Source organism: Elgaria multicarinata, chromosome 1 (assembly GCF_023053635.1).
Source record: "Elgaria multicarinata webbii isolate HBS135686 ecotype San Diego chromosome 1, rElgMul1.1.pri, whole genome shotgun sequence".
NCBI classification, from domain to species: Eukaryota; Metazoa; Chordata; class Lepidosauria; order Squamata; family Anguidae; genus Elgaria; species Elgaria multicarinata.
In genome coordinates, this window is record NC_086171.1 from 28,677,705 (window position 1) to 29,728,505 (window position 1,050,801).

At 41.9% G+C, this 1,050,801-nt stretch overlaps 3 protein-coding genes and 1 non-coding gene across 12 annotated transcripts; 1 reads left to right on the forward strand and 3 right to left on the reverse strand.

Annotated features, from left to right (window-relative positions):
* Positions 1 to 61,839: 61,839 nt before the first annotated feature.
* On the reverse strand, positions 61,840 to 61,959 carry TRNAL-CAA (transfer RNA leucine (anticodon CAA)). The gene is made up of 2 exons: positions 61,922 to 61,959; positions 61,840 to 61,885 (listed from the first exon to the last, which is right to left on the reverse strand). It is a non-coding gene; the product is annotated as a tRNA-Leu (tRNA).
* Positions 61,960 to 169,460: 107,501 nt separating this feature from the next.
* Positions 169,461 to 849,463, reverse strand: PARD3 (par-3 family cell polarity regulator). Of its 3 annotated transcripts, XM_063125514.1 has the most exons (25): positions 849,304 to 849,463; positions 743,878 to 743,979; positions 601,861 to 602,041; positions 566,973 to 567,151; positions 550,665 to 550,799; positions 495,965 to 496,056; positions 492,271 to 492,354; positions 467,082 to 467,207; positions 464,643 to 465,025; positions 449,630 to 449,769; positions 443,458 to 443,586; positions 437,501 to 437,539; positions 415,265 to 415,453; positions 413,551 to 413,721; positions 401,818 to 401,968; positions 391,598 to 391,787; positions 387,217 to 387,365; positions 380,333 to 380,377; positions 369,291 to 369,518; positions 358,937 to 359,153; positions 327,232 to 327,333; positions 312,185 to 312,436; positions 191,451 to 191,565; positions 179,319 to 179,446; positions 169,461 to 169,939 (listed from the first exon to the last, which is right to left on the reverse strand). In XM_063125514.1, the coding sequence occupies exons 1-25, from the start codon at positions 849,421 to 849,423 to the stop codon at positions 169,543 to 169,545; spliced, it is 4,044 nt and encodes a 1,347-aa protein (XP_062981584.1). In that variant the 5' UTR covers positions 849,424 to 849,463; the 3' UTR covers positions 169,461 to 169,542. The 3 variants fall into 3 exon arrangements, with proteins under 3 accessions (XP_062981584.1, XP_062981591.1, XP_062981597.1); XM_063125521.1 differs by lacking the exon at positions 437,501 to 437,539; XM_063125527.1 differs by lacking the exon at positions 380,333 to 380,377.
* A 64,208-nt stretch (positions 849,464 to 913,671) lies between these two features.
* On the reverse strand, positions 913,672 to 958,684 carry CUL2 (cullin 2). The gene is made up of 21 exons (XM_063125540.1): positions 958,588 to 958,684; positions 955,127 to 955,265; positions 951,139 to 951,241; positions 950,216 to 950,310; positions 947,774 to 947,879; positions 946,196 to 946,278; positions 938,419 to 938,515; positions 938,209 to 938,319; positions 936,553 to 936,715; positions 935,114 to 935,238; positions 933,829 to 933,936; positions 931,755 to 931,814; positions 931,233 to 931,361; positions 931,020 to 931,106; positions 929,656 to 929,808; positions 927,572 to 927,649; positions 921,189 to 921,255; positions 920,203 to 920,405; positions 918,452 to 918,553; positions 915,710 to 915,826; positions 913,672 to 914,286 (listed from the first exon to the last, which is right to left on the reverse strand). Exons 2-21 carry the CDS (start codon positions 955,243 to 955,245, stop codon positions 914,155 to 914,157), a joined length of 2,238 nt encoding a protein of 745 aa, XP_062981610.1. The 5' UTR covers positions 955,246 to 955,265; positions 958,588 to 958,684; the 3' UTR covers positions 913,672 to 914,154.
* Positions 958,685 to 975,480: 16,796 nt separating this feature from the next.
* Positions 975,481 to 1,020,047, forward strand: CREM (cAMP responsive element modulator). Of its 7 annotated transcripts, XM_063125552.1 has the most exons (8): positions 975,541 to 975,631; positions 984,391 to 984,514; positions 987,761 to 987,907; positions 991,121 to 991,218; positions 991,327 to 991,469; positions 1,000,902 to 1,001,090; positions 1,013,501 to 1,013,657; positions 1,018,733 to 1,020,047. In XM_063125552.1, the coding sequence occupies exons 2-8, from the start codon at positions 984,395 to 984,397 to the stop codon at positions 1,018,875 to 1,018,877; spliced, it is 999 nt and encodes a 332-aa protein (XP_062981622.1). In that variant the 5' UTR covers positions 975,541 to 975,631; positions 984,391 to 984,394; the 3' UTR covers positions 1,018,878 to 1,020,047. The 7 variants fall into 7 exon arrangements, with proteins under 7 accessions (XP_062981630.1, XP_062981622.1, XP_062981639.1 ...); XM_063125560.1 differs by lacking the exon at positions 984,391 to 984,514 and having other exon boundaries at positions 975,481 to 975,631; XM_063125569.1 differs by lacking the exons at positions 975,541 to 975,631; positions 984,391 to 984,514; positions 987,761 to 987,907; positions 991,327 to 991,469 and having other exon boundaries at positions 991,203 to 991,218.
* Positions 1,020,048 to 1,050,801: the final 30,754 nt, after the last annotated feature.

The following is a 1,050,801-nucleotide window of genomic DNA, read 5'->3' on the forward strand; positions in this document are numbered from 1 at the left end:
CCTGTTTGCATTCTCTTCCCCTCCTTATTGTTTTACTATGATTTTATTAGATTGTAAGCCTATGCGGCAGGGTCTTGCTATTTACTGTTTTACTCTGTACAGCACCATGTACATTGATGGTGCTATATAAATAATAATAATAATAATAATAATAATAATAATAATAATAGAGAAGGGAATTACAGCAGGTGTCATTTGTAGGCATGCAGCACCTGGTGAAATTCCCTCTTTATTACAACAGTTAAAGCTGCAGAAGCCCTGCTCTCTTTTGTATTTGGTCAAGAGGGCAGGGCTCCTGCAGCCTTAACTGTTGTGATCAAGAGAGAATTTCACCAAGTGCTGCATGCATACTAGTGACACCTGCTGAAACCCCTTTCCTATGCAACTGTTAAAGATACAGGAGCCCTGTCCTCCTTTCCATATGGTCACCCTTGGAAAACAAACCATAGCAAACCACAGAGCACTGGATTGTCTGTCAGGCATAACACAGGTTAGCAAGCAAACCCACAACCCACTAGGGCTTATTGTCAGCATGGCTTACCATGATGTTTGAATTGGCCTAGAAACTGACTTTCCTGCATCCACATAGAAATAGGGTGACCATATGAAAAGGAGGACAGGGATCCTGTATCTTTAACAGTTGTATTGCAAAGGGAATTTCAGCAGGTGTCATTTGTACATATGGGGAACCTGGTGAAATTCCCTCTTCATCAAAACAGTTAAAGCTGCAGGTGCCCTGCCCTCTTTTAAATTTGGTCACAGTATACTGTAGCTGCAGTATAGCTCCTGCAGCTTTAACTGTTGTGATGAAGAGGAAATTTCATCAGATGCAACATGCATACAAATGGCACCTGCTGAAATTCCCTTTTCTATGCAACTGTTCAAGGTACAGGAGCCCTGTCCTCCTTTCCATAGGGTCACCGTATGTAGAAAGTCAATGGATGTGTACTTAGGAATGGGTTGAATTTTGTTTCAGTTGGGTTTCGATAAGTATTTACCAAAATTCACAAAGTTCTCTATATTCAGGACAAAAAGAACTTTTTCTATAATCTATATACACATAAAATGAATGGGGGAGAAACCCAAACTGATGGATTTGTCTACTGTGACCCAGGGCTTTGGGTTCTTAGCTCTTAAAAGCCTAGATTTGAATCCCCACGTCTTCAACCATGTTGCTGCCTCTTATTTTTGGGCAGGCTCCTTGTCTTTAACAGCTCTATGGCAGACACATCACATCCTCTCCATGCTGGGAATAGGTACAGCTGGGAATAACTGGACCTATTGAATTTGGCTGGTGCAGAATTTTGTTTCAGTTTGTTTATTTATAGGAATTGACAGTTCTTTGTGTTCCGGAGAGAAAGAACTCGAGACTGTTTTAAAAATCTGAATGCGGGAGAGAGCGAAATTGGCACAGTCATCTATCCCCTGTGCACACTCAAGTTTTTCAACTATACTTTTCTAATGCCTGTCCCCGTTTTGCCCTTATACTTCAAAGCCATTTGGCTTTATTATGGTTTATTATGCTTCTCTCTCAAAACTATGGAAATAGGAGTCTCTATTATACTTGAGTGTAGGGAGGCAGGTTTATCAGTCATGAAAGGAACCACACCCCCACAAATAGACATATATTCTGTGGCTGGAAACACTTCTATCATCTTCAGCTGTAGGCCAGCTGCAACCTTACCTGGTTGGACATGGACTGCCTATAATCACCCATGTTGTGTTAACTTGATTATCCCTTGGCAACAAGGCAGAGGGCCTTTTCAGTGGTGCCCCCCCCCAATTATGGAATGATCTCCCCGATGAGGCTCGCCTGGCTGCAACATTGTTATCTTTTTGGAACCTTTATCTTCTCACAGGCATTTAACAGCATTTAACAACATATGCTAAGTTGTTTTTTAATGGCCCCCAGAACCATTAAACCATTGTGGTTTAAAATGGATACTGTATACTGTTGTTTTTATAGTTTTCGATGGTTTTAAATTTTGTATACTTTTAATGTCCACTGTTTTTTTTAACTTTCGTAAACCGCCCAGAGAGCTTCAGCTATGGGGCAGTATATAAATTTAATTAATAAATAAAATAAATAAATAACTTCCCATTTAGACTATTGCAATGCTTTAGATGTGGCCTTTTAAAATGGTTCAAAAACTGTCCAGAATATGGCCATAAGATTATTAACTGGGACTCGGTGTTTTGACCATAATGCTCCTATGTTTTGTTAGGCTCACAGTCCATTTCTGGGCCCATTTTAATGTGCCGGTTTTAAACTTTCAAGCCCTATGTGCCTTTGGATCAGGTTACCTGAAAGACTGCCTTCACCCCTCTTTGAGTCCCCCTCCAAATGAATTGAACTGGGTAACCACTAGGGACGGGGATCTTTCAGCAGTGAACCCTGATTACAGACCATCTTTCTGATCTTTTTTGGCACCACATGAAGGCTTATTATTATTATTATTATTATTATTATTATTATTATTTCACCCAAGTCTTTTAAAAAACTCATCTTATAGTCTTGGATTCCCAGTTTAAAATCCATATTTTAATTGTGTTTAAAATAAATTGTTTCCATTGTTTTCTATTGTATCTTAATGTTGTATTTGCTTTGTGAGTTGCCCAGAGAATTAGTGTTATGGGCATCTATACAAATATAGTAAGTACGTAAGTAAATACAGCTTTGCTGCAGTAGCCCCAGCATTGCCGACATACAAAATACCACCTATTTATCATCTATTTATCTATCTCTATAGGATAGTGGTTAGAGTGTTGGATTAGAACTGGGGATCCCTGGGTTCAAATCCCCACTGGGTGACTATAGGCCAGGCACTATCTCTAAGCCCCTCAAAGAATGATTGTGAGGATAAAATGGAGGGATAATCTTGGAGGCAGTCTTGAATTCCTTGGAGGATATAAATGTAATCAATAAATCATTACTTAATCAGTAAAGGAAGAACAAATCCTACTCCTAACAGGTGTTGGTATGGAAAATTCTATTTAGTGTGAAGAGTTAGAGCAGATGACATGTAGGTCCCTTGTGGATCTATGGTTTAGCTTTCAAGCCTTTCCATTCTCCCTTTTTCTTTCTTTCTTTTCTTTTTTTAAACAAAACTCTTAGAGAAGAATATTCCAGAACTTCCCTTGGTGTGTAACCCAAAAACCTGACCTGAATCACTCAAGTCAATGGACATTTTTCATTAACTATGGCAAATTAATGAACAGCAAATTAGTAAAATGCAAATGAGCAAAATGATGCATGGTGAATTATTCAAATTATCCACCCTAATCTGTATTCAAAATGTGAGACTACAAATTTAAATCCTTGTCATAGGACCCATATTGGAGTTGATTCACGAATTTTAAAAGCCATATTTATTCAACCTGATCCACAGATGATGCTGTTTGTCATTTCAAGTCTCCCCTGCTATAATAAGGTGCATTCATAAATGTAGGACCAGAAGTGCTAAATGAATTTTGAACACATGTAAGCAACAGATACGGAGGGTGGAGAATCTGCTTTTTGTTCTGTCCAGAGTGCTTATACTACGATGAGTTACATGCCAAGGACAGGAGCTGACCAAACAAAGCCAAATCCCAGCCCTTCTGGAACAGGCAGGCTCTTGTGTGTTTATCAATTGCATGAATTAATGTGTTGTGCTCATCATATATTTGAACAATGCCGAGAAGGTGCCCAAAAGCTGTAAGTGCTTTCTACCAGCTCCACTTGGTGAAATGCCTGCAACTTTTTTTCTGTCAGATACTCAGAACAGAACAAAATGGTTGCCCCAATGGAAAATAGAATTATAACTTTGTTTGCTGCGAGGACAATGCTGCCGTTCTGCCCACAAGCTGGCAGAACAGAAATTCTATGGCATGTCTAGATGCATTTTGAGGCCGGGCTTCCATCATGCATTTTAGGTGGGACCATCCTTACTTGTTTTGGAAGCTTCCGCCAGTGCAAGGCACTACAACCAAAGAAAGAAAGGTTCCAGGAGAGGAATGAAAGTGAGGACACTCCAAAGGAATGCTAAAAACGATGGATTGGTTCCAGTTTTAAAGTCTAGTGATGTGCAGATTTTGTAAAATCCATTCCATCTGCGTTTCACGGATTGTCAGGTGTCTTTCATTCTATCGTCCACACATTGACAGAATCAATCTTTGCCAATTTCTCCAAATTTGTGCAAATCGCCCCATCTCCAAATTCATCAATCCCCCAAAAATGTGCATTTTCATGCTTTAGCCTATGGGGAAATGCACGTTTTCAGCTAGTGTAAAATTCTAGAAAGTAAATTTGCATAAAATTCCATAGTGTGCGAGTCCACGGAGTCCAGGAAAAGCCAGTCTGCTGTGGAATAGGCAGGTCAGATTTAAAGAAATCCAAACTCATTTGATTCCATTGTGTATTTCTCCAACGTCCCTACTTCAGTCTTATGCAAAATACACTAATTGGAATCAGTGGGACCAATAGTCTTCAGGGGCAACTGGCTCCATCTTTTCAACAGGTGACAAAAAGAATCCAGGATGCTATCTGATAGTAATATTTTGTCTGATAGTAATAATTTAATTAGAAATACAGTATATCTAGCCATAAGTGGCCTGTGTGCCTGTCTGTTCAGTCTGCTCTCCATGTAGTAACTGTTGATAGGCAACAGTTCTTTAACATTATTTTATTTATTTATTTATTTATTTATTTATTTATTTACAATATTCATATACCACTCCCCATTGAAAATTTCAGAGCGGTGTACAAGACAAAATAAAATAAAAACAGAATAAAAGAAGCGAAATGTACAGTGAACCGTGGCTGGTCATTAAGGAAAGGCTTCCTGGAATAATGACATTTTCAGGAGGCACCGAAAGGAATACAAAGTTGGCGACTGCCTGACCGATAGAGGCTGGGAATTCCATAGGCGGGGGGCTACCACACTGAAGGCTCTTCCCTGGTGGACTCCAGTTGGAGGATGGGTCTATGTGGAACCACCAGGAGCATGCCCTCGGATGACCTCAGTGACCGGGCAAGTTGGTAGGGGAGAAGGCGCTCTCTCAGGCATCCTTTAAACAGTTCTTCAAATACATTATGCCTTCAAATAGAGGACAATCCTTCAAATTGAGGACTATACTCTGTTAAAGAGGATGCACGTCCACCTGATATGATAGAGCTTCAGCAAAGAGTATCAGAAGACTCAAATTAGGGAATGGGACAGCAGGGCCAGGCACCTGACTTGCTGCCACCCTGATAGTGACAGGAAGACAGACCCAGAGGAATCAGATGACCCAGGAAGCCACTGGGGCCCTTCTGAGCTTTAAATAAGAACTATCCTAGGTATGGCTCCCAGTCCAAACATCTCACTGCTACAGTAGCCATGCAGATCCTGTGCCGTGCCTCAATCTGTACCTCCCACATTGACCATTTGCCTCTGATCATATTGGGCTGTGGCAGCTGACCCTGAAGATGCATTTAATGATTTTGCCTTCAGCTAATGTTATCAGTGCCCCTTTGAATTCCTTCCTTTGTTTCTGAAAAACACTACAGACCACATCCTCAAGAGAGTAGGCCAGGGTCAGCACATTTTAAACCAGCCTTGCGCTCCTATGTTGTTTTCACTGGACTCAATTCAAAGTTCTGGTTATCATCTACAACATCCTAACCAAGGCTGCCCACCATATCTAAGAGGCCACCTTTACCTCTAAGGTCCACCACAATAATAATAATAAAATCTTTAAGCACTAGCAGTGGTCTTGCATGCTTACTATCTAGGCCTAGGGACAGGAGCATAGTGTGTGCAGAAAGCCATTCTCTGTGTTACCCTTCTAGAATTTACTTCTTCGGGAACAGGGGTGCACAACCTGTGGCCCCACAAGAAGTTCTGTGGGGTCCCCATGACTGCTGAAAGTGCCACCAATTTTGTTACCAAAAGTGCACCCAATTCTGGAGCAAATGTTTCCTACACTGTATCCTGGACCTCCTACCACTGATAGTCTCTCCCTCCCACTCACACACACACACACACACACACACACACACCTGATAACTCCCTGTCCTCCACTGCTGATCCCTTCTGATGCAGGGTATCACTTCTTGGATACCCAGGGGACACTCTAGGATCCAAGTGTTGGGTATCTTCTAGGAGATGCTCCAGCAGCTGCAATATGAGAGTTCTAAGCCCCTCTGAGTGCTCCTGTTGGTACTGCTGCTCCTTGTGCTGACAAGAAAAAGAGAGAGAAGCAAAGAGTAAGTCTTCAGAGAGAAACAATTGTGGATGGTTGAGATGGAGGGAAATAATAATAATAATAATAATAATAATAATAATAATAATAATAATAATAATAAATGAAATAAATGTATTGACAAATAAATTAAGTTGGAATAAACAAATTAAGTTAGAGTAACTTGATTAACTTAAATGAAATGAATGTAAATGAACTCAAAGCAGAAATTGGGTGGTATTGCGTTTAAAATAACTTCAATAAATTAGATTAAATTAAATTTGAATTTATATTTGTCTCTCTGTGCGTGCATCTGTCTAGATAGATAGATAGATAGATAGATAGATAGATAGATAGAGAGATAGATCTGCATGTGCATGTACACATGTGGGTGATAAATCAAAATAAATAAATGATAACTGCAGACAATTAGCGTGTGAAAGTAAACTCTATGGTTTTATTCACCTTTTATTCACAGTTTGAGGCCTGCTTGTATCACTCCTGGACTGCCAAGAGATGTTCTGATGGGAATTGTCACTCGCTCTAAGAACATTAACCAAATTAGTCTTAATGAATGTAGAGGATTATTTTTATTTTATTACACTGGACTATCTTGCCCAAGATGAAATTCCAAGAGCTAAAAAGAAAAAAAGGAGCTACCCAAAGGAAAGGAGTTCAAGATCAACTCATTCATGTCAAGCGCACAAAAGGCAGCAAGGCAGAGGAGGAGGTGTAAAGGTTCCTACAGTGGCACAAAGCTGCATCAGTCCTTTTGTTTTATCCACCAGAGGGTTCTTGAGTTTTTTTAAATGGGTTCTGTGAAACAACAGGAATGGCTACAGCAGGAGATGAGACGGCAGGTCGTAGGGACCTTTTTTTTGGTGGATTTAGTAGTTTTTCTTTGGGGAAATGGCCAGTGGTCATAAGAAGCACTAGGGGGAAAGGTGGTACAAGGAGGGAGATGGCAAGGAAGAACATTTCCTCTCTGCCCTCCACTGCTGGACCCCTGTTGTTAGCTTCCAAATCACATGAGGTACTGGTTCCCCTCTGTTTGGCACTGGTAAGGCCTCAGCTTGAGTATTGCATCCAGTTCTGGGCACCAGACTCCAAGAAGGATGCAGACAAGCTGAAGTGTGTTCAGAGGAGGGCAACAAGGATGATCAGGGGTCTGGAAACAAAGCCCTTTGAGGAGAGACTGAAAGAACTGGGCATGTTTAGCCTGGAGAAGAGAAGACCGCGGGGAAACATGATAGCACTCTTCAAATACTTGAAAGGTTGTCACTTCTCGGTCGTCCCAGAGTGCAGGACACGGAATACAGAGTGGAGGACACGGTTGGACTACTGCAACCTTCTTCTCTCTGGCCTTCCTTCGTCTCACATCAGTCCGCTGGTCTCTGTCCACCACTCTGCCGCTAAGATCATCTTCTTGGCCCGCCGCTCTGACCATGTCACTCCACTTCTGAAATCTCTTCATTGGCTTCCAATTCACTCCAGAATCCAATATAAACGTCTCCTGTTGACCTTCAAAGCTTTTCACTGTCTAGCTCCTGCCTATCTCTCCTCTCTCATCTCACACTATTGCCCCGCTCGTGCTCTCCGCTCCTCTGATGCCATGCTTCTCGCCTGCCCAAGGACCTCTACTTCCCTTACTCGGCTTCGTCCTTTTTCTTCTGCTGCCCCTTATGCCTGGAACGCTCTTCCAGAACACTTGAGAACTACAAACTCAATCACAGCTTTTAAAACTCAGCTAAAAACTTTTCTTTTCCCTATAGCTTTTAAATATTGAATTTGATCTGACTCTATACTGTTTAGCTTCACCCTACCCAGTGCCTGTTTACACTTCCCTGTGCCTGTTTGCATTCTCTTTCCCTCCTTATTGTTTACTACAACTTTATTAGATTGTAAGCCTATGCGGCAGGGTCTTGCTATTTACTGTGTAATCTGTACAGCACCATGTACATAAATAAATAAATAAATAATAATAATAATAATAATAATAATAATAATAATAATAATAATAATAATAATAATGGGCTCAAGCCACAGGAAGCCAGATTTCAGCTGGACATCAGGAAAAACTTCCTGTTAGAGCAGTACGATAATGGAACCAATGACCTAGGGAGGTCATGGGCTCTCCCACACTAGAGGCATTCAAGAGGCAGCTGGACAGCCATCTGTCAGGGATGCTTTAAGATAAATTCCTGCAATGAACTTGATGGCTTTATAGGCCCTTTCCAACTCTACTATTCTATGATACTGTGATACTTGAAGGGAAGACTATGAATTATAACTGTTGGATTAAAATAAGGTTGCAATCCTAGGCATGCTTACTTTAAAGTTAATTCCATCAAAAGCTATAGGACTTCCTTCAATGAAAATATGTTTTGGATGGGAAGTAGGGGTGCACATGTCCTCTTTTGCAGAGTGGTAGTCCTCTATTTGAAGGGTAGAGATGTCAAAGTCCAGTATAAAGACCTGGACTGAGCAAGGCACTTAGATCACCCGCTCACAGTCTTCCATAGTACGGTGAGATGTACTATATTTCCATTTACATTATGAATAGGAATGACCACTAAAGGGAGCCTTAGGCCTCAGCTAGACGAGGGGGTCAGAGGGAGAGGATCTCTCGATTTTGATTTATTACATTTATATACCGCCCCATAGCCGAAGCTCTCTGGGCGGTTTACAAAAGTAATAAATTTTATGGTTGTGAGATCGTCACCCTGGTTTACACGCAGCCGTGACATTTTTTAAAAAGGGGATGGAGCGCACAGGCGCTCGGGCGCAAATGGTGAGGGTTTTTTTAAAAAATAAAAACCCTCCCCCTCCCCCCCACCCCACCCCTGATGGGCACAGAGCTCCTGAGGAGCCCTGTGCCCCTTGCCCAGCTCCCAGCTCCTCGCAGTTACTCGCAAGGAGCCAGGACAAACTGTGATGCCCACCCACACGTTCCACAGTCTCGGGATCATCCCGAGACTGGAAAAATTGGGCTACAACTGTAGGCTGATATCCCAGGGAAAGAGAGGGCTCATCACACCCTGCTCCTGAGATCCCCTGTGCATCATGTGAACACACAGGGATGATCCCGGAGTGATCCCCGGGATATCGCCCTGTCTAGCTATGGCCTTAATGTGTAATATATTGTTATTTCTCTCTTGGGAATCAAAAAGCAGCTCCCCCATCCACCCCAAAAAGCACTTTTCCTCTTCTGCACCTCTCCAATTCTTGTGTGTGTGTGTGTGTGTGCCTTAGCTTACACTTTCAGGGCCAAATCTTCTGGCAAAAGCAGAAGGAAGGAGTGAAAGCAGACCTGAGGTATGAGTAAGGGAAACCATTCGGTTATGTTTTTTTCTCCAAGTCCTTCACTATCTGCCAAATGTCACGATGCCAAGTGACTTTCCTTTTTCTCTGTTACAAAATATATTCTGAACTACTCCCATTACAAACAAGTATCTGCGCAACAGTGTTATTTTTATTAATCTCTCTGTGTGTTTTTTCTTGCAGCTAGAAAGGATTACTTGCAGATGCTCCCGTATTTATTTTTCCCCACTATCTTCAAAGCGCTGGCCTTAGGTTTATTATTTGTTCTTCAGACTGGGAGGTATAAAGATAATTCTGCGAACGTGACTGGCAAAATACATTCTTCTATCAGCTGCCTTTTTCGAAACACTGTCATTAGTAAAACCTTTCCATCCTGCTGCAGTCAGATAATCTTTGACCATATTGCTGTGAAGGGGGGGAATCGGCGTCCAATTCAAAGACTCACATCCACAATGATATTACCGCACTTCACTCTGAAAAGATACTGCAGTTTTCAGACAGAAGCCTTTACGTTGCCAAAAGCTGTCTACTCTGTCAAAAGCAGCGAAGGCTGGTGACTCCAACATCAGTAGGGGAGCAACTCTTCTCCAGGTTTCGGTCAGAATTCTAAAGGAGCTCTACATGGTGCTCCACAGAGAGCTTCAGCTTTTGGGCAAGATACAAATGCAGTAAATAAATAAATAACAAATAAATATTTGAAGGTCTGCCAGAAGGTGGTCCTCTATTGTGAAAATGGGTTCTGAGGGGCTGCCCAGTCCAAGTCAGGCTGAAACATAAGAACCGTCTGAAGGATCAGTTATGTTGTGTCATTTTGGGATCAGATGTGCTTTTCCATGAAGTCCTCAGACTCCTTATCTCATATTATTACTAGCCAGTGGTGGTGTGCAGGCCCTAGCAAGAATGGCATTGATGTCCTCAGCATTGTGGAAATGATTTCTCATTATATGATTTGCCCCTCCACATTTTCAAAATGTATCTTCTTTTTTCCTTTTTTTTTAAATGTTTTTATTGATTTTCTATAACTACATAATAACCATACTTCTAACCAATACAAACAATACGATATATAACAATAACCCCGTAATAAATAATACATAATAATGCATACTTAAACAAACTAATCAACATACATTCTCTTCACTTAATTCTGCTTTGATCTAATCATTGATTAACATTAAAGTGCACCCCCAACCCAGGGAACTTATTCTGATTTCCAAAATCTCATTGATTCTTCTGGAGGTGTTTTCCCTCTCCCCCTTAATAATACAAAGTCCAAAAACTGTTTCCATATTACTTCAAAATCATTCGTTTTTGTCATTCCTCTTCTAACTCTGATGTTACATGTTAATTTATCATTAATAGCAATATCCCATATTTCTTTATACCGATCTTCTATATGATAATCCCCTTGAACCTTCCAGTTCCTGGATATCATTAATCTTGCGGCTGTTAACAAATTCGTTATCAATTCTTTTATCTCTTGATTACACAAAATGTATCTTCAAGGTTTCATTTGTCCATAGGGTGGCCATGTGTCCTCTTTTACAGAGGAATGTCATCTGTTTGAAAGGCTGCCAGAGGACTGTCCTCTACTCTGAAAGCGTCCTCTGTTTGAAAGCCTCCAATCCAAATCATTGAAAGATAAAGAACCATCCGAAGGAAGAGCTGGGCCTCAAAGTTGTCTGTCAACAGTACCTGGACAGCAGATTGAGCAAGGCACATGGGTCAGCTGCTTACGATCTTCCACTATGGTAAGATGTACTGTATTTCTATTTTAATAGTAATAATAATAATAATAATAATAATAATAATAACAACAACTTCTAAATTCACAGATATACATCTAAGTTTGCATATGCAAATTTTATGCAAAGTTGTGTCCTCTTTCATCCTCTTTTTTGGTGATGTATTTTCTTTCTTCTTTTAATTTTTGGGCAGTTCACTATACATACCTCTTGCATTCAGAAAAAAAAATAAGTAGAAAGAGAGCTTTGGCTATTGGGAGGTATAGAAATGTCATAAATGAATTAATAAATAATAAAAAGAGGGAGGAGCCTCCTGATGACATGGGAGTCCATCAGAGGACCTCCTCAAACCTGGAGCTGCCCTTGCAAACAAAAAATCAAAGATATATGGAGTTGCCTCATAATGACCCCTGCTGTTGATCTATCTAGGCCAGTATTGTTTAATCTAGCCTTCCACAACCTATTACCCTCCAGCTGTGTTGGACTACAACTCCCAGTTGCCATGCTAACTGGGGTGTATGGGAGGTTTAATTCAACACAGCTAGAGGACAACAGTAGGGAAAGGCTGGTCTGGTCTGACATGCAGTGGGACCTCCAGGAGTCTTTCACAGCCATGCTACCCAAGATCCTCCAGTTAGAGATGCTTGATATTCAACTTGGGATGTTCTGCACTTCACTACACTCTAAAGGACTGCAGGGTGCTCCTTAAACTGCCTCAGCCAGCTCTGGCAAGCCTGGCTTAGAGAAACAGGAAATGACTCCAGAAAGTTTTCAAATAACAGCAGACATCTCACCTTAGTCATAAATTCACTCGGTGGCCTTAGGCAAGCTATTAGCTCTCGACCACAGCTAATCTCCAATACAGGAGATAATAATGCTGACCTGCCTCGCAGGATTGTTACAAGGTTTGCTGTCAGGCAAAGACACACAATTGCATGTAATGAAGCCCCAGTGGATAGCAGCCTTGGGAAGGGTATGAGTGTGTGGGGCGGAGGGAAGAATGGGGAGGGTGTGCTTAACTCTTTTGTCACTGGCTTGTCATCCTATCAAAATCCTTTCTCAAACTGCTTCCTCTCACCACCACCACCCAATCAAAATTCCAGGCATGCATGCCCACATCAGTAGGGTCTCCTCCAAGGATCTTGGTTGTTGTCTGGGTGTATATAAGGGAAGGCGATCTGCTAGGTATTCTGGTCCCAAGTTGTTTAGGGCTTTGTAGGATAACAACATAACCTTGTATGTGACTAGGTAGTTAACAAGCAGCCAGTGCAGTTCTTTTAATGCAGGTTTTATATGAGGTGAGGTTAACAGTGCATGAATTACCATTAGAAGGCTATCCCTATCCAGGAGCGGGCGTAGTTGGCATGCCAACCAAAGTTGATAATGGGCACTCTAGGCCACCAAGGTCACCTGGACCTCCAGTGACAGATGGATCCAGGAGCACCCCCAAACTATGGGCCTGCTCCTTCAGAGGAAGTTCAACCCCCCCCATCCAGAACAGGCAAAACCACCAATTCCCAAACCTGAGAACCACCAACTCACAAGGCTTCTTTCTTATCAGGACTCCCACCAGCTCTCACCATTGGCTACGCTAGCTACAGTGCATGGGAGTTGTATGCCAAAACAACAGGAGGGCCACCAGCTGCTCAATCGTTCATTAAAATCAAAAGTAAGATCAAAATGAACAGTAAGAAACTTGCACCAAGCATTTGGCTTACACGAACAGTGCTTACCCTATGTAGCTTATAGGGATCAAATACACTACTTGAGCAATGTTTTTCTCCAGAAGAATCTCATAAGAAAAACAAGTGTGCTAGTTGATGATTCAGCAGCTGCTCCAGATGAAAATATAATGTCTATTATTATTAACAGCTTAGTTCCATTTGCTAGGTTTATGTCCCTGATGTTTCTCAGTATAGTTAGCCCCATATTAGCCCTTTTACACTCTGGATTTTTTGTTAAGATACAGAGATGGAACTATCAGGGATCTGATCTTCGACCTCTATTCCCACCCACCCCTCTCTGAGCTTGTCATTCCACTTTCCTTCATAGAATGTATAAACCAAAGGCAAGAAACTGTTCTCTAAGAAATATGGTTCAGGGTCCAGAGGAGGCACTTTGAAGCAATATGCAACATTTTCATGTTTCAAATAAATTCCATTGAAATTTTCCCTCCTGGTGCCTCAAAGCCATACCATGAGAAATACAGCGGATTGTCAGCATAAACCAAAACAAGTGTTCAAGATAATAAACCCCATACATTGGCTCAGCGTTGTGGTATCCAGTTTTTACTATATGCAGAGAGGTAATCCAAGGGCAAACAACAACAACAACAACAACACCTTCAACTGTGTAAGACTACAAAAAGTTGCCTCTTGAAACCGTTGATAAATAAGGATAAGGAAACCCTCCTGTATCACATGATTATCATTATTAGAGTAGTATATCTAAAGCATTGGAAATCTAATCAAATCCCATGAATTAGAGAGTGATATGTTAAGTCATGGTGTTCTGCAGTTCTATGCATGTTTACTCAGTAGAAAGACTCAATGGGATTTACATCCAAGCAAGTGTGCATAGGATTGCAGCCTAACTCTGGAACAGTATATAAAAATGTTGTAGAAAAATTAATTAATTAATTAATTAATTAATTAACCTTGATTATCTGGGCTACTCAGGGAGGGAGATCTTGTGTTATGTTTCAGCAACAGAAGTAGTTTAAACCATTTAAATGGTTTAAACCATTTAAAGTAGTTTAAACCATAAATAATCAGCAATCAGCAAACTGTTGGAGAGGATGTGGGGGAAAAGGAACGTATTTGCATATGTGGTGGGAATGCAACTATGTACAAAAATTTTGGAAGATGGTGTTTTTGGAGATTGAAGAAATTGTGGGAATGAAGATAGAACGAACACCAAAAGTTGCATTACTGTCACTATTTGAAGATTTAAAATGTAAAAAAGAAATTAAGGAACTGATAACGAATTTGCTGACTGCAGCAAGATTGATTGTAGCTAGGAACTGGAAGATTCAAGGGGAATATTCTATTGAAGAATGGTATAAAGAAGTATGGGATATAGCTATTAATGATAAATTGACATGTAATATTAAATGGAGAAGAGGTATAGCTAAAACAAATGATTTTGAAGGAATTTGGAAACAGTTCCTAATATTTGTGTTTTCTAAGGGAAGTGGGAAACCACCAGCAGAAGAAAGTATGAGATTCTGGAATCAGGAATGAGATCCCGAGGTGGGGGGTGCACTTGTATGTTAAGTTTGATTATGTTACTCAGATAAGATATTATGTATTCAACATTTATTCAACATTTATGTAGTGTGTTCTTGTTTTTTAATTGTTATTGTGTATGTTTAAGTATTATTCAAAATTTAATAAAATATTTTTTAAAAAAACCATTTTGAAACAGTCAACAAATTATAATTTCATGATTATGTTTTTATATCCCAACAATTTTCCTATGCCAGGGAACCAAAGACAACTTTGATGGTTCTTCTCTCCATTTTATCCTCATAACCACCCCCTGAAAAACATTAGGCCAAGAGTCAGTGACCTTCATGATGGAATGGGGACTCGAACCTAGTTTTCCCAAGTCCCAGTCCAGCACTCTAACCCCTACACCACACTGGCTCCTAATTGTTAACCCATTTTTGTTGATATAAGGAAGATAAAATATTGGTATCATTGTGTTGTTGATATTGGTGATTCTTTTTCTCTAGAAAATGTAATTTTTAAAACCAGTAAAAAAAATGCACTTAAAAAAAGCTTTAAAAAGCTTAAAGGGGACAGATTAATTTGTAACTCCAGACGGTTCCTGCTTCAAAAACTGCAATTGCACATATGATTTACAGAGCTCTTCCATTAGAACACTCCCTGGATGGAGACTCTTTTTAGGATACCTCCCTCATGCTTATATCCATACGTAGCTCACACTGAGAGAATTTACTGCACATCAGGGACGTCACATTCAAATAATCCGGAATACTAAATTTGCCACTCAACAGACATCCAACAGTCATGCTCCTAGTTTTTTTCCTTACTAAAAAAATGTTGATTACATTGGAGTTCATCACTGCTCCCTATGTGCTGCACTGCACTTCCATTCTCCTGTACTTGACATGATCCATGACCTGGCTTGTAATAGGGAAGGAATTACGACGGGGAATAGGATGATGTAGTAGCAGTCACTGAGTCATCCCCTTTGCTCTGTGAAGGGCACCCGGTTTGTGGCCTTGAAGATAGTTCAGTCATGTAAGCAGGACTTTGATAATGTAGAAAGAATGCTAAAGCCCTAGGGGAACTAATAAGGCTCCCAGGTCTTATGTTTGACACTCTTGCCATACGCAATCAAAACACAGCTATGCTCTTTGACCATCACCAATGGAAAGTAAGTAGCGTTATAACATAATCATGTTAGCCTTCTGTTTACAAATTCAACTGTTAGGTGTAGTCTGAAAATCTTATTATTGTGCACTTGGAACGAGAGATTGTAGAACAAGAGATCATAAGGATATTTGATTGTGTTCATCGGGAGCTCAACAGGGACGATGGTTTCTATGCATTTCACAAAGACTCTTAGTGCACTTTGTGATTTGTAACTGTCGCATTAAGAGAATGGAACGCTTGTTGCAGCTCTACCAGTTTAACTGGGCTTTCAAACTCAAAGCCTCCTGTTCCACTAAGAGCATCTGATGAAGTGGTTGTAACTATGGCCATAGCTAGACAGGGTGATATCCTGGGAATCATCCCGGGATCGTCCCTGTGTGCCCACATGACGCACAAAGGATCCCGGGAGCAGGGAGGGATGATCTCTCCCTTTCCCTGGGATATCACCCTACCCTTTAGGTGCAGAAAGTGTGGCCCACCATCATGGTTTGTCCCAGCTCCTCGCGGTTACTGGCAAGGAGCCAGGAACTGGGCGCAGAGCTCCTCAGGAGCTCTGCGCCCATTGGGGGGAGCAGGGAAAATATTATTTTTCAATAAACAACAACTTACCTTTGAGTGCACAAGTGCTTGTGCGCTCCTTCTGTTTTTTTATTTTAAAAAAACACAAAATGGCGGGCACAATGTTCTGTTCGTCCGAGGCCGTCACGTGCCACATGTAAACAGAGGGGGAGATCTCACGATAAAAATATTGTGAGATCATCACCCCTCTGTTGTGCTAGACCCGTAGGACTAGCTGAGGCCTAAGAAAGCTTGTGTTAATTCATTAAAATACTTGAACAACTAAAATCATTATTCTATATGTGTACTACACTTCTTGAATTTGAATGTAAATGGAATGTTGACTCTTTATGAAGCACATTTATTGAGAGGGAAAAGAGGATGTCCCTAAACCAGGAGTAAGCAGAAGTTAAATCTGAATCTACTAGCAGTTTTCTGCATAATTCGCAGTAGATCGGCAAGGATTTTTCACTCCCAATTGTTTAATAGTAGCAGCAATAAAATGTGTCCCCCTTCCTTACTCTAAATTATACTGCTGAAATGAAGAAAACTTGAAGTAACCAGGAGTGGATTTGTGTGAGCTCCATTCAGTCCTGGTACTCAAAATTCATGGGTTCATAAATTCTTCACTTCTAGGTGTATCGCTTTTTTGCACCAGATTCCAGTTGGTGGGTCTCAGGGTTCTAGGGGAAAGTATATCATGAAATCTGCCCCCTGCCTGCTTTAAGCAGGATTTTTATCATGACAAAGGTCCAGACATAAAATATGTACTGTACGCAGAAATATAGCAAACATGAATGATATATTTCTAGTTCTTTATTATTTCCTGTTTAGACTATAGATTGGTCTAAAAAATAGGATGAGAAACCCAAAGGTTTTCAGAAAATAAACATAAAAATGCTTCATCTGGCCTTAACTGTTTAGCATCTGCTGAAGGATCCTTCTGCATCTGCAAGTTCAGTGGGACATATGCTGGACTGTGGGACTTCCTCCTCTCCATTTTCTCCACTCTTCCTCAACCCACTCATTCCAGAAAGAAATGTTCCAGCCTGTGCCTTTCTTTTTTATGTTTGTAAATACTGATTTGGCATGTCTGTGCTGACATGTTCCCTCTCCAAACACATCCAGGGTTGTAACCTTTCCCTCTGTCTGGGTTCCATTGCTTGATTTATTCCCTAATTTGATTTCAGCGTCAGCTTGAAAGGCTCTCTTCACCTGACCATTCACTTTTTATTTTGTTTCTTTTTCTCACCTCTTTATTGCTTGACCTTTGTTGGACCTTGTTTCAAAGACATATATTGCCCTTTACATTTTAAAGGGGCTGTTGCACAGTCTGTCTCATGCCTTTAACGACTTTGAAAATGGGCTGGTACTCTATTAAGGGCCATTGAGTGTAACATGACGGGGTGACCCTTGGTATGTTGTGTTATGTCACTGAGGGATCCTGTGTGCTTTTCCATGAGGCCTTCAGACTGCTTATCACACACACACACACACACACAATTAAATAATAGTTCAAGCTCTAGAAGGACTGTAATTTACATCTTCAGCATTGTGATAATGATTTCTGAGTACTTGATTTGCTCCTCCAGATTTAAAAAATGAATATTCAAGGTTTTATTTGTTCATAGAGTGCCATCTCTCCTCTTTTACAGGGGACAGTCCCCTGCCTGAAAGGCTGGCTGTGGACTCCCTTCTATTTTGAAGGAACCCTATATCATCATCATCGTCGTCGTCATCTATACCACCCCATAGCAGATCCAAATGGAAATCACAGCATTCTGCAATGACATCCTGCAGCTGCCAAGGCCCTAGTAATCCAGAAGGGTCCACTGCCAACCAGTACTTTCAGTGGCTACAGCTGGGCCAGATCTACAACTTGTGTCAAATCACTAGCATCCCATCATGGTAATGCTATATCCCTCTTGTGCATTTCTAGCTCAGAGGATACACAATGACATTTGTTGTGGTATTTTGGATAATGTGAAATAAAAAGCAGGAAATAACTCTATGAGCTCCATCAGATGGGCGGGGAGGGGGGAATCATGCTTACCTGCTGTCGCTTCTCCACCCCCGCTTTTGTTACTTGATACTTCCTCTTTCTTTCAGGGAGAGGAAAGAGGAAGTGGACAGTGCATGTGGTCCATTCAGGGGTCGTCTTTATCGCGCTGCTTCTCCTGCACACAGCAGGAGATAGCGGCAACTTCTGCCTTTAAAATAATACAGACTTATGGGGGCTTTTTTTATCGTGTGAAGAAAGCTAGAAGAAATAGGAGGTGCACCGGAGGCATGCGGGAGGCAGACGACATCACGAGATGGAACCCGTGAAAATCCCTGACTGCCCAGTAAGAAATGTGCAATAAAACACTCGTCTGATGAACCTTTATGGAAGCACTATATGGAATGCATAATGTGCCCCAATCGTTATCACTGCACTTCAATACTGCCATAGAGCAGTAGTGTAGATCCAACCCTGTTCTTTGCTCTAAGTCACTCGCTCAACCACCCACTGTGTCTGCAAGCAGGGATGCCTGCTCCCTCCCGGGGCCAGCGCTGCAAGGGAGAAGAGACGTGGAGCTGTGCAGTAGATAGGCCTGTTCAGAAATGGTCGGGACTGAGTGGAAGTGCTCATGTTTTTATTTTCCCTGGTCATGCCCTTGACTTCCTTAGCCTACATCTGAGGAATGCAGCACTCGCCAAGACCTCTATAACCCTGCTCTTAACCCCTTCCTCACCACTATGGATTCTCCCAACTCTGCACTCATAATAGGAAACAAAAAACGGGATGATCAGGAGACTCATCCCCTACTCTGCTATTTCAGTCGATATCTGGAGGAGGAGGAGGAGGAGGAGGAGGAGGAGCTAGGAAGCAGAAGCAGTGATAGGCAGGTGAGCGAGCTCTAGATGATAACTGCTGGCAGTTCTGAGGTCAGTAAACTACTGGTCTTAGTCAGTATAAAGTAACTCCTTATAGGAAGGGGGAAATATGCATGGCTTGTATATATTTTATCTATATGCCTCTAGGTGCTACATGGGATCCCCAGCCAGGCATTGATCAGACCAGCTTACTTTCAGCAAGATAGCTGCATCATGTGCCTTTAGACCAGTCCCTGCAGTCTAGTATTCAATCTTCAATTCTAGGTCATAGCAGGACTGGAAAGGACCCCAAGGAGGTACTGAGATTGCAAATTGGGACATCTGACTGAACCCTAGCTAGTTTATTTTTCAAGCAGTAGCACAATTTAGCCTTGGATTCAAAATGATACTGGAGCTTGCAAAATTCTTAGCATATTATCCATAATGCAGTGGTTCTGCATTTCAAAGAATTCAGGTGTTCCTGATCAGAGAATCTTCCACCAGAAGATCATTAATGGTGGACTAAGCTTCCCTAAAAAACATTTTGCCCACCTTTCCTTGTAAGTGTTCAGCTGCAGGAGAAGGCTGTGTGGGTTCTAGAGTGTAACTCTCAGTTCTAGAGCAATTGGCCTAACTAGTTGCTCTTTCAACTGACCATGAACCCTAAAACATATCACATAATTTGTACAAAGCACAGGGTCTGATGGCAAATACACAGGAGTTCCTTGGCAGAGAGGTCAGCAGTAGGGTGACCATATGGAAAGGAGGCCAGGGCACCTGTATCTTTAACAGTTGTACAGAGAAGGGAATTTCAGCAGGTGTAAGTTGTATGCATGCAGCACCTGGTGAAATTTCTTCTTCATCACAGCAGTTAAAGCTGCAGCCCTCTTTTGTAACTAGCTATACTCTAGCTATACTCAAGTATAGAAAATTCCCTTTTTTATTAAACTGTTAAAGATACAGGAGCCCTTTCCTCCTTTTCATATGGTCACCCTAGACACAAAAAGGGTTCCCCGAAGTAGAAAATTTGAGAACTCCTGAACAGTGTGCACTTTAAGAAAGACACATATTCCTGTTCTCCTTTTTCTTTTGGCTTCTACCTCATTCTTCTATCTTTTTCCATTGAAAAAGTAGCTATGTTTTGAAACAGACTTTCCCAACCTGGTGCCCTCCAGATGTTTTAAGCTACAGTGCCCAGAATTCCTGACCATTGGCCATGCTGACTGGGGCTGATGGAAGTTGAAGTCCAAAACATCTGGAGGACTTCAGGTTGCAGAAGGCTGCTTTGAAAGATCAGGAGAATACTAAAGACATCAAAGAATTAAGCTTCCAGTTAGCATTTCCAGCAGGTTCTGATCTTCTGATACTGAGATACAACTCCCTGGGCCCATCCCACCCCCACCCACTCTTTCTCTCATAGAACTTTCCACGGGATTTAGAACTCTTTGCTTTTCAAGACTGCCTTCAGTTAGAACATCCGGCTTCAGACAAGGACACCATTGTCTTCCTGGCAGAATTAGTGTAAATAAATCATACTGTTTAAAGATCTTTATGTAAGTCACCAACCGAAAACGACAAATTTCACAGGCTGGTCAGGGTTAAATTGGCAAATTACACAGTCAGTCATGGGTTAAACAATAACAGAAGTTTTTTTTAAAAAAAGAAGAAGAGCACATTACTGATTATATTGTAACAAATGGCTCCCAGATGTTAAAATGTTTTTTAATGGAAATGATGGGTTTTATACTCAGCTTAAGAAGCATCGACTCCCCCCTCACCCACCCAAAAAAACCCTCCAGAGGGTGTAAATAGAATAGCCATGTAATCTATAGCCATTTCCTCTTTCAAGAAAATCAGTGTATCTCCACATGTCCTCAGAGCTGATGAAGTGAAAAATCCAAAATTTTACAGATTTCACAGAAAATATATTAACTGTAATCTTGTTACAGGTACAGTAATTGTTCAAACCTCTATGATAGTGTCATTTCTAAGATGGCTTGTAAGAAGAAGAAAACACTGATTACAAAGAAAATATGCCGCTACAGCAGCCATTCAATATCAATGACTCACAGCCTGGGCTTCATACCTAATGTGCTTTCTTGGCCAACATTAGAGATTTGGCACAACGCACAAGCCTAAATGTAAGCAGGTTGGCAGTGTCTTGACAATGCTTTGTTTCTGGGATAATAAACCGAGACATACTGAAGGCAATGGCCACATTTTCTCAGGGCTTTGGTTGAAAGTTACTTGGACATTACAGAGCCTGCCCAATTTCAGAATATATACCCGACATGTTTTATATCCTGAGGGAGAGGGAAAAGCCATACCACATGCCTCTAAGGTGTTTCATCTTGCTTCTGCCTGATTCACCATAATTGGTCTTCAATTCTCCAGGCTTTCGTCGGGAGCTTACAGGACTTCTGCAAGGGCTTTATCAGCAACCCCGGCTCCCTTTGAGGAATTCCCTCCCGCAGGGTGTATGGTTGGCCCCTTTCGCTGTTATTTTCAAGACTTTTTTATTTAAATAGAGTCACCTTATCTAAGCAAGGTTTAAAATTTTTCATGCTGAGGGTTTCCCCCTTTTTACTGTTTATCTGGCTAGTGTGAATGCATACTTGAATGTGTATTTTAAAGGTTTAAATATGGATGGTTATTGTAGTTGCTAATTTTATTTATTTATTTATTTATTTATTTATTTATTTATTTATTACATTTCTATACTGCCCAATAGCCGAAGCTCTCTGGGCAGTTCACAATTTTTAAAAAATTTTGTGTTGTCTTCTCATTTTTGTTCTATTTCGTAAGCCACTTTAGGGGAAAGTTTACTTTGAAAGTGGCCTAGAAGAGAAAGAAAGAAAGAAAGAAAGAAAGAAAGAAAGAAAGAAAGAAAGAAAGAAAGAAAGAAAGAAAGAACTTCACTGATCAAGTGCAAGACTTGCTACCTGTAATACTGATGAGGATACACATGCTCAGGGCTGGCGTCAGCATCTGGTATAACTGGGCAGCTGCTATGGCCCTAACACAATGCTAGAGCCTACTGTTGGATCCTCCATTCCACCCCCTGACCCAGCAGTTTTGGAGGAGCTGTTTAGCTTCAAGATGAGGCACACTAGCCCCACCACTTAAGGCCACAAGGGGAGAAAAGGCCTGATCAGTAGGAGCATTGCTGCTGCTGGGAGGCCATGGGCTATTTGATGGTTGTTTCCCCCTCAAACAAGCCATGCTGCCTGGCCTTGGATGCCATGACAAGCTGCACCCAGGCAGCTAATTAGGGAAATGGCATATGGCACACATCGGAGATTTTAAAAAGCCACTATGGCTTATTTAAGCCATGGTGGCTTATCTTGATCATACACACTGGGTCAGTGGGGCTGATCACACAACATGCTAACCCACACTCTGTGGTAGAGTGTGGGTTGTTGTTGAACCATAGGTTGTTAGTTGAACTATGGGTTAGTGTGTTGCCTGAACCCATGATATTTTCCACAAGGTGGCTTGTTAACCATGCAATGTGGCTTGTTAACCACTCTGAATAATCCAACAACAAACCATAGGTTCTCAAGGTGGCTTGCTCGAGAAAAAGAAGCCAAACTGTATGGTTAACAAGCCTCCCCATGGAAAATATCCTGGGTTCAGACAATGAGCTAATTAACGTTTCAACAAACAATCCACATTCAACCACTAAGAGCATCATCACACAGGAGGAAATCAGATTTGCTTACCGTCACTTCTCCACCCACGTGTTTGTCCCTCATTACTCCCACTTTTGAAAGATGAAGTAAACAATGTGCACATGGCCCATTCAGTGGGCCATTTTGATTGTGCTGCTTCTCCTGCACACAGCAGGAGATAGCAGCAACTTCCGTCTTTATTTTAAGTCAGACATACTGGGGTGTTTTTTTGTGGTGCAAAGAAGGCAAGAAGGGATGGGAGGTGCATGGGATGCAGACGATGTCATGAGAGGGACCTGCAAAAATCCATGAGTGCCCAGTAATGAGCGTGCAATAATACACTCATCTGTTGGAGCTCTGAGTGTGGGTTAGTGTGTTGTGTGAAACCAGTCAATGTGTATCCTGACTGTTCCTTCCTTTTTACTACAATGGAGCTGAAGTCCCCCAAACAGAAAGAAACAGCCTTATTATATTTAATATTTTAATTGCATTTAATGAGCCTTTTCGCAGTTTTCAAAACCCCAAGGTCCCAAGGAGAATTCTGCTCCAAAAACAATGTGAATATAAGTGGACTCCATGACATTATGTGGGTGTGTAGCTGTGAACTGAAGAGTTTGTTTTACATGTTCCTCTTTTAGTGTATCCTGCACCAAGCTCTCTAAAATTGCGACACCGAAAGGTCACATCTGAAGGACCAAATATAACTTGCTTATGTGCAGACACATTCTGCATACTTAAAAATGATGATCTTTGCCTGCTTGCAGGATTGCCCAATTTTCAAGGGAAAGATATCTCTTAAAACGAGAAGTAAATCAAGTGTGGTTTAAACTGCAGTCTTATGCAGATTTCCCAGCGAATAAATCTTCTTCAACTAAGTCTGACTTACTTCTGAGTAAACATGCACAAGATTGCATTGATTAATGCATCTAGATGACGACAAAAAAACACCAAACCCATTTTCCAATCCACATGTTCCAGCCCTAGAGCATAAAGAGTGATGCTGAAGAAGCTGGTTGGTAACTTAACTCTTTTGATGATGCTACTGTAGTTCAGTTGGCAACTTGTTTGCAGTTTAGGTACAAATCTCCCAGTAGGATCCCTGTACCTTGCCAACAATGCAGCAATTAGAGAGAAGCCACTCTTTTAGAGCTACCATCCTTCAGAACATAAGAACATAAGAAGAGCTCTGCTGGATCAGACCAAGGGTCCATCTAGTCTAGGACTCTGTTGACCAGGAACCAACAAAGCAGGACATGTTGCAACAGCACCCTTCCTCCCATGTTCATCAGCAACTGGTGCATATAGGCTTACTGCCTCCAATACTGGAGGTTGCACATAGCTATTGGGACTAGCATCCATGATGGCCTTCTCCCCAGGAATGTATCCAACCCCCTTTTAAAGCCATCCAAATTGGTGGCCATCGCCACATCTTGTGGTAGTGAATTCTGTAGTTTAATTAAGTGCTGTATGAAGAAGTCCTTCCTTTTATCTGTCTTGAATCTCCCACCGATCAACCTCATGGGATGACTCCGGGTTCTAGTCTTATGGAAGAGAGAGAGAGAGAGAAATTTCTCATCCACATTTGACATACCATGAAAAATGTTGTACATCTCTATCATGTCTCCTATCTATATTCAGCAAAGCTGTATTCAATAATGCCAATTAATGGGCCATTAAAATTTCTTTCTTTTTACTTCTTTTTATCTGTCCTGAATCAGATGAGACAGTGATGGGTGATCCTTTCTTCTGGCTTTCCAGTTGTAATAAATTTGAGTCTTCATATTCCAGCTAGTTTTTCATCCCACGTCAATAATACAAAGGAAAGAAAACTCTGGAGCGTGAAAGAAATTAGATAACTAGTTTTTTTTTTTTCTCCTTATTTTTAAGCATTAAGAGTCATCCAACAGGTGCTGGCTGTTTTGTTTTATTTGCTCTGCACTGCTTCAGAGGTTCAGGCCTCATGTCAGCTTGGGAACTTTGTAACTAGGAGATGGAATGCAATCACAGCACCAATACTGAAACAGAAATAAAAAGTTGTACATGTTGAGAATCTGGCAGATCATTCAGAAATTGGTTATTGAGACAGAGATTTCCACTTGTCTATCCAATAGTAAGAAGCTGATGTGACACTGAGAGCCAAACTACACGTTACATGAAACACATGGCATGTAGCTGAGGCTAGTGTTATATTTTGCACTTAAGAACATAAGAAGAGCCCTGCTGGATCAAACCAAGAGTCCATCTAGTCCAGCATTCTGTTCATATTGTGGCCAACCAGCTTTTGACCAGGAACCCATCAGCAAGGCACGAATTCAACAGCACCCTCCCACCCATGTCCCCCAGCAACTGGCATACATAGACATACTGCCTCTGAAACTGGGGTAGCACATAGCAATCAGGACTAGTAGCGATTGATACCCTTCTCCTCCAGGAATTTATCCAACCCCCCTTTTAAAGCCATCCAAATTGGTGGCCATCTCTACATCTTGTGGTAGCAAATTCTATCATTTAACTACGTGCTTTGTGAAGAAGTCCTTCCTTTTATCTGTCCTGAATCTCCCACCAGTCAGCTTCATGGGATGACCCTGGGGTTCAGTATTATGAGAGAAGGAGAAAAATGTCTCCCAATCCACATTCTCCACACCCTTTGCCTCTTTGCCTCTTGCACCCTTTGCCTCTTTTTTTCCAAGCTAAACAATCCTAGCTGTTATAACCTTCCCTCATAGGGGGAAATGCTCCAGCCCCTTGATCATTTTAGGCCTAATCTACACCAAGCAGGATATTGCACTATGAAAGTGGTATATAAAAGGCAGGAGCCACACCAAGCAGGTTATTGCACTATGAAAGCAGTACATGGTATGTGTCAATGGGGCACAACCACTGTCAGTGCACTTCAATACTGCTATAAAACAATACCACAGACCTCTCTCCTTCTCTCAGTCTAAAATCCTATCTCTGGTCCAAAAGCTTCATTCATTAATTCTGTTTCTGGTCTAAACCACCTTGCATCAAATCCATGTCTGCCTCACACAGGCACAGCAGTCAGTTTATATAACACACACAAACACACACATACTTCACCCCCTCTCACTTTCTCAGCCAATCAGCTCACACCTGCAAATTCACCATGCTCACCCTAGAGATACTTACCCAAACCACAGGTCTGTAACAAGAATACACAATTGTAAACATAAACTCCATACGCACAGATGTGTAACATCACAGCCATCTGATAAAAACCTAAGAAAACCAAGGCCCATCTCATCCAGTATTCTGTTCACACAGTGGTCAACCCGCTGCCTCTGGGACGCACATAAGTCCTTCCACAAGTTTGACAGTCCGTTTCCTAGCCACAAAAGGTGGAAAGAGGATCTTCCTGTTTACATGCCACTTAGTAAGGCCTGTTAGGCAGACACCCTTGTTCCCCAAAAGTCAAACATGGACAGGATCTACTATTGTTATAAACGGTTTATAATAATAGTGACAACTGTTGGGACCCAGGACACACTCCATAAACAGTATTCAAACCATTTTCAACATGTCATATCCTGCTTGGTGTAAGTTATAATATGTTTTTTTTATTCTTTTGTCACACTGGCCTCTGGTCAACCCCTCCTCTGACCACCCAAAGTTCCTGTACATGTTGTAGTTCTCTAGGTGACCCTGAATTATGAGTAGTTTAGCATGGGTTAGCAAGATATTTGTTGTTCTTGTTTTACTTTATTTTTATTCAGGTACCCTCCTCCCCCCCTTTATTATATTCCTTTTCTTTATTATAAAAAAGAAAAAAAAATCCTTTAATAAACATTGTCTTTCATTGTGGACCTGAGGTTTCAATGTGAGTTTCTGGCAATTCCAAGAAAGACTTCTCTGCCTACCTGCTTCACTCATCTACCTGTGTCTACCTATTTAATATCTATAGGGAAGTAAGAGGAAAGGAGGTGACAGGAGGCCTCACCTGCTCCCTCCCTCCACCCAGGCAGATAACTAGCTCGCAGCTTGGGGGACCCACTACCCGGGGAGAGGGAAAAGGTGGGGTTGGCTTCCAATCAATCAAATAGAACCATACAAAAGTGGTCCAGCTCACAGGCAAATCATTTCAGCTGCATTAGAGTTTGGTGCAATCACCCTTACCCAATCTGTTTCAGTTCAGTTTCAATTGCCGAAATAACCCCTGGAGATCATGCTAAAGCACAACAGAAGAATATTGAGGGTTTTAGAATGGGAGAGCTCAAACAGTTTTGCTGAAATCAAAGATTTGCTATTCAAATGAAAATATTCACATTATCTCAGACAACTTGACAATAGATTACCGACCAACAGCATCTCACCCTTCTCTGCATTTCTCCTAGCCACCTTGTCCCCTGTTTACCCTTCGCCGCCACCCGTGCTGTGCGAATGCAGATGAAGAGCAGTGAAGAGAACACAGCTCCCTCCATTCATCTGTAACGCAAAACTGCATTTTGAGTTCCTTGATGTTCACGTCAAGCCATTCCTTTGCTGCAGCTCCGGCTATTGGACAGAAGGCTGTCTGTTGTAGCAGGGAGCTGCAGGCACAGTTGTCGTTATATCCTCTGCTAAATTAGTACTTCGTAGGGCTGATTCCCAGTTCACCCAGGTGTGATGGGTATTCCAGATCCTACGTACTCAAACAGCAGAGCCCAGGCCAGGGGTGTCTGGTGGCTCCAATGCCAGTGTGGTGGTAAATCCACTCCAGGTTTTAGTTGAAACCAGTCAGAACCCTAAAGGAGCTGCTAAGGTGCTTCATATATAATTATGGTTGTAAGATGGGTCCCCACATTAGAGAGAGAGAGAGAGAGAGAGAGAGAGAGAGAGAGAGAGAGAGGTTCATGCATGAAGTATTGCAGACTGATCCTATGCTTCACGCCATGAACAGCTGACCCCTCAGCCTCCAGTGACCCAGGCATAGGATCAGTCTGCAATACTTTGTGCATGAACCATGATATAGATATATATAGATATATATGTCGGGGACCCATCTTACAACCTTAATTATATGGAGATTGCTGCTTCTCCAATACTGTCAGAATTCCCCAATGCTCTTGCTGCTTTCATCCCTTCGCCAGACGTTGTAAAAGCAGGACAGCAACAATCTTATTGGATGCCCATTAAATTTACTTGCCAAAGATTTCCTGTCACTGCCCACTCACACTCTCCCCATCACCTTCTTTGTGTACCTGAAGAGCTGCGGAAGCCACCTGTCCTGTCACCGCTTTCGGCTCCCTCCGCTCATTAGACTTGCTAACGCATCACGAAAAGGACAGCCCAGGCACCCACCTTCTCCTGCCTCCTGCAGTTCATTTACAAGGCCTGTTTCTCCTACTCGCAGTCTTCTGCTTTCTCTTGGATTACTGCCGGATTTAAACCCCAATCTGAATTTATACCTGATTAATATAAAACGCGTGATTCTCCTGGAATGGCATTCTTGTGCGCATTTATAAAAGCGCTATTTTAAAAATTAAACACGAAAACGAAACAAACTGTGAGGACCCACTTTATCCCAATGATTATAATCAGATTATAAACAGAGTGCCACCGTCAATGCAAACATGTTGCTTTGCTATACTGACAGAGCAGATCCATCTTTCTGATGGGCAAAACAGACAGTACTTTAAGAGCTTCATCACACCAGGGTTATACTGCGCAATCACTGCGAATTGCGTGCAAAGGACTCCGAAGTTTTCCAGCCTATAATCTGCTTTGACTGTGAAGTACTCCCATGCGTCCTGCTTTAATTGTGCTTTAAAGCCAAAAGACCCAACCTATTTTGCTACGTCTTTAGGAGCGAATCTTTTGTTGTTTTCCGAGCGGCCACTGGGGGCGCAGGAGGAGGATTTGATAGGTTTAAATTTACATCTGTGTACATGTTAAAGATAAAGACATAAAAATTGGCACAGTAATAGATATTAAAAAGAGCTTTAAGCATTCCACATTTGAAATGGATTGGGTCATCTGTTGATTTTTTAATGATTTTTTTTACATTTCCCCCCTTAAACCCTTTTCCTGGTATGCAAAGGATCTTAGGAGCGCTGCCGCCCAGGTTGTGATTTAGCTAACAACAACAACAACTTTACACTATAGGGGATAATTCGAGGGAAACAGGTACGTGGGATGAAGGCTTTAATGTGTGCCTAGCTGTTGTGTCTTCTTTTCATTTTTACTTTAGGTGCAGGGTCCCAATCCAGAACATTAAAAAAAAAAAAAAAGCCCTACCCATCCACTCCACACACTAGCATCCTGACAAAAATCAGGAGCCTGGCACCTAATGTAGAATTTTAAAAATGAGAAAAAGATATGGCTGCTAGACAGACATTTCAAGTATTTTGTATATTTGTTTTTAATGTTCACTGATTTTAACTTTTGTAAACCGCCCAGAGAGCTTCAGCTATGGGGCGGTATATAAATGTAATAAGAAAGAAAGAAAGAAAGAAAGAAAGAAAGAAAGAATCCTGCCTAAACATTGGTTGTGTTGGTGACAATGGCTGCTTAGCTACCTTTCCCAATGTCAGCCTACACACCCAGCACCATCCAGTAAAATCATATCATGAAAATAATGTTCCAACAGGCCAGGAAGGAGGACAGGGGCAGGAGTATCAAGGGTTGCAGCACAGCAACCCAGTTATGGCTAGTCCTGATCCAGGTGCCAAGAACAGGATTACACTTTGCACCAGTGGAGTCTAGTGGAGTCTAGTAAATTGCTCCTTTAGAGTTCTCATTGGTTGTGGCTGAAACCCAGAGAAGATTCACCACCCCACTGACATCGGAGCCACCAGCCTCCACTGCTCTGCGGCTTTTTCTGATTAAGGAGATTGGGCTATTGCTCATTTTGGTGCTATTCCTTAGCTATTACACATCTCACACTACTGTCTAGCTGGTCTCTTAACTGCCATTCTGAAATGAACAAATGCATTCTATGTAGAGCATGTAGAATTAATTGGTTAATATTTTTGGCCGTGCTTGAAGATTTAAAACAGTCTGAAAATACCCGCTATTATTTTTACCCAGCTAAGGAATTGTTGTTGTTTTATGCTTCTAACACCTTAAATTTATTTATTTATTACATTCCAAACTGCTTCTATGTTATTAACTTCATTAAGTATCTCCTAGCCCTGACATTTAAATGCCTGCAATGTTTCTGCATAATTACATTGTTTTATATCAAAACACCCATTATGCGGCTGTGTGTATTAAGATGTGCATTTTTGCTCATTTTGCTTTTGGGCTATTATAGTCTAATGCTGTCCCTTTCACACCATTTACCTTGCTCTGCCAGTTATTATAGCTTTGTGGAATAAAGAGCCTTGGCTCTCATTTGTAGAAACTGGGCCAATTTTTGAATGCGCTCTCACACGTATCCTCCACCTATTTTGCATCTGATACAATTTGTTGGCTTCTGGGTGCAATGCCACTGCCGACGCATTCATTTTCCTCCTTGATGCATGCTAACTAACAGCAATGATTCCCAAACTTAACTACAGGGAAGAATGCTCCGTCACATAGGAGAGGCATCATTCCCAGTGAAAATGCACAGCCATTGCTTGTTTGCAAATAGTTTTTTGTTTGTTGGAATAAATGCAGATTAGAATCCCACACACACTCATACCAAAGCTGAACTAGATAAATGGAGGACCGTCCCCTATGTGAAGGCATCCTCTGTTTGAAAGACTGTTCTCTTCAATTCTGGCTTTGAGACAAAGAATCAAAAGAACTTTAGCACTTGAACAGCAGTCACAGTCTTCCACACTATAGCAAGATGTTCTGTATTTCTATTTAAATACTAATACTAATTTCTAAATGAGCATATATACCTATAAATTTGAATATGCAAATTTTATGCAAATCAGCATCCTCTTTGACCCTCTGTTTTGATGATTCATATGTGGCCACCCTAGACAATCAAGAATGACCAATGAGGCCAGGGATCCTCATGGCAGAGGGAGGGAACAGGTGAGAAATGTAATTGGGCCCAGGCCGTTTAGTGAGTAGATGTCACGTAGCAGACAACTGATACATAGAGGTAAAGCAGGGATGGGCAGCCTGTGGACCTCGGCCTCATTTCATGCAGGTTTCGGCGTAATTTCAAAAGTTCTCCAAATGCAATCAGTTCGGACCTCTGGCAAGAGCCAGCTGTCCCTTCCTTGGCAGCCTTCTGAGTGGGAAGGAAGAAGGGAGAGAGAAGAGAGAATAGTAGAAAAAAGAAGGGATGACATGTGGCGCAGAGCGGTAAAGCAGCAGTTTCTGCAGCTGAAACTCTCCCCACGGCCTGAGTTCGATGCCAACGGAAGCTGGTTTCAGGCAGCTGGCTCGGGTTGACTCAGCCTTCCAACCTCCCGAAGTCGGTAAAATGAATACCCAGTTAGCTGGGGGAAAGGTAATCATGGCCGGGGAAGGCAACGGCAAACCACCCCGCTATAAGGCCTGCCAAGAAAACATCAGCGAAAGCTGGCATCCCTCCAAGGGTCAGTAATGACTCAGTGCTTGCATGAGAGGTTCCTTTCCTTTTTTTCCTGCCCGTCATTGGCTTTAGCCCTGGCCACTGATAACATGTGATGCCCCCCAACTGATTACTCACAAGGCAATGTTGCTTTCCCCTGAGCTCTATGAGGTACCTTCACCAATGAGAACCTTTTCCTTCCCCAGGAAGAGAGTCACAAGAGACATGAGCATGCCTTTTCTGATTATCTTCATTCAATGTAGGTGCCAGCCCTGCAGCACCCTCGTTTGCATGATTCTAGAAATGGCCTCATTGGTGGAGATACCTCGCAGAGTTCGGGGGGAAGCTCAGGGCCAAAAAAGAATGGATTTCCCATGGATGGAGATATCTAGAAGCATGTAAATGAGGACTCAGCATGTCCGGCACCTACACTGAATGCTGAGTGTTGATACACAACTTAAACTTCACGATCATTCAACTGGAAAGCCCTTCAAATAGAGGACACCTTTAATAAAGGACTGTCCTCTAACAGCTTCCAAATGACGTGTCTTCTGTCCAATAGGACACATGTCCATCCTTGGGAGATCAATTCTTTTTTGGCCCTACGGAGTTCTGTGGCACTTTGTATCTGCAAGCTGAGCTGCAAGCTGATTTGTGCATTTTTGAAGGTTCAGCCATTTCTGCAGATTTCTGAGCCATTTCCGCAAAATTGGCCATAATCTGCATAATTTGTACAAATTTGCCTGTAATATGTGCAGATAGCAGAACCTCACCCCCACCAAAAAAAAGCACAAAATTCCTGAAAAATCTGCAAATCGGCCCAACTCGCCACACATCTAGTCTGGTGCCACAGCAAGAATTGAAATGAAATCCAGAGGGCAAATGGATTTCTCTGACATTCCTACATGATTCCCTCACCTCCATCTCATGTTAAATAGATCATAGGTATCATCACTTGCAAGAAGTGGGTAGGAAGTATGTAGTGTGCCTATACATGTGATAATTCTATCCCGTTCAATAAATCTCTAAGGGTGCGGTCCTATGTGTGCCTACTCCGAAGTAAGACCCATTGAGTTCAATAGGACTTACTCCCATATATATATATATATATATATGATTGCAGCCTAAACCAAGCAAATGATGCAACCCCCTAACTATCAAGTTATTATGGGTTGTCTCCCAAAAATACATAGCCGAATAAACTTAGCAATTACCAACTTCAGAAACTCTGAAATATATCAGTAAAAGGAATTCTTTCAGGGAAATAAACTGTTAGATACCTTCAAGACTGTCAGAAAAATACAACTTTTAAGTAATGGCATTTCAATTTTCCCCGGCATAATTATTTTGATGTTCCCTCCTTTTAAATACCAGTTTTGTCCCCAGTGCAGGCCATCAGAATGTCTCTTGAGGGTTCAGACATGGGATGGCATTCAAGTTAGTTTCGTGAAATCCCACTGAAACAGAAATAATAATACTCTTAATGTAGGGCACATCGTTCAATGAGGCATGCTGCAGACATTCACAAAGGTGATGGAAGTATCTACATTTTTTGCTTCACTTGTCTCAGGATAATACAGTGGGATATGGAACACTGGCCTTAGTTAGACCAGGTTTTATCATGGGGCGAACCCCGGGATCTTCCCTGTGCATCCACATGACGCACAGGGGATCCTGGGATCAGGGAGGGATCAACCCTCCCTTGACCCGGGATAGAGCCCTCCCCTTTGGGCCTGCTTTTTCCGTGGTCTTGGGCTGAGCCAGATACCACAGAATGTGTGGCCTGTTGCCGCAGAGCCGGGAGCCACACACAAGGCGCAGCGCTTCTCAGGAGTGTTATGCCCATTGGGGGTAGGGTGGGGGGAGCAGGGAAATCAAGGGTTTTTTTTAAAAAAAAACTACCTTTAGCTCATGAGCATTTGTGCGCTCCATCTTCTTTAAAAATTAAAAAAATGGCGGGCACGACGCCTCTCTTCCTGAGGTCGTCGTGCCTCACGTGTAAATGGAGGAGGGATCTCGCATTAAACGCAACGCGAGATCTTCCCTCCTCCATCACGGACTATCAGGTAGGTCTAGTTAAGGCCACTGTGAGAACTCACAACTTCCAATATAACAATTCCATGAGATACCATAATGAATGAGTGCTTGACAGATGTGTTCCATGAGGCAGGTTTGGAAGGGAGAAACGGTAATATGATCACAGTCTTTCCTAAAACAATCAATGTTTTTAAACAATCTTAAATATAGCTTTTTCTTAAATTTACTTAGGATTGCAGACTAAATATAGTAATCTATTGTGTTCTGCCCTGCAAGAATGTAAGGAGAGGAGGGATGTATGAGATATTTTTTTTAGTTCATTTATTTTTATTTTATTTCTCTTGTCAGGATTTTACCAGCTTGCACCTTCCAGCCTGAACCTGGACTCAGACATAATCAGTGATCAGTCCATACATTTCCAGAATTGCAATGTGATTTGCGGACCCTCTCCTAAACAATCTTATGCTTGTTTAGACAGAAAAAAGGCCTACAACTCCTAACATGTCCCAGGAAATATAAACCAGCCTTTCTTTTTATGGGAACATTTGTACAATATTTTTTGGCATTGAACAATGATAGTTGGAAAGTTAATTTGTAATAACTTTATCCCAGGCCTTGATGCAGGGTTTTGAAGAGATTACACAGATTTACAAATGTGGGTTTGGTTTGGACTTATGGTATTTCGGTTGAAGGCAGGCCACTGATATACCAATGTGATGCCAAATTGATATCTAATCTAAGATGATAAGGTTGTGGCATTTAGTTTTTCAAAGGTCAGAGGTGCCCTGGAGATACAGATCTGAAGACAGTTCGTGCAAGTCAATGCATAGTAAAATAAAAACAATTTAAAAGAAATCCAACTCTTGGAAGAGGCTGCACCTGGGGAAAGCAATTCATTTAAAATAAGAGCAACGTTATTTTTTAACCTGGCCACGACCCTTTAACAATAGCCAAACATGATTACAATAACTACAATGGCTGCAATTGTGTATATGACAACTAGAGAAGCCTCATTTGGACTTAAAGCTGAACTATGGTTTATCATTATGGGGGGGGGGGAAGCCTAGGCAAATCTCAAGCATGTGCAGTCTCCCCTTTCTTCTCCTTCACCAGTGATCAGAAGCTTTCTCTTCTGTTTTTGAATAACCGCAGTTGATCATTTCATCCCAACTGAGACAAACTGTGGTTGGGTTTAAATTTTTGGTTTATGAAGCTGGCTTGTTTCAATAAACCATAGTTAAGATTAACCATAATTTAGGGTTTGGACGTAATGCTAAACTGTGGTTAATCAAAAATGGAAGTGAAAACTTCCCATCCACTCATGGACACATTGTGAGGAGGAGAGGGAAGGGAGGAGAATGTGGATCTCATGCATGCCTAGGCTCATTCTAATAATGATAACACAAAGGCCTTAGCTAGACCTAGCAGTCTAGCGTGATGGAGGGCTGACGATCTCACGATTTTTTCATTGCAAGATCTCCCCCTCAGTTCACACATGGCACGCGACAACCTCAGACAGAGAGGTGTCACGCCCACCATTTTGCATGAACACTCGTAATTAAAAAATATTACTTTCTCTGCTCACCCCAACCCACCCCAGATGGGTGCAAAGCTCCTAAGGAGCTCTACACCCTGTGCATGGGTCCCAGCTCCTCACAAGGAATCGCGAGGAGCTGGGACAAACCGCGACGCTTGGCCACACGGGAAAAAAATGGCCTAAAGGATAGGGCGAGATCCCAGGGCAAGGGAGGGATCATCCCTCCCTGATCCCAGGATCCCCTGTGCGTCATGTGAATGCACAGGGATGATCCCGGGGATCTCCTGGGATTTCGCCCCATCTAGCTATGGCCATAGTTAATTGTTACATCCAAACATGACCAGTGTCTGCAAATAACCCCAAGGGCTGTTAGTTTGCATGTTCATGCCTTCTTATGCAGGTATTTGTTATCTGGTCCAGAATCTGATAACAGCTGCAAAGTTTGTATTCAAACCAACCATCCCTAATTGAAAGCATGTGAGAACTTGCTCCATTATGAGACTTTATGCTGCAATGAATACATGGAGCTTTTGTGCAACCGAGATTCCACATTCACTTCAGGAAAAGAGACTGTTTCATCACAAATTCCGCAAAAGGAGGAGTGAATGGAGTAAGCCTTGAAGCAAGAGCTATGCTGGGTATGCATCAAAGCTTCAGCACTGCACATGGTCTGTAAAGCTGCTGGTCATAATTTTCAGTCACATTGCTCTCTCGCCATCTGACGACTGTCTGTACATCCATGGCCTCCTGGCATCTCATTCTGTTAAGACATTTCAAATTCTGAAAAATATCAGGTTCAGTTGACATACCCAACAATGTTATGGGAAATAAGCTTACTTAAATGTGATTTATTTGCATGATTTACATTGGGGAAAGAATTGGGATCATTTTGGTGCACGCTCTGACCAGACATAATCATTATCATCATTGTGCAATTAAATTATAGGCATGCCATTTGTTGCAAAACAAGACCAATCCTTTGTCAGCAGATGGATTTACATTAGAATTGTTTTTGTTGGGACTCATGAACCGCATCAGGAACAGGCAATTATTAGTGTACTTTCAGTGTTTCCTGTCAGAATATCTATTAGACAAAGAAAAGTTACTGTCGTGGGAGAAGAATTATTTTGTAGGAAATTAAATTTCTGAAAAGCACTTCCATATCATTACATCTACCCCAAGCTCATCACCCCTATACAATCCTCCGCATTCACCCTTCTGAGCTTCAGGAATTATAGATGGATGCGGAGTATTAAATATTGGCATTCAAGATGCCTGTGTCAATGGGTGAGTTCGCACATCATGATAAGCCATCCTGAAAACAAACAATGGTGGCTTATTTAATCCATCATTAACACACACTGCTGTCATCTGACAATCAGGTGTTCCTTGATTTGTTTTCCCCTTGGTCCTCCAGCCCACTCCCAGCATGTATCCCAGTGTCCTTTGCAACACTTTTATTTTATTTTTTTGCAGGGTAAAACTTTGATAAATGCATTCAGCCTATGTTTCATGGATTATCAAAAAAAGGAAGAGATAGTCTCTAGTGTTAAAAAAAATAGAAAAGTTTTAATCTCTTTGCACTGATATCTCAAACGTTTAAAAATGTATTGTTATTACAAGACTTTTTGAATAAAAGCTCGACGTTTCAGATCTGCCGATCCTTCTTCAGGAGCTGATATAACAGAATAATATGAACTACCAAAAAGTCCAAATGAAGAAGTCAAAAGACTTCCTTGCATTCTTTTTGCCTGTTGTAACTGCAGCAAACCCTTGCAAACATATTTAGATTTTGCACCACTTTCACTATTACGTTTACCCATAAAGAGCTTTAGTTTCAGGGATGGATCTAGATGAAGTCCTGCTTAGAGTAGACTTATGTTAGTCATAACTTACTTAAGTCTCATTGGTTTTAATGGGTCTACTCCAGAAAAATATCTACTCTCATGCTACCTATTCAACTTGTATGCAGAACACATCAGGTGACATGCTGGGCTTGACGAATCCAAGGCTGGAGTTAAAATCGCAGGAAGAAACATTAACAATCTCATATATGCAGATGATACCAAAGCGAGGAGGAGCTGAGGAGCCTTATGACGAAGGTGAAAGAAGAAAGTGCAAAAGCTGGGTTGCAGTTAAACCTAAAAAAAACCAAGATTATAGCAACAGCTTGATTGATAACTGGCAAACAGAGGGAGAAAACATGGAGGCAGTGACAGACTTTGTATTTCTGGGCGCAAAGATTACTGCAGACGCTGACTGCAGCCAGGAAATCAGAAGACGTTTACTTCTTGGGAGGAGAGCAATGACAAATCTTGATAAAATAGTTAAGAGCAGAGACACCACACTGACAACAAAGGTCTGCATAGTTAAAGCAATGGTATTCCCCGTAGTAACCTATGGCTGCGAGAGCTGGACCATAAGGAAGGCTGAGCGAAGGAAGATAGATGCTTTTGAACTGTGGTGTTGGAGGAAAATTCTGAGAGTGCCTTGGACTGCAAGAAGATCAAACCAGTCCATACGCCAGGAAATAAAGCCAGACTGCTCACTTGAGGGAATAATATTAAAGACAAAACTGAAGTACTTTGGCCACATAATGAGAAGACAGGATACTCCAGAGAAGATGCTGATGCTAGGGAAAGTGGAAGGCAAAAGGAAGAGGGGCCGACCAAGAGCAAGATGGATGGATGATATTCTGGAGGTGATGGACTTGACCTTGGGGGAGCCAGGGGTGGTGACGGCCAACAGAAAGCTCTGTCGTGGGCTGATCCATGAAGTCCCGAAGAGTCGGAAGCAACTGAATGAATAAGCAACAATTCTAAGTAGGACTAAATTTGGATCCAACAGTGTTTAAAACATTTTATTTGCCCAACTACTGTAGGTAAGCACTTGCCTTCATCTCATGGAATTGAAATGCCCCGAGGAGCATTCTGTAGAAGCTAAAAGCTTGCAGAGTCTTAACAAATGCAACAAGCTGCAAGCTATACTCCACTTATGTTAGAATAATCCTATTTAAATCAATAGGACTGCTTCAAATTTACCTGAGTTTATGAGCTTTTGTGTTTACTGTAATGTTTAGCATAGCATCATTGCCATTGCTCACAATCATGAACAAAAATAGTCTTAAGTATACCAGGCTGCAAATTCTAGTGGTACTTAAGAATTAAACATTACCTTCAAAGTGCAGAGGCCAAAACATGAGATGTCAATCCAATTTATCTCAGTGCTTGATTTGACTGCATACTGACCTTCCTTGATCACTTGCTTTTAAAAGTTACAAATGTGAAGATGCATAATAACTGACTGGGAAGAGAACCTTTGAGGAAAGAGATTGTGTGATTGTTGCTGTGCCATTCATTCATTCGTTCATTCATTCATTCATAAAACCTGTTTCATCAAAAGATATCAGGGCAGTAAACAACAAATATAACCAAAAATGGTCATGCAACCTCAAAGACCAATAAAACTATTATTATTATTATTATTATTATTATTATTATTATTATTATTATTATTATTTATTACGTTTATATACCGTCCCATAGCCAAAGCTCTCTGGGCAGTTTACAAAAATGACAAAATACAAAACAACATTAAAAGTTAATAAAAATACAGTACAACAGACCAATTGATTTGGCTGCTTTTGTCTCCTGCTTTTGGCAACAAAGTACTTTGCTTCAGCCTACCATCAAGTTAGTTGTTCAGGTCAATGCAATCATATCCATCAGTTCAGGAACACTGAAACTACCTCAATGGCCTTCTATACAAGGATTGGCACATTTCTGTCATAAAAGTGGATGGGCATAAAACTAGATACATGTTCCTGGTGGTTCCACATGGACCTATGGCCCAATTGGAGTCCACCAGGTGCAATTCCCATAGCACACCATTAGCATGACTGGGGGAATTGTGCACTTTCCGGAAGCCCCTGAAAACGTACCTTGCTTCCCACCCACCCATCACACATTATGGTTTTTAAGGTGAGAGAGATAGGTCTTAGTCTTAGGCCATTGCTAGACTAGGCTGTATCCCAGGCTGATACCCGAGATCACCCCTGTGCATCCAGATGATGCACAGGGGATCCCTGGCTCAGGAAGGGATCAACCCTCCATGGCCCTGGGATATAGCCTACCCCTTCTAGCCCGATTTTTACCATGGTCTCGGGCTAAGCCCAAGACTGCAAATGTGTAGCCTGTTCTGCCGCTTTTCCCAGCTTCACGCAATTACTCATGCATAGCTAGGAAAAGCTGCGATGCAATAGTTGCATCGCATTCTCTCCCCTCGTCCAGCACGGATTTTAAGGTAGGTCTAGCAAAGGCCTTACCAAAAACAAAATTAACCACCCTTTCTTTGATCACCCTCCTATTTGTTGGACCAATGTTGACTCACCACAGTGTTACTGGGGTCTCTTGAACTATCTTTGGATATCATAGGGAAATTACATATGGAGGGGACTTCAGGAATTTGATCTGTGTGGATTCCAATATGGATTTGCACCATCCTTATCTCTCAAGATGAATGTGAGTTTCCAAATGTGAGTTTGGAAGGGCAAAACTGGTTGTGGAAATGGGGTGGAGCAGAGACCAGAAAGGCTTAAACACTTTCCCTCTGCTACTCTTCCCCTTCAGATTGTCCCTCCTGGAGCAGCTTTTCCAAGGAGGAGGAGGACGATGACCTTCAGGGTTTAATTACACACATTCATATATAACACATAGTTGATCTTCAGTCTCCATAACCACTGTAGTCATCTCCAAGAATTTGTTAGGATTCCAGACTTTGGATTAATATAGAATTTGCAATGGAGTGTTAGATACTTCCCTTGAAACATGGAAGGCCATGAACATACTGAGTTAGCTGTACAAAGATCTGAGACTCCAGGCAAAAATCAACCAAATAAACTCTTAGGTAGAGAAGGGAAAGAGATTCATTTCGTCTGTATTTTTAAGCAAACTGATCTAAATCACACTTCCTAGACTAATCTGTGGAGCAGAATACTGTTATCCTACAGATTGTGGGGTTCTCCAAATTTTGTGATGTAGTTCTTGGCTCGAATCTCGTGTACAAAGTTGTGTATATTAGAGAAAGTTGCATTCAGAACTGTATACTAAGGGAAATTGCAAACAAAAAATGAATGCAAATTTTCATGCTTTTTTTAATGTGTAGACTGATGTAGGGGCTGTCTTCATGGCCCTGAGTTGGCACCGCCTTCCACCCAAACCCGGGTGTTTTACTTACCTGGGGTAGCATCGAGTAATCCCAACACCAAAGAGGGAACACAGTGTTTCCAGCAGCCAATCACTGGTTGCCCCCACCAGGATCATCCCCTGGATTGGCTATGGAGTGAGGTCAGATGGTGGAAGAGCTGGCGTGACCTCGCTCCCACCGGAAAACCCAGGGCAAGTCCCTGACTTTCTGTGCATCTTCGTGGGCAAGCGTCACGATGGCTGCAAATCTGCAGCTGCACCATATAACTGATGCAGCACAGATTTGCAGCCCCCGCAGGGTTTTGGGCACGGATAGACAACCCCATAGAAATTAGATGGAATGCATTTAGGATTGAACACATGTGAAATTGACATGGACCAGAAATAGACTGATTGATCTGTCCCAACTTGTACCCAATTTAACAACTCCCATCAAGGAGGGAGCTAGGCTGGCTCCCTCCTTGATGGGCTTTCGGAAGCAGGCTAAAACTTTTTTGTTCCAGCAGGCCTTTGGAGAATAATCTGGCCCTCCATCTATGTTAATGTCTTATAATTTTGTTGTGTATTTTAAACGTTTATGGTTTTGTTTCTCTCCCTGCCCCCCCCCCCCCATGTATGTTTTAAACTTTGTAAGGCCACCTTGAGGCCCAGCACTGGGCAAAAGGCGGGATACAAATAAATATAATAATAATAATAATAATAACAACAACAACAACAACAGCTCTTTCTACAGATATGGTTAACTGCAGTGCTGTACTACATAGTAGCTTGCACTGATATAGCAATAGCAATAACCTATCTGTGACATCCATGGGCCAAAGCTGTGTGGCTAGGCTGTTTATCTGTGGAAATCCTATTATCATGGATTCTGTAAGGTTCCACTTACTTAGGGCCTCATCTACACCAACCAGGATATTACACTATGAAAGTGGTATATAAAAGGCAGGAGCCACACCAAGCTGGATATAGCGGTATGAAAGCAGTATGTGGTCTGTGTCAATGGGCCCCAACAGACTTCAATACCGCTATAAAGCAGTAGTGTGGCCCCTGCCTTTTATATACTTCTTTCATACCACTTTCATAGTGTAGACGAGGCCTTAGATGGCTATATAGTTGTGAAAGTGCTTTTAGGATGGTATGGAAATAACTCATGCAGTTTGGCTCCTCCGTCCCCTTGCATTCCAGTTCTCACAGCCTACCTCCATACTTCATTTATCTTGGTGTGTTTTTTAAAGACATTTCTATACCGCCCTTCAGTAGTCATTCCTGGGGCGGTTTAAACAAAAGGAAAATGCAAACACAATTAAAATACAATTAAAATACAATTAAAATACTAATAAACATAAAAGACAAAGACTAAAAAGGCAACAAGAGCTTAAGAGGCAGATAAGAAAACAAAACAATCAGCAGGCAGTAAGTTTAAGTCAAAAAGGTCTGGGAAAATAGAAAGGTCTTTGCCTGGTGCCGAAAGGATAACATAGCAGGCGCCAGAAAGACCTCTTTGGTTAATTCCAATTTGTGTTGCATATTTCCACGAGACCTTTTTTTTTTTTTGGTCAAAGTAAAGCAAAGATGCCAATTTTGTAACAATATCCCAGTGCAAACAGGATTGTATCCATTTAGAAATCTTCTTACTGATTGCCTGGATTGTGCAGACTTAATTTAAATTAGTCATGTCATGTTGTTGTTATAGTTTGTTTTATTTATTTATTTATTTATTTATTTATTTATTTATTTATTGCCTTTTTATACCGCCCAATATCCGAAGCTCTCTGGGCGGTTTACAAAAATTAAAACCATAAAAACCACAGTATAAAAGCATAACATATAATACAATATAATGACACAACCAGGATAAAATCAAGCAGCAATGCAGAAATTAATACAGATTTAAAATACAAATTTTAAACAGCAAAATTAAAATTAAATTGCTTAACTGTTAAAATGCTGAGAAAATAAAAAGGTTGTTGTTGTAAAGACTGACTGACATAGTAACACAGAGAGAGAAAGGGAGGAGAGAGAGAGAGAGAGAGCAAGAGAGAGGATTCCACCACCCTGGAGGTCTTCTCCTTGTCCCCACCCAAACCTGAAGAACACATGGTCCTCCAAGAATCCTATTGTCCATTATCTTTGCAAAATGGATTCTCACCTAGCATGCCAGTAGCAATGGAAGTAACCATGCCCTCCAGGCAAGTTCACTTGATATGGAACTCCAGCTACTATGAGTGTGATGCGGGAATCACACAGAGAAAGGGAATCAAACAAGGGCAGATTGATATAGTCTGCCAGCTGAGCCAGGAGGATGTGCCACTACCGACTCCATTCCTCTTCAGCTTCCTCCTCCTTCTCCTGTCTGCCATCCCCATTACCCCCTGTCACTCATTGCTTTGCTCTGGGGGTTCCTTCCTCAGATCAAGGCATCGTGTGTGAGGTGTCTCTGAAGAATGCCTGTGTCAAAGGTGGTCCCCAGATGCACATCACCCGCAATACCTCCTCAGAGAATGACCCCCTCAGAGTGAGGCACTTGGGCCTGGTGAGCTCTCTGAAGACTTGTGAAGGCCACTTTCCTACTGTGGCATTTGCAGCAGCAGAAAAGTGGCTAGCAGTGCTCTTCAAAGAGCCTGCTCACTCAGGCTCTTTGAAGGTTTCTCAGAGTGAGACATCAGGCAGGTAACAGGTGGTCCAGAGAGAAGCCAGCTCAGCTCTCTGGATTAGCTGCCTGCCAAAGGGTCAGGCACTTCAGAAAGCTACTTTCTTTTTGTGGCAGGTCAGCAGCCAATGGGGCTCACCTGAGCACCCGCCTGCTCATATGTTCATTCGTAGGAGTCCTCAGAACTGGGTCTGGCAGCAACACTGGAGGGAAGCAGGTGGCCCTCCAAGCAGTAAAGTTGAGGGTGCACACCACTGCTCTTCCAGATCCACTGCCTGAGGCAAGGATTCTAGGCCAGCCACGGAATCATATCACAAAGATAACATTGGAGGGAGCAACAATTGGAGGGAAGGACAGTGTCTAATGGTAGGGGGACATAGGATATTTTGATTTCCTGTATCTGAGCTCAGAGACAGGGCTCTAAGCTTGGGGACAGGAAACCATGCTCCTCTCCCCTCCCCCTTGTAGCCAGCATGGAGAGAACCATGCCGGCCACCTTTCTGTACTTGCAAAAAAAGGAGAGTGGAGATGGGGAAAAAGGGGGGTTCCCAGGAGCAGGGAGGGGAAGAAACAGGCATTATGCCACTTCCTAAGGCCAGCCCAGCTTCCTTACCTCCCCCTCCAAGGTGCCATTGCTAGATGGGCAAAATCGCCCATCTAGCAGAAACGTAGGGCAGCTGGAGCACAGAGGCAAAAATCGCCTCCACTTACATCCTGCCCTGCATTGGATAGTGGTCAGCCTCCGAGTGGGGAGGCTGCCTACTAGCCACATAGGATTGTGCCCCAAATCAAGTATCACCATATTATTTTCTGTGGCATGAACCTGAGATTCTCCAGACCAGTCCCTTGATTCTGATAATACAGCATATGAGCAGTCTACTCATGTGAGCCGTATAACATCTGAGATCATCCATTCCCTTCCGTAAACAGAAAAATCGTGACTTTGATCATTTTGTGCATTGTGTTGGTGCTCCTAATCATTGTGTGGGTGCACCTTGCATCCAACAAGGTTGCATCCAATTTTATTACATCCCACATCTTTGCACAGCAGTTTAGAGGATTAGTCTGTTATTGAAAAATTGCACAAACCATGAAACCAGATGAACTTGCTACACATAACATTAAACCATGCAGTCATCTGGTTAATTCCAATTTGTGTTGCACATTTCCATGAAATTTGTCCATCGAAATAAAACACAGAGACCCCATCATTTGTAACAATATCCCGGTGAAAACAGGATTGCAGCAATTTAGAAATATTCTCCCTGATGTGTGTTGTGTGGATTGTGCTGGCTTAATTTACATGACATTTTGATGTATTCTTTAGAACTGCATATAGAAAATTGGCAGAAACCAAGACTGAGAAAATGGCACAGTGCTACCAACAAAGGCCTGCCTGAATCTTTTGCATCTTTCTGAGATATACAAACAATAGCAAGCTTTAGGTGCATTGTGTATTGTAGAGACGCTTCACCTATCTGTTGCAGAATGCATACGAAACCATCATCATTTCTGATTTCCCCGAGGACGGTGGAAACAGAATCAGGACCTTCCAAATGTTTGAAAGCACATAGCATGGAGTGCACGACAGCTTGAATAACATTTTGGCATTATTGTGAGCTGGAACTGGTGGCAGGAGGAATATAAAATTAAGTCACCAGATATTGAAGGCAAAGCTAAAGCAGAAGAAACATTATCAGGATAATATAGTGCCAGACAGCAAAAGTCTGAGCTGTTAATGTGCAACATACGGTACCAAAATGAATGGTATTATGAGACATTCTGTAAAGTGCCCCTACCCGCTGCAAGACACTTACTGTATAGGCTTTACAGCAATGGTGTTGAAACTCTTCCAGTCCAAAGGCCAAATTTTATTTCAGAGAAGCCACGTACCTATAGTGGGTGGAGCTAAAGACTATAGACTGGAGCATATAACTCACCTGTTACAAAGCTCCACTGGCTTCCAGTCTGTTTCTGGTCACAATTCAAAGTGCTGGTTACCACCCATAAAGCCCTATACGGCTCAGGTCCAGGTTATCTGAAAGGCCATATTCTCCCTTATGACCCTGCCCGTGCCCTGAGATCTTCAGGGGAGGCCTTTCGGTCCCACCATCATCACAGGCACGCCTGGTGGGAACACAAAACAGGACCTTCTCGGAGGCTGTTCCAAGGCTCTGGATCTCCCTTCCCAGGCAGGCTAGGCTGTCTCTCGCCTTGCTGTGTTTCCAAAGGCAGGCAAAACCCTTTTTGTTCCAGCAGGCCATTGGAAATAGTCTGGACCTCCGTTAATGCATTGGATTTTTTATTGTCACTTGTTTTTCACATTTTTAAATGTTTTAATATTATAGTGGGTTAAATTATAATTTAACCTTTGTATATTTCTATTTATATGTTTTAATTGTATGTGTTTTAATTTTGTTAAGCCAGCTTGAGTCCCAGTATTGAGGAAATGGCAAGGTACAAATATTATTATTATTAATAATAATAATAATAATAATAATAATAATGCAAAGGGGGTGGGGCCAAAAGACAAAAAATACCAGAGACACTGAATCACTTCGCAAAGATAAATCAAGCATCACCATATTATTTTCTGTAGTTGCATTCCAGTGGTGGGCAGAGCTAAAGGCAAAGAAGACAGGTCCCAAAATACAAAATATTAGCATATGACCCTAAATTTATTTATTTGTTATTATTTATTTATTGCATTTTTATACTGCCCAATAGCCAAAGCTCTCTGGGCGGTTTACAAAAGCTCTTACTGCCAGTAATGAAGCCTAAAAAGAGTCATTTCAACTTTTCAGAGTGGCGGGGGGGGGGATGGAACAAAAGCTAGGAAACTGCGCAATGATTGCTGGTTAGGGGAAAGGGGGTGGGGCCAGGGGTATGGCAGGCTAAGGAACTCTGGGGGACTGTATTGGAAGCCCAGGAGGGCCAGATCTGGGCTCCAGTCCTGAAGCTGCCCACCCCTACTTTACAGTTTATACCCCAGGAGCATTCCATCAATTGATTAGGGAAGGTCAATGGAAAGCACCATGTATCCCGTATGATGAGGCAAAGAGAATATGAGAACATACGAAGTGCCATTCTGGATCAGACCGAGGGTCCATCTAGTCCAGCATTCTGTTCACACAGGGGCCAACCAGCTGTTCAACCGTCAAGCAGGACACAAGTGCAACTGCACCCTCCTGCCCATGTTCCACAGCAGCTAGTGTACATAGGCTTACTGCCTCTGATACTGGAGGTTGCACTTAGCCATCAGGACTACTAGCCATTGATTGCCTTCTCCTCCAGGAATTTATTCACACACACACCCTTTTAAAGCCATCCAAATTGGAGGCCATCACTACATCTTGAGTGTTTCCCTACTGCTGCTTTGCCTCCTGCTTCTGTCCCACAATAGGGAAGAACAGCTTCCTCTTTCTTCACACAGGGGCCTCATCTACACCAAGCAGGATATTGCACTATGAAAGCTGTATGCAAGTGGTATATGAGGCAGGAGCCACACCAAGCAGGATATAGCACTATGAAAGCAGTACGAAGCCGTATACATATATATGTCAATGGCCCCCAACAGTTGTCAGTGCACTTCAATACCATTATAAAGCAGTAGTGTGGCTCCTGCCTTTTATATACTGCTTTCGTACCACTTTCATAGTGCAATATCCTGCTTGGCGTAGATTATGCCCAGGAAGAAAGAGGAAGCAATTAGTGATCACATAGCACATTCAGTGAGTGTTTTTGTAGTGCAGCTTCTCCTGAACACCACAGGAAATGGCGCCAATTATTGTCAGAGCCAAGAAGAAACAGATTTTCTGGATCATATTTTGTGGCAGAAAAGACAACAGAAGAAGCTGGAGGCACACTGGAGGATCGCTGCATTATCAAATGACCCACAAAGATCCGTGAGTGGCCAATCACGAGAGTGCGATAAAATGTTCATCTAAAGATGCTCCGTGTGGTAGCAAATTCCGTAATTTAACTATGTGCTACATGAAGAAGTCTTTCCTTTTATCTGTCCTGAATCTCCAACCAATTGGCTTCATGGGATGACCCCAGTTTCTAGTTTTATGGGAGAGGGAGAAAAATGTCTGTTGTCGCCAGAGTGGAACTTGGAAGGTCATTTCCTCATGGAAGAAGAAACATAACCCAGTAATGAAAAGTCGTAAGAACACAAGAAGAGCCCTGCTGGATCAGACCGAGGGTCTATCTAGTCCAGCACTCTGTTCACACAGTGGCCAACCAGCTGTTGACTAGGGACCAACAAAGCAGGACATGGTGCAACAGCACCCCCCTCCCCCATGTTCCCCAGCAACTGGTGCACACAGGCTTACTGCCTCAGATACTGGAGGTAGCGCATGGCTATCAGGACTAGTAGCCATTGATGGCCTTCTCCTCCTGGAATTTATCTAAGCCTCTTTTAAAACCATCCAAACTGGTGGCCATCACCACATCTTGTGGTAGTGATTTCCATAATTTAACTATGCATTGTGTGAAGAAGTACTTCCTTTTATTGGTCCTGAATCTCACATCAATCTGCTTCATGGGATGACCCTGGGTTCTAGTATTTTGAGAGATGGAGAAAAGTCCAGATGGCACCTGTAATACGATAAGCACAGAACAAATAGCAGCTTTGGGAAGGAGGGTCATCAGGAAAAGAGCATAAGGGAAAAGGTTAAGTCTCCTTCCACAGCACCACAGGTCCAGCTGGATTTCCCCCCACAACCCCACAACAAATCAAAAGTTTGATTCTCAAACTTTTTTGAGAATCAGTAAGAGATTCAATCATCGATCTCCCTCAGTTGTACCCTGAATATAAAGTAACTGTGTATGTCCCAATTCCTTGAATGAAATTACAAATTTGCAATTACATAGCAGTGTTTACCTCCCCCCCATCCCCAATGTTTCAAATAATTGCAGAATTTCAGAGTTAAAACAAAAATACACAAAAACCAGACCAAAACAAAAATCCTTGTTGTGCACATTAAGCAACATAGAAGAAATAGCCATTCCTTAGAGTTACATATCGTGTTTTTCCTGTTGCCAAACATGTAAATGGTTGAAAATCTGCTTATTTGATCTCCCTCCCCTTCCACACATTTCGTTTTCTGCTGGGGATGGAGAGATTTAATTGCTTGCGGGGGTTGACTGAGACTTTGGGGAGATGAGGTCACAAGATTTTGCCTAGACATGCTTAGGATGTAGCTATATGGGGACTGTTTTGTTCAGCAATGAATGAATATAACAGACACCCCAAAGATGGCTTTCCCCACTGAGAAATGGCAGATGTTCTTTATGATTTATGTGGCAGATTAGGGGTGTCTTTCATATTGTGGAACACACTTCAGGGCTGGTTTAGGCAGCTTATATTGTCTTCAGTGCATGAAACAAACACCCGGTGATTTTTCACATGCTTCCAAACACACCCAAAGCTGCGTGGGGAGAAAAATGTCTTTGTTCTCAGCATTTGCTCTGCTGAAACCTATCCAGACCTCACAAGCACTTGGCATTTCTGCAGCCACCAGATTTAGGAGCAAAATCTGTTCCTGCCTCCCCTGGATCACACACCTTTCTACACCCAAGGAACCTCTGAATCAGTTCCTAGCTCAGGTGCACAGAGGGGGGGGAAGCATTTAGGTGGGTGGGTAGGTAGGAGAAAACCTGAATAACTATAGAAAATGGAAATCACCCATTATCCCTAGCTACAATGGATGGTTTGGGGGGGATTAAGTGTGCTTGTATCCCTGGAGCATATATAGCTTGGACAATACCCAAAAATGGCGTTGGATGTAATTCAGAACATTTAGGCATCTCTCTGTAGCTGTATGCTCCTTGGCTAAACAAATATTTCTCTTTCTTCACCCTTCCCCACCTCAAATGCTTCCTTTGTCTTCTTCTCCTTTGTACCATAAAAAGATAAAAAGCCAGAAATACAATCATATCTATTCCATCTCTCCTTTCCAGTAAACATCCTGATATAGGAACCAGTGAGCTTTTCAGTTTTAAGGCAGTGAGGACAGCAAATCATCGTCTGTACTGATGTGTTATTATTTAGAGCTGGGCTAGACAAAAGCTTAGAAGACAATTCCATACTATGGGGAGCAATTCTGTGCAGACATCGGGGAATGAATACACTAACCGAACTCATCTTTTCCCATCTATAATTGCTTTCCCCACAAAAGGAAAAGCTATATGAAAACATTTTTTTAAAAAAAAGGCAGAAAACAAAATAAAAATAAAAAGCACCAGACCAGTCTGATTTTAGATTTTAGACAGAAGCCACCTATAATGAGCTGACAATCCTAGAATCACAAACACTTCAGAAATAGGGCTTGGTTGTGACAATGCTAAATACTCCATCTCTGAATACTCCACCTCTTGACCACCTGTACGTCCATCTGCAGGACCCTTCCCTGACCCAATTTGTGCACCCACCAGCACATCTAAGAAATAGATGAATTGACACAGTGAGTGAATGCAGGTCCATCTAAACCAGTACTGAAGGCTCTTGACTGGAAATGACTCTCCAAGGCCTTGAGCAATAATCAAGACCCTTCTCAGCTCTGCTGATGGAGATTTGCTTAATGAGACATTTCCAAGGACTAAACTGGGTTCATTTTGCATGCCAAGCTTGTGCTCTCCATTTGAGCCACATTCCCTCACCATCTGGACCAGAGGTGGGCAATTGGTAGCCCTTGAGGTGTTTTGGGCTACAGCTCCCATCAGCCCCAGTAAGCATAGCCAATAGCGAGGAATGGCGGGAGTTGTAGGCCAAAGCACCCAGAGAGCCACAATTTGCCCAACTCTAATCTAGACCTTTGCCCATTAGCAATCTTGTATGGCAGCTCCTCAGGACCAAAAAGGGTTGGACTTTAAGCATCCTACAGGGGGCTACAGTTAACATGGTTACAATATCATAAAATGAACATGGATCCATCAATTCACACAACTATATGTGTATTTCGTCATCTCTGGTACAGCTGTATGCATAATCTGTACTCTGGGTTAAGTAGGATTCTAGTACCAGTTTAAAAATCAGATATGGACACATGTACACAGAAGCTATATGTGCATCGATATATGCACTTTTTTCTTCTTCATGGTGTTTATTTTATGCGGAGGAACATTAAAGGCATCCTGCTCCTATACTTTAAAGACATGCAGTCCATTACCCCCGATCAGTATTTTACCACCTTCTTGAACTACACATGTAGACCAGGCCCTAATTCTGAATAAACATGTGTAGCACTTCATAGCACAACACACTTGATTTGTTCTTGAAAAACACCTGAGTACAAAGACTTATATATGAAGGACTCAATAAAGTTTCCATATGCATACACTCCTAAACAGAAGAAAATCCAACTGAGTTCAATCCTGTCAGTGTGTACAGGTTTGCAGCCTAAAGCTGCGCTCCTATGCACACTTGCCTGGGAGTGAGCCCCATTTAAATAATGGATTTACTTCTGAGCAGACATGCATCGGATCGAACCGATAATCTGTTTAAATCATTCAAAATAGTTGCCTTTCCCCCGTCACTACCACCACCCTTGTATATCAAAATCTCATATTCTGTGCATGTACATACTGCTGAAAAGGTGTTTTTAAATACATGTACCATCAACAGCCAACACCATAAAACACAAAAGACGCAGAAACATAACACAAATCAAAGCATAGCTCCCAGAAAGTAATGGACAAGAGGCCTGGGAGAATGGTAGATTATCACAGTACCGAATCCTGCTTTTGTGACTTACATGTGTAAAAGCTATTCCACCTGCAAACAAGAACAGAAAGGGAGGGGGAGATAAGAATCCATGAATAACATCCTGATACATGAGCATGTAAGTAGGAAGGGGAAACATTCATGAATAGACTTAAAAACATTGTGCAACCAAAGCATCCATTTTAAAGGTAAACTTGTCTCACGCTAAAAATGAATCAGGAGCAAGGTTGAGCAAAAGAAAGCGAGAGAGAAAGATAAAATCCCATTTCTCTTGCAAATGTAATGTTATCTAAAGGTTGTGAATAATGATTCAGAAACATCTTCCCTGCCAGATCATCTGTCCATATTCAAAACTGAAATCTTGGGTGGAACTAATGGCTCTGGTTATGCATCCAGACATTTCACACAAGGAATGAGGTGTGAACACGGCAATATTAAACGTGGCCTTAGAAGAGGCTGATCTAATCCTACAGCTGACATTGCTTAGGGTTACTACTTTTGATGGGTAATTGTTAAAGCAATGCTAGTTGAAGTGACTAAATAGAAAGGAGGAAGGCAAAGGCAAAGGAAATGCAAAGAGCTGTCTCAGTGTGGCCATAAACTTAAACACACACACACAAACCCCTAAACATTGCAGAGGTTTAGATTTGTGGCTGAGATCTTTGAAGATCCTTAATGGACACAGCTCATTAATTCTAAGTAACTTCATCTCAGGAACTGTGAAAGGAGTTTAAGAAGGAAGGAGTATGTTTTCCTAAGAGGAGAAACAAAGGAGAACAATGTCATGAATGGTCTTTTTTTTTTTCCTTGTGAAGCCCAGCTGCAAATAAAAACATCAGTATAGACTTTATGGGCCTGTTCAGACAGCACACCAAGCCGTGGTTAGGCCGCTAACCCTTTTGCAGCAAATGGTTAGTGAGCAAAGGAGGACAGGGTTCCTGCATCTTTAACAGTTGCATAGAATAGGGAATTTGTAGAGCTGCAGGAAGACTACAGGGGATTGTTGGACTTATGTCTTGCCAATAGGTTTCCCCTGGGCCGCTGGTTGGTGCTGTGTAAACAGAATGCTGGACTAGATGGAACCTTGGTCTGATCTAGCAGGGCTCCTCTTATGTTCTTAAGACTGTACTCTGTTTTGAAGTCATCCTCGATTTGAAGGCCTCTCTAGTTCAATTTAAAGATAAAGAACCATCAGATGGAAGAACTGGGCCTTAAAATTGCCCTCCAACAGCACCTGGTCAGCAGACCATGCAGGCGAAAAGGTCACCTGGTTACAATCTTCCACACTATGGTGGGGTATTTTTATTTAAATATAAAAACAATTTCTACATGTGCTTAGGATTTAACTTAGGATAAGCACATTTTATACAAAACAGTGTCCTCTTTTTGAGGAGGAGGGGGTGTATTTCCTTGTTTGTTTGTTTTGGTGATTCATGAGTGACCACCCTAATTAACAAGCAACCATATTCTCCTGTACATGCCTTATTTCAATGTAGCCTCAATGAACCAAACACAAAAGTTAATTTCAGTCCATTGCAGGATCTACACTACTGCTTTAAAATGGTTTATAACAGTAGCGACAACTGTTGGGACCAAAGATACACTCCATATACAGTTTTCAAAACGTTTTCAAAGTGACATATCCTGCTTGGTGAAGATCTTAAAGCACTCCATAGAACATTTGATGTATTGGTTTTTAAGAGTTTTAAGGTATAACCCTATGCAGGTTCATACAGAAAAAAAGTCCTACAGCTCCCAGCCAGGACTTCTTTTTTAATGTCTAAACATGCATAGGAGTGTGCCTTTAGGTTTGAAAAGTCAATCAGCCAAGCCTACCTAGAGTGCCTTGGATCCAAAGGTAAGTCAATGTAAGGCATTTTATGGAAGTAAAGTTTCTTGACCCTTTCTTCTCCTCCCCCCCCCCCCAATTTCTCCAGAAAGCCACTGGTGTCCTCCACCACAAACAATGTGAGATGGGACGTTAGGACCCCTGGAGAAAGCGAGAATTGCTCAAAATCAAGCTTCGATTCTAAATTAACTTAAGGTGCAATGCTATGTGTGTTTAGACAGAAAGAGACCCTGAAGTACCCAGCATTCCCCAGCCAACATGACAGAAAAACTTCTACAACCCCCAGCATTCCCCAGCTAGCACAACAGAATAAAAGTCCTGCAACCCCCAGCCAGCATGGCTGGCTAGGGAATTTGGGGAGCTGTAGGACTTTTTCTTTCTTTCTAAATGTGCACCATTAAGGAAGTTCACAGAAAATTGTTTCCTCATCCACTATCCACCCCCAGCAGCCACACTCGCTATCCCATCTTATTTGGGAAGCTGCCCCCCAACCCTTTAAAGAGTCTTTTCAGTAGTCACAGGTAGCTTCAGGTGTGTGGGGGGGGAGGAGGCAATGTAAACTTTCCTTACACAAACACCAATAAGTTAACTTATCTTACGTTTGAGGAGACTGACTATACAATTCACAACACCAGCATAAAGCATCACTCATTCTGCCACTTCCTTCAAAACATAAAGTCCAGTATGGGCTCTTGTCTGCAACTCACATATTTTTGATAAAGGAACATCTGAACTGTGGTGAGTTAAATTCCATTGAAATCACTGAAATCTACCACCAATTATCATTGCCGCTCTGAGAGCTTCAGAGTTCTAGTAACCCCATGTCACCCCCAGCACCCAATCAGTTATTTAAAGGCCAAGAGCAGTTGGAGGATCAGGTAAATTAGCATGTATTTCTCTTTCCTCCCACCTGCCTTTCCCTGTACTTCTCTCTTCATTCTCATTTTGCCCCATCTCCTCAGCTGCTTTCACCAACATAAATATTTATGCTGTGAAAGGGAGCAGAACCAGCCCATCTGTGCAGGTATGTTTATGCAATGTTCATGCAGATGGCTGGATCTTGGGAACTATTCAAGCGCAAGGAGGGGCCTCGGGCAAGGTGTGTGAGCGGCATCCTGCAACTTGTGCCAGAAGCATTCTGGGTAGACTGAAGAATGGAGAGGTGGCAGGACAATCAGCCTAGACAAGCCAGAGCGTGGAACGTCGTGGAGCAATTGTCCTCTGCCTGGCACAGATTGAAATGTTACTTTGCCCAGAAAAGATGGTTTGCTTTTGGCCTGTTTCAAAGGCCACTGTGGAGGTTCCTCAAGTTTCAGAAGTAGCTTGTAAGAGCATGGGGGCCTGGCTTAAAACTTTTGGGGGAAGAGGTCCAGCAGGTCTTTGCACATAAACCTTCCCACATGGTCATTATACTAAAACAGTATGGGGTGTGGCAGGATAACTTCATATTTTGATGACCACCTGGATATATGAATCCCAAAAAGCACCAGGTCATCACTCTGTAAAGGTGCAATCCTATGCATGGTTAGACAGAAAAAGGGCCTTCAGCTTCCAGCCACAGCTGGCTGGGGCATGCTGGGAGTTGTAGACTTTTTTTCAATCTAAATAAGCATAGGATTGTGCCCTCAAGGTCTCAAATTAGGGCAACCAGATTCTGGTACCTTCCATATTGCATGATTGTGTTCTGACCTTAAGCTTGGTAGACTGAGCTCTGGACCAGCTGGCTCCTTTTATCTGAGCAACTTGTCTGTATCATGAAGACTCTGCCTAGCTGCTACTTCCTTTGCTCATGACTATTACAGCAGATTATGATCTCTGGCCCCCTCAGATCCTAATTTGCCTTCTTGGAACTCCACCTTCTGCTTGGCTTAGACTATGCCAACCATTCCCAACCTGTTGGACTACAGCTCCTATCATCCCAAGCCAGCAATGGGCATGTTGTCTGGGGATGATGGGAACTGTGGTTCATCACCATGTAGGGACCCAAGGTTGGGAAAGGCTACCCAAAGGTATTTCATTGTGTTGCTTCACTATCTACCTAAAGATATCCTTTGACATGATGCCACCTAGGGCAACTTATTTTGGCCTACAATTCCCATCATCCTCAACATTGGCTATGATGGGTAGGGCTGATGGGAGTTGTAGACCAAAACTTCCTGGAGGGCCACAAGTTGTCCATCCCTGAACTAGAGTAAGTTAGATAACGATCATGAGATTGATATAATCACTTGCTAAAGATACTTCTAACCAGTATGATGATACTAATTCCTATCTGGGACTTTCCTTGACTCTTATTAGTCTTCCTCCTGTTACCTTTTATTAGCTCAATACGTATATCAATTAGATTCTTTCCTATTAATGATGTTAATATACTGTACTGTTCTTCAACTGCTCACCTTAGCAGCCCTGCAGTTTCTAAACAATGGAGAGTTCACACTGCATGCTTCAATCAAATGCATAGTTAAGTGTGCATGAGTGCCATTGATTGCAATACGACTGAAGCATTCTTAACTACAGCACAGTGGACTACAGTTAGGCCTTGTTTTATCCATATGGGCAAAAGGAACAGATGCACATACCTAATTAATATAGATTGGTTGCTGAGTAAAAACTTGCAGAAGGTGCAGTAAGGGAAGGAAATGCTCAGGCTGGATTCTCGTGTGCTTTTGTCTCCTCCCCCACACCCCCATACATCCTTCTTCTGTTTTAGACAGCCAGTCTTTGCAACAGGAAATTGCCCTTTACATTTGTCCGCAGAACCCACAAATTGATGGCTGGGGAGATGACCTCCAACAGGAAGTTAAGTAAAGTGGCCATTTACACATCGCCAAAAAGGGGGGACAAAAGGGGCACACATCTGCATACAATTTACACGTGCTAATTTATATGTACAGATGCAAATGTAGAAATAATGTATATAATTTAAATAGTAATACAAGGCCTTGCATCACAGTGGGGAAGACTGTGACCAGGTACCAGGTGCCCTGCAGGGTATGTCTGATCAGTCTGCTGTCCAGGTGCTAACTGTCAATGGGCAACTTCAAGGCCCCTGGTCTACTTGGTTTAACCTCAACTTGGGACTGGGCAGCTCTTCAAATAGAGGATGCCTTCAAAGAGAGAGATCTTAACTTCAGAGTAGGATACCTGGTCTCCTATGGAATGTGGGGGGGACTTGTGGGTTCAAGATGACTAGCCCTGTAACCAGCTGCCACACTTCCCATTGTCCATGTATTTGATGCACATGAGAAGAGGTTCTCCATGACTAGCAACTTATGCCCATAGAGTTCCTTCATGCAAGTAGTATCCTGATTGGGCAGGATCCCCCCTCTTGTAGAGGTTCTCTCTGTGTGTGCATTGGTATACACATTGAATCCTTTCTCATGCACGCCATAGAGAATGGGGATGTAGCATCAGGTTATGGGTAGTCCCTGTGGTCCTGTGACCATATGTTCTCAGGGCCACATGCACTTGGGCAAACATTCCTTAAATGCATGGGATATTCTGACAATTGAGAGTCATCAGCAGGTACCCAGTTCCACAAATTGCTCAATGTGAGGCAGGATACAAGATAAAGCTGGATGGAGGATCAAATGATAAGTCCAGTGCCTGGAGGATTGCTCCAGAGCTGAGACCTTACGTAGTTCTGTGGAGAGGCACATGTTGCAGGCTTTGTCTCTTGGTGAAAAAGGGATTAAAGAGAGAGTGCTCTATTCCATCAGAACTGGGATGCCTCTAGCTGATCCTGGACTTGGTGAGGTGGAGCAGAAGGGTCACCACAAGAACCACTGATGATTCTGAGAAAGAATAGTCGAGGATGAAGGCATCACTTTCTTCTGGAGTCCTTTGCTTTGAGAGTCTCTAACATGGGTCTCTAGCCTCTTGAGATAGTTCATAATCGGAGTCCTTCTCATCCTTTATGGCCTTGGCTATAATCCCTATATCCTGGGATTGTCCCAGGATCATCCCTGTGCATCCAAATGACACACAGGGGATCCCAGGAGCAGGCAGGGATGACTCCTCCATTTGCCTGGGATAATCCTTAGGTCTAGCTAAGGCCTATGTCTCCTTATGATGGAAGGCAATCTGGGTCCTGGGCAGGGATGTTGAAGAAATCCACAGTGGAACCAATCAAGTTCACATTTCTATCAATCTGACACATGTATTGCACAGTGGTCCAGCTTTCCCCAAGTTGCATGGATTCTGCGGATTGTGGACTGTTGTTTCTTTTTACTTCCCAGAATTGTATTCAAATTTTGTAGAAAAATACAAAAATGTGCATTTCCCCTATAGGCTAAAGCATGAAAAAGTGCATTTGGGAGGGATATGAGCATGGGAGGGGGATTGGGGGATTTTCAGGGAGATTCATGCATTTTCGCGAGTGTGATTTTGCACAAATGCAAATTTGCCCAAAAGTGAATTTGCGCAAATTTGGGAAACTGGAAAAATTCAATTCTGACAATGAGCACATGCTGGAACAAAATGCACTTGACAATCCACAAAACACAGATAGAATGGATTTTACAAAATCCATACATTGCCAGTCCATGAAAGGACAGAAGCCAAGAAAATGGAATTACTTTCCACAGACTTATTTACAGGGAAATGATTTGCTAGTTTTACCTGATCTGCATCCTAGGTGTGACTCTCCACCTGTGCTTCCCCTGGCTCTTGTTGCCATATGGCTCCTTCCTGATGCCTGCACAGTTTCCATGCAAATTTCTCTCCTAAGAGGAACACATATTCTTTGCTTTCTCATTCTTCTACATGAGAACATTAATTCTCAGTCTGAGTCCGAATTTGAGAGGTAGAGTTGCTAAGGCACGATCCAACTTTCACATGATGTCGGGGCAGGTTTTGCACATTTGGAGATCTTGTCCACACTTTTCCATTCAAGGTAGGACAGGGATATTCCCCTGGGTAACTTCCCTGATCTGCGATGTTTCAGAATTAATTGGAAATCGCAGACGATACACCATCGTTGACATACGTGAGCTGCTAGTTCACATGAGACATTGTTCTCATGAATGAAAATGTGGGGAAAGCAGGTGTGTGTGCTTTTAATGTGAGAACTGGCTTCAAAAGCAGGAAGACATGAGAAAATATGTGAGAAATGCTCCATGCCAGAATTTGTTTACATTGGTGTGGGAGACTATGGATTCCCAAAGAACCACCTCCATTCACTCCGGTCCCTACCTTGTCTGGTAATGCCTGACCCTTGTAAAAGGGAGGAATAGGACAAATGAAAGGAAGGAAATAGTTGAAATGTTCAGCTTCCACTAGAACAACTCTGAATAGCCTTGAGCTGACAGATGTAGAAGTACGATTGTTTTAACAACTTCCTCTCTGCCAGGAGACAATATTACAAAATACAATGCTGCATATAATACAATACAATACAGTACAATACAATGCGAGTGCATTTTGTCAACTGAATGCCTTACAATGGAGGACGTAACAACTTGGCCAAATTTTCTTGGCTTCTACATTTCTAACAGAAACGAAATGATTATCCGTTGGGCTGTAGGTCTTTGCTTCACTTGGTTTTTCTACTCTGATTACTTCTTGCTGTTCCTCCAAGTAAGCTTTACTAGGGCCACAGAATAGCTTTGCTTAATGAAAAATGGTTTATCTTGAACATTAAAACCTCTTCTGTGTCAATTGGAGCATCAGTTTTTAAACAGAGTATTTTATTAAGTAGAACAGAAAACCCCTCTGGAACAAAAAATAAACAGAAGGATTTTGAATGAATTGCACACAGGAGACACAACAGAGCAAAGGGTGCCTACATTATATAGGCAAGTTTGTTTTAAAACTGTTTTTATCAGAAGGCAACTTGGGAGTTCATGGAGGGCAAGATATCAAATCTCTTATATACACAGATGCATTTACTTAGAATTTTTCTAGATTGCCCTTCATCCTGAAAGGGTTCTGGGGCAGTGTATGGATATAAAACCCAAAACGTTACAATGCTATCTAAAAAGTGCCCATTATATTCAGAATTAATAGGCCACAAACAATTAAACTGTACAACCACCAGAAGCAATACATTCAATTAAAATGCCTGGACAAATAGATAGATGATAGCTATAGCTATATTAGGTCTGGCACCAAACGGATTTAATGTTTGGTTGTTCCAAACTCAGGAAGCCACCACAGAAAAGGCCCTCTACTTTGTATGTACATTGGTGGCTGCTTCCTGAGATTGTTCATGATCCCATGAACTATGTTGCTTCTGATGATAGTACTCAGATAAGGGACTCATCTGATGAACATCATGCATTGGCAGGTTGGTATGGGAGGGGGTGTTCCTTCAGGTATTTTGGTCCCAAGTGGTTGCATACTTACTATAACGAGGAAACCTCACTCCCTGAGGGCTCAGATGCTGTCTAGTATATCTAAGGGCTCATCTACACCAAGCAGGATATTCCACTATGAAAGCAGTATGAAAGCGGTATATAAAAGGCAGGAGCCACACTACTGCTTTATAGTGGTACTGAAGTGTACTGACAACTGCTAGGGCCCCTGTCACATCTACACCAAGCAGGATATTGCACTATGAAAGTGGTATGAAAGCAGTATATAAAAGGCAGGAGCCAGACCAAGCAGGATATAACGGTATAAAAGTGGTATATAGTATGTGTCAGTGGGCCCAACAGTTTTCAGTGCACTTCAATACTGCAATAAAGCCGTAGCGTGGCTCCTGCCTTTTATATACTGCTTTCATACCGTTTTCATAGTAGAATATCCTGCTTGGTGTAAATGAGCCTAAGGCCATAGCTAGACCTAAGGTTTATCCCTGGATCGTCCAGGGGTCAAACCTGTTCATCTAGGTGACACACAGGGGATCCAGTGCTCAGGCAGGGGCGAACCCTGGATGATCCCAGGATAAACCTTAGGTCTAACTGTGGCCTAAGTTGCCCTACTGGTTCAGCTCTACATCCAAGTGTCCATCTAGTCTAGCTGGTTTCTGGCTGGTTTCTGATAGAAACCAGCCTGATAGTATATCTTGAAACTCAAGTAGGGCTGTTGTGAGCATTTAGGTAAGGGTGTTCACAGAAATGAGTGTCCCTGCTTGAAATGCTTGCAAGCAGGAGACAGAGGCAAGCATAGCCCTGTTCAATGACCTGCTGCAAACAGGACAAGTAGGGTCCTGATCCCCTCAGTCCTATCCATATTACTTCCCCTTCAACTGCCCCAAGGCCCAGAAATTTATCTTGGGAATTGAGGAAGAGGTTGTGGAGATGTTAGTGCTGGGTGCTCCACAGGCCCTAGCATAGCATCCTGCCAGGGTTTGGACTAGAACTGCCAATCCTAAACTCCCGACTGGTAAACTAATGCACCGTGCATCATTTCCACCTTGGAGGGTCTTCTCCCCAGTGGAAATTGTGTGTTGGGGCAGATTCCCACTGGGCATTTTAGAACTGGTACTCTCAGACCTTCACAGAAAAATATGCCCTGCTGGGGCATGAGCAACATCTTGCCCTGCCTTGTCCAATTTGTGGGCCTGGAACAGGGAATGTTAATAGCCACCTCTGCTTGTCTCTAGCATCCACAAAGCAAAGGTATCCTGAACATGCTGCATTTAGCTATCCTGGTTAATGGTTAATAGCCACTGAGAGCCTATGAGTGAGCTGCAGGGAAAGATTTCCAAATTGCTTTGTGAAACTCTCCCACCTTCCGGTCCTGCTCACTTCTTGGCATTCGTAGCCTCCAAAGTTACCCCATGTTAATTCTATGCTAAGGCTGCCAGCAGCAGCACAGAATTCTTCTTGTGAATCTGTGAGGTTTTCTTTTAGTCCCTGTTTCCTACTGACCATCAACTCTTTCCTTCATATACACCCTTGTTCTTTTAGGTCCTTGCTTCTCTGGAAACAAGGAATCTCGTGGCATTGTAAAAAAAAAAAAAAAGTGGGTGGGAAAAATCCTTTATTGGTAAGGAGAATTCATGAGGCTGCTTTTTTCGTTTCTTTTTGTACTCCTTTCCTGCTTCAGAGTGACTCAAGGCACTGTTCTTGGTCCCTTCCTTTTATCCTCACAACACTCCATGAGCCAGGGTAGGCTGAGAGACTGTGATTGGCCCAAGATAACCCACTCTAACCATTACATCACACAGCCAGAGCAGGATGGCAAGAACGGGTGTGTTCTCAGTCTGTGCAACTGACTATAAAATCACAGAGCTGGAAGAGCCCATTTAGACCATCAAGTCCATCCCTCTGCTCAGCCCAGGAATCCAGTTTAAAGCATCCCTAACAGATGGCTGCCCAGCCTTTGCTTGAATACCTCCAGCGATGGAGAGCCCACCACCTCCCTCAGAAGTTGGTTCCATTATCCTGACAGCTCTGACCATTACTTTGTGTCCTACAGCCCTGGATGATAGAGAACATTGTGGGTGGGTGGGTGTATGTGGTTGCTTTTCCAGGCAAAGCAAGGCATGAGGAAGTAAAAATAAATAAATGCTGGTTTTGGCACTTAAATGCTGGTTTTGGCTCTTGCCATTCTTACCTGATCTTGTTCTCCTTTCTCCATGGCAACTGGCTGCAGCTCCACTATCCTCATGTGAAAGAAACAGAAGGGACTGAACCAAACCTGCATTTGTATTAGGAAACTGTTTAGCTAGCTCACTTTTGCCTCTGCCAGCAGCAAGAGCACAGCCCTGTCTGCCTGAGAGTCTGGAGTCCAGGCTGAAGCAAACAATAGTGGTTCTAGATCAATCTGCTCTTGGCTTACTCACAGGAATTTGGCACAAGGCAGCTACGGAGTGGAACTGACACTCAAGGGAAATGCTAGAGGCTGTGGACGAGGGAGCCCAAAGCAGTAGACACGATCTCAGGGCTCATCTACACTAGGGTGACCATATTTGGGAAACCAAAAAAGAGCACACCTAGTGTGTGTGTGGGGAAGTAGCTTTCTGAGTCCTGCAGAAAGTACGTTATTCCCCCGCCACCTTAAAGAACCTGATTGGAGTGGAGGAGGGGAAAGGATTTCATTCTGCACCACCACCATCCACTCCAATTGGGGCCTTTTCTATAATGTCCACGAATGACCCACTTTCCCCTTTAAGACCTCAATTGGAGCTCGGGGTGGGGGAATGATGTGCCTCAAGAAAGCATGTCAGTCCCTCCTGCCATGCTAATGGCAGCCTTAAAGGGGAAGGTGTGTCATTCCAGGACATTATTGAAAATTATAGAAAATCCCCCCTGACACCATGAAAAAGAAAAAAAACCAGGACAAATCCGGGGAAATCCTGACAGTTGGTCACCCTAATCTACACCAAGCAGGATATTGCACTATGAAAGTGGTATGAAAGCAGTATATAAAAGGCAGGAGCCACACTACTGCTTTATAGCAGTATTGAAGTGCACTGACAACTGTTGGGCCCACTGACACATACCATATACCACTTTTATACCGTTATATCCTGCTTGGTGTGGCTCCTGCCTTTTATATACTGCTTTCATACCACTTTCATAATGCAATATCCTGCTTGGTGTAGATGAGCCCTCGGTAATTTCACATAAGGCCTTCCCCATTCTCACAAGTGAGAGTGTTTATTTAATTATTTATTTAGAATATTTATATACTGCTCCCCATTGAAAAATTTCGGAGCAGTGAAAAAACTGATGTGTCAGAAGTGGGATTCAAACCCACGCCTCCATACGGAGACCAGAACACCCAGCCCTGGCTGCAGAAAGGCGGCGTCATCACCTTGAGTCTGGCGCCTTAGACCACTCAGCCATCCTGACACGGCATGTCACTATGTGTTCACTACCACAAGGCCAACCCAATACCCCATTATCTGGGGTTGGAACCAAAAGTCTATCTAAGTCTAGTTTATCTTGGCACGAGCTTTCACAGGCAATTGTTTACCCTATCTCATGCATGAAACGGACTCAGACGAGTAGTATTCTCTCCAAGCAAAAAGTATATGAACTACTGCAGCTGCTTTCATATTGCTTCAGAAAGGAAGACATTCGTATAAGCCTTCTCTTACAACTCATGTGCATAAGAGTGCGCATGACAAGTGAGCATGCACACTGTCCAGGCCTGGCCAGCAAAGTTTTGATTTGGCTTAGCTTCCTGTAATGAGTGCAACAACAGGAAGTTGTGTGAGCATTACCAACATAACCTTTAGTTTCCTGTTTCCCCACAGAGCTTCTTGCTTATGTTCTTCCATCAGCCTGCTGTTCCAAGATGGAGACAGGCCTAATTCCTTTGTGTTGAGTATTTTTACCCATCAGATGCATACCCATGGGGGTTGTATGCACCCTTGGTTGAAAAACATTCATTTATGATCTTTTAGATGAAAAACTCCCCATGCAAGGTACTGAATATATGGAGCGTAACACATCAGCCTCTAGGGGAAGAAAAACAACAACTACAAAGAGATTTATGTGAAGATATTCACATTGGTAATTCACACTACATTTATTATATATGACTCCACAATGTGTAATGTAGGATTTAAAGAACAAAAGAAATTATGGGTACTGTGATGCGGTCCTTCCACTCCCATTATCCAGAGCCAATACCAACAGCCAATTTAATATAGACCACCAGGCCCTGGCCTAGGCTAGGCCTTGTGCCAAATACTGCTCATAGCTGGCTTAGGCATAAAGACAGCAGGCCAACATGATGGCTTTTCTGTTCAGGCAGAGCAAAGAAGAAATGAGGTAATTGCCTAGCGGTTGCTGTTCTTAAGTCACCCATTATTTGTGTGTGTGTGTGTGTGTGTGTGTGTGTGTGTTATATATATATATAAACATTTTTTATCGTTAATCATTGTATGCTCTCAATGTCTCCTTTCCCACCTTTAAGCTATATATTCTAGTGTCACCCCAATGTTTGTGGAACCAGCGTCTGTTGATAAGCGTTTGCCAGCTCTCCAAATTCTCAGAGGATTCCTGTCAGCACTTCCTGAAGAGCGGTGAGGAGGCTGGCACGAAGATTGGCCTACCCTCATCGACCGAAGGAAACACATAAAAATGGTATCCACCTTGTATCTTGTATTCTTTAAGACAAAATGGCCAGTGACACACTTACAAGAGATAACTGTAGAGAGCTATTAAAACAGTGTGTGTTAAAGGAATCTCTTCAGAGAGAAACAATGGGAACGTTTGCATCAGGAAATGTTAGCTGCAGGTAGCAATGTAGTACCAATGTGGACTCAGCTGCAATTTTAACAGATCTTCTGTCCTCCATCTGTGGCATCAGCTGGTGTAGACCATCTCCAATTTGGCCCTCCTTATTGGCCAGTTTTCACTTAGCTGATGAAATCTAGTCCAATAGTCTGATACACTCTTGGTAGATGGTGCTAATAAACATAGTTATTAAACACAGCCCAAATATCCTTACACTGGTCAAACCGTACACACTGAAAAAGCACTGTGATTTGCACTGGCCCCTTCCCAAAATTGTTGCCATTTGAGGACACACACACATGGACACACACACACACCTATCTGAAGGCTTAATTCAGGGGCAGGGCTCATCACTGGATTATGGAAGGCCTATAGCTCAGTGATGAATTACATGCTTTGCAGGCAGAAGGTCCCACGTTCAATACCTGGCATCATCAGGTAGGACTCCTGTCAGAAGCCCTGGAAAGCCATTGCCATTCAATGCAGAAAATACGCTCCAGACCAATCCAGTAGAGGCTGGTGGCTCTGATTTCAGTGGGGCTGTGAATGCATTCGAGGTTTCAGCCAGAACCAGCCAGAACTCTAAAGAAGCTGACCAAGGTTCTGGCATCACCATGGACAGCTTCTTTAGAGTTTTGGCTGGTACTGACTGGAACCAGGAAAGGAGTCACAACCCCACCAAAATTGGAGCCACCAGCCTTCACTGGACCAATCATCTGACTTGGTATAAGGCAGCTTCCTATGTTCCTAATGCCTGAAAAAATAATTTTAAAAACCTCTCTTTTTAGAAATGAACTGCAGCATGTCCCACACTGGTGCCAATTGTTATTCTGTGAACGAATCTCCTTCAAATCTGTCACTATCAAAATCTGAGTGGCATACAGACTTTTTCTTCAAATGACAGTCTGTTTACCCCCTCTTTACCCCCAAATTACAGGTATCATGCGAAGAATTTGCAGAGTTAGACTGGGATCCAAAAACCGAGTCAAGTTTAACTCTTCATACCCAAAGCAGTCTTGGGCTTGCATTTATTGAAGCACCAGCTGTGATGTTCTGATGATCAGGTGGGCGGATTGGATTTTAGAGTGCTGGTTTTAAAACTTGGATCCATAGCTAGCCTGGGAGCTCAGGAGCTGGACAAACAGACACCCAAGTGTACAGACAAATACAACATTATAAAGCCCCCGCTTGGCTGCAGTCAATAAGTACAACAAAAACCCCAGTGCAAGGGAGGGGTTAGCAACATGTGGCAGGGTCTGAATAAGTCCAGAGTCAATGGGATATATTGAGCATAACTGGCATCCCTCCTGCCTGTGCCTGACCTTAGCACAGTACGGATCATTCCCCAAAGATTGCTTCACCCCCTCGTTCCCTACCCATCCCCACTGATTATGGGTAGGGTTTAAAAAGAAAACAGCTCCATTTACAAAATCTTGAACTTGCCCTATCAGAAACTATGGGGACTCCGATTGACGACCCAAAGCTGCACCACAAGCCTAATAGGATACACAATGACCCGATTACAAAGACTCAATGCGGTCTGCCTGCCTTGCCTTTCCTCCTCTTCATCCACTTGCCTGACATACCAATAAACCCAGCTGATCTAACACTGCTTCAGAAATCCCCATAAACCTCCTCTGGATGAACATACTACTTGGCCTCTCCAATGAATAGAATAAGCCCTTGGGATATCCTAACCCAGGGAAATGATATCTGATACCCTTGATCCTCCACAGGTCATGATATTGAGCTTGTCTATTCCCTCGAAGCTGTTTTCATTCAATAGCCTCTCCTTTCGGCTGTCTTCATACCTGGCTTGATGCTCGTTCTGCTATATCCTTTTTAAATTCTGTATTTGCCAGCCTCAAGGACGTCTTACGCATCTACATCTTAATGAGGTTGACTTCTATACCTATTACTCGATTATTTTCTCTCAGATAAATCATCACCTCTGGTTTTGTCAGCACAGTTCAAATTTAGTGCACAGGTGACACTATCATGAGATATTCCCCTCATCTACCTCTTTCCACACGAAGTCTCTGCTCTGCGTAATGGAGATGAGTAACCCACCCACCACCCACGAGCCTCTCACTGCCACATCACGTCAAGGAGCACCTTTTATGCCTCATGATTTTTCCCTTTTAGAACTCTGACGGGGAAGTTCATAAGCAATTCACAGGCCCACATCAGCTGATGCCCTGACTCAGGCTGGCAGAAAGATACCTTCTTCAGGTGATGTGTAATCTCTGGAAGTGCTCAAAGAATGATCACAAAGTATTCACATCGGGCAATTTTTCCACAGACTTCTAAAATGCAAGCATGCTTTCACTCCAAACGATCCTTTAGGGCATGGATCTAACGGAGAAGCAGCTTCTAGGAAGAGCAGGTTTAGACTGTCAAAAGATGCAAGACGATAATTATTTAGCAGGGGGGTTGCTGCATTGGAATCTCATGTACATGGCTATGCCCACCCAGAGTGAATGTTGCTGAACATGTTTTTTTAAAAAAAAGAGGCTAAAATAAAACCCCTAAGAGTTGCTTCTGATATAACTTCAGAAACAAAATGAAAAATCCCTGGGAATCATTCCTGTATTTGCATAAACAGGAAAGTATATCGTATAAACTAGTAGCACATGCTCAGACTTGCAAACTCTGAAACCCCGAAACTGAGCACTGCCTGAGTAAGGGACAACACACAGTCACACACTGACATACATAAAGAAAGAGACACTTATCCACACACTGGGCATGTCTACACCTCCCGGCGATCCAGGAGGGAGGGGGGAGGATCTCACGATATGCTGATCGTGAGATCCTCCCTCTGCGTTCACATGTGGCGCATGACGTCCAGAGAGGAAGGAGGACATCACGCCCACCATTGTTTTTAAGAATACTGGAGCTGCAGCGCACCTGCGCCCCAGCAAAAAAGTAAGTTAAAAAAAAAGAGAGAAGAAGACCCCACCCCACCCTTGATGGCCCTAGACTCTTCCCATCCTGGCTCCCTCCCTCAGATGACTCCTGTTACTCGTGGGGAAGAGGGAAGAAGTTGGGACAGCTGTCCACACCACCCCCAGTCCTCGGGTTTGTCCCGGGACTGCATCAAAAACCAATAAAAAAGGGTATGGTGATATGGAGGGATGGTGGAATGGAGGGTATAGTGGAATGGAGGGATCATCCCTTCCTGCTCCTGGGATCCTAGCTTTAGTCGTCCATACTCTGATAACCTCCAAATTAGATTACTGCAATGCCCTCTACATGGGGCAGCCTTTGAAGACGGTTTGGAAGCTACAGCTTGTGCAAAATGCAGCGGCCAGATTGATAGCTGGTGCAGGGAGGTCTGAGCATATAACACCAATTCTGGCCCGCTTGCATTGGCTGCCTATACGTTTCCGAGCCCAATTCAAGGTGTGTTGTCCCTATAAAGCCCTACATGGCTTGGGACCACAATACCTGATGGAACGCCTCTCCCGACATAAACCTACCCGTACACTGCTCTCAACATCTAAGCTCCTCCTCTGAGTGCCTACTCCGAGGGAAGGTCGGAGGATGGCAACAAGGGAGAGGGCCTTTTCGGTGGTGGTCCCCCGACTGTGGAATGATCTCCCCAATGAGGCTCGCCTGGCGCCAAGTCAAGACTTTCCTCTTCTCCCAGGCATTTAAAGGCATTGAACGCTAAGTTTGCTTTTAATGGATCCCATAATTGTTGTTTAAATGGATGCTGCTGTTTTTATACTGTTGTTTTCATGTCTCTGATGGTTTTTAAATTTTGTATATTTTTAATGTTTACTGTTTTTAGCTTTTGTGAACCGCCCAGAGAGCTTCGGCTGTGGGGCGGTATATAAATGTAAATAAATTAATAATAATAATAATAATAATAATAATAATAATAATAATAATAATAATAAAATCCCCTGTGTGTCATGTGGATGCACAGGGACGATCCCGGGACGATCCCGGAGATATCGCCCAGTGTAGACATGCCCACTCTTTCTCCCCATCTCAACATGTGGGAATAAGGAGGTTTAAATCTCCTCTCTCTGTGCACTGCAATCTCATCTCTCAACCCTGTGCCAATCAGTTGGGCACACCAGTTAAATGGGGAAGGACAGTGTGTGGGAATGACCCTTCCCACGCATCATTTTCCTTATCTAAATTGGGCTCCTGCCTGCGTGCCAAACAGTTGAATTGTGGGCTGGTGGGAGCACAATTAAAATGGGGAAGAGGTTGTGTGGGGATGATTTTCCATGCACACCCTCCTCTCAACCACAATGGCAGATCACCTGGTCATAATCTTCAACATTGAGGTGAGACATACTATATTGCTATTAAAATCCTAATAATTATTTCTACATTTGCATCTGTATGAATCAATTAGCATATGCATTTTTAAAATTTATTTTTTGCAAAATGTGATGTCCTCGTTTGTCATCTTTGAGGGGCTGTTCACAAATGGTCATCCTATTTGAAGCAGCGATACTCTGAATAATGGCTATGAGTCAGATGTTGGCAACAACCAATGTGGAAGGGGAAGTCGCACCTCAATCATCCCAGACTAAAGAAGGGATGCTTTTCATTTGCCCTCTCATAGTCCAAGAGCTGTAGATTAATCTAAACTGAATGGCAAAAAGAACTCTTCTGTTTCACCTCTAAAGTAGATAAACTACTACAAAGAGACAGGTATAAGGTAGGGAAACCAGATAGTCAAGGTCTAATACTCTGTTTAGGCGGCTGAGAGCCTAGAAGATGATTAAACCTTCTAAACAGGGTGGCGGGTGTGGGGGGAATGTCATTTGAGTTTCTTTTTAATAATGTGATTCACATTAAGTGCATCCCTTTAATAGATTCTTTTCTTCCTAAAGCCTTCATACATTTTCCTGCCTAGTCATTCTGGAAACTTGAATTGCTTCCCTGAAGTCCTTTTTACTTTTCAAGAGACAGGGTTGTTAGGAGCCTTTTGTGACTACTGGCATACAGTAAATGTGTGTGTGCTTCAGCCTTTTGCAAGGGTGGAAATGAGATACGAAGACACAGAAGGATCCGCAAGAGATGGAGGTCGACGTTCTCCAGGACATTTGTCTGTCGGCACTGCTCCCCCTTCAGCATACACACACACACGCGCACACACACACATGGCCTGTTCAGACGACACTTCAGGCTCTGTGGTTAGCTAAACTGTGATTCTCTGGGGTTAGCCACTAACCACAAGCCATGCTGTTGCACACAACACCTTAAGCCATGGTTAGAGCCGCTGACTCTGCTGCAGATGATCTGACTGTGGTTAGTGAGTGAGCAGGGTTTAGCAAAAAGCCTTGCACAAGACACCTTAAACACTGCTGCTTTACAAAAAGCCTTAACCAGCAGCATTTACGGTGTCTTCTGGACAGGCCCACACACTGTGCCCTTATCTGGATTCTTAACCATTTTTTTCCAAGTCAAGTAATACAACTATGTGAAGGTTAGTACAGACGTTTTGCCGTTAGGGTTATCACCTCCAAATTGGTTCCCAAGCGGCTATACTTCTGAGTCTTCTGATTAGGTTTTCCGTCTCCTGCTGAGTGGCTGCAGTGCTGAGAGAGGTCATCTTTCTTGTCTGATATTGCATGGGGCTAGTCACGAGCATCATATAAAAACCGGGAGAGGGGACCAAGGCTGCTCTGATTGCTACAGCATCAGCCAGGTGTCTTAGTTTGAGAAGTTTTAAAAATAGAACAGTGAGAAGATGGTCACTGCATGGTAGAAAGGCACAACAAATCCTGCTCACCCACAGGGATTTTGACAAAGAAATACACATGGGGTGCTCCAGACATTGAACTCCCATGTTTGGGAAAAGGACAAATAATTCCTGACATCACCAGTTAAAAGCATTGGCTAGTAAGTTGTGTAGGGCCAGATCTACACCAAGCAGGATATTGCACTAAAAGTGGTATATGGAGGCAGGATCTACACTACTGCTTTATAGTGGTATTGAAGTGCACTGACAATTGTTGGAGCCCATTAACACAGATCGTATACCACTTTCATACCGCTTTCATAGTGTTATATCCTGCTTGGTGTAGATGTGTCATGGGCCCCAACTGTTGTCAGTGCACTTCAGTACCACTATAAAACGGTAGTGTAGATCCTGCCTAGGTTGTATGGAAGACCTCTACCCAAGACTTTTGAGAATTGCTGTCAGTCAAAATAGACCAGGAAGAAGCAGAAAGTTGATCAGGATCTTCTAGTATGTCTTATTTATTTTATTTCTTTATTAAAACATTTGTATCCCACCCTATATCACTGGGATATCAGGGTGATGTACAGATAAAATCAGAACAATGAACATAAATAATATACACAGTTTAAAAAGTGTTTAATCATTAACAAATTAAAACCAGTAGAAATTTTTAAAAAGCAATAAAAACAATTACAAATAATTAAAACTATAAGTATGATTAACTCTGGATCCAGCCCATTGTGTTTAAGGTAGACTTTGTCCAAATGACGAGTTGTTTGTCCATCTTATATAGTTAAGTTGAAAAGCTCTCCATCAACAGATGTTGCTGTCAAGAGAAAACAGCAAACTATTGCCTGTGTTGGCATTCTGTAATCTTTATTTCATTGAGTTAATTAATCAAATAACACATTAAAATCTAGATGGTTGAAACCTTTATTGGTGGCCATAGCAAGATCCCATCAAGGGTTAAAATATTAGAACAATCGTTGATTAAATTGAGTCCTGCCAAGTTGCTGGTAGATGGAAAACGAATGATGGGCAGTGACCTTTTGATATTTGTCTGATTTGATGTTGTTTGCTGTTACTTATTATTTAGTGTGTATTGATTAGAAGATGAAGAAATGGCTGGTTGCTATTCAGAATGAACACACAATCATAGGCTTGATGTGGTTTGGAGTTACACGAGATGAGAGCAAATGTTAGGCTAACATTACTTGATGTCAGAATCTTTCTGGAAATGGGACAATTTAAAATGAGCAGATATTGCACTGTTTAAGAAATATGTTTCCTGTTGTTGAAGCAGGTCACCATTTCAGGATGTTTGCTATATGAGGGGGAAATCTTTGGGGATCCAAATCATACTGGATGCAGAACAGACTGTGACAGCTATAATAAAAGGAGCAGTACAACTGCACAGGGCGGGGAGAAATGTGATGGAAAGAAACAAAAACTTCCAGCACTGGGTATTCTTTGTGTGGACTCACATTGAAATATGACCTTGAATAATTACAAGAGCTGGAAGTATTTTCCCCCTCATTTCCATATGTTTCTCTCGACTTTCTAAATCAAAAGGCAAAAAAGGGATTCTTTAATGAATTCATCACAATTTGTTTATTTCTTTTCCAGGATGCATAATACTGAGAATGTTATATTAACTATTGCCAGAACACCAAGCAATGTCAGTATGACGGGATATGGTAACGTGGGCCCATAAAATAGTCAGCCAATCTGCCTGTGATACTATTTTATTGTGGTATTATTAACTGGTTGGATGTACTGTCAACTCTCCTGGAAATCTATTAAATTTAATTAATGAAATAACTAAGAGCATAAGAAAAGCCATGCTAGATCAAACCAAGGGTCCATCCAGTCCAGCATTCAGTTCACATAGTGGCCAAACTGCTGCTCATGGGGAACCTACAAGCAGGACAGAAGTGCAACAATACCCATGTTCCCCAGCAACTGGTGTATATAGGCTTACTGCCTCTGATACTGGAGGTAGCATATAGCCATGAGGACTAGGGGCGTTACTAGACGAGGCTCTAGCGCGCGTTACCTTCCGCAGTCACGTCGAGGCTTCCAGATGACGTTCACGAGGATCCGCCGTTATCCCGCGGTGAAGCCTCTTTCTCCCGACTTTAAAAAAGTGAGTTTTAGGACGCCTTTTCCTGCTGTCCCGCGGTAATTCGGAGTACGTGTGGGAGGATGTGAGGTCACTGCGGTCCGCACTGGGCAGGAAAAGGCGTGCTAAGGGGGAGTGGTCAGCGGCTTCGGTCAAGCCGCCTCCGCCATTTGCGCGCAGTCCGGCAGCTGGGGCAGCGCGGCGGAGCGGCTTTTTTTTTTTATTTCCCCAGTGACAGTTTGCGCAGGAACGGAGGACCGGAAAAGTGGCTGGTGACTCCTTGCGGTGGGCAGCTACCGTGGCCGCATAATGGCGGTGCTGTACGCTGCCTGTTAGTGTGGGTACCAGGCTGGCAGAGGGCAGAGCTGTTTGTGGGCTGCTGCCATGGCTACGGCCAGATGTGGGTTGGCTCCTTGGGATGGGGCACAGGGCACAGAGGCGGTCATCGCCGCCGACACCTCAGAGGCATGATGGGAGATGTAGGCACAGAGTGGCCATGCAGACGATTGACCTCGGGTCATATGACACCCGCCACGACCCCCATCAGGAAGTGAGCGCATCAATGTTGACCCTCAACAGCACCAGCAGCACTTCGGCTGGCACTGGCACTGCCGCCGCTGCCGCCGCCAGGGCCGGCGGCAGCATCGCTGACGGCTGCGCAAGTTTGCGGTCTTTCGGACGTGCGCAAACCGTGCAGCGAGCGAAAAAAAAAGCCGCGGCAATCAGGCCGGTGTGGCTGCGCAACCGTTCTCGCGGCGGCAGCAGCACAACCGGCGCAAACTTCCGCCACAAATCGAAGGCAGGTGTGGATGATGAGGCGTCACGGCTGAACGGGAAAAGCCGCTTTCACCGCTCCTCAACGACGGAACACCCGGTACGTCTAGCAACGCCCTAGTAGTCATTGATACCCTTCACTGCCAGGAATTTGTCTAACCCCCTTTTAAAGCCATCCAAATTGGTGGCCATCACTACATCTTGCGTGAGTGAATTCCATAGTTTAACTATGCACTGCCCAAAGAAGTCCTTCCTATTATCTGCCCTGAATCTCTTACCAATCAGCTTCATGGGATGACCCCATTGGTTCTAGTATTATGAGAGAGGGAGCTAAGAGTCAGCAGAAAGTAGACTTCCAGACATTTTGGACTTTGTGTCCTAGCATTCCTGACCATTGGCCATGCTGGCAGGGACTTATGGGAGTTGAAGTTGAAAACATCTTGAGATCGACCTTCTGCCCACCCCTGAACTAAGTAATAAGAGAACCTGGATCTGGTTGGACAGGTTTGCTCTGGGCTGGCTCAGTCAATATGCTTGAAATGAGCTCAGAATTTGCTGATGCAGCATATGGCCAGGTCTGCTGCCTTCTCAAAGTTGATATCTGGGTCAAATTAGGAACACCTTCAGGTAAGCCATTTGCCTAGAGCCACAAATAAGCCATTGTTGCTAAAGATTTATTATTATTATTATTATTATTATTATTATTATTATTATTATTATTATTATTTAGCACCATCAATGTACATGGTGCTGTACAGAGTAAAACAGTAAATAGCAAGACCCTGCCGCATAGGCTTACATTCTAATAAAGGAGTTTGCTAAATCATTAACCCTAAAGATGACTATGCTCAGCCCTAGTAAGAGCCATCGGCACTTTTCTTTTACTCAAACCCCACAGGCCAGAGCAAATCACCAGTGGAGATTCAGTATGGTTTGTTATTAAACTCATGACAGTGGAGGCTGGTGGCTCCTATTCCACTGGGGCTGAAATCTGCTCTGGGTTTCAGTCAGAAATGTAAAGGTAGGGTGACCATATGAAAAGGAGGACAGGGCTCCTGTATCTTTAACAGTTGTATTGAAAAAGGAATTTCAGCAGGTGTCATTTGTATATATGGAGAACCTGGTGAAATTCCATCTTTATCACAACAGTGAAAGCTGCAGGAGCTATACTAGAGTGACCAGATACAAAAAAAGGCAGGACACCTGCAGCTTTAACTGTTGTGATGAAGATGAAATTTCACCAGGTTCCCCATATATACAAGTGACACCTGCTGAAACGTCCTTTTCAATTCCACTGTTAAAGATACAGGAGCCTTGTCCTCCTTTTCATATGGTCACCCTAGTAAAGGGGCTGTCCAAACTTCTGAACCCCATCCCCAAAATGGGTTCAGCATCTTAGAATCATAGAATAGTAGAGTTGGAAGGGGCCCATAAGACCATTGAGTCCAACACCCCTGCTCAATGCAGGAATGCACCTCAAGGCATCCCTGACAGATGGCTGTCCAGCTGCCTCTTGAATGCCTCTAGTGTGGGAGAGCCCACAACCTCCCTAGGCAGTGGCGGCTCCAAGGGGGGGCGGAGGGGGGCAAGCCCCCCTCTTAACAAGGAGCTTGCCACCCCAGTTGCCACCCCAGTTTTAGGACTCCTGTTATAATAGCCTGCATTCTGGGATGGCTGAGAAGCCAGTGGCAGTGGAGATGAAGATTTGATCCAGTTCCAGAGCCAGATCCAGGGCTGCTTGGTCAGCTCACTGCTGGGTGACTACTTGGGCGGAGGCTTTGAGGCCTCGTTGTCATGGTGATTAATTATCGGGAAGAAGGGGCTTGTTGTTTTAGAAAGAGGTGGGGCAGGGTGGAAAGGTTAGGAAGGAGCGACTGCACAAGTGTGAAGCGGAGAGCAGCACATGCCAGGCAGGCCGGGCTAAGCAGCCTCAGTGAGCAGACACTGCCGAGGCCTGCTTTACTGAAGAGGAGGAAGGAACAAGGAAGACATAAGGAGCAACTGGCCCAGGCCCCAGGTTGCTGCCTCTGCTTTCCCCGCGGCTGCCAACTGCACCCTGTTTAAGTATGTTCTAAAAGATTCTCCTTTTCTTTAAGTTACTGATATCATTTCATTCCCTTAATACAGTCTGCTGACAATCTAGCATTCCATTTATATTATTGCTCTCCCTTATAAAAACACTTCCTAATATTGTTTGTCAGGAAAATGCTCAATACACTATTCAAATCTTCTGCACTGAGGAACATTTTATTTACCCCACTTTTGCCTTTTTGTGAATTGAATCCGGTTCGTAGACTATTTCTTTTTGGGGGTTTTAATATTCAGCACATTGTCGTTATGTATATTGGGGGTTTGTTGTTGTTGTTGTTTGCGTGTTGCTTTTTGCTGGCAGCTTGTTTTGCCCCGTGTATAATAGTTTTGCTAAAGTTTTACTGTTTGCTGTTTAACCTTTGCCTATCTGGCCAGCTCAGTCTGAGCAGGGTGGGGTGGGGGCAGGCACCTTCAAGAACATCACTCTCATCTTCATCCTGGCATGATCTTACTGCTGTTTTTTGTAATGTTTCTTGCTGGTGGTGGTTGCTATCTCCTTTGTTCATTTCTGGGCGGGTAGGGGATTATTTCCCTCAGCAAAAATACTTCTGTTTTAACAAAAACCATTCCCATCAGAGCCCAATAGATTCATGTAAAAATATTTTCACGGGGTTGTGACTGAATAGGGAATGCATGTAACTCTGTGGTGCCATGTCATGTAAAAATCTATTTGGGCTTGGTGTGTGTGTGATTTTCAGATTGAGAAATTCTTGAGTGTGTGTGTGTGTGTTTGGGCCTAGAATCTATTTTGTTTTGCTGTATAATTCATCTCAATTATATTGTGAAAACATGGTTTTAAAAAATAATTTATTTGCTTTCCATGGTGCAGGTTAATATATTCGTGGCTAAATTCTTCCTGTTTGATGGAGCGCATTTCCCCCCTTTAAACATGTGATTATGAAACCCAAACTCTCACTTGCAGTCATTGGCTCCTATTTAGCTGCTGCCTCAGTTTATCTATGTGTGAAATGGGTTTCTTGGTCTCCCATCTGCATTTAATTTAAATGTTGGAGAAGTGGGCTTGTCTATAAATGCCTTTCTCTGTGCTGTGACATACCCTGGAGAAATTGTGTGCATGTGTGTTTAAGACACTTTTTTTTAAAGTCTGCTCTCTGTTGGCTCTGGGAACTTAAGCGTGCTGCAATTATGCAACACAAACTCACTCTCTTCCATTGACTCTTATTTGCCTCCTGCCTCAGTTTGCCTGTGTGTGAAATGAGCTTCTTCTTTCCCTACCTCCCCTTGCTTCAACAAGTGGGCTCTTCCACAAACTGCTTTCTCTGTGTTATTCTAGAGAGGTTTCTAGGAGGGTGGTGACCCCCTTGGCTCTGTCTCCAGTGAACCCACTTTCTGCCCCACCAATTAGGGTTAGGTAACTGAGGTTTGGGATGGAGCCCCTCATAACTGCATCACACTTAAAACCCCTGATGCCTAAACTTATTCTTGGCAGTTCTCCAAACTATACTCCAGCACCAGCAGCCAGCCAGCTAGAAGAACATGGTTATTCCATGGATCTCTTCCTTTTTTTCTCATTAGAGTCAGCCAGGAAAAATGAGAGGGGGAGGAAAGAATTAATCTGTACCTTCTCCACATCTTCCTTTTTTAATTCCTCAGAGAATTAAGACAGGAATGGGTGGTGGGTGGGGAGAATTCACTCACAGTGCAAGAGTAAATTGTGAGAACTTGACTAGGAGAAGGAATTATCTGGCAGTAGTAGTGAGTCTGATATTTCTGAAATAAATAATTCTGAAGACGAAAGTGATTCTGAGTTGCCAGATGCTTGTTTAGGGGTTGAGTTAATGCCTCCCTTTGTAAAAAAAAGAAAAGAAAAGAAGTTACCTGGTCCAAGTGACATTGCACAGTCTCAAGAAGAAAGTCCAATTCAGACAGTGCTAAAAAGTTATCCATCAATAAAATATGGCCAGACATTTCAACCCAGCATGGTACAAATGCTATTTTTGGTTAGAATACAGTGTAATACTGTATTACAGTTAGAATACAGTGTAATACAAAATGCTGTGTTTTGTTTTGTTTGTCACTATTTCTCTGGAAAAGATCCCTGTATTGCTGAAAATCCATTTACTCACAAAGGGTACAACAACTGGAAAAAAAGCTACTGGATTGAAGCTGCATAACAGAAGTGCAGTCGACAAAGCCCCATGATATTCTGATTAACAAACTAGCTAAAAGTGGGCTAGATGGAACAACTATTAGGTAGATTCACAGTTGGCTACAGAATCGGACTCTATCAACAGTACTTTCTCAAACTGGGGGGAGGTGGGGTACCACAGGACTCAGTCCTGGGCCCAGTGCTCTTCAACATTTTTATTAATGATTTGGATGAGAAGGTACAGGGAACGTTTATCAGTTTGCAGATGACACAAAATTGGGTGGGATAGCTAACACCCTGGAAGACAGAAATAAACTTCAAAGTGATCGTGCTGGGCTGAGAATAACAGAATGAAATTTCATAGGGATAAATGCCAAGTTCTACACCTAGGAATTAAAACCAAATGCACAGTTACAAGATGGGGGATACTTGGCTCAGCAATACTAAAAACGAGAAGGATCTTGGAATTGTTGTACTTCACAAGCTGAATATGAGCCAGCAGCGCGACATGGCTGCAAAAAAGGCAAATGCTATTTGGGGCTGCATTAATAGAAGTATATCTTCCAAATCTCATGAGATACTGGTTCCTCTCTATTCGGCCCTGGTCAGGCCTCATCTAGAGTATTGTGTCCAGTTCTGGGCTCCACAATTCAAGAAGGATGCAGACAAACTGGAGCGTGTTCAGAGGCGGGCAACCAGGATGATCAGGGCTCTGGAAAAAAAGCCCTATGAAGAGAGACTGAAAGAACTGGGCATGTTTAGCCTGGAGAAGAGAAGATGGAGGGGAGACATGATAGCACTCTTCAAATACTAAAAAGGTTGTCACACAGAGGAGAGCCGGGATCTCTTCTCAATCCTCCCAGAGTGCAGGACACGGAATAACGGGCTGAAGTTACAGGAAGCCAGATTCCAGCTGGACTTCTGGAAAAACTTCCTGACTGTTAGAGCAGTATGACAATGGAACCAGTTACCTAGGGAGGTGGTGGGCTCTGGGATGATCAAGAAGAGATCCTAGCCTTCCTCTGTGTGACAACCTTTCAAGTATTTGGATAGCTCCTTTAGAGTTCCAGCTGATTCTGACTGAAACTCAGAGTGGATTCACTGCCCCACTAAACTAGGAGCCACCAACTTCCACTGACACATGAGGAGAACCAATGCTAACTCCTTTGTCCTAGTGTGACAAGAGTTATGAGTATTTATAAACTTCCTCTGTGCTCAGGACAAACCTCTAAAGAATACAATTAAGTAATTTTAGACCCTGGGTGCAATGATCTTGGGTGCAGGGGTCCTCTTTAAATGGTAATGTGTAGCCCTGTTGCTTGTGGGGACCAGTGGAGGTTGGTGGTTCCAATGTCAGTGGGGCGGTAAATCCACTCTGGGTCTCATTCAGAACCAGTCAGAACTCTAAATTAGCTATCCAAGCTACAAAGAACTTTGAATAGTTCTTTTAGAGTTCTGACTGGTTCTGATTGATACCCAGAGCTGATTCGCTGCCCCACTGACATCAGTGCCACCAACCTCCACTTGTGGGGCCCCTCTTGCAAATTCAGCTTAGTGGGACTGTGGACATCTGCCCTGACAAGAGCACCACTGTAGAAACATGTGCATTACCCCAGGTTTGAAAGATCCAGGAACCAGCTTTGGTGGTGCCTCTCAGGTAGGGTGGCCACTTATGAATCACCTCAAAAGAGGACATGCATCAGAAGGAGGAGGAGGAGGAGGAGAAGGAGAAGAGAGCATCAATTTCACCATAGCTAGAAGATTCTGACCAAGTGGCCTGTGTGCCTTGCTCAGCCTGTTCTCTAGGTGCTGCTGATGGGGAACTTCAAACCCCCTGCTGTTCTCTCTTCCGATGGTTCTTTATCTTTAATTTTTATTATCTTTTAACTTTTACTTTTATTTTTTACTTGACATCCCGTCAAGGAGAGGGTGCCTTCACAGTCCTCTGACGCCCCCTCAAATAGAGGGCTATCCTCTGTAAAATAGGACACAAGGCGACCCTGCTCTCTGCATCAGAAATAATCAAAAGCTACCTTGGCTTTCTCCCCATGGATTAGCACCTGTTTACGTTCAGCCTTTTCAGAGATCTACGCCGATAGGTGAGTTGGGAGTTCAATGGTTCTCCTTACTCTAAACTCCATGAAAGCCGGTTGGCTACCTCATGGCTGACAGCCACTGCACCTGTGAATTCCTCTTGAAGGTCAGTGTAGCCGGACGGCCTCCAACCAGCACAGTACAGAAGAAGTTACAAGGGGAGAGTGAAGCACAAAAGAAAGTGAACCATTTAATTTCCATTTTGAAAAATAAAGCACTATTTATTTTGCTTCAATTATAGAGCAATCACGCTCCTCTGAATAGGCCTCACAGACATTCGCTACAACTTCTCCTCTTAATTAGATGTTTGTGAATCTAAAGGTTCCTACCGTGGCTTGGGGAGCAAAACAAAAACACCATTTCTATGTTAATTGAATTCTCTTATTTCCACCCATTTCTCACAATCAAGGCCCCTTCATATATTTATTCTTTTTGCAATGGTTCCCATGGCAACTCTTCTGGGTTATGGTGTAGCCAAAGACTACAATGATCGTACAGCCCAGACTTGCCAAGAAGTACATACCTCCCCCCCCCCACACACACACCCTGTTTCTCTTGTGCACATGCTTCTCCTGCACACTCACTGCCTTGCTTTTACACTGGGGGAATTTCCTTCGTGACAGCCTGAAATGCTCCTTTCTCCTCAGAGCCTTCTGTGAAGAGAGGAAGGGGGTACCAAGATTTTACACTAATTTATTTATAGTATTTATATACTGCTCCCTATTCAAGAATTTCAGAGCGGTTAACAAATAGAATAATAGAATAAAACCAGAATAAAAACACATAAAAATATCTTTAAAAGAAAGGAAGTGCAAATGAAACCATAGCTGGTCATTAAGGGAAAGCTTCCTGGAACAATGTTTTCAGGAGGCACTGGAAGGAATATAAAGTTGGCACCTCCCTGACCTCCAGAGGCAAGGTATTCCATTGGAAGGGGGCTACCATACTGAAGACTCTTCACCTGGAGGACTCCAGTTGGACCATAGGTCCATGTGGAACCACCAGGAGCATTCCCTCAGATGACCTCAGTGACCAGGCAGGTTGCTATCTCCAGTATTCGAGGCAGTAAGCTTGTGTGTACCAGTTGCTGGGGAACATGGGTGGGAGGGTGCTGTTGCACCATGTCCTGCTTGTTGGTCCCTGGCCGATGGCTGGTTGGCCACTGTGTGAACAGAGTGCTGGACTAGATGGACCCTTCGTCTGATCCCACATGGCACTTCTTATGTAATGATGGGGATTGTAGTCCAATGCATCTGGAGAGTGCCAGGTTGGAGAAGGCTGACTTACCAGAAGAGTGGTGCAGTGTGATCATTTTAGACCTTTAACAGTCTTATGGGTGTCCCCTCCCTTTAGATGGCCATCTACTTGGTTGTGAAGCACATGATCACACTTCTCTTTCTAGGCTGGTGGATAGTAGAGACAGAAATTTCGAACACAACACACCATCTTGGGTGGGGGCTGGAGCAAAAGAGTTTGGCAGCTGGAATTTATCCAGCCGAATAAGTTGGGGTTTTTGCTGCTGCCTGGAAGACTCCAAGGGGATGCTGTTTGTTTGGGGTGCAGGGTGGGTGGAATGGAATGCCACTTGCACTTGTCAGAATGTCCACCAGGTCCATTTTGCTGAGCTTATATATTTGGAAACAAACAGGTATCACCAAAAATGTCATAAGATTCCTCTATTCTCTCCTGATGATAAAAATGCAGTAGTTGCCCCTAGAATTTCCTATTACTCAGAGAATTACGGAACATTAAACATTCACTTGCAAAATGAGGAATGCTGTAGAAATAATAGATGACATTTTCTCTCATATTTACCATGTTCCATGCCAAAGAGAAAGCCATATCCATGCCCATGTAACCCACTGAAATTCTTGCAGTACAATTTCCCTGGCCCTCTTTCCAGCTCCTAGTATTGCAGGTCACCCAAATGACGCTGCAATGCTATTCACAAAGCTACAGCAAACACAACTTTCCATTGTCATCATCTCAGCCTGTTCCAAATCCCTGTGGATGCTCCACTTCAACATCTCTCTGCTGGGAGTGAGTCTAGCCTATTAACTAATTTATCAACATTTACATCACAGACATTAACTAATTAAGCAACATCTCTTCTTCATAGGTTCCATGTTCATCATTAGCAAAATTTTAGCCTGGAAAAAAGGATCTCAAGGGTACAGATACCCCTAGCCTCACAGTCAGTCATTTCTACCGTGCATATATTTGTCTCTCGCCCTCCTACAAATGCATTTTTTTAAAAAGTGGTGACTCACTTATGTTTGTCAGTTGACTCTTTAATCCCCTTGAGGCTCGGATAGTTATCGGAACACTTATAAGACAGTTACTTTCTAAATGTCGTTAATGAATTTCCATGTTGTGTCTCTCATGTTGCTCTCATCCTCTCTTCCTCCCTTCTTAATTTACAGATACATTCATTTCCTAGGATTTGACTGGAGCTGATACTGCAATATAATGCAATTCATATGGGGTTAAATAACTACTAGAGAAATTGATGGCTGGGGATGCCTGATGCCATAATACTCCACTGTAAGTTTCCTGAAGACATCTCATGGCTCACTGTTGCAAGCAAAACACTAGGCTAAATGGGCCTTTGCTCTGATCCAGCGGGATCATCTTATGATAGAATTAACAGGGGAGCTGTCCTGAGCAGAGAGACAAGCTATTAGGGGTGTGCTCTCCACCCCGGAATTATCTGGTAACCGTGAACATCCGCAGAGCATTTAATCTTCCAGAGCAGAGATTGGCCATTTCCAACCCCATCAATTAATATCAGAGCAGAGATGTGCCCAATCAGTGCTTCTAAAGTGTCCGTAATTATTTGACCATTTGTATGTGTGTGTGTATGAATTGAATATCTCCATATTTGGAAGGTGCTGAGTGAGGTGAGGGGTAGCTTTGATATTGACATCTGCGGCTAACCAATTAGGAATTGCCACAGCACTGTCCATGATCATATTCTGTTCTCCTCCAATCACAGTGTTCGGGGAAGGGAATTTTCTCACTGTCCTTGATTCCACACACTCATTGCTGTTCTTGGTCTTGTGGTATTCATTAGGGTCACAGAGAGAGAGAGAGAGAGAGAGAGAGATTCTTTTATCTTTGCACACACAGTGCAGAGTGAGGTGGGGGCATTTTGTTTGCAAACAGATTTAGAGGGGGAGAGATATCGAGACAAGTCTGTTTCTTTGCAGAGAGAGGAGAGAGAGAGGGTACTGTTTCACCTGTTCCACCCCCAGCATGTGCACATGTGCCTGCCTGTTCTGTTAAAGCTTTTTCCTTCACTGTGCCTGCCCGCCCACCTTGCAGGACTGGGTTGTGTGATGATGATGATGATGATGATGATGATGATGATGATGATGATGATTTATTTCCCCTTAATGGTTTGATGTGCTCTAGCTCTCCTTCCTCAAAGTTGAGCCTTCCCAGCAGCACTTGGCTTCAAAATTACTTGGCTTCAAGCGTCGTCTTCTTGTACTTGTATGTTTGTATGTTTTAGGGTTGTGCAGTCCACACAAGCACTACACAATTAATAAAGCACACCTTGATAACATTCCATCATGAGGTGTGGGAAGCACTGACTGCTGCTGTGCTGGTTCTGGCCATGGGGGAGAAAGAGTGCAGGGCTGGTTGGTTGGTTGCACCTTTCTGCTTGGACTCAAGTCAGCAACAGTGTGAAAGTGCTGCTGGGCTGGTATTGCCAGTGAGTAAGCTTCTATACCTGAGTCAGGCAGGCTGTTTATTTCTCAGTTAAACTATTACTCCTATTGGCTGGATGGGCTTCCGGTGCAGGCAGGGGGTCATTGTCCTCCTCCTCTCGTGTAGGGAAGTTGTTGTTGTTGTTGTCATTGCCTTCACTCACTCCAATGTGCCCGACCAACAATGAGGGAGGGGTGCCTCCTCCTCCTGCAAACCTCCTGTCCTCTCTGAGGTTGGGCAAGCTGTGTGCTGCTGTTGTGCCATTTATTAATATATTTACTTATTTACTGTTGCACTAAGCACTTTCCTGCTGCTTTGTTTCCCTCTCCCCTGCGAGAGGTGCCTGAGGGAGGACATTTGAGTTCATATTCTTAAAAATTCCTTATAAATCACTGAATACAGGGACCTGCTCTAAAATTGGCGAGCCTAAAGCCCTCTTTAAAAGCTGTCACAATGCCAATTTCCATGTGTTTATCTTTAAAACTGAGAGAGCTGTAAGCATTTCCGTTAATACCGATTACCCGAATACTGAACGGTTCTTCGACGGGTAATTTGACAAGGCGGAGAGAGAGGGACCTGCCCTGGAAATCGAGGCAGACAGACACCTCTACCAAGGTCCAGATCGAATATTGGGGCAGAGAAGACCCACTTTGCACACCCCTACAAGCTATTACATTTGGGGGTTCAAGTTCCAGTTCAGATTCAGCTGCAACTCAAGTTGTCGCATGTCTGGTTTCAGTTCACATGAGAAAATGTAAGTGTAAGGCAGAGTAATTATAATCATCATTGGCATAGTGGGTTGGAGTAAGCTAATAGATCTAAAACTGTTGCAACTAAGTGTCAGTAATAAGTACTATGAATTGTGCATGAAACAAACTAAAATAATAATAATAGGTACCTAAGAACCATGCTGAATCAGACCAAGGATCCATCAAATCCTGCTTGCATTGACTGCCTGGATGCTACCAAGCATGATTCAATGTGCTGGTTTTAATCTATAAAGCCTTACATGGCTCAGGACTGCAATACCTGACAAAACTCCTCTCCTGACCTGAACAGACCCAGCCAGACACTGAAATCAACATCTGAGGGTGCTTCTCTGAGTGCCTCCTCCAAGGGAGGCTCAGAGGGTGGTGACAAGAAAGAGGGCCTTCTCAGTGGTGGGCCCCTGACTATGGAATAAGCTCCCCACTGCTCAACATTGTCATATTTTCAGTGCCAGGTTAAGACTGCCCTCTACTCCCAGGCATTTTAATGGCATTTAGTGGCATATCATGGGGTATTTATGTCAATCATTGAAACAGGTCTATTATTATTATTATTATTATTATTATTATTATTATTATTATTATTTTATTTATTTGTTACCTACCTCTCCCTCTGGATCGAGGGGGGGGGGTACAACACAAATGCAAACACATATTTTATTGAAACTGGTTTTTGCTGCCTAAATTGCTTTAAATTTTGTATGTGTATGTTTTATACTGTATTTTTATATTATATTTTATTATTTTACAAATTGGTGTTAACCACCCAGAGAGCTCCGGCTATTGAGTGGTATAGATATGAAAATTAATTGATTAAATACTTAATATAATAAATAGATCCCTCATTCTGTTCACACAGTGGCCAAACATTTGCCTTTGGGAAACCAATAAGCAGGACTTGAGTGCAATAGCATTCTGTTTCTGGAGTTGGCATATAGCGACTATGACTACTACCCATTGACAGCCTTATCCTACATGAGGATAAAATAAATTTTAAGTACTTAATTTTAAGTACATGGATGTATTAAATCTGTACCATTTAATTTTAATTGCATGATCAGTGACATGTGTAATAGATGAAGAAGCAACCAAACCACTTTTCAAGAGGAAGGAAAAGATTGCATAAATAATCATTGAACTGTCACTGTGATTAGTTAACTTCATGATCATATGTTTTCAAACCAGAGAAACAACAAACAGTTACATCTCCATGTTTTATTTTTTAGCAACAGATACATCCCCTTGTTGTAATTTGTAAGTTGGCCAAACCTCTTTCACGAAGGGGATGTAGGCCTCAAGTCCAATTCCATCCTAATGCTTCCCAGGGCCGGGCCACAAAGTGGGCAGAGTACAGAAGCCTGTACAAGTCCAAAATATATAAACCCTTCCAGATATTGAGTTGTGCCCAATGCTGTCTGTCTGTTGGTGGAACAGAGTTCCTTTTCCCCCTTGCAGTCCTGTCCCTCAAATCTGTTCCAGATGATTGAGGGAACCTCTGGAACAGATTTGGGGTCTGGGAGCTGCAAGGGGAGCAAAGGGAAGGTCCCATTGTGCAAATCACACACCATTCGATTCAGCCCAGGGGTTGGCAAACAAGCGATGTTCGCATCCGCCCAGATTTCTCCGAACATCAGCTTGATGTTCTTCTCTTCTCATTTACCACAGTCATTTGCAACCTCTGTTTGATTTGCGTGAATAGGAAAATTGTGCAAATTGAACAGGAGTGAATAGGAAACCAGATTCTGTTCCAATTCAGGACAAAATAAAGAATTTTTGGTGTTGGGGGGCTTTGACTCCCTGGTCCTCAGTTGTTGTTGTTTTGTAATCATTCCTTATTCCTTTTTCAAAAATCAACAACGTACATTTGAAAAAAGAAAACCAGAATTTATATAGTTGGCAGCAATCCTCATTCTTGTCCAGCTACATCTCTCTTCAGGACCAGTCCATGCATCTATGTAAGTGAAATATTAAAATGGAGCTTGGCTTTGCCTCCTATAACTTCAGGGCTGGAGAGACCCAAGATACTTTGCTAGCTTAGTTGGAGCAGCAAATGCCCATCCCCAAAGTCATGGTCCACAGTCCACAACACTCAAGGCCAAGTTATTTCGACACTGAGGCTGAAAATTCCTCAAACACATCAGCTGCTCCCTGGCAGTAAAAATACAATGATTTAAATCATCAACAATCTCTTTCCTATGTCCCTCTGCCTAATGGTAGGGCTGGTCCTGCCTAGCCCTGAGGGTACTTGTTTATCCATTGTGCCTAAACCCTTATATGCTTTGTGTTAAGAGTTGCCTGCTTGTCCCCTCTTCTCACTGTCTGCATACTGTCACCCCTAGATGCAGGGGGGTATGTTTGGGGTTGTCTTTCACCTCAGCACACCATTTGCCTGGGCAGAAGAACTAGAGTGACCTCTTGTTTTTCTGGTGACTGCTCCGAAAGCCAAACAAACCAACAAAGCAAAACTTGAGCATGCTGGATTGGTCTGTTAGCAATCCTATCCACATAAATCATACATATATAGATCAGAGAAGATAAGTGAAAAATTGTAGCATACACAATTTTGGGATTACAGAAAAGCATAACTTTTTGCAGGGACTTTTTTTTCCTTGTAAAAAAAAAATCCAATCTGACAAATTGACATTATTACTAGATTAATTAGAGTTTCCATATAGTACCTACTGCTGAGCTGTTGACAGGATGGGATTTAGCCGAAATCAGCGGATCCAATTAGACCCAGGGGTCCGTAAGTCAAGCACTTCCAGAGTACAAATTATTGGTGATGTTTCAAAACAGCACTTGACAGGGGAAAGCAGCAACACACATGTTCTCTACACTACATCAGAATCTTGCGAAGAGAATTTTTAGCTCAACCTTCATTTTGCCATTTTGGGTTAGCTCATTTTGGTTCCACCGGGAATTTTTCCACTTGGCTTTTAGAGTTGAGGTAAGGCACCATTTGTCCTGTATTTTTAGTGTTGTCAGAGGATTGCCTTCTATAAGAAGGCATCCTCTATTTGAAAGGCTAGTCTTTCCAGGCCCGTTTTAAAATTAAAGAACGATTAAAACTGTTGCCCCTCCGTTGTTAGCACATGAACAGCAGTCTGAACAGGCAAGCACAAAAGTCATGTGGCCACTAGGGTGACCAACTGTCAGGATTTCCATGGATTTGCCTGGGTTTTGTCTATCCTGGGTGTCAGGGGGATTTTCTCTTGGGGGAATGACACACTCTACCATTAAGGCTGCCATTAGCATGGCAGGGGGGAATGACAGACTTTCCAGAGGCCCCGAAAAGTGCACTTTCCCACCCTGCCCCCCACTGGGTCTCCTCTTTTTTTGTTTCCCAAATATGGTCACCCTAGTGGCCACTGTTTTCCACACTGTGCTTAGATATACTGTATTTCTTTTTCAATGGTAATCCTTATTTCTAAATTTGCATCTATGCATATAAATCACCATATGTAAATTTCATGCAAATCCCTCTCCTCTTTTTTTAGTGGCGCATATCCTCTTTTCATGGTTATTTGTCAGTGGCCACCCTAGGTGGAGGCAGTTTGCAGGATCCAGGTGAGCTCATCCTAGGCTCGGGATTCATTTCCAAGGTGGTCCTTTGGCTCGAAATGTTGGCCATTTGAAAAAGAAATCTCTGGCATGCTGCGGCCGATTATCCCTAGATAATATTGTTGCCATTACTCCACTGAATAGTTAGCGTGATTGTTCCTTCCAGTGGCAGAAGTCTCATCAGCATCAGAGGAAGTCCCACGTACGCTCTGGTTGCAAGGACAGGGCCCCTGCCATATTAAATATTTTAAGTGTATCATTTTTCCCCATTGCTTTTAATGACCAAGGAAATGAAGCAAAGCAATGTGCTATTACAAAAAAAAATCAATCCCCTCCTCTCTTCCTGACCTCCACCAATGAATGCCTGACAATTCTGGCAGCCTTCTGACATGAAAGAATGCCCCTGGAAATAAAGGCTGATTAGCACACTGTTGTCGTGAATAGCAATTCCTCATAATGCATGTCTGGAATAAAGGTTTGCGCTATCTTATCAGCTGTACTCCCCCCCACATTCCTCGTGACTGTGAATAGTTGAGACGGCTGTACCACCAACCCTCGTCCTTCCTTAGATCTCTCACAAAGGCAGATGCCGTATCTGAAAAGTCATATGCTGAGCACGTTTGGTTATTCATTTATAAATAATTTACCTTATCTATCATAACACTATGTTCGCTTGCCTGTGAGAACATAATAGGGCAAGCCCATTTATCCTGACACCTCAGGGAATAAAAACATGGCCGAAATAGGGAGAGGCGTCATCTCCTTTTTGTAACGTTGTTTACCGCACTGCAACTCAATCAACTGTTTAGCACTAAACAGCTGTTAAGCTAATGGAAGCCCGGACATTTGGAAGCATTCTCAGAAGGCAAAGCGCATCAGCACAGAAAGGGTTCCTTTGAGCACAGTGCCAAATTTTTCTATCTATGCATTTTAGGCCATTCATTGGTGGAGGGGAGGAGCGAAAAGAAATTACCCCAAAAAATTGTGGGAAGGGGTGAGGATTTTGGAGAGATTTCTCATCGTGCAAGGCTTAACAATGACAACAACCATTTCGCTCAGCTTTCTGGCACCCAGCAGGCAAAAAGTGTAACAATTAATTACATTATAATAATAAAAGCACTCCAAAATTTAGGAGGGGGAGGGACTACAAAACAGAACACAGCAGCGGAAGCATCACTTGGTCAAATAGAACCATTTTTTATCTAATGTTGGTCAATGAGGGTAAAGTAGATACCTTATGGATAGATTCGTGGAGAAATTGCCATCAATGGGGTGCTACCATCCAGACGGCCCTGTCCCTGGGAGGCATCTACATTACCTCTGAGGGTGAAAGTGCCTGAAACAGGGTCTCTGTCAAAGATCCTAATGATCAGGCAGGCTCTTCATAAACTTGTTTTAGGAATAAGGGTGTTACAAATGCAGGGTTGAAAGGTTGGTAAAAAGTCAGATATCACTGCTGATGTCTGAACAGAGGGTTTTTCCTGAACACCCCAGTTTGTAATAGCACATGGTTGACCAATCAGACCTTAATTAGTGTTCAACCTGAAGAACTCTTCAATTAACGATCGCATTCCAGATCTGCAGATCTTACAGTGAAGACTCCAAAATACCTTCTGAAATTCTCAATAAATGTCAATTTATGTCAATCAATGTAAAATTTAGAAATTACAAAATACAATTCAATTCAGCAGAACTTTGAGATTAAAAAACAAGAACACTCAAATTAGTTTCAAACAATTCCATGCACCCAGCAAGTGCTTTGAAATGGTGCAAGTCAGATCTATTAAAATGACTGAATGTAGAAGAAAGAGCAACAGAGAGACAGAATGACAGAGATGGATCATACCCATAATGATTAATAGCAAAGACTACATTCACTATTAAAAAAGAAAGGACGAATCATACAAAACAATATAGGCAAAGAATTCTAAAGTGAGATAAAACACCCAGTCAAGTTTACAAAAATGGGGCATGACAAAAGTCCACAAGCCTGCAGTTGGACAATACAAATATATTGGATAGGTTCACACATTGGATAGCTCTCTTAGAGTTTTCACTGGATCTGACTGAAACCTGGAGCGGATTCGCCACCCCACTGACATCAGAGCCACCAGCTTCTAATGCATTTATTAGACCCACTAAAGTTCCTGCTTTTGTGTGCCAGCTTTCAAGTTCTCCAGGACTCTTCATCTGGCAGGATGGTAAACAATGCAAAGTGGGTGGGAAGGCAGGCAGGAAGGAAAAAAACATACCTGATGTTCAAGCCATGGAGTCTGCATCTAGTTACCGTCTTAAGCTGAAACTTGGGAGGGGTTTTTAGTTATGAAACTTTTTGTTCACTTTAAACACAATCAGGGACAGCAAAATAATGAGACTTTCAGCACTCTCTTCCTTTGAACACTTCCATCTACATTTGTAAACAGAACAGAAAAAAATATTTGAGAAATCTTAATTAAAAAAACTCTCTAAAAAATATGGCTTTACTGTATTTCTAATTACTCAGTACAGAGGAGAGCAAGCTGAACCTCATTAAAATTTCACCAGCCAACACTAGTTAAAAACAGCTTTTAGGCCTGGACATCAGAGGGAAAAATACAATTCAAATGTACAGGAAAGAAAGGGAAATATCATATAGACCCATTGCAGCATGAGGATGCCATTTTAAGGCACTTACTAAGTTCTAGCACCCTTGGTTCCAGAGGCAGCTCTGTCATTAGGCAAAAGGAAACAACTGCTTCAGGTAGTAGATGCTAGGACTCCCTGACTTTGAGCTCCTTGCCTTTCCATGCAGTTGGGGGACAGAGCTGTGTGTGTGCCACGTGGCCTTCCCTGTGCCCTCTAAGCTAGCCTGCTGTCCTGTTGGCTGTAATGAAGATTCAGTTGCCATCCAGTTGGCTTCTGTCCTTGAAATGGGAGGGTGCCATCTTGTCTTTCACCTTCCTATGCTGTTTGAAAGCCCAGGGTTCGTATTTGGAATGAGTAGGCCATCATGTGCAGCTGCATAAAATGAATAGCCCCATTGAACATTTCCCATTCCAGCTGTTGATAGTTCACAGAATGTAGAACACTGTGTATATGTATTGTATATGCATCGATTTGGAGCAAGGGATTAATTTGGCTGGTTCCACATGTAGTCCCTGGCCTGCCTTTCTGATAGTAATTTTCAAATTCCAGGCTTGCTGCTCCATGTTGGAGGAACCCTCTCTTCCCCCAAACCCTTGCCTTTTTAAATGGCAAGGGAGTAAGTCCCATTGAACTCAGTGGACCTGTTCAGATGACATTTCAGAGAATGTGGTTAGCATAACCTCATCTCTGTGTGGTTACCACTAAGCACGTGGCATGCTGTTGCACATGACAGCGTAACCATGATCTGTTTCACAGTTTCCCTAACCACACTCTAGCCACATACCTCTCCACTGTTCTCCTCAGTTCTCCAACTGGTCCACTTCACATCCCATCATCCCTTGTGGCACAATCAGCCATGGGGCAGCCATTGGGAATTACTCCTAAATACATGTGTACATGATTGTACTGTTAGAATAACTTTGACACCTGCTATCTTCTTTTCTTTGAAGATGGTTGTATGGAAATAACCTTCCAGGAATGAATTGTCCTTCTGAACTGAATCCAGGCAGGTTATGCAATGTAATGCATTGAGATGCTGTACAATGTAAAAACGTTATCCATTGTAAAGCAGTGTGCTTCTGTATTGCAGGGCCATTCGTGTTTCTGTGTTACATGCACGGTATTACTGTGCATGTAACACTATTAGCTGTAGCAGGACCCATCACCCTGGGAAGGAAAGGGAGAACATTCCAGCACTTCCTTCTTCCCTAATAGGTAAGCAGCATTGTCATGGTAAGGGGTGCTCAACATCAGTCAGCGAAAAGACATCCTTGCATGCCACCAACTGCTGTGCCACAGAATCTCTGGATTGGGGCCAAAGTAATTGATCCAGTGTTACGGTTTGTAGCATATTCTGTTCTCAGGCATATATGAAGATTGGCCTTTGGAAGATGATGATCAATATGTGCAATATTGACAACCAATAACTCATCATCTCAACAGAGGTGTAATGGCAATTAGAGAAAACCTGGGCAGACAAAGTGTCAAACTCGCCTCCCTTGCTTTTATAAGAAAGGAAGGCGGAGGGATAGCTTTGTTCCAGCTTCTCTGAAAATAAAAGATAAATTGTGCAAGCAGAAGAAAAATAAATACACACTTCAGAAAAGAGTTGATTAAAGATTCTGAGATATTCTGTCTCGAACGGTTCCGGCTACAACGAAAATGAAAACATCATTCATCCTTCTTCCTTGATGCCTTTGATTTATTTTTTTGTGATGGCTTTTACAGGGTTTAAAACAATGGTATGTGAAAACCAGAGGAGGAAGAAAATATCAGAGTCACTGCTAGACTTCATGGGGGATACAGCGTGAGGCTGGCAGTTCAATTATGCTAATCCACATTTTTGCATACAGGGTCAGACTTGGACCCAGGCATCATGGCCACAATTTGACACAGTTTAGCCCTTTGATTTCCCCTTTCTGGTGCACAGAGTAAGATCATCTTTCTTTACATCTGCCCTGAGCTAGCTCCACACTGATATCTCTGCATTGAGACATCTCCAAATGTCTGCACTCAACATGTAGCTATTGGGACTGGGGCTAGGCCAGGTGTGTAATAGCAAAGGTGGGGCCATTGATACAGCCTCACAAATGCCCAATAATAAAACTATGTAAGAATGTGGAGCTTCCACTCAGAATGACATATAATCATTTGGCATATTTTAGGGGTGTGGTGAGGGCATTCTCAAGGAACAGAAATGCTGGACAAGCACCAAGAAAGTTGGATGGTTTCACTCCACCCCAGAAATTCACTCCACCCTACCCCTAAAAGAGCTCCAAAGCCTCTCCCACTTCCACAGCCTCTAGAGCAGCAGTTCTCAACCTGTGGGTCGGGACCCCTTTGGGGGTCGAACGACCCTTTCACAGGGGTCGCCTAAGACCATCAGAAAACACATATTTCCGATGGTCTTAGGAACCAAGACATTTAATTTATTTGTAATTAGAAATAAATATTTCACAATATATAATTACATATTGTTTTTGTGATCACTATGCTTTAATTATGTTCAATTTGTAACAATGAAAATACATCCTGCATATCAGATATTTACATTACGATTCAAAGCAGTAGCAAAATTACAGTTATGAAGTAGCAACGAAAATAATTTTATGGTTGGGGGTCACCACAACATGAGGAACTGTATTAAAGGGTCGCGGCATTAGGAAGGTTGAGAACCACTGCTCTAGAGGGACATCAAAGTGGGGTGGCCATTTTGGTCCAGTCTGGATTCTCACAGATCTTAGGGCAGCCTTTCTGCAAGGCTAGAAACCGACTGTCGTTTTTAAGAGTTGAAAACGGTCTTGCAGAGGCATCACTTTGTGTGGCGTGCCCACACATTCCTTTTCGAAAGACTACAAAAACCCTGCCAACCCAATTTTCCTGAGGGGAAAGTCTGATAAATGTACACACCAGGAGCTCTGATTCCTCTTTTATAAAGAGCTGCTAGTGCTGTGAAAAAAGAGATATCTTTTCTCTCTAGATTTTATTCTTCAGTGGCAGGGAAAAACCAGTCAGTGATAGTGTTTGCGTGTGTATTTGTGGGTTTCCTGCTGTGAAACTTTGCAGGAGTTCTATATAGGCAGGGGTGTGTGTGACTATAAAATCAATATATTTTAGATTAGGCCAACTCAAAGATCACAAAAAATATGGAAGCTTTCGAAGTCTCCAGATCTCGTAACAAGACAAGATGTAAGATCTTTTGTAACATCTCGCCTGATGAAGGGATCTGGAAATCTTAAAAGCCTGCTCTTCTTGTGTGACCTTTGAGTTGGCCTCATAAAGTTATTACATTATATGGATTTTGGCATTTTTCTTCTGGCCTTTGTTTCTTGTTACTTCTTCTCGTGTAGTAAAGCATTCCTGCCTTTCTAACTCTTAACGTGACTTTCTTTCACCACTAGCTTGTTTCATAGCAGCTTTCAGATAGCAATATTTTTACCACTCCCATGTAATCCAGAAATGTCTTGGTTCTTAGTAATGCTGTCACTTGAGATTCTGAAGGCAAAAACACAAGAAACAAAACTTGAAATAAACAGATGGCACTAAATATATAATTAGAGGCAAAAATGTGAGAATAGTAGCATTTCCCACTATTATTTGAAAAACAACCTAGAGAAAAGATGGCAAAGTTGTTTTTTTTTTTTAAATGTTTTGTTTTGTGAGGGGAGGAGGTTGGTGGGACACGGGGAGATTAGCAAACTCCTATATATTTGCACACTGGTGTTTCCTAAACACACATCTGATCTGTTAACATGAATGCAGAGATAGGCAGGGCAGGTTACACAAGCCAATTCCTCTGAATTCCCTGCCAGTTTATTACCAGTTTGCTTTTACCTGAAGCTTTTTCTTGTCTCAGAGCATAGTTTGTGGGAAAAGGCAGTGAACAAAAAGGCAGAGACGTTGTGACAACAAGCAGGAATTGTCCAGTTCTTCGTTGTAAATGCTTTTCTCACCCCTGCACTAGCGCTGCCGCTATGGGATAAACACAGGATTATATGCTCCCATCATTCCACTGTAATGTCTAGTTCATAACACACATACTCTACCACCTTAAAAGTCGAGTTTTTTGTGGGGGTAGGAATAGAAGAACGCACACAAGAAAATGTTGTTTCTGACAAGACATCCCTTTTTAAATTCCCAAATGTACAGAGACTTGCACTAAACTTGTGGAGAAAGTGCCAACAAAAATGTAAGCCTCAGCGCTCTTGGCTGGCATTTTATTTTCCCCATAAAGTGCCTTGCTGAGGAGAAATTTCCCCAGACTGGTTTTCTTACTCACATGTGGCATGTATTGCAACAGAAAGGTCCAGGCTGCACATTGATTTCATTGTTGATTTCCACCCCCACATATATAGTTTTTGTAAAAGGTGTTATAGACATGGATGCCACTTTTGTGGGACAATTTTATATGCTCGTAATGCATTAGAGTCGGCACCTGACCATTTTTTCCTTATGCTTGCTGAGGGGCACTATGAAAGTTTGCCTTTCATTTATGTAAGTTTACGATCAGTACTTGTCAAATGGACTTTTGGAACTTCTGGCACATTATTTTAAATGAAGCAATGTGCACACAATGTGACTCTACAAAGATGCAGAGTGAGAAGACCCTGCAAAACGCACCAATTGAAGTTGAATTGAGGAACTCCAGCAACTTGGAAACTCCAGCTCCTTCCATCTAGCCTCCCTCCCTCTCTCCCTCCCTCTCCCCCCCCCCCCAAATCTCATTTCATTTCACTGGGCCTGTTCAGTCAACACACTAAGCCATGGTTAGGCTGCTTACCCTTTTGCAACATGGTTAGTGAGCATGTTTAAACCTTGGTTATGTAGCCACCATGGTTAAGATGAATTCACATGACACACTAAGTCATGGTTCACTTGACACGCTAAGCCATAATGTTTAGCTCAGACCACTTAACCATCATGGTTTAGTGTGTTGTCTGAACAGGGCCATTGTCTTCCACCCCAGCCACCATGACAAACAATCGCCTGCTTCCCTTCTGTTTCTTATGGAATTGCTGATGTCCCATCCAGAGAACAGTGTCAGTCCATGGTCTTTTCCATTCTTGATCTATCAAGCTATTCAGCCTGACACAAACCTAATATACACAACCCCATAAGATCTTACAGCGGTATGCCACATTTGTACCTCCAGGAGCTACCTGTGGCAAGGAGTCAGGGGCTGCAGCGGCAGTTGTGCCTTGCCAACTCATGTCCACTCATGCACACACACTCATGCACACACGTATACACTGACTCTCCCCATCTAATGCTGCAGAGATGGGGAAGGAGCCTTGAGCACCAGCTGATGACTCCATAGCTGACACCTCCCTTCCCATATCCTCCCAGACCTCAGGCATAACTCACTTGGGACAGGAAACGGGAGGTGGCAGTGGAAGGAATTCCAGGTCTTTGGTGGCGTATCCTCTCTCACCACAATGATTGCGGGGACTACAGATCCCAACATCCTGAATTGGAAATGGATGGAAATAGTGTCACATTCCTGCCAGGGACACTGGAACATGGATTCCCAGTGACTTCCTAAATGGGAAAGGGTGCCCCGCCACTCCATTTTCTTTTACCCCAGGTAAACATGGGAGCCCCTGGGAGATGCAACGGGCCATGGAAATAGCAGATCCAGCAGTGGGCGATTGAGCTCTAGTGAGTGTTTTGCATGTGGCGCACTTGGAGTATGTGTAAAGGATCAAGCCCCTTCTAGGCAAGCATTCTTAGTATTAGCCAAACTAATATTTTGTTAAAGGCATAGTTTGGTCTTTCATTCATTTATTTATTTATTTGTTTGTTTTACATGAAATAGCATCATGCAGAGGGGGCAGTTTTTGTGGGCCCTTGGGCAGGGCGCCATCAATGGGGGCCCCTCCCTCAGTGAGTCACTGCCATTGTCACCAGCTGCTATGACTCCTCATCCTCTTTCACATCATTGCTGCTCCTTGCTTGCTGAGAGAGCACAGCAAGAGGCAGGTTGCCATAGTGATGATAAGGAGCAACTCCAAGGGGCTCTGGTCAATGGTGGGGCTGCTGGGGTGTGAGCCTTCGGCAGGAGGTCCACCGTGCCGGCCCTGAGAGTGGGGAAGGCTCAAGGCAGGGTTCTGCTGAGGTCTCCATGAAAACCATCTCCCCTTCTGAACCTGCTATCTGCATTCAGAGGGAAGCTGCCATTGGTGCTTCCCCCTCTCACAAGCAGCAGCTGGCATGGGGGAAGGGTACTATTTTCGTTAAGAATATGGTCTGTGAGGAAAAGGTTAAAAGACTCCATCTGACCCGTGGACCCAGTCTTGATCGGCCTACCGCATAGCTGCTAGTTAACGTTTAAGAAAACAACCACTGCAAAACCCTAAAGGCCAGATGATTAGTTTAACATAACCTATGGTTTGGCCCTACCTAGGCACCTAGATAGTTACACGGTTCAGCCCTAATTTGGTGGGACTGAGGGGTGTAACAGTGAAGACTAGTGGCTCTGATTTCGCTTGAGCTGCGAATCCAGTCAAAATGAGCTATCCAAGGTGCTGAACTCATTTTGGGGATGGGGTTCAGCACATTGAATAACTCGTTGCTTTGCTTGCAAAAGGTCCCATATTCGGTCCTTGTTCTGTCTAGTAAAAAAGTCAGGCTGGTAGAAGCTGCTGGAAAGTTTTCTCTTACTCATAATACTAAAAAAAGATTGTTGTCTGTGTATCTGTCCATCAGCACCCCTAGATGCTTGAAACTTGGGCTTATTTTTAAAATGTGTTCATGAATTTAAATGTGTCCGTAAGAACATAAGAACATAAAGAAGACCCATGCTGGCTCAGACCAAGGGTCCATCTAGTGCAGCACTCTGTTCACACAGTGGCCAATCAGCAGCCAACCAGGAACCCATAAGCAGGACTACGGGTGCAACAGCACCCTCCCACCCATGTTCCCCAGGCTTACTGCCTCTGATAACAGAGGTAGCACATAGCCATCAAGACTATTAGCCGTTGATAGCTTTCTCCTCCAGGAATTTATCCAACTCCCCTTTTCAAGCCATCCAAATTGGTGGCCATCACTACTGTTTGTGGTAGTGAGGTTAACTTCCAAACATTTGCTGCTGCTGCTGCTGGTGTGTGTGTGTGTATTGTTTATTTAATACACCGTCATGCAAATTAGCCCTGGGCATCAAGCAAAACACCCCTGTGATCATCTGAGAGAGCTTAAGCCCTGCTGCTTTATTAGTATTCTCTTTGCCTTTCTCTTCAAGGTTTTTATAACTTCGCCAAGTGAGGGGTGACTGCTTCCAACATGACAGTATCTTCTTGTTTAAATTCTGTTCTTCTGCTTGATATCCCTCACTCTCCTTGTCAACTCTTAAATGTCACCAGCATGCACTATTCATGTGTTTCAGGATTCATCAAAATTGCTTTGCCTGGCGTTCCTAACACTGATGGCTTCCAGGCTTTCTTGTGTATATCCTGACACCGACACATGCCTCATTAAGGGCACACACCTGCTCCCGTCGAAATCAATGGCAGAATTCCCATCCCCTTCAATGAGAGAAGGTTTTTGGGCCTGGTAAAAATGCCAACCGATAAATTAACTTTGGAGAAAACTAAAAGAGGCAGGAAATTTTCCAGGCATATGTGCTTCCTTTGGCGCCAAAGGACAGCTTTTGCTAATTCAAGGCTGCAGAGACATCCGTGTATATATTAGAACCAGAGCCATTTGGCTTCTCTGCTACCCAAACTTTAAAAACCATAATATCCTAACTGAAACACTTTTCCATCAAGAAGTTGATCCAGCAAACATTGCCCTGGCTGCTCAGATCGAGAGAGGCAATGTCTGTTTCCGACCCATCCCTCAGGTGGGTTTAATTCAAGAGCCAATCAGAGACATCAAAGGATGACAGAACCAGCCAGAAGTGGGGAAAGTATTGGCTTAAGCCACAAATGAATCTTTTGAAGGGGCAACTGTGATGTAATGTATTGTATGGTAATATTGTCAGTGTCAACTGTATACAGTGAATATGGTAAGTGAGTTAATTGGGGAGGGGGGAGTGAATGAATGGAATGTTGGTGTCCTGGTGACCTATTCGTGGAGCGCATGAGGTATCAGTGTTTTAAATAGGAGTGTCTGTAGTCAGTTAGAGGCAGTTAGTGAGAGAGTTAGTGTTACAGAGTGCAGGGATGAGGTGTTTGTTATTTGGGGACTAGAGGTTGAGGGAGGAATTAAGAATATGATAGGTATAAAGTGTTATCAATAAATAATCATTTATTTCCATCAACGTTCAGTGTGGTATCTATCAATCCAGATAATAAATGAGTGACAAAAGGTATATTGTTGAGGATATGTGGTGGCAGTGGTATCGAGAGTGGTCAAAGTCTGGTAGAAAAAGCAGTATTTCCTTGAACTGGATTTGAAGATGTATAAGGGGCAAGGTGTGAAGTGAAAGGATAAACCTCCTTTTGTACACCTCAAACTAGGGCTGTGCAGCGCCTCGGGCCGAGGCCCTGAATCCAAGCTGAGGCGGGCTGATTCGGCCCGCCTCAGCTCGGTTCTGAGGCGGTTCAGTCAAAGCCCGAGTCGCCCCGAAGCCAAAGCCAATCGGCTCTGACACTTCGGGGTGCCTCAGCACTTTGGAGCAGCCCTCAGCGATCCCTTACCTGCTGCCTCCGCCACCGTCCACCGCCCCCATCCACCGTCATATGTGTCAGCAGCAGCGGAAGCCAGCAGACACAAGGCTGGAGGCGGCAGCAGAAGATGGCAGTGGCAGCAGCAGGTAAGCAGGGAAAGGGAGCCTTTTCTGGGTTCCAGCTGCGCAGCTGGCACCCAGAAAAGTCTGAGTTGCCTCAGAGGGCCCGAATCTCACCTCGGCTTCAGCGCCAAGGCAGGTTGGGCAACCCCGGAAGCACCCCCAAGCCGAACCGGGGCTGCTTCAGGGGCTCCGAGCTGGCCTCTGAGGCAGATTGGGAGGTGGGTGCACTCCACAGCCCTACCTCAAATGTACCCATAGCCTCAGGGAAGGGATCCCTAGGGGAGGGGTATGACAGCAACATGGAGTGGACAGTTCTCTGTTTGAAAGGTAACCAGAGGACTGTCCTCTGTTTGAAGGCATCCTCCACTGGAAGGGCTGTCCAGTCTAATTCCAGTTTAAAGAAAAAGAACCATCAGAACTGTCGCCCATCAACTCTTTGCACCAGGATAGCAAACGGAACAGGTCAGCTGCTCACAGTCAACCACTGTCCTCTACTTTGAAGGCATCCTCTGTTTGAAGGACAGTCCAGTTAAAGATAAAAGATCATGATGAAGATTAAAGATAAAACATAAAAACATCAGAAGAGAGAGCAGCAGGGACCTTGAAGTTGTCTGTCAACCTCACCTGTACAGCAGACTGAACAAGGCAGATAGGTCAACTGGTCACGGTCTACCATACAAAGGTGAGGTGTATTGTATTTCTATTTATATTACAATGATTATTTCTGAATTTGCATCTCTTCCTATAAATTAGCATATGTAAACGTTATACAAATGTATGTCCTCTTCCTTTTGTTCTCTTTTTTGGTGATTCATAAGCAGCCACCCTGGCAACCAGCTTAAATCTTGGCACCTTGCCCCAAAAGAATGACAACGGTTGATCAGGTGGGCAATATGAGTGATCAGCATTTTTGTGCCATGGAGCTTGGATATTCTGATCAGTCCTGGCTTCCCACATTACCAGGGCTGCTAGTTGAGGATGGGAACTCTGGGAGAAACCCACAACAACAGCTCAGAATCCTCCTAGCCTGGACAGAGAGCTAATCTGAAGCTATGCTCGATATAAAATTTCCCAGAACTCGACATTAACTCAGACATAGGAACATACCGTACCTATATACAGTCTGACTATTCCAATGACGCAGAGTGAGGTGGACCCTTAAGGGCAGCCAATGATGAGATGGGTGGCAGCAGCTGGGCTGGATCTATACTACTGCTTTATGGCAGTATTGAAGTGCACTGATAACCGTTGGGGCACAATCCACATTCTGTATACTGCTTTCATAGTGTTATATCCTACTTTTTATTCCACATTCATCATGATTTGACACAAGGCCTTGGTCTCACCATTTCCCCTGAGCTGCTGTTCCCTGCTGGGTTACAGTAGTTGGTTCGTGAAGTTGTCAGCTTTTCAGAGAGCATGTTAATTTCGTGTCAGAATGAAATTTCACTCCCTCCAGCAATTGTACTTCAACCCCACATGGCCCTGATTATAGCAATTTGTGGAGGTTTGCAAGGTTTGAAGTGGACAATTTTAGTGGACAATGCATACTAAAGTTGGAGTTTATTTGAAGAGGTTATAAAATGGGAGGGCCACTTTGACTTGAACACAGAATATTGGGGGGCATGAATTGATATCCTACAAAAGGATGTTTGAGAGCCAGTTTATGCAGTTCCCCTCCCACAAAAAATCATGTGCTATAGACCTTCTGAGACCATACTATTTCAGAATGCAGCTTGGGACTTCTCTCTCCACCAAGACCTTCTTTCTTAAGCCAGCAACAATTGGACATTACTGCCATGGGAGCAATGACTTATGGGGATAGGAATAGCTGGGGGAGGGAGCTCATGGATGGGTGGGGCTTGCTCCTCCTTTCCCGCAGCATCCACTGCCTTAGGCAGCCATTTAGGGGCGCCAGGTACCCTACTTTACATACATGAGTCCTCTATTTGAAGGGCTGTCCAGGCCATGTCCACTTTAAAGATAAAGGAGAGAGAGGAGAGGACCTGGGATGTTAATATATTGTTATCATTGAGCATCTGGATAGCAGACTGTGCAGGCACACAGGACAACTGATCCCTGTCTTCTCCACTGTAGTGACATGCATTGTATCTCCATTTACATTGCAGTGATTATTTCGAAATATACCTCTGGACACATAAGCTAACATATTTGCAAACTGTTTGTAAATTGTACCTGTGTTCTCTTTTATCCTGCCTCATTGGCCACCCGACATATGCCTAACTCTGCCTCATGCTAGGGCTGGCCCTAGACGGCCTCACCTGACTTGCTGTGGCCTATTTGACCAAAAGGAATTCATGGGTGAGTATTGGTGGTCTCCCTGCAGTTCCCTGCTTTGGGAAGTGCTAGGAAGTGATACACAAGCTGAAATCCCACCTCATCAGTTCATGATGCAAAGCGGGCTCAATTCCTGAAACACATTCTATCATTTAGGCATAATTACTCTGCCTCTCACACGTATGTATAACTCTGTGTAATGGTGTGTTTGACTGCCAGACTGGGTCTCTCCTGAAACCTCCACTAATAGCTTCCCTGAACTTTCTTCCTTTGGGGATCCTGCCATCCCACTCTGAAGTACTGTGCGGTAGGCAGGCTAAACGGTCAGATTTTGCTTTCTTCTCTCTACATTTTAAAGCTTTGTATTCCCTAGGTCTCCTGCTGGCAAGGAACTAGGTATTTTTCACTCATCCCCCCCCCTTTGATGAGACTTTACCACAACTCCCATTATAAGGATTGCTCCGTTCACCCGCTCCAGTTGAGATTCCACTGTGCGGCATTTATTACGAAGAGGTCTTGGTTGCGCTCGGTCGGGAAGTCAGAATCGTAACCTTTGCGATGGGTATGATAATTACCGTGGAGAGCAAGAAATAAGAAGTGGTAGTCTCTGCCAGTCACATGTCTCACTAATGATCTGATCTGCAGGAGAGAGAGGGAGAGAGAAAGCAGCAACCCATATAAGATAGCAAGAGGCACTTTCATTTTTTATTAGGGCTCCTAACAAAAGTGACTGAAATACCTTCCACTTTGCTAACCAAGAAACAACTTCTTCTTCTTCTTTAAAGGAAGCACAAACATGAAAGTACGGTGAACTGCCTCTGTAAGGCTTTCTGATATACGAGCTTTTCATACCGGGTGATTGTAGTCTCACTATCAGCTATACAGATCTTCACGAGTTAGGGAGTCATTTTCAAGGCACACTTCACCACACGGCACACAAACTCCCCTTTTGGATCTGAGAAGAGGCTAATTGAGAAGGGTGCGCTGTATTACAAAGTGGGATTTGCCTTAAAAGGAGTTTGCCATGGAGCCTATTAATTTTGCATCGCCACACCATGTTTGCTCCTCTTGATACTGCCACATGCTTTGTGAAGCTACTTGCCAATAGAGCAGAAAGCGTACAAGTAGGAACTATTAAAAGAAATGGAAAAAGAGATGGGAAGGGGGGGATTAATTTGAGTTGTTTCTATTCCAAATGGACTTCCTGTTTAAGATCCAGTCAGGTTCTTTGATGTGCGGACCATATGTTGCAGAGACACTGATCAACCATACTCATAGAAGAAGAAGAAACCGAAGGGGGGGGGGGAAATGACTCTGTTTTATTAGAGACATGAAGCATCTGAAGTGATGACTGATGATCCTCCACTGAGCATAGCTGCTTCTTGGAAGCTCAATAGCAAAGTAGATGCTTTGCATGCACCAGTTTCCAGGTTCATTTCTAGCATCTCCAGTTAGATGGATCACAGGTAGCAGTGCTGGGAAAGAACTCTGCCCAAGATCTTGGAGAGCCACTGGGAATCACAACTGCACAAATGGTCAAAGGCAGCTTCATAGAGTCCTATGTTTGAATGAAATGTCAAGAGTTGGAGATTGTAGTAGAGTTGACAGCAGCCTAAAGGGGAGAAAAGCATACAACCTCCATTCTTGAAACCACAATTATAGGTTGTGTTACTGATCAACTAAGTACATCATGTTTGGAATTTGAAAGCAAGGCAAGACCTAGCAAAGACCTCTGAAAAGAGAAGGTATTGGTATTAGATTTCTTCCATCAAAGACTTTATAGCAGCGGTTCTCAACCTGTGGGTCGCGACCCCTTTGGGGGTCGAATGACCCTTTCACAGGGGTCGCCTAAGACCATCGGAAAACACGTATTTCCGATGGTCTTAGGAACCGAGCTACATAATTTTGCTACATAATAGTAGCAAAATTACAGTTATGAAGTAGCAACGAAAATAATTTTATGGTTGGGGGTCACCACAACATGAGGAACTGTATTAAAGGGTCGCGGCATTAGGAAGGTTGAGAACCACTGCTTTATAGGATAGTGCAATAATGTCTGGCCCTACCATAATCCAAGGGAAAATGTCCTTGCTTGGGTTACAGATCTGAGAGCATCATTCAAGGGCAGCAATTTGTCAATTATTTACTTCATTATTACATTTTTACCACTACATTGAAATGCCATATGGATTCCCTGCATCAGGCATTGTGCTGACTCTGTAATCTAGTTTCCGATAGGGCTGGCCCAAGACATGTTGCTGCTTGAAGTGAAGAACAAGGTGGGCCTCCACATCCCATGTCGAGAAGCTGACCAAACTGGCAACTAAAACTTACTTCAGCCTGGGTGATGGGACAGCATCCTTCACCAAATCTGATGGGAGTAGACTAGTTTTAGGGGGTACAAGACAGACCATGTGGCACACATAGCCCTGTCCTCCAAGACCTTGCTGCAACTTTCTCGCTACTCCACCTAGCACCTACTCACCATCCAAGCAAAAATTATGAGAGAGAAGGCAGAGCTGAAGTGCTCCTACTTCTCATGTGTTTGCCCTATTCAGGTTCAGAAGACCTGAAAAGGGGTTCAGTTCTCTAAAGAAATATTGTTGGGTTATTGTGCCAGAACTTTTCTCCTTCTGGAACTCTGTTTGTGCTCAGAAACAAACACACATCACGCAGGTCTTACACAGCAGAGCTGGTTTATTTCCTTCAGGCTTCTGTGCAGTTCAGTTCAGATCAGCACACTGAGGCATACACAGAGAGCAGTGATCAGAGAGCAGTGATCAGAGAGCAGTGATCAGTTCCATTTTACAAAGTGAGAAACTATATACACATCTTACACAATTCTTATCTACATTACATACAGCTGTGATGAGGCTAACTTAGAATCTTGGCAAGGTTCCCAGAACAGCCTCTATCTCAAGGTAATTGCCCAGATAGACTTTCTCTGTTTAACCCTGAGATAGCCATACACACACAATTTTAATGACTAAGCAAGTATTTCTTTTCATATACTTAACAGTCCTCCTCTTGCGCATGTTGTTTAAATTGTGTTACAATCTGAGACCCAGCTTTAAAACATCTCTTTGTGTTTTACCATTGAACGTTCCACCTGTCCTTTCTCATTTTGTTTTACTTTGAATACCCATTTACAGGTAATGGCTTTACGACCTTCAGGTAAAGGTACTAGCTCCCACGTTTCATTTTTTCCCATTGCTCTGATTTCCTCTGACATTGCTTCATGCCAGCCCTGAGCTTCTGTAGGTTCCATTTCCTGAATTTCCTCAAATGAAGTAGGTTCATAGGCTATTAGTAAAGCTCTATGAGAAACCTGTTTGCTTTGGTATTCATCTGAATAACGAATTGGAGCTTTGCGTTCCCTTTCTGGTCGCTTTGGCATAGTTACAGGCACAGTTTCCTCCTTTACAGTTTCTTCCCCCTCCCTCTCTTGCTGAGATTGTTCAGGAATTTCTTCTGTTTCTACAGCTTTCTGTTCTACAGGCAAACTTACATACTGTTTTGTTTCCTGCATTTGTTCATGAAAAACTACATCTCTGCTCACAATTACACTTTTGTGATATGGAGACCACAAACGATAGCCTTTTGTTTGTGTATCATATCCCAACAGTTTACATTCCAAACCTCTTTGAGCTAGCTTTCCTGGTCTGTTTTCTTTCTGAACATGAGCAAAACATTTACTTCCAAAAACCCTTATATGTGACACTCTAGGTTTTCTTTTGTAAAACATTTCATATGGGGTTTTTTCATGTACAGAGTGGTAAAGCCTGTTTAACAAATAATTTGAGGTGGACAAAGCTTCTGCCCAGAACAGATTAGACAATCCTGACTCTTTCAATAGAGCTCTTAACATGTTCTGCAAGGTTCTGTTTTTCCTTTCTGCAACTCCATTTTGAAATGGTGAATATGGAGCAGTAAGGTCATGTTGTATACCTTCATCACTGAGGAATTTTTTAAATTGGTTGCTAAGAAATTCACCTCCCCGGTCCGTTCTTAGATTAGCTATAGGTTCTTTAAATCTATTTTTACTCCACTTAACAAAGGCTTTAAACTTTCCAAAAGTTTCACTCTTCTGTTTTAACACATACACAAATCCAAATCTACTGTAATCATCAACAATAGACAAGAAAAATCTGTTTCCTCCTTGACTTGTCTCAAAAGGACCTGCAAGATCTGCATGTATTAATTCAAAAATTCTTTTTGTTGTTCTCTCACTATGTTTTGGAATGTTTGACTTATGACACTTGGTTTCACTGCATACATTACATTCTACATAGTTAGAACATGGTTTGATTTTCACCCCTTCACACAATTCTGGAATCTTAGAAATTGTTTTATAGTTAGCATGACCAAACCTTTTATGAGTTAAATGGATGCACTCTTGGTGTGGTTTGCAATTGGCTATTGTTTTTGTTGTGACTTTGCTAGCTACAACTTCATTTTTTGTACAAGTATTAATCACATACAAAGATTCTTTCATTATTCCCTGCACACACACCTTGTTTCCCTGTTTTATAGTACAATTTTCTTCAGTAAAACAAACCTCATACCCCATTTCTGTTAACTGAAACACACTTAGAAGGTTTGTTTCTAATTCTGGTACATATAAAACACTTTGTAGTTCAACTCCCAGACAATCAAAATATACATTACCCACACCACAAATCTGGATTTTTGTTCCATTTGCAAGGGTAACACACTTTTGCTTTGAAGTAGAAGTTTCCAAGGTTACAAATGAAAGTTTGTCTTTTGCCATACTTATTGAAGCCCCAGAATCCAAAAACCAAGGATTCATTGTCTCTTTGACTCTTGCTAGAAGACACTTCTTTGTTGATTCAGCTTCATTCATGTTGTTTTCTTCTCTCCACTTTGCTGTTGACTGCTTTTTCTTCTTCTTGTTGCAATCCCGCCTTAAGTGTCCTGTGGAACCACAGTTAAAGCATTTCTTTGCCTTTAATGCAGCCACCACATCAGAAGATTTATGGCTTTGTTGAAATTCAGCCACAGGATGTTTAAAGCTCTGTTGTTTTGAAGCTTGTCTTCTTTCATAGGTTTCCAGTAGTTTTCCAGCTACATACTCGAGGGTTAAATTTTTCTCCTCTTGACTTTCCATCATGGTGACAACCGCGTCGTACGATGAATCAAGACTTGACAAAATCACATAGACTTGGTGTATATTTGTAAACTCCATCCCTCGTGCCCTGAGTTGATTGAAGATTTCTCTCATGCTTTTCAAATGGTTTGACATAGACTCCCCTAGTTTCAGCTTCATTCCATACAGTTTCCGGGTTAGAATTACTCTACTGCCCGCTGTTTCTCTTTGATATACAGCTTGTAGCGCATTCCAGCACTCTTTTGATGTATTCAAAAACTGAATGAAGGAAATTTGAGAGTCTTCCACAGCTAATGCAATAACTGCCATTGCTTTTGCATCGTCCTTAAACCATTTAGCATTCTGTGGATCTGCTCTATCTGGTGGATCCTCTGTGACTACATACCACAGTTCAGCCTGAATCAGATACATTTGCATTTTGTAAGACCATAATGCATAGTTAGAGTCATTCAGCTTTTCTAACAATTGATGCAAACCAGACATATTAGCTCCTGCCATTTCCTCTGCTTTAGGAATTTGTATCTCACCGTCCTCCTGCTCAGAGTCCTCCTCAGAGTCAGCCGACTGAGATTTTTCCTCACTTTGCAGCACTGGCTTTAGCTTGATGTCTTCCTTCATCAACAGTTTTCTGTTTTAGCAGACTCCTGGTTCTGGTTCTGATACTGCACCGTTCCCATCAAGTTCTGGTTCTTCTGCCTGGATTAGGCTGGCGTAGGCTGGTCTAGGCTAGACTGGGCCCATAACCTTTGTTGGGTTATTGTGCCAGAACTTTTCTCCTTCTGGAACTCTGTTTGTGCTCAGAAACAAACACACATCACGCAGGTCTTACACAGCAGAGCTGGTTTATTTCCTTCAGGCTTCTGTGCAGTTCAGTTCAGATCAGCACACTGAGGCATACACAGAGAGCAGTGATCATAGAGCAGTGATCAGAGAGCAGTGATCAGTTCCATTTTACAAAGTGAGAAACTATATACACATCTTACACAATTCTTATCTACATTACATACAGCTGTGATGAGGCTAACTTAGAATCTTGGCAAGGTTCCCAGAACAGCCTCTATCTCAAGGTAATTGCCCAGATAGACTTTCTCTGTTTAACCCTGAGATAGCCATACACACACAATTTTAATGACTAAGCAAGTATTTCTTTTCATATACTTAACAAATATTACCTATACTCACTAGTGTGTGCTTGCTGAAAGGATCTTGCCCTTTGGATGGCTTATGAGAGCATAGTATGAAGACATGAAGACCACAGGAAACCTCAAGATGCCGCAACATGGTATGGGTTTCTTACCCTTTGCTAGAAATCTTTTCTCAGGTTCATGGCCAGGAACATTCTTGCCATGGTTCAAGCCATGAAAATGCCACTAGCAGAATTTATTGGGACCTTTTGCATGTGTCTGAATCACTCCTAAATCAAGACAATATGAGAGTAAACTAATGTATTTACAAAACCATGGCTACTAGATGGTTGGGTATAATCCATATTGGAAATCTGGGGCACAAAATGAAAATCAGGAATAAGCATAGCTATTTGGTACCATTGGGCTATGAGATTTCCAAGCTGCACCAGACCAAAGTTCCATCTAGTCCAGGGGACTGTCTATATGCATGGAAAGCCCCACAGCCACTGTGGATCTGCACCGCGTTGGTTAGACGATGCAAATGTAGCTTCACAGCCACCGTGAGGCTTCCCCATGATACTGTGATATGAAAAACTCAGGGATTCACTCTGACTTTTTCCATCATGTGATGTCACTCTGGGGCAAATCCAGGGTCAACCGGGGGGCGCAGCCTGGTGGAAGGCAATCAGCAATTGGTTGCCTTCCACCAGGAAGAGGGCAGGTCCAGGACCCGGATGGCCACTCAGAAACCCCATGCTCCCCCCTCAGCATCAGGATTACCCAACACCCCCCTGGAAGAGGGAAAGTGCAGGGTTGAAGAGGGAGGTGGCACTATGAAGACAGTCCCCAGCATTCTGTTTCCAGTCATGGCCAAGCAGATGCTCCCAGGAAGATCACAAGTAGACCCCACTGCCTCCCACTGCTGTTTGTCCCCAGGTTCAGGTATTAGGGTATACTTCCTTGATACAAAGAAGTGTCACTATCATGACTGATCATGGCTGGTAACTGTTGAAACTGGATGGACCTACTGAGTTGTTCAGGCTCCCTGAACCTGCCATAGTAAATTCTACAAGACAATGGCTTGTTATGTGAAAAACTGCTTCCTTCTGTCAGTCCTGTACTATCTGCCAATCATTTTTGCTCAGTAACTACCATGTCCTAGCAATGTACAGAGGGACCAGATGACCTTGACAATTAGGTATTAAGGAGAAATTCATTTGGTTCATATATTAATGCAAACTTACCTAATTCTGCCATTTTGAGCCAACATGTGAACTGAAACTCAGTCATCCTTCAAAATTCGCATGCCAAAAAAGTGTGTATTACTGAAATTAAATCCCAAAAATCATTCCATGATGGAAGTCACTGGCGAAGTGTACACATTTTGATACAAACTTGGAGCAAATTTAAGATTGGGGGAATTCTAAAAGTTTAGAATGAACCAAACCTAAGATTGGAAAAATGAGTAACGGAGAGTAATCGAAATGGACAGATTCATACATCCCTCTTGACTACGGTGTTTTCAGGGGAACTGGAAAGAGGGAGCTGGAAAGGAGAATGAATTGTTTATTGGAAAGTCCAGAAGCAAAGAATATGCAGTTGTTGTGATGGGAATGAAACAGAAAATAGGTTCTGTGCAATTGCTCGAGGTGCGCTGAACTGTACAATTGTGACATTTTTATCTGTCTGGCCCAGTACACATTGTGGAATGCATCCCTGTGGGACATGGTTGCATGAGCAAAGTATATGATATTACCAAGTTCCATATTGAAACAAACCTTGGATATAAGTGATCACACTCTTTGGCACCACTTGTGATCAAGTAGTCACACTTATTTCCTCCCACAGTTGTGTTCTCTGGAGTACATCACCAGGCTGTTCCATCCACTTTGGCCCTTTCTACAGCTAAGGATTATCCCAGGAAAATGGAGGGATCATCCCTGCCTGCTCCAGGGATCCCCTGTGTGTCATTTGGATGCACAGGGATGATCCCAGGACAATCCCTGGGGAAAAGGCAGGTGTAGAAACTGCCTTTGTCTATCCAAACTGAGTCATTGCAGTGCTGAAAAGATGCGCTAAAATTACCTGTAGTCATGGGTAATGGGTATGCTCCATCCAATTAATCTAGAAATTTACAGAACAACTGATATTCTGAATGATTACTGTGCAAATTGAAGGGTCAAATAACCACTCAAAATAGGGGGGGAAATGCCAATGGGACTGCAATAAAAGGGCAAATAGAATAATCTCTCTAATCTCACTTACCTACAAAAAGATCTAATACAAGTCCTTATTGGACTAGCCCCAGTGCTGCTTTCCATCAGCTCAAGAAAAGAAGCAGAGGAGTAGATGGATTTAAAGATTTTTTGACCCTAAGCCTCACAGACATGGTTTCTATTAAATTTAATTACTGCCTCCCGCCGCTTTAAATTGAAGGCTGTTTCAAAACACATGTAGCTGCTATTTACAAGACAGCTTGCAGACTAGAAGTACCTGGAAACACGTAACTACAAAAACAAAGGAAGTTTCCATTTGCCTGATCCTGCTGGTATAATGGGAATAATACTGGGGAAAATTGCTAAGCCTTTCCTTAGGCATTGATCTGATTTATGAGGCTAGGGAGAGATGGCACAGCTCTACATGAAGGAGCTAAAGTTATGGAGTTAAGCGGGGTGGAGGAGCAGAGATTGTTACCACAAACTTACAGAGTTGGATCCAGACTTAATCATACTTAGAAAAGACCCACTACAATCAATGGGACTTAAATTAGTCATTAGAAGCCATTGTTCCCAATGTAAGAATCCCTGCATACAAGGAATCCTGGTGTGTTACCCCCGTACACTTCCTTGGTGAGTTTCTTTAGTCATTTGTATTGTAGAACTAAAGAGATTGTTTTTTCTATCAACCCTGACTGTGTTTCTCTGATTTTGAAATGCCAGGCATTGAACCTGTGACCTCCCGCATGCAAAGAGTGTGCACCGCCACTGAGCTATGATCCCTCTCTGGCAACTGTGACAATCTCAGCCAGAAAGAATTAGAATTTTAAGTAGGGATAGGAAACTTTTTTTTTCTGTTGAGGACTACATATGGGGGATAATCTATCAGGGACCACATGCTGGCAATGGGAGGAGCCAGAGCTGAAATCCCTTTCTCCTCCCTAAGTACCCACCCTGCAGGCTGCCAAGGGGAGGACAATTTTCCTGAGGTCTAAACCATTCACTTGCAGAGGGATTTAGGGAGTAGTTTGAGGACTGCATGAAATTATGTCTCTAGGGCTGCAAGTTGCCCACCCCTGATTAAAAGAAAGAAGGAATGAATTAAACCTATAGTAGAAACTAACTCACAATATTATTCTTCAAGCGTTAATATCTTTATGAAGACCAATTAAAAATCTGTGTTTGAACTATACAGAAAAAACTCTTCCTCGTGAATAATAATAATAATAATAATAATAATAATAATAATAAATACGTACATACACCACTGGCTATGGAAGTTAATGAACTATGGCAACAAGAAAGGGTCACAATTATTCCATTAGTCACATCAGTCACCAGCATCACCTCAAAAAACTATACAAAAAACCTTCAGAACCTGGCCCTACCAAAGTACATCCACACCAACTTCAAGAAAGCAATCTTACTTAAAATATGTTCAATAATCAGGAAATTTCTGAATCAGTAAAAGTCAGCATGACTTGGCAAAGCCCATCATGTCTGTCTACAGAAACCACCACAAGTGAGAAAAGAGAGATCATAATAATAGCATGAAGGGGGACATTAAGATGTTGCTGGAAGAAGACCAGGGCAAAAGATCTCAGGGTGCACCAATGCATATAAGGGGCAAAGAAGCAATGGACCCTCTCTGTTTGAAAGTATCAAAACCAGCAGTTCTTTGAACCTATCTCTAGCACTAATGAGAATTTACGGATGCCTTATGAGATGGAGAACAGACACAAAGAAAAAATGGCAGCCCTTAAATTAGAGAAGGTGTAGGTGTCATTTTAGATTACCTCAGCATCAACCTTGAGTGGGCCTTTGACACTATCTGGCCAACACAACAATGTCCGTCACATATTCATCACACCCATGAGTGAGAGAAAAGGATCATGCCCATAGCCCTGTTCTGGTGTTGACATGCCAGTTGGTCACAGAAAGAGCATTAATGAGACAGGGCGCTGCACATGTACAGCTGTACACACATAAGTCTTTTTCACATGAATTCTGGGCCATGCTGCGGCAGCCAGTACTGTTCCTTCACTACACAACGAAGGTCCCTTAAAATGCCACACCAGTTTGTATCATTTCATTACATGATGCCTTACAGAGTTTAGGACAGCATAGTTGGGTTCCTGTCTCATGTTGCTTATAGTTGAACATAGAAAGGAGGGAAGTGGGGGAGGGGGAGGGGAGTTAGTGAATACTAGGGTTATATGAATGAGTTTATAAATAAAGCCAAACAATTGTTGTAGAAATATTTAGAAGTAATTTAGTATTGGGGTTCTGTTCCTCGAGGCTTTGCATTTACTTAGGATGGGATTCAAAGGTTTCTTCATTCCAGCCTTTATGAGACTGTTTATTTCCTCCTCCCCTCCTGCCCCGACACAGAAAATGAAATGTAACTATGCATAAAAACAAAATGAATTTGTGGCCCAATAACTAGGCCATGCTTGCTGCATCATTTTAAATGTTCTGCTTCTCAGGCAATGAACAAATGTTTTTAGAATTAGTTATTGCCAAGCCTAGGGAGCTATTCCAAGAGAAAAAATAAACAGGAAAAATAAGAACTGACAGAATACAGCAGCCATGTTTTCTGACAGCAGCCACATGGTATGTCCCAGTGCCATTCCTAGCCAGGGTTCTTTCACCTATTTAACCAAAATCAACTGTGAAAACACCTTCTTCCATTCCGTCTTTTTCTTCCATTGACGTTTTCTTTCTAAAATGTCAGGACTCCCTGCTTAGTCTTGCCTAGTTGGCTCAGCTGAGGCTCACCTCAAAAGAAACCCTATTCACCTCAGAAACAGCCCCACTCACAGGGACTGAGTGGGCACTCTCTCTTTCTCCCCATCCTCACTGGATTACAGTCACGCGTGGTGGAAAGAGGGGATAAGCCCTGCTTCTCTGTTATATCCCCATCACCAACTTCATCACTTCCATGTATTAGGAAGGTAAACCTCTGCAGTGAGGAGACTTCTCTACTCATGGATATTCCCTGGGTGGTGTAGAATCCTGAGAGATCAGGCTTTAAAGTCATGCAGGGAGCCTCCATGAATTGAGAACTCTCTCTGCTGTAGAAGTTTGCTTTCTCAACATTTGGAGGCTGGTGAGGATGCCACAGATGGGAAAGAGCTAGTGTGCTCACCCCCATTCTCCCCCTCACAGGCCTTAGCTAGACGGCGGCTTATCCCGGGGATCACCCCGGGATCATCCCTGTGCATCCACATGACACACAGGAGAACCCTTGAGCAGGGAGGGATGATCCCTCCATTTCCCTGGGATTTTGCCCTACCCTTGCAGCCCAATTTTTCCGTGGTCCCAGCCTGATCCTGAGACCATGGAACATGTGGCCAGGCATCGCGGTTTCTCCTGGCTCCTCGTGGTTACTCGCAAGGAGCCAGGAGCTGCACATAGGCCTCAGAGCTCCTCAGGAGCTCTGTGCCCATCGGAGGTGGGGTGGGGCAGCACGGATTTTTTTTTTAAAAAAACCCAACCCTAACTTTGGGCACATGAGTGCTCGTGCATTTCTTCTGCTGTTTTTTTTTAAAACAAAATGGCGGGCACGACGTCCTTTCCTTCCGAGGTCGTCACGCACAACGTCTAAACAGAGGGGGAGATCTCATGATAAAAATATCATGATATCCTCACCCTTCTGTCGTGCTACACCCGTAGGTCTAGCTGAGGCCACAGTGTGAGAGGCATAATGCCTGAAGGAGACTAAGGAAAGTGCATGTTCTTTGAAAGAGGTGCAGACCCCTGGCACATATGCCATGACATGGGACGATTGCACACTTCCAAATTTTGCTGTATGCATGCTTGCTGGAACATCCACAGTATTTGCAAACTGCTGTACAAAAGGCTGATAAACACGTGTGTGTATATACATCTACTATACACATTTTGGGGGGTATTTTCTGTAAACAAGTGCTTTCCATGTAGGAATTTAGTCACATTTAAAGCAACTTAAGCTTCCCATGTTCTTATTGGCCCAGTAAGGAAAATGAAGTGAGAAAGCTGCTTTTGGCCCAGAGTGTCCCAGCAATCACAGGCCTAAGGCAGCCAGGGAGGGGCTGGGGGGTCTCTACCATATACAATTTTATTTATTTGGGGCTTTTTTGGTAAATATACCAGCTCAGAAAGTTATTTGGGAATGGGGGGGTGTAATCCAGATGAAATGTCATTAATATATGTTATAAAAGGGAACCATGTTTCTTTGGAGCCCACAAGCAAGACATGAGGGCAATAGACCTCTACAATTGTGGCTTCACAGAGGCAGTGGCAGTCCTTCTGCCTCTGAATGCAAAGGTGCAATTTAGCCATCATGGCTAATAATCATTGATAAAGGTATCCTCCATGAAATGGTCTAATCTCCTTTCAAACCTACCAGAGCCAGTTACCATTGCCACATTTTGTGGCAGGAAGTGCAATAAATTAATCATTATGTGAAGAAGTACTTCCATTTCTCTGTCCTGAACATCTCACCAAGCAGTTCCATCGGATGACACCATGTTGTGAATACAATGAGAAAGGGAAGAAAATGTCTCTCTGTCCATTCTCTCACAATTTACCCTATCAGTAGGTTCAGCTGACATAAATTGACTGAAGGTCATCCAATGAATGTCATGGCTGAGCAGGGATTTGAACCAAAGGCTTCCCAATTCTAGCTCAAACTCTCCCCAATACCTCTTCACCCATGTCCCCAGGTGACAGCATGGGAATTATTGTACAACACAAACAACGGCTGGGGAGATTGGTTTTTTGTCCAGTCACATCGATGCCATTTTTTCTGTCTCAGGTATCGGCACAGGAGTTCTCTACTTCATCCATTTGTTTAAGCAAAACTGTACCCAACCCAGATGGGATTTTAAGGAAAAAAATCTAGATTAGATCACCTTTATTTAAAAAGAACTTCCGTTGTGCTCACTTAGCTTGACATTCACACAGCACCAGCTGTATTTCTCGTCATAGCGTTTGGTCGTTGGACTAGATTTCTCTCCAAAGCCACAACAAAGAATGCTCCAGGGATCTGCTCTGGGGAAGATACTCAGAAAAGAAGCCAAAATCCGATTTTCAGACAGTTCTCCAAAGTGGCATACTGTATCTTCATATCCAATTTCTGTCAGCCAGAACTGTCAAGAGATGATGTAAATGCACAGAGATCTTTGCATTGTAGCAATTTTAAAACTACAACCACAAATCAGATTACATTCTAAGGGTACATGTTTAGAATGTTTAGACAGACAAAAGTCCTACAAATCCCTGCCAGATTATGAGCTCCATCACACCTACACATTTGCCCTTGTTTGCCCTCGAATTATCCGCCTTCATTTCCATAGCATATGAAACACTGAGCACTTACACCTTTGCGCTTTTATGTTTCATTCATCTTTACACCTCAACGTTGTTCCGCTGTTGTTCCATTGAGATGCACTCTCAGATCTCCTTTATACCTCCCCCTACAGTTCATTGGTTGGTGGTAGTTGGACACCTCGCCCTCCCTAGTAATCGACATGGGGCACTCCTGGTCTTGCACTGCTTTTTCCTAGGAAGTAGCTTCTCTTGTTACTGAACTCACTTCAGAAAAACTCTGTGCCTCTCCTACATACTTTTGTGGTTATTCCTTGTTGCCTAGGCTACACCCGTTCCCCTCAACCAATTCTTACTAAAATCCAATGCGTGTTTATTTATTTATTACATTTATATCCTGCCTTTTTTCCTCCAAGGAACCCAAGGCGGCATAACTTCTACTGTTACTTTCTACTGTTAGTTTTACCCTACCCTGTGCCTGCTTACCCTACCCTGTACCTGTTTGCATTCTCTTCCCCTCCTTATTGTTTTACTATGATTTTATTAGATTGTAAGCCTATACGGCAGGGTCTTGCTATTTACTGCTTTACTCTGTACAGCACCATGTACACTGATGGTGCTATATAAATAAATAAATAATAATAATAATAATAATAATAATAATAATAATAATAATAATAATAATATAATCCTCCTCCTCTCCAATTTATCCCCACAACAACAACCCTGGGAGGTATTTATTTATTTATTTTATTACATTTATATACCGCCCCATAGCTGAAGCTCTCTGGGTGGTTTACAAAACTTAAAAACAATGAATACTAAAAACAGATATACAAAAATTTAAAACCATCAAAAGCATAAAAACAATATTGATTACATATTGTTACATCAGATTAATTACATCAGATTATCTGGCCCATTAGTGTGGTTGCAGATAGTTTTTTGCTAGCAGATTCTTTTTAACTGGAGATGCTATGAACCTAGAATGTTATACACACACAAAAGCCATCCCTTTTCCTACCAAGCTACAGCCACCCCCCCCCAGCTAATGCCATCTCTAAAATACAGTAATGCCTGATGAAAACAGTCCCAATTCTTAAGCTCCTTGGCAGCCCAGAACCTGCTCTCTAATAGGGTGACCATATGAAAAAGAGGACAGGGCTCCTGTATCTTTAACAGTTGCATAGAAAAGGGAATTTCAGCAGGTGTCATTTGTATATATGGAGAACCTGGTGAAATTCCCTCTTCATCACAACAGTTAAAGGTGCAGGAGCTATACTAGAGTGACCAAATTTAAAAGAGGGCAGGGCACCTGCAGCTTTAACTGTTGTGAGGAAGAGGAAATTTCACCAGGTTCCCCATATATACAAATGACACCTGCTGAAATTTCCTTTTCAATTGAACTGTTAAAGATACAGGAGCCCTGTCCTCCTTTTCATATGGTTACCCTACTCTCTAAGGACTGTCCCTTGGGAAGGATGAAAAGAAATTCAGCCTGTACCACTACTAAGGACTCACAATTGCTTAATTTTGCTATAGTTCAATACATATATTAATTGTGCATCAATACTACTGAATTAAAATGATTTCTTAAAAGTATCAGTTGCTCTTGTGCACCAGGCCAGGCAACAAACAGAATTCGTTAGGCTGAGAGTCTGTGACTGGCCCAAAGGCACCCAGTGGCTTTCCATGGCCGAGTGGGGAGAACTCAGATCTCCTGACTCCCAGTCCAATACCTTAGCCACTACACCACTCATGCTTGCCTTTGAATAAACCCCATTGAACAGAGACAGATTTACTAAAATGGAGTTTACTCAAAGGTAAGCATGCATGGGATTTTAGTATGAATTGGATGTAAATGCAGTTGAAATCAATGGGATTTACTCTTGAGTAAGGGAACAGCAGATTGCTATTTTATAAACATTGGAAATGCACAGCTTAGCATGATTAAAGGATCGATCCTCCGCACTTACAGACTACCAGGAAAAGGGTTTAAGGGGGGGGGATTTGAAAAATCCTTAAAAAATCAAGGGATGGACCGAACTCATTCAAACATTGCATGCTGAAAACTCTACTTAAGTAGGGTGACTATATGAAAAGGGAATTTCAGCAGGTGTCATTTGTATATATGCAGAACCTGGTGAAATTCCCTCTTCATCACAACAGTTAAAGCTGCAGGAGCTGTACCAGAGTGACCAGATTTAAAAGAGGGCAGGGCACCTGCAGCTTTAACTGTTGTGATGAAGAGGAAATTTCACCAGGTTCCCCATATATACAAATGGCACCTGTTGAAATTTCCTTTTCAATACAACTGTTAAAGATACAGGAGCCTGTCCTCCTTTTCATATGGTCACCCTAGCATCATGGAACTTACTTATAAGTCAACTTGGTAATCAGGGCTACATGTTTCAGAACCATCTTGGGTTGTCACATATTTACCAATCCCTCTTCCTATGCCTTTATCAGCATCTTGATTTGCAAGCATTACAGGTAATGGTGCACATCTCATTTTCATGAACAGCTTCTTCTGCCAATCAAAGGGCAGGTTGTTTTTTCTCTGGCAGCTGGTAACTATATTTGCCCCAAATCAGAAAACTTCACTGGGCTAATGTCCCACTGAACTGAATGGAATTTAAATTAGTTATAAGCAAACACCCCCCGCCCCAGTTTGCATTGGATTGTGGTGGGGGGGTTGCAAGCATTAATTTGAGCAGTTGCAAAATGCCCAAGGCTTTTGAAGGTGTGCTTAGGGGACTGCAGTGTGATCATTTTGTAACAAGAAAATAAATGGGGGATCCCTAGGTTTTCAAAACATCTGCTCCAGAAGCACAATCCTATGCATGTTTAGACAGGAAAAAAATGTTCTGCAACTCCCAGCATGGTTTTCAAAGCTTCTGACTGTATATAAAAAGAAGGCTAAAAATCATTTCCCCATGAGCTGTGAAGGGCAGCTCCTAGGGAAATTTGTTGTGCGGGGTGGGGGTGGGGGGGAAGCCCACCCTCTTTGCAGGGGACTTGGGACAAGACCTCTCTTCAAACTTCTGGGCTGTTCCACCTTAATGATCAAATGGTGGGGTGGTTGCAGACTGCGCCCCTGCTGTACACATTTTTACTTTAGATAAGGACCAGCAAGCTTGCCGATTAAACAGAACGCTTCCTTGAGATTCAGCATGGAGAACCCTGTGTAACCCAAAAGCTTGTCACTTTCTACACCTACAGAAATCGGTTCAGTAAAAGACAGCAACGTCTATTTTACAGCAACCTGCTTCTTTTATTCCTCTTTCCTAGAAATGTGATTGTCTAAAATAAGTCAGAGGAAGTGATTTGCATTTGAAATATTTAAAATGTACCACAGCGTGTCCCATTCCTAGCAGATGAGCTTCTGCAAAACCAGGCCCCCTTCTGCCGCCTTCCTGTTACGAAAGCCTGCTGTTTGTTGCATGTAGAGAGCTAACACTTTTCCCCTACTGCTTTCCCTTTGAGGACAAAAAATATGACAGCTGTAGCTTGCACAAGGTATTGCCATCTGTATGCATTAGACTAAGCCAATTTAATTCCAGATTATGGGACTTTCCAAGCCTTCAAAGCTGAAGGAGATATATATATATATATATATATATATATATATATATATATATATATATATATATATATTCCGTTTTAGTTCCATGGATCCTGTCCTGAGCAAGCCCTCCCTTTGCCCTCCATCCCTCTTTTGCTCCTTCGTCTCCTGGAAATTATTGCAGTAATGAGGAAGTATCAATATTGGTATGTCTGGCTTAGGAAAACAGGCAGTGAAACCAAGTTGGAATACAAATTCTGAAAAGGAAATAGTGAAAGGCAGGTAAAAGTCATCTGTCACTGTTGGAGCTCTCTGAAAATATATAGCTTTCAGCCCCAGAGCTTGTATTTAAAGATATGGGTGAGGAAATAAATGATAGAGGCGTGAGAAATTGGAGCAGGAGTTCTTTTGCGCTTCAGATTAAAAGCAAAAAAGAAAAAAGAAAGAAAGAAAGGCAGTCCATTCAATGAGCCTCTCTGATTTTCCTTTTCGGAATATGATCCTGTCAACCACTAAGGGGGAATCTACACGTCGTACTGAAGGCGGTTGCATGCGCCTCCAGTACGCCCCCCAAACGATGGTGTAGATTCCTGCCTACCTGCCCAGAAGAGACGGAGGAGGAGGAGGCTGGGGAATCCGTCCGCGTCCTTGCTGCCGCCACCCGCCTCCCCGCTGGCCTCCTCCTCCGTCTCTTCTGGGCAGGTAGGCAGGAATCTACACCATCGTTTTGGGGGCGTACTGGAGACGCATGCAAACGCCTTCAGTATGACGTGTAGATTCCCTCTAAGTCACAAAATGGATTCTCTTGCAACCTGCATCAGGATGCCTGGGGTAGGTATAGAGAATATAGTGTGGTGTAGGGAGGCCTATAGGCCACTATCAGCTTATAGGCTACTGAATGGTATAGAAATGAAACGAATGAATGAATGTTCAGCTCCTTGGCACACAAACTGCCCAACTGCACATGAACTAAACAGTTTCAGGTCCTTCCAAGATAAGTGTTACTTATATTCTTGGATCTTTATTTTTTTTTTTAAGAGAAAGGCAACTAAGAAATTCAAATTATAACAACAGCAGCAGCAGCAAGGAACATGAATGGGCTACTTAGCTGCTCTTTATCTAAATACTTGGAGTTGCTGCTGCTGCTGCTGCTGCTGTTAATTTCTAAATAATTCTAAATACTTCTAAATTCATGGAATTATTAATGATGATGATGATGATGATGATATTTAGATAGAGGCTTCATCTACACCAAGCAGGATGTTGCACTATGAAAGTGAAAGCAGTATATAAAAGGCAGGAGCCACACTACTGCTTTATAACGCACTGACAACTGTTGGGGCCCATTGACACATACCATATATTGCTTTCATACCGCTATATCCTGCTTGGTGTGGCTGCTGCCTTATATACCACTTTCAAAGTGCAATATCCTGCTTGGTGTAGATGAGGCCTAAGAGTAGCAAAGTGACCCATTCATGTGGCATATTGTCTTCCATTGATGCCAGGGCCTTGGCGAAGCTCCAAAAACCCCTGACTTACAACACTGCCACTTTTCCAATGTTGCCATTAATGCTGATCCAGTTGTCTTCTGCATGACTCAAAAATGCAGAAACATCCACCTTAGCCCTGATTGCCGGTGGACATTCAGAATGAGGACGACTGAGAATTCTCATAAAGAATTCAGAGGAAGTGCCTTCAAATGACCTGAGCAGAATAATAGATATTCTTTTTGGGATGGGATGCTCATTGCATTCTGCTTGTGGTGCTCTGCACAGGGAGTTATCCTTATCTTTAAATGAACAAATGCTGCAGCTCTTCCTCCCCACCAGCCTGTCTCAGCAGAGCAGAGCCGACGTGTCATTTTTGCCAACTGAATGCACAGTTAACACTCTGCTCATTTTTTTAAAAAAAAAATATCCAACAACATGTGGACTGCATTTTCATCTTTATTTTGATTGATTTGTTCCAGTTTGAAATCCTAACTGGCTTCACAGAGGGCAAAAAGGAAATGTATTCTCAGTATATTCACCGACCACTTTTGCAAAACTCAAATCAGCTTTTTCAATCTACATAAATGATAGCTTTAGATTGCAATCCTATAAACCCTTTCCTGGGAGTAAGCTCCAATTAACTCAATGGGAAACAGTTCCAAGTAGACGTGCTTTGGACTGCACTGTTAAAATATTAGAAGGTGTCAAATTTAGTGCAGTGTAAAAACTTTGTCTTATACAGTTGCTGTCTTTAAGATATTCTTTTAAAAATATGAATTTAAGTATTATTCATTTGAAAATTGCATTGCTGTTTTGCCTCCCATCTTTTTTCATTAATCTCTCTTTTCCTAATGTCCTTTACTATCACAGACATGACTTTCTGGCATAATCAGGGGAGTATATCTGGAAATACAAGGAAGAGAAGAAGAACTTTAATAAATCCTTTTGCCCTTAGCCTCACCAAGAACATAAACCTTTCCTCAGAGACGTGGGAAGAGACACTGCAGTCTACCAAAAAGATGGTCTCTTCTAGGGGTGTGCACGGACCCCCCACTCCGCTTCACTTTAAGATCCGCCATTTTCGGATCGGCCCGCTCCGCCCCGCCCCCACTCCGCCTGTGCCCACTCCGCTCTGCTCGGAGCTCCGGATCCAGATCAGACCTCCGGTCCCCCCCCCCATAGGGGGGGTTACCGGGCCCTGCCGCCATCGCCGCCCATGCGGCGACGGCGGCAGAGCCCGGTAAGGAGGAGAGGGCCTTACCTGCCTCCGTCCGCGGTCCGTCGCCGTCTTCAATTGAGCCCGCGGTTCCACCAGGAAGTCTGGGCCACAAGTGCAGCCCAGACTTCCTGCTGGAACCACGGGCTCAATTGGAGACGCTGACGGACTGCGGACGGAGGCAGGTAAGGGAGAGGAGGGCGGGGGGCGTTACCGGGCCCTGCTGCCGTCGCCGCATGGGCGACAGCGACAGCGGCAGGGCCCGGTAAACCCCACTTACCTTTCCGGCAGAGCTCCGGATTGAGGCAAAGGATCCGCCTTCACCTCGATCCTCTTCGCCATGCTCTGCCAGCCCCCCAATCCTCTTCGCCTCCGCCTTAAGGGCAGGCGAAGCCCCCCGCTCCGCTACTGCTTCTCCGGTCCGATTAGAAGCGGAGCACATCCCTAGTCTCTTCTATCAGCTATTGTTTCAATCCTCATTTGCCAGTAATGATGTTTCCCAATGGGGCTTAAAACTTTATAATACAGTTGAAGGTCCCTGGGAACACATGAGTGGCTGGCAATCGCCATGCCCCATCCAAGGATGTGCCCATCCCTGCAAGCACATGAGTGGCTGGCGATCACCGCATGGCCAGGCAATGGCAGCAGTGATGGCAATGGCGGCAGTGGTGAGGACATGACTGTACAGTGTTCCAGGGGCCCCAGTAGGGCCCTCCTGGGAGTTGTAAGATCTTTCCGACGTACCAGGGTCCCTTGGGCTGTGCTTTAAAATGGCGGATCCATCCTAAAATGGCAGCTCCATCCTAAAATAGTAGCCAGGATTCAGATTTCCAAATCCGAATCCTGAGGCTTGCACAGCCCTACTATTCTATAGGGCTATCCTCCGCTTCACTTCAGATCGGAAGCGATAGCTAGGCGGCCTGATTCGCCTCTGACAAAGGTGGAGACGGATCGGGTCGGGGGAGCTGTGGATCGAGACCAAGCGGTTACTTTGCCTCGATCCGGAGCTCCGAAAACAGTGGGGGCTTACCTGGCGCTGGCACAGTCCATGCGGCGACAGCAGCAGAGCCAGGTAAGAGGCAGGGGGGAGGAGGGCTTACCTGGCTCCATCGCACCGAGTGGCCTGGTCTTCCTGTTTGAGTCCTCAGCCTCAGTTGAAGCCGCCGCCAGACCACGATGGAGCCAGGTAAGGGGGAAGGAGGGAGGGGGGCCTTACCTGGTGCTGCCGCCGCCACAGTCCATACGGTGATGTCGGTGGAGCCAGGTAAGGGGCAGAGGGAGGGCAGCTTACCTGGCTCCATCGCGGTCGCGGCTGCGGCCTGGTCTTCCTGTTTGAGTCCTCAGCCTCAGTTGAAGCTGCTGCTGGACCATGACGGAGGCAGGTTAGTTGTGAGGGGGTAGGGGGCTTTACCTGGCAGCGGCAGCACGGAGCTCCAATTCAGATCCAGAGCTCCGCAACGGAGCGAAGCAGCCCATAGGTGGATTGATGCGCGACGAAGCGGACCCGAACCGGAAGTTGCAGATCGGGATCCGGAGCGGATCGGGGGGTCCGTGCACAGCCCTACTATTCTATGCATATTTACACAATAGTAAGTCCCAGTGTGTTCAATGAAGTATTCCCAAGTAAGTGCATTTGAAGTCTAACACTCTATCCACTCCACCATGCTTATAACCCTTTACTTTGCCCAAATGTCACTCACCAATGTAATCCACATATATGTGTGAAGCATCCCAGTATCTCACTAGAACACATAGGCTCCTAGAGTATAGAGTGACTGGATTAAAAAAGCATGCTAAGTCACACTCAGTGATTAAGTGTGGGTTGTTGTTGAATAGTGGGTTTTTTGTTGAATCATTTTAGCATGTTGTCTGAACCCAGGACATTTCCCACAGGATGGTTTCTTAACTATGCGGTGTGACTTATTTTTCTGCAACAAGCCAGCATGTGAACCCATGGTTTGTTGTTGGGTTCTTCAGGGTGGTTATTAAGCCACCCTTTGGGAAATGACCTGAGTTCAGAAAACAGATTAACCTATGGTTCAACAAACAACCCACAGTTCAACAACAACCAACACTCAACTACTGAGTATGGCTTAGCATGTTGTATGAAGAACCTCTCTGTATACACAGACTTTTACAAAAGACTGCCTTGGTTCTCCTGATCAGCATTGCTATAATTTTACCTCAACCTTTCAGAGTCACATTGTGTCTATTACCAAAATCTTCTCAGTGACAAATGCTGACATTCATCGTACATTCGATAGCCTGCAGACATTTTCAGCAAGCGAACGTATCGAAAGCTATCAAATGCTACCTCATTTTTTACAGGCTAATTAAAGGGACACCGTCAAGGTTGTGAGGCATTAAAATTACCATAAATTGGCAGTTGTTCTGTTTCAAAGCACCAACTTTAAAGGGGTATTGTCCAATTCAAAAATCAAAGTTCTACACTCTTTTTAAAAGAAAGCTATTCCTTTTGCACAAGCTTTTGATCAGTAGCACTGAAATAATTTTTGAATGTATCCAGCCTGTCCCTAATTTCAAGAATATGGAAATTTTAATCTAAAACTACATTTGATGATTTTTTTTACTAAGCATGGGGGATGCCAGAACCAGGGCCTTGCTAGACAAGGCCTTTGCGCGCTGTGAGGCCCGGTTTCCCTGCTGTGCTGTCCAGATGACGCACAGGGGAATCCGGGGTCAGGCCGCGCTGAAGCATCCCCTAACGCGCCATAAGCGAAGTCGCTTATGGTGCGCCTTTTCCGCAGCCCCGGCCTGAGGCTGGGGCTGCGGAACGTCTAGCAAGGTCCGTGGCTTTTTGTGGCTACTCGCTTACTCGCAAGTAGCTGGGAAAAGCCACGGACTGGGCACAGCACTCATATGAGCGCTGTGCCCATCTGGCCGGGGGGGGATCCCGGGGGGAAGATAGGGGGGAAGGCCGGACCGGCAGGAGAGGGGGATGGCAGAGGGCGGCACAGATCGGGGATGGGGAGGGAGGGCGGAGGGTGGCACAGATCGGGGAGGGAGGGCAGAGGGCGGCACAGATCGGGGACGGGGAGGGAGGGCGGAGGGTGGCACAGATCGGGGAGGGAGGGTGGAGGGTGGCACAGATCGGGGAGGGATGGCGGAGGGTGGCACAGATCAGGGAGGGAGGGCGGAGGGTGGCACAGATCAGGGAGGGAGGGAGGCACAGATCGGGGACGGGGAGGGGATCAGGAGCGGATGGGGGGCTTAAGTAAAAAAAACCACTTACCTTCTCCGGAGTCTTCGGGGCGCACGTGGCCCTTTTAACAACAACAACAAAAATGGCTGACGCTGCAGGGCTTCCGGAGTCCCTGTGCATTGTGCGTGTAGGAGGCGGGGCGGCGCGCGCTAAAGTTAGCGCGCCGTCGCCCCGCCTCCCTGCCGGCTTATCCGGCATCGTCTAGCAAGGCCCCCAGTCATGTTTATGACAGGGAAGAAAACTATTTTATAAGGTAGCAGTACCCAAACTTTTCAGGTCCACGATCACATTTGGAATTTGTGCTCATGGGTGCTCTCACAAAATGGCTGTCGAGGTGTGCATGGCCAGTCACAAACACCCATTTCCAATAAGGCAAACTGTTGATAGTAAAAGAAAAGTAACTTGCCCAAAGACCTATGTACAAGGCAGAGGTGGGGTCTGAAGTCCAAAGCACAAAAACATTCTTTTGAATCTGTAGTTCTCTGCAGCAACACCCATTTCCCAGATGTCAAATTGATGTAGCTCAGAGACAAGTAACATGGACCAGAAGCTAAGTACAAGGCAGGGGTGAGTTATGAGCCCCCAAAACCAAATTACATATTTGCCCTCACAATATACAACAAAATACTAATTTCACAGAAGTTAAACTGATGATGCTCAAAGAAGCACATACTCCCAGAGGCATTCTCGGAAATAAAGATTGTGCTGAAAGCTGGAACGTCGCTTTGCAGCATACCAGCCTCCCAGTTAATCTTTTTAAATTGCAAACAAATCCTTAAAAATAAAATCAGAAGGGGCAAAGAGTCTGGTGGACATCAAGAGAGGTGTCTATGGGCACCATGTTGGAGATCCCATGTATAAGGAATATCTAGCTTTAATTAACACATATGTAGCTTTTGAGTCAAACTTTTTATTCAGCTGGTATTCACACTCAAAAGTAAGACTGTGCAATTGCTTTAGAACAAATGAAAAGCTGAACTGAATGGGCCCCATTTTCATTTGTTCTGAATCAAGTACGCAGGGGTATGGATGGGCATGTTTTCTGCTTTCATACAAATGGCATGTTTTCTGCTTTCATTTGTACTACTCTGGGATGGTGAGAGAGTTTGCCTGACTTTGTCAGGAGCAGAGACAGAAAGAGCTGGGTTCCTCAAGCGTCTGTGGCAGTGGCCATATTTTCGCCAGAATGCCCTGGATGTTGCATCATTATGAGACCTTCTGGCAAAAGGAGTGAGCATTTTTCATAACAGCCACCAGTTTCTCCCTCCTGCCAGAGCATTTTGCAGGGAAAGCGACTGCCAGGAGTAGCCACTGAAGTGAGTTTTCCTGCCACCACAGGCGGGAACAAAAACAATACTGAAAAGAAAGGGGAGGGCCAACAGAAATGAACCCAAGAAATAAAATGAATGCAAGTCCAATGAATGAACGGGAAAACTTGGATACTTGAGGGAGTGTCTTCTCCCTTATCCACCTGCCCATTCACTGAGGTCGTCAGAGGGGATGTTCCTGGTGGTTATGCATTGTCCTATGGCCCAGTTGGAGTGAATAGAACACTGGACTAGATGGACCCAAGGTCTGCTCCAGCCTGGGGGCAGATCTACACCAAGCAGGATATAACACTTTGAAAATGTTTTGAAAACTGTCTACGGAGTGTGTCCTGGGCCTCAACAGTTGTCACTACTGTTATAAACCATTTTAAAGCAGTAATGTAGATCCTGCTCTTCTTATGTTCATATAAGTCCACACAGAGTAGAGGCTTTAGTGTGGTGGCCCCCTTTCTATGGAATTCCCTGCCTATGAAGGTCAGGCAGACACCAGCGTTCCATTGTTCTCTGCACGTGCTGAAGACATCTTTATTGCAACAAGACTTCCTTGATTGACTAGCCGCAGTTTTTATTGGCATTCTGTGGTGGTTGTTTTTTAAACACTTTTAATACAGTGTTATATTCTTTTTGTCTTTTATTGTCCATTGCTCCGGAATCTGCTTAGATGTGGAGTGGTATTTAGATATTGTAAATAAGTAAGTAAGTAAATGGAACACATGTGATTTGTATGAATCAATAACATATGTGATTGTGAAGAGCAAAATAAATGACATATGAACGTGGGGGATCTTGCTCACTCAAAAATAGGGGAACTCTTGTTTGAGATGACAAGTGATTATTAATCAGGAGCATCTCTATCTGTCTGCAGCTCATTAGTTCTACATACTGGGTATCTACTGTTATAACCCATCTAATATATAAAAGATAACAACCAATGTTCCTAAGATACATTGGGAGATGATGATTTTATCCATTGCATTAATTTCCTGCCCTTTTTCTTCCAAGGAACCCAAGGTGTTGTATATTACCCTCCGCTCCATTTTATCCTCACAACAACAACCCTGTGAGGTAGATTGGGCTGAGAGTCTGTGACTGGCCCAGAGTTCCTAGTGGGGACTAGAACCTAGAGCTCCTGATCCCTGATTCAACACTCTAACCACTACATCACACTGGCTATGATGATGGTGGGGGTGGGGGTGGGGGTGGTGATGCACCTTAATGTTGAATGAGTGAACCTTTGAACCATGCTGTGGATCTTTCTCCCCATGATCACTTTCTCGCCCTAAAATCCAAGCAGATGCCCCTTCACACTGATCCAGCCACACACATCCAACTCATCGGGCCGGTGCTCAGATCATCTCCCTCACTCTCAACATAAAAACTTCCTCCTTACACTTCCCAAGAGCTCACAATAACAACATCCGGTCACCATAAAGTAACCAAAATGCTTTAGAACAAATTAAGGTAGTCGCCCATCTCACAGTTCTATAATTACATTGCAGGAAGAGATAGCTAAGGGTCATCCTGTAATGCTAACTTCTGTTTTAATTTTTGCAGACATCAGGATGGTGGGGTGGGGGGAACACAATGGTCAGCAGTTTTCTTTGTCTTGTTTCCCATGAAGTAGTTGAAGGGCTTTTTAAGGAGATGCATTTCCCTTATTTCTCCTCGGGCAGGGACCAAACAGGAAAGGCTTAGAATGTGGCTAACAACACCACTTCCTCCGGTGCTTGAGTCTGAAGTCCAAGGAAAGCTTGAATCAGTTCCTCCTTTTTTCATTGAGCACCGTCTTCAAAAGGAACACTCTTAATAACACAGGCCGACCGCAGTGGCTCTGATTTAAGTAGCAACTATTGATTGACCAGTTAGAACTTCCGTGCTTTATGAATTGTTCTCTAGAGGTGAGGAAATGAGGAAATCGATGCCCCGACTTTGCATTTATGCTCATGCCTATGGAACAAGTCAGAGTTTCTAACCCTGTCCCAAAAGGGATGGGCATTTCTTCGATGTATGACAAGGCTTTGTGCATGCTGAAAAGATTGATGCGGCAGTAGCTTTGCCTTTTAGAAATACAGGGATATTCTGTTCCATTGACCCTCCCCATGATTTTGTGTCATTTTCTCCCCGCACCCAAAAAATAGCCAGTCAGCATTCCCTGGCCAATGAACATGCTTAGTCCTCACTGGGCTGATTTTAGGTTCCCATCCTCCTTACAGTATTTCCTAAAGACCTTCTGTAATTTGTTTACAAGTCTACTGGGACTTCCTTCTTGTGCTAGATGGTGCCATTTTGGCTACAGCCGTCTTCCCCAACCTGCTGCCCTCCTGATGTGTTGGACTACAACTCCCAGTATGTCCTCACCATCAGGGCCAGTGGAGATTCTCTTGCCACCTGAAGCTAGAGACAATTTGCACCACCACCACATCCCCTCCATCTCGCTGCCATTGCACACACCCCTTTTTACCTTTGTTGCCACAACATGCAGCTGGAAGAATCTGACTCCCAGGAATTGTAAGACCTTGCTGGGCTTCGTGGGATCCTGCAACCTGGTCAAGCTCCCACATGGTCTTGCAAGACTCAGCCTAGCTCCCACGGGAACTCACGATTCCTGGCCGAGCTCCCGCGGGATCTTACAAGCCTCATGGCTTTTTCTGGCCATGAGGCTCTCGCTGAAAGCGACAGACAGACAGACAGCAGGTGCTCCAGAAAGCCCTGCCAGCTACTCTCTCGTTGCAGCAAATGCTGTGCTAGGAGAGTAGCTGGTGGGGCTCTCTGGAGCACCTGCTGGAGGTGGCAGTGGCAGCGGTGGCAACAGGTCCTCCTGGATCAGTGGAGAGTGGTGCAATTTCCCACTCCTCTGTTTCTTCCAGCAAATAAAAATGGGAACAGGTAAGCAGAGAAGCAGTTACGCCCCATTTACTGAATACTGGGCTCCATTGTTGCTTTGGGCTACCTGTGCCTTCTTCTGATAGGACAGCCCCCTTAGGAAAGACTCTTGAACCAACGTCTGCCTGTGGAGGTGTTGGACTCCCCTTCGCTGAAATTTTTAAGCACAGCTTGGGCAGCCATCTGTCAAGGATGCTCTGGTTGCATCTGGCATCACTGATCATGCATTGACCAGAAGGTTGGAGTACATGACCTCCAAGGTCCCTTTACAACTTTACGATACTATGATTCTTTGCAGTGGAGGCTGGTGGCCCCAATCTCAGTGGGGCGATGAATCTGTTCTGGGTTTCAGTCAGAACTCTAAAGGAGTTCTCCAAGGTACGAAGCTCCTTTAGAGTTCTGACTCATTCAGTTTGAAACCTGGGGCAGAATCACCGCACCAACTGACATTGGAGCCACCAGCCTCCACTACTTCTTTAGGCACCCAAATACAGCAACCTTGCTGAAGCAAAGTTAAGGAGATCTGGAACAAATCAGTGCTTGGATTGGAGGCTTGTTACATAATAAAATATTATATAACAAGTTCCACACGCTGAACGTGCTCTCCCAGATAGAGGATTGCAGGGGGAGGAAAGCAACATCCCCAGAAAATAGTTCATGTCTCCATATCTAGCCTAATAAAGGCACCCCGTGTGGTACTGTTTCCCTGATATTGCTCAGAGAATTCCGTCTCTCCACCAGAAACCACGAGCAGTGCCTGAAAAGTCCATACATCCCTAATGGCTGGGGAGGTTCTCTTTTGTTATATTGATTCCCACTCACATCTTGGCTGGTCGCAGAAACGGCTTTCCATTTGTCTTACCCCACTAATGTAGAATCCAAAGGGTCAATACAACAAGGCCGGATAGTCATTCATAAATCGCTTGATGTGCTCCAGGTTAATGCTTGCGTCTTCTTCTTCTCCTCCCCTGCTTCCTCCAAGCATCATTATGTGCAGCCGTTTCGTGGAATGGGTCCGCTTACGACCACTCTCAAATCGAGAGAGATTAATTGCCTTCCCTAAAATCTGAGCAAGGAACCACAGCCTTTGTTACCGAAATGCTATCGCTCCTGTTAAAGCCCATCTTGAAAAGTTCTTTCTCCCTCCCTGTCCGTTGTACCTCCTTTTCCCCATTTATTTATTTATTTAGTGGCAATAAGATTTCATATTTCCCGATAATCTCTACAACCGCCATCGCTTCAAAGTGACGGAAGAGTTTGTCGAATAAAAGTATTTGATCTTCTAGCATATGACTAGAGTCCGGAGGCAATCGTCGTTTTCAAACTACCTAGGCAAAAAAAATAATTAAAAAATACCCCACTATAATAATGTGAGTCAGGTAGCTGTTTCTACCTTATCTACACCTGCAGATGCAAACATGGACTGACAAATACTACACCAGAGGGTAGGATAAAAGTGGAATTAGAAAATATTAGCTTCAGGAGATACTGGCCTTCCGAGTGTGATACGCAGCGCTAATGTAGATAGCATGGAAAACTCAGACAATAAGTACGGCTTTGAATTCAGACATGACCTTCAAAGAGATTTTTCTTCGAAAGACAGAGTAAGAGCCCTAAACCTTTCAAAGAGCACCACCAAACAATAAGTCCCCAAACTCCACACATGCACCAGGGAGGATTCGCATTCAATAATGCCCTGCCAGACGTCTTTCAGTGATATTTTTTTTAAAGCCTTTATTTATCGCATTTGAAAGATATCTCTCCTTTCCTTCATTTTTTTTTTATCGCATTCTCTAGGCATCTTATCAACATTTGCTCTGGCGAGCGTGAGAATATTTCTAAAATGGCAGGACAGGACACTCGGAGATAAAGTGTGATGATTCTGCAAGTTCAGCCCAAGGTGTGAGATAAAAAGAACAAGGACTACCACAAGAGGGCTTTGGAGGAAATGTCATAGGAGGCCATTTTTGGAGCGATAGGTCATCAGCTCTCGCTGCAAATAGCCAGAGAGCCAGGCCTCCTGGTGCAAAGATAAGACATCAGCTCCTTGGATTCCATGGAATTTCACTTTCAAGTCTTACAGCCTCTGAATGAGGAAAATGTAAGACCAAATGAGCATTTTTACCTCAAATCCTCTCATACGGTGAACCCCATCACTTCACATGGATGTTGCATGTTTGAAAATGTCCATTCCAAAAATGTGTGACCCATGTCAAAACTTACCACCTCAAATTTACTGCCTCAGAAAGAAAGCTGAAAAAAAGTGCTCTCTCCCTCTCTGAGATGGAAATGTCTAATTTTGTGTACAATTTATATACACTTAGTGCCTCCAAAGAAGTGGCAACTATTCGAGAACTTTATTGATTCAGCATTTGTTGAGCAAAAATTCTCATTTGTCTTCTGTATACGTTGGCTGACCCCATGAAAAAAAGGGCAGGGCTCTTGCATCTTTAACAGTTGTATTGAAAGGGGAACTTCAGCAGGCATCATTTGTATGCATGCAAAACTTTGTGAAATTCCCTCTTCATCACAACAGTTCAAGTTGCAGGAACCCTGCCCTCTTTTGTATCTGGTCACTCTAGTATAGCTCCTGCAGCTTTAACATATAGTCCATAACTGGATCAAGGTGATGATTAAAGACTCTTTGCATGCTATTTAGCCACTCTGAATACCATTTTTTGGTAGGAAGTTGGCTACAAATCAAATGAATAAAATAAATAAATAAATAATCTGGCTTGATCAGGATTGTATATAACAGCCTCCTCCAACCTGGTGCCCTCCAGATGTTTTGGACTTCAACCCCAAGCCCCAGCCATCATGGCTAATGGTTAGAAATGGCTGGAGTTGCAATCCAAAATAAATAAATAATAATAATAATAATAATAATAATAATAATAATAATAATAAAAAACTTATTTCCTACCCGCCTCCATTTTGATCGAGATGGGAACAGCAGTAAGGATAAAATACATAAACATCTGGACAGCATCAGGTTGGGGAAGGCTGATATATAATCTTGGCTACATTGTGAGTACATCTTGTCCCTTCTTGCTCCCTATCCCCCCCCCCCAATTTTTAAAACCTTTAAATAATTTGTTTTAATTATCCGGGAGGCTGGTGTGTTGCAAGGTATGGGTGGGCAACCCCTGCTGCCCCCCCCCCCCCACAATTTATCTAAACTTGGTTCATATAGATAGACAAATATGGTGTCTGTAAGTGGCTAGGGTTCACCAAAGGGTCAACATCTATGGTGCTCCATAGCTGCTAGGGATGAATTTTTCAAAAATAAAATAAAATTCAGAACCAATGGGGGAGTGCAGCTAGCATGGCAAAAATGCACCACAGACCTCCCAAAGTTGCGCACTCCTGCTGCCAAGTGAAGTGCCAGATGCGCCATATTTATCTCCAAAAATAAAGGACCCTAGAAGCATCCCTAGAAAATAAAAGTGGGTGTCTGCAGCCCAGGGCTTTCTTTTGAAGTATGCCTTCTTTGCATAGGAGCACAACACTGTGGGCTCAAAAGAGTGATATCATGCTTTGGAACCCAGAATTCACCTCTGCCTGCTACTTAGGTTCCTGGGCAAGTTAGTGTCTTTTAGCCTTGCCGGTTTGCCAACTGGGAAGTGGCTGTTTTGTGACTGACCATGCCCACCATGACAGCCACTTTGTGAAAGTGCCCATTGGCCCAAGAAAGTGTTGGGTACCTCTGATATAAAATATTATGTAAGGACATGACTCAAGTTGAAATCCACATTCAAGCATGAAGCTCAGTGGGTGATCTTTGGCTAGTCACTGACTCCCAGCCTAACTGACCTCACAGATTTTTTTGTGAGCTTATAATGGGAGGGAAAAACCAGGTATGCCACCTTGAGCAATTTGGAAGAAAGCTGGGATATAAATGAATTAGTGAATGAGAAGACACCTGAGAGAGCAGAGCAAAGGTCCATCTAGCTCAGCCTTCTGCTTCCCACAGTGGCCGACCAGACACCTCCAGGAAACCCATACTGAGAGTCAGTGTGGTATAGTGGTTAGAGTGTTTGACTGGGACTCAGGAGATCTGGGTTCCAGTCCCTACTCAGCCATGCAGCTCACTGGGTGACCTTGAGTCACTGACTCTTAGCCTAACCTACTTCACAGGGTTGTTGTGAGGATAAAATGGAGAGGAGGAGGACTTAACTACCTTGGGTTCCTTGCAAGAGGAAAACTGGTGGAATATAAATGTAATGATAAAATAAATTAATAAAGTAGGTCTGCTAGGCATGAGCCCTCTCACATTGTTGCTGTTATGCATGCTGTTACAATACATGCAAAATATTTGCTTAAGTTTTTAAATATATGAAACACTTAGATTTTTCCTGTTCCAACCCTTTTAACTGAATTGAAAAATTAATTCTGTTGTGAATATGTTTTTTCTGGGTCCCTCTGCCTCTCTGTCCTTTCCTCTCTTTATATGGAGTTGCTCTTCCCATTGAATATTCCTTTTGGTCCACATAGCCTGCAAATGAAGCCCAAAATTGTTATTCTTTTGACCCACATTCCATACCCAAAGCTTCTTATGAAACGCCCGTCAGAAAAACACCAGTTAAAGGATATGCAGAACTAGTTGTGTGATTCTTTGCATGCCAGCCTATCACCTAAAGAACTTTCACAGTCCAATTTTATGCATGTGTTCACTCAAATTACGTCACATTAAACCCTAGGAATGGTGTAATGATCTAGGCATCTTTGGCTCTGGCTGTGGATGCCTCATTTAGTAAGCGATGGAACTACAGCCAGCAGCATCTTGCTAGCAGTGAAATACTTTCAAGGCCTAGACTGGCCTAGTCTACCAAAAATGGCCATTGGACCCTCCTGGACAGGAAGAACTATACAAAGGCTTCCTGTTTGAGTGAGGCCTTGCCTTGCCTGAGCTGTACTATCTTCCTGGCTCAGGTATGGCCCTGTATGTTTTTCAGCTTCTTCTTTGGTCCCACCTAATTGCTTTTGATTCTTAGGCCTCAGCTACACCTACTGGTCTAGCGCGATGGAGGAGTGAAGATCTCGCAATATTTTTATCGAGAGTTCTCCCCCTCTGTTTACCCGCAGCGCACGACGACATCAGAGGGAGAGGACATCGCGCCCACCATTTTGTTGGGTTTTTTTTTAAAGAGGAAGGAGCGCACAAGTGCTCGTGTGCAAAAGGTAAGTTTTTTTTATTTTTTAAACATTTTCCTGCTCCCCTCACCCCACCCCTGATGGGCGCAGAGCTCCTGAGGCACCCCACGCACGGGTCCCAGCTCCTCGTGAGTAAACGCGAGGAGCCGGGACAAACCATGACGGAAAAACTGGGCTCAAAGGGTAGGGCGAGATCCCAGGGCAAGGGAGGGATCATCCCTCCCTGATCCCGGGATCCCCTGTGCATCATGTGAACGCACAGGGACGATCCAGGATAAAGCCCCATCTAGCTATGGCCTTAGATCCTGGCTCAGCTCAGACAGCTGCCTACCTCAGCTTACCTTACATCAGGCTGCAGAGCTGAGGGAGAGAAGAGAGGCTAGGCTAATCCATGGTCACTGCTGAGAACCCATCTACCTTTGACTCCCCTCAATGGTCACCTAGTGACAGCCATTCCAGTGGTCTACCTGAATGGTTTCCTTCTCAGCTAGTCATTATAAGAACTGCACTTTTAAGATCTGTTATCTGAACTTGCTGCTCCCCCTACTCATGCAAACCCCACCTCTCTCCCCAGACCTTTTTCCTTGTGTGCCATGATTTTTAGATTGTACACTTGGGGACAGGGGCTAACTTACCAATGATCTTTGTAAGGCACTCTGGGAACTTTTTTGGCTAAAAAAACAGGACAAAAATAAATAAATAAATAAATAAATAAATAAATAAATAAATAAGAGTTAGATCAGTAATATGCCCATCTGTATAGCATCATTAGAAGATAAGAAGAGCCATGCTGGATCAGACTGAGGGTCCATCTAGTCCAGCATTTGATTCACACAGTGGCCAACCAGCTGTTGACCAGGGACCAACAAAGCAGGACATGTACAACAGCGCCCTCCCACCCGTGTTCCCCAGCAACTGATGTACACAGGTTTACTGCCTCTAATACTGGAGGTAGCACATAGTCATCAGGGCTAGTAGCCATTGATAGCCTTCTCTTCCAGGAATTTATCCAACCCCCTTTGAAATCCATCCAAATTGGTAGCCATCACTACAAGTTCAGTGTTTTCTACCTACTACTTTAAGTAGTGGAGAACATAACTCATATGTAAATTGAAGTTATGAATAAAATTAAAGATGAACGTTAGAATATAATATTTAAATAATATAATTTAAATAATTTTAAATATGTGTGCGTGATATATAATTAAAGATTTAAGAATCTTTGAATATGAACAGCATATGTTTTATTAATAAATTATGCTTGTTTAAGTGCCTTTCCCTTATGAAATACTTAAGACAGCCTCACTGCCTTCTAACACTAGAATAAAAAATCAGTAAAATTTTGCAAATATAACATGGGACTAGAAACTGAACAGTTGGATTTGGACGTGTTGATAGATAATGACCTCCCATAGGTGAGGGCAGACAGTGTGCAAATGGATCTAATCCACAAAAGGCCGGCTGTGTTCTGCATGGGGATATAGAAGATGAAAGGCATTTGGAAGTGAAGGAAAACCAGCGAATCAGAGACAAAAGATCACAAGGAAAGGATAAAGACAAACTAGATTTTAAAACAACAACAACAACTAGTTAGCAAAAGCATCTCATTCTCAGCATTGGCCTGCTGATTGAATTCTGAAATAAATAAATAAATACCATGCTGGCTACTTTCATGGCTATAGTTGATAGTATTGTGTATTAATACACATAAACCTTGGCATGGGAAATTCACTTTCTGCAACATGGAGAGCTTTCTTGCTTTCCTTGGGGTTTTTTTTAAAGACCTAAGATGCTAACACAACATTTTCACCTATTGGGTCTTGAAGCCAAGCCTATCATAGAAGATTGCAAACACAGCTTCATTAATAGAACAACAAGGTAGGGATAATCTCTTTTTTTTGGTCACGTAAGGAATCACCATGGGCTAGATCCAGATTTAGGCTGCCTCCTCCTCTTTAGAGCAGCTCTTCCAGTCCACTGAAAATGCTACTCAGAGGACCAATGGACCCTGCTGAACAGGGTGCGTTGTGGTGTGGGTCAGAGGGGAGGAGAGGATTCCTGCCCCCACAAGGCATCTTCCATGAGCAAAGCCCTTCCATCAACAGAAGGCCTATCCCCACATGTTTATATGTGATAAGCTGGACCTAATATGTAAGTATATGGGGAAAGGATGTCTCCTTTTGGGTCTTGGTTAGATGTGACTCTTCCCTTTGAAACGGCATCTTTGCTCCTTTGCCCATGAAGTTCTATCCACTTTTGTACAACAGTCCCAGTGTCTCCTTCTTTTATATAGATTTGTCTTGATAAAAACAGCAAGCTGTGGTCTGTTGTTGTCACTAAAGGCTTGGCTTCTAGCCCAGACATTTTAAACATTTCATGTTGACACTTTAAGATTTAACATTTACATTTTAAATAACTTTAGCTCGTATTATTTCATCAGGAATGGCTGGGGTCAGGGGTCAAGGCCAACCTCAAACCACCTTTAGGAGACCCATGGCTGAATCCCAGAGCCCCCCAGCCCTTCCGTTCATCCTCCCTTCTCTTGTTGACTAGGCAACTGTCCTGCCTGAGCATGCAAGCAGTGAGCAAAGTTGAAGAGAGGGAGCCGTGTCCACCTCTTGCCTTCTACTACCCTTCTGGGACAGGGTTGCAGAACCTATGGCCCTCCAGCTGTTGTTGGACCTCAACTCATAACAGCCCATCCAGCAAGGCCAATGGTTGAGGATTATGGGAGTTGTAGTCCAAACAACTGCTGGACAGCTACAGGTTCCTCACCCTACTTCAAGAGGTGTGCAGATTGGGCCCAGCAGGAGGTCGTAAGCGAACAAGTAGTGGTTAGAGCAAGTGAGGAGGAGCTGGTCCACTTTGAGAGGGCTTATGCAGAATATGTGGCCTTCCAGATGTTGTTGAACTTCAATTTCCATCAGCCCTAGCCAGGACAGCCAGTGGTGAGGGATGATGGGACTTACAGTCCAACAACATCAGGAGAGCCACAGATTCTCCATCCTTGGCCTGTGTATTTGTGCTTAAATTATGTTACTGGACAATCTATTATACTGTGCAAGAGCTTTTGTTTCTTTGTTTGCAGAGAGCAAATGAGGGCAATTTATTCTGCCTAATAGAAACTTTCATAACATGCATTTTTTAAATCCATATTTTTATGAAGCTGCCCCAATTAAGAAAAAAAGATCACCATACATATTGATACTGTTGTCAGTGCAGGCTCTTGATGGCCAATTCTAATAGTCAAAGTGTCCTCTGGCAATAAACAAGTTTCTAAAAGCAGCCATGTTCGTTTGTTCCAATCACGTTGAACATACAGCTCTTCTTGTCAAGCTCAAGAAAGCCTTACAAGGCGAACGTGCTGTAGTATGACCGGCCAACTCTGCGGTGTTGGGGGCAGGGAATCAATTTGTGCCATCAGCCTAAGGAAAGTAATCGAGTGTTGCATCTACATTCCCTCACAAACAAGTTCTAATCTACCAGTGGCTTATCGTTTAGTTGATTTAATGAGGCTACTTCAAGAACTGCAAGGTACCTTATGGGGATATCATTTAAGCAACAGTGGATACAAGGACTGTGACTTGGGATTTCATAGCAGAGGATGAGAAATCCTTGTTAATCAAGTCTGCCTCAAAGTCAATAATTAAAATCTCAGGGTTGATTTTTTTTTATTATTTCCTTAAGGAGTTCTCCTCTCCGCAGGGTGACAAATAAAACTCTACTGACAAGCAAATCATGTGGCTTTCCATTGTAAGGTTTGAGACACTGGGACAATAATTTGATATTAGGGTGTGTGTTTTAATTCATAAGCCTGCCAAATTAATTAGCAGGACTACATGAAAGAGGCCAAGCAGTGCAGTATGAATCCACTCTGGGCAGCTGAGTAGCTCCCTATTGAATTAAAAGGGTTGGTTTTGACTTTTCCAGTACAAATGATTTTTGTAGATAAGCATTAAGCAGGTGTTGATGTTCCAACCTACATCAAGAGCTGATCTATGGAAGACGAATGTAAAATGAAGGAATGCCTGAGTGGTTTATGAAATCCCATGCAACATATTGGCTCTTTCCCTAACAGCTGCTGGTAAAAACAGAGACAATGTCAATGGATAAGATGATCTTCAGCTTTCCTGTTTTGGCCAGGAATAATAGACCTTAGTGGTTTGAGGACCACCTTCACTAGGGTGACCATATGAAAAGGAAGACAGGGCTTCTGTATCTTTAACAGTTGCATAGAAAGGGGAATTTCAGCAGGTGTCATTTGTATATATGGAGAACCTGGTGAAACTCCCTCTTCATCACAACAGTTAAAGCTGCAGGAGCTATACTAGAGTGACCAGATTTAAAAGAGGGCAGGGCACCTGCAGCTTTAACTGTTGTGATAAAGAGGAAATTTCACCAGGTTCTCCATATATACAAATGACACCTGCTGAAATTCCCTTTTCAATACGACTGTTAAAGATACAGGAGTCCTGTCCTTCTTTTAATATGGTCACCCTACCTTCACCCATGCAAACTTCCACCTTTGCTCATGCAAACCTGCTTATCTTCAGATCTGCATTGGAAGCCTTACTCATTGGCTTATTTTCATTGGAGATGATGGGCAGCTTAACAGAGACTTCTCAGTGTTGGTGCCACTGTTATGCAATTCCAACTCTATAGAAATCCAGCCACCCCATCTCTTCTTGCTTTCATTTCAACAAGCATTTGAAATCTGCCTGTTGAAATGCCTCTCTTTTTTTCTTCCTGTTCTTTTCATTTGTTCAATGCCATTTCTAATGTTGATGATTGGTTTGTATTGTCCTTTTTGCAATGTCCTTTTAACGGTTTTCATATATCGATGTTATCATTTTCATATTTCCATGCCACTTTGGCACATTTGAATGAAAGTGGAATGAGCATCGAGAGGAAATCTTTTGTCAACGAGTACAGAATTCCCAAAGCGGACAATGTGTCGATCTATGTAATAATGTTTTACATTCTTCTTCAATTTACCTTTCATTCACTTTCTCCTAATTTTAAAAACTGGGGTCGTGTTGCATTAAAACACTGGAGTTGTTTTTCCTCTGTGTCTATACAATGTCATGCCTGAATTATCCTATAATCCTATATTGTAAAAAGAATCCATAGTTTGTTTCTATAACTACAATGCTATGACAAAACTGTATGGTGGGGCGGGGGTGGAGAGCTTGATAATAATTGGAAAGCATACCCCAGCAGGATATGATTATGCAAATTGTTTTCTTGACTCTGTTTCAGATTCTAAATCAATATCAGCACACAATATAAGTATATTTCTGAAGCAAAACATAAATAACCACCATGATTCCCTTATTTGGTGAAGGTTCATTATAACGCATCCTTCCAATTGTCTGAAGAGCAAATAACAAGTAATAGAAAAGACAAAAATATTTAAATATTTCCTCTTTTATTTCCTTTTAAAAATAAAAATAATCATCCCCTGCAAGTGGAGAAAGGTTCAGGACATTCCTGGGAGGGTCAATTTCCTTTGGATGCTAGAGAGCTGAAGCCAACGAGCATATCTGTATTATAGAGTAGCCTTTCCCAACTTGCTGCCCTCCTGGTGTTGTGGAGTACAATTCCTAGCATTCCTGGCCATCTGGAGGGCACCACATTGGGGGAAGACAGATCCAGAGATAAATCCATTTAACTGGCATTCTCTCAGGTCTTAGCTAGATCTAAGGTTTATCCCCAGATCATCCCGGAGCCATCCCTGCCTGCTCCCGGGATATCCTGTGTGTCATTTACATGAACAGGGATGACCCCGGGATGATCCCAGGATAAACCTTAGGTCTAGCTAAGGCCTCAGTCTTTAGTACCTCACCAAATTTCAATTCTCATGGTACAAAACTATTATTATTATTATTATTATTATTATTATTATTATTATTATTATTATTCAATTGTATGTGTCGTTTCCCACCACAAAAAGCTGTCTTGAAGCATCTTACACACACACATACAAAAATCTATAATTAATATAACAGGGAAAAGCCAAAAGGCATTTGTAGTGTACGTACACCCTTAGGACCACTCCAAATGCTATGAATTCTTTCCTGTATCCATCAAACTGTGCATGCACTGGGAAGCCGTGGCCAACCAGTTTGTATTCACACAATGAAATGGATAAATGGGCTGCCTCCAGTATCACAGACAGTAAGCCTATATACATGGCTTGCTGCGGAATGTGGGTGAGAGGCGTGTCCTGCTTGTGGGTCCGTGGTTGACTGGTGGTTGGCCACTGTGTGAACAGAGTGCTGGACTAGATGGACCCTTGGTGCTATCCAGCATGGCTCTTCTTACGTTCTTATGTGTTATGATCAGACATGATGACTCAGAGATTACCTCTGGACTTTGAAAACCATCACTGACTCAACAGATGAAGCAGTCCTGGCTTCTCTCACCTATTTTTCTACTCATCCAGCCCCCTCTCCCCACTTGCTAAAAATGGGAAATAGCAGCTGCGCCTTACAGCAGGTGAGAGATGACACTGATTATAAGACCCAGGGGGCAATGGGCAGGGGGAACTTCAGCTGCTTCATCTCCTGCTTTGGTGGCAGATATAAAGATACCAACAAATCCCTCCACCTCCAACTAGCCCAACCAGAATCGACTATTTCCAAACCCTGTTCTAGGTAAATAGGACTTCCAAGTAAGTCCTTCAGCAGGACATTGAACTTGGCATTGAAAAACAGCTAAACGGTTACTTGACTGGTCTGAATAACTCTCAGGGCCAAACCACATGTGTTGTTCCTTGTGTGAATGCATATATTTATAGTGTCAACAGGCGAAGAGGGGCTTGGAGACCATGGAGGATGAGGAGTGGTCTCTCTGTATCAGGATTATGAAAAAAAATCCTGGACTGCAATTTGCGTTATAGGCCACGGATTGTCAATATAGAGATAGGCATGAAATATATGTGTATGTGTTGTGAAGATCATTCCACAAGTCACGTCATGAAAGTTTTTTTAAAAAAATGGATGTGTTGAAAGTAACAATATGAAAGGTGCTTATTTCTGTAAATCTCCCAAGGCGTACCAAGGTCTGTGAAGAGAGGAGCTTATCCAGATCAGCTTTAACAGCACCAGGGCTCATGGAAAAGCTTGGGCCATAGAGGATTATTATGTTAGGAAAAGTAAATCAACCTACTAATAGTTCCCGATATTAGCAGCATTAACCGGCTCCCCAGACTGAAGGGGGATTATTACCTGACACATCCACGTCCTTGCTGAACTCCAAAGTGTGACAGTTTGAATAAAACAAAGTTATCTCTGGCAGAAGAGGAGGAACTTGAAATGACAAATACTTGATCAAGTCAGAGAACACCAGGGCTTGGGGTGCCTTATCTGGGCTGAAGGTGATTATAGCCATCAACGATGGGATGTCATCTGCTTTCATGTTACATCAGTAAGAAATAATAAGTCATTAGTCTGAAATTGGTGAGGCAATTTATCTGAGTGTCTTGTATTAAAATGACACAGAGAGAGAGAGAGAGAGAGAGATTTGCAGAAATCACGCTACAAGCTGAATTTCTCCTCGAATTAACTGGGAGAAGAAAAGAAAAGCCAAAAGCAGGTAAGTTATAGATCAATTAAAGCTTACACTTGTGTCTTCAGGTTGGGTCTCTATGTCATCTTTGGCCTAAACGCCAATGGTATAGGTATTTCATAGGGATGTTTGAATCCGTCGATATTCATCCATCCATCCATTCATTATATTTATATTCAGGTGGCAATATGAAAAGGAGGACAGGGCTCCTGTACCTTTAACAGTTGCATAGAAAAGGTAGCCACATGCCTACCCACATGCATCTATTCCATAGCTAGTATGCACAGGCCCTTTAATTATCTTGGGATCATTTGAGTGAAAACAAAACCATTACTTCTTGCATAATACCTCATATGGCATCATCTGTAATTAAGCAGTAGTGGTAAGAACCAGCTGGCTCTTTTTTTTTTTTACTCAACATATGGTTGAGAACTACTACCTGGAGTACACAGCCTTGGCTCAGAGATATATGATGTTATTGAAATGCTTCTGTGTTTTCTCATTATCGGCACATTTTAAAGAGCTGACACAGCAAGGGTGATGTTACCCTTTGTTTTCAGGTTGTGTGTGTGTTATTTTTGTTTTTAATTTGGCATCAATAATCATTCCCCCAAAGCCTCCATTTCACCATGCATCGCTTTCAATAAGGAGTAGCATTTTACATGCAGGAAAAGGAAGTCTGTGGTCCGTATTCAAAACAGTGTGTTGCTGAACTCAACTGCACTGTTTTGTAATAGATTAAATCAATTTAACAGAGTGCCTGGAAGATTATGCCATCCAAGTACTGAATTCAACTTGCATATAGGTAAAATAGAGTTCTAACTCACCAACAATAACAACGGTTTAAATTGTTATGTTATTCTTTATACACTTTCAATATTTGTGTGTGTGTGTGTGTGTGTGTGTGTGTCTGTCTGTCTGTCTATACAGAAATTGATATATCAATATAAAGTGATACATTATTATGAAAGAAGAAGGGAGGAAAACATGTTTTTCATTGGCTGGGGTGACGATAGAATTTCGCTGTGACTGGGCTTCTTTCTTGAAGTTGAAAAGAGTGAGCAGTTAGATGATGGGACTTGAGGGAGATATAAAGTGGTCCTTACAGTGGTGGAGACAAAGCCAGCAGTCCAGATGATGTCAAGAGGGCAGAGCAAAGTCTCACCCTAGCTGCACCATCACTGAGTGCCATCTTGTCCAGCCAGCACATCCAGGAGCACCGGCCAAGTCGGGCGCCTTGTTCCCACACCACTTCCTACCTTCCTGCATCACCTCTTTCCTACACTGCCTCCTTCCTGCAGTGATCACATCCCAGTTGGTGCAGGAAGGGACTCAGATGGCACTTGCAAGACCAAATCGTGCAAGCCTCAGGCAAGTGCATGGGAACTCCCTTGTTATCTCCAATTGTTGACCAGAGATAATAAAGAAAGTCACCCTCAAGCTGCTTCCTCTCCCATTGGGATGGTGAGTGGTACACCAGGGAATCCACTTGTTATCTCCAATCCAAGATCAGAAATAACAGAGGGATTCCTCTCCCCAGGCAGGGGAAGGGCTTGGGTAGGGGGAGGAGCCAAAATCTCCACAGGCCAGATTGGGCATCTTGATCCAGAGGTTGCCTTCTCTGCCATAGCCCTGATTGGATCAAGTCATACAAGAGAGACATTGTGATGTAGTCATGCTTAGAATGTTGGCCTTAGATCAGGAAGAACCAAGGTCAGATCTCCAGTCAGTTATGATGTTTCCTGGGAAATCCTTGGCCAGTCACTCTCTATTAGCTTAACTTATCAGGAGCTTTCCAGGGTTTCAAACACATCTCTCCCTCAGCCCTGCTTGGCGATGCTGGGGATCAAACCTGTGACCATAAGGATACAAAGTATTTATTTATTTATTTATTTATTACATTTTTATACCGCCCAATAGCCGAAGCTCTCTGGGCGGTTCACAAAAATTAAAACCACAGTAAAACACCCAACAGGTTAAAACACAATTACGAAATACAAGTATGTGCTCTACCCAGAGGCTGGTAGCTCTGACGCCAGTGGGGTGGTGAATCCACTCTGGATTTCAGTCAGAATTCTAAAGGAGCTATCCAAGGTGCTTTGCAGACATGCTTTGGAGACATTCCCTGAGATAATCTGGAATCAGGCCATTTAAGGGTTTGATAGATTAGAACCAGCACCTTGAATTGGGCCCAGAAAAAGATTGGCAGCCAGTGCAAGAGGTCTCACAGCAGGCTTGCACATCTTGGATAGATCCCTTAAAGTTCTGACTGAAATCAGTGGCAGATTTACCATCCTTCTGTTATAAGAGCCACTGGCTTTACCACTGAGCTACACCCCTAAGTTCCTCGGAGGACTGGTGGCATAAACTATATCTCTTTCTTTTCCCTGTTAGGACTTATGAGGATTGGTTATTTGGCCAAAATAACCCACGCAAAGAACCAACAGTGTGCAGAGTTGGCTATTTGAACTACCACTGGTTATTGTGTTGTGTGGAGGGCACCGTTGGTTATTTCAGCAGCCACTGTGGGTTATTTTGGCGGGCACTGGATCACAAGGCAAGAGCTTTCAAAGTGGTGGCTGCCACTCTAGCCCAGCCAGCAGGCTAATTCAGCAGCAATGGCTGATGGGATACCAGCGGGAAGACTGAAGGGGGAAAGAGCATGGGGGATGGATAAATCAACTCAGCATGGACTAATAGGCCTAATCTACACCGAGCAGGATATTCCACTATGAAAGCAGTATGGAAGCGGTATATAAAAGGCAAGAGCCACACTACTGCTTTGTAGCGGTATTGAAGTGCACTGACAACTGTTGAGGCCCATTGCATATACATAGCATATACCACTTTCATACCACTTTCATAGTGCTATATCCTGCTTGGTGTAGATTAGGCCATAGTCAACTCAACCCTGTTCCTAATCCATACCATGGTTGATTATTAACATGTCGTGTGGGGAGTACCCTCTAGATAAAGAACTGTCGAGTTAATTATTACCCCACCATTGACTACTGTGTTGTCTGAACAGAGCCACAGTTTAGCTACACTAAATAAGAAATTTAGTGTAGTAACAGACTGATGTATCCATGAAGATGCAAGGTTTTCTCTGACAACTCTCTGGCTAAAAGCTCCAATTAGTTCTTGAAAGATTTTCTCTTTCCTTAACTGACACTGATTTGCCATTATTATTATTATTATTATTATAGCTTTGAAATGCTGGCAGATACGTATGATGTACAGTGAAGACAAGTCAATTCTAATGTATGTTGCTGGAAAAACCAGCATAATGTAACCATTCATTTATTTTATAATATAAAATGCGGATGAAATAAAAGAAGGCCAGACTGTGGTTGACTGAAGTTGAGTCAAAATGATTTCCTGCCTGTACTGTTTGACAGGCTTCGATCTCTAGCTGCAACAAGAATCAATACAAGTTCCCCCTGAAGCTTCCCTCCCAACAGAAGGTATTCTTTGCCAGAGCATCTGGATCTTGTATTCAGCTCTTAAGACATTTTTGGGATTGCCAAGTGATGAGATTTCTATTGGCATGCAGTGTTTTATGAGATGCAAATGGGTTTTCCATCCACAGGGCATAAAGGGATGAGATGAGGACACTTTTCAGCCTCTAAACATCAAATTTCCTGACTACTGTGGAGAGAAGACAAATGCTCCGTGTTCTTTTAATAAAGCTGTTTTGACATAGAAGAATTCCTCCCATAATGTTGGCTTATGGAAAAGGACCCCTTGTGAGATCTGAGCAGGTTGGAAGGTTTCAGCTGCACTAAACGTCTCCCGTACATAAGCAGCAGTGAAGACCACTAACAGTACACTCCTACATGTGTCTACATAGAAGTAAAACCCATTGAATTCAATGGGGCTTACTCACAGGTAAGTGAGTATAGGATTCCAGCCTAAAGGAATTCATTTGTTCTTAGCAATTCACTGTGCTTAACTAGTGTCTGCATTGGTCAAAGGACACTGTGCTGATTTAAATCTAGGACTCCCATACCCCAGTCCTAAATATTCCCAGAGGTCCTGCTGCTTTCAACAAGAACATATTTTGTTCCCTAGTAGATAATATTTTCTAAAGCTGTGTGCAAGTGGCCTCTCAAAATTCCCCACTCTATTTGTGGGCAGAGAAATGAGGTGGGCGGGGGTGGGAGATTTCACCATTATTTTCCCAAGAGGAGGGAAAATTCTCAACAGTTTCTCCCAAGTAGAACACACCATCGACTGCTTCTTCTTTTTTTCCTAAGGATGTTTTCATTTCTGTATGTGCTGGCATCAGCATCAGCTCTGTTGGCATGGTGGCCCTCATTTTGCAGGTGTTAGGGGGCAGTGTTGTAGCCAGAGCCAGGGAAAAGGTGGAGCTAGTGCGGTGCCAAAACCTTCCATTTGCCTGAAAGTGTTCTCTTCCCATGAAAGAGGCTTCCATTGTTCTGCCTCATTCTCAGGCTGTTCATTCATTTATTTTGTGATATCTAATTACAGTGAGGTGGCTGAGGGTCCTGCTGCATGTATGTTTTCTTTCTATTATACATGCCTCCACCACCCAGGCTGCCTGCACTTCCTGAGCTGAAAAAGTTCTATGGGAAAGATTACCTCAAGATGTCTTTCCCTGGGCCCGTTCTTCACCTAAGGGTTATCCCAGGAAAATGGAGGGATCATCCCTGCCTGCTGCCGGGATCCCCTGTGTGGCATTTGGATGCACAGCAACGATCCGGGGACGATCCCGGAATATAGGGCTAGTGTAGACATGCCCCTGGGCTTTATTTGAAGGGTGGGAAGCTGAGAGGCTACAGGCTGCCAATGTACAACGAAAGATGGGTCACACTTCTTGGCCATCCCCTAAGTAAGATAAACACAAGAAACCAGAATCCAGCTCATGATCATTTCTCTGAAATTAAATTCTCCTTTGAATTTCTTTTGGAAAGTAAGTTCTTTTCTATGAAATTGAATGAGATGTTCCAAAACAATTTTGGCACAGCACTAATATTTTCTCAGTGCTTTGCACAAATTTATGGCAACTTCAGGTGCCTCCCTAGTTGAGATGTCCATGGTGGGCTGGATATTTTGTGAACCAAAATGGGATATAAAAAGAACAGTGATTCATAATAGATTACTTAGATGAATAGATGCGGAGCAGAATTTGCACTATTATATTTAAGGCAGAAAGCAGCATAGCCTGCAATCCTGTATATGTTTACTGGGAAGGAAGTTCCATTGAGTTCAATGTCATTTACCTCTGAGTAGACCTGCTTAAGATTTTGTTGTGAGTGTTACATTATTCCAGTATTATTTCTGTAACCATTCTATAAATGTTTTGCCATCTATTACAAGCAACAAAAACCCTGAAACTGCAAACTTAAAGATAAGTAGTTCTAGTGAAATTATGTTTTAAACAGGGGACTGTTTATATGATGTAGAAGCCACTGCTTCAGAGCCATCCCATGGCTTTCCCCTGAAGCTCTTTATTTATTTATAAATAAATAAATAAACAAACAAATAAATAAATAAATAAATAAAAAAGTTGGGGATTTACCCTGACATTTTTCTCTGGAGCGAGGCAACAATGGTGCATCGGCTGTCGATCGCCATGCCAGAGTTGTGGGAGAGGTGTGGCCAGGCAGATGGTGACCTCTGATTGGACAGGGTGGAGGGGGCGGGCCAGTGAGCCCAGAGAGGGCGGAGGGGGCGGGCCAGTGAGTCAAATGGCTGCTGGAATGCCTCTGCACTTCCTCCGGCATGGGGAGAAAGAAACACTTGGCAGGGAAAGCCCCACGAGGTAAGGTGGGAGAAAAACTGGGGAGGGACACGTGGGTGCACAATGGGGCTTGTGCAGTGGCACAGCAGAGGATGCAGCAGTGGCGCGTGGGGGGGGGCTCCTCCTCCTCCAATTGTTGGATGCAAACCCCATGCTTGCTCCTGCTGTGGGGTCAACCCCGCATGAGAGCAAGCATGGGGTTTTAGGGTCTCACAGCACCAAAGTATCATCAAGACAGCCTCCAGGAGAAACTTAAGCAGGTGTTTTACTCTCCCACAGGAAGCAACGGAATTTGCCAACAACATTGATAAGATCATGTCCCTACTTTTTCTCCATGTCGTTGAGTCGTGAGACACGAAGGCGTGTGTGAATCAGCCCTTATGTACACCTAATTCTAATTTCTTGCTGAACTGCAACCAAACCATTTGCATGGAGGACATTCACACCACAGATACAAGTCATGGAGTGTTGAGTAATTGAATTATGTGGCATGCATGACTTAGAACAATCAAGCAACACGCACGAGTCAGCACTGAATGGAGATTTCTGAAGGAGGAAAGTAGGAAGGGTGATTTTCTTCCAGATTTTCAAAATGTGTGTGTGTGTGTGTGTGTGTGTATTCTCTGTGGAACTCTGAACTGGAATCTCAAGCATAGGAAGAATATACAAGAGGGGAGAAATAGCTGTTATGAATATTGTATTTTAATCTTAGCTTTTTAAATTATGATGAAGCCCTTGCTTTGAAGAGATCTTCAGTCAGTCTTTCTCTTTCTAATACAAAAGTATCAGAGAATGTCTCTATTAAATGGGGATTACGAGATAAAGCTCATAATGGAGAGATAGCACATTCAAGGTGACAGTGTTTCATTATCTTATACTAAATTAATGTAGCATTAAGAATTATCAGATCATTAGGACTATAGTTCATATCACTGATTAATAGCTTGCGAAATATTACTTTGTAAAACAGAGCTTCTTTTGCTTATTATATACACACTGGAGAGGTGTATGGGGTCACACAGTTGAGTTACACTGTCACCAAAAACTCTGTGCAGACCAAAACAGATGGTTAAATACAGTGGTAAATATACACTTTTAACCTGCACTGCAGACACTCTGTACCTGGCAATAGAATGACTCTGTTCAGATGACACGCGAAGCCACAGTGGTTAAGCATTTTGAGCTAAACATTATAGCTTAGTCTGTCGTATGAACCATTCTTAACCATGGTGGCTACATAACCACGGTTTAAATATGCTCACCAATCATTTGCTGCAAAAGGGTTAGTGTCCTAACCATGGCTTAGCAGTCAGGATTCGGTGTCCACCAGAATACAGTTAACAAATTCATGGTCCATCAATTGATGTTAGTCCTAATGATAAAAGCAACCATGGAACTCAGGAGTTTGCATTATAGGATGTCAGAGCTATTTCAGTATTGTCTGCATAGATTCTGCACCTGGAGATGCCAGAAATTGAACCCGGGACCTGTTGCATGCAAAGTAGGAGCTCTAGTTACGGAGTTACAGCCCTTCTCCTGAACTGGCATGTTTCAGAGATGTGATGCCACTGAATACTATTTGTCAGGAGGGCTAAGGAGATAGTGGAGGACTGTTTTTCTCTCTTATTTCTGGGTGTGCGGATTTGTACACCACAACCATTTCCCCCATGTGTAATTTTGTATTGGCTACACTTTCCTTTCTTCTTTCTCTTCTTCCTTCTTTTCTTTCAGTCTTTTTTTCTTTTTGTAAATCAAGTCTGAAATAGCTCAAATTGCACAAACATGCCAGACAGTAACATCTTCATTCGATTTAACATCTATTTGTTTACATTTGCAAGGGTTGAACTGTGAGTGAAGGGTCAAGATTAAAGCAGAGGGTCTTGCTTTGCCTTCTACATGAAATGTTGGAACCGCAGAAGTTTTAAGTCCAAGCGATTTCCATTTTTACAGATCATGGCTTGGATCCAAACCACATTATTTGCTCTTTGGTCACATTGACATCCATGTGGAAAAGTTAGTCAGGATTAATTTAAACCCCAATTGATTTCAACGGGGAATTAAGTGCAATTAATATAGTCTAGATCCATGTTTTGAAGTTACCAGGACTGGCCCTACCATTAGGCAACGTGAGGTGATTGTCTCAGGTGACATGCTGGGAAGTGGCGAGGCGTTGGAGGAGATAATTATGTGCCACATAGAGGGATGTCACGGCGGAATCCCCCACACCTGACCCCTGGAAACAGCTTACTAGGTCGTGGAGCATTCATGGGCCTGCTCTTCAAGCACACCACGGTTTGGTGACCAACCAGCAGCTGTCCACCCTCGTCCTGAGCCACAATTGTGCACAACAATGGCAGCTCTGGAAATTGCGTATTTCCCAAGTTGCATGAATGAGGCCTTTACAGTTGCTATTTATGCAACGTGGGAAATACACAATTCTGGAGCCACCATTGTTGCACACAATGGAGGCTCCAGCTGATGGTGAGTGGCCTTGCGGGTTCATTGGCCACTCGATGAGCTGCAAAGAAGCTTGCATGGTGCTCCAAGCAGGGGCAAGCGGTGGCAGTTTGCCAGACACAGGTGAGTCTGTCCATCCCTAGCCACACAGCCTGATGTGCATTTCCTACGCTAGCCTGGTATCTTCAGGTGAGGTGGAGCATGCTGGCCCATCAATAATGTTGAGGAAAGGTTCAGTTGCCACTCCAGTTGGCTTTTGTACATAGATTGGGAAGGGGAGCCGTCTTCTTCACTTCAGGCTGTGAAATGTCTTGGGCCAGCCCTGGAAGTAGAAGTACAGGAAGTTTCCATATTAGATTTTCCAGTCCCCAAAGAGGTGTGGATGTGAAATTTATAAAGCCTCAAATGATTTCACTCCTCCAATTGTTACAGAAACAATACAGCAGTTTACCACACGGTCCAAACCACCTCACCCAAGTTACATAAGAATGTGCCATCGGGTTGGCATTGGAAGCAGCAATAAGGAAGTGTGTTGCATTTATCATGGCTTTGGTATAATGCTCAGAAAAGTTGGTGGCCTTAGCTAGACCTAAGGTTTATCCCAGGATCATCCTGGGGTCATCCCTATTCATGTAAATGACAACAGGATATCCCGGGAGCAGGCAGGGACAACCCCGGGATAAACCTTAGGTCTAGCTGTTTTTGCATCCCAAACTTGTCCATCTTTGACACGTTCACTCACTCTTTGTTATCTCTTCCGTTTTACGACAAACATAGCACACTATGTTGGCAATGTTCAAATACAGGGAAATTGCTCGTCAAAAGAGGATATAATTTCCTAATTCCTCCTGAAATGCGCTGTATGTAGGGCTACCATTGTACCTCATTGGGATACTTCAACTCGTTCAAAATATGGAAGCCAGGTTGGTCACTGGCACACCTGGGGTGATCATATTACACCAACATTAAAATCACTCCACTGGCTGCCAATTAGTTGCCAGGCAAAGTACAAAGTGTTGGTTATTACCTTTAAAGCCTTACAGGGTTTGGGTCCAGTTTACCTGCGGGATCACCTTCTCCCATGCAATCTGCCCCGCACACTCAGGTCCTCTGGAGAGAACAGTCATCCAAAACTAGGCTGACAACTGTTACCCAGAGGACCTTTTCTTCTGCTGCCCCCAGACTGTGGAATGGCCTGCTCAGAGAGATTCGCCAACTTAACATTCTTTCCAAGTTTAAAGACCAGTTTAAAGACAGCTATAAAGACCAGTCCCTTCTGGCAGGCCTACCCAGATTAATTTTAAACCTAAGAATTTTAAGATGTCCTGATTGCTAGACCTACCTTAAAATCTGGGCGTGTGGAGGGGCGAGCCTGCGCTGCAACTAGCATGAGCTATTGCTCTAATCCATACGTCAGACGCAACGGGTTAAAGGAAAGCCCAGTCGCGTCTGCCATTTTTTTTATTTTTAAAGGGCCAGGTGCGCAGGAGCACACGAGTGCCAAAAGTAAGTTTGTTTGTTTGTTTTTTAAAAAAAGGTTTTTCTGCTCCCCTTGCCCCCGATCTCCCCCCCGGCCATGATCTCTCCTCCTGCCCAGTGCGCGGCTTCTCCCGGCTACGCACGAGTAAGCCGTGTAGCCGGGAAAAGCCATGGAACGGGCTAGACTTTCTGTGGTCCCGGGCTCAGCCCGGGACTGCGGAAATACCAGTCCAAAAGTGGAGCCTGTTAACCCAGGGCAAGGGAGGGTTGACCCCTGCCTGACCCCGGGATCCCCTGTGCGTCATCTGGACACACAGGGGTGAGCCCAGGTATCAGCCCGGGCTAAACCCTGGTCTAGCAAAGCCCTTAATGTTGTTCCCCACCTTGATCAAAAGGCAGAGGCGGGTAAAAAATACATTTAAATTGTTTAATTAAAGCCTATTCTTTCCATTCCTTCCCTTCACCACCACCACCACCCCACAATAAATATACAATTGTTAGTAAGAGAACCTGACACCTTCCCCCCCCACCCAAGGAAGCATTTCCATAGCAGGAATATTACATTATGCCAAGTTTTTGTCCCTAGGAAAATATAATCCTTCAACCAGCCAGCACTGCCGTAGCAATTGTGACTGCTCTATTCCCTGCAGCAAGGCAAACCCTCTTGCTAGTGTTACACTGGTCTGGGATCATGCTTACAGCAAGTTAAGAGCTAAAAATATAATCCTTTTTTTTTTTTTGTCACCTGTAAAGATCCACGGCGTACAATTTTGTCAGAGAGAGGTGATTATAAATAATCTAAGTTCACTGCAGGTATTACCATCCTGTGCGCATTATCTCAGTAGTTCTACACTGAAAAAAAATATCTGTAAGTTACAGCAAGGGAGCAAGACTGAGTTAAAAGGAGCTCTGAGCTGAAGCCTATTGAAAAACATAACTGCCAGAGATTACTGCCTCTTCTGACATGTCACTGGATTTTGATTATGCACTCAGATACCAATTTCATTCTTTTTGATGAGGAAAAGTGAGGAGCTGGCTGGGGCCAAAAAATAAAGACATGCAAGCCGCCGCGTGGTTATTGTCCGTGTTATTACTAGTAATCCTCTGTGCTCTCTCCCTCAACTATTCTAGATGGATTTAGGCCTCTGGGTTAAATGGAATTTAAACCATGGGTGAAGGAGGAAGAATGGTGGGCGGGTGAGGTACATGCTCACTTGTAGGACAAGATGTTTAACAAAAGAAACCGCCTGTATTCTGAATTCGATTAAGGCCTGGATTGCTTTGCACTGGCAGTACTGAAAACACCAGCGAAAGGAAACTTTAAGATGCTACACAGCTGGGTTTAGAAAAGACGGGTCATATTTCACAAAGATCGGCCTGGAATCTTGGGACCAGGGGGATCTCGGTCTGGAATGAAACAAACAAGTAACACTCAGCGTTCAAATTAAATTAGTAGCTGACTCCAACTCGTATATTTGTTCCTTCTTTCAGAGGTTCCAAACTTTTCCCAACAAAGATCCAGTAACAGATGTTAGGCTGTGGAGAAAGACCTTCTTTGTTCAACACATTGTCTTCCCCTTCTGTGTTCCAGAATGAACTGATGAATGGAAGGGTCAAAAGGTGGGGGAAGTAATAGGCAAATGTAAGGTATCCCCTTTCAATGTGGATTTGCTTTTTCAGTTATCTTAAGCTGTATTTGTGCATTAAGCTGAAAGCCCATCTACACTGTTCTCCATGTGCACAGGGCCAATATGGACTCAATTAGTCTCGATCCACTCACACAACCAGTCACTAAATAAACCAAGCAAAATAAAGCCCTGCTCCTGAAGGTTGGATTAATTATGTCACAAATTGCTGGCAAGCCCCTGTTGCATAGTGTGTGTGCAAGATTCACTGCTCCGTATGTGCTCACTAGTGTGGGCAGGTTGAATCATTCACACGCCCAGTTCAATACTCACACGTTTGTGTTGGTCAACACAATGCGCTGAAAATCGTTCATCAGGCAGCAAAACTGAAGCTGGATCCTGGCAAGTTGAGTGGTCCCAAGTCTGGGAGAGAGGCTCATTGCCTGTTCTGGATGGGGTTGCACTCCCTCTAAAAGATCCGGTTCATGGTTTGGGGTCCCTCCTAGATCCATCATTGTCACTGGAGGTCCAAGTGGCTATGGCAGCTTGGAGTGCCTTTTACCAGTTTCGGCTGGCTCACAAGCTACGATCTCGCCTGGCAGGGATAGCTTGGCCACAGTGGTACAGGTGTTAGTATCCTCAAGACTGGATTACTGCAATGTGCTCTATGTGGGGCTGCCTTAAGGCTGCTCTGGAAGCTAGAGCTAGTACAGATCACAGCAGCTCAGCTGTTGTCAGGAGCTGCTCCTTTTCAGCATGTAACTGCTTTGCTGCCTATTTGCTACCAGGCCAGGTTTAAGGATTTGGTACTAGTGTAGAAAGTTCTAAACCACTTAGGACCAGGATACCTGAGAGAGTGCCTTCTCCCTCACCAACCTGCCCAGCCACTAAGTTATCAGAGGGCATGCTCCTGGTGGAGCCATGTGGACCTATGGCCCGACTAAAGTCCACCAGAAGAAGAGCCTTCAGTGTGGTGGCCCCATTTCTCTGGAACTTCCTTCCCCTGGAGGTTAGGCAGATTGATGATAATAAGGAGCAATCTAGTGTCAGAAGGAACATTGGAAGGCATCTACTCCAACGCCCAGCTCAATACAAGGAGTTGAAACTAGGGATGTGCTCCGCTTCTAATCGGACCGGAGAAGCAAGAGTGGAGTGGGGGGCTTCGCCTGCCCTTACGGCGGAGGCGAAGAGGATTGGGGGGCCGGCGGAGCATGGCGAAGAGGATCGAGGTGAAGGCGGATCCTTCGCCTCGATCCGGAGCTCCGCTGGAAAGGTAAGTGGGGTTTACTGGGCCCTGCCGCTGTCGCCCATGTGGCGACAGCAGCAGAGCCCGGTAAACCCCCCCTCCTCTCCCTTACCTGCCTCCGTCCGTGGGTCCGTCGCCGTCTTCAATTGAACCCGTGGTTCCAGCAGGAAGTCTGGGCCGCACGGCCCAGACTTCCTGCTGGAACCACGGGCTCAATTGAAGACGGCGACGGACCCGCGGACGGAGGCAGATAAGGCCCCCCATCCCCATTGGTCCCTTACCGGGCTCTGCCGCCGTCGCCGCCGCATGGGCGGCGATGGTGGCAGGGCCCGGTAACCCCCCCCCGCCCTCCTCTCCTTTACCTGCCTCCGTCCTCGGTCCGGAGCTCCGAGCGGAGCGGAGTGGGCACAGGCGGAGTGGGGGCGGGGCGGAGCGGCCCGCTCCGAAAATGGCGGATCTGTAAGTGAAGCAGAGCGGGGGGTCTGTGCACACCCCTAGTTGAAACTACCTCAACCATTTAGGACACAAACCTATAGCTTCAGCCTTCACTGCTCCAAAGTCCCCGAACTTAGAGGCTTACAAGTTTCCTATGCCCTGCTGGGCTGAAGCCAGCAAGGCAGGAGGTGCAGCGGAGGCGATCTTTGCCTCACTGTCCTCTGATCTTTGAGTTTTTGCTTGATGAGCTTTCAGCCTGCCTTGCTTTCAAGCTTGTTTCAGAGGGGAGAGGGAAGGAGTCTGGAGGAGGCTCAGAATAAATGGTATCCTGGCCTCTCCTGCCTCCTCCGCTGCCCTCCCACCAGAACATCCCTTTCCCCCACTCTTCTCAGTGGTTGATTTTCTGGATCTCTCTACACCTGCTGTGGATCTCCAATTTCCCCTTCCGATTCCTCTCCGACCTCAGAGGGGGCAATGTGAGCCACGCTATGGTTCCTGGGATGCTTGCCGAAGGACCACAGGATTGGTCTCCCCATCGTGCTTAAAGTAGTCCCATTAAAATCAATGGAACTAGTCAGTCATGACTAACATACATCCCATTTATTTCACTGTGCCTGTTCTTAATATGACTAAAGCTGAATCCCCATTATCTCCAAAACAAGTTGCAGCTATGGCATCCCTGACAGCTATCCAGCATCTTCTTACATAGTACCAGAAAATAAGAGCTCTTACCATTAGGACAGTTCTCCTAATGTTGAGTCCACCCTGAACGTGGTGACCCCTGGATCTTTTGGCATACAACTGCCAGAATTCCTGACCATGGGCCAAGCAAGCTGGGGCTCATGGGAATTAAAGTCCAAAATATCTGGATGGCACAAGGTTGGGGAAGGCTGATTTAGAGCATCTCTGCATTGAGGGAAATCGTGTTCTTTACCTGGGGCTGTTGTGCTTTCTGGTTCTTTGGCATGATTCATTTGGGCTGCATGACCTACATTATTCAGGAGGAGAGGCTCAAGAAGGGGGAAGGTCCTGCTGTTTCCCAGGGCTCCTTTAAACAGCAGACATGTTTCGAGGGAGGGCTTCCCTCCCTCCCTGGCAGGTGTACAAAGGAGCACCAGGGAAGGGGGTCATGTGCTGTAAGCCTGCAACCCTTGACCCACTTACTTGGGAGTAAGCCCCATTGAATACAATGGGACTTACTTTTGAGTAGACACATGGGGAACTACTAGCATAGACTAACAGAAAGAAGAAGAAAAATAAAAAGAATCACAAGCACAACTCTATTCTAGCTTAATGAAGAGTCTCCCTGACTTGAGAGTAAGTCAGATCTGCCTCCCTTTGTTGCTGGGAGGCATTTTACCCTCTTCCCCCTCCAATAGCAGGGGAAGCCAGTGTGGCGTAGTGGCTAAAGTGTTGGACTGGGAGTTGGGAGATCCGGGTTCTAGTCCCCACTCAGCATGGAAACCCACTGGGTGACTTTAGGCCAGTCACACTCTCAGCCCAACCTACCTCACAGGGTTGTTGTTGTGAGGATAAACTGGAGAGGAGGATTATGTACACCGCCTTGGGTTCCTTGGGGGAAAAAAGGTGGGATATAAATGTAATAAATAAATAAAATAAAATAAATAAGTCCTTCCTCGGCAAGTTTATAGCCCAATGTCAGCTTTATACATTGCCGATTTCACACCATTAGGGCTTTCTTCCTTCTTATCTGTATGTGTTTTTAAACGGAATAAGGGGAGAAACCACTGGAGAACATCCTGTCATGTAATCCACCCAGAAACTTCCATGAGTGGCCAGTCACAAGCATGCTATAAATAGCTTATTTAGAGAAGCCCCAAAATATCTGTCTCCCTATAATTTCCACCCATTAGTTCTAGCCTAGTCCTCCTGTGAACAGAGAACCCATCTGCTGGATCTTCTGTATTAGAAGCCTTCAGATATCTGAAGGCAGCAATCCTGCCCACCACTACCCCCATCTTCTCTTCTCCAGACTAAACACAGCTAGTTCTTCCAATCATTCCTCATAATACTTAATTTCCATATCTTTGCCATCCTGGTAACTGTCTTCTGGAGATACTCCAGTTCATCAATGTTCTTCTATAACTGTGGTATCCAGAACCAGGCACAGTAATCCAGATGTAGAAAATGGAAGAAGATGAAGAAAATGGAAGGAGGAGGAAGAGACATTGAAGACTGATAAATATGCTTCATGGTTGATAGGTGAGATACCATTGTATTAAATTAAATAATTTTCTCTGGAGCAAAAGTTTACCAATCTTGCAAAATATGTTGGGCTATGTCTAATTGAACACATTTGCCACTGTATAATTCCCACTTGCACGCAGTCTTGCTACTGCCTTTACACATGTTATAAATCTATTTTCTACATAAAAAAAACCCAGACAAAAATATATCTAGGCTGTAATGATAAATGGTTTGGGGGTGGGGGAGAGGCCTCAGTTTATTGGGCACGTGTTAATCCTTTGTACAGCCTCATGCAGTATTAGGAGACATGCCCCCATGAAACTAATTTAGTGGAGTTGTAATGCCTGGATTATCCACTGTTCTTTCATGATGGATGCTTCATATGGAGAATGTTAAATATTGCTCCGTCAATGAGTGTTAAATTAAATGAATTATTCTAACCCGATCACTTTGTTCTTTCCTAATAAACTTAAATTTTCCAAATTACGATTTTAAAAGTTAACCACCACCCCCAAAAAATAGAATGAAAGGCAAAAGTGCCTTAGAAAACTCAATATCCCAGCTTGGTGCAAGTTTTATTTCCCCCTCTTCTAAATCCACATCAATAAGCAATTTAACAATAGAAGAAATCTCAACGGGGGTTCAACAGATGAAATTAACGCAGGGCAAAACCTCCGCCGAAAATATTTCTTTGCCCATGTAATTGCTTGCAGCCATCCTTGTGTTAAAGCCCCCATCAGATTACAGGATTTGTTGTATGCAAATTGAAGGCTAAATGCTTGGTAGCACCTTTCAATGCCGTGGCGCTGGAAATGAGTTTTTTAAATAGGAAATTAGACGAGTAATATTTTAGTCAACAAAAATGTGGGGAAATTCTGCATAAAGATGAGAAAATTATGCATGCAAAGTGACTTTGAAAACCACCAGTGAGCAGTTGCAAAATTCTGTACACGGCTCCTCACAAAAGCGTTGCGTTTCTTTCTTCCTTCCTTCCTTCCTTTTTTTAAAAAACTACAAAACAGCGTTACCGAATACAAATTATTTCAAAGCACTTCTCTGTCCAATCGAATGGAACTCCAAACAAGAAACCAACAGGATATTTGGGGAAGTGAGGTTTTACTTGGAAGTTGGGATGGCTGGTGTTTCCCTAATGGATTCTGGGATAAGGAGCATCATAAGACAAGTGTTTTATCACATGCTCACTACTGCCAACTTTTGGATGTTCGCACATCCTTTAGATGACAATGTCCATCTCCTGCGTGCCTCCCGCTCCTTCCACTCATTTTTCCGTTGCAAAATAGACCCCTTTTAATCTGTCTTTTTTTTTTAATGGAATGTGCTGCCATTTCCTGCTGTGTGCAGGAAAAGCAGTGCGATAAAAACGGCCTCTGAATGGGCTACCTGGACATTGCTATTTCCTCTTTCTCTCCCTATGTAAAGAGATCATCGCTATTGTGGGACAGCAGCAGGAGGCCATAGCAATGGTAGGGAAACACGAAAATCCACCCATCTGATGATGCTTAAGATTTATCTGCAATTAAGCTGAATTTTATCAGCTTGTGAATGTCCATCAGCAGGACAGTCAAGAAGGGTCCATGGGTTTTGTTCTTGACACATAGAATTAAATAACAACAACAACAACATGATGATGATGACAACGATGATGATAAACAAGTATTACATATTTCTGTCCCTCCGATTATTGGTAGATTATACACGACCTTCTGCACTCAAATCACAGACATTGTTGAAAGAGTCATTGTTGGGTGACAAACCAGGTCAATACCATGTTCGAAAGGAAAATATAACCATAGCATTCTAAACCAAATGTCACCTTACCATTCTAGACAGATGGCTGTCCAGCCTTGTGGGTTACTGGATCCTTTCCAGCTTAAACTGGCTTGCAAAGGGAAAGACAAACAAACAATTGTTTCTGTAAGAGGTTGCTATACCTCGTCCTCCTCAACTACTATGTCTCTGGGTTTGGGATGGACCCTCGTCCTCAGCCAGTTCTATACACAACCATACCTGACCCCATTCAACAACCAGGTGGACAGAAAGCAATGCAACATCCCCTTGAGTTCTTGCATCACCACACCCTACTAGATTTAGGAAGGAGTGAAATGGGCTTCCAGAGAGATATCAATTGCTTCCCCAAACAAAACCAAAGGTTCCCAGTTCTAGCCCAGCTGGCAGTTAATATCCAAACAAAAAAAGTTAAGGTAGTCATGATAACTGACAACTGACCCTTGAAATGACAATTTATTGGACAGAACCCAGTGGCCACATTCCAAAAGAAATTTAGACGTACTCACCAGGAATCAATGAAATGGATGCAGGCTTTATCACACTGGAAGTAGACCCATTGAAATCAATGGGACTTGCAACAATCATGACTAACTTAAGTTACATTGATTAAAGTGAGTCTGCTCTAAGTCTGGATCCAACTCAGTGGGCTTAAGTAAACCCAGGTTGGGTTGTGACCACTACGTGTTTTGATACATGCAGAGAGAGGCTAAATGAAGACATGCAAAAAGAGTGAGCCAAGAAAGGATTTGGTAAGAGTCCAGCTGACTTGGACACCAAACATGTAATGTAACTGTAGAGTGTGGCTTCTTTTCACAGTCAATTTAGACTTTGCTCTGTATATGTTCAAGCTCAAAAATGCTCTCCCCTGTGACAGTCCTCCACAAGAGCCAACATAACATTTAAAGAATCCTTATTTGTTCGTCCCCAAATCCATCCACCCTTTATACATTGATGCCAAACCTCCCTGAGACCACTTGTTGCTGGCATGCAGAAGATGCATTACTTCAGTTCATGTACAGGGGAAGCCCTAAGCCAGTTGGGAGGCACCACACAGAAAGCCAACCGTTGATCCTAATTGAGGGAAGCACAACCTACGGCCAGTAGAGGCTGGTGTCTCTGATGTCAGTGGGGTGGTGAATCTGGTCCAGGTGTCAGACAGAACCAGTCTCAACTCTAAGCACCTTGGAGAGCTCTAAGTTCTGACTGAAACCTGGAACGGATTCACTGCCCCATTGGCATCAGAGCCATTACCCTGCACTGCCTGTGGTCTAACTTTACTTCGAAGCTTTACTGCATCCTGCCCCTCAGGGCTGCCTGATCTACAGATGTTGAGAAAATCCAGAATGGATTCAAATGACTTCGGATTTCCATGAATTCATCCCGCAGGCTCCACAGCCGATTGGCTTTTCCTGAGTTGCGCGGATCCATCGCTTGCAAACCATTTATTTACTTGCCAGAATTGTGCGCAACTTTCGTCGTACAAAAATACAAAAGGGGCTGGAAAACATGTTAATATGTGTGTCTTTGTAAAAAAAATGCACACAGTATTTTATACTTCTCTGACCTCACTTTTTTCTATCTTTTTGCACACTCTGCTCATTGGTTGTGTGCTGAGCTAAGGAGACAACACAAAACGTGACGTGCCAGCAAAGATTACCTCAATCATGGCAGACCTTTTTCGTGTACTTTTCTGAAGGAGGGGGGGATCTGATGTTGACAATGACCGCATGGCGGAACTAGAGACACTTGGCAAGCTGCAAAACACAGATGGGACGGATTAAGCAAAGTCCGTGCATCCCTATCTTGACCACCCTATCACTGCCTATTCGCCACCGGTGCCAATTTCCCTGCTGCCTTTACTCTTTCTCCAGAGATGCTCATACAGAGAGCTCTTTCCCCACTTCTGCTAGCATTGAGGAAAGAGCTTTCTATGGCCCCTTAGCTAGCCTTTGGCCGATTTTAGGATTGCACCTGCAACTACTTGCTAAAGACATTTCAAGTTTCTCACCAGAAATGTTTAAACTGCAAATGCAGAAGTTATCTATTTGCATCACGGCTACATAAAAGCAATATAGATGTCCACCGGGTCCAGAAAATGTGGTGACCACTTTTCTGGAACATGCCTTGCATTGGAGCACTATAGCGTAGCAGGAGTGAATATTCCAAGGTGTGCGATCATTCTTGGGGAAGATGTGAAAGGTTGCGTTCATTCTAAATTGTACTTTCGATCTTCAAAAGAATGCACAAGGATTAACAAAAAATAATAATTTATTGGAGTGAAATCAAATGTAGTTGGAGTTTGGCTGAGAGCATGGAAGAGAACTCCTGTGAACGTTGATTTTGCTCCATCCGCATGACTCAGGGGATGCTCTGCTTGCCTTAGGAAAGCATTTCCTTAGACAATTTGTCAACATTAAAGTGACACTGAGAATCCATTTCCTTCACTGGTTTAAGATCCAAATCCAGTGAAGTCAATAGAACAGGTCTTTAGGACAGTTCTCCACGCTTTAGGGATTCAACAGCTGGACAGATGGTTCAGTAATGGGAGTAGCCTAGCCAATGCGCTAATGCTTTAACAACACATAGAGATAATGGGAGAGATGAACTGAGATTCAAGTCTAGGTGTGAGGAGGTATAAACCACGCAATGTACAGTGTAAAAACTCTCACCTTCCTAATCCTTTGGTCTCCGTCCTTGTAGATGGAAGCTCATCAGATAAATATTTGCTCTGAGACCCAGATCAGTTACACATGCTAGGGTGTATCGCACAATGTTTTTTCTTACTTTTATCCTAAGCCCCATGGTTCAGGGCAACATAATGGAACATGTTAGGCTGACTCATTTATAGCTGCAAAAGTGTGCTATTCCCAGTATAATTAATAACCTGTCCCTGTAAGCACTGCTTAACCAGATGTGCAAATTGTTAAGTTCCTCTGGCTTTTCTACAGTACTAGCATGGTACCAAATATAGTTACAGAGATAGAATGGGGCATTTTAAACACACACCAACCACCACCACATCATTCCTCTCTCAGAGACCTGATTCGCTCCAGCAACCTGCTGAACAATGAAACGAGAAATACCATAGGTGCTGAGGGGCATGCATCTAAAACCAGAATGAACATTTCAACGGCATAGCAAAAACTTGCAAGGTGATAGATAGCTAAATAAATAAAAAATCCACACTAGGTAATGTGTAACAAAAGCAAGCACCGTGTCCCTTTGACTTTTTAAAAAAGGAAGTATGTTACAGACCTCATTCTGAAAAATATTATTTCAAGGGCAAAATGTAACCATTTCCATTTCAAGGCTATGATGGACATTTTATCAAATTATTGCTATTTTATTTTCAGATGTTTTCCTAGACACACACACACCTGCAGCTGGGCACTGAGGCGATCGGTAAGGTCATTCTTTAATGGAGCATAACTGAATTTGGTGACTAGACATTACGGGTTCTATTGTGTTATGCATGGCAAGGGATCTATCTGGGCAAATAGAGCTGCAAAGTGGTACCAAGCAAGTGGGACAAAGAGAGGACTTCTGGCCCAGGAAATGTGGACTAGGCACCAGAAGTAGGCGTGTGTGCGTGTGTGCGTGCGAGAGAGAGAGAGAGGGAGAGAGAGAGAGAGAGAGAGAGAGGATTCAGTGCCTGGCTCCCAAACAATCCGCAACACCGGGCCACACATTCCGCCGTCTCGGGATCAGCCTGAGACTGCAGAAAACATGATCTACAACTGTAGGGCGATGTCCCAGGCCAAGGGAGGGATCATTCCTCCCTGCTCCCGGGACGCCATGTGCATCATGTGAACACACAGGGCAATATCCCGGAATGAACACCGGGATATTGCCCCATCTAGCTATGGCCCTGATCCATCATCATGTAATGTTATTTCCTGGTCCTATTTATTTGACTTTGATAACCAGACTTGCTTTGTAACTGGATGCAGTGTAGACCTAGCAGAGCAGCAACACCTTGCTAAAAACACAAAAGAAGGAAAGAATCAGTTTTCTTGCTGCCCTTCAAGGGGCGTAGCACCTCTTGAGTAAATGAGACTTACAAAAATGAGCTGACAAATGAGTTGACTTTGTGTCATAGATGCCACCTATTTTACTTGGGCATCTCACTTCAGCATTTTGGCCTTGGTTTGTACATCGTTTCTTTTTTGGGGTACAGCATTTTTCACCAAAACAGCATCCCCTGACTTTGCATCAACAAGGTGTCATTTGAAAGTCAGTGGCAAGTTGGCAACATTTAGAGGCTTCAACAGAACATATTAGTTGACCTAGGAGATTTTCCAAGATCACCGTAGCCCCGGGCTGCTCAGCACTTCTGTTACACCATAGCAGCTAAGCCAATAGCAGCCGGAAGAGTCATCGCACATGTGCCTGCCTACCTATAGCCTACTTCTGGCACCAGAACAGATAAGCCAATAGCAAGCAAGAGGAATGGGGCAGGTAGAGAGGTCAGGGGCCAAGGAGGCAATTATAAAAATTAAGAGGTCAGGAGACAAGTAGGAGACCATAAGACCATTTGAGGAGGTCGAGATTCATGCAAAACATGTGGTTTCTACCATTTGTGACTCTGAGATATAGTGTGCATGCTCACTTGTGACCCTGACCCATTAATCTTAAATTATCACAGTCTGCCATCTCAGATCCTTGGCTGTAGACATCTACATATTATATATATATATTGTACATGTGCTGGGCATCTTTCCAGTAAGCCAGACTTTTGAGACTGAAACAAAGAGATATCAAAGCACAGCAAATAAAATTAAGGTGTGTTTTGAAAACAAGACTTTTGCAAGCCGGGACATCTAAACTCTCAATTTGCTTGGATTTCTCCAGAAGACAAGTTCAAAGGTTTGGATTACTCAAGAATATCCTGTAATTCAGCCAGCACACTAATTCTTCCCCTTGTCTGGCCAAGGGCTGTTATTCTTTTCTCTTCCCCAGATCATCCCAACACAAGCAGCAATAGAAACAATATGCCACTAATACCCTGTAAACAAAAGGAATGGCTGCCAGACATCAGCAGAACATTGCCTTCCTAACCATATATCCAAGATCATAACATGGTCCAGAAATGGGTATTTGCACTACGTCATGTACGTGATGCCACAAGACTTGCCAATAAGAAATGGCACTTGCATTTTGAGTTTGCAGAATGCTGGCCAGCTGGCCATTTTCACTGTTTATCGTGGCTGAGTCCTCAAAGATGTATATTAAAATATTGGCACCATAAAATGGCTCAATTGAACTTAGCATCTCATTTCCAGGGAGACCTTATGGAAAGCGGGGGAACATGTTTCAATGGAAACACATGCATTAATAATACAATTCTCTCCCATGCCATTGTGAATAGCATTAAAAAAAAATGTTTCGATAACATACAAGGAAGAGACTATAGTGGGTCTGAGATTACCTCTGTAGAAAAAAGTCGGACTGATTCCGGAGCCAGTGGAGACAGCCCTTTTGATGGTTCCTCATTAGCCTCTTCAGCCCCGACCCTTCTTCAATTCGTTTCCTACAAATGTGCTTCTATGTTGGCCCAGGTAGGTTCAGGCTCAGGCTCCTGAGATGTTTGAAAGGAAGAGCAAGACATGCACATCATCTAAATCTCACAAGCTTTCCTGAGAGGGCAACGAAAAACAGGAAATATGTCCTACTGGACATAAATGGAGCCCTTTCAAGTGCTGGCATGCCCAGTCATCAATGACGAGAATGATTTCAATATGCTTGAATATATTTTGAGCCGGGCAACGGAGGAGACTAATTCTGCTCTGCAAGCTCTCAATGTCCTCCTGCTTAGGACCACAGACTTGAACTGAGACCTAATTCATACATACCACAGCGATGCAGTTGTCACACCCATCCTCACTTTTCCATGGCAAATTTTAAAATGCAAGTGCTCATCGTAGCACTCTCAAAAGCCACACCCCTTGAGGAGAGTCCTTCTTTCTACCAATTTTCATCTCCAACAGGGGCAAGTCTATGGTAAAATGAATGGGTCTTAATTGCCCCCAAATAGCTCACAACAATATACTTTTGTTGGGAAAATCCATCCACCCACCCACACTCACACATAGCTATTGTAAGTATTGCAGCTAATCTCAGAGGGAAGTCTGAGGAGGTTGGCAGATGACATCATTTCCCCGCTAATCAAAACATAATAACTTTTTGACTGTACGACCCCTGGAGCTACTACAGTGCTGCATAACACTGGGCCTGTTCAGACAACACTGAGGGCTCTGTGCTTAGCACTAACTACAAACCATACGCTCGCACATGACACCGTTAACCCTGTCTTGTTCCCAGTTTCCTTAACCACACACTAACCACAAAGCAGTTAGATGAACACCGGAGTCCTCCAAATGCTCCGCCCTGTATCCCAACAGTCGGCACTAAGACAGCCGGCAGCTATGCCATTTAGACTATTTATGTTGCTCTACACTGCTAGCTCTATGATTTCGGCCCCTTAACCACAGCTGCATTGCATAAGACACCTTAAGCCAAAGTTAGTGCTGCTAATCCTGCTGCACACAATGAAGCCAACCACAATGTGGGTAGCTGAGGCACCTGGTTAAGGAAAACGCATGTCATACGACACTGTTAACCCTACTACTTAACCAAAAACCCTGAACCAGCATGTCGTCTGAACGGGGCTACTGACTGCAATAGGAAACCAGTTGGAATCCATGGACCACGTGGAAGCTTTCCAGGCAGAACTGGCATTGGACCTTACCATGTGACTTGTTTAGCTCACATGGTTCTGATGGCATACAACTTAACGGTTGTACATTGTCGTTTTGCTGTATCGCATGAAGCACTCCATTCCACGTGGTTCCTAGTTGCAGAAGTTACCATCGTGACCACACAAGTGATGTAGCCTATGTCTGGAGAGCTTATCACATAGGGCTCATCTACACCAAGCAGGATATTGCACTATGAAAGTGGTATGAAAGCAGTATATAAAAGGCAGGAGCCAGACCAAGCAGGATATAACAGTATAAAAGTGGTATATAGTATGTGTCAATGGGCCTCAACAGATGCCAGTGCACTTCAACACCACTTTAAAGCAGCCGTGTGGCTCCTGCCTTTTATATACCACTTTCATAGCGGAATATCCTGCTTGGTGTAGATGAGCCCATAGATAAACTAGAGTTAGACAGTATGCAAGAGTTAGAGTTAGACAATATGCAAGAGCTGAAGCATTGTGGAAGAACCAAGGTTGAAGATTGCTTTTGTGAGTTCTGAGAACGTGACTCCAGGAAAGGGAGCTGAATGGACGCCCATGCTAAATTGTTTTAACTAGGGGTGTGCACGGACCCCCCGCTCCGCCCCGAGGGCTGATCCGAAAATTTCGTATCGGCCCGCTCCGCTCCACACCTCTCCGCCCATACTCCGCTCCTCTTCGCTGCGGAACTCCGGCTCCGAATCGGAGCTCCGCAGTGGAGGGGAGTGGTGCCAGGTAAGGCCAGGAGAGGAGGGTGGGGGGGTTACTGGGCCCTGCCGCCATCGCCGCCCGTGCAGCGACGGCAGCAGAGCCCAGTAAGGGACCAAGGGGGAGGGGGGCCTTACCTGCCGCCGTCCGCAGTCCATCGGCTTCTTCAATTGAGCCCGCGGTTCAACCAGGAAGTCTGGGCCGCAAGTGCGGTCCAGACTTCCTGGTTGAACCGCGGGCTCAATTGAAGAAGCCGAGGGACCGCGGACGGAGGCAGGTAAGGGAGAGGAGGGGGGGTTACAGGGCCCTGCTGCTGTCGCCGCATGGGCGACAGCGGCAGGGCCTGGTAAACCCCACTTACCTTTCCGGCGGAGCTCCGGATCGAGGTGAAGGATCCGCCTTCACCTCGATCCTCTTTGCCACGCTCCGCCGGCCCCCCAATCCTCTTTGCCTCCGCCTTAAGGGGAGGCGAAGCACCCCGCTCCGCTTCTAATTCGCCGGTCCGATTAGAAGCGGAGCACATCCCTAGTTTTAACATATGACAATGAGCAACCTAAATCTGCCAAAGCTGTGACCGTATTTCCTCTGCATCGAGTCTCCGGATCTTCCTTCCCAGCTTCAATTACCATTAGCTTTTGTATGCAAACCTGTTAATCAGAACAAAAAGGCAATTTTGTATGAAAAGTGGCTCACTCTCATTATTACATGCTCCCCCGGGATTGAGGATAGTTAGTATGAGAAATACTGTCTGTGACAGGAACATAGGACAATGATGAAGCTGGGGGCGGGGTGGGGGGGGAATGATTATATTCTCCCTTAGCAAAACAGTTACTGACCCAGGGAACCGCTCGCTTTCACATAAGAATCCCCAACTACCACAAATCCTTAAAAGGGCTTTCAGATGGTAGTGCAAATGTCTGCTATACTTGCTTGTACAGTACCTTTAATCAGGACTTTCTGATTTTTCATGCGCCTTTTCTGTGCTGCACTGAATAAGTGATTTGATTTTGGAAAAGCCCCGAGTCCAATCTTCATATACTTATAAGTGCAAATTCTGCCGCTGTCATTTTACCTGGGTTTTTTTTTTTATCATTTCTTTTTTTTAAAGCCTGATTGGTGCTGGGTCATTAGATGAGTAGAGGACAAAATTGTGGGGTTCACGTCTATGTTCCATTTGCATCTAAAATAGAGCCTATTTGCTACATCAGCTTTAGATGATGAATCAAAATCCACCTTGCCATCCTCTCTCCTCTCCATCCCTTCCTTTGCACCTGGTGTAGAGTCGGAACACATAAGCTGACATGATTGCCATGGCAACCGACTGTGATGTCATGCAAATAAAGGATTAACAGCGATTTTCACTGCAGGATTGTTCAAAGGGAGATGCTGTGTGAACAAGAAATGCAAAAAAGGAGAAAAATAGCTTGAATATTGTTAATGGGGGAAACAGAACATTACCGGCATTGTACAATCTGTTTTAAGCAGATGTTCTCCACTCATCCTCCACCCCATTTTGGACCGCTTTGTGTCAATTGTTTCCATTAGGAGGGAAGTCATGAACCCTGAAAAAATGCCTGAACAAACATCAGGGTGTGTGTGTGTGTCTTTATCTGCTTATTATGGTGATTAGATCTTCCTTTTCCTTCTAAGCAGCAACAGTGAAGACGCTGAGCGGCCTGCCCTATGGTGCTATTGAATGGCCCACTTCTCTGCCATTCTTTCCACTTTCCTCTGCAGTTATGGATCCAGAGACTTGCTGGTCCTGATCCCACTCCTCAAATAGGTTGCCTTATGCCATCAGGAGGACCTAGCCGGTAAGAAAATACTCAGTTTTCAGAAGGCAAACTGGGGAAACTAATAGCAAAGTAACTTGCTCAAGATCCTAGGTTTAAGGCAGAGCTTTGCTTTACAGCATGGCAGTGTCCCAGTTTTTTTCTTTTCTTTTCAAGTTAAATTTATTTATTTATTTATTTATTGCATTTTTATAACCGCCCAATAGCCGAAGCTCCCTGGGTGGTTCACAAAAATTAAAACCATTCAAAGTATAAAACAAAATAATCTTAGGAAAGAAAGAAAAAATTAAAAGGCTTGTGGGTGTGAAGAGGTGTTTTCAGGCACAGTGTCGCCCACAGACCCCACATTGGAAACCCCAGGCATAGATTCATGCAGCTGATTGGCTCCTACACAATGGCCTTAAGCTGGGCTGGCTTATCAGCTGCCTGGGAATGGTGGAGAGATGGCTGTTGGGGCTTCCATGATTACAGCAACTTGAAAAAGGGCTGTGCTTTCTGCATAGATCATGGTGTCCACCACACCACCCTTTCATAAAGGCACCCATTCATACAATTGATGCCCCCAGAACAATCCCAGTTGTGTTGTGAACCAAACAGTGGTAACAAATACTCCCAAAAGGCCACCACATGGAGGCTACTGGTTGTTTGAACCTGTCCAAAGTTAGACACCAATATGATGGCTCTGCCTTGGCAACTTTCACTGATGTTGACTTCAAAAGTGCACTTTTTTCTTATAGAACTATTCAGAAACTAGACCATCTGCACTCTAGTACTTTTTTGCTCAGTATCATACTTTTCCAGCTTTTCTGCAGGTGCTGAAGAAAAGCTGGGTGTGAGGCCAACTGGGAGTACATTGGACCCCCCCTCTTCCTCCCAGCCGCTCCGCCCGTTCCCTCCCAACCATTCTCCCACCCCTCTCACCTGCCTGCCAACCCAAACGACTTACCTGAGGTCTGTGCATGTGCCAGCGAGCTGTCCAGCCTCCTCTCTGAGCTCCCCACTCCCCACCACTCCCCTCCACTTCCTCCCAGCTCCCCCCTGTATTTATATATCCTGTTGCTTAGCCTCACAAAGTTCTTCTCATAGCACAGAACCTCCAGCATACAAAGTTCTTCTCATAGCTCAGGACTCCAGCATGTCACAGCTCAGAACCTCTATGTCATGCATTGCCACACATTACCTTAGCGCTTTATATAGGTAGATACTTCAAAGCATTTAACCACTTTCTCTGTTTTGAAAACAGTTCTGGAACTTCAATGGGCCAAACAAATAATTTCTTTTTTTAAGCTAATGTTTATAATTGCATAAAGGAAAGGAAGCTTAAACCACCAAGAACATGATAAAACAACATCTGTGAAATATTTAAACACACCAGCTAATAATGGCTACCGTTTTGAAACACTTCAAAAGGATGTTGAAACCAAGATGAAAAGTCTTTTTATTCTAAATTTCTGTATTTACAGAGAGTGCCATTTTACACAGTGTTGTAAGTCTCTGCGTAAAAGAGCCATAGTCATCCAATGTCATTGTGCTTACATTAGTAACAAATCTTTAACACTTGAGTATATTAACAAACAAAATTAACAAACAGGCATAAAAGACACCGATAGCATGTGCTGAATTTTCACATATATTCTAGAAACAGGTTGAGGCAAAAGTAAAATGGGCCAGGTTTCTTTTCTTTTCTTTTTCTTTTTGAAAAAGGCAAATTATCAATCACATACAATACATGGTACTTCTTTCCTTTTGTTCATTTATGCATGATATGCTGAGTTTTAAATCTCAAGCCTTTTCACATCAGGATTTGCAGGCACTTTAGCAATCCATATATATATATTCACGATACATGAAAGTTCAGACCCTCAAAGGAAAATTTCATATACCCAATATGCATGTTAAAAATATCTGTGCCTGAACAATCTTTTTGTTTCAGTTATTTTTGGACACCAATACATTTTCACAATGATGTGTACCAATTCTGCCCCCTTCCATTTATCTTGTATTTATACACATTTGTGGTTGATCTTCATTGTGATACCAAGATGCAAAAATACAGTAACATGGAAGCACAGCGCAAATTGTCCACGAGTCTTTACAAATTGTCGAAAAAGACAGGTTTTAAAAAAGCTATTTTTAATTCAAAAATAGAACTTTGTTTTATTTTGTCCTGCATTTTCCCAGCCACAAAATAAAGACAAATTAAATTATCAAGATATATGGAGTAACTGAGCATTGATTCATGAAGAATTCATTGTTGGGTTCCATTTTTATGTAATGGGAAAGATTTTATAAAATAACCCCCCAAAAAACACCCATGCTATACCGAACCAGAGATATCTTCTCCTGCCAGCCATTCCGCATGTTGAATGAAATCACAAAATTCTGTCCCATGATGTTCGCCGGTGTTAACTTATAAATACAATGATCTCGGAGATAATATGATGTATATATGGTTAAGGTATAAGACAAATGCGACAAGGTCCCCAGAATAAATGAAACATAATAATAATAAAAGTTTTTGCTTAGGAATGAGGATAAAGCTTTTCAATAGGACTCAAGATTGAACATGTGCAGCCAAAGAAAAACAGTATTTCATCATACAGACATTTAAATATTTATCACTGTAAAACATCAAGGACCAGAGATCTCAAGAGGACATCTGCCTTACTGCTTATCACTGATATGTACTCCTTTCGCTCAACCCAAGGGAAACAATCAAAGGTATGGCAATGCGTTCTTTAATCAGAAACAAATTCATGATGATGCATGTTGAAACCATAACTCATTGCAGAGTTGAACACCTGATAGCAAAATGGGGTGAAGCAGCCATTGATAGCACAGGACTGGGCTAGGACACTTGATAACTAAGACACATCACTTGCCTAGAGTATGATTGTCAAATGACAGAAAATCCTTTCGTGGATATAACACTTGAGACGAGACATAATGGCAAAGACGTAAGGCCCTCCGATCCTTTGCCCATCTTGCTAAAGGCACTGAAACAGACAATAATTCCTTAGTACCTCCATTAAAAAAAAAAGGGGGGGGTTCTTCCCAAAATACAAGTCTCTTCATATGAAAACGTTCCTTTATTGCATGTGACATTGACCTTTGACTCAAGAGTAGAAGGGCCTTCCCTTTTCTGGTGTTTGTAATCTGTTTAGCCTGGCAACCTGAGATGGCGAAGGTGGTACATCTTGCCTGAAAGGACCTTTCGGAACAGCATAATTAGGGTCCTGGACTTTCTTATAGGAGTCATAGTTGCTGGACCCCTCAGAAGATGTCTTTTTTTTCAGCTGCTGCTGCTCTTTGCGCCTCTGCTCCTGACGCAACAGCTCTTGCGTTTCGAGCATTACACGGGCATTGAAGCCGTGGCCTCCCATGTAGCCATTCCTGGAGCCCTGATAACTGGAATACCTGGGGTTGTCTTTTGCACTTTGGAAACCTTCACCTGCAGAATAGTTCTGCTCCCAAGAATCTTGAGATACGGAGCTTGCATTTTTCCGGCTTTGCCTGAAAGTAGACAAATATCTTTGTAAATAAATTTACTTATACTTATCTAAAATAACTATTTTATTTCTTGAACACAGACTTTATACTGTTAGTTTTACCCTACCCTGTGCCTGCTTACCCTACCCTGTACCTGTTTGCATTCTCTTCCCCTCCTTATTGTTTTACTAGGATTTTATTAGATTGTAAGCCTATGCGGCAGAGTCTTACTATTTACTGTTTTACTCTGTACAGCACCATGTACATTGATGGTGCTATATAAATAAATAAATAAATAAATAAATAATAATAATAATAATAATAATTCCACCACCCTACCTCAGTGTGTGAGTAGGGAGGACAGGACTCCTGTATCTTTAACAGTTGTATTGAAAAGGGAATTTCAGCAGGTGTCATTTGTATATATGGAGAACCTGGAGAAATTTCCTCTTCATCATAACAGTTAAAGCTGCAGGTGCCCTGCCCTCTTTTAAATCTGGTCACTCTAGTATAGCTCCTGCACTTTAACTGTTGTGATGAAGAGGGAATTTCACCAGGTTCCCCGTATATACAAAAATGACACCTGCTGAAATTCCCTTTTCTATGCAACTGTTAAAGATACAGGAGCCCTGTCCTCCTTTTCATATGGTCACCCTAGTGTGTGAGACACTCAAGGCAGCTCACCACTGATCCCATGTTTCAACTTTGTGGATCTTTTTAGTATTAGATGTTTATGATTGTAATGATTGCTATTTTAAACTGTGTTTGTGGCTACTCATAGCGTTTAAATTGCATTTAACTAGATTTTTTGCCCTGAGAGCTTCAGCAACTCACCAGTTGAATGAATAAACAAACAAACAATAAACAACAATAATCCACAAATCAATGCTGAATGCTGGAGGCAATAGCACAGGAAGTCTATTGCCTTCATCTTCTATGTGTGGATTTCCTGAAGGTATCTGTGTCTCTGTGGAAAACAGGATACTAGAACAGATTATTCCATGGTCTGATTCAACAAGGCTCCCCTTACACCTTTCAGAACTACAGCGTATTAATTCACCATCTAATATCCAGCTGTGAAGGAACCAAGTGAATCTCCCTCTGGACGGAGCATCACAATAAAGCCACTATGATCGAGAAAGCAGTCTTCCACATAACCATGTGCCACACATCCAAAGATGAGCTGAGGTAATCCAAGACGAGAGCTGAGCCCAATCAATATGGCATAAAACTGTGGTAAGTAATCACATGCAAAATAATGTCAAAGAACCCCATGCATTAAAGCTGTATACATGCTGTATTTTTCAATGCCACAATTCAGCATAGGGAAGTTTGCATGATCGCCAACATGGTTAAGAAGCCACGCTGTCTCATTAACTATGCTGCATGTGCTGGATACCATATCAGCCCAATTTGCTTAATTATCCTTGCCAACATGGTTTACCATGTCGTTGTGAACCGCCCAGAGAGCTCCGGCTATTGGGCAGTATAGAAATGAAATAAATAAATAAATAAATAAATAAATAAATAAATAAATAAATAAATAAATAAATGTCATCTAAACCCAGTAAGGGTGGGTTGCTGCCAGGGTTAACAACTACCCCAGAACCCTTAAAAAGCCTATGCCTTCTGTGTCCTACAACTTTTGCTCTAAACACACACAGATGGTCATTATTACACTCATACATGTGGTGTCCAGATCAACATGCTTGCCACTTTCCCTTTCACTTCAATTTTATACATCACTGTGGCCACAGCTAGACCTAAGGTTTATCCTGGGATCATCCAAGGTTCACCCCTGCCTGAGCACTGGATCCCCTGTGTGTCACCTAGATGAACAGATTTGACCCCTGGACGATCCAGGGATAAACCTTAGGTCTAGCTATGGCCTGTGTCCAGGTACGCTTGGTTCTATCAAACACTAATCCTTCTTAGAGTAGACCCATTGAAACAAATAGGACTTTAGTTTGACTAATGTTGGATACAACGCTCCAGAATGTCAAGTCCTGGTTTGTTACTTAGCAATCGGTACTGATTTTCCCAGAGGTTTATACAAACCTCTGTGTTCTGAACTACAACTCTGATAATCCTTGATCAATGCCATGTTGGCTGGGGTTGATGGGAGTTGTAATCCAAAGACCTGGAGGTTGTCTACTCCTGGTGTACAATGATGAACAGAGAACAGCAGAAGAAGAAACGGATAGCCTTAGAACTGGGGTGGGGAACAGACAGCCCTCCAGTTGTTAAGACTGCAACTCCCATCAGCCCTAGCCAATGGTCAGTGCTGATGGGAGTTGCAGTCCCACACCATATGGCAGGCCACACATTCACCATTCCTGTTTTAGAAGAACTGTAACGCAACAGTTCAGACAACACCCCCCATCATGGCGGATTCCCAGATGATGATGTCAGCTTGGCGGCTGGTGGACCTTTCCATCCCTCTGCTCCAAAGTGCCAGCCTTGTCTCTTTTGCTTAGAGTAACCTGCTATTCTTTCATTTAAAGGTGATCCTTGAGGCACTACACTATAAATATTCACCACTTGACAGCTAGTACTGTAACAGCAATTAGAACCTTCACATTTAATGCCACAATAGACCAGGACATGGGACATTAGTATGCAGGGGTTTAACCACCCTGATTGCCAAAGGCCTGTCTTTAACCTGACGAAGCCCTCTCCAAGTTCATCCTGCTGTAGATAAAAAAACACTAGATTATATGGGATATCGGAATAGTCAACCAAAGGAAATTTAAGCAAGCTGAACATAATTCAAGCTGAAGACACTTCCTACTCACTACTGCCTTGTACTTAACCAAGCCGTTGGTCTGATTTTAACTGGCAGCAGCCAGAAATATTATCTATTGAGCCATACTATATCGTGCTTAAGGCGGTGAAGCTGCACCCTAAACAAGGCATGCATTAAGAGGCCACCAGTGAGGGAGGAACCAGCAGCCAGGCACCTCTCCACCGTGCCTGGGTCCAGCTCCAGCTGAGAGCCCCCTCCTTCCTGCTGTCAACTGTAACTGCTGAACTTTGCAACTAAGATTGTAGTGCCTGAATTTGCTTTCCTTTTCCCCCTCCTCCTCCTCCCTCCCAATCCCCTTTCCTTTTGTGTCATGTCTTTTAGATTGTAAGCCTGTGGGCAGGGACTGTCAAGAAATACTTTTGTAAGCTGCCGTGAGAGCCTTTTTTGGCTGAATGGCAGCATAAAAATTCTTAAATAATAATAATAATAAAAAAGTAAGGCCAGATCCACACCAAGCAGGATCTAGCACTATGAAAGTGGTATGAAAGCAGTATATAAGAGGCAGGAGCCACACAACTGCTTTATAGTGGTATTGAAGCGCACTGACAACTGTTGGGGCCCATTGACACAGACCATATATCACTTTCGTCCTGCTTTCATAGCGCTAGATCCTGCTTGGTGTAAATCTGACCTAGGAAGGAATCTGTTAGTTAACCAGGATGTGAGCAAGACACACAGACAATGGAGGTGGGAGTTGAATGAATGAGGAGACCACCAGATGCGGGTTCCGCCCCTCGGAAGGGGCATGCTGGGGTTGTGCAATCCCCCTTCGGCTTGCAGTAAGCAAAGACTATGGCCCACAAACCACAGCCATTTGCCTGCAGCTCCTGACTCTCTGGCTGGCAGGGCTGACATCTGAGGAGGGAAGCAACTTCTTCCCACCTCTCGGATAAGGGCTTGGAAGCTGCTGTTGCATCGGAGGGAAGGTGAAGTGAGCACACGTCCCGTCTCCACTGCGCCAGAAGGAGCAACCACATGAGCTTCCTTACACGCAGAAAATAGTTCAGAGTGAGTTCCTGCCTTCTCCACTCCAGGTAGTTCCTTGTTTACCACAGGGTTCCCCTTTACTCTCTCCCCGATAAGGCAGTGGTAGAGTAAAACCTATTGAAAGCAATTTGAGGCATTGACAATTGGTGGGTGCCCAGTGAGAAAGTGGGGCTGGAAGAAGAGCTCACACACAGCCTAAGGCAGGAGCGGGCAACTTGCGGCTCTCCATATATTTTGACCTACAACTTCCATCATCCTTGACCATTGACTATGCTGGCTATGGTAGATAGAAGTTGTAGGCCAAAACATCTGGAGAACCACAAGTTGCCCACCCCTGGCCTAGCGACAGTGAGAATACTAATGGAGTGAATGTGCAAAGGAAAATTTGGAGGCCATAGATCGAGAAACCCAAAGAGATAGGTAGGAGCCCAAGAGAGATGAAGGCCTAATCTATACCACGCAGGATATTGCAGTATGAAAGCAGTATGAAAGCGGTATATAAAAGGATAAAGCAGTAGGAAAGTGGTTTATGGTATGTGTCAATGGGCCCCAACAGAATGAAGCAGTATAAAAGCGGTATATGGTACATGTCAATGGGCCCCAACAGTTGTCAGTGCACTTCAATACTGCTATAAAGCAGCAGTGTGGCTCCTGCCTTTTATGTACCGCTTTCATAGTGGAATATCCTGCTTGGTGTAGATTAGGTTGAAGTCAACTTATTGATGTGGCATAATCAGGGCATTTGTCATTCCGAAATGTCTTTTGTTTTCATATATATATATATATATATATATATATATATATATATATATATATATATATATTATGCAAACAATGGGTAGGATCCCATTGGCTGCTTAGAGATTTTGGTTGTAATTCTTTATAAAAGCAAATTATGTTAGATTTGGCCTCTTTTTCATAATCTGAGGAAATGCTTTGATAGATGTTGCTGCATATGGTGGCCCTGATTAGTATGTGAAATAAAGTCATGCCATGGTGTATAAAAGTTAGATATTTTAACCTTGCTTTTAGCTAATTTAAGTTGATATGTAAATTTTGCCACAGCTCTTTGCCACGGCTCCATATTCCCGGACTTGGTCTAGCACGATGGAGGAGTGAAGATCCCTTGATATTTTTTATCGTGAGATCTCCCCCTCTTTTTACACATAGCTCGCAACGACCTCGGAGGGAGAGTACGTCGCGCCCGCCATTTTGTTTTTTGTTTTATTAAAGAAGAGCACACGAATGCTTGTGCGCAAAAGGTAAGTCTTTTTTATTTTAAATGATTTTTCCCGCTCCCCCCATCCCACCCCCAATCGGCGTAGAGCTCCCAAGGAGCTCTGCGCCCCGTGCATGGGTCCCGGCTCCTCGTGAGTAACCACGAAGAGCCAGGACAAACCATGACGCCCGCACACATGTTCTACGGTCTCAGGATAAGCCTGAGACCGCGGAAAAAGCGGGCTCAAAGGCTAGGGCAAGATCCCAGGGCAAGGGAGGGATCATCCGTCCCCGTTCCCGGGATCCCCTGTGCGTCATGTGGACGCACAGGGCCGATCCCGGGGATCACCCTGGGATATCACCCCATCTAGCTATGGCCAGAATCACATGGACAGGCTCCATTGTTACCGTAGCGTCTCACTTCTTTTTCATCTGTATATAAGCTGAAGGTCATAAAGGCTACACGCCTATGAACAGCCCACTGAGATCTCCGGGTGACTGTATTTTCTAGCCAATGTGAATTCATTCAGACTTTTGTTTAGCTTTGCCTAAGCCTTCTAAAACAACTCTGCTTCCGAATCCCCTTTGCGAAACAATTTACAGCAAACTGAATGAAGCTCTTGAGTTCACAGAGCTGCCAGAATTTCTGAGATGCAGTCAAACAACTTTTCAACAGCAGGCTCCAACTTGAGAGTTGGATACGACTTTAAACAGTTTCATGCTGGAAATGACAAGGATTAATTGAGTAGACCCCGTTTCATTCTGCCTGTTAGCCATAAGGCGAGTTCAAAGTTGGTTGGACTGTTTGCACCGCTTTGATGGGAAGTTATCAAAATAATTTATGAATTCTGGAAACAAGTTATATTTAGAGCTGCATGAATGTAGATTCTCCACGAAGGGAGGAAACAAAGACTGAAGGACTTATTAATTTGTTTGTGCACAGATGTTATGTAGCAGAGACCTTGAACAATCTGTTTTCCCTGAACTGAGCATACATGTATACCTCTGTGGAAGGTTATTCCACAGTCCCCTGTAATTCATAAATGAAACAATATTGTGCTGCACGCTCTTTCAGATAAAGACAAAACAAACAAAACAAAAAACAATTTACCAGAGACATAATAACAGACACGTTCCAATGATCCTCCTTTAAGGAGACAAGAAGTGTCCTGCCAGAGCGGCCTCAAAAGCCCATTTATTCCAGCAACTAAATGCCTATAGGAAGTTCGCACGCAGGGCGTGAGGGCAATTCATGGGCGAGGCCTTTAAAATGTCCCCTTCACAGATGTTGTTGGACTCCAACTCCCGTTAGCTCTGGCAAGAATGGGCAATGGTCAGAGATGATGGGAGTTGTAGTCCAATGACATCTGGAGGCAGAGGCCGGCGTCAAGGGACTGACAGGTGTTACCCAGAGGACCTTTTCCTCTGCTGCTCCCAGAATGGCCTGCCGGAGGAGATTCGTCAACTTAACAATCTTTTAGCATTTAAGAAAGCTATAAAGACTGATCTCTTCCGGCAGGCCTATCCAGTGGAATTTTAGGATGTTTTTAGGAATTTTGTTAGGAAGTTTTAACAATGTATACTATGTTTTTAATCAGGATGGAGAGGTGGGTAAGAAATATTATTATTATTATTATTATTATTATTATTATTATTATTATTATTGGTAGGTATGGTTGCGCATCTGCTGAGGGCCCACACCTCCGCAGGGGCCTACTAATAAGCGCCCCCTGGGCTTGCTCCTCCTCTTCACCATTGCTACCTCTTTGTTCACCTGCCTCTCATTCTGGCACCGACAAATGGACGTGGTGAGGAGGAAGAGGAGCAGATGCTGCGGCCTACTTGCTCACTGGCCCTCTGCCTGTCAAGCAAGTGAGTGGTAGCAACTGATGAGAAAGAGGATGAGGAGCAATGACAGCTAGTGACAACTACAGTATGAAGGTAGAAGGAGGGGGCTCATGGAGGGCGTCTCGCCCATGGGCCCTAAACAACCTGGAGCCAGCGTTGTCTGGAGGGCCACAGGTTCCCTGCCCGTGCCACGGACGCAGAGATATGCCAGCAGCACACTTGGGAAATGGATTGCAGCATTCAAATTCTTGATTTAAGGTGCACACCCTCATGGTTTGGGTCCAGGCTACCTGCGGGATCGCCTTCTCCTGTACAATCCGCCCTGCTCACTCAGGTCCCCTGGGAAGAATCTACTTCAGTCTGCCAAAATTAGGCTGACAAGTATTACCCAGAGGAGCTTCCCTTCTGCTGCTCCCAGACTGTGGAATGGCCTGCCGGAGGAGACTCATCAATTTAACAGTCTTTTAGCATATAAGAAAGCTATAAAGACTGATCTATTCCGGCAGGCCTATCCAGTTTAGGATGGTTTTAGGATGTTTTAATATTATATACTATGTTTTTAATTCAGTTTTATGTATTTTATACTTATTGTTGTTCCCCACCTCAATCCAAATGGAGAGGCGGGTAAGAAATAAATTATTATTATTATTATTATTATTATTATTATTATTATTATTATTGTTATTGTTATTATGGTTTCATTTCTCTCTTTCAAACCCATGGTCCCCCATCACCTCAGTCTTCAATACACTCATCCAGATCTCCAAAAAATCAATACCATGGGGTAGTGGGAAATGGACCCTGCCAAATCCTCCTTTTTGGCTTTCTTAAAGGTTGTTCCATTACACCACGCTGAAATAAAACCTCTTCCAAACATCCCTGCATCCTTCTAAGGGACTGCTATTCTTTTCAAACCCAATCCTCCATTGTCTTCTAAATACCATTATTTTTGAAGGTGGTCTCATACTCACTTTAAACATGATTCCAACCATCTCTGCCCCAAGCCAGCCTAAACCATTCAGCAAATGTCTGAAGACCTTAGGTAGAGCCCCATGGTAGTCACAAGCAAACCCCCTTTTCTTAAGAATTGATCTCCCTTCTGGGCTCTAAGCTGCCTGGGAACACTCTGCATATAAATCTCAATTCTAAACTGAAGCATGTCTATAGATAGCACTTAAATACTGGAGCCAATTAAATGTGTCAGAAACTTGGAAGTGGCCCAATATGATATAACTTTTCATGGTGATTTTTCTATTCACTCAATTAAGTCTTCTGTGACATACATCATCATCATCATCATCTCCATCCAAAATTCACTTTGTTCACAAGCTCTCCAAGAAAGAACTCTTCCATTAATACTACCTCCTCTTATCAAGTTCATATTTATTTTTCACTATGTCAGTTTTTACACTATGAGAAATTTGCCTGTAATGGTGGTGGGACCAAGAGAAGGGCCTCCCCTGAAGATCTCAGAGGACGGATAGGCTCGTGAGGGAGAATAGGGTCTTTCAGATAACCTGGACCTGAGCTGAATAGGGCTTTATAGGTCATAACCAGCACTTTGAATTGTGCCCGGAAACAAACTGGAAACGAACAGGGGAGTTGTCTGCTCCCTGTAACCAGCCCCGGTCAATGCTCTGGCTGCGGATCTTTCCGAACACTCTTTAAAGGCAGCCACATGTATAGCATGTTACAGTAATCCAAACGGGATGTAACTAAGTCCGACATCTCTAGGAATGGGCACAGCTGGCACACAAGCTTTAACTGTGCAAATGCACTCCTGGCCTCCGCTGAAACCTGGGCATCCAGGCTCAGGGCTGAATCCAGAAGTACACCCAAGCTGTGGACCTGTGTTTTCAGGGGGAGTGTAACCCCATACAGCACAACCTGAATCCCTATTCCCTGATCTGCCTTTCGACTGACCAGGAGCATAGACATGAAATACATAAATAAATGAACTAGCAAATCTGGATCCAACCCATTTTATCCAACCGTAGTCCCTTGCAGATGTTCACATGAGATAAAAGGAGTGTGCCAGGTGGGGTTGCATAAAGATTTCAGGCTTCACCTCTAAGCTATGTGTGTTCATTAAAACATACTGTAGAATCATAGAATCATAAAATAATAGAGTTGGAATAGGCCTATAAGGCCATTGCGTCCAACCCCCTGCTCAATGCAGGAATCCACCCTAAAGCATCCCTGGCAGATGGCTGTACAGCTGCCTCTTGAAGACCTCTAGTGTGGGAGAGACCACAACCTCCCTAGGTAACTGGTTCCATTGTCGTACTGCTCTAACAGTCAGGAAGTTTTTCCTGATGTCTGGACATGCAGGGACTCTCTACAGAGGGTCTACTGGATGTGTATAGGTCAGGGGAAGAGGCTGCCATATGATTTCCCTCCTCTCCCACCATCTCATTTACCCTATATGCATGTCCACAAAGGATTCCTCTTAACATAGATGGTGGGCACTACTATTCTTGATCTCCTTCTGATGGAACTGGACTAGCAACACATTTGCCCAGTAGGGTTAGACACTTGCCATACCTGGGTAATGAACTGTACTGACGCTGAGCTTGCTGGAAGCTCTCTCTCTCTTCTTGCCGCTGCTTCTGCATTTGAACTTCTACCGACACAGAATGCCTTCCACTTTGCGAGTACGTCTTTGAATTTGGCTAGGACATGAAAAGTAAAAACGTAATAAGGATTAATTTTTGTTGACTTTCAAACAATAAATAATGCTACTTCTCTGCATATACACAATGTAAAAAAAAATAACCGTTCTGCACACACAAAAAGTCAAAATAGGTATGAACGGTCCACGATGGCTTCTGGTGTGATTTCATTTTAGGATACGTTTGGACAATGTTTCTTTGGACGTTATAATACTAAAGACAAGTACTGTCAACTGAGTTGTTCCTTGTTCTCTCTGACATTTCCTTGAAGCCAAATAGTGAAATTCCGATCCAGCAGGGAAACACAGAATCTCACACTCACTGAATGTTCATTTTGAATAACAGTATAGTCATCCTCTGCAATTCACCTGTGTCAGGTAACATTCAATATGTTTATCTCTAGGGCTGGAAGAAAGGAGGAGAATTCTGATAATTTTGAGGAAGAGAGGAAATGGAGTGGGAGAAACGTCAAAACGAAAGGAAATAAGGCTAGCGGAAATTACAAAGGATTGCACTGGTAAAGCGATGTGTGTGTGCTCTTTGCCAGATGGGTAAAAATGATAATACATGGTTCCTAAGCTTAGCAACACTGATTACACTATAATCTCATATGCCAACACCACGTTAGATGGTTAACAGAGTCTTGTCCCCTCCATAACCATTTAGAAAAGCTAAGTGTTTCCCCCCACTCCAAACAGTCATTTGGGCTCTTTGGTGCATCATGGAACTAATGGGGAGGAGCTTATTTTTTTGAGACAAAACAACAGGACCATTTGGGTAAAAAAGAGGCTGTCAAGGTCATAAAGTCTTCAAAATAAACTTACGTAGACTCATTCACAACATAATGTATTAATATAATCCTGGTTGTTGACATGAAAGTATTACTGAGAGAGAGGCATGAAAGAAAAGCTTAGAAATATACTTAAAGGAGACACACACACACCGGCCTACCATTGTAGGCCTAAATGTTAGGTTCTTAAGATCTTTAGGTAGACTTCAGAATATCCCTGCAGGAATCTACAAAGGTTTTCACAGATATGTAAGAATGTTACTGATATTAAGACAAAGTTGTCATATATGGACCTATCTGAATGGAGACCGTGTGATTTTGGTCAATCAAAGATTTATAGATGATGCACCAGAGATCATTATGAGGGGATACATTGTTTCAACACTGTTCAAAGCAAGTTGTTGGTAGTTTCTGCAACCTTAGCCTTATGGAATGAGGACAAATATTCAGACACCATGATGAAGCTAAGCAGGTTTTGTCGGACAGTGCTTGAATGGGAACCCCATGTATGCAGCCTTGTATCCCATGCTGGAAGAATGGCAGGATATATAAGTGAACCAAAATAAATAAATGAATAAAAGACATCTATGAGGAGTTTGGCTGACTCTAAAAAGTCCCTTTTATTAACTAGAAGGCATTTTATAGCTCAATGGGTATTTGAATCCACATACCTCCATTACAAATCTGACACTATTATCAGGTACACCTTGCTGACTATGGCCTTAGCTAGAGGTGAGGTAAGGTTTATCTTGGGATCATCCCGGGGTCATCCCTGTTCATGTAAATGACACACAGGGGATCCTGGGAGCAGGCAGGGACGACCCCGGGATAAACCTTAGGTCTAGCTAAGGCCTCTGTGTGATCCATTATTAATACAGACCTACAAGCCTAAATCTTTCTCCCCGTTCCAATCCAGGGAATGTAAAGCAGTATCTTCCCCCATATCACCTGACCTGGCAATTTAGACCTTTTCTCCAGATGCCAGGCTTTCAGTATTTTGGCACAGGGCAATGTTGGCATTCAGGTGTGGAATTCCCTCCCTAAGAAGGTTTACATGATGCCAACTTTCGTAGGCTAAACCTGTCCTGTTTATTCAAGATTCTGGAATAATCGGAACCTCTTTGCTGCAATGGCTTGTTTTCTTTATTTTTGTTTTGTTTTTACTGCAGGTTTTACAACTTGCTATTTAATTATTTTAGCTTCTTTTTTTAATCACTGCATATATATATATATATATATATATATATATATATATATATATATAGTGTGTGTATGTGTGTTTATGTAAGCTGCCTTGAGGGCTTTTATGGTGGAATGGTGGAAAGTAAATAAATTAATAAATCCTAGGCAAGGAGCAAATATCCCAAAGGGCAAGGTTTTATCAACACTTAACTCACATTGTATTGGAAAATATGTTTCATAGCTGACAAATAGAAATCTATAGACCGGGGGGTGGGGGGACCCAAAACCAAACCCTGTGATTTTGTAAATGACTGACAATGCATGTTAGGAAAATTATTTCACATCTGCACACAATTTTTAATCCTGGCAACAGTATACATCATGAATGGGAGATGGAAAAATAACCTCCCACAAAGTGAAAAAATATATTCCAGCACACTGGAACTCAACTTGTGTGCTCAGAGTATAAGTAGTTAACACCTGTACAAACAGGGCAGCACAAGGCAAAGTATAATTATCATAATTCTTTAAAGCTATCAAACAAAGCTGGCTCCGTTTTAACTGTGCAAATTGCAAAGAAGTACGGCCTTGTCTGCAAGGAGATGTATGATGAGTGCTGACCTTTTACATCAAATGGTGGTCAAGGCCACCACTTGGCTGTTAATACACAAATAAATAGATGTTTATGTCTTCCACAATGATGGCCACTGCACTGAGCATTTGTTAAGCAAAGTATAGGAGAAAGGAAGTCCAACAAGAATGCTGATGTGGAGATCATTAAGATGTAAGATCCTTATATATATTCTAACGTAAGGTCTTAGTAGAAGGAATGCCCTTTCTAGAATATAGGAGCAGAAACATCAAAAAACATTTTGCATAGAATGTATCACCTTAATAGAAAAACATTAGATATGTGTTGCAGAAGTTAATGCCAATGATATGCATATGTGATGGAATCACAAAAAGATTCAGGACTTTCAGAAGGACGAAACTGTAACAATTAGAGATATGCCCTCATTTATTTCCTAAAGAAGAAACACTGATCAATTTGTGTATTATGGCAAGACTAGAGATAGCCGGTAAATGAGAAAAGGCAGAAGGCTCATTGGGGATACTGGCTGGAAATGATCTGCCTTTCATCTTATGAGTTGGAGGCTAGTCTACAAAAGGTGTTAAAGCACAACACAGTTTTTAGTCTCTAAGGTCCCACACAAGACTTATTTGCTGGGACAGACTACCATGATTACCTATCCTGAACTTATACACAGTTAAAATACACACTTGTTGAGCCTTCAACAGTGACAACAAGGTATTAAGAATTATTAGGAATTATTAAGAGAATGGGAATAAGTTCATAGAATAGTATAGTTGGAAGGGGCCTATAAGGCCATCGAGTCCAACCCCATTATCATGCTGGAAGTTTAGAGATGATGCATTTCACTTAAGAGAATGAATGAATGAATGATCTGGAGTTAGGGGTGAGCAAGGAGATGGCCAAATTTGCCGATGACATCAAATTATTTAGGGCAGTTAACTCAAAAAAGATCAGTGAAGAGCTCCCCAAAATGTCTCCAAACTACGAGAATGGGTACTAAAATGGCAAAAGCGGTTCAATATAAGCAAGCATAAAATAATGCACATTGAAGCAAAAATTCACTTCATGTATACACTGATTGGGTATCAACTGGTGGGAATTGAATAGGAAAGGGGTCCGCGTTGTGATGGACTGCCCAATGAAAACTCCAACTACTGTGAAAACACTGAATTCCATGTTGGAGATCATTGGGAAAGGAATCAAAAATAAAACTGCCAATATCATAATGCCTTAATACAAATCTAAAGTGCAACCACACTTGGAATACGGTGTATAGTTCTGGTAACTGCATCTCAGAAAGAATATTATAGAACTGGAGTAAGTGTGGAAATGGGCAGCCAAATTGATTAAGGGCTGGAACAACTCCACTATGAGGAAAAGCTACAAGATTTGAAGCTCTTCAGCTTAGAAAAATGGTAAGGTAAGGGGAAACATGATAGAGGTGTACAAAATTAGGTATATAAAATCAGGCACTCTCTCATAATACTACAACTCAGGGTCATCCAATGAAGCAGGGTGGAGGGAGATTCAGGACAGATAAAAGAAAATACTTTACTCAGTGCATATTTAAACTATAGAATTCACTACTACAGGTGTAGTGATGGCTTCCAATTGGGATAGCTTTTAAAGGGGTTTAGGAAAATTAATGGAGAATAAGGCTATCCATGGCTATTAGTTGTTCTTGTTATTACCTCCAGTATCAGGGCTTCTTTATATTAAAGGGAAATCACATTTGCTTACCAATACTTTGCTTCCTGCTTCTCTTCCACAATTGTAATGAGCTGAATTACATGGGAGGAGAGGGGCGACCATGTGGTCTGTAATCAAAAACTTCCCTGCTCATATACTTTAATGGACAGCACCCTCTAGTGGGTGATTTGTAGTGCAACTTCAGCTGCACACAGCAGGAAATCCCAAGATATTTCAGATGAATCAGGATATCCAGGATTTTTTTAGAAAACAGAATAACTGGGGAAAGGAGTGGGAGACATGGAGGAGGCTCACAACATCATCCAAATAAAAGGCAACTTCTGTGAGTGGCCAGTCAAGAGCGTGCTATAAATCATTCATTTAAAGAAGCCCTCAGAAGCAGAGTGTGTTTAATATTAGTTGCTAAGAAGAAGATCAGGAAGATGCTATTAAACTCATTTCCTGCTTCTGGGCTTCCCATAGGCATCTGTTTGGCCACTGTGGGAATAGAACACTCTTCTTATGTCCTTCTGTCACAATGAACACACAGAGTTCCTGCATCAGCAAGAACTTCTTCGTTCATTTCCCTGTTGGGGATACACCGTAAACAGAGCTATCCCTACCCCTGGGTTCAAATAAAGAAGCTCCATCTTGTGCAGGAATTCCATGCATGCACTGAGCCCTAAGGGTGCAATCCTATGCATGGTTAGACAGAAAAAAGTCCTACAACTCCCAGCTTCCCACAGCCAACATGAGTGTCTGGAGCATCTGGGAGTTGTAGAACTTTTCTTTTTCAAAACATGCATACAATTATGCCCTAAAGAGCTCTGACCTGTACTTCTTCTCATAGCGCATAGTTAAACTATGGGATTCACTACCACAAGAGGTAGTGATGGCCACCAATTTGGATGGCTTTAAAAGGGGGTTGGATAAATTCCTGGAAAAGAAAGCTTTCAACGGCTACTAGTCCTGATGGCTATGTGCTATCTCCAGTATCAGAGGTAGTGAGCCTATATATACCAGTTGCTGGGGAACATGGGCGGGAGGGTGCTGTTGCATGGTGTCCTGGGTCCTGCTCATGGGTCCCTGATCAACAGCTGGTAGGGCACTATGTGAACAGAATGCTGGACTAGATGGACCCAGCATAGCTCTTCTTATGTTACTATATTCCCTTAGTGTTAATGAAAAGATAAATCACCATTCTAACAAAATCAATAAAAAAAAATCGAGACATGCTGTTCTGAGCCATGTCTTGGACATCAACATTTTTGCCCAGTTCTCTTCAGGAAATGTCAGTTGAAAGATTGTAATAAGAGTGTCTGTATCCATTAAAGTTGTTGGACTGCCTGCCTTGAGGACAGGAGTTCATTAATTATTGGCAGAGCAGATACATATTCTCAGGCCAAAGTGCCAGCTCTCACGCAGCCCATCAGTACAGACTTTGCCAACGGGATCATAGTGGAACAATTTGAAATGGACCCTTGCCCACTGTGATCTGGGAAGAGGCATGTGGTCACGGCCATCCGCCAGGGATTGGGAAAACCATGATTCAGGCAGAAGTCATTTTTATATGTTAGACATATACACAAATCCTCATTTCCTTCTTCTTTCGTGTGTGTGTGTGTCCTTCCTATATCTCTGCTCCTACAATCTCAGTTCTCTCATCACCATTTTAAAGACAAAACCACATGTCTCTGTTATTCATAGTTCACACGGCTCTGCAAATGGAAGATTGCTTTCACTGTTCAAACCAGGAGGGAAAGGTGTACTTTCCCGTCATGGATCTGAGGGACTTTTCTGGCTTTAAAGCAGTACGTCCATCTAAGCCTCTCTCCATCCCATCTTCTCACTCTTCTTGAGGACACAAATTAGTTCCTTCAGGCTAATGCAGCAGTTTAACAAAAGGCTTTGCACAGGTACATTCTAACTCCCCACCCCACCATTACACACACACACACACACACACACACACCATACCTTGGGCCAAGAGCTTTGAGGCGAAAAGAATAGAAAGCATTTATGAATATGGCTGAAATACCCTCCTACCTGCACATAGTAAACCACTTTTATGTTTTCAGCAACGTTTTGGTATTTGCTACATCTGGAGGCATTTTGGGGAGAGCAACCAAGTCACATATGTGCCTTAAAGAGATGGGTTTATTGTTCCTCAATGCTCAAACTATATTGTGCGCTCTCAAAATGGATGAGATCATTGTTTTATCCCTTCCAAGCTTAGTGATGTTATCCAGATTAGAATACAAGACGGGGGAGGGTAATTCCAAGGTACAATGGACCTTGTCTCTAATGAATGCATCTGGATAAAAAGGCACAACCATGTGCATTTACACACACACACACACACACAGCTAGCTTTAATAATGGAACAGGCCATCAACCAAGGCAACAATGAGGCACAGGATTAAAAATAATACATTAAACAGAATTACTGTCACTTTAAGTTCATTTGCATGATCAGCCCAGTGGGGGAGAGGCCCTCATTGTTTGGTTGGTGGGTGGGTGGGGAGAAAAAAAAGAAAGGTCAGTGTTGTGACCCACAATTTAGGAAATTATTCCATTCTTGAGGTAATCAGCCTGTCATCTAAATAATTCCCCACTCACTCATTGCTGGAAACTATAATATGCACCAAGCAGCCTGTCTAAAGTTGCTATGGTGTTCGGAGAGACAACATTTGGCCCATGACCTTCAGTAGTTAAGTTCTCAAGTCCTTCTGAGTGCACGTTTTCCTCAGACAGTTTTCCCAAGATCCCTAAATCACTGCATTCCAGAAATTAAGCAGAAGAACCCCCGCGTAGTAGAGAAGTGCACATCCTTTTTCAAGGGCCTCGTATATGAAAATATTAACTAATGGATTATTGAATTATCATTACTGTTTCTAATGGAAAATGGGACAGTCATCAAAATAAATAAATAAATACACATTTTATTCAATTACTTCCCAGGGGAACCAAACATACTTTATATTATAAGAGAGCTTTGAAAAGAAGCCTATATATTTTACATAGAGAAACATACAGAGAATTTTGCAATGACTTGCAGAAAAAACTGAATTAAGGGTATGGTTGTTGTCCTCATTGTTTTAATGTTGAGATTGAACTCAATACTTTTCAGGAGACGAAAGTGCAAAGGAAGACTGAAATGAATATGTAATATATTCTCCAGGTTAACAAATATGATATGCATATTCCCAAAATGTGATGCAGTATCTGGATGACACACCTGTGGCATCTGAATCAGGTGAGGCTGTGCAAGTCCTCGATTAGTGCCTAGACGTAGTAAAGGGCTGGATAAGAGTCTAGAAAAGGAAGCTAAGGCCATTTCTACACCATCCTGAAAATGCGGGCTGGTTACGGCCGAGTTCCTGTGTATTCAAATGACGCACAGGGACTCCTGGGAGGAAGGAGGGAAGAGAACGGGTTTTCTCAGGGATAAAGTACTCCCTGGGAATATCCGATTCTTCCTACGGTCTCAGGATCGTCCCGAGATCGCAGGAGGTGTGGCTGCCTGTCCCAGCGTCTTCCCTCCTTCCCGTGAGTAGTGGGGATCAGTAGAGGGAAGGAACCGGGCCGGGAGAAATCGGAGGGGAGGGGAGCGGGGTCGGGTTTTAAAATTTTTTTTAACTTACATTTAGTTGCAGCGCACATGCACTCATCTCCTTTTAAAAAAAACAAAAACAAAATGGCGGGCGCGACACCCTTCTTCCTCCTGAGATGTTGCACCCACATGTGGACTAAGGGGAGGATCTCACAATCCTCCTCCCTCCCTCCCTCTACACCGGGCTGGTGTAGAAATGGCCTGAATCCTTTGCAAGGTGGAAGCCCTGTGGGTGAGTGCTTCCCGAATCCGGGAGAAAGGTCATTCCCTGTTCTGGGTGGAGTTGCACTCCCTTTAAAATATCAGGTTCATAGTCTGGGGTTACTACTAGACCCATCACTGTCACTGGAGGCTAAAGGAGCCATTGCGGCTTGTTGTGCCTTTCACCAGCTTTGGCTAGTTCAGCAGCTATGGCCTCTCCTGGACAGGGATAGCTTGGCCACTGTGGTATAGCTGTGTAAAGAACCTCAAGACTGGATTCCTGCAAGGTACTCCATGTGGGGCTGCCCTTAAGGCTGCCCCGGATGGTGGACCTTGTGCAGAACCCAGCCGTTCAGCTGTTGTCAGCAGCTGCCCTGTTTCAGCATGCAACTCCTTTGCTCAGGGAACTACATTGGCTGCTTATTCGCTGCTGGGCCAGGTTTAGGGCTTTGGTATTAGTGTATAAATTCCTAAACAACTTGGGTCCAGGATATTTGAGAGACTGCCTTCCCCCTTATCAATATGCCCAGTCACAGAGGTCATCAGATGGTATGCTTTTGAGGGTTCCCCCTGATTTGAGTCCACCCAGAGAAGAGCCTTCAGTGCGGTGGCCACCTTTCTATGGAACTCCCTGCCTCTGAAGGTCAGGCAAGGACCAACATTGTGTTGCTTCCAGTGTTTCCTAAAAGCACCTTTATCTCAGGAAGCCTTCCCTGTCTGACCAGCCATGGGTTTTACTAGTATTCGGTTTTTAAAATAACATTCTATTATGCCGTGTTATTCTTTTATCTTTTCATCTTTTATTGTTCACCCCTCCAGAATCTGTTTAGATGTGGAGCATTATATAACTATTGTAAATAAATAAAATAAATATATTTATGACATAGCTCTCTTCGTTATGGCCAGAGAGCAAAAGCCATCTCTCTATGCATTTCCATGGCATCATAGCAAATATTAATTTTAAACCCTGTACAGTTATCTGCTGGTAGGCCCCATTGCAAACTTAAGAGGTTTTCCAAGTCTTGTTTCCTTATTGGGACAGTTTGGGCTTGCGATTTATACCATCACCCCAAACCAGTGACGTACGTGTGTGTGTGTGTGTGTGTGTGTGTGTGTGTGTGTGTGTGTGTGTGGTGTCCTAAACAACTCAAGTATCCAAGGAATGTCTTCTCCCAGAAGAATATCCTCATGTGCATAGGTTATCAAACAGGATTGATGGCTACTAGTCCTGATGGCTATAGGTTACCTCCAGTATCAGAGGCAGTATGAGCATGTACTCCAGTAGTGGGGGAACTTCGGCTGTGGGGCGGTATATAAATGTAATAAATAAATAAAAATAAACATGAGTGGGAGGGTGCTGTTGCACTCACGTCTGCTTGTGGGTTTCCCATGAGCAGCTAGTTGTGTGAACAGAATGCTGGACTAGAAGGACCCTGGGACTGATCAAGCATGGCTCTTGTGTTCTTATGATCCAACTTCAAGTGCCTCAGCTCTATCAGTGGCTATCAGTTCCTTTTAAGTGGTTTCCTCAAGTAGGGCGACCATATGGAAAGGAGGACAGGGCCCCTATATCAGTAACGGTTGCGTAGAAAAGGGAATTTCAGCAGGCGTCATCCCTCTTCATCACAACAGTTCAAGCTGCAGGAGCCCTGCCCCTTTTGTTTCTGGTCAAGAGGGCAGGGCTCCTGCAGCTTGAACTGTTGTGATGAAGAGGGAATGTCACCAATGACACCTGCTGAAATTCCCTTTTCTATGCAACTGTTAAAGATACAGGAGCCCTGTTATCCTTTTCATATGGTCAACCTATTTTCCTCTTAATAGCAGAAATCCCTTCCTTGGGACCTCTCTCTCTCTCTCTCTCTCTCTCCCCAGTTTTTAAGAGACTGATTAAAATATTCTTATTCAGAAATCCTTTCATAGCTGATTTAATTAACGATAGTTATTATTCCTATGAGATTGATGTCCTCTCTCTCTCTCTCTCAGTGGTTTATTGACTGTGGTGGGTAGTTTTAATTGCACTTTTTTTTAACTGGAACCCTCCCACACACAATGTTTTAAAATAGTTGCATTTTGTTATGCCTTGGGGGCCCTTTCATACTAAAAAGCAGGACAGTGGTGGTAGAAATAAAATAAATAGATATTTTATCCATGTGAAAGGGGGCTTGAAAAGCAGTGCTCTTCAAGACATCTCTGCCTGCCTTGGCAAAATCAAGTTGCTGGTTCCTTTCACATTATTATACTTGTATCAGTGCATTTTTTAATGCATTTTTCAAGCGAAGTCTAGCATAAACGCCTTAAATGCTTCTATCTTTTATTTGAAACTGTGCAGTTAACACAAACGAAGAGTCATGTTCTTGTAAATAATGCCTACACAAACCCCCTACAGGCACAAACTGAAGGACAGATAAGTTAGTCTGCATTGATGTGACCCAGCTAAGCCTTGTCACAGGGCAAACAATACCCTTTACAGAACGGACAGATGGCAGAGCACAATACAAAATGAAATTAGGAACGCCAGGCCACAGATGGAGCAGGAAGGAGTCAGGAGTTTAAAGGTCACCCAGGACCTTGAATCTAAGTTTTCTTGCACCAGGGATTAATGGTAACAGCTGCAGCAGGGGAGGGTAAAAGATGTGGCTGAGCTGCACCCTGTGGTAGAGCACACACTTCCCATTCAGAAGGTCCTCGGCAGACTTCCTGGAATCTGCAGGAAGGCCTTTAAATGACTCTTCCCTGAGACCCACTAGCAGTAGACCACAGGTGGGCCATCTTTTTTCTGTTGAGGGCCGCAATTCCTCATGGGTAATCAGGCCACATGTCAGTGGCGGGCAAGGCCAGAGCCAAAAGTGGGCGGGTTGCCCTTTTTCTCTTTCTGACACCTGCGATGTCCAGCTAAGTAATGTGAGTTATGGTGAAGGTTGGTACGTATATTTATGGTAATGTTGTTTATGTCCATTGTGTAGAATTAATATGGCAAGTTAGTTAAGAGGGGAGGCGGAAGAGAGAGAGTGAATGGTGTGCTGGTGTATGATTGGTGGAGAGCATGGAGCGACTGGAGTTTAAATAGGGGTGAGTCAAGTTAATTAAAAGAGACAGTTGGGTTTAGAGCTAGTGAGTGCAGGGACAATCTGTTGTTTAGCGATAGATATAGAGGGAGGAGTTAGGTTAGGCTAGGCTAGGAATAATTGAAACGTTAATTTCAGAGCTTTTATTGGACACACAAACAAATCTTCTTTACCATCTTATGTGAAATTAATAACTTATAAGTTCTTTTGTTCACAGCACACAGTGTGTCATCTTTCATTATAGCTAGTCTCTCAGTGAGACTAAAAGTATTAAATAAAGGTTATATGGTGGCAGTGGTATTAAGGGAGCGGCCACGCCTAGTGGGGGGGGGAACAGTGTTCCTCAAACTGGGTGTGAGGGTGTATAAAGGCAAGGGTTGAAGTGTAAGGAGAGGCCCCTCATTTATACAGAACAAACGTACCCACAGCCTCAGGGAAGGGATCCTAAAAAGAGGGGTACAACACACACCCCTTTTCCTTCCCATGCAGTGGGTTACCACGGCAGGAATCAGGGCTGGCCCTACCATTAGGTAGAGTGAGGCATTTGGCTAAGGTGGCAGATACTGAGGCAGCAGCAAGGTTTCAGAGGTGCCCTGTGCCTAGGGTGACCATGTGGAAAGGAGGACAGGGCTCCTGTATCTTTATAGTTGTATAGAAAAGGGAATTTCAGCAGGTTTCATTTGTATGCATGCAGCACCCAGTGAAACTCCCTCTTCATGACAACAGTTAAAGCTGCAGAAACCCTGCCCCCTTTTTTATCTGTTCAAGATGGCAGGGCTCCTCCAGCTTTAACTGTTGGGATGAAGAGGGAATTTCACCAGGTTGTTGTCCAGTGCTATACGCATAGACTGGAATAAGTCAGCCCTTACCCATGGTTGTTCAAAACTGTAGGTCCGCCTCCTGTCTTCTACATCTTCATCCTGCTTTGCTTGTTGAAATTCTTGCCTTAGACGCTGTATCCGATCATGATTGCTAGGAGCTGATCTGTTAGGAAGAACGACAGAGAGAGAAGAGAGATTAATACTGTCGTAAAAACAAAACCAACCCAAGCACACTATTTTTCTTTTTCAGGTACGAAACAGTTTGAATAATAATAATAATAATAATAATAATAATAATAATAATAATTGCACCATCAATGTACATGGTGCTGTACATAGTAAAAGAATAAAACAGCAACACCCTGCCACATAGGCGTACATTCTAATCTCACAAATACGTAATAAGAAGCTGACAAGGTGCTTAAAGTAAGAATTTTAGACCAAAACCAGCCTTAGAGGCATAAAATTCTATTTGTTCCTCAAAATAAATAAAAAAATATTCACATAAATCCCAGCCAAAACCTTAACAAATTTCTGGAAAGAGTTTATAGATGTTATTATCTTAATAACAGGAAATAATTTAAGGATGGTTCCTTGATTAAATTGCTTCAAGGACTGTGGACAGTTTAGAATGAAGTTTTTTATATATATATAGAAATCTCTCTCTCTCTCTATATATATATATATATATTTCTATGACCCTGTTCAGATGACATGCTAAGCCACGGTGGTGACCAGATACAGAAGAGGGCAGGGTTCCTGCAGCTTGAACAGTTGTAATGAACAGGGAATTTTACCAGGTGCTACATGCATACAAATGACACCTGCTGAAATTCCCTTTTCAATACAACTGTTGAGGATGCCCTGTCCTCCTTTCCATATGGTGACCCTAGTTTATTCTAATTTAAATAGAAATAGAATACATCTCACAGTACTATGGAATACTGACCAGGTGACCTGTGTGCTGGCCTGTTCAGCCTGCTCTCCAGGTGCTAACTATGGTTGGGAAACAGTTTTTATGGCTCTATCTTTAAAGTGGAATTGGTTAGGACGGGCTTCCAAACAGAGGATGCCTTCAAACTAGGGTGACCATATGAAAAGGAGGACAGGGCTCCTGTATCTTTAACAGTTGCATAGAAAAAGGAATTTCAGCAGGTGTCATTTGTATATATGGAGAACCTGGTGAAATTCCCTCTTCATTACAACAGTTAAAGCTGCAGGAGCTACACTAGAGTGACCAGATTTAAAAGAAGGCAGGGCACCTGCAGCTTTAACTGTTGTGATGAAGAGGGAATTTCACCAGGTTCCCCATATATACAAATGACACCTGCTGAAATTCCCTTTTCAGTACAACTGTTAAAGATACAGGAGCCCTGTCCTCCTTTTCATATGTTCACCCTACTTCAAACAGAGGGCTGTCCTTTAAAAAGGAGGATACCTGGCCACTCTATGTTGTTGCACTGTGGTGGTTGAAGATGGCAGGGTGGGAGAAGGTATGGGGGAGAGAGAGAAGGCAAGAGAGAGAAGAGGAGAAAGGGAGAAGGAGAGAAAGGGTGTGGCAGGCACAAACTGAGCAGTGCATCACCTGCTCTTGCCCCATCCCCGTTTGGCTTCAGCTCCTCCCACTGCTGACTTTGACCCTGCCAACCCCAGTATGCAGCCCCCGAGAGAATGCAGCCCTCAACTTGAAAAAGATCCTCCAGCCCTGTTTTAAGCCTAGGATACGGTGGGCCAGGAGATTCTACAAAGCTGTAGAATGGCATCCAACTTATAAAAAAAACCCCCGCTGAGCTAGCTTGATCGTGAGCAGCCCCAATTTGAAGACAATTTTAATATGATAATCAGTGAAGTCTGGGTCTCATGCAAAGCGGTAGTTCTGCTGTCAAGTGATGTGAAATTTGTAAGCAGTCATGGTGTTTTTCTGGTTAACAAATTAAAAATTAAAAGTATTCAAGGGCATTTCGGAATGAGAAAAAAAGCGACACTGTACTAAACTCAGGCTCTCCTTCAGAATATAAGGAAAAGTAATATAATACTAAATTCAGGATGCTGGAGGTATGTCATGTGGGTCACTTCATGTTACTCCACTCACAGTGGCTTTTAGTACATGCGGAGCTATTTGTATCAGCTTACAGGGCCTATCAGGCAAGATTTTCCACATTACCACACTGGGAAACTACAGTATAAGATGACATAGTGAAGCCTGATCTTTATGGTGAGCTGCAGCTCATGAATGGCTCCCCATGTAACTACCACTTTTAAAATGGCCACCCTATCCATTCATTTATTACATTTATACTCCTCCTTTCTGTCAAAATTGATACTTATGGTGGCCAATAGATGCCTTGCCCAACCTGGTGCCCTCCAGATGTTTTGGACTACAATTCCCAGGATTCCTAACCATTGGTCATGCTGACTTGGGTTGGTGAAAGTTGAATTTCAATCATCTGGAGTTCACTAGGTTTGGGAAGGCTGCGTTACATCATCTATTGGCCGCCTTGAGTGTCAATGTTATAAATGAATGAGCAAAGTGGCCATTTTAAATTGCTACAGGCTGTTATAATGTGTAAACTGGTCACCATCCAAAGCAAAAAGGAACATTCAGTATTGTGTTATTAAAAGGATTACAAATATCTAGGAATGTGAAGACTTTGCACTTAGATTTCAAAATTTAAAAATATCACAGGGAAATCTTTTTATGAGAACCCGTAATCTAGAAACAACATGACAGATAATTGTTTACTCACTTCAGCTTCTCCACTGCTGTCAAGACCTCTGTCTCAATGGGCCCCTCGCTATAATATGGAGACAACACTATTGGATTATTTTTCCCAGTCAATAGGATCCTGTCACCCTTTAGATCTGTTTCTGACAAGTCCTTTGAACTGATCAGCTTGATAGCATTAAAAGGTTAATGGGCATGTGGGACATTTCACCATGTAGAAACTACTGCAGCATTCATCAGGGATATAGCCTTGCAAGAACAGAGATCACAGCTGTAATCCTATGTACACTTTCTTGGGAGTAAAATCCATTAAATTTAGAGGAATTACATTTGAGTCAACAGGAGCAGGAGCAGGGATTTAAAAACCACCGCTACCATTTTAGGATTATATAAAAATTACTTGTCAGATCCTAACATTATGCACCACTTTTTAAGTTTTCCATAATACTGTTATGTAGCTTTTTGGCCTATGCCAGCAACTCAGCCAGACAGGTTGTTTTTCAGAGAGGAAATGATCCAGTGTAGGAGCACAACAGATGCTTTATTTGTTCTTTTTCACGAACAACAAACTAGGCCTCCCATGTTTAAACTTCACCCATACACACCCACACACCATCTTGCTTCCAGAACCCTCTCGGGCCTTCTGGGCCTGCCTCTCCACAGACAGCTCTCCCACTACGGGCTGCTCTTAAAAATACATGAAGCAACAATTGACTTCGTTACCAATTGCAAATAAAACTCTGGGCTAGCTCCAGAATTTTGAAGACCCTTAGGCAAATTACCATCAGAAGAGCTCCCCCCACAATCCAAATTCTACCTTTGTTGCACAACCGCTTAATGCCAGAAAGGTTCTTCAGAGTTAAATTTTCTGTCTTTGTTGACCCAGGGCAAAAGGCCAACAGACCCATCTTCTGAAGTCATACCTGTAAGAGCTCTCATAAGGACTTTTCATAACGGCCTGCATCATGGGTTAGCATTGATGGGTACCTGTCAAGGCCCACACTCCTGTAGGGGGGGCACTACCGACTCTCAGAGTCTCTGGCCATGGCTGTTCTTCCTCCTTTCAGTTCCAGACCATTCACCTGCCCTCTCTGAGCGTGCAAGTAGTGAGAAGAGTGAAGACATTGAGCTTCCTTCTCCACTTGCCTTCACTCTTTTCTCTTCACACCGCTGTGCTAGTTGGTCCCCAGAGGAAGAGGCCAAGAGAACAGGCAGTAGCAGCAATGGCAAAGCGGGGATGGCCTTATTCAGAGAAAGGCGTGGGGTGGTCAACGGAGAGCATTTTGCCCAAGTGCTCACAAAAACTGGGAGCAGCTCTGCTTTTCATGCTTGATACATTTAGGGAAGGAAACAATCCTGAAACCACAATGAAACATACTGAAATGGGTGATTTCAAAGGGTTGAAGGCTGTTCGCATGAATTCCTTTGTGAAGTGTTTGTTCGCCTGCCTTCCAAGTGCTACAATACAGCATAGAATGATAACATGAATTTCAGAAGCCTTAATAAACAAATATTTCAAATCTCTATCTATGCTCACTTCATCCTGCTAACTTTGACCTTGTAAACCCAGCATTTTGAAGTGCAGGTAGCATAAAAAGGCAAAGGACATGTATGGTGAATAAAATCTAAGCACTCTGCCATAACAGTTGGTATGCTGAATGAACACAATGGCCAGAGAAATATTTCTACTGTGTGAAAGGGGGGGGGGACTTTTCAAATGCCTTATTACTGTAGAATTGAACTTTTGTTATACAGAATGGCAAATGGTGTGGGGCTTCTGGTAGAGACAACTTCTATCTATGAAGGGAATGTGCTAAAATATCCTTTTTAAGGCTTGGGGAAGAGCATTATTGCTCATTGTATTTTTGATCAGGCCTGCATAACTAAGAGCCCAAGCAATTGTAGGAATTTATTACATTTGTTAAACAAATAAACACCAACACATTGGTGATCCAACAGTTGTCTACCAGGCAAATACTACAGGACATCACCAAGCAAAAACTGCCACAAGACATGCATTATGGTGACAAATTCTGAGCTCCCATAGAAGTGGCAATTTATTTATTTAAAACATTTCTGTACTGTCCTTTATCACCTGCGATTCCAAGGTGGTATACCATACAAATCACACATTAGTTTAAAAATCTTTGCAATACAATGAAACTCATACCCAACAGCTACAATATAAGACAGCAGATGAAAACTTCAATTTCAATGTCAGGCTGAGAAGTAATACAATTTAAATGCCACATTAAAAAGATTTGTCTTTACCTGGCACTAGAAAAGATGGTAAATTAGGTGCCAGACAAAGGAGGGCATTATAAACCCAGGGCGCCCTCAAAAAGAAAGTCCTCCCCTTTGTGATTACTTTGGCCATAGCTAGACCTAAGGTTTATCCCTGGATCGTCCAGGGGTCAAACCTGTTCATCTAGGTGACACACAGGCCATAGTTAGACCTAAGGTTTATCCCAGGATCATCCCGGGTTCGTCCCTGCCTGAGCGCTGGATGCCCTGTGTGGCACTTAGATGAACAGGTTTGACCCCAGGACAATCCTGGGATAAACCTTAGGTCTAGCTATGGCCACAGAGGATCCAGAGCTCAGGCAGGGGCGAACCCTTGATGATCCCAGGATAAACCTTAGGTCTAGCTGTGGCCATAGTGCAATCCTGATATGGAAGTCACTTGGTGCAGAAGATCTTAAGACATGTCTGATTAGGTCTTTCAGTGCTACTTCTTAGAACCAGGATTGGCAGACTTCAGGCTTGTGAACAGTATTTTTATTAATTTATTTTTTACTAGATCTCTGAGATCCACCAACCAGGGTCTGGTGCAAACTTAGAATTGAAACATTCTGAGCCCAGAAATTTGTTTTGAGTACCAGAACTCAACAGAGCTCACAGTTCTTCCACACACAAACCCCCACTCCTGGTTACTCCAAACATTCTTCATTTCAGCAATATAATTTAGGTGGGGAGGGAGGGGGGAGTAATGTTGTTGTTGTTAACCAACTGGGTGTCAGAAATTCTTGCTGATCTACTACAAATCACCCAGAGATCTAACCAGAGTTCCAGTTCTACCTTCTGACCACCCCTGCCGTAGAACACAGCTATATCTACTTTCAATCGCCCTCATACTCTGATTCAGGTTTTTTTTCTGAGACAGATTATATTCTAATTCTCCTGTCTCCCACCCAAACACATACAAATAACTACTAACAACAACATTCAGTAAAATCAAAAGCTCAATCTCAAACTCAACTCTGTAGCAAGTTAAGGACATTTCCACTGCCTGAGTGATGGGAGAACTTACATGAGGTTCTTTTCTCGTCTTTTGATGCCTGCCAACTACACATTGTTAAATGCGCCTTCAGCAGTTTCATGAATGCTACTTACAACACACGAAAATCGCCTGCATGGGCCCGAAAAGAGCAGCGTAAGCAAAGCTGGTACAGGCCAGGGCTGTCACATATTTTCAGTAACAAGAAGCCACAGCAATGGCCGCTAAAAGTCTCAGATCGTTAAGCAATATCTCACTATGATGTCATGCATTGAAGTACGGAGTTGTAATCCTTTCAGAACGGACAGATTGTCAGTGTGATAAAGTGGATACAAGCAAGCTACTGAACGGGGAATGAATAAAGCTTTGGGGAGGGAAAAAAATATCGTTCTGAGAAAGGACGGGAGAAAAAAAAGAAAGTCCTCCCGATAAAGCCAAGCAATAATACTAACAGCTACAACAACAGAAAGCTTCGCAAACAAACAATTTTGTTACCTGGAATTTGTCTAGACCAAACCTGAGGGGAAGGGGGTGGGGAAACACCATGCAATACGTACAGCTATGTCGGTCTACAGATAATGGCTATAAAACGTGGAAGTAATAATTGGGTTCTTAATCACTGCAGCCTCATGAACAAGCATTGCCAACTTGTTGGTTAATTAAATCCCCTTATGGTCAGATGGCACAGTAGAAGCATCCAACTTACGTTATTATTTTTTATTTTTTTTAAAAAGCCATGACAAATCTTGTATCCACAGGTAGAATGAAAGAGAAACAAAGGCTGTTCCAGTGAATTTTAAAAAGGTTGCCTCGTTGACTATTAATGCTATCCTCTCAGTTCTGGCAATGCATTAAGCCTGCAGAACGCACGCTTGCCAAAGTTCAGAGCGAGCTGTGTGTATATTAAATTGGACCTCTCTCGTCATTGCTTGGGCAGGAGGAGATAGGCAAAAGAGAATGTCGAGCCGTGTTAATCCACTGTAAAAGCTTTTGTTGTGTTTAATGGAACAGTGTTAATGTAACACCATCCGAACAGTGTTTACTCAATGCAGATGGGTCTGTCTGGAACAGAGACACACATATCAATGGAAGCTGTCGAGCTGCCACACAGAAGATGTGCAGCCCCACTGTGAGATGCTATGCAACATTATCCTGAAACACTCACACGGATAGAGAGATCACGTATTTTATTATCGCTTGGTTATGTGGTTTGGTGTGTTTGCATAAAATCCAGAGCTGGGTCATACTAGGCCCTGGGACTATTCAATTAGAGGACAGACAGCACCACCACCCGGGTTTTCAGTCAACACATAACTAACTGGATAGCCAGTGTGGTGTAGTGGTGGACCACAGTGTGGTGTAGTGGTGGACTGGGACTGGGGAGACCCGTGATCAAGTCCCTGCTTGGCCAAATCCCCACTTGGCCATGAAGCTCATTGGATGACTTTGGGCCAATCACTCAGCCTAATCTACCTCAACAGGTTTGTTGTTGTGAGGATAAAATAGGAGGAGGAGGATCATGTTTGCTGCCTTGGGATCATTGGAGGAAATAGCAGGATATAAATGTAACAAACAAACAAAAATTAATAAACGTATGGAATTTGCTAATCCAAGAGGCAAAGATGGCCAACAGTTCATGGAGAAAGCAGGCCTTTGCTTTACAGATCGTTATTTTAAAATAGAAACTGCAGGCATGAGGGCCACCAATCTCAATCAGGCCCATAGTGGGAGAAAGGTTAAAGCCCCCACCCCACCCTTACACCAATGTTAGGGTTCCAACCTGCAACCTACTCTAGAGTAAAAATGGAGGGAAAGAGAGACAAAGCTGGCAAGCTAGGTTTAAAGTAATGTCGGCTTTAGCCCTCAGATAACTTCAAAGGAGGGTTAGAAAAATTCATGGAGGGTAGATCTATCATTGGCAATGTTGGCTAAATGGAACGTCCATGTTCAGAGGCAGTATCCTGTGAACACTTCGAACTGGGTATGTTTAGCCTTAAGAAGAGACTACTGAATGGGGATATGACCGCACTTTTCAAGTTTTTAAAGGGTCGTCACATAGAAGAGGGTCGCAAGACTGTGAGACACAAAATAGTGAGCTGAAATGACAGAAAGGCAGATTTCGGTTAAACACCTGGAAAAACTTCTAAATGGTGAGTATCATCAGACAATGAAACCAACTGTCTAAGGAGGTGGTGGACCCTCTGTCGCTGGCGTTATTCAATAAAAGACTGAACAGCCATCTGTCAGGGATGCTTTACAATAGATTCCTGCGCTGAGCAGGAGGTTCGACTCAATGGCCTAAATGACCCCTTCCAACTTCCATGATGCTATTCCCAGGGCTATCTGGTTGGCTGCTATGAGGTTGCTCAACTAAATGGATGTTTGAATTGATCCAGCAGTGTGCTTATATTCTCATGCAAGGAACATAGAAATATTCGCAATGTTCAGCTAAAGTAGCCAGGTCTCACAGCTTAAGTTGTCCCAAAGTCTTTAAAGTTACATGAACTATATTGCTTTTCTGATATATGAAACTGTTTTATTTCATCTTTCTGGTTTTACAGTTGTTATGATTTATGTTCTTGACAAATAGATTTTAAAATGATCTAATACTGAGAGCATAGAGCTTGCTTGAGTTAGGCACAGGAAGGTACATAAACTGACAGATAAAATTCAAAGATCTCCCCACCCCTCTTTTTAAATCCAGTTAGGTACTATACTTTCAGTCAGATGCGTTCAGCTGAGAATCAATTTGTCCTGACTATGCTAGAATTTTATCACTCATATTTTCCTGGAAAACCAAGAACTTGAAACGTGTAAAAGACTGTAAGGTTTCAAATCAAGGATGTATCAATTAATATGGTATAGATAAGAATAGTTTCTTTGCATATGATTAATTTAATTTTAGCTGCTAGTGTCTGGATATTTTCCATGCAATGCACAAGTCATACATGAATAGTAAAAAACAAACAAAAAAACCATATGTTCAATTAGCACCTGAATTTAATTTTGCAGAAGCTGAATGTATTGCCTGGAATTGATTATGCATGCAAAGTTAGTCTCTCTAACAAGGACAGCTTTTTGAATGTTGAGCAGTAGGCTTGCATATCTAAACTCCATTTAACATATTACTACGCAATGCGTACTTATTTTCAATAAGTACATATGGGAGTATAAAAATCCCACCACCCCAATTTATTAGTTCACATTTGCAAGTTGGATATGTAAAATGTATCTCCTTTAATGCAGGCACTTTCTTCCTGTAGCTAAACTTGTGGATCAACTTAATATGACAAAGACGATCTCTTCACTTTCTACCTAGGTCATATATATGCACACAACGGCCAAATTTCCATTCAAAGGTGACTTCAAAGCCCAGACAACATGTCAGTTCGTGTGCATGCACATAAAATCAGCCGCTTAGGAAGTTTTCTGTCACTTCGACTTTACTTTCAGTACAGACTTTGCCCATCATCTCAGAATGGGAACGGTATTACGAGAAAGTTATGCTAATTCCCTCGAGCCTGCTCTTCCTTCAGCTGATAAAATTCAGTTCCCACTTTTGACACTGTGATTGGTTGTGCATTTCACACCAATTTAATGTAGTAAATCACCACAAATTAAAAACATACTGCTCTGTTCTCTAGGTTAAAAAGGTGCTCTCCAAAGCTGTTAATACAGCACTCTCTTCTGATGGGTAGGCTAAGAGTCCTCTGGATGTTTTATGGCTAAGACGGAGGTCACTACACCATTCTCTCCAAATGGTGAAGACTTTGAGTTCCTATGTGGTCATTTTGTAACAGGGCCATCATTTTACAACAGTGAAATCCGAGGAATGCACCCAAGACCCTATTTTATTGCTACCATCATTCTTCCTTATTAGCCTGTCAGAGCTCACATGAGGGAGACAACATTTTTGTTTTACTCTTCAGGGGAATTCTTTTCTTTGTGCTAAAGAAAAAAAAAGAAGCAGCAGCAACGTCAAATCTTTCAGGAACCTACAACAAACACGGAATAATAAAAATATTCAACTAACGGGATATATTTCAAATACCTTCCCAACCATTGCCACCACCAAATCGGTAACTTTTGTCAAAATCTGCTCAAGGTTTCCCCTTCTGCTAAAATATAACCATTTAAATAATGTCCCATGAACAAAAATATGTATTCATGCAAAAGCTGATCATCAAAATATGGAGAAAGGCACACAGGTAACAAGATTCATGAAAGCAATATGTCATAATCTTCTGAACACTGAAGGAAATTTTAAAAGTGAAGTGTGGTTGGAGATATGGGTTCAAATCCTCACTCAGCCACTAGATGACACAGAAAAGGGCTATAGCTCAGTGACAGAGCACATGTTTTGCAAGCAGAAGGTCCCAGGTTCGGTCTTTGGCTTCTCCAGGTAGGGCTGGAAAGGATTCCTTTCTGGAGAGCTGCTGCCAATGAATTTTGACAATACTAAGCTAGATGGACCAATGGTCTGGCAGCATAAAGCAGCTCCCTATGATTTGGGCCACTTACTTTTTCTCAGCCTAACCAACCTCACAGGGTTGATTTGAGCATGGAATTGGATTCTACATCAAATGAAGCCTCTTGAAGGAAGGATAAAAATGCAATAAGTAAATAAATAAATAAATGAAGTGGAATTGTAGTGGCAACCTTTGTCATCATCCCTATATTTACTTGCCCAATAATCAACACTGTGATCCCCCCTTAACTACAGTTCCTTCCTGTTAAAAGCAAAATAAGTTTCACATTCCAAAAGGTCACCATGCACAACACTTTGCAGGAAGAGAAAACCAGCTGCAAAATGCATTGTCCAAAAGGAGATCTAAATCTGCCATGAAGGGCCCTCTCCAGAAGACTTTTAAGGGCATAGCAATGTTGGATATGACTACTGAAGGAGAGCACTAAAGAATTCTGTGTCTTTTTATGGTATTCTGTTTTGTAATAGGGCAGATCTTCTTGAGAAAGATCAAACTAGGGGCACATATGCTTTTTCCAGCTGTATTAACGTAGGAGAGCAAAAAAGAGTGAACCTTGTGATTGTTTTTTTCCAGATTCCATCAGGAAAATATTCTGAGATAATTTGAGAAACGCTAACCAACAACACCCAAGGCCCACTCACACATGTTTTTCCCATAACAGGATGATTTCCACAACAAATCCCCCAGGTTGAGATTACTGTGCAAATGTGTCATGGGAACATACAGACAAGGGAACTGTACGCCAGCAATCTCAGAAATGGAAACTAGGAATATCAGAACAATTCCCCTGTCTGTAATTTATTACACTACCTATTTGGGAGGAGGAATCTATCAATGGGAAAAACATATTAGAGGAATGGGCCTTCCTTTTTGCAGTCCGTTGCCTCTCATATAGCAATTGGGTCAACACATCCACAGAACCCATGGGATTGCTGACAACTGTGTGTGTCACTTGTGCAGGGGGAATCAGCCCTCTCATCAGTACTGGATGTTTGATGGGGCTTTTCAGCTTTGGAAACTCCACATACAGGTTGTCATGCTATGTGCACTAGAAGCCAGCTTCCATACATATGGGGCCTTCAATCAGCCATCCCCAACTGATCCGCCTTCATGTTATGGACTACAATGCCAATCAGACCCAGCCTACATAGCCAATAGTCAAGGGAGCTGGGAGTTGTAGTTCGAAACATCTGAAATGATCCTGGTAGGAGATTGCTGCCCTAGGTGGATTTGGATATGTATCTATTCACAATTATTCCTTATTCACAGCATTAGAAGAAAATATTCAGTAACCAGAAGGCTATCTTTATCCAACGCTGGTGAGTGCACAACAATAAAGACCAACAAAGTAGCATAACACATGAGTGGTTTACCACGAGTACGTTTTCTCTCCTCTCTCCTAACACCAGAACTCTTGGCCACCCAATGAAATTGGTTGGCAGCAGGTTCAGGACTGACAAAAGGAAGGCTTTTTCATTCACAACCACAAAATGTGGTGAGTGGCCGCTATCTTAGATGTCATACTGAAAAGGAGACACATTTACAGAGGGTAGGGCTATCAACTGCTTATTAGCCATTTAGCTAAATGAAACCTCCAAGTTCAAAGGTAGTCTACCTCTAAATGCCAAATGCTAGTGACAAACAAACAGGCACTGATGCCAAGATGTATCTGGCTGGCAACCGTTGGAACTGAATGCTGGAATAGATAGATCTTGGGTTTGATCCAGGATTGGCAGGAACTTCTGGCCCATCGGCCAAATTCAGACTTCCAGATCTCTCAGTCTGGACTGTCTCTCCTGGCCATTCCCTACCCCCAGGACCTGCTGTAGTTTTTTGGCATTATTTTACACTGTCCTAGTCTGTCCCATAGCTACAAGCCTGATGGAAGGAACTTTGCACAATTTGGGGAAGGAGAAGACCTGGATGCAAATGTATTTTTCCCCATTGGGTACTGAATGGGTGACCATATGGAAAGGAGGACAGGGCTCCTGTATCTTTAACAATTGTATAGAAAAGGGAATTTCAGCAGGTGTCATTTGTATGTAGGCAGAACTTGTGAAATTCCCTCTTCATCACAATAGTTCAAGCTGTAAGAGCCCTGCCCTCTTTTGTATCTGGTCAAGAGGGCAGGACTCCTGTAGCTTTTACTATTGTGATGAAGAGAGAATTTCACCAGGTGCTGCATACATACACCTGCTGAAATTCCCTTTCCAATACAACTGTTAAAGATACAGGAGCCCTGTCCTCCTTTCCATATGGCCACCCTAGTACTCAACAAAGGCCAGAGTCACACCTGTAACTCTACCAACTTTTGGCTCTGACCATGCCCTCTCCTGGAACTAGTGCTGACATCAATAGGAAAAAGATCCCCTGTTCCTTCAAGTCTTATGTTTTTAAAATGTGAACGAACACAACTAGAGCGAAAAAGGACTCTTTAATAAAACGGTCCAGGAGCTGAATGGTTCATTTGTATCTCAACCCTAATAACTATTCTAGTAGATGCCATTAAATTTCCAATTGTTTTAAATGGTATAATTTGTGTTTTAGCTGCAAATAGGAAAAAAATTGTAATAAATACCACTTAACACGTCAAATGTCTTTTTTGGGGGGGGGGGATGGTAACATAATGATGCAGACTTAAATTGATATCACTTTGTCTTTCTTTCAGTAGAACATCTCCACTGACTTGTGTTGACAATTTTTCATTTTGACATCAAAATAGCATCTCCATGGATTTTAGATGGCATATTGTTTTGACATAATGTTAAAATATATCCACATTGATACCATTTAATTTTGCCATCACAATATTGTTTTGATTAGGCGAGCATGACATTTTATTTTGTCATCAAAATGTCACCTCTGAACTTCCTCGCGTATTATACTGTCCCATAAATTCACATGTATATCTTTAGGCTCATTAAAGAGATTGATGAAATAGAATAAACTGCCAGAAAAATTATGAAACACCACATCCAAGAGGTTCCACGTCTTTAAATGTGGAGAACCGTACACTTTAGACACATCAAACAGACCAGAGAGATTTTGTCCCACAGTAACTGTAAATGAAACTCTAACATACGTTTTTCAAGAACTTCCTCAAATGAATCCAGTTCTCAGTTTATTGCAAAAACCTCAGCCAAATGACCAAATAGCAAAACATTGCAGCAATTGGAACCTTCCTTCAATTAAAAAAAACTATCTGAACTGCTATTCTTCACACTCCAATGTGTGCTAACCAGTTAACCAATAAAAAATGAATTTCTGAACCATCGAGGGTTTCTGTTTAACTGAAAACTACTACTTATATCCGGATTTGGTCAGAAATTGCAGGTTAGTGCTAAAAACATGCATAAAGCATATGTAATACAGGACCTTAGCACCAAATAGACCCAAAATATTTCATTTGTAGCTAACAACTATATATTACAGGTATATTTTGTATGTGTATTTTTATTTTGAAAACAATCATTAACTTATTTGTCATGTATACATTGATATTATTTACTATATTATATTTTAGTCCACCCAGTAATGGATGTTCTCTGATAATTAAATGCATGTCTTGCAAGTAACTCATGTTCTATTACCAGTTGTACAGAAATTGTCTTGTGATTATGCACACCACACACACAAAGTAAATTGTAAAAATGGACAACAGAAACAAGAATAAGAAAATGTCATGTACCTGCACAGTTTATTCCTCACTTGAAGAACAGTGCTTTTCGTAGGTACAACTCATGTATACAGTAACAGAGCAATTCTATAGCCCATAGGTATTGCCTTAGGGGCCATAGGATTCTGGGGAGTTTCACCTCTGAGGCTGCAGAAAGAGCTACAACCTTGGAAGTGAAAATACCCGCTCGGATCTGTGGTCTGCAGCCACAAAAAACTCTGCACAAGCACCTCTTCTGAAGTCAGTGTCATGACCCTGGAAAAGGATGGGGAGAGGAAAAAGAGGGTGTGCATGTGGGTGGGGAGGGGATAGGGACCGTCTAGTGGCAAAATTGTAAAGGAAAATGGCGAGGCAAAAAAAAAATGGCAATATTAATACGACAAAGCACTTGCCATGAACAGTGACTGAAACAAGGATGTATCAGGGAGATATTTAACCTCCAAGACTATGCTTAGATTCTATTGGTATTTTCGTATCCACCTCCCTTTGCTCCTGCTTTAAACCTCGTATGCCAAAGCTTACAGGCCCCCTGCTACAGGGGCATTCCAAAAGGCCTTTTGCTGTGGCCTATGGGTGCATCCTATGTGGTTCCAGGGTGGAGATATATTGTAACACTGGACTTTGGTTAACTTGGGCTCTTTGTTCATATCGTCAGTAACATATTAATTTATAATAACCACCAAATATCATTATCTATAACTTATTTTCTACATGTATGAAAACCTAAATAGACCATGAAAAGGTCTCCTGAAATTGGTTGCACATTGCACATGCAATTCAGTGTAATTAAGGGCTCATCTACACCAAGCAGGATATTCCACCATGAAAGCAGTATGAAAGCGGTATATAAAAGGCTGGAGCCACACTACTGCTTTATAGACGTATTGAAGTGCACTGCAGGATCTACACTACTGCTTTATAGTGGTACTGAAGTGCACTGACAACTGTTGGGGCCATGACACATCTACACCAAGCAGGATATAACACTCTGAAAGCAGTAAATGATGTGTGTCAATGGGCCCCAACAGTTGTCAGTGCACTTCAATACCATACCATTTTCATGGTGGAATATCCTGCTTGGTGTAGATGAGCCCTAAGTGTAATGGGATGCCCAATGGAGAGAAAAACATCCTAACCACATACACATTGATGGGGTCAATACCTTATTCATTATTTGAAGGGCAGAAAATTAGCTAGGAGTGAGATCTTAAAGTCATGGTGGATAGCTCAATGAAAATGACAACACAGTACGCAGCAGCCGTGAAAAAAAGGCAAATTCACTGCTAAGAACTATTAGGAAAGATACTGAAAACAAGACTGCCAGTATTGAAATGCCATTCTAAAAATGAATGGTGAAACCACATTTGGAATGCTCTGTACACTTTTGGTTGCCCCATTTCAAAAAGGAAATTGTATACCTGGAAAAGATGGTTAGTCATTCTGATTAAAGATATGACTCCAAGAAGCAGGCAACAATTAGAATGCTACGTTTACAGTTACCTTGGACTAAAAGGAATATTTTTATCTGAAATTGGCAGGCTAGAACACCTTAGAGATAAAATGACAGAGGTATCAGATAAGAAAGCTGAAGATGGAATGAGAAAATTGGAAAACAAGTTGGATGCTCTAAAATACATATAAGATACAAAAGGATCTGGTAGAACAGGGGTGGCAAACCTCTAGATCACATGCCTGATGTGACCTGTGCAGATTCCTCATCCAGCCCAAGGAGGCTTGAGCTCCCCCTGTTGGCCCACCCACTTCACTCCCCAAGCTTTGGCCCCTGGAGTGAGGCTATTTGGTAAGTGGGGAAAAGATGGAGAGAGGCTATCCCTTCTTACCACCAACTGACAGTAATACAGAGCCACAAATCCGATTGGGAGGTGAAGCAGCATGCTAAGCGCTTTGCCTATGTCACATCATCTCCAGTTTTGAAACAGTGCTCTGTGGAGTTCTGTCAGAGGCTGTAGGATGAGAAGTTCGACATTGGCTGACAACTTATTCAAAAGACAGCTTGTCCATCATTGCTGCTTCTTCAGTGGGTAGTTGCAGAGGTGAACTGGATGCACGGAGTCTTTGCATGGATTTCTCAGCAGAACCAAAGTGGAACAGTGGGCCCATTCAGAAGACACCTTAAACCATGGCTTTAACCACGGTGGTTAAGCCAGAAAGCCAGTCTGTGTTCAGAAGACACTTTACACCATAGCTTTAACTGTGGTGAATAAGGCTTTGCACCATGGTTAATGCCGTGGTTTAAGGTGTCTTCTGAACACAGCCCGGCCTTCTGGCTTAACCACTGTGGTTAAAGCCATGGTTTAAGGTGTCATCTGAACTGGGCCAGTTTCTCACAGATGATTTGCAGGTGTGGTAATGGGTCCCCTACATGTCCCTGACCCCAAAAAGCATAGGGATTGGAGAGTGGATGCAGGTCACATGTAGAACTTTGACACTGCCACAGCAATGAACAAGATATACATAAAAATATACTGTAATTGTAGAATGTATCCCTTGAAAATGCAAAAGTATGAGAAAACATCTTTCCCATATGCTTTAATGCAGCAGCCACATCCTTTCTTTCATGGTAAAATCTAATAGAATCCTTTCAGAATCTATTCCATTTAATGGAACCTAAGAAGCATAATACTCAACATTCTACCTACAAACAACCACTGATACAAATCTCTAAAGTTTCAACATGGCTGCATAAGTCTCTCCTTGTGTTGAGATCTGATAAGAGCCTACTACAGAATTCCCTCCCATTGCAATCAGGCCAGAGTCATCATGTTCAACAGAAATTGCCTACGTTATTGTATTTTAGGAAGGCTAGCATGGTTTATTTGAAACCATCCCTTGATCCCTCTTCATGAATAAAGTACAATGATACTTATGTTCCACATTTGTCAAGAGGCTATTCTATACATTGGATTCTCACAGTAAAACAAACATCTATATTAGAAGATCAAACATCACATTGTATTCCTACTGTGACTTATATATGGTTCAGCCTGACTCTCTTTTCATGGCTTTATAGAGAGTGATTTAAAAATGGACGTTTAGTACCACAGGTGCTATCGAATTATACAAACACTTCCCTAAGTACATGTTATAACCGCTGAACAACAGGCACGATTTAAAATCATTTTGGTGCAGAAAAACTTAGGCAGGGGAATTCAGAGCCAAATTATCTTCCTTTACCAGTGCAATAGAGCCAAATGTATTTGTTTTACACCCTCATAACACAGGTATGGATACAGAGCAATTGTTTCCTCCATCTTTCACAAAATATAGTAAAATAATAATAATAATAATAATAATAATAATAATAATAATGTATTTTAAACCATTTATATATAGTCCAATGAAATCCATGTTGACATCAACACCTACAATAAAAAGCTGAAAATTGCAGGGCCTATACCATTGGCAGCTGTGATAAATGTATGAAAAGCACCCGAAAACCCCTAAGTTTTAAAACCCTATTGACCACTTGGAGTGCAAGAACATAAAATTCAGACTGCTAGTTACAGAGATGTCTTGTTAGCTCCAGAGTCCTTTTAGCTTAACAGACGTAAAAGCACCGTTTTCCACTATGGCAGCTTTTCTCCAATCTGGATATTTGGGGGACTTTCAGTATGATGATCAAAGCTATCCAATGAACATAACCTGCCGTTTTCAGCCTTTTCTCCTGAATGTCTGGGTTGAGCCTAGAATTTTGCTAATGGCTAATATAGTTCCAATAACCCTTAAAGAGATAAGTTATAATTATTCACGTTTTGTAGAGATGAAGGTGGACTGCCACTGCTGACAGTGTGTGTGTTTCGTAAGGCCTTCTAGATAAGTTATGGGTTATGGCAGATACAAGATTTGAAGTAAGGACTTATGGCTATGGTGGCCACTTATGAATCACCCAAAAAGTGCAAATGCATCACCAAAAAAGAGGACAAAAGAGGAGACTGATTTGCATAAAAAATGCAAATGCTTATTTATACATATAGATGCAGGTTTAGTAATGCTTATAATTCAAATAGTAATACAGTGCATCTCACCATAGTGTGGAAGAATGTAACCAGGTGATCTGTGTGCCTTGCTAAGTCTGCTGTCCAGGAGCTGTTGATGGGCAATTTCAAGGCCCAGCTCTTCTCTCTGATACTTCTTAATCTAGGGTGACCATATGAAAAGGAGGACAGGGCTCTTGTATCTTTAGCAGCTGTATTGAAAAGGAAATTTCAGCAGGTGTCATTTGTATATATAGGGAACCTAGTGAAATTTCCTCTTCATCACCTGCAGGTGCCTTCCCCTCTTTTAAATCTGGTCACTCTAGTAGAGCTCCTGCAGCTTTAACTGTTGTGATGAAGAGGGAATTTCACCAGGTTCTCCATATATACAAATGACATCTGCTAAAATTTCCTTTTCTATGCAACTGTTAAAGATACAGGAGCCCTATCCTCCTTTTCATATGGTCATCCTACTTAATCTTTAACCTGGACTTGGACTGGGAAGCCCTTCAAATAGAGGATGTTTCCAAAACAGAGGACAGCCATTTACATAGAGGACTGTCCTCCATAAAAGAGAACATGGGGCCACCCTACTTATGGTTCATTTTCTTAGCTGCTGGAGAATGTACATTATCGGGCAACATATAAATCTTGTTAATAAACCAGCCAACCAACACTGCACTAGTTCTCTGTGTGATGAACTGGGAATTAGAAGAATGCATCACGCACCCGATACAAGTCTCTACTCAACACTATTTATTTTAAAGAAACCCAAATGATGCATCTTTATACGGCTCAATTCCTGCAGTCCAATTCTGGTCACATTTCAGCAATCCACTTGTTTTCGGCCAATTGCTTGTAGCTGATGTACAGCACGCATAAAATAAGGAGAAAACAGAACTTAGTGCATTTTAATTTAACACTCCCCACCCCGAATGGCAGATCAGATTTATGTAAACTCTTTGGTGAATTGGCTGTGTTATTAGTGACCTGTTTAATTCAAAATCACAGCCTTCTACCAAAGATTAATTAAATATTAATCAAAGTCCAGAGCAGTATAAGTTCCTGTTCCATTAACCTAAATGTGACTCTATACCGGGCCACCACTACATCTTTGGTTTTAAAAGAAGCTTTTAGTATTTCTTCTTTACGGTGAGACATATTCAAAAGGGAGACATGCTATTTGCAATATGTGTTTTAAAGGTCATAATTCCCCCCTTCTTTTTCTTTTTTCCTCAATCAAAGCTGCTCTTAATCACAATTAAGCTTTCAAGAAACAATTAGCGGAAGCCAAAACTTTTTCTTCATTGATACATTTAAAGGATATACCCTCTTATTACCAGCCCTGGCAGCGAACTAATTATACAATGTTAAGGTTCACCTACTGGGATGTAAATTTTGGTTTGAGTTGACACTAAAAAGAAACATCAATTTATTAGGAGATAAAACTTGTTCTGCAGTAATGGAACAGCTGTGTATAGAAATTTACGGCAGCTTAATGTTCTCACGCATAAAGCAATTAGAGTTTTCTGACAAACAGACTTGCTAAGTGTAATGGGTAGCACAGAACCATATGTAGCAACGTATATAAGATTGATGTAGTTTATTTTACATGGTAATAGCCTAGTCTCAAAAAGCCAAAATGCAAAGTCGTAACAATATATACACTCCTATTTTTTTTAACAGATTTATGTGAACAAACGTGTAAACCTTCTTCTTCCCTTCTAGAGTAAAGAATTATTTTCTTCACAGATGTCTGTATAATCTAGGAGTTAACGGGTTGAATGCAGACTTAGTCATACTTAGAGTAGACCTATTGCAATCCATAGGACCTATGTTACTCAATACTCAGTCTGAATCCAACCATATGTGTATAGAATAAGCTCTGGGAAGGAAAAACATAGACAAGAAATTTCAGGTCCCATTGGTACTGAAGCCTTTGGGGCTGTTGCCATCATATACCACTTTTCTTAGCAATTAGGTATCTGGCTTTATATAGGCCTAGGTCACATGTCACAGCAACCAAAATTTTCTTAAAACTCTGGATTACCATGAATGAACCAGTATCCCTGGCTTGGTTAATGTAATATCTGAGCCAGGAACTCTGGCTTATCTCTCCCCTGATCAGCCAGTCATAAGCCAGGATCATGCTAACCATGTCAGGGACAGGAGTCCTTTATTTGTTTTTCCACTTCCATGGGCAGGAGGAACCAAGTGGGAATGATTGACCTGTGAGCACTAGTACAAGGGCTCACTCATGGTAAGCCATGGCTTTTTTAAAATAAAAAAAACCCACAACAACATTGGGTGGCTGTGAAGTGCGAACCAGGTCAGAGTCCCTTTTTGCTTTTTTAACATTTAGTTGGTGTTGAGTACCAAGCCTCTGGTCGACTTTGTAGCCACCTAAGGAAGATGTTCTCTTAATAAATAGCTTTTATTATGCAAGCCACAGGCAGATCAGCTGAGCTTCCAGTTACAGATGCAATCTGCATACAGCAACATTGAGCTAAGTTCTCTAGTCAGCTTTGCATAAATACTAATGAGACTACAAGAAGCTACCTTTGACAAATACACTCTGTTAGGAAGTTGCAACAAAAACTGGCACCAGCCAACAGTATGAAACCTGAGCAGCTTTTCAAGTCCTGCCCTCAGGGAGAGTCTTCCCTTAGGGACCTCTTTTCAGTCCCCAAATTGCTCCTCCCTCCTCACCCGACATCCGATGCTTGGGTCTGTCACTCCCAAGTCCTACCCCACCATAAGACCTTACATTCCCACAGCTAGAGAACTCTCTGGCTGGCTTTGAACTAACTGATTAGCGAGTTAGCCAGGATGTGAAAAGAGTCCTCTCTGCCGCTATTACCCTGCCCTGTCTCCATCGCTCTCGGTAACTCTACCACCTCTTCCTCCTCTGACTCTGAATCTCTTCTCATGCCTTCTTGGATTCCTTCTACAGAGATGATGGGCTGTTTTTACAGTGGGGCAGGCGCAATGCACAGTGAAGTGCCTCCTGCTGAGGCTCTAGCCATGTCTGACATCTTTATTTTGCCAGAGTGCACTCTATAGTGGGTGCAGCAGAGCCTTTGGTGCATAGAGTACCTGCCTAACTAAATGCCAATAAAGGGGGGGGAGCATGCTGTGTGGCAACAGGCATTAACCCTACCATTCCAGGTGCCAACATGGGCCTATTTCCTGCTGCCAAACCTGACTACACTGGCAGTTGCTTAAGAGGCTCCTGGCCTGCCGGACCTAACAGGGCCACTGTCTATGGACATGGACTCCAGCCGTAACAGAGCCATTATCTATGGACATGGAGAAACTTGGATGCATTTAAATCCCATCCAGATTGATATGAGAGGTTGAGTGCCAGCGTGGTGTAGTGGTTAGTGTGTTGGACTGGCGCTCAGGAGATCCAGGTTCTAGTCCTCACCCAGCTATGAAGCTGACTTGATGACTTTGGGCCAGTCACTGACTCTCAGTCTAACCTAACTCACAGGGTTGTTGTGAGGATAAAACAGAGAGGAGGAAGATCATGGAAGCCACCTTGGGTTCTTTGCAAGGGGGAGAAAAAGGTGGGATATAAATGAAGTAAATAAAATAAAATGTAAGTTTCTTTGGTGTCAGGGTTTCAAAGGTGACTAAGGACACAATCCTATGCATGTTTTGACAGAAAAAGTCCAGAATGCATCAAACAGAATGGCTGGCTGGAGCATGCTGGAAGTTGTAGGGCTTTTTTCTGTCTAAACATGTATCCTAAGGTCTATTTTCATGCAAAGAGCAAAGAAGATGGTGAAACTGCTTCTGGCAAGAGTAGGATGGTGTGATTGAATAATCCTCCACATAAAAAACAAAACAAAAAAACCCTTTTGTGCATCAGAAGTGAGACATTATGGAGAAGACAAGCTGTAGCGAAGCTTTCTGCTGATATAATCGCTTTGCACATGCTGGGGTTTTTCTGTTTCTATTTTCTTTTAAATGGGGAAGACTTCAGCCATGCAGTTCCCTTTCTGGTACAGCCCTGGCACAGTTTTAGCATCACATCTACTGTTTTGTGAACAAGGCCTAACTTTTCTTGCCATGTGACCAGTCTCCAATTGGGAATTCTTCAAAATCCACAGAAACAAAGAATGTCCGTAGACTAACATTGTATAAATGACAGCCAGCAACCTGGCAGCACGTTCATGGACAGCTGATGGCAACTTTTGGAAATCAAGGGAGGCATTATGGACCTACCTCCCTTTTTTGGGTCATACCTTCATCTTTAGTGGAAAGAAGCATAAATAACAATTAGGACGGACCCAACTTTCCTATCTAACAAACGTTGGTCTTCCATTAACCATAGTAAAAACGTTGAAACCCAAAACAACACACACCCTTCGAAGTCACACAGAGAGATATGTCAAATCATCTGAGTTCTGATTTTGTAGTCATCATGAGGTCATCAGAACCCCACGATAATCTTGTTCCAACTCAGTGAGCTATCTCATAATCTCTCCTTATCTGGTTTTGAGAGGTGTCATAGGCTGAAAGGGAATCAAATATACTTGAGATCTAATCCATACTCCCTCTGTGATTCTGAGCAAACCACTTAACCTTTCTTTCTGAGCTTTCCCAAGTTTATGAAAGAATACAAAAATGTTATCCCTTGCTGAAGGATGTTCTGAAGATAAATCTTTTGTGGCTAAACAGGTCTCGAACATTATAATATCTATGACCTAAACCATTTTTAATCTTGCATGCCTGAATAAATATAGACAGGTATTATCAGTTTTACAGACTGATCCTGTGACTTTACATGAAAGTAAGTCTCACTGAAAGTGCTTTTACATGGATGTAAGTCTCCTGTTGAACTGTATTCAGTGTGACTTACTCCCAAGTAAGCAGGGAGGCTGGTGACTCTGATGTCCGTGTGGCTGTGAATGTACTCTGGGTTTCAGTCAAAACCAGCCAGAACACTAAAAGAGCGGTCCAAGGTGCTGGACTGTAGCTCTAAACAAGGTTCAGCACCTTGGAGAGTTCCTTTAGGCTCTGACTGAAACCCAGGCCTAATCTACACCAAGCAGGATATTGCACTATGAAAGTGGTATGGCAGCGGCATATAAAAGGCAGGGGCCACACCAAGCAGGATATAGCGGTATGAAAGCAGTATATGGTATGTGTCAATGGGCTCCAACAGTTGTCAGTGCACTTCAATACCGCTATCAAGCAGTACTGTGGCTCCTGCCTTTTATATACCACTTTCACACCACTTTCATAGTGCAATATCCTGCTTGGTGTAGATTTGGCCCCAGACCAGATTCACAGCCCCACTAACATCAGCGCCACCAACTTCCACTGAAAGTAAGCATGGATATGATTACAGTTTGTTAACATTGACTTCAGCCTTCATGCAGAGCAGTATTGTTCTGTGGGTTCTAAAAAATATAAAATATAGAAAAAATGGATTGATAATAGATTTTATTAAATGTTTGCAGGACTATGCAAACTTCAACATTCTAAATAACTCTCCCCTCAGCAATAGAAAGACAGGGCTGGATATAGATTTACACTGGACCAACTGCAGTGGCAAAAGTGGAATTTCCCACCACCTCCTTCCCATGGCAACCACTCCAGCCCCCTAAAAATATACCCCAAAAGTCCAGAGGCCCTGCTGAATGGGGTGAGCTGTCGTGTAAATGGGCAAAAGAATCTTCTGCAAGTGGAGCCCTTCCTCTGGCAGAAGGCAGGTCCTGGGCCTAATCTGCATCAAGCAGGATATTGCACCATGAAAGTGGTATGAAAGCAGTATATAAAAGGTAGGATCCACACAACTGCTTTATAGCAATACTGAAGTGCACTGACAACTGTTGGGGCCCATTGAGACTTACCATATACCACTTTCATAGTGCAATAACCTGCTTGGTGTGGCTCCTGCGTTTTATATTAGGGTGACCATATGAAAAGGAAGACAGGGCTCTTGTATCTTTAAGAGTTGTATTGAAAAGGAAATTTCAGCAGGTGTCATTTGTATATATGGGGAACCTGGTGAAATTTCCTCTTCATCACAATAGTTAAAGGTGCAGGTGCCTTGCCCTCTTTTAAATCTGGTCACTCTAGTAGAGCTCCTGCAGCTTTAACTGTTGTGATGAAGGAAATTTCAGCAGGTGTCATTTGTATATATGAGGAACCTGGTAAAATTTCCTCTTCATCACACCAGTTAAGGCTGCAGGTGCCCTGCCCATTTTTAAATCTGGTCACTCCAGTATAGCTGCTGCAGCTTTAACTGTTGTGATGAAGAGGGAATTTCATCAGGTTCTCCATATATACAAATAACATCAGCTGAAATGTCCTTTTCTATGCAATTGTTAAAGATACAGGAGCCCTGTCCTCCTTTTCATATGGTCACCCTATTTTATATGCCACTTTCATACTGCTTTCATAGTGCAATATCCTGCTTGGTGTAGATTAGGCCCTCGTTCCAACCTAGAATTCCTTCTCAGATATATGAAAAGAGAGTACAAGCACAGAAAATGGATTACAAATACAAATATTTGTAGACTTTCAGCTAAAAAGCGTCCTTGTCACTGGAGCACTTTAACAGTGGAATCCTATAGATATCTACTCTGAAGAAAGTCCCATTGAGTCCATTGAGACCTACACCCAGGTAAGTGTGGATACAGTAGGTTTGCTGCCTAAGGGACACTGACCATCAAGGAGTTACAGACTGTCATAATGAGTCATATTCTTTGAAACTTTTCCTTTTTCCACCTACACACGTTTTTAAATTGAAGAGTTCATATCTGTTATTATAACCTCTTTTTGGAGTAGGATATTGTATAGGTTAGGCACATCTCCAGTGCTTTCCTGCCACTTCTGCAAATAGAAACGCCTTCAGATTGACGAAAATCAAGCATCAATGCTCAACACTCGGCAACTTCAGTGCCAAAAATAAAACAAAGTGAAACATCTCTCCAAATTGTATTCTATCAGCAATGAAAGTCCATGTGATCCAGTGGATTGATTGGAGTTTTTCACATAGGGTCCGCTCAGCCCTGGATTCCCAAGGCACATTTGCGGAGGACCTCTTCACTTTTGGTATCTCGAAGGCATACAATTCACTTTATTATTTGTACTCCTAAAATATAACATGGACATGTGGCAATGCATTGATAGGTAGACTCTCAGAGTACACAAGCCAAGAAGTCAGGATTTATATTTTGGGCCATTTAATTATTCAGAAGATAGAAATTAGTTTGTTTTATCACAGAGGATTACATATTGGCTCTGTGACATCTTGCATTCAAACTAATCTCAGACGAGGCAAACTGCATGAGAAGGAAACATTTCTTTTCCAATTACTGGTATCAACACGCAACTGTATGAACTCAACACTGAAGTGATTCCTTTTTAAGGGCACTATCCATGCACAAGAGGGGTGTTTCAGCAGAAGTGTGAAAACAAAACAAAACTTCAGAGAAAAAAGAAACCCTAAGAGGTGAAACTCCATGAGGAGTGAGTGTGCTCAAGGGGAATTAATGCTGACTGACTGTTTGGAGTGGGACAAAAAACTGTGTGGAAGAGGAAACAGAAGGCAGGGGATGTTTGCATGACTTCCTGAATGAGTTGAGCTAGGATAACTTTCATAGGACAGTGGTTTCCAAAGAACTGGGCTCACCACAAACAAGGCCTCCTCCAAATACATTCTAATTGCACTTCATAGGCCAAGACACTGAGCACAGTCTCCAAGCACATTCATGGGACCAGTCCCAGTGCCAGACTATTTTGTGCCCTAGGCAAGGCGAGCTACTTGCACACACACACACACACCCAAAAAACTGCCAACTTCGATTCAGCTGTTCAAGAAGAGTTTCTGAACTATTATATTTTCCTTTTATTATTATTATTATTTTAAAACAACAACAACCAGCTAATTTGTATAAAACTGTGACCCTTAAAGGGCAGTACTGCACCCCTCAGAGGTCTGCGCCCTAGGCAGCTGCCTAGTTGGCCTAATGGTAGCACCAGCCCTGCTTGGGACAATAGCAGTTCTGATAGGATCCATATTGTTAGCATTAAATCTTACTATCCCTTTAGAACACTTTGGAAAGATTTCAAGACCTAGCCATACAAACCTTCCATAGATGGAAAGCGTGAAAGAAAATAGGAAGGACCGGAGAGATGACGGTGAAGGTGCACCATCAATAATTTGTTAAAAGTCACATTTTCATTTTATGTTTTGGAGTTAGACGCTTCATATACTTTACAGCAGTCTTACTGAAGCCATGAGAAATGCATCCATATGGTGGTGGCTACATGAAGGAGGCATAAAGTTGAAATTAGCTTGCTATATAGAATGGCCACAGTACATGAAGAATGCCAGCAACTGCCAAGAACCTGGAACACTGGCACGGGAGCTTCCCATGAGATACGGCTGATCAACATGAAGACCAGATCATAGACTTCATGGCTGCTGCACAGAACCTCCATTTTGCTGTGATTCTTGCAGCACCATATAGAAGATGAATTGTGAAGCGTTCTGGTGATGGGGGAAATTTGCTTATTATTTTCCAAGGTAAGTCCCAGTACTGGGGAAAAGACGGGATATAAATAAATACAATCATCATCATCATCATCATCATCATCATCATCATCATCACCACATCCATTCAATTTGTGATGGTGTGGGAGACTTTTTCTCTGGCTAGAGAACACCTCTTTTCGTTGACCCAGTTCATACGTTATGGTTGTTTTATCAAGGAATTGTTAAGTCGAGCAGAGTGCATGAGTTCCGTGTTTCCCTTTTCCACTTTTAATTAACAATGTAAGAATACCCTGTACTTGAGTTGTTTCTTGATGCGTGAACCTGAAAAATCTGGATTGTTTATGGGTTAAACAAGTCAGAGTTAACCCAACAATTGCCCATGGCTTGTTGTTGGGTTAACTCTAGCTTGTTTAATTTATAAACAACCCAGAATTTCTGGGTTCGTACAACATGAAACAATGCAGGAATGAAGCATTCCTGGGTTGGAAATTAAAAGCAGAAACAACAAGCATACAGTTCACACACTCTGCTTGTCGCAGCTCACACACTCCACTCGTCCCTGCAATTCTTGGGTTAAACAACCCAGGAATTGTTGCCCTGAATTGCAAACTGCTCTATTACCTGTTATGGCTTTCTACTCATTATCATATCTCAAATGCTGAGTTCAGCCCACAGCTAAACAACAGGGCAGCATTTAACACCCAGAACAGCCATGAAAGTGCTATGTAAAAGGCAGGAGCCACACTACTGGTTTATAGGAGTATTGAAGTGCACTGACAACTGTTGGGGCCCATTGACATGTACCATATACTAGTATATCCTGCTTGGTATGGCTCCTGTCTTTTATATAGCGCTTTCATACTGCTTTCATAGTACAATATCCTGCTTGGTGTAGATTAGGCCCATATGTTTTGGAGAACAACTCTCAGTATGCCTGATCATTGGTCATGCTGGCTAAGAGTGATGGGAATTGAAGTCCACACCATCTGGAGGGCACCGGGTTGGGGATAGTGGAAGCAGCAAGTACTTTCTCAATGGCTCTGCTTAGCTTCTTGGGCATAGGTGCAATGCAGAGGTGAATCTGTCAGGTGAGCTGGGCCTTCAGCTGTTCTCCATCTGCTCTTGGAGGTCTCTGAATGTAAGGGACTGAGACTCAAATGGAAGTTCTGTGGCCTTTGCAATCCTGTGTGTTCACAGTGGATGCTTTTGTCATTTGAATCTTGGTCTGTTCAAGGGTTATTTGATTCCAATAAGTTCAAACTCCAGTTATGGCAGCACCTAGCTGTGCTGAATCTTCTTTCATGTTTCGAGGCAGGGCAGCCATTTTCTCCACAGTTGCTGGGTGCTCAGAAAGACTATGCTGAAATAATGGCCAAATTGAGCTTTTTGTGATTAACTACAACAAGGTGAGTAATTGCCGTGCAAGTCATACTATTTCTAACGTGCCACATTCCTCCATCGCACAAGATTCCGCAATTGCCTTTAAAAGGTATAATCTTCTGTAATCATTTTTGGTGTTCAAAGCAATTACTTTTCAATGGGAAACGCAAGCCAGAGAACAGCAGCATCAGAAGTCTGCAGAGCCCAGCAGTTTGCACACTCTGACCTTCCATCCCATGCCGTTAATTGACCACGTTAGTAAAAGGGCATCGCCATGATTAATTTAACTAGCCCCGCTGCCTAAAATCTCCGAAAGGCTACTAAGACTCTTTTCTGGCATTCGATTTTGAGAAGGAAACTTGTTTGAACGCGCTCAACTGGATTATTGTGTTGGGTGGCATTATTGTTGCTCTTCCTCCCCTTGTGATTGAGAACTTCCTATGTGAAATAGAGGTAAAAGGCATAAGACATATGAAGAAAGCACTCCCGGACTTTCTCCTCCTTCAGCAAAATGCAAGGACACAGCTTGGCTTCTAACTGATTAAGGCCCCACTCAACATGCTCTATGTTTGGCTCTCTTGTATATGCCTCCAACATTTCACAGATGAAAATAGGGACTTTATCAAGGATCAGTGTCTGCCTCCCACCCACCAGCTGAAATTTCACACTGCTAAAAGGTTTAGTCCTCCTGCGGCTTGCTGCGATCGGTCACTCTACAACAGCAACTGCCGATTTAAAGAGATGACTGTGATTGCTCTTTGGGTTCAATATAGACTTGAAAATCATAATTGCCCTATGGTAAGTTGTCAGCAGTCGAAGATTTACCTCCACAACTGCAGCGTGCCAGCTGTGTGCTACATGATGCCTCTTGCGCTTATGCAGACGCATTTTCGTGAATGTGCACAAAAGATGAGATGCGTCTACTGGCACCACCGCCGCCACTTTGGAGATTATTTCTAGAATCCCTGGGGAGGGACCTAACCCCAGAAGGAAGAAAACTGATAACAGCTTTACAAGATGTACCCAAGAGGCAAAAACAGAGAACATGTGCCTTGCCAGGAAGAGGTACCAATAAATAGGGACTGTCCCAGATAAATAGGGGCAGTTGAAGAACCTGGTTGTATGCATTAGGACTTGTTGAGGGTGGTTAACACAAGTGCCTCTGCCACCATTCATCCCTAGATCTCAGCCTTCTGGCCGCTGCACATGGGGCTGCTCTGTCCCTACAGCTATCCCAATCAGCCCCACGAATGCTACAGGAATAGGACCAGCTGAAGCTTTGGAAAACCCAAATTGCAAACCCTCCAAAGAATCCAGGTATTTAGAGAAGGGCACAGATGAATCAAATGGGACAGGAATGATGCCAAAAACGATTAAATCACAGTCAGCCGTGGAAGGAAGGGGAAGTGGGTGCGTTCAGCTAGGGAGCCCTGGTCCAGGTCCCTTGTTGGACTGCATTTGCCCCTTGGGCCTAAGGTTCTACAGCCCTGACCTATAGTAACCTCCATTGCCCAGGTCCACAAAGCCTCCCCTTTGGGCTACAGTGTGGACTTTAGAGAAGGCAGATGAGCCATTATGCTGCCCCACACATTTCAGAGAAGATTCTACATACTGAGGGCCAAACTATACAATGCACATAGTATAAGTTTGTATATGGGTGTATGTGCCTTTAAAAAATAGCACCGTTGGTCTTAAGGGGCAATCTAGATTGGTGTCAATATCAGCTTCTGTCCCAAAGAAAATAGAGTTCCAGAGGACAATTTAGATGGGGAAAGAAATGGATTAACATCCCCTCTACCTATGCCACCATCCTGTTCTGAATCGGGGTCTCCAGAGCTGCTAATTTAGACAAAAATGTGCATTTAGTGCTATGTTTAGTTTGGCTTGAAAGAACTATTAAAGTAGGGTGACCATATGAAAAGGAGGACAGGGCTCCTGTATCTTTAACAGTTGCATAGAAAAAGAATTTCAGCAGGTGTCATTTGTATATATGGAGAACCTGGTGAAATTCCCTCTTCATTACAACAGTTCAAGCTGCAGGAGCTATACTGGAGTGACCAGATTTAAAAGAGGGTAGGGCACCTGCAGTTTAACTGGTGTAATGAAGAGGAAATTTCACCAGGTTCTCCATATATACAAATGGCACCTGCTGAAATTCCCTTTTCAATACAACTGTTAAAGATACAGAAGCCTTGTCCTCCTTTTCATATAGTCACCCTAATTAAAGAGGCCCTACATACAACTCTCTCTGTGTGTGCTTTTATATTGTATTTTATATCATGTTTTATACTGTTGTTTTATAATTTGAATGGTTTTAATTTTTGTGAACCGCCCAGAGAGCTTCAGCTATTGGGCGGTATAGAAATGCAATAAATAAGTGTGTGTGTGTGTGTGTGTGTGTGTGTGTGTGTGTGTGTGTGTGTGTTTAAAGATAACTGTTGGTTCAGTGTTGATAACATTACTGATTTATTAGGAAGAGAGAGAAAAAGGCAAGTCCAAGAATTGTTCTTAAAATGCATTGTTTTGGTAGTAGGATTAATCTTGAATTGATTAATCATTTAATTAATTGATAAAGCTGTTAGCAGACTAAAATGGAACCTTCTAAACATCCAGTTGTTGAAAAGAAATATTACAAACAAATATTTTAATGCAAGTATTTTAATATAACTGCCCCATATGCTTGAACTGCCTCCCAGAACACCTGTGCGATCTCACCTCTTTCCTTCCTTCAAATCTCTTTTCAAACCCCCCGTTTTCCATTAAGCCTTTGGCCCAACTCCCTATTTCTATACCCTGCCGTAACTCAGCCTGTAATCAAGCCTGAGCACGTGCAATTGAAACAATGCACATTGCTTCCCTGCTTACCCCTGCTTTCCCTTCCCTTGTTGTTCCCCCTGTAGTGAAAGTTAGACTGTAAACTCCTCGGAACAGGGACCAGTCCTCTTGTACTCTGAAAAATACTCCCAGTGTCAATAATAGGAAAAGGAAAGGAACCTCTCGTGCAAGCACTGAGTCATTACTGACTCTTGGAGGGATGCCAGCTTTCGCTGACATTTTCTTGGCAGACCTTATAGCGGGGTGGTTTGCCGTTGCCTTCCCTGGCCGTTATTACCTTTCCCCCAGCTAACTGGGTACTCATTTTACCAACCTCAGGAGGATGGAAGGTTGAGTTGACCTGAGCCGGCTGCCTGAAACCAGCTTCTGCTGGGATCGAACTCAGGCCATGGGGAGAGTTTCAGCTGCAGAAACTGCTGCTTTGTGCTGCTCTGCGCCACAATAATAATAATAATAATAATAGGGTTGGATCCAGATTTAAGTGCATGCAACTGGGTTGATAGATGTGGTCTTCCCTGCCTCCTCATCCCTGTGGCAGCCCCTCCCGCCCCCTGAAAATACTATCCCGAGGGTCAAGGGCCCTTGTTAAATGGGGTAAGCTGAGGTGCAGGGGGAAGAGGGAAATAGAAAACAGGCAAAGGCACCTTCTGTGAGCAGAAGAGCAGGCAGATCTTGGATCCAACCCATTGCAGAAGCAAGAGCATTCTGCTTTTCTCACATGCAGAGAAGTAATGTCTCTTCTACAATGATGCCCGCTATGAGGAATTACATCTAAAACAAAGGAATGATGCTTCTTGTTCCAGAAATATTAATTTATCCATATGCACAATATCATCAACAATACATAAGAACATAAGAGTCACTTTAAATCAGACCGAAAGTCCATCTAGTCCAGCACTCTGTTCACACAGTGGCCAACCAGCTGTTGACCAGGGACCCACAAACAGGGCATGGTTGCAAAAGCACCCTACCACCCATGTTCCCCAGCAACTGGTGTATATAAGCTTACTGCCTCTGATCCTGAAGGTAGTGCATTGCCATCAGGACTAGTAGCCATTGATAGCCTTCTCCTCCAGGAATTTATCCAACCCCCTATTAGAGCCATCCTACTCAATAGATTAAGCAACTAAAACTCATGTGATTAATCGTTAACATTTATTTAACCGATTCACAGTGGTATTTTTTTTTCTTTTTGCAAATAATCTCAAATATTTGCAAGAGCTGAACTTCGATTCTCACTGAGAAGTGTGGTTTCCCTGCCCTACTCAGATCTGAAATGGCACCCATGCGTGTGGAAAAAGCCACAGCTGTTCTGACAATGAAGGAAAATGCAACCAGGGCCTTGTTTTACCTGAACTCTTTTGACTGGATGGAGCTTCTGCCTCTATTTATTTTCCTGGGGCAAAGCTTCCCTTTGCATTCCAGTTCCAGGAAGGCTGGAACAATCACTTCATTTTCAAGCATCAACAATCTAAAAAACAAGTCCCATGTGCACTTTTACAGCAAAATACATCATAAAAACAGGGTAGCCCTTGCCAGTCAAAAAGCATTTCAAAAAGGCCTGCATATGTTGCCAAAGGTTTGCCTGCGCAGCTATCATATTACGGGAATCCATGCAGACCACAAATCTGAAGAGGGAAAAATCTATACAAAATTGGTTGTTTTGCGAATGGACTCATAGATCATCTGGTTCCCAGTTTCATTCCCAGAACACGTTTTACATTAGTGGACCCCCACGTCAATACAGAGCCCCCTTCCCCCCCCCCCCCGGGCAGACGTTCATTCGGTTCATGGAGGCTCCAGCATCTATCCCTATAGAGCTCACTGCTCTTATACAGGAGGGCAAATGTAGATGAGCAAACGTCATTTGTAGAGTTCAATACTACTGCTAACTATTCAAGTTTTTCTCATTACTGTATGGTACTCATGCGCCACAAAATACATCAATATGGGGCCCAGATATTTCACCAATGGGCACTCCAGAAACACTTAAATAGAGAGATCAATTTCACCTGTGTTACAATACAGTGCATTAGCAGGATAATCTTTATTTCAGTACATTTTAGTACTAGCAAAAAAGAACAAATATTCTCTTCCCCCCCACCACCTTTACTGGATAATTGATCTATCAAGTTATGAAAATGATAGCTTTGAAAGAGTTCGTTTTTAAAAAAAAAAAGAGAGGCGATTTTCAGCAGTATATGTTAGTTCATGAAAGCACTTTAATTTAGAATGATTATTAATCAACCTTCAGTTCAAAGAGCTTTCTAATTTAGAATAAAAATCTATATCTTGTCTGTTACATCCATATCAGTTACTAAAATATGAATGCCTGCATTTATTAGCAAATTTAAATAGGAGCAGCTCCTTATTACTGGCCAAGAGAAGCAGAGGAGGGTACCCGGGGGGGGGGGAGGGGAGGGGAGGGGGACTCAGCGAGGCTGCCAGCCTTGTCAACACATTGTCCACTGAGAAGATTTTAATCTGAACTTTGCATATTTTAATGCACCCTGGCACCAAACACCATCTTTCATATGTATGAATTGGCAAAACAGTAGTGACATGTTGGAACATGGCTGCGTCTGCTGAGTGCTCTTTTGTTGGCAGATATTTCTGCATAGACCAAGGCACTTCCTGGCACTGAGTTACACAGACAAACATACACACAGAGAAACACAATACTGGGCACAATGGTAGGGGTAGTTTCAATACACGAATGGTCAAGAGGTGCCCCATGGGTTGGCTCTGGCCTGCAAAGCATTTTTATCTAGGGTGACCGTATGAAAAGGAGGACAGGGCTCCTGTATCTTTAAGAGTTGTATTGAAAAGGAAACTTCAGCAGGTGTCATTTGTATATATGAGGAACCTGGTGAAATTTCCTCTTCATCACACCAGTTAAGGCTGCAGGTGCCCTGCCCATTTTTAAATCTGGTCACTCCAGTATAGCTCCTGCAGCTTTAACTGTTGTGATGATGAGGGAATTTCACCAGGTTCTCCATATATACAAGTGACACCTGCTGAAATTCCCTTTTCAATACAACTGTTAAAGATACAGGAGCCCTGTCCTCCTTTTCATATGATCACCCTATTTTATCTGCTCCCTGTCAGCGATTCCACATCTTGATCAAGGCTATGACAAAAAGTTTACCCACAGATTTTTATGTGTAAGTGGGGGGGGGGGGGGAATGAAGTTATTTTCAAAAGTTGTAAGAGGTGTAGAGCACAGCGGCTGAGGCTGCAATCCTATACCCACATACCAAGGAGTACTCCCTATTGAACTCAATAGGACTTACTTCTGCTGAGACATGTATAGAATTGTGCCAGGGTGACCACTTGCACATCGCTAAAATAAAAGGAATGCACCACTGAAAAAGGAGACCAAAGCGGACACAGATAAAGTTTGCATGTGCTGATTTATGTGAATGTACAGGGAATGACTGTAATGTAAATAGAAATACAGTGGTGACCTATGTGCCTTGCTCTGTCTGTTGTTGATGGGCAACTGCAAGGTCTCTGGTGCTCTCCCTTTTGATGGTTCTTTAAATTTATACTGGATTGGGACTAGAGAGACCTTCATCTAGGGCAAGGGGGAGCAACCTCTGGAGGTAATTTTGAGGGGAGGCAGGAGCTGTATTCCTGCCACTGCCGTGCCGCCAAATCTAGTGGCAGCATCAAAACAAACGAGCAAACAACTCAGTGGTTTGTTGCCAAAATTCAGTGCCAAACTGCCTTTTCTTTTCCTTTTTTGCTGCTGTGCCGGGGGGGGGGAGGGGGCTCCATGTCATCTGTGATCTGCATATTGCCCTCCCTTGACATAAGAGGATGCCCTCAAATGGAGGACTCCCCTCTGTAAAATAGGACACACGTCCAGCCTAGATTGTACTTTGAAACAAGTCCCCTGGCAAGTCCTCTGTTCAAATTTTGCTCCTGCAACCCAATAAGTAGGTGACTATTTCTTTGGTACATTTTATTCCACCCTTCCTTGGGGATCTCAAGGGGGGTGATGATCCAGGATCCTTCCTCATGTTTATCCTCACAACAAGCCTGTGAGGCTTGGTTTGCGATGGTGACTAGGGATGTGCTCCGCTTCTAATCGGACCGGCGAATTAGAAGCGGAGCGGGGGGCTTCGCCTGCCCTTAAGGCGAAGGCGAAGAGGATTGGGGGGCCGGCGGAGCGTGGCAAAGAGGATCGAGGTGAAGGCGGATCCTTCGCCTCGATCCGGAGCTCCGCCGGAAAGGTAAGTGGGGTTTACCGGGCCCTGCCGCTGTCGCCCATGCGGCGACAGTGGCAGGGCCCGGTAATCCCCCCACCCTCCTCTCCCTTACCTGCCTCCGTCCGCGGTCCGTCGGCATCTTCAATTGAGCCCGCGGTTCAACCAGGAAGTCTGGGCCGCTTGCTTCCTGCTTGAACCGCGGGCTCAATTGAAGACGCCGATGGACCGCGGAGGGAGGCAGGTAAGGCCCCCCTCCCCCTGGTCCCTTACCGGGCTCTGCCGCCATCACCGCACGGGCGGTGATGGCGGCAGGGCCTGGTAAACCTCACGCCCTCCTCTCCCGGCCTTACCTGGCATCACTCCCCTCCACTGCGGAGCTCCGATTTGGAGCCGGAGCTCCGCAGCGAAGAGGAGTGGAGTATGGGATCGGCCTGCGTGGCGGAGCGGGGGGTCCGTGCACACCCCTAATGGTGACTAGCCAAGATCAGCCAATAAGCTTCATGGTGAGTGGGAATTTGAATCTGGTCTCTTTGACTGTAATCTAGGAGCACACTTACTACAGCACACATTTTCATCCACATTCCATACCTCCAGCAGCAATAAGATACAAGTGATACTGGCAGCATTGCTGTAAGGATTACGGAGACAACATATGTGTCGGAATGGGCAAACAAATGATGTCCAAGATCGCAAGGATTCTCCAAACATCAACTTGCTGCTCGTCTCATGCCCGATTCCCATTGGACATCACTGCTTACTTTATTCTATTTCAACAAAGCTTCGGGTTCTTGTAAGTCAGTTGATACCTCCCACTGACGTGTAATTGTGCCACACAAGTTTTGGCTAAATCAGGACCAGTAATCAGAGAATGGAGATTCCTATTCCTAGTATACAGGCAGTCCTCAACTTTAGGTATATATGCAAATATCCAGTATGCCATTTTTCACTTTATTGGGCATGCAAAAAAAAATATGGTTTTTTAAAAAATGCAAACACACAGCAAGTGAATTTGTTTACTAGGGCTTTATGCAAAATACAAATTTATTTCTAAGTGCCTATGCCCAAGAACCTGGTATGTAGTACAAGGCACTGTAAATTATTAACACGTCTGCTGCGGAAACTTCCTTTATAAAATATTTAAGAGGCTTGTCCCAGGACTATGTATTAGTGAAAGTATAAGATGCATATAATTAATCAGCTGCATTTCCTTCTAGTTAGCACATGCTTTCTGGTGTGTGTGTGTGTGTGTGTGTTGTTTTAAAATCAAATTACCATTTTGTCATGAAATACTATGCTCCGATGTAACATTACATTCTGACCCCAGGGAGCTGATCATGTCAAAAGGGCATGACATGCTCATGATAGCATATGACTGACTAAAAGACAAGAGCCAGAGCATGTTTCAGTTACGTTATCAATTAGCATCAACAATCAATGGTAAGAAGGGATAAGGAAACTGGTGAAATTATGCCAGACCAGAGTATTCTTCCTACTGATGAGACAAATCCACTATTTATTCTTACAGGATTAGTATATGGATTGGAACAAAATGCATTTTTCCCTTCTGCTCACAGTCCTTTCAGTCTAATCTAATGGGTTTTTTTCCCAGTAGAAGAGGCATGGAGAAATGTAGGAGCAGAGAGGAGCAAAACAATAAATTTTTATGGGGTTGTTGGCAATTTTTGAACAAAAAAATATATCTAACCCAACTGCTAAGCACAGTCTGTTTTTATTTTCCCCAAAGTCTTTATTTTAGAAGACAGTAAGTCTTTGAATCCTTTTGCTAACTTTTCGGGCTCATGACATTATTTTTCTCTCACTGAATTTAGATGCCGTATAAGCAAGCTCAGAAATGAAGACTGCCCTTTGCAAAAACACATTGATAGATATATGAAAATGGGCTAACAAGTGAGTGTTTCAGATAACATTGAATCAACCATAAATCATTTCACTAACAAATCAGTTTCTTTCTACCTTTATTTAATAATAGTTCTCTGCTGAAAATTAAATCTCCCAGCTTGACATGATTTAAAAGAAATATATTATTATAAATAAGAAGACTCAGACCAATTTATTTCATCTACTTCAAGAACAATAAATAAAGCTGTTCAGTTCTGGGACTTACACGGACTTAGAGAAGATACAGGGATATTTTTCCCCTTAGCTTTTCTGATATTATTTGTATGGACAAAGAGCAATGTTACACTCTTGGAAATTGCAGCTGTACTGGAATGTGAGAACAAACAAGAATCAGGTGGGTCAGTGACGGGGAAGAAATGGCTACACAAATCATGAGTGAAGGGGGCTATAAAAGCACAACAGGTAACTTGTAACAGAAGGAAAATATGCATAGATCTGGTGATTAAAAAATGATGAATTGTGGGCTTGTTAGAAGATGGTCCACCTGTTTATCCACCAACAGGCACAATTAGCATTTAAAGCTGCTGACGCAGGAAGTGGTTGTAATTTGTTCATAGCTGCCGCTTATGGGAAAGGTTACGCATTTCCAGCCAACGTAAGAGGCCCGAAAGAGTAGTGCTTTGTCTCTTGGGCTCTGCTTGCCACCTGCATTTTCCTTTCTTTTTCTTGGCACCCAGGTTTGCCAATCAACACAGCAGCAACAGCAATGACCACAGGACAGGTTCTGTGTTATATGCTACCTTGACTGAGAAGATAAAGCTCTCACACAAAGAGCCAAAGAAAAGAGAATTGAGAATGAATGAATATAAACACCTACAAGGAGTAGATTGGATTGAGAAAGGTAAAGCCACAATATAAGAACATAAGAAGTGCCCTGATGCTGGATCAGACTGAGGGTCCATCTAGTCCAGCACTGTGTTCACACAGTGGCCAACCAGCTGTTGACCAGGGACCCATGGTGCAACAGCACCCTCCCGCCCATGTTCCCAAGCAACTGGTGTGCACAGGCTTACTGCGTCAGATACTGGTGGCAGCTCATAAACATCAGCGCTATTAGCCATTGATAGCCTTCTCCTCCAGCAATTTATCCAACTTTCTTTTAAAGCCTTCCAAATTGGACGCCATTACTACATTCCTTTTATTTGTCCTGAATCTCCAACCAATAATTTGGTGTCCACTGGCTCAAAGAGTCCTTCTGATCATAAATAGAATCATAGAATCATAGAATAGCAGAGTTGGAAGGGGCCTACAAGGCCATCGAGTCCAACTCCCTGCTCAATGCAGGAATCCACCCTAAAGCATCCCTGACAGATGGTTGTCCAGCTGCCTCTTGAAGGCCTCTAGTGTGGGAGAGCCCACAACCTCCCTAGGTAACTGATTCCGTCGTCGCACTGCTCTAACAGTTAGGAAGGTTTTCCTGATGTCCAGGTGGAATCTGGCTTCCTTTAACTTGAGCCCGTTATTCCGTGTCCTGCACTCTGGGAGGATCGAGAAGAGATCCTGGCCCTCCTCTGTGTGACAACCTTTTAAGTATTTGAAGAGTGCTATCATGTCTCCCCTCAATCTTCTCTTCTCCAGGCTAAACATGCCCAGTTCTTTCAGTCTCTCTTCATAGGGCTTTGTTTCTAGACCTCTGATCATCCTGGTTGCCCTCTTCTGAACATGCTCCAGCTTGTCTGCATCCTTCTTGAATTGTGGAGCCCAGAACGGGACACAATACTCTAGATGAGGCCTCACCAGGGCCGAATAGAGAGGAACCAGTACCTCACATGATTTGGAAGCTATACTTCTATTAATGCAGCCCAAAATAGCATTTGCCTTTCTTGCAGCCATATCGCACTGTTGGCTCATATTCAGCTTGTGATCTACAACAATTCCAAGATCTTTCTCGTTTGTAGTATTGCTGAGCCAAATATTCAATATTGTGTGAGTGTGTGTGTGTGTGGCTAGAATCTTCTTCCAACAATTAAATAAACAGCTTGTTCTGTGGTCAATAGAACATGATTAGCAAGACTTGTGTGCTTAAGGTTAATATTCTCAGGCTATTGCATCCAGATTTTATCTCCATTTACCCTCAAGCCAATTATAATGATGCTTGTGCAATGGTCCTCCTTTTTGTTAAGTGTCATGCTTAATAAATACTGCTGTTGCTATGGTTAAGCGAACCCACTGTGCCTGCTGCCTTGATACAAGATGTTCATTTGAAAGCTTCTAACAGGCAGGGCTTAGAAAACTCCAGGCCAAGTGTTAGATTCAGCTTGAAATATGCCAGAAACATTCTGCCCAAAAGGATTATCAAGTGGTAAAGTTTTATTCAATCATGCAACATCTGGATCCACAAAGAGCCAAGCACAGGATTACATGGAAGATGATCTCAATTGTTTAGCAACAGGTTCGACTTTACAGAAGAGGAGTCTGTCCAGAGGCAGTTTCTTTCCAATAGGAGTGCACCAAGGTTTTGCAGTGTTTTTTTTTAAAGTATTTATTCATTTACCTAAAGTCGGCTTAGACAGCTGCTCCACCAAGTACATTCAGTTCAGCTAAGCCAGGCACCCAACAATGGGCACGTTTGGATGACACAATAGCCCTCAGGACAGCCAAAAGACTTATACCATCACATTGAAAGGACAAATCAACACCTCCCATAATGCAACGGATCGAGGACTTAATAATACTATCAACTTTTGAACAGGTGTTATATAGATGCAACTTGCAAGTGGATAAACATATGGATATCTGGTCTGCTTTTCTTGAAACCTTTGTACAACTCTCTCCCTCCCCCCTTTTCTTTTATGAACGGTACACATGATGGAAATCGACGATAATCTTATATACGTAATGTATGGGTTTCCCCCCGTTTTCTCAATGTATTTTCTGTTCTATTTTGTTAATATTCACAATAAAAGAAAAAAAGGGGAACCTGCCCTTATAGTCCACTCCACAGATGACTATTTGCATGTCGTGCTTGGGCGACATGTTAATAAGTCATCCGTGGAGTAAGCTATAAGGACAGGGTTGGCTATTGCTCTCTCTCTCCCCCTGCTGGTTCCTTGTTACCTTATTGGGGCACCGCCATTCCATGGGTAGGGGTCGAGGGGAGAGAGAGATGGTCCGCTGCCTCCTTCTTGCTGTGGCAGGACTGATCTCCCGTCCCATGGCCACTGCAGCAACAAGATCCGGCGAGCAGATCTCCTCCTCTGTCAGCAGAGGGGATCCATCAGCTGGTTCTTACTACATCGGTGGCCACAGAGGAAGACGTGCTGTGCCTGCTGCTGAAGCAAGGGGTGTATGGGTGGGGGCTGGAAATGGGCTTCCAGCATTGGCCAACTCTGTCTTATAGGATTATTTAAAAAACACCACAGTCCTACAACCCAAGTGTATGCTCACATTTGGAGACCTTGAAAATTAAAATCAGAACAATAACAACTACTAGCAGCCTCGATTATTATCTGTGCACTGAGATTTCCTAGGCTCCTGACGAACATTTCATCCAGGAATATATCAAGGTCTCTCTTTTGCCATTATTTCTCAGGCTGGATAAGTCCCATGTCCATATCAATCTATAAAACTCTCCTGGAAATAGCTTTCCATTTCATGTTCACAGTTTAGTTACATCTTATATTGCTACCCATTTCCTTCCCACCACTCTAATTGTCCTACTTTTGGCCAGAATTAAAGGATTCTTATGGGATAGTAAATGTCAAGATCAATCTCAAGGTACAATCCCATCCTTGAGTTATATCAACTGGACAAGGATCAGATCACTACTCAATCTTTTACACTGGCTTAACTCCAAGTTACAACAGCCTAGTGAAGTTATGATGGCACTGTGGTATTATTATGACATCCTGGCATTGAATCAGAGCAGCTACTAAAATATAACTGCAATAGCATAAAGGGGGGGAAAGGGCAGAGTAAGAGTTGTGGTCAGGGAGAAGAGGAATGCCTACTCCCTTCCCAAAAGTTTGTTCCCATTACACAGACAATAATACAAACATGTTGTTTGCTATGTTATCAGCACCAGAAGTGAAGACTGCAAGCCTTCTCCTGGGAGCTGGGCACCTTTACTGTTCCCCTCTGGAACGTCAGTCATTTCAACTGGTTGGGTGTTCCTTCCTTCCTTGTTTGGCACTGGTTGTTTCCCTGCCAAAAGTCTGGTTGTTAAAACAGTTCTTTTCCTGCCTGGGTTTTGGGCTGGCAGATGATCTGAAGAGGACCCCTGGAAATATAGGCATGGGTTGCTGTGGGCCTGACCATTAGTCTAGGCCATTAGCTGAGTGAGAGAGATGTGGTGGGCTCTTCCTGGCTTCTTGCTAATCACTGTGCGGTGTTTCCATGACCTTAGTATTCCTGCCATTGGTGCAAGTGCTGATTGGTGATAATGTGAATGTGTTAGATCAATGTTCTTTGATCTAACAAATGTGTTGCCTAAAGGGGCGTCCTGATCAGTGGACGTGGAAGGCAGCCACAAAAGACGGTAGACTCTGGCCTCATACATCAGAGAACCAAGGGCCACTGGGAGACTGTGGCCCCTGCCTCCCAGAAAGAGCATCATGGGAAGAGGGAGATCAACCTAGCCCCATATATCAGCCAGAGAAGGCTGAAGGGAGTTTGTTTCAGTCTTCCCTGCTGGAAAGAACCTATAAGAAGTTCTAAACTTCAAAAAGCACTGCCTGGATTTGCCTTTTTTCTCTCCTTATCCCTCTCAGTCCCTTTTCCTTTTGTGACATGTCTTTTACACTATAAGCCTGAGGGCAGGGATAGTCTCATTATTAACCTTTCTACCACACTCTGGGAACCATTTTTGGTTGAAGAGCAGAGTAATTTTTTGTAAATAAATAAATAAAGGATACTCTGGGAATCGTTGTGGCTGCTGTTACATTCCCCTCTTTCCCCCACTGGTACTCTTGTGCTTTTGAAGCTACTGTTTTGGGGCGGGAGGAAGTAAAGGATACTAAACCAGCTATGCTGATTTAAGCTATGTTGTAGCAGCAGCCATCTTAGCTGAACTACAGGATTGGTCTTTCATTCCTTAAGAAAAAAAGTCAATTCTTTTTCATTTCCTGTAAACACGCTATTCATTTCCAGTAATCCGTAATGATCCAAAACAATTAGCAACAGTTCCTCTTTCCCCTTAATTAGGGTTATATTCTTCTGGCCAGCTAATTTGCGTATTTCAAGCATTTTCACACTTAGCAACTTTTAATTTGCAATTTAGAGATACATTAGTTCTTAATTGTAGGTCAATAAAAGACACAGTTTAGGGTGCGTACATAAATAGTTAAATATGCAGCAGGAAAGTAACTGAAGATATGTGTAGGGAGGAACCAATATACCTACTTTTTGTGTGTGTCAAATGCAATAAAAAAACAATCTGAACATCAATATCTAATAAAACAGAAAGGACAACAAAATGACCTAAATGCTATTGATAAATTCCAAGATATTAAGCAGATTTACTATGTATATGTATATATAATCCCTAGGTAAAACAGATTGTTTACATTATGAAGAAATTCAATTTTAACAGCTTAGCTTAGAAGGATGCAGCAGAGCAATGAGCACCAACTAGGTGAACCATGAAACACTTTTCAACTGATGATGAAAAGATGTTTGCTCAAAAGAGATAAATTTTTAAGAAAACTCTGAACGCAAGGATTTCTGGAACCCAGGGTTTTATGCAGTATGGAATTTACAGCAGATCTATAAAATACAGGTAAATATTCACATTTCATCAACAAAGTAATTTTTAAACAAGCAATTAAGACTGATGAGTGGGAATGACGCAGTTATCTTCAATTCCCAAATCTGAATAAAGATATATCCTTTTCTCACTGATTAACTATATAACTTCATCCTCTTGTCTCCATGATCTCCTGATTGGCTGAGATTATCCATGATAATAATCCAGCTAGAATTGCCCTCATTCCGAATTGGCAACATTTGCCCTCAGTGATACCATGGAGTCACCAAATCCGATTGGCTACGTAGCACCATGATGCTATGAGCTGGGTGGTTAGCCTTTTCTGAATGGGATTGTACTCCCCCTGAACTATCTGTATCAGTCATGAAAAACTGTTCTCCCCTCAAATATCAGTAGACAGCTTATGAATTAGTCTCCATTGCCTTATGTTACTGAAAAAGTTTTCGGATTCCAATATTATTGGGCACTGCTCTAGGCCAAACGAGAACAGGGTCAGGGGTCTTACAAATGTAAGAGCCCTGCTGGAACAGACCTGAGGACTATGTAGTCCAGCATTCTATTCCCACTGTGGCCAACCAGGAGCCCATGACAAGCGCACAAGTGGCACATGAGTACAATAGCACCCTCCTTCTCATATTCCCCAGCAATTGGTATTGAAATGCATACTGCTATTGTGATAGGGCAAACTCACGAATCCCTAGTCCATATGTGTGGCATCCTCCACTCAATGGCTTCCAGGAGTGAATCGGGCTTCCCATGGGCCTGACTGGGATTGTGAAGAAGCTGCAATTACAGTGTGGACCATCACCTCTGAGCAGCCATAACCAAGCAAAGTACAAAACAGAGCATTTCCGCACACCCCACTCCAACAGCGTGTGCACGTCCGCAGGTCATAAATGGCAATAAGCAGATAAAGAGCAATGAATAGGAAGCACCAAGGGACATGGAGTCAATGCCATCGTAGCCAAGAGGGCTCGTTCTTGCAGTACACTGCTGGAAATTTTTATGACTATGTTCTAGTCTATGAATGTATATTAGAATCCCATTCTGCTCTTCTGGCTCCATCAGAGTCTTTATTGAAATAGCAGTCTGAAGGTCAAATAGAAGCAGCTTCCAGGAGGATTTCTTGGAAAACATAGTGAAAAGGGTTAAACCAGGAACTTTTTTTGGTCAGATTCTATTCTGGGAAAACTCTTGAGGGTCACATTCCAGTGATGGGCAGGCCCAGAAGCAAAAGTAGGTGGGACTATGGTAGGAATCATGTCTATTCATAAGTAAGCATGAACAGCATGCCCACTTGGAAGTCAACAGGGGTAAGCCTCTGCATGAGTACTCAGAAGGAAGCAGGACTGAATCACTCAGCAGCTTCCTTTTCTGGCCCTGCCTCCTCTGCCCCACAGAAAAATGTTTTCATCTCAAATTGGAGATAAGTGCTTTCCCCTGCTAAGCACTAAGAAAGAGAGCCCTTTTCCCCAGTGCTAAGCAGGGAAAAGTACTCAGCCACTGATCAGAGATAAGAGCTTTTCCCTCTCTGGCAGAGGGGATGGGGCCAGGGAATGAAGGTGCTGAGCTAGCGGTTCTCCTTCCCTGGATTAAAACCACCTCCTTCCATGCCACAGTCTTGATCCAGAAGCCCTACAGCTGCTGCTAGGTTTTTGAAAAAGAGGGGAGTCCCAAGCATGGGGTTTCAAGTCATGGTTAACATCACATCTAGTTTGACCCTTATTAGTTGCTTTGGTAGCACAGAAAAAGGAACACAGAGACAGTGCCTTTTATTTGCACTTGGTAGATCTTAAAATGCAAGATTTTGGGTTGTACCCAGATTAGATGTTCAAAGAAGAGGGGCGGGTGGGAACATCAGGTTTACTCCATCATTTCAGAGAAGAAATTCAAGAAGCCAATTAATTAAGGTTACACACAGGCCATGTGGCTGGTATGGTTTCATGGTACAAAAAGACATCCTTCCAGGAACAAAGGAGTAAATAAAAATGTATGCTCCCTTTGAAAATAGTTCTTTCCCATGTCTTCATGTCCTTTAACTGATCATTTATTGCACGTTCATGTGAATGGGAAAGATGATCAACCTCCATCAAACAAGCTGGCCTCTACCTTTATACAGTTGCCAGCTGGCTCTGTGAAAGCTAGCATTAAAGAGTCTGTGCTGAACAAAGTTAATGAGATATTCAAAACTCATATTACCTATGGGTATGGAAATTTGGTCAAACTAATAATTTTAGCTAATCTGGATACTGTAAAATGGGCTCTTAATGCACATTATGTTTCCAGTCCAAAATGGTTACAGTTTAGAACATCCTGAGTTTCATGCTCATTAAATGTGCTTATGTTCTGAAATTATCTATTTATCTAGTGTCCTGGTCAGAACTAGTTTTACAGGAAGGATACTCAGAGGCGAAAATGGAAGGCTCTTCCCAGATACTACAAAAGTGAACTGCCAGCAACTCACACCGCCACAAATCACAACTCCACCCCGCCACCACCACCACACACACAACCTGCTTCCAAGATAGTAGCTGGCATACGTCCTGATACTACTCAGAGGGGCAGCTTCAGCTCTGGGAACCCCAAGTTCTGATCTCTAATCTAGTGAATTTGCTTGCAACTAGAAAGAATTAAGGCATCACATAGCATACATAACGATTTCTGAAGAGAAGTGGGAGTTGACCAGAAAACAGGGCCAGCTCTACTATTAGGCAAAGTGAACCAGATGCCTCAGTTAACAAATGATGGGAGGTGGTAAGGTGCTGGAGGAGAGAACTGTGTGCCACGTGGCTTGACCTATACCCTCTAAGCTAACCTGCGGCCTTCTGGTGTGGTGGAGGATGTTCGCCTATTATCAGTGATACAGAAAGATTCAGCTGCCAGTCCAGCGAACCTTTGGAAAATGGAATGGGAGGGGATGCCATCTTGTTTGCCTCAAGAAGCAAAATATCTTGGTCTGGTCCTGCTGGAGACAGGATTTTCCCTGTTATAGTGCCTAGTGGAATTCTCTCCTCAGAAAGATTCACTTTGCACCACAGAGAAAACCTTTTCATTTGCCCAGGACTTTTGGATTATTTAGTCTGTTTATATTATTTTATGTTGGTATTATATTCTGCTAGGGTGACCATATGAAAAGGAGGACAGGGTTCCTGTATCTTTAACAGTTGCATAGAAAAGGGAATTTCAGCAGGTATCATTTGTATATATGGAGAACCTGGTGAAATTCCCTCTTCATCACAGCAGTTAAGCTGCAGGAGCTATACTAGAGTGACCAGATTTAAAAGAGGGCAGGGCACCTGCAACTTTAACTGTTGTGATGAAGAGGAAATTTCACCAGGTTCTCCATATATATAAATGACACCTGCTGAAATTCCCTTTTCAATACAACTGTTAAAGATACAGGAGCCCTGTCCTCCTTTTCATATGATCACCCTAATTCTGCTCTTCTGAGTTCTAGAACTTCTTTGAGTTGCTGCAGCTCTGAGAACTCAGGTAAGTAAGGACCATAGCTCAGTAGTAGAGTACATGCTCCCATTCCTGGCATCTTCATATAAGACTGGGAAAGAATCAAGTCTGAACATGCCAACAATGGTCAGCTACACAAACCAATGGCTTGACATCCTATGCTTCCAATAAATAACTCAAATAATATATAAATACACAAAATCTCATCCTTTCTATCACAGAGCAAGTCATTATCAGATTGCTTCACGTAAGATTCTTGAAACAGCCAACTCCAAGCCAACTCACACAACCACTCAACTGTCTTGCTCTGAATTCAGGCACATTTTTATTCATTTACCCTGAAAAGCGACAGACTACAAACAATCTGGTTGTGTCAATTGGATTGACACTCTGTACTGAAGTGTCCTGTACCATGGCTCATCATTATGTTTAGGGCAAGAGGATCATTAACATATATGAAGAATTTTATCAGCTTTGAAGTGGTATAGAATTTGCCTCCATGCAGAATGCATAAAGAAAACTGGTGTGCGTACATTAAACGCAGTTTTGGCGAAGAAAAGCTAATATGCATCATTATAAGAAACTGGTATTTCACTAAATCAAACCGAAAAGAGGGGGTGGGGGAAGACCTCATCAAATTCTAAACATGGCTGAAAATATTCTTCCAAATATATGCAACAGACCAAGATTAATAAGCATTCCACCATCTAAAGCTGTCACATAAAATTGCACTTCTCCTCATAACCAAACTAGACTTTCTATATAAATTACACTGAACATCATCAACTCAGACACATCTGTACTAAGCACAGATTTATCTTCGAGCTAGTTATCCAATACTAACATGACACAGCTAATAAATTAAGACAGCTTTATGGGAGTTCTAACCTGAAAGCTGAAGTCTACAGCAAGTAATAAAGGCATTAAAATCATATTTGCCTTGGATAATCTAAAAACATGAATTTTATCTTATCTTCATGTGTACCCTAGTTTTAATATATCATAGAACTGTAAATGCATAATAATGTTGAGATTGCTCATTTTAAGTCAAACACAGAAAACTCCTACCAGTGAAGAAAACGATGGTATGGAAAAGACAGCGGCTGTATACAGAAGCTGTAATAAACTATGCTTTATCATTATGGGAAATGCAACCTGGGTGTGGGTGGTGTTTGGAAGGTCTTGCTTCTGTTTTTGACTAACTGGAATTTATCATTTCATCTTAACCCTGAGAAACTATGGTTAATCTTAATCTATGGTTTACTGAAACAAGCCATCTTCATCTCTTGCTTTATGAAGCTGGCTTGTTTCAATAAAACCATAGTTAAACTTAAGCACAGTTTAGGGTTTGAACGTGATGCTGAACTGTGGTTAATTGTAAACAAAAGCCACACGAGAGGAGGAGTGGGAGTGGGGGAGCATGCAAGGCTCAAATTTGCCTGGGCGCATTCCCATAACAATAAAGCATAGTCCAAATGCGGCATCTCCAAATATCTTCCACCATGGCCTTAGCTAGACTTACCTTATAGTCCGCGACGGAGGAGGGAAGATCTTGCATTGTGATTAACGTGAGAACTCTCCTCCGTTTACACGTGAGGTGCGACGACCTCAGGAAGAGAGGAGTCGCGCCCGCCATTTTTTAATTTTGAAAGAGGATGAAGCGCACGAATGCTCGTGCGCTAAAGGTAAGTTTTTTTAAAAAATTAAACTACTCTCCCTGCTCCCCCCACCCTAACCCCGATGGGCGCAGTGCTCCTGGGGAGCGCTGCACCCTGTGCGCGGCTCCCACTCGCGCGGAGCCAGGTCAAACCACGGCAATGGGCTCAGCCCAGGCCCAAAGGGGAGGGCGCTATCCTGGGGCAAGGGAGGGATCATCCCTCCCTGATCCCGGGATCCCCTGTGCATCATGTGGATGCACAGGGACGATCCCGGGGTTCGCCCCGTGATAAAGCCCGGTCTAGCTAAGGCCCATGTTTAAGATAATTTACCGCCTTTGTTTTTTAAAGGTGAGTTGTGTTGTTAAGGAGTGCTTGCCTTAATAAAAAGAACACATTTTCCAGTGTAATTAACAAGTTGCAAAAGCTTGTGATCCATTTGACCTTTAGCCAAAGCCTGGACATGTCCTTCTTAGTGGGATAGGATGGCTGTTGTAGGGCTACTTCATGGCTTCTGCTCTCCTTTCCTATGGTTATCTGGTTTTAAATCAGACTTGGACTGGACAGCCCTTCCAATAGAGGGCCCCCTTCATTAGAGGGCCATGGGAGAGGCTGTAGCTCTGTGTGATAGAGCACATGCTTTGCATGCAGAAAGTCCCTGGTTCGATCCCTGGCTTCTCCAGGTAGGGCAAGGAAAGAATCCTGCCTGGAAACCTGGAGAGCCGCTGCCTGTCAGTGTCGACAATACTGGGCCAGATGGACCAAGGGTCTGACTTAGTATAAGACACCTTCTTATCTTACTATCCTCTGTAAAGTGGGTTACACAGTAACTGAAACAAAATACGTTTGCCTGCATTTGCTCACATATATCCCTTGTCTCCCCTGTCTTCCTTTCTTGTATCCATCATTGTTGATTCTGCCAACTCCTTTTTTTTGCTTACAGTACCCTGCAAACCATCATTATTATCTGTGGCACTATGTGTGTGTGAGAAAGAGTGTGTGTATGTGCATTATATGTATATATTATAAGGACAGCCAATGTTTTCACACATCCGAAGGAAGGCATTAACCAAATGCACATTTTTGAGGCTTAGGCTTAAATAACAACACTTTTTAACCAGCCCAAGGCTCAGGTCCTAGAACATGCTGCCTGGGAACAATGGGAGTCGAAATCCAACACATCCGGAAGGTATCAGGATTAGGGGAAGGCTGGTGTTGTGGCAGTAGAGGCTGGTGGTTCTGAGGACAGTGGGGTGGTGAATCCACTCCAGATTTCAGTCAGAACCAGAAAGAACTCTTCCGCACCTTGGATAGGTCCTTTAGAGTTCTGACTGGTTCTGAATGAACCCCGGAGTGGATTTCCCGCCCTACTGATATTGGAGCCACCAGCTTCCACTGTGTGGTGGGTGATCTGCCTCGTGTCACAAAAGCAGCCTTTTTTCTTTTCTTTTTAATCTGGCGTTGGCAATGCCAGTGCTAAGTATCAAGGTCAACAAAATGTGTCAGATAAGTGCTGGCAGACGCCGCTGCTAACTCTTCGGAGCTATCTTTCTGGAGCACAAAAGAGATGCGAAAAGCCAGATGTTTTTAATCTCCAAAGCTTCGGTAGTACTGCACTGCAAAGCAGGCAGGCAACCAGCTGGAAGGAAGGGAGCAGTGTGCTGGGAACAGTCCCAGAATTAACCTGTTTGATCTTTCACAGATAACAAAGAGCTTTTCCTGTTCTTCGAAAGTGCCTTCGCACTGTCAGAGGCGCCCACCAACAGACTGTGGGGAAGTTCTGCTGGGGATATAATGGCTCCATGCACTTTGTTCTAAAGTTAGAATTTTTGAAAGAAACCATGGCTTCTTTGCTTTGCTCCCCCCCCCCCGCAAAGCCCCTTCCTGTTGGAAGAAGAAGGGAATAGGTTAAAAGAAAGACTTTCAGGCTTTTACTTGCAAACCATAGTCAGTTCTTTTAAGCAGAGAAAAGTCATTCAGATAGATAGATAGATAGATAGATAGATAGATAGATAGATAGATAGATAGATAGATATTCTGGTGAATAAACAGAGATTATTTACAGGAAATAGTGTTGTTTCAAAGTCTGTGAAATCCCTCTTCCTGGAATTTAGGGGAATTTTAAGCTACTGTACAAAACACAAGTTAAGAGCTTCTTTTTCAATTACAGCAATTAATTCTAAACATGCATCTAGGCATATAAATTAGCATATGCACATTTTATGCAAATTTCTATCCTCTTCCAGAGTGATGCATGTCTTCTCTTTCGATGATTCATAGGTGGCCACCCAACCTCTTTGCCACTTTCACTGCTGCCCAGTTGCTTGCACACACTTCCCCCACAGTCTCTGGGTCAAATCCGCACAACTACCCAAAAGGAGAGAGCGAGCCAGGTGTGGGGAGGCTGCCTATTCTTGCTCTTGTCAATGGTCACATGGTTAGATGGGGCAAGTGAACAAGTAGCAACAGCGAGGAGGGAGTTCTGGGGCGTTCCCAATGAAGCCAACCTCTGGCGTTGGATCTGCATATGACCAACTATAGATGGATGGTGGCCTGTGTTTAGCTTGATGGAGTACACAACGTGTCCATGTATAACAGAGGTTTAGAATAAATCACCATTAAATCCATCTCTGACTAATGCACAGCTAACCACCTGCATCTGAATTCCGGCATGGGAATACCCTTCCAAATTAACTCCAATTCTCCACTGCTATAGTGAATCTGCAAGAGCAAACATCTAAAGAAAATAGTCATTGGCAAATCTTTTAAGACAAGCATTCTTTGTGTCCAAAAGTACCTCATTCTTTACAATCCTCCCCCTGCCATACCGCCCCTCCACTCAGTATTAGTATATAATACTAATTTTATAGTATCAAATTAAACAAGTTTTTTTAAAAAACAAACAAAACGAAAACAAAAGTCAATAAAAAAGCAACGTTTTCTTCTTTAAAGAAGCAATGAAAAATATCCTGCCAATGAAGGTGCCAAGTAGTAAAGAGCTTAATTCTGTATGGGACAATAAGTTACTATGGTAGGGAAATGCCTAGTAAAAAGAAAAAAGAAAAAGACCCACCACACACAGCTCTTGAGATAATTAAAGTGCTTTAGACCACTAGCCAATTGATTTTCTCCTTGTAAAGGTAGCTCAATTGAAATGTTCAGAATAAATCATGTGTTAAAATTATCTTCTAAAGTAAGAGCTGAGTGCATATTGATTAATAATTATTTGCACTAACAGACTCAACTAAGGCAATGCCATCAATTACTCTAAAAATCTGCGAGATCAATCACAATGGAATCAGAGTTAAAAGTTCCACTATATTTCTTCTGGGATTTTAGACCAACAATTCAAAGTGACAGCCATTTATAACTGGAGCCCTAAAGGCAACCTTACTTCCTGATCCTGTAGTGTCAGACACTAAATTTTGCAAACTGCCTTCTATCTAAGCGGTTTGGGTACATGGTGCGCATTTTCCCACTGAATATGAAAGCCCCGTTAAAAACAAAAACAAAAAAACCTACACTATTTTCAAAGCTAATATAAATGAGTAGCATCAACCCACCCCTAGAACCAATGGCCAAGACCCTAAGAAAAACATACAGAAATACACATATACACACTGCAGTGGTTTGAACTCCGTGGGAATCTGGGGGAGAGGGTATTCCGGGCAAATTCTTAACCCTTTTCAGATAATCTTTTTTCCATTCAATGCATCTGCATGGAGGAATTCAATGTAAGCCCTGTTCAGGCAATAACAGGTTACATCAATTCATGAGACTGGGAATGGGATCGCACATACTGTTCCTGGCCCCTATGATCCAGTGAATGTTGGCCATGCACCCTCTGTTCTAACCTTGCTGTGTTGAGCATCAAAGTCTGAACAAGAGCTGTATTCATTTATTTATTTGTGATATTTATATATGTGAACACACAGGAAAGGGCCTCTCTGCAGTGACCCCACACACTTGGAACAGGTTTTACCCAATGAAAAAAAAATAGTATAAAAAATAGTTACATGATCAGGTGGATTCACAAGATTATTTTTGCCATTGCACAATGAATCTGAATCCATAATATTTGGTCCAATAATAGCCAAAGTAAGATAATCAGATCTGAGTTTGAAGTAGTGGCTTGCTAAACTTGTATAATTGCTTTATGGATTTGCCATCACAAGAATGGCCACTAGTTTACATGGCTTTGAAAGAGGGATTAGATAAATTCCTACATGACAAATCTATTAATGGCCACTAGTCATGATGGCTAAATAATAACTCCACGATCAGAGGCAAACAGGCCTCTGAGTACCTGTTTCTGGATAGCAACACCAGAGAGGGTTTTTGCTTTTTTTTCGTTCCACTTCTGGGCTTTTCGGAGATATCCGGTTGTAGCCAGTATGGGAAACAAGAGTTCTGCACTAGGTTCTGATCCAGCAGGGCTCTTCTTCTGTTCTTATGGTCTTTTTCAAAAAGCCATGTTGATGGAAAACATTGCATAAATGAACCCCTTGAGAATTTCTCAGTGCTTAATATCTCAGGGCATGTCTAGACCTCCCGGCTTTCCAGGAGGAAGGGGGGAGGGTCTCGCGATATGGTGACCACGAGATTCTCCCCCTCAGTCTACGCATGACATCCCGGGAGGAAGAGGACGTCGTGGCCGCCTTTTTGTTTTTTATCGGAAACGAGCACAGGAGCGCTACAGTGAAAAAAGTAATTTTTTTTAAAAAAAAAAACCACCTCCCACTCCCCCCCCCGAAGGGCACGGAGCTCCTGAGGACCTCCGTGCCCGGTTCCCGGTTCCTCACATTTACTCACAAGGAGCCAGGACAAACCGGGATGGCTGCCCACACATCCTGTGGCCTCAGGATCATCCCAAGACCATGGGAAACACCGGTATTAAAGTGTAGGGCCATATCCTGGGGCAAGGGAAGGATCATCCCTCCCTGCCCCCAGGATCCCCTGTGCGTTATGTGGATGCACAGGGATGATCCTAGGGTGATCCCCGGGATATCCCGAAGTCTGGACATGCCCTCAGTGTTCCTCAATCCCAGGAGGAATACATTAGCAAATTCTTCCTCTCCATTCCAGGTCCCAAAAAGTGCAAAATAAACTCTGAGATTTTGCTTATCTATCATCATCACCAGCAGCAGCCTGATCTGAAGCTAAATATCTGATGCTAGCTCCCATGAATGGATTTTTCCCCCAGCCCTGAAGGAGATACTAACATCAGAGACAAGCACAGAACATTCCTGAAAATCAAGGTGTTTTCTGTTAACATATGTTACAACTGAAAGTTGTGAGCAATGTGCTCTTTTAGGTTCACTGCAATATATTGTCAGGTCCTATTCCCTCCCTCCTCCCAGCTTCATACCATCTGAATTTTATTCAAAGTCAAAGTAGCACAGGTGTAACTTTACTGCAAATCTGCAGATTGTGTGGGAAATGGAACAAAATGGATACAATCCAGCCAACCAAAGCCAAGCACTTCTATGGATTTCAGTGGGAAAATTAAATGTGACCTATTTATAAGTGAACACTCTGGTAGTAAAAAATAAAACAAAAAATCAAAAGAAGAAAACATTGCATAATGTGTTATGTAAATGTGTTGCATGGCATACATGTGAACTCCCAGTACTATTTTATAGTTCTGGATTGCATCATCATGTGCACAATTCCACAATATAGGAGGAATGTAAGAATATAAGAAGAGCCAAGCTGGATCAGGCCAAGGCTCCATCTAGTTCAGCATTCTGTTCACACAGTGGACAACCAGCTGTCGACCAGGGACCCACAAGCAGGACATGATGCAACAGCACCCTCCCACCCATGTTCCCCAGCAACTAGTGCATACAGGCTTATTGCCTCTGATCCTGGAGGTTGCAGTTAGCCATCAGGACTAGTAGCCATTGACAGCCTTCTCCTTCAGGAATTTATCCAACCCCCTTTTAAAGCCTTCCAAATTGGTGGCCATCACCACATGTTGCGGTAGTGAGTTCCATAGTTTAACTATGCACTGTGTGAAGAGGTACTTCCTTTTACCTGTCCTGAATCTCCCACCAATCAGTTTCATGGGATGACCCCATTGGGTTCTAGTATTATGGGAGAGAGAGAGAGAGAAATATCTCCCTATCCACATTCTCCACACCATGCATAATTTTGTCCCAGTTCTTATAAATGAAAAATTCTACGTGAACTCAAGGACGACCATATTTCCATTTTAGAGATTTTTTGTGGAAGCAAGTAGCACATGCACCGTGGAATATAGTGAGATAGCTATATCCTACTTACAGTGCAATGCTATGCAAGTCTTCTCAGAAATAGGTCTCACTGAATTTGCCTGAATGGGTGAGGGCTTAAGGTGGGTAGAGGACTGGGGCTATGAAAACTGTCCTGCCCCCTAGGCCTTCGAGTGGGATGGCCTCAGCCCCCTTCAGTTCAGACCTTGCTGTGCTGAATTGGCAAGGTCTGAAATGGAGTTCTATTATGTTCAAGCAAACAGAGATGGCCAGCATGCCTGTAGAGGGTGTTGCCTGTGTGCATGGCTCCAACACTCTACCTCATTTAAGCCACCATGCATTCAGGCGAATGCCTGAACGGGGCTTAATTCCCGAGTAAGAATTTAGAGGATTGGAGCTGTAAAAGTTGTGATGAGATTTCCAACTTCTTCTAGGTCAGGGTCGGGCAACTTGGCCCTCCAGATGTTTTGCCCTCAACTTCCACCACTCCTCATTGTTGGCTATGCAGGCTAGGGTAGACTAGGGCGGAGGGGAGTTATAAGCCAAAACATTTGGATAGCCACAAATCGTCCACCCTGCCCTAGGTTGTAAGCACTTAACATGAGCACCTGTGGCTTTTGTTACCGGACAAGAACCTAAGTAAAGGTCAATGATTAAGCTGTGCTTGGAAAACAAGAACGGACTGGAGCAGATGAATTATAGACAGATGGATGGATAGTGCTTCATTACAGCATACTAAATTAAATAGTATTTTGCAAATACACAACATGCATCCATTATGTTGGTATTCTCAGTAGTATATCCTGGATGTTATTGTTTGACCCACTGCTATCATATATACTACTACTGAATTCATTCTCCTGTTGGCTACCCTTATGTAGTCAAATGAGCGCCACGTGTAAACAAGTGGGAGGTATTAGCATACTCAGGGAACCTGAAGGTTTGCAAAAGTATATACAGAAAAACTTACGAGGGCAGCTCTCTCGGCCCCAAAGAGCCCAGTGCTGACTGAACATATTCAGTGGGCATGGAAAGCTGACCCTTTCTTGGGAATTGGAGGAAGGAAAACCAAGGGGGAGGGGAAATGGAATGGAGGCTCCTGGAAGAAGTTATGGCTCATTGCCTGGAAAAATGAACAGGAGCACTCCACACTGTGACATTTTACTATAGAACTCACTGGTAATGCATTATCATTCATGATTTATCTCAAAAGGGTAAAGCAGAAAAAGACCAAGATATTTTGGTGCCTCTGGCAGAAAATCTGAATGGTGATGCCCATGATGAGAAAACTATAAAATCAACTAAGGAAACAATCCTGGTTAAGACATGCTGAGAGTTGTAGGACTTTTTTCTGTCTAAAAAAATCAATTGTGTCCTAATTAATTAATGATTAAAGAGCAGTAAATAGTCATGTCAAAAATCTGCCACCTAAGGTTGGACACTTCACTCTTGGCTTACGGTAGGGCCGGCCTGATGTAACTTCTGATGTAAGAGTGCTACCAAGGCGCTTCAGGTGATCATGGAAATATTAGTAGAGAAACGAACCTCCTTTGGCATGCTTAGCTTTAAACTGAGCCACTAAATCTTTCAGCTGAGGCAACTCATTTGAGTCCCCACATTTCTTTATATGGTTACCTTAATTAGAAGCACATTCCTCTCACACTGTTTTAATTTTATGCATTTTTTACACTTCTAAGAATCCTGGTTGCAAAGACTGCTGATTTGCACTTATCTACACACAATTTGCAGGAAACGTTGAAAAAGCATGGGAAGCAAAAGAAATTGCAAATTCATTCACCCACCCCCAAACCATAAATAGATATGCAATTTCTGTGAGACACATCACAGTGTTGCTTACATGCTGTACTTTACAAGTCTGCTGGGAATATTTGCATAAGAGAAACATTCAGAGAACCCCCAAACAGATTTTGTTTAAACTACAGCGTGTTAAAAAGAAGAAAGTACTATATTATCAGCTCAGAACAGATAGAAAGTTTGTTTTCTTCTTTTTAATGGAGAAGACTAAAATAATCCGATGCATTAGACAGAAAAAAATGTCCTACAATTCCCAGAGTTCCCAACCAGCATTGCTGGCTGGAGGAGTCTGGGAATTACAGGACTTTTTTCCTGTTTAAACCTATATCAGATCAGGCCCTTAAACAACTTGTTCCCTGGAGGGAACCCTTTTGTAAAGACATTGTGGACATGGTGCAGGAAATGCTGAGCAGTGAGCTCTAGGATGCAATATTGACAAACCAAGAAGTGGATGAGAGTTTCCCTATGGGCTCTTTTTTGTGGTCATAGAAGCCATCCATATGCATGAATGTGATTTATGCAAGAAGCTCAGAGGTCAGTCCCAGCAATTTCCTGGACATTCAATGTATTATTATTATTTATTTATTTATTTATTTATTTATATAGCACCATCAATGTACAATGTACAATGTACTTTGAGACTAAGGCCTAATGTACACCAAGCAGGGTATTGCACTATGAAAGCGGTCTGAAAGTGGTCCATGGTCTGTGTCAATGGGCCCCAACAGTTGTCAATGCACTCCAATACCTCTATAAAGCGGTAGTGTGGCCTTTTATATACTGCATTCATAGCGCAATATCCTGCTTGGTGTAAGCCAAACACAGGCCTTAGTTAGACCGGGCGAAATCCTGGGGCGAACCCTGGGATCGTCCCTGTGCGTCCACATGATGTACAGAGGATCCCAGGATCAGAGAGGGATGATCCCTCCCTTGCCCCGGGATCTCGCCCTCCCCTTTGGGCCCGCTTTTTCCGCAGTCCCGGGCTAAGCCCAAGACTGCAGAACGTGTGGCCTGTTGCTGCAGAGCCGTGCACGGGGTGCTTTGCTCCCCAGGAGCACTGCACCCATCGGAGGTAGGCGGGGAGTGGGAAAAGTAATTAAAATTTAAAAAACCCTTACTTTTAGCGCACGAGCATTCCTGCGCTCCTTCTTCTTTTTAAAAAATGGTGGGCGCGACGCCTCTCCTCCTGAGGTCATCGCGCCTCACGCGCTTCATGGAGGAGGGATCTTGCGTTAATCACATTGCGAGATCTTCCCTCCTCCATCGTAGACTATGAGTTAGGTCTAGCTAAGGCCACAGAAGTAACTGAGAGTAATCTGCAGCTCACACATTATGTTATTAACTGGACTGAATGATGCCCCTCCAGGGCCAAAAGTAGGGGACAAATAACACCAATTTACTGTAACAACTGCTTAGAGAAATCAGCCTTATTGGGCTCATCTACACCAAGCAGGATATTCCACTATGAAAGCGGTATGAAAGTGGTATTTCTCTTCCACTCACCCCTTTTTCATGCTATTTCTTTTTCTCCTCCCAGCCCATAGCCTTGCTTTTTCTTTCTCCCTTCCCAGTCCCTTCTCTCTCTCTCTCTCTCTCTAACACACACACACACACACACACACACACACTCACTCACCAGCTTCCTGGGCACAGGATAGCAGAGGAGGTAGGACCACTGGATAGGGAATGGAGTGTCTGAGCCTGAGGTTGAGGTAGGAAAAATATTGCCTTTTCCTTATGGGCTGCAGGGAGAGTATGGATATCAGCAGAATAATCCCATATATGCCTACTCAGAAGTAATTTCCATTGAGTTCCTTGTAAGCATAGGTTGTATAGGATTGCAACCTTAAATGTGTATTTTGTTGTGCTTCTCTGGGGTCAAATATGTGTATTGGCTTTGGAGTTCATAACCTTCTTCCCATTGTACTCACTTAGGCCGTAGCTAGACCTAAGGTTTATCCCTGGATCATCCAGGGATCAAACCTGTTCACCTAGGTGACACACAGGGGATCCAGTGCTCAGGTAGGGGTGAACCCTGGATGATCCCAGGATAAACCTTATGTCTAGCTGTGGCCCTAGTTTCTTGGGTGAATTATTTGTTGTTTGAGTACACAGGCTCCGACAGCAGCCATTATGTGACTAACCACATCCTCTGGGAGAGCCATTTTGTGGGGGTGCCCACAGCAGTTTCTCAAATTCCCAAATGTCTGCATGGGTCCAAAAAGATTGGAGATCTCTGGTTTACATAATCCTTACATTCACTGGCTAACTACTTACTAGCTAAGCATTTGTTAGTCCTGATCATGCAAATGCCAGTCACAAAGCTGAGCCCACTGAATGGAATTTTACATTAAATCAATGGGTGCATGATGGCAGCCCCCTAAGTGTATGTATGTGTATGTATGGGTAAAATCCAACATAAATCCTATTTAGAGTAGACCCATTGAAATGAATGGGACTTAAGTTAGTCTAGCTTAAGTCCCATTCATTTCAATGGGTCTACTCTTAATAGGATTTATGTTGGATTTTATCCAATGTGAAAAACAGGGAAAGGAAAGTTAGAAACAAGTCTCATTATTATTTTATTGAATTTGTTAAAAAAAAAACACAAATTGTGTTAAAATTGTTTTAACTGACATAAACTGCACTGAGATTTCACAGATTTTCTATGTGCAACAATTAATTGTAGATACAAAATTAATCACAAGCCTAACTATTTGCAGGAGAAGAAGTTCTCAAGCAGCAAGTTAGGAAGCAGTTTACAAACCAGGGGAAAACTGTCCATAAACTATTATCATACTTGCATAAAGTAAGCAGTGATCTTGAATAATGCCACATATACCCCCCACCTTAAAATAGAGCCGGGGCAGGGGGAGTATTCCCTATTAAAGTGTGAAGAAGTTGTGTGTGTGTGTGTTTATGGAAAAGAGTAATCGGACGATTAAGAATTAATACTGTTGTTTCTGAGGCAGTATGTTCATAAATTTTCTGTTCATATACACTTGGTCTCTCAAGCATCTGCTCTTTCCTTAATTTAGATGATTAGCTCAAATTAAGGTCACTGCGATTTCAGGCACTGTCTAGATCTGTCACCATCAGCTCTCCTTTTAATCAGCTGATTTTCATAACAGTTTGCGATCTCAACTGAGGCTTTTATTTTTCTCCTCTTAAAATTGGTTTGGGTCCTAACTGGGCATCCAGGAATAGAAGGATCCTTTCCATTCACAGATGGAGCCCCTTTGATGAACCTCCATTCCAACACATTGCATTAATTATAAGAAGAGTGAATCAGACCAAAAATCCAACTAGTTCAGCACTCTATTCACACAATGGCCAACCAGCTGTCGACCAGGGACCCACAAGCAGGACATGGTGCAACAGCAGCCTCCCACCCATGTTCCCCAGAAACTGGTGTATATAGACTTACTGGCTCTGATATTTACTAGTTCTCCTTTCCTCCTGCAGATCTTCTTCCTTTGGAGTAGATTTTCAACCACAAGAGGTTACAAGGGGAAGGGGGAAATCAATTTGTCACCTTCTTCTCCTGCCATTGGCAGGGGGATCTGTGAGCCATGGAGGAGACTGTATCACAAGGGAGGAGGACATAGCTCAGTAGTAGAACACATGCTTTGCATGCAGGAGGTCCCAGGATCAATCTTTAGCGTCTCCAGGTAAAACCTTGGAGAGGCGCTGCCAGTCAGTGTTGACTATATTGGGTTAAATGGGTCTGACATAGGCCTTTGCTAGACCTAAGTGAAAATCCAAGGGAGAGGAGAGGAGACATCGCGTTATGAATAACGCGAGATCTCACCCTCGTTTACATGCGAGACACGACGAGCTCAAGAAGAGAGCCGTCGCACCTGCCATTTTTAAAAAATCTTTTAAAGGGTTGGCTGTGCACGAGAGGATAAGCGGCAAGGTAAGTGTTTTGTTTTTTTAAAAAAGCTTGATTTCCCCACTCCCCCCACCCTAGCACCGATGGACGCAGCTCCCGGCTCCGCACGAATAATCACGCAGAGCCAGGGAAAGCCGTGGAAATGGGCCACACGCTCGCGGTCTCAGGCTCAGCCCGAGACCGCAGGAAAATGCAGGACCAAAGGGTAGGCCTATATCTTGGGGCCAGGGAGGGTTGATCCCTGCCTGAGCCCGGGATCCCCTGTACGTTAACTGGATGCACAGGGACGATCCTGGGTATTACCCCGGAATATAGGCTGGTCTAGGCCTCAGTAAGGCAGCTTCCTATGTTCCTGTGCTGAGGGGACACTCCCACCAGCTAGAGCAAACTCAAGATCTTTTAATTTCATTTGGCTTTTCACAGAATATCTGCTTCACTTTACCCATCTTTCTCCTCCATGCCCGCAATTGTCCTCTTTTCCCCTTGACTGACATCAGTGTGATAAAATTGTAGATTTTAATCTATTGAAGCACAACCATCTATATATCCCAGAAAACGGTCCATTTCCTATTTGTAATGGATTGTAGGAAGAAGTAAAATGTGGACAGCTAAAATAATAATAATAATAATAATAATAATAATAATAATAATAATAATAAGCTTCCATTACTTCCTCATACAAAACTGGGAAGACAAAAAAGACAGCGTACTGAAGCTGTGTTTCCTAATTTTGAACCACAAATGACTGCTCTAGGAAATAGCTATAGATATTTTTTTGCTAAATAGACATTTTCTCCAGTTGGCCGCAATTATTATTTTTTAAAAAAATATATCAAAAGAGAACATTCTATCCCTTCCATTATATTCCACTTGAAGGAGATTGCTTGAAATCTAAGGGCTTAACCCTGGAATAGTATGAATTTAACACCCACAGGAAGTTTCATCACATTGCAAGAACTACTTGAAGGAAGCAGCTATTCTGTCCATTTTAAACAGTTCCAAATTGCCTTAGATTGTTGGTTTTTTAGCTCAGCCTCAATGCTACTAAATGGCCAATTCGTCTCTCTCCTTAAGGAATAAATTTAAAAAATAATTATTATAGGATAACTAGTATTGAATAAAGGCTAGAGACAAAACTGCAAACTGGGAAGCCCCCAATTCAGGTAACAAGACTTCCTTACTCTCCATGTAAAGGCAGTATAGACATAGTAATATTTACAGGATGAGATATAGAGATAGTAACAAATATAGTATAAAAACACTAACAATCACAGGATTGTTGGGAACATTATTGATATGATGCATGTGAACTACTTTGAATTTCCTTAAGCAGTATAGAAATACTAAGTTGCAGCACTATGTCACCATTTATATCTTGTTCTTTTATCAAGGGCTGCAAAGCAGCTAATAGAAGAAGCATACTATCCATGCATTATTACATTTTTATTATGCCCTTCTGCCATTGAGCCCAGTGTACATGGTTGCCTCCTCCCCCATTTTATCCTCACAACAACCCTACATCATAAGTTAGGCTGAAAGGCAGTGACTGATCTAAGGTCACCTAGGGCATGTCTAGACGATGGGATATCCCTGGGGATCGCCCAGGGATCATCCTTGTGCATCCATATGACGCACAGGGGATCCCGGGGGCAGAGAGGGATGATCCCTCCTTTGTCCCAGGATAACCGGGACATCTTTAATCCCAGTTTTTCCCAGTCTTGGGATCGTCCCGAGACTGCGGGAGGTGTGGGCCGCCATCCCGGTTTCATCCCGGCTCCTTGCGAATAACCGTAAGGAGCCAGGAACTGGGCACAGAGCTCCTCAGGAGCTCCGTGCCCATCAGGGGTGGGGTGGGAGGATGGGAATATGAATATATATATATATATATATATATATATATATATATATACACACACACACACACACATACACACACACTTAAAAACCCACCTTTTTGCAAGAGCGCTCAAGTGCTCATCTTCAAAAAAAAATGGCGGGCATGATGTCCTCCGTCCTCCCAGGACATTGTGCGCCATGTGTAGACTGAGGGGGAGGATCTCGCGATCAGCATATCGCAAGACCCTCCCCCTCCCCCTGGTCTAGACATGCCCCTAGTGAGCTTCATAGCTGGGATTTCAACCTGGGTCTCTCCAGTCCTAGCCTAAAATCTGAGTACTCTCCCATGCTGGCTCTACCCCATGAGAAATAGTGGCTTCCGATGGATTGACAATTGGAAGCTGAGCTTACCCCCTTTGCAACCAAATGCTCTAACTATATTTTTGGCGTTTGCTGACATATCAACAAGTTACCCCAAACCCCCAAAACATTTTATTTTATTTCATATCAGACAAATGTAGCATCCCACTGCAAGATGCATGGAGGTCTTTAAATAAGCTGCATGGCATGGCAAAAGCTGGTAATAAATTCAGGATCTTCCTGTGCTCCAATATATTTTTAGCTTGCTGGCAATGGAGAAAGGCCAGGGATAGTGCAGAGTTTATTCCCGCTTACTCTTGTACATTAAAAGATAGTGCAAGGCCATTAATTTTCATAATCGTATTAAAGGGTAGCAATAAAACTTTTCAGTGACTCAAGGGAAAAGTTGCTTAAGATGGTAAACTGTAATTAAGCAAAACTATTGTACCTGCATCATTACAGCAAATGCCAAGAGTAATTCGAGTCCAGGGACAAGGAGCAAAGAGGGAAAAAACATGCTATCATTCGACACACTTACATCATAAGTGTACTATTTCAACAGCAGCCTAAAGCCAAATGCAATCAATTAATTTAATCAATTAATTTAATGTACATTATCAATTTCCAATAGAAACCATCCTTGTGTATTTCTAGTTTTTACACCCTACAGAAAAGGTCTCTCCCCCTACGCCATATGTTGTTATATGAAGCTAAGAACTAGTTTGAAATGGTGGTACAGGGATGGCCCTACCATTAGACAGAGTGGGTGTCATGAAAAAGTCAAGAAATTTATCATTCCTTAGTTTATTATTACTGCATTTTTACTGCCAGGAAGTGGGTAGGATTTCCACCTCACATGCCAAATAGCTTGTCTGGCCTAGGGAAGTATGCAACTTGACTTGGAGCAATGTAGAGACACACCATTTGCTGCTGTGCCTCAGGCAGTAAAATATCTTGGACCAGAACTGCACTGACATGTGCGCTTATAACTTCATCTTCCCCAGAGAAGGCAAATACCACATTTTAAAGGATTCACATGAGATGGTAGGCTTCTACTTTATAGGAGGCTGATTCTGACGAATCCAGATCTGTTTTTCCCTTGTAGGTTGGGTTGACAAGCAACCCAAACATTTTTCTTCTTGTTGTTTCAGAAGACGGTTGCTGGAGGAAGTCAGGGCAAAGCCATTTGATATTTAAAGTGGTTTTTTATTATCATGGGAATGGTAGGTAAGGCCAAACCCAGATGAAGCTGTTTTGCATGCAAAGGCCTTGATATTTAAAATGGTTGCCCTCTGCTGTGGCAGTAGGACAGTGATGAGGAAGAGCTTCCTCCAATTGTTCTGCTGGTTGGGTCTCTTGCACTCACGCCTCCTGTGGCATTGGTGACTGGCAGTGACAAGGAGTCAGATGAGGAGATGGCGGCAGGAGGCAGGTGCCAGCAAGGGGAAGAGGGGGCACATGGGGCACAGAAAAAGCCTGGAGGCTCTGGCAAGGTCATTCCTAGCCACCTCAACCTTCTTGTCACCAGACCAGCTGTGCAAGGTGAGCTTCACCACCATGTCCTGCTCAAGACAAAACCATCACCATCCAATGCTCATCTGCCTGCTTACCTACCAGCTGGCATCCACTAGGGAAGAATAGAGCTCTCAGAGGAGTAGTGCTGCTCAGGGGCAGGCACTCCACTGGAACGTAGGAAATGGCATTTATACAGAACCAGACGAGCAGTCCATCCAGTTCAGTCTTGTTCACACTAGCTAGCAGCAGCAATCCAGGGTTTCAGGCAGGAGTCTTTTCCAGTGCCATCTGGAGATGCCGGGAATTGAACCTGGGAACTTCTGCATGCAAAGCATATGCTCTATGACTGAGCCACGACCCTTGCACCATGTGTCTGTCTCTGTGTGTGTGTGTGTAGATGAGAGTGTGTGCGAGAGGGGGGGGCTCATCTACAACAAACAGGATATTCCACTATGAAAGTGGTATGAAAGTGGTATATAAAAGGCAGGAGCCACACTACTGCTTTATAGCAGTACTGAAGTGCAATTGAAGTGCACTGAAAACTGTTGAGGCCCATTGACACATACTATATACCACTTTTATACCATTATATTTTGCTTGGTCTGGCTCCTGCCTTTTATGTACTGCTTTCATACCACTTTCATAGTGCAATATCCTGCTTGGTGTAGATGAGCCCAGAGATAGTGATAGGTGGTAGTCTGGATCTTTTTGACACACATATCATTTCATTTCATTTCATTTCATAATTATATTTCTATACCACCCCATAGCCAAAGCTGTCTGGGCCATTTACGAAAATTGTGAACACACATACAGGCTTGCCTTGTAGGTGTGTTCATGAACACACTGTTTGTGTATGTCTGCATGATGGCAGAGGGAGTATGTTTTGCCTTTTCCACATGCTGAACTCCTTGCTTGGAATTTGTTTCCTTTATCACATTTAATTCCTTGAACATGTAATACAAATATGGGACTTGATCTTCAGCTTTGTGGCTTGGCTCATTATTTTGCTTCTTGTGTACATTATTTTCTGATTTTGATTATGCTACAAGCTGAAGACTGGATTGTGCTGTGATCTGTGGTGGCCCTGATATTACATCCAAATGTTATAGCTAAGGGACAGGGGACTTGTAACCACTTGCAATAGCTGTACTTTGCTCTGCTCCAGATGCATTCAGACACTGCTCAGAGATCCATTCCAAGTACCAGATTTTTTTTTATTTCAAGTGTGAGTTCTTGCAATGCCAAGTGATGAAATTTGAAGGGATCATTCAGGCCAGTGTTATGGGATAAATGAATTTCTATGAGATGCAAATGGTTCGTACTCCTAAATGCTAAATTTAGACTCCAAAATGTCTAAGAGCAGAATCCTATGCACATTTCTACAGAACAAAAGTCCTATAATTCCCAGCATTGCCCAGACAGCCATTCTGGCTGGGGAATGCTGGGAGTTGTAGGACTTTTGTTTTGTTTAAATATGCCCAGGCTTGTACTCTAAATGTCTCATTTATATTAGAAAATTAATCAAGGTGCAATCATTCATTATTTTAAGACATCGTTCATTGCAATTGTTCAGTAAGACCCGCAGTATACCACAATACAAAGCAAGCAAGTGTACCACTAAACAAGAAGTTAAATGGTTTTGTGGAACCCTCCGAGAATAAGATAATTCATTGTATGATCTCCACATATTAACAAACAAGGTACTTCCATTGTGCAGCTGCTATTGATTTCTGAAAGCTTATATTGCCATTTATAAAAAATTGTCATGAAATTTTAAATGCTCAGTCATTTATTATTGCTTGCTGAGCACCAATAGTATGCTTGGCAGGGTATGTTCTGTGGAGAACATTTACACACACTTAAATACTTATGCCTAGCATTAGGATGTGATTACTATTATTAATCTTAGTATCCAAGTAAAATATTGTCTCGACGTGGCCTATTACTACTCTCTTTTGGAAAGCTGCCGTAGGGTCTTTGGCTTTCATTTCAACCAGCATTAGCAAAAGCAGAAGGAGTTTGGAGTAATATTTTACAACCAACATTTCAGCAAATGCTACAGAAGCCATGCCAGCAATTGGAATGCAGCTTAATGTTGTGGTTTGCCCAGTATTTGAGTTTAGGTCCTCCCTCCTGAGTCATCACAACCACACTAGTTCTGAGCCCTACAATTATAATAATGTGTGTGTGTTGCTGTGTGTGTAGAATCTAGGGCAGGAAAACTGCTATATGTCAAGACAGACAGCCAGATCAGATGTAACAGAAGACAGTGGTTTCCCACCACGCGAACAAGCCACAGTGATCCTGTTCAGATGATATACTAAACCACAATGATTAAGCATTTTCAGCTAAACATTATGGCTTAGTGTGTCATGTGAACCATTCCTAACCATGCTGGATACACAACCATGGTTTAAACATGCTCACTAACCATTTGCTGCAAAAGGGTTAGTGGCCTAACCATGGCTTAGTGTGTTGTCTGAACAGGTCCAGGGAGTCTCCCGACCCCCTTCACCTTCTTCTCTTTTGAGTCTGCAAGCAGATCAGAAACTTCCACTTATGATTTTAAGTGGATTTCGTAGTTCCCTGGGACATCCAAACATTTGGAACTGAGGTTAGTTGAAAGTCAGATGCAGAAGCTTCTGATCTCCTTGTAAGTGTGAAAAAGGAAGCGGGGAGAATTTATTTATTTATTTATCTATTGCATTTCTTTACTGCCCAATAGCCGAAGCTCTCTGGGCGGTTCACAAAAATAAGGAGAAAGGAGCGTGACAGCTTGATACTCTGTCACACAGTGAGAAACCACGGTTTCCTATCATGTCTGAACTGGACCAGACCATGCTGTACAATGACGGTCTAATGCTCTTCCATTTGTAAATGGAAAAGACTGACAGATTAGGAATAACTGTCTATTCATTGTGTGATAATATACTGTGGGTCAAAGTCTGCTGCAACATAATGGGTAATATTTACATAGTATTAATGAGGAAGAAACTTACTCAGAATGGGTTCTATTTAACTCCAATTTGGAATGTAGAATTACATATTTCAGTACATGCTAAGTGAATATCAAGAAGTGGAAACAAAGAGATACAAATCTTTTAAAGACACTCTATGATTATATCCTAAAGCTCCACAAATGTGTTCTGGGTACAAAGGAAGGACCCATTCCCTCAGGGAGTGCTTTGGAGAAGCAATCCCATTTGTGCATGAAGCATTACTTGACATTGAAATAAAAAGGGACTTTATACTTAGAGCTCTGTGCATTCATCAGAATTCCAAACTATCCAGAGCCACTAAATATTCACAGGGTGAATATCTACAATGAATAGCTATGATTTTACCCTTCATAGAATATTAACTTTTGAACTTTATCGTTACCAAAATTTTAATATTATTTCTCCACTGCTTTACTTTTTTTAAAAAAAATGTTTAAACAAAAATGTTGTTACCAATGTAACAGAATATTTTTTAAAAAGTGTTCTCAAATTTTAAAGGAATTTAGGGTGCAGTCCTATAATGATAGGAAGCCCCTGAACTCAGAGGCTTCCAATCATCCAATGCAGGGCAATTTTTGCTTCCCCACCTCCCACCCTGCATATTTTGCTAGATGGGCATTTTTTAGCCCACCTAGCAGATGGGAGGAGGCTGAAGGAGGCTCAGGATAGCTAGCCTCCTCCCCTCTCTGCCCACTGGAATGCCGCCTTCCCCCCCCTCTCCAAGGGGATTTCCTGTTCTCAGAAGGCAGCCGGCACAGTTCTTTCCATGCTGGATGTGAGGGGGCAGGAGCATGTGTTTGTATCTTCATCTCTCAAGTTCAGAGTGCTGTCTCCAACCTCAGAGGGTGGAATCCTTACAATCCTGTAAGCCTTCAGACAATGTCTAGGCCATAGGATTGTATCCTTAAAGACCAGTTCTAAGTGGGGGGGGGCAGAGTGAAGTGGCAATCAGAATGGGAGTTGGGGAAGGAAGGAACTTTGATTCAATGGATCAAAGACCGCCTCGGTCTTGTCCCAAGATACACACCCCATTTTGAGGCCTACCACTGGTGGAAACACCACCAGTGGTAGATTTATGCCCGCAGGGCTTTCTGTAGGTATACCAAGGGCCTCCACAGCATGTGCCCCTCTGCCATGGAAGTCCTCCCCAATGGCAGAGAGGTGCTTTCACCTCATCCAAACCACCACCAGCCAATGCGACATTGTTTTGTTTTGTTGGTTCTTAATAACCTTGATATAGTTTACAAACCTTTTTACACAAGTAAAAAATGGAATAGTGCTATTCGTAGCTTTAACATTTTGTTTCAGTATTATCAATGCAAGGTTACAATCCAACCCTGTAAGATTATATACCATGCAATACAAGTAGAATCAGGTGTTGGAACAATATTTAATGTCCTTTTCAAACATTTAAGGCAGTGAAGAGTTATTCTTTGAAAAAAGAAAGAAAAATCATTTTGGAAGTAAGGCACGGGTTACAAATATTTAGGATTGGAGTGTCAACGGAATGTTTATTAATGCTAATTTGCTTTATGATATTTTTGACCTTGCACTGATGTAGGATTGGGCATCTCTCATTCTTAGTTTTTATTTGATGGTGCAGCAACTCATAGGATCTGGCCATTAATTAGTGAAGTAAATTCTTGTTTCAGTACCCTCTGATTTATTGAGCAGAAAGGGGATCCTATGACATAACAGGTAAGAATAGTAAGCAAAAACTATCACAGCTGGGATATATTATCTTGTTCATATTGTATCGTACTCACTGCAACAGTGCATGCATCAGGAAGGGGGGAAAAGGTAAGTGGGTAAGCAAGTTAGAGAGGCAAGTAACAGGGTAAGGAGAGAGTAGGGCTTGGTTCATTCGTTGACCATTTGCCCTCTGTCTTTCTCTTTCAACAGTAGAAGCCGGTGCCTTTGCCTCTATCCTTCTTTCCCTTTCAAAGAAGGAGCCAGGAATTTCACCACCACAAAGCCCACTTGCATGATGGGCACGCTCTTGTTATGGAGGAGAAATTATGGGAACCAGAGCTATGTACTATTGGGAATGATGCGTTGGATTTATACTTTCATAAGAAAGCAAGGGGCTCACAACCAGTTACCGTTATATGAGGGGCGTTGTCAATGTAATGACCAAGGCAGAGACAGGTGAGACAGTGGGGCAAGAGCCATAAATGAGATATGCAGCATGTACTAGGGCAGAAAGGGAGAAGAAAGCTTCTCTTACAGCCCATTGATTGATTGCAGAACTCTAGAATTATTTAATGCTGCATTCAGTGGCAACATATACAGATAAGCTGTGGTAATAATATTCTCGGTGTATAAATATCCTAGTTATAAATTCCCACCTTGACTAGGCAGTCACTCCTTTATTGACAACAACATGAATGATTAGAGAAATCTATAGTAGATTTCCATGAGCATAATATCAACGCAGATTTATGCTTGGTACCTTTCCAAATAAGCCACTTATTCCTACTGCAGTGAAAATCTTCCCTTTCAATGTAATTCAAATTCCAATTGGAAAGAAATGACAATTATTTTAAAGTTCCATATAAGACCATTTACTTTAGACAGAATGCACTCAGTGGATTTGGTGAATGTTCCTCTTAGTGTAAGAGACTGAGAACGAATAGAAAAGTGATCTGTGCCCATTTTCCATCTCAAGCGGTACTGAATAACACTATCTATTAAAACATAAATGGCATGTGAAGTGAAATGTGAAGTTTTTATTTCCGTCTTCACATTAACACTGTAGTCAAATGTCACCAATACGCCATTGATCCAAAAGTATAGGACCACAATGGCAATAATATTTAGCATTGGCGCAATTGGAGGGTTGTGCCCAGATTAGTAATAGTTAAGGTAGATCCAGAACATATTGACTGATGGATATCTACTGATTTATTAAATTATAATTATAATTATACATTTTAATTAATAAAGAAACAAAATGTTAGGTTTGGTGATAAGGTTAGGGACTCTTTCCTTCTGTGATTCTGAAAAAGTCAAGCAATTTCTTCTTCCCATTTCCTCTTTCATTCTTGAAAAACGGAAGTTAGAAGATTTAGGTCTTCTAACTAAAGAACCACAGGGAAGGGCCATGGCTCAGTGGAAGAGCACCTGCTTTTCATGCAGAAGGTCCCAGGTTCAATCCCTGACATCTCCGGGCAGGGGTGGAAAAATTCCTGCCTGAATGCCTGGAGAGCCATGGCTGCTGGTCAGTATCAATAAAAATGGGCTAGATGGACTGAGGGTCGGATTCAGTATAAGGCGGCTTTCTGTGTTCCTGAGATGAGGTAAGCATCACCCTGAAATGTCACTGAGGGACTATAAAGACACTTCCAACCCATTTCTATGGGACTTCGTTGCCCTTTGATACATCAGGTCTTTACTCACAGAAAGTACCAGACTTAAATTTAATCTTGAAAGGCTGTGTGATTGTTTAAAGAACACTTAGAAGTTACAAACATCAAACTTAGAATAGCAATTGAGCAAATTAGTATTAAAATCATAGTGCTTATTATTCATACACATTATAGATGGTGATCGGTAAATGACCCAAATCACAAGTTTGTAAAATCTCCAAGTGTCATTCATAGTACGTTCTTTCTGAATAGTTTGCCACCATATAGCAACAGGATTTAGCAGCAATATCTTTAATTATTACATTTCTATACCGCCCATAGCTGAAGCTCTCTGGGCGGTTTACAAAGATTAATGCCAACTTTCTTTTGGCAGTTGAGGGGACTGAAATCTATTTTGTTTGAGCATGTAGAAAAGATTCAAGGGGTTTGCAGTGTGTTGGGACTAGACTAGGCTAGGCTAGGCGTGACACCATTGGAATGAATGGGTATTTCCCTCCAATGCAATCCAGATGGTGTCTACAGCAGAGGGCAAAGGGTTCAAGACAGCACTACCACCACCCACCCACAAACCCCTACCTGGATTTCCCACACTTCCATCCCCGCCAGCCTACAACTTACTTTTTAAAAGCCATTCACACAATTGCCATTGGCTAATTGCTTAAATAGCATCTTCTCTCCTCAAACCCTCCAGATTTAATGGGACAGGAAGTGCCTGAAGTGTCTGGGGGCAAAGAACATCAGCAGGATTGCTGCCTGAGTTTGCCACAAGTATCCCCATCTAGGAATTAGGCAATTAAGAGCCCCCCTCGCTTGCAAATGGTTGTTCTTACAAAACCATTCCGTCTATTTGCTAATTGCAGAGAAAAAGTATTATTGTCTGTCTTGTTACAAGATCAGGCTGTCTGCTAATGAGGAAAACAGTGCTCCTTCAGCAGCCGCTTACTTTTCCCAACAACAATAGACATAATTAACAGCAAAGCAGACAAGATTAATTCCACCCTGTGTTAATCCCTCTCCATTCTGATTGGCTCCCTTGATTAACTGCATATGGAAATAAGGGCAGTAAGATGTCAGGAAAGCCCCAAAGAATAGACAGGCTCTCTCCAAGAGACTCCCTCAGTAGGAGGAGGCAGAAAGATAAGGAGTGCAGAAGGTGGCGGTTTCAAAGCCATATTAAAGTTGCTAAAAACACAAATAAATTAAATCATTAAAGACTCAGATCCCAGCATGGCCGATCTATGTAGTTCATAAGATAATGCACGGGTCTGAAATACTGTACCACTGGCATAAGCCAACGATAAAACGTCAAAACTTTAACTGACAATTAACTTTGTGGATCAGATTCCCCACGCAGTGGTCTAGATGTTGCTTTTGTACTTCTAGTTTTAATCTCTGTTCACAGTAAATGCTATTTATTAAATGTCTGCCTGCGTCAGATGTTCCATTTGCCTTCCAAACACAAAAAAATGCAATAAAACCAATTAATTTCTCGTTAAAAGATAACCCCCAACCATGCTAATAAAATGCCAAATCATATTTTAAAAATGTACAGATTAAGCTCCCGTTGTCTTGTGGTATCAGTGTCTACTCAACAGGTCAAATCTTGTGTTTTTAATGCATTACAATCATTATTACAGCTAGACCATGTTTTTGAAAAGCACATTAAAGTAATCAACACTATCTCTAACTCCAAGAGGCATCCTTGAGCCCCAGTGCTTGCATTCATACTCTGGCTGTATCTGTTGCCCTACATCAGTCTTCCTCAACCAAGTGGCCTCCAAATGTGTTGGACTACAGTTCACATCATGTCCAACCAGTTCACTGGGGATTATGAGAATTGCAGTCCCACACAACTGAAGATACCAAGTTCGGGGAGGCTGTCCTACATCTTGCAAATGTCCAGCAACGTCATTGTTTTGAAGATGAAAAAAGAAACACCTTTTGATCTCTTCCTTCTGACCTGAAGCCTTGCAACTGAGTCCAGACGTTCCTGTCCTTCGTCGTTCACCAGTATATTGCATTTTGGTCGGCCATACTAACTCAGGAAGTAGACAAAAGATACAATTTATGGGTAGTTTATGTGACACATTGATCATATTGACCGGTTCCATATTTAAATTGGGTTAGGGTACCCAATTGGTACCCTCAGATTTCCTAATTACAATTTGCAGGTTGCATGCCTCTCATACGAACTCTCTAGAGCTCAGTTATCCATTCCACGTTTAAATGACCACCCTAAATTCCTGTACACTATCTATAACTATTTGGGGATGCTTAACAATTACTTACAGTAGGGACACCTCAAGCATTGTACAACTGAGCCATGCTTCACTATCGGAAGAAAAACACAATACCATTCAAAATGGCTACACCCCAATCGTATATGTCCACCATTTTCCTAAGGAGAAGTGTCAAATGATATAAACGCACTGCTGAAAACAGCAGAAGAACAATTAATGAAACCAAATCATTCATGATACCTACCAAGGCAGCAGTAGAAGCAACGGGCTTTGAATAACTCCAAATCCTAGTTAATCAACTCAGAGAATCCTGTACTCTGCCAGTGCATGGAGCAAAGAAGAAGTTTTGTTTTACAAACACACACACACAAACTAGGGGGCAACAGCCAGCCCAGTTTTCTTTCAATATTCTGAGGGAACCTTTCCAGCACTCAATCACTGCCACCCCAACCCACCACACCTTCCATGCAAGTATGGCTATCTTCTACCATTAATAATAACAACAACAATCCTACTACATAACCAAGGTCTTCAGCCCCCAAAATCTCCTCCTCTCTCAGTCCATTCAATGGTTGTCCCATTCCTCAGGAGCAGGCCATGCAGACGGACATTTCCTAGTTCCACATTCAGTCCGTTTCCCATTATTTATAATGAGTGTTAGAAGTTGGTGACAACAATGATAGTTAGTTGACTATTTGAAAGGCCAGAATCCTAACACCTTCCCGCCTTTAGACTGGGGAGCGCCTTTGTCAGGCTTTTGTTACATTCTTGTTACCAAGCAAGAGCCTTGAACTCTTGCTGCTCAATGGGAGAATGTTATTACTTGCTCAAGTTAATTAAGTTAATCATCTTGGGTGGTATTAACTCCTGTGACACAAATGCTGCATTTATGTCAGTAGAAGTGAATGTGTTGATGGATAATGATAGTATTCGCTCCACCCCCACCCTATTCATATAAAGTATAAGGAATACAAATCAAAATCTCCCTCCCTCCCTACCTCTCACACACATACACACCTCCTAGTCTTTATTTTTCTACAGACTCTTCTAAGCTTCCCTGATGAAATTTGTCCATGGCTGGATTCCGATAATCAATTATAACCAGCCCAAAACCAGCCACTGATGCTGCTCCTCCATCAAGAGGGAATTTTGTCTGTAATGTCGACTGAATGTCAGCATGATCACTAGTCCCCATGCTGCTTTCAAGCTGTGTGTGTGTGTGTGCGAGGGGGGGGGGGAGAGAAAGCACTGTTGTACTGAACCTTAGAGAGGCTCAAAAAGCACTAAAATGTCTTGCTGCTTTCTGAATCTCAGCTTTCTGAGGATCAGTGTAATATCAGGAAGAGCCCCTGCCCACATCTATGCACAACTGCTGACAACAACACTGGTCTGGCATTCAGAGCAATGCTGGGAAGCAGGGGTGGGTCTAACCACCATTTATATGTCTTACTGAAGACAGTGGCACACCATCTGGGCTTTGTGGGAAATTAAAATGGTGACTGGACCCAGCTGCCTGGTGCTGTTTAGAGTGCTGCTGTCACTGACCGAAAAGCCCACCTGGACTCATGGATTGTCAGGGCTCGGTTGTGGGCAGATTGTGGTGAGATGGGAACCAGGAGGCATGAGAAAAGCCATTAGCCAGAATCGAAGAACCAGTCAGGACTCAAGGGCAAAAGAGACATGGGGGAAGGAAGTCAAAGAGCAATCCGAAATCAGGAACAAAGAACAAGTCAGGAGTGAAGGACAAACCAGAAGGGAGAACTGAAGTTTGAGAAGAAATTCAAGGTTAAACCAGACATCAGAATCAAAGACCATTCAAGGATGCAGGAACACACCAGAGCTCAGGAAGACCTTGTTACTCAAGCAAGGCTAGATAGAACAGGAAGCCCTTTATAGTTCTTTATAGCCCAGAAGGATCCAATGGTCAGACTAGGTAGGCGGAGCCAGCCTGGAAGGTTCTTCACTGAGAAGCTGCTGGCTGCAGTTCAATGGTTCACCAACAGTAGAGCTTCACACTATTTCAGCAGTTCTCAGTGCTGGTTCAGCAGCTCCCAGGGATGGACAAGAAGTTTGTTTCTGTTCACAAGTCATGCAACATGTCCCATTCATACATCTGAATGCAAATATAAGCAAGAGCATGTGTTTTTTGAGAAATATTTGCAAATTCTGAAATGTGTGATCCTCTTTAAAAAAAAAAAAAAGCGCACTTTGAAATGCACATTATTGTTTGTTTTTTAAAATAGCATTTTTTACACTTCAGTCAATGGGGGGGGGGAGTGCACAGTTTTGGAAATAACATGCAGAAATGCAGACTTTCTCCCTTCAAAATGTGCACTTTTCCCAATCGAAAGAGTTGAAAAACTGGAAAAACAAAAATAGGAGCAAATCAAAATGAGTTTTGAAGTGACTTTTTTGCTGAGCCTACCTATAGAAGTTCACCTTCCATAACTGGAGCCAACATTGGCCCTTTTTCCTCCAGGAAAGAACAAGGGTCACACCAGAATAACAATTGCTATTCTTTGGGGCTCTGCATTTGTAGTGTTGTGGTTCTGTGAAATCTCATTGTGCCTGCTATCCTGTATCATCTTTAAAATATGTATTCATTCATTTATTTTATTGCATTTATATCCCCCCTTTTTTCCTCTAAGAAACCAAGTACATAAACTTCCTCCTCTCTATTTTACCCTCACAACAACAACCCTATGAGGTAAGTTGGGCTGTGAGTTTATGGCCATGGCTAGACCAGGCCTATATCCCGGGATCATCCCGGGACCATCCCTGTGTGTCCACATGACACACAGGGGATCCTGGGAGCAGGGAGGCATGATTCCTCCCTTGCCCTGGGATATGGCCCTACACTTTAATCCTGCTTTTATCGCAGTCTCAGGATGATCCTGAGATCGCGGAATGTGTGGGCAGGCATCACGGGTTGTCCTGGCTCCTCATGAATAACCGCAAGGTGCCGGGAGCTGGGCATGAGGCCCAGAGCTCCTCAGGAGATCTGTGCCCATCGGGGTGGGGTGGGGGGAGGGCGAGTTTTTTTTAAAAAAAAATCCTCACCATTTGTGCACGAGCACTCGTGTGCTCCTTTCCCTTTAAAACCTGAAATCCAAAATGGCAGCTGCGATGTCGCGCGCCGCGTGTAACAAGGGCGACAATCTCACGATCATAAAATCATGAGATCGTTGCCCTTCAACCCCCTCATCTAGCCATGGGGTATGACTGGCCCAAAGTCACCCAGTGAGCTTCCATGGTCAAGTGGGGCCTAGAACCTGGCTCTCCCGACACCCAGTCTGACACCCTAACCGCAACACCACACTGGCTCTCAGTGGCTATAAAATAAGGTTAAATTTACCATGCTTCTGCAACAGATCAGAAATAGACTAGGCATGATATACCTGAAACAAGAGACGAACCTATTCTTGTATGTGGTTATTTGTGCGGTATTGTAATTTTATAAGCCATGGACCAAATGGTATCCAAATGTTTTTTATGAACATTTTGTCTATGAACATTTTGTGGGGGGGGGGGGGGGGAAAGGCCAGACTACGATATACATTTTAACAGTTGTCTTTGTATTTGTTTTTTAAAAATATCCTAGTTAAAATTCCTTGTTGTCAAATAATACTTCTGGATTTTCCTATTGAACTGCGAACAAAGTGGGATTCATATTCTCCTTTCCATTTGAGACTGCTGAGCACTAGACTGCTGACAGATTGTGCTGTGAAAAAAGTACATGCAGTGCAAAATCCCTAAGATATTGTAATAAACTAACTGAAATATCTCTGTTAAAATATTTCCTTTCATTGGGGTTACAGCTCAGATCTCGTGTTATAATTCCCAAACAATGGAATTTGCTGTGCTAATATTATTTTTTTACGAGAGCAATTTCCTTTGGAATACTTAAATCAGAACAATAACAGGTGACCTGCAAATGCTATTGCTGAAAGTCACCTGCAAAGTAGTTTTAAAAATTACCTCCTGCAAACACTCTACTGTGTGTGTGATCCCCACTTTTGAAAAACAGTGCTCTGGGACAGCGTTTTGTGGTCACTGCATACATACAACTCCCCTCTGCATACACAACAGTACCTCTGGGGTTCTTCTATAACTGAGCAAAGGAATAATTCATTTTCAATCATGTGCTACTGTTCAGTGTGGGGAAAAAATAAAAGGAAGTATCATGGCATAAAACAATTAACCAGAAAAAAGGATTGAGGTAACAAGAGAATTTCTGAAATAGCAACATTCCCTTCTTCTGCTGCCTGCAATTGCAAAGACTGAGGAGTGAGGTCCTGGAAGATAGGAGTAATTCAATCCCAATGGTTGGATCCAGACTTAGTGATATTATACCCTTTGGGATTATTTTATTTATGTCTGATTTAAGTCCCATTGATGTCAATGAGTCTACTATAACTAAGCTCAGATCCAACCCATTGCTCGTAAAGTCAATAGGACTTTGCTTCCATGCTAATCATTCAATGACTGCAACATCAAGGAATGGCTTATATATGCGAAAGAGCATCATATATCAAACACCAAAGAGTTTTCATATCACTCCAATATTATACTTTTAAATGGAAACCATTCACCTGCTTACCCGTGCAGAGCTGGCTCTTGGCTTCTGAAGGCCCTTGGGCAAGGAACCCTCAATCCCTTAGTGAGTATACCTTGTGATCCCATTGTCACTAGATGCTATTGCTCTTCATCTTCTTTTTCATCACTGCTATCACTTCCTTACTTAACAGGCAGAAAGCCGGTGAGCAAGTAGGCTGTGGCATCTCCTGTTCATCCTTCTTACCCCTACCATTGCCTGGGCCAGAGTGAAAGGCAGGTGAACAAGGAGTTTGCAATGAAGGCGGAGTAAATCCAGGGGACTTTTGTCAGTTGACCCCTATTGGGGTATAGGCCCTCAGCAGATGCCAAACCATGACTACCCTTGATGCACCCATGAGCCATCAGATGAGATATTATGTGACTATACACGAGTGTGAAGCAGCCTAAAGAAGTTCAAGTGGATATAATTTGCCAGAACATGACTTTGAGCTGTGATGAACACAGACACAAAGAGGGGGCAAGAGAGATAGATCAATCTTTCTTGAGGGTGTTTATCAGCAATTGCTTCAGGCCCAGGGGCTCTCAAAGTTTTTCACAGGTGATTATCACAAGTCAAGAATGTACCCAATACTCCCTCAATATTAGCCAAACTGGGAATTTAGCTTGAAATATCCAGTTACTTTATCACCTTAGGAACAAACATAAAGAAATCTAGGTAAAAGGGTCCCACCACAATGCTTTTGAGGTGATGGAACAAACAAGCAGGTCTCATTGATTCCCATGAACAAAAAAGTTGTCTCATGAAGGAGGCAAAGCTAAAGCGCTCACCTCAATTTACCTTACACAATACACCTGAAAATGTCTCATCTTTCCCTGGCAAATGTCTTGTTCCTAGGGATAAGGACTTTTCCTCATAGCAAGAATAGTCACCGCAGGTCATTCCATTACGAATATTTCACAACTGACAATAACAATACGGTTGTATCTCCAATGTCATCACTTTGGATCCATTTAAAGTCAGATCTATATTCTAATGAATGTGGCTTTTTTTTTTTTTAGAAATGTAGAAAAACTAAATATAGTACTGCGCACCACTTTTAGAAATCCCTGAAAGTTTTTATATTCAGAACACATGCACACACAGACACCCTATAACTCCATTTAAGATGTGTTATTTAAGACAAAAGCCAAAGAGCTGGGGAAATAGACCACCTAACAAATAAGTGTTTAGGGGAACTCATAATGAATGGTTACCCATTGAGAATAATATAGTATGGTCTTGGGAATAATATAGCATGGTCTTGGGAATGTAGGGTGGGGAACCGAGACAAGTAGAATATAAACAGAGCACTGTCCAATGTATATGTAGCAATTTAGACAGCAAGTGTGTTGCTTGAGTTTGAGCAGTCTTAAACACAGCGAGCAGCTTAACCTTATCTCCCAGTGCCACTGCCTTCCTGCAGTAATTGATGCTTGGAGACCCCAATTTCATATAAACCAGGCCACAATGTTATTGTATACAGCAATCTTACTGCCAGCAGAGGCAGGAAACTGTACTGAACCCAGATCAATAGACATGTCAACAGTAAGCTGCTTAATCTAATTCTGCCTATCTCATCTTGGAGCACAGAGTTTGCAATTTTACTGCAGAGGTCCCCTCTGGCAGGAAACAGTTTGGAAAGTTTACTCTTAAGAAGCTGATGGTGATATGCTTATCCTCCAGGCCCTCGACTGTTTATTCAGCAGAATGGCCATTCTAAATGTTTTATAAATGGCAGTAATGTAAACAAGGCACTTTCAAGTACCTTTAAGTATAAAAGCCATCAGGGCCAATCTGCTTGGCTGCAGACACAGGAGTTTTAACAGTACCAGCCAGTTGCACTTCCCAGTAAATTGCATTTGTACAGATGTACCTAGCTAAAATAAACTGTGAAGATCATAAGAGTTCTCTCCATTCCACCTCCCTTGCTCTAATGGTATTATTTCTCCTTGTAAACACTTCTACTTGACTACTTACCATTAATTTGCTTCTGTTTTTAATACAAATGCTAGCGTGGGCCTGAGATCTGAATAAATGCCATAGAAATTCTTTCCTGCCGGTTTTATCTTGGGGTTTTATTCTGTGCTGTATTCCCTCCTTTGCTTTAATGTTCACATTTAGGGGTTTGATATATTGTTCACCATTTAGAGAACTTCAGCTGTTGTGTGGCTAAAAAGTTACAGTAAATTAATTAATTCATTAAATAGTACTTAATTGTAACTTCTGGACACAGCTCACGTGCCTACAGTTTGCATGTATGTGGGCTGTGTTCAGAAATTATGATTAATATGTAGAAGACAGGAGCAGGGTATGTTGGCATGATCCTGACCTCTTCTCTATTTATTTATTTCCTCTACATGGACATGTTCTCTGAACAGGACTGGTGTAAAAGACTAGTACTTCCTCCTTTTGGGCTTCCTGTCCAGTGGCGACTGCAGAAAATCTAACTTAGGCAAAGATAATTATTTTGTGGGGAGAGTGCTTGTTAAGAACATAAGAAGAGCCATGCTGGATCAGACCAAGGGTCCATCTAGTCCAGCACTCTTCTTCACACAGTGGCCAACCAGCTGTTGACCAGGGACCCACAAGCAGAACACAGTGCAACAGCATCCTCCCACCCATGTTCATCAGCAACTAGTGTAGGTGAGAGGGCTGGCAAAGAAGGCCCAGGCTGCTCTGTTCCTTCTTTGACAGGCAACACCATTTTTTTTTTCTGTGCTGGACATAGAATTTTATTGTTGGCCTCTTTGTGAGGGCTTCTGCTCTGAAAAGCACCCAAGAAATGTTTTAAATAAATAAAGGAAGGAAGGAAACCTTCCTTCTCCACAATCAGCATGGAAAGGCAGAGGAATGGAGCATTCTGTCCCTCCTTCCATCCATTTGGTAGAAAGCATTTTTACAAGCTAAGAGGATATCAGCCTTAGCTAGACCTAAGGTTTATCCCGGGGTCATCCCTGCCTGCTCCCAGGATCCCCTGTGTGTCATTTACATGAACAGGGATGACCCTGGGACGATCCCGGGATAAACCTTAGGTCTAGCTAAGGCTGATATCTCCTCTTCCATGGACGCATGTAATTGTTGGTTTGCTGGCATTGAAAAAGGCTGATATTTTATTGTATTTTTATTTTTTGCAAGCTACTCATTTTTGTGGGCTTATTTACAGAGCTGCTGGAATGATTCTTCTTCCCGCATACTGTGTAAAGCAGAACATTTATTTGCAATTTACCAACACCACCCCACTGCAAATGTCCAGGAGATGAACTAGTCTTCCACATGACCTAAAAAAATGGCCTTTTTAGTACATTACTTCTCAGATGGAGGCAATGGGCAATAGCCAGCAGAGGAAAGAATGGGTCAGGGAATTCTTTGCACATAAAGGGCTACCACCATCACAACTTAGCTATTAACTATTCAAGGAATAGGTTTTAGGCAAAAGAAGACATTTTTGAAAACATACAGAGTTGTTTTCTGTCACCATTCCATCACAACATCCTCTTCTTATACACTAGGAAATAAGAATAGGATTAGATTGCATTTTTAAGATTAGATTGCATATTCATTTAAGTTGTGGTTACAACTTTATATCTCATAATAATCAGGAATAGGGAAGAATATCATATGTAATCTGAAACGTAGGGGGAAGACTGCCCATTCTCACTAAAATAAAATCTTCTCTGCCTAATTTAAGAAAGTACCTACTGCCATCTTTTGCCCTATCTCACTATACTTATTCTACATACATGTGGTTAGTGGGCAAACATTGAATAAAGCTTCCTTTCTCTTTCTCTTCTTTTTGCAGGTCTACACTAGTAATTACATAATTCTGTTAGGAAACGTGCCAAAGAGATTTACAAAAATACATATAATTTAGGTCTACTCAAGCTGATTTTCACCCATCCCTTGACAAAAATGATTCAGCTAAATATCTGGATGCATTAGAACTCCACTCTGACACACATAAATATGGGCTGTATTCCAAACCACCCAGTGTGATTCGTTGAGCAATGGCTCTGTCATAATGGAGGTATTTCTCATCAATGTTCCAGTTATAGTCACAGTTCATTGGCAACTCTTCCAGGTCTCAAAATGCCTTTTTTAAAAAATTTAATCTGGAGTAAATCCAAATTGTGTTTCTTCCCTCAAGGTTTCAAGGGACCAGACAATTTTGAGGGACAAGTGAAGTGTCATGGCTGACCAAGGGAGCAACTACTAGCTTGCTGCTTGTTCTGGAAACAGAATTTATTTATTTATTTATTTATTTATTTATTTATTTATTTATTACATTTTTATACTGCCCAATAGCTGAAGCTCTCTGGACAGTTCACAAAAATTAAAACCATAATAAAATAACTAACAGGTTAAAAACTCAAATACAAAATACAGTATAGAAAGCACAACCAGGATAAAACCACGCAGCAAAATTGATATAAGATTAAATCAATGGCTTCAGACCATAACAATCCTTTAAAATGCTTTGACAGTCACTTTATCACTGGAGAACAAACTTGTTTGGAGAGAAAGGGTGATCCTATGCTTAAGGCATTGGACTGGAAATGAAAGAGTACTGGGATTCTAACCTCAGCTATGACACTATGATCATGGGATTCTAAGTGCCTTACTTCCCCGTGTGTTTTACATATAGATATATAAATACAGATATATAGGCCATGGCTAGATGAGGTGGTTTGAGGGCGATGATCTCATGAGTTTATGATCGTGGAATCATCGCCCTCATCTACATGCGGTGCATGACGTCCCAGGAGGAAGAGGATGTCGCACTTGCCATTGTTTTTGTTTTCAATCGGAGAAGAGCGCACAAGCGCTCGTGCGCATATGGTTAGTTTTCTAAAAAACACACAAATCCCCACTCACCCCATCCCCAATCCTTGCGAGGAGCCGGGACAACCCGTGATGCCCGGCCACACGTTCCGCGGACTCAGGATCATCCCGAGACTGTGGAAAAAGTGGGAGGAAAGGGTGGGGTAATATCCCGGGCCAAGGGAGGGATCATCCCTCCCTGCTCCTGGGATTCCCAGTGCATCATGTGGACGCACAGGGATGATCCCAGGGTGATCACCGGGATATCACCTGGTCTAGCAATGGCCGAAGAGAGAGTAAACTTGTTTTCTATCTTACAGGAATGCCAGGGTGCTGCAATGTCTAAGAGGAAAAATCAATAAATCAATTAAATAACTGTTGATATATGCTTACGCAGAGATCTGAAAGTATAGTAACATAATGGATTCAGAAGACAAAATGTTTACTTCCATTATAATATGACCAAAATAGGAAAAGTCCCTTGCTTTAAGACCTCCCAAACAAATTGCAAGAAAGTGAATTTCATTCACCTATGTAAAACTAAATGCAGAAACTACACAGTGCATTTTAAGAGCTGCATTCAAGATCCTAGCATGGGCAATAGCTACATGACACTAATTTCTGTGCATTAATGCAGTTTGGAGCCAATCCAGAAAGCATTCATGTAGGACATCTAGTCATAATAATGGTTTTTGTCATCTTTCCGAAACTATCTTCCCTGCACTGCCTTTTAAAATCTGCTTATGGTGAGCAACGTGCTTATCATGGAAGTCTTGAAGGAGGACAATATAAAACATTGCTGTCTCTTCCCACCTCTCTGGAATGGAGCGACATCTACAAACCAGAGCAGAAGTATGCACATGCATGCATAAGTTCAGCAGGAATTCTCTCTCTCCTCTCTTTCTCTCTTCCTTTGTGTAATCATTTTACCTACTTCTAAAATAAGCAACAAGATCGCTAACCTAGCTTAGAAGGTATTTATTGCAAGGCAGTCTTGTTATCATTCAATTAAAAAAAACATGCTATGGATATTTAGGTTGCTTTCATATTGAACCCTAGTGACTGAGGGTTCAGCAATTTGTGTTGTTACCTAATATAATCACTGAAGGAGAGTTGTGGTGAGAGAACAGAGCAGGCAAATTAAGACACTAGCTCTTAGCAGTCATGTAATTGAACCTCATGCCATGCCAGATGAACTTGGGTGTGTGCTGGGTCAGCAAAGGAAATATGATTACACAACAGTGTTGCCTCTAGCTGACCTAGCATGTAACAAGGGCCTGTTAGAACCCATGGAATTATATTACCTGACCCACTGGTAGGCTGCTTTGTTTACATGTCCTGCTGATTCCCAGTGAGCATGCAAACTGCAGTCCAAATCAGCTGGTCTCTGGAAGGATAATATAGAATATAATTTTAGGTTACTGTGCCAGCTACATCAAGTGCTCTGCATACATTGACATTGCCACAAAGTGCTAAATTGGATGTGACAGAATATCTTTCTGAGGAATCTTGTTCTCATCTATGACTCTCCTAAAGATGGTCCAAATGAATGGTTGGATCCTGATCAGCCTACAAACAACTATTCTAGAGCCCATTTCAGAGCCTATTTTTATGGATTATTTCTGAATACGATGTGAACATGTCCACAGATCAGTAGATGGACTGCTTGACTGGAAATACAAGGACTAGCTTGTGTGCATTCATTGACTTCCATGTTGCTATTTTCCTGAGCACATGAGTGACAGATAGCCCTACTGTTCTTCAGGCTATAGCTAGACGGGGCTTTATCCAGGGGTGATCCCCGGGATCATCCCTGTGCGTTCATATGACGCACAGGGGATCCCGGGATCAGGGAGGGATGATCCCTCCCTTGCTCTGGGATCTCGCCCTACACTTTAGGCCTGCTTTTTCCGTGGTCTCGGGCTGATCCCAAGACCACGGAAAGTGTGGCCCACCATCACGGTTTGTCCCGGCTCCTCGTAGTTACTTGCGAGGAGCTGGGACCCGTACATCCGTTTCCGAGCCCAATTCAAGGTGCTGGTTTTAACCTATAAAGCCCTACATGGCTTGGGACCGCAATACCTGATGGAACGCCTCTCCCGACATTAACCTATCCATACACTGCGCTCAACATCTAAGGTCCTCCTCCGAGTGCCTATTCCGAAGGAAGCTCGGAGGATGGCAACAAGGGAGAGGGCCTTTTCGGTGGTGGCCCCCCAACTGTGGAATGATCTCCCCGATGAGGCTCGCCTGGCATCAAAACTGTTATCTTTTAGGCACCAGGTCAAGACTTTTCTCTTCTCCCAGGCATTTTAACACTTTAACAGCATTTTAACAGCATTTAACGACGTTAAGTTTGTTTTTAATGGACCCCAGAATTGTTTTTAAATGGATACTGTTGTTTTTATACTGTTGTTTTTATGTTTCTGATGGTTTTTTAAATTTTGTATACTTTTTAATGTTTATCCTTTTTAACTGTTGTAAACCGCCCAGAGAGCTTCGGCTATGGGGCTGTATATAAATGTAATAAATAAATAAATGGGATACAGAGCTCTTCAGGAGCTCTGGAGCGGGAAATTTTTTTAAAAAATAAAAAAAAAACCACTTACTTTTTGCGCAAGAGTGCTCATGCGCTGCTTCCTCTTTTAAAAAAAACACAAAATGGCAGGCACGACGTCCTCTTCTTCTGAGGTCATTGCATGCCACGTGTAAACAGAAGGGGAGATCTTGTGATAAAAATATTGTGAAATCTTCACCCCTCCGTCGCGCTAGACTGGTAGGTTTAGCTAAGGCCCAAGGGTCCCTCTAACCTGTACTTCTCCCTTTGGATCTTTATCTATTTCTTTCTGCTTGGCATCTAATGGGAGAAGACTTCCCATTAGCTCTCATCATCCTCTTGGCCATGTTCGAAAAATATATATACATAAGGGTAGCTTAAAGTGCCAGACACTCAAACTGATAAACAGCTTTTGTTTTAATCTTTTCCCTCAAACCAGATGCTTCACTTTGCTTGTAGCTGAACTGAGATGAATGGTTTGCAAATTAAACGAAACATTTTTATGATTCAGTTCAGTAGCTGGACCTCTTTTTTTCTTTCTTTCCTAAAAGCAGGGTTAGAAGTGACTGGCAAACCTTTTAAGGTTATTGAAACTAAATTATTAACGCTGCGTTTCACCTTTCTTTTGTCCTCCTCATGGCATTCTCCCTGATTACTTGCTGCAACTCCCTCCTACAAGTTGTAAATCAAATGAAAAATCTTTAGGAGTAGAAAAACATCTGATTAAAAAAAATTTATCCGTAGGGGAACTGCAGATATGAAGAGAAACCACATTGTGCATTTTATACATTTGAAACTTCTGACAGTCTCTCTTCCCTTTTCTTTTTTGAGTGGTGGGGGGGAGTATGGAGTGAAAATTGAGCACTTTCATCTTGGTGAGTAAGTTTCTCACCTTTAAATCCCATTTGCAACCTTCAAAACAACTTTGAAATTTTCATCTAGTGCGTGACTGCACTTCGCGTGTCATCCCTCCTGTGTGCTACGATGACACAGAGTTATGCTGGATAGTGCACAAGATAAAAAGTTGCCTTCCATGTCTTAAAACTGAACAATCCACAGGTCCAATGACATCATCTAACAACTGGGGTCTGTTAAACGGAATCCTGAAGTAATCCACAATAAGATGCTTCCCAATACTATAAACTAAATCTGTTCCTTTTTCGTTCCGTGTTTCTATGTTTTCTTAAACAAAGCAACTGTTTAAAAATGTGACGAAGTCAATGGCTTATCTAGTGGCACAGCCATGAATTCATTTGCATGCTTTCCTAACCTAAAGCAGATTTCTATCTGTCTTTGTTCTTCTCTGAACTTCTAGTAGTGAACAATAATCGCTAGCTTTATTTACAGTACAATCCTATACATATCTACTTGGAAGTAACCCCTATGGATTTCAGTGAGACTTACTATCAGGGAAGCGTGCATAGGATTGCATCACAACTATATGAAAGTTACAACACACACACACACACACGTTGACAGATGTACAGTTACACAAATACCTTAGGGAAAGGTAAGTAACGTATATAGTCTTGGGAATATACATTCACCACATGCTGCAGTTTCAGACCCTTCTTCTGGTAACTGGGGGTAACTAATGTGGACCTTATTAGACTAGAGGATGGCTCTTTCTACACCTAAGGGTTATCCCAGGAAAATGGAGGGATCATCCCTGCCTGCTCCCAGGATCCCCTGAGCGTAATTTGGATGCACAAGAATGATCCAGAGATGATCCGGGGGGGGGGGGGGGGAGGAGACATGTGTAGAAACAGCCGATGACAGTATGCTGCCTTTGTATGTGAGGGCTGTACTACTTATCTTGTTTAGATGAGTAGTATAGAGGAGGGCAACCAGGATGATCAGGGATCTGGAAACAAAGCCCTATGAAGAGAGACTGAAACAACTGGGCATGTTTAGCCTGGAGAAGAGAAGATTGAGGGGAGACATGATAGCACTCTTCAAATATTTGAAAGGTTGTCACACAGAGGAGGGCCAGGATCTCTTCTCAATCATCCCAGAGTGCAGGACATGGAATAATGGGCTCAAGCTACAGGAAGCCAGATTCCGGCTGGACATCAGGAAAAACTTCCTCACTGTTAGAGCAGTAAGACAATGGAACCAGTTACCTAGGGAGGTTGTGGGCTCTCCCACACTAGAGGCATTCAAAAGGCAGCTGGACAACCATCTGTCAGGGATGCTTTAGGGTGGATTTCTGCACTGAGCAGGGGGTTGGACTCGATGGCCTTATAGGCCCCTTCCAACTCTACTATTCTATGATTCTGTGATTCTAGTTCCAGAAAACTATGTGATGTCCTTTCCCTACTGGGCCACAGTGGCTAGTATCTAAGCAATTAACAACCGGGGTGGGGTTCCTATGCTTGCATTCAAAGGGCAAGTCTGAGCCTATTCTCAGGAAACCAAGATCCACTTTTTATAGAAAACATTAGGCCACTTTGCAGGTTGTTGTTTTTTAAAGCTTAAATGGTTTGGCTCCCATTCATTCTGCTTGGTCAGCAAAAAAAATCCCAGTCAGACAGAGGTCCATTAAGACCTGTTTTGTATTGACATTGGTTGTTCAGAGACAGACATTTTGCACACAGTGCTAATTGTTTCTTGGCTTCCTACATATCTGCCAAATTTTTCCCAATCTATTTGAAGATAATCTATGGAAAAGTATCTTCTAATGTAGAGTGTCTGACGCGTGCCTCTAAAAGTTGGCAAATTTCCAATTTAAGAGGAGACAGTAGCCAACACTGTAAAATTCTCATAGGCCTCCTCATTTTATCTATTATGCATTCTCTTAAGCATACTATATTTAATTATATCTTGGTTTCTGTTAGTTTTTGGCTCAGAATATTTTTTTAAAGTGAAATACTTAGCAAGCCTATCTGCTTTCTCAGTCCTCAGAACAACCTGTAACATCTTGAGTTATAAGAGGGGGAGAGAATGACCAAGGCCTGTTAAATCTGGATGGATTTTGTTTTGTTTGTTTCATTATTAGATCCTTTTTTTTTTTTTGGTGATTCATTCACCATGAACACTTCTTTGCTTTGCTGTTATTTTGCTCCCTGATTTTGATAGATACTGTTAGTGCCGTAATTTTATTTTCCAAAAATGCACTGCTCCCTAGGAGTACGTGTTAGATTCAGGTGAATCGTGAATCCCGAACTGAACTAGGCAATTTTGTACTGACCAGAAAGCATGGTCCAATCTCTGAAACCTCATCAGTGGAGGATAAAATGCCAGGAGACTGTGCCATCTTGCAGTTGCAAAGGAGAATTATCAATTCTACAGTAAGCTGATACAGGAGTGTGTTTCTAATTGTAATCTAGAAAAATAGCTGCACCCCAAGTGTAATGTAGGAAAAATCTAAAGTTTGGATTAAGGATACTACTCTAACATGTGTTTAAACAACTATTTTAGAATGGAGCATTCTTCTGAATAATTTAGTTATGAAGACTGCTTCCCCCCACCCCCACCCCCAGGACAGGTCACTTGAGAAACATTTTTATGTGGGAAAAATTTGCTCAGGGAGTCTTGAACACATTCTTGGAAGGAGCACTTAATTGTTCCCTTGACTATAGGGCATACTTGTCCCTTTACGTCTTTATTTTGCCCAAAGAGTATTTATTTCTTGTTAATGCCCTGACCTTGACGTCTGTGCTTCTGTTCTTAAAGCTAATGCAATATCCTCAAACAATGGCAACTATTGCTAGGCTCTCTCAGTGATGTCACTGAACTTATTAAAGGTATATAGTTGACTTCTTGGCTCCAGGAAAAACAACAACAACTCATGCAACATTAGTAGAAAACAGTGGTCCGTGTAGATAAGCTGATACAAAAATAATACTTGAAAGAATTCTGGTAGTGCCTTTGTAATTGCTACCAGGTATGTGGTTCATGAGATATAACAAGAAAACATTGATTATCTTCAATAATTCTTGAACTCTAATAACTAATAAAATTTATATGATGGAGCTATGTATTTTATTTGCCAGTCTTAAGAAACACAAACCATCCTATATATATCTATCGCCTCAAATCTACTGATAATGATAACCTTTGCTATTATTAAATATTATCTTTTTGCACTGAATGGCAACTGTTAAATATTTTATATGGCATAAATGAGCACTCCTAAAAGAAAACAGAATTCAAATATTCCGTGCCACAATGTAGAATGTTGTACTTCTGGGTATATTCAAATCCTGCCAATTCTGATTAAACAGTATAAAGTACTTCACACCTCTATAGACATTTAGCAAACGGCCTCAGAAATTTATTAAAACCATCTTGTCCCAAATGACATGCGTTCATTTAATTAAAACATTATATGAAGGGCAATTGTTTGAGCAGAGTTAGAATAAGAAAAACCCATACCTATAGCCATAGAATGTGTAATAACGTTGTGAAGTATTCCACAAGAACATGACCCAGTTTGCACAATCACCACGACATAAGTAAGCCACAGCAGCTAGTTTAAGCAACAGTGCATGCCAGCCACCATTGGCTAATTTCCCAGCTTGCCATGTTATCTGAACCCGTGGACATGACTTGTTTGAGAGGGAAACACCCTGAGATAACCAAACAACGGCCCATGTTTGTAAATGGTAACATAGGCCTCTGAGGGAGCAATCCTATGGCCACTAGACACTGCCTAGAGAGCCAACGGATTTTTCAGTTCACAGAAATTGTTCGCCCTGCCTCTTCGCCCACTGTGTGTGTATGTGTGTGTGTGTGTGTGTGCAGGGAAGGGAGGAGACTATGGAAGCTCCTTTATGCAGCTTCCTATGCACTGTGCGGCCTCCCCCCTTCACTCCTTGCCTATTTGCTCAGAATCGAGCATCAAGCGAAAATTGCAAGTGGACAGAGCACAGAGGAGAGGATCCTCTCTGTGCTCCATCCACCATGCATTGGATAGTTGTTAGCCTCTGAAGTCAGATGATGACGACTATCCGAATAAGACTGCGCCCTGAGAGGCCCACATTCAGCAATATGGCCACATTATTACCAAGGCTAGTCTGGCTCATCAGATGACTAGGGTGTCCCCTTACGCTTCACAAAAAAGAGGAATTGCAGCATCAAAAGGACACATTTGTTTATGCTAATTTATATGTACAGATGCACATTTAGAAATGATGAGTATAATAATACATCTCACCCTAGTGGGGATGACTGTGACCAGTTGACCTGAGTGTCTGTAACTTCAGAAGCTACAACTTGAAGTTAATGGGCAGCCTCAAAGTCCCTGGTAAGCTCCCTTCTTGCAGTTCTTTACCTTTAAACTGGACTTGGACCAGAAAACCATTCAAATGGAGAATACCTTCAAACAGAGGACTGACAGATGCTCAAATAGAGGCCTGTCCTTTGTAAAGCAGGATGCATGGCCACCCTATCTCACCACCAAATTCCAGCCTGAGCCCTGCTCAAAATGGGTCTTTCACCAGGAATGACTGTGTTGCTGAACATCAGCTGCATGTCCAACCAGGGCCATAGCTAGACCTAAGGTTTATCCCTGGATCGTCCAGGAGTCAAACCTGTTCATCTAGGTGACACACAGGGGATACAGTGCTCAGGCAGGGGTGAACTCTGGATGATCCCAGGATAAACCTTAGGTCTAGCTGTGGCCCAGATGAAAATGATTTTATCTGGGTGATGTGGTTTGGCATTTTAATGTTTGGTTGTTGCAGCTTATTTTAACCAGCACTGTCCTGAACTGCAAAATATACAGGATACTCTGAAAAAAGGGGGTTGGTATCTGGAGAAAAGAAGGCCATTTTAGTCAGATATTTTCTCCGTAGAATATTTTATAGTGAACAGGTAAGCATATCCAAATTGCCAGTTCAAAATAATTCAGACAAAACAGCAGGCTTAAATATTTTATGTATCAGTTATTTAATAATTTTTCATAAGAGTTTTTTTTTTAAATGAGAGAAATAACTAACAAGAATGCTACTAAAATACTATGCTTTGTACCACATTAAAAAGTATGTTTAAAGGAAATTAAATTATATACATTAGGCATGTAACGTCCAGATGCTGAAAACAAATCGCCCAGTTTTTATAGCTAACATTAACTCAATTACAGCTCTTGGTACATACCAAGAGTACTTTTCACATATACTTGTGAAAATATGGATGTGTTTTAAAACTCGTAACCATAGATTACAGACTAGCTTCCTGTGGTGGGGCTTTTGGGTTCCTTTTAGAACAGATGGTCTAAAGTGAGGATGAAGGAAACCATTTTGCAGGAACTATTGTTCAGCCAGAGAATGTTATCTGGGCTTCATTTATCTTGGTTTCATTTAAGTGTCACAGTAGCATAATTTAAGGCTACATTTAAAAGAAAAGAAAAGTAGAAACAGGAATTAATAATATGCTTGAAAAATTAGTACATATTGTGTGCATCTACTTTATCTACATGCTAACATGAACATTAACAGAATTACCCCCAAACTGTGGCTTTACGGAAATAGTTTGGGTTATGTCCAGACTAAGTCATGCTTAGAGTAGACATGTTGAAATCAATGGAACAAGTAAGCAAAGGTTAACTTGAGTCCTATTTATTACAATGGGTCTTCTCTAAGCATGATTAAGTCTGGATCCAATTCTTGACCTAGGTTGCCCATTTTGGCATGTCCATGCTTAGCAGTAAATCTTTTTTAGGCCTCTTCTATGGGCAATTGGGATTCAGATGGTGTTTAACAAAACATGGGAGAACAGGAGCTCAGGACCTAGAATCTAAACTTAGCTGTACAGTGGATATAATATTTCCTCCTTGGCTGTGGATTCCAGGAATAGAGTACTTAGGTTTGTATACCCCAGCCCGCATTGTATTAAGAACACCACATGGAAGGATTACCTTCAGATAGCAAAGCAAAGCAACTTATCCACATGTTCAAACACAGACACACAGACACACAGAGAATAAAGCCAGATCTTCACCCAGTGGGACTGAACCACACCAGGCAAATATCAGACTGTTCCATTACAGGTGCCTTAAAATACATTCAACTATGGAAATCCTTGAATTGGCTATATAGGTAGCATCTATCCTGGCAGCAGTTTTAGGCACGAGGGCAAAAGTACTGGGCCAGACATTGACTGCTTAATAGAAATCCTGTAGGCTACCCTTCATTCATTAATTTCTATGTGCAGCAAAACTACTTACTTCAATTGCTGCACAACAGATTTAACCAAGCTTTATAACATAAGATTGCCTCAAAGGTACAAACTAGATAAGCTGATCAGCATCCTCACAACAGAAAGTTTTCAGATTCTCAATGACTGGTATATATTAAAAGACTTAGTTAAGAAACACGTATTATTATTATTATTATTATTATTATTATTATTATTATTATTATTATTATATCACAACAATTCAACCTCTGTGTTAAACCTTATCAGAAATCTAATCTAACTGGGTTTACACATCATCATTCATATCACTTATCTAAGAGTTACAGGCCTAGCTAATCTTTAGTTTCTTCTTAGATTTTCTGATTCCAATACATACTTAATACTGCAGTGGAAATTAAGTTCTGCTCCATCTTTAATCTTCAACTACAAACAGGCTCATAACATTGCCCTCTTATGGCTCATGCCTTCATGAACATGTTCACCTGAGGGAGGTTTGACTACAGGAGCTTCTAAGGCTTTAGCTAGACGAGGCTATATCCCGGGGTGATACCCGAGATCATCCCTCTGCATCCAGATGACGCACAGAGGATCCCGGGATCAGGGAGGGATCATCCCTCCCTTGCCCCGGGATACAGCCCTACCCTTTGGTCCTGTGCATTTCCCACAGGGTGGCTTGTTAACCATACAGTGTGGTTCATTTTTCTCAAACAAGCCAGCTTGTTGTTGGGTTGTTCAAGATGGATAACAAGCCGCGCTGCATGGTTAATGAGAAACCGCACGCTGTGTTCAGGCAACATGATAACCCACCCTGTGGAAAACGTGCTCTGTTCAGAATACATGATAATCCATGGTTTAACAATAACTCACACAGGGTGGGTCAGTGTATTGTGTGAAACCAAGGAGTGTCTTGTGTAAGGCCACCTTGTTGCAGAAGCCACATTTGAACTTGGAGCTTCCTGTCACATAGCTCCTCCTCGTAGCTACTAAACTGCAGTATAAGTAGCTCTCATGGGCATAGCTTTTCTGCCACACTTACATAATTCTGCCATTATGAATTGCACGATTAATACTGAAGACCCTAGCTTGATCTGATCCAACTCCCTGAAATCAGCCGGTGAAAGAAAAAGGCTTATTTCTGGAAAATGTACCAGGAGGAACTGAAACCTGCTGAAATTGGAGCTTGCTCTTGACCACTTCTTGTAAGCTTTTATTATTTGTTAGCACTAAGCTATGCTTTGAGCCAGATCTAGTATCTGCTGACCCAAAGGTCATTTGCAAGTAGCTAATTTATGAAGGAACAGAGGTTCATAAATAGACAGCAAGCAGGAACATTGTTACTATAGGGATGTGTAATTGCATGTTTCCCGCAAATGCTATTGTTTGTATTAGATAAATTGTTTAAGATGCATTATGACCTTCAGGATGCGTAAATACTATCATTCTTCATGGCTAAAAACAGAGCATGCCCCTTAGTCGATGATTTGTGTCTCAAACTGATCTGATAAGGTTTGGGACACTCTTTGGTTTTGCTAATGCTGCAGAAAAGATGAATATCTGGAACTTGCATGAATTTACCATGTAACTGGAAATAAAACAAAGTCTAAGTTGACCTATACATTTCTGGCAGTACAAGTGTCTGACCTCAAGTCATATTTATCATTGTGGCTAAGCCTCACTGAAGCCTGAGAACGTTTGTAACTTATGGCTAGAAGCTGTCAACCTTCACTTCATGAGATGTAATCCCTGCATTGAAATACACTCATAGACTAGGACAACTTATTCCAGTCTATGTTTCCATACATAAAACCAGACAATCCATCATCATGGTAACATTAACAAGTTCTGAGTTTCATTCCTTCCATATCTCTGGCTGAAATAACACTAGTAATTCTAATTTTAAAACATATTGAGATGGATCCTGAGTTCTTTGTCATGATGGAAGAGATCCTTCCTTCTGTAGAAGCAGAGGCGTTTAATCGAAGAAGAGAAGGGGAAGGCAGTTTTCACCTCCTTTGCAGCCCCCTGCACCACCCCCTCAATGGCTGGCTTCACACAACATGCTAACCCAATTCAGTGGTTGAGTGTGGGTTGTTTGTTGAAATGTGGGTTGTTTATTGAACCATTGGTTAGTGTGCTGTCTGAACCCAGGATATTTTTTGCAGAGTGGCTTGTTAACCATGAAGTGTGGTTTGTTAACCACCCAGAACAACCCAACATGGCTTCTCAAGGTGGCTTGTTCGGAGGGGAGAACAACCCACCCAGCATTGTTGACAAGCCACCCTGGAGAAAATGTCCTCAGTAGGGACGACATGCTAACCCATGATTCAACAAACAACTCACAATTCAGTAACAACCTATACTTAGCCACTGATGTGGGTTACCATGATGTCTGAACCCAGGCACTATTCCAACAAGCCCTCCAAATCCTTTGAAATAGTACCTAGTTGGTCTTTCAGCCGGGCTGAATAATGTATGTTTAGATTAGTTTAAGTTGCACTTTCTCCTGATACTTGTTATTCCAAAAATCAATAAATAGCCACCACCTTGTCAATTTGATAGCCAATATGATGTCTTCTAAAATAACTTCATTTTAGTTATAAATAAATAAATAAATAAAATTTTGTAGTCTACAAAAAAGTCACCTGGTATTTAACTCATATAGGACAAAGCTTATATAACATCACATGCCCTCTAAAAAAGAACATTAATCGTGGAAATAGTGGGCTTAAAAAATACATCCCCACCGTTGACTGTATGATTTTCAGAATAGAATTTGAAACAAAACAAAAACAAAGAACACCATTCCTTGCTGAGAAAAAAACCAACCAAACAGCACTAGGTAGAAAATCATTTCCATTGGCGATCTTCTAGGAAATCTGAAGCAGTTCAATTTGCACATATGGGCACAATACTATCAATACTGTGAATTAAATCGGGTTAAAACAGGACAGTAAAAGCTGAAAGGGGGAGGTGGGGTGACTGTAAAAGCCAAATCAAAGATCAAGGACAAACCAGCAGTGAGTTATTCTATAAAAGGCATACAGAAGCTGTATTTATGACACGGCAAGCCCCTGTCCCCAGCCTCCCTAGTATTAAAATGAACGAGCATTCACAGGTTCACCCTTTATGTCCTCCTGCTATTTTAAATTACAAGCAGCTCCTTTCTAATCCAATACAATCTTCCCGACTCAGTGTTTCAGCAGCTGTCTTTCATGATTTCTAATCAAAGCTGATGATAACCAGCTTTGGCAACAGATTGTAGTATCCCAAATGAGTAGTTAAACAAAGAAATTTGTTCACTTTTACCTTGGAACTCATGGCACATTTTGTAGTCTTAGCATCTCGAGACCCAGCCAAAAGGGGACTGATGGGTTTTATAATCTGGTCAACATCCTTAATATATTTAATGAACAAATGTCAGAGGTCTATGGTATTTGTATGCTTCAGAAAGGAGACAGCTAGCTGCATGACAAAGATGAATGCCAACTTTAGTCTCTCTCTCTCTCTCTCTCTCTCTCTCTCTCTCTCTCTCTCTCTCTCACACACACACACACACACACACACACACACACACACACACAAATACAATTGACCACAGCAATTTATTAAAGCATACAATGTAAGCTTTTGCTTGCAGCCGACTTACGACTGATTGAAAATTAGACATACAAAGAAGAAGAAAATGACATTACAAAATCAAAGTTCTTTCACTCTGGCTCATTTTAAAGTATTCTTTAAATGGAAAGGGTAAATCACAGCAAAATAACATGATGTGAAAAAAAGACAGTATTGATTTGGGAAAGCACAAACTAGAAAATAACCTGAGTCAAATATAAAGGAAATTCATCAGGAAGTGGGCGGACAAGACTCATCAGGCGCACAGACATGGGTGAGATACATTGCTTTGCTTCAGAATTATAGGAATATTGTGATGCCAAAAATCACGTATAAAGATGAACCCTGTCAAAGTGTGCAGACTGGTCTGCAGCAATATCCTGTGCCTAACAAATAGCAAATGACTATTTGTCTGTCTCAGAAACCACAATATGAACGTGTCTTATGCAAGTCACTGCCTTTCACTAAGTCACTCTAGCTCAGTATTATCAAGTTTGATAGGCTGCATCTCTCCGAAATATCACGCAGAAGTCATTTACACGGCGTGGGACTACAATACCAGTTGGAACGCCTTTCCCAACATGAACCTACCCTACTGTGTTTAACATCTGAGGCCTTCCTCTGAGTGCCACCTCCAAAGGACGCTCAAAGGTGGCAACAAGGGAGAAGGCCTTTCAGTCATCATCCCTCCCCCCGGTTATGGTCTGATCTCCCCACTGAGACCTGCGTGGTGCGCCAACACTGTTGTCTTTCTAGCGCCAGTGTCATGTCTAACCCTACTGCCCCTGTCTTGGAGAAGATGTTTCAGGTAATCAATCAGAATCAGATTCAGAACTAGAAGACGCAGCGCCAGACACCAGCCAGCCTGTACCAGTGGTGGAGGAAGCTCTCACGGCCGATTCCCCAGCTGAGAGTCACCCCTCTCCAGAGCTTATCTCCTCAAGGCCAAATCCTACACACTCAGTGGGAAGTGAGGTTTGAATGTCCCGACAAGCTAGCTGATGCTAGGGTCTGCCAGAAGCTCAAACGCACAGCACGGAAGGAAGGCATGGGAAAGTCAGTTCGATTACGCCAGAACCTGCCTCCGCACCAGGCTCCCTGAAGTTCCGAGCATTTGGGAAGTAGTTTCCTATTCTTCTTGAGCGGACAATTGTCTTGCTTAGTTTGCATAGTTTTGCCTAGGGGGACATTTCCAAGAAGTTAGACTCTCTTCAGGTAGAAGAGACGTTTGTTGCGTAATAAAAGCTTTGTAGATTACTTAGCAAGCCTCGTCATTTGCCTCCCATCAAAAGCAGGTGTTTTCTGAGAAACACGACAGCCAGGTTAAGACCGTCTTCTCCTTCCATGCATTTAATGGCATATGATAGGGCAGCTATGCCAGCTGTCCGAACAAGTCTGGTATTTTATTGAAGTTGGTTTTAGCTGATTAAATTGTTTTAAATGTTGTATATTGAAATTTTATACTGTGTTTTATTATCGTGTGAATTGTTGTGAACTGCCGAGAGAGCTTTGGCTCGTGGGCGGTGTAGAAATGAAATAAATATTAATGTTAATAATCATAATAATTTAACTGCAAGTGCTAGAGATAGCTAAAAATATGTTCTGCTACTAGCCTATGGGCTTTCTCAATAGGTATGCTAAATATTGCTATCGTATGTGTGTAGTTCATGTGTGTGTGTGTGTGTGTGTGGTGACTGCATGTATGAATTACATGCCACAACAACATAAAACATAACTGGGGATTCTCAAAAATGGAGTTGAACCAGGATGTGGAAAATCCCAATCTCGGCTCAACTGGGAGAAGTCCAAACTACAATTGTATTATGGAGAGAATTAAACATTAAAATCAATCCAGATGAGTTCACAGTCTTTTAATTACATTGACCCCATCTCAGTGGTCCTTGCTGGGCAGCTATTTGTTGGTTCAATGGTTTAACCCAGTTCACCTCTTGAACCTATCATGCTGACGTTGTCCCAGAATGCCCCTTCGAAACACTGGCACAGGCCTCACCAATTTAGTTTCGGATTCCCAGACGAAACCAGCTTTCTTCCATCGAAAGATGTAAGCTTTTCTATAAAGATATCAAAGCTATTTATCTGCATCAAGAAATGTGCATTTCCTAAATATTCCGTTTTTCAGCTCCAGCTAATTGAAAATAGGAATTAAGTGTAAATGGTAATTAAAAACTAGCTGAATAAGGTGCAATATTCCTTTTACTTAAGGCGGCTTTAAAGAGAAACAAATTTAGCAGAAGTCATTAAGAGTTAACAAAACGTGGCCTCAGTCAGTGAGTGCTTATGCAGAGATTTATGCTGAAATCCCACCAAGAAGTGCTACAGATTCTCAAAATAAACCATCACAACTGCTTTTATTTTTACACACTCTCTGTGTTGTTGTTTTTAAAGCAGCCAACGTCAGCAGTAAAGAAAACCAGCAGTCCCTGAAATGGCATAATTATTTTCTCAGTTTAAAAAATTCTAACATGTTAATTGTTACTGTAAAAAGGGTGCCTACAAATCAAATAGAGGAAGAAGAAAATCTATGCCATTAGTTTAACAGTCTTCTACAAGCCCAGCGATGGCAGGTTAAGATAATCTGATGATTAAATCAGATGATTAAGATGAGAGAAAACCCATCCCGAGTTTCCTGGTTAGAATCATAACAAAGCAGGTGGTTATCTGTTGACAGTAATGGATAAGTACGTGGAAGAGTGGCCATGCAATTTATATTTTCAGTGGCTATTGCATGATTTGAGGCAGGCTTCCCCAACCTGGTGCCCTTCAGATATTTTGGACTACAAGCTCCAACATTCCTGACCATGCTAGCTGGAGCTGATGAAATCCAAAAACAGCTTTCTCCAACCTGGTGTCCTCCAAATGTGTTGGACTACAACTCCCATTATTCCTGACTGATGGGAGTTGTAATTTTACACATCTGTAGGACATCAGATTGGGGAAGGCTGTCTTAGACAATGAGCTGGGGTTTCCTTTCCCTTTTGATAACCCCCCATTCCAACACATTGCATTGTTCATTAGAACTTAAGAAGAGCCATGCTGGATCAGACCAAGGGTCCATCTAGTCCAGCACTCTGTTCACATAGTGGCCAACCAGCTGTTGATCAGGAATGCACAATTAGGACACAAGTGCAACAGCACCCTCCTGTCCACATTCCCCGGCAACATACCTACTGAGCTGGTGTACTGATACACCACTGTATATTATGTTTTTCACAATGCATCAATTATTCAGTCAGAAAAAAAGATCTGAGTGAATGAATCACTTCGGCATTCATTCATCACTGAGCAGGTTTTAGTTTCTTTAAGGATAATGAGCTGGGTTTATTTTTTTATTTTTTTTAAGTAAGTGAGGTGCAGATGTAATGCTTCTGCGTGAGTAGGATTTTCAATTGCTAAAGGAAGTACTTGTTTTTCTGATTCTGTTTTGATGAAACTCTTTGCCACTTCAGAGAATATTGGCATTAAATGACATCTGGTATATTATCTGTTAGGAAACTAGCTAATATCCAGGTGGCTGTCACCTGGTGACATCCAGTAGCGCCACTTTTTATTTTATACCTGCAAATCTTGTTCCCTCGCCTCCCTCTCCCTGACTCATATTTCTTTATGTCTGCACATGCAATAAAAGCTATGCGTCCTAGAATGTGACATGAACAAACTTCATGGCTTAAACTAGGTTTTCCCTCATGACATCATCAAGTATTTCCTCTACAGCAGGGCTGCATAAACTTTTTAGCCCCAAGGGCCAAATTCAGTGATGCTTAGGGGGTCAGGGAGCTGCACATCCACAAACATGTGCACACGGTGGGGTGGGGTGGACACCGTGGTTTAATTTGTTTTTAACTGTGTATATTTATTGTTTTATACTGTATGTTTTTATCTGTACGCCGCTCTGAGATCTTAGTGATATAGGGCGGGATATAAATATTTTAATACTGGGGTGGACTGGGGAGACATGCACCTACCTGGTAGGGAAGAGAGGAGGCTGCAGAAGCAGTGATCATGGCTGTTTCAAGTTCACTGGGCCAGGGTGGACTTCTTCCTCACCCCAGCGTCCCCAACCCAATCGCTTGCTAATTTATTTTATTATTATTACTTTTATATCCCACTTGTTTTTCCTCTTGCAAGGAACCCAAGGTGGCTCACTTACATGATCCCTCTCCTCTCCTCTCCATTTTATCCACACAACCACCCTGTGAGGCAAGTTAGGCTGAGAGTCAATGACTGGCCCAAAGTCACCCAGTGAGTTTCATGTTCGAGTGGGGCAAGAATCCAGATCTCTCGAGTTCCAGTCCAACGCTGTAACCACAGTACACCACCTTGTCTCTGAGGAGAGATTGGAGACAGGCAAAGGAATTTCCTTGCTAGAACTAACTAAGGAAGGGATAGGCAGTGCTGGACCAGATGCTGGGGCTTGCAGGAGGGGGACACCTGAAATGGTTTGACAGGCTGAATGTCACCCATGGGCCACACTTTTGCAACCCTACTGTACTGGAAGAACATCCATTGGGTGGGTTGGTAGAGAAACACATGCCACATTTTATATACATACTTATGTTTACATTTATTAATACCAGATTCTTCATTTACATTAAGTTAAAAAAACATGAAGGTACTTCACACTGCCTTAAGACTCAATAGTAGATGGAAATTTTCAGCTCTCTTTGAAAATCATTGGCTAGACTCCTCCACCAATATCTTCTTACAAAACCTTAAATCTGTGAGTGCTAGGCAGGCCTGTGTGCAGCAAATCAAGACCAAAAAGCTATGTTCTCCTGATTAGTTTCCCTGATTGAACTGATGTAAGATTTGAAGCTAGATCTGTCTGATTAAAGTCTGGCACTCTAACTACTACTCCACACTCCCTGCGAATGTCTGAGGCTGGAGCTGGCAATGATTCGGAAGTTTAGAAAGTCAAAAGCTTGAGCCACAGCAAGCAGAAAGTACTTTTCTGTTGGTCAGGAAAGAGCGGAAGGCCTGTTAATTGCATTGACTAATAAAGAACTTATATGCTTGGGACTGAACCCACATAATTCATGGTAATTCACTAGGCTAGTTCACAAGTTTTCAATTCAAACCCCAGAAAAAATGACAACATCAGAGCTGTCATCCAAAGTCTAGCAACGTTCCATGAGATCTAACACATCAGGCCTAAAAGTCTACGTAATGATTAACAGCATATAAGTTCAAAGTAAAGTAGTTTGCAACGTATCTCATGTACAGTGACATATCTATGTTCTACTCCCCACTCAGTCATGAAGCTTACTGGGTGACTTTGGGCCAGTTAATGACTCTCAGTCTAGTACAATGAAGCTGATATTTTTACATTTTCATTCATTCATTCATTCATTCATTCATTCATTCATTCATTCATTTATATTTAAATTGTACTTTTTTCTCCTGGCTTATTTATAAAGGCCCTAGTTGGGCATACAGTCATACACAGCCTTCATGCGATCAACAGGAACGTGGACGACCAAGGATGGAGTTCACAGAGCCGTCCATTCAGGGTGGCCCCACTTGTACCCTGTATGCAAACATGCAAACAGGATATCAGTGAGATAGCTTTGAGTGTATTTTGGAGCTGTGATGTTTGAAATAAGAGCCATAGAAACAGGGACTGTGAAGGTCTGCAGAAAGAAACAAACAAGCCCTTAAAATGGAGGGACATCTGGTAACCCTACGAGGGGAAATTGTTTTGTCAGTGGAAAAAAGAGGGTAAGGGAAGTTTGATAGAAAATAAAGCAGTTCAAAGAAGTGTTCAGTCTTCCTTTAGTGTTTTAACAAGATATACAGGATCACAATGACCCTTCTGTGGCCTACGATTAGCACTAAAGAGCTCAATGGGACAATAGCAACAGAATATTTTCCCTTTTGATTTCTAAACCTGTTTATTTTTCTTAAAGTTTGCTATCTCACAGTTCTGCAAAGATTTCCCCCCTCACACTTATTTTTCTCCCGGGTTCCAAATGTTGTAATTGTATGAAGTGGCAGACCAAAACCCTCAGAGAGGAAAAGCTATGCTACAAAGCAGTGCATTAGCACACAGGCAATTTCCTAACACTCCTCCCTGGTTGTGTCCAAAATCTGACCTTTCTAATGTGCTGCACTTTTTGCTTCTGGGATTCTGATAGGAGTTGTGTGAATAAATGCACACACAAAAAGTGTTTGTGTGTGTGGAATATGGGAACACTCAATTCATTCTGTCCGTGTTAAATATGTTCCCAAAGAGCTGCATATCACCAGAGGTACCATTTGCTTTACGATTCTGTTTTAGAATAAATCAACTTCAGAAGGTTCACAGCCGAGGGATCTTAGCTCTAAGAGGTGTTTCTGTAACTTTTACACAATTAATGTCTTCCAGAGACTTCACTTTTCCCCTTTCTGCTTTGCTCTCTTGCCACTTGTTTCTCATCATTAATTTTCTTAATCAACTTTTGTAACACCCTCATAGACATGGTGCAACAAATGTGATTGAACTGCAAGAATCTAAATAACTTATATTGCTTGTCCTGCTGTGTCATCCTTGTTTAAATTGCTCTGAGGGAAAGGAACAGAGGCAGAATTACTGTGGAAGGCAAATCAGCAGCCAAGCTTTGATTTCATCTCCTTTAGAAGTTTGGTCAACTAATTCCTGAGGAAATGAGTCTTTGATAAAAACAACAAGAAGAAGAACCCTATATAAAAAGGCTAGATGTAGTTGGTGACACTAGTAAATACTCGAAGTATACAGAGAAGGTTATATTTTTACATTTTAATTTCTTTCTTATATCCATATTGTCATGTTTCTCCAAGGAGCTCAAAGAAGTGTATGGTTCCCTCCACCACCCACAAGGACAAGGACACCCACTCATTTTATCCTAAAAACAACCAGTCTGTAGGATAGTTGGGCTGAGAGAGTCACTCAGTGGGTTTCATGGTTCAGTAGGGATTTGAATCCAGGCGGCTTGAGTCCTAGTATAACATTCTACCCCAGGGGTGGGCAACTTGTGGCCAACGGGTGTTTTGGAATACAACTCCCATTAGCCCTAGCCAGCATAACCAATGATGATGGGTGATGTAGGTCAAAACATCTGAAGGGCCACAAGTTCTCCACATCTGCTTTACCTACTGCACCACACTGGCTCTCAAATTTCTATTTACTTTGTACCTGGGTATTTCAAGTGTCCAGGAAGTATTCATGGCCATGTTGCAGTATTTGCCTATGTAGGTATCTTTACATTTCTCCATATTCGAGCACATGGATTAATACAGAGCTGAAATATGGGTCATAGTCAATATGTTTTTCCATTATTGTTCAGACATTGGAGAACAGAAGTCTTGAAGCCATTGGCCATAGCTAGATGGAGCTGTATCCCGGGGTGATCCCTGGGATCGTCCCTGTTCGTCCACATGACACACAGGGGATCACGGCATCAGGGAGGGATGATCCTTTCCTTGCCCCAGGATCTCGCCCTCCCCTTTGGCCCCGGTTTTTCTGCAGTCCCGGGCTGCGCCCGAGACCGTGGAACGAACGTGTGGCCGGGTGCTGCAGGTTGACCTGGCTTCGCGTGATTCCTCATGAGGAGCCAGGAGCACTGCTCCCATCGGGATTGGGGGGGGGGGCGAGGAAAGTAATTTAAATTTTAAAATACACTTACCTTATGCACACGAGTGTTCGTGCACTGCTGGCCCTTTAATTAAAAAATGGTGGGTGCAACGCCTCTCCTTCTGAGGTTGTCTCGCATTGTGTGTAAACAGAGGAGGGATCTCGCATTAAACACAACGTGAGATCTTCCCTCCTCCGTTGCAGGCTAACAGGTAGGTCTAGCAAAGGCCATTGTTTACTTAGGCAAGATATCTTTCCAATTCAGTCAAATGTTTGGGTAAACACTTCATTAGGAATTAACACTCTGTCCAGAAGGACTTATCGAACCCTTCTGAAATCAAGGCAGAGCTTGTGGCTCTGTTTATCATGCTCAAATACAATATTGCTAGGGAGATGAAAGACAATCACAGCAGTATTTCAACAAATCATAAGTGAATGATGATGATGATGATGATGATGATGATGATGATATTTATTTTTATCTCGCCTTTTGCCCAATACTGGGCCTCAAGGCGGCCAGTTGCTTACACATCTCTCCCTATGGTTTTCATGGAACAAATATCACACTGACCACAGGTTGATTTGGTAGTCTCTTGGACACAAAGTAGGTACCCAAATGTTTTGGACTTCAACTCCCAGCATTCCTGACTATTTGCCATGCTGGCAGGGGCTCCTGGGATGTGAAGTCCAAAACATCTGGAGAACATCTTTCTTCCCAGACCTGGTCTATAGGACTCTATGGGAATGCGTGTTCATATGACATACTACTAGTGAAGCTACTTTTATTGCTAGCCCATAAAATATCCACCCACTAAATATATTGTTGTTCCCCTCTCTGTATTACTTAAGTATTGAGAGCCAGTGCAGTTCAGGGGTAAAGCTGGGCTTGGGTCTGGGGCATTTGGGTCCAAATCATACAAACCCTGTCACAAACAATGTCTTTCATCTTTATATCTCTCTTACCTTCAGATCTGTAATATGACAACAATAGTGATACACCTAATAATGCTTTTAAGTAGGGCTGAGCAGAAAAGTTAGAAGCTTTTTGTGAACATTTTCAGCAACAATTAATACAACCCTCCCCTTCTGGCCATCTTTTGGGAACTGCTCTGAAATAGGCTAAATATTTTTGACTACTCAAATTGAGTGTAATGCAGATTTAGGAAGCCTTTCGCTCACTCTGAATTGGATTTATTTACATCAGTGATGTCAACAAACTGCAAAATCTGACTAGCTACACAATGCTGTATACACAACACAATGTAAGCCTTTCAGCAACCAAAGCTAAAAATTTCTGGATTTAGGTCAGACTCAGGGAGCCCAGTAAGAGGGCCACGTAGATCTTTAGTGCCAAGTATAATAGGAATATATGATAAAGGGATATAAAACTAGAATTTTAAGATGTTATGATTGTTATTTTAATATTGTATTGAATTTATATGCTCTTTTAACTAGTTTTTTGTATTATATTGTATTTAATGTTGTCCCTCGCCTCGATCCAGAGGGAGAGGCAGGTAAGAAATATCATTATTATTATTATTATTATTATTATTATCATCATCATCATCATCCTCCTACAAAAATAACAGAAAGGAAGCAGCCCGCTTCTCCCAATTATGGCTGGGGAAATAAGTCATGGTGGCTTATTTCCCCCATGGCACATGCTAGTCATATGTTGGGGAGATTAGCATAATTACCCTCAGCAGTGGAGTTTGTCATATTATGTGAACCTGGCCAGGGTGGCTTGTTGCCATGGGTAACAGGCCATCCAGAACCTTACAACAGTGAATGGGTTTTGAATGGCTTGTTACCCTGGCTGGGTTCACATGACATGACAAGCCGCATTGCCGAGGGTAATTATGCCAATCCCGCCCGCCCGCAGCCTGCATGTGCAGAGTGGTTAACAAGCTACCATGGCTTAATACCACCCCCTCCCCAGTGATTGTGCAAACCAGATCACTGTGTCTCACATTTCTTGTTCCTGCACTTCTCTATAATATACAATTTGGAATTCTTGCATCTTCTCAAGCAGAAGAAATTATGCAGTCCAGAAGAGAGAATAACATGCACATCTAAACTGGAGGAAGAGACGCTGTGGCAGTTTCACTTTGAACATGACAGAGGAGTGTGGAAACAGCACAAATTGCTTCCTGATCCCCTCGCTTCTTTGTAACCCATAAAGCCGCCTGCTTACAGGAACCTTGCGCTGGCAAATCCAATATAAGAGCCCCCTGGAATGTTTTTATCCTTCCTAGGAGGCGGATTTGAATTATGCAGCTGGCATGAAAAAGATTATACAAATTAAAATTACAGACACGTTAAACTGATTAAGAGGTCAAATAGGTGCTATATATATAATCTATATATTTAAATTGCATCTGTATATGCACACACGCTACAGCTAAGAGGAGACTATATCTCTACAGATAATTTAGGGCACAATCCTATGCATGTTTAGGCAAAAAAAAAAGTTCTACAATTTCCAGCACTCCCCAGTCAGCCATACTGACTGGGGAATGCAGTGAGTTGTAGAATTTTTTTGGTCTAAACATGCATAGGATTGCACCCTTAAGTGGCAATTCCAAAAACAAATCACTTCTAACCAGACTGTTACTATAAGTAAACTGGGAAAGTGGAGAATAACTTTGTAAAACACTAGGAATGCCTCTTAGGACATAGATTTCTCATCCCTTCCTCCCCCTTGCGGGCTCCTGCACTTCCCCAAAAGCCTCTCAAGAGGGTCAGGGACCCCTCCTGAACCATGCTGGATGGGGCACAGAGGACTGTTAGATGAAGGGGAGAATTAGCCCAAAAATCAGGAAGAGGGACATCAAATTTCAGACATTCCCCATCCCTTTTCAGCCTCCAATGCCTTCCATATGGTCTAGGAGACCTCCTGACCACCTAGAGATGCTTTTCATGAAGTATAGTTGACTACAAAAGGCAGAAGTTGAAATTTTACTTCCACAAGCATCCTTACGTCCATTTAACTTAAAATCTAAGTATAAATATTAGAGGAGTGGGCATCTTTTCCACTGAAATATGAAATAATTTCCAAATATCAATGGCAAGGGACAGCTAAAATTGTATGATGCATTTCTTTTAGTACAGAAAATAATGTTATGAATGGAGTTGTTATAGGTCAAGATTATCGCTACGTTTGTCTCCTTGCTTAATGCTTTGTTTTGATAGATACTGGTAATCGAAACAAAAAATGTCGATGCTATTTTAGTGACAATTTTTCCTATCCAACGCTTGTTAGAGGTTTCAAGATATTCAGTGTTACTATATTCAGAGGTACTTATAAGAGGTACAGAATAAGAGGTACTTATTCTGATGTCCTTTCTGAATTCCCAATCTGATAATAATTGCCTATCTACCGAAGTTCTCCTTGGTGGTTGTTTTTTTAAAAAAGAATCAAAGGATTAGTTAATTGTTGGAGTAGGAGACATCTACTAGGCTTGTATCTTTGTTTACATTTCATAGGCTATCCTCAGAGGTCAAAGGTGTACGCGCCATGCAGCAGGGATGAAAAGGCCCACAAATATCTCATGGTTCGTTACACAAAGCACCTGCTTTCCATACCATTCATGCATGCAGGACTTTGAGGTTCGGGGGTGGGGGTGGGAGGAAATAAATGATTGACTTCCTTCTTGTCTCATCCTCCATCACAGCAGCGCTCAGGAAGGTCAGCAAGAAATGCCTGTGCTCTTCTCTCTCCCCCATCCTAGATCTATCAAACTTCAGAGCTATCCATATCCCCAGGAAAGTAATTCCATTTCCTTACTTCTACACCTTTTGCTGGGAGCCATTACTGATTAGTCCTTCTGGAGATACCCAAATTCATATGCAAATAATTTCAACACTGTACTTATTTGAAGGAGTACTTGCTCATACATTGGCAGAAACATACATATTCATTTTCTGTGCATGTGTTATGTGTGTGTTATAGAATGAAATATGACAGTTTTCATACGTTTGACATAAAGCTCAACAATTTCTTCTATATAATATTTGATATGGTTGTATGCATTGCAGGCATAACCTGAACTCGATTAATGCACATGTTTACTTCACTAAACCAAGACAAGGAATTCATATCCAAACTTGCTTCTAGTGAATGACACATTTATGTATTCACCTATGAAGCAGAGACATTATTTAGATAATGAAAGCAGTGGTGGCTCTGCTCAAGAACCAAGAAAGAAAGAAATTTAGGGTCCAGTGAAGCAAAATTATGCCTGCCAAGGTTTCACCTATTGTGCTATTAAATTCTGATGCCTTAAACTGCAGCAATTTTAACCACTATCAAAAAATGCTACAACTAATGATAGTTAATGAAATTCAGTCTCCACAAACTGTTCAATGTGGCTTTAGAAGCCAAACAATTTAAGCTCTGACCATCTATGCAAGACTTTAGAGGACATTTTTTGAAATTCAAATGAGATCCGAGGTGAATCGACATGCATACTAACTGAAAAGGACGGCTCTGCTCTAAATTAAAAGCATGCATGCCTAACATGGGCAGCTACTCTGCCTGCCAAGTGTGACAGGCTTTTGAAGAACAAGAGAGGAGCAAAGCAGGAGGTCTACATAAAAAAAAAAAGGCTCTTCCTTGGTGAGACAACAATCCAAAATCCTATGAAATAACACTCGCAAATGCCAGATCGTATTCTGCAGTTGTTGGTTGCAGGTAGCAAAACATGTTTTGGGGTCTTTGCATTTTGTTACAAAGGAAGACATCCATGAAGAAAACTATTGTACAGTATGTCAGAGCTGGATTACAGGCAGCTGACATTTCCCCCCTCTTTTACCTACCTACTTTTTTTACCTATTACCTACCAGCTGAAATGGCAAGCTGGGAATGATGAATATTGTTGTCCAGGCAAATTCCCAGTTTGACCTGGAAACTTCAGTAGCCCATCTAGATACCAGAGAGCCAATAGGCATCCTGCATGGGTGGAGTCTCTTTGGAGCCTCAGGACCTTCTACAACTCAGGTGGTACACCACATGGAACAGGACCTCTCAGATTTTTGGGTTCCCAGTTCTAGTTCTGGCAGCTGTTGTCATGGCATTATGATGCAGAAAAGGTGCACAGTATTTCAAACTGAAATTGCTTTGTGACATGAATTTCAGGGTCAACCTGACTACATTTTGTTCACATTTACAGTTTCCTGTTTAACTCAAAGCATTTAGAAAAGCACATCTGAAAATCTGTCCCAAAGAAATTCAACAGCAGAACTTTCATTAAAGAGAATGCACAAAAGATTTTTATCTTATTTTGTTCTCCTCCCATCAACAGCCCTTTCAGAGCTGACCTTTAGAGCTCCTTTTTTCATTCTCCAGGGAATCCAAGGACTCTCTCACATGCTTCATAAAAGCTAGTTCAAACTACACCACAATAATACTCTTCCCTTATTGAGAAATATATATGTGCATAAATACAGAATCCCAGAATTGCAAGTGAAGGTTGCTCTTCGCACCATTCATGGTTATATATTTCCTGGTGTATCCACCAAACCACAGTTTCCCACCACTTCAAGTTCCCTCCCCCTATTACCTTCACACAGAATCTATGAAAGACCAGTTGAAACCACACCTGTGTAATCTGGTTAATTCATACTTATAACTATGATTTGCCTGTAGTAGCTGTTAACATGGGTAGTATTAACCCATGCAAGGATACAGGCACAACAAAACACTTAGGAACCTTAGAAGCTGTCTTAACCTGAGTCATGGGTGCAAGGTGGGTGACAATCTCTTTTATATAATTTCTGCAGACATTGTTACAACCCCTTAAAAAAGGCCTAACCAAAAGCAAGGGGCTGAAACGTGTCAGGCCTGTCGACAATAAATTTGTCTATAGCATCTTGAGACTGTTCTCCCTTTTTTTGTGTTAACCTGAGTCATTGGTCCATCTAGCCTAGAATTGTCAAAACTGACTAGCAGCTGTTCTCCAGGATTTCAGGCAAGAATTCTTTTCCAGCCCTACTTGGAGTTGCCAGGGATTGAACCCTTGACCTTCTGTATTCAAAGCATGTGCTCTAATATTGAGATATGGCTCCTCCTTATCCACATTGGTTATGCACTTTCTTCAGTGCCATGGAACATGATGCTTGATACCAAACAGCATCCAGCCACAAAATTATGGGACATTGTCTTTATGGAACACCTTTAGTCACATAGAGGAGAGTTTCCACCAACAGTGCTTGATTATCACAGTTGGTACACTACACTAGTGGTATTGTCCTGATTTATTCTTTTGGAATGGTATACACAGACCAGAGGTTTGGGGGGCAGAATCTGACTAATTTTATTTTGTTGCGCATATAAGCCACCATAGATTAATTTGGCAGTAGCTGCAGTAAGTGCATGAGTACTTAGATATGTTGACTAGTCAATTCATATGGGTTGGTTCACAGGCCCTAAAATAAGTGACCACATAAAACTAGGGCTTTGTCCTTCTAATTCTTCTCACTCATTCTTCAATATTGTTCCATTCTCCAAGGTATCTAATTTGAAACTGTGAACTCTGTGGGGAATTCAGCCACATCTTTCTATTTGACTTCTGAAAACACCATGAATAACAAGCGATAACAACTTTCACGCATGAAATGGGGTTTTGAGCGGCTGTTCTTGTGTCACCTTGAATCAGTAAACTGCAGGGTGTGCACCTATGGATGCAACTCTATTTTCCTAAAGAAAAGGATAAAGCGAAATCCCAAACATCTGAGGGAATTTACATATTATTTCCTAGTAACTAGGCTGAAATAAAACCTTTGAAGACAAACAAACAAACAAAATTCCAGGAAGAACTGTTTCTGCTGAACACACGTCTGAGCCTTAAGTACATTTTTAATACGTTAGATCAATTAGCAGTCTCTGAATGTTAAAAACATCTTAACAGTGTCACGGAGATGAAAGTGGGTATCTCTGAATGAGAAAAAGAGGGAGTGGGGAGAAGATTAAATTATGTCTGCAGTCATAATGAATCAAAGACTAGAAGGTGGTCTGCAAATCAGCAAGTTTTAATGAAATATTAAGGAGAGTGATTATTGATGAAAAATGGATAAGCCTTTCTGATTTCAGCAACCTTTAAATCACATCTCACTAATTAACACAGCTTAGATGCATTTATCCCTTTTTTGACAGGCATTTATCTGTTTTTTATATGAGTGGTGTAATATAACCATGTATTTAGTACTTTTACATGTACCTGAGTGAGTTGCCACTACCTCCACAGTTGCTTTCACGTTGACTGCAGTCTGTGCACTTCTCCCTGAGTAGTTCCACTTCCGGTCATCTCAACAAACCACTGAAGTGACAGATTTCTTAAGGAGCCAGGAGCTACTTGAATGGTTTGAAAATACGTCAGGAAATGAAACCATATGGATGGGTTAACAAATCTGGACGTTTGTCACTTGAGTGGTTTTCCACGATGCTGAACCACATGGTTGCAGGCATTTGCACCAACAGAGGTGCAACCATGGAGGCAGCTACAGTAACAGGGATCTAATTGGTAGCTAGCTACATATACAATCACAGGAAGCTAAAGTGTGTCGTAAGATGATACGTAAAAACAATGCACAAGAAACTTTTTTGTTTCCCCCTTATCACTTCAGAGACAAGGAGAATTAGAACTGTAGTGATTTCTTTATCATGCAACCATCCAATGCCACATGCACATTTTATTTTATAAGCCATGAAATTTAATGCACCAATTCAAGTAATAAATAGAATAACTAGCACACAAACGGATCAAGTCAAATGAATCTAATAAAACCAATAATGAATGGTGAATGTGTTCATAAGCTATGTCCATTGAAAAAATATTGCATGATATTCATCAATTATTTTATATTATCTAATAAAACTAGTACTGAATGGTGAATATGTCCATAAGCTATGTCCATTGGACAAATGCTGCATATGTTCATCATAGTACTTTATATTACAGTAAGTTGTATGAGTCATTGTTTCACAGAGAGTTTAACTTTGTTAATGTAAGTTATTAACTACATTTATTGGTTAAATAGGCCTAGAACTGAAATCTGAGCTTAGAAACAAGTATATATCTACTGTCCAACCACATGGAAGGAGTGTCACCCAAGAGGGAATGGACCCCTAGGAGGTCTGCAAGGATGAGCAACTAAGCTGAGCTGCAGGCTAAGGATGAAGATGACTGCCTAGAGACCATGAAAATGTAGTAGCGATGTTAAAAACACACACAACACTTTTCATGAACAGAATTCTCAAACTCTCTCTCTCTCTCTCTTCTCTGTGCTCTTTAGTTCTTTCATCTCAGAAATCTTATATTTCCAGAGGTCTATTAATGGAAAATAAGAACCCTGTGCTAACACAACTCATTGGCTGGTATGTATTTAAACCCATTCCTAAATAAATTGAGATGGCATCAATTTGCCTGTTTGTACCTCAGCCTTTTTTCTTTTTTGGATTATAGAAGTTTTCCATGTTAACAAGTTGCGATAACATGTTGCATCTGTAACATGATGTCAACAAAAGCTGCTTTCCTCTTTCATTTTCTGGCAATAACATGTCTTACCATTCCATTTCTGCATATAGATTACACCAATTAAGGTAGCTAGTTCTGACTCAGTCCCAAAGAGCAATCCTATGGCCCCTCAACAGTGCCTGGAGTGCTGTAGGAAACTGCAGATAACCTCTTCTGCACCTGCAGACAGAGCTACAGGCTTGGAAGAGGAAACCCAACTATGCAATCTTGTAAGCAAAATCAGAGGGTGGTGGGCAGGGAAGGGAAGGTGTGACGTCTGGCAATGTAATATGAGTTATTGTACAGGTGAGTATGTATAATTATGGTAATGTTGTTTATGTCCTTTGTGTAGAGTTAATATGGTTAGTTAAGGTGGGCGTGGGGAGATAGAGTGAATGGAATGCTGAAGTCTGGTGTATGATGGATGGACAATGTGGAGTGAATGGGGTTTATATAGGGGGCAAGTCAGTTAGTTAAAACAATTGGGGTTTGGAGCTAGAGAGTGAAGGGACAATCTGTATGTCGTTTTGGGATAGATACAGAGGGAGGAGCTAGGTTAAGCTAGGAATAAATGAAACGTTAATTTCAGGGCTCTTTAACATCTTTCGTGTAAATAAGAAATTATAAGTTCTTTAGTTCACAACATAAGGCCCCGTTCAAAAGACACTTTAAACCATGGCTTTAACCATGGTGGTTAAGCCAGAAAGCCAGTCTGTGTTCAGAAGACACCTTAAACCATGGCTCTAACCATGGTGAATAAGGCCTTTTGGTTTATTCACCATGGTTAAAGCCATGGTTTAAAGTGTCTTCTGAACACGGCCCGGCTTTCTGGCTTAACCTCCATGGTAAAAGCCATGGTTTAAAGTGTCTTCTGAACACGGCCCGGCTTTCTGGCTTAACCTCCATGGTTAAAGCCATGGTTTAAGCTGTCTTCTGAATGGCACCAATGTGAGGCATATTTCATTATAGTTAGTCTCTCAATGAGACCAAAGGTATTAAATAAAGGTGGTGGCAGCGGTATTAAGGGAGTGGTCAAGCCTAATGGGGAAAACAGTGTTCCTAGAACTGGGTGTGAGTGTGTATCAGGGAAGGGATCCCAAGTGGAGGGGTAGGTATGGCAGAGGCCATGTTATGCAATATCTTATGGAATCTCCAGTTCCCTCCTTATCCACTATAAGGTAGGATAGCTGGACAGCGTTGGAGACCTGTCTAACTGCTTTAATTTTGAACGAAGGCTAAATTGCCTTTATCTTCCTTTTGCCCTGCCTGGCTCTTGTTGGCAGGGCACAGGATATTCAGAAGCAAGGCAGATGACTGCATAAAGCTCTGAGACTGTCTATTAGGAGTGTAACCCATCGTATTTATTTATTTATTTATTTATAAAGCACCATCAATGTTCACGGCGCTGTACAGAATAAAACAAAACAAGACAATCTGCCATATGGCTTACAATCTAAAATCACAGTAACAGACAGGGGAGGGAGGGGAAAAACCAACCAGGGTAGGGGGCATTAAAACTAAAATATAGACTAGTATGATCACGCTAGGATTGAAAAGATCCCCATAGGGATCTACACTAAGTTGTACTTTCTTTAAAATGCTCTTGGTTTGCCACTGACAGCTGCTGTGCTTAAGTAAACGATTCACAGAGCTGAACTGAGCTATTGCTAGCTCATAATAAAACTTGATTGTTAAGTGACCTTTAATTACTTCATCTATAAGGTGAACCTTTGGGTGGGTCCTTTATTCTCTTCCTGTTTTGCAACCTGCTAGCGGAAGACCATTCCTCTCTTATCTTTCCAAACATTCCTCCTTTTATAGTGTGTCTTAAAGAACCATGCTTTAAAACAAATAAACAAATAGTCAGTCCTTTGATTATAAAACAACCTCATAAGGCAATAAAGAAAGCAAAAATCATCACTCGCAACCATATCATCTCTGAGTCTTGCTAAAGGGGCTTGTGAATATTTTGGGTGGGGGAGGAATCTTTATGAATCCCTCTTCAAAGTCATAACCCAAACACTGGATAGAGTCACAGCAAATATACCTCACAATGGGGGCTCTGCATAAATCCTCATGAATTTATATTAAAACCAGATTTTTATTGCCTCCATGTTAGCAGGAGGGCCAGGTAGTAACCTGAGACCAAATCTACTGGCCTATGTCATGATAAAGACCAACCCAGCCTTTTTAAAAAAGCTTTCCAAGAATTTACTGCTAGGGAATGGTTTGATCTGACTTCGCACTCATTAATAAATTTAAAGCGTATTTTCAGTACTGGTCAGTTCTGAATGTGAACTGTGGTATAGTGGCTACAGATGCAATCCCATACATGTTTAGACAGGAAAAAACCAGTCCTACATGCTGCCTGGGAAATGCTGGGAGTTGTAGGACTTTTTTCTATTTAAACATGGATAGGATTGTGCTATACGAGACATATTGACAAATCAGGAAATCCCCAGCTGAAATCTCTCCTCTGCTACAAATGGACTATATCAGGGGTCTTCAAAGTGGTGCACATGGGGATTCCCAATGGAGCCCACAACACTCTCCACTTTCCCCCAACCCCTTTCCTTGCTACTTCTCTCCTTTCCCCATTCCTAGTTCTTTTTTTAATCTACCTTTCTCTCCCCTAAATCCCTTTGCCTTGTGATATGCCCTTCCCTGTAAGTTTATTTATTTATTGCATTTCTATACCGCCCAATAGCTGAATCTCTCTGGTTGGTTCACAAAAATGAAAACCATTCAAAGTATAAAACAACAGTATAAAAACATGATATAAAATACAATATAAAAGCACAACCACGATAAAAATCAGCAGCAGTGCAGAAATACAAATTTAAAATACAAATTTTAAACTGCAAAGTTAACATTAATTTATATACTGTTAAAATACTGAGAGAATAAGAAGGTCTTCACCATGTCATCTGAAAGAATATAGTGTAGGTGCCAGGCGAACCTCCTTAGGGAGCTCATTCCACAGCCGGGGTCCACAGCAGAGAAGGCCCTCCTCCTGGTAGCCATCTGCCTCACTTCCTTTGGCAGGGGCTCACAGAGAAGGTCCCCTGAGGATGACCTTGGGGTCTGGGCAGGTACATATGGGAGGAGGCGTTCCTTCAGATAGCCTGGCCCCAAGCCATTTAGGGCTTTAAATGTTAATAACAGCACTTTGAATCGGGCCCGGACCTGGACTTGCCCATCCTTTCTCTAAAGCCCTATATAAATGGTGAACAATGACAACTTGTACATTAAACAATACAAGAAAAGTTTGTTTGCTCTTCGTGGGTGTGGTGCATGGAAAACTATGACCAGATCCAAAGAGGCCTCCGATCAAAAGACCTATCAAAATGCATTTAATACATATTTTGCAATAAAATACATTTAACTCACAATCCTATACATGTTTAATGTTAAGAAAGAAAATAAATCCTACAATTGCCAGCATTATCCAACCAGCGATAGCTAAACTCATTTAGGGCACAATCCTGTGCATGTTTAGACAGAAAAAAAGTCCTACAACCCCCCAGCATGCTGGTTGGGGTGTTATTATAGGACTTGTTTCCTTCCTAAACATGCATAGGATTGTGCCCTTAGATATGAATACTTTGAGATAAAATACATGTAGACATATGTATTATAAGAGAAAATATTTATTTATTTCTTACATTTATATACCGCCCCACAGCCAAAGCTCTCTGGGCGACTCACAAAAGTTAAAACAGTAAACATCAGAAACATAAAAACAACAGTATCCATTTATAATATGTTTAACAATATCTGTTAAAATATGTATTTTGAGGTGAACTTTCACTCACTGTGGAAATAGGATGAAAAGGACTTACTGTATGAGTGAACACATGTAAAAGTGACATGGACTGTCCATCCCTACCTGTATGACTGGCTTTATGAGGGGAATTGGAGGGGGAAATGTTACATATCTGGCAGGGTTTAATTTGTGAAAGGAGAGGTGTCAAAACTCAAGGCTTCTTTCTGTAATCACACTTATGCAGTCTCCTGTCTGGGGCATGCTGGGAGTTGTAGAGCTTTTTTCTTTCTTTCTAAACATGCATAAGATTGTGCTCTCAGAAAGCTCTCAAGGTCTTTTTTGTAATGTTAAATATTCTAGCCCTGTGATGTAAAAGGCTATATTAAACCTACCCATATGTACTTTCAAATGGAATTTTGTTGTTGCTGTTGTTGAGGAGGGGCGGGGAGAAAGTGAGTTGCCTCAGGGGTCTTTTGCTTTGCAACATTTTGTGAGAGGGAACAGGCAGGCCCCAATCAAGGTGGACCAGCTAACCTTGAAGCCATCAGCAGTTGTGTTTGCTACCAAGGCCCTGAGGCAAATGTAACAACCTCACACAACGTTATTCTTAGCTATGTTGAGTGAAAACACACTTTTTCTAGCAGTCCCATTAAAACTGATCTCAGTGGGACTAGCTTACAGAACGAGGTGCAACTCAACATAAGCAAGCTTGCCTATTTTGGAATCTGTAGGTTACCACAGCAAAGCATAAGTTTATAAATCCACAGGCTTTATCCAAATCAGTTCAGCCCAGAATGCATTGCAGTTGGGAGTAGTAATAAAATGGTGACCTTTCACTTTACCACAGCCTTCCCAAGGTACTACCTCACTGCAACTCAAAATCTGTCATAACTCTCTATTTAAGAGAAAAAGAAATAAATTTTTAGCACTTACAGAAAGTGTTATCCTGAGTAATAACTCATATCTCACCATCTATTTTAGCTTTGGCAGAAAGCTTAGATTTATATGGAATGAGTGGGTACCTCAGACTTTAAAGATCATTCACCTGACTGACATTACAAATAATGGTTTAATATAATATTCAAGTATCTTGCTTTTCCATTTTTAAAGAAATATTTACCCTAATATTGCCATATAATATTTTACAGCTCAAGTAAAATATGACTTGGAATATTACAGAAAGTGATTTTTATATGGAGGCCTCAGAAAGCAGGTCTGTTTTTCTAAAAATTATATTAGAGGATATTCCACTGCTTCTCAGAAGTTAAGTTGAGGTAAATGCTTCTAGATAAACAAAAGTTAACAGAAAATGAAATTGCTTTTCTGTGACAGCCTATTAAGTGTCAGGTGTGACTTTTTTATTTTAACAAACTGCATTCATGTGTTGTTGTTTTAATAAACTAAACAAAGGGTAAGAGGGATTTTCTCCCCTCTCCCTCTGTCCTAGCCAAAAAACACACAAAACAACAACAACAGCCTAATATTCCTGTGACATAACTTGATTCCACTTTTACTAGAAAAGACAGAGGTCTCTTCTTTTATGATGGATATTTTTTAATGGCAAAATGAACGCAAAAAGCATATGATTATGGTATTTACACTTCCATTAAAGTGTCCACAGCAAGTTGGGGGATTCTAGCCTACTATTTTGAAGCTATTTAGGTTTACAGCAGCACAGTACCCATTTCATTTCAATTATATTTGAGGACAATGCACTCTTGGTGGAAAGTGATGGCATAGCGACAGCCAGGAAATGTCCATTAGCAGCTGTCTTTTCATGGGGGGGGGTGTCTCTCTCTGCCTTGCCACCCCTCACTCTATCACAACACAAAAATGACTGTATGGCATCATTGCTATCCAAAGTGAAAACACACACACACACACACAGTCACTATTGATCAATGGTTTTGTGTTTTCTTCCATATGATGTAAAACATACCAACAACAGACTCCTTAGCTTGGCTAAAAGCTTTTGCTACAGGAATGCAATTCCCGAGGCACTGTTTGGTATGGAAAAGGAAAATAAACCAATTATAAACTCCATCTAGATTCTCTCTCTCTCTCTTTCTCTCTGGATATAATGCTGGAAAGGAAAAGGTTACCATTTGAGAAAAAACATTGCTTACTATCCCCAAACGACTTATGAAAATGTCAGAATACTAGTTGGAACTAACGTAGCAGTGACCACTGATGAATCGGAAGTTAAATTTGCTCTCAATCCTCTAAAACAATGGCAGGGATTCTTGATCAGAAATGCATGGATAAAAGAACCCATTTTTGTGCTATATAAAATAAATGATTTTTGATTTTTCCAAACAATACCCAAAAAGCATTAGGTTATGTTCTACAGGAAAATACCTCATAGGAATTAAAGTGATTGTTATACAAGCTTAAAGGGGTCAGCAAATAAATCAACACAGTTTTAACAAAAGCTAAAGACCCTCCAGATTGTCTATCTAACTTTTCACATCGATTTCCATGGTAATTAGAGGACTTCTGAAATGGGTGGTGGTGGTACTGCACCCTCCTTGCAATTTAGAAGTCTTCTATAAACACAGATCCACCCTTCATAAATCACAGGTATGTTGCTAGTGTTAAAATAAAAAATAAAAAGGAAGGATTTTGGCTAGCATTTACCCATCTGCTTGCTTATAGAATTCATCGTAGTTGGAATGAGAACCAACACCCACATGTGACATCTTCAGGTGTTTCCAGGCTTCTGCACCCTAACAGGCCCACTGCACTTTGGGTTGCCAGCCTGCTCTTGCCACCACCCTGGAGCATTGAGCTCCACTACCTACAATGTCCTAGAGGAGAAGACTAATAGTCCTGATGGCTATGTGCTACCTCCAGTAGCAGAGGCAGTAAGCCTATGTACACCAGTTGTTGGGGAACATGGTTGGGAGGATGCTATTGCACTCGTGTTCTGCTTGTGGGTTCCTGGTCAGCAGCTGGTTGGCCACTGTGTGAATAGAATGCTGGACTAGATGGAGCCTTGGTCTGATCCAGCAGGGCTCTTCTTGTTTTTTTAATTTCACTAGTGGCCAACATTCTGTAAAAAGCCCTGGATGTTTGTCTGGGCCTTTGTAGTAAAACAGAACTGTAGCCAACCACAAAAACATGGTGTCTCACACTGGCTGGTGCCATTTTGTTTCCCCCACAATGCTGTGGACCAATGCAACATCCATGACATTATGAGGAAAACAGAATTATGGACACAGAGAAACATGTACCCTTTATGAGATGAAAACAAAACTTTGCTGTAAGCCCCTCCAGGTGAATATCAGTGGGGCACCCTTAGAGAAGGAGAACCACCAAGGGCCCTCAAACACGGAGTTAGCTCTGGCTGAAATAGTGTAATAAACAATGTTTAACACATTCATGCTCTTTTTGATGCTGCTGCCTACACAGGCACAATAACTACCTCAAAAACCTGGAAAAGATTTAACAGAGGTTTATCAGCAATGGCAAACTTATATTCCAGACAAGTATCCTGATGGTTTTATTCAGATGCAAACTTGCACAATGGCCTTTGGTCCAAGTATCATTTTTCCTTGGCATTACACACAGCTATAACACATTGTACCACACAATAATTGCATTATAAATTAAATCGTGCAAGATCGCTTTCTGGGAAAGTAGTGTTATTTGTTATCTCCTGTGGGAACAAGAACGATAGGCAAAGAACAATGCTGGGTCTTTTTGAGAGATGCAACCACAGTCTTGAACTTAAAAACACTACTACTGCCAGACTGGTTCTGCCTATGGGAATATTTATCACGATGAACAAGCAGCCATTTGCACTTCTCGGATAATAAACAGTGCAAAAACAGGTGTCAAACTCATCATAGTTTCTTATCCATAAACGTAGGAAGTCACCTTATATTGTCAGACCATTGGTCTATAATATAGCAAAGTATTGCCTACTCTAAATGGAAGACACTCTCCAAGATGTCTTGCACAAGATACTTTTCTAGCATTGCTGTCTTGGGCTGCGGATGTTGAGGACAGAAACTGTATGTCAAATATAGATTCTATCACTGAGCTATGGTCTCTCCCCACAGTGTTCCTGTACACAGGTCAAGAACTAGTAGGCCTCCAGATGTTTTTGGACTGAACTCCCATCACCCCAGCCAACATGGCCAATGGTCAGGGGTGATGGGCATTGTATTCCAAAAACATTTGGAGGGCCACAAGTTCCCATCTCTTCAGTACACAGCGTTCATTGCTTTCTTCCAGTCTCTTCTTGCAATACATTGTTTTTGCTTTCATACCACTTATATCCTGCCTTTTCCCCAGATGTTTCTACCAGATGACCATGGAGTTTGTGAAACCTGGTGGAGTTACACGATCTGTCTAGGTGTGGTGGAGGTGGTCCAGAAAAAGCATTAGGGCTGCACTCAAATACCCATCTAACTGGGAGTAAGTCCTATTGAAATCAATAGAACCTACTTCTAAGTAGACAGGTAAAGGATTGCATTGCAAGTATTCTTGGCTTACATTTCAGCATGGTGTGGTCGTGACTGCACATGATTTTATTTACTTATTTATTTACAAAATTTATATACTGTTCCACATTTAAAAGATTTCAGAGTGGTGAACAACAGGAAAAAAACAAAAACAAAAATAAAAACATAATATTAAAATTATTATTTTTAAAAGAGCATAGTTCTGATAAAACTTGAGTTCTGGAATAACCATGGCCAGTCACTTGAGGAACGCTTCCAGAAACAACAATATTTTCAGGAGGCGCTGGAAGCAACATAACATTGGCACCTATTTGACCCCCAATGGCGGGGAATTCCATAGGAAGGGGGCTACCACACTGAAGGCTCTTGTCTTGGTGGACTCCAATCAGACCATAGGTCCCTGTGGAACCACCAGGAACCATCAGAGGGCATGTTTCTGGTGGTTCAACATGATGAAAGACTATCTCCACTCTGCTGAGGTTGTGAAAAGCATGCTTAATTATAAACATAACCAATCTAAAACAAAACAAAACGAACCCATCAAATTAAATCACATTCCACCAGCAGCTCTGCCGGAACTAAAAGTTCTGTCTAGAGCATACGCTGGAGATATGCATGCTAGTTTCTTTATCTCTGCGGAAATATGCATGACCCGAATGGGGGGGTGGGAATTAAACCTTTGCCTCCCGCCCCTATTTTTCATTAAATTCCACCCCCTGCAAGGGGTTTAAAACCAAACTTCCTCCAAAGGCCTTTTTTCCTTTTTGAATGCCCCATCAGTGTGAGGCGTGTGTGTGTGTGCGCTTTAATTTTGCACATAAACAAAACAAAACAAAAAACAAAACAAAAAAAATGAATAAAGCCATAAGACCCCCCTCCCCTGGAAGATCTGGTCCAGATCTAAATTAGGGCCATGCATGCTTACACAGACATAAAGAAAACTAGCAGGTTCAGCTTGGCCCTTATTAAACTGGCCAAGGGGAAGGCTAAAAGTGGTGTTTGGCTCAGGTTGGCATCCCCAAACCTTCAAAATTAAAATGTTATTAATATTCCCTTTGTTCCATGGAATTAGATGAAGCAATTAAAATTAATAGGGAACCCCAGCTTAGGATCAAGAAATAAGATCCCAAAGGTTTCTTTAGGATTCTGTCCCCCCCTGCCCCCCCACCTTAGAAAAACAAGAGCACTGCACTCATGCCCCAGGCACTGGTGCAGAAAACCAAAGGCAGAAACTGCCCACAAACACCACAACGTATTACTAGGACTGCCAATAATTGAATCAGCAGAGGCTTTTCCATGTGTGACTTTAATTTGAATTATACTAAACAGTGCAATTTAGGTCCGAAAGCATTTCCAGAAGATGATGAATTGCGTTAGAATCATCTGAAAAGATTGTCCCGCTCATTCCATTATGACTTGATTTGTGTGAATTCAATATTTTTCTCTACAAAGGCTTTTAAAAAGCCATTAATAAAATGCAGTTCTGGCTTTACAGTTGATGAACAGTCACCTCTCGCAGCCAAATAAATAAATAATTTGCAAATCAGACATTGGAAGCAGAATATTGACCGAAGTCTGGTGCCTACCTGTCTGCAGGTGAAGACTTTGCATTGCATGCTTTCTTTACTTGGGCATATAATGCTTCAACAGTCGGTCCGTCCCTTGGGCTCTGCGGTCTATTGTTCATTGTGCCACTGTTCTTGGGGGAATTATATGAGGGAATTCCAGCATACATTGCATCACCATCATATCCAAAAGTCCTGTTTAAATCTTGGATCTCAGCATAATCTCGTTCCCGAGCTTGTCTTTCACGAAATTCTCGAGTCTTGGCTTGAATTCTGGAAATGAGAAATAAAGCTAGAAATACATTTGAAGATATGGTATAAAAACACTTCTATTCATAAGGAAGTAAAAGTTATTGACAAAGTATTTAATCCCAAAGTGTTAAGACTGCAATACTTGAGTAATTCTTTACTCTTTAGAAATCCTGAAGGGGAAAAATGACCAAAGACACATTTTTGTGTGTTTAACATTGAATATAATATATGCAACTGATGCTTTCCCAGCAACATGCATCAAGATTTGCATATGATAAGGGGTTATTTGGACATAATGCAACAAGGGTAGAACCAGGCCATGGCTAGTGAACATAGAAGGTAATACCCAGACTAGAAGATTTTATTTATTTATTCATGTTGATGACATGCAGCTGTTTCTTCTTTTTATCATCATCACTATCATCATCATCTGAGGCTGTGCCAGATCGGTGCCTGGCTATGACAACGGACTGAATGAGAGCTAATAACCTGAAGGTCAATCCAGCCAAATCCGAGAGACTGTTAGTAGGTGGTTCTTCTGATCAGATGGAGGATGTTCAACCTGCACTCCATCCAGAAGGAGCAGATTCATAGCTTGGGGGTTCTCCAGGAGTCCTCTCTGTTAGATGCTCAGGTGTCTTCATTGGAACAGAATGCCTTGAACCTGCTTCAGTTGGTGGACCAGCTATGCCCCTATTTGGCCAGGGATAAGTTAGCCTCAGTGGTCTGTGCTCTGGTAACCTCCAAGTGAGATTACTGCTATGTGCCCTACATGGAGCTGCCCTTGAAGATGGTTTGGAAGCTGCAGTTTATGTGAATTAAGGCAGCCAGATTGACTGGGAGGATCAGAAGGTTAAATGCCCAGGCATATAACACCAATTTTGTCCTGCTTGCACTGGTTGCCTGTCTGTTTCCAAGCCCTATTCAAGGTCGTGGTTTTGACCAATAAGCCTTACATGGCTCAGGACCAAAATATTTGACAAACCACCTGTCCAAGTATGAACCTACCCATACACTCTAGTTGTTATCTGAGACCCTTCTCCACTTGCCTCCTCCATGGGAAGTTCAGCCAGTGGCCCTCCAATTGTGGGAAGTTCTCCCCACTGAGGTCCACCTGGCACCAACATTATCATCCTTTTGGTGCCAGGTTAAGACTTTCCTCTAATCCCAGGTATTTGACAGCATAGGGTAAAGTTTTAACTGTTCCTGGGATTTTTATTGTTGAATGTTTAATTTTTTTTAATAGTTTTTCGTTATGTTTACTATTGTATTTTAAGGTTTAAATCTTTTGTAAACCGCCCAGAACGCTTTGGTTATTGGGTGGTATAAAATCTAATAAATAATAATAGCGATGATAATAATAATAATAATAATAATAATAATAATAATAATAATTTTATTACATTGTTATTTTAGCATTGAAACTCCTTTAGTTTGGATACTCGACCTACTTTCTCAAGCAGGTAAAATTTACAGTCTTAAATACCGTCAATCAACTCTTTCTTGCTGTGCCTTGTGGAGGTTCAGCTTGCTCATAAAGCTACAAGTATTTGATCCTGTTGCACATGGCAATTATTAATCACTGCTGTTTCTACGATGACGTATTTCACACTATAATGATATCAGAGTGCAACTCAATAGTTCCAGTATCCTATGACTATTAAAAGCATATGGTGGAAGTTTTGTCATATCTTTAATCTAACACTGTCCTTCATCCATTCACAGATTTCATGTCTTTTAATCCATCCTACTTTATGGTTTCTATAAAAAACCCAGAAGGATAAAGGCCTTATTTAAATCAATAGAAAACTTCCCATTGACTCAGCGAAGATAGAATTTCACTCATTCATTGACAATACAATCATCTTGTTGAATTTTACCTACAATTAATAACGAAATAGCATCTCTGCATATTGTAGCCGTGATTCTCCTGTGAATTATGCACTGCAGACATTTGAATGCAATTTAGATAATGTTTAATATAGATGATGGCATTATGGCTAGAAATATTGGAGCTTCCCTTTCAGCAGCTCAGGGCCTCTGTCTTAACCCCTTCCATTTTTATGTGCAGGTCTAAGGTATGATGTACAATTTAAAAAGTGGATGGGACAAGGGTGTACTTACAAATGTGCGTGCCACACAGGTACATTTGTCAGGAAGCTATATGTGGGAACATAGGAAAATGCTCCTGGTGGTTCCACATAGACCCATCCTTCAATTAGAGTCCACCAGGGGAAGAGCCTTCAGCGTGGTGCGCCCACCCCCCCTATGGAATTCCCTGCCTCTGGAGGTTAGGCAGGTGCCAACTTTGTATTCCTTTCAGCGCCTCCTGAAAACATCATTATTCCAGGAAGCCTTTCCTTAATGACCAGCCACGGTTCACTGTACATTTTGCATCTTTAAAAATCTATTTTAAAGTGTTTTATTCTGTTTTTATTTTATTTTATCTTGTACACCGCTCTGAAATTTTCAATGGGGAGCAGTATATAAATATTGTGAATAAATAAATAAATAAATAAATAAATAAAATGACTTATACCAGTTCAGGCTATTTATCCATCCAGGCCAGTACTGACTAGCATGATTGGCATCTAATCTGACTGGCATCTTCAGGTTCCCAGGAAAAGGTTTTTCACACCATTGATTGCCTGCTCTCAATAAACTGGAGATTACAGGAATCGAATCTGGAATTTTCTGTATGTAAGGTAAGTCCTCTGCCACTCAGCCATGGTCCCTCTCAAGCTATATTTGGTTGCACTTCCCTATTGATTTTACTTTTGGTGGCCACTTCAGGTTTGCTCTAAGTAATGTGTGAAACAGCCCTTGCAAAGCCTTTTAATTTTTGGAGCTTTGAGCATTAAGGTCTCCCCAAAAGAAAACAGGCTGTGTACACAGCAATATCTAAGAGACAGAGAAGAGAGAACATACACATCATTTCTGATATGAGGTTGAGGCACAGGGAAACTGTTCAGCATAATTACTGGAAAGAAGAGTAATCAGAGCCAACCACACAACCAAACCCATGTGCTCATGAATAGATGCTGAGTGGCTCCAGTCTGATTTTATGCCCATGGGGGTCAGGACTGTTATATTGGGTATGCAAGACAGATTTCATCCCCATGTCATTAGGTCACTGCAAAGCTTCTCACAATGGGTTTGAGTAGCAAGGCGGGATACCAAAAACATGAACTGTGTATTTAATAGGTCAGTCAGTCTACCCACCTCCCTGATAACACTATTTGTATGGAATGGGCCCTTATAGTGTTGGCATATGTATGGCTTTCAAATTTTTTGGGCTCCATGTAATGTGCACCATTTTCATACCTCCATTGATCAAAGCTGATACCATTCTAAAATTAAAGCAGGGAAGTAAAGTAGAGTTTCAGAGTTTAGAAGAAAGATTGCCATCTGGGCAATCACCACGAAAGCCCTGCTTCCAGCAGCTACAGTTCTATATTCAAGTGTTGTTGGAATACAAAGCAGGTCCCAATTATAAGAATTCAAATGGTGGTGTAGCTGACATAGGTAAATCTTTACGAATTTGTATTTGCTGCCATGTGAGACATGACACACAAAACTCCCATTACTGCATTCTATAGGTGAAAATATACAATCAGTGTGAAAGCAAGTTTACCAAATGCCAGTTACAGCCTGACTAATAATACAACCCAGGGACACATGTTGAGAATCCACTCTCTGCTACCCTTTTGATTACTCAGATAATTGCTACTGTCCTTAAAAATTAGAGTAAACATGATATTTAAGTGCTTTTATCCACAGAGTATTGGACTCCTGTGGTGCAAGTCGGAGGATTTGATCAGCTTTCTGGTACTGTTCAATTCAACAGCAATAAGAACAGTTCAGTTCTAATAATTAGTTTTAGAACGTATCAGCCTTAAATGAGTATTTAGTATTACAAGGGTTCCTCATTTGCGATGGCTGATGGAGATGGGGAGGAGAGCTGCATGGGTTGGCCTTGCATTCAGGCTAAGGAAGAGGGGAGTTGTAATCCAACACATCTGGAAGGCTGATCTAAAGTCTCACAATGCGAAGCCCACCTATATAGACCTATATATATCACTCCAAATCTTAAGAGATCTGAGATGTGGGTCTTGGAAGACCAAACCAATTGTTGTGTGCACGCCTGTTCTCTCTGACATTTACACATGCTGGCAAACTGACACGAGACACTCAATCAGTAAGACGTCTTTTATTGAGGAACTCTTACGGTAAAATGCTAATGGTTATACACTTTCAAAAACACTTAAAAGTAGATTGATGGTCAGAACGCTTTAGGCTCTATGCTTCAGGCAATCACAATGGGAATTTTTGAAACGCTTAACAAACCATATCCAAACAGGGCACCACTGCTCAGCCCACCAAGAAGATGCTACAATCTGAAAGTGGGGCCCCACCTTTGTAAAACACTCTTATCAGTTCCCAGAGAACTAGCAGCTTCAAGGCTGAGACAGGGAGTGAGCTACTCCCATGAGAACTTCTGACAGAGACCAGTTTGCACAGATTCTGACATTCTAAAACTATTTCTAAAAAATCTACCTACAATCAACAAGGCCTCCAGCCTTGTTAAAGACTTATACCTGACACCAATTTGGCTCCTGCTGTATTGTCAGTCAGGCAAGCAAGTAAACTTTCAACCCACCTGTGCAAAATAGCACACCGGCTTCTAGTTGTCAATCCTTAATTGGGCCTGGGAAGGTATACGTATGTTGACCATGACTGAACTTTGAGCAGAGAAACCCATATGGTATCAACATAAAGATACCATCCAGGTTTTCCCCCCATATTCCTTCTCCTACATTAGGATTTCACTGTGATTTATTCATTAGCTGAATTTGGTGTTTGGCTAATTGCTTGCATTCCTTCATCAAAACATTGGCAGAAGGACCAATGTGGACATGGAAGACCCTCAGCCGTAGGGGTAGTATCTGAAGATGCCCTGGAGGAACCTCTTGGAATAGATGGGGAATGGGAGGACACAAGTGCAGGTTACCAATATGGTTGCAGGCAGTTCCAGTAGGGAAAATACTGTACCTCACACCTACCTCTTCATCCTGGAGGAGCAAGTAATTTATCAAGGTCAGCTTTAGAATGACATATGATATGTCATCCTAAAGTACCGATGTTGTTCCTATATTTAAGTTGTGAACCGTTGAATCCTAGCTGCTGGTGCCTCACTTGTAATGTAAGTGTTTAGCTACTTGGGGTTAAAAAAGAGAGGCTAAATCTTTTACTTGGCAGAAGTTCTTACTTATTTCTCGCATACTTTTATGTATATCACTTAGACCAGAAGTGGGCAAGTCGTGGCCCTCCAATGTTTATGCCTACAGCTGCTGTCAGTCAGCATATCCAATGTCCGGAATGATGAAATTTTTAGGCCAAAGCATCTGGAGAGCCACAAGTTGCCCACACCTGACTTAGACAAATAATTCCAACCAAGGAGCCTTCAATACATGAGTGTTGAAGTGACTGCTTCACTTCAGCTTTCCTCAACATAGTGCCCTCCAGATGGTTTCTACTATAACTCCAAACATTCCTGACCATTGCTGGCTGGGGGTGATGAGAGTTGAAGTCCAAAACATCTGGAGAGCACAGCACTGAGTTGAGGAAGGGTGCTTTACTTTCTGAACTCTGGACGTTTGAGCTTAGGTCAGGCATATGATTTAAATTAAAATGTGGCTAATCATTGTTGGAACATTCTGCCAAAGCCTTCCCATGCGGTGATGATTTCTAAACTTCCTACTGTCAGGAAACCTTTCCCACATAAACCTGTCTGCCAAGAAATGTTGCTTATGATTCTAGGCATATGAAAAGGGGGAAGGGTTCCCACTGGAAATCTAGAACGTTCCAAATTATGCTCTGTGCAGGCTCACAACCCATATGTGTGAGAGACCACAAAGAAGTAAATACTGTTACTGTAATGTCCAAAATATGATGCAAATACACCATCCAGTAGCTATTGACTGCCCCACTGCAGCCTTGAATATTACCTTTGAATAAACGCAGTCTGAAATATCAATGCTGGCTGTCACTTATGATATTCTGTAAGGTTGATTACCACTGGAAGTTTAAAATGCAACAACTGAGAATTACTTTTGAGTACATGGCATACAGCTCTTTGTTTTTCCATGGCCAACAATTGGAAAAGTGTGTGGCAACCATGAGCACAGTGCAAGCAATTGTATGTTGACTAGGATTCAGAAGACTATGCCAATAAAAATTACTACATCAGTTAAAAATATCAAGGGGTGAAATATCAATTTATATTTATAGCCAATAGAGTTCCTACCTCCAAATCTCTTTGTCTAGTCTACAAGAGCTAGGAAAATATTTTGCTCAGGAGAAACAAAATGTACATTTCCCAGTAAAAATATTATGGTCTCCTTGGGAATTCTGGAAATATACCAGGAGAGCATCCTGCTGCTGAAATCTTGACTCCATCTGATATTTTAAGAGCTCCAGATGGCCTTTGCTGGAAGACAACACTCTCACTATTCTTTTATCATGACCTCTTAGGTCACACATTATCTGAAAGGATGGTACAGCGTCCTTTCAAGAGCAAGTTTGTATGCGTTCCATTAAACCTTAGCTCTTATGTGACGAAACATTCACTGCCAAAATGAACATAAGTTATGCCCACTATATATGTAAAATTGGAAGAAAAGTGTTTTGTTGGCTATTCCGTTACTGTCCATTTTAAAGTATTATTATTATTATTATTATTATTATTATTATTATTATTATTATTATTATTATTTCATTACTAAATGAGAGTATCATTTGATGCACATTTGCCATCAGGTGATTTTCTTAGCACATGTGGCACCTGAAACAATATATGTATTACCACCTACCGAGTTAGAAAATAAAAGATTTGGTCCAGGAAAAAAAGAAGAAGAAGAAGCAGATTAGGGTATATGTCTCCCAACTTCAGCGGATGTTTTAAAAACAGTATGTGACTTGTAAGATTCACTGCTTTGAAATAATGAATATTCACATTTTTAATGAATTATTTGTCCTTTGCCATTGTCATAAATAAAGCACTTTGGATTTGCATAGACACAAAAAATATTAAATAAACGAATGCTCTAAATAAAGTAATAAGGTTAATTTCCTTCCTGCTGTCACTAAATTCATGTTAGCAGCCTCTCTTCAGCTTGACATCAATTAATGATTTTAATTCCACACTCTTGTCACTGTGCTCACTACCCTTTCTTCTAATTAAAATGGATGATGCATGATGAAGGGAAAACACAAGACTTCTGTTCTTGTTGTAACATTTCTATTCATTAGTATACTTTTTTAAAAAACACACACACACAGCAAAAGGCTTGTAGCTTTAATGGCACTAGAGGAAGATGAAGAAAGGCTGTATTATCTCTAAGAGGCGTAGGCTTTTACACCCCTGGGGGAAGAGACAATATAAAAAATTATCATTATGGGATGACTTGATCTTCCTGGACAAGATATCAATAGGTTATTTCATTGGTATATTAATTAAATAATCTATTATACGTATGTCTTATATAATTATAACTGTCTTCATGCACATCTATATGCAGAAAAGGTCTTCAAAATATGGTTCTCAACACAACATGCACATATACTCTGCACTGGATCTGCAAATCATACCATGCTTCCCTCCTCCCCATAGTTTATAGATTTTTGCAGCCATCACCTTTACTTGGACATCTCACTGTGCTACCTAAGCATGCATAGGGCTGTCTCTTTCGCGAAGTAATTTGTCAGGAGTGTAACTAGCACCAAAGGCTCTGAAGTTTATAAGTCTTCAAAATCTCGTTCGACATTTCTTCGCATACCAAAGGAGGAACTTTTCTTATATCACTTCGGTTTAGAGGCAGGTGGGTGTCTTAAATATCATTTTACAAATGATTTGAAAAGATCAGCTCATTCTGCTTTGTCATTTATAAGGTCTTCTTAAATATAAAATTGAGTTTTAATGGCAGTTTTACAATGGACGACTCTGCATTTAGAAAGCCAAACTGGAAATTTACTATAGCCATTTGTTTCAATCCCATGAGCTGGCACAGACGTGTGAAAGTTTTCTGCTTCTACTTTCATCACATTTGGGGTGGGAAGCAAGACATACTCCCAAGACCCACAAAACTAGTGCAGGGAGCTCCCCCTTCTGGTCTGGGAGCTGTTAAGGACAGATACCAGTTTCAATTTAGCACTGATGCCCAATGACAGCATTTGCAAAGGGGAGATATAAACAGGATTGTTACATCAGTGTTATCTATTTGACAAACAGGCAAAAGAACAGTGTGGTTTCCAAATAAAAAGTGGCAAAGAAGGTAGGTTGGTGAAAGTAGAGGGAGCAAACAATGTGCTATATGTGGGGCTGTCTTCGAAAGCGGTCTGGAAACTTCAGCTGGTCCAAAACAGAGCAGCAAGATTGATAACGGGGATCACATTACGCCAGTACTTTTCCATCTTCACTGGCTGCCAGTCCAGGTCCAGGCCCAATTCAAAGTATAGTATTAACATTCAAAGCCCTAAACAGCTTGTTGCCAGGTTATCTGAAGGAATGTCTCCTCCCATATGTACTTGCTCTGACCCTATGATTATCTTCCGGGATCCTTCTCTGTGAGTTCCTGCCAAAGGAAGTGGAGGAGGGCCTTTTCTGCTGTGGCACCCAGCTGTGGAATGAGCTCCCAAGACAGGTTTGCCTGGCACCTATGTTATACACTTTCTGACACCAGGTGAAGAGCTTTTTATTTTCCCAGTATTTTAACAATTTTACCGTTCTAGTCTTTTAACTTTTTGTTCTAAATCTGTATTTTAAATCTGTATTTTAAATATCTGCATTGCTGCTCATTCTTATTCTTGTTGTATTTTTTATATTGTGGGTTCATATTGTAATTTAACTTTTATATTTAAGTTGTACTTTATGTTTTTAATAAAAAAAAATCCTTCAAAATCTAGTCAACCCTGCAGGTAATGCAATTCTGGCCTGTGCTTTGGAACTATCTCACGTCAACCCCATTTTTTTGTGTCCTAAGCTATGACAGAATTCCAATAGTTAAAAAGTAGTTAACAAGTGAACATGCATATATACATGAAAAACAACAACTCTAAACTGTTTTTATTATTTAATTAATACACACTGCCAAAAGAACTGACAGTCAAGGATGCCTCTAAGCAGAACAGAGTTTATAAATGTAAGATTATAAATGTAATGTAAGCTTATGTGCCTCTCAAATCTCTTCTTTAGGGCCTTTCCAGAAAATCTGGATTTTTTTAGTGCAATAAATGTGTTGTGGTTGTTCATTTGTTGCAGGTGATCCAGACATTTGCCCTTAAGGGAGCCATTCTGTTTCGGTAACATCACAATTTTCCAGCATTCAAACCACAACATATTGCTATGTGGAGCATGTAGTTCTTTCCCCTGTTAGCAGGGCTAAAGCAGAGCACCATTTTGAATACGATTCATGAGTATTATGCGCACCTATTGAATAGGGCCCATAGCGTCACTGATAACAAGGGAAACAACACATCTCCGCTATGCTGCTGTCGCTTCATAATTCTGACAGTAAACATTCAAAAGTGGTTGCTTATGGGAGCTGAAATTCACAAGTGTGGAAAAACCATGTCTGTTTCACTCTTCAGATTTTGACTTGACACTCCATATAAATTCCTATAAAGATAAAACTGACATGGGACTTGAATGTTCCTGTACTACCACCCCCTCTGCAGCAATAGCTAAAATATTTAAAACCATGCTTTCAACTACTTAGTAAGTCCTTAATTATTATTTTTTAAAAAATTAACTGTGTCTTCTTTTTGCAATTCCTTCTACATCATGTTCTACAATTCTAAGGTGGCCATGTGAAAAGGAGGACGGGACTCCTGTATCTTTAACAGTTGCATAGAAAAGGTAATTTCAGCAGGTGTCATTTGTATGCATGCAACACCTGGTGAAATTCCCTCTTCATCACAACAGTTAAAGCTGCAGGAGCCCTGCCCTGTTTTGTATCTAGTCAGGAGGGCAGGGCTCCTGCAGCTTTAACTGTTGTGATTAAGAATGAACTTCACCAGATGCTGCATGTATACAAATGACACCTGGTGAAATTTCCTCTTCATCACAACTGTTAAAGGTACAGAAGCCATGTCCTCCTTTCCATATGGTCACCCTATACAATTCCCATCAGCCCTAGTCAATATGGGAAGTATAGGCCAAAAGGTATTGGAGGACCCCAATTTACCCATTCCTGTTCTACACAGTGATCTAAAAACCTGTCTTTGTATTAATGTAGATGCACTGGCATTTTATAACAGTGCAATGCAAAAAACTGAATGCAAATTACTCCAATATTAGGAAGATCATCATATTACTGGACTACTTTTATTGACTAGAACCATATTTTCATTTGCTTTACAGAAAACAGTATTCACAAAAAGGCAGTGGCACTGTATAAAGTGGCAGTCTTTATTCAATTCAATTCATTCAATGGAGAATTAAGCTACATTAATTTGCTTGTCTTCTAATCAATATGAACAAAATACTTTCAAGACTTTGAGCAAAATACAATGCAAGCAAAATACTATCAAAATGATAGAGTCAGGGCAGAATAATTTTATATAATTGTGGCCTTGATTGATTTCTTAATGGAGCATCCACTTGTTCTCTGACCCCTGTGGATTTTTGTTGCATTTCTGCTATACACAGTAAATTCATTACACCCAACCTGGCTCCCCCGTGCATTTCATCATTAAAGGTATAGTGATTCAAAGAGCAAGTAAAACTGAGATTAAGTGACCTGAGCCATTAAGAACAAAGGAAAAACAAAAAGAAAAGCTTTTGTAAGAACAAGCTTCTATTTCAATTTGAAACATTTTACTGGATCTCCAATAAGTGACTTTTCAGGGATTGCTCAAAGTTGCAGACACATAAGATTTTTATTATATTGTTTTGCACTCCCCATTTCTCCAAACAATTGTAAGATTTGGGATAGCCATTTATTTTATAGGGTCAGGTCTATTGTTAGAAGACAGTAATGATGACTTATGCTGTTTTTGTATTTCAATCTATGTATTTAGAGATGTATTAGCTGAGCAGGGAGGGAACCAGACCACCATCCAGATAGTGCTAAGTCTTATCTGCTTCTTGACTGCTAGATGCAAAATCTCGAAACATTTTGTCTGGTTACATTCAAAAGCAAAATTGTTTCCTTCAGGTCCACCCAATCAGGTGGACTGTATCTCAATCACAGCACCTAGTTACCACCAAGAAACAATCAATCAAACAGTACAAATATCTAGACAGATGGGCATCTCCTATACCTATTCATATAGGGTGACCATATGAAAAAGGAGGTCGAGGCTCCTGTATCTTTAACAGTTGTGATGAAAGGGGAATTTCAGCAGGTGTCATTTGTATATATGGAGAACCTGGTGAAATTTCCTCTTCATCACAACAGTTAAACCTGCAGGTGCCCTGCCCTCGTTTAAATCTGGTCACTCTAGTATAGTTCCTGCAGCTTTACCTGTTGTGATGATGAGGGAATTTCACTAGGTTCTCCATATATACAAATGATACCTGCTGAAATTCCCTCTTAGTCTAGCTAAGGCCCTAGTCTTAGTATAGGACAGCCAGTACTTTTTTTCCTCAGGGCCAAGCTGCACATGACAGTAAACATGGCCACCAAAAATGGTGGCTATGTGTCTAGCTCCCCCTTCCCTCTTAGGGTGACCATATGAAAAAGAGGACAAGGCTCCTGTAGCTTTAACAGTTGCACAGAAAAGGGAATTTCAGCAGGTGTCATTTGTATGCATGCAACACCTTGTGAAATTCCCTATTCATCACAACAGTTAAAGCTGCAGGAGCTCTGCCCTATTTTGTATCTGGTCAAGAGGGCAGGGCTCCTGCAGTTTCAACTGTTGTGATGATGAGGGAACTTCACCAGATGCTGCATGTATACAAGTGACACCTGGTGAAATTCCCTTTTCATCACAATTGTTAAAGATACAGGAGCCCTGACCTCCTTTCCATATGGTCATTCTAATTCATAGCCTTTGCCTCCAGGAATTTATACAACCCCCTTTTTAAAGCCATCCAAATTGGTGGCAATCACTACATCTTGTGGAAGTGAGTTCCATAATTTAACTGTGTAAAAAGGTACTTCCTTTTATTTGTCCTGGATCTCCCACCAATCAGCTTCATAAGATGACCTCGGGTTCTAGTATTTTGAGAGAGGGAGAAAAATCTCTCCCTATCCACATGCTCCACACCATACATAATATTGTACACCTCTATCATGTCTTCCCTTAACCTAGACATCAAAGCAATTACTCTGAGTGAAATATGCTCAGTGCAGCAGCACTAATCACATGCTAATGTAAAGTTCCCATACAAAGAAACCAGAAAGAAAAACATGACTTAATCTTTAGGGCTGATTTCACACATTGCATTTTAGGTGTGCATCTAGGATTGATAAAATGTACCCTTAAATATGCAAATTATGAATGAAACAAGCATGTGTTTGCAAAATGCATACACTAATTAGGAGAGGCATGATCAGCTGCAGCTCCCTGTTGAGTGTATGCTCAATGGAAATCAGTGAAACATTCATTACAGCTCAGATAAGTACTTAAGAATGGGAGTAAAGTTAAACGGTGGTAATTTTTAACCAGGGATTGGTTACCAAACTCTTTCTCAGGTTACTGATAAACTTTAAACTGACAACATGGATTTATTCTCACTGTTGAGATTATCTTTCAAACTAGTTCAATAATTTATTCTTCCAGAATGAGAAATAAAATGTGAATAAATAGCTGCAAATTGCATTAAAAAGCCATGAAAAACATCTTTCGATGTTTTAGCAGTTTCTGTCCTATATGTGTAACATTTGAAGCTGTACTTGTAATAGAAGAAAGGGACTTTCCCTATTTTTCCTGATAGTCCCCATTTCTCTGGAAAAGCCTGCTTGAAAATCAGCAAATTACTAGGATTATCTCTATGACAGCAGCATATAAGGCACAGGGGCTGCTACTGCGAGCAGTGAATACGCCGACCTCATGCATAGCAGCAGTGCTTTAGACATGCTCACCCAGGCCTCTTTAAATCCTAGCCTAGGAAACAACTTTATCCTGGAACTGAAATAATGTTTAAAACTGCTCGCCGACATCCAACATACAGTCCTGAGAATTTTCTGATCGAAACCAACAATGTAATGAGTAGACATGTATAGTCCTGCTTCTAAAATAAACTAAGTGCATATTTGTATTCTAAGATAATTTAATGGCCCAAATAAAAAAAAGGGGGGATCCAATAGCAGTTCAGCATGCAATTAAACTTACAAATCTAAACTGGTATAGCCTCATTAACGTCAGTTGTGCAGCACATTACAATTAGTCAGTGACTATTTTTTATTAATATTTTTAGAATTATAAATAGCCATCATTGTTAGTATTTAGCTTCGCTCTAATACTGTAAAATGTTGTGGGTATAATGGCAGCATTTTACAACCAACAGTTACATCATGAAGCTAATCAGGTTAATTGGCTTCAATATAATTTGGTAGTGCACTGGAAGTGACAGATGGGGGTGCAGTCCTGTGTTCAGGCATGTGCATTTGTAAGAATTAAGTTAATTCAGGTCGTGATTGTAACCATGAGTCCTCATCTAGACATCTGTCATGCACACGAGAGCATCAATCTATATATACAAAGCTCCTATCTTCTATGAGCCTCTGCCTCCACTACAGTGTAGAAGACTATTCCGTGCCCAAAGCTACAGTTTGTGCCAGAAGTACACCAAGAATTGGGTGCAGATCCTTGAGCCCGGGGGTCAAATCCAGCCTTCAAGCGTTCTCCAGATGACCACAACATCTTTTCCTGTCTCGCTTTCTCTTCAACCACCAATCGCCTGTGATTTCCCAGCATTCATGCAATATTTTCCGTATTCTAAAAAGTTGTAACTGCTCTCCTAAAACTTAGTTACTGGCAAATAAGGGCTTTAGGGTAAAATATTCTGGCATTTTTGCTCTTGGCCCCAACCCACCACTAGAATGTGGCCCCTGAAAAGTTCTCTGAAATGAAATTCAAACCTTGGGATGGAAGCGTTCCGTACCTCGATGGCAGAGAATAGGGAAGCATGTGTCAGGAGGAAGTTCTCTGGACACACTGGACTGCTCACAGAGCATGACACTGAACTACTGGTGTTTTTGAAACGTCATTTTCATGTTCATTATGTGAAGATGGACAAAAGTAAATAGACCAAAGCATAAAAGTATACAATTTGGGATAAACACTCCAGCAAAAAGTAGTCACTAGTTATTTTGTAGCCAACAGCTTTATCTACACAATACTACATGACAACAGGAAAAGGTTATCTCCAGTGACATTTATTTCCAGTGATCAAGTTTTAAATTCAAGTTATGACACAGTATAAAATCAACAAAAGTAGATATTTCAGGAAAAGATACAAAATTCATTCCAATTTCATATAAATATTAATATTTTTTGGAAGTGTCTAGACAATCAGTCCTAGCACAGGTGTACTTATTACTCCACTTGCCCCCGTAAAGGAGGGAGAGGAAAAAAGATTGAAACAGATGCCTGGTTGCCATAACAGCCTCTGAATATAGACAAATTATCTTTGCTGCTGTCCAATATAAATTCTGCTTCCTCCCATTAGTTACATGAGCTCTACAAGCACATTCGTATCTGAATCATTTGACCAAAAATGAACTCCAGCAGAATGTAAATTCTTTAGCTAAAAAGACCAAGTATAAAAATATGCTCTACCAAGGTTTAAGCAAAAGACTCAAGTCTACCTCTCCTGCTCTTGCTTCATTCGTATTCTCTCCTCTTCTGATGTAACAGCTTCCTGCACTTTTATTTTCTCCATCTTGTCATCTTTCCGATGTTTGCCAAACCTGTTAATAACAAAACAAAAATTCTAACTTGTCAAAATGAACAATAATTGTGTGTGTTTCCACTCTCTGGGTAGGAAACTGTGTGCTCATCATAGAATGGCACTTGCACAAAGGGGGCAGGGTGGAATGCCAAGACAATTATTAAATAAGTATCAGTTGAAATAGTTCAGCTTTGAAAACGCACATGTTTTTAGTAACACTCCTGGTGAGATTTTTATTTTAGATGAATGCCCAGCTATTTGTTTGCAGTTCTTGCTTAATTACTCATTAACGCAACATGCACATATAGTTAAGCAGCATACCTAGAGATCAAGTCTCTCACTTAGCAAATATGAAGGATACACCACCAATATACATGCATAAAATGCTAGATAATTATTCTATCCATTCCCAGCAACTTTGGGTATACCACATTTTTGTTTCACCAGAGAAATGTCTGAAAGTACACAATGCTGCTTTGTTTCTGAAGCTCACCAGGCCTTACTCTGTAAACTGCTGAGATGAGAGATCACCAAGAGTGAGGAATAAGACTAATAAATAGCCAAGTAAATATAATGGTTTGCATCCAACATCGGCTTGCATTCAACATCGTTGGTCTATGATCTGAAGGACAGATGAATGAGTCCTTCCGTTCAATCCTAGGTCTGATCAAATCCCCACAGGGAATGGTACTGACTCCTTATTTTCTTAATTCCATTCTCCCACACAATGTCTATTCAGTGGATAAAGGAACAGAATCCTTTCTGGACCAGACCAAAAGGTCTATCAAGTCCAGCAGACTGTTTCTCACAGTGATTAACCAGGGTTTTTTGCAAGAAGTTTACAAGCAAGCCATGAAGTTGCTTTTCCACAAAACCTGGACAAAGTAATGGACAAAAGCCCAAGCTTTCAGTACATGTAAAAGCACATGCTCATATTCTTACCTCCTTCCCTTTGTTTTTCCAATCGTCTATTTTATACTAAAATTTCCCTGAGAGCAGGGACCTGCCTATGTTGCAAACACAATTGTGTACGGTTCCATTGCACACTCATGGCCCAGTGAAGTAATTAATTAAACTATGGAATGGTAGCTTCTGTACATTAAAACAAAACTACCCCCTTCAAGAAAGGAAGGAAGGAAGGAAGGAAGGAGAGAAGGAAGGAAAGAAATAAGAAAAGCACATTTAAAGCACAATAAATAACACATACAAAACAAACTTTCCCCATGTTGCACATGGGGTTTTGTTTTAATCTGTTAATTCATGGAAACAGATAAAAACAAATTAACACTCACAGCAGTATTCACTCTGAAGGCTCACATCATGAGGCAACAATAAAAAGCTGACAGCGAAAAACGAGGAACTGCATCTTGTGCAACTGTCCTGGCAAAATTGCCAAAAGCAAAACTGATAAATACATTAAGCTATCATCATTTGTGTGTGAGAGAAATATTGAAACGACAGAGCATTAATCTCTCTCTCTCTCTAAGATCATATACACTCATCTCTAGATCAGCACCCCATTTTCTACATTGACCAACCAGATGCCTATGAGAATTCCAAAAGATAGACATGATAGCAACAGCAATTTCCTGGTCATGTGTCCCAATCAGGGGTGGCCTAGCCATATGGGTGAACTAGGTGGTCACCTAGAGTGCCAAGTTAAGTGGGGAGCCATTTTTTTTAAATGAAAATGAACATTTCCTATCTCTATTTTATCTGATGTCAGAAACATTAGTTTGACAGACGGAGTGATGGATGGTATAACTGAATAATTATCACTGAGTTTAAATAAATATGCTTTAAAAAACGTTAAATGGAACATAAGGGGAAATCGTTCCCAGTTTACCAAAAACCTCAGCCTAGATCTGTCTTTGGGGTTTGGGGCACCAATTGCATGATTTGCCTAGGGGCTCAGTTGTTGGCAGCTAGTCTAGGGCACTTCCTAGTCTCAGTAACTGACCTTCAGAGATATGTTGCTTCTGATCCTGAAGTTAATCTACAACCATCATGACTAGTAACCACTGATAGGCTTTTGTGAGTGGAGAAGGAAGCATGGAATAAAGACACAGATGCCAGAGATTGAGATAAACTGGGGCCTCTTTATTTAAATAAGGGAACTTTATCCCTCCCTGGATCTGCATGTGAAAGCACCCCCTCTCTTATGTGACACTTTGAAAGTGTGGGGAGATTGACCTGCGTCACCCCTGCCCAGTGCTGCACAGCTCCAAATAGGTGAGGCAGGAAGGTCCCCAAAGGCAAAACATATCCTGACATGAGAACTGCACAGCCCCCGAGGAGCAGGTCCTCCGGATATGCCAATCACCAAAAGGTGCCAGAGTGCTCACCGTCCCTATTCTAATATCATGTAAATTCCCACACACCCGTCAATCCAATCTAATCCACCTATTTACTCACCTTCCACTCATCGTAATTCTAGTATGGAGTATGCAAAAAAACTGTACACAACTGCAGATTCGTGGCAGGTAAAATTCCTACTCAGCCCCCCCCCCCTCCTCCCAAAGGGAGCAACTGGCTAATCTCATAGTAATTAAAGGGAGGGAGGGTGGGGGCTGGAAAGCAAAAGAGGCCGAGTTTCGGTGGGGCTGGCCTTTGTAGGCTCTGCCCTACTCATTCCTCATGCTGCCCATGTGCACCTTGCACGTGCAGGATCTTTCTTTCGGTCCTTCCCACCCGCAAAAGCAGCCCCGCCCAAGCTGTCTCGGCTGGGTGGGAAGTGGGCTTCCTCCATGAATATGTCCAATCCCCATTTAAAGCTGTCCCAGTTGGGGGACATCACTACATCTTGAGAATGTGACTATCATAGTTCAACTATGTCTGTCCTGAATCTCCCACCATTCAGCTTCACAAGATGACCCTGGGCTCTAATATTGGGAGAGAGGAATATAAACGTCTGCTTTTCCCACACCGTGAATAATTTTATACACTGTAGGTGTACTTTTATACACTATTCAAGAACACACATTCAGTTTATTTCAGCGACTCATCTTTGGCTGCTCCATCAGCAACATGATAATATTTTTAAATCAGTCATTTTAATAATTCTGGAAGCAATTGTTCAAGAAAGGGTTACAGAGCAAGCGTCAGGATACTTATTTATATTTCTGCATATGGGCATTTAATTGGTTGGTTCAGATGTAACAATCTCAGCTTAATAAAGCCTGGCACTGTGCCTGTATACCCCCCCTCACTCTCCCCCTTCTTCCCCTTGACAGATTGCTTTAGTGTTTTGTTTAAACCACAGTTTCCTGATAGATCCAAACTAGGAAACTGTGGTTTAACCTTGGACTAAGATCTATGATATGACAGCAGATATTTATTTATTTAAAAGCTGCTTCAGCCTTTACAATTTCTAACTGACTGAAAGAATAGTAAACATTTGGCCATTCAAACAAAAAGCACATAAAGAAACCAGGTAGGACCTTGGAAGGGAAATCCTGTATGCTGTGCCACCATATGATTCTATGAACGTCCACAGCTTTACACAGTAGAACGATGAAGCTCAGAGCAAATATATATCCATGTGCATTGGTTTCCTTCATTCCTTCTGGAATTGATCTCCACAAAGTAACCCAGAACAATTTTGAGTCTTGACAGCTTTTTAGCACATAAGGTGATGTATAAATGTTAATAATAAATAATATGAGGCAAATGGAGGAATAATGTAACTAGAAACATGCAAGTAATATACATTATAACCAAAGTTAAAACTCCAATTTTATTCTGAGTCAACTGCTTTATGCAGGGGTAGGCAACTGAGTGCCCTCCAGATGTTTTGGACTACAACTCCCACAATCCCTAACCACAGGCCATGCTTGGGGTTATAAGAATTATTGTACCAAACAAAACTCTGGAGGGTGCCTGGTTGACGACCCTGACTTTTTGTCTCAAATTTGCTGCTATAATCATCTAGATGATAATCTTTAAAACAAAACAAAAAATCTACCTGTTTGTCAAATATCTGCTCTGCGTCAGGAAAGAAAAATCCAATTCACAGTAAGAAAAATATATCCAAGAGCTTATTATCCTTGCCAGATACTTCAACATGTCATTTTTTGCTCCACTTAATAATTTTTTCAGTGCTTCTGAATATCAAACCATTAAATATCAATAAACAAAATGCCACACTCGGATTTTCTTCCTGTCCTTTCCTTGATGCAGGCTTTGCATTTTTGCATAGTACAAAAGAAAACACATTTTACAATTACTGTATAACTGGAATAAAAGCAATTTTTGAGAATTATTTTTATGACAGATTGAAATAACGTTTGCAAATTAAAAATATCCTGCCTGTCCCAAAGTGTGAGACAACGATGAGGAAGAGTGCCTGAAATCTTGTTCATTAATTGCCAAGATACTCCAGGACTGTTAATTTAACTTCCTTGTTCTTTTTCAAAGAAAAGAAGAGCGGTCAGACAATGTTTCAAGATACCTGTGAATTCTCCTGCACCAGATGCTGTTTTAATCCTTAGCTCAGTGACATGAATTCAGGCGTTTTGAACCAGAACAGCCAACTGCATAAACAGAGGCCTTAGCTAGACCTAAGGTTTATCCCAGGATCGTCCCGGGGACGTCCCTGCCTGCTCCCGGGATCCCGTGTGTATCATTTACATGAACGGGATGACCCCAGAACGATCCTGGATAAACCTTAGGTCTAGCTAAGGCCAGAGATTTACATATAATATTACACTAGCGGGGAAAATTCAAGAGTCAGCATTGTTCCACTAGTTGGTTTCATAACCACTAGTAGAACCACTAATACAACTACCAGAAACATCACCTGACCTAATGAAGTCAAAGTGACTTGTGGAACAGCTTGGGCCCATAGAATCCAAGTGCTGGATTTGAGACTTCTGCAAAGATGGGGTTTCAGCAAGCGGCAGAAACTTTAAGAACATAAGAAGGGCCATGCTGGATCAGACCAAAGGTCCATCTAGTCCAGCACCCAGTTCACACAGTGGCCAACCAGCCATTGGCCAGGGATGAACAAGCAGGATGTGGTGCAACAGCACCCTCCCACCCATGTTCTCCAGCAACTGGTGCACACAGGCTTAGAGCCTCAAATACTGGATGAATGCAGTGATGTAGTGGTAAATTCTGAAGTGTAGGGGTAATGTCTCAGGTTTCTATAACCAGGACGAGGAGAGATTACAATCACTCCAGAGACCAACGAAATATGTATTTATCAGAATTTACTTTAAGAAGATTTAAGAAATACTAACAAAACAATTAACATTACTATGAATCAACTGTATTCAACTCTTTCCTTCAACCCACAGATCTCTTTCAGGTGCCAGTGTCAGGTTTACTGGACCAGAAACAGATGTATATTCCTATTCGCTTGTCTCTCTTGTGTAGGTGCACTCTTCAGTAAACTGCAGCCTGTCGCCGCCTTCTTCCGACGTTGTTAATTTCTCCTTCTTTTCTTCCAGCTCTCCCTTCTCCTCTCTCACAACACAACTGCCCTTTTTCAACAGACGTTTTTGCTCTTCCCTCACTCCATTTTTTGACCCTCCCACTTAATTCAGCCAACATTCCAAGGCCCTCAGAGACAGCCATAACATAGGCACCTCCATAGCCATACCTCCAAGGAAAGTCCAAAATTGTAGGCAGCTGTGTTGATTGATATCCACATGCCAGTTCTATCAGTTTCCATTTCTACCAGAAGCATGTATTTTGAAAGGGGAATGGGGCTTAATTGCCTCCTTCAAGATGAAGCCACCCCAAAATACTTTGCATTACAACAAAGAACATTTTATCATTGTGGAAAAATTCACACACAAACACACCCACACCCTGAGCTAAGCTCACTGAGAACATGGAATTTTCAGAGGGGGGTGGCAGATGACATCAGCATTCCTGCTAATAAAATAGTGCCGGCACAGAGTCCCTGTGAGCCCTGGTTCCATTACACCCCTATCAGAATGACAGCACAGGACACAACCCTCAATATACTTTGGTAAATTTTAGGTTGGTTCCTACAGCCCATCATAGCAGTTTCGGTAAAAGACAAGTAAGGCCGATGGTTAGATTTCAATATAAAACAAAGAGGGCCAAACTACAATAACTTTCATACTTTTGCTTCAAATTTAGGGGGGGAACCCCCCTGTTGTGTTTACATGTTAACCATCTAGTTTTAAGCTGATACATGTGTTTGCAATGGCAACACCACTTTTTTTTTTGGGGGGGGGGAGGGAAACTGATACAATAAAAATAATGTCCGTGTAATCTGCTAAATGGATTTCATTCTGAGATGCTACTGATGAGATCACTGCTCCTGACAAATCATTCACAGATTTCATTAAAATAAAGAGCAATGGGAGAAGCATGCAGTGGATGATTAATGAAAATATACACAAAAAATTGATTGAGACAGTTCAGTAGCATATATTATTTTCCCCTGACATTAAATTTTTTTTAAAAAAGCATCTGGAACTCCTATCAATGGTTCCTTTCTCCAAGGCATGCTGTTTTCCCTGTAATAAGCAATGCTGCTACATTTTAAAAACTGAACTTGAGCATTCAGTCTGCCATTGAAGCACTTTAACTCTCAGCGTAACATTTTCCATTCTGTAATCAAAACAGATGGCATTTTATGTTATACATATTTAACATTTTTTTAACTATAAGTAAAATAATGGGCTCACGTAATCCCAGAATAAGGTATAACAGCATTTAGTGCAGGGGAGGGGGGGGAGAGAAATGAATAGCCTTAAACCTGAACTACAATTAAAATGTCCTGAAACATTAAATCATGTAAAAACTTAAATGCTTCTGGTGTTTGTTTCTAATTTTGCTGACAGCTTTCTACATTGCTCTTCCATGTTGTGATGCTTTACTGTTTTTAATGTTTCATTGTAATTTTTAATATTTTGTAAAATTGCTCTGGGAACAAGGGTGAGAAATCATATCAAAATCAACCAATCAATACACATTTTATGCTGAAAAAATCCATACACTTTTAACTTGATATGGCTAACTGTGGGACCAAAAGAAAAGAGCTTCATTACTTTTAATACAAGGCTATCTTCAGATGACTTGGAACAAGTTTTGTATCATATGAAAATAATAAAAAAGGACAACCCAGGAAGAGAACCCATGGTTTATTGTTTGGTTGTGAACTCTAGGTTGTGTGTGATTAACAACCAATAGTTAAACCAAAGTGCAGGGTTTGTATATAATGATAACCCACAATTCAACGACAACCCATACTTTGAGTTGTTGTTTGAACCAGGTCATTGTTAGCAGGAGATCCCAGAACTGCCTTTTCACCTTAGAAATCTTAAATCTATCCAAGAAATGAAATGGCACCCCGACGTTTCCATGTTTGAATAAGCTCTGTGCAGATGTTATGTTAACCAGGGATAATCTAGGGATGGCGTTGAGGAACAGGATCATGCCAGTAGCCGAGTTCCAAATCTCGATGAGTTGACTATGGCCTTAGCTAGACCTAAGGTTTATCCCAGGATCGTCCCTGTTCATGTAAATGACACTCAGGGGATCCCGGGAGCAGTCAGGGATGACCCCGGGATGATCTCAGGATAAACCTTAGGTCTAGCTAAAGACCTATGTCTCCTGCACAGGGCTTATTTGCTATATTCTAAACACCACAGTTCAAAATATTTCCTTGTTTATACGACAGCTTAATGAAAGTCCTGTCCTTCATTCTCTTGTCCTTGATGTCTCCTACACAGCTATATCTCAATTTCTTTTCCTACCCCCTCCCCTTTCGCAAGCACGTTTCCTACTGACTACTTTCTACAAATGTGTCTCCCCAAGCAACTCCCCACTTAGGTGCTCGTCTCAGGTTGGCAACTGGTTACTATGGTAACGCGCTGGGGTTCAAGACCCAGAAATCCGCAATGTACATATCCTTTTTCTTTTTAAAAAAGGGACATTTGGAGAATACAGTTTACCTTCACTTGTAAATGCAGGCACAGGTGTCTGCCTGCCTTACAAAAAGAGAAACTATTTATCCTAAGAACTAAGTGAGAAGAAAAGATCATTCTGCAACTGAAAAGGAAAATAGCAGCAAGGAGAACAGACCAAATAATTAGATAAAAGTCGTATGGAAGACATTTGGCTATATGCTCTTAGTCCATTCTGTCAGTTGTAATATACTGTCAGAAGCATCCTTAAGTGATGATACCTAAAAGGTGTCACTCAGCATAGGAGACTGTGGGGATTTAGGTATAGTCCTCTTCCTTGCTAGCGTGCCTGCATTCTATGCCTTAAACAGTGATGCCGCTGAATGAAATTTCCCATAAATTACATGAAAGGACTAGACTATAATGTGTTAAATAGTGGGTTGCTGCTTCAATGACTGAATCAAGGAGGCAGAATTATGAGGAGAAAAGCTTCTATTGAGACATGAGAGTCTTGGTAATCAGCAGTGATGAGAGCAACCACAGAAAAGGAACATTGAGGTTTAAATGGAGATGTCGTAAAATCTACTGCATTTTGAAGATTGATTAGAAACAGCAAAACAAGAACTACTAATTTTGGTATAGGTGGACATTCAATGAGCCTGGTAGTATCAGGTTTGGTAGCTTGGTTTGAACTATGCACAGAACCCAGCTACAGGGTATGAGGATTTTTTTTTTCCTTTAAAAATAACAGCCGCAAGATCTGAATCTGCTTTTAATGGGTAATGCACTCTTAATGGACATCATATCCTTACATTGCTATCACTTAATGCACTTCTCTTTCCAGTCAGTATTATCCAATCAAGGCTGCAGTGCACTGTTAGCTAACTAAATACTTATTATTATTATTAGTATTATTATTTATTTATATAGCACCATCAATGTACATGGTGCTGTACAGATTACACAGTAAATAGCAAGACCCTGCTGCATAGGCTTACAATCTAATAAAGTTGTAGTAAACAATAAGGAGGGAAAGAGAATGCAAACAGGCACAGGGAAGTGTAAACAGGCACCGGGTAGGGTGAAGCTGCCGGTATAAGGTCAGAACAAACTTAATATTTAAAAGCTACAGGGAAAAGAAAAGTTTTTAGCTGAGTTTTAAAAGCTGTGATTGAGTTTGTAGTTCTCAAGTGTTCTGGAAGAGCTTTCCAGGCGTAAGGGGCAGCAGAAGAAAAAGGACGAAGCCGAGTAAGGGAAGTAGAGGCCCTTGGGCAGGCGAGAAGCATGGCATCAGAGGAGCGGAGAGCACGAGCGGGGCAATAGTGTGAGATGAGAGAGGAGAGATAGGCAGGAGCTAGACCGTGAAAAGCTTTGAAGGTCAACAGGAGAAGTTTATATTGGATTCTGGAGTGAATTGGAAGCCAATGAAGAGATTTCAGAAGTGGAGTGACATGGTCAGAGCGGCGGGCCAAGAAGATCATCTTGGCGGCAGAGTGGTGGACAGAGACCAGCGGACTGATGTGAGACGAAGGAAGGCCAGAGAGAAGAAGGTTGCAGTAGTCCAACCGTGAGATAACCAGAGCGTGAACAAGAGTCTTGGCAGAAGAGACAGACAAAAATGGTCGAATCCTGGCAATATTATACAGGAAGAAACGACAGGATTTAGCTACTGCCTCAATATGAGGAATAAAGGAGAGCGAGGAATCAAATACTTAGGAGCTATATAGAGCTCCAAGCAGCAGGATGTTAAGATGCCTATTAAACAGCTGTAAATAAAAGAAAGAAAACAGACTTAACTTCCAATTCAAATTTAGCCAGAAAAATCAGGCATTTTCATGTAGAAGATGCCCAGGGATATCTAAGTCCACTTCATTGCATGTATTAATAACAGGGTGCATGAATGCCATGTATATGCCATATCAATAATTCTTAGAGATTTTTAGGAAGGGGCAGGTAGAGTGGGCAATATCAATATTAAATGTTCTTGAGTCTAAAAACTATTTGATAGAAATGGGGACGACATTTGGACATTCACTGCAGACATTCTGCTACTTTTAGCATGATCTTTAATGTCACTGTCAAACTTAAGCTATATGAAGATCATGTGACAACCTTTTAAGCGAAGGTCTGTCATGTAAAAACCATGCATAAAGTTGGTTAATTTGCTCTCATTCTATTGCCATCTGACTATACAGCCTGTGAAATTAGATAGACTTGGATGGTAACAAGTCTGAATCAAATTAGAGACTAATAAAATTGCATTACAGCCCTTTTAAAATCAGCAGTGTCCACTTATGAGCATTCAGGAGAAAGCATTCAGGCAGTAGCTGCTCTACCAACATATCCTCTTGACTACTATGCTTCTAATTCCATGCTCTGTGCATTTTAATGCATTATTGTTTCAAAATACAATACTACAAATTGCAAATTACATCTGGCTCAAGGGCTGATTATGAGAAATACTAGCACTACTGCCTCTGCCTGAATAACTCTGATAATAATAATAATGAGAGATTGATTGAGCTGCAAGCAGCCTCATGATGAGAAGGGTCCATTTGAACATTGCCATTAGCTTCTTTTGTTAAACACAACACTTTGACATGTCAGAGCCAACAAATCTTACTACATTTGGTTACCATGGTTTTCTTACAATTTAAACTATGGGTAGTTTCCCAGAAGGGGACCCCCTCTACAATAATAAAAGAGGGTGTGTGTCTTTCTGTCTGTCACCACCGAACCTTGGCATGCATACTAAAGGGATCCTAGGTGAGAGCACCTCAGGGTTACTATGTTTTTAAAACACATTTATTATTTTAAATTAATTTAAATGTATCTCTCTGTTTGAAGCCTGTAGTACCATCTTTGGTCACTAGATGACAGACTTCTCTAATCAGCACATAGCTTTGCAGATGAAAGTGTTTGAAGCCAGTAGAGAGTAGGCTGAGAGACAGTTATACACTTAGCCCCTCCCTCCTTCTGTGGAACAGACCACCCACTGAGGGGAATAGAGTAGGATCCCCCCCCCTTGTATCTTTCCTGGATAAGGTACTTGAGCATACAGTTGCTGCCCAGATGCACTTGGATGAAACCAATTATCTGGATCCATTTCAGTCAATGTGGATGCTGGATTTTTACACAGAAACAACGTTGCTCTCCTTCTATGTTGGGAGACAGAGTGATGTGGATCTTTCGATTTGCCCTTTTTGAAGCTAAGGATAACTCTTGTACTCCTTGTTTTCTGGTACTTCACCCATTCTCTAGGATTTCTCAAAGAGAACAGAGGTTCCAAGAGTCCTGGGGCCTTGACCTCATTTAAGGGGCTTAGATATTTTCCTACTCCTTCAACCTGTTTATTGACATATGCCAGATGGGACGCAAATCCTCTTTTGGGAGAAAACTGAGCCAAAATATGAGTTGAGCAGTCCCACCTCTCCTTTGTCACCTGTCGGCCTTTTGCCATTTTCGCTGAGCAGCTGGTCACCTTAGTTTTATCTTCCTTTTACTTTGAACACATGTGAAGATGCCTCAGAAGGCTACCATAGTCACTTCTAAGCAACTCTCTCTCTCAACCTCAGTCCCCCTGATCTGAAATATGGGGGAAATAATATTGACTTATTTTACAGGGCTTTTGTAAGGATTACTGATCACTTAGGGATCACTTCAGATTTGCTAAAGTGCTGCAGATGTGCTTACTACCAACAACAACAAGAACACATCATCATCATCTTCATCATCATCATCATCATCATTTCTTCCCAGAGCCAATGAAAGAAAGAAAAGAGTAAACACTTATTAACTCAACATTGGAATCTAAAAGAGTAGGGAGAGTGAAATAGTGCCCTGACAATGGTACCAAAGTGATGGCTGCAGTTGGTTATTTGCAGAATTAATCAGAAAATACCTGACATTCATTTTGGAACAGACAACAAATTGATAGAACTTGTTGGAGTGTTAAAATGTGATTGCAATAGTTGCATGCTGGTGTTCCTTCGCCCTTCCAACGATACTGGTAGGTGTCATATTCATGCCCAATGCCATGGAATCTCCTCTCTACAGGTACTCTGGATAGAGCTTTTGCCATATTTAAAAAACTAGCTTTATTTAGAACAGCTTGGCATGCTGTTGCTCTCACCAAGGGGTCTGCCAACACCACACTAGCTTAGATCTAAGTGCAGTAAAACAGAAGCAGGAGACAGAAGGAGGCCATCCTGTGCTTAATAGCCATGGACAAGGCAAACTCTGCAGTTGCAGCAGCAAGGTCATCCCCTCCAGTGGCTTGAAACCAGAACCATTGAGTCTAAAGTTGCTATGAGGAAAAGGCATCTACTTGGATTCAAAAGCCGGCATGGAAACATTCTGAACTAAACCGTGTTGAAAGCAGCGCCTGTAGACAGCTCCAAAGACTTGAAGGGTATGGTTGAGTTGTTGAAAAGCTACCACCCCAACACTGGGGCTGGGGAGAGAAGATGGGAGACCCTCCGTGGCTAAAACAACGGAAAACTAACCTGAAGTAAGCATTACTCAGATTTTCTCAGTTGATGGGAGTTTGGGTTAAAAAAATAAGTTTAAAAAATGCTCACCCTCCTTTTGGCTTAGCCCTAAGAGTTTGGTTTGTAGAGAATGCACAAGTCTGTGTCTCGTTCTCTGGGAAGCAAGGACACAAAGTAGTTGTGTAATGAGGGGGTGCAGATCCAACTCTCTAGCAATTTTATTTAAGTAAAAATGTTTGCTGCACTTCATCCACAAGGTTCAGAATATATATCCACTAAAATCTTGACATCGAAAACAGTTATAAAGGAAATATTAGGTATGACCCATGCTGGATGGAGCATGCATAGGATTGTGCTGTAAGTTGATTTTTCCACATACAGTAGTATTGATGTAGAGACATTTTCATTTTCATTTTTTTTTACAAATGATACAGCATGCCATTATAAATCACCCTGTCCAGGAGAACCTTCTAAAATTGACTCAGGACAATTTGCAATTTGGATCTATATCAGCATGTTCACAGGAATTGCCAACTTTACAGGGAAAAATCTAATCATGGTAACTTAATGGCTTGAGTCCAGATTTAATCGTACTTAGAGCAGAGCCAGTGGAATCAATGGGACTGAAGTTAGTCACCCTCAATGTAAGTTCTATTGATTTCAATGAGTATATTCAAAATATGAGGAAGTCTAGATCCTCCAACCCTACTTGAATAATGTTAATTGATAATGGAGCCTATATTTTACAATGACTCCATAATGGCCTACAGTAAAGATTTGCATAAGCACACAAAAGGTTAACCAAACTCCTGACAGATCACCTGGAACCTCCCAAATATTAAAAGTTCCCTGCAGACCTCATTATCTGTAAAACATTAATACGTCAGCATTTTTCCTGTCAATTACTGAAAAAAATCTTTGTTGATGTAAGTTTCCTAAGGAATATCCTCTGCTGAATAAATTAAGCAATACATGATATTACTGGAGACCTTGAAAACTGATTTGCACATTTAATTTTGGTGTTATGAATCCATTCCAGGGATATCATAGAAATGACACTGAAAACGTTGCTTCGCTTCTCCAGGTTTTAAGCGCTTCCAACGCCACCAGGAAGTAAACAGATGGCATATATATATTTCCAAGAGCATAAAGGCCATGTCTCTTTTTAATAGCTGTGCGGGCTTCATTTCCTTCACAAATATGTTAACAGAAGCTACAGTACCAAATGTTACATTGAGCCGAATGGATGGAAGAAGGTCTAAATGATGTACTTCTCGATTAATTTGCACTTGATTAATTTGCACCATTCAACCAAATTATTGCATTAGATTTATCCAGAGCAATTTGCCCAGGTATGCAGAGCAGCTGTTGCATATTCATCAACAAATAAGTGTTTAGAGATAAGAGACATCTGATTCCAGGTTCATGCTGAACTAGGGGGAAAAGTTAATTTGGACTGCTTTTCATGCCATTTGGAGACACTGGAAATAGATGGGAGGAAAAATGGATGTAAGAACATCTAGAACATATGAAGCTACCTTATACTGTGCCACTGGTCAATATGGCAAAGTATTGCCATTTCTAACTGACAGCAATTCTGTAATCCAATAATTTAGATAGAGGTCTTTTCCAGCCGGGCTACACATGGTAAAATGTAGCCTGGTTATATTTTACATCCACTTCACTATTGCAGGTACTCCATGGCTGTATTTAATTTGTAACTTCTGAAGTAGCCTTGAGAGTAACAAGAAGAGAGGAAGGGGAAGAGAGAGAGAGAGAGAGAGAGGAAGGAAGGAAGAGATAGTTCATGAATGAGTCCCCAAAATAAACTAGAACTTCATGTAAACAATGAAAATATTATGAAGTTGTTTAGTTCAGTTTGATTTCTCTGTGTGCATGTCTACAGCAGCCATTTATCCCGGGATCGTCCCGGGATCAACCCTGTGCATTGAAATGACACACAGGGGATCCCAGGAGCAGGCAGAGATGATCCCTCCATTTTCCTGGGATAATCCTTAGGTGTAGAAAGGGCCACAGGGACTTAGAACCTAGGGATCCAAGGTGTTGTATTCAAAACAAACCAGAATTTCAAGTACTGAGGACTGTAAACTAAGGCCTTAGTTAGACCTACCTGCTATCCCGCGATGGAGGAGGGAAGATCTCGCATTGTGTTTAACGCGAGATCCCTCCTCTGTCTACACGTGACATGCGACGACCTCAGCAGGAGAGGAGTCTCGTCCACTTTTTTTTTTTAAAGGACCAGCAGCGCACAAATGCTCATGCGCTGAAGGTAAGTGTTTTTTTTTAAATTTAAATTATTTCCCCCACTCCCCTCACCCTACCCTCAATGGGCGAAGCGCTCCTGAGGAGCGTTGTGCCCCGTGTGAGGCTTCCGGCTCCGCATGAGTAATCGCGTGGAGCTGGGTCAACCCGCGGCACCGGGCGACACGGGGCCAAAGGGGAGGGCTATATCCCGGGGCAAAGGAGGGATGATCCCTCCCTGATCCTGGAATCCCCTGTGCATCATGTGTATGCACAGCGACGATCCTGGGGTTCACCCCAGGATAAAGCCCCGTCTAGCTATGGCCTAAGTTGCCTTGTATCTTTCTCTTAGTAGGTTTTCCACTTTTCTTTTAGCACTTCGTACTCAGGATGACATGTTCTAAAAATAATCCCCAGCCCATGTTATCAAAACTAGCCCCAATATCTTCCATAGGAAAGTGTTTTCTTTAACTTGTTTTATTTTATGAACACCAGCATACTTTTATACTCCCGTCTAGGAAAAGCTGGCATTGAGGTTATAAAAGTTAACTGCGATGAAATGCTCATCACGAGCTACTCAAAATGTTACTGCATAGCAAAAGGTTTAGTGCTGCTTTGCACAAAAACAAAACAAAAAACACTTACCCTCACCTGAGAGCTATCAAAATGATGGCAGTGGCACATGGTGTCAAGTCTGTTGCAGTATATTCCCATTGCTGCTAGCTCCTGCTGTTTATAGTGCTCCTTAAAATGGACCATTCTGAAGAAAGTAGGACTTAGTAAATTGACCCAGCACAGCTACCAAGTGGGTTAGCTATCTGTGCGTGAGAGTAGAGCTGTTGGTTTCCCTTGAAGATGGCTCGGTAGCTTCAATTAGTCCAGAATTCAGTGATTAGAATTCTGACTGGTTTAGCTAGTTTGAGCCATATTACACCAGTTCTTAAACAATTACATTGGCTGCTGATTCACTTCCAAGCCCAATTCAAGGTGCTGGAGCCTTAATTCTTTAAGGAGACCTCTTCCTGTACCATCCTGCTTGTGCATTAAAATCTTCAGATCGGTTGGTAAAGTACAAAGGAGAGAGTCTTTTCTGTGGTGGCACAATGACTCTGGAATAGCCTCACCGAGGACACTGATATTGACTGACACCAACACTACAAACTTTTCAGCACCAGGTCAAATCATCACTATTTACCCTTGCATTTTAAATTGGTTTTATTGATTCAGTTCTGCTTGGCAAGTTTTTTTTTGGGGGGGGGGGTTTCTTGTTGCCTCTTAGCTTTATTATTGTATACAGGTCATCTGTATTGTGCCGCACCATTTTATTGTGTTGTACTTTTATTATTTACAGCCTCTCTGCAACTCACTTGGATGAAAGGCAGTCAGAAGTGTGATTTTTTAATAAATACATACATAAATAAATCAAATACGCAGAACTCAAAGATGCAACATCTCTTAAATAACTCCGTGTCACTTCTCTGCCTCATAAGCCTGCTGCAATCCCAGAAACAGGGCTATGTAAAGATAGAGGGACCTGGAATGTACCTTCCCTGGTCAGCTCAGCATATGGCAGGCTGGGTGAGACTGTTAGATTTCTTCACTGCCAGACTCAGGTGGCAGAGAGCTCCCCAGAGCTAAAGTTGCGGGAGTTCCTGTGCCTGAGATATTTCCCTTCCCTGTGATCGTGCCTACTGGGTCAGCTCAGCGTACGGCAGGCTAGGATTGACTGGTGCGTGATCTTGATCTCTCTGCCAGACACAGGTGGCAGGGAGTTGCCAGTGCAAAACAGAAAGCCTGGGGCTCCTATGCCTGGGATTTTACCCTACCCGTGATCTTGTTTAGGCTTTAACCATGTTCCCTGAGTTTCCAGCATATGCAATGTCTGGAGAAGCTCCCTTGGGATGGTTTGATAAGCCTCTCAAGAATTCCCGTTGTGATTGCCTGAAGCATGGGGCCTTAAGCACGGGGACCATCATTCAGCTTTAAGTGTGTCCCTGGAGTGTATAACCCTTAAGCCTATAACCATGTGATTTCCTCAATAAAAGGAAGTCTCACTGTTGTGAGGGTCTCAAGTCAGTTTGCCAGCATGTATGAATGCCAGAGGGAATGGGCATGCTCACCACATATTACTTGTCACAAGACTCTTTGATGGTATACACACATACCTCAGAGGACGTCCCATTGAACTCAATGGGGATTATGACTGAGAAGATAAGTATAGGATTGCACCATAAAATGACTATCCCTTGAGAGATTTTTTTTCCTTTTAAGTTTTATGATGGCTCTTCGTATGTTATGCTACTTTTGTACCTATTATATTCTGTCTGTTGATTTGATGTTGTTTTAACAATCTATTTTTATCATAATTTGTCAACTGTCTCAAGAATTTTATCCAAATAAAAGGCAAGATGTATGATCTCTAAATAAAATAAAAGTAAAACAATCAGCGTCATGGGATGAACCTGTAATTTTAATTCCACACATCCCAAAAACTAAACCAGACATCTTGAAAACTATTGATTGTCAGACCACATATCACAAGAAGTTATATCATTCCGCACCTTGTGGCCATTTAAAGTGCATTTTCATGCATGAGGACACCACACCTGAATCCCCAATGCTTCAGATTGTGTACAACATTTTAAAGCAATAAGACTTTTTAAACTGCGCCCTACTGGTTTACAGGAATCCATGTGTTTATGACCAGAGGCTAATACTCGTAGGTATTTCCTGTGTAAACAACTCTTTTCTCCTAAACAAACGATTAAAGAAAGGATATCCTTTCAAGACACATTAGCATTCCAACACAATGTGAATGCAAGACTATTGCCTATATAGGATGAAATGAAATATTAAAGTTAAAGCTGTATCCCAAGTATAGAAGCTCATCACTCAAGCATGTGTCAATCTGAAGCACTCAAGGTTTAATTTATTTATGGTGTGATCAATGCATACGCCCCTGCAGAGATATATACATGTCTCCTCCTAAAATCATAAATATGGCATTGCAAACATTAATTTCAACAAGGCTATTTCCAGAAGGCTTAAAAGTTAATAAAAACAAAACAAAACCCTACAAAAAGCAGCTCTGAAAGATTATGCTAAGTATTGCAGATATTCAGCCACTATCAGGATAGCAAATTAAATCTCACAAGAAATGTTTCCAACACACACTGGAAGGAACGTCATTAACATATTCTTTCATCTAGCAGATTCCTCGACACTCAAGACGATATTTATTTACCATACTTTGCTACGGGCTGAATAGTCACCAGCCTTCAATTTTCACATCAGATGCAGACGGGATGTGTGTGTGTGGGGGGGGAGACCTCATCTAGTACACAGGCTTGAATTGAAATTGACTTAGAATCTCTGAACTGTCAACAAACTCTCTTACGAAAAGGTTTGCTTTACAGAGATTATAAAGTAGGTGTCATCCCTGACACTTGCATTTTATATTCAGATGGCAGGTCTGGAAAAGAAACGTTACGAAACGTCAGGAAGGGCCTTAGAAGGCTCAGCTGTCACGCTGTGTGCCTCTCTGGGCTTGCTTTGCAGTCAGATACTGTGCTGTTGATGTCAGAGGTTCTTCACTTAAACTCCCTGACAAGCAAAGAAGAATACTGGGAGAATATGTTACCAGGAGCTATGGACTTGTCTTCAGTAGCAGGTCAGCCTGACACTTATTTTGGTGCATAAAACCCAAAGCCATGATCCTGTTTCAGATTAAAAACTGTACACTAAACCCCACTGGATATACAAGTTCAAGATTTACTCTGGGAAAATCCAGCTGGAAGGGGTTATAACACTGTGCTGTTTCCTGTCAGAATGGCAAACTGGAAACTCTCACAAGATTAACATAATCTCCCATTTTAAATCCATCGTTCACAATTACCCAACAATACTTTCTGCATTTCATTTTTTTTTTAAAGACACGGAGTTGACTACTAGCCACTTGCTGTAGGAACATCGTTTAAAATAACTGCTGGTCTACATGGGATTCTGAAGTTTGCAAAGGGAATTTAACAAGTTAAACCACATTGGGCTCGTTCAGATGACACCATTAACCCTGCTGGTTAAGGGTTTTTTGTTAAGCAGCAGGGTTTAAGGTATTATGTGCAATGTATTTTCTTTAACCAGGTGCCCCTGCTAACCAAATTATGGTCAGCTTCACTAACTATGTTGTTGTTGTTGTTATTTACCATATTTATATACTGCTCAATTATCTAACACAGATTCCAGAGCGGTGAACATAGGTATAAACAGTAAAAGAAACAGGGTTAGCTGCACTAACTTTGGCTTAAGGTGTCGTGTGCAACACACTTGTGGTTAAGGGACTGAAATAATAGAGCTAGCAGTATAGAGCTGCCCTAATCACTCAGGCTGCTCTAGCCTGCAGGCTTGCTGCTCCTGATTGCTGCAGTGCTAGTATGGCTGTGGTGGCCGCCATTTCAGAGCGGCCGACCCTCCCAAAATGGTGGTGAGAGCAGGATGGTGCTGCTGCACTTTCCTTGTAAATAAATCTGCATAACTCCTGGCGGCTGAAAGGGTGGGGGATCAATAATCCTGAAGTGCGACCGCCGTTTGACCCACAGAACACTGGAAGCTGACTGAGAGGGCCTTTTCAGTGGTGGCCCCCCGACTGTGGAATGATCTCCCCAATGAGGCTCGCCTGGCGCCAACATTGTTATCTTTCCGGCGCCAGGTCAAGACTTTTCTCCTCTCCCAGGCATTTTTAACAGCATTTAAACAGCATTTAACAACGTTAAGTTTGTTTTTAATGGACCCCACAATTGTTGTTTTTAAATGGATACTGTTGTTTTTATACTGTTTTTTATGTGTGTGTGTGTGTGTGTGTGTGTGTGTGTGTTTTTAAATTGTATACTTTTAATGTTTACTATTTTTAAATGTTGTAAACCGCCCAGAGAGCTTCAGCTGTGGGGCGGTATATAAATGTAATTAATTAAATTAAATTAAATTAAATTAATTAACTAAAATGGCGGACACAACTGCCAGCTCTCTTAGCTCAAGGACTGCTGGAATATGGCGCAGAGCATTTTGAGGGCTCAGGTGCTCATCTAACAAGTTTGTGGTTAAAGTGTGTTTAAGGAAACCAGGAACCGGACAGGGTTAATGGTGTTGTGTTCAACCATTCTGCTGAGAAGTACAGAACCTTCAGTGCCCTCTGAATGGCCTATACACACACCAAATTAGGGTGTAGTCATAACTAATTCTATTGCTTGTGTTTTCAGAAACAAACAACAAATGTTAAGCATTTTCATCCCCAAAACTGTTTACAATTAGCAGGACAAAGTAAGAAAACTTCAAAATGAAATTAACAGAGGGGAAGCGATGGGACCTTTATTTAGTTGCCTAAGCAATGTGCTTATTCTATTTCAAGGTTCCCTATTTTTACTCCACCGCCTGGTTGTATGAATAGAGTTTACAAGGACAAATCTTTTTAAGCTCCATTCAATGAATTCTGTAATATCAATAGTCACTTTATTTGACCCAAATGTTGCTACTTTTCCCAAGTGGATAAGAGAAACAGAAGAGTTTGAATTTCAACCACTGGGGAGCGCATGCTACAATTCAGCATGTAGCCTTACCACAAGAATATGCATGGAAAGAGTTCTTTGTTTAAAGTACACTCAGACCCAAAACCTGCAGTAAAAAGGTTATGTATCAAGTAGAATATTTCTAGCCTCGCCTTGTCCATGATACGTTACTTTCCCAAATACCTACATATGCTTTCAAACATATAATCTCACTTTCTGCATTTTCAAGTTGTGCAGTCACATGAGAGGTGGATTATCCCACATGCCTTCTCAAATGCCTTAATCAACTCTGACATTCAAACAAAAGTAACAGTCTGGACATTCAAAGTAACACAAGGAAAAAAATTATGTTCTATCCTGGAACATAATTCTGAACACATTCTCATACAGTCCTTCAAGACAAACAAGCAACAACAATATCCAATAGAGGAGACATGTTCATCTGCTGCAACAGAAAGAACAAAGAATCTTGTGTCACCTTAAAGACTAACACATTTATTTTGGCATAAGCTTTCATGGATACTGTCCACTTTAACAGTGTCTAATAATAATAAATAATACATTTATTTCTTACCTTTCTCTCCCCCTGGATCAAGGCGGGGAACAACATTACAAATGCAAAGCTTATGTCACAATAAATTTGTTAGTCTTCAAGGTGCCATAAGAAGCAGTGACAATAGCTACCATGAAATACACAGAGAAGCCTTCTAGCAGCCTTTCAGCAGGCAGAATAGACCTTGCTATGATCATGTAATACCAGAATACCAAATGTATTGAAGTGTTTGGTCTCATCTCATTGTAACAGGCTAAAAATCACTAAAAGATGCAAAAGAATGAGGACATGATTAAATGTCCATCTTGTCAAGTTGGCATCTCTTGGAAGCATGCTCAAGAGGCCATATGATCAGGTGGCAATACCTTCTGTCAAGTTGAAAAAGGCTCTGCCCCTAGGTAGAGTTGGACCATCACTCATTATAGAGGAGGCAATTATCAGAAGATTTCATACAGGTCTCTTGCTTCTCCTTGCAAGAAACGCCGTTCTGCCACAACCGGCATAGCCTGGGCGTGGGGAGGCTGTTGCGGGTGGGGACAAGACGAGATGCTGGAGCCAGCCATGGACTGGCAATGGGCTGGGTCATGTGGCCGGGAGGGAAGGAGAGGAAACAAAACTGCTGTTTCTCCTCCTGACGGCTTCTCGGCGCACGGCTCCCTCCCTCCCACCCTGTAGACAGTATGAGCTTGCTGGTTGCCATTAGGGGGCCGAGTAGGAATTTTTGCTCTTGTCCTAATTTGGCCAAGAGTTTTTCGCCTACTCCATACTGTAGGACAGCTTGGGAGTATTAAATAGGTTAATTGGTTCATGTTCATAATTTGGTCACATTTGATTTAGGGCGGTAAGGGCATCCTGACAAGGGTTATGGGGCGGTGAGCATTCGCAGGCACCGCTGAGGTGAGGGGTAACACCTCAGGCTCCCTGTTTTGAGCCTAGCAGCCTGGCAGGAGAGATAAGGGTTACCTCTGAGGCTGACCCTACTCTCTCACGCAGAGCCTAGGCGGCCTGTGCTGGAGCGACACCGGAAGGTCTCCCTACCCCATAAGGGGAAGCCCGTGGGATGCCGAAGTCCCAGGTGCCAAACCACAGGTAGCGAATGGCTCGCCCAAATGAGGAACAGGCCTGTCAAGAGGCCTGATTAACGATGCCCTCTTAGGATAGGAATTTCCCACCCCCATCAGATCACTTAATAAAATGTGGCCCAGTTTAAATCCAATACTTGGTGTCGTCTCCTTATTTCTTGCCTCCACTCACCGCAAATAACTAGTTAGCCACCTCCATGGAAGTTAGCCAGTGCAGCCACAGCACCCTGCTCATTACAGTTAGAATCTCCCTGTGTCAGGAACTGAGACCCTTTGTGTTTTTATGCACATTTTGGCTACTTCTAAAAACATGGTTAGCTTTCACAGCAGAAAATCTATTAGGAGAAAAACAAAAATACAGATACAGCATGAACTGAAAGGGTGATTAAAAGCACTGAGCTTCTACTTACTTCCCTTTGTTTAAATGTTGAGAAACTGTTCCAATTAGGGGACATAAATCAAATTTGCAATCAAGAAAAATTATAAAGTTAATGAAACATCTGAAATGTAGCAGCTGGAATTATGGGTTGATTAGTGTCTAAAACAGTGGAAAATTATGAACTTTATATTGATTTTCACCTTTTTATATATATTAAAAAACCCACCTAATTTTCAAAGTTGCTTTTGAAAATTAGGGTGCAAACAATAAAACCTGCAAGCTACACAATGGGAAAGTGTCGCTGGTCATGTGTTGTTTTCCCAAACGCCCAGTCAGGGGTCTCAGGTGGCTAATGCAGTTGCAATGTGCAATTCAAAGCTCCAAATAATATGTTTATGAATCTGGACATTTTTTCTGTGCACTTTGGAAATGGCTGTGTAAAGAGAGACAGCAGTATATCTGATTTCAGCTAAATAGGGCTTTAAAACCAAATTATCTATTTCCTCTTGCAGGTCTGGATGGAGCAACACTGCAAGGCTCCCAGTAATCATTCCAAATGTAATTGTAGGATTCAATTTAATGGTAATACGGGGATATTTCATTTGCATTAGTTTCCAATAGGATGGTTTGCCCAACTGTACTCTACAATACTGTAGACCTGAAGATAAAAGCAAGGCCCGGCCCAGTCTGTATTTCAAACATAATAAACCACATCTTTAAACATAATGTCTTCAACTCTGCACAACCTTTAGGAATCATATTTAAGACTGGTAGTTTGGAATATGCCCCATTGCTCAAATTCCCAGTACAGGTATTTGAAGATATCGTACCCAATGTCTATAAAATAGTTTATTCATTTCACATATTGAGGCGTTATGTCTGATTTTCTAATACATGGAAGCTGTGCCTTTTCCAGTTCACTCAGCTCTATTAATTCCAAACTATAGAACAAATTGCAATCTATAGCATTTAGACAGTTGTTTATTAAAGATTAATTTGTAAAATTGAAAATAATTTTACAACTTCTCTTATCAGATTGAGACCTGCCTACTTGGCAATCATTTGCTTGTTTTCAGCAACCTAGTCCCATCAACCCCAATGGGATTCAGCTGGTTTAACTCCAAGAACAACTTTAAGTAAATTATGGATAAGACTGCAAAAGATGGTGACACTGGTATGTTGTACAAGTCACTGAGAAGCTGCAAATAGATCAGTAATTCATCTCTGATTAGATTGGTACCCAGCAAACACAGAGCCAAGATAGACCCAGTGTGTGTAACCATCCCACATAAAACCCTGATTATTTCCGAATAGCAGGTGTTTTATAGAACAAGAGCTTGTTTTTAGAATATGAAAATTGCTTGTGAAAACAAACAGACAAATAAACAAAATCAGTGGGGGTGAGAGCCCCAAAAGGCACTAGTGGTTCAAACTTCATCCATCTTGCATTCCCAGCTCTGGCCACCCAACAGTTTCATTAGCTCAGGGTGCAATTTTTAAGAGTAATATTACCCTTATAATGCTAAAGTGCTCCTAACCCACCCACCCCCATGGTGCAACTGTGAGCATGGCAGCATGCCTTAAGGGGATATAAGGGTAAGTAAAAGCAGGTATGACTGTCTTCTTCCACCAGTGGGGGTGGATTCTACCCAACCAAACTACTAGAGACTGGATTCCCCTTAACACAGCACCACTATAGCCCCAGGAAAGATATGGACCCATAGGCAGAAGGGTTTCTCAGCACCAAAGGAAAGGATGAACGGGTATTCTTTCACTTACTACCAAAATGGCTGCACTCCTAGTAACGTCTTTCATTGCATTCCCTCCCACCGCTCCCACCCCGTACTGCAATGAGAACATGCCCCAAAGGAGAAGAATGGGATGTGGTGACCACATCAATGCTGCTCCAGAAACAGAATCAGGGGATCTGGAATCTCAAAAGCCAACGAGAAATTTGGAATGGGTTTCCTAAACATCCTAAAGGACTTTAAGCACTTTGTCAAACCCACAGTATGCATGTGGCTCAAAGGGTGATTCCCCAAGAGTGACTGTGTACTGCTTAAAAAGAAAAACACGGGCCAGAAATTTAGTTCAAGATGTTCATGATTAATTTCCCCCTTCATAAATCCTGCATGACAATCTGTCCTTTTTATGCAAGGTGTTTGTTTACTCAAGGAAAGGTTCTTTATAAGTAAGCAACAGTCTTCTTGATTGCACCAGTTGCTGGGGAACATGGGTGGGAGAGTGCTGTTCCACTGTGTCCTGCTTTCTTGATCCCTGGTCGACAGCTGGCCACTGCATGAACAGAGTGATGGACTAGATGGTCTTTTGATCTCATCCAGCGTGGCAATCTTATGTTCTTAATCTGGCTTTTAAGATCTTGCTCCCATTTAAGTTCCTACGTTTTTATGACTGAACAGATTTGTATTATTTCTGTTTCATTTGTTTTTATATTTTCTACTCTTGTAAACTGGATTTTTTTAATTGAAAGGCAGCATAAGATATCTATCTATCTATCTATCAATCAATCAATCAATCATCTATCTATCAATCTGGATGTAAAAAGTAACTTTTTATTTAACTTGTCCTTCCCTGACGGTAATAATTCATGGATACAAAAGGACACCAAGACCCTTGAGGTTTGGCAACAGGGAGGTCAGTGGTTTTTGTATTCACTTCTTTGAAGCCCCACCTGGAAATGCAGCTCCCCCACTTGGCAAGGCAGGGCTGCCTGTGACCCCGGGGGACTATGAACACAAACCCACGACATCTGTGTACATATTTATGAACTCTAAACTCATTGGATCACACCATGGTCCTAATTTAGGCCATGAGGACTTGGAATTCCGTCTGTTCTTTTCTTCAGAACAAAATGTACTTGGCACAGAAACAAACCCTACAAGCCTGAAGTACAAGTTTCCTGACTGGAACCCCAGCGCAAATAGCACTATATGGGCAAGGAAGGAACCTTTTTTCTGCAATGATTATGAACAACAAAGGTATGCAGAAAATATAAACTGGTCCTCCCTGCCTACTTGTTTCCATTCACATGGCCAGAAAAAAAGCAAAATATGAATCCTAACAAAAATATGAATATTTTGCTCATTGAAAAGTGTTTACTAGTTATTTATTTATTTATTTTATTGCACAAATTTGTATACTCCTTTTGAATAAAATTATCAAAGCAGTTATCATCATTATCGTCACCAAACAATAAAATACACTGAAACAAGGAATGCTCAACAAGAAAACTGTACCTACACTGGCTGAGTCACTCCTCAGGGCAGAGGTAGGTCTTAAGCGGGCATCTAAAGATAAAAACTGTTCATGCCTGTCTAATGTCAATGGGGAGCACATTCTTAGGGATTTTGGCAAAATCCGCAACACATTCAAATGAATTTGACTTTCTATGAATCTAACCTGCAAATTTCACAGTGAACCCAAGTTCTGGGCTTTAAAAAGAGTAAAGGAATTAGAAGCAGGTTATGTAATTAAGCCTTCTTCTCTCAAGCATTAATCCCTCCCGGCTTTTATATATGGGCCTTAACCATGGTTTAAAGTTATGTCTACTTTGGCCAGGGTTAAACAAAATTAAAGCAAACCAGAGGTTGTTCCTCTTTTAGCATTTGAAACCAGGGATTAGAAATAGGTTGTAGGAACTCAAGTTATGTCTTATTCAGGAAAAACTTTTGTTACATGGCCACTGCATGCTACAATGTCTCTCTAATAAAGTTTGTCTATGGCCTTAGCTAGACCTAACGATTATCCCAGGCAAATGGAGGGGTCGTCCCTGCCTGCTCCAGGGATCCCCTGTGTGTCATTTGGATGCACAGGGATGATCCCAGGATGATCCCGGGATATAGGCCTGGTCTAGCGATGGCCTAAGTCAGCTAATTGCTGGAGGTGTAATACAGCTAAAGCTTCTCTTAACCATATGTTTTGGCAATTCCCAATTGTTGCCTCCTTTTCGGAGGAGGTTATTTTATTAATAAACTTTGTATTGGAACACTCTTTAATATTTACTGGTGTACATGTCTTATTAAATTATTTACCTCTTTTCTGGAAGTTAACACATCGTCAACATAAATGGATTCTCTGCATCTTTTTGACAGCTAAAAGACTGATTGGAAGGATAAATTCCAACCTCCTATGGACTGAGGACATAACAATGCTATCAACATTTCAACGGGAGGTATTTAGGGCAGTTCTCACAAATGACACTTACATGGAGATTTAGTCTGCTTTTGTTGAAGTTTATGCATAATTTTCTCATCCTAGAATGCTGTATTCATATACACACATTTCATATATATCCATTGAAATTGATACATTTAAATCATGTAGTCATATTTCTTTTCTTACTCTATTTCCCCCCTTCTTTCTTTATGGTTTTGTTTCATGTTGTTGAAGTTTACAATAATTGCACTATGAAAGCAGTATGAAAGTGGTATATAAAAGGCAGGAGCCACACCAAGCAGGATCTAGCACTATGAAAGCAGTGTGAAAGGGGTCTATGGTCTGTGTCAATGGGCCCCAACAGTTGTCAGTGCACTTCAATGCCGCTATAAAGCAGTAGTGTGGCTCCTGCCTTTTATATGCCACTTCCATACCACTTTCATAGTGCAATATCCTGCTTGGTGTAGAAAAAAAAGCAAAAGCAAAAAAGAAAGAAATCGGCTCTAGACTGGAGCAAACCTTGGTCTGCATCAACCTGCAATAGGGGGAAAGGCCGGATTGGCGGAGGAGGCTGTGGAAGGAAGCGTGCAATCCCACAGCCCTATTCTTTAACTATAGTTGAGAGGCTCATGCTACTTCTATACCAGACATCTACTATATGCAGACAATCAGTTAATCCCCACCCCAAATGCCAAGTAATTCAATCTTCCAGACATCTGTAACTGTGAAACAGCAAGGGGGGAAAACCCCAAAAGCAGCAGCTTAAACTAAGGAGAAAGCGAACAGCTTTGAACATCAGACTAGAGAAACAGATTTTTCAATATTTTATGTGACATGATACAACAGCAACTGAAGACAAGAGAACACAGGGTTTGCCTGCATGACAGCTGACTGTAACTAAAAAAACACCCTTGCAAGATGTTGGTTCAAGGGCTTTATGCTGTATTCCTTTAGAAGGAAACCTGATATTTACAAAGCAAGGAGTCAAGGTGAATGTCCATATTTGTTGCTCTCCTGTGCCTGGGGACAAGCTGGCCACATTTAGTTGTTTAGAAACATAAAAAGCATTGTTTTGGAGGCAAGCAAGGGTGAATTCCAAATAACCATGGTATACACAAGTCCACCCAAATAAATATCCCAAACCACCAAGACCATATATGTAAATAATAATGATGATGCAGTGGCTACTGTTTTCATGAAAAATGCCAAATTATGAATCCATAAAGTTAAAAAACAAAATCCAAAGCTATCGTTTGTCATATATTATATCACAGTTTATTATGTTTATTTGAGTGGATTTGTCCCCACCATAGGTTTTGGTTTTCTGCCACCTTCCTTTGAAGAAAATGTTTAGTCTTTCAGAGACCCCTCCCCGACTGTAGTTAAGCAGCGTTGTTATACCTTGGCACCTCCCAACCAAGTACAAAATAAGCTCCCACCTGGATATGTATTATTTCATGTATTACACTGTTATCCTGTCTTTCTTCTAAGAAGCTCAGGGGTAGTCTATAAGGTTCATTCTGTCAGGTTGTCCTCATAAAAACCATGTGATGTCAACTAGGCTGAGAGATAGCAACAGGCCCAAGGTCAGCCGGTGAATTTCATGACTGACTGGGCATTTGAACCCATTCTTCTTGCCCCTAGTCTGGTACTGTAAACACTACACCAGACTGCCATTACCTATGTCCTAGAGAAAAAGATATAAATGGATGTAGGGCCGGAAGGCAAAGAAGAGCAAATGGGTAATCACGTATGTTGCCCTCCCCTCTGAGATCCAGATATCCATGACTGGACTTCTGCTCATGGAACAGGGCATTCTCAACTCAGGGAAAGGGGGAGGCAATTTTTACCAATTTACACCCCCCATGACAATTCACTCTGGTAAATTGGTGGGCTTTCCGTAACAGTAGGTGGCCTAGGGAGGCTGCAAGGAAAATCTTCTTGATTGAAGCCACTTCTGGGAACAGAAGGGTAGCATCCGATCCCACCTTCTGCATTTAAGACCAGTGTGTAAATTAGATAAGTGCCTTCAATCTACAGAAAATTAATAGTGCTTCCCTTATTGAAAGTTAGCCAATACTGATTTCAGAAACAAAGAAACATGATACAGAGAGACCAAGATAAGTGAGAAAAGACGCAGGAAGGCCAAGTGATCCATGTGTGTTCATGTGCATGTGTGTCCCCATCTTTCCATCTGTGCATTTTGGAATATTCCATTGTGCAGCATATGCCACAACCTCCCTAGAAACATCCAGCCAATTTTTGTTTATGAAAGACAAAAATAAATCCTGCCATTCCACTGTCAAAGGAGCACTCAAGGCAACTTGCATCATTAAAACAAACAAACAAAAGTAACAATATTCAGTAGAACAAGTTAAATAACAATAATAAAACTAAGAGAACTGCAACAGATATGGCAGAGAAACCATTAGAGAACCAGGAAGCTAGTTGGAAGTCACGTAGCTTTATGGCTAACAGAGTCTCTCCATGAGAAGAGAGACAGCTTGAGAGAACAGAAATGTCAAGAACTCTCTTAGAGTAGAAAATGCAATAGTACGTGCATTCAAGGAGGATGTCAGAGGTCAAAATAAATATGGAAATAGGTAAGTGTAGAACTGATTATACGCTTAATTGGTGCTTCCAGACCTACCCCCTTCCACTGCCTTCTGGGGGAAATTAGGTACCTCTCATTGACAAATCCAACCATACTGTACAAATCAAATCAATACTACACTGTATGATTTCTCAGTGACTTCCTGGCATTATAATTCCAGATGCAAATCACCTAGCACTACCAATCAAAATAATTGTACAGCTATTGCTTAATGGCTATTTTCTGCACAAAAAGAGAGGGGGGGGAAGTGATGGGAAAACATGGGAGGGTTACAAGTTGAAGACAGTTTATTTATTTATTTTATTTATTTATTTATTGCACTTATATACCGCTCCCATAGCCAGGGCTCTCTGGGCGGTTTACAGAAATTCTAAAATTGAGGTAAAAACAAGTATACAAAATTTAAAACTCTAAAACACAGAACATACATACATAAAGCATTAAAAACCAATTAAAAACTAAACATGTGGGTAATTAGGATGTGCCGCCATATGCCTGGGCAAAGAGGACAGTCTTAACCTGGCGCCGTAAAGATAGCAGCGTTGGCACCAGGCGAGCCTCATCAGGGAGATCATTCCACAGTCTGGGGGCCACCACCGAAAAGGCCCTATCCCTCGTTGCCACACTCCAAGCCTCTCTCGGAGTAGGCACCCGGAGGAGGACTTTAGATGTTGAACGTAGGGACCGGGTATATTCACGTCGGGAGAGGCGTTCCATCAGGTATTGTGGTCCCAAGCCGTGTAAGGCTTTATAGGTCAAAACCAGCACCTTGAATTGGGCTCGGAAACATACAGGCAGCCAGTGCAAGTGGACCAGAGCAAGTGTTATATGGTCAAACCTTCTTTGACCATTTATGCCATGGTAAATATTCAAGCTGTGGCTTATCGTAACTTCTGAACCCAGTACAAAGAGGGTTGTTGCTAGGGATGTGTGAATCATCAAAACACAAGCTTGTTGAAGTTCTCCGAATTCCATCTTAAAGCTCCTTCCAACTGAAGTCTGTATCCGATTGCAAGCTTTGTTTGTTTCTTTCCGTGTGAAAATCCGTGGGTATTTTCATGTGTAATTTTACAAATGTACACATCAATTCTGCGCATTTTTGAAATCTATGCATTCATCTCCCATTGATTAAACTGTACTGGTACATTTTCCAAAAGTATTTATGTGCATTTTGGTGTGCTTTGTGGTGAGCATGAGGATTGGTAACCTTGTTGTGCATGACCGTGAGGCACCATCAGGAAAACCACCCCAATCCAAAAAGCAGTCCATGGCTTGGAGGTGGTTTGTTAACTACCACAACAATAGACAATCCACCCTTGCTGGGTTTGGATGTTAAAATCAGCCATAGATCACCCGTCACAACTTGAATATTCACAGTGGCTGCTGGCATGTGCCACAACGCCCCATGGTGATCATGCGAACCAGCCCAATGTCATTGGGCCTCCTCATAAAATTCTGTGTATCAGGCAGGGCAACCGCATGCAAAAAATCTCATCTGAAAGTACCCTTAATTAGTAGCTTCCAGCAATGTAACCATGATTTAGGAATTATGACTGACACTACATTCCTACTGCCCAATTCACACACACAAACTGTAATATAGCACTTCCTTAAAACAAAAGTCTTACATGGCAAGCGAATTCTGCGGAGAAGCTCTTCAATTCAGTTGGGACATTTGCTCCATCCCAACTACAAAACCAGAGAGGTTGTGTTGGAATAGTGAAAAACAGCAAAGGGCTCATCTACACCAAGCAGATATTCCACCATGAAAGTGGTATGAAAGCGGTATATAAAATGCAGGAGTCACACTGCTGCTTCATAGCAGTATTGAAGTGCACTGACAACTGTTGAGGGCCATTGACACATACCATAGACCGGTTTCATACCACTTTCATAATGTTATATCCTGCTTGGTGTAGTTGTGTCATGGGCCCCACCAGTTCTCAGTGCACTTCATTACCACTAAAAAACAGTAGTGTAGATCCTGCAGTGCAACTCAATATCACTATAAAGCAGTCGTGTGGCTCCTGCCTTTTATATACCGCTTTCATACCACTTTCATAGTGGAATATCCTGCTTGGAGTAGATGAGCCCAAAATCGAGAGAGAGAGAGAGTCTCCAGCATGCTACCTGAAGCTGCCACCATACTAATATTTCAAGAAGCTTGCATTGATATGAGCTGGGTCCATAACATTTCAGTAATGCATCTTCATACACATAAGGAAGGGAATATTCTTTTATTTTGTAAAAAATGCTGACCCTTGCCCAGGTGTAACAAAGATGTCACTTGCTTTTTTCACCTTGAAAGTGGCTAAGAGGTCTTGAAATGTTACTGATACATGACATAACCTAATACATGCCAATTTTGGTGTAACGGAACTCAATCTGATTGAACGATAGCTGTCACATGACAGATAGTGTGGCTCAGTGAGCAGGCATTCAGTGATACATTTAAAATATGCTCGATGCATTAGTATTTTGGAAATAGGTAAGGAAATACATATTGTCATGAGAATAATGGGTCCTCCTGATTCCAGAGTATGATTATTTGGTCATCAGTATAACACAAACAATGAGATGCAAAGGCTCCAATTTCTCTGCTGTCATACACATCACTCCTACCTGAACATGTCCCCAAGGCCCTTGAGCATTCCTTTCTTGGCTTTAATTTTATCTTTCTCTTTATCGCGATCTTTCTTCTTGTCCTTCCCAATTTTTTTCCGGTCCCCTTTATCTTGACTGCCATTCATCTGTCTTTCCAGAGAATGGTGTGGTTGGTCACTTGATGTGGAGACGGATTCTCTACCCGATCGTGAGCTTTCCTCGGTGTCTTCCTCCACTGAAAGAGCAAGGTAATTTTACTGGGGGATGGAAGGAAAGATTAGAAACTTTTCTCTGTAACAATTTCAGGCAAATACAGATTACTAACCGAACACATGTCTCTTGGGTAACCCATACCTGTTCACCCAAGATGAACAGGCATTACCCTCCAACCCCCACCAAGCATACAGTCCCCAAGTTGCGGTCACCAGTCTGTGACTCTTTCTGAGACATAGGATTCATGGTACTGCACTTTAGAGGAGGGGCGTTATTGCATGTGTGCATGCACAACACACTGGTTGCATTTGGATATTATATTAAACCATGGTTTCTCATGATAAGGATGTATTAGCCCAGTGTGCTATCCTCCCCCCACTCTCTTTCCCTTCTGATTTTAATGTGCCACGGTTTAGCGTTCTGTCTGAATCCTAAACAGTGGTTAATCTCAACTGTGGTCTGTTCAAACAAGCTACGCTCATAAACAACAGTTAAGATTAACCACAGTTTGCTAGGTTCAGATGGTAAAAGAAGTTGCAGTTCATTGAAATGGAAGCAAAAGTTCCTCACAGAAGCACTGAGAGGAGACAGGAGGGGAAGTGTGTGAGCACAGGGAGAACCTAGGCAAATTCCCATCACTATAAAACATAGTTTATCACTGCCATTTTTTCCATTGGCTATTGAGACATTACAATGATGTTTAATATGTGCATTTACAACATCATTCTCCATTTTAAATTCAAACACTTCCTTAACCCCCATACCCAATTTAAGCTGAAGAGGAAAGATGAGAAATGCATTAAAATCAACACCTGCCTTGACGATTGAGCTACTCAAATGAAAAACATACGTTTGCACATTCAAGGTTCAATTCTACATTTTAAGTTCACACACAAGCTTAATTCCACACCTGTTTTCCTTTAGACTGGCAAAGAGAGAAAACTTATATAACATATGTTTCATATAGGTGCTATATAAAAGTGCTAGACTGGCCATCTCTCTGTTGTCCTTCCACCAGCAGGCAAAGGCGTTTTATTCAGGCAGGTCTTTGGCATATAAGTGTCCTGTTGCTGGAGAAGTTCTAAAATTGGTTGGAGTTGCACAATTCTTTTATTGTGGTGTTTTAATTGTGTGTTTGTTTGTTTTAAAAATGCTTTTATGTTATGGCTAAATTAAGTTTTTTTCTTGTCTTTTTTTTAAACTGGATTCTATTTGTCACCTTGAGGGCCATTTTTGGCAGAAAGATGGGATAGAAATAAAATAAATGAAATAAATAAATTACGACATCTGCCTTGAGCACTTGAGGTATCACAACGCTTTTCAAAAGGTGGGAGGGCTGAGGGAAGGTGCAACATAAAATACAATATCAGAAGTGAAGCCTCAGACACATTGTACTTTAAGGCAGTGTTAAAAATACAAAGCAATTAAAAATAATTTCTACAACTTGACATTCAATAAGGATAGTGATAATAACAACGCTGCTTAATAGCTTGTTGAAGTATTTCTACACACACTTCTCTTCCTATTAAAAACAATCAATCCCACCTTGTGGCATTCAGCCTGCTGAATATTCACACCTCTTGATCATCATCAGTCCTGAGTTGTTCCAATACATCATTGAGAAATTGCATCCGCGTTGAAGGGCAGAATATCTCTGAACACTACTTGCTTGGGAGAAGGCGGAACCACAGGCAGGGGAAGTCACTGCCTTCCCTGTCCTCTTGTGGGCTCTTTATTTTACTTATTTATTTATATCCCATCCCTTTTATAAAATTCCCAGGATGGTTTTTTGGAGACCTCTGATTGGATACTGTGGGAAATAGGGTGACAGACTAGATGAGATTTCAGTCTAATGCAGTAGGGTTCTCCTTGTATTATATACTTCTCATTCCTTTAATAATGGCCACATCCGCTGAGGGTCAGGGAACGTGCTCATTCAGGACATTTTTAAATCTCTTCACTGGCTGCCAATTAGTTTCCAGGCGAAGTACAAAGTGTTGGTTATCACCTTTAAAGCCCTACATGTTTGGGTCCAGGCTACCTGCGGGATCGCCTTCTCCCGTACAATCTGCCCCGCACACTCAGGTCCTCTGGGAAGAATTTACTCCAGCCAACAAAAACAAGGCTGACAACTATTACCCAGAGGACCTTTTCTTCTGCTGCTCCCAGTTTGTGGAGTGGCTTGCCGGGAGAGATTCGTCAACTTAATAGTCTTCCGGAATTTAAGAAAGCCATAAAGACTGATCTCTTCCGGCAGGCCTACCCAGTGGAATTTTAAGATGCCTTTTTAATAATTTGCTGCTTTTAATAATGTATTAGTTTTAAATGTTTTAATTAGTTATATGCATCTTATTGTGCTTGTATTTGTGTTGTACCCTGCCTCGATCCAGAGGGAGAGGCGGGTAACAAACAAACAAATAAATATTATTATTATTATTATTATTATTATTATTATTATTATTATTATTATTATTATTATTATTATTATTTCAGTGTTGTGCAGCTTAGACATTTGGAAACACAGCCTCTTAACAGGGACAATACTTCAGACATTTCACTGCAACCGAACATTCTGCAGGGTTCCAGTGCACTGCGCAGAACAAAGGCTGCCCCATTTGTTTCCCCTTGGTGGGTGAGTTCTCTATATGGACTTCCCTGCTGCTTTGCAATTCATTCCATACAATATTGGGTGTTAATGTAACGCCAGCTCTAAAATGAACTACTGCCTGATTTTCACTTCTTAGGACGTGATCCAGAGAGCCCTTTTATGCACTGAAACATGTTTGTTTATATGCAACATAGGCCTCTGAACAGCGACTTCTCTCCAAACATTTGTAAAAGTCTTCTCATCCCCCTGATATACACAAATTTAAAAGCAGCATGCAGGGATGAATAAATCACTGCTGCACCCTTCTTTGGATTACGGCCAACCCTTTCTTTATACACGGGAACACCTGTAGCTCAATGACAGAGCACACGCCTTGCATGCACATGGTCCCAGGTTCAATCCCAAGCATTTCTAGCTACGGCTGGGAAAGACACCTTTGGAAGCCTGGAGAGGTGCTGCCAATCATTGTAGACAACATGGTGCTAGATGGTCCAGTGGAAAGTGGCTGCCAGTCACCGTAGACAGTACCGAGTAGACGGACGGGCTCCATATAAGGCAGCTTCCTATGTCCTTCGTATCATCTGATCCTAGTCAATCAACTGATATCTAATATCCCCAGATTGTCATAATTTCGGGATTCTTTAAACAGAAATTAAAGATTTCTTGCTACGTCCAGCTCCAATGGTGACATCTGTCCTACTTGTCCAGATGTGAATAGTATCAAGGGCACTTGACACTATCCGAAACGGGAGGCCTATGTCCAGCTCCAATGGTAACAGTTGCTAGAGAACATGGCTGGGAGGGTGCTTTTGCACCATGTACTTTGTTGGTCCCTGGTCGACAGCTGGTTGGCCACTGTGTGACTAGAGTACTGGACCAGATGGACCCTCAGTCTGATCCAGCATGGTGCTTTGTATGTTCTTATGATACCTAGCAACCCTGCTTCATTATTTCGGTGGGAGGCATCCCGGAGCCCAATATGGCTCCCCTCCCATACATACTGGAGCAGGTGAATGTGTGGGTGTGGATTATAAAATCCAAAATCCACAGTTGGGCAATTCATCGAACATTTCACAAACATGAAAATGTTGCCCCATTAAAATTCAGAACTGGGCAATGTCTGACTTTTCCAGGGTAGTTCAGATATGACACTAGAAAAAAGCATAGAAGGGGGCTTCCCTCCCCCCACACACACACACATTGCAGGCAAAACATTAATTCAGCCCATCCTTTTGAGTATGATGGAGGAGCAGAGACAAATTCTATTGAAGAGAACCTACAGCTTCAGCTATGGGGCAGTATATAAATGTAATAAATAAATAAATAAAAGTATTGTGAAGCCACTCTCCTAATTACTCCATAAAACAAGCAAAATGCACACAAGAAACCACCACTATTGAATGTGAACGTAAATGTTCCATAACTGAGATTCTAGGCTGCTTATTGTGCTATTTAATACAAGCAGAGGCTCTAGCAATTACGACACAAGAGAGATTAGCAAGCTCTGCCAATTTATTCAGAGTCAAATGACTTGCTCTCAGACAACACAGCAGAGAATGGAAACTCTGTTTCTTATCAGCCATTCCAAGCGTTCGCAAACAAGAACTCTGATTCATATGATCCAAATACCCCAAGAAGTCAGCTGTGACGATCTGATTATAGCCATTAAAATCTATAGGTACCCTTCTCCAACCTTAAGGTCTTTCCACGTGTCTCTTTCTGTTTGAATAGCCTGTTGTTCTGGGGACAGCAATTATATTATGCTGTGGTTTATTAAAAAAAAAAAGGCTCACAGAGTCAATGTAGTTCTCTATCATGTAACATATCTTTATAATTTTAGACCTCCATGAAGGATATGGCCAGGATTTCTTCATAAACAGTTCAATGTAACTCTTCTTCAAAACAGAGAAAGGGTCACTGGCTGGCAAGAGGAAATGTTGGTTTTATAATGAGAGAAAACAGCTTTCTAAATGTTGAACTGTTATAAAAATGCACAGTTACAAGATGGGGGATACTTGGCTCAGCAATACTACAAGCGAGAAGGATCTTGGAATTGTTGTAGATCACAAGCTGAATACGTGCCAACAGTGTGATACGGCTGCAAAAAAAGCAAATGCTATTTTGGGATGCATTAATAGAAGTATAGCTTCCAAATCGCGTGAGGTACTGGTTCTCCTCTATTCGGCACTGGCTAGGCCTCATCTTGAGTATTGTGTCTAGTTCTGGACACCACACTTCAAGAAAGATGCTGCAAGCTGGAGGGGGTTCAAAGGAGGGCAACGAGGACTATCAGGGGTCTGGAAACAAAGCCTTATGAGGTGAGACTGAAAGAACTGGGCATGTTTAGCCAGGAGAAGAAAAGAGTGAGGAAAGATACGATAGCACTCTTCAAATACTTGAAAGATTATCACACAGAGGAGGGCTGTGTGGTCTCTTCTCGGTCTTCTGGGAGTGCAGGACACGGAATAATAGGGTCAAGTTGCAGGAAGCCAGATTCCAGCTGGACATCAGGAAAAACTTTCTGACTGTTAGAGCAGCATGACAATGGAACTAATTACATAGGAGGGTCATGGGCTCTTCCACACTAGAGGCATTCAAGAGGCAGCTGGACAGCGATCAGTCAGGTATGCTTTAAGGTGGATTTCTGCATTGAGCAGGGACTCGATGGCCTTATATAGGCCCCTTCCAACTCTACTATTCTATGATTGTATGATTCTAAGCCACCCAGATATTTATTTTATTCATTTATTTATTACATTTTTTATACCGCCCAATAGCCAAAGCTCTCTGGGCGGTTCACAAAAATTAAAACCATGAAGAACATAAAAACAACCAACACATTTAAAACACAAATACAAAATATTTGTGTCCTTTATGGCTGCTGCACTCATGTTCTGCTTGTGGGTTTCCCACGGACAGCTGGATACCACTGTGTGGACAGAACACTGGACTAAATGGATCCTTTGCCAGCAAGGCTATTATGTTTAACTTTCCCTGCGTTGTCTGTCCTATTTCTCCAGATGTGAATAGTATCAAAGGCACTTAACACTATCTGAAATGGGAGGCCTACGTTCAGCTCCAATGGTAACAGTTGCTGGGGAATATGGCTGGGAGGGTGTTGTTGCACCATGTCCTACTTTGTTGGTTCCTGGTCGACAGCTGGTTGGCCCCTGTGTGACCAGACTACTGGACTAGATGGACCCTCAGTCTGATCCAGCATGGTGCTTCTTATGACATGTAGCAACCCTGCTGCATCATTTCTGTCACAGAGGCATCACAGAGCCCTATATGGAACTCCTATACATACTGGAGCAGGTGAATTTGTGGACTTAGGTTTTGAAATCCAAAATCCGCAGTTGGGGAATACCTTTATTAGGACCAACACATTTATGCAAGCTTTATGTTTCCAGAAATGGAGATCAGCCATTGCTTCTCTCTCACAATGTGCATTGCTAGGTGTAATCTGATACCTGCAACATCTACTGATGAATTCATTCGGAATGCAAATCTCCATTTTGAGACTGAGGCCTTAGCTAGACCGGGTGAAATCCCAGGGTGAACCCTGGGATCATCCCTCTGTATCCACATGACGCACAGGGGATCCTGGGATCAGGGAAGGATGATTCCTCCCTTGGCCCGGGATCTCGCCCTCCAGTTTGGGCCTGCTTTTTCTGCGGTCCCGGGCTGAGCCCGAGACTGCGGAATGTGTGGCCCGTTGCCGCAGCTTGACCCAGCTCCGCACGATTTAAAAAAAACCTTACCTTTGCACACGACCGTTCATGAGCTCCGTCTTCTTTTTAAAAAATGGCGGGTGCGACGCCTCTCCTCCTGAGGTCATCACACCTTACGTGTAAACGGAGGAGGGATTTCACGTTAATCACAACGCGATATCTTCCCTCCTCCGTCGTGGAATAGAAGGTAGGTCTAGCTAAGGCCTGAGTCTATCTAGACTGCAGAGCTACTGGCCTTTGGACTTTTGGGACATGGTTTCTTCCCCCATCCCCTGCTAGCCTGATGAAGAGTTTTGGAGAACTTGAAAGCTTGCACAATTTTGTGGAATTTTGGTTTATCGTAATTCAAGAATTGCCCAACTGTAGGTTTGGGTCCCCCCCCCCACCGCAAGGACCAGCATGACTGTCTTTGCTTTTATAGATTATGTAGTTATGGCAGCAGTGAAAAATCAGTTGAAGAGTTTTGCACTCAAGGAGACATACAGTGGGCATAAAGTTTAGAAGAGGAACCATGTACAGTATCCACACAGCCACCAAGGCCTTCCCTACCATCCATCCGGCTGAAGTTCCTAGCACCTCCCAAAGTGCCTCTACTGAGACTTGGGGGACCCTCCAGAATGGCATGAAATGAGACACCCAAGGTAGAGGGTACAGAAATAAGTGGAAATTTCTCAGCCATGAGCAATCAGAAGTGCCTTCTGTTTATGCAGGGAGCCCTTGGGATTCAAGGCCTAGTGCCCTACTTCCTATGTAGGGTAGCCACTTATGAATCGCCAAAAAAGAGAGGAAATGCATCACTCAAAAAAAGAGGACAAAAAGAGGAGTGATTGCATAACATTTGCAAATAGAAATGCATATGTATAGATGGAAATTTATAAATAATTACTGCAATCATTGCAATTTAAACAGAAATTTACATCTCACCACAGCGTGGGAGACTGTGAACAGGTGCTCTCTGTGCCTACCTGTTCAGTCTGCTGTTCAGGTGCAAAGAGTTGATGGGCAACAGTTGTTAGGGCTCTTTGTCTTTTAAATGGAATTGGACAGGACAGCCCATGAAATAGAGGATGCCTTCAAAAGAGGACAGTCCCCTGGCACTCCTTCAAACAGAGGACTGTTCTCTGTAAAAGAGGACACGTGGCCACCCAATATCACAGCTCAACTCAACTAGACTGACAGCCTGAAAACCAGAATAGCATTTAGCTGCTTTAAATTGCCAGGTGTGGAATGAAGCAAAATTAATCCTGCTGCTAGTATTGAAGAGAAAATAATATTTCAAATGTCCTCACATTCAATTATGGGGTATTTTTAGAAGCAGATTTTTTTTTTTAAAAAAAAAAATAGAACACTGAATTGGTAGGAGCAAATTCACTCATTAGGACCAGAGATTCTTAAAATGTAAATACATCCATAAAAAGCTGAGCATGCCAATTCCTTTTTCAAACTCCTTGTGACAGTGGACAAGCTAACAAACTAATTACTTCCATTTCCCCAGTTTCTTTTTTCATTCATAAACTTTTAATGTATAAATGTAAGATGAAACGAAAGGAACAATTACTCTGCTAGGATATACTGAAAATACTTCAATGTTAAGATTAAAAAATTAGTAATGTTCCTTAATAATTTGTTTTTCAATACGGATTGTCATTTTGATGCACAATTCAATAATGATAAGGTTAAGTTTGAAGAGATTCTTTTATGTTTATAACATCCTCCACATGTTGGGTCATTCTTAGGGTTAAGGAACTGATAAATGTAAATGAATGCCCATTAGGGTGGGTAATAGCTGATCATTAACGCTATGTTTTATTAGATCTGCCAAACTTACGTATTCTAATTAAGGAACTGAAGTAATTTTTACTCACTTTATGGATGAACTTATAAGGCTAAGATTTTTCATTCAAAGTGCAACTTATTTCTTGTCTCTTTTTGTTAAACTTTAGAACAAAAGTATTCCTCCCCTTCCTTTTTCACTAACCCATTTTCTTGCTCTTGATATATAAAGATTTCTACTCAGATACTATATATGTGAACATAAGATCTTCACTGGATCAGACCAAAGGCCTATACAGCCTGACATTCTATGCTCAGAGTGGCCAACAACATGGCTGTGTGTGAAGCCCACAAGCAGGATATGAGTACAGCCATCATGACTATTAGGAGACCTGATCATAGAAACAGTAGAGGAAGATGGCTTTATTAGCTTCATTGGTTACCTGTTCACAAACACAGCGAAATTCATCCTCTTAAACCTAGCTTGCTTTGTGGTGAAAGTGGCAAAAATTAGGAAAGCTTTAGCGACCCCCTAAGGCCTTAGCTAGACCTAAGGTTTATCCCGGGGTCGTCCCGGGGTCGTTCCTGCCTGCTCCTGGGATATGTAATGCGTCATTTACATGAACAGGGTTGACCCCGGGATGATCCCAGGATAAACTTTAGGTCTAGCTAAGGCCTATGATTGCAGGTAAAAATCCCAGCACCATATATGGCATTTATGTAACTATTTGTTGTTCAATACAATGCTGTGCCGTAATGTAATGTTTGTATCTTATGACTCTGATCTTGTATTTGGCTAAAACCCAAGTGGGGTTTCCTTAATAATAAAATTCAAAAATTCAAATTAGCTTCATCCGACAAACGTTTTAATGCATGCTCGTTATTGGATACTCACTAAATACTTACATGACGTCTTCCACCGCTCGCATGTCTTGCACCCCTTCTGGCGGAAGACGCACAGCAAAAAGAACCAGTAAAAGTCCGGTTGGAGCTCTCCCCTACCTGACTCTATGGTGCTAATTACTTCCTGTTTTCAGGAAGTGGTGTTGCAGCGGCGACAGAAGAAAAGATGGGAGCTGCTTGTTGACGCTCGTTGGATGAAGCTATTATTATTATTATTATTATTATTATTATTATTATTAATTTATATAGCACCATCAATGTACATGGTGCTGTACAGATAACACAGTAAATAGCAAGACCCTGCCGCATAGGCTTACAATCTAATAAGTTGTAGTAAACAATAAAGAGGGAAGGAGAATGCAAACAGGCACAGGGAAGTGTAAACAGGCACCGGGTAGGGAGAAGCTAACAGTATAGAGTCAGAACAAACTCAATATTTGAAGGCTATAGGGAAAAGAAAAGTTTTTAGCTGAGTTTTAAAAGCAGTGATTGAGTTTGTAGTTCTCAAGTGTTCTGGAAGAGCGTTCCAGGAGTAAGGGGCAGCAGAAGAAAAAGGACGAAGCCGAGTAAGGGAAGTGGAGGTCCTAGAGCAGGCGAGAAGCATGGCATCAGAGGAGCGGAGAGCACGAGCGGGGCGATAGTGTGAGATGAGAGAGGAGAGATAGGCAGGAGCTAGACCGTGAAGAGCTTTGAAGGTCAGCAGGAGAAGTTTATATTGGATTCTGGAGTGAATTGGAAGCCAATGAAGAGATTTCAGAAGTGGAGTGACATGGTCAGAGAGGCGGGCCAAGAAGATGATCTTAGCGGCAAAGTGGTGGACAGAGACCAGCGGACTGATGTGAGACGAAGGAAGGCCAGAGAGAAGAAGGTTGCAGTAGTCCAACCGAGAGATAACCAGTGCGTGAACGAGAGTCGAGACTTCGTAAAAGTAAATCTACAGACTTTGTAAAGGTAAATCCACAGAGCATTCTATGCCCATTGTTCGTACAGAGAATGAACGAACAATGTAATCCTCGGCATGTCTACTCTGAAGTGAGCCCCATTGTTTCAGTGCAGCTTACTCCCAGGTAAGAGGGAGCCTAAGAGGACCTTCAGCAGCAAAGAAGAATTAAAAGAAAGACATTTCCATGAAGGGTTTACTTACAGGTTTCCATGCCTTCATCATCCTCATCTGCAACAGGCTTATCATAAGATTTGTCAATTGCAGCCCTGAAGCTTTCATTGCACCCTCGCCCTCGGATTATCCGTGGTCGTGGACGATGGAAAGGTATATCACCATTCAAAGTCACCTCGGCAACTGCTGTCTGCAAACTTTCTAATGAGCTGGATTTCTTCAGGCCTAATGAAGGGCCCACATCTCTGGTTGGGGAACCTTAATTTTTATTTTAAAAAAACAAAGTTAATTAGGGTTAGCAAGGAGGACCCCTCCTGTCTGATTATTCACATTTACAGCAATAGTCTATGGGGGATATGCTTAACATTATTCATATTATCTCTATACTCTGGGGGGAATACTAGACAGATTTGTTGGTTGGAGCAATGAGTATGTCAAGTCATACTCTGCAAATTTGACAAGGTTAGCAACATCCCACTTCTCAAATTGGTGGGAAGGTAAAGTTATCACTGTTATTTCAACAATTTTAATGAGAACAAAATAATTACCAAGCTGTTAAAAAAAATCAGAACTCAGATATTAAAGATGTCAGCACTATATGTTTGACTGGCAGAATCAGTTAATTTTCTTTTTTTAAAACAGCAAAAACAATCCTATGTAACTGCCGGAAATGATGAACATTAAGGAGATTTTATTGACCTAAAATTAGCCTGCATTCTCAGAATAACATCTAGGGAAAATTCTGCCTCACTAGCTACTTTCATGAAGTGAATTTTAATAACCTGCACTTAAATATTACACTGTTCCCGAGGGCTTGTCTTCATAGATTTTTTTCCCTTGGATTAATTAACCCATATTAGTTAATATGGTTATTATACATTAAAACTCATGTCGACACTTATTATGGAAGATATGTGAGTAATGTAATTTTTTAAAAAACCTTGATTAGGAACAGAGATTATCCGCAGCATGATAAAAGCACTAATAATCTCAAATAAGAATTTACACAGGAACCATTAACTAATAAATAACATTAATAAACAAAATAAAAATAATTACAATAGTATACAAAATCATTTTTTTAATGGCATGCATATGAATAACCAGTGGACTTAATGGACAAATTATGTCACTGAAAAAGATTAGGAATGGGTCCTGTAAAATTTAATTGTTGTATGCTATTCCGATTGAGGTTTCTCTTCGGTTTCTTAATGTGGTTTATTAATATTCCCTATGGGAAAATAAATAGTGAAGATTATGAGTACAATTATCATGCTAAAATAATCCCCGTTTCTAAACCGAGCAAGAAAACTTACTCTTGAAGTATCTGATGTTCATGTTAGACATGCCTAAAACTTATATACAATTTAAATAACCGAAACCATTTCCTGACATTTAAATTAGAATCCTAAGAGCTGACCCTACCTCATGGGGTCAACTGCTTGCAGCTGGGGGTCAGCAAAGGGCAATCTGTCCATGTTGTGGCCACCATGACCAATGCTGATTTGGCAGATATTAGAAATTTCCCTATCATTGGCCATGTTTAAGATACAGGAAGAAGGAACTTTTCTTACTATGCCATGTTAACAGTTTCCCCACTGATAACATAACCCAAGATTTCAGAGCCAGGCCAAATATGGAATCACCTGTCCTTAAAAATGCTCCGGATGTTGTGAATGTCAACCAAAGATAGTTGCACAACTTTGGGGCAGCCACTAAGAATGGCTTTCTACATGCTCTTGAGTTACAGATTAAATAATCTTGAAAAAATATGCTGGAACATAAGAAGAGTGTTTTGTGATCAGCTATGCAACCCCCCCCCATGGCAACCATTTTATGAATGGCAAGTCTCTCATGGCAACCATTTTGTGAGAGCACTCACAACACTTTCTCAAAACTTCAAATGTGCCCACTGGTCTAAAATGGTTGGGGACCCCTGCCTTAAAGGATATGAAAAGGTGGGTTTAATGGAAACCCTGGTTATGTATTCTTATTTTATTTTATTTATTTATTTATTTATTTATTTCATTTCATTTCATTTCATTTCTGTACCGCTTCATAGCCAAAGCTCTCTGGGTAGATGAACCCTGCAAACTATTTCATTGTAATTATGAGTGGATTTGCTTCAGGGAAGGAAGGGACTGAGGAAAAGGAGCATTGTTTCCTGAGTTATCTTCCAATCTGCTAACCATGGTTAGCATGGAACCATAGTTGCATCTCCTCTACCCCCTTGCCATGTTTGAAAGGAATGACTCACAGATGAATGACTGAACTAGGAAGCAGTTGCAATATTGCCCAATGCCTGTAGAGAACCTCATCCAATACGCAAGCCATGCTCACCCTACACTCAGAAGATAAGGCATCACAGAAGCTTGGAAACAGCTAAAACTGAGTGTCTGTAGACTTACGGATAGGTAAAAATGCAATGAATTTACACCCGTACAAACTAGCTCCCATCCCACAGTTCCCCAATATTTTAGGAAGGAAAAGGACCTGGGGCATGGACCAGCTGGTGTGATGAGCAAGAAAGGAAAAGGATGGTTCAGATCTTGACACAGCTGTATAAACAATCCTTAGCCTATACTTGCAAAATATTTGGAATAATGTCTAGTGGAAGTATCACACATAGTTAGATTCTACAGCTAGCTAGCTAGCAAGCTAGTTAGAAATATATATCCAAAGGAATATTTCTGTTGTTATGTTAAAAGAAAGCAGAAACGTGGTTAACTATCCTGTATTTTACATTGACTTTATAGTAATCTCACCCTTATAGCATGTTTGATGAGTAACATTTTTTAAAGTTTAGGTCTGTTCAAATCCTATCCGAGAGATAGAACACACACACACACACACACACACACACACTCTTGGAGGTGAAATTTTTGAAAGACCAAGGGAGGAGGCAGCCCAGAATAAAGCAGCTGTTGAAAAGATTTATTTCTTAAACCAATGGGAGAGAAAAGATTATCCTATTATGTGGCAACTTTAAGCTCCCCCAGATTCTGCATTTGAATATCCACTTTAAATGAAATGTGCATCAATCTTTTTCTAATTACTGAGTGGTTCCATACTCCTTTTGTAAACAGTAGTTACATTACGTACCTATTTATGCTCATAAGGGGCCCTGAAGAAAAAAGGCCCATTTCCTGCTACCCAGTATGGATCATTGTGAGAACAATATTTATGTAAGTTGTGCTCTCCCATAGGAAAAGCGAGATGGGATATGACCTAATGTTCCCAGAGTACTGTAAAACTAATAATGGATTGCAGAAATGGTAAAAGAGCATTTATTGAACTTGGGTGGCCATCAACATAAATGTGGACAGTTCACAGATGCTGGAAGAGGGGAATATCCCTACATAAGCAGAATATGTACTACGGCGATAAAGGCATTTCTGTATAATCAGATCTCTGTTTTACTGTTTACTTCACAGCAAGGAAACAGTTCTCAAAAAGGGGGTTTGGTTAGGGTGTGCTGCAGGATCTACACTGTCTTATAGTAGTAAAGAAGTGCACTGACAACTGTTGGGTCCCATAACACATCTACACCAAGCAGGATCGAACTCTATGAAAGTGGTATGAAAGCAGTATATGGTCTGTGTCAATGGGCCCCAACAGTTGTCAGTACACTTCAATACCGCTATAAAGCAGTAGTGTGGCTCCTGCCTTTTATATACTGCTTTCATAGTGGAATATGAAAGCAGTACAACCTAGGGAGGTTGTGGGCTCTCCCACACTAGAGGCATTCAAGAGGCAGCTGGACAACCATCTGTCAGGGATGCTTTAGGGTGGATTCCTGCATTGAGCAGGGGGTTGGACTCGATGGCCTTGTAGGCCCCTTCCAACTCTGCTATTCTATGATTCTATGATTCTATCCTGCTTGTTGTAGATGAGCCCTTAGTGTCCTAGCTGCAATTCAATCGAATAACAAGAAACCTCCTCAACGTTTCCTTTCATTCTGTGGGGTTAAGCTATTGAGCCTCTTGTTCTATCCCATCCTGAGTCCGCCCGAAGCTTTCCCCCTCTGCTTGGAGTCAATAACTGCCCTTGAGTTTGGGCACCATGCTCACTCTTCATGGTCATGTGACTCAGCATGGACCACCACTCCAAGAATTGTCTGGAAATTGCTTGTCTCTCAGCCTGTTCCTCATAATCCCTTCCAGCACTCAACTTCTGGGGTTCTCTTGTTCAGTCAACTTCCTCTTGCCATATGGGGGCAAGGCACAGGTTGATTAGTGGCAAGGTGCAGAACTTGATCACATAACACATTTAAATGGTAGTGAATTACAAAAGAATAGATGTCATTTCATCAACCCTGGAGACTGAAAGTATATTGTTGGAAGTCAATGGAAGTGTTTTGGGGCTCTGGAATCCAGTCCAAAGAGCTGTCTGGCTAAGTCTAACCTGACTTTGAGATGTGGTGTGCCTTTTATCTTTCCACTTGTGATTCCTGGACTAATGGCAGTTTCAGTCACGACTAAGTCTGGCTGGTAATTAGTATAACTGTGACCAGGCACACTGGCTTTTGATTGATTTATAAATTACAGTGTAGGTAGACTTAATCCCCAATGAATGTGCTGCTGTCTTGATCTCTTTTATGCACAGTTATCAGTCTTCTGATTGATAAGGCCTTTGCCTTTGAAAGAGGTGTGACTCATCAATTTTGAATCTTGTGTCATTTAGCCTTGAGCCATACATGCCAACCAAATAACATTGCAAAAGTGAACATTTGTCATGCACAATCCACTATGTGTTGGACAGTACTGCTTTGTTATCTGGCCAACTTAACTGCCTCTGTTTGCTTCACTTCAGCTAAATGCTTCTTAAACTTTTTATCCATCACATCAATGAAAGCGGGCACTTTCTCCTCAGAGGAAATGTTGTTACTTTCCTATCCCAGCCTAAAAGCTGGCCATTATCAATGCTGAGAAGTTGGTTGGTAATTTTCAGCCACCCCTGGATGACAGGGAGTGTTACCAGTTCCAAATCTCTGGGTTCCAGAATATCCCCAAATGGATCCACTTCTCCAGTCAGTGTCATATGCACCTGGATGCATCATCTACAGGATCTGTTCTCCATACATTCTCAGATCTTGACATGGAGGTAGCACCTCTGACCATCTCATCTGAGGATATCTGTGATGCATGCTCCAACGCAAGTGCTGTGAATATCTATGAATCTTAGGTTCCCTTTCATAGCTTTGCATATTTCCCATGCTGTGAATATGTCTCACCATATGTTTGAGCCTAGATAACTCTTGCCCAATCTGACACCCTCCAGATGTTTTCAACTACAACTCCGAGCACTTCTGACCATTGGCCATGTAGGCTGGGACTTGTGGAGACTGAAGTCCAAAGCATCTGGAGGTTGGAGAAGGAAGACCTAAATTTTCTCAGTTGGAAGTGTCAGCAGAACCCAAAGCATAATGTGGGCTAGGTTCTTTGTCCTCAGCACACTTTTGTTTCTAGTCTCTATGAGATTCTGAGATTGCATCCCTTGGTCACTTGCTAAAAGGGAATCAACCTGCATGTATTCCCAATACCACATTAAGTCTATTTCTCATAAACCATCTGGCTCATGCATCATCACATCTGAGCATCCCTGGAACAAGTCTCCCATGAAAACTTGATCTGGATAATTCACTTTACCTAAGTCTAGCTGAAGTCCTGCTATACCATATACAGTACTGTCCCAATACTATTTGTTGATATAAGGCTGATATAAATAGTTTTGTGCCACCAACTCTTACTGTGAGGCTGCCACTGAGGGCTCAGAAGGTCATTCACATAAACACAACAAATTAGGTGCTGGGGCAATTTAGGGTTTTTATAGAACTTCTCTCTTTCTGTCTCATGCAGATGGATGGGCTTCACTGAAGATGCCACTGAGATCAACACAATCTCAGCATTGAAATCCAAGTCACAGGAATAAATCTCCCAGAAGAGAGTAGATAGGATTTTCTGCATTTCCATCATCACCTGGAACTTTCCCCCCACCAGATGCTTGTCAGCTTTCTATTTCAATCTGTACATTGTCTTTCTCCCCCCCCCCCCTTTTCCTTTGTTTGCTTCCTTGTGAGATCATTGGTTTTTTATCTTGCACATAGGGGAAATTATTTGCAAGTGCCTCTCTTTTATTCTATGCATCTGATGGTTTGGGATCCAGGCAGGGTACCTCCCTCATGATCCACTTCACTTTAGGCACTTAACAGCTTTCTTCAGATCGCAGTCCTTATGGGTAGCATTATGCAACCCTCTTCCAGGTTTACTGGAGATTGTAGGGCTAGGTTGGGCACTGATATCTGCCCATTAAGCCACCTCTGTCTCTCACTGAGGCTCCCTCTCAGCAGATGTACCTGAGGGGGAGGAATTTGCAGTAGGGTATGGCAAGATCTCAGGTGACAGCCAAATCTTTCTCTAACAATGTCTCAATTAGTCTTCCCCAACTATATACATTTTTGACAGACTAGACAAGCACCAATGTTGTGGCTCTCACTCAAACGTGTCAAGCAAAGTCTGCGGCTTTCAGATTGGACAATTTCTCCATGTCCCACCAGCCCCCCCCCCCCAAAAAAAGTGGACATAAGCCCAGGTGTCAGGTAATGCACATTTTTCAACACCTCTACCTTGTGGTTTCACCGTTATGTATGCAGGAGTGCATTTATACAATCATTAACCTCAGATAATTTCCAGAGATTTCTAGCCATGGTGACTGATCATTAGCCTCACAAGGGCATTTCATGGAGCAAATGTTTCGGATCCTGAAGTTTGGGGAGATACATTCCTTTGCTACGCTAGTGTGGTTTCAGTAGTTTCAGTGAAACTAGATCATTAGTGTTGATGAGTGCATAATTTTAAATAAACTGTTCTATTTAACAGTTTAGTCCACATGATAAAGGAATAATATTCTGACTTGGGAGGAAGAAATTCTAAACCTGCAATTATATCAATTACTGACAAAGATCATTAACTCCCCCAACACACACACACACACACACACACACACACACACACACACACACACACACAAATACACACGTCTATCATGAACATTATGTTATTTTAATAAGCCTTTTTGTTCTCCGACCTATTGTTAGCATTATGACAAGGTGAATATGGAAATAACCCATCTTAGTTACTGTACGCTTAAGGCTGAATAAATGAGCCATACTCAATTGCTACTGAATATACTTCTGACCTTTAGAATGAACTGTAAACACTGACAAGGATTAGGCAATTCAAGTGAACTGAAGAAAGAAAAATAATTTTTAAATCTATTAGAGGAGATTCTGTCCTGGTGAGAACCTTACTTTCCCATTTGGGGTCAATACAATTAAAGCCAACTGCAGTTTTTAAACAGGTTCAAGTTTACTCTGCCAATGTAAATATGTTCCACTGTTTTGCAGTTTATATATACTTCAGTGGAAAAAGTTTTACCACACATATTAAATATTTATCATTTATAACCTACATTGCTATTTTTTTTTTAATAAAATGATAACACAGGTTCATTCATAGAATCATAGAATAGTAGATTTGGAAGGGGCCTATAAAGCCATCGAGTCCAACCCCCTGCTCAATGCAGGAATCCACCTTAAAGCATCCCTGACAGATGGTTGTCCAGCTGCCTCTTGAATGCCTCTAGTGTGGGAGAGCCCACAGCCTCCCTAGGTAACTGGTTCCATTGTCGTACTGCTCTAACAGTCAGGAAGTTTTTCCTGATGTCCAGCCAGAATCTGGCTTCCTTTAACTTGAGCCCATTATTCCGTGTCCTGCACTCTGGGATGATTAAGAAGAAATCCTGGCCATCCTCAATGTGACAACCTTTCAAGTATTTGAAGTGTGCTTTCATGTAATCCCTCAATCTTCTCTTCTCCAGGCTAAACATGCCCAGTTCTTTCAGTTTCACCTCATAGGGCTTTGTTTCCAAACCCCTAATCATCCTGGTTGCCTTTCTCTGAACACACTCCAGCTTGTCTGCATCCTTCTTGAAGTATGGTGCCCAGAACTGGACACAATACACAAGATGAGACCTAACCAGTGCTGAATAAAGTACCTCGTGCGATTTGGAAGCTATACGTCAATTAATGCAGCCCAAAATAGCATTTGCTTTTTTTGCAGCCACATCACACTGTTGGCTCATATTCAGCTTGTGATCTACAATTCCAAGATCCTTCTCATTTTTAGTATTGCTGAGCCAAGTATCCCTCATCTTGTAGCTGTTCATTTGATTTCTTTATCCTAGATATAGATCTTGGCATTTATCCCTATTAAATTTCATTCTGTTGTTTTCAGCCCAGCGCTCCAACCTATCAAGATCACTTTGAAGTTTGTTTCTGTCTTCCAAGGTATTAGCTATCCCACCTAATTTTGTGTCATCTGCAAATCTGATATTCAGTATCCCAGCTTTTGACAACAGGAAAACTCTACAAGTCAAATGAAAAATCTGCTCTGCATCAAACCAAAGGGGGGTGGGGGAGAGAGAGACAGGGACAGAGAGAGAGAGAGAGAGAGAGAGAGAGAGAGAGAGAGAGAGAGAGAGAGAGAGAGAGAGAGAGAGAGAGAGATCACATTAAAAGGTTTTTTAAAAAGAAAGAAAGAAAAGATTCACTAAATATTTATTTTTCATGGCCCAGGTGGTTTGTGGCTTAGGGTCACTGCCCTGTAATCCAAGTGTGTCTTCATGGTTGTTAACAAACGCTTCCACATGGAATAGTTTTCATTCTCACAAATAAAGCTAGAAACTGTGTTCCTTTAAATGGAAGTGGTCATTTCCCTTATATTATGCCTAGCGGGTGCAAAAGATTTATTCAATGTGTGCTAACAACCTGAATCCATGGACTATGGATCTGACGATGCTAGTATACAAAATCAGAGGAAATCAAGAAAAATTTGATCAATGTTTGATCCATCTGTTTCTTCGGATAAGAAATAAGATGAGACTGGAGGGCTGTGAAAATGTGAAATTAGGTCAAAACAAGGAAGAACTGGTGAGAACACATGGGAGGCATTGTGGGAGTCTGAAAACAAAGCCCAGCCAGACGTCGGTGCTATAAGAGATGAAAGATAAAAAGGAAGTTGTAGCAGTATCCAGTAAGACACAAGAACAAATGTAAATTACATTGCATCAACGCAAGGAACCTTTAGCGTAACACCAATAGCATTAGCTGGCATGATGGGATTCCCCAGAAAACACATCACACCAGCCAAAGCTATTGGTGATGTGCTACGGGGGCCCTGGGCACAACGTAATTTACATTAGCATCTGTTTCTTGTTGGATACTGCCCTTCTGTGGAGACACGGCAAGGGACATGGCTAGACCTGCAGATATCCCGGGGATCGCCCCAGGATCATCCCTGTGTGTCCACATGAAGCACAGGGGATCCCGGGAGCAAGGAGGGATGATCCCTCCCTTTCCCCAGGATATGGGCATACCCTTTTATTCTGACTTTTCCCGCGGTCTCGGGTTCGTCCCAAGACCACGGGATGTGTGGCCGGCTATCCCAGTTTGTCCTAGCTCCTTGCAAGTAACCGAGGGTGTGCGGGAGCAGGATTTTAATTTTTTTTAAAGAAACCCAGTTACTTTTGTGATCGAGCAATCGTGCGCTCTTTTCCGATACAAAAACCCTCAAAATGACGGGTGTGACATCCTCTTCCTCCTAGGACGTTGCACGCCGTGTGTAGACTAAGTTCGTGAGATCCTCCTCCTCAACCTCCCTCGTCTAGCCATGCCCAAGTATTCAGGATGGGTTTACAAACAAGCACAGTGTCATAAAACTAGAATATTTTGCCTTGCAGGCATAAACACAACAGAAATGTGTAGGATCAAGATGTCAGAAGACTAAAATTCATTTTTATTAAATTAGCATTTCATCATCTCACTCGAATCCATGCCTGTCAGCTCAGGCAACAGTCACAGGGCACAATGATAGAAATCTAGTTCTGCATAGCTCATCCAATTCTTTAAAACGATGCACATTTAAACGCCACATGCTTTGATAAATGCCACTTAACGAGACTAATCCCAGTGTGTAATGTATGCACGGAAGTCACTGCAATGCTGTGACAGCTCGCTTGCGAAGATCTTTGAGCGTCTCTTGTTGCCTCGTAAATGCTTGAAACCCTCCAGTTCTTTTAAATATAGTTTTCCAGTCAAATGTTTATGCTTCACAATGCGATTAAACAGAGCGCCAATTATATATACACATATTATTAATCAGCGTCCCCGTTCAATGAGTCATGCTGGAAATAAGTAATATTTTCAAGACTCAAAGGTGAATCACCCCTAATTAGAGCTAAGTAATGTCACTGTTTCCCTGCATGGAATGCTACTGTGTCCTCTAGATCTACCCTAATTAAAACAACATTCCAAAGGTCAAAAGTTAACTTGCATTAATAAATTATAAAGGCTCATAATTGCAGCTGGTGCATTATTTTAATTGCTAATAAATTTATGCTTTCGAACCTGGCATCATGACCATTACACAGGAAGCAAAGTGCCTCCAAAAGCATGGCTTATGGCACCCATTCTATTTATTAGATTCTTTTGTTCTAATTCCCAACAAGGAAAGGAGAAAGGCTTGGTAAAATGTCTAAACGGCTGACCCATGATCTGATTGCCAACCTGTTCCAAAGATGGAAGCACCATTTAGGTGTATATCCAAGGGTGAGAGAACTTTGTCTGGCATCAAGAGTGCCTCTAGATAAATACGCAGGGTTTCTTAAAGCATTTTGCTCCAAGTCAAGATTATAGACCAAAGAACATATAACCCAAAAGGCTCTAGGGGACGATAATGTCTTTTAAGAAGTATATTTAGAGTTCCTGGATTCACTTTGCTACATGTCGTTTTCTCATCCTTGCTGTGGTTCTACAATATTGTAAATTAATTATACTGTATTTCATAATATCTGAGTTATATGCGACAAAGAGAAAGAGAGGGGGGGGGGGAGAGAGAGAGTCATGCAACTATTGAAATATTATTTGTCCATGCACTGTGATTGGCAGTTCTATAATTGTGGTAAGCTGCTGTGACCAAGGTTTCTATGGCAACCACCCTACAGTCAATTCTTACCTGTTTTCTGGTCATCCATTGTACTGAGCTTAGTCTCGTCAGCTACTGTTAAAAGGTAAATGTATAACGGTTAGCCCTGTTAGTGCCCACGTCCCCACATGCATCCACTATTTATATTCTCTTTAAAGTTAGAGGAGACTGGCAACATCACTCTTCATGCAAATATGCAGTATTATGCAGACAATATCGACTGGGCAAAATAAAGCCCCAGCAACAACCCTAGTAACCGCCATGCATTGGTATCAGTCATTTCCATATCACAGGCAAGTACAACATGTTACATTCACATGCTAGCATATCATAACTTGCTGAGGCAAGTTGCCAACAATACGTGAAAGGGGTTATTTGAGTTTTAAAAGCCCTGCCAGTGTTAAAAACAACAAAGCCAAAATTCACATAGCTATATTACATTTTCTTGGACTTAAAACCAACCCCCACATATATCCAGGCCCATGAATTCTCCAACATGGCTTGGTTAGACGTTCCTAATTTGGACAATTTAGATATTACACAGGGTGGCTGAGCAATCTTTAATGTTATCTCTGGGCCTGTCAGGCCTGTCAGAGTGCAAGGTTACTTATCACTTTCCCCCATTTTCAGAAATATTTAATCTTCTGACAAATGTATACCAGCAATATTAAACCGTAGTGCTGTAATGAATCCTGCCCCCTATTTGGGGGAACCTTTTCTCTCCCTGCAAAAGAGACGTTGGTTTTTTCTGTTTCTTTTGCAGGGAGGGGGAGAATTTTGGGGGGGAAATTCTCCTCGGAGAGGAGGGCAGTGTTTCCACATACCTTTTTAAAATGTAGCTGGTTGTTGAGGGGTCTTTTATTTATTTATTTATTTTAAACAACAACAACAACAACACCCCTGGCACTTGGAGAAGCCAGTAGTTTTTTCCTGTACACCTATTGAAGACCATGTGATCTTGCCCTCTCCAACAGGCATTCAAGAAGAACTCCTGGACTCCTGCAAGTTCTGAAGCTATGTGTTGTTGTTGTTGTTTTAAAAAGCATAGAGAGAAGACCCCTCAACAACTTCCTACACTTAAAACCTTGTCCCTCTCCCCAAGAAGAAAATTCTCACCTCTCCCAGCCTCTTTCACCAGAGTTTTCATTTGTCCCCCACCCGCAATGGAATGCCAAAAATGGTAAAATTGGGATTTTCAGCACATCACTATTAAACTTCTTTCTGCCTGATGGCCAAATTCCATTCTGGAAAAGCTCTCATGCCGCATTCCAATGGTGGGTGTGACGAAAGACAATATGAGTGGGGCAAAATGGGCAGCGCAGAAGGCAAAAATGGATGAGGCAAAAATACAAAAAAGTCTAGTCTATTTTAGCTTAAAGCGCTTACTGCCACTAAGGCCACAACTAGACCTAATGTTTATCCTGGGATCATCCAGGGTTCGCGCCTGCTTGAGCACTGGATCCCCTGTGTGTCACCTAGATGAACAGGTTTGACCCCTGGACAATCCAGGGATAAACCTTAGGTGTAGCTATGGCCTAAGTCATAGGAGAGGCATGTCAACCATTTAGAATTGGGGGATGGGGTGACCTCACAAAAGCCACAAAACCACCAAACGATTGGTGGTCATGGGAAATGGAGTGCGGCCACAGGAAAGAAGTGAGGCCACCTGGGAGCTCAGGTGGGCTGGATTTATTGCTCTTTAACTACCATTTTGTGAGCCCTCCTAATAGGTTTTCCTATTCTTATGCTTCGTTACCAAAGGATAAATTCCCATAATGTGAACAAACGACTGATTATCATTAAAGGTTGTTGTATGTGTTATATTTATTTTGTTACTGGTTAAACAGTATCCTGTTTCTACTTTCAGGAAAGCAGGTAAGTTACTCCTACTAACATGTGTTTCAACAAAAGTCATTGATCATCAGAAGTGTCAAAACCCACAGTACTTGATCAGCCTCCCATAATGAAGAATTCTGTGGTGCTTTCAATGGCCAGAGGCCACTGCAGAGAGTGCCACATAATGCATATCACAAGAAGAAAGTGGCGAGGGAAGGAAAAAAATGATTTCTACACTATCAACTTATGGTATAGAAAATTCCATGCAGCAGGTTCACTTTCTGGATAACACAGTACAAGTATGCATATAAATACCAACTTATAAATTTACACATACCTATATTGCATAATAACTATATTGTATTATATTCATTAATTTAATGGTAAAGACCCTCCCTACAATGTGTTCAGGGTGGCTTACCTAGCTCCACCTCCATCCTGCAATATCCTCATAACAACTCTATGAGGATGGGAAAGAAATATGATAAATAACAACTAATTTACTTTTGATTTATCACATTTTTATCCCATTCCTCCTCCAAATTGCTCAGAGTTGCTTACAAGGTGCCCCACCACCTCTGCATTTTAACCTCACAATGACCCAGTCATGTAGGTTAGTCTGAGAGATAGTGTTAGATTCAGGGTCATCCAGTGAACTTCTAGAGGTAAATGGGGATTAGAACACTGGGAGAGCCAGTGTGGTGGTTAGAGTGTTGGATTGGGATTTGGGAAATCCGGGTTCTAGTCCCCACTTGGCCATGAAGCTCACTGGGTGATTTTGGGCCAGTCACTGACTCTCCACCTAACCTACCTTACAGGATGGTTGTGAGGATAAAATGGAGAGGAGAAGTATGTAAGGTTCCCTGCAAGAGCAAAAAAGGTGGGATATAAATGTAAGAATAACAGGTATCATAGTCTAATACTCTAACAGCTACACTACACTGGCACCATACTATGTATATGCTTCTACTATATAGAGCACATCACATGATGCATTCCACAGCTAAACCTGGAGCATTGTGCATTTGCTCTAATCCTCAGGACAGGAGCAAACACCTACAAGATTTAGATCAGCTGTTCTTCAAACTGAATTCTCACCAGAGGAAGTGAAGAAAGAGATTGACAAGGTACCCAAGGAGTTGCATAATACAAAACAGGTCCAGCAGAGAGAGTAACAGCACATACTGGCCCTTTCTACACCTAAGGATTATCCCAAACAAATGGAGGCATCATCCCTGCCTGCTCCTGGGATCCCCTGTGTGTCATTTGGATGCACAGGGATGTTCCGGGGGGGGGGGGGAGAGGCAGGTATAGAAACAGCCACTGTTTCTCGTCTACAGCTCTCAGGTTTTCCAGCACATCTTCAAGGTTCTTGTTGTGTACCACCAACCTCCTGGCAGGATCAGCTCAGGAGTGGATGACTCAGAAATTATGGGCCATAGTTTAAGCCCTGGGACATTCTGTAACAGGCCTTATAGTTGCCACACTCGCCAAACATCTAAAAGGGAGAGCCTAGCATGAAGTTGCTCAGCATCAAATCCAACATTGTGAAACTAAGCCTCAATGAAGACTGAGTGGCTGCCTCACTACAGAGAGTAATTGTCTCTCTTTATAGGTTTATTTACACTGTCCAGTATTAGTAGCCACTCACCCACTCTGATTAGATCGTAGACTAATTGGATTGCATCTTATCTTAATTTGTGATCTGCACTGTGATTTGACACCACTGCTGCTGTCTCTTCATGGCTTTGCCCTTTGTCCTCACTTTGAAAGAATGTCTTGTAGTAGATGAACCCTGCATACCTATATTACGGATAGTGTAAAGAAAATGGATAGGAAATCTCTCTCAAGATATTGCAACCCAGGGTTATTACAACCCACTCAATGACGCTAAGTGGTGGAAGATTCAGGAGAGATAATAGGAAGGTCAAGAGATTGTAGCTCAGTGGTAGAGCACTTGTTTTGCATGCCGAAAGTCCCAGGTTCTATCCACGGCATTATTATTATTATTTATTTATTTATTTATTTATTTATTTATTTATTTATTTATATAGCACCATCAATGTACATGGTGCTGTACAGAGTAAAACAGTAAATAGCAAGACCCTGCCGCATAGGCTTACATTCTAATAAAACCATAATAAAACAATAAGGAGGGGAAGAGAAAGCAAACAGGCACAGGGTAGGGTAAACAGGCACTGGGTAGGGTAAAACTAACAGTATAAAGTCAGAACAAAATCAAGTTTTAAAAGCTTTAGGAAAAAGAAAAGTTTTTAGCTGAGCTTTAAAAGCTGCGGTTGAACTTGTAGTTCTCAAATGTTCTGGTAGAGCGTTCCAGGCATAAGGGGCAGCAGAAGAAAATGGACGAAGCCGAGCAAAGGAAGTAGAGACCCTTGGGCAGGTGAGAAACATGGCATCAGAGGAGCGAAGAGCACGAGAGGGGCAATAGTGTGAGATGAGAGAGGAGAGATAGGAAGGAGCTAGATAGTGAAAAGCTTTGTAGGTCAACAGGAGAAGTTTATATTGGATTCTGAAGTGAATTGGAAGCCAATGAAGAGATTTCAGAAGTGGAGTTACATGGTCAGAGCGGCGAGCCAAGAAGATGATCTTCGCAGCAGAGTGGTGAACAGAAACCAACGGACTGATGTGAGGAGAAGGAAGGCCAGTGAGAAGAAGGTTGCAGTAGTCCAACCGAGAAATAACCAATGCATGAACATTGCTACCTGGCATCTCCAGGTAGCAATGGAAAAACTCCTGCCCGAAATCCTGGAGAGCCCTTGCTGTCAGTGTCAACAGAACTGGGCTTAGATGGACCAATGCTACAACTCAGTATAAGGCAGCTTCCTGTTTTTCACACTGAGGGCATGTCTACACCATAGGGTGTAGAGGGAGGGAGGGAGGGAGGGGGGAGGATCGCAGACTTACTGGCTTCCGCAATCCTCCCCCAGCGTCTTGACGGCCACATGACGTCCTGGAAAGATGTCACCACCACCCTTTTTTTTTTGATGAGGGAGAAAGCTAACAAAAAAACAAAAACAAACCCAAACCTGCTTCCCTCCCCCCACTCTTGCTGGGCACTGATGACCCCCGTGCAGCCCTGTGCCCATTTCAAGCACCCCACAAGAAGGGATGACCCAGGAGCACCAGCCACATGGCCTGCGCTCCGCGGAATGGTCCCAGGACTGCGGAAAAATCAAGTTTTTGCGGTTCCCCATATCCCAGGGAAAGTCCCTGGTTGTCCCGGGTTGCCCCCGGGATCCCCTGTGCATCATTTGTATGCACAAGGACGATCCAGGGACTACCCAAGGACATAGGGCTGGTGTAGACGTGCCCAATGTATAGTCAAACTGTGGAATTTGCTACCACAAGATGAAGCAATGGCCACCAACTTGGACAGCTTTAGAAGGAAACTAAGCAAATTCATGGAAGATAACATTATCAACTGCTACCAATCATGATGGATATCTATTAATTCCATTTTGAGAGGCAATATGCCTCTCAACATCAGTTGCTGAGGAACACAAGCAGGAGGGTGCAAAATTGTTCTCATGTTCTGCATGTGGGCTTCCCGTAGGCATCTGGCAGGCACTGTGTGAACATAAAGCTGGACTAGGTAAGCTTTTTGTAAATCCTGCAGGAATCCATTGCAGGAATTGAAGCAAAACCTAACTAGAGCAAAAAACCAACTGCTCACGTGTTAGGACTCCTGTGTTGTCAATTGATCACATGTTGTGCTCTGGGTGTTAGCTGGCAGCATATAGGTGCGTACACTGCCTGATGATTTCTGCTTGCTGCTTAGTTATATGCATAGTTGCACTGTGCTGTCCAGAAAGTGAACCTTCTGCATGAAGTGATCCAGACATAGATTAATAGGGTGGTTGAAATGATCAAATGCCCTCTTTCAACACTTGTTTTACACTATTCACCCTGCTAGACCTATTCACCTTGAGCGGTCTCAGGTTAGGACACATGATCTTCATCCATTCTTTGTGCTCTGCATACTAATTTTACATACTAACTTCTATTTCTTGCATTTCCTAGCCTTTAGGCCTTTCTTTGACTTATTTCTCCCCCTGTCTCCAGTCTTCCCACAGCACATATACTTATCCACTTAAAAGCCATTTCTTGCATTGGATGAATAGGAATCTGACCACCATGAAAGCCACCGTAAATCTTCTGAACTTTAAGGGACCACAAGGCTATTCATGTATTTTGTTTAAACACCTCCCCCCTGCCACCCCAACTAAGGGCTCCTGATGTCTCTTGCTGGATCTGAGAATCTGATTTAGAACCAGGATTGAGACTAGAACTGTAGCCAGAGCTAGTGCTACAGCATGAGCTGGAATAGGGAGTGTAGCAAGCAGATGATACCACCCTGTTGACTAGATCCTTAATATTTATATCTGGCTTGCAAAGCCAAAGGCTTTATTCTGCCTGTCAGTTTCAGGATCGGATGTTTTTATTTATTTCTGCACCCTGAGCAATGACCACAATACCAGGTTGCTTACTAAGTCCCAGCTTACATCTGTGAGATGTTTGGTTCAAGCATCTCAAACCGGAGTTCTCAACAATGAGTCTCACTGAAAATAATGGGACTGACTTTAAAGTAAATCTGATTGGGACTGTTACACCAAAAGCCAAATATTCAAAGGTGTTTAGGGTTACATTACAATCACGAAGTATAAGGGGAACCTTATCAGCGCCCCCAAACAATCAGATGATAGTTGTTTAGGAATGATTTGAAAAGATGAAATTGAATTACTTGGCTCTTCCATCTTTTGCAAAGCACCTAATCACAGATGACCATATATCGAACCAGCAGCTATAACATGCATCTGCACAAGCAAAATGTTTAAAACATATAAACATTAAAGTTGCATAGACACACATAATGCACTTGGGTCGGACCATATTAGGAATTCTTCATGCCACATATTGAATCCAGCTGCCTAGGCAAATCAACTGTTTGGCATAACAAATAATATAAACTCCAATGTGAAACAACAAACAATATAATTGCAACCTGAAGAAACATGTTGAAACACAACACGGGTGGGAGAGAGGTCTAAACTCAATACCTAAGTCCATGCTTTTGGATTTCCGTGTCTTAACGAAGTCCAACTGGCTGGCATCTGAAAATTGCTTTGTGCGTTTTTCTGACATGCTCTGGCGTCCAAATCCCTCTCGCTGGAAGGCAAGGACTGGATCAACATCTGGACTCAGAGTGCTGTAAGGGAAGGAGAAAAAAACAAGATCACAAAAGCGTGCATCAATCATAGTCATGTAATAAAATATTTGCATAAGATACAAGCCTCCTGCAACATTGAAAATACAATGTTCCACATAATTTTCCAGATAAGTATCCTATTACCTGAAGGAACATCTTTAACTATATGAACCTACCTGTATACTGAGATCATCTTCATAACATCTCCTCAGTAAGATCAATTAGGTTGGTGGGCGTGGATTGGGAACCTTTTCAGTAGTGGCCCCATGTCTATGATTTTTTTTTTTTTACCCACCGAGGTGTGAATGGGCCCTTTGACCCAGGTTTTTAAACAGGCTTTGAAACCCAATCTAGTCCAGCTTGCTTTTTCCTGATAGTTTTATAACACTGATAGTTGTGACATTGTTTTAAACTTTTCAGTTGAGCTAAAATTATAGTTTTCATCTGCTGTCAAATTTTTGTGAATTTAAGAAGATATATATATATATATATATATATATATATATATATATATATATATATATTAGGAGGGCTTTTGTTTAGCCTGAAAGGTGGCATAAATACACCATATTTTATTCTCACAACTACCCTGTGAGGTAGGTTAGGCTTAGAGAAAGTGATTGACCCAAGGTCGCCCAGTAAACTTCAAGGTTGACTGGGGATCCGAACCTGGTTCTCCCCAGTGCATTTTCCATAGGGTGGCTTGTTAACCATGCAATGTTGCTTGTTAACCACCCTGAACTCAACAACAAACCATGGGTTCTCAAGGTGGCTTGTTTGAGAAAAATAAAACACTGTACGGTTAACAAGCCACCCTGCTGAAAACATGCTGCGTTCAGAGAAACATAATAACACACAATGTGGAAAACGCACTGTGTTCAGACAACACAATAACGTATGCTGGATTAGGGTGTTGAGTGAACTCAGCCAGCTAGTCAGGCAGGAGCTCCAGGTGTAGGAGCTACACATGAGTGTACTCAGCAGGAGAGATAAGCTCCTGCAAGGAACAGCCCAGATCAAGAGCTGTTGGTGCCGGATTGATCGCCCCAGAGAGCCATTCCAATAAAGATGGACTGAAAAGATCCTGCTCCAAATGGATCCCTTTTGAATTTCATGCCCAGGATTTAGCAAAATATACTACACAGTTAATGAGATATATTGCATTTTATTAAGTAGAACGATTTGTTGCAAAACCTCAAAAAACATAAATGAAAAGCACTTTGAAAAATCGTTGAGTATAGCTGAACAACATTCCCAAATAGTTGCTCTTAATATTGCACATTGATGTTAAAGTCGCTTTCTGTTTATTATTATTGTAATTCGTAAAACCAACAAGCAGCAAAGTGTATTATAACAACTAAGGCTCCTGGAACGACAGTTGACTCTTTAAAGAATGTAACCGTATTGTGACCCTCAATGTTATTAAAATTCCACTTATTAATCCTGTCTCATTGTCCCTTTGTTTTCATAACATTTTCATCAAGGATTAGGGAGATATTGTCAGGCTGGAAAAAAGCTTACATTTTCGGCCGTGATTCAGAACAGCTGCCATTCTTGTTTGTATAACCCTTCGTCCATATTCTTAACTTCACCCCTTGGTGCCTTCCAGCAAACTCATGGAATACACCTTCATTTTACAAGCCTTCCTTTGTCCATTAGCAGCAGGAAATTAATACAAAAACCCACTCCCAACTGTTGTTTATTTTATTTTATGGGGTTTATTTTCTAGCAAATAAAATGAAGTCAACACAAGCAAGGCTCCAAACTGATCTGTCTTTTTTCGTAATTATGTCTCTATCTTTGGGAGGACAGAAATGAAGATGGTTGCAGAAGAAATTTCATGATTCTTAATGGCTGTTCCTTCTTTCTACCCATGTGAGCCAATGTGTGAGGAAGAAAATATTCTGCTGCTGTACACATAAAAGCATCTACAAATGGGTTTTTACATTCTGCTGTGGCCCTCTTACTACACTCCACTGGAATAATCCACGTCAACACTCACTATTACATGGAATTTTGAGTGCTGTTCAAGATCCCCCCCCTCCACAACTCCCCTCAGATTTTTAGCTTTAAAGCATTTCCCACACAAAGACAAAGTCGGATATTTGAAGGGTCGAAATTACAGTTGTGCCTCTTTGAATCAGGCAAGAAGAAAGAAAATCAAATGTGATGGAGAAAGAAGTTGCTTTTAAGATAACAATTAAAAGCATTTTTTAAGACAGGGTAAGAGCAATGCCATATATATATGAAATAGCTGACTCGTGCAAATCCAAACAAAGAGACACTTTCTGGTGCTAATTCTTATTAAGATATTGCTGACGCAGTTACACCAGACCCAGGAGAGTGTGGGACGTGGAAAATGCTCATACGTCAACCTGCTTGTGTTAATTATCACCACAGCCCTAGCAGGGGGTTCCACAGAGAGGTCTTTTATTTTGCTTATTGCTGAACATAATTACAAGGCTTACAAATTAATGTCATTCTCTCGGATTAGTGCAGACCGCGCTACCTAAAAATCAGACAATATTTATCCAACAGAACACTGTAAACAAGCCAAAACTAAAACATCTATCTCCCTGCACTCATCCAACACACACGCTCCTACTGCATCACTATGAGAAGGTCACAGTCCCAAACCAAGATTTGTAGTTATGTTGAGGTGGGGAGTGGGTGAAATTTAAACAACAAAGAATGTTGTTCCAATGATTCAATGTATACAAAGTTGTTTAAAAGGTTGCTTATCTACAAATGTCATTCACCGAGTGATCATCTGCGTGGGCAGAGCATACATCAGGAACTTTCTAGAACTCAAAGTCCAGGAGCTGGCAGTCACACCTCTCCCCATAAGGAGTATGTTTCATCCTTCTGTGCATGCGTAGAGAGGCAATGAGTGATCACTTTCCCATCCAGTTTACTCAGACCTGCTGCAAACACATCCTCTCCAAGAAAAGAAGACTCCAGCAGGGAAGGCTGGCAGGCTCCGTTACTAAACAGGTGACAATCAAAGACTATCATTTATAGGTAAGCAGTCTGATTCTTCTTCTTCTTCATAGGGCTTTTCTGCACGAGGCATTTATCATGCACTCGTCATTTCCTACTCACAGTTGTTTATGGGGTTGTTAGGCGATGTTGTGACCATCCAGTTTTGCTTCTCTGTTAATTGTAAAAGTGAAATTAACCGCTTTCCCCACATGTATACCTATGCTATTCCACGATACCACAGTGCCACCTAGAGATTATGTAGCAAAAAAGCAGGAAAGGAAATGCTTTTCCTGTAGTGCTCAGTTCTCAATTCTGCGATGAAACCAAATGTAGATACAACCAAGTAACAGCCTCATAAAGGAAAGAGCGTAGTCTCTATGGGGGCTCTCATTGACCAGCAAGCTGAAATGAACTGGCAGCAAGTGCTTGTGGCTTCAGAAGATAAAACTATTGAGAACAGCCTTTCCTATTGAGAAACACTATAAAACAATAAAGTACAAAAAAAAAAGTAAATAAAAACCAAAAAGACAGCAGATAAAACTTAAGACCAGCCCGAAAAAATCCATATAAAACATCGGCAAGCAACAAAAGGAAATTAAATACCAAAGGCCATGAAAGGGAAGACATGAGAGAACTAGGTGGGCTTTGCTTGACACCTAAAAGATAATAAAGGAAGTACCACGCACACGTAACTAGGGACAGAGTTCCATTAATTAGGATTTCTACATAGGAAAGGGCCCCTCTCCCAAAAGCACTCACTCCAAGATCAGGAATTCCTGGAGGAAGGAAGGACCGCCAAAGGAGATTTCAATTGGTGGAGAGGTTCACTGTGAAAGGAACTGGTTCTTTGGATATCTAAGTCCCATCCTGTGCTTATTGTATGAATTTTTAATTCCATCCCCCCATCCTTAGGTAGTTTGTAGCACCATGCCACAAACTACCCTCACTTTCAAAAAAGGCTTTTACCATGAAGATGGGGAGGGTGCTGTTCAACAAACACATGTCCAAACCATCCTTGATTACCTGATTCCAAATGAGTAGTTTTTTTGGATCATGGCCAGGGAAAACCTCCCCAGAATTCTCTTCTGCTCTGCTTCCCAGATACGGACAAATAACTCAAGAAGAGGGCTGAAAAAACCTCTTTTAAAGAGCATTTCTCTTCCTCATTCAGTGATGAAAAGTACAGGAGTCAAAAGCACATTAAGTGTTTGATAAACCAAAGCAACTGTTCATGTGGACATAAGCCTTACCATTCTGTGGACTCAATAATCGGTGGTTTACTCCAGGCTCCAGCATCCACTGTTGCAAAGCCCACGTCATCATGAGAACTAGAAGATGATTGGTCTGAAAGATGTGGAGGTAGTACTGGCAGTCTATCATCTTCTATAATGACCATTTCATCCTGGGGCATGTTGACCGTTGGAGAAAGCTGGTATTTACCTGCACAAAATGGGAGAGATGAGTACAAACTCTACACACCGAATATTTCATACAAACTCTGTGTTTCACAATTTACAAATACACTTCACAAAAGCAGCCTAGCGTTTTCAACAATGGCTGATGTATTTTGGAACAATCCTCCATAGGATACAGGCTACCTCAGTGGTGGGGATAATTTAGGCCCGTGAGCTAAATCCACCTATCTGAGGTTTCCCTTCCCTTGTGCTTTTCTGGCTTTTTTTGGGAGGGGATCAATAAGAATAATATGTTTATTGCTCAATCCAAAGATCTCTGCAACACATACAGACTTAAAATTTTAAAATACTATCGTACAATATCGAAAGTTACACATAAGGTTAAGATGACAAAACCATGAAATACATAACAATCCTCAACTAAAATTAAAGTAACGGGTGTGTGCGACAATAATATAACATAAGGAGACCTTTAATATCCTGTCAATCACATTGCATCCATATCTCTGAATCTTTATAACACTTCACACCGATAGTATCCAAAACCTTTGCTCTACATCTAGTGGCTTTCCCCACAAATAGTGCAATCCTCTACATCTGTATCACATGTGGGTTGGTTGAATGTAATAAATTTCTCAATTTCTCCTTAACACCCTTGTATTTCATTTATTTACCCTATTTCACAATGTATTTACCCTATTTATTGCATTTTTATACCGCCCAATAGCTGAAGTTCCCTGGGCAGTTCATAAAAATGCCTCTTTTAAGGCTTAATTACTGGCAATAAGATATTTAAGCAAAATATATGGGTATTTTGGCCCTGTGCCTGTAACCCCAAAGCTTTTGCCCTCAACCCTGACAACCACTGAAATGTGATCCTCAAGAGTTTCCCTGAAACTTAATTCAGGACTCAGGCTCCCCCATCTCCAGCCTACTTTATCAAACATAGAATGGTGTTTGTCAAGTGCACATTTCAGATTTATAACCAGCTACTGACATATTAAACACATTTTAATTTGTTCCATTTAAAAAAAAAACTTATAATGTTGCTGCTGTATCTTAGGGAAGAATCCTGAACTTCTGGGACCTTTTACAGAGCATAAAAGCACACTATTGCCCACCTTCTTTCCCCTTGACGCACATGCATGTGCTCAATCCAAGGAGAAGAGACCCCTGCAACAGGGAAGGCTATATTACTACAGAATGGGAAATTTGCATGTGCCTCCCAGATCCCCATCTGTTTCTCTTTCTCCACTTTGTCAAATGTGGAGAACCAGGGCCACTATTACTTGACATTTGCATGGAGCTTTCAATCATACAAAGCACTTCACATACATTATATAGCTGTAATCCATACAATGTCCTGTATGATATTCCAGTATTATTAGCCACCACAGTGCAGATTGGGGACGGGGGTTGAGATGCACAGAGAGGGGTGGGTGGGAGTCAGAGGCTTACTCAAGACCATGTCCTAACTAAGCCATGTCCTGCCTTGTTGGTCCCTGGCCAATGGCTGGTTGGCCACTGTGTGAACAGAGTGCTGGACTAGATGGACCCTTGGTCTGAACCAGCCTGGCACTTCTTATGTTCTTAGTGGATTTACGGCACAGGCAAGATTCAAATTAGAGACTTCCTTATTTTAGCGCAGTCTTTTAGTCACTATGCCTTACCAGAGGTCAACTAAACCAGTGGACTTCAACTGATCCACACCCGAGACCCGAGTTCCAACTTTCAACATGGGACCCATTTTCACAATTTTCTCCATGCCCAACAGGGCAACAACAGCTTTGCCTTGACTGATCTTCGAACCCACTTTTGGGTCGTGACCCACCAGTTGAAGACTGTTGAACTAAACCAGTAGTTCCCAAAGTTTTTCAGGGAACCGCCCCCTTGGTTCCACAAACTCATGCCCAGTGCCCTCTACCCTACACTATAAAAATCATGATTCAGAATAGTGGTTTTCAACGACCCACTAAGGAAGATAATAACAATATAAAATTCAAAACAGTAACAATTAATTGAATATTTATTCAAAATCCAATTACATTTTTTTAGTTTATTCAATTAAACATAATTGATGAACTTGATCCAGTGATATCATCTTATCAAAGTCTGATAGTCATTTAGCAAGAATATTAGATATCACATTTAGTAACTAGGGCAGAGTACCTCACTATTCTGTAAATTCTTAATGTGATGGATAGGCTTGATGAAGGGATACCAGTTTCCCAATGTCTGGTTTAAAGTCACTTAACATGAGTCTTAAATAACCACATTTAGTAAATCTGGAGTCAATTTCTTTGCTTGGAGAGAAGTAGGCAGACCACACTAAAACCACATTCCACCAAATATGATGTTGGAAATGCAACCAGGAGTTTCTGAACCACTCTCCATAGTGCAGGATAGTGATCAGAAATTTCCTTCTGTAACCAAAACTCTTGGTATGGAAAAGACCACCTTGAGTGCCCCCCGCTACCCCTTTGCCTCTTAGCACCCCCCTATGCATTCCCACCGCCCCCAAGGGGGAGGTACCGCCCACTTTAGGAACCACTGAACTAAACAAAGTTTAGAATTGAATCTGAGAAGTGGGCACAGATATCACATTCTCCAGGATGACCTCATGTCCTGGATAATTTTGCATGCCGAGTGAGGAGTAGATCATAGAATCATAGAGTTGAAAGAGGCCTACAAGGCCATCAAGTCCAACCTCCTGCTCAGTGCAGGAATTCAGGCCTAGACCTGCCTAGCTTCATCAAGGTTGCAGCATTCCATGCCTTCACACCAGATAAGCTGGATGGAGCTGGACTGTGAGATATTCTATAGAGATCCATCCATGCAGGACATTGTGCACCTCCAGGATTAGATTGGGTCGATAGATAGATAGATGTTTGTTCCATTAACTGATGATCAAATAATAAAGCTGCTAGCTCTGATCATTTCAGCTGAGCAACTGGGCAACGTAAAAACAAAGTCAGAAAGAGATCCATTCTTCTAGAAAGTTGTGGAAAAGATTAGAAGAAAAAGTACTCCAATGCACGTAGACCCATCACTGTCAAGCTGAAATGAATGTGTTCAAGTTTGCATAGCAGCTAATTCTTTGCCCAGCAAAAGCTTCTTTGATGGACAGGTTAATGTTGAGCCTAGTAATGCACTCCTTTCCAAACATAATGCCTACAAGATTGTTAACTCTGTGGCTAATAACGTCTCCAAAGAACTGAATGCGAAACAGTATAACCTTATGGCATTTTACAGATGAAGCCTCCAAGGTTGAGAGGCAAAAGTAATTCAGTGGCATGTCTAGCTTTTTTCCTGCACTTCTTAATATTTCAACACGAATGAATGATGACATTTTAGTCGTTCCACTGAAATGTAAAAGAAAATGCATTTCTTTTACTGCAGATTGAGGTGGGGGAGGGGAAGGCGAACAACCTTCAGGTCAAGACTGGACACAATGCACCAATGAAGAATCCCTCCTGCTAGTGATCCATTCACTGATGGCTTAAGGTGGTGTATTTCAGCGTTAACCAGCTCTAGTCCACTGGCAAAGAGATCTCGGGGAGCAATAATTCAGTAGAGTAAATGCTTCAAGTGCAGAAGGCCCCTATTTCTTCTTGCAGTAGGGCTCTATAAAGAACTACATCTTATGATGGATTCAAAACAAGTCTAACGTTGACTGTGCTCTTGTTGGCTGTTCCTACACTGATCCTGTTCAGACAACATGCGAAGCCATGGTGGTTAAGCACTTTGGACTAAACGTTATGGCTTAGTGTGTCATGTGAAACATTCCTAACCATGGTGGCTACATAACCACGGTTGAAACATGCTCAATAACCATTTGCTGCAAAAGGGTTAGCAAGGGTGACCATATTTTGGAAACCAAAAAGGAGGACAACATGGTTGCCCCCAAGGGGGCATGTCCAGTACCAAGGGGGCGTGCCCACCCGAACATAGCCTTGGTCACATGTCTGATTTTACAGCACACGTTTAAGACAAATCTGTTCTACATAACATCTTAATGTTAAAATCACTGAAATAAAGAACAAGTGAGAGATTCAATGTATCTGAAATTAACTTCACTCACTCCTACTTTTGTAGGTTTTGCTGTACTTTGAAGCTTTTGCTATACTCTGTGTGTTACATTCTCCCCTTCCCTCAAATATCTTTTCTGACTGTATCTTCACTCATTGCAAGCTGCTGTTGTTGTTAATAGGGTTTGCTACTGGCCCCAGATCTGTTTCAAATTTGGTATGGCTAAAGCTCTACCTAAAAGCTATCATGGTGCCAACTTTCAGCTCTTTATCTTTAAAAATGACAGTTTTAAAAATAATAATTTTAAACCCTCATTTTTAAAAAAATTCCTAAAAAAATCAATGGATGAACAGATCTGTTTCAAATTTGGTGTGGCTAAAGCTCTACCTAAATCCTATCATGGTACAAAGTTTCATCTCTTTATCTTTAAAAATGACAATTTTAAAAATAAGAACTTTAAAACCTCAATTTAAAAAAAAATCCTAAAAAATCAATGGATGTTTCAAATTTGGTATGACTAAAGCCCTTCCTAAGAGCTACCATTGTGCCAAGTTTCATGTCTTTATCTTAAAAAATGACGGAGTTATAAACATTTTTGTTAATTCCCATTAGAGCTGCTCTTTGGAAAAAAAATCCGGATTTCCCCTCCCTCTCCTGGATTTGCCATCAGAAACCCGGACAAATCCGGGCAAATCTGGTCATATGGTCACCCTAGGTTAGTGGCCTAACCATGGCTTCGTGTGTCAGCACATCGGCCATGCCTGCAGCAGGCAATATACTGATTAAAAATCACTAACAAAGGTAAGAAAATGTAATGCCCATAAGAAAGAAATGTCCTCACAAGGCCTCAGTATAAACACTCTGGCTTCAATCAACTTGTGTCGCCCTATAGTTGGGATGCACAAAAGCTTGTTATGAAGGAAAATGGAGTGTTGGTCTTTTAAAGGCCTGTGTATTTAAACATACAGCTAGGTATGTCACGGGCGTCTGGTTGGGCCTGGGAATACAGTGGGTAGCTGTCTGTCAGGAGCCCTGGACCTGGCTTGCTGAGCCATGGGGTGCTTACGCTTATTGAGAGGTGCATGATCTGTGAGCACCCTGCAGCTGCCCACTTCTCCCTGTGAGGCAGCGTTTTTCATAAAAGCTGGGCTCCTGAAAGTGCGCAGATCTGATCTTGCACACAATGGCTGCCGGAAATGGCCATTTACGCAAAATTAGAGGCGTAAAAGGGGCTTGTGTGGCCTGGCTTGTGCAGGCAAGAAGCAGTGGCAAGGCCACAAATGCCCATCCATCCAAACAGCACAAAGAAGGAACTCAATCAGTATTCTGCAGCAGAAAGCACTTCTGCACAGACAGTCCTAAACACAGTGGAAAGACAAAGTGTTTCTTATTTGATATCACAATTGAAAGCAGCATAAGTTTTGCATCATTGAAGTGTTGATGAATGAAGAAGTGTTGTGAAATGCTGCCTTAAATAATTCTTGGAGACTGGTTTTTTTTTTTTTGGAACCTAGATAAATAATCCCTGCGTATTGATCAAGCTGGAAATCAAATTACTGCAGTTAGTTTAATATTCCTAAAAAAATAAACACATTGAAGCATTAAATCCTGCCTTAACTCCATCACAAAGCCCAAATTACTTGAGAAACACTTTCCACTTTTGTTTACCCTTAACTTGCTTACTATATTTGTTTCTATCAGTTTTCTCTACAAGCTCAATTATTTCTGAAAGATGGAAAATAATTGGCAGATTCACACTACCGAGATTTAGATGGTACAAATATCTATATCTTTATCTATATCTATATGATTTTCTACAAGTTTGGGCATGTAGCAATACTGAATGCTTTGGGAGTTGTTTTTCAATATAAGAAACATTACATTATTAACAGAGACGGGGCTTTATCCCGGGGTGAACCCCGGGATCGTCTCTGTGCATCCACATGACGCACAGGGGATCCTGGGATCAGGGAAGGATGATCCCTCCCTTGCCCTGGGATCTCACCCTATACTTTGACCCTAGTTTTTCCACAGTCTCAGGCTGAGCCCGAGACCGCAGAACATGTGGCCCATTGCTGCGGGTTGACCCGGCTCCGTGCGAGGAGCCGGGAGCTGCACACAGGGTGCAGCGCTCCTGAGGAGTGCTACGCCCATCGGGGTAGGGTGGAGGGGGCAGGAATCTAAATATTTTTTTAAAAAAACGCTTGATTTTAGCGCACAAGCATTCGTGCGCTCCTTTTTTTAAAAAAAAAGAGATGCGAGACCTCTCCTGCTGAGGTCGTTGCATGTCACGTGTAGATAGAGGAGGGATCTCGCGATAAACACATCGCGAGATCTTCCCTCCTCTGTCATGGGATAAAAGGTAGATCTAACTAAGGCCATAGATTCAGTTAGGAATCCTATAACTAAGGGGAAATCCTTAAGTTCTGAGAACATGAGTGGGATCCCTGCTGGAAAAAAGCATTCTACAGCTTAGGTAACATTTGTCCATTATCGTTCAAGTAAATGTTCTAGGATTATTAACGCTTGTTAAGGCTTGCTGGGCCAATGAAGTATCATGCCTATTTGTTATATATATATTTGGTCTCTGGCATTAGTTGTCAGTGGATGAGCAGGATGGGCAATTTGTTGGTAAAGGAGGATCTCCAGATGCCTAAGCAAGCTTAGATACCCCAACCTCCAAATCAGGGACACTCAGCTTGGAAAATAACTTTTTCCAGGACCATCATGTCCACAATGGATTCAAATGAGTTCTATGGATTTTGCAGTGGACCAGCTCTTTCGGAATTGTGCAAATTCTGTGGACTTGAGAACCATTTTTTTAAAAAAACTTTTGTGGGGGATCTGCGGAAATACACACTTACGCAAGTGCAACAAAATTCTCGGACATTCCTAAAAAAATATCAAATTCTGTCAATGAGCAGTCAAGGAAACAAAAGATGCCAGTCAATCCACAAAAAACAGACAGGACAGATTTAACAAAATCCATACTCCCCTAACAGCAACCCAGGAAGACATGGAAGCTTCATATCTAAGATGCCCACATCATTTTGGGTGCATCTCCAAAGAGTGAAGCTGTGTATGAGGGCTGTCCTCGGCCCACTCTGCGCTCAAGCATTTCTTCAAGATGTCTTACAGCAGTGGCACCATCAGAAAAGTCACTGCAGGTAGGGTCCTTCCACAAACGTGTGAGTATGAGAAGGGATTGCAGCCACCAGACTTCTCCTCCCAGCCCTGATGGAGGCTTCCAGTTTGCTTAGCTTGTAGTGATTGTCTGCTGAGATGAGCCATCAGCAGTTCAGTAAAGAAGATCACTGCTTGTCAAGTTAGGCCAGAAGCATCTGGGGGAAAGGAACTGCTGCAAACTGTCCCACTAGCATTCAGTGCTCTACGTAGACCAAGATCCCAGGGCCTGAGCACCAAATACAGCAGCCTGGCTGAAATTGAGCAGCCCTGGAAGACTATTTGGGAACCCTATAGACATTTGCCTTCAGTTCCGTACAAAAGAAATGCACAACATAAGTGCAATAAATGCACACACCCCTGGCAGGAAACTAGAGAATATGTAGTGGAGCTGGGGTAGAGGCTCTTAAGAACTGTCTTCCCCTGGGTCCAACATTACGCCCCCCCCACCAGTCAACTTTTCAATGGGTCTACTCTAATTATGACTAAGGGTATGTCTACACTACAAGGGTATAGGGGGAGGATTGTGGATTTACAGGCTTCCATGATCCTCCCTGGGTGTTCAGACAGCTGTGTGACATCCCGGAAGCATGGGCACTCCTCCACCAAAGGTAGGGGGGGAAACGCTCACGCTCCTCCCACCCCACCCTCAATGGGCATGGAGCACCTGAAGAACTCCGTGCTCCATACCTAGTTCCCAGCTCCTTGCATTTACTCATGAGGAGCAGGGACGAAACCAGGACAGCCACCCTCACCTCCTGTGGTCTCGGGACAATCCTGAGACCGCGGAAAAAATCAGGCTAAGAGCCATCCCGATTATCCTGGGGAAATGGAGGGATCATCTCTCCCTGCCCCCGGGATCCCCTGTGCATCATGTGGATGCACAGGAATGATCCTGGGACAATCCTCAGGATAAGGCATGGTGTAGACATGCCCTAAGTCTGGATCCAACCCAGTGTGTGCATTGAAACACCATGATAATATAACATTTCTCCCTTGTTTCACTGTGGCTATTTATTTTAACAAACACACTCCCATATGGTGAAGAGATTAAGTAATGTGGAATTCATCTGCTGAAAATGAATGCCACATTTCTTATGGCTATAAGTCGTATAGAAGCTTGGCTTTTAGCCCATATTCTTGTTCCATTTTGTCAATGGGAGAAGAGGCAATGAGCCGAAGGGAAGCAGATCAGCATTAAACTCCCAAGCAGGACTTTGCACTTTGAAACTTGTGCTGTTGCTCGAAAGACCAGCCACACCAGCACGAGATTTGGAGTCATGGGATGAAAGGTGCAAATATGTACAAGGGAACTACAATAGAGCTCAACTGGGGCATGGCTAGATGAGGGGGGTGGAGGGGTATGATCTCACGATTTTATGATCACGAGATCGCCTCCCTCGTCTACATGTAGCATGCGACGTCCCAGGAGGAAGAGGACGTCGCAGCCGCCATTTTGGTTTTTTTTTTAATCAGAGAGGAGCGCAGGAGTGCTCCTGTGCAAACTGTAAGTTAAAAACCTTGTGCTCCCCCCATCCTCGATGGGCACAGAGCCCGGGTCCTGGATCCTCGTGGTTATTCACGAGGAGCTGGTACAAAACCGCAATGGTGGGCTACACCACCCACGGTCTCGGGATCACCCCAAGACCATGGGAAAAACTAGGATGGAAAGGTAGGGCGATATCCCAGGAGGAATCATCCTTCACTGCTCCTGGGATCCCCTGTGTGTCATGTGGACGCACAGGGACAATCCCGGAGCGATCCCCGGGATATCGCCCCGTCTAGCCATGCCCCTGGGTTTCTTAGGTGCATCTTCTATTTAATCTATTTAGTCTCCATACCAGTGGAATTTCTATGGCACTCCAATTTGGGGGGAAATATATTTTCTAAAATTAAACAAGAAAATTAGAAAGAGATAAATCATTGCTTTGGGCAAACTTAGAAAAGGTTTGCCAAAATCATCCTATGAATATCTGTGTCCATACCATCTGTTAATGTATTAAAAAACACATTTTAGCAGTTGAGTTTCAGAGTTGCAGATGAATCTAGAAATAAATTTATTACATTACATCAGGTGCTATAATAAATTTTTAAAAATCTTCCCATGTTTTAAGACTTATGAAGTCTGCAGGAACTAAATCCTATTATGAATGATTTGATGAATCTAGCCACTCCATTGACAGAGCGAGTCTTTATTAACTAGATCTTCTAGTAGATTGGAGGGAGGGGGGAATCTGAATTGCTATACAGCAAGTACTAATAACCTCATCATGCACTGGGGACCATGCAGACAGCAGAGTACTGAATCCAAACAAAGGATGCATAACATTAGCTATATGATTTTAAACCTAGGGGCCTCCAAGGCATTTAAAGCAGAAGAACAAAAGACGAAAAGGCCCTGGAATAAACATACTAAGCAGAAATTTGATAAGCTTCAGATGTGCTTATCTGGTTTTTGAGGAGAGTTAAAATCCATGTCGAATCTGAAATGATACATCCTTAATCATAACATTCATTGACTTTACATTTAATGAAGCTGCACCAAGCAGACTCTTATAGAGGTAATGTAAAGCATCTCTCTCCACCTCAGACACAGTAAAACATTTCAAAAGGTTCCTGTGGTTATCTCCTGCTCCGCCATCCGAGACTTATTTGATCAATTTATTGACGAACATTAAGAAATCTGTACGTCGAACTTGGGGAAAGGGGAAAAGACATCCTTTCAAATTGGTCACTGCAATGTTCCATGCCGCCCACATACATAATGCATCAATCACCCATCAGCAAAACCACAAAAATAGATGATAAACGAGACAAGATTAGCAACTGTCTGCTTGACTCACCCATTATCCTACTCAGGGCAGCATTCCTGGTGGGAGACTCACTGAGGCCCTCGATCCCGCTGTAGAGCGAATGGGAAATCCTACGCTCCCTGTCATCCAGTATTGTCTCAATAGGCAGCTCTGGCCCCGGGGGACTTCCAGGTGACTCCAACTGCACGGAAAGGGGGGAAAACAGTTCTGAGGGTCCATTTAACAGCATGGGGGAACAATAACAACTTGCCGTAGGCCTGGACCAGGCTGGGCATCAAATGAGCTAGAACTTTTCACCCTAGACCACAATAATTTGCAGTGACAGTGCTGCTTAATGACGAACTTTCTGTGCCACTTTGCACTGAGTCTCCCACGGAGCCTTGTCGGACTCCATCCCTCTTCGGGGGAACACGCAAAGACAAAGCACCATGTTTTGGTTTATCTGTATTGCACATTTCCTTGAGCGAGCAGGCGGTGTCGTGCGTTTCAGAATTATCTGGCAGATGGCCTGGACCGGTTTCACAGACTGACAGCTTGTCAGGACAGGATCCTTCAAAATAGATTTTATTTTTATTTTTTATTGCAAGGGGACGGATGAAGAGAAACAAAAAAAGAAAAAAGGAACGAAAGAAAACAAAACAGAACTCCATTTGGTATCTGATCGCTAACCTGTTTCCAAATAGAGCAATCTGTCACCGTCACGCGATCCCCCCTGCCCGCTGCCCTTCGAAAGCCCAATGCCTCTGCCGTGAACATGGACATACAAATAAATACCCATCAGTTTTGTAATTATATTATGATTTGGAATTAGCACAATCTTCACAGTGACTATAATAAGGTGGAAGTCCTGTGCGTGCATGGGAGGCATGTACTCAGCGTTTCTGACCCTAAGGGTAACAGATTTCATCTTTCCAGGGTCTGGGCAGCCTCTTTGTCAGCTTCGTTAGGCACACAAAAATGAATTTTTGCCCCACTTTTTCCAAACCCCTGCAGGCTTAGTAGGGGGTTTCAAAGGCCCAGCAGGGTGCCTCCAGTCAGCATGGCATGATGAGCCAGGGGTGGGTAAGAAGGAGAGATGTTTATGCTTGGCTGCATAGCAAAAAATAAATAAATGATAAAATGACTTCTCCCACTGTTTTTGACTTTTCCAGCTGCCTACATGCCACGTGCGAAGGCCTGAGCAGCGGTAACACTCTTGATCCAAAAAACATGATTTTAAAGAGACGAGGTGCTGGCTGTAAGATTATGCACCTCACAGACCTCCCATGAATATTCCCTTCCCCCCAAAGAGCCAAAACCATGGTTAAAGTTTAGATCAGCACTAACTTTAACCATGGTTGACACTTGCCAGGGCACGCTATTAAGCAGGGTTTTGCTTCAGTCATAATCTAGTTAACTTCAGTTAGTTTGCAACCAAACTTACTAGAAGCTAACTCCTGTAAAGTTTATGCCACTACTTCTGTAAGTCCTTTGCAGGACCAACGTGTCATACACTGAAACCCACACATAGTAGGGCCACATCCTCATAGAAACATGTAAGTATGGAACATGCATGGGAATCATCAAAGACTAAACAAACATGGAATGAAGCAGTCTGCAAACCTATATATTATAATAAGTGGCACATTTCCTTTAAAACAGGCACTTATTGTAAAACATAACATTGATAACGTGCTCCCCCCGCTTCTGATGAATGTATACTACTTTCTGGACAAAGGAAACTATACCTTAACCGGGCCTTGGACCTGGCTGGATTTACTGATACTTTAATAACTTAACTGGACTACCATAATATACTCTGTGGGTACCCTGGAGATGTTTCCCCCCCCTCCAAATCACTAGTTTGCAAACAAGCTAAATTTGACTGTTTAGGCACTCTGTGGTGTTAAAATCACCATTTTCCTCCGTTCCCCCCCACCATTGCCAAGTTTGGAGGCCCAGCAGGGGGCAGCAGTGACTGCATGCAGCCTGTGGACCATGTGTTGACTGTGGACCACATGTTGTGCACCCCTGCCCTAAGCAGTTTGGGTTCTAGGTCCCTAAAGGTCCATCTCTACTGTAGGTTCCCTCCCTTGCATTTAATCAACATAGGAAGCTACCCAATGCTGAGTCAGATTACTGATTCACCTAGCCCAGTATTGCCTATACTAGGAGGCAGTATGATTTACCAGGATTCTGACATCAGACAGAAGCTTTTCCTAGATGCTTATGATCAAACCTAGGACCTTCCTCACCCAAAGCAGACGCTCCGCCTTTTCAACATCAAAGGCCCTGCTCTGATTTCCCTTGCCGACTAAGGTCCCAACTACACTTTATTTATTAGCTTCTTTGAATTTTCTTTTGAAAAGAAAGGGGCATTTAAGAAATAGATAAATTTAAAAAGTATGTTGTTGGCTTCTTTTTATAGCCCCCCTTCTTTTTAACCACAGCATTTAAATGCATGCTCAAGAACACCTAACACAGAGTCATAATCCCCTGCCCCTTAACATTCTCTATCCACATGGGCAACCAAGGAGGCAAAACAGTGGTGGTGGCAGTAGTGGTGGTAAGTCCTCAGTATTTCCATGCATGGTAATGTGTACATGGGGATTTTAATCTGCTTTAGAGATTAATCTGCTTTTGTAAACCACCCAGAGAGCTTTGGCTATGGGGCGGTATGTAAATGCAATAAATAAATAAATAAATAAAATTTAGAGATTGTAAATAAGGGCCTAAGGCATAGTAGTTTCCTTGTAATACAAATTATAAGGGTCCAATCTTGGGTAAAGGGTACTTATGAGAAACAGACTCCACAAACTGACCCAAAAGCCTAGCACCATGCTACATTTAGGATATCCATTGGTACCGGAAAGATAGTTACAAGACGGGATTTGCAAAACTTGCAAAACTTCAAAGTGGGTGAAGCACAATCGAAGGACACTGTAGGAAGTATGATTTTGGTTCAAAGCTAGCGTCTTTTTAATATAAATGAGATATTTAATGAAGTTCTGAATTGTAGCCTTATCTTTCCCAGTTTGATCAGCACTGGGGAGATTTACTGCATTGAAGGGTCAACACAATTACAATTGGAGGCACGTCAGGCTGCAGGAGAATAATAAACTTGCCGTGCAAGTGAATTAGACTCAATAAGGTTTAAATTGTGAAATGAGGATTTGTTTTATTCAAGTTTTTTCTGCCCTAAATTGCAGATTACAACTGACAGCTCTACTGAAAAATAAATTAAACAATATTCAAAGCCTCTGCTGTAAAGGAATCAAAGGCAAATTTAAGAATAAAAATGTATTTTTTTTTGAAATGCTATTAAAAGAGAGAAAGAGAGAGACACTACCCAGAGACTGAAGTTGCATGCCAAGTATATTCTTAGGGATGAACTCTACTTTGCTTTAACTTTCTTCAAACAAAGGGCAAAAATTAGCCTAAATGACTAACATGACTTATTTTCCCAGGGAGATAGGACTGTAGATTGAAGTTTATATAACAAATGTCTAGGTCTTGATTGAGCCACATAATGTAGCCATTGCGGAGGAGACAATGCATATCTAAAAATTGTGATCAAGCTCTGTGTAGTGTGTGTTTTAGAGATGCAGAGAAAGAGGCAGCATAGGATCCTAGAGAGAGGCATAAGCATTCGCCCCAGGTAAACTGGTAAGCTCAGTGTACAGAGAGCATAAACAAAGGCACCATTGTTTAAATGGCTGCGCTTTGAAAAGAGCACTGGAATGTCTTACCACTTTCATGGGAAAAGGCTTTATTCAGTGTCTAATTAGCATATCAAAAGGCAGATTTAAATCAAGACATCAACAGTCAGCCACACAAATATTTAACTGAAGATATAATGCCTTTTATAACCTAACAAAAACGAAAGTTTTGGAAAGAAGCAAAGGGGAAGACTGCACAGAAGCCTTCTAAAACATTTTTTTTTTGCTTCTTTTGTCAGTAAAGTTTGCATAAAGTAAACGTGTCAAACTAAGGGCAAGTTCTGTTGACAGGAAGAGATGGACAGAAATAGGGGTGGAACTAATCCCAGGACCATACTGTCATTTTATCTGCTGTGGCGACTTTATTACTGAGCCTAACGCTGACAGACATTCCTTTGTAGGTGGTATACAACAGTGGTTTATGCACAATGAGTGGGATGTCTCCAATTTTTTTAAAAAAACTCCCCAAAGAAGTCACTGACCAGGTTCACATGATGAAACAATGGTTTGTTCTTGGGTTATAACTCTGGTTTGTTTCTACACCCACAACCCAGAGCTCCAGATTTTGACATCACAAAGAACAATTCAGGGATGAAGGGCCCATGAGTTGTCCTACACACTGAAAGTGGTCGAGTGATCCTGAGTCAGCAGGCTCACTCCTAAACAACCCACTGTTAACAAATGATGGGTTGTTTCATTGTATAAACTGGGTCACAGCATAGTCATGTGACCTTGCACAACTGGCCAGTTCAAACGACATGATAAGCTATCGTGAGCCTATCTTTTACCTGTAAGGAGCTGTGGCACTTGCCAACTCCCAGGTTTGCTTTTGTCCGTCATCCTAAGGTCTTTGGCCATGTACGGCAAAAATCTTAGAATCATAGAATCATAGAATAGTAGAGTTGGAAGGGGCTTAAAAGGCCATCGAGTCCAACCCCCTGCTCAATGCAGGAATCCACCCTACAGCATACTTGACAGATGGTTGTCCAGCTGCCTCTTGAATGCCTCTAGTGTGGGAGAGCCCACAACCTCCCTATTATTATTATTATTATTTATTTATATAGCACCATCAATGTACATGTATTGTACATTGTAACCGGTTCCATTGCCATACTACTCTAACAGTCAGGAAGTTTTTCCTGATGTCCAACCGGAATCTGACTTCCTGTAACTTGAGACGGTTATTCCGTGTCCTGCACTCTGGACTCGTTATTCTGTGTCCTGCACTCTTGTGCAACTGGGTAGAATAGTGATGGCCTGTATTTTCAGACACCTTGGAAAATAAAAGGGATAGAAGCTTTTCAAAGGAGAGATTCAGCAACTTAACAGTCTTTCTGGATCTAAAAAAGCTACAAAGACTATCTCTTCCGGCAGGCGTACCCAGTCGAATTTAAAGATGGCTGTTATTTTAATAATGTGTTAGTTTTATATGTTTTAATCAGTTTTATGTACGTTATAGTATTTTTGTATTTGATGTTCCCCGCCGCAATCCAGAAGGAGAGGCGTGTAAGAAAAAAATATTATTATTATTAAACTGAAAAATATACGTAAGACTTTTTTTTTAATTCCCCTGAGAAGACCAAGCTTACATATTCCACATTGCAAGTAATTAGCTCCCTTAATACTGGCATAGTTTATGCCCCCCAGAACTAAGGCAATTTTGTTGGGGGTTTAAAAATATAATATAATATAATACAAATTACACACACACAACTTTATTTTATAGCATGTCTTAAATGCTATATAGTATAGCCAATGTTTTATTTTTTTAGCATTAGTAAAATGTACATGATGCTTGGAAGCAGGCACTCTTTCCTTATCTCATTCATCACTTATTTGAAGTCATCCATGACTCCAGAGCCAAAGGGATGGGGATTTGGGTCCTGTAAAAATAAGGGGGTGCTACTGTCTCTTATTCTTTTCAAACTGATGTCACGTAGCGAGAAATACACCTAGATCCTGGTCCAAGGCTGTAATGTTATTGCACAATTCAGACAGTAACAGGCACACAGGCCACATTATGTGATTCTTTTGTTTTATGCAGGCAACTCCATGTATAAATAAGGAATTGGACATTGCTGCACAGTCCTTTATCATCCAGATAAGAACAAGCTGCTCGATAAATACTGGGTCCTTGATAAATACTACCTGCTCTAACTAGAACTGGTTTGGTCCTTATCTGAACAAATTATAAAGGGACAGCTAAATGGTCGTTGGCATTTCAACATCATCGCTGAGTGATGTATTAATAAAGTATGGGGAAATGTGAATTGGGAAAGCAGTGCCCAAGCAGTACATGGTACAATTAAGATGCCCTATTAAAATTGCTTTAATTATCTTCTCTTAAAAGAATTAGAATAAAGGTTATAAACAAGCAGGTAACCTGAGGATTTTTAGAGAACAAAATTGGTTGTCCCCAGTTTTGCTGTGAAGTTCCCCATTATTCTCCAGTTTCCACCTGCATGTGGTACCCAAACTATAAAGACCTGCAGCCCAGTGCATTTCAGCTTGATCTTGGAACCACATACACACTTTCTCAAGTAATCAGGATCGTGTTTGTGCAAAGCTAACTAAACGTACAACATAATCCTATGCATATGCAGAAAGCCTATACAGACTACTTGCTGGAGAACATGGGTGGGAGGGCGCTTTTGAACCCGTGTCCTTCTGGTTGGCCACTGTGCAAACAGAATGCTGAACTAGGTGGACCCTTGGTCTGATCCAGCAGGGCTCTTCTTATATTCTTATATTGACCCTGAAGTAAGTCCCACTGAGTTCACTGGGGTTCACTGAATTCACTGGGGTCAGAATCTGCCTGGGTGATAAAGTCCCAGACTTCAACTCGCTTACCCGAGAGTTGTCCCAACTCAATGCAGATCGAGCTGGACCAGCTCATGGATTTTCGTAGGGAAAGGGTCCCCTTAAAGCACTATTTGTGCAAATTGTGGTCGTGACATGCCTGTTTTGCACAAATTGCACCTATGGATTTGTGCAAATTGAAGGCATAAATTGAGCATATTATGACCACAATTTGGGCACATTACGCAAATAGAAGTCACTTTAAAGAGAAAGAAGTCGCCTTAAGGAGAAAAAAGAAAATCCGATAAAAATCCCCAGATTCTGGGGAAAAGCCCATGGCTTGGCTCACAAATGCAAACTCAGCCAGAGCCTCCAGGGAAATCCAGCGTGCTTAAAAACAGCCATTCATACTTGAATCTAATTATTGCATTCAAATAGCTGTCAAAAACATTACTAGGCCCACTGAAGCAGAACCCAGTCTTTCAACAGCCATTGGGCCTTTTCAGAAGACACCTTAAACCCTGCTGGTTAAGGCGTTGGGGGCCTTGCTAGATGAAGGGTTAGCCCAGTGCGAGCCCCGGGCCCGCCCCTGTGCATCCAGATAACACACAGGGGATCCCGGGCTCAGGCAGGGGTAACCCACCCTTGGCCCGGGATAACCGGCACCGCTTGTGGCCTGGTATTTCCCACGGTCTTGGGCTGAGCCCGTGGGCACATAGACCGGTCCGCCTATCGCAATTACTCATGAGTAGCCGAGAAAAGTGGCGGACAGGGCGCAGTGCTCCACAGGAGCGCTGGGCCCATCAGTGTAGGGAGAGAGATCGGGGGTGGGGAGATCGCAAGGGGAAAGCGGGAATCGCGGGTAGGAAGTGGAGATCGCAGGGGGGAAAGCGGAGATCGTGGGGGGGAAGTGGGGATCGTGGGGGGGAAGCAGGGATTGTGGGGGGGAAGCGGGGATCACGGGGGGGAATCGCGGCCAGGGTGGGGAAATCAGCTGTGGGGGGAGCGGGGAACCCTTTTTTTAAAAAAAAACACCACCTGTTGCCGGTGGCACGCTCCTGCGCTCCCAGCCCTTTAAGTCAAAAACAAAATGGCGGACGCGACGGGGCTTTCCTGTAGCCCATTGCATCTGATGTGTGGATAGGAGCGACAGCCCGTGCTACTTGTAGAGCAGGCTGGGCCCTCCACACCCCCGGAATTTCAGGTAGGTCTAGCAAGGCCCTTGGTTAAGCAGCGAGGTTTAAGGTGTCTTGGGCGAGGCGTTTTGCTAAACCCTGCTCACTCACCAACCACAGTCAGACCGTCTGCAGCAGGGTCAGTAGCACTAACCATGGCTTAAAGTGTTGTGTGCGACAACATATGCCAACCCCAGAGAACCACAGTTTCGCTAACCACAGAGCCTGAAGTGTCATCTGAAGAGGCCTACTGTAGTCTAAAGTCTAATGCCAGGGAAAGGTATCATACTGAACTTCCCTCCCCTTCACAACTTAAAAAAAAAAGTTATTAAAAATGTTGCAAGTTAGGAGTATATAAAATACACAAAAAAGCTCCCTCTGTATATGACCTAACTTGCTTAAAGTCATTTTTAGCATCTTCTTTTTATTACAAGGCAATATACAAAACTCCCATTTAAATCCCAGAATGCATTAGTCAGAAGTAGTGCCATTATTCTAACAACCAGACAAAGAAAAAGTAGCCCCTGGGTTCAAAGTAGAAAAGGGAATTTTCAGCCTATTATCAGCTACAATGATTTCTCCAATCAAAATTCCACCTCCAGCAACACCTCTATAGACATCCCCCGTGATTCAAATCGAGATTTACAAAGTTATAAATCTTTGGAATCGGATGTAGGAAACAATTATGAGGGTGAACATGTTGAACGTAACCTTTCGCACTCTGTTATAGCTGTGGTACCTTGATAAGATTCACAAGCAATACCGCTTTCCGGCGTTAACCTGAACCAATGACATCTTGAACAGCAAAGGTAACAATTTCAGCAACAGAGGCCTGTGGGATTTTTGCAACCACTTCTGAGAGCAGAAATGTGGTTTAATTTTCTCAGACAAATGGCTCAGAAAAAAAGACAGACATTGTCTACCGCCTAATATTAAATGCAAACAAAGGGCAGTTTGAACAGGATACACAAGGCCAGTTCTCAAATGTACTTAGCTTGGCTACACAGTTTATTTATAGGCCCTGAGACTTGCTGGTATGCAGCGGATTTTCTTAGACCAAAGTCTGGCTGGCCCTACCATTAGGTAGAGTGAGGCAACCACTAACAATCAGCTGATGTTGAGTGTCATGAAAGGGCAAGCAATTTTTCAGTTATTTAATTTATCATGATGGCCTTTGTAATGCTTGTGGGATTTTGTGCCAAATAACTCGGCCAGCCTTAGGTAATATACACCTTGACTTTGCATGTGTACATGTGCATGCATGAGTGCCTGTGTGTGCATTCGTATGTACACATGCACCATTTACTGTTCCTCCTCAGGAAGTAAAATGTCTTGGCCTCAACTGATGTACTGGAATAAATGGAAACTGAGTGATAATCTGTTAGTTATATGCTTCCCAGATTATATATGTCACAAGCACGTAGAACACAATAGTATCTATAAATTCTTATAACTATGATGGTGTACAATGTAATTAGATATACACTACAAGTTAATGTTTTGAACTTAAAATCCATTGTATATATTTGCATTGTTATCTCAACCATTATAATAACAGATAGTTACGAACTCTATATTGATTTTGATCTTGCCTGCTATCGCACTCAGTGTAAATAGGAATATTTTACAGAATCACTGGAAGATTTTACAGAATCGTTTTACAGAATCTCTCTCTCTCTCTCTCATACACACACACACACACACACACACACACACTTTATTTTTATACAATTTATATCCAACAGCATATTCTGAGTGTATTCCACTTGTACTGAAAGGTCAACCCCCCTGTGCTACTTACAAAACTATAACAGTAATGACTGGAAAAGCTAAAAAATGCAGACATTACCACATAAATTTCTATCTCTCCAAGCTAGCACTACTATGTTTACATCAAACCAATGTGTGGAATTGCGATGCAAGTAATAGCCTAAGAAGAACCATGCTAGATCAGACCAAGGGTCCATCTAGTCCAGCATGCTGTTCATAATAGTGGCCAACCAGCTGTCAGCCAGAGGCCAACAAAACAGGACACGGTGCAACAACACCCTCCTACTAGGAACTAGTGTATATAGGCTTAAGGCATCTGATACTGGAGGTTGCACTTAGCCATCAGGACTAGTAGCCATCGATAGCCTTCTCCTCCAGGAATTTATCCAACCCCCTTTTAAAGCCATCCAAACTGATGGCCATCACTACATCTTGTGGGAGTGAATTCCATGATTTAACTATGCTCTGTGTGAGGAAGTATTTCCTTTTATTTATCCTGAATCTCCCACCAATCAGCTCCGTGGGATGACCCCATTGGGTTCTTGTATTTTGAGAGAGGGAGAAAAATGTCTCCCTATCCACATTCTCCCTCCCACTCTTCTATCTCTGTGTTGCTCTCTCCTGACCTACCTCCTGAGCACACCTTAAAATAGAGGACTGCCCTCTGTAAATGAGAACACAAGGTCACCCTATGTTAGGGGACCCATAAGAACATAATAAGAGCCATGCTGGATCAGACCCAAGGGACCATCTAGTCCAGCATTCTGTTTATATAGCAGCCAACCAGCTGCCCACAGGGAACCCACAAGCAGGACATGAGTGCAATAATACCTTCCCATGTTGTGCTTATTAATAAGGATGGAAAGATAATATAGGCATGGGTATACAAATTAAGTCACAAGTAACAATGTTGCTCAGTCGTTACAGAAGAGGTGGACATTTCTGCATTCAACACTTTACAGCTATTGTATGGATATAGGTGAAACAGTTTTCTTTTCTTTTAAATATATCTTCATATTTTATTTTCATTTTTAAAAAATATATTTCCTGCAGAATTTAACTTCTATTTTGAAATCATTACAATTTTCCCCAGAACTCGGCAGGTTCATTTTTCAGCATTAATGTAAATAATGCTACACAGTGTGCTGATGTACATATAACTCAGTAATAAAGAACAGCTGTATCCGACTCAAAGTGAGATGGCTGGAATGTGCAAGGGCGGGGGCTGACTGTTGAACAAGTGTTTGGAGATGGAGCCCTACATCTGCGAAGGAAAGTGAGACAAATATGGCAAGAGGACTCCCCGGTGAATTAATCCATGACTTTAGAAATAATATTTGAACCTACTTCTCCCAGCCCTAGGCCCAGCTCTCGATGCAGGGATCAAATTGATTCCCAAGTGCTTGCATTTATTACTTGCATTTTCAGTGAGAGGGGCCTGGTTGTTTTTATTATGAAGGAGTGAAACAGAAGAAAAACCTGAAGCTTAAGTGTGTGTGTGTGTGTGCGAGTTGATAAGCAGGAGAACCAACTGCAAACTCTGCTTTCATGCCACAACACGTACATAGGGTTAGGTCCAAATTTAATTCTACTTAGGGTGGGCAGACTGAAATCAATAAGATTTGCTAGTTATGACTAACTTAAGCCCCTTTGATCTCATTGAGTCTACTCTAAGTATGACTAAGTCTGGATCTAACCCATGTTGAATTTTTTTCAGATATTTAAAAGGTATGGGGAGGGGGAGTCCTTTCAAACTGGTTTAATGAAATCCACAAACCCAGATTCCACCCAGTTTTTAATGAAACTATGCCCCCCATAGCCTTCTAAAACAGTAGCTAAGTAGCCCAGCTCCTCTCTACCTTTCTGTCCCCTGAAATTCAAGCACTGGTAAAGCCCTCAAATGCATACATGAAATACTATGTCTGCACATGCATTCTTGAATTGGAATACTATGTCTGCACACGCTTTCTTGAATTCATCACTAATATTTAGACAGTTTCATCCCCCCGCCTCAAAACTATACATTTCAGATATTGAAAGGTGGTGGTGATGGTGGGAACCCAACATTTGGGGGTTAAAAATGAAGAAAAGATTGTCAGTGTTAAACATGGCTAGATTTCTTTTATCAGATTTGATAGCATCAATGCACCAACCACATCCAGTAACTGAAAGAGAAAGAGAGAGAGAGAAGCACCTAATAATTATAACATATATACTTCTAAAGTTGGGGGAATACATTTTCCATGTCTTCTCCCATGCTATAATTTTGCCCATGAAACGAAAGCTTCCCAGAGCTAAATGAAAAGGCATACTATTGTTACCTCATTGCATTTGCTTATTCGCCTTGCTACAATGAGCTGAATCATTCCACGTTTGTTTCCCTCGGTGGACATGGACCTACGCAGGGTTTCCATGGCATCTTGGTTCGTCTTGCCCAATAATGATTCCCCATTTACTGCTATTAGTTGATCATTCACTCGGAGTCTTCCATCCTGGCAAGGGAAAATGTGAGCGATAGTTCAGAATAAAGGACGTTTGGGGCATCTTTTGTTAGGGAGAAAAATCTTAATCCTCAAGAGTTCATGGCTAAGTGAACACAAATATAATGGCTTTTGGAGAAATCATTTGTAGATGTATCTTTTCCAGTTATTTACATATTTGAACTTCATGGCATTATCATAATCTTTCAACGTAAACTGCATACTAAGTGAAATGCACAGTGACCGTTGTTCTCTTTTTCCCTTCTTGAGCCTTTGGATGCAACCCTCGAACCATACCAGTTAAAACTTTAGGACCTTCTCCTTTATACCCTGATGGGTGGCAATGGAGAACCTAAATGTAATAACTCCCTCTAAAACACAAAATGTGCAATGAGTCCCTGGTCGCTTGAGCCAAAGGGCCAGGGAAGGCAGAAAGAGCTTTCTCCGTTGCCTGATCTGGTACTCTTTAATTGGGTGTCTTCCATGATTTGTGGAGTATACACAAGCTTGGCAGGAAACTTCTTTCTGCTTTGCAAAGCCTTGTAAAGTAGGACAGGTTGGTGACTTCACTCCTATACACCTTGCAATCTTACCCATATCATCCATTCTCCTTTCTTTCTTGACTATAAACCAGGCCAAAGTTTTAACTAGTTGGTTGCCTGTGTGGCTCAGTTAAATCTGTGAACTCTGTACAGCCAGATACAAGCAAGAATACCAAAACCGTGACTGTATCTATATCTCCTGCTGGAGCCACAGGAACCCCCTGGGAATCTTGCTAAGGGACAAGGCTGGTTGGCTGCTTGCTGTATAATGGCATAAGGTATACTGACCACATCATCATTCTGATGGACATTTTAGAAGTTCTCAAAATGGGCATGTTCAGAATTTTAGACATAAAATAATATCGTATTGTTCTATTTGACAGTGTCCTGCTAACTAATTGGTGGCCAAGATAGAGAACTGTAGATGATTCACTATCATGAGGAGGAGAAGGCTATCAATGGCTACTAGTCCTGATACCTAAGTTCAACCTCTAGTATCAGAGGCAGTAAGCCTGTATACAGTAGTTGTTGAGGAAGATGGGCATGAGGGTCCTGTTGCACCGTGTCCTGCTTGGGGGGTCCCTGGTCAACAGCTGGTTGGCCACTGTGTGAAGAAGAGTGCTGGACTAGGTGGACCCTTGGTCTGATCCAGCAGGGCTCTTCTGATGTTCTTATAATTATAATAAAAAAATAAGAATGTTGCAAAGACACTAATTGTTCAAAGGGAAAATAGAGAATGGAAGGGAAGATACACTACAAGATATCAATAATAATAATAATAATAATAAATTTCTTACCCGCCTCTCCGATTGGATCGAGGCGGGGAACAACAGCAAGCATAAAATGCATAAAATACTGATTAAAATCATAGTATACACTGTTAAAAAACATCCTAAAAGCATACTAAAATTCCACTGGATAAGCATTACAATATGCATTTTATGCATTGCGTAAAAGAAGCTGAGTTATAGAAATTTATCACAGCCTTTGAAAATGCAAACTGTTCCACTTACCTTAGAAGCTGCTCCACCATTAATAATGGACTTGACAAAGATGCCTAGGTCTGCATGGTTCTCTTTTGACCGGTTACCTTTCACACTAACACCAAGCCCAGCCGACCCAGAATCATTAAGGGGGACTTCAAAAGTGAGGAATTCCCTGGTGCCATCAGGCGTAAGGACAAGATCTTCTTCTGCTGCTTTCTGTCAGGAAGAGATGAATCCATGGTATTATTTTGAAATCAGTTCTTGTTTGCAATTATCTTCTAGCTGCAGCTATTACACTTTGTTGGTGTTTTAAAAAAGAAAAGCATTCTTGAAGTACAATACGGCAATAATTTCTATTGATATTCTATGGGGAAATCTGTGATAATAGTGCATCTGGAACCTCCTTCAAATAATTCTTAGAACCAGATGTAGTGTGTGAGTGTGTGTGTGTGTGTGTGTGAATGAGAGAATCCATATATCAGTACAGCACTTTCTGAATATATACAAACTTCAACCTCTCAGTTTCCAAATAGGAAACAATTACTGGAGGCCTTAAAACCAACACGTTTTCTGTTTCAAGTTCATTTGCCCTTTCAAGTAATGGCATTTCAATATTTATGTATTCTGAACAATAAGAAAGATACAAACAACAAGCAAATGGATAAATACCCATTAGTCATCCACCCTGTGTTTCCTTTACAGTTGGGATTATTAATAAAGTTCAAAGAAACAACATGTAAAACATTTCAGATGGGATCAGGTAACAGTAAGCCTCTTTGCTCTTGGGTGCCAGAAAACTCATATGGGACACAGCTGTGAGCCTCTGTTCTCTTTTCACACTCCCCCCCCCTTTGTTCCTCTCTTCCAAATAAATAGAAATGAAGATCCCCACTGACAGGACAACTGTGAATGGATAGATGCTCAAGGGAACCCAGAGATCCTTAAGCAGCACTACTGTAAATTTGATCCCCTAACAAAAGAGGTAGATAGAGGGCAGATGCAGCCCTCACAGTACTGCCTACATTTATCTGGTGGTTGGGGAAGCAGAAAAGAAATAGTACACCAATAGTATCATGTCATCAGTTCGGATGACATGATAACCAACGGTGGTTCAAGTAGTCAACCATTAGTTGAATAGTCAACCATTGGTTACTGTGTCATCTGTCAGACAAAAACTACCCCATGGTTGACTATTTTCCCAAAATAACAACGGAGAAAAACAACACTCTGCAGAGTTGACTAGTTGCAAATCCACTGGTTAGCATGTCATCTGTCAGGCTCCATGGACTATTTCACAGCTTTGAGTTGACTATTTTGGCTGCCTACAGAGTCCTCTGGCAAGAGCGACCAAATCAGTGGCTGCCGTTCTAGTCCAGCCAGCAGAATTTGCAATGGCTGATGGGATACCAGTGGGAGGACTGGGGGGGGGGAGAGGGCAGGGGATGTGTCAATCAAACACACAGTTGACTAATAGTCAACTCAATGCTGGCCTTAATCCACACCACGGTTGATTATAATCATGGGGAGTACCTGCTTGAAAATCGACTGTGGAGTTGACTATCAATCCACCATTGACTATTGTGTTGCCCAAATGCTGCCCCCAACTTGCAGCAACCACAGTGCTTAATGGGCTTTCATTGCCAACAGCAAACCCCTTTAGAACCAAGCATGAGTAAATTCCTCTCATCTCAGTTCAGAATTGGAACAACACTTAAGAGTATAACTGGAGAACTCACCAAAAAACTTTTCCCGAGAATTGTAAACTGGCTAATCATGTTGGCTGCACCTTATTATACTGCTTTAAATTTTCATCTATTTTGTCTGTTTCTGAGGGGTATGATGTTTGATTAGTAATACATGAGATCATTACGGGCTTGGCAAATTCATATTCAAAATTAGGAATGTCCAAACTTTAGCAATATCACTAAGAGAGAACGGAAAGGAAAAAGCTTTCCAGACACAACCTCATTAGACACAGAAATAAAAATTCTAGTCCTTACATAATTGGGTGCTGGGGCTACTGTTGCTGATAGATAATACCCTTGACCAAGGTAATAGTTGGGTTTTGTTATTCAATAGTAGCCAATGTGTACTTGAAAGCTGTGTGAGTGAGTAAAGCTTCCAATGAGAATAAAGAACAAAAAGAAGAAATTAAAAGAGAAGTTAAAAATTAGTAGACCATTCAAAGTGGTGCAAGTTGACAAGAGAGAGACTTATGGCAGTGAATTCCTCTGTCACTAATAAGCTAGTACAACTGTAATCCTTATACCATAAAACATGCAATCATTGCACTTTCTGGGTCAAGAATTGCAATTTACCAGCATGTTTGGCTAGCAGTTTGAATGTTGGTTAGTAGTGATTTTCCAATGATGGGGGAACTTCCTATAGGAACATTAGAAATAATCAAAGTCTTCCCAGGAGAACCTCAGTGTTTCTTACACCCACTCTGATGTCTGTCAATAAAGAGTTTGGGAGATTATTACAGCTTCAATCCTTCTCTACAAAGCTTACATTAGTACTACAGTATAAAGGAACACTTCTATACTTAGATTTCAATAGCTCAGAATGGTTTTCAATATATACTTGTCTCAATCTACCTTTGGTGTGGCTCAGAATGTCTTCCCTAAAGCTATACAATCAGCTTCATGGCTAAGCAAAGATCTGAACCTTTCTTCTCACACACTATGCAACCACCATACCAATAGTCTTAAACCTCTTCAGAGCCATGACTCACCCTTAAAATCAACCTTGTAAGAAGGCACCAACAGTTAATTTGTTCGTCATACTTGCTTATATGTCTGTATTTCTCCTACCCACTCTCTCCTTGTAAGAGAGAGAGAGATTGAAATCTAAACAAGGATGGTGATCTTGCTGTTGGTACAACCTGTCCTGTTCTGTGATCCCTGCAAGCTCACAAAAATGCTTATAATAATATCACGGCAGGAAGAACGTAGGACATTGGATAACTCTAAATGGTTGCCACTGGCTGGAACTCTCTCCTGCAAGAATAATAGGAGAATGTCTCAGCAGATAGTTAAAATCAACTGAAGCCTAATGCAGGCTGATAAGACCAATAGCGTGGTCAGCTCCACGCCATTGTGGAGGAACTGAAAGAATTGCTAAAGCCCCCTCACCTGGTTTTGTAGACTTCTGGGGGTTCTGGCCAGCTCCTCAGCCTTGCTCATTCTCTGAGTGAGAGGATGATGGCAGGCCTGTGTCCTCTGGCCAAGAGAACCCTGAATAACACACTGACTGTCCTATCATTGAGGACGTAGCCTGTGCCTCATCCTCATCAGAATCTCTGCTGCAAACTGGAAGGCTTGAGGGCAAGGGGTCATGACACCACGCACATCTCTGGCTCAGCCCACCAGTTGCCAACCAATGCATTCCGCTACACTAGCTCTGCATTTCAGTTTGTTTTTCACTAATGTAGGCATGCACATGTTGACATGTGAGCATATGCACGGGCATTTATTTTCCTTTCGTGGAAAGTACTGGATATGGTTTTATTACTAGAGCCTTTTCATTTAACTTCAATCAAGTCAGAACAGGTCACTTGCGGTCTGGCCTAAGGGTTTGGCAAACTACCATGCACACACTGCTAAGTATCAAGAGTGATCTTCCTAAAAGCATGTTAACAATACTATGATCTGCAAACTTGGATTTTTTAAGAAAAGATAATGTACCCCAAATCCAGAAGCTTAACATTCTTTTTTAAAGAACAAGAATGCAGCATAGTTACTAACACCACCACTTAGATTCATTTTCTACCTTGTTACATACTCTTAAGAAGGTCACTTGCACCACAGATGGAAAAAGCCTTTGAGATGATCAGACATACCATTCCCAATGACTTAGCCATGGTAGCAAGCTGTAGGTCCATCTCCCCATACGGATTTTCCCCATCCTTCCCTTGTCAGAGCTAATATAGTGTTAATAGCTATATCAATACAAATGTTGACCACAGTAATATTTAAGTAGGGTCTCCAAAGCAGCTTCAGCAGTGGTAAAAAGTTAACCATACATTAGTGTTGTGCAGGGCGGGTATCAAGGGTCCTTGTGGTTGGAGGTACCCGCAGAGGGCTCCGAGACAAGAGCTTGGTGAACCGCCCAGAGAGCTTCAGCTATTGGGCAGTATAAAAATGTAATAAATAAATAAAATAAATGGTGGACAGTGCAATCTGTTTGTCCACCTGCCTCAGGCTCTGGCTCAGACAAGAGTGGTGGTGAGAAGGAGGAACACTAGACGCCACTACCTACTTGCTTATTGGCTCCCTGCCCATCAAGAAAGCAAGTGGTAGCAAAGATGAGAAAGAGAAGAGCAATAGCAGCTGGTGAAAATGGTGGTGAGAACCCTTTCTACACATCCCAGCCTTCCGATATCCTTGCAATATTCTGCTTGCGAGATGCTCCCCCTGGATCCATACATGCACACAACATCCCAGGAGGCATGCTGCGCCCACTATTTTAAAAATAATAACAACAGGGGAGATGAGTGCAATTGCGCTCCCAACAAAAATGTAAGATTTTAAAAAAACAAACAAACCTGACCTCACTCCCCACCCTATTCCAACGGGCACGGAGCACCCAAAGAGCTCCATGCCCCATGCCCGTTTCCTGCCACCTCACGTTTACTTGCAAGGAGGTGGGACAAAGCAGGGACAGGCACTCACACATCTTCTGCGTTTCTGGTTTCCCCGGGGTCATCCCCAGTTGACCCCAGGATTCCCTGCGTGTCATTTGGATGCACAGGGACAACCCTGGGGCGACCCTGGGGGAAAACAACAGTGTAGAAAGGGACATAGTGAGGAAGAGGGCCCATTGAGGGTGTCTTACCCAAGGACCCTCGAAAACCTGGGGCCAGCACTGAGCATTGGAGTGGGCGTACTGATGCACCATGGTAAACACTACCAAGGGAAGGAGAGAGGGAAAGGAGTGTGCAGCCTGCTCCCCAACCCTTAACCATGCTTAAAGGACTGGAAGAGTTGCATCTGTATCAGCTTTACGTGGTGACAATACAGGCAAATACACTGGCCCAGAGAGGTTTAGGTTTTCATTTTGTTTTTAAAAATTGCAGTATTCTGAACCCACTTTTTTGAAGATAATACTCAAATACTTACGTCTCATAACAGCAGCCTTCCCCGACCTGGTGCACTCCAGATGTTTTGGATTACCACGTCCAACATTCCTGACTAGTGGCCATGCTGGCTAGAGATGATGGGGATGAAGTCAAAAACATCTGGGAGATGCCATGTTGGGGAAGGGTGCATTACAGTAATGATAACATTATGTAATGTTATTCTGAGGACAGAACTCAGTTGGGGAGCAAATACTTTAGAGGCATAAAGTTTCAAGTTCAGTCCTTCATAGCTCTAGTTTAAAAAGAAGCTCAGAAAGCAGAGCTGGGAAAACAATTTCCTTTAGATGCTGGAAAACTCCCACCACTGAACAGACCACATTGGTCTAAACAGATTATTATTCTGATGCACTGTAAGAAGTTCTTCGAAGATCTACACAAATGCTCAACAGGTACAGAGCACCACCAGAATGTCCTTCCAGGCAGTATTAAGTACTGGAACTGAGTCATGCAAGGCTATTGGGGAAAATGTTATTTTAAAAGGAAAGGAAAATGGATCTGATAAACCACTGCTCCCCAATCTTTAACATTAAAAACATCCATTAAGCTCCACCAAAATGCAAAGAACACAAATCATCACTTTAAAATGCAGTTGGGGGGAGGGAGAAATATGTAAAATGTGGCATTTAAAAAGTGAAAATAAAAAAGGTAACACAATCACTGACTAATTGCAATAACTTCCATTTGATCTTCATATGCTCCAAATTAACAACTTCAGCGTGTCAATCAAAATACCTCAACATTATTTTCATGATTAGGTGATCTGTGGTAGGAATTTTATTGCTTGGTATACCCTGACACCACAAGAAATAAAAACACCCAAGTCAATTTATGTGCTGTGATCACTGAACAACAAGACTTAACTCCCTCAAGGGTTCTTGCATACCATGTCCAAAACAATTAGCAACTTCACAACACTCTGTTCAGAGCTGCTGTACTGAAGAAAAGGTCACCCGAAATGACTTCGACTGAATGAATGAAGTTGCTCAAGTATGTAATTTGCAATAAAAATTCGATGGGTGATAAACTGCATAGGTGACTTCTTTCCCTCAAATTCAAAGCTAGCATCAGTGCACAGTAAGTGACATGAGATCCTCGGGGTGCGGGGGGGGGGGACTTTTGTAACCCCCACTCCTACCCAGCCCACCTGACGCCCAAGTGTATTTTAGCATTCATCCCTTGTTAGCATTGCATCTCATAACCTTCCATGTTTTATTCCCTCACTCCTCCTTTCTCTTTCCACTCTATGTAGTCTTTCCAACTGTTGAAATTTTGATTGTAAAGTTGCTGTCCTGTTTCTCAAAAACCTCCTGCCTTCTTGGGAGACAATAATGAGGCCTGCTAAGTAATCCACAACACTTTATTCAGGCAATAAACATCTCTTCCCACCTGAAGAGATTCTAATCTCTTGGAACTTTCCCCTAGGCAAAACTATGCAAACTAAGCGAGACAATTGTCCTTTCAAGGAGAATGGAAAGCCTTTTCCCAAGACATGTTAACTTCAGAGAGACTAGTTCTGAGGCAGCTTCCGACGAGATGCTGGGATGACTCCTTTCGCTCCGCCCATTTTAGTCTGTGGTGTACTCTAGGATCAGCTACCCTGTCGGTGCTCTCTCCTTCGGAAGAATGTTGGCTTCCCACTGATTGTGTATTATTTGCTCTTGATGAGTTAAGCTCTGGAGAGAGTTCACCACCAGCTGGTGAAGAACCCGTGAGAGCTTTCTCCGCCACTGGTACAGGCTGGCCTGTGTCTGGCACCGACTCCTCTACTTCAGAGTCTGATTCTGATTGATTACCTGAAACACCTTCTTCCAAACCAAGGGGAGCAGGGTTAGACATGACAGTTGTTGTGAGAGGAACCTTTAATTTGTCTTCATCTAGGGTAATCACATGGAAAGGAGGACAGAGCTCCTGTGTCTTTAACAGTTGTATTGAAAAGGGGATTTCAGCAGGTGTCATTTCTATGCATGCAGCACCTGGTGAAATGCCCTCTTCCAACTGTTAAAGATACAGGAGCCCTGTCCTCCTTTCCATATGGTCACCCCACTTTATGAAACACTGTAAACTTCAGGGTAAAGTGATGGTGCTATTAACTAAATATTACATTCACGAAGATACCTGGGCGTCAATGATTCATGGAAATACTGAAATTGTTGCTGTATTTCCCAATAAACTGGAGCCCTGAAATCTGATATATGTGAAATCTGAAACTCACTGATGCCTAGAAAAGTTTGAGAGATGGAGAATTTTATTTATTTATTTATTTATTACATTTTTATACCGCCCAACAGCCGAAGCTCTCTGGGCGGTTCACAAAAATTAAAACCACAAAAAACATCCAACAGGTTAAAAACACAATTACGAATTCTTACAATTCTATTACAATTCTTCCACCCACTGAGGAGGCACAAAGTGTGCCCACTCAACAGCTAAACTATTCACAGTCAGCTGGAATTAAATACAAGCACAGGCCAATTCACCCTGACTACTATGGGGACATTTGTCTACCTCTCCCTCAACACAGAAAACTAAAAGTGTACGCCCAAATGGCTATGGCGTTTCCTACCCACCCATCAAGCTGAAATTTGGCACAAATGAAGCCCAAGATAACAACATATGCTGAGTTGTTGTTTTTAACAGACCCCAGAATAGCTGTTTTTATGAGGATACTGTTGTTCTTATGCTTTTCATGTTTTTAAGCTTTGTATATTTGTTTTAATGTTTACTGTTTTTAACTTTTGTAATCTGACCAGAGAGCTTTGGCTATGGGCGGTATATACATGCCATAAATAAATAAATAAATAAATACTAATTGCTAGAGAAGTCTGATATGGATACATTTGTCTCATCCAAACAATAGGAAGTGTATCCAAAAATGGTTATTGTCCCTCCTCTGGGCCACCAGAAATCTGAAAGTTGGAACACGTGCATACCAAGACGTGATACATTCTTTAAAAAATAATAATCAGAAATACAGCCTCATGTATATGGAGGAAGGGGTACAAATGTAATGAATACTTGGGCTTTTAGTTTGTTTAGATTTGGAATGCTATGAAATTCAAAACTTTATTTGACAGGTAAAGAGAATTAATAGAGCTCATGAGAGTTGCACCTTTTTTTTCCTAGCTGGACTTTATATGTGTAACTTTATATGTTGGTTATATTGTACCCTATTCTTTCACCGAGTTTCCCTCAGGCTGTGCTCATAGCTAGACCTATACTGGAACTGTCATATTCAGTCTGTTAACTGCGAAGAAAAATAATAGGTGAAGCTTTCTCCATCATTGCACCTGCATGCTGAGGTTGTTATGGCTCAGGTATGCTGTGTGTTAACAGGTTATGTTGGAGACCAGCCTTTCCTTCTACAAACAAGTTGTAGCCCTTCCCCCCCCCCTTAAATTCAAAGTGAAACATTACAAGTCCTATGGTGTAGCTCAGAGGCTTTGGAATACACAGATTTATTTAAATATAATTGATTAAAAATATACAAGTTAAAACAGCTGATTTAACAAAATAAAAATTCTTTATGTTCTTGATAGCCTTAGTATTGAGGCTTCCAAAATACAAAATAACCTCACAGGCAGCCTGGAGCCCTAGCACCTCCTTACGAACTATGCATTCCCTGCTTTCCAGACCTTTTCAAGCTGTTTACCACAACTGTATCATAACTTCATTAAAGACAAAAAAAAAAAGCTTTGGAAAGACACTAAGCTGTATTAACGCAGGTGTGCGATACAATGGAAAATGCACCTGTATGCCTTTCCTCAGGCCACACCAAGCTTCGATATGTTCTGTAAATAAAGTTGGTCTTGAGCCATGTACCATGAGATTACAATAAACAATGGTAAAATACGATAATGCAATCTTTCTCTTCAGAACTTCATACACTACGTACTATATACTATGTATTTAGTCATACATACTTGCATGAGAATACACATTGTGTTTGCACATAATGCTAAACTATGACTTGGTGTTATGAGGATGAGCTGCAGTCAGCCTCAGGCTTGCATGCTCCCCTCCCTTCTTCTTCTCTGATGTGGCTGGGAGAACAGAAGCCATCGCTTTCATTTTAAATTGTCCACAGTTTACCATTACGTCCCTAAACTATGGTTAGTTCTAACTATGGTTTGAAGTTGGCTTGTTTCAACAAACCATAGTTAAGATTAACCACAGTTAATCTTGTCTGGATTTGGATATCATGACAAGACAAACTGGAGGAGGAGAGGGAAGGGCACGAGCCCAAGACGTGTGTGACTCACCCCTATAATGCTAAACCATAGTTTAAAAGTTACATGTGAACGAGGCCATTAAATAGAGGGGTTTGTTCAACACAAGGAATTGTTTTATTGTAGGCTTCAATATTTAGCCAATTAACTGGTGGGAATAATGAATGAATGAAAACATGCTCCTGCAAAATCAAGCAACATATTATTTTTTAAAATAAATATTTTTAATACATGTACTTCAAAAAATGGAGGTGGTCAATTGTGTCCATGAAAGTACTTCCTAGATATATGGCTGCTTTATGAACACAGGGGGTGGGGGGAAAGAACTCAGCCAAATATATTCCTTTGCTGTTTCACATATAGCCTCCTTCTGGGGAGAATAACTGAAAGTTGTTTCGTTTCACTAATAAGTCTCCTTTACAAAAAAATAAAAATAAAAAATACACGGAAGGAAGAATTTCTTCATCCAAACTTAAGCACTTGGCCTCTAATTTGATGCCGCTTCCCTATTGATTCCATCTCTGTTTACTTTTATTTGATCCTATTCCAAAGCGCCTTGTAGGACAACTATGACCATAGCTTTGATTTGGTTGGTGCTGCCATGAATACCCACTGCGAAATTATAAAATCATGTACAGCTGATCTTCGATACAAAAAAAAAAAAAAAGTCCCATTCTTTTCCCTTTAGCTCTTCCCAAGGTAAATATTTTAATATCTGCCACATCTTAGGGTAAACATTAATTAATCATATTTGCACATATATACTAAGGCTCATTATTCTTATTAGCTAAGTTAATATGTCACATCTGGCAAAGATCGCACTTTAGTACTAATCTAACAGTAGCTGCTAAATATCAGAGACTATATGCAGAGGGTTGCGTGAGATTCCAAGGTAGATGGGGGGCTGCTTTAGTTTAAATCTTATCAGTGAGAGACTATTTCTTTGCTAGTACAGCATACAAATTAGAAGTATGAGGCCTTTCTTTAATGCACCTGCCATCCTTTGTCTACTGAGCTGTTCCCATTTCACTTGCACAGGGCCGGCTCACCCATGAAACAAGGCAAGGCGCCAGCATCGGGTGGTGGAGTGAGAGGAGCAGCGGTGTGTGTTGCTCTGCTCCATTCCCCTCTCTGTCAGGACGGCCACGACTGCAGCCTCCAGCAGGTGGTCCGGAGAGCCATGCCAGTTGCTATCCCATTTGCCATAGTGAGAGAATGGGTGGTCGGGATCTGTAGAGCTGTGGAGCTCTCATGAGACCCACGCAAACTCCCAAGGGCTCCCAAGAGGTCTCTTGACACGCATACAACCCCCTGTGAGAGCTCCATAAAGTAACGCAAGGCCTGTACAAACTCCTGCAAGGGCTCCATAGTTGTTTCTTCTGGTCATGTGGCTTTCTACAGAGCTGACGTGGCAGCAAGGGTAAAGGGTGTGTGCTTGAGTTAAGATCTTCTCTCTCAACTCAAGCAGCGAGAGACCTTGTGCAGGGTGTCCATTAGCATACTTATATTGTATTGCACTGAGCTGGGATGGGATGTTCCTGAACATCTCATTCGCTCAGTGAACAAAATGATCAGAATGTATCCAGCACAGGCTCTGTGAAGGAAAGAATAGCTAACAGCCTAGACTGTGTTAAAATTACACACCAATTGGGCAGGAGGAGCTTTGTGGGGTAAGCTGAGGAGGAGAGAGCCCAGAGGCAAGATGGGAGAAGGGAGCCTGCAGAGTAAGCAATAAACTAAGATATAGGAACATTGAGGGAAGGGAAGGTATGTGGAGGAGAAGGGGAGGAGAATTGAGAAAAGAAGCAGAAAAGATAGAAAAGCAAACAAAAAGATGGTGTGTGCAAGAAAGGAAATGGACAGATAAAGGGAGATGTGCGGTATTCAGTACAGTAAGGTTTTTAGATATAAGGCAGGACTGGGGAACATCAGGTGATTTTTGCCCCGTTTCCCTCATGGGTACTAAAAAAAAAAATGGGGGGGGGAGATTAAAAAAAAAATCAAAAAAATCAAAATGGAGTCTGTGGGTGCTACAGAGCACTAAAAAGGTCAAAATCAGTTTGTTTGCAAAAAGCTAATTTTGACTCTTTTGACACCCTAGCAACTCTGGACACCATTTTGTTTGGGGGGAAAACTTTTTTTTTAAGAATCCTCCTCCCAAATTTTGAGAGGTGGTGGGGTCACATGAGGGGGCTGCAGGGACCACATTACCCACCTCTGGTGTAAGCTCTAAAGCCTGTACTAGATACGCTGTATCTTTAAGTGACATACAGAAGAGGAACCTGAGAAGGTGCGACTTCTACCGACACTGACATATTGTGACCAGGCAACCCTAAAGGGACAATGAGGACCAAGAAGTAGTGAAGTGGAGCATCAGCAGGAAGGTGAATTCCACATATTGGTTGGAACCAACAAGGGAATTCTTGGCTGCAGGATTCTAGATTAGTAACAAGACCTACACTATCAGTTACAAGATGGGGGATACTTGGGTCAGCAATACTACAAACGAGAAGGATCTTGGAATTGTTGTAGATCACAAGCTGAATATGAGCCAACAGTGCGACATGGCTGCAAAAAAGTCAAATGCTATTTTGGGCTGCATTAATAGAAGTATAGCTTCCAAATCGCGTGAGGTACTGGTTCCTCTCTATTCGGCCCTGGTTAGGCCTCATCTAGAGTATTGTGTCCAGTTCTGGGCTCCAAAATTCAAGAAGGGCGCAGACAAGCTGGAGCGTGTTCAGAGGAGGGCAACCAGGATGATCAGGGGTCTGGAAACAAAGCCCTATGAAGACAGACTTAAAGAACAGGGCATGTTTAGCCTGGAGAAGAGAAGATTGAGGGGAGACATAATAGCACTCTTCAAATACTTAAAAGGTTGTCACACAAAGAAGGGCCAGGATCTCCAGAGGAGGGCCAGGATCTCTACTCAATCCTCCCAGAGTGCAGGATACGGAATAATGGGCTCAAGTTACAGGAAGCCAGATTCCAGCTGGACATCAGGAAAAACTTTCTGACTGTTAGAGCAGTACAACAATGGAACCAGTTACCTAGGGAGGTTGTGGGCTCTCCCACACTAGAGGCATTCAAGAGGTAGTTATCTATCAGGAATGCTTTAAGGTAGATTCCTGCATTGAGCAGGGGGTTGGACTCGATGCCCTTATAAGCCCCTTCCAACTCTACTATTCTATGATTCTATGATCATATTCCTAAAAATCTTTTTTTTATATACAAACACATATTACTCAACTACAAGGGACCTAGTACACATATATATGACTACATCTATGAAACAGCTTAACTTTACATATTGAAATACATTATACATTCTATAAACTGCTTCTGAATAAGCCACAAGTGAAAGATTGCTCTCCATCATTCAACGGATCAATTCTGAACATCCAAAAAGTTTCATATTAGGCAGAGGTAGAGATTAGGTGTTTTAGATAAAACTATTCTCTAGGAATTATTGCTTTAACTCCAGGGATTATTGTTCCCAATAAACTATTTAGAAATAGCTAGCGACCCTTGGGGAAAGAAACTAAACACAATAGTATCATGGGGTAGATTGCACATTTTCTCTCTCCCTCTCCCTCTCTCCCCCTCTCTGTGTTATTTTAGATCACATCTTTATTAAAAAATATATATTGTAATCTGAAACCATTCAAAACTGCCCCCCAAATGGATATGAAACCCACAGCAATCACCCTCCTTCTTTAATGTGGCCAGTCTCACATTATTTAAAGACAAAAGGCCGCATTTTTCTTTATCTCGATAAAAGTCATGCAAAATAATAAGCAGCGCTCACAATACTCCCAATCAACACAGAAAATAATACTGCCAGCTTCATCAGCAGCAAACCTCTCCCCATCTGGCCATAACAATTCAAGTCTAAATGATATGATATAGTAGGAGAAGCATTTATCGAAGTCCCAACCATTACATATACAGTATTTGCAAGTAGGTCTTGAAGGGAGATAAATGGCTACCATTGTCAAAACCTTTGGGAACCCCTAAGTTAGTCAAGCAGTATAAATCAGTGACCAACTTACAATTTAAAGTATAAATTCGAAGGGCCAAGAGATTCAGGCACAAGACTGCAATTTAAGCCATGGTTCCATATTCACTTGCCTGATGAACTTCTGCTCAGCTGCCACAACAATTGCAAAGGATCAGGGGTGATGCTTAATGATATACTGGGCAAACTCAGCATTGGCCATGTGAATTGAGAGTGCACCCTAGAATACATCCTACAGTTTCCTGCAGTTGCATATTGCAGGAGAAGATTGGTGGGAATCTCATCTCCCAATGCTAGCTTCCTATTCAGAAACTCCTTATTCCAGGTTTCTCTATAGTGACTGTGGCCTCATCTACACCAAGTAGGATATTGCACTATGAAAGCGGTATATAAAAGGCAGGAGCCACACCAAGCAGGATATAGCGGTATGAAAGTGGTATGTAGTATGTGTCAATGGGCCCTAACAGCTGTCAGTGCGCTTCAATACTGCTATAAAGCAGTAGTGTGGTTCCTGCCTCTTATATACCGCTTTCATAGTGGAATATCCTGCTTGGTGTAGATGAGGCCTGTCTTAAGTTTCATTGACTCCTGCTCCCTAATGGGAAGTTTCGTGCCCAGGATTGGGGCTTTAAAATCCAATTAGACAAATGCATGGAGGATAGGTCTATCAATGGGTATTACTCATGGTACCTAAATGGGACCTGTAAGGTTTAGAGGTAGGGTTCCTCTATGTCCAAGTAGCTGGGGGGAGCAAAACAAGATGCTGTTGCCTTCATGTTTTGCTGTGAGCTAGGAAATATCTAGGTGGTCTCTATTGCACTCGTGTTGGATTAGATAGGCCTTTAGTATGATCCTGCACATTCTTCTTATATAATAATAATAATAATAATAATAATAATAATAATAATAATAATGAATAAATTCTTACCCGCCTCTCCACTTGGATCGAGGCGGGAAACAATGAATATAAAGCACATTAAAAACTGATTAAAAACATAGCACACATGATTAAAACATCCTAAAAACATTCTAAAACATTCTAAAATTTCACTGGATAGGACTGCCATCATCATCATCATCATCATCATCATCATCATCATCATCATCATCATAATATGCTTAGAAACTGGACCAAGATGGGCCGGAGGTTGCTATGATTTAAAAACCACTGTGTCCCACACGGGCTTCAAAAGTGTTAACTTCATAAAATATACTTCATTAAAGTGAAAGGTTTAAATATACAACAACATACATTTTCAAAATGCACTCTTAAAATAAATCCCTTTCTTGATCACAGCAAATACTTGTGTGTATAGGGAAATACAGAAAACTTGTGCCATCGACTTCTGGCTCAAGAGGCACAAATCAGCAGGCAGCTTAAGCCAGGGTGAAAGACAAAGTGGTGCCCAATCTCAAATGTTTTGGACTACAATTCCCAGAATGCCTGACCACTGGCTCTTGTAGTGTTGTAGTCCAAAACAACTAAAGGACACCATGGCCTAATCTACACCAAGCAGGATATTGCACTATGAAAGCAGTATATAAAAGGCAGGAGACGCACTACGGCTTTATAACAGTATTGAAGTACACTGACAACTGTTGGGCCCATTGACACGTACCATATTACCGCTTTCGTACTGCTATATCCTGCTTGGTGTAGATTAGGCCCAGGTTGCCTACCCCTGGCTTAAGGAGCTGTAGCAACAGGGATCCTTGCTCCCAACAAGTGAAGAAAGATAATGAGAATATTTTAGGAAGTTTCCAGGGCTGGAGACAAACAATGTTATAGTTACAGGTGGTGCAATAGAGGTATCATTGCCCTTGACATGCATGGTTGTCCTTCTCTTATCCAGAGCTGGTTCCAGACTTGAGGGGACCCTCAGGATAGCAGTAGCACTCCTCTAATGCATGGTGGGTGCTTGCCATTTTAAATTTCCCAAAGCATCCAGCGTAGCATTGCTTTGGGGCACTGTGGAACATTAAAATCACTACCTGTAGCTTCCTGACACCCAGCAAGTAAGGCTCAGGGGAGCCCTGGCAGCTTTCCAAGTTTGCCTTGTGCTGACACTGGCCTTATTTATTTATTACATTTCTATACTGCCCAATAGCCGGAGCTCTCTGGGCGGTTCACAAAAATTAAAACCATTCAAAGTATAAAACAACAGTATAAAACCATAATAAAAATACAATATAAAAGGCCTTGCTATTTTCTCATAAGGTTTACAGGTTCCTACACTGTTTTGAAAAGTTGCTAAACCTTAGCCTAGAGACAATACTAGAACAAAAGAAATGTGTACAAATAATGCGTCTATCACACTACCCTACTCTCTCCAGTCCCCTCCATTTTAATTGTATGAAGAGGCATCATGTGTAGTAAAGGGATGTGAGGAGACTGTACTGCCAGGCCCACCCCTGAGGTCATGTGGCTTCCCTTGGTGTTGGCCAGACATCCACGCAATAGACATGCTGAACTGCACACAAAGGCTTTCCACATGAGCTGGAATGCCTGATTGTACAGGGTTCCAGCTCATGTAGGGGTCTACACACATAGACTTTCCCCCCAAATGTCCACCCTTAACATGTGGAGATTGGGGATGCAGCTAGGAGGAGTCACATGACCTCAGAGGCAAGGTCAGTGGAACTGTTTCCCATGCATGATGCCTCTTCCTGCAAGTCAGGTGTGAAGGAGGCTCTGAAAGCAATTTTCCATCCTCTAGTATCAGAAGGGGCTAAAAATGGCCCATTACCAACAGTCTGCAAGTTCTAGCGTGTCTGGGGCAAAGACAGATGTACAAAGAGGTGAGGGAGTTTGCACCTTCTTTGAGGACACCAACACAAGGGAAGCCCTTCTCAATCACAGTCTGATGTAGACTGCATTCCTCCAAAGAACCTGAGCAAAGCCCATTGGGCAGACAAATTCAGCAGGCCCTGAACCAGCTTGAGCTCACTGGGGATGGGGGGGGGGGGTCTGTCAGAGTGTCAAGTGAATCTCTCTCTCTCTCTCTCTCACACACACACACACACACACACACACACACGGGCCTTCAAAGAAACAGGTCCCACTGCAACAAGCTGAATTAAGTGTGTGTTTTCCCTTGTATTTTTCACATGTTCCCATGGGGTCACTAAGACTCTATCAAGGAAACTGAACACGGCGAACAAAAAGTATTCCAAGTTCCCACAGGTGAAACTAACACACAGGTCACAGGCAGGTTTGGATAAGAAAAACAAATAGAAAAGGGGGAAAACCCTCAAAATGCACAATACCAGCCTAGCTCTATTGACTTTTGAGGAGAAGGACAAAGGTTAATTGGCAGATGTTCCTCATATCATAATTAACAATTTATTTCTATGCACTGTAACAAGATTAAGATAATTATCCTCACAAACAGAAAATGTAATGACAAATTACCGGTTTTCATATCACAGTCAATCTCTTTCATATCAAAATAATCACTATGCTTTAGCAGAAGGTGCATCTGCTCCATTTTGGATGGGAGTGCATAAAACAGAGATTCTGAACTGCCATATGGGAAGTCCACGAAGCCAACTTGCTGTGAAAGCAGGAAGCTGCTGGCTACACTTTTCTGGAATATTTTGGTGGCCAACAGAATCCCAGCTGGGATGGTACAGAACACATTGATCAAGAGAGTAACTTATTATACTGCACTAGCAATTTAGGAATGGAAAATATAAAGTATTTTCACATGCCAGGTCGCTAGGAACATATTGTTACACTGCTTTCATTTAGGCCAGGGGTCCAAAGGTTCCTACAGCCTGCTGGGATCTGATTCTGCAGTGACAACTTCAGGCACACAGAACCAGGCATGAAATATCCACCTTCTCACATTTTGAGAGGCACCCAACTACCTAGAGTACTAGGCGGAGAACTGGCTGGCAGGCAGGCAATACACAGACTGGCAAACCAGCAAACAGCAAACAGATAATAATAATAATAATAATAATAACAACAACAACAACAACAACAACAACAACAACACAATTATTTCTTACCCGCCTCTCCATTTAGATCGAGGTGGGGAACAACAGTAAGTATAAAATACATAAAATACTGATTAAAAACATAGTATACATTGTTAAAACATCCTAAAAAGCATCCTAAAAGCATCCTAAAAGCATCCTAAAATTCCACTGGATAGGCCAAAGTGCAGAGGGAGAGTCTACAGCAGCCTAACCTCACGCTCTACAGATGTATGTATTTATTATTTAAAACATTTCTTGGTCGCCTTTCAGTGCAAGGCAGCATACAATAAAATACATTAAAACAGTTAAACTATTAAAACCAATAAAAACATAACCACAATAAAATAGCAATTAAAAACAGGAAAGGCCAACAATAAAACCAACCGCAACAATGGCAATAGCAGCAACAACCATACTTATATTATGAGAAGGTCACCGTAAAATAAAATGTTTTCACGGCCGTCTTAAAAACCTGCAAGGGTGGTACATGGCAGACCTCTGATGGGAGTTTGTTCCACAGGTGTGGGGCCACTGCAGAGAAGGCCTTCTCCCATCTAATTTCTCTCAAGGGTAGGAAAATGAGAAGCTTCCCTCTTTCTGACCATAGAGTGCAGGCAGGCTGATATGAGTGAAGGCAGTCCTTCAAGTAACTTGGTCCCAAAGCATTTAGGTCTTTAAAGGTGAAAACCAGCACACTGAACTGGGTTTGAAATATGCTGGACTCACAGCATTCCTGACCATTAGCTATGGTAGCTGGGGCTGATGGGAGATGAAGTCCAAAACATCTGGGGCACTAGGTTGGTGAAAACTAGACTAGTAGTGTCTTTTCACAGCTGGGAGTTGCTCAGACGTAAGGCCTTCTGCCATATATAAGAATGGCATGTGATTGATGCTCTGTGATGGCTTGAGTCCCAAGACAAGAAGGATTTCCCTCTTCCAACCAGTCATCCCAATTGCCCAGAGAGTATGAAACTAGTGGTATGGCCTGACTGAAGTCCATCAGGAGAAGAGCCTTCAGTGTGGTGGCCCCCTTACCATGGAATTCCCTGCCTTTGATGGTCAGGCAAGCGACAATGTTGTGCTGCTTCTGGCACCTCCTGAAAACATTGCTATTTTAGGAAGCCTTCCTCGAGTTTTTGTATATCAGGATTTTGTATATTTTAAAAATAGTAATTTTAACATGTTTTTTATTATCAGTATTTGTTATCCTATCTGCTATTCCGAAATCGTGCATGTGGAGCAGTATACAAATACTGTAAATAAATTAAATAAATAAATTCATATTTAAGTCTCTGAGTATTTCTTCCTTGCAATGGAATGGGGGCAGTCTTGCTGCAGGAGAGTAAGCCATTCACTATTTATTTATTTATTTATTCATTCATTCATTCATTCATTCATTATTAAAAGTTCAATAAATGAAGCATAACCATTTGTGCATGGTTGGGGTGAGGCTTTGCTACCTTTAAAAAAAAAAAAAAGTCAAAGCGCTTCATGAAAACTCCTGGCTGGGCAAAGTATAAAGTGTTGGTTATTACCTTTAAAGCCCTACATGGTTTGGGTCCAGGTTACCTGCGGGATCGCCTTTTCCCGTACAATCCACCCCGCACACTCAGGTCATCTGGGAAGAATCTACTTCAGTCAACCAAAACTAGGCTGACAACTGTTACTCAGAGGACCTTCTCTTCTGCTGCCTCCAGGCTGTGGAGTGGCCTGCTGGAGGAGATTTGCTGACTTAATACTCTCTCTGAGTTTAAGGCCTTAGCTAGACCAGGCTATATCCTGGGGCGAACCCCGAGATCGTCCCTGTGCGTCCAGATGATGCACAGGGGATCCCGGATCAGGGAGGGATCATCCCTCCCTTGCCCTGGGATACAGCCCTCCCCTTTGGGCCCGGTTTTTCCGCGGTCTCGGGCTGAGCCCAAGACTGCGGAGCGTGTGGCCCATTTCCGCAAGTTTACTCGCGCAGAGCCAGGAGCTGCACCCAACGGGGGTAGGGTGGAGGGAGCGGGGAAAGTAGTTAATTTTTTTTTTAAAAAAAATACCTTTGTGCACGAACCTTTGTGCGCTCCGTCCCCTTTAAAAAAATGTTTAAAATGGCGGGCACAACGCCTCTCTTCCTGAGGTCATCGCGCCTTACGTGTAAACGAGGGCGAGATCTCGCGTTAATTGCAACACGAGGTCTCCCCTCCTCTCCCTGGACTTTCAGGTAGGTCTAGCTAAGGCCTAAGACAGCCATAAAGACTAGTCTCTTCCATCAGGCCTACCCAGATGAACTTTAAACTTAAGAATTTTAATATGTTGTGATTGTTATTTAATATTGTATCAGTTTTAAATGCACTTTTAACTACTTTTATGTATTATACTGTATTTAATGTTGTTCCCCGCCTCGATCCAGAGGGAGAAGCAGGTAAGAAATAAATAAATAAATAAATAAATATTATTATTATTATTATCATTATTATTATTACTACATTTAATTGGTTCAACTTGGGATGCTGAGCTGCTACAAAAGTGAAAATCGGAATCGGAGAGGCAACAAAAAGAGTTACTGGCCATTGGTGAAATCACTGGTACTGTCCAATTACATTCCACAACGTATAGCATACCCATGCCATTCGATTCTGCAATGTCTTCACTATCATAACTGTCATGCCAATATATTGCTATTTATGTGCTGGGAACATGAGACCTCCTTTTCCTCTTCCATAAGGAAAACCTTCTAAATGCAATATAGCAAGTAGGTAGCAATTGTGAGGAAAAAATAACTGCCTGAAAATGTCTAGAGTAAAATTGCAGCAGGAATGGTTTCTTCTTCTAACCGGTCATTTAGACGCCCCATCAACAGGCACTTTTATTTCATACCACAAATATTTGTGATAGCCTGTGCTTCAAAGCTGGAAGAACCTGATTTTGTTTTTGTGTTTCACCTATCTCCGGTGATTCTCCCGACGTTCCTATTGCTGCTATTTTAGCTTTGCTTACTCCCGCTGTCAGCCCCATGACAGCAAGGCTCAACGAACTCACCACTAACAGCACAAGAGAGACCAGAAGGATGGCGTAAAAAGCAGAAGCTTCACAAGTAAGAAACTGAAAGATCTGACAACAAGGGGAGCTAAATGGAGAACGATGCAGAACCAAGCGGAGAGGGAAAAGGCAGCACATCAACACGTGAGATACAACCCTAAAAGTCTGTGCTAGAGATTTTCTGCTGAAGAAACTTTGATATGTTGAAGAGATTAAAGAGAAAGGAGGGGGGAGACAGTACACTCCCTGCTCTCTCATGCCATTATTCATAGCCATACAACAGCTGCCATGCTGGCCCTCACAAAAAACAACAACAACAACAATAATATATTTCTTTATTACCCGCCTCTCCCTCTGGATCGAGGCAGGGAACAATATAAAATACAAAAATGTTATAAAATACATAAAACTGATTAAACATTGTTAAAATAACAGCCAGACGTCTTAAAATTCGGCTGGGTAGGCATTGACCTTTCCCAGGGCCAAGGTTTAGAGAATATTTTCATGTTTTGAATTGCTGGCCAGTTCGCCAATATTAGACATCTTATCAAATCATGGAGCAGAGCCAAGGGATCAAGCACAACACTTGATCTTTGAACTATTTAAAGACACTTGGGTTTAATATCCAAGCGCACCACGCGACGGTGCCCTCGAATATTTGTACTATGTAACACGGATTTTGATTTGGCGGGGCCTGAGCCTCTTGAGTATACTTAGTGTTTATGGTTTCCGGCTCTGCTTGAGAAATTGGAGCGCCTGATTCACTCCTAATTGTATTATGCAACTATTCTATTTATCAAACAGGACAGGTCACAGGAACCTGGTTTACACTGAAAGAATGTTGCTGACCTCTCTAAATGGCCAGCCCTACTTTTACAGCACCTGTTTCTTTTAACTATCCTTGGAGGCACCCTCACAAAGGGACCTGCAAATGCTCAGTTTTATAGTCACATACCTTTACTTTAAAATAACTTTAAAATCCACCAGTATAAGAGGTATGCCTTAGGAGAAGATGCTTTGGAGTATTGCTTTAAAACTCATACAAACAGCAGCATTACTGAACCACAGGAGTTAAAATGACAACACAAATGGCAGAAATCCTAGAAATTTCAATTGCCTGCCTCCTCCATTGCAATTTTCAGTTAAAGCAATTATCATCCCCATTTTTATCCATTATTCTTAGCGAGATGAAGGCATTATGAAAGACATTATGGAAAGTAAACAGGACTGAGTTGTAAAGTACTGATTCATATGATGATTCATTTCTAAAAGCAAACACACACAAAACCCCTACATGCTTCAAATTGCTTATATAATATGCAATGTCGGATGTTCTTTATCATGAGCATTTAAAGAATGCTCTGAAAAGATCTGGACTGTGCCATAATATAGACCTGCTACATCAGACTCCAAGGTAAATCTGATATTCCTTCTTAAACTACGTTAGAGTAGTTTTCAAGATAAGCAACTGCAACAAAGGACAGCTAGCGTTGTGGCAGGGAGTTTCAACACAGCATCATCTTGTCCTTCAGGTTTCTTAGCTTTGGTTTGAAACTCAGTCTTAAACTATCCCAGTCTGCAGGAACTAAATACCTTATTGGGTCTTAAAGCCAATTTGTTTGTGAGCGAGTGCACGTGTGGGCGTCCCAATTAGAGGCACAAATGATCATTCGTCGTATATTGCAAAGTGCATGCAAAATAAGTGTAAGAAAAAGAACAGGAAATGCAATTTAAGGCAGGAGAGAGCCACCTACAGCACACATAGTGAATGGAATTGTCTGTGGGGAAAAAACCTCCTTTGATGGACTAGTCCAACATTATTAATTCAACAATCATTGCAACCCTCCTTGACATGTCAAATATAAAACTCTTACCGTTTCTTTTGGAATTTGTGACTGGCTTTGTTCGGTATTCTAAAAGAAGTGGGAGAAAAAAATTAAAATAAGACCAAACTAGAAAAGATATTTGCTCACTTACAAAAGCAGGACACACAAGAGCTTTGATGCTCAAATGGAGTGTACAATGGAAGTGGGGGATGCTCATAATGACAACCCTTGGCTAGTGTTTCAGGTTGATCTGCACAAAAACAATTTGAAGAATTCCAAAAACCACAAATGGCATTTTGTACTTGTAGCCCAGTGAACACAGGAACAGAGACACCTATTCTGAGCGAGTGTGTTCTAGCACCTCTCTCTCTCTCTCAGATTGTGCTTTAAACATGATATACTATACTAATGGATAACATTAGGCTGTTTTAACTGATGCTTGGTGCAATTAATAGAGATTCCCAGCCTCACACTGCAGAAAGTATCTGAATCAGGGGCTCTAGAGCTGACCCATCACCCTTATTGTCGGTGCATTCAAATACTGGAACTTATGGCTTGTTTTCCACCTCACTTAGGGACAAGCTACACGTTGCGCATAATGTATAGCGTGCAACTTCGCCTTCCTATATTCTGTATACACAGGCCTAGGAGTAATGGAGTGTGTGTGATGCAATGCTAGTTGGCACCAATGGGAATTTATTAACTCCCATTCCTAGCAGTGCCCAGCGGGGGGGGGGGGGAGGAGGATTTAGCAGGGGAGCACAGCTGAGAAGGAATAAACCTCTCCTCCCGACATGCTGCACCATGCCGTAAAAAACTCAAAAGGCAATGCTGCATGCCATGCATCCAGCATAATGTGCAGATTGGCCTTTAGCTGCCAGTTTTCACACATGCAAAAGGAGGTACTGCAACTCACGGTTAACTAAAATAGGAGGCAAGTGGTGTTTCATGATTGCCTAGCTACAGACTCTGGCATTGTCTAAGGTAACTAATCCCTGAGTAAAGGCTAATAAAGTCACACAAGATTATGATGCCTTTCCTCAGATGACATGCTTCAGCAATGTGTAATGCTTGCCTTCAAAATGGAATGAAGCATTAGGATCCCCCAAGTGATTCCCTGACCCAGAATTTTAATCCAAGCTGGAGAAGAACTCTGTTGAACTCCCACCCATGGCTGTGACCATAGAAGCTGCAGCAGACATAAACCTCTGCTCCTGACATGCATAGCAGTACCTGTATTGCATCTTTAGTAAGTCAAACTCCGGGTCAGGCATTTCTCCCTGGCATTTGCATAACATGCTGTCATGTGCCAGTGTTTTGAGGACTAGGGAGAGAAGACGAGGAGGAGGAGGAGGAGGAGGAGGGGAGGGAGGGAGGGAGAGGGAGAGAGAGAGAGAACTCTTTCCCTCCCTGCTACCAAAGTGGATGAAGGCGTCAAAAGAGATGCCACTGGCAAAAATGGGGTGGGGGAGGAGACAGAGCCAATGTTGATAACAATGCCGAAAGGGAGAGTGCAAATGTTGCTGTTGCTAGTGGCAGGGAGAGAAAATGCTGCCCATCCAGCAGCCCCCATATAAGGAGTTGGGGGATGTATGGGAAGTGGTCCAGGGGCCTCACAGCCCAGAGGACCCCCAATCAGCAGAACCCTGTTCAGTGCAGTCACCACAAATCTGTCCTTTCTTTTTTTATAAAAGAAGCATTTCACAGAGTAGATGTTGTGCACCTGCCATCTAGGTTTCTCAGAGTGCTGTTTCTGTAGGTCTCTGGTGCAAGGATCCAATGTGACCGACAAACTTTGTAAAATGTTTTGAAAAGAAAGAAAGAAAATGAGCCCCGTTCATCCTTACTCCTCACAACACTGCTTATCAGGTGACAAGAATGGAAGAAGCAATACCCCTGTGTGTGGCTGGGTGGGTGGGGGGCGATTAGCATCCAGGGTGGTATGGGGAGGGGTGGTGATGGTGTGCCCTCAAAGGCATCTTGCCTCAAACTTGGCAGTGCCACTACTGATGGCCGAGACAACTGGAGGTTTTGCAGGCTGGGGCTGGCGGTTGTGCATAATAAAGCTATCTTCAAGTTAGAACACTGCATAGATGAGCCTTCCCACTCACGGAAGACATCAAAGGGAGCGCTTTTGTCTGCGAAAGCCTAGATCAAGAACCATCCCTGTATATTTTAAGACAAGGATGGGGAATCTGTGCCCCTCCAGATGCTGTTGAACTACAACTCCCATCATCCCCATCACTGACTATGCTCACTGGGGTTGATGGGAGTTGCAGTCCAACAACATCTGGGAGGCCGCATGTTCCCATCTCCTTTTAAAGAGAATAAGCAAGATTTGCTTTTGCACCTGCACTTGACTTTAGCTGTGTGTATGTCTGAGTATGTGTGTGTGTGTATTTTTATATGGCTCCGGCTGCTTCTTTTTCCATTTTTTTAAAAATCTTGTTTTAAGGTGCAAGTCACCTGAAGGGTTTGTCCGATAGACAGGGCGCAACGTTTCAGACTAAATCAAACTGAAATTCATGGGCATTTCGACACTGCTGATGTCCAGAGGATCAACAATAGATGCACTTAGCGTTTCTGCCTAAATGTGGAAAATATCACATGGAGAGAGGGAGAGACTGTACACACTTAAAGAAACTGGCCTTTACATTCAGAATTCAGGAGTTGAGTAGAACACAAGTATTAGTAAATACTTCGTGGGATATTAGTGTACATACAGTTTTTATATGAGTGACTGATGAGATAATTTGGATAAGGGAAGGAATTGACATTTCATCAATTTTCCCATACCAGCAGATATAATGAAAGCTGTTTCTGGATTATTATAAGAATTCGAGGCCATGCACACAACAACTTCCCTCTTATATTCCATATTAGTCATAGCTATTTATATGAAATGTGGCTGTTAGGTTGCTTATTTTGGTTTTTTAACTAACAGATTAGGAACGCACTGATACTCTTGGGAAGTTAAGACTTGTCTATTTGAGGTTATCGCTGGGGTTAATTAGCTAGCATTTATGGGTGCAATCATAATAAAAATTAGTTAATCCATATTAAAACCTACGAAGAACGCTATACCAATTATAGACATCTTACCAACATAACTTTAAATGAGGTCAAATTTAAATGCTGTTTACAAATTAAAACTGCTGTTTATTATTCCACAGTTTATTTATTTTTGTAATGAAAGTGTGTGTTCCACCCTTCAGTTAGAATTGTCAGGGCGTAAAAGACAAGAAGGTACAGTACATCCCCTGCAGGTTTATGCCTTAAATTCCATGTGGTTCATACGTGTGAAAAGCCCATCGCTACTCAAGCATTCATGAGTGCAAATCCAACAACTAATCTCAAATCGCTTCTTATTATACACTGTAGTGTGGAGAATGCTGCAGCCTGATTCTTTCCCGTAGCTAATATGGGGAGCCCCAGGCCAAGCAGAGGATCCCACAATAGGGGCCCTTTCTCACCCCCTTTAAGAAAGCTGGGGAATAGGGGAACGCTGGCAAGATCCTTTCGAGACAGAAATCTCATAAACTGTCTAGGGCTTCATCTACACCAACCAGGATATAGCACTATGAAAGCGGTATATGTCAATGGGCCCCAACAGTTGTCAGTGCACTTCGATACCGCTATAAAGCAGTAGTGTGGCTCCTGCCTTTTATATACCGCTTTCATACTGCAATATCCTGCTTGGTGTAGATGAGGCCTGGGTGTCAAAGGTTTGGAGCACTTAATGACACCTTTAACCTTTTCTATGTGCTGGCCTCTTGGAAGTACACAGCAGCTTACTCTGCAAGGACCAAGGACTTCCTATGGCTGAACAATGAATCCAACTGATCTTTGAACTTAGGTAATATCCACTGTGATGCTTGGTTTACACATATATCAATATATTAGTATTAATATTAACAGGAGTTTCCATGGCACATCAAATACAAAACATTGCACACTGAATATAGACAAAATGCATATTGAATATGCAGAACATGGATGGCCACTGTGCGAACAGAATTTTGGATTCAATAGGCCTTTGGCCTGATCCAGCATGGTCCACCATGCCATAGAAAATCATTACTATTCCCATTTTACCCACACTGGCTCTCACCACCTCACTCTGCAAGAGGCAAGATAGGAGATGGAAGACTGAATTTGAATCTTTGAATTACAGAAAAATAAATTCAGTCTTTTAACATCTATTAATATTTATCTACTAATGCCAGGGAGAATCATGTCAAAATGAGAACAGATATTTTTCTTCTTTTTCCCCCTTTGCTTTCTAATAGTTTAGCTAGACAATTTATTTTGGAATCACTTGTAAGCCCCTCACTTGAATATAGACCATAACAGATCACCCTTTAGGGAAGAAGACAAGCAAATGCTCTGTGACCCAGCAGTCCCATGTTTAGATTTGATCAACTACGGGTTTTTAAAGTCTCAAATAGTAAGACTGGGAAATGCTTCCTCCTGAGACTAGTAATGGGCAAACTGTCCTTGTTTCACTTTGGAACTGTTTGAGTACTGGTTACAGGGAGAACAATTGAGCTACGGTTATTCCTGCAACTAGTGCCCAATTATTATTATTATTATTATTATTATCATCATCATCATCATTATTAATTTATTTCTTACCCGCCTCTCCATTTTGATTGAGGCGGGGAACAACAGTAAATATAAAATACATATTTTATATTTATTTCCCCCCTGTCCAAACCCAATTCTGGAATTTAGATCCGATCGTGCTCCCAATGACATCAACAGGAACGTGATGGGATCCAAATGCCTGCACTGTGCCCCCATGATTGCCCATATCTTCCCCTGCATCATGCCTTACTTGACTTCCTCCTTCCAACTTATTTTGTGGCGATGGCCAACATCATGCAAGTCTCTCTGAGGGCCATCCATTTTTCCTTCCTTGGTACCCTAAGAGTTGCAGTAGCGGAGTATCAGGGCATCTGAGTCCTTTGTACGAGTGTCAGGAACCATGAAAAACTACATTTCCCAGGATTCCTAACACCTAGATCACAACTGTTGTATTCAAGGTACCAGGAAGAGATGGAGAGATATTTAGAAGAACTTTGAAAGGGCAGGGTGATGCTGTTTGAATTGTAACACAGATAGACAAGTCTGAATTCCTAGGCAGATAGCATGCACTTCAGTGATGTTGGTGCCTAAAGTTTTGGAGCAGATAGAATAATCGAATAGTAGAGTTGGAAGGGGTCTATAAGGCCATCAAGTCCAACCCCCTGCAGGAAGATAGGTGGGCTGATGGGTCTTCATGTGTTTAACATCTAATGCATCCACAGTCTACCTTTTAGTAACAGACACTGTCCAGAGAGCTTCAGCTATGGGGAAGTATATAAAAGATGATGATGATGATGATGATGATAATGATGATGACAACGACAACAACAATTATTGTGGAAACATTTGTGCCCACTTAATGGAACACTTGGTCTAAATGCAATTGTTTTATTTCATTTAAACTACACAGAAGGCATTCTCTGAATCACCTTGCTAAATTAATAACTGTGGGGTGTCTCTGCCACACGGGGATAGCTATTGTATTAAAAACAACATCATTTTTGCTCTTACAAATTTTACTTTTCCAAACAACAACATCATGCATCCTGTTCTGGATTAATTTTATATGCTCTGAGAGAGGGGGAAGAGAGAATGTTCATGCAATATGACAAACAACAAGGTTTCCAACAGGGACACATGAATGCAAAAGATAGAGAATAATCGAGTTGTCGGTAGGAACGGTAGCATTGTCCAGGCAACAGTTCATAATTTGCAATTGCCGTCACCCATGATTTGAAAACATTAGTTCACATTTTAATGTGAAAATCCAATTCAGAGACCACGGCTAAAAGAAAACGTCTATGGGAAATAAACTCTGTTCCTGGCCACACATGTGTAACAGGAGGTTTTCAGATTATTTGTACACATTTTTCTAAAAATGCCATAGCTGCTTAAAATAATTAAAATGAAATACGCACCAGTTCCCTTGGATGGAATGATTCTTCTTGGCGGAAAATGAGAAGGCTTACTGTCCCTGCCATCTTGGTGCTTCTCAGCAAGGAAACAACCTCTTCTTGGGTTTTTCCTGTTAAATCCACTCCATTTACCTATAATACAGAAAAGGTCATAAATTGGCCTGTCCGCAACAATGAAAGAGTGTTGTGGTAGATAAGATGAAATAGGTGATAACTTCCATTTGAGCAAGAATCCTTGCCCGTGTTTGAGGCTGCAATCCTCAGCTTGATTTGGGAGTCAGGCCATAGCTAGACCTAAGGTTTATCCCTGGATCGTCCAGGGGTCAAACCTGTTCATCTAGGGCCATAGCTAGACCTAAGGTTTATCCCTGGATCGTCCAGGGGTCAAACCTGTTCATTTAGGGCCATAGCTAGACCTAAGGCTTATCCCTGGATCGTCCAGGGGTCAAACCTGTTCATTTAGGGCCATAGCTAGACCTAAGGTTTATCCCTGGATCGTCCAGGGGTCAAACCTGTTCATTTAGGGCCATAGCTAGACCTAAGGTTTATCCCTGGATCATTCAGGGGTCAAACCTGTTCATCTAGGGCCATAGCTAGACCTAAGGTTTATCCCTGGATCATTCAGGAGTCAAACCTGTTCATCTAGGTGACACACAGGGGATCCAGTGCTCAGGCAGGGGCGAACCCTGGATGATACCAGGATAAACCTTAGGTCTAGCTGTGGCCTCAGTCATCCTATTAAAAAGTGTGGCTTACTTCATAGTAAACATTGGTAGGAGCAGGCTGCACCTGAAATCAAATACTCTTCTGGGGGCTGTGCTTCTCTAGCTGCCCGGCTGACATAGCAAATAGAAAAATGCCCATGTCATCATGGCTTTGGTCATGATTCCAAAATGTTCAGCTACACAAACAAGGAAGCTCTTCTTAAAGAGGCCATTACTGGTCCTCTCTTGTGGTGTGTCATGTATCATTCTTACTGCTATGTCTATATCATTTTCTTTGTACGCGCTGGCAAGTCCAACTGCTCGACCCCTGCAAAGAGCTTGCGTCTCCCCTCCCCCCCTTCCCTTCTTTTGTCCATGAGTTGTGATTTCTGCAAATTCATGACTGGGAGTATTTAAGGTAATTGGAATTTGTGCAAATTCCCTGGCTGTAAATAGGGTAATTTGTGTAAAAATGCAGGCGGAATGGACCATTTCCCATTGGGATTTGCACAAATTTGAAAAAGTGAAAAATCGCGAGCTTCTCTGACACAGTGCACACTGACTTGAACAGTTCAAGGATCTGTGAGCTGGCACCCAGGGGGCTGAGCTCCACTCCCAAAACAGATTCCTCCAACATCCCTAGCTACCTGAGATAAGTAAAAATTGTCTCTAAAAGTTGCTACAGAGGCTATTCTGTCTTTTCCTCTCTTTCAATCAGGGAAAATTCTGGGTTACAGGCCAGACAATGGCACAATAAAATCCCCATCAGTAAGAAATAAAATCCCCTCCAGTAAGAAAAGGCCGCGCATTGCGGCAACTATGGCTGTGTTCTCTTTATCTCTCAACCTACCTTCCCTCTCACCTAGAGGAAATACACCAAGGAGGGACAGTGCCCAAATGCCACTGTGTTTCCCAATTAGCATAGTTTGGGCTGTAACTATGGCATGCTCATACATTACTATATTGCTAAACCAGCTATTGGTTGAAGTCTCGCTGGAGAATACGTTCAGAGGCAGCATTAAGAGCTTATGAGCAGAGCAACAAACTGGATTGTTTGCTCGTGCCATTTTTGTTTTGTTTTTAAAAGAATAATACACACAAGACTTGAAAGTCAGCATTTTACTGTAAGTTGGAACTCTGCTCTTTCAACAACAACCCCAAAGCTGACACCATTCCAAAGGCAACACAGCCACAGAACAGATTTAGATACAGTCACAAACTGGGGCCACCTTGATTTGGAAAACAAAGCAAAACACACACTCAGAATCTCCAGCGACTCCCAGATGCCAAGATATCTGTGCTTGTTTGCCTGCAACATTTCAAAGCACACAAAGGAACATGTGAAACCTTTGCAGTTTCAGTTAGCTTGAGTGCACTATGAATTAAGGTACTGAAACTGACCAGGCTTAATGGAAAACATCAAGGGGCTTTTCATATGCAATGAATATGAAGGGGCAGAGGTATGAATACAGGTAGGTCAGTTAGCAGAACGGTCCAAAGGACACATGACATAAAAAGCAAAGGTAGCCATGTTGATCATAAGTAAAATTCGGAGATCTGTATTAGTCTGATACCTTTATTAGGTCAACCAAAAATCACCAGAAATGTGCACATTTTGGGTGATCCTTTGGTTGGCCTAATAAAAAGAAATCTGAGTAAATTTAAGGTAGCAGGAACTAATGGAATGTGCATCATAAAATGCTGAAAGCACCATGGATTTGTAATGTGACAACAGCATTGGGTCACTGCATTAGGAACCACTGTGTGTGTTTTCCTTGTAGGCTGTAAGGCAAAGTGGCAGGCCCTCCAGAGCAGTACAAAATCTATAGTGAAAATACAGAGAAAATGTGTAAATGCATTTGCCACATTATGCTTAAACCTTCTTAAATAGAATGTAAGAAAAGAGGCTGCCATTTCTTATCCCTTCTTAGAAATTACTGGAGCAATGGAGCAAAAGGGAATTAAAACATAAGAAGTTTTGCCCACTAAGGGGGGGGGGGGGAGGGAGCTTTGCATGGAATTAATTAACCCACATAGCCTTTTAGCACCATGTTACTCCTCTGCCTCACTTATCAGAAAGGACTTCCAGTAAATTAGATTGCAAATTAGATTTAGGTAATGGAGGGACAATGACCAACACAGCCCACGCTAGATTTCTTAAACCACAGTGGAAGAGAGAAACAGTGGGCTAGTTCACATGACACGACAGCCCATTGTGGGTCAATTTACCCGCGAGGAGCTATGGTGCACGCCACTCCCCATTATGACTACTCAACCACAGCCAGGGTTTGTTGTAGCTTGGTGTGCTGTCTAAACCTGGACAGTGGGGCTAATTTGAGGGATAAACAGTCCTCACATAATCTACGGTCTGTTTTAGGGTTATTAAACCACTGTGGGCTGTCGTGTCATCTGACATCTGAACCAGCCCAGAATGATTTTATTTATTTATTTATTTATTTATTTATTACATTTTTATACCGCCCAATAGCCGAAGCTCTCTGGGCGGTTCACAAAAATTAATTAGTTTTATGATCAGTTTTATAACATGGTTCTCCGAAACAGGTCAACTATTTTGGAAATGGCAAAGATGGTATAACGAACTAATATGTCCAGATAACTAGATGACAGATAGAGAGATAGCCAGACAAATGGGAGTTGAAGGAATCAGTGAAATTTACACCACTGATGGATTTGTCCTTAAAATCTGCTTTGAAAGTGCTGGCCAAGCTCAGTAAAATTAGTAACTGGATGTGAATCAAAGAACTGGAACAATTATAACCTCATCTCCCAAGATCTGAAAAAGAGTTATTTTACAATCAATGGGAAATCACGTATTCCAAATTAACCAATGAGCTCCTCTCCCTACTTCCCTTCCTTCTCATTCTTTACTCTCTTTTTCAGTTTTCTAGATTGCAATTTCTGAGCTGCACATTTCAACAGAATTGCCCATATGCTCCTCCTTTGTTTTGACTGCACATGTATTCCCCCAAAGAAAAGCTTGGAAGGAGTTAAAACAGAGAACAATTCACTAAATGAAAGGTATAAACACTACAAAGAATGTTGCAAAAATCTTAAAACAAACCACTACAAAACTCATTAAACTCAAACATAACCTTGAAAGAAATCCAGCCGTATTTAATATAAGTATGTAACCATAATAATCCAAATAAATATATGTCTCCTTTATAGCAATCTCATATAATAAAGATAATATCAAGGATAACATCCTGTGGCCTAAATTCCCCCCCACCTCAATTTTATTAAGTTAAATTAAGAGACCCCTATATTTTCATTCTTTAACAAGATGAGCCATGCCAGATAAGACCAACATCCATCTAGTCCAGAATTCTGTTCACAGTGGCCAACCAGCTAACCACAGCAAACCCACAAGCAGGAAATGAGTGCAATAGTATCCTCCCACCTATGTTCCCCAGCAACTGGTATACATAGGCACACTGGAGATAGCGCCATGAATTTGTCCTATCCCCTTTTCAAGTCATCCAAATTGGTTGACATCACTACATCTTGTGAAAGTGAATTCCATAGTTTAACTAGTCACTGTGTGAAGAAGTACGTCCTTTAACTGTCCTGAATCTCCCACCAATCAGCTTAATGCGGTGACCCTGGGTCCTATGATTATGAGAGAGGGAGAAAAATTTGTCCCTATCCATTTTATCCACACCATGCATAATTTTGTACACCTCTATCATGCTCCCCCTACTCACCTCTTTTCTAAGCTAAACAGTTCCAGATGTTGTAACCTTTACTCACAGGGGAGATGCTCCAGACCCTTGACCATTTTAGGTGCTCTTTTCTGCACTTCTTCCAACTCTACAATAGTGGGGTGGGGTGGGGGGGTAGCTGTGATCATCCCAGATATTATTAGCTATACTCATTCAATCAAGATGTTACAATATATGCAACAATTTACTAGAGTTCCTAACCCCGACAGTGATCTACAGATGTTTCCCACACAACCTCTATTCTCTAAATTTTGATTCGTATACACCAGCTTCCCTTACTCAACTGTTCTCACGTCTACTCCCCAAAGATAGCAAAGGCCCATTATCATCCCAATTCCCCAGTATACGTACCTGAAACTGCAGCCTGAGAGCTATTTATCTGTGGCAGAAGAACATACAACTCCATTTGTGCGACTGTAAAGAACATGCTTATAAGATATAGTACCTGATCACAGGCAAGATCTAGCTGGATTATATCACTAGGAATTCATTTTTCTGAAAAGGTTGCAATGAACCTGACTCTCTTTTCTTTATTTAAAGCACACGTCCCAGCTATTACTACTTCAGCTGTTGTTATACATTTTGCAGAGGATACCATTTTAAAAAAATTATATGAGGAAGACCAAATCATAGAACTGTGCAGATGTGTATTTGAAGAAGGGTCTTATCCCTTATCCTGAAGAACTCGTCATACAACGTTATTCATTTTGTTACTCTATTAATGCCAGCTGCGCCCCTTCCTAGAGTCGGAAGACCTAAAGATGGTAGTGCACATGCTGGTAACTTCAAGGCTCGACTTCTGCAATGCGTTGTACATGGGGCTACCTTTGTGCCTAGTCCGGAAACTTCAACTAGTTCAATATATGGCAGCCAGGTTGGTCACTGGTACACCTAGGGGTAACCATATTCACTTCACTGGCTGCCAATTAGTTTCTGGGCAAAGTATAAAGTGTTGGTTATTACCTTTAAAGCCCTACATGGTTTGAGTCAAGGTTACTTGAGGGATCGCCTTCTCTCGAACAATCCACCCCACACACTCAGGTCCTCTGGGAAGGGTTTACTCCAGTCAGCCAAAACTAGGCTGACAACCATTACCAAGAGGACCTTCTCTTCTGCTGTTCCTAGACTGTAGAAGAGAGATTGCCAACAACAGTCTTTCTGAATTTTAAAAAGCTATAAAGATTTATCTCTTCTGGCAAGCCTACCCAGTCAAATATTAAGATGTTTGACTGTTATTTTAGTAATGTATTAATTTATAAGTTTTTAATCAGTTTTATGTATTTTTGTATTCAATGTTGTTCCCCGCCTCAATCCAGAGGGAGAGGCGGGTAAGAAATAAATAAATATATTAATTATTATTTTTATTATTTTTATTATTTTTATTATTATTATTATTATTATTACAACTTATATACATAAATGGCTGCCACATCTAGTTATTCTCGACTGGTCAATGCTGAACATCTATCCCATTTTTTAAAAAAAATAATAATCTCTACTTTGAAAATGAGACAGTTGCTTTTTTGCACAGCAAGTGAAGTTACTGCCTGGAATACTGGTGTTCATGAATACAGTTCTTCAGAAAGCGCGAAGATCAGAAGACAATGCCCTGGGAAACAGGCTGCAGAGTGGGAGAAAATGCACTGAAATGCTATGCTATTCATATGAAAGTAAGCTGTCTGCCAAAGGACCCATAGAACTCCCGACAGCCTTGCAACATTTCATCACCTCAATGAGCCGGTCTCCAGCCTTTAATCTTCCATCTTGAATAGCTGCACCTCTTGGAAGGATGTTTTTCACATAAATTGGAGCTGAGCCACCAATAGGAACATCTCTTGAAGTGATGCTAAATCCTAGGCCTTCAGTACCTGCATAAGTGATTTAAATGTGTGGTAAGTTTCTTGAACTTGCCTGTGAATGACTTCTTAAATAACTTTTGATTTACATCAGACCACCCACACAAACTCTCTTTTTCTCCTTCTCTATATATTTAACATAGAAGTAACATTGTATCACCACTAAATCCATTACTACAAAGAAATTAACATTGAAATCATGCACTGTGCACACACATACCAACACAAATATTGAGATCCCCAAACCTTAAATGGATACACACATCAAGTTTCTTATAAAGCTTTATTCTCCAAAGCACAAAGCCCCAACCCAGACTACATGCTAACCCATACTCAGTGGTTGAGTGTGGGTTGTTTGTTGAACCATTGGTTAGCGTGTTGTCTGAACGTTCGCACAATGGCTTGTTAACCACCTTGAACAACCCAACAACAAACCATGGGTTCTCAAGGTGGCTTGTTTGAGAAAATAAACCACACCGCATGGTTAACAAGCCACCCTGAGGACTAACCTACTAACTGAGTTCGCATGTTATCTGAACAGCCCCTTTAAGTTGATTGGGGGAAGAAAACAGGACAGAATAAAACAGACCTAGATTGAAATTACTGCTGTTTCTTTTGCCAGTAACAGTTTACTACTTCAATCCTGGCAGCAGTATCCTGATGATACTTTGCACACTTAACCCAGTGACTTCAACACTGGTAACTATAGCAGATTGCCTATGAACCAATGGATCTGTTGGTTATGCTCATCATTTTCTACCAGGGGTTAATTGTTACTTTCTGTTGTAGACACAGATACAGAGACCCAAGTGCAAAACACAGAGAAAAGCAACTTAATAAAATGCCCCCCTCCCTGACATTTGATTCAAAGTTTGCACATTGTACATGGGTTCAGATAAGACATGCCAATCATCAAACCTGATAAGCATGAATAGGTAAAACCCTTTGGAAATGGGGGAGACAGGGGGTGATTTACATCAAACTACCCACACAAACTCTCTTTCGATTCAATGCTTCCAAGATTTCAGAGGCAAATGGAATCTAACATGCATACTCTTCTCAAATTGTATCAAAAGCACTCAAGCATGCATGAGCCAATAGAGATTCCCTCCAGTTTTTAAAAAATCCAAACGCAGCACCGGAGAAGCAAATGACTGTGAGGGGGAGAATCCTCCTCTCCCAATGGGCTGCTCCCAAACCAAATCAGGACTCTACACATTGACTCTCGAGTAAGAAAACAAGGCAGGCATCAGCTACGTAAGTGTAGTTTGACCGTGACACACACACTATGGATCTGAGGGCGGAGACCTTTAAAACAGTACATCCTTTTGCATCTTAGCTAGTTAAGTTGAATGCAGAGACGGTTACATTACAAATAATATTGCCTCTTTCAAAAGAAGGCAGGTCACATAGTCTGACTCCAGAGAGAAGTTAGTGAGATAAATGCAGCAAAAACGAATATGACAACTAGACAGCACTGCAGTTCCCGCTGCAACCAAAATCATAAAAGTTTCATATTGTATCCTATTAATTTCTAAAAAAAAGGGAACATAATAGTGAGTGGAAATTTTGATTTACCCGTCTTTTCCTCCCAAATCTCCTGACTATGGCAGCTATGGCATTATAGCCCACAGCAATGGCTGAATCATTCTCAAAAGACACTTCGTTGTCAACTTCCTGCATTGAGCAGGGGGTTGGACTCGATGGCCTTGTAGGTCCCTTCCAACTCTGCTATTCTATGATTCTATTTCATGTCAGGTGCTGCTTCGCTGATGCCTGTATCACTGAAGCTGCAGATTGGATGAAGGAACTCTAGCCACAGCTCCAAATCCTCCTTGGCCTGGCGATCAAATGATCCCAGAAATGTGATCTCATACCGCTACCTCCTATATTGGTCTCAAGAATACTCCACTGCCTTAGTCCAGTCTTCCTAAGCCTAGTCCCCTTGTGATGTTTTGGACTACAACTCCTATCAGCCCCAGCAGCATGACCATGGTCAGTGGTGATGGGAATTGTAGTCCCAAATGACTGGAGGGCACCAGGTTGTTTTATTAACAAATAAGCTATGTATCATTTATAAAACAAATACATATACAGCAGCCTTATTCTAACTATCTCATCACTGGATGAGAAGGCCATCAAGACCTCCTGTTGGAAGCTGCCTGTTGGAAGCTACTGGAAGCTGCTCCTGTTGCAAGCTGCTAGGTGCACAAGTGGCCTGACCAAGTCAGGCCATTGGTCCACCTAGCTCAATATTGTCTACACTGACTGGAAGCAGGCCTCTGGGGTTTCAGAGTCTTTTCCTGCCATGGAGGTACCAGGGAATGAATGGGACATGAGCTCTGCAGCTGAGCTAGAGCCCTTCCCCTGGCTACTTATGTGCCAGCCAGCTACCTGACTGCCAAGCTGCTCTCTGCCTGCGTATCTGCTCCAAGGACTTGCTAGGTCTTTGACTTGAACACCTGACATTCAGGGTAACAGCCCATAAGGTAAAACTACGCGTGTTTGTAGAGGACAGATCTTTCACATCATTAACTACCATGGCTACATGGAATTCCCAAGTTCTGATGCAGTACACTATGGACATCGGGGCCAAGCTAAACATTCCTTTGAGCTCGCATGCTCTCCTGCAAGACTGTGCAAGACTGATTCGGACCAGGACTGTGATGCTTCGGGAGAGAAGGGTTAAGTTTCCCCCCATGTGTGTGTGGGGTGGGGGGTTGTGGCATTTCAGGATGAAAGGGGGAGCAAGAAAGCTTAGATCTTCCTCTCCCAAAGTGCCACAGTCCAGTCTGGATCCGAATGGAGAGTAAATGAAAGTAAAATGCAGAGCTCCAGTATGTGTGCTTAAAGAAACATATAGTTTGGGCCTTGGAAGGTGGTTGTGACATGGGGAGGGGGAGAACAGGTCAGGGCTGTTGCCTCCCTGCCTTGAGACTCCCGGTTTGTCCCTTTGAGAAACACAGTGCTGGACTAGATGGACTTTTAACTCTGATCCAGCAGGACTCTTTATACTTTTTATAAGTTTCTCTTACTGCACATTCCTTCCCCATGGTTTTTTTTTTTAAATACATAAATAATCTGTTTAATCATAGTCCAGCCACTGTGTTTGGGATAATTCGTTACTCTGAAAAACAAAAACAAAAACTTAATTTCATAAACTTGGTAGCCTATTTGTGTCCTGATCGGTTTTCACACCTTTTAAAATCCTTTCCTGACCATGTAACTGAGTTTATTACTCATATTCCATAAATCTGGGTCCTGCTGGCAAGAAACATTTGTACTATCCAGGTGATTGGGGAGACACTTTAGATCTCCCTGATGGTTATAGATACAGAGTTTATTCAATCTTTAAAGGTATAAAAATAGTGGGGGATATATAGTTCCTTGGTGAAAACATATGGCAAGCCCCAATGTTACTTTTCCGTCAGGTTGAGCTAGTGCATATGAATTTGAAGGCTTGTCCTGCCAAAGTCCAGTTTAAAGATAAAGAACCATAAGACGCGAAAGCATATCACTGATGGGAGACTGAAGCCAAGAGATTAGTGAAGGCTTGTTAAGGCTTCCTAATAAGAGGTCATTAGGTGGTGAGGTGTCCTACTTTACACAAGTCAGTCCTCCAACAAAAGATGTCCTCTACTTGAAGGTCTGTCCAGTCAAAGATATGAAGGAAGAGCAGCAGAAGCCTTGAAGTTGCCCATCAACAGGTAGCACCTGGACAGCAGACTATGCAGGCATGCAGCTCACCTGGTCATGGTCTTCTCCACTATGGAGTATTGTTTCTCTATTTAAATGATAGACAACATTTTTTAAATCGCCATCTATACATATAAATGCAGTTTTATGGAAGACTGAGGACTCTTTTTCATTATGCATTTCTTCAATTTTTTTGTGATGCGTAGGTGGCCAACCTAGGTTAAAGTGTTTCTTGTACATTATCTTAATGTTTTTGTAAGGTGGGTCAATATCGTCATGCTACAGATGTCAAGTCATCATCGGAGCCCCTGTTTTGGACCTCCTCACAGCCTGGGTGTGTGTGTGATGATGAGACATTTTTCTCCCTCTCCTATAATACTAGAACCCGCCCAGAGAGTTTCAGCTATGGGGCAGTATATAAATGTAATAAATAATAAAATAACAACAACAACAACAACAACAACAACAACAACAATAATAGAGCCCGGGGTCATCCCATGAAGCTGATTGGTGGGAGATTCAGGACAGATAAAAGGAAGGACTTCTTTGCACAGCATGTAGTTAAACTCTGGAATTCACTATCACAAGATGTGGTGATGGTCACCAATTTGGATGGCTTTAAAAGGGGGCTGGATAAATTCCTGAAGGAGAAGGCTATCAATGTCATTGGCTACAAGTCCTGATGGCTAAGTGAAATCTCCAGTTTCAGAAGCAATAAGCCTCTATACACTAGTTACTGGGGAACATGGGTGGGAGGGTGTTCTTGCATTATATCCTGCTTGTGGGTCTTTAGTTGACAGCTGGTTGGCCACTGTGTGAACAGAGTGCTGTACCAGATGGACCTTTGGTCTGATCCAGCATGACTCTCCTTATGTTCTTATGAAGCGGAGACTTCTCCATCTCACTCAAGAGATAGCTGCTTGGAATTTTAAATACTGCAGGTTCAAAGATGTGGTTAAAATATTGTTTCTGAGGGCATCAGAGAACTGATCATTGATTATTGCCCTTGAAAATACTATTTTATTGATGGGCCTGTTTTCGTTACACTAGACTGATGTTTTTATTGCTGTTTAGCTGTGTTTTACCTGGAGGGTTTTAATTGCTGTAAAGCTGCCTCATGTGTGTCCTGTTGGATGAGCAAGTGGCCAAGTATTTATTCAACTAAATAAATAAATTGATGGGTTGATCTACACTGAGAGTAGATTGAGAAAAATACCTTCGCTTAAAGCCTCTCTCTGGCCTTAGCTAGACCTAAGGTTTATCCCGGGTCGTCCCGGGGCCATCCCTGTTCATGTAAAAGACACACAGGATATCCTGGGAGCAGGCAGGGACGACCCCGGGACAATCCCGGGATAAACCTTAGGTCTAGCTAAGGCCAATGAATAAAGCTAAGCTAAGAATTTAACCGGAGTCTCATTGTGCATTCTCTTAACCATGATTCTACATCAGCTCTGTGAATCATTACGTCTCTATCAGTGATGGAGGGGTGGAGTGAGGAATATGTGAGCATCAAGGTACACCAGAGATCATGGGCAACACGAATAGATATGAACATAGCAACGAACAGTAGAGACAATTCCCACATATCTGTATCCATGATACTGGTCTTTACCCTGAAGATAGATAGATAGATTGATGATATGAAGGTTTTTGTTTTTGTTAGGAATGACAGTGAATAGTGACTAGATTCGGTTCAAATCCTGTTCCTGTCAGAAAGAATTCTAGATTCCAAAATTGTCAGGTAGAAGGCTGAATAAGAAGCCTTCTCTCTAACAGGCTAAAATTGCAAGTGCAGGAACATGTGTGTTTTGTTTTGCTTTTAATATGGGGCAATGTTCAGCCTGCTATCCTATGCACTTACCTAGGAGTAAGCCCCACTGAACGCTGTAGGACCTCTGAGTAGAAATACATAGGATTTCATTAGCAACCATGCAACCCACACTTACATTCTGAAGTGTGATAGCCACAGCAGGGCTATACCACAGGATGGGAAGGTAGCGTCAAGGGACGGCATAGTTGGGCACCTCTCGAGGCCCCACTCTCCAACAGGGGTCAACTGATAAGTGCCCCCTGGAATTGCTCCTCCTCTTCATCATTGCAACCTACTCATTCACCTGCCCCTCGCTCTAGTCCAGAAAATGGAGGTGGTGAGAAGGTGCAGACATAGATGTCACTAGCTACTTGCTCCCTGGCTCTCTGCCTGAAAAGCTAACACGTGGTAGTGATGATGAGAAAGAGATGACGAACAATATCAGCAGTTGGCAATGGTGGTTATTGGGTAGACTCATTGAGAGAGGGGGCCCATGGTGGCCTTCTTTCCCAAGTGCCTTCAAAAACCTGGGGCCGGGGCTGGGTGTTTTAAGTTGGAACTGGGTATCTTTCATCATATGGTAATGTTGATTTACTTTATTTTTTAGGTTTACCGTTTCAGAATCTATTTTAGATATGGAGCAATGTATAAATATTGAAAATAAATAAATGTGGTCATTGAATGAATTGCTATCTTTATTTTGAAAGGCATGCAATGTGTAAATTCTGCAAATGGTTTTAATTTAAGCTACAAACTTGATAAAAAAAGAAAAACCAACAACTAAGTCCAGAGCATGTTCTGACCTTACCTTACCGAAGCCGAGCCTGGTCAGTACCTGGATGAGAGACAACCTAGAAAAGCATGCACAGTGCCTTGAGTTCCATAAAGGAAGAAAGGCAAGATATACAATTACTAAACAAATTAATAATAATTGAGCTGGAATGAACCTGACCTGAGTCTGTGCCACACAATATTTCTGAATCTTTAGCTCAGCTTTATGGTCAGGCAGTGTGCAACGTTTGCTGCTGCTCAGCTGCCAATCAATTCTGAAAAACAGGCACTCACTCAAAGGGCCCCAAAGATCCTCCTCCTCTTCACTTAAACAACCACTGTGCTAATGCCAGAAAGGAACTCTGGACAGTCTTCATCCATTAACTGATTGTTATCTCTCAGTGTCTCCATGTGGGACAAGTTGGAGTCCATCCAAGTTCTCATCTTCTTGTGACTTAAGACCAATAGGAAGTGACATGTTTTTGCTATTAATGCTCTTCACAGCCTTGTGCCTAATTAATTTTGTTCTTGCTTTCTGCGCTTAGACCTTCAAGAGAAGAGAGGGCTGGCTCCTAACATGGAGAGAGTACGGTATTGAATGCTTGACTCTGAGCAATCCCTTGGCCATCCTCCCTCCCTTTCTTCTGGTATTCAGATCAAACGTAAACATTATGGAAGTCAGCCTGGTTTCTGATCATGGAACATTGATCAGGTTCCGACATTAGTTTCTGTTGACTAAAGGTTTCATTAATATGCACGCACAGGCACACACACACACACACAGAGAGCACTAGGCCTAATCTACACCAAGCAGCGTATTGCACTATGAAAGCAGTATGAAAATGGTATATAACAGGCAGGAGCCACACTACTGCTTTATAGTGGTATTGATATGCTCTGACAAATGTTGGGGGGCCCTGACACATACCATATACCGCTTTCATAGTGCAATATCCTGCTTGGTGTAGATTAGGCCAGAGAGAGAGAGAGAGAGAGAGAGAGAGAGAGAGAGAGAGAGAGAGAGAACATTTCTAATAGTTAAAACTCTCAAAGTACCACCCAATGGTGCAAATTTGTAGGGAAATGAACAATATTTCAAAAGCTTTAAATAATTAGACTCATCTCAGTGGGGGATTACTTCTGAACCCCAAAATGAAGCATTCAGAAATGTAAAACTCTTGGTAGTTTGACTGCAGATAATTGTGGAGAAAATAGCTTACACTTGGGCAGAGTAAAACTCAAGTGATTATTTTTTACCCCAACTGTGCTTAGGATTTCAACATGCAAGGAAATATGTGAACATTTTTAAACAACCAATTCTACTCCCTTAAGTAATAACTATATGAAAGCTCTTTTTGCACCCATGTGATGGTGTTGCTTTCAATCTTCAACTATGAAAGCTAATACTCTCTTTAAGATGGCACCACGGAAAGTTAGTATTCACCTTATGATTTATTTATTTTCTGAAATAAATAAATGATATTCTCCTTATGATGGCACCACATCCATGTCTGATGCCTATATAAAGAAACCATAGGAATGGATGATAGTTATTATCCTTTCAGTTATATGGATGAAAGTAAAAATATGCACTCAAAGACACCATGCAGGTAGGCTACCCCTCCCCTCTGCCCCTGATGATCCCAGTGCCTGGAGTTAAAACAGCCCCCCTCCACACACTCACACTCGCACACGCACACACAGAGGTTTCAGATTGCAGTTTGTTTACCTTGCTACCAAGAACCAAATCAATCCTTCTCTGAATAAGCTTCCTCTGGGTTCCATTTCAGGGTTACTCTACAGCAGGAACAGATGTTGACGGCCTACAACTGGCATCATCCCTGACCATTGGCCCTGCTATCTGGTGCTGATGAGAGTTGGAATCCAACAACATCTGGAGGATCACAGCTTCCCCAGCCCTGTGCTATAGCATGTTGGAATGTGACTGACTGCTAAGACCTGGACACTTTTTAAGACCTAGTTTAGAGCAATGGCTAGGGTGACCATATTTGGGAAACCAAAAAAGAGGACACCTAGTGTGCGTGTGGGGAAGCAGCTTTCTGAGTCCTGCAGAAAGTACGTTATTCCCCCGCCACCTTAAAGAACCCGATTGGAGTGGAAGAGGGGAAAGGATTTCATTCTGCACCACCACCATCCACTCCAATTGGGGCCTTTTCTATAATGTCCACGAATGACCCACTTTCCCCTTTAAGACCTCAATTGGAGCTCGGGGTGGGGGAATGACGTGCCTCAAGAAAGCATGTCATTCCCTCCTGCCATGCTAATGGCAGCCTTAAAGGGGAAGGTGTGTCATTCCAGGACATTATTGAAAATTATAGAAAATCCCCCAACACCATGGAAAGAACAAAAAACAGGACAAATCCGGGGAAATCCTGACAGTTGGTCACCCTAGCAATGGCGCAAGATTATGACAGCATCTCTCTCTAGCAGTACTTGGATCTGAGAAGGACAACATAGTTTTCAAGGTCAATTTTTCCCCAGCATTTACCAACACTTCTCTCATGTATCATTTTACTTTAAAAATGAATTTAGGATTCTCCAAATTCTAACAGGAACTTGTAGGCAAATAAGCCCTGTAGGGCAAAAGGGGGAGTCCCTGTGGTTCACGTATTCCATCATGAGCAGGGTTGGATGACTTGTGATCATCCAAATGATGTTGAACTGCAACTCCCACGAGTTCCAGCAGCCTAGCCAATAGTGAGGGATTATGGGAGTTATAGTCCAACAATATCTGAAAGACTACAGGTTGCTCGCCAATATAAGAATTATGGATCCATCATCTTTGAATTCTCATCCACCAACCAGTAGGCTTTTAATTTGCTGAATAAGAAGTGTAAAATGTTGGGGAGGTGGAGGGAAGGGACGGGAATGTCAGAATGACACACAAAAATAAAGCAATGACAGTCAAGAAAAGTCAATGATTATAGTCCCATTTGTATCCCTGCTGTTTTTCCCAATAAGGTGCCATTCTGCTCTGATTTAGTGAATTGTTCATCAAACAGAAATTCTACTGCATGGTGTGCTTCATTAGGAGTCCATTATAACAAAAACGATTGAAGGGGCGGAGAGAACGTAAGCACTGTATTGTCATATGGATCAAGGCTAAGTTTTTTTGTTTTGTTTTTAATTATACCCTTTCTGAGAGTCCTAAGATGATATGATTTTACGATCCTTTTATATCGGAGATCTGCACCTCTAGTATCACACATACACAATCACAGTAATTGCATGTGGAAATGACCAGTTAAGAACCTGAACTGGTCATTTGAGAATGAAATTACTGCAGCTGCATATGCAATCAACGTAATTACACAAAGTAGCTGCAATGCCTCTTTGCTGAAGGAGCCGGGAGAATTTGGGCCATCTTGTGATCTACAGCAAAGGATATGTCCTCTAGGCCTGCAAAGTATTACTAGGGAAATGATTAACCACCTGTGCTTCAATACTGTGGCCACTGTAGTTCTATATTCCCACCACTGCTCCCAACGATGCAGTGTGGGCCCAAACGGACGTTACTTTAAATGTGTGTCTTGCAGCTGTCTTTCTTTCTTTCTTTCTTTTTACTGTAGAGTAGGTGCAGGGAGCCCAATCCAGATCTTAAAAGCCGCCAGACCCATCACATGAGGGTCCCAATCCAAACCATGGTCTCTGTGCCTACTATTGAATAAAATTTTTAAAAAGGAGAAGACACACATTTCAAGTAATGTCTGGTTTGGCCCTAAGAGGTCCTATGCAATATGGAGGAGAAGGGTGAACAGCGTCTACGGCATTGAGAGATGAGAAGCCAATTTCCACAGTTCTGTTGTCAATCAAACTGTGAATGAACAGATGCTTTTCACCTGGCTATTGGGAGACAGGGGAGCAGTACAGTACATATTTCCAAAGTTCTGAGCATGCTGAAGGGATGAGGAACATAATGTGGACATGACACACTCTGCCCCCTCTTGTGCATTGCTGGTACTTTTCCATGTTTTGCTTTAACTATGGTGTAGCACTAAGGCACTGAAGCCTCTAAACTAATATTCAACATATGCAAACCCACTTCATACCCTGACCAAAATGGGAAATCTGGTTAGTGCTAATACTGAGCTAACACTACACAGTGGTGAAAAGAAACCACAGCTGGGAAAGGAAAATTTTCATGTGAGAAGAGATTGGAAGTGAGCCTGAGAATCCATGGCCCTCTCTCCTTCTCCTAACCACAGTTATGAAGGATATTGGGAACATTATGTCTGCTCTGGACCATTATAGCCAGCAAACATAGGGCAAACATCTCATTGCATTCTGTATGCTACAATGCAGATCTATGCCTACAAAATCATAATATATGAAGGGGCTCTTGTGTGCATGAAACAAGGTGCAGGAATGCAGCCTGAAGTTTATATGAACTACAAAGACTGACTGACTGAAATGCAACCCTTCAGTAATATTAGAACACCAGCAACAACCCCTAAATCTGTATGCTAGACGCTGAAGCCCCGACCTTTAACAAAAGATAAATAGATATCAATTTTCATTTAGAAAAAGCCAACAAACATGCTGCATTGAAAGAAGCATATTACTGACCTTCTCTTCTGACTTTATTAAACAGCTAATTCCTATGAAAGATCAGGTTATTTGAAAATGCCAAAATGGCAAAAAATATTAAGAAATCATAACGGAAGCAAGTACAATTACTATAGGACTACCCCACTTTGTCATTTTAGACGACATAGTTCACGCAGCTGCGAAAAAAGAACAGCTTTAATAAGGAAGGTTTCTTTCATCCAGTTGTCTCTTCCATTTATATCTTAACAGGGGCAATTTGCACACTCTAAATCATTATTCCAAATAGACTGGCTAAATAAGGAGAGAATTTCTTGATGATGGCATACGTGTGTGTGTGTGCATTAACGCGCCCGCAAGGAAATTTTAATCTAATGATGGTAATTGGCGAAATAACTGCTGCCTGTTAGCTGGAAAGAAAGCACGTTTGTTAGGTTTCCGTAAAGCCCATCATATTATAATATCCTTCATTAAAAATAATCAAAGACAATCAACATCTCCATTCTGCTCATATTTATAATAAACTACTTGGGGGTATACTTAAGCGCTCTGCTTCATTTGTTGCGCCACATGCACATTCTCAACATAATCAAATGAGAGTTGAGGCACAAGACATGTATCTTTCCACGGTGAATGTTAACAAGACAAATCAAACGGTGAAAAGGGGAATCCTGCTTACTGACATCACAGACATGATGTCACCATGGTTAACACAATCCAGTTACTATATAGTAGGATGTGTAACATTAGGACTAGGATCCCAAGAGCCCCATCAACATTAGAACCAGCTACAGGATTTGGGGGTGGGTGACACCTTTAGAATGGCCGGCCCACTTTACTTGGAATACATAGGGTGTGCAAACACAGAACTCTCTTATGATGCCTGTCTGTCCTTCTTAGATGTTCTATATGAAGAAAGAATGTTGATGCTGTTCATGTGGGAGACCTTTTGCCTGTCCTAGGAAAATGACCAACCTTGCCACCTCTTGGAGTGCATACGGTCCCTTTATTGCAGGCCTTTAAGAGAGCCTTAAAAACATATCTTTTGTCAGTGGCTTTTTGCTAAACTGAGGCCATGGCTAGACCAGGCCTATATCCCAGGATCATCCCTGTGCATCCAAATGACACAGAGGGGATCCCGGGAGCACGCAGGGACGACCCTTCCATTTGCCTGGGATAATCTTTAGGTCTAGCTAAGTCCAGAGTTATTTGGTTGCGGAGTAGAAATTATTTTAGCTGAAACGGATAAGGATTTTATTATTTTGTATTTTAGTTTTCTCTGCTGGTTCTTCTTATTATTTTTATATGTGTTTTGAAATGTTGTGGTATTGATGTTTTAAGGACTAGGAATAAATGGACCTGGCTTTGCACAAGCTGGAATTGTCCTTAGTTTGATACAGTGAAGTCTTCAAGCAAACTTACACATTGTGGATGCCCCCTCTGAGCACCACTGACATTCCTAGGCATAGCCCCTGCCATGGTGCACCCTATAGCCCTCTATGGGAATGATCTATCCACTGTTGCCAAGCAAGGGGGCATCCACAGCAATGGGGAGAATATCTGTGTCTTTCTGCCTACTATGTGCTCATTAGGAAAGTCTACCCCTAGTGAATGAAGATGTTATTGTGGGCTTTAACCACATGGGAACATTAAAATGAAAATTAATGTGTGTTAAAAACAACAACAACCCCGAAGTACACACCCCTAGGGTTCCCTTGGTATGCACACCAAGTTTCAGGTCTCTAGGTTTCATGGTTACTTATTACAAATGCAACAAACAAAATTAAAAGAACTTTGCCTATCACTAAAAAGACATGAAATTGGCCACCAGGTGAACATCTCTGAGGAGAATGTTCCATTATCTGGGTGCTCACCTGAAAAGACCCTCTCAGTTGTTGCCAATCACCGAATGTTCAAATTATTATTATTTATTTATTATTGCATTTATATCCCGCCTTTTTTCCTCCAAGGAACCCAAGGCGGGAACCCAAGATCCAATGAAGAACTTAGTGTACAGGCAGACATATGTGGGGAAAGGCACCCAGGTCCGAAGTGATAAAGGCCTTTGCCCTCAGAAATGGGCCATAACCATGTTTCCAAGGTTGGCCCCAGTTACAGCTGCTTAGTGGCAGTATTTGAAAGTAGCTCTAGTTTCAAAGAGGTCTTCGAAGCCCGACCCATATACGACACTAGTAGTCCTCAAGTATTACTTTTTGAGAAGCTATAAAATGCTATTTAGTCCGCTACTTAGTCAAAATTACTGCTGCAATTATATAAACTGTATAATCACTATTTCCACTGCTGATTGAGAAAGTCAGAAGCCTGTGTTATATCCCAGCGGCGTTTTTGTAGGCTTCCTCTTTATCTGTTCCATTAAAGATGAAAAATTGGTAAATCACTGTAGTGACTGAATTTATAGTCGTAAGCACAGCAATTCCTCACTCAGCTAGGAATAGTGCGTTTCCCCCCCGCAAGCATGTCATCTTAAGCTGATGGCCTTAAGTATTTTTGAAGGCGCATCAACAACAGAAGCAAACTGTCAACTCAACCTTATGTCATCCAAGTTTGTAGAGCTTAAAACTCAGTAACCAGAAACAAGCAATCTGGTAGTTCACATGAAGTTCACAGAAAATAGAGCATAATCCAAGCCAGAAAATAACCAGTCCGGTCATTATTAAGCCTTAGGTAGAGTCTTCTTTAATGTATTCCATGGGCAATATAGAATGTGAAGTTTAGTGCCAGTCATACATTTGTTTTAACACACACACTGTATATTTCACTCCAAAAGTAGTGAAATATACTTCAGATGGGCACTAAATTTAACCACTATATACATTATAAACAGCATTGTTTACCAACAAAAGCACAAAATTAACAGATAATAGCTGATCTTACTTCATTACACTGAAAAAACAGGTTCTATAAATCTATAAATTTTGGGATATTGTGGCAAATGCACATTGCACCTAGTATTTAGATATTACTATAGCCACACGTAACGATGTGTTTCGCCACACTCAAAGCATGGTGTGTTTTTACAACCCTGTGTCACAATCCACCTGTCTGTTGCATCTATAAAACTGGATTCTAGTCCGCAAAAGTGTATGCTATAATGCCATAATAAATTTATTAGTCTTTAAGGTGCCAGAAAACTCTGTTGTTTTTGTGGCTACCCCTCTAGAAATCTACTTACCTGGAATTTATGAAGAACTCTGCTGAAAAATATTTGGTCTAGCTCCTTGGAAATGACAGATGCATACCACTGGAACCATAAAGGCTTGGTTTTGCCTTAACACAATGGATTTTTTCCTCTGAGCAGCTGACTCCTGTGCCGTGTCACAAAATGTCTTTAAAACTTTCCTGTGTTTCAAAATAATTTTGAAATGCGGCAAGAGGAGCTGCTGTGGAAGAAAAAAGCTAAGTCTAAAGCCTCCTTCTGCTTCATGTTACTAGCTGAATACTTTACTTTACACCCTGCCTAATAGTTTCAGCTTTCCTAGGGGTGCAAAGTACTTTTTATGATTAATAAACTTGATAATGGAACCAAACCTATTACGGTTGTAAAAAAGGTGCTATTTTCATTTTTTAAAAATTAAAAGGGAAAAAAACTGTCCTTAAGTAATTTCCACAACCAGGTTTCATGACCATTCCGCTCTACACTGTCATACCTGAAATATTAGCATGTGTAGAAGCTTGTGTATCAGGAACAATATTTCTCATGCTAAGTATCAGCCTAAGAAAAGATTACCTTAAAATGTATGTGTGTATTATTGCATTTATATCCCATCTTTTTTCCTCCAAGAAACCCAAGATAGCGTACATAATCCTCCTCCTCCATTTTTATTTTCACAACAACAACCCTGTGAGGTAGGTTGCGGTGAGAGTCTGTAACTGGCCCAACATCACCCAGTGGGTTTCCATGGCCGAGTGGGGACTAGAACCCAGATCTCCTGACTCCCAGTCCAACACTTTCACCACTACACCACACTGACTCTACCTTTACCTCTCCATTGAACATTGAGTATAGAAACCATCATCTTACCTTTCCTCAGCTGTATATTAAGCCGCTTCCCTATCCTTTTGGTGTTATAGCCAGTGCTTGAAGTGGAGGTGAGAGCTTTTTGTGGTGATGGTACCATGCCCAAAGGTGGTTTTCCTGATGAATTCACGCTATGAGGTAGTTGCGAGAAAGAGTCCGACTGATCTGCTTGATTGCTCACTCGGGGTATTCTTTGCAATGTGTGAAGTCCAGTATGGTTAATACTCTTATTGTCAATATACTGGGAATCAGGGCTAAACCGACTGGAGTAGTAAGCATTCTTCTCACTTTGTGATAACTGCTCATACTGTTCTTTCTTTGCCGCCGGAACCACATGGAACCAAATGATGGGCGTACGCATGGCTTGACGGAACATATGCTGTGCTCTAGGTTTTAAAATGAATAGAAAATTAGCAAATTAAGACTGGCAGACTTGAAGACATTACAAGGATAATTACTGATGTTAATTAGGCATCATGAAATGACAGACATATTGTTGAAACTGAACTGTAAACTAAAATATTCTTGGAGTATTCTCTTAACAAATGACTTTTTCCCTGAAGTATATTCTATTAATACAACACAATGGGGAGGGGGAAGAGACGTTTCTGCTTTTATTAATCAATGTGTCCTTACAATTCATTGTAACTTTTGGAGTTTTTATTACACTCCTTGTTTTGTACTCATTATTATATTTGTCATTGTTTTTAACTTGTTTTACTGTGTGAGCTACCCTGAGCACTTTGTGTTATACGACTGCATATAAATATAATAAATACATACTATTTTCTAAAATATTATAAGTGTGATTCTCACTGCCCCACCCCCCAGCCCAAAATACAAACTACAGAACATATAAGAACATTATAAATTACTTGAAGCTTCACTTTACCATACTTCAAAAGAATAAGTACTCAACTTAGTTAGCATTTTAAGTTGATTTACAAGATCAATACATAGAGAAGATTTTCATGTTAAATCTTTTTGAGACAGTTCAGATGTAATGCTAAACTATAGGTTTGCATGACGTGAATAAGTCACAATGAGACGTGGGGCTCATCTACACCAAGCAGGATATTCCACTATGAAAGTGGTATATAAAAGGCAGGAGGCACACCAAGCAGGCTATAGCGGTATGAAAGCGGTATATAGTATGTGTCAATGGGCCCCACAGTTGTCAGTGCACTTGAATACCACTGTAAAGCAGTGGTGTGGCTCCTGCCTTTTATATACCGCTTTCATAGCGGAATATCCTGCTTGGTGTAGATGAACCCTCAGTCCCATGCGCCAACCTTCCTTTAGTTTCATGTGCAAGGAAAGGATATTGAAAGCTTCCACTTTTAGTTTTCGAATAAACCTGCTTCCTGTTTTATCAAATTCAGGCAATTGTCATTTATCGTTACAGCAAACCAGGATCAAATCATAGTTCTAATTTAGTGGAACAGTGCTGTTTGGGCAAAAATGACCTCAACATTCTTCTGGTTGTGCAAGATCTCTTTCAATAGCCTACTAGAGATTAAAATGCTACAGCCTGCACCTTCCTTATTCACTACGTTCCTCATACTATAATGCAACTCCTTGATACTCGGTGAGTAGCCTTCCACTAATTTGACTAAATGTCACTGATACAGGTTTTGTTCTTCTGCTGTTGGTTCTTTGGCTCCAACCAAAGTCTTGCCTCATTTGATGGGGAAATCACATGACTGGTTGTTTGGGGAAGCTCTTGAACACACAGTTGTGTGAGTGATTCAGAACTCCAGCATATTCAAGAAGTCTGTGGACTTAAGTGGCTGCCAACAGTGCCAGAAATATTTTAATTTCTCTGACAAAAATCAATGCACTGCAAACATTACTAAATTCTCTAGTCATAAAAGTTGAGTGTTTCTTCTTCCCTTACATTCATTTTCATTAAAATATGCATGTGAACTATAACTTCTATCACCTACCAGGAAAGAAAATGGCTGGCTTCTGTCAAGACCTAATGGCTTCCTATGCAAATATTTGTAAACTTACTGACTTCTTCAGGGAAGGTTCAGCATCTGAGCACAGGTCTACTTGTTATGCAAAATTGCAGAATTTTTTAAACAAAGAATCAGTAAACACAATGGTGTCTTAGTTGTTAACTAAAACAATGCTTTACTATAGACAAAATGAATCACTCAATATAATGCAAGGTGGGAGAAGTAGCGAAACGGTCCTATAACTAGCAAGAACAAGGCCTAAATTATCAGCAAAAAGATATATAATGGCAATCATTACCATGTAGCTTTGTAGATTGAGTAATTAAAGAAACACTGTAATGATCTACCAACACTTATCTCTTTACAGAAAAAACTTACTTAGGCAATTTGTTCTTAAACATTTTATTCCTTCCCCAAATTACTTCCATGTGCAATAGTTAAAGGTTAAGAAAAGCAATAAACTGTAAATAGATGCACTTACTGCTCAAAACGTCTATTGCGAAGATCCCCATCATTAATTCTGACAATACAGTCATTTTCATGAAAGAGATTTTCTTGTTCTGCTTTTCCACCTTTCTCCAGTCGCTTCACTAACAATCCCAAAGTTCTGGAACATAAACATTATAAATTAGTATTACTCATGCAATAATTTTCTGTACGCAGCTAGGATTTTGTACCTAATACTAAAGTGCTCTCGTTGCCCTAAAAAAACAGTATCTACACTTCCTAAGTTATTAATATACATTAACTGAATAGTAGCCACATTGAGAGCTCAGGAACTCTACCAGGAAAGGTGTCTGTACAAGCCCCACTGAAAAGAATCAATTTAAAAGGTTCAAAGTACTTTCCACTTCTAATTTCATTTATATTTGGTATAAGTTGCAGTGCAGTAAACATCTTAATCAAACAGAGGTGCTTTGTTTACCCAGAGGGTTGTAATCAAGCCATCCTTGAATGGGATGAGCTCCCCCTAAAAAATCAGTTCACAGACTGGGAAAATCTCATACATCCACTTGGATTCGCAATGGAGGCCTACCACATGGCCTTTGTAGCATGGATTTCTTCACTTTCAGCTGGTGCACTAGCTACAAGCTCCTGGATAGATAGCCTGGCTGTGGTTATCCATCATCTCATCTCATCCAGATTAGACTACTGCAATATACTGTACATGGGACTCCTTTTGAAGAGTACTTGGACACTTCCGTTAGTTGAAAATGCTGTGGTAGGTTATTAAATAGGATCGGCTATTTGGAACCTATCTTGCCGGTTCCTTAACTGTCTGATAGCTTGTTTCCCAACACAATTCAAAGTGCTAGTGCTAAAGCACCACGTTTTTCCAGATGAACCCACCTTGTATTAAGAAAAAATTCCAAGGCGGAGACTGCAGAAAGGGCTTATTTGGCTGTTGTCAACCACCTCAGGAATGTCTCCCCTATATAGGGCTGCATCACACGTGGGAAAACACACTCCCTACCATCGCTTCTCCGCTCTTGGTTTCACTGCTCAGTTACTTCCTGTTTCAAAACAGGAAGTAAACAACGAGCACAAGGCCCGTTCAGTCGGGCATTCTAATCACGCTGCTTCTCCTGCACACAGAAGGAGAGAGCAGCAACTTCTGGTTTTAAAAATATTTCGGACTTTCTGTGTTTTTTCTTGTGGCACAAGGAAGGCCAGAAGGGGCGGAAGGCACGCGGGAGGCAGACGACGTCATGTGAGGGGCCTGTGAAAAATCCGCAAGTGCCCACTAACGAGCGTGCAATAAAACGCTCTTTGGATGGAGCCCATAGAGTCACTTGACACCTACGCTTCTTATCTTTTCAGTCAGATGATGCCCTTTTTTATTTTCCCCATGCCTATTAAACATTTGACTGATTATTGATCATAGTTTCGATCTGGCTGCTGTTATTTTATGCCTGGTGAACTGATGCTTGACTGTTATAAATTCAAACTAGATTTTTTTAAAATTTTATTTTATTTGCATTGATTAGCCACCCTGAGAGCACTTGTATTTTCAAAGTAATAAAAACAAAAACTTCTGAATATGGCTCCGGGGAATCCTATTCAGTGCACATGCTCAGAAGATCTCTCTTCCTAGATCTCTCTTTTCTCTAAAGAGAGAAGAGAGATGCTTTTCTCTTTAAACCAAGCTAGAAGGGGGGAAGGCAGGGAACACAAGGCGAGTCAGATTATTTTAATGCTCTATTCAATTACTTAGCCTGGCCTACCCACCCACTCCAAGGACTCATCTACACCAAGCAGGATATTCCACTATGAAAGTGGTATGAAAGTGATATATAAAAGGCAGGAGCCACACTACTGCTTTATAGTGGTATGAAAGCGGTATATGGTATGTGTCCATGGGCTCCAATAGTTGTCAGTGCACTTGAATACCACTATAAAGCAGTAGTGTGGCTCCTGCCTTTTATATACTGCTTTCATACTGCATTCATAGTGCAATATCCTGCTTGGTGTAGATGAGCCCCAAGACTCAACATTATCAGAGGCTGTATACCACATTTACTAAAAATAAATAAAAAGACTCAACATTATCTGAGGCTGTATACCACATTTACTAAAAATAAATAAAATATATCCTTTGTATTTCCTACTCCATGTTTCCTCCAAGGAGCCCAAGGTTGCTTATATGATCCTTCTCTCCATTTTATCTGCACAACAACCCTGTGAGGTAGGTTAGGCTGAGAATCAGTGACAGGCCCAAAGAGACCCAGTGAGCTTCATGCCTGAGTGGGGACTGGAACCTAGGTCTCTCAAGTCCCAATCTAACACTCTAACCACAACACCACACTGGCTTCATTGTAATGAAGAGTTTACTTGCTATTCTTTTACAAAATATAAAGTGGGAACTATACTAAGTTAGTGGTGTTTGATTCCAACTGAAATCAATGGGACTTGACTATCTTTTCACACTGATTTCAACAGAACCAAAATGCAACTAATGTGAAGTCCAAAGCTGTGCATGTCTATTCAGAAGTATGACCCATTGAATTCAATTGAGTCTTCATCCCAGGTAAGCGTGCATAAGATTGTATCCTTAGCCTGAATCCAACCTATTATTATTTAATAATATTATATATGCATTACCAAAATATATGTTGGTGAGTATAGATTTACAACTGGACTATGTCCCAACCTAAGATGAACTACACCAGTGGCACCAATACAACCTTCTATCTTTATTTTTACAAATTTAGATGTCGGGAGAGAGGCAGAGATAAAGAGAATGAAGGACAAAGTAGTAAGATACAGAGAGAGGGAGGGAGGGAAAGCGACTGGCAGGTTGGGGTTGAAGGGACATTCTTCTGCTCTATGCGAAAAAATTTCCTTTTCATTCTGAGAACTGACTTTACTCCCTTTTTGCACAGTCTTTTTTTAAAGGCTGTTTTTAAAGAAGTTGTGCATGTGCACAATTGGTTAAGTTTTAAGTTTGTCCATTTATATTTTAATTATTTCAATTGCAACTCAATTTTAGCCAGAGGGAACCATCACGTCAGTACATGTGTATAGCCGCCAGAGACATCTGAGGTACAATGCGGCACTTCTAGTATAATATTCTTATTACACTATTGGCGTTTACACTGTCAGTTTTTATTAGGATACATTACGATCATCTTCATACAGCTGGGTGGCGGTTGTGGGTCGTTCATATCTTCAAAGGAAAGACGTATATTAATTCAAGCAATTTTAGACATCAATAAAACATTAGCTGATTATTTCCAGCTTTATCACTGATTATAATTTAAATGTAAAACGGGAATGTTAACATATGTGGCTGAGTTTATTTTATTTATATAATTAGACTAACAAAGCTTGTGAAAAGCATTAATATCTGAATTCATAGGTTGCACATGCATAAATGCAAACACAACCACAGAGCTACACTTCCTCATTTTATTTATGTCCCTAAAACCTAACCTCCCTTCTGTCATAATTACACGGGGCAAAGCAGCAGGCAGCTGAACTATTACTTCAACAGGATCATAAATTTCCAGAGAACTGTGCAAACCATATAAGAAAATCCATTTTCAAACTTTGAAGCCTTGCTTCAAATACTCTCACTTTCCTTCTCTGCTTCCCCTATCCCTCTGTTGTTGTTGTTATTATTATTATTATTATTATTATTATTATTATTATTATTAATAATAATAATATTTATTTATAAAGTGCCATCAATTTTCATGGTGCTGTACAGAATAAAACAAAAAAAGGCAATCTGCCATATGGCTTACAATTTAAAATCACCGTAACAGACAAGGGAGGGAGGGGAAAAACCAATAGGGGTAGGGGACATTAAAACTAAATATAGACTAGTATGACCACGCTACAGTTAAAAAGCTTTCGAGAAAAGAAATGTTTTCAAGTGAGATTTAAAAACAGAAATTGACGTCGTGGTCCGCAAATGCACTGGAAGAGAATTCCAGGCATAGGAGGCAGCGAGCGAGAATGGGCGAAGACAAAAGAGAGATGTGGAAACTCTTGGGCAGGTAAGAGACATGGGCCGGATCTACACTACTGCTTTAAAGCGCTTTATAACAGTTATAAAGCGCTTTAACTGCTTTAAAGCGCTATAAAACTGTTATAAAGCGCTTTAAAGCAGTAGTGTAGATCCGGCCATGGTGTTATTGGAGCAGGGCGATGAAGTGAAATAAGAAAGGGAGGGAGGAGCCAGATTATGACAGGCTTTAAAAGTAAGAAGAAAAAGCTTGCACTGGTTTCTATAAGAGATAGGAAGCCAGTGGAGGGATTTTAAAAGCAGGGTGACATGATCAAAACGACGAGCCAAGAAAATAATCCTAGCTGCCGAATGATGAATGGAGACCAGTGGAGACAAATGAGAAGAAGGAAGACCGGTCAACAAAAGATTACAATAATCCAGGCAAGAAATAACCAAAGCATGAACAAGGCTCTTGGCAGAAGAGACCGATAGGAACGGTTGAATTCTAGTGATGTTGTACAAGAAAAAACGACACTCTGTGTGTGTACGATACTCTTCCCTCAGACAAGGTCTGAAATATTCACGCATAATGGCCAGATGCATTGTAGCACCATTTCCAAAAAAAACCCCAGGTACAGTCAGCTTCTAAGCCCATTTTAAAGTGCTGGTTTTAACCTTTAAATCCCTAAACAGCTTAGTGCCAGGTTACCTGAAGGAATGTCTCTTCACATATTTACCTACCCAGCTATTAAGATTATCATCTGAGGTACTTCACCAAATGAAGTGAGGTGAGTTGCTACGAGAGAGAGGACCTTTTCAGTGGTGGCACCCATTTGTGAAATGCTTGACCCAGGAAGCTATGTTATGGTCTTTCTGTCACCAGATGAAGACCCTTTGATAATCCCAGACATTTAAGGAAACGCCTTTAGTAGTTTTAGTAGTCTGCTCTGCTGCTAGTTTTTTAAATTTGGTTTTATGATGTTATAATGTTTTTATTCTTTGCTGCTGTTTTTATCTTGGTTTTAATTTGCGCTGTTTTTATTTTTGGTTTTAATGTTTGAACTATATGGTTTAACATATTTAAACTGCTCAGAGAACTTCAGCTGTTGGGTAATTAACAAAGAAATAAATCATATTACAGGAGCCAGGATTCTGAACTTGCAAACATCTGGCACATGCCTGTAATTTCAGCCAGAAGTAGTCACAGTTAGGCATAAGCAGGCTTGGAGGCACAAGAGACTTTGCAGCAGTGAATGGCCTGTGCAGGAGATGAACAGAGGGCATGTCTACACCAGCCCTATACCCTGGGACCATCCGGGGATCATTCCTGTGCATCCAAATGCCACACAGGGGATCCCGGGAGCAGGCAGGGATGATCCCTTCGTTTTCCTGGGATAACCCTTAAGTGTAGAAAGGGCCAGAATCAACTGTCAAGGTCAATCACAGGGTCTCTCATAACAACATAAGCCATGGTGGATCAGACTAGGGGTCCATCTAGGGCAGCATTCTGTTCACAAAGTGGCCAACTAGCCACTTTCTCTGGAGCAGACAAGGGGAGTTAAGGATAGCTGATGTCATTAACCAAGGAATTCAACAAAAGAAATGAGAAGAAAGGACGGATGAATGAGATGCAGACACAAAGAAAGTGGGATGCAAGGAGGTAAGGCAGAGCCATGCTAGATCAGACTACAGGTCTATCTAATCCTGCACTCTGTTTACATAATGGCCAACCACCTGTCAACCAAGAACTCATGAGCAGGACACAGGTGCAATGCCTGTTGAGAAGCAGGCACTGGGATGGTTCACATCATCGCAAAGAAGGAAATAAGCCACCATAGCTTATTTCCCCTGCCATGTACTGTATGTCAGCTGATTTCCCTAATTGCCCTCACTCTCATGGCTTGCCTGTCATCCAAATGCAAGTGGCATGGCTTGTTTGTGGAGAGGCAGCAACTCCCAAATAACCTGACAACACCCCATGGGTTATTCGAGGATTGCTCAAAAAAGCCATGCCTCTCTCAGAACTAAGAATCCTCCCGCTGTGCAATAAACAGGCAGTGACTGATCTTCCAAGCAATTCTCCTTTATGATGTTAACCATGGTCTTTCAAACAGACTCAGTAGAAACCCAAAGACTGCCTCCATGGCCTGATTAGCTAATCCTGAAAGAGAAGACTTCAGTAGAGTAAAAGAGTTGCCACTGAACTAACAATAGGCTATTACACAGCACCAGAAGGGCTATCTAAGCCCCTCCTTCAGGGTGGTCCCTCCCTCCGTTGACTCTGGTGGGCAGCTAACCTGGCAGCATGACTCATTTCTTTCATAAGGTCTAACCTTTTTGAGCATCAGTGCGCTCGTACGTCTGCCAAGTCATGCCCCTCCTCCTCCTCTGTGGGAAGCTGTTTTCCAATGGAAGGGGAAGGCAGTATGTCTACTTGACTCAACTAAATGTTATGCCCTTGGAAAGAATCTTCCCTAACTCCTGGAAACTCATGGAGAAATCTTTCTCCCACCATCTGACCCACTGCTCACCTCCTAGCTCTGCCTTTGAATCTGAATCTGAGTCTTCAGACTCCACAGTGAACCTGGGCCCAATCTTGACAGACTCCTGGGTCCGGATGATACGGCAAGCCACGCCAACAAGGATAATTAGGGGAACCCAGTTGTAAAGATCCTTGACAGCACGCAAAACAGGGTTAACAAGACACCGTGTCTTGTTAACCACACCACAATCGTATGAACTAGTCACAGCGTTAGTGGGCAAAGTCACTCATCACTTAGGCAAAATATTATCATGGGGAGGAATCAGAGCTCTGTGGTACAGCACACAATTTGCACACCACAGTCCTTGGTTCGATTCCTGGCATTTCTCCTTAAAAGGATTGAATACCAGGTGTTGTGAAAGAGCTCTGCCTGAAACCCTAGAGAATTCCTGCCATTAAGACTAGATGTTACCAGGCTGGATAGACTGACAGTCTGAGCTGATACATGGCAGCTCCCTACACTATGAATTCCTATGACATAATCATAACCGGCAGGGATAAGGAGGAGTTATCACCTACTCACGCGAAGTGGAAATATTGCAGTACCAGCCTTCTTGTTGTGCCAAGCCTAAATTCAACTGGAGAAATGAAACCCACAGATGAAACCCTGATACTTCTGACATAAAGCTGGTTATGATTATGCTTTTTTTTTCTATTTGCTTCTTCAATATGTTCAGGGAAGCAGGGAGAAAACAGCTGATGTCTGGATCCCTCAAAAATTGGTACTGTCTTTAGTAATCTAAATGCACATAGTGGGCCATCTTTAGAAAGGTACCTGTGTGACTTGCAACTGAACTTTTCAGCTTTGTGGGATTTGCATTTCTGACCATGTTCTCCTCAGGTGTCTAAGGCCTAATCTACACCAAGCAGGATATTGCACTATGAAAGCAGTATATAAAAGGCAGGAAACACACTACTGCTTTATAGTGGTATTGAAGTGCACTGACAACTCTTGGGGCCCATTGACACAGACCATATACTGCTTTCATACTGCTACATCCTGCTTGGTGTGGCTCCTGGCTTTTATATTCTGCTTTCATAGTGCAATATCCTGCTTGGTGTAGATTAGGCTTTGGAGACACAAGCAGGGGAAGTTAATACTATGACTAGTCAAAGCTTCCTACTGAAGATGATGCAGAGTTGCCAGGGAAAGCAAATCAAATTTGGGTTCTTAGAAGCCTACGCTATGGCCAGTGATTCTGAAATGGCACAAACCTGACTTGATACAAATCAATACTGATCATGTTACCTACATTTATTTTCAGATCCCAATATAAAAGCTGAACCCAAAGAGAGCCAATTTCAGCAGAACCTATTGAACTTGTCGAAACAGACCAGCACAAACAAGTCTTCTTGAATTATTTCTGTAACTGTACTTTTTTTTTTTTTGTCACTTTGCCCTTTGCTGAGGACTTCACAGGGATTCTATACAGAACATTTTCTCTAAGGGAATATGGTTTGTGAAAACTGTTGGGAGAGTAATCAGGAACTCGCATAAGTAATAATATAAACTACGTATTCCCTCTTATGATTCTCCCTTTTCATAAAAGTGTGTCAAGAGAAAGAAGCATAGAGAAAATTTTATTGGAAGTGGCATGCGCCGTTAAAATATTACACAGAATGTTTATTTAATCTTTGGTCTTTTCTTACAGTACTAAGCTCAGTTTCATATTGCCTAGCCTTGTGAAGTGCTTCTTAGCTGAAGCCTATTGGTTATTAGGTACTCCAGAATGCTGGAACTATTCATTCAGTACCCAATCGCTCTTGTGGCTGTATATTTACTGAACACACGGTACATCTAATTGCTATGTGTGAGGCCTACCTGGGGTTGGCCTTCAGCCCTATGATAATTACATCTCTTCAGCTGGGCATGTTTTTGCCCACACAGCTATAGAAAGGACATTCAAAACAATATTTGTGAATACCAGATGCTGTACATGAACTGAGCTCCCTGACATTCGTTTAACTTGTGGGTTTTGTTTAATGAGAGTAATTGCAGTTTTGACGCACAGATTTATTTCTTTTTATTATACATTGTTATCGCATGACAGGATTAATAAGACTTCAACTTGTTTAAGAGCTTATGTAGTTAAGTTTGAGATGAGGCGCGTTGTGTAGGTAGTAAGATGTGTTCTGCATTATTATTAGAAGATTCAGGATATAACTTCCTTTAAAATGGAAAGCAGTGGCTATCATTACACCAAGATAAAATTAACATACTAATTATTAAACACTGAAGTGTCTGGGAGAAGAGATGAAATATTAACATCCTATCACAAATGTAATTTCTCAAACCACAGGTCTATTATAGAAATTAAGGATGGAGATGACCTGCTGCCCCACCCACCTCAATATGAATATACTTGTGAAATCACTAAATTTCTGTAACTGCTTAACTCGTGGAAAAAGCAAAATGTTTCTTGGGTCATATACCAGCATATCCTCTGCCTAATTAAGCAAACCATCAGTATCTCCACTTCATTTAAGATATAAGCAAAGCCTCTGCCTAATTCAAGATATTAGCACTATTACTGACTGGATCATGAAAATTAGGGGTCATCTACACCTAGAGCACTGTTAAGTGTGGGGAGGGATGATCATGGGTTTTCCAGCTTCTGAGACTGTCCCTCACAGGGCACACATGGGGGAACTTTCCCAGGAGTAAAGGAAAGCTGTTGTAGGGGGATATGCGCCCCATGAGGGTGCTTTTGAAGGTGTATCAGGAGAAGTGGGAGGGACTGGACAGATGGGTACAGGGTGCAGAATTATTATTTTTAATACCTCCTCCGAGATGTGCACCAGCACAAATAAACAGAAACACAAGGGGGGGATAGGTACTGTGTCGAAGATGCACTCCTGCACATCAGTGTTTGTGTTAAAAATACATAAATAAATAAACACAGTCAGGGCCAAAACACGCTGGTAACCAATAAAAAAAATGTGCCAAAAATGGCGGCCGTCCACTTCCGCACATGCCCCTAACAGCTGGTTGGCTGTTTGCCAAGCCAGGAGCTCACACTGAACAGCAACAGCTTCAGGAAGGGGGGGCACACCAGCCACAGACTTTGGGATCGTGTCGAGAGAGCTGAAAAAAACATGTCTAAAAGCAGTCTGCGGTATTCCTGAATAACTGAGGGGTCGTCCCTAGATCACCACGGGAGTAGTTGAACGTCATGTGGCAAGGTAGGGATGACCTCGATATTATTCTGGAATAAACGGCTGGTATAGATTACGCCTTAGCTTCCACAGTGATTAAAAACACCCTTGCCCCTATATATGCAAGGTTTTAGGGCTGGCCCAAGATGTTTCACTGCCTGAGGCAGAGCAGACAGTGATGCTGACCCACACCCCCGCTACTCCCTCCATACACCATTCAAGTCAAGGTACATGGTACTCACGGCCACCTAAGTTGTTTTGGCATGTTAGGCAGAAAATCCCACAAGAACCTTCCCCGGTAGTAAAAATACAACAGTAATACATTACTGTATTATAGAACATTATCAGCCACTTTCTCCCAGTTTGTCTTCATTAAGGAAAACAACTGTGGATCTTTTGAGGACCACTACTGAAAGCTATTTTAGGGCTTTTTAATTGATTTGCAGGATGTGATTATGGGATACATATTTATTTATTTATTTATTTATTACATTTCTATACCGCCCAATAGCCAAAGCTCTCTCTAATATTCACAAAAAATATTGGTTACATATTACTAATACATATTAGCTACATATTAGTAATACATATTAGTAATACATATTAGCTACATATTAGTTACAGACTTAGAGTTTTAATGTTATTCTTCACCAACACAACTGTGCCACCTTTTATGAAAAATATTAAGTTTTAAATTTCATCTATTAAATATTGAGAAGCCCAAAGGAAGTCAATGAACTGTATTTCAGAAATCTAAGTCAGGTTGTAATTAAGTCCCATCTAGAGAGTTTAAATTGGATCCAGAAACCTGGTATGCATAATACGATACCCTATGGGTTAAACCGCTGTGCATGAGCAGGAGAAGCAGGTGGACCGTCTGGGGCGCACTCGCCATTTCTGTTTTTACTGAGCATCCTATGAGCAGCTCTTATTGTTGACCGTGTCATCTAATCCCGAACCACTGGATTGTTTAGTGGTTAAACAACCTAACGGTTAATTCATGGCTTGCTGTTGGGTTAATTGCTGGGGTGTTTGGCCCCTAAACAATACTGATCATCTGAATACCAGCAATCCAGGTTCAGATGACATGCTCAGCAGCCTACAATATAGCCACTCATGGATTGTTGAGTAAAAGCAGAAGTGGTGCACTTTCTTCCATTCATCCCTAACAGCTCATGGATTGTTTAAGCCATGATCTCTTGTTACATGCGAACTGGTCCAATGAACTAATACATAGTTTTGCACTAAACATAGACACATTATGGGATACTACCCATAGATACTTATTTTGGACAGTTTAATATATATGTTCAAAGACGAAGAGAAGTTTATTCAATTATTTTAAAAAATATTTTCAAACTGAACACACACACACACACACATCCATTTTAGGGTTTTGATACACTTCATCAAACTAAGGAAGACACTTTTAATGAGAGTATTTCTGAAATAAATAAACTAAAAAGGGTCTAGCAGGATTGAGGCTCATGTAAGTTGCAATTGGCATTTAAATTATAATACCTAGGTAAATATTTTTTAAATTGACCTATATTTTAGGTTTATATTTCCATTTCCTACGATTCATGAATGTCATTTTTCTGTGTTTCACAATTCCAATGCTTGATATCTTTAGTAGTACTGTCTTTTGTATTGATTAACTATATTTTCAAAGTCCCCGTGGAGTGAATGAAGAGAAAGCAAAGAGGAAGATCAAAAGGAGTACTTATTTAGAATATTGCTATTTTGAAAGATGCACATTAGTGCAGTGCAGTTCTTTAAATTGTGACCTTCAGAGGTGATTAAGTAAGAAAGGTGTGTTAAGAAAGTTATGCTATGGATTTCATAGAATGTCCATGTATGTGTAAAATGACATGACTAAGAAAGGAATCCTATGGTCCCTGGGAGAGCATCCCAGGGATACTAGGATTGTTCAGAGTCCCTCTTCCAAGAATGGGGAGAGCGCTCTGACCTCAGAAAGGGGAGTCAGAGTTCTGACACCCTATTCCCACCCTTTGCAGCTGGCATGGAAAGCACTGAGCCAGTTGCCCTCCAAGGTCAGAGAAGTGACCTTGGAAGAGGAGATAACAGGGCATTCTGATAGGTGGGGAAGGGAGGAGACCGGAGGGGCCAGGATACGAGTTATCCTGAGCTTCTTCCAGGCCTCCTTCCCTCTCCCTCCAAAGCAAACTCACTAGAAAGGCTAAAAAGCCCATCTATAAAACTCTGCAGGACAGGAAGACAGGAATGAACTATCTCTGCTACCAGTCCACCCTGCATTGTATGATTGGATGCCACTGAGTTTAATCAAAAGGATTATAACCTAAATCGATAGGATTGCACCCTAAATTTACCAACTTGGTTTTGTTCGTGGCAGGCATATTCATGCCTGTGGTTTGGCGGGGGGGGGGGGGGACACAATCATGCCCACACAATTAGGTGGATGTACTTATTCAATTTACACTAACCCAAGGGTTGGCATGGCTCTTGAGCCTCATGTGGCGCAGAGTGGTAAGCAGCAGTTACTGCAGCCGAAACTCACCCCACGGCCTGAGTTTGATCCCAGCAGAAGCTGGTTCTCAGGCAGCCGGCTCAGGTCGACTCAGCTTTCCATTCTTCTGAGGTCAGTAAAATGAGTATCCAGCTAGCTGGGGGAAAGGTAACTGCGACTGGGGAAGGCAACGGCAAATCACTCTGCTACAAAGTCTGCCAAGAAAACATCAGCGAAAGCAGGCGTCCCTCTAGGAGTCAGCAATGACTCAAGTGCTTGCATGAGAGGTTCCTTTTCCTTTCCCTAAGGGTTGGCAACTTTCCGTCTGCACACACCCAGTGAGCATAATACATTTTAAATTGGGTTTCTATTTTGAGGCTGCAGTTTTGGTCTTGCTTTGATTCCGTAGAGCGCAATCCTATGCATGTTTTGAGAGGAAAAGGCCCTACAACTCCCAGTAGGACCCAGCCAGCATCATGCTGGAAGTTGTAGAGCATAATAATAATAATAATAATAATAATAATAATAATAATTGTTACCCGCCTCTCCCTCTGGATTGAGGCGGGGTACAACACAAATAAAAACACCATAAAATACATATAACTAATTAAAACATTTAAAACTAATACATTATTAAAAGCAGCACATTATTTTAAAAAAGGCATCTTAAAATTCAACTGGGTAGGCCTGCTGGAAGAGATCAGTCTTTATGGCTTTCTTAAATTCTGGAAGACTGTTAAGTTGACAAATCTCTCCCATCAGGCCATTCCACAAACTGGGAGCAGCAGAAGAAAAGGTCCTCTGGGTAATAGTTGTCAGCCTTGTTTTTGTTGGCTGGAGTAAATTCTTCCCAGAGGACCTGAGTGTGCAGGACAGATTGTACAGGAGAAGGCGATCCCGCAGGTAGCCTGGACTCAAACCATGTAGGGCTTTAAAGGTGATAACCAACACTTTATACTTCGCCCAGAAACTAATTGGCAGCCAGTGAAGAGATTTTAAAACTGGTGTAACGCGGTCCCCCCTAGGTGTACCGGTGACCAGCCTGGCTGCCATATTTTGAACTAGTTGAAGTTTCCGGACTAGGCACAAAGGTAGCCCTATGTAGAGCGCATTGCAGAAGTCGAGCACCAGCGCGTGCACTACTGTCTTTAGGTCTTCCGACTCTAGGAAGAGGCACAGCTGGCGTATCAGCCGAAGCTGATAATAGGCACTCCTGACCGTTGCATCTACCTGGGCTGTCATTTGGAGTGACTGATCCAGAAGCGCCCCCAAGCTGAGAACACAGTCTTTCAGGGGGAGTGTAACCCCATCCAGAACTGGTTGACACACCTCCAAACCCAGGTTATGGCCTTTGACAGCAAGCACCTCTGTCTTGACTGTATTCAGCTTCAGTTTGTTTTTCCTCATCCAGAGCATTACCACCTCTAAGCATTCATTCAGAGGAGACATACTGTCCTTAGCTGATGCTGTTGTTGAAGGCATAGAGAAATATATTTGGGTGTCATCAGCATATAAAGCTGCAAACTTATGCATGTTTTGAGGGTGTTGATGACACCCTCAAAACATGCATAAGTTTGCAGCCTTATACAATTGTAAAAGTACATTGTGAACTGGCTTGAGCTGTTGGAAAAAGTGGGACACAAATGTTTTAAAGAGGTCATTACAGGGCCTGCTTCTGGTGGTTCCACATGGACCTTTGGCCTGACTACAGTACACCAAGAGAAGAGCCTTTACTGTGGTGGCCCCTTCTCTTTGGAATTCCCTGCCCCTGGAGGTCAGGAAGGCTCCAACACTGTGCTGCTTCTGGCACCTCTCGAAAAACAGCTCTTTTCCAGGAAGCATTCCTCAACTGACAAGCCACTATTTTTATTGGTATTCTGTTTAAATTGATCCATTTTAATATGCTGTTTTAATTTTTAATCTTTTAATTCTTTTATTCCAACTTTCACCACTCGGTAATCTATTTTAGATATGGACTGGTATATACATGTTGTAAATAAATACTGATAGTTGAAACAGATGCTTTAGGACTCTCTGTTCGGCTGAAGAACATAGGGTAAAAATGAATAAAATGAATAAACATATTTCAAAAAGTACAGTTGTATAATTAAATTTTCCACCATCCTTAGCATCTAAAAATAAGGCGCCACCATGCCCATTTTTAAAATAAAATAATGAGTAACCGCAAAGCAAAAACTCTCTGAACCTGAGCATTACCTCTCCGTAAAATGTTGAAGAGTCCCAAAGTCACATTAAAATCTGAACACTTCTAAACCATTTGCAGTTATGAGGCTACTCTACCTCTCACTGTGCATTGATAGCTGATACCGCACTAAGAAAAGAGAAGCAAGTAGCCTACAAAGCAAGAGGCTAAAGCCACACTGAGATAAAAATGAAAGAGCAATTTCTCAAAGATTTATGAGCTTTGGATTTTGAAAGCTTCTCTTGCACACACTGGATATAAAAATAAAACCATATGACAGGAATTGGAAGCATGATGGAAGGAGTAAAATCCATAACAACTCTTCGTGTGGGAACGTTAGCCTGAACATGCCTCCCATCATCCAAATGAATAAAATTATTTGTATACTAATATCAGATGAAATAATATTAGTGCAGCAATTGAATTTCAAGCCTACTTGCATTGTAGCTTCAGTTTTATTGAGAAGTTATCTGATTAGGCTTCTCAAGTCTATTTGCATGAGTCAAAATACCCAGTTTCCCCCACCCCCCACCCCCAGTTCACAATTTATGGTCTTTTGAGTTACTAGGTGATTACTGCGTGCCATTCCAGAATCTCAAAGAGCCACTTGATTATGCTCCAGCCAAAATCACCTAATGAGCCATCCATAAGTCTATGGTATCTCACTCTGTCAGAGTGCAATTCCTAATATGTCAGGATAATTAATGATCCCATGACAACTTCCCTAAGAAAGCACGCTTCTCAGATTTTCTCCCCCTGTCCTCGGTTTATGATAATTTACCCTGCCATAAGCTAAGGCTCCACTCTCCATTCAGTTCCCCCAATGTATGTTATTTGCATTATGAAAGCTTGCATTTTATAAAGCATTAAAGCACTAGAATAAAAGCCACAACCCAGCAATTCTGACTGTACTAGCCATGTGTGCAAATGAGTCTATGGAAGCTCTAGCTTCACAGGGAAAGAAAAGCCCTATAAAATATATGCCCATACATGTGTAGAACATTTCCTGAGACGCCATGAACATCTTGAGGTCTGGATTGCTGCCAACGCTTGTAAGACTGGTCATCACTACCACACACTACCAGCAGCAACCACCAAAACAGCTGTATGCATCCACTTCTACAAGCCACTCCTACAGTTATTTGCTTCTCTGCTATACAGCTCAAGGTTGTAGTTGTTTTCGTCATCCGTAAGAGCTAAAGGATTATTCTAAGCCTGGGCTAAGCCTTTCCAGGATCTTGGACCTGGATTTCTGCAAATATTATGAATCCCTTTCTGTTCTGTTCATCCAGTTTCTTCTTCCACATTCTCTCATGATATAAAGTGGCTCTTTTTAAATGCCAGACTGTATCAATCGTCCCAGAAAGAGTTTCACCAGCTCATTGCCTTATCACCCCATATTACTCTAGATATTCACTGTTGTTACTCCACTCCCACCCCAAATTCTCACTTATATTTAACCTCTTCTAACAGATTGACTTGAATATACAGTAACACTTATTTAAATGTTACACACACACACACACACACACACACACACACACACACACACACACACATCACTTCACCTTGAAAGCTACTAAAAAGGTTCATTCATGATGGTGGCCCATTCCTGGTGTCCCTCCATTGGGCTGATCTATGTGGTAAGCAGCACAGAAATGTTGAAACCCCTTTGAGAGGACATTTTTACAGACTAGTGTCCTGTAACATCTGAATTGCCCCTTATAGGCAAACACAAGTAGCCACCCCTTGGTACAGCCAGGATAGAGTAGCACATCAAATCTTGAGCTTACTCACTGGTTTTTTGAAACATTATTGATATCTGCCTATTCTTCACTTTTCTTAACATCTAAGATTAAGCCTTCTTCATGCCCATGCACATGGGCTGTAAGGAAAAGGGACAGAACGTGGAATTTTCCCCTACCCAGGGCCCACCTCTCAAAGTGCCCATCCACAGACATAAGCTAAAGTCAAAGATGAGGAGTCTGAGCTGAGTATGACCTAGCTGACAGGCTATAAACCCTTTTGAGTGGGAACATGCAGTGTACGGCAGGTCTTGGGAGGGACAGATGGAGGGAGAGTTGAAAGGTTGGCCCTTCACTGCTGACTTGACAAAACAGTAAGAAAACACACATTGCATTTCCAGGGTGCCTACCTTGGCCCAATGGCTTATGGCTAGGAGTTGCTTTCATAGAGGAGCATGAGGAGCCCAGCAGATTTAACCATAGCAAGGCATTATTCTAATGTGTAAGAAAATGAAACATTTTCTGTGGAACTTCAGAAAAATAAGGATCAATTATTAGTTCGGGTAGTGGTGTTTGGGGAACAAAAGGCCAGGGGCTGCTGGAATCACTTCATGTGAAAATAATGTCCCATCTATAGCCAATATTATGACTATTCTGAAAGGAGTTATTAGAGCCCAGTGTCAAGTTGTAAGGGGGATGCAATCCCTCCAATTTGTGGGGAGGTTGATTAGACAGAAGGCTAGTTGATGGGGTTTGAATATTGCTTCTCTATGTTTCTATGTTTTATATTCTACATCATCACCCTGGCCAAGGAGAGGCTGATGAAATCCATGGACTCAATATTTTTCTCTTCCATTTTTGCTTGGCCACACAGCCAGACTATTACAACAAGCTGTTGTGTTGCTATTTAAGTTTTATCTAGATAGATTTCATCCTTTAGGAAATGATCTCAGCTGGCTCAACTAAGGTGATGAATATATGCTTGCCTTCTGGTAGCTTGAAAGAAAGGCTTGTCATTGGCCAGCAAGAGAATGAAATATGGTCAGGCACACTAAAATAATAACCGTAGAAAGAAGGAACAGAAGTAGGAAGAAGATTAAAGCAGGTGTATAAGAGAAGTAGGAATGAGAAATATATCAAGATAATAAATTACTTCCTACAAGTTTGGTAATGGATATGTATTTCCCCAGATGTTTTATTTTTCTCCTCTAAGCATACTTTTGCATATCATAATATTAGCCTCACTTATCTAGCACTTGGACTAAAAATGGAGTCATGGTAATACATTGGAATATGTAGAGATCTACGTTGGGACACAGTTTTGTTTACAGAAGCATGAGGAGATCATGTCACTCATGATTTGCTTTCTTGCCTGAAGTGCAATTTCTTATATTTTAAACCCCTGTATCATAGATCCAGCCACAGGGTGACAGTTCTCACAAGTTGTCTAGAGGGGCTCTGTTCTACACACCTTCTTTTACTCTGATCAGAGTAGAGACTTCTCTGTGGCAGCACCTACAATGTCAATTCCATCCATTTGGGAGATCCAGCTGGTACTTTTGCTGTAGAATTTTCCCCACCAGCTGAAAATCTATTTCCATGTCATCATTATTATTATTATTATTATTATTATTATTATTATTATTCATGTCTTTAATTATTATTTAAAAAACAATAATTAAAAATCGTAGATAATTTTTACCAAAATGTTTCACATATTTTCCCTGGAAAACCATCTATAATGTAGAAAATATGGGCAATAAGGAAAATAATAATAATAATAATAATAATAATAATAATAATAATAATAATAAGACCCTACACATAATATAAGCAGGAAACAAAATCTGCAGCTCAGACAATAAAATAAGTGTCATACTTCCAAGTAAATGAAGTTTTGGACCAGTGATGAACACCTTTGATAATAAAAATAAACTGCAAAGCTAAGTCATACTTAGCTTTGTATCAGCCCTTAGCTGTGTTAACTTTACTAGAAGCAATCAGGTCAATGTTTTCATGTTTCTGTTATATACAGAAACTATAGCTTTCCATATAAGTTTATGATAAGCCTAGATAAATAAACAGCACAGGGATATTTGAGATCCCAGATCAGAAGATAAGAATTTCACCCATGTAGATAAGCACAGTCATGCCAGGGGCACTAACTGTAGATGACATAGAAATAGCACTGGGTTCAGGGCTCGAACATCTTGCTTACCATAGCGACTGCTCAATCAATCTCTAACAAGCTTTCTTTGAAATCTGGAACTGCATAGGGTATGTGTGATCCCATCCCCAGCCCATTTCCACAGGTGGCAAGAAGATCTGTTTTGGCTCTCTGCTTACCAAGCACATGTACAGAGGCCACCTCCCTGAAAGCCTCCAACTCCAACTCCCCTCACTAGTTTCCAGACAGAGGGGGAAAGCGGAGACATGGGAGCTTGTAAGCTCTGCGGCTGCCAGGACCAGCAGGCTGCAACTGCCTGGAAGATGAAGAAACAAGACTACATTCCTCTAAGAATGTAAGAACATAAGAAGAGCCCTGCTGGATCAGACCAAGGGTCCATCTAGTTCAGCATTCTGTTCACACAGTGGCAGACTAGCTGTCGACGAGAAAACCACAAGCAGGACGTTAGTGTGACAGCACCCTCCCACCCATATTCCCCAGCAACTAGTGCATATAGGCATTCTGCTTCTGATACTGGAGGCAGGATAGAGCCATCAGGACTAGTAGCCATCGATATCCTTTCCCTCAAGGAATTTGCCTAACTCCCTTTTAAAGCTTCTCTTGTCTATCTGTTGGAGGAAGACAGCGGTGCATTGCATTTCAGACATACAGTCTGAGCTCAAGGATAAGATCTCACCTCTTGGGCAAGGCCCTGAGGACCATACCATGTAGGAAGACCACCCAGAATTTGGAGACCCTTGGAGAGGGATGCTTAGACAAAGATTCCAGAGCAGAAGGCAAGAATTCTACCAGAAGTTGGACTATTAACACAGAGGAAGGACACACACACACACCCGTTCACGCAAACGTAATTTAAATCATATGGATTACTTTAAGTTTCTATAAAGTCAAAGTGACTATCCAATACATACTGATATCTATATTAGAGCTGTGCACAGACCCCCTTGGAGATCATTTTGGAACCTCCAAAATGACCCCAATTTGACTCACTTCAATACCAAAGCCAAAGTCAGGGTCGGTCGCCCCCCTGGACAAAGCGGGTCAGACTTTGTGGGTTTCTGGGTTCCTGCCACAAATCAGCCCGAAGCACCCTAAGGCCTTCGGAACTGACCCGATTCAGCCTTGGGGTGCCTCGGGTAAACCCAGCACCACCTTGTATTCGAGCTGAGGCAAGCAAATCGGCCACCTCGACTTGGATTCAAGACTTTTGCCCAAGGCAGCATCCTACTATATATTATTATTATTATTAATTACTGCTCCTATTGTATTTATTGAAGTGCAGCAAGTGTTCATTCACTGACCATGAAAAACAAACGTATCAAGACAGATGCCATTAAGCAGAACTTTGCTTCCAAGGACCTATGGAATTTTCCAGAGCAGCTCAAACTAACCCTTGTTCTTAGTAAAAGGTCTTGGCACTTACATAGAAGCCTACTTTGTTTTTATATATCTAGCACAGAGATGTGAACAATAGATGGAACGTAGTGTCCTTCACTCTGAAGACCTTGGTGTTGTTTCTGACAAATGCAACATTTTGAGGTGGTCACCGTCAATTTGTTCTACTGAGCAGAAAAGAATAATATTCAAAGCTTTCACCCCTCTTGAAAAATTAATGGGTTGCATGTTCCTACCCTCCCACCCTTTTTACAGCTCTATTCATCTTTGCCACTTCTGGAAAGGAATTAAACAAGAACTTGCATTAAAAAAACGGAAAATGTAACACTTCTGATCTCAACGGTAATGCCAGGAAAGGGCCCACCACGAAGAGTTGTGGGCTGACCTGAGTGTCTGCTCTTTGAGGAGATTATAATGTCCTTTCTGAGTGAAAAGAATTAATTCTTTTTTTCTTACCACAGTTCCTGACCTGATTTATGTTGCCTTTGTAGTGTCATTATGTAGAAAAGCATAAGCTCCGCTGACAATAGCTACATAGGAAAGACAGGAAAGACTCTACAGGGGATTCCCTCCAAGGGTCAAAGCTTGAACTCATCTCAGTCCACAACATTGTAATAAATACTGTGTCCATGACTGAAATGAAGACAGGATTTGAACATGTGGTGCCTCCTATTTTTAGTAGAAGCACTGTTTTAGGAGCACCACACACTCAGAGCCCTGAGAGGGAACTAAACTATTTTGAGCTAAGCTGCTTGACTCCAGAGTAGCCTGGCCTTCATAATTATCTTGCCTAATGGTAATGAGCAGATAGGTCTAGGTTGTGATGTAACTGCTTGTAACAACCCTTTCTGAAACATTTAGGTCAATACGATAATATCTGGAATGCTGCTTTATACATAGACCCACTGGCCACTTCCCATCTAGCCCTTGGGTTAGGAGGATTCTTGGGATCTATTGACCAACTCTGTCTTAGGCCTTCTCAGAGAGGATTACAGGATCGAGAAGAGTAGGCAGGTTAACTATACTTTTCTTGCTTTCCAAGAAGGTGGTAAGAAGCGATGACACTCAGGGGAAAACTATATGTGTATTTATTTATTGCATTTCTATACCGCCCAATAGCTGAAGCTCTCTGGGCGGTTCACAAAAGTTATGTCAAAAATGTAGCATATAGCTGCCCCACTATACTTTAATTATTCCCAAGTAAGTGCATCAAGCCCAGATCCAAATGAGGACCACTACACATGAGGAAGAGTCTTCGTAAACCACTCAGAGAGGTTACAACAACTGGGATTGTTTAGCTTGGAAAAAAGGAGGCTAAGGGGAGACTTGATGGAGGTGTACAAAATTATGCATGGTGTGGGGAAATTGAATAGGAAGACATTTTTTCCCCTTTCTCAAAAGACTAGGACCCAGGATCATTTCATGAAGCTGATTGGTGGGAGATTCAGGAAAGATAAAAGGAAGAACTTCTTCACACAGTGCAGAGTTAAATTATGGAATTCACTACCACAAGATGTAGTGATGACCACCAATTTGGATGGCTTTAAAAGTGGGGTTGGATAAATTCCTGGAGGTGAAGGCTATCAATTGCTACTAGCCCTGATGGTTATGTGCTACCTCCAGTATCTGAGGCAGAAAACCTGTGTGCACTCCCTCTTCATCACAACAGTTAAAGCTACAGGAGCTTTAACTGTTGTGATGAAGAGGCAATTTCACCAGGTGCTGCATAAAAATGACACCTGCTGAAATTCCCTTTTCTATACAACTGTTAAAGATTCAGGAGCCCTGTCCTCCTTTCCATATGGTCACCCTAATTATTACTATTTGTATAAGACACTCAATATGTCAGCAAAAATGTACAAGCAATGTACCTGTAACAAATAGCATACAGACTGGCTGCATTTGCCTATGCCACGCGCAAAGCTACCAACACTGAGTTCCCAACTCCAGAATATACACTATTGGCAATTTTGATGAAGAAACACAACACTTTAACCAACCCCTACTTCATCTTTTCAGTTAGGCAATATAAAAACCAAACACATCATAGTTTATTGCCTTTTGGGGGCAGGAGTTGTCATACATCTAAGTAGCTACCTCTTATATCTGGAAAATATAGCTAAATGAATACCAGATCATTCACAAGAGGGACAGTCTTATAGTGGCACTTTATTATTATTATTATTATTATTTATTTATATAGCACCATCAATGTACATGGTGCTGTACAGATAACACAGTAAATAGCAAGACCCTGCCGCATAGGCTTACAATCTAATAAGTTGTAGTAAACAATAAAGAGGGAGGAGAATGCAAACAGGCACAGGGAAGTGTAAACAGGCACAGGGTAGGGCAAAACCAACAGTGTAAGGTCAGAACAAACTCAATATTTGAAGGCTATAGGGAAAAGAAAAGTTTTGAGCTGAGTCTTAAAAGCAGTGATTGAGTTTGTAGTTCTCAAGTGTTCTGGAAGAGCGTTCCAGGCGTAAGGGGCAGCAGAAGAAAAAGGACGAAGCCGAGTAAGGGAAGTGGAGGTCCTTGGGCAGGCGAGTAGCATGGCATCGGAGGAGCGGAGAGCCCGAGCGGGGCGATAGTGTGAGATGAGAGAGGAGAGATAGGCAGGAGCTAGGCAGTGAAGAGCTTTGAAGGTCAGTAGGAGAAGTTTATATTGGATTCTGAAGTGAATTGGAAGCCAATGAAGAGATTTCAGAAGTGGAGTGACATGGTCAGAGCGGCGGGCCAAGAAGATGATCTTAGCGGCAGAGTGGTGGACAGAGACCAGCGGACTGATGTGAGACGAAGGAAGGCCAGAGAGAAGAAGGTTGCAGTAGTCCAACCGAGAGATAACCAGTGCGTGAACGAGAGTCTTGGCAGAAGAGACAGACAAGAATGGTCGAATCCTGGCAATATTATACAGGAAGAAACGACAGGATTTAGCTACTGCCTCGATGTGAGGAGTAAAGGAGAGCGAGGAGTCAAATATAAAGCCAAGACTACGAGCTTCCTTGACCGGAGTAAGCGTGACATCGTTGACAGTAAGGGAGAATGAGAGGTGAGGAGAAGGTTTAGGAGGAAAAACTAGCAGTTCAGTCTTTGCCATGTTAAGTTTCAAACGACGATGAAGCAGCCAGGCTGAGATATCTGAAAGACATGCCGAGATACGATCGTGAACATCTGGAGAAAGTTCCGGAGATGAAAGATATAATTGTGTATCATCGGCATACAGGTGATATTGGAGGCCGTGAGATTGAATGAGCTTGCCCAAGGGCAGCATGTATAGAGAGAACAACAACGGGCCAAGCACCGAGCCTTGCGGAACCCCAACTGAAAGGGGAAAGGAGGAGGACGAGCTGCCGTTAGCCGACACGCTGAAAGAGCGACCCTCTAGATAGGAGGCGAACCAGTTATAGACAGAGCCACAGAGTCCAAGGTCGTGGAGGGAATCTAAGAGAAGATCGTGATCAACCGTGTCAAAGGCTGCGGTTAGATCAAGGAGAATAAGAACAGAATAATGGCCTTTAGACTTGGCAGTAAGAAGATCATTGGTGATCTTGGTAAGGGCTGTTTCAGTGGAATGCAAAGGACGGAAGCCAGATTGAAAGGGATCCAGAGCAGAGTTATTAGAGAGAAAGTCAAGACAACGAGAGTAGACCAGACGTTCCAGGATCTTTGAGACAAAGGGCAAGAGGGAGACAGGTCGGTAGTTAGACAGGGATAGTCGATCAAGAGTGGGTTTTTTGAGAATGGGAGAGACTGTAGCATGTTTAAAAGCAGAAGGAAATGAACCAGAGGACAGAGAAGAATTAATGATGTGAAGCAAGGACGGGAGGATAGCGGGGATAAGATTAATAAAGACGTGAGAGGGAATCGGATCACGGGAACAAGTGGAAGGCTTCGATGAGCGCAGTATTTTAGACAGTTCATCAGCTGAGACCGAAGGGAATGCCGAGAGAGTTGAAGGAGGAGCTGACAGGTGAGGGACAGGAGCTGGAAGCGGAGCAGAGTTGGCTAGATCGGAGCGTATAGTTTGGATTTTAGCATTGAAGAAAGAGGCAAAGTCGTTGGCAGACAGGGAGGCGGGGAGAGATGGCGGATTAGGCTTCAGAAGAGAATTGAAGGACGCGAAGAGCCGCTGAGGGTGCTTAGCATTTGACTGGATCAACGTTGAGTAGTGCTGCTGTTTGGCCAGTGAAATGGCAGAAGAGAAAGAGGAGAGAACAAATTTGTAGTGGACAAAGTCCGCCCAGTCCTTGGTCTCCCAGGTCCTCAGGGAAAGCTGCTGTAAGAAAATTATTTGTTTTGTCGGAGCACCACATGTCATCGTACCGATTCAGCCATTAAGTTTAAAATAATACCAAGAATGAATGATATTTTTTTTTACACCGCATTAATCATTCTATGCAGGGGAAAACTCCCCTATTTATCAAGTATGAGAAGCAGTTGATAAGATATATCTGATATACAGTGACATTTGCTTTTAATCAATTTAAAGTGAAATTGTTGATGGATAGGTGGACTTGTCAAAACATAACACCCCTTCAACATATAATCCAAGATTACGTTTATAAAATGCATGTTTGGTCCTTTCTCTCCAATGAGGCGAAAATGTGAATGCAATTACTCTTCTGAGATAAAGGTAATCTCTTTCCCACACCCCCTGAAGTCCTACTTACATCTTTGAGGAAGTGCCAGGAATTTTCTTCCATACCACAAAGCGTTAAACCCTGGCACAGAATCATAATTGCTTTATAGGTCATTTAATTTTCCAGGTACATTCAATCAAAGACCCTAAATACGAAAATTCCACCTCAATAAAGTGGGCATTATGATTCTGAGTGCTCTGTTTACCAATGAAAATCGACAAATGGCCATTATCTGTATAGTACTCATTTCACCTCATCGCTCGGATCTCTCAGATGCTGATCTTTTTTGCATGCAATGCAATACTAGACACACTCTTGTTCAGCCACAGATCAAAAATGATGCTGTATTTCACGTCGCCAACTTTATTTAACACCACTGCGACTATAAATTTTATTCCTTTCAAGTATGAGTGAAAAAATACACCCAGAAATGTGTCTTTGTGGTTTCGGATGCTGCCAGTTGGGTAAATTATAGCCTAAGCAGTCAGGGATAAATACTGCATGAAGTACATTTCTAATATTAGACCAAGGTAAAAGGCGAGAGGAAAACTTTTATGAGACTCTGACGGAAATAATTCATGTCCTTGCAATTCAGCCTCGCATTAGGACAGAATATAATTTCTATTATAAATTAGGAACTAGGGTTTGTCATTTTCACCTTGACCGGTAGAGTTATACTCACAGCCAGGTTTCCTTATGGTTTGGAGTCAGCAAGACTTTCTGCTGAAAACATCATGCTTTATTTCCAATAGACATCCGTGCCCCCACCACAACACCAACCCGCAAAAAACTGGCTTCTCATAAGATAAAAGTGGAAGTTAGCTATGATTAAATTAAAAACCTACACAATACATTACCTTCCGCCTCGGGCACTGAAAGGCACTACATGGATTCCCAAGGGTCCACCGTCATTGGAAACTTCGACAAGCTTTACCATATCACTGTGAGACAATGATGAATGAGGGAATGTGAACATAAACGGACCAAAAAAGACCACACACGCGCATATACGCACACACACACACACACCACAAAGTTATTTGAGAACTGGTGGTGATGAAAGCAACATTGAGCATTACATACCTCAGTATTAATCTGATGGCATGAAAGGAGATCAATCATCAAAAAATAATTCTGTTAATTAATCAAATGAAATGTGAACTAATGTTTTGGGTAACCCTAATCCATTATATGAATTGTATTAGGTACAACAATAATAAAAGGGAGTTGAGGTTGACTTTTACATGGGTTGGGGGTGAAGTCATGGTATTAGAATCAAACTGCATTAAAGACAGGCAACAAAAAAAGTTCAGTTTTCTCCCATCTAATATATTCTTGTTAATAAATGAAAATGCAATGGATAGGAATTGTTTCATAGACTAACTGATCAGACAGATATACTCTAAGCATATACTTAAACTTTGAAATAAAATTATGTCAGAAAATTTAAAATTAATAATTTGCAGTGGGACAATGGTGACATGAGTTTTTCAGTAGAGATACAGAAAGGCAGCTTTCAGACTTTATAGAAAACCATGGTTTGTGCTAACCACAGTTAAGAATCCACACCATGGTTTGAGCTTCCAAACATATAGTATGCAAACCACATTTAGAAATGTTGTCTGCTATTGTTTCTCCATCTGCTTAGGACTCAACATCAAAAGTTCAGTCCTGTCTCTATGGTATAGCCAGCCTCTTAAGGCAGAGCAAATGCCCCTAACTGGTTTGCCAATGTTCTGTGAATTGAAATGTTACAGTAAACCACAGTTAGCACAGACCACTCTCAAACTGTAGCTGCAGATTCTGGACAGTCATCCCGAACAAAATCTAGTTTGTGAGTACATTTTGTTTTGTAAGATGGAGATCTTTATTCAACTGTAATTTCACAGTATCTAGCACTTTTTTTAAATAAAAAAAAGCATTCACCAAACTATGACATACCATCAATTTTTTAAATTTGCGTTCACTTTTATTGCAACTGCCCAATTACTCAGCTTAATTTCAGTGTCCCTTTTGAAATAGTTGTTTCTTCTCATCAGAAGCTTGTATTACTTAAATCTCCAACATGTACAATTATAGAATGTCACTCTTTGCACTTCATGGAATCTTATTGGCTGCACTGGCTCACAAAGTTCAATTTCCTGAAACGTGGAGAAATCCTGAATACATAAATCAACTCCTTGTTGATGCTATGCCACCATATTCATTAAATATACATTTATGTGACCTTAGTTGGGGAAGACATTGTTAGCCATGAAGTCAGCTGTTTAGAAAATGGGAGCCGATAAGCATAGATTTCCCCTACCAATAAAAAAAGGGGGGGAATTGTGGTTTATTGGACTAATGAAACAGTTCTCTTTTTATTAATAATCAAATTTTATTGAGAAAACAAACCTGTTCATTTTTTTGGGTACTGTAATTGACATTTTATTTTAACAACTATTTTAATAGTGTAAGGGATCAATCCTACGGCCACTGTCTAGATGGCCATAGGATTTTTCAGTTTCTGGGAACTGAGGTTGGAGCCAGCGCCCCATCCTCAGTTCCCAGAAACTGCTCGCACTGCTGGCTCCTTCTCCATGCTTGGAAACAGAGCACGGAGAGGGCAAAAAGGGGGTATGGCTGCGGATGGGGAGGAGGCAGTGGAAACTCCTTTACACAGCTGCCTATGTACCGTGCGAGACACTCACAATTGAGAGTCTAGTAAAAACTGCAGGGCAGCTGGAGCACGGAGACAAGAATCCCCTCCATGCTCCATCCACCCTACATGATATAGTTGGAAGCCTCCAGCTTCAGGGGCTCATGACTATCCCGATAGGATTGCGCCCTACAACCTTCCATTGAAAAATGTCTTCACCCGATTTCATATTTTGAATATTTGGTTAGCCCAAGAGAGCTCTAGATTCATTCCGTCTGACTAGCAGACCCCATTCCCACTGCAATATGAAATGGAAAACTGATTTTTGAAGCTGAGAAGTATGTCAAAAGCAGCTTGTGACATGTCACAGATGGGAGGAGATCAGTAGTTCCAAGTCCAATATTCTGCTGGGACAAAATTCTTCCATGGGGAATCTAGGAGGCAGATCATTGGATCCATTTAGTTCAGTACTGTCTACACCGGGGTAAGCAATCGAGTGCTCTCCAAGTGTTTTGGACTATGAACTCCCATAATGCCTTTCCACTGGCCATGATGACTGGGCTTTATGGGAATTCTGGTCACCAAGTTGGAAGAGGCTGGTGTAGGACAATCACCGTTCTTTTGGGAGTACCTGCCTCACATTTCTGGCAGTCATTGGGAGAGATGCCTGCAGTAGCACTCCAGGGTTACAGACAGAGGTCTTTCCCATCCCTACTTTCACCTTGCCCTTTTGAAAGGAAGGTATGTGCTAGGTGACTATAACAGCCTTAGTTTCCATATTTTACACTACAGCTTCATGGGCTTTCTGCAGACCCTGCAAGTGAAAGCAACACAGAAGGAACACACAAATTGATTTCTCATTACTTGTTCAGTGGTATTTCTCTCTCTCTCTCTCTCTTTCTCTCTCTCTGCCTAGCTCAAATTATCCAATTTCCTCTTCCAGTGTTAAAAAAATGGGTGAGTCCAAAGATAATGCTGTATTTCTTAGAACAGGTTCTTTCTACATGAATATTGGCTTTCTAAATAAGGAATCCTTAAATCTACCTTACACATAACAGCCTTCCCCAATCTCTTGCCCCCAAATGAACTATTTTTATTTATTATTTATTGCAACTACATCTCCCATCAGCCCCCATCAGCTTGGTTATTGGCTATGGTGGCTCAGATTATGATGGTTGTAGTCCAACTTGGTGTCTAGAGGACACCAAGTTGGGGAAGGTTGCCTTGGAGAATGATTCTGCAAAAAATACTTCTCTTTCATTCAGCCCTTTGGTCAATCTGCTTAATAAGATACTTTGGATATGCCAAAGGTAGAAGTAATTTGTGAAGTACAGCCACACAACTCTGGTATTAACATTTAAAGCCCTAAACAGCTTGGGGCCAGGCTATCTGAAGGAACGCCTCCTCCCATATGTACCTGCCCGGACTCTAAGGTCATCCTCAAGGGTCCTTCTCCTTGAGCCCCAGCCAAAGGAAGTGAGGCAGGAGGGCCTTCTCTGGCTGTGGAATGAGCTCCCTAAGGAGGTTTGCTTGGCACCTACATTATATGCCTTTAGACGTGAGGTGAAGACTTTTTAATTCTCCCAGCATTTTAACAGTCTATAAATAAATTTTAACTTGGTGTTTTAAATTTGTAGTTTTGCATTGCTGCTGTTTTTATCTGGTTGAGCTTTTATATTGTATTTTATATTATGGTTTTATACAGTTTTATACTTGGAATGGTTTAAATTTTTGTGAACCGCCCAGAGAGCTCCGGCTATTGGGCGGTATAGAAATGCAATAAATAAATAAATAAACTGTTGCATGGAGAACACATGAACACACAAACATGCATATAAAACCTATATAATTATTCCTTGCAACTGTTTCTTAAGACTTACAATTAAAACATGCTATTCTTCTAACAAACTTACTCTAAAGAATAGTTCGTGATGTTCTCCAAGCCAGTGTCTGCATGACCCACTGGTTCAACTCGGCTGTTTTCTTCTTCTGTCCCATCTTCATCCTGATAACAGAAAAAAGAGGTAATATCATTTAAGTGTATGGATTTTTTTTTTTAAAAAAATTGGATTTATGTGTGTGTGTGATGTATTCTTTTTCATAATGCTTTTCTGTGAACCTCTTTGAACATACTATAAAGAAAAGTGGTATGCAAATAAAGTGATGGATTGATTGATACTGAATGTGTACTTTTGGCTATCTAGCTATCTCTTTGTCTAAGTTGGCCAGCAACCACCCGCTCTAGCACCTTGCCCAGGAAGGGAACATTAAGAACTAGCTTACAATTATTAACATTTTCCAGGAGCATTCATGAATTCATTCAACTTACAAGTTGCCCTATAGGTGAAGCTCTGGGCAACATACATAATTAAAATAAAACAATGAAATGACTGATAAAAACAAATAATAAAACACATTATAAATATTACATTTAAGAACATCAACAAAAATTCAGCGTTTAAAAGAGATAAATAACAAATCTGCTGAAAAAATAAGGAAGATTACTTTAAAATACAACATTAAACATACTAAAAAAGTTAAGCGAGCTGCAGTTCTTTTAAACGGTCGGTGGGTGAGGGGGAGCTCCTTGCTCGGCACTGAAAAGTCAACAACCTCTCTAGGGAAAGGCCCTCTTCCTAAGTTCTTTTGGGGGTTGGGTGATCATGGCCTCTTTTTAAAAAGCAGGTTCCCCCCCCCCAAACACACAAACACACACTCAAAGAGGAATTTTCAATCCCCTGGAACAGAGTTTTGCAAAAGGTCCCCAGTTGCCATTTGAAAGAGTAGCAGCAAAGAATGAAATGTTCAGACTGTTAAAACATGTATGGTAAAGAACTGCAGGACAGTGGGAGCTTAATGGGACCGATTTCAATGAGACCACTCTGGTTTGCCTAGACACTCAAGCCCTTGTTTACAAAAATGGAGGGGGAAACATATTGAAAACTTATTAATAGAAAAGGCCTTGGATGTAGCCGCCCGAACAACCATCAGCCCCTCATTCTGTCCCCCGATGCAAATTTCCATGCTTCAGACTCATTGTAGTGGGAAAGGGGAACTATGTGCAGCAGAACACAACATGGCAGGCAGGGAAGGTCCTTACAGTCCTCCGTCCTCTCCCCTATCGTACAGCATTTCTCAGCAAGAAGAGAAAACCTTCAGGTCCCCTGTAAAGGTAGGCCAGGGGAATCTACCCCATATCATCTGTCTTTGCAAGGTTATTGATGGACACGAGGCAAGAAAGCCTTGAGATGCTCAGAAAGTGCAGCTCTCACTAAAACCATCTGGGGCATCATCTACACCTTAAGGCCTTCTGGGACGGGGGGGGGGAGGATCTCTGGTTTTCCGGCTTCCAGGATCCTCCCCCATCATCCAAACAACAGTGTGACATCCTGGAAGTAAGGAGAGATATTGTGGGCGCCTTTTGTTTTGTTTTTTTTGGTGTGTGGAATGCAGACGGGAGCGCAATTTGAGTAAGTTAAAAAAAAAACAACCCTTGAAGCTGCTCCACCCCACCCCCCACCCCCCACCCCCGATAAGCATGGACTGTCCCTGCACAGCTCCGTGCTCATTTCCAGAGCCCCACTACTCACAGGGAAGAAGGGGCAACCCATGATCATGCAGCACACCCCCTGAAGTCCTCGGGGGTGTCCCGGGACAATAGAAAAAAAGGAGAAATCCATGGTACCAGTTATCCCAGGGAAAGCCTCTGGTTGTCCCTGCTTGACCCTGGGATCCCCTGTGCATCATTGGATACACAGGAACAACCTAGAGACGACTCCAGGATATATGCACGGTGTAGACATGTCCTGGGTTTATTCAGTAGCAGTACACTAAACACAGTTCATGGTAATCCCACTATTGTCAAAGGGGTTAAGTGGCTTTATTACCACCACATTACCTAAAATGCATATGTTCCACATGGCTGGATTGAAATAACGTTGTCCTACAATGTTAAAACCACTTATTAGGATATTTATCATGCTGTATTTACTTATATTATGTTGCAATACAGGTATACAGTTGCAGAATGCTATAAATTCGTATAATAAAATAATAGGTTGTTTTATTATGGTTTTAATGTTTGTGAACCGCCCAGAGAGCTTCGGCTATTGGGCAGTATAAAAATGTAATAAATAAATAAATAAATAAATAAATAAATAAATAAATATAGGAAAATGAATGAAAAAGGCAGATTCAAACCAAGGCAGATCAGTTATTGATTCAGTTTTGTTAGGTGCCAACTTACAGCACAACTTATTCCTCCTGCTCCTGAACATCCTCCATAGGCAATACATGGTGGCCATTGTGAGCCACCATAAATACTGATTTGCTGAATGCTTGTTTTTACATTGCAGAAGAAGAAAAAATTAAAGCATTTCCAAAACTGAGTTTGGATTCAAAAAGTTAAAAGTGGATATGTTGCTTTATTTCGAGGAAGCTAATACTATTTAGGCTTCATTTTAATTTGAATCCTAGGATTAAAGCAAGCACAGGACGTTCTGTTTAAGGGGCTTCCCCTTTAGGTTCCAAAGCTTTGTTAACTGGGAAACATCATAAAAATATGTGTCTCTTTAATTGCCCATGTGTACAAACACATACACACACACAAAACATATTGCCTTAACCAGCAGGTTTGAGAGCACAGATTTAGAATCCGTTCACTGAGGTATCAATCAGCAAAATGATAAGTGATGGGTGAAGGGTTATGAGTTCAGCACAGAGAGAGTCAGACAATACATTAAATTATTGAAGAGATATTAAAGCAAGGCAGAAGCAGTTGGTAATGTCCAATTGACATTTCCTCTGAGGGCCTGCCAAAATAAGAAGCTTGTTGTACCAATCTCTCTCTCTCTCTCTCTCTCTCTCTCTCTCTCTCTCTCTGAGTTGTGGATGTATGCACTGGATGGCAGATCTCTGCATGAAACCAAGCTACTTGAAGATTGATGATTCTGTGTTTTGAGAGGTTCTAATAGGCACTTCTTAGTCATCTATCTCTCTTAAGCACTAGGCAAGTAATACATTTCAAAGGTTAACCAGCACCTTGAACTTGTCTAGAACTGCATCACGAATATAAACACAAACTCAACATTAGATATTTGTGTTATTCATTTTTAAAGATAGAGAATATTGAGTCTCCCAGCAACATGTTAACATTTATAAGTGATTTCAGATGTATTGATTTGTGTGTGTGTGTGTGTGTGTGTGTGTGTGTGTGTGTGTGAGAGAGAGAGAGAGAGAGAGAGAGAGAGAGAGAGAGAGAGAGAGAGAGAGAGAGAGAGAGAGAGAGAGAGAGAGAGAGAGAGATTTGGCCATGGAGCATAACTGAAACCAACATTAACCTTTAAAGGTGACAAGAGAGAAAAATCCTCACTCCCTTTCAAAAATGGGATACAAAAATGATGGCAGGGGTCCAAAGAACCCTTCTCATGCATGGCAATGTTGCTGATTTTCCTTTCAGCAGCAGCCCTGAGAACTACTCTAGAGTATGTCCAAAACGTCAGGGGCAGCTTTTCAAAGGTGCTGCTGGAATCCCGAAAAGACATACTAGACCCTTGGGGTTACAAAGACATGAACAATGGTAGCAATTTTCTTGTTTTTCAGGAAAAGATGCAATCGATATATCAGATATAACTAGTAAAAAGAACTATTACTTCCGCACAGATTTTTTTTTCCTGTTCACATAGTGGCCAACCAGCTGCCCACGGGAAGCCCACAAACAGGACATGAGTGTAACACCCATGTTCCCCAGCAACTGGTATACATAAGTATGATACCTCTGATACTAGAAGTAGCACATAGACATCAGGACTAGTGGCCATTGAGAGCCTTCTCCTCCATTAAATTGTCCAATCTTCTTTTAAAGCCACCTAAATTGATGGCTATCACTACATCTTGTGGCAGTGAATTCCACAGTTTAACTATGCACAGTGTGAAGAAGTACCAATCAGCTTCATGGGATGAGCCCAAGTTTTAGTATTATGACACAGGAGGGAGAAAAAATGTCTCCCTATCCACTTTCTCCATACCATGCATAATTTTATACAACTATATCATTTCTCTTTACTCACCTTCTTTTTTTAAAAGCTCAACAGTCCTAGATGGCTTCCTGTGGTTTTCCAGGGGGAATTGATTTTAATCTTCAAAGACTTTTATTATCTATGTCCTGTGTAACTCAAAGAATGCCTCTTCCTATATACTCCCTCCTCCCATTTGTACAGCGCAATGCAGTATATGCTTACTTAAGAATAAAGTCCCGCTATACTCAATAAGGCTCACTCCTGGTTAAGTGTACGTAGGGTCTTAAGTGTACATGCATAGAAGTAACAAGAGGCAAAGAATTTCTGCTGTCCCATGTCCGTTCTCATCTCTCTTCTCCATAATTACAGTTGAACACCACAGATGAAACAATGTTATGGCACCGTGCCTTGATGTGACTTGTTGGATGAAAGCAGTGGCACATGGCAATGTCATGTGCTGTGTTCAACAGAAGTTGTGAGGGAGGCCAGGAAAAAGGAAAAGGAAAGACAGGGAGGGGGGAGAATATGAATGATAGCAGCCCAGATTTGTCATAATATCTTTTTAGGTCAAGGGACCTATCAGCTATCAAAGTAGAGTCCACCAGTCAAGCTGTAGTTGCTCAATCGTGAAAGCATTCAGGAAGGTTTGTGAAAGGTTCTCTGTTTGGGAAGTGCCTTGATTTTTATGTTATAGCTGTGAATGGTATTTTATGCTATTCCCTGTTGCTGTTAATATAGACTTTTATTATTATTAATTGGATTTTATTTTTATCGACATTGATTTTCTTTCCTGATGCTGTTTCCGTAATGCTATAAACCATGTTGATAAAGATGGATATACATTTTAAATTAACACATACTTATTTAGGGCTATGCACAAAATGTATTTGGACGTTTTGAAATAAACCTATTTTCCAGGAAACATAATTTTTTGGGGAAATCCATGTTTTTCCTGAAGTTTTAGCAGCTCTAAGAAACAGTATGTTGTTTCAACTTTATTTTAGTAATCGTGTGAGCCTAAATTTATGTCTCTCAATTATGATACTTAAGAGTAAAAGGAGCTTCTAAACTTCACTGGAGCATTGGTATCATGACGCTATAATCAACAGATGTGTCCTTTAAAAAAATTAAATATTGCCGTAATCAGTCACTCTTTTCTTTCCTGTATAACACAGACTTTAATTTACATGGCACCAAACGTAGATTAATTTGGACACCTGCAGAGGGAAGTAACTTAGAATTCTCATTTGCTAAAAAAAGTAACTAGCTTTGAAAGTATCTGCATCAAGCAATTATTGCCTTGGGTTTCTTCTTAAATTAACAACTCCACCTGTTACTGAGGTAAAATTAGCAAATTGTATACTTTACTTAGAGGCTTAAGAAAGTTCTGGAATCAATGGTTTGGCAATCGTTAGCAACACATTTTGTACAACAATCCTTTTCATAAAACTAGGTAGAGTTTTTATAGCGGTACGGTCTTATTATAAGGGCACACACTGCACGGTATATTAGGACTATCAAATTTTATTGCAAGGATATTGAATTACAATGTAAATAGGAGCCATATGATTGGTTAAAAATTGGTAAGAAATTGGCTCTTGTCCATCACATTCCCCCTCCCACTGGCTAGGCATGATTGATTCGATAGAATATTCATGAACATTCCAACTGAGATGTACTTCAATTTATACTCCACCTTCCCAAAGCAGGATAGAAATGAAATGAAATAATGAAATAAATAATCCATCAACCACACTGAGAAGCAGATTAGGCTGAGACACTGCAACTGGCTCGAAACTAAGTTTCATGACTGACAGGAAATTTGAACTGAGGTATTTTCCCATCCAAAAAAAATTCAGACTGAAGACACTACTTCCCATACTATACTACAGTTATCATAACAAAATTCCCAGTCAGCTTTAGAATGCTGGCAAACACTGCAGCTTCTGTAAGGTAAATGAAAGGTCAAGCTGTAAAAATATATATATATAGTGCCTACGGATAGGCGTACGTGTGTGTGTGTGCATATATGTTACTGAAGGAAGGTTCTGCCTGATGCCACATCAACTGATGAACACATGCAGGTACCTTGGAATTTACCAATTCAGAGCATTGGTGGCCCAATCTTGAAGCATTCTCATTTCCTAAACAGGTCAACAGGTTCAGCTACCACCTGGATAACCCCAATGGTATATTTTGTTTTGAATGCAGTACTGTACCGCCATGTATGGCTGGCTAGGTGTAAATCAAGCAAGGAGCAAGGAAAAACCCCTCAGCTTTCTTTTTGCTCCCCAGATCTAAACTATTGTTCTTTTTATTTAAATCCATTTGGGGTCCAGACTCTGGGCTACCAAATCCTTTGTACACTTCATTTTGAATCCTAAAACAGCCCTGCAGCTCAGAACAGCAGTTCTTTCTTTTTGCCTGGAAATCCATCAGACCTATGAATTCCAATATTATTCCTCATGCCTGTTTCCTAGCAGAATTCTCCACTCTACTCTGGTGCCTATCCCGTTAACAGAGCCAGATTCGCCAGTTTGGCTTGTACACCCCTGTAAAAAACTTTACGCCCAGTAAAGACTCTGTTGTGTCCAAAGCCAGGTTCCACAAATAACACAGAATAACCTGTGGGCTCCCTATACCTATTTTTGGTGCCTTGCAGGTGACTACAACCTACGTGTGAATTTTTTGGTCTTGAGTCCAAGGGTGGTGGTGGTGAGCATTTAGACTGTTCCTAGCATGCCCCAGCCAGCTATGGGGCATGTGGGGAATTGTAGGGCATATTCTATCTAAACATGCATACCATTGCACTCTAAATAAGTTCTACAACCCCCAGCCAGCTATAAAGCATGCTGGGAGTTGTAGGACATTTTCTGTCTAAACATGCATAGAGTTGCACTTTTGAGGCAAGCATAACTATTTTCAGTCTTCTTGGGAATTCTATAGGGAAGCCCATTTCCAAGGCTCTCCATCCAAATTCTACTTTTAAACCAAATTGCTGTGGCTGTGGAATCCTTAATAACAGCTAAGTCTCTGAGAAACAATGCCTTTAACACCCCTGCCCACCCACCCCCATACACACAGAAAGAGAAAGAGAGAGAGAGAAGCTAATTCAAAGCAAGCTACAAAGTCAGTGTCTTCAACGCCACCATTGAAAAACCAATGACGCAGATTTTGTGGAAGGTTTTAACTCAGAAATGTACTGATGCCCTAACTTGATTTGATTTAGCATGTTTATTTGACCTATATTAGAGAGCAGAAGTAGTAGAACTGAAATATTCGATTGGGGTGGGGAATCAATAAAGCATATTTAATGGGATTTAAATATGATATTCAGAGCTTTACTTGTAAATAATTTGTATTGCTGTACTTATCAATATTATAGACATGACAACTTAAAAGCTTGAACAATGGTTAATTGATATGTGTGTGTGTGTGTGTGTATGTGTGTGTGTGTGGTAGCGAATTCCATATGCACTGTGTGAAGAAGTCTTTTCTTCCTTTTACCTCTCCTGAATCTCTCACCAGTGTGCATGATGTGAGCAGGGCAACTCCTGCAAATGTGTAGGCTGAGTTAGGTGCCTCTCTGCCTGCTTGCTTGTTTAGGGGCCATTTCCAACTGTGCTGTTTCTGATGTATTGGGAGAGGGTGACTATACAATAACAGCCAGTAAGCAAAAGACAGCAATGAAAAATCACTGCCACCACTTCCCTGTGATTAACTGTCAGCACTGTGAAGATGGTATGGCTGCCACCTTGAACAGAAACGCTCCCTACACCACAATATTCTGTTCAGGTGCCATTTGTATTTACTGTATACAAACACAAGCTTTCTAGGAATAGTGACTCGGGGGGGGGGGTTAAACTGTGATGCTGCACCAATTCAATTGCATTGTGTTACTAAGGGTGCAGACAAAAAAAGACAGAAAAAAGTCCTACCACTCCCAGGGCTCATCTACACCAAGCAGATATTCCACTGTGAAAGTGGCACAAAAGTGGTATATAAAAGACAGGAGCCACACTACTGCTTTATAGTGGTACTGAAGTGCCCTGGTGACTGTTGGGACCCATGACACATACCATATACCCCTCTCATACCACTTTCATAGTGTTATATCCTGCTTGGTGTAGATGTGTCATGGGCCCCAACAGTTGTCAGTGAACTTCAGTACCACTATAAAGTAGTAGTGTAGATCCTGCAGTGCATTTCAATACTGCTATAAAGCAGTAGTGTGGCTCCTGCCTTTTATATACCACTTTCATACCGCTTTCATAGTAGTACAATATCCTGCTTGGTGTAGATGAGCCCCCAGTATGCCCCAGCCAGCTATGGAGCCCGCTGGGGGGTGTCGGACATTTTCTATAGAAATACGCATAGGGCTGCACTCTAAATGATTTTATGAAACAACACGTGTGTGTGTGTGTGTGTGTGTGTGTGTGTGTGTTTAAAAAAGGTAAACAGAGCAGCAGAAGATGCTCCACCAGGCATCACTGACGGCAAGTATGTTTCTTGCTCTCCCCACGGGTATAAATAAAAATGTGAAAGTTGGCTCAAAAAGCAGCCTGAGACACCAATTGTAATAACTAAGATTAAGTAACTGAAACGCAAGAGGACTTAGAGCCAGGAAAATGATCTCACTGTTATTAATTCGGATGGGCATCTGGCAGCTAAGGTATGCACAATACCAGGCAGAGGAGCAGGTTCCAACACAGACAAGCTCTAATGCAGAAACCTGGTAGGTAGATGGCTCAGGAGATAGGAGAGCTGAACAACAGCAGCCGAGGAAGGACGAGGCAGTGGGCAGAGAGGCAGGCAGGTATCCAAGAGTAGGTGATGAGGAAAGAACAGAAGGGCCTTATGTGAAATTGGGAAAGAGGCAGGATGCCGAGAAAAGGTGGTGACAATGAGAAGGTACAGGGTGGGGGAGCGCTAGTGCAGCCTTCCCCAGTCTGTTGGTCTCCAGATGTTTTGAACATCAGCTTGAGGGAAACTGACCTAGTGACTCTCAGGAACAACAGTCATAGTTTGGATTTATACCCCCCCAAACATATGGCACAAAACACAAATAAAGGCAAGTTTATTGATACAATATACAATATGACCCAAATAAAGGCAAGTGACTTTTGCATAGCAAATCTATCTCAGGCACAGGGAACCCTCGGACTAATTTATGCGACTCTCAGACTAATTTATATGCCCCCTGGAATAATTTATGCAGCCTTCAGCCTAATTACAAAAGCCGAACTCTCCGCATGTAATCAGTTCAGACCTTGAGCAAGAGCAACCTGTGCATTTCCTTGCAATCTGCTGAATGGAGGGGAGGGGAGGGGAGGGGAGGGGAGAGGAGAGGAGAGAGAGAGAGAGGCTGCATTCAGACAACACAATTGTCAATGGTATGGTAATAATCAACTCGACAGTTGTTTATCTAGGGGGTACTCCTCACACAATGTGATAATAATTGACTGTGGTATGGATTAGAATCACCATTGTGTTGACTATTGGTCCACTCTGGGTTAACTCACCCTCTCTCCCCCCTCAGTCTTCCTGCTAGAATGCCATCAGCTATTGCTATCAAAAATCTATCCTGCCAGCTGGGCTAGAGCAGCAGCCACTGTTTTGACCACTCTGGCCTTGCAATTTTGTGGCTGAAGAAATAACCAACGGTGCCCTCCACAAAACACGATAACTAATCGTGATTCAAATAGCTAACTAAGCACAATATTGTTTGTTTGCATTGGTTATTTCGGCCAAATAATAATAACAACAACAACAACAACAACAACAACAACAACAACCACCTTCCTCCACACAACACGATAATCCATGGTGGGTTAAATAACCAACTATTTAAACCTCCATTGGTTCTCATGTTGTCTGAACCCAGCCAGAGAGAAAGTGAAGACACATACTTTTTACTCTAGCCTTGCCCACTGCTGGGCTTGTTCCCATCCAGTGTTGACATGCAGCCTCTGACAGATTATCCATAAAGGATTGTAAACTTCAGCAGAAAAAATGTTGCCATTTAAAAAGATTGCCCATCCCTGATAAATGTATACACACACTTCAAATGTCAGGTTTGAGGCAGTTACCCTCTCCACAATAGTGTTATGATGCAGAAATGGGGTTGAGAACTCTGTGTGTGACACCTAAAGTGTAGTTCAATGCCAAAGCACTCTAAAATAGCAAATTATAAGTTAGTTGGCAGATGCCATAATGCAATAGCTTATATAACCTCATTCCACACACCCGTACATGTTGTTCATGATTTGCTACTAGAAGTAAAGTATTACTTCCCAGTGATTAAAACTCTTGGCAACTTTGTTCTCTAAATCTTTGTTAGAAATTAATACATCCCACATGAAACATCTTATTCCAGATAATTATGTTCGGTAGAACATCTTGCGTAACACATCTGCTTTGCGCCTTAACTAGCAGAGACATACGCTTAACTGGCTTTCATGTTGTCTTCTCTTCATGATTAGCTGGCCAAATCTCCTGAGAGAAGTAATTTTCAAACGTACAAGGAGAACTGGCAGTAACACAACAAACTGGTCACTCTCCATCGTAGATACAGCACAAACCAAATTAAAGCATAAAATATCCCTTGTGCCGGGCTGACACTTCTATGCCTTTGTCAATATATCCAATCCACCTAGGCTTGCCACTCTTTCAAGCTAGGAATTAGCGAGTTCATATATAACGGTTGTGGGCCATGCTTCAGGCTTGAATCCATGCTTTCCAATTCTGGTTTAGAATAAACTATCATTTGCACAAATCGCAGCATGACTGATTCGGATGTCATGGCAAATTACATTAGCTCAAAACCAGGAAGTATGTCATGGAACTAGAGTGTACGAGAGAAAGATGGAAAGTGCAAACCCCAAAGCATGGTCCCAATAATCACGGGATGGTGAATTCCTGTGAACCACCCAAAGCAGTTTAGCCATTCAGTGGCATACTACAACAATGGGATTATTGTGAACATGCCAAACCATGGTTTAATGGGAAGCTCACAAGCAGAAATTATCTACAGCTATCCTCAGGCACTCCTGCTTTCTTTCACAGGAGGATTTGGGGATTCTCTCACATTTGGTTTGCTTAGTCTGGAGTGACAAAGTGTGGTTAACATGAACTATGGTCACTTTCAAACAAGTGGACTTCAAACCATGGTTTCTGAAGCTGTTTTGTTGAAACTAACCACAGTTACTGTTAACCATAATTCTGGCTCCAGACAACACAGAATTAACTAAGAGCAAAAGCTTCTGAACTCCTCGTTACAGCCACATTGAGGCAGTGAGAAGTTTACAATGGCTCACTGACATTGTGCTGAACCATGGTTTAGGATGACATGTGAGCACCGACCATGAATGTTTATTAGTGACCCTGTTCAGACAACACACAAAGCCACGGTGGTTAAGCATTTTGACCTAAACATTACAGCTTAGCATGTCATGTGAACCATGACTTAGTGTGTTATGTGAACCATTCCTAACCATGGTGGCTACATAATCACGGTTTAAACATTATTATTATTATTATTATTATTATTATTATTTATTTATTTATTTATTTATATAGCACCATCAATGTACATGGTGCTGTACAGAGTATTTACTGCAAAAGAGTTAGCAGCTTAACCATGGCTTAGCGTGTTGTCTGAACAGGCCCATAATACGTAATATTCAACACAATTCTTTTTAAAATCCTAGACAGCAATTTTCGTTTTCACAGTTGGATGGAAAATAAAGTAACAACTCTATGCCTTACATTTTACAAAACAGCATGCTTACATGGATTCAGGGAGGGTTATTTGCAAGCATACTTTCTTTTATTCTTTGCTGCCTCCAAAGCACTTTCTGCCTCATAGGTATTTCTGAAACTGCAGGCAGGACTGACTGATATTTATATATTTATTTATTGCATTTCTATACTGCCCAATAGCTGGAGCTCTCTGGGCGGTTCACAAAAATTAAAAACATTCAAAGTATAAAACAACAGTATAAAACCATAATATAAAATACAATATAAAAGTTCAACCAGATAAAAACAGCAAAATTACAAATTTAAAACACCAAGTTAAAATTTATTTATAGACTGTTAAAATGCTGGGAGAATTAAAAGGTCTTCACCTGGCGTCTAAAGGCATATGATGTAGGTGCCAAGCGAACCTCCTTAGGGAGCTCATTCCACAGCCGGGGTGCCACAGCAGAGAAGGCCCTCCTCCTGGTAGCAGATATTTGTTTAGATACCCTCTCTGCCTTCTTAAATGCCACTCCTACCCCGCTAAGCCATGATTAGGCCGCTAGCCCTTTTACAGGAAGTGGTTAGTAGTGATCATGTTTAAACCATGGTTCTGTAGCCACCATGGCTAGGAATGGTTCACATGACAGACTTTGGGGATGTCTAGATGGGGCGATATCCCAGGGATCGCCCCGGGATCATCCCTGGGCATCCACATGACGCACAGGGGATCCTGGGAGCAGAGAGCAATAATTCCTCCCTTTCCCAGGGATATGGCCCGACCCTTCCATCCCAGTTTTTCCCACGGTCTCAGGATGATCCCAAGACTGCGGGGCTTGGGGCCCGCCATCACGGTTTTGTCCCAGCTCCTCGCAAGGAGTGGGGTCCCAGGTACGAAGCTCTGCAAGTGCTCCATGCCCATTAGGGGTGAGGGGAGCAGGGTCGGGGCTTTAAAAAAAAGCAAAAAGGAAAATCTAATCTTTGCGCTGGAGTGCTAGTGCACTCCAGCTCCTGTTGCTTTAAAAAAAATGGCGGCCACAACGTCCTCTTCCACCTGGGACATCGTGTGCCACATGTAGACAAGGGGGATGATCTTGCGATCATAAAATCGTGAGATCATACCCCTCCACCCCCCTTGTCTAGACATGCCCTAAGCCATAATGTTTACCTCAAAATGCTTAACTATCATGGTTTAGCTTGTGTGCCAAATATGAATAGGTGACAGCTCTATGGCCAACACCTTTATGTACACAGTCTTAGAGAACCAACAAACTGAGGGGTACATAATGCTATCATCACAAGGCATTCTCAACATGGGTCAAAACCAGAAAAGTGTTCCACAGTCTATATAAACAAACTGAACAAGAAAACAACATGTTTTAATTGAAGCAAAGCAGAACATGATTTAAGAAAAGGAAAGGAAAGGAAAAGAAGAAAAGGCACTTTCTTTTCAACATACGGGGAAAGCCCCACAAATACAAGATCTGGAATACATATGCAAAGGCTTGGGAACGTTCCAAGTAACAAGAGACAGTTGGCTTTATTGGCTTGGCATTAGACCTTGCAGATGGAGCACACTGAATGTGAATTATCTACGATATTTTTACCAAGTGCTATTGCACAGTAAATTCATGTAATGAGCTCCATGGGGCTGTCCTTCAGATCTTGCAAAATAAATCTAACTTCAAGCCAACCACACTCAGCAGCAACTCTGTATACAAAACAACTTCGGCCCCAGGAAAACAGAAATCTTCTGCTCAAAAATAATTAGGCACAGCAAGGTCATTCCCAAAGTTTTACTTTTCTTCAAATTACTCACATTAACGAAGTGTTTGCAGCTATCTGGCACCAAACAAAGAAAAAGGAAAGGAGAGGAATGGGAATAGGTGGGTGGGAAGGAACATTAAAGCATGAGTCAAGCACTGGTCACTTTTTCTGGGGAAAGAGATTTCAGTAATGGGGAGGGAGAGGTATAGTTGTGAGTATGGTTTAAAGGCCAACCCTTGGATAGATTCAAGATTATACTGCAAAATAAAAGTTCATTGTAAGAAGATTGTTTGTGATCGCTATAGTTATTTCTTGTAATTTTATATGACCACAGTTATTGTTCTAATAGACAATAGAATTTTTCCATTTATCTGCAGAATGAATTGCACACAGATTTCCAGAATCTGTTCTATGTACAGATTCTGTTAATTTGTCCCATATACGCTTTTAATCAGCATTTAATCAGCCATCTATTTAATCATTTCATCACAAATTGGGGGTGATAACTGCATTCTTACAATGTCTAGCCCACAATGTTATAGTCTGCAGCCTCATAGATTACACGTGGGTTGAATTATTATGGGCTATAATTTGAGTATAATGCATATGGATATCCACTATTATTTCAAGTTCTCTCCATCATGGCTAAAGGAATAAAGAGCCCAAGGAAGTAGAATGTAAGAAAAGAGTCCAGCACTGAATTTAAGGAGAAAATTCTACTCTCTCTACAAAGTGACTGCAACTTCATAATAAGAGCCAACCTATCCTTTGAAAACAACATCTCTAATGCTTATGAAACTGAAGGTCAAGAAATTTGGGAAATTTCTAGCTCTACTACTAACTTTTTATACAAACTAAATTCAGACTACTTCCTATTATTTCTCTGAACAGCAATACTTGAGATGTACAAGGTATTCTGTTTAAATCAAAATTTCAAATTAAGGGATAATATTATGTCAAAATATATGCCTAATTCCTAAAAAGCAAAACAACAACAACAATCAAATCAATTTCTTCTTTTTCCAGACATCAGATAGTACTCCAGCTTTGAAGAAAATATTGATCAATTAGGAGATTATACACACTGCAAAACGATGGGGGGGGGGGAAAGTAATAATTGTTATAGTTCACTTACAGATAAATCTACAACTGTAACACAATCATTTATAAGTGTGGATTTATATGCCTTATCAACAAAATACATTTCACAGTCCCAAAAGTGACACCTACTGGTAAGGGGAGAAAGGGAAAACCATAAGTAAAATAGAAGTACTTATTAATGTGGGCATTGTGTGATTTTCAGTAACATCAACCATATCTAAAAAATTCTTTTTGAGAATCTGTTCGATACAGAATGATATAAAGTACCATTTTATTATTTCATCCACATGCTTTGAGCCATTATGCCAATATATAAATATATCAAATCCTAGTATATGGACTAGTAATTTCAAAAAATCAAAACTCTTCATTTACATAACTAGAGGCTAAACACACACACACACACACACACACACACACACAGAGAGAGAGAGAGAGAGAGAGAGAGAGAGAGAGAGAGAGAGAGATGTCTACTCTAAAACGAGAATGAAACTTTTCATCAATGGCCTGAGGTCATAGTGTCCTGAACCAACAGCTTACATAACGCATTCCTGCTGTACACATCATCTGGAAATTATTAAAATTAAAGCATGCAAAATAATTATTGGTGAGTCAATAAATTATGTTTTGCTATTATCAAGGGAGAAATGGTTAAATATATCCTAGTGAGGATTTCTTTGGGAGGGAGTGGGGAGAAAACTAGTTACAAGGTAATTTATCATTCATTTATGCCCCTGTATATAGCTGAACTGCTAAATCCTCCAGAGATGTTAAGTTTCCCGACTTTCTTCCATAGCAGTGGTGGAGACAAAGGGGGACCAAGAGGCTTTTTTCACCTACTCCTTCCTATGATTTAAATCTCAGGTTATTATAATTATTATTATGCCTCCATTTATTAGATGGTATAGTTTAATAAACTATAAATGGAGCTATTTAAAACTAACTCATAAGAGTTAGTTTGCAGAATATTTCTACTATAGAGGCTAAATTTCGATAAATACGGCAATGCTTTCATTTTAAACAGATCGCTCCCTTTTCCCCCCCAGCAGCCCACTGTATTCCCATGCTCAGAGGGGAGAAAGGCAAATTTCATTTTCCCTGCCCAGTATGGAAACTAAGGGAGCTGCCGGTCAGGGACAGAGCAACCTCTCTGTCTCTGCTCTTTTTGAGTGTGTAATGTGTATGAATGTTTGAGCATTGGGGGGTGGGGCAGAAAAAGAATGTTGGGTGTGGGAAAGAGTAAAAAAGGAATATAGAGCTGTGATGATCTCACCACTGGCATGCAAGCCACCAAATATTATCCCCAACAGAATCATAGAATACTTGAGCTGAAAGGGCCCCACAAGGCCATTGAGTCCACCCCCCTGCTCAATTATATTAACCCCCTGCTCTTTATATTAAGGGGAAATCCCGCAGTCTTAAAGGGGCTTTGTGTTCATAGAATCATAGAATAGTGGAGTTGGAAGGGCCCTATAAGGCCATCGAGTCCAACCCCCTGCTCAATGCAGGAATCCACCCTAAAGCATACCTGACAAATGCCTCTAGTGTGGGAGAGCCCACAACCTCCCTAGGTCATTGGTTCCATTGCCGAACTGCTCTAACAGTCAGGAAGTATTTCCTGATGTCAAGCTGGAATCTGGCTTCCTTTAACTTGAGCCCGTTATTCCGTGTCCTGCACTCTGGGATGATCGAGAAGAGATCCTGGCCCTCCTATGTGCGACAACCTTTCAAGTATTTGAAGAGTGCTATCATGTCTCCTCTCAAACTTCTCTTCTCTAGACTAAACATGCCCAGAATGTGACCCTTGGTGGAAAAAGGTATTCTACTGCTGATATTGGTAAGGTGAGTAGGGGCTCTTTGGTGTGGGCTCTCTCTCTCTCTCTTTTCCTCTTTCACTTGTTTCCTTAAAGAGCCAGTACTCTAGTAAGGGTAGAAGAGAGTGTTGGGTGTGCAGCCACCATGTCAATAAACACAGGTCATACCGTTCTCTATGGAACACCCTTTGTTGGTAGGGTATTCACTATTCACTGTAAGTGAGCGACAATTCACACCCAAGAAAACTGAAGAGTCCCCGAAGAGATGATGAGAAAAGTATAGCTTGTACATAAAAGTCCTGGACCCAGTTAAAAAAGGAAGCAGGGAAAGAAAATCTGTTTTCTGTATTCTCACAACTGAGGGGCATCTGTTTTCTCGGTGAAGTACTCTGCAAAAAAAGTAGGTCAAGTTAAACACATCCATTAGTTCTTCTATAAATAGACCACTTTGAGTTCACCTGCTTGAAACTAATGTAGAACAGCGTGTTTGTTTGTTTATTTATTTATTTATTTATCATTTCAGCACAATGGGGCAAATAATTCAGTGAAACAACATCAACAACAAAAGTAACCATTTAACCTTGTGTGGTTTTTATAAAGGCGAAGCAAAACCACACTAAAGGTACAGCGCTGAAACACCCAGGTTACTGCTAGAGAAAGAAGAAAAAAGAGTCCAAGAGTTCACCTGTATAAGTCTGGAACACTGAAACTGATGCATAATGGATGACTCCTATGACCCTTCTAGGCACATAGCGACACAGCAAGGAAAGGAATCATGCATAAGATGGATACTCATTTGCGGAGGCAAAGCTGTAAACTTGCAATTCACCTTAGCTCCTCAAGGAACAAAGTTGAATTTTCCTATCTCGTTGTGGGCATTACTTGTGAATACAAATAAGTTAGGATTTGGAAACTGAAACATAGCACAAATTTCAAGTGGTTTCATACCGCTTTTGCTCTTATCCTTCAAAAGATATGACGTGCTCCTTTGTTGCTCAACATAGTATAACGGTCCCCACCCCCATTATCTAAAACACACACACACACACACACACACACTTCAGTGTGTTCCCTTGTGTAGCATGTAATCGTAAACCCAGAAGTAAGCGAGAAGTGTTTTGTGCTCTGTTTTCTGTCAATTTGAAAATGGCCCTACTCCATCAGGCTTTTTCATACCCCACCCCCAAATCAGCACTGGATACACACACATCCCTGCAATCCTCTCCATGGTGATGTCATTAGGAAGTCAATAACATTTCTAATTAAAACATAATTAAACCCAAGCTCTATGTGTTTTAATAATATCAGGACTCCAGTGTTCCGGACAGTTCAAAAGTTGGTGTGTCTGCCACAATTCTAAATTTCCTGCAACTCTGAGATTTTAAAGACAGCAAAGTGGCGAGATAAAAACAACACTCAGAGTTTTAAAACCATTTTCCCTTTCCTGTGTCACTAACACTCTGCTCTATTATTAAAACTGAAAGAATTTTTAAAATCCAATTTATTTTTCATTTCCACTCATTTCGCTAAGTTAATCGCATCTCAGTCTGCTCAACGCAGAGAAGGAAAAACCCGTTTTCTGTTTGTACTGTTTCACTCCCAGTCATCGCACGCTAACAGACCTTTTCAGGTGAAAGCTTTAATTATCTCTGGAATGCAAAGCGAGAGAGAAACATTACAACTTTTAAATCCTCACAAACCTGGCAGCTGCCATCTTACCCCAACACCATACCACACCAGGATATGAATCCAGGAACTCTGAGGCCAAACACATAAATCTTACACCTTGAAATAATGAACTGGTCTCCCCACTCCACCTCACCCCCACCTCCAGTGAAGATGCTTGCAGCTGCCGAGGCAATAACCAAGGTTTCTTTGCACTAAGTCAGCAAAAGACACATTAAAAAAATTACAATATATTCTTCACTGTCGATCTCGTTGTGTTATAATGAATGGGATCCAAAGCACAGTGAAGGCAGCTTCCATACATACGTCAGGTCTTGAGAGACTCCACTTCCAAAGGCAGGTCCCATTACTACAGACATCTGTCCCTGCAACCCCCCTAATATATCTGCCCCTGCACTCTAAGCAGCACCAGGTGGCTGAGACTAGCTGCCATTTTAATTTCCCACAATACCTCAAAGGTAGTGTCACTCCAGAGCATTCACAGTGGTGGCAAAAACTGTGGACACTTTTTGAAATTTTCATATTTTGCAACTTTGCATGCTTATAGACAATGTTCTGGTTCACAAAATTCAAATGTTTATATAATAATTGAATGACCTGATTCATGTAATACAACAATGCTGCTTCTTTTCCTGGGTGTCCAATCAACTCTTTTCTTTGGTGCCATTGCTCTATCTATGATGTACATACATACACTTTTGAGAAATGCTTCAAATATTCACACAATCTTCAATTGCGCTTCAGTTACAGAACAAACAGCAAAACGGACTTCCCCCAACTTGAAACATGAAGTATCGCAGCTACTGCCATGTGATTGGTCCCCAGAACAAGGACTGTGATTGGCCAGTAGGGTTTGCAATTTCAATCCACTTCTTCACTCAATCACACCTGAGTCTGTTTTTAGACTAAAGTAAGCATAACTTTTTTTTGTACCGCAGATATTTGCATTCTGTTTTTTGTATTGAATCCAGCATTAAATTATCTTTCAATTGATACATTTGTACTTCATGAAACAGAACATTTTCTATAAGCATGTAAAGTGGCAAACCATGAAAATTTCAAGAAGTGTCCACAATTTTGGCCACCACTGTAAATGGTAGGGTTAGTCCTGCTTGGAGCATTGCTGTCTGCCACTTGTGCCAGCTAAGTCTGTCTTAGTCCAACAACCGATGAAGGGTGTCCCCAGAGGGCACTTTGCCCAGGGTTCCCTCAAACCTGAAGCTGGGCCCTACGCAGGGCACTTTTGGTGCTGGACAACCATCTGTCAGGGATGCTTTAGGGTGGATTCCTGCATTGAGCAGGGGGTTGGACTCGATGGCCTTGTAGGCTCCTTCCAACTCTGCTATTCTATGATTCTATGATTCTATGAAATGAGTAACAAGGGGCTGGCGTAGAAGCAACTTTTAGTAAGAAGTCCTCTCAGAGCAGATAGTATGAAAGAAGACAGGAGTAGGCCCAGTGTAAAATGCTGACCTGGGTCCAAGATGCAGAAACATGAAGAGGTTTGCAGCATTGCAGAGCACTAGGCTTAGGACCCAGTAGTATATACCATGGTGTAGTGGAGCCAGGGCTCACGTGGATGCAACACCAGCAATTTTTTTATTAGCAGGGATGCTGATATTACCTGCCGCTGCCACCACCCACGTGGAATTCCTTCTTCTCTCTGAGTTTAACTATAATCCTCACAGTATCTGGGGGAGATCAATTTTCCCAGCAACAATGTATGGACTACAAAATATTTTGAGGTGGCTTGTCCTTGGATGGGCAATTAAGACTCATTGACAGGGGTCACACAACATGATATTCCATACTCAAGGTAGAGCACGGGTTGAGGGTGGGTTGATGTTGAACCACGGATTTTTGTTTTCTGTGAACCCAGCTGCATTAACAAACCATGGTTTGTTAACCACGAACAACCCACGAAGAGAACCTATGGTTTGCTGTTGGGCTGTGAACTGTGGGTTGTTGATGGTTAACTGGGTTCACACAAACCATGGTTCAACAACCCATACTCAAACTATGGCTTGTCCTGTTATGTCAACCTAGTCATTAGCTTTACAGCACATCTGTAACTGGTGGGGATGAAAAGTACTAGAACTGATTTGGTGACAAGGGATCAACACAGATGTTTGACATTTTGGACTGCCATAAGGGCCATGGCTCTAGGCCCTGTCATGATGAGCAGTTGCACTCCACAATGTACCACTGCACCACTGTGTATATCAGTATAACAGATCCTATATGTTAAGAGGTCATAGAGCCCAAGAGCAAGCAAGTCTCAAAGCAGGAAAAAAACCCACTTGTAGTACAATGCAGATTATAGTAAATGCAAATATAAATTTTCCACTTAAAACCAACATTTTAAAGGGTCTTCTAAATTGACAGTTGTATAATTTGCTATTTAAAGAGGAAAGGGCTCAAAAACCACACAATTTCCATTCTTTCATTTCACATTCAGGCACCAAGGGCAAAGGTATGGCTCATGAAACGAACATGACTTCAAACATCAGTAAGAATTAATTTGTCAAAGTCTCGTTTTATATTTATTTATTTGATAGATTTATATACCTCCTACCATATATATTTTTTAAAAAAATCTCTATGCAGAATTAACAGCTTTGCAGTGATCTTTGGAATAATTTATTATTACTTTTAGTTACAATCAGTGCATTAAAGTCCTTAGCACTTTTAGAACACTTTTTTTTGTTCAACGTGTTTGAAAGAACTGTTTGGAGGAGGAGGCGGCAGAACACCCAGGAATATAGGTCGATCTAACCCAATAGTCCCAACCCGGACTGGCAGCAGCTCTCCAAGGTTTCAGGCTTGCTAGGGATGCCAGGGATTGAACCTGGACCTTCTGCAAAGCATATCCTCCACCAGTGAGCTATGGCCCCACCCCGAGGACCTCCACAACTAGGTCCAACAGGACTTAGCTGGTCTTGGTATAGGCCTGCCACCTTCTCAATTACTGACCACAAAGCTGCTTAATATCCATACATACGTAGAGGCTCAAGTTATATACTCATTGCAGTATGAGAGAATTGACACAATTCCATACTAAAAACAACTCCTTTCTCCCGTGTGGGCAAACAGTCCCACCTGCAGACATGCATCTATAAAATCAGGGTGTTAACTCCACAGGAGACCTTACAAGTTGTGTAACAAATCAATTTCTTTTATTTGTATTTTTATTTATTTTCACAGATATAAATCAACAATAAAAAAAAACTTCAGAATACAGGCAGCAATTAATCAATTTCTGAGAGCCATGATCTTGAGACCTCACTAAAGAGATCTACTATTTTTGCTTCTTTGATTCCTACCGACAGCATCCTAAGTCAAATCAGAGTTGAAAGCTGTTTGTACCTTTGCACCTTCACTTATGGTTTTAATTGCTAGGGTAAACACAGAGTTCACATCTTCAAGTTAAGTGGCAGCCATCACTTGAAGGGAATCGCAAATCAAGGATAGTCTAAGGCTTATCTCCGACTAATAACTGACATGATGGACAGGCCCTGATCCGCATTATCTCTTCTTGCAATAAATTACTGGAGCATTTCCACATTAAGGTTATCAAGAGATAACTGGAATTAGCACAGCTAAGACACAATGTCTGAGTTCACATAAACGCTGCATTAGGATTTCACATTACCATAATTTAATCTTAGACAGAAGAGCCTTCGAGCTGTGTGCTCCACTCCACTCCTCTGGTGCTGCTGTGAGATCAGAAGCATCCGATTCTGTTTTCAACTAACTGTAGTTTGCTATTTCATACAAACTGAGGTTTGCCCAAACAAGAGAAGATCAAACCTCAAGTTCTGATGCAGACTTGTAAACCATAGTTAAAACAAACTGCAGTAAATCATTCAGATCAAGCAAACTGTGGTTAGTTGAAAATGGAAGCAGATGTTTTCAGTCTCTTTCTCGTAGCTGCACTGGAAGAAGAGAGGGATGGGGTAAAGCAGGCCTGTGCACATTATCACTACACTATGGTTTAATGTTGTTACATCCTTGCTAAACTATGGCTTAGTGTTATACCCAAGTTAAGTTTCATATCATAGTTTCTGATATGAATTTGGGACACACACACGCTTAACAAAGAGTAAAGAACACTACATACTATGTAATTAGCATAACATGTTCTTTGACTCTAAGAATGCCTAGTAGTAGAAATAGAAAAGTATTATTATGAGCCTTAGAACAGAAGCTATTGCTTCTGTTCTAAGGCTCATAATAATGACCAGACATGCTAAAAGCTAGTTGGAAGGGGGAATGGGAAACCAATGAAGGTTTTGTTGATTTTTCTCAAGAATCCAAAATGAAAACGTAAGGATTAAACACATATTCCAATGTCAAGAAAATATACTGAAGGTACAGAAGTGATAACGCATTCTACCGAGCAGACAGGAAAGTCCATGGCCAGGATCCAAAGAGCTACTTTAGACGCACCCAAGAGCACAAACATAGCCAGTGGGATTTTTTTTATTGGAACAGATCACCATAGCATGCCATACACTGCTTTTAAATGTCACCTTAGTTCCAAATCTAGGTTTCCATCTGGCTTGAGAAATACAAGTCCCAAATCCCTTGGGACTTGATGTGCTGTGCTATGCTTTGGATCCCAGCTCTTGTCAGTCTCAGACGTCCTCAAATCAGTCTAATTGGGGATTAAGCTTTCCTAGGTCCCTAACCATTCTAAAAAAAGAATTTTAAAATATTGAAGGAGAAAGGAGGGGAAAGCCCATTTGCGGGTGAAAGGAGGGGGAAAATAAAGAGATAAGACATTGAGTATGGTAAGAAAAATGGGGGCACTTTTACTCAAAATTGAAAAGCAGAGAGACTGGATGGGTCACTAAGCTACACCAGCAACTAGCTAGGTGTTATATCAGGCAAAGCATTCTGTACCTGCTGAGTGGCATCTGAAAGATTGCCACTACCACCCCAGGAACCCCCCATTTGGGAAAGGGAGGTCTTCCCATGTTATCACCTCCCAGGCTGCAAAACACCAGGTGGTGAGGTGAGTTGGCCTCACAGGTAACCCTTATTCACACACTGGGGCTGCAAAACCCTCAGCAGAAGGCCTCAGGCATTACCTGTCACCAAACAGTGCCTCAGAATGATCACCATCCTAACCGTGCCCTCCCCAACCAACCTACCCAGCACCAAATGTGACCAAATTAACCTAACAACCAAAAATAAACCAGATTTTCCTAAAAGAAATTCTCATCCCACTTACAGTGTAAAGTAGGCGAAAAGACTCATAGCCCAGGCCAATCAAACTATGAGATAGAAATTACTACTCTGGCCCAATAGGGCAACCAGGAAAAACCAACACTGCATAATGGGAGGGAAAGAGGGAGCCATACTTTGAAGCGACCAGACAGTGTGTGGTAAGGCAATGAGGATACAGTACAATTTTCTTTGCTTTGCTATAAACCCTATAACACATTGTGCAAAAAAACCAAAAAACTCACAACCCTATAAGTACAATTTATACCATGATATCTTCAATTTGGTCACTAGACCATACTGAATTGTGGCTTTATTGAGATGTGGAAGGTTTCTTCACCTGCCCCCTCAAAGAAAAAACTTCAAAAACTCACATACTTTAAAATATTACAACAATACAAAAGCAATGCAACAAAGAAAAAAATCTATAAAATTGATGAAAAGCAGCACTGTCTCCCTCCCTCCTTCTAAATAACTATGCTGAGGGCAATAAAGAATGCAACTCACTTCTATGTAGTTTAGAGCAAAGGACCGTATTATCCAATCTTGTTGAAGTAAAGGTGGGGGAAGTTAATAATGGTTTATTCAGGGAGTAGAACTGGGACCCTGGCTATTTAATGGGATTATTAATGACCTAGATGAGGAAATGGAAATAGAAGTGGCAAAATTTGCTGGTGACATGAAGTTATTGAGGTTAGATTTTTATTTAATTTTTCTAGATATTTGCAACCATCTTCTGAGTCTTTATGATAAAGTCCAGAAGGATCTAATCAAATCAGTGAATGGGGAGTCTTGGTGACTGAAGAAACTTAACTTAGATGTAATAATATATACTGGGAAAATGTAATCTAAACTTTCTATAATCACACAGCGGCTCAGAACAAGCAAATATTTCAGAGGAAAAAGAAATACAGAGCGCTTCCTTGGAAAGCCAATGGGAAAAGTTAATACCTGTAAAAGACAACATTAGTGGGTGATGGTTATATGGTACAGTGAATATTCCACTAAAGTACTGGAGGTTAAAGTTGGCTGAAGAAAATGATTGTGCACTTTAAATTAATATTCTCTTAGGGCACAATCCGATGCATGTTTAGACAGGACAAAGTCCTACAACTCCCAGCATTCCCCAGGCAGCCATGTTGTAGGCCTTTTTTCTGTCTAAACATGTACAGGATTATGCCCTTAACCTCTGCTGTAATTCACATAGGTGCATAGACGGTATATTGTCAATATATGAACATTTACATAAAATGCCAACATACAAGGTACCGGAAATTCAAAGTAAGATCTGCACAGTGCTCTGTAACTGTCAGGACTGCCTTTTATAAGTTGGGAAATATTCTAGCCAAACATGGATGCTCTGTATTGTGCATATGGAATATCCAAATGACTCATGAGAAAGGCTCCTCATAAATAACACTCCTATATGCATACCTGAGCCCCAGAATGCAACTGACAATGCTACATCCTAGTGAAAGTGTAGAATGTTATTTAAATGTAACACCACATGTTGCGAATGCATTCAGAACACTCTCCGGTGTCATTTCCAACAAGCCATTCCAAAGCCACTGTACTGGGTTCAAATACCACGACAAGCTACTCTGAAAACAACCCACCCTGAACATGCGAACAACAAGCCATGGGTTCTCAGGGAGGCTTGTTCATGAGAAATATCTTCCTGTGTGGAAACTGCATCAGGTTCGGATGTCCCAACAACCCACCATGGGTGATCACCCACGGTAGGTTGTCATGTTATATGAACAAGGTCACTACATGGCCACAGGTCCTGTTACAAGAGAGGGAGAAGCTGATTTTTGATCCACTGTTTTCAGAAGCAACAAGAATTGGGCAGGGGAAGGGAAGATAGCAAATCTACAGGACATACTCAGATCTGTCCTTCTTACTAGAAAGTGGGGTAATCCATGATCAACAGTAACAACTTCCCAATGTGACTAACAAGAGAATTCTTGCTGCTCTAGAGATTTTTCCCCCCAGAAGCCTGAAGAAAGCAATGTAAAACCTGCTGTGAGAACAGGAATGGACTAGATGGCCTAATAGTATAATTGGATTTAAAATAACTAGATAATGCTATTACCATTAACAACATTTGCAGCTATACAAGCCAAAACATGGTTTCTATGGTAATCAGTCTTTAGGCTCCAGTGCAGAAAATTATAGCACTCAGGGCCTGAGAAGGAATTTCATCCCAACTCCTTCGAGACCAAAGTACATTTAGTGTAGAAGTAGCCACACTTGCTAAACCATTCTCCCACCCATTTTCCTATTTTTGTTTTCATTGTTAGTTTTATCAACATGTCCTTTCAAATTTAGATCTGGACTTTGTCTTATAGCCTGACATGGAAATACGACCTACTGTAAATGTTAGAGACGTATGTTGTGGTAGCACGTGAACAAACTTCCAGAATAAATCTGACCATGGGCAGGAAAATGGCAGGACTGAAAACTGCAGGGTTATTTAGGTTTCAAGTGGACATTGGAGCCACAAATAGGTTCTAGGAAAGGTACGTGCAGGATTCCCCCCCCCCCTACACTTTTCACAGTGAATTGTCTGATGGTTTATGGTGCTGTTGTGTCGTTACAAACCTAAACAGGCCTTAGCTAGATCAGTGCCAGTATGGGAGATGGTTTGGGAGCTCCATGTAGGCCTAATCTACACCAAGAAGGATATTGCACTATGAAAGCGGCATGAAAGCAGTATATAAAAGGCAGGAGCCACACCAAGCAGGATATTGCACTATGAAAGTGGTATGTGTCAATAGGCCCCAACAGTTGTCAATGCACTTCAATACCGCTCTAAAGCAGTAGTGTGGCTCCTGCCTTTTATATACTGCTTTCATACTGCTTTCATGGTGCAATATCCTGTTTGGTATAGATCAGGCCATAAGCTTTGAGCCTTCCAAGAGAAGAACAAGAAATCAGGTGTGGGCAGGATCTACTTTGTTGTTTACTAGAACCCTGAGACCCACCAACCACAGCCAAGTGTAAAAGCATGGCTGGGAGAAGTAGGGGAAGCTAGATGAAAAATGGTTGCTCAGGGAGTAGAGCCAGTTGCCTACTGCCATACACTGCAGTGGCCTGTGTATACAAGTACAAATCTATAACTGAATTACACAGAGCACTGAACCTAAGGGCCAAATTTGAGCAAGGGAGCCATGGGAGGAGGAGGCAAGCCTTTTTGTTGTTTTTAAATAACTGGGTGCCAAAACCTCTTGCCAATCCACTGCAAGTCATCTAGTAATTTGCCAGTAAATCTATCTTCTGCCCACACCTGCTGTAACTAATAATGTGTATTATTGAAGTAGGTATAGTGCCTCTCTTAGCCCTACCTTTAATGGAATCAGTGTAAAGGTGGAAGCTTTGTGCTACCCAATAAGGGGACAACACAGTCCCTTGTTTATTTTTCACATAGCCTTTTCTCCTCTTCTAGATTCTTCCTTGTGTTCTTTTCTTAAAGCATGTCAATGGTTCTGGTATCATTTGTGGAACTGGTGTGGGTAGGCTGGCCACTAAGTCATGGCTTTTTACTTAGGCTTTGTTGTTCTGGCAGTGTAGTTGCCTGCCACAACTCTTCAAGTTGAGAGCTACACAATCTAACATGGTGTGACCAGTCTTGGCTTCCTGACATTCTCTGTCTTGCCAAATATGCTTGGCTGGATAAGGCTGGTGTAGCTTCGTGACTAAGAGACTGAGCTGTGGCCCAAGAAATTTCTAGAATAAATCTCAGCAAAGCCACAAGCCATAAGAAAATAAGTAGACCCCTGGATAAGACCAATGCCCTATCTAGTGCAGCATCCTGTTTTTCACCGTGACTAATGGGAGGATATCCTACAAGCAGGATATGAAGACAATAGTCATCTCACTCTGTTGTTGCCCAGCAAATCGAATTTAGAGGCAATGATGTAGTAGTAGTATATAGGCACCATAACTAGTGGCCACTGATAGCCCTTATCCTCCATGAGTTTGTCCAACCCCTTTTTAAAGCCTTCACCACATCAGGTGGCAGCAAATTTCATAGGTTAACTATGGATTCTATGAAAAGTATTTTCTGTTCTCTGTCCTGAGTCTCCCACTAATCACCTTCACTGGATTACCCAGGTTCCTGACTTGTTCGGATAAGCAATAGTTAACTATAGTTTCTCATGGTTCCAATAAAACAACAAATTGTGGTTAGTTGAAAATGGAAGGAAGTGCTTCCAATCACCTCCAAGCTCTTCAAGAAGGATGCAGATAAACTGGAGGGGTTCAGAGGAGGGCAACCAGGATGATCAGGGGTATGGAAAAAAAGCCCTATGAGGAGAGACTGAAAGAACTGGGCATGTTTAGCCTTGAGAAGAGAAGACTGAGGAGAGACGTGACAGCCCTCTTCAAGTACTTGAAAGGTTGTCACACAGAGGAGGGTCAGGATCTCTTCTCAATCATCCCAGAGTGCAGGACACGGAATAATGGGCTCAAGTTACAAGAAGCCAGATTCCAGCTGGACATCAGGAAAACCTTCCTGACTATTAGAGCAGTACGACAATGGAACCAGTTACCTAGGGAGGTTGTGGGCTCTCCCACACTAGAGGCCTTCAAGAGGCAGCTGGACAACCATCTGTCAGGGATGCTTTAGGGTGGATTCCTGCATTGAGCAGGGGGTTGGACTCGATGGCCCGATGGCCCCTTCCAACTCTACTAGTCTTTGATTCTCTATCACAATGTAATGCCACTCAGGAACATAGAACACTGCCTTATTCTGACTCAGGGCATTGGTACAATTAGCTTGGTATTGTTGACTGGCAACAGCTATCCAGGGTTTTGGACAGGAGATTTTCCTAGCCCTACCTGGAGATGCTGGGGATTGAACCTACAACTTGCTACATGCAAAGCAGGTGCCCTGCCAATGAGCTACATATCATGGTTAACTTAGGTAAGCCATTACTATTCTAGCCTTAGTCCCTCACCCCCACAGGAATAATAACTCCCTACCTTACCAGGCTGTTGGCAAGTACTACTGAGATAACATAGGTGAAATGCAATGAACACTGATAATGTGCAACGTATTATTACTACAGCTGCTATTGCTAGTACATATACTCCTCAACTAATAAAGCATTACAGTTTACCAGTCAGATACTTACCCATGAAAACTAACTGCTACTTGCCTCAGGCAGATGGCAAATTAAATTTCGGTAATGACATCCACTCACTGCTTAGGTCAAAGATAACGCTTTTCAAGCTAATGACAATTTCTATATGGCCATTTTTGAAACGGAAGGGCATATTATTATGTCTTTGTCTTGCTTGCACATTGGACAGGATCAGTGAAAGGATTGCTGTTCTTTGAGAAAGTGAAGTGAAATCCTTAAAAGGGGGGAAAGAAGACTACTTAAAGCAAGGTCAAGTAAAAACCTGGAGGCCCTTAAACCCTGGTAAAGATTTCTAACCATCTCAATAATTATGTTTGTGCATTTACTGGCGAGCGATAAACACTGCAAAGACATTTCACAATATCACTGAACATCAAACAGTGTCCTTCCTCCTGCCTTCAAATACAAAAAGTCTTTTTTTAAAAAAAAAAGAAAGAAAGAAGAAGAAGCAGTGTGGGGCTTCAAAGTTCAAAAATCACTCACTGAAATAGAAACAGGATGTGATTCTAGCAGTTGTTCCCAGATGAATCTTTTCAAAGAAAACGAACAGCATGCATTTGAAAGAAAAGAAGGAGTTATTAAAAACTGCAGGCATCTCAAGACTGTTACAAGGAATAACTACCCCACAGTATTTCACAATCATATCACCTCTTTACAACTTCTCCATTTGTTCTCTCTCTCTGTGTGTGTGTCTTTTACACACACACACACACACACACACACACTGATAAAACAAAGAGAATTCTGGAGTGAAACGAATGATCATTTCTGGCTTTTGCTAGTATAGAACAATGCAAGGAAAGATAATTGTAAGACAGTCCACACGGGTACAAATTAATAAGGCCATTAGGAAGCAGCTATATAGAGTCAGTCCACTGGCCCATCCTGCTCACTATTGACTCTAGTGACTCGCAGTAGCTCTCCAGGGTTCAAGTAAGAGTCTTCGGCCTTAGCTAGACCTAAGGTTTATCCCGGGATCGTCACGGGCTCATCCCTATTCATGTAAATAACACACAGGGGATCCAGGGAGCAGGCAGGGATGATCCCGGGACAACCCCGGGATAAACCTTAGGTCTAGCTAAGGCCTTCCTGATCCCTAATTGAAGATGCCAGGGACATGGGATTTCTGTCTGTGCAAAGCATGTGCCAAATGCCTCTTCTTTAGGAAAACAATCCTATGGTCCTTGGAAGAGTGTCCCAGGGATCATAGGATGGCTCAGGAAATCCCTTCCGAGGCAGAAACAGCGATCCAACCTTGGAAGGGGGAGGCAGAAATCTGATGCCCAACCTTGCCAAGGTGGTGTGGAGAGAACCATGCCTACTGCCTCTCTGAGGTTGGAACAAAGGGGGTGTGCTGATGGGCAGGGAGGGGAGGAAACTGAAGAGGCCAGGATATAATTAATCCTGAGCCCCTTCTAGCCTTTTTCCTTCCCCTTCCAAAGCCCCCTGGTTAGACTGTCTGAAACCCCATCTAGCAAAAATAAAGGAGATCAGAGGATGCTCCTCCTTCCACCTTGCAACTTCAACCCGGCAGGGCACAGGTATCGTGGAAGCAAGGATGCAGTCCATAGGACTGTGCCTCTAGTTCTTGAATTCATAAATCACCATCTTAATTTTGGACTTCTAACATTTTTATTTAAATACCTTTTAGCTATTTATTTTTCTCTGTTAAAAATATTTGACTATTTTTATAACGTTGCATTTGGATTTTCTATGAATTGTTGTAAACTACCCAGAGAACTTCAGCTATGGGATGGAAATGAAATGAAGCAAAGTGAAAGAAAGAAATATGACAGATTTTTAGAAAAGGCAGAGGAACTAGAGACCAAATTGCCAATATCCGCTGGATAATGGAGAAAGCCAGGGAGTTCCAGAAAAACATCTATTTCTGTTTTATCGTCTATTCTAAAGCCTTTGACTGTGTGGATCATAACAAACTGTGGCAAGTTCTTGGTGGTATGGGGATACCAAGTCATCTTGTCTGCCTCCTGAGGAATCTGTATAACGAACAAGTAGCAACGGTAAGAACAGACCATGGAACAACGGACTGGTTTAAGATTGGGAAAGGAGTACGGCAGGGTTGTATACTCTCACCTTATCTATTTAACTTGTATGCAGACGTGCGAGCTTGACGAATCCAAGGCTGGAGTTAAAATTGCAGGAAGAAACATTAACAACCTCAGATATGCGGATGACACCACTTTGATGGCTGAAAGCGAGGAGGAGCTGAGGAGCCTTATGACAAAGGTGAAAGAAGAAAGTGCAAAAGCCGGGTTGCAGTTAAACCTCAAAAAAACCAAGATTATGGCAACTAGCTTGATTGATAACTGGCAAATAGAGGGAGAAAACGTGGAGGCAGTGACAGACTTTGTATTTCTGGGCGCAAAGATTACTGCAGACGCTGACTGCAGCCAGGAAATCAGAAGACGTTTACTTCTTGGGAGGAGAGCAATGACGAATCTTGATAAAATAGTTAAGAGCAGAGACACCACACTGACAACAAAGGTCCGCATATATAGTTAAAGCAATGGTACTCCCCGTAGTAACCTATGGCTGCGAGAGCTGGACCATAAGGAAAGCTGAGCGAAGGAAGATAGATGCTTTTGAACTGTGGTGTTGGAGGAAAATTCTGAGAGTGCCTTGGACTGCAAGAAGATCAAACCAGTCCATACTCCAGGAAATAAAGCCAGACTGCTCACTTGAGGGAATGGTATTAAAGGCAAAACTGAAGTACTTTGGCCACATAATGAGAAGACAGGATACCCTGGAGAAGAGTCTGATGCTAGGGAAAGTGGAAGGCAAAAGGAAGAGGGGCCGACCGAGGGCAAGATGGATGGATGATATTCTGGAGGGGACAGATTTGACCTTGGGGGAGCTAGGGGTGGCAACAGCCGACAGAAAGCTCTGGCGTGGGCTGGTCCATGAAGTCACGAAGAGTCGGAAACGACTGAACGAATAAACAACAAACACAAATATTGAAAATAAAGAAAACCTCTCAAGCTTTTTTTCTTTTTTCTTTTTAAAAAGGTAAGTAATGAGACATACAGTAGAGGAAAAAAATAACATTTAGTAGCCATTGATAAAAAGGGGGTATAAATAAACCTGTGCATATGAAAAAGATATTGCACTGACCACAATAAATGTACCATATTTGAAGTTCAGGGTGAGAGGGAGAGAAAATGGCCATAATAGCCTTAGAATTCATGCACCAACACGCAAGAGCCCTGATGGAACTTGCTTCACATTTCCACTTGCACATGAGACTCAGCTATTTCCATAATGCAATTTTCTGCTAAAATATCATCTAAGAGCAACGGATAAAAACAAGGCAGTCTCCATCAGAACATTAATGAAATGTTAGAATAGCCTTGAATTCTCATTACATTTTTACAAATTGATGGTTGTACACCCTCTTTATTGAAAATAGCTCTAAAATATTGAGCAAGAACTTCTTTTCTTTCCTTTTTTAAATCTCTAATACTGTTTTTCTTGGAGTTTGAACAAAAATGTGTTCCTCTTTGGGGAAAGTTTTAGGTCATTAATGGCAAAACTTTAGCCAATACATCATGAGAAAATTACAGAATTATGTCTGTTTGTGATTACCAACACAAATTTCTCATGAAAATTGGTCCCCCTGGAGTATTAAAAACTAAATGAGTAAGAAAGTTTAGAATGTGCTTAGTGTGATCAAAATAGTACTGTCCGCCAAAATAGTTAAATGGGATCTTTTAAAACCTCTGTATCAGGTTGTTTATTTAAACAACAGTATTTTTTTTAAAAAAAAACTAACAGCACATCACACATTGACTCCCAACATTGATTGATACTGTTCAAATCTGAACAATCAAATGGTTGAAATTCCATTAATTCTCTGTGATTTAAACATCCAGACTTGAGCAGGGTCACAGTCTAGACAGTTCCGAAAGTAATGAGGAGTATGCAGTGGTTATATTTTTGAAGTTTATTTAGGAACTCACAACTTTCTTTGGAAAAGCAGAATACAATTTTTTAAAAAATCTAAATCCAAAATGTGCACGCGTGCATGTATGTATACACATGCACATAAACAAATCCAGCTGGGTCTTTCCACAAACATGCTTTCTGCTCACGGAAAAGCTACCTCACTCCTCATGCTAGAATGCTGTGCAAGAACAATCCAAAGAGTATCTTCCTAAAATGCAAGAACTTGCACGAACTCTCAACGACTGGAAACATGAGAACTGACAGAGAACAGAGAATTCCCTTGCTCGGCTTCGTCCATTCTCTTCCGCTGCCCCTTACGCCTGGAATGCTCTTCCAGAACATTTGAGAACTACAAGTTCAATCGCAGCTTTTAAAGCTCAGCTAAAAACTTTTCTTTTGTCTAAAGCTTTTAAAACTTGATTTTGCTCTGACTTTATACTGTTAGTTTTACCCTACCCTGTGCCTGTTTGGTGCATTCTCTTCCCCTCCTTATTGTTTTATTATGATTTTATTAGAATGTAAGCAGGGTCTTGCTATTTACTGTTTTACTTGCTATTTACTGTTTTGTTGGTTGTTTTATATGATGGTTTTAATTTTTGTGAACCGCCCAGAGAGCCTCGGCTATTGGGCGGTATAAAAATGTAATAAATAAATAAATAAATACTCTGTACAGCACCATGTACATTGATGGTGCTATATAAATAAATAATAATAATAATCTGCTTACCTGTGGATCTTTCTTCTACATGTTTGCCAAACAATAGCCCCGACACTGGAGTGTTTTCCGTTATGTACAATTGGATCCTTTTCACAGAAGAAAGAACTGGCCAAGGGATCACACTAGGAGCACTTCCCATATCCTCTCTAAAGCCAATCATTCCTCAGTAAATGGATGTAAGGTTCTAGATCTGCTCTTGAAGTCAAAGCAGACCAGAAAAAGGGTCAAAGAAAAGATGGGAGCATACAAGACAGAAGCCCAGGATTGAGGCTCTGTCCTCTCCTTGCTTCTAACCAAGGGCATGTCTACACCTCAAGGGTGTAGGGGGAGGATCGTGACCTTACCAGCTTCCGTGACCCTCCCTGGGTGTCTAGATTGCTGCGCAGCATCCTGGAAGGTCGTCACGGCCACCATTTTTAAAAAAAAAAAGAAGAGAGAGGAGTGCACTCACGCTCCAGTGCCAAAGGTAAGGAGGGGAACCACGACCCTGTTCCCCACCCACCCGCATGGGCACGGACTGCCACTGTGCAGCTCCATACCCATTTTACAGTCCCCGCTACTCGCGGGAAGGACAGGACAACCCGGGAGCAGCAACCACACAACGGCACTCTGCTTCACTGCTAGGCATACAAATGAGTAATAACAGGCAAATGGATGGTGTCCCCAGCTTCAAAACCACCAGGAAGGGACAACCGCCCAGAGAGCTTCGGCTATTGGGCGGTATAAAAATGTAATAAATAAATAAATAAATAAATAAATAAATAAATAAATAAATAAAAATAAACCCTCACAATGGAGAAACTTCTAATTCTAAGATGTAAAACTATTTATTTATTTATTTATTGCATTTTTTTTATGCCACCTTATAGCCGAAGCTCTCTACTAGAGTGGCCAAGTGTCCTAATTTGCTAAGAACGGTCCTCTGTTTGAAAGGCTGCTTGGTCCAAGTCTGGTGTAAAGATAAAGAACCGTAAGAAGAGAGAGCAGCAGGGGCCGTGAACTTCCCGTTAATAGTCCGTAGCTGGGCGGCAGGCTTGGCAGGCAGACAGCTCACCTGAGCACCGTCTCCCCAACCATGATGCGGTGTGCTGTATTTCTGTTTTACTGCTCACTTTGCATCTATCCTTATAAATTAGCATATGCAAATGTTATGCAGATTGGTATCCCCTTTTGCCCTCTTATTGGGGATGCCTTTCCTCTCTTTTGGCAATGTGTGTGAAACAGCCTTGGACATCCTCTTGCACAAAGGAACTGCAAGGCAAAGGCTTTTGCCACAGCAAAATTCCCAGTGCCAAACTTTCAAAAATAGAAGAAAATTAAACCACTCTACAGTGTTATATTTAATATCTCAGATCAAAGGAAATATCCTTCTTTCAGGGAGGAAAATTGCACGAGTGAAATAAAAGGTGACACACAAAATCCATTTGCAAATTTATAAGACGACAGAACTGATCATGATTTGGCTATTTGTGGGCATTTTTACTTATTCTCTCTTGGATACGTTTCCGTGCTTAATGTACGAGATGAAAGCAGGGCCCTGTTTTCCAAGGTTCTGCTCTGTGAGATCCCCCCTCCCCTCCCCCCCCACCACTTTAATAACTTTATTGGTCCTTTAATCTCTTTGAGAGTATTTGAGATTTCAATCACTACAATTACCTTAAAATCTAATATGTGCACTTCTGGTGTAAATGCAGAAAAAGGGGAAACACACGGTCAGGGATTTCATCCAAAATAAAGAAAGGAAGATTGCTTATCTACACGCATTGTTCTTCTACAGATTAGAAACAGCCGCAAACACTGGACCAGGAATCTCCAAGCCATGCCTCGGAAGCTTCTAGAGCCTTCTTTGCCCCTCTGCCCAATTTGCATCCCCGGGGAGGCGAGGGTGGCGCCCAATTCCTTACATGGCTGTTTCAGAATCGACCATTATTGAAATGAGAAAAGAAGTATCTGCAATGCAGATAGGCAGGATATGTGTCTGCACAGAGCGCTTCTCAAACAGCAATTACAAATCAGAGAGCAATCTTACGGCTACTAGACAATGTCTGGAGGGGGCCACAGGATTGTTCGGTTTAGTGGCTACGATCACGAAGCCAATGAACCACGCTCCATGCTCCTTCCCCCTTGAAGCCGATGTGGACAGAACCATGCCGGCTCCCTCTCTTTGCTCAGAAACTTCAGCGCGGAGATGGAGAAGAAGAGGTGGCCCCAGGGGCAGAGAAGGGAGAGACCAATGAAGCTGCCTTATGCAGTTTCCTTTACTAAACCCAGCCTCCTTTTCTCCTGCTCCAAACAGCTGGAGCGAGTCAGGTAAAATCACCCATCTAGCAAAAATGCAGGGCAGCTGGATCATGGAGGCAAGGATCGTCTCCGACTTTGGATGGCCGTAACTATCACTGCAGAATTGAGCCCTAAGTAACTGTGTTCCTTCCTCTGCGCAGTTCCGGACATGGTCGTCTACCAAGTTCTCTTGCTTGGACTAAAGCATAAATCAGCCATCACTGTCCTGGTGCCCTCCCAGCATTCCTAACCATTGGCTGGCTGGGGCTAATGGGAGGTGAAGTCCCTAACATCTGGCAGGCACCAAGTTGGGAAAGATTGGCATAAATGGCTGTCACACAAGACAAGATACTTTTTAACCCTGACACCATGCCACTCTCTCCTACATATTTCTTGGATCTTCTCAAGTTTGAGTGGCCTGTCATACGAGACTAGCCACCCAGGTATACTACTGCCTTTTTACTTTTACTTTTTTTGCTACTCATTCGCCGGGCATATTTGCTCCATTCTTCCCATTTATCCTGCCCATCTAAATCTGTTTCCTTGTCCCACTGTGCCCTGAGAACTGACAACATGGCTCTGGTGGCTTAGCTTATCTAAGGTTCTGTAATTCTATGTGCCCACCACAGATAGCCTCATAACAGTGAGCCTCACCTGCAGTGGATGATCCTGCTCAGCTTGCCAAGCTTTGCCACTCTATGAAGACCCTCTGAAATGGTGAGAACCGAGTTCTCCGGTACAGCCTGACAATAACAAGCATGATATCTCTGAGGGAGATACCCAGTTGTACCATGGCTGGCTGGAGATGATGCAAGTTCTAGCCCAATTCATCTAAAGGGCACCAAATTGGGAAAGGTTGTTCTAATGAATCTGCCTAGAGGATACACACTTAAATGTGCATTTGCAGGACTTCCAGTAAAAGCTAACCATGGGTTGCAGAGAACATTGCCTTTTCTAGGGATGTAGAATTCTCTTTTGTGCGGTACAACGTAGAGAAACTTATTCAAGTGGACAGAAGTCTGCGGTCTACTCTGCTGGGATGGCAGATCTGCTTCCCTGAGTAGCTTTTACTACCCTGGAGAACATCTACAAACCACAGGAAATAAATTATGGAGCCATGACCATGAAGTTGGCTGAACTGACATATAGCTTAAAGAAAGATCCTTGATCAGTGACAGTTGTAGAGGTCCACTCTTGGAAATCATTTTGAAACAACTGTGCTGAGTACAAATTTGGCTGGTGAAAAGGTCTATTTCAAGCATCCATTCATATAAATCAATTGTTCTGAAAGTATTTAGCTAGTTACATTTATATCCTACCTTTCTATAAAATATGCCTGAAGTAGCTAATAAACCTACTATTTTAAAAAGCAACAGAAAAAACAGTATAAAGCCATCTTAAATCAAATAAGAGCACATAAAAACAAAAACATAGTAGCCAGCTAGATCATCATTCAATTCAATTAAATTAAATTTGTAGGACAGAGAAAGCCTATCTGATCTGGCCATGGTGACAATGGATTAGTTACATCTCATTTGCATTACTGCAAGACTGTCTATATGGGACAGCTTTGGGTTTTCTGGGGAGCCATGGGTGATAAAACAAATGTGATGACAGCTAGACCAAGAATTGACAGGTAATTAGTAGGCACACAATTATGTTTGGAAGTATCCTATATGTGCATACCTGTGGAAATGAGTTCTCTCTGTAACATTTCCCAAGAACTGTCCTATCTATGAGAACCTAGAGGTACTCAATAACACTAACGAGGGATCATTCCTGAAAAACAGGTCATCCATCAATGATAGAACACATGAACAACATATTCCAACAGGGACGAACAGATCCATGAATAGAAGATGGGAGTTAGCCATCCAACTCTGAACAAGCCTTAAGTGCCTGTTTGGAGGGCACTTCATTTGAGGCTAGGGGTGCCATTCAAGTAGAAAGTTAAACCACTTCTGCATGTATCATGTTTCATGTCACATGTTGATAATATTCCAGGGATACCCAGATCTTTAACCCTCCTCTGTATGACATTCAACACAAACACTGGGAAGGAGAACTCGTCACTACGGGTTGGAAGGGTGAAGCACTCATGTTCTGCTTGTGCGTTTCCATGGGCAGCCACTGCGTGAACAGAATGCTAGACTAGACGGATCCTTGGTCTGATCCAGCATACCTCGTCTTATGTTTGTATGTTCCCTTTAGGAAACTGAGTAACTACCTCAGCAAGGGGGATTTGGGCTTATATCTCTGAAATAGCAACCCACCATGCTACATGGTCAAGCACATTTTAAATGAATGAGCCCCTTCTTAGAAGAACTTTCCGACAAGGCATGACGGTCTGCTTTTCAAAGTAAATGTTTTTAAACCCCACAGCATAAGGGACAAACCTTTGGCTAGTTCCTTACAGTGTGGCCATTGGGTTGTATCCAGGATCTTCCATTGATAGAAGGGACCCACTCACGGAAGATGCTTCTGCATGACTACAGCTCACTCCATTCATAGAATCATAGAATCATAGAATAGCAGAGTTGGAAGGGGCCTACAAGGCCATCGAGTCCAACCCCCTGTTCAATGCAGGAATCCACCCTAAAGCATCCCTGACAGATGCTTGTCCAGCTGCCTCTTGAATGACTCTAGTGTGGGAGAGCCCACAACCTCCCTAGGTAACTGATTCCATTGTCGTACTGCTCTAACAGTCAGGAAGTTTTTCCTGATGTCCAGCTGGAATCTGGCTTCCTTTAACTTGAGCCCATTGTTCCGTGTCCTGCACTCTGGGAGGATCAAGAAGAGATCCTGGCCCTCCTCTGTGTGACAACCTATTAAGTATTTCAATAGGGACCCCTGACACACACACACACACACAAATATAAAACTAGGCAGATTTAATTAAAAGTAGATAATCACTGGGTGGTTTTTTTTTCTATTTGTAGTATTTTCTTGGGGCTGGCAGGAACCCGTAGAGAGGAGGGGCTGGGAAGTCTGCTTCCGAAAGCTCAGTTGCACACAACTAAATCTGGATCCAACCCATTATCCGTACCTCAACAAAAAAGACAACAGGTGTTAAAAGTTTCCTAAAGAGGACATACAAACATAAGACGAGGCATGCTAGATCAGACCAAGGATCCGTCTAGTCCAGCATTCTGTTCACAAGCAGGACATGAGTGCAACTTCACCCTTCCAACCCGTAGTGACGAGTTCTCCCAGCCCCTAATGTAACTTTAACTCATAGCGGGCAGCTATTATGATACAAATATTTTGTCTCCAGTGGCTAGCAGTAATGTGGGGTGAGGAAAGTAACAACACAGTAAGAAATGTTAACGTTACAGCAGAAAAAGCAGAAAATCCACCACAGCAGAACCATTTGAGGCTGTATGTCTATGGTATATGTAGCGCTTCTCCAGCTTGAAGAGTTTTTTCTCTAATCCTCACTGGGATGAGGCGGACATTTTTTAAAACAGACACACAAACACACACACACACACACAAATATAAAACTAGGCAGATTTAATTAAAAGTAGATAATCACTGGGTGGTTTTTTTTTCTATTTGAACTCTCAAAAGTTAATTTCAAATAGATATGACTGCAAACACGGTGGTTATTTTAAGATATTTTATTTACTCTGGCTTGGAGCAATGTGTTAAATATTATCACTATAAACTTCAAAGCAAAAACTACAAAAGTCTGTTTTTTTAGAAATGGGAAAAACATGTAGGCTAAAATGACGCTTCTACGCAGAGATGAAGATTGGCTTTGGGCCCAGTGCCCATGAAGAGCGATTTAAAAAGGCATCTGAGGCTTTGAATATTTTGGACATATCACTTCATGGCTTTGCTTGTTTATTTGGCAGGATGTAAATATCTGTGAAAAATTTAATAAAGTGCAGATAAAAATCAGCTTTAAAGAGATTCTCTTTCCCAGCCGCTGTTCAGCTGTTTGGTGACATTACGGTGGCCTTTAAATTAGCACTGCAGATGACACAGCTGACTGGAGGGTTATTCTAATCAGTAGGGAGTCTCAAGCCATCATAGGGAAGGTGCCCTCCGTGACTCGGGCAATGGTATTTCCGGATGCCAAGCTGCTCTTTTCCATCAAATTAAAACTAGGAAAAAGTGAGCACCTCACGGTTCAGACAAAAAATGGGAGGAGGGTGAGAATGTTTAGCAAAAGATGAAAATTGGCTGATTCAGATGATAAAACTAGTTAAAGCAAACTATCACATGTAGGCTCTTATACCAGCCAGCTCCTCTCTCCCTTCACTTTTCCAAAGGCTTTGCAAAGGTGGGAGATTCAGGACAGATAAAAGGACAGACTTCTTCACATAGCACATAGTTAAACTATGGAATTTGCTACCATAAGACATAGTGATGGCCACGAATTTGGATGGCTTGGAAAGCGGGTGGATAGATTCCTGGAGGAGAAGGCTATCAATGGCTACTAGTCTGATAGCTATGTACTACCTCCAGTATCAGAGACAGTAAGCCTTTATGTACCACTTTCTGGGGAACATGGATTGTAGGGTGCTGTTGCACTGTGTTCTGCTTGTGGGTTCCTGGTCAACAGTTGGTTGGCCACTGTGTGAACAGAGTGCCGGATTGGATGCACTCTTGGTCTGATCCAACATGGCTCTTGTGTTCTTATCCCCCACATTCTGCTGGTGTACATTAAAGCCATCACTGTTGCCCAGGGTTGACTTATCCTCAGAGTGACTGAGAACAAAATGAAAACCAATTGGCTCCCAACAGATAATTATTTTGGAAGAGTTGCCTTTGTCTTACTTAGAAATGTAAAAAAAATTGGGGGGAGGGAGTATTTCTTGCTTCCGCGGCAAGATCCATGTTTGGAAAATGAATATTATGTGATTATATGCACAGGAGAGGAAAACATATGATTTCCAGAAGAGGAAAGTGTGATAAGGCCTTGAGCCATGATGAACAAGCTGATGGGAACAGTCCTGCTAATTATGCTTATTTGTTGAATCATCATCATCATCATCATCATCATCATCATCATCATCATCTATGTTGGTCCATGAGGAAAAAAATCCACAGTTAAGCAATACTTTTATTAGGACCAGCCAAAATGCCAGAAAAGTGTCTGCATGCTTTCATATTCTCCAGAACTCTTCATCGGCCTAGATGGTACAAAATATAGATGGACTGCTGCTTTTTACCACCCCTTCCCTCATGATGGCCACAGGAACCAACTACCCTGTGAAGAAGAGGAACAGGCCCATCTGTTCTGGAGTGAAATGCGGTATCATGTGGGCCCTCTGATCATTACCACAAGTGGCAAGAATATCAAGAATCTGGCAGATTTCATGTAGGCTCCAGAAGGCAGAGACCCCACCATGGAAGACCAACAACGTATGGCTTCTTTTTGAGGAAAGCTGGATCATCAGGCTCTTTCACAGAGACATGTCGAGGCCTGCTTTTCAATTAGATTACAGCTAATTGTTAAAGGAATCATATACTCGATACTTGAGGGAGCGCCTCTCCTTATATATGCTTGCCCAAGACTTGAGATCTGTTGGAGGAGCCCTTCTCCGCATCCCACCAGCACAACACATTCACTATGATGGGACGTGGGAGAGGGCTTTCTCTGTTGTGGCACCCCGACTGCGGAATGCCTTCCCCTTGGAGGCCCGACTGCGCCAACACTGATTTTATTCCGGCGCCAAGTGAAAACATGGCTTTTTAACAAAGCTTTTAATGGCTGAATTCACTAAGTTGGCACATTGTTTTAACTGTTTTAATAGTTTCACTGTTTTTAAATTATATATTGTTTTAACTTAGTTTATGGTTTGATTTGTTTTTAGCTGTGTATATGTACTGTTTTATACTGTATGCTTTTATCTGTATGCCGCCCTGAGATCTTATTGATATAGGGCGGGATATAAATGTTTTAAATAAAAATAAATAAATAAATAAATAACATTAGTAATTTGTGGGGGTGTTGTTGTTGTTGTTGTTGTTGTTGTTGTACCTTTCCCCTCCCTATCACTTTTTTTCCTTTTGTGTCATGTTGTTTTAGATTTCAGGCCTGAAGGCAGGCACTATCTTGTACTTATTGATTTGCCAGCTGTTCTGGGTGCCTTTCTGGATGAAGAATGGGGTGTAAATGCTTGAAATAAATAAGTAAATGGAGCATTACATTACTGTAGCATTAGAAAAGTACTGGCTGTCTAGGAATAGTGGAATCTCTGAGTGCAAAAAGGAAGAATTATGGGAAGTTAATGTTTGAAAGTTAGAATATTCAACAACCAGGCAATCATTCCTTTATATATGATGGCCTGCAAGAACTGATCATTATCCTCCCATCAGAATTGCCATGCTGCAGTGTGAATTGAAGTTTGTTGCAATGGGATTCATCTCCATATAAGATGCAGTCATTCGTCTTGTGCATCTGGAGAAAGATTCCAGAGGGACAGCTCTGTGCCGATCTGTTGAAAACACAGACATCTTGGAACAACTTAAAAATTAACAAATGTGCTGTGGTGTAAGCTCTGATGGACTTGAAGCCAGACTTTGCATGACACATCATACATCTGATTAAGTGGACTCTAGTCCACAAAATGTACATCACAGTAGACCTTGAAGGACCACAAAACCTCTCTACAGAAAGATGGCTTTCAGCAAGGGAGATTCAAGTTTCTGTCAAGCCAACCAATTTTTCTTTATTTTTATTTAATATATATATATATATATATATATATATATATATATATATATTCACAGTTGGACTTAAAAGAACTGAGCCACATTTGTGTGTGTGTGTGTGTGTGTGTGCATGCGTGCTTCACAAACATTTTCATGGCCCCATAAAATGTCCCCACCCATTATTAATTTTTTTCAGAAATGAACTCAAGAGGTGTCCTGTGCTGACCACAGGGCTCCTAAAGGTGCCTTTGTCAGTAGGGAGGATCAGGCCAAATCATACAGTTTTCTATAAATTTGGTGCTCAATGGCGGCTGCTTATCCTCCTTGGCTAGACTCCTCCTCCCTGGCTCTGCCCTATTCCTGAAGTCCAGAGCACCTAATACGGGCAAGTCTTCTGCCTTGAAGCCTACCACTCCATCACCTCTCTCTCATCTCTTCACCTTGTGTGCTACCTCCACTAGTGACTGAGCAGGAACTGGGGAGCCTAAGGTCCCTACAGTAAATTGGGCCAGTTCTTCTGGGGATTCCAGTTCAAGAGGTCTCTGACTCAAAGAGTTCCTGACTGACAGGGTCTGTGTGTCTCAGCTTGGGTCTGGGTCCATCATCTCTGGGGGTGCTGCTATTCCTGGATTGAGCTCCTTCCTCTCCTTCTGGGTCAGAATCCAGGCTGACATGAGGGCAGGAAAGAGTGCCCAGGGGGAAGAGAGAACACACACTCTCATTGCCTTGGAAATCAAGCTTACGCTCCTTGTAATGATGATAAAGTATTGTAAAACAGGGAGCACTGACTTCAATATCTGGCCTTGCACATCCAAAGGGAGATATTAAATGAGATGCATGGTGGCAAGGTTATCAGGAAGAATTTAGGAAGTGTACACATATATTATCCTAATTCATTTTAAGTATTATGAAATTTCCATGTTTAAATTGTTAATTTTACCTCTTTTTCCAGTTGTACAAAAGTGTCTTAAATCCACATTCTTGATTTCAGACCAGATTTCTCCATCTTATGTGGGCTATCAGGGGGTTATATCAACCATACATCTAATACTTGGGGGTTTGGGCCCAATACATGAACTGTGTGATTCCTGATAAATACTTCAAACTTTCAACATCAGTACTGTTGTTCTCGGTGGAACAACAAAGAGAAGCTTTTCTTTTCCTTTTTTCCATAGCTTTTACATGAAATTCCCACAAGATATATTTTCAGAAATACAAATGCAAATCAATTTTATTCCCTTGGTGTCAAGTTTTAACATTCCATCTTGCCATCAATAAACTTCCCTACCGCTGCTACAAGGCAGCCCATGGATGAAGAAAGCTTTCAATTATTACTGTTTTCAATTTCTAAACAGAAACATTTTGTGTGGTTGAAATATATATTATTAAAACCACAGTTCTATGTTCAAAAGTAGCAAATGAAATCAGAAAATGTCTATTTCCATTTTTGTAGCATCACTACCTAAGAACACTTTCTGAACAAAACCAAAATGGCGCCTTTAACTAGCATGCTACTTACACAGTGCATATTATCAGACGTTAGAGAGGAAGTCAATCATAATCTATTGATATGACGTGACCTCTGTTCTGTTGTTCACTCGCACTGGCCATCACCAAGGTTAACTTACTATACTGCAGGTTAACTTACCTCTGAATCCCAGAGTTACTGTTTGCTGAATATTTATACTTGGTTACCTGCAGTTTCCAGGTCTCACACATTAGAAGTGTGCATGCAGTTGGTTCATTGCTGGTCAACAACACTGCTCCCCACAGATTTTTAGTCTTAACTTCCAGTATCCATATTCTCCTAGATCCATTCCATCTTCTTTTCATGTATTCCCAACATGGATACTACTGGACTAATTCTGAACAACTAAAACACTTATAACACTTGTATTGTTTTTATTGTGCTTGTTGTAACCATGGGTTGGAACAATAAAGCTTTGTTACTACTACTTATAACCACAGAACCTCATCATTTGCACCAGATATTGAATTTACAAGACTTCTGCTCTTGCCTGTTCACTCCATACAGTTTTTAACCCAGTAATGCTACTATACCTCATCCTCCAATTATTCCTGTATGCTCTCAGTACCAGGAAAGGAAATTGGATGTCATCATTGTAACCACCTATTCAAAATGCAGGCAGAAACAATAAAACACACACGTGTGCGCGCACACACACACACACACACACACACAGAGGATAATCTCACATCACTTGGGTATTGCTGGGACAATTTATGATTACTCATTTAGAGAAAGCAGTTAAAAGTAGTAATCAGTGTAATTAATTAATTAGAAATTTAATTACAGATCAAAATCTTTTTCCTGCCCTGAATTAATTGATAAGGCTGATAAACATAGAGAACCCAGGACTGGAGAATCTTGAAGGGGCAATACAAACACTGGTTTGTCCCTGTGCTACGTTTTATCAATACGAACCTTCTAGATACATTTTCATGATAAAATCATGGTTTTCCTTCTAGTAATAAGGAACAGCAACTGCAGCCAAAGGCAGAACCAGATTCAGAAGGAGGGGAAGGGCTGCTCCTGTACAATCACTTCCATGCTAGTATCTGCACACTGGGCTCAGTATTATTATTTTTAAGTCTTCTGAAGCTGTAGGTTTCCCTCTCCCGCTTTCAATGTAACTGGTGCCTTTGCCATTTATTTCCCCGAATATGTCTCTTAAGCCTAGATCTTCCATAGTAATGATGTCTTCAGTTTGTTCATTCTTTTAAGCCATTTTGGTTCTGGTGTGGTGTTGTTTTAAAATGGTCGATTCTATATTTCTTTAACTTCATGTTGTTTAAGAAATTCTAAAGTTATGCATGCACAATCTAGAAGTACTGACCATTTACTTCAGCATACTCAAAAGCTACCTTTAACTGAAAGTTTGCAATATAGAAATGTGTTTAATCCATATTGACTGATGAGTTAAACATGAAGTTAATTAATCAATTAATAGCTCAGTTCAGACAACACATTTCTCAACAGTGGTTTAGAACTCCACGGTGGAGATTTTACACCACCATTGAGAAATGTGTTATCTGGCATGAAAACTCCATGCAAAGGTGGAGGTTGGCTGGATTAAAAAAAACACTCCACGCAGGATATCTACACTGTGCAGAAGAGAGTTCCTGCACAACCGTTGCGTTGTGTGGTGGGTTCTGTGGAGTTTTCCATTGCGTTGGGTTGACTTCTCCCACTGGTACAGAGTTCCCTGGCAAGAGTGACAAAAGGAGAAAGTGCTACTCTAATAAAATCATAATAAAGCAATAAGGAGGGTAAGAGAATGCAGTGGAGTTTTCACACTGCATTGACTAATATGTTGTCTGAATTGAGCCAATGAGTATTTTAAACCAGCAAGATCCCTTCTCCCATTTTTACCAATAAAAAGGAGTGGACAGATCAGTTTATTTTTTGGTACATGTCAATTTTGGATGTGTTCAGTCATAAGTCTGTTCCATCCCATTTCCAATTTAAAAAACACATATGAAAAATCCTATTTAAATTGTATGTCTTTCCCCCCTAAAATATGTTTTATATGCATTATATTGCACATATTTTTGAACCCAAATCTGCACCACGAAGTAACTGTGACCTGATCTGCGTATGAGCCTGAGAAGCGTGAATTATGGTGGTTTGCTTAAAAGTGTGGACCAAACAAAATTCTTCAGCATAAGGGATTTGGAGATGAGTGATGATATTGAACACAAGAAGACTAGAAAGAATATAGGGACAGTAGATGACATCATTAAATTGCTTGGATCCAGATTTACGCTGGATTGACTATGCTGACCAAACTGGACTTCCCTGCCCCTCCTTTCCACAGCAGCCCCTCCAACCACCTGAAAATGGTATACAGGGAGTCAAGAAACTCTGGTAAATGGGGTGATCTGTGGTGTAGTGGGAGGAGGGTGAATCCTCCCCCCAAATCAGGTAAAGGTACTTTCTGTGAGGAGAGGCCTTCCAACTATGAAAGCCAGCTCCTGGATCCAACCCAATTGGGGGAGGGGGACCCCCAAAGTGGGTAGAGGGACTGTATGCAAGCAGACCACTTTCTTTCACGGGTGGGTCCCTTCCTCTTACAGAAGGCAGATCCTGGATACAACCCATCATAAGCACTTAAGCAAAACATAAGAGCATTGCTGGATCAAACTAAGGGCCCATCTAATCCTACATTCTGCCAAGCAGCTGTTTCTGAGACATAAACTGAGAAACCTGCAGCAAGGCATAAATCCAACAACCCTCTCTTGCTGGTTGACACCTCCCTCCCCCGAACTGGAATTATCAATAAAACCAATATACACAGCCGGGTCACATTTCAGGGAACGAAAAGGTAAGCTTTGAGCACTGTGCCTTAAATTCAAAACTGTTGGTGCCTGCCTAATAGTAGCAGAGAAGAACTTCCACAAGGCAAGAGCTGCAACACTAAAAGCTCTGTTCTTAGAAGCCCTTAGGAGGTCCTCTGGGCTATGCAGGATCACCAAGAGGACCTTTCCTGAGGTCTGCAGTGACCTCAGGAAGCAATATTTAAGGTAATCTGTTCCCAAGTTGTTTGGGGCTTTATATACCAATATCAGAACTTAGAACCTGGCTCAGTACCATACTGGGAACGGGCCATAGCTCACTGTGACAGAGCACCTGCTTCGCATGCAGAAGGTCCCAGGTTCGATCCCTGGCTTCCCCAGGTAGGGAAAGGAAAAGAGTCCCACCTGAAACCCTGGAGAGCTGCTGCTGCCATCAGTGTTGACAATACTGGGCTAGATGGACCAATGGCATGATTCAATAGAAGCAGCTTCCTATGTTCCAATATTGGCAGCAAGTGCAGTTCTTTGAGTAGCGGTACTGTATGCCATCCAGAGGATGCTCCAGTCAACAGCCTCGTAATTGCATTCTGCACCACCTGCATTCTTCCAGACCAACCCCAAGCACATTTTCAGTGAGGTTCCCCATGCCTGAACTACCGTTGTAAAAGTGAGGAAGGCTAGTGATAGGCACCTGCCATACCATTCTGGAGGCCAAAATATGAGCTAATATTTTGAAATAATTACAGTACAAACCTTTGGTGAAACATCCCTAAATGCTAAGCTTGAAAATGGCTTCTGGCTAGTATGGTGAATTGTAAAGGAAGAGTTCCACAGCAGAGGAAATAATATCCCCTATAGACATAATTAAGTGAATTGCTTTAATACACTTAAAACTTTTAACCTTCACAATCTTTGAAGTGGATACAAGGACTGCTCCTATTTAAAGTTTGTATGAAAGCTTGCTGCTACACTAAAACATTTACAGTGATGTAAACCATTGAAATAAATTATCTTAATTTGGTCAGATCTATATTCATTAACTGTATTACCCACCAAGGGAGTAAAAGACAAAATTTTAATTCTACTAATGTATTTCACTTATGCATTAGTTTGGCACTATAGTAATTAAGGGCACTATTCAACAACATTCACTCACTCTTCACTTAGGCCAAATTTCCACGGCAATCCCACTGGGTTTTTGATCCATCTGAGGAGTGTTGAGCTTGTAATAATTTTAGGTATGAAAAAAATAATTTTATAGACCTGGGATATTTGGAGATATCCTGTATATTTATCTTTGAGTGCCCTTACGCATCCTAAATGAAACCTTTAAGTAATCAAAATAATGTTGATACCGATGCAACATTCAAATTATACAAATAATGAAAGGCTAGTAGATTATACATCAACTTCATGAATCCTCAAATGAGAAGTATTAGGTATGAAGCAGAACAAAAACAAAAAATAAATAACCCACAATCGAAGGACTTTCAATTCACGTGTTACACTCAGTTATCAGAAATCTTTAATTGCCCAATCTCTAGGGTTCCTTAATGGCCTTTATTAAAAAAAAATAAACAATCCATTGCGTAAGGGTGTTTTGTGCTGTTGGTTCTATTACAACTCATATGTATTAGAAGAATTAATAAAGTTTCTCTGAAACTTCTACAGTTCATTCCAATAGAATCATAGAATAGTACAGTTGGAAGGGGCCTATAAGGCCATAACAGCATCCAGGATCACAATGAAAACATTGCTGAATGACATCAGGTTTAACATAGAATCATAGAATCATAGAAAAGCAGAGTTGGAAGGGGCCTACAAGGCCATTGAGTCCAACCCCCTGCTCAATGCAGGAATCCACCTTAAAGCATCCCTTACAGATGGCTGTCCAGCTGTCTCTTGAATGCCTCTAGTGTGGGAGAGCCTCACTAGGTAACTGGTTCCATTGTCATACTGCTCTAACAGTCAAGAAATTTTTCCTGATGTCTAGCCGGAATCTGGCTTCCTTTAACTTCAGCCCGTTATTCCATGTCCTGCACTCTGGGATGATCAAGAAGAGATCCTGGCCCTCCTCTGTGTGACATCCTTTTAAGTATTTGAAGAATGCTATCATGTCTCCCCTCAATATTCTCTTCTCCAGGCTAAACATGCCCAGTTGTTTCAGTCTCTCTTCATAGGGCTTTGTTTCCAGACCCCTGATCATCCTCTGAACATGCTCCAGTACACACACACACACACTTCTAACTGTTAAATAAACCACTATTACTTATAGGCTCCAAACATTCAAAGTAGCCTATTCATGCAGGTTGCTTTCTGAAATGTGTTTTCCTTGTTTATGTTATACTGATGTGAGCTTCATTCATTAATTTGTAGATTTTCTCCTTTGCCCATTTTCATTCATTAAGTGTAAGCCTCAAAGTGAAGAAGGAAGGAAGTGAAACCTTTAAATCTATTTTCTATGGAGTAAGTACTAAAAATGTAGGTTCCCATGATCCTACTGCATCTAACACCCAGGACGTAAGAAGATAAACATCTATAAGCAGTTGAGAAAGCAAAAAGTGAATGCATCAAAATATCTACCTAATTTCTCAGATTTTAATGCAACAATTAATGTAAATGTTGCACTGCAAGCAATAAATGGGGATGAACAATGATTGTACTATTTACAGGATAAGTCACAAATGTTATTCTCTTCTAATATTCTGCTTGAAACTTAAGAGAACCTTTGTAAAGTGGCATAATGGGAAAAACCATTTTCTAAATCCATGTTTCTTTAGGGCTTAAAGACTGGGCCATCCCTGTTCATTTAAATGACACACAGGGGATCCCGGGAGCAGGCAGGAATGACCCCAGAACAATTCCAGGATAAACCTTAGGTCTAGCTAAGGCCTGGGTTGCTTTAAATCAGGTTAATCTGTTTTTTAAAATGTCCATTCAGTTGCCCCAAACAAATCCTGAAGAGTGAAATTTCTCTTTCTGGGAAAACTAATGCTAATTCTATTTGTATATCAGATGGTACTGCTGGTGGGGGTGGAGGGCAGGGACTGGTGAGATCACACAGAGATTACAGTTTTATTCAATTGTGACAGATGCCGCAAGCTAAATGTAGATGCAAGTGAAGAAGCCAACAGCAGATCTAAAACAAACAGAGCTCTCCACAGGTTGGACCATACTTGAGTAAACTTTTTTTAACTTCTTTTAATACCTTTCCTTACAGTGCCTAATTGTGCCTATCTCACTTCAGCTTAGCTTGTTTCACTTTAGTACCATAGCAGCACTGATCTTCAGTTCAGTGTTGGGCCTGGAGAGACCCAACTTCACAGATCCACTCAGCTATGAAGTTCACTGGGTGATCTTGGGCAAACCACTATTTCTTAGGGTAACCTAACTTAAAGGGTTGTTTGGAGGATAAAACGGGGCAGGAGAAAGAGAACTCATGCTGCCCTGAAGTCCTTGGAGGAAAGGCAGGATATTAATGCAATAGTAAAGTAACAACATAGCTAGTGAAGTTATATGACCATGTTGATTTTGGAGTTATTCAACCCTAACACCAAACCATGGCCTGGCATATAAAAATGAGATAATAACGTAAGAAGAGAACTGCTTGATCAGACCAAGGTCCATCTAGTGCAGCATTCTGTTCACAAAGTGGCCAACCAATTGCCCATGGAAAATCCACAAACATTTCTCCCCTTCACCTTTGGTCCACAGTGTGGCTCCAATCTGGATCAGGGGCCACACTTGTAATTTTTATTGTCCAAAACAAGGGTCCACACTAGAGTTCAGATCCAAATAGGAGGCTTTTTACTTATGAATGAGAGAGAAAGAGAGAGAGAGAGAGAGAGAGAGAGAGAGGAAGAAAGCTAGTTGTAGCTGCTATGTCAAAGTTAAAACTGTACACAAAATACTCCAAACACTGGTGAATCCCCAAGTTATATAAATGCATTATGATACTCATGGCCTTTTCATTTTCAACCCATTTTGACATCATCTTTACTTAGTTAACACATTCACTGCTGTTCTCCTTTGCTTCGATGTGCAGCATTTTACTCTTATTACACTGAAATAAGTTTTCAGTGTAAACTATTTGCCATTTTTTAAAGGGTCCTGCTATTTATTGTGTTATCCGTACAGCACCATGTACATTGATGGTGCTATATAAATAATAATAATAATAATAATAATAATAATAATAATGTCTGTAGAGCAACTTTAGGAATTCTGAGCAATTTTTGGAATAATTTAATTTTATCCATGATCTTAACTAACTCACTGCTTCCTCCTCATTATTTATGAATAAGTCAAATAGCAGCAGCAGTCACAAAGCAACATAATCTTGCATCAAGTAGGGCGCTGGCCAGTTTAGAAACAGTGTGGGCTGCCCCTGAACTGACTAGATGATTCTCAGCTGAGAAGATGTCCTAGATACAAAGATAATGAACTGGAGCAACCTTGCCAAGGAAAAGGACTGACCATGGCATTTAATACCCAGTAGTAGTCAACGGGTCAGTTCAGGCAAAACTTCAGCCTTGGGATCTCAACTACCTGTGAATAATTCCAAAGAAAACCCTGGGCTCCCACTGTCCCATCCCATTCACTTCTCCACCATGTTAATGCAGAATCTTTCTGTTCCATTCATTACCCTCACCCTTTTGGGAGGGGAATTGTGAGAATGTAGCGGCATGTTGTCAGAGTGAGAGGGTACAATAATCTGTCCCAGGGTGAGGCATCACCTGAAAAGACCCAATATGTTTACTACGGAAATATAACTTGCTAAGTAATACAAATGTCATGTAACTCATGCAAGACAAATGTAGTTCATGGAAACACTGGAAATTCGGTGCATTAAAGACAGTTTTATAAAGAAATATAAAACAGGATTTCCACTTGCATCTGGGTCTATCACATATAAGCCTCATCACCCTCAACAGAGCCCTGCTCTATTCTGTACTCATTATGGATTTGCTTCCACTGTTCATGCCCTGTTAAACAATTTCAGTTTAATTAATTATCCCACTGATATGAAATCACCAAAGGATCCTTCCTTTCTAGGTACATGGAGACTCATTAACGTCAAATTTAATAGATTTTTTTTTTTATATTAAGCCCACAAAAAAGATTCTTAGGAGGGGAAAGAAAAGCAGGGGAAGAGCACTTGGTTAACTAACACAATTCAAACATGTTTTGTTATCACTGGCTATCTCAGTAGTAAATTGGCTTTAAAAAAAAAAAGGTCTCATTAAAAACCTTAGGGTCAGAATACCACAATACACAAATCTATTTGAAATATATTAAAATATGCAAATAGAAGGCATTTTCTTAGAAGGTCACTATTAAGACTCCTGATTCAACTTGCCTTGAAAAGTAAATGTTTAATTTAACGGTGACAATAAGAACTCAATAACTATAGAGCAGATGGTGCCTTTTAGAAGTTTCATTTTGAGCAACAGTTGTGTGGAATCATTCATAAGGCCCCAGAAGCACTGTTCAGGTGCTGTTTTGTCTGCATTGATTATCAAAAATTAGAGGCAAAGGATAGGCTATAGTGTGGGAAGATGTGCAATTTGCCTCTACTTCTTTGAAGGTTTTTAAATGAAATGAATTGGATAGACTTGTGTTGCAGATAGGATGTCCTGTCTTCAAGCTGAAGCACACGATTAGCAGCAACATGTGGTCTATCTGTTGCTAGATTGCGTCAATTATAGGTACAAGGCCGGCCTTGTACCTAGTGGGTAGATTTATTAAGAAATGGTTTGAGAATGTCAGATGTTCTCTGCAAGCTTATCTCTGTAAGAAGTCCCCATGAGAGTAGCTTGTTCACTCCCTCTCTCTGGCCTTGAAACTGCTGGTTCTCTGGGAACTTCAGAGTGTTTTGGAAAAGGTGGGGGCCGCTCTTCTAAGTGGGCTGTAACATCCCGCCCTCTTGGCACGTGGGCATGGTTTACAGGTCAGAGGACCTGTCCGTCAACTGGCTTTGAATAGGCCTTAAATGCTGGTGCCAAGCTGAAAAAGAGAGAGCTTCGGCTATTGGGCAGTATAGAAATGTAATAAATAAATAAATAAATAAATAAATAAATAAATAGGTTTGCTAGGTTTCATCTCTTGATGCAATGCCTGACCTCCCTCCTGCTTTGGATTCCATCTCCACTTGGGACTTTGAAAGCACATGGACGCATTGCTATTTAGACTTTGGATATCTAAGAAATGTGCCATGAAAAGTGGTGAGGCTTTTCATAGACTTGGACTTGCATATGCTGTGGATTCTGTGTTTGTGGCCAGACTCAGGCGGCAGAGAGTTCCGTCCTTAGCAGAAGGATGGGACTCCTGGGCTTGAGGCTTAACCTTTCCTGAAGTCATGTTAACGGGGTCGGCTCAGTAGTGGTAGGCTGAGATTGACAAGTGTGCGACGGATCTCTCTGCCCGGCTCTAGTGGCTCAGAGCAACCTTTCCTGGGACTTTGTTTTAGGAGATTGGCCATGTTCCTTTGAGGTGCCAGGAGAAGCTCAAAGCAGTTACTGGCGTCCTCTATTCATCACCCCCCTCTCCGAGTGTTTGCTTTAAGGATTGTTTCAGAAAAAAAGAGCCTAAAGTTTTCTAACCATCATTCAGCTTTAAGTGTGTTTTGGAGACTCTATAACCATTAAGCTTGTCTACCATGTGATTTCCTCAATAAAAGAAGTCTCACTGATGTGAGTGTTTCGTGTCAGCTTGCCAGCACATGTGAATGCCAGAGGAAACAGGCATGAACACAACGGATTCCACCATTTCAGGTAGTTGGTTGTTGGATGTGGGCCAGAAATCCGAAATAATCAAGGTAAGTAAAGGATGTCAAAACCCACAATTAAACCTTACCATGAACTGCTTTTGTCACCATGCCAAATGAAGAGTTTGCTTCTATTCCGTCAAAGGGTGCGGTGAACGTAAGTGAACATATTGTATTCCTAATCATTGTCTACATTTAATTCTCCCCTGCTTGCTGCCTTCCTCCTCAGTGCTTTAGGTTACTGTATGCATTATCGCTCACTAGGATTAAGGATAACATACCCTTTGTGATCTTTGATTTCTTATAACCTAACTTCAGTCCTGGATTGATACATTAAGAGGCAAATTAGCTGCTCTAAGTGAGCAATTTCTTTATAAAGAAGAACCTGCTAATGCCAGAAATCCATCGATAACCTAGTCCAATTCCCCTTCCACTCTAAGATCTAAGCTACATGAATAGCAGCCTCATGTGATGCATCTATTGTTGGACTGTACTAGTTCAGACTGTTGGTGAAGAATCAAGCATTTGAATGTTCCCCCATATAAAAATCTCTCTGCACATACAAAAATGAGAAAATGTTTCTGAGAAAGGGTTAAGGTTTACCCCAGAAATTCCAGCTATATGTGTGCCAGGAGATGTTTAAATGTTTGATCCCTCACCTGCTGTCAGAAATAGTACAGTCCAGCAATAATAGATGCCATCGCATGAAACTACTGATTGTATGTTTCCGCTCTAACACTAGCCCATTCTACGCTCAATGTGTTCTGATCCACCTTTCCATCTTTTAAAAATCTCTCTTTGGAACTCTCTAGATTTTTTTTAAAAAAATGTCCACATCCCACAGACATGACATGACCCACCCAACAGGATGCTTCAAGTGTCCATGCTCAGAATTGGCAAACACTCATTCCAAGAAACCGAAGGCACAGCTATGGTAGTTATTTGGTAGTTACACAGGTATGGCAGTTATAACCCAGAGGACCTTCTCTTCTGCTGCTCCCAGATTGTGGAATAGCCTGCTGGAGGAAACTCGTCAGCTTGACAGCCTTTTAGCATTCAAGAAAGCTATCAAGACTGATCTCTTCCGGCAGGCCTATCCAGTAGAATTTTAGGATATTTGAGCACGTTTTTAGGATGCTTTTAGGATGTTTTTAAACAATGTATACCATGTTTTTAATCAGTATTTTAAGTGTTTTGTGCTTGCTGTCATTCCCCGCCTTGTTCCTGTCAGAGAGGCAGGTAAGAAATAAATTACTTACTTACTTTAAGAGATTCCCAACATGACCATCTTTCCCACAGCCAACACCATTTAATAAATAAATAGATATGTGTCTATATGTGCACGCGCATAAGCATAAACATTATATTGCATTCGTATTATTTAAAAAGGCACATATGTTACCTGTTCTTGTCTCTCCAACCATTTATCTACCATGGGATGAGTGGCACTTAGTGAAGAGCGAGCATTGTCCCTCTGAAACTGGTTAGTAGACCAGCTACTGGTGTCCCGGGGGAGGCTTCGGTAATTTTCATCTTTCTGTTTCAAAACAAAGGACGGGAGAAAGGAAGCTGCTATAATTTGAAAGCAAAACAAGAGCATTGTCTAAGGGCATTAACCATGCAGTACGGTTTGAAAGGATGGCACACCGGAGACAGACTAGAAAGGAAAAGCAATGGATCATTTCAATAGAATAGCTCCATTTACAATGCTATTGCCGCAAGTCGGCACATGGCACTATCACTATAAGAGTGTTCTAGGGACTGCTAAAATACGAACTACACCTGCCTCTCCAGACCCTTTCCTTACACGAGGGCAGGAAAATCCATGCAGAAAATACTTCTGACCTCCAGTATGAAGACTCTGCAAATGTCAATTTTGGAGTAATTATTCACAAAGAGGCAGTACTTTGGGAAGGTGGAGGTAAAGTAGACAGGTAGTCAAGCAGGTATGGAGGGAAGAAGCTCTGGCTGAGGAGCGACACAAGGGCCTAATCTACACCAAGCAGGATATTGCAGTATGAAAGCGGTATGAAAGCAGTATATAAAAGGCAGGAGCCACAATGCTGTTTTATAGCCGTACTGAAGTGCACTAATGTTGGGGTCCATTGACACAGACCATAGACCGCTTTCATACTGCTGTCATAGTGCTATATCCTGCTTGGTGTGGCTCCTGCCTTTCATATACTGCTTTCATACTGCTATCATAGTGCTATATCCTGCTTGGTGTGGCTCCTGCCTTTCATATACTGCTTTCATACTGCTATCATAGTGCATTATCCTGCTTGGTGTGGCTCCTGCCTTTCATATACTGCTTTCATACTGCTATCATAGTGCATTATCCTGCTTGGTGTGGCTCCTGCCTTTCATATACTGCTTTCATACTGCTATCATAGTGCATTTATCCTGCTTGGTGTGGCTCTTGCCTTTCATATACTGCTTTCATACTGCTATCATAGTGCTATATCCTGCTTGGTGTGGCTCCTGCCTTTCATATACTGCTTTCATACCACTTCATAGTGCATTATCCTGCTTGGTGTAGATGAGGCCTTAAGAGACTCAGCATCTTTATACGACCAAGTGAAATCATATTGGTCCTCGTGACACTTGACCCCCTTCTTCTGCAGCTGCAGTGCCTGCTATTTGCAGTGGAGTCCCTGAAGTACAGCGGAAAACAAGCGGGCATCTCCCTCCACTGGCAAGCTTCCACACTGGCACAGAGAATAGGGCACCTGTGTCTTGCTTTGGAGTCACTAGTTCAATCCTGCATATATTAAGACAACCTGGTTCTTGACGGTAGGCAGGTGAGATTAAGCAGGTGGTAACTTAGGAGAAGGCCTTTTTAGTAGGGGTGCCCCATTTGTGGAATGTTCTTCCCTGGTGAATAACAATTCCATCATCCCATTTATCATTTAGAAGACAAGTCAATGGCTGCTTGTTTGCTGAATATCCCATTGAAGACTGTGTGCCTCAGCATGGTTAAGGAGGAACAGCCACCATAACCAGGCATGTGACAGGAGATGGGTCACACAAAACTAAATCTCCTTTGTGTGCCATTACACAATGGGTCTGATGCCAGGTGGTTGAAAATCCACTCCAGGTTGCAGTCAGAACCAGTCAGAATGCTGAAGGAGCTATCCAACGTGCAGAGCAAACCCAAATCTCCTTTGTGTGGATTCACCACCCCACTGACATCGAAGGCACCAACCTCCATTGACATTGCATCTACGTAACACTATGGGCTCAAAATTTTAAGCAAATAATGAAGCAAGCTCTGTTTATACCCCACCTGATACACATGTGGTTCCAACCACAACCCTAAAGCTCAAGATCACAATAAATATAAAAAAGGGCTTAAGGTTTTATTAAATTGCACAATGGGGGGAACAACAGGCAAAAGTAGCAAGGCCCCCAAATCCCCCTCTGTACTACAAAGGCAGCTGGCTTGATTTTAATAGTCCTCCAAAGGCCTCAATGGAAAGCAGGGCAGGCACAGCAGAGTATTGCTTCTCGTTCCATTTCCTCTTTGTGTCAAAAACATATTTGCAATCATAAAGAGCCAAGAGCAGCTATTTAAATCATTTGAGGTGGTGCAAAGCTAAGGGGGGGGGGGAAATCACTGTTGAGACAAGAAATATGACTTGACATGAAGGAAAACCACTCTAAAACCTTAATGTATTGATGTGACCTTGTCATATGACAGATCAGCAGCTTCTCTGAAGAAGCAGATTATCATCCCTGCAAGTAAGACTGGGAGGATAATAAAGAAGCAACTCCCTCTACTATATTGATTGGCAGTTGAGAGCCAGTGTAGCATAGTGGTTAGAGCATTGGACTGGGAGTCAGGAGAAGCTCACTGGGTGACTTTGGACCAGTCACTGACTCTCAGGCCAACTACCTCACAGGAGGATAAAATGGAGAGGAGGAGGAATATGTATGCCACCTTGACTTCTTTAAGGAGGAAAAATGTGGAGATATAGTCTCCTACACATACTCTCAAAAGAAGACCATCTATTCCTATTCTATGCAAAGAATAATCCACTAGTCAGCTTCCATTAAATTATCTCTCTGAGAAGATTTGTTAAGTGATACTGGGGCTTTGACAGCTAGCATATGTACTTCAGATGAAGACCTAATAGTTGGCCTTTCCATTCAAAACACAAAGGCCTAGTTCTCACTGAGTTGGCAAACCTGTGGCTATGTTGTTCCATATCAAACTGGAGGAGGAGGAGGTTCACATGGCTGACTACTTCCCCATGCAAAAAATCCCTGCATATAAAATGGAAGAGCATCCAACCATTTAGTCTGAAGTGGTACAGCCGTGAGACATTTTCCAGCCAGTGAGAACTTGGTTTTACTTACCAATTAAATTTGATTATATCAGATCATTTGAAAATAAGCATCTCAGTGCAAGACCTTTGCACAACAGAAGACCTTTGCACATCTGAGAGAGGTGCACGATATTTGGCTTACCATGGCCCAGTGTAGACATAAAGAGGCCCTTTCTACACCTAAGGATTATCCCAGGCAAATGGAGGGATCATCCCTGCCTGCTCCCGGGATCCCCTGTGTGTCATTTGCATGCATAGGGATGATCCCAGGACAATCCTGGGGGGGGGGGGAGAAAGGCAGGTGTAGAAATGGCCGAAGAGTTGGGTTTATGGATCAACAGCAAGCTGTGAATCAAGCATTCTTTCCCCTGTTCCTTGACTGTCATGCAGCATCCTGGATCACGTGGGGCACCTCCGTGGACATGGGAGGCTCTCCTCTTCAGATCGTTGTACAGGGTGATGGAAAGGCCACAGGATGGGGCGGGGCTAGAGTCTCCCTCTCCTCATGCATTTAATTTCTACATGTTGAAAGTGTAAATAGGGCTAATTTCTAACCACCATCTGAACGAGTGCACATACAGTGTGAACCCATGTTCAGGGTAATGTCTCAATAGTATTGTCTGTGACTTTAGGAAGGATATTGTACAGTAAATATTGATTGGAAATTGGAACCCATTAATTAAATTAATTAGAGCAAGGGTTTATGAAGCAGGGAGCAAGTGCTGGGGCTAAACATTCCTCTGTTGCCCTTCCCCGTCTCCCATCCTGGCTAATTTTCGTGATTTGTTAAGCAACATTAAGCCAGAGTTCCCTGGTAAGGACATAATGGGTAATCCCGGCATAACACAAGACAGGATCTTTGTGCTGTGGGAGGATGCCTTCATAAACTATGATTTATGAAGCTGGGAATTAACATCCGAAATAGGCCAACTTCTCTCTTATAATATATATATAATATATTTAAGACAAGTATCCAAAAGGGACAGCATGAAATCATTATTATATTGGTCCTTGAAAGAATAAACAGTACATTTCATCTTAATAGACATATATCTGCAAACAAACAAACAAATGGTGAAGTTTTGTTTTTTTTTAACAAAGTGGCCATCAGGGTTAGAGAGGAACTCTCATTTCTTCCGAAGCTGCAGCCGGGAGCCTCATGAGACTGCTACTGACATGGATCATCGCTTGCAATTAAATGCTCTAATTCTGAAAAAAAGATTTTCTCCATACAGCTTGGGAACTGTGGGCATAAGGGGTTCTGTAATATTTGTAATGAGAATTGATCAGTACTAATCCAAATTATGAGACCACAATATTAACCAAAACATTTTTTGCTTCCTTTAAAAAAAAGAAGAAAAGCATTAGCAGCTACACTACCGGCGTCTAAAATTTACGGTAGCTTCCCTACCTGGTCTCTGCCTCCCACCACCCGCTAATAAGCTGACAATGTTTTTGCTGGATTGATAACATACTTTCGTAAGTTGGATCTAATCATAGCCATACTTGGAAAAGAGACATTGAAATCAATTGGGCTTAAGTTAATCATGACTAACTTAAGTAAGTCTGGATCTAACCCAATCATCTTGAAGCTCCAGAGTGAGTCTATTCACTCCAGAGTGAGTAAATGCACAATAGCATTTACATTATTAGGTGCGGCTGAATACAACAGCTCATGGGTACATCTTCACACATAATGCATACTAAGATTCATTCTCCTCTCTCACCCCCAGTGTTAGGGGCCACCCCAAGACATTTTGCTGCCTGAAGTAAAGAACAAGATGGCACCTCTTCCCATCCATGTGCAAAAGCCAACTGGATGGCAGTTCACTCTTTCTTCAATACTAGCAGTGGGACAGCATTCTCTACACCTGAAAGCATCAGGCTAGTTTCGGGATTGCAAGGCAGGTGTGTGGCACCTAGTCCTCTCCTCCAACGCCTTGCAGCCACCTCCCAGCATCTGCTGCTGGAGTCAGCTGCCTCACTCTGCCAAATGGCAGGGCCAGGCCTGCCCAGCACATATCCTTCTTCTCCATTTGTGGGATTTATCCCTCTCTACATTGAAAGCAACATGATCTCATCTTACCTATTTTATACATGGAGATTCGTACTAGTGTATAATAGCCATACCTGTGTATTTGAGGCTTCAGTATACTCATTATGTTATATCAGCAGGAATTGGTAAAGATGGGACAACAGGGCAAAATGTAGTTTGAAGACCATGCTCAGCAAGCAGCTAAAAGCTCTTCCTTTTCAGACAAACAATATGGGTCTATTCACTCATAGGCTTTACTTTAAGGCAATTTCCTTGAAAATCCCATTAAGCTGCCTTGCATCTTTGATTTTCTATCTGGTGTGTTCAAGACACAGACATTTTGTGTTGCTAGCTGTATGGTCACCTGACGTGCTGCACAAGCAATAGTTTTTAAAATATAAAAAATGGGAATCACTGCTGACATGAGGCAAAGTAATAGTGCAACGAAGTGTTTTCACATAACTTAAAGTGGATTTCTGAAAAAACTTAATTCATACTGTTTAGCTACAGGGATGATCATTTGTAACAATGGCAGCTTTGAAGAGAAAAAAAACACCTTGGGCTTTCAGTGACTGAAGTGAGGGATATTCAATACAAAGTCTAAAATTTGTATTTCTGACAACTGGAATAAGGGACCAAGAAAGGTTGAACTGACGATACGTGACCCTCAATGCCAGGGGTGGGCAACTTGTGGCCCTCCAGATGTTTTGGCATTCAATGATCCCTAGCCATTGATTATGGTACTCAAGGATGATGGGAGCTCTAAGCAAAAACATATGGAGGGCTACAAGTAGTCCACCCTTGCTCTATGCGTCCCAAATGATCTATTCCACTGGCATATTCTTTGCAACCTGGAACTTTGTGTCTAATTAAGTTTGAGGAGTGTAAAGTGGCATCCAAGAATGGTGTGTTATCTTGCCATACAGATTTAATCCTGGTTGCTTTTTTATTGGCCATATTCAGACTATTACATCTTTGCAGCAAAAGCAAACAAATTAGGAAGTCTCTAATTAACCATCATTTCCTGCTCTGTTCTACTGGGAAACTATGGTCATGAACTACACCATCACCATCACCATCACCATCACCATCATCATCATCATCATCATCATCATCATCATCATCATCATGACAGGCTATTAAACCATGGCCTGAAGTCAGTTTAATATCCTGGCTTGTTCCAATGTTAGCAACCAGAGTTTTCTGGATTGGACAAAATTGAAAAGTATAGTTAATTAGATGGTCCTTGGTTTAACTGCAGCTCATGTGAAGGGATGTTGTGAATGAGCAAATGACTAATTAATATCTCTCCTTATTAATTTGTATTGGTACTTGAACAGAAAGGTTTCCTGTTTATTAGATGAAACATTGGTTTTCTTGGCTATATGTGGAAGAGTCAGGAGGTGGGAAATTCAAGATTAGGGGGAGATTTCCATCTTTGTGGACTTTAAAAAGTTGTTAGCAAGGTTCTTCAACAAATTTATCAGCCAGAACGGGAATGTTAACACATGCAGATGCATTTAAGCATCTTGGAGTAGGGTGGCAGGCTGGGAGAGAGCACCAATTATCACAATACCGGGTCATAAATTTCGTACAATGTGGGTCTACATCCTGCTGTGTCACCAAGCATACATGGTGTTGTGCAGAAAAGAGATTCCTATAAAGGAATATATATGCTATCAATGGGTTCCACCAAACTTAATGGTGAGAATAGTTGGGAGGACTAAAGTACACTTTAAAAAACAAACAAACATAGCAAAGTTCATCATGACTCTTAGAGACAAAGGCCACTTTGGGGATATTCTCTTTATTCAGCATGTCAGGCACATGTTTCAAGGCTTCCTCTATAATAGGGACATAGAGACTAATTGTGTCCGTCAGCGAGTGACTTGTTACAAATGTTTGTATATATTAAATGAGACGGACACCATTGCTTGGCAGTCTCTATTCCCCTCTGGGTAAGTTCAGTTTATTTTATCATTCTACGGTGCAATTTAACACTCTGCCTATTTCCAGATGATTTTAGATCCACGACCTTGTAAACTAAAGCAGACAAGACAGGTGACGTCCCGAAGACATGCTGAACAGGAGGGCCACCTCCAATAGCACAATCTCAGGGCTCTATTTGGTCTTTTATTTAGGCCACCAAAAGAAGAGCAGAACACACACACACAGAGAAAGCCTGTGCAGCAAGATTATTCCAACACAGAACGAATCTTCTGCAGTGCAGTCATGCAAGGGTATTTTTTTAAAAAAAATGTTTGTTTTTCCGGTTATTAGGAAGGGAAGACCAAGGGCTCATCTACACCAAGCAAGATATTCCACTATGAAAGTGGTAAATAAAAGGCAGGAGCCACACTACGGCTCTAAAGTCGTAGTTGTCAGTGCACTTCAGCTCCACTATAAAACAGTAGTGTAGATCCTGCAGTGCATTTCGATACTGCTATAAAGCAGTGGTGTGGCTCCTGTCTTTTATATGCCACTTTCATACTGCTTTCATCGTGGAATATCCTACTTGGTGTAGATGAGCCCTAGGTGTTCAATTCAGATTCTTGCAAGGAAAGTGATGCCAGATTATTTGCTTTCTTCCCATACAAAAGAAATAAAAATGACACCTTGTTACTCATCCTGATTATTTATTTATTTAAATATTTATTACCCACCTCTCCCTCTGGATCAAGGTGGGGAACAACCTTAAATAGGCATTTTAGAAAATGCCTGCCTTCACAGCAGGGGTGGGGAACCTCTGACCTCAATTTTTGAGAGGCTCTCGGGGGCTGCATTTCAGTGGTGAGCAGGGCCAAAAGTAGGGTGGGGTAAAAAAAAGAAAAAACACACCGCCATAGTGTTCCTGAAAGCTTTCAAACTCAAGAGGCTTGCAGTTGTCATACGCAGGATGGAAGAAGCAGTGGAGGCGATCATTGTATTTTCACTACACATGGTTCTTTTGCCCTTGGAGGGGGAAGCAAGGAGGCTGGAAAGGCCTCAGGATAGCTCATATGCTGGCTTCTCCAGTCTCCTCCCCTTCCTGCCCTCCAAAATGCCCCTTTCCATCATCGTCCATGATCGAGTTCCCTACCTCAGAGAAAGCTGGCATGGTTCTTTCCACACCGGCTGCTAGGGGAAGGGGTTGGTCAGATCTCCGATTCCAATCTCTGAGCTTGGAACGCTGTCTCCAACCTCGGAGCTGGGAACCCAAACTATCCTATGGGCCATCAGACGATGTCTAGGGGCTGTAGGATCATTCCCTAAAGTCCTTCTTGCCAGTAACTAAGACTTGGGAGAGGCATTCCAACATTTTAGAATGGGGAAAGAACTGTACAAAAGCCAAGAAACCAGCCAATGATTGGTGGATGTGGGAAAGCAACAGAAGGTAGTGGTATGTTTACCTCCAATTATCTTACATCCATAAAAGTTTATCTGAGGTTAAATATGTTTTCCTGAGAGTGTTGAATGGTTGGAAAAGTCTTACCAAAGCCAAAAAGTGAGAAGGGCGGGTATACCCCATTTATTAAGACAATGTTGATAAATGGCTCTTCTACTGAGCAACAACATTCTTTTCAGCAACACACTTCAACAGTCGGCACTGAAGAATCCAAACCATACCAGGAAATATAGTGGAATCCAAAGTCAGAACGCCTCTGTCAATTTTCCTTGTTTACAAAGGAAATAGCAAAAAATGGTGTGATACTTGGTTCTGTATGTACACATGCAAAACCAAAAATTCTCAAGTGTGCTTCACATTATTTCCCAGGTCTCCAAAGCTCTGATGAATTTCTCCCCCCACCTCCCCAATTCACTCTCCCCTCATTAATCTCACAGTAAAATCTCAATAAAGATAATGCAAAACAAACAAAACAGCATATGGTGATTGATGTAGTGTAATTACAATGCAGGAGCTGGGCTTTAATCCTGCTGGTAGGTTTAATAAGACAAAAAATAAAGAGAAGAAAACAATGTTTGTTTCCCCCAGGTGCATTTTAAAGAGGAAGAACTACCATACACTATAAGAAATACTGCCTATTTATATAAACAATAATTCAGAATCATCCATCTGCATTATATTTGTTCTGCAAATCTAATGCAGTCAAGACGAAACTCACTTAAGAGTCTATTCAAACTTCTTACTATTCATTATGATCACATTATGCTTCTGCTCTTCCCTGCCACACTGTGCATCAACAACAAAACCTAGTTCTTAGTTTTAAAACTCTCTATTCTCTTTCCCCAAGACTATCATTTCCAAAACCATTTTTGCACCTTCCGACTGCAAATGCACATCTCTCATCAGCACTTTTGTCATCATCTCCTATTCCCATTTTTGCACTCTCTGCAGGAAAGATGCCCATTCCGGCCATGTATCCTGTCACTTTAAGAGTAGTAGGAGGACTCCTTCTGGCTGAAGGGTATAAACCAGTCAGGGGAAAGGAACGTGGAGCAAGGCCATTCTTTCCTGGCTCTCAAAGCATGAAGATCCAAAGATCTTTCTAAGCACGACTTCTATGACATTCAATTCAGGAAGAACAGAAGATATTTCTGTGGCTGCCCAGTTATGCAAACACAAGCGATTCCACTTATTTCCCTTCTGTTCAATGCCAATGACTTCTGAATCAAGCCAATATCAAGGCAATGGGAAAGTTGTGGCATTTACCACACCAGCCATCCACAACTAGGTGTCTTCTAGATGTGTTGGACTACAGATCCCATCATTCCCAGCCTCCAGGTCAATTTGCACGAAGAGATTGCTCTACAACGTCCCTTGAAGAAATGGTGATGGCAATAGGTAGAGCGGAAGTGGCACAGTAAGGACTGGGATCAATGTGAGTCCATCTAGCGAGGGCGTTTTGAAGGGTGGAGGAGGCTGGAGATATCTTGTATCCTGGCCTTTCCTGTCTCTTCCCCTCTCCGCCCACAGGAATGCCCCTCTCCTTCTTCTCTGAGGTTGCTTTTCTGTTCTTGGGGACAGCCGGTGCACCAGATGCAATGGGTTAACCTTCCGCCCCAGCTGTGAGGGGTGGGGGCCGATCTCCGACTTCCCCTTCTGAGGTTGGGGAGCTGCCTCTGACCTCAGAAAAGGGAAACTGAACAATCCTATGGGACACTCTCCCTATTTCCTATTTCTCCTAGTTGCTGACCAGGGCTCTGCTATGTACCACACAGGCTCTCAGTTAGCAATCCCGGGGGGAATGCATAAAGTCTTAATGGGAAAAAGCCTGAAAACTAAACACTGATTTGCATTTTGAAAACCAGCAATGCTGAAATCCATCCTTACAGATGGGGTTTTAATTTTATTCTACCACTACTTCCATTTCCCAAAACACACTAGCTGCTTCAACATATAAAAGTTATGAATCCCTATACGCCAGGTAAGAAGATAATAAACTCTTGCGTGCACGCGCACGCTCTTTTAATTTTATTTTTATGTCTGTTTTGGTACATTTGGCTTAGAGTATATTATCCCCAAATGAAAAGCTGACAGTAGATTATGAAGTCCCAAAGTAAACACATATATTCAATTCTGAGTGTTTCAAAAAACTATGCATCTTCCTATTATAGCTGCATACATATTTCCCATCAGTAACAAGCTTTGTTAACAATTTTATAAATTCAACAATTTTGATACATTTTATCATTCTTTACAGAAGGTACAGTTTCTCATCTCATATGACAGCTACTTTGAAAATGCAAAAACAGACAAACAAACCCATATTTGGCAAAAGAGTAAATCTGAATTTGATTCTATTATACTTTCTTATTCTCAAGCATGCAAAATTGCTTTGAAAATGGAATGCATTTCACATTTAGCATACAGTTTCAGAAGTTGTTTTCTGTGCAACTATCTTAATGTTTTGATTCCAGAAGTGTAGCCATCTTTGTTGCCCCAAAGACTATGAAGAAATCCGTTGCACAGTATAGTCTAACCAGTTTGCAACATGAGCTATCAGAGAGAACAGGTACTGGTTCCTCTCTATTCAGCCCTGGTTAGTCCTCATCTAGAGTATTGTGTCCAGTTCTGGGCTCCACAATTCAAGAACGACGCAGACAAGCTGGAGCGTGTTCAGAGGAGGGCAACCAGGATGATCAGGGGTCTGGAAACAAAGCCCTATGAAGAGAGACTGAAAGAACTGGGCATGTTTAGCCTGGAGAAGAGAAGATGGAGGGGAGACATGATAGCACTTTTCAAATACTTAAACGGTTGTCACACAGAGGAGGCCCAGGATCTCTTCTTGATCCTCCCAGAGTGCAGGACTCGGAATAACAGGCTCAAGTTAAAGGAAGCCAGATTCCAGCTGGACATCAGGAAAAACGTCCTGACTGTTAGAGCAGTACAACAATGGAATCAGTTACCTAGGGAGGTTGCGGGCTCTCCCACACTAGAGTAATTCAAGAGGCAGCTGGACAACCATCTGCCAGGGATGCTTTCGGATGGATTCCTGCATTGAGCAGGGGGTTGGACTCAATGGCCTTGTAGGCCCCTTCCAACTCTCCTTTTCTATGATTCTATGATTCTATGTTAAACCTGATGTCATTCAGCAATGTTTTCATTGTGATCCTGGGTGCTGTTTAAGAGGGGCCGTGGCTCAGTGGTAGAGCAGCTGCTTCGCATGCAGAAGATGCCAGGTTCAACCCTCAGCATCCACAAGTAGGGCTTGAAAACATCTGCTTGAAACCCTGGAGAGCTGCAGCCAGTCAGTATTGACACAACTAGGCTGGATGGACCAAGGGTATAACTTGTACAATGCAGCGACTTATGAGCTATGGTTAAATCAAGAACATCTTCACCTGTCAGTTTCATTGCTATTAAAAAAATGTTGTAGAATGTAGTAATCTATTATGGCATTGGTTATTTTGCTTTGGACATGGCGTTTCTTAAAGCAGCTCTCCATGTCATATTGCAGACCTCTACCGGGTGGTATCCATTGTTAGTCTAACTTAAGTTCCATTCATTTCTATGGGTTTATCCTAAGTAGGACTAACACTAGATACAACCCATTAAAATCTGACAAGGGCCATGTAGTAACTTTGTAAGTGAGCAGAAATACGGACTTCACAGAGTCACTGCTAAGAGACCTGTATAGCCTAACACAGTGAGTAGATTTTAGTAGGCTTTAGCTGACAAGAGCAGGCCTCATTCCCTGGATGGGTCTCTCATAGTTATGTCAGTCTTTTCTCACAGAGTCTTATTTCTAGATGAGCTGGGAGGTTTTCACACCTAAGCAGGCCAATTAGTTTCCCAAGCTGAGATGCTTTGGGGACCTGCGAGAGGGGAACCCGCCCGCCCCACTTCTTCTGAGAGTGGAGACGGATGCAGCCTGTCATCTCCTAAGAGGGAGGGAGGCAGGCATCTAGCAGAGGAGCCTATAAGATCCAATGCACAAACTTCACGCTTTGGCTTCATTTCAGGAGGAATCGCACAACTGGCTTGGAGAACCTGCTTCAGCTCAAAGGGACGGCTTCTGTCTATCGTGGGGGGCCTGGTAGACACCCAGCTATGACAGCTTGATTAGCTGGAAAGTGGTCTGAACTTTCGTTGCATGTATATATTCTGCATCCATTTTCTATCAATAGACTGACATCTTTCTGTACAAGTGGCTTGTTTCATCTTGATAACCAAAAAAAAAACCACCCTGATTGATGACTTGGATGTGGCAGAACCAGAAGCCAACTCAACACAGGCCAGATCTACACCAAGCAGGATATAACCCTTTGAAAGCAGTTTGAAAACAGTATATGGAATGTGTCCTGGGTACTTCAATGTACTTCAATACCATTATAAACCTAGCTTTGTTTGTTTGTAAATAGCCAGAGAAAGAGCCAATCAGGATCGGACTAGGGTGGAGGGGTTCACCTGTCCTCCCAAATGTAAATACCCCATTCAGTTAATGTTGTCATTCTTCACTCCTTAAGTCCGCCCATATTCTTTCTGTTGCCTATTACATGCGACGACTAAATATTCCCAATGACTGCCATCATTCAAAAGATTAATGCCCACAACATGTAAGGAAATAAATTTTAAAGAGAAGCATTATCAATATCTGTTGTACTATACCACATTCTTTCTCCCATCTCCCTGATTTAATGCTCCCTTGTGTCTAGATTTCCCATCACTATGCTAGATCAATCGGAATCCTTTTCATCTTGGTCACTTTGCTCATTCCCACTGATGACATGCATCAATGGGTCAGGAAAATATTTTCAGGAAAATCAAGAGTAAATATATGTCCAACAGCTAATGATGCAAAGAAATAGGAGTGCACATATAAGACAGGCGGTGCTTAATCTCCTACAAATAATAACTATGTTCTCTCAAATGCGTCTGCTCCATTCTAAATTCAGATCCTCACTACACTGTGTATCGGAGTAAACTTTAGTACAGGGAGACTTCCATCTGTATTATTTTATTTACATTAAAATGTACACTATTTGGGTAAAGTAAAATGCCTCCGAATTTGCACTGAATATTGACTTCAAATGGAGAAAGCAAACTGTCAGTGTCTAATTACTATTGTAGATAGTATCTGAGCCATTAGCAGTAAAAGGGGAGCTCCAAAAATGGGGTGGACCCTAGATTACCCTTCAAAGACTTGGGGGAGACTCAGGAGGGTTAGAATGGAAGGGGGAACCCCAAGGGTAACTGCCACACTCCAAAACTTAAGGATAACTTTGCTAAGGGACCAATCTGCTCCACTCCCTCCACTGACCTGTCAGCAGTCAAAGATGGTCAAACTAAATAATAATAATAATAATAATAATAATAATAATAATAATAATAATAATAAAAAAAAAATTATTTCTTACCCGCCTCTCCATTTTGATCGAGGCGGGGAACAACAGTAAACGATAAAATACATAAAACTGAATTAAACATAATATACATTGTTAAAACATCCTAAAACACATTCTAAAAACATCTTAAAATTCCACTGGATAGGCCTGCTGGAAGAGTTCCCTCTTGTCAATTACCTTGTATGCTACATATTTTGACAGCTAAAACATAGGAGGCAAAGGGCAACACAAGGCTACACATTATTTCAGAGCCACAATTGTGCAGCTCCGCAGTCAGTCTCCCCATCTCTTTCTCAGCAAAGATCATCCCCACAGGGTGACTACAGCAGTTCTGTCCAATTAAAAAACCAAAAAAAACCAACCTAGAGCCAGATTGAAATGGATCTAAAAATCAACTTCATCCCAGAATCCCTAGAGCTAATCAGCAAGCACATGCTGAAGCACCTTGCTCAAGAAGTGGATGTTAGCAAGCACTTCCTGCTGGATGCTAGTGATTTTATCTTCAAAGTGTCTTGTGAATATTTCCCAGCAATCTGTCGAGGATGTGATCTTTGTGATGTTATGGAAGGGTGCCGAGCATGGGACTCTGTAAGCACGTTCAGCTAAAGGGCCTTACAGAACCTGTTGCAGATCTCTTGGGCAGCCGGGTGGATGGAGTTTCTAGCTAGCAGGGCTTCCATGCATGCCCACATTCCCAACACTCTTTATCCCTATTCAGGTACAGTCGAATGCCTGCATAGGGCTTATGTGCGGTATATAGGCCCCACTGAGTTCTAAATGCCAGAGAAATGTTTCATCAGTGAGCAAACCTATCAGCATTGCCACCTCCACCTACTTGCTCTTCACTAACTGGAACTGAGTCCCTTCTCCCCTCACAGCAGCCACTTAGAACAAACTTCCCTGGAAGGAGGAGGAGTCAAAGAAGTGAAACAAACTTATCTGCTCCTGCGTCACCAAGTGCAACTGGGCCCCATCCCTCATAGAGCAGGCTTAAAAGCAAACATGGGGCAAGGGTGACTTCTATGGTGGCTTTGTTCTACTGTTTTGTTTGTGGTTTGAGATCTGGGGAAATGGGAGGTCAACAAAACTAAAACAAAGGATATATAGCGACAGAGTCGTATTTGGGGAGAACGAGAATAAAATACACTACTGAGAGGAAAGGAATTCTTATCTTTAGTTTGTCCTCCTTTGTCTCCTCAAGCCACTCAAATTGTCAACCATCCAGAGACAGATGTTGATGATGTTGCTATAAGCCAACCATAAACCATGAAATACAGAAGGATATGTAAATACAATTAAAAAATTAAGCAATCTCTTATTTTATAAGAGACAAGTTTCTGAGTAGTAGTTTCACAGCATATACAAGTACGAATTCCAGCCATTAACTAAGTAATGCAGAATGCCTGGAGAATTCATTTCTACAACTGAGCTTTGAAAACGAAGTAATATCAAGCTCTGTTTTTAAAAGTCCTTTCTCAATCAGAATTAGGTCAAAGGAAGGAGAGCAGAGGGACTAAACAAAACCAAAAAACATTCCTTTGAAGTCCTCTGTGGAAGAATAAAGGTACATAGGAAAACAAGCTTCCTGCTGATTTCTTTAGGCACCGGTATTATTGCTCATGGGGAGATATTGAACTCAAAAGAAAATGTGCAGAAATAAACACACACACACACACACACACCACATTGTGAGACGGTCTGTCTGGGAAGTTTAAATGAAGTCATTATTTTTATTTTTATTTTGCAAGGTGCATTGTTCTGCAAGGAAAGATGAGGAAATGCTGGGTGCTATAGCAAAAGTCAGCTATCAAGAGCTACCTTGGATGTTTGAAAGAAGTAGGGGAAATTCAAACTTGTTCTGGAAGTAATTCTTTCAAAGAACCCTCCCACCCCCAAAATCATTGTTAGCCACCAAACTTTATACGTTTGAATACAGAACAGATCCTGCAACCCTCAGATTCACAGAAATTATCTGGCAGGCCACCGATAGAAGACAAAATGCTGGGCAGTATGGATTCTTTGATCTCATCCACCAAGTCCTTAAGTCACATCTTTATGGCCTGCAACTACTTTCTATTGGAGCCCACTTACAGAAGCAAGTGATGGGTGGCTGGCAGATACTACAACTCCCATTCCCTAAGCTGAGCTGCCAGAAATTTTTGCTGCCACTTTCTGTATACCTCTTTGGCCACTAGGCTAGTTAGTAGCTCATCTGAGGGCCAGGTGTGATATGGAGGAATCTCCACCTACTGACCCCTATAACCTGCATTCAATAACTAGACAGAAGTTATGTTGCAGGGTGTCAATCATATATAGTAGTCAGCTACTGAATACACACCATAAAAAATCAGTCCTGTCATCATCTGTGCCACGAACAGCCTTTCCTTCCAAGAAACCCTCATAAAACCTCGATGTCGATGTTGCAATAACAGCTGCTAATCTTTGGGTATCAAACTCATTACTGGCCATTAATTAAGAAACACCATTTCCATGGAATGGACCATAACCAAAACGTTAAATAATACTTTCTTTATTGTTTCTGGGGGTAGGGAGATAATACCTTTCTTTCATGACTCCTTGGCCCACCGGAAGCATTCTGTTTGAGGAAGCCTGCTGTTGTGGACCATCTCGTGGGGTTTTTACGGGAAGGCTCTTCGGAAGTAAAATTGTTCTCGCTCACCGACGTCGAGAGACCAACTAATGCAGGATCACTGCTGCGCCTTACATGAAGAGGCATATCTGAAGAGATAAAGAGGAGATAAAGAAAATCAGATGTAATACCTCGTTCCCCACCACCACCCCATTAAGTAGAGAAATCATACAATTCTCACTTCGAGACTACATGGCTACATGTGTCCGAAATCAGTACGATGGCACAAAATTGGAAGGATCTCCCCAATGAGTTCTCTATCAGAACCCAGTGACTTCAGGAAGGATAATTTGCATTAAAGCATCTCTGGCAGATGTTTGACCAGCCTCCTTGAAGGAATGAAGCAAAGTTCTGAAAATCATTGGAGCGCTCATTCTTCCATCTTAACAGCCTCTCTAAGTGTAGATGTTTTGCCCCCAAATAATAATGTGTACAAGTAAGGATTACTGACTTAACGTATCCAAAGTACTTTGAAAATTCTGGCTGACTTCCCTCCCACCCCTCCTACCTTCACAACAAAGTAAACGGAGCACACAATCTGGACTTCTGTGCAATTTGGCTATTGCACAGAAAGTCAGATTCACTCTGGAGGGTATCTGCATTGTAGAGAAAAAGGCTGGTGCTCCCCGCCCTCATGTTATTTATTGCAACATCACCTCCAACTGAATGTGTAAACCAAGGCTTAGATGTTAGAAATGCTACTTAACATTTTTGTCTGCCAATGAAGAAAGTCATCATCAGCATTTGCAAAAACGGGCAGTGGCCAGGTTCAGACAATCATGATCACAAATGAGCTGCAGCAGTGAGCACTGGGCTTACATGCTCTACCTCCCCTCTCCTCCTTCATGTATGAGGAAGAGAGAAGTAAATACTTCTGCTGTGACTTTAGAACAAACCACAGTTCCACATTGCATACAAACTTGGGGAAATGGCTGTTTGCTTTCTCGACAGTTCGTTCAAACAAACCAGGATCGAACCCTAGATTGATATCCTGGTTAATTACCTAACTTTGGTAAAAGCAAAGTTAAGATATTACAGAGGCTACTGACAATTAAACCCCCCATTTGACTGCAGCAGAATGGAAATGCCCATCCTGCAAAGAAGCAACAGTCGAACATCACGATTCCTCAAATTCGTTTTACACAGTAGCATTCAAATGTCTTGATGGGGACTGCAATTCTTATTGTGGTTGGCATGGGACCAACAGAGCACTAGGGTTCCAACCATAAGGATTTATACAGTCTAAGGATATTGCTATGCTGAATATTTGTTTAGCAGCATGATTTCCTGCCTTTAAACCTCTTTGGCAACAAGCAGTACCCAAGAGAACCCCAAAGCTGCAAGTTCTCAAGCATGCTATAGAGAAACAGGAAAAATAAGTAAAAATGAAAAATGCATTTTATTTTCATTAGGCTCCCTCTCTTCCCTGTTTAAATACCATGCATTTTTATTACATTCCAAGGTATTCAACAAAGAAAACACATTAGAAGAGATATGTTTTCCACTAATGAGGCAGAGTGCAATATAAAAATGGAGCAAAACTAATTAGGGACATCTATCAAGAAGTATCTATTATTTCTTACTTAATAGCACCCAGTTTATGCACTTCAATGAGGTTTCCAAGCATATTAAGCAGCCTTGCAAATTGTCAGGGACAAATCCAGATCTAGAGTCCATGTCCTTCAAACCATGGTTCCTGAAGATAGGTGATGGAGCTGAGGGCCATGGCAAGGGCTGACACCAAAAGTGCAACACCTACTGCACTGTTTGCAAGGTAAGGATCTGTCTCCTTGTATTTATACCAAACCTCATAAACCTCTCTGGATTTATGAGGTCTGGTATAACTAAAGGCTCTTCATGCTTTCTGGTCCCACATCTCCTGTTTCTGAGGCCTTGTTAGCTAGACCTAAGGTTTATCCCGGGGTCGTCCCTGTTCATGTAAATGACACACGGGAGCAAGCAGGGATGATTCCTGGATAAACCTTAGGTCAAGCTAAGGCCTGAGTCTCTCCATTACCTCCATGGAGGAGTTAGATGAGTCCCAGGTAAACCTACTTCATCAGGGGGAGCACTTGGCATTCCCTTCTATACCTTCCCGAGTTATTAACATCTGACTCTGGGGATGACTTGCCTGCAGCTTCTCCTGTCCCTCAGGCCATGAGGACCATGAGACTGCAGACAGAGACACCGGCCCTTCATAAACCACAGTCAGCACACAGCAGTGTTAAAGCCAGTGAAAGACTAGACTCTGCCAGCCTTCTTAAGGCCTCATGTGACTACAGTCTTTTGCTGGGACAACAGCTCCTCATGGGAGAACCCTCTAGCTATCCAAGTTCCTGATGTGACTCTTGCCTTGCCTGATGTGACCCAAGACAGACAGTGAGCACTAACATTGCAGTTTGCTTCTCCTGGATCTGATGCCTACTCAGGACGCCCCTTGTTTGTACCCCATAAACTGATTTAATAAATTATATCACTTCTGAACACGGTGGTTCTATTTAACCATTGTGGTTAATGTCATGGGCTGAGCCCATGGTTTCTTTAAGAGAACATCTTTTGCTTCATCCCAGGGAGAGGGAGAGGGCTTTCTTTGTGTCTGAAAAGGGAGTGAAATGCCAAGGCCGCGCTGAGCGAGAAGTGCTTGGCATCTGATAATGCCTCCCCGAGCTGGTGCCAGGGGGAGTAACAGGTTGCAGCTGTGCAATGTCTGGGAGCATTTCCCCTCCTTTCGGGAGAGGTGAGGGTTGCTATGGGGTTTCTATTGGTCAAGGTGGGTCTGGTGACAAAGGGGTTCCAGAAAGGGATAAAAGGCTTAGGCACCTAAGGGTCTGGCCTCTTTCCTGTGGGTGTTAGGAGTCCAGCGTGTGTGTGGTGAGTCGGGGCATCCAGGTCGGACCGGCTGGATGGCGGAGGCTCCATGCGGCCGCTGAGGGAAGGAGTTTAGCTCGAGTGGCGTAAAGCCAAATCGGGGAGAGCAGCAAAGGCTGAGTCATAGAAATTAGGTGTTTGTTTTGTTTTAGATTAGGTTTGCGTACAATTTGGGGCAAGGGACCTTGCCGGAGTAACGGCTGGTGGGGGTGGTTAAGCAGGGAGCGAGTGTGAATCCTGTTAGGCTTGAGCGTGTGAAATGCAAGGGTGAAGTGTCAGTCCCTGCTGTTTATGTGTGTTATTCCTCTGTCCGTGTTCTTCCCCCAAACCTCCTAAGTGTTTACCCTAATGTGTGGACCCTTATGAAAGTTTGTGTGTAAAGAATAAAAATGTTTGGTCCCTATTCTGGAGTGTGGTGTGGTTTCCTTGAGAACCTAGACTGTAAAGAGTTAGCAAGTGGCAGCAAAGGGGCGTGTGTCTGGGCTGGCTGAGTCAGACTCCCACTTCTCTGGCCAGGGAATTGCTAAGCCAAACGGAGCAGTTCCACTACAGTAAATAGCAGCTGATAGACTTGTTATTCATTCTCTTAATCTCCCTTTAAAGCTGCCCAAGTGGAAGCCATCGCCAAATCTTGAGGCAGAAAATATTTTATGTTAAATATGTGTTATGTGAAGAAATGGCTGACTTTTGTTTCTGCTAAAAGTGCTACCAATCACCAGGTGACCACCATTTTGAACAGTATGATGTCCCCTCTTAGACCCAAAGCACACATTACTTTAAAGTGGCAGCTATGCCTTTTTTTTTACTCTAGAGTAGCATAGGGGTTGCCAATCTAGTTCAAGACCCTAGCTCAGCAGGGCTTTAACCCTTCTCCCACACTGCGGCCCTGATGCAGAGCAGCCCCCCCTCCACACCTGCAACTTAGGGTGCAATCCTGTGGCAAGGCCTGTAAGCTTCTGAACTCAGTGGTTTATGGGCATCCAATGCACAGCTCTGCACTCCTCCTGGTCTGCGTTTTGGCAAGATGGGTTTTTTGCTCATCTAGCTGGGGTGGTCAGAGCAGGAGGGAAGAAGGCTGGGAAGGCCTTGGGATACACTGTATCCTGGTTTCCCCAGTCCCCTCCCACACACACATCCTTTGCCCATTTTCAAGGTCACTTATGCAAAGTGGAGAGGCAGCCGGCGTGGTTCTCTCTGTGCCAGAAGCAAGGGGGAGAGGGCAGGATTTCTGGTCTGCATCCTGTCTCTGACCTCGGATCCAAGAACCTGATTTATACTATCTTTCCCCCACAACTCTGTAAACAATGGCCCATTAAAGCAAATCCCTCCCTATTTAGCAATGTATATTGCAGGCAGCCTGCGGATGTGGAAATGGCTAATTCAAAACAAAACAAAACACCTCCACCCCACCCGCCCACATGTCCCATGCTAGAGAACTAATCCAGATCAGGACTCCTGCATTTACTCTAGATCAAGTAGCCAGAAGGTGCTTTGGGCCCTCCGTCATTTTTTTCTAACTGAAACACCCCAAAGCTTTGCCTGAAATATAAGTGGAAAGATACTCTGAACTCCTGATCAATCTCGTTGGTCTTTTCTGCACCCTTCCAGCTCTATCATATCCTTTTTGAGATGAGATGGATAGAATTGTGGCTGCACTATAAAACATTATGATACTGGCCATTTTTCCCCAGTCTTTTCCTTAATAATCCCAGACACAGAATGTGCCTCTTTCACTGTCACTGCACACTGAGGCCTTAGCTAGACCGAGCTTTATCACGGGGAGAACCCCGGGATCGTCCCTGTGTGTCCACATGACGCACAGGGGATCCCAGGATCAGGGAGGGATCATCCCTCCCTTGCCCCGGGATAGAGCCCTCCCCTTTGGGTCTGCTTTTTCGGCGGTCCCAGGCTGGGCTCAAGACCGCAGAACATGTAGCCAAGTGCTGCGGTTTAACCGAGCTCCGTGCGACTACTCGCGTGGAGCTGCGCCCATCAGGGTTAGGGTGGGAGGAGCAGGGAAAATAGTTATTTTTTTAAAAAAAAAACCCACTTAACTTTAGCGCATGAGCATTCGTGTGCTCCGTCCTCTTTAAAAATAAAAATGGTGGGCGCGACGCCTCTCTTCCTGAGGTTGTCACGCCTCACGTGTAAACAGAGGAGGGATCTCGCATTAATCACAATGCGAGACTTCCCTCCTCCGTCGCAGACTATAAGATAAGTCTAGCTAAGGCCTGAGTAGAGATTTTCTTTATCCACCACAAACCCAAGGCCTCTTTTCTCAGTAGTCACAGGATCTATCCATTCCATCACATCCCAGTTTTGGTTCGTTCCCACACCCTCCCCAGTCAATCTTCATTCTATGACCATTGAGCATGCTCAGTCTCAATGAGCTATATTGGAGGGAGGAGGTTCCCATAGTGCTTTTCTGCTTCTGCAAACCTTGGCGTTTCCCCGAACCTCCCGTTTATGCATGGTTTGTGTACATAAGCAACACCAGTCACCCCTGTATATCAGATATCCAGGGAGCGATAGAAGGATCCAAAATCCAAGTCCAACAACATAAATGTTCCTCCTCTACGCTGTATCAAAATCTGGGTATGTACCTGGCTAAGTATTTTTTTTTAAGTCTGCCTGAAAAGGGATTCCCAAATTATAATATGCATCAGAAGAAATCAAAAATAATGAAGCCGGTAATACTACACTGACTGATTAGCTTGCCTTTCCCAAAATCTCATTTTAAATTCCTCAACAAACATGTCAGTATAATGAGACACTTAAATCCCACGTCTTTTCATGCACCTCCCCTCCCAAAAGATTTACACACATGGTTAATGAGAGGATATGACGGGGGAAACCTCCATCTACTGCCAGCATGAATCTATATTCCTCCACATGAATCTATATTCAAATGCCAGTGATTAGTGCTAATATCCATACATTACCAACAAAAGTCAATCAGGAGGCCTAATTGCTTAAACATATCTGAAACGCATTTCAGTGCTGTTGTTTCTTCTTCTTCTTTTTTTAAAAAAAGATATTAACATACCATTTCCTTAAGGCCAGAATGACAATGCTATATAGGTATGAACACAAACAAAACATCGAAATAGTTCACCAAAAGTGATCCGACATATCCACCTCATCTCTAATTAATGACTAGTACTGTTGTTGTTTTGTAGTCAATTAAACTTTCCTCCCAACACCATCTGCAATTCCTCCTTCCCAATGAGGATGACATAAAAATAAGAACAGGAATAGTGAACAACATTTTCTTATTGGTTGGATATATTTTGGTATAATTTTCTAGTTTACTGAATTTAAGAGATTTCAGAATTATATCCCTTTAAATAAAAATCAAAGAAAAAAGAGTTTCAATAATTAAAACACCAGACGAAGGTATGCGTAGGCTCAGTACAGTGTCACAAATTCCTGGATGATGGCAGATAGTGTTTGATGTCTAAGGTTGCTTTGAAGAGTGGATAAAACAGCAATGAACTCTAATCACAAGGCTTCAAATTCTCTGTGGCACTAATGCACTGTAAATATTGATTCGCTTCTGGAGCCAAGGTGCATTTTAAATAAGCGCTTGAAATGGGAAATCTAATAACACATTGCAGAAGTTGTTTTAAAAACAGGGGGGAAAGAAGTCAAAGAACCAGAGGAGGAAAATGAAATAAAATAAAGATGTGCAGGAGCTTAAGTACCTTGGAAAAGATCTTGATTGCTATTAACTCAACAGTAGTTAGATAAATCAAATATAAAAGGACATTTTGCGTGAATGCACAGAAAAACAGATTTCAGATTATTTAAGCTATTACCTGTGCATAAAACCACAAAAGGCAATAGTTTTTGCAAGGTAACAGAATAGAACTACTGACTAGAAATAATTTTTCAATAATATGTTGTTGTTGTTGTTGTTGTTGTTATTATTATTATTATTATGTGTGCACGCACACACCCCTTTCAGTACTTTGTAAGTCAAAGAGTTATCAATTATCAATTTCAAAAAATGTGCTACTTTTTATCATCTCAGTCTCTCCCTCACATCAAACATGCAAAACATCACCATAGGGCAACCTTCTCCAATGTGGTGCCCTCCAAAAGTTTTGGACTTCTACTCCCAGGAACCCCAGCCACCATGGCTAATGGTCAGGAATGCTGCAAGTCACCGTTCAAAACGCCTGGAGGGCACAAGGCTAGAGAAGGCTGTCAGATGGCAATTTGCCCATACACTGAACTCTAAAACAGCCATTCATAGGAAATAAATGCCATCTGATTTTAATGGAACGTGTCCAGTAGCTATGCCAAATATAAAGTTTTGTTAAGTTTTAATTAAGATTAATTAAGATTTTATTATTGTTATCACCTTGAGCACCACTTTGGGTGGAAAGGCAGGATATACATTCATTCATTAAAGAAATAATTTAGAGGAATCAAGGAATGAACGGACACCTTCCTAGCTACGTCTCTTCTTTTGATATCCTCCAATTAAAAAGCCACTTCACTTGGTGGTGAGCATTTGCTTTTTAAAGATGAAGTTGAAGAAAGGTTGTCAAGGTGAGCAACACAATTAAATCCCCAATTTCCTAATTCAACTATATTTTTTGGCTTGAGTAAACCTTTGCGCAAGGGTCTTATCTCGACAGCTGAACTTGCCGGCATTTAGCTGGTTCGAGTGCTCCTTTTTATGAACACCACTCTCCATCCCAAACTTCAGCCATAACTCTGACAACCAAGCACATCAAATTCCATGCAACAGCAAGTTTCCTAGGTAACCAAGCGCAGGCACCAACTCTAGAAAGGAAGAGCACTGACAACCTGCAGCATTCTATTGGGGTATTAAACAAAACAGGAATATAAATCATTGAGAACCTCAGAGGTGCCAAAGCTGAAAATTCTACAGTGCAACAATTCAGGTTTTAATACATTCATGCTTCTTGGACAGAATAAAAAAAAATACAGCTCATGAAACTGTTACTAATGATTACCAGACAAGTTTTATCAAGTTGAGGCTTTGCTGTCAATGTACGGTCAAACTGTCAAAAATAATCCTAGCCACCCACAGTTGTAACCATTACTAATTACGATGTTGGTTCAGTGTCAGAAAGGGTAAGTCTACGGTTACAATCCTGTGGCACTCTCTAGCTTCTATGGATCTAGCTTAAATATGAGGTAGTGAGCTCCTTCCTCTTCCCTTCCAGCCCTTCAGCCTGGCAAACCATACAATCTTGCTGAATCTACATTCTCTGCAAGATCTCACTATGAGCAAACCTGGCTATTTGGGTTTTTCGGCTCAGTGTTATTCATAACATTTGTAACCCAACTCTCTTGCATGTGGGAAACTGGGGGCCTTGCTAGACCAGCTGGCTTACTCCGGCAGGGAGGCGGGGCCGAGGCGCACTACCGTTAGCACGCCTCCCCCAGGCTTCCACACACGTCACGTCCCTGCGGTGTCCACCATTTTTGTTGTTGTTGTTTAAAGTGGCCGGCTGCGGCCCGAAGACTCCGGAGACGGTGAGTGTTTTTTTTTTTAAGTTTTTGTACAGGGGGGGGGGGCGAAGGATGGCAGGGTGGGTGGCACGGGGGGAGGGGGGTGAGATCGCGCCACGCGCGCCCGAGCAAGCAGCCGAGCGGCACTTGCCCAGGCAATGCCTGGCATTTGCCAGGCATTGCCCGGGCAAGCACCTCTCGGCTGCTTGCTCGGGCGGCGCGCGGCGCGATCTCACCCCCCTCCCCCCGTGCCACCCACCCTGCCATTCTTGCCCCTCCCCTCTCTTCCCCCCCCCCCCCGCCGATGGGCACAGCGCTCCTATGAGTGCTGTGCCAGGTCCGCAGCTTTTCGAGGCTCCTCGCGAGTAAGCGAGGAGCCGCAAAAAGCCGCGGAAGTCCCTAGACGTTCCCCAGCTCCAGCCTGAGGCTGGAGCTGGGGAAAAGGTGCTCCATAAGCGCATTCGCTTATGGCGCGTTGGAGGAGGCCTCAGCGCGGCCTGCCTCCGGATTCCCCTGTGCGTCATCTGGATGCATAGCAGGGAAGCCGGGACAGAAGGCGCGCTAAGGCCTCGTCTAGGAAGGCCCCAAATGGCATATGTAGGCTTCTCAGGAGGTTTTACATCCAAGCCCTGACCAGATCCTAACAGAATATACCCTATAGATGGATACCAAAAAACTTATTTATGCATGTGGAAGCCTCTGGACTTTGCTTTCTGTACATGCAAACACTGGATCTCGATTGCACACTGTGTAACTAAGCAGTATTCAAAATTTTGCTCACTTCTATACACATAATTATCAATGTACTCCTGAAGGTTTTCTCAAGAGCAAGTCCTATTTTGATTTTGGGCATATATACATCCTGGAGTCATGCAGGCCAGAATATTACACATTACATAAAAAATAAACATTGCCATGTAAGTTCTCTCTCACAAACACAGCCCATTGGAAGTTACTACCAGAATGTAAAGGTTTCCCCACAACTGATATTTTCAGTTAAAAATATTTAGCCTATTGATGGATTGCTGTTTCTTGGTTGTGGGGAGTGGGGGAGAGATTTACTGGGACTCTTAGGAACATTTAATGCTGTTCTTAACTTTCTCATAGCTTTTTCCAGATGTTGTATGTTTCTGATGGCCAGAACCTAAATAAGTTGGCCTTATTTAGGATGGCTGCACGTCGCACCCAACAATAAGAATATTTATTTATTTGATTTATACTTCACCACCAAGACAACTAACAACAATAAAACCAAGATTAAAACAAAAAATAATAAAAAATGACATAAAATACATTAAAAGCACAATTACAAATACAACAATAGAATAAATAGTGAAGAAAAAGACACTACAAAGAAAGTAGAATTATTCCTTCTGGGAATATATATCAGTGCAGTATTTATTCTACAAGGTTTGTTTCAAATATTTTAGTAGGAAAACAAATCTACGTAACGGATTGTGTACAAGAGAGGAAAATGGACATCTGTTGTCTTGGAGAAACTGTTGCTATAACTCACCTAGGAAAGCAATGGATTTACCAGCACAAGTCTGAAACCCAATCATTCTTAGTTTACATTAGAGTGTAGAAAGCTTCCTGATGTTATGGCTACTCCAGCAGAGCATACTGATTTTTCGATCTGTGTATTTAGATGAAGTTTGTATTTCAACTTGTATTTAAGACATTTTAAGATTAGCTAATGTTAGGGCAGAGCTGGAAAACCTGAGGCCCTTCAAACATTGTTGAACTACAACTCCCATCACTTTAGACAATTGGCCATGCAGGGTCTGATGGGAGTTAGAGTCCAACATCATCTGAAGGTACACAGATTCCCCAGCCCTACAAACAGATGCCGGCTGTGTAATCTGTACAGCACCATGTACATTGATGGTGCTATATAAAATAATAATAATAATAATAATAATAATAATAATAATAATAATAATAATAACAACAACAAAGTAAAAATGCTAAAACTAAGCAAACAATTATCTGTATTTCTAAATTACAAAGGTTAATAATAATATACTACTACTACTACTAATGTATTTCTTACCCGCCTCTCCACTTGGATCGAGACGGGGAACAACAGTGAATGTAAAACACATTAAAAACTGATTTAAAACATAGCATACATGATTAAAACATCCTAAAAACATCCTAAAAACATTCTAAAATTTCACTGGATAGGCCTGCCGGAATAGATCAGTCTTTATTGCTTTTTTACATTCTAAAAGACTGTCAAGTTGACGAATCTCTTCCGGCAGGCCATTCCACAGTCTGGGAGCAGCAGAAGAGAAGGTTCTCTGGGTAATACCCATCAGCCTAGTTTTGGTTGACTGAAGTAGATTCTTCCCAGAGGACCTGAGTGTGCAGGGTGGATTGTATGGGAGAAGGAGATCCCGCAGGTAGCCTGGACCCAAACCATGTAGAGCTTTAAAGGTAATAACCAACACTTTGTACTTTGCCCAGAAACTAATTGGCAGCCAGTGAAGAGATTTTAAAACTTGTGTAATGTGGTCACCCCTAGGTGTACCAGTGACCAGCCTGGCTGCCATATTTTGGACTAATTGAAGTTTCCAGACTAGGCACAAAGGTAGCCCCATGTAGAGCGCATTGTAGAAGTCGAGCCGCGAAGTTACCAGCACAGCTGGCGTATCAGCCGAAGCTGATAGTGGGCACTCCTGGCCGTTGCATCTACCTGGGCTGCCATTTGGAGCGACAGATCCAGAAGCATCCCCCAAGCTGTGAACACAGTCTTTCAGGGGGAGTGTAACCCCATCCAGAACCGGTTGACACACCTCCAAACCCAGGTTGCAGCCTTATAATACATGCATAGGTATTTTCACCTATCCTGAACACACATACTCACACAGGATTTATATAAGGAATAGCTATACCAAAAGTGAACTACTGGGCTATGTGCAGCTCATTAAGAACCAAAGAGTACCTCTTTTCATCTGTTGTTTATTGATTTTTTAATCAGAGTATTATACTGATTTATGGAATAACTCAAGGGTTAGGGTTACAACATCAACCCAATACATCAATACTATAGAACTACAAAAATGTTACACTCTGAATCTCTGATTCCCTGTAGATCACAGGGGCTCCCAACTCTCAGAACTTTAGCATCAGCTTACAACAGTTAATAGCAACAGATGTATTAGTTGCATTTATACCAGTGTGTTTTTTGTGGGGAGAAACAAGGCACATCTCTCCAAAAGCAATCACCTGAGAAACCGTCCTCCCTTCCATTCGCCTGACGCTTCCCTCTCAATTTATATCATCTCAAAGGAAGGTTCACTCACAAAAGGGGAACCATGAAGTGACAAACGAGTTTGGGATGCAGCTTAGGGACACCAGTTGATTCATTAATGTGGGAAAATAGTGCAAGGCTGCAATAAACAATTCCCCTTTCTGCAAATACTGGCCATTATTGGCTGATATTTTACAAGCTCCTGCAGCTTTAACTGTTGTGACGAAGAGGGAATTTCATCAGGTGCTGCAGGCATAAAAATGACACCTGTTGAAATTCCCTTTTCTATACAACTGTTCAAGATACAGGAGCCCTGTCCTCCTTTCCATATGGTCACCCTACTGAGCGGAAGCTTCACCTCAAATCATGTAGAAACATGACCATTGTTCAGATGTTTGCCTGAATATGTGATGGCTTAAAGTGGGTATTGTGATGAGGCCATGCATGCTGGATGTACCCCTTAGGTCTGCAGGCATGCTGGCCCCACCACCCCCTCAGTCCAGACCCTGCCATGTTGAACTCACAAGGAGTTCTACCTGCATTCACTTGAACATGAGTAGAACTCTCAGCGTGATTGTGGAGCCTGAGAACAAGAGTATAAGGCTGTTCCAAAATGTATTAATAGTAAAACATGGACTTCTATAGCCGAATAATTACTTTTTTAAACATCTAGGTAAAATTTATCCAAAACCCCTTAAAGCTGTTATGAAGCTGAGTAAGTGAAAATCAAAGAGAACACTCTCTTTTTTTTCCTTTTGCTTCCCTCAAAACCTTGTAACGTTGCTGCAAAATAATTAACCCATGAGGCATATGTAGTTGCGATAAGATGTAGAAAAACAGTTGTTTGAAGAATTTTCAGAAGATGACTAACACATACTTTCCCTGTTCAAGAACCATTTTCTAAAATTTAGTATGAGGGGAGGAGAACATACATTATCTACTAGTCACACGCAGAACAGTTTCAGAACAGAAGCCAAACTTTAGGTATCGGATGACAATTTTAAGCTGTGGAGAATGAACCACTTTCTTTCTAAGACTGATGTTGTTTTTAAAACAAAGTTACCAAATGGAAATGCCTCAGAAACCTCACATTTCAGATGCCAAAGAGTGAGCTGACCCCATTCCCATGCCTAGGGATGTGGGCAGAATGGTGATTAAGTCCATTTCACAAACTGTGAGGAGAATGGTGCCTGGATGTTTGTAAAATGACTATAAGGCAGACAGGATGTCAAATCCTCATTGTAACTTTTATCTGAGGATTAATTTATGCAAATTGGTGTGGCAGGTTGGTAGATTAAAACAAATTTGGCTTAAGTTTGTTGTGACCTAAAACCAGAAGAATTGCCTTGCTGACTCAAATCAAGGTCCAATAATCATGCTGTTTCCAAAAGTGGCCATTCAGGAAGCTCACAAGGAGAGCAAGAAAAGGAGCTTTAAAAGATCCCGTATACAGAGCCCATACAGAGCCCCTCAAACCATCACCGAAAGAGAGGACAAAAGAGGACACAGATTTACATACACTCACATATGCTAACTTAAATGTATAGGTACAACTGTAGAAACTATCACCAACTTTTTATTTAACAGAACAGCAGTATATCTCAGAACACTGGGGAAGACTATGAACAGATGACCAGCTGGTGTACCTGCTCAGTATGCTTTGCAGGTGCTCACTACTGATGGACAACTTCAGTCTCCCTGTCTTTCTTCTTATGCTTTCTTCTTAATCTTTAAACTGAACTTGGACTGGACAGCCCTTCAATAAAAGACATTTTCAAATAGAGACTGTCCTCCAATTGCCCTTCAAATACAAGACTCTCCTCTGTAAAATAAGGCACATAGCCAAACTAAGTCCATCTAGTTTACTATTACCAACGTGGATCTATAGGGACCTGCATGATTGAAATAACTCCCCAAGAAAAAGTGTGCATTTGAAAGGAAACAAAAATCTAGTGCCCATCTAAAAGTACAGAATAGTTATGCTGCATTCATGGGTAGAAAAGGGATAGGAAGATTATTTATAATGGTTTGACAATTCCAATTTCAAAGAAACGCCTAGAAACTTTTAAGAGGAGAAGCTCTAATTCCCTAAAATCGCTGATAATGGACCAAGCAAATGAAGGCCAATTATAATGAAAATGGAATGCTTCGAAAACGCCAATTTGCTGTGCATCCTAAATTAATATTGCATAAGTACACTTGGTTTCTTGCAGCATAAACTGAAGGACGTAACTGCTGGCTCACAGCATTCCTTAATTCATATTTATCATGTTTCCTAGTAATAAGACTGTATCTGGTACTTCACATTTTATTAACACATCTCTTGCATTTATTTTTCTTGGGTATAGAAATAAGAACATAAATAGATCCATCTGGATCTAAACAAAATGACCATCTAGTCCAGCATTCTGTTCATATAGTGACTGACCATCTGCCTGTGGGAATCCGCAAGTAGGACATGAGTGCAATAGTAGCTTCCCACCCATGTTCCCCAGCAACTGGTGTTCATAGCCATTCTGCTTATGACACTGGTGATAGCATATAGGCATCAGGACTAATAGCCATCAATAGCTTTATCCTCCATAAATTTGTCCAATCACTTTTTAAAGCCATCCAAAGTGGGAATAAATTCCATAGTTTAACTATGTGCTGTCTTGATTTTGAAAATACCTGGTTCTGGTGGTGCCGTAACTGCTAACTGAATTTTCCGACTCTGCTTGGGGCCGTGACAGCCATGATGAGCACCTGTCCTTCAAAATGCACCTCTACACCACTCGTTATCAGTACTCTTATTGCTATCTATGTGGTAAAAGGTAATTGTGAAAGCTTCTTCAAAACATCAGTTATCGTACCCTGAACATGTTGTGCTTTGAGCCTCTGGAAACATTTATTTTAATTTATTTATTACATTTAGGTTCCACATTTCTTCCATTGTGGAACTCAACATGGCTACATGCGGTCTCCTCCTACAAGCATTGACCATACCCAGACCTGCTTAGCTTCAGCAAGATAGCTGCCTCATGGGCCTTCAAGCCACGCCCTGGGGCCAAGATTCTATGACATGGGGATCCTTTTACAAGGACCTTGAGAAAAGTCGGCTTTTACTGTTTATGTTTTTAATTGATTTTAATATTTTAACTGCTTTTATGTATTTTACTGTTGTAAGCTGACGTGCAAGGGATTCTGCCCTGAAAGATGGCCAAGAAACATTATAAATAAATAAATCATCCAATAGAATTCAGTTCCTAAGCATTATGATCCACTAAAAAAAATAAAAAAAAATCAACCATACACAAAGAGGTTTAAGTGCTTTGTAAAAAAACATAAGTTAAGAACGTGTCTTTAAAGCAGTCCTCAAGATTATCAAGGTAAAAGTTAATATAAGATGAAGACAGTGCCCATTTAGGGCATAAAGAAAGTTTAAGTGTTTTCTAAAAAAAAAATTTTTTTTAAATGCTTTGTTTGTTTAAACTTCTAGTTCTTGAGATGAGGAAGATAAACAATAATAAATGGTGAAGACAAAAGGCAGCATGCTGTGATTGTCCAAGTAGCCACAGTTGGAGAATAAGCATAGATTCAGTAGAAGTCACTGGAAGTGAAGACATGGTGAAAACCAGTGTTGTAGGTTGATTAAAGGGTGTTGGATTCAGGAAACTCAGCTTCAGATTCCTTCTCAGCACATGACCCTGGGCCAGTCACCTTCTTTCAGTTTAATCTACTTCACACAGTTGTTGTGAGAATAAAATTGGTTAGGAGCATCATGAGCTCTTTAGATGAGTGGTAGCCGTATATTTGAAATAAATAAAAATAGAGACAGGAACAATAGTGGCAGCAGCAATAGCTGTGACTTTGACTTATGAATGCTTCTGCATGGGGGCCATGGGGTCAAACTCTGTGCCAGAGGATCTAATGTATAGTAGGAAGCCACAGTCTCAAACTACCAAAAAAGCAAGCAAGTCAAAGGACCTGATAACTTCTCCTGACAGGAGCTTGTATTCAATAAATCAAAACTGACATTTATTAGACGGGTAATAAAGAAATGTTTGCCTTACTTGTCTAAATTATTCTGCTCATAGTAAACATGGCAGAATTACAGTTTTGGACTTGCAATAACCCAAGGTCCTGAACTGTGGTGACATTTATAGCAAATCTGCAGTCAAACACCCTGAAGTGTCAGTAGTCAGAGACAGGACAAGATAAATAATGGCTGCCCCTTTGCATACTTTTAACGGACGATCCCTGAAATGTCTGGTTTGATTAAGATTCATTTAATTGCATCAAAGAACGAAGTACTTGCTTATTTTAATTTCCCGCTACATAGGGGCTGGACATGACGATGCTTGTCAAACACAAACTGACATCCCGAACAATTAATTTTTTGGTGTCAAATACAAAATAAACACACACACCGGGGGGGGGGGGGGAGGGAGGAGAGAGAGAGTCAAAAGCTTACCCTCTTTAGCTTGAGAGAGAGTTTAAGTATGGGGTATCCAATACAGTGCCCATGGGAACCCATATGCATTCACTGACTCTCTCCCTCCCTTCTGATTTCATTTCTTAAGTTTGTTTGTATTAGAATATGTTTTTTTAACTGGAAATCTTTATTTTTGGATTCATAGGAGTGTGTTTGTGTTTTGGAGCCCAGAGCTCACCTCTGCCTAGTCTGTAGACTCCTGGGCAAATGACTTTTCTTTTAATCTCACCTGTTTGCCTTCTGGGAAATGAGTGTTTTGTGACAGGCCATGACTATCACGGCAGCCATTTTATGAGTGGGCAAGTCCCACCCCCATGACCAAAAAAGCTTGGGGACCCCTAGTTTTAGTGAAGAAAGGAAACAACATTTATTATATATTTCAGTAAATGCCTCTCTTTCCCGATCCCATGACTGTTTCTGGTAAATGTTTAATGCTACACAATGAAAAAGCACTATTCTGCACTCAGTGACAATCCATGAAAACTTTTATAGGCAAAAGGCAAATTTTCATAGGATTTCAAGGCACTTAAGAAAACGCTCTCCAAACTCAGTCTAAGAAATGGAGCACTACTGACTGTTTCATCTGGGAAGAACATTAAAGGCAGTACCTAATCCAGATAAGCAACCACATAACACTAACCACAAGTGCTGATTGTTGTTGTGTTTCCTAAAACCACTCGCATTATTGTGAGACAATAAAGAGGTCTGCCACGTAATCCACAAAGCTTTATTCTAGCAATAAACATCTCTTCCCACCTGAAGAGAGTCCAACCTCTAGGAACTTTCCTCTAGGCAAAACTATGCAAACTAAGTGAGACAATTGTCTTTTCAAGGAAAAGGGAAAGTCTTTTCCCAGAATGCTTTAATTTCAAGGAGGCTGGTTCTGAAGAAGACTTTGTTAAGAAGCTAGCCAGGCTGACCTTCTCTCGCCTTCCTTTAGCTCCACTGTTTGAGTCTGCGGCGGACTCTAGGATCAGCTAGCCTTTCAGTGTCTTCTCCATCTGAAGAATACTGATTTCCCACAGACTGTGTGTTCTTAATATTTTCATTGCTAATGTCTGGCAAAAGTTCATCCCTAGCTGGTGAAGAGCCTGTGAGAATCACTTTCTCCCACCTCCCATGTAGGCAGGTACATTTCTGGCGCTGTCTCTTCAGCTTCAGAATCTGATTCTGATTGTTCGTCAGAAACTCCTTCCCCCAGCCTAAGGGGAACAGGCCTAGTCATGACAATTGTGTACATTCTTCCTCAAAGGTTACCCCCTTCGTTTGGGCACAATCGAGCAACCACCTCTCCAATGCAAACGTTTCTGAAATTAATGCAATTGGAACAAAGGGTATTTGTTGTTGTGCAACATTTGCTTGTTTCAATGGAGCTCCCAAAAAGAACTTTGTACTAAAGACTTTTGCTTACATATTCTAATCAGAAACAAATCTTGCACATCTTGCACAATAGGCTGCATGTGAATAATTTGGCCTTGCAAAAATTTGACATGAACAGTTATTTCAAAGCTCTTAAGTAATGTGCAGTTGGCTGTGGGGTATTTGGGAAGCCAACAGGTTATGAAAGAGGGCTAAAGTGTGTATTAGTATTGGCAAGCACAGAGAGCTGCTTCATATGTAACAGCAAACTATGGGTTGCTGCCATGTGAACAAGCCAAGGATTCTTGGGATTGTGTGTTCCCTTGTGTACTGCAATTTTCTTGTGTACTCCAATTCCCGTCATCATTTCCTGGTTTTTCATAAACCATGGTTTTACCATTTCATCCAAAACAAAAGAATACAGTTTCACCATGCCTTAGAAACATACAGTTTTCTAAGTCTGCATTTCAGCACAAATCACAATTTGCTGGTTCTGGGGGATGTGGGCGGAGGCAATTACGAACGTTCTATATAGCACGTGAGGAGTGGCAGAGGCAATCTTTTTTGTATGGGCTTTTGAATGAGCACTGGATGGGCTTTTTTGCCCATCTAATGAAAGCATTTCAGAGGCGGAGGGAAGATGGCAGGGGAGGTCCCAGTCTAGCTCATATCCCAGCCTCTCCAGTCTGCTCCCTCCCTGCCCACCAAAATGCCCCCTTTCACCCCTCCTCTAGTATCCCCGACCTCAGGCAGGCAACTATGAGGGGGTGGGGGTGTCAGAGCTCCGATTCCCAGCTCCGAGATCAGAGCACTGTCTCTGACCTCGGAATTGGGAATCCAAAATATCCTATGGCCCCTCAGATGCTGTCTAGGGTTTACAGGAATGCTCTCTTAATGGCAGAACAAATGCTTTGCAATATAGACGGTCTCAGATTGGTACCTCCAGTTCAAAGGGGGCTCAGGTAGCAAGTTAAAAGGAGGATTACTGGAGGTACCAATCTGGACAGCTGCTGCCAATCAGAACAGAGAGCCTAGACAGCTGCTGCCAGTCAGAACAGACAGCCCTGGGCCAGGCAGAAAAATAGTCTGACCTGCTTATAAGGCAGCTGCCTGCGTAACAGTCCTGAAAGCTGCTATTCTCATCCCACATATCTACATTATTTTTCAACTCGAGCAGCCAACAGCAGAGCAATTATTATTTATTAGGGGATGACATGTACTCATAAACAAGAATGCATTTTCCCCTCCCCTGGCCACCCTCTCCTGCTTTCTTGTTGACTGCTGGCTACAGACAATTTCTCATGTCATATAGGCGGACACTCCCAATTAGAACTCAAGTGAATAATTCACGAAAAACTAAATGTGACAAGTTTTGGCTTTCACAGTACTTGAAGATTGTCTGAGAGCAAATTGGGATCTTCTAAGCCTTACGCATACTTAAGACTGGTTGTTTGTATGTCTACTGAAAATAATAATGGTCTAGACAATTTAATGGGAGGCTGAAGCCAGCATTCAGAACTAAAAACTGCGGCAATTTGTACTGATTGCAAACACTGTGCTGAGCTTTACTCAACCCTCCTTCAAGTGGTTAAGTAGAACGCTTAAAGCCAGGTTCCTACTTCAACTATTTGTCTTTTCAGCTCCAAAGTATCCATTTCCCTTGAATATTTTTGCTGGTTTGTTCTTAAATGCTAGTTTGTCTGATAAACTACTCCAAGCACCGCTAAAAATACAAAACAAAAATAGCAATATTATAAAAATAGGTTGGTAACTTTTTTTTCCCAAAGCAACGATTGTTTCATTGATGGTTATATGTGGTACATATGTAAGTGTTTGTAGAAATGTGGTGGTACAGAAATATTAGGGAAAGAGTGAGGACCATCATCACTCCCTGTGGCAATCACTGTCCACATGGGCTGGACATTGATGGTTCCTACCATTGCATTCTAATGGCTTAGTGTCAGAGGCTCATTAGGGAGGAGTTAAAGGGGATCTTGTTTCCATCTGGACTTCGGATAAAGCAATACTATTGTCACTCTCTCTCTCATTCTATGTTTGAAATGAACTTTTTCAAACATTCCAACAATCTTCACTCAACAGTATTCCTTCACAAGAATTCATCCTAATTAACTTAGAAAAAGCCTTACGGTTGTTCTTGTTGCTTCCCCCCCCCCCCAAATAGTAATATTATGCAAATAAATCAAAATATAAACCCTTATAAATATAATATTTGAACAACATTAAATTGCAGAAATACATATGGATTAATATTACCCTGGGCCTTGCTATTACAAAAGGAAATAAATCAGACTCCCTCTTCCTATGAACTTAGTTTCTTGTTGTCTCCCTTCCTTAACTCTTAAAGAAGTTAGTCAATTTGATCATATATAACATGTCCCATAATCTGTAAATACACTCGTCAAGTGATGGAGGGGTAGTTTTCTTGTTGCTTTTTGAGCAACCATGTGATGGGACAATGTTGTTTTGAAGGGCATTTAAAACAGGCGTTAGAATATATTCGACAGGCATATGCACCTCTGGAGGGTGGAGAGCCCGAGATGATCTCGAGGTTTTGATTGTCAAGTTCTTATGGGTCTGTGATTTCATAGAATCATAGAATAGTAGAGTTGGAAGGGGCCTATAAGGCCATCGAGTCCAACCTCCCTGCTCATTGCAGGAATCCACCCTAAAGCATACCTGACAGATGGTTGTCCAGCTGCCTCTTGAATGCCTCTAGCGTGGGAGAGCCCATGACCTCCCTAGATAACTGTTTCCATTGTTGTACTGCACTAACAGTTAGGAAGTTTTTTCTGATGTCCAGCCAGAATCAGGCTTCCTGTAACTTTAAAGAGCTATAAAGCGCTTTTATTTGTAATCTATATTTGATTCTTCTTTTAAGATTCGTGTGCTACATCCATTCCAGCTCCTAGCAGTTTATTTGCCAGAATTGGCATTAAAAATTAAATATGAGTCCTAATGGAGTTGCAGGAGGATAAATCAAGGGTAGTGGTAGAGATCTAGTCATAACTCTGTATTATTATTATAATTAATTATTATTATTATTCAGTTATCATAGAATAGTAGAGTTGGAAGGGGCCTATAAGGCCATTGAGTCCAACCCCCTGCTCAATGCAGGAATCCACCTTAAAGCATACCTCAAGAGGCAGCTGGACAACCACCTGTCAAGTATGCTTTAGGGCGGATTCCTGCATTGAGCAGGGGGTTGGACTCGATGGCCTTATAGGCCCCTTCCAACTCCACTATTCTATGTTTCTATGACTCTATGAAAACACAGACCCATAAGAATTTGACAATCAAAACCTTGAGATCATCCGGTGCATATGCTCTCCACCCTCCGGAGGTGCATATGCCTGTTGAATATATTCTAATTTTAAAGTCACAATGGAGGCTCCGGACGAGGGTGAACAGACTTGCGATGTCATCTGAGATTTGCCGAGCCTTACAGAGACTCATGTGGTGCCGGAAGCAGTGGAGGATGGTGAACTTCCGACGAGTCAGACGCGGGTGAGTCCATCCAACCCTAGCAACAGGCAACTAATTTTAGTTCCAAGTAATTCCTATAGTCAAAATTAATGCCTGAATTAGTAAAATGCTTTTGATTTTTGCAGAGCGCACCTCAGCAAAGGTAGAGAATTAGCTAGTAGAGAATTTTATTTTTTTATAGCAAAATCTAGGCCAATCACAGCATAAATTGAAGCACTATATGCAATTAGCCCATTTTTAAATGCAACCATGCAAAACTTAATATTGTTCATGAAATTATTAAGAGCATCCAGTCGCACCTTTTTTAAATTGAAACATTGCACGCAATTAGCTCCATTTTAAAATACATGTATGCAAATATTAATGTTGTTAGAGCAATTATTAATAGTCCAGTTACAGCTCTCTCTCTTTTTTTTTTAAGATGAACTGAAATTATTTCACGGAAAGGGCTTGAGTTTTCATAGGTGATTACCTGCTTCATCAGATGCTAGAGTGAAACTCAATTATTGGCTAATTATCTAAACTCTTGTAACTATTTTACAAGCTAGTGCAGTGCTTGAAGAAATATTTCCTATTTGTTTAAGCTACAATTAATTTAATTAAGTGACAATTTATTTAATAAAGAGCAACACCAATGAAATGAATAAAATGGATATTGGCTAAGAATGTTACACATTTCCTCCTTTTAACACAGTGAAACTTTCATTAACCTGACCTCATTGGAATGCCATTGATTCTACATTACAGAAACTAACATTTCTACAATGCTAATTCTCCACATCGTATGCCCCAACTCTATCCAAGCTCCAAATCTGACTGCATAAAATCTATCCCCCAAAGTAATAATCCTGCAGTGCTAAAGGAAGGAAAAAGCTAATTCTCTGCTAAAAAATGTAAAATCCAGTATCCAGAATATTGCAATACTACTTTGTCATACGTAGAAAACAGTAAATCATACATTTTCACTTCCAGAAAGCTAAATCATGCAAGCCGACAGTTAAAGCTGTTTAATGCACTACATATATCAAACTCAACAGCGAAAAGTTTAATAGTAAACCTGACCCACATTAAAAAAAAAACAAGTTCTGCCTGCACTCATCAGAATTTGAGATAAGTGAGCTCCCCTAGGCTTAATTTGGATCAGCAATTGCAGCGAATGCTCAAGTTCTTTGCTGGGGGTGCTCTTGAGCCCATTACATCCTAACAGGTCCCAGACTGCAATTGCATTAGAGAGAGAGAAGAGAGAGAGAGAGAGAGAGAGAGAGAGAGAGAGAGAGAGAGAGAGAGATTAGGCTAAATTGTAGATCAAGCTTTAGGATATTTATGGAAATTTATTTTATCTTTTGTCCAGATCCTGTGAAATTTGTTAGAGCCAATCACAGAAGCAAAACAAGGAGAATTCTAAACAGCGAGAGCCGAACTACACGTTACACTGATCATGAAGCATCTAGCTGGTTGTTAGTTTTTTTTATTTTAGTGTAGGCAAATGGCCTCCGATTTGGATTGGGATGACCATGCACTGGGAGGGGAGGGTTAAACCCTTTCCCACCACAAATTCCCCACTGAAATTCCCCACCACTGTTAGATCAATGTTCTTTTCACCCAAGGACGAGATCCAAACAGCCCTTAAGCACGACTCCACCATTCCAGCGACAGAGGGTTCAAAAGCACTTTATTGATTAGTAATCAAGTCTTTCACCACCACCACCACCAATGAAGGCTTCCCCACCACAAACACATCTTTTTTAACATCACCATTTTAAAAAAAATGGGGAGGGGGAGCCTCAATTTACACCAAGAGATATTTCCAGGAAACAACTGTGAGTGGAAGGTTTAATCCTCCCTTCCTGGTGCGTAGTGGCCCCCATCCAAATAGACACCAAGTACACTAACCTTCAGCTACATGCTATGTGATTAGTGTAATGAGTAGTTTGAATTGGAATGGTTGGCCAGGCCTTCCTCCAAAATACAGAGATTGTGCTTGCAAAGTTAAACTATTTATTTATTTATTTTATTGCATCCGTTTACCGCCCTCAAATCACCATAATAATCAGGGACATCGGCCCATGGTCAGTAGAAACCAGTGTTGTTGGTAGGATTTACAAGCCCAAATTCCTTTTGAATATATTTCTGGTTCTCTCTTTCTCTCACACATACAAACCCACACAGCAAGAACGGTTAAGTCATGTCATTATTTTGTTTACTGAGTATGGACTTTCCAGAGAAATTGACTTTGAGGAGATAATTAATGATTTTGCAATGAAAAAGGGACAGGAAAATTAAGTTTTAAAGCGATTTGGCCTCCTTATAAAATGTTTGAGCAATTTTGGTCCATTAGAATACAATCAATCAAAACATCAACAGGAGAATACATTTATTAGGGCCCATCCAAAAAGCTACAAAGTAGGCAAGAAGATTTGTAGGACTCTTTCTCAGGATGGATTTTTTGTTTGTTTGACAAAAATAGCAAACACGAGAGGGGTGGGGTGGGAGCATGATAGAAAAGTCCCCCCATGGTGTAATTTCAGAAATGCAGAAAATAAACAGGGATTTAAGCAGCTAAAAACTTTGCCAAGCTTTGCACATGAAACAATTTTTAGGAAGAATTTTTAGTCAGGCTAAAGTTTTAATCTCATGTTTGTGAATTATGCAAAAATTGAAGCCATTTCATCATCATCATCATTTTCATTATTACTATTATTTTGTCAAGCCCTTGTGGGCTATTTCAGGTTGTTTTTAAGTCGTTTAGGTGTTTGTTGCACAGCTGTTCTGTGTCCAGGAATTCAGCAAAACATGGTGAAAATTTCAAGGAGGCTGTCAAAAAGACAAAATGAAAAACTGAAGTTTTGCATCAAAAACAACGATGAAATTTGGATGGATTGCTTTGACTCATCCATACTAAATAGAAGTAATCCCAGCAGTTCTTATATACTATGCCTTACAGAATGGGTAATACAGGTGGCTGAAACAATATATTTTACTCATCCTATGTCTTTTACAGTCTTCTGTTTGATGAGTAAAACGATATATTTTACTCATCCTATGTGTTTTACAATCTTCTGTTCCTATGGTCACATTTTGTATCTGACCATGGAAAACTAAATAACCAGATCTAAAATGGAATTGATAGAGTTTTAATGTCCAGAATGATATTTATTTAGCTTCAGCAGTACAACTATCAAGGCTACCACTAACTCAAGGCTGGGCAACCTTTTTGGTTCCTGAGAACAGCAGGCAGTGATGGGTGAAGGGCCATCTTCCATTGGTAGGCATGGCAGAAGGAGTCAGTAGGCGTGGCCAGAGTAAAAATCACCATAGTAGAATTTTCCAAAAATTAAAATTGAGCATATCAGTCAAGGTTTTATTCCTTGGTTCAGAAGTACAAACCTTGGCAACTCAGAAGTATATAAGAAGAGCCATGTTGGATCAGACCAAGGCAGGATCTACACTACTGCTTTAAAGTGCTTTATAGCAGTTATAAAGTGCTTTAACCGCATTAAAGAGCTATAAAACTGTTATAAAGCGCTTTAAAGCAATAGTGTAGATCCGGCCCAAGAGTCCATCTAATCCAGCTCTCTAATCATACAGTGGCCACCCAGCTGTCCACCAGAGACCCACAAGCAGGACACAGTGCAACAGCACCTTCGTTCCAATGTTCCCCAACAACTGGTGTATATAGACTTATTGCCTCTGATTCTGGAGGTAGCACATAATCATCACAACTAGTAGCCTTCTCCTCCAGGAATTTATCCAACCCCCTTTTAAAGCCATCCAAATTGGTGGCCATCACTACATCTTGTGGTAGTGAATTCCATAGTTTAACTATGTGTGAAGAATCACTTCCTTTTATCTGTCCTGAATCTCCCACTACTCAGTTTCATGGGATGATCCTGGGTTCTAGTATTATGAGAGCAGGAGAAAAGCAGGTCTTCTCTGTAGCAGCACCCACCCTCTGGAAAAGCCTCCCCCATGCAGTTTGGGAGGCGGAAAATGTAATATCTTTGAAACACCTCCTAAAAACATACCTTTTTAAACAAGCCTTCCCTGGACTGTAATTTGTTCTGGTTTTATGTGATTTTAAAGTTTTAAACTGGACTTTATGTTTTTAGTTGTGAACTGCCCAGAGAGCTTAGGCTGCTGAGCAGTATACGTATGAAATAAATAAATAAATATGTCTCCCTATCCACACCGTGCATAATTCTGTACAACTCTTTCACATCTCCCCATAATGCTCACTTAAAATCAACACCCAGAACCTCTAAGGGAGGCTGTTTCAAAGCTATGGGTCCACCACCAAGAAAGCCCTGTTCCAATTAGAAGCCATTTCTTACCTTGCAACCGTAAATGACAACACCTCTGTGGGGGGGTAGGGGGGAGCCTTGCATAGTTCGGGAGGCAGAAAATATGACATCCTTAAAACACCTCCTAAAAACAGACTTCTTTACCCACGCTTTCCCTGGGCTGTAAGTAGACTGACCTCACTGCTCATTTTGCTGCTCCTTAAACTGTTTTTACAGTAGTTGTTTTAATGTAGCACTTTTAATGTTATATTTTTAATATTGCATTTTAATATTATGAACCACTGAAAGATTTTATGATATTCAGCAGTATATAAATGCCGCAAATAAATAAATTAACATGCATGAGGATGACACATCGCTATTAGAAAAATATAATTACATTATATTTATATCATGCTTTTCTTCCATGTAAAATGCAAGGAAGTGTACATAAAGTTCAAAGGCAGTCTCCCATCCATGCACTGACCAGGCTTGCTTGGCTTGCTGCATTATTTGCCTTCAGACTATTCCTTGGGATCCAGTCTAGGACTACATTAACCCATCTCAGTCTTAAACATGACACAAATACTGAGCCAAGGAGTTCCCTGAATCAGGCTCTTTTCCCCCAGCTGGAGAAACTCATCACACTTGGAAGAGTTTCTCCAGCTGTGGGGGTAAAGAGCTAGAAAGAAAATTCAAAACAGAGCTGCAAAGAAATTTCTCACCTTAAAGGGAAATGAAAAATAAATACAGTCTGGACAGATAAACAAAAAAGATCCTTATCAAATGCTGCAAGGGAAGGAAGAATTTTTATCTGCTGGGCTTTGGCGCTGACAAAATCATTCACAATAGAGCCTAGCAGAAAATACACGTAGGCAGCTAGGATGGTAGAAAAGAGACCGATTTTATTTTAAATGGATTGATAGAGAGAAAAAGGGAGCACACGCCCTACTGAATTAAAGGCAACATTTCTAGGGACTGTTTCTAGCATGTCATTTGTATAACTGGATGCAACCTTTTCCCTCCTGTTTCTTTGGGAAGGTGGGTGTCACTTTTCACGGGCGGTTTACCCAGAAGGCTCCCTGGATACCTCGGGGGAAAGAAACAGCTGTGCTCTCGCCCCGATTTGTTATCTGCCTCCACTCTCCCTGGATTAGACAGCACACCGCAGGGTGTATCCACAGCCGAGAACTCCCGGCCCACCTACTCACGCTTCCCTGGTCTCAAGAGGATGGCATCTGTTTGTGAATTGGAAGAGAACAACACGAACTGCCTGCTGTGGGTGGTCTTTTTTTCTGCTTCGTTGACACCTCAGGCAAACATCTCAGTGCTGCTTCTCTTGGCCATCAAGCTGTTGGAGGCTGCTGGAATTAGGCTTTTCGCACGCCACTGCTAATGGCCGGGGGTAGGTGGGTGGGAGCAGACTTGCAGTGAGGTGTAAAAGTCTTAGCTCCCGGACTTGAAGACAAGGCTGCGAGAGCTGGGAGCTGACTGGCATAGGAATTTCAAGCCAGAAACCCAAAGTGATGTGGATTGGTCAGCTTTCCTTTATAAGACCAGTCAGCAGCAACTGTCAACCTACACACCCAGAAAGTCCACTTTGGAGATATGGAGGTGTACACATGATGTCATGTAGAAGCCAGAACAAAAAGTGGATGGGCCACCAGAACAGATCATTCTAGCCAGAGGCCTTTTGAAATTAGGTAGAGGGCTACAGGTTGTCTACCCCTGGTGTAGCGCTTAGAGTACCACACTAGGAGCAGGGAGACCCAAGAACAAATCCCCAGTCATCCATAACTATCACCGAGTGACCTCTGATCAATCGATATCTCTCCGCCTAACTTACCTCTCCTTACAATTAAAAGCTCCGTGATCTCAGCTATGGAAATATCTGGAAGAGAATCCTCAAGAAATGTTCAAACCAAACATCCAGCTGGCAAGATTGCTAGTTGTTTAATACGCACAAAAATGGTGTGAGGCCTGTGTATCCAAAAGATGGCACCTTATTCCTTAAGATTCATTTGGGCTACTTCAGTCTGCTGAAGGTGTTCTCTCAATGATGTCCCCACCCCCAATATACCTCATAAAATCTGTAAGAGAACAGAGGGACTCATTCTCTATGACTACTCCTGAGCTCTGGAAGTTCTTGGTGGCCCACCCAAGTTAAAGCATAAGCATTTTCTGGTAGTGATTTAAGACCTTACCAATAAAAGAAAAAGAAGCAGGTATTTACTGACTCTGTTTAATTAAGGAGGTATTTTAATTTCACATATACTTTAATTTTCAGGTGACATGAACATGTAAGTTTATTTTACATTTCTTTGCTATTTTTTTAACCTGTCTAGTGCCTTCAAGATGGGTTATGATCTGAACATGCCATAACTTGACAGTCTTTTAGAATTTAAAAAAAGCTATAAAGACTGATCTGTTCTGGCAGGCCTATCCAGTGACATTTTAGAATGTTTTCGGGATGTTTTAAGGTTGTTTTAAAGATGTTTTAATCATGTATGGTATGTTTTTAATCAGTTTTTAATGTGTATTTTATATCATGTTTTTATACTGTGTTTTATACTTTGAATGGTTTTAGTTTTTGTGAACCGCCCTGGGAGCTTCGGCTGTTGGGCGGTATAAAAATGCAAATAAGAAGAAGAAGAAGAAGAAGAAGAAGAAGAAGAAGAAGAAGAAGAAGAAGAAGAAGCAGCAGCAGCAGCAGCAGCAGCAGCAGCAGCAGCAGCAGCACCTCCTCTGGGTTAGATATTCAAGTTTAGTCATCCTTTACCTGCCCTGAATCTCCCACCAAACAGCTTCATGGGATGACCCCGGATTCTAGTATGGGAGAGGGATAAAAATGTCTCCCGATCCACATTCTCCACATCATGCATGATTTTGTAAACCTCTATCATGTTTCCCCTTACCGTCCTTTTTTCCAAGCTAAATAGTGATTTTTTAAAAAAACCATTACACACCTTTGAAAGGCTACACAACCCCAGAAAGAAGAAGAGTTCTTCCTTGCTATCCGATGGTAAGTGATCGAGGATCTTATTTACAGTATTTAAATGCAATCCTCTGAAACAAACAAGTCAGTTCACAGGCAGTGCAGCCGTGGCTGAACTGTCACTGCCTGACATCCCATCTTATCTGCCAAATTGCTCATTAGGTCTGGCAATTTTCACCTGCGCCTCCAGTTTATACATTTCAGCAGGGAATAAACATCCGCTTGCTTCAACCCGTCTCCTACAGCAAACTCCCTGGCTCTTCTCCAAAGCATACAGACATCCACTTACTCCAAATAAAAATTCACTGTTGTGCAGCACACTATATATAAGTAATTTACCTTAACAGAAGGAATACAGTAGAGGAAGCTTAGTTTACGGTGGTTCATGTTGTTGATGTCTTAGAAAAAGGAAATAAGAACCATTCAAAAATGGAAATGTTAGAAGAAGGAAGGAAGGAAGATTAACTAACTCATAAAGGTATGATATGGTTTGTGCAATCTCAAGACAGAATAGCACAAATAATGTGTTGTCCAGTGCTATTCTTGCTTATCTGCAAAGATCTATTCTAAGCCACCCCTCTATCACAGAGTGCATGATTACTGGGTAGAATGTATGGCTATATGCCTTGCGCATAGGGAGGGATGGCAGTCCAGACGAATATTACTTTCTCAGCTGGAGGTGATCTACCTAACCTTTTCCTTTCTAGGGAAGGTGGTACAATTTATACACAAACAGAAAAAGAGGTAACATGGCAACCTGAACAAAGGAAGATGAAAATCTCAGCAGATCATTCAGCCTTAGCTTAATATGCTTAGACAGTGCTTCAGAACAGAGGCTTCTCTGTTACCCTTCAAATGCATGTGAACAGCAGAATAAAACGTAGGCTTTGCCACATGAGCTGCATTGTCAAAAGGTGTAGCCCATTTGGTACTTGGAAAAAGGCACATTCAAGGGGGGGTGAATAATAAAATTACAAAGAACGAAAGGGGAGGGGGAGAGAAATATCTACAACAGCTACCAAATAATTTCAGATGGAATACTGTTTTTCATTTGGTAGAAGTAAAATATTCACCACCAACCCTACAATTAGCTGGAAAATTACAATAATTACAGCAATTTTGCATCCCATCTCCAATCTAATTAATAGATATATGATCTTGTCAACATGTAATAATCAGGATCTGCAACTACCACGAAAACTGGATGGGTTTTATGAGCTGAATGGAAGTTGAACAGTAAGAAGGTAATTATTTGAAATCCTGAGAATACCATTTGTATGCCATGCTTCACTTCACAAGTTAAAAAGGAAATACAATAGGGATATTATTTCTATTTTCAAAGTATATTTAAATCAGGTATTTGAAATCGGGTCGCTTTAATGTCAAGTAACATTGCGAGTATGGCTTCAATTACCCACGGGGTGCAGTGTCCTGAAGAACAAAAACTATTTGACAAAGAAAGGAAAGGATTTCTTTTAAGTGGTATACAGAACATTGCTTTTGATTTTCTAGGATATATCTGTGCCAAAATATTTCACTTTTTTTTTCTTCCTCTGGGCATAGATGTCATGCAAATGTACCGCCTAACTTAGCATCTTTAATAAGTTTTCTCAACGTGCTACACTTTTGCAGGCAAGCAGGCAGGCAACCTGATGAAGGTGTACAAAATGGCTAAGGGAGGCGAAGGCTCAAACAAACTACACTTTAAGGGGAACGTTTGCCAGGTGCCCCAAAGGCCATCTTCTCTGATCCTCTGCTATAAGATAGAACCAGAAATCTCAAAGAAAGATCAGTCTATGTGATCCACATCATGATGACCCAGAAGTAGTGAGTGTACACCCTTGCTGAACCTAAGCTCGACCTAAGGTTTATCCTGGGATCATCCAGGGTTCGCCCCTGCCTGAGCACTGGATCCCCTGTGTGTCACCTAGATGAACAAGTTTGACCCCTGGACGATCCAGGGATAAACCTTAAGTCTAGCTATGGCCCTGGAAACAAAATGACAGACTGCGTGGTTTTATCCTGGTTGTGCTTTTTATACTGTATTTTGTATTTGCGCTTTTAACCTGTTGGTTGTTTTATTAAGGTTTTAATTTTTGTGAATCACCCACCCAGAGAGCTTCGGCTATTGGGCGGTATAAAAATGTAATAAATAAATAAAATAAATAAATGGACTTTGACCTGATCCAGCAGGCAGATCTTAACTTTATTTATTGTCTGAACTGCTCTGGCTGCTGGTGCATTTCCAAGCCCAATTTATAGTACTGGTATTAACCTTTAGAGCCTTAAGCTGTTTGGGCCCAAGCTACTTGAAGTAGCTTCATCCTGAACCAGCCTGCCTGCACTCTGAGGTCATCCAGAGAAGCTTATTTGTCTTGCCAAGTTTCTGAGGACCACAAACTATTTGTTTCACCAAGATGGAGGGCTCGTCTACACCAAGCAGGATATTCCACTATGAAAGTGGTTTGAAAGCAGTATATAAAAGGCAGGAGCCACACTACGGCTTTATAGCAGTAGTGAAGTGAACTGACAACTGTTGGGGCCCATGACACATATCATAGACCGCTTTCATACCACTTCCATAGTGTTGTATCCTGCTTGGTGTAGATGTGTCATGGGCCCCAACAGTTGTCAGTGCACTTCAGTATCATTATAAAGCAGTAGTGTAGATCCCGCAGTGCATTTCAATACTGCTATAAAGCAGCGTGTGGCTCCTGGCTTTTACAGACCGCTTTCATACTGCTTTCATAGTGCAATATCCTGCTTGGTATAGTTGAGCCCGGAGTCAATCTACATTGAAGGTAAAAACCTGTATCCCTAGATCTGCCTTCCTGAACTTGATGCCCTCCAGGTTTGTTTGTTTTTGGAGTTCTAACTTCCATCAGCCCCAGCCAGCCTGACCAATGGTCAGGGATGATGGGAGTTGTGTTCCAAAACATCTGGAAGTTGAGGAAAGCTTATATGCTGGCAATGCTCCCAAGCTGACATCTTATTAAATAATAAAACTCCAGGTTAAGGATATCCCATTAGGCTTCTTTAAGATAAGAATAATGTAGGCATGCACCAGTGAGGCCTTACAATGTAGAGGGATGTGTTAAGATGATTTTGCAAAGTCCAAGGGATGTTATGAAGCTTATTCCAAACATTCTACTAGAGGAAAAAAATAAACATTGCCAGAAATAAGAGATGCCACGACAAATGGCAGACCCTTGACCCTTGGCAGACGCTTGTCAATTCGTTGCCCTCCCCCACCTCCTCCTAGCATATGTAAGGGGATTTTCTTTTTAATTTTAAGAGGTACTGAACACAGGCTGCTTGGAAGTGTAAGTTCCTACAATATCTTGCAACAGTACTCCTTAAATTCCCCACTATAGTAGGTGTAAGGAAGATCCGGAGATAGACACCCAGAATGATTGACTTCACTCAGACTCACAAACTCCATGAAACTGTTATAACTTTAAAACATTTATTAAAACAATTTATGAAAGTTAAAAGTCAAACAGACACACGAGCCTCCATTCAGCACAGTAAATTAAAAGAATATACTCACAAGACTGGCAGATTTCTGGAGAACAAGGCAAACATAGACAAACACGGATGAACACAGACAAACACAGACTCCGAGAAGGAGCCCTTCTTCACAGAGGGACTCCCATCTCTCCCAGGCAAGACGAAGTCATGCCTGAGGGAAAGGGAAGACATCTTTGTCCCCTGTGTCCAGACTTAAATACCCCTCTCAAAGACAAAGACCTCCCCCTTAATACATATTAATTTATTCTGAAATAGCTAAATCCATTGGTCCACATCATAATTCTAAATCATCCTCTTCCTATAATATTCTATCCTTTTCTGATGTATTTGTTTACCTCTAAGTTGGACATTACTTCTGCTTTTCATGTGGTCAACTGTCTACTTTACTTCTCTGTTCTTACGGACACAGGGATTTTTCCAACCACAACCTCACCTGTTCTTCACCCTGGACCCTTCACCTAGTTACAGTTAGTACAAGTCACAATTTCTTATGCATAATATCTTTTGAGCAATACCAAGTTGAATGTCCTCATGAGTAACGTCTTTGAGGAACCTCAAATCATATTTCCAAATCACTGTCTATCAGGCCTTATCCAAACTAAAGCACCTAACTCTTGACACAGTGTTCTATGTATGTATGCCTACTTGCCCATTTAATATTGAAGCACTTGTACACCCATTTAAACCCATTCTATGCCCTCAAAAGCTTCTTTCTCTATGCTATGCCAACAAACTTTTATAACCCCAATCTTATACATATTTAGTAAAATTTCAAATGAAGAAATAATCTTACACTCCCCCATAACATTCACAAAACCATGAAAGAAATATGGTTTTATATGTCAATCAAATCTGAAATACAGATGCTTTGATTTGCCCTGTTCCTGGCCACCAAGGACTTGGACAGTTCAACATTTCTCACCAGTGGTTTTATACCACTGTGAAGAAATGTGTTGTCTGGCGGGAAAATTCCATGCAATGCTGGACATTGGTTGAGGGCTTTTTTGCTTTGTTTTTTAAAAGAACTCCACGCAGAATATCCACGCTGTGCAGAGGTGAGTTCCTGCACAACCATTGTGTTACATGTTGTGTGGCAGGCTCCATGGAGTTTTCAGTAGGGATGTGCTCTGCTTCTAATCGGACCGGAGAAGCAGGAGCAGAGCGGGGGGCTTTGCCTGCCCTTAAGGCGGAGGCGAAGAGGATTGGGGGGCCGGCGGAGCATGGCGAAGAGGATCGAGGTGAAGGCGGATCCTTCGCCTCGATCCGGAGCTCCGTCGGAAAGGTAAGTGGGGTTTACCGGGCCCTGCCGCTGTCGCTGTCGCTGTCGCCCATGCGGCGACGGCGGCAGGGTCCGGTAACCCCCTCCCCGCCCTCCTCTCCCTTACCTGCCTCCGTCCACGGTCCGTCGGCATCTTCAATTGAGCCCGCTTGCGGCCCAGACTTCCTGGTGGAACCGCGGGCTCAATTGAAGACGCCGACGGACCACGGACGGAGGCAGGTAAGGCCACCCTCTCCCTTGGTCCCTTACCGGGCTCTGCCGCTGGGACTGCCTTGAGTCTTGGCGTGCGTATGTATCCCTGGACAAGCTATCATGGTGGCGAGTTTGAGGTTTCTAAAGTGCAAATTGACGGAGCTATGGAAAGGGGTGTGAATGGGGTGCCCGGTTTTCATAAATTCCCCCAAAATCAGGGGATGATGGGATTGCCTTGAGTCTTGGCGTGCGTGTGTATACCTCCATGAGGTGTCATGGTGCCAAACTTGAGGTTTCTAACTTTAACAGAAAAAAAGTTGTATACTTTTTTAGCTTAATGCAAGCCTATGGGGGGGAAACGGAGCTCCGATCCGGATCCGGAGCTCCGAGTGGAGCGGAGTGGACATAGGCGGAGCGGGGGCAGGGCAGAGCGGCCCGATCCGCAAATCGCGGATCTGGAAGTGAAGCGGAGCAGGGGGTCTGTGCACACCCCTAGTTTTCAGTCGCGGCGCATTGACTTTTCCCACAGGCTACAGAGTTTCCTGGCAAGAGTGGCGAAAGGAGTGAGTGCCGCTTTAGGAGAGCTGCTGGGATTGTTGTTTTTTGCAGCAATTTATTGATTGATTGCATTTTTATACTGCCCAATAGCCAAAGCTCTCTGGGCGGTTCACAAATGGCTGATGGGATACCATCAGGAGGACCGGGATAGGAGAGTGGGTAGAGGAACTGTTAATCAAACATCGCAATGGACTTTACTTAACTCCATGGTAGCCTACAGTCACACAACGGTGGAGTTAAAACATGTTGTGTAGGGAGTATCCTCTAAAAACTCAATCACTGACTAACGTGTTGTCTGAACTGAGCCAATGTCAGCTCACGGAGTAAGCTTTACTGCATGTAACAAAGTGAGAGAAGTAGTAGAGTAACTATAAACACTTCATGTTACAATAAGCAGGGGGCTGCCACTGAAAATGACAGACCCTTGTTTACTGTAACATGGAGTGTTTATTGCAATTTGGCCTCACTTTCACTGGTTTTGGCATTTTTCTTATTTTGAGGTTAGAACAATATGGAAGACAATTCCCTGCTCTTTTTATTCCTATGGAAGGGTTGAAAAGGAGAAGTTATAAAAGGTAACTCACTACATCATTGGTGGAAGTATAACCAGTAAGATGATAAAAGAAACTTCTGTGGCATCTACTATTTATAAACCAATGATTAATCTTTTTCATCTTCATTTGCCAGGTCAAAACTGCCACTCCTGAAACTACCACCCGGAAAAACTATGCTGTACGATTTTCATGCCTGCCTACTTTAGAAGTGGGGATGCAACACACAGACATATGCTTATGAATGTTTTAAAGCAGATCATAACCACTGTATTAAAAACTAAAAGCCAGAAGCTTATTTACTTGCCCGCCTCAAACATAAACCCCATTTCTGAACTTTAATCAGCTTTCAATAAAAACACATAATGAATCATATTCCCAGTAGCACGAAAGGGTAACAGAAGTTGGCGTCCTAGTAAATGAAGATGAAATGTGCAGAGGCACAGGGAGATTTGACTCACTTGTGCGAAGGACTGAAGGCGTGACCTCAATTTCACTTGTTGCTTGGTAAGGCTGGAAGGCTGATGCAGCATTCGTGCTGAGTTCGCTGCCAAAGATCTCTGGGCTCTGAGTGCCAGTGGAACTGGCACTGGTGCCATCTCCTCCGTGGTGTGGGTCTTGCTCGTCGAATACGGCTACAAGCTGTGAATAACAAATGGAACCTGTGGTTAAAAGAGAAGGGATACAAAACTGCAGCATTCTAAGAACGTAAGAAGTGTCATTCTGGATCAGACCGAGCGTCCATCTAGTCCAGTGCTCTGTTCACACAGTGGCCAACCAGCCGTCGGCCAAGGGCCAACAAAGCAGGACATGGTGCAACAACACCCTCCAACCCATGTTCCCCAGCAACTGGTGCATAGAAGCTTATTGCCTTGGATAGTGCAGGCAGCACATCTGGACCAGCAGCCATTGATAGCCTCCAAATTTAATTTAGTGCTCACAGCATCTGGGAGAAAAATGAATTTTCCCAATAACAATACATCAGAAGAGCCCTACAGCATCAGAACGAGGTCCATCTAGTCCAGCATTCTGTTCACACCAACCAGCTGCCCACAGTAAACCCACAAGCAGGATGATGAGGGCAATAACCCCCTCTATCCCATGTTCCCCAGCAACTCGTGTACATAGGCATCACAGATACAGCTATATAAAACCCAGAAGGAGATTCTTACTGGTTGGACCAACAGAGCATGAATTTGAGTCAAGCGATAGGAAGACAGGAAGCTGCCTTAGACTGAGTCAGACCATTGGTCCATCTCGCCCAATACTGTTGACACTGATTGGCAGCATCTCTCCAGGGTTTCTGGTAGGATTCTTCCCTAGCCCTACCTGAAGATGCTGGGGATTGAACCTGGGACTTTCTGCATACAAAACAGATCTTCTGCGAGTGAGCTGCAAGCCTTCCCCCCAAAATATAGTTTTTTATTATGCTAGGATGCTTGTATTCAGTCATGTGGAAGTGCCACCACTGCCAGCAAAAAAAAATCTGTAACTGCTCAAATTGAAGTATCCAAGGTGCATGTCTAAAGCAAATGCAAGAGTATAGACAGTGGAACATAATTGTCCCCCCAAAAAATCCCTATTGTTACATAGCATAGATCACAAAAACAAGAAACTTTCCATTTTCTAGCAGAGGACATGAAAGGAGGGCAGCTGACTCTCCGTCATTTAAATACATAAGGAATGTTGCCTGAATCTTATTCTCTAATTAGTTATAATGGTTAATTATGTTATTCTCATAGCACCCCAGCAAGGTGATATTACTCTCAGTTTTCAAATAGAAGACAGGCACAAAGAGGCTACAACGTCTTGCCAAAGATGAAACAGGAAGCCTTTTCAAAGCAAATAATTGGTCCCATTTCTCCCAATTGCCAGGCAATGAATGTGACAGCTGAAATGGGAGTGCATTTAAGAAGGCAAGATATAGAGATGAAAAATCTGCAAATTTTCAAGCCATGGGTTTGTTTGGTTTTGCTTCGCTTTTTCTTTCTTTTTTTAAGACTCTCTCTTCCCCACCCCCACCTGAAATTTGAGGAAAAGATGAAACACAGGAAATCTATATATTCACTACGAATTAAAATAACCCTGCAATTCTAGATGCGTCTACTCAGAAGTAAGCCACACTGAGTTTAATTGGATGTACTTCAGGTAAGTGCGTATAGGGTTGCATCCTTAGTTTGCTAGTTATAAAACTAGAGAAGTAGTTTTCGTTTATATCCTATCTTTTTATGTATTTCAAGGAACCTAAAGCAGCTTAAAAGGGCCTCCTCCTCTCTATTTTATCCTCATAACCACCCTGTGAGGTAGGTTAGGCTGACTGGCCCAAAGTCACCCAGTGAGCTTCATAGCTAAGAGAGGACTAGAACCCAGATCTCCCAAGTCCCATTCCCAACACTCTAACCACTATACCACACTGGTAATATACACTGGTATTGTAGAATCATAGAACAGTAGAGTTGGAAGGGGCCTATAAGGCCATCTAGTCCAACCCCCTGCTCAATGCAGGAATCCACCTTAAAGCATCCGTGACAGATGGTTGTCCCGCTGACTCTTGAAGGCCTCTAGTGTGGGACAGACCATGACCTCCGTAGGTCATTGGTTCCACTATATCTAAACCTAGCACATTAAATTGAATTGCGCAGTATATTTCTAACATTCAACAGTATAAATGCCTTCGCTTTATTCAAACAGTTATTACAAACATAATCACTGTTACAGCTGAAACGGCTACACCCTGAGGAACCAATGCATATTATTATTATTATTATTATTATTATTATTATTATTTGTCAGTTAGAAAAATATGGGTGGGGGGGAGAGAAGAAAAGAAACCTTCAACACTGTAGTAAACAAAAGGAAACTAGCTAGGTTCCAAGAGCCCCATACATGGGTGCAATAAACCCTTACAATAGCTGAGATAGGGTCATTGGAACAAGGGGACACAAGCCATAGCATTATCATGTAGAATCAGAAGAAACCCTTCTCTGCTTTGTTTTTGTAAAAAAGTAAGGAAAATAAAAACATTCCTACAATTTAATTCAGGACTGGGCAATAACTTCCAATATCAACCCACACACTGAACTCTTTAATAGCATAACGGGAGTGGAGTTGCATTAAGAGACCAAAGGTATCTCCCAGAGTTCTCCTGTCTTCCAGAAGAGCCAGGAGATTAGCCTCCCTGACCTTCCCGTGGCCAGCAATTCCACCTGAGGCAGCAGGCGTCTTCTGGAGTTCTACCATTTCCCTGGGGAGTCAAGAGGGCAGGGCCTCTCTAACCATTTAACAGTCAGGCATTCAACCTGAGGTTGCAAAAATGGACTTAACTGTTGTTCAATTAATGCAAGAGTAATACATTGATTTGGGGGAAGTGGAAACATGTCTGTTTGTGAGCTTATTTAGCTGAAAAGTGACCAGGAGACATATGAATTAATCACCTACACAAAGAGTTATGATGGCACTGGGATGAAAACTTACCTGGGGATTAAGGCCCACTGAATCCAGCGGGTCTTGCTTCTGAATAAATAAACACAGAAGGAGGCTGCAAGCATCATCATAATTATAGGGGGGGAAGCTACCTGAGCCCACCCCACCCCATTTTATCTGAAATATATCTCATTCCATTCCAGTAAATATACTTTTGAAAATGCTGGCAAAACTAAAATGTGTTTCTTTGATCAGAATCATTGGCTTCGTTCAAGCAAAAAAACACAAAAAACCCAGTAAATTAGAACTGCAGAGAATTCTGGCTTATTGGTAGTGAGCAAGCACACTGGTGCATGCTGCCCGATCGCTCCACATGGCACTTCCTGCTGGAGTAGCTATGTTAACTAGGAGCTTAGCCACCATAGAAAGCTTAGTTTCGTGGACTCTTGGTTTGTCTCTCCTTCAACAAACCGGAATTTGAAGACAGGCTAGTCAGTTTGATCTGGAATGGCCACTGACCCAGTTCGCACAACACGGCCAATTTCTGGATTGTTTAACCAGAGGTAAGGAGTGTGGGAGTGAGCAAACATGCTGCCTCCCCCACTCTCCCTTTCAACTAACAGCCCAGAGATGCCCCATTCCTGGGTTGTTTTGTAATATCCAAACCTGGAAACTTTCAGTTGTTTATAGGTTAAACAACCCAGACTTAACTCAACAATAAACCAGGAAATTACTGGGTTAGGTCTGGGTTTTTTAAGCACTAAATAATGGGTGTTAATTGAAAGCAGAAGTAGGCAAGCTGGTGGGAACAACACTCACAAACAACCTATGATTTGTTAACCATTGGTGGTTTAATTATCTCTTACAACCAAATAGTTATGATTTGCTCTGGGCAGATACATGTTTATGAACCCCATCATGCGTAAATTATTCTCCTGAGGAAGCCTTGAATGTTAAACATACTGTGTTATTTTTAATTGCAAGCATGTGTACTGCAACACAACCATCTAAATGAGCTGGCTAGATTTCTCCTGGTTATCCCCCAAACTGCAAAGTATGCTAAGGGTTTGAAACCAGGTAAATGAGAGCCAGGAGGATTGAGAGTGAGTGACAGGGTTTGCACAAAGTATTAACTCATACAGGGATTATGGAAGGGAGCAGTTGAAGGAGGAACGAAACCCATGGACTGAGGAAGCAAACCATGGTTTGTTTGATTGTCTCCCAGAACTGCACAGAGAGCTTTGGCTATGGGGTGGTATAGAAATATAAGGAATGAAATGAAAAGAAAAAAGGGTAGGGCAACTAGCCATGGCTTAAATAAGCCATGGACTAACATTATGTGTGAACCAGGTATTAAGAAACTGCAGCTTAGAGCTAGGAGCTTTGCTGCTGGCTGAAGATTCTGGTTATGTCAACTAGGGAATCTATGTAGTCTAGTCTCCCCTACAGCCATGTTGAAAGAGATGACTGATAGAAAGGGAAATACCTCAATTCCTTCAAGAATCTAAGCAATTCCGCAAAATTTAACACCATATAAGTGTTGGGAGAAACAAGTATTGTTGTACAAATTCCTCCGCAGCTCGCAAATAAACGCAAGCGTGAGTTTTGAATCTTCAACGCAGTTCATTTAGAGAAGTTCTTCAAAAACGAAACAACCAGGCTTGTAGCAGCAAATTATAACAAAGCAATTGTCTCACCATAAATCAAAGTAAGCATAACAGCTTTACGGTTCTCCTTGACAAAAGTTGGCTTTGCATCAAAACAGCATACTCCTTTCTCTGGCAGTGGCAGCAGCTTACGCCATACCCTCAAACCTCCACTGGCTGACTGCATATTGCTGTGAAAGAGTGAGCTTTTTACTCCCTTCACTCAAACACCAACAGGTGTTCTGAGCTTGCAAGTCTCAGCCAATAATCTGACATTAATTACTGTTAAGGTTAACACGAAAACCTGACAATAAGGCCCTACATTTTGCTGGCTTCAGTCAAATACCGTATCAACATCATTTCTATCTTTGAATCCTAAATCCATGCGCTATAAACTGGTATAATATGAAGGCATCATTTTGAAGCATGTTATTCGCTCTTTCAGAATGAGTGAAGTATTTACTATGAGAGGTGCTCTCCTTCCAATCCCCTCCCCTCCCATGTCCAGTTTTTCCATTTCATCACCTCAAGAAAATAAAAGGGGTGGTGGTGGTGATTTCTCTCCCCAAATGTTTCCATTTTAGTTCAGGTCTTCACATTTCTACAACAGGGAGGTTATCTTCTTTCATAGCAGCAGCAGTGGTTTTCAGGTATACCCGTAACAAACATGTGGCAGTGCTTGTACAGTAAGGTATGAAGCCATCCTACAATGTGACGAGTACTATCAAATATCCTGTAGCAGTATTTTAATATAGCCCAAACACTGTGTGTCTCCAATATCACTTCATTAGTCAACTCTCAAGAGAGATTCCTGTCTTTGTATGAGATCAGGCTTTCTACAATGAACAGCAGAATTTTTTTTTAAAAAGGTTCCGGTAACCATAGTTTAATTGATGGATTCTTGTAACTGCAGTTTAATTGCATCATGATAAAAAAGCTCCTTAAATGTGTTACCGCGTAATAAGAGTGGGAAAAGGGGGAAATTGCTGTGTAGCTGAATATTCCTAAAATCAGTAAACAAGTTATTAGATGCGGGTGTAACTAATGCTGTGGATGGATGGATGAGAGCTGTAGAACATTGTGTGTGAAAGAGAGTGAATAATGTGGCAGGATGGAGTAGCTGGTTTACACAACGCAATAGCCCACTGTGGGTTAATTTACCTGCAGGTGCCCGCCTTACCATGAGTTGTTGCGTTGTGCAAACCCAAGTGGCAGAGGTTGTAAGAGGGTTGGACAGCCCTCAAATAACCCTAAAACAAACCATGGGTTATTTGAGGGTCGTCTAAACAGCCCCTGCTGCCTGGATTCACATGACACAATAAACCATGGTGAGGCAGGCACCCATTGTTGCCCAGCACAATGCAGCAGCCTCTGCTGGTAAAAGAACTCATGGTGGACTGTTGTGTCATTGTGTGTGAAAGAGAAATTTGGAGGGGGGCATTTCCTACTCCACCTCAGGCGCAAAATGTCTTGGCCACCTCTGATTATTTAACATACGATTCTATGCCAATGTTATGGTGACATTACACCAATCATACAATCTGATACAATGGTACAAATGTTTCATTTATCAGATGTTAACAGAACAAAAGATATGATTGTCAATAATTATTAAAGAGGTGGGGGAAAGAAAGAGAGGTTGATTTACATATAGCTTAAAAGCAGATAATGTTCTCTTTTTGGCTTTGTCCAAATGATCTAGGATGAGAATAAAACTTCCCAACTTTGTGTTGGAGTAAACCAGACCAGATGCATTTTGTTCCCACAAACGTCAGGCTAACATCCTTTGCTAGCTTGACAACACGCCCAGGAAGTTCCCACAACTCGCCGGTAGGTCTCAGCCCACTATTTGGGAATCTCTGCTGTAGATGGGTGGAAGACTATAGGGGATCCTTATGGTTAATTAACTTAGCAATAATGAAATATTTGGCATAGGTTTCCCAGAAAGAACTGCATCTTAATGTCCAGACTGATAACAGTGAAGCCAACTTTATAATCACAGTGTTCTCCAAGGAACACTTATTATTATGAGCTAATACCTAGAAAGAACAGTATGTAAAATTATGGCTTCGTGTTTTATTTAAGTCCTGATATACTGCTCTGAGCCCCTTTGATGAAGAGTTGGATTCAAATGTAATAACTTAATATGTGTAATTAAGCCTTGATGAAATCAGTGGCCCTGTTGAGAAGACACCTTAAACCATGGCTTTAACCACGGTGGTTAAGCCAGAAAGCTGGGCTGTGTTCAGAAGACGCCTTAAGCCACATCTTTAACCATGGTGAATAAAGCAAAAAGCCTTATTCACCGTTGTTAAAGCCACAGTTTAAGGTGTCTTCTGAACGGGCCCAGTATCACTGAAAGCATGCTTAACTCAGGAACTGATCTAGACAAGATACAAGCACAAAGAGGAGGAGGAGAAGAAATAGGTTGTACTTTTTGCTTATGCGTTTTAGATCTCATGGACAAATTTCTGTTCAAAGTGTTCTTTATGCATTTTGAAAGATGTATGTGCAAACAGTAATTGTGGGGTATCTTTGCTTTGAGAATGCTTTTCTTAGTGAGACACTATATTCATATTTCGGACCTTATGTTTTTTGTGTGTTGGATGTTGGGGGGGGGGGCTGGTCTTGATTTCAAGGTGTGTAATTTGTCTCTTCGAAACACCATTATTCATATGAATCAAATTTCAAAACATTGGGAACATAGTAGCCATCTACATTCCTAAACAAAGAACCAGGATGAGGTAACAAAACACTGTAGCAATGCAGAGAGGGAGAGGGTCTTCAACTTTTAGCTAGGAGACAAATAGTAGCAACTACCCGATATGACAAAGTCAGCCATGGTTGTTATTATTGCTTTGCTTTAACACACACTAACAAGCGGGGAAACTACCTCGCATTACCTATATGGTAAGTTGTAATTCTGTATTCACCCAAAGTTGTGGCGGAATAGGAAATACACAGGACTTCTCTGAAAAACAGTTCATGTGTTTTAATGGAGGGCAACCATCTGTCCGATAAAGCTTTTTTCATACCGTAGCACTTAGTCACGAGAAGCCGGAACACCAGCCTAACACACAGAAGTTCAAGGTGCAGCATCCTCGTTGGGTCATGATTTAGCAACCATAGGCATCTGTTGACATTTTTGCTGATACCTTAATTCTTAAAATTCAGTGGTTCAGAACAGCGCTATTGGCAAATGTCAGTTTTCAGTCCGATACTAAGCCTAGTTTGGAGAGATCTGAAAGAGATGTGTCAAGCTTGATTCCTCCCTTGCTCTCTGACCCTACTTACATGAAGTTTGCTGCTCTAATTACAATCTGTTCCATAAAGAAGGGTAGACAAAACTTCCTTGATTTGCAGCAACCCATTACTGTAAATTGCCTCCAGTATTCTATCTATACTCCACGTTGCTAGCCTACAACCTGAAATATTATTCAGTGGCCATCCATTTGCTGAAAATTAACATTTCTTATTTCAAGCTCTCTCTTTCATCTTCTACATCTCAGCTGTTATTTACCAGTGCCGATAGCACCACCTTTCCTTATAAGAAAAATTCAACTCCAGTGAAAAGCACCTTGAGAAGTCATATTTTTGCACACCCTCAAGAAAAGAAAGAAAAAAGAATAAGACTTATTCAAGTTATGAGATACCGACAGAATGCTCCGCTTCACAGTAATGTTTTGACACATTGGGGTTACGCAGTGTGAAAGTAGGTTAGCAATGCTATAAGGCCGCAACCAACTCTACAAAATAATCCCAAAGTCTAAAAGGTACGGGAAGAAATGTACTCATGGGATGCTGGAAACAAACAAACTGCTGTAATATCTTACTAAATAGAGTATGGACAGATGACCACAACAGGAAAAAGTACTTGAAGATACATCCTGGGGAGTAAGGCTCATGGAATTCAAGTGGGACATACTACTGAGAATGCACACTTAGGACTGTGCTGCAAGCAATTGCATTACAACACAACCCTACACATGTTTACTTGGAAGTAACTCCTACTAATTTCAAGGCTGCAATCTTATACACACATAGTTGGAAGTAGGCCTAAGTGAACTGAAGGGAGCTGACTTCTGATTATACATGCAAAGGATTGTGCTGTTAAGTCTCCCCTCCTCTGCTTTGTGTATAGTCGAGCTACTGCCTTTGTGTTACAGAAACACCTTCATGACCGCTATCTTTGGAGACAATACCAATATACAGATAAATTTCAGCATATTACTGGAGAACTCTCTAAGCGTTTGGTCATTCATTGTTACCATGGTTAAGAACAAAATCTGAGATACCCATCAAATTATTTTTCATGCATTACTAGGAAAATACCCATCATATTATGCAGCACTTGCCATCAAGTTCCAACCATGTCCATTCTCTCTACTCAGAAAGAAGGGAAGCGGAAGCTCCAGTAAGAGATGGAGACCAAGGTTCTCTAAAACCAAAACATACAGAAGGCATGATGGCACCAAAGACATGTCCTCATAACATCCTAACTGGAACCTACCCAAATTAAGAGATGGGTTATGAAAGCTTTCTCACTGAGGAAATGGTTCAAAGGATGATAAACCCTTCCCATGAATGGAACAGATACATCATTTTAGGCCAACAGAATTCTGTATTCACTATTCACCTGATGCATTAAGAATACTTCATAATGACAAAGTCAATCCATATCAAGCAGCCTCCTGACTCCACAGTTCACCAGCAAGGAAAACCTCTGAAGATTCACCAGTTACGGTCAATAAATTAAATCTATTTTAGCGCTGAGTCCATTGGTGATTAATCAGACTCTACTTCATCCTGTTGAGTAATAGTAGGAATTATATGGTGCAGGTGCTTCTGTGGGCAAGGATGGCATCAAGAGTGGGCACAGCTGGGCACGTGCTAAGGGCCCACAAACCAGCAGAGGCCCACTCACAAGTGCTTCCTGTAGTTCTTCCTTTTCTTGACTATGAAACCGGCTTGTTTCCCGGCTTCTTGCTCTGGCCCAGACAATGGTGGTAGCCAGGAGGAAGAGCAGTATGTATCACTGCCTATTTGCTCAATGGAGGAGGAGGAGAAGAAACAGCAGCACGAGCAGCAGCAGCTGGTGACAACTGAAACTTTTCTAAAAGGCAAGGTCATATTTTCAAATATGTACAGCTTGGGAGCCTAACACCCAAGGCAATGCTTTATTTTCTTTACTCTGTGATAACCAAACAACAACTTCCTGGGTTCCACATTAATAATCCTTAAAATACATTTTAGAACCTTCTCTACGCCTTTATCAATATTCTTGTAAAGTCAGAATTTAATGCATCCTTTCCCTTCTAGAAGAACCCTGATTGAACAACAGGGTGATTAAAGGGTATTTGGGTTTATTCATCTGATTAGATATCTCAACTACATACCCTAAATAGTTCAGGATTTCCTTTAAAAGAAGGAAGCTGAACTAATGCTTAATGAAGAAGTGTACAATTATTTAAATGTGTATCCATCTATTGCTAAGGCTCAAGATTGGTAACAGCCTAGCTCTAATTCATCCTCAGCATAACCTTTTTGATAGATCTCTATTATTCCCATTTTACAGGTATGGAACTACGACCTGGGCTATGTAAGGGACAGAGCCCATCAATGCCTGAGTTTCAGCTTGAACCAAGTCATCCCAGGCAGAAGTCCAACAGTGCACATGGAACCACACTGGCTCACTCTCGTCACCCGATGTCAGTAAAGCCCTTGGCTGCTGATTTTGGATCACCACCTCGCTGAACTGGTAGCAACATCTGGGGATGAAGCACAGTGCCAAACCACCAGTGGATTATGGCTGTCTAATCTAATTAAGTGGCGTCCGACAGGCTTAAGCTCCAGATGACATGTGTGCAGCTACAGCAACGGGTAGACATTAGAAGCAGATAGGTCTGCAGGTGCTTGTCGAACCAGCAAACAGAACTGAAGCCAAAAGACCTTCACACTTTGCCATTCAAAACCCTGGTGTGCTGCAAGGCTATACATAAAGCTGTGCCAATTTGCATCGTATTAAAACTAGTGCTTTCTAGAAAACAAGCAACTGTGTTTTCTCTGTTCTACTTCTGTAAGCAAACACCGGTTTTATTTATTTATTTGGCCAGTTGTGTAAAGCTCATTAATTCAAGAAGTTTTCAGAACACTGAGAATGTTTTTTGGTTTTGTTTTTTAAACTGTTTACAAGTTTTGTGCTGTGGGATCGCTTAGGCTGGCTTAAACTCTGCTGTTTATAGTTTTCGATGAGTGCATTATTATTATTTTCTATTGGTTTTCAGCGTTTATTGAGGCAAGGGTTATTGCTTCAAGGTCTTTCAGAAAGGCGGGGTAAAACATTTAGGAAAGGAGAATGGTAAGTATTGGCATTTTCAATTTAAAAAGTGTTAAATTTTAGGGGGGAAAGTAAAAACAACAACATTGAACTGTATTCTAATACATACACAAAGCAGGGAGAGCCAATGTGGTTCCTGAAGCACCAATGTGTGCCCCCCCCATACACACACCTTTCTTGGTGCCCACCTTGATGCACTAACCCTCACACTTTAAAAACAAAATTAACACATTCAGATGACACACAGTGGTTAAGCATTTTAAGCTAAACATTATGGCTTAGCATGTAGTGCGAACCAAGACTTAACATGTCATGAGAACCATTCCTAACCATAGTGGCTACACAACCACGATTTAAGCATGCTCACTAACCATTTGCTGCAAAAGCGGCCTAACCTTGGCATTGTCTCAACTGGCCCTTTTGTTACCAGCAGCTTGAATTTCTGTGAAATAGGTTTCCATTGGTGCTGAAAACTGTGGGTTAAAGAACTTCCTTAGTGTGAGGGGACTCCGACTCCACCTCTGCCTTGTACTTGCATTTGTGCAAATTACTTATCCTTCGCAACACCAACCACGGCAGCCATTTGTTGTGGTACACATGACATTTTCTCAAGTTGCCATAGCCCCAAAAGGTTGTCTACACTTGGTCTATAGTATACAGGTAAGTGAACATTCTGATACACAGAGTAGCATTTATAGAGTTATATATTTTTGCATGATGTATGTACAGTGAAGTTGGGTAAGTATTCATTTGCCGTACTCTATTTAAGATAAGATTTCTATTGTATTCTGTTCCATAAAAACTGACGTAAGTGCATTCCTTCAAGTGCTTAGCACACTCTGGTTCTACAATCCATTGTTACACCAAATAGAAGTGTTTTCCTAAACAGAGACCCCAGACTACCTCCCATACGTACATTTGTTTCCAACTATCGCTCCCACGCCAGTTTCTTCTCAGACAAGTAAACAGATTAAAAGAGAAGCAAACATTTCCCCTCACAACTCCGCTAACCACTTGATCTTAAGAACATGAGAACATAAGAAGTGCCATGCTGGATCAGAACGAGGGTCCATCTAATCCAGTCCACACAGTGGCCAACCAGCTGTTGACCAGGGACCAACAAAGCAAGACATGATTCAACAACACCCTCCCCCCACCCATGTTCCCCAGCAACTGATTTATATAGGCTTACTGCCTCTGGTACTAGAGGTAGCACATAGCTATCAGGACTAGTAGCCATTGATAGCTTTCTCCTCCAGGAATTTATCCAACCCCCTTTTAAAGCCATCCAGATTGGTGGCCATCACTACATCTTGTGGTAGTGAATTCCATGATTTAACGATGCGCTGTGTGAAGGAGTCCTTCCTTTTATCTGTCCTGAATCTCCCACCAATCAGCTTCATGGGATGACCCTGGGTTCTAGTATTTTGAGAGAGGGAGAAACATGTCTCCTATCCACATTCTACAAACCATACATAATTTTTGTACATCTCTCTCTTGCTCTTTAGCCCTGCTCAATGTCTCTTCCCAAGAGAGAACGTGCCATAAAACCTAACTTGTTTTATTCATCCTGGGTTCTTCATTAAATTGTCACAAGCCTCCTGCTGACATAAATGAATCAAGATCCCCAGGATTCATCGCTTGGAGAGACAAGGAAAAGTGCAATAAACCCAAAACCTTTTTTTAAAAAATGCTTTTTCGCAGCATGAATTTCTCCATGACCATGACTACATCAGAGGAAGCAGCCACACTGAACTAATAACACTTGATGGGGGAGGAGAACAGCTTTGTGGACAGTGGTCATGCACACATCTATTGGCCAGCAGGCAGCTCTCTTATCCTGAGCATAGTGAACACATAAGAAAAATGATATCTGGTTGCAGACTTTAAGTACTTGATGGAGCGCCTCTCCCTGCATGAATTGATTCATACACTATGTTCAGCATAAAGGTCTTCCTCCGAGTGACTCCTCCAAGGGAAGCTCAGAGGACAGCAACAAGGGAGAGGGACTTTTCAGTGGTCCCCCCCCCCCAATTATGGAATGATCTTTCCAACGAGGCTCGCCTGGCACCAACATTGTTATCTTTTCAGCACCAGGTCAAGACTTTTCTTTTCTCCCAGGCATTTAACAGCATATGTTGAGTTTTTAACTGACCCAGAATAGATGGATACTTTGTGTAATCTGTTTTTATGCTTTTCATGGTTTTAAATTTTGTATATTTGCTTTTAATGTTCCATGTTTTAATCTTTGTAAATCGCCCAGAGAGCTTCGGCTATTGGGCGGTATATAAATGTAAATAATAATAATAATCTTCCAAGGCCCACATCCTGACAATGCCTGTAGCCCTATTAGCCCGACTATTATTCCTTCTTGCTGTCCTTCACCTGCCCTCTCTAAGCAAGCGAGAAGTGATAGGAGGAGGAAGAAGGAGAAGAAGGATCTTCCACTCACTTTGACTTCTCACTCCGGGCAGTTGGGTTGATTGGGCCCTGAGTACACTTGTTGAGCACAAGTGAAAATTCACAGGTTAAGCCACTCTGACCAGCACTGCTCCCGAGCAACTGCTCAATGCTCCCAAGAAATCCTATCAGCTTGACCTTCCCCCCATTCCCAGATTGTCTGTGTTGCAACCCAAGATCCTTGCACTTCCACAGACTAAATTAGCACATTCCTTGTTCACCCCCAAGTCTATAACTATTTGTGTCATGTTTCCCATTCCCTCTGGCATTCACACATGCTGGCAAACTGACACAGGACACCCAATCAGTGAGACGCCTTTTATTTGACAAAATCCCACGGTAAAAAGCTTTATGGTTACACACTTCAGAACTACTTAAAGCTGACTGATGGTCAGAAAGCTTTAGGCTCCAAGGTAATGTACAATCAAAATGCTACTCAGTACAATAACAAACTGGTTTCCCCAGTTGCTAACTCAATGGTTCCAAAAATAGGTTCTAAACCCAACCAAGAGAGGGGAAAGTTTCCTGATACTATCCTTCAGGCAATCACAATGGGAAATTCTTGAAAGCCTTAACAAACCATCCCAAGGGAGCTAGTCTGAATGCAACCACACGTTGCATTAACTCAGGGAACATGGACAAAGCCTAAACAAGATCACAGAGTGGGTAAAAATTTCAGGCACAAGAACTCCCATGCTTGTACTTGAGCACCAGGAACTCCCTGCCACCTGAGTCTGCAGGGGGAAAGTCCAACAATAAAACTCAGCCCCAGTCTACCCTTACACAGAGTGGTTGAAAACACAAACAATCACAGGGAAGGTAAAACCTCAGGCACAAGAAGTCCCGTGCTTGTACTTCAGCCCAGGGAACTCCCTGCCACCTGAGTCGGCAGAGGAAAAGTCCAATGGTCAATCCCAGCCAGCTGCTATGCTGATCTGACCACGAACACACAATCACAGCAAAGGCAAGTTCAAGTCTATGAAAAGCCTCACAGTACCTTTCATGGCACAGTCCTTAGAAGTCCATACAGAAGAGAGGCCATGTGCAGAGTGCTTTCAAAGTCTGAAATGGTGATGGATCCAAACAGGGAGGGGTTTTGGGACATGAGTTGAAAGATGATCCTAGCAAAGGCTCCTTGGTTTTGCTCCAGCTGATAAAGGGAGGCATAGGCATAGGCCTGTTCAAATCCACTTGACAGACAGGGGCTCAGCCCATAAATCATGACCGTGCTAAAATCTGAGCCTTTCTAAATACTCTATCAATTTCCTAAGGAACTCTAACCAGCTCAAGGCCAGAGGGTGGGATGGGTGTAGGTGAACTCTTCCCCTGAGAATTCTGACAGAGATAAGCTTGCACAGACATTCCAAACGAATTCTAATAAATCTAACTACAACTTGCTGAAACCTATACCAGACATCTTGGTTAACAAGCCAACATGCCTCAGCGAGATCTGGCCAAGGCACAATCCTAAGGGAGGGTGGAGAGGGGAATCACATTCAGATGTTTGCTTAAAATAGACCTCCTAAAGTTAATCCAGGCCAACCCCAAATCTCATTAACAGTGCCATATGGGTTTTCCATAATACATAATATGAATCTTCAGCATCCATAAAACTGGGATGGGTCTCAGCGAATGGGACTATTTTGATACGAGAAGAGTTCCTACATGCAATATCAAATATGATAGAGAGGAAACTGACATATTACAAAGCTTTTGGCTACTTGTCTTTCACAAACATTAAATCTCATGAGATATCTACTCCGAACTAAGGCAAAATGAAGAAAGAGTAACACATTCTGAAGGATTTTCCTCCTCACAAAGCATCCAGGGAATTGTATTTTTGAGAGAAGAGTGCTTTGATTGGGGTTTTTTTTTTAAGTGCCCCCAGAGTTTCTAGTTTGGGAATTATAACAATAAAGCAGATTTGAAACTGGCTTATGTATGTAATGTATACATGACCCACCTTTCTGTCTCATTAACAAACAATCCTGGGCCCAGTGCTCTTCAATATTTTTATTAATGATTTGGACGAGGAGGTGCAGGGAATGCTGATCAAATTTGCAGATGACACAAAATTGGGTGGGATAGCTCATACCCTAGAAGACAGAAACAAACTTCAAAGTGATCTTGATAGGCTGGGGTGCTGGGCTGAAAACAACAGGATGAAATTTAATAGGGATAAATGCCAAGTTCTACATTTAGGAAATAGAAACCAAAGGCACAGTTACAAGATGGGGGATACTTGGCTCAGCAATACTACAAAAGAGAAGGATCTTGGAATTGTTGTAGATTGCAAGCTGAATATGAGCCAACAGTGCGATATGGCTGCAAGAAAGGCAAATGCTATTTTGGGCTGCATTAATAGAAGTATAGCTTCTATACTGGTTCCTCTCTATTCGGCCCTGGTTAGGCCTCATCTAGAGTATTGCGTCCAGTTCTGGGCTCCACAATTCAAGAACGACGCAGACAAGCTGGAGCGTGTTCAGAGGAGGGCAACCAGGATGATCAGGGGTCTGGAAACAAAACCCTATGAAGAGAGACTGAAAGAACTGGGCATGTTTAGCCTGGAGAAGAGAAGATTGAGGGGAGACATGATAGCACTCTTCAAATACTTAAAAGGTTGTCACACAGAGGAGGGCCAGGATCTCTTCTCGATCCTCCCAGAATGCAGGACACAGAATAACGGGCTCAAGTTAAAGGAAGCCAGATTCCAGCTGGACATCAGGAAAAACTTCCTGACTGTTAGAGCAGTGTGACAATGGAATCAGTTACCTAGGGAGGTTGTGGGCTCTCCCACACTAGAGGCCTTCAAAAGGCAGCTGGACAAGCATCTGTCGGGGATGCTTTAGGGTGGATTCTTGCATTGAGCAGGGGGTTGGACTCGATGGCCTTGTAGGCCCCTTCCAACTCTGCTATTCTATGATTCTAAATAAGTAAATTCCCCCCTCTATTTCAATAATAATGGAATGCCCTAAAGCTTGCATCTATGTCTCCAATATCTTAAGGATTATGTCACAAGTAGTAGAACAAATGCCTTCTCTCGTATCAAAACAATGTTAAAAGTGCCTACCTAATTTCAGAAAACAGCTTTCATAAAGCACTAAGATTCATAATTACAACTTGGGAATAATCTAGCATCGGTGTAGTATCTGAAAATGGTAAGTGCAGCATCAAGCACAGGAACACTATGAAGCGTAGGAATACATATAATGAGGCAGTAACCAATTATTGTTTGGGCAAGAAAGAAAAGTAACTATAAAATCAATTTGTAAGCTTTCTGATGACTGAACTGACTTTAGCAGCAATGAGGCAGCCCAAAATACTTAATCATTCTCTGAGTTTTCCTTTCTTATACGGCTCATTAAAAATCCATTTCAAGGTAACTAGTATTCCAAAGGACCTGCAAACAGGAAACATAGCAGGAATCCAGATGTTGGGCATAGCTAGATGGGGCAATATCCTAGGAATCGCCACAGGATCGTCCCTGTGCGTTCACATGATCCCTCCCTTTCCCTGGGATATCGCCCTACCCTTTTAGCCCGCTTTTTATATCACTATGCTTCTCCCTAAAAAGAAAAGCAATAAATGATCCCGAGACCGCGGGACAAGTGGCCGGGCATCGCAGGTTGTCCTGGCTCCTCGTGAGTAACCGCGAGGAGCCGGGACCTCGGGGGCAGGGTAGGGGGAGCGGGGAATTTTTTTAAAAAAACAACAACACGGTTTGCACATGAGTGCTCGTGTGCTCCTTCTCCTTTTAAAAAAAAACACAAAATGGCGGGTGCGACATCCTCTTCCTCCTGGGACGTTGCGTGCCATGTGTAGACGAGGGCGACGATCTCGCGATCATAAAATCAGACCCCCTCGTCTAGCCATGGCCATTGTATCCAATGCAGCCTTACTTCCCCAAAAAAACTAAAATTAAAATGGCAAGTAATGGCACCAAAGAGAAATCCTAAATAAGTGAGTGCATGCAACTACACAAGGACAAAGCTGTGTGCATTAATGCAAAAAATAAAAAATAAAAGAAAATAAAAAAATAAAAATGAGATGAGTTCTTGAAATAAGGTAGCTTCATTCTAGAATGCCTATGCAACTAATGTGCACTTAGCACGTTTAATAAACAATTATCCATTATACTGCCTAGTTCTTCACTGTCAAGATTTAGCATCAAATCTATCGTTTTCAAAATTATCTTTCAAAACAGCTATCCATTAGACAATCAGAAGAAAAACATACTTTCTGCCACTGAAAATGATTTTTAAAGGCGGTTTCATTTGCCCCAAAATGGCTCAGAGTAACTTTTGCATATTTGCGGGGAGCCTGGTTTGATAATACTCTAAACAATGTGTTTTCTTTCTATCCAGCTGCAAAAGATACCCACTTTCAAGAGAAATTTAGGCCCAGTTCATAATTACAGAGATGGCTTAGAAGCCACTACAATGAGTCAAGCAGAAAAACAATGGAGAAATAGTTTTTAAAGGGGCTTCCAAACACAATAATAAGGCAACTGGAGTTATAATGGCATGACATGATTATTAGTTGTAAACTAATAGGTGTTGTATAGTAATATAAATATTCTATGTACAGGAGTTTCACTAAAGAACACACTTACACACACAGGAAGAACATGATCCAAGGCGCGAGGGGGACTGAGCCAACTCAACTTTCCCAGGGGGAGAAAGCATAGGATGATTTCACTGTACTCGGGCTTTTCCCGTGAGCAGCCAAGCCAGCTGCCTGGCCGAAGCACCAGGCAAATAATCAAATCAATGCCTCAGCTGGGGACTGAATGATGTCAAAGGCATGGCCACATACCCTGACATCATTCAACCCATGGAGGACCGAGTCCATGAAGAGATCACCCAAACTGTTTCTCCAGCCCTGCACTAGGACAACCCAAGAGGTTTCTGCTCTGAAACCAGGCCAAAAGCCAGACTGAAAATCAGCTCCATCCAGCAAATTCTGGAGCTGTGTCCTCAGAACACATTTGATGCAAAAGAATGATACATCAAAGATTACACATATTTTCATTATTCCCATGGATGTCAACTTACCATATAGCCTAGATCCAAAGAACTAGTTTAATTACACCCAATGGCTTGCACATGCCCAGTGAGAACTTCTTCTCTTTTGGACATCAGAGCATCCTGCTTGCATCACTAATCGACTTTTCTGAACCTCCAAACAGTTTACACATATACTCATGGCTATGTAAGTCCACATGGGTGGATATATACTGCTTGTTTGAGAAGCATGGGTCCACTGGCTCCTTTGGGTACATGGAACTAGTGGTGCAGAGCTTTAGATCCCTGCTCATGTATCTTGGATACATTCCTTTAGGAGGAAGAGAGGTACAAAGGAGGACTCAAAACTTGTTAATCCTCCCTCTTTTTGCCTGGAAACAGTATGCACTTCGAAAGAAGCCATAGATACAGAGAGCCCGTGATTACAAAGTCCAGGTGAAGACAGACTAGTATTCTGGAAGCCAGTTGAGTTGACACGTTAAAGTATAATGATATTTAGTGTGTCGTATTTCTAAAAATGAATCCCAGGCCTCAAAAATATGAAATAACGGCTGCCCTTGTTACTTTGTCATTCTCAGCTAATATAACTGAATCTGTAGCAAAAGAGCATACATTTTGTAAAAAGGAGCCCCAGTGGTCTGTGATTTGGGATACACAGACTGCGAAATTACTATATTATGGGCTATTCAATTGTATGTGTCATGTTTAATTTAGAAAAGAAAAACAGAAGAAAATAAACAAATTGGCGTTAGGAGAGCACTGAACGAGAAATGGAACATACTTGCTCCCTCATCACAGATGAATATGCGTGACCTGAAACAGGCACAAAGCTGTTATAGTACTTAGACGCAAGGAGCATCTTCTGAGTGCTCTATGAAATCCTGCTGCCCTCTTTAAAAAGGACATGCTTCTAAAAAGGTACCTTCATTGTGCTCCCACTCCCCTCCATTCAGCTGACTTTGTGAGTCTGAAGCTGCTCTGCAGGTCAGCGGCTTTTCAGCTTAAAAGAGTGGGGGGGGGGGGGAGAGTGTCTCTGACCCACTAAATGTAGTTCATATGGAAGTATCTGCTTTTTACTTCTGACACCGGGGTTGGCAGTTAAAGCACTGACGTTACATGGCAAGGAATCCAGACAGTGGGGTTATTAGAGGGGCTGGTGTCACACAGCAAAATATATTGCTCAGATACAGACATATTAAGTCAACCCATTTTCTCATTTGTCACTGGGAGCTGGAGGTCTTAAATGCCAAGAAAATAATGGTCACTGCAGGCGACCTGAAATGCAAACACCATCAGATCTGCAACTTTACAGGATCCGTGGGGAGGGAGAAAGGGGGTGGGGGGAGAGGCATCGAAACATACAACTCTACTTTAGAATTTAAGGGTTTAATTTGAGGCAAGAGTGCAGAAGTACCCAAGTAAGTTAAACACATAAACCAATATTTGCCACATATTAAAGTGCTCAAGGAAATGGAATTTGTAAAATATAACCGCTAATTTTACATAGTGTATGCTGTTCAGTTTAATTTGCATGCAAAAGCCAGGAAAATGCAATTAGAAATACCCATCTAGACAGTGATGAGAAACTTCAAACATTTTTTGATTCCCTTCTGTTCTGCTCATTATTTCAACACCTCACCATAATAAAGGAGCAGATAATACTTTTCCTTGACATTACCCTAAATTAGCTTTGGTGTGCAAAGCAATACCTATTCATTTAGGCTTATTCTAATCAACTTGCCAAGGTTGATTCAAAAGGTAAACACAATAAAATGAATAACTATTTCGGGTTTTGTTATTATTTAGGGAGCAACTTTTACAAAACTGTCCAGTGGGACTGAAAAGCACCCAATGTCATCTGGATCATGCCCCCAAACTAAGAGAAATTAGAAAATAAAAGCGCCCTGCTAGATGGGACCAAGGCTGCAATTGGGATGATCATATTTGGATGACTCATTACAGCATGATACGTGTGAACCTCTTGACCGCATACCGATCCCCTTTGCGGTGTACAGCAATCAAACCAGGAAGACTATTAACATAGTTTCTTGTTACGACTAAACTGGCGAACTATGGTTACCAACTCTGAGACAAGCTAGGATCTTAAACCATAGTTTGAAGTTGATCCTTGTTCTGATCCTGGTTTGATTTTCTGCTTGCTGCAAAGGGAGCAGTGAAATGGCTGTGTGGACAAGCAAATGGCTAGCACAGACCTCAGCTTAATAAACTGACAGGTGACTGTCTGAACCAGGTCCAAGAGTCCAACTCATCCAGCATTCCATATCCATTTTTTTTTTTTAGGGCCAGGCAAAGACCTTTCTTTTCCCCCAAGCATTTTAGAGACCTAGTCCTAGATTTTTATGGCTGAGCTATTTCTTGTTTTACATAGACCCTGTTCAGACAACATGCTAAGCCATGGTGGTTAAGCATTTTGAGCTAAACATTATGGCTTAGAATGTCATGTGAACCATTCCTAACCATGGTGGCTATATAACCATGGTTTAAACATGTTCACTAACCACTGGCTGCAAAACAGTTAGCAGCCTAACCATGGCTTAGCATGTTGACTGAACAGGCCCACTGTGTTGTATTTATTCTCTTCAATGTTTAGATTGCATTTTATTCTTTTAAATATTTAGATTTTTGTCGCAGCCACAAACACATCTTGAGCTTTATTTAAGGATAAGCCATGTTGATACTGGAGTTGAACTGTTCATTAAAAAAAATCGTGTACAGGTACAGAAATAACATTCACTCTGGGTGAATTTTGAAATGTTCAACTCTTAAGAAAGTTCCTCTTTATTATTATTATTATTATTTATTTATTTATATAGCACCATCAATGTACATGGTGCTGTACAGAGTAAAACAGTAAATAGCAAGACTCTGCCGCATAGGCTTACAATCTAATAAAATCATACAAGACAGACAGGAAAAAGCTGACTTAACCACAGAAATTTCAGGAACTAGTGATCATCTACCTTTCCTACTGAGTTAGTAGGCATCCTCTGCACATGCTCAACTGTTTCGTGCTTATGTGACCAGAACTGGTTAATAAAACAGCTGACAACCCAGCAAGCCTCAGAGAAGGGTGCTCCTTGGCAGAGGTACATCTTCTCGCCATTGCAATGTGAATTCCTTTCTATCAATAAAAGTATGTTGGACCAGAAGAAGCGTCTTCGTAATGTTTGAGCCACAACAATTGTATTTAACATTTTTAACTCTTTCTCTGACATTTTAGTCTTTTAACTGCTTGTAATTGCCCCAGAGAACATTGGTTATTGGGAGGATTAGAAATTTTAAAAAATAATAAAATAAATAAATGGACTATGTATCTTTTAATGCATTTTATAAGCAACCCATGGTGAAGACTCAGGCACCCACTATTGGGTTTCTTGAACACCTTAAGGTATCAGTCCTGACTGAAACCTGGAGCGGATACATTACCCACTGACATCGGAGACCCCAGCCTCCACTGATAATGAGGCTCCCTCTACCTTTACACTAGCAAAGATGTCTGTTTTTATGTCACCTTCAGTGGTTCATTGTCACTCTTACACACACACACACACACACACACACACACACACACACACACACACACACACCTCACTTGCTTGAGCTCAGATGTGAAGTTTCCAACTACTTTCATATCACATGAGGAGAATCAATTCAGTCTAGAGCAGCCTTCCTCAACCTGGGGTGCTCCAGATGTGTTGGACTACAACTCCCAGAATTCCCCAGCATTCTGGGAGATGCAGTCTGGCATTCTGGGAGATGCAGTCCAACACATCTGGAGCGCCCCAGGTTGAGGAAGGCTGCTCTAGAGAATCCTAAACTAAAACATATACTAGGTTTTAACTTGTCTCAGATGATTACATGAGCAAGGCATGTAAATATTTTTGAGTATCTACAGAGAAACTAATAAAATAAATGTACATGCCAGTGGCTGGATGGAATTACTGACGTCGCCAAGAATGGGCAGTATTAATTTCTGGAGGAAAAATTCCAGACGTCTATCGTGAAACATTTTCCAGCAGAGTTTTTAGATTCATATCATCAGAGTTCTGTATCCTGAGTCGACCTCTTGCATGTCCTGGCATGTAGTGCCCGTTCTACCTTGGCTTCCCCATCACCCAGCAGAACAGAGAGGAAATACAGCTGGAACAGCTTGGAGTCCATTGTACAGCACAACCGTTTTCAGAGGCTTTGGCTTCAGCGCCTACTTTATGGTTCATATTGAATTCTGAGCATGCAGAGTGTGCTTATTTTTATTAAAAATCATTCAAGATTTTTATCTCTCAGCGCCAAATGGATCATTACACTGTCAACACTTATCTTTATTATGCAAAAATATTCTGAATTTAACTCCTTTTGTTGAACAGGCAAAACAATATATTCAACGCTAAGTCTGTTTTTCATTAACTTTTTCATAAGGGCAGAGAGTGTAGAGAGGCTTATTTACTAAGGGTTCTGGGTATCCACATCTCACTGATATTAGCAGTTTGAACTCTGAAACAAGATTTAAATGCTCTTTTATCTCCATCAATAAAAATTCTTCCAGTGCACTCATGGAAATTTATGGGCTCAATCTGGCAGTTAGGTTTCGACTTTATAATTTTCTGATTCCCCTCCCGCCGCCCCACAGCACATCATCATTAAGATTTTTTCCCATCCTACTATGATTACAGATCAATTATTATCCATTAATCATTCATGTCATGATAAATATCTATATTTAGCAGTATAAACTGACTTTGGAAAAGTGGAATTAAGGTTGGACATTAATCCCTATTTACATGGGGAAATTACACATACAAAAGTATTAAGAGAAGGACTAGAAACATTCACTTTTCCTTAAAATTAATTAAAAATGTTGATTATTGCAAGCGTAATACACATGTGAATAGAAATGATCAGTAATATTTTTTTCCAAGCCAGACAACAACCATTGACCCTTGTCTTCTTCACCTACCCAAAAAAGAAAACAACAACAACTCTCCCAGTTCAGAAACCGATCATTATTACAACTTAGATGAGGGACAATTGCTCCTTTCTGGAAAGATATGATCCAGCTGATAGAGAAATGGATAAAAAACTTGAACCTGGATTTGTCTTAGCTCTGCCATGTAGGCCATAAAAACATAAGAAGTTGATCCATGCTGGATCAGTCCAAGGGTCTATCTAATCCAGCACTGTGTTCACACAGTGGCCAACCAGCTGTCGACCAAGGACCCACAAAGTAGGACACGGTGAAATAGCACCCTCCCGCCCATGTTCCCCAGCAACTGGTGCATATAGGCTTACTGCTTTGGCCAAATCAATACTGCCAATGCCTCTTTTCCCCACCTATAAATACTAAAAACAGTGACCAACATCATAAGGTGCTTGCAAAGGCAATAAATGGAAACGGCTAAGCATATCATCTTGTCTTACCATCTTGCAGTGATGGCCACCAACCTGAATGGCTTTAAAGTGGGATTAGCCATGATGGCTATATATTACCTATAGTATCAGGAAGAATATGCCTCTGTATGCCCATTGCTGGGAAAACAAGCAGGAGTGTGTTGTTGTGTTCATGTTCTGCTTGTGGGCTTCCCATGGACATTGGTTGGCCACTGTCAAACAGAATTCTGGCTAGATAAGCCTTTGGCCTGAACCAGTTGGGCAATTCTTATGCTCTTCCATGAGCATACCAACATGCTACTTTCCAATGTGGGATCCATACACCAGTGCAAAGGTAGCAAGGGTGCTAGTTTTCCCCTATTCAGGTGTGTTTGAAACCTTATCATTCTCTCTATTTCTGATGTTCAGGATGGGAGTGCCATACTTATGTAGCCAAAACAGCTTCGGCCATGCATAAGAGGGAGCTATAAACAGGCTTGCAGAATTCCAAGGTTTGCAGAAGTACTTTTTTTTTTTTAAAGAAAAAGTGAAAAAAATAGGGGAATCCTCCAAAATATTCCAATGAGGACTGAGCATGCTCAATGGCCACAGAATGCTGAATGACTGCAGTATGTGGAGGATGAGACAATATTACATTTCTTGGGATTAAATCCTTGCTGCTCAGTACTTCCCATGCCCCAGGCCAGTGTGGCATAGTGGCTAAAGTGTTGAGCTGGGAGTCGGGAGATCAAGGTTCTAATCCCTATTCAGCCATGGAAGCCCACTGGGTGACTTTGGGCCAGTCACAGACTCTCAACCCAACCTATCTCACAAGGTTGTTGTTGTGGGGATAAAATGAAGAGGAGGAGGATTATGTACGCCGCCTTGGGTTCCTTGGTGGAAAAAAGGCGGGATATAAATGCAATTAATAGAATCATAGAATTATAGAATAGTAGAGTTGGAAGGGGCCTATAAGGCAATCGAGTTCAAACCCACCAACCCCCACTCAATGCAGGAATCCACCCTGTATTTCCATCAACACAATAAATAAGTGTTGATGGAAATACAGAAGCATGAAGGTGTGGAAAAGTAAGAGTCAAGGTGGAATAAAACCCATGCTAACCCTGAAACCCAAGAACTGCCCTTTTGACTTGGCTCCCTGAATTCCAACCTCACCCTCCCTGCAGTGACATTTCTGTTCATGCTATACAAAAGCTATACCCTCCAGGGTCCATTTTCACCTATTCTCTCCAGCAGTGGTCTTCAACTGGTCCAGACGTGAGACCCACCTTGGACTCCCAACCTGCAACGTGGGACCCACTTTCACCATTTTCTCCATGCCCAACATCACGGTAACAGCTTTACCATGACCCATCTGGACTGATCGCACAACCCACTTTTGGTTGTGATGCACCAGCTGAAGACCTCTGCTCTCCAGTATCCTTTCCCACACCAGTATCCTTTCCCACTACATTTTATCTTCCATGACCTGCAGCTCAAAATGGCACACTATCGATGACCAAATGAATACGTTAGCAACTGATGTGTTCGCGTAAGACAGACTTCTCCCACCTGATGCCAAGCAGATGTGTTTGACTATGTGTCCAACACATCTGGAGGACACCAGGCAGGAGAAGGCCAGGGTGAAGAAGGCAGGAGAACACCTAGGTGGGAAAGCCAAAGCATCAACATTCAAGAACAAGCTATTGCATAAAGTGGTTGCAGGAGGGAGGGAGGGTGGAGAGGAGAAAGACAGCTGGCTTGCAGACTCCTTTTGATATATGAAGCATTAAGCCAACACCATGCTGGGCTGAGTGTGTAGTCAGAAGAGCAAGCGTGAAACCTGCAAGATTCACATATCCGCCAGCCATGCAAATTAAGTCCCTTAACTCCCAGCCAATATGCATGGCCAATGGAGACGTCTTCAACAATTCTATTCCTTTTACAGCTACGCCATTTGTCTTTCATTGTTTCTGTCTATGCCTCTTGCATGAAAACAGGATGTTTGTGCTAAAGAGCTTATCTTTCCTTGCTTATTTTCCACTTATCCTAATCCTGTTTACATATTTGAAACTCTCTCGAGGGATTTGATCCAAGATTTCCTCCACGCTTCTTGTTTTTCTCTTTCATTTCTTCTCCTGCTGCCTCCTGTCAATGTAGCAGTGACCTCCTTGTGTACTTCGAGTTGTCTCATTATCGGCCAGGCAAGAACCATCTTCTCTGCAGCCCCTGCCATCTACAAGAACTTTCCTATATTTCTCTGCCTCATCAATTCTCAATCTATTCTTCCTATCTCAGCCATCAATTTATTTTGTCCTTTGACCATAACTCTAGATTCCCTGTCATCCCTGTTGTTTGCACATACATACCTACATATACACACCTCAATAACCTTATTATCAAGGTATTAAACAAAAAATATCACGCTGCTTGTGAGAAAGTCATGGTACAAGATAATGTCTGGTTGCTGTGGAAGTTATTATGCTGTCACAAAGGATTAGAATTTAAAATGGGAAATAAACAGCAGGGTTGGATAATGCTTTAAAGATCCCGCTTTAATGAAAACATCCCCAGTAATTAAAAATGGTGAGAAACACTGAAATATACAGATGGAGTGGTTTCAGAAGAGGGCATCTTTGTGTAGTTTCCCCCCCCAGACGAGTCACATTTTCTGGAGTTTAATATCATTTTTAAATTGCCTGCCTCATTGGAAATCATTTGTTCATTAAAACGGTTCTAGCCCTCTAAATATGGAAGACGCTACAGAGCCACATCACACATAATCAGAATTACATAGGCCTTGTTCCTTCAAGCAGCACACTAGCTTCTCTCAGGAATTACTTTCGTAGTAAAAGAAATAATCATCAGATCTATCTGTGCAAATATTAATAGAAGGCCTTGAACATGAAATTCTTTAAGAGCCCTGAATTTATAGAATATCCCCTGCCTGCCTGGTTGAAATATACATGTACAGTATTTCTTTTGAGTCCACGTTGGATGTACCCCAAGGAAAATGTGTCAACAAGCCAAAGCGAACTCAATATAAATCAATCTATAAAAATATTCCTGATCAAATATGACATCCCAGTGGGCTGGCAAAAACATCCAGCTACTCTAGCAGCTTTATACATGTAGTGTTTCCCTATAAACAATACAATGTCTTGTCTTTTCCCTGAAAGCTTAGAGAAATTAAGGAACATCAAAGATTTCCATGCTAGAAAAATCAACTTATATTGGCTATTTGCAAACACTCTCAAGGTTGCAGGGTATGGCATATTTATTCCGCATCCTAGAATGGCTTTTAACATCCGGGAACCTTAAAGCTGAATCGTTCCACCAAGCCCCATTGCTTACAATCTGTGCACTCACTAGACCCACTAAGCCTCAGTAGCCTTGTACTGCATTTGCCTAAGTATATGCAACCAGACCCACAGATAACCATAGACTCTTTAGGCCTACATAGGCATTTGTCTACAGGTAAGTAGGGCTAAACTGTGTAAAGGCATGCATGTAAGCCCACTCGCCAATGCCCCAGGATCCCCAGCTGCCATAAATCTTCACACATTCAGTTCTGTGCAATCCTATACACAATCCATCGTATGCAAATCTTTCTGCTTGACTTCAAAACAACCTGAACGTCAATGTTGGCTGAGGTCCTATTGTGGCGTCCAACTTACCCAGTTGTATGGGATTAATTTCAGCTGAGGAGGTCTGATGATGTGGATGAGACCTTTGAAGCAATGTGGCCAACCACGTGCCCCCTTGAACCTTGCCCATCTTGCCTTATCAGGTCTAGCCAGGGAGGTCTGGCTAGGTGGATCCAGGGAGCAGTGAATATATCTTTATGCAAGGAATGTTGCCAATCGCCTTTAAAGAAGTAATTGTGCAACCGCTCCTGAAAAAGCCCTCCCTGGATCCAGAGGTCTATGATAGCTAGCTGCCAGTTACTAATATCCTGTTTTGGGGCAAGAGGATCAAGAAGGTGGTGGCAGCACAACTGAGAGATTCTTGGAGGATGAGGAGTATCTGGACCCATTTCAATGGTTTTGGGACAGAATTAGCTTTGGTTGCCTAATGGAGGACCTTTATTGGGAGAGGGACAGGGGGAGTCCAATCCTGTTGCTTCTCCTTGGTCTCTCAGCAGCTTTAGATACCATTGACCATAGTATTCTCCATTCCTACATGAAGGTCAGTTCCAGAGAATAGGAATTGTGCTGTGTAGTGCCACAGGGCACAATCCTTTCACCAATACTTTTTGACATAGATATGAAGCTGTTGGATGTGGTCATTAGGGGATTTGTGGCAAGGTGACATCATCATTATTATTTATTATTATTATTTACATTTATATATCGCCTGATAGCCGAAGCTCTCTGGGCAGTTTAACCTGTCACCTGTAACTGCTGAACTTTCCAACTAAGATTGTAGTGCCTGAATTTGCTTTCCTTTCCCCCCTCCTCCTCCTCCCTCCCAATCCCCTTTCCTTTTGTGTCATGCCTTTTAGATTGTAAGCCTGTGGGCAGGGACTGTCAAGAAATACTTTTGTAAGCCGCCATGAGAGCCTTTTTTGGCTGAATGGCGGCATAAAAATCCTTAAATAAATAAATAAAATAAAACCATGGTGAATAAAGCAAAAAGACTTATTCACCGTGATTATTTATTTATTTATTTATTTAATTACATTTATATACCGCCCCACAGCCGAAGCTCTCTGGGCGGTTTACAACATTTTAAAATAGTAAACATTAAAAGTATACAGTTTAAACACACACACACACACACACACATAAAAACAGTATAAAAACAACAGTATCCATTTAAAAACAACAATTGTGGGGTCCATTAAAAACAAACTTAACGTTGTTAAATGCTGTTAAAATGCTGTTAAAAATGCCTGGGAGAAGAGAAAAGTCTTGACCTGGCGCCGAAAAGATAACAATGTTGGATTAAAGCTGTGGTTTAAGGTGTCTTCTGAACACAGCGCAGCTTTCTGGCTTAACCACCATGGTTAAAGCCATGGTTTAAAGGTGTCTGCTGAACGGGCCCATTCTATGCTATTAAAGCAGTAAAATAAGTTTAGGTTAGGTAAGAAATTGCTGCATGTATTTCAAATTTCCCCCACATTCCTACTGTTCTGGAGAAAGGTGTGTCCCCCTCCCCCGGCTTCAAAATGTTCACATCTCTTTGTCTACCCCAGCTACTTGCCACCTCTTAGACCTGAGTGCTTGATGTATTTTGTAGCACTATGCAATGTAAACAACAGGAATGTACAGGGATTACAATTTCTTCGATACAGACAGGAAGGTAGCACAGAATGAAGCAGCACCACATCAGCACAGGTGTCAGCGTTAACTCCTGTGAGTAATCACTCAGAAAAACTTTGAAAATCTCAAATGCACATGCACACAGAGCTTCCAACCGCTACTAAACCAGATGCTGTTCAGTCTGCCAAAAGCAAAACAGAAGTTCGCCAAAGAAAAACCAGGAGCTAAATTGAATATTCATTGTACTACCTCCTCTTTTATTACTTCAACTGTAGCAGATTTTCAAAAAGCATCTTTAAAAATTTACCTGCATATCAAAAGGCTTTTTAAAAAATCCTTGATCAGAGACCATAGAAAACATTCCATGAAGAGTAATCTAATATTTATACCATATACAGCAGAAAACTCATTAGAGTCCAATAATAAATCATGGTTCGTTGTATTGTTATTTCAGCTCCTAACTTCAAAGGATGCTTGTTTCTTTTCAGTCCTAATGTACATCATATTGAAGATCTGCTTCTTTTAAGGTACATATTTCAGTTCAAAATTGTGCGAGTCAGCCTTTTCAGGTTCCTGAAGGTCCAGGAACCTGCCTTTCCTTGATGAAAGCCTTCATGCACAAAAGGTGCCTCTGCCTAGTTTTGGGGATCTGGGCAGAGGCACCATCTGGGCAGAGGCACCACAGCGCCATAGCTCACTCCATTCTTCAGGGTCCCGAACCATCTTTGTAGCATTTTCTGGGGGGCTGTGGGGGGCTGCTCTGGGAAGGGGAGAGTGGAGAAGGCCACTTCCACCACCCAATTGCATGCACCTGGATATGGATCCAAGTGAAGATGACTTACGAATGGGGATGTATGGCTTGTAAAATCATTTACTGTGTTTAGAAGCTACAGCTGGCAATAACAAAGCTATAAACCCCCCCCCCCTCTCTTCTCTTCCCCACTCCCCATTCTGGTGTCTTCCTTATATCAAAAACTTGGGAAGAAATGTATCTATTTTTGGAGACATATTATTCATGTCTCTTTTTCTCTCCGAACCCCAATTCTTCAGGAGTGTTCAGATTCAGATTGAGTCCGCTTTAGAGGAATCACACTTCAATTCGGATATCTCCCAAATCTCTCTGAATCGGCATGATTCAGCTTCGGATTAGGCCAAATCCAATGCACACCCCTAACCAAAATACCTAACTGCACAGTGCACACATAGCTCTTTCCTCTTCTCTTTGTTCACTTGTAGACGGATATCAAAAGTTGCATCAGATATTGCATCATGACTTAGTACAGCGCTAATATGTCCATTCTTATCCAGAACTGTCTCAAAAGCAAGCCACCCTCCTCTTAACAAATGAAAAGGATATGCATTGTACATGTTTCAGGTTGTGAGTAAGATTTACAAGTTGACAACTAGGACCAATATCGAACCAACAAAATCAGTTTTATGACCTATACATTATCTGGAGTGTTTACACTTAAAGCAGCTGCAGTCACCTGAGATGCAGATGAGTTCTTCGCAGAGTTTCTTTTTCCCATGCAATACTATCCCAGACAACTTTAGTATCCCAGATCTGACCTGTAAAGACTGCAATATTTACAGTTCCCACTGGTAAGGGTTGCTTGCCAAAAGCAAACTCAGAACACTAGCATTGAAAACACAGAGCTCCCAAGACATCTTCAACATTGTGAAGCCTACCCCAGATCTAGAGGGGATATTCCTGCTTCCTTTTATGATTCTTCAATCAATTTGAACAGGGTGCTCCCAGAATCTTGGACGTTTGGGCCAAATCCCTTCTAGGCAAGGTGTACGATGTGGCTCTCTCTTTGGGCTTGCTCAATTTGATATGTAGTCGCAAGTTGCAGCTGCCTGAAATTGATCACTCTCCCATCTAACATACATATTGGTATGGAGGCCAAGACAGTGTACGGATGTTTACTGGCTACCACTCTAAGATATCTTTTGAATTAGTGAAACGTATGTATTTGCTTGTTCAGCTCACACTTAAAATACAATCATTGTACTAATAGCTCAAGATGAGATTACATTTCGTGCTTGGATTTTAAATCCTTTATTTGGAACTTTTTTTTTTTCAAAAGTAGTACAGAAGGCATCTACTTGATGTTTCTTTATGCCATCCTTTTCAACATGATGCTCCCCATATGTTTTGGGTTGTAACGCCCCACATTCCTGTCCATTGGCCATGCTGTCTGGGACCCATGAGAGTTGAAGTCCAAAACAGAGCACATGGTGGTTTACGATGTGTCAGTTTTTTTTTCAATAATAAAGACCACATGCCTCAATGATGGTATGGAGGAATATGTAAATTTGTCCCATAATATGTAGCTCTGTATTTGTGAATTCTAGACATGCAGCTTTGCCTGAACAGCACCAATACCACTACTTAATTCCTAGTCTGTTGCTGCTATAGTGGAGGAGTCTTCAACTGAGACCCATTCTTAGCCAAAATATGGATTACACACCCCTTTTTAATTTTTTAGAATGTGTGTGTGTGTGTGATAGTAGTGCCACTAATGTGATTCACTTTAAGACAAGCCATGAACCACTTTGGGCTTCCTATGAAGCCATAAAGGATATGCAACGAAGCCATAAAGGATATGCAACATGGCCACAAGGCAGCAGTTCATTCCACTGGCTTTTATGGGATACTGCTGCATACTGACTTCTCCTGCAGCCACAATGCATGTTCCATAATCATGGGTAAAAGCTACTTTGAGAACAACTAATCTAGAGCTATGGAAGCACCAGAAACACTGTACATTTCCCTTTAGGCAGCTTCCCTCCAACTTCAAACTACTGGATACTTCAAATTATTGTAATGGAAAACAGATTTAAAAAGTAGATGTGCAGTGGTCAAAAAAGCATTTACCTTTTTGACAATACAATTCTCCCACACCACTTTTTCAATTCAAGAGCTTTTTAAAAGTAAGTCTGAAGTGATACAGGATGCTGCCCACAGAGAAAGATGAAGAAAGACCTGAGTGCATACATTACTGGTATATTTGTACCTCTGGACTATGGCCTTTCCCTTCAACCCACACATCCCTGTATTCCCTTGAACCAATTCTAATTAATTAATTTGTGTAATTTATTTATTTATTGGATTTTTATACCGCCCAATAGCTGAAGCTCTCTGGGCGGTTCACAAAAATATGTGTGGGAATTATCAGGTGAGTATTACGAGAGGATGCTTGTTTTTATTGGTGCTAGAAAGTTTCTAAAAAATTATTTTAAAAATCTAATAAATTATTATTATTATTATTATTATTTATTTATTTATATAGCACCATCAATGTACATGGTGCTGTACAAAGTAAAACAGTAAATAGCAAGACCCTGCCGCATAGGCTTACATTATGTTTGACTATTGAGGATCATATTAGTACACAGAGCAGTTCTCTTGGCTTTGGTACATAACTATGTACTCAAATTTTGAACTGGCATGCTATCACCGCAGAACAGTTCTGCACTTAACCCACTGATTCAGGATTAATTCACACAGATATCTGTTACATCTAATAAGCCACCATCTTCTTCTGCAATTTAATGTGGTAAATCTTGCCCATGGCCACACTCACCCAGCTGTCATGTAATATCAACTTGAATTAAGATAATGCATTTAAAGGTATGGGGTCTTGCACTGCCATTCTAACCTAAAATGGTTCATCAGATTTACAGGCTTCGAATTTGTTACAGCCTTTCCCAATCTGGTGAACCCTCCAAATGTGTTGGACTGCAACTGCCATTGTCTGTGCTGGCTGGGAATTATGGGACTTGCAATCCAACACATTTGGAAGGCACCACACCTCAGGAAGGTTAAGAGAATGAGCTGTAAATAAAAACAAAAACAAAAACCCAGCTCTAAATCTCACCTCTATCATGATCTGCAAAACTCCAGTCTCTTAATCTTATCCTTCCGCCTGCAAAATAATACTTCACTACCTTACAGGGTTGTTGTAAGAATTACTGAGAAAATGTATGTGATACTCTTTCAATGTTCAAAAGTGTTATTAAAGAGGTATGTAATGTTAGTGTTTGTTATTTTCTTTGTTTCCTACACACCTTGGTGATGAGAGTTAATTATGGCTAAATGCTTTTCTTCTCTTTAGCGTGTGTGTGCGCGCGTGTGTTGGTGGTGGGAGAGGAATTATTGGTTTTACTCTAACCAGTAAATGCTGTTTTAACTGCTACATTCAAGTCAAGCTACGATCACACTCCATCACAAATAATGTACTACCACTGAAATCTTCTAACAACTATAGTAGTACCAAACAAGCCTAACTGGGGGCCAAAGCAAACATTACTTTAAATCCAAATCTAGCAGCTATATGTCTCTCTCCCCAAACCCATTTTTACTCTAGAGTAGGCACAGGGTCCCCAATCTATGACAAGACACTAGCAGGTGAAAGAGTTTTTAAGCACCCGACATGCACCTATTCCAGAATAAAAATGAAAAAAGATGAAGCTGCAAAACACAGTTTTAAAGTAAAGTCTGTTTTGGCCCTAAGAAGAAACTACAAAAGAGAAAAGAAAACATAGTCAGTTATCAGGTCTGACTTCCTCAGAGGATTGTGAACTGGCAAGATGAAGATGGGCAGGCAGGATACAGAATACAGGCTGTATGCCACCATGTCTGATCAAAGGAGGCAACATCAGATAAGACAAGGCATATTAAGCAAAGAAGTCTCTTAACATTGGTGGGATAGGTGGATACTCCCTAGCCCCTGACAAAGGTCAGGCTCCCTTGCTGGTCTGAGCAACTAGCAGATTCTGCTCCTGCTGGCCACAGACTGCATTTGCCTTGCCCTGCCTTAAACAGAGCAGGAGTCAGGCTTGACAGCAGCTCACAGACGTCCTTTGATTTCCTTGCCCCAGCCATGGAGTTCAACTTCGGAGCCCCAAAGAGACATATCAAACATTGATCACATTACTTTAGAAGTTATCTTCCCCAACAAAACCTCTGTAGCCCCCTGCAACACAGCAAAGTCATCTCTAAGTCAATAGTTGAAACTAAAGGAAGTTGATGCTCAAGCAGAAAGATTACAACCAACTCCCGACAAAAAGCATTTTAGAGATTTCAAACGGTTTTAAAGTAGTCTTCAGCCTTTCCAGATTCAGGATTAGCTCTAACTGCGACCTGCAATGTGAGACCTGCTTCTTCTTCTTCTTCTTTTTAACATTTCTATACTGCTTTCCTGAGCCCAACCGGGGTAGGTTGCAAAAGGCCCCAAACATAAAACACAATCAGATAATAAAAAATAGCAAAACAGTAAAAACAATATTAAAAACCATATCAGTTTAAAAAAAAAGCCAAGTTCAAAAGATGTTTCTTGACCTCCTTCCTGAATGCGGGGAGCGAGGAGCAGTGGCAACTCCGCGGGGAGTGCATTCCAGGGATTGGGAGCAACACAGGAGAAAGCCCTTTCCAACATGCCCAACAAACTAGCCTTGGCAAGTGAGGGTATCTTCAGAAGGGCCTCTGCTCCCACTCTCAGTCTTCCTATTAACCCGTCCTAAACAAAATAAAAAGGTGGTAGCAATGATGCCAATATTGCAACCCATCTTAACCCAGAGCATGGTGCATTCATAGGTCCTGACCCATCACTTGAAGACTAAGAGGCACTGATTGGTTTTGGACGACACGATAATCAACGGTGGGTTAAATAGTCATCAGTTGGTTATTGTGTAATCTGTCGCGGCTTTTTCACACCAGATAGCCAACACAAATAACCCACACTGTGCAGAGTTGATTATTTGCACAACAGTTGGTTATTGTGTTGTGAGTTGCGCACCATTTACTATTTCGTCACACATAGTTGGTTATTTTCAGTGACTACGGAGTCCCCTGGCAAAAGTGACCAAATCGGCGGCTGCCTCTCTAGTCCAGCCAACAGAATTCACAATGGCTGATGGGATATGAGTGGGAGGACTGAGAGGGGACTGAGGGTGGGGGATGTATCAATCTAACTTGATGCTGGCCTTAATCCACACCTCGGTTGATTATAATCCTGTTGTGTGGGGAGAATCCCCTCGATAATCGATCGTGGAGTTGACTATTAAGACACCACTGAGTATTGTGTTGTCCGATCACAGCCACTATCATATGTTAACAAGACTTCTAACATTGAAAAAACCAATCAACTCTCAGTATATAAGTTTTAAAAAGATTAAAAGGACACAAAAAACCTACAAAGAAAGCTGCCGTATTGTTCGGTTGGCACATCAAATATGGACTAGGAAAATGTTTGCTATGAGGAGAGCAAAACTCTTGGAACAGAGAAGCAAAATTTAATTACTTATTGCCTGGAGGTCATCTGTTGCTGACTTGCCAATAAATATCCTGGGAACGCCGAGCAACTGGTTCATCTAGCCTACAGCATGAGCATAAAACTGGCCTACTGCCTCAGTTTCCTTGTAAATGTCACCCAACAGGAGAAGGAACTGATGAATGACCTACTGGCTACACTGTTTCCCCTCCCCTCTTCCGATGCTGCTTCCCAATGAACCCCACACAGCACTCAGCTGATTAAAAAGAGCAGGCCTTATTATGTAGGCCAGCTCTTGCCTTCAACTATAATATGGTGGAAACCTGCCACTCAGTGGTGTTTACAAGGACATTCACACAAACAGCTAATTTTCATTTCAAACTTCAGAGTGGCATTATTTCTTCACACACACACACACAGCAATGAGGTACTCTTCCTTCTGTACGCACAACCACATTTAAGAAACCTCTTTCTGAAAAAGAAAGAGTCCACATCAGTTGTAATACACAGCCCAGCTTTCAGTAGAATTAATAGCTCTAATGTACTTATATTTAAAAGCAAATATTGTAAGATGTAGAGGAGGATTTATTTATTTTAAAGAAGGATCCAGGCCTATTATTAAAGCGTCTGAGGCGTGGCTTCTGATAATGGCTTTGCAGTCCCCTATGCACAGGCTCGCCTCAATTAATGCATCATGGCCGTCAAAGCAGTAAGCTGGTTAATTAGACCGAAGTGAAGAGCAGCTTGCACAGCTGACAGATCAGAGACAACCATAACAATTCACAGGGAGCAATTCCTTTCATTTGGCCATCTGGCCAGAAACATGCCCTTAAAAGCAACCTGAGTCTTTTGCCTCTGATCAACAAGCGAGAAATCACCTGGAACAGGGTCACCTAAAATGAAACTTTCAGCTTGCCTCAAACCCCAAGACTATTTTGATGGTGACACCTAACGGAGGCACGTCCGCCACATCACTGTAGCTCTTCTGGAAAATAAACAATTTTAATTAGCCAACTCATTTGTAAAGCAATTAAATCCGCTATCAGTGAGCTCGCTATTACTTTGCTGAACAGGTCCAGCAACAAATAAGGACAACTTCTCCCTATTTCTGAAGGCATCATTAACGGTGCACGGGCAAACTGCTAATTTTTTCACTTATTAGGTTTAACTCTGCATAGGTTCATGTGCGGCTTTAAAGGTATTATTAGCTTCAAGGTACAAAACTTTTCAAGAGAAAAATCCATTTTGTTACTCATAATAGTACAGAGCAAAAAGGGTTTGTAAAATAAGAGGTCACAGGTTAAAGAAAGATATTTATTTTTCCCATTGTGCAGGGCAAAGAGCTTCTAGGTCAATCACTCTAAAGTAAGTTGCCTTGAAAACAGCAGCACTTACACGATGATCCTAAGCCACAACGTTTTATGAAACTGAACTGCAAATACAATGTCCTTGAGTTTATAGCCACACAAGTATAAAATTTCCAATTGGAAACCAGAAGAAATTGGCTACTAATTCATTGAATGTCAAACTAGACTTGGCATCTTTCACGTGATTTGGCATTGCAAATTTAACAAATAGCAGGCAGAGGGAGGGTCTACAATCCTTTGCCTTCCACCGTAATCCTGATCTAAACTGGGAGGCCTGCCAGCGCGAATAGCAGGCACAGCCCCTCCTTCAATTCAAATCTCAACTGAAAGAGTTAAAAAAACCCACCCTCCTCATACCATACTCTTGATTTGGCTTGTGCCCCTCCCTCACTTCAGCTATTTCTTAAAATAAATATGCAAAGGCCAAATGGCATGAATAACACCACTTCTAGTTCAGCCATTAAATGCTGTAAAAAACAAAAACAAATGTGATAACTGATGTACTTAGCACTTTTCTGGACATAATTGACTTTAGGAGACTTCAGTCATTTGCCTATTTGTGCATTTATGGCCCTTTTGACTGAAGCTTTGCTAAGGAATGGATGGAGACAAGAAGCCACTGTTCATAAATGATCTGGAATTAGGAGTGAGCAGTGAAGTGGCCAAGTTTGCTGAGGACACCAAATTATTTAAGGTTGTTAAAACACAAAGGGATTGTGAAGAGCTCCAAAGGGATCTCTCCAAGCTGGGAGAGTGGGTATCCAAATGGCAGATGCGGTTCAATGTAAGCAAGTGTAAGGTGATGCACGTTGGGGCAAAAAAACCCAACTTAAGTATAACCTGATGGGATCTGAGCTGGCGGTGACCGAGCAAGAGAGAGATCTTGGGATTGTGGTGGACAGCTCGATGAAAATGTCCACCCAGTGTGCGGCCGCTGTAAAGAAGGCAAACTCCATGTTAGGCATTATAAAAAAAAAGAATTGAGAATAAAACAGCCAGTATCGTACTGCCCTTATAAAAATCTATGGTGCAACTACACTTAGAATACTGTGTACAGTTCTGGTCATCACACCTAAAAAGTGATATTAAAGAGCTGGAAAAAGTGCAGAAAAGGGCAACTAAAATGATTACGGGGCTGGAGCATCTCCCCTATGAGGGAAGGTTACATTAACTGGGATTGTTTAGCTTGGAAAAAAGGAGACTAAGGGGAGACATGATAGAGGTGTACAAAATTATGCATGGTATGGAGAATGTGGACAGGGAGATGTTTTTCTTCCCTTCTCAAAATACTAGAACTCGGAGTCATCCCATGAAACTGATTAGTAGGAGATCCAGGACAAATAAAAGGAAGTACTGCTTCACACAGCACAAAGTTAAATTATGGAACTCACTACCAAAAGATGTAGTGATGGCCACCAATCTCGATGGCTTCAAAAAGGGGTTGGATAAATTCCTGGAGGTGAAGGCTATCAATGGCTACTAGCCCTGATGGTTGTGTGCTATCTCCAGTATTCGAGGCAATAAGCCTGTGTACACCAGTTGCTGGGGAACATGGATGGGAGAGTGCTGTTGCACCATGTCCTGCTTGTTCATCCCTGGCCGATGAACCCTTGGTCTGATCCAGCCTGGCACTTCTTATGTTCCTACTTTCTTATGTTCTCAGAAGAGAAAGAACCTGTGCTAAAGGAACAAGCAGCATTTTGTTATCACCTCCTTTGTTGGTATCTCTGTTATCTTTCTTTTGTTAAAGCCCATTCTGTAATTTCCAAAGCTAAACAGCCAGACACAGTGACATACTGCAAGAGTAACAGTCTTGTGGCACCTTACAGACTAACAAATTCATTACAGAATATAAGCTTTCATAGATCAAGAGTGCCCTTCACCATGTGCATGCTGCGAGGGAAAACGTTTAGAGTGAACTCCTGACAAGGACAAAATGTGTGTTAAAAAAACAGCTATCACTCTGATAACAACTCATTTATTTCAGGTCCTCCTTTCATAAAAGGAATCGCTCTTAATTACAGCAACAAGAAATGATGGGCAGGTCTACACCAGCCCTATATCCCTGGATTGTCCTGGGATCGTTCCTGTGCATCCAAATGAATGCCAATGAATGCCTATGTATCATGCTGTTTGGCCACTGTGTGAACAGAATACTGGCCTAGGTGGATCCTTGGGTCTGATCCCACATGGCTCCTGTTATTTAGACTACCAACAAACAAGTTCGTTTTCATTTTTTAAAAAAAGCACTAGACGCAAGCATAAAACATATATAGTAAAATAAGACGAATAGAAGCCAACACAGAGAAGGAGCAGCAGCTCAATTACTCTGGCAGCAGCTGCTCTTCCCTTAATATTAGGCAAAGGAAGCTGCTGCCAGATACATCTCTTTTAAAGCAACTAGGTTCATTACAGCTCCAGATACAGGTCCTTTAAAGCAGCCCAGGTCAGACAGCCTCTACCAGCAACACCTGTGAGAAATGATGACCAAAAATCAAGAGCAATGCTATCATACTCCAATTATATTGTTTTGGGGAGGGGTAGCCACGATTCTCTAACTGCATTGAAAAGCTAGGAAGACAGATATGCATTATGCTCTTCAATATCAGGGAGAATAGGACATTTTAGCCCGCACCACAGAAAGTCATAAAGGATATTTAACTATTTCAAGTTACTAATAAAACAGCAGGAGCAAAAAGCTGCGATTCTCTGTCTTCTCAAAGTTTCTGGTTTTAATTATGGACATCTATTATTTTAGTTATTTTTCATTTCAATGTAGTAACTGAATAATATATACCAAGCGGACATTAAATACATTCAAGGGTTGTGCATACCAATTTAAGTGCATGCACATTATAAATGAATTCAAGGGTGCACCTTAAAACACGCAGGAAACCCAGGACGTTATAACTTTCATAAACTTCAGAGAGAAATTCAGGTTCCACTGAAACAACTGGGAATTTTGGCACCAACTTCAGTGGAGTCAAGATTTTACTCACTATTTAACTCATGAGCTCTGCAATGTAAATATTACAGACATAACTCAGAGAACTGCAAAATGGGACCATAAAAACACAAGAAAAGAATGATGAAGCAAGAGGTTTTGCTTCCTTGTTGTAATAAACCTGGGACCTTCTGCATGCACTGAACTCTGCCCCCTTCTAAGTGCTCTCAGCTCAGAACGTATCTTGGAAAAAGCACCGTGTCCTGTTTGTGGGTCTCTGGTTGACAGCTGGTTGGCCACTGTATGAACAGAGTGCTGGATTAGATGGACCTTTGGTCTGATCCAGCAGTGCTGTTCTTGTGTTCTTGTGTTCATAGATTCATATCCTGTCACCAGGCTGGATGTTAGAAACAGCACTGGAAAAAACATCCATTGATAGCTAGGTGCAAAAATGAGAGGGGAAATGTGGGGCAGAAACGGAGCACATAAACCCAGCAGATAGATGATCAGGGAGCATTACAGCTGCACAGGCTCATAGAGAAGAAAGCAATAAGCACCCAATGATCAATTTCAGATTCACACTAAATGCTCACCTTCTAACAAACAGGTAATAAGGCAGCAAATGTTCTGCTACAACAAACCTATGCAAACAATGGCACAATAAATATCTCCTGGCAGCTTAATTACAATTAAGCAAAAACAGAAGAAGCACACTGCTATCTTGCCCCATTCATTATTGGAATCATTCCCAATAATTATTTCAAGTGCAATATTAATTATGGAAACAGAGACCAGCAAAGGTTAAAGAAAATTTCCCTTTGTCCCAGGGAGGCTAAAGGATAACCTATAAGGCCCACGCAGGATTTTCAGAGTTTAATATGAAAGTGTTTTATATAACTTTATTTGGAGCAGTTTTCCATGCATCACACATTCTTGAGCTAATTAGCACCTTTAGGATTGTGTGTAAATACTTTCCAAATGTGTTAGCAATTAACTAAAGGAAATATTCCACATAAACAACAGGAAACGATTTTAGGCAAAATGGCAAAAGATAGCAACACTGTCAAAGGGGTAGGAGATTTCTTTGCCGCTTTTATTTGCAAGAGAATGAAAGATATGGTTAAAAGGAAAAGGCACAGAAATACCACTTTCAAACACATAATGCAAACCTAAACCAAATTTCAAGGTTATGTGCTTCTGGCTAACATTGTTCAAAAAATAAAAAGCCACATAATATCTTTATTCATAGATATACACAATGGCCTAATCTATACCAAGCAGGATATTGCAGTATGAAAGCGGTATATAGAAGGCAGGAGCCACACCAAGCAGGCTATATAGCACTATGAAAGCAGTGTGAAAGTGGTATATGGTATGTGGGTCCCAACAGTTGTCAGTGCACTTCAATACCACTATAAAGCAGCACTGTGGCTCCTGCCTTTTATATACTGCTTTCATAGTGTAATATCCTGCTTGGTGTAGATTAGGCCAATGTAATTTCAGAAGAATAATTTCACTTCAGCAATACAATTTAAGGCAGGAGGAAGTGTTGCTATTATTGTTAGGCAATTTGGGGCCAGAAATCCTTGCTGATCTACGGCAAATTGCCAAGACACTTACCCAATCTACCTTCTGCCCACCCTTGAACCAAGACACCACTGGGACGTAGGGTACGTCCATGCCCAAATTCTAGCAACCCCCGCTGCTAAGAAATCAGGTCTTTTCCTATCTGCAAATTCCTAACCTGTGAATCACTTCTCGATTGTGCAAGAGAGCTGTGGGGCAGCAATATTGACCACATACAGATTCTGTTTTTGAACTGAGGGGAAATCACAATCCATATCTTCCCCTTGTAGATGTTTTAAACATCTACAAACAAAAATGGCACATCTCTCAGAAAAAAAGTCAAATTTTGCACACAACACCTCTGGTTAAACAATAGAAGGTGTTTCTCCTTAACTGTTCAGTCAGTAATGTGCCTAAATTAGGTTTATAAGATGGTGAATTGAATTGTATCAGGGCCATCTTCTAAAGCATCTGCACTGTTAAACAGAGGAGACAAATTAGATTGTGAAAATGTAGGAGATTAGCCAGCTTTCCGCTACTGTGCTTGAAGGTCTGGGAAAGGTCTCTTAAATTTCTCAAACTCTGCAAAAGCAATGATTCATGGTAGGGGGGAAAATAATTGTGTTAGATACGATGAAAGTGTAAAATGGCTTCTTTGACTACTTTCTATGACTTCAGCAGAGAAAATGCAAGCCCTCAGCCATTAAGGACTATTGGCTCCAGAAAAGTGCTTTAAAACCTCAGACTTGTACAAAACCCATGGAAAGCCTGCTATCCTGAACAGTGGAAGGTTAACAGATATGGCTGCATGCAGAATATTGGCTTACGTGCACTGATGTAGTGGTGACACGGTTCAAAGAGGCGCCGTGCTGGCATTGTTTGTTTAGCGGGGAAACTGACATCACCTGCTACCCCTCTACCCCCTTCAGGCTTTCCTGTTCCCTCTCAGCTTAGCTGCAGTCCTCACAATAACAGGGAGGAAATGAATTTTCCCAGGCAACAATATATTGTGTGAACCTAGGCACAGTTAAACCATAGTGCAGGGTTCATACTTAACAACATCCAGGCTTTTCAGTCAGAACTCTAAAGGAGCTACCCAAGGTATTGAACCCCTTTTGGGGCTATGTTTCAGACGTTCATTAGTTCATTTAAATTTCTGACTGGTTATAACTGAAATCCAGAGCGGATTCACTGCTCCACTGACATCAGAGCCACCAGCCTCTACTGGACCTACTACTTTGAGGCAGGATTATGTTGCAAATGTATAGCTGTATTCTCCAAGGCCCACTTGTGATTGGTTCCCAATCGCCTCAACTCTCTCTCTCTCTCTCTCTCTCTCTCTCTCTCACACACACACACACACACACACACACACACACTTTTTTGCAGTAGCTGTTCAATCTCAGCAGGGGCTCTCTACTTCTATGTATTGGTTATGTGCTTATTTAAAAGATTTTTAACACGTAAAAGTACTTTCAAGTATATTTAACAAGGCTTTGCCTTGCTGTTGGCTTTGGACATGGGCTAGTGGAGGCGAAAGTGAAATTGAATGTGCAGGAGAGAGAGAGAGAGAGAGAGAGAGAGAGAGAGAGAGAGAGAGAGAGAGAGAGAGAGAGAGAGCAACACGGACCCAGGCTGGGAGATTTCGCAGCACTGTGTAGAGCAGAGTACTCTTTCAGTGATGAGGAAAAGACCCCTCCTAATCCAAGGACCAAGTGAGCCTTTCAGAATTTGCGTGCCTGGTGACTTGGGGGAAGATCTCACGATATGGTGATCACAAGATCCTCCCCCTCAGTCTACACATGACGTGCAACATCCCGGGAGGAAGAGGACGTCGAGCCCACCATTTTTTAAAATTTGTTTTATTTATTTATTTATTTATTTCATTTCATTTCTATGCCGCCCAATAGCCGGAGCTCTCTAGGCGGTTCACAAAAATTTTATCATTTAAATTTTATCGTAAAATTTTTCATTTTATCGAAAATGAGCGCAGAAGCGCTTCAGCAATAAAGGTAATTTTTAAAAAACACAACTCGCCCCCCCCCCACCTCCATCAGGTTCCCACATGTCCTGTGCTCTTGGGATCATCTTGGGGCTGCAGGAAAAACGGACAAAAGTGTAGGGCAATATCCCAGGGAAATGCAGGGATCTTCCCTGCCTGCTCCTGGGATGCCCTGTGCGTCATGTGGGATATCCCAGGATATCGCCCCGTCTAGACATGCCCTTAGTGACCATCTGCCTGTCCGATAAGTCCTGCTTGGGTGTTGTGGAAGGGGATGGGAAGGAGAGACCTGAAAAAGCCTTTAGCCAAATCTCGTGCCTACTGTCTCCACTTGACCAGGGCAGGGTCACAGTGACGAGCGAAGTGGAGCCTTCTCTTAGCTCAGAGTGTGGCCTTGCTGTTTTGCACAAGGAACACATTTCCTGGTTTATGGCCAAAAAGCACAGTTTCACCAGAAACATCTCCTGTGGAACTGTGCCATATAAATCAATGGGTGTTGCATTAGGAAACACAGCTGCTCTTGGACAAGCTTGTTCAATTCTTTGGTGGCGATGAATAATCTGAACAAACCAGTCCATATTTATCAGCCATACTATGAGATATGTAGGATTGTTGAACAGAATAATTGTCAACACAACAAGTAGGGTCTATTTAAAATTCCAATTGGGATTTTGCGTGCTGGTATGTTTATGTTCACAGTTCGTCTTTTGAATCCTTCCTAAAGCCTAAATGATATACTGTCATACACGCGATATGCCTCCCTGGTGTGCTCTTCTGTATATTGTGTATAATTGTAGCTTCTCTGCCAATATGTGCTACTTTTTGCCAGCACAAAGGCACTGTTGGATACCTCTACTCTCTTGGGTGGGAAGAAGACTTGGCGCTTAAGAGTCTTGTATTTTTGGTGTTTAATTGTTGTGGATTTCGGGCTTTGTATATTTTGCAGCTCTGCAAATTAACGTTTTCTCTTTTTCTGTCAAGAAGCCAAGGAATTACTGGTTTAATAAAACATTCTGCTGTAATTATGCACACTAATGGACCTTGATTTTATTGATGTCGTAACTGCAGAAACTTAACCTCAAATAAAGCTGTCAGTCTTCCAATCAAGCAAAAAGATAAAATGGAGAATTAAACTTTTTACTGTAGCCCTCAAAAGGAATTCTTTTTCTTTATCTGTTTTGTTTTGTTTTTTTCTTCCTCATGATCATACTATTCTTTCTTGGTTATGTTACTGAAATTTACACTTTTATACAACATAAATACAAGTAGATAAAATGTGTTTCTTTTTTCTTTTTTTAATGAAAAGAAATGGAGGGTGCCCCCTCCATACACACAACATTTCAAGCATTGTGAAGATTTTCTTCTCAAAGTGTGATGTGGGTGGTAAAAACATTTTAATTGTGAGTAAAAAAAAAAGTTAAAAGTCCGATTGCTTTGTGAGTAATCCCACATTCCTTTTATCTGTAAATATGTTATTTATATATTCCAAAAGTTATATCCCACCCTTCATTGTTACCTCTCCTAAATGACTTATGGTAGTATGGAAACAATCAAAATATAGCAACGACAAAACTGCCATATTGAAACAGAACAGCTCTAAAAATTAGATTGTAAGCCTATGCGGCAGGGTCTTGCTATTTACTGTTTTACTCTGTACAGCACCATGTACATTGATGGTGCTATATAAATAAATAAATAAATAATAATAATAATAATAATAATAATAATAATAATAATAGGCATAGGAGCTGCCTCGGAAAAAGAAAAGAAAAACACACCCTTCAATAGTACGCACCAGATGGGCTTCTCAGCGGAGACCATTAAAAGAGGTAGGGAACTACCACTGAAAAGGCCCTTTCTGCAGTTGCATCTAATACCTGATGGTAGGAACACCCAGAGAAGAGCCTTTGAAGTTGATCTCATTATGCGGAAAGGTTTATATGAAACAAAGCAGCCCTTCAGATCCCTGGGTCCCAGTTCATTGAGGACTTTAAAGGTAGAGAACCAGAAATTCATGCTTCGAAATGGACCAAAGTATGCATTGAGAGACGCATATGTTTGAAAAGATCTATATTATATAGGCACACTAGGACTATTTGCAGCTCCGTGCTGGCAAACCTGGATGTATTGCTATGTAATTTATTTATTCATTTATTTCAAAACAATTCCATACCACTGTTATTTAAATACATATATATCCCAAAAGAGGTTTCTAGTATAAATTAATTATATGTGTGGTATCTATTAAAACAAATCCTATTGAACGTTTTATATAGATAGAACGTTCTGATGTCCATGGGAATGGATTCCCTGTCCAGGAAATAATATAAGTGTTGTTTGGGGGTGGGGGACAAAAGTATTTGTAAATTTGTAATCGTTTACAATCTAACCTGCTGTCTCCTTTTTGATTCACCACACAACTTAAATCCTGTTGAATATCCACTTCACCCTATTTCTGAGCAGTGTGAAGCTTGGTGGTAAAACACAGGCTTTGCATGCGGAAGGTCCAAGATTCAACCCCTGGCAGCTCCAGTTGGAAGGATCCAGAGAGCAGATGATGTCTGCCTGACACCATGGGGCGCCACTGTTAGCCAGGTGAGACTATTAGATGGACCAATAGTCTCACCTGGTACAAGGCAGCTTTCTATGTTCCCACGTAATGTTTGTTCTTGTCTGAAAGGGAGGATTTCAATAATGGGCAGACAGGGAAAGGAAATGAGCAGATGATGGGTTGCAAAGCTGTCTTGTTGTAAACTAACTTTGGTATAATTTGGCTGAGTGGTACATGTAAAAATGGGGACCTCATGTTTTGGAGATATGAACATGTCTGTACATCTAAGCTGTAGTGTAGTGGTACATTTGGAAGTGCAGGTGCTCATCATGACAGTCCCTGGAGACACCCCATAAAGGAGAATCCAAAAGTTCAAGCAGTCTTCTTGGGTCCATATCAACAAACCAGTCTCTGTAGTTTTCAACTCCACTAGGATCGGGTCTTTTGTAAAGCTAGTGGGTTGTAATTGCCCATTCAAGGCCAAGCAATACAAACATAATTTGGATTATAACAGGGAAGAACAACCCACACCTAAGGTTGATTATGGGTCATTGCATTGTGTGGATTGGGTTGTTAATGACAAACAACCCAGGAAGAGAAGCTATGGTTTGTTGTTGGGTTGTGAACTCTGATTAACAACACATAGTTAAACTCTGGTGCAGAGTGTGCATGTAATGACAACCCATAATTAAACAACAAGCCACAATTCAATGAAAACCCATATTCTGAGTTGTCTTTACATGTGAACCAGGTCAATGTCAGAGTGAAAAGTTCTACTGAAAATTATGAGTAGGACAAGGTGTGTCCCAACTTAACATAACACAGCAGTTACAGAAGGGGAAAAAATATGAACAGCATTGTGTGTCTAGAAAGGGATGGTTAAATTCCTCTTCTACAAAAATCACATTTTACTCTGCCAAATACAATACAAAGCATAACAGCGAGGGGGTGCAGGGAATAGTTTAGCACAAAATCCAGTCCTCCAGTGTGTTCATGTCAAGAACAGAATAAAGGGTAGGTTAGCTTTTGACAGCGCTTCCAAGTGCTCCGTTATCTGGCCTCTTCCCATAAAGCATCTCTTCCAGAGTTCACTCTGAGTCCAGTAGCAGCTAACATGAAAGCTACAGCTTTGAGATAGGTAGGCAAAGGCATTACAATGAAGTTTTGTACCAGGATGGTTTTGTACCTGATTTACACAGTGCAACGGTTTGACCTTTTCAACATTTTAATTTACAAACTGGGTTCTGGCATGAAGCACAAGCATCACCAGTTTGATCTCTGGAAAATACCTGTCTCTAATCCCCTAACCATTCACGAATTGTGCCTCTTCCCTGCTTGGAAACTGGGCTACTGGCTAGCTCCTTTCTACTAGTGTATTAATCTATGGATTTCAGGAATGTTGCAGCATTATGCCAACCCTACATTTTCTGCCCCAAATGCAAAAACTACATTATTTGCTGTTGCATAACACACAGTCAGGTATAGTGAGACTGAGAGGTCCTGGGTTCAAACCCCATCTGACCATGACGCTCTCTGGGTGACCTTGGGGCAGCTAACCTACCTCACAGAGTTGTTGTGAGGATAAAATGGGGAGTAAGGAGTACCATGAATGCTGCATTGAGTTCCTTGGAGGAAAAGTAGGTTATAAATACAACAAAGTGTCCCAAACAGGCAGCAGGGTGTTTTTTTTAAAAAAAACTTTGGCCCCACCCAAAATAGAGGTTATAGGATGTGCAGGTTGATGCTGTTGTTTATTTTATTTTATTTATTTATTGTATTTCTATACCACCCAATAGCCGAAGCTCTATTAGAATTTCTAATGGAAAACATGGTATGCAATTATGTCCATAGACAATGATAATAGGCACATAATGTGCAACGATGCTTCAGCTCTTCAGTACGGAAAATACATGAGCTTGCAAGCCGATAAATGTCTCCAACACGCAATGTCAGAATGTGGGATATCAGACATATAAAGGAATAGATTTTGAACATCCCTAGTCTCTATGCTGGGGGTGGGGGAATCCTGGGCACTAACTTATATCCCCTAGCACTAAATATGGAGAAAGCTGCCTTTAGAAACAGCAACAAACCACCACTTGCACAACTGTTTCCCATTCTGGTATGGAGATTTCAATCCCAGCCAGCTAGAAGTATGGTGACAGTAACAAGTAGGGAACTGAGTCAGGAAGAAGAACAGAGTCAGGTAGTTAACAGAGTTAACAGAGTAGTTAACAGAGTTAAGTAGCCAACTTCTAGTCTAACCACAGTTGCTCAGTAGCAGAACAGATGATCTGTACATAGGAAGCTGACTTATACTGAGACAGACCATTGGTTTATCTAGTCCAGTATTGTCAACATTGACTGGCAGCAGATCTGCAAAGGGCAGGTCTACAACAGTCCTATATCCCGGGATCATCCCGGGATCGTTCCTGTGCACCCAAATGCCACACAGGGGATCCCGGGAGCAGGCAGGGAAGATCCCTCCATTTTCCTGGGATAACCCTTAGGTGTAGAAAGGGCCAAGGTTTCTGGCAGGATTTTTCCCCAGTCCCCATACTTGGAGAGGGCAGGATTGAACCTGGGACATTCTACATGCAAAGTATGTGCTCCACCAATGATCTCCCCTGAGCTCAAGGTTTAATGCAAGAAGTTCAAGGTTTAATGTCTGGCATATGCAGTTAAAGGCCTGGGGAAAATCCTTGCCAGAGATTTTAAGGAGTCCCTGGTAGTCAAGAGGAGGCAGTATTAGAATATATGGACCAATAGTCTGACTCAGTGTAAGGGTAATTCAAAAATTTATATTGCCTATCTATATTTTTAGCCTATTAAAAGGCTAAAAATCACCCTCAGTGTAAGGGTGAGAATTTATCCAAGAACAGCCCAGTTCAGGACTGGAGAGTCTCCAGCTTCTGAAGGAACCATGGGAAATCCCTCTGAATAGGTTTCTGTTTTACCAACTAAACCCAAAGGTGGAATAATGAAGACACAGCTTGTGAAGCGTACATTCAACCCTTGATGTAAGAACAGCTCAAATGACAACATAAGAACATAAGCAGAGCCATGCTGGATTAGACCAAGGATCCATCTAGTCCAGCATTCTGTTTCAACCAGCAGCCAACCAGCTCTCCACAGGCAGGACATGAGTGCAACAGCACCCTCCTGCCCCACGTTACCCAGCAACTGGGCAATCTGTCTGGCAAATAGTATTGCATACTCTGAGGGAGCCATCCTTGTTACAGGGAATAGAATATACGATTCTCTCAGCAGAGCCTCAAAAAAAAAACCAGGACAATGAATTCTTCAGAGTCATGAACTGAGAGTTAGAAATAAATTAAGTATGTATATGGAGGTACTTAATTTGGTAAAGTGTTTCAATGCACAGATAATATACTTGACCATATTGTCAGAAAAGAGCTAGTAACTCAGGGAGAGGACAGAAGCAAATATAAAACTACAAGAAAGCCTAAAATGTAAATCTGTTGCCACAATGAAATTTTTTAGCAAGCTGGAAAAATAAATTACCCTACACTCTTTCCAGTTCTTTATAAACATGAGTCTATTTAGTGCGCAGCATGAAATTAGTGGGACATTATGAATTATAGTTCTAGAGAGCAGAATGCAGTTGACTCAAACACTGGACTGCCAACATTCCAAAGGAAAGGAAATAAAAATAGTTGCATATCTCTAACGCAGCTTTGAACGAGAGTGAGATTTTAAAAAACTAACCATGGGGGTTGGATTCAAGAATGACATGTTTTGCCAGCTGGTGAAGAGAAGTTGCATCTTAAAGAGAATGCCTCAAAAGCCATGGGTCGCTGCATGCAACCATCCGGCAACGTCTGTAGTTTCTCGTAGAGCGTGGTTATAACTAGCCAAGACCCTGAGAAGCATATTTTTCAAGTGAGTTCAAAGAGATTATCTTTCCTGTTGGGCAAATATGGAGATTACATTGACCCTGCATCGATCAGATGATTATATATGCTTGTAACAGGGCCGTTCTTTCCTGGCTGTCAAAAAATGAAAGTCTAAAGATCCCATCCAAGAGGGATCTAAGAGGGATCTTTAGGAACAGAGGAGGGCCAGGATCGATTCTCGATCATCCCAGAGTGCAAGACACGGGTTAATGGGCTCAAGTTACAGGAAACCAGTTTCCGGTCACCATGTTGTCTACACGGCTTGGGACCACAATACCTGATGGAATGCCTCTCCTGACATGAACCTACCCTTACACTGCACTCAACATCTAAGGTCCTCCTCCGAGTGCCTACTCTGAGGGAAGCTTGGAGGATGGCAACAAGGGAGAAGGCCTTTTTGGTGGTCGCCCCCTGACTGTGGAATGTTCTCCATGATGAGGCTTGCCTGGCGCCAGCACTGTTATCTTTCGGGCGCCAGGTCAAGACTTTTCTCTTCTCCCAGGCATTTAACAGCATTTAACAACGCTAAATTTGTTTTTTAACAGTCCCCAGAACTTTTGTTTTTAAATGGATACTGTCTTTTTATGCTTTTGATGGTTTTAAATTTTGTATACTTTTTTAATGTTTACTGTTTTTAACTTTTGTAAACCAACCAGAGAGCTTTGACTATGGGGCAGTATATAAATGTAATAAATAAATAAAGGCCCCATAAACACCTGGGAGCAGGGAATGACAAGCACACAATAAATGTCTCATGTAGTAAAGCCTTGGAGTCAGGGATGAGTTTCTGACTCTCAAAACTCCATGGTCAGGCTCAAGCTTTTACTCAAGTGCCAGGGTTTGTATGGGTAAGTCAGGAATCTTATCAGCTGAAACACAAAATTATACACATGCATTTTTAAAACTTTTAAAAGGAACAAGACAGTAAAGGACATAGTAAGTGAAATCAATGATGGTGTCTCTAAGGATACATGATCCCCAGGGGCATACTTACAGTGCCTAAGTCTTATGTTATCATCCATATTAGTGCCTCCCCTGTTAAACTGTAGTAGTTATTAAACTCATTTAAGTTTTAAAAGCAGTTCAAAGGGTCTTCCTCTGAACCATCAAATTGCTTTTTAAATTTAAGGAACTTTAATATTAAATATTATCATTTTTTCCTCACAAATAATAAGAAGGACCTCGCCTGTCTACAAAGTACCTACCCATATATTTGCATGATCAGGAGACAGCTAGTGTCGCTACCATCTGAAGTGAGCTGGTGGCTTTGAGAGAGAGAGAGAGAGAGAGAGAGAGAGAGAGAGAGAGAGAGAGAGAGGGAGAGGGCCTTCTCAATGGTGGCACCCCAAGTTGTAGAATGTTCTCCCCAGAAAGGTTTGCCTGGTCTCTACCTTATTGCCCTTTCTTGTCCAGACTGATTTTTCTCCTAAGCTTTTCATATACAATGTAAATGCTGCTGACTGCTTATACATTTTTGTTAAAATATTGTAGCCTTTTAGTTTATTATATTTTTTTGTATTTACATTTTAAATTGTTTTATTCTTTTTTGCAAACCGACCTGTTTAAAGGTTGTGTAAAATCATGAAGGAACAAAGGAAGTCCAAGAGGGAGAGCACGCATGTACACGCAAAGCCTCACTAAGTGACTGATGCTCACCCACAAGAAGATATTATTATACCCAATAGGACTACATTTGTGTCTAAATTATTTATACACATTCGCGGTTACCTGATTATGGATAAACTATGAGTTGGCTTCTGTGACTCCATCACTCAGAGACTAAATGGTTACTTACAAATGAATATGATCTGCCATCAAACACCGAGTATCATAAATGTTCTCTGGCAGAAGACGCTTCAACAGCTCGGAAACATACATAACGTTCCCTGCTACTATTTGTGCCATTTTCCTTACCATAACTCATTTAGCATACACTCAATCATGAAGTGTACAAGAAACTGAGCAGGGGTTTGGACTCGATGGCCTTATAGGCCCCTTCCAACTCTACTATTCTATGACATTATTAGTCCTCTTCAGCACCATCACTTGCAACTGATACTCCAAGTAATCTTTTTGTTTTGATATTGTTATTTTTATTTGCTATTTTGTTAGAGAAATATACGTACGGCCAGTTCACACACAACAGCCTACCATGGGTTATTTCACCTCACCCTGGTGAGGCACAATGGATGAGGCCACAGCAAGTGTGGGGCTTCACTAGGAGGTTGTCATGGTGAGCATGGGTTTGCATGACAAGACAACTCCCCAAGTGGAGGTTGCATATGCAAAGTGGCACCCACAGGCCCTGTACATGCTTCATGGTGGGCTGTCGTGGCATGTGAATGAGCTCTACATATATTTCTCTGACAAAAAATCCAAGAAAAGCCACACCATGTCATGCAAACCAGATCAAAGAGTGCTACTGGATGGATTGTATAAAACTGTTTTCACAATGTATTTTCTGTTCTATTTTGTTAATAAATTAAAAAAAACCTGACTATCCATAATGCTTAAAATAGTAGCAAATATAAGTTTTCAATAAGCACATGCCATTAGTAATAAAACATAACGGTTAAAATCCTGCACAGCCCAGCTGCATAAATCTAATGGACGTTGACTTTCGATGTAATTTCATTCCCACGTTTCCAAAGTGGTTGAAATTCTCTCACTGAATTCTGTTTTGCAGTTTTTAAAAGTTACATCCCCTTGGAACATTGTATGTGGGGGGAAGGGTGTAAAAGCATCCATCTCTTGATGGATGAACAGCGAACATTTGTCAACGTCTTCTGAAAAGCTTTTGCTGCTGAAAAGAGAGCTTCGGCTATTGGGCGGTATAAAATTGCAATAAATAAATAAGGTTCCTAAAGTGCTGGGCTAACATTAACTAGTATCAAAGTTTTCACAATGGTTGCAACATTTGGATCCCAGCTTCACTTCCTGCCCTCAGTTGGATTTGGCTTCATGGTGACGCATTGTAGCCTCTGTGATTTGGCTATGTGATGATCCCTGAAGCCAATTCAAAGTCAGGGAAGAGCTTTCATCCCATTACGAATAGCTGGTAATGGAACCTCAATTCTAACTGGGGTCATGGAGGGGGGCAAGGGTTTAAGATGCTCTTCCATACCACAGTTCTAATCCAGTTCAACCCTATGCCCAGCTATTTGTGAAAGAAATATCAAATTGTGTAACAAACATCACATCTTGCTTGGTCTTCATAGCAGCCAAATAACAGACATTGTTCCATTGAGTATACACAAGGCTCACTGGGCAGACTGGGGAATGACTGGTACACGGAACAAGGAGCACAAGGGGGAGTTCCTAAATAACGGAATGGAATGCTAGCTTGAGATAAAACCATTTTCCTTCCCAACCACAGTTCACTCACTTCACCCACCTCCCAATTTGTCCCCTCCCCTTACAACCTCTCAGCAAATCTTTAGCATCAAACCATAACCACAATTCTTTAATTTGACATACAGTAATTTAATTGCTTGCAGTTTTGAGGAACAAAGGACAAGTCCTTTTAAGGCCATTTTAGCAGCTACAATAGTAATCCGATACACTACTGAGAGAAGGGTCAGTAGGAGGGATATATAAAAAAATAAAGACAGGAGGATGTATTAGCCTGATTTGTCCTTCTTGAGAAGGGAGTTGTTTCCTCCCCAAATGTAACAACTTGCACTGATACAACTTCTTGACATTTTAAATGCAAAACAGAAAACTGAAACTCTGGGAAACTCAGCAAGGCATCCAGAGTTCAATGACTTGGCCCAACCTCTCAGATGTCTGGCAATCAAGTAGATACTTTTTCATAGAACTCTTCAATTGCCTTCACTTATACTGCAACAGCGCCAGAAACATAGTGAGAACATATTCTCTTGCACCATCTCAGTTTACTCCACGTATATCTCAGCAGTGGGACAGTTTAAAGCCTTAATAGGTTTCAAGACTATTCTCCAAGGTTCTTGAAGACTCCCATAGTAAACTAGACAGATATCCCCACTTTTCAAAATGATCCCCATAATACACTAATGATCTCCTACTGTTTATTCAGAAAAAAAGTGAGTTTCCTATCAAGAATAAGAGTGGAACATCTCTTGTATTGTGTGCCCTGGCCTAGAACTAGTTAATATGTCCTGTAGTACTCTGATTTCCCAGTTTGGTCCTCCTATCATTTACCCTCACTGCTTCACTACTCACTATATGGAAAATTAAGAGGGATGGACGGCTCAGATGAAATGGGCATTCAGATGTCAGATGGCATAATCCTGAACAGCTGGGGAATCAATGTACACAGTACAATCATAGAATAGTACAGTTGGAAGGGGCCTATTAGGCCATCAAGTCCACCCCCCTGATCAATGCAGGAATCCACCTTAAAGCATCCCTGACAGATGGCTGTCCAGCTGCCTCTTGAATGCCTCTAGTGTAGGAGAGCCCACAACCTCCCTAGGTAACTGGTTCCATTATCATACTGCTCTAACAGTCAGGAAGTTTTTCCTGATGTCCAGCCGGAATCTGGCTTCCTGTAACTCGAACCCATTATTCTGCGTCCTGCAATCTGGGATGATCGAGAAGAGATCCTGGCCCTCCTCTGTGTGACAACCTTTAAAGTATTTGAAGAGTACTATCTTGTCTCCCCTCAATCTTCTCTTCTCTAGGCTAAACATGCCCAGTTCTTTCAAGTCTCTCCTCATAGGACTTTGTTTCCAGACCCCTGATCATCCTGGTTGCCCTCCTTTGAACATGTTCCAGCTTGTCTGCATCCTTCTTGAAGTATGGTGCCCAGAACTCAAGATGAGGCCTAACCGATGTCAAATAGAGGGGAAGCAGTACCTCACACAATTTGGAAGCACACGTTTAATCCTGAATGGCTGGCGAGCCAATGCACACAGGCATTGGCCACCACACACTGAATGGTGCTGAAAGGTTACATGGTTTGATGTAACCCTACCATACTATTTGATGTTTGGTGGCATCACTACTGTGTACATTGGCTCGCCAGCCATTCAGGATTAAATGTGTGCTTCCAAATCGTGCATCTGGCATCAGAGAGCAGAAAGCATATCTTCCAAGCCTAAGGTTTAGCACCACCTTTTGCTGGACTTCACCACTAGTATATTTGTAGAACTGCGGTGGAATTCTAGTACTACAGCAAATGCAAAGAAAATTCTATACAACTTTAAAAGTGTTTTTTCCCATCCTGAACCTTTCTGACAGCAAGGACTGTTCCATTGGCAAAAAGATTTATGGACAAGCTAGTTAACCCAGCAAATCCAAAATTATACAAGCTATCTGAAATATATTTCCTATCCCCAAAAAAATTGAGAACCAGTTTCTTAAGGTGAGGCTATTTACACTTCATTCATTATTTCAAGTAGAAATGACCGTGACAGATACGCTTATCTCAGGAGCATACGGAACATAAACATCTTATTCCAGAAACGGCACAATCTTCTGGTGATAGCAACAGGATGGCTGCATTCATTAAACAAAGGATGTTGTCTTTACTATAGCCTTTAATTTCTGAGCACACAGAAACCACAGCATTTATGTGTCACTTATGTAATATTCTTACTTTTTTAGCAAATGCATTTTTTTAAAAAAAAGCACACTCATCTGGATAGAAACATTAAGTGCCCCCAAACTATCAATTTTTACACAAATTGCTTGTTTCAAACTAGGAACATATTATATTTAATATTTTTTATATTTGGTTAGCCAGTTGTCCCTGTTAATCTCCTTAATGTGAAGCATGTGATCACAGACAATTTTAGATTATGCCATTCATTCAAAGTGTTTACAATGCTTAATGGAAGTAAAGACGTGCAAAATGCAAAGATATTTTTTTTTAAAGGACACTTCCGAAGCCATTAACAGATTTCCTGGTAGAGAGAACAATGGTTTAATTTCAAGCTGAAGGTGACCCATTATAGCTATTCTGCTATTTAGGTCCACTTTCCCCAGGAACAGCTGGAGCAGCAGTGATGGCTACTTAGGAAAAGGCTAACAAAAAGCAGGAAGTACTGGATCTTGAAATGCTCAGTATTGTCAGCACTGATTAGCAGCAGCTCTCCAGGGTCTTTCCAGCCGAACCTCAAGATCCAAGGAATTTAATCTTCACATGCAATGCATGTGCTCTACCTTTTGCAGCAATTCTACCATGCCTCTCCTTATGATTTCTTATAAAAACTCAGAAGTAGAAGAGGAAGACAAGTAGAGGAAGACAGAAGAAGTAGAGGAAGACCAGAGAAGGATGGTTTCTGTCATGGTCAGGCTGAGGGCCAAGGAGATATAGGCCATGGCTAGACCAGCCCTATATCCCGGGATTGTCCCAGGATCATCCCTGTGCATCCAAATGACACACAGGGGATCCCGGGAGCAGGCAGGGATGACCCCTCCATTTCCCTGGGATAATCCTTAGGTCTAGCTAAGGCTATAGTTGGAAGTAGAGGTCTAGCTCTACATTTCAGAAGTACTGGCAGCAGCATGCCTTTCAAACAGACACTGTGACCCAGTTCACATGACGAAACAACCCTGAGTTTGTTAACAATTGGTTTATTATTTATTTATTCAGTTGACATTCCGTCGACATACAAAATACCCTAGGTGGCATATAAAATTAAACAATTTAAACAAGATAAAACAATCAATTAAACAATACCATTAAGCAGGATAAAAATGCAAAAAACAATTTTAAAAGATAAAACAACCAATGAAACCATACAGCATAAAAACATTATATAATGGTCAGAAATAAGATTCTAAAAAGGGAAATCCAGCTGGAATAATAGAGTCTTTAATGCCTGCTTAAAGACTTTCAAAGAACTCACCAGGCAGGTCATTCCACAGTTGAGGGGCGGAAAAGAAAAAGTCCTCTGGAGTGTGACTATCAATTTCACATTAGGCAGTCACAGCAAATGACCCTCTGAGGACCTTAAGTGGTGGGTTGGAACTTAGGGGAGGAGGCACTCCCTCAGGTACCTTGGACCTAGACCATGTAGGGTGGATCAGGAGTGTATGAGAATAAACGAGTGTGCTTGCTCCTGACTGCTTGCCCATTTCTAGTATACTAAACAACCCAGGGACACTCTGTCTCTGGCTGTTCTCTGTGATGTCTGGACTCAGAACTCTAGGTTGTTGGGGGACAAACAGCCTGGGATTATAACCCAAAAACAAAGCATAGGTCACAACCCTGGATTATTTCTCCCTCAACAACCCAGAGTTTCAGATTCAGATGTCACAGAGAAATAATGTTCCAACTCTGGGTTGTTTAGCGTACCGGAAGTGGGGAAACCACTGGAATCCAGCACCTTTGCTCCCAAACATCTCAGGGTTAATAAAATGTGGGTTGTTTCATCGAGTCAACCATGTCTAGGACTAAAGAGCTGTGGTAGGCATAGAGGCAGGGCTGAATCAGCAGCTTACTTATCTTCCTGGTTGCCACTGAATTCTCTAGGCAAGGTTCATTTGGAGCAGGATGAGTTGTCATTATAATACAATTCTAGTATCTCAGTATTCCAATGTTCTGGCTTGATATAAGGCAGCTTCATCTGCTTTCTAAAATCTAGGCACTATGCAATTATTGTCACAGCACCAGTGGTAGTTTCCTTTTCCAGAAGTTGCTTGACCACGGAAACCACAAAGCAAAAAATAATATCACTGTGGATGTCAAAGAATCATGTAATCCCTTCGTCACATGGCAAGCTACATTTGCAACTTGGCACGGGCAAACAAATCTTACAAAAGGATGTCACTGTCCAAATGGAATCATTCAGAACTCCCACTGGGAACAATCCCTTGGTTAATTAAAGCTAAACAAGCTCTCTGGATTATAGCCAATATGTTAATAGTCCTAATATAGGTTTGTGCTATACTTAGATTTTGTAGTCATTTGCAGTAATTTCTTAGCCTGTTACAGGACGACTAATTCTCAGTTACCCTTATAAAGGGAGTTTCCTCTCACGTGCGCTCCACATTGCAGTTTAATAGAGATACATTTTTCTCACAATTAAACTGTAGTTCCTGTCACATTTTTTGAAAACAGGCCTCGAGGCTGACCTCCTGTGGAGTACTTACTCCTACTCATTAATTAGTTTAAGTAAAGATTTAAATAGCACTGTTCACACACACACACACACACACACACACACACTTATAATGTAATCTAATTTGGGGCTTTGCTGTGGCTTATCAAAGAGGCAGCAGTTTTATTCAATTACACAGTTACATACACATACACACAGATTTCTGGTTTTCCCACACATACACACAGTTACCTCTGGACTGTAACCTGCCCAGCCATTTTTAATAGCGAAGTCATGACACTAAACTCTAAAATGTATGTTTCAGCCAAATGACCCACAATAGGCTTTTATTGGCTTAATTAGAATACAGGACAACAGTGACCAAAAGCACTTAAATAAAAGAATAAAAAGCCTAAATAGTCCTACAATTTATTTATTTATTACATTTTTATACCGCCCAATAGCCGAAGCTCTCTAGGTGGTTCACAAATGGCACAGTATACTGTAACTGGCAAACCGCTGAGTAAAAACTGGTTTATTTTTCACAATATTTTTGCTTTTCTATATCATGGGATCCTTATCTGCATCAAATCGGTATCAAGAGTAATATTGTACATGTTGCTGTTGTTATTATTGGTGGTGGTGGTATTTCCCCCCCATACACACACACTTTTAGCATTTTTAGTAGTGTGTAGGAAACAGGGCAGAAGATGACCTATCTTTAAATCCCCAAAAGTAATTAAATCAAGGTTAAAAGCACTCAACTACCTTAATTAGGGAATATGGTGGCTGCTCCATGCTTTCAGCAATACAAACAAAATGGATTTTGTTATCCCTTAATTAGAATAGATTAATGGTCTTTCCAAACTGAATAACATGTTATGTCTAAGCAGATCATGTGAAGGAAAAAGCTGGGAGTTATCTTGCATTAGAGAGCTCTCAAAACTTTTTCCAGAAGCCACTTGTCCAGAGAACCTACCTGGCATTAAAGAATATCATTGTGGATGTCAAATCATGGAAAAGCATTCAGATAGACTATAGGAAGAGTTTGACATCAAAATATGGGCAAGATTTCATTCATTCTTGTTTGCTAATAATAGAAGTATGGACAAAGATAGGATAAAAAATGCTTCCCCGTCCTTTTAGCTGTTTCTCCAATCATAACTTCAACAGTGTCAAAAATATTGACAAAAAAAGAAAAATTAATGTTTTGGCTTTAATACAGATTACCTCACAATTTTTTTTATTGTACTGCAATCCACCAGGTGCTGTACAAAAATGGAAAAGGATAACATAAGCCTTGCCTGAAGCCTTGTAGTTTAATAGAGAAGAAGAAAGGGGGAAAGGAAATAAGACACACAAAAAGGAGAAACAGGGAAATCAGGCGATAATGGCTTGAGTAAACAAATGGGTCTTCAAGGGACTGCTTAAAAAGGACATTTTATCCATTATGATGCCACTTTTAAAGCCATACATAAAGGTAAGATGAAAGGCAGAATTTCTCTATAGTGAAACAAAAAAGAGGAGAAAAAAATACATCTTAGTTCACATTAGGTCAAAATAGATTCAACTTTTGCAAACCTATATGATGAAGACAGGATGAGCAAATATACCAGAGACAGGATTTCCCTTACATAAACTTCCAGAAGGGTAGTCAAGTTAGTTTTCTCTGGCAAAACCAATTAGTCTTGTGTCATCTTCAAGACTAACACATTTCTTGAAGTACCACCATGTCCTATCTGGAATTTTGTCATCTGCTCTAGATGACAGCTCAGGCAAAGATGCCCAACATGGGACAATTGACTGGAACATGAGCAGTTTTAGCACCACAGCCAGCACCATGGGTACCAGACCAATACTTGGAATGAGTTCAGGACCACTGAAAATTCAGGGCCATTGAAGTACACAGATCCCCCCCAATTCTCTTTGGATCCTGATTCAGAAGGTCTGAATCAGGCTTGATTCACTTTGGACCGGACCAATTCAGACCTGTTTTGATTCACTTCAGATCTGATTCCGAATCCAAATCAAGATTCGAATTTCAGATTTCTCATTTTCCCATAGACTTGCATTGGAAAAAAGACTTTTTCATTTTTCATGATACAAATATGAAAACTGGAGACCTATAGATGCTGTGGAGGTGCTCATATCTGCCAAATTTCAGACAGATTGGTGCAGTATAATTCGTGCAATCAACTGGTAAAATTAGCTTTTTCAGGGAAACTACTCAAACCAAAGTGCTATAACTTTTTTAATGAAACAAATGTGAAATTTGGATACTTTACAGATACTATAGAGGTGCTCATGTCTGCTAAATTCTGGTCAGATTGGTTAATCCAAAAAATATTGAAGACAAATATAGAAATGAAACCGGAAGCATTCTTACTTGGATTAATGGATAAACAAATACAAGAGAAGGGGGGAACTTTGTTTTTATATATGGTGATGGCAGCAAGACTACTTTTTGCACAGAACTGGAAAGACCCAGTAATACCGACAACGGAGGAGTGGATGCTGAAGATGTTAGAACTGGCAGAAATGGCAATACTTACAGCGATAATGAGAGAATGGTCAACAGCCACGTTTATGTTGGAATGGAAACCATTGATAGAATATTTGAAAGAGACAGATAAAAATGATTTGTTTGTGGTTTCTAGGTTAAGAGGGGGGAAGGGAAAACAAATTCTGTGAATTCAAGGTTGTAAATTAGGTGGAAGGGTAATTAAGAATATAAGGGGCATTTTAGGCATGAAGAGGACGGAAGAAATATATATCCTAACCTCACCCTTAAATGTTTTTTAGTAATTATAGTTGTTATACGTAGTGTGTGTGTGTGTATTACGTGTGATGCTTGTTTAGATGTTTCTGCTGAATAAATAAATAAATAAATCTTCTATGAAGGATACGATATAAGGAATCACTTTGCTAAAACCACCAGACATAATGTCTGGGCAGCCTTCGTTACTTTAGCTGTACGAAATACTATTGGTTTTAATATATTCAAAGAGGAATTCCAATATTGCCTCCTAATCCCAGGCTGCCTTTCAGTAACCTGAGACTTTAAGAGACAATTCTGATTCAATTGAGTCTGCAAGATCATCAATTTTTAGACTAAAACAATCTGCAAATATGATTTTTAACATCCTAACCTCAATCTGAAAAGCTATTTCATACACCTTTCAAATATTTTCAAATCTGGCCTGAGAAATCTCGGGAGGGGTGGACATGAAATCCCATATACTTAATTGTGAAAATTAAAGATGTGGTCATTTAGAAAGTTACATTAAACTGTATTATTACACCACATCAGGTTACACCAATAACAGCTTGCAGCAGAACTTACAGCATTTATAGACCCCACTAAATCAGATAGCCTAAGCAGTTGTTTTCTTCAAGAGAAAGTTCCAACACTAGAATCCACACAGAATCAAAGTCAGAGTTCAAGTCCAGGAATATATTCCAAGTCAGAGTCTTATCAATGCAGGATTCAAGACAAACAAGAGTTCAAGATTCACGAAACATCCAGGCAAGAAAGTATTTATTTATTTATTTATTTATTACATTTTTATACCACCCAATAGCCGAAGCTCTCTGGGCGGTTCACAAAAATTAAAACCATAATAAAACAACCAACAGGTTAAAAGCACAAATACAAAATACAGTATAAAAAGCACAACCAGGATAAAAACCACGCAGCAAAATTGATATAAAATTAAAATACAGAGTTAAAACAGTAAAATTTAAATTTAAGTTAAAATTAAGTGTTAAAATACTGAGAGAATAAAAAGGTCTTCAGCTGGCAACGAAAGGAATACAGTGTAGGCGCCAGGCGGACATCTCTGGGGAGCTCATTCCACAACTGGGGGTGCCACAGCGGAGAAAGCCCTCCTCCTAGTATCCACCTGCCTCACTTCCTTTGGCAGGGGCTCACAGAGAAGGTCTGGGCAGGTACATATGGGAGGAGGAGTTCCTTCAACTAACCTGGCCCCAAACCATTTAGGGCTTTAAATGTCAATACCAGCACTTTGAATCGGGCCCAGACCTGGACTGGCAGCCAATGAAGTTGTAAAAGGACTGGCGTAATGTGATCTCGCCGTCCAGTCCCTGTTAGTAAACGGGCTGCCCTGTTTTGTACCAGCTGAAGCTTCCGGACCGTTTTCAAAGGCAGCCCCACGTATAATGCATTGCAGTAATCCAAACGAGAGGTTATCAGAGCATGGATAACTGTAGCTAGGCTATCTCTGTCCAGATAAGGGTGTAGTATTTCAGGCAATTAAGTATTTCAGGCAATTAAGATGTTGTTCCCAGCAAAGGCTCTTCAGCCTCTGCACCAACTTAAATACAGGGGAGGGGTTACTAAAGCTCCCTTTCTGATGATAGATTCTGACATGGGAATCTGGCCTGTAAGCAAATACTAGCCCTACGAGAGTGTGTCTATTCTCTGCCTTCAGCCTGCAATCAGATGGGAAGCTAGGCAGGCTTCCCACAACAGGACTGGGTTCTAAACCGTTCTGATATAACTCTGAATCAGACTCTGGCTCCAAAGCTGAAGGGCCCATAGCACTTCAGTTAGACCCAACATTAGACTACATCTAGGATTGGCCTACATATTATCATATAGAAAAGACTTGATGATGCACCCTTCCTGTGGCAATTCACTCCCACTACTGCCCCAATGCATAGATGCCACCAGGCAAATCAGGGTGTCATCACATTTCAACATAGGTGTCCAGTGCTAAACATTACAGTGGTAGAGAAAGATCTGTTGGGAGATTAACGTACTTGTGAATAATTCAGACCTCCCACAGTCATAAAGGAACCAGACAGTCAAAGCAAGGAAATTATTGGAATCCCTTTAAGCAATAGCAGATGACATAAGGTATGCACATGACATCTCTAAATGTTCTAAGGCTACTTCAGATGTCATCAGTTTCCTGCAGAGGAAACACAGGACAGCACCCCAAAGGTACTCATGGAATGAAGAATGCACTGGTCTTTCTTAGAATCACAGGATCAAAGAATAATAGAGTTGGAAGGGGGCTATAAGGCCATTGAGTCCAACCCCACCGCCCCACTCAATGCAGGAATCCACCCTAAAGCATACCTGACGTGATTGTCCAGCTGCCTCTTGAATGCCTCTAGTGTAACTGGTTGCATTGTCGTACTCCATAGGTAACTGGTTGCATTGTTGTACTGCTCTAACAGTCAGGAAGGTTCTCCTGATGTACAGCCGGATTCTGGCTTCCTGTAACTTCAGCCCATTATTCTGTGACCTGCACTCGGGGATGAACAAAAAGAGATCCTGGGCCTCCTCTGTGTGACAACCTTTCAAGTATTTGAAGAGTGCTATCATGTCTCCCCTCAATCTTCTCCTATCCAGGCTAAACATGCCCAGTTCTTTCAGTCTCTCTTCATAGGGCTTTGTTTCCAGACCCCTGATCATCCTGGTTGCCCTTCTCTGAACACGCTCCAACTTGTCTGCATCCTTCTTGACGTGTGGTGCCCAGAACTGGACGCAATACTTAAGACAAATTGGGATGTCATAATGGTCATTTCCTGCTGTCCAGTGTGGAAATTCAGAAAAAACTCCTGAAAAAGTACTTTAAGAAGATCAAGTGGATAGGTTGTCCTTTTACCTTCCATTCATTGGCAAGGTGGGAGAAAGGAAATATGTAGTGTTAAAAACAGCAAAGATCCAAAAATGAATATTGGGACATCATAGCTTCCATTAACTGGACTAGGGGTGGGAATTTGAGCAATTTATGATAACAAAAACAGATGATGATGATGATGATGATGATGATGATGATGTTTCTGTAATAACTGAAGCCACGTCTACCCCTAGAGAAAATATTCTTTCAAGGTATTTTTTCTTATGTAACAATAAAAGGCCAATTAACATTTTAATGTTTTACTGCTTTCTGCTTTGACAATACTACTGGCCCATAATGAGTAGTCTTTCAGACTAATGTACATTTACTTCTGTGGGGGAGGGGGATAAAATGATAAGCATTTACTAGAATGTCTGTAAGGCTTTTTGTAATATGTTAATGTATGCGGTTATGATGTTCATTAACTGAAATATAATTTTAGCCACTCTGATTCTATAATCTACAGGCAATATTTTTAAAACCTGTTTATAACTGGGGGTGGGGATAGGAAATACGATCACTCATATTCACTGCAACTAAGTGGACACCGCTTTAATATCAAATGAAACACCATGCACTCAGCCTTAGTTCTTGTTCTTTAAGCTACAACAATTTTTCCTAATGTGCTTTTAAAAAAAACGCAACACCCTATAAATCCTATGGGCTTCACACATCAATGCCTGCACAACAGCTTGACTGTTGCATACAATTTACATGTAAATGATGTTCAAATACGACACAGGTTTTTACATTTGTAGTTTTAAAATTTAATAAGTTAATTATCATGAGTACATAAAAAATGAAAATGTTCTAATAAATCTAACGCAATGATAGTTCATCTAGAAAGTTAACGTATTACAAAATGCTGCTATCAGAAACTGTCAGTTTGGGGATGATTTCTGATGAGTATTATCAATATGACTGTCTAAGAATATCAGCTGTGCTATACAGAAGGAATACATTTATATTTCTGAAACTAATTCATGCTGCTTATAGAGAATTCGAGTTTCTTTTATATTCTGAACAACTACGGACAGTATCCCATACTGCCGCTGTGCTTCAGAACTAGCAATTCCTGAAATAAGCATGGAAACAAGCAGAAAGAGTAGTTTCCAGAACAGGATAGGTCAGGTGGAGCTCCCTTCTGTATTTATTACCATTATTTATACCCCACTTTTCAGGATAGAAGGAAACTTTCAACTAAAATCAACAATCATGATAAAATCACAATAAACATTGGATCAGTTCAGACAACACGTTAGTCAATGCAGTGTGAAAACTCCACTCAACGGTTGAGTTTTTAGGAGGTACTCCCCACACAATTTGTTCTAACTTTACCATTGTGTGACTCTGAGCTACTGTGGAGTTGAGTAAAATCCATCACATCATTTGATTGACAGTTTCTCCACACACTCTCCTCCTCCGGTCCTCCCAATGGTATCCCATCAGCCATTGCTGCAAAAAACAATCCCAGCGGCTCTTCAAGAGTGGCACTTGCTCTTTTCACCATTCTTGCCAGGGAACTCTGTAGCCAGTGGGAAAAGTCAACTCAATACAACGGAAAACTCCACCGAACCTGTCGCACAACAGTTGTGCAGGAACTCTCCTCTGCACAACATGGATAATCTGCGTGGAGCGTTTTCCACACACACACAATAAACTCCACCATTGCGTGGAGACAACGCATTTCTCAATGGTGGTGTAAAAACTCCACCATGGAATCCTAAACCCACCGTTGAGAAAGTGTTGTCTGAACTGAGCCATTGTTTTGAAATGAAAAGGATCTTTTCCTCGGGGCAGATGGAAATAGATGGTCATTTGGGGTGTGGGGCAGTCAACCTGACCAAACTCTGAGATGATATTCACTTGCCTGCCTCCTTGCATTTCTCTTATGAGACACTTCCCACAGGGCAGATGGTGGTAGATGGGTTGTGGGTGTAGGAGAGACAATCTGGCTGGAGCAGGCTCTGAGGTGATATTTGCCTGTAGGCCTACCTGTCTCTTAATCCTCTTTTAAAGCTGCCTAAGCCAGTGGGCATCACCACATCTTGTAGTACTGAATCCACAAATGTCGGATGTTGTGGACTGGATGCTAAGCTCCTGGAGTTCATTCGGGCGTGCTGAGCCAGATTGGATCAAAGTTTCGGTTAAACGGGTGGTTCCTATTTACCAGTTCTAACAGCACTGCTATGTTGGAAGGAAGAACTGGCTTTGCTAAAACAGCTCCAGATGTGTCTATAACTAAACTCTTTACCTGTAGCAAATTCAATCTCTAAAGATAGTCTCAGCATCTAAGAGAAATTGCTACTGCATTCATAAATGCTTAATGATGTACCATAGGAGTCTCGAAAAGATTTTGTTAACAACATGTAATTGGCATTGGATTTTAAAACTTCCATATTAACATGCAGTCTCCATAGACACCAGCAATTCTGCACAAGTGGAGCATTCCAGGCTTGATCCACTCCATTCTATGTTTACACAGTGGAATTATTCATTTATTATCAGCATATGCCTGACTTTAATAAATATTGTTGGCGTCTAAAGTTCCTCAAAAGCACAGCAAAACTTAATAAAGTTATCATTAAGTAATATTCTCCCCGTTAGCAATAACTGTTATCGGAGGCAATCATCAGAAAGGGGGGGGGGGACTTCCAGAAAGAATGATCTTCTGTTTTAGTAGCTAAATTCTGTACACTAGCAATAAGCTGATAAGTAGAAGCACATTGCTCTTTTCAACAATTAGAACCAGCACCGCCCTTCCTCCCTTGACGCTTGTACTCAGGATCCTGGAAATATAGAGACTGACAGCTGGTATATCCCACCTTAACTCATTGATCATCTGTGTTTGAGAACAACGCGGGAAACAATCTCAGTTAAGCCAGCTTAACAGCCAGGAAATGGACAGCAAACCCACATCCATATCCAAACTTTAAAATATTATTTAGATTTAGTATTTATATTTAACGTAATAAAGTAGTTTTATTTTTATTTGGAAATGAATTGGCAATAAATACATCCTAGTTGCTAGAAAAGTCTGAAAACAGAACTTGTAAATGCCTCTCGCTCACGGGCCTACAAATGATAGCTTGTCTTTGTATCCAAGAATGATCAAGTCCCACCATGATAGTGCAACAATATTATATGCATTTTTCAACACACGTATAGTCTGATGAAGCTGATGAAGATATATGACTCAGGCTGCAATGCTATACACCAGGGCTGGAAAGCATGTAACCTTCCAGATGTTGTTGGACCACAACTCTTATTATTATTCTAGCTGGGGCTGTAGTCCTACCATTCCTGAGAGAGCACCTGCTGCCTTACCAACCTGCCCTGTCACTGAGGTCATTAGAGGCCATATTCCTGGTGGTTCCACATGGACCTATAGCCCGACTGGAGTCCACCAGGAGAAGAGCCTTTAGTGTGGTGGCCCATTCTCTTTGGAACTCCCTGCCCCTGGAAGTCAGGCAGACTCCAACATTATGCTGCTTCCAGTGCCTTCTGAAAACAAGCATTCCTCAGCTGACTAGCCACCCTTTTTTATAGGTATTTCCTTTTAATTGATCAATTTTAATTTGTGGTTTTAAACTTTATTTAAAAAAACAATAACAAAAAAATGTTTTACTGTTTTATTCTTATGTTCACCACTCCTGAATCTATTTTAGATATGGACTGTTATATAAATATTATAAATAATTAAATAAATAACAACATTTGAGGTGCCATAGGTGCCCCACTGCTATACATGCTTAGTTTCTGCTATGCACACTTAGTAGGGGGAGTAAGCCGTATTTAACTCAGTAGGGCTTACATCTGAGTAATCACCTGCAGGATTGTGCTGCCAGTGCCCTATGTAGGTTATATGAACGTGCACATTTTATTTTTACTTTTCACCTGCGATCCCCTCCTCAGCTCTCGGCTGGCCTAACTTTTCAGCTCTATTTTTCCCCGTACACAAAAAAATATGACTTTTTGTCTAAGCCCAAATATTAAACAACATTTACATGTTGTTGCTTTCTAGTATAAGCCTCAAACTGTGCAGAAAATGAATTTTGGCTAGTAAGATGCCAATTTTAATTTTCTGTCAAAAAATCTTTGCTATAAATTTGAAGGAAGAATGTGGCACCCTAAGAATATATTTTTTTTCCTTGCAGCATAGCTACAATCCTATCCATATTTATCTAGGTGGAAGCACCACTGAACTCAGTGGTTTCTTCTAAATGCACAGGGTTGATGGGTAAAACACACGGAGCTTTACCAAAGCCTCTTCTTTACTCAGCTGAAATGCAACCTTTAGCTTTTAATCAGAATTGCAAACACACTTACAAAGGAGTATTACCATTTAAACTGCTGTCCTCAGTGACTGCAGGAGTTGCAGGCGGAAAGAGAGAATCAAGAACCTTCCATTCCACCAGCACTGTTTTTAATCTGGGTTCACTAGCATCGATTGATTAGTATAGGTAACAAGCATTTTCATACAGAGAGTCTGGCTCTATTTCTTCTATCGCCACATCTTTTGAATTTGTATTAAGCTATTATAAACAACAGTAAACTTAAAAGCCTCATTATCACCTCATGACTATTGCCATAATTACCCTGGCCATTGGTTTTGTCCAAGCCTGCCCTTGCAACATGGAACCGACTTCAGCAATCAGATCTAGCAGACAGCCATAAAATCCATGCCACATGCCCAATAAAATGCACAAATTTGGGGCAATATCCAACTGTGCCATTCCATTAGTGCAAATGATGTTGCGCTAGCTCAAACTAGGTTCTGAACTAAGCGCAAGGGAAGACTCCAACTACATTTGCGCAAGTGGTTTTGCATAACTCTGTTGCAACGCACTGAGCAACACTGGTTGTGCATCCCGCTTGTGTAACTGGTTGCACAACTGCTTGCATTCATTGTACATCATGTTGTGCAATGTGTTGTGCAGCTGATTGCACAACTGCTCATTCAACCATTTGGGCAAGCATAATGTGCAACTGCTTGCACAATAGAAAGATTCAGTGGAGCTCTGCTAGCACTATTTGGGTTTGCAGAATATCACTGTTGGATACTGCCCAATGAGTTTGCCTCAATGAGTTCACCAGTTGCTGGGGAACATGGGCTGTTGCACCATGTCCTGCTTGTTCATCCCTGGCTGATGGCTGGTTGGCCACTGTGTAAACAGAGTCCTGGACTAGATGGACCCTTGTTCTGATACAGCATGGCTCTTCTTATGTTCTTATGTTCTCTTTGCACACCTCAGAGATCCTTGGATTAGAATTTCCAGTGGCATATATGTGCTTGCAGACTGCATGATGTATTTACTTGTGAATGTGTGTTAATCAAATGCACTTATTTATAAGGCCTAGAGAGGTTATAATTTGCATTCCAAAAGGGGGCAGAAGGTAAACACAGAGAAATTAGACTTGTGTCCCTAAAACACTCTTTTTAATGACATGAAGTCACTATTTTTGAATGTTTGCTCCTACATCCAATTAATGAGAATAAAAGGAAATCTGGGTTGAGACATAATACTCCCACTAAAACAACTTGCAATCAATTAACACTGTCAGCAGTTAAACTCAATTTTCTCCCCTGCATGTGGAGGTGAATACACAGAACAGATTGATAATTCCCATTGAGAGTGTGGCTAAGTGTTTCTAAGCAACCTTGCTCCATCATCTTCTGTGACAAAACAAGAGAGTCTGAACTGCAGTCTGATGGAGCTATGAATACTAATGAAAAACCAAAAGGAGGCTGCCTCGGAACTGACTTCTGAACCAAAATGGAATATTGGCTTCTTTCTAAAGAATCAAATTAAAGGTGAGCTTTAATTCAATGTATTCAATAGCTAAGTAAACACAACCAAATTGAGCAAATTTCTTTTCACAGTTCCATCAAATGTCATGTCTTAAATCTGCCAATAGATTCATATCTCAGTTCCACCTATGATTCAAATTGGCATAGCCCTGATTTTTTCTCTTCCAGATTTTTCTTTTCGCTTCCCTGCCCCTGTGGGATTCCCTAAAGTGCTCTTTAAACTCTCCTGGGTCCATAAAGTACTGAACACATAGAAGACTGGTATGACATCATGGCTAAGAGAAATCAGGAAGTCCCCAGTTTAAAGTTGAGCTCTGCCATGAACTCACTATGGGCACAATCCTATGCATGTTTAGACAGAAAATAAGTTCTACAACTCCCAGCATGCCCAGCTAGCCATGCTGGCTGGGGGATGCTGGGAGTTGTGGGACTTTGTTTTGTCTAAACAGGCATAGGATTGAACTTTAAGCGGCTTTAGTCAAGCCAGTCTCTCAGCCTAAATCCACCACCAACCCATCTGTAATATGGGGCTAATAAGACTGATTTACCTAACAGAGTTGTTGAAAGGATCAGAGGTAGAAAATGCATTTGAACATTTGGAAGCACGGTATTATTTGGAAACAAGTATTATTCTTAAAGCAATTCTGGGGAGTTCCTGCAAAAACTGCTTCCAGTCAAGTAAGGGTTCGCTATTTCCCTCTATCCGCACTGCTCCAAGCACTACCAATAAAGACACTGTGAAGGTATTCCACCTTTGCCTCCTTAATGGATTCCCCTTTCCACCGGTAAGTAAAAAGATGGAAGGAGCAGTGGAAAATACAGAGGGGTTACAAATGGAAGGTGACATTATCTGGACCTCCTGCAAAATTCATTGAAAGAAGCAATACGATTGCATGGGGAAAAAGCCTCATCTGCCTTTATAACAGCAAGCTTGGGCATGTTTTCACATTGAAAGGTGAGCTATAAATACATAAAACATTTTATTTTGTTTTATTTCAAATGCATAAATAAAACCCCTTGCCCCAAACCACCAAATCCCCCAAATTTGGGATAGTTTTTTTTAAAAAATTGAAGATTCATTAGGGTGAATCATTTTGAAGGGCTGGCGCTTTAAATTTGTGCCCCTGCCATCCAAACCATTAGCAATCCTTCTTGCTGGATGATGATCGGTTGAGAAGGGCTGTACTGCATGCAGAGATCCTGTGTTCAGGCAGTTATGACAGCAGCGTGTGATAACCTCACTACATGTTAAGTGCAAATGAGGTCTTAAAAAACATTATCATCTGGTAGCTCAACACAGAATTAGAAATATGTGTAATAATTACAGCCTAATGAGAGAAGACATTCAGAGTCACTTTAAGCAACATTTATTAAAGTCAGGATTTCCCCCTCCCCCCATCTCTTTCTGAACTAAAATAATGTGCTGCATTTTTGCACATGTAACTGAAAACAAGGAAATCACAATACTTCTCCCTCTTTAATCTTCACGTAAGTCTTGACATACGAATCCTGAAAAAGAATCTAAACACAGAATAATGCCTCGATGCTGACATGGGGAAAGGCTTGTTCACTGTGGCCAGACTATGGAGAAGATGTCCCACGTAAGCACAGTGCTCAAACATTTGCAGTCCTATAAGCCATGCTCATCAAGCACCTAATGAATTTGTCTCTAGGGACAGACTTTGATAATCAAACTATAAATCATTCACCCAACTCGAGACATGTTGTTTGCTTCATTGGATGCTCACAAGCAGCAGAGATATAAAAAGTCAGCTTTTTTAAACCAATCTTAATTCTCACTCAGCGTAACCCATGACAGGGAAAAGTGCTTAATTTCCCTTCAGGTTTTACATAATATAAGTGATAAATTTGTAAACTGCCCAGAGAGCTTCAGCTATTGGGCGGTATAGAAATGCAATAAATAAATAAATATGGTCATTTACATTTTAGATTTTCATTTTTATAGTCTTCAACAATTTAAAAACAAAACAAAACACGAACAACCAAAGAGCAACAAATATCTGTTTGTAAACAGATCTGCAAATAGCACTGATTCAAGAAGACTGAAGGAAGACAAAAGAGACGTCACTTTATATTATTATACAGAAGCCAATTTTCTGGTACTTTCCATTGCATGTCAGTGGGTCTGTAATACTGATTGGCTGAGCTTGGTGTGATAACATACAATGTTCGTGAATGTTCAGACTTTGGAAACACTGCTCAGGGAACGGAGGTGTCAGAAGTTCATCTTCTTTAAGTGAGAGAATGGAACACTATCAGATGAAAGAAAAACTTCAGGCAGGGATTTCTAGTCAGTTCCACATTTATTTATTCATTACATTTCTATACTACCCATCAGCCTGGGCGTTTCACAAAACAAAACTTAAAACCATAAAACACAATAAAACAATAAAATACAGTATTAATTAAAAACATAAGTTCAAAATGGAATAAAACCAGTAGTAACCAAGATAAAAGCCATCAGAAGTACAAAGATCTAAAAATGCAATTTTAAAAAACTGAATGGAAAAAGGGGCTATAGTCAATCATTAGTCTGTTCCTTCCAACTTCTGAATAAGTCTGGAACTCAAAACACACACACACGCACACATATGAAAATACACATTTATTTCTGTATGCAACTTTCCCAAAGATACACATTTTGATGCACAACTTTCTTTAATATATGAATGCAATTTGTATGCAATTCTTGAGCTCAGGACTGTGTCAGAATATTCAGAGAAGTGGAAGTGCAAATTAGGTCAGTTCAGCTTAAAAACTAAATGCAAATTAGATCAGTTTGCTTAAAAAATATATAGACAAAACAAAATCCTCCTCCATCACTAGGGCTAAGGACAGGAGAAGGTTGAAGGGGTAAGCGGAAGACTGGGTAGAGGTTCTAGAGTTATGGAAGATAAGAGGCCCAGAGACAGCATGGCAACATGGGTAAAAAAGTGGTCACATTTTTATGCAAACCAATCAGTTCCTTGGCTGCCATCATCTGGTTTGTTTTGTTCAGCAAAGACAGGAAGTAGCCCTCAACTTCAAGCTGTTTCCTTTCTGTTCCAGTTGCCTACATGTCCAAAAGCTTCCCACACAGTTGCACTCCTATGAAAACTGATCTTGAAGGAATTGTGTTTATTAAGCTACTCTTTCAGACTTTTCTTTTAGCAGTCACTGTAGATCGAAATGAGGATAAGATGAGCCAGGGAGGCTCATGCGAATGTTCCAATTAGGATCTAATCAGCAACTGCTGCTTCATACAAATCTGATTTAGAGCTGCTGCAAAAGAGGCGGCAAAAGAGGGCTTTACTGCTAGCAAAATGATCATGAGACCTAACAAATGAAAAGTGATTTTCCTCTTGGAAAAATCAAGTTTTGCGCTTCAAGCAATTCCCCAGTAATTAGCTGAACCTAAAGAAGTTTTCAGGTTTTTACAAATGCTTTCAAATTGAGTTCCCATAATCCAAGATAAAATGTGCCATTTCAGACACATTGAAGTTTTCATAAGAACATAAGAAGAGCCATGCTGGATCACACCAAAGGTCCATCTAGTCCAGCACTCAGTGCCCAACCAGCTGTTGAACAGGGACCAACAAAGCAGGACATAGTGCAACAACACCCTCCCACCCATGTTCCCCAGCAAGTAGTGTATACAGGCTTAATGAATCTGATACTGGAGGCTGCACTTGAGCCATTAGAACTAGTAAGCACTGAGAGCCTTCTCCTCCAGAAATGTATCCAACCCCCTTTTAAAGCCATCCAAATTGGTGGCCATCATCACATCTTGTGGTAATGAATTCCACAGTTTAACTATGCACAGTGTGAAGACATCCTTCCTCTATCTGTCCTGAATCTCCCACGAATGAGCACCATGGGATGACCCTGGATTCTGGTATTTTGAGAGAGGGAGAAAAATGTCTCCTTATCCACATTCTCCACACCAGGCATAATTTTTGTACACCTCTATTATGGCTCCCTTTAGCCTCCTTTTTTCATTATAGAAGTGCTGAGTGAAAAACTCAGAGCTCTGGCTATTGAGGGGTATAGAAATGTAATTAATAAATAAATAAAAAATAAAATTTGGCAGATCACCTAAACACCATCATAGAGCCATTAAGGCTTTATATAGCATCTTCTAAAGCTCCATGTAGGCAGGGGTTTCCTGATCTTTTCTACAAAGGTATGTTTTCTCCTCATGAATATAGATTCCATATTACACATGGAAACTTTCTGCTGCTTAGGCAGACGATTGTGAGCCAGAATTTGAATGGGGAACATCTTCATGATCCTGGTGAGTTCTAAAGTTTAGGAGCACCTTCAATCAGGGTTAAACATGCTCTTAAATAGTTTATTTATTTATGTAAAACATTTCTTAGCAACTGTCAATGGTGGTGATGAACAATTCACCCAAAAGGTGGGAGGGGGAAGGAAAGAGCCCAAAACTATAAATCACTATCTAAAATAGTAGCCTTCAACATTGTTAGACCTGGGGCCATCTTTAGTCCAAACATGCATTTATGGACCCACTTCTAAATTTTTACCATATATTTGTGTGACCGGCTTTGGGTCAAGCTGTGACCCAGTAGTGGATCCTGACCTGCCAGTTGAAGACCAGCCTTCTCCAACCTAAAGCAGCATCCAACTACAATCCCATATCTTTCCCAACCAGCAGAACCATGGCTACGTTGGTTGAGGATGATGAGAGTTGTAGTCCAACATATCTAGAGATCTAGGTTGGGAAAGGCTGGCCTAAACATGAAAAATAGTAAATCTGATGAATATTCACGCAGCTGTATAACAAAACCATGATTACTGAGGCATGCCTGTGTGCAAAGTTCATCCCGTTTGTGTAAACACAAATTATAGACATGCAGAAAAGAATATCTCATAGCATACAAAACAAAGCGCATAATCAATCTGAGTATCTTTAAATTACTTCTATGAGTACTAATAATTCTTGACAATAAGTGACAGTTCCCATTTGCCAGCTGGCAAACGTTGACACGTGGAAAAATTAGTTCAGACATTTCTTAGGGATGGTTTTCCTCTTATAATTTGCTCGCCGTACTATTACAGAAGACATGATCCAATTCCTCGACAAAGTGTGCGGGGGCTGGGGCAGTCATTGAGGCTGCACAGCTGGCTGCGGCATAACCATCGGAAGCTCCACATACCTCCTTTCACAGCATCTAAGTATCTGGGCTGGAGCTGACTTAAGCACATAGCTCTTTGCTCATGGTGCACAAAAAAATCTAGCTAAATATAGGCCACTGTTTGAAGGGACTGCCCTCATGTGTGTGTGGTGGTGGTGGGAGGTTGGAGACAGCAGGACAACTCTACTGGCAAAGAGGCCAACTCATAAAGGGGATACTCAAAGGTGTGCTTGATCCTCTCTCAGTCTAAGGCCTCATCTACACCGAGCAGGATACTGCACTCTGAAAGTGGTATGAAAGCAGTACATAAAAGGCAGGAGCCACACCAAGCAGGATAAAGCGGCATGAAAGTGGTATATGCTTTAGGGTGGATCCCTGCATTGAGCAGGGGGTTGGACTTATAGGCCCCTTCCAACTCTACTATTCTATGATTCCATGTGTCAATGGGCCCCAACAGTTGTCAGTGCACTTCAATACCACTATAAAACAGCAGTGTGGCTCCTGCCTTTTATATACCGCTTCCATACCACTTTCATAGTGCAATATCCTGCTTGGTGTAGATGAGGCCACTGTGTCCTGAATGTGGAGGATTAATCAGAACACCTCTTGTTAATGACTACAACATGGCGGGTTAAATGGACCTTCTGAGGATGGGGTTGAAGCACTGCTGCATACCTGCATTGAGCCCGATGTTATGCAGGCACCCCTATTTTTCCTCACTGCCAAAATCTCTTTAAATCCAAAGCCATGTAGTCCAGTCCAGCAAACAGCAGGGAGGGGCCATAGCTCAGTGTGATAGAGCACATGCTTGATATGCAGAAGGTCTGAGGTTCAATCCCCAGCTTCTGCAGGTAAGACAAGGAAAGAATCCTGCCTGAAACCCTGGATAGCCACTACCAGTCAGTGTTGACAATACTGGGATAGATGGACAAATGGTCTGACTTAGTACAAGACAGTTTCCTATGTTCTTATGTTTCCTAACCATCCTTATGTTTATCATTTCTGATTTTATTCATATTAAATATTGCAAAATTATCTTGATCTAATGAATAAAAAAGAGATCTCCAAAAACTAGGCAGCTTCCCAAAATGAATGAGTAGGAAGAACAATTTGTGGATATGATCAACTTCATATTTCCCTATAGCTCCTAATCTATAGCACACATGAAGCTAAAGCGCTCATTATGGTTTCCACTAGACACATAATGCCAATTTATAATACACACTGTTGTGTATCATTTGTAATCAACCAATTTAGATTATAAAAAAAAAACACCTTCAAGCAATGAAACCAATAAATCACAAAATAGCTTAGAGCTATTAGAAAACATTAATTCTATTCCCAAAGCTAAATTACATTTCACAATTTCTGTCAATGGGCTTGGATGAAACCTTGAGATGATTAATGCTTTATCAGAGATTGCACACCGACTGGGAAAAACCAAGCTTGCCAATTAGGATGTACTGCAAGTGCCGTGTTTCATAAGCAAGTAAAAACCTGATAGAGTTGTCACTGGCTCCAGTGCCGTTATTTGGCTGAACCGAACACTTTGACAAAAGTTAAGTACGCATTTGAAACTAATCCCACTAAGTCAACTCAACATGTGGGAGGCTAAGATATGATGCTAAAATTGCATTCCTCATGACAATTTCCACTGAAGATGCTGTTGCAGGAATAGGGCTTCTCAGAACAAGGAGAAAGAGGTGGCTGAAAGCAAAATGATTTGCTAAGACTTTTCAGGGTTCTCACACTGCATTTAGCCTGCTTCTTTAGTAAAGAAAACTAAATATATCAGACTGCGGGAAATAGTGGTTGAAACAACTATCTTACAGAAGTTATATGAAACATACAGATAGAATGACAGATATAGAGTAAACACTTGTAGGAATCCAAACTAAATAAGTTGGGGTTTGCAAAAGGTAAGAGCAACTGTGGTTGAGTGGTTGAGAATCACTGCAGCAAACAAAATTCCTTAATACAATTTCAATGCTGGAAGCAGGGTTACATTAAATTGGAGACAATGGCTGGATTCACACAACACAATTGTTAATGGTTAAGTGTGGGTTGTCACTGATCTGTGGGTTGTTGTTGAACCATGGGTTGTTGTATTGTGCAAACCCAGCCAGGCTAAGCATAACAAACCATGGTTTGTTAACCATGAACAACCCATGAATAGTTCCCACAGTTTGTTGTTGGGTTGTGAACTGTGGGTTGTTTGTGGCTAACAAACCATGATTTGTTAGCAACTGCTGGGTTCACACAACACAACAACCCACAATTCAACAACAGCCCACACTCAATCTTGAATGTGCATTGCCATGTTGTTATTATTATTATTATTATTATTATTATTATTTATTTATTTATTTATTTATTTATTTATATAGCACCATCAATGTACATGGTGCTGTACAGAGTAAAACAGTAAATAGCAAGGCCCTGCCGCATTGTGTGAACACAGTCAGTGTCAAATGACAAAATCTTCTTTTTAAACACGCAGGGTTGGATCTAGATTTATGCTGAATCGATGGTGCTGGTGGAAGTAGAATTCCCTGCCCCCTCTTTTCCATGACAGCACTGCCAACCCCCTGAATATGCTGTTAGGAGATAGGGTAAACTGAGGAATGCGGACAGGGAGGATCCCAAAAAAATGTATGGAGGACTTCCATGAGCAGAGCCCTTCCTCTCCCAGGAGGCCCCTTCCTCTTGCAGATGATGGCATACCCTGGATCCAACCCTATGACTTCACTGGAGTCTATTTGATCTTAACAGCAGATTAATAAAGCTTTGTTTTGTTTTGTTTTGTTTTGTTTTAAAAGACTAGACTGATTAATTATGCTACAGCATTGACAGTGGAACCATACAAATTACACATTCAGTCTCCACACAGGTATTGGTAATGTAACAACTTTATTAAGCAGTTTTATACAGTTCCCTGGCAAGGCTCTAAATGCAGGCCTGCAGCAGGGTCTAATGGAAGAAATGGAAGGAGAGGGGTGATATTAGGCTGTCCATAAGGGGACAATGCACACTTAATTAACTATGTCTGAATATAACACACTTACCATACTAGAGACATATTGGAAACATTAAAAGATTATTTAAAGCCAATCTCCTAACACTGAAATCTAATTAGTCGTGATATTCAACTTACATTTGTATTATACAAATTGTAGTAAAACTAACCAGAAAGCAACCACAGTGGAACAGACTGTAGAACAGTTCATTTTATATTGAAACAGGCATGTAATCTGGTGATTCTTAATACATCCCATGGAAGGGGCACAACGTTTTTGTGACTTCCAGCAGCCCTCAGTGGGTGCAATTCTGTCCCAATTAAACAGCTTAGCCACTTAGCTGGCTGCAAGGGAGGCATCCCTTGATTTCAATTTATGAATAAGCACTAAGAACAACAAGCCCCATGTTTTAGAGCAACATGTTTAAGCGTCCAATAAATTCCAGGCATCCCTGCTGTTTTCAGCCTTTCAGCAAAATGGCAAATATATATCACCACGGGAAACAGCTGCTTGCCATTTTTTTCAAATGAGTCTGTTAACAGCACTCATCTTTTAGAAATATTGCTGAATTCCAATGCATGTGCGTTCTCTCTCTCTCTCTCTCTCTCTCCCCCCCCCCCAAATAATGAATGTTAATGTCATCTGTCGGTTCTGAATACATTGCCAAGAAGGGCAGGCTTTAATCAAAATAACCTTAAGCATTACTTAGAGGCCTTGAGAGCTTCAACAAGTCAAATTAACCAGTGTGTGTATTTTTGGGCTGGGGAGAGGAAAATCCTTCAAGGTATTCAAATCTGGTAACATTCTCAAATGGACACAGTGCTCCACCTATTTGAAAATCATTTTAAATCTTTTCCATACGACTCAAAGTATGGGCAAACATTTTACCATGCCTTTATTGCGGTTATATTCCTTCTTGCTGTCAATTGACCCTTCCATGTGTCCATTCCATTTACTGCCCCCTCTTGCACTTATAAGCTAGTATCTATTTAGAAAATATCCTAACAAAGGATTTTCTGCTGCTCAAGTACACTTGTGGCTGGATAACATAAAACTGAGAGCCAGTTATGCACAGAAATCGCCAGCGTACGAGTTCCATAACAAAAGTGGCACTTGTTCACATAATGGCAAAACACTACCTGAAATTACTTCCACTTCTGATTTATTTGCTACTGTTGAGTAGAAGTATGCAATTGAATGAGCTGTGTCAGTTGTACTAGACTAAGACACATGAAGACCCTTTGTCCCCAAGGAAGGCCTATGGTCAAAATAGGTTGTGTATTCTTCACAAAATAAATTGCTGCTTTCTTGTACCAGCTTGGTAGTGAATTCCAAAGAATGCAGTGGTGATGTTGAGGATACAACTTGTCACCTTCTTTCCACAAAAGCTTAACTTTAAACATATGGCTTTTATGTAGTATGTTACTATGTTATTGTATTTTGTGGTTTTAAGCTTTGTCTTCTAAATCACCCAGATAGCTTCGACTAATGGATGGTATAGAAATGTACTAAATAAAATAAAATAAAATAATGCATTTATACCCTAGAACTGAGAATATACACTTCTCCTTTTGATTTGAATCCCGACCAAGCATCCAACAAGATCAACAAATCCAGACTCTTCTCCATTAGCTGTAGAGAAGGGATTCTGAAAAGGAGAAAAAGAATGGCAAGATTGCTGTGACTTGTGAATGGACTTCATTGTCCCCTTCACAAATGCAGTGATCTTTGCAAGACCAATGATAGTATGGAAGATGTATGGCTAAAACATAGTGAAAATCCTTGTCTGTACAGATAAATGATCAAATCTGACTGTATAAACAAGACACTTCTCATATTATTGTACTATCTTGTGCTTCTTGAGCAAACACAAACTCTTTTGTACTTATTCAACAAAGCTCTCTTGCAGGAAGCATGTATGGTCCCCTCCTGGATGTTATTCCTGCTTATTAGGGTCAAGTTCTTTCCACCCACATATGAAGCCCTTTGACAGATCTATTTATTCTGCTATGGTTAAATTTATTTATTATTATTATTATTATTATTATTATTATTATTATTATTATTATTATTATATTCATTTATATCCCGCCTTTTTCCCAGTAGTGGGACTCAAGGCTGTTTACAAGATTAAAACATGTACAATTAAAACATATAAATATAAATTACAAAAGTTAAAATTTTGAGATTTGTTTTACCTATTTAATGACTTGCATTGTGCATAGCTTTTGAAAAGTGATATACAAATTTTCAACAACAAATAAGAACCAATTGGAGAAAGAACAGAAGAAGAAGATTCGGATGTCCATCCTCCCCTCTTCTCTCTCCAGGTGTGATGAAACTGAGAGGTCATTATGCTGAGATCTGCAGTGGAATTGTTACAGAAACAAACATAAATTGGGGCTATTCGTCTGGAAGAACAAGCCTGTGATTTTGTGAACAAACACAGTTCTTTTGCATGTAGAAAACGAGCCAGAAAGAACAGCCATTTTATTTCCAAGACAACTGAAAGCCTCACATACACATAATAATATCCTCCTTTGAAATGGAAAAAGCTAAGAAAGCTGACAACAATCACTTCACATATATTTTTAATAAGATATAAATAATGACTTGCTTTAGACTATTGCTTTCCCATCCATAGGGCTACCATAAATCTCTCTTGTTTAGTTCCCAACTGGCTTTCTTTTCTTTTCTTTATAAAAAAGAAGAAGAAAGCATTAGCGCTTCACAAAACAGATGCCCAAAGCTTATTTATACTACAATACCGCCTAAGAATGAAATAAACTTTTTATGACCTGAAATTTGAGCTTTTAACAACATCTGTGCTTTTCAAAAAATATATGTGGACTTCTTAATCACAAAGGCAAGAATGGTCTTTTGAAAGGGACTATCTGCCATTAAGTACATATTAGTGGCATTATGTTAAAGTGATTATATGTTTATTTAATTACAACCCACTCTACATGGCAGTTCATGTAGCCTCTCTCACAATTAATCATGATTAGCGAAACCTGCAGTACAAGGAAGAACAGGGTAACCAGACCGATTACACAATATACGAGCTTTACGGTTCTGTTTTGTCTCCACTGGAGTTATCATATCCCCCATCAATTTGGCAGCCAGGAAGGAAGTTTAGACAGTAGGGCAACACTAGCGAGAGGGTGGAGGATGGGGGAAACCCAACAGCCTTCAACAAATGCGATTTAAGCTGCAGAAAGCCATTAAGATTCAAACGTTTTTATATCCCCACATTTTCGACTTGAAGATCAAGATGAATGATCAATAAACTATCATGTGCGATAAACACTCTTGCCCCATATAGCCAGTGTGGTGTAGTGCCTAAAGTGTTCAACTGGGAGATGGGAGATCCAGGTTCTAGTCCACACTCGGCTGTGGAAGCTCACTGCATTACTTTGGGCCAGTCATTTACTCTCAGCCCAACCTACCTCACAGGGTTGTTGTTGTGAGGATACAATGGAGAGGAGGAGGATTATGTATGCCACCTTTGGAGGAAAAAAAGGCAGGATATAAATGCAATAATTAATAATAAATGAAATATAGAAGCAGCCAATTCCTAAGCTTTTATCAAGCGCACACAGAGAGTAATAGGACAAAATTTGAAGGGTCCGGGCTTCCATGCAGGATGGCTGATTCCCAGTAGCTGCTATTACTGGAGTTACCAAGGGAAAGGAGAAAATGTAGCACCCACCCCAATTGTATCCCAATTTGAGCTTTTAAATTGTATTTTATATTATGGTTTTAGACTGTTGTTTTATACTTTGAATGTTTTTAATTTTTGTGAACCGCCCAGAGAGCTCCGGCTATTGGGCGGTATAGAAATGTAATAAATAAATAAATAAATAAATATCCAGTAGTAATATTTTCTCTAATATATGTGAATGGCTGCTATTCCCTCCTATGGAGAAAATGAACATACTGCTCTGAAGGTATTTTACAGTGAGGGGCCAGCAAAACTTGCTCTCCGGCACTGACAATGGGCGGCCAGTACCCATACACAGGGATTCCACAGTGATGCAGTGCACACACTCTCAGAGCAGACAGAGACATTCTGCATTCTGTCCTTCCAAGGTCTTATACAGGCCCACTCTCGGCACACAGTTCTTCCCCCCCACACACACACACACTCACAATGCATACACATGCACCATCATTATGCTGAGAATTTTGCTAGTATTGACAGGTTCAGGTTGATCTACATATGGTCTATAGCACTGGTGGGTTAAATCAGGGAAGTCGTGTCTGCCTAGGAAGGCTGTGCAATGCAATCAACTTTGTACAATTATAAGAAAAAGTAGGATAGAAACTGACATGATGCACTGGATATTTTTCCAGTGGTTCTCTTTAGACTGACAGAACAAAAAAATTGTATGCATGAGCACGCGCACACACACACACACACACCATGCTCTCCCTGATAAAGATGCACCAGCTACACACCTGGTTTTGGGAAATATGGTCTTCTGAGTGACTGTTAAAGGCTGATCAAAATATCCACTCCATAGTTAATAAGGAGCAGTTATTTTCCAGAATACTAAACAACTGCAATAGAAGACAGTCTCAGTAGGGTCAGCTGTTAACTCTACAGTAGAAAGGAAACCCGGCCTGGGCTGTGCATTCTGGTTAATCAACGGCTGCCATTAACAGAGCCATGAGGTGAGTGAAAGTTTCCAACGACATTACAATTAGGCAAGCACCAGTAACTGACACAGTGGGAATGAATGCCGTACGGCTGAAGAAAACAAAAAGTAAGACAGGGTGGTTGTGGTTGTTGTTAAAAAAGTAGGAATACAATTACCCCACAGATGTTCAATAAAGCTAGAATTAAGTTCCCAGCAGTGTGATTAGCCTCCACTGTATAACTGTGCTGGCAACACCAGGCTCCTTAGAAAACTACAGACGTGGTGTCACTGCTCATCATTGCAACAGATGTTCAATGTTTCCCTATAATGTTCTTCTAATATTTCATCAGATTTCTTTAATTTATTTTCAGAAACTTGAGTTTCCTTAAGGCTTTGGTGCAGTAGATTTTCAAGAGCGGTTGTTCCCCCCTTTACGACAAATGACCCACCAGCAAAATGGATTAACAATACTGCAAATACACACTGTAAAATCAAGGTACTAAGATTGCTCCAAGCCATACAGCTGCTGTAACTAGACCATGCTAGTTTGTAAGGTTTACATTACTAGAGGGTATGACTCCATAGTGCATCTAACTGCCTTTGATTTGGTCTGTTCAGCTTATAAGGTTCCCAATGCACAAGGAGGGCAGAAGAGACTAAGGCCAGATCTACACCAGGCACGATACTGCACTATGAAAGCAGTATATGGTATGTGTCAATGAGCCCCAACCGTTGTCAGTGCACTTCAATAACGATTTAAAGCAATCGTGTGGCTCTTGCCTCTTATATACCATTTTCATAGAGCTATATCCTGCTTGGTGTAGATCTGGCCCAAGTAGCAGAATGAAGGGGAAGAAAGTCATGTGTCGATGACCAAGGTAGGAAAGTTAGGTATTCAGGTCTGTCTTTTCTCAGACCCTGAATGCCTCAGGGTGCAAGTGGGACAACTCAGAAGAGTTTCCTTGGATAGGTAGCCAAGATAAAGGGACTGTTTGGGACCCCAACAGATGAAATTATTAAAGCAGAGGAATCCAGGAAGCAACAAGTAGAAGAAACATAAAAAGCAGAGGAAGCTGCCTTATACGGAGTCAGACCATTAGTCCATCTAGTCAAAACTGACTGCCAGTGGCTCTTCAGGGTTTCAGGCAACATTCTTTTCTACTTGGAAAAGCTGGGAATTGAACCTGGAGAAACTAGGATTCCATATGCAAAGCATATGCTCTGCCACTGAACTACAGCCCCCCATCCCTGACAGGAAGTCTAGTTAGGTAAGAGTGGCCATGGCTAAACGAGGGGGGTGGAGGGGGGTGATCTCGCAATATGATGATCGTGAGATCATCCCCCTCAGTCCACACATGGCACGTGATGTCCAGGAAGAAAGAGGACGTCCACCCGTCTTTTTGTTTTTCATCGGAAAAGAGTTCAGGAGTGCTCCTGGGCAAACGGTAGGTTTTTTAAATAATGATAAAAATCCCGCTCCCCCACCCCCACCCCCAATGGGCACAGAGCTCCTGAGGAGCTCCGCACCCAGTTCCTCATGAGGAACCGGGACAAATCGCAACACCCAGCCACACATCCCGCGGTCTCGGAATCATCCCGAGACCATGGGGAAAAGCAGGGGGAAAGAGTACGGCGATATCCCGGAACAAGGAAGGGATCCCCTGTGCGTTATGTGAATGCACATGGACAATCCTGGGGCGATCCTCAAGATATCACCCCCTCTAGCCATGGCTAGTGAATGGGATGTCATAAGGAACTTAGGGCCCTGAACAGCTTGGAATCAGGTGAATCAGGTTAGGTGAAAGACTTACTTCTTTCATACATACATACCCAAGCTCTGCTTCAAGTGAGGTGGTAAACACTAGTGAGAGGACCTTTTTGACAGTGGCACCCCAGCTCTGGAACAGCCATCCCAGAGAGGTTTGTCTGGTGCAATATTTCTGATATTTTCAGCACCAGGAGCTTTTAATGTTTAATAGTCTGGTCCTCTGGTTTCAAATCTGTGTTTTAATTGTGGTGTTAGTTTTTAATTAGTTTATCATTTTATATTGTATTTTAAATATTGTATGTGTTTTGTAAGCTGTCAAGACAGCCTGTGTTATGGGGAATTTTAATAGGATGATGGAATAGGTGGATCATTGGCCTAATCAAGCAGGGTTTTTCTTAAGTTCTTAGGAGGCTACAGTACTTGGGTGCTTGGCTGTTGAAAGATATTCACCAACAACTGCTGCTTTGATTGCCAATATCTTTATTACTGCCACAACTATGGAATGCTCTGTGGTTTTGCTCAATGGTGACAGAAAGACTGTGATCCCAGTAAGACCCTTATGTGTTCTGGGCCAGGACATGCAGGATGCAGAACTGTGGATCCAGTGGGCTGTTTGCATGACATGACATGACATCCCACATGTGGCCGCCATTTTGAATATACAACCCTTGCTTGGGAGTTGTCATGCATTAACCATCGTATAACCCATGGTTTGTTTTAGGGTTGTTTAACACTCGCATAACTCATGCTTGTCAGGTTTGCATGACACGACAACCCCCGAACAGGCTCTGCAGTTGATTGTGAGTTAAATAATCCACAACAAGACACAGCATGTCATCCGAACCTATTTAATATCTGGGAGATGGACTGTTTGAGGATGAAAGCTTCAAAGGCCATGGTCCTGTCCTGATGCACAGCAGAGGATCAAAGGAAGGAGGGACAGAATCCTATGCTTGAGAAGATAACCTTTAACTTTTGTAAACCACCCAGAGACCTTTGGCTATGGGGCAGTATATAAATGTAAATAATAATAGTAGTAGTAATAGTAATAGTAATAATAATAATAATAATAATAAATGTTAGTTCAAAATACAAAATAACCAGCCAAATATTAAATAGCAAGATCCTATTATAATTTGTATCCAAACCCCAGCTGAGGAGCAGAAAGCTGTAGCAACATTTCCCCTTAAGACATTCAGAAAAACATGCTTCACACCCTGTAAGTGTATTTCACTGCATAATACAGACCATATATACACCCGAGACCTGTGCTGACCTTTATAATAAAGCTAAAATAGATCTGCTTCTCTTATCTATCATTCAAGCTCCCTTTTCTCAACTCTAGCTGCACTCCTCACTATCTTCCACCCGCGCAGCTGGCACGTGCAATCCGATCAATAGACCAGAAACCAGTGTAGAAATTACTGCTGTAGTATGCGACATTGCCAGAGACAGCATGACAGCAGTTCTCTTCACTGTCTGATTAAGTAGTTGTAAAAGAGAGAGAGAGAGAGAGAGAGAGAGAGAGAGAGAGAGAGAGAGAGAGAGAGAGAGAGAGAGAGAGAGAGAGAGAGATGGCACAGGGGGGGAAATCAAATTGGGAGTTCAGCTGTTCTACACACAGAGAACCAGTAATAGAAACACTAACATGGATCATAGAAATGCTTTATAAAGTTGAGAAATCAGGTGAGAAATTGTTTCCTGGGTGGGTGTGCATATGAGTGAAAAAGTTCTTTTTTAAAATTGCTCCACGAATCAGGGTTACAAATCTGCACGACTGAGCTTTCCTTCTCCATTACACAACACAAACAAGTGTAAGATTTGTAATCACATTGTATCTGCAGTTTCTGAACCCATACTTGCCTTACAATTAACATGGTCCAACAAGAAGGAAAACAACACAAGGGCTTGGTTCAGTAGACACCTTAAACCACAGCTTTAACCACAGTGAAAAAGGTGTTTTGCCTTTTTCACCGTGGTTAAAGCTGCGGTGTAAGGTGTCTTCTGAACAGAGCCAAAAACAGTCCATAATGGGTGCAGAAACAGGTATACTCAAAGAAGACAAATCGCTTCAAAAAGTCCAACATGTTTCAGGCCAGAAAATGCCTCTTCATCAGAGGAATCTATGATTAACAGATACACAATTACCATTAACGTGCAACATTTGATTTATGAAGGAAGGTAAGATAAAAATTGAAGAAAATATGACCTTCCCTGTTGAAACAACAGCTATTTCTGGGACTATTATAAATAAATAGAGGCTGTTAACCTAAATTAACAAATCAAGTTTCTACCAGCAAGAAATCCAAGCCATTATTCACCACCTCAGATCGCTTTATGATCGCAAGGTGAATCTAACATAAGAAGAGCCATGTTAGATCAAACTAAGGGTCCATCTCATCAAGCATTCTGTTCACCCAGTGGTCAACCAGCTGCATGTGGGAAACCCACATGCAGGACACGAATGCAATAGCATCCTCCCAGTCATGTTTCCAAACAATTGGGTGCATAGGCATACTGTCTCTGATACTGGAGGTAACACATAGTCATCAGACCTAGTAGCCATTGACAGCCTTCTCCTTCAGGAATTTGTCCCGTCTCCTTTTAAAGCTTTCTAAATTAATGGTCATCAGTGCATCTTGTGGCATCAAATTCCATAGTTTAACTATGCACAGTGTGAAGCAGTACTTCCTTTTATCTGTCCTGAGTTTCCCACCAATCAGCTTCATGAGATGACTCTAGCTACTAGTATTATGAGAGAGGGAGAAAAATGTTTCCCTATCAACTTTGTTCATGTAATTTTGTACACCTCTAATATACTCGCCTTTCTTCTAAGCTAAACATACTTTCCTCATAGGGGAGCTGCTCCAATCCTTAGATCATTTTAGCTGCCCTTTTCTGCACTTTTTCCAATTCTACATTAGTTTTCTTTAGGTGCGGTGACTAGAAGCGTAAACAGTCTTTCATGTGCGATTGCACCATAGATTTGTGTAACGGCAGTATGATCTTGGCATTTTTTTAAAAAATCCTTTCCTAATTATACCTAACATGGAATTTACCTTTTTCACAGCAGCCACACACTGAGTCAACATTTTCATCGAGCTGTCCACCACAGCTCTAGGCCCTGAAAGGATTGCATATTTCAAATCCATTTTTCCCAAACTCATTAACCCTCTGTTAAATTTGGGTCTCATCTTTAAAGGTCTACATTAGATTTCTTGGGCAGCAAAATTCTGAAAAAGTGGTAAATCGCACTAGGACTTTTAACCCTGTGCATCTCCTTACCTTTAATCAATTTAAAATACATTATACAGTTTTACTATGACTGTAAACACAATACTAAATATTTCCTGACTAATTGGGTCAGATAACATACAGCAGAGTCTACTCAGATAACATGCATGACTACTCAGAAGTAAGTCCTGTTGACTTCAAGGGGACTTACTTTCAGGAAAATATTATAGGATCACACAGGTTTGAGTATTACTTCACATCAGATATATTGTAAAACAGACCAAAAAAATAATAAATCACTGAATCCAAGGGTATATACAACTTTAGAAAAACAAATGTTCACAACAGTCAATAAAGCATTTCCTGTGCTTGTGTGTTTCCAGGCGTTAATGAATGAACTCGCTCAAGTGCATCAATTCTCACCTTGCTGTCCTCAAGGCCAAACTTGTTGATTTCCTCATAAATTCTTAAGAGAATTTCTAAAAATGTCCCCAAGGGATTTCGCTATTTCATCATTTCTTTTACCTTCTTGGAAACAAACGTCTACTGTCTGTCTGTCTCATTCTCTCTCTCTCTCTCTTTCTCTCTCTCACACACACACACCAAAGTTTGCGTAAGAGGCAGAAAACCAAAACAGATACCCACCAAGAAAAAGCAGAAAGAAAATACTATTCTTTAAAACAATGCTGGAAAAGCAAGAGGGTGAAATGTTAGGCAAACACACCCCTCTCATTACTTTGCAAAGACCCTATTCATACGTTTCCATAGCGACATGGCTCCTGCTGAAAAAACATTTCTGCACTGCCTGGCCTCTACCTTACATAGCGAAATAGCAGCCACATGGGTTCCCTAAATCATTACGGTTATCTCCTTTGCATTGCCAGCATTCCTTTTGGAATATATTATTCTAAGAATGTATAGAGCGCCTTTTAATATCTTTCCAAGGCGGCTTACAATAAAGCTAAAGACAAAACGCAAACAACAGCAATGATGCAAACAACGCAGCAGGTAACAACAGTGTAGATAGGATGCCAAAAGCTGGTAAAAAGCTGGGCACATAAAAAGGTCTTTGGCTAATACAGAAAATCCAGACAAAAAGCCCTGGGAAGCACATTCATAAGAATGTAGGAAGAGCCATGCTGGATCAGACCAAGGTCCCATCTAGTCCAGCATTCTGTTCCCACAGCTGTTGACCAAGAACCCATATTCCCTAGTGCTCACTCCCCACCCCCACTACCACTTGCCTCACTTTAATTTTAGTCATGTGATAAGGAGCAGGCCAATGAGATTTGTACCGACGGACCAAAATGATTAATATCTAAGAGGGCTTCTAAGCAAATTTATAACTGTGGAGGACAATATGTGTGAACAAATTATGCTTTGGAAATGAAACACAATATGCCTGTTCTGGAGCAGGGACTTCAAAGCTCAAATGACAGTAGCCTTGCCCAATGTGTCCCCTAAATTGAAGTTGAACTCTTTAACTTGCCTTGTTTCTTGTTTACCCTGGGAGACATGATCAGGTGAACAATGGCATGGCTGCTCTTTCTAAAATGCCAATGATGAATGGAGCCCCTCTACAACCGGGGTGCAGAACCTCAGGCCCAGGGGCCAAATACAGCCCTCCTGGAGTCCCAATCCAGCCTTCTGTGGTTCCCTAGATGGCTGCACGCCTTCCCCCCTGGGCTCACCCATTTTCTACTGACTATTTAGTGGTTTCCAAGGTTTTGTGCTCTTTTTTCCCATTCTAAAATGTTGACATGCCTCTGGTAAGGCTTAGTCACTGGCAGCAAGAGCTTTAAGCTAATTCTGGGGGTATTTCTGCCCCACCCTTTTGCCCACTAACCACTAGAATGCAGCCCAAGAACTTCTCCAAAATAGAATTCAGCCCTTGGACTGAAAAAGGGCTCAACAACCCTTGCTCTAGAGAAACAAAGTGATACAATAGTACTCAGCAGGTGTTATGCCCTAGCTGCTGGGATCCTCTTCCTCTGATGAGATAGAACCCCCAGAGATGGGCAATGCCATTGAGGCAACCCTGTCAGGAGACCTGGGGGAGCTGGACCCTTGGGAAAGATGACCGTGACCCTCAAAAAGAGGGGAGCTCAGCCTCTGAAGCAGAAGCTAGCCAACCACTTAGGCCCTGAGAACATTGTCACCTCAAGAAACAAGCCAACAGAGCTCCTTTAAGAAAGAGTGCTCAACTAGAAGGGAGGACACCTCAAGAGGAAAGGACTCCTCAGGAGCAAGGCTTGTAAAAAAAGAAAATGCAGCTGAGCTCTGGGTGGGGCTCCTGAATCTCTGGCAATATAAGCCTTTATACACCTAGAGGAGAAGGCTATCAATGGTTACTAGTGCTGATGCCTCTATACTACCTCGGATATCAGAGGCAGTATGCCTATGTACACTAGTAAATGGGTGGAAGAGTGCTGTTGCACTCATGCCCTGCTTGTGGATTTCCCAACGACAATTGGTTGACCACTGTGGGAACAGAATGTTTGACTAGATGGACCCTTGGTCTGATCCAGCATGGCTCTCCTTATGTTCTTATGCCTTCAGTATCAGTCTACCCATTGCTTGAAACAATGTCTTCTTTTCAACTCCAATCACCCCGACCTTGGCTTGTGTTTAGACCTCTGTGTCACTGACCCCTGGACTCCTGCCTGACTCTGTTTTTTATTGTGTTTCCACTTGATTGATCTCCTGGATTTTGACCTTGGCTGCATTTCAGACTTCTCTCTGTAAAGCCCCTACTTGCCTGGTGAAACTTTGCTTGACCATTTGCCTGATGAATTGACTTCCCTATTATAGTCATCCCTGTATTTGCCTAACAAGGAGTTGGACCCAGTTAAACTCAGACAAGAAGTCTTGTTTAATGCTGGGAGGAATGTCTATGTCAAGACAGGTAAACTCTAGACAACAATTTTACAATAACCCCTCAGGTTCCCTCATTGTACGAAATGACTGCTAGAAAGGTCAAAGGTGATCAAGGGCAATACATGAGTTTCTACACCCTTCCACATCATTGTCAGCATTTTATTGTTTATTCTATGGTAAGAATGTATTTATCTATTTCTATTTATTTATTGCATTTTTATACTGCCCAATAGTCAAGGCACTCTGGGCAGTTCACAATTAAAACCATAAAATACAACAAACCAAAACTTAACATAAAGCGTTAAAGTTTTAAAACACCACATAAAAACAAACTAAACCCAGCAGCAGTTACAGCCCAGGGAAAGCCTGTGTGATAAGATGTGTTTTCTGGAGGTGTTTAAAGGATGTTACATTTTCCGCCTCCAGAGCCGCACGAAGGAGGTTTTCCAGATGGTGGGTGCTGCCATAGAGGAGGCCATCATCAAGGTTCCTCATGGCAACATTCCATTCCTTTCAGAATAACCAGCAAGAATTGTGTTTTTGGTAGAGGTGTTATAAGAAACAGGGCAGCAACACCCACATAGAATCACAGAATCATAGAATAGCAGAGTTGGAAGGGGCCTACAAGGCCATCGAGTCCAACCCCCTGCTCAATGCAGGAATCCACCCTAAAGCATCCCTGACAGATGGTTGTCCAGCTGCCTCTTGAAGGCCACTAGTGTGGGAGAGCCCACCACCTCCCTAGGTAACTGGTTCCATTGTCATACTGCTCTAACAGTCAGGAAGTTTTTCCAGATGTCCAGCCGGAATCTGGCTTCCTGTAACTTCAGCCCGTTATTCCGTGTCCTGCACTCTGGGAGGATTGAGAAGAGATCCTGGCCCTCCTCTGTGTGACAACCGTTTAAGTATTTGAAAAGTGCTATCATGTCTCCCCTCCATCTTCTCTTCTCCAGGCTAAACATGCCCAGTTCTTTCAGTCTCTCTTCATAGGGCTTTGTTTCTAGACCCCTGATCATCCTGGTTGCCCTCTTCTGAACACACTCCAGCTTGTCTGCATCCTTCTTGAATTGTGGAGCCCAGAACTGGACACAATACTCTAGATGAGGCCTAATCAGGGCCGAATAGAGAGGAACCAGTACCTCACGTGATTTGGAAGCTATACTTCTATTAATGCTAGGCAATTAATACTTCTATTATTATACTTCTTTATTATACTTCTTTATTATACTTCTATTTTACTATTATACTATTATTATACTAGGCAATTATACTTCTATTAATGAGGCAAATATCCCTGCTCCAATCATGTGAGCAGAATTACAGCCCACCTTGAACAGGTCAGCTACCCTAATTCTGTGCAAGCCCACTCACCCCCATGGGCGGTGGTGTAGCTGAGCCATGGCTCACTGGAGACACAGCACCAGCACGTTAAATAGCAGGGGCATTATTTCCACACACACACCCAGACTTTCCTGTTCCCTCTTAGCTAATTTATTTATTTTCATTTATTTAAAAGATTTCTTGGCCACCTCCTCACAAGGCAGCTTACAACAATCAAATACATAAAAACAGTTAAACTGTTAAAAGCTATTAAACACAATAAAATAGCAATGAAAAATAATAAAAGCCAACAATAAAAACCAGCAACAACAGCAGCAGCAATGGCAGCAACAACAGAAAGCCACGGTAAAATAAAATGTTTTCAAGGCCTTCTTAAAAGCCTGCAAGGATAGTGCATAACAGGCTTCTGATGGGAGTTTGTTCCAAAGGTGTGAGGCCACTGCAGAGAAGGCCCTCTCCCATGTGGACACCCACCTAATTGCTCTCACGGGTGGGCAAGTGAAAAGGGCCTCTCTTTCTGCTCTTAGATGCGGGCAGGCTGATACAGGTGAAGGTGGGATTGCTCCCTGGTACAAAGTAACGTATTTTAGGGTGGCCTGGTCCTGAATGGGCAATTTTGACCCATAAGCTTTACTCTTAGTGGATATAAAACTAATAGAACTGGTTTAACGATATCGCTCAACACAGGGGCCTGCAATTCTGGCTATGCGGACTGCCATGATGAGGACCTACACTTCAAAACTTACCACTACACTAATGCCTGTGAGGGGTCAAGTACACAATGTTTGCTTGGCCTCCCGCTCTTCCCTCTACACACTTTTTTTTGAAATGGAAGGAGATTCTTGTAGAGTTACAGATGCTGCAGCATCTTCTCTCACTTGGGATCCTGGGGTTAAACCCTAATTCCCATCATTCTTAGAGGGAAAATGCCAATGTTTGGGGAGAAGGAGGACTCATGATGTGGAAATGAATCTGGGGCCCTTGAGTGACCCAATGTAATACTAACACACAACCCATACACCACTAGGGGGTTCAGTGTTCATTTGGGTTGTTGAAGGGGTCAAATCCTTTTTGGGGTTGGGCAGCTTGCTACTTGCCCACCCCTAGTTATTAACAGGTCTATGTACACTCTGTGATTTCGAAGAAAAAGAAGAAAACCCACAGAACTGCAACTGCAGATATAGCAGTCAGCTTCCCTGAGGATCTCACATTTAAAAAAGAAAAAAAGAAAAAGATTTCTAGCCATTATGGTTACAAAGGTAGGCTTGAAAGGGCGCTAGTCAAGGCCTGCTGAAGCCTCAGAAGCCAGGGAGGTGGCAGAATAAGATAACCAGTAATTGGAGATGAGGCTCCAACATATGTCCTTTCTCCTTGCCTACCAAGCCCAAGGTTATGCAAAAGAGTAAAGAACTGCAGACGACACAGAAAACTTACGCATTTGCTTAATTTCCAGGATTGATGCAGTTCACAGAGCACCTCGCTGCAGTTATGTCGGATCGTTCTTCATGGGAGGTACAGTAAATCAAGCCCTGTTCTTCACTAAACCGGATAAGTAACGTAAGTTGCAGTGCCGGGTGCTTCTGTTCACCTTTTGCGGTGTTGCATTTCATTCGTTCATCCCGGTCTCAGTTTTCCATTTCCCCTCCCATCAGCATTCTATGCCCACTGAGCATGCCCAGTACCAATTTGGCTGTCTTTGTGTGGTGGAAGTGTGTGTGTGTGGTGTGGCCTTTCTTTTCCCATAAAAGTTTTTTATTTTTGTATTAGGAACATAGGAAGCGACCTTATACTGAGTCAGACCATTGCTCCATCTAGTCCAGTATTGTCAACACTGACTGGCAGCATCTCCCCAGGGTTTCAGGCAGTTTTTTCTGCCCTACCTGGAAATGCCAGGGATCGAACCTGGGACCTCCTTCATGCAATGCAGATGCTCTACCATTGAGCCATGGCCCCTTCTGCAAACCTTGGTTCCCCAAACTCGCCTACCCTTCTTGTGCACGGATGTTGCCAAGGATATTGCCATTTCGACTACATAAGGAGCGGCATCTAGAGAACTGAGATCATTATTAGTAAATGAGACATGTTTGTCTATGTTGCATTGCTTAAAACAAGATTATGCTATTTTTATATCAATAGTCAATGTAAAGGAAAGTGGGCAAGGAGAGTCAGGATTCTTTTCAAGCGGAAGCTCTCAGAAACCTTCAGATCCTTTTTTGCTGAATAACTTTTGAAATGTTGAAGGTCTCCAAAGTGATATGACTAGCCTCGAAGGAGAGCAGAAGTTTGGCCTTTGAAAAATCTATTTATTTTCGTGGGAAACTTCATTGAAGCCAAGAAAGATCTTGCGCAAATATCTGTCATTCGGATCATTTCTTCCTCTGCCCAGTTTCTGAGAAGAGAAACACAAACATGTGGTTCGCCATTCTGGCCTGCAGTCGCCTGTTTCCTACTCAAGTTGTACAAAAGTTGCTGACTCCTCCATTCGACATCTTGTATTATTTGGTGAAAGTTCCCGAAGCAGAACGTTTTCCATGCCCCATGTCCACATGTGCAAATGGTTTTTCTCTCCTGCTGATCCAAATGCTGCAGAGAAAAGCCAATTGGCATCTAATGGTCATGCCATGATCTCACAAAGAAATATGAGTAAGATTTGTAAAACTAACCATACCTCCTTTTAAAAAACTAAACAAAACTCAGCATTGGCAGCTGTTAACAGCTTCTTCATAAAAACCCAGTCCATCAGTCAACAAAACAAAGTAATATGAAATAAAGTCTTGTTTCTTCCTTGATTTAGCCACTAATGAAACCAAACCAGAAGCTAACAACGTACTTGGGTATAATACAATAAGCACACGATCCAGCAACTCATTATATGCTGCCAAGTTTCTGAGAGAAGAGGGCAGTTTTTACTTAGCTCTGAAAAGATGTTGTTTCTTTGCATCCCAACTTTTCCCAATACTGGGACTCAAGGTGGCTTTACAAACTTAAAACACATACAATTAAAAACATATTAACAGAAATATACAAAAGTTAAAAATACAATTAAACCCGTGGTATATTAAAACATTTAAAATACAAATGACAATTTTAAAAATCCAATGCATAAACAGGCTATTCCCCAAAGGCCTGCCGGAACAAAATCGTTTTTGCTTGTCTCTGGGAACATAGCAAGGAGGGAGCCAGTGTAGCCTCCCTGGAAATGGAGCTCCAGAGCCTTGGAGAAGCCACCAAGAAAGCATGCCTGAGATAATGGCGGGACTGAGAGAAGGGCCTCCCCTGAAGATCTCAGGGCATGGGCAGGCTCATAAGGGAAAATATGGTCTTTCAGATAACTTGGACACAAGCTGTATAGGGCTTCATAATAATGTTGGCACCAGGTGGGCAGATCATTCCATAATTGGGGGTCCACCATTGAGAAGGCTCTTTCCCTTGTTGTCACCCTCTGAGCCTCCCTTGGAGGAGTCACCCAGAGGAAGACCTTTGATGCTGAATGTGGCAAACAAATCAATTCATGTCAGAAGAGGCACTCCATCAAGTACTTAAAGTCTGCGAATGCCATTAGGAATGACAGTGTAGTGTAGTGGCTAGAGCCAACCTGGTGCCATCCAGAGGTTTTGCAGTACAACTCCCATAAGCACCAACCATCAAGGCCAGTATACCAGGATTGTGGGAGTTGTAGTCCAAAACATTTGGAAGACATTGGATTTCTGAGTGGGTTTGAATCATAGTTTTGCCATAATGCTCACCGGGTGATCTGGGGTCAGTGGCTTGGCAAACACACTGAGATTGTTTCGAGGGATCTATCTGTCGTGTTTCTCAGGAAACTCTAGCTTTCAATGCGAGACAAATGTCGAGGCTTGCTAGGTAATCCACAAAGCTTTTATTAAGCACTAAACATCTCTTCCCACCCGAAGAGAGTCTAACTTCTTGGAAACTTCTTCTTAGACAATATTATGCAAACTAAGCGAGATCATTGTCCTAACAAGGAGAACAGAAAGCTTTTTCTTAAAGCTCGTTACTTCAGAGAGCTGCAATGCGAGCCGGACTGACTTTCTCACACTTTCTTTTCGCTCTGTGCGTTTCAGCTTGCAGCGCACTTTAGCATCAGCTAGATTGTCGGTGCTCTCTCCTTCAGAAGAATGTTGGCTTCCCCCTGAGTGTGTAGGATTTGCCCTTGAGGGGAAAAGCTCTGGAGAGGGTTCACTCCTAGCTGGTGAAGAGCCCATGAGAGCTTTCTCCCCCACTGGTACAGGCTGGCCTGTGTTGGGGGACGACTCCTCTACTTGAGAGTCTGATTCTGATTGGTTACCTGAAACACCTTCTCCCAAAGCAGGGGATGCAGAGCTAGGCATGACACTATCCTTCTCAAACAGACACATCTGCGTTCTCACATGTGCAGACTACGAGTTATCAATAACTCCGGCTATTGGGCAGTATAGAAATGTAATAAATAAATAAATAAATAACCCGTAAATAGTGCCGTCGCTACTTCTGAGGAATATACACAGCCTGTCTTGCAGATTATCCAACCTCACAGGGTTGGAGGTGCAGACATACGGGTTGTCACTGCAGGCCAGATAACACAGTTATGCAAAGCACCTCGAAGAAATCTTTCCTTTCTTTCCCCCCCTTTTTTTGTTCTATGTCTGGGGTTCTTTAAGAAAGTTCTCGTGGTGGTACCGTCTGAAAGGACAAATTTCATGCCGTGAATGCAGTCCCCATTTCTCTTTTAATTTAACAAGCAGCAAGGAGGGGCTCGTTGCCATTCCCTTACCTATCAAGCCTTTTCTCAACATTTTTAAAGGGCTCATTATAATTACCTTCCTCCCACAACTCTCTCTTGACACCTAAGCATGCAAAGGTTAAGTTAATATGATCTTCCGACAACTGTAGCTTGGGAAGGGAGGAATCTTTTCAATAAGTGCAATTCAGCTGGGATTTAGCATACCAACTATAGGATTAAAAACAAACCCCAACATATTGGAAGAAGAATGAAGAATGTTTGCCTTCACGACATCCTAATTTAATGAGCGAGAAGGGGAGGGGATTGCTTTATTATTGGTACACATTATCACAGCCTCCAACAGACGGAAGGAGAAGCAGGGGCGGGACACTTTATCAGTAACGTCAACCTTAATCATTAAGATCATTAATGTCAACAAGCTTCCCTTAACAGAGCCTTGCCCAGCCTGGTGCCTTCCAGGCCTGTTGGGACGGCAACCGCTATCATTCCCAGCCAGCGCAGAATGGCAATGATGGGCATTGCTGTCCCAACACAGCTGCAGAGTGCCAGTTTGGGGAAGGCTACAGACAGCTTGCTCACTACTTCTGACTGCTCCTAAAATGTGCAACCACAGCGAAGTGTGGGGATGTGCTCAAAGGTACATTTTCTGTTCTCACAGAGCAACTGTATGCCCCTGCATCCTGGCCAGCTAGACTACTGTTCTTCTGCTGGTGGGTGAAGATGAATAAGCGGGTCACCCCCTAATCTCAAGTGTGGGTCACAATACCACCAACTTAAAGAGAGAGGAATTATGAGCATGTGCCTAAGAAGCTGAAAGTCCTTTCCCTTTCATAGTTATGTAGAAGTTAATAGTTATGTGGCAGCTGTAGCTTGTTATGCAGGAGTAACAACTTGCAAAAACTCTCTCTTATGCACAATCCTTAACGTTTACAGGATCGCTGTTCTCCTTTGTGTCTGGCCACCCTAGAGAAGGGAGAAAAGAGGACATAAAGCAGGGATGGAGAATGTGTGGTCATCCTCCAGGTGTTGTTGGACTACAAGTCCCATCATCCCTCACTATTGGTTTTGCTGGCTAGAGATGATGGGGGTTGCAGTCCAACATCTGGACTGTCTCACATTCGCCAACACTGACAAATAGGGTCATAAAGATTAAGGTTATTACGGTAAACACTTCTCAGAATGTTTTTGAACATACTAGTGTGGTGCAATGATTAGAGCATTGGACTGGGATTCGGATGACTCAGGTTCTAGTCTCCTCTTGGCCATGAAGCTTGCTGGGTTACTTTGGGCCAGTCACTGACTCTCAGCCTAACTTATCTAGCACAGTTGTTGTGAGGATAAATTTGAGAGTTGGAGGACCATATAAGTCACGTTGGGTTCCTTACAAAAGAAAAAAAGGGTGGGATAGAAATTTAATAATGAATAGTGTTTCTACTCTTAATGCCATATGGATGGCATTACACTCCCCCTGAAGACTCAGGCTTGCAGTTTGGTGTACCCCTAGATTTGTCCCTGAACCTGGTTGCCCAGGTTTTGTACAGCTCAGGCTACTACTCCGATCGTACCTCTTCTTAGAAATGTCTGATTTGGCCACAGTCACGCATGCCTTAGTTTATCCCATTTGTACTGTAACAGGCTCTACAGGGAGCTAGCTTTGAAAATTGTTCAGAAACTTCAGCTAGTCCAGAATACTGAGGCCAGACTATTGGTCAGGACCAGTTACAGGGAGCATGTGACTCCCTTGTTACAACAGCTTCACTAGCTACCAGTCTGTTTCCCGGTGCAGTTCAAAGTGTTGGTTATGACTTATAAAAACCCTTACAGCTTGGGAGCAGGCGACCTGAAAGACCACTTTCTCCCCAAACAAACCTGCCAGGGTTTTAAGATCTTCAGGAGACACCCTTCTTTCAGTACCACAACCTTCAGAGGTGTGGATGGTGGTGACATGAGATGGGGCCTTCTCACTGGGTGCTCCCAGGTTGTGGAGCTCCCTGCCAAAGGAGGCTCCTTTTCTGCTGTCTTTCGACTGGCAGGCAAATACATTTTTATTGAAGCAGGTCTGTTGGGTTGTGTGCTGTTTTTATTCTGTTATTGTTGTATTTGATCATTTTCTGTATGTATGATTTTAAGCCACACTGAGGGTTATTTGCTTGGTAGACAGGCAGAGTACAAATCAACTATCTAAAATAGCATTGGACCAAACCTTCACAGATTTGCAAGAGTTGGAAAAAAATAATTTAGATGTCTCTGGATTCAACATATAATGTCGGTGGATTCAGTACACCGTACTATGCTGGCTAGAGAGAAGTAAGAATAATATAATGTTACTATATTTATGGAACTAACTAATAAGAACAGATAGACTAGATGTCTAATATGAAGAATGCCTTAAATGTATTATGGCCTTGTATGTTCTGTATATGTGTAGTATTGTTTTGTTTGTTAAGTTTTGTTTTTCATTGTAGAAAACAATAAAATTGTTGAAATGGAAAAAAAGCTTAAAGTTCAGCCTGAATTAGGGGAACTTTTGAAGCAAAAGAAAGGACAAAACTACCTCCTGCTTTCATCTTCCAGGCACGGGGTGTGAATTTCAGGGTTGGTGGGCAACTGCTGCATATTTTATGCTTCTGTAATTTTTCTCCCCCCAGATGCAACAGACTGACAATATGTTTTGATGTAGTGTTGTTCTGAGAGTTATTCAGGGGGGTGGATGGTGGCCAGAAGTATCATCTCCAAAAAAAAGAGCCAAAATTTCAGCCCAGCAATGGGACTCACAGAGAGTTTAGATGGCAGATATGCAAGGGTCCTCAAGAGTTACGTCTACGTAGAAACTGTTCCATAGATATAGAAAGTTTTAAAACCAGCAGCATAGCAGACAATGTATTCAGAACTGAGCGGAAAGAAATGTCCCTGTCCTACGCAGAAATATCAAATGGTAGTCATAAGACAGAAAAGCACTTATAAATAAGGATTGCCTTGTTTTCTGTTTAATTTTAATGTGGCAATATGCATGGGTTTGTTTAGAAACAGAATCCACCCTCTATCAAGAGTGACATTTCTACAGCCACGTTTCAAAACAGACCGATTTCTTAAATGGTTTTCTCTGGAACAATCAACGTGGGGTCTGAAGAATCATAAAGATTCAATTGTCTTCAGAGACTAATTAAAACTGGGAAGGCAAGTTAAATTGTTTTAACTGTATACAAGGTTATGGTGAATCCTCCTTGTGGGCAAGAGAGGAGAAACATACACCTAGGTGTATAGTTAACATATCTATCTTATATGCAGATAAGGCAAATAAATCCTAACAAAAATAACTAGGTACACAAAGATTTGGGTTATCTTCCTTGAACAGCTGACTGTAAGCACATCCTCCTTGATAACAATGAAGTCCTATGGGTGATGATATGTCAGTTCTGCATTTGTGTTCTTTTACATTTCTATTCTAAATTTTAAAACTTTACCGTGCCTTAATCCCTTAGAATCCCTACATCCACAACAAAAGTGTAAAACAAAGGGGCTGGGGGGTGGGCAGAGAGACAGGATTAATTTTCACTAGAAGTCCTATGCAGCAGGACTCTGTGGGTGTGACGGCTATTATTACAAGGATAGCATCCTGATGAGGACAAGCAGAAAATTCAAACCACAAACTTATAGTGACCTCTGCTGATCATTCAGAGTATATTACATTCAAGAAGACAAAAACAGTGGAACACTGACCAGCCTTACAGCCTGACAACACAACGGAAAATATTCTTAAAACATATGAGACAATCCACATCAAAAGATGCAGAGTTTAAGGAAATATTTCTGATCTGGTTGTAGTTAATAAGGCAGTACCATCTACTAACATTTGGATACAGACCTTTTGGGAAAGTTTCCCTAGCATTATCCAGGTGTTCCCCATCTGTGTAGGCTAAACATGAAGGAGAGCTCTATCCCGTCCTTGTGCATTTCTGTCACCCCTCTACATGTGAAAGGTGGCTTTGGGAAGGTGGCTCGGCTCTTCTTCCCAAAGATCTAGGAGTATCTATGGGGCCACACTATCCAGAACTCTGGAAAACCAGCCCTCAAAATCTCATGAAGAGCCTCCATAAATACAGGAGGCTTCCTCTTCAGAAAGATGCCTTCCATGTGTAGAAGGCACCAAAAGCAATGACCTAGGGACAGGCTAGCATGCTTTCCCTCCTCACAGGCTTACTCTCCATGGATTAGGAACACCTGAGTAGGGCTAAGAGTCCCAAGGAAGTCAGCATTTTATCTAGTCCAGCTTTTCCCAGCACAGTGATGCATAAACCCCATCTGGTGAAGAAAACGGTCTTCTGCCCAGATCTCAGAGGCCCACTTGAGATACTTGAGATCCCTCAAAGCAGTAGTTTGAAGGCTTTCTCCCATGGTTGGCCAACTGTGGAAACAGAATGCTAGATTAGTAGCACTTTGGCCTGATCCAACTGAGCACTTCTTCAGTTCTTTTAATCACAGTTGGTGGCTGAACTGGGGAAAACACAGTATGACTCCCAACTATAATTTGAAAGTACAATTTGAACTCAGTTTCCAATTTTGGTTTGGAGGCAAACTTCGGGAGCATGCAACCTTAAAGCATGTCCATGATGGTGCACACACAGTTGAACCAGGACATAGTTTTGATTTGGCAATCCAAGTTGGACTGCAGTAAGTTTCTCAAGAACAAACAGAATATCTCATCCTTCTTCTCTACCTCCATAGAACTTTTAAAATAGGAATAAAGTGGAGACAAAACAAATGCATAACTCAGAAGTAACTGCAGATGGCATTCATGGAATATTTTTCTTTGCTTCTTTATGAAGGGCTTTGTGAAACCATGGGCCATTTTTCACCCTAAAAGCTAACTTCAACTAATTAATGGAAAGAACATGGAAATAGATAGGCAGATTATGTCCCTCTACCATTCTCAAGTTGTGCATCTCTGCTCACGACCACTCAGTGCACAGTTATAGTCTTTGGCATGGAAGCAGCTGCTACCATATACCGAGACAGCAGTACAAAAGTTACAATTAAGAGAAAATATTATCCTTAAATCCGCCATCACACTCTTTTCAAGAGAGTCCAAGCAATGCCACATTCAGTTAAATATATTTTATGCCAATGAATTCAGCTTAAAATACAGCTCTTCCATTTCATACTATTTGGAGTTCTAAATAAAGCTTAGCTTTAATTCTCCTGTCTGTTCCTTTTCCCCCAATGGAGACAAACCTATAGAAATAAAATCCTTTCTTATACTGTGCAACACTGAGCTTTTTCTAAAGAGTATTAATGGAAGCAGTTGTATACTCAAAAAAGTTTAATATGTAGTTCCTGGAAAAACACCTGCCTAAAATTTTCTTATTAGAGACAACAGTGGGTGGGATTCAGAATACGTGTAGGTGCAACACAAACATTTCTGCTCTACACCTCTCTCCGCCCTGCCCCCCTGCACCACAAGTGTAAAATATTTGCATGGCCTTTTCCACATATGGTACTGCTGATCTAACTGTAGTGGCCATCTTCCACAACAAAAACACAACACATAGCCAACCCTAGGGCAACTACCACTAAAAGAAAGCTTCACAGATATGGCTGATTAAAAACCTGGAATACAGAATCACAGCAGTTGTTGTGGTATAACTTTAGATGGGCTGTACCATTTTCAGACTACCATTTCAGACTATTGAGCACTCACATGTGCTCCCCCCATATTGAAAATATTGTCTCTGCACATACCAACCTAGTATGTCATGGACAAAATATTTTCCTCTTTTCTCCTTCTGGACATACTAGAATGAGAATGTTGGTTGCAGGTGACTTCAACTTTTACAATGCACATGTGTATAGAGAGAGGGGGCAATTCTCCCTCCCCCCCCCCCCGTTCCTCCCTAGTGTGGTCCCCACCACCAAATTTGATGGGGGGAGGTTTAAGGGAAAATGCCATCTGTAGCAATACAGACCACTACAAGAGTCAAATTTAGCGACATTGGAGCAGTAAAACAGTCAAATTGAGATTGCAATTAAGCTAAATTTGGCCCTTGCAGCGCTCCACAGCACTGTGGACGCCATTTTTTCTTTTCAAAAATCTTTTCTCTCCACCACCAAATTCATGGGTGGGAGCAAATTGTCATGGGGGGGGGGAGTACAGCCTGTGGGGGTAAGTCTAGGAGACAAAAATAGCCACCAGACCTTGCGCAGTAGTCCGTCCTGGAAAGGGAAGGAGAAAGACGTGCATATCTGTATAACCAAAGTGGAAGCACAAGCCTCTGAACTTCTCTAGTCTAGGCTGCTGCAGCAAAAAGAGGAAAGGAAGCATCTCCCATACCACAACATCTGTCTTCAAGATTTTGCTGCCATTTACAGGGCTGGCATTCACCAAGCACAAAATAAACCATGGGCCATTTCTTTCTTTCTTTCTTAAAAAGTCATCTGAAAACTGCAATTATGTCCTGGTAATTTAAACGCATCTCCATTGTCGGAAATAATTTCTAAAGCAGAGGGGGGGGGACATTACTGAACTTTTACCTCTTTATCTCTTTTTTCATGTGTCCAAATATATTTCCCAATTGCATTTTAAAATTAAACTATTTCGGTTCCATCTCTGCGCCCTAAGGCTTTGACTGCACATTAGAAGATATTTTAATATTTTGAAATGGTACTCACGCTGTAGAGTGTTATTTCTTATTGAAACTGGTAATTAATATCACTTCGTACTTCAGAGAATACGATCACAATTTCATAGTGAAACATAGTATTATTATTATCATCTCTCTAATAACATGGAAGTGTTTTAATCCTAAGGTTTAAAATGTGTAATGGAGTACCACTGGAGACAAGCATATTCTGGTCATTATTAGGATAGGAACATTTCCCATGCCTCATTCAGTAATTGCTGGTTCCAAACGTAATCATTTTTTTTCTTCCTTATGTTACTGATAATGTTTTTAGAATCATTTGGGAAGAGGGAAGAGATGGCGGCATCTTGTGGGAACAATGCTATTCTTGGCTTTTTGGAGGGAGCAGCATTTTTATTTTAATGATTTTCTTTAAATTGTTTATTTTAAAAAAGCTCAAGTGGCCCTATGTAATAATAATGCAATACCCTGGTTTACATTAAAGAAATAAAACAAGGGCAAAGAAGAATTTCAACAAATGCCTAATAAAACAGAATAGTTTCCCAAGTGAAATTCTATCACTTTTAAACAGGGGCACTGACATTTGAGAAGAAACATAACTTTTAAAACAGTCGGCGTGGGTCACGTCATGAAGTGAGAGTTCTCCAAGAGTTCAAGTAGGATGTTTTAGACTCCAAGGGCTTTTTTCTTTTTAAAGCAGAACAACTTTTGAACAAAATGATCTAGAATTAAGATCTCCAGCTGCTGTCAACTCAAACATATAAAGTGGTAAGCTAGTTACTTATTATATATCAGGGCCTAAGGTGTTCTCAAACCAGTGGGTACTAATCCATTATATCATCATAGTACCCTTGTAAGATTATGATTCTGTTCAGATGACAGACTAAGCCATAGCTGTTAAGCATTTTGAGCTCAAAATTATGGCTTAGCATGTTGTGTGAATTATTCCTAACCATGATGGCTGCATAACCACACTCACTAAACATTTTCTGTAAAATGTTTAGCGGCCTAACCATGGCTTAGCGTTTTGTCTGAACAAGCCCTATGTTAGGCTGAGGCAGAAACCCAGGTTTGGATGTCTCATCAAACAACCTAGGAATGGGGGCATTCCTCAGTTGTTTATGAAACCACATGCAAATTTGAGACGGCAAATGTGTAAGAGGCAGCATGCTCATTCCAGCACGGCCCTCCCAGATCTCTCAAAATTAGCCTCTTCCATCCTGGTGCCCTCCAGATGGTTTAGACCATAACTCCCAGCATTTCTGATGATTAGCCATTCTGATTGGAGCTGAAGAGAGTTGAAGTCCAAAACAACTGTAGGGTAGCAGGTTGGATAAGCCTGCCCTACACTAAGCCCAGTGTTGGCTCCAGGCTTGGGGGACAGGGATGCAGGGCTTGGACAAAATTTAAGTAGGATCTCAAAAATCATGACAGTCTTTGAACCAAAGGTGGCTTTAGGATTGTTGATTTCTCCATTCAGCTGCTTCCCATGCCACATGGCAAGGTGAGTTTAAAACCAAGAGGAATCTTAAAGGTAGATTATGAGATGGCTTTAAGGTCAGCTGTTTGAAGAAAAATGTCAGGAATTCCACTCAGCTAGCACCAGAATCTCTTATGAGTGAGCCTAAGAAACTCTTTCGATCCCAACCCTAATTTCTCTCAGATTGCTTCTGGGCGCTACCAAGCACCTAAGAAAAGGACAGAACCATGTACGGATCAGTGAGCAAAGCGGCAAGATGTTACACACAAACCCAAAGATGCTGAAATGGGGTCCTGAGAATTAGTTTGGCTCAGTCCTGCCTTTTTCAGATTTGTTATCTGAGCACTTCACAACAAAATAAGCTGGCAACAAACCACATGTGAGCCTCTAATAAAAAGATGTTATCAGAAGCATTTAGTAAAGCATATGGGCAATTTAAATTGCTGTTCTATTTAGGTACCTTCATGGAGCTGGGATAAGGGAAATTTACCAAGCACAACATTTAAGCCTTGATTTCGAACACTAAGGGCTTTGGGAGATTTAATTTTCATTACACTGAAGCTTTGTATATTTATTTTTTCCCCTCTGCTGTAAATTGCGACGTAAGCACTTCTTCCATATTGTTCAGAGAACTCATCTGTTTCAAAAGAAATCAGTGTTAATGTTGTATTAAGTCATCTTTGTCCACTGTGCTGAATGCTAAATCGACATTTCTAGCAAAAATACAAGAAAATGCTTTGCATTCTAGCCCAATATCATGTTCCTTATGTTTATATATAGATTTAGATGTAGGATTTGCGAAGTATAACAGTGCTGCACTTTTTTTTTAAAAAAAAAACATTTTTATTGTTAAAAAGTAAACTATACAAATATATATACTCCAAAGTCAAGTACAACGAGACCAGAGGTAACAGAATCTAATTATAATCATGGTCACAAAAAATATTACTTTTCCATTTATATTCACTCCCATTACAAAATATTTTCAGTGAAAAAGAGTGAATCAAGAACAACCACTGACGTATTGAAGAGAAACTTTACAACAGAACTTTAGAACAGAACATTAACTTCTTTTTTCTTCTGGAAAATATGTTACAGTGTAGAGTTATACTAACAAGCTGGATGTAGGGAGAGAAAAAAATGTGAGCAGAAGGCATCACCTATTTTCAAAATCCAGACTTGACAGTTTCCTTCTCACGCAAAACTGCTTCATGTGTTGTTTCTCTTAAGTCACTAGTCCAAAACAAGAGGATTGCTATAAACCAATGCCAATTAAATAGTCATAACCCAAGTACAATGTCAGATTTATAGCATAATCCTATGCATGCTTACTCAAAAGCAATACCCACTATTTTCAATGGAAGGGGGTGTTACATGTGCATACAATTGCAGCCTTCTAATATATATATTAAAAAAAAATCTTAAATGCACAAGACATTTGTAGATGCATCTTTAGTCCAAAACAGATGTCACTTTAAATCTGTGTCTAGCAGCTTTGTCTCCCAACCCCTAGTTTTACTCTAGAGTAGCTGCAGTGACCCCTGATTTGGATCAGGACCATAGCTAAGAGGTTGGGGGGCTTCTAAGATTGGGTTCAGGCCCCCTGCACCTACTCTAGAGTAAAAAAGGAACAAAAGATATAACTATCGGGCACAAATTTAAAGTAAGATGTGCTTTGGTCCTTTCATTAAATCCCACAAAGTCTGAAGCAAGAGATCTCTGGATCAGACACTGGCTGTCTGCATCACTAGGCTGCTGGCCAGAGAAGGGAACTGCCAAAGAATGACCATGATCCTCCTGGCCTGGAAGATCAGGTGGCACGGGCGGGACAATCTTATAACCTGGTTCTCTGCAGAGGTTATTGCATTGTCTCAACCCAGCTCTGGGTATTTCTCCTCTACTACCATACTTTTCATGTGATGATTAAAAAATATCCCCATTGTGAACCCAGAAGATACTACAACTTGCAAATAATGTTTTTTTTAAAATTAAAAGTATTTTTTCAGATGTCTGCTTAGAAGCTTAAGGTCTAAAACCATGTCTGCTATTACTTCAAACCTGTGCTTTCTTTAAAAACAGATCCTCTATCAAATATTCAGATTCTTGGCAAGTCTTGGGGCTCATAAATGTGGCCACGGTTCCCTTTGTGCCACTACATTAAACAGACACTTCCGGTATTGTTGCTATGAATATCTTTATATTGTTTTCTATGTCTCAACAAAGTAATATAATAAGCAAGTTTCAGTCAACTGGATTTTTATAACTTGAGAGAAAAAGGACTCCTACAAAAAAAATCCCCTTTGCTTGTTTTCAAAGAAATTAAGAAATGAGAAAGCTTACACCTTACTTTCAATTTACCTTTGTTGGGATGTTCTCCCTTCTAGAAATAACAATCAGTATTCAGATATTACACATTCCACATTTATAAGCTGGGCTCTGATTATACCATTCCTATTCATGCTCAGTATTCCCAAAGCACTTTGAATTGGACATCAAAAAAGGAAAACAGATGAGATGCCATTCACCTTTTTAGTAAATAAAAGGCTACATGGTATCCTGCCGGGGGAACATGTGTCAAGGCTTGATTCACAACATGCAAAATGGCGTCCATCAGAAGAATCAAAGTGGGGGTGGGGAGGGATCACAAGTAAACTGCATCCAGACAACCTAACAACCAAGAAAGATCGAGCCTTTGGCACTCTTACAGTGCAACAGCAGCCTAGAGGTGTGTGCCAAAGAGCCATGGCTGCTAGAAATCAGCGTTCCCCCAACAGAAGAAAGAGCATCTGGGTTTTGTAGTTGCCATGTTAACAGAAGAGAGAAAACAAAAATGAACAAGAAAGAAGAGTATTCTTTGAACCAAGCCAGAATTAAGCATGTGCTGAATTCTTAAAAGTAGTGATTCTAAGGCTCAAGTCAGTCTGGAAGTCACAACCTTTGGGATCTGGAAGATTATCTTTCTAATGCCAGATGTGAGTGATTGATGAGGTGAAGCACTCAGTGGAGAAGCAAACACTTAGTTCACGTTCAAAGGCTGAACCTATGCTAAAAGCCAGGTCTGAAAATGATGCAGATCACACACTCTTTTTCGAAATAATGGCAGAAAGTTTAAAATTTATGGGACAGAATTTTAAAAGGGTCAACCCTCAAATTCTGGTACAAGCTGACTTCTGCAAGAGGCATTATATTTATTTTGTTTTGTTTGGCCAGCTGTCTTTCTCACTCAAAGTGGATGGAATACAGTATCATAAGATGCGGTGGTGAGTTCAGGTGGCTTTTTAAAAACTTCAAAGCTACTTGGAACCTCCATGTAGCGAAGCAATATATCTCCAAATAGGTGCTGGGGACTTTATTATTTTGTATGACCACAACATTTCCACAATGCCACTGAAACGATTCAGTTCTACCAGTATACAATCCAGATTAACATGTGATCCTGGGTACAGTGGTACAACAACACAGCAACAAACGAAAGTGTTGTGAGGCACAAAACTGATATGAATGTACCAAAATCATACATGCATTTATTTATAATAGTTTTGTGCCTTATAGCATTTTTGGTTGTTGTTCATGCCAACTGTTGGCCTTGCATCTTGTTCTGTTGTTTATTGTTCAGAAGACACCACAGAGCATATTATGGCTTATTTGCTCATACAGCGACTAAGTGTGCAGACTTGGAAGCATGCGGATATGTTTTAGGACTGAAGGCTGACATGGTACTGAATGCCAAATCAATTCTCCTTTAAAACATCCCTCTCTCTCAGAATATGCAATTCAATTTTAGTGTTTAGTACCTGTTGATTGTTTTTCTATCTTGTCATCCACTCACAATTCACTCAGAAGGGATGGGACACACTTTATCCTGTTTGTTTGATGCTGATACTGCCAACTCTTGCTCAAGACCGAAGGGGCAGGTAGAATGAACGAGAAGGAAAGCATTTAGCAACCATGAGCCAAGTTTGAGCCCTAAACGTTCTGCCAGTTATCATGCAGGCCTTCTCCTGCTCTCGCTTGCTAAAGACATGCTGCTTCCACAACTTCATAGTCAACTCCATGTCACCATGAAACCTACACCAAGAAGACAGAGAGGAAACTGGAAAAGACCGCCTTCCGTTATATACACCCAGACAACAACTACAATCCTCAGAGGAGGCCCTACTGGCCATTCTGAGATGAATGGAATGCCACCATGAAGAACCTTGGTGGCGGCCCTTCTCGGTGGCAGCCCCCAGCCTCTGGAGGACCCTCCCTCATGCGGTTCAGTAGGCGGAAAACGTAATATCTTTTAAACGTCTCATGAAGGCATACCTTTTTCCACAGGTTTTCCACAGGTTTTCCCAGTAGGGCCTCCTCTGAGGATTGTATGTAGCTGGTTTCATATTGCTTTAAACTTTTTAATGTTTTAAATTTATACTTGCATTTTATGGTTTTTAATTGTGCACTGCCAAAAGAGCTTCGGCTGATGGGCAGTATAAAAATATAATAAAATAAATAAATAAATACTGCACATATGGTTGGCAGGATACATGGTTCAGGCCTATAACCACAATCTATACAGGATTACATCAGTATGTTGTCGATATCAGCAATATGTTGAGGGATCTTTCAGGAATAGCAGCACTCAGCACTGGATTGACCAACCAGCTGATATCACTATTGACCACAGGACCAGGGCTCTGTGTACTCATGCAATGTTTTAAAGGATTCTAGGGATGGTGTGCGTGTGTGCGTGTTCATGTGTATGCAAGCAGGCATTAGTCAGTGACATGCTAATAAGCAGAAGGGTAGTGCTTCGGAGGTGACAGGTATAAGCATGGCCATGCCACCTCATAAGGCTCATCTACACTAAGCAGGATATTCTTCTATGAAAGTGGTATATAAAAGGCAGGAGCCACACTACTGCTTTATAGTGGTACTGAAGTGTACTGGCAACTGTTGGGCCCATGACATATCTACACAAAGCAGGATGATCTTGATAGGCTGGAGTGCTGGGCTGAAAACAACAGAATGAAATTTAATAGGGATAAATGCCAAGTTCTACATTTAGGAAATAGAAACCAAATGCACAGTTACAAGATGGGGGACACTTGGCTCAGCAATACTACAAACGAGAAGGATCTTAGAATTGTTGTAGATCGCAAGCTGAATATGAGCCAACAGTGCGATATGGCTGCAAGAAAGGCAAATGCTATTTTGGGCTGCATTAATAGAAGTATAGCTTCCAAATCACGTGAGGTACTGGTTCCTCTCTGTTCGGCCCTGGGTAGGCCTCATCTAGAGTATTGCGTCCAGTTCTGGGCTCCACAGTTCAAGAAGGACACAGACAAGCTGGAGCGTGTTCAGAGGAGGGCAACCAGGATGATCAGGGGTCTGGAAACAAAGCCCTATGAAGAGAGACTGAAAGAACTGGGCATACTTTGTACAGCACCATACTTTGTACATTGATGGTGCTATATAAATAAATAAATAAACAAATAATAATAATAATAATGATGTTTAGCCTGGAGAAGAGAAGATTGAGGGGACACATGATAGCACTCTTCAAATACTTCAAAGGTTGTCACACAGAGGAGGGCCAGGATCTCTTCTCGATCCTCCCAGAGTGCAGGACATGGAATAATGGGCTCAAGTTAAAGGAAGCCAGATTCCAGCTGGACATCAGGAAAAACTTCCTGTTAGAGCAGTACGACAATGGAATCAGTTACCTAGGGAGGTTGTGGGCTCTCCCACACTAGAGGCATTCAAGAGGAAGCTGGACAACCATCTGTCAGGGATGCTTTAGGGTGGATTCCTGCATTGAGCAGGGGGTTGGACTCGATGGCCTTGTAGGCCCCTTCCAACTCTGCTATTCTATGATTCTATGATAGGATATAACACTATGAAAGTGGTATGAAAGTGGTATGTGGTATGTGTCATGGGCCCCAACAGTTGTCAGTGCACTTCAATACCGCTACAAAGCAGTAGTGTAGCTCCTGCCTCTTATACACCGCTTTCATACTGCTTTCATAGTGGAATATCCTGCTTGGTGTAGATGAGCCCATAGCCTACTTTATAACGAGCAATGGTCCTGCAGGCAGAGGTCTCACACCTCCCTTTGCAAGCCCTCTACATCTTTCCATATTTCCATGATGGAACAAACACAGCTGAACCAGTTAAAGAAAAGAAAAATAGCACGCCACTATGCTAGATCCTCTATTCAGGGTTTTGAACAAATAAGTATCTGCCTTTAACCTCCAAGCTAGCTGCAACACCTCTTACAAACAAAAAAGTTTATGGAAATAATACTTGAGTAATCAATAGGGGAAAATCCCTGCTGAAGTCAAATTCATTAACCTGAAAACATTATTTTACTATTGGAATCATTAATTGCCTTTTTACTTTACATTTGCTGTGCAGAAAGCAGACTTGATTGTAGTTTAACAAATTGGACACTAGAGGTGGCTATTGGCAGCATATTTTAGTACAGTACAATGAAGCAGAACAGTAGACTTCATGAAAGAAATCCAGACTTGTGAGTAAAACTGAATACTAGGTTGAGTTTTAGGGAGAAAAATTCACAATACCCCCAACAGATCAGAAATTATATTCACTTACTCCAAGAATAATCAAATGATAAACAGGCACAATCCTATGCATTAAGGGCACAATCCTATGCATGTTTCAGCAGGAAAAGGTCCTACAATTCTGGGGCATGCTAAGAGTTCTGGGCTTTTTTCTGTTGAAACATGCATAGGATTGCAGCCTAGATTTCCCAGTCTAATTTCAGTAGCCTAAGTTTCCAAAAGTTTTTTAAATGATAGCAAATGTTTGCAAGATTTTTTTTTTGCTGCATAACGTTTTCTAACCAGGACCAGATCTACACCAAGCAGGATATAACACTTGGAAAACAGTTTGAAAACGGTATATGTAACGTGTCCTGGGCCTGAACAGTTGTCAAAACTGCGATAAACCACTATAAATCAGTAGTGTAGATCCTGCCATGGCTATTTCACGTATTAAACTGGTTTCCCCATTTGCAGTAAAATAAAGACACTTGTTTTAGATATCAGTACTTTAGAACAAAATCACCAATTCTAATGTTAGGCATGTTTATATGACTGCTTTCCACAGGAAATATCGCTACTGAAGCTGTAATTACAGACGTTTTCTGATTTGTGAAATATTTTAATTAAAGCTTGGACCCACTAGAGTCAACCAACGCATGAATGTGAAAGAGTGTGTGAATTTACACAGAGCGTATCCAGCATAGCATAATTATTACCTGTCTGATAAAGACATCGCGAAAATTAATCAATGTTTTGCCTCTGCGTGAGTAATCATTTTAATCATCATTTAACACAACAGAAGCTATCCATCAAAATCAAAGGCGATGCGAATTTTGTTATGCTTTTCATAAAAGGGCGCACCAGGTATTTCCAAATGCTTCTTTTAACTGTAATAATTAACCATCTGGTAAAAAATGACCTATTCGTGTCTGCATTTCATTCTTGAGTAGTTCCTTCCATTAATTATGTACACACGGAGAGAATTTGCATTACGAGCAACAACAGGTCTGCAGGAGAGCTGACGAAATGACCTAAGCGACTCCCAGTTGGCCTCACTGCTATCTGTTTTGAAGGCCTTGTTGATGTTTGCAGATTGGAAAACAGATGCTGCATAAAAATTGCAAGAGTGCTGAGCTTGTGTATGCGTGAGTGGCTGAAGGGAACTATGCTGCAACAAAACCACTTCCAACTTTTAAAAGCATATGTGGGGTAACAGTAAAACCGACGATGGAGAACAAGAAGTGTATAAAAATGCCATAAATAAATAAATAAATAAATAAATAAATAAATAAAATAAGTGGGTCCCCCTGAAACAAAATGATGCAACGCAAAGTAGGGGGTTGGACTCGATGGCCTTTTGGGCCCCTTCCAACTCTACTATTCTATGATACTCCTGTTTAGGATACCCTATTCTATTCCCTTCCCCTCCTAGTTTTCCATTTTTATCCTCCCAGGTCTCTATACGCAATGAGCATGCTACTGCTGCCAAGCTATTTTGGCACACACAGACAGCCCTTGGTGTTTTTCTCCTAGAGTATTTTAATTTCTGGAAAATTTTCCAGAGAACTTTCCTAAGCAAATTAGGGTAATTTTCATTGGAAAACAACAGTTTGGATCGGAAAAAACCCCTGATGTCCTAGAGAGTGATTCAATTTAGCACAGTTTTTTAAAAATTTATATTTAGTGAACAAACATCTTTTTTAAAAAAGAAAACAACTTGATAATTTTTTCTCCTAATACAACTCAAGAACTTAAACTTCTATCTGAGAGACAGAAAATCAAAGCACATGGAGAGAGAAATCCTATGGCGACTGGGAGAGCATCCCAGGGACCACAGAATTGCTCAGAAAAGCCCTCCTAAAATGGTTTGGGAGACTGATTTGAAGATACAAATAGGACAACAGAGATGGGATGGACTATGGAGACAGAGAGTGTTGAGAAATATGTCAGTAAGAATAAAGGAGAATTACTACAAACTTGTATGGAGGTGGTATTTAACTCCGGTTAGATTAAATAAGATTAATAAACAGCTTTCAGCAGATTGTTGGAGGGGTTGTGGTGAAAAGGGAATGTATTTACATATGTGGTGGGATTGTGTACATATGCAAAAGTTATGGAAGATGGTGTTTTATGAGATTGAACAGATTGTGGGATTTAAAGTAGAAGTTACACCAAGGAATGCATTACTCTCACTGCATGATGATCTTAAATGTAATAAAGAAATGAAAGAATTGATAACGAACCTGCTGACAGCTGCGAGGTTAATAGTAACTAGGAATTGGAAAATTACAGGAGATTATTGTATTGAAGAATGGTATAAAGAAGTGTGGGACATTGCTATAAATGATAAATTGACATGTAATATAAAAATGAAAAGAGGCATAGTAAAAACGAATGATTTTGAGAGTATATGGCAAAAGTTCCTGGAGTTTGTATTTTCTAAAGGAAGGGGGGATCCACCAACAGATGAAACTATGAGTTTTTGGAAGCAAGAATGAGATCCCGAGGTGGGGGGAGCACTGTTATGTTTATTATATTATCTTTAATAGGTTAACATCGAATATATGATAGTAAGGTATTATAATGTTTTTGTATTAAGTGATTTTGATTTGTGTTTGTTGTTTCAATAATAAAAATTAAAAAAAAGAAAGAAAAGAAAAGCCCTCCTAGATCAGAGACAGCACTGGGGCCTCAGAAGGGGGAGTGTGAGATCCGATCTCAGACACACCCGGCATGAGGAGAACAGTGCTGGCTGCCTCTCTGGGACTGGAAAAGTGACCTCGGAGAAGGAGGAAAAGAGGCATTCCAGTGTGCAAGGAAGGCAGAAGACCAGAGAGGCCAGGAATCCAAATGTCTTCCATTTGTAATCCTCCCGTGTTTTTCCACCCTTTCTTCCTTATTTTTTTTTTTACTACATACCTTTTAACTGATAGCACTAAGAGCCCTCTGTCTGAAAAGATGCTACAGCTGGGTTCATACAACACAATAACCCACAGCCTAAACCTGGGGGCTATTGCTCATCATAGGGATTATTGCAGTGAGGCAGCTCAGACTAATTATATTATACCTACCTGGTTGACACATAACACTAACCTATAGTTTATTTAATCAATGGGATGTTGAATTCTGGGTTCTATTGATGTGTGAACCCAGCTACACTAACAGATAATAGTTTGTTAACTATGAACAACCCAGAAAGAGAACCCATGATTTGCTCTTGGGTTGTGAACTCTAGGGTTGTCATTATGTGTGAACCTAGAACAGTGGGTTGTCTATGGGTCATTTCACCAAGCTACAGAAGCGTCAGGCAAGAGCAATAATTGCCCCAATAGTTGAGTCAATTCTCCTTCATCTTTATATGACACTTTGCTTGACTGAAATCATGGGTTGTCATTATGTATGAAGCTAGAACAGTGAGTTGTCCGTGGGTTGTTTCACCAGCCTACAGAGGTAACAGACAAGAGCAGTAATTGACCCAATGGTTAGGTCAACTTCCTGCATCTTTACTTGACTTAAATCATGGGTTGTCATTATGTGTGAACCTAGAACAGTGGGTTGTTCATGGGTCATTTCGCCAGGCTACAGGAGCAACAGGCAAGAGCAACAGTTGAGTCAATTGTCCTTCATCTTTACTTGATACTTTTCCAACATTTGACATGGTAGTCTGTCTAGAATACATAAACCCCACATACACATATGCCTGACGTCCTGGTTTGGATGCTCTGGTTTGGACTTCAGTCATTATACGATTTCACCCTTCTGGTTTCTGTCAGAGTCGATTTGCATTTCCAGCTTGATCTTTCAGCCTGAACAACCACCGTATCTACAATAGATCTCTTAAGCATCTGCCTTTGTGTGCTGCTTGATTCTACTTCTCCAACATAACATAACTTCAACATAGATCATGCATAGCACACATCCCTAAAGCAATGAACTAAATAATTCATTATCACCCATCAGAAGGCCAGCAGCAACATTACTCCAAAGAACTAAGGTTGTCAAGTGATAACTTTTACACATTTGTCAGGCCATCATGACAACACCAAGCTCAAGCTATACAAATCAAGAGTGACTGGCATGCTAGTATCGATTTTTTGCAAGTCAAATAAAATTGTAAAAGGAAGGTAACCATTTTTGCTATTTCCCAGGGGGTAGCTGTATTAGTTTGTTGCAGGAAAAACAACAACAAAACCAAGAATCTTTTGAAACCTTAAAGACTAACAGACAAAAAGCTTCTGGTACCACAGGACTCTTGCTATTTATTTATTTATTTATTACATTTCTATACCGCCCAATAGCTCTCTGGGCGGTTCACAAAAATTTGCTATTTGATCCTTTTCTGTCCCGCTAAGAGGCAGGACTATTTTGCAGGTAGGCATCTATCTACCTACCTGCCTGCCTGAAATTTGGAATGGTTAATTAATTGGAAAGGGCAAGCCAAAACAAGAAGCAGAAATCATAAACCTGCTATTCAGCTATCTGTGTAAGCTCTAACACACACAGGGAGGTTCACTTAAAGTGTGTAATTGGAAATGTAATTATCTCTTGTCTGAATGATGGCCATGGGCAAGGACCCACCATGTTCACTTGTACAGCATTAACTGGAACATCATTTTCCTTAACTACCAGTCATGTTCCATAGTGACCAGGCTAAAGCCCAACAGATGCTTTTCAGGGTTAAATTAAATTTCCAAACGATTAGCAAGCTGCTCAGGATTTTAAGAATCATGTACGCTAAAAGAGACAGGAATCAAAGAGGCATGCAAGTCTGACAGCAATGGATAGAGAACGATAGATATAACCTTTTAGATTACAGCTTTCTAAAAAAAACAAAAAAACCCTATTCAAACAAGAGCCAGTGTGGTGTGGTGGCTAGAATGTTGGACTGGGAGTCGGGACATTATCTAGTTGAGCTTTTACATTGTATTTTATATTATGGTTTTATACTGTTGTTTTATACTTTGAACGTTTTTAATTTTTGTGAACCGCCCAGAGAGCTCCGGCTATTGGGCGGTATAGAAATGTAATTAATAAAATAAATAAATAAATGAATGAATAGTCCCAACTCGGCCACGGAAACTCACTGGGTGACTTTGGAGCCAGTCACAAATTCTCAGCCCAACCTACCTCATAGGGTTGTTGTTGTGAGGATAAAATGGAGAGGAGGATTATGTATGCCGCTTTGGGTTCCTTAGAGGAAAAGGGCAGGATATAAATTCAATAAATAAATATGTAAATAAATAAGAACTAGTGTAGCATAACAGCTAAAATCATGAATTTTGCACCATCACATCCAAACACTTCAAATGTTGTCTCTGCCATGGTCTCACTCGTGGTCTTAAAATAACTAGTACTATGAATTCATTGGGACCAAAGTCACCACTCTAAACCTCAAATGCCACTCATCCCTTTGGAAATATTAGAATAAAAAAACACTGCTATTCAAACAATGAAAAGTCCAGTTTTTGCAAGAGTTTCCTGCCTGATGTGCAGAGTGGAGCAAAAGGCTAAAATCTGGAGTTCTAATCTCAAGTTGAAGCAAGTCTATTTACAACGCTTATTTCAAATCTCACTGCAATATTATGAAGAGCAATTTATGTGTGTATGCTGAGTTCGAATTAATCAAAGCTTTTAAAATAGCATGCCTATTCCATCCAGAAAAGAGCTTGTCTCCTTTAAGGCAATCCTTGCTTATTGGCCATGCTAGTTGCAGTTGCAGTTGGATCTTGCTGTGTGACTGCTGATGCCACCCAGGATCACCTCTAGAGGTAGCTACTCTGTGAATGTTTTATGCAAGGGCTTGTGTTTATGTGAGTACAGGCATTGTATTCCAAAACCTCTACCCTGGCGTACACAGAACGCAAACCAGAAATTTACCAACAGTGAAAAAGTTTTCACCCCCAATATCTGGGAGGTAAAACTCTCAAAGAACTCATCTACTGCCAGTCCCAACAGATCTAAGTTTAAACAGTAGCCCCCTTCTCAGGTTCTGAAGCATGACGTACATCTGCAGAGTTGTTGCTGAAAAGGACTGAGTGGTTTTCACACACACATACACACACACATACAAACACACACACCTTGTCAATGCTTGCTTGACACTGTGATACTGTTTCAATGCCAACTTGTCCCACATGTCACTGCTCTTTAAAGGCATGGTCACTGCTCACAAAGGCTCATCGAACAGCAGCGTTTTTGCTTCCCAGAAAGTTCTCTATTGATGCATTCATCTCTGTCAAATGGATGGTCACAGTTACACTCACATAAACACAAGCCCTTGCATAAAACATTCACAGAGTAGCTACCTCTAGAGGTGATCCTGTGTGGCATCAGCAGTCACACAGCAAGATCCAACTGCAACTGGCCGCAAAAAAGCAGCTAGAATTCCTATACATATAATATTGAAAAAACATCCCTCATCTTATATAAGAATACACTCCCAGACTGTGGAATGGCCTGTCGGAGAAGAATCGTCAACTAGACAGTCTATCAGCATTCAAGAAAGCTATCAAGCCTGATCTCTTCCAACAGGCCTATCCAGGGGAATTTTAGGATGTTTTTAGAATGTTTTTAGGATGTTTTAACAATGTATATTATGTTTTAATCCAGTTTATGTATTTTATATTTACTGTTGTTACTGCCTCGATCAAAATTGAGAGGTGGGTTATTGCTGTTGTTGTTGTTGTTGTTATGCTAGTGTAAGGCTTATTGCTAGAGATCTACCAGACAAGTTTGGCTCCTTTTTGTTTTAAATTAAAGCTTGAACAGTGAAGACGTGCAGAAAATTTTGAAAGATTGAAAACATTCAAAGACCCAAGCTTTAATAGCAATTACATTTCTCCATGCCATACAAGCAGGGCAGCCACTTTGCTAGCGGGATGATGGACAGCCCCGCTCAGCCAATCAGTGTGGTGTGAAGGCAGGCCCTGGGCAGAATCGCGCAATTAGGCTGTCGCCTCCAGTAGGGAGGGGGAAGGGGATAAAGAAAACCAAGTAGGGAGCATGAGGGAGGGGGAGGGGCTACACTGCATGCAAATTTCAGAGGTGTGTTCACTACACATGAGCCATATTTGCATTATACATGAGTCCTTCCGGTGAGGGGTCTGAGGGGCAAAAAAGCGGGAAAGGAGAAGGACTACTAGTGTCCTTGGCCTTTACTTTGTACTTTGGTGTTTTACGGCTCTGTCATTGGCTGCTTTGGTGCAATGACTACTCTGTTGTTAATTGTTGTTTTATTTGATGTTAGGGTTTTAGATTTTAAACTTTTGTCTGTATGTCACTCCAAGTACTTTGGCGTATAGAATACACCAGGCAAGTTTTATAAATATATTGTCAGGTGAATTTCAGCCATGGCGCCTTTAATGTCAGATACTTTAAACTGAGCTAAAATTACAAATAATAACCTCCTGGATACATTCTTCAGAATGAAAGACAAGTTGAAATTCTAGACTGAATTGTTCTGCCACATTAGATTAAATATGCAGCAGAAGCACAGTTCTAAAGTACATGACAATCCACTACTCTTCATTTTCACAATTTATTCCGGGTTGGATCCAGAATTTGTCATATTTAGAGTAGGCCTATGGAAATCAGTGGGACTTCAGTTAGTAATGATTAACCTAAGTCCCATTGATTTCAATAGGACTACTCTAAGCATGGATAAGTCTAGATCCAGCCTTCTTGAGTCAACTTAAACTGAAAATCCACATGTGACACTAGAATTACTGAGCTTGCTTGAGTCAAAATCATGATCACATGAGAGAAACATCCTTTAAATGAGAGGGGTATGTTTGACCATGAAAAGCTTCCAGAGAAACCTGAACTGCACCTTCCAAAACAAATACCTCTCTTGCAGAACATAAATACACACTTTTATACTAACTATGTTAGTTTTGTTAAGGTACAGAAAAACATTGACAAGTTCCTTTCTTCATGTTCATGAATAAAACTAATAAAAATCCTGGAAAGCAGACATTAACATCCTCCTCCTCCTCCTCCCTCCCAATCCCCTTTCCTTTTGTGTCATGTCTTTTAGATTGTAAGCCTGTGGGCAGGGACTGTCAAGAAATACTTTTGTAAGCCGCCATGAGAGCCTTTTTTTGGCTGAATGGCGGCATAAAAATCCTTAAATAAATAAATAAAATGCCCAAGCTGAATTCAGTCATAAACGGAGCATAAAATGCAAGGTGCCATCATTAAAATAAAGATAAAAGTTGATTTGCAAATGCATGTACTTGAGAATTTTGCCTATGCATTTTAGGAATAGCAGACACTTTCTTCGCAATGGAAAACAGAGTTTTCAGGTACTCAGAAAACCACATTGGATTAGGAAAATGGCAGTATATAGTAACATTTTCACAGGGACAACATACATCAATGTCTACAAAATGACTGAGTCAATACTCAACTGTCCTGTCCAAAAACAAACAAGTGGAGTGGACTGATCAAAAAAGACGGATGTCTTAAAATAACATCTACATTCCCTGTTATTGCAACTCTTGGAGTACAATAACTGAATTACAGGTGATTGGGTATCATTCATCAATGTTCCTTCAGGGTTACAAGCTAAAGAGAGATGTTCTTCATTTGGCAGTTTCCTCCGTAGCATAGGAAGCATATGGTAAATTAAAACGGAAACAATTGGGGAAACAGGCATTTTGACAACTTAAAGGATATAAACCAAATTACTTTTGATGGAAAAATGTCAGATCCTAATGATTTAGGATCCGTGCGTAAGTTTCCTGGCTTGGATCCAATTGTGTCATTCCACCAGTGGAACAGAAACCACTGGTGGAACAGATTTCCCCTCTGGAGCAGATTTTAGGGGTAGGTAGTGGGCTGCAGAGGGAGAAGAGGATGGGGACATCCAATTGCATCAGCGGATATTGGATTTAAGTCTTTATTTTTAAAACTTATATCAAGTCAGACCATTGGTCCATTTAGCTTAGTATTATTTACACTGACTGGAAGCACCTCTCCAGGATTTCACACAGGGGTCTTTTCCAGCCTTGCCTGGAGTCGCCAGGCATTGAATCTGAAATGTGTACATCCAAAGTATGTGCTCTACCACTGAGCTATGGGCATTCCCCATAGGGGATCTAGGGCAAGGGTCCCAAATGCAGTGTCTACAGGCACCCATAGGGTCCTCCAACAGCACCTTATTAACGACTCTCTGCCCCTTTAAAAATGTATTTTTAATTTAAAAAAAACCTTGAAAAACCTTAGGGTGTGGATTCTCCTTCCAGTTCTTGCACGTGCTGCAGATCAGCTGTTGGCAGGCAGAGAAGGAAAGAGTTCTTTCTGGTCCTGGCCAATCTTCTGCCCACACAGGCCTTCCCCTTTTACTCTCTCTCGCTCTCTCCGCCACTCCCAGTCTCTAGCCTCACCATTTCTCTCCTCACAACCCCTTTCTTCACTATTTCTCTCCCTTCTCTATCCCTACCTTCTTCTTTCTCTCCATTTCTAGCCTCTACCTTTGCTTTCCCCTCAGCCCCTTGCAATTTCCCCTCCCTCTCCTTCCTCTAGCCTCACTATTTCTCTCCCACTACCACCACTGTTTTAGCTCACCTTTGACTCACCAGGCCTGCACGTCCTTTTCAGGAGCTATTCTGTAGTGGCGCCCACACCAGTTTCTTAAATTCTCGATTGTGCCCATGGGCCCCAAAAGGTTGGGGACACCTGATCTAGGGATCAAAGGTCCAGAGGGACTTACAATTTGAAAACAAAATCCATAGAAACAGTACTAAAGATGTCTTACAGAAATAATAGAGAATCTATATCCTTCTCCAATTCAGCTAAGAGGCATATGGAATTGCTCGTTTTCTGGAAAGCAGCCTTAAATATATTCCACCAAATGCTTCAACAACAACAACAACAAGACGCCTAGCAACTAATTGAACAAAATGCTAATAATTTTCAGTGCAAAGAAATGTTGACATTTTCTAGAAACAATTATGTGAAACCTAGTAATGTCAGCTTACCAAATTTTGGAAGGTATGGCTTCGAACTGTATTATCCCCTGGTTCCAATGCCAAGTAATAAGTGCTGCATTTGCCTATAAGTAGCTGTGATGCCTTCTGAATGCAGTAGTTGGACACAACTCACTCAAGCTAACTAAAGAATCTTCTGATGAATGGGGTGGAGGGGTGGTAACCTTCAACATATTGTGGAGAAAGAAAGATTATGCCAAATAATTTATTCTTAGGCTAAATGCCACAGAAATGTCACATGACCTTAATAACATGAGATAATAAAAAGAAAAGAGCAATGGGATTATCATATGCCTAAAATTGGGGGTGTGGTGGGAAGTAAAACATCTGCTGGCTTGGTATTTTCATCAAATGAAGTGCTCAGGTAGGATCCAAAACTGCCATACCTAAATTTCTGGGATATTGTTACAGCCATACCAGGTCAAAATGAGGTATCTGAATAAGTGCGCCTATAGTGGCTCTTTACACTTCCTGGTAGCAAACTTTCCCAACTCAAGAAAACGTCTACATGAAACAAAAGAAACAAAAGAATCACGTAGCAGTAATTCATTGCTGGAATGCTTAAAAGACAATACAGATAATTCTAGAGAGAATAAGTGCTTAGACGTCCTGGACAGAAACAGCTGCTGGAACCAGGCAATAAGCTAATTCGGAGATCACAAAACACAGTTACCAAACTATGGCTTGGGGAATCAGGAAACCTATCATCTGAATTTAATCAGTGAGTTCAAGCAATCTGTCTACAACAACGCAACCAATTCCAAGTTGTTACAATAAAGCATTCAGAAAGTGTTTGCAGGAAGGAAACTGCATGTTTCTATGAAATGAATGTTATTCTTCAATTGAGGCAAATAATCACTTCTGGCCTGAAATAAGAAAATTCTGGTATAGCAGAGACTGGCTTAAACTCTATGACTAGGTTTCGACACAGCGCTAAAACATAATTTAGAGTAGCATAACATGTGTAAGCCTTGGTCTCATATGCTCTCCGTAGCCAGAGAGGGACTGTGGTTACTATTAACTATGATTTGGGAAACAAGCCAGGATCACAAACCATGATTTTAAGGTGGTGTGTTTCTCTAAATCATAGTTAAGACTAACCACAGTTTCTCTAGGTTCACACATAATGACAACTGTGGTTAGCTGAAAATGTAAGCAAAAGGTTTTGATCTCCTTGTGGCTGCACAGGAGGAAGAGAAAGAAGGGATTCTACAAATCTGATGCTGGTTCACATAACATGAAAATATGGTTTAATACAGGAGGAGGTAACCTGGTGCCCTTCAGATAATTTTGCACTACAACTCCCATAAGCCCCAACCAGCATGACCAATGGTCAGGGATCATGAGGGCTATAGTTGAAAACATCTGCAAGGCACCAAGATGTTTACTATTACATCCAAATTCAGCCAGTCATGATTATGATGACTACAACATACCTCCAGGCATCCCCCTGGAAACAAACAAACAATTGATTCCTCTCCTCCATAAAGAGGGCAATCTCCACTAAAGATGTAATACAGGCCATATAGAGGTAGAATAATTTACTGCTGGATTTCATGTGGGGAAAATTGCTATCTGAAAAGTTATTTATTTATTCATTTTATTACATTTTTATATCGCTTAATAGCCGGGGCTCTCTGGGCAGTTCACAATTAAAACCATAAAAAGCAACAGATAAAAACATATAAACATTTCAAAGTTTTTAAATGCCACATAAACCAAAATAAACTGAGTAGCAGTTACAGCCCAGAGAAAGCCTGTGTGCAAAGATGTGTTTTCAGGTGTTGTTTAAAGGATGTCACATTTTCCATGTCCCAAATGGCACAATGGAGGATTTTCCAGAGGGTAGGTGCCACTGCAGAGAAGGCCCACCATCGAGGTTCTTCATGGCGACATTCCATTCATTTTGGAATGACCAGGAGCTACACTACTGCTTTATAATGGTATTGACAACTGTTGGGGCCCATGGTATACTCCATATACCGTTTTCAAAGTGCTATATTCTGCTTTGTGTACATCTGGCCCAGCAAGACCTCCCTTGTACTTGCCGCAATGTGTCATCCACATGTACAGTTTTCCATTAAAAGAGTTCAATGGAGTAGCAAAACACACCAGTGCAGTTCCCCAAAAGAAAAGAGCAGTAAAAATAAATAAATAATAACACATCCCTGCTAAGGCATTACAGCAAAGCAATGTCTGGCACGGCTGCCGCTGCCATTTCTCTCACTCGATTTTAAATAATAGATGAACTGCCATTCGGATTGACTGTAACCTCAATTCTGCCAGATGCTGCTGTCATTAGGCTGCCATCAGATGAGGGAGCATCTGTTGGAAGGGATGTCCTCGTGGATGTTCGTTCTTCTAAAAGCCACTAAGGCTGTCAGTGAAAATTGCAGCCCACATATCAAAGGGAAATGAGCGCTTGGAATGCGACATAGATGAAATCAGATGATTCCCACTGCTTTCATCCCAAGTCCCGTGATCTTTGTCAAGAACACACACATAGAAACACACACACCAAGAGAGGAAAATCACTGCTTCTTTCCTCTCACCATGGGGTGGGGGAGCGACACCTGATCCAGGCTTTCGAGTACAGAAGCAGAGGTTGTTTAACAAACTATAACTGAGTTTCCGGCTTTCTGTGAAATCAATTCTGCAGCACAAATATGCTACATTTTCAAACACAGATATAAGCCTTCTCCCCATACCTCCAAGGAAACAGATGTGGGACTTCTTTATGATCTAAAATAGATCGCAACACACACATACAAAGCCGGCAATACATGCTGTACTGTGTATTATTGTCACACAATTTAATGTTTTATACATTCATTATGCCAGTCTTCCCCAACCTGCTGCCTTACAGAAGTTTTAACTACAATTCCCAGCATTCCTTATGATTGGCCATGCTGGCTGGGGCTGATGGGAGCTGATGTCCAAAACATCTGGAGGGACCAGGTTGGAAAATCTGCTTTAGATGGTCTCCACTTCTGAGAATCTCTGAAACCTCACCAGTTAGCCACTTAAGATCTAAACCAAGGGAGTTGGATGTGAGCTTAAATCCTACAGCAGCTATGGAATCCCTAGCCCTTTGGCAATTCACCCCCTGCCTCTCAGTTACCCCACCTGCAAAGTATGGATGACAAAGGTAACTTCCCGTTCAGTGTGACACTCTGAATTTGTGGAGGATGGGAGCTAGGCACAACGGATGAGATTAGGGGCCGGTGGCGAACGGAAAGCAAACCTTAGAAGGCAACCCAGTCCACTCCGGAAGCTGCTAAAAAGATACAGTTATAGAATAATTCATTATAATCTCTTTTGGCCCTAATGAGCAAGAAAAAAAACTGTAAATAAAATTAAAGACATAATCCATACTGGTGTGGTTGGTGCATTGTCACGGAGTCCCCATGGAGCCCCATTTTCTCTCTTGTCCTCACCCGCCTCCATGCCTTGCGTAAATATGCAACATAATGAGTCAGGCTGGGCATCAAGTTGTCTGTGCACGTGTCCCAGATGCCCAGCCAGCCCTCTCCACTACCATGAATTCAAGTCACTCGTGCAATAAATGGCCCAGAATGCTGCATGTTCAGGGGGACATGGGTGGGGCGTAAGAGACCTATTTTATTTAAAATATTCATATGCTGTTTTTTCCCAAAATAGCTCAAAGTGGTTTTAAAAAAACAAAAAATGAAACAAGAAACAAAAAACTATATTTTAAAAAAACCAAAACCAAATCTCATCGCAACTAATGGTCCAGATTAGCCAAACGTTGACCGAAACGGATAAGTCATGCCTTTTTTTTCCAAAACTGGAACAATCAACTTCATTTCCTAACCTTCTCATCAAGACAAAGGGTCCAGAAACAGCACAATCCTATGTTTACTCAGAAACATACCTATTGCTTTCAGTGGGGCTTACTCCAAAGTAAATGTGCATAGGATTACAGCTTTAGGGCGCAATCCTATGGATTATTGGACCTCCCCACACAATCCTACAACTACCAGCATTTCCTAACCAGAACAGGAGTTGCAAAACTTTTTTCTATCTATCTAAATATGCTTGGGTTGTACTCTTAATGTCCTTCGTTTATTTACATGTTTAAGACAGTCTCAAAAGAAGAATCCTAGAAGACGTTCTTGCTGTTTTAATTCCAACCTTCATGATTGCAAAACGTTTGAATGTGTAATGACAAAGGTCTGAAGAAAACCTTGACAAAGCACTATGGGGAAACATAATTTTAGATGACAAGTGTAGTTTTAGCAGGGGAGGGGGAAGGATCACTGGAAAGTTTGAATTCAAATTTACACATTGTGATGAGAACCGCTACATTGTATTTCAACCAATATTTCCCATTGACCACTAGAGGTCATGCACAATCTGTGGCATTCATCCAAGTAATGTGCTGTACAATAATAAATACACACATGAATATGCAAAGTAACAAACCAGTGTCTCAGTCCTGAAGTTAAGCATCACGGCTGTGGCACGCAGAATGTCTTGATCTTGTGTATCTGCATACAACATCCTTTGCAAAGAAATCCATCATGTTACTATGCCTTGCAGGTGCTTTCTCACGGTAAAGCCTGCCATATACCTTAGAACAGAAGAAGGTAGACCAAAGTGCAGTTCAGTTAGTACCTGCAGGTTGCTGTGATTTTTCCTAAGAATGCTAAGTCGATCTTCATCTGCTCCTGCAAGTCCCTTCTTGAATCCTGAAGGAAGTCAGCTCACTTAGGCCTTAGGTAGTCCTGAGGTTTATCCCAGGGTCATCCCGGAGTCGTCCCTGCCTGCTCCCGGGATATCCTGTGTGTCATTTACATGAACAAGGATGACCCCGGGACAATCCCAGGATAAACCTTAGGTCTAGCTAAGGCCTGAGTCGGGTCACTTAATAGAACTTAGTGTAGATCCCAAGAGAATCTGCTGCTTTCTAAATGTAGTAAGCACACATACATAGTCCCACTGCCTGTGTTTTTTAAAATTCTCCAAAATGGAATAATAATAAGAAAAAAACAGCCTTTATTTTAGTGCATGAGCACACACATCATAATGCATCAAATGCCAAAGTACAAGGGCACATAGACGAGCATTCTGATAATCTTCTGTTCTTTGCTAAAGCCCACCAAATCAGCATCAACATTTTTACAGAATTAAGTAGCTACTTAGTGGTTATTAAGTATGTGGTCGTTTTTAGGTCATTTCACATGCAACAAACCCCACTCTAGTGCGATGGCATCACACGTCTGTGTAGGTAGAGCTAATATCCCATGCAATGGCTACCTGTACCTGCTTTTCCGTTTGCTCCTTTTCTCCAAAGAGTAAATGCCTGAGGGCAGAGCATTTATGTTTCCAGTTGTTTTTAAAGCATCTTTTACTGCATTTATTGTTCTTACCAAACCTGTGCCTAAGGGATAAAGTAAGGTAAAAATCTCAGCACAAGTGGAAGGAAATTGATCCCTCCAGAACTAGTGAAAGCTACTTCTGTCTCCTATTCATATTTATTTATAAGAACACTTCTATACTTCCTTTCAAACCTAACAAGAACCCACAAAGCAGTTTACAATATATTCAAAACCAATAGTCACTAAAAACAAGTTTGAACATTTAAACAAAACCAGAGACAGAGATTAAAACCAAAGCTCAACACCACAACAGAATACATTTAAGTTTCTGAAGCTGTTCTACTTCTAGTACTTAACAAAAAAAATGCAAAATGGAATTAGAATTAAAGTCACTGTGAGTATATCTCTCACACACACACCACCAAACACTAAACCTTCAAAATAATTTAGTTGTCTCACAAAAGGACATGCAAAGTGAGTCAGGAACTTCCAGACATTTCTCCCAGTAACAGCAGCAGTGCAAACCTGGAAGTAACAAACACAGTAGTTCCGATTGTGAAGTTTTAGGTGGTGGTACTTTCAGGTCCATTGGGATTAGAAGTGATCAGCAGAGGCATTGTCCAGCATCTGAATGCATGGATAGGCCAACAACAGATCTAGTTAGCGCACTGATCACCCACAACACTGGAAGTACTCTTAAAAAACAGATGTAACCTCTCATCCCCCACTTTCATAAGGTACTGAAATAAACACAAGCTATTCTCACACTAACTGGAAAAAATGCAACTCATTCCAAACCATGACTAAAAAATAGAAGCAAGCAAGACAACCGATTGGAGTGGCAGAAAGTGAAATCAATATTATTAAACAGCACCCAGTAAATTAAAATTTGTATTACCCTCATGCATGTGGGAACTGGGCCAAACAAACTTGTACCAACCTGCCTTTCCTTCACTTGTCTTTTACAGGTTTCCAAGGCAGCAGACTTGAAGCGGAGAGATTTAGCCTGCCTCTTAACTTTCACTGAATCCCTCCGGCGATCATAAGAAAATGATTTAGATTTCTTTTTCATTTTCAGTCTTGGTTTGTCGGCCATTTTAATCCTTCAAAGCCAACTCCAGGCCGTTGATAAGCCAAGCGTCACCACACAGATGCCAGTTTCCAGAAGCCTCCACTTTCTGGGCGTATGGACTTTCTTCTGCCTTACAGGAAAGCAGCCAGCCTAGTACAACAGGTTCCACATGAAAAGTATTTCTCGTGTGTCCAAACGGTCACACTATTTCTTCTAAGGATCACCGTCATTTGGGACATCACTACAGGAGAGTCTGCAATGTCAATCTAAAGCAGCAGCACCTATCCTGCTGAGCACACCAAAGGTGATGGAACAGTAGCTTAATGTAAGCCAAAAGGGTGTGGAAGTAGTGTCAGCACCAAAAGGGAGGAGGTGAAGCAGCCCAACTTAGGTTCAAAGCCATCTTTTTAACTCCTCCCTTGCAGAGACTCATTACACCAGCTGTGTTGTATCAATTGACAAGTTGAGGTTGTATTTCCACACACAAACTATCAGCATTTGCACTGAAGCCAAATTCCAGTTATGTGCTTCCACACTCATCCACACACTCCAAGATGATCTTTTGGTCCCTCTGTGAAAGCATGGACCTCCCCCACTGCAAATATGTTTATTTGTTTGTTTATTTATTATCCCACTATTTTTTCTCCTTAAAGAACCCAAGGCAGCATACATAATCCTCCTCCTCTCCATTTTTATTCTCATAGCAACAACCCTATGAGGTAGGTTGGGCTGTGAGTCTATGACTGGCCCAAAGTCACCCAGTGAGCTTCCATGGCTAAGTGGGGACTAGAACCCAGATCTCCTGACTCCCAGTCCAACACTCTAGCCCACTACACCACCCTGGCTCTCAGTGGAGAGGACTCTTTAACATGGGATAGAAGTCCATAGGTCTGCACTGTCCAGGTATTCTGGATACTGAATTAAGCAGCATCCAGTTGATAGACAAAACTAGATAGTCAACTATCAAACCCGTTCAGTATACTGCGATAACAATCATAACTCTTCAGTATACTGTGGTAGAGTATGAATCTTACAGTAAAGAAAATGGAATCTTGACATCAAATAAATATTTTTTTAAAAAGTAATAATGCTTCCTTTGAAAAAGAAAATGAGAAATAAAGTAGACACTTTTTTTCATGCAGCTGATTTATTTTTTCACAAGTCCAGTAGCACTGAAACATGTGAGCTAGCCAGGATTGCACTACCAAGCTGGCGTATGTGAAGTGCTAATACTTCCCCACGTGTGCTTGATGGTCTGACAAAAAGACAAGCCTCATGGCCCAAGGGGTCAGAGAAATTCTGGCAGCGTCAGGCTGGGAAGAATAAGGGCACATTTTTGTAACATGTGGCTTGCATAACAAACTAGCAGCATGCCCAATCATCAAAACTATGTTAATTAAATATAATTTGCATATAATGTATGAGACACATTTGTCTGCAGATTAAATGTATACTTTGGCACCAGCCCTCCAGGTTGTGGTATTTATGAGCCTCCAAGTCCCATCTATCTAGAACTTCATGTAAGCAGCAGCCTTAGACATGCCTTATATACCAAAAAGCTACCGGTATAAGCAGTTAGTTAACTGAAAGCCATTGTAAGCAGATGTAGACCCATGTTATCAAACTGAACGTAAGAAGAGCCATGCTGAATCAGACTGAGCGTTTGGTTCACACAGTGGCCAACCAGCTACCAATGGAAAATCCACAAAGCAGGACATGAGTGCAATATTACCCTCCTGCCTATGTACCCCAGCAACTGGAATATTGCCTAAAAAAACCTGGATGGCATGTTACCCAGCCAGATGATCCTCCCCTTTAATAAACATGGGTTTATTAAAGTAGTTTGAAGTGGCTTAAATGGAGCTCCATGCATACAGAGGAGCTTCACCATTCTGTTCTACGAGCAAGGGGATACTCTGTGTACACAACCGAGAGGCACTGTGCATTCAAGGAGCCTTCCCTTCATAGGACAGAAGTGCTCTTTCCCTACTTATTGCATGCACTAAGTCAGACAAGTTAATTGATTTTATTTTTTTAAGGAAAAAGGTAATTTTTTGTGAACTGGCCAGAGAGCTTCAGCTATTAGGCAGTATAGAAATGTAATAAATAAAAAAGGAACAGCAGGGATTCCGGTTGCGCCAGGTCAAGACTTTTCTCTTCTCCCGGGCAGATAACAACGTATGCTGAGTTTTTAACTGACCCCAGAATAGTTATTTTTAAATCTATATTGTCTATTTTTATGCTTTTGATGATTTATATTTGTTTGTAATGTTCACTGTTTTAAACCTTTGTAAACCACCCAGAGACCTTCTGGGTGTATAAATGTAATAAATAAATAAATCCAAAGAAAAATTGTGGCTAAAACAAGGAAGGACTCACGTCCATGCTCATCACTTGACTGTCCTTTGCCATCAAGCAATGTCTTTTGTGTATGTAGCAACCTCCAAAGACAGAGCTTTCATACCACGTCCCCTACCAACCTGCCTAGTCACTGAGGTCATCCGAGGTCTGCATTTTCTTGTGTGAGGGAATGAACATCACCACAATTGGCATAGAAATAAGTAGAACGTGGACTCTCCTTAAAAGTAGATCAGAATGGCCTTGCTACTTCAGATCAAAGGTCTATTTTCCCTATCGTTCTGTTTCTGTGAGTGGGCAGGGATGAAGAGGGGAAGGCATCATAAACTGGCAACAAAGAGGAGGAAAAATCCGGTGTTTTAAAAAAAGAGAGAAGAGAACTTTACGGTGCTCCTTGTTTTTCAGAGATGTCTCCTTCTTCAGGAGCTATAAATCAAACAAAAAATTGAAAGTAAGAATAGTCTCTTATAGAGACTATAGTCTCCTGGTGGAGTCCTATAGTCTTACAGAGACTATAGTCTCCTGGTGGAGTCCTGGTGGACTCCATCCTCCGATTGGAGTCCACCAGGGAAAGAGCCTTCAGTGTGGTGGCCCCCCTCCTATGGAATTCCCTGCCTCTGGAGGTCAGACAGGCACCAATGCTGTATTCCTTTTGGCACCTCCTGAAAATGTCATTATTCCAGGAAGCTTTTCCTTAATGACCAGCCGCGTTTCACGGTACATGTTGCTTCTTTTAAAATCTATTTTAAAGTGTTTTATTCTGGTTTTATTTTATTTTATCTTATACACTGCTCTGAAATTTTGAATGGGGAGCGGTACATAAATATTGTAAATAAATAAAATAGATAAACCACATCCAAAATGAAGAGTGTGCAATAGAAGGACATTCAAACATTTGACCATTGACCGATGCAATATATCAAGTAGGTGCAACTTGGCTCTAATACTTGTATTGATTAGGATACAGAGTCCAGTCCTCGGTGTCTTCATCAATACAAGAGTCACACACCATGCCCTGAGTTGGATCCAGGTTAAGTCATGCTTAAAGCAGAGCTAGTGAAGTCAGTGGGACTTACGTTAGTCATGACTTCCTTTTCCCATTGATTTCAATGCACCTACTCTAATCATCACGAGGTCTGGATACCAGCAATTACATTTTTAGCTGTACATCTAAGCTATATCGCCAACAAATACAGGTGTACCAAAGCTGGAAAGCATAGATACAGGAGAGGTGTGTGTTGTAGAAGCCATACTTATCAGAAAGCTGAAATTGGCTGCAGCTCCCTGATCATTATTATACTCTTAGTGGCATTCCAAGCTTCGCCTCTACGCAATGTGTGGGAAAGCCTTTTGACAGATCCATAGGGATAGCTGATCCAGTCCACTCCACAGCCTAACATCACTCAGAAGTGCACACAATTAATCATGTGGTCCAATGACTGTAAACGAGAACACAGAAGGCTTTTTAAAGGGCAACTAGCCTTGTCTTAAATAAAAAATGATCTGCCCTGATTTAGAGTTTTCCTCTGTGTGATCCAGTCCACATAAGACAAGAGTGAATGATTTATAGCCGAGGTGGCTTTAGTCATTACCGTAACCAAAACTATATGGGGGGTCAGAGCACCAAGGTGTAAATCTCACCGTTTCCATGGAACACACATGTGGAGTTAATAAGGCCCAGCAGGTGTCAAGAGAGCAAAAGGCTATGATTTGTTCACTCCCAAGTTTAAAGTATAACTGCATCATTCTCTCTTTACAAGATAAGGATTAATGATAGCACTGATGAATGAATGGGAACATGAGTCTGTGTGCTCATGTTACCATGGCCAGGATTTTCCATAGGAGATTGCCATTGGTTATGTACTATTCTTCTGATTTAAGATATGAGCTACCATATATCTCAATACATATCAATGGGATTCTTAATAATACTTGAGTATTATTTAGTGATTCCTGGAATTCTCTACCCAGAAGACTTAGGTGGAGCCCTCTCTATCTTCTCAAAATCTCTTTGCCAGAAAGCTCTTACTTAATATCTAGATCTTCACATCAAATAAAAACAAAGTAAAACAACAACAGTATTCTTCCATTAACACCCTTATCACTTCCCTCCTTCTCCTTCCCTCTGTTCTACCCACATTGTCTTTGGATCGTAATCTCTTTGGGGCTAGGATTTAATTGGTAAAATCCCAAATAGATCAATCACGTTACACAATTATATTAGTCAAAATGGGCCTGTACAGACAACACGCTAAGCCATGGTTAGACCACTAACCCTTTTGCAGCAAGTGGTTAGTGAATGTGTTTAAACCATGGTTGTATAGTCGCCATGGTTAGGAATGGTTCACATGACATGCTAAGCCATGATGTTTAGCTCAAAATGCCTAACCACGATGGCTTAGTGTGTCATCTGAACAGGGTCATTATTTAGCAAGCACGGGGTCTCCTCGCCGATGTTTAGAATCTGTCCCCGTAGGCAATGAAGGGATGTTTCCACACAAGTTCAAGCTCTGATGAACCACATACACACCAAAGGCAAAAAGTACAGAATTGCCGTGCGGTGAAAAAGGTGTGTTGCAGTAAACATTTCCCAACACTTCTAGGGGGCTCCTTTTAACTATGGTGGCAGAAACATGTGTGTGTGTGTGTGTGTGTGTGTGTGTGTGTGTGTGTGTGTTTGGCTTTTAAATCAAAAGAGAGCTAGTCAAAAACTTGGCACCCTGCATGTAACATCTGTTTAACAGACAGACTATAATAAACTGCTGATCCCCCTCCCCTGATAAATAGTTAGGATCGCACTACAATCTTTGATGCTTTCTCCCAAAATAAAAAATACAAATACAAATCTCATGGAGACTGGACAAATGCCAGATTTTATAATCTCAGATGTTTGTGTGTCATTAGTAATTACAATTACTACTGTTTCAAGCTCACACCACATACTAAACAAAAATAACTTAGAAACAGAATTCTTCCAGCACCCTTAATTACATAACCTTTGAAGAGACATAATAATTAATGTTTTTTACCTTGTTATCAGGTTGTATCGTGTGACAGCAAGCAGCGAAGCAATCAAAAAGCTACATTCCTGTAACCATAGTTAACTTAAAACTAACCTCAGTTTGTTCAGGTTTAGACAACATGACAAGCTACGATTAGCCTTAAATGGAAGTGAAAGTAGGGTGGCCAGACACAAAAGAGGACAAGGCTCCTGCACCTTTGAGGGTTGCATAGAAGAAGGAATTTCAGCGGATGTAGTTTGTCATGCAAGCGGCACCAGATGAAATTTCCTTTTCTACAGAACTTTCAAAGTAGAGGAGCCCTGTCCTCTTTTGCATCTGGCCACCCTCAGCGAAAGCTTCCAAACTCCTACTCTTACTCCTCACAGGACCACCAGAGGAAGAGAGATGCATGAACCTAAGGCATGCTGTGCCTCATCCTTCACAAATGCGAACGCAAACTAGTTGCATGTGTGCAAATGCAACCACTAGTTAATTCACCTGTTGAAATCTCTTTTTTACATCAGAAACATCAGTGGGTCTTGTTTATTCTGTTCCAAAGCAGTGTCATTTTAAAACTATTTTCACACAGCTTCAAATACCACCCTAAATGAAAACAGCTGTCGTACAACTATATTTTGCAGATCTCTTTTTCAATACAGTTAAGGCTGGTACACAGATGGTTCTAAAATGCTAGTCACTTGTATCTATGATAAAAGGATGACGGAGCACAGTAAAACCCTTCAGACTGGCTTCTATAAATTGAAAGAATGAGCTTCTATAGACTGCTGCTTGCTTCACCAATAGGATTGTTACTTTAGCCTCTGGGATTGTTGCCAGAAAATATTCCATATGGGTCTTTTGTACCATTGGGACCATAGCAGAGACTTTCATAGTGCATACATGCTCCACTTAAACATCACATAGCAGCATTTTTAGTGTAATGGGCATGTATGTCCTATGCAAAGTGAATGCAAGCGCACTACAGAACCATGTAGAGGAGGTCTGTCCCTAAACCAAAGGTGTATATAAGTGACTGGGTGCCATCCTACAGGGTAGGGCGACCATATGAAAAGGAGGACAGGGCTCCTGTATCTTTAACATTTGCATAGAAAAGGGAATTTCAGCAGGTGTCATTTGTATATATAGAGAACCTGGTGAAATTCCCTCTTCATCACAACAGTTCAAGCTGCAGGAGCTATACTAGAGTGACCAGATTTAAAAGAGGGCAGGGGACCTGCAGCTCTTTGTGAACCGACCAGAGAGCTTTTTGTGAACCGCCCAGAGAGCTCCGGCTATTGGGCGGTATAGAAATGTAATAAATAAATAAATAAATAGGAGGAGGGCTTTCTACTCTGTGGCACCCCGCTTGTGGAATGAGCTCCCCAGAGAGGTCCGCCTGGCGCCTACACTGTACTCCTTTCGTCGCCAGCTGAAGACCTTTTTATTCACTCAGTATTTTAACACTTAATTTTAACTTAAATTTAATTTTACTTTTTAACTCTGTATTTTAACCTTATACCAATTTTGCTGCGTGGTTTTATCCTGGTTGTGCTTTTTATATTGTATTTTGTATTTGTGCTTTTAACCTGTTGGTTGTTTTATTATGGTTTTAATTTTTGTGAACCACCCAGAGAGCTTCGGCTATTGGGCGGTATAAAAATGTAATAAATAAATAAATAAATAAAATTCTTTAGGGACTTCACAGAACTTACTTTTAGGAGAACTGCTAATATGGTGGGTGCAAATTCATCTTGCAGTATGGACTAAAGAAATAAAATGTTTGTTTGCTTTTCTACATGAAAGCAGTCCAGTCTAACTTGGAGTAAGTAGCATTCCCATTAAACTAGGAAGATGGCACCCATGATACACCAGTGCTTTGCAGCATAAGCAAATAAAGGGATAGATCTCTGCCCCAAGGGGTATACAATTTTACAGAATGACTGCTTTGTTCTGTTAACATGGGGTACTGCAAGTAAAGTAAACATGCTAAAATTAGATCACTCTCTAATTTGTAGAAATTAGATATAAATTACCACCCACCCACCCGTACAAATTAGCATAATTTGCATAGGAAAAGATTCTGGAAAACCCACATCACTACCTGGATAGGTAGGTGAACCTAATGGAAAGGGCACACTCATCACAAAATGTATGTTTAACAACATTCCCATTGCAACAGGCCATGGATACATTTGCTCTCCTGGTTTATTTACTAATATATTTATATCCCACCTTCCCAGGTGTTCTCCCTTCCAAGCACTGACCAGACCCAGACCTGCTTAGCTTCAGCATATATGCCTTGAGACATAGATGGCATGCCTCTCCCTTTTAAAAGCAACCTCAGGCTTAAAATGAGATGTTTTAGGGACAATTGGCACACACAACATGTGGCACTGTGACTCAGACTGCGAACAGAGGCTTCAGAAAAGGGGGTCAGCCATTCTTTGTTCACCTCAATCACTTGCCACTGATTGAGTTCAGCAGGACTAGCGTCAAGGGTCGTGGAAAATTAAAAGGAAAGAGAAGGGGGAAAAACCAATCAGGCCACCAATACATAAAATGCTCCAGACCCATCTCCATCTGCTTTACTGTACCTCCTTCAATCTGTCCCGCCGCCCTACACCTCCCAGCCCCCCCTAAGCTTTGGTTGTTTAAACCCTACATTTCCTATGGCCAGGCGAAGAAGAGCCAGACATTAATTAAAGGGATAAAGAGCCCTTGCAGAGCTTTAAAATGGAGTTTGCACATAAAGCAATTTGTTATCGCACTGGAAATTTCAGCAGCAATTTGATCACTTAACACAGCTCTGTGCTATGAATGTTTTATGAACTCCAGTTCAGCACTGATCTACTGAAATGAACTTCCTGCTTTCGCCACCCCCATTGTTCTCAAAACAAAACAAAACAAAACAAAAAGGCACAAGAATGGCTCCCTTTCTCGGTCTCTGAGATGGCAAGCCGAATGGCCAATAAGAAGATAGGCCCCTAATCTGGTTTGCAAGAGATGTGCCCGAGACGCCGTGGACAACCTCACAAATCAAGGGTGGCGGCACTGATGTTCATGCATGGAAATTGGGTCTAGACATCACCACTTTCCTGCACCTCCCATTCCCTTGGATTGCATCTCAGCACTCCGGAGTGCATAAATAAGAGATGAAGAGTTATGCAGGGGCAAAAATGCTGACTGAATATTAAGGAATGGGAAGCCAAGCAAGGGAGCAGATGCTTCTTCGCTGGAGAATAGACGACTGCAAAAGCAGTTAGTGTGGCTCCTATATGCAAAAATAAAAAGTGCGGAAATGAACAGCTGATAATAGCAACACAACAGACCACAAAGGGAGTTGTTACATTGACAAACAGAAAACACACTGATTCAGTATTAATGGATTTTAAGCACCGCATAGTGGTTTTAAATGTTCAAAGTCCATCACATGCATTCATTTGTTCCAATTTTTACAACAACCAAGTAAGCTAGGTGAGTACCACTGTCTCCATATTGCAGGTGGGAGGCTGAGAGAATGTGTGAGACTTGTCTAAGGGCATTTTGTGTAGCTGGCTTCACAAAACACACTAGCCCACCATGGGTTATTGCATCGTCTGGACGCTGCACGTTTTCCACAAGATAGATTAACGCATTGTGTGAACGCACTTGTGTTTCTGCAACGCGGGTTATTGTGTTGACTGAACACAGGGTTGCTTGTTAACCATGCAACGTGGTTTATTTTTCTTGAACAAGCCACTTTGAGAGCCCATGGCTTGCTGCTTTTTTCAGGGTAGTTAACAAGCCACACTGCATGTTAACAAGCCACAAGCAACCCTGCCGAAAAACCGCTGGTTCAGACAACGCAATAAACCACCCCTGCAGAAGGTGCGCTGCCTTCAGACAACATGATAACCCACGGTTCAACAACAGCCCACACAGGGTGAATTAGTGTGTTGTGTGAACCTAGCCAAGAGGCAAAGATGGAATTTGATTCACAGCCCAATCTCTGAGCACAGGGGTAGGCAACTTGGAGCCATCTGGATGTTTTGGACTACAACCTCCATAAGCCCAAGTCAGCAGAGCCAATTATCAGGGAGTTGTAGTCCAAAACCTCGAGGGTGCCAGGTTTCCTACCTTTGCCCTACGTTATGCCAGCTCATAATAAACCATTCAAAAGATTACTACCATTAAGCATTCATACCTACTTAGCATCCAACATTTTTTAAACCATGTTCAAGGCTGCAAAAGATGTCAAATCTCCAGGGTCCCAGGCAAGAATTCTTTCAAGCTTTACAGAGGAACAGAGGGAAGGGGGAGAGAGAGAGAGAGAGCTATGGCAAGAGAATAAAAAAAATAGATTGAGAATAAAAAATTAAATTTGAGGATAAAAGGTTAAACCTCTGTAGACTACGAGACATGAGCATAGAGACGGTACCCAAAAGACAAAGCTGCACAATTTGGCAGAGAGGGACACATCCTGACCTGTGTGGAGTGGACAGAAGCTTTGAACTCGCAAATGCTGTGAACATCAATATGCCAGTGGATCCATACCTTGGCACTCACCAGGTTCCCTGCTTCTCCTGATTTATTTGAACTTTTCTTAGAAAATAAAAAATGGTGGGTGGCCTTAGCCCAGTGATTATGCCTTCCATGAAATAGATGGCTGGGCACAAAACTGCGGGCTCAAGGGAATGGTTTTGTGTTTTGGAACTCAGAACTCACCTCTACTGTGTACTTAAGTTCCTGCACAAGTTAGTTTTCTTTTAAGCTCACTAGGGACCATGGGTAGTTTGTGACTGGCCACATCCACCACGGCCCCTTCATGACGGCCATTTTGTGAAAGCACCCATGACATGCTTTCGAAATTCCAAACGTGCACACCATCCCAAAAGGCTGAGGACCCTGGTGATGCTTGCACCAACACAAGAATGCACAATGTTGCTCCACTCTCAATTGGTCCATAGAGGTGCAAAACATCACACCTCTGGATGAGGTGGAGAAGGGCTTCATGCTTCATATTACTCAAGCATGTTTATGCTCTGCAGTGTGTGCCAAAGGAGAGGAGATTCATTTTACATTACATTACAGGTCCTTATAGCTGGGCAGCAACCTCAGTGTGCCTCCTGGCTCACTTCCACGAGAACGGCAGCTAACCAAGCCCTAAGAAATGTTCAATGAACCCATTTTGAATAATGTTTTCTGCCAATTAATGTTAGACAGAAAGTTAAGTCATTAGGCCTGAATTTTACTGGCTCCCTCTTGGATCCTTTTTTTTAATTGGCATTAATTGGCTATGTACCAAGCCTCCCATTAAAGAGGCAAATTTTAATGTGTGTGTGTGTGTGTGTATGATCAGGTGTCTGGAAACAAAGCCCTATGAGGAGAGGCTGAAAGAACTGGGCATGTTTAACTTTGAGAAGAGAAAACTGAGGGCTGACATTATAGAACTCTTCAAGTACTTGAAAGGTTGTCACACACAGGAGGGCCAGGATCTCTTTTCGGTCACCCCAGAGTGCAGGACACGGAATAATGGGCTCAAGTTACAGGAAGCCAGATTCCGGCTGGATATCAGGAAAAACTTCCTGACTGTTAGAGCAGTACGACAATGGAACCGATTACCAAGGGAGGTTGTGGGCTCTCCCACACTAGAGGCCTTCAAGAGGCAGCTATCTATCAGGAATGCTTTAAGGTAGATTCCTGCATTGAGCAGGGGGTTGGATCCAATGGTCTTATAGGCCCCTTCCAACTCTACTATTCTATGATTCTATGATGTATATGAATATCAGCCATTCCCTATTTAAATTCTTTAAGAACTCTCCAACGTATCATCTCAACCTGGTAACGTGTCATCCGAACCGGATAATGTTAATTTGTCAGTTACCTGCAGAACTTCACTTCTTGCCCTCAGATAACCTCCTCCACCAAAAGCAATTTAATGCATCTCTAAAACATCTTCCACAGTGAAGACTGGCTCAAAGAATCCATTCCGCTTCTCAGCAAACTCCCTCCCCTCCTTCAGCTATGCTCTCATCTCTCTTGCCTTACAATTCCACTGCTCCCCGATTGATTGTTCAACTCCTAGTGCATTTAAAGGTATTTTATTTCTTTCAATGTTCTTAGCAATAAGCTCTTTCGTTCTTTTTTTCCCCCCTTGATAGCTTGTATTATTATTTTTTGCCAGAATTTCTGTTCCTTTTTATTTCACTCTTTTGGACAGCACTTCTGCTTTTTACAGGAAGTGTTCTGGTCATTATGGCTTCCTTGATGCTGCTCCAGGGCAATTTCTTGGCCTGGCTTCCTCATCTGTGGTATATATTTTATCTGAGCTCCCTATTATAGTGGTTTCAAATAAACTTCAAGCATCTCGTGAAGCAGTACTATTCCCTCCAAACAGTTTTCAAGCTTATATTCAAGCTATAATCTGAACGCACTTAAAAATCTCCCTGAGAGCAAGAACCCTGATTAGGCAGTCTTCCTAACTAAAAGAAATCTCCTAAGCATGTTCCGTCAAATACTGGTCTTCAGAAAGGACTGAAAAGGAGTCTGTACATGCAGGGACACTGGGGTAGGGGAGCTTGCGCATATGTCCTGACCCTCATACTTAGCCCTCGTATGCGTAAGTCAACCATTTCTATAAGTCATTGTCCTTAGCTAGACCTAAGGATTATCCCAGGCAAATGGAGGGGTCGTCCCTGCCTGCTCCTGGGATCCCCTGTGTGTCATTTGGATGCACAGGGATGATCCCAGGACAATCCCGGGATATAGGCCTGGTCTAGCTATGGCCTTAGTTGAATAGCAGCTTATATTTGTGAATGAGGAAAGAAATGAGCAGTTGTTGTTGTTGTTGTTGTTGTTGTTTAAAAAACTTGGTTTTTAGATTTCATGTGTGTATGTAGCAGCCAGCACCAACCAGCAGAGGTGCCCAACCCATGGCCCACAGGCCACATGCAGTTCTCAGCCACTTCCAGTGTGGCCTGCGGAGCTGTGGGGCCACAGTTGTTTTCCTTCCTAGTGCTACCATGAGTAAGGGAAAGCCTGGGTTTACCCTTGCCAGTGCAGGGCTAATGGTAGTAAAGGAAACCCTTCTCTTATCTCTGATCTCTGCTGCTAGCACTAGCAAAGGAAAGTGCCATCTGGATGGTGGAGACAGTATGTCGTGTGTGTGTGTGTGTGTGTGTGTGTGTGTGTGTGTGTGTGTGAATGTGAATGTGTGTGTGTGTACATGGGGGGATGTGAATGAGTGTGCACATATGTGTGTATGTGGCCATGTGGTCCCCAGGATCTAAAAGGGTGTGCCCCCTGCAGTATAGCAACCATGGACAGGAACATAATATCCACAAACCTTAACATCAACTACCAGCCTCCTTCCAGCAGCTTATTACAAAAGGTTTGAACACCATTCGGCACTGTTGCCCCAGTGACCTTCCTCCATTTCCCTCATTTTGGCCTTATACTAGGTTAAATATGACCTTCAGCCCTTCTTCAGAAATCTAAACACAACCCGACCACTATCTGTGTTTCATCAACAGCTTATTGTGCTGCAGGGCCTCATAATAAAGTAGACAGTTTGTACCTTCAACTGTAGTTTAAACATGCATGTACAGAGAAAAACACTAATTTTCAAACAGTGTGGAAAAACCCCAACTTTCCCCCACCCCCATCTATCAGAGCCAGTGATTCAACAAAAGCAAGGCACAATTACCAGGAACTGTTTATACTGTAAAAGGTCAAGGTTCCTTTAGAACTGTATTTTGTCAGGAACAGCCAGACACAAACACTTCTGAACTTAATGGGTGACTGATAGCCCAAGAGAATGACCATCCGGGGAACTCCTCGAAGGTCAAGTGGGTGTAACATAATTTGAACCTGAGATAAAAATAATATTTTTAGGGTACAGTACCATATAATGTTCTGCAAGACATGGAACAATGCCTAAACATCTCTGGCACAAAATCTACTGCCTCACTACTGATTCCGTGACCAGCCTGTGAACTCTGTTATAAGGAAATGAGAATCCAGCTGTATCCATCACACAAAGCCAGACTGAAGGCTGCAGTGCTTTACTTCTATACTTTGTTATTTCAGTGACTGCATGCCCCCACCTTCTCCCTCAGGAAGGTTCAAGTTCACTCAAGTCACACATGGGTATGTCTTCCACTTTCAAGCTGTCATTATCTCCTGTCCATCCATACATGGAGAACAACTGCAACAGATTAACAGGACCAGACCTAAGGAGCCGTAAGTAACAAGTGCTGCACCTTGCCCATTCTTCTCTAGGAGCAGCAGGACAATGGCAAACCATTCTGAGCAGAGCATAAGGAGAAACATCCCATCATGGAAGTAAATGGGAAGCTGCCGCATGTATATTACTGGGACTTTTGCCTGCAGTTGCTTTTAAAGCAGACTTCCAAAACACAGCACCCGTAAGATGTATGAAGAATATAACAAGAACCATACTGGACCAGGCCAAGGGCCCAGCATGCTGTTCACACAGTGTCCAACCAGCTGTCCATGGGAAACTCACAAGTAGGAAATTATTTATTTATTTATTTAAAACATTTATATCCCGCCCTATATGAATAAGATCTCAGGGCGGCATACAGATAAAAGCATACAGTATAAAACAGTAAATATACAGCTAAAAACAAATTAAACATGAATGCAACAGCACCCTTTTGGTGGTGTTCTCCAGCAACTGGTGTACATAGCCATACCGCCCCTGATACTGGGGGGGTAGCATATAGCCATCACAACTGGTACCCTCATCTTCCATAAATGGACAACAACTCCTAACATCCCCAGCCAGCATGGCCAAGGAAAAGCCATCCTGAGCTTAGCATAAGGAGGAATTTCCCATCGTGGGAGGAAATAGGAAGCCTCCTGCATCTAAGGGATTGTGAGTTTTGTGTGCAGGAGCTTTCAAAGCAATCATTGGCTGTGATTACTGGGGATGATGGGAGTTGTAGTCAAAAGCATCTGGAGGGCATCAGGATGCGTGAAAGTTGCCTTAAACAAATTCTAAAAAGCACATGTTTTAAATACACTGCTTGAGAGCCTGAGTCAGCCCAGAGTACACAACACCAGGCAGAATTAACTATAGAGAGAGGTACTTTAACAACGTACAATTAAAACCATTCATGACAAGGGGAAGAAAAGGCCAAATATCAAAAGCAAGCCATAGTCTAAGTGGGTGTAGAAAGGTACACACTTGGCAAACACAAAGGACAAAAGCACCTTGAAGAAACAAGAAGCCAGCTCAGATTACCAATTCAATTCTTTCCAGCAGTACAATCGCTGTGGGTGTTTACAGTGTGCCTTACACACATCACCAACAACCCAGGCCTCTGTCACAGAGCTTTGTCAACCTAAGAAAAGAAAACAAAATATAGGGAACCGAGAGAGAGAGAGAGAGAGAGAGAGAGAGAGGAATTGTCCATGGCTGCCTGACAGGTTTCTCAGCCACCTACACAGACACAAAATGCTGCTGATACAACGGTGATGCTTGTTTAAGTGGCAATCAGGTGCCAGGAACCATGAGTCAGTGACAGGAAAATGTCAGTTTGCAGTTTCCAGCAGTGAAAACGACCAGAAGCTCATATACCAAAGAACTGCACTCTTCTGAGCATTTATACTCACTCTGTCTTTATCATCAGCTACATCACAGAGAATGTCATCACGGTCAAGGATTCCCCCATCACCATGTTCCAGACGATGCACCTGTATCCAGTAGTTTGGGTCCTGCACACACAGAAAGAAAATTGTCAGATATCACTAAGCAGAAATGTGTCCCATTGTTGGTGAGCCCACAGCAAGGATTGCCAATACTCCCTGCCTGTGAAAAGCCGGAGTATAAAGCTGCCTTCCAGAAGTTTGGACCATTAGTCTGTCTACATCACTCCTGCCTAGTCCAACTGGCATGGTTCTCCAATATCTGAGGCCAAAGTCTTTCCAGCCTATGATACCTGAGCTTCCGTAACTGGAAGTCAGTGCCAGCTCCAGATCTTTGAGGGATCTTGGGCAAGAGCGCCTCTCCCTATATATGCCTGCCCAAGATTTGAGGTCAGTTGGAACAGCCCTCCTCTGCATCCCATCAACAGAAGACATACACTATGGTGGGTCGTGGGAGAGGGCTTTCTCTGGTGTGGCACACCGGCTGTGGAATGCCCTCCCCTTGGAGGCCCGACTGGTGCGGGCACTGGTTTCATTTCAGTGCCAAGTTAGGACATGGCTTTTACTTCAATGGCTAAATTCACCCAGCCTGTACATAGTTTTACGGTTTTTAAATTCTGTACTGGTTTTAAATTCTGTACTGGTTTTAGTTTATTAATGGTTTAATTTGTTTTTAGTTTTGTATATTTATTGCTTTATATTGTTTGTATGATTTTATCTGTACGCCGCCCTGAGACCCTTGTGATATAGAGCAGGACACAAATGTCTTAATAAAATAAATAAAGCCCCCTCCATGGACCCCCTCCTTCAGTCAGCCTACCTTATCACCCACACTGTCCCCTGGTACTATTGCTCCCCATCCTCCTTCTCAACCTTTGCTTGCGAGACAGGCAGAGAGACGTGGAGCAAGTAGGCACCGGCACCTACTGCTGCTCCTTCTCACCATCTCCGCTGTCTAAGCCAGAGCGGGTGGCAGGTAAAAAAAAGAAAGCAAGCAAGATGAAGCAGGTTGCCATGATGAAGAAAAGGAGAAAGTCTAGGGTCTTTTGTCAGTGGGCCCCTGCTGTGGGTTAGGCCATTGGGAAGTGCCCAACCATGCCTACCCTTGCTGGAGGGATTGAATCTCAACCTTGTGTGTTTAATTCTTGTGCTCTACCATGGAGTCATGAGACCTTTAACTAAGAGGTAATCACAAGTAGCCCATAAAGGGAGGGGGGTTCCTTTCCTGCTCCCTAAATAGCACTTCCCTTGGAAGAGAAGGAGACATTAATGGAGATTAGCTAGACCTGAGGTTTATCCCAGGATCATCCCAGGGTCATCCCTGCCTGCTCCCGGGATCCCCTGTGTGTCATTTACATGAACAGGGATGATCCCGGGACGATCCCGGGATAAACCTTAGGTCTAGCTAAGGCCATAGTCATGATAAAGAGGTTTTCACTATCACTGTAATCCAAAGGAGAAGTCTGCATGATTGCAAGGGAACATCGCACATAGAGGGGCTCTCTCACCCACAGCTTGGGGAAACAAAGCCTTTAAATCTCACCAGCCGCTTGCCTTGTAGACTGTGGGGGAAATGACAAGGAGACTGTGGCTACACAAATGACTCCCTTGCATATAAACATCCCCTTTGGATTGCAACCTAGGAGCAGGAGTTTGAAGCCGAGGCAGAAGGACAGGGACCTAGTTGCAGGGGTTGAAACGCAGGAGTGACACGATCTTTGTGACTCAGAGCAAATCAGAAAGATGACCTTGGTTAATAGCGACATTTCAAAACCACCCTAGCAAGTGAAAACATGGCTGGAGAAACGGCAAAGAGACAGAAGGTTATAGCAATCCGAAAGAAGACGAGAAGAATGCTATTTTGAGATGCATTCATAAAAGTATAGCTTCCAAATCATGTGAGATACTGGTTCCCCTCTATTCAGCACTGGTTAGGCCTCATCTTGACTACTGTGTCCAGTTCTGGGAACCACACTTCAAGAAGGATGTAGACAAACTGGAGGGGGTTCAGGGGAGGGCAACGAGGATGATCAGGGCTCTGGAAACAAAGCCTTATGAGGAGAGACTGAAAGAATTGGGCATGTTTAGCCTTGCGAAGAGAAGGCTGAGGGGAGACATGTTGGCACTCTTCAAACAAGGCGTGTGCAGCTCATTTCATTAGGGTGTGCACCTAAGGCCCCAATTGGAGTGGAGGGGGGAAGCACAGTATACCTTCCACACTGCACAGCTGCTGCATTCCTGATGCTAGAGTAATAATATTTTAAAAAAAATATTTCACACATGTGCCAAGTTTCACATTTTAAACCCACTTAAGGTACAATCCTATGCATGTTGGGAAAGCAAAAAGTCGTGCAACTCTCAGCATGCTCCAGCCAGCCACACCGGCTAGGGGATTCTTGGAGTTGTAAGATTTTTTTTCTGTCTAAACATGCATAGGATTGTGCCTTTACCTTAGCATGTCACAGTAGCCTAACTAAATAAAATAGGATTTCCTTCTGCTGCCCTGATGCTGAACACACTTATTTAGGAGTAAGCACCATTTTGTTATAGGAAAGGATAATATGTGTATTAATTAAAATTTAAAACAAGTATCTGTCACTATGTACAGAGTTTGCTCATGGAAAACCTAGCTGGTTCACTGTTATGATTATTTGATTGGGACTGAAATGCAGTTACACATGACTGGAGGAGAGTCACTCTACGGGTGTTTAGGGACACTAATCACTGCTGTACTTAACAGAGAATTTAAATGTGGGTGAAAAAGCCCACAGTTGTCTATTCTATTTCTGCAATGGCTTCATCTTTATCCCCTTCTCCTGCCTTTTCTTGAGCCTCTTTATCAGGCTGAAATTCTATGCACATTTACCTCAGAGTAAGTCCTATTTTCCTCAGTGGAGCTTTCTTCTGAGTAGACATACTTCGGATTGTACTGCAGCTCAGTTTTTAATGTGGCAGAAGATACACACACACACACACACACACACACACACACACACACCATATCTAAGAAAATATCAGCTTACTTGTTACTGCATCATATTTACTTGAAAAAGGGGGGGGGGCTGAACACCCTAAAATAAGCTGGAGCATTATTTTAGCACTTCTGCACTGTTGCAAACCTGAAGCTAGATGCAGAAAGACATTGAAGAATCCTCTTCAGCCAGGAAAGGCCTGGGGCACTGCAATTCTTTCCCACCTTCTTGCGGCAGAGGAAACACCTCCAGCAAGACAGAGAAGAGGAGATACACAACGTCCCCCTCTCTGTTTCAGGTTTCCTCCTGCTCCTGCTGCTTCCTCCTTGTGCTCCAACTATCACAAGAGGTCCAGCTAGCTCTTGTGAGCTCCGTGTGTGGCTGGGGCACAAGGAAAGAGCTGCCAGGCAGGGAAGAGCAAGGGGGCAGCAAGAGAGAGAGTGGCTGGCTGACCGAGCAGGTTGGCAGCAGCAACTCCAGCCCTCGCCTGCAAATAAAATTATTGGCCTTCCTGGAAGGGTCAGGGTGGGGAGAGCAGTAGAATTCACCGCTCTTCCTGTCCTCCTTAAAAGCCCTGATTTGAATGGAGGGCATAGGAAAGCAGAGGCAGCCCCAAATGTTAGGGTGTGCCTGGGCACAGTTGGCACACCCCTTGCGCACACCAGTGTCTTCAAATACTTGAAAGGTTGTCACACACAGGAGGGCCAGGATCTCATCTCGATCATACCAGAATGCAGGACACAGAATAACAGGCTCAAGTTACAGGACGCCAGATTCTGGCTGGACATCAGAAAAAACTTCCTGACTGTTAGAGCAGTCTGACAATGGGACCAATTACTAAGGGAGGTAGTGGACTCTCCCACACTAGAGGCCTTCAAGATGCAGCTGGTCAACCATATGTGTGGTATGCGTTAATGTGGATTCCTGCATTGAGTAGGGGGTTGGACTTGAGGGCCTAATAGGCCCCTTCCAACTCTACTATTCTAGGATTCTAAGTGGCCAAAGAGCATGGACAGGGAATTCAGGAGTAGGACAGAGAACTATGTCTTCCCTATAGGTTGCAGTTCATTAATTCCAAGCATGCTTTGTTTACTCTAGCCAGATGAATCAGAAGGCAAACTCTTGGAGAGCGCAGGTGGTATGGAGCCAAGGGCATTGTTAGACTATAGCAAATAAGCAACTAAAACATTCTTGTACAGTTAATCACAAATCTGTTATGCTTGGAGCCAAAATTACAACATGTATCGCAAAAGCTTTTGACTGATCTAAATCAGGGATAGGTAGAAAATACTTTGTTTTTTTAAATACAGAGGAAGCTTTTGAAGTTGCTAGGTCAGTTAAGGTTTCAGGAGGCATAATCTCCAAGCACATGAATCCAGGAATGTTTTCAACAACTAATCAACATTCACCTCCAACTTTCTTAGAACAGATTTTTTTTTTTTTTTTTTTTTGGCTATGCCATGCACCAACCATCCATCCCTTTTGCCAGTTTTACTTTTTTATCCTTTGGCAGTAAGATTGTAACCACATTAAACTACTAACATGACATGTGTAGTAGTATATTTACTTGGAAGTAAGTCCTCATTTCAGCTGCACTTCTTTGCAGTTATGATTTGCTGAGGATTGCTGTCTAGGGCTGTGTCAGGTATAGGTTCAGCAAGTTGTAGGTACACTTAATTAGAACTAGTTTGAAATGTCAGCATCTGAGCAGCACTGCTCAGCCCACCAAGATAATGCTACAATCTGAGTAACTCCTTCAACAAAGGGCCCCCACCTTTCTAACTACTCTATCAATTTCCCACAGAAGTCTTACAGCTCCAAAGGCAAGGGAGGGGGGGAATGGAACTACTCTCTTCTATCCTTCCCCTAGGAACCTGGACAGAGACGAGCCTGCTCAGATTCTGACATTCCAAACTAGTTCTAATTAAATCTACCCGGACCTACCCGGACCTTAAGATCATCTACAGGGGCCCTTCTCCGTGAGCCCCTGCCAAAGGAAGTGAGGCAGGTGGCTACTAGGAGGAGGGCTTTCTCCGCTGTGGCACCCTGGTTGTGGAATGAGCTCCCCAGAGAGGTCCGCCTGGCGCCTACACTGTACTCCTTTCGTCGCCAGCTGAAGACCTTTTTATTCACTCAGTATTTTAAGCTCTCTGAGCAGATTACAAAATATGAAAACAATAAAGCAGTATACAAAATGTAAAAACATCAAAACATACGACTGACAATATAAACAAAGACAACATACATCTAAAAATCAGCTCTAACAAAATCAGCTCTAACAGATCCGGAATCAATTAAAATCTCATCACATGCTGCTAAATGCATGGGAAAAGAGAAAAGTCTTGATCTGGCGCCAAAAAGAAAGCAATGTTGGCGCTAGGCAGGCCTCATCGGGGAGATCATTCCACAATGGGGGTGGCAGGCCACCACCAGGAAGGCCCTTGTAGCCATCTTCTGAGCTTCCCTCAGAGTAGGCACCCGCAGGAGGACCTTAGATGTTGAGCGTAGGGTAGGTTTGTGTTGGGAGAGGCATTCCATCAGGTCTTGTGATTCCAAGCCAAGTAATGTGTGTAATACACAGCTGATTAGCTTTTAAGGTGAAAAAATGGTCAAAGGGAAAGAGGGAAACAGCTGAAGAAGACAAATCCCAACCAATTATCCTGCCCTTCTATTACTAACAATGAACGATTTTAAACTGAGAAAGGAAAAGGTAGCTCAGGAATCAACAGTAATAACCAAAATATTTATAATATTCTTCTTTTTTTCTTTGAAGTCACTCAAGTTTTGCATATTCCACCCCATCCTTCTTTTTTCAACAAAAGACACATATTGAATATTTCTTTATTCTCCTCATCTGTATTAACTGGTATATAGATTGCTTTGCTGGTACACTCCCTGCCTTTGCTGTGTAAAAAAACCCAAAAAAAGAAAAGGGAAAAAAAGCTTGCAAGGTACTTAACGTATAATACAATCTAGGTGGTACTAAGTGCATACTTTCCCTTCCCAATCACATCACCGTTGGCAGCGCAACTATTAAAAATAAGTCCGTGCTTTAATTTCACACTCACAAAGAAAACAGAGTTCAAAACAAAACTATCTTCCTTCAATCTCGTTAGCTGAGGCAAGGTTGTTCTACCCCTTCAGAGCTCATGGATTGCGTAAAAGTTCATATTTATAGCAACCCTTCCAATCTGTTTACATCTTGAAAGAGTGGCATGAAACTACAGGAGACGAAGCAAGGGTGAGAGCCATGTTGAGTTCTACTCTCTTTAATTTTGCTAAAATTCTTTAACCCTCCCAAGTCATGAAAAACTAATTTAGCACCCACATAGAAAATCAGAAAAGTGTATCAAAGACATGTGGGGTTTTGTGGTTGTTGTTGTTTTAAAAAATGTTTTGCAGTACCTTATTAAGGTGAACAGATTTATTGTGTCATGAACTTTCATGGACTAGAGCTCACTTCACCAAATATATATTTTATATGGGGAAATGAAGAGCTGGGGGAAAGCATTGCTAAATCCTAGGCCCTCCAAATGTTTTGGACTACAATTCCCATCAACCCCAACCTGCATGTCTAGTGTAGACATGCCCTCTGTCCCTGGCACCATATTCCATAAGGATCTCCATAAAATGGACGCTGACAATTTCCTCTATGTCTGCATTGACTCTCTTGGGCATTTACCCAAAAAGTTTCCATCTAATTCTTGGTCCCAGCCCTGATGGGACACACACTTCAGCTTCCTCTGTGCTTAACGCTTATTACACTGGAAGGATAAATGTTCACTTCCCATAATGCAACGGACTGAAGACTTAACAATGCTATCGACATTTGAATCACTGGTATATAGATACCACTTGTGAGTGGATAAATTCATGGACATTTGGTCTGCTTTTCTTGAAACCTATGCATAACTTTCTCCCTTTTTTTTAATGAATGGTGTATCTGATGGTGGGGAAAGAGGACATTCCTATGCATGTAATGTTTGTTCTTTTTGCTTCCACAGTTTGTTTTCAGTTGTTTTGTTAAATTCACAATAATGAAAATGAAAATGAAAAAGCAAATTGCTCTGTGCTCACCTGCCTATATATGGGCCAGTGGTGATGCCTCCACTGGAACCTATATTTAAAGATTAATAGCAATCTTTTTTAGTCTTGTTAGTCATTGTTGACTTGGGGGGCAGGGGAGAGAAAACTATGTCAAAGTATCTCTTTTTCCCTCAATGTCAGCTCCCTCCTTATCATATTACACAATCATGCAGTGCTAGGAAGAACGGCAAGACAGGAATCTCCACTTGGGTGGACCACAGTGTCACCCATTAAACCTGGGAGTCACACCCAAAGAGGTGATGATTACTCTGTTGTACAATCTGCCTCAACTGCTATAAACAAATCCAAGGGAGCATAATAGGAAGAGGACCCCATCAAGATGGTAGTCTCTGTACTTGCAACGAGTTGTTCATGGTTTTGAGGACTCTTGGTTAAGACACCCTCCATGGTCTTCCTCCCTCACTGAGGCCTTAGCTAGACCTACCTGATTAACACAAGATCCCTCCTCCGTTTACACGTAAGATGCGACGGCCTCAGGAAGAGAGCCGTTGCGCCCGCCATTTTTTTATTTTCTTAAAGCGACAGCAGCGCACGAACGCTCGTGCACTGAAGGTAAGTGGTTTTTTTATTATTTAATTTGGTTTCCCTGCTCCCCCCACCCTAACCCCAATGGGTGCAGTGCTCCTGAGGAGTGCTGTGCCCCATGCGCAGCTCCCTGCTCTGCATGAGGAATTGCGCGGAGCGGGGTCAAGCCACGGAAACGGGCCAGACGTTCCGCAGTCTCGGGTTCAGCCCAGGACTGCGGAAAAAGTGGGCCCAAAGGGGAGGGCTCTATCCCGGGGCAGGGGATGATCCCTCCCTGATCCCTGGATCCCCTGTGCGTCATGTGGACACACAGGGACGACCCCGGGGTTTGCCCCGGGATATAGGCTGGTCTAGCTAAGGCCTGAGTCTATCTTCTCACCACCACTGCCACCAGCAGCTATTGCTCCTCATTGCTACCACTTGCTTGTTCGACAGGCCGAAAGCCAGAGAGCAAATAGGCAGTGGTATCTACTGCTTCTCCTCCTCCTCCTCCTCTTCACCACCACTGTTGTCTGAGCCAGAGCTGGCAGATGAACAAACCATTTACAGAGGTGAAAAGGAGGACACACTCCAGGGGGCTCCTGTCAGTGGGCCTGTTCTGAGGTGTAGGCCCTCAATAGGTGCACAACCATGTCGACCCTTCATGCCAGCCCTGCTTCATGGCAGAAGAAAGAGTTAAACTGGGCTGCCTGACCTGTAGCTCCCTCTTTAGTCATGTAATCGTATCGTGTGAAGTTTAATACACAGGCCTATTTCCGAGTGTGCCAATTTTCCTTGCTAAGTTAAAATATGCATATTAAATGCCACATGCTAATTGTTTATATTTGCAATAATTTTGGGTGAGGGTTGGAATACACATGGTCCTTTAAAACAACGTGTACTTTCCAGCCCAATAAATGGGGAAACTGTAATTATAAGATATATCTGTTGCTTTATATTTGACTTAAATACCATGTGGGAAGACCAGCCAGTTTATCAGAAAACTGGATAAACAGCACGTCAATATGATCACTTCACTACAGCACACAAGTCAAAACAAGTATCTTACTTCCTGCTTACACCCAGTTACATTTTCCCTTTGATGACACTCTGAAAGTGACTTAATGCAAATTACGCAACCCAGAGACTAGGGAAATGGGATGGGTTTTTAGCTATTGATTTAAAGGAAGCCGGAATTACACCTAAATGCCTTTTACAGTTTCACAATTTGCTCCTTAGCGCAAATGAATGTTTTGTCACCTACACAGAAATCATTATTGCTCTTCAGTGACCTAAAACAGTGTAGAAAATAAATAAATAAATAAATAAATAATCTCAAGGCAATTTAGTCAGCACAAAGTAAAGTGGCTATATTAATCTCACCATTGATGATAACAAAAAGGCGGACAGAAAGACCCTTTGCAGACATAGGGCTCAATCCTGATTTACACTGGATAAACTGCACTGATGGAAGGGTGGCAAACCTATCACCTTCCAGATTTTGGACTCCAACTCCCATCAGCCCCATTGGTCAGGGATTATGGGAATTGCAGTCAATTACATCTGGAAGGCACCAGGCTGCCTATACCCCTGGTCTAGCATTACATGTCAACATAGCTTATTTCTGAGATCTTAAACACAGTCAAGACAACAAACCATGGTCAACATTAGCCATGGTTAAGTATTATATCTGCACCAAGCAATACTGAGGAAATACCATTAACCCAGGGGTGGGAAATTCCAGGCCCTCCATTACTTTTATCCTACAACTCCCATTTGCCTTAGCCAGCATAGCTAATATTGAAGAATGATAGAGGGGGGGAGGTGTAATCCAAAATATCTGGAGGGCCACAAGTTGCTCACCCCTGTATTAAATCAAAACTACAACAACCCACCTGGCACCAACATTGCTATCTTTTCAACAACACCAGGTTAAAACTTTTCTCTTTTCCTAGGCTCTCAGCAATATGTGACAAGCTTCATGGATCGTGGATCTGTTTTTATAATTGTTTATAATAGTTTTTAGATATATGTTTCTGTGTGTTGTTGTATGTTTCTGTGATTTTAAATTTTATATATTGTTTTTAATTGTTTAAACTTATGTAAAATGCCCGGAGAGCTTCAGTTATGAGGCGGCAAATAAAATAAATAAATAAATGAATAAATAAATAAATTAATTAATAATAATAATAATAATAATAATATAAAAAATAACACAACAACAACTGAATTTGCAAAATCTGCAGTTAATAATAAAAAGGAAACAAAAACTCTTCCAGGAGGAGAGTAGAAACCGGTTTCTGTTTCATATGACAAGATACAACCGAACATGGAATATTTCAATTTAGCACAATATCGCAGCTACATCATCTAAATTTCTCAGATGGGAGAAATGTCAACCATTCTTAATGCTCAGAGAAACATTCCTAAAACATACCGTGCAATGGGTTTGTTTTGTTTTTATGTTCATGGAATTTGAAACTCCCAGAGTTGTTGTTGTTATTGTTGCTGTTGTTGTTTAAATCTTCTTTCTATTGCTCCAACTTGTATAGTTAATGTTACTGCAGAATATTAATATCTTACACTCACAAAAACAGCATCACCCCCCCCCCCCCAAAAAAAAGATGGCACAGTACATTTGAGTAAGATTAAAATGTTTCCAAAAAATCCCTACTGGAAGGCCACCAGAGAGCACTGTTTGAACAGTGCTAAAACAATACCTTATTCCTCAGCGATTGCAAGATTTCTTACTGTGAAGAGCAGTAACTCAGTATATCGATCTCTGAATCAGCTGCTCGCAAAACACTTCTAACAGCTTGGTCTATAAACCCCTAATGTTCATTAATTGCTTTTCCATTTTTCCATGGGAGGGAGTTCAAGGCACGTTACAATCAGGGCAGAGTGACTCTGCCAATTTCTCTTTTTCTCCTTTTCTCTTTTCTCCAATCTTAAATTTGTTTCATCCTGAACTTCTGAGAATTTTTTGTTACGTTTGCATGAGAATTCACACACGTTGTTGTGTGCATTTCTTCTGATACATGCTTCTGATCATGCATTTTCACTTTTCAAAAAGGCAAATTTTTGGCAAGTGGTTTCCCTAATATAACACATTTTTTAACATTATTTCTGCGAACATATGCTTTTTTGTATATTTATTTGATTGGAGAACTCCATTGCAAAATTCAGAGTAGTGTGAATTTTGAAGGACAACTAGGTTTCGGTTCACATATTGTTTCCAAAGTGCAAAATTAGCTAATTTAGCATTAAAATGTGAACTGAATGAAATTTCTTCCCTGGCCCAACTTACAACACTGAATCTGGAGTACAGTTATCCAAGAGGATAAGAGCTGTTCTATACATTACGAAGAATAAGCTGGTAGACTTCTGGATTGGGAACAAACACACATTTCAGATTGTAGAGTCATACTTTTTGAATACTCTCCTCCCCACACACATAAAAAGCTTTCTGCATGTAGAAAGCATTCTTAGAGATAAATGCTTAATATACAGTCCCTTTCTTTGATGTGCTCATTTACTACACGCAGAGACCTTTTTACTGAAAATAAAAACCAACTCTTAAGCATACGTATGTAATTATAAACATATAAGTTATTATAAAAAATATTGATACCCTAACTTTCTGTCCCACACAATGGCAGCTAACAATAATATAAACAAGTCACTCTGTAAACCAAAAGCATGTCAAAACAGGGCAGGTTTCACTACATATCAATACATATCAATACACTACATATCAATACATATCAATACACTACATATCAATACACCCTACCCTGTGCCTGTTTGCATTCTCTTCCCCTCCTTATTGTTTTATTATGATTTTATTAGAATGTAAGCCTATGCGGCAGGGTCTTGCTATTTACTGTTTTACTCTGTACAGCATCATGTACATTGATGGTGCTATATAAATAAATAAATAAATAAATAATAATAATAATAATAATAATAATAATAATTCAAGTGGGGACCAAAACAACCTCAAGGACAGTGGTGTAGTGGATGGGGGTACAGCAGAGCCTGGACCCTATGGTCATCCTCAGGGGGTCCTTCTCCATGAGCCCCTGCCAAAGGAAGTGAGGCAGGTGGCTACCAGGAGGAGGGCCTTCTCTGCTGTGGCACCCTGGCTGTGGAATGAGCTCGCTAAAGAGGTTTGCCTGGCACCTACACTATACTCCTTTAGACGCCAGGTGAAGGCCTTTTTATTCTCTCAGCATTTTAACAGTCCATCAAATTAATTTTAACTTTGCTGTTTCGAAATTTGTTTTTTTTTAAATCGGTACTAATTTCTGCATTGCTGCTTGATTTTATACTGGCTGTGTTTTCATATTGTATTTTTTATTATGCTTTTTATAGTGTTTGTTTTATATTTTGAATGGTTTCTATGGTTTTAATTTTTGTAAACCGCCCAGAGAGCTTCGGCTATTGGACGGAATAAAAATGCAATAAATAAATAAATAAATAAATAATCCACCACCACCAGAGCAGGAGCAATGGCATCATCTGCCAGACTGCAGGGATAACTGCCAAACACCCCTTGCTCTGACAAGTGAATGAAGCGATACTGACGCTTTCAAGCTTTACAACCTGGTGCCCGGCTGATGCTTTCGACTAACTCCCATTAGCAGGACCAGCCCATGTTGGCCAGGAACCTTGTTTACTGCAGATATCATATTTGTAATTTTATTAACTATGTATCTTTACCTATCTCAGTATAAGCTAGTGAAAGATGGTGGAAACTTCTCTGAGAGAGGTGCCAGTGATGAAAGCTGGAAATCTAATCTATCCAGCCTTGGAGCAGATTCAGATCCAAGGCTGCATCTGAGTATGACTAACATGCTGACTCATCTAGATCAGTAGTTGGATCAGGGACATGTTTTAAGATCTACAGTGCAACCCTATGTGTATCTACTCAGAAATCACACTGTGTTCAATGGGACTCCACCCCAGGTAATGCTGTGCATAGGATTTCCTGGGCATTTCCCACTGAATGCAGAGGTGAGTAGGCACGCATAATATCTGTCTCTCTATAGAGACAAAGGCCATTTCTACACCTGCCTTTTCCCCCAGGATCGTCCCTGGATCGTTGCTGTGCATCCAAATGACACACAGGGAATCCGGGAGCAGGCAGGGATGATCTCTCCATTTTCCTGGGATAACTCTTAGGTGTAGAAAGGGCCAAACAGGTCCTTTCAATATCCTGGTCCCAAACAGTTTATTTATTATTGCATTTATATCCTGCCTTTTTTCCTGCAAGGATCCCAAGGCAGCGTACATAATCCTCCTCCTCTCCACTTTATCATCACAACAACAACCCTGTGAGGTGGGTTAGGCTGAGAGTCTGTGACTGGCCCAAAGTCACCCAGTGGGTTTCCATGGCCGAGTGGGGACTAGAACCCGGATCTCCTGACTCCTAATCCGACACTCTAGCCACTACACCACACTGGCTCTCTTTAAAGCAAGGGTGGGAAATGTGTGGCCCTCTAGATGTTTTGGCTACAACTTCCACTTTCCCTCACCTTTGGCTATGCTGGCTAGGGCTGATGGAAGTTGTAGTCCAAAACATCAGGAGTGCCTCAGCTTGACCACCCCTGCTTTAAAGGGTAATAAGAAGGGCTTAGAACTGAGCTCAGAAACGAAGTAGAAGCCAGTAAACATGATTCCATCTCAGAGACACATGGTCTGAGAAATGAACCCCAGTCAGAACCCTACTTTGAGATGTGAAGGGGGGGGGGAATGAGGGAAAACCAGAAAAAAAAATTGGGGGCAATGCTTCCCCCAAATTATTTTTTCCAAAAATCCCTGGTGTGTTTTTTAAAATTTGTTCCCCTCCCCTCCCCCCCCACTCCACCCCTGCCCAAAATAAAATTTTGGTTCCCCCCCCCCAGTCCTTCTTCTCTAACTTGACTTGCAACATTCTGCATCTAGCTGAATCTTCCAAACATTCTTCAAAAGGAAGCCCCATGAGGAGTCCATTGCAGTAGTCTGAAACAGATGTGATCAAAGCATCTTTCACTGCAACCTTAAAGTGATGAACAGGAGATGCACATATTCCTATAGGATAAACCCTTGCTTCTGAACTGTGTTGTGACAGTTTATCAGATTAGACAGGCTGTGAGTCATTCCAAAGCTTCTGTTCATCACACAGAGGGCAAGTACTTCTTCAGCAAGAAGGAATACGTTTGGGCAGTTACCTCTAGCAGCCCTGGTGTATGCAGTCAGTGAGGGACCAGATAGAAAAATTAGATCAATAATGACAAGAAGCTACGATTTGACATCATTTATCTGGGCCAGTCTTCCCCCCCCCATCCCCCACAGATGTGTTAGACTACAAGTGCCATAATCCCTAGCCAACTTGCCCAGTGATCTGCTGGGGTAATGGGAATTGTAGTCCATCACATCTGAGTGGTGCTAGATCAGGGAAGGCTGATTTAGATCCACATTGCACAGGTGGAAAGTACAGGGTATGTACTGGAATTTCACTTCATTTATTACAGTTCTATAAAGCCCAAAAGCTCTCTGGGCAGGGTTGTCAAAGATTAAAAATCTTAAAAATACAGTGTTATGTACAATATTAAAACAATTTAGCTACAAACATATACACAGAGCAGGCACACATACACGCACACATATCCAAACAATATCCCAAGAATCAGTGGAGTATAAGCCTAAATATTGACATTCAAAGCCCTAAACGGTTTGGGGCCAGGTTATTTGAAGGAACGCCTCCTCCCATATGTACCTGCCCGGACCTTAAGATCATCCACAGGGGCCCTTCTCCGTGAGCCCCTGCCAAAGGAAGTGAGGCAGGTGGCTACTAGGAGAGGGCTTTCTCTGCTGTGGCACCCCGGCTGTGGAACGAGCTCCGCCTGGCGCCTACACTGTACTCCTTTCGTCGCCAGCTGAAACGCCCAGAGAGCTTCGGCTATTGGGCAGTATAAAAATGTAATAAATAAATAAATAAATAAATGATAAAAAATATTTGGGAGGCTGAGGCTGCCCTCAAAAGGAATACACACATTTTTTCTACAAAGGGATGAGGTCTCTTCTGCCCAGAAATTGAATGCCTCAATTTCAGACCTCAGACCTTTGGAAAATAACATAGATAACCAGTCAAAGACAGCCTGCAACCATAGACATTACAAAAAAGGGGATCTAATATTCCCATTTTCCCACTTAAAAGAATGTCATCATCATCATCATCAGCCACGCCTTTGTCAACCTTTCCATGTTTGCTTCTGTGGTGCAAAAGGGAACAGCCAAAAAAAGCTTTCAGGTTGTTGTTTTAAGTGGGGAGAAAGCACTATTTTTATTATACAAGCTGGATTCCAATTGCTTTCTTTAGTCCAACAACCTTGAAATAATAAACACAAAGGGTTGAATTACATCTCATTCATAAGGCCTGTCTGCCAGAATTTAAGATAAGAGAAACGTTAGCAACAAACAGAAAAGCAGCAGCTGGCAGGGTTTTAAAAAACCAAAACCATCAGAGGTAGCCAGTACTTTCTGAGTAATCGTACTACAACTGATTTGTGTACAGTTTCACAAGAGAGACCTAAACTTAAAAGTGATTTTAAAAAGCAGAAAACTGAATGTGTTCACAATTATTGTGTAATGTTTGTTCTAAATTGGAAGGGTTAGGAAGATACTAAGGAGATTCATATCACACACACACACACTGAAAAGAGTGTGAGGGGTTGCAGGGCCGTGCCAGCTAGCCACACATCTTACAGGAACAGCTACATCTGGCATTACCACCACCACCACCCCAGGAAACATTTCTCTGCTACTTGTGCATTCAGATGATGTGAGAAAAAGCTCTCCACGTATACCAGTCACATGGACCCTAAGCGCGTGGCCCTTCTCTTATGTTATCCTGAAGGTTCACAGGGGGTAAGAAGAAGCACATGTATGTGATCCTGCTCCTGACATCATAACAAACGGAAAGTCCTTTGACTCCTGTGTATGGGAAGGGTATTCATGACGCTGTGCACTTCTCACTCTCAACTCTGTGTAGATCTGGGATAACAGGGACAGGACATAACAACGCCTCAAGTATCCAAGGACACACCTGTAACACACTGTAACATCACTTAAGTAGTAATTCAGGCAGTTATTACAATACAATCTCTTTGACTTCTTTCCTGGCCTATGTGAGCATTGATACAGGAGTTGACTGGGATTTGAACTTTCACAGTGAGACATTTGGATGAAAGTTGGTGTGCACATGCAGTACACCATTTTACATTTCAAGGGAGAATTACATTACCATCAAGCAAATGGGATGCCATTCAGCTAATAAACCACTTAAAAGGTGCTGCCTATAAGACGCGGCAAAAGCTACAGGAACCTACAAAGCTGCCTTATAACCAGCCAGACTATGTGTCCATCAAACTCAGTATTGTCTACTCTGACCAGCGAAGTCTCAGGAAAAGTCTCTGCTACCTAATACTTTTAGGTGCCAATGCCAGCAATTGAGCCTAGGACTTTCTGCACACAAGGCATGTGTTCTGAATGATGGCCTCTCTCCAAGGTGGAGTAGTATGTTTATAAACCAATGTCGGCCAAGGAACTTCTCCGCCACTTCAAACAACCATATCCATGGCACAAAGGGATGCCAAAGTCCAATGCCAAAGTCCCTACAACAGATCCCAAAAATGTTTCATGAGACCGTGCCCTAGGAAAGACAAAATCTTGAAATCACAGGCCATTTGAACCATGGCAGAATATTGGCACTCCATATCAGCTAGCATAATAATTTAAGTACAGCAATGCAGGATCAGACCAAGAGTCCATCTAGTCCACCATTCTGAACACACAGTGGCCAACTAGCTGCCTATAGGAAACCCCAAGTAGGACAGGAGTGAAACCACACTCTCCCACCCATGTTCCCCAGCAACTGATGTACATAAGCATACTCCCTCTGATACTAAGGGTGCAAATAACCATCAGGACTAGTAGCTGTTGATAGCCTTCTCCTCCAAACAACTGCGAACCACCCAGAGAGCTTCAGCTACTGGGCAGTATAAAAATGTAATAAATAAATAAACTGCCCGAGAGTTCAGTTCTGCAGTCTCTACTTCAAGCCCCTACCCTCATGAATTGGTGCACCTTATTTAAAAAAAGGGGGGGAGGACTGGATCCCGATTGAGTCCTGCTCAGAGTAGACCCACTGAAATCAATAGGCTTAAGTTAGTCATGACATGACTTGGTAAACAGTGAAATAAATTACACTGTTCTATATTAATGAAAAAAGCAGGTTTTTAAAAATCGGGAGATACGCAGCCATAACTAAATCTGACAAGTAGGGACCTCTGGCATGGTTCAAGTGCAATGACAACCCAGAGTATAGGTAGAACATGGTTTGCTGTTGAAATGTGGGTTGTCATTACATGCAAACCCTGCACTATGGTTTAGTGATGGGTTGTTAACCACAAACAACCTAGGAAGAAAACTCTCTCTGTGTTGTACATGGTTAACAACCTATAGATAAACTTTAGTGCAGGGCCGCACAGAACAACAACCCATGATTCAATGACAACCCACATGCAAACCAGGCCACTGAGTTCAAAAGGTTTTTCCTTCTGAGTAAGTATACATTCCTACTGCGCCACAGCTCAAAGCTTTTCTTCTGTTGTGCGGACTTTATACTGTTAGTTTTACCCTACCCTGTGCCTGCTTACCCTACCCTGTGCCTGTTGGCATTCTCTTCCCCTCCTTATTGTTTTACTATGACTTTATTAGATTGTAAGCCTATGCAGCAGGGCCTTGCTATTTACTGTTTTACTCTGTACAGCACCATGTACATTGATGGTGCTATATAAATAAATAAATAATAATAATAATAATCTTCCTGTAATCCTACATTCATTGATCATCATTTAGGAAGGCTTTTCCAAACAACGAATGGCATCTATACAAAAATATAGTGCTCTTACATATATTTTTTAAAGAAACAATTGATAGCCACTGAATATGAATGGGAGTTTATGTAGCAGAACACTATGCTAATTCCTTCCTCCATGGAACACTTTCCAGCAATGCTGATTTATTTTTTAATCTCTTAAATTACATTAAGCTACCATTCCAGTGCTCATGAAAAAAAATTAATGCCTACTCAATGTCTATTACAGAACATGAATTGGTTATTAGCCCATTTCAGCCACCACCAGGTTGAAAATGCAGTCCCAAATCCACTCAATTAAAATGACAGTCATGGTCAATTAACTAGTTCTCTAGTTTAATATCAAGAAGCCACAATTCCGGTTGCTCAATTTCATTTGGCTGGCAATAGCCACACACTCTCACAGACTTAAGAACATAATAACATAAAAAAGCCATGCTGGATCAGACCAAGGATCCATCCAGTCCAGCACTCTGTTCACACTGGGGCCAAACAGTTGTCAACCAGGAACTCACAAGCAGGACGTGGTGCAACAGCACCCTCCCACCTATGTTCCCCAGCAACTGGTGTATATAGGCTTACAGGCTCTGATCCTGGAGGTAGCAGATAGCCATCAGGCCTAATAGCCATTGATGGCCTTCTCCTCCAGGAATTTATCCAACCACGTTTTAAAACCATCAAAACTGATGGCCATCACTACACCTTGAAGTAATGAATTCCACAGTTTAACTATGTGCTGTGTGAAGAAGTCTTCCCTTTTACTTTGTAACCAAGCAGTAGCTTATTTGTTTCATAATTCCTTTCTTGGGGCCCATGATGTTTCCAGCCCAACTGCTACTAGAGAGGGCAGGCCCTGTGGGATGGGTGAGATTTAACACCAGAGAATGCTTTGTCATCAGTACTCAACATGGGATTGGATAGCATTCCACTTTTGCGGTGGACCTAAAGCCATACCAGTGTGCTACACAGAGCAAAGTTAAATCAGTATTAAAAAGTTGTTTAACCTAGGCCAGACCTGTTTGTGGAGCTGGGAGAGGCATGTAGGCACTTGCAAAGACACTTTGCTCTCCCTCCAGTCAACTGAAGCCTGTGCTTAGGCCTTGAAGAAAGGAGAAAGCTGTCTAACTAAGCGCCTGCCTCCATAACTGCTGTTTTTTCCACCTCCACAAATAGCTCTAGCCTGGCCAAGGACAGAAGATGGAAACAGGATTGGTGGTACGAAACAACATCGGAGTAACAGTTAATAGGAAAGAACAATGTTGTCTAAATGAGAGTCTGTAGAGAGTCTGTAGGGACCAATGAAGACATAAAGGAATAAAACAAGTAAGTGAATAGGTGAAAGAGACAGTGACACAAAAGAAAAGAAACAAGAGTCAATTAGGAAGAAACACTTTGTGGTCAAAAACAATAGGCCACACACATGAAGGCCTGGGAAACTGAAACTGAATATCGTCATCTCCCCAGTAAGAAACTCCATATTATTAAAAGCAGTGCATCTAGTCAGATGTTCAGTAGCTAGGTTGGCCCTCCACTACAAGTTTTTAAGCCAGAAAATTATGGAAAACAGAGTCATTATCTTAGGGCTCATCTACACCATGCAGGATATTGCACTATGAAAGCGGTATGAAAGTGGTATATAAAAGGCAGGAGCCACACGACTGCTTCATAGCGGTATTGAAGTGCACTGACAACTCTTGGGGCCCATTGACACAGACCATATACTGCTTTCATACCACTTTCATAGGGCTATATCCTGCTTGGTGTAGATGTGTCATGGGCCCCAGAAGTTGTGAACCGCCCAGAGAGCTCTGGCTATTGGGCGGTATAGAAATGTAATAAATAAATAAATAAATAAATAAATAAATAAATAAATAAATTGTCAGTGCACTTCAGCACCAGTCTAAAGCAGCAGTGTAAATCCTGCAGTGCACTTCAATACCGCTATAAAGCAGTAGTGTGGTTCCTGCCTTTTATATACCACTTTCATAGTGGAATACCCTGCATGGTGTAGATGAGCCCATAGCGACTGCACTGCCCACCTTGCCTCTACAGTGAGGAACCGCAGACAATAGCCCTATTCAATTTATTAATTTATTTATTTATTTATTGCACTTATATGCCACCCCCATAGCCAGAGCTCTCTGGGTGGTTTACAGAAATTCTAAAATTGAGATAAAAACAAGTCTACAAAATTTTAAATTTTAAAACACAGAACAAACACACAAAGCATTAAAAACTGTTTAAAAAACTAAACATGTGGGTGATTAAGATGTGCTGCCATATGCCTGGGCAAAGAGGAAAGTCTTAACGTGGTGCCGGAAAGATAGCAGTGTTGGTGCCAGGCAAGCCTCGTCAGGGAGACAGTCTGGGGGCCACCACTGAAAAGGCCCTGTCCCTCGTTACCACACTCCAAGCCTCTCTCGGAGTAGGCACCCGGAGGAGGACCTTAGATGTTGAACATAGTGACCGGGTATATTCACGTCGGGAGAGGCGTTCCGTCAGGTATTGTGGTCCCAAGCCGTGTAAGGCTTTATAGGTCAAAACCAGCACCTTGAATTGGGCTCGGAAACATACAGGCAGCCAGTGCAAACGGGCCAGAGCAGGTGTTACATTCAAGCATTCTTGCTGTGCATTCCAAGAACACACAAGGTGATGGAGCAAGCATAAGCATGCTAGCTCTGCCACTTCTGTCACCATTGTCATCACCATCCACGTGGGAAGTTCTAAATTCCACATGGATCCTAACTAGAGAGAAAAGGCTCTTCAGTGGATTAGTTTGCCAATGGATGGTGATGGGGACAAAGACTAAGGAAGAAAGAATTAGTGTGATTGTCCTCACTCTTCCCTCTTGCATATTCTTTATACACAATATAAGAACACTTGAATAGGGCTAATTAAAATATCTGTAAACTTTTTTTATTATAGCAATTCCATTCTTCTCATGATAACGATTGATAAGTGGCTAATTATTTCAAAGTGTGAATATGCTAATTCAAAGCTTTTTAGCAAATAGTTTTATGTTTATAAAGATGGTGAATGGACCACAGGCTAAGCAGAGGCTGCCTTAATTTGAAATGAAAAAACTATCCCATATCAATCACCTCTCAACATTGAGTACTGTTTCTCATGATGTCTGAACTGGCATGATCTGGCACACCGAGTTTGTATACTGCCCATCAAGTTAGGACTCGAGGCCACATTTTTAACCTGGTAAAAACCACTAACCTGGTTTGTACTCAAGGTCGTTCACAGTTTACCAAAGGAAAAGGGGAATGGGGAAGTGAAAATAAATGAAAAGAAGCACATCCAAGTCTTTTATACAGTTACGAAACAAAATTACATAACAACCAGTTGAAATGATTGCTGTAGGGAAGGGATGTGCCGAAGGTAGATCAGGATCTAGTAAGAGATCTCTGGTTGACTTCCAGTAGGTCACCATGACCAGGGCCAGGCAAAGCTGGTAATAGGCCCAGGCCAGATGGGAAATGTAGGCCCCATTTCAAACTGCTCATGAAGTATTTTTTTAATCAGTTCTAAATACATATGAACTAGAATGATTTATAAAAAAGGTAATGGCAAGCACTTTTATTCAAGATGTCTATAAGACATCACTTCTTCACATTCAGAAATGCTTTACGTGCTTTTCTTTGGGCAAATTCATCATCAACCACAGAAAAATCAAGCAACTTTGCCTTGTTAATGTTCAAAACTGCTGATCCATTCAAACGTTCTTGCACCATTGAGTAGGCCCCCTCAAAATTGTAGGCCCATGCCAACTGGCCCCACTGCCCCTCCGCCATCTCTGCCCAGCCCTGACCATGACTCCCAATCATTTAACAGCAGCAACAAAAATCTTCTAAATTGGATTGCTGAAGCAGAAAGAGCTGGGGTGGGATGGGGTGACGTGACCAGGAGTGGAATTTTGTGCAACCAGATTTTGAGCTCAGTTCTAGCGCTGAAAACAAATTCTTGGGTTGAACATGAGCTCCGTGGCACCCTCGTTTGGTCATTCTAAGCCATTATATTGCATCTGGCTCTGACTGGTGGACCTCAGGGTTCTTCTACACACAAAGTACATCCTGCAAGCCTTCCCAATCCTACTGAAGTGGGACAATTCTGGGAAGGGGAAGCTAAATTGTAGTTCATCCTGTTCAGGCCAATGGAGTGACTAAGGGCACAATCCTATGCACATTTAGACAGAAAAATGCCCTATAAACCCCAGCATAGTTGACTGGGGCCATAGCTAGACCTAAGGTTTATCCCAGGATCATCCCAGGTTCGTCCCTGCCTGAACGCTGGATGCCCTGTGTAGCACTTAGATGAACAGGTTTTGACCGCAGGACAATCCTGGGATAAACCTTAGGTCTAGCTACGGCCTGGGTCATGCTGGGAGTTGTAGGGCATTTTTCTGTCTTAAACATGCATAGGATTGTGCCCTAAATTGTTATAAACAATACCAACCTGGGAAAGGCTATCTGGCAAATCTTTTATTGAGCTATGACTTTGGCCATCTATAGACAGATCAGATTTCATTATGGACAAGGACAAGGGCAGATATGATGGGGGAGCATGTGGTTAATAGGGGAAAATGTGTTGTTAAATCTTACCACTTCAGATGCTATAGAAGTAAAATAGTTAACACTGAGATTATCATAGGATTGGGGAAACAATACATACAAATGTGGATTAATGGTAAAGTAAATCCTTTCCAAGGATTGGTGGGCTGTATAATAAAAGACTGAATGGCTCCTTGATTCAGAATAAATAATCAGCTTTTAAGTGTTTGCCTAGTGAGTCAAGATGTTTTTGGGAGAGGGGTCTTTCCCACAATGGGTTCTAAATTAAGAACTCTAAACCCTGGAAGACACCAAAGTGTTGAAAAATTACTGTAAAATGTAAAGAGTCATCTGGATTGCAAACGACCTGTAAAACAAATACAGTGATCCCATTTTCTGCCTTGCCCAAACCAAATTTCACAGTGTTCTCCACTCAGCTAACCTTAAACGTGTCTGGATGCCTCCAACTTTTAAAAAACAACCATGCACACACACAAAATTGACTGCACCCCTGTCGAATAACCGGTTTTAATAAAGAATTCTTTTCATTAGAACACCAGACAGATTGCTGTGAAAAGTCTTCCTAGCTCATGGCAAAATTCTTTTTTTCTCTCCACACAGTTAGTTGGGGTGTAACAAAGTAAGAAAAAAACTATTTGGAATTTCACAATTTTCCTGGGAGGGAGGGGAAACAGATGTTGAAGAGCACTGATTTATTTGTCTCTTTTCCTGGATGATTCAAAATCTCCATTCTTTCAATTGATAACTGATACATGAAGTTTGTTTTAGACCGTTAACCTTTCCAGATATGGTAGCCACCTTTAACAATAGCCTGAAACATGGAACCCAATAGTACACATTGCATTTGCTGAACATATTATTTTAGTCCAAGTGGCCTTGGTGACAGTCTCTTGGGTTTTAGGTAACTGCTGCTAAATGTCAGGTTGCTGAATGGAAAAACAACAGCTATCCAGGACCTGATCATGGAAGCATGGTTAGATGAGATGGCAGCGCATAGTGAGACTGAATCTCTCCTAGCTTTGCCCACCTACTTAGGTTTTCTGTGCAGCAGCAGCAGCAGGCAACCCCTCGTGTGTAGAGAGGCAAAGTGGCAGTAGTGCATCATGATTCTAAGGCCATGGCTAGACAAGGGCTTATCCCAGGGATCGCCCCGGGATCATCCCTGTGTGTCCAGATGACACACAGGGGATCCTGGGGGCAGGGAGGGATGATCCCTCCATTTCCCCAGGATTTTGCCCTACTCGTCTAGCCCAGTTTTTTCACAGTCCCGGGCTGATCCCGAGACCACAGAACGTGTGGCTGGGTGTCACAGTTTCTCCCAGCTCCTCACAAGTAACTCTGAGGAGCCAGGCACAGAGCGGAGGTGAGGTGGGGGTAGCGGGGGAATTATTTTTTAAAAAAAAACTTACTGTTTTGCAGACGAGCGTTCATGCACTCCTTTAAAAACTAAAACAAAATGGCGGCTGCAATGTCGCATGCTGCGTGTAAACGAGGGCGAAGATCTCACGATCATAAAATCGCGAGATCGTTGCCCTTTCACCCCCTCATCTAGCTGAGGCCTTAGACCTTGTTCAAGTGCCCTATTCCCTTATCATCCCGTTTTGAGAGTGCATATTTGAAGGTGGGTGCTCAGGACAAAATAAGGATTCTATTAATATACTGTCCACCCCAACTGCCCAATAGACTCCCTTCCTGAGGGAACTGGGGTGGTCTCAGGGTAGTGCTAGCAAAGGGATGCATTTTACCAGCATCATTTGCTGGCTCTCAGGTTTTCTTATAAGATTTTCCTTTAGTAGGAAAACCTAATAAAATTCTTGTTAGCTGAGCCTCGATGGGCTTTAATCCCATAGCTGATGTTAAAAAACCACTTTCCATCAAGTTGGCATGGAAAAATGTTATATGGCATCATACATAATCTAAAGTGATCAAGTGCAGCTAATTGAGTATATACTTCTAGCAAGATTAAAAGAAATAATGTAAGCACTGAAAACAGAGGAGGCGATCACTACGTGAAACAGCTCTCAGATCGCCTCAATGCAAGGCACTGTCTTTACATCATCCAGTGCTTTAAAATTCAATGTAGTATGTGCAACGTTGCACTTGAAGAGGAATAAACTACTGAACAGTAAAGTAGTAATGATGGCAGAAGGAAGTAATTCCTGCCAGCAGCTGATGTTCATAGAGCTTCTGAAACTGGAGGTGTCATATGGCCATCGTAAGCATTTATAGTCTTATCCTCCATAAATTTATTCTGTAAAAGCCACCTTGGGCACTGTGCCAGCAGAAGGGTGGGGTAAATTTTTATACATAAATAATATGTTGTGAACCGCCCAGAGAGCTTCGGCTATTGGGCGGTATAAAAATGTAATAAATAAATAAATAAATAAATAAATAAATAAATAAAATGTCCATTTTGACTGTTAATTAGGTTCAAACCTTGATGTTACATCTTGTTGAAGAGGGAACTATCACATGAAAAAGCCCATTCCCAATTTCATGTCCCTCTAATGGATCTCTTAACTGTGGCTCAAAGATCAAGCCAAACTATGGCCATGGCTAGACCAGGCCTATATCCCGGGATTGTCCCGGGATCATCCCTATGCATCCAAATGACACACAGGGGATCCCGGGAGCAGGCAGGGATGGCACCTCCATTTGCCTGGGATAATCCTTAGGTCTAGCTAAGGCCTATGTCAGTGCCAAACATAAGCTCTGTTCCCTGAGATCTGCATGTCCAGCACCTTAGACAAAGCCAACAAAAGTGTCCAGACTTCCCAAAACCTAAGTAAACGACTCCGCTCAAGAAGGTTTTGCACAACTGCTAAAGGATGAGCTACTTGTGGGCCTCCAGAAGTAGCTCATCAACCTGGACCTATAACCTGAACCATCCCTCATCATTGGCTATTCTGGCTAAGGCTGATGGAAGTTGTAGTCCAAAACCTGTGGAGGTCCACAAGTTGCCCACCCACTGCTTTAGGCAAAGCATTTTAAATCAATATTTTAGCCAAAATTTTTTTGTAAAAGGAATATGTCAAAGTTGCTCTTTTTGTTGTCATCAAGCACTTCCTTGATAAGCATCATACATGTATCAACAAATTTCCACTACCCGGAGGACTTACCCTTGTTGTTATTACATAAACAAACTTAACTGCAGAAGTGCAAGTTACCAGGTAAGGTGGTATGAGAGATTCATTTGAAGCCAACAGTGAGCGTAAAACAATTTAACTGAACATTCAAAGGCCAAAGTTAACGAGGCACAATCTTAAAGCTTGGGCTGTTTCTCTACTACTAGCTACCTATGAAGACTTTCAAATGCATTACCAAAATGTTTAAAATAATGAAAAAAGACAGTAGCCAACAGATACACAGAACTAACATACCTCCAAGCCTCATGCTTCACCAGGATTTTTAACTTTCTCAAACACCTCTTTTCTCTCTCCTTAAAGTCAGGGAAGGACCACACTTCCATTTTAAATTATTCATGGTTTCCCACAGTGATGTGGATTTTCCAGTTTCCCAATGCAAATTAGGCTAATTTGCCTAGGGTCATTCGCATCAAAAAATCTTCAGGTTTTATCAGAAACTTTTCAGTTTGTATGGGAAAATATTAGAAAATGATTTAATTTAGCAAGTTTAATAAATTCAAAGTGCTGGTTATGACCTATAAAGCCCTATATGGCTTGGGTCTAGGTTATTTGAAAGACCGTATTCTCCCTTATGAGCCTGCCTGTGCTTTGAGAACATCTGGAGGAGCTCTTCTTTCAGTCCCACCATCTTAACAGGCGCGCTTGGTGGGAACATGGGAGAGGGCCTTCTCGGTGGCTGCTCCAGTGCTTTGGAACTCTCTTCCCAGGGAAGCTAGGCTGGCTCCCTCCTTGATGGGCTTTCAGAAGCAGGCAAAAACCTGTTTGTTCCAGCAGGCCTTTGGAGAATAATCTGGTCCTCTATCTATGTTAATGACTTATAATTTTGTCGTGTATTTTAAACATTTATGTTTTAATTTTTTTAAAAAAAAAATGTGTGTACATTTCTTTTCCTAGGTTTTACAATGTATGTTTTAAACTTTTTAGGGCTGCCTTGAGGTCCAGTATTGGGCAAAAGGCAGGATGATAATAATAATAATAATAATAATAATAATAATAATAATAATAATGATGATGTACCGCAGGTTATTGTTTTGTCCCAATACACCAGTTGTATTTGACCAAACATATTTGAGGGAGGAAACTAAAGCACACTTAATGCAATTTAAATACTATCTTTTATAAACATTATCAATGGAATACTTGCAAAGATTTAAAGACAATAGTATATACTTCCTTTATATTGTTGAAATGTAATCAAGAAACTAAGATACTGGTATACTAATTTAGGCTTCTTGGTACTCTCCAGATATTTTTGATTATAACTCCCAGAATCCTTCAGTCAGCATGGGTAGCTGGAAATACTGGAACTTGTAACCCAACATATTGAGAGGGCACCAGGTTGGGGAAGGCTATACTAATTAATTTTAGCAACCCAAAGAACAACTTATCTATTTCCATAGAGTTCAGCTTTCTTCTACTGAGGCTATTGGGGTACATTCAGTTTTGCTGCCACTACTTATTCGTTCCTTTTCACACTGAAACGTATATGTATTTTAGTGACATACATGTATTCTCTCACATACTTGCTAGGGATAAACACCTGAAGAACATTGACACTGTTCAGACAACATGCTAAGCCACGGTGGTTAAGCATTTTAAGCTAAACATTATGGCTCAGCGTGTTATGTGAATCATGTGGCAGCATGTCATGTGAACCATTCCTAACTACGGTGGCTGCATAACCACAATTTAAGCATGTTTGCTAATCATTTACAGCAAAAGGGTTAGTGGCCTAACCATAGTTTAGCATGTTGTCTGAACAGGCCCACTAATGACAAGTTTGAAAAGGCCAAGCTTGCCTAATATTGTATTTCCATTTAGAATCCATTCGTTGTTACTAATAAACCTTACAAAATGGGGGGAAATTCCATGGACAAATAAATCATGGGGGAAATTCTGATCCACATCACTGGCTTAACGTGTCGTCCAAGTCCTAAACCAAAGTTAATTTTAACTATGGTAAACTGAAACAAGATTGAGAGTTAAGATTGAGAGTTTGTTAATGAAAACCCAACATGAAAACTTCTGATTTCTTCTTCATTGCTACATCAGAGGAAAGGGGAAGGTGGATCATGTGAGCCAAGAGATCCCATCAAACTAAACGAGGGAAGTCACAGCTTTCAGCCCAAGTGTCGAATTCAATTTCCGAGAAGCTCTCAGGGGCTGAATGCAAATAAGGAGGAGCCAAAGTTAAAAGAAGGTGGGGACAAAATGCCAAAAATACTAGCATCTTTTAAATTAAAGCTCTTACTGCCGGGAAGTAAACTTTAGGAGAGACATTTCAACTGCTTAGAATGGGGGTAAAAAGAGTACACTGAATCTGGGAAACTAACAAATGATTTGGGGTCAGGGAAGGAGTGGGGCCGGAGAATATTCTCCGCCCTGGAATCCCAGGCAGGCTGGATTTGGCCCTGGGTCAGAGATTCTGCACCCCAGGACTAGAGGCTTGAATTCAACAGGCAAGATTAGAATTCCTCCCTGGTTATAAACAGATTTCACACTGGAATGCCCCCTTTTGCAATCCTTGCCATAGGATCACATTCAAAGCCTACTCACAGGTTGCTTGTTTAGGTCAGCTGATCAGGTCACATCTAGGGTGACCATATGAAAAGGAGGACAGGGCTCCTGTATCTTTAACAGTTGTATTGAAAAGGGAATTTCAGCAGGTGTCATTTGTATATATGGGGAACCTGGGGAAATTTCCTCTTCATCACAATAGTTAAAGCTGCAGGTGCTCTGCCCTCTTTTAAATCTGGTCACTCTAGTATAGCTCCTGCAGCTTTAGCTGTTGTGATGAAGAGGAAATTTCACCAGGTTCTCCAAATATGTCAAGCTCCTCTAGATCAGCTGACCATCTGCTAAGTCAGTTGACTGTACCTCATCTCTACAGAAGCAAAGTATAAACTCCTTTGTGACCAAGATCTATTGGAGAATCCCAATTCTCCTCTAGAAGTATTGCAATTAATTAGAGAGTGTAAGGGTGCAAGAATGTCAATGACAGGCTTTTTATTAAGTTTGACTAGTTGCTTCTTTCTACGCTATGAAACTGCTCTTTTTTCAATGCAGAAATTCTCCCCTACCTCCAGTGAATCAGCTATTACTCTCTTTTTACAAAAGGAAGGGGATCACTAAATTCCATCTTAGATTCCAGTTTATTTCTGAACAACTGCCAACCAAACCTCAAAGATAAATATATGAACGTCAAGGGTTACTTAACTTCAAAGGCTAAAGCAATTGTGTACGTGCAGTTTTGCAAATGTTCTCGGGGAAAGACACAAAGATTATGAGGGGGCCAGGGAGTGACATATGCACAAGCACCTACAGTAAAAGACCAGTAAGTATTTTTAAAGATATCACAATTTAACCCCCACACAAGATCACAAAACATACAAGATCATATTGGTACCAAAATAGCTGACAGTAAAGAATAAGGGTCAATATTATCTAAGATTTTTTGTTTCAATACACAATAAACAGATATAGTTCAACGCATTTTTCTCATCTGTTCCTATCTCATTACCTTTTCTCATTGATACATTTAGTCAATGATGTGACATTCCAATGTTAAAGTAGAGCAACTGCTTGATATATCTCAAATATACACATGTTCAAAAGTGTTTTTTTAAAGCAGGATGTAATAAAGACTTTGGATCAAGGTTTTCTCAAAATGCATCAAAGCCCACATCTCTGTCGTGCAAAAACAAGTAGGTCTAGCTAAGGCCCTGATCTAGCTATGGTCTATGAGGAGTCCAATTTAGCACCCAAGGTAGAACTAGACTCAACAGTCTTGATGCAACTGTTCACAGTGTACTCAACCTCTCAGAAATTTATTTATTTATTACATTTCTATACTGCCCAATAGCCGGAGCTCTCTAGGTGGTTCGCAAAAATTATTAAGACTCTTGCACAATTCAACCTTCCCCACCCCACCCCAGTGTGAACCATTCCTAACCATGTAACCATGGTTTAAACACCCTCACTAACCATTTGCTCCAAAAGGGTTAGTGGCCTAACCATGGCTTAGTGTGTTGTCTGAACAGGTACAAACTCTGCTTAATGTGGTTAGTGGAAACAAGCCAACTTAAAACAGTTTATGAAACAAGCCAACTTATAAACAGTTTATGTTTTCACTAATTATAGCTAATATTAACCAAAGTTTAGGGTTTGGATTGCCTTCCAAACTCTGGTTGATATAAAACAGAAGCAGAAGCTTTCAGCTACTCCACACAATCACACCAGAAGAAGAGAGGAATGTGTGAGAGCAGGGGAAGCTAGGCTTCTTTTCATCATGCTAAACCATGGTTTACTGTTACAACTCATGAGAAGTCTTTATTAGGAAGGGAAGACTCTAGCTATACTACTCTGAAAATACCAAATGGAATGATTCCTCTTCTTTAACAGCATCTAATTGTACTGAGATTATAACATTGGTGTACTCAACTCCTTTTTTATCATGGTCTCAAAGCTCTATAATTTTAAAAGAATGGAAACTTTATCTCCGCTAACTGATCACAATGCATCTTTCCCAAAGGTCCTTGCTTCAGTGCCACTGATAATGCATGTTTGCCTTTCTGTAGATGGAAGTTGATGGATAGATTTAGATTACAGGAACCTTGGAGAGGTCCATGAAAAGAACTCATGGGGTGGAGGAGAGAAGGATAGAGGTAATAGCAAGAAATTAGGGAAGCTGTTTTTGCACAGTATCAGAACCCAAATGCAAGAAATTTAGCTCAGAGCATGCGGTATTACTAACGTCCTGTGGTTATGAATTAACTTCGTTCTCAAAGTTTTCCTAAGATTTCCTGTTCTGCTAAAGAGATGCAAACCTCGTTGTAAATCCATATATTTGTTATTGTACTCAAAATGTACCCAATTTTTAAACCAAGTTTTCAGGATTTTTGTGGCACACCTAATACCACTATATACCACCACAACCTATACACAGTCAGCTTGGAAAGATTTGTACTCTAGCTAGAGCATATAAAATACTATCAAATTTCCACTTTCAAATGTTCTCATCATTGCTTAAAAGAATAGAATGCATTGAGAGCTGTGCCTATTCCTGCTGAGCCAAGCATTCTAGGGGGAACTTGTTTTTAGCCATGTCGATAATGGTGTTGTAAGGCTCCTAATTTCCTAGTTCTCCATTACAGCAGCTGCTTCCCTAAATGGGGGGAAAATGTATCTTGAAGTTTTTTTGGAGTGGTGAGTAAGACATGTATTTGTAGCAGATACACATGCCAAAACAAGCACAAGCAAAATTTAGAACCATCCTTCAAATGTTTACTGATTTCTAGAGCAGTAAGTGAGACTACTGCAAGGACATTGAGAATTCCAACTTAGACCCAGATCATGAAGGCAGTCAGAGTGCCACATTTTGAAATGGTAAGACTGTGTATTCTTTAATGAGTGTTCAAAGTATTTCTCATACATTGTATCAGGCTGTCCACAAGATTATGAGACTCTTTAGTAGATTAATCCATCTTCAACCACTGAAGTCATTAGTCAAGCATCCTTCTATCGTGCCTCAATAGAGCTCCAGCTGAGAGCCCCTCCCTCCTGCTACCAGTTGGCACTGCTGAGGCCAGAAAAAGAAGGAGCCCTTCCATTGTGCATAGATTCAACCTACTAAACTTTGCAACTAGGAATCTGTATTTGTTCTTGCCTCTTCTCTCTCAGGCCTTTGCTAGACCAGGCTATATCCCAGGCTGATACCCGGGATCGCCCCTGTGTGTCCAGATGATGCACAGGGGATTCCGGGCTCAGGGAGGGATCAACCCTCCCTGGCTCCGGGATATAGCCTACCCCCTCTAGCCCAATTTTTCCCACAGTCTTGGGCTGAGCCCGAGAGCATGAGCGTGTAGCTTTTCCCGGCTCCGCGCAATTACTCGTGCATAGCTGGGAGAAGCTGCGCCCATCAGGGGCAGGGTGGGGGGAGCAGGGAAATGAATTTATTTATTTTTTAAAAAAAAACTTACCTGAGCGCACAAGCGTTCGTGCGCATCGCCCCTTTAATTATGAAAAAAATGGCAGACACAACGAGTCTTTCCTTCAGCTCGTTGCGTCTGATGTCTAGACTAGGGTGACAGCCCAAGATAGTTGTATCGTGAGCTCTCCCCACCTCCATCACGGATTTTAAGGTAGGTCTAGCAAAGGCCCCAATCTCCTTTCCTTTTGAGTTGTCTTTTAGATTGTAAACCTGACTTATTTCTGATCTTTGTAAGCCGCTCTAGAAGCCTTGAATCAAGAGTAGAGATTTGCAGGGTCCCCCTTTTTTTATGGGTCCCCCCTTTGAAAAATAGGGGGGACCCATAAAAAATTAGGAAAAACATTTCTTCCCCCTGAATTTTAAAAAGAAAAAACTGAAAAAACGGGGAAACGGTTTTCTAAACATTTAGGGGGATTATGCCCATTTTTCCAGACCTTCAAATCTCTACTGAAAAATGCTTTGAATAAATATAATAAACAAATAAAACCTTCAACTGATAGATTTTAAAACTCATTTGTGTATTGGGAAAGCCTGAATAGAGATACCTTTTCAAAATACTGTGAAAGTACCCGCACTTCCAATTTAACAAGCAAGTATCACCATTTTTGGTCAAAAGAAAAGGCCAACTTCAACAGGGGATATAATCTCCGTTTCGCACATCCACATCTCAATAATCACTTATAAATTACTCCCTTGATCACTAAGCAGTATTGCTCGGAGACGGGATGACGCAGTAAGGCCGGTTTAACTGCCCCATTAACACAGGCATCTGGTTTACTGCCAAATGTAAGGTCACAGGCAAATGGAGTGTATTAACTGAATGCTGGAGTAAGCCCTGGGGTGCCTCAATGTTATCATAATAACCCAACACATAAAATGCTATGCGGACTTTTAAACAAATTCCACTACTGTACAGCCCAGTCTAAAACAAGCAAGGAACAGTTCCCAAACATTACATAACTCAAACTCATGCAGCAAAGCCAAGGAGGGATTAAGGATGCAATCCTATTGCCTGTTTAGACAGGAAAAAATCCCATTACTCCCAATATCCGAGGGCATGCTCCTGGTGGTCCCACACAGACCCATCCTCCAATTGGAGTCCACCAGGGGAAGAGCCTTCAGTGTGGTGGCCCCCCCCGCTATGGAATTCCCTGCCTCTGGAGGTCAGGCAGGCACCAACTTTGTATTCCTTTTGGCGCCTCCTGAAAACGTCATTGTTCCAGGAAGCCTTTCCTTAATGACCAGCCATGGTTCACTGTACATTTTGCTTCTTTTAAAATCTATGTGAAAGTATTTTATTCTGTTTTTATTTTATTTTATCTTGTACGCTGCTCTGAAATTTTCAATGGGGAGTGGTATATAAATATTGTAAATAATAATAATAATAATAAAAAATATTCTGGCTAAGGAGTTCTGAGACTTTTTTCCTGTCTAAACAGGCAATAAGATTGTGTTCTAAGTTACTGTTTTTAAACTTTGTGGGCAAATAACATTGGGGAAATTAACTCCCCATATTATTAACTACTTCTTTTTTGAGAACTTAAATAAGATATCTCATTGATTTTGAGCTGCATTGTACAACAAAGCAATAGGACAATTCCATGCTTTCCAGTATTTTACAGATGGAAACATGAACGCTCTTGTGCATTTAGCACGCCCCAAGGGTGTAGCCGCTTGCCTCCTCAGATATATTCCAGGCCTCTTCACTAAATGTTTGACTTTCATGGGGAGCTATTACTGTATTACTCAACTGGAACAGGAAGCCCTGTTATACTCCTTCCTGTCCAGCAGGAGCCAATAGCCAGTCTGTGTGGGCGGAGTTAATTCAGGCTTTGCAGGCAGCTATCTGTAATTCACCACACAGGGGAGATGTAAACGGAATCAGCAGCTCCTAACACTGTATACAGTTAAGATCATTTCCAAAGGCAGTTGCAATGTGAACAGTTCTCACTGTATTTTTAAAGCAGTGAGAAGAAATTAAATGAGCAAAAATATGTCACCGCTTCCCAACAGGGTTAACTGGCCCAAACACTGCTTTAAAGCCCTCCCTCTTTCCCAGACAACACACTGCTGCTTGGCAAAACACCCAAATTCTATGCCCCCACCCAAAAACCCAATATCAATTGCGAAACAAAGCACACATATTGAACAAACAGTCTGACACTCCGGCATGATTAATGGGTGTTCCAGTGCTGAAATATTGGGGCAGGGGAGGCCTACAACAAAACTTTTGGGGCACAGGATTTTGCCTGGGAGTTCTACAGAGTGGTATAGTGGCTAGAGTGTTAGACTAGGAGTCGGGAGATCCAGGTTCTAGTCCCCACTTGGCCATGGAAGCTCACTGAGTGACTTTGAGCCAGTTACAGACCCTCAGCCCAACCTACCTCACAGGGCTGCTGTTCTAAAGATAAAAATGGAGTGGAGGAGGAATATGTATGCTGCCTTGGTTTCCTTGGAGGGGAAAAAGGCAGGATAAAAATGCAATAAATAATAATGTGGATTCATTTCATAATGAATGCTGAGGTGGGTGGAGGAGAAATGCATGGGGTCCATTTGTTTCATTCATGATCAAACGAACAAGTTCCGAACGGCAATCAATATCTTCAAACTTCTTACACCCTGGTAGCAGCAGCAACCAAATTAGCTTGAGGTTATGAGGCAGGGAAAGAAAGAGAGAGAGAGCGTAGTTATCAGTGAAGCCTATTTTTAGTTCAAGTCTTGTATGCCGACTGCTGTTTATACAGAGCAAAAGAAAAAGGCCCCAAGTGAGAATGTGATGGCTCTCTAAGCCCCCTCCCCCCGCCGCCATGTGGGGGAGACATGTGGTCCTCCTGATGTTGCTAGACTTCAACTCCTATAATCCCTAGTCCTGCTAGCTGGGGCTGATGGGACTTGGAGTCCAACATCCTCTAGAGCGTTCTAGATTCTCCACCCTTCAAGGCACAAGTGAGCAAGACCAGTAACAGTCACAGACATGGGGAGAAAGAAGCCACATCATGCCCAAGTGAAAAATCTTCATAACCATGCCCAAGTCAAAAATCAGTGGCTTAAGTCTTGGCTAAGCTGCAGTCTTCCCTAATCTCTCTTGTTTATTGTGAGATTTCCTTGCAAATAGATTTCCTTGCAAATGTCTCTGCTTACATATTCCCCCACACATCCATTCCACCCTGAACCCAACCTTCCCCAATCTGGTGCCCTCAACTCCCATTAACTCCAGCTAGCATAGCCAATGGGAAGGAATCCTGGGAGTTGTAGTCCAAAATATCTGCAAGGCACCAGGTTAGGTAAGGCTAGCCAACAGGCTGTTGTCCTCAGTTTTCAGACCTAAAGAAACCAGATTCTCATCCTGACAGGGAAATGACAATACACCCTGCATTAATCAAAATGGTACACGTCCTGCCCTAACTAGCTAGGAACCCTTTCTTCATAGACATGCCTGCAAAACAAGGTACTCCAGAGGCAGTACTCTTTGATGAGAAGTTAGGTTGCAAGGCAAGAACATTTTTGCCTGAAGCATTGAGCGTCTGCCTAAGCATCATTTTAAACTGGTGCTTGCCGTTGACACCAGATCATTCACTGACATCGGGCTTCACCTCCCTCACTTCATCACATTTTATTACTGCAGATTGCAAACTGGCAGATGTGAGATGATGACAAACATGCCACAGAGAGGTCCTCTTATGTCCTCCTCTAACACAGCAATTTCTCACCATGTGTACAGATTAACATGGTGACCTTTATTTAGTGGCATCGTTCTGCAGGAAAGATAATGTGGATAGTAGAAAAATATTGTTCTCAGGACCCTCTCAAGTGGGTCACTCTTATTGTCCTGCAAAATACAGGACCTTCCACAAAGGGTGAATGTGTTACAAAATGCTTTCAAGTGACAATGTTAAGAGAACTTGCTGGTCACCACTCAGGAGTATAATTAACCTTTTTTGCATTTCCCCCCAGTACTCATACTGGTTGTCTTTGGAGCCAGCTGGCTGACACGTGATCTCTCTTAAAGCCATCCAACTGGTGGCCATCACCATATCTTGTAGTGAATTCTATAGTTTAACTATGCACTGTGTGAAGAAGTACTTCCTTTTATCCATCCTGAATCTCCCAGCAATCAGCTTCATGGGATGACCCCACTGGGTTTTAGTATTTTGAGAGAGAAATGTCTCCCATTCCACTTTCTCCACACCAATATTCCAACAAGCTCTGGACACCAAAATGAGAGTGTAATAACTCCGAAAAACCAACATAAAATCAAATTTTGACCAATGTTGGCAAATGCACAAATGAGAACCTGAGGCAAAGAAGAAGTTCTTCCATTTTCACTAACTCAAGGCCCAGTTTAAACTTTAGGGTCCTGTCGTGGAGGCTGGCAAAAAGCCTCTCCTGCTTCCGGCATGTTGCTTAATAATGCTTCACATTTCTATGGTGCTTTGGAACATTATACCCACTGACGTGGAGTCTTGCCACTCTGAAGGGCGTTTTGGCAGCCTTGTGTGAAAGCTGGGATGTTTAAGGCAGCCCAAGTTGTCCTCTAACCAGTGCTGTTGTTTTAAAAACTACCATCACCTTATCATCTGCACAGACAGCCTTGAGAAATTAATGACCTCAAAAAAGACAAGTGGGAAACACAGATAAATAATATGTAGTGGTGATTTTCAAACACTTAACATAAATTTGCAGCTTCTATCTTTTTTTTTCTCACTGGAAAATATCCTTGCAAAGATACTGAAGAGTAAACTGAAGGCAAAGATTTGGCGATTCATTATTTCAAATTGATAGGAGTTTGCTGTCCAGAGCATGTGCATCCCTTTCCTCCAGCCATTCTTTCCACCACATTTCTTTCCCCCTCGTGCCTCTGGACCACTCCCTCTTCCAAGAGTGCAGGACATCAGGCCCAGAATTTTAATCCAGTCCTCTTAAGGTCCCAATTCGTTTTGCAGGGCTTTCCCCAAAAGGGCCGAACCCTTCCTTCCAAATACTGCTCATTTAATGGCTTCCTGGCATTTGTGCAGGTTGAAATGCCTCTCCTAAGACTGGGGCCATTTCTACACCAGCCTGAAAATGGGCTGGTCATGGTCAAGTACCTTGCATTCAAATGATGCACAGGATCTCCCAGAAGGAATGAGAACGGGTTTTCCCAGGGATAAATACTCCCTGGGAAAAACCAATTCTTCCCATGGTCTCAGGATAATCCCAAGACAACGGGAGGTTTGGCCTCCCATCCCAGCTTCTTCCCTCCTCCCCATGAGTAGCAGGGATCAGTAGAGGGAAGGAACCAGGCCGGGAGGAATCGGGGTGGGGGTGGGGAGCGGGGTCAGGCCTTTTTTTAAAAAAAAAATAATTTAGTTGGAGCGCACGTGTGCTCATCTTTTTAAAAAAATGGCGGGCGCAACACCCTCCTTCCTCCTGGGAAGTCGCACCCACATGTGGACTAAGGAGAGGATCTCGTGATCAGGATATCATGAGATCCTCCCCCTCCACCCCCTCTACTAGTATGGTGTAGAAAGGACCTTAGTTACTAGCAGCAAGAGCTTTAAGCTAAAATATGCTAAAATTATAAATACCTAGGAACTTGGTCAATGAAGGTAATGAACAAACACAAGAGATAAACGCAAGAATTCAGAGGGCAAGAACAGCATTTGTCAAAATGAAAACATTGCTATGTAATTGGGACCTTAATCTTACAATAAGGATTCGGGTGGTACGATGTTACGTGTTTTCAATATTATTTTATGGAGTGGAGGTTTGGACACTTAAGAAGAACAATTTGAGGGAAATCAAATCTTTTGAAATGTGAATATACTGACATACGTTGAAAATACCATGGACTGACTGAGTAACAAATGAGGACATACTACGTAGGGTAAACCAAGAAACAGAATTAAGAAATACCGTCAAAAGAAGAAAATTACAACATCTTGGCCATATTATTCAAGGAGAAAAATACATCATACTCCAACTTATTATACAAAAGGAAATTGAGAGGAAAAGATGAGTGGGAAGAAGACCAACAGAATGGCTAAAGAACTTGAGGGAATGGTATAGCTGTACTTCTGTACAATTATTTAGAGCAGCGGCATCAAAAACAAAAATAGCTGTAATGATAGCTAACCTCCAATAGGAGGAGGAGGAGGAGGAGGGAGGTGTTGAGTTGCCCCTTTTGCCCTCAGCTCCACCCACCACTGGAATGCAGCTGCTATGACCTCCTCCAAAATGGAATTTAGTCCTCGGGCTGAAACAAGTTCTGTACCTCTTGTGGTTAGTGTGTTGGACTAAGACTGGGGAGATCCTAGTTCAATTTCCCAGTCATCTATGAAGCTCACAGGTTGACTTGCCAGTCACAGTCTCTCAGCATAACCTACCTCACAGGGTTGTTCTGAGAATAAAATAGGTTGGTATGCTGCTTAGTTGAAGACAGGGGAGCTAAAAATGTGGTGAAGACATTGAAGTTCCCTCTTCCTGCTCCTCTTATGGGATCATCTGAGAAGATCGGGCAATGGCCCTTCCACCACTGTGCTTCCCATGATGGCCTGCCATAATGTCGCAAACACCGCCAGAGGCTTCACTGTAATCCTATAAAATCTCTGGTTACATTTCAATATAGCCCATTCTATATCTTCACCTTTTATCACCAAGAATGCCACACTAATGCTATATTTGTTTTTTAAAAAAATGTCCTTGGGATTGGTCAACCAGGAGGCTGGAAAAGATACCAGCCCAATGGAAGATTGTTTCCAACCCCTGTTTAGATGTGGGGAAGTTTAAGGAGATCCGTTCTGGTATCCATCACTCTCATTAGGAGGCTCACAAAAGGAAGTGCCTGCATTGGGATCTTTTAATTGAAGATGTTCCAACTTTTATGGTGGTTGCCTTCGAAAAACTGCTAAAGTTACATCCCAGCCAAGTATACCATAGTCATAGCATTGTGCCTATTCCATAGTCCCTTGAATTGGGTAATAGAGAACAGAGAATCTGCCTTTGTAGAAAGGGCACTCTGCCCAAGAGGAAAGGGATAGTTATACTCCGGAAAATATCTCACCATCTCCCTCCAAGCTTCTAAGGCAAAATAGCAGCCATTTCACACCCGCCTAATGCTCGTCACACATGCGAGAGCTACAGCTGCAAAGGCATGTCCCACAAAAATCCAGGGCTTATTTGCTGTGCAAATGCCACCCCATGAGCCCCATTTCTCGGCTTCCCAGAATTCTCATAATGAATGGCTTTGGCTGTACAAAAAACAAATGTGTGGTCTCATTAGCTGCCGCTGCCAATTAGAGCAGATGTGTGCCTCTCTCATGTGCCTTTCTCATATACCCATGAAGAAAAGATAAAAATAGAAAATGTTTGTTATCTGTCAGAATGACTAAACACCTTCGGTTTTGTCGATCAGCACAAACAGAAAACCCAAACAAACTTCACAGCTGCAGAACATCCTAGGTATGTTAGCAACCAACTGTTCCAGAAATTATGCTGTCAGCACATCTTGGTGGAAGCCAGTTACCTGCCCTTCTGGCTGAAAGTGAGGTGGGGGAAGCCGCCAATGTACTGTTCATGGCTTTGCTATTCAACTGGGGCTGGGAAGATCACAACTGTGGAGCCAGACAAGACCAGATGTTGCAAAGCTCAACAACCCCAGCAAGAGAAGGGAAGGGAGAATTGTGGAGAGAAGACAGGGCTTCCCAACACCAACACATAAGCGCATTTGCATATATTTCCAGCCAAACTGGAAGAGAACTCGTTTTTGTTCGATTCGCACAGTGACTTTCAAAATCTCCTTTGAATTCCCAGCACAGTATTGATTTTGAATTGATCTGGAATGCTTCATGAAAACATTGTACAAGGCTTCCAATCCCACTAACATGAAAATTCAATATTGTTTTATGGGTCTTGTGTAATGCAAGGCCATTACCATTACCATTATATTTGGTTTTGAAGCTGAGGTTTGTGCATACCCAGAAACGACTCAGAACTCAGGGACAGCGTAACAGAGCCTGAGCAGCTGACCTTTCAGCAGCATTAAAAATTCTTTATAGACAGAGTAACATCACGACACAACATTGGCTCACAACTCTAGAGGGTGTATGGACCATGTACTTTACTCTGTGTCTTTTTTCCCTCTCTCCCCTCCAGCAGACAGCATCATTTATTTCTACCTTTTCAATAAGAAGAAGAACATAAGTGCCATTCTGGATCAGACCCAGGGTCCATCTAGTCCAGCACTCTGTTCACACAGTCACCAACCAGCCATTGGCCAGGGATGAACAGGCAGGACATGGTGCAACAGCACCCTCCCACCTATGTTCCCCAGCAACTGGTGCACACAGGCTTACTACCTCTAATACTGGAGACAGCACATGAAAAGAGCAAAGGCTTGTATTCCATGTTGGTCCTACTTAAAGAAGATCCATTGAAATGAATGGACTTAAGCTAGTCATGAATAATTTATTCATTTCAATGGGTCAATTCTAAGACGAGCCAACATTGGGTACAGCCCAATATGTAAGAAAATCCTGTTTTGTGGTAGAAGTAATGGAGGCACAATTTCGCCATCAAGGTCAATCCTCTATAAATTAGGGCTGGCCAGAAATGACAGGGAAAGAATAGAAATATGCTATTTAAATTCTTTTTTTCCCCCAGAGGGTTAGAGAATTTATTACAGAATAGGGAGAAACAGTGCTCACACAGGATGATGTCTGCTATTTTGTTATAATGCCTTTGAGGAAAGTAAAGATGGCTGCCACTGTGATAAAAATGGCTGCCCTTCTGTTACTTATTGGTGCTGCCATAACAGTAGTTGGCTATCCAGAAGAAGAAAAACACAAACTTCAACAAAGTGGACAGATAGTTTCTCCAGCAGCTTCTTTTATTTACGAAGTGCAGTGTTAAATACCTTCCAAAGAAAGGTCAGTGATAGAAGGAGGCTTGTTGAAAAGATAAAGTGACAATGCACTCTTCTTCACATCCCTATTTTTAAACCTGAAATATCACGAAAATCTTGCTTTACTGTACCACTTGAAGCTCCTTCCTGTCTTCACAGGGATAGTGTGATTTTTTTTTCCTCAAGGAGAATTTAAGCATGATAAGGGAGCGCTTCTCGTGTATAGTAGTCTTTAAATATCCACACTTAACCAGGAAGAATCTTGGGTATCCTGAGCATTTTTATCCTAGCTGATGTCATGAAGGAATCAAGTGACTGCACTTCCACCCTACACTCTGTACACCTCCTCCTAGAATCTTTTCAGACATTCTTTCAGGAAAATGACACTCTGTACATGCACAGTTTTTAATAAACACAAAAAAGAAAGGAGAAGCAGATGTCCCAAAACAACCAGTGGTGCAGTTAGGGAATTTTGAATTCGGAACTGAATGGTCAATATGCCCCTCCCTAGGATAACATATTACTATTAATTTATTTGCTTCGAATGTTACGTATAACTTGGTTTCCTCATAAAATTATCATTATATTTGAACACTTTAAAAAGCGAACTCCATTAGTAAATTTGTAATTACTGCCTGAATAAACTCTAATTTTAAAATGTAATATGCTAACAAGTCATATTTGTTGGCATATTAAAGGAATCTAACACATTTTAGATTCCTAGTTTATGTCTGACTAGAGGGAACGTCAGCAAGTAGTCCCTGTGAATCATCCTAGAAATCAGAAGAAGCAAGTAGAACTGGAAGCAGAGAAAGACAAGTCCAGAAACACAAAACTCTGTAGAACAAAACCCAAACTGTTAAGAATATACATTTTCTTCCATTTTATAATATTCATTAATTTATTCATTTATTATATTTCTATACTGCCCCATAGCCGAAACTCCCTGGAAGGTTCACAAAAATTAAAAACTATCCGTATAAGGACATAAAACAGATAGCACACACACACACACACCAACAACAACAGAAAAACAACATGTATCTAAAACAATTTAAACAATCAGCCAGATAAAGTAATTGTATTCCTACGCTGGGAAACTGGGCATGTCTTGGGGCATCCCAAAATATCTCTCAGTAAAAGGTGCATTGGATTAACAATTTTAATTGGAAATGGAAGAAATAACTAAGCTGAAACCTTATAGGAGGATTAAACCCAGACTTTTCACATTTCTCGTTTTTCTATAAAGGCCTTCATATTACAAAGTTTTAAGAAGTCATTTGCGGGTGGGGGAAGCAAAGGCTTAATAATAATCTATAGGGTGACCATATGACCGAATTTGCCCAGATTTGTCTGAGTTTTTGATGACAAATCCGGGAGGGGGAGGGGAAATGCAGATGTTTTTTCCAAAGAGCAGCTCTAATGGGAATTAACAAAAATGCTTAGAACTCCATCATTTTTTAAGATAAAGTCATGAAACTTGGCACGATGATAGCTTTTAGGTAGAGCTTTAGCCATACCAAATTTGAAACAGATCTGTTCATCCATTGATTTTTAGGAATTTTTAAAAAATTTGAGGATTTAATTTTTTTTAAAAAAGATATTTTTAAAGATAAAGAGATGAAACTTGGCACCATGATTGCTCTTAACAAGGACTTTAGCTATGCCAAGTTTGAAACAGATCTGTCCAACCACTGAGTTTTAGGATTTTTTAAAAAAAGTTTGAGGTTTTAAAATTATTTTTTAAAAATAATTTTAACATGGCGACCATGTTGTCCTCCTTTTTGGTTTCCAAAATATGGTCACCCTATAATATATAAAGGCTTGGTAATAACATATAAACACCTTATCTTAAATTGTAAAAGAAAATATTTTATAATCCAAAGCTGTTCAATTTTTCCAATTTTTAAGAAAAAAAACCCCAAAAACAGTCCTTGGGAGAAAGTGGGTCTCCCCCACACCGCATTTTTTCCAATTGTTGTTTTTTCCTGCACCTTCACATCTCTACACCTACTGCATGTTAGGGTCTGATTCTGGATGTGGCAATGTGTGGAGATTTGGGGTTCTCGCACTAAAGGCTAGAACTATGCAGACAATGTCATATGTAAGAATCATCTCTTAGGAGTAAGTCCCACTGAATAGAGCTCATGTTATGGATTGTGGGTATTAGCACTTTTTTTTTTTAATGTGAAAAGGAAACCCTGTCCTAAGTCAGGGAAGGGCAACTATTTTGGGTTGGGAGTTGGATTCAAAAGAATCAAAAGCAGGGAAAGGAGAGCAGAAACCCAAACTTCTCTTAAGTTCCTTCTCTGAGCTGAACAGAGCCCTAAGAAGTATTTGGGTGGAGAAGGAGAAGGAAGAGGTTTCTAGGCAAAAGAGGTCTTGGAACGCTGAGAGGGTTGACCAAAGGCATCAAAAGGTATCAGTTTCTCCTCAGTCTTGGGGCAGAAGACAGGTGCCAGAGGGGCTTTTCCCAAGCATAACTCCGGAACAACAAACTGAAGGCAGCTAGAAATAAAAGAGAACCATCACCAAGGCAACCCTACCTTTGGTGCCATAAACCATACATTATTTTGCATATTAAAGAAAGTGCTGAAGTAAGACCTATTTTATTCGTGTGTTTTCAAACTGATATTAATTTTTCAAATACAAAGACAAACAAACAAACAAAATAAAATTACTTCTGGCTGCTTGTGGATTTTTCTTCCATGATTTATTTATTTATTTGTTTATTGCATTTCTATACCGCCCAATAGCCGAAGCTCTCTGGGCAGTTTACCCGAAATTAACCAAGTACAGAGTTTTTCATAATAACAAGTAATTTTAGTCTCTTTGCTATAAACTGAGGAAAGGCTTGGATAGATACTGCTGCATATATTCCGGATTTCCCTTTTGTATTTGTGACATTTACAATTTTGGTGCTTCATTTAGCAAAACCATGGAGGAAGGTGGGTTTGAGGTGCAACCGCCATTCCTACAAGGACATTTTACCATACAAATGTTCAATTCTTTTTCAAAGTTTTCTAAGCTAACTACCATCACCAGATCTTGTGGTAGTGAAGTCCAAAAATTAATTATAAGCTATGTGAATTCCATATGAAAATTATATGTCATTTACTCTTTTTTCAATGTCCTGAACTGGCAAATCAATTTCACTGGGTAACACTTTTCTTCTAGCACCATGAAAGAGGGATCTTGCTCATCCCTGCATACCACAGTCTAAAGTAATTGAAGCAACAGCAGAATACATCCACTTGAAATCATCCCACAGTGACTAAAAGGCTCTCAGGGAAAATTACAGACAATGGAGTACAATCTTCTGTACCTGAAACCTGATTATCACAAGCTCATTATCCTGATTCACAGAGTTTTCCCCACCCAGTCCCCTGCTCCCATAAGGATTGATCTGTCAGTGCAATGTTATATTATTATTATTATTATTATTATTATTATTATTATTATTATTATTATTATCTTTATATCCCACCTTTTCCCAATACTGTGCCTCAAGGTGGCTTTACAAAATTAAAACATATAAAATTAAAACATATAAATAAAAATATGCAAAAGGTAAAAATATAATTAAATGTAGTTCAATATTAAAACATTTGAAATACAAATAACAATTTTAAAAACTCCAGTGCATAAACAGAGGTCCAGGCTATTCGCCAAAGGCCTGCTAGAACAAAAAAAGTTTTGCCTGCCTCTGGAAGCATAGCAAGGAGGGAACCAGTCTAGCTTCCCTGGGAAGGCAGCTCTAGAGCCGTGGAGCAGCCACCGAGAAGGCCCTCTCCCGCGTTCCCACTAGGCATGCTTGTGAAGATGGTGGGACCAAGAGAAGGGCCTCCCCTGAAGATCTCAAAGCATGGGCAGGCTTGTAAAGCAGAATACACTCTTTCAGATAACCTGGACCCAAGCCATATACAATGCTATACAGTAGCTCATTCTTGTATTCAAACTTAGCATTCAAGTTTTTTAATCTCTCCCAGGCCACTGAGCTATTAACAATAACAATGTACACAATTGCATAAACTAGACTTTGGCATCTCTTAGGCAGTGACTGGTTTGTGGTAAGCAACAACCTACTCCACTGGATAAAAAGCAGATTGGCAGGACACACACGCAGCATGTGTGCAAGATTGTTAGCAAATGTAACTCCATTTTAGAAAAATCTTGCTGTGTGACTTGGGAATGAACTCTGTTTCACCCAAACCCCCTGTCCTATGTAAGTTGTTTTTCAGAATCAGCAGCTGAGGAATCGGTTTGAACCAAACCCGGATGCCTGCTGACATTTAGTCAGAACCAGTACAATGTACACATTTTTAGAACAATGATGGGAGAGAGGCATATGTAATGCTAACTATACCACGTATACATTTTTAGAATAATGGCAGGAAAAGAAGCATATGTGATGTTAACAGTATAAATAATTGTAATTTCTTGTATTCAGGGTCCGAATAGCTTTAGAGCTTTTCGCACCCAGCGCTGCAGCCTGAATAAATATATATATATATCCTCCAAACTTGATCTGTGCATTTCTATGGGATCCGCCCTTAGGAAGAAAGAACCAGATATTTGTCTAACAAATTGGTGATGTGACTCGGATTATCTTTCTAAGTTGGATCGCTGTCGGCCGTTCTGTTGAAGTGTGGGGCAACTAGGGTGTGGCCACAGGACTGAATTCAGTCCTTCCTCTTTGCCTCAAGACCACGGACTGACCGATGCCGATGTCCAATTAGGCAAGGATCTGAAAGTCTGACAAATTTAGACACAGATCGGAGGCTTTGAAAGGACGTCCTAAAGTTGGCAGTTAGACGTGACTGCAACATTGTCTTTGGAGTTCCCGGGAACAGGGGTGAGTGTAATTCTTTTCTTCAAATTGGAAGTTCAGATTTGTCTGAGTTTCATTTAGGAGGCATGGGAGGGTCCCAGTCTATGGAAGAAAAGTCTTCTACCCCACTTGGTTGTATGTTAAGAAATTTCTCTAGTTTTTGTGGTGACTATGGTGTTAAAATGTCTAAGGATGAATTAATTAAATTCTGTAATCATGAATGGCCGACTTTCGGCACTGGGTGGCGGCAGGGAGGGTGTTTTGATGAAGCAGCTATTACCGCTGTTCATACTTTAGTAATTCGTGATGAACATTGGGATCAATTTCCATATGCAGATTCCTGGCTGACCATTATAACAACCCAGCCTGTGCCGTCATGGTTATTGAAATGTAAAATGCAGAAGTGTAAAATGATGCTAATTCAGAAACGATTTAAGAAATCCAAACCTCGCGTTCTGCCTGAAAGCATTGATTATGCTCCCCCTCCTTATGTGCCAACCACTTTGCCCCAGGCTTCTCCCCGCGCTTCCCCCTCCCCTTCTGTGAACCCTAACCCGCGGCTCAGTCCTCCCGCACGTAAGGCGCTAACGCCTGGGGTCCCTCATTTTTCTGCGGCTGAACCAGGAAAAGCTGCTCAGGTTTATAGAGATTTGTTGAAAGAGGCTGAAGGAGCCTCTGGAGTGTCAGTCTCTGAGGGGAACCGAAATAAACGCAATCCTAGTGACGCCTCCCCTGCCCTCACTAGACACCAGGCGAAATTACACCATTCTCAAACCTCTGGAGCAGGACAAGAGGAGGGTGTGCTGGATGCAGGGCCATCTGGAACCTATCCAGTACGGGAGACTGGTTATCAGAATGGACAGGGGGAAAGCATTTTTGTTTATTCCCCCTTTTCCACCTCTGATCTATATAATTGGAAGAATCAGAACCCCACTTTTAGTGAAGACCCTGAAAAACTTACTGGCTTGTTTGAATCTATTGGGGCGACTCACAATCCAACATGGAGGGATACTCAAGTCCTCCTTAATACTCTCTTGACTTCAGAAGAAAAACGGAGGGTTTTAACAGCTGCCCTTAAATGGGCAACAGAACATGGAGGACAAGGGGGGGGACCCGCGGAACCAGCAAGGGTAACCCAATTAATGCCAACCGATGATCCAGGGTGGGGTACAGGACAAGCGGGCAGAGAGAGCGCAGCTGCCCATTATAACTGTATTTTATTTGGATTGAGGCAGTGCTCTCGAAAACCTATAAACTTATCAAAAGTTTTTGAAATTAAACAAGAGAAAACTGAAAGCCCTTCAGCGTTCCTTGAGAGGCTGACTACCACTTTCAGAATGTATTCAGGTTTAGATCCCACTGAAGAGTCAAATAGGAAAGTAATAGTAAATCAGTTTATAGGTACCGCACAGCCAGATATAAGGAAGAAATTGCAGAAGATAGATGGAGTGTATGGGAAAGGAATTGGAGAACTTTTAGAAATTGCTCAAGCAGTATATGATCGAAGGGATGAGATAGATGAGAAGAACCAGGTGAGGCGACAGGCAAAATTTATTGCCCTAGCCTTAGAGGAGAAAGACAAAAAGAAAGTCAGAAATTATGGAGGAGGTTCAAGAGGGCAGGCAAGAAGGCAGCCCCTTGGCAAGAGTCAATGTGCGTTCTGCAAAGAACAGGGACACTGGAAACGGGAATGCCCTATTTTAAAGGCAAAATTGGAACGTGAAAGTCCCAGAGGAGGGTCTGGACCAACACCAGTCCTTTATGAATCCCAATGAAGGGGACCTGGGTCGGGCTCCCCCATTCTTCGAACTGATTCAGCCAGCACCGACCCAGTGGTTAAGATTAAGGTGGGGGATCAGACCTTTGAAGCCCTGCTGGATACCGGGGCGGCACTTTCCTTACTCCCTTTAGCTAATGCCCCGGGAGGAAGAACCCGTGTCGCTGCCATTACAGGCGTGACAGGAAAAGCACAGCAAGTGGACGTCACGCGCCCCCTGCTGACAAAAATTGGCAATACTCATTTGCGACACCAATTTGTTTGTTCAGCTGCTTGCCCAGTAGCCTTACTGGGCCGAGATATTCTAACAAAACTACAGGCTCAAATTTGTTTTCTTGAAGATGGCAAACTTGAAGTAACCATTCCTAAACAACAGGGAAGCAATTACCAAATGGCCTTATTACTCCAAGATTTGTCCCCCATGAGAGAGGACAATGAAGAATTATTATTAGACACTGTGGACCAGGATGTCTGGGCTGAAAATGGGGGAACAGCCAGGGCCAAGAATGCTATACCGTTACGCATTCAGCTTAAACCAGGCTCAAAGCCAGTGGCCCTCCGCCAGTATCCCCTTTCATTAGCTGCACGAAAAGGCCTCCAGCCTTTAATTACGTCCTTTTTAAGGAATGGATGGCTTAGGAAAACCTCCTCCCCTTATAATACCCCTGTGTTGGGCATTCCAAAACTAGGGGGCGACACTTGGAGGATAGTTCAGGACCTACGGGTCGTGAATTCACAAATTTTGGCTCCACACCCAGTCGTGCCCAACCCCCACACGCTTTTAGCCCGACTGAATGGACAACATGGGTGGTTTACGGTCCTAGATCTTAAGGATGCTTTCTTTTCCATACCTCTCGACAAAGAGAGCCAACAGCTGTTTGCTTTTGAATGGGATGATCCTAATACAGGGGAAAAGACCCAACTCTGTTGGTGTGTAATGCCTCAGGGTTTGACCTGCGCGCCAGATGTTTTTGGGGCTCAGTTACAGGCAGATTTGGCCCCTTGGAAAGAACAGAACCCCCACATAGGCCTGCATCAATATTGTGATGATCTTTTGATAACAACTGAAACAGCCGAGGACTGTCAAAGAGCCACTATCAGTCTTCTTAACTGGCTGCATGATGCAGGCTATAAAGTATCTAAAAAGAAGGCCCAAGTTATTAAACAGAAGGTTACCTTCCTGGGATATGAGCTTAAACAGGGAGAGAGGTCCTTGAGCACTGCACGTACCCAAGCTATCCGTGAATACCCTACCCCTTCAAACCCTCGAGCTCTGAGGGCATTTTTGGGTCTAACAGGATTCTGTCGCCTATGGATACCTGATTATGGAGGGAAGGCAGGCCCCTTATATGAGGCATTGACTAAAGAAAGATTATTGCAATGGAAATGGACCCGAGAGATGAATAAAGCGTTTCAAGACCTTAAATCAGCATTACAGATGCCACCCGCCTTAGCCTTACCCGATTACCGGAAGCCATATCGCCTGTACGTGCACGAAAAGAAAGGAGTGGCCTCAGGATTGCTGTGCCAGAAGCTGGGACCTTCATGGAGACCGGTAGGCTATTATTCTAAAGTCTTAGATCCTGTAGCTAAAGGTTGGCCTGCATGCTTGAGAGCTGTCGCTGCCACCGCCCTCCTCGTCCAGGAAGCGGACAAGCTGACCATGGGAGGAGAGATGGAAGTTCTTGTGCCACATGGAGTGCCGCAGATCCTAGGATCAGGAGGAGGAGATAAGTATCTCAACCCTGCACGGCAGTCAAGGTATGAAATTGGATTATTGTTAACTGAACGATTGACTTTTAAGGCCATTGCCTCTTTAAATCCTGCAACATTGTTACCTGAAGGAACCTCAGAGGAGGGCCCCGAGCATGACTGTTTAGAGACTTTAAGTCTAGAATCCAAGTCTAGACCTGATTTAAATGATATTCCCCTTGAGCATCCTGATGTGACTTATTTTGTTGACGGCTCTAGTTTTGTAACTGAAGGGAAAAGACACACAGGAGCAGCTGTGGTAACCAGTGAAGAAATCATATGGCAAGAGAGATTACCTCCACATTTCTCTGCACAAGCCGCTGAATTGATTGCTTTAACGCGAGCCCTCGAGTTTGGAACAGGTAAACGCTTAAATGTATATACAGACTCTCGTTATGCTTTCTCTGTATTATATGCGCATGGTGCCTTATGGAAAGAAAGAGGTTTCATCACTGCCAATGGACAGCCTGTCGCGCATGGAGGTCTCATCAATGACCTGTTACAAGCCCTGATGCTTCCCCTTGAAGTGGCTGTGATGCATGTGCGAGCCCACGGACGTGCGCCTGAAGAAAAATTGAGAAAAGGAAATCAGAAGGCAGACCAGGCTGCTAAACAAGCTGCCCTGCAAGGAGAAGCAGGAATTTTCCTAGTTCAACCCGCCAAACCGTCACCACCTGTATATGAACCCTCAGATGACGCCCTGGCTCAAGAAACCAAAGCTCAAAAGAATGAGACTGGTTGGTGGATAACCCCTGAAGGACTTGCAGTACTGCCTCGATTAATCATGAGAAAAATCCTACAAGATCTTCATCAGAACCTGGGACATCCTGGAGCCAGCAGCATGGTGGAACACCTGCAAAGAACAACCATTGGAAAAGGGATGCACCAAGAAGCCCAAAGAATAGCCGCAACCTGCACCATCTGTCAGAAGACCAACATTCCCAGACGACCCCCTCCAGCGATGGGAGGAAGACCGTGGGCACACTACCCATTCCAGCGTCTACAAGTAGACTTCGCCGAAATGCCTCCTGCCAAAGGGTTTAAGTATTTGTTAGTTTTTGTTGATCAGCTCACGGGTTGGATAGAGGCCTTTCCTTGTCGGAATAACCAAGCTAAAATTGTAGTTCAAAAGTTAATGTCAGAGATTGTAAGTCGCTTTTCCTTACCTGAAGTCATAGAATCAGATCAAGGAAGCCATTTTACTTCTAAAATAGTGCAGGGGGTAGCTAAAGAGCTAGGGATAGATTGGAAGCTCCACACTCCTTGGAGGCCACAGGCCTCAGGACAAGTGGAAAGAATGAATAGGTCCTTGAAAGAAACACTTAAGAAAATCCAGCTAGAAACCTCTCAAAATTGGGTAGATGCCTTGCCCCTAGCCTTAACAAAGCTTAGGAGAATGCCTCGCAAGGGTTTAAAGATATCACCTTTTGAATTGATGTTTGGGTTTCCACCGCGTGTGCTGACTGGGATAAGGGAAGAAGTTAAGTGGGAAATGGGAGACCAGATGTTGTTTGGTCATATAACTGCCCTTCAGTCTGTTTTAACACAGCTCCACAAGTACGCCGCACCCTTCCAGCGATTGCCACTTGATGCCCCGATCCATCGCTTCCAGACGGGAGATGAAGTATTGTTGAAAAAGTGGAACCCAGATTCTGATGGCGTACGGTGGGAAGGACCTTATTCAGTAGGACTTGTAAGCCATTCAGCAGTTAAGTTAATTGGACTAAATAAATGGACTCATTGTTCTAGAATTAAAGCCTACAGGCCACCCCTGCCTCCTTCGAGCCTCGCATGCTCGAGGGACACGGGCAACCTTGAGGACAGCAACCCTTCCTCTCTGAACTCACCGGAAGCAGCTCAGAGCATAGGACAAGAATCCAACAAGGATCAAGACAAGCGTGTTAAGTATACTTGTATACCTCTTGGAGGCACCAAAGTTAAAATTGTGAAAAATCAGTAGATGGGTGGGCCTCCAAGTGTGCACTATCATACAGCAGCTGAACCAATTATTCGAAATTTTGTAAACCCACTGCCCCAAGGAGAACAGAACAACACTATTGTGTGGACACAAGGAAAAGGGCCTCAGAAAAACCCCTACATCTTTCAGAGGTTAGGGACTGTAGAGCCCAAAATCTACTGGCCTTTGTGGTATAGGCGGCATCCAGAGAATTATCGGCCTCGGCCCTAAATTAAAAATAAGCGTGTAACCACTTTTAAAGTAAAGAGTCTCAATTAGATACTCCCATTTGTGTACACCACGATCAGCACCCATCAAAGTGTGTCATTTCCACGATAGGCCATGTCTACTTTTAAAAGATTCAGAAGCATGGCCTTGGTCCTGCTTGAATGCTTGATCCTAATCCAGACGGGACAAGGAAACTGGTTCAAAACACATGCTGAATATATGTTTAACCAACATGGACAAGATGCAATTTTGTTTTATGAACATCCTCTTACTGTGAGAGACTTTGCCATGATACCTAGTTTAATTACTGATCCTGACGTGGTTGTAGGAGCTCTGCAAGCCACGCTAGGGAATAAAGGAGCAGGTACTCTTTTTACTAAAGTAAGTAGCAGTGAATTCAGAGCAAACCCACACCGAAGGTTTAAAACCAATAAGTACACCAAAGGAATGTGTTTTTGTTGTTCACACTCAGGAAGTTGGAATAACAAGACCAAAGATTGGGGAAAGTGGAAGCTATTCTATGAACAATTAAAGAATTATTCCTATTGTTCTGATAAATTTTGGTTGTGGGGACAGAGAAATACTTCCATGTCTATTAACTCCCCTAATCAAACAACCTTTTCTGATATATATCCTGAATACCCAATGTTTCAGGCGAAATATTCAGGAAAAGGAGGAAGTATTTGCTCTGGATGGCAAGCCAGAGACCCCAATTTATGGTTCTTTTATAAAGGATGGGCCACTAACTATCATCCTGGAAACTACCAATGTGTGGGCGTTGGGTATCTGACCATGCCAGTGCAAGTGGTAAAACTTGCTGGAACCAGAACTCGGAGAGAAACAGGGGGCTTAGGACAGCTAGTAGGACCCATAGGAAAGAATTGTAATGACATGGTAATTGTAGGAGAACAAATGTCTAAAACAGAACCATCAAGAGTAGCAGGTGGATTATTCTCTGGAATCCTAACATTAGGAGCATATCCTGGCATCATTGCACAGGAAAACCGCAAAAGTATATTAGGCTTGACCTGCCGCTTAGAGAAAACTATAAATGCTACTGCAAGAATGATTAGAGCAATGCAATCTGAAATAGAAGATCTTAGTCAAGAAGTTGCACAGCAGCGTTTTGTATTAGATTATATTTTGGCCAAACAAGGAGGATATTGTAAGATAGTTGGTAAAGGGTGTCGAGTCATCTTTCAAGATTTAAATAAAACTATTGAAAATGAACTTGAGAATCTCCAACATATGAATGGCCAAAATACAAGAGGGATCAGCGGACCAAATGATTGGTTTAACTGGCTTACCAGCTGGTTACCTGATTTAAGTTGGCTCAAGGGATTGATAATGATTATGTTAGCCGTATTGTTTGTTTGTCTAGTATTATCTTGTTGCTTTCCCTGTTTAATGGCTCTTATTCGCCACATGCAAAAAAGCTTGATGCAAAAACAAATGCTTGTAATGTATGAACAAATAGATGAAGGAATCAATGATAAACTGTGATTTATGATCTATAAACGCTTTAGAGGAGGGAGAAATGTTAGCAAATGTAACTCCATTTTAGAAAAATCTTGCTGTGTGACTTGGGAATGAACTCTGTTTCACCCAAACCCCCTGTCCTATGTAAGTTGTTTTTCAGAATCAGCAGCTGAGGAATCGGTTTGAACCAAACCCGGATGCCTGCTGACATTTAGTCAGAACCAGTACAATGTACACATTTTTAGAACAATGGTGGGAGAGAGGCATATGTAATGCTAACTATACCACGTATACATTTTTAGAATAATGGCAGGAAAAGAAGCATATGTGATGTTAACAGTATAAATAATTGTAATTTCTTGTATTCAGGGTCCGAATAGCTTTAGAGCTTTTCGCACCCAGCGCTGCAGCCTGAATAAATATATATATATATCCTCCAAACTTGATCTGTGCATTTCTATGGGATCCGCCCTTAGGAAGAAAGAACCAGATATTTGTCTAACAAGATAAACACAAGGATGCAGAATGTACAATGAATGTACACTCTATGTCTTTATTGCAACAATATGAATACTTCTATTCCTTCAATATTTCATGGGGCACCAAATATTTATATGAAATTGGCCTAAAGAAACTTCTAAATTCTCAGGAGCAAGTTATTGTTATCAAAATAGGTCCCCCAGAGGTTAACACATTTCTGCATAGAACATTCAGTATTTTCACTCGGCAATGAATACATTTCACAGAGGGCTCTATAATCGCTCGTTTCATCAAGGTTGACCTGAAAAGGTTCTTAATAGTTTAGGATTATTTGTTCCCGGGTTACATTTACTGTTGGTAGAGTTTTAAAAACAAGAGAATTTCCATGAACAAAAAGGCTCTTGTTTCTTGTTACATATTATGTTAAACCATCAGTTGCAACAGTGTTCTACTGTTATTTCCAGAAATCTAAAACAGAAAAAGGAACACACACAGTTTAGGGCTACTCTATACTTGCAAGGACAGCAAATGTTCTCCTCTGTGCTTTTTAATTAGCATTGCAAAATGTTTACTTTAGGAAGCCAAATTGCTGCAACTTTTTTTTTCTAGCAGCTTTCTGGCTCTTTGTTCCAGCTTGCCCATGTCCCAGGTTGACATCATTCTGAAGAGCCAGGAACCAGTTGTTAAATATGGCTGCTTCTTTTCTCACAACTCCTGTGGTGCTTCTCATGTTCTAGCAACACAAAGGAAGCATGCTAAGCAGCAATGGGGTGTGCATTAAGCAAATTGGTCCCCGTCCCTAGCCATACCATAACTTTATTTGGTTTTATGCTGAACTCACATGGAGTACCACATTCTCAGAATTATACTTCTGTGCAGGATCGTATTTTATTAACAAATATCAATGCTATTTCCTCTGAGGTTTAAAGGAGGTGCTGATTTTTTTTATCCACCAAGTCTCCAGTGGAGTGAGGAAACACGGTAATGTTAAATGCAGATACACCATTTTCATTGTTTTCCTTTAAAAACCCATAAAACATACATTGCTTGAACTACAGTCATGCTAGAATTTTCATTGGGGATGCTTACAGAATCCACCTCAGCCAGACTTTGCCCCAAATTTCATGGCTCCATATTTCTGGTATAGTTTTCAGAATAGAACTCAGCCAGGCAAAACATATTTTGGATCTGGAATCTGGAAGCATGTTCTCAGAAATTTTTGTTTCATGAAAATCAAACTGATCATTTAAAAAAAAAGTTTGGGAGCTTTCCCAATTTTTGTATGTTTGTGCAATTGTTCCATCTCATAATTTTGCAACTTCTTAATGTAACTTCACTTAATTAGCAACCAACAGCCAACTACAAAAAAGTATGATAGTAACTTCCAATGTAAAAAATGGAAATAGTGCAAGCACAGAAACTGTTCCAATCTGAAACCCCAAATCCAGATTCTGACCTGAAACCAACCAAGAAATTGGAATCCTAGAATGTTTCCAGAACACGATCGTTCTCTTCCAATCATCCCTAGTTTTCATTCGATAATATTATTCAACTAGTATCCAGCCTTACCAACACATGCTCACAGTCTCATTTTGGTCTGCACAGACACCAGAGTTAGGTACATTTTGCTGAGAGAGGACAGCTTGTCCAAGTAACACACTGAACTTAGTGGTGATTTGCAGCTGGCTCTCCCACATCTAAATCCACACCTAGGCACTGTACCTTACTGGGTCATCAACATTAAACATTTCTAATGCTACTACAACACTGCTACAGGATATGAGGTGCTATCAGTCCTGTACAGCGCTATTGCAATATGACTTAGGGCACAATCCCATGTTAAGCAGAAATGCCTAAACGTATGTAATTGTATCTTTGCATCGAGATAATCAGCCTTCTCCAAGTGCTACCACTAGCAGCGCCCTGTCAAATGTGGAACTCCCTCCCCAGAGAGGCCCACCTGGTGCCTACTTTAATGCAAGATTCCCTGCCACAGCACCCATGAAGGGGTCTCTATTGTGGCACATATAAAAAAAAATAAGTTTTTTTTAAAAAACTCTTTCATGTATGTGCATGATTGGTATATATCCATAGCAATTAAATGCATGCAACCAGATATGCAAATAACTATCTGAAGGTGGCATCTATATGCCACCTATTTAAATACTGAAAACATTGTAAGGTCCTCAATCCATTGCATTATAGGAGATGAGTGTTTGTCCTCCCAATGTTGTAATATCAGTTTTTTAGCTGTCAAAAAAGGCATGGAGAATCCATTTGCGCTGACTCTTTGTCTACTTCCACAAAGCAGGTGAAAGAGTATGTATATCAGTGAATATTAAAGCCTATTCCTGTACAAAATGTATCTGTGTAATAACCACTTCCCCGCAAAAAGCAATTAAAGGACATTGCCAAAATATATGTTTAAAAGAAGCATTAGCTGTATTGCACTGCTAGTAATTAGCCGAATTAGACAATTCCTTATTAAAGAGATGTAGACACAAAACAAAAGTTGCTGAATAAGATGCAGTCTAAGATCCCTAGATGGGACAGGTAGACGTCAAAGCAGCGATCCACTGATTAGGCATATTGTGCTGGTGCCCACAGCAGTTTCTCAAATTCCCAAATGTCTTCATAGGTCCAAAAAGGTTCTGCTTAAAAGTTTTTGTTTTTTTAATTTTCCAAAGTCTTTAAAATCTTTCTTATGCCGTGGGTTATGATTATTTTCGCTCTGCGATATGTTTTACTTCTTTGGCCACTTTTTAAATTGTTGAACTTCTGCAGTACTTTGTTTTCTTGTTCACGTTTTAACGTAACTTGTTTGATTTTGCTGCTGTGTTGCCCCCCACCCGTATTTAAAGTGTATTGCACGTTATTGTGATTATTAACTTTTGTCACAGTTTTACCTTGTACGTCACTCAGAGAACGATCCCTATAGGTTGGGCTTATAAATGGAATTAAACGTTCAAGAGATCTCTCCGCTGGCTTGGCGATTTTAATGGAAAGAAAGGAGCCAGGTGTTTACTATCCAGGTAATCCCATTTCTACCACCAAGTACTGCGCCATTCAAAGGAACCTGGCACTAGAGTTTCTTTTCAGCCATTAAAATGAATGAATGAAAGAAAGAAAGAATGAAAGAAAGAAAGAAAGTTGCCAAGGTGGAGTTCAGGATGCAACAACAGTACCCAACCCCCCTGACACATTTATTTTGGCAGATTTTGGCCAAGATTCAAGCGCTGCTTGAATTACAGGAGGGCAGGAAGAATGAGCCCCCACCCTTTTATCATCTTTGACAGCACCATAGGTCTTGCTTTGAGAGGATGGGGTAGAAATCAAGGCTGGGCACAAGGATTTCATTAAGGATTCTTTCGCCTATAATTTCATGCTGTGTGGCAAAGGTGTTTTCAGAGTGGAGTGAGCAACAAAAGCAGTTTGTGGTATGGCTGGCAGGGGAGGCTGGGGAGATCTATTGCTCAATTTAAAAGATTGAAAATGGTAATGCAGGATCCTGAGAATCCAGATTTCTGGGAATCCAGGATTCTGGATAGGTGAGGGAATTAATGGTTATTAAGGAGAGTGCCATTTTTCCCAGTAGAAAGGCAGAGTACAAATCAAATCAATAGATAAATTGAATAGGAGCAGAGAGCAGCAGCTTCTGCCTCGGTGTGCCCTTCACTGAAGTCACCACCTGTACACAGGGAGAATAAAGCCATAAAGACAGGGCAGCGTGGGAGTCTTCTCTGCATACCAGTTCTGACCACTCTGACTCAGGGTTGCTCTTCCACCGCCACACACACAATGAATTGGGAGTTCTTGCCTGCACATGTTCTACAAGTTCATTGAATGCCATGACACACTTGAACCTTCAGTGCTGTAAGAAAGCAGGAAGTAAACACATTAATTCTCACAGCAGCCCTACAGAGCAGCATCACCATTCTGTAGAGGGGAAAGGAGCAAGGAAACAAATGAAGCAACCCACCCAAAGGTGAAGGGTGAGTCAGAGGTAGAGAAGGGTAAGGAAGGCAGGCAACAAATGCCAGTTCTCAACCTGGTATGAATTCCTCCATATTCTCAGCAAGACTGGCCGTGTTGCAACATCCAGCACACTGTCATGTTACAACATGAACCTGTGACATGGTGAAGTTCTGCCTCACAGGCAACCTCTCCGTGTCCGTACATCGCAAATGAAACTAAGTTGCCAACTCCACTTTGTCAGACAAAGAAAGTTCTGCCTCACAAACATAGGAGAGGGCCTTTTCAGTGGTGGCCCCCCAATCATGGAATGATCTCCCCAATGAGGGTTGCCTGGCACCAACATTGTTATCTTTTCGATGCCAGGTCAAGACCTTTCTCTTCTCCCAGGCATTTAACAGCATTTAACAACATATGCTAAGTTTGTTTGTTTTTTAATGGACCCCAGAACTGTTGCTGTTTAAAATGGATACTGTTTTATACTGTTGTTTTTAATATTTTTGATGGTTTTAAATTTTGTATACTTTTTTAATGTCCACTGTTTTAAACTTTTGTAAACCACCCAGAGAGCTTTGGCTATGGGGTGGTATATAAATTTAATATAAATAAATAAATAAATAACGATCCTCATAGCTCAGATTTTAGGCCCTGCTGGAGGAGCATGTCTGAGTTTTCTCAGACGTACTCAGTCAAAAGGGAAAATGCACTGCATAACTATGTTGCTGTAATAATAATAGATGTTGGAATGGGAGACAGTCACATATAGTAACTCCACATTCAGGCCTTCTTTGCTGTCTGCAATACAGACATGGAAAGATTGGGAGTGGGGGTCAACATAAGAAGTTCATTCCAGATTTCATTCCAGAATTAGTACAGCATTTTGATGCTGTGGAGGACATGACCCTGCTAGAGTTTGAGGGTTCTACACGAATAACAAGCACAAGTCGGGAAAGAGCAGCCTTTCCCAAACTGATGCCCTCCAGATGTTTTAACCTACCACCTGCCACAGCCAGCAGGGCCAATAGACAGGGATTATGGGACTTGTAGTCTAAAACTTCTGGAGGGCACCAGATGGGCAACGTCTAAGGAATAAAAGAGGAAGTATTCAAAGCATATTCTCACAGCCTGGATAATAAAAGAAACTCCCCTTTCCCAGCCCAGTCAAAAACCAGACTGCCATGATATATTATTATTATTATTATTATTATTATTATTATTATTATTATTATTATTATTTCCCACCTTTTTTCCTCCAAGGAACCCAAGGTGGCGTTCAACATCCTCCTCCTTCTCTCCATTGTATCCTCACAACAACAACCCTGTGAGGTAGGTTGGGCTGAGAGTCTGTGACTGGCCCAAAGTCACCCAGTAGGTTTCTATGGCCGAGTGGGGACTAGAACCCAGATCTCCTGACTCTCAGTCCAACTCTCTAGCCATTGTGCCACACTGGCTCTCTCTATATGTGTGTATATCTGTCTGTCCGCACCATAGTGCCAACACCATGAAACTTAGATACCTGAAACATGTCATGCCTACTAAAGGAATACTATGAGTGTACACCTCAGGGTTATTTTATTTTTAAAATGTATTAATTTCAATTTATCCAAGAGGTCAAAACTGCAGTAACACACTCTGTCACTAGGGGCAGACTTCCCTAACAAGCACATCCCTTTGCAGTACCGGTTTGAAGCCAGGGGAGATTAGTAGGCAGAGAGGTAGATGGAGGGAAACAGTGATGTGGTTGTGCTCACCCCCTTGCTGTGGGGCGGCCTCTACCCCTTAGGGGACTATAGGGATACACTTCGGCAGAGGCTGTGCCTAAAAATGCCAATGGGCATGGCTTCACTTAGAAAGTCAGCCACAATGAGGACAATTCTGACAGCCGTGTAAGTTTGCTTGAAATCGTTGTTGTATGAAACTAAGGGCTTAACAACCTGTGCAAAACCGCCCAGAGAGCTTCGGCAATTGGGCGGTATAGAAATGCAATAAATAAAATCAAAAAATAAAAATAAGACCAGGTCCGTTTGCTTGTGTGTGTGTGTGTGTGAGACACAGAGAGAGAGAGAGAGAGAGCTCCTTATATAATTTGTCACCAACTAGCAGAACTTCATGGCACCTAATGAAATATTAAAGACAACCAAGCAATATAAAAACCTTACAATATGTCAGCAGCAGCCACACAGTTCACAGAATCTATTAGGCACCATCAGCCACCACTCATATTAAAAGCTTTCCTAACCAAAAACATTTTTACTATTTTCAAGAAAAATCCTAGCAAACTGATGAGCCTTCCTTGGTAGAGACTTTCAACGTAGTATACTCCAAATGTGTTGGACTAAGTTCCCATTATCTCCTAACTATGCTGGTTAGGGAATGATGTTTTATTTATTTATTTATTGCATTTTTATACCGCCCAATAATCAACGCTCTTTGGGCGGTTCACAAAAATTAAAACCATACAAAGTATAAAACAAACAGGATAAAAAGCATGATATAAAATACAATCTAAAAGCACAACCAGGATAAAATCAGCAGCGGTGCAGAAATACAAACTTAAAATACAACTTTAAAACAGCAAAGTTAAAATTAAATTTATAGACTGTTAAAATACTGAGAGAATAAAAAGGTCTTCACCTGGCATCTGAAAGACTATAGTGTAGGCGCCAGGCGAACCTCTCTGGGGAGCTCATTCCACAGCTGGGGTGCCACAGCAGAGAAAGCCCTCCTCCTAGTAGCCACCTGCCTCACTTCCTTTGGCAGGAGCTCACGGAGAAGGACCCCTGAGGATGACCTTAGGGTCCGGGGCAGCCACATATGGGAGGAGGCGTTCCTTCAGATAGCCTGGCCCCAAGCCATTTAGGGCTTTAAATGTTAATACCAGCACTTTGAATCGGGCCCGGACCTGGTCCGGCAGCCAGTGAAGTTGGAAAAGGACTGGCGTGATGAGGCCTTGTTGGCCAGTCCCTGTAAGTTGTAGTCCAACCAAACTGGAAAGCATCAGTTTGGGAAAAGCTGCCTCCTTCTTATCAGTGTGCCAATATTGCCTAAGATAATAACAATACCCAGCAGATAGTCGCCTTTGAACATTTCAAAACAAGAGGGACACACAATGTATTTTAAAAATCATGGATATTTAAATATCCCACTCTTCAATACAAATTTTCAATGAGGCTTCCAATCTAAACAAAACCAGTAACAACTTTAATAACTAGTAAACTAATAAGAGAAGAAACACAACAGCAAGATAACTGGATAAAATAAGAGTTACAACACACGAGGATCTAAAATGGTCTAGGTGAATGAAAATATTTGCACCAGGTGCCAAAAGCCAAAAGACTCAACTCCAGATGAACCAAAATCTGGAGAATAAGTTTCAAAGTTGGAGTGCCACCACACAGAGAAAGCCCTAAATCCAGTCACCATCTGCCTCATCTCTGATAGCAGCAGGACCTGGAGAAACGGGAGAAGATAGTCACCAAGATATCCATTATAGGTATGCATATACATGCACAGATTCTTACGTCTGATAGAGGAAATATGTATTTTGTGATTTGAGAATGGTTGTATCACAAAGTATTTTTCAACCTGATATGCATACCAGAGAACCAAACCTATATCTGCTTCCTCATATATTCATTAAGTTAGAATATTTTCATCTCTGTACAGCACCATGAGCATTGATGGCGCTATATAAATAATAATAATATCTATGTTACAAAATGCATGCACACCTACAGTATGTTGACAGACCTGTTCACACAGTGACCAATAAGCTGCCAAAAGGAAATCTATGTGAGTGCAACAGCACCCTCCTGCCCATGTTCCCCAGCAATTGGCATATGTATACTACTACTACAACAACAACAATAACAACAACAACAGTTGCATTTACATCTACCTTTTTTCCTCTTGCAAAGAACCCTAAGGCAGCTTTCATGGTCCTCCTCCTCTCCATTTTATCCTCACAACAACCCTGTGAGGTAGGTTAGGCTGAGAGTCAGCAACTGGCTAAAGTCACCCGGTGAGCTTCATGGCCTCTGTCTGTGATACTGGTGGTAGCATATAGCCACCAGGAACCATTGATAGCCTTTTCCTAGCGGTCTTGGATTATAATTGACGTGCTGGAATCAATCTGAGCCTAAGTTGAATCACTCGCATCTCTTTATTGTTTTTGCTGCAACAGGCCAACATGGCTACTCCCTTTGGAAACTGAATCCAAAATGTGTTTATACACCTTCAAGCTGCTTCATTAAAATCATAAAACAAGGTAAGAAAACACTGAGCTCAGCAGGATTAAAGACTACAGCTCAATGTGAAAACATAATCAGGCATTGTCAGCACTGGATGCTTACAAAACTGTATTTGCATATACACATATTTAGGCTACAAATACACATTCATGGAGATTTATACACCACATCAAATGCATTATAGGGGTGGCTTCCAATAAGATGAGCAATACATTAAAATAAGCTAAAAGCCGCATCAGAGTAAAACTGCTCAACCAAAGTTTAAAAGCTAAAGAGCCTGAGAAAATAAAAAAGGTCTTTGCCTGGCACTAGAAAGACATCAGAATGGGTACATTCCAATGCTGGGTGCCACCACTGAAAAGTCCCTTATCTTGGTAGCCAACAGCCTGGAAGGCAGAAGAACCTGGGAAAGAATCTCTGATGATGATCTCAAAGTACTGGCCAGCCCACTGAGACAGACCCAAGGCATGGCCCCGGTCACCAAAAGGCTTTAAACCAGAATTCTGAATTGGGACTGGAAATAGACTGGGAGAAAGAGCAATTGGTGAAGCACCAACAGTGAACAGCCTAACACAATCTTTCCCAATCAAGTGCTCTCCAGATGTTTTGTATTACAACACCCAGCATTCCTGACCATTGGCCATATTGGCTGGGGCTTCTGAGAGTTATTTATTTATTATTTTATTTTATTTTTATTTATTTTATTTATTTATTATGGCATTTATATCCCACCTTTTTTCCTCAAAGGAACCCAAGGTGGTATACATAATCCTCCTCCTCTCCATTTTATCCTCACAACAACAACCCTGTGAGGTAGGTTGGACTAAGAGTCTGTGACTGGCTCAAAGTCACCCAGTGGGTTTCCGTGGCGGAGTGGGGACTAGAACCCGGATCTCCCGACTCCCAGTCCAACACTTTAGCCACTGGCTCTCTATTTGTTGGTTGATTGGTTATATTTGTATACTGCCCAATTCACAAATGTCCTCGGTACAGTTTACAATCATAGAACAAATCTTAAACATTATAAAAATTAAAAAATATTAAAATCATTAATTTGCTACATTTCTTTTATTAATTTACTACTTCTCTAGACCACCCAGTAGCCAAAGTCCTCTGTGTGGTTCTCAAAACATTAAACTACTAAAATACAACATGGTAAACACATAACATAAAACCTTTAAAAGTTTAAAACGGAATAAAACTAGAGGGGAAAAAGAGCAGCAGGAAAAGAACTGAAAACACAAGAACACACAATTAAAAACAAAGCTGAAGGACTAAAAATTAGTGAGCTATAAAATGAATAATCAAATTAAGGACCAAGCTGTAAAATTAAAAACTAGAGCAACAGATTAAAGATTAAAAGGCTGCTAGAAGAGGGAAGTCTGAACCAGGTATCAAAATGCATACACATTCCCTTGGACACTGTCTGGATCTTGTTCTCACTCGGAATTGCTCTGTATTGGACTTTTCTACTGCTGACTTTCCTTTGTCAGACCATCATCTAGTTTCCTTCAATATTACTCACAATCCTCCTCCTTCACGTCCCGCTTCTCGCTCTTGTCGCGACTTGCAATCTATCAATTATGAGGTTTTTTCTCAGTCTCTAGCCTCCTCTCTTCCTTCTGTCTTTTCGGCTGTCTCCGTGGACTCAGCTGTCTCCTCCTTTAATTCCTCCTTATCTTCAACTCTTGATAATCTTGCTCCATCTACAACTCGGATAGTTCGCCCTTCTCAACCCCAACCGTGGCTCACCTCCTTCCTCCACTACCTTCGCTCTTGTTCCCGGGCAGCTGAACGCCTTTGGCATAAGACCAGGGACTGGGCAGACTTTGTCCATTACAAATTTGTACTTTCCTCTTTCTCTTCTGCCATTTCACTGGCCAAACAGCAGTACTACTCAACGTTGATCCAGTCAAATGCTAGGCATCCTCAGCGACTCTTTGCGTCCTTCAATTCTCTTCTGAAGCCTAATCCACCATCTCTCCCCGCCTCTCTGTCTGCTAATAACTTTGCCTCTTTTTTCAATGCTAAAATCCAAACTATTCGCTCTGATCTGGCCAGCTCTGCTCCTCTTCCAGTTCCTGTTCCTCATCTGTCAGTTCCTCCTGCAAATTTCTCCGCGTTTCCTTCGGTCTCAGCTGATGAACTGTCTACAGTACTGCGCTCTTCAAAGCCTTCCACTTGTTCTCATGATCCGATTCCTTCTCGCGTCTTTATTAATCTTATTCCCGCTATCCTCCCTTCCTTGCTTCATATTATTAATTTTTCTCTGTCCTCTGGTTCATTTCCTTCTGCTTTTAAACATGCTACAGTCTCTCCCATTCTCAAGAAACCTACTCTTGATAGGCTATCTCTGTCTAACTACCGACCTGTCTCTTTGTTGCCTTTTGTTTCAAAGATCCTGGAGCGTGTGGTCTACTCTCGTTGTCTTGACTTTCTTTCTAGTAACTCTGCTCTGGATCCTTTTCAATCTGGATTCCGTCCTTTGCATTCCACTGAAACAGCCCTTACTAAGATCACCAATGATCTCCTAACTGCCAAGTCTAAAGGCCTTTATTCCGTTCTTATTCTCTTTGATCTAACTGCAGCCTTTGACACGGTTGATCATGATCTTCTCTTAGATTCCCTTCATGACCTTGGACTTTGTGGCTCTGTCTATGACTGGTTTGCCTCCTATCTAGTGGGTCGCTCTTTCAGCGTGTTGGCTAATGGCAGCTCATCTTCCTCCTTTCCCCTTTCAGTAGGGGTTCCGCAAGGCTTGGTGCTTGGCCCGTTGTTGTTTTCTTTATACATGTTGCCCTTGGGTAAGCTTATTCAATCTCATGGCCTCCAATATCATCTGTATGCCAATGATACACAATTATATCTCTCATCTCCGGAACTTTCTCCTGATGTTCACGATCGTATCTCGGCATGTCTTTCAGATATCTCAGCTTGGCTGCTTCATCGTCGTTTGAAACTTAATATGGCAAAGACTGAACTGCTTGTTTTTCCTCCTAAACCTTCTCCTCATCTCTCATTCTCTCTTACTGTCAATGATGTTACGCTTACTCCGGTCAAGGAAGCTCGTAGCCTTGGCTTTATATTTGATTCCTCACTCTCCTTTATTCCTCATATTGAGGCAGTAGCTAAATGCACTAGTTATTTCTCGGTTGGACTACTGCAACCTTCTTCTCTCTGGCCTTCCTTCTTCTCACATCAGTCCGTTGGTTTCTGTCCACCACTCTGCCGCTAAAATCATCTTCTTGGCTCGCCGCTCTGACCATGTTACTCCACTCCTGAAATCTCTTCATTGGCTTCCAATTCACTTCAGAATCCAATATAAACTTCTCCTGTTGATCTTCAAAGCTTTTCACGGTCTAGCTCCTTCCTATCTCTCCTCTCTCATCTCACACTATTGCCCCGCTCATGCTCTTCGCTCCTCTGATGCCATGCTTCTCGCCTGCCCAAGAGTCTCTACTTCCCTCGCTCGGCTTCGCCCATTTTCTTCTGCTGCCCCTTATGCCTGGAACGCTCTTCCAGAACATTTGAGAACTACAAGTTCAATTGCAGCTTTTAAAGCTCAGCTAAAAACTTTTCTTTTTCCTAAAGCTTTCACAACTTGATGCTGTTTGGACTTTATACTGTTATACTGTTAGTTTTACCCTACCCTGCGCCTGTTTACCCTACCCAGTGCCTGTTTGCATTCTCTTCCCCTCCTTATCGCTCTACTATGATTTGAATAGAATGTAAGCCTATGCGGCAGGGTCTTGCTATTTACTGTTTTACGCTGTACACCACCATGTACATAGATGGTGCTATATAAATACATAATAATAATAATACAGTGAAGACACCAGGTGGATCTCCCTGGGAAGGACAGTTCTCAGACAGGGGGCCACTACAGAGAAAGGCCCTTTCCCTAATAGCCACCCTTTACACCATTGAAAAGAGCCTCTGAAGATGATCTTAGTAATAGGGCAGGATCATATGGGTGAAGTGCAAAACATCTGGAGGGCACCAGCTTGGGGGAGGCTGGTCTAGCAGCTGTATTCTGAACTAAATGCAGTTTCCAAGCCACCTTCAGAGACAGCCCCTCATATAATGCATTACAGTAGTCTAACCTGGAGGATACGAAAGCATGGATCTCTGAGGTCAGGCAATCTCTGCAGCTGCTCAAAGGCGCTCCCGTGCCACAAAGGAAACCTGTGTCTCCAGTGACAGAGATGGTTCCCCCAAACTGCACACCTGTCCCCTTCAGAGGCAATGCAACCCTGCCCCAAACAGAATAACACTCATCAAGGTAGATGAACCACCTACCAACAGCACCTGCATCTGACCAGATAATGTTTCATGGGCCATTTACACATTAAAGCCACTACTGGCAATAGTCACACATCAGTTGTGTACATGAGGCTATACCCCGGAAATAATAATTTCCCATGCATTACAACAGCTATAAATGTTTCTAACATCTATAATAGTGCTGGTTAACTCCCAACAGGAATAAACTGTACCAGTCTTACAGTTTGACAGGAGAGGCATCAGATGTCTTAGTGAATTTTTAGACCGGAGGCAAATTATAGCTGAATGGTGCATGATAGAAGATACACTGTTGTGTATGGCATGCAAACTTCCATTATTTTTAGATATTCAAAAACTTGCAATACCTATTTGATGTGTAACATCAGTGTGGCAAAACATATGAAAGCATATGCCATAGGAAACTACACCTCAAGTTCAATGTCTTTAACTCTCCCCCAAATGATTTTGTTTCCAGCCTTAGGCCTCAGGTAGACCTATGGGTCTAGTGCGACGGAGGGGTGACGAAAGTATCATGAGATCTCCCCCTCTGTTCACACGCAGCATGCAACGGCCTCAGATGAACAGGACGTCATACCCGCCATTTTGGGTTTTTTTTAAAAAAAAAAACAGAAGGAGCACATGAGTGCTCATGCGCTCAAAAGTAAGGTGTGTTTTTTTTAAAAAAAAAAATCCAGCTCACCCCACCCCAATGAGCAATTCCTGGCTCCTCACAAGTAACCACATGGAGGCGGGACAAACCATGATGATGGGCCACACTTTCCACAGCCTTGGGATCATCCCAAGACCATGGAAAAAACGCACCTAAAGGGTAGGGTGATATTCCGGGGAAAGGAAGGGATCATCCCTCTCTGCTCCTGGGATCCCCTGTGCATCATGTGGGCGCACAGGGACAATCCCCGGGATATCACCCCACCTAGCTATGGCCTTAGTTATAGGAATTGTGACCCTTCTTTCATTCATACATTCTCTCAAGCTCTGTTCAGATATAAATGACAAACTATGGTGTGTCGTTATGAGAATGAGCAGCAGTTTTGGATCCTGTTGTGAGGGAAAACTAGAAAGAGAAGCAAAGTATGAGGGGGAAGGAGTATGTGAGCCCCAGGCTCAGTGTAGCTTATTCCCATAATGACAAACCTCAGTTTTCTCATTACATTTGAACTGAGCCTGAATCTCTATGGTCATAAATACTGAGCAGTTGATTTTTTTAAAAAGGTTTCTTCTAAATCTTAATGTTACTTGTTCCACCAGTTCCCAATGTGACTGCAGCTGCGTTATCCACCTTCCTGTGTGACTACCCTGCAGACCTTTCAGCAAATAGGTCGACATGCAAGTACTTTCATTGATTTAAATTGACCTAGGGATCTTAGCCAGCTACATTAATGGAAAAGCGAATACTAAAGGTTGTAGGTCTCCATGTCTTTATTTTTAACTACTCGTTAGATATCTTGCATATGCAATTTGTGGCCAGGAACATGATCTTAAGGGGACAATAAAATTCTTGAACTCAAACAAGATGCTTACATGCAGAGCCTTCCAAAAGGTTATTACTACTGGAGTCAAGGTGAATTTCAGATCCAGAATGTTAACAAAGCCAGAAATGGCCAGGACATTTTCCAATCCAGGAGACCTGCCATCCAATACTGGAACTAGAGACCTGAGTTGGAAACTGAAATGGAACAAAGAGAAAAAACTTCGCTATTGATCAGGCAAATGGAGAAGGCAAGTCTCCAGGAAAGGCCTGGCCAACCAGAGGTTTCATAGTATTTGCCAATCTCAGGACCAATGTTGCACAATTTTATTCCATTCTGTGCTTAAAGGGGACCCTGAGACATGGGCACCTACAGCTTCAGGTAGCTTACTAGGTTAAAAGTATGGCCTCAGCCCATCAGCTTTGGGCTTGAGAGATAATGGGTAGCAAAAACTACCAGGGTCTGAACCCCAACAGCTTCCTAGTTCAAGAGCTGGATACTGGTGGTCTTCGCTCATGAGATCTAATAAATCAGTTTCCCTTCACCACCAAATTAATATGTGCCAGGGAATTGGGATGCAGCTGTTTGGACCCTGGAAGATGGTCAAACTCACTCTGGCCCAGTTCAGACAATGGGACACCATGGTTCCCCACTATGTGAATGAACCACACAAATATTTGGGATTGTGTTCCCCCCTTTTCCCTTCATCCTCTTCTGTCCACAAGTGGGGTTTGCTGCCAATTTTAAACAAACCACAATTCCCAGATACATCTGAGGTTCACCTCAGGAATACCTTTAATAGAGTGTTTAGTGTTGCAATACCTACCCTCTAGAATACACTCATTAGCAGATGACTTCAGTTTTGTTCTTTAGATGCCTGGTTTAAGACCCACCTCTTCTATGCAGGCTTTCCTTCAGGGGTGACCCAAGCAATATAGCTATAGTCGACCAGTGTTTATTTTATGGTACTTTCCTTGTTATATTTTATGTTTTAATCATTATTGTTGTTAACCCTTTGACAGTTTACTGGAATCGGCATATAAATGTATGTAATACAATAAATAAATAAATAAAATCTTGAGGAACTGTAGTTTGTTTAAATGATAAATTGCAAGGACAAACCATGATGAAACTATGGTTTCCCTTTCTCCCTTATTCTTACTAACTAGAGTTTAATCAAATGTAAGTTCTCCAAGCTCACACATAACAAGGAACTGTGATTCATTTAAAACCAGCAGCAGACGCCTCAAATCTTATTTTCATAGCCAAAAGAAAGATGTGTAGGATTCCAAGGTTCACTCCAATTCACGCTTAGCTGGAAACCATGGTTTCTTGCTACAGCTGAACCAGACCTCCATCTTTAACTCTCTTAAATGAAGCATTTTTCTTCCCAAAACTGAAACTACTACTGCAGTATGTGCAGCCCATTGATAGTTGACATTGATATTGAACAGCACTGCTCTCTCTACAGATGTAAACTTTTCAGATTTGTTTTGTTTGTGTTTTGTGAAATTGTATTGCTTTAACAACATCAAATACATTGTTTATAAGTTATCGCATATGATCATAAGATTTGACATATTTATGAAATATGCAGAGCAATCCTATGCATAGTTAAGATCTACTATGTTTAGTTGTACTTACTCCTAAGTAAGCATGCATTACAGTACAGCTTCAAAAGTCTTACAGTACAATCCTATACATCTCTACTCAGAGGTAAGCTCCATTGCAAAAGGACTGCAGATGCAGGATACTTTTTCCTGGTTCCTCCAAACCAGATCAAAGATCACCAGAAGGAGGAAAGCTGCAATTGAAAAGAAAATTAAAAGGCTCCATATATTCCTCCCAAGAAGAATGCCCCTATATGTACGTGCAGAAATACCTCCTGAATTTGCACATTGTACATGTCTGCAGTACACACAGGAATTATCATTCTCCAATGCTGCAGAGGGACATTATATAAAATACTTCACACTGCACATTTTGAGGGAATAAAAGCTCATTTTACAAAGCATATCACTCATTCCCAAAGAAAAAAAAACATAGTTTCACACCTCCATACAAAAAACTAGTATTCACCAAAATAGGGGAAATTGCAGAGGGAGGAAGACAGAATCCCCCCTCACAGGCCTTCACACCTTCTTCCCCCCCACACACACATGCTTGAGCACATGTACACACACACACACACACACACACACACACACATTGTTGACTTGCATCTGCAGTAGCACTTTTCATGTTTTACCAACATGAAGAAGGCATCACACAACTCTTTCAGAGCAGGGCCACACTCCTCACCCAACCCATGTCAGGGTCAAGTGATTCAGTGTAAGTTTAAAATGATGCACGTTGGGCAAAAAAGTCCCAACTTCTAGTTTAACCCGATGGGATTTGAGCTGGCAGTAACCAAGACAGCTCAATGAAAATGTCAACCTAGTGTACTGCCCCTGTGAAAAAGGCAAACTCTATGTTAGGCATAATTAAGAAAGTAATTGAAAATGGGACTGCTTACATCATACTGCCCTTATACAAATCTATGGTGCAACCACAGTTATTATGTAGAGTTCTGCTTAGCACACCTCAAAAATGATTCTGTGACATTGGAAAAAGTGCAGAAAAGCGCAACTAAAAATATGAAGAGGGTGGAAAGGTTACAACATCTGGGATTGCTTAGCTTAGAAAAATGGCAAGTAAAGGAATGACATGATAGAGGCGTATAAAATTGCACCTCTAACATAGGAACATTGGGGGAGGATGCTATTGCAGTCATGTCCTGCTTGTGGGTTTTCCATGGGCAGCTGCGTGGCCACAGCGTGAACAGAATGCTGGACTAGATGGTCTGATCCATGATGCTGGTTTGGTCCATGATGTTCCCTTCACACAAGTAATGCATGAAAGGGTCTACTTTTGCTATACTGAACCATGCCTCACCTGCAGGCACCTCTGACATGGGTTTGCTCCTGCTTTGGTGACACACTGAGCCGTCAACTCAGGTTATTATGGTCCACAGACAGTTGGATGTGAAAGGATTCCTGCTGCAGGCCCACAGCTGAACTGGGTGCCCTTAACGTCCCTTCCAGAACTGCAGTTCAATGTTGTGCAGCTGGATCAATGCTTCAGAAGACAGCAGATAGGCACTCTGGACACATTTTGTGAGCTCTTAGGGATACAGAAAACCATTGCTCATGAAAGCTACTGTTGCATCCTCCATGAGTAATCTTCCGCAATGTTGCACTACTCATGAGTGAATATATAAACAGATCGGAGCAGGCACAAGATAGATGGCCTGGAGTGGCCATTTCTCCTGTGTTGCGCCTTTTAATACACTTCGAAGTAGCCCTCCCCAACCTTGGTCCCTCCAGAACATTTAGCTTCCAACTCCCATCCTCCCTGACCATTTTCCTTGGTTGCTGGGGGATGATGGGACTTGGCGTTCCAAAACTTCTGGCAGGAACCATGCTGGAGAAACAGGATGTCCCAAGCTTGTTCCATGATGTGTATATGAGCAATACTTGCTAATTTGAAAGCTAGTGTAATTTAACAAGACTGAGTCATAAAAAAAGAAGTTCTACTACTGCTTTGGCACTGATCTCACTAGCTTATCTAACTTGGAGCTTCAACAGTTTCCTGTTTCTCACCCAAATCTGCAATATGAAGATAATGTTGATGTGTCTTACAAGGAAATGTGTACAAAATGCTGGCGTATTACTACTACCACTACTCTGTAAATTTAGTACAAATTTATTGTGTATATTTTCTGCTCCTATTAATCTATTGCAAAATCAATCAGCTGTTCTACTTTGCTGGAAGCGCCAGACAAAAAGCAAGTAGCAATAAATCATAAACCTGATTCATGTGCATGTTGCAAGAAGTTAACATTTCCAGTTCTTTAAAAATGTTCCCTCATCTCTGTGGGTTTCATTTTTGAAAACTTAGTCTACACTAGGAAGTTAAACATGAGAAAGTGAGTCGCCCGGAAAGAAACCCTGACCAGAGACCAGGACACACAATAAAGTAATTGAGCAAGAGATTAAAAAAACCCAGCAATGACTTTTAATAAATCACTCAACAACCATCCAGCCTAAATGACTCAGACTTTCTCTCCACAGGTGAGTGCTCAATTAAACCTTGCCCCTGAGAATCAGAGAACTTAGTATGAGCGAGAGCCACATGTCAGAAGGATGTGTCAACATGGAGAATCCTTCAACAGCATACAGGATTGGCAAGGGAGAAAAGGGGGGGAGAGAAGTAAACTAAAGACAACTGACAAGGAATTCAGTTATGAACAGTATGTAGCAATTCAAATTATCCTTATTTATCGGTGTGTGATTTCCCTCCGCTGCTTTCCACCACTGAAATCACTACTGAGATTTACCGAACGCCTGAGAAGCCATGAATGGGGATCTCTAGGAAATGTGTCTGCAAGCACAGGCAGATGTAGCATCACGCAAGCAGATTGTGTGTGTCAGTTCACAGATTCACTATCATGAATAGATCTCTCCAGAGTACTATGAAATGCTGTTTTTAGAGCCAAGAAGAGGCTTAACAAGGAATCGCTCTCCTAAAGCATTCCAGCTTTTCATTGTGACTGTGGAGAGGAACACACTTCTGAGCAGTAGCCGCTCTCCTCTCCTTGCTCTTCCCTACAAAGGCTGCATGGAGAGCCGGAGACTGAGCAGCTGTTGGGACAGCAAGTGAAACACAGCTGGCTTTTATCTGGGAAAAGGATGATGGCGCCTAAGAAGAACCACCCTCTGCGCTTTTTCACAAAGGAAACTTACATTCCTTTTCAAATTCCCCACATCTTCGTGATGACATCAGCTGGGCCCCCATACACATAGTATTCAAAAGTTAGCATTCAAGGGCGCTTAATTATACCACCCATCCAGTAATGATCTAAAGTTATTTGGAATAGCTATCAGCGCAATACATGGAATACATGGAACCTCCCTAAGGAGGTTCGCTTGGCACCTACATTATATGCTTTTAGACGCCAGGTGAAGACCTTTTTATTCTCCCAACATTTTAACAATCTATAAATACATTTTAACATGGTGTTTTAAATGTCTAATTTTGCATTGCTGCTGTTTTTATCTGGTTGAGCTTTTTTATTGTATTCTATATTATGGTTTTATACTGTTGTTTTATATTATGAATGGTTTTAATTTTTGTGAACCGCCCAGAGAGCTCCGGCTATTGGGTGGTATAGAAATGTAATAAATAAATAAATAAATAAATAAATATTTCTCTTTTCCTTTCAACCCACATGTTGTGGGTTGCTGTTTTTAATAGGACTCCCTAAATATGTAGTAGGACAAGAAAAAAATAGTAACCCATCAATAAATAACATTCCTAATTGCACAATTTGGGAAGCAAAATGTCCTACCTACTATCAAGATACAGTTTTCTATATCATGAAGTATCATAGCCATATAGATAAACTATCAAAGTGCACCTAAGTTATACAGAATAGTCCTTTCTGCACAGAGAACAAGCCAGGGATTGACAAGTTGAAGACCTGGGAAAACCCAGGAAAAAACATACATCTTTTTTCTTGTTTTTACAAAGAACCATTTCTGTCCTCCCGCCCATGCTAATTGAACAATTTGGAATAATGAACTATTTCCTTTTAGAATGCTGAATAAAATGTTTAAGGCAAGATGTTAATAAATTGCTTCCTGACCTTTACTCTCCCCAAATGATTTCTAAAAATGCAATAGGAATACTTTTAATATAAGACTAGAGATGTAACATTTTTGGTAATTTGAAACCATGGAGGTGACTTTTTAATCCTCTCTGAAAAATTCCCAACATAGTTATTTCTTCCTCTCCTTATTAAAGTTTTTGATATAACATAGTTTTTATTGATAGACTTTTAAAGATACTCCAAGTCATGTTCAATTTCCCAACATCTGACTCAAGTCACTGTATCATAATATATGAATAAAATGTGCATTCTTTGCCATTTATGTTTTGTTCTATAGTGTCCTGTATTTCTGGGCTTGTTCTGGTTAGATGCCTTGACAGTCAATAAATGTAGTTATAACACCCATATGTAAGACACATGGGGCTTGTTCAGGCAACATACTAAACCATGGTTAGGCTGCTAGCCTTTTTGCAGTAAATGATTAGTGAGCATGTTTAAACCAGGGTTATGTAACCACTATGGATAGGAATGGTTCACACAACATGCAAAGTCATGGTTCACATGACACTCTGAGCCATAACGTTTAGCTAAAAATGCTTAACCACCATGGCTTAGCACGTTGTCTGAACAGGGTCACTATAATTTATCCTGCCATGGTCACTACATGCAGCAGAACAACATGTGGGCTACGCCACGTACGTTTCTTTAAACAAACGAACAAACTTGATGCATGAGTCTATGGAATTTACTGCCACCGTTTTTAATAAAGCTTGAAATTAGTCTTTGCCATTGCAGAACACATTAGCATTTAATTATTGTAATTATTTGCATTACAGAATGCTGCCTCAGCTATAAAACCTTTAACTGCTACCACCAAAATCAACCCTCTACACCTGAAGGAAACTCAGTAACTTAGTTCCTATGGTATAGGCATGGGCTTGATGCCACCAATGGACACAAAATTTCAAAATGACCCCAAATCAAGATGTTATTAAGGGGAAATGTTTACAAAGGGAATATGTGTGGAGTGTCACTCTTCAAATAATAGCTTGAGATTGTTTAAAGGTTCTTAAATGAAATATGCTTGTTTACCAACCTAATAGGTAAGAGAGTCTTCCCTAGCTGAATAGCCTCTCAACAGGTTTTCCATCAAACTAAGTTCCCTAAACTTCATCCCAACCAATTCCTCACAAATATCAGTCTCCCTCTATCTCCAGTTCATCTTGCTTCTTCTAGCTCTACCTAGGATGATACAAAAGTTTCAGGGAAGTTCCATCTCATCAGACATAAAACAGGAACCTAAAATGTGTTATGTATAACTTGGTTTGCTCAGAAAATTAGCATGGTTGGTATATCAACTGTAATAGTTTATTTGGACAATAATTAGTTATTTACTGAGTTTACTTTTTAAAGGTTTTGGTTTTTAGTGGAAACTGTATGTGAAAAGCCTGAATTGTGTATGATTCCTCTGTCAACCAAGTTTATAAATTGATCCAGATTAGCCTACACACACGTTTCATCATATCCTTCACTACACGTGCATCTTCCATCCACTTTTTAGTGCAATTCCCAATCAGGTTCTCTACTACTCTACTCTACTCTCAATTCAGTTCTACATCAGAGCACACAATAACTTAAAATAGACGTCTATACATATCTGCATTGACTCAAGACAAGAACCAATAGTCTGCGATCCTTTGGAGATAGTCTAGTTTTGGATTTCATGCACTGAGCAGGGGGTTAGATTAGATAGCCATAATGTTACATAGCCCTATAACTTAAAATGGGCCTTTAAGCATATCTACATTAACACAAATCCAGAACCAAGACAATAGGATAATTTTTATACTTCATAGCTAAGCATAGGCCTGGGCTAGATCTAAGTCTTTTTTTCACAATGTCAAAACTCAAGGATCAAAACACACCAGCCTACATTAGCATTTAATTACTGTAATTATTTGCCTTACCTAAGATGCTTTACAGACAGAGCATAGCACAGTCTGTGCCCCAAGGGCTTGAATTGATCTACTGATCCTAAAACAATTTCTACATGGGCAGAGGCCTTCCTGCAACCACCTTACTAACTAGGACTATACATCGCCCATGTGAGCAAGTCCTTTTCTATAGGGAAATCCTCAAACTTTCTTTTTGGCACTATACGATACCTTTCATCTAGTGCAAAACTCCACAGCGCACTGCTCATTTGAATCTTACAGACACCAGTGGGCCATGAACAAGAACGTCAAAAGCAGGTTTTCATACCCTTTTAAGAGAAACTAAAAATCAACCAAATGCAGGTCCTGTTCAGACAACACGCTAAACCATGCTGCTTAACCAAAAAATGGTTAATGGAATGTAATCATTTTGTAGTTAAGCAGCATGGTTTAGCATGTTGTCTGAATGGGGCCATACATTATAACAAACTAGGAAAATACTCCAATGATGACAGACGTATTAGATTGGGAATGAAAGTCCTGGGTGGGGAGAGGTTAACATCTCTGTCCACAGAACACAGCATCACAAATACTCTTATGCAGGCACACACAAAATAGCTGTGACAGTTGGATCATTTAGTTTCAGGGGTAGAGGACAGGTTCTCCTTTATACCAGCAATATTCTCCAGGAAAGCACTTTACTTTCTCCTGTAGAAGTGAATAGGAATTTATACTGAAAAAGCACCCCAATGGAAAGGAGCTCTATCTGGTTCCTTCCCCTGGCAACCCATCACTGCAGAGGTGGGCAACCTTTTTCCTTTGAGGGCCAGATTCCCATACAGGCAATCTATTGGGGGCTGCATGTCATTGGTGGGCAAGGCCAAAACTAGCAGTGGGAAGGACCAGAGCCAAACACAGGTGAGTCATTTCTTCTCTTTCTGCCACTCCCTTTTTTCTCCCACCTGCCTCATCTTCCTTCTATCCAGCAGGCTGCCAAGGAAGGGACAGGTCCTTCTTGTCAGAGGCCTGAACTGATTACATCCAGAGCACTTCTGAAATCCAGCTAAGGGACACATGCAATAAGGCCGAGGGCAACATACAGTTGCGGCACATGTGGGTGGCTATTTTGAATATTCAACCCCTGGCAGGGGGTTGCCATGATCTGTAGTGTCATCAAAACCCAGCTGGCAGGGGTTGCTGTTTAAACAACCCTCGAATAACCCTACAACAGGCCATGGTCTGTTTAACCCTTACACAACCCATAGTGCTTGGGTTTGGATGCAACAATAACCCCCAGTTAAAAATGCAAAACACCAGCAAGACTCACCATGGTGTAAACAACCCACGGTGGACTGTTCTGACCAAATGAACTAGCCCATTGTGACTTACTTCTGAAAAGACATGTGCTATTAGTCTAAAAAAAATTACAGAAAAAAGATGGAGTGTACTCTCCAGCAAACCAGTCTTGCCTTAATTTGTGCTTGGTTAATTCATAAATTTGCCAACATGTAGGGTTTGTCCAAGACCAATTTTGTCCGTGTGAAAGTACACAAATACATTAAAGTCTATTTGCTGGTGTTTTGTTAAATTTAAAATGTTTAATTTCATGCCAGCCCCAATTTACACATGGTGCCAGGCATGCAATTAAAAAATTCCCATCTCTGTGGCACCCTACACACCAGTGTCATAACTAAACTAGGTCAATTCACCTGTATTTGCATGTCAATGCACACACCAAAGAAAGAAAACCAATTTAGATGCAAATTCTGGACACCTGGGATGATGCACAAAATCACTTCGAACAGGCTTCCATTGGGCCAAATGTAACATCTAGAACTAAGAGGTCCAGAACAACCTTATCCCTGATGGGAGAGAGAGGGGAAGAGGAAGAAAACCACAGTGACAAATAACTTGGAAGTGATAGAAGGAGACAACACAACACAACACACACACTTGGAATCTTCTGACTCAGCCAAAAAACATTATAGGCATAATTAGAGATTAACTACTACTATTCTACACAGTCAAAGACCAATATTTATTGTAAAACCCTTGCTACTGTTCGCCTGTAAGACTGTAATGTTTTTATTGCATCATACTGGAATAGTAAAACGTAAAACGGCTATAATTTCCACAAAACATTTGTGCATCATTTAGAAAAAACATAACTCTGTTATGAGTTTTTGCAAAGTTCTTCACACAATAAAATGCAGACTCTCTTAAATATGCGTACACAACAACCAAAATTATCTTAAATGTTTGCAATTTATATTTTTAATGTATTGTACACTTCTCAGAGAACTTCAGCTATTGGTCTATTTAATAAATACAGTAAATAAAAAAAAGATAAATAAATGATAGCTTAAAGACTACCAAGCACGCAGCCAAATCCTGTGCATATTTACTCAGAAGTAGTATGGGTAATGGGACTTGTTTCTTTGCAACTTAATGGGACTCTTCACACAACACACTAACGCAGACTCAGGCCTCAGCTAGACCTAGCAGTCTAGCGGGACGGAGGGGTGAAGATCTCAAGATATTTTTATTGCGAAATCTCCCCTTCTGTTTACACGCAGCAGGCAACAACTTCGGAAAGCGAGGATGTTGCGGCCACCATTTTTTAATTTTTCTTAAAGAAAAGGAGCACACAAACACTCGTGTGCAGAAAAGTAGGGTTTTTTTAAATTTAAACTTAATTTTCCCCCTCCCCCCACCCCACCCCTGATGGGAGCTCTACGTCCCGTGTGCTGGTCCCGGCTCCTTGTGAGGAACCATGAGGAACTAGGACAATCCATGATGCCTGCCCACACATTCCGCAGTCTCGGGATCATCCCGAGACCGCAGAAAAACCCGGGCTCAAAGGTGAGGGTGAGATCCCGGGGCAAGGGAAGGATCATCTCTCCCTGATCCCGGGATCCCCTGTGCATCATGTGGACACACATGGACGTTCCCGGGGATCCTCCCAGGATTTCGCCCCATCTAGCTAAGGCCTCAGTGGTTGATTGTGGATTGTTGAGCTGGGGATTAGTATGTTGTCTGAACCCAGGACATTTTCCGCAGGATGGCTTGCTAACCATGCAGTGTGACTGGTTAATTGCCCTGAACAACCCAACAACAAACCATGGGTTCTCAAGGTGGCTTGTACAAGAAAAATAAGCCACTCTACATAGTTAACAAGCCACCCTGTAGAAAGTGTCCTAGGTTTAGACAACACCCTAACCCACACTTCAGCAAACAACACTGGCTCCCTGTACCATGAGAATGGAACTGAAAGGCAATCCCAGTGGGGACACTATCACAACAGTACAGAATTCAATTGGCCTATGGAGTCATGTGACACCAGCAGGCCAATCTAGCCTCACTGACTGTCTTTGGCCTGCCTGTGGGCCTGACCACCTGACAGATTGGTGGAGTTATGAATGTACACAAGTGCTTATGATTCTCTATACATAGTGGAATTCTTTTGCAGTCAAAAAATTAATTATCCAGAATTCCCTTTTCTCAGAACAGATGGCACAACATCAGTCAAGTAACCAACCATGTTACTGCACAGCGGCAGCATAACTAGGAGTTTATAGCAGGAGCTCTAGGCCCAGGAAATGGACAAAAAACAGGGGGGGACCATTGGTGCCCAATCGTGTTGGAAATTAATTACTTGTTATACCTTTCCTGAAAATCCATGTTAAACAGGCCTTCCAGTTTTTCAAAGTTTCTGACTATCTGAATCATATATTTCAGGTGACTCCAATAAAGAGCCTATCCCAGATTTGGCTTGGTCAACATGCACAGGGGGAAAAAATTCACATGACTGGTGGTTGAATTTAATGGCATAATGAAGGCCCAAATACATAACTTTGACAATAGCATCATTCTTCTTGTAGCGCTAATAAAACAAAGGATTTTTTTAAAAAAGAAGATTCTAACAGGTGAAGAGTAAATTGCTTATGCAACAAAAATTAATTTCATGATTGCCCAGTAGTTTCATGAGTTACCTTCAAGAGCATAGGAAATGATCAAACGTAGCTTTCTCTGTGGTGGCACCCTGCTTGTGGAATGCCCTCTCCTTGGTGGCCAGACTGGCACTGACACTGGCTTCATTTTGGCACCAAGTTAAAACATAGCTTTTCATCAAAGCCTTCAAGGGCTAAATTCTCCATGGTTACGCATAGTTTTAATAAATTGTTTTATTGCTTTTTAAAAATTTCTATTGGTTTTAATTTGTTAATGATTTAATATATATTTCAGCTGTATAAATTATTTATATTTATATTGTTCTGATTTTATCTGTATGCTGCCCTGAGATCCCAGTGATAATAGGGTGGGATACAAATGTTTTAATAAATAAATAACAAATAAATATTTTTCTATCTAGCAGAAGACTTTCCTGTCACTTGATCTTTTTAACCGGATCTTCTGTGTGCAAAGCATATGCTCAACCACTGAGCTATGGTGCCTTAAACCTCTGTTGACTTCAAGAAGACTGCAGTCCACGCACAGCATGACTGTTACATGGAGGCTGATCATCTGTAATAGAGGTCACCAACTTATGCCCCCCCACAGATGTTCTGGCCTACAACTCCTGTTGACCCTCCCCAGCATAGCCAATGGTGAGGGATGATGGGAGTTGTAATTCAAAACAGCTCAGGGCTACAGCTTGCCCAACTGTGCCCTAAAAGGTGCTCCAGGGAAGCTGGCGACTTGCAACAAGCCATTCACATGCAATGGCTCACTCACTATATTGGTGGGACTGGTGAATTCTCCCCATATCACAGCATTTGCCATGGTCCTTGTGGAAACTGAGACCTGCACAACTTGTGGCCCATTGAGTCAAATGCAACCCATGTTCTGCAACCTGCCAAATAGCCATCCACTCTATTAATGCAATTCCAGGCAGGGAGCAAAAAGCCTTGGAGAACCACCATACATGGCTGAGAGGTGGCTTTTGGTTTGGTGGTTCACAAGTTGTGCAGCAATAAAAACAATGGGGATAAATAAACTGGTGAAGATGAATAATATCCAAAAGGTATGATAATGTTACTTCCTCTATACAGACTACAAACATACAAGCAATAGAAGAAGGTGAAATCAAGTTGTACATCATATAAACTGCCCAGAGAGCTTCGGCTATGGGGCGGTATATAAATGTAAAAAATAAATAAATAAATAAAATAATTCAATACCAGTAACAACCAAATGTGTTTAAACTGTACGTCTTCTTCAGTGGCCTAGTATATAAAAACGTATATGAAAAGACATACAGAAAGACTTATATATTCACATACATATCTCTCCAAGATTCCTATGTCTATTAACAGTATAGAGTACTACAGTGTCTCCACCTGCAATTATAAAAAACAACTTTATTTTTTTTAAAAAAAAAAATCTTCCTAAATATATAATAAAACATAAAGGTATATTATATTTTTCTAAAGAAAACCAGACCAATTCAGACACAAATTCATGGACCTTGACAAACCAAAAAATAAAATATACGCATGCAAAAGCATATGTATATATGAGTATTGTCACACTGAAAGGAGCCTTAGCTTCCACTGTGAATAGAACATTCTCAGTTGTGCAGACCTGTTAATGGCTTCCTGTGTAGAGACAGCTGGGATGGCAAGTCTGTAATATACCACAGCCCTCAATTCTCTCCTTGAAACCAACAGGTGACTTTTGACAAAAACTCCTGAGATTATCTGTGAAGTAACCTAGATTAGGATACACACTTAAAGCACAATGGAAAGGAAATAAAATGAAGCCCCAGAACAAAAGGAAAGCAGGGACAATGTTGTTGAAAGTGCTTGACGTCCAGCAAGATAATTTTAGTTTACTTGTATTTACTTGGAGGTTGACTCTGGCTAAGGCAAAGTAAACTGGAGCGATAAGACTCAAGGAGGACTGGAGTAGCCATACCAAGCGAGAAACGAATTGAAGAAAAGGTGTTTCATTAAGGAATTGGATGGCGGGGGAGAGATAACCCAGCACAGAAGAAAGCCTGCCCTTTTTCAGATTTATGTCGAACCTCTTTCTGCCTGAGGGCTGGATTCGATTTTAGAGATGTCCTCGGGGGCCACATTCCAGTGGTGGGCAAAGCTGAGGGTAAAAGGGGAGGGGCAAAAACCACCAGCCTATTTTAGTTTAAGGCTCTTTCTGTCAGCAGTTAAGGCATTTCAACATCTTAAAATGGGGGAAAGACCTTCACAAAAGTGAGGAAGCCACCAAACAATTAGTGGTCCATGGTAATGGGTGGGGCCAGGGGAAAAGGGGGATTGGGGGAATCCCAAAGGACAAGACTAAGGTCATAGCTAGACCTAAGGTTTATCCCAGGATCATCCCAGGTTCGTCCCTGCCTGAGCACTGTGTGGCACTTAGATGAACAGGACACTGTGTGTCCTGTGTGGCACTTAGATGAACAGGTTTGACCCCAGGACAATCCTGGGATAATCCTTAGGTCTAGCTATGGCCTAGGACTGCAGGCAAGCTGGATTTGGCACCGGGGCTTGCGGTCCTGCACCGTTGTTATACACCACAAAAACAACACAAGAGAAGGCCAGAGTAATGTTTCTCAACATGGAGGGGAGGGCATGAACATACAATGCCTCACACTAGGTCAGACTATTTCTCCTTCTAGCCCCCACAGTTTCAGGTTTCTAGGTTCCAAGGCAGGACTTCCTAGGGCCCTAGACAGAGATTTCCCATCAATGTCTGCTTGATCCTCTTAAGAGGAGATTGCTAAAGGCTGAAATTTGGACTTCATGCATGCAATGTGCATTCTCTCCCGTACTGAGGGGTTGCCGGCCCATGGGCTGCTGCAAGAGCTGTACCGTCAGGTGGAAGGTGGAGAGAAAAACAGACAATGGCTATCGTGTTACTGAAGAATATTTTCCAGATTCTTCTGCTTCCAAAGCCCACTTGCGTCGCCTTTTCCAAACATTGAAGCAAGCAGCTGTCCATCATCTATCATGGTAAAAGGCCCCAAAAAGGTGACTTTGGTGGGAAACCAAAACTGACAAGCAGAAGTGGGGGTCTTGTGTGGTGTTTCAAAGTTCACAGCAATGCCTTTCCAGACATTCAACAACCTTTGGAATCAGAACTAGCCTGGCTTGGATAATGGAAGCAAAGATGACAAGGAGGCACAGAATCTCAATAGTTTGGTTCGCACATAATGCTAATCCTTGATTTATTTAACCTGTGGATTGCTGCTCTACCCAAGATTTGTCTAGCAAATGATCAAACAAGGGCCTCATCTACACCAAGCAGGATATTCCACTATGAAAGAGGTATATAAAAAGCAGGAGCCACACTACTGCTTTATAGCGGTATTGAAGTGCACTGACAACTCTTGGGGCCCATTTGACACATACCATATACCACTTTCATACCGCTATATACTGGTTGGTGTGGCTCCTGCCTTTTATATACCGCTTTCATACAACTTTCATAGTGAAATATCCTGCTTGGTGTAGATTATGCCAAAGTGTGGTTCGTTTTCTCAATCCCTGAGTTATTTCCCTCTTCCTTCCTTCTCTTCCACACTGTATCCCAAATGCCTTTGCAGTGCTACAGTACAGACATATAGTGTGGCTGGGTATTTGTTTTGCTTTTACCACTCTTGCCTGCTGGCTCTGGAGCCTGCCAAAACCCTGGGTTCACTTAAAATAACCATGCATAGTTTAAACAACTGAGAGTTCACAACCCAACAACAAAACATGGGTTCTCTTTCTAGGTTATTCATGGTTAAGAAAACATGGTTTGTTAGCCCAGTCGCATTCACGCATCACAACAGCCCAGAATTCAAAAACCTATACCATAGGTTGAGGTTATGTGCAAACCAAGCCAATCTGTGATCAAACTGGTATCTTTCTTTTAAAAATCCAAAACAGCAGGCATATCTGTGCACATATACCAGAGTTCAGGATCCCTGGGAATTTGGCATTTTGGGGCCCATTCATCCATTCAAGAAAAGTAGCTGAGGATTGGCCACCCTTTAAACACATGTGAACACCACCATAATTCTGGATCTGTGCCAGCCTAGCTTTCATCCAGCGACTACACTTGAGGCTGAAACTGTCCTATCCATCCCTGTGCCTCCTCAAAAATTCATCTTGCAGCACCAGAACCACAAAGGTGAAATGGTGTTGTGCATTTGACTTCCCACACTTATCAAACGATAAAGGAGGTGCAGGCATAGGGTTATTCCTCTCCTCCATTTCTCCCTTTTGCCTGAGTGTCCACTGATACGACCAGACAGTTGCCAGATCATTCATATTACTATTCTTTCAAAGAAATTCCTCTCCGTGCAAACACAAGTCTGTGCGTACAGACACTGCCATCTCTGCAAACCTTGTAAGAGTTCCCCAAAGCTACAGGGAGATGCAGCTTTAAAGTTGTTTTCATCTGCTCAATCTGAAAGCTTTGCACATTCAGTCCTACGGTTCATGACTTTTCACCTTTGTCTTGCTTCATAGTCAACTTCTTTAACATGACCTACAGCTTTTTTCCTCTTGGTGATAGTGGTGGTGCACAATGAGCATGTAGAAAACGCCACCTCTGCATTTGCATGCTGCATTTAAGAATGCCTTTCAGCTACACCTGGCAGAATAAACACATTCTCTTTTTCCAATGACAGACAGCAGGGGTAAATAAGCATTTCCTACAACTTCATCATGAGATTCATCTGATGCAGACACTGTAACTTATTTCTTAAATTGCATTTACTGCCTATAGCAGTTCCCTCAGTCACAGGGTGTTAAACAATCCAATCTCTCGTCCGCAGTGTATAAGAGAGAATTCAGGAACCAAAACACATGGGCAAATTTGAGAGAGAAGCCCTCCTGATTCATCCTACTGAGAAAACCTTTATATATATATATTTATATATAAAAATGTAGACTGCTGCATTTTAAAAACATCTTCTCTTTAGCTGTGCAGTTATTTATTTCCTTTAAATGATGAATTTGTGTTGCTGCTTCTAAACTCATACTTTTAAATGTGCTTTATTATTGATTTTAAGAAGTGTACTTAAGCTGGCCATTTACTTTGAAGGAAAAGTAGCTGCACGGGTCTCGAATCCAAAATATAGTCCTAGTCTTGAATATACTCAAGGCCCCCACTGGTTTCATGCTGAAAATCTCACCCACCCACTACTGTTTGCTCCTGAAGACACTGTTTGCTGTAATCAGTACATTCAGTGGCAAAGAGCAGTTAAGGGTGGCAGTGGGAACATATGAAGAGTCCTGCTGAATCAGACCAAAGGTCCATCTAGCTTGTCATTCTGTTCACACGGCAGCCAACCAGCTGCCAGTGGAAAGCCCACAAGCAAAACATGAGTGCCACAGCACACACACAAAGGCAGCTTTGAAATATTTAGAGGCAAGTGGTGCATAAATACTTGTAAATAATAGATAGTTTCATATATTGTTTAAATAACTAATCTTTAATGGCTTATTGCTTTTGACATGGAGCAATCCCAGATTTTGTAGACACATCTGTTCTAAAGCGACAGTGATACAGAGCTTAGCAATCCTTGCACAGACATGGGTCTGATTAATTTTCAGAATATTTAAAGGAAAATATGCCCTGAAGGGACAGATAAAAATATCTAAGGTGAAAATTAGCATCTTAACCAATGAAAGTCTGCTTAAACTTTTAAATAGTTTGCAATGCTTCAAGTGGGGAAAAACACCCAGACATGGTCTGGGGTAGTGTTCCAATAGTTGGGGGGGTTAGAGTTAGGAAAACAAGGCTCCAACATATACTGTACGTACATATTGAAGGCACCCTCAGGTATTGAAGTCTAAAACCTTGGTTTCTGGGGAGGGATTCTGAAAGTCCTACTAAATGTAACATCAATTCTAGAGAAAACAACTGCACTAATTCTACAACAAGCAAGTGTTGCAATTCTTCTCTGCCAGTATTAGGTTCATTGGCTGGAGGCATCAGCCCTTGCGTCCAGAGTTAACAAGAAGTAGCAAAAAGTGCAGCCTTGAAAGCTAAATGGAGCTTTACATCCAGAGACAGTATCCCTCTGAACAACAGATGCTTACGGAAATCAACAAGGGAAGGCCAATGCTGTCATCATGATCTGTATGTGAGCACCCAGACTCTTCTGCCTGGCCATTGGTGGACCTGGGAAGCTAGACTAGATGGACCTTTGTTCTGGTCCAGCAAGGCTGCCTTCCCCAACCTGTTGACCTCCAGATGTGTTGGATTACAATTCCTTGAAACCTATGCTGGCTGCCTGATTCTGGGACCTTAGCTAGACCTAGTGGTCTAGCGGGATGGAGGGGTGAAGAAAATCTTGCAATTTTTTTATCGCGAGATCTCTCCCTCTGTTCACACGCAGCTTGCAACGACCTCAGAGGGAGAGGCGTCGCGCCCACCATTTTTTAATTTTTAAAGAGACCGGAGTGCACGAGCGCTCGTGTGCAGAAAGTAAGTACTTTTTTAAGAAAAAAAAAATCCCCGCTCCCCCCACCCCACCTCCAATGGGCGAAGAGCTCCTGAGGAGCTCTGTGCCCCATGCGTGGGTCCCGGCTCCTCGCGAGGAACCATGAGGAGCTGAGAAAAACTGTGGCACCCAGCCACACATTCCACGGAAAAAACAGGCCTAAAGGGTAGGGCAAGAATCCAAGGCAAGGGAGGGATCATCCCTCCCTGATCCTGGGATCCCCTATGCATCATGTGGATGCACAGGGATGATCCCAGGGCTCGCCCTAGGATTTCGTCCCATCTAGTTAAGGCCTGGGAGGCTGCAGCAAGGCAATCCCTGTGTATTTTAGGAGACAAACCATTTTTAATCCGAGTTCTGTGAAATGTGTTGTTTCAGTCTGCTATTCCATTAATAATGTATGTCATCCAGAGACTCACACGTTTCAAAAGCCACTTAATGGAAGGAAAGTATCATTTTTTAAAACAAACAAACATATATTTCTTTTTCTCTTCAGGTTTGCAGTAATGCACTTTCCTTTCTCCACTTGACATATCCAGCTTGACATTGATAAATAGGCATTATCGCAACACTTGTCTGAAAAGGACATAAGGGCAGAAGTGCATTTTATGGAAGATGCTGTGATGTCCCCCCCAAAACACCGCCTCCTTGTCAATTTCACCACCACCAGCCCATCCTCCATAACATGTGGTAACACTTAGCATATGTCATGACATCATAACAGCTGCTTGTAGGGATCTGCAAAGAGGGCTTAATAAGAAAGTTGTTCCATTTCATAACATAGCTTATAGTTTCTTTTAAAGTCTCTGCACAACCCACTAAGATGTTCTCCTAAATTAGCCCTACTGAAATGAATAGGGGCAGCATAAAATCTCCAGAACTGAGACAAATATATCTGCTGCAGTGCATAACAGGAATACTGTCATTTCCCCATATTACTGAGCAAATGCCCCATATGTGGATAGGCTGTGAAAGAATGACTGAATTTGGATGTAATATTAAACTATGGAGGGGAGAATGCATGAAATCAAGTCTCACCCAGGCTCATTTACATAACCATAAATAGTAATTTATTGTTATGTCTAAATGTGGTTTCAGAGGGCCTGGTGACTGCGGGATATGCAGAAAAAAATGATGTTTTAAAAAATTAAAAAGCACAACAAATTGATAATGTGTGTTCCGCTCAGCATTAACAGACTTTGGGACAGGTGTCCCCAATCTTTCTGGCTCAGTGGACACACTTGGAATTGTGAGAGTATCGTGGGAACTCTCACAAAATGGCTTGCCCATTTATAGAAGGCTACTATGGTGGACATGGCCTGTCACAAAACATTCATTTCCCAGAAAGCAAAAACGTGAGATTAAGGTTGCAATCCTATGCAAGGTTAGACAGAAAGAAGTCCTACAATTCCCAGAATGCCCCAGCCAGGCATGCTAGCTGGGGATGCTGGGAATTGTAGCACTTTTTTCTGTCTACTACTTTTTTCTGCTACAAGAAAAGTAACTTGATCAAGAACCTAAGTTCAATGCAGAGATAGTAGTCTGAGCTCCAAGACACAGTACCACTCATTGGAACCCAAATACAGACGGCGTTGGAGGGAAGCACTTTGCTTTGTAGCATGCCAAAGTCCCTGACCATTTAAAAAATCTTAAGAAATAAAATTAAAATTAGAAGGGGTAGGGGACCTGACAGGAGTCGTTAGGATGTTTTAACAATGTATATTATGTTTTAATTCAGTTTTATGTATTTTATATTTACTGTTGTTCCCCACCTTGATCAGAATGGAGAGGCGGGTAAGAAATTATTATTATTAGTAGTAGTAGTAGTAGTAGTAGTAGTAGTAGAAGATATTTGTGGGCAGCATGTTGGAGACCTCAGCTTTGTGGGGTGGAGTATTAGAATACAGTCAAGGAAGTGACCATTTGTCTGGGTCTGGACTTAACATTAAATTACAGCCAGTTAAAAAGAGAAATGAAAGCTTCTAATCTCCACCCTGCAGCAGCAACACTGGAGGAGAGAAGGGGGAAATGCATGAACCCACAGACAGACAAGATGAACCTCGCATTTTTGAGAAACTAAATGCAGGGAAAGAGGAAGAAACATGCAAAGAATATACCACACAGTTTTATAAGGATCCTAATAAAGACAGAAGGCATTACAGCACTCCACAAGTGTGAGAAACAGCAGCTGTTGTTTGAATCACATGAATGTGCACTGCAAAGATATAGAAGGGCAAAATATCCTGGGGAGGGAATGCCATTGCCAGAGGCTCCACACAGTCAACACTGATTTTCCCACAGTGGGGCCGTAGCTAGACCTAAGGTTTATCCCTGGGTTGTCCTGGGGTCAAACCTCTTCATCTAAGTGCCACACAGGGCATCCAGCGCTCAGGCAGGGACGAACCCGGGATGATCCTGGGATAAACCTTAGGTCTAGCTACAGCCTGGGACTCTGGACAATATTGCAATTCAACACACAACTGAAACGCACAGACTGAATTCAGAAACAAAGGAAGGAATCCAGTCCGAGTCATGCTTAGAGAAGAACTACTGAAATCAATGGAATAAACAAATCATAACGTAACCGCTATGGATTTCAATGGGTCTACTTAAGTTCCATGGATTTCAGTGGGTCTACCCTATGTATGATTAAATCTGGATCCAACCCAACAGTCACCAAACTGAACTTTATACTTTACTACCAGCCGCCTTGGGAAAATTAGTAATGCACATTAACCTAACAACCTACAGTAGACTTATTACAGAAGAGAAAGCTTGCATATGAAATAAATCAAGGTTTCTTTTCAGTGAGTAGTCGCACTAGAGCAGCCTTCCCCAAGCAGGTGTTCTCCAGATGTTTTGGACAACTCCCAGGATTCCTGGCGATGTTGGCTGGGAGATGGTCCAAAACATCTGGAGGGCACCAGGTTAGGAAAGCTTGGTTTACCATGCCCACTTTCCACTTCATCCACTGGACTCTGCCAGTTGGCTTCTAAGCAGGTACTAGGGATGATGGGAGTTGCAGTCCAAAACACCTGGCAGTCACCAGGTTGGGGAAGGCTGTATTAGAGAATAAAGTTGTGCACATTATTCATACCAACAACTAGTGTGGTATAGTAGTTCCAGTGTTGGACCGGGACACAGGGGGAGAATATTTAAGGGTAGAAGGCTCTACCCTAGATAGCCTCAGAAATATGTCACAGCTGTACCAAGATGCTAACAGCTATGACATGCATATTTAGAAAGTCTGATTTTTTAAAATCATTTTTACATGTAATCTAAAATGGTAAGAAATCACAAGAAATATTGTCTCATCCTGACCACAGACCAAACACTGTGGTGTGAATTTCCCATCCGAAACGAAAAGGCAATGCTGTGTCTCTTAATCACTGTGAAAGGATATGTGGAACAGTTACAAATTTCCTCTATGTTAAAATAAAGTTGAAGAAGGAGGAGGAGGAGGAGGAGGAGGAGGAGGGATTATTTCATGTAATTTAAACATTTAAGTCAGCCGAGGTAAATAAAAAATCCAAGATCAAGAAGACTCTAAACTTTTTATGCTACATATTAAAAGTGGGTGAGATGTAACTCCTTCCAAAGTAGGCATGAAATAATATACCACAGCAAAATATGTTCACAGAGTTGCCCACTTGCAACATTTCCTACTTGTTTCTAAAAAGAAACAGTTTCAAAGTTTAATGAAAACATACTTGCTGAATTCTGAAACTGTAACTGCTACCGTACACAAATAAGTAAGTTTTGCAGACCACCATATATATTATATATATATTCCCGTTACAGTTTATATACATACCAACAACTAGTGTGGTATAGCGGTTCCAGTGTTGGACTGGGACACAGGGGATCTGGGTTCTGGTCCCCACATGGCCATGAAACTGACTGGGTGACTTTGGGCCAGTCACTAACTCTCAGCCTAACCTACCTCACAGGATTGTTTTGAGGATAAAATGAAAAGGAGAAAGAGGATAGTGTAAGATGCCTTGGGTTCTTTGCAAAAGTAAAAAAGGTGGAATATAATCGTGTAATTCAAATAATAATAATAATAATAATAATAATAATAATAATAATAATAATAATAATAAAAAATACAGTACCACATCTTAAATACTAAGAAAAGCTCATTGTGCTAAGTAAAAAAAAAATCTGTTAATGTAATAATTTTGTTCAAGGAACATTAACCATACAATCCTATGCATATCTATTCAGATGTCAGCCCCGCTGAGTTTAACAGACTTATTCCTGTGAAAGTATGGCTAGGATTGCTGCCTAAATAATGCTTTCATTTTTATTCTTTTTACAGCATCACTACATTACAATAGTTTTAGTAAGACTTTCTGTTCATTGTTAGTCCCATTCATTTTGTAAAATGTTAACCAGTTCTGTCACAAATGCCATCCTTATCTTTTTATTGGCACGGTTACACCACCTATTGTTCTCAAGTATCTGCCTTCAGTTCCTTGCCTTTCCTCCTCAATCTTTCTCTCACCTACTAAGTGTTTAAGGGCTTATAGTTTCACTCTTATCTTCTTTCTTCTAGAGAAGAATGAGAGAGGTGGAAAAAGAGGAAGAGGAGAAGGAGGACAATAAGAAGAATTAGAGGAGGAGGAGGAGAGAAAAGAAGGACAACTAGAGGAAAGGTGCCTCTTCATAGTAACATAACCATATTTCCCATTTTATTGAGACCTTCCCACCACACCACACCTAAGGTTCACCAAAGGCACCCCTTCCACAATATGCCAATTTATTCCTCCCAACTACCCACCACGGTGGCAATCAGATGTAATGGGGGACAGAGTTCTTCAATCTTTAATAGTTGTGTTGGAGGTGAAATCTGCCATATCTAAACGCAGAAGCAGTGAAAAGTTCTGCTGCAGCTGCAATTCCCTCTCTTACACCTCTGTTAAAAGATACAGGAAATCCTAGCTGGCCATCATAGAAGCGTTCCTACAAATCCCCTAAAGCAGGGATGTTGAATCTTAGGCCTGTGGCTCAAATCTGGCTCTCCTGGGTTCCCTCGGTGGCCACACATCCTTCTCGTGGCCCCACCTCCTTTCCTCCCACCTCCCGTCATGTGGTTGTTTCCCACCTGAACATGTTTCCCCCTCTCCTCACCCATTCTGAAAGGCTGAACTGCCTCTCCTAAGGCAAGTAAGAGCTTTCAGCTAAAACATGGTGGTGCTTTGCCCCACCCCTTTTGCCATGCCCCTTTTGGCTACAGCCCCGGAGCACTTCTCTGAAATGAAATTTGGCCCTCAGGCTGAAAGACCTTCCAAACCCCTGCCCTGAAGAGTTCAATGTAATTGCAGACTCTATGTGCATAAGGCTCCTCCACCCAACTGGTTGGCAATCCAGTGAGATATCTTCATTTACCATGGGCCCCTTCTTCACTAACACCAAATGCACATCTGCTGACAGGATCTAGCCAGGGGTGACTTAACATGGAAGGAATGTGGCCAGTGAGTGCATTTCTGCCACCTTAGTTCACATAGGGCCTGTTCAGACCACACACTAAGCCATGGTTAGGCTGCTAAACATTTGGCAGCAAATGGTTAGTGAGCATGTTTAAACCATGGTGATGTAGCCACCATGATTAGGAATGGTTCACACGACATGCTAAGTCATGGTTCACATTAGGGGTGTGCACTGACCCCCTGCTCTGCCCCGCAGGCCAATCCGAAAATTTTGGATCAGCCCGCTCCACTCCGCGCCACTCCACCCATACTCCGCTCCTCTTCGCTGCGGAGCTCAGGCTCCGAATCGGAGCTCCGCAGTGGAGGGAAGTGGTGCCAGGTAAGGCTGAGAGAGGAGGGCGGGGGGGTTAACAGGCCCTGCCGCCATCGCCGCCCGTGCGGCAATGGCGACAGAGCCCGGTAAGGGACCAAGGGGGAGGGGGGCCTCACCTGCCTCCGTCCGTGGTCCGTCGGCTTCTTCAATTGAGCCTGCGGTTCAACCAGGAAGTCTGGGCCGCAAGCGGCCTAGACTTCCTGGTTGAACCGCGGGCTCAATTGAAGAAGCCGACGGACCGTGGATGGACGCAGGTAAGGGAGAGGAGGGGGTGTTTAACGGGCCCTGCCCCTGTCGCCACATGCGCGACAGCGGCAGGGCCTGGTAAACCCCACTTACCTTTCCGGTGGAGCTCCGGATCAAGGCGAAGGATCCGCCTTCACCTCGATCCTCTTCACCTCCGGCCCCCCAATCCTCTTCACCTCCGCCTTAAGGGCAGGCGAAGCCCCCCGCTCCGCTTCTAATTCGCTGGTCCGATTAGAAGCGGAGCACATCCCTAGTTCACATGACATACTAAGCCACGATGTTTAGCTCAAAATGCTTAACCATCATGACTTCGCGTGCCATCTGAACAGGGGTCATTCATTGAACATGCTAAGAAGTTCAAAACAACATTCTTCCTAGCTACTATCAATCTCTTGCCGATAACCCTGGCAACACCACAGAATATGAGACACCATTGAGTGGAGTGCCATAGAATGTTCTAGAATTTCCAACGGTGTGACTCTTTTCATGTGGGATTAAAATATAGCAGCGCCTACTCCAGCCCTCAGCTGAAACCTGTTGTACATTGTCATTTCTATCCATTTCAGGACTGAAACTAAAACTAAAGAAAGCTGTGCTAAAATCCATATAAATACGCACAGCCTGGGCAGTAGGTGGGAAGGGGTAAATAGGAGCTTTAAAAGGTTCCCAGAAGTGCTTTCATGTTCTTCTAGCACACTAAGGCTTTTTAAAAATGTACTTAAGGGCACAATCCTATGCATGTTTAGACAGGAAAAAGTCCTGCAACTCACAGCATCTCACAGCCAGCATAGCTAGCAGGGGAATGCTGGGAGTTGTAGGACTTTAGTCTCTGTTAACATGCATAGGATTGTGCGCCCTAAACTACAATCCTATCCACACTTACATGAAGGTAAGCCCCACTGAACTCAATAGGAGTTACTGCTGAGTAGACATGTCTAGGATTACACTGCAAGGTACTTATGCTCCATTCAGAAACACATATGTATGCCATAATAAATTTGTTAGTCTTTAGGGCGACACAAGACTTCGTTGTTTATGCATCTCTTGTGTATTTACATGAAACTGACAGGTCTATTTACAAAGAGTCTCGTGGTGCACTAAAGACTAACACATTTGTAATGGCATATGCTTTCTGTTTACATATCAGTCCTTAAACCAAAGGACGTCCCTTCATTTACTCAAGAATGGCCCAGAAGCGTACATTCTGCATTGTACATGAGCTAAGCATTTTTGTTGCCATGTGAGTAAAAGCAAATACCTTTGCTGTTGATAGTTATATTTCATTCTAAGCAACAATCTCACCCAGCCTTTTAATAAAACAAGGAAAAATATAGCCCTGTAGATAAACAATGGGTTATTTAGAACTTTATGTATTTAAACTGCAAAGATTTAGTTCAAACGTCTCCTTTTATCTTAGAACACATCTGGAACATATTATTAAAAAAAAACAATTGGAGCTACTATTCCATAAATCCACAACTGCTAAAAGTATTTTGCCAAATAAAATTAAGAAGATTTGTGAAAGAACTCAAATGGATGTTAAGAGTTTAATTTTCTTGCTTGGCAACAAATTTACTCACTCAGCCGACCCCCCCACCCCGACCCCCAAATACAAAGAGAAAATAAAAGATTTACAGTGTTAGAGAATTAACAGTGCGGTCCCTATGAGTATTTACTCAGAATTAATTCCTCTGTGTTCATTGGGACTTGCTCCATAGTAAGTATATTTAGGATTGCAGACAAAATCAGTTAATTTCTTGATGTAGGATGTGAAGGGTTTCTGTGTATGACAGCAATGAAATTAGTACAGTAATGTGTAGCAGCTAACACTTAATTATAAGCCAAACAGTTTCTGGTTCAAACTCCACCCTGACCATTGCTCTCTAAGCATAAACCTCCCCACCTGCAACATGGGAATATTGGGTTTTCAACAATGTTCATCAGAACAGACCCATTGAAATGAATGGGACTTAAGTTAGACTAACATTGGATACAACACTAGTTTCTAGTGTTGTTCTAAGGATTACTGAGATAATATATGTGAAGACCTTGGTACATTCTACAGTGCTTAAGTATGATTTCTGTTGAGTGTTGAGAGTGATGAGAGATAAATCCAATACTTCTATCATCCTTTCACAGGTAAAGTTGCTTTCAGAGGTTTCACAATGGTGGATTCAAACACAATCCAGGTGTGTGGTGTGAAGCACAGATTTTATGGTCCCTACTCAAGCCACCCACATCTTCCCACAGTCTGTTTATGAGCAAAATAGCATCAACGTAATACCCATCCAAGACTTTCACATGTTGCGTCGGAGAGGCTGTGGCACAAGTTTTAACCATATTCAACCACTGGAGAATTCTTCCAGGACACCTTCCAAACTTTATTTATTAATGTAACAGATAATCTCTACCTATAAAGCTGAAAATATGTATGCTGGTTTGTATGTCTGTAAAAGTTTACCCACTTCCAGATAAGTTAGACATTTGAAATCTGGTACGCTGATAGGTCTGGCTGTACAATGTACCAGAAAAATCTCAAAACATGACTTTCTTTCAGTTTTAAGTATTTTTTAAAGAATTTAATAAAAAACATAGGCTTATGCCTACAACTCCCAGCATGCCATGATCATAACTCCCAGCATGCCTTGGGTGGTAGGCCAGACTTACCAGCCTTTGGCAGACATTGTGAGAAAGCACTTCATATAAGAATCTATTTTTCAAGGACTGAGTGTTCAACCTTTAAAGCTTCACAGAGCCGCCTCCCTACACTCCTTGCTGAAATAAAAATCTCCTACCAACTTAAAGATGAATAAGTCACAGAGATATTTGTTATTTATCAAATACACTTTATTCTAGGACCCGGGCAACACCGGGTGTATCACCTAGTTCTCTTATAAAAACACTTCTAGTGAATTTATGAGTGGACACTTTGTTATAAGCCTCTGTTGGAAGACGTATTTCGAGCCAGGACACTGAAAACTGTACAATTTTGCTCCCTGTGTTTTTGAACAGGTATAATTCAAATAATTTTAAACAGGTAAAATTCCCACAGAAGTAAAAACCAGTTATACAAGAAACAAGAGCCGCACGGTGCATTAGCAAGGATGGAATTCACATGCTTTAACAATATACAAAACCACTGACAGATGTTGTGGGTGCATTTATGTGTTGGCACAAGACAAATCCCTTCTTTTACCATCAAAAGCAACTTGAGGTGGTTTAACAAGGTGCTTCTTTGAGCAGCTGTTAGAAAGAAAATGAAGGTGGAATCTATTTACTTTTATTAATTTTAACCCTTACCAATAATTAAGACTTTGAAACGACATCTGAAAAAATTAGCTCTCTTGTTACTATGCATGAAATACAAAGCAATCTTTAAAAGGACGTTGTAGAGGTGGAAAAAGTACGGAAAGGGGCAACTAAAATGATCAAGGGCTGGAGGAACTCCCTAATGAGTTTTTTTTTTTCTATCCCTAATGAGTTTTTTTATCTGTAAGCCGCTCTGAGATCTTAATGATATAGGGCAGGATATAAATGTTTTAAATAAATAAATAAATAATAATGAGGAAAAGTTACAACAGTTGGGATTGCTTAGCTTTGAAAAAAGGTGAGTAAGGGGGAGACCTGATAAAGATGTACAGAATTATGCTAAAGGTGGACAAAGTGCAGAGGGAGACAGTTTTCTCCCTTTCTCATAATACTAGAAATCCGGGGTCATCCCATGAAGATGATTGTGGGAGATTCAGGACAGATAAAAGCAAGCATTTCTTTACACGTGGCATCGTTAAACTATGAAATTCACTTCCACAAGATGTATTGATGTCCACCATTGTCTATGCTGGCCAGGGGCTGATGAGAATTGCAGTCCAACAGCATCTGGAGGGCCATCCCTTGCCCACCCCACCATGGAGTCTCCTGTTCTTGAAACCTATCAGGAACTGGATAGCAAAAAGCTAATTTGCATAATCTGGGATCACCAATTAAAGGTTATGGGTGCTAGACTATTGCCAGAAGGGTATGTTGCTCACTTCTTCTACAATTAGCACCTACAATTGTAAACAACACTAAGTAAGTCCTTGGATGGGGGAGGGGAAACTTGACATTAGGACCCAAAGCTGAAGAATCCATTCATTAGGTCACCTTTTGACTTATATTTCCCCCCACACCTTTGATTTTGACTACTGAAAAACACACTTGTGTTCATAGAAGCAGAATTTAATATGCCTGCTTCAAATATGTACCTTGGGATGCTGTGGACTATATCCACCACATTTATTTTGTTGTTGTTTTATTAACTAGAATTGATTAGACGGCAAGGCCAATATTTTTTAACAAAATATTTTTTAAAAATGGGAATAAAGAGGAAGCCAGGGAATAGGAGAAACCAGCAGGAGGGAGGGAAGATAGAAACTGACAGATGAGGGAGAAGAAATGAGTCAAAACACTTTGACCCTGTTAAGACAACACGCTAAGCCACAGTGGTTAAGCATTTTGAGCTAAACATTATAGGTTAGGATGTTGTGGGACCATGACTAAGTGCGTCATGTGAATCGTCGCTAATCCTTGTGGCTACATAACCATGGTTTAAACAACTTCACTAAGCATTTGCTGCAAAAGGGTTAGCAGCCTAACCATGGCTTAGCGTATCATCTGAACAGACCCTTTCAGAGACATCGGGGTGGGAGATGAGAAAAACAATGCAAAATAAACTGTTTTCTCTACTTAGAACTGGGGTTGCTGGGCACAATTGAAATTTTGAGTGTGTAATGGGCACTCTCACAAAACAGTTGCCACGGAGGGGCTTGCTCATTCACAAAATGGCTTTCATGATGGGGACAGCCAGTCACAAAACATTCATTTCCCGGAAGGCAAATTGGTGAGACTAATAGAAAAGTAACTATCCCAAGAAGAAGGCAGAGGTGGAAGCCTAAGGTCCAGTATACCAAACCACTCTTTTGAACCCAAATAAATGATCCTTACTGAGCAAGATCACTATATCTAATTTTCTTGAGGATGGAAGCAACGCTTGCGGTTAATAGGAATATTATTCTAGATATATGTCAAGTTTTCTGTCATTGCACATGGGAAGGGGGAAGCGGTTAACAAGGCAGTTAAACTGTTGGATGGTTAAACAATGAAAAATGGGTTCTGCAGACCAGGGAAGATTGTGGGATCTAGTTTTGGGTTGTTGTTTTTTAACTAGAAATCTGAGGTCCAATAACTGGTCCCAGGTGCAAAATGGGTAGACTCAATTACCGACTGAACCTAAGAAGCCGGCATTTCCCAGCCAGGTGTCTTCCGGATGTGGTGTACAACTCCCACTACATAGTCCAACACATGTGGAGCACACCAGGTTAGGCAGTAAGCCATAGACTGGGACGACTCATATACACAAATACAAGTGTACAATTTAGTTACTACAGCTCACGAATTCCAACAATTTAACTCGGACGTAACAATGACTATTGTTAAAACAATTCACAGGTGGACACCCTTGCTGTTCTAATACAAACCACTTAGGCCTTAGCTAGACCTAAGGATTACCCCAGGCAAATGAAGGGGTCATCCCTGGCCGCTCCTGGGATCCCATGTGTCATTTGGATGCACAGGGATGATCCCGGGACGATCCCAGGACATTTGTCCAGTAGAAAAGGTAGCCCCTCATTTGATCCTTTGCCTGAAAAATGCACCTGTTATTCTTTAATTTTCTGCAATGCACTAAAAAAGCTACCCTCTGGAAGATTTCCCAATTTGTTATGTATTTGTAATGGAAAGACACAGCCTTTAGTCTAGTCTTTAACCTCAGATGTCTTATTTTATTTGTAGCCACACAGCTGTCTCCACTGTGATTTAGGGTCAAACTAGACACGGTGTTAGCTGCATCTTTGAATCCTGCAATTGGAATTCGCCTTTTCTTTTTTAAAAAATGTATAGCAGCCACCAAAGTGGGGGGCTACTTTGGTTGAGGGGGGAAAGAGAGACAACAGGACTACAGTAGTACCCTCCATTCAAAGGGAGGGGGAAATTTCCATTTCCATGGGTCTGGGTTCACAATTAGAAATGATGGGATGATTCAATCTCTCTATTATTATAAAATACAATAGACAAAGCAAAAAGGTGCATTTAGTCATACATGTTTTCTTAACTCTCCTTTTTTTATATGGCAAGTTCTGTCTCTTGCCATGTAATTAACTTCTCATTTTCCGAGCATAATGGTTCCATTCCAACAATAACAAAAGATGTCATTTGCATTATACTTGGCTTAATTTTGAATACCGCTTCCTATAAATGTATTATCAACACCCAAGAATTGAGCTTTGCTTTTGGATTTGCAAAATAGACTAGGGTGATGTGGACATGTAAAAAAAAAAAAAAAATGAAAGCAGGGTTGATCACATAATTGAAAAGCTGATCTTGCCACTAAGATAATGTATACTGCAAGCCTATCCATGTCTACTCAGATTTAAGATCCACTGTGATCAATGAGGCATACTCCTAGGTAGGGATGCTAGAGAAAGTCAAGATGGACTAAAATGTGGTGAGATTTCTAAAAATCCAACCTGCGGAATACACTGTAGACTGGCCTCTCCAGGCCGTGTGGAGTCCACGGACTTCTGGATTTTATTTTTACTTTCCCGAAATTTACGCAAATTCATTCACAGGAAAATATGCAAGTTTCTACTGAGACATTATGCCAGGCTGGAAAAGTTAAACGGAATGGGAAACAATACACAGAATGTTACATACTAACATAAATTATGTAAATTGCTGCAAACTTCCTTATGGAATTATTTGCGTATTTTTCTGCATAACAGGGGAAAAACTGAATACGTCTGTGAATGGACACTGGAATGAATGACACTGCACAATCCACGAAACACAGCTTTACATCCCTACTCTTAGGTATGTTTGCAGTGAATTGCAACATTAGATTGCAATCCTATAGATACTTACCTGGAAGTAAATCCCATTGGGTCTTAGACATAAGGTATGCATAGAGTAGTTACATTACAGTAGAAATAATCAGGATTTATCAGTGACAGCTGTTGGCCTGGGTTCTGGTTATACCTTAAAAAAAAAAAAAAAACTCGATGCTATCCTTCAGTAAAGGTTGCATTAGGGCAACTATCCCCAACCTGGGACTTCAACTCCCAACAGTCCCAGTCAGCATGCTAATGCACAGGAATGCTGGGAGTTGCAGTCCAAAACACTTGGACTACCATTGTCCAACACCAGGTTGAGCAAGGCTGTCTTAAGGGTTTGAAATATTTTCCCAATAAGCAGGAGAGCATTTTTATGGCCTAACTCCTGAGGAAACTTTTAGTACATGTTTCCTCCACTGTAGAAGGGAAAACCTAGCATGGTGGCAGCTATGAATATTTTCATAGAATCAAAGAATAGTAGAGTTGGAAGGGGCCTATAAGGCCATCGAGTCCAATCCTCTGCTCAATGCAGGAATCCCACCTTAAAGCATCCCTGACAGATGGTTGTTCAGCTGCCTCTTGAAGGCCTCCCTAGGTCATTGGTTCTGTTGTCATACTGCTCTAACAGTCAGGAAGTTTTTCCTGATGTCCAGTTTCTGTATGTGTTGTAGTTGAAATTGCCTAAACTTTATTTTTTTAAAGAACTTTGCATTTATCTAAAAACTGGAATAGTTATCCATTCAAAACTCGTGTGTGTGTGTTTAATGTTGTTGTTTGCTGAAAAAGAAAACTAACTAGAAGAATAAACAATCTTATTAGTTTGATTTAAAAGCCTATGTGGTGGTGATTTCTGGCACATCATGACAAAAATTACATGATTGAATATTTGCAGCTGGTTCATCTCTAGAACGACTTCACAAGTTCAGTCTGCTTTAGTACTAAAATAACCAAATTATCATCCCATTTTGGGGGATAAAAATTAATCTGAGAATTATTCGCAATATTTGCTTAATGTAACCTACATCTTTGAATATGTATTAAGGTTGTATTAAGCAATAAGGTACTTCTACTAAAAAAAAAAGATGATTAAATCGAATCTTCCTCACTGGTGATTTAAACTTTGATTTAATTCATTAAAATTGAGTCCTTCAGAGAAACAATTTAAACCATGATTTAAATCACATGAACCCTGTAAGCAAATGGCTTTTCTGGAGAAATTTGAAGGAGAAGAGTTGCTACCATGTAGGCTATCCTAAGAGGGAGTTCCAGAATAGCAAGAGTATCAGGACAAACAGTGTAAAGAAGTTTATTTCAAATCACCCCAAAGCACAATCTGGAAGAGAGACAAAAACCCAAAACATTTTCATATTACAGTCATAAATGGCATAATACAGAAGTAACTCACTTCTTGCGTAAGGCTGTAAACTGAATGGCAAAAGTATTTCAAAAGCATGCCATTCAAAATACAAACATTTTGATAACAACAACAATAACGCCCATAAGTATAGTTATTTTAGTACAGGAACATGCATGGCCAACTGTTTTGTGTGTTCTCTTGATCCTGAAAGCAAGTTATTTGTACAATTTCTTCCACTTAAACATATCATGAAGCTTTTAGTAAAAGAGGTGGGGAGAGGTCATAAAGTCCTCAACATTTCAAAATTGAGTAACACTTTCTGATAGACAGCAACACTGCTTGCAAAACATTTCACAAGTTGTATAGCTAGGTATTTGGGGGCGGGGGTAGTATTTTTATCGTCTCAATTATTTGATGGCCTCAGTGGGGTGGGGGGAGTGTGCATTTTTGATATATAGCTTTATAAAATACTGGAGATGGTCTCTGCAGTTTCTCCTTAAAGAAAAAGATAATATTCAGAGAGAGATTGCTGTTGCCCCTCTTCCCTCCCCATAACCTTTTCCTCGTGTGACATGTCTTTTTTTTGCCGGGGGGGGGGGGATGTAAGCCTGAGGGCAGAGGCTGTCTTCTTTACTGATTTATTATAAGCTGCTCTGGGAGCCTTTTGGCTGAGGCGCAGGATAAAAATATTCTAAATAAATAAATAAATAATAAAGCACTGAACCTCACCAGAGCAACTAAAGACAAGTCAGGGAGGTCCTCTAAGACATCTCTTCCACCTCTGGGGATTCTCTGAAAGCTTTCCCCCATTACATTTCCCTGACACGTGCACAGCTGACGTGACAGGAAGAGGGCATTCTCACTCCAAAAATAAAGGGAAACTTTGCATACTAAGTCTTTAAGACAGATACTTCAACTGTCTTAGTTGTACACCTAACCATACAAAGCTACAAATACATGTTTGCAGATGATACAGACACACTAATCCAGCACTCCCTGTCAATGCCACACTTCACAGCAAACCCAGACACGATGTGGTGTAATGTGAAATGATGCCAAGTGTGAACTGTTTCAGCAGAAGAGAATGAGCACAACCACCAATAAGCAAACTTGCAAATTTGTCAAAAAACATTCCATTTGAGGAGCTAAATGTTTTCCACAGTTTAGGCACAGAACAGAAGGAATTTCAAGAGCCACCTTGCTAACTCCCTTTCCCCTATGTGCAGTAACATAAAACTAGATATTGATCTAAAATTCAGATTCACATTAACTGTAAGCATTGCTCCAAAAGAACGTAAGAAGAGACATGATGGATCAAGGCAAGGGTCCATCTAGTCCAGCACTCTGTTCACACAGTGGCCAACCAGATGCAGATGAGAGACCCACAAATGGGACATGAGTGCAACAGCACCCTCCCACCCACGTTCCCCAGCAATTGGGTGTATATAGTCTTATTGCCTGGGATACTGGAGATAGCATATAACCATCAAGACTAGCAGCCATCAATAGCCTTCTCCTCCAGCAATTTGTCCAACCCCCTTTTGAAACCACCCAAATTGGTGGCCATCATTACATATTATGGAAGTGAATTCCATGGTTTTAACTATGTGCTGTGTGAAGAAGTCCTTCCTTTTATCTGTCCTGAATCTCCCAGCTCTTCATTGGATGACCACGGGTTCTAGTATTATGACGGAGTGAAATAAATGTCTCCCTAACCACATGCTTCATACCATACATAATTTTATACACCTCTATCCATTCTTCCCTTACTTGCCTTTTCTCCATGCTAAATAATCCCAGCTGTTGTAACCTTCCCTCATAGGGGAATTGCTTCCATCTTCAAGAATACTGTACTGATCTTGCTTAGTAATAACCATAGAGCCATAGAGTTGGAAGGGGTCATTTAGATCATCTGTTCCAACCCCTTGCTCAGTTTGCTCTCCAGTCTTCACTCCAGTGATGGAGAGCCCACCACTTCCTTGGGCAGTTGCTGTAACGGATGTCAGGGTCCACCTGACAACTCTGCAAGGTAGGCTCCTGGACCAAATGTCCTGAACTCCCAGGCAGCCCCCCTCCCTAGCCTTGTCCCCAACCGGGACGAACCAGATGTTCAGGGAATAAGACACAGACACACATTTAGGGACCAAAGCAAATTTATTGCAATCACTAAAATTAACACGTAAGGCCTTGGTCAGTAAACGCCTCTTAAAAAGGAAAAGGGGAAGAAAGGGAAAGGGAGATGAGGAAAAGGGAAGTGAAGAAAGAAGGTGAGGAAAAGCTCTAATAATTAGCCATTACCCCAATAAACTATCATACGTCCCCAAACCACGGCTGGCCTTCTCCAGGATACCCACACACGTTAAAACATAAAAAACCTTTCTAACTCCGGGCAACCCCCTCCTGGTTGCCTCGGACCTGATCTTCCCATTCGACATACGCATGCACCAAGGAAAGTTGGAGAGTCTTCTTCTTAGGACTTTTTATCTCTTTTTGGGACCCCCTGTCCCATGACCCTGGCAAACCAACCAGTGCCCTTCCCGGGCTTTTGCCCACCCCATCCCATAGGGGCCAGGTCCACCTCTTTTTCCCACAGCTGAATCCCCTTCACTTCTCCACCGCCCTGATAATCTCCAGGTGCTGGTGGGAGTTAGACTGGCTCAAGGCAGGGATGACCTTGGCGGGCAGCCATCAATTCTCACCCTCCTCATCCAAGCCTGGCACAACCAGTTTGAAACAATAGACCACAGACCAGGCATAAAGGGCAGATTTTACAATCACATAGCAACAGCAGTTTAGAGGCGCAAACTTGCACCCCTGTCCTTCACAGTTGGTTCCATTGACTGACTGCTCTCACCATTATGTTTTCCCTAGTGTTCAACTGAAATCTGTCATCTTGTAACTTCAGCCTATTATTTCAAGCCCTAGAGTCTTAGATGGTTGTGACACCCTTCTGAGCAACAACCTTTTAAAAAGGGTTCTTAATAAGTCTTCTCCTCAGTCTTCTCTTCTGAAGATACCCAGTTTCTAGTCTCCTGATCATCTTCGCTATCCTTCTCTAAACTTGTTCCTATTTATCTGAATCCTTCTTAAGGTGTGGTATCCAGAACTGGACACAGTATTCAAGGTGAGGAGGTCTGACTAGCACAGCATAGAATGGAACTCCTACTTCCTATGATCTAGAAACTATACTTCTATTGGTGTAACCAAAAATTGCATTTTCCTTTCTTTTTTTCAGCCACATCACACCACTGACTCACATTCTACAATTACAACAAGTTTTTCTCCCCAGTCCTAAACACGCTTACTCAGAACCAACTCCCACCCAGTTCAGTGAGGCTTAATTCCCAATGTTTGGAATTCTCCATTTAAGTTGATGTTATCAACAGGAGTTGTATGCAGCTCTGCATGACAGGGCCAAAAGCTTCCACAACAAGGAAGTTATCATGGTGGGAGATAACTCCTTCTGGACAACAAAGGCAAATGTGGGCACAAGGACAATTGGTAAGAGGGGTTTTTACTGTAATGCTCAAACATACAAAGAAGAACAGAACCCAAAATGTTGGCTGACATATCACAGAGGTACAACATCCTCAACAGCCACACATAACATTCCTTATGGTGCAAGTTTTCTAAACAGCAAGTTCATAATATGGTAAAGAGCTACAGTTCTCCACTCTATTACTTGTGTGATGTTCCCAAGGTGCTCCAGTTATCATTTAGAAGTCTATTTCAAAACAAATTTCATTGTGCAGGGCACCGTCTCTCATGTGGCTTAAAATGTGTGCTGTGCATGTCAAAGGGTACTACATAAACTGCAGCCACAGTTTTCTTCACTCCAGCCTGTGGTTTGCAGGCAACATCAACTCTCTGATATGACTCACAACTGGTTGAGCTGCTTTCTTGCTAGAGACCAGCTTTCCTCTTTACAGCAAGGGATTTTCCTGCAATTTGGATAGGGGTTCAAGCTGTAAATAATAAGACATCCATTTATGATATTTCTATACTGCTTCTGGCCAAAGCTCTCTGGGTGATTCACAAATATTAATTCTTAGAAGCTTACACCTTATACACTCCAAGACTGAAGCTCTGTTTTCCTTAACAGTAGGTTGCTTATTTCCCTAACAAAACTAAAATTTATCTGATTTGGTTTTACCATGGATATGGTAGCCCCTCAAAAGGACAAAGAGCACTGTAAAAACCGAAACGTATTGCCTGCTACCCCTGAAGCAGCTGTCTGCTACTGTATTTTTGTGCTTTCAATGCAGAATTTCAAAATACAATAGAAAGTAGGCAAAAAAAAACAAAAGCAAATTCAGGAAAATCAGTCACCCCCTCCCCATAATTACCCAAGTGCTCATTTCCAAATCCACTCCCAAAATATTCCCCTGAGCTACAGCATGGAGGGCCAAGAAGTAAACACATCCATAATGAAAAGCCTGCTATCAAATCATCAGCCAAAAGGAAAGTTACAGGATTTCAGGGAGAGGGGTTGTTTTGTTTTGAGAAAAGGGAATGTATACCTTGTTAACTTGAGTGAAGACTGCAGTGAGGGTGGCACTGAGCATCTTTACACAGATGCCCATATATTGTCCCAAGGGTGAATCAGAAATACATATTTGGAGGGCGGGGAGATCCCTTGCAAGCCCAGTAAAAATCCAAGTAGGATTGTACAAGCCAGTTGTGCAAGAGGACTCCAATGCAGCCTTCTCCAACAACGACTGATGTTTTCATCCCTTTCCAATGGCCATGCTAGCTGGGGCTGATGGAAGCTGTAGTCCAAAACATCTGGAGGACACCAGGAAAACTCTTTACTGGACTACAACGTACCAGCCACAGCTTTAGGCAAACTGTAATTATGCTGAACATCTCACACCTTGCTTATGCTTTTAAAAAATAGCCACACAGAGGAGAGATTTCAATCACTGCTGTGCTTTATAGCATCCCCCTCCCCTTAACAATAGAGACATGGACAACATCTCTGGAAGTGTTTGCAGGATCAGGTCATTAATGCACAAAATGCGATCTGCTCAATGAGAATCATGGCCAAAGAATCTCTTGTTCCATCGAATAAACCTCCCTGTTTAAAACGATTAACTAATACATAAGTTGGAGGAGTCCATGTCCAGCTAAAAAGAGGCAGAAGAGAGATAAAACGCAGGAGATGTTTTTCATAGTAAAACTCCATTCCTGCTAATATGCATGTGGAGTCCATGGTTTCTTGTTTAGCTTTTTTTTTTCCCTCCTCTCTCTCTCCTTTCCTTCTCCTCCCTCTCTCTCGCCCTCCCTCTCGGGCCTGGAGTAACTAGAAAGCCTGGGGCTGGATTTCAAGGCTTGGCAGGAACCACAGACCACGGAGAGAGGGGAAAGAAACTTGCACGATGCGAGGAGGGAATGAGAGAAGGCAGGAGCGTTTTTAAAAGCACAAAGTCTCTTCCCGACGGAACTCACTGTTGCACAACAACACCGAACAATCGAACAACTCCGTGCAACAATTGGAACTAGAGAGATGCGTCTCTTTCCGCTCTCCTCCCCGTTAAAAGTGACACCTAATCAGCCTAGTTGTACTTGCAACCTTGTGTAGAGACGATGAGTGCAATCATAACAGTTCCCCCCACCCACCCCTTCGCCCGGTCCTCCTCGGGAAAAATGCATGACTGGGGACGCACGAGTGGGGGGAAGATCTTTGAGAAGGGGGGAAGTTACAGCCCCGGTTCCCAAAACAGCAACAACAAAGAGTTCAGGGCCCGAAAAAGCGCACGCGATTCTTGGCAACTGTGTGTGTCTATCTCTCTAGCCACTGCCGGGCTCCAAAAGAAATCTCAGCTCGCCCCAACCAAGAAGCACAAAAGAGACAAGGAGCCATGTTCACGTCCAGCCCCCGAACTCGGAGGCGCCGGGCTTTCCCGCAGCCCACCCCACCCCCGCGCGCTCCCTGCCTCCCTCTCCTGGATCCACCACCGGGAATTCTGCAAGAGCTTCGGCGGCGCTAGAAAGTTTACCCCAGGTGGGGGGGGGGGAGAGGAAAACCTAAACTAAAGGCGAGAGGAGGTGATCGCCGATGCCTTCCACGCTTCCTTTGGGATCTTTCTAGGCGCGACCCCATAAGGCTTCCAACCCTTGGAGTCGATGGAGGGGAGGGAGACCCCCCCACCGCCGACCCCCCCTTACTCTTCTCCCTTCAAAGCAGTTCCACATCAGCTTCCACTTTTCCTCTTTCTGCCTCCCTCCCCTTTCCAGGAAGCGCCATATTGATCCCAGGCGCCCTCTCTCTCTCGCTCTCCCTCTCCTCCAGCTGCTGCTCTTCCTTCGCCTCGACCCCATCTCGCTCCTCTCCTCCTCACTTCGCCCAGGCTCTCCCCCCCTCAGCCGACGCCCGTCCATCTCCCCCCCCCCCTCCAGCTCCGGCCCCTGGTAGCGCCACACTCACCTTGGCGATCGCCTTCCTATACCTGGTCACCGCTTGCTCGATCAGGCTGAAAACTTTCATGTTGCCGTCCCCGCAGGGCACGACCACCCGGGTCCGGCCGAAGCACACGGTGACTTTCATCCTCCCTTCGAGTGCGCCTTCGTGCCGGCCACGATCCTCCGCTCGCCAGCCAGGCGGGCTCCCCGCAAGCCTGCCGCCGCCGCCGCCACTCGGAGCCTGCGCTCGGCAGCGTGGAGGGCGCTCGGCTGGGCTCGGCTCGCCTTTGGCGCTCCCCTCGCGGCCACCAGCGCCAAGCGGGAGCCCGGCCCGAGGGCGGGCGGCTGGCTGAGCCTGCGGCTACCAAGTCGGCAGAGTCCCGCCGCTGCGCCAGGGGGGAGGATCGGGCGGCCGCTCACATGCTGCGGGCCGGGAGGAGGAGGAAGGCGCCGCCGCCGCCAGCGCTATGCACGCCTGCCCGCCCGCTCCCTTCCTGGCGCGCCCGCTGCTGCTGCTGCTGCTGCTGCCGCCGCCGCCGCTGCCTCTGGCCACCTGTTCGGCGTCTCCTCCTGCGCGCAGCCAGGCGGCGGCTCTCGCTCCCTCGGCTTCCCTGCCTCTTCACTCCTGCGGCAGGGGAAGGGCCGGACTGCCTCCCCGCGAAGGCTGCGCGGGGCATGGCCTTTCCCGAGCCTCGGCCTTTCTCAGCCCCCCTCCCGCAGAACCTTAAGGGGGTAGGGGCTGCGCCTCCAGCCTCGCCACGGATCTGCCAACTCCAGTCTCTTGGAGAGTTAGGGGCTTTACCTACCGGCAAGGGCTCCCTGCCTCCTGCCCCTTCTCTAGTTTGTCCCTCTGCTTTTCGCCCATTTTCCAAGTTTATCCCTATGGCAGCCCATCTGGGGTGGTATCCAATGTGGCTCCAAAGTAGAGAAGACCCATTCAATGAATAAGACTAAAGTTAGGCCACAGCTGGACCTAAGGTTTATCCTGGGATCATCCAGGTTTCGCCTCTGCCTGAGCATTGGATCCCCTTTGTGTCACCTAGATGAACAGGTTTGACCCCTGGATGATCCAGGGATAAACCTTAGGTCTAGCCATGGCCTTAGTCACAACATTAGCATGGGTTTCAGTGGGTCGATTCTACCTAGGACTCACATTGGATACTAGCCTACCTTAGCTATGGCGGCCTCAATCTTAAACATCATTCCTAGAACAAGGATGAGGAACCTGCGGCCCTCCAGAAGTTGTTGAAGGCAACTCCCAGCGGCCCGCAGTTTGGGCTAGGCTAAGGGGAGTTTGCAGCTTGGAGGGCCTCACATTCCCCACCCCTAGAAATTGCCCCATCAGACTCAACGGAATTTGTAAAAAACATACATAGGTTCTGGTTGCAGGGTTGCAATCTGCAACACAGACACAGCCCAAGCGATGTTTACTCTGAGCCACAGTTACAGTATTAGCAGACTTTAATGTCAGGAAACACCAAAGCAGATCCCACTGCAGCCAGTGGGGCATATACTCCCTAATGAGTGAGGTTAAGATTTCAGATTTACAGTGCAATCCTATACATGTCTACTCAGAAGTACATCCCATTGAATCCAATGGGACTTACTCCCAGGTAAGCATGTGGGATTGCAACCTTAGCCTCTCTGAAGTTAGTTGAGACTTCTGAATGAATTGGATCTGGCTGCACAAGGGGGAAATGGGGACATGAGCTTTGCAGAGGAGTTAAGTGGTTAGATAAAATGGAAAGTCTAAGGCAAGAGCTCAGCTTCTCTGCAAGATAAGGCTAACGAGAGAATTTAGGTAAAAAACTTACCAAGATTTAGATTTTCAAGACGAAATTAGCATTCTTTCTCTTCTTTAAAAATGTTTTATGAAATATTGCATGCGACAATTATTATTCCTTCAAATGCAAATGTAAATAAGTTAAGGTATACCTCAGTTCTAAAAAGACCTCCTAAACCAAAGTGAAGATGCTGGGTCTTGATGGAAAACCCCTACACTGAAAGCATAAACATTGTTCAAAAGGATTTGGGGCTTTATTTGCTCCACATCTTCCAGAGTCAAAGACTGACATTAAGACTGCAAACTTAAACAAAGTTGCTTGAGAGTAAGCCCCATTGAACTCAGTGGGGCTTCCTTCTGCACTTGCATCGGATTGTGCCATAATGCTGCAATCTTATTATTTATTTATTTTATTTATTTATTGCATTTTTATACCGCCCAATAGCCGAAGCTCTCTGGGCGGTTCACAAAAATTAAAACCATGAAGAGCATAAAAACAACCAACAAATTTAAAACACAAATACAAAACACAATATAAAAATTGTATATTGTACAATCTACTGGATGCTTTCCTGGGAGTAAGCTACATTGAACGTAGTGGGGGCTTACTTCTGAGTAAACATGCATAAGATTGCTATGAAAAAATCAGATGGGTGGATTTTCACATTTCCCTACCATCGCTATGGCCTCCTACTGCCATCCCACAATAGCAATGGTCTCATTACACGGGGAGAGAAAGAGGAAGCAGCAATGACCACGTGGCCCATTCAGGGGCCATTTCTATCATGCAGCTTTTCCTGCACACAGCAGGAAATGGCGGCACATTCCATTAAAAAAAAAAGATGGATTAAAAGTGGTCTATTTTGCAACAGAAAAACAAGTGAGAGGTGCATGGGAGACAGATTTAATCATCTAAAGGATGCATGAACATCCGTAAGTGGGCAGTAGCAAGCATGTGATAAAACGCTCAGGTTCCTGGCACTAAATCATAAGAAGGACCATGCTGGATCAGACCAAGGGTCCATCTAGTCCAGCACTCTGTTCACACAGTGGCCAACCAGCTGTCGACCAGGGACCCACAAAGCAGGACATGGTGCAACAGCACCCTTCCACCCATGTTCCCCAGCAACTGGAGCACACAGGCTTTCTGCCTCAAATACTGGAGGGAGCACACAATCATCAGGGCTAGTAGCCATTGATAGCCTTCTCCTCCAGGAATTTATCCAACCCCCTTTTAAAGCCATCCAAATTGGTGGCCATCACTACATCTTATGGTAGTGAGTTCCATAGTTTAACTATGTGCTGTCTGAAAAAGTACTTCCTTTTATTTGTCCTGTATCTCCCACCAATCAGCTTCATGGGATGACCCCATTGGGTTCTAGAGGGAGAAAAACGCCTCCCTGTCCACATTCTCCGCACCAAATTCAGCCTTGTACATAGTTGTGCCAACTGTGCCTCTTGTGAGGCTGCCTTGCTTCAATTAAAGGCTAGTCAATTTCCCTTGTCACTTTTGAATATTATGCTTTCACTTGGCACTTTGTTTTTCCTTTGGTTTATCTTTCCCTGATGCTTCCGCGTATTGATTCCAATTATCTGCCGAGGAGGTGTTCTAAACCATGTCACTGCCCGGGAAAAGACAAAGTTTTGCATGAGATGCAAAATCAGACTTAAAGGTCCGTTGCAAAGTTTGTTTCCTTTGCAAGTCAAGACACACAAGGGACCTTGAAGGCACAAGCACCAAAACATTCAAAGCCGGTTTATACAATCAGCAAAATCAAGAGATAAAGGAGCAGCCTGATCCAGTTAGCAGATGAGTGTGCACAGGATTGCAGCAGCCTGGCACGCCCCAACACGCAGCTCCAGCAGTGGGACGGAACTGGGTGTGCATTATGGATTCAGGCTCTGCTCTGCTTTGGTGACTGAATCCCAAATAACATTTGTATCCATTGTTCAAACTTTATCATTTGAATGGTAACCATCTTTTATTCTTTGAGTATATACCTCCTGCCTGCAGTTATGGCTAGAAATAACGGTTAAGCCTGTTTGGGTATCTGCTGAGTGCTCACATCCCAGTAGGGGCCCTTAAGGTCGCTCCTCCTTCATTGCAACCACGTTCTTCATCAGGCTCTAGCTCTGGCCCAGACTTCCTATACACTTTCTCCTCACCATGCATAATTTTATACACCTCTACCATGTTTACCCTTTTCTCTAAGCTAAACAGTCACAGATGTTGTAAGTTTTCCTCCAGTCCCTCGACCTTATCCCTCGGCATAAGGAAGTGAGCCAAGGATAAGCCAGTAATGCATATAAAATGGAATAAATCAATCAATAAACAAAGGAGGGGTGGAATTAAAAGCAGCAGTGTTGCTCAATAAACAACAAGAAGAACTTTTTTAAAAAGGCTATATCTGTCTTTTACCAGCAATAGGGGGACGTGCCCGGGGGAGGGGGAAGTAGCTGCCAGTTCAAGACACTGACAGCCACAGCTCTGAGAAGAAGTAAAACGCTCACTTCGACTCAGAACAGGCATTGCTCCACCACTGAAAAGTGACCATTCACTTCAACTCATGATAGGCATTGCTCCACCGTTTTACTCTCTTTGGAAGGCTCTAATGGCCTTCCAGTGCAGGAGAGAGTGGGGGCACGTCCACGATGAGATGCCCTAGGGGAGCTCATCCCCTTGCACCACATCGATTCAGTTGTTCCCCAAGGTTAGGGTGGGGAGCAGTGCTGTGTTTCTATCTCTTATTCTTGGCTTAGTATATGATTTCAGGTTGTGTTTGTGCATTTGGTGGGGCTACTGTGTTAAAAAACACGGGGAAAAGCCCGTTCAGATGAAGAAAGAGAAGTTTCCCAGAATCCCAAGTTACCTGTTTTGCCTATGCCCTCCTCCAACTTTGGGATCATCATGACCGGGAGCTGACTCTGCCCCTCAGCCCTTTGAAAAAGGTATTTTTCCCGCCGATTTTTTAAAAACGTCTAGCCCGCGACCCGTACGATGCAGAAAGTTGAGAGTGGTCTCAAAATGACCCCCATCCACGACTCTCTGTGCACAAGAATTTCCAGAACGATAGCTTAAACCCCCCCCCAGTTATCCCCGATTCTTTCCCTCAATGCAATCCTATGGGCGAAAAGCCGAAAACGCAGTTTGAGCCGCGCGGTTGACCCGATTTTCACAAAAATATAGCCCGCGACCCAGACAACGCAGAAAGTTGAGAGTGGTCTCAAAATGACCCCCATCCACGACTCTCTGTGCACAAGAATTTCCAGAATGATAGCTTCAAAAACAACGTAGTTATGCGCGATTATTTGCCGCAATGCAATCCTATGGCGAAATGTTTTCAAGATGGCGACCGGAGCGCTCCGCCTGAACTCGGAGCTCCGAAAAATGGGCGCTTCTCTTCGCCTTGCTTCTAGGGGGTCCGCGGTCCGCTCCTACTCCGCCTCTGGGTAAGGCGGAGCAGGCCAATCCGCTACTGCTTCTACGCTCCTAATCGGAGCGGAGCACATCCCTACTTTTCAATACAACTGTTAAAGATACAGGAGACCTGTCCAACCCCGTCCTCCTTTTCATACGGTCACCCTATTACTGGGGAAATCTTAAAATTATTAGGGAACAAGTCCCACTAGAATCATAGAATCATAGAATAGCAGAGTTGGAAGGGGCCTACAAGGCCATCGAGTCCAACCCCCTGCTCAATGCAGGAATCCACCCTAAAGCATCCCTGACAGATGGTTGTCCAGCTGCCTCTTGAATGCCTCTAGTGTGGGAGAGCCCACAACCTCCCTAGGTAGCTGATTCCACTGTCGCACTGCTCTAACAGTCAGGAAGTTTTTCCTGATGTCCAGCCGGAATCTGGCTTCCTTTAACTTGAGCCCGTTATTCCGTGTCCTGCACTCTGGGAGAATCGAGAAGAGATCCTGGCCCTCCTCTGTGTGACAACCTTTTAAGTATTTGAAGAGTGCTATCATGTCTCCCCTCAATCTTCTCTTCTCCAGGCTAAACATGCCCAGTTCTTGTTTCTCCAGGCTAAACATGCCCACTAAACACAGTGGAGCTTACCCTTAGCAAGAATGCTTAACATTGCACTATTAAAGTACTTCGTACATTGCAGAGTACTACACGAGTACCTTTCCCCTTATTTTTACAACTTTATCTTTATAAAAGATCAAGAAAAAGAATCAGAAGATAAAATATGCTGTTTGGGCATGAATATAATGAACTATTCTTTCTTCTTCCACCAAATATGGATACTTTTAACATTTATTCTATTTATTTTCTTACAGGTCACCTTGAGTTATATCCAATGTTAGTCCTACTTAGAGTAGACCCATTGAAATGAATGGGACTTATGTAGAAAAAACATTGGATACAATCCCTTGGGTAAAATCTAACATAAGTTCTATTTAGAGCAGACCCATTGAAATGACTGGGACTCAAATTAGGCATGACAAACAAACATACTGATGACTTTTTCTTCTTTATGGTATTTTTATCCTGCCCTTTCTCCAAGGAGTTTAGGATAGTGAGGACCAGCGATGGGGAATTTATAGTCCTGCAGATGTTGGACTCCCAACTCCTATTAGTTCCAGTCAGCATGACCAATGGTTATAGTCCAACAACACCAGGAGGGCTGCAGGTTCCCCACTGTAGCATAGAAGGTGCCCCTCCCCTTTCTTTTATCCTGGCTTCAGAGAGGTAGTGACTAGCCCAAATAGGAATTTGAACCTGGATTTTTCTTGACCTTGGAGGGGATGATTGTGAGCAAATGCTATTAATCACACTTGGACAATATCGCAGTTGCAAATGAAGACTGGAGGGAATAAAACTTTCACAGAAGTTCCATAGTCCCTTGGGAATTCTTACTTGTAACTTTTACACTGAGCAGGAAACAGATTACATTTCATAATACGTTAGGTGTGATCCATCTTCTCTTCTTGAGCTCAGCTGCAACCGCTTGCCAGTCCTGGATCACCTGCCATCGGTGCTCACCTGGGCTTAGCCCCAGAACATATTTTGAATGCCAAAAATATTTTATTCTTTGGCCTTGGCACATATCAAATAACAACGATGAAGAGGATCCCATTGTGCAGTAAATTTCAAACTCCTCAGACCCAAAGTTTAGTTTAAACTACAACCTACAAGATGGGACCCACTGTTAATTTTCCAGCCCTGTATATCCATTTCACTACTTCCGCACCTATGTTGACAAGTTATCAATGAGGACTGAACTCCCGTACCTTTTAATTGTTGCATGGAAGAGGGGGTTAGGTAGATGCTGCTTGTCATACAGGGAAATTTGTAAATCTGCACCTTTCATCACTATCAAAGGCACAAGAAGCCTGTCTTCCTTTGCATCTGGTTACACTCTCTCTGTCTCAAAATAAGCCTATGCCTAAATAAAAAGGGAAATTGCTGGGTCCCCATGGTGGCCAAATGCAAAAGAGGTACGCTGCACTTGCAGAAATGTCCTTTTCTACCCAATGGTTAAAGGTGCAGGAACCCTGTCCTCTTAAACATCTGGCTACCGTAACTGTGACCCACTTTAGTTAAGAGGATGCAGCCCGCTTTGGGATCCTGACCCACCAGTTGTGAGAAGCATGCTACATTGTTGTTGTGAGGATAAAATGGAGAGGAGGATTATGTATGCCGCTTTGGGTTCCTTGGAGGAAAAAAGGTGGGATATAAATGCAACAACAGCCACTTCTGGGCTATTCCGTTAGGGCTCTTCTTATGTTCTTATGTGCCAGGTCCAAATAACCATTTACCTTGCATTCTGGTCCTGCCTAAATAACTGGGAACTACGGCCATCAGACATGTCTCAGCTGTCTGATACCTTGGCAACGTTGCTGCACAAAATAAATGCTCTGTTTGTCACAAAAGTGGACCAGCTTTTCCAATCAATCAGCAGCCTGATCCTTTGAATGCATGCTTAGAAGTTAGTCTGACTGGGCCCGTTCAGACCACATGCTAAGCCATGGTTAGGCCGCTAACCCTTTTGCAGCAAATGGTTAGTTAGCATGTTGCTAACTAACCATGTAGCCACCATGGTTAGGAATGGTTCACACAACATGCTAAGACATGGTTCACACAGCACACCAAGCCACAATGTTTACCTGAAAATGCTTAACCACCATGATTTAGCGTGTCATCTGAACAGGGTCACTGTGTTCAATGGGACTTGCGCCTAAGGAAATGTGGATGGGATTGTAGCCTTACAACAGGGGTGTAGCATCTCTTTCAGTCCAAGGGCTGAACTCCATTTCAGAAAAGTTTTCGGGGGGCACGTTCCAGGGGTAAGTGGTACCAAGGGCAAAAGGGGTGTGAGCAAAATACCGAAAATATCAGCATATTTTAGCTTAAAGCTCTTATGGCCAGTAACTAAGCCTTGGGAGAGCATTTCAAACTTTTAGAATGCGGGGGGACTGCACAAAACCTGAGAAACCAGCAAACGGCTAGTAGTTGCGAGAAAGGAGATCATAGAATCATAGAATCATAGAATAGCAGAGTTGGAAGGGGCCTATAAGGCCATCAAGTCCAACCCCCTGCTCAATGCAGGAATCCACCTTAAAGCATCCCCGACAGATGGTTGTCCAGCTGCCTCTTGAAGGCCTCTAGTGTGGGAGAGCCCACAACCTCCCTAGGTAACTGGTTCCATTGTCACATTACTCTAACAGTCAGGAAGTTTTTCCTGATGTCCAGCCGGAATCTGGCTTCCTTTAACTTGAGCCTGTTATTCCGTGTCCTGCACTCTGGGAGGATCGAGAAGAGATCCTGGCCCTCCTCTGTGTGACAACCTTTCAAGTATTTGAAGAGTGCTATCATGCCTCCCCTCAATCTTCTCTTCTCCAGGCTAAACAAGATGGGGCTAAAGAAAGTGGGCATGACCATCTCGGCAACCCCAAGTGGGCCAAATCTGACCAACAGCTCTGAGGTTCCAAGCCCTTGCCTTACAAGGCGACCTTATCCAGACCATCCCAATTCCACTCAATACAATGGGCACTTATTCTCAAGGAAGTTTGCAAAGATCGTAGCCACAGCTGCTTACCCTCCTGGGCCTTATCTTAACAGTGCCACTCCACTGCTCCTTGCCCCTGAAACCCTGTGTTTTCACTGCTGCGGGGTGGGGGTGGGTGGGAAATCCAGGCCCGGTGCTGCCATAGAGGTAACTCAGGCGGTGGCCTAGAGCACCAAGCAAACGAGGGCGCCGAGCAGCGTACCCGGAAGCTGCTCTCCTAGAGCGGCTTCCAGGCATGCTGTTCCAAAGCCGCCACCCCGGCCTCCGCCCAACCCCAGCGTCCTGGCTCCTTTGAAGCGAGGATGCTGGGGATGGAGGCAGAGGCTCCAGTACGGTGCACCAGGAAGCCACTTCCAGGCGCGCCACTTCAAAGCCTCCGCCCCGCCCCCCAAGCCCAGCATCCTGGCTTCAAAGCCAGGAGCGGGCGTGGAGGGGGCAGGGCGGAGGCTTCAGTACGGCGCACCGGGAAGCCACTTCCCGGCGTGCCGCTTCAAAGCCTCTGCCCCGCCCCCCAGCATCCTGGCTTCAAAGCCGGGAGCGGGCGGTGAGCGGGCGAGCGAGGGGGGAGCCGGAGCAGTGAGTGAGCAAGCGAGCGGGGGCGGCAGGTGAGCGAGGGGGGAGCCGGAGCGGCGAGCAGGCGGGGGCAGCGAGTGGGCCGGCGAGCAGGCGAGCGGTGAGCGAGCGGGCGGGGGGGAGCGGTGAGTGAGTGAGCGGGGGGCGGGGCAGGGCGGAGGCTTCAGAACGCACCTGCCTAGGGCGCAATATAGTCTGGCGCCGGCCCTGGGAAAATCTCCACACAAGCAGGAACCGTGGGGTATCTGGGTACTGGATCCCACTGCCCACGCTCTTCCCAGCATCCGGCGACTAAGCAGGGTTGCCATCTAGAACGGAATGCCATCCACTCCCAAGTAAGAAGTCAGGGTAAGCCCCCGATGCAGCTTCAGAGAAAAGCGCTGTGGTGGCTGCAAATTCGTGGCTGCGTCATATAATTGACTCAGCATTGATTTGCACACACCGCAGGGCTTCGAAGGCATATAGACAGCCCTCTGCAATCAGGATTGTAACCCATTTAAACAGGAAAGACACTAGTTTAAATTTAAGCCAAGGGTAATAAGGAGTTAGCTGCCAAATTAGACCATATTCCCATAGGCACATATTGTCCATAATTCTCCCTCTGCGTTAAATGGGAAGGAGAATAAGTAATGCTTTTTAAAAACAAAAAATGGCATCAACAATTTACAATGGATATTGCTAAAATGAGCAAATGCATTCCCTTTTTTATGGTATTGGTTTATCAAATTTACTATTGAAAAACATACGGTTTCCCATTAACCTGCTGCTATTGTATTTTCCAGTGATCGTTGAAGTTGCTAAGAAATATACCTAGCAGAGGAGAGAGGGATAAATCATTGCTGTTTCTTGGAAGAAATGTTGCTCAGGAGCAGTAGCTAGAGAGAGGCAACGTAGTCAAGGACTGTGCCTTAACCCAGTAATTTTTACACGGCTGGTTCATAGAATCATAGAATAGCAGAGTTGGAAGGTCCCTACAAGGCCATCTAGTCCAACCCCCTGCTCAATGCAGGAATCCACCTTAAAGCATACCTGACAGATGGCTGTCCTGCCGCCTCTTGAATGCCTCTAGTGTGGGATAGCCCACAACCTCCCTCGGTCATTGGTTCCATTGTTGTACTGCTCTAACAGTCAGGAAGTTTTTCCTGATGTTCAGCTGGAATCTGGCTTCCTATAACTTGATCCCATTATTCTGTGTCCTGCACTCTGGGAGGATCGAGAAGAGATCCTGGCCCTCCTCTGTGTGACAACCTTTTAAGTAATTGAAGAGTGCTATCATGTCTCCCCTCCATTTTCTCTTCTCCAGGCTAAACATGCCAAGTTATTTCAGTCTCTCCTCATAGAGTTTTGTTTCCAGAGCCCTGATAATCCTCATTGCCCTCCTCTAAACCCCCTCCAGCTTGTCTGCATCCTTCTTGAAGTGTGGTGCCTCAAACTGGATGCAATACTCTAGATGATGCCTAACCAGTGCCAAATAGAGGGAAACCAGTACCTCACATGATTTGGAAGCTATACTTCTATTAAAGCATCCCAAAATAGCATTTGCTTTTTTTGCAGCCACATCACAGACAACAGGCTAAGCCATGGTTTGGGCCACTAACCCTTTTGCAGCAAGAGGTTAGTGAGTATGGTTAACCACCATGGTTAGGAAAAATGCCATTCAGTTGACATGCTAACCCATCATGGTTAGCTCAAAAGGCTTACCCATCATGGCTTAGTGTATTTCTATACAGGGGCATAGTAATATGTAGCTTTAGATGCCAGGTGTCATATCCATTAACTACTAGGGTGGCCACCTGGAAAGGAGGGCAGAGCCCCTGCATTTTTCATTGTTGTGTAGAAGACAGAATTTCAGCAGGTGTAGCTTGTCATGTACCTGCTGAAATTTCCTCTTGTACACAATAATGAAAGGTGCAGGAGCCCTGTCCTCTTTTGCATTTGGCCACCCTATTAAGTACAGAAAGAAAACGCTAGAGCACAGGGGGCAAGGAATGTTTTTTGGGCCAAGAGCCACGTTGGCTCTTTGCAAACACATTGGAAGCCACATTCTAGCAGAGGGCAAACCACAGTCCAATGTGTTCATGGCCACCCTGTGGCTGACCTGGAGTTCGCTATGTGCTTGCCTAGACACACACACACTCTGCATGGAAATGCAGCAAACTTCCCAGAGAGAGTTCAAGATCCGGCATGCCCCCCATGGGCAGATCATTTCCTTTCCATGCCATGTGGTGACAATGGGAATCCTTTCTCACTGCACAGTACAGAAGAGCTGATTGGCGATTACAGCTCAGCAGCAGGATCTCAGCAGTGGCGAGGGGGTCAGGCCTGGGGAGAGGATGGCAGGTTGGATGGGGAGATCCTGCAGTCCAGATCTAGATCATGGGCTAGAGATTGCCTAGGCCTGCTGTAGCAGATCCAAAATGTTTTTCTCTGTTGCAAAATTAATAACTTGTAAGCAAGACTGCTGGTCAGAAGTAGCCTTTTAATTTAAGACTCTGTATGGGATGGGGATATTGGTAGCTGCCAGTTTTAATGGCAGCAGCAAGCTTACCATGGGCTTGTCTATACAGCTTGTTTACCCTGACCTAAATGCGCATATTCACGTTTCAGGACACATGACGCAGCCATCCATTCGCTATAGTGATGGATTTTTAATGCAATAATGCGCATATTTGCATTTGTGATTTACCGTGACTTTTGGATCACATCCGAGTTTGCACCGCATTATGGTTATGTGTCATTGGGGGAGTTAAATCACATTTTGACATGTGGGCGGAGCTTTGGGGATAGGACAAAGTGACTGGCTGATTTCCCGCCTTTCCACCTATCGCGTCCTCTGACTGCCTTTTTTCTTCCTGCCGTTTTCATGTTGAATTAAGATGGAGCTTTTAAAATGAAAACTAAGAGGGGGGAATGGGCAGCGAGGGACAGGAGACGTGTTCAGTCCTCCGCTCGCATCCTCCTCTGCTGCCTCGTTCCTTTCACCACTCACTTTTCCTCTTCTATGAATCTGCAGAGCTTTGCAGATAAAATTTATAACTTGCCTATATAATCCATCTATAATCCATAGCCTTGTATGTGCACATATGTGCATTAATAACTTCACTATAATTTTTTATTTCAGAAGATAAATTGCTGTTGATACTCCAGTGTGACGCTCTTTACCTAGATTCGGAGCAACAGAAATTTGGGGTTATATTCAATGAGGAGCAATCCTGTTGTCATGTAGACGGGGGCCATACCATCTATTTGACCCATTGAAAGCACAAGGACTTAAGTTAGGCATGACTAAATTGTTCTGTTAATTTCAGTGTGGTGGGCAACAGCATCTTATGAATCTTTACTAGGAAATAAGCCCTATTCAGTATAGTGGGACCTATTCCCAAGCAATTTGCATAGGATTCCAGCCTTTGTTATGGAGTAACTTTAGCTGGATTAGAATCTCTGCTGTCAGTGGGTTACCCATTTTAACTCCAGCTATCTCAGCATTTTACATGCCTTTCTGGGGGGGGGGAAGGGTGAATCATGTAAATCTTTGCATCTCTCCCTCTCTCTCTCTCTCCTATCTATCTATCTATCTATCTATCTATCTATCTATCTATCTATCTATCTATAAAACATTAAGGCAATGCATGGCATGCAGCAATGTGTGGCACACTGGAGATTCTGAGCTATGAGAAGAACTTTGTATGCTGGAGGTTTTGAGCTATGAGAAGAACTTTGTGTTGCTAAGCAATAGGATATAAACACTAAATCTCTGGTAGTCCAGAGAGGAGGCAGGATGACTTGCCAGCACACACAGAGGCCTCAGATAAGTCGGGGGGGTCAGTGGGCAGGCGAGCAGGGGGGGCAGTGGCTGGGAGGGAGTGGGGTGGAGCAGCTAAGAGGAAGTGGGGGCACTGGCTGGGAGGGAGCAATGGGAGTCCAATTGAGTCCTGGCCAGCCTCAGTCCTGGCTTTCCCAAGCGCCCGTGGGCACCCTGAAAACTGCAGCAGCTGCCCATGAGTGTATAAAGAAATTTATGATACTGAGAAGTAAAGTACTAATATGCAGATGCTATGTGCTGGAAAAGCTAGTTTTCTTATAAACTGATAAACTAGATTTCCTTGTTTGTCTGACTGAAAGCCAATTCTAGAAAACTCATGGGAGTATTTTACACTTAATTAAGTAATCACACTATCCAGCTTATATGAATAAGGTTTTTCAAGATCAGGCAGCCAAAGAATTAAATTACTGCCAAATCTAAACCTAAAAAGGGGCTCTTTGAAGATAGAACAAGTGCATAGTTTTCAATACTTTGTGTTTATGTGTTCAATACTTTGATTTTCAAACAGTCATCACATAAATGATTTTTTTAAAGGGCTTAGCAAAAAGTAAGCCCATTACTGAGAGTGTCCACAAAAGAAATTAAATATAAAACATTCCTAACATAGATTACATTAATCATAGGTAAAAACTGGCAGGGATTACTGATTTATACAAATTAGAAATACTTCCCATGCACTTAGTGGAACAACGCCCTGTTTCAGTGTGGGTGGCAAATATATATATATGTGATTTTTTTTCAGATGTAGATTTTTATTTTATTTTTTTAGCTATGGCTAATATGCTACAAGATATGACAAAGCCCTTATTAACAAGAGAGCTACTGGGTGATTTCCATTCTGGGGCAATTACTGTGACCACAAAGAGTCAGGCTTCCAGAACCGGTTTTGTGCTATATATCAGCCTTCCCCAACCTGGTGTCCTCCAGATGTGTTGGTCATAGATGGCTGAGAGATCAAAGGAGTTGTATTCCAACACATCTGGAGAGTACCAGGTTGGGAAGGATTCCATATATGTGTTTCTTTAACCATGAGTTAACTGACCCTAGGAAGTTGGGTTTCCTGCATGAAGTCCCCCAGAATGAATGGAAGTTTAGCTGCAAGTGTCCAAATGATTATCAGGTCAGAATGAGAGGTAGGGAACAGAGCTGGCCGTACCATGACGTAGTGAGGCTTAAGGCAGCAAATTTGCGGTGTCACAAAAGGGTAGCAAATTATTATTTACCTTAGGCATTTGCTACTGTGCCTCAGGCAGGAAAATGTCTTGGGCCAGCCATGGTAGGGAATGAGTACTCTGCAAAAACGGCGTGCTGTCCGGCCGTTTCACAGTGCATTTGCCAAGTGGGTAGTTGAATATGTATTCCACAAAATCTGACCCAGAATGTCTCTATATTTGGCAGCCCCTGGGCCAATTTTGGCAAGGCAGAGTACGGTAGCAGCTGGATTCTATACCTGTTTATTTGGAAGCAAGCCCCAGTGAATTAAATGGAGCTTATTCCCATGTTAGGTGAGTAGGACTGCAGCCAGCAAATTGCATGGGATTGCAAGGAGAAATGTATTATAATTAGCCTTTTACCAATTGCGACCCACCAAGCAGGTGCTGTGCTTGGTCCTGAAAGACATAATTCTGATACCTGCTTAAAGGCCAACTGGCAGACTCCAGTATTACTGTGGGAAGTGGCTATGGTAAACCAGTCTTCCCCAACCCGGTGCCCTTTCAGATGTTTTGGACTTCATCTCCCAGAATAGCCAATGGTACAGAATGCTGTGGAAGGCTGTGGTGGACAGTTCCCAGGATGCTGAGTTGGGGTTGGGGTAGCTGCATTGGGGTATTTTAGTAGTGCAGGAGCGCAGAACTTCAGGCCCGTGGGTCAAATACAGCTCTCCAAGGCTCCCCAGGAGGCCATGCCCCCTTCTCCTGTCCTCACTTTTATTTATTTATTTATTTAATTATTGCATTTATATCCTGCCTTTTTCCTCTTAAGGAACCCAAGGTGGCATACATAATCCTTCTCCTCTCCATTTTATCCTCACAACAACAACCCTGTGAGGTAGGTTGGGCTGAGAGTCTGTGACTGGCCCAAAGTCACCCAGTGGGTTTCCATGGCTGAGTGGGGCTAGAGTTCAGATCTCCCGACTCCTAGTCCGACACCTTAGCCACTGGCTCTGATTGATTGCTGATTGATTGGTAGTTTCTGGCATTTGCATAGCATTTTCCCATTCTAAAAGACTGAAATATCTCTCCTAAGGCTTTAGCTTTAAGCTAAAATACGCTGGTATTTTGGATTCATCCCTTTTGCCTTGGGCCACCACTTGAACGTGGCCTCCAAAGCTTTTTCAAAATGGAATTTGGACCTCTGGCTAAAAGAGGTTCTGCACACCAATTTAAGGGGTACAGCTATGTACTGAGAACTGAAGTGCCTTGCTACCAATCAACGCATCCAAACATGACTCTGCTGTTACTTCCACCCCTTGTCTGTATCTGGATGGACGGTTCTCGAGTGGTCTAGAATTCAAAACAGGCCATAAGTCATATTGTATCATCACTTCAACTATAATTATATAAATGATGTAAAGCTAAACAGCAACGTCCATCTTTAATAAATACTTATATATTAATGCAAGCACAGACATCGAAGCTGTAGAATGAAGTGATTCGCTGCTTCCCAATGATATAAGAAATGCATTTAGAAGCCTGTTAAGTGCACTGTGTTTCCTGCTGAAAACTGAGCACCTCAGAAAATGAGGATGAATTGCTTAATTTACCACAGTAGCATTACAGCTTGTTGGATAAATAGCCTTAGGACTTCTAATTAGGCTCTCCGGATGTTTCGGAGTTCTTCTTTGCTGCTATACTAATATCAGGTGATTTCTCCGTTCTCATATCTCAGTCAACAAAAGTGACTTCAAAGTATTTGTGAGACCATTTTTTTTTCTTTTAGTTGATTGGGAACTTCTGTTTGCATATGGTTGGTGGTGATGGCTGATCAATCGTTTCTTAAATGGAGACCGTGGCCCTTTCTACACCTAAAGGTTATCCCAGGAAAATGGAGGAATCGTCCCTGCCTGCTCCCAGGATCCCCTGTGTGGCATTTGGATGCACAGGAAAGATCCCAGGATGATCTTGGGATATAGGGCTGGTGTAGAAATGCCCAGTATTTCTGTCCTGTTATATCTGAAGTTATTTTCATAAGAAATATTGATAGAATTTCATATAATTATTTGAAAGGCAATATGGACACTTTCCCTTCCAGAACAGGAATGGGGGAGACCTTTTTTCTCCCGAAGGCCATATTCCCTCAGGATTAATTTGAGGGTCACCACATGCCAATTCTGGGCAGGGCCAGAACCAAAAGGGGCAGGGCCAGAATCTCTCTCTCTCCCCGTTTTTTCTCTCCAAAATTCTGATAGCTTTGAGAGGGCTCTCCTCCTCTTCATCATCATCCTATACCTTCAATGTGATGGGCACTCTACAAAGTACAACAGGAGAGATCCCTGCTCCAAAAAGATTACAATCTAAAATTCGACACCGGGGGTGGGGGTGGGGCAGCAACAGAGGAAGGTGAAAGAGATAGAGGCAGGGGCAAATAGAGGAATAATATGAATTGATTTCAATTCCATGTATTTTGGCTTGGATGTGGTGGGGTATGGGGACTAAGGGGCTGTTCCAAAGGCTTAATGGAAAAGTTGGATTTTGCAGAGAGACATGAAGGACCATGGCCAGCCCAAGACTTTGCGCTGTCTGAGGCAAAGAACAAGATGGCGCCCCTCCCATCCTTGTACAAAAGCCAACAGGTTGACAGTTGATTCTTTCTTCAACACTGGCTATGAGATGGCATTCTCCACTGCACCTGAGAGTGGCAAGATAGCTTAGGGTGGTACACGGCCCTCTCCTGCAACACCTTGCAGCCACTCCCAGCATCTGCTGCCTGAGCCAACTGCTTCACCCTGTCTAACGGTAAGACCAGCTCTGTGAACCGAGTAAGAGAAGTGGTGTCATGCAGATGTTCAGAGAGGTGGGTGTTAGACTAAGGGGTGGCAAGGGAGAAGGGGTGGAGGTATTGAAGACATTTTTAACCTGCATTCCCACCCCCAAAGTAGCACAAAGTGGGCTCAAAAAGAGGGGCCATAGCTCAGTGATAGAGCACATGCTTTGCATGCAGGAGGTCCCAGGTTCAATCCCGGGCATCTCCAGATACAGCTGGAAAAGCTGTCTGAAAACCTGGAGAGCCACGGCCAGTCAATATCAACAATACTGGGCTAGATGGACCCATGGTCTGACTCAATAGATGGCAGCTTCCTATGTCTTCCTAATGGGACTTGCACAATCCAAAAACGACGTCTAATGATTAGGAGACACTCTCAAGTTAAAAGCAGCAGCAAACACAAGCAACCCAAACAAACAGTCAATAACTGCAATTCTTTGGAATGATGCTTTATGTCAAAGGTTTGTCCAGCCTCCTATGCTAATAGCCCGATAGATCTTCTTCTGATGCCCCAGTGGGCAGTCAAGGCATCGTGTCCCCCTTGGAGTCTCCGCTCTTGTTGCACTCAGTAGAGAAAAAGAGCTAAAAAGGGGGATTTTATTGTGTCAAGCTCAAACATGCTTCTAAAATCTATCAAGATGCTTCCTTGAGGTCACTGAAATCCTAACTGAACATCATTTCCTGTCTAAATATTGGCTCCAACACAACATTCCCTTCTGCCCACAGAATTAACACATTGTTTCAAGTTCTAAAGATGTGCCAATGTGGGCAGGGCAGGCCAGAAATAACACTGAGTAAAATTCATTCCCAGAGGCATCACCAGGATTTATTTAGGGTCTTTCCAGATTAAGAATTCAGTACAATAATTGTGCAATTACTGCTCAGTTATTGCTGCAAAGGATCTAGATTAGGTGTAGGCAGGAAGTAAGGCCTTAGCTAGACCTACCTTTTGTTCTGTGGCAGAGGAGGGGAGATCTTGCGTTGGGATTAACGCGAGATCTCTGCCCCACTTACATGTAAGGTGCGACGGCCTCAGGAAGAGAGGTGTCGCACCCGCCATTTTAAAAATTTTTAAAGAGGACGTAGTGCATGAACGCTCGTACGCTAAAGGTAAAACAATAAAATAGCAAGACCCTGCCGCATAGGCTTACATTCTAATAAAATCATAATAAAACAATAAGGATCATAGAATCATAGAATCATAGAATAGCAGAGTTGGAAGGGGCCTACAAGGCCATCGAGTCCAACCCCCTGCTCAATGCAGGAATCCACCCTAAAGCATCCATGACAGATGGTTGTCCAGCTGCCTCTTGATTGCCTCTAGTGTGGGAGAGCCCACAACCTCCCTAGGTAGCTGATTCCACTGTCGCACTGCTCTAACAGTCAGGAAGTTTTTCCTGATGTCCAGCCGGAATCTGGCTTCCTTTAACTTGAGCCCGTTATTCCGTGTCCTGCACTCTGGGAGGATCGAGAAGAGATCCTGGCCCTCCTCTGTGTGACAACCTTTTAAGTATTTGAAGAGTGCTATCATGTCTCCCCTCAATCTTCTCTTCTCCAGGCTAAACATGCCCAGTTCTTTCAGTCTCTCTTCATAGGGCTTTGTTTCTAGACCTCTGATCATCCTCGTTGCCCTCTTCTGAACACGCTCCAGCTTGTCTGCGTCCTTCTTGAATTGTGGAGCCCAGAACTGGACGCAATACTCTAGATGAGGCCTAACCAGGGCCGAATAGAGAGGAACCAGTACCTCACGTGATTTGGAAGCTATACTTCTATTAATGCAGCCCAAAATAGCATTTGCCTTTCTTGCAGCCATATCGCACTGTTGGCTCATATTCAGCTTGTGATCTACAACAATTCCAAGATCTTTCTCATTTGTAGTATTGCTGAGCCAAGTGTCCCCCATCTTGTAACTGTGCATTTGGTTTCAATTCCCTAAATGTAGAACTTGGCATTTATCCCTTCTTTAGATCCATCTCCTTCCAGTTGGCAATCCTAAATTGGGAGAAAACAAGGCCAGTAAGAAACATTGGGCCAGTTCGGATCACATGACAGCTCATCGTGGATTAATTTACCAGTCAGCAAAAGTGGTGTGTGCTGGCCGCCATTATGAATATGCAACGCCTGGGCAGGCTTGTCCTGTCATCCAGGTGGGTGTTATTTGAGGGTTAAATAACCTTCACATATCCCCTGAGGGCTGTTTAAGCCTTGAATAATCCTCTATTGCTGGGTTTGCATGACACAACAAGCCACGACAACCCCTGCCCAAGGGCGGCATGTTCATAATGGAGGACAGCACATGGTGCACCCAGAGTTAATTAACCCACAATGGGCTGTCCTGTCATTCAAACCAGGTCAATGGACAATGAAAGAATCCTCCTGTCTTTTGTTGCCCTGCTGCATGTCCTGTTATATAGATTACTAGGTCCTTTCACCTTTTCTCTATGGCCTTCTTCTCTTCCCCCACCTACCTCATCCTGACTGTTCAAACTGTAGTTGTAGCTCCTGGGATGCGCTAAGAAAATGCAGTGAAATAGGAGATTCTTTTCTGCTGAGCTAAACCCTCTATGACAGTATGTCATATATTGTAAATATGTCTGCATTGGAGGAAGGCATCTGACAATAAACAGAACAAGATAAGATTTCTGAAATGCAATATTTATGTCGTATGATTCAGCTTTCAGGTCCTGCCAAGTCTGCATTTTAAAATGTGCTCAAGTCAAGTTAGCAAGCCTTTTTTTGCCCAACGTCTTTAAAGTCGTGTTTTATACGTTTGTTAGTGATACTTTGACACTGTTGCACACAATGGCTGCATTTGAACATCTGTATAAGCCATGTTTTAGCATAAGAACATGAAGACATAAGAAGAGCCCTGATGTTGGATCAGACCAAGGGTCCATCTAGTCCAGCACTTTGTTCACCATCTAACCAATGTTCCCCAGCAACTGGTGTACTGCCTCTGATACTGGAGGTAGCACATAGCCATCAGGACTAGTATCATGATGGAAATGAGTCTAGCCCCCCACCCCAGGCTTGCACACTTCCTCCTCCCCCAGGATAGTGGCAAGAAGATTGGAAACTTCCCTTCCATATTAGCCACAGTTTAATGTGTCATCCAAGATGTAAACTGTGGTTAACTGTAACTATGGTTGGTTGAAACAAGCCAGATGTAAGATTAACAACAGTTTGTTCATTAAACAATGGAAGCGAAAGCTTCTGAATTTCTCGTCACTGCTGCATCAGGGGGAATGGGGGGGGGATTTATTTTATTTATTTATTATTGCATTTATATCCCACCTTTTTTCCTTTTAAGGAACCCAAAGCAGCGTACATAATCCTCCTCCTCCTCCTTTCCATTTTATCCTCACAACAACAACCCTGTGAGGTAGGTTGGGCTGAGAGTCTGTGATTGGCTCAAAGTCACCCAGTGGGTTTCCATGGCTGAGTGGGGAACCTGGATCTCCCGACTCCCAATCCAACACTTTGGCCACTACACCACACTGGCTAACCACACTTCAGCACACTGAGATGGAGCATATGAGCCCAGGGTTCCCATTTCACTAAACTTCTTTCAATTTGAGAAGCTCTCGAGGGCTGTATTCCACTGATGGGTCAGACTGAAGGCCAAATTGGGTGAGGGCAAATGGGACAGGGCCAAAATACTAGCAATACCAATATACATTAGCTTAAAGCTCTTCCTGCCAGTAACTAAGCCTTAGGACAAGTATTTCAACTTTTCATAATGGGAAAATGTACAAATGTCCAAACAATCAGTGGTTGGTTGGGGTGAAAAAATGGGGCCAGGAGAAGAGAACATGGGTACATGAGGAACCCCAGAGGACCAGACTGGGAACCAAAGTGGGCTGGATTTGGCCCATGGGCTGGAGGTTCTGCACCCCTGCATTACTAAACCACAGCTTATTAGGACATCCAAATGTAGCGATTATGTCGCAGCACAGATCACATCACATTAGAAGCAGCCTTGGTCCATCTAGCTCAGTACTGTTGACACTGACTGACAGGGGCTCTCCAAGGATTTCAGGCAGGAATTTTTCCAGCCCTACCTGGAGATGTCGCAGATTGAACGTGGCACCTTCTGCATGCAAAGCAGGGGTTCTGCCATTGAACTGTGGCCCTTTCTGACCACACCCATAAAGCAGATGGGTTGGACCACATTCACACACTTATGGCCCACTTGATGGAATAAGTAGACAACGATTCTGAAATAGTTAATTCACACCCCTTCCAAGATTGCCACAGGAGGTCTTCATGGCCCGTTTCATCATCATCATCATCGTCATCGTCATCATCATCCATTACATTTCTATACTGCCCCATAGTCAAAGCTCTCTGGGTGGTTTACATAAAATTAAAACAATTAAAAACAATATACAAAATTTTAAGCCATAAAAACATAGTGTATACACAAAACCATACATCTAAAAACATCTATAAACAACTAGTTGTTTATAAGCTGTCAGTCAAGCCTAAAAAGAAATCTGGGATCAGTTCATCACTTATTGCTTAAATGCATTGGAAAAGAGAAAAGTCTTGACCTGGCGCCAAAAAGATAGCAATGTTGGCGCCAGGTGGGCCTCATCAGGGAGATCATTCCATAATTGGGGGGCCACCACTGAGAAGCCCCTCTCCCTTGTTGGCGTCTTCCAAGCATCCCTCAGAGTAGGCATCCAGAGGAGGACCTCAGATGTTGAGCATCGTGTACGGGTAGGTTCATGTCGGGAAAGGCGTTCTCTCAGGTAATGTGGTCCTGAGCCGGAAGCTTAGAACAGCCGTTCCCAAACTGGTGCCTTCCAGATGTATGACCATCCTCCTCCTAAGGCAGCTTTGTATGGACATGTTGTGGTTCCACCTTGAACGATTCCAGTAATTGTGACCAAAGTTCTACAGAAGCATTCCTTCTATGCAATAACAATACAAATTTTATTTGTGTAGCAAAAGCCATTACAAAGAAACACGACACATAGAAAGAAAAGTAAAATGCACATTGGTTTAAAGTAATGTTAAAACCCAACTGTAATGGCTTACTCATCAATACAGAACAGCTTATCGCAAATTTCTCTCCTTAAAATTGCTGCTCTGAAGGCAAACTGGGCCACCTTTTCAGAAACCTGGTGCAATCTATCCCCCAATAAGACGTTAATCAAATACCTATCAGAACCGCCTAATGGCAGATTTAAGTCCCTGAACAAATCTGTTCTTAAATCTTCATAAATTGGGCAATAAAGCAGATAATGAGGGAGATCCTCAGGCACATTGACCCCACATGGGCAGATTCTTTGTTCGTAAGGAATCTGACGGAAACGTCCTGAGATTATAGCAGTGCTCGTGGACTGTCGGGAAAGGCATTCTGTTCGATAATGTGGTCCTGAGCCGTAAGCTTAGAACAGCCGTTCCAAACCTGGTGCCTTCCAGATGTGTGGCCATCCTCCTCCTAAGACAGCTTTGTATGGGCATGTTGTGGTTCCTCCTTGAATGATACCAACAATTGTGACCAAAATTCTACAGAAGCATTTGTCCTATGCAAGGACAATAAACACGGCTGGCTTTGCACAAGTACTTGGATGGCACCGATGCCAATGCTGGTGAAAGGTGCCAAGCTGAATCTCAGAATCGGAATGTGAAGCTTTTCACTTTCACCAGTTTTCTTAACATTCCTCTAGGTTCAGCATCTCTCTGATTAAAATGGCCTTTCTGTGGTGCTGGAATATTTATATGTGCACCCGGTCCCTGAACTAGTTTCTCATTAATGCTGTTACTGAGGGTGTTCTGCCCACGCACAGAAGCATGCCCACACATGGGCTTGCTGATAAATGTATCAAAGAAAGACATGCATTTCAGTATTTATTTATGAGCATTAGTAATGCCTGCAAGAAGAATGAAACATAGTGCTATCTGAGGAAGCCAGATGAACTGGGCACATTGTCATTTTCCTTATAGTTAAGGAGATACAATATGACACTCCTAACCTTCACTTGATGAGTTTAATGAATGCAGTCAGATCTTCACCACCCTCTCAGATTCTGTTCCTATAAGGTGAGAAATCCATGCATTTAATTTCCAAAGGCTGGGGCAATCACTTTATTGATCTTACACTATTAAAAAATATTTTCATGCATTGCAAAAGTATTGGTTACCATTGGAGCTCTCCTTTTAAGCTCATATGTGGAGGGTTTTAAATGAAGGTCAGACAGCAAACCTCTGCACTCCCAATCAAAAGGAGCAGTTTATTGGCCAATTTCAATCCACTGGAAAGCAATAGTAACCTCCTGAGTCTACACAACAATTTGCTTCTGGGGGAAGACTATAGATATTGTTTGGTATTTATTTAATAAACCATCAGCGTGTATTTAGAAAGCATTCACCCGAATTAGAACAGAGAATACAAAGATCAACTCTAACCATACCATTCTGTGCACGTTTAGTCAGTGAAGACAATGGGGCCTACTCTCAAGTAAGGGTGTTTAGGATTTCGGTTAGGGTAACCTTATAGAAAGGAGGACAGGGCTCCTGCAGCTTTAACTGCTGTGATGAAGAGGGAATTTCACCAGATGATGCATGCATACAAATAACACCTGCTGAAATTCCCTTCTCTGTACAACTGTTAAAGATACAGGAGCCCTGTCCTCCTTTTCATATGGTTACCCTAGATTTCCTCCTTAATATCTTGAATTCCTTATGTGGTTTGCTGGGATTGTAACAATTTGAATATAAAGTTTGTAATAATTTAATCGTTCTGTCCATGCTCTATTTTCATTCATATTTTCTTTTCAACATAGATCATAACATGATGCCTAACTTGCTGTTTAAAAAAAGTAAAAATCAGGGGTTTGACCTCAGGGCCAAAGTAGCCCAGCAAGACCCCCAGAAGACCACCAAGAGAGTCCAGCATCAACATCTGACCCAGCATGGGTGTGCCAGGGTTTAACAGGGCTGATGCTGGATATTGCAGCATCTTTTCTTTCTTATTTTTGAAAACATTTTATTATCAGGGGCCAGCTGGCCAGGCATGTACATAATTACAGATGCTCATTTTATTATTTTTACTTGAGAAATATGTTAGCCTTTTCTACGATAAAATTATGCTTATTCCTCAGTAAATGTGTTTAGCATCAGGGCAGCAGACGCAAACTCCATTTTATTCCTGTAGTAATTCTGGTGCCAAGTATTGCAACCTGGCTGTGGAGTGAGCTTTGCAGAGAGGCTCACCTGGTGCCTACATTGTGCCTTTTTTTTCTGTCCCAGATGAAGACATTTTTATTCTCCCAGGCATTTCAGGATCTGTTGCTTTAAATCTGTTACCATATTTAAAATCTTTGCACTGCTGCTAGGTTTTCTTTGTTTTTTTTCTTTTATCTTGTTGTTTTAAACTTTTAAACTTGCAAATTGCATTTTATCATGTTGTATTTTGTGGTTTTAATAGTTATGAACTGCCCAGAGGGCTTTGGCTATTGGGTGGTATAGAAATATAATGAATAAATAAATAAATATTTCTTTTTGTATCAGGGCTGGCAAACAGATTTCTTTTTGGGTATGGTTTTTTTAATGCTCTAACATATCAGACATTTGGAAGTAGCTGTAAACTACGTAATGGGGGAGTGGAAAAGATAAATGTTAACTGTGCGTTTTACAATTGAAGTAAAATATATGGCCCTCCAAAGCACCCACCCAACCTTATCTTAATAGTTAAGACTATTAATCTAGGGTCTAAAATTGATAACTGGAACAAGGAGGTTTGAACATATAACACCAATTCTGGACCACTTGCATTGGCTGCCTATTTGTTTCCGAGCCCAATTCAAAGTATTGGTTTTAACCTATAAAGCCCTACATGGCTTGGGACTGCAATACCTGGTGGAACGCCTCTCCCGACATGAAGCTATCCATACACTGCGCTCAACATCTAAGGTCCTCCTCCGAGTGCCTATTCCGAAGGAAGCTCGGAGGATGGCAACAAGGGAGAGGGCCTTTTTGGTGGTGGCCCCCCGACTGTGGAATGATCTCCCCGATGAGGCTCGCCTGGCATCAAAACTGTTATCTTTTAGGCGCCAGGTGAAGACTTTCCTCTTCTCCCAGGCATTTAACACCATTTAACAACGCTAAGTTTGTTTTTGAAGGACCCCCAGAACTGTTGTTTTTAAATGGATACTGTTGTTTTTATACTGTTGTTCTTCTGTTTTAAATTTTGTATACTTTTGTTTACTGTTTTTAACTTTTGTAAACCGCCCAGAGAGCTTCGGCTATGGGGCAGTATATAAATGTAACAAATAAATAAATAAAATAACCTAGCTGCACCAATGTTCAAAATTATTATTATTTTACCCGATAGCAAACAAATAGTAGGCCATTAATGTAATCTTTCAGTTTCTTTGTTGCAGCAATTTTCTTTAGACAATCATTAACTGCTGTAGTTATCTATTCGTACACCGCACAGTATTCTATCACTGCTACGTCATCATCCATCCTCTGCACTTAAAAATAAAGCAGAACTCAGCACAAAGATGATCCACATTCTGCACAAATATTAGCTGAATTCTGCAACTTGTATACATTATAGGAGTCATCAGACGAGTGTTTTATAGCATGCTTGTTATTGGCCACTCATGGTTTTCCACAGGTCCTTTTTACAACATCGTCGGTTCCTTCTGCTCATTTTTCTGCCCCACTCCAAAAAGACCTGGAAAATCCTTTTTGTTGTTGGCTCTAATGAAACTTGCCACCATTTCCTGCTGTGTGCAGGAGAAACAGTGCGATAAAAATCCCCACTGAATGGGCCATGTGGCCATTGCTTGCTTCCTCTCCCCCCCCCCCGTGTGAAGAAAGACCACCCCCACCCACCCCCATCTGATGACGCTCTCTGCCAATTTAGCAAATTTTGCATAAGATAGTGCAATCCCATCTCAAATATCTACCAGTTGGAGACGGTTAGGATGAGGCAGAAGCCCCTCCCACAGCAAAAAAATGTCCTCAGCTGGGTTACCCAGGAGAAAATGTCGCCATGGATGGGGTGGAGGGGGGTTCAGTGGATGGTGGGGTCACATCAGCTGCCTGTGCTGGGGGCAGGGTATAGGGCTTTTGTGGGAAGGGGTTGTGATTGTTTGCCTGCAGTGTTATTTCCATGCCCACTGCACGCAAGGTTGGGTCTTTTCCTAGAGGCTGCCCCTCCTCCCTAGAGCCCGAGGGTTTTTGGATGCATCAGATTTTCTTCCAGTGGTTCTGCATCCTTGTGGATTTCTGCATTTAGGATTCTGCCTGACTACAGTTTCCACGCTAGTCAGCCCAGGAGAAAATGTTCCACATAGATACTAAATACCTGACAATTTCAGTGCATCTTCTGAATTCTCAACCATCAAGAGTTTTCACAGGACGTGATTATTACATCTGTTTTGAGGATAGACATATTGAGGTAATCTATACATTACATTGATCCAGTTACTGGCCCAAGACCACCTAGAACATTAGGGGTCCAGTCAGTGACAGAATCGAGGCACATTGGTTTTCGTTTCTGTGATTTAATTTCAGGATCATACTTAGTTATCTAAAAACCTTCTTTCTGCTACACTTAATGTTATTTCATGGTTTTTCATAGCTCATGTGGGGTTTTGGAAACCGGTAAAAGAGCTGGCCATTCACAGAGACACACACAAACCAAACCAAATTGTTAACAGATGCAGTAATATAACAACTTGGACACACTGGTGCTTGTAAAATGAAGGCTAACTACAAAAAAAGAGAGAGCTTGTTATTGTCTTTTGTATGAAACCCATCAAAGCACTAATAACGTGTGTGTATTTTTAACCATGCCAGAAAAAGCTACAATGTGCAGTAAGTTTAAAATCCCATAACCTATAGTTTAACATATAGCTAGCTTTCTTTTCTCTCCTAAAATCTCTCCATGCCAAAATTGTACTTCATCCCTAGACAATTCCCTCATTTCTTTCTATCCTGTAATTCACTAACCACAAGGTTATAAGAGTTCAGCTTGGGGGACATTAATTGAAGGTTACAGGCCTCACATCTGCAGAAATGGGAGCCATTTTAATTTGAGGGCAATCTCTCTCTCTCTGCTTGCTAGTGCAACACCCACAGTTTACACAACGGTCCATTTTATAACGGCGGTCACACCCCAATTACATAAAGCCATTTCATCAGTTCTAGCAGTGAACTCAGTGGTAACTAACGGGATATACAAAAAGCAAAGGGAACTGTGTTGGCCAAATCAATATTAGTGTAATACCATTATTAGACCAACCAAAAGATCAAACCCCCCACCAATTTTTAAAATTTAAAACATTTCCTGGCCGCCTTTCAGGGCAGAAGTCCTCACATGGTGGCTTACAACAACAAAATACATAAAAGACAGTTAAAATCTTAAAAGCAATAAAAACATAAGCACAATAAAATAGCAATTTAAAATAATAAAACTAACAATAAAACCAACAAAAACAACAATAGCAGCAATATCAAAACTCGTGGAAAACTCGTGCTGGGTCTGATCGAACACGGGCTAGAGCTCACTATCGAGCCTACTCTGTGGCGGTGAGGGTGGCAAAGAGGCAGTTCTTTTCCACCAGTATTGCGTCTTCTCGGTGTCGTCCGGCGGAGCTTTTCCGAGTGGTTCGTGGCCTGTTACACTCTGGGCCAGGGCGTGAGATAGTTGAACCCTCGGTAGCACGCTGTGACGAGTTTGCACGGCACTTTGAAGATAAAGTCGCTCAGATTCGTCATGAATTGGACACCACACTTAATGCAGCACCACTAGTAGAGGCGTTCAGAGCGCCGTCCGGCTCAGTTTTATTGGATGAGTTTCAGTTATTGAGGCCCGAGGATGTGGACAAGGTGCTTGGCCAAGTCCGGTCGACCACCTGTGTGCTTGACCCTTGCCCCTCGTGGCTCATTACATCAAATAAGGAGGGGATCGCCGGCTGGGTCCAGGAGGTTGTAAATGCCTCCTTGAGAGAGGGAGTGGTGCCGGCCTCTTTAAAAGAGGCGGTAATTAGACCACTCCTGAAGAAGCCTAATCTGGACCCGGAAGATGTTAACAACTACAGGCCGGTGGCTAATATCCCTTTCCTGGGCAAGGTGCTTGAGCGGGTGGTTGCAGGACAACTCCAGGCACTCTTGAATGAAACGGATTATCTAGATCCATTTCAATCGGGTTTCAGGCCTGGTTTTGGAACGGAAACTGCCTTGGTCGCCCTGTGGGATGACCTCTGTCGGGAGAGAGACAGGGGGAGTGCGACCCTGTTGGTTCTCCTGGACCTCTCAGCGGCCTTCGATACCATCGACCATGGTATCCTTCTGGATAGGTTGTCTGAACTGGGAGTTGGAGGTACTGCGTTGCAGTGGTTCCGTTCCTACTTGGATGGCCGATTCCAGAAGGTGGTGCTGGGGGATTATTGCTCTGTGCCGTGGCTCCTAAGCCATGGGGTTCCGCAGGGCTCTATTTTATCCCCTATGCTGTTTAACATATACATGAAGCCGCTGGGGGAGGTTATCCGGAGATGTGGACTGAGGTGTCATCAATATGCGGATGACACCCAGCTCTACCTTTCCTTTTCATCAAACCCAGGTGAGGCAGTGACTGTTCTGAACCAGTGCCTGGGCACGGTAATGGACTGGATGAGGGCTAACAAACTGAGACTCAATCCAGACAAGACGGAGGTACTGTTAGCGGGTGGTTCATCTGTCCGGCGAGGTGATGTTTGCCCTGTCCTGGACGGGGTTGCACTCTCCCTAAAAGATCGGGTCCGTAGTTTGGGGGTGCTCTTCGATCCAGAACTGTCACTTGAGGCACAGGTGAACTCAGTGGCAAAGAGCACCTTTTATCAGCTTAGGCTGATATACCAACTGCGCCCTTATCTGGACAGTGATAGCCTAGCTACAGTTATCCATGCTCTGATAACCTCTCGTTTGGATTACTGCAATGCGTTATACGTGGGGCTGCCTTTGAAAACGGTCCGGAAGCTTCAGCTGGTACAAAACAGGGCAGCCCGTTTACTAACAGGGACTGGCTGGCGAGATCACATTACGCCAGTCCTTTTACAACTTCATTGGCTGCCAGTCCAAGTCCGGGCCCGATTCAAAGTGCTGGTATTGACATTTAAAGCCCTAAACGGTTTGGGGCCAGGTTATTTGAAGGAACGCCTCCTCCCATATGTACCTACCCGGACCTTAAGATCATCTACAGGGGCCCTTCTCCGTGAGCCCCTGCCAAAGGAAGTGAGGTAGGTGGCTACTAGGAGGAGGGCTTTCTCCGCTGTGGCACCCCGGTTGTGGAATGAGCTCCCCAGAGAGGTCCGCCTGGCGCCTACACTGTACTCCTTTCGTCGCCAGCTGAAGACCTTTTTATTCACTCAGTATTTTAACACTTAATTTTAACTTAAATTTAAATTATACTGTTTTAACTCTGTATTTTAACCTTATATCAATTTTGCTGCGTGGTTTTATCCTGGTTGTGCTTTTTATATTGTATTTTGTATTTGTATTTTTAACTTGTTGGTTGTTTTATGATGATTTTAATTTTTGTGAACCGCCCAGAGAGCTTCGGCTATTGGGCGGTATAAAAATGTAATAAATAAATAAATAAATAAATAAATAAAATAAATAAAATTGTTCCACAGGTGAGGGGTCACACTCTCCCATGTGATCAACTACCTAATTGCTCTCACAGATGGACAAATGAGAAGGGCCTCTCTTTCTCATCTTAAAGTGTGGCCAGGCTGATATGGGTGATGCCAGTCCTTCAAGTAACTTGCACTACTGCTTTGTAACAGTTTATAACAGTAGTGACAACTGCTGGGGCCCAGGACACAGAGCTCCATCCAACGAGCGTTATATTGCACGCTCATTACTGGGCACTCATGGATTTTTCGCAGGTCCCTTACATGACGTCGTCTGCTTCTCACACGCCTTCTGCCCCTTCTGGCCTTTCTTGCGCTACATGAAAAAACAGAAAAAGTCCGGTTGCTGCTCTCTCCTGCTGTGTGTGGGAGAAGCAGCATGATTACAACACCTGACTAAATGGGCCTTGTGCTCATTGTTTACTTCCTGTTTTCAAACAGGAAATAACTGAGCGACGAAACCAGGAGCGGAGAAGCCACGGTAGCCAGCGTTTTTCCCCAGGTGTGATGAAGCTCATACTGCATATACAGTTTTCAAATCATTTTCAAAGTGTCATATCCTTCTTGGTGTAGATCTGGCTCTGGTCCTAAGCCCTTTAGATCTTTAAAGATCAAAACCAGCACTTTGAATTGGGCTCAGAAACACACTGGCAATTAGCACAGCTGGTGCAATATAGGCGTTATGAAGTTTCCAAAATCTGCAAGCGTTTGAGATTTCGTCATCAGGCAAGATGTTACAAACATCAGCTTGGCTTGGTGTCCACATGATCACGAGGGCAAGCTTCCAGTCTCCGTCAACACACATAGGATCAGGCAGCACCTCTCCAAATTACCCATGAAACACAATAGCGTGCCCCTCTTTCCCCCCCACAACTCTCAACAACTAAAATACAATCACCTTAAAAGACAAAAACGGGAGCCTGAAATACGAAGTGGAAAGTGGTGAGACTTGCTTGAGGCTAAGGAATGAATCACCTTGTAACCAGGCTTCGACTTTGGGGAGTGCCTGGCTCCCAGCCCCAAGATCATGCAGAGAGTTAAAGGGATGGAATAAACGCTGGCTTTTGGTTATGAGTCAAACAAGCAACGCATGGGCGACAGCACAGTTGCCAAGGCCTGCAGCTCAGTCGCTACGAATACATGATCCCAGTTACCAACTAACACGATAAAGGCAGAGCCCAGAAATAACAGCAATGTTTTGTCTCACAGGATGAGTAATGCACATTTGTTAAATGTGACAAGATCTAAGACTAACTGGAAGTTAGTTGCACCCTTTTACCCAGAAACTCTTTCCCTAATTAGGTAGGTGCAATTTATCAGGAAAAGTACTCTATACATGTTCAAAGGAACTCTGTCTCTATTTCGTATGTCCCAAGAGTTGCCACTTTTTTAAAAAAAATAGGCAAGGACTCTGTTGTGCCTCTAGAAGCTACCTAAAGAAGTCCAAATTTGCAGGCGAAACATTTTGCAGGGTGAAGAAATTTTGCAGCAGTGAGAAAAGATTCACTTTTAATTTCTACAGCCTTGTAAAGACGGAGCCTTTTCCCAGGGCTGTGAGTGTTCCATGTGCAAATTCTTTAGTCATGTAAATGCCAGGCTTGATAGACAGTGCAGACATTGGCATCATAAAATTCAGTGTTTCTGATTTTTAAGCCAACAAGTCCCTAGTCCTTATGGCTGCTAAAGATGAAAGCTTGAGCAAAGGTAAGAAATCTGGTGTCATCTCAGAAGCAGGGAGGATTTCCAATAAGCAGGGGATTAGGCTTCAGTAAACTGTACAGCACCACATCCTACTCTTTAAAGAACTATTTTTGAGTCCTAAGCTGCTGCTACAACTCATAGAGCCATGACCATGGTAACTGGGCTCATAGGATTAAGCTTCAGTTATGGGGATATGTGGGTAGCTATCCTGATGCATTTAAAAATGTACAAAACGTGCCTGATTCTATGTGGAGTCCATGTACATGTCTCTACATGTTAATGATTATGCTAGTGGAGAGCAGAGGTGTTGTATTCTAACACCTACAGATTAGGCCAACCTTCCTCAAACTCATGTGTCTTGGATATGGACTCCAGCTTCCATCATCCCCAGCCAGGACATCTGCAGGGTGCCAGGTTTGAGGAAGACTGAACTATTCCCTGTCTTTTGTATTTGCAAATTTGTCCCATTCAAGTTTTGTCACCCATAGCAAGGGAGTGGTGATGGTGAGCCACATATGGTGAAGTACGGCTTCTTTAAACGAACGATTTAAAGCACGCTTGTGGCTGGACACTCACAGATGTTCACAGTCATTTTGATGGTGCTGTGAGTCTCCTGCTCCTTTCCCCATTTTTTTCCATAAAAAAATAAGCCCCAGAAACTCTGATTCTTCTGAAATATGTCAGGATTTCCTGCTATGTGCAGTCGAACTCGCGTTATAAAACGCATGCTAGAAGGCACTGTCCCATTAAGCTGTATGGGCTGGGAGGTTTTACATTGCAGGCCACATGGTCACTGCTGTCATCCCATGTAATTTCATTTTAAATGTGGAAGGGAAGCAGGAAGCAGAGCGATGGTAAGGTAACACAATTCCCCACCCCATCTGAAAGTCCTTGTAATGGTCCCACTGAAAATGTGTTTGTTACATTTATATCTTACCTTTCCCGATGTGGCAGCGTACATAATTCTCTTTTCCATTTCATCCTAAAAAGCCTGTGAGGTAGGTTAGGCTGAGAGCCAGTGATGGACCCAAAGTCACCCATTGAGCTCCATTGCCAAGCAGGAACCTGGTTCTCCTGAGTCCTAGTCCAACACTTTCACCACTACATTAGAGGCTCTCAAAACATACTGCTTGGAAGCTGACCTGGGGCCTAAGTGGATGGGGTTGGGGTGCTCCCACCCCAAAAGGGTTCCTGATGTTTGGAACTGATGTTTGGACAACTATCTGTCAGGTATGCTTTAAGGTGGATTCCTGCACTGAACAGGGGCTTGGACTCGATGGCCTAATAGTCCCCTTCCAACACTAATATTCTATGTTTCTATGAACTGTGCAACCAAACAATAAGGAAACAGTGTTTGTCCCTTGCAGGGTTATGACACCTCTGAACAGGTGAATGGAACAGGCCACAATGGGCTGTGAGGAAACAAAAAAGGAGCTATGAAATTAACACATCACATCCTGGACCCAACAAGAAGGGACCTCTGAGGTGGAGAGGCACAGTTATCCTGATCCAAATTAATCACCTCAGGTGTCACAGGGAGGATCCAAAGTCACCTCATACGCATTAAAAACTAGTTATCCAGAATGACAATGAAGCAGGTGTGCGCCTGGGAAGGCTGAAGGCAATGACTTCAACAGAGAGAGAAGTGCTTTTCCCAGATCTGCCCAAACCTGCCTCAATCCACTCTTGAGAAAGAAATGAATGGGCCGGGGCCTCAGGGGTTGGCACAAGGTAAACCGCAAGTCAAGGAGCAAAGCACAGGGGTGGCTTAAAGCCGCCTTTGCATCATTTTGGCTCTACTGGAATTGGAAATCACTCTCCCCCTCCCCAAAACACACACAGGTCTTTAGCTGCCAAGGAAGAGGTGTGCAAATGCCAATAATTACATTTATATAGACATTTCAAGCCATTACCTAGTTATGCCTCGCTGCCAACCTATTCCTGTGAGGCAGAAAGGCCTCTATTAATATTATTATACTTCCCTTTTAAAGACTTGCTAATGTGAAGTTAAAGGCAGATCTTGCTCAGTTCCAGCATATTGATTTGGATCCAGACTTGCACTTGGCAGAATTCAGCTGGTGCTAGAGGAATGGGTGGGGTGGCAATGTTTGAAAGAGTTTGGATGTGTAAGTTATGTCAACAGCATCATAGTCAGGAAAAATAACCTTTATTTTACTGGAATATGTTAAGAAGCTTGAAAGCCTTTCCCACATAGGACAGAAGCAGCCACCATAGTGTTCTAGTGTTTTGTACTGTTTTTAAAGTTGGAGTTTCTTGCTTGTTGTACGTTTTTGAGTTAATTTGTATTTATTTGTAAATAAATAAAATAATATCTGGGAACCAACACCCCTAGTTAGTGTAGACCTACATATGAGGAAAATGGGTAACTGTGGTTACTCAATGGTGAGGGAAGATTTCTTTGCATATATCAGAGACACTTTCCTTCATTACTACTACAGCTGGCCCAGGGCTGAACTCTGGCATTTAAAATAGGTTCTGGGTTTGGCTTCCGGTGAGCTTTGGTGATAAAAATTAAACACCAATAGTGCCCCATTAGAATATTTGGAAAAGCAAATAAAGGTGCATCGGTGTGTTCTTTGTTGTTTATTCGTTCAGTCGTTTACGACTCTTCGTGACTTCATGGACCAGCCCACGCCAGAGCTTTCTGTCAGCCATCGCCACCCCCAGCTCCCCCAAGGTCAAGTCTGTCACCTCCAGAATATCGTCCATTCATCTTGCCCTTGGTCGGCCCCTCTTCCTTTTGCCTTCCACTTTCCCTAGCATCAGCCTCTTCTCCAGGGTATCCTGTCTTCTCATTATGTGGCCAAAGTACTTCAGTTTTGCCTTTAATACCATTCCCTCAAGTGAGCAGTCTGGCTTTATTTCCTGGAGTATGGACTGGTTTGATCTTCTTGCAGTCCAAGGCACTCTCAGAATTTTCCTCCAACACCACAGTTCAAAAGCATCTATCTTCCTTTGCTCATCTTTCCTTATGGTCCAGCTCTCGCAGCCATAGGTTACTATGGGGAATACCATTGCTTTAACGATGCGGACCTTTGTTGTCAGTGTGGTGTCTCTGCTCTTAACTATTTTATCAAGATTTGTCATTGCTCTCCTCCCAAGAAGTAAACGTCTTCTGATTTCCTGGCTGCAGTCAGCGTCTGCAGTAATCTTTGCGCCCAGAAATACAAAGTCTGTCACTGCCTCCACGTTTTCTCCCTCTATTTGCCAGTTATCAATCAAGCTGGTTGCCATAATCTTGGTTTTTTTGAGGTTTAACTGCAACCCAGCTTTTGCACTTCCTTCTTTCACCTTTGTCATAAGGCTCCTCAGCTCCTCCTCGCTTTCAGCCATCAAAGTGGTGTCATCTGCATATCTGAGATTGTTAATGTTTCTTCCTGCGATTTTAACTCCAGCCTTGGATTCGTCAAGCCCAGCACGTCGCATGATATGTTCTGCATACAAGTTGAATAGGTAAGGTGAGAGTATACAACCCTGCCGCACTCCTATCCCAATCTTAAACCAGTCCGTTGTTCCATGGTCTGTTCTTACCGTTGCTACTTGTTCGTTATACAGATTCCTCAGGAGGCGGACAAGATGACTTGGTATCCCCATACCACCAAGAACTTTCCACAGTTTGTTATGATCCACACAGTCAAAGGCTTTAGAATAGTCAATAAAACAGAAATAGATGTTTTTCTGGAACTCCCTGGCTTTCTCCATTATCCAGCGGATATTGGCAATTTGGTCTCTAGTTCCTCTGCCTTTTCTAAACCCAGCTTGTACATCTGGCAATTCTCGCTCCATGAATTGCTGGAATCTACCTTGCAGGATCTTGAGCATTACCTTGCTGGCATGTGAAATAAGTGCCACTGTCCGATAGTTGGAACATTCTTTAGTGTTTCCCTTTTTTGGTATGGGGATATAAGTTGATTTTTTCCAGTCTGACGGCCATTCTTGTGTTTTCCAAATTTGCTGGCATATGGCATGCATCACCTTGACAGCATCATCTTGCAATATTTTAAACAGTTCAGCTGGGATACCCTCGTCTCCTGCTGCCTTGTTATTAGCAATGCTTCTTAAAGCCCATTCGACCTCACTCTTCAGGATGTCTGGCTCTAACTCACTGACCACACCGTCTGAGCTATCCCTGATATTATTATCCTTCCTATACAGATCTTCCGTATATTCTTGCCACCTTTTCTTGATCTCTTCTGTTTCTGTTAGGTCCTTGCCATCTTTGTTTTTGATCATACCCATTTTTGCCTGGAATTTACCTCCGATGTTTCTAATTTTCTGGAAGAGGTCTCTTGTCCTTCCTATTCTATTGTCTTCTTCCACTTCCGCACATTGCTTGTTTAAAAATAATTCCTTATCTCTTCTGGCTAACCTCTGGAATTTTGCATTTAATTGGGCATATCTCCCCCTATCACTGTTGCCTTTTGCTTTCCTTCTTTCTTGGGCTACTTCTAGTGTCTCAGCAGACAGCCATCTTGCCTTCTTGGTTTTATTTTTCTTTGGGACGTTTTTTGTTGCCACCTCTTGGACAATGTTGCGAACTTCTGTCCATAGTTCTTCCGGGACCCTATCTACTAAATCTAGTCCCTTAAATCTATTCTTCACTTCCACTGCATGTTCATTAGGAATATTAGTGAGCTCATATCTAACTGATCTGTGGGTCTTCCCTATTCTCTTTAGTTTGATTCTAAATTGTGCAATAAGAAGTTCGTGATCTGAACTACAGTCAGCTCCAGGTCTTGTTTTTACTGTCTGTATAGATGTCCGCCACCTTTGGCTGCAAAGGATGTAGTCAATCTGATTTCGGTGTCGGCCATCTGGTGAAGTCCATGTATAAAGCCGTCTTTTCAGTTGTTGGAAGAGAGTGTTTGTTATGCACAGTGAGTTGTCCTGGCAGAATTCTATCAGCCTATGTCCCGCTTCATTTTGTTCTCCTAGACCATGCTTACCTGTAATTCCAGCTGTCATTTGACTGCCCACCTTAGCGTTCCAGTCTCCTGTAATGAAAATAACATCTCTTTTTGGTGTATTATCCAGTAGGTGCTGCAGATCCTCATAGAACTGATCTACTTCTGCTTCTTCAGCATCTGTGGTTGGGGCATATATTTGGATCACTGTGATGTTAAATGCAATTGCTCAAAACCTGTTTTGGGTGGATTGTTTCCTCATAAAGTTTTTCCCTTCTCCAGAACTACAACTGCATCTGATAATGCCGAAGGAAAGACGAACATGTACGAGACGGTAACAGAATCATGGACACCAGATGTAAGGCCAAATGTTCAGTTTTACTGAAACAGCTGAATCAGGAATTCAAAACTTGGGGTGGGGGGAAAAGAAGAATGGTCAGAGGGTTACAGTGTATTGTTTGCTTGTGCCGCTGCTGGCAGCTGCCACCTGTCAGAGTTTGCTGCCACATTCCTGACCCATAGACAGATTTTGACTTAATTGCCCCTTGGTGGCTCCTTTTGTCCAGACCCTTGTCAAAATAAAGAACAACTGCATAGCTTCTAAGAGCCATAATTTAAAGTGAGCCAGGTCTAGGCTGTCATCAACGGTGGCAGTTAGCAGGGGATCAGGTAGTATTGTTTGCTGCTATTTCCTCCATCCCAACTACCTTACTGTCTCGGCACCAGTTCTTTTTACTGATTGGTTGTTTTACTGGTCTACCCTTTAAATTGTTTTTAAGTGATTGCGTTGCCACCTTGGGAGAACGTTTACTGATTTATTTACTGACTGTATTTTTCAACCATCCAACAACCGAAGTTCTCTGGGCAGTGTACAATTCATTAAAAGCATAAAATACAAACATAAAAAAGAAGACGAGTCCAATAAAAAGAACACCAGCAGCAAAGAATAAAACCATTTTAGCACACAAAATTAAAATCATCAGTAGAATAAAATAGTAAAAGCACCAAAAACAGTTCTTAAAATGCCTGGGAGAAGAAAAAGGTCTTAATCTGCCATCAGAGATACCGTAATTTAGGTACCAGGCAAGACTGTCTGAGGAGAGTGTGCCACAAAAGGCTGAAAAGGCTCTCTCTGGCCTCATCTACACCAAACAGGATATATTATTATTATTATTATTTATTTATATAGCACCATCAATGTACATGGTGCTGTACAGAGTAAAACAGTAAATAACAAGACCCTGCCGCATAGGCTTACAATCTAATAAAATCATAGTAAAACAATAAGGAGGGGAAGAGAATGCCAACAGGTACAGGGAAGGGTAAGCAGGCACAGGGTAGGGAAAAACTAACAGTAGAAAGTAACAGTAGAAGTCTGCACAACATCAAGTTTTAAAAGCTTTAGGAAAAAGAAAAGTTTTTAGTTGAGCTTTTGGATGTAGCCTTGAGTGTAACCGTTTGCATATTGCTTTCATAAGCATGGTCATTGTCAGATTACACACACTGGTGGGTGTATTAGGCTGTCTTTATTGTAAAATGCACTTAAGAATAGGCCCACTGAATATATATATATATATATATATATATATATATATATATATATATATATAGCACTATGACAGTCGTATGAAAGCAGTATATGTAGGGTGACCATATGGAAAGGAGGACAGGGCTCCTGTATCTTTAACAGTTGTATAGAGAAGGGAATTTCAGCAGGTGTCTTTTGTAGGCATGCAGCACCTAGTGAAATTCCCTCTTCATCACAACAGTTAAAGCTACAGGAGACCAGCCCTCTTTTGTATCTAGTTAAGAAGGCAGTGCTCCTGCAGGTTTAACTGCTGTGATGAAGAGGGAATTTCACCAGATGATGCATGCATACAAATGACACCTGCTGTAATTCCCTTCTCTGTACAACTCTTAAAGATACAGGAGCCCTGTCCTCCTTTTCATATGGTCACCCTATATAAGAGGCAGGAGCCACACTACTGCTTTATAGCGGTATTGGACTGTACTAACAACTGTTGGGGCTCATTGACACAGACCATATACTACTTTCATACTGCTATATTCTGCTTGGTGTAGATGAGGCCTCTGTTGTAGCCACCCAGATCACCTCATTTGGCAGGGACATCTTGAGGAGAGCTTCAGATTATCCTAATGTCTGGGTATGTAAATAATGGGAAGAGACACTCTTTCAGATAGAAAACAAACAAAAACAAACTAATATTCTAGAAGACAAGCAAGCTACCAAACTAATATTTTTAAAGCTCATGAACTGTGTATATTTTGAAGCCTTCATATTGAAGGATATGTAGGTCAAGATGACCAGGACCCAACATAGAAAAAGTAGGTTTACTGATTAGATAAAAGTAGAATTATTGGTAAGGGCTTCTTCCCTCACTCGCTGTTTCACAAGAGGCGCAACAGTCAGCGCTTATATTTGGACTATTAGACATAATAAACTGTGTGATAAGATACAGGACAGCAGCCCTGAAGGTTACATGGATGAAGTTCAATCTCTGCTATTTCCCCAGCATTTACAGCCAGATGGTACTGGGCAGGTGTTAATAATGGCACAATTAAATGTGAGGAGATCTGCTATCAGATCTGTTTTTAAAAGGCCCTTAATAGCAATCCCACTGTCCAGATTCCATAAAGAGGTCTGCCAGGCAATCCACAGAGCTTTGTTCAGTAAATAGACATCTCTTCACACCTGAAGGGAGTGTGAAGGCTAGGAGCTATCCTCTAAGCTTAGTTAGCCTAACAAAGCAAGGCAGTTGCCTACCAACTAAATGGATGTTTTGCTGCTGTGCCTGGCAGGTTTTTGCCGAACGAACGTCATGTTCAGGAAGGGTTTTCAAGCTTTAAACTCTGGCGAGTAGCTAGCTTAGCGGACTGCCTCCCACCTCATCTTAACTCCACCCACTCGACCCTGCAGCAGACTCTGGGATCTGTCAACTCCAATGCTCTCTCCCTCTCTGATTATGATTAAGTTCCCAGGTAGCTGGAGGATGATCTCTGACCTGGATTTCCTGTGCAATAAGCTCCTGGGAAGCTTCTTCCTTGACTTCTGGAGAGTCTTGGAGAATTTCCTTCCCCACTTCCCGTCTTGGCTAGTCTACTTCTTCTTCAAGCTCTGAGTCCAGTTCAGGACCCAGAGGAGGGAGCCTCATCCTGACACCCAGGGAAGAGGGGAGAACCTAATTAGGACCATGACATGTGAGAAGGAGACTTAACCTTTTATTTATTTTAAATATTTATATGCTGATGTTTATCAATGATGTCAAGGTGGATTACAAAAACCAAAACAAGAAAAAAAATGAGAACAGAAAATATGAAACTGCAGATGAAAGTGCAATTAACAGAATTTGCAATTTTAAAGATAGCAAACAGGTTATGAAATGCTTAAGTAAATTTCAATTTAAAAAGTTTTTTCCAGGTGCTTTAAAAACAACAAAGATGGGGCCAAGCATAACTTCCTGGAGAGGGCATTCCATGCCTAGAAAGCCGCCATCAAAAAAAGCCCTCTCCTTTGTAGATATAAACCTCACTTCTGATGGAAGTGGAATTTGGACAGTGCTGTCATAGGGTGGCCATGTGCCCTCTTTTACAGAGTACAGTTCTCTACACGAAGGACTGCCATAGAAGTGTCCTCTATAGAAAATGTGTTCGTTATTTGAAGGGGTGTGCTCTCCAAGTTGGATTTAAAGATAAACCACCACAACTTGTTGCCCTTCAAAGTTAGCACCTGAGCAGCAGACTAAAAAGGCAAACAGTGAGGTCACCTGGTCACAGTCTTCCACTCTATGTGAGATGTACTATATTTCTACTGAAATTTTTATAATTCTGAGTTGCATCTGTACATATAAATTAGCAACATTCAATTTTTATGCAAATCACTGTAGTTTTTGCCCTCTTTTTTATTTTTTGTCGTTTTTTCCTGGCAATCCCATGGTTGGTAAAGAAGAAGATGGTCCCTCCCTCCTACTGTTTTCCCATTGAAAATCCAAAAGCTGCTCTTTGCTTCATGGGGTAAAACAGCCAGGTATCCATCGTAACACCTGAATGCCATCACTCTGGAAATGTGTATTTCATCCTGTTTCAGTCAGGCTGTTGCATGCTTTGATTCCTCACTGCCTCTACCAAGACAATTAGTTCACTATAATGTGAACATACAGTACCTAGGGCTGTTTCCCACATTACACAGCCACAAACCTGGGCTTGCTATTGTTGAGGGTATACTCACATAGGCCTGGTTCAGACAACACGCTAAACCATGCTGCTTAACCACAAAATTCCCTTAACCATTTTGTGGTTAAGCAGCATGGTTAAGCGTGTTGTCTGAACCAGGCCGTAGAGGTTCTCTAAATGAGTGATTTATAGCATGCTCATGATTGGCCACTCACAGAAGTTTGCAGGTTCATTTCACCATGTCGTCAGCATCCATGGCTCCTCCCATGCTATCCCCTGGAAATTATGGGTTTTAAAAAAACAGATAATTTGGGAATATCAGGGAAATTGCACCATCTCCCAGGTGTAATATTGCCGTTGTGCTATAATTATGCCACCAGGTGGTGGTGTCTCAGTAAAGTCAATTGAGCACATGGAGCAAGCAGACAGGAAGTATTTGATTTCCTACCACGTGGCTGCCCATGTAATGCTGCTATTCACATCTAAGAAGGAAAGCAGATGCAGATAGCCACAGTAAGGCAACACGGTTTTGTTTTGTTTTTTAAAAAAGAAGCCCATTGTGCTTATGGAAGATCATTTGTGGATGATAGTGGTGCAGAATTAATGAAGGCTGCACTGAATCATGTTTTGCCTTCAAATGCCTGGTAATGCCATATAATGAAAATGGTTTTTTTACATGAGATGGGCTAAGATAATTCAAGCAGTACTGAGCCACTAAGACCGTAATAGTAGCTGCTTGTTTGTACAATCACAAGGACTTACATTTTGTGCTTTTGTGAAGATTAGTATGTGGCTGCTACCTAGGGAAAGCTTTACTGGCTTGTTTACTATAGCCTTTAATCATTTGACACAGAGGGAAGCTTAATTTTTATTTCCTCTTTTCATCTGAGATATCAGAGCCTCGCTTGTTGCCAGCATTTAACATGATTCCCTCAAGACCAAACTGCAAATGCTTAGGCCAAGCTGTTGCACTGAAGAGCTAGCTTCAAATGACATATGAACACATCTGACATTTCTGGTCTGTGGAAAATAATTGCATCTAGTTCTCAAGAAAAAGTGCTATGGCTAACTATTTGGCTTACCACACAGCCCTAGGGTAACCATATGAAAAGGAGGACTGGGCTCCTGTATCTTTAACAGTTGCATAGAAAAGGGAATTCCAGCAGGTGTCATTTGTACGCATGCAGCACCTGGTGAAATCTTTCTTTTCATCACAAGTTAAAGCTGCAAGAGCCGTGCCCTCTTGACCAGATACAAAAGAAGGTAGGGCTTCTGCAGCTTTAACTGTCGTGATAAAGAGGGACTTTCACCAGGTGCTGCATGCATACAAATGACACCTGCTGAAATTCCCTTTCCTATAAAACCATTAAAGATACAAGAGCCTTGTCCTTCTTTCCATGAGGTCACCCTACACAACCCTACATGTTTATTCTGAAGCAAATCCTATTGAGTGCAATGACACTTATTCCCAAGGAAGTGTGTTTAACATTGCAGCCTTAGTCTGTCTATCATCCAAGTCCCCAAAATCTTAAATTTAGATGCATACGGTTGGATCCAAATTTAGCCACACTAGAGTAGACCCATTGAAATAAGTGGAATTTCTAAGTCACAACTAAATCCCATTGATTTTAGTAGGTTTACTGTAAGTATGACTAAATCTGGATCCAATCCATAATGTATTCCAAACAAGGGGAGATGAGGTGGCTTAGAGAGAGTGGTTGACTCAAGGTTCTCTAATCACCTTTATAAGAAGCGCCCTGTTGAATCAAACCAAGGATCGAAAAATGTTTTGGCGTTCACTATGGGCTTCTTCTGTCACAACCACGTGATTAATAATTGAAACCTTCCCCTCTGACCGATGTTTCATAAAGCTCAACGAAACAGGTACAGCTAGTGGTGGAATTAATCCCACAATTATTTTAGATACCAGATTATCTCTGTACTTTTTTTAAGCGAGATTTTCAAGGGAAGGCACAAGAGGTGTCAAGCAGGTTGAGAGTGTCATGTAATAGACCTGCAAACTTCCCTGAGTGGCCAATCATGAGCATGCAATAAATTGCTCTGAGACTCCCTAGGTAACTGGTTCCATTGTCGTACTGCTCTAACATTCAGGACATCAGGAAAAACTTCCTGACTGTTAGAGCAGTACAAAAATGGAACCAGTTACCTCGGGAGGTTGGGGGCTCTCCCACACTAGAGGCATTCAAGAGGTGGCTGGACAACCATCTGTCAGGGATGCTTTAGGTTGGATTCCTGCATTGAGCAGGGGGTTGGACTTGATGGCCCTATAGGCCCCTTCCAACTCTACTATTCTATGATTCTATGATTCACAATTTGCTCTGAGGGAAACTTTAGTCTATTTCCTCCCCACCCTAACTTTTATTTTAAAAGAAGGAAGCATACATGCCAATAGGGCCAGATGCTCTTAATTCTTCCGGTACCTGCAAAATACATTGCAGACTTACCAGATGTGTTCATAAGATCTAGGTAATAAGAGTTTTCAACAATGGGACTCTCTCCAGGAATATAACCATAGGAATTAATACCTGACAACAGAGGAGCTAACCCTTTGGCTATGTGCTTGCCAACAGATACTTCATTTTAATAAACACTTTAATCCCTCTGTTTTATTCTCACAGAGAAGGTAAAGCAATATGGGAGGAGGTTTACTCCTATTTTAAGAAGAGCACACATCACTAATCGCAACTAGGTTTTTAGGAGTAGACGTTGGTTCATAGCAAATTAGGAAATAGGGTGGCCAGCTATGCATTGCAAAAAAAACCCCATAAAAATACATTTTAAAAAATGCTCCTTCTTTGCATTCCTTGGCTGGCAGGCAAAGGCCACTCTAGTCAAGCCGGCCTTTGGTGGGCTGGATGCTGTTTTTACCCTGCTGCTGTGTTTTCAATTGTTTTCCATTCTGTTTTAATGTATTTGCTTTTTTATAAAGTCCTTTTAGTGACTGTAAGCTGCCTTGAGTCCCATTTTTGGTAGAAATGCAGGGTGCAAATCAAATAAACAAATAAATAAAACAGAGGAAATGCATCACTAAAAAAAAAAAAAGAGGCCACAGATTTGCCCAGCTTTTATATGTATGTATGCCAATTAAGAAATAATCACTAGAATTTAAATAGAAATACATCTCACCATAGTGGGGAAGATGGCGATCAGGTGACTTTTAGACTGGTTCAGTTTGCTGTTTTGGTGCTAACTGTGGATGGACAACTTCAAAGCTCTTTACCTTTAAAGCCGCAATGGACCGGACAGCCCTTCAAAGAGAGGAGTGTCCCCTGGCAGATTTTCCAATGGAAGACAATGCTCCGTAAAGTAGAACCTATGGCCACCCTCTTACCAAGGTAGGACCAACGCTGTTCCTACCTAGTGTCCCTCATAGAAAAAATGACTGTATAGAAATTACTATAGGTCAAAGGAGAATTCTGGAATATCCTCACATGGCTTAACTGAATGTAATCCCCCTTATTGGGGCAGGGGAGTCAGGACAGCCATCTGTCAGGTATGCTTTAAGGTGGATTCCTGCATTGAGCAGGGGGTTGGACTCGATGGCCTTATAGGCCCCTTCCATCTCTACAATTCTCTGATTCTACAGGAGCATCGAATTCTATTTGTGTGTGCGTGAGAATGTGAAGAACAGGGAAGTGTTTTCTCACAGTGCAATTGAGAAGCAATGGTGGGGGGAAGGGGGTGGTGTAGGAGCACCCCACCTGAAGTGTGTGAAATTCCTTGGCAAACTTTCTCACCACTTAACACTCTTAACCTGAGGGGATTCGTCGCTGGGATGCAATTGTTCATTCCTAGCATGAGGATCCTTTCAGTGCTCCCAACACTCCTAGCGACACATTCCAACGCTGCCTTCGTAGAGATTATTTGGAATTTGCACCTCTGCTTCCTACAATCCTTCCTTGCTTTGAAGATTAATCTCTGTGTCTGACACATTTCACCCCTGTACATTTTGTGTTATTTTTGGTACCCAGTCTTGACTGGACAGAAGTGTTCTGATGAGAAAGAAGCAGGGGCGGGGAACCCACAGTATTATCAAGAACAGTCGTTTCTGAAAGCAAGATTAATGCTCTGCCCATATGTTTTAAGCAAATGTCAGAGCCTTATCTCCTAGATTAGAATAACACTTCTTTAAGGTAGAATGGCAGCAACAACCACAGACTACTGTTTGTTTTTAATGCTGGTCATTGCTTACAAGCCACAGTTATTAGTACTGTGGCATATATTGATTGTAGAAGGAAATGGCAGAGACGTCCCCCACCAGGTTGTGTGGGTGGATATGAAAGATCAACGATAGCACATATTATCTCCCTCTCTTAAAATAATTTGTTAAAAGGCTTGCAAGGATTAATCAAAAGCACAATCCTAGACTTGTCTACTCAGAAGTATGTCTCAGAGCTCTCCGCCTTATTCCCAAGCCAGTGGGGTATAGGATTGCATCCTAAAGCTTTAGTCTGCAATCCTATATCCATTTATCTGGGATGAAGCCCCACTGAGTTCAATAGGCTACTTCCAAGTAGACACATGCAGGATCGCTCTGTACATTTGCTGAATTAATTGTGGAGGGCAAATTTAAAATCAGTGATTGCTGTGAATTAAAAACATAATTTTCTGTTTTTAGACCATCTTGGACCTGGCATGTTACTGTAGTATGGAATGAAAAAGCAAATATCAAAAACAGCCATATCATAAGTGGTAGCCACTGTGTTATTTTAAACCTCTTTCAAGATTGCTAAAGAGGCACCTATTTTGAAATTTTGTCAAAATGCAATTTTATAAAAATGCAATAAGAGAGCAATCCTATGGCCCTAGTCTCTAGTCTTCGTCCCTCCCCCTCCAAAGCGCCCCAGCTAGATGGGCAAAAAAGCCTGTTTACCAAAAAATGCAGGGCAGAAGGACAGGAAGGCAAAGATCTCCTCCATCATTCCTCCCACCCTGCACTGGATGATCATAAGGCTCCTAATTTGGGGACTTATGAACATCGAGGACACAACCCATAAGTTTCAGTTACTGGGCGATTAGCAATTCAAAAATTTAGTATTTCTATTCTTCTCCCAAAAACTGGTACATTAAAACAGAATGGAATAGCTTAGAATATATTTCATTCCTTCTGGGGCAAAAAGAGAGAGCTATTTTTGCATGAAGCCAATTGACGAATTAAAGTGCAAATCACCAAGGTTGAAAAAAGAGGTGAAAACAAGAGCAGGGGAGAGAAAGTGGTACTTAAAAAAAAAAAAGTATATCCATTTTGTTGCCAATCGTATCTCAGCATCTCATTCGCCATTAGGGTTTTTATCTTTGCAAGCTCTCTGGAAGGGCAAGGTAGTCTTTTGCCCACATAGAAACCCAGAAGCTGCAAGCAATGACAGCTCCAGCAAGATGACAATTGCTAACCAGCCTATATATAATTAACTTTTCACAGCCATGATAGAGCTTCCTTGGCTAATTGGATTGCACTGTTGGGCAGTGCAGTAAAATTAAGAGGCCATGCTAATGAAATGTAGAGGGTATAATTGTGACACTGTGTCATCTTGAGGTTACCAATAGGGATGTGCTCCGCTTCTAATCGGACCGGAGAAGCAGGAGCAGAGTGGGGGGCTTTGCCTGCCCTTAAGGTGGAGGCAAAGAGGATTGGGGGGCCGGCGGAGCGTGGCGAAGAGGATCGAGGTGAAGGCGGATCCTTCGCCTCGATCCGGAGCTCCGCCGGAAAGGTAAGTGGGGTTTACCGGGCCCTGCCGCTGTCGCTGTCGCCCATGCGGTGACGGCGGCAGGGCCCGGTAACCCCCTCCCCGCCCTTACCTGCCTCCGTCCGCGGTCCGTCGCCGTCTTCAATTGAGCCCGCGGTTCCACCAGGAAGCCTGGGCCGCTGCGGCCCAGACTTCCTGGTGGAACCGCGGGCTCAATTGAAGACGGCGACGGACCGCGGACGGAGGCAGGTAAGGTCCCCCTCTCCCTTGGTCCTTTACCGGGCTCTGCCGCTGGGACTGCCTTGAGTCTTGGCGTGCGTATGTATCCCTGGACAAGCTATCATGGTGGCGAGTTTGAGGTTTCTAAAGTGCAAATTGACGGAGCTATGGAAAGGCGTGTGAATGGGGTGCCCGGTTTTCATAAATTCCCCAAAAATCAGGGGATGATGGGATTGCCTTGAGTCTTGGCGTGCGTGTGTATACCTCCATGAGGTGTCATGGTGCCAAACTTGAGGTTTCTAACTTTCACAGAAAAAAAGTTGTATACTTTTTTAGCTTAATGCAAGCCTATGGGGGGGGGAAAAACGGAGCTCCGAGCGGAGCGGAGTGGACATAGGCGGAGCAGGGGCGGGGCAGAGCGGCCCGATCTGCAAATCACGGATCTGGAAGTGAAGCGGAGCGGGGGGTCCGTGCACACCCCTAGTTACCAAGTGCCCTCGATTGTTTTTGTCCAACCAGTAAAGCCAGGCTCTATCCAGTAAGTGGTACTGAGGTACAAAAAGCTGTAAAACATAAGCAAAATCTGGTTCGATTTATCACCACCAGAATAAGTTGTGGTCCTACTGAGTATGGATGAGATCTCGATTTCCCCAAATTCATTCCCTAAATGCCTATAATTTTAGTGGAGTCAGGCTCACATCCCATTGTACAGTACCAGAACACTTCCTCACATTATATGTCTAAAGCAAAGGTTTTGTAACCTGACCAATAACAACAGCACTGGCTGCTGAACTCAAGAGCGTTCACCTCAAGTGTGTGTTTGGCGACGGGGAAACAAACAGAGGTTAAACTTTAGTAACACTTTAATTAAAATGTGTTATCTTTGCTTTCCTTTTAATTCTGGTTTGACTCTTTGAAGATGCAAAAACACATGTTCACTCTCTGTGACAGGTGAGGGGGGTTCTGGAGGACTTGGGGCGGCTCCGAATTCACTGCCCCCTTTCCATAATAACAAGACTCCACTGATATCTCCCAGCAACAGATCTAAGAACTTCCTAAGGATGTAGGAGAAATTCATTTCGAGTTCATTTGCCCTCTTTGCAACCCTGAATCAAGTGCATTTTTTGCAAGAAGATGTTCACACATTCTAAAACTTGTGATTGTCTTAGAAAAGTGTACATTTTGAAATGCACAATTTAAATATGCATTTTCACATGGAGAAAAAGTGCACATTTGTGAAAAAATGTGCACAGAAATGTGTACTTCTCCTCTTTGAAATGTGCACTTTTCCTGTTCGCGCTATCCCAAAACCATGCTGAGTCAGACCAAGACATTTATCACCTTGCTCAACAATTTATAGCAGCCAGCCAGATTCCTAAGAGGAATTCACAAACATAACTAGATTGTAAAAACCTTCATTTGTTTCTTTGCCTCCAGCATCCAAAAACAAGAGGTCTGGTGCCTGAAATGGAGACCATGTTCTTGACAGTCATAGCTAGGGAACCCTATTTATTTCTGTAATTTCACTTATATCCCAACATTCCTTCAAGAAGTTCAGGGCAGCATGTGTGGTTCTTCCACCCTCTCAGATAGATGAGGCGAAAAGATACTGACCCTGTTCAGGTGACATGCTAAGCCATGGTGGCTAAGTGGCCTAACCATGGCTTAGTGGCCTAACCACGGCTTAGCATGTTGTCTGAACAGGCCCAATGAATGATTCCAGGCAATCCAATAACCCACCACCAAGGGTTTTTGAACCCAATTGGTGTAAATTTTGAACACCTTGGTTGGTAACCAAGCTAAGTCCTAACACCTTAGCTTAGTTACCCACTGGGGTGTCTAGAACCCAATTTGTGTAAGTTCTGAAGTTAAACAGGACTGAATTAAAACAAGACATATGTGTGGACATAATAGCGTGTTCCTGTAGCCAATTATAATGAAGATGCACATCTAGTCCCCATCATTAAGATGTCCAGATGCCTGCTTTGATGTGCATCATAATTTGGAGTCTTTGACTGCTATGCACAACTAGTTATATGTGACTGGAACATTACACCACTCATATCCCCTTCATTTCTGGAGTAATAAAATCAACAACTGGTTCACTGCACATTGGCTCTCAGTATTTTCCCCAGTTCCATTAGGCAACTCTTCCCAATTCTCTTTTTGCCACTGAAATTCATTGGTACTCATCTACCAGGGACTCTATCCTACAATGCAGCCTTGCCCAACCCGGCACCCTTCAATGGCCATGCTGGGTGGGGATGATGGGAATTGTAGTCCAACACATCTGGCAAGCACAACATTGGGTCAGGCTGCCTCAGTTTTCCATTTGTGTTGCAAGGAAGGATATATTCCACTGGAGATTTTGTTTTATATTTGGCCAAATACTGAGTCAGGCAAAAGATAACCCTTTGGAGTTGGGTCTCTCTCTTAAAATAAAATAAAAAGAAAACTGTATATTTTCTTGCTTTTTAACTTAGAACTCCCCAAAGGATAAATATTTTAATCTTCTCCCAAGCATGCAAAATGCTGCTTTAAAAAACACAATTGTGATACAATAAAATAAGAAGTATGTAAAAGACTTCATTTTCTAAGCCAACTACAGATACATGCAGCAACTGCATTACAGGATCATGTTTTCTTCCCTGAATACAATGCACATAACTCGTTTTGCTTTTCCTCAGTGGTTTTTTTTTTCATATTAAAAATATTCATCTCAAGGGTAGAAAATCCACCCGCTCTGCATTTGGTCAAAGAGCTTCTACATACACACACGAACTCCCAGAGGACTAGGGAAATAAATAGCTTGTACTGAAATCCCCAGATTTCATCTCTCCTTTTAAATAATGAGCTGCACAAACAAAGCTTTCCTTTTAAATAATTTAAAATGCTCCCATTAGACTTCTCTTCACTTAATCAAGAGGAGCATATCCTGCAAATACTGAGTGCTCCCAATGCCATGATAGGGTCAGTATCTAGAATCAAGGCCCAATTTTCTATAAGAAAATTCTAAGGGTTATATTCACGCTATAACAACAAAACAGGTGTTAAAATTCAAACATAGGCCCAAGCCTTGAAACAGCGATTCCTGGCAATTATAGAAAATCTGGAGGACTGGCAAAGAAGCTCCCAATCATCTGGAGCAATGTTTTTCAGAATCACATTCAGTTCAAACAAGGGTTGCTTTCTTAAGAACTCACAGCGGAGAAACAAATACAGAAAGAATTTTGGAGAGAATAATTGGTGTGACCATCTGGAAAGTGTTAGCAGAACTCGGGCATGTCACTGAACCCGGAGCTAAAGAGTTAATGTGTACCTGAACAAGGTGGCAGGGGATTGCTGGGATGTTTGGTTTGCCCCTTCCTGTCTCCTGCCTTCTACTTCCTTCTTCTTCTTGTTCCCTGCCTCATGGGTTGCTGACCACATGGCTGAACTGAGCCATCCTACCCTAGAATGGAAAGCTACTTATTCCTAATGTAAAGTTTCTTTCAAACCATCACTGGAGTGTTTCTTTTGTCGACATGCATAGCTACTCACAGGGAGCTCATTCGGACGGCAAGAGAAAGGAGGACAAGGCTCCTGTATCTTTAACAGCTGTATAGAGAAGGGAATTTCAGCAGGTGTCATTTGTATGCGTGCAGCAACTGCTGATATTCCCTCTTCATCACAACAGTTAAAGCTGCAAGAGCCTTGCCCTCTTTTGTATCTAGTCACACTAGGCAGGGCTCTTGCAGCTTTAACCGTTGTGATAAAGAGGGAATTTCACCAGGTGCTGCATGCATACAAATGACACCTGGGCAGAATCTACTCTACTGCTTTATAATGGTTTATAGTAATATTGACAACTGTTTCGGCCCATGACACATTCTATATACCGTTTTCAAACTGCTTTCAAAGTGTTATATCCTGCTTGTTGTAGATTTGGCTGAAATTCCCTTTTCTACACAACTGTTAAAGATATAGGAATACTGGCCTCCTTTCCGTATAGTCACCCTACACACTGAATAGTGCAGTTGGTAATGGGATTTCAGGTTCCTTTCTTACGCACCTCTGCTGTGCTTCAAACACACTCCTCAACATGTTATAGTAATTTGGTATGACCTGTAACACCTATCTTGGTCTTTGAGTGGGCAATGAGTGACCTGAAACCAACCACAAAAAGGCAAAGAAACATCTCGAGATATACCAACCATCTTGACAAGCAGAGGAAATTCAGAAGAGCAACAGGAGTTTCTCTTCAAAACACAATGTCCTCTTTTCACCCCACCCAACTTTTCACCCCAAAACCATTTTGCCTCAGTGGTATGTTCTCTTGGGGGTTCCCAGAGTAGAAGTTAACTCCTACTAGGGGAAACATGTTTTTGTGGGAGTAGGAATAATGAGGACAGTTTAGTTCTTGCCAGTTCCCACCCACCCACCTTAATTGAGCATGATCAAAGTTGGTCACTTTGCCATAACATAGTTTAACTTTCGGGCACCATTTTGTTGCAGTTAAAAGTTGAGTTGCCCTGGGACTGGGAGGGCCATCAACCAGAGAACTCAAGGACCACTGGGAAACTGCAGCCCCTGCCTCCCAGGAAGAATGTAATGGCAAGGGGCAGATGTACCTAGCCCATACATAGCCAGCAAAGGAGCAAGTGCAGGGAGCTTCCCTTCACTTTCCCTGCCAGAAAGAACACTCACTTCCCAAATCCAGTTGTTGTTGTTGTTATTATTATTTATTACATTTCTATACCGCCCCATAGCCAAAGCTACTCTAGGAATGCAGAGATGAAAGGAAGTACACCCAGACCCCATCCGTTGGCCAGGGAACTAAAAGCTGCTGGATTGTGAGGGCTTGTTTTTTGTGTATCCGGGCTGTTCACATAATGCACTAACCCATACTCAGTGGTTGAATGGGGGTTGTTGTTGAACTGTGGTTTTGTTGTTGTTGTTGTTGAACTGTGGATTACCATGTTGTCTGAACTACCCTGAATAAAACATGGATTCTGAATGTGGCTTCAAAATAATAATAATAATAATGATGATGATGATGATGATGCCACACTGCATGTTTAACAAGCTACCCTGCTGAAAATCTCCTGTAACATACTAACCCATAGTTCAAAAAACAACGCACACTCAACCCTTGAGCGTGGGTTTGCATTTTATGTGAATCCAGTAACTGATGCTGTATAGACAACACGCTAAGCCATGGTGGTAAAGCATTTCAAGCCAAACATTATCACTTAACGTGTCATGAGAACCGTTCCTAACCATGGTGGCTACATAATGACTGAAAGAACTGGGCATGTTTAGCCTGGAGAAGAGAAGATTGAGGGGAGACATGATAGCACTCTTCAAATACTTAAAAGGTTGTCACACAGAGGAGGGGCAGGATCTCTTCTCGATCCTCCCAGAGTGCAGGACACGGAATAACGGGCTCAAGTTAAAGGAAGCCAGATTCCAGCTGGACATCAGGAAAAACTTCCTGACTGTTAGAGCAGTGTGACGGTGGAATCAGTTACCTAGGGAGGTTGTGGGCTCTTCCACACTAGAGGCATTCAAGAGGCAGCTGGACAACCATCTGTCAGGGATGCTTTAGGGTGGATTCCTGCATTGAGCAGGGGGTTGGACTCGATGGCCTTGTAGGCCCCTTCCAACTCTGCTATTCTATGATTCTATGATTCTATAAACACACACACTCACTATTTGCTGCAAACAGGTTAGTTAGTGGCCTAACCATGGCTTAGCGTGTTGTCTGAACAAGCCCGCTGTGTTTTATTACAATCGATTTTAAGCAGTCTGGAGGATCATTCAGTCAAAAAACAGGACGTACATCTTCTAAGCAAACAAACAAGCATGCTTTAATTGGTTCTGACCATAATGTGGGCTCTGAAGTCACAGTTTAGCCACCTTGATAGCAGCTACAAAATGAACTTGGAATTTTTTTTAATGAAATTTGAAAAGTGGTGTGAAGTAGAAAAAGCTTAAAAAGGAAAAGCCAACAGTGTGATTTCTTAATTGATGCAGAGTTGCTTAAGAGGGGGACTGATCTTTCCCAAGGGCTATTTAGAGAAGATGGTAGTATCAGCTAAGCAGGTCACCATGCTGGCATCACCCCAGACAAGCAGGGCAATTATTAGCTGGCGAGCACTGACAGTTGAATGAGCCCAGGAGACAAAGGCAGCAAGGAGGGGGGGAGGGGTGACAGGAAACTCATTTGCATTGATTTTAAATACAGCATACATCGTGCTGTCTATGCAGATGAGAATGAGAATTCTGGAAATGTCTGGTAGAGCCACATATAATTAACCCCCCTTCAAATATGTAAAAGTGCCTCTTTTAATTATTGCAGGAGAGCAGACGTCCATGATAGCCCACAAAAGAGTATGCTGTTTCTTAATCTTTCTGATGCCATAGGATTCTTAGTTATTCTCCACCCCATGTAAGTATATTACCACAGAAGTAATTGCACTTGTGAAGTCCGAAGTCCACTGAGAGTCATCCTGCTGATTTTTAAATTGCCTGTAACACACACACAGTGATAGTACTAAATACTTACAATGTCTCAAATTTGGTTAATTGTGTGCCTGTTTAAACATGGATAAATTGAAGGCTTGACCTGCGATGCCCGATTCACACATGCAGCCTCATATTTAAATCTTCTACTCCATTATGTTCTCCATCTCTCAAGCTAACCTACTGGTCAGGGAGGTTGCAAGTTAAGAAGCATTTTGTACAACTAAATAAGCAATCTCTAATAATCAACAATTACACATATACAGACCAAAGTTTTAGACATCTAATGTAGATAAGTTTCATTTCATGTTCACTATTACAGTCGCATCCCAAAGAATGAATAACGTTCCCTCTCTTTCAATTATGTTATCCTCCTGTAAAAAAAAAACCCAAAACTTTAAATAGACAGATGTTCTTCCCAACATTTTATAATAAAAAACAGAGACTTTGTGCATCTGACTGATGGAACATTACCCCTCAGAGAACGTTTTTGCCCAGAGGGACATCACAAAACACTTTATTTTCTGTCTGTGCTTATTTTATTTCATATGCAGTCCAAGCCTTAGCAACTGTTTCCCCCCCCCCCCCCATTACCTGAAGTAAGTGTAAAGGCATATACTGCACTGCAAGATGCTGAACCTTACAATACATTAAAAACATTCCCACATGAATTCTCCTTACAGAGCTGTCAACAAAGCAAGGCATGTTAGGACACATTATCCCCTGCACACACTAAACAGGAACAAACAAGGGAAGAAGTGGGCTCACTGGCCCTGACAAGCCCGTATTCCAGAACTCCTTCTGGGTGTGACAATGTATAAAGAGGGACTATTAGTGCTCCACCAACACCCACCAAATATTTTCTTTATTGGCCAAATTCCTCTCCATTTATAACAGGGCCCTTCCCCCAACCTCTGTTGTCTCTCAAGTTGTCATAGCAACAGTTTGGGTTAATAAATTAGCCAGATGTGTAATGCTTCCTTCTCTGCAGCTAACTAGATCCCACACAACATGCTAACCCATCCAGTGTGGGTTGTTGTTGAACTGTGGATTATGGTGTTGTCTGAATGCAGTGTGTTTTCCATGGGGTTGCTTGTTAATCATGCAGCGTGGCTTGTTAACCACTCTGAACAACCCAACGACAAGCCATGGATTCTCAAGGTGGCTTGTTCGAGAAAAATAAACCAAGCTGCGTGATTAACAAGCCACCTTGTGGAAAACATGCTGTATGCAGACAACACATAAACCCACCCTGTGGGAAATGCGCTGCATTCAGACAACACTGGTGCCTCCTGAAAACGTTGCTGTTCCAGGAAGCCTTCCCTTAATGACCAGCCACCATTTATTTTGCACTTTGTTTCTTTTAAAAATCTACTTTTAATGTGTTTTTATTCAGATTTTATTCTATTTTGTCTTGTTTACCACTCTGAAATTTTGAATGGGGAGCAGTGTATAAGTATTGTAAATAATGATAAATTATTATTATTTATTTATATAGCACCAACAATGTACTTGGTGCTGTACAAAATATACAAATAAAACAGCGATACCCTGCCTAGAGGCTTACAACCTAAAAGCAAGGCATTTATTTACTAAATAGTAAATAAAATAAAATACTGCTTTATAGTGGTATTGAAGTGCAGTGAAATTGTTAGGGCCCATTGACACCTTCCACATACCATTTTCAAACCACTTTCATAGTGTAATACCCTGCTTGGTGTAGATGCCCGCACTCTTTCCCCCAGACTGCTGACCATTTAGTAGTTTCTCAGCTTTTGTGCATCCTCCCCTAAGGCTTAGTTGCTAGCAGCAAGAGCTTTAAACTAAAATATGCCATCATTGTTGGTATTTTTGCTCCCTCCCCTTTTGGCTTCTGCTCTGCTACCACTAGAATGTGGGTCCCAGGAGTTTCTCCAAAATTGAGTTTAGCTTTGAGGCTGAAAAAGCTTCAACACCCCCCTTCCTCCGTGCTAGCGGATCAAAGGCAACTCTTGTAATTTTTCTGCTAGTGCGTAGTGTTGGATATAGGCCTCTGACTGGATCTAGGATTTCTAGGGCCCAAACATAGCCGGGCCAGATCTACACCAAGCAGGATATGACACTTTGAAAACGCTTTGAAAACTGCATATGGAGTGTATCCTGGGCCTCAACAGTTGTCACTACTGTTATAAACCGTTTTAAAGCAGTACTGTAGATCCTGCGTAGGTGCACAGTCAACTGCAATGGGTCTTAGATGGTTGGATCCAGGAAGACAATTTATATGTGTGTCCCTTCCAGAAGCTACACCTGAGCATATAACCTAGGGTGACCCTATAAAAAGGAGGACAGGACTACTGTATCTTTAACACTTGAATAGAAAAGGGAATTTCAGCAGGTGTCGTTTGTATATATGGAGTAGGGTGACCATATTTGGGAAACCAAAAAAGAGGACACCTAGTGTGTGTGTGTGGAAGCAGCTTTCTGAGTCCTGCAGAAAATACGTTATTCCCCCGCCACCTTAAAGAACCACCTTAAAGAGTGGAGGAGGGGAAAGGATTTCATTCTGCACCACCACCATCCACTCCAATTGGGGCCTTTTCTATAATGTCCACGAATGACCCACTTTCCCCTTTAAGACCTCAATTGGAGCTCGGGGTGGGGGAATGATGTGCCTCAAGAAAGCATGTCACTCCCTCCTGCCATGCTAATGGCAGCCTTAAAGGGGAAGGTGTGTCATTCCAGGACATTATTGAAAATTATAGAAAATCCCCCCTGACACCATGGAAAGAACAAAAACCAGGACAAATCCGGGGAAATCCTGACAGTTGGTCACCCTAATATGGAGAACCTGGTGAAATTCCCTCTTCATCACAACAGTTAAAGTGCAGGAGCTATACTAGAGTGACCAGATTTAAAAGAGGGCAGGGCACCTGCAGCTTTAACTATTGTGATGAAGAGGAAATTCACCAGGTTTCCCATATATACAAACAACACCTGCTGAAATTTCCTTTTCTATGCAACTGTTAAAGATACAGGAGCCCTGTCCTCCTTTTCATATGGTCACCCTAATATAACCCTTCTTCTTACCACAGGCAGACCTATGGTTCATCTAGCCCAGTAGTGCCACTCTGACTGGCAGCAACTTTCCAAGGATTCACGCAATGATATTTTCTGACACTGTGAACCTGCAGGTTGAAGTGGGTACTTCATACATGCAACATGCGATGCTATGGCTCTCCTCAACTCATCTGGCTTTCTTACCAGGCCAAAGTAGATCCTAGGAATCAGCAAGGCCCCAGAATGGGAAGAAGAGAAAGGCCAGATGTCTCTAAGGTAAAGGTGTAGCAATTCAAAATGAATGCTATTTAACTGATCGGTAACCACTAAAGCAAAGATTTGTGGGTTTTGTTTCGTTTTTTTTTAAAAAAAAATAACGTATAACAATGGGCATTTAGGATTCTATTGAATTAATAGCCTGAAAACAAGGCATGGTAGCTTATGCCAAAGCAAATTGCCGGCAAGCTTGAGGTCTGGTGCTTCACAGCTGCGGCAGAATACAGCTTTATGCATATTGAAGAAAATAATGTGCACTCAAGAGGCCAATAATTACAGTATTTCCCAGTTTCCAAATGTGCTGAAAATGGTGTAATCTCAGCTGCAGTCCTCTTAACCTTGTTTTTATGCATTCATCCCTCTTGCAAGTAATAATTGTTGAAGAGGTAATTTCTCTCTCCCTGAACCTAATTGAAATTTAGCCTTGACTGCATGGACAAGAATCAAAAGGAAGGCATAAACTGAGGACAAGAGAAGGCATATTTGATTTGAAAAATGTACTGAGGAAGCATTACCTTCTGCTAGGGGACCACTCCTATGATCTTATCACCTCCTTTGTATTCCCATTGTTAATGCTAAGCCCTGATTTATTTATTTTTAAATAAACAAGTAGTAGCCAGAATTACCTGTTAGGAAGAACAGGGGACAGATCTTCTTTGATGCTTTCCTCCAGGTTCAGAGACAATATGCCACTGAATACCAGCTGGTAGAGAGAGCATTAAGGATGGAAGGGTTCTTGCCTTCATCCCCTGCTGGTGGGCTTTCCAGGACCATCTGGTTCACCCCTGTGGGAAGGAGGATGCTAGACTTGATAGACCTTCAGTCTTCTGCAGGAAGATGCTTCTTCTCATGAAAGCAGAGACCGACTTGTCGATCTGGGCAGTAAAGATACTTAATTAAGGCAATATCATGATGGATCTATAAAGGAATGTTAAGTTGTGCCTAAGATGATTTTTAATTTATTTGTAACAACAGAATGAAGAAGCACTGCTGAAATATGAAATATATGAAATAATTGTGAGAATTTATGTGTCCTATGTATCAATGGCATTTTCAGTGATACAGAAAAGCTGGATTTATTTTGTCCCCCTGTTACGTCCTATGTGCCCTTCCCTCCAATCCATATTTGAGCTGAATTCATAAATAGCTTTGAAATAAAATATATGAAGATCAAGTTACATACATGGCATGCTAAGTGCAATTATTAACACCTCATATTTAAACATGGTAAATGTGTTTTTGAGGGTCTTTCCAAGCTTATAGGTTTTCCAAAACATGATAGAACAGGAGAAAAATAGTAAAATTAAATGAACAAAAACCCAGAGCCAACTAAAACATTCACAGCAGCAGGTGAAAAAAATTAAATCAAACCAAAGGCTTGGTAAAAGGGGGTCTCAACAGAACATTAAAAAGCTAACCTGGTTTCCTGAGAACCTTGGTGTCAACCAAAAAGTCAGTGTTCCAGGCTTCTGGTGGCTACGAGACACAAAACAAGGCCTCAGATGAAGACTGCAGTGGACAGACAGGCTCATATAGGAAAAAATAGTCCTTCCAATATCCTGATCCCAAACTATTTAGGGCTCTATAGGTAACTAGATAACATACCCAGCTTCACAAGGGTTGGAAGAGCCCTTGGTTTGATACTGTGAAGCCTTCATGCAAAGCTATGAAGCTGAGGGGAGGGTCCGCCCCACATCAGGGGCAAGGGACAGCCACAAAGATCTGTCCTTCAGACTATTCCCCTCTGTTTCCAAATGACAATGACTGCAAAGCTATCTGCTGGTTAGGAACATCTGCCACCTAGTGACTAAAGATGATACTGTAGGCTTCAAATACACAGGCACATTTAAATTGCAATTAATGCATTTTAACAACCAAAAAACCCCCAAGAGGCATACTGCTAGGGACCCCTAAGTACGCATGCCAAGTTTCAGGTGTTCAGGTTTCATGGTCTTGGAGCTATGGTGCTGACACCCACCCACACCCTCTTTTATTATAGATAACCAGTATTTTACAAACTGGCAGCCAGTGCAGATTGAACAAAATCAAGAGTTATATGCTCAGAAAAGCAAGCCACAAATACTCTAGCAGCCACATTTTTGCATCACCTGGTTTCCAAATACTTATCAAGGGCTGCCCCACACAGATGGTGTTGCCAGCACCTCAGCTGGATGTAAGTAAAGGATGTGTGACAATCATATCTGTTCATTTTCGGGGCTCATTTTCAGCCCTCTAGCAAACACCATGGACAAAAGGGTAGCTTCCAGAAGTGCACAGTATACAACCATCTTACCCACGTGCAGTTGGTTTCTTACATTTATGTCCTGCTTTTTCTTCCAAGAAGGTGCACATTATCCTCCTTCTCTCCATTTATCCCCACAACAACCCTGTGAGGTAGGTTAGGCTGAGGGTCAGTAACTGGCCCAAAGTCACCTAGTGAGATTCATAGAACTAGAATCCAGGTTTCCCCAGTCCCAGTCCAACATTTTAACAGCTACACCACCCTGGCTCTCCATAGGAATAGGTCAGAAGGAATGGAGGGTTGTGTGGTATACCTAGCCAAGAACTGTATGACCAACAGAAGTGACCTTTCACATTCTGCTTCAGTTTTGCATATATTGAGGGGAAGTGTTGTTGATGTTAGGCCAAATGTTTAAAACAGCTAGAGGAATTCCACATCCTTCCCTACCTTATCTTGCACAATCTTTGGTTAAGGCAAAAATGTATGCTTTTGCCTTGCATTTCCATCCATTTGTTTACAATAAAGCCTTTTCTTGGGAGGGTGCATCAGCTGCATGACGTAAATGTTTCCAAACGCCAGCAAAGCATGGCACCTCCTGAAACGAAAACTTGACATCCATCCTGCTAGAACAGAATGAAGTTAATTTAATTCCCTGCTAGTCTAACAGGAAACCGATACTCATACAATTTCAATGTGTTTGGGGAAAAGCGGCACTGCCGAGATGGACATTAAGAAGTGGAAGAGTAATACATAAAAGCCAATAAATAACAAATAGTCAGCATTACATTGTTGTTCTCTGACCCCTCTGATGAAGTGGAAAAAAGTAACTTGCTTTAGCAAAACAAGTACCAGAGAATTTGTGTTATAAAAGTTCTGCAGAGATTTCAGAAAAGCACATACATGGCACTGAATTATATGAATTGACATCTCTTGGTACTCTGGAAAGGATAAGCTATCTAGCTTGCTGTTACTATTCCATACACTGTTCTTTCAAGTCACAAAAGCTCAGAAGTTCTCAGGAGATTTGACTAAAGGAATTGCTGTCATATATATGCAGGTGTGCACTGTGGAGCACACTCTAGGCCATCCCACACAATGGGGGAAAAAAAAGAACCCATGCCTCTCTGAACACCATTTTATACTTAGCACAGTCGCTAGTGGACTTGTGGGGATTCTGCAAGCGCTACAGACAGAAAAGGAAGGAAATGCAAGCCACAAAAGCATCCAAGAAAATTAAGCATTGCAAGGTGGAGCGCGGAGGGTAAATGAAAGGGCAGGGGCCAATTAATGCTAAAAATCTAGCATACCTCTCCAGATCAAATCTGCTCCCTCCTGCAGGGGATGGAGATGGCAAGCAGAGATGCCAACAGCGGAGAGTGGACTACTCTTGAGGAAGGTGCAAAGGAGTGGGGACACTCAGGGAGCAGGCTCTGCCCAGTACTTCAGGTATCTGTTTTGGGTGTGGTGGATTAAGAACATTGACTATTCTAAAGCCTTTGACTGTGTGGATCATAACAAACTGTGGCAAGTTCTTGGTGGTATGGGGATACCAAGTCATCTTGTCTGCCTCCTGAGGAATCTGTATAACGAACAAGTAGCAACGGTAAGAACAGACCACAGAACAACGGACTGGTTTAAGGTTGGGAAAGGAGTACGGCAGGGTTGTATACTCTCACCTTACCTATTCAACTTGTATGCAGAACACATCATGCGACGTGCTGGGCTGGACGAATCCAAGGCTGGAGTTAAAATCGCAGGAAGAAACATTAACAATCTCAGATATGCAGATGACACCACATTGATGGCTGAAAGCGAGGAGGAGCTGAGGAGCCTTGTGACAAAGGTGAAAGAAGAAAGTGCAAAAGCTGGGTTGCAGTTAAACCTCAAAAAAACCAAGATTATGGCAACCAGCTTGATTGCTAACTGGCAAATAGAGGGAGAAAACGTGGAGGCAGTGACAGACTTTGTATTTCTGGGCGCAAAGATTACTGCAGACGCTGACTGCAGCCTGGAAATCAGAAGACGTTTACTTCTTGGGAGGAGAGCAATGGCGAATCTTGATAAAATAGTTAAGAGCAGAGACACCACACTGACAACAAAGGTCCGCATCGTTAAAGCAATGGTATTCCCTGTAGTAACCTATGGCTGCGAGAGCTGGACCATAAGGAAAGATGAGCAAAGGAAGATAGATGCTTTTGAACTGTGGTGTTGGAGGAAAATTCTGAGAGTGCCGTGGACTGCAAGAAGATCAAACCAGTCCATACTCCAGGAAATAAAGCCAGACTGCTCACTTGAGGGAATGGTGTTAGGCAAAACTGAAGTACTTTGGCCACATAATAAGAAGACAGGATACCCTGGAGAAGAGGCTGATGCTAGGGAAAGTGGAAGGCAAAAGGAAGAGGGCAAGATGGATGGATGATATTCTGGAGGTGACAGACTTGACCTTGAGGGAGCTGGGGGTGGCAACGGCCGACAGAAAGCTCTGGCTTGGGCTGGTCCATGAAGTCACGAAGAGTCAGAAGCGACTGAACGAATAAACAATAAGTGCCATGCTGGAACAGACCAAGGGTCCATCTAGTCCAGCACTCTGCTCACATAGTGGCCAACCAGCCATCGGCCAGGGATAAACAAGCATGACATGGTGCAGCAGCACCCTCCCACCCATGTTCTCCAGCAACTGGTGCACACCGGCTTATTGCCTCGAATACTGGATATAGCACACAACCATCAGGGCTAGTAGCTATTGATAGTCTTTGCTTCCAGGAACTTATCCAACCCCTTTTAAAGCCATCCAGATTGGTGGCCATCACCACATCCTGTGGTAGAGTTCCACAATTTAACTATGCGCTGTGTGAAGAAGTCCTTCCTTTTATTTGTCCTGGATCTCCCACCAATTGGTCTCAGGAGATGACCCCGGGTTCTACTATTTTGAGGGAGAAAAATGTCTCCCTGGGGGGATCCGCACGTCACTCCCAGAGCGCTTCTATGCGACCCCAAAGCAGCCCGAAAACGAGTCTGACTTCCCTGTAAAAGAAACGAGGAAGAGCCGTCCATGCCGCCGTCGAGAGCTCTCCATCGGCGAGGAGAGCTCGGCAAAAGAAGGCGGGGTAGAGAGCTTCTTCCGCTCTTCACCCCGCCTTCTTTTGCCGAGCTCTCCTCGTCGTCGGAATGGACGGCTCTTCCTCGTTTCTTTTACAGGGAAGTCAGACTATCGTTTTCGGGGTGCTCTGGGGTCGCATAGAAGCGCTCTGGGAGTGACGTGCGGATCCCCCCTATTCACATTCTCCATACCATGCATAATTTTGTACACCTCTATCATGTCTCCCCTTAGCCTCCTCTTCTCCAAGCTAAACAATCCCAGTTGTTGTAACCTTCCCTCGTAGGGGAGATGCTCCAGCGCTTTAATCATTTTAGTTGCCCTTTTCTGCACTTTTTCCAGCTCCATAATATCCTTTTTTTAGGTGTGAAGGAGCAAACAAGGACAACTTGGAGGGACTGCTGCATTATTTACCAATATTTATGCATATTTACTTTAAAAGGAAAGTCTAAGCAATATACAAAATATGAGATCATAATGCTGTATATGATTATAGTATACAAAAGGCAAGACTACCTTCCTGGGAATTCTTGTTGGGAAAAGCATGCTTCAAGCAAGCACCACAAACCCAGAAGAGTCAGCACTCATTTGCAGCAGTAGGGAGTTTGAGAGTGGGCACTACAGCATTCGAGGCCATGATCTGAACCATCATGGACTAGAACTCTGCAACCTTGGGCACCACCAGGAGGGTAGCTCCCGGCGAGCACACCACACGAGCAGTCAGTAGGGGGTCAGGTGCTCTTTAAAAACCAAGGAGATGAACCAGGACCACCTTAAGGAAGAAGAAAGCACCTTCTAACTTTTTCTCCTTTACTGGTAATTTGAGCTGTGGATAAACATAAGCCTATGACGCAACAGACTGGACTAAAAGGTGTAAGAACAAACAAACTAGGGGTGTGCACGGACCCCCCACTCCGCTTCACTTTCATATCCGCCATTTTCGGATCGGGCTGCTCCACCCCGCCCCCACTCCGCCTGTGCCCACTCCGCTCCGAGCTCCGGATCGGAGCTCCGTTCCCCCCCCATAGGGGGGGTTACCGGGCCCTGCCGCCATCGCCGCCCATGCGGCGACGGCGGCAGAGCCCGGTAAGGGACCAAGGGAGAGGGGGACCTTACCTGCCTCCGTCTGTGGTCCGTCGCTGTCTTCAATTGAGCCCGCGGTTCCACCAGGAAGTCTGGGCCGCAAGCGGCCCAGACTTCCTGGTGGAACCGCGGGCTCAATTGAAGACGCTGACGGACCGCGGACGGAGGCAGGTAAGGGAGAGGAGGGCGGGGGGGGGGCTTACCAGGCCCTGCCGCTGTCACCGCATGGGCGACAGCGACAGCGGCAGGGCCCGATAAACCCCACTTACCTTTCTGGCGGAGTTCCGGATCGAGGCGAAGGATCCACCTTCACCTCGATCCTCTCCGCCACACTCCGCCGGCCCCCCAATCCTCTTCGCCTCCGCCTTAAGGGCAGGCGAAGCCCCCCGCTCCGCTCCTGCTTCTCCGGTCCGATTAGAAGCGGAGCACATCCCTAAAACAAACCACACAACCCCGTCAAGATACAAATAAAGACCATTTGCAGGGCTCTAAATGTGTCAAGTCAATCCAGGTAGGCTCCTCTTCTTTTCCCTCTCTTCCTCTTTGGAGTAATGTTAGGGATTCAGGGTGCCTGGTACACAGATACGTGACAGCTCCCTTAAGTTGATCTCTCCCGAAACCAGTAGGTAAGATAGGATAGCCGTGCTGTGAAGGAGAGGGTAGCCATGCTGCGGTTTGAACTTTGTAAAATATGAGGCTAAATTAGCACTCCAGCAGCGGTTTTACACAGCAAAGAATATTTTTTTAAAAGTAAATCAGGGTAGTGCAAGTGAGATATAAGTCAGATTACAATGAATTATACCCAAGAGACCAATTCTTTTTACTGGATTTTAAATCGGTGGTGGGGGGAGAAGCCTTAATCATCAGTGCTGGCTTCAGGTTTTTGAGGGCTCTTGGGCACCTCATGGGGCCCCTCTAAGTGAGTCTACCTTCTCACCACCATTGTCATCAGCTAATATTGCTCGTTATCCTCTTTCTCAATGTTTCCACGCTTGCCTGACAGGCAGAGAGCCAGGAAGCAGCACCATCTACTGCTTCTCCATCCCATTGTGCAGGCTAGACTGAAGGCAGGTGAACAAGAAGTTCGAATGGTGAAGAGGAAGAGTTTGCTAGAGTTTGGATCCTTGGTAGGTGCCCAACCAAGCCAACCCTTGATGCCTGCCCTGCAAATCAGAATTCTCCTGTTGCCATACTTGCAGTTCAGTCCTGAACAGAGTATGAATAATCCACATGCAGTCACCCATCCCACTGTAGGCCGAAGCCTTTCCAGCTGAACAAATGTGATATAACATTTGCTAACATGTCTTGTCACATTTGTTCAGCAGGAAAGGCTTCGGCCTGCATTGGGATGGGTGACTGCATGGGGATGTTGTCTGTGATGGATTATTCACAAGAGTAACCTGGAAATAAGATCAATTATCTCAACTAATAGCCACAATCCATGCCCCACCTACATGAGAAAAATTGACACCGCACAAAATGGCCCTTGCATTGAGCAAAAAATACACCGGACAATGTGTACTTAAGACTGGAAATAGTTTAGATGTAGTCCTTCAAAACTGCTTTATTTCTGAATTAAAAATCAAGTCACACAACATATTCCATTTCTTTTTTTATTTGACAAGCAGCAGTATCATGTTCTCGTTTTTACATTTTAATGTAGATACAATTATTATGTTATCTGCCATATTACAATATTTAGTCTGTTTTTAACTTTGCCTTTTAAGATACATTAAAAAACATCAACTGCAAACGTGAGGGGATGGAGAGGGTGAAGGGAGAAGCATGGTATCCAACCAAAATTTCCACATTTCGTCAGCAAGACTTCACTCATTCTCGTTTAGTAAAGTTTTAAGAAATGTCATAAATGACATGAGCTTGGAATATCTATAGGCTTTTTTTTTGTTTTCATTAACGCTCATGACGTGGCACTGGTGATGTTGTAAACAGCAGAAAAAACAGGGGCTGCCAAGTGACCAATTATGGAGGCACAACAGGCCTGCTTTTTTCCCCCACAGGACACACCAAGCAGTGACAGCAATGATCTCCGTACAACCATACCTGCAGGATTATAACCTCATGCTACATAGCTGTACTCATCTGCTGAGGCCTGGCTCCGCTCAATGTACTGTTTGTCTATCAGAACTTCAATACATTTCTTAATCATGCTGATACTTGGGTTAAACCTAGCTCTTGATTGGCTAATTACCTGAAAGAGAGAGAGAGAGGAAAAGAAACACATTATATATAAATGCCCCCTGGTTAATGAGTTACAAAAGCTTCAAAACCAAGCCGAATACCACAATTTAAAAAAGGCATACTTATTTATTTATATTTATTTTTGAACTAGGGGCCACTTCAAATATTTTTCTCCTGCATGAGAACAATCTTAATCTGTCCTTGGAGCATCAGATGGAGGAAAGTATGTGTAAACTTGCTGATAAATGGAGTGGCTTCCATAATTAGGGCTTTTATTATTTTTTATTTATTACATTTATATCCCACCTTTTTTCCTCTTTAAGGAACCTAAGGTGGCATACATAATCCTCCTCTCCATTTTATCCTCACAACAGCCACCCTGTGAGGTAGGTTGCTGACAGTTTGTGCCTGGCCCGAAGTCACCCAGAGAGCTTCCATGGGCGAGTGTGGACCAGAACTCAGATCTCCTGACTCCCAGTCCAACACTTTAGCCACTACACCACACTGGCTCTCTGGAAAAACTCCCACTACATGGTCACAGGACTTGCTTCTTCTGGAGAATTTCCAAAGCATCTTTCAGATGTACCACATTTTTATGTTGCTTGGTTTTAGTGAATGAAAGAATGAATGAAGTCTTTATCGCTAAAAGCGATAAGCCATCACAATTTGACATAATAAAAACAAGAAGATAAGCTAAAATAAATAAGTTAAATAGGTTAAAAATAGATAATATAAAGTAAAATTAAAATAATGAACACAATTGGAATATAAAGATAAAAATCACATTAACATATGTTAAGAACTTGTGAGTGAGGAACTAGATCAGTACAGTAAAATCCATTCCGTCTGTGTTTTGCAAATTGTCAGATGGTTTTCGTTCTATCATCCATCCATCGACAGAATTGGATTATTATTTTTCGTTTCCAAATTTCTATAAATTTGCACATGCAAAATGTGCAAATTTCCCTAAAATGCATTTTCACACTTTAGCCCATGGGGGGGGGGGGGGGTAATTGCATATTTTTCTACAACAACATTTGTGCAAAACTCCCAAAGGTTAGAAGAAAAGCCCACTAGTCCGCTGCATCTGCCCAACAGGGAAAAAGCTGGTCTGCTGTGGAATCCGCAAATTGCATTCATAAAATTCCGAACTTGTTTGGTTCTGTTTTGGATTTCTCTGCCATTCCTACTTAGTTTGCAGCTGGTGAGCAACACATGGCATTTTGTATCATAAGTTGTGTATTTAAAATCCAGTTCTAAAGCCAGGGCTGCAACGTAGACATAGCATTAGGGCATACTAACCCAGCCAAAATGGTTACATAGAAACCATCTCTGTTTCCAAGATCTCCTACATTCTGACTACTTCTACCATCTCACCACAATTGTCATCAGCTAATATTGCTCGTTATCCTCTTTCTCAATGTTTCACATACCTCCTGAATAAGAGCATTGTGTCGCAGCAGCTTTCGGGCTTTCATGATACGGACTATAGCAGCTTGAAGGTACATTTTCCTATCTTCATCTACAGCACTTCTGGTTTGCTCCATCTCCTGCAACATATGAACAACAATAGTTAAAGGGAAGATCGATTCAGTGGGTTAATGGTGACGTCTGCACCAGATATGCCACCAAGGCTCCCTGGCGCTCTTGTTAGGGAATAATCTGGGGGAGGCTGATGCTCTGGAGCAGTTTGAAGCTAATGTGGATGCTGATCTCAGACGTTCCTGGATGGGAGACCACTGGGACAACCCTCTAAGCCACCAGGAGCATTTTAAACAAAAGAAGGCAAGAGGCATAGAAGCCTAATTCAGCTTCACTGATCTTGCTCATTTCCATGCTATTTCCTGTTGCACTAATCTTCCAATCCACTAGTGCAACAGAACTAGCAAAGGAATTAATAATAATAATAATAATAATAATAATAATAATAATAATAATAATAAAAATAAAAATTGTTACCCGCCCCTCCCTCTGGATTGAGGCGGGGTCCAACACAAATGCAAAACACCATCAAATACACATAAATTGATTAAAACATATAAACTAATACGTTATTAAAAAGCAGAACATTATTAAAAGGCATCTTAAAATTCAACTGGGTAGGCCTGAGATTCAACTGAGATCCGTCTTTAAATTCTGGAAGACTCTTAAGTTGACAAATCTTTCCTGGCAGGCCATTCCACAGTCTGGGAGCAACAAAAGAGAAGGTTCTCTGGGTAACAGTTGTCAGCCTAGTTTTGGCTGACTGTAGTAAATTCTCCCCTGAGGACCTGAGTGTGCAGGACAGATTGTAGAAGGCGATCCCGCAGGTAGCCTGGACCCAAACCATGTAGGGCTTTAAAGGCAATAACCAACACTTTATACTTTGCCTGGAAACAAATTGGCAGCCAGTGTAGTGATTTTAAAGCTGGTGTAATATGGTCACTGCCAGAAATCATTATGGAATTAGTGTAGTAATAAATACAATTTGGTGAACTTTAGCTCATGGGGGCCTAGCTTTCTGGGACCCATGGACACATTTGGGAATTTGAGAAACTGCTGTGGGCACCTCCACAAAATGGCTCCCATAGAGGTTGTGGCTAGTCACATAATGGCTGCTGTGACTGCCTGGCTGGTCAAAATTGAGCTGAAAAGGTGTGGGGGACGGGGGGGGAATAGCAAGACTAGAGGCTGAGAGGGAGGAGAAAATAGCAAAGGGTAGAGGGAGAGCAAGGGTATAGGCTAGGAAGGGATATAAAGAAGACTACCCTAACATTTACAAGGTTTTTATTTTAAAAGATCCTTTTGAAGGGGGCAGGGAGTCGAAAGTTTTGTGGATGCGGTTGGAGGTCCCTGCAGGTGCCATGACCACACTGCCACATTAAGGGCTCTGCTTTAGCTTAGATACATTCTTAGCTTGTCTAAGTATTTGTTCTGACACATGGTTGAAAGGAATGACATTCCAAGCTCAAACTCGGTATTTTTGAAGCTATAATTCTTAACATGTTGAAATGACTAACTCTGCTAGGTGTACTGTACTGAGACTTTGTCCCATCTTGTAAAGTGGTTAATGTCCCTTGAACCCAATTTATTGTAGCTTACCAGAAAAGAGTATTGTAGTTGATCATGGGAATGTACATTAAGGGGTATCATATTATACCCCAGGCAGTGCAATTTGCCTTTAGTGAGAAGTGTAATAATTGAATACTCAGGTTGGAATTTAAAGTTCCTTATTTTAAAGTGGGAAGTCAAATAATAGTTCATAATGTATTGTCAATCGACAGTGCAACTGCCTGAAGAGAAACACAATACTTCGTAATAATGTATTGGGCCATGTGATTATTTTTAGTATTGTGGAAAAGAAGGTACTGAATAGTGCTATATTAGAAATAAATAGTAGTGCAATATTTCTCTGGATATAGTTGTACATGTGTCCATAATACATGTAATGAGATGTTCAGAATCTTAAATAGTGTTACTAATTTATAGTGTTTTCAGGGCATGTACTATGAAAACTTGGAATAAAAACTAAACGATTAAGAGTAACAGAAAACACACTTCCTATGTAAAGAAAAACAGTGCTGAACAAAATTTAAGATTAATATTTCTGGTTCATCCCTCTTAAAATGTACAACATTCACCCTTCTCAATTCAAGGCCCAACACATTATTTGCAATGGACTGCCTTGCCATTGAAAATATGGCTGTTTTCCTCTTTAACTTCTGTAATCCCATTTTTAGGTTCTGGAGAACTTAACTTTTTTGTCACAAAGAGGGAGCAAATGGGAAGAACTACCTGTAAGCATGTCATGACTTGATCATGGATAATTTATATTGGGTTGGATCAATACTTAGTCATATTTAGAGTAGACCAATCAAAATCAGTAAAAGTTTTAAGACCTGTTGATTTCAATGGGTGTGTTCCAAGTCTGAACTTGGCTCCAACTCAATGCTAGTATAACCACATCCCAGCAATCTGTGCACCCTGGAGTGGACAATTTCAGAATGTCTTGTTGTCCATCTCATTTGAAAGGTTCTACTGCCTGTCGTGTCAGTACTCTTGCGTCTCTCCCATTATCCTTTCCTTTGTCAACATCAAAAAGTTTTCATCCGTTTTAAAAATCAGTTTCAATTTTATACCGTATCTTTTATGGAACTTCAAGCAACATAATATCAAAGATGATAAAAAATACTTGCCTGTGGTGTATCTTTTTGCATTGATGTAGTGATTTTAAATTTTGTTCGTTTACTGCTGAAGCTCATATTTAATGAAAAAGTAGACTCGGCCTCTACATCTTCCTGCAATGAGGAACGCATGTGTTAACTCTCTCTCACTCTCTCTCTCTCACACGCATACACGGTGCCAAACATGTTAACAGCTTGTCTGTTTTCCCAAGGACAGCTTGCTTGAAAAATCTACAGATACATATGGCTTACATCTCCTGTGTTGAAATGTAAACGTATTGCTACTTGCTCAATTTGGCAGGTTTGAATTATTTAACTTTCCTATGCTGCAGTCTGCTATCCAGGACAGTGAAGGTAATGCATTTTACATATATGACTGGTTTTAAAATGAACCCAGTGTAATTGTTGCACTATGCTGAACAGGGAACCCCTAAAGTTGTTAACAGGAATAAAATCCACTAAATATAACATTACTGGATAATAATTAGAAGAAGCATTAGTATATCAATTCTGTGGCATTAGAATGTGGTATGAATGTAAAAGTTAGTATGAACATAATAACAAAAAGTATATTTCCTTGTCCTCTAAGTCCAATTACATGAGACAGTGGGGAAAAATGCATTTCTCCTTGTAGATAATCTGCTTTCTTCATGTGGGATAGACATAACTTTAAGGACATGGTTATATTGTAGTGGGAAAAGGTGTAGAATGGCTCAAGGATTTGGTTAGTATACCCCCTCTTGCCTTGTCTAGGGGCACATCTACACCTAATGGCGTTCCGGGAGGGAGGGAGGAGGATCATGTGATACACTGATTGTGAGATCCTTTCCTGTGTTTACACACGCGCGATGTCCAGGGAGGAAGGAGGATGTCGCGCCTGCCATTTCTTTTTTTAGAAAGACAGGATCTGGAGCACACCTGTTCTCCAGCGCAAAAGTTTTTAAAAAAGAAGCCCTGACCCCTCTCCCTACCCCCGATGGGCACAGAGCGCTTGAAGAGCTCTGTGCCCTGTGCCTGGTTCCCAGCTCCTCGCATTTACTTGCAAGGAGCCGGGACAAAACCGGGACGTCTACTCACACCTCCCGCAGTTTTGGGACGATCCCAAGACCACGGGGAAAACCGAGAAAAAAGGGAATGGCAATATCCTGGGGAAATGGCGGGATCATCCCTCCCTGCTCCCAGGATCCCCTGTGCATCATGTGGATGCACAGGGACGATCCCGGGATATAGCCTGGTGTAGACATGCCCTTGGTGTAACCCAACGCTAAATCATTTCAAGGTCAGGAAAGCTCTGGTTGGGTTGTGCTTCAGGATGTTTCCCCTGGTAAATGAAGTCCGCCCCCCTCACAAAGAAATTTCACTTAAGTTGATGCATAGAACACACACACCTCCAGACATCCAAAGTGCTATTTCTGGTGCACCCGGAGTTTTCTTTTTACTTTCCTCCTATTTTGAAAAAGCAGGGCCCCATGCCGTATTTGCTACATTTCAAAAACAGTTTGCCATGAGACCTGGGGGCTGGTGTTTGCAAAACGCATACCCCAAAACCTTTGAAAGGCATGTAGCAAGTTGTGCAGTTCTCATGGTCAGCGATTCAAAACTACAAAAAAATGTAGCCAATCTATTTTTCTACTTCTGCTCTGGATAGTAGCGACAAAAGTCAATATTCCACCTCCACAAAAGAAAAGATAAAAAAAAGCACTTGCAAATGCAAACAAGAGAAAGAAGCGAAGAAGATATTCTATGTTCTTTTTGTGACATACCTTGTCTGAATCATGGTTGATCATTTTGACATCAAGTAGTGACTTGATAGTTTTTGTCAGTTCCTTCTCATTCATCTGTGTACTGTCTTGAAGCTCTTTGTAACTGACAGTTTCACTATTGTTGAAGGCCAGGAGCACTGCCATTTGGTAGGTGGTGACCATGGCTACATACGGCTTGCACAAGTAATTCATTTTGACCTCACCTGCAAGTTAATTACACATTTTACACACTAGTTTAATATGCAACCTATGTTTCAAATAGGACATGGCATCTTTTCTTTATCTCAGGGGCAGGCATTAAGCAACCCCACAAGACGTAACACTGGGTCCCAGCCTGGTGGTAAACAAACCTTTCAGAGGGTTAAAAAAAAAAGCAAAGCGTTCTGAAAACTGACAAGTGCTATAGAAGCATTTTAAAATTATAGATAGAATATCTTACGTAATTTTATTAAAAGGGCCATCTCAATACAAGAAATAGTATCAGCAAACTCTTACTGAGCTTTGCTGAAGAGTAACTAAACTTTGCATTATGTGCCCCCAACTTCATTCTTCTGTATGTCTAGATTAATTTACTTTTCTCCATTAACACTTTCAAAATCAAACTTTGAGCTGCCTGTGTACTTAACCCAATTATAACATTTTACATCTCTTCATCTTATGCTAATAAATTGGGAGTTTTCCAAAGAACAGTCCTGGAAAACAAGTTCTTTCTGGAAAACGCTCAATTAATAATGTAATATAAAATCTCTAAAGCAATAAATTCTACTGGCAAGAATAAAAGGAGATTAAATTAAGATACCCAACTGAGATGAATCAGTGAAACTATATTAACAATGTCAGGGTGGGTAAATCAACTTTAAATTTAGAACCAACTGGCTTGCTTCTAAAGTTCAAAGAATTTATAGGTTCTAATAAGCAAAAATGATTGTTAGTATGTATTATGAAAAACGTTTCATAAGGTAAAAAACATGCACACTTATTTTTACCTGTGCAGAGGTAATGTAACCAGGTAAGTTTCCTCCCACTGAAATGCTGACTGTAAAATAATTCAAACTGTAAAACAAAATCATTCTTTAGGTCAAATATTTTTCAGAGACCACATCTTCAGCCAAATATCTCAAGAGAAAGTTCTGGTTAGTCCAGAGCTTACACACATAATATGCAAAAAATATAATAAAAATCACTTTGCTAAATATCATAAACCATGTAACAAATGTTTGGCAAATCATTACCCACAATAAGTAAAAGTCCCAGTTACCAGGAAAGAGAATAGAATTCTAGCTAACCCACTCAAACCTGAAGACTCAAGAGTGGATAATACTTAAAATACATATAGTAAAATAAAAATGTTATTACAACATTATGGAAAGAGTCCATTTCTGGATATAGAAATCTTGGAGAAAGCAACATTTTACCTATATTGCCATTTCAATACAACAAACATATAGTATTTATTCAGTTCTATAGCACTTTTCAGTGTACATAAGGCTTCACATCCCTAATATCACTTGTTCCCACAATCAATTAGAAATAGTGATGTACCAAAGTCACCCAGTGAACTTGATAGCTAAGTAGAGTCTAACGTTCCAGCCAGTCTACAACTCTATGCCCAAACCCAACACAAGCTACTGAACATCTATGTAGCTTTCATCTTGCTTTAAGTTTTGCTGCTGCTTCCAGCTCTCAATCCTTCGGAGCAATCAACAATGCCTCAGCCCTGGCAGCCCCTCCATGCACCTGCACCTAAACAGCACAGTTACAGGACGTGTGTCTTTAACAGGGTCTATTAAGGTTTCACTGCAGAATATTTCTTTTTATATTTATGAAGCTATTTAATGATTTTGTATGGTTTTTTAAAAATATATATATATATAACAAGCCAACATCTTGTGTGTAATTTTAATGTTAACCCCATTTTACCAATAAAGACCTGAGGACAAGTGCTAACAATTTGCCAAAAGCCGCACAAGACATTAATGGCAGACATGGGCCATCCAGGTCACACACAGCTAAACTCTATGCTCTGTACCTTAGGCCACACTACGTCTTCATGACGCATATAAAGAATGATTAAAAAAATGTCCCGCTAGCAACTTTTCAGACAAGAGGTTCCAACTGTTCTTACATTTTAAGAGACTTCCTGGAGGACTGACAGTTGTTCTAATGGCATGTGTGCCAGTAACCCTAGGAATCCCTTTGACTTCTTTTAGAAGATAGGAAAGTTACTAGCGGAGTTAACAATCAGGCTTTGTAGTCCCTACATATGGGTCTCTTGGTGCTAAAAAAAAAATTAGCTTCAAAAGCCGATAGCTAGTTCTCAAGCTAGAGCAGGTCAAGGTTGAAGGCCTACAAAATAATTAGAAGGATACAAAATTGCAACACAACAAGCTTTTTTTCTTTCTTTTGGCCTTATCTGATACCAATTAACTACACAGCAGTATCTAAAGAGTGTTATTCTGTGAGTACTATGTAGTAGCCACATACTAGTCAAGTCAGGAGTCTGTAATAGAATGAAATCCTGTTGATGAAAGAAACTGTCTCAAAACTTTCTGCTTCCACAGAATCTTTAATAATAAAACAGAATGTGGAATATTCTATATTTTATTGAAGTAGAGGAAATCAGAATAAAGCAATGCAGTTCTTCAAGCAAGAATATTTTGTGTCACACTATAATTATAGGAATCTCAATATTAATGATTCACTAATTATATGTTATTTAAACACATTACATTAATCTTTTAGTTTTTAATCCCAGTAAGTCACATACATCTTAACTGGCCATTTTAGTAATATTGCTCAAAATGAGTTTCATACCTTTTATATTAAGATACTTTTGTCACTCATTACTACCATTGATGGTTCTAAATGAAACTGATACCAACAGTGGGAGATTACCAAGACAACATAAAAAAAAAACCTGGTCTAATTTAATTCCTAATCCTTGAGGGTTAGACTTTATTAGGGCCATCTCCTACTGCTACCATGAGGCTTGAGAGAAGAAAAGCTTAGCAGACTTTCAATTTCAGAGACTCCTTTTTTCTCTTTGAAGCCTGTCTGAAATGAGCTCAGAAAAAAGGCAAATTCTATCTAAATTCTAAGTACATTAGTTAATTTCCTCTGATCAAATAAATTAGAAAGCAGGATTTAGAAATCAAATCGCTGATTAAAATGACATTTGAAATAGCACAAAGTTAAGCCCTTATTAAAGCTGTTGCTAGCATCTCAATTCTGAAAAATCTGTAAGAAAAGGTTGATGTCATCTAACAATTTGTTCATCAATCCCCTCATTATCATTCATTATGCAGTTTCATCTAGGCCCTGAGAAGTGCATTAAAAAAAAATCAACTATCCCTTTAAATTCATAAAAGGTTACCCTGGAACATCCACTGGTATCATACTGGCCTCATGTGGATCCCACATGGCCTCATTAAAGGATTTAACAGAGACAAGCAAGATCTGGACCAAGATTTTCTCTGATTTTTGGAGTTCGTAGCCTCTCCACATGTTTTATTTAGACAATTATTTTCTTATTTAGGCTGCCATCCTATGCCCTCATACTTCAGGAGTAAGCTCCATTGAACTGAAGACTTACTTCTGAGTAGGCATTCACTGAATTGAGCTATTAGATATACAAAACTATCTAGCAAAGTGGTTTTTCCTGAAAAACTTTCTGAAATGTTTAAAGCTCAAGCTGATGTAATTTAGACATGGTTGTACAACTAACATTTCATATTACTTGAGGAAGCATAACAGGCTATTAGAGGTGTAGGAACTCTGTCTCTTTGAGAGAAGCATATTATATGAATCTTCTAACTTGAAGAAAGGGTGGGCGAGATTTAGACACAGAAAGTCTGCAGATGGCTCACACTTCCTATACTGGTGAATTACCCGTGTTGAGACAAGGAGGAAGAACAAGGGGTTCTACTGAGACCTACTGGGAAGCCACCTATGGACACTTGTGCTGGGAATAGATCGTGCCCTTAGTATTTGGAAAATAGATTTCTGTAATGTACAGAAATGCAATAAAATAAATGGAACTTCAAATTTTACATTTGCATCCTGCCTTTCCTCCTAGGAGCTCAGGGAGGTTTATATCCCTGTGAGATACGTGAAGCTGAGAGTCCACCCAGCAAACTCTGTACGTAAGCAGGGATTTGAACATGGGTCTCTGTTATCCCAATATTCTCCAAGGTTTGCTCCAAATCACACCTGGCTGGTTTTTGAGAGAGTACCTTATCATTTGGGCACCTACGTTATTTACAGAAACTGTCCTTACCTGGAAGAAGCCTTCCTTTTACAAACAAACTGGATAAAAACGTTAGGAAAAACAACAACTTGTTTCTGTATTATTTTCTACCCACTATGCTATTTTTGCCATTGTGTTACTACACTTTTGGGGACTTGTGAAAAGAGGAACGTGTTGGTCGTGGCAGATTTCTGTTTCAAAACAAAACCACATGAAAACAGATACCATAAGAAGGAAAAAGGACCAAGCCTACAGAAGTGGCCGTAAGGAGTGGAAAAGTTTAAGATCCTTTAGAGTTGCTATTATGGGAATGTTTTATTCCTCACCTGTCAACTGGTCTTCTCATATATACTCAATCTGCCAATCCTGGTACTGCAGGGAAGTCCTGGGCATGGACATTGCAACTGAGGTAGCTATTTAGAACGTTCTTGGTATTCAGGTCCCAGCATATAAAGGCAGAGAGCACGTCATACTCCCAGCAGATTCTTCCGAACTCTAAAAGCATCCACATTTACCAGTAACTGCCTAACAATAAACAACAGGAACTTTAAAGACTAGTGGATAGCTCCATGAGGAAAGTCACCTCATGGGCAAGTAAAAGATGCTTCCCATCCTTCAACTACATCTACCCCAACAATCCTGATACTGCTAGGAACAAGCAGTTAAAGAGTGACACACAAAATGATGACTGAAGTCTTTACTAAATGGAAAACTAAACTTTTTCTGACAGTTCCTTAACAGATAGGAGACTTCTCTAGCAGAAAAGTTTCAACTTCATTTTATCTGACAAGTTCAGTGTAACTGACACAATGAAAATAACTTTCAGGCTAAAGACAGATTGACACTTTTTCTCAGAGAACTAAAGGAAAACTGGAACAAGATATAAAAGACCAGTCTGAGGTGTGAAAAAGAACAGAACTGGCAAGATTCTTTTTATTTAACTTGTCATTTGGAAATAGATTGGCTTCTTCACTTGGTGCCATCAAGCTGGATCAAGATATCACCTTGAGGTAAAAGCTAGCACAAAGATGGACTGGGGGAACAGAACTGGTCCTTGAGAGAGTTTGATATCAAGTTGGTGTGTCATAGAGCACTTCTGGGCAGATACAGCGCAAATCATAAGCAGGACTTGATTTTAAGGGGAAAGGCACATTTTTTAAAAGGTCATCAGAAAAGCTATAAGGAATTTGGAACTGAATTCAAGAGGTTACAAATTGCACATTGTACACATATACAAAATGTCTTATGATTTCTAATAAGGGGTACAGGACCTAAAAAATATTAGCCAATGTCGCCAGAAATATAGCACTACCAGATATCAACACATGAACTCTAAACTCAGTTGTTCTAATGACAAAGTAGAGGCAAAAGATCTACTTGTAATGACGTTGTTGTGGGAGGGGAGGGATATTAGGACAGTCTTAAGAATTATGTATTCTAAAATCATCATGAATTTAGATCATTTTTCAGGGGAAAAGTCTTTCACATGGGAAAAAAACCCCTATTATCAGCAGAGTAAAAATACACATTACCTTTCCTTTCCTTTTTTTTTAAAGGAAGCAACAGAAAGCTTCCAAGATGTCAGTAGTGGTACAGTTTTCAAAATTGTTAGGACTACATATTATGAACACCAGTGTCTGAATTCAGTGTTTGGAATGGGGTTGGGGGCAAAGAGAATCAGTATTTCAGCAGAGTAGGCATAAGTTAAATGAAAGATGTTCTCTCCTAAGCCCTCTAAGGAGAAAGAGCAGGTGGTTACTAGGTTTTTCAAACTGTACAGAAGAATATCAGATGTGTACTTGCTAAGGAATACCCAATTAATGTTAGCTAGATGCACAGAAGATGGAAGTGAAATCCTTTGAAATCAAACATGTCATCCAGTGTTCTTGAGTACTCACAAAAAAACCCCTGTTCATTAAAAAAAAATACAATTTCCTTTCAGTGTTAAAGTACCTGCTGTTTTTTCCTTAGTAATAAGTGCCAGATGCTCGCAGCTGAACATTTGCTGCTAAATCCGGCTTGTTTTTCCCTCAATTTAGTCCATCTAAAAATGCAGTCATCAATTTGGCTAACATGAAGTGTGGACTGAAAAGAGCAGAGACAATAGAGAAGTGTCCAAAACACTCAAAGATAGGGTCAGGAGTAAAAAGCAGAAGAGGACTAGTATCTTTCCAGTAGCTGATGATGTAATACTAATGTGAAAAAGAATCAGGAAAGAAAGGAATGTATGAACATATAAGCTTGTGGCAATGTGGCAATAGCAGAACCTCAAGAATTGAGAAAGTTTACCAATGGAGCAAATTCCATACAGAACAGAGTAGGTAGGAAAATAGTGCAGGTAGGATATTATTATTATTATTTATTACATTTATATACTGCCCCACAGCCGAAGCTCTCTGGGCGGTTTACATCCTCTTGTTAAAAGCAGTATATTCTAAACCAGGGGTACACAGCCTTTTCAGTGGCAGTTTGGGGGTCCGGTGCCACGCTCATGCATACACGCACACCCATATATATGCATGCACACACATATGATACTCATACATATAGTAACTATCTTATCTAGATCGCTGACAGAGTGGAAGGCTTTCTCTCCACTCCCTGCCCACTGTTTCCTTGATGGTAGCAGTAGCAGGTAAATAGCAAGCGGTATCAGGATCGCTGGGAGAGAGGGTGGACCTCAGGCCTTGGCTGGCCACAGGTTGCACATCCCTGTTCTAAACAATGTATTTAGTCCCTTCCTGAATTCTTGGAAGTTACATTTTAACTTGGAGACCAGTTGTATTAAACTTCAAATCCGACTGCGTTAGAAATGTGAATTTAAAAGTGAAGAAGGCTTGTTCATGGAAAATATTAGGCTACATTCATCATTTCCTCTATCACAGGAGGATCTTCAGAATATCCCAAGATAGGAGATTCAGGTTGTAGTGTTAGAATACCAAACTCGTACCACCAACTCCTTAAAGAACACTGAACCATAAAAATACACTGATTTATATATAATACCATGTTTCATATGCAATGTAAATAATTTCTACAGTAACACCACTCCGCCTAAGTATTTCAAGCCCCATCTTAGGACCATTAGTTACGAAATCTGCAAGAAATCTCCTACTAACCTACCATCTGTACACTTTTTTCCAGTTCCTGAGGAATTGCAAATGTAGATGAAGGCGCCTGAGTCAAAGGCCACGCACCAGCCTGAAAAATAGTTACATACATTATTTTATATTGAAACTAAAGAGGCTTATAAAGCAGCTGTCATTCTTAAAAACAAAAACAAAACAAAACCATGCAACCCTGAACTGTTAACGGCCAACTGAATCAAAATCAGAGCAGTTCATAGCAACTTTCTTGAAATTATGAGACATGATTGGAAATCCATGAAATGCAACAAAACCAAAAGCAACCACAACCTAAAATCCTCTCCTTTCTATACAGCAACTGTTAGCTTTAGTGGACAAGAAGAAGAAGAGCAGAAGAAGCCTGGAGTCTTCTGTTCTCCCCTCTGCCAAAGTCTATTAAGAGAACCAGTCTTGACTGCTTCTGCAGGCTGAAAGTTATGACTAAAGGAGGAAGGGTGGGATGATGAGATAGAGAAGCTGTCAGCCCAAGTCATTTTGCTGCTCAAAGTGAAGGACAAGATGGTGACCTTCCTTCAGCTCATATTTAGGATCTGACCAGGCTGGCAATGGGACAGCATTGTCCACTACTCTTGAGGGCAGTAGGGTAGCTTAGGGCAAGTCAAGTGGCAGACACAGCTCTGTCTCACAGCGCCTCACCACTGCTCCCTCTCAGTCAGCATTAGCCACCTGATGCAGCCACCTTATTCTGCCTCATGGTAGAGTTGGCTTGCCCTATGGCAGACCCTCCCATCTCTCATCCATCAAAGCTAATCCAGGATCTGATCAGTCTGTGCATTTCTGCAGGTTAATGATCATGACACTTTCTTGGAGCTGGCTGAAGTGCCGGGCAAGTGAAGATGGAGATATACTACTACACCACTGTGTCCCTCCTCTCTGTTTAGCTTTACTGCTGCCCTCAGGCAACTCAACCAATTAGAAATTCAGAGCACTTAAAAGAGTTTCCCATGTTGAGTCTGGTAACCATTGAACAAGCATGAATTTGAGACTGGTGACCAATGGACAAGCATGAATTTGGGAGTTACAGACACTGTTTCAACCCCTCCACATTTTGAGATTTTTTTTTCCTTTAGAAGTTTCTTTGAGCTACCTTAATATATTCTTGAAGAATTAATGCCTCCAAGAAACATTGTAGGACATTGCTAACAATTCATCCACATACTGCATTGTACTTCTGTATAATGTAGCCCTTTTGTAGAAATTAATAAGCATAATTTAGCATACAGCTCAAAAGGTGCTTGTTCAAAGCAGGAGTAGTAGAATACATAAAGCTGTGGTGTTAAGGACATTTGTTTAGAAATAGGAATTACTGAAATACATGGGACTTATGCTCAAGTAAATGACTTATGAATCGTGTTATATTTAATCATCATATATTCTAATAGCGAATTCAAGTGCTGAGTTGTCCCACATAAGAGGGAAATATACTTTGGAGAATCCAAATACTTCCCTTTTAGGGGGGGAAAAGGGGGGGGACCCAAAATAGCCCAGTATGTTCAGTGGACACAAAATGCTGAATGTAAATCCAGCACAGGGAAGGGAAATGGAATGGAGAATCTTGAAAGAAGGCATGACTGGCTAGCACACTGAGCAGGAGCATTCTACAGTACATTTTGTTACAGGTCTCACATGTATCATCACTATTATACACAGTCTGATTTGCACATAACAGTGGTAATTCCTGGGTTGTTTAACTCAGGAATCACCAAGGATGAACACTACACACAAGCCATTTCTGATTTCAGTTAACCTTTCTTGGATTGTTTCATGATGTGTAAGGCCAGAAACTCTCAGCTGTTTATGAGTTAAACGAGCCAGCATTAATGCAACAACAAACCATGGGTAATTCTTGAGTTAATTCTGGGTTAACACATTGTTTCTGGGTTCGCACATCATGAAATGTTGAAATTGGAAACAGCTTGTGCACAGCACTCATCCTTGGAAATTCTTGGGTTAGACAACCCAGGAATTGCTGCAGTTACATGTAAACCAGGTCATAGTATAGAGACTATGTGAACCAGAATTGGGACGTACACACACACACACACACACACGCCTAAATACCTGAAGAACATATATCTGAAAACTAATTCCCAAGTCTACAACAGTGTCCTGGTTTTTTATGAAGTTGTTGAATTTGTTGTTAAGATCTGCACTAACGCTCATGTCCGTATACATTCGATGGAGCTTGCTAGTGAACTCATAACCACAGGCTTGCTGGAAAACAAAAAGAATACATAAACAACTTTTGTAGTTAAGGTATACACATAGATTGTAAACATTAAAGGTAGTATCCTAATGTGCCCACGTGCTTGCAGAACTGACAACAGCGCAACAGAGCTTTCGCGCTTTTAATAATAACCTGAAGCCAGCGGAAACGTTTGTTTCCAGAATGGGTCAGGGAGCTTCACTGATATATCCCGATCTGGAAAGACCGCTTACACTTGTTTCTGAGGTTATTTTGAGAAACATAAAAGCACAAGTGCTCACTCCAGCAAGTGCAATGGAACCAGCAGAGGTGGGGTGACCCATTGAATACTGCCCTAGGTTAACAGCCTGTAACTTTTTTAAAAATAAAAAGGACTATGAGAAATGCTGGATAGGTACACAGTTACTTTTTAAAACGAATTTCAAAAGTTGTTCCAGCATAGGATGAGAGACAGACACGAAGGCTGCTATTTTATTATAGTGGATATGTCTTAGGAAAGCCTTCCTCAACCTGGGGCGCTCCAGATGTGTTGGACTGCATCTCCCAGAATGCCCCAGCCAGCAGGCTGGGGCATTCTGAGAGTTGTAGTCCAACACATCTGGAGCACCCCAGGTTGAGGAAGGCTGCCCTAGGAGAAACCTTTGAAGCTGCTCTGGGCATGGGAGCAAGGAACTGTCTTACTCAACTCCAATAGTATCATAGGGACCATTCAGCAGTGTTAGTTGTGCTCCTGGGAGCTAGTTTGGGCTTTTCTCAAATACCACTTGATGAGCTCTGAAACCTCTAGAGCCATTTTTCACCAGAGACTATGTTTGTGGCAGAAGATGAACGTGTGCAGCGCAGGCAATAAAACTCCACAAATACCATCTCCCAGTCTCTGAAAAATTGCCTTTGTGAAGCCTTAGAATTGAAAGGGCTGCAATTTGCCAGCTTGCATCATTTTGGCACCACCTGCTGGTTCTTCTTTAACAAGACAACCTTCAGCTAGCTAATTTGCAGAGAAAATTTGCATACAAGGAACAATCCACCAGAAGCTTTGCAGGTTATAATCACATATTTCATTAGCACAATTAACAGCGGCTTATCCAATTTAGGTAAGATTTTAAGTATGTTTAAGTTCCTTTGGAATCAACTTAGTAAAAGTATGAAGAAATTAAAAGTACAAACAATGGCTGCATCAGTACAGTTGATTTATTTGTAATGGTAAACTTGTAATTACCTTCAATTTGTTAATCATAGCTTCTTCAGAATCCATCGACATAGACAAACCATGTATAAGCCGTTTCGCCAACATTCTGGCATAGAACTATATTAAAGAAAAGCAAAAATTCAGATTTCTTTGTGCCTCAAAAATATTCTCCAAGAATAGGAAAGAAAAGAAAAAACAATTAAACAAAAAGGGTGTTGTTGTTTTTTAAAGGTGACTATTTACCTTTTGGAAAACATCTTTATCATCAATGTACTTGAAAACAGTAATGAAGCTTGTAAGTTTGTCTTCTACTTCATTTTCTGTCATGCCCTTTGCTGATTTTTTTAGCAAGTTGTCACAATACTTGGCCAGCTCAAGTAAAAAAAGAAGTAGAACATAAAAATTTGTTAAGTTAAATAGCAACAGGGTATAATCGTGATGACAGCAGCCATATAGTTAAGATAATAAACACTCTCGCTTGAAAAAAGGGTAACATAAACATTTTTTTTTTATAATATATGATGTATGTATAAAAAGTTGAATGCACTTTATCAAAAGTTGAATGAACTTTACAAACACTATCAGTAATCCTTACAACAGCCTTGTAAGTTAACTCAAAGTAAATCCCATTTTACCTCAACATTGCATTAATATCAGTGTTTTAGTTAAAACACTAGCTTTGAATGGTCTTTAAAAAGACAGACTATTATCTGAATAAATTTCATACTTATATTTGTAAGTGTAAAAGAAGTGTTTGATACTTACCAGCTCAGGAGCTTTGCAGATAGACTTTGGTTCCCTATAATTCACTACTGATGTCAAAGCCTATTTAGGGACACAAGAATAAATTTTAACTTGGTGTTTTACATTTGTAATTTTGCATTGCTGCTGTTTTTATCTGGTTGAGCTTTTATATTGCATTTTATATTATGGTTTTATACTGTTGTTTTATACTTTGAATGTTTTTAATTTTTGTGAACCGCCCAGAGAGCTCCGGCTATAGAAATGTAATTAATAAAAAATAAATAAATAAATAAATAAATAAGAAAAAACTATGTTTACAAAGGTGCATTGACATCGTAGCATTAGGCTCACACAAATGGTCATATATTAGCCATACACCTCAGAGTTAATTCCAGAAACTTCCTAAGAAACACCCAAAGGCTCTATTAAACCAGACCCAATAAAAATTATGTTTAAGAGGGACCAAACTATTTTGCTTCAGCTTTCCTCTACTACTAAATTTCTACGGAGTCCTATCAGTATGCTATGTGTTAAACTGATATCAAAATGATGTGGACCTACCTATCAGGTTTACAAAAAACCACTTTCACTGGCCACTTGGTAAATCTAGTAGAAACCACAAGGATGAGAAGCCAAGTCTTGACCCCTTGTGTCATGATTAGGCCTGTTCCCCCTAGGAAGGAGTTTCAGGCTATCAATCGGAATCAGATTCCGAACCAGAAGAAACAGGACTAGAAATGTACCAGCCTACTCAGGAAGTTGGGGAGGAGATTCTCCCAGGCTCTTCACTAGCCTGGGATTAATTTTCACCAGACCTTATCAGTGAAATTGTTAACAACTTAGAGTCTGAGGGAACTCAGCAATCCTCAGAGAAGGAAGGGACTTCAGAGCTGACTGAACCCAGAGTCTGCCGCAGATTCAAATGGGCGGAGCTACAAGAAGGCGAGAGGTGATCAGCTTGGCTAGCTTCTCACCAAAGGCTTCTTCAGAGGAATCCGCCCTGAAGTTAAGGGACTCAGGGAAAAGACATTTCCTTTTGCTGAAAGGACAAGTCTCAAGTAGTTAGCCAAGCTTTAGCCTAGAGGAAAGTTCCTAGTATTTAAACTCTCTTCAGGTGCTAAAAGATATTTATTTGCTGAATAAAGCTTTGTGGATTACTTGGCAGACTCTTTATTGTCTCGCACTGCAGTGGGAGGGCTTGGAAATATGACACCTTGGGGGGGTTGTTTGCTGAGAATGCAATCTCCAGACCACACTGGGCTTTTAAGAAAGATTCTCAAGACAATACTGAGTGGTAGGAAAGTGCTGCTAGCCACACTAGGAGAAGGGACTAAAAGTTTGCCAAATTTTAAGAATTTCAGCTGGTGTCCGCAAAGCATACTTGCATTTTAGACCAATCTTGATGACTATGAAAAGTGAAGGAACCTGTAGCATTCCAGATTACAGGCTATATTTATGGATTCTCCAGTAAAAGTAACCCATTAGCTGTATGTTGTGATTACAGCTGGGACCAGTGAGACTTGTGGTTGTGTGTATGTGGGGTTGGAGTTTGCCAACTTTCTTCTCCAGCTCCATTCACTTAATCGGATGGTGCTCTAGAAAACTCTCAACCTTCAGGGGCAGCAGTAGGAAGTGGTGGTTGTACCCCCTTCCCACCAGTTCAATCCTTTAGATCCTGACTCTCATGTTATTTATGGATCTCTCCCCCTCCCCCTCTAGTCTATAGTGTGTCGGCGGCTAGAACTGCACTTTAACATAAATGCGTTAACTAATATATTTTTATAACCAGCTTATTTTAATACAATCTGAATTAGCTTCTAAACTGACTTGAAACATCATTTTGTTCCAGGGGAGTAAAAAACCCCAAAAAACCCCACACCATTGATAGCATTCATCATAAATGGGGCCAAATTCACTATTCCTATTTAGCATCACTATGCAATGTACTACTTAGAATTCCTCAGAAATTACAGACTGGATCCAGACTTAGTCATGCTTAGAGTAGACCCACTGAAACCAGTGGGATATGATTATGTCTGGATCCAAACCTGTGTTTCTTATTACTTGATAAATGTAAACTTTTCTCTAGGATTACCTTATCAAGGGCACTCATAAATCGCTGGTCACCATTCAAAACAGTGCTGATGAGCTGAACAAATTTACTGTGTACTTCCAACACTGACTCCACAAACTGAGTGGGCATCTAAGGACAAATCACAAATTTGGCAAATACAAGAGAAAACAATGTAAACAACAACAACAACAACAACACATTTTCCCCAACATTGATGGTGCTATATAAATAAATAATAATAATAATAATAATAATAATAATAATAACCCTTTTAATCAAGTAATTTTGCCAGAGAGAACTAAGTAAAAGCTGCTGAAGTGTGAAAGCATAACAGAACAGGACAACCTCTAGGGCACATTTACTGTGTCACAAGAAACTACCAATTTTATTTGTATATACTAACAATAAGTACCTCAACTTGCATGGATCTCATGAAACAATGTAATGACCTCTGCCAGCATTTCAAGAACAGAGATGCAGACATATCTACAATTAAATACCTTGTTGTTTTAAAGAAAAGTGCTTGGGGAATGCGATCATACTGTGTTCCTAGATACGTGAACATTAAAGGTAACTATATCTTCCAATTCCCAGAATTCATGCTCAGTTGAAAAGTAGTAGGGAGCACCTTCATGTACCCATTTTTAGGCAAGGTTGTGAGTAGCATATATGTCTGACTTTTCTTTTACTGATAGCGTGCTCATATATGAAAGCAATGCTATAGCTATGACCAGAGATTCAAATAAACTGTAAACCACTCAACTATCGTATGCTAAATCAGTAAAAAGTTTCTGTAGCAAAGCCACAACAATGAAAACATCTATCACTTCCTCTGTCTGTCTACTGAACTGTGTACTAGTCTGTCTACTAGCTACTGAACTGTGATAACCTTATATGTAAAAGCCACAACTTTCCACAATAGCCTGGTTCACACAACATGCTAACCTACCATGGGTTATGTTATGTTGCCTGCATGCAGAGCATTTTCTGTAAGGTGGGTTATCATGTTGTTGAATGCATCATTTTCAGAGGATGGCTTGTTAACCATGCAATGTGGTTGATTTTTCTTGAAAAAGTCACCTTGAGAAACCACAACTTGCAGTTGGGCTGTTCAGGATCGTTAACTAGCTACACTGCATGGTTAACAAGCAACCCCACAGAAAACACACTGCGTTCAGACAACACAATAACCCATGGTTCAACAATAAGCCACACTGGGTGGGTCAGAGTGCTGGGTGAACCCCAATGTCTTCATACTTTTAACTATCACAAAATTCTCTCCTCTCCCATTGAAGACAAAACTTACGTTTTCCTGAGAAAGATTGCTGGTTGCTCTAAGGCCCTCATCATGGATATGGTTTTGTAGTTCCTGAATCATATGAGGTAAGCCACTTGGCACAGCATGAAGCAACGTGTACATATTTGCCATGTCTGCAATAAAGGAAGATCTAGGATTCAGAATATACTTTGAAAATTAAACAACATAATAATTTTGAAGGTAGTTAAGCTTTCCCAGGATACTAAGAATTGAAGAGAATACACAGGCTGTGATCGCCCCTCATTTTTAATGCAGGAATACTGGTTTATTACACCACAATAGGCACACAGCTTGTTTGCTCCTCTCACAAGTGGGTATATAAAGCAGGCATGGATAGCACTTCGTGATATACCTGAATCCAGGATTAGAATTTATTATGGCCAAACAAAGTAGGATCATTTGCTGTTCGCTTAAGAATCCTGGCTTGTGTTTGGGTACAAGCCAGGATTCTTATTTACACAAGTAAACCACCCAGGAAGTACTTCATTAACTAGTTTCCTATTTAATCTGAGCCAGGAAACTACAGTTAACAGCTTTGAAACAAGCCAGGATAATACACCATGGTTTGAAGTTGGTTTAATGTTCTGGATTGTTCTGAAGATTTTAACTGATGCTAATTTCCTAGTTTGAATGAAACCTGGAATCTATTGTTAACTGAAGACTTCCTGGTTTGATCACTCCTGCCACAAAGGGAGATGTCAAGTAGCCGTATTTCTAGTCAAAAGGCCATTCCATATCGTGGCTGAGATGCAATAGTCTGAATGAGGTCATCTTGTCCTTGGTGAGGGAGGTGGAATTTTCCAAACCCTGCTTGAAGGCTATCTCTACAATCTAGCCACATTAAGCATACTCTCTGCTTAAATCTCTACAAAGCCCTCACTCTATCAGCAGTGGAAAATGGGATGGTATTCCCAAACCTCAGGATGTGGTTACCTGGGTGATTTTGCCAACATCACATGCTTGTTGATCTATTATTATATGTAGAGAGATACTTAGCCATGCTATATTAAAGTAGAGATGAATGGCAAAAAATAATGGAAGACTGCAAAGAGAAGCACCTGACCACCTATGTAATGTAAAGGGAAGAGGGAACCAATTCAGCCTCTACGAACATTTTGGCCCCAAACCAGCTGGACTCAAGGTTGATTGCACATAACTAATAGCACTGGACGGTGATCCACACCTACATTAAATGTGTCCATTAAATTCAATGGGGACCAGATGAGCATTATAACATAGACCCATTTCAGTTGGACATAAGCAACTTCCTTTCTGGATCAATACATTTATTTATACTAGAAAAAAAGTATGTGACTAAAAAAATGTTATCAATGCAGAGATTTGCCAACTAAATACTGTTTAGAAGGCAGAGTACTTTTATTTCAAATCATGTGCACTGAAACTTTCAGCATGCAGCACGCCTTTACCACTTCTCTTCTCTTGTCGGATGATGTTATGGCATTCTGCATGGAGAAACTGTAAGTGATCTGCTACCATTCGCTGTTGGCATTCATTAATTACTTTGCCATAGGAGCTGGGGTTTAGGTATTTTCGACATCTCATTTCTTCATCTTTTAATCTACATAAAACCTAAAGGTAATTTTCAAGACAGAGAATGTGATAAAATAGAATGCAACTAGGAATAGAAAGAACATTCATGTTCGAAATAACAGAGACAAATAAAGACCAAGGCAGCTATTTAGGCACAAAGGTTACATTTCTCAAACCACACATCTGAGAATGTAATTCCATTCATTTTAGTATAATTCAGGGATAGAAGATAAAACTGAGGACTCCTGCTAGTTATTTGGAACCTTGGTCTCATCAATTAAGCAAGGATCACTCAACACAAGATTAATTATGTCTGAAGTGATCCTAAGAATACACTTTTGTAAATTTAACACACCTTGGTGGATCATGGGAATTCTAGTAAATAAGAGAAGCAGAAGATGACCAACAAGATTCTAGTCAGCCCACAACCTGGTAGTCCCACTGAGGTTAAATACAGGACTGCATCCTGAGACATTAGGACTAGTCCATAAGAGGAAGAACCAAGCTTCCATGCCATACCCAAACAGAACCTCATCCAAGTAAATGTACACAGGATCACAATCTTAATGCATTTATCAGAAATATTATCTTTAAAGGACCCTTTTGGATGTTCATTCTTGGCTTGCTAAACCATGGTTTAACAAGCAACAAAAGAAGATTGGGCCTACTGTATGTGCTCCCATCTACATGTGGCTGCTTCATTAATCCTGGTTAATTTAAATTACAGTTCCCTGTAACATCTGAAATGGGAAACTGTGATTTAATATACGTGCATTAATCAGGACATTAAATCAACTTCAAACTGTGGTTTAAAGTTCTGGCTAGTACACCAACATTAAACCAGTGTTTCCCAGCCTGGTACCCTCCAGATGGTTTGGACTACAACTCCCATCATCCCCAGTCAGCACTGCTAATGGTCAAGAATGCAGGGACATGCAGATAAAGGACTTCTTATTACTACTTCAAACAGTGCAGATATCCAGAGCAACTCATCTGACTATAGCTGTGAGAAAATTACAATAAAACTAAGAACAAGGAACAACGCTTTTTTTAATATATAGGCAGGAATCCAAAATGTTGTTTGGGTTCATGAAGGGGGCTTGTGTCAACCCAGTGGAATTTTGACATTTTTCTGAATTGCTGAGCTGCTTTTGAAATTCCCTTCAAAACCAGTTTGACATGAAGCAGAAGGAACCACTGTATGAGAAAAACAGATCTACCATGAGGCTTAGAAAACTAATTCCATGGCTCTTTGAATAGTGCCCATAGAACCCTGGGTCAGGCATTTATCTTGCAGAAGAAGCAAGCTGTGCCCCACCTCTGAAAATGGCTGGCTAAGGCTGCAGCTGCTTACTCACATTTCTCTTTTGTCTTTGCGGTTGGCAGTAAGGGGTCAGAGGTCCCCCTATCATAAAGTTTACAAAATATGAAGGGCTTCCCTTCCACCATCTTACTATGTACCAAAAGCAATACATTGACTTTTTTTCTTTGAGGTACATTGGATAATTGATGCATAAATAGAAGCTTCTTACCTTTTCCATATACTGTGAGCAGTTTGACTCTTGCATTAAATTTGAAGCTTCTTGTTTATAATACTCCCCTGTTTCATTCAGAAAAGGACACTCAAAAATTTCCTGATAAAACTAAATTGAGAGAGTCTGATGAAATACAAATAGGGCAAGGCTTGGAACAATTAATTATCATAAAGAACAGAGGCAAAAAATAAGTAAGTGGCTGCTTACCTTCAGAGGGAATTTTTTCTTATACTGTTCAACATGAACAAAGGAGTTAATAACCCCATGGATTACTTTCTGATTTGGATCTTCTCCACAACGATCACTGAAAAATCGAAAAATGCACGCATGCTATTTATGTATTGTCCAGACTTCAAAAACTAGCTACACAAATGGTTAAAACCATTTCCCATTCCCATACACTGTAACTCTTTCAATGATTGATCAGTCTGATCCGTCTTGAACGCTGAATATTACTAAGCTGTATCATTTGCAAACACAAACTTTTTTGAAATTATACAAATTCACAGAAAAGACAAAATGCAAATAGGCACTTATTTTAGGGATGGAGAAAGCCTGGATCTGAACAGTCTATGGAAAAAGTTTTTGGATCTCACTCCTTATTTCCGATCCTCTGTGGAGCAAACAGCCCTCTCTGTACATAAGAAAAGCCATGCAGGATCAGACCAAGAGCCTAATTAGTCCATCGTTCTGTTCCAGTGGCTAACCAGATATCTATGGGAAGCCCGTAGTAGGATATAAATGCAATAGCACCCTCCTGTTTATGCTCCCCAGCAATTGGCATTAAAAAACATATTGCTTTTGATACCGGAGGTAATGAATAACTACCATAACTAGAGATGTGAAGGCCTGGGGGAAAAAACTGGGAAAATTTGGGTCTCTTTTGGTTTTTTTCTGAAAAATTGGAAAAAATAATGAAGAAAAAACAGATTATGGGATGTTTAGTTTAGCATGATGAATAAAATGTTTAAGACAAGGTGTTCAGATATTTACTTCTCCAAATGATTTCTAAAAACTGTACGGTATCAGATTATAACAATGTCTGTGCACCAAGGACAAGGAAGTCCTAGGTTGCAAACTGAGACTACAACTCCAAATGCAAGAGCAAGATGCATTTCTGCCTCTAGGGGGCACTGCCATTGAAGCAGAGACCACACTAATTTCAGTACCACCAACAGACAAAAAAAACACCCTAAGACACACCTGCGATTCTAAGACGCACCCCATTTTTAGGGATGTTTATATGGGGGGAAAAAGTGCATCTTAGAATCGAAGAAATAGGGTAATAGTGATAGCTATAGGTCAGAAAATGAGTCTGATTAAATTTCATGCATATTCATTTAACCTTGGTTCCCCCTTTTTCCTCAGTTCTTCTTCTTCTTATATTTATTTGTATCCCGCCTTTTGCCCAATGCTGGGCCTCAAGGTGGCCTTACAAAGTTTAAAATATACATTTGCGGGGGGGGGGGGGACAAAACCATAAACATTTAAAATACACAACAAAATTATAAGACAATAACATAGATGGAGGGCCAGATTATTCTCCAAAGGCCTGCTGGAACAAAAAAGTTTTAGCCTGCTTCCGAAAGCCCATCAAGGAGGGAGCCAGCCTAGCTGCCCAGGGAAGAGAGTTCTAGAGCACCGGAGCAGCCACCGAGAAGGCCCTCTCCCATGTTCCCACCAAGCGTGCCTGTGAAGAAGGTGGGACTGAAAGAAGGACTTCTCCAGAAGATCTCAAAGCACAGGCAGGCTCATAAGGGAGACTTCGGTCTTTCAAATAACTTGGACCCGAATCATATAGGGCTTTATAGGTCATAACCAGCACTTTGAATTGTGCCCGGAAACAGACTGGAAGCCAGTGGAGCTGTTTTAACAGGGCAGTTGTGTGCTCCCTGTAACCAGCCCCGGTCAACAATCTGGCTGCAGCTCTCATTTTTATGGGAATGGGTACTTTATGTCTTGACACTGGAGGACTAGCAGAATGTTACTAATGTTGGTGGTTTCTTCTGTTGTTGTTTTAAATTGATTTTTTGCCTGCTCCTCATAAACTGGCAGAACCAAAGAGGTTCCTAACAGTTCAGGAGCTTGTAGCTCAATTTGTTACCAAAAAAAGTAAAAGAAGTAAAATAGTAAATTAAATTTGTGATTATTGTTTGAATACACTGTACTTTTAATATACTAAATGTAATAATTTTATGCCAAACCAACTTGGACTTTCAATCTGTAAAAAGTGCTAATATTGCATTATTTCAATTTTCCCCAAAATTTCAGTTTTTTCCCAAACACCCCCACCCCCCCCAAAACCATTTTCCCCCTATGTCTTCAAAATTTCCGAAAATTTTACATCTCTAAAACTAGTAGACACTGACAGCCTTGTCCTCCATGAATTTCTCTAATCCCCTTTTAAAGCCATCCAAGTTGGTGGCCATCACTACATCTTGTGGCAGCAAACTGCATAGTTTAACATGCACTATGTAAAGAAGTACAAGTTATAGTCAATGCAAAATAACAAACCAGAATACAGGTAGTTTTTGTCAGTGTTTGCATTGAAGTTACTTGTCTTGTAATAAAATTATTCTTGTCTATATAATGTAACACGTGCATATTACATGGAAAAATGAAACATTTTAAGTGTTATTAAAAGTATGTGCTAAGTGCTCCTTAGTTACTTTTGGACCCCTTTGCCAGAACCCTGAAAGGTGGCAGCTGGATTACTTCTTATGAACCAAATTGCATAGAAAATTGGAATTGAACTGGTAGGCTATGACCAGGAGTCCACATGTACTGGCTTGGCTTACTAGCAAAGCTCCCATTTCACCTCACTCTCAATTATTCGAGCACTCTAGAAAGCATGGAGGGCTGGCGGGAGAGGTGGAGTTTTATTTATTTATTGCACTTATATACCGCTCCCATAGCCAGGGCTCTCTGGGCGGTTTACAGAAATTCTAAAATTGAGATAAAAACGAGTATACAAAATTTAAAATTCTAAAACACAGAACATACACACATAAAGCATTAAAAACCGTTTAGAAAAAACTAAACATGTGGGTGATTAAGATGTGCCGCCATATGCCTGGGCAAAGAGGAAAGTCTTAACCTGGCGCTGGAAAGATAGCAGCGTTGGTGCTAGGTGAGCCTCGTCAGGGAGATCATTCCATAGTCTGGGGGCCACCACCGAAAAGGCCCTGTCCCTCGTTGCCACACTCCGAGTCTCTCTTGGAGTAGACACCCGGAGGAGGACCTTAGATGTTGAACATAGTGACCGGGTATATTCACGTCAGGAGAGGCGTTCTGTCAGGTATTGTGGTCCCAAGCCGTGTAAGGCTTTATAGGTCAAAAACAGCACCTTGAATTGGGCTCGGAAACATACAGGCAGCCAGTGCAAGTGGACCAGAGCAGGTGTTATATGGTCAAACCTTCTGGTTCCCGAGGAGTTTTGCCTCACTTGCGCCCAAGGGAAGTAGCAGCGGGGCAAATGCCTGCAGTTTCTTTTATCATCTCAACTGCAGTGCAAGTGAGAGCCTAGCTGAAGATTTGCCCTTCTTGACAAAGGAAGGAAGTGGAACTGTGGATGCCAGGCCATGACCCACAAGTGAGCTACACCCTGATCCAAGGTGGGGTGAGTGCACCAGCAGCATCACCACTTTTCTGTTTTACAAGGTTTTTGAGAAGGAGAAAGAGGAAGAGGGATATATACAGAGAAAGATGAGAAAGACCAACGTATACTATACAAACGTTTAACGGGGTCCTATGTTGCAGCAGGCTGAGTTTAAATACCACTATCAACATTATCTGAGTCATAAAAAAGTGAGTGCATGCCACCAGGAAAGGAGCTAGGAGAAAGGCAATTACATTTCATCAGAACATTCCCCTATTAAGAACAACAGAGGTGAAAGGATGGCTTTGATGTTTAATAATTGCCGACTGACACTAATCTTACATTGTTATTTATGTCAAACAGATTAAAGTCTGGAACTAATGTAGGCAGTACAGTTTACACCCTCTGGACTGAACCAAGTGAAAATAGAAAATAAAAGACACAAAATGAACCCCAGAGCATGTAAAAAGCAAACCAACCTCCAATTTACTCCTTTTCTCAAACAGGTACTGAAAAAGCAGAAGGTAGGATTTGAGGAACAGAAATAAGCCTAAGCAAAGGTAAACTTACAATCCTGATATGAACTTGCTCTAAGCTTTTCCACTTCTTTTGGAAAGAGTTAAGTATGCCTGTCTCAAACCTATGACCCAGTTTGCATGCTGTCAACAACCTACAGATAATGAAATGTGGTTTGTTAAAAATGCAGCTGGAGCGAGCATGGGTGTGCTGGTTCCCATGTGACCACCCACTCACGTTTTGATAAACAATTCAGGGACACCATGTCCCTGGGTAGTTTACTATGATGTCCAAATCTGGATTTAAACTCTGGGTTGCTCATCCCCCAACAACCCAGAGTTCTAGGTTTGGACATCAAGATAAACAACCCTATTGCAGTGGGAATGGGCAGCTTGTTCTTGCTTCAACCATGTGTTGTTGACAAAGACCCTGTTCGGATGACACACAGTGGTTAAGCATATTGAACTAAACATTATGGCTTAGCGTGTCGTGTGAACCATGGGGATTACGTAAGCACAATTTAAACATGCTCATTAACCATTTGCTGCAAAAGGGTAAGTACCATGGCTTAGTGCGTCGTATGATCAGGCCCAGGGTGTGATCTGGGTCTATTCTAGCTATACCTTGACAGAGAGGCCAATTGAATCACAACCTGAGAAAGTAGATATCCAAAGTAGGCATAGCCAAGCCACTGATTCTTGCTGAACTGTATTTGTTCCTTGTCTCTCACTTCTTATGCTTTTCTTCATATGATTGCAATTCACAAAAAGGAAGTTATAGAAATAATTAAGGAACAATAGCCCTAATCAGAGCCAAATGGAAAGCTTGAGGTCTTACTCATGATTGGCTGTCTCTTGTTAGGTGCATCAGCCAGATATATCAAACAGAAAACTTGCATGACAGGGATCTCACAATGTCTATGCAGCTGCCACAAGGAGGTATTAACTTCTACAGAACAAAAGAGACAACTAGAACTCTGAGCAGTGACTACCTAGGGCCAGGTGTGGGCTGCTCAAATTTTTCTAGCACATCCTGGGGGGAAAACACTGATTTTAAAAGACCCTAACAATGCCAAATGAAGTTCTAGCACAGGGATTTACTCCAGAATATCTTGAACTCAGTACCAGTGCTGCACAAATAACAGTTCTACAGGAAACCTTAATTCAAACTGAACCAAACTTTTATGTTTGGTTGAATATGATTGGCTGAATGTTTGGCTGAATATGAGCCAACAGTGCGATATGGCTGCAAGAAAGGCAAATGCTATTTTGGGCTGCATTAATAGAAGTATAGCTTCCAAATCACGTGAGGTACTGGTTCCTCTCTATTCGGCCCTGGTTAGGCCTCATCTAGAGTATTGCGTCCAGTTCTGGGCTCCACAATTCAAGAAGGATGCAGACAAGCTGGAGCGTGTTCAGAAGAGGGCAACGAGGATGATCAGAGGTCTAGAAACAAAGCCCTATGAAGAGAGACTGAAAGAACTGGGCATGTTTAGCCTGGAGAAGAGAAGATTGAGGGGAGACATGATAGCACTCTTCAAATACTTCAAAGGTTGTCACACAGAGGAGGGCCAGGATCTCTTCTCGATTCTCCCAGAGTGCAGGACACGGAATAACGGGCTCAAGTTAAAGGAAGCCAGATTCCGGCTGGACATCAGGAAAAACTTCCTGACTGTTAGAGCAGTGCGACAGTGGAATCAGCTACCTAGGGAGGTTGTGGGCTCTCCCACACTAGAGGCATTCAAGAGGCAGCTGGACAACCATCTGTCAGGGATGCTTTAGGGTGGATTCCTGCATTGAGCAGGGGGTTGGACTCGATGGCCTTGTAGGCCCCTTCCAACTCTGCTATTCTATGATTCTATGTTATCAGCCCTAAATTCTGATGAAGTTACACCTATTAGTAAATTCTGAATTCCCTGCAACTCTGAAGATTGCCACAAATTATCATTTTAGGAGATTAAGAAATGTCTCTGCCAAGGTTCTTTTTCTTACACAGAATTTCTGGCTGTCACAAGATGTCAGTTACAATGACAACATGCTGCCCAGTGCAGCCATGAGAAATTTCATCATAACTTTTCTCTTTCCTTGAATTGATTGTATACAGTGCCTGTAAGTGCCTGTAGCAAAGCATGCCGAACTTCTGGTGCAATCTTTTAAACATGACATCTTTTCTATATCCCCATCTGTAATAACTGTGTATCAAGATAGACAAAATCATCCAGGCACTGAATAAGACACATGTCTTTATATTTGCAACCGAGAAACCTAAAATACGCCTGCAGACCAAGAGCCCAGATGGAACGCTGTGAAGATCCCTTCTTACAAATTTCTAGAAGCTAGAACAGTAAGAAGCAAAGAAGAGCTTTACATGAGAAGCTCCAAAGGGAGAGGCGGGTAAGAAATAAATAAATAAAATTATTATTATTATTATTATTATTATTATTATTATTATTATTAGAAAAGAAAGTGAAAATGCAGGTTTAAAAATGGCAGGATATGTCTTTGTGGAAGGCAACCCACACCATTTACATTAATTATTAGCATATGAATTACTGGCATTTAATGAAAAGTATAGGCAAGGATTAAGCATACTCAGTAGATATTTATGTAATTAATTAATTATAACAGCAATCTTCCATATAATATCACAATCTGCTTTGGAAAGTCTCCTCAGATTCAATAGTGGTTTGACACATGTCATGGAGAGCTGCTGTTTAAGAATTGCCAGCCTCAAGCTCCCTTGCGCAAACTGGATCCTGACCACTGGGAACGTTAGCCAAATAACCCAGCCTCAGTTGCGGAGTATTCGCCGACTGGGTGAATGGGTGGAACCATCTGCTTTGGCCCTCTCTTGCCTTTCCCCTTCTATTCTTAAAATTAACTGAAAAGTCTGACTTGGTCTCTGGGATTAATTCTTTTTCAAATGGTCAAAAAGAATAAATTTCTACAAAAAAGTCATTTCTAAAATTGTATCCTCTACCAGTTCAAGGACACAATTCATGTGAGCAGAGGAGCTACTTCAATAAGTGAGCATTTAAACCGCCCCGCCCCCCAGCGACTTCCAAGCATGATGCACTTAATCCAGGGTATCTCCGTGAAATCTGCTAGAGATATAAGACACATTGTCACTGTGCACATATTTTGTAAATGGGACTGGATATAATCTAGGGTACAGTGAAGCACGTCAAAGTTCTAAAATATCAATAGGACTTAAGTAGTCACTCTTTGCAACTCTAGCACAGGTGTCATAAAGTAAATTCTAAAATCCAAGCAAAGTCACAAACAAACACTAGTGTATTGTCATATATATCAGGTTGCCTAGACGTGGCTGTTTCTGTTCTATGTGTTTGCTAACAAGGTATAGAATATGCAAGGTTTTACATAGCTGGCAATCAGAGCCTTACCCGGGAACTAGGCTGACTGATAGAAGTGGCTGAAGCTTGTACTGCTCATCAGTTCTGTAATACATTCAGGATTTCAGAAAGTCTAGATCTGATGTCAGTCCTTGTTTTACGTTTATATAACACTCCATAATTCCTAATTCAAAATAAACTTCAAAGCATGAGATCCATTTAGTAATGGAATAATACAAATGTACTAGGCCAGAGCGCAAAAGCAAGGTTCCCCAGTAAGCAGCAGGAATGAGCACTGACTCTACCGCTCCAATAACATCCACTTCCTGCCTTTAGAGATGATTTCGCCACTCAAGGTTTTATTTGGACATGTTGCTAACATACGCATTTAAAAACACACGATTTTAACTGAAGAAAACAGCAAAACACAACTAAGATTAGTACAAAAAATATGCATATATATGCACAGACACACTACTCCTCACAAAAAGAAAAATCAATCTAAAGAATGCACTTACTTTTTGATTTCACGGAGGAGCATTCGAATGAGGACGGCCTGTAAGGGCTCAATCATTAATCTCCTCCACATATCAAGTGCTAGCTGTCATGACAAATACACAATAGAAACGTATCAGCCACACATTATTCATTCACTTATTTAGAATTTTTAAAGGTGTTCAATCTTAAGGGCTACAGTAGGATAGTAGTATACTGCAAGTGTACAAAATAGACAAGCAACAGAGCAATCCTATGTGTGTCCAAGGAGAGTTTCAACACTGAAGCGCTCCAAACATCCTGCACTCTGCTGGCAGACGCACAGCAGAATAGTAGTGGTAACGGAACTTTGCTTCTCTGTCCTCCTTTCAGATTATTTTCCTTTAGATGCGCTTTGAGCACATGTAGTGGAGTTATGGGGACAGAGCAGGAGGATGGAGGCTTTAGGATCCATAATATCCTCAGCGCCTTCCTTCCCTACCTAACGCCCCCTCATTTGCATTCTCACTCAAGGTCAGGGCTCCAACCTTGGGTGAGGAAACTGCCAGGGCTTTCCATGGTAGCTGCGAGGGGTGGGCAGGGGGAAATATTGCTGTGTGGGAGTGTGTGTGTGGGAAATATCCCTGTTTGGATTTCCCTTCCTGAAGGTGTAGGAATATCTACGGCCTCAGAGGGGGAACTCTCCATGAGCATCCTAAAAGAATGAAGAATTAAACAGTAGTTAGGGGGAAAGAACCTTCTAAAAATGTGGCGATGCTGCATACCCTGCTAAACACTACTTCACAGTGGGAAATACCTATTTGTATATATATTGTGCAATCTCAGCTGATCTTAGCTCTGATATAGGTTCCTCACTAAAAAAAGAAGTGTTTTGTCACAAGTACTGGGCGGTGGATTCAGAATAGTTGAAATTAGGTAGCACTGAAATTAATGACACATTTGTCATAACTTAAGTCCGACTGATTCCAGCAGGAACTAAATTTGAATTAGTCTGGATCCAATCCATGTTTAACATGTGAAACAGCCCCAATACAGTTTTCAGTCAACCTGGGCTACCTTTTATTTCACCAAGGATGATTCCGAGGGATGGATAACAGGGCACATATTTCCTAGCACAAACAGGAGCAGCATTCAGAGAAGTCAGACCTCACGTTCTACTTGAGGAAATCAGGCATGGAGAATGGAGTTTAGGTATATGTGATTCCCAAATATCACTCTCCTTATACCAGGTCCAGAAAATAAATGTCTCAACAAGCCCTTATTCTCAAACTGAAGGGGTGACCTGGGTGCTGCTGCACATCTCAGCCACTTCATTCAAACTGTGTCTTCTATCAAAGTCTTGCAGTCGGTGCTTTTTCTTTCTGTATCCACTAATCCCACCAAGCTACTGCACAATCTTATTTCATTTCAATGAGTCAATAGTAAGCAGTGAATTCTTTACTGTGAAAACATATGAAACAATAAAATAGATGTTTCTTATACCGATCCAACGTAGTGGGCTATATACTGTTTTAAAAGGAAGGAACTTTCTTAATGGCAAGCTACAGGAAAAAAATGCACTTCATATCTACCCCTTGGAAGTCCTTCTACAGGGTACCTACCTCTCCAATCTCCATCAACGGCTCACTCATATCCACGCCTCCATAACCATACTGAAGATCAGCTTCAGTCAATTTGTTCTTTTTAATAAACTGTGTATTGAGGTATCTGTGAAAACAAGGAATATTTTTATTCAGATGTTTTCTGAAGCAAATTTCTGCCATTGGAAATGCAATAGATTTTTCAGAAAGCAGAAGTAGTGTAACACATATTGTTATCAAAATCGTAGATAAGCATGTTAAGCATGGGACAGAAGAGAACTGCGCTGCATGAATGAGCCTGAGGCTTGAGAATGCCTCTTCCTGCCTATGACACAACCGTGAGATCAGAAGCTTTCGCTTCTATTTCCAACGAAGGCCTCATCTACATCAAGCAGGATATTGCACTATGAAAGCGGTATATAAAAGGTAGGAGCCACACTACTGCTTTATAGTGGTATTGAAGTGCACTGACAACTGTTGGGGCCCACTGACACATACCTTATACCACTTTCCTGCTTGGTGTGGCTCCTGCCTTTTATATACTGCTTTCATACCACTTTCATAGTGCAATATCCTGCTTGGTATAGATGACGCCTAAGAGTGGCTAAACCCTAAGTGTGGTCAGTCTTAGCTACAATTTAGGGCTGGGCTGAGCAACTTCCAGGCCTAATCCAACCTTCCTGTGACCTGCAGTGTTGGCCTACTCTGCACCTTCTGCTAGAGAACAAGGAGGCTGAGCTGGGGGAGCTGCTATGCTCACTGCTCCTCATCCATCTCCTCTTCTATTGTCTGTCTATTAACTGTCTCTGCAGAGGCCACCAGTGAGGGAGGAAGCAGCAGCCAGGCACCTCTCCACCGTGCCTGGGTCCAGCTCCAGCTGAGAGCCCCCTCCCTCCTACTACCAACTGTCTCTGCAGAGGCCACCAGTGAGGGAGGAAGCAGCAGCCAGGCACCTCTCCACCGTGCCTGGGTCCAGCTCCAGCTCAGAGCCCCCTCCCTCCTGCTACCAACTGTCTCTGCAGAGGCCACCAGTGAGGGAGGAAGCAGCAGCCAGGCACCTCTCCATCGGGCCTGGGTCCAGCTCCAGCTCAGAGCCCCCTCCCTCCTACTACCAACTGTCTCTGCAGAGGCCACCAGTGAGGGAGGAAGCAGCAGCCAGGCACTTCTCCACCGTGCCTGGGTCCAGCTCCAGCTCAGAGCCCCCTCCCTCCTACTACCAACTGTCTCTGCAGAGGTCACCAGTGAGGGAGGAAGCAGCAGCCAGGCACTTCTCCACCGTGCCTGGGTCCAGCTCCAGCTCAGAGCCCCCTCCCTCCTGCTACCAACTGTCTCTGGAGAGGCCACCAGTGAGGGAGGAAGCAGCAGCCAGGCACCTCTCCACTGTGCCTGGGTCCAGCTCCAGCTGAGAGCACCCCTCCCTCCTGCTGTCACCTGTAACTGCTGAACTTTCCAACTAAGATTGTAGTGCCTGAATTTGCTTTCCTTTCCCCCCTCCTCCTCCTCCCTCCCAATCCCCTTTCCTTTTGTGTCATGTCTTTTAGATTGTAAGCCTGTGGGCAGGGACTGTCAAGAAATACTTTTGTAAGCCGCCATGAAAGCCTTTTTTGGCTGAATGGCGGCATAAAAATCCTTAAATAAATAAATAAAAAATAAAAATATTGTGCTGCTATTCCAAATGAAATCACAAACTCATGGAAGCATGCTTAGGAGTGTAACCTTTGCAGTTTAAAAGACATTCAACAAGCCAGAATCCCAAGTTATTTAAACCAGATCACATTTTCAGTTATATACACAACAAAAATTATGTTCCATATAGACAATCTCATTATTTGTAACCTTTTTAGATGAAGTATCATGAGAGCCAGTGTAGTGTACTGGTTAGAGCGCTGGACTGGGAGTCAGGAGAACCAGGTTCTAGACCCCACTCAGTTATGGAAGCTCACTGGGTAACTTGGGTCCAGTCATAGACTCTCAGCCCAACCTCTCTCACAGGGCTGTTGTGATAATTAAACGGAGAGGAAGATTATGTACGTTGCCTTTGGTTCTTTGGAAGAAAAAAGGTGGATATTAATGTAATAAATAAATAAATGAGAGTTTTGTAAATGGAATAGCAGCATATTTGTATTTTGTTGGATCTAGACTTAGTCATACTTAAGAGCAGACTGACTGAAATCAACACAATGCACACATTGGTTTATAAAATTCTCAGGGTAGCTCAAATAATAACAAGTCCCAGTGATTGCAATGAGTGTACTCAAAGTGTGATTACGTCTGGATCCAACTCCATTCTTAACTAAATGAACTCAAATTAAATAATGCTAACAGCTGTAAACTGGTCACAATTCATAATCCAAAATACCTTTTCAAACCAAAATCTAACTTGTTTCAACTTTCCAATAGCTCCAGGCCTCTTTCATAAGGTTTCACTGCACTCATAATTTTAAGATATTTTCTCAAATTTACCTGTATAAACAGTCCATATAGTCTGCTCCTTTACTGTATTCATCCCAGTATCTATGATACATTACCAGTACTTGTTCTTCAGAGTCCAAGACTCTCTATTAAAAAAAAATGGAAAAAGATTAATTCCATGATTCATGCTCTAATAATGATATGTTAGAAATGCTGAAGAACTCATTCTAGAAGAAATTTAGATTTATAAATTGTCAAATATGTTTTGGAGACACTATATTTACTTGGTACTCCCATGTTATAATTAAATAAAAATACATGATTACATCCTTTAGATCAGGGATAGAGAACCTTTCTCAGCCCAAGGGGCAGAATGCCATCAGGGAAACCTCGCAGGTGTTGAATGCCAGCACTGGGAATGGCTAGAGCCCAATTTGGGTGGGGCTAAGGAGTGGGGCACACTTTTCATACAGATACCTCATCTAGACACATTTCCTATCCCCCCACACCATTCATGCAGTTGACCCAAGGAAGGGGGCATTTTCACCCCCACTGTGGTATACTGAGTAGGGAGGTTTAAAACGCCCTGCCCAGCGTGCCACAATGGAATGAAAATGCCTGACTTGAGCTTCAGTCTTGATTGGGAAAGGGGGTGAGACGGTGAAGCAGACCACATGGGTGGCTCATGCTCCCTCCACTCCCCCCTTGCCTTCCCCAACTGAGCAACATTCAAGGCTGCAGTTCAGCTGGGATCCGTGTTAAGGCTCCCTCTTCATTTCTGAGAGGCTAGACTTTGGGGAGCGGCTTCACGGGAAACCTTGCAGGCCAAATGGGGAGGCCTATCAGGCTGAACTTGGCCCACAAGTGGAAGTTCCCCACCTTGAAACAAATAGAAAAACAGTTTGCACTCTTCTTACAAAAACCTACGCGGTAAGACACACATTTTGTACACTTCTTGTACTCTTAATAGTTACCTTGTGCAAATGGCGTACATGATTTTCCAAAAAATTTTTAGTTTCCATATAAAGTCTCTCCCCCAGAGGTTCGGGATAGGCCACACACAAAGCATAAATGTCCCTGGATTTGAAGTCAAGGCTGAAACATATTTCATAGTTCTCTTAACTCAAAATTTAATGAGATCTTTAAAGAGAGAATTTTGGCCGAGTTTCGTGTTCACACACCTACAGTGCTTCTGCTGATTTTCTCTTCCAGCTGCAGCATATTGTGCACCATTGCAGGGTGCATCTCCAACCTACAGGATAAGTTTTTCAGGGGGGCACCACAGGGCACTACGGTGGAAATGGGGGGCTGAAAAGCACCAGTGTCCATGGGATGTCATGCATAGTGCTTTAAACCTGGTCCATTATCTTTTATTTACATTGTAGCAGATAAGAAAACGACACCTTCCAAAAACCATCATTTTCTAACGAAGTTGTTCGCACAAGTCTAGAGCAGTAAGTAGGTATTTACCAACAGAGAAAAGTTACGTACAATTTTTTTGATCACTAAGGCTGCAATCCTATAACCAATTACTACCAGATCTGCCCCAATGAACTCAACGGGACTTAATTCTGAATGGACACATCTAGGTTTGTGCTGTAAATATATTTCATTATACAAGTAGAGAAGGTCTGGGCAACGTGTGGCCCTCTAGATGTTGGGACTGCAATTCTCATCACCTCCCACCATTGACTATGCTGGCTAGGGCTGACAGGGGTGGCAGTCCAGCAATATCTGGAGGGCTACAAGTCCCCCACTCCTGAAGTTGAGTCTTAGGTCAGAAAGGCCCTTCTGCCAATTATTAGATCCAAGACAAACAAGCAATAGCGCCTTGCCCAGTACAGTTGATTTATAAACCTTGTGTTTCTAAGGAGGATATTCCTCATGCTATTTTCCTTCGTATACTTATCACTAACAAAAGGATGCTTGGCAATATGTGAAACATAATATTCTCCAGAGGGGGCGGGGAAGTTTGCAAATCTAAACAACCTACAATAGCAGGATACCACATACGTAGAACAAGTCCCATCCCCGCCCCAGTTTAAAGCTGGAAGATACAAAGAGGAGAAATCTGTTTCAAAAAAAGTGAATGGTACCTACAGTCACAATAATTACTCCTTATTCAATACATAGTCAATTCTGCTCCATAAAAATAAAGACTGAAACAGAAAGAATTTTCCAGAAGGATCTGTTTCACAGAAAAAGCACTGTTATTTGAATACGCTGGTTGCTTTTGAACTTTGCTAGAGCAAATGTTTTCTGGCTACAAAACACAAAACAACAATAATGATGATAAAGACTTTAAAGAGAAGCTAGCTGTTGTAAGGACATTCTTTAAGTAAAATTCTGCCTATAGAAGGCAACCATACAGCCAGTCACTTTCCAAATACTAAAAAATGTTGTTATTGTATCTATGAGAAATTCTTAAGGAAATTCTTAAGCCTGGGATTTCATTTATATTCTTGGTAGTTTTCATCAAGATTTACTCACAGTAACATCAAGATTTACTCACAGTAACAGGAAACTCATAATGTGGTAGCCAGATTATTTGTAAAATGCAAAGGTGACCAACCAATTATGAACTATAGTAAGCAGAAAATATGGTCATAGATTTTAAATAAAGTTCACAAAAATAGAACTTGATACCTAGCTTGTTTTTCTTTTTTTTGCAATAACATCTTAAGAATCATAAAGCAAACACTTTTTTTAAACCCAGACACTCCGATAATGATTCCTCAAATAATGACCACAAGCCAAGGATGAACTGCCCAGGAGATTTCCTGGCCCCAGAACCTGCTGTATATAGAATCTAAGCTGGAACTCTCCCAAGAAAGGGGAAGGGGAAGAGGCAGTACATTAGACCTCAAGTCTCCAAGTGGCAGCTTAGAGCTTTGGGCACAGAGTGGGCCTCACCCAAAACGTGAAGAGATAAATTGGTCCATCCATTATCCAAAACTCTTTCCTTTCAAGAGTTCCCACCAGAGATGGCAGAGGGTATATAATCGGTGCTGCAGAGTCTGACCCTGACCTTGTTACCCAAAGTCTGTTTCCTGTTACTAGATAACTGCAGCTCAAGTTTAATTTCCTCTAGGCCTTAGTTAGCATTCTGTTGCCTCAGAGCTTGGCTGGATATTCCTGTTGTGAAACATACACATCAAGCACAATCCTCCAGAGATGTTCTTGTTCCTGTGTTTAGTTCCAAAACTACACTGATTCTGAAGTTTATGGATTGATGGGGTTCAGGTTCCTAAAAGCAACACAGGGTTCTCTGGAATGGTGGTATTATGGTAATCATGAAACAAAGAATATTACAAGATCTCAAGAAAAGTGATCCAGCAATGCCTTGAAAAAAATCCACAACAATGTGCAGAAATAAAAGCAGGGGCAGAAAGAAACAGGAGGGTAATTTATTAGGGGGGGGCGGGAAATGAAGTGAAGGCGGGATGAAAGAAATGTCTTAGAAAGCTCCTGCACCGAAATAACTTTTCTATCACCCTGAACAAATAAATGGAAGCTTGGGAACAATTCATATCTCATTAATACATGAAATACCAGTAAACTAACTTTTTAAAATGACTAAAACATACCAATTATTTCTAGTAACAGGCTTAAGTTATGTCACACATTTGCTTGGAGGGTGCCAGAAATATCTGATTTCTGCAGGGGTTCAAGCAGAGATCTGAAGGTCAAAAGGTAACTGAAAGTGAGTCAATGCTTTAAATAAAGTATCATGTGACCTTCCATTGCTCTTTTCAAGAAGACTTTATACAGAGACACAGTGTCCTAAGCATATTTACACTGCTTTCAGTCTCCAGAAGGAACTATGCTAATTAAAAACTGAATTAAAATGTACTGCAAAGATCAACACATTCAGGCTCTATCTAAATAAAGGAACAGCAATTGCCAAAACAGGACAATTCTCTGTGAAATATAAGGGATTCTGTCCTCCCCACCACCACCCTCCCACAATTTGCTAGGCCCAAGGCCTACATGATAAAATAGGGAGTTCAATTTTATGTGATGGAAAGCCATTTTCCTCACCCCACTACTACATACTCCAAAAGGTCATCCAGTATGGAGCAAATAAAAACTTGACACCCTTTCTCCATTAGTGGAGAATGTTCTGATGAGAACAGTCATTCTGCTACTGATGCATAAAATGAATAGCTCCTGACAGATTCCATCTAGCTGATCATCATCTGGCTGCGGCATTTTACTGCTTCATTCAAAGGCATGAGGCTCCTTGTCAGGGACCTCCTGATCATGCAAAAATAAAAGTTCACCATTTACATACATGTATATATACAGATGATCTACATCCAACTTACACAGCTCATATTGCAAAGTGCACAGAGAACAGGCCTTTTTGTTGAACTCCTGCTCAGGAAAAGACTGCCACAGTCTCCAAAAATGCTAAGGAGACAGAAGCCAGATTGCTATCCTTTCTTCCAGAGTAAACCACTCCTCAAGCTCTCTGCTGTCACAGACTATCAAAATGTAGCTCCAGAAAAAGACATTTAGAAATGCAACCCTGTTTGAAGTTCATTAGTAGAACTGTACTAATGCTGAACAATAATCCAGAAGATAATGAAAGTGCCACTCAGATCATTGGCTTGTTTGCATCTCTAGCTTGTTTACTCAGAGCTAATAAGCTACATCTTGCATCCAGAATACACGCCACAAAGCCATCTAGTGAATTCAGTGTACCAAGATGATATTTATAATTCACTCATAGCTTACAATTCTTACCAAGTGATCAATCTAGACTTTGCTCATTTCTTTGCATACATTTGTGGGAAATATGGTTTACAACAACAGCAGGGCATCACGCCTACAGGGTTAATTAAAATGGGAGGTCACTGGCCTTATATGGAGTCCAAATTTGTTAAGGTATGCCTAATCAATATCTGCAAGATGTATAAGCATGCACTGATCAGAGTCCACCTTCTACCGAAAGGATACGAGAAGCGGTCGTTCCATGTTGCTCTTTCAACATAATCCAACATAACAACAGCTTTAATGGTTGTAAGAAGCTTGTTCCATGTTTCATCAAAATCAACTACTCGGGGTTTCAAGGACATGGTGGGGCGTTTGTATAAATCTGCAAAAAGAGAAAAATTCAAACATATTAATTTCACACTAAAGCAATGCTGGCTGTACTATTTTGACCATATTAGTCAGTTCTGTTTCTTGGAATTTGCTTGCACATCACTTGTAAAATTATGCCCTCTAAACAACCTGCATGATTACAAAGGCTGGTTTCTGCTGATACTCTTGGTGGCCTCTACTACTAAAAAGCTGCTCTATAGTACTTTCCTAGCAAAGTGCAATGTTCCACTTGGCGATTGGCCTTTCAATCATGTGATCTCCATTGCTGCTATGTTATAAACGGCTGAGAACGCATTACAGACCACCCATACAAGCATCCTGATTCATGTAGGAAAATTTCATGGGAAGAGATCAGGTCAATTTCAAACTTGTCAGAACCTACTGAAGTATCTCAAGAAAGTATACAAAATAGCATCAATCCCAGAAAAAGTAACTTAATTGTTTCCATTTATCTGGTAGTCTGATGAACAGCTCAGAGCATTCAGGTTTTAATACATGCCAATAGTGAAGCCAATGAAAATGCTTTTAAGTAGGGAACTAAACAGAAAACGTGAACTGTACTTACATAGATTTCACTTGAGTTGTACAAAACTACTTGTAAGTGAGCGCAGTCATCACCTCAATTATTGGACATGAGGAGCCTTCACAGCCTAAGACAGGCCCCTCTTAACAGCCATTAAGAGATCACAGCCAGCCAGAGAAGCATTACATGCTCCCTCTACTCTTGGAATGAATTCCCTACTCCTGGTTAAACAGGAACCCTAGTTATTTATTTATTGTTTATTTCAAACATTTATATCCTGCCTTTTTAAAAGTTCAAGGTGACTTGGCTATCCTTAACTGTGTTTGAAGATCATGACAGATCAAGCACTTCTTATTTCAGTCTCATCAAATACAATGCCCCGTTGATTTCAATGGGGCTGCTCTAAGTATGACATCAGGATCCAACCCACTGCCCTGTATGATTCCAGGCAAAAGTACATTAATAGCTATTTTCAGAATACAGTGAAACAAAGGAAGAAACCAAGGCAAACAGGGAGAAAACATTCTGAAGTATATGACAGCAGCAGAATAAGACAATGAAAATGGTCACAGTGACAAATGAACTGCTATTTAAGGAAAAATGGAAATCAGTTAATTTTCTTTGAATTGAGTCTAATATTTAAAAGAATAAGGAACTTCACCAAGATACAGATGATCACAGATCAGTAAGTTAAAGCTTCATAATGAATTGATTACAACGTTTTACCCTTAGGCAACTGTATGTTAATATGTTAACAATACCTTACAATTACATACTTTTCTTACTCAGGGCCATTTCATTCACAATATCTACAGAATTGTCTTTAATAGATCTAAAACTTGGATGAGGGACCTATGAGCTTCCCAGATGTTGTATACATATATTAAAAAATGTGCGACTGACAAAAGAGAAATCTATTTAGGGTTATAGTTAAAAGTTTCAGCTTCTTCCTTCAGAAGTGAGAGAGATGGGTTTCAAACCAGGAACTGAGAGCCAAGCTAGCAATTCTAAGAAGGCAGATAAGAGGACATTTAGTTGCTAGCAGTTTTAAAAAGCATTCAAAGCATAAATGTTAGTATTACAATCTAGATTAAGGCCATGGGTGTTAGAATGTTCAGTCTGTATAGCTCAAATTTCTATTTGAATCTGGTCTCCCAACTGAGGTTTGTTTCCTCTCAGAAATATAGCCCTAAATTAAAATGCCTTGTGACAAATTGTTCAAGCTTTTTAGTTTCAATTGCTGACTTGTGACTGGGAACAAAGGTCTCTATATTCCCAATTTACAGCAGCCAGAGTGTTTGTATTCTAGGGCATATATTTAATTGTAGATGGTATTTTAGTTAATTCCCTGTAATACAGGTAATATGATTGTAGATGTACTCCTATGACGTACTCCAAGACTGAAGATGGCTTTAGTTCAGATTTGATGAATGATTTCCGCAGATTTGGAGGCTGAGGAAAAGCAACAAAAGAAGGATCTCTGCTGCCTCTCTCAAAGTATTGTAATCTAGTTGTCTTGTTACTTACAAAGTCTATTACAAGAGGAAGATGGTATTCATTGTTAGCATCTTGTTCACCTTTGTGAAGGAGAGAATTCCTGAATAAAATAAATGCCTTGTGGACATTACAGTCAGTGACAATAGGACAGCCTCTGTGGAGAAAATGCTTTTAAAGTTCATGGCTTCTTTGAGGTAAGTTTCAATATGTTGCAGATAAGTTTATAAGTTCTAAGGGTCAAACTTTAGTTGACATTTTTCCTGATGCATTTTGGATAGCAAAAATTCCAGTTTCACTATCAGCATCCATTGGTATAATGAGACTGCTTTCCTTTGCTGAGATAATGAAGGAACGCAGCATATGCATTTCAAAGGCTCTATTACAAGTAAATTGGATTTTCCATTCTCAGGGTTCTAAGAATTGTCACCTTCACTCACAACACCAGGTCTGAAACCCAACAGCATTCCTGATGAAGGCAGAAGCCAAGACATTGGGCTAAGTAACATTAACCCTCCCTGAATTTTGTCAGGCATGACAAACATTTTTAGACTGACTTGCGATTTCTCAAATGGGAACAAAGGTCTGTAACGGCAGGACCCATAGTAATGTAAAGGTCTGTAATGGCAGGACCCTGTAATGTAACACTGTTCAGATGTTTTCATACATGCACAGACACGTATGACTGGACCCAGGCTAAGTTACCCAGGCTTTAAGTCCCACGGATTTCATGGGAGGGGCTGTAGCAAGCAGAACGTCCCAAGTTCTCCATCTCCACATCTCCCAGGTAGGGCTGGGAAAAAATCCTGCCAGAAACCCTGGAGAGCGGCTGCCAGTCAGTGTCGACAGTACCAAGCTGGCTGACCCAGGGCCTGGCTCAGTATAAGGCATCTTCCTATGCTCCTAATAAGGCTGAGGCGTGACTGACTTAGCCTGGATCCAACCTATAGCGGGGTGTGTGTGTGTTTTAAAATACACTCACTCATGAAATCGCTATCTCTATTCACACGCACGCAGGCATATATGCAGAGGGTTAGGAATGAAGCACACGGGGCGGGGGGGGAGGGGGCCTCAGCTAGGGCTGGTCATTGGGGCGCACCAGAGCATGACATGACGACGGCCACATCGCTCTGGAAACGGTGAAGAAGGAAGCCGAAGGGAGGGAGAGAAAGGGAAAGAGAGAAAAGAAGGGGGATTCCTGACTCCCCCCCCCCCACTCTTCCCCGGCCCGGGAACCAGGGAAGGAGGAGGAGGAGGGGAGGCAGAGCGTGGCCCCCTCCCCTGAAACCCAGGTTACCTGGCAACAGGAGAGGCCCGGCTCAGCGTCGTCCGTCCGCCCGCCCCCGCCCCACACCACACCGTGTCTCTCGCGCAGGCTGCGGCTCCTGCCCCACCGCTGTCCTCCTCACAGGGCTGCCATTACCCAGCCGCCACGGCTGCCCGTTGAGCCCCGCCCCCTGGCTTCCCAGTAGCCCGGCGCGGGGCAGGCGGGCTGGAGAGGGGGACGCGACCATTTTACCTCCGCCTTTCCTACGGTGCCGGCCGCGCCGCGCGGCTCAAGGGCGGCCGCTCGCCTCGCCTTGTCGCCGCGCCGAGTTCCCCATCCGGTTCCCAAGCTCCGAATTAGGGACGGCTCGTAACCGCATCCTCGGGCGCCTTCCTGGCACACCCCTCGCGCAAGGGCGGAGAGGGTTGGTATCGCCCGAGCGACGGGAAGCGCCGAGGGCCAAGGCAGCTCGACACTTCCGTTCCACTCCTTCCTCGGAGAAATAAATAAATAAACGCGGCTTCCTTTAGCGCAGAGTATAAGGAGGGTCCGGGTGCGCATGCGTACGTGCGTCGCCGGCTCTCATCTGTGCGCGGTTCCTAATTTGCCCGGTCTCTTTTTGCAGGGCCAGGTGTTGCTCATCGCCTTTGTGTCATGCTTTTTTTTCCCCCCTCCGGGAATGGAACAGGTTAGACCTGGTGTTTTTTTTTTTTAAAAAAAAGACAAAGGCCGCCCCGTTGAGGTAATTCATGCTCCACCCCAGTTAGTTGACACTACTGTCGTTACCAGTCCTCAAGGAGGTAACTGCAGGAGGGGTACTGTGAAGGCTAACTAAGCCGTCTGTAGATTTATTTATTTTTCCCTTTAAAGGAGAATATGCGAGTCTAAACCTTCCTGGAAGCCCAGTTTCGTAACTCCTGGTTATGAAGCTGGTCTGTAATTATAGGTGATGAGAGATCATAATCCTGACTTCATATCTACGTGTGGCATTGCAGAGTTCGGATAAAGGTTTTCCAGGACATTTCCTCAAAATCCCAACTCTCTTCTTCCTTTCGTTCTCCCCCAATGCACTTGTTCAATTTTTATCTCAACTTTCTTACAGTGTAATGTGGGTGGAATGATGTATCCCTGCTGTGGTCTTCAGCATCCTCAGCTGTGAAATTCTCTCCGCTGTAGAAAGTTGCCGAAGTCGGAGTCTGATTGGTTTTGGTGTAAGATGTTTTTATTTGTTGGGTTTTGGTCACCAGGGTTGATCTAAAATTGAAGCTTCAGTCAGTCTAATTTGAATTTTTAATCTTATTTTTTGCTGGTATGAAGTCCTTTGGATGGGGTTGAATAAAAGACATCCAGGCAAGCTGCATCTCTTTGTGTAAAAGAAGACTGTTGTAATATCTTAAGGCTGCAAATTTTACTTGGAAGCAAATTCCACTGAACTTCTAAAGATTTGACTTCTGTTTCCAAGATTCACAGCTCTGCTGGAACTTAAGTGCGCTTCCAGACAGACCTTTTAACATGCAATGGTCACTGTTCATGATGGTAGTTTGATGGGGCATCCAAACAATACTGTCACCCTTTATTCCTCAGCAAATGTTTTATCTCCCATTTGTCCCTTTTTCATCTTTTAAAGGGGAAGATCCATTTAATCGGAAAGACCTGGGTCAGAACTGCAATTCTCCCAAGGTGTGGATGTTCCTTAGTGTTTCACTCCTCTAGGTTTGTGGGGTGGCTTGGACATCTGCAGTGACTTTCATCACCCCTTCTCTCTCTTTCCCACCATTTCTCTGTTCACTCCCTCAAACACATTGGTTGTCTTAAATAAGCACTCGGTTTTTTTGTACACCTGTATGCAAAAAATAAAAATAAACTATACCGAATTTCAAAATACTGAATTTCAAAATACATTTTGAAACTTGCTCCAATGACCCACCTGTCTTTTAATCTTTCCAGTTTGAGTAAAAGGAATGTTTTTCTGTGTATTTATAAGAGGTGGAACTTTCTTTAAAAAAATACTGTGGAATTCCACAAGTTCGAAGATATGGGACCTTTGGTATTTAGTGAAATGGAGTCTTGAGTTTTGGTTCTTGATACAACTGTGGTAAGATAATGTAATGCTTTCTTTCAGAAAATGACATCAGAATAGGCATTGGAATTTCTGTGCTATGTTTAATCAATTTTCAAGAAATAGGCATGCCAAGATGTACCAGCAATATGATTCTGCGTAGATTGGGACAAGGGGCACAAGAAATGGCAAACTTCAGTATTTTGAAACTTCTGTGTATTTTTTTTAAAAGGTGTATGCGCAGGTGTACAAAACACCTGTGTGCATGCTGAGAACAGCCAATGTTTTGGGGGGTGACACCAAAGGGGATGGGAGAGAAGAGAGACTGAGGTCGTTGAGGCAGGTATGTTGAAATCAGTGCATTCAATGATGATTTGGCCACTGGTGTGGATGGGATACCATGCATTTCCTTGCAATAAAACCCATAACATGAATGAATCGGGTGGATGCTTCGTTGGAGTTTTGCAAGCAACAGAAAAGGAAAAAAGGATCAATATAATATGAACGAAAGCTCGTGTCTGGATGCAGCTTGTAAGAGAAAAAGCAGCCACCTAGAGGTCAATTTAGCATTGACAGGCTTCTATCCTGTTTAGTTTAAAATTCATGGGCTTCAGAATAAGATCTTTCTTGTCTCTGACTATCCAGACAAATGTAAAGTTCTGTTTGAGAGCATTTGTCTAGTCTAGGGTAACCAGATGCTAAGAAAGGCTCGGTTCTTGCACCTTTAATTGCTGAATAGGAGAGAGAATCTTGGCAGATTAGGGTAACTCTTCATGCATCTGATGAAATGGACTCTAGTCTATGAAAGCTCCTGTAATAAATGTTTGGTCTTTCAGGTGCCACAAAACTGTGCTATTTTGTTGCTGAATTGCAACAAACCTCTGGAAATTTTGGCACAAATGCTCACTCTGTAGAAAAATAATAATTTTGCATTGGATGTAGCATCATGATGATTCAAAAATGGTATTAGATTCAAATAGGGCAGTCATGTTATTCTGTAGTATGAAAACAAAGCGAGTCTTTGGCCCCTTAAAAGACGAACAACGTTTTATTACTAAGGCATGAGCTTTTGTGGGCTAAACCCACTTCATTGGATGCATGCACAGAAGCCATGGTATAGAATTTTCCATCATTGAGCAGCAATAGAGATTTTCAAAAAGGTCACAATTGATGGATTTCAATGAAAGATCTTATTCAACTTGTTTAAATTTTATGTTGGCCATAGGCTTAACCATTCTTCATATGAGCAAGATGGTTATTAGGAGTTCTGTTCTCAAAATAAGCACAAATTATATACAATGCAATTTTATTTGTGTATATATTTACGCAAACGCTAGGTTAAATATAGGCATTTTAGGGAGCAATCTTATGTCCCCTATACAGTGTCTGAGGGGGCGTGGGGGGGGGAACATAGGGGTTTTTGGTTTTCTGACCTCGAGCTCAAAGACAGTGCTCTGTGCTCTGAGCAAGGAAACCACACTCCCCTCCCTCCCACAGCCATCATGGAGTGAACTGTGACAGCTGCCTCTCCATGCTTGTAAAACTAAGTGCGGAGAGCTTGAAAAGGGGGCAGTCCTGGAGGCGAGGAGACCATGGAAGCTGGTTTAGACAACTTCCTATGCAACGTGAGACCTTCCCCCTCCGAAACTACTGGTCAAAACCTGGCAATGACTGCAGGGTGGATGGAGCGTGGAGAAGATCCTCCCTACATTGGATACTCGTAAGTCCCTGTGTTCAAGGGGTTTACAAGTACCCAAGGCACAACCCATAGGATTGCGCCCTAAGAGACCTAGTTCTAGATGTTTATGGCTTTTTTATCCCTGTATTTTTTTATTTGTGCTGTATATTTTAACAGTTTGTATAGCATTTTTGTCTTTTAGCTGTTTGTAATCTGCCCAGAAAATGTTGGTTATTGGGCAGATTAAAAATGTAATACATTGTTTGTATGGATAAATGAAAACAAATTATTAAAATATACACTAATAAAGAAAACTACTTCCCTTCAATAGTGAATTTGTATATATTTTTAAAATGGCACTAATGCACATCAAAAATGGAGATTGATTTGCAAGCAGTATAGGCAATAAGATTTTAGCTCAGATATAGCATTGCCTGCTGTTAACATATTGACATATGGCTAATTATAATTTTGAATAGCTTTGCTAATAACGTTTATTGCATAATCATCATAGGTTATACACTATTAATTCTCAAGTGCTTCGTTTCCAAGCATTTGGTTATTAATGTTAATGGTTTCTTTACAATTTCAGGTTTGCAATTAAATGAATGGTTTTAATAAGTAGTTTCTCAGATCAAATAAAATCAAGCTTGTTGATCATAGAGCAGATCAACTATGCAGTGCTAATAGCATTCTATTTGTGTGGATAATGTGTAATTTACAAGTATAAAAAGGAACAGAAAACTTCAAAGCCCAGTGAGATTTAGAATGAAACAGAATGATCTGACTTAAGATGTGGTTCTGTCTATCTTGTTCAATATTTGTAGTACCTTGCCATGCTATGAAGTAAAAGCTGTGACCGTGTTGATGGTCAGAAGTCCCCACCAAAGTTTACTGCTCCCACATCAAATCTCTAGGGAGACAAACTAGCATGCCAAAATGGTGTTTCAGAGCTCAAACTGACTCTGCTTGAGTCTTTCCCCAAAACTGCCAGCTTCTTCACACACAGCTTCATGGACTCCAACTCAAAGAAGGGAAGAGGAGAGAAGATAGAGGAAGAAAGAAATGTCCCTTTACTAGAAGTTGTCTCCGGCCATTTCCTTAACTTTTGCTAAAAGCGAGTCATTAAAATGAAGGGTACTTGGCCTATTTATCTTACAAAGTCAGGCATGTTTTGCAGATTTGACCATTTAAGACAGCCTTTCCCAACCTGGTGTCAAGATGTGTTGGACTACAACTCCCATCAATGGCCATGTTGACTGGTGATGAGTGTTGTAGACCAGCACATCTAGAGGGTATCAGGTTGGAGAAGGCTGCCTCAAGCTGTGCTTCTCTGGTCCAGGCCCCAATCCTAGTTATAGAATCACTGAGTCAAAAGGGACCCTGTGAGGACTTTTAGATTAGACCAATCCCTCAAACTTATGATACATAGAATGTGAAGGGGAAGATGCTAATAATGCACCTGCTTCCACATCAGTTCATCTCAATAAAAATTACATACCTTGTCTTGAAGAACTAGGAACCTACTTGATGAGCAAATTAAACATTGCACACCTAAAAGATAAATGGATTGTGATAGTTTCTAGTCTTGTGGCCCACTCGGATGGGTTATACTGCTATTCAGCAGTGACATTAAGGAAGCAATTTGAAATCCAGGTGAATGAGATGTTGACATAGAAGCCATGCATCTTGCAGAGGCTGCAAGAACAGTGAGATGTGACATATTTCTGAATGATGGTTCTTTTTGGGCGTAATCCTATACATGTTTAGACAGAAAAAGCCCTTCAATCCGCAGACAGCTGTAGGACTTTTTTCTTTCTAAACATGCATAGTATGACATTGCAGTTGACACATGTTGAGCCTCCCATAGGAGGCTATTCTATAAGCAGGATGCCATGTTTAAGAGGCTCTCTTTTCACAGTAACCATTTACCTAATTTCAAATGGTGGAGAGATCCAGAGAAAAGCCTCTGATGATGAATGCAGAATCATAGAGACTCATGCAGCAGAGGCAGTCCTTTAGGTACCAGGTACCAAAAACGTTTAGATAAGTATCAGCCTTTGAATTGTGCCTGGAAATATAGCTTTTTAATGGCTAGGATGATATGCTCCCTATAATCCATCCCAGTTAGTAATGTAGATGCTGCATTTTATACTAACTAAAGTTTCCGGAAGCCTTCAAAAGCAGCCCCATGTACGATGCATAACCAAGAGTTTACCAGTGTGTGAATAGGTGGCCAAGCTAACACAACTGAGTCCTTATAGAATCTAGGAACATAATCCAAAATCTTTGGTTATGTAGCCTTTATGCCTTTTGAGCTACAGGATTATACTTCCAGTGTGGTGCCTGTAGGCTTCAATGTGCTCACAGACACCTTACTTGTTGCCCTCAGGCTCCCTGTCTCTACTGATTATGTTCAAGATTTTAAAAATTGAGTTTAAAAATTTAATTTATATGCTGCAAATCAAAAGGCTGCCCTCCAGCACCATCTATATATGGGTCCAAAAGCATGATCTTGTGTTTTAGAGTTCAGCTCCTAGAGTTTAGTCTCCGGTGAGACTAAAAGAAAAGTAACTTCCCCAAGAACCTATGTACCTGGCAAGTTACCTTTCTTTTAGTCTCACCATTTTTCCTTCTGGGAAATTAGTGTTTTGTGACCCAGTTTAGAAATGGGCAAGCTGTGGTAGTCATTTTGTGAGAGCACCCATGACGCTGTTTCAAAATTCTAAATGTGTCCACCAACCAAAAAACACTGGAGACCTCTTAGGCAGTATCACTTACAATCCAATATTTGCTTCCCTCTTCATCTTGGAAGTAGCTCCTACCTATAAAAGTGGAATTAACTTCTGATTGCATGCACAAAATTGGGTTGAAACTATCCAGTTTCATCAGTCTCCCCTAACCTGATGCCTTCCAGATGACATCATTTCCCATCAGTCCCAGCCAGCATGGACAATGGTCAGGAATGCTGCAAATTGTAGGTTGGGGAAGGCTTGTCCAGAACATTCCCTAAGGAAGGGCTGGTACAGGGTAAAAGGGATAAACAAGCTAAGCGGAAAGCGTGTCAAGCAAATCCTCATTGCGACTGTCTTCCATCTGGGAACCTGTGTCCTCACTGTGGGAGGCTGTGTGGATCCAGGATCGGCCTGCACCGTCATCTGTGGACCCACCATTAAAGTCTCTAACTCTGGAAGACAATCTTACTCGGACACGAGTGATCACCATGTTATTCCACCAGGCTGCAGGAGACAGAGAGAAGGAGAGCTCTGCTGAGGAGACACCTGCTCAGCCATCCCTCCTGCTCCCTTCCAGCAACTGTCACCTGGCAGCAGCCATTCCATTCCCCCCCCCCACAGTCAAATTGAGCTAATTAACTGTTAATTTTCCCTGTTAATTGTGTGTTGTTGTTAATTTGCTATTGTAAAGTTATTGTAGATGTATAATGTATAATGGAAAGGAGGTGACAATACAAGTTGTGCAGGGCAGAGGAAGATATGGTAATGGAAGGGTGAAGTGCCATTACAGGGGAAAGAGAGATAGATATTTAACACCCATTCTTCGTTCTGGTCGCCCTGCCACCCTGGGAACTTGGAGAACAAACCAAGCCAATCACGGACCCTCTCCTTGCTCCTATGCAATGCCAGGTCAGTTAAAAACAAAACAAATATAATTTATGATCTCCTCACAGATGAGGAGGCCGACCTGGCATGTTTCACAGAGACCTGGCTGGGAGATGACAGTGGCCCGACATGGGCCCAGGCCCTCCCAGCTGGGTACTGTGTTATCGAGCAGGTGAGGAAAAGTGGGCGGGGGGGGGGGGGGCGTAGTAGCTGTGGTCTATAAGGATAATCTCAACCTGACCAGACTTCCTGTCCGGGAATTGAATCACATCGAGTGTGTGTATCTATCTGAGTCTAAAGACCAGGGATAGACTGGGGATTCTGTTAGTGTACCGGCCACCCCGCTGCCTATCAGACTCCCTGGCCGAGCTCACGGAACTGGTGTCGGAGTTGGTGTTGCCCAGGCTTTTGGTCTTGGGCGACTTCAGCATCCTTTTCGGGAATGGTTTGTCAGGTGCAGCTCGGGAGTTCATGGCATCCATGACAAACATGGGCCTATCCCAATTGATCTCTGGACCCACACATTCAGCAGGTCGCACCCTCGATGCTGTTTTCAGTTCCAAACAGACAGATCTGTGGGCGGAGGTGATAAATACCTGTGCATTGTCATGGACAGACAATTTTCTGGTCAGGGTTAATATCATGGCTACCATCCGCCCCTGCAGGGGTGGCGGACCTATTAAGATGGTCCGCCCTGGAATCCTCTTGGATTCCAGAAAGCCTAAGAGGGTGCTATGGCTGGTATTGTCGACGATCCTGTTGAAGCCCTGGTCAATAGATGGAATCAGGACCTAACTAGGGCTATCGACACGATTGCCCCCAAACATCCTCTCCAGCTTCCAATCGGGCACTTTGGTACACAGAAGATCTCAGGAAGTCGAAGCGGGAAGGTCGATGACTGGAGCGCCGATGGAGGAAAACTCGTCTCATATCCAACAAGGCACGTCATAGAGAACATCTTCGTTCCTATGGGGTGGCAATATGTGCAGCGAAGAAAACTTTCTTCTCTGACCGCATTGCGTCTGCGAATTCACGTCCAGCAGAACTGTTTAGGGTGGTGAGGGGTCTAACTCAGGCACCTCCTCCCCTGAACCCAGTTTTAGAGCCTTCGGTAGTTCGCTGTGATGCATTTAATGATCATTTCACAGATAAAATCTCTCGGATAAGAGCCAATTTAGATGCCGTCGTTATAACAGAAGCTGAAGTGTCCAGCAACTCTGTGAGTAGGATTACACTGGATCAGTTTCAGTTAGTGAGTACTGATGATGTGGACAAGCTGCTTGGACGAGTAAGGAAGACAACTTGTCCTCTCGATCCCTGTCCTTCTTGGCTGGTCGCCCAGGGAGGAGATGCAGTTAGACTACAACTACAACATATTATTAATGCATCTCTCAGGGAGGGGAGTTTTCCACCATGTTTAAAAGAAGCAGTGGTACGACCGCTTCTAAAAAAGCCCTCTCTGGACCTTAATAATTACAGTACAACATCAAATCTTCCATTTTTGGGCAAGGTGATTGAGAGGGCAGTTGCCTTTCAACTCCAAGCGGTCTTGGATGATAAAGATTTTCTAGATCCATTTCAAACTGGCTTTAGGGCAGGATATGGAGTTGAGACAGCTATGGTCGCCTTAGTGGATGATCTCCGCAAGAGTATTGATAGGGGGAGTGTGTCCCTGCTGGTACTTTTGGACCTTTCAGCGGCTTTCGATACCATCGACCATGGTATCCTTCTGGAACGCCCGAGGGGTTTGGGAATCGTGGGCACTGTGCTCCAGTGGTTCCGGTCCTACCTCTCAGGTAGATTCCAGATGGTGATGCTTGGGGATAGTTGCTCCTCAAAAAAGGAGCTGTTGTATGGCGTACCACAAGGTGCCATCCTATCCCCAATGCTGTTTAACATCTACATGAAACCGCTGGGAGACATCATCTGGAGGCATGGGGCGGGGTGCTATCAGTATGCTGATGACACCCAAATATATTTCTCTATGCCTTCAATAACAGCATCAGCTAAGGATAGTGTGTCTCCTCTGAATGAACGCTTGGAGGTGGTAATGGGCTGGATGAGGAAAAACAAACTGAATCCAGACAAAACAGAGGTGCTTGCTGTCAAGGGCTCTGACCTAGGTTTGGAGGTGTGTCAGCCAGTTCTGGATGGGGCTACACTCCCCCTGAAAGACTGTGTTCGCAGTTTGGGGGTGCTCCTGGATCCGTCGCTCCAAATGACAGCCCAGATAGATGCGACAGCCAGGAGTGCCTACTATCAGCTTTGGCTGATACACCAGCTGGACCCCTTCTTAGAGTCAGAAGACCTAAAGACAGTAGTGCACGCGCTGGTAACCTCAAGGCTTGACTTCTGCAATGCGCTCCACATAGAGCTACCATTGTACCTAGTTTGGAAACTTCAACTAGTTCAAAATATGGCAGCCAGGTTGGTCACCAGTACATCTAGGGGTGAGCATATTACCCCAGAAAATAAAATAGAAGGCTGTGGTTGAAAATAACAATGGTACAATAAGAGTGATAACACTCAACCCAAAGGTACTAAGAAATATTTATAGATGAATAGTTCAGAAGATATCACTAATGTACAATGTAATGTATTTGACCATTTAAGACAGCCTTTCCCAACCTGGTGTCAAGATGTGTTGGACTACAACTCCCATCAATGGCCATGTTGACTGGTGATGAGTGTTGTAGACCAGCACATCTAGAGGGTATCAGGTTGGAGAAGGCTGCCTCAAGCTGTGCTTCTCTGGTCCAGGCCCCAATCCTACAATTATAGAATCACTGAGTCAAAAGGGACCCTGTGAGGACTTTTAGATTAGACCAATCCCTCAAACTTATGATATATAGAATGTGAAGGGGAAGATGCTAATAATGCACCTGCTTCCACATCAGTTCATCTCAATAAAAATTACATACCTTGTCTTGAAGAACTAGGAACCTACATGATGAGCAAATTAAACATTGCACACCTAGAAGATAAGTGGATTGTGATAGTTTCTAGTCTTGTGGCCCACTCGGATGGGTTATACTGCTATTCAGCAATGACATTAAGGAAGCAATTTGAAATCCAGGTGAATGAGATGTTGACATAGAAGCCATGCATCTTGCAGAGGCTGCAAGAACAGTGAGATGTGACATATTTCTGAATGATGGTTCTTTTTGGGCGTAATCCTATACATGTTTAGACAGAAAAAGCCCTTCAATCCGCAGACAGCTGTAGGACTTTTTTCTTTCTAAACATGCATAGTATGACATTGCAGTTGACACATGTTGAGCCTCCCATAGGAGGCTATTCTATAAACAGGATGCCATGTTTAAGAGGCTCTCTTTTCACAGTAACCATTTACCTAATTTCAAATGGTGGAGAGATCCAGAGAAAAGCCTCTGATGATGAATGCAGAATCATAGAGACTCATGCAGCAGAGGCAGTCCTTTAGGTACCAGGTACCAAAAACGTTTAGATAAGTATCAGCCTTTGAATTGTGCCTGGAAATATAGCTTTTTAATGGCTAGGATGATATGCTCCCTATAATCCATCCCAGTTAGTAATGTAGATGCTGTATTTTATACTAACTAAAGTTTCCGGAAGCCTTCAAAAGCAGCCCCATGTACGATGCATAACCAAGAGTTTACCAGTGTGTGAATAGATGGCCAAGCTAACACAACTGAGTCCTTATAGAATCTAGGAACATAATCCAAAATCTTTGGTTATGTAGCCTATATGCCTTTTGAGCTACAGGATTATACTTCCAGTGTGGTGCCTGTAGGCTTCAATGTGCTCACAAACACCTTACTTGTTGCCCTCAGGCTCCCTGTCTCTACTGATTATGTTCAAGATTTTAAAAATTGAGTTTAAAAATTTAATTTATATGCTGCAAATCAAAAGGCTGCCCTCCAGCACCATCTATATATGGGTCCAAAAGCATGATCTTGTGTTTTAGAGTTCAGCTCCTAGAGTTTAGTCTCCGGTGAGACTAAAAGAAAAGTAACTTCCCCAAGAACCTATGTACCTGGCAAGTTACCTTTCTTTTAGTCTCACCATTTTTCCTTCTGGGAAATTAGTGTTTTGTGACCCAGTTTAGAAATGGGCAAGCTGTGGTAGTCATTTTGTGAGAGCACCCATGACGCTGTTTCAAAATTCTAAATGTGTCCACCAACCAAAAAACACTGGAGACCTCTTAGGCAGTATCACTTACAATCCAATATTTGCTTCCCTCTTCATCTTGGAAGTAGCTCCTACCTATAAAAGTGGAATTAACTTCTGATTGCATGCACAAAATTGGGTTGAAACTATCCAGTTTCATCAGTCTCCCCTAACCTGATGCCTTCCAGAAGACATCATTTCCCATCAGTCCCAGCCAGCATGGACAATGGTCAGGAATGCTGCAAATTGTAGGTTGGGGAAGGCTTGTCCAGAACATTCCCTAAGGAAGGGCTGGTACAGGGTAAAAGGGATAAACAAGCTAAGCGGAAAGCGTGTCAAGCAAATCCTCATTGCGACTGTCTTCCATCTGGGAACCTGTGTCCTCACTGTGGGAGGCTGTGTGGATCCAGGATCGGCCTGCACCGTCATCTGTGGACCCACCATTAAAGTCTCTAACTCTGGAAGACAATCTTACTCGGACACGAGTGATCACCATGTTATTCCACCAGGCTGCAGGAGACAGAGAGAAGGAGAGCTCTGCTGAGGAGACACCTGCTCAGCCATCCCTCCTGCTCCCTTCCAGCAACTGTCACCTGGCAGCAGCCATTCCATTCCCCCCCCCCCCCACAGTCAAATTGAGCTAATTAACTGTTAATTTTCCCTGTTAATTGTGTGTTGTTGTTAATTTGCTATTGTGAAGTTATTGTAGATGTATAATGTATAATGGAAAGGAGGTGACAATACAAGTTGTGCAGGGCAGAGGAAGATATGGTAATGGAAGGGTGAAGTGCCATTACAGGGGAAAGAGAGATAGATATTTAACACCCATTCTTCGTTCTGGTCGCCCTGCCACCCTGGGAACTTGGAGAACAAACCAAGCCAATCACGGACCCTCTCCTTGCTCCTATGCAATGCCAGGTCAGTTAAAAACAAAACAAATATAATTTATGATCTCCTCACAGATGAGGAGGCCGACCTGGCATGTTTCACAGAGACCTGGCTGGGAGATGACAGTGGCCCGACATGGGCCCAGGCCCTCCCAGCTGGGTACTGTGTTATCGATCAGGTGAGGAAAAGTGGGCGGGGGGGGGGCGTAGTAGCTGTGGTCTATAAGGATAATCTCAACCTGACCAGACTTCCTGTCCGGGAATTGAATCACATCGAGTGTGTGTATCTATCTGAGTCTAAAGACCAGGGATAGACTGGGGATTCTGTTAGTGTACCGGCCACCCCGCTGCCTATCAGACTCCCTGGCCGAGCTCACGGAACTGGTGTCGGAGTTGGTGTTGCCCAGGCTTTTGGTCTTGGGCGACTTCAGCATCCTTTTCGGGAATGGTTTGTCAGGTGCAGCTCGGGAGTTCATGGCATCCATGACAAACATGGGCCTATCCCAATTGATCTCTGGACCCACACATTCAGCAGGTCGCACCCTCGATGCTGTTTTCAGTTCCAAACAGACAGATCTGTGGGCGGAGGTGATAAATACCTGTGCATTGTCATGGACAGACAATTTTCTGGTCAGGGTTAATATCATGGCTACCATCCGCCCCTGCAGGGGTGGCGGACCTATTAAGATGGTCCGCCCTGGAATCCTCTTGGATTCCAGAAAGCCTAAGAGGGTGCTATGGCTGGTATTGTCGACGATCCTGTTGAAGCCCTGGTCAATAGATGGAATCAGGACCTAACTAGGGCTATCGACACGATTGCCCCCAAACATCCTCTCCAGCTTCCAATCGGGCACTTTGGTACACAGAAGATCTCAGGAAGTCGAAGCGGGAAGGTCGATGACTGGAGCGCCGATGGAGGAAAACTCGTCTCATATCCAACAAGGCACGTCATAGAGAACATCTTCGTTCCTATGGGGTGGCAATATGTGCAGCGAAGAAAACTTTCTTCTCTGACCGCATTGCGTCTGCGAATTCACGTCCAGCAGAACTGTTTAGGGTGGTGAGGGGTCTAACTCAGGCACCTCCTCCCCTGAACCCAGTTTTAGAGCCTTCGGTAGTTCGCTGTGATGCATTTAATGATCATTTCACAGATAAAATCTCTCGGATAAGAGCCAATTTAGATGCCGTCGTTATAACAGAAGCTGAAGTGTCCAGCAACTCTGTGAGTAGGATTACACTGGATCAGTTTCAGTTAGTGAGTACTGATGATGTGGACAAGCTGCTTGGACGAGTAAGGAAGACAACTTGTCCTCTCGATCCCTGTCCTTCTTGGCTGGTCGCCCAGGGAGGAGATGCAGTTAGACTACAACTACAACATATTATTAATGCATCTCTCAGGGAGGGGAGTTTTCCACCATGTTTAAAAGAAGCAGTGGTACGACCGCTTCTAAAAAAGCCCTCTCTGGACCTTAATAATTACAGTACAACATCAAATCTTCCATTTTTGGGCAAGGTGATTGAGAGGGCAGTTGCCTTTCAACTCCAAGCGGTCTTGGATGATAAAGATTTTCTAGATCCATTTCAAACTGGCTTTAGGGCAGGATATGGAGTTGAGACAGCTATGGTCGCCTTAGTGGATGATCTCCGCAAGAGTATTGATAGGGGGAGTGTGTCCCTGCTGGTACTTTTGGACCTTTCAGCGGCTTTCGATACCATCGACCATGGTATCCTTCTGGAACGCCCGAGGGGTTTGGGAATCGTGGGCACTGTGCTCCAGTGGTTCCGGTCCTACCTCTCAGGTAGATTCCAGATGGTGATGCTTGGGGATAGTTGCTCCTCAAAAAAGGAGCTGTTGTATGGCGTACCACAAGGTGCCATCCTATCCCCAATGCTGTTTAACATCTACATGAAACCGCTGGGAGACATCATCTGGAGGCATGGGGCGGGGTGCTATCAGTATGCTGATGACACCCAAATATATTTCTCTATGCCTTCAATAACAGCATCAGCTAAGGATAGTGTGTCTCCTCTGAATGAACGCTTGGAGGTGGTAATGGGCTGGATGAGGAAAAACAAACTGAATCCAGACAAAACAGAGGTGCTTGCTGTCAAGGGCTCTGACCTAGGTTTGGAGGTGTGTCAGCCAGTTCTGGATGGGGCTACACTCCCCCTGAAAGACTGTGTTCGCAGTTTGGGGGTGCTCCTGGATCCGTCGCTCCAAATGACAGCCCAGATAGATGCGACAGCCAGGAGTGCCTACTATCAGCTTTGGCTGATACACCAGCTGGACCCCTTCTTAGAGTCAGAAGACCTAAAGACAGTAGTGCACGCGCTGGTAACCTCAAGGCTTGACTTCTGCAATGCGCTCCACATAGAGCTACCATTGTACCTAGTTTGGAAACTTCAACTAGTTCAAAATATGGCAGCCAGGTTGGTCACCAGTACATCTAGGGGTGAGCATATTACCCCAGAAAATAAAATAGAAGGCTGTGGTTGAAAATAACAATGGTACAATAAGAGTGATAACACTCAACCCAAAGGTACTAAGAAATATTTATAGATGAATAGTTCAGAAGATATCACTAATGTACAAAAGACAGGCATATAGATAACATTTACAAGGTGTTCATCAAACATTCATAACGAAACCTACAATAAGTTGGCATCTATTAAACATTCATGATAAGAATCAAAAACCTCATAATATATGCGTCTAATAAATAATTTCATAAAGCGTCTAATAAATAGTAGTCCGGTACAAGTCCTGTTTTGAGAATTCTTCGTCAGTAGGACGCAACTGGTTCACAAAAGGAGCCGCGGTTATACATTTAGAGTGGAACCCTCCAAGGTTTATTACCATATCATTTTCACGTATTCAAGCCGTAGACAGCTTGAATACGTGAAAATGATATTATTATATTGGCCAAACAAGGTTGGCATGTTATAAATATCCATAATTTGAAATGGAACATCTCCCAGAGATAAGGTATCTGAAGGATATAAAATAGGAATATAGGATCACACCAGAAATACAATAGTCCCTAGACCAATAGGAAGGCAATAATAATAATAATGGCTGCAATGCTACACCAGAAGGGCAACTTCTGGCCCTTCAGAAGTTTTGACCTACAACTCCTATCATCCTTCACCATTGGCTGTGCTGTCTAGGGCTGATTCTTGCTTAAGGGTTTCCCATGAGCTGGTTGGCCTGTGTGTGAACAGAATGCTGAAACTAGATGGACCCTTGGCCTGATCCAGCATGGCTCTGGAAAACCACAAGTTGCCCATCGGCCCAGCCCATGCCCTAATCCGACCAGAAGTGCTGCTCAGTTCTAAACACGTTTCAATGGTAGAGCACCCGCTTTGCATACAGAAAGTCCCAGGGTCTATTTCGCCATCTCCTGCTGAGCAAGAAATAATCCTGCCTGAGCACCGAAAGCTGCTGCCTGTGTCATACGGCAGTCAGGTTGGTCACCGGTACATCTAGGGGTGAGCATATTACCCCAACATTAAAATCACTCCACTGGCTGCCAATTAGTTTCTGGGCAAAGTACAAAGCGTTGTTACTTTTAAAGCCCTAAATGGTTTGGGTCCAGGTTACCTGCGGGATTGCCTTCTCCCATACAGTACGCCCTGCACACTCAGGTCCTCTGGGATGAACTTACTTCAGTCAGCTAAAGCTAGGCTGACATCAGTTCCCCAGAGGACCTTTTCTTCTGTCACCCCCAGATTGTGGAATGGCCTGCTGGAGGAGAGTCGTAAAATTAACTCTCTGTGTGATTTTAAGGCAGCTTTAAAGACTAGCCTTTTCCAGCAGTCCTATCCAGATCCATGTAAAATCAAGAATTTTTAAGACGTATTGATTCCTGTTCTAATGTTGTTCCCCGCCTCGATCCAAAGGGAGAGGCGGGTAAGAAATAAATATATTATTATTATTACTTAAGAGTAGACCCATTGAAATGAATGGGTCTTAAATTAGTAATGACTAGGATTTATGTTGGATTTTACCCTGTGTGCCAAACGGGACTTATCCCTAGAGGTCTACCAGCAGCTGACTTTCGCCCTAACTTTAGATCAGCCTTCCCCAACCTGGAGCCCTCCAGATGTGTTGGACTCCAACCCCCATCAGCCCCAGCCAGAATGACCAAGGCTCAGGAATGCTGGGAGTAGTAGTCCCAACACACCTGGAGAGCCCCAGGTCGGCGAAGGCTACCTCAGGACGGGTCGGAGCCCGTACCTCACCCGCCGCGATTACATTTTATTTCGTGCGTGTGTCGATTTAGGAGCCACCGCTAAGAACCAACAGCTGCTATCAGCCTCGCGCTTCCCTTCCCCGCTGAGCCAATCAGCAGGCCGAGGCGGTTGGCGCGAGTTGCAGCCGTTGGGCTCTGTCAGTAACCAATGGGCGTTGGCTTGGAGCGTGGGGAGGGGGAAGCGAGGCCGGCGCCGAAGGGCGGTGGCCCCGCCCTTCGCTTCCCCCATTCTCTCCCCCCTCCCTCCGTTCCCCGCTGGCTCAGGCGAGCGGGGCAGGCGCGGCGCCGGCCGCCATTTCCTCAGCACCCCGCGCGGTGACGGCGCAGCGGCATCAGCGCTGACGTGGGGGCGACGCGCGGCCTCGCCCGGCCCAATCCCGCCTCCCCCCCACCTACTTTCCCCTGTGACGGGGGCGCCACGTACTCGGGTGAGTCGCAAGAGGGGGCGGGGACAAGACGAGAGTGCGCAAGTCGGCTCGACCCTTTGCAAGGAGGGCTGGAGGGCTGGCTGGGGAGGCTCCGAAGGAGGCGAAGAAGAAGAAGAAGAAGAAGAAGAAACAGAAACAGCGGGACAGGGCGGCCAAGACCAAGGATGAAGCGGGGGCTGGGGAGAGAAACGTGGCCTTTGAAGGGAGGCTGATAAAGAAACGTGGCCATTCCTCTCCTTGCCTGGTATCGCCTCAAGGGAAACAAGGGTGGGCGCAGAGAAATGGGCCTTAATCTGAGCCCCAGACGTTGCCTGTGGGAGGCCGATAAGAACGCGGGGGCACTCTGCGCATGTGCAGAGTGTGATGCCTCTTTGACAGCGGTTTCATCTGCAGCAAAGCCTTTCTAGTTTAAAGGTGCTGTCCTATGCATGTTTAGACCGGGGGGGGGGGGAGTCTTTTACAATTCCCAGTGTGGCTGGCTGGGGCATGCTGGGGGTTGTAGGACTTTTATCCTTCATCTAAACAGGCAAAGGACTGCACCCTAAAGAGGCTGAAGCTTGCAGGCAGGTTTTTAAAAGCAAACAACATAAATTACCATGTTTTCTCCGAAGTGTGACCCGTGGTGTTCAGTGGGGCTCACTCCCAAGAAAGCAGGCCTGCAATAAGTAGGTTTTACAGATCCTATACGGATTTCCTGCAAAGTAAGCCCCATTCTTCTCAGTAGGACTTTTTCCTAGATAAGTGTCCATAGGATTGTAGCTGAATGGAACGAATCTTAAATCTTTACTCAAGAGTAAGCCTTGTAAGATTTTTAAAGGAAATTTGCTCCCTAGTAGATGTGTTTAGGTCCTACATATTATCTCTAAGTTACTCTTTCTTATCTTTTAGACACTACTGATCTGCCCAGAGAGCTTCGGCTATTGGGCGGTATAAAATGCAATAAAATAAATAATACTGTTGTCATTTCCTTTATGAAGAGATACTCTTTTTAGTGCTGATTGTGTTGCTCACGAGCAGCATAACTAGTTCATGGGCAGTGAAATTTAAAAAAGATAGATGATTAAGCACTCACCTTAGATAGACTAGAAAGGGACAAAAAGAAATTATGGGACAAGGGAGTGATTGGGTGGGGCAGGCAACTCATCAGTGGCAGTTTGGGGTCTGTGTGATTTAGAAAAGGAGTTGAGGATAAAGCAAAGAGCACTGGTGTGATCCTGTGTCTACGGTTTTGGACTTGGAATTGGGAAGAACATGGCTCAAGCTGCACTGCTACTATGGTCTCTGGCTTTGAGCAAAGCCTCACTTTGAAAATAAAAAAGGAATAAAAGGAATGAACAGTCTCGCTGGTTTTATAAGGATGAATACAGTCTGTAAAATGCTTTACAGTTTAAAGTGCTGTAAAAAATATAACAAGAAGAACCAGGGAAATACTGATAACTGAGAGAAAGAAATACTGATAACTGAGAGAAAGGGTAGGTTCTATGTAACAAGGGGAAGTGGCTTGTTTACAAAACACCTTAGTGCTTATGGAACTTTAGTTTTAGCTATTGAGTGTGATGTAACCATGTGCCAGCCCTCCTTGTCAGTGTTGCATACTATATTATAGGTTAATGTTTGTTTAGCTTCTTGGTTGCTATCAAGAAATACCTGGTTTCGCTGAAATTCAGTGCACAGTTACTTGGGAGTAAGCACTATGGAACACAGTAGGACTCCTGAGTCTAGGATGGCACTGTGTGTGTCCTTCATGCCTTCCATGAAACAACTTGCAACGGGTACAAAAGGAAGTGTTGGGAACAAGAGCATCATGTGTACAAGTAATTACAGCTCAGGGAAGGAAGGAAGTTGCACAAGGAGCCACCAGTTTGTGTGTTGATCTTGAACGAGAAAACTTTAGGCTTCTGATAGAAAGAAGTGGGCTGTGTGATACAGCAGCAAAGACCAAAAGTGAGGAATAAGATCACACACAGATAGGTGGTTTTTGGTGATGTGCGGAGCTTCCTCTCCATTGATGCACCTGTGCAAGAAACTGTGGAACCACTCTGTTGAGCTACATAATCTCTGGATTGTATTTGGAGAGCCTTTGTTCATGCAGAATCCCTTTTGTCTCCAATGACTGACTTTCAATCAAGCTGATAAAAAAAACTAATTTTCAGTAAGTGTTCTAATATTTATTTGCTTTACAGTTGTCTCTTTTTAAAAAACAAACAAACCCCAATGCTTTACATGGGCAAAAGACCCTATAAGACAAAAGACAGTGCTATTCTGCGGCTCATCCCTGCAGTACTCTTTCAGAATAATGATGTTTACTATTATCAGTTGCACAGAACAAGAAACAAAAAATAAGTGAGACAATACCTGGTCCAATCAAGGTAAACTTTTAAAACCAAAAACCAAAACTGGAAGCAAGCCTTCAAGTTACGCATATTTCTTCAGATACAGATTTTATTGCTGTTATTTCTAGAGCACTTACATTGACTATGTCAAAACAACGGCACAAGCCCTGCCCACAGATTTAAGAACATAAGAATCAGGCTGGATCAGACCAAAGGTCCATATAGTCCAGCATTCTGTTCACGTAGTGGTCAACTAGCTGCCTGCAGGAAACTCACAAGCATCACAGGAGTGAAACAGCATCCTCCTGCCTATGTTCCCCAGTAACTGATGTACATAGGCATACTGCCTCTGATACTGGAGGTAGCATATAGCCATCAGAGCTAATAGATATTGATAGCCTTCTCCATGAATTTGTCCCCTTTTAAAACCATCCAAGTTGGTGGCTACTACTACATCTTATGATAGTGAATTCCATAGTTTAACTATGTGCTGTGTGAAAAATTACTTCCTTTTATTTGTCCACCAATCAGTTTCATGGGATTATTCTGGGTTGTAGTATTAGATAGATCCAGGAGAAAAATCAGTTTCATGGTATAAAAGAAGTGAATTTTTGAACCACATTGCTGCAATGGAGTTGGTACAACTATGTGGCATGCCTTGGGCAATCAAAAGATTTGGGGAACACAGAAATGCAAGAATTTTGATACTGGGCCTGTTCAAACAAAACTTTAAGCTATGGTTAGGCAAATGGTTAGTGAGCATGTTGTAGCCACATGATTAGGAATGGTTCACATGACACACTAAGCCATAAATGCTTAACCACCATGGCTTGGTGTGTCGTCTGAACAGGGTCATTGTGTCTTCATGGTAGACCCTGGCCACATAGAGGATTTTGGCCTTTTCCCAGATGTTTATTCTGTAGAGAAAAGTAGCTGTTTAGTGCCAGTTATATACCTCCGTTGTATATGAATTATGAACATGCGTTTTGGTTAGTCAAGAGTTTTAATTTAAAATGTGAAATGAAACAATGACTCTTCAGTATGTTTCGGTGTAATGGATAGCATTTAACAAACAATGGCTCCATTCAGAAGACACCTTAAACCATGGCTTTAACCACGGTGGTTAAACAAAGTCGGGCCGTGTTCAGAAGGCACCTTAAACCACAACTTTAAACATGGTGAATAAAACAAAAAGCCTTATTCACTGTGGTTAAAGCCGTGGTTTAAGGTGTCTTCTGAACACAGCCTGGCTTTCTGGCTTAACCACCATAGTTTAAACCATGGTTTAAAGTGTCTTCTGAACATGGCCAATGTTGTTTAAAATATGGTAGCTAAAGGAGGGCTGTCAGCTGAGTTTTGTAGCTTGAGATTCATGTTTTTTAAGCCAAAGTCACTAGTGGGAAAAATTATAGACTGCAGTGGATCAAACTATGTTTGACGCTTTGATCTTCCCACTTGGATGTTTCCTGGATCTGGATACAGCTCCATCACCTGCAGAGGAGCAGCAGATAGATGACTAATATCAAGCTTTGAAGCATGAGTTTATAAAATGCAATAGTTCTGGGTTGTGATATCTAAGTCTAAGACCACAGTAGAAGATGGAGAGAAATTTCTTTTCCTTGCCTGGCCACAGTCTCATGAAGAAAAGTCACTGCTTCAGAATTTATTGGCTTAAGCCATAGACTGAAACTGCATTTGACTGTAACTTTAATTTGCAAAAAGCCTATACTTTGGAATAAAATTAACTTGCAAGAGTATACTTATTTTATGATGCTATCAGCACTGTGCATTCTCGGTATTTAATTATGCAGCTACAATCATTATTAAATACTTAAACTTCATTCTGGATTTTAACATATGAAATAGGATTCCATGTATGTGTTGTCTTGAAGAGTACGAAGCTATATGTGGATTTATTCTTCAAAATAAAGATTAATTTTCCAAGTTCAATACTGTTCTCTATGTTAAAATCCTTTTAAAATTGTGCTAGAATGTGTTGGTTTCTAAGGTGTGCTCTCAGTCCACATGAGGTAAAAGTGAGGCTCAACGGGCCTGCCAAATGTGCCCAATGACAATCGAACATATGCTTTGCAACACGCAAGGATTCTGTGTTAGGTGAACAGACGTTATTCACCAGACAAACAGAAAAGACTTGGGGGAGCAAGTTTGGAAATCTCTACCGGAATATGACACCCACGAATTGGTCTGAATAATGCGTCATAGGTGTTTTGGCTTACGCAACCTTCCTTGCATTATATGCAAGTCTTCGAAAGTCTTGTCAAATAATATATTCAGAACTATAGCTCTTTTTATTCTCTGTTTTACTTTCTTGACGAAGCGTTTATGTTCCATGACACATCAAATCTCTTCTGCTCAATTCTCTAGTGAACCTTGTGTACTGTGTTTGCAACACTGTGAGTGTTGGTTGCCATGGTAGTAGTTATGACATCACAAATGGAACATAACTTCACTGCAAGGTTCACTAGAAGGGAGCGTCGTCTGGAGAAGGAAGAAGTCCTTTTTAAAAAACATTCAGTCATAATGAGCAAGTGTGGCAAAAAACAGCATGCAAGAATTAACATAAGGTAGCCCTTGTATATAGTTCATTACTGTCAAAGCGTGTTTGTACTACAAGCATATATCATAAATTACGTAGTGACTCAGATAAACAGGAAAAATTAACTAAACACACACCATTTATTAAAATTTAGAGAGCAGTGTGTGTTAAAAACAGGGTTATTGCTCTCAATTTGTCTGAATTCAGCAATGAAATTGGGATTTATTATGTATGGGCTTGAGTAGCAATTTTTGTCTGTTACTTGGGAGAAAGGAATTTTTTTCTGGGAAAGACAGTAATCTAGTATATATTTAGTACGATTGATTTTTAATTTTTTTTTAGGGCTGTAGGAATGAGAAACCCATCAAAACCACCTCTAGTGTGTTGCAGCTCTGCATATTGGTTGGCCCTTCATGCAAATTCTTGGGATGAGGAGGGTTTTTCATGGCTTTCTGCAAGCATGAGATTGAACCTCACAATTTGCACTGAGCTAATCATGCAAGCCGGTATTTTTTATAGGTTGAAAACAACTGAGGCAGAGCTTCCTTGAATTTTTCTAAAATGGAAATGCAAAATATAACAGCCTGCATATGAACTGCCATGTCAGCAGCATAACTATGTCATACACTATGAATGAGGATTGCCCTGACAGTATGTGAGATGATCTAAAACTAGGATGGGGGTGAATTAGTTTGAACAACGTTGAAGTTGTATATTGCCAAGTGAAAAGGTCTAGCATACCTGCGGTTTCCCTCTCCTGCATTGATAGGTGGGAGGGGCTGAGAGCAAGACCTTCATTATGAGGAACAAGGGCTGAATAGCTTCCAGCTGAATTATTATGCACTTGAGTCCTTTCACCCCAGTGCCGACTGCATAATAGAATGCTTTCCTTTTCCCTAAGTGTTTTATTACTGCCCTTGGCTTTTAGAATACTTTAAAACCAATGGAACCGACAGACCAAGGAAAACATATATGTACAAAACCAAAAATATACCTTTGCGTGATCCTCTTTTCCCACCTAAACGTTGGTTTTAGCTGCCTTTGGCTAGTCACTGCAGGAGAGCTAGCGAGAACACTGTAGCTTAGAGATGAAAGGGGTAGGTATGGTACTTTAGAGCAGTCTCCCCCCAACCTGTGCCCTTCAGCTGTGCTGGACTACAATGCCTAGCCTGCCCCATGCTACCTGGAGGATAGCAGGTTGGGAAAGGCTGTCTTGGAGTACAACAGGTTGTAGATTGGAGCAAAAAATAGTACACCGTGAGATACAGACACATTTAATATTAGTGTGGTATTTCAGCACTACCGTCTAAGAGTTGTGTCCCTGCATCCTGCATGATGTTGCATGGGATCATGGGGCACACTTTTCAGATGGTATTCTACCTCATTGGCATTCCTAAAACATTTGTCACCCAAGGCACTAGTTTAGTTGCTTATGCAGTCAGGTTGGTCTTATGTGGCCATGACTGTCATGGAAGGAAAAAAACCCTCCATTTCCCCCAAGATACTTGTTGCAATCTTGGTTGGATGTGATGTTCTCACCTACCTGGAAGTGCCTTTAGGTGCACCTGAACCCCTATACCTGTGACCATTGTGAGTTTTTCATCATTGAAAATGCAGGGATTTACGTTTTTAATTATATTTTAGATTGATGACGGACTGATGCTTGATAGTCTATCTTAATTCCTGCCAGCAACAGCCAGACGGCTCAGGAGGTGACAGTCTCTCTGTTGTCCTTTGTTGTTATTTGAGGGCTTCACTTACTTGACCTGGGGCAGGGATAGAGGCCAAGAGGCTTGTGGTGGATCTATGGCGGCTCTTCTCCCTTCCCACCAGCAGACCCTCTTCCCTCCCTCCTTGTCCTCTTCCAAGGTCACAACAGCAACTGCAGTGGCTGGGAAAATTGCCTTGGAGGCATGACTGGCGCCGACCCTGGCTTCATTTTGGCACCAAGTTAAAACATGGCTCTTTACCAAAGCCTTTGAGGGCTAAATTCTCCATGGTCACACATAGTTTTAATTGTTTTTATTTCTTTTAAAAAAATTCCACTGGTTTTAATTTGTTAACAATTTAACACTTTTTTTAGCTGTGTATATTATTCATGTGTACATTGTTCTGATTTTATCTGTATGCCGCCCTGAGATCCCAGTGATATAAGGTGGGATACAAATGTTTTAATAAATAAAGTAAATATAAATTAATAAATCCAAGTGGAAATTTCCCCCTCCATGGCTTGTACATCTGTCCATGGTCATGGATGGGGAAATCCTTCATATCCTATGGCTCCAAGCCTCTGTTGTCTTTTGACAACAGTATTTTCACTGAAGTAAATAAGTTTGCAACCAAAGTTCTATGTTCTTTTATCGTGCATGGATGTAAACTATTCAGTGGTATGGTTACAGGAGATAATGGGAACTCATAGGCAATAATATTCTTAATGCAGTGATAATATCCTACCAATATTTGGGGGGTACTTTACAGTACCACTGACTTTTATATATATAAGAAATCTTAACTCTGTTTGTATGCTACTTAGGTGCTTAAAATCAATAATAATAATTAATAATAAATAAATTTATTTCTTACCCGCCTCTCCCTTTGGATCAAGGCAGGGGAACAACATTAAATTCAACAATACAATATAAATCAAATGCATAAAATTGATTAAAAGAGCATATAAAACTGATACAATATTAAAATACAACCATCTTAAAATACAATACATCTTAAAATTCTTAGGTTTAAAATTCATCTGGGTAGGCCTGCTGGAAGAGACTAGTCTTTATAGCTGTCTTAAACTTGGAAAGAGTGTTGTTGACAAATCTCTTCTGGCAGGCCATTCCACAGTCTGGGGGCGGCAGAAGAAAAGGTCCCTGGGTAACAGTTGTCAGCCTAGTTTTGGATGACTGGGGTAAATTCTCCCCAGAGGACCTGAGTGTGTGGGACAGATTGTACGGGAGAAGGCGATCTCACAGGTAAGATAATAACTAACACTTTGTACTTCGCCCGGAAACTAATTGGTAGCCAGAGGAATGATTTTAAAATTTGTGTAATATGGTCACCCCTAGTGTACCCGGTGACCAACCTGGCTGCAATATTTTGAGCTAGTTGAAGTTTCCGAACTAGGTACAATGGTAGCCCTATGTACAGCACATTGCAGAAGTCAAGCTTTGAGGTTACACTACTGTCTTTAGGTCTTCCAACCCTAGGAAAGGGCACAGCTGGTGTAACAGCCTAAGCTGATAGTAGGCACTCCTGGCCATCACATCTGTCTGGGCTGTCATTTGAAGTGACAGATCCAGAATCTACCCAAAGCTGCGAATACAGTCTTTCAGGGGGAGTGTAACCCCATTCAGAACTGGTTGACACACTTCCAAACCCAGGTTGGGGCACACAACCCACCCCCCAAACAATACAACACATTTTAAAAAATAAGTTTCAAAAACAACAACACCAAAGAGGAAAAGCTTGGGCGAACACATTTTTTAAAACAACAACAATGCTAAAAGCAGCCCAGCGAACCTGGTTGTGAACAGTATCTCAAAATTAAGTCACCAGCAATAGAAATACCCTGTTCTGCACACTAGAAGATATTTCTTCCTGAAAATATGGCACCTCAAGGAGGTCTTGCCTACAGAGAGTAAAGAATGGGGGAGAACTTTCTTATGCAGAAAAGATGGTGTTCTTTCACTTGGTTTTTCAGCTGATGATAAATGCACTGGAAACCCTATTCTGGATCTATAAAACCTGGGGCACTGTGGTATCATACTTAATGTAGCAACGTTTTAAATAGAAGGCAAAAATGAAGAGCTGAACGAATAGAGGTGTGAATTGTTTCACGTGCTCGCTATGCTTTTCTCTCTCATTTTTAGACAAATGACCATGGAAACAGGTGAATCACAACAGGATGGAAATGCTTCAGACTCTCTTGCAGAAAGTGATTCTGTTAATATACAGTCTCCACCTGGCCAAAATCAGATCTCCACTATAGCTCAGGTAATTTGAAATGTTGTATGTATTTCTAAAATACTATACAGCTAGATACTGTAGGTAGGTTGCATAATGCAAGTCCTGCCGGCAGACTTACAGTGCACTAGTCAGTCATGTAGTGGATAAAGTGTGGGATTTGGACCATGGAAACATTGGTTCATATCCCCATCTTTCTATGAAGCTCACTGGATGGCTTTGAGTCAGCCATATCACTCAGCCTAATGTACATCTCAGAATTATTGTGAGGATAAAATGGGATAATCCTGTGTATGCAGCTGTGAGCTACTTGTAGGGACAGTGGGAAAACTCAAAATAAATCTTAACTAAATGCTACTGCTTCGCCATACTTTTGAGTACCTATTGTCTTGTATTACTTGAGGGATTTAACATTGAAAGTGATAAGGCTTATCACTGCACTGTGTCTGCAGTGTTAAGAACATTGGCTTGCTCTGCCCTGAAAAAGCCAAGCTTTTATTGGGACTTTGGTCAATCTTTTGAGTTATACGGATGGTAGCCAGGCTTGCATTGCGTACACAGTTGGTTATTTTCTATGACCAATAGCTTTAGTGCCTTCTAGTAGCTGAAGTTCTAAAACTATTAGATTAACAGTGCATCCATTGCATGTAAAATGATGACTTATTGAGATCTCCATTCAGGTAGCTGGTTGCTATCCAGAACCATATGTGTACATGTCTTCATCATTTGTGTAGGCTGACAGAGCTCTGCAAGTAGCTATTCCCCCATCGTTAGCTGACATTTGAAAAGAACTGTGCCATGTGGGGGTTCCTTGCTAGATTGTGGCAATCATGTTTTTGTATATTGCGAATGTAACCTTTTCATCCCCATACGTTTCTTTTAAAGCTGAGATGTTTAATGCATTTCACTTCGGAGGTGGGGACAAGAAGGTCAGATATGGGCTATTAGAGGAGAAGCTGTTTCTGTTTGTAATCTACCTCTGCCTCTAGTTGAGAAAAGGATTCTTACCTTCTGTTATGTTTCTGACTTTTTGTCCTGGAGGCTTTTTGTCCATAAACATTAATTCTTTCATAGGCAGCACAAACTCTGATGTAAGACACACTCATTACTTGTCTCTATGCTTGCCAAATCTTGGGACCTACCGTATTTCTTCGATTGTAAGACACCATCAATTGTAAGACGCACACTAATTTCAGTACCACCAACAGAAAAAAACACTCTAAGACACACCCGCGATTCTAAGATGCACCCCATTTTTAGAGATGTTTATATGGGGGGAAAAGTGTGTCTTCGAATTGAAGAAATACAGTAGTATAGTTTATTGACTAAGTGTGAACCAGAAACCCTATTTTAAAGTCTCATCTACGTAGTCATGAACTTGACTTGGTAGAATTAAACTCTTGGGTTCAGCCCCAAATCTACACTATCAGGATAATGATACTGTTGGAAGCATTGCTGGGATAATGTACAGAGAGGGCTTCGAATTCTTAACATGTATTAAATAAATCTTGTATTAAATGCAATATATAAATCTTGTAAACTATTTCAATGAGGCCCAAGTTCAACTAACTTAGTCTGGATGATTCAACGCATAGTATTACAATGTATTCCTTTAAAGCTTATAATGCAGTCTTTGGGTCTTGTATTCTTTTCTAGTCTTGAACAGGCACCAACCTAGCTCTAAACTCACATTGTCTATGTTGAATTAAATGCACTTTTGAATGTTAAACATCAGCAAGCCTGGAACCCTGAGCCTACACCGTTAAAGCTGCATAATACCTATCTATCTAAACTAGACTGTCTTTAAAGGAGTTTTGTGTATGTGTGTAACCCATTTCTGGCATTAATCTGTTCAGTGCTGTAAAATTTTGTTTCCGAGTTTGCTAAATTGTCCTGCAGATTGTCTGCTTCCAGTAATAGGGAGCCTGTGTAAGCATTCAAATGCTACTGCCATAGCGGGTTCCCTCATTATTGACGTCAGCTTTGCCAGAACTGCTGCAATCCCCACATGAGTAATCTAGTAAATGTTTGTGCATGGAGGAATAGTTCAGTAATGTAGGCAATAGGAAAAGGTGGAGTTTCTAATACTGCAGTTTTTAAAAGGCAAGAAAATGAATGCCTCTCATGGATACTTTTGATTTTTTTTTAGCTTGAAGTTTCAAAATGGAGAAACAATGTAAATCCTAAATCTAAGAGAAAAGGGCTGATGGAAAGAAAAGCAGCATCCCTTGGAGATTCCTACTAAATTTTCAGATATTACCATATAGGCTAGGATACAACCCAGCCATTTTATTGAATTGAAAAATGGCTTTTGTAGCTTTCAGTGTGCTTTTATGTTACAAGAGAAGGGCCTGCGAACTGTATCTCAGTCTTCTATGCTTACATAATGTTCCAAAATGAAGATGGCTTGCTGTGTTCCTTATATTGGACACACTGACATGAGCTTATTTTATCTCATATCTTAACATAATAACATCATAATCATGGCCGTTGTCATCACTCTGTAGTATAAAGAACTGCTTGGACCATTCATGCATGAATAGCCCTTGTGTTTCAGTGGATGGAATACTTGACTAGGACAGGGAAGATCCAGTTTCAAATTGAATCAAATGGTGAACTCACTAGCTGGTGTTTGGCAAGTTGCAAGTCCTCAACCTTCTATTCTTCTGTAAAATGGGCCTACGGTCTTCCTTTGTGGAATGGGGTTTTAATGCACAGTTGAAAGGTTTCAGTGAGGAAAAATAGCAAGTACTGTATCATTAATTTGTACAAGTAGGCAATTCAGCTGTGCTATAAAAATCATTATATCTTGGTCAAAGTTAGGTCCCCATCCCATGTTATGCAATATGTGCGATTACATTTTCAGTTGAACCAAAAAAGGCCTTTCCTGTTTTGACTGGGATGCCGATGTGTCAGTGCTCAATGTGCTATGTTCTGAATAGGGCAGCAGAGCTGATGAATGATACTTCATCTGCTCTTAGGGATCTCAGTTGTCAGTATAAGCAGTAATAATTTTTACCAGGGGGGATCTACACTACTGCTTTTAAAGCGCTTTGAAAACGTTTTGAAACCTGTATATGCAGTGTGTCCTGGGCCCCAACAGTTGTCAAAACTGTTATAAAGCGCTTTAAAGCAGTAGTGTAGATCCCCCCCTGATTAGAAAACAGCACATATTTCAAAGTGAAAGTATCGAGATTATATTACTTCTTTGCTAGATCATGATCTAGATGCTTAGATTGGCTAATGTCTTCATAAAATTTCTCACTAATACAATAGGTTTCTGTAGCGGGATCAACAACTGGAAGAGGATCTCCATCTGTAACTGTAGTGCAATTGCCTTCTGGTCAAACTGTCCACGTACAAGGTGTGATTCAAGCCACGCAGCCTTCTGTTATTCAGTCACCACAGTTGCAATCTGTTCAGGTTAGTTGTGTCTCCATTATTTTGTTCCAAGCCTTGCTTAAACATCTCTTGATATATTGGACTTCTTCTTTTTATACCAGCAGTGGACAGAAGAACATCCTTCTGCTAGTTTGTTTATTAGCCAACAGTAGTATGTTAATATCATTTTTTCTGTTTGCTTCTTAAAGACTGATTACTTCAAGCCAGAGTATACAGTTATATAGAAGACTAGTCTAATGTTTATGCCCCCCTTTTCATGTGCTTCTTTTCTTCTTTTTTGGTATGGATGATCTTCTAGGAATATTGCAAACTAATCCATATATAGTGGGTGGGAAACCTGCTGTCTGGTTTCCCAGTCCCTCAGAGAAGCACATGTTCTGGCAAACTGACACGGGACACCCAAATCAATGAGACTTATTTATTGCAGGAAATCCCGTGGCAAAAGCTTAATGCTTACACACTTCAGAAATCGCATAGCTGATGGTCAGTAGCTATAGGTTCCAAGAAATTCCAGAACTGTCAAAAGAGAATCACTACTACCGTGATGAGATCCTCATCAATGTGGTTTCCCTGTTGACATTTTCATGGTTCTGAACAAAAGGGAAGGTCAATCCATACACAGGTCCCAGACAAGGGAGGGGGATGATTCCTGACATGATCCTTCAGGCAATCAAAGGAGCAAATTCTTGAAAGGCCTAACAAACCACCCCAAGAGAACTAGTCCAACCTCGGATCATATGTTGGTAACTCCAGGCAACATGGTCAAGGCTTAAATAAGATCATGGGGAAAAGTGAACCTCAAAAGCAAGGAGTTCCATGCTTTTGCATGGGCAACTCCTCACCACATGGTGAGTGTCTGCAGCCCAGCGTTGGGTTGCCAGCCACCCAGAAAAGAATTACCTAGGGGTTGTAGGGAATGTTATGGGTTGGGTTGACATGGAATAATGTGAGGTGTTTTACTTGTGGGTTGTGTGTGGGCTGTATGTTAGCTTGTTTGTTTTTGGTGCAGTGTGTTTTGCCTGGATTTGTTGGTGTGATATGTTTCATCTGTGTTGTGGGTGTTGTGTGTTTTGCTTGCGTTGTTTGTGTTCGGTGTATGTGTGTTTTATCTGGAGCTGTGAATATGTGTTTTGCCAGGGTTTGGGTTTTTGGAGTGTATGAATGTGTGGTATAGATGGGTGTCTTGCCTGTGTGTGAATTCAGACCCCACTTCTGTTTTATACTTAGGTTTATTTATTTATTACATTTCTATACTGCCCCAAAGCCGAAGCTCTCTTCTATTTTAGCCTCACCAATTTGCCCTCTGGGTAATGGGTGTTTTATGATTGATCACACCAACCAATGCAGCCATTTTGTGAATGGGAAAGCCGTCATGGCAGCCACTTTGTGAGAGTGCCCATGACACACTTTCAAAAGTCCAAATGTGTCCACGGGCCCAAAACAGTTAAAAACTCCTGTGTTATGGCCTGATGTGTTATCTTGTCCCCTGCCCTCCCTCTTCTCAGTCCTCCCGCTTGTATCCCATTATCCCTTGCCGCTCAAGTAGAGTGGCAGCCGCTACTTTAACCACTCTTGCCTGGCGACTCTAGCCAATGAAAATAACTAACGGCTATTTTATTTTTATTTTAAATTTTATTTTCTCAGTATTTTAACACCTAATTTAACTTAAATTTAAACTTTGCTGTTTTAATCTCATATTTTAACCTATTTAAATTTTTGCTGTGTGGTTTTATTCTGGTTGTGGTTTTTATATTGAATTTTGTATGTGTGTTTTAAATTTGTTGGTTGTTTTTATGCTCTTCATGGTTTTAATTTTTGTGAACCGCCCAGAGACCTTTGGCTATTGGGTGGTATAAAAATGTAATAAATAAATAAATAAACGGCGCCTTCCACACAACACAATAACCAACAGTGGATTAAATAACCCATTCTACATATCACTGGCTATTTGTGTGGGTTATTTTGGCAAAATAAATGACCGTGGATTAAAAATAATCCCACCACACCACACGATAACCCATGGTTGGGTTCCCGATTATATAACCGATCATGGGTTATTGTGTCGTCTGAACCCAGACATGGGTTTTAACTAAAGTTGTTCTTGTCCTGTCACTTGTTTCTCTCCTGTGTTCATTTATACATCTTCTATTTAAAAGCCATTGATTTCTGTAATCAATGTAATTACGATTTTTCTTGTGGAACTTCTCTCTTCTCCAGCCAGCTGAGAATGCCTCTGCCACAAAATGGTCTTTGATTGAAGTCTGTCTCCTAGGTTCTTGTTACTTTCTACATCTACTTCAAATTCTGGTGTTTAAGCTCTCGGCCATTATGCTCCGACTATATTTTTGTCCATCTCTCTTCCCCTGCTCTCCAATTCCATTCCATGGAAGCTGTTCTGCTACTTGTCCCCTTTTGTTCCATTCTCCCACTCATGTCATTATATTGTTACACATGGATCTGTCCTTCTTATAGACGTGCTTGCCACTCTTTATATTTTGTTTCCTTGAAAAATCCGTTTCCATCTGCAAAGGCTTTTCTTGTGTTATTTGCTTTTCCTGTTTTTTGTCATCCCCTATCATATGCAGTGACTATGCCACATCTGTGTTTTGACCAGATACAAAAGAGGACAGGGCTCCTGCCGCTTTTAACTGTTGTGATGAAGAGCGGATTTCACCAGGTGCTGCATGCGTACAAATGACACCGGCTGAAGTTCCCTTTTCTATACAACTGTTAAAGACACAGGAGCTCGGTCCTCCTTTCCATGTGGTCACCCTAATCTAGCAAGCTGCACTATATACCAGAGTCTTATTTTTGTGTGTAGGAAAATGGATAGCTCTGTATATGCGCTATTCTTTTGCTCTTATGGCAAGAATGGGAAGTCACTCCATGGGTAGAATGCCCTGTTTATGTTGGAGCCATTGGATTTGCAGCCATGAGCTTATTTCAGAATGAAAGTTCAGATTATAAAAATTCTGTGTATATTCTTAAACACTACTGCTTATGATTTTCAAAACACTGGTAAATTTACCAAATATCACAATCCTGTGATACTGCTGGTATTAGATTCTGCGCTAGAAACCTGGAGTTCGTGTGGCAGTTGCGATGGCAGCTGTGCCAAGTTCTAGACAGAAAAACTTCTAGAGTTGCAACTCATTTGTGATGTAAAAACTTGCATATAAATGCTACGAACGTTCTTGGCTGAGTTGATTCTAAAAGGAAAAATTCTTATTTTAGGTAGCATCAGCTACAAGTGCAGATGAGTCTACAGATTCCGAGGTTGTAATTGATTCTCAGAAGCGGAGGGAGTTACTTTCGAGGAGGCCTTCGTATCGGTAAGCTATACTTTGGTGTAATATCAGTTTTTGCTTTATGTTTTGATGAGTCACTCTTTCTTTTCATGGATGAGCTTCTTTAAATGTGTATGTATTTATTTGTGTCAGAAAAATTCTGAATGAACTTTCTTCTGATGCACCTGGTGTCACTAAGATTGAAGAAGGAAAGCCAGAGGAAGAAGGAGCGCCCTCTGGCATCCCCGCCATGGCAGTGCCAACCAGCCTTTATCAGACTAGCACCGGGCAGTACAGTATGTATTCCATAATATCAGACAGGTTATTTGACTGTTATTCTTAAAAGAAAAATGCAAATTTCAAACTTAATAAAATAAAGCTATTGGAGAGTCAGAGGAAAAAGGACAAGAAAATTCTCCATTGAAACTTGCATTTATTTTGATTGAGGTCATGTACAGCTCTCTTATCTGGACTTATAACAATCTAATAAGCAAAAAACATAGGCTTCATTACATAATTAAAAGCTAAGGTGCACAAAGAAGTTTGTACAGTTCTTCTTCGTGGTCTCTATGCATCACACATATGGGCGCAAAGCCCATATGTATGAATGCATAGATGACCACTCGAAGAACTACAGTTACAGGTAAGCAGCCTGCATTTCTTCCCCTTAAGTATAACACTGACATATAGAATGAAATGCTTTTTTTTGTAAGGGCCTTTTAATTCATTCAGGATTAGGCTGCTGTGTACAATTCACTGGGAATCAATTACCATTGAAGTGAATAGTGTTTGAAGGAGGCTGCACCTCAAGTCCTGATAATTGTAAGGTGCCTGTACAGAAGTTGTTCCCACTTGACTGTGTCCCCTGGGTTGTGTATAGAATGACCAGGATTCTAGGTTTTATTGTTCTATTTTGTGGTGGAGAATCCTCTAATTTGACTCTGAATGGAAAAAGCATAGCTAGGGGTTGTATATATCTATAACAAAAATTCTCATATATTCAATGTAAAATATAAACAAAGATTTGTGATGGAAAATAAATTATTAATACTGTTAAATCCATTGTTTGTCAGTAACTAATTCATGTTTGGTAATTGCACATGTAGTATGCAATGTAGTTTATCTTCCATCATGTTGTTCCTGACTCTTAAAATTTGTATTTTGTAATCTAACATATCATGGCACAAAGACTGGGTTTAGATGATTAGTATAGGAATAAAAGCTTATTTTCCTTGCCTTGCACGTGCACCATTTGCACCCACCATTTCCCTAATTAACCTCACTTCAATGCAGATTGCCATGTCATCCAAACCTGGTGTGGTGTGTGTTGGAGTGGCTTCCAAAGCACACTGTAACCCCTACAACAAGCTGTGGCTTGTGTAGAGGCTTCTAAGCCACCCCTACCATGCAACTCGCTTGGTTCAGATGACATGGCAACCCATGCTGTGGCAAGGGTAATTAGAGAAATGGTGGGCACCTGAGTGGCACATGCAGGGTGGGGTAAAGAAACCACCATGGGTTGAGTATGGGTTATCATTGAATCATGGGTTGTCATTGAATCATGGGTTGTTTGTGGTGAACAACCCATAGTTAAACCATAGTGCAGGTATTGTGATGGCAACCCATGATTCTGCAATAACCCATATTTAGCCCATACTCTGGCTTGTTGTTATGTTCAAATGAGGATCTATATCTAAGCTGGAGTATGAGCCCCAAACTAGAAAATAAAAAGTGTAAACTTTCAAATTGGGGATATTTGTCCTCAGATCTACAAGATTTGCAGTGCAATCCTGTGCTCACTGACTTCTGAGTAGACATGTATTTAATTATACTGTTAGATAATTTAAGTGTTTCTGGAACACCTGCCCTTTGGAAATGTTTTTCATAATTAATCCTTGGAAATACAATTAAATTTTCCTCCAAAATGTTATTGATTGATTGTATTTGAGGTATTTTTTATTCTGTCTTTTGCCACAGCCTTAAGTTGGTTACCTTAGTAACACTTCCCACAGTATTCAAGAGCTATAAATTCCTCATCAAAAAGGCTCTTCTCTTGAATGAGATCCGATTTGATACTTGCATAAACAATTTTTTTCTGGACATCTGATGTTTTCATGAGATTTATTGTACAGCTAACATTTCATTTTGAAATTAATTTTGATCCTGTCTTCTTCAACCCATACTAGAATGATCTAAAAAGAATCATTTTGCAAAACAAAACAAAAAATCAACTCTCCACACTTAAAACTTGTTTTCCGATTCCCCTTGCTTTGGCTTTGCTTAATGTTTTTTAATCTGTGTTCTTCTGACTTTTGGCTTATATTTTAAGCTAATTCATAGACTCCCATTTTTTATTACAATAGCTTAATGACAGTCCTGTGCAAACGTTGAATTGCACATGTTGGTCTCACTCCCGATCTCCGTGTGTTCAATAAGTGTGTGTGTAGAGCAGTGGTCACTATTTTTCAAGTGGGAGCCATGTTGGCAAAAAATAATCCGTGTGACAGTGTGCCATGTCTGTCTCCCTTCTCCCCTCACCTGCTGTGTCTGTTTTCCTTCTTACCCGCCCGGCAGCCATGGCTTTCTCTTCCTCTGCTGTCTGCCAAATCATCTCCTTTCTCCTCCTACCTTGTCCCTCCCATCTCCTTTTAGGATTCACACATATTTACAGGCATATATTTATAGACCCACACTGGCTCAGTCTTGACCACACTGTCCTGTTCTGGCCCCAGAATCTTCTGTAGCAGAAAAAGTATTCATGCTGTTTTGACTACCAGTAAAAATTCTTATGGCTGACAATGTGATAGGCATTTACAACTTTTATGATGAGGAAATTCCATTCTAACTTACAGACTCCTTAAGCTTTTATTATCTGTGCTGGTGTATTATTGCTTTATAGTTTTTTATATGGTTTGTTTTAAATTTTTAGGTTGTGTTTAATTTCTATGTTGCCTGAGGACTAGTTGATAAACGATTCATAAATGTCAATAAGAAATAACAAAACAAAGAAGAGCCAGTACAACTAGCAGGACAGTCTATATAGTGGAAACTTTCAGAGTAACTACTCCAGTTTTGCTCAATTCTCAGGAGTTTGGGAAATGTTGCTCCACTGTCTACTACAATTCTTACTTTATTTATTTTTTAAAAAGCCTCAGATCAATCCTGAGTTGCATTGGACTATATTCTAATTCCAAAAGTGGTAGCACATACCACATCAGTTTTTCTTAAACTTCAGGTAGTTGAGATACTCTAATTTTCTGAGTTAACATTGGAGGTTTACTTTGATCTTATACCCAATTTCTTACAATAGAGTAGCGGTTTGCACATCACAACTCCCATGGGTAGTTTAAACCATGGGATAGTCATGACCACATGAGAGCAAGTGAGTAAGTGTTCTGCCATGATGTCTAAACACAGAATTGTGGGTTGTTGAGGAAGATACAACCCAGAGTTTTAACCCAACAACATACCATGGATTAAAACCCTTGGTTATTTCTCCCTCAACAATCCAGTGTTGGGGGGGGCGGAGCTTGGCAGCCATGGTGATGGCAGGTTTCTTCTGAGGCTCTGAGCGGCTTTTGCCGGAAAAAGCAATTATCTCTCTTTTAATGGGCATAAATCTTTGCGCAAACGACAGAAAAATGATTATAAAAGCTATCGGAGCTGGAAAGTGTTGAGAAGAGCCGATGAGATGAGGTGAGCTTGACGGAATGTCTTTATAAGCTGCAGCGGCGAAAGCGAAAGTAACTTACGATTGGTGTCGCAGTTTGAAAAGAAAGAATTTATGCTTGTTAGACGCTGATTTGATTTATAGCGATCCTCACCTTTCATCCTTTATCTTAAGTGGGAAAGACTGAAATACTGGCTTTGTAAAGTGGAAGCTGTTTGCTGTAATCTTTGTAAAGTGGAAGCTGTTTGCTGTGTGGCGAGAAGGGGGGGTGAAGGGGTGGAAGAAACAGCATTCTGTGAGGGAGATGTGGGATATTGAGAGACTGTGAATGATTGGATCTGATCCCCTCTAGTGAATGCTGTTGTGAACTGAATATATTTCCCCCCCCCTCGTGAAGAAGGTAGTGTGTTTGGCACATAGAAGAGAAGCCAGTAAAAGTTGCTAAGGAAGTGAGCTGGACTCTAAGATTTATGCCCTACTCAGAAGGGTCCTATGTCCAACATTAAAAGAAAGATCAAGAAGTGGGAAAAGCTTAATATACAAAAAAAGAAACCTTCAAACCATAATTTAACCCACCTCTCCCACCTGGAAGATACAGCCCCTGGAACAGAGCAGGAAGACGAAGTTATAGACCCAGTTTCTTTGGATACAGTACCAAATAAAGAAAAAAACATGGCTGAAGGGGGAAAAGCAATTGACAGTAACCCTCCCTCTTTGGCGGAAATTAAGGCAGTTATAATAGAGAATAATATCATCATTTTTTAAAAAATGGATCAGCAAATGAATGAATTTAGACAACAAATGCGTGTTCTTGCGGATAAGATGGAAGAAAATTCGGATAAGATCAAAGAGATAGAGGCAAAAGCGGAATTGGACCAGAAGAAGCAAGAGGCTTTTGAAAAATCAACTAATATTCAATTTAAGGAGTGGGAATTAAGACTGATTGCCTTGGAGGATCAATCTCGTAGATCTTCGATTCGAATAAAGCAGCTGAAGCAGATACAAGGAGAAGATCTTAGAGAAATCATTCTGAATTGGTTCAAAGAGCTGATGCCTGACATACCAATAGACGGATCGGATCTGGACCGAGTCCACCGTGTGGGGGGGCAAAACTACAAAGGGACTAGAGACATTTTGGTGAAATTTGGTAACTATTATAAAAAAGAGCAAATTATGAAAGAATTGAGATCTATGGCCCAGTTACAATATAAAGGCAAAGCAGTGCAAATTTATAATGATCTTTCTCAACATACATTAAATTGGAGACGGAGTATTAAACCAATAACTGGAATGTTAATGCAGAACAAAATTCCTTATGCATGGGGTTACCCGGTTTTCTTAAGATTTACATATGGGAGGAGGGAACACAGAGTAACCTCATTGGATCAAGGTAAAGAGTTGCTGAAGAGGCTGGGTCTGGATGGGGAAGCAAATGGGGCTGGAGTGGGTGGGAGAGAGAACGAGGCTGGGACATCTGGGGAGTAAAAGAATTGTTAATTATGTTTTGAGATAATTGCAAATAGAAATGCCAATATAGAGACTTGCCGGCCAGGCGCAGCACTGCCTCCCCCCCCTTTAAAGTAGATGGCTGGAGTATTAGACTCACGGGGATATGGGGGGGATTAGAGTGGGGGGGGTGGGGAGGGGGGGAAGGTAGGAGGGGAGGGGTTGGGGTAGGAGGGTGGGGGTTTTTTGTATTGAGTTTGTGTTTTTATGTAAGTAAATTTGAGTTGCTGAGCACAAGGGATCGGAAGAGATTTCAAAAGGGTGATTATGGATAAAAAGATAAAAGTATCAACACTCAATGTTAAAGGTCTGGGGGCAGTCGTGAAAAGGAAGAGAATAGAACAAATGTTTAATAAAGAGGGATCAGATATTATAATGGTCCAAGAGACACACCAAGGCTCCGAGAATTTGAATATGATAAAATTAAAGTGGTTAGCTTATTATGAAAAGTCATTAGGGACATCAAAAAAAATGGAGTGGCCACTTTGATTTCAAAAAAAAGTGGGTTTATATTAGAAGAAATAAAAAAGGATGACAATGGCAGATATCTTATGTTAAAAGGTAAAATTGAGGGAAAGGTTTATACTTTAATTAATGTGTATGCCCCAAATGAGAGACATAGAGAGTTTTTTATAAAGCTGTTTAAAGAAATAGAAGAATTCAAGGAGGGGTATGTTATATTAGCTGGGGACTTTAATATGGTTATGGATAATAGAGGGGACAGGTCTAATCCCACTAATGTTGAAAAGAGGAATAATATAACTATATTGAATAAATTAGTAAAAGAAAATGATTACTTAGATTCGTGGCGTTTACTCAATGGGACCAGGCCTGGATTCTCATACTTTTCCCCAGTTCATCATACATACTCCAGGATAGATTATATATTTGTCTCAAAAGATTTTGCAACGAAGATCTGCAAAATGGAAATGGGGGTAATAAAAGTAACTGATCATGCCTTGTTAAGTTTAGAATTTACAGTTAAGAAGAATTATAAAGAGGCATATAGATGGAAGTTGAACACAAAAATACTGAAATATAATAAAGTGGTAGAGAAAATTCAGAAGGAACTGTCGGAGTCATGGGAAATTAATGAAAAGGGAGGAACAGCTGGGTCAGTTGTTTGGGACACCATGAAGGCTATAGTAAGAGGAATCTGTATTAGAGAAACGTGTAGCTTAAAAAGACAGCAACGTGCAGAGCAGGAAAAGTTAGAGATAGAAATTAAAAATTTGGAGGAAAAATATTGGCGAGTTAAAGATAAATATAAACTAGTGGAAATACAAGCTAAGAAGAAACAATTAGAAAATTTAAATATAGAGGAGGTTCAAAAGAATCTAATGTATATGAAAAGGGAATATTTTGAAAACAGTAATAAGAATTCGAGGTTGCTTGCCAAGCTCACACAAAAAGAAAAAGGGAGGAATGGGATAGAAACGTTGAAAGATAGCCGGGGGAATTATTGTCATGCAATGAAAGCTAAAATAAAAAATTTTCAGGAATTTTATCAGGAATTGTATAAGGGTAAAGAAATTCAACAAGAAAAGGTGGAGGAGTACATTGGAAGGTTTATAAAGAAGGGAATAAAATTAGAATATAAGGAGTTAATGGAGAAAGCAATAACTCAAAGAGAAGTCGAAGAGGTCATTGATAAGTTAAAAGTTGGTAAATCACCGGGAGCAGATGGTTTGGGATCAGAATATTATAAGGTCTTCAAAGATTATTTAGTTCCAAAATTAATGGAACTTTTAATAGGATACTAATAGGAGAGAAGATACCTGAATCATGGGAACATTCATTGATAATTCTGATCCCAAAACCAGATAAAGACTTGACTAATCCCGATTCCTATAGACCTATTTCGTTAATAAATCAGGATGCTAAAATTTTCACATCTATTATGGCTAAACGGCTAAATAAATTTATATCAGAATATATAGGAGCAGATCAATGTGGGTTTGTAGCAGGAAGGCAGATGCATAATTTAGTGGGAAGAGTCTTAAATGTAATAAATGTAATAAAAAAAGCAAATATTAAGGCAGGTATTATGGCATTGGACATTTTTAAAGCTTTTGATTGTGTGAGCTGGCAGGCATTAAAGATTATTATAGATAAACTGGGATTTGGAAATAAATTTAAAAGTGTAATAGAACAGTTATATTCCCAAAATACAGCGGTAGTGGTGGTAAATGACGGACTCACTGAAAAGATACGACTAGCCAGAGGAACAAGACAAGGATGTCCGCTCTCGCCGGTCCTGTTTGTAATGGTTATGGAAGTTTTGGCGAAGGCACTAAGGGAGGATGAAGAGTTAGAAGGAATTGGAGAGATAAGGGAAATAAAGTTAAACATGTTCGCAGATGATACTTTATTGACCATTAAGAACCCTTTAAGAAAATTAGAAAGAATTAAATATCAGTTGAGGGAATTTGAGGAAATTACAGGGTTAAAAATAAATTGGTCTAAATCAGAGATGATGTTGTTTAACTATGCTAAGAAGGAAGAAAAAGATTGGGAACATAAGGGAATAGAATTGAAAGTTAAGGAGGAGATTAAATATTTGGGAATTAAAATTACAAAAAAATTTAGAGAATCTTGAACGGGAAAATTTAACGAGGTTAAAGAAGGAGGTATTAGAGAAATTGGAGAAATATAAAAGATTAAATTTATCTTGGTTTGGGAGAATAGCTTTAATAAAAATGAAGATATTAGCTAAAATTAATTTTGTGTTTAGGATGTTACCAATAAAAATATCAGAAACCGAGATAAAAAGTTGGCAAAATATTATTAATAAATATTGTAATGGAGAAAAGAGGGCAAGGGTGAATAAAAATAATTGGTATCTAAGCCAAAAAAAGGGTGGATTGGGTCTCCCAAATATAAAATTATACTATGTAGCAAATAGATTAAGACACATTGTAGAAGCAATTATAGGAGTAGGAGATTTATATTGGATGGAAGAAAAAACTATAAGTAATGTAGAGATGAATTTGGATAATGTTTTCTTTAAAGATGGAGGGAGAAAGTGGGTTGGAAGTATAGATAATCCACTCTTGAGGACTCAATGGGAAATTTGGAGTAAATTTAAAGGGAAGTTGCTTCCGAGCAACTCTCCCTTAGCACCGATAATAATGTTAAAGAATTTCCCAGAGGATCTAAAGGGTAGATTATATAAAATATTAAAAGAGAAAAATAAAATAAAATTAAAGGATTGGTTAAGAGATATAAAAACAAGAGAGGATATGGAAAATTTGTTAAAGGAGAAAAAATTATCTTGGTTAGAATATGGTCAATTAGAACAATGGAATAAAAAGTGGATTAAAGATAATAGAATGTGTAGAAAGATGACGAAGTTTGAAGAATTAGTAGTAAATAAGGAGAAAGGGAAAGGAGGTAGTATAGTTTTAAAAGGATTAATGAGTGAAATATATAAATTATTGTTAGAGAAGGAGTTTAGAGAAAATACAGAGAAAATAGTTTGGGAATCAGATTTGAAGATACAAATAGGGCGACAGAGCTGGGAGGGACTATGGAAACAAAGAGTGTTGAGAAGTTTATCAGTGAGAATAAAGGAGAATTATTTTAAAATTTTATGGAGGTGGTACCTAACCCCGGTTAGATTGAATAAGATAAACGATTAGCATTCAGCAAATTGTTGGAGAGGTTGTGGGGAAAAAGGAACGTATTTACATATGTGGTGGCAATGCAAATATGTACAAAGATTATGGATGATGGTGTTTTCAGAAATTGAAGAAATAGTGGGAATGAAAATAGAACAAACACCAAAGATTGCATTGCTGTCACTATTTGAAGATATAAAGTGTGGAAAAGGAACTATAGAGCTGATATCGAGTTTGCTGGTTGCAGCACGATTGATGGTAGCTAGGAACTGGAAGGTTCAAGGGGAATATTCTATAGAAGAATGGTATAAAGAAGTATGGGATATAGCCATGAATGATAAATTGACATGTAATATTAAATGGAGAAAAGGCGTAACTAAAATAAACGAGTTTGAAGGAATCTGGAAACAGTTCCTAATATTTGTGTTTATTAAGGGAAGTGGGAAACCGCCAGCAGAAGAAACGATTAGATTTTGGACTCAGGAATGATCCCGAGGTGGGGGGTGCACTTTTATGTTAAGAATGATGATGTTGTAGTATGTAGTAAGGTATATGTAATAGTTATTTAACATATGTACTCAACATTTATTCAATATGTATGCAGCAGTTGTTTGATGTTTTTCTGTTTTTTTTCTGTTATCATTATTATTATGGTAATGTTTTATGTATGTTTATATAGGTAGAAAATAAATAAAAATTATTAAAAAAAAAAACCACAATCCAGTGTTGGGTTCAGATGTCATAGTGAATAAGCAAGCTAGCTTTCACATGGTCACAACTACTCATGGTTTAAACAACCCATGGGTAGCCACTATGTGCAAACTAGGCCCAAGACACATGTGTCCTACTATGCAGTTTGGGAATTACTAGATTCAAGCCATTTTCAAACACTCTTGTTTCTGCTGTCTAATACATCTATTGTTTTTGTTAAGTTGCTATAGCCCAGGGTGGAGCAATCCAGATCTCTAATTCTTCATCTGATGGCGTTCAAGGGTTGCAGACATTAACAATGACAAATTCAGGAGCTCCTCAGCCTGGTGCTACCATTGTACAATATGCAGCTCAAACACCTGATGGCACACAACAGTTCTTTGTTCCTGGGAGTCAAGTTGTTGTCCAAGGTATGTTCTTTGTTTTATGTTTACTTTTATACTGAACAAATGCTTTTAAATCTGTCTGTTTTAAAACTTTTAAATCTAGTTTCTCTGTTTAAAAATATGCTAAGTGGCTTACAAATAACTGTCTAACGAAAACAATAAACACTAATTTTTAAAAAGCTGTAACACTCATTTAAAAGTCCTGGAGAATGACAAGGTCTTATTAACTAGATGTTGGTGCCTCCTGAACCCTTAGAGAGATGTTCCATAAACAGGGTGCCACTACTGAAGTTGCCATCTCTGCCACTTGGTCATCCAGATACAAAGCCAAATCCAGGACCTATCCCAAACCGCGAACCTGATTTTTCAAGGGGAGTACAGTCCCCCCAAAGGTTGAATTCCTATTCCAGAGCCCATCTTTCTCCTGATCCAGAGTACCTCTGTCTTGTTGGCATTAAGCTTCAGACTGTAGTCCTCATCCAGCCCACGTACAGGTCTAGAACCCCAACAGCTTTGTTTTTATTAGATGAGAGAGAGAGAGAGAGCTATGTATCATCTGCATGTTGGTGAAAATGCACTCCAAACCCTCTCTGACCTCTTCCAGTAGTTCCATGTAGATAGTAAATAACATGCGGGACAGAATTGATCCCTAAGGAACCCTATATACTAGAGCCCGAGGCGTTGAAGAGGAGTTTCCAAACATCACCTTCTGAAACTGGTGCCAAGAAAGGACCAGAACTACTGCAGAATGGTTCTTCCCAGACCTGTTGCATCCAGGTGGTCTAGGATAGAGGTCCCCAATGTCATACCTACAGGCGCCATAGGGCCTGTGGGGGCCTTCAGCGGTGCTCACAAAGCTCTCCTCTCTCTGTTCCCTTCTAAGAAAAGTTTTTAGAAAATGTTAGGAAAATGTTGGGGAAGTCTTCTTTCTCCCCCTTTCTAGCTTCTAGCGTTGTTCTTTCTTTCCCCTCTATCCCTTTGCCTTGCTATTTCCACCTCACCTCTTTAGCTCACTGTTTCTCCTCCCCACCCCATACCAGCCTCTAGTCTTTCTCTTTCTCTACCCCTTTGCCTCGCTATTTCACCCTCCCTGCCAGCCCTTAGTCTCACTATTTCTCTCCCTGCCCCCTTTAAATCACTTTTGACTAGCCAGGCCTCCATGGCAGCCATTATTTGACTAGGTACCTCCTCTGTGGGAGCCATTTTGTGATGCTGGCCACAGCAGTTTCTCAAATTCTCTAATGTGCTCATGGGTCCAAAAATGTTGGGGACTCCTGGTCTAGGAGGATACCATGATGCCGAACACAGCTCAGAGGTTCAACACAACATACAGGGACATTCTCCCCATCTCTTTCCAGTCATAGATCGTCCACCAAAACTGTTTCAGTCCCAAAAGTGGGACTGAAACTGGATTGAAATGGGTCTTGTTAAGCCATTTCATCCAAGAATCCTTGGAGCTGAGATGCTGCTATGTGCTCACGTACCTTGCTTAGAAATGGCAAATTTGAGAGTGGTTGGAAATTATCCAATATCGTGGCATCCAGAGAGGACCTTTTCAATAAAGGCCTTACTGCAACCATCTTAAGGCTAGATGGAACTATACTGCCCTCCAAAGAGGCATTCACTAGTCTCCTCACTGATGAAGTCACCCTTGGTTGGTTTAATAAGCCAAGAACGGCAAGGATCAATCTGACAAATGGTTGATCTCACATTACCAAGGATCTTGTCCACATCCTCGGGCTGTACAAATTGAAACCTATCCAACACAACTGGACAAGCAGATTCCAGAGGTACATCATCAGGAACTGCTACAACCATGATTTTTAAGTTGGAATAGATGTGAGCAACTTCATCGGCAAAGTGCCTAGCAAAATTATCACAGCAGGCCACTGAGGAATCCTCCTCAAAGCTTAACGAATCCTTGATGTAATAGATCATTTGCAACTCAGAATACATCTTCTGTTCTGGAGCTATTGATCAACTAAATGCGAGGTGATCCTTAAACCAGTGTGAATTTACAGAAAACAAAAACAAATGTACTTCTAGAAATATTTGGCATACTGTCTTCTTCAGGGACAGAGGTGTTTTAATAACTCTGTGCTAGGAACTGGTAATCTAGTCTGCAGAATATTTTTATTTCATTTAGTCTGCAAACTTATGGCAATTTATGTGGGAGTAAGCCCCACTGAATTCAGTGGTACTTTCTTCTGTGTAGTTTTATATAGGGATTGCACTGCAAGTTACCAGTTTCTGGAAAAATTGGAGCCAACTCAATGAAAAGCAACTGCAGTTGACAAAAGAACTAACAACTTCTTTTATGCCAGGAGTCTGAATAATCTAAGCTAAATCATCTAAGCAGAAAGAAGAAAGGTTGAGAGAGAGGATATGACTGGTAACTAAAGATACTTCTGGGAGGGAATTTGCACAACAAAGCAAGGACATCTCCCACATTAACTTCAATACCAGAGTACTTCTTTTTTGTGCTCTTTGTGTTGCCTCTTCACAGAAGAGTAAACTGAACTGCTTTGGTTGCTTGCTGCTTTGTCCCCATGCTGAGCAAATTTGACATGATGTAAATATGTGGCTGCTGTAACGGCCGCTCCATAACAACATTATGGGCAATGGCAACTCCATAACAGCTAGTAGAGGTTACTGGGAGGGCATCTACACGTCGTACTGAAGGCGCTTGTGTGCGCCTCCAGTGCGCCCCCAAAACGATTGTGTAGATCCTGCAGAAGAGACGGAGGAAGAGGCGGAGGAGGAGGCGGTGGTGGCAGCCCCGCATCGCCCCTCACGAGGAGGAACGGCTCTGAGTGATTGACATCGTTGGGGCCTAGAGCGTCCTTGCCGCCGCCGCCCACCTCCCCGCTGGCCTCCTGCTGTCGACGAAAGAGCCACCCGGGGCGGAATAAGGCGGGGCGGCGGCTTCTTCCGCCGAGCTCTCCGCCCCGGGTGGCTCTTTCGCCGGCAGCAGGAGGCCAGCGGGGAGGTGGGCGGCGGCGGCAAGGACGCTCTAGGCCCCAACGATGTCAATCACTCGGAGCCGTTCCTCCTCGCGAGGGGCGATGCGGGGCCGCCGCCTCCGCCGCCTCCTCCGCCTCTTCCTCCGTCTCTTCTGCAGGATCTACACAATCGTTTTGGGGGCGCACTGGAGGCGCACGCAAGCGCCTTCAGTACGACGTGTAGATCCGCTCCGTATGTTTTGACTTCATTACATTCTGTGTTTCTTCTCCTACACTTGATATAATTGGTGGTCTGAGATGGGAAATTGTGTAATGATATGACTTCACTAAATTAGGGTGACCATACGAAAAAGAGGATAGGGCTCCTGTATCTTTAACAGTTGCATAGAAAAGGGGATTTCATCACAACAGGTAAAGCTGCAGGAGCTATACTAGAGTGACCAGATACAAAAGAGAGCAGAGCTCCTGCAGCTTTAACTCTTCTGATGAAGAGGGAATTTCCCCAGGTGCTGCATACATACAAATGACACCTGGTGAAATTTCCTTTTCTATGCAACTGTTAGATACAGGAGCCCTGTCCTCTTTTTCATATGGTCACCCTAAGAGGGAAGCGGGAGCTAGACACATAGCCACCATTTTTGGTGGCCATGTTTACTGTCATGTGCAGCTTGGCCCTGAGGAAATAAAGTACTGACTGTCCTATACTATTTTGTACAAGAGTGACACTGCTTTTGAATCAGGCAGTGTTTCCAATTTCTGCCTAGGGAGAAGGAAGTGGTTCTATACCACTGCAGCAAACAGTTTGGGGAAAATAGTCTAAACATCTGTTAGATCTTCAATACTTTAAAACTAGACTTCTTCTTTGTTATTATCATTCCCTTCCTTTTTTCCTCTTGCAAGGAACCGAAGGTGGCTTACATAGTCCTCCTCCTTTCCACTTTATCCTCACAACAACCCTGTGAGGTAGGTTAGGCTGAGAGTCAGTGACTGGCCCAAAGTCACCCAGTGAGCAACTTCATGACTGAGTGCGAACTAGAGATCTCCTGAGTCCCAGTCCAACAGTCTAAGAACTATACCACACTGGAATTTCTACTAGTCGTGTGAACCATCCAACGATAACAGCCCATCCACTAGTAGTTCTAGCACTAAATCTGCAATTAAGTGCCAGTGTGGAGGTTTTATGAAATTGTGGTTACAAAAAGTGTACTTGAGTGGTTGATAAGGGTTATATAGGGTGTGTGTGTGAGAGAGAGAGATTGTTTATAATCCCTAACATTCTGAAATGGTCTCCCTATACTGATTGTTAGATGCAAAGAATCCTGTGAGATCCATAATGAAGCTACATATTTTTGAATACTAAATTTGTTATAGTTGTGTACTCCTACATGCACATAAGTGCATGCAAGCTGGAGGGGCTGTGCACAAAGAGTTGGAGAGAATTGTGACATGTCTATGAGGTTGTGAAGTAAGCCGCCTTGTGTGAGATAAGAAATATCCCATCTCACCAACAAAGTATTGGTGAGAAGTGAGGATGAATGGATGAGTTTGGGTACAATTTTTGTGTGTGTGAAGGCTCTAATACTAAAGAAATAATTGGATGGAGCCATGAATTTTTAAAAATCATGTGGTAGTATGTGCCTTGCAACATGAATATGTCAAGTGATAACTCCCTGATGGGAGTGTAAAGCATGCTTAAAATGGAGCAGGCCTTGAAGGGTGGCACCTGCTGTTGGGCCATAGAGACAAATTAGGGATGCTGCTGGTGTACCACCCGCTCTGACCAAGTCATCCTCTGCCAGCTTGGTCATCCTCTCTGACCAAGCTGGCAGAGGTGGTCTCGAGTGTGGTGTTGGAAGAACCCAGAATGGTGGTTCTGGGTGACTTCAACTCTGGCTCGGGATTTCATGACCTCCATGACAACCATGGAGCTGTCTCAGTTTGTCATCGGCCTAGTACATGAAGCAGGGCATACCCTTGACTTGGTTTTTGCTCCGAGTGGTGAGTTGAGTAATCTGAAAATTGTGCGGGGGGATTCCAAGTAACAGCATTGTCATGGTCAGATCACTTCATGGTGAGATTTGAAGTCTCGGTGTTATTTCCCTCCTGCAGGGGTTGGGGACCCATTTGGATGGTCCGCCCCAGGAGACTGATGGAATCTGATGGATTTCTGAATGCTCTTGGGGACTTTCCAGTGGAGAGAGCTGGTGATCCAGCTGAGGCCCTAGCATCATTATGGACAGTGAAATGCAGAGGGCCATCGACTTGATTGCACCTGAGTGCATTCTCTGGCGCTGTGGAGCCCACCCTGCTACCTGGTATGCTGGGGAGCTGCAGACAATGAAACAGGCTGGACATCAGCTAGAGCGCAAATGCTGCAAGACATGAAGCAAAGATGACCGAGCATGCTCTAGAGCACATAATTGTGCCTATTGTGCTGTGGTGCAAGGAGAAAAGAGGGCTTACTTTGCTGCCTCCATCACATCCTCAAGTAGCCAACCAGTGGAGCTCTTTCAAGTGGTCCGGGGATTGTTAACACTCCCCACAGTGAATGGAGCCCTGGTTCCCTCAAGGACCCACTGTGACCTTCTTGCATCTCATTTTGAGGACAAAATCACTTGTCTCCGCAGCAAACTTGATGCTGTTACTAGTGTAGTTCCAGTTGAGCTATCTGATACTGCCATCTGCCCAATTTTGTGGGATCAGTTTCAGCTGTTGCAGACTAATGGTGTTGACAAGGTACTTGCAGCAATGCGACTGACCATGTGCCCTCTCAATCCTTGCCCCTCCTGGCTAATAAAAGCTAGCCAAAGGGATTTGATTTGGTCCAGGGTGTGGTGAATGCTTCTCTGTGGGAAGGGGTGGTCCCTGCTGTCCTTAAGGAGGCAGTAGTGCGACAACTCCTGAAGAAACCCACTCTGGACCCAATGGTATTAGACAACTATCACCCAGTTGCAAATACCCCTTTCCTAGGGAAGGTATTGAAGAGGGTCATGGCAGAACAACTGCAGGCACTCTTGAAGGACACAGATTATCTAGATCCATTTCAATTTGGGTTTCGACCTGGTTACAGGATTGAATCACCCTTGGTTGCCCTGATGGATGACTTTTATCAAGAGAGAGACGGGGAGTGCAACCCTGTTAATTCTGCTTGATCTCTCATCAGCTTTTGATACCATTGACCATAGTATCCTCCTCGATCGACTCCATGGGATGGGTGTTGGAAGCATTGTGTTCCAGTGGTTCCGGTCCTACCTGCGGTGTCAATTTCAGAAAGTAACATTGGGTGATCGTTTCTCAGCCCCCTGGCAATTAAGCGATGGGGTACTGCAGGGCACCATCTTGTCCCCAATGTTGTTTAACATCTATATGAAGCCTTTAGGGGTGGTCATTAGGGGATTTGGAGCAAAATGCCATCAGTACGCTGATAACACACAGCTCTATCTCCCTGTGACATCTGAATTAGGAGAGGTTGTGCAAGTCCTAGATCAGTGCCTAAACTCACAAATGGGCAGGATGAGGGCCATTAAACTGAAGCGGAATCCTGGCAAGATGGAAGGCCTGTGGGTGAGTGGCTCCCACGTCCGGGAAACAGGTTTATTAGTGAAAGATCAAGTTCATGGTTTGGGGGGTACTCCCAAATTGATCACTGTCACTGGAGGCCCAAGAGGCTGCAGCAGCTCTGAGTGTCTTTTACCAGTTTCAGCTGCCTCAACAGCTACGGCCTCTTCTAGACAGGGATAGCTTGGCCACAGTAGTACAGGCATTAGTAACCTCAAGACTGGATTACTGCAATCTGCTCTATGTGGGGCTGCCCTTAAGACTGCTTCAAAAGCTGGAGCTAGTGCAGAACGCAGCAGCTTGGCTGTTGGCAGGAGCTACCTCTTTTCAGCATATAACTCCTTTGTTGAGGGAATTGCACTGGCTACCTGCTGGCTACCGGGCCAGGTTTAAGGCTTTGGTACTAGCGTATAAAGCTCTAAACAACTTGGGACCAGGAAACCTAAGAGAGTGCCTTCTCTGATCACTGAGGTTGTCGGAGGGCATGTTGCTGGTGGTTCCACATGGATGTATGGCCCAATTGGAATCCACCAGGAGAAGAGCCTTTAGTGTGGTGGCTCCTTCTCTGTGGAACTCTGCCCCTGCTGGAGGTCAAGCAGGCTGCTTCTGGTGCCTCCTGGAAAACTCTCTGTTTCGAGATGCCTTCCCCAACCGACTAGCCACTGTTTTTCCTGGCTCCTTTGTTTTTAAATTGAATAATTTTAATTGGTTTTTTAATCTTTCTTTTACTGTTTATATCTATGTTCACCGCTCTGAGATCTATGTTAGATAATTGAGTGGTATATAAACGTTGTAAATAATAATAAGCATTATCATGCATGTCTACTCAGAAGTAAGTCTCATTGAGATCAATGGGAGTTTCTCCCAGGTAAATGTGCATAGGATTGCAGCCTTAAATATATTCTTTGTAACCTAGCTTTAAAGGGAGATTGACACATTCATGGAGGATAAGGCTGTCAATGGCTACTCGTCATAGTAGCTCTGTATAGTAATGTGCCTCTGGGGATCAACTAGGAAGAGAGCTGGTTTCCTCATGTCCTGTTTTTGGGCTTCCCACAGGCATCCGCTTGGCCACTATGAGGAAGAGGATGCTGGGCCAAATAGTTAGATAACTCTTCTAATTCTTAAAACTGTATAATATGTCACAGAATTAAGCACAGTACAAAACTGTTCCACCTTGCTCACCAGCCCTGAATGCCTGTTGATGCTGGATTGCATTATTGTCTAAAGTTGTTTTTTTTCAGGCCATTTTATTTTGAAACACATTGGCACTGAAAGAGCCTCTCCCCCCACCCTCTTGCTACAAATGCGTCTGTGGAGCTTGATTTATAGCTGACTCCCTGGTTTATGTGTGTGTTTGTATTGGAGGGAGAGCAAAGCTAGGGTATATAAAAAGCTGAAGCGATTGTTTGTTAGCAGAGGTTTTTCCTGGGCTCTTGTTTCAACGAGCTGTTCCAGTGAGAAAGCACATTAATGACGGGGTAGGCTAGTGAGGTCATTATGATGTCAGTGCCGAAGCTTGTAATCCTGCACATGCTTGCTTGTTTGGAACATTTCATGTTCAGCTGGTGGCAGAGGAGAAGTCTTTGAGCAGACGCTGGTCATGGCTGTCACAAGAGATGAAACCGGTAGGCAATTTTTGTAAGCTTCTTTGCAAAAGAGGAGAGTCAGACTGTAGCCCTGTTTACAGCCAGGCTGCTTACATCCCAATTTCTTCAGTGGGATTTAAACAGCCGAACTGCAAGCAGCCTCACCGTTTTGCTGGAACGTTTGCTGGTCGTTTAGCACTTAGTTGCAAAGCATATTTTAATTTTTATACTGTATTGCAAACTGTTTAAATATTTTCATAGCTGATGCAGCTTTTATTGTGGACTGGTTATATACTCTTAAAAGTTATAATATATTCCTCCAATGCCTTGCTAACTTGAGCATTGAACTGACCCGTTTCTTTAGCAATGAAAACAAGCAGCCTGTCTCCTTGGCTTTTCAAAAATACCTTGGAAGTGCATGAAAAGAGTGCCTTTTCTGCCTCTAGCGACTGAAGTATCGTTCCAGGGCGTGCGTTCTGTTTGGCTGCGTAATCAGCCCTGTAGCATTCATTCCGGACAGATAAAAAGAGAGACCTGTGAAAGTTCTAACAATCCTTTAGCTTATGATTTATTATTTTATGCCTCCTATATTTGAAAAATGGTCTGTTCCACAGCTAATCGAGTTCAAAAGGCTGACGTCATTAGATTTCCTGGAACTGTGTTTCAGTAGCGGAGCTGGAAAACTTAAACTCCACAAACAACACACACATTGACGTCAGCTGCAAGTCATGCTGTGATTTAGTCAGTTCCTTTCTGCTTCATCTAGTACTACTGGCACTTTTTACAGTGTTCAGTAGCTTGCTCTCTCTGTCTCTCAAACTAAATACGTCTGGTTTGTGTGTTTTGTTTATTGTTTATTCGGTCATATCTTTTCTTAGCCGTACTTAAAGATCCCAGGCTCATGTGAGCAGAGAACCTAGGAGCTGTGCGGCAGACTTGAGGAAAGTTTATAATCTTTCTGGTAAGGCACATGCCCTAGAAGGTGGGGGCGGGAGGTGAGGAGGGGGGGGGGCAAAGCTCTTCTCCCTATTATGTTGTAGGTCAGGTTCCGCTCTCCAGTATTCATTGGCAGATTTTTTTTAAAAAATCATCACTCTGATACTCTGGCTAATACCCTATCATTATCTTATAAAGTATGATTTAGATGGAACGTGAAACCTGAATTTATTACCTTCCCCGTCCGCCCCCACCCCCAACTCAGTTTCTGCAGAAAAACAAAAACCAAAGCATAAACGTTGTAAAAAGCAATGCTGGCTTTTTACAAAAGCCACCACAGAGTAAAACCTTTATTAGGGTCAATTAAAATGTCAAAATGTAGGGAATTTTCGAGTTCTTCAGAATTCTTCTTAAAGGCTAGATGTTAAGCAAAACAATAGAAATGGGATTGGCAGGGTTAGGGGGAGAGAGTTGAAAAAGCCGGATGGAAAAGCTTAAAGGTCTCCAGTCCATAACAAACTTGAGATGGAGTACAGGAGATTAGATTAGACCACGTTAAGGGAAAAATAGATTTCTGGTTGCAGTAAGGGCTACTGAACTGACAATGGCTGTTCCTCCACTTGTTCGTGCTGTCTGAAACTGAATCTCAGCTAAGGTTGTGCAACGTAAACATTTCAGGGACTCCATTTGTTTACTTTATTTCACCCTTTTGCCTTTTTGTTTGCTGCTGTAAAGCAGTTTTTATCATACAAAAATAAAGCATTATTGGTCAATCTTTTATTTTTAATGTCAAACTGTATGGAAGTTTTGTACTATGTTGTAGGAGCAGAGGAAGAATGTCACTCTTTAGACTGTCTGTGTAAAGCTGCCAGATCATGCTTTTTAAATCCATGAGATTCCATGGACCTGATTCCCCCCTACCCTCCTCTCTCTCTCTCTCTCTCTCTCTCTCTCTCTCTCTCACACACACACACACACACACACACACACACACCCCCCTCACACACATTAGCATGCAGCCCATTATTCCATCATATATGTTCCACCCCACTACCATCCTTGCTTCAGCCCCAGTCGCTGTCCTTTGCCCTCCCCAGCTCCCTAGGCTTGCCAGATGATGATGGTGGTGATAGGATCCTTTTTTCTTTTTAAAGCATTTCTGCAGGTAGCTGAGCATGTTTCAAGGTGAAGCATGGTGTGGTTTGAGTTGTCTGTCTTCATTGTCTAGGAATGTGGTGTGCCCAGAGCATAATGGAAAAATAAAGTTGGCAGGTTGCTAGAGGCCTGTGCTGTGCAGCATGTCCCCATTCCTCCAAATGGTGGCAATAGCAATAATAATTTAATTTTAAAAAATGTTTTTTCCCCCTGTAGTTTATGTTATTTTTTTAAAAAAACTCAATAGGGACAGTGGAAGGAGTCTCAGGGTGCCACAGTGGGGAAGGTAGGATGGTGACCCACAAGGAGCTTGAGAAACTTGTTTTTTCTGCCTGTCTAGGACTAGAAGAATGGAGAGTTGCTTAGCAATTGTTAGGTCACCATTTCTAGTGGGCTGTATTCAGCTTGGTAGATTGTGGAGGCCTTTCCTGTGAAGTTGCCACATAGCCTTTTCTTGGGTAATGTGGACAGCTTCCTGTGCACTTGCTATTGCTTATCATTTGGATTACACCAACAGTTTACCAAGTACTGTACAGAACATCTGGTCAAGTCTCAACGCTTCATCACTGATGTGGAGAAATGTTACTTGTGCTCAATGAAGTTTCCCTTAGGTGATGAACACTGGAGGTGCATTTAGGAGGGCTTCTTAGTCACTGCTAAAATCCAGTGTCCTAGGTATCAAGAACTGCACCCAGCTGTGATGCTATCGCAAAGATCTTGACCAGAACAAGAAAAACTTCTGCAGCATCACGGTCCAATTGGCATGTCTGACCAAGAGTTCATTTCCCACTGTCTCCTCATGGGTTTCAGGGAGTATGGTTTGGAGCAATGGCCCAATCTGGGGACCTCAAGCTGCCTGACTTTCAAACCTCTCCCTGCATGGAGGGACATGCAGACAAGCATACAGACAGAAAGTAAAATTTGGGCTTTAATCAAAGCAATTCATTGTGGAGGAGAACAATACGGGGAAGGGCTGTAGCTCAGTGGTTGAGCACCTGCTTTGTATGCAGAAGGTTCCAGATTCAATCCTTGGCATCTCCAGGTAGGGCTGGGGGGAAAAAATCCTGCCTGAAATCTTTGGAGCTGCTGCCAATTAGGCCTAATTATGAAGCCAGGTGGATCTAGGGACAGGGTCTCCCTATTGTCACTGATGCCTTTACATCAGTGCATGCAGAGGTCTCTTTTCCTGTCGTCATTCCTGTAAGTAATTTGTGTTCTCTGAAGCCTAAAATGAAAGTGATGAGTTAACAAATGGCACCATCATTTGTGCTGAGACTTGTTTTTGCTAAACAGAATAAATAGCTAGGCCATTTGAACATTTACAGGAAGCAGTCACCAAAGGTATTGTTTCTATAAGGATTTTAGTAGGTCTGGAATGTTTAGTTGACTATTTGATTAAATTAACCACATAAAAACCTTTTTGAACCATTAAAACAATATTCCTAATTAATCAGGCAGCATATTGTAAGTTGTTATTCATAAAACTATTTACAAAAAACTTAGGTGGTAGGTGGCATCTTAGAACAGACTTTCCTTCCTGCCTGAGAGAAGGAAGAATGTGTCTTCCAAGGTGTGTTCTGCTAAAAAGAGAGGGAACGCAATTTTGATCATCAGCGACTGTGTATAGGTGCATGCAGTTTTCATTGCTTAACTGAAATGATGAGGTTTTGTAGCTTTACCTAAGGTGTTGGACTGGGAGTCGGGAGATCCAGGTTCTAGTCCCCACTCAGCCATTGAAACCCACTGGGTGACTTTGGGCCAGTCATAGACTCTCAGCCCAACCTACCTCACAGGGTTGTTGTTGTTGTGAGGAAAACATGGAGAGGAGGATTATGTACACCGCCTTGGGTTCCTTGGAGGAAAAAAGGCAGGATATAAATGTAATAAAATAAATAAATAAATAACCTCTTTTTCTAGCTTAGGTCAGATCTTGATAACTTTAAAAGAGGGTTCCCAATGGATATGCTTCTAGTTACGGTTTGCTCCACAGTAAATGATTGGGGGAGTCTATTTCATGCCGGATTGAAAGAACACACTTGGATGGTTAAAGGTTCTCATCTGGATCACATGTCACAGATTGGAATTATTCTGTTCTTGGCATCTGAAACTAGCATGTTAAAAGCATGGAACTAGAACAGGAATTGGTCAGTTTGGGGGGCTTAATTAGAAACTCTTTCTTTGATATTAAAACTATTCCTGCTTCCTCCCCCTTTTTTTTTCTTTTAAATTACAGCTGCTACAGGTGACATGCCAACCTACCAGATCCGAACTCCAACCACAGCCTTACCTCAAGGGGTAGTCATGGCAGCTTCTCCAGGAACGTTGCATAGCCCACAGCAGCTAGCAGAAGAAGCAACACGTAAAAGAGAGCTAAGGCTTATGAAAAATAGGTATCATTATTTTAAGAAAAAGTAATGGTTAGAATTTGCTTCCAAGAGCAAATGCCATGAAAGATTGGCAGAGTGGGTGGGAGAAATTAAGTATTATTGCTGAAAAGACTTTTCAAAAGATAAATTATTAAATGGATTCTTTCATATAAGACCATGCATCTTTTCCTGTAATAGTTGAAGAAGGCAATGCCTTACATCACTGGTGGCCAGTGACTAATTATCACCTCAGCCATGTGTTTAAAGCACTGTTGGCTAGTGTACAGTTGCATTCCTGAATCATTTTAGCTTTTAGAACAACTGTTGTCAGGGGGCCCAACAGCCTAACCGCCACCATTCAGAGTGGTAAGTGATTTGAAACTGACTGTAGCAACTTCTGCTGCATGAAAGTGATGCCAGTTAGGGAAAAAGTCTAACCTTATAGTTTACCATAAGATCCAAATCCAAGTTCACCTTCCTGATGACTGTTCCAGTATGAAAGAAGTTAAATTTCTTTAATTGCCAGGCAGATGTAGAGATGACTTTACATATCATTAAATAACTTTCAAAATAACTATAAGGCTAGGTTACCTGCATTTTATTTTACCTGAGTAGAATTTAGGTGGCTTTGTGCATGTGTTCTGGAGAACTTTATCCCTAAAAATCTGTGATAGGAATACAGTGATCACTCACATTGAAACATCTCCAGATAATGAAATATTATGTTTGACAGATTTTTTCATATAATAGAACTATACAAATTGCACATAAATTATATATATTAAATTTCTTTTATTGCCACTGTTCAGATAGGAATTCTGTCTTGATGCAGACAATTGTAATGAAGCATCTGTTTCTATAAAGGAAGGGTGAAAGTATTTTGTGTTAATTTTAGGGCTGCTCTGTTAATTTTCCAACAGCTGATTTTGTAAATTTGCTGTGGAATGTCACTTTTTGTGGTAGATTTATTTGTGGGAATTGGTGTGTGATTTGTAGGCTTCATTTTTTTTTTGCTTTGCTTGGTGGATGTTCTTTGTTATGCAGAATATATTAATCTTTTGTTTGTCTTTACATCCTCTGTGTTTTCTTTTGGGTGTTGATGCATGTCCATCATATTAATCGATGCTTTTATTGTGTGCTTTGCAGGGAAAAGTTGTATCCCTTCTGACTAACCTTGCCATTGCTCACTGCATTCATGGTATTGCTTTTTCTCATGCCTTTTGCTTCAAATTGCTCGTCCAGAAAAAAATCATGTCGTAGAATTCAGATATTCTTTCTCTTGTTCTTCTCTCTTCAGGTTTTGTTTAGTGTCCGCTGTCAATAACAGTTAACACAACATGTGTTGGTTTTTCTTAACATGTTAGCTCTTTCTGTAGAAATATATAAAGGCTGGGATCCCAGCTTAGACTATGAAGGAGCTCTGTTTGCACATGCAAGTTTTAAGCCACTTCCAGCAACCATTGCCTGTATTTCTTGAAAAGTTCTATGAAAGTTCAGGGGAGTCCTCTGGAGCTGTACTCCATGAGGGTCTGTTGCCAGAAGGAAACATTGCCCACCCTCCATGTACAACCATATTACTTTGTTCTTGTGAATGGCAGAAGCGAGAGGAGCCCACCCTATGAAATAAAATGCCTAGTTAGGGGGAGATATCGCAATCTGTGGAAATGATGGCATGGCAAAAAGCTTATTGGCACATGCATGCCCTCATTTGGGGTGTGTGTGTGTGTGCTTGTTTAGAATATTTCTTTACAGCTTTTCAACAACGACAACAAAAAACAACTTTCCAATGCAGATTACATAGTATAACATGGTTTACAGACATGTTTCTCATTAAAAATATTTACGGTCTTCATCGAGGAGAAAAGATTCAGAGAGATGAGCAAGTGCTAAAAGTAGAATGAAAAGTACTATCCATAATCGTTTATCAATGATAGCAGTTTCCTGTGTTCACTTAAACAGGGTTAGATGCAATTATTGCATGATCAATGCAGTGTATAAACATTTCCTTCTCTTATAAAAGTATAACATGTCTGTTGGGCAGAGCAACCCTGTGGTTCCTAGACAGCATCTGGGGGTGCTGTAGGATGCTGCACATCTCCTCCTCTGTGCCCATAGACAGAGCAACGAGTGTAGAGGAAGAGATCTGATTGTGGATCTCCCTTCCCCTTTCTTGTGGAAATCTCAGCAGTGGCTCTTCCACAGCAGCAAGAGTGACCTTGGAAAAGGACAGGGAAGGTGGAAATGGGGTCATGCTAGTGAACAGGGATGGGAGGGAGGAGAGGCCAGGATCCTAAAGCTTCTCTGTTCCTGTCCCAGAAAAATAAGCAAGCAAGAGGGCATCAGAGGCCAGTCCTGCTAAAGATACTTTTAATGGAGGAATGAGAGGTGAAAATGTTCCTCTTGCCTTGCCTAGTTCCTGCCAGCAGGGCTTAGGATAGATGGAGGGCTCTGATTTGAGAGTCCTTCATCTGTAGATGGCAATCCCATAGGATTGCAGTCGAAATGTTTCCATAGTCTAGCCATAGCTGGTGTAATGACACGGCTAAGGTTTCGAGTTATACCCGAGAAATCTCTAGTTGAAGTCTCACTTCAACCATGAATTCACTAGGAAGCCTGATGAGCTACACTCCCTCCACCTCATTGTCTCATATAACTCAATTGGGGGCAGGGATAATTCTGTCCTACCTTACAAGGCTAAGGTTCAGTTCAAGATTATTCTGCATTAGAATTATACGTTCTAATATTATTCTAAGCATTTTTTACTCTGCTCTTCAGCTGACAAGGTTCCCACAGAGCAGCTAACATGTCAGTAATAATAAAAAATAATAATAACAGCAATAATAATAATAAAGAAAAACAATACATTATTAAAACAGTAGACTATTTAAAGAGGTGGCAATGATGACATTCACTACTTCCTCTCCTAATATTTATTTATTTATTTTTATTTTATTTAAGGATTTTTATGCCGCCATTCAGCCAAAAAAGGCTCTCACGGCGGCTTACAAAAGTATTTCTTGACAGTCCCTGCCCACAGGCTTACAATCTAAAAGACATGACACAAAAGGAAAGGGGACTGGGAGGGAGGAGGAGGAGGGGGAAAAGGAAAGCAAATTCAGGCACTACAATCTTAGTTGTAAAGTTCAGCAGTTACAGGTGACAGCAGGAGGGAGGGGGCTCTCAGCTGGAGCTGGACCCAGGCACGGTGGAGAGGTGCCTGGCTGCTGCTTCCTCCCTCACTGGTGGCCTCTGCAGAGACAGCTGGTAGCAGGAGGGAGGGGGCTCTCAGCTGGAGCTGGACCCAGGCACGGTGGAGAGGTGCCTGGCTGCTGCTTCCTCCCTCACTGGTGGCCTCTGCAGAGACAGCTGGTAGCAGGAGGGAGGGGGCTCTCAGCTGGAGCTGGACCCAGGCACGGTGGAGAGGTGCCTGGCTGCTGCTTCCTCCCTCACTGGTGGCCTCTGCAGAGACAGCTGGTAGCAGGAGGGAGGGGGCTCTCAGCTGGAGCTGGACCCAGGCACGGTGGAGAGGTGCCTGGCTGCTGCTTCCTCCCTCACTGGTGGCCTCTGCAGAGACAGTTGGTAGCAGGAGGGAGGGGGCTCTCAGCTGGAGCTGGACCCAGGCACGGTGGAGAGGTGCCTGGCTGCTGCTTCCTCCCTCACTGGTGGCCTCTGTAGAGACAGTTGGTAGCAGGAGGGAGGGGGCTCTCAGCTGGAGCTGGACCCAGGCACGGTGGAGAGGTGCCTGGCTGCTGCTTCCTCCCTCACTGGTGGCCTCTGCAGAGACAGTTGGTAGCAGGAGGGAGGGGGCTCTCAGCTGGAGCTGGACCCAGGCACGGTGGAGAGGTGCCTGGCTGCTGCTTCCTCCCTCACTGGTGGCCTCTGCAGAGACAGCTGGTAGCAGGAGGGAGGGGGCTCTCAGCTGGAGCTGGACCCAGGCACGGTGGAGAGGTGCCTGGCTGCTGCTTCCTCCCTCACTGGTGGCCTCTGCAGAGACAGCTGGTAGCAGGAGGGAGGGGGCTCTCAGCTGGAGCTGGACCCAGGCACGGTGGAGAGGTGCCTGGCTGCTGCTTCCTCCCTCACTGGTGGCCTCTGCAGAGACAGCTGGTAGCAGGAGGGAGGGGGCTCTCAGCTGGAGCTGGACCCAGGCACGGTGGAGAGGTGCCTGGCTGCTGCTTCCTCCCTCACTGGTGGCCTCTGCAGAGACAGTTGGTAGCAGGAGGGAGGGGGCTCTCAGCTGGAGCTGGACCCAGGCACGGTGGAGAGGTGCCTGGCTGCTGCTTCCTCCCTCACTGGTGGCCTCTGTAGAGACAGTTGGTAGCAGGAGGGAGGGGGCTCTCAGCTGGAGCTGGACCCAGGCACGGTGGAGAGGTGCCTGGCTGCTGCTTCCTCCCTCACTGGTGGCCTCTGCTTAATAATAGCTTCTATGTGGGCAGCAGCTTCAGTAGGTGGAGAAGGCAACCATGGCAGTTCACCTCATTGGCTTCTTCATCCTCTTTAATTTTTATTTTAAAACTTAACATCCAAAGGAGAAACAGTATTTCAGGTATAAACACTAATCAATTTTAAATAATACCTAATTGAATTTTGTTTTCACAAAAAAAAAAATCATGGTTTTGAGGTAGAATTTCAAAGTGGTATCTAGACGTCAATCTGAAGAGAGAATCTTTGCAGACAGTTTATTTTAGAACATTTTGCAGGCATAGGCTATGATGCTTCAGCTACTGTAACTATGTAAATATGTGATGCTACGGGAACAGGTGATGGGGAGTTTTCAATACTATGCTGATATTTTAATGCAAGTTTTTGAGGTAGCTAGTGGTGGTTTGGTAACATCTGATAAAACACGTCTGTGTTAGAATAATTTCCTCACACTTACATGCTAAGCTGATGCAGTGTCTATCATCACACTTTCATCTGTTGTTTTGCATTGTCTGTTGATCATTGTGGGCTGAATTTGTGGTGTGATTGTTGTCTGGCTTACTGATTTGGCACTTGGTCAGTTCATTTCAGCGTTTCTGGTGTTGAAGGTTATCTTATTTATCCAGGTTTTCATTGTGTTGTAGCTGCTCCTGTAGTCATTTGCCTTGTGTTGGTTCCAGGGAAGCTGCTCGCGAGTGTCGCAGGAAGAAGAAGGAGTATGTCAAATGTCTCGAAAATCGTGTGGCTGTGCTTGAAAATCAAAACAAGACTCTCATTGAGGAACTCAAGGCCCTCAAAGATCTTTATTGCCATAAAGCTGAGTAAATAGCACTTGGCTATGGACCTTTTTACTATGAACGTTAATCAAGGCATGAGATGAAGCAATTCTACAGATTGTCATGTGACCGTTGAGGAAGGGACAATGTGTGGCCCTTGTGATCCTGGTTTTTCTTAGGTGTTTTCTAAAAGTCTTGGGCATTGTTCCAAAATTCGGAGAGCACCACAGTCTCTATATTAAGTTTACCTTTGTCACAGCATTTCTCCCTGCCCCCCCCCCCCCTCAGTCCAGTAGCATGCCAAAAAGTGTTTTGTTTGCCCTTTTTACTTCTGCTTTTTTCAGGGAAGCTGCAAAAGAATGTCGACGACGGAAGAAAGAATACGTGAAATGTCTGGAGAGTCGTGTTGCGATGTTAGAAGTTCAAAACAAGAAACTTATAGAAGAGCTAGAAACCTTAAAAGACATTTGCTCTTCCAAGACAGACTAGTGTCAATATTGAAACTGTGAACTGGCTACAGCATGTACAGATGCTTCTGCAGGCAATGTCTAGTCAACAAGAATTATGACTTTTCCTTTGTATCATTTGTCTTCTACTCCAGCCTCTAACATTCCTGAAACGCTTTGCTGCATTTTTGTAGATCCCTAGTTGAAACTTCAGGTGTCTTTTTTTTCTTAACCCGAAAGAGTCCAATGTTTAAGGCAGTATGTGTTCCATGTTCTCAAAATGCAACATGTGTAAGAGCTGCTCTTCTGCCCAATATTCAAATTAATTACTTTAAATGTGTGATTTTGGTAGTATCCCACTTGCACCAGTATTTTAAAGTGATCAAAGAAGATGCATCTAACACAATAAAATGAAAACTACCCGAAGTATCTCAGGAAAGAGTTATATAAAAAGTATGTTGCCATTACATACGTGTATTAGAATACTAGTTTACAAATGAATTTATGGCATATTTTTATATACACCACTTTGTGAAAAAAAATATTGTATTGCTGTCACTGAGTGCCATGGTTGAAACTAGTTTTTAAATAGAACCATGTTGGTTAAACTTTGTAGTGTTTGGTGTTTGTTTGAACATCTGACCCAGCTAAAAGTAATTAAAAAATAATGGTGCATGTTTTGAAGTAATTTTAGAAGACATATCTACTGCCTTTTGGGTTTCAGAAGTAGCCTCCAGAATTATAATACAAAGATCTTAAATCTGCTCCTACAAGCTCCCACTGTCTGTTCAATGACTTTTTGTAAATAATATTTATTTAAAAAAGAAGTTACATTGTACAGGTAATTCCCTTGTAGTCTTCTGCCAGTCTAAGCTATAAGGTATTTCACACAATTTCTACAAGCATTTGATAGTGAGTTCCACTTGGTGATACTGGCCTAAAGAAATATTATTGAATACAAAAGGGTCTGGGTGTTGAGGATTGGTTTACTACTTTAAATGCATTGGGTTTGTAAATTACATTTGTGGAACTTGATTTCTTTTATGTTCCTCAATACAAGGGGGTATTCCCATATTCTCTAGTATAGACGAGATACACATTTAATGGACAGATAGACACAATGATAAAGAGCACATGTTAATGCCAAGCAAGTCTTCACGGTTGTCATAAACTAAAGATGGGGAGAATTTCCTGTTGGGTGATTATAGTAATATTTCCTTTCCCTGTGACAGCATCTTTGGACCTTGCTTAACATTTGTAGTTAAACCAGCTGTAATAAAATTACAAAGGCTGTGCAAATGAATAATCTACAACGGTGGATCCTCTCCTTGATTGTAAAAAGAATACTAGAACAGATAATAGGCCCATTCTTCTGAAATGATAGACTACAGATATATGCTGAAATTAAGACTTGTTAAAGCCAATTCTTCCATAAAAAGGCGGTATAGTAAACAATGAGTGCTATTCCTATAGGCTTATGTATTAGATCAGCCTTCCCCCATTTGGTGCCCTCCTGATGTTGTAGGCCTCAACTGCCATCAGTCCTACCCAGCATGGCCAATGGTCAGGAATGTTGAGAGTTGTAGTCTAAAACATCTGGGAGGCACCAGGTTGGGTAAGGCTGTATTAGATGATGGATCTTCTAGAAGAAATGCTTATAGGGCTCTAGTGGGCTACTGTTTACTTTTCAATAGGTAGTGGAAATTCTATGTTTGGATGACTTCATCTGGCAAAAAGACCAGCACTTTTATTGTTTTAATGTATGTACGAAGTGCAATATATATGTCACAATGAGGTTGGTCTGGATTGTTTCTATTGTACAAATGATAAACTGAAGTTGAGAAACTGCAGATTGTCTAGGCATAACCTGTGGGAATGTATAAGAAGGAATTCGAACTCATACTCATGTCAAGCACATTGTGTTTCTGCAAAGCAAAAAAACGTGATAAGTGTTCTGTGCATAGTGGAGTTAACTGGTAAATAACTCATAGTTGGTACATGAGATTGGTGTAGCGGTTCCTTAGAGGAAAAATCTTATCACTTCAAGTTCACACCTCTAGTCAGGCAGAATAATAGGCACGGGTCTGATAATTAGGCTACAGTAAAATAAAGCACATTGCTGTTAGAGAAGAACAAAATGCTTTCTTAGAAATATTTTTTCTAATTACTTAGAACTAGATTATTGAATAAGAATTGTTATAAAGGTATGTATTTTATTTATTTATTTTTTTACAAAAGCTTACATAATTGTTCAGTAGCTTTTATTAGCTGCTGAATATGATTGATAAAGGTATCTATAGCTAAAAATAAAGTATTTTGCCTTGTTCCACACTATTATATTTACCTGCACTTTTGCAAACAGGTACTCCCAGAGGTCAATCAGAGTCCAGTTGTTTACCCAACGGTGCCTTCTTAAATTGTAGTGGAAGTATGAACAAAGAGGAGTTCAATTAAACTGTTCTACATTGTTAAAGAAATGTTTGTGCCCAGGTGCTATATTTTTTATCTCCTGTACTCTGCCACTGGCCTTGTGAGGGAAGTTGGTAAAAATTTGTTTTTGTTTTATAGAGAAGGGTATCTGGCTCGGTAACTTGTCCAAAGCCATCTAATCTCAGTCCAACACTCTAAATACTACATTCAATCTTATTTCTTCAATGAAAGGGAGCCAGGGGTCCTTACGTCACCTTATCTTTACTGTATAGAATGCTATTGATTCTGTTTATGTAGCTGCCTATATTCTCTCTCCCTTCACTAGCATTCAACTGAAGCAGGACTGCAGCTCCTGGCATATCTAGGGCTTTGAACTTGGGTGTCTCATATTCAGCCCCAACATGCTCTCACCATTGCTTACCATACTTCTTGGGTCACAGATGACTAGCTTAGCTGATGGCATCAGGAAATATGAATCATGCAGATTAATGTGGTGCGGGTGGGTGGGAGGACTAAATCATGTTAACTGCGTTTTGAAGTCTTTTTAAAATCAGATGGCAACAAGAGAAAGGAAATGCTGTTACCTGCTGAGGCTTTTCCTGCCCTTTTAATGACTCTGGTAAGGGAGTTTGATGTGGTTTACCCAACACAATGATGGTTAAGATACTGATGTCATTCCTACATGTTGTTTTTCAGCCAAGTTATTGTTTTGCTTTGCGGTTTGTTGCAAGTGGAGGGCTTGTCATTTTCCTGTGATCCAACGTCTGAAGCTTTGCAGCAGCACTTTTTGAGGCCTGTCTTCTGTAATATGGTCAGGCTCATACCAGATCTAAAAGTTTCACCCAATGTATTAATGAACTTGTTTAAAAAACTGGCTCAAGACAGGGTGAGATATGTACAAAGTAGGAGGGAACTTGAGAAGGGTGCACAATGAATGTGTTTTCTCAAAATGCCCCATTTGGTTTTATCCTAGTAGCTTTTATATAGCTGTACTATAATGGAATGACAAAATATGATGGAATCTTCAAAATGCAGTTGAGGCTTAAACCTGGAAGAACATTGTTATGTTGGAGAATTCTATATGGCTGGGATCCTAAAAAGATCCCATTAAAACAAAGTTTAGTTGGGATATTGATGATCAATTAGCATTTTTGGCTTTGCTGCTTAGTGTTGCATGCATAAAAGCACAATAAAAGTGCTGTTGGGTTAGAGAAACATCCATCAAGTTTAAGACCCTGTTTTCCAGAGTCACCAACCAGATGCCTCCAGGAAGCCCAGAAACATGGCATGATGAAAGGGGATTCTCCCATTACATGTTCTCAGCAGCTGGTATACAGTGTCTCTAAATTTCTCTAATCAATCTATCTACAACTATCTTCTATGAATTTGTCTAATCCCTCTTTAAAGCCATCTAAACTAGTGGCTACCACTACAACTTGTGACAGAGAATCTCCTAAACATGCAGCCCATTAAATGCCCCCCCCCTCGAGTTCTCATGTTATGAGAGAGGAAGGAAAAACATTTCTCTATTCACTTTCTCCATGCTATGCATGTTGTTTAAACAGCTCTCATGTCCCTTTTGGAAACCTTTTTCTAAACTAACAAGTCCCAAATGCCTAGCTTTTCTTTATAGGGAATGTGTGCCAATTACTTTGCCATTTTGGTTATTGTTAGAAAAGAGAAGATGGAGGGTACAATCCTGTGTCCCCCAGACATAGGGTAGTTTGGTTTCTGGGCTCTGAGGACAGAAACAGGACTCCATCCTTGGGGCCCAGAAACCGCCCTCCTCGCCCTCCTCCTGCTTGTAGCCAGTTGTGTTCTGTCACTGTCTCCATGCTTGGAAACGGAGTGCAGAGGTGGGAAAAGGGGGGCGTTCCTGTGGTGGGAAGGGGAGGAGACTGGGGCTACGGCCATATGACTTTTTCTATAGCTGTCCATCTAGCAACAATATTAGAGATAGCGGAGGCAAAGATCACCTCCATGCTTCAGCTGCCCTGCATTAGATGCTTGTCAGCCTCTGAGTTCGGAGGCTGCCAACAGTCCTCATAGGATTGCCCTCTACAATACCAAAAGGAATTGGGAGTCATTCTATGAATATATGGGATTGCCTCATAGAAATTTTGATTGCCCATGGCTCTCCAGGAAGGAAGTTTTTCGATTTTCATCATTTTTATTTTTTCCAACAACATCTAAACAAACATCACACATCATACAAACACACATCATACATACCAACAAAAATACATATAACAACTACAATTACACTAAAAAAACACTTCAGGGTGAGGTTAGGATATATTTTTTCTTCTTCTTTTGCCCTCTTCATGCCAGAAATGCCCCTTAATTTCTCAATTACCCTTCCACCTAATTTACATACATTAGAGTCATAAAATTGTTCCCTTCCAGGAAGGAAGTTTTGTGACCTTCTTTACTAATACATTCAATTTGCAATCACCTTCCTGAAACCGAGTCTAAGCTGTAGACCTCATGGCCACAACATCTGGCCTAACATTTGTACCGTTTTGTTTCTCTCTTTCCCTGCTTTTTGTACAGTCTAGACTCAAAATACTGGAGAACATAAAACTGTTTTGTGACCTTTTGATAGGTTCTAATAAAGGTATTGCCCACTTGTGGATTTTGGATGTTTTCCTCAAGGATTAGCATGACTATCTTTCAGGGGTGGGGTAGAGGGTATATGAAAATTCCCATCTTTTCAGTCCTTGGATCAACTTCATCTGGTCACGGGATACAGTGCCAGAGAACCCAGAGTTTTGTTTTAAGATGCATGTGTACTCCTGGTTTCTTGCTTACTATATCATTAGCTTTTTGGAGCACTATTCTTGTGTGAAAGATCCCTTTGCACCATTGCCTGCAACTGTTTTCTGTACTAAATCAGAGATGAGCAACATCTTTGGCACTGTGGAAGTATTTTGCCACAATGTAATTAAAGTATTCTCTACAAGTATGAGGGATTAGAATTGCTCTCTCCCTGCCCCCAATCAGGCATACTGGTGGAGTATCTCATTTACCCCATCTGTGTAGTAAATGTTGCTTGTAACTTCATGTCAACATTATGGGTGCTTCCAGACAGAAAGTTTTTAGTGCTACCAATCAAAAGGCACCTTTTGCTTTTCATTTGTTAACTGATTTTTTTTTTGTAAGAACAAAGATAAAAGAAGTGATAGGAATATCAGTGTCTGGACCCCCCTGTAGAATTTCGTGAATGAGGCAGGGTGATTGCAGGATAAAAGCCTAGTCTGGTAAAATCCTATATTTATAAGTATTTCCCTTGCCAGTTAATGTATTTGGTTTTTATGTGAGCTCAAAAATGTGTTCTGCTTAATTGCATCAATTGTGTTTCTCCATCCTGATATGGAAAAGGCTTGCATCTCTCTCCCCAAAATTTGAGTAAAACAACTAATTTACTGGTTTCTTTCATAATTTTGGCTCCAAAAGTCTCTTGCTTGCAAAGAAGCACTAATTTAATATGGCAAGCTGCTTTAAAAACAAAAACAAAAAACTTCACTAGTTGGTATTCCAACAAAGACTACTTATGTAATTGTGTGATTTTGTTGAAACTTGTATTGGATATAATTAGTGTGGGAAGAATAGATATAAAATAGTGCTCTACTAATAAACATGTAATACTAGTTGTAGCTGTAAAAGCCAAAAATATCTGTATATTGAATCTCACCCACCGCAATTAATATCGCAGGGCTGATGTGTATATTGCAAAAACTACAGGACCCACATAACTTTCTTTTCTACTACATTTTGCTACACAGTGCATTTGGTATTAAGTCCCCATGTTGGTTACACACAGTGCACCCACAATTAAAATATGTGTATTACTGCCCTGTTGTTGAACATATAATGGCATTAATCGAGGATATCTAATTTTAAAAGTGCTGTTCACATCTTCCTTTCATCCTTTTGTAAATTGCCTTCTGAGCCATAGCATGATCTCCCATGGGTGGTCAAGTTCCCTGACAACTTGTGCAATGGTTTCTGTAGTAGTTGTGCAATGCCATCTTGTGGACATAGAAAACCAGAACTATTGATAAAATTGGACATTAGATAAAATTAAGAGTATGCTGTATGATTCACATTAAATTTCAAAAATGTTCCCTGAAAAAGAAGGGTTTATATCTTTTATCTTTACAGTTCATTTAATAATTAGTTCAAATAACTTCCTTAGCCCAACATGTCTTGAAATAAGACGATAAAAATCTAAATAAAATAAAAGCTCACCTTTCTGTATTTTGCTTCTGTTCTTATGATGTGTGTTTTTCCATCTGTTATTTTAATTGGGTTGGATCTAGTCCAAGTCATACTTAAGAGAAGACCCATCGAAATCCAGTAGGAGGGATCCAGACTGAAAGTCATACCTCCAAAGCAGCCTGCTTCTGTTTGTTATTTGGGCTTTGTGCAAAGCAGCTGTATACCCATAGCCTAGTGTGTGTTAATTTCCAATTTAATAAACATCTGTGTATCTTTCATTCCCTAATAAAATAAGATATCAAGGACCAAAATACCCTCAACAATAAATGTGTGCCTTTAACTCTTGGCTCCACTGATTTGGTTTTAGTTATTAATCTAGTCTCTCCTAATTAATCCATTGCAGCTTTATCTGCTAATTGATCCCATCAAAGGTTGAGCCTAATAGAAAAACACAGAGACAACCTTGTGCAGTCAGCAGAAATATTTACCTTCTAAGAATGTCTAGAATTAAATGTTCTGAGGTAAAGCATTCCAGCCAAAAGTTACCTGAGGTAAATGACAGTGCCTCTACTTTTAGAATTTAGTGTGACACAGAATATTGCCCAATAAAGAAAATGAAGGAGATTTTGTACATTGAATATTTTGTGTACATGAGGGTGTATGTAGAAGTATGTAACAATTTTCTCTTTACTAGTTTACCACATAACTATGGGTAAGTGAGGGAATGGCAGCCAGATTTGTATGGTGACGAACTCAGTGTTTATTTAGAAAAATGAAGAATGAGATGGATTAAACTGACATACCACAGTAATTCACTCTGAACTGCAGTATGCTAATATGGCTTTAGGGCTACAACACACCTCAGACATTGGGGCGAAAGGCTTCAGGACGAGGCTGTGGGCCATCAGTAAGCAGCTGGAGCGTTACTAGGACAATTAGGCTCAAGTGTATCTATAAATCTGACTGGAAGTGACTGAGCAATGTTTGCCTTTTCTACACAGAGGAGAATCTCCTGCCTCTCCTCCCAGTGGGTAATGAAAGAATACCTTGCACAATGATAGTGAAGTGAACTGCACGGCTTTTTTTTATGAGATTGCAGCCTCCACTGAGATAATTGAGTTGATAAATCTTTATTCAACAATGATGGGGTCGGTGCAATCTTATTTTGAGTGCACTTTTCATTGCAGAATTTACCCAGAAGTGGACCTACCCTGTAGTCCTTGTAGGACAGCCCTCTGCAACCTGGTGCTTTCCAGATATGTTGGACTAGAACTTCTACCATCCCCCAGCTAGTCCCTGGTTGTGGAAGGCTGTCCTAGGACATCATCACATGCACCGTACTAAATGATGTCTTGAAATGTGAATAGTCTTCACAAAAACATATGCCATTAGAAAGTTGTTAGACTTTAAGATGCTGCAAAACTCTGCTTTTGCTACAACAGACTAATATGGCTATCCTTCTGGAAATCATTACTATTTACAGTTTTTTTTCTGTAAACAAAATGCTCCTGGGACAAAAAGCAAAAAATTATCTCAATTTTTATTGATTTTTGCCATTGGCGTGTTTTCTTGTTCAACCCAATGTTAATGTATTGGGGGGAAATATCCTATGTGGTTTTTCAGACAAACAAAAATGGTCCAAGGAAGCATAATTAAGTGCCCTTCTTCTGACACAATACACATGGCCTTGTTTTGGGGCATTTTAGTATCCCAAGATTCCTACTATTCTATATGTTTCATTCTACAGCTACTAAACAGTTTTGTGGTATAGCAGAATTACGGAAATACATGAGTCTTTTATAGCAACATTCAGAAAATGCTGGACTTCCCCCAATCTTAAACCAAGATAAAGGTTACAAAGCACAGGAGAGGCCCTGGAAGATGATAATGTCATGTAAAGGACCAGCAAACTATGGCTAAAGTCCTCCTTAAGAACTAATCACTGCCAATTTTTAAAGATAAAGAGATCAATCTTTTAAAATTATGCAGATGTAAGCATTTTGGTTACCTTGGAGCAAAGGAAGGGACCTACCACCTTTACAAAAGAAATTAGTTAAAATGATTGGTCATCTGCCTACTCTTTGAAACGAGCAAAACAAAGGTTCGCTCCTCCCCCCCCCCCGGTTAACCTTTCCCAAGCCAAGGGGCAACAACAGTCTTGGCCCATGTGCTCCCTCCTGCTTTCTACAAGTGGCCTCCTTTCCTTGGAGTTTGTTTAATATGATCTTAGGGGAAAGTCTAGTGAGCTGTTTTACCGTAATTGTATTTGGCAGAAATAAATATTTTTAAAGAATTAACTGCAAGGGAAAGGAGAACGTAGGAGTTGGGGTGGGAAATTTTGCCAGCATAATAGTGCTCCAGGTGAAAAGATACATGAGCTGAAAGTGCAACAATGCACAGATGTGAAAGTGCCCAGTTCTCGACTCACTAAGGAAATGGAGGGGGAAACCACGGATGAAAACCAGATTAAAAAAAGTAGGTGTTATGGAGCTCAGTATGTAATATGTACCAGATGAATAGAGAATGGCCAATGTAATGCCAATTTTTAAAAAGGGATGCACTGTTCACATAATGGCCGACCAGCTGCCCATTGGAAACCCACCAGTAGGACGAGAGTACAACAGCATCCTCCCACCCCAGGAACCAGTGTATGTAGGCATATTGCTTCTGATACGGGAGGTAGCATATAGCCATGAGGACTAGTAGCCATTGATAGTCTTCTCCAGGAATTTGTCCAAGCCCCTTTTAAAGTCATCCAAATTGGTGGCCAACAGTACATCTTGTGGTAGTGAATTCCATTGTTTTAAACTATGTGGTCTGTGAAGAAAACAAATAGAGAGAAACTAGACAATTTTTATATTAAAACTGGAGATAATTTTAGATAGTGTACTAGGTTAAAAAGAAGGAAGGAAGCCAGATTGGGTAGCTTTACCTAGTTGGAGGAGATGTACCATCAAAGATAAAATTCCTAACTTCAGGAGGTGTAAGATCATCTTTCTCCAGTGTAGGCTCTTGCTGCTGCACAGCTAAATTTGCTATTTTCCAGGTCAGACAAAAATTTACTTTGTGACCTTTGAGTTGGCCTAATAAAATAATAATAATAATAATAATAATAATAATAATAATAATAATAATAATAATAATGTAATATGAATTTTGAACTTTTTTCTTTTGGCTAGCACAGCCACCTTTGCTGTTCATGTGACCTTTGATTAGCCGTTGATATGGAAGCTAATTTTAATATTACATATTGTAGTTAATAGTTCAGTGCTATTTCTCATGGACTCTTTAAGAACTCCCAGGTAAGTCAACTTTGGCCCTGGTAACTTGAAGATTTTTTTAGTTTGACAATTCATTAGAAGACTTCATGCTTGGTCACCTCCATTTTACACAGTTCTTCAGACACACTACGATGGGGGGTGGGATCGGCATAGGAATATTGTCTACAGTTATGGTCACCTCAGAAAAGATATTGTAGAGCTAGAATAGATGCAGAAAGGGGCAACCAAAATTATTATGGGCTGGAGCTACTCCCATATTAGGAAAGGTTACAATGTTTGGGGCTATTTGGCTTAGAAAAAAAGGGAGTGGGGTCATGAGAAAGGTATATAAAAGTATAGTGTGGAAAATATGGATAGGTGGTTCTAGTATTATGAAAGAGGTAGAAAAATGTCTCCCTCTCTCATAATAGGGCCCTGGGTCACCCAGTGATGTTGAATGGTGGGAGATTCAGGATAGATAAAAGGAAGCACTTCTTCACACAGCGCAGGGCTGGCATCAAGGATAGGCATGGTCAGGCAACTGCTGAGGACCCACACCCCAGCAGGAGTCCACTCACAAAGCCTGCTAGAGTTGTTCCTCTTCACAACTGCAACCTGCTTGATCACCTGTCTCTCACTCCGGCACAGACAACTGAGGTGATGAAAAGTAGCAGCAGTAAGTGCTTCTGCCTACTTGCCCAATGGCACTCTACCTGTCAAGCCAGCAAGTGAGAGCACTGAGAAAGAGGAGAAGCTCTAGTGGCAGCTGGTGACAGTAGTGGTGAAAAGTGGTAAGAGTAGCAGCCAAGGTCAAACACAAGATATCAGTCAAGTTGAATCAGAGCCCAAAAAAGCAACATCAGGCAGAAGCCCAAAGACCAATAACGTACAAGACACTGAAGCTGAAGAAACAGTATTGTTTTCAGCAAAGGCTAGACTGATAATGCATGCTTATATTACCAGAGCCTCCCATTCCTACCCAAGGCTCAGCTGCAGTACATTATAAACTTTCTTCCGGAAGAGTCCTTTGGACTTGGGTACTTCTTAAAGGAGCCCTACTGATCTGCCTCTTAAGATGATGATCTTCTCTGGGGGACTGGATGACTGCACAGCCTATGTCTCTGAAGCAGAACTCCCCTCTTCTTGTGGAAGACAGACCCATGATCCTCTTCCCTGAGGACCCAGGTTCTCCTGTGCCTCCTGGCAGGGGTGGTTCCATGACATCATCTGTCAGGGAGTTCTAACTCCTTGGAGGAGGATCCCTCCAGCAAGGGCATGACAATGGCTATAGCTTTCAGTTTCAAGGACAGTATGCCTCTGATGCCATTTGCTATGGAACATGAGTCAGAAGATGCCACTGTATTCCTGTCATTTTGGTTTCTCATAGGCATTTGGTTGTGGGAGCAGAATGCTGGATTAGATAAACCTTTGGTCTAATCTAGCAGAGCTCTTCTGTATGTGGAGATGGCCTGATAAGAGTATAATAGTGATATGAATTTTGGAAATTTTCTTATTGAACTTTTACAAGGATATTTCAGACTGTAGCCACCAGAGGGAGCCACATTTATTCTTAATCTAGTAAAAGGACTATTGCTCGGTATTGATCAAAAGCTACATCATAATTTCTTGGTCATACGTTAAAAGAAATTTATGCAGCCCATGAAGGAAGGTGTATTCCCTGTGATTAAGGGACGAAATGGGTGCCACAGTCAAAGTTGCTTCAGCTTCTGACAAACTACATTGTTTGGGTGAAATAACTGTTGTGTGAAGTTGTTTTCCCGCTTGTACTATGATATATAATAAATATTTTAAATGTTAAAGTCGAAAAGGCCAAATCTTTATCTGGAAATTAAGTTCTCTACACCTAGCTCATCTAGAATTTGTATGTACTACAGAAGTTTCAAGCTTGTAAAGTCAGAACCGATGCTGTTCTGAATACCTTCCAAATCTAGTGGTCTTCCATTGTTATTTTTTTAATTCACTCATGCTAGCAGCTTTTACATAACAGTGTGCCAACTTCACTATGCTGGAAGCAACAATAGCTGGAAATCCTTCTGTTCTTTTAGTGTGGTTTATTTGTTCACAGTTATTTTGGGTTATTATGATCTAATAAAATATGGAACAGTTCATAATACCAGCATTGCTGACCTTGACATCAATCTGTCTTTGTATTTAACAGATTTACTGAATGCACTATAGTATTAGCTGTGTAAAAGTCCATTCCAAACTATCAGAGAGCAATGAAAATCCCTCTGACACTTCCAGTGGAAAAAATACTCTTTGACAGGAAGGTGGCCTAAAAGTGATTCTCAATTGCACAAACTTTTGAGATGTGAGCCTTTAGACTATTTCTACCTTTCTCCATGGCTCTTAGCTTCTGGATCTTTTTTTTTTAGCACCACAGGCATCTTATCTTTCATTTAAAACAAACTTCTATCCCTCATGATTGAAAATAATGTGAAAATGTGATGGCGTATGTGTGACAATATGGAATAGAGGTTAGATTAAAAGAATCCAAATTTATTGTTTATCAAAGTCCATTCGTAATTTTGGAGGGGCTGAAAAAATTATGTAGAAAACAACAAAAGTAGAATATGTTGACAAGGGGCTTCTTTAGATTAAAGGAAAATCACATTTCCTTATCAGGGCTTTGCTTCCTGCTTCTCTTGCACAATTGTAATGGGGCTGCATTACATGGGCGGAGAGAGGTGACCATGTGATATGTAATGGAAAGCTTCCCCTCCACTTACTGCTCATAGCCCTGAATGGGACAGCACCTTCTAATGGATGATTTGTAGCACAACTTTCCCTGTACATGGTAGGAAATCCTGAGATATTTTAGAATTGGGACATCATAGTTTGTTTGTTTTTTAAAATGGAATTACTGAGAGAAGGAGCAGAAGATGTGCAATAGGTTTCATGACCTGCGAACTTCTGCGAGAGGCCAGTCATGAAAGTGGCTTATTTTGCTCATTTGAAGAAGCCCAAGGTGTACAGTAGCTTGGCTTTGACAGTAGTAATACAAGTTTCTGTTCCAATTTATCCACAAAGTCCCCTAAACATGTAAGCCAATTATAGCTCTTTGAGTCATAATGGGCTTCCACCAATGGTTGTTAGTACCTATTCCATCACTGAGAGCAGCTGTTACAGAAACAGCAGCCTTGCCCAATCAAAATGCAACTCCTTGCATTAACATACACATGAGAATGACATTTTGCAAATGAATTCACTCATTACAATGATGCTGAACCAAGCAATCGCAATGTCTTTCCCTGGAGCCAATCCACATGGAAACAGGTTTTGAGGTGGTTCCATTTAAATACGGATTTTCATGAAATCAGGTTAACTCCTTTGGTTGCCAGTAATGCGGTGTATACATTACAGAAACCAACTGCGTGGGGCGAACGAGTATAACGTCATCAAAATCACTCCTGCGCTCAGTGAATATTTAAAGGGTCAGGAAGCGACTGAGTGCAGGGTTCGAACTGCATCCTTTCGTAGAAGCAGAGCTGTCTCCATCCCCAAGGCAATGAGTTCTGGGTAGATATAAGCCCCATGCAACTCTTCCCTTCCACAAATAGAAGTATAGCTTAATAGAAGCATTAATAGAAGTATAGCTTCCAAATCACGTGAGGTACTGGTTCCTCTCTATTCGGCCCTGGTTAGGCCTCATCTAGAGTATTGCGTCCAGTTCTGGGCTCCACAATTCAAGAAGGACGCAGACAAGCTGGAGCGTGTTCAGAAGAGGGCAACCAGGATGATCAGAGGTCTAGAAACAAAGCCCTATGAAGAGAGACTGAAAGAACTGGGCATGTTTAGCCTGGAGAAGAGAAGATTGAGGGGAGACATGATAGCAGTCTTCAAATACTTAAAAGGTTGTCACACAGAGGAGGGCCAGGATCTCTTCTCGATCCTCCCAGAGTGCAGGACACGGAATAACGGGCTCAAGTTAAAGGAAGCCAGATTCCGGCTGGACATCAGGAAAAACTTCCTGACTGTTAGAGCAGTGCGACAATGGAATCAGCTACCTAGGGAGGTTGTGGGCTCTCCCACACTAGAGGCATTCAAGAGGCAGCTGGACAACCATCTGTCAGGGATGCTTTAGGGTGGATTCCTGCATTGAGCAGGGGGTTGGACTCGATGGCCTTGTAGGCCCCTTCCAACTCTGCTATTCTATGATTCTATGATTCTATGATTCTATGATTCTATGAAATCACTGCCACTTCCACCAGCCCACACTGAAGCCAATGGATTCCAAACTGCACTAAAGCCACAAAAAAGAGTTTGTTTGTTTTTTAAAAAAAACAAAAAACAACCACACGATTTAGGGCAAAAAGTGCTGCATTAGCTATGGGGAGGGGCATGCATCATCTGACATGATTAGGGTGACCATATGAAAAGGAGGACAGGGCTCCTGTATCTTTAACAGATGCATAGAAAAGGGAATTTCAGCAGGTATCATTTGTATATATAGAGAACCTGGGGAAATTCCCACTTCATCACAGCAGTTAAAGCTGCAGGAGCTATACTAGAGTGATTAGATTTAAAAGAGGGCAGGGCACCTGCACCTTTAAGTGTTGTGATGAAGAGGAAATTTCACCAGGTTCTCCAGATATACAAATGATACCTGCTGAAATTCCCTTTTCAATACAACTGTTTAAGATACAGGAGCCCTGTCCTCCTTTTCATATGGTCACCCTAGACATGAGCAACTTGGGGGCAGAGTACAACCGGACTAAAAGCCAAGTGTAGATGAGCCCCTGGGTAACTCCCTAGTACATGGGTTCTCAACAAGATGGGAATTCCCCCCGGGGGAGAATTTTAGGGTTCCAGGGGGGGAATTGGGACCACTATTCAGCAAAGTAGAATGTCCTATGGATTATGTCTTCCTACACATGTTATTAAAAACGTCCCAGAAAAGTGTCATGTTGTCTGCACAAGCCAGGCCTTTGCTCTCTTTTCCCTCCCTCCCTCGCAATCCTAGAAGTTTCAAGCTTCCCATTTAAAGGGGCAACGCAAAGCATGGGAGCTGAGAATGTAAAAGGGGCCATGCTTTGTGTTGCCCCTTTAAATGGGACTAATATAGGGGGGGGGAAGATTTCCAATATTATATGCATATTATTTGGAATGCACCTTTTGAGTCTTGGGAAGGGGGGAATTATATTCTGAACAATGGTGAAAGGGGGGATGGAGCCAAAAAGGCTGGGAACCACTGCCCTAGTGGGTTTTTCTACTGTGGCAGCTCATTTGATCTTATTGATGTGAGGAGAAAAGAATTTCCTTTATTGAATTTAATTACGCATCAGGGCAAAAAATAAAAATGCCATATTAAATTAATGCCATTAATTAATTATGTTGTAAGGGACTTCAGGCATAGTGCCAAAAGCATTATCTGGTGCAACGGGTATATACCTTCAGTGAACCTCCTTAGCAACTGTAAATATAGAATGAAAAATCCAAAGTGAAAAGGTGCAATTGTGTAGGTGTCATATACGTGCTTGGGACCAGGGCCAAAGCTACGGTTCTATTTGTGTGCCCTCCCCACTATTTTGAAGAGCTATGATGAAGGCTGAGTAATTGCAGCAGCAAGCTTGGAGAACACTTCAGCAAAAGAAAGTCAATCTTTAAATGACCAAACTAACTATCTCAGATGCTGTTCCCCCCCCCCCTTTCCTTCTGGTTCTTTGGTTCCTTCTGGTTCTTTGGTCCCCCTAACAGTGAAAATGTGAACTGGTGGGCGTCAAGGCAGACTACTTATTACTACTTATTCTACTAAGAAGCTTCATTTTGGGCCACAATCCACCCTTAGGCTGCACTCTTCTCCCTGCAGAAACTGCCCAGACATGGTGGCTTAGCAGGTTACTCAAGAAGTGCATGTGACATGACCCTACAACAGGGATGGGGAACATGTAGCCTTGCAGATGTTGTTGGGTCTACAACCCCCATCAGGTCTCACCATTGGCTTTACTGTAGGGTGACCAACTGTCAGGATTTCCCCGGATTTGTCCTGGTTTTTGTTCTTTCCATGGTGTCAGGGGGGATTTTCTATAATTTTCAATAATGTCCTGGAATGACACACCTTCCCCTTTAAGGCTGCCATTAGCATGGCAGGAGGGAATGACATGCTTTCTTGAGGCACATCATTCCCCCACCCCGAGCTCCAATTGAGGTCTTAAAGGGGAAAGTGGGTCATTCGTGGACATTATAGAAAAGGCCCCAATTGGAGTGGATGGTGGTGGTGCAGAATGAAATCCTTTCCCCTCCTCCACTCCAATCGGGTTCTTTAAGGTGGCGGGGGAATAACGTACTTTCTGCAGGACTCAGAAAGCTGCTTCCCCACACACACACACTAGGTGTCCTCTTTTTTGGTTTCCCAAATATGGTCACCCTAGGAGAATGTAACACACAGAGTACAGCAAAAGCTTCAAAGTACAGCAAAACCTAGAAAAGTAGGAGTGAGTGAAGTTAATTTCAGATACATTGAATCTCTCACTTGTTCTTTATTTTCCTTTTTGGTTTCCAAAATATGGTCACCCTACTTTACTGGCTGGGACTGGTAGGGGTTCCAACAACATCTGTTCCCCACCCTGGCCTAATAAGTGGGTTTCTTCCTACTCTGATCATATGAAAAGCACAGCAGACCCAGCTTGGCCTGTTTAGAAACCTGAAGGCTCTTCCCATCTAGTAAGAACAGGATTTGAAGCATTTGCTTACAGCTGATCTTTCAGCTCTTCACTATCCCAACTGCTGAGGAAGCTAAGCTACATGAAAGATAAAGGGGTGGGGACAGAAAGCACACGATATAGTCAGCTCCTTGTGCAGGGGCGGGCAGTTTATGACCCTTCAGATGTTTGGGCCTACAAGACTCATCAGCCCTCACCATCCCTATGTTGGTGAAAACATCTGGAAGACCATGCATTGCCTGTCCTAGTTCTAGTAGTCCACAGGCAATGCCCACCTTATCAGATTTTTGGGTGGTAAGAGGGAAGAAGCACTGAGAAAACTCACGAGGATATAAATGGAAGATGACAATATCTGAACCCCTTGTAAAATTCCAGGAACGGGGCAGAATGATTGCATAATAAAAGTCTTGCCTGGATTGATGGATTTTTACAAGTACTAGATTATGCAAATAATGAAGAAATAAATCATATTTAAATAAAAAATTTAAAAAGCCTTGCCTGGAAGCACCCCGTGTCTCATCTGTGGCTCTCTTTTCCCCAGGGATACGGGAAAGATTGGCCACAGCCTACTGGTTTGAGTTGCTATAAGTCAGGCCTGAACCCCCTCCAAGTTTCCTCGGCTGTAGGGAGGGAGCCTTCAGGGCTTTGAATGGACAGAGACAACCTACTTTCCACTGCTGTAGCACAGGGTAGCCTTGGAATCATAGAATAGTAGAGTTGGAAGGGGCCTATAAGGTCATCGAGTCCAGCCCCCTGCTTAATGCAGGAATCCACCTTAAAGCATCCCTGACAGATGGTTGTCCAGCTGCCTCTTGAAGGCCTCTAGAGTGGGAGAGCCCACAACCTCCCTAGACAATTGGTTCCTTTGCTGTACTGCTCTAACAGGAAGTTTTTCCTGATGTCCAGCTGGAATCTGGCTTCCTGTAACTTGAGCCCATTATTCCGTGTCCTGCACTCTGGGAGGATTGAGAAGAGATCCTTGAGAAGAGATCCTCCTCTGTGTGACAACCTTTCAAGTACTTGAAGAGTGCTGTCATGTCTCCCCTCAGTCTTCTCTTCTCAAGGCTAAACATGCCCAGTTCTTTCAGTCTCTCCTCATAGGGCTTTGTTTCCAGACCCCTGATCCTCCTCCTCCAACTTGGCAATGCCTCCTCCAGATGTTTTCCCTACAACTCCCATCAACTCAAGCCAGCATGGCCAATGGTCAGACATGATGAGAGCCGTAGTCTCCAACTTGGGCCCCAGGTTGGAGAAGGCTGGCACAGAGGGAATAGGAAGGACAAGATAATTAATTGTGCATCCGTGCTCTGCTCTCTTGTGCTGCTCCAGGTAATGCAATGGTCAGCATAGCACATACCACCTCCAGACATTGGTTTTGGAGTTGTGTTGATCGTCATCTCTTAAAATACAAGCAGAACAAGCTGAAAGGGAAGGGAAATCTATAAAGCTAGTGGAATGGCCATTGAGCCTTTTGCAGCTAAAGCTCTGTGAAGGCCTTGAGACAGTGGATAGGTAAACAGAAAAATATAGTATATTTCTGTTATCATTTGATTTGTCTCAATAGCAAAGTTAAGTTAGATGTTTCAGGGTTATTAAAATTTATGCTCAAGTGTCTTTGGCCACAATTCAAAACAAGCATATGATTGGGGAGAGGGAGAGAAAGACAAATGGAGAGAGAGGGAGAGAGATCTAGGCACTTCTATGGATCAAAGCAATGTGAGCATAACTAAAGAAAAATCTAAATGTGGCTAAGAAGTACATGGCACAGCTTCCTGGGGCTGTTTCATTTAGAATGGAGTGGGGAGGGTGCTTCTTTGAGTATTGTTGTAGGTCAAAATGCCATTGCAAGTTAAAAAATAGCACACCAGGAAAAAGAGTAGGTAACGGCACAATCCTATGCCTGCCTACTCAGTTCAACAGGATTTATTTCCAGGAGGTGTGTATAGGATTGCATCCTTGGAGCCTTCTCTCTGGTGTATATTAGCTTTTCTCACACAGTGTAATTCAAACACAGAATCCTTCACCTGTACTCTAAGGTGGTACAGTCCTAGGAGAGTTGTAGGACATTCTTTTTCTGAAAACAGGGATCAGCTGTTGTTTGTATCCCTATTGTACAGAACACCTTAATTTACAATTAAATGTTTGTTTGTTTGTTTATTTATTTATTGTATTTTTATACTGCCCAATAGCCGAAGCTCCCTGGGCGGTTCACAAATGTTATGTAGTGCAAGGATCTGAAATTGCCTTGACTCAGGACCCCTAGCCATCATTTCATCATCTAAGCAAGTGGAAAGAAAATCAATCAATAGGAAATAGAAATCCTAAGGGGAGCACCATAATGTCATGGCTTAAAGATATGAGACTTGCCATCTTTTCACTACAAATAGTGTAGGGATAAATCAGCCAAGCTTTATAATGTGGGACTGGAGAAAATTAGTCACTGACCTAAAAATGCTTCCAATTGGATCTTAGTGACTACATTCCATAGAGCATAAAAAAGTAATCACTAAAAAGAACACAAGCACCATATGGTGAAATTTTTAAAAAGACAGTGCCAGCTGAGACTAAGGTAAAAAACAGTAGGAAATATAACTTAAGCACACTATGTTAATATTGTATATGTGTTTCAGGGAAACCATTTTGAAGGAACCCAACGATCACTGGATCTGGTGACTACAAGCATGTCTAGACCAGTGTTTATCCCGGGGATCATCCCGGGATCATCCCTGTGCGTCCACATGATGCACAGGGGATCCCTGGAGCAGGGAGGGATGATCCCTCCATTTCCCCTGGATAACTGGGACCACCTGTAGCCCAATTTTCCCCATGGTCCCGAGATCGCCGGAGGTGTGTGGACGCCCATCCCGGTTTTGTCCCGCCTCGTTGCGAGTAAACGTGAGGAGGCGGGCACAGAGCTCTTCAGGCGCTCCGTGCCCATGGGGGGTGGGGGGGAGTGTTTTTTAATCTACTTTTTCGTTGGAGCGCATGTGCGCTCATCTTCTGTAAAAACAAAAACAAAAATGGCGGGTGCGACATCCCTCCTTCCTCCCCGGATGACGTGCTCACATGTGGACAAAGGGGAGGATCTCGCAAGCAGAATATTGTGAGATCCTCCCCCTCCCTCCCCTGGTCTAGACATGCCCTATGATGATGCCTCAACAAGCAACTGCTTCCCTAACAAAGAGACATGCTTGGAAAAGTTACCTAAGAGAATGTTTTTCTTAGTTCAGCAGTTTGTGATTAGATAAAGATTAACAAGTGGCACATTTCTAACACTTGGGCAGTATCCAATGTGCTAAGGAAGATGTCCACCCACAGGTGTGCGTCCCCATCCCCTGCTCCCCCACCATTAGATGGGCAACAAGAGAATCAACCCTTAGTGACTGATATATTATTATATTTTTGGACTGCCAATAACTGGAGTTCTCTGGGCGGTGTACAGGTAAGTTAAAAAAATAAAATGGAAAATGATTAAAAAAAAGCACTTAATAAAACCAAACTAAAACCAGCAGCAAAGGGTAAGGGCAATGTACCATGTACAGCCAAAGTAAAAACAGCAGCAAAATAAAACAGATCTTAAAGTGCCTGGGAAAACAAAATGTCTTTACTTGGTGCCAAAAAAAGATCATTTTTTGAAAGACACCAGGCTCTGGGGAGGGTATCCCATAGATGGGGTACCACCACCGAAAAGACCCTCTCTCTTGTAGCCATGCACATTACTTTTCCCGCACACAGTATTTTTGGCAGGAGCTCCAAGAGTCAGTTTGATTTCTCCCTTCATGACCAGCCTTCCATCCAAACATTATTTATTTATTTATTTATTTATTTATTACATTTCTATACCGCCCAATAGCCGGAGCTCTCTGGGCGGTTCACATCCATCTTGTGTCATCTTTTGCTGTTGGACTAGGAAGTATGCACCTATTGGAAGAAGCTCTTTAAAAGGCTCCAGCTGTAATGTTGTTCCTAGAATGGCCCCATAAACATCAGAGCAGTCATGTCTTCAGGAGTGATGGTGGTTGCTGTTACAGTTCTTGGCCACTGTTGTCCTGCATCACTTCTCCCACTTCTTACAACTGGACAGATGGGTCCAGGGCAGGATCTACACTATTCATTACACCGTTGTTTAAGTGCATTGTTGCGTCCTCCCTTGCTACGTTGCAAAATGCAACTTGAGCCCAGTCAATCGAAATACCTTTTCTTCTATCGTTTTACCCTGGCACACTCTTCTTTAGAACGTTCTTCATTATGCTCATACCGGCTCTGAAGTAAACCTCCTTCTTCCGGTGACTCTGAGCTAGACCTGCCGGGATAAGCCGGCAGGGAGGCGGGGCGACGCGTAGGGACGAGGGAAACCCTGCAGCGTCTTAAAGGGGCCACGTGCGCCCCGAAAGATAAGCGGTTTTTTTAAAAAATTAAGCCTCTGTCCCTTCTTTCACCGCCCTCCCTCCCCCTCCCCCTCCCCCTCGTCGCGTTGTGCCAGCTCTCCCTCCCCTAGAAAAGCCCTCACTTGTCCTAATCAGGAAGCAAAGACCATGGTCACGAGACATGACTTTGAAAGACGGCATTGAATACAACGAAAGGTTGGGGCACATTGTTAGTTTTAAAACGATTTTAACAGAAAGTGGAACGGTTTTAAAAGTCAGAAGAAACGTAACAACAACAGCATCACGTGACTGCTGACGTCATCTCTGCCAACTTGTTACGTTTCATCTAGACAAGTGTAGACGGGCTCCAGCAGCATTTGCCACTTTCAGGTCCTGGCTCCATTCTTTTCCCTGGTGATCTCATGCTTTCAAGTAGACAATACGGTTGCAATCTATTTCTGACCCCCAAAGGACTGGCATGTGATATTTTGTTTTACTGCTGGTGCAACAGGACTGGAAGAGAATATGCAAATGAAAGAAAGTTTATGCAAGCAATGCATATTTAAATAACCTCTATTTATCTGCATAATGTCATTCCATTGATACAGAGGGTGTGTTCCTGGTCACAGGGATTTTTTTCCTCCTCCTTCTCTTCCTCCTCCTTCTTCCAAATAAATTGAAAGTGCTATTTAGCAGGAGTAACTCTTACCACCTTGTAAAATCAACCAAACCTGGCTGATGCACAAGGCTAAGAAACCTTTTGCAAATGATCAGACTTTTTATTTATAACAGATGAAACAGGCAAGGTTTGGAACAGAACAGCTTGATACTTGTATGTCATGCAAGCGCTCCAGATGGAAAACCTTTTGATGGCAGCACAGCTTGTTTTGATGCCTTGGTTTGGGGTGTTGTATTTTTCTTTGGAAACTGCCTTTTATTGTTCTAGTGCAGGAGGGGAGGAGGAGAGTAGCTCCCACTATTTAAAAACAAACAAACAAACAAGCACTAAAGCCTACCAGGACTGGATAATAATGGCTAGGAAAACCTCCAGTCATCAGGATGGGTGAAGGGGGCTGATATTGAGGCCAAGGAGACCCACCACCATCGCCCACACATCACAAGTACTGGCATAAGTCTCTGACTGTATGAGAAGGGCCTGAAAAAGGAGGGGAGGGAGGTGGCTGTGTTGGGTTCAAGCAGAAGTTGTACTGGTCCCCACCCCACTTATTTATGTTTACTGGTCAGCAGAGCACATAATAATAATAATAATAATAATAATAATAATAATAATAATAATAGAGTTTTTAACCCACCTGTAAGGGTGCACTATCCTCACAAAGTAGCTTATAAGACTACAAAAATATGAACATACAATTGCAATTAATGACACACACACACACACACACATGTAACAGCAGCAGCTGCCGCAGCTAATGTTTCTTAAGCACCAAATGCAAACTGGAACAAATGAGTCTTCAGCGTCCTTTAAAAAGTATATGAATGAACTTAAACTAAAAATTAGTTAAACTAAACCTAGTTGAATGAAAAAGTATTCACCCCCAATGCTTTCCTGATAAAGAACCTTGTAGCACCTTAAAGACTGAGGCCATAGCTAGACCTTAGGTTTATCCCAGGATGGTCTTGGGGTCAAACCTGTTCATCTAAGTGCCACACAGGGCATCCAGCGCTCAGGCAGGGACGAACCCGGGATGATCCTGGGATAAACCTTAGGTCTAGCTACGGCCTAATAAGCTGCATTCGGTCAACACAATAGTCAATGGTGGTTTTAGCAGTCAACCGTGAGTTGAATGGTCAATGGTTGATAATTGTGTTGTCTGTCGGGCAAAAACCACCCCACAGTTGACTTTTTTCTTAAAATAACCACTGGAGAAACACAACTCATTGCAGAGTTGACTAGTTGCACAACTGGTGGTTAGCGTATTGTCTGTCGGGGTCAGTGGACTATTTTGCAGGGTTGAGTTGACTATCTCAGCTGGCTAGAGTTCCTGGGCAAGGGTGGCCAAGACCATGCCGGCTGCTCTGCTACAGCTGGCACAACTTGCAGAGGCTGCTGGAATTGCACCGGGAGGACTGAGGGAAGAGGGATGGCAGGGAGAGCGTTGGGGGCTGTCAGTCAAACGCTGGGTTGACTATTAGTCCACTCAGCGCCAGCCCTTAACCACCCACAGTTATGTAGGAACATGTTGTGTGGGGAGTACCTCCTAGATAAACAACTGTCAGTAGACTACTTAACCCACCATTGACTATTGTGTTGTCCAAACGCAGCCATAGATTTACTGTAGAAGCTTTTTGCAAGTTAGAGTCCACTTCATCAGCTGTGAGCTAATCCTGCATAGAGCATCAACATCAGCTACCTGTGTAAAACGTCATTGGGTCAACCAATCTCATGAGCAAGACATGAACTGGAACAGGATTTTGAGTCATGCTTGGGTTGCAAAATGGGAGGAAAGACAGCGCTATAGAAAAAAAATGCTCCCGAGGAATAAACTATAAGAACGTAAGGAGAGCCCTTCTGGACTGGGCCAAAGGTCCAGCTAATTCAGCATTGTGTTTCCATTGCTGATCATTCAAATAGTTATGGGAAACTTAGGCTGAAATCCTAAACACAGTTTTCTGGGAGTAAGTCCTATTACACTCACATACTTTTAGATTTTAAAACCATCCAGAGCTTTGGCTATTGGGTTGTATAGAAAGTAAAAAAAAAAAAAAAAAATTAAAAAATGAAATTTCATAAGATGCATCAAGTGTTATCTTGCAACCAGTGAAATATGCTTTATCCCATAGAGGTTTATGCTACAATAAAGGGTGCCATAAGACCTTTTTTTATTAATGTGTTTGCTTGGACAGACTATCATGACTATGATTATGGTATTATAACATTTGCACTACTGTGATGAAGAGGAAGGCTTGTTTTATTTATATATTTATTAAAATATTTTACCGTTCCATTGCTTCCATGCATGGGCTCTCAAGGTGGGTAACTACCAATCAGTCATAAAAAAGGCATTTATAATCTCATCACAAATGAAACAACAGTCAGCAAAACCCAGCATGGTGGAACAAGAGTTTAACTGATGTCTCTGGAGACTGGGGCCAGATCTACACCTTGTGTCAAATCATTACAAATGTGGAAGAAAGAGCAGGATATAACACTATGAAAGCGGTATATGGAATGTGCATTGTGCCCCAAGGGGCACTTCAATACCGCTATAAAGTAATAGTGTAGATCTAGCCTGGGAGACCCAAGTGTGTATTTCCAAGCTGGCCTATGTAATGAATTAATCTCACTGTTCAAGCTACAGCCTTGCCAAGTCATGAACCTGTCCCCTATTCCACCCCAGTCACAGATCTACAGCCCTGTATAATTCTCTCTATTTTCAGACTGCAGGGAGGGGGGAAATGACACGTAAACGAATAATACCACTCATTAGTAGCATATCTTGCACAATCCACAAGTTTTATTTTTCCATGTAGACTGAACTCATTTTATCATTTCATATATTTTATTTTTTTAAAATGTTAAGTGTATGTGGTCCTATAAGCTTCACATATTTCTGCTGGAAGAGATTCATCAACACTCTCCGAGTTTAAGACAGCTATAAAGACTAATCTCTTCTGGCACGCCTACCTAGATGAATTTTAAACCTAAGAATTTTAAGATGTCCTGATTGTTATTTTAATATTGTATCGGTTTTATATGCCTTTTAATCAGTTTTATGCATTTGATTTATATTGTATTGTTGTACTTAATGTTGTTCCCTGCCTTGATCCAAAGGGAGAAGCAGGTATTATATTATTATTATTATTATTATTATTATTATTATTATTATTATTTCACATTAAAGCCTCCACCACTTTATGCTTGCTTGTTTTTTCCTTGTAGGTACCTAGCTGTGAAGTGTTAACTAGAAGCGTCTGTCTAGGTCTGTTTCATAGATAAGTCACAAAACCTCAATGGTGCTCACCTCCTTTAAAAGTCCCAAGATGCTCCTTCACGTCAATTATGCAACCCCTTGCAGAGGGACATGATTAAGTACAAGTGAAGCATGCCAGGTCCCAAATAAATGAAGTAGATTTATAAAACAGACAGGGAGAATGATGAGATTACATTTCTAATTGTCATGTAATTACATTTTTACGTGTATCTGCCTCCCATGTATCCTCCAGAAAGAACCTTTTTATTATGGGAGCTTTAAAAACAACCTGGAACGTGTCTAATATTGATTAAATTATTGGGGAGGGACCCAGGCTCAGTGGTAAAACACATGCTTTGCATAAAACAAGTCCAAGGTTCAATCCCTGTTATATCCAGTTAAAACAATCCAGGAACAGGTGATGTAAAAACCTTTGCTTCAGTTCCTAAAGAACTGCTGCCCATCAGAATAGACAATAACGTGTTAGATGTAGAGATGTAAAATGTCCAGAAATTTTGAAGCCATGGGAAAAAAACAACCAGTTTTTTTCCGGGGCGTTTTGGAAAAAGTGAAAAATTTTGCAGATTGAAAGTCACTTTGTTACTTGAGGAACATAAAATGTAATTAAATCCAGGTTGGTTTGGCATAAAATTATTACATTTGGTATATTAAAAGTACAGTGCATTCAAACAATTATTACAAACTAAATTTACTTTTTATTTTTTTACCTTTTTGGAAACAAATGGAGCTCCAAGCTCCTGAACTGTTAGGAACACCTGAACTTTAAGGTACCTCTTTGATTTTGCCAGTTTATGAGGAGCAGGCAAAAAATATTTGAAAAACAACAACAAAAGAGGAAATCATCAACATTAGTAACAAAGAAAATTATTTATGTCTCCGCTAGTGCTCCACAGTGTCAAGCGGACATAAAGCACCCATTCCCATAAAAAGAACTGAGAGAAAGGGGGGGGGGGCAAGATTCAATGAATATACATGAAATTTAATCAGATTCATTTTCTGAGCTATAGCTATCACTATCAGTATCAGTCTCTGCTTCAATGGCAGTGCCCCCTAGAGGCAGAAATGCATCTTGCTCTTGCATTTGAGAGTTGTAGGCTCAATTTGCAACCTAGGACTTGCTTGTCCTTGGTGCACAGAAATTGTGATAATCTGATACTGTACATAGTTTTTAGAAATCATTTGGACAAGTAAACATTTGAACATCTTGTCTTAAACATTTTATTCACCATGCTAAAATAAAACATCCCATAATCCATTTTTTTTTCAATTTTTTGGAAAACCCCCGAAAACACACACACAATTTCCCTTGAATTTTTCTGTTCCCCCCCCACCCCCAGCCCTTCACATCTCTAGTTAGATGGACAACTACTCTGACCTTGTATAAGGCAGCTTCCCCTGTTCCTAAATACAGCCCTGTTCAGACAACACGCTAAACCATGATGCTTAAGTGTTTTGAGCTAAACTCTGGGCCTGTTCAGAAGACACCTTGAACCCTGCTGGTTAAGGCTTTTGTTTAAGCAGCAGGGTTTAAGGTGTCTTGAGCAATGCATTTTGCTAAACCAGGCTCACACACTAACCACAGTCGGACCACCTGCAGGGTTAGCAGCTCTAACTGTGGCTTAAAGTGTTGTGTGCGACAGCACGGCTTGTGTTAGTGCTAACCCCAGAGAATCACAGTTTTGCTAACCACAGAGCCTGAAGTGTCGTCTGAACAGGCCCATTATGGCTTAGTGTTTTGTGTGAACCATTCCTAATCATGGTGGTGGCTACATAACCAAAGTTTAAACATGCTCACTAACCACTTGATGCAAAAGGGTTAGCAACCTAACCATGGCTTGGGATGTTGTCTCAACAGGCCCTATATGATTCAGAACATAAAGCATGTATATGTGTAATGTTGCTGTGGATCTGCTGTATCCAGAATCTCTTGCCTCCCCCTTTCCTAGCCAGGAAGGTGTATTAGATGGGTTCAGAGGCTTGTCTAGCTTCCTGGCTAGGGAGGCAAATGCTTTATTGAAGGAATGGAAGGCAAAAATGCCTCCGCCATTCCTTTTGCCAGCAGGGCTTTGGACACTGGAGCCCTCCATCTTACGGGGCTGGCTTTTAGGAAATGCTGTGATTTGTAGGACCCCTTTCTGTCTAAATATGCATAGGATTGCACCCTAAATGTTTTACTGGTGTTTTTGTTTTTTTAATGTTTTAATGTTTTGTTTTATTGTGCACTGCCTTGATGGTTTTTAGAAAATAAACTGTTATAAAAATGTTAATATTAGTTAATATTGAAATGCATATGGAGTGAGGTGCTTAATATTACTTGTGACACTTTATCCTATCATTAATGTTCAAGGGATAAACATACTTGACAAAAAGTTCTTTGTCTCTAGGAGTTCAGAATATCGGGGCAGTGAGAAAGGGGGACATATTGAAAGTGATAGGTTAATGCCTGAACTTTGCTGGATATTGAAAGCGATAATGTAATGGGAAAAATATATAAACTCCAAATAAAGGGTGGGCATGTTCAGGAAGTCTGGGGGACATTCCCCCCTCTCCGCCCAGGACCTCCCTCTCGGATACACTCCAGTTGTTGTCGCCACCTGAGCCCTGCAGAATTCAGTGGTAGTGACTGGAAAATCATTTGCCAACTTGTTGCCTATTTTTGGCACACCCACACCCACACCACCCAGCTACACTCCACTACAATGGCCAAATTTAGCTTGAAAATCAGCAGCGAATCAGCAGGTTTGGGGGTTTTTTACTGCAGATTTTGGTAGTGCAGTGGTGGAGGCTGCACCAGAGGGCTGCATGTTGCTCACCCTTGGTTTAAATTAACAGTATACAATCATTCTTTTACACACCCCTCAGCCCTACTGCTAGATCCCTTCTTAGACTTTTGTACTTGGCTGGTATGTCTGCATTTGCAATGGCATACATTGATGACATTGCCATATTCAGTGAAACCCTGACAGAACATTTGACCCACCTTGAGTGTGTACTAAAAGCAATAGAAGCAGCAGGTTTAACTATCAAGGCTCCCTAGTGTCAATTTGGGAAGTCCAAAGTCATTTATTTGGGACATATAATGGGAAGTGGGATGCTGGCCCCATTTACAAACAAGGTGGAAGCCATTAACAGCTGGCCCATTCTCACTAGCAAAAAACAAGTACGTGCCTTTCTTGGGACGGCAAGTTACTATCGCTGTTTTATACCCAAGTTTGGGGAGATAGCTGCACCCTTGCATGAATTGATTAAAAAGCAAGGACCTGAGAGAATCAAGTGGTCGGAGGGGTGTCAGAGTGCTTCGAGATACTGAAGCAAGTTCTGTGTACCGTCCGAGTGTTAATTAGCCTGGATTTTAACCAGGGGTTCATCTTAGTCACCGATGCATCGGAGGTCGGAATCGGAGCGGTCCTGATGCAAGCATGTGACATCATGTCCAGCATCCAGTGACTTACTTCAGACGGAAGTTGTCAGATCATGAGCAGAACTACTCTTCTGTACAAAAAGAGTGTCTGGCAATCGTATGGGCATTAGACAAGATCAGACTGTACGTGTGGGGCCAGCGTTCCATCTTACAAACAGATCATTGTGCACTGTTGTGGCTCCAGTCCGTGTGAAATCACAGTCAGCTTTTGCAGTGGTGGTCCTGGCGATTACAAGAATTTCATGCCGAAATCTAGCACGTGGCCGGAAGAGAGAACATTTTAGCTGATGGACTATCTCAGAGGGAGTCTGCAAGCGTGGTTGGAAAATGAATCTTTTGAACTGTGCTTGATTGGTTAAGGAAATCAAAAGCAACTGTGAAGTATTTAGGCTCAATGGAAAGCAATTAAGTGCAACTCAGTAAATAGAAAGCAAACTTGCTGGTTAAAATCGAAGATTAAGAGTTCAAGTTAAAAAGTTAAAAAAAGTTTTAAAAAACAGGAAACCAAAAATTAAAAGTCAAAATATTAAAAACAAAAGGCAAAAACCTTCCACGGACAGCAGCAGATAGCCCTTCAACTTCCTAGCTGTCAAGGGCACCAAGGTAAAAATCATTTATACACATTATAAACAACAACAGCTTATCTCAGTTTTCAGTGGGATTCGCTCAAGGTAACAAGCCCATAAAATAGAATAGTTGAGAGTAAATAAGGTGGGAAGAAAAAGAAAATACGTGCACAAAATAGAAAATATGTAGGCAAAATCATGGAGCTCACTCTAACCCAACCGGCTCCTCCCGTCTTCGACTTTTGAACTTGAATTTAGTATGAAGCTCATGAACTGGCATTTGAGCATATAACTTTGGGGAGGGGATATTGTTGATAACTCGTGTTTTTCCCTTACAGGACAGTTATATGGTAATACAAAAAAATAAAAATAAAAAAAATGTTTAGATTCCCAAAACCCTGTGTCAAGCACATCCATGCTGTGCTCGGGTTTTAAAAGAAGGGGGGGAGGAATATGTGGTGTTACCCACATTTCTATTCCCTTAGGTATGTCCCCGAGTATGTCTAGAGAGTGCGGAATGTTGGACTGAGTGGGTGTGGCTGGTGATGCTGTGGAAAGGGGGGAGTATATATATGGGGGAGCTGAAGAGTTTGAGGGGTTCGGTTGGTGATTGGGTTTGGAGGGTAGATGTGTTTAGCTGAGTGATTTCTTGTCAGGAGTTGTGTGAGGAGTGAGTGAAAATAAGATCATAGGGACGAAGGATTGTTATTATTAGATTTGTTTCTACCAGTATTCTTAAAAATAGGCAGGATTGGAATATAATTCAAAGGAACTAAGAACTGTAAACTACAATAAACATTTTTTTTATTTTGCTACCATAAAACCATGTGTCAGTTTGGCTGTGTCTCCTGCTCTATTAGTTCATAAATAAACACATTACATTAAACTTTCAGCCTGCTATATTCACAGAAAAGCCTTTTCCAAATCTCCTTACCTTTTCCCTCTGCTATAAAGGAAAGGTTACTTTTCTTTTTACCCTTCCTCAGGTATTTTAGTGGTGGTGCTTAGCCTGAGGGAGGTGTGCGCATCAAAGCCTTGTGTGTGAGGTGGTGGCATTGCGGGGGGGGGGCGAAGAAGAAGTGAGGGAAACAGGAGCAGGCAGAGACCATTAGAGCCTGCTTCAGTTGGACCCACCCACCCCCGGACTAACTGTCATCTTGATCCTGTGGGGAAGGAGCTGTTGGTCTGCTCCTGCATTGGGAGATGAGAGGGGAGCAGGGCCTTCCTACCAGGCTGAACAGTCTCCTTCATTTCTTTTTATTTTCTCCCTCTTCCCTCCCCATCCCCTTTTCCTTGTGTGTCATGTCTTTTTTAGAATTTAAGCCTTAGGGCATGGACTGTCTTCTTTACTAATCAATTGTAAACCGCTCCAGGAGCCTTTCTGGCTGAAGTGCAGGATAAAAATACTACTACTACTACTACTACTAATCATCATCATCTTCATCTACCAGGATGCTGATCTTCATTATTTGCTAAAGTGAATTGCAGGAATTACAGTGAATTACAACAGCTTTAAAACAGCAAGCCCCCATCCTATCTCCTACTTTCCAGCCCTTGATGTGCTTTTGATTTGTCAGGCTTGGGGGAGTGCAAATATACCACCATATGAGCATTCCTTTGCACGCTATTATTCTGGACTAGTAACTTGCATTTTTAAGGCCCATTCCAGCTGAGTTTCAATAGAGACTTTCAAAGTAATGCTTCAGGCTCTGTTCTAGTTTTTGTTTCTGTGAGGGAGGGAATGTTTATTTATTTGTTATATTTATATCTCGTCTTTCCTCCAAGGAGCCCAAGGTGGCATGCATGACCCTCCTCCACTCCATTTCATCCTCACAAGAACCCTGTGAGGTAGATTAGGCTGACAGTCAGTGACTGGTCCAAAGTCACCCAGTGAACTGAATGAGGACTAGAACCCAGGTCTCCCCAGTCCAACCACTACGCCACAGGGGCTCGCAGTTCGATACAATTGGTTCAGTGCAATTTTCTGTTCAGTTTGGATTTAGTTCCCTGTTTTGTTCATGTGAATCCAGCCTGTGAGTCACACTATGGCCTCTGGACTCCTGCCATGCTGCTGATTTTCTGCAGAGAGCTCCTCAGAGAACAGAGAAGCTCATGCATGTAAGCAGCTTTCTCTACAGTTATTGGTCTCTGACCTAGTGAAATACACCAACAATGTCTCTATTCAGCGTCACTTTATGCAAGTCAACAATGGTACAGTGATCGTGGCTTTGTTTCACAAAGGCTCACAGACTGACAATTATAATAGAAGCACCCCAGTTTTTGATTTGGTTGCCATTAATTATTATCGTAACAGAAGCGTTGAATGCCTTTTTTGGACATTTAATTCCCACATTCATTTGGGTCAGTTCTTAAGCACCAGAGGTGCTTGACATTTGCTTTTAAAGACCCATAAGGTGACACCTAATCCCTCTTTTATTGAGCGTCCTTTTGAATTAATCTGTTTTGGTGGCAATCCTTTTATTGATAGATTGGTTTGAGACATTATAACCCACACTACAAAATCTCAAGTGGTGCACAAATCATAAAAGGTTATATAAAACCAATATAAAAGTGAAAGAATCTTAAAAATAACTACAGAAACTAGCCTGAGAACCAAAATCAG

What these genes read in the sequence shown, in the direction of transcription:
- PARD3 (XM_063125514.1), bottom strand. Translation starts at nt 849,423, where the DNA reads ATGAAAGTCACCGTGTGCTTCGGCCGGACCCGGGTGGTCGTGCCCTGC. An exon ending in TAGCTGATGATAAAGACAGA is followed by an intron (nt 602,042 to 743,877) that starts GTGAGTATAAAT and finishes TGTTATTCACAG; the next exon opens with CTTGTAGCCGTATTCGACGA. An exon ending in CATTCCATCCAAGGGAACTG is followed by an intron (nt 437,540 to 443,457) that starts GTGCGTATTTCA and finishes CACTTCTTTTAG; the next exon opens with AATACCGAACAAAGCCAGTC.
- CUL2 (XM_063125540.1), bottom strand. Translation starts at nt 955,245, where the DNA reads ATGTCCTTGAAACCCCGAGTAGTTGATTTTGATGAAACATGGAACAAG. An exon ending in ATGTACGCCATTTGCACAAG is followed by an intron (nt 950,311 to 951,138) that starts GTAACTATTAAG and finishes TTTTTTTAATAG; the next exon opens with AGAGTCTTGGACTCTGAAGA. An exon ending in CTCCTCCGTGAAATCAAAAA is followed by an intron (nt 938,516 to 946,195) that starts GTAAGTGCATTC and finishes TCGATTTTTCAG; the next exon opens with TGATCGTTGTGGAGAAGATC.
- CREM (XM_063125552.1), top strand. Translation starts at nt 984,395, where the DNA reads ATGACCATGGAAACAGGTGAATCACAACAGGATGGAAATGCTTCAGAC. An exon ending in AGATCTCCACTATAGCTCAG is followed by an intron (nt 984,515 to 987,760) that starts GTAATTTGAAAT and finishes CTAATACAATAG; the next exon opens with GTTTCTGTAGCGGGATCAAC. An exon ending in TCGAGGAGGCCTTCGTATCG is followed by an intron (nt 991,219 to 991,326) that starts GTAAGCTATACT and finishes TATTTGTGTCAG; the next exon opens with AAAAATTCTGAATGAACTTT.